General features: G+C 41.7%; 1 protein-coding gene across 2 annotated transcripts; it reads left to right on the top strand.

The window, feature by feature from the left end:
• The first annotated feature begins 619,192 nt into the window (after positions 1-619,192).
• Positions 619,193-1,140,957, top strand: PCDH15 (protocadherin related 15). Of its 2 annotated transcripts, XM_054983659.1 has the most exons (38): positions 619,193-619,283; positions 688,384-688,398; positions 691,189-691,254; positions 769,205-769,365; positions 775,778-775,933; positions 815,806-815,925; positions 822,715-822,825; positions 827,016-827,186; positions 863,992-864,100; positions 875,164-875,276; positions 883,970-884,176; positions 890,821-890,955; positions 892,635-892,784; positions 916,753-916,946; positions 923,645-923,777; positions 931,718-931,797; positions 936,180-936,273; positions 948,604-948,732; positions 977,320-977,625; positions 979,810-980,034; positions 1,005,658-1,005,774; positions 1,020,379-1,020,519; positions 1,026,190-1,026,302; positions 1,039,940-1,040,049; positions 1,040,888-1,041,028; positions 1,056,129-1,056,256; positions 1,076,653-1,076,868; positions 1,084,472-1,084,560; positions 1,095,294-1,095,470; positions 1,102,767-1,102,985; positions 1,108,025-1,108,033; positions 1,109,089-1,109,199; positions 1,131,026-1,131,047; positions 1,132,387-1,132,425; positions 1,134,063-1,134,136; positions 1,135,523-1,135,652; positions 1,137,142-1,137,147; positions 1,140,213-1,140,957. In XM_054983659.1, exons 1-38 carry the CDS (start codon positions 619,193-619,195, stop codon positions 1,140,762-1,140,764), a joined length of 5,160 nt encoding a protein of 1,719 aa, XP_054839634.1. In that variant the 3' UTR covers positions 1,140,765-1,140,957. The 2 variants fall into 2 exon arrangements, with proteins under 2 accessions (XP_054839634.1, XP_054839633.1); XM_054983658.1 differs by lacking the exons at positions 688,384-688,398; positions 1,131,026-1,131,047; positions 1,132,387-1,132,425; ... (2 more) ...; positions 1,137,142-1,137,147; positions 1,140,213-1,140,957 and adding exons at positions 1,113,307-1,113,312; positions 1,116,772-1,118,131.
• The last annotated feature ends 12,476 nt before the right edge of the window (positions 1,140,958-1,153,433 follow it).

The following is a 1,153,433-nucleotide window of genomic DNA, read 5'->3' as shown; positions in this document are numbered from 1 at the left end:
TAATCCGAATGTTAATCCCTATTTTGCTCAGATTCTTGCCTTTTGTCACAGCATTACGTGAGTGGGCAGAAGTGAAACCAATCTGCAGCTTTGGTCCCAACCCCTTTCACACAGGTGCGAGAAACATTTAGTACTCAGGAATGTTACTTGGTTGAAATCTGTGCCATGGAGGCTCTGCTAAAGAGCTAACTCTTATCTGTCGCTGTGTACTGAAGCTGCTAGCAAGCTCTGTAAACTTTCCCAGGCCTTTCTCCTGAACCAAAGATTTTAACATGGCTACAGTTTGAACAGAAGAACCATTTTCTTTACAGGCTCGCCATTGCCTTCCTCTGCAACCCTCGTCTTTGGTGGAGGTCTCTCATCCAATTACTAACCAAGGCCTATCCTGGTTGTTGTGGGTTTTCCAGGCTGTATTGCCGTGGTCTTGGCATTGTAGTTCCTGACGTTTCGCCAGCAGCTGTGGCTGGCATCTTCAGAGGTGTAGCACCAAAAGACCGAGATCTCTCAGTGTCACAGTGTGGAAAAGATGTTGGCAGGTCATTTGTATCTACTCAGGAGGGGTGGGGTTGAGCTGAGTCATCCTGTAAGAGTTTCCCAGGGTGTGGAATGCTAATGGCGGGAGGCTTCACTGTATCCTGAGGAGGTTCTTTTGCATCAGGAACTACAATGCCAAGACCACGGCAATACAGTCCGGAAAACCCACAACAACCATCGTTCTCCGGCCGTGAAAGCCTTCGACAATACAAGGCCTATCCTGTTTAAGCATCTGAGATCTGATGAGATCAGGCTCTCCTCAGCTATCCAAGTCAAGGCTAATACAGCCCTGTAAAATAGGCTAGTAGTAATGGAATGTATCCTGCCACACCACTCAGCAAAGTTTGAAGCCTTCTTCCATCCTAAAGAGTCTTCCTCCAACTTATGTGACTCTTCCATGAGAGAATAAACTGCTTAAGCGGGAGGAAGGCTTCAAACTTAACTGAGCAGTATAGTGGGATACATATCAAAATTGCAGGTATTTAAACCTCCCATTTATTTCACCAGTAGCAGTACTATTGTTTTTTAGAAGAGTTCCTTGTAATCCAAACAGAAGTAAAGATAGAATCAGGCCTATATTTACTTATGAAAATGCTTGAAGTTTTGAGCTACAAGACTTATGAGCAGGGCTTTTTTTCAGGGGGAACGTGGGGGAATGGAGTTCCGGAACCTCTTGAAAATGGTCACATGGCTGGTGGCCCCGCCCCCTGATCTCCAGGCAGAGGGGAGTTTAGATTGCCCTCTGTGCCGCTCAGTGGCACAGAGGGCAATCTAAACTCCCCTCTGTCTGGAGATCAGGGGGCGGGGCCACCAGCCATGTGACCATTTTCTCTGAGGGCAACCCACTGAGTTCCACTACCTCTTTTCCCAGAAAAAAGCCCTGCTTATGAGCTATTAGTGTACCAGTTACTCTACTTAGAATCTTCTTGTTTGTTTTTGCAGATTTTCCGGGTTCTCCGGCCATGAAAGCCTTCTCCAATCTTCTTGTCGTTGTTTTTTTAATCGCTTTAATGATATATCAGCTCAGCATCAACTCTGAAGAAGAATCTTGCAACATTAAAAAGCTTTGCATCACTTTCAGGACAATTTTAGACATTAGTTGCTCTGTGATTTTGGGGCATTCATATAACATCATACTCACTCCTTGACTTTCAATGTTTTGGGCATATACAGCTCTTCTGCCCTCTTCGCAACAGACACCTGAACTCGAGCTTTTGGCTGTGTTCTCATAAAAATGTCCTTGCAACCACAATTGACCTGTAACAGCAAATATGAGAAACAATATTGTGTAAAAGCTGCTGCTCCTGCACATTTTTCTTCTCCATCTTTCAGAATCAGCCATCAATAAATGTAGGATGGACTTTACAGGCTCATTAAGGAGTCAGCAATGGAGTGACTCCTTTTATGTCAATCTATATTTTTAAGCCTGAAGCCACAGGATAATTTTCAAGCTTTTCATTTTTGGCTGTGAGAAAATTTCATAAGGATGTATGTGCTGCAAACAGAGTTGGAATTCAGGAGCCATCACAGACCAAGCAAATGCACTCTCAGAACATTACAACCTATGCTTACTAATAATTGTGGAAATGCATCCTACATTCCTCTGTTTCAATGGAGAACACTATTGCATTCATTCATTAGGTTTCACAGAGATCACTGTTTTAATGATAGTATGCCATGCTTCAGGTCTCGCGTTAAAAATAGGACTGTTTCGATTTTTGGTCTTTATTTCTTATTTTTGTTATTATTTGTGTCCATTTCAGATGAAAATTCTGAATTACATAGATTGTTGTTGCCTCTCCGTAGTCCTTTCAAACAACAGCAACCAGCCTCTTTTGACTCTTAGAATCCTCATCCAGAATGTTTGTTCCTAACTAGCAGTTAGACAGTTTGTGAAGATTCCGTGGCTTCACAGCAGTTTAGGTACCAAGGCTTCACTTCGGTAATTTCAAACAAAAATCTTCTGTGACTCTCCGTGTTGAGAGTGAGAAGTCTTAAAAGGGGGAAGGCAAACTCTTTGCTAGATTTTTTTATCTTTCTAAAAACATTCAGTAAGCTGCCGGCAAATTTGATTTTTTTTTTAAATTGGCAACTGTGCATCTTCTGTGTTTTAATGTGACAGTACATTAATATCTCTCAAATTATGGTAACTGCCCTATATGTCATTTACACATAGAAGAACTACTGAGTTCAAAATCTGGATGCAGAATAAGCAAACGTGGTAAAAGCCAGATGTGCTTTTTACTGCTGTGAACTCTCCATGGTGCTTAAGCTCTAAGTGCTGAAATTCAGAATATGACTGTCTATTACAAGAACACAATTTATCTGGTGTTAGGGCTCACAGTACAAATGTTTGGATTATTTTTAGGCTTGCACACACACCACAGAAGTGTTCTTCTTCATTTCTTCTAATTAAATGTATATAAATGAAAACAGCTACAAAAGAAATGGGTTCAATATTCTATATATCTGAATTCTATCATGGTTAATAAAATGAAGAAACATCCAATTCAGATAGAGCTTCCCATTTAAAGATAACAAAATTCTTCACTGAGGTGGTTTGACCATTCAAAATAAAAAAATATACATAAATATATTGCCATGCCCTCTAATTTAACAGTATGGTAAAGTCACTGCAGACATTGGGGAATACATTAAAACTTACATCAAATTTAATATTACCTATGCCAAAAGTCATAAAAATCTTAATTTCTGTTAAGCTTAACAATGAGTGAACAAAATTTGAAACATTTAAAGTACATTAAGCATATATTGGTGATTCATTTCCTCCTAAACTTTCTACTGAAATGAGCAAACAAGAGATCGGCTCTATCTTCAGGATAATAAGAAAAAAAATTACACTTTTACATTTTGTAAAAATCAGAATAGATGGAGCCTTTAAAAGAAGCCACTGCATTAGTTCATGTAAATATCAGTGCCATCTTAATCAGAGTTAAACCCTTCTAAGCCCATGGATTTCAATGGACTTAGAAAGGGTATAACTCTGTTTAGGACTGCACTGTAAATTTCTCATCCAGACCTGCCCTCCGATTATAATGATGAAGAGGAAGAGGAGGATGAATATTTAAAGTTAATAAATGAATCATGCGCTATTATACATAAGTAGTGTAGGAATTGAGAAAAATAGAATGTTGGATATGGTTGATTATCCCAATCAATAAGGAATCTCAGATCTGTGGGTTGGATCCATGTTGATATCACAATTTGATGGAAGTAACTTTTCATTAGTTTTCCCTCCCTCTGCGGCCTCTTGTACCCTAAAATGCCACTCATGAATGTCATTGATTATTTAGAACAGAAAATCATGTGGCACAGAAGCTGCAGTGAAGATGGCAAGTTAGCATGAATCATCCCCCTTATTATAAATAGCCTCCATTCATGCAATGTATAGCAGAAGAGGCAGCCCATTCTTTGCTGCAGAAAAAGCAGCTAATGAAAAATTGTTTTTCTATGAAGTTGCAGCATTGACCCAACCCTATTTATTTACTATGGTTCAACTTTTCTAACAGTAACAGTAAGTATCAATAATTTTCTGCTCCTAAGGATTGCCCAAACGTAGGTTTAGTCAGCTTCCTACATAGGAAAATATGCAGATCTTCTAGAAATGTGATGACCCAGGGAACAAAATGGAACAATATTTTTGGAGGGGGCAATTTTTTATGTGAGATAGTTTCTGTCCCAATAATACAATTTGCTTTGTTTACTACAGAATTTGTTTTCTTCCTTCAATGTCTATTTTTCCTACCTCTTAAATAGCACAAATTAAAGATCTATGTGCTATGGTAGCATAGGGTGCTGCAGTTTGCAATTATTTCTCAAGTATTATATATACTTGCTATTTTTCTTATAGAAAATGGAGACATTTATACTTTTAAATGCCATCAAAGTACCCAGTGGTTCAATTTTATTTTTAACTAAGTTATAAATGAAGTACTTTATGTTGTCAAATCAGTAAAAGAAGTTTGGGTTTGATAGGAAGTAACTACTGCATATAGTTCAATTTCCCTCCAAATTTCTGTTTTTTTCTGGAAAAAAATAGAGGGAAACTTTTTTTCCTCCCCCATGGCTTCAAAATTTATAGAAATTTTGGACCTCTAAGATCTCTCAATTTTGTTTTTGTGATCACTTAGCTAATATCTTGGCATGTTGGCAGATTTTAAAAATTTGAAAGTGACACTATGGTTATTCAATCCAGTAAGTATAGTGATTTTGTAACTGCCTGGTCTGATAGATACAGTTGCCCACATATAGTAATTGGCCCTGTAGCTGTTAAAATGACACCCCTTCTATATGAAGTGCAGAAGAAATATTCAATTTTGCCCTAGCCACCTTGAAATTTCCCCCATAGGAATAAAATGGTACAAATAGTTTCAGGTGGGTCTGCAGCAAAAGACCCAGATTCTACTACAGTAGCATCTTAAAGACCAACAAGATTTCTGAGGTATAAGTTTTTGCAGGGCTTTTTTTCCTGGGAAAAGAGGTGGTGGAACTCAGTGGGTTGCTCTTGGAGAAAATGGTCACATGGCTGGTGGCCCCGCCCCCTGATCTCCAGACAGAGGGGAATTGAGATTGTCCTCCGTGCCACTCAGCGGCGCAGAGGACAATCTAAACTCCCCTCTGTCTGGAGATCGAGGTGGGGCCACCAGTCATGTGACCATTTCCAAGAGGTTCCAGAACTCCGTTCCACCGCATTCCTGCTGAAAAAAAGCCCTCAGTTTTTGAGAGTCAAGCTCTCTTTGTAGGATGCAAGCAGAAATGGAGATCCCTGAGCCTTTATTTCCCAGTCAGAAGGTGGGAGTGGTGTTGCAAAGAAGGGAGTCAGGAATGCAAAAGTGTAGTATAAAATATAATCAACCTGATTAGACTAAGGACAGAATTTTTTAAAAAAATAGCATCTGTAGTGAGACAATGAACTCAAGTTCAGCAATCTCCCATTGTAACCTCCCCTTGAAAAACCTGTTTGAGGGTTGCCACTCGTAGGATAACAATGGAATGTCCTGGAAGACTAAAATGTTCTCCCACAGGTTTTTGAGTGTTGTGGTTTTTAATGTCGGATTTATGTCCATTTATTCTTTTGCATTGGGACTGACCTGTTTATCTGACATAGAAAGTGGAAGAGCATGGTACAGAGTTACATACTTATAGGCCCAGGTTGAGACTGGGCAATAGGAAGACAAGTAACAGCCATCTCTTCCCTCATACACTGCTTCCCACCTCCTTCTTGCAATAGCTGGGTTAGAATAGATCCTGGCACCAGTATGAAGGATGACTTTCTCTTTGCACCAGTGATGGAGCTTGTAAGTCCAGTCATATACTACATTTTTCATTGCTGCAACTCATAGCACTGGCTTGGAAAACTTCAGTCTTTTTAAGAAGAAGTTATGGAAGTGGGGGAAAATTTCAAGAGGTCTGTTCCAGAGTTATGAATTTACAAACTGTATAATGAACAAATCATTAACCTCTTCCCCATATGCTGAACAAAATATATAAATCAAATTTGTGTCACAAACATGTTAAAAATACTATGTCTTTATGCAGCAGGAGGGAAAAAACCTGTTTTGCCTGAAGGCTAATACTCAAAGCTTGTTACTCATACATACTCCATCTGAACCAAAGACAGTTGTACCAACTGATTAGTCCAAAGAACTCCCTTTTTCTTCTGCAAACATCACATTCGTATAATACCTAATAAACCAGGAGGCAAAGGAAACCACAATGATCAAATATTTAGCATATGCACAACGAGTTTCCTTGCTGAGATAGAGGAATACACATGTATGCTCAAACAGACGTCAAAGAATTCTAAAGAACATCTGGAATGCAAGATAATCCTAGGGCCAGGTGATACATATAATTTTTAAATATTTAATTAATTTCCTGGCAAGTAGAACTAACCACTTGGCATGGTTCATTTAGACAAAGTAAAGCCCTAAGAGATCTGGGCTAACATTCAGATAACTGAATCTAGAGGCAAGAGAAAAAAAATTAAAAGTTAACAGCTTTTCCTTGAATGTAAGAGAGTGAGGAAGAAGCAAATGGCTGTGATGAAATGTAACTGGATTTACTACCACTTCCTTAATCAGTTAACTGTAATCCCATGCCATATATAGTGTGAACAGTTTCCTTTTTCATTCTCTAAGTATATGATCTATTAGAGTATATGTATGCTTGCATGAATGTGTGAAATTAAGTAATATGTATATAGCATGTATAGAAATTAAACATCTAGTAATGGACATGTGTAATGGCTCAGAATGTTCAATTGTTCAGGGAACAAAGCAGTTTTTAGTCTAGCTTCATTTGAGGGAAGGAAAAATGATAGATTGACAGGGATTAAACTATCATACAAGGAGTAGCTTAGAACTGGAAAGAAATCTAAGGAGGCAAAGAAGTAAAGGACAGGGAAGTGGAAGGACGGCTGCAGAGCAGAATGGGCTGAGTGAAGGGATCAGAAGGGAAAGTGGCCTGAAGAAGGAGATGGGGAAGTGAGGAAAGGGGTTAATTAGAGAGAGGTTCTGGAGTAAGGTTATCCAGTTGCACAAACAAAAGTTGATCAATTCATAAGTTTTGATCAGATATTTGGGAAGCATTAATTAAATGATGCTTTAAACATTAGTGGGTTGGATGCTTACACAAATTGCAAAACTAGTGGATTATTATAACTTGTGGAGCCTCTGTCCAGCATCTTCAAGGCCTCCTGGAGGACTGGGGATGTGCCACAAGATTGGAGAAGTGCAAATGTTATCCCAATCTTTAAGAAAGGGAAGAAGGATGACCCAGGAAACTACAGGCCAGTCAGTCTGACTTCTGTTGCTGGGAAGATATTAGAAGAGATTTTAAAGGGATCAATCTGTAAGCATCTGAAGGACTGCTCAGTGATCCGGGGAAGTCAACATGGTTTTGTCCCCAACAGATCTTGTCAGATCAACCTGGTTTCCTTCTTTGATCAAGTGATGAGTTTACTGGATTATGGGAACTCTGTCGACGTGATTTACATGGATTTTAGTAAAGCTTTTGATAAGGTTCCCCATGACATTCTAATGGGTAAACTGGAAAACTGCGGACTGGACTATAGGACAGTTTGGTGGATAGGGAACTGGTTAGAGGACTGCACCCGAAGCGTGGTGGTCAATGGCGTTTCATCAGATTGGAGGGAGGTGTCCAGTGGGGTGCCACAGGGCTCAGTTTTGGGCCTGGTACTTTTCAATATTTTTATCAATGATCTGGATGAAGGGGTAAACAGGCTACTTATTAAATTTGCTGAAGATACCAAATTGGGAGGAGTGGCAAACACCCAAGAAGATAGAGTTAAAATTCAACAAGACCTGAATACTCTGGAGAAGTGGGCGGTTGTGAACAGGATACAATTCAACATAGATAAGTGCACAGTATTACATCTGGGTCACAAAAATGTGAAGCACAAATACAAGATGGGGGATACACTTCTGGGTAGTAGTGTATGCAAAAGAGATCTTGGAGTAAGAGTGGACTCTAAACTAAATATGAGCAGTCAGTGTGATGTGGTGGCAAAAAAGGCAAACTCAGTCTTGGGTTGCATCAAAAGGGACATTGCATCAAAATCACAGGAGGTCATGGTCCCTCTCTATACTGCTTTGGTCAGGCCACACCTGGAGTACTGTGTGCAGTTCTGGAGGCCTCAATACAAAAAGGATGTGGACAAAATCGAGAGGGTGCAGAAGAGAGTGACGAGAACGACCAGGGGTCTGGAGATTGAGCCCTATATGGAAAAGCTGAGGGCCTTGGGAATGTTTAGTTTGGAGAAAAGGAGATTGAGGGGGGACATAATTGCTCTCTCTAATATTTGAAAGGCTGTCATTTGGAGGAGGGCAAGAAGCTGTTCCAGTTGGCAGCAGAGGATGGGACTCGAAGCAATTGGCTTTAATTATATGCAGAAAGGTACTGGCTGGATATTAGGAAAACCTTTTTCACGGTCAGAGTAGTTCAAAGGTGGAATCAGCTGCCTAGGCAGGTGGCTCCCTAGCAGTTTTCAAGAAGAGGCTGGATGCTTTAGGCTCATCCTGCATTGGGCAGGAGGTTGGACCAGAAGGTCTGTACAGTCCCTTCCAACTTTGTGATTCTGTGATTATAACTTTTAACAATGTTCGGTACAGTCTGAATGTGAACAATTAATCTATAGGTTCTCTTTAACTTTTATCCTAGAACATCTGGCTCAGCCAACAGTTACTATTAAAAAAAACAAACAGAAAAAAAAGAAATAAAAGGCAGCTTTTGGGGTCAGTTTTTAAGGCGGTTGTCCCAAGCAGACAACAGGCCCACGATTGCTGTTTGGAGATGCCTGCAGTTATAAGCTCATGGCTAGTAGAGAACATTTTTTTTTTTTTGAAAAATTTTTATTGGGTTAGACTCCATTATTTCCACATTTACATTCAATTTTCCCCAATTTTTTCATCTCTAACCCCCTCCCTTTCCCCCCCCCCCTTTTTGTTGACTTCCAACAGCTTTCCAACCCTTTGTCCCCTTTCCCTTACTTTTATTAGCTTCCTCTATCTAAAACAAATATATATTCTCCATTATTCTAAGCAGTACATCCTTAACTATTTTTAACATTATATGCCCAAACTGTAAGCCTTTGTTTCCATCTTAGATAAACAATTTATCCCAATTTTTCAATTTCAGGTATTTCTATATATCATAAACCATATAGATCATACATTCGTTTATATCAAACAATTTGACTTATTCTCTATATATATTACTCATTCTATCTTTTTATAATAGTTCTATATATCTCTCCTCACGTAGTCAATCAATTTGACCCATCTATATCTTCAGACATTCAGTTTGGTACAAAACTTGTCAGAAAAAAAAGAAAATATTGTTAGTTAATCGCTCCTTATATTTAGTCCTTATAATTAATTATTTTCTCTATGTTCTGTTTGTTAACCTATATATATCTGTATATATGTCAATCTATTAATCTGACTGCTTATTAATTCACATTTATCTCTTCTCCCCCCGGTAAAGTCTCCCCCCTCTACTTCAATACTTCAGTAGTGCTAGTAGAGAACATTTTATGGCCTGGAATCAGTTGTAGCTTTATGGCCTGGAATCAGTTGTAAAGTTGTAGCTTATTCTTGTGTGTTTATCCATTTCGGACAATGTTATATAGTTCACATTTTAAATCTCCTGAGAGTGAAATGGCAGACTGCAAAGACATCACAGACTGTTTTCCTACTTATGTAATTCTTTATTGAGGATGCTGCATCTTTTACACCAGATCCTGTGGCACCAGTCCTTGAAATGCCACAGGGTTTATCCAGAAAGTGCTTTTGCAGTTAAACTGAGTGATATCCACTAACTGTTCTGCTAAAGCTTACCTCCAGCAGAAAGACTCTATATCCTGAGCGAAGAAGAGCCTCTCCCACAGGAAGAAAGGCTCTACTATCAGCAGAATACAGTTGCTGGACATGTCATGTTGTTACGAAGCACCTATTTGCAGTCATTTAGTTGCAAATGGCTTTCATGTTTTCAGAATTTCAGTACATTTTGACAGCTTCTTCCCCTTAAAAGTCAGCCCAACGCTGAAATATCTCCCCCAATTGTCATCCAGTGTGGTTTAGGGAATGGTGCACAATAAATCACCAGTGTTGAAAATGTAGGTCATTATTCTCGTGTTGATGGGGGTGGGGCATATATAATTGGAGTATAAACAAAAGATATTAAGTTTTATTTAATGAAGCTTGATGCAGTAGTCTCTATTCAGGCAACCAGAAGGCTATGTCCTGTTATACAATGTGGTAATCTGTTGCACATGATTTCTGATGTTGAAAACAGACCTTTGGCATTAATTGACTGATGTTCATATAGATAATCCTGCCAAATCTTGCTGCATGACCATGGATCTCAGGGACAGTGGAATAATGCTCACTGTGCATCAGTCAAAAGAAATGCCTTCTCCAATAATATATCATGAGGTGCTCTTGCTTTGTACCACCATATTACTCGGGGTATGTGAATTTGGAGATGTTATCTAGATATATCTTTGCATTTTTAAAGAATCAAAATGCCAATGTAATTCTTCACCCTGAATTTTATGACCCAAGACAGTAGTTTACATGATATTTCAGTGCATCCAAATGTTTAATTAATAATGTTCATAAGCTTTATCTTGCAGTTTATACTTGTTTAGCTGATTTACCATCACTGAGCTATCTTTTGGAGAAGGAAATTAATATTCTAGAAATTAAACCATTACTTTTCCAATAGTGGTGTCTACTGAAACAAAATTATACTTTGGAAATAGGGTCTTCTCAATTCACTAGCAGCCATTCTGGATCATCACTATGGTGTATCCTTAACCAGTTCTCTTCCTTATTACAGACCCCATCCAGAATGGCTTTTGTCCATACTGATTCTAAGATCCCCTGTATAGCCTTTTGGTACTTAGCTCCTGCAGCTGAAAAGCTAGTTGGATACAGTGCTATAGTTTTTCTTAAAGGTATGCACTGAGAAATTTTTTGTTTCACTTTTGAATCCAGGGTTTTCAAACTATTTAATGTTATTGGGGTTTTCCAGGTTGGGCATAGAAAATGAGATTGTTTTTGTATAAGTGGGAACTGTGAGGCAGCTGAAGCTGTGGTCAAGTGGCTAAGGATGAACAACCTGAAATCCAGATAAGACAGAGATGATGTTGAACAGAAAAGTTAGGAGTCTTGGTGGAGATTCCATTGCTTGTGTAAGATGGGTTGCCACTGAAGCTGATAGATTCAGAAAAAAAAATTAGTGTTCTTTCTAGACCTGATTCTATCCATGGAGAAGCAGGGTGGTGTTGCTGTTAGGGGTACTTCTTTCACCTACGTATGGCCAGTAAAATTCCACCATTTTTTAATGCAGCTGATTGGGCTACAGTGATCCATGCTACTGTAATGAGCTCTATATACGGTTGGCCCTGAGGACAACTCGGAAGCTGCAACTGGTCCAGAATGCTGCAGCCCATCTATTAATGATTGTGTCAAACTACCCATATGATGACAATAATGCTGTAGCAGTTGCACAGTGGCTACTGGGTCACTTATACCTGTCTCCATATGAGCCAAGATGGCCCTTAAGATCCACATAATGAAGTTTGTTGATGTTTCCCTGTTAATTGACATCTGTGACTGTCAGGGCAAAAATATTTTCTGTGGTGGCCCATCCTTATGGAATGAGCTACAAGTAAGTGCTGCCCCTTCTTGCACCCAGTTCAGGTGGCTGTATTGTTTAGACAGCTTTTCCTAACTTCTTTTAATTATATTTGAGTTATTGTTTTCAATGTTAGCCTTCTGATCAGTTTAATTTACTTGTTTTATTGTAAACCACTTTGAGCAGTGCAGGAAAGCAGTATACAAGTACTGCAAGTAAATATAAATATTAGAAATTCTGAGGATGTTGAATAGCTTATGCATGCCAAGTGGTAATTTTGACACATACGCACAAACTTTTAAATTCAGGGTCTCAAAACCACATGAACATATAAAGGCACCTTGCACTGTCAAGATCATTGGTCTATCAAGGTTAGTATCGTCTGATCTGTAGCAGTGGCTCTCCAGTATCTCCATTATCTACTACTTGATCCTTTTAACTGGGGATTGTTTGTTTGTTTAGTCAATTTTTAGCCTGCCCTCCCCGCAAGTGGGCTCAGGGCAGGTTACAATAGTATAAATAAAACAATTAAAACATTTTAAATACATTTAAAAACATAACAGCAATTATATGTACAGAGAGAGACTCAGATGGTGGCCCCCTCCATTCTTCCCATAATACACTATAACAAAAAACCTTCTTCATGCAAAGCAGATGCTCTACCACTGAACCACAATCCCTCCCAAAAAACTTAAGGGAAACTGCTTCAGTTTTTAAAAACAGCCTGCCGCGTGGAATTAAGATTGGGGTTCAAAGAAACAGGAGCCCAAGACCTTAACCACATTAAATAATTACACTTTTTTTTTAGATCCTGGCTATTGTGACTGTTTTCTGTTTTGGTCAGTGCTACAGAATTGCACTTTTAGTAGTAAATATGATTGCCAACTTTTTAACCAGCTTGTGCAACTATGCCTGTAGCAGCATCAGCAGGATCTGAAGATAGCAGCAGCTGATAATGTCATGAAAAACTGCACCTCCTGATTTCTTCAGGTCTAGCTGATGTTAAAGCCATGGGAGCAGGCCAGGCTGTTTTTCCCCCCTTGGTTTGTTGGCAACTCTATTGACAAGTTATTAGCCTAAATTTTCTCAAGACATCCTAATTCAGGTGCAGGAAACAATTACAATGTAATTTATACAATAATAGTTATTGATGCATTTAATATGTTTTCTTCTACTACTGAATTAATTCCACTGCATAGGGTTTTGTGTTGATGCTTCTTTTTAAAAAGCTACAACCAAATCCAATTTATTTAAAATAAATCACAGAGCATGTGCAAAGTAATTTTAGCATATTGGTTTCTATCAATTACAGTTAATGCTTAAATCTATTAAAGTATGGATTGTGTACTGAATGCTCATTACTGCACTGTATCTGATAGAAATTAAATAATGCACTCATTACCTTGACAGAAGCTTATGATATAATTACTGCATTACAGAGAAAAGTGTGAATAATTCAACAAAGAAGAAGCAGGTAATTTATTTGCTAGGAAAACTTTTTACTCTTCCTGTCTTATAAACCTCATTCCCCAAGGAATATCTGCTTAATTCAATTGGTGTTTGCAACAAATGGGAGAGGAGAGTTCAGTCATGCAGAAAAAGAAGCTACCAAGAGATGTTTTTTAGAAAAGTCCTGCCTGAATCACAGATTATTTTGTAAATATATTTTCACATATCACATCCATATATCTGACATAGGATCAGTCAAATGACACACGCAGGGATGAGGCGTGTATACATCTACTCTAACTTCAAATTGCAGCCCACAAATATAAAAAAATGGTAAGTACCTACAGAAAATACTTCTTTTTAAAAGTTGTATTGGACAAAATGTTATGTAGAGCCTAATCTATGGATGTTTACTTGGAAAAACACCAGCCCCCAGACTCACCTGGGTGACCAGATTGCAGGATGCATGGGGAGGAAAGCAGGGCTCCTGGTGGCCACCATGTTTGGAGGGGCAGTGGGGCTCCCAGCAGCCTCTGCAGGGCAACCAGCACCACTGGGGACTCTGAGCTGAGGCCAGCCGGTCAGATAGGCTGGCCTGGGAAGTGGGGGGGGGGGGAGGAAAGGGCTGCAGACCTGGGAGGCATGGTCTCCTCTGAAGTCCACCACCAGTCCTTGTTGGGGGAAGTGGGCCCTGCTCCTCAGCACTTGCGTTGTACCTAGCATCCCACCCAGTCCCACCTTTCATCACAACTTTAGAATGGAGTAGGTGGTGTGGGCACTGGGAATGGATCCATTTGGGGAAAAACAGGGCCCATAAGCTTGGTTTCCCTATTATGGGGACCCTTAAGGGGTCTGGAGAGTGAGGCATGGCTAGTGCATGCCTGACTTGGGGGCTGTCGGGTCTGCTTCACTCCCAGATGGCAGGGGATCCACACAGGAGTGTCTGCCCATGTGGCATCTCACTGTCATCTCATGGTTCCCCCTCTCAGCAGGGGTCTGAGGGGGCATGGATGTCAGCTGATGGATGTCAGCATCAGGCCAGCTGATGCTCAGATCTGTGCCCTATGCATCACCAATGCTCCATGAGCTGTAAATCGATAAAGTTGTGGCCTCTTTCAGCTCCATCACTGTTGTCTCTGTGTTTTGTCGCCTTGCCCACCTAGCTCTCCTTTCTCCTTCAGCACTGGCCTGCAAATGAGCACTGCTCAGTGTAACGAGAGCCCTCCCCCTTGTAAGCCTACAGAGGCTAAGTCTTAACTTAGCCTTAAATGTCAGTTTCTTTTTGGTAACTGGTTTAGTTTGTTGGGGGCAGGGGGCAAAAAGGACTATTGCCACGTTTTAAAGATGAATAAATTTATTGCAGCATATATGTCTATGGGCTAGAGCCCTCTTCATCAAATGTGTTATATGGATGCTTAGTCAGTATAATTCATACAAGCAGGTGGAAATGGAAAAAATGTGAAATGTAGATTGTGACATTTCTATGCAAAGCTCAAAAGTATACATCATACAGTGACTATTCAATGGTTGATAACGACAAAGAAAAGGTTGTTGTCATTGTAAACAAGTTTAACTACACATAGGAGGCTGAGACATAGCTCTCCAACATTGCGGCTGCATTGGCTATTATGAGTCTGGAGCACCAGGCAATAAACATGCAGACAAATGGATCTTGGATGAAAATTGGCCACAACTTTATTGATTACAGCCGTTGGAGCGTTGGCAAGGCATAGGGCACTGATCTACTGCATTAAATGGCCCATCTGATGGCATGCCCTCCCCAGTCAGCCTACTGAGCACAGCAGGATGGCAGGAGGTATAGCACCTGTTTGGGTGTAGCACCTGTTTGGGTGGGTCTGGCACCCAGACTGAAGACTGCAATGGTCCAATCCAGCACATACCCTTCAGGTTCCCCCAGGTCCCTTAAGGGAATCCCAAAAAGGAGGTGAGCCACCCACCTGGCTTGACTTACCCCAGGTGATCCAGCCATCCTTTGCAGTAGAAACCTACTGACCACCAACTATAACTTTATGCTCCTAGATACCTAGAGCACGCCATGCGATCTACTTTTTACAGCCAAATCCTACAATCATTTGTTCTAGTTTCTTAGACAGGCACTTAACACCTAAAAGATTTACACCAAGTGTTCTTAAAACTACAGTGCCCATACAAGGAGGATTGGATCCTGTTTTGGGCTCATATAAGGCATTTTTGTTGGATGAATCAAATGTTCTGTCCCTCCCCCCATCCTACTGGAGCCTGCTGATCTTTCTGAAATGCTGCTCCTGAGGGACAGGGTCTACAGCTTGAAGAAGGAATTAGTGGAAATTACTCCTTCCGTTAGCAGAAATGTAGTCTGGATCCAACCTTGAAGAAACAAAGATTGACAAGGCCAGACTCATAATGAGAAAAGACCACCATAGGCAAGGTCTAAAGAAGAACGTGATAAAACACTGAAACCACTTCTGACTTATCATTGATGATTTACAGGTCATTTTGGACATTGATACTCTTCTCTCACGGACCTTGTTTGGTAGCCCTTTACTTGCTTACAGATTGCCCCCTAATCTAAAACAGTTACTCTTCAGCAAAAACAGACCCTGTCGGAGATGTTACCCCAGTTCAGACTGGGACTCATGGTGTATGGGAGAAGGAGCATTAAGCCTTCCCTCCAACCATTCTTGTGACCTCAAATGGCCTTTGAGAGTTCCTTTTTGTACACTGGGGAAACTTACATGTATTGATGGGCTACATGTACATTTCCCCAATGTGCAGAACAGTGGTTCCCCAGCACCATTTCAGGTCAGGAAAATGGCATAGGGGAGTGCATATGACTTCTTTCCCTGCACACCATGGCCCCAATCCCAATTGAACCTGAATGTGTGGGCATTAAATTTTGAGCATGGAATTCTTGGATCACATCTGGTCACAGGACCTGGCTACACACATGGGAACCATGGAGACTCATAATGAGTGAGTGAGTCCTCAAACAACACTGTTAGCGGCTCATTCACCTGTAAATCCTTCAATATGATACATGTAATTATGTGCCAGCAATACTGTTCTCTGTACATAAGACAAGCAGGTTGGTATCCACACAAAAGAATAAATGGACCCAAATTTGAGAAAGAAATAGCAATCTTCGGACCCCTGTGACTGAATATTTCAGTCTCTCAAGGCATTCTTTTGCTAAGCTGAAAGTCACCATTCTTCCCCAAATGAAAGTCAAAGGGAGATTCCAGGGAGAAGCTGCTGACTAAGAAATCAACAATAGGTTAGTTTGGCCCCTTTCATGCTTATGGTTTAAAGTGCTATTTCTGAGCAGTCGCGGTGATCGCTTTACTTGGCTTTGCACCTGCTCTTTTCACACTGTCCATGGCAGTTTTGATTTGGTGCCTTGTAATTCCTTTCAGACCCACTTGGAAGCCTCCATTCAGTTTCAGGCTTTCAGGGCTTCATAGTGCGTGCTACCATTTTTTTAAACTTTGAGTATGCATAGTAACAGGAGGCTTGGCAGGCCAGCAACCCTGGCCTGGGAGGCAGGCGACCTCTGGCCCTGCCAGGCCACAGCCCACGCTCCCCCCACAACAACATGCCAGCCTCTCACCTTGTCCATGGGAGGCCGCAGGGCAGGTACACGCTCTCCCCAGCTGGGCCATGGTTCCCCTCAGCAATGTCAGCCCCCACACCCTGCCCAGCCATGGGGGCAGCAGGGGGTGCACTTCCACTCCCCGCTCAGCCTAAGAGGGCTGTGGAGGAAGGTGCACCACACCTGATGGGCCCCCTGCTCTGCATGGCCAGTGTGTGTGTATGGAGTAGATGCATGTCCAGCCCCAGCTCAGCTGAAACATGGGCTGAGCCAGCTGGCCTGGGCACTCACCTACTTCACAGCCATGGCGCTGGGCCAACCCCTGCTCCGCTTGCCCAGGAGGGCTGCAGAGCAGGAGAGAGCCGGTCCAACTGAGCTGCATGGCATCAGGCCAACCCCTGCTCCACTCACCTGGGAGAACTGCGGAGGAGGTGAGCACCCAGCTCTGGCTCAGCTGAGACACTGGCCGAGCGGCAGCTCAGCTGGGCCAAGCACTCGCCTGCTTTGCAGTCATGGTTTGGGACAACCCATGCTCTGCTAGCTTTCAGGTATGAAACCCCTGCAAACATGGGACGCAGACAGGTACAGAAATGCTTTAGAGTCTGAATGTGAAAAGTACTTCTGTATCAACAAACATCTTCCTTATCACTGCCTTGGTTCAGGAGTAGATTGGGAGGCAGAAATGGCCCTGGAATAAGGCCCTGTCCCCGCAACAGAGGGAGAGGAAGGAAGAGCAGGTGCATGCCCACCTCACATGACCTGAGCTGCTGACCTGCAGCAGTAGGGGGCGGCCTGCATCTCATGAGGGGACCCTGGCCAGCAGTAATGGCTCACACCCTTTTTGCACAGTGCTGGGCACTGGTTTCTACCTGCCCTGGCAGGGCTGGGATCACTGGCCTGCAGCAGCTTCCACTCACCTTGGTCAGGGGAGGTGAGCTGCCGTTTCCGAGGGTCTTGCTGCACTTAGGGCTGGGGGGCTCTTGCAGAGAAAGCAGCCAGCCAGGCCATCAGCCTACTCATAGCCTTTCCCAATGGCCTTCATGACCAATCCACCCTAGTGTTAAACTGTTTAATATAATTTGGTTACCTTCTTATGACCAACTACAGCCAGTGTGAACTGTCACTATACTTATCTTACCTAGAGATTCAATTTTTTTTGCCAACCCCCTTCCCCCCAAAAACAAAAATAATAACCACAGCAACAAATTTTCAAAAACTCCACACTAACCAACAGAAACAAAATTCAAACTATTTATCTGACAGAACATTACATTCCTTTTATAAAGATCAACCAAAATGACATAAAATAGTGTACAGGCTTTCTAGGTTTCCAGAACTGATCATCTCCCCTTTTCCTTTTTTTCTTACATCCAGCTTGATGAGTTCTAGACAACTCCATAGTGTTTGTGCTATTTGTGTTGGTCTTAATAAAAGGTATTATATGTCTTTTTTGTTCGTGTACTTTTAAGTTTTGCATAGAAATGTCACAATCTGCATTTCACAAGGGTTTTTTTTGTCTCCTTCTGCTTGTGCATATTCTGCTGACTAAGAATCTATTTTATGCATCTGATGAAGTTGTTTGTAGCACATAAAAGCTAAATAAATCTGTTGGTCTAAGTTGCAACAAGACACATTTTTCTTTAATTTCAATTTGATCCTTAAGCATTTGAATGCATAAACTTACACATGAACATGTGAAGCTGCTGCTTGATGATAAACTAGACTATTGGTCTATCTACTTCAGGGAATGAAATGAGGAAGGAGGGTACAATTTATGCCACTCTGAGCTCCTTGGAAGAAGGGCAAGATATGAATGCAGTAGACAGACAGATTTGTTTATGTGAATGGCAGTAGCTCCCCAGAGCCTCAAATGGAGAAAGGTATTTTCCAACTCCCCTTCCAACTGTCAAGAACTGAACCTTGTGTGTGCAAAAGCATAGAATGTCCCACTGAGGTAAGGCTGTCTTTTTCTCCTGCCAGAGCTGCTGGGAATTAGGCAGAGGCACAATAGGCCAAAATACAATGGAAGTAGTTTTCCTAGGCACACTGTAGTTACAGGGAAGCTTTACCTATTAAATTTCAGCCTATTGTGTTACTAAGGCACAAGAGGCCTGCCAGCTAAAAAGATGCTAACCCTGTCTTGGGTTCCTAAAATTGCTATAGCACTTTGTGCCCATTGCAGAGGGAATGTGTGAGACTTTTGCTCACACGTATGAGATTATGAGAACAACAGAATCAACCCAAGGCAGTGATGTTAAGCAACAAGCAAAAACCCTGTTAAAGGTGCAGGCTGAAGATATTCCTTTTTTGGTGAAGATGAAGGCTGATACTTTTTCTTTGTGGTCTTTCAAAAGGCACAATTCTCTTACTAGGTTTTATAAACGGGGCAAGAGTGGAAAGAAGGCTCTCCTGTTTTAGTTGCAGTACAGAGAAGCTCCGAAGAGAGAAGGGGGCACAATCTCCCTGCATTTGACAAGGCACGTTTCCCTCAGCAGCCCAAAAGGTCTGGCAGCTGCAAGCTAAAGAGAGCTATTATAGGGACAGCTGAAATTCTCTGTCTGGATTAGTTGCCTTCTAGATATTTCATGCTGAATATGTAGCATAATCTGATGTGAAAGAACAATGAATGTAACCAGGTAAAGAGTAGGTTTTTGTATATTACAGCACATGTTCTTTGTAATTATGCATATATGAAAATGCTAGCAGTGTCATGGTACTACCAACTGTTCACAAAGAAAAAAAGGAAGAAGAGGAAAGGAAGAGAGTGATTTATGCAAACGTATTTGCCACTTTCCCCTCTGCAAGTAGTGTGCCTCTGTCTAACAACAGGTGATGATTTTTCCATCCTTCATCATTATGCACAAAACAACTCCAGTTGCTAAATTTATGTCTTCTGTGAAAGGCACATGAAGGCGGTCCTGGCACTTTTTCCGCTTTACTGTCTCTGAACATGGAGGCTCCCTTTAAGTCACTGGGGCTTGTGGCCATTGATGGACCTCTCCTCCATGAATTTGCCTAATCCCCCTTTAAAGCCACCCAGCTGATCATTATAAAGAATCCATCAAAGTAAATCCATTATCTATTCACTAAATATTGGTGTTGCTGTCCTGTGCACATTTACTTTGGAGTAAGCCTTGTTGAAGTGAGTTGGACTTGCTTCTAAATAATCATGCTTAGGTTTGGGGTATAGGACTTGATTACTTCTGTGCTTTTAACAAGAGCTTGATTTTGGAAAGCAGTAGGTGAAATTTTTCATGCCACGGAGATAAGCATTATCACCTATTAATGTCTGCAGATCAAAAGGCCATTAAAGGCTCAGCATTGTACTAGGCAAGATGCTGGGAGATTCATGATCAAATCTTCCCAGTGCAATTCCCCAGTAGCGCAAATAGTTATTATTGTTATTATTAATAATTCTGCTTTTCATGCAAAGTTGTCTCCTAAAGCAGCTCACTACAATTAAAATTCAAGACACATTGCGACTGGTAGGCACTGCACATAAATTAAAATAACATACGGGCCCTTCTTTCAGGCTTACAGACTAAAAGATAAGACATACAATGACTGGGCTGTTGCCAATACATTGAGAGGAAGGCAGGCTGTAATGTAAAAAAGGAGTAGCCAAAGGTAGCAGCGCTAGAGCTAGAAAGTGAAAACAGCAGCAGACAAATGGGAGCGACTGAAGTGTCCTTGGGAGACAGCAAATCTAATCAAGGTAGATGTTGAAAGGATTCAAAAAGGGGGACAAAGTGATCAATCACACTGACATTTAGGGAAGCTGACTTTAAGTGACTCAGAAATTTATTTAAGAAATAAAACTAGTGTTTGTACATAATTGCACTAGGCATCCAGTTAGCTCAGCACGTGCCTGGAAAATTGTGGCCCTGCCAATGCGCCAAACTTGGATTTCTTCATGTAAGTTGCGGGAACATCTTTGGCAATAACTTATGTGTGTTTTGCAGACCGAACCAAACGTTCATTCAGAAGTTCTAGCTGTGGTTGTATTTTTGGCAAGTGTTGTCACTTCTGGAACTCTTTTACTTGTACAACTTGTTTGCTTGTTTGCAACAATAGCAGTGCGATCCTAAGAACACTTTCCTGGGAGTAAGCCCCATTGTATGTCAAGGGTAACATAATTACTGATAGGAAAGCTACATTCCATTTTTTTCTGTGCTCTAGAACATGAACTGGGACAGAAAAAAATAACATACCCAGCTAATGTTCAGAGTTCTATCAGCAACCCATATAATAAATGTTGAGGGTATCCAAGACAAAATTTTCAGTTTACACTAGAAAGGTTCTATCATTGTGTTTGAATATTTATTTAATAGATGCCCAAGATTAAATAAAACAGTAAGTGATTAAATAAATTTAATAATTTAATGGTTAATTAAGTACCGAGAGCCATGCCCTGTTCCTCTAATCCAGATACTTTGTGAAAGAGGATTTCCACTCTTTTGAAAGCTTGGAGGGATGGCATCCATCTCATTTCCATATGACTAATATAGGATTGAGACCAATGTTTGTTTTTCATGACTTTCATGTGGTATGGGGTTATCTTAGTTTGTAGAGCATATATTCATCCCACTATTATCAAACCTGGTTGGATTTTTGGTAATTTGCAAAAATTGTTTTGACTAGAAGCAACAGGATGAAAAGCTCACCTGTATACTGTGGGGGACAGTAGTTACCTCTTAAACCAATTATCAGTGTCTTTTCATAACGTGACTCCACTGAACTGAGGCAATGCCTTTTTTCAGGGAGAACTGCAAGCAATTTGAACCTCCAGTCATGTTGGCATAATCGAAATATAATGGGGCTTCTGCCTCAATCTCTTGCATCTTCCCTCCTCCCCGAGTGCATGGTGGGCAAGAAAAAACTTCTGAGGTTTCGGACCGCACACCAACGCTGGACCAAGTCTAAAGGTCGGAAGTTAGAGCCGCCTTCCTCTGAGCAGCGCAGCAGAAGTTGCGAGCCGGCTGCTGTCCCCCTACTGGACGACTTTGGTGTTGCGGGGCTATTGCCACATTGGAAGCGCCGGCATCGTTTCAACCGCACCGTTCTGGCATGCCCCTTCCCTAGCGCCCATTTCCTATGCTCCAGGTTCAATGTATGTTCGAGGGACCGGGGGGGGGGGTAACCAACGAGCCAGCAATAAGATAACGTTGGTCTTGGAATGACGTCAGAGACAACTTCAAAAAGCCAAACTTGCGTTTATAAACCAAATCGCGCCCCCCCACCCGCCACGAAAAACCTATCATTTCGACGTGTTTGCAGCAGTGTGCGCGTATGTATGACAGAGAGGACGCGAGAAGAGTTAGAAGGGCATGCCTCGCTACGAGTTGTAACCCTATTTTATTTTTTTAAAGGCTTCAGGTCGGAACCCGCCAGCGCCGTCCGTTTGATGCCACTTAAGAGGCACGTGAAACGGGCGATTCGGGGCGCCGCGTCCAAAGCCCCTCTCCACACAGCGAGCCGTGAATTTTCTCTGAGCTTCCATACCCACATGATCTGAAGCAGCCCTACCATCCCTCTCCCTCTATGCGCAGCCTGAGTAATGAGATGACATTCTCTTGCCGAGCTTCTCATCCTGCCGCGCCGGCGAGAGCGGAAAGCTGCCTCTCAGGCTGGAGAGCTGCAACCTGCTGCCTCACGCGCGCCACGCTTGGCTGTCCTTCGCTGCAGCGGCGCGGGCAGAAGCCGGCCGGCTTCCCCCGATTTCCCCGGCGGCGGCGGCCCTCTTCTACCGCCTTCCCCGCGAGACTCAGAGGCGTTGCTCGCCGCGGTGGCTCTTCAGCCTCCCGCTGAAAGCCCTTCTCTGGAGGGAGGGAGAGAAGCCGCCGCCCCCTCCCGCGATTAGGAACAGCGGCGGCGCCTCTTCTAAGCAGGCGCGTCCAAAGGCGCGCTGGGGGAGTCTCGTGCGTGGTCGGCGCGTGCTCCATCGCCTGCTTCTCCGGACTCGCTGCCTCGGCGCCCCTCTCTCCGTTGGCCGCCAAAGTTTTCCCCCTGCTGCTTCTGCGCCTTTCCCGTCCGCCCTCTTTCCAGACCCAGGTCTCTGGGCAGCCACAGCGGAAGAGCGGGCCAAGCACCTTCGCCTCACATCGTCTCTCTTTTCCTGCTGCTCTGCTGAGGAGCGACTCGGGAGCTTCCTTCAGGCCAGGTGGCGCCAAACGGGGCGGGCGCGAGGACGGCGGGCGTCGCCGACGGCGTTGAGTTTCTCCCGGGGGCGCGTCGCGCGTGGAAGGGAGAAGCCGCCTGTGGCGCGGAGGCACTCGGCCACATGGCTTTGGGGGAGCCGCTAGGAAGGGATTAGCGACGCCTGGTCGGCGGCTTCGGCTCCACTGAGGGAGGTAAGAAGAATTCTCCCTTTCTTTTAGGTGGAGGACAACGACGTCCGCACTGGCTTGAAATGCCTCTGGAGCCGGCGTCCTCTCCCCGTTCTCGATGCTCAGCGTTATTGCTGGCGCTGCTTCTTGGCGTCTGAAAGTTGCTCTCGGGGGGTGGAGGTGTCTTCAGGTGGGGCTCTCTCGCCCTGCCTTTGAGGCTTTCATTGAGGCCGACCATTCAGTGGGAACCGCCTCGTCGACGAGGCTAAGAGGGATCTAAAGGTCATTTAACCCATCCCTGGTCTCAGTCCTGTGTAGGCATCCTTGATTCCTGTTGTAGACGTGCCCTGCCTTGTGGCCCCTTTGGCATGTAGGGTGCCTGCCGGAAGTGTGTTAGAAACTGTAGGGCTGAGCAGCCGGAATGCTCCAAAACAGTTCGAACGGCCCCTTGTGCCTGCAAAAGTTTTTTCCTCCTGCTGATGCAGAGAACATGGTAGGCATCTTTCTCAAGACGTGTTTTGATTGTACTCAGATTTATAGCCAAAGATATTTTTCTTTTCCTGTTCCCTTTGGAAGAATGATCCTAGGGCCATTTTAAACAGCCCAGGCAGCTAAAGCTATGAAATACAAGGGAAGACTGTTACTACTTTTCCACTTTCCTCCAGAGATGTTAACTGTTCGATTTCCTTTCAAGTTTATTTGGAAAGTGATACCTAAGGAGAGCAGGGGCAAATCCTAAATAAATACAAATTAAGAGCCCCAAGGAAACCAAGAGGAAGGTACAGCTTGTCTGAAGGGGTTCAGGGGTTGTTTTGGGAGTGAGGGAACATGAAAAGGAAAGCAGTTTTGTTAGTTTCTCCACCTGAACATATGGCAAAGTGCTCACCCTTTTCTGTTAAATACAAGGTGGCTTGGGGGGGGGGTATATGTATTGATGGTATCAAGTGTGGTTATTGCTACCAAACAAAAACTTGTGTTGTTTGCAAAGGACTGGCTGTAACGAAAGCTTCTGTATCTGAGCTTTGTATCTACATATGATAATCAGCCAAATAAATGAACCAGTTAGTATTCTGTTCTTGTAATACTCAGTGCGGTACAGAGTCTGCTATTGCATTTCATTTCCCGTCTCATTTGTGGGAGTGGAATAATGTTGGCTGTATTATCTGCCGGCTTTCAGGCTTGCCTCTGGGATCTGGGGCATCCTGCAAAAACAGGTAGGCAGGAAGCTCTTGTGTTGGCTCTCCCCATTTGACTGGAACAGTAAGCAGTGAGTGGAAGCAGCTCTGCTGGTGGCTGGAAGGCATCATGTTCTGTTCTGGAACACTAGCAGCACCAACAGCCTGTTCATTCCTTCCCTAAAACTCCTGGTAGGTGATTTGACACTCACTGGGATATTTGCACAGTGTCTGATGTTCCCTTCTCCTACTTGACTTGTGAGTTCTTGGCAGTACAGGTTATGCTACTAGCTGGTGAAATGTCCTCATTAAGGCTCTTCTAATCTGCAGCAAAGATTTTTGTAGCATATGATTTTAAAAAAATAGTTGGAAAGAGTAAAGCTACAGTACTGCAAGATGGTGGCTTGACTATCGAATAAAATATCAATAAGCACTTTGAAATAAGGGCTATATAAGTTGGAGGTGTACCCTCAAAAAGGTGAGGTTTTATGGGAGCTGTCACATTAGTCAGTACAAAAAGTTAAATACATGCAGTCAGTTCTGTGCATGTTACCTCAAGGGCAAGTCCCACTGATTTTTCGTGCCCAAGTAAGTGTGCACATGATTCGTTTTATTCTTATTACTAGTATTTGCATGATATATAAATAGTTGGCTTTACAGGTTATGCTTGTATCTCATTCCTGTGCAAGAAAGCTTCCATTGGATGTTGCTAGTCAACTAGCACAGGGATTTTAAAAATGAAAAATCGGTCTAGGAACTCATGTTAAGGTATATTTATTAAAATGCCATTTACTATTAGATGGTATATAGGAAAAAATATAGGGAAGATCTTTTTTAAAAAATGATTCTGCTGACGGGCATTGCGTCACGAGCCTAAAAGAAACACCCTGTAATAGGACATGTGTCTTCTGTTTTTCAGCATTTTCATGCAAGACACAAGGTAGTTTAGAGAACAACTTCCATATAATGGAATGAGTTAGTGATGCGCTTTTTAAGCCTGAATACAGATGGTCTGTAAGAACAAATGTGAAATTATCAAAAAATAAATCCTTTGTGCTAATTTGAGCAATTTGGCTAAAAATTAACATTCTTCTATTCAAAAACTACAAGAATTGTACGCAAAGTGGCTCTAGCAGCTGCAGCTTGCAGTAACTTATCTTTCATTGGTGGGGATGAAATATGAAGGACTGTCCTATCTCCTTGAATGGTAACTATAGAACATGTTGGTGTTTATGTTATCAGACCCTAAGAAACTGCAATGTACTTATAGTTGATCTTTTTGAATTTAGATGCCATCTTGTGTTTAACTTTGATTTTGTGTATCATCAACTGAAACCTGAAGTTAACATTATTTACAATCTGGGATGACTAGGCTAGAAAGGTTGTATAAAATGGCAGAAAATTGTGGATTAAGAGTCTTGTTTGTACATGTATCTGCAGTACCTATACAGAAATGTACTTTTCTTAGGAGAGTCTACTTAAGAGATTTCTACTGTGTTTGTGTTGGAAACTCCACTTATGCCACCCTCTGGAAGGCATGGTGACTAGCTCACAGTTTAGTTGAATAAAGTACATAGCCTGTCAAGTACTTAAAATAGTGAAATCACTTGATGTCTGGATTTGTTCTTGTAAGTGTGAATTTTTGCACAGCATAAATTATTCTCTGTACTTCTGAGGAAGGTTGTGCCTTCTTAAGTACAGCTCTTCCTATCCATTTTAATCTGTTTCCAAGTGGTATGGCTTTGTTCTGGACAATTTTCAAAGGAAAAGAAAAGCTTTCTTCTGCATTAGCATTGTTGAAATGGAAGAGTACAACTGGATTCAAGAGCATGCACGTGGCTATTTGTAGGATCAGAGAATACATGCAGTATACTTTACTGGAAATGAAGGCATTTATGCATCTGGTCATGTTTTCATTTTGTGGTGTCCTCCACTGAATAATTTCACAGGACAATAAACTGATTTGCATCATTTAACACTTTTATCTGATAGAGAAAACAGAGGGTATGTTATAGACGGACCATCTACCAGCCTGTCAGTCATAGCTGCAGATAGTGCTTCTGTACTTCATCCTGTGTAGCTGAAAGTATAGTACCTTGATCATTTCTGAGAGCCTAGGATAGATGCCTGGCTTTGGAGAATGATGGGGTATGTGCCAAATGATCCCCCAAAGTAATACGGTTGTTCACATTACAAGGTATTCATATGGTATCTGTGTGTGATTCTGTACTTTGTGTTTTCCTGCCTGTTCATCATTCCTACTTGCATCCCTTCTACTGACTGCTTGCTTGCTTGGTGTTATTGTTTAAAAAGTTTCTTCGATGGAAAAACAAAAAAATATCTTGACTCTCTAACACAGTCTAAGGGAGTCATTTCTGCCTTTGGCCACTGATCTATTTGTCCTGTGACTGAAAAGGTTACAGGTATTAAATGAACAGTACTAATGAGTATCTTATACTTACGAATCTTTTTTCTTCTTTGTATCTATGATAGTCAGTAGTGCTTGTGGAAGCAATTGCAGCTAGCTGCTGTGTTGGGAGAGGGATTGGTAGGCTGATACTTACGATCGATTCTTGGTTCCCTTCTGTCTTTGTGGGTCGTTGTTTGGTGTTCCTGTCTAGAAGGGATGATCTAGTAGTAAAGAAATGATAGTTGTTGGTAAGGTATCTCTTTAGGGTAGTGTGTCTGTGTTTCCTTTTCTACTGCACTGCAACGATGGACATATCCACTTGTTGTACTGGCCTTATGGAGGGGCTTAAGGTCAGAGGACACATATATGATCCATTCTGCTTTTCATCTCATTGACCAGAGCCCAAGGCCATGGTCTGGGATCAATGGCTGAATATAGGCTGTGAAAATACAATCTGAATTTTTACTGGTTCTCAACTGACATCTGGCACACAATTTATACAGGCAAATATATTTGCCAAGGGGAAGCACAGCTAACTACTCTGGTCATCTTCAGAGGCCCTGTTTCAGGTGCCCCCACCATCTGAGGCAAAACAGCTGGCAACCTGAAAACAGGCCTTCTTGGTTGTGGTACCAAAACTCAAGATCTCCCTCCTCATAGAGAATTTTTGGTCTCTCTGCATCATTGGCTTCTGACAGAGGGTGAAGCCTTTTTTGATTTTGTTTTCTCTTATCAGCCTCCCCTCCCTGTTTGGTGTCTTATGCGTTTGTAATTATATGTTTTATTTAATTGCTTTTAAATATTTTATATATATTTGAATTATACATTCTATTTCGATGTTTCAAATGCTTGCCCGGGAGCATAGAAATAATTAAAATAAATAAGGGCCCCTGGCTTGTGAATAGGATACAGCACGTGCCTTCTACCCAGAGCTCTTAGTTACGGAGGAATAGGGAAAAGGTAATTCCCTGCCTTCTGCCTAAGGTGTCTGTTTGTGCCTACCAGATAATGTCGGGCAACAGGGACTTATATCATTTGTATTTTGGTATGGAGAAGATAAGCTGCTAGAGTTCCTCCTGCTTGTTTCTTCTCACATACTCCAGCACAAATATCACTAATTTCTCACTCCTAAGCTTTCTGTGCATGCCAGAAGACTTGTGTTTGAGGAAGTTCTAATGACTGCAGATAGTCAGGGGTCCTGGTTTGTGGATCCTTCTATTGATATATCCTCTCTGGACATTGTTTATAAGCTTGTTTATATTTAAATACATAGTTCAAAGGCTTGGCATGGAAAACTAGTCATAGTTCAATGAATCAGCTGGTTGAAATCCAATTAAAAACCACACCTCAAAGGTGCACATAACATGTGAGCATTGCAATTTTATGTATGATATGCTTATTATCATGCCCTGAAATGTTTGTTTTGAAAGCTAAGACAAAACAGTTGAGCTTTCAGAAAAAGAATTTTTGGATGTGTTAAATGAGGAACGCTTTGGTTCTAAATGTTAGTAAAGATATCTTTATTATGTTGTGTTCTCTGCTGCTGAAGCAATTTAATAGTTGGAAGAGGCCATCTGAAATACATGGTTGTTAGCACAGCAACCACAGATTTGGATCGGAAGTGTAAAAGTTCTCCAGTCACAATGCCTGAATATCCGTGTCGGCTAGCATGCCTTCAGGAATTCAAGTATGTATGTGCTATCAAGTTGCAACCAACTTATGCTGACCTCAACAAGGGGCTTTCGAGGCAAGTGAGAAACAGAGGTGGTTTGCCATTTCCTTCCTCTGCAGAGTCTTCTTTTATGGTTCCTATTCAAGTACCAGTATTGCTTAGCTTCTAACATCTGACAAGTTGTGACTATACCATACCACTCCTCATCCCCCCGGAATTCCCTACTATGAAAGTAATCAATTTGTGATAGAAGTGTAAGCTTTGCAATGAGGTAAATTGGAGATACAAAACAATAATACATGCATTGATGTATATTTGCTGATCACACGTCATATTTTAACTTGTTCTTAATGGGCTGGGACAGAGAAATCTGTGACAATGAATTGATTTACACGACTATTCCAAAATTACTCTTGGGAATCTATGAGACTCAAATTAGAAACTGATTAAGCACGGAATAGTGTGGGGATTGCAGTCTAGAGAAACATAGAAAAATGAACTATGAAACAATATAACTTTCTTTCACTACCGGTATGCAATATCTGGATTCTTTTCTGTGTGGTCTAAGGAGGCACTCCTTAGTGCTGACCACTCCTTACTTTCTTCAGATCCAAGATACGTCCCCCCTCCCGCAAAGAATTCCAGCTACTCCATTCCTAGGAAGCAAAGAAAGCTGGATGGAAATATAGGTTCCCCCTCCCCCACCCATTTTGCTAGGTAAAATTGACTGTTGAGGTGAGACAGAATTAGACAATAGCTGGAGAAAGATAACTAACAGCTCCTCCTTGCACAAGATTGTGATTCTCACCAACTTTACACTGCTATGTCAATGTGCAAGAAAGTTCCTAACATTTTGTTGTGCTCATACATGGGGCTTTTTAGAATTAAGATGGCAAAACTTAAAGCTTTGTACAGCCAACCAACAGTGGACTGTTTGTCTCCAGTTCTATATAGACATGTAGCTTTAGTATTCCCTCAAATGGTGGCGGCCATTTGAGGGGTGGGAAGGCCGTTTTCAGCCTCCTCCGCCACCTTGCGGGCCCATGCAGCAGCAGAAGAGGCCAAAAACGGCCTTCCTGCCCCTCGTGGGAGGAGGGGGAGGATGCTGCTGGCCCACAGGGTGGCTGGGCAAGGTAAGTGTGGGGCTGGGGTTTGGGCTGTTTAAAGGGCCCTGCTGCTTGCAAGGCAGGAAAGGACCCTTTAAACTGTCAAATGCCCCTTTCCCTGCTGCTGCTAAATACTTGGAAAGGGGCATTTGAACCCCATGAACTGGTTCGTAAAATTGCCCCAGTTCATACCAGTTCCTAGTTCGTGAAAACCCATGAACCACTTCATGGTTCGGTTTTTTTGTGGTTCATGCCCATCTCTAGTTAGCAACTCTGCTTTCCAGTCCCAGCACCATTTCCCATGTCATTCCCTTCTTGCTACTTTCTGCTCAGTGAAACTCTCATGGTCAAGGGAAAGTCTTGTCAGCCTCACTGTTGCTAAGTGGGTTTAAAAAATATGATGTTACATTGGGCACACCAAAGCTAATGGTGTGATTAAAAGCCAAATTAAAAACTCTCCTCCCTCCATTGTGTGTGTGTGTGGATGGAAGAATGGCAGTCATAATGATGGCAGCAAGAGGATAAGTGCAGACAAGTGACATTTCTCCATATGCTTCCTTTGCTGCTGATGTTCGAAGGAGATGAAGGTGACTCTCCAACTTGTCAGGGGAATTTGGGAACCGTAGCAGTGAGTCTGAAATGACTATTCCCCACACCTCATCTTAGGGGCACCTGTCTTGTTCATTCAGCAGCCTTTCTTGTTTCCACGTTCTGGCTTCAGGATGATAGCAAAGGACAGAAGAACTGAGAAATATGACTGTTTCTGTCCCAGCCAGCACCCATGACTAGCTGTGCTGGGTTCCATGGCAATTTTGTCTTACTCTGCAGATCTTTCCCCAGGCTCTGCTAGGCAGATAATTTTTAGGAACAGGGGAAGACTGTCTGCACTGTGTGTATGAGTGAGCGACTGGAGTGGGGGACATAGAGGACATTTAGGTGATGACAACAAAGTTACATTTTTCTGGTAACTGGAGTAGATAATGACCTGTTCAATGACAATTGCACTTCCTGTATTAATGCAAGCATTATTTCAAGTCAAATCATTATACTCGAGTTGTATTTTTTCATTGTTCATATATGATCTTTCATTTGTTTCATTGTTCATGTATGATATTTCTGTAACTTGTATAAACTGGAAAGTAAAGACTGGCTTGATTCCCTTACCTGCATTATGTTTCTAGTGCTTGAAAGTCTCTCGGTTTTCCTGGTTTACTCACCACACACATATTCTGGGTAGAAGAAAGGTGGCAGCAAGTCGACTGTTAGGAAAATATCAGAGCGTCTCTTACTTTAAACTCATGTTTACGTTGAAGTAGAATGGTTAGTAAGTTTCGGATTGTGTTTCACAATGTTATTTGCTATGGAATGTTTTGTAAAACCATGCATTCTCCACTAGGGAGATAATGCTTAAAATAGCTGCATTTCTTGAGCTCGTAAAAGCTATATGTGAATCAGTCAGTTTTATTTTGGTGTAACCAAGAACCAAAGTTATAAATTCATTTTTACACGTTTTACATTTCTTCCACCTGTAACTCAGAATGCAATCCCCTATAATGTACTTTTGAGATGAAAATAACAGCCTTCTTCTTTCTGTTTTACACTAACAGCATTCACATGCAACAGGTGACAAATCCCGGGATGGAAAGGGGTTGTTAATGTCACCTGAAAATGTCTGAGGCCTTGATCGTGGAAACCTTGCATGAGCAAGTTGAGTTATATGCTGCTGTTTGTTCTGACTGTTGAGGTAGATAAAAGCCCAGTATGTCTTGCTTTTGGATTAACTTTTTTTTTGTATGATGGAAAATCTATTCTGCTGCAGTATTTGAAATTGCACTTGGTATCCAGATGCTGGTGAGTTGTAATAGTACAAGACCTAATAGATTGAATGGGAAACATGTTGAAGGGGGAAAAAAATTCGAGGGTGCTGGCTACTTACATTTAATTACCTGCGTTATTCCACTTTGGACAGGTAAGTGCACTTGGTGAATGTTCTCCAACTGCTTCTGTATGAGACATCTGGGAGCCACTATACTAGTTAATAGTTCAGTTCTGAATATTAATTTAATAACCCTTTATATACTGTGTAAAAAAATCTTAAACTTTTGATTTTGAAATGAGATTCAGATGTACTAGCTTTTAGATAACGTTCTGTGTTGCATTCTTCTACTCAATCTCTCTTGGGTTTGTGCGTTTTTTGACTGTATCATGTTATTCTGTAGTTGGAAAGCACTTTGGAGCCAAAGGAAGCATTCGTCATGGGGTGGGGGAAGCATCTCTCAATAAGTGAACAAAATTCATGTAGTTGAATGTGTCTGGTGTTTGTGGCTCTAAATATGTGCATGGTCCTGCTTAGACATTGCACCCGCATACAGAGAAATTACAGTTTAAGTGTTTTCATTTTGAGAAGAAAAAGTGAAATATTGTATCATACACAAGAAAAAAAATACCTTGGGTAAATCAAAATATTCTGTTCCACCAATGGTGGAGCATTCCATTGGTAGAAGATACCTCTTCTTCTGAAATACAGCTCCTTGCATAGAAGACTCTACCATCAGCATTAAAAATCAAATACAATATTTTTCCTGGAAGAGATTGTGTATAGGAATCAAAAGCCAAACCATGCATATTCACCATTCTGGGATTTTTGCACATATAACAAACTGCATGTTAGCATAAAATGTGAGAGCTTTACCCTTCAAAATAGAATGTTGAAAGCTACTTGTAAAGGATATTTGATGAAATGTACCCACTTATCTGTGTACTGTGAATGTCTAGAGTTTGCAGCTGTTGAACATTTGGTATATATTCATGGCTGTGCAGAATGGAAGTGGAATTAATGGTGATGGGGAGGGGATACCGGTTGTTTGCATTTCCCACTATCCTTTTCTTGTCTCCACTTCTGAAAATTTCATTCTCCCTGGTTCAGTTTAAATGGATTTTGGTTTCTAGTATAGTAAAAAAATTGAAAAGGTATGTTGGAAGTTTAGTTAGTTGTCTGCATGAAAAGTGTTCTATTTTTTACGATAAAAGAAACTCCAGTGGCTTACCTGTTACATAAAGTTTTGTTTGGAGATTCCAGAGCTGCATAAAATAGTAAAGTGCTGTCTTTCAGCTGTGGGGGGAAAAAAGAAAGCACAAGTGAGGCTTCCAGTACTCACCAATTTTAGTACCATTTTTCATATGGTGCATAAGCAAAACTGACTTTGCCACATAATATACTTGACAGGGAATTGCAGCCTGTGGTGGCTTCCTGACAGGTATGGTTCGTGAGCATGTTGTCTGCATGTTTAATATAGGTATCTGCATAGAACATTTTGGGTGTTCACTTGAAAAAGTTCCTAGAGTTTTCATTTCCTTTAAAAAACCCTACTGAATATAGAAAAGGGGGAATGGGCTTATTCCTGACTTTACCTGACCTGCCTGTATAGCAAGGCTGGGGCCTTGGAGGAGGTTGTGCTACCAACTCTTGTATGAAGTAAGTTTGTTCTTGTTGGGTTCAGTTAAAAGTTTGATGGCAGTTTTTAAGTCTGGCTCTTTTACTGATGAACTAGGCTGAGCAGCGAACACAAATGTTTTCTTACATGGAGTTTGGAGGCTATTCCTGTTCTTGGACCCAGTGAACCTTGGTCATGCTGATCTATGAAACAGTGACCTCATGGCTAGACTGCTGTAACACACTCTACATGGGCCTGCCTTTGAAAACAAATCAGAAGCTTTGACTTGTGCAAAATATAGCAGCCCATGTTAGCTGGGGCTGGCTGCTCAGAACGTATTATGCCTGGTTTGAGAATTCTGCATTGGTTACTGATCTTGTTTCAAAGTTCAGTTGCTGGTTGTTACCTTTAAAGCCCGCCATTGCCTAGGTCTGACATACTTTCTGCCCCTTAGTCAGCAACTGTTTCAAAGTGAAACCCCCTTCCAGCCACAAACCTTGTCTGCTTTCCTGGAACGTGGGACGGGAATGGAACATGTGGCATGTTCATAGACATGTGACATGTCTATGAACTCCATGTGGCTCCAGAGCTATTAAGTATCACTGTCTTAATACGTATTTTGTGCTGGACACTTCTTCTATAAAAGACAACTTTCTGACCGTTTAAGACAAAGAAAGAAATATTCTATAAGTAGAAATGTCAGAAAAGAATCCAGATCAGGGAAATGAAGTATAGTGACAAAGAAATTAAGCACAGTTTCAAGAAGTCAAATATCTTGTTAGGTCTGGCTGCTAATCAATAAACACTTTCAGAAATGGCACTATAGACTGCTCTTTCAAGAAATTTTCTGTCTTAAAAATAAATTACTCTCACATAGTGGAAATTAATTTTACACTGACTGTTCAAGGTACACAAAGTAGAAGTCAAATTTGTCTTTTTTCACTTTCTCATTAATTGTGGTGGGATTGCTTGGGGGAATAGCCCATAGAGAATATCCATGGCTGACCATAGATTACAGCAGCTGCCACTGTAATTGATCCGTGCTCAGGTTACATTTTGATAAGTGCTTGCTTCTTAAGTGCTAAATCAGGTAACTAGAGACTTTCTGGTGTAGTTAAAAAAAACTTTTACTACAAGGTTGTCAGCAAATAGTGCAAATGAATTTTTTTCAACCTGGTGTTCCTGTGATGAATTATGTTCAATGCCAGTAGCATTAACATTCTCACCCTTGGATATATTAATGGCTTTTCTTTTGTACATAGTCTTGCTTGCTGCCTTGGGATAGATTGCAGAATTATTATTCCCTACAGAAATTTGTCATGTCTTGCAGACTTTGTGCTTACCCAGAATCCGGCTAAGGTTGGGGTTTTGGTGTGGGGAACTGAGTAAAGATGGATAAAAAAGGCCTGTGTCCTTTGGACAACAATAATTATTTTATGGATATAGCCTTTCCTTTTCATCCTTCTCTGGGCCTGAGGTACTGTAAGAATGCCTGTTTCCAGCAGACTGTTGCTGTTGGGAGAGAGAGGCTTCCAGCCTGAGCTGGCAGGAACTAGCTGTGATCCTGAGTGAGACAGTCTGGTACATCCAGTACCATACCAGGTTGTTGTTAGTTGTATTTTTTTGCTGGTTATATGTAAATATTTGAGTCTGTTTAAATTATTAATTTATTTGAATCTGTATTTTGGTATTGTTGTAAGGTGCTTTGAGTCTCGTAGGAAATGAGGAGGGTAAACATGTAAGTTTGGGTTCTGGGATGATCATGAATTCTGGTGAATGGCAATATTTACAATTGTAGCATTTGTTGGTGTTCAGATATGGTCCGACAGCTTTGAATGCTTCAGTATCTCTCCCACTTTTGGAAACTCTTATTGAATCAACACAGAAAATGACAGCTACAGTATTTGTCTATAAATACTTGATGTTGGTCAGTAAATATGATATACAGAGGCTTAGAGATGAATGGAATAGTGAGCAAGATCATCCAGTTCTGCCAAAGCAGTGGGATAAGGCTTTAAGCCTTATATCTGTAGTTTCTATGGATCTTAAGCTGCGACTTGATTCTGAAAAAAAAAAATTGTGTTTTGGATACATTGAACACCACAGTGCTTTTTTAGTAAAGGATTAAGTACAATGTCCAATTGTTGTTGGTGTAACTCAGAGCCAAACTACAAGTGACATCTTAGAGCAGAACCACAAGTGACAAAAGGCACAGATTGGACACTTGTCAGCTTCCCTCGAGTTTTGATGGGAAATGTAGGCATCCTAGTCTTGAAGCTTGGCTCTCTGACTGCTGTCCAATGGACTTTTCAACTGTCACTTGTCCAACATTCCGCCAAGCTGCCTACATTTCCCATCAAAACTTGAGGGAAGCTGACAAGTGTCCAATCTGTGCCTTTTGTCACTTGTGGTTCTGCTCTTACACAGGTTGGACACTTGTCAGCTTCCCTCAAGTTTTGATGGGAAATGTACGCATCCTGGTTTTGCAGCTGTAATGGAGAGCCAAGCTGTAAAACCAGGGCGCCTACATTTCCCATCAAAACTTGAGGGAAGCTGACAAGTGTCCAACCTGTGTAAGGCGTCACTTGTAGTTTGGCTCTTAGCAGACGCATCTCTTAAGCATATGCTTTGGGCATGTCCAGTTATTCGGTCCTTTTGGGAGGAAGTATTTACTCATATTAATTTTCTATTAGAATATTCATTTATTTTTGAGGGTATTAATGTACTTTTAAACTATTTGCCTCTCTCTTGATTCCTAACCAATGGTCAACTGGAAAAGACCCTCCGTGCCCTTACAATTGCTAAAAAACGTATACTACAACACTGGAAAGACAAAAGCCCACCTCCTATAACTTACTGGATTGAGGATGTTATAAATTTACCAACATTCGCATATAGACTGCAGTTGCTTATGGACTTATTTTTAGATATTTGGAAACCTTTTATAGAAGCTTATGCATAGATTTGCCAGCACTATTTTTGTTTTTATTGCCAGCATTGTTTTTCGTTTCCCCCCCTTTTTTTTGTTTTGTACTTTGTTTTGTGCTTAAAAATTTATTATTTTTTTTTAGAAAAAGCCTTCAGGCTTGGCTGCTGAGCACTTGCGCTATACAAGTTACAGTATCATTAATTCTTTTAAAGATTTTAATTTTGAATCTGCGTTTATAGATTAGCAGTTTTATTTGTTAGCAGTTTTATGGTCTTCTCCTGACCTGCAGCTTGTTTTATCAACTTAATTTTCGGCTGCTTGATGTTTGTTTTCTGCTGTTTTTAATGCCTTTGCTTATTTCTAATGGCAGTATGTTAATAGTTTTGTTTTATTGTTTTAGTTGTAATCTGCAGAGGTTTTGGAATGAATTGCATATTGGGCCACAAGTGTTTTGCTGGAAGAGACCGTATAGTCCAGCATTCAGTGGCCAACTTGATACCTCTAGAAGCTAACATGGCATGAAGTGATGGTGCTTGCCTGTTGGTTGTACCCCATATCGAGGCAAGAGAGAATCCAGGCATTGGTATTGATGTACGGTGGACTGGTGGAATGACCCTTACTTTTGAAACAAGTGGTTTAATAGCTGGCCCCTTGTCAGGTCTTTGTCAATTTTGACTCCACTTGCAAAAGATATATATGGAGATATTAGTACATTAAGTCTGGATACTTACCTATTTGGACATTCATTTGTTGGTCTTGGTGTCTCCTTTGGGAACATCTTCTTCAATGCACCTACAGAAAAAAAGAAAGAAAAAACTTACAGAGGATTCTCATATGTGCAATTGGACTTTTAATATTGTGTAACAGGATTTGGACTACTTTGGCCATTCTGACTATTTTGTTTTGTGGAATATACTTGATAGAATCTATTTATTACAGCAATTAGCACTTTGTCACTTTACATAATTAAATTTATATATAAATTTACATTATATTTGTATCCATGTTCCATTATTAGATTGTTTCTAGTCCCTTGGTTGTGGTTACCCACGCTAGGTGTAGTTGTTGATAGTACCTAGCATCTGATGTACAAAGATGTTGCTTCTAAACATAGGCATTCCACTTATCTATATACATATCTTATTCTGAACATGAGCTCCATACAATAGGTCCAGGTGCAGAAAGTAGAAATGTCTTAAATATTACTTTAAAAAAAGAGGGAATAACATAAAGGTAAACTTTCAAGTGAGATGAATTTCTGTTTTGGATTGCCAAGACAGCTGCAGACAACTATGGTTGTCTAGGTGAGAAATGGCTGAAGAAGTCTTTTGCATAGGGAACAGTGTCAACAATTCTTGTTTCCTTGCTCTCATGGAGTATCTAGGTACTATCTAATCCAAGAATTGGGCAGGCAGCAAAGACTAGAGGGATGGTCAGGGAGGAGCAAAGCCAGAATGGAGGGAAAGGAATCAAAACTGGACCAAAAAGGACTGGAGTTGGAGAAAGCTGTAGAAAGGGGAGAAGCTGTGGGAAGCAGGAATAGACGGAAGAACTGGAGGGAAAGCTGCAAATGGGAAGGCAGTATGAAAGTTAGATGGGAAGGAAACAGGAAGTTGAGAGGCTGTGGAGGCTGTGAAAGAGAGGGAAGGAGGTAAAGTGGAAAAAGTATTGAGAAAAGGACCATCTGGTAGAATAAGATACCTCACAGGTCTCCAGTATTACATTCTAATAAGCCTATTTTCAATGAATTTATCAATCCCTTTGTTAAAATCAGCCAATGTAGTAACAGTCACTGACAGTTTCATGAAGATGATAATAACACAGTGTGCTTATATACCACCTTTCTGGACAGACATTAAAGTCAGTGTTGTTGTTCTCCCCACAATAAAGCTGGGGAGCTGGGGCTGAGAGGACTTCCTTACCCAAGGCCACCTGTAGAGCTCTTGGCAGTAAGTGAGCATTGTATTTAGAAGCATTTCTCTTTGTCTGTTCTAAACCTATTGCCACTCAGCTTAATTGAGTGACCCAGAGTTTTAGAATAAGCTCATGTATTTTCTCTATGCTGTTTATAATTTTATAAATCTCTATCACCTTTTTTCTGAATTAGAGAATATTCTCAAACATTCGTTAGTTAAAGTTAAAGACCTTAAAGTTCTATTATGCCATTTTTGAGGCGGATGAAAAGATGTGTATCTTTTTTTTTTTTTAGAATTATAGAATTTTTTATAAAATTTCTTCATATGTGCGAGTGTATTTACAGTTAAATTTCAGTTTCTGACATGAATACTGTAAATTTAAATTGTATTCTATGACTGTTAAGATTTTATTGAGGTTTTAATTGTATTTATACTTGGATGTAACCCACCCTGAGCCTGTTGGTGGGAAGGGCGAGCTAGAAATTGGATAAATTGAATAGTTGTGGACTATTTCAGTGCTATTGCAGCACTGAAAGAAGTCATCATAGGACCCTTCTGGAGAAACCTGTCCTGGATCTGAAAGGCTTAAGTAACTGCTACCTGGTGGCTACCATTCTGTCCTTGGGCATGGCGCTATGTAGCTTTATGCAGTCTTGGAGAAGATAGATAATCTAGACTAGAGATGGGCACGATCCACATTACGATCCAAAAAACCCCACGATAATGGAGATCGCACGATCGTGACTCAGCGGATCGGATCGTTTAGTTGGGATCGTCACCGGTGCCGATCCACAATCAGCTGGATCGGCAATTTTTTGGGGATCGTGCCCATCTCTAATCTAGACTCATTTTAATCTGGACTGAGGTGCGTGATGGAAATAGCCTTGGTCATCCTGACGACCTTCACCAGGAAAGTGAAAGGAAAGAAGTCTGGCTTGTGGATAGTTTTATGCTGTTTTAATGTCCCTGGGCTTGTGTTAATAGCTTGTTTTATAACAACAACAACCATAAATAACAACAACATTCAATTTATATACCACCCTTCAGGACACCTTAATGCCACAGTCAGAGCGATTTACAAAATGTGTTATTATCTTCACGACGATCACCTTGTGAGGTGGGTGAGGCTGAGAGAGCTCTGAGAGAGCTATGACTGACCCAGGGTCATCTAGCTAGTTTTGAGCAGAGGAGTGGGTAATCAAACACAGTTCTCCAGATTAGAGTTCTGCTGCTCTTAACCACTACACCAAACTGGCTTTATATTGATAATTCATTGTTTTAATTGTAAGCTAGCTCAGGCAGGATGATGAAGAGATGGCAAAAAAAATCTCAATAAACGTATTCTAAATGGAGCTAACTTGAATCATACCACCTTAGTGCGTAAAAATTTACTCTGACTTCTCTTCTGAGCACAATACAGGATAATCTTGATCCAGAAAGTCCTAAATGGTTTAGATACAACATAATTTATGGAGCAGCTGTTACCCTGTGTAATACCTGAGATTATTAAATGGCCAAATGTACCTGCTTATTCATGATATCCTGTGTCAAGTTCAGAGTTTAAAGGAGAATAAAGAGGGGGTTTTATAGTTCTTCCTGGGAGTGGAACTATGTTAAGCTTCCTATGGACTTCCCTTGTTTCCCTCATTCCAATTTCAGACTTGTAGTTACCACTTGCATAAATCCTCAGATTGTGTTAAAACCTTGCTGCATTGGAAATGAGAGCATATTGAATTTTTATGGGGCTGCATAAAACAAACTTAATACTGAGTATTCTTGCTATCATTACTCAACATCCTTGCAACACTGAAAAGAGTATTGTTATAAGAACTGCAGAGGTTAATAAAATAAACATGGATATTAATTATGTAGTCATGCATTTTATATTACAAACTGAGTAAAAGATGATATGGTAAAAGGAGTCTGGAGTTAAAAATACACTGATTTGTTGTACCCAGAGTTATTGCAGTGGAAATCATGCACAGCAAAACTGCTTTAGTGCTGTTGACATGATCTTCATTTGGATAGATTTGTATGCCATTTAAAGTGTTTTCCCAGTGGGAAATGGAAAACTAAAATATTGAGGTTTCGCTTGTGCAGTAAGTTTTTATTGTTTTGCTGTGTTAAATAAAAGCATCCCCCATATATTCTGTAGTTTAGCAGTATAAGTGGAGATTATATACTTAGTAATGTGACAGGCTGTTTCTTTTTTATATTGTTTGTTTCAAGGAACAAATATAATCTGTCCTAATTAGTAAGCATCATATTCTTCTTTAAAATAGTACGTTGACTTGCATTTGTGTTGAAGTTCTAGTGTTATCCATCTAAGATGGAAGGTTTTTTATTCAAAAGGCTCCAAATATAATTTGATGATGATAAACTGCAGATACACGCATGGCATTTGCCCATATGCATGTTCCCTGTTCGTCAAGGTAATAGTAGTGAAGGTACTTTGTAAGCTTGGACCTAAATTCTTCATTATTTTCAAAGCCAGTTTGAAATACTTAGAACTTCTGAATATGAATTTAGCTGGTCAGCTGTGGCAACTAAAAATTGTCTCTGGGCTACCAGGCATGGATGTTGTCCTCTTATTCTCAGGGAGCCTCTTAGACAAGGTGGGAAATACTGTTGCAAGGCACCAGGCTCTGGTAGATGCCAAATGGGCAACCTCAAGCAGGGTGACAAACAGAAAGAGGTGATGAGATGACCATAGTTGATGAATAGGCAGGGCTACCTCTTTTTTGCCATGCTTCTGGCTCTTGTTCCTGTTGGATGGTGGGAAAAAATGGTTTAAAAAAATACCATCAGTGATGGTATGACACTTCAATAAAAAACCTGGAAATAATGTCAGTCTGCTCTGTTTTTTCCATAGTGCTTCGAGAAATTCCTAGAGGCAAAAGTGATGTCATACAGATAATGCCCCAAGGCCCCTTCCAGACTCTCTCTGGTTGGAAGTCACAGGACTATATGGGAAGAAACAGTCTTTCAGATATGTGATCCTTGACCATAAAGGGCTTTAGGAGCTATAATCAGCACCGTGAATTGAACTCAGAAACAAATTGGCAGTTAATTTATTTATTAATTAATTTAATTTATAGTCCACTCTCCCCACAAGCAGGCTCAGAGTGGCTTTACATCATAAATACAGAAGACAATTAAAAACATTGGTAGCACTAGCAAAAGTACAGCCTTTAAACATAAACAAGGCAGCACATATTGCACTCTACATCTCAGCACTTCGAACCCATAAAGTTGTTTTTAAAATGAACAAGATGTATTGTGGTCAGCTAGCAGTGACAACGATTGGTGTGACTAGCAGTCTTCAGGGGCATCCCCACACATACAGCATGTTATAGTTGTCCATTTCTGAGGTTTCAAAAGCATGGATTAGCATGGCCCTGTTGGCTGAGTCCGGAGTTGGCAAACTCAGACGCAGTTCATAGAAGGCACTGTTGGTTACCACACAAGCCTGCTTTTCAAACAGCAGGGCTGGGTCCACAAGCACCACCAAGCTTTTAACATGATCTAACATTGTAGTAGTAATCTGTGTTATGATTTGGTACAGTAGTTTATGAAGGCAATCCTGTGCCATTATTTCTGGTTATAATAAGTGATTTGTGGGATAAATAAAGCAGAAATTATTAAATATGTTCTTTGTCTGATAAAGAGAAGTAATAGCTAATGGGGAAAAGTGTATCTCCTCATACTCATAGTTGTAGGTTTAAAGATTACTTGATTAGAAGCTTCTTATGGCATAGTAGAAATAATATGGCCCTCTACAGCACCTGTTAGACACCCAGTGGAGAATGATCTCAATCAAGCTTGTTTAGAATCAAGTTTATGGTTTATAGGTAGGGTTGCCAGGCCTTCCTGACAAACTGTCAGGAGGTTTGGAGAGTAGGAGTTGTGGAGGAGGCATGATAATGCCATTTCCGGGAAGTAATGTCATTGTGAGGCATGTGCATGAGCTCATGCTTCATGTGAGGGCTGATTTTCTAATTAGTCCAAAACATAACATTTTGGGCCAATTTTTAAAGAACTGGCCCTTGTGGGGTGCTGTTGCTTCCAGAAGCTATGTGACCAGAAGTGACATCAGCACACTCAATGGAAGCGAACAAGCAGAGGCATTTGTCTGGGCTGCCTTCCTGTGGCGGGCAGTCTCTGGGCAGCTGCACCCTGCTGATCATCAATGGTTGGTGGTCAGTGAAGCACATCATTGAGAGTTTGCCCACCACTTGTATTTATAGCAGGCTTTAATTAATTTTCTTTGACTCTAGGATCAGGTCCAAAAATTTAGGAGCCAGCCTCATTTTCCAGCCTTTAGAGTTTGTATTTTAGTGACCAAAATTTCTAATTATTGCATCTAGAAAATTTGATCCTAAACTCTTCAGTTTCTCCTAATTTTATTGAAACAATGACAAAATTGTTGTCATATATAAATAAATATAAAGTTACCATGTTTGTCACCAGTGCAACAAGAACCTAACATATTTCCCTAACCTAATTTCTTCCCAATTTCTCATAATTCTATTACTGCTTTGAATTATTCATTTATTAATTGAATATTGGAGCCAGTATAGAAAGCAAATTATTAAGAAATGAATTCACGACTGAATGGTGTAAAAAAAGCTATGACAAGAATTTCATGGACATGCATTTTTATGTCATCGAGAAAAAGATACTCTGTTGTGAAATGGTAAGATTATACTTCTCCTGAGGAACATCAAGGGAAACTACAGTAAAATTACTGCTGAAACTGCTAGCCACCTGTGACAGACAGCACTGTCACAGCACCTGTGACAGACAGACAGCTGAAGGACTGTTAATGGTTAATCCTTTAAAAAAGAGAGCTTTGTGTGTCAGGCTACTCCAAGGCATCTGATTGGGTAGCATGAGCTGGAAAGAGGAGGGTTATTTCTCAAATAATTAACAGAAATATTTTAATCAAAATGTGCCTTTTGTAGAAATACTTTGGGGTGTCAAGCTAGTTTTTCTTGCTTTTATTGTTCAGTGTTGAAAAGAAACTGGTGGTAGTGGAAGGAGTGGGGTAGGGTCTAAAGGTTGATTTTTTTATAAAGAAACTCAATGTGCTACTTTGCCTAATTGGATTGAAATGTAATGATGATTTCTTTGGAATTTACAGCTGTGTAAGAGAAATAACTCCCTTGAATGTTGATAATTTTTAATTAGGACAACAGGGATTTCAAAAAGAATGTTTTGAAGTTTATAAGGTAAAAATCGTGTGTCACATTTAGTATAATTCTGCAAACAAAACGCTACTGAGAGTTTGTCATTCTTGTTCATTACTGACCAATTGTTTTCTAGGCAACAGTTTAAAAAATCTCATGAGTTGCGTCAGAAGCTCCGTTTTACATGATATGACAGTTAGTGGCCCTACTCATGAATGAGTTGATCTGTATGTCCCTTTTAGTTTTGGACTTCATTTTGTCTGGTTTCAGTGTTGCTAATTTGATCTGAAATGCTACGAAGTGTCAAGTGGTTCATGAAAGTTTCCTATGCCATGTTGTTTACAATATAGTTAATATCTAAAACAAGTAATTTACTACAATAAAGTTGAGCTGCTAAACAAATCTCAGTTCTTTGGCAAAAGTCTAATAAAATGAAAGCAAGCCATAGCATATTTATTAGAACTTGTACCCAGAATAAAACAAAAAGACAGAACACTTTTAAGTTTCTGTTTTAAGAATGCGGGTCTCTAATCTGGAGAGCTGGTTTTGATTTCCCACTCCTCCACTTGAAGACAGCTGGGTGACCTTGGGTCAGTCACAGCTCTTCCAGAGCTCTCTCAGCCCCACCCACCTCACAGGGTGTTGTGGGGATAATTATGACATGAATTTGAGTTAATAATCGCCTGTCTTAACCGGTCTGCTTCCTTTTCTGAGACAGTCTTAGACTCTGCTGTCTGTCCTCTACCTGAAGCAGAACAGACACGTCTTTTTCCTGCATTTTCTCCCATTCACATTCCCCATCTGAAAGGTTATTGTGTGCTGGAGCAGCACTCCCATAGGCTCAAGTGTGAAACAGCTGAGTACCTGTTTTTCCTCTTGTGACAGGACAGCCTCTTGTCCATCACAATCCTCTGTTCTCCAGAAGCAGTATTTTATAGAAATCAGTGGGCTGTAGCATGAGAGGGGAGGCAAAAAATTCTATTCTACCACTGAAAAATTTAATCTGGATCTAGCCCACAGCTCCCATATTTCTGTAGTATTTTTTAAATTGGGCTTATTGTTGGCAGTTATTTTGAATTTAAAGTAGGCTGGGGACTGTTGCAATATCACTGAATTCACTGGTTTTCTTGAATAAACCAATTATCACATTTTATTTTTGTTTCAGCCATTCTTTTACTAGGATCAGATTTTACTAGAAAATTATTACTTATTGATTAGCATTAATTATCATTAACATATCAGCAGAGTGTGTATAGTTTCATTTGAGGGGGGTGCTAATAACTGGATGGATTTACATAGACAAGGATAGAATGGAACAACCTTCGAAATCTTCGCTGCGATTCTCTAGAGAGAGCAGTCATAGTAGAAGACGAGTCAGGCACCTACTGCTTCTTTTTCCACCTTGGAATTCAGCTCTGATTTTGCTGTTTTGCTATGCTCAAGGAGGAAAATGCTGAGGCAACAGCCAATGAGGATTGTTCAGGTTCTGAAATTAGGTTTGCTGGAATGGAGAAAAGATAAAAGAGCTTTGAACCTGAAGTTTAAAAGGATAATGTAAAACATGCTGTTTTTTATGATACGGGGGGAAATTTCTAATTCTCAATTTTCAGGTTTTTCTGTATTTGTAACTCAAGTATAGTACCACTTTTTCTCACTGAATAATTAAGTAATTATACTGTTAATTATCACAGAAGTACTTTGAACAATAGTATTCTAAAATTAGTATCCTAAAACTATGTATATTGCTGCACAACAAACATGGGAGGTTTCAATGAATGATACTTTAAAAAAAAATTAAATCTCATGTAAAAGCGCACCAGCCCATGATTTCCAGTGCTGTAGCAGAAATCATAGGTTAAAATGTAAGCAGCTTGCACTTTCATTCAATTCTTCTTGTCCTTTTATAAATATTTAATGTGAAATAAAACCTTTTTAAAAACTTCACTGCTATACAGTGCATAATAAACTAGTGTTTCTCAAATTGGCATCCATGGGAATCTGCAAATTCTTTGTAAAGACAGGAAGCGATCCTTTCTTATTCACATTGAATTAGTGAAGAAATGGACTGATCCCAATTTGTAAGAATAGGATATGGACTTACTGCCCAAAGGAAGCGGACGGAACTGCCTTCCATTTCTTTCTAAAGGCAAGACCTGCTATGGCTGCCATTGCCTGCAGTTGTCTAGCTTCCAGATCAGAGTACTAGCTGAAAAATGCACCAATTGATTGATGGGAACCAATAAATCAGTATAGGAATTCTAATTAGTTGAGTGGTACCAAAGAGGTAGGATTCCAGTAATTGTCCTAGTTACTCCAAGTATAAAATGGAGCTGGATTCCACTCTGTTTTCCAGTGCAAAGGATTTCACAGTGGAAATGTACTTCTGAACAGTAATAGAAATTTTCAGTTGACTACTGGAAATTTAGGTGTGATGCTGGTCATTTTCAGTTTCTGAGCAGCTCTGAAAGATTCTTCTTCCTCCCAGGTCCCTTTCCACCTCTTCTGAATAGGCTTCTGACTATGAATTGTAAAAATAAAAGTTTCTTGGTAACCAATGCAAAGCTGCTCGCAGGCAAAGAGTGAAATTAATCAGAATTTTAGTCAGGACATTTCGTGTTGTGTTCCTATGATGGTAGAAAGTGCCCTCAAATCATAGCTGACTTATGGTGACCCATGCTGGGCTTTTCAAGGCAAAAGACTAACAGAAGTGGCTTAGCATTGCCTGCCTTTACAACTCTGGTCTTCCTTGGAGGTCTCCCCTGCAATTACTCACCAAGGCGGTTTATATACCACCCTTCAGGATGACTTAACATCTACTCAGAGCAGTTTACAAAGTATGTTATTATTATCCCCTACAACAATCACCCTGTGAGATGGGTGGGGCTGAGAGAGCTCTGGAAGAGCTGTGACTGACCCAAGGTCACCCAGCTGGCTTCAAGCATAGGAGTGAGGAATCAAACCTGGCTCTCCAGATTAGAGTCCTGTGCTCTTCACCATTACACCAAACTGGCTCTCACTGAGACCTGACCTTGTAGGCCATGTACATATAGAGACAACACAAATATTTTACTTAAAAGCAAATTTAAAGTGTGGCTGATGTGGTTTTGACTGTTTTGAGGATAGAGACCTCTGTGGAACTTGCTGGACTTGTGGCACACTTTGAAGAGGGAGTGTCTGGTACATGGTGAACATTAGTGAGGGAGAAGGGGACAACTTGAGAATCCATAAAAATGCAAATCAAAGTGGGGGAACCTAGGCTGGTAAAGCTTGAGACCCACTGCTGTAAATCATAAAATAAACTAAATCTAGAATAAGAAACTATTGACAGGTGCTGTAGTGCCATAATGTTCATGGACTCTCTGGTAGGCAGTTTAGAAGATGCATATTAAACATGTCCATGTTTCAGTGTATGGATAATGGCATCCATACATAGGCTACAATTCTTCATTGTAAGGCAAGATAAGTAGGAATCTGGGCATGCTGTGCTTACGAGCCATAAGGTATATTTGTATCTAGTTTCACAGACATTTCTGCTCTGGTTATCTGTTTTCTAATCCTGGATGGGTAAAGACTAGTTCTTATTACACACTAGTGATGGCAGTGGGCTTTGTGCATGTCTTGAGTCACTGTTATTTACAAAATCATATATCTTGTAATGGAAAACCAGATTCCGTGTCTGAGCCCTGATGTGACCTGCTTTACATTGAGCTTTGAATAGGGGTAAGGGAGACACGAAGTATTGTACTGAAAGGAGTAAACATATAGGAAATATTAAAAGTGCTCTTACTGTAAAATTTAGTAATTAAAGGAACAAATACTTCAATTAGTCTTATTATATATAGATGCATTTACATGCGTGTCAGTGCTCTCTCTCCTTAAAACGTTATCTGTGATATTTGCACCACCCCCTCATTTTGATATTTGTTGTGCTGCTTTAGTATTCTTTGAACCCCTTTGTAGTTGGATACAATCATTAAAGATGGCAGGGAATTCATAGGTGGTATTAAAACCCTTCTTTGATCTTGCAGTAGTTTCCTCTTTGCTCAAGTACATATTTCCTAGCTGAGAGAAACTGACTGAATTAACTAGATTTGCATCCTGATTCTGTGTGTTTATTCAGAAGTACGTTTTGTTGCTTTATATGGTATTATTTGCAGTTAAAATGTGTGCAGCCTCTGTTGGAAAATGTCTTTTGTATAGATTTCTTGGAGAGAATATTTTCTTCTGTATATAACAAGAAAGTGGTGTTGCTGTATGGAAAATAAAATATTTGAAGCATCTTGGCATGACATCTTAAAGCAGCTATCTTTTATCACTGTTGTCAGAGATGAGTCAACATGCTAGAACTGTGAAGTTTGCCAATTAATTGCTTGGTTTCTTAACACTTCATCTGCCTTGAAGACCAGAACTGGCTGACTCTACCAGGGGCTATGTGGCTCTCCAGTGACTCCTGGCTCCCTCATCACTGCAACCTCTGGTCTATGGCTTCCCTCAGCCTATCCTTATCATCCTTCTGGAGTTTCTGTATGGTGCTCCCCTAGTTTGGTTCTGCTTCAGAGTCAGGACTTGCTGCACCTGCGTTGGGATCAGGCAGGAGTCCAAATCCGGTTGCCCCCTGCCTTGGAGCCCTTCAGGGCCTAACTACCCTTTCTTGTTCATTTAGGAGGGTCTCCCCATATACTTAACTGCTTTAACAGATTAATATGAAACACCAGATTTTTTTATCCAGGTGCCTTATTTCATAATTCACATGTCCCACCTAGCACGTAAACTCACAGAGCTCCTTCTGTAAGTATGCTTCTACCAGATAGTTTCCACGTCTTGTAATAAGTCATGCAATTTTCTTATGATTTGTTTCAGCTCTGTTTTCAGCTCTATATGAGATTTCTGCTTTTTCTGCAACCTTGTTGAATTGTTTATTTAATGTTTCAGCCATTGACTGTATTGACCTACATTGGGTAAACTTTCTTGAGTCTCTGTAAGAAAGGCAGGCTATAAATAATATGAATGAATGAATGAATGAATGAATGAATGAATGAATGAATGAATGAATGAATGAATGAATGAATGAATGAATGAATGCCTCCACCAGCCAATTGGCTTGGGGGGTGGTAGACTGAGGTAGGGATGGGTACCATATCTCCAGTGCCACCCCCGACAAAGCCCACATCTGTTGGTGAGTGCAGCTCATGACGTTAATCACTTAGTCTGTTATCACCTGTTTGGGGAAGCCCACTCACAAGAACAGTCAATAACCCCTGTGCCAAGTCTTAGCCAAGGTATTATTTAAAGAAACTGCTTCTGGATAGTCTGCGGTTTGGTGTGTGAGGATTAAGATGTGTGTATGCTACACTACTGGCTTTGCCATGTAATGTACTATATTGAGGGAGATCAAAGGACTGTTCTGGTAACAGAACGAGGCATCATTCCAGCCTTCCTGCCTTCAGAATCAACTGACAACTGAGGACATGAGGCACTGTACTGCCTTAATTGTTCTTTCACCTCTGGCCAGAAAACTGGTGAGCAAGATGTTCTCATGTTTTCTCAAGTGTTAGCAGTTCTGCTAATTGCACATTGTGGGCAAATTTAACCACCTGCATCCAGAGACCCTGGGGAACTACTCATTGTTACATCTCTTCCCCCAGGGTGGTGATGGGTGCCATCCTATAAAGGATGTTCCTTCTCAGCTCAAGGAACTTAGTCTTCCATCTAAGTTAACTAGGAGGCTCCAATTGGTGCAAAATGCTGCTGCTTGACTGTTAACAGGAGCAAGAACATCACTCCCATCCAACAGTTACTCCATTGGCTACCTATCAGCTACTGTGCTCAACTCAAGGTACTGGTTATTACATACAAAGCTCTTCATGGCCTTGGCCCGACATACCTACAGGATCGCCTATGTCCCCCCATGGCAGCTTTGCTCATTGAACAGGGTCTCTTGCAGGTGCCAGCCTGCACATGGGCAAAATCAACTGCAGCCCGTACACAGGCCTTCTCTGTGGTCTCTGAGGAGGTCAGGAGAGCTCCTACACACTTGGGAGCTCTCCTGACTGAATTATTCAAAAAGGCTTTTTTATTCCAATAGGAGGGTGGTATTGTGGGGAGGGGGTCTTGGATGTTTCGCTAATAGGAGGGTGGTATTATAGGGAGGTGGTCTTGGATGTTTCTCCAATGAGTTGGGATCTTTGGGCTCCACCATTATGTTGCTTTACATATTATCTGTTGCTTTGACTATGTACTCGTATATACTGCTTGTGCTTGTTGTCTAATGTCAATCCTAGAATTATGTCCTGTTTCAGCAGTCCTTCAACCCTGTATTGGATCGTTGCTAATGCTATGCCTCTGTAAACTTGTATTCATCTACCCTATGACATGGAAATGCTTACCCTTGTCCTTGCTACTGATTCTACTGATCTCACACTATGTAATCTGCCTTGAGTCTCAGTCAGAAAGGCGGACTATAAATGACATAAAAAAATAAACAAACCGGTCCCCCCCCCCATGTCTGCTCCTCCTTTGCTCTTGCAGGCCCAACTGGCTTTTTCCTGAGTTCTGCAATTGGGCTGCTGCCATCCCTGCTTCAACCCTTCTTCCCCAGGAGTAGGGTACCCAGGTCAATGATAGTCAGGTACTAATTGAATAATCGACTCAGGTAAACACAAACTTGATCTCTTTGCGAGTTTTGTACAGCAAAATTTATGGTATTGTTCAGCTTGGCTCACAGTAGGAGCTTTTTAGTTAGTCCTGTACAAGTTGTGACCTGTAGCTTGTAGTTAGTCCTGTACAAGTTGTGACCTATCATCCTGTGCTTGCATCCTGCGAGGGTCTTAGTTTTATTGCTAGCCTGAGTCTATATAAAGGGAGAGTATTCAGAGTATATATCTATGGCTGCATTTGGCTTGGTGGGTCACAGTCCGTACAGCTTTAACCTAGATAAACTGAGTGAAATTCTTGATCAACAATAACAGATTCTGGTCCCAACCAACTTCTATAGAATCATGCACTGTGGATATGCATCATTGGCATTTGTCTCCTGATCTTGCAGGATAGAAAGGTTCTAGGCTCACATTTTTACTCTAAGGTTAACAGAACCCAACAGCCTTAGTCTTCTAAGTTACTTATAGACAGGAGGTACCTGAATAGTTGCTTTTTTTCTCCCCCCCCCCATTTCTGCTCTGTTTCCCCTGTCCCTTTCTTCTCTCATGCTGGAGGAGTGTTACCTGAAGTAAATGGGAATAAAAGTCTTTGTCAGTATTGTGTTTTTCTGAGGAGCAGTTAAAGAGTACAACTGTGTTGACCTCAGATGTTTTGGTGTACCTTTTTTACATCAAAGAAGAGTATAAAGTTTAGTTTTTGTATCTGTTACACTCAGTGTCCAAAATTTGGTGTATTGACTTGCTTTGCAGATGAAGTTTGTAAATGTCTGGAAAGAGAGAGACACGCATCACACTTCCTGGACCCTACAGAATGATGATAGTCACATATAAATGATTAATAATTTATTTATTTAAAACATTTCTATGCCGCCTTTCCAGCCAAATAGGGTCCCCCAGGCAGCAAGCATCAGAACATTAATACATTTCAGGTTCATATAAAATATTAAAACAATAAAGCATAAGCACTCATAACAGAACCAGGGAGGAGGGCCAATTACAGTGGGCCAAACAAAATAAAACTTTTCTCGCTAATGGAAGACAATGATAGCGAAGAGAGACTAATCTCCTTGGGGAGAGAGTTCCAAACTTTCAATGCCACAATCAAGGAGGCATTTTTTTACGTTGCCACCCATCTAGCTCAGATGGTGGGGACCCCCAAAGCAGGGCCTCTGAAAATCACATAAACCAGTGTATTTCTGATCTTCATATGTTCACAATATTTTTCTGGGATCACCAATATTTCTATATGAACTCAGCAAAGTGTAAGCATTCATTGTAACAACATTTAATAGTTTTCTGTTTAATCGGCTGATAGAGGTTAAAGGAGGGGAACATAAAATCCCACCATCAAAGACTAAAGTACTTCTTTTTGTTTATCCATGGCACATGCTATGAATTCTAATGAAACATTATTGATTTTTGTTTTGTTTAGGGTACTCCACTGTCCTGAAAAGAACTTCTGTCAATATACCTATTTGTTCTGATTATTCTTGATATTGAAGATAAAATGTGTTCTATGCATTTTGTAGGTTTGGTGTTTTTATTACAAAAGGGTTTTACTTTCTGTCTTATAGTAAGACCTTTAAGAGATTTGTAAATGACTAGGTTGTTTTGATACATTTTGTGCAGTGTGGTTGTATACTAGTGTTTGATTTGTTTTAAAGCTGTTTTTATAAGTGTTCCATCTCACAAGTCCAAAATGCCCTGGCATTTTGTCACAGTGAGAGAGTCAAATGAACTGGACTTCTTTTAAAGTTACTGTGAGATGGTTTAATAGTGCGGATGATTAAACTGAATGTAAATTAGGTTCTGTAATCGCATTCGTTTTTCTCTGGATTAGCTACAGCGAAGTTATTTTGAAACCAATGAGGAAAGTGAGTTAAGAACTACAGTTTTGTTAGCTCAGAATAGATGAGGCAAAATAAAATGACACATGGCAGGTTTCTAATTTTTTTTTTAATTTGGGTTCAAAATATTTGAACTATTGAATTTCTAGATGTATGGAACGCCTTAGGAATTGTTATATTTTGGGTTTTGTATGGTTATGTTTTAAGTTAATGTGTAATAAATTTATTATTAAAAAATATTTGTGAAGCCATTTCATACTTTTATATTGTAAAACACATTGTGTCTTATTTTATTGATTGCCCTGAACATTATTTAGGCATAATAAAGTATTTGCAGTCTTTGCCATAACTTTTCTTCTGAATCTGAGTAATGTTTCTGAATTCATATCCTTGCCTCAAGAAAGTCTATCTAAAATTTGGCATAGGGGAGGCTGTGTATGTGGGAGTAAAAGGGAAGTCAGAGTAACAAAGAGACTATTACTTCAGTTCATGTTCATAGACTTAACCTTTTAAAAGTTAATCTTTGCAGAGCATAAGGACAAAGGGGTTAAGTCAGAGCTTCTTAAAAAAATAATTGAGGTGAGATGTATATGAAGGGAGAGGGGTGGCATAAAATAGGGGTTCTAGATGTCCAAATAGAATTAGGTAGCTAAGATCAAATGGGAGAGTTCTGAAAGAGCAGGACATCGCTAGACAACTAAAAGTGATAGAGCTGAGGACTGAAAGTCACAGGCAGGATTATGTTGGGCTATTAGGCTGAGAGAAGTCTTGAAAGTAAGGATGAGAGGTTTGTGTTGGATATGGGAGTGCACAGGAATCCAGTTATAAAGGTTCTAGGAAATATGCATGATCTGAATAATGGAATGGCAGACATGCAGTGAACTAGTGAATTGCAGGCAGATTTTTGGTCAGAGGAGTGAGGTGATGATAAAAGCCAAGTTGAAGTAGTACGTGCAGGACATGAAGAATGGAAAAGAGAGGGCCGAGTTTTGGAGAGGATTGTTGCATCAAGAAAAAAATATACACACGTTAAATGATAATATAGCCAATTCGTTGTAAGAAGCAGGGGAGGAGGACATGGTTGGGTGAGATGTAGGAAAGAGTGACAGAAGGGTGGCATATTCTGGGTTCTCCTCAGATTGAACCTTTTTTTTTGCAGTTTATAGTCCAACAATATGTATGGATTAACCAAAGAAGCAAGCGTGGAAATTTGCTTTAGTTTTCTATTTGCAGAACATTTGCAGTCTTTGTCATAACTTTTCTTCTGAATTTGAGTAATGTTTCTGAATTCAGATCCCTGCCTCAAGGAAGTCTGTCTAAAATTGCAAGCTACTTGGTTAGCTAAATTGTTGCTGTTCCCTACTTGGAAGAGATCATTTTCAAAAGTCAGATAGATGCCCAGAATCAAATTGGTGAACAACTTGGTCTAAAAATTAAACAATTTTAATACATATATCCTGATATGAAATTTCTTCTAAAGCTCAGGGAAGGAGTCATATCATGCCATCAGAACAGATGAACCAGAACGTTTTGATATGGTCCTGAACGTTTAATGTAATTAAGCATATAGAAGATAGCCACACCCCAAATACCCCTGAATCTCTGACTTGGGTTGAGTGAGACTAATGTTTCTGAAAGTGCTTTAGTAAGATTCTTAAAATTATATTTTACTTTCTAGATTAAAGATAGATCTGTTTCTGATATTTTTGATATATCTTCTATCTTTGTGATCCTTTTATATTTGATCATTTTGATATTGATTAGATTGATTTTAAAAGACAAGACAGCATTGAATGATTACTGGCTGGGATATGAGGTTTTAGACACTGGAATAAATAAACTTCTGATTTCTCTTCAGTCAGAATGCTGTTAACCTGTTAGAACTAGGCAGTAGGAGAGAATAACTATTTCAACACAGCCATGTGGTTTAGTGGTTAAAGCATTGCTTTGAAATAGACATTCTTACTTTCCATGTGTCTGTTTTAAAAGGAATCCCCACCTCCCCCAGGTAGCTAACACACTGCAACACTTTTGTCTTTTATACTGGACAGATGGAGGCAAATGGCGACATCAGAATACTTAATGTCCAATTTTCTCATTGAAGAAGTCTTATGTGGAGAGTGAGGGGTTAAAGGTGGTATGGCAGGCCATTGCGACAGAACAGGTGCTAACAATTACTAGAATCTGTCATGTAGCAATGCTGCTTGGAAGAGGAAGATGGCAGAGGAGAAGGTGATAAATGCCAATCAGCAACTACTTTTGATCTTCCCCGAAAGAATTGAGATTGTTAATGGAAATATTTAAGGGAGAGAGGGTGATAGGACTAGGTAAGGATCTCTCTGATGCTGCCTTTTATTTAAAGTGTCAGCAACCGTTCAGGAAGCTGTTATCTGTCTTTTAAATATTGTAATTCATGTTGCAAGCTACTCTTTTGCCTAGTGTCCTCTTAATGTGATAGCTTGTCACATTTATTTCTGTTTGGTCTCCTGAGCTGCTTTGATCCATGGCTGGGATACCCTGCTTTTGCAATCCTGCATAAATACAGCAATAAAGTTGAATTATCATGAAAGCAATTATCTGCTACAGAGGGAAAACAGGAGCTGAAAGCTAGATGAATTTTAACTATAACTTTATTGAGGTTCTGCTTAAGGAGATAGGGCTCAACATCAAATCCCAATTAGGATCAAATAGAATGAATAGCTATTAACTCCACCCTCTTAGGTGATTCTACCATCTTTTATTCTGGTACAGCCTTGGAAGTGAAAAGTCAGAATGTGATCTGGAGAGGAAATGATTTTTTAAAAAGGCATATGGAAATTAAGTTTGGAAATAAGGTGTTTCCAACTGGTATTGGAAGCACCTTACTCTGAAATCTGGTGTCTAAAGCAGAGATTCATGTTGCATCCTTGTAAGACCATGTTATCTGTACTTCTACAGTAAACTCACTCTGGCTCCAGTACGGGAACAGATGCAGTCACCCTGTTTCTACATATTTATAACCAAGCTCCTTAAAGGTCTTCTGAAGAGGCTAAATTCTAGACTTGCAGAGGCCTAGTCTTACAGAGCTCTGTTCCCTTGTCATTGCTGCATGGTTGATATTTCAAGATACTTGGCGATCATTCCTTATTATTTCATAAGCTGTTTTTCCCAGTGGTAACAACTTTCATTGTAACTTGCAATGCTTAAAGGTGGATGAGTGAATTGTTGTACCTTGCTTGCACCAATATTTGCAAAGTACATAGTGCTATTGCCATACTAAAGCTAGGCACAACCACTTCTGTGGATGTTTTTCTTCCCCTTTTTCCAACATGTACATCATTCAGGTACAGTTTTGAAAATATAAAATGCATTTATATCTTCAAACAGGGATTGCATTTTGGAAGATGCTCCTTAAATAATATAAAATATCTGGGTATAAGACTTAAATATTTGTCAACTAGGTAACTACCTCATTTTTCATATATATATACATATATAAATCTCCTTTATTTCCTAGTACTCTGTTTTTATGATTTATATAGATAAGATCATCTGCTACTATAGTGCTACTATATTGTAAAAGTTAAGAACTAACTCTTGTTGGGTATCTTTGATTTATCAAATAGTACAGAGTTGCTTTTGTATACATGGTGAGGAAATGATTCTGTAAATAAATGGATTATAGACAGATCAAGTGTGATGACAGTTTTGGGCTGAGCAAATTTTTCAAATTTATTTCCACTTCTAAAGTAATATTAGTTTAGGCGTTAAGATACTCTAAAGTGTCACTTCTGCTTCATGGTAACATTAATTTGAAGCACCCATTCATTATTTCATTCTGAAAAGCTCAGCGGACTATCCATTGTAGTGCTTTGTTAAAAATTATTTAACTGTGCAACTGTGAATTGGTACCACATGTTATTAAATACCCAATTGGTTCATGGGGGGAACTCAATCCAGAGATTTTGTAAAGCTTGATAACTGGTTTTCCTGATAAACTTTCAAAGCTCTCCTCACCTGCCCCCCATCTCTTCAGCAAGTCTGGAGAAGACCCTTCCTGGCTGAATTGAAACTGGAATTCCCTGTTAATTTCACATAAAAGAGGGAATGTCTCTACATGTTTGTACATCCCCGGCCTTTAATATGTTTTGAAGTAATTAAGTCAGATAGAACTGGATATAAGGTGGATCCAGAATATTTATTTGCACTATTTATTTTACCTTCCTGACTCCAAAATTAATTGTTTGTGTAAATCCAGTAATCTGCATTAAAGTGCTAGTATTATACTGGCTCACACACTATACTTTTCACAAACGTGGGGCTCATTTTGAGGGGGAACGCGCTGGAATGCAGTTCCCCAAAGAGGTCACATGACACCTGACTCTCCCCCCCACCCACCTGACTCTCGGCATACCTTCTAAAAATCTAATCACTAGTTATTTCTTGGAATCCAATTGCTTTATTATATTTTGAACTGTAGTAATGATTTGAGGACACACTGGAGATTTTTAAAGTATTCTTTACTATATGGGCTTTAAATATAATGGAGATAACAGCTGCCCTTGAATTCACTGAGACAGATAAAAATGCTGATATACTAATAAAAGCCAACAACTTGTTAAAATATTTTGTGCTGTTGTAGATTGATTACCCTTATTGTGTCCAAAGTGTTTTAATACTTGGATGAATTTTGAAGAAATTGCAGAATCTTGTTTTCATCTTACTCAACTTAGCAAGTGAATGTAGTTCATTGGCATTAGTTGCCACAATAATTAACAGCAGATTTGTGTATTATGGAATGCAGAATAAGTAGATGGTGCAGTTGCCTCACACTGTTCTTTGGTGCTCTGATTCTTGGAGGTTGTACTGCTGGGGGGAGATGTGAAATTTAAAAAAAAACCTTCACATGATATGTCATAGATACAGGAAATGCCAGGTGTTGTATTTCCTTCAGCCACCCCCCACCCAGTATTTCATATCTGAAGTGACTCTGTATCAGTCTTGTGCTACAAAGAAGCCAACATGCCATCAATAAATATGGCTATGTGTAAACTCAAAAACAAAGTTCTAGTTTACCACACAGACATAACCCTAGTGCATTATTTCCAAGGGCTCTGTCTGTACACCAGTGCTTTCCTTGGTTAGACAGAAGGGGGAGGGGGGCAGAAAAGGGAGTATTGACAGGAGTATTGACAGGTGTGGCTTATCCAGGTGTGAGAATGGGTTACTGTTGTCTAATTCTATCTAGTCAACTACTAGATATTGTGTGTAGCATTTCTCAAATAGGTTGTGTTTTGTAAATATATCTGGTCCTGTAACAGGGAATAGCAAAATGTTTAGAAGGGCATAACTTCAGTTTGGGCTGCCAATTCAGTTCAGTTGTTCTGGTTGTGTCAACTTCCTGTGCAAAGCTGCTCCTTTTGGGATAGATAGTTCTTACTTTATTTAACTCATCTTTCCAGTCTCCAGAATATGAGCTTTCTATATGATATCTGTTGTGCTATGAGAAATTTGTGGTGGTGTTGCTGTTTTATTTATTTATTTATCATTTAGATCCTACTTTTCTCCCTGATCAGGGACTCAAAGTGGATTTGCTGCATTACTTTCCTATACAAAGCTCTGTTGGGTAACTGTATTTCTGCCCCTGTGCTCTTGCTTCTGTGCCAGTATCTAGTGTCAATTTCACCTGCTTTCTCCAAAAATCCTGCTATATGTCAGCAGAGTGATTATTAGCTGGACACTGTTGCTTTTAGATGTACAGTAAAAGCATTATTTGGCAGTCAGTTATTTAAAATGTTCAGTTAACCATCATTGCCTGGACAACAAGGTCCTTCCTTCAACCACTGTATCCCTCCATCTTCAGGCGCATGTGCACCCTAGTCTGGTGTCTTCAACTGGTCAGTGTGATACCTCTGGTCATTGCTGGGTATGTGACATCATCCTTGTGTGCCTCCTTCTCCTTCAGCCTGCCTGAAGGTGACAGGACTCGGCTCTGCCACTTGTCTGCCTGCTGTACAGAATGTTTATGGCTAGAAGGGAAGGGTACAACCAGGTTTGGAGGCTGTTGCCATGGCATTCTTGGTAGCATGGGTTTGGGTTGAAGCAAATGCCTCTGAGTAGAGTTCAGGGCACAACAATAACCTTAGAACTTTTGACTAACCAGCAGCCTCTATTCTGCTTGAGTGCCAGGTAACAAAAGGTCTCTTCATTCTGTATATTCCTAGTTTTTCTTTTTCTCTAAATGATTTTGTATATATAGTTTCTGTCAATTATAGACTCATTCACCCTGCCATGAATGCATGGCAGGGTGGTAGAAACACTCTAAAGATGACCCTAGTATGCGTGGACTGGGTTGCCTGTTCAGTGCCCTTCTGCTGCTGACCTTTGCTTAGGTGCCACCACAACTAGCCATTAGCCATCTGTGATCACAGAAGTCAACATAAGGTAATGGGTCAAGATGCACTAAAAGATGCTTCATCTTACCCAGAAAAGACTTCTTCATATTTTCTGGGCCTTGACTAAAGTTGTTAGCATTTAGTGTTAGATTAGTGGAGATAGCTGGGCTGTGCACAGTTCCATGCAGATACTGAAGGTTTTTCAGATCAGTATTCCATGTGGACCAGTCTGGTTGAAGATTAGGTACACTTCATTTTTTTAATTGAGACTGTGACTTTGGCTTCAGTTTAATTTCTTTTTCTTCAACTCTGGGTTAATGGTTTTAGTTGAAAAATGGAGGCTGGGCACCCCCCCCCCCAATTCTCCCACCTTTATTCGTAAAAATAGAGAAAAGAAAGAGGGACATTCCTTTTTCCCTTAAGGTCCCATTAACCAAACCGAAAGAATACCCCTGTCCTGCTCCCAATCTCATTGTGGTGGACTGTTTTAGGAAGAGAGGAATAACTGGTATAGGAGGCTATGAGTGAAACATAATAATGACTCCTATGTTTATGACATAGCAGCATCCCCTAACATTCTGTGCTAGTGGTCTGTCAGTGTTTTGGGCATGGTGTGAAATAACATTATGGCCTAGTGTCTAAATCTGAAAATGATTGCATATTGATATATTTTATAATTTAATTGTAAGATAGTTATATAAAGATAAGTAAAGTATAAGTAAAAAATAATAGAAAGGTTAAAATCTTCTATTTATACTAAAGGCTATGATAATCAGTAACATTAAGCAATAAGCAGTGCTATTGTTAATAACTGTTATTGTTAAAAATGGAAAGGATAAGGTGGAGCAATAACAAAATAATGAATCTTTAATTATTGACTAACAAGCAGGAATAGGTTTGAATTCTGTATGTGTAGTACAGATGGGAAAATATATACTAATTAGGCTCAACAATTAATATTAATTACTATGCTAATATTGATAAAGGTCATGATTTTTGCACTCTGTATTTTAACAACCCTTGTTGCACATAGTTTTATATTTGTCTTGATTCTTCCCCCTCTTCCCCTTTTTTCTATACTTCTTTTTTGCTTTAATAAAAATATTTTTTTTAAAAAAATTATGGCCTAGTGTCAATATAGATCAAGGGCCAAATGCAAAGGATCATGATAATGTGGTCTGCATAGTCTACTCTGGTCAAAAATACAGTAACTTTTGAAGAACTGGTGCACAGAAGCAGAAGGCATTGACTTAAATGCCAGTCACAGATCCAGCAAGTTGACCGTGACACAAAATCTGATGCTGAGATGAAGGTCTTTGTTGGGAGCTGTCTGCTCTTAATTTTGAAGCCTGGGAAGAGTGTACACAATGCTCTTTCTGGGCTTTTCGGTTCTGTAGTTCAAAGATCAGAGCTGAGAATCAAGCTTGGTCAGATCCACCCACATTGACTCTTGTGTAGGGGAGGCTCCTTCTGAATGTCAAAATGAAGGATTTGCCTGTCATTGTGGGAATGCAACTACAAAGTGCAGGGAAACATGCCATCAACAGGCAATAGGAGGAGCCAAAGGTAATTTATTGGCACTATCTTAAAGTAGGCATGTATTTTTTTACACTATGCTGATTGGCAATGAAGTGCTCTCCCAGCCTGTCTCTGCTTTACCAGCCAGTTTCCTGCTGGTGTGTGTGTCTGCCGATGCACTCCTTCTTCAGGCTACATTGTTCTGTGTGTGTTTTGTGCTTGAGGAGAAACTCGTTAGATTGATGGGCTTTTGGACTAGGAGGGAAGACAAATTGTTGGTGACAAATTTGCAGTTTTTGCTTAAGTGTGAATAAAGCCTTTTCTCCAAACTCACCCAAAATAACTGTGTGTATGTCTGTGTGTGTGCACGCGCGCACATGTATGTGTGTGCATCAACCCAACATTTGCCTTGATGCCTTTTCTCAAGCGTTCTTCAGGGGTTTGTAAACAGTGAACCCTTTTGTTGTGTGTGTGCTGATTTATCCCTCACATGCTTCAAAGATGGCGGGAAGGATTGAACTCTAATGCGTAGGTGCATCACTATACAGAAATCTTTCCTGTTTTGATTGTAAATAGGCAAGGGCTGAAATGGTTCCCTTTTCTCTTTGGTTGCTTTTCTTACTGATCTTCCTCTGTGGATCTTCATGGTCCATTCTATGAGTGTGTGTGTGTGTGTGTGTGTGTGTGTGAATTGCAAATGTGCATTATTTCCACTTTTCCCCTTTCACTTGTGTTGTACTATACTATCCGCTGGGGGTACCAGCTACAGAAGCAAATATTATAAATGCCCTTCATACTTCAGAACATATGAGAGCAAATAAAATGGTGGTGGTGATGTCACAATGTAGCCAATTTCTGTTATCTTCTGTGGAATTTCACTGGTCTCAAGGATACAGCCTGTGAAAGAAGGCAACATGTATGATCTTCTCTTGAAAATTGTTGTTTGCATTGTTAAGAAATCTGAAATGAGAATTGCTTTATAAATAAAAAAAACTTTGGCAAGGATGAAAGCAGATATTTTGCTTTATGCTTAGAAAGAGATTGCATCTGACAAACTAAATGACATGTTCTCAACTTCCTATGCTGCTGAGCATATTTTAAAGCATCCTGGAGAGCCTTTTTAGAAGTTAAAGGAATTGCCATTTTGCCTGGCTCTGAATTCTTGTTTCAGTGTAAGAAGCAATGTTACTGTCAGCTTGTTAGACTCTGTGGATTCAAGAGAAATGAGCTCCATAGTTTGTGGATGTCAGCATGTTGTCAGCCAGCAGCTGTGAATTGAATTTACACTGGCTGCCTTCATATCACCTTTCAGTCTGAATTCATGTAAAAATAGACATTTAAAAGTCATTGCTTCATAGTAACATTCCTTTGTGATGTAATCTAGCTTGCTTATAGTTTGGCAGGGAACACGATGGTTTTGTGTGCATTGTTTTGTTGGTGTTTTACTGAAGCATGCTACTGATAAGCATGCTAGAAGATTAGACCATACTTTTGGAGGTCTCATAAATATCCCCCCTCCCCCGATGTGATTTTTACATTATAGCTTGCCATAATAAAATATATCAACACTATGAAGGGGGAGGGCAGATTTTGTAGCTTTGTGTCAATTTTATCATATACCAATAGATTTGAAGCAAAATATGTATAGAAGAAGATCTGCACAGTGAATAAACACTGACCGTTGCAGGGGAATACAGTCTCTGTGGCATAAATGCTGCAGAGAACATGTGCAAGGAGTTTGGTTCTTAGTACTTTCCAGCTGCTGTCTGTGAGCTGAAGGAATGGGGCAGATGAAGGAGATATAACAGCATCAAAAAGGTGATTTCAGTCTTATCCTGCTTCTTATTGTCTCTGTGCTGTGACTTTCCTTAGTCTGAAGAAATGAACAGCTGAGTGAGCTTCTCCGTATTACAGATCTTCAGGTATTCAAGACAGAGTTCCAGGTATGTATGCTCAAAGCATTGTAGACGTTTCTCAGCCATTAAAGAAAATGAGGCCACTTCAATTCTTGCAGAGCTCCATGTTCACTTCAGAGTACTGCAGAAAGCCTTGTTGCTACATGTGGTCAGGAAACATTTGTACTGTAGACATGTCAGTGTATGCATGGCCCAGATCTACTTGAAAATAAGTAAGAAATTAAGGAAGAAAAGGAATTAAGTGAGGGAGAGAAATCAGAGATGGCTGGAACTACTAATCTGTGCAATACCAAGCAAAAGGCCCAAGCCCCAAGGCAGAGATCCCAAGCATTGACATACTAAACTAAATAGTCCAAAAGAGGAAGTGAAGCAGGAATCCATACATTAATTTAATTTATTGGATTTTTTTTTTGCCCACCTTCCCCACAAGCTGGACCGGGGTGGGTTACAACATTAAAGTTAAAACCACATATCTAAAACACAGCACATGATGTTTACCACAGTACATCTCCCAGCTATGAACAGCTGTGTAACTTAGGTGGTTTGGAGCCAGCTGAGTGCATGCAAGACTGAGCACACCGTGGCCAAGTATACTTTGAGACCAGATTCTCACTGGGGGTTTTGATCAGAATATTAGTGTTTCCATTTTACTTTGTATGTGGTATAATTTCTTAATATTGAAAAAAGCATTTTCATCAGTTTATTTCCACAAAATTTGGTACATTAACATGTTGAGGGGGATTTGAGTGTGTCCGTGAAGCTGAGAGCAACACTGTCAGGAGAACCGGCTTGGTCAAGAGTCTAAACTCCTAGAAGAGTCACTCATGGTGGAATGTTCAAAGCTGAGACACCAGACTAAGATGCAGCCCTCCCCTTGAGGAAGCAGCAGTCACATCAGCGGAAGAGAACTGAATATTCCAGTGGTGATGGGAGCAGAGGAATTCCTGAAGGTTAGCTACTGGGTAGCAGCAGTAGTGGAAGGTGACACCGGCAGAGGATCATTCAAAGACAATGGCTGTGTCACTTCAACTAACCCTGGTTAGTACTGCACAGCAGAAGAAGGCAGTGGTAAACCACTTCTGCTAACCTCTTTCGTACGATGAGACAATCCAAAATGAAAAAAGATATAGTGCTGTAAGATAGGACCCCGAGGTCGGATGATAGTCAATTGGCTACTGAGGAAGAGTACGAATAGTACTATTTTTAATGATGGGACTGGAGTAAAGCCAAAACAATGTCCAGTTGCAAATGTGAATAGATGCAAAAGGAATGTCCTGAGCTGTGCGACACACATAATAGGAACTTGGAATGTGAGAAGTATGAAGCCAGGTAAGCTAGAAATCATAAAACAAGAAATGGAATGTTTAAACATTGCAGTCCTAGGTGTGAATGAACCAATGTGGACTAACTCAGGACATTATCAGTCAGAAAACCACAAAATGTTTTACTGTGAAAATGACAAATTCAAAAGAAAGTGTCACTCTAATAGTGAGGCAAGACATAGCACAAGCAGTCAAGAGCTGCAATGCAATGTCTGACCGAGTAATATCAATCAGACTTCAGGGAAGGCCTATTAACATAACCATCATTCAAATTTATGCTCCAACTACAGGTGTTGAGGAGGAAGAAATTGAAAACCTTTACACAAGTGTCCAAGAAGAAATGGCTCATATACCTAAATAAGATATGCTCATAATCATAGGTGACTGGAATGGAAAAGTATGAGACAAAGCAGAATCAAATGTGGGAAAATTTGGACTAGGATCACAAAATGAAGGAGGAGAGTGACTCATAGAATTTTGTGAAGCCAACGACCTGTTCATTGCTAACACATGCTTCAGGCATCCAAAAAGACAACTGTATACCTGGAAATCACCAGGTGACCAAAACAGGAACCAACTAAATTACTTAATTGGAAGGAGAAAATGGAAAAGGTTGTTGTGGGTTTTCTGGGCTGTATTGCCGTGGTCTTGGCATTGTAGTTCCTGGCGTTTCGCCAGCAGCTGTGGCTGGCATCTTCAGAGGTGTAGCACCAAAGGTCTTTTGGTGCTACACCTCTGAAGATGCCAGCCACAGCTGCTGGCGAAACGTCAGGAACTACAATGCCAAGACCACGGCAATACAGCCCGGAAAACCCACAACAACCGTCATTCTCCGGTCGTGAAAGCCTTCGACAATACATAAAATGGAGAAGCTTTATTCTCTCTGCTAAAACAAGACCAGGAACTGATTGTGGTACAGATCATGAGTTGCTGATATCAAAAATTAGAATAAAGTTGAAGATAAACACTAAAAGAATCATAGTGCCAAAATACAATCTAAATAATATTCCTGAAGAATTTAAAGACCAGGTAAGGAACAGATTTGCAATACTAAGTTTAAGTGATCATGAGCCAGAAGAACTATGGGCTGAAACCAGAGAGATTATCAAGGAAGAATGTGCAAAGACTATTCCTGTAGCCAAAAGAAAGGAGAAGCCTAAATGGATGTCTGAGGAAACTCTTAAAATTACTAAAGATAGACAAGAAGCAAAAGGTGACAGAAATAGGGCCAAAATTCTAAATGCAGCTTTTCAGTGACTTACATGTAGAGGCAAAGAAGTAGAAGAGAACAACAAAAAAGGAAGAACAAGAGATTTGTTCCAAAAGATCTGAGAAATCAAAGGGAAATTCAAGCCATGGCTTGGGATGCTGAAAGATCAACACGGAAATACAGTATCTGATCAGGACAAAATAAAGGAAAAATGGAAACAATACCCTGAAGAACTATTCAAAAGAGATAGAAGGATGACAGATGCCTTCGACGAAGAACCTTTTGATGAAGAACTAGAAATTTTAAAAGCAATTGGGAGAAGCAAAGCACCTAGAGTAGATGGAATACCAACAGAGCTATTTCAAGCTGCAGAAATGGAGTCTATCAGAATCTTAACAAGAAACTGTCAACAAATATGGAAAACAAAACAATGGCCCACGGACTGGAAACACTCAATCTACATTCCAATTCCAAAAAAAGGGATGCCAAAGAGTGTAGCAGTTGTCAGACTATCACGTTAATTTCCCATGCAAACAAAGTGATGCTCAGAATTCTACAGCAAAGACTCTTACCATATAGGGAACGGGAAATGCCAGATGTTCAAGCTAGATTCAGAAAAAGAAGGGGCACCAGAGATCACATTGCAGATTTACGATGGCTAATGGAACATACTGGGGAATTTCAGAAGAAAATCAGCCTGTGTTTTATAGATTACAGCAAAGCTTTTGACTGTGTGGATCATGAAAAGCTATGGATAGTGTTAAAAGAAATTGGGGTGCCACAACATCTGATTATTTTGATGTGCAATCTGTATTCTGGACAAGAGGCTACTGTTTGGACAGAAAATGGGGAAAGAGTATGTGTAATGATTCCAAGTAAATGTGTGCATGTATCTTTAAATGCTTGATGAGATAGGTGAAGAGTGGGGTGTGAAGGAGATGGATGAGTGAGTGATATGATTGGTTGAGGACTGAGAGTGTGGGCGGAGTGAATGCAATTTGAGACTGAGAGTGAAGAGAAAAGTTTCAGTCAGAAGAAAGCAGGCTAGCTGTGTGCTGCCTGAGTATGTTGAAGTATTTATGAGAGAAATATAACCTGTGTGGAACCTGAACTGAGCATGTTTGTGAAAGAACACTGAGTCAGGGAAAGAGAGGCCAGCTGTGTGCTGCCTGAGCAGGTTTAATATTTCTGTGAATAAGAATCCGAGAAAGAGAGGCTAGCTGTGTGCTGCCTGAGGAGTTTTAAGCATTTCTGTGAAACAAATACTGAGTTAGAGAAAGAGGCTAACTGTGTGTGAAGCTTTGGAAGAGATCTGTGTGAATGAGAGTAAATGAAGTAACTTTAAGAACCGAGAACTACTTTTATGAAAGCAATACGCTTCTTAACTAAATAAAAGTTTATTTTGTTTTATTATATCCCAGTGTAGCTGTCATTGCTATATTCCATTCCTATTCTCAGGGCCACATAGAACCACGAAGGAGCCTGACGCTTTGGGAACGTTACGAAAGGGAAAATTTAAATAAAATATTTTGGAATAAAATATTCCTGGTGGCAGCAGACTACCCAGAGGGTTAAGGGATAGATTAAAAGAAAAATCTACCCCAAGGAAAGTAAAGATCATAACAGTATGCTTTCCAATTGGCAAAGGTGTCAGACAAGGATGCATATTTTTTTCATTCTCGTTCAACCTTTATGCAGGTATATTATAAGGAAAGCTGGATTAGGTCTATAAGAAAGTGGAGAGAAAATTGGTGGAAGGAACATTATTAATTTGAAATATGCAGATGACACTTATGTTACTGGTAGAAAATAGTGAAGACTTGAAACGACTATTGATGAAGGTTAAAGGAGAAAGCGGCAAAGCAGGCTTACAGCTGAACATCAAGAAGTCAAAAGTAATGACTATTGAGAAATTACACAATTTTAAAGTTGACAATGAGGAAATTGAAATTGTTCAAGATATTCTATTCCTTGGTTCAATCATCAACCAAAAGCCAGATTGCAATGAAGAAATCAGAATGTGTCAGTTTAACATATAACTCGACTATTGTTTGAGCTATATTAGTTGCCCATTTGTCGCTATGTCCAATTCAAAGTTCTGTTGGTTGTAGGTTCAGTCATTATCAACATCTGGGGTCTGGCTGAGTTTTCAGAATCTGAGGTGTAGTAATTTGAGACACATAATGGGGCCTCTTCTGTGGTGGGTTCTGTGCATGTGTAATGCACTCTCTGGGGAAATCTGTTCATCTTGTTTGTGTTGTGGTGATTATGAAGGCTTTGTTGTTTAAGATGGCCACCGAGTCTTTCTGAAATCCTCTGTGGGTATGCCAACATCGTTTTTCACGCTTTTCTCCCCCTTTCAGTGATGACGCTTATTGAATGATTTGGCTGCTGAAGTTTTTAATTATTGACTGTTAGTTTAATTGGTTCATACATTTATATGCTTTTAATAATATGTTAACTGCTTTGGAAATTTTCTTTATACATGTATAATGAGTGTTGTTGATTAGAGTATGCAACCAGAGGATGTAAAAACTGGTAGATGAATATTGATATTGATGGATATTAATAGATGAATATTGTGTAATGTGTTATGAATGTAATTACAAATACAGTATAAAAAGTTAACTGTTGGAACATACTAAGCTGATTACTTTTAATGTTCAGTGTAGTTATTTGATGTTTGTTTTCATGTGTTCAGTTGACTAAAAAGCCCTGTTTCTTTTTCTTATGTACTTTGTAGTATTACCATGGATTATGTGAAAACACATTTCTGATCCTCAAATAATTATGTAAAAGTGTGTTTTGTTAGTTAATGGAATTGCTTTCTAACTGTGCATATGGACATGGCTTTAATAACTGAGCTATTTTTATTCTGTAATAATCAGTCATTGATAATCAAGAGCCTAGCAGTTTTCATATTTTAATAATTAACTTTTAATGAAATTATGTGATAAGCTTTTAAAGAAAACTGTTAGTCTCAGACTTTGATGGGAAATTAATCAGTTGACAAAATAAATCCCTCAATTAAACTTTTAGTAATTGCCAGCCATTATTTAGTCAACGACATTACTTAATTTGTACTACTGATATTCTCCCATTGCCTTATTTTTAGTTGTGCTTTCTTGATCGTTCTCATCTCTGTTGTTATTGAAGTGCAATATTGTGAAGATACTAGATAGTGACGCACAGAGAGCCACATTCACAGTTCCCATCAGCCCAAAGAACCACATTTACTTTCATCTTTTGCATGAGGCTTGTCGGGGGGACAGAGGGTGGCACTAGGGGAGGAGTTGTCAACCTGCCACCCATTGGTGTGTGGTATCCCACAGGGGGCAATGCTCTCCCAGATGTTGTTTAACATCTATATGCGTCCCCTTGCCCAGCAGGTATGAAGTTTCAGACTGGGGTACCATCAGTATGCGGATGACACCCAGTTGTATCTGATAATGGGTGACCAGCCCGACTCTACCCCAGATGCCTTAGCTAGAGCTTTTGAGGCCGTGACTGGATGGCTGAAACAGTCAACTGAAATTGAACTCTGTGAAGACAGAGGTCCTGCACTTAGGTCATCGGCTGTTGAGTTCGGAGATCAGGCTCCCAGCCCTTGATGGAGCGCCACTTGTGCCCATTCTGACAGTTAGAAGTCTGAGGCTGATCCTGGATGCTTTCTTTCAATGGAGGCCCAGATCACAGCGGTTGCCAGGTCTCCCTTTTTTCATCTGCATCAGTCCAGGCAACTTGCTCCTTACCTTTCAACCCATGACCTAACAACAGTGACCCAGGCAACAGTCACCTTCAGATTAGATTACTGTAACTTGCTGTGTGCAGGGCTTCCGGTGGGCCTAATCTTGAAGTTACAACTAGTCCAGAATATAGCTGCGCATGTCCTTACAGCTACACTGTATATGACCAGGGCTCATTTCGAGGGGGAATGCGCCGGAACACAGTTCCGGCAGTCCCCCAAAGAGGTCACATGTTAGGTGGCCCCACCCACCTGACTTGGCCATTTTGGGCCCTTTTCAGCTTGGATTGGGGCTGAAACGGCCCGAATTGGGCCTCTGACAGGTGGTGGATCACTCTCCCACTCAGCAGCGGCTCGATCCAGACCATTTTGGGCCCAATTTCAGCCCTGAATGGCCAGGATTGGGTCCAAAACAGCCAGGATAGGTGATGCCAGGGGGTGTGGCATATGCAAATCAGTTATGCTAATGACACACTTCCGGTGATGCAGCGGGTGTGGCATATGCTAATGAGTTATGCTAATGAGTTGTGCTAATGAGTTTCTCCAGCGCTTTTTCTACAAAATGACCCCTTTATATGACACACATAACACCAGTTTTGTGTCAGCTGCACTGGCTCCTGGTGGAGTTCTGGATCAGGTTCAAGGTTTTGGTCTTAACCTATAAATCCCTTAGCAGACTGGGACCAATATATCTGCGAGGCCACCTCTCACTGCGTGTTCCTTAAAGTGTGCTCTGTTGGGCTGAAAAACAACTGCTGGTGGTCCCTGGCCCCAAGGATATCTACCTGGCCTTGACCAGGACCAGGGACTTTTCGGTCCTGGCACCAACCTGGTGGAACTCTCTTGTCTGTTGGACAGGGGGCCAGTGAGATTTACTATCCTTCTGCTCGGCCTGCAAGAAGAGATGTTCTGTCAGACATATGGTTGAGGCCGAGGAGGGGGTGAGCATGCTGTAGAGCTCAATGGAAGGCTTACACGGTGGTCATTATAATGGCATAGACAATGGCCTTTTTTTTCCAGTTGCAGTGCAGTGAAAGAACACCAGGTGTTTGTTTTCTCCTAAGCTTTAATATACATGTTGATGATCAAGATGCCACTGTGTTTTTAGCAGTGTTGGGGCTGTTTCAAACCAGCAGAAGGATTTGGAGTAATTTGGTTTGTGGCATTCCTCTGTCAGCATTTTAAAAATAGTCTTTGTTGTACAAATTAGGTACCTTGAATGTCCCTCTAGCCAATGATAAGAGACACACGGGAGTCCTGTAGAGGAAGTAATCTAAAATTGTTTATGAAACAATGGAGGAGCAATTACACAGGGAGTAGAAGGTCTCCTTGCGTCCAAAGCTCATCAGAGCTACAATATCAGTGCAAAGCAATTAATAGCTGTTGGTTAATTATAATATCTGTTACCTTATAGGCTCAAAGAATAAAGTGGCCATCATTGGCTTGATGGTAGCCACCTACAGATGTCCAGGGGTATCCTCATTGGAGGAAGCAACTTAGGTCAGTAGCACTAATTGTAATATTACCCGATATTCATTCCTTATCTCATATGTCCTTGGCATATTTCAAAACGGGTGCATCTGTCCACTGTCAATGTAACTTTTAATAACGGCACCCCAGTGTCACTTCTTGCAACCTTGGGGCTTCAAGCAAGCTGAGTTCCGTGGGTGGAAAGCTGCTGGAATGCGCTTGTGGTTACAGCCCCTGGCCCCAGTTTTGCAGTTTATCTCTGTCAGCCTTGAGAGAGATATTTCTAATCCTAGCTTGCTTTTATTGCAACATTTTGCATAGACAGTTCTACAAAGGGGATTTCTGTATCAAGTAAGTAACAAGTGTCAGGAATCAAACAGGTGCTCAACAAATGTATTGAGCACAATCTACTGATAGCAAGCGTCACAGTGCTTTGCTCTTACATTTCACAGTGATTTACATGCATTCTTCTTTGGTCTCTTGTTTCAAGTTTCATTTTCTTGCAAGTTGCATTACAAATTCTACTTTAGCTCCTGAGAATAGTAAAAGTGCATAATACTGAAAGGCACAGAAAGGTATATAAAATCTCTTTCATTAAATCCATTTCCCACAGCATCGAATAAATACATTGTTCAGAATCATCCATGACTGATGTTTGCCCTGAAGATTGTCTAAGCGAAATGATTACTGACAAGAATAATGCTTTTCTAAAACTATGATGGCTTTCTAAGGTGAATTAAAACTATCTTGGTTTGATTAGGCAGTTTGTGTGTACTATGCTTCAAACACATCTAGGATGCTACAGTGTAACTGAAGAGTGTTCAAATATACTCAAATATACTTGTAGCTGTAGAAAACAGAAGCACATTGTTGGTTTTGGTTCTTTGGTTGTACATGTAATAAGCACTTGGGTTTTGTGCCTGGGGCAAAGATTGAATTTGAAGCATTTTTCAGGTATTGCTGATGATCCTAAGTACAATTACACCCTTCTTAGACCATTTAAGTTAATGAGCTTATAAAGATGTAGCTCTCTTTAGGGTGGCACAGTTACTCTACTACTTGCAATAAGTACCTCAATTGTAATAAATACTTGTAACCTCTGTTACATTTTCTGCTAAATCAAGGAGCTGGATGACTCTGTAGACTTTAGTGAAGACCCATATTACATTTAAGGTAATCCAAATTATTCATATTATCTCATCCAATAACTGTAAAGAAGGATCAATATTGATGACTTGTCTAAGACAATAGATTGAATTTATAAAACAGGTAGCATCTGAATGTCGGAACATAACAACAACCCAAGCTTTTAAAACATTTTTGCTTTCAGGAGGAATTTCTAGCCTGGAAGATCTATAGTATATGCATAAATATGGGAACTCCTGACGTAGAAAACTTCTCAGACTTTCTCATACATATGTATTACTCTTCATGTTCATGAGATGGACAGCACTTCTAAAGTTCTACCAGTGAAGATGATTTCCTTGAAGTTCAATTTTAAATAAATATCTAATGATTGGTCTGGTGTTGGAAAAGTTACTATGCTGCTACTAACCTCACATATGAAAAGGAGCAGTAATCTACTTTACAGAATTTTGGAGAAAATGAACAATTTAAGGTTAAATGTGTTTGCCACCCTAGTCGGAATGAAAAAGCAGACACAAGGCTTGGGTACTAAAGGGCCACTTTATTAAAACAACAACATAAACTGTTAACACGGCAAAGGGGGGCCTAACTAGCGGTTCAGGTCAAGCCGGTGGTTGCAGCTGGGACCTCCTCCTTGAACCTGTCTGGGCAAGACCCGGGTGGGAGCCATCCATGACGCATGGCTTGTGCCCAGACGGTCAGGAGAAATGGTTCCCCCCTTAAAGCTCCAAACACCCCAAGCCGTGGAGCCTGAGGGAAGGACTTGTCCAGGAGGTCCCATCCGACAGTCTGCCCTCACAGCTGGGCCGTGAAGCCACAGCCGCTCCTGACAGATCCCAATTCCCCACCAATGGGGAGATGCCAAGGGTGCTCACTGGCCTGCTCTCATTTCCCCCACTCTAACATGTCACCACCAAGGCCAAGCCTCTGCATAGGCCTAGGTGCCCCATAGGTGGCATATAGCCTCCTGAAGCCCCAGCCGCAAGTCACTTATAAAATTGTTGTTGCTCTTCATTGCTAGATGAACTCCATTGCCTCTGTTGAAGTTGGCAAATTCGGCCCTTATGCCAGGATGGGGCAAATAAGTATCTCATCCTTCCCCCAAAGCGTTCTACAGGGCCTTATTGGCCTTACACCATGCCCTCTCATCACCTTTGTAGAGATAGGCAAATTTGGCCTTTAAGCAGGGGCACGGCAAATAAACGCCCAGACCCTCCCCCAAAGCTTTCTGTATGGCTCTGTTGGCCATACGCCTAGCCCTCTCAAGGCATCTCCAAGGCAGCTACTGCTGCCTAGTCCTGAGGGCCCTCAGTAAAAGCAGCCTCGGAGGAGCTCAGCAGAGAGAGCTTGAATTATGCTCGGCTCAGGCCGAGTGAGAGGCACAGACTGAGAGCACTGAGGGGAGTGGAGCCGCCTTATAAGGCATCTGGCTCTGCCCCCTCTCACAATGCCTGGATGCGCAGGAAGAAGAGGCTGCCCTTTGTCCTTCCAGGGAGGCAAAGGATGGTACCCGGCCATAGCAGCCAATGGCTATGGCTGGGGTTGCCACATTTCCATGTACCCCTGATCACTTACAGAATATCTGTTTCCTGGGCTCCTCTATGGCTGAGCTTTAAAGAAGTACAAGGACTCAACACTTAGGTCAGTCTAAGTGTTCTGGATTCCTGCTTCATAAGACAGTATGATACAAGTCTTATCAAAGTGTTCACGTATTGCATATAAAGATGGATAGCACACTTATGCCATTACTTGTGTGACTACTTGAATGTCCAGTGTAAAATATGCAATTGGTTCATTATATATGTTCATTGTGGTTTAAAGTATATGTCTTGACTGAAATTACTGTAACTGAGTTTATCATTTCAAGCCATTATCTTCCATAGTATATATTCAGGCTAAAAAGGAATCACTAATCTGCTTGTTTATGTTTGGTTTTTGAATGATCATTGAAGCAGCCTATTTTATTCTCATTATATAAATGGCATAAACTCTCATTTCAGAAAAGTTGTTAAAGAGAAAAAATATTACTCTGGAAAAAACTTTCATCTCAAAACATTGTGCACATGATGAATATCAACTGGATTCCTATAAAAAAGCCAGCTTTCCTCTTCAATGCTTGCTTTCAGATGCTGTTTTACTACTTTCCTGTTCATACTGTTTCAGTATCTTCAAAGGAAGGCAATATAAAGAAGGAGTGGTATTTTCATTAACAATCTGAAGAAATTACTTCCTGGCATTTTTCTTTTCCCTTGTGAGCTTTGTTCTGTGACAGATCTGAGACTGGGCATTTATCAAGGTGGATTTACTGATGTTTTATGAATATCTAGTTTACATAATCCTATACAATGAATCATACTGTAAATAAGGGTATGATTTACAACTGTTGCAGAAATACCAAACTATTCTTCAGTAAAATGGATCCTTTAGTAAAATAACGAGGGCCTGTACTATTGCCACAGACTGGTAAGAATGTTGCAAGTCTGGGTGAGTTTATTCTGGAATCAGGAAATTAGCTCGGTGACTGACCTCTTTGCCGGTCTATTGCAAGGAGATTAGTTTAGGCTACATGTTGCGGAGCTTTGCTAAATACGATTATGTTCAGATATTTACAGATGGAGTGCCAGATTGTGTGAAGAAAACATGAGAAAGTATTTGGTGCTATGACAGTAATGGGGTACAGACAACATTAGATAATTTAAAAACAATATTTTTTCCAGCAATCCTAAGATATATCAGAGTCTAACCCATGGATATGCTTCCTCCCTCTGAAGTTGCAATTATGCACTAAAACTTTGTCATGTCTTTCTGAGTTAAGGCAAGCTCCTGCCATGATTCTCTTGGGCAAAGTTTTTTTCCCTTAAAGTAGGCATTTATATTTATTTATGGAACTCAAAGAAGGACTTTGGCAGGCAGTTAATTTGAGTCCCCTAAGAGCCTGTCTTAGTTGTTTTTTTTTTCATTCACTTTCAAACTAGTTATTCTTAAATTACCCTATTTCCTTTGATATTCTAACAGTCAAGAAAGGCCTCAGGGATCAAACAATCATACCATATAATGACAGGGACAGCCTCAATGTCCTGTACTACGAGAATTTTTTCTCTGAGTTCAAGGAATGGCTCACTATCCAACACACGTTATATTTCATTTTGAAGTGTGTAAATCCATTCCAGATTAATATCAACTGTAATTTCAACATGAGTTATTGCTGTTCCACAGTCCAACAAGGCTTCAAAAATACAAATGCAGATTATTAAGAGGTTGATGATCATTCTCTGGAAGTCATTCTATTTCAGAACTGAGGTGTCCTTTTATTTCTGTGCCTTGAGATATTTAATCTGAAGTTCATAAAATGAAATTTTCCAAATCAGGTCAACGATGTTCATAATAAAAGTGTGAGCAATGAGGGAGGGATATATACAATTACAGAAAAGAACAGAAATTATCTGTTCTTTAAAGTCAAGACAAGCAGCCTTTTCAAAAGATCTGAAAGGAGAAACCAGTGCTACAAAATACTTCACTGAAATAGAAATCAGACATGCCAGCCCCCCATTAGGGTAGCATTAAGTATATAAATGAGGAATCTGTTCAGTATTAGTTCTGATCTTAACCAGGTCTCTTGGATGAAAATTATAACATCTTATAAACTGTAGAAGCATGTCGTCCTGGGTTTTATTTAACTGTCCTGTCACATTCCATGAAATATATTTTAGAGAAAGCTCACTCTACGTACCTGAGTGAATTTAAATAATAATGAAACTTATTTCATTGAAGGCATCAAACCACTGATCACGTTAGACTATAGATGAATTTTAGCAGTCATCTGTTTCTGTTGATAGCCCTAAAATAGCATTTGTCCTCCTAACTCATATTTAATAGTTCATAATAACTCATGCTACGTAATTACCATTCATTTTCCTCCTACATCTTACTGTATTGCCTTTTTGTTAATTGGCTGTAATGTCAAGAGATGGCAGCTTATAGTTTCTTGTAGTTTCTGTAGACATCATAGGTAATTAACATTAGTCACTTAGACCATTGGGCAACATTTATAATTCAGTCTATGTAAGCAAATTGGCACTGTAATTATCTAGTAATGTGGTTGAAATTGGTTCCTGAACTAAAGTGAATGCTAAACGATGTTAAAATTAATGCCAAGTGTTAAAAACATTTTGATAATTTTAAATGTAGAATATTGTATGTGAACTGATTAGTCAATATTTTTTATTTATTCTTCTGGTACACCCCTCACTCCTATTCTTCTTTAGAGAATATCTTTAGAAACTATAGACTAGTGCTTACTAGTTTTTATAAAAGAAGAGAGAGACTGATGAGAGGTGTTCTGAGAATCTATTCTGTGAGGCAGCCAGGCTATCCCTGGTGGACTGAAACTAGTAACAGCTCTGGGAGTCTCCTGTCACAGAAGCACAGAGTAAATCACATCATAACTTTTTGTACCTTTTTGCAATAAAAATAGTGGGAACAGAGAACCTATAGAAAAGTTACAACACAACTATCTCCTTATATGGGAGAATAAACAGTTACCCCAATGTTGCTAATTTAACCTGGGGCCTGGTATATCTTATATGGGAAGACTGACAGCTACCTTAATGTTGCCAATTTACCCTTGAGCCTGGTGTGTGTAACTGGCTTACTTTGAACTTATGTCTCCTCATTTGCCTTATATCAGGACAGAGGACACTGTGAGATGAAGATTGAATTTACTTTCTCAATGCAGAAGGTGGACTATAAATAACACCAATAAATAAAATTATATGGGATTTGATTTATGTCTTCAGATTCTTCTATATAAACTGAACTTGTTCTGTTTCTTTTATTTCTAAGGTTTGGTACACAGAGAATCTATTTTTCCCTTAACTAAATATGGACTTCTGCAGGTGCGTGCAAAAAGTAGTATATGCGTCATTATTATATCTGCATGTTATTTAAGCAAAGTTGATCCAGCTGTGTTCTGTATTAGGGGCTCAGTTTCCTTGAGCCTACTCACCTTTCAGATTCATCTTGGCTTCCTAAAAGCCAGACACCTTCATTGCAATTTTAGTGTAAGTCATATGTCTATTTATAACAAACAGTTTGATCACTTGTTCCAGTATTAGTATTGCCTTGCAACTTACAAGTACCTTTCTCTCCCAGTGTTCTTCACACACTGAAAATCTGCATTCTATTTAATAAATTAAATGGTTGTGTTTCATTAGCTATGGTTACTTCCTTAAGGAGGAGTTGGCTATAGGTATTTTTCAAATGTTTCCTTTACTTTTTTTGAAGAAATGTTTGGTCTTTGGGGTTTTTTTTTTGTTAATGAATAAAGTTTGGAAGTGTGTTCAGTAGATTGGGTTTCAGATAAGCTTTGTGTTGTGAAACAGGAAAGAAAATAAATCTTTTTAGTATACGTACTGAACCATTAAAAACAAGTGATACAGAGCTTGGAAAGTCAGCATTTTTAAGATGCTATATCTGTGCAGAATATTTAACTGATGCATTAAACATGTTTATATAAACCCATTTAATAATTTAATCCACATTGATTTTTGCTGTGAGATCATTTAAGATAGCAGAAATTCTAATAATTGGTAGCACAACGACAACAAAAAAATCTGGAAATTGTAGGTTGTTTTGAATAGCGGACAGCTAAGACTCTATGTTCTGTCAATTCAGAGACCTGCTTTCTCAGATCTCACATTCACTCTAATTAGGTGGTGTTTATATTGGGTACATTATCCAACAGGCCCAGTAAACCTTCTGTTCTTGTTGTCTGCCTGTGACTGCAAAAATGGGGGCTGGGAGAAGGAGTTGTTAGGAATTTGGCAGGCAACAATACATGGCTGGTAGCCTGTATTCAACTTGCAGACCAATGTTGTAAATGTTGTATTATTTAGATTGGTAGTGCTGATTTATTATCACCACTGTTCTTCATTTTTAAGTGATTTCTAGTTTAGTTTTTTATTTTAAAAGCACTCAAAGGAGCTAGTGATCAGAATAATGAAAAACAAATATCCAATATAAAACAAATTGTAAAAGATAAAAGCCTAAGACTATATATACACTATATGATGCTTCATTTAGTGTGTTTTACTGTACTGTGCTCTAGTGTTCTTTTTTAAATTACTGTATGTAACTTTAACTTTCATAGGCAAAAAAGCAGCTAATAATACTTTTCCTTCAGAATCTTTTTTTTGTCTTTTTAATACAGTCATGTGAAGCTTGTGCAACCTTATGAAATATGACTGTGACATGTAAAGCGCAAAGAGGTACCCAGAGGCACAGGAACAAATCAGAGCAGTGCTCTTAATTGGTCAACAGAAGCTGTGTTCTAGAGAAGTTACAATATGACTGGGACTGGGAGGTTGTAGTGAAAGGACAAGTTTTGAAGATTGAGATTCGAATTAGATTTTGAGGGTGGTTGGAGAAAGTATAGTCTAATTTCAGAGTGCATAAAAGATCAGAGGGGGTACCAGATCTTTGTTTAAGGTTCCTTGTTTGAGGGACTGAGTGTATGAAGATATTACAGAGTAGGCTGTGTGTGTCGGGGGGGGGCATTGTTTGCCAATAGCTCTGCAAACATTCTCTGTCCCTCAACCCATCTCTCTCTCTCTTATACCCTCAACTGCAGGAAGGGGTGTGAGAAGGAATTAAAATGTGTAATTTGGAAGAAAAGAAGACCAACTGGCTGAGCTAGCAGATTTGTAAAGAGATAGCAAAGTGAAACTCTAGTGGAGAAGGAAAGATCCTACAGTTCTTCTTTTGGGATGGGACTTCTTTACCAGTCAGGTTGTCTGTGTTTCTCGTGTACTGTATTGCCATACGAATCCTCATATTTTCCAGTTTTATAGTCCTAGTTCCCTCTCCCATTCTTTTGGAAGTTTGCTTCTATATTTCCAAATGTTAGTCTCCCTGTTTGCAAAAAGAAGATGCATGAACAGGATCTCAAAGGGAAGAGGGTATGAAAAGGTATTAAATGTACTCCCCCTGCCCCCAAAGGGAAAACTTACTGGAGCTGAGGAGGAGATTGGGGGAGGGAGAGATTTAGAGTTTCCCCCCACATATTTTGGAGATACATGGGTGAAATCAACAGCACGGGCTTTCTCTGTGGTGGCTCCTACCCCATGGAATGGCTTGCCTGAGGAGGTCAGGAGAGCCCCCACCCTCCTGGCTTTCCGCAAACAATGCAAAACTGAATTATTCAAAAAAGCCTTTTTTCTCAGCTAAGAGGGTGGTATTGTAGGAAAGGGATCCCAGCTGTCTCGCTAATGAGTTAGAAACCATAGATTTCACCATTATGTTGCCTTACATATCTGTTGCTTTAAATATGTATTCCTATACCCTACCTGTGCTTTATGTTGTTCAGTGTAAGTCCTAGAATTGATTATGTTCTGTTTCAGCAATTCCTCAACCCCATATTGGATCCTTGCTAATACTATATCTTTGTAAACTTATATTCTTTTACCCCATGACATTGTTTATGGAAATGTTCTTGAAACTGTGTTCATTTACCCTATGACATTGTTTATGGAAATGCTCTTGACACTGTATGGAAATGCCTGCCCTTGTCCTTGCCACTAATTGTACTAATCTCACACTATGTAATCTGCCTTGAGTCTCAGTGAGAAAGGCAGAATATAAATAACATCAAATAAATAAATAAATAATTACATATGGCAATGAGTTGTACTATTATGCAGGCATATTAGTGATTTTATTTTATTTATATACAAGGTTTTAGTACATATATGGAGAACTGTATGATGTTTTTAATCTAATTTATGTATTTCCAATTAAACTTTACACGGGTGTTTTTAATTAATATTTTTAGTTATTTTCCACAATTTTTTTCTGTTGTTTCAACTGTAGGCTCTGGTATATCTTAGGAATGAACTTGAATCTGATTAAGGGGTGAAGACAGTTTTTTTAGGAACTACAACTTTGATAGAAAGCAGAGAAACAGAATAAATACTACCTTACTAAACTGGGAGAGAGGGACTTCCAGGAAGAAGCAGGAAGTAGCCCAAGAATACCAATCTGGAAACATGCAAGAAGGACAGAAGAGAGGAGGAAAGAAGGATCTTATTTTGCTATCTATCTGTCAGATTTTCTGCCCCCTCCAAGTATTCTGTGTCTTCTGCCTTCTCTGTGCACAAGATGTATTTCCAACACCCCTTCTCAAGGTCTAGTGTACAGAGTCCACAAGGTTTAACTTCTTGCGTAGATTTTCAAACTTGTCTTTAGGGAGTGGTTTAGTGAGTGTATCGGCGATCATCTCTTCTGTGCAGCAATACTCCAACTCAATAAGCCCATCCTCTTGCATATTTCTCACTAGATATTGTTTCACATCAATATATTTGGTTCTAGAATTCATCTTTTTTGTTTGTGCTAGTTTTATACACCCTTGATTGTCCTCGAAAAGTTTTATTGGTTTGGGTTCTTCTGTCCCAAAGTCATTCAACAGTTGGAGCATCCACTTCGGTTGTCTGCATGCCTCTGCTGCTGACACATATTCAGCTTCAGTCAAGGACAGAGCCAGAGTTCCTTGTTTTCAGCTGCTCCAGCACACTGCTCCGTTGCCATAAAAGAACAAATGTCCACTGGTAGACATTCTGTCCTTGGTATCTCCTGCCCAATCTGCATCCATATATCCCACCAATCTGTGATTATCACTTGTTGGCAACTTCAGTTTCAAATGCATAGTCCCATTCACATATTTGGCCAGTTTCTTGACTGCATTCCAATCTCTTTTGCTTGGTGACTCAACCTTCCTGCACAACATGCAGGAAGGTTGTGCTGCTGTATCTGGACGTGTTAGTGTACTTATGTGCAGCAGTTTTCCAACTGCTTCCCTGTATTGTTTATTGTCAGGCAGGGGTTCATCATTTCCTTGTTGCTTTAGGTAATTTACTTCCATAGGAGTATATGCTGGTTTACAGTTTTTCATTTGCATATATTCCAGAAACTCCAGGACTATTTTTGGCTGAGAAGATAGCTCCCATCTTCTCTTTCTACTTGGCCTCCCAGGTGGTAGGTGATAACTCTTAACTCTTTCACTTCAGCCTCTTGACTCAGATGTTGGACTATTTCATCATAGTCCTTCTCGTCATAACACAAAATCAGATTGTCAGTGTAAACCAGAATGTAATGTCTTGGTACCTTTAGTAAAGGCATTGTTCAGCTTTGCCTTGCTTAAAATCTTCTTTGATCAACATTTGGTGTACTTTTTCATTCCAACACCTTGCAGTTTGATTGAACCCATATAAGCTATTTTGCAATTTACACATGATACACTTTTCCTGGGATTGTTCAAATCCTGGTGGCTTTTCCATGTAAACGTCCTCTTTTATTTCACTGTGCAGAAAAGCTGTTTCTATGTCTAGATCCTTCACGTGCATCTTTTGTGCTGCAGCTATACTCAAGAGCACCCCTTATGGAAGTGTACCTTACCACTGATGCAAAGGTTTCATTGTAGTCTTCACCATATTCCTGAGTGTAGCCTTTGGCAACCAGTCTCGCCTTGTATCTTTGTACTTTGCCTTCTGCATTGCGTTTGGTCTTGAAAATCCACTTGCACGCAACTGTCAGTGTGGAGTGCAAATGGCCCTCTCTGGAATCTGTTACTGACCATTGCTACATAAGCCTTAAAATTTCTAGCACTTGATTTTTCTCTTTGATCATATATGTTACAATATACTTGGAGAATGCATCAATGAAGGTGGAATATATTTGTTGCCACTTGGTGTCGCTGTTCTCATTGGACCACATAGGTTACTGTATATTAAATCTAATGGCTGCCTTGCCTCATTTTCCTCAGCTCCTTTCCCTCTAAAGCTGGGTGTGACTGCCTTGCTTTTACTGCAGCGTATACATTTTTCTTCAAAAATACTTTGTAAATTGCATACCTTTTGTCAGATAATTGTTTTGAAGTTGGCTGATTGCATTTACATCTTGGTGCCCCAAATGTCTTTGCCAGATTGAGCAATTCTTACATTTACAGGTCTCCTTTGCATTTGCAGAGTCAGCTACTTGCTGGCACGTTTCCAGAGTGTACAGACCATTCCGCTTCTTAGCTGCAATTATTATTTCTCTGTCCTCCTTAATGAGACATTGTTTCCCAAAAGATACTTTCATGTTTTTCTCTGCAAGCATGCTTACAGAAAGCAGGCTAGTTTCCACAGTTGGCACATAGAAGCATTTTGTTAGCGAGATTTCCTGGGTCTGTTGGTTTGGAAGTTTGTTTCAGACTCTATGCCTGCTATTTCTAAAGATCTGCCATCTGCTACACACAACACCTCCCTTTTTTCTTCCTTTAGGATTTCAAAGAAAGCTTTATTTCCTGTCATGTGAACTGTACATGCAGAGTCAATATACCAAAAATGTTCTTTAAGTTCTCTTTCTGCTAGCATAAAGCATTTCCTTGCAGGTTTTGGTTTGTCATGTTGGAAATTCCGCCCTGCTCCTCCCTTTCCTCTCCGGGAGGAATCTCTTTGTTTGGAGAGAGTGCAGTTCCATTTGAAGTGCCTGCATTTAGCACATTCATGGCAAAATACATCAGCTTTCTTGCTTAAATTTACAGCACCCACAGCACTTTTACAGTCCCTCAGTCCACATCCTCTGTCTGAGTTCTGGAATTCCTTATGTCTGTTATACTCTTACAGCATGTTTATGGCTTGACTCAGAGTCAAATCTTCTACTTGATTTATTAAACTTTCATACTCTGGTCCCAGGCTGATCAACAACAGTACTATCAGATCTTCATCAAGGAGATCTTTTCCAGCTGAGCGAAGCTGCAGGACTAAAGCCAGAAAATCATCCAGGTACTCACGCAAGCTCTGATGCTCTCCCATTCTAATACTGAACAACTTCCTTTGTAAAAACATTCTACTCTTAAAAGTATGTACATAAAGTCTTTGAACTTCTTCCCAGATATTTTTAGCGTTATCAATATGAATCACCCGCAAAATATCCCAGTCCTCCAAACCTTTAAACAAGATCCTTTTGGCTTTGTTGCTGTGTTCATCCCATTTTCTTTGCTTTTCAGGTTCCCCATTTGCCGGTCTTCGATTCTTAATTGCATCTCAAACTCCTTGTTCCATGAGATGGGTCTGCACACGGGCTTTCCAGATTACATAGTTTCTTTCATTCAGCCTTTCTATCACTGCAACTTGCTGAATGCTATAAGTGGCCATTTTGTTCCTTTGTTCTCTCTCACACACAGCTTGTGAAGGGAGCCTCTGGTGAATCTTATTCCTTTAATCAGAGATCAACCCACAAACCATCCTCTGCTACCATTTAGGGCATGGTATATCTTAGGAATGATCTTGAGTCTGATTATTCAGGAGCTACATCTTTGATAGAAATTGGAGAAATAGAAGAGATACAAACTACCTTACTAAACTAGGAGAGAGGGATTTCCGGGAAGAAGCAGGAAGTAGCCCAAGAATACCAATCTGGAGACATGAAAGAAGGACAGAAGAGAGGAGGAAAGAAGGATCTTATTTTGCTATCTATCTGTCAGATTTTCTGCCCCCCTCCAGGTATTCTGTATCTTCTGCCCTCTCTGTACACAAGACCAACACCAACCACCTTGGTTACTCTTGGTTTGCAGGGTTCTTGTTTTTCCTCCCTTTTTGTTGTCCTCGACATATGAGGGGAAGTCATGTGACATAGTCATGAGACAAGAAAAGTGGGAGTCTGAATTATGATTTCAGAGGCCAGGAACATGAAGTGCAGATCAGAATAGCTGGAGACAGAAGCCAAGAACCAGGAGCTGTACCACACTGAGGAACAAACCAAGGTCAGAGCCATGGAGGTATCTTTACCACTGTTGTGTGAGCTCACCCTTTTGTCTTGCTTTTCTTCTCAGTATTTGACAAAGACAGGCGGGAAACATGGCGTTGTTTCTCTCTTTGCAGACGGCCCTTCCAAAATACAGCATAAAATAGCAGTTTTATAAGGCTCCCAATTCACCAGGAAGGGCTCAGTGACCCTTTCAAGAGTGGTGAGCTGACCTGTGGGTTGAAGACCACTGGCTTAAACAAACTGGTTTTCTAGTTTAGTAGTTATTGTGTCTCCAGGGGCCCCCGAACCAGTACAGAGAAAGTGTGTTTAACAGTACAGAACAGGACTGGAGGAGAGAGAATATAAGCCAGGGTCACATTTGTATGTAAATAAGGTCAATTTTCAGTCCTGCTTATAATCATCTTCTTATAACAACAACTGCTTTTTTTATGTTTCAGGCATTTGTCTGATAAAAAACTTGTTTGTCATGTATAGGTTCTACTTTTTTCATTCATCTGCAATTGTTAATAAGAGTTAAAGAATCTTGATATTCCCAAGTTATGGTTATGGTAGTATAGCTTGCTTTTCTGTCCTATTCTGGAACATCAGTCATACTGTATTAAGTCATGAGGGGAAAATTTCATTTCAGAATGCACATTATAAGGCAATGTGCATATAATGTTAGGAGACAGCAAATAACTCCCTGAAGTGTTGCCAACTTGCCAGTCATATTGGTATTACTGTGCTGGAATTAGTATATATCTAAGTACCAAATTCGTATTCAGATTTTAAAATTAATGATACATAGCATCTTGTTCCTTAATACTTTCCTCTTAACATATTTCCTGGATAGTATATATTAATGTATTTAAAGATGGATGTTCTATATGACTAGAACTTTTTTTCCAGTAAGGGGGCATGCACGCATGCTGACAAACATGTATTCTGTCCTTAAATGTACGAAATTTAATACTACAAGTGAATCATTTTAGCACAGGTTTATATTAATAAGACAGAAAATTGTCCTGTTCCAGCAGTATTTACTTACGGAGGTCAATTCAAAGTGCTGGTATTAAAGCATTTGAAAGGCTTTGGTGACTTGGGATCCACTTCCTGAAAGGCTCGCTCTGTCCATAGGAACTCACCTGCCTATTCAGATCCACCTACCTATTCAGATTCAACAAAAAGGTATTCATGTCCCTTTCCGCTCACCATTGAATTACATCTATGAAACAGAATGTTTTCAGTAGTTGTGCATACCAAATAGTAGCTGTGCCCTCTTGTACAGGGCAAAAAGTGCAACTTCTTTGACTGGTTTTCATACAGATTGCAACATCTTTTTTATAAACACCCTTTGAACTTATAGTTGGAATGGTGAGGTGTTTTATGCTGTTTTAATCAAATTATTTGTGGTTTTAACAGTTGAAATTGCCCATTTTAACGGGTTATGTGAACTGCCCTGGGCTTGGAAAGTGTTTGATACAAATGAACTTAATAAAATAAAGAGACAAAACTCATGCTTACATTTATTATATGATAAATACATAGGGAACTGGCTGTTATCTATGATAAGGCTGTGCAGAAGATGTGGGAGCTATTCAATAGGGTGTAGGCATGATTCTTCTCAATGGCTAGCACTGCTAGAAGTAGGAAGCAGGTTTGTCTCAATGGATTCTTGAATGTACCCTTGACTTTTCCTCATAGGATAATTGGGATGCAGAAATGTACTTCATATTTTGACACAGCGAGCATGAAAACAGAAACCCTAATACGGTTAGCTTTATGTTTTCTGATGGGAATCCTACAGAGTAATACAAGTATATGCTTTAAGGTAGTGTACACTTTACCTCCATGGGTCATTGCAACATACAAACCCTTATTAACCCCACCCATCATCATGGCCATGTTATACTGCAAGTGCATGTACAACACTGAATTAGACTATTATGGGAAGCTTAATAAGAATCCATGTAGTTTGAAGGTGCAGGCTTATTAAAAAGATCATTGATGTAGAAGTGGGATCAAAGCAACAGGGGAAACATTAAGTTTATGTTTGTTTTGAACCCTCCCACCCCCGCCTTCTGCATTACCAAACATTTGTTCTTCTTGCATCTAACTACTTTCGCTGACCCTGATGCTAGAAGCAATGCTGTCCATTTTCCCTGTTCACCTCAGCGCTGTAAAGTGTGAGCCGTGTGGCTAGGAATAATGAGATGAGGTGGGGTGGCTGCCTAACAACCTGTAGTTATACTCAAAGCATCTTCTTTTGCCTCTAGGAACTGTTGCCAGCACAAACAGCAGCAAAGCATTTTTGCTGCCAATGCACATGGAACTCGATATTCATTCTGCCAGATGCCTGTGACTGAGACAGTGTGAATGATGCTTTGATGCACATAATGAATGATAAAATGGCTTTTGGTTGGAATTTGAGATTGGCATATACTTAACTGATAATCTGTATACAGAACCATGAAGTTTGGAAAGACAGAAGAAAATAAGTTTATACTTTTGTGCAATTTATTGGCAGCTATGCTCTTATTTTTCCCAGTATCTCTAAAAAGCATCATAATTGGTATGTTCTATATTTTGTATACAAGTACAAAATATGATTTTTAAAGAGTCATTCTAGGTCATTCATACAGACAGTCTTGTAACTCAGGTGGCTGTGGCTTAGAAGCTAGTGGGATACTATAAACTATACAGGTAATTAAAGAATAAAACAAAATTGAAATTCCTGCTATCATCTGAATTAATCTCACCATCTTTGTTTGTGCATGTAGTTCATAACTTGTTCTGAATCATTTCACCTACCTTATTATCCATAAATGTTTTGTCTTCATTAGGGATGTTTATGCACCTGCAACTTCAGCTCATCTTCTGCTCACAGACAATGAGCAGGCAGCAGAGTTTTTTGATGGACAGTTTGAACATTCATGAACAGTGGGTTACTTTCCACATATTCAAACAATATAGTAAAGTGTAGTCAGTGCATTCATGTTCTCCCTCTGAGGTGGAGGACATGTTGGTGGGTGATTCCCACCCTCCATTCAGGGAGGCAGGAATAAGTTTTCTACTTCCTGTCTTCCTAGTGGGAGTCACCCTTTCTTTCAGTTTCATTCCTGCCTCAACTGGGAGAGCAGCATCCGAGCACTGCCTTGCCTTTCAACTGCTTTTCTTCCTTTCCTTCACTTCTACTTTCCAGAACCCGTCTCTTGCCTTGTTTACTCCTTTCTACTCTGCCTCTTTGCTATTCTCTTTCTCTCTGCACACCTGCTAGAAGGCTTGCAGGGGAAGCTTTCTCCTTCCTTCCTTCGGCTGTGGCAGCCATTTCATGACAAGACAGAATCAGGGACCCGCAGAACATGCTCTTCCATCCCAATAGGATGGAAAATCATGAGGGATGTGATGGATTCCTCTCTGAGGGAGAGTTGGAAGCCCCCCCCCTCACCATCACTTCCTGGCAAGAACCCCAGAGAACCGCGATGAAGCCACAGCTGCGGCCACTCAAATTGCAAAGAGACTGGAAGTGCACAAGCCGCTATTCCTTCCTGAGCAAAAGAAACACAGCAGCCATTTCTGGCCTCACTAATGAGGGCAACATTGCCAACTAGCTGGGAGGTGGCTATGGAGTGGATTTCCCCACATCCTTAAGCCAGTCTAGTGGTGTAAGACCCAGTGCAGGGCAGCCAAGCTGGTCTGAAATTCAACAGTCATTTGTGCCTCCAGAGCCCATGGTGAATGAAGGAGGACTACTCATGAGTAATGCAATGGGATCGGGGACTCGTGGTAGTGCCCCAGAAATTCCTAAATTCATTAATCAGACTATTTTAAAAAAAGCTAGCTCATCTTACCTCAGAAAGCTATAGCAGCCATTTCTGGCCTCGCCAAAGCTGGCAACCTTGCCAACAGACCAGGAGGTGGCTGTGGAGTGGTTTCCCACATCCAAAGCAAATCAATGGGCACAGGACTCAGCAAGAGCACCAAATAGCAATGGCCCCAGGGTCCAGTGCTGCTGCTGATATGCAATGCTGTCCCTAGATTTCCTAAACTTGATTACATAAACTGAGACTGCCAATTTTGGTCAGAGTGCTGAGGGAAAAGACGACTCCCTCTGATTCTTCCTCCAGCCCCCCCCCTCCCTGGGTACTGTGGAAGAGGCACTTTCTTACAAAGGGAATTCTAGCTGGCCTTCCCAGGCAGCTAGAAAAGAAACCTATTCCAGAAAAAGAAAAATTGAAACTTATGCAGATAGTGAAGGTGTTTTTTTCTCCCTATTGGTTCCCTATATGCCTACATGCCCCCTCTTTTTTCCCAGGGAATGGGGCCAGCTCTCCCCAGGGGTCTCAATCTCTGTTAATAACCACAGAGTAACTTTATTGAGTAGAAACAAAGAAAAGAGCACAAGGCCTAGCAGGTCTTCAGCAGGCCTAGCAGGCCTTCAGCCAGCTCATGCAGCCTTGAGTAAACCCTGGACTGGAGTGGAACTGCTCCAGTTTTTAGTATCCTGGGACCAACATGAAACAGACTCCACAGCATTACAATTGTCTATGATGAGAGAGAGTTCTCGCTGCAATGGTGTTCATCCTGTCCCTAGAATCTTTCCTGTATGACACCATTTTAAACAAGAGACAGTTTGGTGCAGAGGTTGGAGTGTTGGGCTGGGATCTGAGAGATTCAGATTCTCATGCCATTCTCCCTGGGAGGCCTGCCTGGGGCCTGGGGCCTGTTGCATTCTCTAGGCCTGGCCTGCCTTGTGGGTTTGTTGTGTGCCTAGAATGAAAAGGTATGAAATGTTGTATACGCCTTGGAGCCCCCACTGGGGCCGAAAGTTGGGGTTTAGATAAACACAATCTTTCTACTGAGAAAGGATTCCCCGGGGCAAGAAGTCCCTGTTGTACAAACTTTCATTGAATTGGCTACTGGTAAAGCCTCTGCTGTAACCCTTAACAAATACATTCTTCAGTCCAGTGGTCATCATTATTGTTGTTGAGGATCTACAGATTAAATAGCACCTCATCTCTGTTTCACTCTCTGTAGACAGCAAATGCTATAAACTGTTAGTCTGTGTGAAAACCAGAATTCTGTGTTGCAATTTTTCCTTCAAGCTACTGATGAACAGGTCATTATGACCTCTTTGCCATCACCTTGATGGGAGTAACCGACCAGAGGGTAATTAGCTTCACAGGAATTACCAAAAACACAACAAAAAAAGCATGCCCAAGACGGAACCAATTTACCCAGTAGTTATAATAGAAGTACCAAATGGTTGTAATGAGAATGGGAGTACAATATTGCAAAAGAAATAACACGTAGCAAAATTACATGCGAAATCAACCATTACATTTCAGACCAATTATTCCAAAGTCCTTTGAGAAACACAACAATGTCCCTGGTATAACCATTAGCCAGCTGTAACCGGTGAAGTTCTCAATTGTGTGACGAGAAAAGTTAGTAGCACTTGTAGAAACCGCTGCTTGGGGGGCGGAAAACAAGGCAGGCGCTTGTGGAAGCCTCTGCAAGGCGGACGAAGAATAAGGCGCGGGAAGCAAGGCAAGCGCTTGTAGAAGCCACTACAAGGCGAGTAAGAATAAGGCAACGAGCATAAGCCGGCCAGATATTTCTTTTTATCTCGTTTCAGACTTGGAAAGGTCTTTCTTCAGGCCACATAATCTGAAAATAAATATCAGACAATAGTATCCCGACAAAACATATAAGGTCCTCCCCCACACCACAAGGCAATTAGTTGATACTTACATGACAAATTAAACTGAACAACTTTTTTCTCCAAAGAATATATCCATAAATGCCAAGTGAGAGGGGTGTGACATAACAAGCGCTTTATACATAGTGGTGGGTCAATTAACACAAATGATTTAAAGGTACAGTACAGAAATACACCCATGGAAAAGTAAACCAAGGGACGGGCAATATTAATATGAAAAATTTATGACTGCCTACCCGATAATACTCTAACCAATTTGTGTGCCATAAAGTAACCAACTACTAGATTGATATCAAAAAGATATTTAAAAAGAGAGAAGGAGGAATAAGGAGACCTAAACGGATCGCTGGAGGCTCAAAAACTAACTAGAAATTCATAAAAAAGAAGAAAAATCCAAGTGATTTTTGAGACCATGTGGGATCATGGATTGAAGTCTGAAAATCCACCTGGTCTCAGCCTGTAAGAGGAACCGGTTACGAGGCCCCGGTCTCGAGACCACTTCCAAAACGGTGAAATGGAAGGGTCTATCAGTTTGGTGTCGAACCCTAAGATGTTCATAAAGGGGAAGATCCAAATTTTGGGTTCTACATCTAGAGACATGTTCTTGAATGCGTAATCGCAGGGGGCGAGTTGTGCAGCCAACATAAAGCTGTTTACAATCACAGGTAAGGAGGTAAACAACATTGGGTGTGCTGCAGGTAGAAAAGGATTTTGAATACAGATGTTTACCTGTTGTCGGGTGTGTAATTTTTGTCAATTCTATACTCAAGGGACAAACGTTACAGTGACCACAGGGGAAATGCCCCTGTGGTAATTGTGATAATTGTGACCCATCGGTTCTAGATCTAAAGTCTGAGTGGACCAAAAGATCCTTGAGATTTTTAGTACGCCGGTAGCCAATCTGCGGTAAGTTGTTACATCCCGGCAGATCAGACAATATATGCCAATTTCTACGGATGATATTTGAAATGGCACCCAACAAGAGTGAATAGTCTAATGCCCAAGTGATTCTATCTGAAGGTGTATCCCGACTACGATAACTCAAAAGTTTCGACCGAGGAGTGGAATCAGCTTTCTTTCTTGCTCTAATAATAACCCAAGAAGGGTAACCCCGTGTTGCAAAAGCCCCGCTCATGCGAGCCACCTCCTGGCAGTAATCCTGCCAAGACGTTGCATTTCTCTTAGCTCGCAAGAACTGACCTACTGGGATATTTTTCTTTAAGGTGGGTCGATGGTGGGAGGTGTATTCAAGGTAAGTAGACCTATCTGTAGGTTTCCGATAGGGTCTCACCCCCAACTCACCGGAGGGCCGTTTGAAAATGATGACATCAAGAAAGGAAATGCTGTCGGTGCTGCTCTGGTGTGTAAATTGAATATTGGAGTCCAGCCCATTAATCCACTCCATAAAGTCTGAGATCCTATTAGATGTGCGCAGCACACAGAAGATGTCGTCAATGTACCTCCGAAAACAAACTATTTCGGAATAGAAGGGGTTGACTGCTGTATTATAAATAAATTGCTCCTCTAGGTTAGCCATATACAATACTGCAATAGACGGGGCTGCCGGACATCCCATGGCAACCCCCCTTACCTGATAAAAAAAGGAAGAATCAAATCTAAAATAGTTTCTCTCCATGATGAGATCTAATAGATCAAGTAGGAAACTGGTAGGTGGAAATTTACAGTTACGTTGGTCTAGTACCCCTTGAATTACTGTCCTAGCATCCGAATGCGGAATAGAGGTATATAGGGCTTGGGCGTCCATGGTTAAAAGTACAGCTCCTCGTGGTACGTCCATGTCCTCGACCAATTGGGTGAGGGGCAAGAAGTCCCTGTTGTACAAACTTTCATTGAATTGGCTACTGGTAAGGCCTCTGCTGTAACCCTTAACAAATACATTCTTTGGTCCAGTGGTCATCATTATTGTTGTTGAGGATCTACAGATTAAATAGCACCTCATCTCTGTTTCACTCTCTGTAGACAGCAAATGCTATAAACTGTTAGTCTGTGTGAAAACCAGAATTCTGTGTTGCAATTTTTCCTTCAAGCTACTGATGAACAGGTCATTATGACCTCTTTGCCATCACCTTGATGGGAGCATGAAACGTGTTTAATCCTATCCTAGAGCATAAAGTGTACAGGCCAAAGTGCTATGTATTGAGGCCATTGATCATCTCTAATAGCAGATCGCATCCTTGTAGGAAAAGATAAATGCCCAGTGGCTCCCTAAGAACTAACATTTATTTGCTATGTGTTTTTGTGGGTTCAGTTAACCTTTTCAGATATCTAAAGCAGCACTAGAAGATCCACCAGTGCAAAGTCGATAGTCCAGCAGTGAGATGAGACCCTCTGTCAACCTACTAGAGCTTTGGGCAATTTTTCTAGCCCTACTACACTTTAGACCGTGAATACTAGACGAACACCTTCTAATCGGAACAGACAGCATGTCAACTAATTAAGTGGACAGATATTTCACCAGATGCTTCCATCCCAAGGCCAAAGTAACCGACACATTGACATCACAGTGGCCACGCATTCTGCTGTTTGCCTTCCAACCACTCTGATTCTCCTGAACGTAATCAGGAAGATAAGATAACAAAAACAAACAAACAAAAAAGAAGAAATCATAGTGGTAGCACCCTACTTGCCCTAGTTCCCAGGGCTCTCTACTCTTCAACAACTGTCAACACTTCCACCCCTGACTTCTCCAATATCTCTGTATATGTTCCAGCGATGCGAAGTTCCGCATCCACACCTGGAATAGCTACATTTAACCACATGGAGAGTGAGCCTTGGTTCAGATCAGTATGAGTTGGTAATCATAGAGCCCTTAGCATTAATTCAGAAATGGCTCATAGTAGGAAAATAACCTTTGAAAATGCATGTGTTGAGGACCTAATTTTCTATACTGCCTGAAATAATCCTTCAAATATAAATGATTAATTCAGATATTTTCAGATATGTGCACTTTTATGTTAGAGAAATTAAGAAATTTTTTACAAAAAAGAAAATATTGATTATAAGTGGGACACCCCTTTTAAGCTGACTTTGAAGTTGAAAGCGAAATATTACACTTAAGACCCGTGAAGAATCTGAAATATTTTAGTGAAGTTTTCATAGAGAAAAAGCAAAGGAAAAGCAAGTAAATGTTGATGTAAGATTTTTGTTAGTTGTTGAATAACATATCAGATTTAAAAATACTATCTTGGAATGTAAGTAGATTAAATAAACCTTGTTGTCACACACAGGGCTGGGGATGCCAGTCTGGGTGCTAGGATGCCAAGGTGGCTTACCAGTTGGTCAGATAGTCACACAGATGGCAGGTAAATGATAGTCTGAAAGCCAAGTGGTGGCCAAGAGCCAAAAGCTCAGCCCAACAGAGGAGCAGGAAAGTGAGTCCAAATGCCAAGCTGGTCAGGAGCTGAGAAGTCAGTCCAACAGAGGGGCAGACAATCGAGAGTCAGAGATGAAGCCAAGGCCAGAATCCAAGTGTTCAATCCAGGGAAGGGCAAGGTACAAGGGAGGATCACAAGCTTCAGGTGCAGGTGCAGAGCTGCTAGTCGCAGGGAGTAGCGAACAAAGCTGTTCTCATGCTGAGCTCTGCTCAACGTCTTTGTTTTATGCTCAGATCTGGGTAAGAGAGCGAGGAGTAGGTGCTTCCGCTTCGCCTGATTGCGGCGCCTCACTCTCTGAGATCAGCTCTGTTCGATGCTGAGCCTGTAAGTGTGCGCTCCTCCGCCTTTCCCACATAGCCTCTCTTGCCCATTTCCTTTGCCTTGTGGCCAGCTCAAGAGGCTTGGATCTCCTGGACGCCGGTTCCTCCTCCTCTCTGCATGCGCCCTCATCCCTTATAGCTTCTCTAGAGGGCCCTGGCTGCGCTGCCTGCTGTTCCATCAAAGGCTCCTCTGGCACTGTGGCCGGCTCGGCTGCCAGTTCTGCTGGCTCCTCCATCCCCTCGTCTTCTGAGGAGGACTTCTTGGTGGGTGGTAAGGAGCCTGGTCAAGGCTGGCCAATGACACCTGTAAAAGGAGAAAGTCTCTCATCATCTTTACAGAAAAAATGTGTTACAGGAAATGCCTACTGAAAACTGAACCATCTATTGCAGCTTCCCATATTGGGTACTTTGTTTTGTCTTGTTGAATCACAAATCGGGGCATGTTACAAACCCTGTTAATCAGCCAGCAACTGATTAACCCACCACAACAGTTCCCACACGATACCAAAAGTGAAGGGAAAAATAAATAATAATAAATAAATAAAAATAAAAAGTATTTGAAAAGGGAGGGGACTCTTTGCTCCCAGGTAAGATGCCAGAGAACTCCACAATACCAGTCATTCCCCTCTTGTAATTATATAGATAGATATTAATATCCATGGATCAAATATCTGTTTAAAACTTACAGATACAGAGGAAAAAAGATATACATGTACACACATACAGATACACATACACTAGCAGAAATCCAAGCTGTTATCTCTAGTTTGCATTATGCTCAGATCTCGAAGTTGAAACAAGAAGAAGGGAAAACAGAGAAAAAGGAAGGAAGAGGAAAGACTGCTTGTTTCCAGATTTATTTGTATATGTATAAAATGTTCTAATATTTCTTCAGACAGACAGCACCAACAATTTATTTTTTTAAACTGACAAGGTAAGCTTCTGCTGACTCTGGGCTGTGAAACTTCTTAATTTGACCTTGGTACCAGACACAAAAGATTGCAGGATACTTGATGTAGTATTGCAAATTCAAATCTCTTACAAGAACTCTTGTTTTTGTGAACTGATGACATAATATTAACACTTATTTAGTATAATTCAGGTAAAGCATGAGCCGCTTCTTATTAGGACCCCAATACAAGTCCAGTTTCTCTCTTGTCAAACGTAAAAGGCAATCCCTTGCTTGTAGAAACTGAACAATTACTAGAACTGGTTTCTTTGTGCTGCCTGGTTTGTAGCACTGCAAGGAATCCTGTAAGCTTGTTCAATCTGCAACAGATAATCAGCAGGAAACTGCAGAACCTCATGAAGTAGCATCTCCATAAATTCAGCCAGCCTCTTCTATCCCATCTTGTCAAACTGTTCTGAGAATCCAAGAACAAAGACATTTAAACAATGAGTAAAACTTTCTAGTGGAAGATTTGGTAAGAGAACATTCTGTGACATGAGACAGTTGTTATGAGACAACTGTCTAATGACCGATGGTTCGGTCTTCCAAGGTAGCAATTTTAGTTGTTCAGATTGTTTTTCCAGCTGAGCCTCCATATTTTTCAACAGAGAAATTACTGCTTCTTGGGCTTCAGCACCAGCTCCAGAAGAGGAAGGAGGGGCCGTCTTTAAATCATTCCCCTTACATGAGCACATAGTTGAAAATTATAAGCCCGCTTATCTCAAGTTGATAGCAAGAGAAAATACAAAATAGTAAATAAAAGCAAATTACTGCTGCATCAGAGAAGATAGGTCCAAATCAATGCATAACACACAGAAGAAACAGGAGTGGCACAGAGTTGCTTCTGATTACTCTGCCGTTTTTACCAGAATGCCAATTGTCTGATAGTTGCTGCACTCTTGCACCCCTTTTTTTCAGAACTGGAATGTATATTAAGTGTTTCCAGTCTGTGGGCCATTCTTTGGTTTTCCATATTTGTTGACATATTCTTGTTACAACTTTGATGGACTCGGCTTCTGTAGCTTTAAATTGCTCTATTGATGTGTAATCTACTGCTACTGATTTGTGTCTCCCAATTGATTTGAGTATATCTTTCACTTCACTTTCTAAGATTTCAGATTCTGTGTCAAAAGACTATTCTTTGTAAGAATCTGTCACCCATCTCTTCTATATAGTTCTTCAGTGTATTTCCATCTTTCCTTTATTTTGTCCTGACTGTATACTGTATTTCCATGTTGATCTTTAAGCATTCCTATCTATGGTTTGAATTTCCCTTTGATTTCCCAGATCTTGGGGAACAGATATATTGTACTTCCTTTGTTGTTCTCTTCTATTTCTTTGTTTTCTTTCTATTTCTTTATAATAACTCTCTGTGTGCAAGTTGCTGAAAAGCTGCATATAGAATTCTGATACTATTTCACATTTTGCTTTTGCTTCTCGTCTGTCTTCAGTGATTTTAAGGGTTTCTAGGCTTCTTTTGGCTACAGGAACAGACTTTGCACATTCTTCCTTGATAATATCTCTGGTTTCAACCCATAATTCTTCTGATTCATGATCAGTTAAACTCAGTAATGCAAATCTGTTCTTTATATGGTATTTAAATTCTTCAGGAATATTATTTAGATTATATTTGAACACTGAATTATAAATGCAGTGAAAATGTCTATTTTGCTAAAGTTTATCATTTGGTTAATGTTCCATTACTAATCCAGGAAAATAACACGAAATATTTGCAAAATTGTTAATTAAATGTTATATGCAGAAAAATAAAACAAAAATAAAGATAAGTTTAATGACATCTCAGGTTTAATGGTCTAAAAGAGCTGTGGTCTTCCTAGTTTGTGTATGTCAGTCCTTAGCAGGTAGAATCCCCAAGTTCTCCACATCAAAAAAGTAGGTGTATTGGTTGAAGTAACTTCATTAGAGATCCATCAAGTTCAAGGTGCTCAGACAACTGAATTGGCAGAAGTGACATCAATGGTGTTAGTTATAGGGAAGGTTCCTGCCATCAGGATAGGGACCGTTAAAGTTTTGGGTGTGAAGGAGCCGGGGTGTGTGAAAGGGAAAGCTAGGTTTAGGCTAGACAGAACAAAGAATGAAATCATCTCAGTTCCCAAGAAGGATACCTTTCAAGCTGGCTGCAGCCAGCCTTCAAGGACACTTGCTGGAGACAGCGGAGAAAGAGAAAGTAAATACTTGTGAGATAACCTACTGCCTTAACATCAATAAGAAACTTCTCATGCCCTCAGAGGACCAGTACATAACACAGAATACATTCATGGCAAATATGCAGACAGGCATATATGACAGTGTATTTATTACCATGCAGCACTTCTATCTTAGTTATCAAAATATTTATTTTTAGATGAGAATATCTATCTGATTTGAATAAAGAAGAGTTTTGTTAAACTTACTTTAAATGTATGACTTTGGCTTTAAAAGAATTAAAACTATTTAGGAGATAATTATATCATTGATGCTTTGATGAGTTGGTAGTTTAACAGTTACAAACTTGTGCCAGCTGTATCCCTGTTGTCTTCAGTGGTTAGGAACAAAGAGCTTAAACCTGGCATAGAATCAAACATTTTAAAAGTTTGTGGAAAAACAAGTGTGAATGATATTCCTTGATAATAATAAAATAGTACCGTATGATATTTTTGATTTTTTTTTTAGTATTCCCTACTTTTTCAGCATATTGGTTGAGAGTTTTTAATTAGCAGATGTAGGATAGTGGAATATATTAAAAGATCTGAGGAAATTTGAAAAATTAATAATGTAAGGTTGTTGAAATTATTGATTGTTAATTGATTTTTTTTATATTAGAAGGATATAAAAATGGCAGAAAATATAAGCTAACAAATTAATCCTCAGGTGAAGATTTTTTTTAATTTACGTAAGGGTCAGCCTTTTCTGAGAATTTGACAAAATGGAGAAATATTGAAACTTTTTCTAAAAAAAAGAAAAGCACGAGCAGCTTGCTAAGCTACTGATAGCTGATGGGGTACCTGTTGGAGATCCCTGTAATAGACCACTTAACTTCATTTTGATGTTCTTTAACAAGGGAGTGTTTTTGTTTCTAGCATGAAAACTAGTCTAAAGCTTGTAAAAGTGATTGAAGTTTCCAAGCAGCACTGTTAGCTTTGGCTTCAAATGTTCTTTCATTAAAGTGCATCCAGAAAATATATCTGGCAAAGCTGAGGCAGCTTGGGAGTCATGATGATCCAGTCATAGTCTGGCCCTGTAGGCCCAGCTTTCTGTTCTCATTGTGGGATATAGAATTGCATTGCTTGGAATCTGATCCAGCACTGGTTCCCATCGAGGCAATTGAGTCATCATGTTGCTAGGGGCTGCACTGGGAGAAGGCTACATGCTGAAATTCTCCAAAATTCAAACCACAGTAAATCAGAATTGATTGTGACTTAAGCTTGTGGGATCCATCTCATGTTCACTTTTGTAAAGTCTGAAAATGAACTTTAACTTTCAAAGACTAATTGTACCAGGGGTGCCAATATTCAGATGAGGCCGAGAGATTTCCTGGAATTACATCTGATCTCCAGATGACAGAGAACAGTTCCCCTGAAGGAAATGGCTGCATTGAAGGGCAGCTCCATAATATTATACCTTGTTGAGGTTTCCCCCCTTCCCAAATCTCTCTGTCCCCAACCTCTACCGCAAAATCCATAGGAATGCCCCGCCCCGAGTTGGCAACTGTAAATTGTACAGTGTTACAAACTGCAGGATATGGCTTCTCAATGTAAACTTTCTTTCAGGGGACCTGCTTTAGTGGATGCTTGTGCAAGTAATACACCAAGGAATACTATACCTTCATTAGTCATTTTATCAATTTGTGTTGAGTGAATTTTCAGAATTCAAGGTCCATGCCCCAGCAAATTCAAGAACTGTTGATCTTCCTTCCCTTCCTCTCCCCCAGTTTTCTTTCCCTGTTTAAATTTAAAAAAACGTGAAAAACATTTCTTCTTCCAAGGATTTTGTGAGAAGGAATGATATCCACTGGGGATATTTACTCCATAGCTAAAGGGTGAGCTCTGGCCTTGACTGAATCTGGTTATCATTCACAAGACTGCAAAGGGAATATTGATGATGAATTGTAAAGTGGTTTAAATATATGTATTATTAAAATGAGCATTAATTAGAGAAAGGGATTCAAGATGGTCTTATATATTCCAGTAAACGCCTTCATGCTTTGGCCAAGAGCCACAACAGACCAATGAGAATTATTTAAAAAGTACATTTTTAAAATACCTTTTTAAAGAGGAATGCAGAGTTATCAGGGTAGGTTCTCTAAATGCTTATAAGATTGTACTCTCTGATTTTGTTTTCCATCTCTTGAGACTAGTTTGTGTATCGATAGTGGATCTGGAAAAATGTTTTACATAATTGTGTTTGCGCTTAATATGGATTTTTTAAAATACTGTGTTGAAATTGCTATTAATTTTTGAGAATAAATGTACATTACAAGTATATGTAATGTAACAGTAGAAAGGGACCTATCAAGCTTATAGTGCCGGCCACCTAGAGGTAACTGTGTCCCTACAAAGGGTATCTACCACCTAGCCTTTGCCATATATTTCTGGAGGTGGTTGGGCGGTGGTTCCTGGAAGAATCTGCTGCTATATATCTTTTTAAAATCTGCTGTATTGTTTGTTGCATGTTTTTAAATATTTAAGGAGTTTTATTGGTTTTAAAGGTATTTGTATTTTATATTAGTGTATTAATTGTAATCTGTCCTGAGCCTGCTGATGCAGGAAGGGCGAAATATAAATTGAATAAAGTAAATAAATAAATAGTCATAAACATGTTACTCAATATTTGCATGTTTGTACAATAAATTTAAAATGTGATTTAAAAGAGCATTCCTTGACTAATTGAATAAAATTTCAGCATGATTAGGTAATTAGGAATTTTGTTTGCATGCACATGATTTTCAAGTAGTGTTGCCAACCTCCAGGTGGAATCTGGAGTTCTCCCAGAATTATATCTGCTTTCCAAACTAGAAAGATCAGTTACCTGAAGAAAATGGCAATTTCAGAGGGTATGTTTCCCCTGCTGAACTCCCTTCCCAAACACAATGCATGTTTCAGCCCCATTTCATCTTTGCTGTTATACCTAAGTAGTATGCCTCCCATCTGAATCAGGATGTATGTTCATTCTCATCTCTTCGTGGTTCACAAGAATAAATGTGCATGATGTGTGAATTATAGTGCACATTTTCCCATCGCTTTCCCCTCGCCCCTACCTTCAGGCATCAAATGTCATGCAATTTGCTTTGAAGAAACCCACCCAGATGATATCAGTAGTGCATGAAATCAAGGTGCTGTTTCCTAGTACTCTGTCTTGCTTCTGTTATGCCTAGTTGGTTTACAGACATTGATGTTAATTCCACTTTTTGTTCTTTTGCAGTCACTGATTTATGTTGTTCCTTTAGCTCTGCTGGTTTCTTTGGCAGCAGAACTGTGTGACACTATGCATATTCATAGCAACATACATTCATCAAGTGTCACAGAAATGGGAAGCTCTACCTTCTTTTCTACTGACTCTAGTGCTGGCATGTTAAAAATAAGATGAAAAGGGAGGCTCTTGAATTAACAACATGTACAATGTAAAAACAAGGAGAATAAAAGTCGAGATACAGAAACTTTAAATGAGGCCATAACTTTATCAAAGTTATAATTGTAGTCTTTCTGGTAAAAAAGTTATAAAATGTTTCCTTTCCCTGTTGTCTTCTGAGATCCACTATTTGTTTCAGCGGAATATTCCTTATTTTTCATACATAAATCTTTAAACAATCAGTGTTGTTGTGCCACTTCTTCTAGGGGTCTGTTTTACAATTTTCAGTTAACTTTGGGGCCCATGTTGGTAAACTGTGGTGTTTTTTTTTATTTACTCAGTTTTTCGGTTCTTCTGTTTTCAGTCACTCAAACATGCTGTGCCATAGAGCAGAAAAACCAATTTGACATATACTCCAAGGTGTCTGATACACTGTAGGGTTATGCATTTACCATTCTCTTTCTTCCCAAACAGACGTGCAACCCACAGCTATATAAAATAACCATATGCAGAGACAAGGGACTGTGCTGTTTATCTATCTATCTATCTATCTATCTATCTATCTATCTATCTATCTATCTATCTATCTATCTATCTATCTATCTATCTATCTATCTATCTATCTATCTATCTATCTATCTATCTATCTATCTATCTATCTATCTATCTATCTATCTATCTATCTAAGAGTGAATGTGGCATACGACATGAGCAGTGATGAACACAACCATTCAGCACAGAATTGAATGTCAGGGCAGCATTTGGGGGTACAGAGACATGTTTTCCAGGATTTTAACCAAATCTTCAAAGCTAGAATCCCTTAAAATTGCATAGATTTGCCTGCTTTTAGGCAACATTTTCATATGTTTTATTTATTTATTTATTTTATTACATTTCTAGACCGCCCTCCCCATCAGATGGGCTCAGGGCATTTTAACAACAGTTTAAAACAGTAAAAACATTATAAAAACATTAAAACATTATATCAAAACAATTAAAATTGGTGGGTATAAAATATTAAAATACAGCATTTTCCTGCATGGGTGGTGGAAGGTCTTCAGTGGTATGGCCGGCAACAGGACAGCCTAGCCCCCACTAAATGCCTGGTGGAACATCTCCGTCTTGCAGGCCCTGCAGAAAGATAACAAATCCTGCCGGGCCCTAGTATAGCATGCTGAGTATTTGCACAAGTCAACTAATAAATATTTAAATTACAATAGCTTCCTGAGTAGAACTCCCAACTGCTGCCCTAGTGAAAAATGTCAATTTATGCCAAAATATTTTTAAGCAACCAATATTGATAAAAATCAAGTATAGTAACTTTGTATACTGACTGCTTAGTGCTTAGCCTTCTTTTTTGTCTTTAGGAATTATGATGAGATTTTATTAGCTATCGTTAGAAAAAATACTGAAATGAGGCATTGTTTTTATCCAGAAAATGTGTGTATCATTCTCCAGTGCATATTTTTTTCTCCAGTAACTTTGTGTATTGTTTTCCAATACATATTTGCACCAGAACCCAAATATGACATGAGAAATAAATACACAAGACACAAGTTATGTGTGTTGACTAACTTTCTTCTTTATTTAACATTTAACCAAACAACTGATCTCTGTCAACACTTATAACGTAAGCTGACTATTTGAAGGCAGGCTGCACTGGGCATCCTCCTTGGGTGCCCACTGGGCAAATCCACCCTGAGTCCAAACTCTACTGGCAGTTTCACCCATCTCATTTATCCTAACCTGCATAGCCTTCTGGTGCCAAGAGATGCCCAACTTCATCCACCTCCCCGAGGGGCAGCAAGGCACCTACCAGGTTCAAAAGATGCCACTTAGCATCTGGAGAGCTCCTTCAAAATGCCACTCAGTCACACTGCATGTGATGGCCTGTTCTGGATACACCACCCATCAGCATGATGCCTCAGGATGTTTGCTGTTTAACCCTTCCTATCCTGACCATCCCACCCTATTCCTGCTGCACAAGGAGGTTAGCTTAGTTAACCTACCTACTGACAGTTATGTCTTGCAGGTCTTGCAGTTATGTCTTAGTTACCCTACCTACTGACAGTTATGTCTTGCAGGTCAAGTCATGAGGAAGATCAGCCCAATAGAATGCATAACCCTCCTCAGAGAACTCCATAACTTCTATATAGGTAGGTTTATTAAACTTGATCAAAGGATAAGCAACAATGTTCCCTAATGTAATGCTTGAAAATCTTAGATTGCCACCAGATGATCTGATGTATGATCTGGCTAAAGAAGCCCAAGCCTTCTGCTGTTGAAGCAGCTTTGACCCAGAAGGAGTGCATCCCAAACTTATGGGCTGTCAACCCCACATCCACCTAAATCCTCTGTGTGATGGCCCAGAATCACTACTGTGTCAGTGCCTCACCACTGGCATGCAGAAACAAATAATCTGGGGTATCATGCCTCACGCTTAAATACCTATGCAGAGTTATTGAAAGGCAGAGCCAAAGATTCCTGGCAGTTTTCAATACCACTTGCTGCCCTTTGCCCTTCTGGTCAATCTTGGACCTCTGTATTAATAGCCTTACTTCATCCATTTGTATGACAGTGTCATCCACTTGTAATTCCTGTTGAGATACGTCCTACCGAGAGCACAGCATCAGCTCACTTATATAAAATGCCAGCGGGGCAGCTGCCCTAAAGAACAATTTCTCATACCTATTCGTTCAGTAGGACCCATATCCTAAACATAAATGCTTCAACAATTCAGGAGTAATTGGCCATCTCTTGTCCAGAATCACTGGTATCTCCCTAGTCCAATCGTCGAACATCCTGCACACCCTAAAATCCTCTGAGGAATTCTCTAGACCATTGGCCTTAAAGGCCAAAGCTGCCAGGTGAGATTTCAAAATTCTGATTATTAAGCCCTTTGTCTAAAGCTGGACCAAGAACTGCTGGATGTACTTGACAGGCAAAGGCCAAACATTCCCCCAAACGACTCCCCTCCTAAAAGCCTCAAACACATGCACTTACCTGAAATAAGCTAATCTAATGCCAGGATGCCAAAACTGCTCTCTGGGCCCCGATATCCCAAGGTGCCCTAGGCTCTCCAATGAGTGGCTGCTGAGTCTACCTCTGGTGCCATCTCCTGAAAACGAAACAGGGCAACTGCAATATTTTTATCCACCCTTGGAACATAGCGCATTCTAAAAAGAATATTAAGCTGCAGGCAGCGCAAAACAAGTTTCCTCACTAACTGCAACACCTGCTGGTTATGCAAGGACTGACTTTTAACCATGTGCACTACAGCTGCATTATCACACCAAAAAATGACCAAAGAATACCTTAACTGCATACCTGAGATAGCCACCGCCACTAATATAGGGAAAAACTCTAAATACATCATATCCTTCAGGATACCTCTTGCCTCCCACTCCTGAAGCTACCAATACATTCACCAGTGACCTTGAAAATTCACTTCAAAACCATGACCACTGGCGGCATTAGAATGAACCAGAAAATCCTGCTGCAACAAATGCCTATGTCTCCAAAATGAGACCCTGTTAAAACTTTTTTTAAAATGAAGCCAAAGCCATCCACCATATTACTCATCATTCTAATATTATGGAGTGCCTCCCTCGTGTTCCTGGTGGCATCAGTCTTGTGCCAAAGGAAAGCCCTACCTGAAGCCGCAACTATACAGGCAAAATTTAAATGATCCAGTATGATCTGCGTTTCCTTCATTGTAATCTTCCTGTGTACAGCCAGATTTCTCAAAAGTGCCACCTTATCAATTTATCTTGTGGAAGCCGGTAGGCTTCCACTTCTCTGTTTCTATGCTCAAATATACTAAATGCCTAGCTGGCCCCTATATCTTTTCCACCGCCAAAAAAAATCCCAGTTCCTCTATAAACTCCTGAAATGCTGTCAAAAGCTGCACACGTTCCCTAGAGTTACTAGGGCTGGCAAACAAAACATCATCTAAATAATGAGTAACTGTGCAAGAAGCCATCTTTTCCATAAAAGCCCATTATAGTATGGTACTGAAAGTCTGAAATGCCAAACATGAGATATAACATTCCATGGGCAAAGCATTATCAAAATAATACTGCCCCTCAAATTGGAAACCCGATAAATTGAAATTGCCTGGATGCACTGGCAGAAGCCTAAAAGCGAATTTAATATTGCACTTGCCCAGCCGAGCACCCTGCCCTTTAGACTGTACCATAGTCAGTGCTTAATCAAATGATGCATACTAAACAGAGCAAAGCTCCTCTAGTATCTCATTTTTGACAGAATCTCCTTTTGGGTAGAATAGATGATGAATCAACTGAAATTCACTTGCTGCCTTCTTAGGCAATACCCTTATAACAGAGACTCTTAAGATTTGGGAACGGCAGGGCCACAAAAGGGCCTGTTATCCACCCCTCCCTCTTTTCCTTGGCTAATTTGTCCTTGACTACCTGCTCTATTCCCTGGACATACTTCAAGTTCTCTGCCTCGTAGGCCTGTAAGGTTTCCTAAAACCTTCCTATAAATACTGTGCATCCTGCTTACATAGGTACCTATTTTTCCTTGCCTCAAGAAACCTAAGTTTGATTGGACTGGGAGCCCTTTGAAGAACCTTCCCCATGTCTGCCTCGATGCAACTCTTTTGCCTCACCAGTCTCCCTGACTCTGCAATGCCTTGGGCGTACATGCCTGTCATGGCATGTGTAATGAAAGGATGCTCCCACCTGGAACATGCAGCAACCTCAGCTGCTGGTCAACCTGCAGCCCACTACTGCTGGTCCTTCAACTGGCTCTTTTGAAATTAGATGGCCACTGTCCCAGACAAAGACCTGACTGGACCCATACATTGAGACCAGAGCTGCTGGTTTTCTTCTTCTCTCTTTCTGTCCTCCCTCTCTCTTTCCCCACCCCCTTTTGAGTGGCTGAGCCTAAGCCCAACAAATAAAATCTTGTGCCAAATTTGAATTACGTGGGCTGAGGCAAACTGGTCCATGACTTAAAACCATGAGCCCCACTTTGCTCCATATTTTTTTAAATTGTTCTCCAGTGGATAATTATCTCCTTATTGTAACTGATTCCTTATTTTAAGTGGTGCCTTATTTTAACTGGTCTCTTATTTTCCAGGATGATCTGTGTACATTTTTAAGATATTATAACAGGTCTGAGAAAGCTTCCCATGTCAGTCACCTGTTCCCCGTATTCCTTTAGTTCAGGTTGCATCTTCTGCTGTAAACAGCTTGTTTGTTTTTCTGAACATAAGTGACATTTTCAAAACAGGTAGAAAAAAGATTGCAGCTCCAGGCTGATGTTAGCTCAGACTGACAGAAAGGAAGGGGGAGCCTGTAGAGAAGAAAGGGGGCATCTTGCATTGACATCAGCTTCCTCTCTCTTGGAGTGGTACCAAACCCATCCCTTCCATGCAGCCATTTTCACTGTCCATTTTTGCAATTAATTTCAGCTGCCTATTAGAACTTCTTGGTGTTAGTTCAATGCACTTATGTTTCCTGAGGCAGTGGCAGCCATAACTTGCCACCCCTCCATTGCTGCTGCCACCACCTCTCCACCTCACCATTTTATTTGTCTACTTAAGTTATTCGTTCTTAAATTGTAAAATAATTTAAACAACAAATCTTTTGGAAGAGGAAAACTTTTGCTGTCCCTTCCTCAAGTTTCAGAGGGGAACGAACCAGAAAATTACAATTATAGAGAGGTCAAGGAGCTGTTTACTGTTTAGTGTCTTTTCTAAACCGAATCCAAGCCTGTAAGTTTATTATTTTCTCTCTCTCATGCAAACTAGCCAGCAAAGCTCCTGCAGCCCTACATTTCCCTACAAACAATTCAAATCAGTTAATAAAATCAAAAATATATGCCACTATTCCTCAGTAAAGGACAGTTACAAATATGAGGCTCTAATAGTCATTTTTCCTATTAAAACAAAGTTCTCCTAGTCGCCATTAGTAGAGCCTTTTTTAAATTTTATGCAAAATTATACCAAAAAAAGAGGTGAACAAAGATTCAATAGCGGAATATTTAGATAAGATGAAACTTCCGACACTCTCTGAAGAATGGAAAGAGAAATTGAATAAGGAAGTGACAGAAGAAGAAATAAAAGAAGCTATTCAATCAACGAAATTGGGGAAGGCGCCAGGCCCGGATGGACTAATGGCAAAATTTTATAAAATAATGGGCCAAGAATTGGCACCTCTCCTGAAAGAGGTGATGAATGGTGCTATGCAGGATCAAGGGATCCCTGATTCTTGGAAGGAGGCTAACATATCATTGATTCCAAAAGAAGGACAAGATTTGACTAATGTTAAAAATTATAGACCAATGTCTTTGTTGAACAATGATTATAAAATATTTGCAAAGGTGTTGGCTGAAAGAATTAAAGGATGGATGTCGGAATTCATTGCAGATGAACAAGCGGGATTTTTACCTAATAGACAAATTAAAGACAATCTGAGAACAGTAATAAATGCTATTGAATACTATGATAAGCATTGTGATAGTGAGGTTGGTTTCTTTTTTGTAGACGCAGAAAAAGCATTTGACAATCTGAACTGGGACTTTATGTTCGCCACCATGGAAAAGCTGCGAATGGGAGAAAAGTTCATACAAGCAGTTAAAGGAATTTATAAAGACCAAAGTGCAGCGATTGTAGTGAATGACGATCTGACAAAAAAACTGAAAATAAGCAAAGGCACAAGGCAAGGCTGCCCATTGTCTCCATTGCTGTTCATATTGATTTTGGAGATATTGATGATCCAGATACGAGAGGATGACACAATCCGAGGTATAAAGATAAGAGAGTTTACCTACAAGGTCAGAGCATTTGCGGATGATATAATGTTGATTGTAGAGGATCCAATTGACAATATGCCAAAGGTAATAAAGAAGATAAAGGAATTTGGAGATCTGGCTGGTTTTTTTGTAAATAAAAAGAAGTCGAAGATACTATGCAAAAATATGACTAAACAGAAACAACAAGAACTGATGGAATTAACGGACTGCGAGGTAACAAACAAAGTAAAATATTTGGGAATTGAACTAACTGTAAAAAATATAGACTTATTTAAGAACAACTATGAGAAGTTGTGGATACAAATAGAGAGAGATTTGATAAAGTGGAACAAGTTGAATTTATCATGGCTGGGCAGAATCGCGACAATAAAAATGAATGTTCTACCTCGTGTGATGTTTCTGTTACAAACGATCCCGATTATCTGAGACTCTAAACAATTTGAAAAATGGCAAAGAAAAATTTCGAATTTTGTGTGGGCAGGCAAGAAACCACGTGTTAAAATGAAAGTGTTACAGGATGCGAAAGAAAGAGGTGGCTTGCAACTGCCCAACTTAAGACTGTATTATGAAGCAATTTGTTTGACATGGATAAAGGATTGGATAACGTTGAAAAATCGCAAACTTCTGGCATTGGAAGGTTATAAGAAAATATTCAGATGGCATGCATACCTATGGTACGATAAAATAAAAGCGGACTCTCTGTTTCTGCATCATTATATTAGAAGAAGCCTCTTCACAATTTGGAAGAAATATAAGATGTATCTGGAAGATCAAGTCCCCTCTTGGGTGGTCCCATATGAAGTAATAGACCCGAGAACTGTCGATAACGAACAGCAATGCTTAACCTACAAGGAGATAATACAAATACAACATTTAATGCCAAAAATAAAATCAGAAGAATTGTCTCCTTATTATAACTGGTTTCAATACAGACAGATTAGAGATCCTTACAAATTGGACTGTTCAAGATGAGGAATAAGAATGGAAAACTCAGAATTGGAAGAAGTAATGCTACAAGAAGATAAGAAACAAATTTCAAAGATCTACAAGATACTTCTAAAATGGTATACTGAAGATGAAGTAGTGAAAGTACAGATGGTGAAGTGGGCAATAAATTTTCATAAAGAAATAGCAATGGAGGCATGGGAGCACTTGTGGAAGAATACAATTAAGATTACAACGTGTATGAATATTAGAGAAAATGTATACAAGATGATATACAGATGGTACCTAACACCGAAGAAAATTGCGCTGGGGAACGCTAATATGTCAGATAAGTGCTGGAAATGTAAAAAGCACGAAGGATCATTATATCACATGTGGTGGACTTGTGAAGTAGCGAAGCAGTACTGGGGAGATATAATAGAAGTAATTAATGAGGTGTTACAAACCCAAATAAATAAGAACCCAGAACTGCTGCTACTAAACTTGGGAATGGAGAATGTTCCAGTGCAAAATAGAACATTGATATTTTATATGACAGCTGCAGCAAGATTACTGTATGCGCAGAAATGGAAAATGCAAGAAGTACCTACTGTAGAGGACTGGATTTACAAATTGTTGTACATGGCAGAGATGGATAAAATGACAAGAAAACTCAAAGACCTGGATCCGGGACAGTATTTGGCGGACTGGGCGAAATTGAAACAATTTTTGGAAAAAAAATGGGATGTGAAAGGAGAATTTTTAAAATAAGACATTTTAAACAGAAGAGAGAAGTGATTTTACCATTAAGAATGTATATCTATTTTAATCTAAGATTGGATTATAATATAGTAGAAAAGGGGTGAAATTTAGAACTGATTTTGTAAAGAATAAGATAGGGAGGTTAGGATAAGTAATACCTTTTTTAGAGTATATGAATAAGAGAATAGTTAAATAAATATACTGATGGGGCATATTATATATACTATAATGTTAGTGGATCAGATTGTATATTATATAATGAATGTGTAGTACGGTGTTGTATGCTGTGCCACATTGGTGGCAGGGCACACAGTAGGGGTTTTAATACATATTATAATGACGATAGTAGATTTGATAGAATATATGTTTAAAAGAAATAGAATATGTTTAAATTAAGACTTCTGTTATATATTATACTATATTATACTGGTCTGCTATATTGAGGGGTATAAGATCTATACTATATTGATAGTATAACTGATAGATGTATATTATACTGATAGAATATTTGATAGTATAATTGATAGAAGTATACTATATTGATAGGATATTTGATATATATGATAGAATACCTGGAAAAAATAGAATGTGCTTAGAGTAAGGGATTTATTAAGTAATAAGAGGGGTTAAGGGTTGGAAAGCTGTTGTAAGTTGATAGAGAGGGGGGAGGAAAAGGGTGGGGGATAGGGTTAATTAGATATTGAGGGAATGTATGTATTGAATTTGAAAAGTATACTCACCAATAAAAAATTTAAAACAAACAAACAAACAAGTTCTCCTTACTTTTCCACCCCAGCCAGTAGTTCACAGGTTTACTGATGGTGTCTTGTTTGCCCTGGCAACATCTTGTTGACACTGGAGGAGGAGTTCCTTGGACTGCTTTGTAGCCTCCGGTGATACTCAGGTATTTTTCCCCTCTGAAAGTTGGGGAGGTCCTTGTAATAATAAATAAAAGGTAAGTACCTCCCCAAAACAAGTACACATGTATGTTTTAAAAAGTAAAATATATACAGTATATGGAAAATTGTCATACAGACTATGTGACACACACAATAATTTATTCACAACAGAGTATAATAATTACACAGAGGGATATGTATAGCAGTAATATACACAGTTACACAATTTTGACAAAAAGCACAATTTCACAATGTGAGGTGAAATTAATCTATAGTATTGCTACCATATATATTACACAACATAGGAGCCAAGTGTAAATGGTTATTTCTGCATAGTAATGCCTTAGCTGATTATGTGAGGGAGTAATACATTCTTTGTGTATTAACTAGGACAGAAGGACAAGAAATACCAACTCTCCCCAGTAAAGTAGTGAACGTTTGGACCTTTCATTTATTCTTGTAATTTGCAAAGATCACAACAGAATAACAACAGGTGCACAACTGAAGAAAACTGCAATAATTCTACCATTGGGGCCAGTGCTATGAAACTTGCAGACTTCAGCGGCTCAGATTCATCACCACTATTTTCATTGTGTGTGTGTGTTTTAGTAAACAGTTCTTTGTAAAAAAAATCAGAGCAAAAAGGTAAAAATGACATATTGAATAAATTTTTCATAGTGGCGTATCTTTAAATCATTTTTGGGGGGTGGGGGGAGTGCTTATTCAGAAATATGAAGGAAAGATTGATTTTTAGTTCCCTGAAGAAATATAGAAAAGCAACATTCTGAATGGTCCTCCAGACAAAGATTCTCTCTGCCTTCCATTTCCCAACAGACATCATTATTAAAAGGAATCACATGCCTTCTTGGGCTCCATGAGCACCTGGAAAGACTAAGGCCCCTGAAATTTCTTCCCAGTACCCCTCTCTGGGCAGCCATAATGTTGAAGCTCTAGGGATTTAATTTCAATGCTTATCTCACTTCTGAACTACTGCAAATTTAAATGGCGAAGCTCCTTGCTATATTCACCATTTACAAATTCATAGGCTTAGATTTTTTTAAAAGAGTGGATGGGACTTATAATTTTGCTCCACGAAACCGGTAGACTTGGAGGAGGGATGAGATGGCATGCATTGTAGCTGTATCTGTGGCTAGAGTTGCCAGGTGTCTGCTTTTCACCTGGACACACTTGTATTTTGGGGAACTGTCCAGGGAAAACGTTCCTCCAAACTGGACACCTGGCCCCTCCCATTTCCCCCTTCTTCCCTCCAGCTGTGCGGCATGGCCCAAGAAAGCAAACAGCAGCCTGAATGCCCTTCTGCGGCTGCATGGCGTGGCCCAGAAGTGGCACCCAGAAGTGGGAATGGCATGATGACCTCACTTCCTGCAGTGATGTCATGCCATCCCAGGAGCACGTGTTCTGCATGCGTACATGTTTAGAAAAAAATAATTTCCCTCCTTGCCGGGGTCCAGTATTATTTCGGACCCCATCTGGCAACCCAACCTGTGGCAATCAACCCCAAAGTTCCACCTATCCTCCAGGACTCTGAACCAATCCTGGGAATTCTGCCTTCTAGCAAGTCCCAGAGACTGGTCAGCTAATCAGAGCCCCTGAAATTTCACTGGATGGGAGGAGGTGGCCTCAATTTAAGAGGCCCTCAGATAGGGGAATTGTGGCTGTGGGTAACAGTATAAGCTTAGTCAGGATTTTTATTTGGGCATTAGATAGTTTTTTGGGTCAAATTTGGATAGGAATCTGTTTTAAGGAATAAAATAAGCACCCTGGAAAGGTCCTGTCCAAAATCTTTCTGTTCTCGTACTGTTTTGAGGTCAGGTTCTCTGAAGGTATAAAAGAGCAGTCTATACTGAATGAAGCCTGGCTGCTGTGGTGCAAGGTTCAGAGTAATAAAGGAACTTTACATGTGAGGAGCTCTATCTGTAGGCAAAGTATACATTTCTCTCCTGAGCATTTGTGTAGGCTCAGGGTTCAACCAGTAAATGACCAGTTGGGGAAAACCACCGCTGGAGTGTGGGGTTGTGAGCCACTTGTTTCTTTGTTCTTAATTTAACACACACAGCATTTTAAATATCTGTATATCTTACTTTCTGTATATAAATTTTCAGTTACTGCTTTGTCTTGTCTGTGTGATATCTATTTGAAATAGCTGGGGGTAAGTGTTCTAATCACATTACCTCCTACCACCAGGGCTTTTTTTCAGATGGAACACGGTGGAACGGAGCTCCAGAACCTCTTGAAAATGGTCACATGGTTGGTGGCCCCGCCCCCTGATCTCCAGACAGAGGGGAGTTTAGATTGCCTTCCGTGCCACAGTGTGTGGAACAATCTAAACTCGCCTCTGTCTGGAGATCAGGGGGTGGGGCCACCAGCCATGCAATCATTTTCTCCAGTGGCAACCCACTGAGTTCCACCACCTCTTTTCCCAGAAAAAAAGCCCTGCCTACCACAATTTTAGGGTTACCAAGCAATCCCTTTAGAGAACACAAAGCTAGACACTATCATAAAGTGAACAAACACTTGTGTCTCTCTTTTTTAGGGATATTGTGCAGCTGGGAAATTAAGCAGAAGGAAAGTAGAGGCTAGTGTGTGTATGCTTGAGTGAGTGTGAGGTGGAGTAATAGAACTGCAGTCAGTTCAAAGAGATAGTTGCCTTCAACAGCTAGCTTCCCTCTAATCTCTCCCCCCTCTTTTTTTCTCCTCCATTACATCAGGGTAGTGCCACAAGCAGAAAATGAGTGGCAGCCCAAGTCTGCAGTCATCAAAGAGAATAAACATAGCAGTGAAACAAGGGCTACCTTGCTACCTTAAATAGTGCAGCTCCTTGCTATATTCATCGTTTATAAACTCGTAGACTTAGTTCTTTTGAAAGGAATGGAAGGGACTTCTAATTTTGCTCCACAAAACTGGTGGGCCTGGAGGAAGAATTAGATGACATGCACAGTAGCTGCATCCAGTCCCAATGTAACTTGCAGACAAGGCAAGGGCCTAACTAGCGGTCCAGGTCAGGCCCTGGGGTCATTCTTGGACCTCTGCCCTGACCTGTTTGGGTGAGCCATCCTCTGACCCTGGCGTGAGTCATCCATTGTATGGCTGTGCCCCAGCCTGGCCAGGTGGCGTGGTTCCCCCCTTAAAGCTCCACCCCCTGGCTGCAAAGCTGGGGACTGACTGGCTTGTCCAGGTTTCCCACCAGGGTGCCTGTTGTTGCCACTGGGCTGCAAAACAGTTAGCCTATTTTGACAGACCCCAATTTCCCACCAATGAGGATATGCCTAAGGTGCTCACTGACTTGCTGCTTTCCCCTCAACTTCGAACCTGCCTGGTCCAGGTCAGGCCCTGGGGTCATTCTTGGACCTCTGCCCTGACCTGTTTGGGTGAGCCATCCTCTGACCCTGGCGTGAGTCATCCATTGTATGGCTGTGCCCCAGCCTGGCCAGGTGGCGTGGTTCCCCCCTTAAAGCTCCACCCCCTGGCTGCAAAGCTGGGGACTGACTGGCTTGTCCAGGTTTCCCACCAGGGTGCCTGTTGTTGCCACTGGGCTGCAAAACAGTTAGCCTATTTTGACAGACCCCAATTTCCCACCAATGAGGATATGCCTAAGGTGCTCACTGACTTGCTGCTTTCCCCTCAACTTCGAACCTGCCTGGTCCAGGTCAGGCCCTGGGGTCATTCTTGGACCTCTGCCCTGACCTGTTTGGGTGAGCCATCCTCTGACCCTGGCGTGAGTCATCCATTGTATGGCTGTGCCCCAGCCTGGCCAGGTGGCGTGGTTCCCCCCTTAAAGCTCCACCCCCTGGCTGCAAAGCTGGGGACTGACTGGCTTGTCCAGGTTTCCCACCAGGGTGCCTGTTGTTGCCACTGAGCTGCAAAACAGTTAGCCTATTTTGACAGACCCCAATTTCCCACCAATGAGGATATGCCTAAGGTGCTCACTGACTTGCTGCTTTCCCCTCAACTTCGAACCTGCCTGGGGAGTAACCTAACAACCCCCTCCCCATATCAACAGTGCAAGGTAAGTGAAACACTCCTTCCCCAAAGTCCAGTCATGGGAAGGCAGAAAATTCCTACCTACCCGCTATAAATGGTGACTGGCTAACCTGCACTGAAATAGGGTGAGGTGGGTGGGCCAATCACAAGGTGCAGCTGGCTGCTGAGAGGGTGGAGCAGCCTTATAAGGCAATAATCCCGTCCCTTCCCCCAGCGATCCTGGATGCTCAGGAAAGTCCTGACTGCCTCTCCCTCCTCCGGGGAGACAATCCTGGTCCCCCAGCCAAGCGACTGTTGCCACAGCTAGGAAGTGCCACGCTCTCTCGGTTAGCACTTGATAAGTCTATCTGGGACTGAAAGATAGTTGCAAGTAAGAACTGATCCAAGCTCAAAGGAAAATCTGAATTTGTCAGCAATTGTGGCATGGGAAAAACAAGGAGATTGAGCTGAAGCAGAGCAAAATCAAATAACTTGAATGTTAGCTTTGAACTTGAGCAGAGTTCTTGATGAAGCCAATCTTGTAGTTGAGAACTAAAGCCAGGACCAGATGAAACCTATAAGGCAGTCTATGAGTAGTAGAAATTTCCTGTCCTGGGATTTTAGCTACTTTGCTTTTTAGTTTTGTAAGCTGTTTTAAGTCTTGCTTTCTAGTAGTAAAGTAGCATAAAATATTTAAACACATTTTATTGACATACTTTTCCTTGAAACTGTTGTAGTCAGAAGGAATCTCCAGCTGTATCTTAAAAAAATTCAGTGGCAACTTTATTCTTTTATAATTTGAGATGGGTCCACAACCTATTTAATTACCTTTTGCTCTCTTCATACCTCATTGCTTGAATTTTGGAAGATGCTTTGTATATCGGTCTAATACTTGGGCAAGCTGCATAGCTCAGAGTTGGAACACATGTTTATTTTGTAGACTGTCTTGGATCCAACTCCTGTTTCCAAGTAAAATGGTCATGGATAGCAGAATAAGGAAAGACATTTGACTAAGAACTTGGAAAGCATATGGCAGACAGAATAGAACAGTACTAAACTAGAAGTTTTGACTCACTTGCTCATGACAGCCTCACTTGCTCATGCTTCTCTTTGCACATATGCAATAACTTGGTTACTTATAGATTTACCGTCAGATTCACCATCTGTTGTAGTAATCGACGATCCATTTTTAGGAATAACTGAAAATGATCAGCTATCTAGTAATAATTCCAAAAGTAATAATTTATAGTCTTAAGATTTAGCAGCATACAAAATGAAAAGTTACTTCAATTTTGCAAATGTATTGTATTCTCTAATTTAAATAGTAATGATGATTTTAGATTTCATGAATTTGAGGTTTTATCTCCCCCTGCTGGCTAATAACAACTCTAGTCAGTGCCAGGTAAAATAAATAAGGATTCTGGGCCAGATTTTCATAGAATGGAGTTTTTTTTTAAAAAAAAACATTTCAGATGCACTTTGAACCCTTGAAATACTATGTTTCTGCAAGATAATCACTATTGTTTGACAGGAAACAGTAAGACTGTCAAAATTTCCTATATCCACTGTTACAGTATGCTTGAATTATTAAAAGTATATTCTGTTCCATCGTGGTTCTTTAGGAGCAAGCAACTGTATTCTGTACTCATTATTAGTGAAAGGAGCAAAACTTTAATTGGAAGAATTTATGAGTGCTTCCAGTTCTACTCTGCCATGAGCTACATCATATGGCAAGCAGGAAAGTGCAAATGGGGGAAGAGAAAATGTTACTGCTATTGTTGCCCTTGCCCTACCACAGGAAAGTTTGGGAGAAAGATGGAAGTAGTAGATGGGATGTTTTCTACTCACTTTTTTAAATCATTTAAAAACACCACTTTTAAAAATCATTTAAAAGCACCAGGTCTGGATTACATACCTCTGGATCTATTAAAGGATAATGTAAATTGGTGGGCCTCCCTTTTAGCCCCACTGTTTACCTATATAGATTCTATGGGAGACATTACCAGAGACAGGCCATTATAGTTCCCTTTTTTAAAGCTGGGCGGAGGGATGAACCAGCTAACTATAGGCCTATCGGCCTTTTATGTATTCTAGGTAAATTGTATGCTAACCATTTGTTAGAGAAATTACAAAGATGGCTGATCCCCAAAAATGTTTGGATTGACAAGCAGGCAGGTTTTAGGGAAGGGCGATCTACAATGGGGCATAATTTGATCTTATCCCATCTGATCGAGAAATATGCATCCAATAAGATCACTTCTCTTTATGCAGCATTTATCAACCTTAAATCTGCCTTCAATTCAATTTCTAGAGAGGATCTTTGGAATAAGGTAGAGGAGACTTCAGCTGATAGGAGACTTCCTGAGCCAGGTATAACACACAAATACTGTGATTAGGGTTAGATGTAACAAGAATATCCTTCTTAGCAATGCTATTCCAACAAACAAATGAGTTAAGCAAGGCTTTTGCCATTTATATTAATGATCTGATTGGCCACCGGGGGTTAGTGGATACTCACCCTCCCTCCTTGGTGGACCGTCACTTGACAGCCTTACTTTATGCAGATGACACGGTTCTGTTGTCCAAGGTTACCGATTGGTCTGAAAAGGGCACTAAAGCAATTTGGCTCATTTTGTGATTTAAACCATCTGGAGATTAACTATCACCCCCCAAAAAGTAATGGCCTTTGGCCCAAAACCTAAGGTTAGGAAATGGAGCTTAAATGGTCATGGCCTACAACAAGTAATAACTTATAAATATCTTGGGGTCATAGTTCAATTCTCGGGGGCAAAAAAGGCCCACCATGAGTACGCTGCGAACTCTGGCCGTAAATCTACCAACAGTATTATTAGTTCCTTCCACACAAAAGGGGGGCAATATATACCAGTGGCCCTCAAATTGTTTCTCGCCAAGACTGTTCCACATTTCCTGTAGGGGACGATATTGGGGCCAGTTCCATCAAGTTTTTCCTCTCTTGAAAGAATCCAGTCTAAATTTCTGAGAGCCATATTTCAATTCCCAAAAAGTGTTTCCAGTGCTATTCTGTGATCTTTTATATGACGACAGCAGCAAGAATATTATATGCGCAGTATTGGAAAAAAGAAGAAATACCAGAAGTAGAAGAGTGGATTCAGAAGATTATGAATGTGGCAGAAATGGACAAAATGACACGCAAACTGAAAGGAGAAGACACTGAAGAGTTTGTGAAGACTTGGGGGAAAGTTAAAAATTACTTAGAGAAAAAATGGGACCTAAGGGGAAAGCTATGGTCATTGGAGAACTATTAAAATGAGAAGTTAAAAATATATTTACCGGTGGACAAAGGGGACTATAAAGATAAAAGTGGTAGGGGATATATGTAAACAAAGAGTAGCTGCGGGGGATACAAAGATGTTGGAAGTCAATTATGGAAAGGGAGATTAGGGGAGGTGGGTATAGGAAATAGACAGAATTGGGGATAATGAGAAAATAAGTATGTATTGGATAATTAATGATATTGTAAAATAATGTGAAACTGTATAAGATGTGATACCCACCAATACAATATTATTATTAATATTGTAATATTGTAAATATATATATATTTGACTGTGGGTTTTATTATCAAATACGAGCTAGATTTATTCACCCCATACAGGAAAGACTGTCAGGTCTCTTGGATTCTAATACTAGTAAGATGTTTCTACTTGATTCTAATCCCCAGGTTACGCTCACGTGTGCCAGATTTTTGGCACCAGCTTATATGATCTGTAGAGAATTTGTAACGACATGATATGAATGACTTTTAAGTTAAGTTTATCATGTTTTATTTGTTTGGGAACGACCTAGATTCTGCTTTTAGATTGAAATCTAGATATTTTTATTACTATGGTTGTATTTCTGTCTGTTTTATGCTGGTTATGAACTGCAATAAACATTGACTTCACTCACTTTTAAAAACCATTCTCAAATATTAAGATACCTGTTTGTCAAGTTCCTGCCAGAGCTGATCGCAAAAGGAGAATTCATGCTTTATTACTCGACATGCACTTGAGCTTAAGACCATGTGGTACAAACACAAATATTTTGGGTAAAAAAATGGTTAGTTATTCTAATCCAATAGAACTGCTTCTAGTTTACGAGGAATATATAAAAGAAGTAGATTTTGAAGATCTTAAAATGTTACAGCTGAGAAATCAGAAATTAAGAAGCTTAAAAGTGGCCTGGAAAAGGAATCAACCACCTATAATGGACTAGTTTCTTGGGATATTGAATAAGTATATAAATATATAAGACCACACTAGAGCTTTTCCAACCCCGTATTCAAGATGTCTCACTTCCTACCCTGATGCACCTCCAGAGGGCGCTGCTGTGGAAGGAAGCCCAGATGAGGCAGCAAGACCTCCAGAGAGTGCGCTATGGCAAGAAGCCCAGGAAAAGATCAAACGTGGAGCAGTGACATTGCCTGCCCCCCTGCCTTCACCCAGTTGGGATCAAGAGTGGAGCAGGAGGCAATGCCTGGCCATACTTGACACAGCTGGGATCAGGAGCGGAGCAAGTGGCAATGCCTGCCCCCTGCTTTCATGCAGCTGATATCAGGAGCAGAGAGGGGGAAATGCCTGCCCCTCTCCTTCATCCAGCTGGGATCAGAAGTGGAGCGGGTGACAATGTCCAACCCCCATCTTAACCCAACTGGGATCAGAAGCAAAGTAGGCGGCAATGCCTGCCCTCCACCTTCACCAAGCTGAGATCAGGAGCAGAAAGAGGGAAATGCCCACCCCGCCTTCACCAAACTGATATCAGGAGCCGAGCAGGTGGCAATGCCCGCCTGCCACCTTCACCCAGCTGAGATCAGGTGCGGAGCAGGTGGCAATGTCCTCCCACCCTTTACCCAGCTGGGATCAAGCACAGAGCAGGGGGCAATGTCCATCCCTCACCATCACCCAGCTGGGATCAGGTGCAGAGCAGGTGGATATGCCCACCCCCCGCCTTCACCCAGCTGAGATCAGGAGTAGAGTGGGTGGCAATGCCCACCCGCCACCTTCAATCAGATGAGATCAGGTGCAGAGCATTTGGCAATGCATGACCACCCTTTTCACAGATGAGGTCAGGCATGGAGCAGGTGGCAATGCCTGCCCCCCCTTTATGTGGCCAGGATCAAGTGTGGGGCAAGTGGCAATGCCCTCTCGCTGATTTCAGCCGGCCGGGATCAGAAGCGGAGCAGGAGGCAATGCCTGCCCACACTTCACCCGGCTGGGAACAGGCACAGAACAGGCAGCAGTGCCCACCCCACTTCACAAAGCTGGAATTAGCCGTGGAGCAGGTAGCAATGCCCATCCCCCTTCACCTGGCCTGAATCGTGTTTAGAGCAGGAGGTAGTGCCTGCCCCCTTATCCTGGCCATGAGTAGGCACGGAGGAAGTGGCAATGCTTGCACCCCCTGACTACACTCGACAGGGATCAGGAGTGGAGCAGGTGATAATGCCCATGACTCCTTCACCCAGCTGAGATCAGGTTCCGAGCAGGCGGCAATGCCCTCCCCCCTTTCTCCAAGCATGTGGCACTGCCCGCCTGCCTGCCCCTTTCTAGAGCCCATTGTATTTTTCCGCACAATGGGCTTTGTTGCTAGTAACTTTATAATTTGTTAAATCATTACAAATAGGTATAGTCCACTTTCAAATATCATTGAAGAATAAAAGTCTGAAAGAATATATATATATATATATATATATATATATATATATATATATATATATATATATATATTCTATATATCTATATCTGTGTGCATGTGTATACATTTGGAAAGATGGAAAGAAAGAGAGCCGCTATTAAAATGACATCCATGGTCAAAAGCTTCCATTTAAAAAACACACTTTTAATTCTTGACATTATGAGGTAAAGTTGACATGCTTTTGTTTTTCTTTATAATAACAACGATATTCAATTTATATACCGCCCTTCAGGGCAACTTAACACCCACTCAGAGCTGTTTACAAAGTATGTTATTATTCCTACAATAATCACTAGAGATGTGCGATTTGAGTTTTTTAATTTTTTGTTTATTTAAATACAGAGCATAAAAGAAACAACAATGCATAAAAATGTATCAATATCTCTTAAAACACCAATAGATTTATACAGATCTTCTTAAAATTAGAAACGTAGGAATGATAGATATAAACTGAGAATGTATCAATGAACTATACAGTGTGTAACGACATATACTAAACGTTACTATAATATAATTCCTTTGGAAATTCTTTCTGTTCAGAAAGATAAATACCCAAATTGGATCTGATTCGTAAAGATTTGTGATTTCCCAATTGGACCAAGCATTCTGGCCCCAATTCAAAAATGCTGAATCAAAGCTTCCTAAAGCAATTTGGGTCACTTCAGAAACCTTCATGGAGCTTTCAAACCACACAGCTGGCTTCAGCTGATTGGCAGGGGAGCTCCCTTCTATGCCAGGCAGCTGGAGCCAGCCTCAGGGATTGAACTTAACAACAACAACAGTATTAGATTTATATACTGCCCTTCAGGACAACTTAATGCCCACTCAGAGCAGTTTACAAACTAAAGCCTTGGAAAGGGACTTTAAACTTCAGCTGTCAGGTGGGGGATTTCCCCTACCTCCCAGCTGAAATGCAGGGAAGCCCCGAAATGGGCACTTTAAATTTCAGCTCAGAGGCAGGGGATTTCCCCCCCTCCCAGCTGAAGCCCGGGGAAGCACCAAAACAGGTGCTTAAACTTCAGCTAGGAGGGGGGGATTCCCCTCTCCCAGCTGAAGACCAGAGAAGCCCTGAAACGAGAGCTTAAACTTCAACCAGGGCAGATTCCCCCCTCCCAGTTGAAGTCTTGGTAAGCCCTGAAAGGGACATTTTAAACTTCAGCTGGGAGGAAGGAGATTCCCCCTCCTCCCAGCTGAAGTGCAAGGAAGCCCCAAAATGCTTTATACCCTGGCATCAGCTGTCAGGCGGGGACTTTCCCATCTGCCAGCTGAAGCAAGCCTCAAGGTTTTAAAACTACTGCCCACTACTTATTTCACCTGATAGGAGCAGATGGCAATGCCCGCCCCCCCTTCACCTGGCTTGGATCAGGCACAGAGCAGGAGGTAGTGCCCGCCCCTTTAACCTGGCTGGGATTAGGCATTGCCACCTGCTCCATGCCTATTCCCAATTGTGTGAAGTGGGGCAGGCACTGCTGCCTGTTCTGTGCCTGTTCCCAACTGGGTGAAGGGTGGTCAGGCGTTGCCTCCTGCTCCGCTCCTGATCTTGGCTGGCTGAAGGCAAGGAGAGGGCATTGCCACTTGCTCCGCAATTGATCCCGGCCACATAAGGGGATGACGGGCACTGTCACCTGCTCCATGCCTGATCCTGGATGGGTGGGAATTGCCATCTGCTCCGCGCCTGATCTCATCTGGGTGAGGGTGGCGGCTGGGCATTGCCACCTGCTACTTTCCTGATCTTAGCTGGGTGAAGGCAGGGGGAAGGGCTGGCATTGCCACCCACTCTACTCCTGATCCCAACTGAGTGATGGTGGGGGCAGGCATTGCCCCCGGCTCTTTGCCTGATCCCAGCTGGGTGAAGGCAGGGGTGGGTATTTCCCCCTTTCTGCTGCTGATCTCAGCTTGGTGAAAGTGTGTGGGGGGTGGGCTTTGCCACCTGCTTTGCTCCTGATCCCAGTGGGGTTAAGATGGGGGCTGGACATTGCCACCTGCTCCACTTTTGACCCCAGCTTTGTGAAGGCCGGTGCAGGCATTTCCCCCTCTCTGCTCCTGATCTCAGCTGGGTGAAAGCAGGCGGCGGGCATTGCCACCTTTTCCACTCCTGATCCCAGCTGGGTCAAGTGTGGCTGGGCATCACCACCTGCTCCTCCCCTGATCCTAACTGAGTGAAGGGAGTGGGCGGGCATTGCCACTTGCTCCGCTCCTGATCCCAGCTGTGTCAAGTATGACCAGGCATTGCCACCTGCTCCACTTCTGATCCCAGCTAGGTAAAGGTGGGGGATGGGCATTTCCCCCTCTCTGCTTCTGATCTCAGGTGGGTGAAGGCGAGGAGGAGGCGAGCATTGCCACCTGTTCCACTTTTGATCTCAGCTGGTTGACGGCTGCGGGGAGGCATTTCCACCTGCTTTGCTCCTGATCCCAGCTGGCTTAAGACGTGGGTTGAGCATTGCTACCTACTTTGCTCCTGATCCCAGGTGGGTGAAGGCAGGTGGTGGGCATTTTCCCTTCTCTGCTCCTGATCTTAGCTGGGTGCAAGCGGGGTGGGTGGGTGGGCATTGCCACCTGCTCTGCTCTTGATCCCAACTGGGTGAAGGCAAGGGGGCAGGAAATGCCGTCTTCTCCATGTCTGATCCCATCCTGGGCTTCTCACTGTGGCGTGCTCTCTGGAAGTCTTGCTGCTTCATCTAGGCTTCCTTCCAGAGCAGCGCCCTCTGGAGGCGCATCAGGGTAGCAAATGAATTGTCTTGTATATGCTTTCCTTTTATATAGTAGGATACCCTTTAACCTTTGTCACTAAAATGTGCACACTACACTACTGTAGCGCTACAATGTAAGTTGAGTACATAGGATATATATTTTCCTGTGTATCTTATGTGGTTGGACTGTTCCATTTTGCGAGCTTGCATAAACTGCAAATATACTAAATACTCGGAAAGCGACAGTTGCCTCGTGAGATGATTATTGACTTTTCATTTAAAAAGATTCGGGACACCATCCTATATAACTCATACAATGCGGATTTGGACTTTATGGGTTTGAAAGTCAAGATTTTGAAGGACGTTCCATTTCTAGTCCGGAAAAGGCGTTTTAAATATAAAAAGTTTGCAGCTCTTCTGAGGGACCATGGAATAAAGTACAAATGGTTATTCCCGGAAGGAATATGGTTTAGATATAAAGATCAGGCCTATAAGATATTATCAGAAGATCAACTAATGGATTTTGAGAATAAAAACCCAGAACTCTGCTGCACCGAGAACGAAGAAAAGGAGGAGCTGGAGGGGGGGGGGGAGGAGGAGAGCACCGCAACAGCGGTTGTACAGAGAGAATTGCGTCCGGGACCTAGAAGGGGGAGGAAAGTTTAATCAGAATTTGAAATGTTTATTCTCTGTATGATTAACCACTCCATCATTATCCTATGGAGTTATTTTTGTATTATGACAGTATGAAGGGAAACATTGAAGTGTAGTGTTTAGTGTTTGTAGTTCATTCCCCCCCTTTTTCTTTTTCCACCCCCCTTTGTCCCTTCCCTCTCCCCTTTCCTTGTGATAGTCTTGTGTAGTGCTGTGTAGTGTTTTGTAGTTATGAAAAATAAAAAAAAAATTATAAAAAAAATATACTAAATACTCGGCAGAAACTTATAAATAAATTGCCCATGTAAAACCTAAAAATGTTGGTTTTAGTTCACAGAAAGATGAAATAAATATTAAATAACCATACATGGGTCAGTCACCTTGCTAATATTATCTTTACCCTTGACAATATGTTGGAATTCTTAAAGCCGAAGTTGCATCATTGTCTAATTTTTTCTGTGGCCAATAACTATGGCCTCCAGGTTATGTCAGTTGCACATAATTTTATTCAAAACAGTCCAGTTTTAATTGCTTTAACAACACGGATACTACGCAGATATTTTCATGGAGCATGCCCTGACCTGGATAGCCCAGGTGAACCTGATCTCATTTGATCTCAAAAGCTAAGCAGGGTCAGCCCTGGTAGTAGTTGGGTGGGATAAAATGGCCTTAGCCTATGGTTATGACGTTGTCACTGCATGGCAGAGATGAGAGTCCTCCATATTTCTGCATGTCATAGCCAGGGAAGCTGGAATCAATGGAAGATAACAAATCAAAGTTTTTCTTGTTTGCCTACAATTCTGCCATTAGAACTCTGTTTTCTTTTGTAAAGCTACATAGGTCATATGGGGAGTAATAAGCCAGTAGGTTTAATTCAATTTCCAGCAAACAAGGAGAAGAAGAGATTTGTGTTTTGAATGCAAGCTGCTTAAGGCCTTTGTGCAGCACAGGTCTACTTACCAGTCCCCCTTCTTACGTTATGCTGGTGGTAGGGAGCCATTGTTTCAATTTATTCATTACAAAAACGTATTTAATTGTGAAATAAATCTGTGAATAAATCCTTGTGCTACTGTTATCCTAGTTTGAAAAGAGGGATGGAAAATACAGAGTGAAGACTCTGAATGTGGTCTTACATAGCTTGGGTCTTCTCACATTACCCTTTTTGAAGGAGTTGCACTACAGTGGCTTCTACATTTCCAGTGTAAAGTAGAATGGGCTTCTAAAGTATGCAAACAGAGGAGTCAGCAGCCTAGTAGCTGTATCAGCGGCAGCGGCAGCTGTTGCTCCAGCTGTGGAAGTAAGGGTCAAGCTACATGTGCAGATTTTTAAAGAGACCCAACTCAGGTTCATTGCAGTCATACAGGAGCTGTGGGGAATGACTGTTAAAAAATAAAGGAGAGCCCAAACAACCTCATAATGCCTCTGTAGGGGGAAGAGGAGCTCCTCCTTCCCCTCTCAAGCCATTTCCCTGTGTCACAGTAGCACAGTGGGGGTTTCCCTCCTTGTTTTTACTGCTCCATGTGCACATGGAGCAGAGAAAATGGGGAAAAAACTTCCCTCCCATGCCCTCCCCAGACCCAGCTCTTTAAAAACCAGCGCATATAGCTTGACCCTAAGATGGTGTCCATGAAGACACTGTTCACTTGCATTGGCGCTAGCCCTCTATTACTTAGTCCTATGAGTAGTTTTTTCTTTTGTGGTATAACTAACATCACAGAGGCTTAGAAGAGAGATCTAAATGTTGTTAAACTTATCTTCAGTATTGACCAATTTTTGAAACTGGCTATGTTCTTGGTAACCTGTGGCTTTGGGTCACTAAGATTGTTCTGTAGCTTTTCCAGAGCTTCCTGGTGATCAGATAGGACCAGAGTTCATTGACCATCAGTACAACTTGCATTAGCCGTAAAATGAGGGGAGAAGTGGGTGGGGGAGAGCAACTGGTAACAAACGTTCTGATGACCATGCAATCAATTGAATCTTCTATTGCTTCTGATTATTTTTTACCTTAGAAGCCTGGAATCAGAGACCAGAAGATAGAATTTACAAGATTCTTACAAGATTGGAAAGTCTGTGGTGCAGATTTTGCTTACTTCAGAGAGAGAAATCCAGAAGCTTCTTAAATTTCTGATTAGATTAGAATTATGCTGCTGTTCACACTAGCTTGATAAAAATGGACACATCTTGCTTTTTTATTCTTCAGTTATTGTACTTATATTGAATCTGGAGTTCCAATGTGTCAGCCCCTGAGCCTTTTCAAACTATAAAAAAAGAATTATGTGACATTTCTTTCCACCTGCTGAATACAACTACTTTCTTTTTAATCTGATAGTAAAAAAGCTATTTTTCCTTAAAGGGGAACTAGTAGTTCAGCTGTATTTTCACTGCAATGCCTGATATACCTGTAATAACCATTTGTTGTCTTTAAATATCTTTTAAAGAGGGTCAAAGATATTGAAGTAGGATATCTGGCTGCCTCCTCAAACGCAAAACCAAACAGCAAGGGAAAGTACACTTGAGAGTCTTCTCGGCAGGAGCCCCTGGTCCACCCACATATACTTGGTATAGCTGGAACCTTTTAGGCTAACGTTTAGGGGACCCAGAGTACAGCAGTTGGCTTCTTTAAGAGCTCTGAATTTCTATTCTTAGTTCCTATTCTGTTTATGAGCCTTTAGACTGTCAGTGGGTCACCTATTCAGGTGAAGTACCTGAGAAGTCTTTATTGGAAAATAGAGGGAAGAGATTTTCAAAAGGCTGGTGAGTCAATAAAAAAAGACTCTTAGATGGCAAAAATGAACGGTGAAGGAGGATTTCAAGTGTAGTTAGAACCTGCATAGCAATAAAATAAGGTGGGTTTTTGTGTGTGATGTAAATAGGTCTGGTATGGGTGGTAAATGCTCCAGTAATTTTAGCAACAACAGAGAAATAGAACTTATGGCTCATTTTCTAGAAAATGAGTAAATGTTTATCTGTCTAGTGTGAGAAGGCAAATAGAGACGTGCATTTTCTTTGTTAGAAATTGCTTTTTTACCCTTTGTAGTGTTATAAATCTACAAAGTTTATCTGAAGATGAAACTTGCCTTTCAGTCTCAGCTGCCAGAAGATGATATCTAATGTCAAGGTTGATAATTTGGTTGTGAGGGTTCGTCTTTCCTGTGGGTCAGAAGCAGTTTAATCTGAATGGTGCTCTCTTCCATAAAAGCTTGCTATTTTTAGGCTTCTTGATGCAGCAAAAGATAAGGCAGCCATTACAACAATCTCCCCACTTGCTCCCTACTGTCCACCTTTCACCTCACCTGTTGTGGACTCATGCAGGCCTTCATTAATCTTGTGTGTTGGTAGGGGACTGCTGCCAGATGTATTCTGAGCTAAAGACTCTTTCTCAAAAGCTTTCCCCCAGTGTTTGGATTCGCCATGTTCTTTGAGAGTTTTTTAGTGGGAAGGTTTCCTTTTTAATCTTTATCTTGTTGCCATTGATCTACTCCCTTGGTTACCCCTTTCCCTTGACTTTATGTAGCATTTCAGTGTGTGGCATGCTAGGCTTTGAAGTAAGGGTGTGCACAGGAAAAAAAATTGGTTGATTTGGTTCAGTAATACTGAACTGAAAAAAAAAATCAGAATTTTAGAAATACTGAATTCATTCTCCAGTTTGGTTTGGGAATACAGAGCATATTTGGGGAAATTCGGCCATTGTTTCCTGTGAGAAAATCAATTTGGAAATTTCTGGTTGCTGGTGTAACCAAATTTCACTAGATTTGCAGAGGACTTACTTCTAACTTTCTTCTAACGGCCCCCCAGTCATTTTATGCCCCCCTCCAAAGAAGATGCCCCAGCCACCTTCAATCTCTTATTCCCAAATCAGGTAAAATTCAGTATTTTTGCTGAATTTTGAACCCAAATTGCACATCCCTACTTTGCATGAAGCCTGCCCCCAACCTTTTTTTGCTTGTGGACATATCCAATATTCAGGAAAAAAACATTACATCCCAGAAAGTGATTTGTAGTCTTTGAGCCTTGCTATGAGAGGGAGCTGGTTAAGTTGGTTAACTACTCATTAAGATTAATCAACTGTGTTTCTGTGCTTGAGACTGAGCCTTAAAAGTCTCTTTTTGGGAGGAGGCTTTTGCACTGTTGTGTTGGATCTATGATTAATAAACATGATTCGGACAAAAAAGTATGAAACTTTGAGGGCCACTGAAATGGATAAGGCAATTCTATAAGCTGCAAAAGAACTCTCAGAAAAACAGGATTAATAAATACTGACCTGAATCCAAATTAGGGAAGCATGACAATAAAGCGGGTGTCATAGTTTGCCCTGGATGGCTCCACACACAGCAGCAAATGATATAATTTTTTGTGACACCTTGACGTTTGTTTTGTGGCTTGAATGGCTTGAATGACCCAGAGCTCACTTTACCAGGTGCATAAAGTGTTCCATTTCATTTACCAGAGCTACTACAAAGACAGATCAGAAGATCCAGTTTCCCAGGGCATAGGTATTATGCTACAGAGTATAGACGATCGTAAGATCCTGTCAAAAAGAAAATTATCCAATCAGTTTTTGTGAACTATTCGTAAATTGACAAAGTAGGGTGAATCTGAATTGTGTAGGTGTAAGGAAAGGACAAGTAGTGACCAAGCTACTGTGAGTCCCTCTTGAGCCAAATCCAGATCATACCAAATCTACATACAAATCTACATACATAAAGACAAGTGTCCTGACTGACTCATCAATGGCCAGCCCAAACCCCTGAACCTAGAAACGTGAAATTTGGGGAGAATGTTCCTTTCATGATGTAGAGGCTCACTAAGAAGGGGTTTTAAGAAATCCACCCCCTAAGGGGGTAAAAAGGGGTAAAATGTGTTTTCCCATAGGGATACGGCTTCCCTGTGGGGCTGGCACGCAGTTGCCTGCTCTCCCCACCCCCGCAACAGCCAACTTGGCCACTCTTCCCTGATTGGGCTAGCTTTCAAGGTCGTTTGCATATGTGGCCTGATTGGGGCTCAGCCCAACATTCTAAACAGTATGCAGTTGCTAAGAGAGTCATGGAATGTGTCCGGAAGTAAAATACACCTCCCATTCTTCCCCTAAAAGTTCACCAGCGTTGCCAGTCTCCCTGTGGTGTAGAGTTGCCAGCCTCCAGGTGGTGGCTGGAAATCTCCCAGAATTACAACTGATCTCCAGGTGACAGAGGTCGGTTCCCCTGGAGAAAATGGCTGCTTTGGAGAGTGGGCTCTATGGTATTATACCATTCTGAGGCCCCTCCCCTCTCTAAACCCCACTCTGTCCAACATCCACCCCCCAAAAACTCTAGAAATTTCCTAACCTGGACCAGGCAACCCTACCGTGAGGCCTGCCTGCTTGTACCCCCGTCTCTCTGATGGATCAGCTGTAGAATTCTGTGTTCTGAGGTAAAAATCAGGTCAAGGAAACTGAAGACAGTTAAAGAAAGACAGTACAAGACTCCTGAACAGGGATTTTATATAAAAGTCAGTATGGCAACTGAGTTTTTAAATGTTCATGGGGAGATGGTGTACGGTCTTTCTATGCGAACCTCTCACATGAATCTGTCGAAGTGCCCACACCACCACCCCTCCCCCAGTCCAACTCCACCTCGTACCTCTCACAGCCATCACTTCTTACTGCTCCCAAGAAGCCTCCTGGCAGACCTCATGTAAGATACACTGACGCTAAAAGGAGGAAGTAACTTAGAGATGCAGCAAAGAAATATGCACATCTTACTCCTGTGGTGCACCAAGCAGCAGTGGCCAAGTACCAGCAAGATCACCCCAAGGTGCACACAGTGGCAGAGTAGAGAGGTGCTCACTTCCATGCTTCGTCAAACATGGCCTATGATCCTTTACTACCTTCAAGCTGCCTCTTAACCTCATCCATGCAGAAACATCCCTGTTCAGCATCTCAAAACAATGCAACGTGGCCCAAGTGCTGCGGAACTGTAAGCTTATTTTTGGGGATGAGAGCACCATGGCACCCAAGGGGTATTTTGAGGCACTGAGCATAACCCTAAAAGATGTTGGGGCAACAAGAGAGTGATGGAGTGAGTCACTGTGCTGCTGGCTGGAGATTTCCAGCAGACTCTGCTAGTAGTCCCAATAGGAACGTGAGCTGATGAGGTTACTGTGTGTGTCAAGGCATCATATCTGTGGCCCCTGATCAGGAAGCTTTCATTAAGAACATGAGGGTCCCCTTGAGAGGCAAGGGGTCTGCTGGGATATTCTCTGAACTCCTATTAAAAATAGCTGATGGAGAGTATCCCGAATCCAAGGGAAAGGTGACCATCCCTGCAGGCCTGGGCACAGTAGTGACAACCCCAGCAGACCTAACAGTCACAGTATATCCTGATATCACCACTATCATGGAGAAGTCCATGGACTGGCTGTGCAAGTGTGCCATTCTGACCCCCAAGAACGACAAGGCTGCCATCATTAATTAAATACAATTTAACTCCCTTGAGGGGCAGAAATGGAGTACAGATCTGTGGACTCAGTGGTGCAAATGGATGATGCGGTTCACTAACCCATGGAGTTCCTCAACACACTCAACCCTCCTGGCTTCCCAGCCCACAAGCTTCTCCTCAAAGTGGGGGCTCCAGTGATGCTGCTCCGAAACCTCAACCCACCCAAACTCTGCAGTGGCACCAGACCATGAGTGAAAGCTCTCCACAGGAACATCATCAAGGTCACAATGTTCACCGGTAGTGCTCGGGGGGAGTCGGTGTTCATACCACACATACCACTCATACCATGAGAGAACTTCTTTGAGTTCAAGACACTGCAGTTCCCCCTTAAGGTCTGCTTTTCTATGACGATCATCAAGTCCCAGGGTCATACCCTGAAGGTGACAGGAATTGACTTGAAGGAGGACTGCTTCTCACATGGGCAGTTCTATGTGGCCTGCTCCAGAGTGAGCTCACCCAGCAACCTGGTGATCCTAGCACCTGAGGTAAAAACTACCAGTGTGGTCTACAAAAAGGTCCTTCAGTAGAAGAAAAACCCTGGTTTTACGTATTTTTTACTTTATTTATTGCACTACAATCTTTTCCTTTTAAAATCTCTTCAATACATGTTACATTTCGAAATTCACTTCATCGGTTTTCAGCATCAATGCACTTCGTTTTATTCAAACACATTTGTGAAGCTCAGGTACTATGCTATTATACTACAAAACCAACTCAACCCCCAACCCCCAAACCAAAAAAATTTTACATACCCATAAGTATTATAACTGGATTTAAAGTAGTTAAATACTGTAGCGAAGCACGGACATCAAGCTAGTCTGTATATAAATGCCAGTTAAGAAAAGAAGAGCCCTTCTAAATCAGACCAGTGTCCATCTAACTCATCATCTTCTGTTCAACCAGTTGCTTCAGAGGACCAGCAACCAGGGCATAGAGGCCTGCCCATAATGTTGCCGCCTAGCATTGGAATTCAGATATTTGCACTCTGAATGTGGAGATTCCCTTTAGTCACCATTTCTTGTAACCACTGATAGGTCTATCCTCCATATTTATAATTCCCTTTTAAAGCTCTCTGTGCCTGTGGCCATTACTACATCTTCGAGTAACAAATTCTACATTTTAGTCACTCATTGGCTAAAGAAGTATTTTGTTTTGTCTGTCTTGAATCTGCTCCCCATCAGCATCACTGTATGCACCTAAGTTCTAGTATTTTGGGAGATGGAAAAAGTTCTCTCTATCCACTTTCTTTACCCTGTCCATAATTTTATAAGCCTCTAACATGAGAATCCCTTAGTTGTCTCTTTTCCAAACTGAAAAGCCCCAGGCTCTTCAGCCTTTCCTTATAGAAAAGGTGTTCCAACCCCCTAATCACTTTGATTGCCTTTTTTTTTACTTTTTCCTGCTCTGCAATGTCCTTTTCATTCATTCAGTCATTTATTACGGTCCTAAGACCAGCATACAAATTAATCAAGCAGGGATACAAATAACTTCAAGATCAACTTTAAGAACTTTTAAGATACAATTCCCATTATTAATGCACAAAATTTACCAACTTGACGTGTAATCCTGAAATTTTTAACCAATAAAAACCTGTGGAGCCTTGCATTATTGATGGTTATATGACTGGGGATCAAATCAAGTAATGGGGTAATGAATCTTAGATGAACCTCCCTATAAAATGGACAACTAAAGAACATGTGCTCAACAGACTCGACCTCACCTAGGGGGCATGAGCACAACCTTTCTAGGAAGGGGATTTTGTTGAACCTGCCTTTGATAACCGTAGATGGAAGAGTGGAGCATCTAGCTAGAACAAACGCCTTTCTAAAACCATTTGCTTCAACAGAGGTCAAGTATGCTGCCGGCTCAAAAGTACCTTTGACATTTAGCAGCACCCCAACTTTTGCTGCATTGGAGATGTCTGATTGATGCTCAATATCCTCTATTCTTTGTTATTCTTTGTTCAGCTCCATATGTTAAGAGAACCTGAGGGGAAAAGCCTATTCTGTTAATATGGCTATAAACAGCCTTGAGTCAGCTGGATTGGAAGTCATCTTGAAGGATCAGGGGGAACAAAACTTGTGGGTTAAAATGGCCTTTTATCCACATGTAAATTGATTGAATACATACCTTGGCTTCAAGCTTAAAACTACCAGACTCCAATCGTATCCACAGTTACAGAGTTTGGGACTTGCAGAGCAGCTCTGAGAAATTTAGACTGAACTCTTTCTTGCGGGGCAAAATATGAGGAGGACGGTCCTAAAAATGTTCATATAGCAGCTGCAGCAGCGATTTGGCCTTGAGCTGCAGGAATGAAATGTCCACCTTGAGTTAAAAAAGAAATTCAATATGACATTTGCTGATCTTTCCCCTTGATCAGTAGCATAATGGCTGTGTTTAACTCTAGTCGTTGGCCTGTATAACTACGCCCAGGTATTTAAAACTATCTGAGCTGATGGCCATTAATTGCCCAATTCCTAGATTTCACTCTGCTCCTAAAAGCTACAGTTTCAGTTTTCTGATAGTTAATTGTCAGTAGCTTGGTTTCACAAAACATGGCAAACTTCCTACGGGCTCTCCTGAAGCCAATGGGGGTTCTGGATAGAAGCACAGCATTATTTGCATACAAAAGTAGAGATACATGCCGGTTTGCAAGTTTGGGGGGATGAAGATTGGTGGAGTCAATCCAGTTTACTAGGTTGTTGATGTAAAAAATAAACAGAACTGGAACTAGCAGACATCCTTTCCTGATACCTCTAGAGGTTTTAATGAGGTTGGTAATGGGGTCATGCAGAGCCCATAATAAAAACAAGAGTCTTTTGTCTATATTGGAATTTAAGAGCTTGTTCCAGAGCCGAGGTCTGGCTACTGAGAGCCAAGCTACAAGTGATGTCTTACACAGGTTGGACACTTGTCAGCTTACCTCAAGTTTTGATGGGAAATGTAGGCGTCCTGGTTTTACAGCTTGGCTCTCCATTACAGCTGCAAGACCAGGATGCCTACATTTCCCATCAAAACTTGAGGAAAGCTGACAAGTGTCCAACCTGTGTCAGGCGTCACTTGTAGCTTGGCTCTCAGTCAAATGCAGTCCTAAGATCAACAGATGCAGCATATAATGAGGTTGCTCCTCTGGTTGAATAGTTTTCAATAAGGTGCTGTAGTGTCAGGCAGAGGTCAACTGTAGAACTACCAGTCTAAGGCCCTCCTGTTCAGCGATTTTCTTGATCTATCCAGTCTAAAAATTTATCTAATAAGTGACCTGCATAGAGCTTACTTATGATATTTAACAGACTGATTCGTCTATAATTGGATGGGTCCCCCTTCTTATAAAAAGAACTATTATGACTATACCCCAAGACTTGGAGATATGACCCGTATTATCCATATGTGTGAAAAGGAGGGTTATAAAGGAGGCCCACCTAATAATACCACCTGTGAAGAACGAACATCATCATCATACATTTCTCTGAAAAAGGAGACCCATCTATCCATGAAGATACAAGCAGTTATTTGAGACTTGCCAGCTTCACGAAGAGGGATGTATTAATAAGCTCACCCCACGATTCCGTGGTGTACTCTTTCTTTCTGAGTTGTATTAGCAATTTATACTCCTTTTTTTTGAAGCAGCAGTTGGGAGAGGGTATTCCTCATCGGCATTCCGATATTGATGGTAGGCCCTATGTAGAGCATTTTTAGCCACAACGCACCTTTGACTGAACCATGGTTTGGATGAGTTAAAAAGTTTAACATGCTTATCTGAAGAACAGTGGAAAAGAAAAGGATGTAAATTTTGAATGACATCTTCATACAGGGTTTTGAACCATCGTCGGACTTCCTGATAATTAGGGTTTCAATAAGTTTCCAGAATTCAGATCTTCTACAGTGTCCTTTTTGAGATATGGTGACCAGAAATACACACCGGAAGTATACACAGTATTCCAAATTAGGCCACACCGTAGATGTGTACAGTGAAATTATAATACTGACTGCTTTATTTTCAATCACTTTCCTAATAATCCCCAGCATATAGTTTGCTTCTTTTACTGCTGCAGCACACTAGGTGGACACTTCCATTGCGATATCCACAAGGTCTCTTTTCCTCAGCAATTTCGGATCCCATTAGCATGTATTTGAACTTGGGACTTTTTTTGGTTGTGGTGTGCATCACCTTACCTTTACCTACTTTGAACTTCATTTGCCACATTGTTGCTCATTTACTTAATTTGTGGAGATTGTCCTTGAACTCTAGTTTTCACCATCCTGAATAATTTTTTTGTCATCTGCAAAATTGGCCACAATACTGCTGCTTGCTCCTTGTTCCAGATCTATTAAATAGCACCAGCCCTGATATCAATCCTTGTGGGACTCCACTGCTTACTATACATTGAGAGAACTGTCCATTTACTCCAATTCCCTGCTTCCTTTCGTTTAGCCAATTTTTAATCCATGAAAGGACTGCTAAACTTACTCAGGAATCTTTGGTGAGGTACCTTGTCAGAAACATTTTGAAAGTCTAAATACATAATGTCGACATGTTCGTTCACTTTCTCAAAGAACTCTGAAAGTTTAGTTAAAGAAGACTTTCCTTTGAAGAAGTCATGCAGATTTATATTTTCACCTTTCTCCCAGTGGGAACCCAATATGGCTTACATATCTCCTCTTTTTGAATTTTATCCCCATGACAACCCTGCAAGGTAGGTTAGGCTGAGAGTCACCCTGGGTCCCACATGCTTCCATGGCAGAATGGGGATTTGAACCTGGATTGCCCTGATTCTAGTCCAACAAAATTACTAGATACAAAGAGAAACAAAGCCTGCTAAGGGGAAATCAGCATGGTGTGGCCAGTGTGGTATAGCAGTTAGAGTTTCTCTTTGTATCTACTAATTTGCTAGGAGCAGATGTTAGGCTTACTAGCCTTTAATTTCCTCGTTCATCTCTGGATCCCTTTTTAAAAACTGGTAAATGGTAGAAGGGCATATTTTACATGAGAGTATAAGCAGGAAATTGAGCCCTTGGTATAGCTAATGTGATTGTATCCTTATATGTGACTCTGTCCCAGGACACAAAGTTGGCACCAAGGCTGGTTTCAGAGGCTAATACTTGAGGTATTTTCATTTGATGTTCCACTATTGCTGTAGAGTAGTTTTTCTAGTTGAAGGAATTGTTCATAAGTCAGGACTGGGCTTATCCCACACTGTCTGTGAGAGGGAAGAATCATATTCCAAGAAAGGTGGTAGATCCCTGGTGAGGTTCTGGAGATTTCTTAGCTGTGAACTGTAGAGGCATTTTGTTGTTTTCTCTTATGGGCCTGTCATATAAAAGTTACTTGTATGGCACTGCCAGTCAGTCTCTTAACTTCTCTAAGAAAGTATTACAGTTTTTAAAATACTTGATGTAAAGCTTGAAAGTGTTTATTTTTGTTTGAAAAATTGACTAGACATATGTAGGCTATCGATACCACTTTACTGCATAAAGTAGTATTAATGTGTGCATTCTGTAGGTGTAAAGTTATGCCTAAGAAGTTGGCACTTCAAGAACAAGACAAGGACAAAATTGATGGTGAAGTGGAAGTTGTTAAAATCCTGATGAAATCTTTCCTGTTCTCCCCATGGGTGCAGGTGATAAAATGTCACCAATGACTCTCAAGTAAAGGAGAGGCACTTGGAGAAAATACAATCAAAGTGTCATTCTTCCATGAATATATTTACTATGAGGCCATACACGTACCCGGGAAATATCAAAATAGCATCATACAAGCTAGTACTGCTTGTATTGTAAAAAGAAGTTTGCATGTTCAGTGTAAAATTAACACAACCAACAAATGATAAGAATATTGATAGTATTTCTAATTAAATAGTTAATGCATATTATTTATTTGTCAGTTTATATTGCAAAGCTATATCTTTTTGATTTGTACTTGATTAAGGCATTAAGGGAGTTTTTCAATAAATAATTTGACTGCCTGTGTAAAATAATTATTGGATAGAGGGAGAGGCATGGAAAGCTCACACAATCCATTTTAATTTGTACAGGGAATGAGCCTGCCTTATGTTAAAGAGATACAGCTCTGCCAACTTAGCTGTATTTTGCTGTTTTTCTGACAGTGCTATGTTCTGCTTAATCATCTCTTTAACTTGCAAAGAAAATCTAAGGACTGGTTATTATGCAAAACATGACAGAGATACAATTGTGAGGAATACCAACACTGGGATCCCCAACATTTTTGAGATAGTGGGCATCTTTGGAATTTGGAGACAGGATGTTGAGCACCCTCCTCCAGTGGAACCACAAGCCCAGGTGCTTACCTGTCCTCCTGATTCTCCAATGGCTGCAGCTGCTAGAGTGGTCAAGGTAAACACTTTTGTTTGAATGAGAGTAGGCAATGACAAACCCTGCCTTACAATTGCTCTGTCCACTTTCTGAAAACCTCAGCAGGTGCCAGCGTAAGTACTGGAGGGCGCTATGGTGCCCATGGCTGCCACATTGAAGACCCTTGGCTTGCAGTATGGAGTAATGCATATTGGAGCCACTGGACCAGAATGTGAAATGTGAATTGAAGAAAATCTCGTTAGCAAGAAGACAGAATATGGCCCCTTTCTAGTCATGAATTGTAGTTGCAAATACTATAGTTTTCCATTTGAACATAATTATTTCATACAGGCTTTTTTACTCAGATAGGAGGGTGGTATTGTAGGGAGGAGGTCTCGGATGTTTCGCCAATGAGTTGGGAATGATGGGCTCCATCATTATGTTGCTTTACATATTATCTGTTGCTTTGAATATGTACTCATATATACTGCTTGTGCTTCATGTTGTCTAATGTCAATCCTAGAATTGATTATGTTTTGTTTCAGCAATCCTTTAACCCTCTATTGGATCCTTGCTAATGCTATGTCTCTGTAAACTTGTATTCATCTACCCTATGACATTGTTTATGAAAATGTCCTTGACACTGTATGGAAATGCCTACCCTTGTCCTTGCTACTGATTGTACTGATCTCACACTATGTAATCCGCCTTGAGTCTCAGTGATAAAGGCGGACTATAAATTACATAATAAATAAATAAATGTATTGAATCAAAATTCAAGCTTGAATCAGGATCAATGTATATGGATATATGTGCAGATAGCATCTCTTGGTTAGCTGCATGGTTATTTTTGCAAACAATAACATGGCTTGTGTGAATTTTAAACTTTTCCTATGAATTTACAGTGGGTGCTATATTAAAACTTGGTTTTAAAAAAAAACCTTCAGTGATAAAGCACACTGTAAGCAGCATTTCCCAGTAGTAAAAGCAGGGTTATTTTATCAGCTTGACAAGAGAATTATTATGACACCTTAAAAAGAAGCAGTCTTAAAGCTAGGCTGTAAAGTGCTTCAGATGGCATCCAAGCCCTTATGCTGGGGTAAGGCTGAGATGTGCATCACTTTTACCATGCCTAGCGCCATGCCTCTATAACTCTGATGCCAGCATAGAAAGGGTGATGTTGGGCATGTGCCATTGGGAGACGAGGGGTCCTTAGTAGTTATCCTGAGTCTCTTAAGCCTTTGTCCTGCCCACTGCTAGCATAAAATTATGAGTATTAACACTTCCATTAAATTCTTTGAATGAAAAAACAACACAACCCTTGTCAACCACTATGCCTACACGCTCATGCCACATATTATCACATAAAGTCTTTCCAGCATTAAATAAACTTCGGGAAGGAAACTCAAATTTCATGGTGTGCATGAAACATGGGACTACATACCTCTGGTCTCATAGTGGACACACTTAGAACACACACATTTAGAACTGAGGTTATGGAAACTCAGAGAAAGGGTACCACCCCCAAAGGACCACTTTGCGAATAAGCACTGTTTCAACACATTGTAAATGTTAGTCTCTGTAGAACATTTACAGCCTGATTAGACAATTAAATGTGGGTTTGGAAACCCCAGCCCAACTCACATTTAATGGGTGACCCAGCATCTACCTTAAACATAGTGTGTCAGGGGCCAAATAGGTTTCAAAGTGCAGTGAGGTGGCAGGGAGAGTCTTCATCATTCCCTTGAAGGGTAGGCTGTTTGTCTTGCTGCTGGTTCTGCATGTCTGCCCAGGAGACTCATGTTTACCATATCATCTAATCAGACCCTTATTCCACTCAGGGCACTAGCAACAAATGAGAGCCTCCTTCCCTGCAACTGGGTATTCAGTGCATACCACACAGGAAAACAGGGGAGAGGGAAGTCCAGCCTCAGACTGAGTGCTGGTAATGTTTTCCTCAACCTTGGCAACATGCACCTACTTTGTTTAATAGCTCTTTTATTCTCAATAGTTGTTAGCAGTGCCTTCTGTGCAGGAAGCATAGATTAAGAATTCATAGTGCAGAAAGCCCCTTTCCCCATGGAGGGCTAGCATACTGTAACCACAGTGTCAGCCTGATGTTTGTGTGTTGCTGTGCTGCTGTAAGGCTCCTGCATACACAGGGAGCACAGCCATGTTTCTGGGTGACTCAGCCATGCCATTCCAACCATTGTGACTGATAGCTAAACCCTCTTGCCTTAGAAGAACAGAGTCTCATGGAGTAGCCCAAACAGAAACTGCAGACATAGCTCCAGTGCAACTCATCACAGTGCATGAGCCTACTTGCTGTTTGTTAATTCTACTGAGCAGAAGTCATTGCTGTCCTCGTGTCTCTTTTTGCTCTTTAGGCAGCCCTAACACAAGGAAACAGGTGAGAGATGCAGCCCATTCTCAGTACATTGCTAACTACTTGCTGAGTTTACAGCATGACCAGCACCAATGTGCATCAAACTACTCTGCTGTGGACTTGCCACCAATTTTGTTCTGCACTATTGGGAGCTACACAGCAGATTGACTAGCACAGTTGTATCTATCATGTGAACACATTGATAGGAACAACTCTTCCAATGATTCTTTGGGCTGTCGGTGCAGCTTTGGAAAGCATAGGAGCCTTGCTAGACCAAGAGAAGTAGGTAACCCCTTTAATCTGACTTGCCCTTGGATCTCTGTTTCTAATGCTGTAAATGTGTGCATTGCTTCACAGTCATGCCTCTGTTTTAATTGAATTTGGAAGCTAGACACTGATGCTCATCTGCACATTGCTCCCCCAGCTGTCTTCAGCATGAAACTCAAATTGAGAGAGGCTGAAAGAGTTGTCTAATGCAGGGGTGGGCAAATTGCGGCCTGCGGGCCACATGCGGCCCGCTACAGAGTTTTTTGTGGCCTGCCAAGACAGTCAGAAAAATCCGCCTTGAACCGAGATTTCCTTCTAAAATTAAATGTGCTTGCAGCTATAGATGACATGAAATTAGCACAATAAATAAATTGAATAAAACTACCACTATTTTATTTAATTTATATTTATTGATTTTTATGATACAATTTATACCTTTTCTGAAATGCAAAGTTAACTAATGAATGCAATCATTTTAAAAGGTGCGGCCCTCCGCTAACCTCCGCTCCCACAAAGTGGCCCCCGAGCCAAAACAATTGCCCACCCCTGGTCTAATATTTGCGCAGGTAGTCTCTTGCACAGGGACAGCCAAAGTTTTTTTTTGGTATTCTAGACTTTACATTATTTATAAAGCTATGACTTTATACTTATTTTTTATTTTACTTCATTTATATCCTGCCTTTCTCCTCAGTGGGGGACACAGTTCTCCTCTCCTCCATGTTGTCCTCTACAACCCTGTGTGGTAGGTCAAGCTGAGAGGGAGTGGCTGGCCCAAGGTCACCCAGCAAGCTTGCATGGCAGAGTGGGGATTCAAACCCCGTTCTCCCAGATCCTCATCTGACAATGCAGGTTCCTAATCCAATAGATTGTATAATGTCATGAATAAATTTTTATTTACTTGACATTCAAAATGAGCAATACAAAAATAAATATTTGCATTATTTTTGTTACTCTGCATTAATTATAGATTATGAACTCTTGCAGTTAAGTAGGTCATGCTGGTGACTCAGTTGTGAAATACTCTCTCCAGGGCTACTGGTTTGATGTACACTTACAAGCTTTTTTTTTTAAGTGAATTTTACTACCGCTGCTGGTTTTCTTTTTTGCTGCTGCTTTTCTCTCATTTGTAGGTTGGGTTTTTATTGTTGATTATTTTGTTCCAGCTTTTAGGCTCCTTCACAGATGTTGAGATAAATAGGTAGGTTACAAGTATATTAAATTAATTTTTAAAAATACCGTCTTAACTTTACTGTACAATTCCATGAAGAATTACCCCAGTCTAAGCCAAGGATTGCACTAAATTATATTCTCCAAGTACTCCTAAGAAAAAAGACGTGACAACCCCACGCATATATGTCACCTTGAGAAACCAAGGGGCAATTAAAATGACAAGGGCTACTCTCTTACTGTTCAGCAGCTCCATGACAGACAGAAATTTGAGTGTTGAATTCCTGTTTGTTGTGCCGTTATTAAACTGGGTCCTCTCCACTGGATCCTCTCTAGTAGCTTCCTTCTGTCCCCTTTTGCAGGGTTCTCTCCACTCCCAGGGATGAAGTAACTCTGCAGCACTGGCAGGATTTTTTGATAAAATTAGATGGCTTCCAGTACTTGGAGCAAATTCTGTGTTTCATGTGGTTTCCTGTTTCTGTAGTACCTATGAGCGAAGCTACAAGAGACGAATTACACAAGGAGGAGCACATGAAGGGAGTCGCAGTGTTAGCTGGGAAGCTGAGTTTTAAAAGAGATCAGAAGGCTTTGTTGATTTCCCCTCTCTACAGAGCCAAGGAAATCCCTGCTCAGAGGGTTTGTTAATTTCCTCTTTGCCTCCTGAAGCCTCTGTCAGTTTCACCTCCCCTTCTAAGAGTTGAAGAGGAAATAAACCACCTGAGCAGATCTCCCAGGTTCTGTAGAGAGGGGAAATTGACAAAGCCTTCCAATTTAAAACTCAGCTTCCCGGCTGACAGTGCAACTCCCTTCACATGGTCCTCCTTGTGTAATTCGTCTCTTGTAGCTTAGCTCTATGTTGCCCTAGCTACTGGGAGAGTGACACTTGCATGAGAAGGAGCTGTGTCACTGAGATTAGGGAGAAACCAGTTTTCCTTCTGTTAGACTGAGAATGTTGCAATTTGAAACTTGAGTAAAACATTTTATATATTTTAATGTATTTTTTAGCTTTGTGGTCTCTTTTGTTTCTTAGTGTATTGTTTATGCTCTAAGCCACCTTGGATCATTTGGTGCTGAGTAAGGTTGTAAAAAAATCTTGAAATAAATAAATGATGCCTGAATTGGCTGCTGGCTGGCTTTCTTTTTCTCCTAAAAAAATCACCTTCACATTGGTAACTGCTGTATATGTCATGTTTGGCTCTGACATCAAACTTGGATTGATTGGCATCCATGCTTCAGCACCCAGATTTCATTGTCAGGCTGTACTAGACACGCTTCATATGTTTCTAACGCTTACCATCTATAGCTATGTATAGTTGTGCACCTCTTCACTCCAGAGTGCTCAGCATCAAGAGTGTTTTTCTTACAGTTCTGATTTGGTACCACTACAGTAATAAGTTGGATAATATGAAACTGTCCCTTGAAGTGTTGTTATCTTAGCTTCTGAACTATAGCATGATGACTCTCTTTACCTTCTTTGTTTTCTCTGAAAACCCATGGTTCTTATTTGTGTTAATAAAATGCCCTGCTGTGAACAACCCAGGCAATAGAATTTCGTAACCGTGTGCCTCTATGGCGGTTTTCCTAGGCTTCAAATATTGAATACAAACAGTGAAATGATTTTCCTTCTTTTCTTGTTGCCCAATGCCCCCATGGTTTTATTATGACAGCCTGTTGTTTCTTGAGAATAGAACCTACAATGTTTCTATTCAGTCTCTTTGGAGTGCTTATGGGTAGTTCAATATTTTTCTTGCTATGTGTGTTTCTTTAAACCAATGTCTACTGTTCTTGCTTAAGACAGTCCTCCCCTGTGTGTCTAATGACTGAATACCCAATTGATTTCTTTTAATAATGTACCAAGATCACTGTATGGGAAGGGTCTTTTTATACCTACAACTTTCTACAATTAATTTTTCCTCCTTATGTTATTTATTGTTTTGCCGGTAAGAAGAGGACATTCATGTTAGGTATAAGTGATGGTATGACTACAAGAAGGGGAAGCAATTTGTGATTCTTGTATATACATTCACCCCTGATGCCAGAAGTGGGGAGTGATGCGTGTTGTACATGTATATATGAATAAATCTGTGTACTCCTGAGGCAGGTGAATGATGCATATTATCCAAATACCAGGAGGGTGGGCATGATCTTTGTTTGAATGTTACTTCTGTGCACAAATTTAGTTATTTAAAATATTTATATGCCTCCTTTCCCCCCAAAAATAGGGTCCCTAAGGAGGTAGATAATAAAACATTAAAGTTACATTTAAAATACATATATAAATACACTAAAACATATTGACATATAAGCAAACACGCACACAAGGGAGGAGAGTCAAGCTTTCTAAGGGTACGAAATGAAGCAAAGAAGGTCTTCATCCACTTATGGAAGATAATGACAGAAGGAGACAGGTGAATCTCCTTGGGGGGAGGGAGTTGATGCCAGGAATGAGAAGGCCTTTTCTTAGGTTGCTGCTACCCATCTGCCCTTAGATGGCAGAGGCACCTGAAGCAAGGCCTCCAAAGATGAGTAGAGTTGATGGGAGAAGGCAGTCCTTAAGGTATGCTCGTCTCAAGCTGTATTGGGCTTGAGAGGAACCTTGAATTGGACCTGGAAGCAAATTGGGAGCCAGTGCAGATGGAACAAGACTGGAGTGATATGGTCCTTATGACCCTTTCCATTAAATACTCTGGCCACAGTATTCTGTATCAACTGCAGCTGCTGGACAGTCTTCAAGGGCAGCCCCACATAGAGCGTATTGCAGTAATCTAATCTGTATAGTACCATAGGAAGGATAATGAAAGAGGTTGGGGGGAAAGGGAATTGAATATAACTCCAAATGTGATTCAAAAGAATCAAACACTGGTATATAATTTAATTCAATAAATGAAATTGCAAAAGTATGATTAAAAACATCAACAGTGTGGTTCAATGTAAGTGCTATATCCTTGCATATACTCATTGTAAACTCATACAGGTATGTTAGTAATAAATGTTATTTTTTTTGTTACCAGAGCATATACTACTGTGGCAAAATCTTTCTCACCCAGGAAGGGCTGCAGCTGGCTCACCAGCCAAAGCTGGTGAAAGGAGTCCCTGGTCACTGCTGCCACATCTTTATCCAACAATAGGCCAAGTCTAGCAGCACCCCAAGCTACAAATATGCTCCTTTAGGCAGAGTGCAACCCCATCCAGAATAGCAGATATCCCAATTTTTGGGTCAAACCTTCCTCCAACTAGTAGCACCTTCATTTTGTCAGGATTAAGTTTCAGTTTGTTAGCTTTCATCTGTCTCCAAACTGCCTCCAGGCATGGTTTCCGCAGCCTCCCTGGGATCTGCTGAACGTTCCCAAATGTCAGGTTCTGACTGTGTTTAAGCCAAAGAGACTCCATTTTAATCCTAGGTATATGTTAAGTGTTTTCTTTGCAGGTGGCAAGCCTTCCGCTGGAAGCTTACAGAGAGGAGAAGAATGTTATGTCTACATATATCTGCTTTTCAGACACCCTTGGGAAACTTCCACTTTCTCACCCTCGGGCTGATTGTTTTGAGAACTGAGGGGGAGGATGAGGCCTGCAGGGAACTGCTATTCTGTACCACTGCTTTTGCCTGTCATTCGTAACAATTTTCAAGTTCAGTCAAGATCCGTGTATCTTGGGATGTGTACTCTAATAGTTGTTTATTTCCAGTAAAGCTTTTTGAAACCAAAGGACTATTGTCTTATTGCAAAGGGCAGGCTGAGTTGCAACTTTTAGCAAGCCACAGTCTGACACCAATAAAGTGGAGTGTCTCTAGAGGCATTTCATAGATTCTGAAAAACGTGGGGGACAGGATGGAACCTTGTGGAACCCTGTGGGCCAGAGGCCAAGGGACAGAGCTGCAATCCCCCAGCACCACACTTTAAAACCTATCTTTGAGGTAGGACTGAAACCATTGCTGAACAGTGCCTACCAGTCACAGGCCCAAGAGACTGTCCAGAAGGATATAGGATCGATAGTATCAAAAGCCATTGAGAAGTTTAGGAGAATTAACAGGGTTGCACTCTCCCTGTCTATCTCCAGGCACATGTCATCCACCAGGGCAACCAAAGCTGTTTCAGTCCCATGATTAGGCCTGAAAACAGATTGGAACGGATCCAAACAATCTGCTTCATTCAGAAATTCCTGAAGTTGCCCAGCCACCACTCATTGCTGAAGTTGCACAGAAATACAGGAAGTGTTGGAACATTGGAACACAATGTTCCAGCACCATTACTTGAGAAGAAATCTACTGTCAACTTGGTTAAAATACAAAAAATGTATAGAGCAAGAGAAACCAATGTGGATTGTCCCGGCAGAAGTAATTAACCCGAATTTGGAATATAAAGGAAATGAATGGCTTACTTATAAAGAATTATTAAAAACCGAAAACAATGAGTTGAAACTTAAATCGAATGAAGAATTACCATTTAAATATGGTTGGCTGCAATATCGACAAATTAAAGACTTATTTGAATCAGATCAAAGGAAGGCAGGTTTTAGAAATAAAAACTCAGAATTAGAAGAACTTTTATTGGGGGATAATAATAAAATAATTTCTAAAATGTATAAATTATTGTTAAAATGGTATACTGAAGATGAGACGATTAAGGTTCAAATAGTAAAATGGGCAATAAATTGTAATAATGAGATTATGATGGATGCATGGGAACAGTTGTGGAAAAATACTCTAAAAATTTCAACTTGTACCAGTATCAAAGAGAATGGCTATAAAATGATATATAGATGGTATTTAACACTGAAAAAGTTAGCCATTGCTAATAAGCAGCTATCCAACAAGTGTTGAAATGTAAAGAGCATGAAGGCTCTCTATTTCATATGTGGTGGACTTGTGATAAGGCTAGAGACTTCTGGTCTAAAATATGTACTGAAATGTCTTTAATACTCCAAAATAATGTAGTTAAGAATCCAGAAATGTTATTGTTATCCTTGCATTTAGAGGACATTGATAGAAGGGATAGAGTAATACTGTACTATATGATAATGGCAGCAAGAACTGTGTATGCACAATATTGGAAGAAAGAAGAAATACCGAAAACTGAAGAGTGGATACAAAAAGTGTTATATATGGCGGAAATGGACAAATTAACAAGGAAATTGAGAGAGCAAGATCCAAAGGAATTTTTTGAGGACTGGGGGAAATTGAAAAAATACTTAGAAAAAAGATGGGATGTGAAAGGACAATTATGGTCTTTTGAGTGTTATTAAGTAAGATAAGATATAATATAAATCTTTACCATTAAGTTTAAAATGACAACTAAGAGATAGTATTTGTAACAAGAAATGGGGGGTTGAAGTGCTGTTGGAAATCAATAGAGGAAAGGGGGAGGGGAGGGGGTGGGGAGCATATACTATATATATAGGGGATAATTAGTAAGTAAGATGTAATAACATTATGTATGTTATGTTAACCATCCAATATAAAAAATACAGGAAGTGCTACTTTCTTGCCCTTCTTGTACTGTATTTGCACATAGCCATTGGCCAAGGGAACTTAAAGTACTTGAAAAGATGATATATGATAATGCACGTGCTTTATAGTGTGTTGGAATTGTGGTTTTAATTGTATTTAGAATCAGTGGTTGAGGCTAAGATACTTTCATGCCTGTGGTAGACTCCCCCAGTAAAAACAGAACATGCAAATAAAATGGAAAATTTGTTCCTTTTTAGTGCTCAGAAATTGTCACCCAGAGCTCCAATGGGTAGCTGTACTTACCAGCACTGTCCTGGTAAGGACAGCAGGGTAGGGTTGTCTTTACCAGCAACATCAGCTGTTAGTAATTCACAAAATGCTGTGATTCACACTCACTCCCCTTAGGGTGAAAACAATGCCTAATGTTATGAATGATTTAAAGCTTACCATATGCAGTGTAGCTATGAGTAACTCCCATCAATGCACTGAGCTGAGGGTCCTCTTGGCTACTTGTGGAAGCACAACAGGTATAAATTTTTAATTCCCCATGTGTTAGAACACAAATATGGGGAAATGTTTTAAAATAGCAATCATGTATGACTGGCCATTTTATTTTTTTTGTCAAGTGAATCTCATTGGTGTTATCCCACCTTTCCTCCAAGTAATTCATTTAGTGAGAAGTTATTTTGCTATATTTTATTTCCATCTATAGAGGGCATGCATTCTGTTAAATAGAGTGACATTTACCCTTTTAACATGACAGTGTTCTTAGTTATTAAATGGTGCCATGGGTGGAAGAAATACTTCATAAAAGGGAAATTGTTTTTCTTGACATTTGATCTTGCTGCATATGCAATCTTGCTGCATATCTAAGTCCAGCATCTCTTTTCTTCTGCTATTTGTGCTTGTGATGGGCGGCACTTTTAAAAAGCTTGCAAGTGCTGTACAAACAGCTGAAGGACTGTGATGGGTTAATGCTTCACAAAATAATAATGGGGATAATAATGACATACTTTGTAAACCGCTTTGAGCGGGCGTTAAGTTGTCCTGAAGGGCGGTATATAAATCAAATGTTATTATTATTACTATTTATTAGCTGTGAGTGACAGGCCAAGGAATCTGATTGGGTAGCATGAGCTGAAAAGAGAAAGAATTCTGAACTGGATGCTGGGGAGAAGGGAGTCTGATTTCAGCCCTAGCTAAGAGGAGTCGAGTACTGATGGTTTCAAGATTCAGCCCTGACTAAGAACAGTTTAATACAGACCAAAGAACCGGGGGAAAGTTGGCAAGGAAATTTGGGGAAGTAGGCAAAGACTCCCATTCAGGCCAAAGAATGGGCATAAATCTTCTAGTGAGAGGAGAATTTCCCTACCCAGTCAAACAAGGAATTAGCTCTGAAGAGTGAAGAGATCCATGGTTTGGTGTAGTTATAAACTGCCTTTGGAGACCTTAATAATCAGTTAAAAACTCAAGATTAGTACTAGTGTTTCAAGAGAAGGGGTTTGGGTACTGGAAAGAGGACGCGAACCTTCTGGAAACCAAAAATAGTAAGAGAATACTCAAAGTTTATTAGTGTGTTAGAATAAAAGCCTCTCAACAGAAAGATTTAAGTAACTGTGAAGAGCTTAAGAAACTCTCAATAGTCTGAAACATTAGACCTTAAGTCTATGCATGTACTGGTTTTACCTTGGATTTATCTATATTGGATTACCTCAGAAATTTTCAACCCTGATTTCACCTGACCTTTCCCCTCTATGTTAAAAAAAATGTTGATTAAGTCAAAAGGGGAGTGTCATAGTGCTCAACTTTTTATTGCAAGTTTATGTGATCCCCAGTACACCTTAATCCTTGTGATCCATAACATGTGTACGTCTTTTGCTCCATGACTCTTTACTTCTACAGCATTTACTGAAATGCAAGACTAGGGTTTTTTCAGGTATGCCATCAAAAAAGAGAGTGGCATCATCTTACATTTGTGTACCAGCTGCAGTTAGGTGCAGAAATAAAAATATTTTTGTGTGTATAACTTTAGGGAACAGTCATCTTACATTCAGGATTGTCTTCCTTTTGTGTAAATACAGTACTTGCTCCTTTTGATCCTTGCTCTTCCGTCTGTCAGTGAACAAACTCAAAACACCCCCTGGACTTTCATTGTCTTTTGTAGTCTCTCCAGGAGGACTTTTCCCTCTAAAACATGTCTTTGTTTCTTTAGTCTTTCAGAAGATAAAATGAGAAATTACCACATGCAGCCATTTTGGCTGCCATTTGGAAAGCACTGTTTTTACTATACACTGTAATGGGTATTTAATAATGGAGGGTTCTGAAAAACCATAATTATTTGAAGACCATTTTTAAAGGAAAGATGAGACCATTAAAACTTCACTAAATGTGTTTCTCAATTGACTAGAAAAAGTAGTTAAGAGAAACGTATCTGTAAATGCAAGGTAAGACAGCATGAATTTCATGTGCTTAACTCAGAATCTTTCCCAGTTATAGGGAGAGAGACTAATACCAATGAAGTGGCTGAGGAGAGTAGAACACTCCCCATATCTTTTACTGGGGGAGATAATCCACAGTGGAGGGTTTAGAACCCGCTACATACCTGTTTTCCTATTAAATCTTGTTAGTCACCCCTCTTCATGTGATTGGGACATATCTGTATTTAAAAAAGCGAACCACAATGGAGTCAGCTTTGGATTTCTGAAATGTGTGGGTCACAAGTAGAGATGGGCACAAACCGGAAAAAAAATGAACTATGTGGTTTGTGGTTCATCAAATTTCACAAACCATGAACTTTCATGAACCTGCCCCTGGATCGCGAACCAGTTTGTTTGGTTCGTGAAAATGTCACATCTAGGTCAGAAAATCATCACTTCCGGGTCAGCAGAAGGTCACATCTGGGCTAGCAGAAGTTCACTTCCGGGTCAGCAGAAGGTCTGCAGGAAGTCCATCCCCTGTTGCCTAGAAAACTGATTGATTGGCACCAGGCTGTCTGCAGTGACGACCCAAAAAACGAACCAAACGAACCAGCCTAAACATTCGTGGCAGTTCATCAGAAATGGGATCTGACGAACCGTGGTTTGCGAACCACAAACCGGCCTGGCTTGTGCTTAATTTTGGTTTGTATTTCGGTTCGTGCCCATCTCTAGTCACAAGACCTTTGTTCTTGATGCTTGCTGCTAAGCCATGTATGTGTCTACTCTTCCTTTATCTGGAAAAGAGGATCAAATAAATGTGTTCCTTTCATTTACCAAATATTTTGCATGCTAAAGGGTAGCATATTCTGGGTTTGCCACTGAGCACAGTGCGACACAAATGATCCTGGCTCATTTGTGAATTTTGATACCTGTTCGTGTTTGCAAATGTGCTTTTTGTACTTATGCTTTACATTTTTAAATATACTTTAAATATACACTGTGCTGTAGCACAGTGGTTAAGTGGTTTGGCTGCGAATTAGCACTCTACTGGTTTGAAGCTCACTACTGCCAAGAGCTCAGGAAGTGGCCTTGGGTAAGCCACTCCTCTCAGCCCCAGCTCCCCAGCTGTATTGTGGGGATAAATATTGTGGGGATAATAATAATACTAACTTGTTCACCACTCTGGATGAGGCACTAATCTGCCTAGAAGAGTGGTATATAAGAGCGGTTATTATTATAAACCATTTAGTGACAGAAAAATAAAGTGGAGCCAAAAAAACCCACATACTTCTCTCCTTTTAAAGTTGTGTGTAACTGGGCAGTTAGCAGTTAATTAAAGTAACCGTTTCTATTGCAACCATTTTTATTGTGCCCAGTCAGATTCGTTTTCATTTTTGTTGCTTCTTTTTACTAAACCAACAACTATGACTAATTTAAAATCCAATCTGCTTGATACTGTGCATGCTGTTGAATAGTCTTTCCTCATTTTCAGCTGTTTTCCTATTAATGATTCATATCTATTCTTTGTAAATTAGTTATTATATGAATGTCTTGGTGTCTTCTGTGACTAAGGCTGCCAACCTCCAGGTGGAACTTTGAGATGTCCCAAAATTATAACTGATGATGACAGAGATCCGTTCTCCTGGAGAAAATGGCTGCTTTGGAGAGTGGACTCTGTGGCTTCCAACCCAATGGAGGTCCCTCTCCTCCCCAAGCCCTGCCCTCCCCAGACTCCACCTTCAATATCTCCAGGAATTTCTTGACTCAGATTGGCAACCCTATCTGTGACTCTTTTCAAAGGATAAAATGATTTAAAATGGTGTCCCTGATTTATTAAAATTTGAGAATCACTTTTTTGATATTTGTGAATGAATATTAAATTAGAGCTTTAAAAAAGTAGATGAAAATAACAGTTGGAAGAAATATTTCAGAATTATGTTTTGCAAATCATTTTTTAGAATCTGAATTGCTGCTATTCCCAGCATATATAAACATATTTCTCCTTCCAGATTATATATGTTAATACCATGATGTAGATTTGGGGCTCTCAAAATGTTGTCACCTGTTCACAAGACATTCTTAGCAGCTTTAATTGATTAATGAATGAAATTGCTAGTATCTCCCTTGAGACAGCTGTGTTAGCAAAATAACAACAACAACAACAATAGCAATACAAAAGGTACTTTTCCCGCTTTAAAATAAGCTGTTTAATTACATTAATTTGTAAGCTGTAAACTTACTTCCATATGTGTCTGTGTATGTGTGATGTGTATGTGCCCTTTAGTTTGCAAATAGTTCTTTAATGGCCATGTAATAATCAGTCTGAGCTTGTTTTATGTCTTTTTACTAAAGAAGCTACTGGGTGTGGAGTAAAACTATCTCTATCTTGATAATATTGAAGGTCTTTAGAGTCTCCAGACAATCTTTGATAGGTTTCTTTCATGATAGGTTGTCCTTTGGGAAGCAGTAAGGTGCCTGTTTGAGAGTGATATGTTGTCAGCTCATGCGCCTGTATCCTGCTACTCATAAATAGATATGGTAGTTTAATGTGATTAGATTCACTGCATTTATACATATTGATAAGGAACTTTGCAGAGTCCTGGAACATATATTACTGCAATCCAGGCCGACCTTTTTAAAATTCAGTTGAAACTGGTATTCTGAAGTTATGCTTAAACATCATCTGTTGAATCTTCTGCTCAGCGTCATTCCTGGTAATTAATGCCATTGTGCATAACTGGGAGTGACTCCTACTTGCCTATTGAGGCCTTAGGAGGAATTGCATTGGGAGAAGTGGGACCTATGGCAGTGCCCTTCTCTGGGTAGGTTCATTCTTTATAGAATGAATTATCTTTAGCTCCGCTTAATCCAATTATTTATCCATCCATATAGTGCCTTTAAAAAAAAAACCCTTCCCTTCCTTCAGGGAGTCCAGTGTGGTGTACATGGTTTTCCTTCCCCCTTTTATCCTACCTATGAGATAGGTAGTACAGATCCCTGGAAATCTTTTGATCAGGCAGATATTGAATGTTGTTCAGATTGTATGGGTATTCACATTTTTAATTCTTTATTAATGCTGTGCAAATTGACCAAATAATCGTTTTGTACACACATATTGGTGCTGTAGTCAGAATGAAGATACTTATTCACATGTAGTATGTGTGAGTCATATTTCTTATCCAATGGAAGGTTGAATTTTCCTGCAGTGACCAATGGCTGCACTAAAAATCTTTGTTGTTGTAACAAAATGTCTCTGACTCAAGTTTGAGGCTGGCTATTATCAGAGCAGCAATAAGATAAGCTGATGGAAGATGCTGGCTCTTAGTAATTCATTTATCTTAAAAGACTGAAGAGCACAGTGTAAAAGGACTGCTGGCCAATGTTGCTTAGTCAGTTTTCTTTGTGCATACATTGGTGGAAAATTCTTCAGCTATGAAAAATGATTTTATAATACTTTTAGAATGTGAATAGAACCGAAGAAGTTTAACCCTCTCACAACTTTATATAAAAAGGTACACATTATATTTGCGCTATGTTTCCATCACAGGCTAAATTCCAGTGTATTATGGGGAAGGAAAAGTTCCACAAAACTGTGATTCACAGTACTTAAAACATCCAGAGCTTGAAAATAGACTGTGACATAAAACAGATTATTTATTTTGTGTAGATTTGCCCCTCTCCTTTTGAATATTGAATAATTCACATCGCCGTGGTTCCTTTACCAAGATGTATTTTTAAAAACAAAAATGATAGCTGGAATCTAAGATATTAGACAACTTACATAAACTTCAATTAATTTTAAATGGGAAAAATCTACAATTAATAATTTCAAATGTTTTTGATACTTGATGTATTTTTCTACTCCATGAATATATCTCTCCTGTGGCAAGAGTTGTTAGGAAGGGCTGAATCTCAATAGAGCACTTAAAAATGGTTCCCCTGGATCTGAGTTTTCTTAATGAACTTTAGTATTTTTTTTATTTCAAAACATTACATGAGGTGGGATAAAAAAACAAAACCCTACTCCAAAGACAAAATACTTAGATATCTGGGGTTGTTTTTCCCAGGGTGACCTTTGTTTTACAAAAATCAAATTGTAGATGACAACTGGCTGTACTTTGGAGACATTGTTTATTGCTTTACAGGTGTCAGTGTCCTATGAGGAAGAGTTCTAGAGCCACTTCTCTTTGCATTATGTCTACAAAAGCACAACTAGTACACTCCATCCGGTGGTCTGCATTTTTGTTGTTGCTTTCAATAACTTTGGTTTAATACCATATTGATTGATTTACCTTGTGCTTTAATTTGTTGTCTTCCTGCAAGTGGCCATACACATTTTCTCTTATCACTTGGCAGTGGTTGCAAGTTCAACAAATTTTAGGAATTGGCCCTATTTTTTTTAGTCCATAGATACAAATCACCCATTTTCAATTTCTGTGCTAAGGCTTTATAGGTTTGTACTTGGGTACTGTTTGCTACCACATAGTATCTTGCTAATTGTGTACTTAGGTTCTGTGGCATCTTTTCTTAATCAGAAATATTCTGATTAAAAGAAAGAGAACTAGAGTGAAAGGAACAGTTGTGACAGGGAAAAGGAAGGATATTCTCTTAAATCATATATGATTTCAGTGGGCTGGAGTAACTCTGTTTAGGATTGCACTATAAAAGAGCCAATTTGCTTAGTTTGAAAATGGTCCATTTTCTTGTTGTCGACCCAGTATCCCCAGCCTCCAGGCAATGGTTTGATTTTAAATTTGTCCAATTTTAAGCTTGCATGGATTTTAATATAAATGTATCTGCCTAATGGATTACATGCATCTGATGAAGTGAACTCTGACACACAAAAGCTTATGTTGGAATATATTCTTCGTGTTTAAGGTGCCTCTGGAATTCTGTTTACATTTACACAGTCATTTTGTACATGAAATCCAGAGTTCAGTCTCCTGTGCAGTCCCACATGGGACTGCACATGCGCAGGCCGGCCGATTTGGAGGGTTTTTTAGCTTAAATTACCACCAGGGGATGCCCTTGCCTCCCACGGCACATGTGTAGCTGTTTCCTGCCGAAAACAGCCCCTTGGGAGGTGGGGCAGTCCCTGCTACCCTCATTCCCTCTTTTGCCACCATTGGAAGAGGTTCTAGCTGATGGTGTTCTAGAGTAGTTTGTATTTTCTTCTTACCTTGAAGTAGATTGGAGTTTATAATGTCAGAAAAGGCCTTTTTCAAACACTGCACAAAGTGAAATGCAAAAATGACAAAGACAGATGGATGTTCCCTTTGTCTATTCTGCCTGGGAGAAGGGCACAATACCCACCCCTGTAAATATTGCCTGAGCTTTACCCCAAAAGCCTGAGCAGAAAGAGCGGGTTGACTGAAAGCATATTTGCAGGAAAAAGCCATAATGGCTGTGGACCCCTCAACCAGGCTGGCAATGCCAGTCCATCGGATCCAAAATCCCACATGGTTCCAAAACCATCCTCAGCACCGAGACCTAGCCCTATCAGGGTTGAAAGCACCTCAGAGCTGAGCCCCATCAGTCTCACTCAAGGTGTTGAGCCTTTTGGATCCGACACGAACCTGACCATTTGCTTCAGAGTTGAGATCCCCTGCGCAATCAGACCCGATGACTCAGATCCAATAATCAAAATCAAAGGAATTGGTCATGATCTCGTCGCCTAATTCGCTCAGTTGGATCCAAATGGCAAGGAAACATAGGAAGGGGAGCTACCAAGAATGAGAACAAAGAAGATGAAGCATCTATCTAGGAAAGAGACTTCCAGACATCTCCAGGAGAGGATTGGATTGGACAAGAGGTGCTAATAATTGAACCAACTCCAACTCCAACATCCTACTCCATCCAGATTCTTCATGGTAGATAAAAAAGATGGGGGCCATAGGCCAATATTGGACTTAAGGAACTTGAACAAGTTCATTATTAACCACAAATTCTGTATGACCACATTGCATACAATCATGTCACCAATAACACTGAACTTTTGGCGCCCTGTGTTACATTTGAAGGACACACACTTCCACGTATCTGTTCATGTGTCACAGGAAATTCTTAAGGTTTACATATGAGGGGAAGTATATCAGTATCGTGTCCTACCCTTTGGGTTATCCACAGCACCCCATGTTTTCACTAAGTGCATGGCAGTGGTCATTGCTCATTTGAGGACACAAAATTGCTGTATCTATCCCTATCTTGATGACTGGCTGATTATGGGCCCGTTGGAGGAGGATGTACGTAAACAGGTCCAGTTAACTCTACATACCTGCTTACAATTAGGATTTTTGTTAACCAGAAAAAGTCCAAATTAATCTCTGTGAGGAGAGTACACTTTACAGGAGCAGTCTTCAATGGTGTCACAAACAAGGCGTTTTTGCTTGTAGAAAGGATACAAAAATAAAAGGTGTAGTTAGAATGTTCCAAAGATTCTGCTTCCAGTTGGCAAGAAAGATTCAAACCGTCTTGGGATTTATGACATTGACCACTGCAGTAGTTTCTTTTGCTAGACTAAGGATGAGGGAACTACAACTGTGGTTCGTTTCAGTTTTTCACAATGAAAGGGATTCACAGGGGAAAAAATTCAACATCCCTAGACGAGTCATAAGATCATTACAGTGGTGACTGATGGATGCACACCTGTCAGAAGGGGTACTCTTTGGACACACAGTATCAGAAGTATCCATCACTATGGATGCTTCCAACTACTGCGGATGCTTCCAACTCAGGTTGGGGGGCACACTGTGGAGACTGTTACACCCATGAGACATGGGATGAACTTGAGGTGGAGTCATACATTAATTTATTTGAGTTAAAAGCAATTCATTATGCTTTAAATGTTATTCTCAGATGTGCTGAGGAATAGATCTGTACTAATCCTTGCAGACAATTCAACTGCTGTGTTTTATATCAACAAGCAGGGGGCACCACATTCAAGACTCTGTGCAAGGAAGCTGTGTCAATTTGGAATTGGGCAGTGGATCACAGAGTGCACATAAATGCAGTGCACATACCTGGGGTAGACAATACCATTGCAGACCACCTCAGCAGATTGGGACACAATCTCCACGAATGGTCTATCAAACCTTGTCTTTCAAAGGTGGGGATTTCTGGACATAGATTTATTCGCAACATGAGAAAATCTAAAGGCCGAACTGTTGTGTTCAAGGGGTGGCCAAGGGCAAGATTTACAAGTACCTGGAGATGCTTTCCAGGTACATTGGTCAGGTCATTTTCACTATGCATTCCCACTGATACCGTTATTAGCTAGAGTAATAAGCAAGCTTCAGTCAGACAGCCTGAGGGCAATCGTAATAGCCCATTACTGGCCCAGTCAACCAGGGTTTCACAGACTAATGAGACTGGCAACTCAGTGTTTCCACGTACCCTGGGAACCGAATCTCCTGTCTTGGAGGGGAATCCTTCATCACGACATATTGAAACTCAGACTGACAGCATGGTTGATAACGCCAGAGGAACACTCACTGAGAGTGTAGCACAGGTCATCCTAAATGCTAGGCATCTTTCCTCTAGGCAGTCATATGGGATGAAATGGGAAAAATTCAGAGCATGGACACTGATTGTGCTCTAACTAATTTTTAGAATTCTTATTAGAACTAAAACAGAAAAGATTGTCAAATTCATCAATTAAGGTGTACTTGGGAGCAATCTCAATGTTTCATGCCCCAATTGATAATAAGACAGTTTTCTTCCACTATACATCTAAGATGTTTTTGAAAGGGCTGAACAATATGTTTCCCTCTGCCAAAAGGGTAGTGCCACAGTGGTCTCTCCAACTAGTGTTGTTGAAATTACTGGCAAAGCCTTTTGAGCCATTGGCAATGTGCCATCTGAGACTGCTGTCAATGAAGATTGCATTGCTGGTGGATATTTCATCAGGGTGAGCGAATTGGCAGCTCTAAGCGTTGAATTGCGTTTTCTGAAGATTCATCCAGAAAAAGTAGTGTTGAGAACGTAGTTAAACTTCTTACCAAAGATAGCTTTAAAGTTTCACATGTCTCAGGAGATAGTGTTGCCTATCTTTTTTCAAATCCAGTCAAGTGAGGCAGAGAGGGCCCTACGCATCTTGGATGTCAGGAGAGATCCTATTTTGCATGGATTGCACCAGATCATTTAGAATAGATTCACAACTCTTTATTTGTTTTTCTGGGCCTAAAAAGGGAAGGAAAGTGAGTGCACAGACCATTGCTAGGTGGGTAGTGCTGGCGATAAGACTGTATTACAAAAATGCTAACTTACCTCGCCCACTGGAAGTGCATGCACATTCCACTAGGCCACAGGCGTTATCAGCAGCTCTGTTCAGAGGAGTGCCAATCCAGGACATCTGTAGAGCTGCAACATGGTGATCGGTTTACAACTTTTGTCAAGCACTACGCCTTGGATATCCTTGAAAGAAAGGAGGTGGTGGTGGGTGCAGCAGTACTTCAGTTGATCTTCCTGTGAAAGCAAGCAAGCTCCATCACCCAGGTAAACGCTTGTTAAACTCCCATGTGGGACTGCACAGGAGACTTTGATGAAAAACAGGGTTGCACTTACCTGTAACAGTTGTTCATCGAGGTCTTCTGTGCAGGTACACTTACCTTCCCTCCTTCTCCACTAAGGCTCTTCTACTTACCTGGAGAATATGGCGGCAAAAGAGGACTGAGGGTAGCAGGGAGTGCCCTGCCTCCCAAGGGACTGTTTTTGGCAAGAATTGACCGTGCATGTGCATGGGAGGTGAGGGCGCCTCCTGGTGGTGATTTAAGCTAAAAAACCTCCAAATCAGCAGGATTGCACATGCACAGTCCCATGTGTGCCTGCACAGAAGGCCTCGATAAACAACAGTTACAGATAAGTGCAACCCTATTTTTCTAGCCATATGGAAGAGATGGGCAGCTATGTCATTCATCCAGATCTTTCAGTACATAATTGTACTCCCTAAAAGGGTAATATTTTTTTTACTGCCTGCATGCATACTCATAAAAATGAAATAATTTTTTAAAATAAGTTTTATGTGAAGGAAAACACTACCTATGAAAAACATTTAATCTGAGGTAAGTATTGGCATACAGGTTTGCATCAAAAAAGATATGCCTGAATTAAAAGTCAACTGTTACATCCTTTCCAGTTATTTACCATGAAGTTCTTGAGGAGAAATTGGAAAGACTCACTTCACAGCTAAATGAGATTCGGTTTTCTGAGAAATCCATCAAGTAAACATCTAAATTGGTTGTATATTAGAAGTATACTTGAAAGTTATGATGATTCAGAAGTGTAATGGCATACAGGAGAACAACATTTTAATAACTTGTATGAGATCCCTGTTTCATCTCCAGATCAGTGCTTAGAGAAACATTTACTATGCATAATATTTACATAGTAGATGCTAGAGCCTAGAAATAACCTGTATAATTTTGTACAGACTTATTTGTCATATAGGACATATGATCTCATTAACTAAAATTTTATTTTCTTTTTTTGTTAATCTTCAGTTCTCCCTCTGAGGTGGAGGACATCTTGGGTTGTTTCTTTTCACCCAATCAGGGAGGCAGGAAGTTACAATTTTTTTTCTTCCTCTTCCTCTTGGAGTCTAGGAACGCCCCTTTGTCTCAGTTCTTTTCCTGCCTCCAGGGAGAGCAGTTGTGGCTACAGTTTCTCTGCCAGCCCACAGTTTTTTCTTATTCACTTCTACTAATTCCTTTTCCTTCTTCCTCTATCATTCCTCTTTAATCCTTTCCACTGCTCTGAGCTATTTATCTAACCCTCTTATTTTCCTCCTTTTTCACTGCCTTCACTTGCTACAAGGCAGCAGAGACCATGGAGTCCTGAGACTCCGAAGATAGTTTTATGGAAGGCGGGGAAGAAAGCCCGCCGGCAGCCACATCAGTGGCAGAAACGGCTGCTGCAACCAGTACTGTCTTGCCGTCCAGGCTTGAATGGCATCCCGGCACCTTTCCAGCTTCTAAGCCGCGTACTTCTTCAAAAAGAGCTCGCTGCAAGCAACAAGACCCCAAGGCATAGGAACCAGCCAGCGAGCAAACCGAAAGCAGCCCAGTTGATTCAGCCGCGGTTTTGGCGGGAAATGAAAATGGCACTCATTCCAAATCCCGTGCGGCTCCAGGTGCCATGGTTGCCAACCTCCAGGTGGGAGAATGTTCTGCAGGCCCTTCTACCACAGATTGGGCCCTGCAATCAACCGGCACTGGCATCCAAGGAACGGGTAACGTAAATAGCAACTTTGGTTCCCTCCTGCAAGGAGAGTTTATGTCCCTCCTGTGTCAAACCATGATGGAAGAGATCATTAACTTGTGTCAGCCCTCTCTTGAGGCTGCGAGCGAGTCCTCCTCCATTCCCCCCTCTCCCCAGTAAGGTATGCCGCACCCAATGGCCTACCAAGGCAGCCCAGAAATCTACCCCAGTACCAGCCAGGGACAAGGCCTGTGTCGGGGGGGGAGGGGAACCTCATCTGATAGTGAGGAGGTGAAGAAGGGGAGTTCCTCTCAGAGGAGGAGGAGGAAGAGGAGGTTATTATGCCTGACCAGTCCGACAGACTGTTTAAAGCCGAGGATTACCAGTATCTACTGAATAAGGCTCTGGCGGCACTAGAGCTTTAAGAGAAGCAAAAAGGGGAAGAGGCCACTAATGGAGCGAGTAGGGCCTCTTCTAGACCCCGTGGGTGTAAGGAATTTTTCCCTAGGGCAGATACCCAGGAGAAAGTCTTCCCTTTCCCTGAATACTTTGAAAGGCAGTTGAAAGGAGAATGGGCTTCCCCTGCATCCAGTAAACAATGTTCAAGCTCAGTTAAAAAATTATATGCCTTACCTTCTTACATATTTGAGCTTTCGCAGGTCCCAAGAATTGACGCCCCGGTGGCAGCACTTCAATCCTCAGGTCTACTGTCTGAAGATAGCCAAGGTTCTGTTCGGGACAATATGGACAGAAAAGCAGAAGCTGCTCTCAAGAGAGCCCATGAAGCAGCGGCCATGGCGATCAGGGCCTCTTCCACCTCATCCATTGTGTCCAGAGCATCAGTGGTATGGCTACGCAAGTTGATCCAGCTGCTACCTGACAACCAAAAACATCTCTTGGAAGGGGCAAACAGAGTCATGAAAGCAGCCGCTTTCACAGCAGATGCCACCCTAAATGCTCTTACCTTCTCTTCTAGGGCCATTTCCTTGGCGGCAGTTGCTACAAGGCTTCTTTTGTTGCGTGCATGGCCAGCCATCCTCAGATCCAAATTTATCCTGATGGCGTATCCCTTCCAGGGAGGTAATCTATTCAGTGATGCTCTGGAGGAGGTGTTAGTTGAGACAAAGGACAAGAAGAAAGCTCCACCCAAGTCAGTTAGGCGGTTTGCCAGGCGGCCCTTCAATAATCAGTCCTTTCATATGCACCATTCTTTGGCAAAACGACGGCAAGACACCAAGCGTTCCTCCTGGAACACCAACAAGCAGCCATTCAAGAGATCCAACTTTGGATTTAGGTCCAATAGGCAGCATCAGCAGTGAAGGGGAAAGGCAGGAATACGACACTAAAAATCAGAAATCCTGACTCGTTCCCGTATCCGGTGGGGGAGGGGGGAGACTACAGTTCTTTCATCAATCCTGGGTAGAGTCGAAGGCAGATGCCTGGACCCTGGAAGTGGTCTTAAAGGGATACTCAATAGAGTTCAAATCACACCCACAGGATCATTTCCTATCATCCCCTCTATGCCAAAATCTGCAAAGGAGATCTGTCACCTTAAAAGCCATTCAACATCTCTTGAACATCAGGGTGTCAGGGCTTGTCACTGCCACCGCCGGGCAGGGCGCCGGCTGGGCCAGCCCTGATGTCAGAGGGGTGCCAGGAATGCTGCAGGACCCTGCTCTGTGGAAGGAGGGGCGGTATACATCACCCAGACTCCCTCTCAGTCCACTCGCTGGCCTGCTCAACCTGGCCTGCTCACCCCCTGCGTCCTCCATCATCTCCTCCTCCCAGAACTCTCCTCCAAGCCTCCACTTTCACACTGCTCTGCTCTCACTCCACGCCATCACTCCTTACTCACACCCACCACCTCAGAGCTCTTCCTAGCCACCCTTTATAGGGTTTCCTTTCTCCGCCCCACCCTCCTTCCAGGCTTGTTCCCTCTCCTGACTTGGCCCAGCTGTGCCTTCCCTCAGGTGTTTCTCTCCGATCACTAACCCCTTCTAGGCTTCCTTGCCTTGCTGGCAGGGTGGGGTTGAATGCGAGCCATCCCCAGCTGAGGTCTCCTTGGCCTTGTTCACAAGGAGCTGCCCCAGTAGGCCTTTGAGCTGCTGAGCTTGCCTGGCCTTGCTCGCGAGGACCTGCCCCAGCCGGCTTCTGTGCTGCTGAGCTTCGCTGGCCTTGCTTGCGAGGAATAGCCCTGGCCAGCTTCTGGGCTGCCTGCTCATTGATGCTGGGCGGGGCTACCCATCTCCTCCCCCAGAATGCCTGTGGCAGCTCCACCTGGAGGGGCTTGGCTCCTAACAACTCCTGAGCCAGGCTACTCTCCTCTAGCTGGGGTGTGGTTCTGGGCTGTAGTGGCTGCTTCTCCTCCTTGGCTAGTAAGGGCTTTGTTTGGGCTGCTGCTGGGTCCCTATTCCCCCTGCCTTGGCCCTTTTCCTCTGGCCTGCTTAGCCCCCTCTCCTCCCCCTGGAGGGTGGGACTAGCTGGTCTCTCCCTGCTCCCTCCAGCCCTCTGAGGCTTTGGCCTTTCGCCCCTTCCCCCTGGAGTAGGCAGGTTCTGGACCTGGTTGCTGGTTGGGGTGGCAGGGCGGCTGCCTCCCGGTTGCCTCCCACTGTTCCCTCCTGGCAAGTCTGGGGGCTGGGACTCAGACCCCGGACACAGGGCAATAGAACTCGTGCCTCGGCGAGAGCAAGGCTTTGGAGTTCACTCTCTATTCTTCACAGTGCCAAAAAGAAATGGTGATTGGAGAGCCATCTTCGACTTAAAGTTCGTGAACCATTTCATAAAACTGAGGAACTTCTGCATGGAGACCCTAAGATCAATTTCAGAAGCTCTACGCTTAGAAGAATTTCTCACCTCCATAGACCTTACAGAGGCATACCTTCACATCCCGATTCACCCAGCCCATCACAGGTTCCTGAGGTTCCACGTGGATGGTCATCATTTTCAATTCAAGGCTCTTCCATTCGGGCTTGCCATGGCCCCCAAGGTTTTTTCCAAAATCCAAATCAATCCCATCGTCCGTCTTTGGGAGAGGGGGATTCATATCCACCCCTACTTGGATGATCTGCTCCTTGGAGTAAGCTCCAGGGAGAAAGCTGTATCCGACACTCAGACCACCATACTCTTCTTAGAAGTGCACGGCTTCTAAATCAACTTATCAAAATGCTCTCTTCAACCTTCACAAAGATTGCTCCATCTGGGTCTGCTGATCGACTCCAAGAAAGGTTGCTTTTATCTCCCACTGGAGAAGATTCAGAAGACCAAGGAGATGGCTGCCTTAGTGATGTGAAGCAGTTCCACCTCACTGATGATGCTGTCCAAGCTGATGGGAACTCTAGTAGCAAACTGTGAGGCCTTAGTCTGGGGCCGCCTACACACATGGGAACTTGTGTCCTTGCTCAGACCTTTCCAATCTCTGATAGTGATAAAAATGATCAACAACTCAAGGTTCCTCAGAAGGTCAAGGCCAGCCTCAGATGGTGGACCTCAGCGTCCAATCTGCGCCGGGGAAATCCTGTCTCAACCCTCCAAGACTGCAGTTATTCACCGATACCAGTCTCGCCAGCTGGGGGGCGGTCCTGGAGAACCATCCTGTGCAGGGTACCTGGTCACAGGAGTAGACAAGTCTACCCATCAATCTCCCGGAGATAAGAGCCATTCTCCTCGCCATTTCACACTTCAGCCATGACATCACCATCAAGGACGTACTGTTGCGGACTGACAATATCTCAGCCAAGGCATATATCAACCACCAGGGGGGTGCCCGCTCCCCCAAGCTCCACAAGGAGGCCATGAAAATCCTGTATTGGGTGGAGACCAATCTCTTCTCGCTGCAAGCCGAACATATCAGGGGCGTAGCCAACATACAAGCTGACTGGTTAAGCAGATAAACCAATCATCCAGGAGAGTGAGCGCTCAAGAAGGAGATTTTCTGAATGATAACGGGTGAGTTTGGGACCCCGATCATGGATTTGTTCGTGACCCCTACGAACTGTCAAGTTCTGAGGTTTTTCTCCAGGTTTCTACACCCCTAGGCAGAGGGGACCGACGCCCTCTCCTCTCAGTGGCCCAGAGGAGCCACTTTCCACCAATCCCGGTGCTTCCCAAACTTCTGAGATGGATAGTGGTATGGCGGGTGGAGGTAATCCTCGTGGCATCGTGGTGGCCATGGAGACCATGGTTCTCCATGATCCAGTCACTGACGAGTTCCTCTCCAATGCACCTTCTGGCAGTGCCAGATCTTCAGCAGGGCCCGGTGTGGCATCCTCACCCGGACTGGATGTGTCTGACCGCATGGAAATTGAGAGGCAATACCTTGCCAACTTGAAATATCCTCCCCAGGTGATACATACTCTCCTAGTGTCTAGAAAGAAATCTACGATTAGGATATACAACACTACCTGAAAGGCCTTCACTCGTTGGGCCAAGAGGATGGTCAACTCTCTGTGCCCCTCTGTAGTAACACCGTTGGACTTTCTTGAGTATGGCCTGGACTCTGGCCTCAAACCGGCCACACTCCATAAACAGGTAGCTGCGCTGTCTTCCATCCTTCCCGTGCTGGAAGGTTTTCGACTCTCTAGACATCCTCACATTCACTGCTTCCTCAGAGGCGCTACCTTGCTGAGTCCTCCTGTCGTTCATCGTTTTCCTAACTGGAGACTTAACTATACTTAAGCTGCACTTGTTAAGCTATACTTAACAAGTGCAGCATGGATTTAATTATTTTAATGGTCAAAATGTGCAAGGAGGAAGTGGAGGCGGTAGATAAGGATTTCAGCAGGGTCACTGATAATTTGAAGGGCATTATGATCCAGACAGAATTTGACAGCAAGCTTGAGGACTTAAAGAAACAGGTGATGGCGTTGGAGGATAAAATTAGGGAATCTAAGGTTAGAAAATTCAAAAGGGACAATCAGGATTACATGTCAGGTATAGTTTATCCATGGTGGGACAACCTAGAGACTAAACGTAAGCGTGTATCTTGGGCTGAACCACTTGAAGAGGTTTCCGATTGGGACACCTCGGATCCTTCCAACATGGACACACAGGGAGACGAAGGGAGTAGTTCCAGATCCCTTAGAAGTAGGACGGTCCCCTTTAAATCTAAACCTCAACGGTCTTTTTTAGGCAAACCTCCTTATCACGGGGGAAAGAGGAAAACCTAGTCTTTAATCTTTCAAAGCGCCCTTTGACTTCAGCTGAAATTCGAATATTAAATTTAGGTTTAAGCTTTGTGCCTATTCCATATTATGATTCCTTCCAGACACGCATAGATCTGTTTAAGTTGATCCATTTAATAAAACTCAGAAATTTCTTTGCTGACAAACTGGACTCCTCTCGCAGTGCATCTGGTTTAAAGAGCCATTCCTCCTTTATTCCATTAACTTCTGACCCTATGGTTGAGGTTTTTGAGCGGGCCGTATTGAGAGATATTGGAGAAATAGAGGGTCACAGACATGCTGATTGGCATAATTTTTCAAAAGCAGATTGGGAGGCTCTATACTCGCTGGACTGCGATCCCACTATCACTATTAAACCTGCAGATAAAGGCGGGGGAATAGTGATTCTGGATACAACAGTGTATGTGGAGGAAATTGAGCATCAATTATCAGATGAATCTAGCTACACCAAGATACCACAGGATCCAACTTTACATATTGAACATTTAATCCGGGTAGTTTTGAATGAGGCATTAGCGCTTGGTGAAATTGATGACGCCTTATATAAAGCTCTGATTAATCCTTCTCCACGCATTCCAGTAATATACATATTACCCAAAGTACATTAAAATGTTTTTCATCCCCTTGGGCATCCCATAATTTCAGGGAGCAATTCCATCTTGGAGCCACTAGCGATTTTTGTTGATCAGCACTTACAACCTTTAGTCAAGAAAACTAGAGCCTTCATACATGATTCCAGTGACTTCATTCAGCTTATTGAGGGCAAATTGATTGGTGAGGACTCCATTTTGGTCACCTTGGATGTTACATCTTTGTATACATCCATTCCACATGATTTGGCTAGATTAGTTGTGTAACTGGCCCTTAGATCACATGATTGCCAGAAACCATCTACTGAATTTTCGTTACAATTATTCGATATTGTAGTGGAGAAAAATTACTTTCGTTTTGTAGATCAGTTCTACTTCCAAATCAGGGGAGTGGCTATGGGCTGTGCCATAGCCCCAAGTGTGGCCAATCTGGTGATGGCTTATTTGGAAGAGCAGTTCATATACAGTTTGGCATCAAACCCATTTTTGGACATCATGCCTGTATATTACCGTTTTATTGACAACTGCTTCCTTATTTTGGATAAATCGGAATCAGATTGATTTTGGCAACTGGATTAATTCCATTCATACGAATATCAAATTTACCTGGGAGGCCAATAGAATGTGTAATAATTTTTTGGACATTGTGGTATATAGGCAGCATGACAACACTCTAGCAGTAAGACCTTTCCGCAAGAACACAGACTGGAATTCATATTGATCCTTCAGTTCTCATCATCCTAGACATCTACATAACAACATCTCATACGGCCAATTATTGAGGATCAAATGTAACTCATCTGACCCACTAGAATGGGAGAAAGAAGCGGACAGCATGGTGCAGGCCTTCCGCCACTGTGGGTATCCAGACAACGTATTAGAAGACGCATACCAACGCTCCAGGGATACTCAGAGACAGGACCTTTTTGTCTCCAATAGAAAGGTCAGACGAGACAGGTTAGTCTGGTCGATGGAATTTACCCCCAAATCCCAGAAAATTAAAAACACCATCATTAAACACTGGCATATCCTTAGAGATATTAAGGGGTGCGAGATGTTACCATTGGTTGGCTGGAGGCGAACAAAAAATTTAAAGGACCTTTTTGCTCATTCAGACTTCCGGATGAAGATAGAAGATACGCACTTACCCATTGGTCATTTCAAATGTGGGCATTGCCATGTATGTTCTCAGGCAATCACAGGACAGAATATTTTGATCCCAGGGATGAATATAACTGTGCGACTTCGCCACTTTACCACCTGTCAAACTGAGGGAGCGGTCCATGTTTGTCCATGCAACTTATTATATGTGGTCAGTACCACTAGGGCCATAAAGACCTGGGTGATGGAACATATTTCACGCATTAAGAATCAAGTGCTTGATGCTCCATTAGTGGAACATTTCATAAACAAAGGCCACAGGGAGGATGACTTTCACTTTATGGTTTTGTTTTCGGAACAAGTCATACCAGAACGCAATCGGAGGAGGGTTCTGCTGCAGAAGGAGTCAATGTGGATTCATAAATTACATTCTCTTAAGCCCAATGGTTTAAACCTTGAAATGAATTTAATTTGTTACATTTAGGCAGTTGGTCAGGCTTTGATATGTAGCTTTAAACAGTTATTAGGGGCATTTAACATGCCTTTTTAAATTAGTCTCGGGCAGTGAGGGGAGTATCCCAGCTGCCACTCGAGACTCCTCGATTGTTTGATTCATTTGACTGTGTCAACACTTCCTTGAAAAATTTCACTGTGGGAGATTGTAAGTACATGATGTATAATTTCAATGTGTCTTTTGTATTATAACATGATGCCAAATTTATGCATGTTTGTATTTAATATATTATGTTTATTGACAGTATTGTAACCGCCCTGGAGGAACGAAACAACAGGTTGCACTGCTGGCCCTGTTTATTGGGCGGATTCTTTGAACGCTAATTTGACGTTCTGAAGACAATTTCTTTATTCGGCTGAGTAAGCTGGAGCCTTTCAGCCTTGAACCGGATGGTAGTTGATTGAAGTCTTTCATTTGGGACCACGTCAGTGGAATTTACTTTCACCATCACGGCTTTGGAACGGGACACTTACTCATTGACTTTTGGCGGCTTGAGGCTGTATTTACAGTGTTTATTGCCTCATTATTATGTTCATTCATTGAATGTTTTTCAACAACACCTTTGTTGACTTGTGTTAATAACATTGCTACTGTGCTTTCTAGAGTTCTTCACTGTGTTTACTTGGTTTATTTTTTTTCATTCCCTCACGTGTAGTTCTCTACCATTTGTCTGTTTTCCTGTGAGGGTGCCTCTTTGTTTGTTTGTATTGAATCTGTGAACCTAGGCAGATCGTGAATGGGTGGGCAGGAAGGGTTACAACAGTTCTTAATTCTCATGGCCCCTTCTTACATGCCCAGGGTAAGGACAATCACCACCTTGGGGTCAGGTAGCAATTTTCCCCAGACCAGTTTGGCTAGGGTTCCTGATGGTGTTTTGCCATCTTCTGGCATGGAGTAAGGGTCACAGGGTGTGTGTGTGTGTGGGGGGGAGGTATTCGTAAATTTCCTTCATTGTCCAGGGGGCTGGACTAGATGACCCTATAAGTCCTTCCCACCCTGTGCTTCTATGGTTCTATGAACTCATAATTATTGAGAACTGTGCATATTATATTTTTTCCCACCAGGCCTACCTCTGATGTAATTAAAACTATTTGGAATTGCCTGCTATAGCCACATATCCCAGATTACACCAAAACTGTCCTCAAACACATACTCTCTCCATCTAGAGAGAGTGCTGCCAAAAACTTTCACCCCTCTTGATTTTCCAGCTGTGTAACATCCCTTATGTACTGGATTCCTCTCTGATCCCAGATCCAGCACAGCCTCCTTGGCCTTACCTTCAAAGCTGATGACCTTGCCTTCTCTCTGCTCTCATTTCTTGATACATCTCTGCCTGTTTCTCTCTTACCAGACTGCAGACTGAAGTTCTCTTGCTCTCTCAAACAATTATGTTTTTCCCCCCTCTCTGGCTGCATATTCTTTCTAGAACTGCTTCTCTGATCATTTGCATGATACCGCCTCTCTGACTTCTCAAAACCCATCATTTCTGTGAACGCCTTGACACAATCTCTTACCTCCTTCCCTAATAAAAATAAGCCTAAGCATGCATAACTGGAATGATTATGTATTATTTCCCCAGTTTTATCCCTGCCTCTACCTCTTTCCTTTTCGTTTATTATCTCCCTTATGGCAAATTTAAAATTGTAATCTCTTTAGCCAATGACATAGAGGAAATGATGTAATTTTATCAAATAGCAATCCTGAGTACCTGTCAGTAGGGAAGTGAAACATGGAAGCCAACAGAGAAAAGGCAGATGTTTCTGCACAGGCTCCCCAGGTAAACAAAAAAAGGTGATTTTGTAATTTTTTTTTCTAAAAAAGCCCAATGAGGACTGAACAAGTTGTTCCCCAGGAGACAAGGATAGTTGTGGGCAGTGGTCATTTTTAATAAAGAAGAAAATGAAAAGGAAATGGGAAACTGGCTTGTTTAAAGTCCTAAACGCTTATAGTGTCCTGGAAGGCATAAGAAATGTTATTCTCCCTGTATCCAACTCTCCTGTACAGCAACAAATGGAGGTGGTAAACATTTCTTTGCATTGTACCACAATCCAGAGATAGATGAGCAACTAGTCCAGGAACATAGCAGCACAACATAGCAATTGTTCTTTAATGCAAGATTGTTGAGGTTCAGGGCTTGATAAGCAAGAAGCTGGCCTCCTATCTCTGGAGCTCAGCAATCTTAGAGTATTGCAAGGTAGAGAGTTAGTTCCCAGTTGTTTGTATCCCCCCAATCCATGATTCCTTAGGTGCTCACACTTGAAATAATAATACACAATAAATGAGACAGCAAGTATTAAAAGCATCCAAAAACTCCAGAATCTTTTAATCATTTTTTTTACAGTAATTTCATTTGAAACTTAACCAAAATGATAAATGAAGCAACAAAGACCAGTGACGACAGTTCTTTTCTCCCTCTAAACATATTTTATACATATGCATAGGGGCTTTCACTTTTAGTAGGTGATGGCTCACTCTTTATGACTTGATAGAATCAGTAATTAAGAATCAGATATGCATGTCCTTCCATTATGTAATTAATATACAAAAGCAAATGCTTAATACAAAGATCCTGAACAGGAAAAAATACATTAAAAGATATTTAAATATATGGACACTGTGATTTATTACAAGCCTTAAGTAACAGGATACAGGAGCCTTTCATCATTAAATCAGTTCTTCATATACTGTTATAAGAGACACATGAGCTGGGAAAAGGAACATATCTAGAGGTGTGCACTTCAGGTATCTGATTAAGGTAAAATACCCGAATCGGGCCCAATTCGGAAATACTGAACCAAAGCTTCCCAAAACATTCATAATGCTTCGTGAAACTTCGGGGCCCCAGGGGTTAAGTGTAAAGGGCCCTTTCACTTTTTTTTATATAGGTTTTTTATTTATTTTTTTTACTAAGAAAAGGGGAATACAGAATAAAGGGGGATGGGGAAAAGAAGTTCATGTTATATCACTCTAATACATTGCACCGTTCAATCTATTTCTTGTCACATCAATCTGTTCTGCAGATCAGCCACTTATTTGCAAATTTTTCCATTCATTTTAAACAATATCCATAAAAGTCTTCATCCTAACTAAGAGCTAGGTTTCTTCAGATTTCCTCTGTATCCAGCTATAAAATGGATCCCAAATGTCATTATATATTGTATTGTCCATCTCTTTCAATAAACTCGACAATTTATCCATTTCAGCTGTCTCAAGAATCCTTTCAATCAGATTTTCTTGCGTTGGGATGGCTGTCATTTTCCAAGGTTTCACATACAGTATCCTGGCTGTTGTGATTATATTGGAAATCAAATGTTTTTGGTTTTTATTAACTAGAACCACCATGTGGTTTAATAAAAAGAGTTCTGGCTTCCAAGGCAATAAAATCTTAAGTATCTGTTGAGTCGTTTTGTGGACCATCTTCCAGAACTCTGCTGTTTTTTTTACATGTCCACCACATATGATAATATGAACCCGGGTTACTCTCACATTTCCAACATTTATTTGACACATTTAAAGACATTTTGGCTATCCTAATAGGAGTTAGATGCCATCTATAAAACATTTTGTAAATATTTTCTTTCAAAGAAGCTGCTTTTGTCATCCTTAAATTGCCCTTCCACATTTGTGACCATTGCTCTAAGTCAATTGTATGTCCCACGTTCTCTGCCTATTTTATCATGGTATCTTTAACTTCCTCCCCCTGTAGTTTTACATTTAAAAGCATACTATATGATTTCTTTATTGTTTTAACATTGGCACCACACATTATCATATCAATATTCCCATCCTTTTTGTAGAAGCCCATTACCTTGTCTTTTTTATATCTAGATTCCAATTGTGCCTGGCTCCACCATTCCAACTCAATGTCTAAATCTGTCATTTCATTTGGGTTTTTTAATAGACCACCTAGTTTCAACAGTATCTTGTAGATAGGGGCTTTCCCCTCTTTTTTCAAGTTAGGTTGTGTAAATGCTTCAATTGGGGATGTCAGCATTATATTGCTTTAGACAATATTGCTGTAAGACAGCAGGCACTTAGTGGCCATGATCACTGACAGCTTCCTAACAGCTGAATGTGCTGTTTGGTTTGAGCTGGTCAGGTCTGGTTCCTCCCCTGCCTGGATGATGCAATACAGGAGGGGATAGATGACTCAGCATGACTCAGGAGGAGCTAAATGACTCAGCATGATGGCTAATTGGATAATTGTCAGTGCTGATATGTATATAAGTGTATATGCTTTGCTTAGTCTCTCTCTGCTGTAAAACAGACTGGCTGGCACAGCACTTTGTCTGATTGAATGACTGTGAACTATATGTTCTGTAAATAAATGTAAATAGTTTTTACACTAGCCTGTACTGGTGTGTGACTCTGCTTGGCTCACCTGCGGCTTCGGTGTTGGGATGCACATACACTGACAGGGTTATGGGCCCAGCACGCTGCACTGCGCCCTGGAGGTTCTAAATGAGGCTGGTCTGCCGGAAAGAGGTGTGGTGAGCTGTGTATCCAGTGGCTGAGTGGATGTCTACAGCAGCTGGAGAAACAGAGGAAGACAGTCCAAGCCAGTCTGAAGATAGTGAGTCGGAGGAAGACGTGAGTGGAGCTGATATACAAGTGCCAGACACAGAAGGCATTATGGCACAGGCAGCAGCGGCGTTGCTGGTAGATAAGCTCACCTTCACTAACTATAATGTCTGGGCACTCCGAATGGAACACTATCTAAAAAGAGAAGCATTGTGGCTTTACGTTGCTTCTCCCCCAAATCAGCCGACGGCAGAGGACGATGCCAAAGATCAGAAGGCCTTGGCTATCATCATCCTGAGTGTGGCAGAGGACCAGCTGGTGCACGTATCTGGTAAGGCAAAAGCTAAGGATGCGTGGGACAGTTTGAAGGCAATTTATGTGCAGCAAACGGCTGGGTCTTTGATTGCCATAACCCGTCGCATGTATAGGACTATTATGTGGCTGGGGGAGTCTGTGCAGGCTCACTTAAATGCCTTATCAACTTATTTCCAGTTGCTGGAGCAGAGAGGCAAAAATGTGTCAGAAGAGGACAAAGTTTTTATTATCCTGAGCTCCCTTTCTGAGCAGTTTAACATGCTGATAACATCCCTGGAGACCCTGGAGACGAACAAGCTGACCTTGGCTTATGTCACCGGCAGGCTGCTAGAGGAAGAAGCCAGGAAGGGGGAGAGCAAGTTGATCTCTTCCCACGCTTGTTACCATCCTGGACCAGAGGGAACCAAAGGAGCCGGCTGCAGCAACGGTGGAGGAAGAGAAAGCAGCAGAAGACAGCGTGCAGATCTGGAGCAGGTGGCTCTCAAGGTCCGGAGGTGTTTCTGTTGTGGATCAATGAACCATCTGAAAAGAGATTGTCCAGATGCCAGGAGGAGAGATGGAGGTGGGAGGCAGCCTCAGAAATCTGTGCAAAGGCAGAAAGCTACACTGGTAGTCACTGATGTGGCTGCTGAACGTAGGGTTTGGATCCTGGACTCTGGCGCGTCTCAGAATTTTTGCCAGAGTGAGAGCCTCCTACAGAACGTCCACCCTTCAAGTTTGCAGCATGTGAGTTTGGCAGATGGATGAAACTCCAAGGTACAGTGTGAGGGCAGTGTGACATTTCCTGCCTTGCAGCACACTTTCACAGGTGTGTTGTGTGTGCCTGCACTGGAAAATAATCTCCTCAGTGTCTTTGCTTTAGATAAGGCTGGCTTTACTGTTACTTTTGCTGGCAAATCATGCAAGATAGCAAGAGGCAGCCAAATACTGGCTGTGGGGAGATTGCATAACAATGTATACGTGCTTGATAATGAGTCAGTGGGGGTGAAATCAGTGACAAATAAGAGCCCACATCATAAATGTATACACTTACTACACAGGCGTCTTGGGCATGTGAGTTATAACACAATCAAAAAGACACTGGCATTTCTTGGGAATGAGAGTGTGGAGGAGTGCAGTAATTATTTAGATTGTGATATCTGTAAATGCACCAAGTCAAAAGCGTTTCCTGTGTCTAAAAAGAGTGATAGAGTGTCTGACAAACCGCTGGCTCTGATACATGCTGATGTAATTGGGCCTTATGCTAACAGTCACTCAAACAACAAATATGCTCTCATATTGGTTGATGATTATTCCCGGTTTGGTTGGGTGTTTGCACTGAAGAAAAAGGCAGATGTGTTCACAACCATTAAATATTGGGCACGGAGAGTGCAAAAGCAATTGGGTTGTGAAATATGTGCCTTGCAAACAGACATGGGAGGTGAATTCATGTCCTCTGAGTTTGCCCAGTGGCTAAAGGTTCAAGGTATAAGGCACAGGGTATCAAATGTCTCCACTCCACAAGAAAATGGTGTAGCAGAACGTAGAGGAGGTGTACTGCAAACAATGATGGGTTTAATGCTAGCTGATGCAGGTTTACCTATCTCCTACTGGGCAGAAGCCTTGAAAGCCGCTTGTTACGTAGCAAATAGGCTTTGGACACAATCCATAAATGATATCCCGTACAGGGTACTGTATAAGAAAGATCCCAGTTTGGGATACTTGAGGATTTTTGGTGCAAAGGCGTGGGTAAATATCCCTGTTAGCCAAAGAAGGAAGGGAGGAGCAAAGGTTAAGAAGCTCCTCTTCCTTGGGTATCAAACAGGAATGAAAGCTTACAGGTTTGCAAATGACCAACACACGTTAAGCTTTAGCAGGTCTGCTAATTTTTGTGAGGACCAAAACTGGCTCAGAATACATGCAAATGAGTTGCCTTCTCAGGTTATGTTTCCACTTTCAGAAAGCCCAGAGGAAACAAAAGAAATAAAACAGGAGGTAACTTCTCCTAGACAACATTCCTCTGAGGGTGTGCAGAGTGAAAGGCAACAGCCTAGAGTATCTAGTAGAAGTACAAAAGGAGTACCTCCAGTTCGCTATGGTTATGATACTGCCATAAATTATGTTTATGTTAAAGAGCCAAGGAATTTTCAGGAGGCGTTGTCTCTGGATGAAAAAGAGAAAAAAGCTTGGCTAGAAGCCATGCAGACAGAGTATAACTCTCTTGCAGATAACAAAGTATTTACACTGGCAACGCTGCCAACTAACAAGGATGCTATTGGTTGCCGATGGTTATACAAACTAAAACGCTTGCCAGATGGTGGGGTACAAAGGAAAGCACGATTGGTAGCTAAAGGGTACTCGCAAATTGAAGGAGTGGATTATGACGAATGCTTTGCTCCGACAGTCAGGGCAGACACTTTAAAAACAGCACTGTGTAAAGCAGGGGTAGATAACATGAAAGTCCATCACTTTGACTTTACAACTGCGTATCTGAATGCCAGCATTGATGAGGACCTGTACATGGAACAGATTCCAGGTTTTGAGTGCACTAACAAACACTTAGTTCTAAAAATCAACAAAGCCTTGTATGGATTAAGACAAAGCGCAAGAGCATGGAATGAATGCCTAAGTAAAGCACTAACTGCAATTGGTTTTACACAGAGTATTGCAGATCCGTGTTTGTTTCACAAATGTATTGAAAACAATGATTGTTTTGTGTTGATTTATGTAGATGATATCTGTTTCTTGTTCCACAAAGATGCTGAGTTAAATTGGTTCATGCATACCACAGAAGGTCTGTTTAAAGTTAAACATCTGGGCAGTATTCAAAACTATCTTGGTGTGGAAATTACTCAGAATAAAAATGGTTGTTTTGAGTTATGCCAAGAGGAAAAAATAAAGCAGCTACTGGAAAGGTACACTATGGCTGATGCCAAAAGTGTGAGCACACCAATGACCACTGGCTATGTAAAAGAGGCAGAGGATACTGTGTTTGAGAACAAAACAATGTATCAGTCACTTGTGGGGTCATTGTTATATATTGCTTGCTGGTCTAGACCTGATATATGCATGGCAGTACATTTACTGTGTCAAAGATGTGCATGTCCTTACAAAAGGGACTGGGTAGCTGCAAAAAGGTTGTTGAGGTATTTAAAAGGTACTGCAACACACAAACTTGTCCTGGATACTGTCAATGATCAACAATTGTTAGCTTACAGTGATGCCAGCTGGGGAGACAGAATAGATGGAAGGTCTACTACTGGCTATGCCATTTATGTTTGTGATGCCTTGGTCATGTGGAAATCTCTGAAACAAACCCATGTCTCCACTAGTACGTGTGAAGCTGAATATTCTGCCATCAGTGACTGTGTGATTCAATTAGAATGGATGCACCAACTGATGTCTGATTTAAAAATAACCTGTACATTACCTATTAAGGTGTTTTGCGATAACACAGCAGCTCAGCAGTTGGCTGACAATCAAGGGGTCAAAACTCGTAGCAAGCACATTAATATCAGATATCAAAATGTGAGAGAAGCAGTAAACAGAGGGCTTGTAATCCTACAACATAGTGAATCAGAGAACAATGTAGCTGACATGTTCACCAAATGTCTTTCTGTTGAAAAGTTTGAAAAACTTAAACAATGGTTAAAACTAAGAGCCTGAGTCTTAGGAGGAGTGTCAGCATTATATTGCTTTAGACAATATTGCTGTAAGACAGCAGGCACTTAGTGGCCATGATCACTGACAGCTTCCTAACAGCTGAATGTGCTGTTTGGTTTGAGCTGGTCAGGTCTGGTTCCTCCCCTGCCTGGATGATGCAATACAGGAGGGGATAGATGACTCAGCATGACTCAGGAGGAGCTAAATGACTCAGCATGATGGCTAATTGGATAATTGTCAGTGCTGATATGTATATAAGTGTATATGCTTTGCTTAGTCTCTCTCTGCTGTAAAACAGACTGGCTGGCACAGCACTTTGTCTGATTGAATGACTGTGAACTATATGTTCTGTAAATAAATGTAAATAGTTTTTACACTAGCCTGTACTGGTGTGTGACTCTGCTTGGCTCACCTGCGGCTTCGGTGCTGGGATGCACGTACACTGACAGGGGAGACCCACCAAGGGATTTTCTAATAAAAGACAAGTCTTATTCTTTCCCAAACCATCACTAATGCCTTCCTTATCCAATGATTTTTGAAGTATTTATGGTATTCCCATTTTTTATACCAGAGAAATGCATGCCAGCCCATCAATAAGTCATGTCGTTCCAGATTTAAAAGTTTTTCATTTTCCGGGGTAATCCATTCTCCAGGGTAAATCCATTTCACAAGTGGCAGGGCCCTTTAAACTTACCCATTCCCCACCCTTACCCCCACCCCCACTTACCTGGCACTGTGATGGAGGAGGCGGCCCTCCCGCCTCTCTGCTGGCCTCCAGTGATGGCGGCAGTGGCCCTCTCTGCTGGCCAGCTGGCCGTACCAGCCATGGCTGTGCAGCGATGGCAGCAGGGAAGGCCCTCTCTGCTGGCCAGTCATGCTGACTGCGGCAGCACAGTGATGGCAGCAGAGAAGGCCCTCTTTGCCAGCCAGCTGCACCAGCTATGGCTGTGTGGTGACGGCAGCAGGGAAAGCCCTCTCTGCCGGCCAGCTGTGCCAGCGACGGCTGAGCAGTGGCGGCAGGGAAGGCCTTCTCTGCTGGCCAGCTGGCCCCCATGGCGTTGCCTCCAGCCTTCCGCCTGACCAGGTAAGTTGGGTGGGGGTGGGGGGATGGGGTTAAAGGGTAGGGGTGGGAGTTTAAGGATAAGAGTGGGCCTCCTCCCTCCCCATCACTTTAGTATGCTCCGAATCTTTACGGAGCATACCGAAGAGACTTATAAACCCAAAACCGAAGCGGCATGCTGCTTTGGATTTCGGGTTTTTCCGAGGCTTTTTCCTGTTTCGGGTAAACCCGAAGTGGGAAATCCGACTCTTTTTTGGGTGCACACTCCTAAACACATCTGTTAAATGAGGATATTGTGGACATTAGATTTAGAAAAATGTTGTGTTTAGTAGTCAAATGGAATGCTTTGGTATATCAGCCTTTGTCAAGATTTTATTTTCTTTTTTCTTCTTTTTTTGGGAGGTAGAGAGACCATCCTCTTCTGTCTTACTAATGCTTGTATTAGTACAAGAATAATATGAATACAATATTAGGAGCAGAGTCTGGCAGACTTTTTAAGATGGTTTTCTTTTTTTACTAAATAAAACGAACGACCCATTTTGAGAAGCATGCATGTGTATTTAACTTTTTACAGTTTCAGTACTCTAAAAACAAAACAAAATTTCAAAGCAGCTCATTTCTTACAAAGCATTAAAGCAATAATGATTGAGAATCTCTTGCAAATGCTATTCAGATCCCTTTTTTGCTCTCAGGAATACAAGTTGAATTAGTGTTCATCAGTGGTTGCAATTTAGATTACTTGTCCAGAAATCCATGATGTGTGTATATATGCAACACATATGCAACTACTAAGGTTTCCAGGTCCCTATACCATCCTGGAAGGGATGGGTCGACCTGGTACTTATCTTGGGGCTAAATCCTGCATTCGAAGCACCATCTCACATTCTGGGAGCTGACATGATGTCATTTCCGGGAAATGATGTCAGTGTGCCAGCAGTAAGCTTGCTCCTGTGCTTTGTGTAGGGCCAGTTGAGTCCATTGAGAGGGAAGCAAAAATTGGCCTCTGTGCCATACAGACCATGCCTACTGTTGGATGTGATGATGTTACTTGAGAAAGTAATGTCATAACACTCGCCAGGAAGCATGCTGGCTCTGCTCTTGTCCAAGAAGTTCCTTGCCTCCTGGCCCTGTTCCCTACATCTTTCCCCCCCACCAGCCAGGTAAGTGTTGGCAGGGGGCAGAGACTGGGAGCAGAGGATCCCCTGATCCTACCGGGCAACTAGCATGGTAGACCTAAAAACTGCCCTTAATTTGGGACCACTTTCTCATTTTAAGGATCTCATTCCCTTGCTCTACCAACTCGTACCATTCTTCTTAACTTAATGCAGGACAGCTTAAGGGATGAAATAATTTTCCTAAGTTTTCAAACTCCTGGATTCATTAAGATTTCTTGGACAAGTCATATTCTGTTGGTGCTTCATTTGTAAAATAAAAATAACTCTGATTTGCTTTGGAGGTAAATATTGTAAAGTACACTGTTGTAGAAAGGTACACGGTTTCACTGATAAAACTGGTCCTTTGACTAACCTTTAAATATACTGATCTGAGTGCCACAGTTGTCTAAAATGGCTATTTTATTTTATGAAATGCAAAGACAGTACCTTAAATTTAATCTAGACTACAGTTGCAGGCAATCACTAATACAACTGTATTGCAAACTTCAGAAACTTGCTATTGGCTTCTGTAAAATCAGATTTTTATTTCACTGAATTACATAACAGACTTCAGGTTCATTCCATCAAGCACAGTTGTTAATTTAAATAGGGTTTTCAGCTTGTGCTTCAGTGAAAGCCAAGGTTCTGACATGGCTTGCTTAATGTTCTGAATTACTGCTCTGTAGCTGTTAGGGATACAGCTATGTACAAGAGAACATAAACAACAATATATTATGTAGCTGTGCAACTTGAGTGCTATGCTGTTGGTTCATGTGTCTGGTTGTGTGTGTGCATGGTGTTGTAAGAAGTGGATAATAAGGCATTTCTCTTTATACATCATGATGATTATTTGGCTCAGAGTCCTGGAAATTTAAGAGGTATAATATCTCTGCTGCAGTAAAAGCAAGGTTTTTTTTTAAAAAATAGCTACATTGCTGTCATTCTGTTGACATCTAACAAAACTGCAAAAATTCTGTACACAGATTTTCTCTCCTTTGCAGCTTGAGGAGGCTACATTTTGAAGAAATAGTAATAACAGTGTAATATGATATACTGTTTATAGGTAATTATACATAAGAATCTGAACAAAAAATGTACAGTGATAAATTTTGGGTTCCAAACCTAAAAACTGCATCACTGTTAATTTGCAGTGCTTCAGGTTTTTTCATTTGTATCATAGTTCACAGAGGTGTATTTGTGGGTGATGAAAATGAGTTTAATCATAATGTAGAGAAATGTAGAGAAGTCCAAATTTCAGCTCTTTCATATTTGATTCAAACAAAGCATTATACAGCTACCATAATTAAACTACTTATTCTGCCCAACTATGTTGACAGTAATACTGGAATTCTCTCTCTCGATAACAAAAACCATGTGTGAAGTTCAATATTACCTCATCTTCTTCCAATATAGGCGAGCGCAATAAAGCAGTTGCAACTTATAAAACAACTGTCAGGATTTCTTCCTTATTCATCCTAACAACAGTGCTTTGTCAAAAGGTTTATTATCTTGTCTATGCTCTTCTAGGGGAAGGCTGCTGCCTGTAGTGTATTCTTTCTTTGAGTTGAAATGGCTCAATATTAGAGATGGGCATGAACCAGAAAAAAACCGAACCATGTGGTTCGTAGTTCGTCACGTTTCACGAACTTTCATGAACCTACACTGGTTCACAAACCCGGTTCATTTTGTTTCATGAAAACATCACTTCCAGGCCAGCAAATCACCACTTGGAGGCCAGCAGAAGGTCACTTCCTGGTCAGCATAAAGGTCTGCAGAAAGCCTAACCCCGGTTGCCTAGGAAACTGATTGATTGGCACCAGGCTATCTGCAGTTGCGAACCAAAAAACAAACCAAATGAACCACCCTAAAGTTCATGTTGGATTGTCAGAAATGGGTTCTGACAAACCGCTGGTTCGCGAATCACAAACTGGCCTGGTTCATGACGAACTTTGGTTTGTATTTCGGTGCTTGCCCATCTCTACTCAATACCAATACTTTGGGGGAACTTCTCACTGTCTCAAAACACTGAATTCACTTAGAAAGTTTTTAGTGCTCTATCTACATATTCTTGTGATCAATATTAGACTGGTTGTTGTGGGTTTTCCGGGCTGTATCGCCGTGGTCTTGGCATTGTAGTTCCTGACGTTTCGCCAGCAGCTGTGGCTGGCATCTTCAGAGGTGTAGCACCAAAAGACAGAGATCTCTCAGTGTCACAGTGTGGAAAAGATGTAGGTCATTTGTATCTACTCAGAAGGGGTGGGGTTGAGCTGAGTCATCCTGTAAGAGTTTCCCAGGGTGTGGAATGCTAATGGCGGGAGGCTTCACTGTATCCTGAGGAGGTTCTTTTGCATATGGATTGGTACTGATGTGCTAATCTTCTCTGCAAGGCTATTGTCGGGGATAGAATGTTTTGTTAGCCTGGTGTTTTTCAGAACCGGAAACCATGCTCTGTTCATTCTTAAGGTTTCTTCCTTCCTGTTGAAGTTTTGCTTATGCTTGTGAATTTCAATGGCTTCCCTGTGCAGTCTGACAAAGTAGTTGGAAGTGTTGTCCAGTATTTTGGTGTCCTGGAATAGGATACTGTGCCCTGTTTGCGTTAGGCTGTGTTCAGCCACTGCTGATTTTTCAGGTTGTCCAAGTCTGCAGTGTCTTTCATGTTCTTTTATTCTTGTCTGGATGCTACGCTTTGTGGTCCCGATGTAAACTTGTCCACAGAAACTTGTGTTCTGAAAAACATCAGGCTAACAAAACATTCTATCCCCGACAATAGCCCTGCAGAGAAGATTAGCACATCAGTACCAATCCATATGCAAAAGAACCTCCTCAGGATACAGTGAAGCCTCCCGCCATTAGCATTCCACACCCTGGGAAACTCTCACAGAATGACTCAGCTCAACCCCACCCCTCCTGAGTAGATACAAATGACCTACATCTTTTCCACACTGTGACACTGAGAGATCTCTGTCTTTTGATGCTACACCTCTGAAGATGCCAGCCACAGCTGCTGGCGAAACATCAGGAACTACAATGCCAAGACCACGGCAATACAGCCCGGAAAACCCACAACAACCATCGTTCTCCGGCCGTGAAAGCCTTCGACAATACATCAATATTAGACTGTTACTTGGAGCAACACCTTTTGACACCACTAATAATTTATGGTTCTAATTTTTCTCTGCAGACAGTTTTTGTTCATTAGAATGGACTTCTAAGGTGTAAGTGTAAGTCAGATAGTCAGTACCTTTAATGGCATAAAACAAAATCAGACAAAAATCAATATTTGAATATACAAAATACAATCCAAAATCAATCATCTTTCCAGAGTTTAAATCTTGTAGTCTCTAATTCTCATAGGAATCCAAAGAAATCTCGCTACAAACCTCACTTCTGGTAGGCTCTATCAGTTATGCAAAATAAACTTAATTAGGGCTTTCCATATTTGGATGTAAAACTCATATCGGAGCAAAATGTGAGCAATCAACTCTGGTTCTCTGTTATTGCATAGGCAAGTTCTTACATGGTAGGACAATTTTGCAAATCTTACATAAAGAACTGCGGATGAGAAGATAGTAAATCTTGCTACCATAACATAAATGTGGGGCTGTGAGCTGTGTGAAATAAGTAGCTGGAAATCCCTGTCTTAGTGATATAGTAAACTGCAAAGGAGAGCAAGTTTTGTCTGCAAGAGACCGGAGAGTTTGTTTCTCAGTGTCAAGAGGTCTCTGTTTCAAGGATCCTAAATGCTTGAGTTTCATCTAACATAAAGAGGGAATCCAGAGTTATACCAACTGACTGAGTTTTCTTTGAGATTAAATGAAACCAGTTAGATGAAAATTAGTCTGGCAACATTAGGAAAATATAACCTATATCCTACCCTATAATGGAGGCATAGCCAGAATTTCAGTGTCAAGAGCCGAGCTCTAGTCATCAAGAGACCATGCCCTGTCTCCAGGCACATGGCCTCATAGCCTACACAATTTGGAACCCCAAGTGTACGTTGCAAGAATATAGCCTGGATCTGCTTAATATATGAGTTGAACAAATTGATCCAAATAGGGTAATTGGGTAATTGGCATTGAAAAATTTCATGGCTGCAGGGACAAATTGGTATACATGCTTTTTTTATCGCCCTTGAAGCTTAAATAGTTTGTCAGTATTGATATGGGCCAAATGCACCCAAGCATTACTAAGAATCAATGTTGTGTAGTGGTTAAAGTATCATACTAGGATATGGGAGACCCAGGTTCAAATCCCACTCTGCCATTAAAGCTTTTTGGGTGACCCTGGGCCAGTCATATACACTTGGCCTGGCTTACTTCACAGGGTTGTTGTAAGGATAAAATGGGGAACAATGTAAGCTGATAGGCAGGTATAAAATAAATAAATGTACAGTCTAATCTAATTTAGTAGTATTTGTAAAATCTGCAGTCTAAAGGTTCTTTAGAGGAGAGGTAAGTCCTGTTCCATTTAGTGATACTTGTGTCTATATAAATGTGTTGAGGTTTGAATAGCCTAATATGACATCTGATCTGATTTAGCAGGTCTCGAATTTTTCATCTGATACAGGTTATCAGGTTATAGCGTTATTCGTGACACAAATATTCAACTAGTAATTATGACTGTTACATGTAAATTCAGTCCCCATCTTTAATTAGCATTACAAGAGAAACATTTGGTGTGGGCTCTGTTTTCTTCATTAATGTGTAATTCGAGTTTAAGTTGCTGAATTTTGCTTTACACCTCCTCCATTTGTCCATTTGTTTAATATGAGTGTTAAAGGCGAGTATCAGGTATTCTGGTACATTTCCAGTTTACACACTGTAATTTTATTTCCCAATTTTATGTCAGTCATGATATTGAGATATTCTTCAGTACTACTTATTGTTGGCTCTTATTTTTTGTTACATGCCCACTTAAAAAGATAGTTCAGTAAGTACTTTGTCTGGTTTAGAATAATATTGATTTAATCTTCTATCTCATTTTCATGAATGGATATTACTTTCTTCCTAGTATTGCTTTTCCTTTTGTGTGACATAACCCAAAGGTATTCTTCCTCACCTTTTTGCTCATGTTTATGGAATAGTGCCAGTATTGTTGTTGTTCCATAGGCAATATACAGTGAATAATAACAACAACATTTTATGTATATACTGCCCTTCAGGACAACTTAATGCCTACATAGAGTGGTTTACAAAGTATGTTATTATTATTCCCACAACAAAATATCTTGTAAGGTGGGTGAGGCTGAGAGAGCTTCAAGAAGCTGTGAATGACCCAAGGTCACCCAGCTGGCTTCAAGCGGAGGAGTGGGGAATCAAACTCGATTCTCCAGTTTAGAGTCCTGCGCTCTTAATCACTACACCAAACTGGCTCTGAAGTTTGAAGAGTGTTTGTAAATACCAGGAAATGTGTAAGTTATTGATTTTGTTAAGGGTGTTGGAGATAAAGACTTATACGCAGTCCATTTCATGTCCATGTATTACATTTACAATAAAGTATTCCCAGTATCAAGATGCTTGTGGCATATTTTAAATCCTACATTACTTTTACATCCTATAATTTTTCATCTTGTCTCCTTGGTTAACAGGGAACCTGGTTATCATGTACCATGACTGTCATTTTAATAAATTACAGACTGTATATGACTAGGAATGGGCAGCGCATAGTGAAAAAAAATCCACAGAACAGTCAGTTACCCGAAATGGATAGTATAGATTTCTGTGGAATTCCCATTGAATATTGAATATCTATCCTGGTGAGCTTTGTAGCTTAGTGGAGCTTTAAACCATTTCTCCAGTTCTAGTTCAGAACCATCTACTACTAAGTACTTATATGAAACTGTGTCTCCAAAGGTGATAAAATGTGAATTTTCCATTTCTCTTTCAGAAAGCTGATCCAACTGGTATGTCTGTTGGGGAGACTGTTGCCAATTTTAATTGAAAATGTGTGTTTATTCATTAACATGCTATAAAGACAACATAATTCAAAGGAATGATACTTAAAATGGAAAGCAGTGCTGTTAAATTTCTAAAGCTGGAAAGGCCATTTGTTCTTTTGACATGTCCAGTACTTAGACTATTAATTTTTGGTTCAGCTTCTTGCCTGGTTAGTGTTGCATTATTTCAAAGTCTGTTAATAGCTTTCTCTTTTTTCCTGAAACGTTATTAAACTTAATGGCTCCAATCATGCGTCTTTTTGACTCGTAGCAGAGAATTGCTTGATATTTTTGATACAATTTTCTTTTAAGAACCTGGTATTGGTAGTGCAATTGTATATTTCAGCTTATGCCCTGAGATTTCCCTCCCCTGTTGCTTCTTTATGCCACGGCTCATTCTGAGTCTTCTTTTCACAGGCATCATCCTTTGTTGGCTTGCTCCAAATGTGATTGCTGATGCCAAGTGAGATGAGAGATACCATCAAGCAGGGGGGGCTAAGAAGTGAGCAGATGTCTTTTGGTGCACATGGTGCAAAGGTGACAAAGCAAACAGCCCACAACCCAGGATATAAAATCCTCCAACTATAGGAAATTCGTGTACAAAGAAGGCAATACAGCTGCTTCCATCTAAGAATAAAAAGTGAGTTTTTAATCTTCTGATTCTTTTTTTGGCCTTTTCAATCATCAATTTGTTGCAATTTTGCACACAGAAAAGATGTCTGGATTTTTGTGTTTATTGATGTCATAAAAATGTGGACCTTTCCTGCCTTCACACGACTGACAAACTTCTTTGAACAGCCATTTTATACCTGACATGTTTACAAATAGCTTTTACTCATAGTGAATTCACACATATACATATTTGTCATATGTATTAGTTAGTGTAAGCAAATATGTGAAATCTGTCATAGATCAAGCCCTATTAACAGAAAATTAATTTCAACTTGTATTAGCTCAAGTTTAACACAATGGAACATCAAGTACTGGGTAAATCATGTGCAAGGCCGTACAATATCCAGTGACTAGGTACAATCACGTTAAATATTTTTCTGCTTGCTGTTTACACAATAGCATAAATCAAATGAATCCCAAGATGTATTGCTGTGGTAAGGTGCACCAGTGTGAAAACTATAGCGAGTCCAGGCAGCCCTGGTCTAATTAATGCCCCCACAAGGTGTGTGAATGGCCATCCTGTAAATTGCTTCTCTTTCCATTCAGCCAATCAAAGTTGTTAATGAAAGGAACTGGAATTTTATTTCTTGGCAGTCTAGTAGATCTGTGGGTACATAAACCAAGACAATGAGTCTCTTGAAGCTTGCTGGGTGACATTGAGCCAGTCACACAGTCTCAGCCCAACCTACCTCACAGGGTTGTTCTGATAAAATGAAGAAGAGTGATGTAAGCTGCTTCAGGAGAAAGGTAGGGTGTAAATGAATGAATAAATAAGTAAATATACAGACTACATATAAACAATAGGTAATGGAAGTAAGAATATCTTCTGGTAATTTGGACTACAAGAATAATAGTAGAAACAGAACATTGCATCAAGAGCACAGAGCTGAGATAAAGAAAATCCTTCCCCATATTTCCTTCCACATATTCCCCATGTAATATTTGATTATTGTTTTACTGATTATTCATCCACTCATCAATTTTCCGTGATCTACTGTTGCTAAGGTGTTTATATAAAGAGAGTCCTGAGTAGTGAAATATTAAACAATATTTGTTCCAGAAACTTGCTAAAAATAGATCCGTGTTGTGTAGCATGATTTTTAAAATTTTCTAGAAGAATTAAAATAATCTTTTGGTCATCCTTGTTAGTATATTTTGGATTTTTAACATTAGCTTAATTCTTAGTGGAATCATTTTTAGTGCAATAGAATGTCGTATTGACTTGAGTTCTTTGTCTCATTCTTCCTTCATATATATATGTCCTGGCGTCTACACAGTTTAACCTTTTTTGAAACTGCAAATAAATTGTAAGATTGTACATAGAACTCAAATTGACAATTGCTTGTTGCAGGCTGTCATTTAATAAAAGTAAATTCAACAAAATCACTTTTGAAATATTTGGACTCTTATCGTATTTTCTGTATCATACAGAGGACAAGAACTGTATTTTGTGGATTTTATTACTGTTACATTGTTTTGTTTTATTTTTTAATAAAATAACTGGAGTGAATGGCTCCTGTTCATTTTGATCACGATAGAATTGTAGTGTCCTTTTAAAAAATAGAAAAAATGTAAATTTAGGAAGTTGGTTTTGATGAGTGACTTCATCAACAATTTGATTTGAGGAGACCCACCTGGTCTCCTCTGATGTCAGCATGGGCCATGATGGCTTCTGTGGTGACTTCCGCTGTCCCCTTGTTGACGCTGGCCCATCTCTTGAGTGGCCCGATGCACTAGCCAGCCTGCAGGTGGGTGCTTTTGGGGACTTCAAGGGGTTGGGACTTGGAATCCGAGGGACACTGGGACGCCACTCCTGGACAGGTTTCAAAAGTAGATTAATGTGATTAGTTAATTACAAGGATGAAATGCTTAAATGGCAATCTTGCCAGATCACTGTAGACTTTTGTTGGTATGATTTGTCCTCTTTCAATTAAGGATTGCATTATATTTAACAGAATGCCATTTAGCCAAAGTTATTTTTTATTCTTAGTATTTTTGGGGTGGGATTCATTTATTAATTTAACTTAGTGTTCCATTTGTATCCTGCCTTTTTGTGGAACTCAAGCTTGTATATATAATGCTCCCAGAAGATCTCTCATCCAGGTATGACCAGCAGGGCTGCTGAGAGCCACCATGGGCCCCAGACAAAAATTCCATCTGCCTTCCTCCCATGTGAAGAAGAACGTGCCATTAAGTTGCAGTCGACTCAAGGCAAGAGATGAGCAGAAGTGGTTTGCCATTGCCTTCCTCTGTGTAAACCCCCCCTCATCTAAAACAAATATCACAACAAAAGAAATCACTTGGCTTTCTGTTAATGTGAACAGAATAATAATTGCAGTAGGATATGATGCAACCCACCCACCCCCGCAAACTGTCAACAAACCAGGAACAAGCAGAATCTGGAAAACTCTCCTGCCGAGGATCTAGCTAGAACACTTGAAGCACACTATCGATTAAAAATAGGTGAGACACAAGTTACTTGGGAATAACCCTTATTGAATAAAGTGAGACATCAATCTCTGAAAAAGTACTAAACTTAAAAAAAAAACCAAAGTGGCAAACTCACAGCAACATGAAGATACTTAAAGACAGAAGGAAAATTGATGAGATGTGAATAGATGGTTTAACCCTGCAGGAAGAAGAAGCAGGTGAGCCGAGCGTCCATATGCTGCTGTCTTCCTGCACCTGCTCAATCTAGTCCCCAGACACTGAAACCAACTTGCTCCAACTCTCTTCCCTTCCCCTCCCATCCTGCTGCTGCCTCCTAAAAAAAAAGGGGGGGGAGGGGACAAATTGGGCAACTGAAATAACCCTGGAAATAATTTCCAAAGTGGCCTAGTCCATGTTCCTGATCAGATTGAAGGTCAAAGGGTACAGATCAAAGGGTACAGAATTGACAAGATCTTTTGAGAGTAATCCTTAGCAAGTCTCCTTAGAAGTCTCATTTTATGCAATGGAGCTTACTCCTGTTTTACTTGCATATATGCTTTTTTAAAAAACTACATATAATGTTAACATAGGTCCATAGGATACATTTTAATGGGAATTACAACTACTTTCCTTTCTTACAAATGTGTAACTCTATATCTGCAGACTGAGAATTCACTTCATGCATCTGTTGAAATACACTCTAACCATGAAAGCCGAAACTAGAGTGCATCTGTTATTTTTTTTTTATGGTAGCACAAGATTCCTCTTCAGTTTTGCCACAACATACTAGAGCCTACCTCTTTAGAATTTGTCTCGTTAATTACTCAGTTTGTACCAAAGTTTCATTAGAGCTTAGCCCAAGTGTTTGTTTTCAACACAAGCTAAATTCTGGAAAAAAAATACTTCTGGGCACACACAGAATGCCTTTCTCTGAAAAACTGCTATCTCTATTCTTCTCACACAACTCTGAAACACTGCAGTTTTATTCATCCAACACACTTTAATAACTCAGAAGCATACCTAAAGATGCAGAGGAAGCAATGGTGGGATCACCAAATTATATTTTTAATCCCTCTGTAAAAATGAGGATAGGACTACATGCCCTGTACCTTCCATAACAATAAAAAAGGCTTGCTGGATCATACCAGAAGTCTCTCTAGTACAATGTCATGTTTCCTGTGCTGGCCAGACAGATGCTTCGGGGAATCCCCCACAGGAAGCGAAGGCAACTGCTACCCCACAGTTGTCTCCTAAAATTGGCATTCAGGAATATACTGCCTCTGAAAATGGAGGTTCTATTTGGCCATCATAGCTAATGTCCCCTCACGGACCTGTCCATCTTCATGAATTTGTCTAATTCTTTTTTAAAAATCTTTAAAATCAGATGATGTCATCTCTTATGGTAATTTATTCAATAAATTGACAGCGCAGCATGTGATATAGTACTTCCTATTGGCTGTCCTGAGTCTCAAGTTAACTATAGGTGAACTCTAGTAGTGAGGCAGAAGGAAATTCTCATTCTTCATATCATTTAGTTGTTTATAAGCCCCTATATTTACATAGCCTTCATAATTGTGTAAAAGAAGCATGGGCAGCGTCCTCATATCTTTCCAGCCAAACTGTTCCTGCCAAAAATGTCTTCCTTTTCTATTTATTAAAGATTCTCAAACCTCCCCTGTTATCTTTGTATCAGCCCCTGAGGCTTCCCGCTAGCAACTACTTGATTTGCACAACATGTGCCTGTAAAATGGGGAAGGGGGGATGAAGGCATACCAGCTGGTTGATGGGCCCATATTTGCCTCAGCCTCATTGCAGCCACAGAGAGCTTTCTTAAAAAATAAAATCGATGCAAAAAAGAGTGGCAAACACAGTACCAGGAAGCCATTGTCTGGCTGTTTGCTATGCTCAGTTGTCCCTACACCTCTAGTGACTGCAGGTAGAACTGCACCAAAACTACAAAAGCTGAAATATATTTGGTGAATGCATGATTAATCCACCTTCAGGGACCCTCAAGCTGACTTGGGCCCAGGGAATTTGGTCCCTCTAATCCCCCTCAGCAGCTCTGCTGACCACACCTAGATTTGCTTTATGATGTGCCTGTAAATCATGTCCTGGACCACTTGGCGGAAAAATAACATGAATTATTCTACCATGACCTGCATTTTGCTAATATGAATATCAGGAATTTCTTGGCCAGCTGTTCATGAGGGACACAGGACTTTCTTGGCAACTTTTCAATGGTTGGAGCAATTTCTTTTTTAAATTGTGAGGTTGGTTGGAAAGATATGCATCCTCATTGATGAAGAAGATACTTGAAGATACAACAGCCATGTATAAGGTAGCATACAGGTAGCATCGCTCAGTTTTCATAAATCACCTTGATCATCTGAAAAGTTTGTATATTCCATATGCACCAGACAAATGGAAGAATTCATACTTTATTGTATAGCACTACTTGTATTATATTTTGCCCCAGGACTCCAAATATGATATGAGACAAATAATTACACAGACACAAGTTAAGGGGTGGTATTTATATAAACATTTAGCTTTAAACAGCTGATCTCCATCAACACTCATAACATTCGTTGATTATTTATAACATATGCTGACTATTTGAGGGTGGGCTGCAGTAGACATCCTTCTTGGGTGCCCGCAGGGTAAGACCACTCTGGCTCTAAACTCTTTTTTTTAATAGAAATTTTATTTAAAAGAAAAGATTTGAAAATAGTGCATAATAAAAGATTATACAAACACCACATTTGAAATTGAATTGAGACTTATACAAACTTATATAAACAGTACATTTGGAATTAGTTTAAGACTTATACAAGAACTGCTTTAAATTACATTGAACTAATAGTAAAATACACTCAAAATTTGCCATGACTAAACATAAGTGTATAATGGCTCTCCTTCCCCCTCCTTGGTTATTTATACTTGTATACACTGTAATATCAACTTTTTGATTGATCATTTCCTTATGTTTTATCTTCTTAACTTTATACTAAATTACCTTAATTACTGTTAATTTCTGCCTAAGTAATCAAAGAAATCCTTTCGTTTCCCCCCAAATTTGGCTATTAGTCTGTTGTGTAGATAAGTCGTTAATTTGGCCATTCATGCGTATTCATAAATCTTACCTATCCACTCTGACACATTAGGACATACATGTGTGTTACGAGCCCCTTTCTCAGTATTAGATTTAGCCTTTAATCCTTCTTACTCCCTCTGAGTAGATTGCTGCCACCAGGAATTATATTCCACAATAATTTAAATTTCTCCTTTAGTAACTTGCCCAAGCATCAGGCTCCTTTGTGGGATTATGTGGCCCAGAGGAAAGGAATGGGATATAGGAATAACTCTGGGATAAAAAAACAAACACGCTCAATTCCATGTGTGCTTGCACAGAAGTCCTCAATGAAGAACAGGTACAGGCAAGTGCAACCCTGTTTTATAGATTTCTGGCTCTCAACCCTTCTGACAATTCCACTCGCATTGTTTATCCTTTGGTGCCGAGAGGTGCCCATCTTCATTCACCTCTCCTGATGGGTAGCAGGGCACTTACCATGTAGGAGAGATTACAAGTGCAGCCCCATTTGTCTGCGCCCAATCATTCTCTCCTAAATGAATAGCTAGGACAAAACCTGGTGGAGAGAGGGCAGAAGCTGGCCCCATAACATCCCTCGCTTGCCCACCATCCAATGCTTGCAAGAGGGGAAAGGCCAAGTTGTGACTCATCAGCAGTGGTTTCAGCCCTGCTTTTCTCCCAAAAGACAATCAAGTGACAATCAAATTGTCAATGCTCTGTGCTATGCTCACACCTGCAGAACAGCAAATTATATGTATTAGACCCAACCCTGACCCATTTTAACAGTCCAAGCAAGGCCCCACATTACCTAATATAAAGCTTGAAAATCTTGGATCACCACCAGACGATCTGATGTATGAATTGGCTAGGATGGCTCAAGCCTGCCGCTGTCAAAGCAGCTGTGATCCGGAAGGAGTGTATCCCAAACTCACGGGCTGGCAACCCCACATCCACCAAAATCCTCTGTGTGACAGCTCAGAATTGATACTGCTTTATTGCCTCACCATGGGCATGCTGAAACAAATAACTTAGAGTGTCACTGTGCACATCCCAGTCCTTGCGCATCACCATCAAAGGGCAGAGTCAGGGATCCCCAGCAGCCCTCAGAACCATTTGCTGCCCTTTCCCCTTATGGTCTGTCATAGGCTTCCAGAGTAACAGCCTCACTGCCGGCCTAATGGTAACATCAGAGGCTTGCCATGCCCTTTGCGATGCATCCCACTTTGACCATGCCAACATCTCACTCACTTATAAGGCTCTGTGCTATGCAGGATAGAACATTAGCAGTGCTGCTACCCTAAAAAAAAAAACTAACTTCTCATATACATTGGATCAGTGGGACCCATAACCTATCTGTAACATCATCAAGTCAGGAGTAAATGGCCATCTCCTGTCCTGAACCACTGGTGTCCCCCTAGACCACCCTCTAACATCCTGCATACCCTGAAATCTCCTGAAGAATCCTCTAAACCATCAATCAGCCTTGGCCTTAAAGGTAAAAGCCACCGGATAAGATCTCAGAGTTCATACCACCCTGAAGTAGAGGGTGAATTGCTTACCCATCACTGTCAGTCACACTGATCAAATACAAACTTCTTTCAATTTATTCATTTGCTGTGTCCTTTGTTTTGCTTAAATTTGCAGAAAAGCCTTATCCCTTGGAAACGAAGTAATATATCATGACTGGGAATAGTTACTAGCTAGTGGGTATCTACTAACTTTTATTTTCTTTTTCATTTCCCTGTGTGCCAAGTGGTAAAACTTGCAATTTTTTTTAAAAAATCTCTTTTTATAATCATTACATTTTAGAGGCAGTCATAAAAGTTTCTGAGATGCATAACATATGTACCGGCACTCTCTTTTGGGTAGAATTATGATTACTGTTGGGGTTATTTATTTATGCTCAGTAACTACAAATGATACTGCAGAAACAGAGAGATCTGCCAAAACTGTAAAATTATTTCCCGTACGGCTTACATTCTCTAGACACAAGCTGGTATAGTAGACGCGCTGGCATCTGTGGCTTTCAATGGTAATTATTGGCACATCTAGATTCTAGATCTTTGGTACAGCTGATGTACAGCTTTATTGCTGTATGTTGTTATATAGTCAGAGATGCCAATTAGAGTTATGTAAATGTTTAAGTGCACTGGATGGATTGTCTCATAGAATTTTGTTGGAAGTGTGGTGATGCTACTTTTATCAAACTTGGCATGTTTCACATAGCAGCTTTCGTTGATTCAATAAAGGTGTACAAACAGAAGGCAATCCTCCATCCTTATACTTAACACTATTATATGAAACTGGAAACTTTGATAGGTGTCCAGTGCAGATTCAGTAGAGAAATATTGTCATGGTATGATTGCTGTCATTGGTAAGGGCTCATGTCTCCATTGTCATGATATTTATGTTCAAATTTGGGTTGATCTATTTAGTCCAAATAGTGTTTGTAGTTCAGAGGGGAAGCCAGGACTCAGTTGCTCAGTTCCAGAATACGAACCATAGAATCAGTACAATATATTTTCAGTGTGGTTTCTGGGATGCAGTAATATATTATTTCTTTTCATTTGGGGGGGGGTATGACATTAAGCTGTGTTTCTCCTAGTTCTCTTAATTATTATGTATATGTAATATGTGGCATTTTTCTCTTTATATAAGGAAGAATCCAAAGTCCTCCTCCTGCATGTGGAAGGGTGCTTTTGGTTGAGCAAAAGGGGTGTGGGGTGATTTTATTTTGCAAATTCACTCTTCCTTTAGCACCCCTTCCTGTTTCACTTCATAGGGGATCCTGTTTCTGAAGATTCCTTTATCTCCTAAGAGTCACTTTTCAGGAAACCCAGGAGACTATGCCTGCATAAGCAAGGCAGGAAACATCGTATCAGGAATTGAGCTCAACATACAGTCCTTTGCTACTAACCATTGGAACATTCCTTATTTACAAACCCATTCCATCTGGAACAAAAGTTTTTTAAAACATTTTTAAACTTCATTTATACCCCTCCTCTCTCCTCAGTAGAAACCCAGAATGGCTTACATTGTTTTTCTCTCCTCCATTTTATCCTAATAACAATCCAGTGCAGTAGGGTAGGCTGCAAGTATGTGACTGGCCAAATGTTACCCAATGAGTTTCCACAGCAGAGCGGGGATTTAAACCTAGGTCTCTCAGATCTCAGTAGAGCACTCTAACCACTGCCTCTCAAAAGTTTGTATGGAAATCAGCTTGTGCTTCAATAAGTACAGAAAAAGACAAGGCTGAAGGAATCTACTGATCAGTGCTGATTATTTCTCCAATCTCTCATTCCAGATCAATGGAATCTATTGTCAGCTTGCATAAAAACACTTCTGTGTGTATCGTATTAAAAAAAATCATCCAGGTGAACCATAAAATGTAAGGAATATCCTATTTTTCTTTCATAAAAGAGGACAGCTATGTTATCTGACATTGACAATTATAGATTATTTCTTATAAGGCTTTATTCACTTGAGAATTTACCAGTTTGTTGTTTTTTCCCAGTCATTTCCTCTCTCTGTGGGGAAATAAGCTGTTATGGTTTTGCCATATGAGAGACAAAATGTCAGGCATAATTAGACAAAATGACATTGAAAAACCCAATAGAGAATATTCTTCTTTCAGAAACTTCACAATCCAGCATTCTCTTTTAGACAGCTCAATGTTATCACTTGTTCTTCAGACCGTAGCTGGCAGACTTTGCTCGTATCACTGAAAGTCGAGCCCTCATTGGCTGGCTGCATTTGTACTACAGGGACCAGAATTTTATATCACATGACAGGCATCAGTCTGGCATCAGTGTTTATTATTTTTAGTAAATCTTTGAGTTGTTAATATATGGATGAGTCAGTTTGATAACAAGCTGATTTTGCCTCAGGAATATTATCATTAAGAACAATGTTTTAAATATGAAGTTATTTTAATAATGAGCTAAGAATGCAATACTGTACATAAGCATTAAGAATTCAGCACACTATAGATTAGGAGCTATCACATAGATCCTCAATTGTAATTTTTGAATTGTTCCAAAAATATTCTTGCCCCAAGAAAGCTCATTGGGTTGCTTTTTAAAAATTGTTTGTATACTACTTATAGCACTGAGAAATTAAAGTGGTGTTTGGTATGGGTGTTTCTGGTAACTATCCTTTGTGTTGCAGCTACTTTTATGTGGGATGCACATAGGTTTTCTTCTGTGTACCCCTCCACCAATATTTATTTATTTATTTGTTTAGATTTCTATTCCACTCTCCCTGCATTGGCAGGCTCAGGGCGGATTACATATCATAAAACATCTCAGTAAAACGTACATCCAACAAGTTAAAAAACAACAATAAAGTACAGCATAAATTTTTTAAAAGTACAAAAATACAAAAGAACAGTACAAACACAATCACTTTGGTCTATCAACTAACCGTCATTGAAGATTGCTCAAGAGTGTTGGATGCTCCTATTGGAAGGGCCTCAGTTTCCTCTGTCTGGCAGTTCAGCCTCAACCATATGCCTGGCGGAACAGCTCCGCCTTACAGGCCCGGCGGAAGGATAACAAATCCTGCCGGGCCCTGGTCTCATCAGACAGAGCGTTCCACCAGGTTGGAGCCAGGACCAATAAGGTCCTGGCTCTGGTCGAGACCAAGCAGGCCTCCCTGGGGCCAGGGTCTGTTAATTGTTGTTTACCACGAGATTGAAGCATCTGTTGGGGCACATATAGGGAGAGGCGGTCCCGCAGATACACTGGTCCTAGTCCTCATAGGACTTTGTAGGTTAGTACGAAAACCTTGAATCTGATTCTGTACTCTATTGGCAGCCAATGCAGTTGGCGCAATACCGGAGTTATACATGCGATACTAGGCACTCTGGTGATGGCACGTGCCGCTGCATTTTTAATCATCTGAAACCGCCGGATCAGACTCAAGAGTAGCCCTGCGTAGAGCGCATTACAGTAGTCTAACCTAGAAGTGACCATTGCATGAATCACAGTAGTTAAGTCATGGGTCAAGAGATAGGGGGAAAGCTGCCTGGTCTAAAGAAGATAGAAAAAAGAAGACCGGGCTACTGTGGTGACCTGACCCTCCATTTTCAAGGAGGCATCTAGGACCACCCCCAGGCTCCTGACTCTCAAGACTGGAGTCAGTACCACCCCATCGAGGGCAGGAAGCTGGGGTCCCAAGTCTACCTGTCCGCGACTCAAGAACAGATTCTCTGTCTTCGTGGGGTTTAATTTCAGCCGACTCTGTTTAAACCAACCAGTCACGGCTTCAGAACTGTGGCCAGTAAGTCATGGCGGAGAGACAAGATTTTGTCAGCAAAAAAGCTTGCAAAAGCCTCACAGCTAACATCCGAATTCGAATTTTGACAGTCTCCCTCCGATAGAGGGACCAGCGACTGTACCATATTAAACAATTTTGCTGGGTGAGAGCTAGCTGCTGCAATGGAAGTTGCGTAGAATTCCTTCTTCACAGCTTTCACTGCCACCTCATAGCATTTCATAAGTGACCTATAAGATGTTCTTGCCTCTTCGTCCTGAGATCACTGCCATGCATGCTCAAACCATCTTAGCTCCCACTTCTTCTGCCATAGCTCCTCTGTATACCAAGGTGCTCGGCGAGCACAGGGGTGAAGAGGGCAACGGGGTGCAATAACGTCGATGGCTTTGGAGAGCTGGAACAGCCAGTCCTCCACCAGCTCATCCAACGAACTGCCATGGAGTATTGGTTCCTGCAGAGCATTCTGGAAACCAATCGTATCCATAAGTCTCTGCAGGTGAACATAAATCAGCTTGATGCCCTTGCAGGGAGGAGTGGCGTATCCAGACCGAGTGGTCTGACCGAGGGCACCAACTCTATTCCATCCAAGACCACATCCAAACCAACTCCAAAGATCAAATCTAGTGTGTGGCCTGCTTTATATGTGGGGGCCGATACAAATTGGGAAAGTCCTAGTGCTGCCATGGCCAACACCAGGTCCACAGCCTGCAGTATTCCAGAGCCCACCCCGCCGCCACCTCTAGTAGGCATGACAGGGTATCTGCTGGTGTGCTAGGCGGTCAGTACACCAGACAGATAGCCAAACTTTCTTTGGCACTCCACAACAGACCCACACAATCAATACCAGAGATCTCAGGGATGGGGAGAGGCCTGAAGGATAAAGCCTCTCGAGTAAGGATTGCCACCCCTCCCCCCTGACCTTCTGTTTAGGACTGATGGAGGACCGAGTAACCCGGGGGGGGGAGGTCCTGAAAACATATAGATCTAGTTAAAACATAGATCTCTAGGTTGCATTTACCTGAATCTGGGTGGTGATCATACAGATGGCAATATCATAGCTAATGAGGTTATACAGATGGTGGTACATTGTGACTCATATAGATCCAGAGGAGTTAGCTGTGTTATTCTGTAGTAACAAAAATAGAAAAGGGTCCAGTAGCACTTTTGTAACTCATCAAACTAGCTGCCAGCAGTCACTGCTGTTTTTGCCAGGTCAGGGCCCTTTAAGCTATCAGCTGGCAGGCGGCAGCGAGGAAATCCCCCCCTGCCAGCTGATAGTTTAAAGGGATCTTTAAAGGGCCAGGTAAGTGGGTTTGAGGGGAGGGGGGCTAAGTGGGGTGGGGGTTGGGGTGGGATGGTTCTGGCCCCCACGAACAACGAACATGTCCGGGAACAGTTCATGTTCATCCATATTCATTGTTCGTGGATGGCAACGAACGACGAACAGGGTGTTCGGGTTTTTTCCCCCGTTCATGCCCATGTCTACTTGAAACACATACACATGGCAAGTAATTATAAAGCCTTTTTGATATACTGGAGTTATATTATTTTTAAGTTACATTTTTCTCTTTTGTTGGCTGTCTCTATCCTGTTGTCTGTCACATAGCACAGAGCTATTAATAAGGGGGTCATGTAGTTTAAACAATAAAATTATTTTCTTTGTTTCCCAACATTGTTTCCAACCATGTCCTTATCTCTTATATCAGTTACATATGGAGATTCCATTAGTTTGTTGCATGTATCATTGTGTACAGACTGTATTTCATTTGTTTTTCAGCTCTTTATATTGCACAAGCCTATTACCAAGGAAGGTAGGATATGCTTCAAAACAGCAATGTAGTATTAGCCATGTCAGGGAATAATGAAATACAGAACTCATTTTTATTATCAATCATCAGGAGGGCTACAAAATAAATTCATAAGCCATAACCAAAGTCCTGTCCAAGAAAATCCTAGCTTAGTATACACGGTTCAGTTGAAAGAATTCATTTACAAGTCCTTTACATTGATTTTTTTGCCTTGGACTTGACACTGGACCTTTTCAGTTTATGGCTGATGTTATTCTCTGAAGGCCATATATAACTGACGGCTCAAATGGAAAAGATACAACTAGAAATGACTGAAATTTGGTTGGTGTTCTCTATATGGTTTTTATACTTCAAAAGGGCGGGGGAGGGGGCTCTTTAGTTACTTTCCATTCCAGTCTTTGATTCTCCTCCTCTCTAGACATGTCAAAGGAAAAAAAAAACCTCTTACTACAGAACTGAAAAGAGTCTTACTGGGGTGAACACCAGTGTTGTTCATCTTTTTATTCTTTACTCTAGGGGGAAGCTAGATAGAAAATCTTCATTATTTGCAAGAAGAGAAAATAAAGAGTAGAAAATGGAAAGTAAAAAAAAATGGGTTGTGCCTTAAAGCTACAATATTCTGGGAAAGAAAGGAAATGGCATTCAGCACCCCCCCCCCACACACACACACCAAATATGTTCATATTTTCAACAAATTGCTAGAGTGGAATGAAGTTGTGTATATGGCAAATTTAAATTGCTGTGGTGTGCCTTAAAACTCAAGGCTAGTTCTTACTCAACTTTTCTTCTTGGTTACTTTCACATTAGCTGCTTTGGGGGTTGCTATGCAAAATCAAGGTGAGGTCTCTGCCAAAACTTTGTGCAGTATTTTCTATGCTGGCCTCACACATTTCAACTTAAGAGTGGTAGGGCTGGTGACATACTTAGAATTGCCTCACCAGTTCCTGGTTGCACTGCCATTGTAAATGGCATTCTGAAGTAGACATGGGCACGAACCAAAAAAATGTAATGAACCAGCGGTTCGTGGTTCAGTGCCGACGACGATCCTGAGGTCGCGAACTGCAACGAATATTTTCCGTTGCCAAACTGGTTTGTGGTTTGCGGTTCATGGGCCATGGAACAGCCCCCGTGGCACGTAAAGAGCCCATATTCCTGGGGAGTGTTTTGCAAGCTGTCCTACAGCCATCACCCAAATTTGGACAAGATTGCAAAAGGGATCTTGGAGTTATACCCTCTCCAATCCAAGGCCCCCAGGAAACTCCCACAAAAATCCAAGCCGGATTATACTCTCAGTCTCTCTCCCCAAAGGCTAGCAAGTGGCAAGCAAGAGCTCTGTCCCACTCCACTGCTCGCTGAAAGTGAAACCCAGCCTGGGAACCCATGTCTATTTATAATCACAGGTCCCATTGAGCAACACAGGAGGTCTGTGTTTGGCTGTCAGAGCTGCCTATCAGGGTTTGCAGGGATGAAATTGGAGTGCCCATGGCTACAGAACACCCCCTTCCCCCTCCCGCCCCTGGGTGTCTTCTCCCAACTTGTAACTGCTTTGAAGCTCCATGGTTGGAAGGAAGACCTGCCAATCAAGGTAAGCTGGGCTTCCATTCGGTTTTCCAGGGCAACAGAAGGAGCGCAGACAGAGTTCAGGCATTCCCCCAGCTCTGTTGCCAGGGGAATTGATTGCTGGCACCTGACTGTCTACCTTCCCGAACCGCGGCCAAATGCACCAAACCAGGCCCCTCCCAAACGCTGGTTCATTGGCCGTGGACAATCACGAACCGCCGGATTGCGATTGTGCGATTGCCACTTTCGTGGGTTTTTGAAGTTCATAATGCGGTTCGTGGTCATCTCTATTCTGAAGTACTCCCTTCCCCATTATTGTTTTGCTGTTGCTGGTATTCAGTGGCAGGGTGTTATCTATAGAAGACCCTGTCTAGGTGATTATGATTAAACAGTTGTAATGACATAGAGGAAATGAGATCAAAAATTGTTTAAAACCAATTTTAAAAAGGGGCAACAGCACAACTGACACATTGAATTAAAAAGAAAACATAGTGAGCAAATGATTGGATTGAAAGGAGGGAAAATGATTAGTTTAATGAACAATTAAACTAAGAACAGGCTTTGATCCTATGGTAAATCTCCACTGACTGAAGAGATTTCCATCGAGTAGAATGGGATTTCCTCATTTCTCTCTTACTTCTGCAAACTGAAATTGTCCCTGAAACACTGCTACCAGGGGACAGGGTCCACCAGTCACTGCATGATGTGGCGTTGTAGGACTTTAGCAGGAGGGGGAGTCTGCAAAAATTGCCACCCTTTCCATTAGTTGATTTTTTTGATGGTGTGATGTGGTAAAAAAAACAGATACGTATATGCTTGCAAGCTCTTCCTTTTATGTTTAAATTTGTAGATGCATAATAATGAACTAGCAGAATATGAAGGATCTATTTTTTAAAAAAATCATCCTTGAATTATCTGAAAGTCAGATACATAAATAGCATTGAGGAAGTCAGAAAATGGTTACAATTTTTGACAATTTGATCTGGACATTTATGTTGAAAGTCTTGAAAGATATGGATTTTGGAGAAAATTTCATAAAATGGATAAAATCTATTTATACCTCACAGGTAGCACAAATATTTACTAATGGTAAAATATTTGGATATTACTTTGGCAAATATGAACTGTATGCTATTTCAAAATAATTATATTAAGATTTGGAATGAAATTTTAAAAGATTTGCTAAAATGGGACTAAGTTCAATTATCACTTTTGGAAAGAATAGCTGTAATTAAGGTGAATGTCTTATCTGGAATGTTATTTTTATTTTGGACAATTCCTGTTTCGACAACAGAGACATCATTTAAACAATGACAGAAAGATATAGCTAGATTTATATGGCAAGGGAAGAAAACAAGGGTTAAATATAAGATATTGCAGAATGCAAATGAAAGAAGAGAATTGGGTTGACCTGATTTGCAATTATATTTTGCTGCCTGCTGTTTTGTGTGGATGAAGGAATGGATTTTGTTAAGAAATAGAAGAGTATTGGATTAGAAGAACATGACTTGAGATTTGGATGACATAGATACCTGTGGGGATGTGAGGGCTATCTGGCTGCGACATTTGTCACCCCATTGATTGCCAGGGTTGATTCGGCTGATCTGGCTTGCTAGGCAGGTGCCCCTTCCTTCCTCACTGCTCCATGTGCGTCCCTCCCGAAGCTGCGCGCTCGGTGGAAGAGGACAACCGTCCCAGATAGAAGGAGTGTACCATTCTTCGGTCAAGGGTATATGATAGCTGTGCTCCCCTGCTAGAACCTCCAAACAAGCTCAAGATACCTGTGGTATGACAAAGCTTAGGGTAATGCAGAATTTAATAATTACTATGTTAGACTTGTCATTTTCAGAATATAGAACGAATATAAACGTAGGTTTTTTTACAAAAATACCTTTGTGGCTATACCACAAGAAGCTTACTTTAGAAATGCCAAGTACCTTTAAAAGGTAAACATATTGGAATATGTTAGATTTTTCACAAGGTCAAGTTAAAATAAAATTAAGAGAAGATATGGTAAGTGAGGGATACATTTGCCAGTGGTTGTATTATTTCCAAATTTTGGTAAGGTTTAAATTAGACAAGAAGCATTATGATTTTGAACAAACCAAGACTTAAATTGAGACAGAATTATGTACAAATGATGAACATATTATTGCTAAAATGTATAAACTCTTATTGAAGACAGAGGTAAAGCAAGTGAAGGAATCTGTGATTAAATGGGCTAAAAATTTTGGATATAACATGTTAATGGAACAATAGAAAATATGTGGTCAAAAGGGTTGAAATTTACATTAAGCTCTAGCCTTAAAGATAATTTTTATAAAATGATGTATTGTTGGTATATGAAACCTGAGAAACTGGCCATAATGTACAAGGGTACATTCTGAACTAATGCTGGAGCAAATGCTGGAAAGGTGAACAGTGTGAAGGAACATTTTACCATATGTACCGCGAAATAATTTTGGACACAAATACAATTATTAATTCAGAAAATTTTACAAACTAATCTACAACTGAAAGCAAAGTCTTTTCCTTTCAGACTGATGGATACTCAGCTGGAAAGAAGTTATGGAATTTTGTTTTTATATATGACTATGGCATCAGGACTATTATATGCACAAAATTAGAAGAATCCAACATTGCCTACAATAGAGGAATGGTTGTTAAAGGTGATGGAATTAGCAACAATGGCAAAACTTACATTATTGATTACAGAAAAGACAATAAGTTCATTTATTGTTGAATGGAAACCCATTATAGACTTGCATGAATTAGATAATGATTTGATGATTTGTGGATTTCCTGAATGAGGTTTTAGACATTAGAAAAAAGGAAGCTTTTCTTTGTAACGTAGGGTAATTCCCCAATAGTGGTTTTCCGTGGCTCAGCTTCAAAATGACCTTGATTTTTTTTTGCATTTTCACACATGGGAGGGCGATACCAGCAGTAGCTTCGAAGTCACTGCAGGTTTTGTCTGGTTTTTTTTCCTTCCCACTTTTCCCCGACTTATTTGTCCATTCGCTACAGATTAGGTTTTTTAATTGTGCGAAATTCTTTATCCAATGTTCTCCCCACCCTTGCCCTTTTCTCCTGCCCTTCGAATCAACTAAATTTGATTGGTTGATCACATTTTCCAAGCCACACCCACTACCCTTTTCCTTCTCCTCTTGTTTCTCTTTTTAAAAAAATATATATATATAAGAAACATTGCAACGTTTCTACATGCCTATGCAGAAACATATCCTGTATCATGCGATGACAGCTGCCCAATAACGGGTCCATTTTTCAATGTGCCAAATTTGTTACTTGTTGCTTGCTGACAGCTGACAGCTTCTGAGGCAGAGGGAAAGCGGGGTCATCGGTAACAATTTTTCTTCCAAATGTCAATAATCAATACTCATTCCATGATATCGGCGGGAAATGCTCTGACCTATCAGATGTGCTTGTTTGATGCAATGTTTATACGTAGCAACTTTTTTTGAAAAAAAAAATTAATGAAGAAGATGCACGTCTGTTGACACTTCCCCCGGAAAAAGCGAAGAGGAATTGATTTTTATACAGGTAAATTCCACACGATGGACTTTGAGCATGATGAAATGAAATGTCAATGCGAAACAAAAGCCTTAATGTGGAATTGGAGAGCAGTGGATTCGTACGACTCCACTGCAGCACGACTGCTCAGAAAGTCCAATCAAAGTTGATCATGCAGAATCCCTCATAGAGTAAGAGAATATTTGAAAATTATATTTGTCATAGAGAAAATTGGAAGCCCTTTTTTAGTTTATATACATTTTTCTTTTGTTTGTGTGATAGACTCAGGTTCAAATGCTGGGATTGCCAGGCAGTAAAGAGGGGAGGATGATTGACATGCCCCCCCTTTGTGGCTAGCCTGAAATGGCAGTTGGTGATGGAATGTTGAGGTGACAGTTAGTGCTACCAGAGGGAGAGGTTGACAGTGGGAGTAAACTGAAGAGCAAAAGGAGTTGGAGCCCGGCTTCTGACCAGAGAGGGTCAGCCAGAGAGTCTGCAGTGTGAGGAAGTAAAGGGAAGGTGTACTTTTACAAGAGAAATCATAACATTTATGAAGCACTTTTAGTCCTTGGACTAAAGTGGGACAGACAATACTAACTTCTATGTAGACACAAGAGGTCTGGGAATTATAGTGGGCCAAGGAAGTGAGTAGAAAGGAGTCTCCCCTCCAGCACCAGGAACAGTGTTATAGCTGGGGCATAACTATAACTCCTGCCCAGTATCTTAAAAGGGTTTTGACTCTGTGGAGTACCCTGAGGTCTGCAGAAAAGGGGAAGCCGTGCTCTGTAGGTGTTAAACTTGGAGCACCTAACTTGTGAATGAGTGCCAACTTCAGAACTCACTTTAACATCTTTAAGTCTGATAATACTAACATCTCATATACAAGCCAGCAACTTAAGAAGTACACCAAGTGTTTTGTTCCTCACACCAGTGAAGTATTCAGTTCAAAAACCTCTAAGTTATTTCAGTTTTAAACACTTGCCTACATGGCTCCTTATTTTACCTACTTGTAAATATACCTTCTGTTTCATTTTGAATCTCAATAAGTCTTGTGTGCCAGTTCCTTTCTAAAGGACGTGCAAAACCCTGATCTTGCCCCTATTTATACTTGGCTGGGTAGCCATACCACTTATATGGTTCTTAAGGGTGGGACAAGAAAGAAGGTTGAGGGAGCTAGAAAACATCCTTAAAGATAAGTATGTCTCTCTGGGGACCAAGATCAAGATAATCCAAACTATGGTATTCCCCGTTGCTATATTGATGTGACAGTTGGACAATGAAGAAAGCTGGCAGGAAGAAAATTGAATTATTTGAAATATGGTGCTGGAGAAGGGTTTTGCAGGTACCATGGACAACCAAAAAGACAAATAAGTGGGTTCTAGTTCAAATCAAGACTGAACTTTCCCTAGGAGCTACAATGACAAAACCGAAGCCATTGTGCTTTAGTCATATCATGAGAAGACAAGACTTTCTGGAAAAGTCAATAATACTAGGAAAAGTGGAAGGCAGTAGGAAAAGAGGAAGACTTAAAATGAGATGGCTTGACTCAGTAAAGGAATCCACGGCCTCCAGTTTGCAAAATCTGAGCATTGTCTGTTAACAATAGGATATTTGAGGCCTATGAATGAAAGACCTCCAAAATATCCTATTGTTTTGGAGGTCTTTCGTCCTATGAATGAAAGACCTCCAAAACAATAGGATATTTTGGAAGTCTTTCATTCATAGAGTGGCTGTAGATAGGAAGCAACTTGACGGCACATAACACGCAGAGTTGTACTTAATGTATTTGTGATTATATTTGCAGTTGAGAATAAGTATTCCATAGCAGGATTAGATATTTATATGAAAAAGACCCATCTTGTCTTGCCCAATAATATGGCATGCAAAAACTATTTTCTAGGGATATAAATTATACCTTTTCATTTTTGAAAGTGAAACATATATATTTGTAGTTGCTGGGAAGTGTTTTTTTATATAACAGTAGACCGCTGCACAGTTATTGTGAATCTTTTAAAATATTTAAAAGTAATGGGTTGTACAAGATATGTTGCAACAATCCCTGATATAGAACTAGAAAGAATACATGATTGCATAATATTACACTGGTTAGGAATGAGAAATTCTGTTAAGCTGCAGCCCAACTCTTTGTAAAACAGCAAGCTGACCAGGCTATATGTATGTGTGCATTTATTTAGTAAATGTATCTGCTGACCTCTCGAGAGAATGTACTGCTTATTCAGAAAGTCTTATCCAAATAAAAATTATGTATTTTGGTTTTTTTGTGAATAAATGACCCAAACCCTTTGGTGAGTCAGAAGTATTTCAGAGAATAATTGGAGAATATTTGCATATCCTCTCCTTTTTATCCTTATTTGTCTTATTGGGCTTAACCATGTGGGGCTGCTTCCATTTACTTTTCCGTTTTTTCATCTTCAAATCTGGATGAGAGGGAGTGTGGACAGCTGTTTTTTTGTCCATTAATCTGGCTGAAGCTCAACATTTCCCCCTTCTAAGGAGCATGGCTAGGGTGATGCTTGTGAATCTCTAGCACAGGGTCATCAAAATGGGTATGACTGTAGTTTTACATGCTTCCTAGGCACTTACTTGAGAATAACTTCCATTGACCTTCAACTCACATATGCGTAGCATGAAGTCGTAAATCATTCCCCACAAAATATAGTTAATCACTTTTATTTGGGCCATAATATGTGCAGTACTTGATCTTTCTTTCTTTTGCAGCCCTTGATATTTTTGTACCTTAAGGTAATGTTGTTAGAGACCGAGAAACAATCTATTTTTATTACCTTTTAAACTTTTGCTTCTTGTACGGTAACAGATCCATCCTCAGCAAAATTTTGAAAAACAGCCACAGTTGTACTTTACATAGATTGTATTTTGGGAGCACATTTGTGAGTATATTTGAGCTCTAATGAAAGGTTGAGATTAACAGACCAATAATCAATATGGATAAAAATTAATGTAGAACTTCAGGCATAGTTAAGTATTCTTGCTCATCTTTTTGAATTATTTCTGCTTGCCTCTTTTTTATTCTGCAAGGATGAAAACTGTCTCATTTCATAATATGCTATCTGGAAGCAGATTTGAATGCTATTAAACATTTTCATGCAATATTTAGTTGAAAGAATTAAAACGTAAGTATGACTAGGTTCTTTTAGTTATTCAATCTGTCACATTTTATACACTTATTGTCATATGATGGACATTGGAAATATGCTATCATATCCTATGTTGTAGCTTCTGTTAAGCAGTCCCCTTTAATAGATTTGTTTTGTAACTGTATCATTGTGAAATCAAAATTTACTGTCAGCTCTGATGACTTTATCCAGCTTTTATCATCAAGATAAAAGTTTCCACTTGATTCAAAGTGAAACTTTCCTTTGTTCATCATCACCTAGAAGGTGTGCTAGTTTCTCAGATGAAAACTTGAGGGAAACATAACTATGCAAGTTTCCTTTTCAAATCAAACCATTTTATTCACCTGGATTGTTAAGAATTGTCCAACCTCTAACACCAAAGCAGTCCAATTGATCCATTGTAAATCTTCATCTAGAAAGACCTAATGTTGATGGCTCAGCAAGATGCATACAATTTAGAATCCTCCTCTGAAGCTGCAGAGATACAGCAATGGTCAAAAAGCTTTCAGTTTGACAATGTATGTTCTTTGCCTGATCTCTTTTACTGTGCTTTAGTTTTTGAAGCATACTGTAGTGTACTGGGAGCTTCAAGCAAAGATTATTGTTAGAGAGGCTCCTTGCAGCTTCACTCAGATTGACCGCGCTTGCTGAGCCGGCCAATCAGGTGTTGTGTACTGGGAGATTCAAGCGAAGACCCTTTGTTAGAGACGCTCCTTGCAGCTGCACTCGGATTGGCCTGGCTTGTTGAGCCGGCCAATCAGGATATTCCTACAGACTAATGATTAGTGAATGGGGTTTCTGAATGCCAGGTGTTTGCTAATGGTTGATGTGAATTTGGGGGGGGGTGTTTTGGTGATGGGTTGTGGGTATATAGTTGCAGCTTGCTGCATGTGTTTTCAGTGGTGTTCCTGCCAATAAAAGCTATGCTGAAATCACTCTAGTATCTGAACCCACTACATTACACATACTTGTATATCTGGCAGTCAGTATCCAAAGAGCTACTTCAGCTTCACCTGAGAATAGGGGTGACAAATCTGATTTGGGAAATACCTGGAGAGTTGGAGGCAGTGCTTAGCAAGGATGTGATGTCACTTTCTGCTAGCATGTCTTGAGATGTCACTTCTAATTCAAAGGTCAAATGATGGCATATCATGATTCACATTAGTTATACCTCCCAAACTATCTCTTTCTGTGATTTCACTTCTGTAGCACTCTCCAAAACATAATCCTTCTTGTGAGGCTTAAATTTAAATTCCCTGTTCCCTCCTTAAATTACTTTTAGGCAATTTGAAAGCTAAAGTTAATACCAGAATTAGTTATCGTCCACAATACTGGGCATGGAAATAAGACATAGAGATCAGATATAGCTAATTTCTGAAGTAGTTACCTAATGGATTCTGTTACAGATTACTTATGAATTACTTATGATTTCCCCATATTTAAAGTCCTTTGGAAAATGAGATGGGCAGGGGCAAACCTTAAGCACATTTCAGTTAATTGTGTTTGGGAGCAAGATGTGGGATCAGTAGCATCTTAAAGACCAACTAGATTTCCAAGGTATGACCTTTTGAGGGTCACAGGGTGACATATAGGAGATTTAAACGATAAACATTGCATCAGTTTTTTAAATTATTAATTAGCAAATGCAATTTCTGCTAAATATTTTGTGGTTTGACATCTGTGGGTGATGTGATTCCATATAAATCTTGACTGCAATCCATACTGAAGAAGAATGGAAGCCGCCAAACAGTGTACAGAATTACAGCCAATCTTTGTTAGTGTGCTGAATGTACATGTGTACACTCAACTCATCTTGGTGACAGTTCTGGCTTTCCCCATTTATTGGAAGATTCACACCCAGAATTGGAGCTGACAACTCTGTTGCTGACTTGGTCTGGAGAGAATACCGCACAGCCTGTTTGCTAGTGAAACTATAGTTGAAAAATACAGTCAGGGAGGAAATGTCAATGGATGAAATTGTTGTATGTGAACATGAGCTTTCAAAATTGTTGTTTCAAAATGAGTTGGGTTCAGAAGAGATTCACTAAATATCTCTTTATGCAAAACAATACTATTGAATAAAGCCAGAATTATTCATCATTGAGTGCTATATACTGGCATGGTGCTATGGCTGAATGGCACAGCATCTCTTCTGCATGCAGAAAGGCCCAGGTTCAATCCCCAGCGTCTCCAGCTAGAAACGTAGTATGGAAGACCTCTCCCAGAGACCCTGGAGAGTTACTGCCAGCCAGAGTAGACAATATGGGCTTGTGTTCATTAATTAATCAATGGGTCCCCTCTACTATGGATTCATTCTTTCTTCCTATGAAAATAGCCTTCTGCAGATAATGTTCTTGAGCCAGAGGAAAGCACTGCCATTAATGGAATGGAACTGCAGGATTTAGTCTAATGGATTTATACACCAAAATACACCATGTACTCTTTCAGTAATCTTTCCAACATCATTTTGGAATGAGCTACTGGAAATTGCTGGTGGCCAGAACTGTGCAGTTGAAGATTATTTTGTTTGTCAGTTTTACCACCTATGCAAGAAGATACTCTGGAAATCTGAAAAATAAAGCAGTTAGGAATCACAATAGAATAGAAAAATGTGGAGAAATATGTCTCACATACAGCTGACGTTCATCCTGTCACAATCCTTCCCAACAATGGCACTTCAAAACAAATTTTAGCTAAGCTAAAATCAACCATTAGGTTTCCTCTGCTGACTACAGTTTCAAAGTTGTTACTGACTGTGTACTGGAAAACTAGAAATCTTACAGAACAATACGTTTCCTCTGTGTGTCCACACAATGAGGAAGTATTGTCAACTGAACTTTTTATTTAGACAAATGTTGTTAGTCTCCAGCCTGTTTTTTGATCCCAGCTGCAATAATTTTCTTGCCTTCAGGTTGCAAAGATCAGGAAGAAGAAGAAGTCAGTTTCTCTTTTCAGTGCTGCTGACTGAGCTTTGTACATGTAATGCATGCTTCTAAAACAGAGGAACAGAAATGATTTCTTTTTATGTTCTATATGTCTTAAGAAATCTGTCACTTTTTATGAAAGTACTATCTTGAAAGATGCCTTATTTCACCATCTAAATGAATTTGGAGACTCCAGCTAGGAGCTAGGAGGAGCATGAATATCACTCCCTTTTTGCAGTTGCTCCATTGGCTATCTGTCAGCGACCGGGCTCAATTCAAGGTATTGGCTTTCACATAAAAAGGTCTTCATCCATCTTATCTATGGGACCGCCTCTCTCCCTGTGTTCCACCACAGCAGCTTTGCTCATCTGAACAGGGCCTTCTGCAGGTGCCACTTTGAACATGGGCAAAATCAACTGCTGCCCATACACGTGCATTCTCTGTGTTGGCCCCCACATTATGGAATGGCTTACCTGAAGAGGTCAGGAAAGCTTCCACTCCCCTGACTTTCTGCAAACTATGCCAAACAATTATTCATAAGTGAGTAATTTGTCAGTCTTAGAATTGCTTATACTCTGTTTTAACATTTTTTCAACTCTGTGTTGGATTCTTGTTAGTTTCAAATCTTTCCAGATTTGCATTTATATACCCTATTACATTGTTTATTGAAATCTTTGAAATTGACTGCTCTGAGTAATCTGCCTCGAGTCTCAGTGAGAAAGCCTGACTATAAAAATTGTAAATAAATAAAATAAGAAAAGCATTGTTTTTATAATATGTTTTCTGTGTGTATGAAGTTTTCAAAAGCATACTCAACAAATCAGTATTGGTATTCAGGAAACCTGTTGTTAGAATATGAAACTCAGTATAGCTCATCTGCTATGTTTTTATTTCTAGTTTGATAGTTCACACGTGTTTATTTTTATAAATAAATATATTTATTTATAAATAAATTCTTCGTTTTTATAAAACGAAGAACAGTCTTTGAAAGAATATTTGAAACCTTGATAGCAGACACAGGTTTAGTTACAGAACAGACCTGATCTAATTGTCATGAGTACTTCATGCATAAGCACGACTGAAGCAGAAATCGACAAAAACGGCATTATATCTAGCAATAATTTTGAAACTCTTGTTACCTGTTTGACTTGTAAGCCTATTCCTAAATATTCAAGAAAAATCTGATCCCACTATCTAGACCAATCAAATATTCAATGTACACTATTTTATGTGCATGTATGTATATGAAAAAAATGTATATGTTTATATACAAGAGAAAAACAAATCAAGAATGTGTAACCTTGATTTCTCCCACCAACCCCAGTTGAGGAGAAGAAATTATGGAACCTGGGTTTTTTAATAGAGAGAATGATACAAAAAAGAAAGCAGTGGTGCCTCCAGCCCACTGGTTTCTACTTCCTAACGGGTGTGATGGGCAGTAGGCAAAAAAGCAAAAAAATTCAAAAGCAACTCCAAAACTAACTCCAATCTTTTTTTTTTGCATGTTTATGTTTTTGTTTCTTTATGTGAATTTTTGCTTATCTGTTGTAATAAAATAAAAATTATATGTATACAAAACTAACTCCAATTACCTATAACCATTCACAAATAGAAAACCCATAGAGACAGGTAATTACAGCAGGACACACATCACAACTCCAACGTAGACAACACAACTTAAAGTGGAAATCATATAGGTGAGGAGTCTCTTGCTGTCTATCTTACTTCTACAAGTCTCTCACACTCAGTCTTTCAGATTGGCTTGGCTAGCTGTCTGTGACAGCTGCTTTGGGGGCTCTTGACACTGTGGTGGATCTCCTGAGGCTGCAGCTTTTTTGAGACTTCTTCCCAGGCTTTGCTGATCTCTCCTCAGCACCCAGGTAGTTTCCGTCTCCCTTTTCTCGTCATGAAAATACCTTTTCCTTCATAAATCTTTCCCCATAGGCCTCTCCTATTGCATTCTCTCTCTGTCTCTCATTCAGGGATAAAATACCTCTTCCTCAAGCTCCAACAGAGGGCTGAACCCATAGGGTCACATGGTATAACTCAGAAGACTATGTTAATTATAGGAAAAATAAAATATTGCAACACATGACAGCATTATTTATTTTGATCCATATTAGTAGGATGCCCCCCCCCAGTTTAGGTGGGAATAAGTAATAAAAAGAGAAAAGAAAAATGGGGGAAGAATATGTAGTAGAGAGTGTAAGGAAGCCCTATTGATAACTACTTCAATGCTTTTTAAAAAAATCAAATTCTTTCAAAAATGTTCTCTTTTGGTGCCCTTTCTTCGCCAGTGCCCTAAAAATATGCTTAGCCTGCCTCAGATAATCCAGCTCTGGGCAACCTCCCCCCACCCCACACACACCCAAGGTGAAAGGAGAGAGTAAGTTGAGTTTCTGTGTAGGTGAAGAAATAGTGGTTTAGTTTTTAGAAGAGAGAGAAGCAGGCAGACACTACTATGAGTGGACAGAAGTAGGCTACATGAATCTGATCGTAGGGATCTGATGAGGGCTAGTAGCTCTATTCCCCTGTAGAAAGGCCTCTTTGCCTCCAATTGTGCTCCATATGTGTATTTGCAAATAAAACAACTACTACAAAAACATCAAAATAGTAAAGTCTAGTAGCACCTTTAATATTAACCAACTTTATTGTAGAGAACCACCGCTCTTTGTCAGATGCAATAGAGCTGTGGTTCTCAAAAGCTTATGCTACAATAAAGTTGGTTAGTCTTAAAGGTGCTATTGGACTCTTTACAATTTTGCAGCTACAGACTAACACAGCTAACTTCTCTGGGTCTACAAAAACATAAGTCTCCAATGCTGTCTCCTCCAAAGAGAACCAGTCTAGAAAAGTACTCCCCTGGGAACTTTCCACCAGTGCCATCACTTAAAGAACATCAGCAACTCCAACGGTTTCCTTTGGTAATCAGTATGGTGATTGACATTTAACACCTAGTCTGAAATGTGACAACTTCAAAGTAGCACGTGTTGTAAAGGCTGCAGCCAGTGGAAAAATGCAACTACCAGAGTCTTTTTCCGGCTAAGCCACAATCTACAGAGATAATGACTATTACAGGGTTTCCTAATGAATAAGTTAGTCATAATTTTGCATAGTTTTTCTGTACCCTTATTTACTCCATTGAAAGCCAGGAACTGAATGCCACATTTTGAAAGAAAGTATCTTTGAGCAGCCCTGGTTAATAACTAATTTTATTGTATATGGAAATTTTAAGTACTATGTCTTTTCTGTCTCCTGTCTCAACGCTCCACCTGCAGCAATCTCTTTATTTACAGCAATCTCTCAAAAAGGAAACTAAAGTTTTAGTTTCCTAATGATAGATTTTTCACAGAATCTCTCTGTAACTATATAAAAAAGCTGGAAGCAAATCTTCAAGCACTCAGATTTAATCAAAAATTACTAAAAGACAGTAAAAGAGGAAGACAGGAAAATGGATAGCATGTAGACTCCTTCTACATGGATCTTTTAGCATAAAATCAAATGAAACACATATGAAGCAATGTGGCTGACTTCAGAAGCACTTTCACCATAATCAATAGGAACATATCTTTTCTTGTCGCAGTATGTGCCCTGAAAAACTTGTAATTCTTTTTTATTTTTTTATTTTTTTTATTTTTTAATTACTAGTACTACAAAAGGGAAAAAGTGGGAACAGGGAGAAGGGGAAGAAACAACACATAACAACACAAACACTACATCTACAAGTAATGCATTCCCTTCATACTGCAATTATTTAACATTAGAACTTTGTAAAATGCTATTAGATTGGTAGATCTTATAAAATACAAACTACAATCAGGATTAGGTCTTCTTCCCCCCTCTGGGTCTCGGTCGCAATTCTCTCTGAACAGCTGCAGTCACTGTGCTCGTTCCCTCCTCCCCTCCCCCTTCAGGCTTGAAATCCTCTTCTTCTTGCTGAAAATCTTGGTGTTTACACACAAAGTCCCTTAGCTGATCTTCTGATGTTATCTTGTGAGCTTGATCTTTGTAGCTAAACCAAATACCTTCTGGAAATAACCATTTGTACTTTATTTCACGTTTCCTCAGAAGAGCTGCAAACCTTTTATATTTAAATCTTCTTTTCCGAGCTAACAATGGAACGTCCTTCAATATCTTGACCTTATTGCCCAGAAAGTCCAAGTCCTCATTGTATGAATTATATAGGATGGTGTCCCGGATCTTCTTAGATGAAAAGTCAATAATAATCTCGCGCGGCAGCTGACGCTTCATTGCATATTTTGAAGAAGCCCGACGGACTTCCAAAATGGCGCTTTTTAACTCTTCTTTAGTTGCCTTCACGGGTATCGCCAAAAGTTCCGACACCAGATCCTTTAAATTCCCATTTTCCTCCTCCTTCACATTCTGGAGATGCAATATTGTCTGAGCACGATCCACTTGCAACCCGATCAGTTGGTTCTCCAACAGCTTTAGGTCTTTGTTTATTGCCCTCATGAGTGCTGCGTTTTCCCGAGCAGTCTTTTCCGCCCCCCCCCCGCTGCTTCCTTAATGGTTTTCACTTCACTCTCAATTAAGCCAACCCTTTGATCAGTTTCGTTTAACTTGTCAACAAAGGGCTTTATTGCTTCGACGACTGACCGCTTTACTAGCTCCTCCAGAGACTCTCCTTTCCCCTGCAAAGCAGCTGAGATAGATTTGCCCATAGCGGGGCTCTGCTTTTTCGTCACCATCTTAGGGGGGGGGAATCCACCAGCCAAGTTTCGATACTCAGTGAGGGGGAAGAAATCCAAGCCTTCTTAGCTTCAAATCCCACCAATCCTTCGCATACGCTTGTAGTAACAGAAGGGATTCGCTACTTACAGGTTTTCACCTTAGATCTGCTTTTTGCCGTTCTCCATGGCCCGGCAGCACACGAAGTGCTGCGCAAGTCTGCCGGCCTCCATAGGAGCAAACGGGCAATTTACCCCCCACATCGATTTGGGGGGGTTCTTCCCATCGCGCTCCGGACCCTGACACCCTCACTGGGAGTCTTGGGGGCTAACCTTTGCAGGTCAGCCGCCCGGTCAGGCTGCTCGGGCGCTTCCTCCCGGACCTGCGGAGAGGAGCGTCCGGCATGGCCGAGAAAACGAAACTGAATCGAAAAACTTGTACTTCAAGGTATTTAGCCACGGCGTGTGTGTTGGGTTAGTTGGGCATCTAGGAATGTTTCTTCTTGATGCAGAAGGGGGAGCAGGAACTTCAAGGAGATGGCTAAGGGGAATGGGACCTTTTGCCCAGCTTATCACATGATGGATGTGCATGCTCAGATGCAACAACAAGATCAATTTGTTTCTCCTCTATTTAGCATCGTTCTGTTGCTCCCACAACAGGAAATGGAAGATAAGGTGAGGAAAATGGTTGCATTAGCCCCCTCCCAATCAGTTCTGCAAGTTTCTCAAACATTTTTCCTTGAGAAAAAAATACATACAGTATTTATTTTTAAAGGGCAGGCAGCCCACCTGAAATAACTGTGGAGGGGTGATACTGGATTGAGATGAAGTTTGGCTTTGCTTTTATGTACATCTGTCAAGTGAGTTGCAGCACTTGGAAGAAGCTATTGGACTATCAGCAGCAGCGTGAAGAACATGCTTTAATGTTATGTATAAGTTCATCCTTACATTTAGATGAGCCACTGTTACATCTGTGCTAGAGTGATCAATACTACTGAAAGATGATAGAATCAACATCTATCTCCCCCCAGTCAATATCTACTTAGAAATTACAACCAAGGCAACGTATAATCTGCTCATCAACATAATTGGCATGGGTTTAGGAATCTGATCTTGTCCAGATGTGACTGAAGTGTGTAGGATCTGGGTTCAAATCTCTGCTCAGCCATGATGCTTACTTAGGTGACTTTCTTACCCTAACCTACTTGACAAGGTTTTAGCATAAAATGAAGGAGGGGAGAACCATGTACTCTGCCCTAAGTTCTTTCAAGGAAAGGTAGGATAAACATTACCCTGCCTTTGTATGTGGTTGGCACCCAAAACAATGATGAAGAGTCAAGAATTTTCCATAGATTATTTTTCACTACTGGATTTTTCTGTGGATTTTTTTCATTTCTAATTAATGAATTAATGTTAGAATAAAGAGACCGTTGTCAGGGGGAGGAATGTGAATGATCTACTACCAGTCAATATAGTATTTTGCTGATTTTGTCTGGGCAATGCTGTTTCAGATTGTGAGTGGGAAGGGGATCACCTGATGGAAATGTTTCCCCGTTAAAAACAGAGAATGAAAATTAACGGCAAACATTTTTTCACTATGAGGATAGATGTTTTTATAGCTTCCACGTGGTTACATGGAGATGTGTAGGGAATAGTAAGTAGGTTTTATATTTATAGCCTACCTGTCTGTTGTAAGCATCCTTCCCTGTCCCTTTGGATTCTATTTCTGGTCTTCAGCCCAGGTGTGACAAAAGTGTAAAGCAATTGTCAGTTTCTTAATAAATCTGATTTCAATTAAAAACAGTTAATCACAAAAATGTTATTGTGGGTTGTAACACACAATTATGTATTGCAATTGATTTGATAACACAAATAATACAGGATATATTGTCAAAACTGAATTGATTTCTGGTTTTGAGCATGATTTTACTGAGACAAAAAGGAGAGATTTCCCCATCTATAGCAACAGCATAACTATAATGTTAATCCATCATTCTTATTCCTTCTTCAATATAGAAAAGTTTTAAGATACAAGATTTAGTTTGAAGAGCAGTAGGTGTATGTTAAATCTAGGGTGAATATAGGAAAAGAGGATAGGGCTCTAGGCCAGCCTCTCATTTTTGTAGGTCAGCTGCTTAACTCACATCTCAAGTTATGCTCTAGAATTTGAAAGAGCTAAATTTCTTTAATTCATTCTAGAGGATCCGTGTATTTTCTCTCTGCACTGAAGTTTCTGTACATAGATGAATAAGTACACTACTTTCTGTTACCTGTAATAACCTGTTGCTAATTCCTGAGTCGTGCTCTAGGGATGTGGATAAGTAAAAAGTGAAGTCTCATGTCATGGAAGTAATGATTTGTTGTTAGAATGGATTCTTGCATTACATGGAAGTAAAGGGAAAAAGGGGAACAAATGAATGTCACAGCAGGGAAAGCTACACTTTATTACCATTGTATCTGCTTACTGTAGTGAATATTACAAACATGCTTTGTTGAAATCTCTGGGTGAGTTTGTAGTTTAGGGTCATGTGATAATTGTGGCCTGCTCAGAACTAAAAAAAAAAAATGGGCTATTTGCCAATAACAAAAGAAATAGAACACAATTGTTGGTGCGTTAAGTAATACAGATTAAAATAACCATACTTCCCCCCCTGCCCATTTCAACTAAAAAAATGTACTGATTACATAGCATAGCTATATAATGGGAAGTAATGGTTTAGTGATGACAGAGAGCAGAAGTTGTATTTTGCTCATTGTTAAACTGGTTGTCTGTTCAGTTCTAGGATAACTGTTCTTCATTTGGCGTTCAGGGGAATCTTGAGGTTCCTCAAGAACTCATTGGTGTCCTCAGATAAAACTTCAATAATGGCTGACAACCTTAAAATAGAATCCCCATCACAACTTATCTTCTCTAGAACGTTCAGTCACTACATTAAGTCTACATTCACAGTTCACACAGGGTCACTTAAATACTGAATACCTGTCCGATGGGAGAATCAAGTATACCCTAGAATTCTGTCTGTCTTCAGCACTGTGTAGGTGTTCAGTGGCAGACTCGCAGGTTTCTTTGATACAAGTTAATATGGAATGTGCACCGTGAATGAAGAAAAAAAAATACTATAGAGGACTTACACAAAGATTAAGGTTGACAATGAATAATTGAAATTGTTAAAGATTTCCAATTTCTTGGCTCAGTAATTAACCAAATGGGAGACTGCAACCAAGAAATCAAAAGGAAATTGAGACTTGGGAGGGCAGCCATAAAGGAACTGGAAAAGATCCTTAAGGATAAGAATGTATTGCTGGGGACAAAGATCAAGATAATTCATACTATGGTACTCCCCATTACTATGTATGGATGTAAAAATTTGGACAATAAACAAAGCTGACAGAAAGAAAGTTGATTTATTTGAAATGGGGTGCTGGAGGAGAGTTTTACATGTAGCATGGATGACCAAGTAAAATGAGTTCTAGGGGATGACAAATAAATGGGTTCTAGGTCAAATCAAGCCTGAATTCTCCCTAGAAGCTAAAATGATGAAACTGAAGCTATCGTACTTTGGTAACATCAGGTGAGGAAATGACTCACTGGAAATGTCAACATTGCTAGGCAAAGTGGAAGGCAGTAGGAAAAGAGGAAAACTTATGAGATGGCTTGACACAATAAAGGAAGCCACGGCCTCCAGTTTGTAAGATCCAAACAAGGCTGTTAATGATAGGATGTTTTGGAGGTCATTAATTCACAGAGTGACCATATGTTGGAAGCAACTTGATGGTATATATGTATTGTCGAAGGCTTTCACGGCCGGAGAACGATGGCTGTTGTGGGTTTTCTGGGCTGTATTGCCATGGTCTTGGCATTGTAGTTCCTGACGTTTCGCCAGCAGCTGTGGCTGGCATCTTCAGAGGTGTAGCACCAAAAGACAGAGATCTCTCAGTGTCACAGTGTGGAAAAGACTTTCAGTTAGGTCACAAGGTCTACAGGAAACCAACTCACACTGATCGGTACTTACACAAAAACTCCAATCACCACCCCCAACAGAAAAGAGGCATAATGAAAACATTAGTGGATCAGGCAAGACGGATATGTGAGCCGCACTTTCTCAATGAGGAAATTAATCATCTAAACCACGCACTTCAGGCAAATGGCTACTCCAGAAATGAAATCCGAAGAGCAATCAAACCCAGGATGAATCAAACAACTAAGGAAAAACAGTCTCCTACAGGAGAAGTGTTTTTGCCATATATCAAAGGAATTACTGATCAGATGGGAAAGCTTATGAAAAAGCATAACCTTCAAGCAGTATTCAGACCCACCCAAAAAATACGACAGAAGCTACGATCAGCAAAAGACAGTAGAGACCCACTCACCTCTGCAGGAGTATACCGTATACCCTGCAGCTGTGGACAAGTTTACATTGGGACCACAAAGCGTAGCATCCAGACAAGAATAAAAGAACATGAAAGACTCTGCAGACTTGGACAACCTGAAAAATCAGCAGTGGCTGAACATAGCCTAACTCAAATAGGGCACAGTATCTTATTCCAGGACACCAAAATACTGGACAACACTTCCAATTACTTTGTCAGACTGCACAGGGAAGCCATTGAAATTCACAAGCATAAGCAAAACTTCAACAGGAAAGAAGAAACCTTAAGAATGAACAGAGTATGGTTTCCAGTTCTGAAAAACACCAGGCTAACAAAACATTCTATCCCCGACAATAGCCCTGCAGAGAAGATTAGCACATCAAGTACCAATCCATATGCAAAAGAACCTCCTCAGGATACAGTGAAGCCTCCCGCCATTAGCATTCCACACCCTGGGAAACTCTGACAGGATGACTCAGCTCAACCCCACCCCTCCTGAGTAGATACAAATGATCTACATCTTTTCCACACTGTGACACTGAGAGATCTCTGTCTTTTGGTGCTACACCTCTGAAGATGCCAGCCACAGCTGCTGGCGAAACATCAGGAACTACAATGCCAAGACCACGGCAATACAGCCCGGAAAACCCACAACAGCCATTGATGGTATATAACTCACACACACCCGGAATGTAGAACTATCGTTTAAGAGTCCAGTATCAATGGTGACATAAGGGCAGGACTTTGGACCAAAACTTTTGACTCCAGCTGCCCTGGCTTATGGGGAGTGGGGGGAATGTTTCCCTGCTCACCTCCATTTTTGTTTCATAATTTCCTTCCTTCAGTGTATTTTGGCAGTCATAGTTCCAAAAACTGTCTGACATGGACAATAAAGGAGTGAGGGGGACCCTCACTCTAAAATCAGCAAATTCCAACACTGGTGGTAATCATTTTGCTTTTGCCTGTAGCTTGCAGAACAACATGAAGCTTGAATATGCGTATATGTGACCTACTGCACATTTTTGGGGCCCACTGCCTCTGAGGGAGATGTGCTGAAATAACCCTTTTTTTAAAAAAAAACTCTGATATTTTAATTGGATTCTATGAAGCCTACTCCTTAATTCCCCCTTTTTGTTTAGTACAGGAACAATCTGTCTCTAGACTAGGAATTATAATAACGAACCATAGATGTATTTTAGTAAAGTTGGGAGTTACCATTAAGAAAATTGTATGCAGCACACAATAAGTCTTAAGACTTAACTAGCCCTAATGACTTTATTGATGAACAACCTTTTTTCCTTAGTCATGATATGTTGGCCAAAAGGATCAGTAAAGATGTACTATGACATTGCTGATGGTGCTTAAAATACAGTAAAATGTACTCTAATGAACATCTTATGAGGTAGAAACTCATCAGTAAACTAGACCTGGAGACTGCCATGGCCTCTACGACCTTATCCAATTATACCTTTAATGCTGCAACTTAATGGATATGAAATTTATAAGTAAAGGCAAAGATAGTGAGTGAGAAATAATTGCAGTTCTTAAACTGTGGATATTAAATTATCAACCATAAAGAATGCAGCTCAAATTTTTTTAATGTACTCTTGCTATCAAATTTATGTTTTAACCTTCTTTGGAAATTACAGTATTTGGTTGCATCAGTTTTTCATTCTTTGTATGTGCACATTGTACTGTAAAGCAGATAGATAAAATTCTGATACATTTTTCATATTCAGTAATTGCATATGAGTGCTACACCCACTATGAGTATCAGGTATTATTTGAATGCTTTTATATAAGGATAAAGATTAAAATGATTGATGGTAATTGTGCATCCACCCAGTCTTCTGTTTCACAGTTTGAAGCTATTGTTCTGTGCACTGTATCGCTAACAACATTTTGTCTCGTTCTCTTTTGTATGTGGCTCAAGTCACTCATCAGGGGGTATTTTGTAAACATGTTTCTTGTAAGCAGTATTTAATAACTACATTATTTGTATAAAATAGGAAATCCAAACAAACTTTAAAATACATACACGCAAATCACTGTCTTCAGGACCCAGTTGCCTTGATCCAGTATGAGAACTATCTGTATAGTTGAAGGAGATGTGCATTCACATTATAATGGAACATCTAGGTCCCATTGTACTTCATGAATGGGGAAAGCACATTGCTATCCAAGCTAAGTAGTTGTGTGTAATGTGTATACTGAGCTGGAATGGGACAGGTGCCAGTACAGTTAGGTGTTTAAATAATGCTTGATTCTGAATAGTGAGGTCATGCTAGAGATCTTGTTATCCCCTTTCCTACATAGGATGTTGGTTCTTTATACCAAACTAAAGACTTTTTGATATCTTAGTGCATGGCTTGACAAATCCCAGGTCACCATGGCAGCTAGAAATTTCATTTTGATGCCTAGGGCTTTCAAAAATAATTTATTTTAGTATGTTGGTGACCCTCAGAAGTACAAGCGTATCATTACACATCAGAAAATATATTGTTAGGGGTATGCACTGGGGAAATATTGGGTTTTCCTGCTTCAGGTTTACCCGAAGCAGGAAAAAGATTCAGAATAACCCAAAACCTGAAGTGGCAAGCCGCTTTGGATTCGGGTAATCAGAATCGCTTCTGTATGCTTCGTAATGATTCAGAGCATACTGAAGTGAGACCCCTACCTGCCCCCTGAGCACCCTTCCCCCAACCCCACTTACCTTTCCTGAAGGCAGGACATGGCTCCTCCACTGCCCACGCCACTTCTTCCACCTCCGCAGCAGCCAGCAGGGCAGCGGGGAAGGCCAGAACTGGAACCTCCGCCTTCCGCACCACCGCTTATGCCTCCGAAGTGGCCAGCTGGGTGGCGAGGAAGGCTGCAGTCAGCGTTTCCACCACCACGGCGGCTGGCAGGGCGACAGGAAAAGCCACAGCCGGTAACCTCGCTGCCCATGCCACCATTTCGGCCTCTGCAGCAGCCAGCTGGGCAGAGGGGAAGGCCAGAGCAGGTTCCTCTACTGCAGCTGCGGCCAACAGGGCGGCAAGGAAGGCCACAGCCGGTGCCTCCACTGCCCGCAGTGCCGCTTCCACCGCCATCAGGATGTCCCAGGTAAGTGGGGTGGTGGTGGGAGGGAGCCCTTTAAAAAGGTCCTGAAGCAATCCGATTTGCTTCGGGGAGCTTTGATTTGGTATTTCCAAATCGGGGCCATCATACTGGCCCTGATTTGGAAATACTGAATCTTTACAAAATGGGCCCAGTTCGGTTTTTTTCTGAACCAGGAACCTGAAGCACACACCCCTAATTGTTGTATGGCATGTTGCAAGACATAAAAATGCACGTGTATGAAGTTTCTGTGATTGCTTGTTTATTTGTCAACTTTAGACCATTCAATGGTGGCAGATATATTCATTTCTTAACCAGTTGCTTTCTATACTGACTCATTCTGTGCTCGCTCCAATGTTCAGTTAAATTGGGCTTTTAAAAGCAATAATGAAATTATGAGAAGTTGGGGTTTTGTTAAGGTTAGGGTTAGAGCAGGAGTTTCCAGACCATAGCTTCTAAGTTATTGATAGCTTGCCTAGAAGAGTAAGGAAAAGCTTTTGTTTCATAGCTGCTCAGCTAATAGCCACTTTGGTGTAATGGTTAAGAGTGGAGGGACTCTAATCTGGAGAACTGGGTTTGATTCCCCACTCCTCCACTTGAAGCCAGCTGGGTTAACTTGGGTCAGTCACAGCTTCTCTGAACTCTCTCAGCCCCATCCGACTCACAAGGTGATTGTTGTGGGGAATAATGATAACATACTTTGTAAACTGCTCTGAATGGGTGTTAAGTTGTCCTGAAGGATGGTTTATAAATCGAATGTTGTTGTTATTTCCTGTGCTTTTCCTATTCAATGTTCCATTTCTAGGATACAATGAAATGTAGTAACATGCTGAAGATCAGGAAGCAGCTTGGAGTTTTTTATTACTCAGAAGTAGTTTCTCTTTAAAGAAAAGGATAGCATCCACTGGATTAGAGTTTAGTTTCTTGTTGTGCTGATGACCACCAGGATTGCCTCTATATTTATTTCAGCCATTTTTAACTGAATTGAAGAGAAGCAGTATAAAAATTGAATATATAAATAAAATTTTGTCATAGCTTTAATAAAATTAAAATAAATTGTGAAATGTTGCGGGCTGACTCCTAAAGCCAAAGAAAATTTGTCAAGGCCTGCCTTAATGAGTCACGTTAATTCTCTAGAGCCTCAGTGGCTCCAGTCGATGGAGGAGCGTGCTCACTAATTAACCTTTGTTCTTCTATCCACTCCCACTAAGGAAGAACACCCATTCTTGGAAGTAGAGTTGCCAGGTCGAGGTTGGGAAATTCCTCAAGAATTTGGGGGTGTATGGAAAGAGTGGAGTTTTGGGGAAGGCCCGCAATGGAGTAGCATGCCATCGAGTTCACCCTCCAAAGCAGCCATTTTCTCCAGGTGAACTCATCTCTGTGGCCTGGAGATCAGTTGTAATTCCAGGAGATCTCCAACCACCTCCTGGAGGCTGGCAACCCTACTTGGAAGCCTACATCAGCAAATTTTGGTCATGTCTCTGACAGTGGCCTTATTTGGAAATAATTCCCCCCCCTCAAAATGTGTCTGCGTAGAAAGACATAGCCAAACCTGCACAGCAATGATTTTTTGCTTTGGAAATCAGAGCACTAGCACAGGCCTTCTGTAGAACACCAACTGGGTGGTAAAAACCTAAGCCAGTATTTGAGTGCAGTTCTCCAGCAATGTGTGCATGTAGTGTTCCAAGAGCATTTAGCAGGGACAGTAACTGTTTTGCCCCTTTTTTCTGTACTTTAGACATTGGAATTTTAATGACATTTTAATTGCTAGCATTGTCATTCTTCAGAACTCAACTGAGTCTGTAGAAATTAAATCTCTGGGTAGGGTAACCCACATTTAGCTCTTAATCCATATACAAGTGAACCATTGCACACAGGTATTCTACTTTACATATGCTGGGGAGGTTCATTTTGAATGAATGATCGTTTGCTATGGATACATGTGGGCAACCTCCTGCCCCCATAGCCTCCAGTACCCACTACTGTCGAATTAGCATTGGGAGCAAAAAGGGAATAGAGAATAGTACCACACACTCCTGGTAAGTACCCAGAAATGCTGCCACTGTGTTGCACAATGCTCTAGAATTTCTCCAATCTCTGTTTTAATCAGCCCCCACCCCCTCCAGACTCGTGACCATAGTGCTGGCAACCCTACTGATCATAGAATGTAGAATGATTATATTTTTTCTAGTATGCATTTAACCTGAAAATTTTGTATTTGAAACAGTGTGGAAAAGGTATCACAGAATAAGCTGAAAGCAGACAGCCTTCAACAAATGTATAATTGGGCGTGGGGGAGTCCATCAGTGATCTTGTTTACAAGCACTTTCTCTGAAATGTTGACAAATATTAAATATTGACCCACTAGGGCCTTGGTAAACTTGCTGCTGCCTGCATAGGACTGCAAATACTTGGGATTTGTGAAGCACCTTGCAGGCCTCTTTACTGCTCAATATGCACATGGACTAGGCTTTTTGAAGTAGTGCAAGACTTTTAAAGAAACTGTAAGAGGTTGTTCTTCTCCAGGAAACAGCTGCTTGTTGTCTCAGCTTGTGATAAAGAATCAATTGGTATCATTTTTTCCTCAGTAAAAGTACTATTTTTTGAAAACTAACCAAATTACCTAAAATTCTGCAGTACCATTTTCAAAAATATTGCATAACAATTCAGTAAATTATATTAATTCCTATGACTATAAATTGAAATACATATATTTATCATATTGTTCCACACAACTTGTGGTCCGAATGTCCCTTAGCCAATCATTATAAGAGACAGACGTGGAGTCCTGCGGATGAAGCAATCTATAACCATTTTTTAAACAATGGAGGAACAATGGTTACACAGACAGTAAAAGGTCCCCTCGTGTCCAACACTCATCAAAGCTACAATAGCACTACAAAGCAAATAATACTTTTTGGTTGATTATAATGTTTGTTATTCTATTGGCTCAGAAAATACAGGGGCCCCCATTGGCTCAAGTGGGTAACCACCTCTCATGATACAAGTGTCCAAGGTGATTCTTATTGGAAGAAACAACTTAAGTCAACAGCACAATTACAATATTACCCAATCGCCATTGCTTATCTGTCCTTGGTCTATCTCTTGAAGGAACATCTCCCTTCCTTTCCCACACATCTCTTTCATAGGCTTTTCATTCATGCCCATTCCTTTGGTCCATGTAACATTTAATAAAGGTGCCCCGCTGTAGCTTTTGGCAACTTTGTGGGTTTCAAGCAGAGAATATTTATCTGGGTTCTGTGGGAGGGGAGCACTCTCCCCTCCCAAGGAATGTGCTCAAAGTTACATCCAGCACCCATTCCTCTGCTTTGTGGTTTCCTCTCAGCCTTAAAAGGTTCTGCTAATCTAATTAGCTTTCATTGCAACATTTTGCATAAGCAGTCTTACAAAGAGGTTTCTGTAACAAGTCATGAACAGGTGTCAAGTCATCATAAGCAGGTGTTTGACAAGCGCAATCTACCTGGTAGCAAGCTTCACAGTGTTTGATCTCACTTCTCACAGTGATTTACATGTATAACATACATTCTGCTTTTGTTTCAAGTCTCGTTTTCTTGCAAATTGTGTTACAAGTACTACGTTAGCTCCTGAGAATAGTAAAAGTGCATAGCAGTAGTAAAAGGCACATAAAGGTACATAAAAATCTCTTTCATTAAATCTGCTTCCCACAATATAAACACACACTTTGGCTTTTTGTGGTTTTGTGAAAGCGTAGAGAGAAAAATTCTGTACTCTGAACTGCTGTGAAACCAGAAATGAGGGCAGGAGGAGGAGGAATTAGTCATCTTGCTATAACACTATTGTGTGTGAAATTGTGCCAAGAATGCTTCCTGTAGCCAAGCATATTTTACCATCAAATAATGAATTAAGAAATTGTGCAAACGCCAACAATCGAACTACAACTGTGTATATTTTGCCCCAGACCTCTTAAGAAGATTACTTCTTCAAGTAAAAAGTACCAAATCAAAATATATTAAATGCAAAATGCTACTGTTTCTAGAATATTTTCAGACTAATCCTGCATAGTCCCCCCTCTCTAAATATTCAATTCAAATGGAGATTTATTCCTCTACTTCTTTTTGTATTGTTGCAATCATAGCCTCTTTATCATTGTGCCCGTGCACTTGATTTTATCAGTCTGTTTCCCAGCTGGTGCATATTAGTCCAGTGTGATATTTCCATCTAAACACAGTGATGCATTTTTCTTGTATGTCGCTTCAAGGAGGGACTGTGTGATGTCTATGGAGTGTAAGTTGAAGTGTGTAGTGAATAAATGGTCTCATTGTATTTAATTGCAAATATTTGGATTTTTTGGCTAAAATGCTATTATTTGTAACACTGCATTGTTTAGATTCCATATTTCTGTGGCTTGAAGAGAACTCAGTGGGATCCAAGTGGATACATACAGAAGACTGTGCATGCACGGGACAATTTCCAGCTCACCTATCTACTACAACCTGCTACTGCTTGTGTCCCTGAAAAGTCATTCAGAAGTCATTCCCACAGCAAGGCAGCTGTGGGAAGCTGATGATCCCATGGGCATGGGTATGACTGTTTGGATCCTAGCAAATAACCTCTAAGGCCCTTTTGGGGTTGTTGCAACAGATAAACCTTTGGCACCTGTACCATATAATAATGAGATATTTTAAATTTTAATTTAAATGTAATAGATGTTCAAGGAATTTTATGCAGGTAAGCAAGAGCTAAAATGTGTTTGGGAAATCTCTTGCTCCAGAAACCAGTATAGCACCAGAACAGCTCATCCAGCATTCAAAGCATTTTGTTGCTGTATTTTGTAAGCCTAATGGACAGACATTCTTGTATGCTGTGCTAAGTATGTTATTAAAGCTGAATTAACATTGTGGGTAGGGTTCCCAGTCCCCCAATGGGGGTCGGGGTTCCTCACTCCCAGCCACTGTCCTCCAATGCCTCTTACCTGGTCAGTGGAGAGGGGGAGATGTGGGGAATAGGCCCAGGAAATCTGAAGCATGCTCTTGCATGCTGCAGAGCCTTTGCTGTCCCACCGGGAATGATGCTATTACCGGCATGACAGCGAAGGCTTCAGAGCACGTGCATGCTTTGTGCATGCCCAAGGTAAGTTCCCATGCGCATGCCCTTGCCACAACCCCCCTCCTCTGGTTTGTACCTGAAGGGAACCCTAATTATGGGTAAGAATTGCCATGAATTTCACATCAAACAGGTTTGGCAGTTGAACTTACCATGTTCATTTTTTATTAGATGTGAGCAAATCACTACGACTGTTCTGTTCAGCACTGAACAGCTCTTAACACCTGCTAAACAGGTTTGTATTTTTTTTCAAAGCTACACAATATACATATACAAAAACGCTGCTGATCCAAATAGATTAGCTGCCACAAACCTAGTGATGGACTACTTAGACAAATAACAAACAATAGGATTTCTTTAAACACAGTATCTGATTTCTTTTGTTTGTGACTGGTATAATGGTCTGTGCCTCCTATACCATCAGGGAGCTTTTTAAAAAAAACAGTAAGTTTTTTTTAAAAAATGGTAAGTATCTAGCCTTTTTGGTTACAGAGAGATAATATCTCCACAATGAAAAGGGCTACCACATTAAAAAGAAATTTATTTATTTATTTATTTGCTATTTGTTATGTTGGGTTTATATCATGCTCTCCCAGCAAGCGGGCTTGGGGTAGGTCACAACATCATAAAAAACACAATTTAAAATACAATAACAGTTAACATCATTAAAAAACTAAAACCAACAGATCTCATTAAAAAGTGGAGCAGAACAGAGCCAAACAGGCAAAGCTGGGAATTTAGAGAAGCTGGTGGATTGTGGCAATGAATAGCCTAACATTATTGTGCAAAAGCAATTAGCAATTATTAAACGACTGAAAAAGAGATCTCCAGTGGTGTGTATGTGAGGAGGAAGCAGCCTATTTAAATAATTGCCAGCTGAGCAGAGCAGCAGTGCAGCAATTGTGTAGGGCAGCTCAGTTGGGCTTTATGACAATGCACATGCACAAACAGCTGATTGTGCTGAACTACACTGTTAGAAAGAAATAAGTTGACGCAATCTATCAAGCCATAAAGGGGACAATGAACAGTCCATCGAAATATCAGCTCCCTGTTCATGATTAGCAAACAGGATGCGAGCCAAACTGGCAGGTGTTTGAGGAGCCCAAATTGTGAGTTAGTTTTTGTCCAGTGTGGTGTAGTGGTTAGAGTGTCAGGCTAGGATCTGGGAAACCCAGGTTTGAATCCCCACTCTGCCATGAAAGCTTGCTTGGTGACCTTGGCTCAATCACATACTCTAAGCCTAACCTACCTCACAGGGTTGCTATGATAATAAAATAAAGGAGATGAGAACAGTATTATATAGAGATGGGTATCCAGATATTTCTGAGCCAAAATTATACTTCAAATGTGCTGGTTTGTTTGAGCTTGGGAATATCTGAAATGTCAAAACGAACTCCAGAGATTTTAGCATTACTGAAATTTATTTCCCACAATTTGTGATTTGGGGTGGGAGGTATGTTATCTTTGGGCTCGACATTGCATCCATACTCTGGAGGCCAGTTCTACCAATGCCAGATATCTCTGACCCCACCTCCAATTATCCAAAACAAATTAACAAAACAATACTGAAATTTTGGGATAACTGTGTCCTTCTTGAAATATCAAAATGAAATTAAAATGAAAATTTTGGAAGTGTACATCCCTAAAATAAGTAGCTTTTGGTACCCATAAGTGAGATGTGTGAGCATAAATATAGTATATAAATTGCTAAAACAAAGATATAATAGTAATGTTTGTGTCCTCCTTCTTCAGTGTTAACAAACTTTAAAGTTAATTTGCTAATAGTATATAAATTATTGTATATTTGATAGTATAGTGTCCAACACTAAGTAATGCCTGAATATGCTAATTTGATCTATATATATAAAGACAAGTGTCCTGACTGACTCAACACCCAGCCCAAACCCCTGGATCTAGAAATAGGAACTCTGAGAACATTCCTTTAATGATGTAAACACCCACTTAGAAGGGATTTTAAGGAATTTGCCCCCTAAGGGGGTAAAAAGGGGTCAAATGTGTTTTCCCAAAGGGCTACAGCTTCCCTGTGTGGCTGGCAGACTGCTGTCTGCTTGCGCCCCCACCCACTGCCAGTTCAGCCACTCTTCCCTGATTGGGCCAGCCTTTCAAGGTCATTTGCATATGTGGGCTGATTGGGGCTCACAATGTGCCACACCTCATCCCCCCCTCCCAACACGGTTGGGACACAGAGGTTATTTATGTATGTGGCGTGGTTGGTCCTCCCCCCCTCACATTCTAAACAGTCTGCAGTTGCTATTGGGAGTCACTGAATGTGTCTTGAGGTCAAAGGCACCTCCCAGTCTTCCCCTCAAAGTTTACTAGGCTTGCCAATCTCCCTGTGGGACGTGGCTTTCCTGTGTGGCTGGCAGGCTCCTGCCTGCTTGCACCTCCCTCTCTCTGATGGGTCAGCTGTGGAACTCTGTGTTCTGAGGTAAAAATCAGGTCAAGGAAACAAAAAATATTACATACCCGTAAGTATTATAACTGGATTTAGAGTAGTTAAATACCGTGGCAAAGCACGGGTATCTAGCTAGTTCATGCTTAAAATTCAGAAGCATAGTGCTTTTTAAAAAGGTTTATAGATGGAGAAAAAACATTTTTTGTAGGGCTGAAATCTAATTTTAAAACGAGAGAGAGAGAGAGAGAGAGAGAGAGGAAATTCAATGTATCTCTTTTATAAGCTTTGGTGAGTTGAACATCACTTTACTAGAATCATACAGAATGCACTATTATTTTACAGATACCTTTATGTATGTCAGGCTATGGATGACAGGGTATGGCAGATAGATCCCTGGACAATTGCAGCAAGACACAAGATCTTGGTTAAATGGTTTTTATTCAGAAATCAGATCATTTCCATATATATGTCCATAGGACTACTCAGAAGCAAGGTAAGCCTCTGAGCAGCAAGAGTAGAAGTTAATAGGAGTGACATCATGTGAGAGAGATTTCTCTTTTAACATTCAAGTCTGCTCTTTCCCCCCCTCCCAATCATAAACAAGGTTTTGGCGCTCTCCTGGTGTGAGAACATTCCACATATTTGTAATATCAAAGTGAGTCACTAAGAAGTAAGACATAGCAAAGGCTGAGAGTACACGGTCATAAACACTGGAACCTGTTACAGTCCACACCTGTGGAAGCCTGTAAGAGAAATAGTTATAAAACTGGTAAAATGACATTGAGTTACAGCAGGATACAGTGGTTCAGCACAGAAGGATCATTCACATTGGCATGGATGGGGCTCAGACATGACAATATAACCAAAGTTCAAAAAGGGCAAGGAAGAAGAGAAGATATAGTAGAGAGAAAGCCCTTTCTCTCTACTTCATTCATTCAGGTGTGAGTCCTTGTGAAAGGTAGTGTCAGTCTATGGAAGACAGGATACGTTGAAGGTGACTCCCAACCCTTGCAGCAAGAAATCCAAGCTCTCTTGAGTAAATGGGTCTTTATTGAGATATCACAGGCTTCACCATACATATGTCCATAGGTTACACAGAAGCAATTAAAGGCGTCTGGCTGTACACAGGTCTCTTGTTAAGAATGACACACTGAGTACATGATACATTATATCAACCCTTCCACATGTTTCCCACCCCTCCAGCTCTTCCAGCAGAACATAATCAGTAGCGGGACGGAAGGAGCTGTCCCAAGGCCGCTGCGGCGAACCATCTGAGATAAGGGCTCAACCGTCCTGGAATCTGGAAAGCAACAAGGGAACAGGTGCAAGAGGCTATTGCAACATATCTTAGGCTGGGTAACAGTATGGAGGGACAGTGGGCAACAGACCTGACAGGTAGTAGGTGGTTGTTAAACATAAGGAGTGGCAAGTAAGACCAGAGGTTCTAAACCCGGGGTCCCCGATCTTTTTGAGCCTGCAGGCATTTGGAATTCTGAGAATGTGGCTACCGCAATTCTGACAAAATGGCTGCCACAAAATGGCTGCTGCAGGAAGTGGAGCCAGCCACAAGATGGCTGGTACAGCTTACCTTCAGTCACACAGTAAAGATCCTTGTGCTGTGGAAGCAGCTTCTGTCAAAGCAGTGTTTTCAAACATCTGTGCTGCCAATCAAAGTTCCAAGGGCTAATCAGAAACCATGCTTGGCAAAAGCCCCACCCACTTTCTAAAAACACTTGGTGGGCACCAAAGTATAAGGCAAAGTCCAATCAAGTAAGTAATTTCCTAACTATAGGATATAGGCAGACTAGGATAAACTTGCAGAAGTTTAGGATGGAATAAATCTTGTTAATTTTTAAAGTGGAACTGGACTTCTCATTTTTGCTGTAACGGACCAATGCACCTACTGCTGTGAAAGTGAAGTTCTTTCCTGTACATCTACACTAAGCCTACGTCAGTTAATAAATGTGTGAAATTTAAATATTTGTAGAGTTGATTTTGGATTTGTCCAAAAAGAAAAAATGCTTTGAAACTAACAGTGTAAAAGTTGGCAGTGCCCTGTATAAGCTGAATTTCTGAGCCAGTACACATTGTGGAAAATCTCCTTGGAAAGTGTGTGAAATGGAGCTGAAAACAGCCGATTCCAGAAGAGTATTTGTGGTAATCTAATCTTTTGTAGCAAGAACAACAAAGACTCCTATGATCATTTAAAGGCTAAAAAGGTGTTGCAATGTAAGCTTTTGTAGGTGAGACTCTATTTCCTGCAACACAAATCTTTAGTGGCTTAGTGGGAGAGCCTCTGCTTTGCATGCAAAAAGAAACATATTACTGTCAATTCTATGCCTTGCATTCCCTTTCCCCCCATCTTCTGCTTGTTGCACATTTTTAATATATAGATTATGTAGACCCCATAATCTGACCTGCCAGCACTAAAAGTTCTTGTTTCTGTAATTCCTGCCAAATGCACAGTAGTGTCTCCCCCCCCCCCATAACATACTGGAGGGTGTATGATTCCCAATCCTGTTTGGACAAATACTGGGAGAAGGAGGGGAAGTCTGGGAGGGGTGGAGTTTAGGGAGGATATGATGTCACTTCCAAATAATACTCTAGGCTGCCTCCTCTAGTACCTGTGATTTTTACCACGAGCAGAACCACAAGTGACAAAAGGCACAGATTGGACACTTGTCAGCTTCCCTCAAGTTTTGATGGGAAATGTAGGCATCCTGGTCTCGCAGTTTCGCTCTCTGACTGCTGTCCAATGGACTTTTCAACTGTTACTTGTCCAACATTCCACCAAGCTGCCTACATTTCCCATCAAAACTTGAGGGAAGCTGACAAGTGTCCAATCTGTGCCTTTTGTCACTTGTGGTTCTGCTCAGAGACTAGGGGAAATTCCTTGAGCATCTGTATGTGCAGGCCATTTTTTTCCCACAGTCACCCGAGAGTGGGAAATTGAGGCTGGTAATTGTTCACCCTGGAGATGTAGTATAACATAGTCTTAACATTTTCTATGCAATAAATTTTATATCCTGTATAACTTTTCTACAGGAACCTCAGCTTTTTCTTTATTTGCTTTTTTATCTGTTGAGATTACCAAGGGAAACAAAAGGATTAATTTTGAATTGGGGTTAATGAAGGGTGTATGATGAAATATGCATTTTCTTTGTACTTGAGTATATTTACATTTGTTTTGTGGGTGTTACACTATTTATGGTCTTGTTCATTATATACTTCTTTTCCCCATGTGTTGGTGAAATGACTTGATAAGGAAATACATTGTTAATGTCCCTTTTGTAATTTTGTTTTTGTTCTGCTTGCTTTTGGATACATAATGCATTGCTTTTGGAATACATAATGCATTATGATAAACACATTTTCAAAGAAGATGGATGGGTTAATGGAGGAGAAGTTGTGATAGCCAAAGGTCCATAATATATTCATTTATCTTAGATCTGTCTTCTCTTCCTAATAATGTAAACAAAGGATAGCAATTTCTGTGTTCCTTAGGGTAACATTTTTTGAACTGGTCAGTGCTTCATATCTATGGAATGGGTTCTGAGAAGGCATTGCATACAAAATTTAAGATACATTTGATGTTCAATTGCTGGATATTTCTTCTTTGATTTTTTTTCTTTTTATGAGTGAAATAAAGTGAAAAGTTTTTTACTGCTACTTGATCCAAAGTTTGATAAGAGACACTGTAGCCTGAAAAACATTGCTTTGAATGTTCTAAGTGCAAATGTATCTATTTATCTCCTAGATTACTGATACACAATTAGATATAATTTAATATTTTGCTTTACGTAAATGACTCATTCTATGCCAGGCCCATTGCTGGCTGCAGAGCACACTCAAATTGAAAACTGAGGCCAGGCCTGTTACAGTATGTTACTCACCCACCCCCTGCAAAACTCAGCCTAGGACAATTGTAGAAACAGCTAATGAAATTAGGGTTGCCAGGGCATGGCATGGCCTCACAACCGGGGGTGGGGGGGCCTTGCTGGTGATGTAATGACATCAGCAGCAATGTGCTGATGTCATTCCCCATGCCCCTAGAAGTGACATCAGCACATCACCAGGGGATGCTCTAGTATTTTGTTAATTTTAGGTTTGACACTTCCCAAGTTGGAATATACATCTGGATATTGTCAAATCCTCCACTTTAAAAATAATAGGGGCAATTCTGAGATTTTATTATACCAAGGGTGGATCTCTTGTAGACCCTGCAATAAAACTGTATTTATGTAAGGCAATCCCCCACCTCCTTTATGGTATAGAGGTCTGGGGTTGGAAAGAACATATCATAACCCGTCTGGAATCAATTCAAAATCTTTTGATTAGACGATTGCTTGCACTACCCAGGGGGACCCCTGCAGCCCTAATGAGGGCAGAACTTGGTCTGCCTTCAGTTAGAGCTAGGGTTCATTTGGCCATACTTAAATTCTGGAGCAAGGGTAATACTGTTATTACCAACACTTTCAGCAAGCAATGCTTTCAGCTGATGACACACAGTGACTCACCCTGGGCAGCTTGCTACAATAATATTCTTGTTCATTATACCATTCCAGATGATTTGTTGGGGGTCTTAAATAATAGCGCCAACTTACGAAATTGGGTCTACAGATGTGATGCTCTTTTGGACAGTCTTACAATTTCCCAGTCCAGATCTTCCCCCTGGTTTAAACTGATCAAAAGAGATCATGTTAGATCTCCATATTTAGTGAATATCACATCCCAAAATCTCAGAAAGTCATTTACCTCCCTGCGCATTCAAACAATGCCGACAGCTTTACTTACAGGAAGAAACCATCAAACCCCAATGGCTCTCCGTCTCTGCATATGCGGTGCCTCAGTTCCTGAGGATCTTCTACATTACACCTTATTTTGTCCCATGTATGCAGAGGTTAGAGCTAAGTTTCTTGCTAACTTGTTAGTGGGGCGTAACTTTTCCTCTGATATTGACAAATTCGTTTTTTTGTTATCTGATACTGATTCATTTGTCACTAGCAGAGTATCCCTGTTTGCCTTAGCTGTAAAAAAGATTAGGGCCAAGATTGTTTCCTTAGAAACCTAACTTTTCTCATAACTATCTGGTATTTATTAAGGTCCCATTTTAATTGTATTTTATTTTTATTATTTTAATAACTGTATTTTATGCTTGTAAGATAGATTTCTATTTTTACTGTTTTTTGCTGTGTATTGTGACGGCCTTTGGCCATATACAATTAAACCTACTATTTGACGCTTCCCCTTTGGCCCTCATTTTCATACCCATTACCTCCACTAGCCAGATGAGCGGTGGGGGGAATCCCTTACCCCTACTGGGGGATAACAACTCTAAATGGAACTGAGAATAGGAGGAGGGAACAAGACATGTCTAGTGTTTGTGTTTGGAAAGAGAGGAAGGAAGGCTCACCTTCCTGAGCTTCTACTTTTAAAGGGAATGCCAAGGCTTTTTTTGTCCTTGCCACCATTGTTCAGTTGAGCCATGTCCTCTACCCTAGATACTTCGAATGCTATTGTCATGATTTGCCCAGAGAGAAGCAGTTGCTGTCTTTAATGTAGTCAAGCGTGCCAGTAAGTTAGAACACATTATGTTGTATTTGGTTGAAATAAATGAGCTGGTGCAGCACTCCCTTTTGGGAAGGTGTTTTGTATGCACAACTTGTGTATACTTGATACAAAGCAGCCCTCATCAGTGATCCCAGCATTCTTTACTTTATGTACTAAAGTTCCTGATGGAAGTTAAGAGAAAACTTCTGATTTCACTGAGGAAGGCTCCCCTCCTTAGGTTCCCATCTTCTGAAACTGATCTGCAAGGTAAGAATGGAACTACTGTTTTATTTGGCATATGCCCAACAACTGTTACTGGCCCTCCTCCTAGGTTTTGATGTTGTGTGTTCCTGAATTATTCTATATATTATTTTAAATCCTGTTTTAATGTTCAGATGTTTTAATGTGTTTATGTATGCCACCTTGAAGAACCCTATTTGGATGGAATAGCGGCGTTAAATTGTTTTAAAGAAAAATAAATAAAACATGGTACCCTGAATTCAGAAGGATACCATGGTTTATTCTATCAAAACTTTCTGAAGAATTGATTCTGAAGAATCAATAGGCATGCATTGCCTGTTCTTCAGCAAAGGAAATTTTAATCCCCAAACTGAGTTGTAAGCCAGATTGACTGTGCAGGCTGTAAGATACAGTTTAACTATTAAAGATGATTGTATATATTAGTGAACTTGTGAACAAAGGCTCATAACTAGAGATGGGCATGAACAGAAAAAAAACCCGAACATGATGTTCGTTGTTCGTTGCCATCCACAAACAGGGACTCATGAACATGGCCCTGTTCACGAACATGTTTGTGTTTGGCTGTTCGTGGGGGCCAGCAGGCTCTCCTCCAGCCATCATCCAAGTTTGGTCAAGATCCCTACCGCACCACTACCAGAGACCTTACCGGAGCAGGCAGTAGGAAAGGTACCAATAATAAATAATAGCTTGGCCCAGAGCCTGGCAGCAGTCCTGGAACTTGAAGGGGTAGATCCCTATCCCACCACACACAATGAAAATTCAAGCTCCAATGCATTCTCTCTATCAAAATGCCAACAGCAACCGTGTCTCTCCCTCTCCACTGTCTGCAAAGTCAGAGCTGGGAGCCCCCTCCCCCCTGCTCTTTGTTCCCTTGTTGTGACAAATTTGGAGCTCCACACTTGAAAGGAAGATCTGCCTATCAAGCTAAATTGTGCTTAGATTGGGGTTTCCAGAGCAACAGCAGGAGTTCAGACAGAGTTCAGACAATCCCTGCCTAAGTTGCCAAGGGAATTGATTGCAGGTGCCAGACTGTCTGTCTTGATGAACAGCATGACGAACAGCAATGAACGAGGCTTGCAACGACCACCTGTTCATTTAGAATGGGGCCTCACAAACAGCTTGTTCACGAACAGCAGATTGGGCTGTTGGTGGTTTTTTTTGGTTTGTATTGCTGTTCGTGCCCATCTCTACTCATAAGTGCAACTGCAGCCCTTTGCATACTTAGAATGGTTGATCCATAAGTTAAAAATATAGTAAACCTCAGATGCCTGGTAGAAATTGCACGTAGTTGCAAGGTGCTTGTTGTGAAACCTTCAGCAAGCCACTCTTCTCTCAGCCTCATTTTCTCTCCTCACCATTTCAATGCTAGCCTACCTTACACAGCTCTTGGAAAGTTTGCTACAACCATGCTGGGAAGAACTTTGGATATTTTTAAATGTTCATTATGACAGTGCAGTACACCCATTTTCTTTAATAATCTGGTGAATACAACCCCTAAATCATAAATTAGAATTTCTTTTTGTTATCAGCGGGAGAGTAGAGAAGGGTTTCTACCCTTTTAGTCTTATATACCTTTCAATGGCAATTTAGAAAGGACCATCAACTTCTTAGCATGAGTGGTGGTGGTAGTCAGTTTCTGGAAAAACCTCTAGAACAGTCTTCCCTTGGTCATCGTGCCCTTGGTCTTTGTCAGTTTCCTGTTCCTGTTTGACCAGTCTCCTGTTCTACTAGCATCTCATTATTCTACTAGCATCTCATTTTCAGGACTCTAGGACTCTACAAGAAGGCTAACAATGGCTAATGATGGCATTGTGTCACTTAAAGCAAATGAAGCCAGTTCTGAGTGAGGACAACGTGTTCTGAATTGGCAAAAATTTCTGAACTCTTTGGAACAATTGCAACAAAAAAGGCAATGCCAAACACCCTGCTGGTCGGTGCTGTTGGAAATACTCATGAAAATCACATTCCTTTTCAGCTTAGTCCTTCTATTAAAATAATTTTAAATTCTTCATAGTGAAATATCAGATAGTGACTAAAGATAACATCACCTTAAAATTCAGTAATGCAACTTGGAAAGCTTGCTTTTTAAAAAAAGTTTACCTTTTCATGCTGTAGTTTGAATGATGTTTTACAATTGTAGAGGGAAAGGGAATAAAGGATCTAATTAATGCCAAAGACTAAATGAAGGGGATTTGGGGGAGGGAAAGGGTCTGCAAAGTATTAGAGACAGGAGAAGGATAGACTAAACACCTATTATAAAGTATCTCCACCCAAGCCAGTCATTGCAAAAGGTATTAATAATTAACCAATCATGCTGTATGAACTTCCTTTTTGAGCACTTTTTGTATAAGCAGCTTCTCCAAAGATACATATTGAAGTATTCCTCTCAATTTAACCTGCTTCTGACCATTCTTTTCTCTTCTATGTAACTGCTGTAATTAACTGCATTCCCTATTGAAAGGTCCAAATGCTTGATTGCCTTCAGTTTAATTTATTGTAGAAGGTACATTTAGGGGCCTTTATATTCAATGCTGAAAACAAGGAAAAGATGGCATTCCTGCTCATTTCAAAGAAATGAGGGTTCTCCCCACCACTGCACTTTGTTTTATTGTTTGTATATTGATTTTAGTTCTTGTTTTTATCGATTTTAACTGTTCACCAACCAGAGCCCCTGGGGATGGGCAGTATATAAATTGAAATATAAAATAAATAAAAATAAAAAATGTTATTTGTTGATACCGAGTAAGAGAAAATTATAATGAAAAATATGACCAGACAGTAATATTTGTTTATTTAGTACACTTATATTTTATTTTTAATGTTATTTACAGTCTGCCTTTCTCACTGAGATTCGAAACAGATAATACAGCTAGGGCATTTGATGAACAATACAATAGGGTATGGGTTGTGGAAATGTGAAAACAAGCATAAATCTGGACACAGAGATGAAATATTGCTTAAACAAAGCATAAGTAATTAAACATGACGTATTTAATGAGACAGATGCTACCCAGTAGGAGTATATCTACATCAATAGACAGAATCCAGTAGTGTAGTATACGGTTCCTGTCCCTTTGCCAGAAGATTTCTCTGAGCCATTTCATACAGCACCTGAGTTAAAAAGCCCTCTTGAATAATGTGGCTTTGCATAATTTATGGAAAATGAAGAGAGTGAGAACTTTCTTGACTCAGACAGGAAATTCCATGTACATTAGTTTTATCCTCATAAAACATTCTGAGTTAGGTTAGCCTTCAATATGGTCACCCAGTTAGCTTCCATGGTACCACACCAACTGTCCCAATTACAAACTCACACAGGCAGCAGGCAGGGGAAAGTTCCCAAGTTATTAGAGCAGGACAAATTGTGGTTGCAAGGTTTAGGCTCAGGTCAGACAACACTCACAGCTTTGAGTCAAAAGAAGTATTCTAGAATCAAGTCTACAGTAACAGGCCAAGGTCAGAGACAAGGGAATCAGTTCCAAACACAAGCAGCAAGGTCAGCAGTAAGCAGACATGTTGCTTTCACACAGCCACTCCCTTCTCTGCTGCTTTTAAGCCTCACACTGCTTAGCCACTTGTGCTGCATCATGCACCTGCCAGCTGTCTCAGAGGAAAACTACACGATACAACCGGCATGCCACTGAGCGAGTGTTGAAAAACCCACCTTCACGTTTCTTGCAGTCCTGGTATGGTCACTCGTCCTTGACTGGGCATGCATCCACAGACCCCCTGTTCAATGTGTGGCTGCTGCGGCAAGTGCGCGGTTGGGAGGAATGGTTCAAGCATGCGTGAACTGGCAGGGCATGATGGGATGCAATTCGCGACTCCTGGCAGAGCGCGGAGGAAACCCATGCACGCACAGACACGGAGTCTGGCATAGTCTGGCAGCGCGGGCAAGTGTGTGAAAGAAACATGTGGCGACATATGTAAGTCCATTCACGTGCTGTTCATGTGCCGTTTTTCTTGTGTAGTTTGCCTCTCAGTCCTGCTCCTGCAAGCACTCATTATCACTGTTGATGCTGATCCGGTGCTGTGCTGCTAGCCTGGCACTGCACCTTTGGGCTTGGAGGGCTCTCCTTACCCTCCTCTGATGGCGCTCCCAAAGTTCTGTTGATGAGGAGAGAAAGCTAACCCATGCCTGATTCTCTATTGTCAGCCCAAGACTGGGCAGCTGAAGGGGAGAGCTGGCTGGTTCCAGGTCCTCTGTTGCTGGCCCAGGGCTGGGAAGCTGAGGGACCAATGTGCTGGGACATGGCTGTGGATCCTTCAGAGACTGCTTCCTGCTGCAGTGCCTCTGCCACTGGCCACGGATCTGGGGCAGGTTCACCCAAATGTGAAGGTCAACTCCAGGGTTTTTCTTCACCTTTGCCTTACCTTTAAGCCGGAAGTTGTTTGTAAATTTCATTTAGTTCAAGATATCAAATTAACCTCTCCCCCCCTTCAAGACATTAAGAGATTTGCATACCTTAGATATCCATAGAGATATTTTATTTTATTTACATAAAAACCAAGGAATGTAGAAAGGATGTCAGTCTCTTTGTAGCATACTCTGGCTCCAAAAAAAAGAGGGCTTAGGGTCTCTTCCTAGTCCATTTTCAGGTGGATAGTTTCTGCCATAAAACTCTATTATAAACTATCTCACATTGACTGCCCCATCAAGATTCAAGGTCATTCCACAAGATTTCAGGCTACATCAGTTGCCTTATGAGCTGGGCTCTCCATCGAATCCATCAGTCGAGCTGCAACCTGGTCATCAGCCTCCATCTTCGTATTTCATTATTCCATTGATGTTGACTCTGCAAGAGGAACAGCTGTGGGTAAAGCTGTACTTTACCCACAGACATTTTTGTTAAGAGCACCACACTCACCATCCTAGGAGGTAGGTCAGCTTGCTAAAACACCCTTGTGGGACTGCACTGTGACCACAACGATGAAAACATGGTCACACTTACCTGTAACTGATGTTCATGGAGTGGTCTCCAGTGCAATCCTACCCCACTATGAGCTCTTAACAAAATTACACCAAATGTGACTCTCCAGCAGTGGCAGAGAGAACTACGCTCCCTTTCATGTGCCAGAAAAGGCAGGAAAATACGACATGTGAGGGGAGAGGGCGCACCAAAAAGCACTTTTGTGAGCTCTGGAATTTTCCACCACAGCAGGTCTGTGCCTGCACAGTACCCTTGTGTGAATAAACTGGTGAGCACTTGATAAACATCAGTCACAGGTAAGTGCAACTGTGTTTTACCTGTTCTAGTATTATAAACTATGACTCTACCCAAGGGTGAAACCAAGGAGTAACTCGCAATACTACTACTCAAAAAACTCCCAGTACTGGATTTCTAAACCATACAATAAATATTTTTTTGTATATTTTAAGTTATTTTAAAGGCGCTACAGTGCTACAAGTGCATCAAAGCAACAGTCATACATCCTAATCAATAACAATGCACTTGTAGCACTGTAGCACCTTTAAAATAAGTTAAAATGTACAAAAACCTATTTATTGTATGGCTTAGAAATCCAGTACCGGGAGTTTTTTGAGTACTAGTATTATAATCGACAATACTCATTAAGTTTATTCTTAACAATGTGAGTACACATAGATTGAAAAATGTCTTTAGAACCCAAGCCCCTTCAGTGATGGCATTTTGTGATCTGTGTTGAGTATAGGGTAGTGGGCTGCCAAGAGATAGAGGGTATCAGGCCTCAGGTGCATGAAGGCTGATAGAAAAGGGAAAGAGAACAACTGGACAGGAGTCTGTTAAGAGAGTACACACACCTAAAAACTGTACTTTTCCATAGGCTTTGAAGCCCCTCATCTGGCTTACTATCAAAAACCCATATTGCCGTTAGGAACTTCCTATGCCCTGGCACAGTGTGCATCTCTAAAGGAATGAAAGCTGTGCCAAAGACTGTGTTCCCCCCATTCCGCTAAAGCGAATGGAGCAGTGTCTGTTACTTATTTTAAACAGAGTAAGTGGAAGACTTCTAAATACCTGTCTACAGATGTTGTCATCTCCTTTCTTACAGCTGTTCTACCTTGAGTGTATATGGTTTCAGCAGGGTCTTTTCCCCATCTGAAAAATTTCATTTTGTAAGGCTTAAGCTCTGGAATGGAGCTCTGTAATTTTTTAAACATAGATTTCATCAAGCAATGTTGATGTACCATGAACATTTTTTTAGTCTACTTTGAATATCAAATAGCTTCTACTTGCAGTTCAAAGAAAGCATTTCAAGGATTCAGTGATACATTTTCAATGCGTTGCTCATTGAGGATGGCAGAAAATTGAAGAGGGAGAAGGATTATGGCAAACTTTATATTTCAGAAAGAAGTTTGTTCCTACATTGCCCAGTTGCAAAATGTAAAGATATTCATGTGTGTGTGTTATGTGCCGTCAAGTCACCTCCAATATTCATTGCAAAGATATTCATAGCAAACAGATCTAACAGCGGAAATTTACAAAATAGGTTGGTGCAGAAAATATCATCTTTAATCTTTTAAAATTTGTATGTTGTCAGCAAATATTTTCAAGGAATTTTAGTCCTGGACATTGTCTTGTATGCTCATGATCTAAAAAACATGCAAACCAAACCCAGCATTCTAATTTAAGAGTGCAGTAGGGGGAGAGAGATTTGAAAATTATGTCAAAAGAAGACTTCTGCAATGGTACACTAATGCTATAAAACAAATAAGTGCATTAGCATCTGATGGATAAGGAACTGTGTGTGAACATGACATCTGCAACTAGAGGCTGTGTGTACCTCCTTCTCCTCTATCCAACAACTGGAGCAGCAAATGCAAAATCATTAAACAAAAAAGTTCCAAATCGAACAATTTGCTGTGAAGGGGTGGTGAAGAGACTATAATTTTGCCCACTGTTACTCTTCCTAAATGACCAAACAATTGAACAGTTTTGTTTCTAAGATGTTTTTCATAGGCACAACCCTGGCCCCTGCATAAGAGACGCTGTATTTAATTGTAAATTCAAATAGACTGGTATTTCATGTTACCAAAATAGTTGGATGAGAAAAAAATAATTTTTCAGATGAAGAAAGAACCAAAAGCACTGCTATCCGAGAGTAAAACTGGGGTGTGCTTTTCTGCCTTTAGGCAGTAGTTTAAAAAGGCAAAAGGACAGGGGGAACGGTCCCAAACTCCAAGGCAAAGGCACACTAAGGACACGCCAAAAGACCGCTGCTGAGGCCAGAGCAGGTGCTCCCTGGGCTGCTTTCTCCCTTCCCCACCCCCACCCACCACAACCCTGAGCCCCGCATGGGCTGTGGACCCTACTGCTTTCTCCCACCCTCCCCCACCCCCACCACAACCCTGTGCCCTGCTGCTTTCTCCCCCCTTCCCCACCCCACCCCACCCCTGCACCCCGCTGCTTTCTCTCCCCTTCCCCACCCAACTCCCACCACAACCTTGCGCCCTGCTGCTTTCTCCCCCTTCCCCCCACCCCCACCGCTGCTTTCTCCCCCTTCCCCCACCACAACCCCATGCCCCGCACTTGCCAGCTGCCCTGTTTGGCATGAACGGGGTGAACCAAGCAGCTGGCAGGCACAGCTGTGTGCCAGACTGCCTCCTCTCCATCCCTGAGCAAATGGAGGCCAGGTCTCCCATCTCTTTGCCAGCTGGTAGACCTGGGCCATCGTCACATGGGCATCTGTTCCGTTAAATTTACAGCATATAGCGTCATCGCTGATATTGGCACAGTAATGTTTCTTTGGGTCACCTCGCATTTCTTCGCGCTCCCAGCTGTCCACACCTAAGCGCTCTATTCCGGTCTCTCTAATGGGCGCAGAAGCAGCACCTCCCCCGTTTTGTTTTGTTTTGGTGTTTAATTCCGCTATAACGGAATAACATTAGCTTCCTAATCTACTGCTGTTTCCTGAATAATCTGAAATCCATGTGCACAACTGAAGTTGTTGTCAGCTGGATGAGGCTGCAGTCTTCTGCGCCTAAGATCCTCTCGGTAACGCAAAACTGAAAGCGGAAGTCAGATAGAACGGTTGCGGAGTTTAAAATTTTCCTGCGCAAAAAAAATAAAGGCATTATATCGCTATAACATCGTAATTAAAAAAAAAACCCGGAAAATGACTGAACACGGCCATTTTTAGCGAGGTGTGGTTTTGGGTTAAAATAAAAATTTCTCTAATGGCAATTTAGTCATTTTTACTTGTTTTCTTCAGCAGAAAATTTTCATTGTGTGATATCGTTATAGCGATATAAGGACATTATTAGAAAAAAAAAGGGGAGTCGCGGGAGAAATGGATTCTGGGATTGAGGAGAGAAAAAAAGGATGGGCCTATGGTGTGGTGAGGTGAAAAACATCGATGTGAGGCATTCACACTGAGGCACAAAATATTGCGACTATCAAGCACAAAGCAGAAGAGAGAAAATCGCATCAGTGTTGGAATAAGGTGGGTGTTTGCCAGGAAATTGCGCCATTTTCGCGCTAAATAGAAGCCCGTGTGATGACGGCCCTGGCCTCCACTCCCTCAGAGACTAGGTCTACCTTCCCTTCCTCAGTTGGTTCAGTAGACCTGGCCTCTGGACCCAGGAGGCCAGGTCAACCTACCATGGCCCTACTGGGTAGGTAGACCTGGCTTCTGTACTCCTGAAGGCTAGGCCTACTGCTCATAGCCTTACCAGGCTGGAAGACCTGGCCTCTGGACCTGTGGAAGCCAGGTCTACTCCTATTTCTTTGCTGGGCCAGTATGCCTGGTCTCCATATTCCTGGAGGCCAGATCTACCTCCCATTCCATGGCCAGTAGACCTGGCCTTCAGAACAGGCTGCTGCTGGGTGCAGGAGCCCAGCAAGGTTCCTGGCACCACCTCTGCCCAAACAATGTTCCCCAGCTACAGCAGCCCGGGCAGCAGCCTGTTCTGACCCCAGCAGGGCTGGAACAGGCTGCTGCCAGGAGCAGGAGCCCGCCAAGTCACCTGCTGCTGCCCCCCCAGCAACACTCTTTGCCTGCAGTGGCCCAATCCAGTGCCAATGGGGCCAGCACCTGCTGCCACCCTACCCCCAGCAGTGCTCCCTGTCTACAGAGGACCGGGCAGCACCCTGTTCCAACCCCAATGGTGCCAGAATGGGCAGCTGGGGCCAGAACGGGCTGCTGCTGGAAGCATGAGCCTGCCAGGATGCCTGGCACCCCGCCCTGCAACACTCCTCACCTGCAGTGGGCCAATCCAGCACCAACAATGCCAGAATGGACTGCTGTTGGGTGCAGGAGCCCTCCAGGGCACCTGCCTCTGCCTCCCCAGTGGTGCTCCCTGCCTGCGGCAGCCCGATCCATCCCCAATGGGGTTGGTATGGGCCACTGCCAGATGCAGGTGCCCACCATGGCACCTGCCCCCTCACCATGGCGCCTGCCCCCTCATCACGGCGCTGGGGAGGAGGCAATGCCAGGCCTGGCTGCCTTGCCCTCCCTTTGGGTGTGTCAGAGTCAGCAATGACAGGATGTGTCAGAGTCAGCAATGCCTGGCCCACCTACCGTGCCCTTTCTAGAGCCCATTGTATTCCCCGCCCCCTTACAATGGGCTTTGCTACTAGTCTGGAATATTGTTGAACAGGTATAAAATATGTCTGCAAAACTGAACAGGAAATTTGAAATCTCTGTTTTGATATTTGTGATTGAATGGATAGAATTATATTTTACCTACATTATTATATTCAGCATGATTGTAGTATAAATGTTCCTCTTATAATTGCAGTCCTCTTGAATAAGAGTGTATTCTGTTCTAAAGGCTGTATGTACTTCAAAACAAATTTAGATGATGAAAGTTCTTGAGATCAATGGAAATTTTCTCACACATTCTGTTGCATAATATTTTCACCAAAATATTATTATAAAATATATTCACATTATGGTGGCCTACTGCTAGCAAGTGACCTCCCTCCCCCTGCCACCTCTGCCTGCCACTGCTTAGCTGGGTGGTGTGAGGAAAATGGGGGGGGGGTCTCAATCAGTGCCCCTGGTGTGATGACATCACTTCTGGAATGACTTGGAATGATGTCATCGTATCAGGAGACTCTAGCATTCACTCAAAACTCTGTAGATAAACCATGAGTTTGGGATGAATGCTAGTCACACTTCTGCTCCAGCTTCTCAGCAGCATGCTCTCACTTCACACTCAAGCAAATGGCCCTTGAGCAAGCGATAGAGATGTAGCCCTGATCAGAGGCCTGCACCCACTCTTTTGAGTAAGGGAGATCTAAGCAAACACCATAATTGTTTATTTAAAACATTTCTCTGCCACCTTTTCACCCAACTCAGTCCCAACTCAGTCACCAAGGCTGCTAATATATAAGAATCTGCCTTGGGGCTTTTGACATGTGCCTGAATCTCATATTAGAAGGCATTTGTTTGGAAGATGATCTTTCTCATTCGATTTGTAAGAGGAGTTTTAAAAATAAAGTTCATATTGAAACATCCTGGAAACATTGCGTGTTTATTTAGGTGATGTGCATAGAGAATGGTGCTTTTTTTAATATAGAGAATTACTTTAAACAAGGGCTTTGCTTTTATTTTCTGTAATATAAGAACAGATCGTATTTGTGTTTAACAGCCATTCAAGTTACAGTTTGAAGAATGCATACAGCAATGTTGGCAGGGAATTTAAATATTTCCATGTTATCTAGGAAGATCCTATCAGCAAGAGAACAGATTGCTAATGTTCTTACATTAATTGTGCAAAATGTCATTTACAGTCAAGTAGTGGACATCAGACAGCAAATAGCATACACTGTGTACTTACACCGTGACAATTAGGCTATTCTAAGCCTGCTTCCAGATGGCAGCTCCTCTCAGAGCCAATTCAGTGCTGGAACAATATTAAAAGGCCGCCTCGAGAAGAGGTACCTGACTGCTTTGAGTACATTATGATATACATGCTGTTCAGATGTTATCATCATGGTGATGGATTATCCATAAATGAGTTGGGGGTGGGGAGGGATGTGCTCAATCAGAGTACCAAAGGCTAAAAGAAAGTTTAGGACTATCTTTAAATAAATATTTTTCATTTAAAGGTGTGTATGCATTCAAATTCATTTACAACATTTGCATCCCATCTTGTTTCCAGCGAAGTCGGTTTGTATGGGGCTATTTTGTATTTTAAAACAGATTGGGTCAGACCAATAATTGTATCTTAATTTTCCCAGTGAGCTCAATGGCTCAGTGGAATTTTGAACCCTACTACCTGGAAGGCTGGAAATGTTTGAAAAAATAAACACTGCTGACCATCCTGGAATAAACAATAGTGCTTTGATTGCATAAATAATGAGTTTCTATATTCGTTTTGGTCTGTTGTCCACTGTTCTTTTCAGATCAGGAGGACAAAACTCATTCACAAATAAAAACAAAAACCAAACCGAAGTGCTTTGATAGCTCACAATCAAAACAGGAAAAGGTAATGTTAAGGCAAATTATTAGGGTATGGGGAAGAGCAAGCATCCTTCTCAAATATCACACTGCAACTACCCAATTTCCTTAGCTTTTATCAGCAAGAACACTGCCGTAGTCATAACTGACAGTCCATATGGCACAGTGGTTACAGTACCAAGCAAGAACTAGGGAGGCTCAGATTTAAATTCTCACTTGTGCTGTGAAGCACATCTTTCTTTCAGTCTGACCTATCTCACAGGATTGATGTGAACAAAATGGAGGAGGGAATAAACATGTATACTGCTTTGGAGCAAGTTTGGATAAAAATGTGAAAGATGGACAATTTCCTTACTGTGAAGAACAGCACATGCACCTCAGTTGGTTCTTGCCTATTTGAACTCTCTCTTCCACTACATTATTACATACAGCTTACCACAGATCATTACATTAACAACACATCATAAAATATAGAACTTATTTTTTTAAACCCTCAGAAATATCTTACTCCACTTTTGTTTAACCCTTTACACATGTGGGTATATAACACATTGCAGCAACACAATTCCATCAAAACGTGTGTATAAGGAGATATCAGTGCCTTCACTAGCCTTATCTTATTCATATCTACATTCCAAACTCCTGAGCCATGAATCCCCTGTATGGTTGTCGTTGAATACACCCTCAAACCATAGAACTATATGAAAGTAATTCTTTTTTTTTAAAAAAAAACCCTCAAAACAAGGTTGCCTTGAATCCATTGAGGGAGGCTACATTTAAAAAAAAACGCATAGAACATTTTAGTCTATGTTCTTTGTACTTTTAATTAGAAGTGTTGTGTGGGCATTCCTACAACAGACAATGAAATTTTGTATTCATCAGTTTAGTATGATGAATTGTAAAGAGTGGGGGATGTCAAATAAGTCACTTGTAATAGTATTGAAGGTTTGGATACCTGAAACCTTTTGTGAGTAACATAATAGGAATAGAATTTTAATACTTGTGAAGTACAGTGATATCCAGAGTGGTAAAGGTGCATATGCTGAGACAAACTGAATACTTATTATGCAGTTGGAGGAAGCAAAGCTTTTAAAGACCTCCTTTTAAATGGGATAATTCTTTGCTGCTTCACTCTTAAGTTCATTGATTTAAATAAGAATACCTTCAGATTTCTAGTACATTTCCATTGTATTTTCTAGGGAGGATATACATCATTTTATCAGCAGAATTAGTTTACTAATAAAAAACATTAAAATCAGATTTATGTGTGCCTTCTAAATCACACACAGAGCCCTTTGGATCCATCCAAAATTTTTCCCTCTTAAAACAATTGTTGCTTTATGTGAATCAGCATTCACATTGGAAGGTTATTATTAGCTAACAATTCAGCTAACCAATGAGTGAAATATGATTCATTGCCATCCTCTAGTTGATTGCCAGATGTCAGAATATTGTTAGCAAGTTCATCCAAGTGGTCATCTAGAGAGAGAACTCCATCAAAACCCAAAGAAGCACATCTGGAACAAAACTGCTTTTGAATCTTAACATCTGTACATTGTAGCTACCAATTACATTGAAAATGGACATGGAAAGTGTCCCTGAATGCTAAAATCTATGAGAAAAATAGCAAAGGCAATTCATTCCCTATGACCATGGATTTAAAACTTGCCAAGTTTGCTGCTAAAATTACATGAATGAGCCAATCTATTTTTAATTATCTGATTGCAGTGCTGTAGGCAGTAAAGAGATTCAGAATTAAAGCATGACCAGGAAGAAGGAAAGGAGAAGCAAGCAGACTGTTTCAAAAAAACCCAAACCAACCTAAACTAAGATTTTCTTTGTTTATATCTGTTTTCAAAATGAGTGATTTAGATTTTACTAAGCTGGGCTTTTGCAAAGAATACTTCTGTGCTCATACTAATTGTAAAGGAAAGCAGGTGTTCTCTTTAGTGAACAATGGCTTTTTCCTGTTTATATGAGTTGCTTTAAAAGTTTAATGCAAATTATGTATTTCTGTATAGTGCTTCAAAATGAGTTAAATCAGCTAAAAAAGCTTTGAACATTACTTACCTACTGCAGATCACGTTACACCGTAGTAGTAGTGAGTTGCCAACTCCAGCTTGAGAAGCTCAACCCTCTGCAACCATTTTAGGACCTTCTTTTATCTTGCACTCCAGGCAATACCATAGAGTCCACCCCTCTGAAGCTGCCCTTTCATCTGCAGGTCTCTGAAATCTGTAGATTAGTTGTAATTCCAGGAGACGTGCAGTCCTGTTCTGTCTTTATTGGCTCTTTATTTACTTCTAGGCCCAGTTCAAGGTGCTAGTATTGGTCTCTTTAGAGCTGTATATGGCTTGGGGCTAACATACCTTAAGGGCAGCCATCTCCCATATGAACCTACCCATTTGCTCTGGTCATCTTCAGAGGCCCTGCTTCAGGTGCCCTCACCCCTGAGGTCAGGTTGGTGGTGACTTGAAAAGGGGCCTTCTTGTTCATAGCGCCAAAACTTTGGAATTTCTTCCCCGGGGAAGTTTGTCCCCCTTATTGCTGTCTTCTGCCAGCAGGTGAAGACTTTTTTGTTTCATTTGGCATCAGGGTTGCCACCTCCAAGTTGGGAAATTCCTGGAGATCTGGGGGGTGAAACCTGGAGAAAGTGGGGTTTGGGGAAATGACCCTGGCATGGCATAATTCCATGGACTCCACCCCCCAAAGTAGCCATTTTCTCCAGGTGAACTGATCTCTGTGACCTGGAGACCAGCTGTAATTCCGGGAGATCTCCAGCCACTACCTGGAGGCTGGCAACCCTATTTGGCATACTCCCAATAACTGTTATTAGCACTCTCCCTTGTGTTGCATTTTTGTGTGTGTGTTTTAATTGAATAATCTTTATACTATTTTAAATGTTTTACATTTAAATTGTTTGAAATGTTTAACTTTTTAAAATGTTTGCTGCTTCGGGAGGGTAGAAAGAGGGCATGCAAATGTTTAAATGAATGTTACAAAGCAACAACATTATCTAGTTTTCCTGAGGAAAACCAAAACAGGAAGCCCCAGGGAAAGAAAAAATAATATTAATATAATGCAAAAGTTTCAAAATAGAACGTTTGCCTAAAATTTACCTTATCTGCCAGAGTACCATAAATTAAAAAGATTTCTTCAGACCATGGAGACACTCCTAAAAGTTCTTCATTGAAAGTACTGAAGTGATATTACAAAATAAAAGCCAAAGTATTTATGTAGGAATACTAAAATGTTGAATAATCAGCATAACTAGGATGAATTTTTTTCTGCATAAGACATATGTAGCACTGACAGATAAAAAATTGACAAAATTGCAGCATGGCCTTAGTTTTAAAAGAGCAAATTGTTTTTGGCATGCAGTGCCTTGTATTAGATTATTTTGGGTTCCCATAATGGTACAGCTATTTTTGCATTTGCTTTGTTTCTCCAGAATTTGGCACCAGAAAATGCCTAGAAAGGGACATATTTGATAGAGTAGTGTTTGTGTGCCAGACCGCACTCTTGAGCAAACTCTTGAAAGAGTTTTCAAGAGTTTTTTCCAGAATATTGTTCTCCTTTAATGATCCTGGCAGGAAGTGTCAGTTCTGGTGATTTTTAGGGAAAATGTAAAACTGAATTATTTTAAAAGATCTTCGGTTATATATAAATATTATAAGTAAATTAAATTAAATATTCTTTGTTATTCATTCTTAACCTTTCTGAGCCAAACTGAGTGATGTTAGGGGAGACACTTGCTGGTGTGTTTCAGTATTCTTCAGAGCAGTGAGTAGGAGCACAACGCTCTAAATGGTGTACATGCAATATCACACATGCGTGTGTTTCATGGCAGAGCTTAACCAGGAGGTTCCTGGTTCCTAATTCAGTCTTTTATACTGAATACATAATGGTTGCTTAAAATCCTTTAATATATTTTGGTCTGCACTGTAAATGTTCCTTTGGAGTTCTCCATACAGTTTGTATACTTTAGCTTAATGACCCTTAGAACAACTGTATTGGTAAGCCAGTATCGCTATCTCAGAAGACTGTCCACAACAGAACGTTGACTTGTCTAAGGCCGCTATATTAGTTCTAGACGAAGCCATTGTTTATAAAAGTGTTGCATAATGTTTCAGTCATTCGCCAACAGCCCAAATCATTGTGAAACACACTGTGTTTCCATATGGAACTGTGAAGTTTCCCTTCTAGGGTCAACTCAGTTATTATTTTATGTTATCATTTATCCGGGGATGAAAAGTAGAGTGTTTCAAAGCTGCTATTGACTGAAATTCTTCCGGGTTTATTTCTTGGATGTGTAAGTAAACACAAAGCAAATTAATGTATAAGCAAATCCATTTTGGATAAATGATCTTGTGCAGCTCCTAATGTTTCCTTTTGTGCTAGGTGGCCCTAGTTGAGAGTCAGTTTGAATGAGGAGTTCTGTTTTAGGCCTACATTTTTGGGGTCCTAGTGCTCTAGATTGCTGGTTTCTTGTAGAGGCTGCTTGTTGTTTGGGAAGACCTTAATTCAGGTATCATGTCCCAATGCTGGGTTGCCATCTATCTGTTCCTGGTGGGCAGTTGCCCACTAATCCATTATTTTGCCTTCCAGTACCAATTGTTGTGGTGGGAGACAGTACGTGTGGGGGGGGCGGGGGGAAGTGATAGGATTCTCTGGGAATCTTTACCATAAAGATTTGGGGGGATTCTATCCCAAGAATTATTTATTTAGATATTTATGCCTTATGTCTTTCCTCAATGGGGAAAGACATTTCTCTCCTCTTTCATTTTCTCTGTATAGGAACCGTGTCAGGTAGTTCAGGTAGCTGAGAAAGCCCAAGATCCCCTAGCAAACTGGCTTTGCAGAGTGGAAATTCAGAACTCAGATTTCTCATGTCTTAGCCTAACCACTACTACATGCTTTCATGCTGGGAATTATACGTCATGTTGTCCTCGTACAGAATTAAAAAGGGGGCAGCAGAATTTTACCTTGCTTGAAATAACAACAAATCTTGAATCCTCCCTAGTTACATCTCCTGGGATATAGTTTTCTTTCTAACTTCTGGTCCCAGGAAGTGGTGTTTTTTTTTTTTTAAATCTGGCATTGAATGACCTATTATATGTGAAAAGAACAGGAGATTGCTGAGTAAGAACTTTGTTTTCACATTGGAAGCATAAGTAACAAAAAACCCTTCAAATCTATGTATGGTAGTCCTCAGCACATAGCACCCACCACATGATTTAGTTTTCAGTATATTTGGGGAACTTCAGGAAAAGGTACTTTGCAACATGTGCTGAAAATTCAGTCATAGTGATGGGTGCCAATGCCACAGGCTGCGATCTGTCAAGCACAAACTTTTCACATGGCTGCAGTGCACAGAAATGTGTGTATGAGCAGGTTCTAATACATCAAGTACTATGCAGGTTGTACAATCAATCTGTATTGTCCAGTACTGCTTTGAAAGTATGTGGAAGGGAGGGGCAGTGGCTCAGTGGCAGAGCATCTGCTTGGCATGCTGGAAGATCCCCAGCATCTTCATTAAGGATCAAGTCATAGGTGGTGTGAAAGGCTTCTGGCTGAGACCCTGGACAACCCTTGCCAGTCTGAGTAGGCAGCACTGACTTTGATGGGCCAGTGAGGATAGTTTATGTAGGTAGCTAATGATCTGCAGTAGAACAGCAGGATTTGAGTCAAGTGGCACCTTAGAGACCAACAAGATTTTCAGGGTGTAAGCTTTGGAGACTCAGAGCTCCCTTCTTCAGACACATGTTATTCTCTAAAGTGCCACTGGTCTCAAATTCTGCTGATGGACTAATGGTCTGACTCAGCATAAGGCAGCCTCATGCGTTCATGTAATATTGCTGTTTTCAAGGCTATTTGTGCTTTGAGTAAAGCTCTATTGTAACTCAGATTGTTAGCTGGAAGACTGATCACTTCCTTGCTTTTCTCTCCAAATTTTGTCAAAATATTGAGCTCTTTCCTTTCTTGCTCATCCTTCTTCATTTATTCGAGGAAGTATGTGCTAAGTGAACTACAAAAGGAGGAGGAAAAAATGGTGAGACTATAAATGGACAGAAAATCCATCAAAACATATACAGCATGTTTTGGTTATTCATGACTTGTTTATCTTGCTAAATAGATCCCAAACAGCAGGTGGTCAGACAAATACTGGGAAAGAGTTGCAGATCTCAGTGTTATATTTTTTTTAACTGAAGAAAGGACAGAAATGTTACTTTCGAATATGACAGATTGTTCAAGTTAGCCTTTCTCTCAATAAACTAATTGGCCTTGGGCCAGAAAAATGAGGCAAAATTATTCTAGGCAGAGTTCTCCTTATTTATCAGCCAACAGCAGCTTTGTGCTCAGTGAATAGTTACTAAGCAGTTCTCATTTTCTAATGTTTCAATGTGAAACAAAATGATACAGTGGGAAGTAATTAAACTAAAATAGGTAGAAAAGACTGTGTTAAGAGCGGAAATAAAATTTCATTGAGGCAATATTGTCTTTCAGTTTTTCCCTTAAATATTCTGTGTACTGTCTTGAGAACAAAATAGCTCTGTAACTGGTTCCCATTAATTTGGTACATGCACAGATATTTACCTACCCACCAAAATGCGCTGTACAGGGAGAAGTCTGCTTCTGTGCATGTATCCCTAGCTGGACGGGGATGGTTGTGCACTCAACTAGGTGCTAACCGTAGTTCATTGTTGGTCTTCAGTTTAGTCCCATATTGGGACTGCACTCACATAGGCTGGCTGCATGGAAGGATTTGGGTAGCTTTTAGAGTATGTGTCATGACTCATGCGCTGGGCCAGGCTGGCACAGGCTGTGCTGCTGGAGGTGGGGTGTGGTAGACAAATGCTCTTAGCTTTTGCAGAGTAGTAGAGGTCTGGTCTGAAGTTAGGGCCAGAGTCCAAAGCAACCAGTTGCGCAGTCCAAGGGTGAGTCCATACAGCAGGGTCAGGAGGTCCAGAGGTCAGTTACTGGTAAGTCCAAGGATATAACGAGGGCGAGGTCAGCATTGTCCAGAAGTTACAGGAGTCAAAGTTCGAGGTAGTGGTTGCAGTGCCAGGAATACTGACTCGTTGCTTCCATGCTCCACAGTTCTCCTGGACCTGTCTTTATAGTTATATGCTGATTGCTTGGGAGCTATCCTGACACTACTCATCATTGCTACGCACTAGCAGCTGTCGTCGGCCGGCGAGCACTACGTCACCTCTCCTGCATCTTCATCCTTTGCTTCTTCTTGCGGTGCTGCCTGGGTGTGTATAAACTTGGAGTGTTGGAAGCCCCTAGCTGAGCTTCACCTGTGGTGTGGGGGCTAGGACGGTGTCAGTGGCTGTGCCTCGGCTGCTGGCTGTAATCTCTGATCGGCTGGCAGCTGCTCATCCTGATTGCTGCCTTCTGCTGACTCAGAGCTGTCTGCCCGAGGTGTTCCTTCACCTGAGGAGTCCTCCTGGGCTACACCAGGCTCCTCTTCTCCCAACGAGTCCTCACTAGTACTGAGCCCTGGCTGGCCCTTGACAGTATGGAGGGTGCCCTCCCCCTCAGTTTGCATGTTGAACTGGTTGTTTCCCACTGAAACTGTCACATGATCTGAAGAGGCAGTGACCCTGTATCCCTCAGTTCATTTTTTGCTGCCATGAAGTTTGGATTCTTCTTGTTACAGCCCCCTCAAATCCACAAGGAGTCAAGAACAAAACACACTACTAGTGGGGAGCCTCACCTCCCAGGAGCCTCCCCCAATCCCTCTTAGGTGTTTCAGGACCTCTTCAAGGAACTGGCTTCTGTCCCACCCATTTCCAGCAAAGTGGAGGGTCACTACAAAACTAAAGAGGTCCCTTTCTCTTCATATATCCACCAGCTTCCTTTATCATCTTTGAGGAGATGCAGGGGCATCATTGCCAGGAGAGTCACTCTGCACTTGTTGATCATGAGGGCAGGAAGCCTGATGCAGTGGGACATAAACAGTACTCTTCCAAGGCATTCAACTACAAGTTTGCCAATTACCTGGCAATCATGGGAGCCTAACAAATTTTCCTTTGGGATAAGATGGGCCGTTTCCACACAGTTTACCTTGTTTCGGAAAACAGCAAAATCTCTCATGAAATCTCGCAAGAAGATGCTGTTATCACGCGAGAAGGTATCTTTGAAATCTGGGTCAGATTCTCTGCTTTGGTTAGAGAATCCTGAATTTATCTTGCCGTTATGCCCTATCCAGACACAGGCTTTTAAAAAGTCTTAAATAAAAGATAACACAGAGTGTTGCTGATCATAAAGCACTCAAATGCTTCTCCACCTCTCCTGCAGGTGCCTGCAGCCGAATAATCCAGCCCATCAGAGTTTGGTTTCCCGGATCCAATCTGGGATTCTCCAGATTGGAGAATTAGCATAATCCAGCTATGTAGTCAGTTCACGCACCCCAGATTGTACACCCCGAATGAGACTGTTATCTCACCTCCATTAGTGAGTAGCTTGCTATATTCTCAATGTGGGACTGCATTGAAGACCGACAGGGAAAACCACGTTGCACTTATGTGTAACTGTTGTTCACCAAGGTCTTCTGTGCAGGCACACATTCCCTCCTGCCTGCCCCATTGTGGACTTTCTTATTTGCTTGTGTGTTAGTGTTCACAGCATCTCAGGAGAACTAAGGGAAAGAGGGGGTACCTCCTCTTATGGTCACATGATTGCTTTGGCAGAAAACTGGTTCAGCTTGTGATCCGAGGGAAATGGACGCCCCATCCTATACTCTAAGAGCTAGCAAAATCCTTCAGAGCTGCTGGCCTTGATAAACAACAGCAACCCTGTTTTCTTCTGAATGGTCCAGCAGCCAATGACTCCTTTTAAAAAGCTAAACAGTTGGCAGCTAATACTTTAAAAAGGAGGACGGTAGAAAATAGTTTACAGTCCCTTTCCCTGCTTCTTCAAATATTTGGCAAATATAACATATTTAACAAGTAAAGAAAGTAAACACTGAGGAAACAATAATTCCAAAAAAATTACAATAACAAATGCCCCCAGAGGTCAGGAGAATATGAATTCCTTTGCCTGACACAGATCTTTCCACCAACAAGAATAGGTGTATCCATCCATATTCAAACAATCATAAACATCACTTAGTGCTGATAAATATTCTGCTACATCAGAGAAATTGGGTGCAGAGAAGGGACATACATGCTTTGGAGATCCTGGCAGGGATTTGTTGAAAAGTGCGATTTTTCTTCTCCTCTATCAAAAGGGTGGTGGAACCTCGAGGCAATAATTTGAAAAACAAAGATTGTGCATTTTAGTTTCAGCACAAAGGGGAGATAAATATATTTCACATAAATAAAAACAAACATGCACAATTAAATCTTTTTCTTCTTGAAGACATTTAATCTTTATCTTTAAAAATTAATGCAAGATTGTCTTTTACATTCATTAACAAAGCAAATAGTTTATCGAAGATATTCATAACAATGCTTCCTAATAATTATATTATGTTTTATGGAGATATATGCAGGCAAATAGATGAAAATCCATCAGCTTTCGTAATATCTTTGCAGTATGAGGGAAACCAATATTAAAAGCTCTTATTATCAATCTCAATGATTTCTCAGGATCAAGCAATAATAAAATGTAATAGAAGATAAGAAGCAGACTTGCATATTAACACTTCATAAGAAATTGTTCCAACTATTAACTAAACAGCACATGATGTCTGGTTACTGTAGTCCAAAAAGAAAATTTATAGGAGTATAGAACAGGGTGGCACACACATTAAAGTATAAGTGCACTTTTCCTAGTCTATACTTTTAATGATGTGGTGATTTCATTCTGCATGATGGTTGTTGTGGATTTTCCGGGCTATATAGCCGTGGTCTTGGCGTTGTAGTTCCTGACATTTCGCCAGCAGCTGTGACTGGCATCTTCAGAGGTGTAGCACCAAAAGACATAGATCTCTCAGTGTCACAGTGTGGAAAAGAAGTTGGCAGGTAATTTATATCTACTCAGGAAGGTAGGGTTGGGTTGAGTCATCCTGTAAGAGTTTCCCAGGGTGTGGAATGCTAATGGAGGGAGGCTTCACTGTATCCTGAGGAGGTTCTTTTGCATATGGATTGGTGCTTGATATGCTAATCTTCTCTGCAGGGCTATTGTCGGGTATAGAGTATTTTGTTAGCCTGGTGTTTTTCAGGACTGGAAACCATGCTCTATTCATTCTTAAGGTCTCTTCTTTCCTGTTGAAATTGTGCTTATGCTTATGAATTCCAATGGCTTCCCTGTGCAAACTGATGAAGTAGTTGGAAGTGTTGTCCAGTATTTTAGTGTCCTAGAATAGGATACTGTGTCCTGCTTGAGTTAGGCTATGTTCAGCCTCACCTCTGCAGGAGTATACCGCATACCCCGCAGCTGTGGACAAGTTTACATCGGGACCACACAGCGTAGCATCCAGACAAGAATAAAAGAACATGAAAGACACTACAGATTGGCCATCCGGAAAAATCAGCCGTGGCTAAACATAGGATTTCCCCCCTGCCAGCTGATAGTTTAAAAGGCCCTGTCCTGCCACTTGCAAGCTGAGCAGCAGCACGGAAACAGGCATTTAAACTCTGAAGCTTCCTGAAGCTATACAAATATCTTCGGGAATCTTTGATTCCAGTTTGCCAGGGCAACAGCAGGAATTCAGACAATCCCTGCCTGAGTTGCCATGGGAATTGATTGCAGGTGCCAGACTGTTTGGCTTGACGAACAGCAATGAACAGCAATGAACGAGGCTTGCAACGACCACCTGTTTGTTTGGAATGGGCCTCACGAACAGCCTCTTCACAAACAGTTGAATAGGCTGTTTGTGGGCTTTTTTGCGTTCGTAATGCTGTTCGTGCCCATGTCTATTTACAACATCTTTCCATCAAAAAAACAAACCTCCCTATGAAGTAGTTAAGGCAAAGTGTGTTTGTGTGAGGGGCCTAAAGTCATACAGCAAGCTGTAAGGAAATGCCAGTTAGGAGAGATTGGACTTTGGTTCAGTCCTGTAAGTGTTTGTAGGCTCAGTTTATGGCCTAGCTAGAAAATGTGCAGGCTCTACTAATTTGATCACCTGCAGGCCAGCCTTGCTTCCCTGGAAATTTGTTCTTGAGTGACTGGCTCTCACAGCCTCTATCTGTACTCCTTAATTTCATATGGCTAGCAATGCGTATTAAGCAAGTGAGCCCTGATTGACTGTTAGTTGGTAGGGTGATGCCTCAAGTCCTGAAAGAATGCCTTCTCAGCTCACCCTTCTCCCTTCTCTAACAATCATTACTCTACCATCATGTGTGAGAGAAGACTGATTCCATGTCCTTTGTCATCTCAGTATGCCTCACGTTGCATGGAATGGAAATGGACTCCTTTACTGAACCAATGGGTGAGAAACTACCAGCTAAGAAGCTGATCAGAGAAGCTGAGGTAGCAAGCTTTATGTATTTTTAGACAGGCAAATTTTAGTCTAGCAGTCTGTTGTCTGAATTTGAGCGCTTTATGCTCAGCAATAAACTGACGATATTTTATTTAAGCCTGTGTCTGGATTCCTAAGTTGCATGTAGATACAACTTCAGAGAATCCAGAGGCTGAAAAGCCTCACAAAACAAAATGGACAGGTGCCTTCCTTCTCCCTAAGGGGTCTGGTGTGGCTGTTTTTAGCTCCCAGAAGTAGGAATAGTGGTCCTACTTCATCTACAAGCCTCCATGACAGTTCTTTCAGATCCTAGTTTGTTACTGTAACCACTATACTACATGTCTTTGGTTTGGGCAACCTTAAATTTGGCTCTAACCCTAAATATATTGAAGTGTCATCCTAAGCAGAGTTTCATCTTTCTAAGTCCGTTGAAGCCTATGAGTTTAAGTGTGAAACTCTGCTTAGAATGACACTACTGATTTGCTGGGCAGTTTGCAACCCAAAGTTACGCCCTGTCCCTTGTAAACGGAGATAGTGCAAGGCAAATCAACTGAAGCTTCTTCCACTTCTTTCTTCCCCAGTCCTTTTACCAGTCACTTCACCAATTGTTTTGTAGAACACCAGGAAAATTAAAGGAATGGAGAAATTATGGCTGTTTCATTCTCCACTTCCTTAATGGTTTAGGAGAAGAACAACAACTCTTCAGATTGCAACCTGGGAAGGCTATAAGTACGTGTTTTTAAACTGAATTCTTATTTTATACATGCTCTTGTTATAAAAAATAATATTCAAGAGTAAACAAAAATTGCCTCGTTTCCCCCTTCCTTCCTGGTGTTGGATCTAGTATGGCATTTTCTATAGTTAATTTACTGTAAAATCAAAATTACAGAATGTTCAGATAATTCTGAAACCGGCACAGAGAGTGTTTATCTTTAATTTCAGCAATAAATATAATGTAGGAAATTATTCAGTATAGAAAAAAGGAAGCAAATTAAGTCAGACTGTTGAATCATAGCCAGGAAATTAAAAGATTCTTTATAAAGATTTGACATCCCTTTTCCCTTATCCCCATTTTTGATGAAGAGTAAACTGATACACAGAGTCTGAAAAATCCCAGTGTGAAACAGAAATCTTATCACAGCCATAGCTATTTATATAACCAATTTGTGGCTGAATAAAGGCTTATGGGTTGCAGTAATTTTGTTCCTATTATGTGTCTCGGTTTAAAGCCCACACTGAATAATAAAATCTGAATTATTTCTTTATGATGTTGACCTCTCATGTTGGCTAAATCTCTGGACTGCAGAGTTTTGCTTAGATATAGCTATACTTGTATTTTTGTACATGATGTGTGGCACAAAATGAGGCACCTGAGCAGATTGCATTTCACATTGGCTTTTCTGTCCTCTGTATATCACTTTTCTTTTGATAAAAAATGAGGACAAGTGAATACGGATGTTCTGTTCCTTCTGTTAGGACTTAAAATGCATTTAACTGCTCTGGCCATCTTCATTATTGATAACTTTATGCATCTGGATTCAACAAAATTGTGAAATTTTGTAAGAAACATAACGAAAGCAAGTTTGTCAAAAAAATGGAAGATGATGATTTTATCTCTGACTGACTGTGCATTAAGAAATAGAAGCAGAGGACACCAGGACTGGACCTACCCAGCAGATGCATGATAGCGTGATAACAGATTGCAGCATAATTAGAAAAGGGGTCCCAAATCTAGAGACCAGCTACCTGTTTGACTTCAGTTCTTTACTAGCAATGGCCAGATAACTTGTTTAATGTGAGCAAGGCTTTATTGAGAAGTTGAAAGTTGCTGAAGAAAAGTTGCCTGGGGCGGGGGGGGGGGGGAGAGCTGTATATAGTCTTTCACAGCTAAAATTATGGTTTTGTGGCACCATTATACAATGGCAGCCCAGCCCTATGAGGGGGTGCCGAAAGTGCGTAGGAAGCTTAGGAGTTAAGATGGCATAACTCAGACTTACGCCATTGTAACCCCCACTTATGATGGCTCAGCACTTGGGCACCAAACCACTCAGGTTTTCCACCAGCGCCTGGCTGCTGCAGCCAGGTGCAGGCAGATTTGCGGCATAAATCCTTGCCCTGGTGGGCCGAGCGGGGGGAGTTAATTGGCTCCCTATGCCTTTTTAGACTTGAAAATGTGCCCTGCAGTGGCGGAAAGTTATGCCACAAAAATGGTGGCATACCCCATAGGTGTCCATTGTAGAGGAAAAGTTGCTCTCTCCCTGCTCAGCCCCATCCAGACAGCCCAGAGGAACATAGGATGCTGACGACAGCCCCAACCAATCCTCTCGTGCCCCCATGGCAACTGAGTCCCCTTACCAACACATAATCTCAGCGCCCCCCACATGACCTCCAGCTGGGGCACCTATTACCCAAGGTAAGTAGGGACATGGCAAGAGGATCTACTGAAGAGTCCTCTGCCATGTGGACTTAGAGCATGAGGCAGGAGAGGGTGCATGTGATGGCAGGGAAAGCACACAGAGGGGGCACTTTGCAGGATTTGGCAAGCTCCTTGCTCTCACACACAAGAGGAAAGTTAAGTCCAGAATGTCTGACTAACTTGTTCCATTGAAGTCCCCTAACAGGTAGCCTGTCACCAGAGTCTTGGCTTGAGGAGGGGATGAGAATGCACTGAGATGTAAGAAGGAGCTGGGGAGCTGGCTGCCCTGGCTTGTTTGTTCACACCAGCCTCCCTCCTTCCCCTGCACATGGGCCACCCCCCCCCCAAAATACTGGCCTCTGTGATTGAGTCTGGTGGGGGAGCTGCACCTGCCCTCGCAGCATCATGGCCCATTCCTGCTGAAGAGGTGGCTGTCCCAAGAGCTATGCTCAAAGAAGCTGCCTTGGATGGGGTAGGGGATGCCCAGGTTAGGGGTGCCTGCAAACTTATCTACATCCCCCCCCCCCTTGGGCAGAAGAGAGAACACGGCCTTGGGTTGGAGTGCCTGTGTGCTGGCATTTGAAACTCCTGAGTGTTTGCAGCCATGCAACCCCCGGATTGTTTCCCTCACAGGATCAGTGGTCCATGCAGCCATGGCAGCAGCAGCAGCAGCCAAACAATCCAGTGCATTCAAAGAGCACTCACCCACCAGGGGGGAGCATTTGTCATCTGCTTACTGGCAGCACTTGTGATGGAGGGGCTGCCCCCCCCCCCAGGGCCATGGACAATCACCCGAGGCTCAGCAGACCTGGCTGTGGCTTATGTGAAAGCTCCCTGCCTTCACCACACATTTCTGTTTCCTTTTCATGCAGGTTGCAATCCATTAGTGACGCCAGGGAGCAAGACTGTTTTTGCCTCTGGTAATCCTCCACAACTCAACTGTGCTCCTATGAAAGCTCCTATGAATGGCTTTCTTAGTGCTGAGAGCAACTTGCCCAGACACAGTTACTACCTCAGATGAGGGGAGTTGGCAACCAGTGTTCAGCCAACACCATCCCAACACAAAGTCTGTGTTGTGCACCAAGTTTCTTCCTGTCTGCTTACCTGTGGCTAACAGTGGCTCCATGCTCCTCCCTGGTCCAATCCCCCCATCTCTCTATAGGACTGCCCCTTCGCACATACCAGATGACTCTAAGCTGTTAAAGATGGGGTGGTCCTGAAGACATTCTACTGCAAAACAGAGCAATGCCCAAGCTTCCCACTCACCCTCTTCTTCCCACTCAGACACACTGTTGGGAGCAGGGTGGGACTTGGAGTGCTTTCCGTTTGTATCCTCCAGGCTGGGAGGTGCATGGAGATCTCACACTCTCCCATAGCACTGCTGGCATCTGATAAACCAGGCAGATGGGTGGTGAGTGGGGGGGGGCAAGGTTGATGTGAAGACGTGAGGATGTGGGGAGGATTGTGGAGCAATGTGCCAACCAAACCCAGGGATCTCAGAGGTGCATTGTCAGCAAGGCCAGCCCACTCTCCCTTTTGTTGTTTGTGGATGGGGGAGTTGGAGTTGGGGCTTTAGGCTACCTCCCCCCTGCCCTAGTGGGGTTTGTGCCGCAAACACCAGGCATACCATCCTGGCCCTTCCCACTGGGCCATGCTGTTGCTATGGGTGATGTCAGAGCCATGGAGGGCTCTCAATTCCTTCCTGGCTTATCTCTCATGAGGTGCCTCACCAGGATCCGACACTTGGGGGGCTGGTTCTGGGTCCAAGCGGCTTACGGTCCAACCCAAGTTCTTCTTGGTCCCACTGCCTTTCTGAATTTACTTTCCTGCGGGAGGGGTGCAGCAGTTGCAGGAGGGGGCATTTGCCACTGGGTAGTGTTTCAGATGCCAGCCTGACCCTTGCAAGGGACAGGTGGGCACCCTGACTGCATTTGCGTGTTCATCTCCCCCAAGCAGGGCAGGGCTTCTCTTCAGTTGGGTGCCTCTGTTGAGGTGACACAATTGAGGGATATTTGTGCCCTGAGCACCCGCTCTCTGGAGGGGAGTGGCATTGACAGGCAGCTGAATGGCTGATCGTGGCCAGCAGATTGGCTGCATCTTTGCCTGCCACTCACAGGGCTGTCAACAGCAGCCACCCAGTAATTGGTGGCCACTGATGGCATAGCCAGGGGAACTAGGGAGCATGCTCTCCCAGCTGAGCCTTGCCTCACCCACCAATGGAGCTTGTTTGCAAAAGTCCTTAGGGAGTAGATGAGCAGCACAAAAGTTACATAGGCAGGCGTCTGACAGTGGCAAGGGAAGCCTTACGATTGCACCCCGAATGTATTAAAAAGGAAGAATTCTGTGAAATTAACATATTGCTTCATACCTTTTGCTTGCCCTGTTCTCTCATTCTAGGTTTGCATGTTGTATATTTTTATTTTTAGCAACTATGTTCTCTCACTACATGGAATGCAGGATACATGTTATACATAATTAATGATTTTCATACTTGGAATAATGGCAGTAGAACCGTAAAATGTTAAAATCTCTATCATCAAGTTGTATATGCAAATATTTGAATCAGCTTGATAGGTGATGATTAAAGGACCATAATTTTGCAGGTATAATTTTACTTTCACCTTTAAGTTATAAACAAATCAGTCTGAATAAATGACTAGTCTAGGGATTTCCTCATATACAGACAGCACTTCCTTTAGGAGGAATCACACTGGAAAACAGATTCATCTAGGATTATGCATCACAAGTTACTATTAATTGAAACTGAGTTAATGTTCTTTGAGCTTCATCTTCTGCTAACCATTTCCAGAGTTTACAAATGGATTCAACCTTATGCCTAAATAAATGTTTAGTTAGTATACAACTAGTTGGTTTAACACATGGGAGGGAAAATTCATGATTATTGGCCTTGCCTCACAGTCTTCATGCACTTAAGATCTTACATTCATAGGAGCCTAGATGTATACATTCCAGTGTGAACTGGTTCTACGCAATCTATCTTTACCTACCACATACAGCAGAATACTAAACCTTCTATCAGCAGAATTGAGCCCAATGTGGTTCATTGATCTCCATGAATTGCTGCTCTTGGTGTATAGGGGACCCTAAGGAACAGCATGGGTAGTCTCCAGTAGGAAGGGAAGCAGAAATCGGTGGAAATTACCAGTCTAGGTGTGTGCTTTTAGGCTACTGAGCAGATATTATCTCTAATGTGGAGAGCAGAGCCAGCAGATATAATTCTTATTCTTCATTCTATCTTATACTGCTTATATGTGAGCATAGGACACTTAAATCCATTGTCCTGAGTTTGATTAAAAGACTGAACTCATCTAAAGTTCTGGCCATTGTACCATGGCTAGGTAGACTTAGATCCCCTTGATACAATAACTCTGCTGAGCTTTTAAAAAACAATTGCAAAATAATAGTATTAATAGTTCAATTCTACATAAATCACAGAACAGAAGTTGCATTGGAACCATTGGCAAGTGTTCATTGCAACAGAAATGCATTCAGCAGAGACTGTGACAATTGATTATCATCCATGATTAAGTAACTTTAGGCATAGAGGAAAACCTTTTAATTCGTTTTTTTAAAAAATAGCTTGCTGTGGCTAAATCCACTATGCAGAACATGTTTTTGTTTGTTTGTTTGTTTTAATGACTGCATGTGTTGCAAGTACTGACTGGAATACTATGGTGCATTTTGGTACATAGTCAGTGCTGATGCTGATATTATAATACTTTTAAGGCAGTTTCTTATTCTTATACTTATTTTTTGCTGCTTGGTACTTGGTGGTGGTCTTTCAGGATTGCTTGAAATGCTGGTGGCTCGGACAAGCTGTGTACACCCCAAATTATGCCAGTCACTGTGGCAGTGGGGCAGGGTTGAAACACATTCTCTAGTTTTATGATCTGAATCATCTGCCTTAAGTATGCTGTTTTACCCAAGGGAGAAAAAATGTAGGCTCCCATATGGTACAAATAACAGTTTTGCCCTATGGCTTGCTTCAGTGACTCACATGGATGGCATATGTAATGCAACTGTATGGGTAGAATTCCATTTAGAGATGGGCATGATCCAAAATAATTTAACGATCCAGCTGATCGTGGATCGGCAACTGCGACGATCCCCAATAAACAATTCACACCAAATATCTCCTGTTCCCGATCCGTGGATCGTGGAGACCAAAGCGGGACGCACTGCTATTCCCAGCTATGTGGGAAGGTGGGTGCTGGGAATTTTACTACAGGTAAAGGAGGGGTGATGCAGATTGAACTTGGCTTCTTGGCTGGCAAGTTGTCACTGTGCCATACTTTTTAATGATATAGGAACCTGCATCTTATAGGGACATTCCACAGGACCCTTCTTGAAGTGGAAAAATTGAACTTTCCTGCCAACAACTCTGTAGACAGAAATGTAAACCACCATATAAACAGAGGTTGCAAGACGTGACTGTAGTCTCTTTTTGGTAATTGTTCAGTTTCTTAGTTGCTCATGAAACCCACTAGCTCTGTACACTGCTTTTTGTGACTCTGTGGGCTAGAGGAAAGTTTCAGACTTTGCATACTGAAGTGGTAGGATACAAACTGCTCCATGCATGTGTGGGACAGTATACCATTAAATCCTTTTTTAGAGACTTCTTTCCTTTAGGTAAAGAATCTTGCACATGCTTAGAGGTATTTGGCAGTAGGCACCGGAAGTCCTGTAAGCAAAAGATAGCTCAAAAGGCCAGGAGTCAAGACTCACACTATATTTGCAGCATTTGCTGTATGGAGGAGGAATCTTTTTGTAATTTTGTGTGTTGCTTTGTAGATTTTCTGAGAGTGACTGAACTCTGCAGTCTTTGAACAAACAATCTATAATTAGCATAATTCTCTTTTGTTATTGTTCTGCTCAATAATGCTTTAAATACTCAACTGCCATTTAGCAATATGTAATTGCCAAAAGCCAACTGTAATATAATGTACTGCAATCAACAAATGTTACACAATTGATATAGCTTAGATGCTTGTGAGCTGGGATTGCATTCTGGCTTTGGTTCTTTTAATAAGCAACTGGCACAGCCCCGTACAGAAGATAAGCTGATCTTTGTGCTTGAAATGAGGCCAGCATTAAATTTCCAGGGTCTAATAGAAGTCCACACTCCAAAGGAAATGTCACCTTTCACAGAGACCAGTGCTTTTTCTTTTTCCCTCTCCCTTCTTGTCCTCCAGCTTTGTTACTTTATTCTGATGGGGCCATTTCTTCAATTTCCTGTCCCTTCTGAACTTATTCTAGGCTTCATCTATTTGAGACTCAATTGGCTCAGCTTGTGATTGCATACACAACTGCATATTGATGCACACTCGTTCATCCACCAGCACAATGAAAAAGATAGTCCTCCGTTCTAACTCTTCCCCATCTTAGTAAGTAGTATTAAAAGTATTTTCCCTAACACCATGCTGTAATCACAGAACTATTAAAAAGTGCATTCCCAGTCATTTAGTGCCCTTTCCCACTATCCCATCCTATTCCTCTTGGGGATTCTGTGGCTGTGGTTGAGCATCTGCTTTGCATGTTGCATCCAGGTCCCAGGACTGATTCCTTGAAGTTTCTCTTGGAGCAGCTGTTTTCTGGATGCTGTTCTTGTATTTTTTTTTTAAAAAAATCTTTAAACTTTACTTGGCAGCTTATTTTAAGGTGTTTCCTCAGTTCCCCTATCTGTTCCAGGCTAGGCAATTGTGCGTATTCCTTCCATATTATTATTGGACTCTTTCCTTCCCTTGTTTACCCTCTACATTCCTCAGCCATTTTCACTAGTCTCACTTTCAGTTGTAAGAGAATTCTAGGTATTGTATGAACTATGCTTGTCTCTCTCCTTCACTGGTAACAGTTTTCACTGCCAGCTGTAACATCTGGGAAAGAGGGCTGCCATTGATCCACACTCCCAAGTTCTAAAGGGAGAATGGCAAGCGATAGAGGATCTTGATTCCACTTCTATATTGGAGCTTACTTGTTTTGTAGTCAAGGATAGCTTTTCATGAGTGATCAAGAGAAATTGCGGCTGCAGTGTTGTTTTTTTCAGACTTCAATCAAGTCATGTCACACTCTCTTTCACTCTTTCTCTCTCTGCATTATGGGGATCACTTTGCATGGTAAATATCATTCTCATTTTCAGACCATACATGAAGTTCACCAGTGCTTTGAAACTTTTATTTAAAATGTCTAGAATTTGGAGAGTGGGTGGGTGGGGTTATTGTAAGCCCTCTGCTTGGTTTCATATGTATAAAAGCACTCCTGATCCAACAAGCGAGATCCATGAGCAGGTTGCCCTGTGTTCAGTTCTGTGTACACAGAGCTGCCGTGTACACTCACTGCTGTATGGAGCAGTGAGGATAAAATATGCATCATCTACCTTGCATTGTGGTTCACTGATAATCTATTGGAGGGGATAAATGCCCCAATTCTCCCTCCAGGTGAGGATCATCAGTATTGGTGATGGAGAGTCATCCCTTGGAATGTGGTGATCTCAGGTGAGTGGATATCATGTAAAAGTAAGACATGACAGAGGTGGAGGGAAACATTTTCACTAATAAAGGCTAAATTAAAAACCAGGGCAGTGAAGGTATAATCCTCTGAGTGAAAGATAATACTTGTTTATCATTTTGCCTCTGGCAACTGTTCATTAGAGACTTAATGGGATTAAAGGTTGCAAGTAATGCTGTACTTGTCAGCTGCAATGTTAGATACTCTTTTGGTATATCTGACACATAGAAGATTTTAAGGTACCTTGGTACTGGGAGGCTCTTGGTCCTTCTATAAAGCAATTGTCATCGGCATAAGCAGGAGTGAGCCAGTTTTTATAATGATTTTTGTTTGTCAATTTCTCATGAGAACAGCAAATAGAATTGTAAATATATAAAAGACCCCTCCATATATATTTTTAAATTGAATTATGACTGGTATGTATCACGTTTTGAATGGGAGAATGACAGTGGGGAAATGTTTATTTTACATTACAGCTACTAATTATCAGCAGCATTTTTCCTAGGTCTTCATGAGGCATAATTGTGGTAGTTATCTTGAGGTAGAACATGAGTAAACCCATTATGAAGCCTTTGAGCCAAAAATCTACATTAAAAAATACAAGATGAGGAAGAGCTGGCCCAAAGGGATAGTCCAGCAGATGCAAAATAGCCATCCGTGGCTTCTCTTTGCATTAAATTGCTCAGATGAACAATAGCAAGCCTTGGAGGGTATATAGTAGAAAGTGGAATATGGTTGGTTCCTCCAGTCATCTGGCTCAGGAGACTTCTGCCTAGTTGCTTAAGGATACTACCATCTTGGCATTTCCCATCATCAGACTCCATATCTTGACCATATTGTTTCCTGTGCACTTTTGTTGCTGTTCTCCAACTACAGTCTTCAAGCTGCTCCTTATTGGCTGTTCCCACACTTAGAGAGGTGTGTCTGGCATTGACCAGCACCCAGGCCTTTTCCTTATGGCTCCGAATCTGTGGAGTTGGTTCCCTGAAGAGGTGAGGTGACCCATCATTGCAGATCTTTGGGATGTTCTGCAATGTTCTAATTAAATATATTTTTTTTATTTGCTATGAATAGCAGGCATGTTGGTGGGTGGGGGATGGAAGTATATGTGGTTTGTTGTGGTTTGATTCTAACTCATAATGTTGTAATGTTACTGTAAGCCACCTTGAAAATGGCACAGAGTGGTAAGCTGCAGTACTGCAGCCCAATCTCTGCTCACAACCTGAGTTTGATCCTGGTGGAAGCCTGATTCAGGTAGACGACTCAAGGTTGACTCAGCCTTCCATCCTTCTGAACTCGGTAAAATGAGTACCTAGTTTCCTGGAAGTAAAGTGTAGATGACTGGAGAAGGCAATGGCAAACCACCCTGTAAAAAGTCTGCCAAGAAAACGTCATGATGCGACATCCCCCCCATGGGTCAGTATGACTCGGTGCTTGCACAGGGGCTACCTTTAAGCCACCTTGAACCAAGAGAGAGGGCAGGGTAAAAATATTTTAATAATAAATAAATACACTGCTCATGCTTAATTTCTACTATACTAGTAATCTATTACAGCATAAGATGAAAGTTAAAGAGATGGAAAACAATTTTATTCATTGTGCCAGGGGAACTCAGAAGACATTTAATAAGGACCAATCAGAGTATGTTCTAATGATTGATGGGTGTGCTCCCCAAAACCTAATTCCAATCAGGCCAAATTAAGTTGTGCAAGCTCAGGCCCAGGTTGAACCAGTGCTTCCCTGTCACCAACAAACATCACTATCTTTCCATGCTCATTCTTTCCAAAATTTACATTGGAGAGGGCAACTTGCAGGGAGAGGGGGAAGTGTTTGGGTTTTATTGCAATCGTGTCATCAGGAGCATGACCAGGTTGAAGTTTGAGAATGGGATCAAAAAACAACATACAGTACAATCCTAAGCATAGCCACAGCTTTCTAAGTACAGTGACAGGTTACAGTAAAATCCTAAACAGAGTTACTCCAGTCTAAGCCCATCGAAAGAAATGGGCGTAGACTGGAGTAACTCTGTTTAGGATTTCACTGTTATATACAGTGTTTAAGATTTTTTTTAAAAAAAATCAGAGTCCAAAAAAAAATCCCTGATATAAAAACTTGTGGATAGATTGTATCATATTTGAAACAGACTTTGGAAGTTGGACAGTGACTTCTTTTTCTTTTGTAGGAGCTACAGTGGTGAACACTCAAAAGAAAGTCTCTGTGCATGCATATATCTTTCAATTGGGGCAAATAACTATTTGGATTGTGGCCATAAACAAATGGCTTCAAGTATCAAAACAGCTTGGAAAAAATGCCAGAACTTAATATATACATGAAAAGTCAGCAGAATAAAGATGCTTCAGCTTGCAATTTAACATTCGGGGAAAACTCTTTTATTACTATATATGCATATTAATTAGGCTTTCCTTTAATGCAGAGCTTTTACATTGATGCTCACTTTAAACAAGTATGTCTGTAAGTGAAAGTAAATTAGATATGATATTTTTGAAGTAGCATATATTCAGAAGTAGCCCTCCATCCGTCTAATGCATAAAAAACTCCTTTGTTCTGTTGCGTTTCAGTAAATGTTAAATGAGCTTTGTGTTTGCATACTAAACTGTATATTTAAGTGTCACATTTATGTGGGATTTGCAGCTTTGCTATTGCTGGAATCAAACAACACAAGGCAGTGTATACATGGAATTTTCCCCCCCTGTGTTACCAAAATGGAGGTTGTTACATGAAGTGTAAATGATGGGATATATTCTAAGGCATTATAAATCATACCAGTACTCCTTGTGAAATGCTCCAGTGAACGAATGTAAGATTTACTCTTCCAGACTTACTGTAATTAATCTCAAATATGGGTTTGTTCTGAAAGAAAATTAAATGTATCCACACTACACTTGAGGTAAAGGCCTTGATGTAACGTTAATCAATAACAATGTCTTCTGGGAAGATGAGGACATAATTTACCAGATACAGTTGAAGTAGCTGTCATTTTTCTGACAGACACAGGAAACTGGACAAAGAGAGCAAGTTGAAAATGCTGCTTGGAAAAATAGTATGTTTGACACATCACCAGCTTCTGTACTTTTAAATGATCCAAATAATTGTTCTGAGATCCTTTATTAACTGCAGCTTTATGTTGGCTTGTTCTGCCATTGTTGGCAACTAATTTTGAACTAGAGCCATATTTTTAGTTGCACTGAGAGCTGAAGGAATCTGTCAACAGAAGCCAAGGCACAGGCAGAGTGCTTTATTAACTAAAATATTTCTTTCCTGCCCTTCCCTATGGCTCAGGGTGGTTTACAAGCTTAAATATAAAATATACCATATCCCTAAGAATGTCTTCAACCTATACCCCATTAAAAGCCCTGACAAATCAAATATTCTTACAGCACCTCCTAAATACTTCTAGAGACTGAGCCCTACCTCTTCTTCTCAGGGAGTCTGATCCAAAGGGTGGGATAATGGGGAAAAAAAACTGGCTCTAGTTCATGTCATACATGAACTATCCTAAGCAACGAAACAGCTAACAAGAGGTAGCATGAAGACCAAAGCTTGTTCACAGGGTCATATGTGAAGAGATGGTGCTTTAGATATGTGAGACCTAGGCAGTGACTGTTGTAAAAATAAAAGTGCCAGTACTCATATATAAGGTTCTGTTGATTTCTACCAATCCCCCTCCCTCTGCAAATCCCCAGTAGGCTTTTCCTGTGGATTCACTCTCTTTCTCTGGCTGAGTGGGGCAGGCTGGTGCAGAAGAATCAGGGCTAGGAGTGTGCACCCCCACCCCCCAAATCCAGGAAATCCAGATCCACATTTCAGGGATCTCAAAAAAATCTGGGATTCCTGAAATCCAGAAAAAAGTCTCTGGCCTGTTAAATCCCAGATTTATTTGGCCATTGTTCCCTATGGGGAAAACTATTGGGGGGCAGGGCTGGGGGGGCATTTTTCAAGAAAACCCTCTCAAATTTGCAGAGAACCTACTCTTGACTGTCTAAAGGAACCGCCCTAAGTTTCATGAAAATTGGATCCCAGGACCCCATTCTATGGGCCCCTGAAGAAAGTGCCCCAGCCACTCTCCATTGTTTCCTATGGGGGAAACATTGCCAAGCAGGCTCTCAGACAGAAACACACAGGGGAGAGACTGTCAGTGGCCAATAACACACTCCCAAATGCAAAAGGAAGCCCAACAGAACCAAACTGAAACAAGGGAATTGGTGAAATCTCTCCAGAACCAAAGTGAATCAAAGGGACCAACATCAAACCAGAGAATCATATCAAAATGGAGAATTCCACCAAACTAAACTGTGAACCAGTGTCACTCATAGAAACCAGACTGACAAAGAGATCTCCTGCATGGATTGGCCAATCTCCCCTCCCTGCCTCACTCCCTCTCCCTCCTACCTCTGCCTTCCCCTCCCCATTGGGAAAAACTGGGAGAAGCCCAGGAAGGAGCCAGCCAAAGGGCCGAAGCTATGTTTCCTAGACTTACCTAGATTGGATCCCAGATTCTCTGATTTGATTCAGGAAAGCCAGATTTAGCTGGATTGGCAAAACTCTGGCTTTTTCCCCTGACTCCCAGATCTGGAATCAGGATTTAGCCCCAGAAAAAGTTGCTGTTACACAATGCCAGTGAGTACCATCTCAACAAAAGTCCTGATTCTAGGCCACAAAAGGTTTCCAAGATCATCACCGGCACCTTGAACTGAATTGGGAAACAAACTAGCAGCCAATGTAACTGTTTTATGATAGGTGGTATATGTTCCCATTAGCTAGCCCTGACAACAATGAAGCTACTGCATTCTAAACCAACAGCAGTTCTGGGTTATCTTTAAGGGCAGCCCAATGCAGAGACCATCACAGCAATCCAACAAGTGAGGACATGAAAGTATGGTTCACTATGGCTAGATCAGTTGAGTCTAAAAAAGGAGAAAGATGATGAATCAGATGCAGCTTATTGAAGGTATTCTTGTTCATTATACCACCCTGCTTTTCAAACAGCAAGGCCGTGTCCATGAACACCTGAAGCTCTTAACCAGCTCTGAAAACATCAATTGCACTTTATCCCACAAGTGGATCCAATCCCTCCAAAGCATCAGCCCTCCCAACCAGCATAACCTCTGCCTTGTCTCCATCTCTTTGTCTTACAGTATGTATAGCAACAGATGCTTTGGCAAAAGCTGTTCCTGTAAGTATTTCTGTTGCTGGCAACTGTTTCCTGGTGTCTTGGCTTGTACACAGATGGAAGCAGTTGTTAATTATAATAATAAGGTAAAAGAGACATATGAAAGCTTTTTAGAGATGGCTTTAGCCCCTGGCCCCTCCACTTACTGTGTGTATGTGTGTCATCAAATCTCAACCAACTTATGGCAACCCCAGCAAGGGACTTTCAAGACAAGTGAGAAGCAGAGGTGATTTGCCAGTGCCTTCCTCTGTAGAGTCTTCCTTAGTGGTTGCCCATCCAGGTACTGACCCTGCTTAGTTTCCAAGAACGGATGAGATTGGGCTATGCCATGTTGCCTTCCCTCCCTCCACTTACTACATATACTATATATCAAATATGGAACCTAACTTGCAACATGTGTGGTAGAATAAAAACAAAGAAGTGAAATAATTAAGTGTTGAGATTTAAAGTAGATATCAGTCTCTCAGAGATGAAAAATGCCCATAGTGTTCACCTCTTCCTTGGATCTTTATGGCATGCTGTGGTTCTTCCTTTCCGAGTGAGATTTATTATTCCTCATTGATTGCCTCATTTTGTTGCTGACCATAAAGTAGTAGATCTGTTGCACTTATCATGATGTGTCACAGATCTGTCAAGTTGATGACTCTTTGAACTTTGCTATTTCAGAAAACCTTTCTGACCATTACAAGCAGAAGTTTGACATTTTTCAAGATGAAAATCAATCTTTATAACATGATGTTCCTGAACCCAGGATTTTGCAGTGATTGCAAAAACATATATAGTGACGTTTGAGAAGGGATGTGAAATGAAAACCCCTAACTATCTTCTCAAATTTTGAGCCTGGAGACTTATGGTTTATTGCTGCTGTTACCACAAATGCTCTTTATATCCATGTATTCTCACAAACTAGTGTATATTTATCGTTTACGGTAGTTGCCTCTCTCTCTTCCTAGCTTATGCCCAGTATTACTCATAGCAAATGAAGAACCATCAAAGGCATCTCCCCAATTCTACTATAGCAAACTTTGGATTTCAAATAAGTTACTAAGACAGAATAAAATGAATGAAATTGTTTAGATGCTCTTGTATATTAGAGACAAGTTCAAAGCCTTGTCTTTTGAAAACCAAGATGTAAATAAGGCACTAATGAACAAAAACTGTTGATTTGGGAAGCTTGTAAACTGTTGACTTGGGAGAGCTTAATTCAGAAATAGCCCAAATTACTGACGTTTTGAGCTTTCAAATGTTTTGAGAGCTAGAGATGATTAAACTATCCTGTTGGATCAGATTTTGCAGTCAAAACGGTGTCCACACACTACTCATTAGCTCAAATCCAGTTTCCAGGGACTTCCAGGCAATGTGTCTGAGACAGTCTCTTGGCACTTAGATGATTTTGTAAGTGCATGGCTCATTCCTGAGAATACTTTCAGAAGTGTGTCTGGCACACTCCTTTTATGTTATGTTATTTATAGTCCACCTTTCTTACTGAGACTCAAGGCAGATTACACAGTGTGCATCAGTACAGTCAATTTCCAGGACATTTCAATAAACAATGTAACAGGGTATATAAATGTGGAATTACAAAGCTATAACATTAGCAGAAATCCAATATAGAGTTGAAGAAATGCTGGAACAGAGCATAAGCAATTCTAAGACTGGCATGTTAAACAACATAGAACTACTTAGTAAGATCATACTTAAAGCAACAGATAAGTACATAGTAGCACATAATGGTGAAGTCTATGCTCCCTGTCTCTCTCCTGACATCCTCAGGCAGGCCATTGCATTGGGTAGAGGCCACCACAGATAAAATGTGGCTGCTGATTTTGCCCATGTGCTAGGTGGCACCTGCAGAAAGCCTTGTTCAGATGAGCGAAGCTGCCATAGAAGAACATGAGAGAGGAGGTCCTGTAGGTATGCTGGACCAAGGCTCTGAATAACTTTGTATATGATAGCCAATACCTCAAATTGAGCCTGGTAACTAACAGGTAGCCAATGGAATTCCTGTAGAATGGAAGTAAGGTGCATGATCATTCTTGTTCCCAATAATAACCAAGCTGCAGCATTCCAACTGGAGTTTCCAACTTGACTTAGAGGGAAGACCTATGTATAGTTCATATATATTGCCAGTATGGGTGAGACCTTTGCAAGGCAGGGGGAGCACCTGGCCCAACTTTTGGTTCTGAATCAGTGCTGCCCATATGGATCAAATCAATGGAAAGACACACCAACCTTTCTTTAAGAAATAGCAGTGTTGTAAGGAAGAAATTAGTACAATTCCAGAGTTGGACAATTAATCCTCTTTTTGGTGGAGAGTACACTCAAGTCAGAGTTTAACTTATGGTGGAATTTTCATGACAAGAGACTAATGGAGGTTCTTTGCCATTGCCTGGCTCTGCAACCCTGGTCTTCATTGGAGGTCTCCCATCCAATTACTAACCAAGGCTGACCCTGCTTAGCTTCTGAGATCTTATGAGATCAGGCTATCCAGGTTACCAATAGTTTGTAAAGTTTCTTGACTCCGAGATAAAAGGGTAGGTGAGGAATATAATTTGTTTAAGACAGTTATCTGAAAAGGTTTTCTGTAGTTTTTTTAAAACTCTGGAATAGATTTTTTTCTCTTATTATTCATATTGTAATAACTTGCATTCAGACAGGAGAAAAATTTAAAAAGCTATTTGCCCATTTCTTGTTTGCACTTGTCTCAGCATGCTGTGCTATTACTAATGACCCAAAGAGACCATCTGAAGCCAACAAGAACAAAGGTCTAAGGGAGAACCCTTCTACTGAAAGAGCAGCGCTTTCTGCATGATAGGACAAACAAAAGCAAGATGAAGCATAATCTTCCTTGGCCTCTGAAATAGAGTTTTCAAACAGAAGTGGTTTTATAATTCCATTTGAGTTTTCCAGCAGAGCTCTAAAAACAAACATTTGTTTTTGGAAAGTCTCGGTGGCAGTGCTTAATGGGCTGAACATAATTTGTGTTAATGGGGTGTACCTTGAAATGGGTTTCTTGATTGAGGTGTCTTGACCATGGAAAGTGTTAGGCTGTATTTGCTGTAACATTATTTAACTTTAGTGAAGGAAGCATGAGTCCAATGGAAAGGATGATTTTTAGTCTCTTAGCTAAAGGGCAGTAAAGCTTTTTTCCCACTCATGTTATATCTTTATGTGTGCATTTTTTCAGCTTTAATATTGGGCAAGCAGCTACATTATTAATCCTTCCCCCTATTTCACAACTGCTGCAGACATACAGTGAACTGGCAAATGATGGTTCTCTGCTGTATAGCTCTGGTATAAGATGGCTACATGTTGGTTGCTGCCTGTCTGCAGACTCAGTCTGGGATATCAAAAACAAATACCAGATTTCTGTGACCTTGCTAGTATAACCTGATTTTACACTGGAGTTGTAACATTTTTGTTTATGACATTGGTTGCAAAAAGCAGTTGCACCTTTTTCTGGATATTTGCACTTGAGAAGTATTTATGGTTTCATGACCTCTATTTCTTGACTTTCCAGGAGTGAGCCACAACTAGAAATAGCCTGTTCGGTGGCATATGCTTATACGAGAAAGACTCTAGGTGGATTTGGCTCACAACTTCTGATGAATCCAGATATTAAAGGTTGCAGGGGATGACACCTGGGCCGTTTCCACACACGTTGAATAATCCACTTTCAATACACTTTAGTGCACATTTGTAATTGATTTTCCATGTGTGGAACAAAAAATCCAATTCTAAAGGATAACTAAAGGACAATGAAAGTGCATTATTCAACGTGTGTGGAAACGGCCCTGGTTAGAATAGTAATGTTTTAAGGGGGTTGTTTTTGTTCTCATTTGTACTATGCAGCTTAGCTTGTTTTCTTGAATCATTTGGGACTCTGGTATTTGAAGGCTGCAGATAACTCATAAGGTATACCTTCTGACAAAGAGAGCTGTGGTTCTTGAAAGCTTATGCTACAATAAAGTTGGTTAGTCTTAAAGGTGCTACTGGACTCTTTTCTATTTTAAGTGCACCTCAGCTCACTTAGATATATTTGGAGAGTAGGGGATTGTGGGAAGTGGCAAGGATCATCATGCTTAGTAGCAGGGAGCTGAACTTGCATGGCTTTTGCTGTCTTTCATTTCTGTTTTGCTTGCACTCTGTGTAGTTATTCACTTCCGGAGTCATAAAAACGTGAAATATCCTCTGCATTTTTCATCATAAAAATCAGTACTCAGATAGCTTTTGCTATAATTAGCAACTTCATTGAGATGTTCCCATTAAAAAGAAAAACATGTTTACTTGCACAGCGGCATTAATGCATAAATTCTATAATGCTATATCTTCCTTTTCATTTCTAAATGCATAGCTGAGTTTGATGTTGGGAACTGATTTCATTTACATCTAGACTAATTCCTTCCGTTTGCATTGTCAAATTATTAATTTTCTTTGAAGATCTCCACAGTTGCCCAGATAGTATGGCTTGAAAAAAAGAAAATAATATAGCATTTGTAACATTTTTATCTTTGCATTTGCATCTACTGAAATTCTTCAGTACATCTTTTGTAGAAGTTGAAGCTGAGGTGATTTTTTTTGTGAATTTCAGTTTTGCGTATTTAAATAGCTAAGGGCCAAACAAGGTGAGATGTTGGCAGATGCTTGATCAGACCTCCTGTGTTTACTTTAAAATGCTAATAGCAGTCAATAGGAAACAGGCAGCTCAGACTGGTGCCCTGGTACTGTGTAACCTGTTCCTTTGTGCTAGTTTCATGATGCAATTGCTTCCCTTGACTCTGAAGCTGCTGTTTACCTTTTGGAGGTGAGGGAGCATACAAGAACCTTATGCTGCAGGTATGTTTTCCCTTGAGTGCAAATATCAGCACCAAGGGGGAGAGATTTTCAATGGCAGGAGAAATGTTTAAACCCCCACCCTGTCCAAATTTGCCCTCCAAAATCTGTTTATTAGATTTTAAAATCATGTGGCATCTGATTACAGATCTTCCATCATCTTTCTGTAGTTGTTTCCAGAGCAAATGATGACACAGTCATTGAAAATGTTTCTTTGCTTTTTGTCCAAGTCTTATACTCAATGCAGCTCAGACAAAACTCTGAAAAGTTCCCCTCCCCAAATGCTGTTTTGTAAGGCTTGTGGTTATTGTCTTCACTTTGTCCCTGTCCCACCTTTCTTGGTGTCTGAAACCTGCCTTACTTCATGGTTCTCCTAAAATCACATGATCACATTTCTAGCTGGCGCAGAACAGAAAGCAGAGATTGAAGGGAGGAAGCGAGGCCAACCCTGAGGCTAAGTCACAGCAGCTGGAAATAAATAGGCAGAGTCTAAAAGATCCTGAGAGGAAACAGCTTCATGCAGGAAACAAGCCATTTCATTAATCAGGGGCTCTCAAAGCACATCAGCACACTGACTCAACAAACTAATCATGTCCATTTCCTCAGAGATTTGGATGTTCAGAAAAGAGGCTTGAAACTTTTTACAAGTCTTAACGTGCAACACTTTTTGAGCTCATTCAGTTACAATGTTTAAGTTGATACTGGGTGCAGGGAGCGGTTATCTGCCAAGCTTTTAAAACTATTGAGGTGTATCTTTGGCTTTCCCACAAGTTCAGACATCCCACAATGTAAGTGTAAGCTCTTTCTAGATGCAGAGGAGTTAGCCGTGTTAGTCTGTGGTAGCAAAATCAAAATGAGTCCAGTAGCACCTTTAAGACTAACCAATTTTATTGTAGCATAAGCTTTCGAGAATCAAGATCATCTGACAAAGAGAACTTGATTCTCGAAAGCTTATGCTACAATAAAATTGGTTAGTCTTAAAGGTGCTACTGGACTCTTTCTAGAAACTCTTAATCTTTAGCCAGCTTTTCTCAGAAGCGATACTCTTAAGACATGTACAGTCTCCTAAAGCATTTACCACACTAGCCTGCTTTCCCTGAAAGCCATATTCTCCTGAGAAAGGATCCCCTTCACCAGTCTAGCCCTCTGGAGGTATGAACTCAAATGTCAGTTTTATGAATTTTCTTCTCCAGTCCCCCTCCCATCTGGCTCCTCCAGCAATCCAGGTATAACATGGGATTGTTGATTGAAAGAAAGGGGCAGGACCTTTGCCCATCTTTCACAGGGATAGGCTTTGATATTATGTAGGTTTGGAAATTACAGAGATCTGAATCATTTTTTTCCCCATCCTCAGTTTCAGATGAGAGGCCGTGGCTCAGTAATAATGCATCTGCTTTTCATACATAAGGTCCCGGGTTCAGTCCCTTGCATCATGTAGCCGATGATATGAAAGACCTCTGCCTGAGACCTGGAGAGCTTCTACCTGTCAGAGAAGAGAGTACTGACCTTGACAGACCAATGGTCTGACTCAGGATAAGGCACTTTTGTATGAGTTCAATGGGGACAGGAGTTGACCTGCAAGTCTGTTCTGTAGGAATTCTGGGGGCCATTGTGTGAAATAGGACACTATGTTAGATCAAATTGATCTGATTCACCCATGGGCATCCAGAGAAATAATTCGGGGGGGGGGGAGTCTTTTAATGATACTTACAGGTTATTGACCTGACTGTGGTATTTACGCCATTTAGGATTTCAGGGTGGAGGCTAGTGCCACCATGATTGCTTCTAAAATCTTTGTTCATCACATAGATCTTTTCTGCATGCACACTTACACTGGGTTTTCTGGGTATTCAATCCACAAGGATCAGATCCATTTTGAGCCTCTGTAATTCTGTACTTGAGGAACTTGAACTGAAATGGTGCTTGTTTATTTTTTCTGTAATAGAAAAATGGCCCATTCCTGCTACAGGCCTTTTGTTTTATCAGTTGATCAGCCAAGCACAAGTCAGTTTGCTCAACTGATTGGCTGAGGAAACTTGCAAGGGGATTTTGGTGTTTTTTTTTTAATTCACCAAGGTTTCAGCGTTGCTGTATAAAAAATAAAAAGAGGATTTACCACTTCTTGCTGAAGCTAGCATACACACACAACACATTTTTGGTAGATTCTTAAAATTTCTCTTAGGCATATGCAGCTGATAGGCTTACGAAACTTGAAAGTTCTTTTTTTTTAAATGCATCAACCTTGCAATGTTGCAACACTGTTGTTTAATTTTTTTAAGGAAAAATTGGATTGGTTGCTGTTCTAATAATAAATAATAACAGCATTCGATTTATATACCGCCCTTCAGAACAACTTAACACCCACTCAGAGTGGTTTACAAAGTATGTTATTATTAACCTCACAACCGTAATCATCCTATAAGGTGGGTGGGGCTGAGAGAGCTCCTAGAAGCTGTGACTGACCCTGGGTTGAAGTGAAGGAGTGGGAAAGCAAAACCTGTTCTCCAGATTAGAGTCCCATGCTCTTAACCACTACACCAAACTGGCTCTCAGTTAGAATGCAGGGGGATGCAGAGGAAGGATAAAAGCAGGGCCAGGCCTCACACTGAAGAAAGCATTTTGCGCTTCAAAAAAAGTGCTGGTTTGACTTTGTTGGGGGGGGGGGATCCGGTGTATGTGAGCCAGGAGAAGAACTGAAGAAACCCAGAATGCAAAAAAAAAGTCTGGGAAGCAGTTTGGAAACTGAATCAGGATATTTTGTCCATACATGCAGAACTCTGGAGAAAACTCAATGCGCTGTGGGGCCAGAACTGACAAAAAAGCCCAGTGTGGAAAGGACCCTAATTCTGCATTTTTATTACTGTATTACCAAGTCTGAAGTTCACTAGGCAAGGAGTGAGGGATAACAGAGTAGAAAGTTGCTTCTGTACACTGGGCAGTTTTAGTATGATGGTGGGCTCCAGATGGAAAGTAGACAGAGACAGGTATCTCGGCTACACATGTGCCTGGTAACAAGGAAACTATGCAGGTCTTGAGAGGGGGTTCAGACCAAAGCACCATAAACTGAACAGACCTTTCCTGTTTCACCATATTCTACTCTGTTCTATTCTATTCACCATTTCTATTCCATTCCCTGAAATACTGCTCCTGAAGGAGCAGTGGACACTCAAGAACAATGTGGGGATATGGGGAGCTACAGGAGGAGGCTGAAATCAGTGAAAATCATACCCTCCCCCAATATGACTGGATATAACAAGGCTCTGAGTCTTGGAAGTAAGGAACTGTTCCATCTCTGAATTTGCCTATAGTTAAATAAGGACAGGAGATTTATAAACAACATGATGATGATGCTCCTTTTCCTTCTTCCAGGTTCCTTTTCCTTTCCCCAGGCTTATTCAAGGAAGCGTCTGATTAGAAATACGCAAAACCTGACTTTGTGGAAATTCTTCTCATTCATGAAAATTCTCAGGGGCCGAGAAAAATTTCAACCTATTTCTCCATGTATAATTAAAAAGCTGTTTTTAAAAACAGGCACACACAAATGTCCCACATACATAAAAAATGGAAATTTTTAAAAATCTTATTGTTCTTCTAAAAAACAAAGCATGTCACAGGAGAGGAAACAATGCTCCTGTAAGTATGCATTAACAGGCAATTAGCAGCTTGGATCCAGTCAGCTTTTCTACCTTCCTTCTACCTGTTTCCTTCCTTATTACAGCCTTTACCTTACAGCTTTTGTCCATGTAGGCCCTATGATTAGAGTTGCTGCCAGCTCCAGTTTGGGAAATTCTTGGAGATTTTGGGGGTGAAGCCTGAGGAGGGGAGGGTTTGTGAAGGGAGAGACCCCAGCAGGGTATAATGCCATAGAGTCCATCCTCCAAAGCAGCCATTTTCTCCAGGAGAATTGATCTCTATGGCCTAGAGAACAGTTGTAATGGGGGGAGATCTGCAGCCACCACCTTGCAGCCCTACCATGATCCTCAGCATAGCCTTTAAAATATATATATATATATTAATGTTTCTGAAGGGTTACAACTTATCCTAATAAAGTAAATATTATTTCTAATTCACAAGCAATCAAAGATGAATATACAAGTATCTCAACCAGCTATATACAAATGGTAGAAATGTATTTGAATCTATGTTAACAAGAGCTCATGTATGTCGATAGTATAAGCATTTTAAGCATATTAATATAATTATATTTAATGAACCTAACTAGAATAGTTTAAGAAGTTTCATAGTATTGTTAAACCGTTCATTCCCATTTTTCCCACCCACTCCCACTAAAGAGGTTATATTTACTAACAAATATAATTCAGATAAACTTTGTTATATTTAACTCTCCCCCTTTAACCCACCCAACTCCCCCCTCAACAAATAATTATTAACTAGTAGTATTTACAAATATACCAACCGTTTGTGTACCCATAAGAAAAAAGAGAAAGAGTCTGGATAAACAGCCTTCTGGACCTTGTGAGATGTATCTCACTTAAGTCATTGGAACAAGTTCCAATACAGAAAGGCTGTTAAAAATCTGGGAGGCAAGAGAAAATGAATCCTCCCCTTTCTCCCCAAACCTCTAACAACTAGATGCGTTAAACATTGAAAGCCTAAGCCGTAACTTCTTCAGTGGAAAGTCTGAGAATCCTGACTAGAGATGGGCACGAATCAGAAAAAAACAAACCATGCGGTTTGTGGTTCGTCACATTTCACGAACCATGAACTTCCATGAATCTGCCCTGGTTCACGAACGAGTTTGCTTGGTTCATGAAAACGTCACATCTAGGGCAGCAAATTGTCACTTCTGGGTCAGCAGAAGGTCACTTCTGGGCTAGCAGAAGGCCACTTCCAGGTCAGCAGAAGGTCTGCATGAAGTCCATCCTCTGTTGCCTAGGAAACTGGTTGGCACCAGGTTGTCTGCAGTGACGAACCAAAAAAACAAAACAAACGAACCAGCTTAAAGTTTGTGGCGGTTCGTCAGAAATCGGCTCTGACAAACTGCCAGTTCATGAACCATGAACGGGCCTGGTTTGTCATGAACTTTGGTTCGTATTTCGGTTCGTGCCCATTTCTAATCCTGACATATGTAACAGAAGATTTTCATTTCACTATGTAAATAAACAGCAGCTCAGTCAAGCATGTCAAACTGCTATTTTGCTGCCCTTTGGTGGAGTCAAGGTCTGTGTCTTTCTTTTCTGTGAGGATTTGTTAGGGTCTGTTAGTAAAGGAATGTGAATGTCCTGCAACAAAGTTAGACTCAATTCTTGATCTTCTATATAATAGACTTTATCATTATATTTTACTTGTAAGCTTGTTAAGTTTGTCCATTTATAAGTCCCACTTGCTTGCCTTAGTGCTTCCGTGATTATGTTAAGATTTCAGCATTTCTTCAGTACTTCTGATGGCAAACAGGGAAAATAAAGATCAGTTCACCCTGAAAGGAGAATGAGCCTCAGGATCTGGCTGTTTCTAATATTATCCTTCTTATTCTTGAGTCAGAGAAAACTGCCAGAATGTCTCTGGAGTCCCTTTGTTTTAGAAGATTAAGTGATCCTAAATGATATGCTTTAGAAATCAAAGGGATTACTCTGTTTTCCAGCTGTAGTTCCTGAGCAAGCCAGTTAGCAAGAAATTCAGTGTTATCAGTTGCTCCGTTCATTAAAACCTCTAAATTTTATGTGAAGCTGTCGAGCTGAAACTTCTAGGTTCAAAACTCTATCGTGGAGGCTGGATTTTTCTTTTTAAAGAAAGTGGAGCTCTTGTAAAGCCATTCCAAGCTTCAGTGCACTCTCTGCCTTTTGGTTAGCTGTTGTCAAGAGTTTTTAAGTTCAGCAAATTGCTCAAATAGGGGATTAATAAGCTTTCATATTTTCTATTAATCTCTGTTCCATATTTGTAAGAAAAAAAGTAAGCATAGGATCAGTGGGAGGGGTAGTCTGCACTCTTACCCTATTTCCCTTGGTCACCATTTTGTCTGCGTTGTTAGTTTGAATCGTTGTTGCTTTAGATGGTGAAAAAAAACCCTGCAGTTGTTTTGAAGCTTTTGATTTAGATTTATGTCTCTCAGGACCTTGCTTGCCCATAATTTAGTGCTTTTAAAAGAAGTTACGGCATTAGATAAAGAGGCAAGGGGATCAAGGGAGGTTGGAGCTCACTCCTCAGGCGTCCTCCTTCCTGCATAGCCTTTTGATGGACCGAGGGGACTCTTCTTCACTTTTTCACCTGCAGAAAACCTGGTTGTATCCAACCCAGAATGTCTTATAATGTGTGAAGTGACTGCAGTATGCAGTTGTGCAGTTTTATCCCATTCTTCTTCCAAATGGCTCAGGATAGCATACATGGCTTCCATCCACCTGCCTGCCCGTGACATTTTAAACAGCATGAACTAATTAAAATGATCAACTCTAAGTGGATGCTTAATTAATAAAGATAAGAATCCTGTATACCACCCTGAACTTCGTGAAAATTAACAGATCAAATGTGCTAGCTAGATCATGTCTATGGAGTTAGGTGAGAACTGCCAAAGACGTGTTTGAATTTATTCTTGGCTAGAAGGTCAGTTTTTGGTGTGCCAGATTTAGCTATCAAGTTGTGTTTTATCCCCAGGGTATTTGCAGCAGGATCAAGTGTGGATTACATATTAGTGTTTACCAGGCACTCCTACTATGGAGCATCTCTACTTTCACCTTTCATTATGTGGAGAATTGCTCAAGGACAGTAACATTTTATATCCTTGATGCAATTTTTGATTACAATGACACAATTGAGCCTAGCTGGAGATTTAGCGAATAATTTCACATTATCCATTTATTAAAAAAAAATACAGTTCTTTTTGTTCCTTTTTGGATTTGGTACTCAAACTATATCTGTTTAAAAGAACTGGCAGTAGAACAGGATCTATGAATGATCACATGTAACTGCTTTTTACTTGAGTCAGACCACTGGTCCATCTGGCTCAGAATTATCTGCTCTGGCAGCAGCACTCCAGGCAGAGTATCAAGCTACCTGAGATTTTACAGATCAAGATTATTTGAATGGGCTTTCTACATGCAAAACATGAGCTCTTCTATTAAGCTACAGCCCCTCCCCAATCTGGAGAAAATCATACTGGGGCAAGTAGTGTCCCCTGCAGATGTCTCTTATATTCTAGTTGTCCTTTTTCTATGTTAGTTCATCTTTGTTGTTTCTAGCAGTGCTATAACTGTGGGATTCAGTTTGTACTCCTTAAGTACTTGAAGGAAACAAGAATTCAGCACAGAATCAAAGGAGAGATTACTTTTCCTCCTTTATACCATCTTCAAGGTTGTAGCATTAATAGTAAATTGATTTTCACAACCTTATATTACTCTTATCTATTCTTTCTGTTCCTATATAATTATGTCAGACAACCATTCTCACAAATAGAATCCTCAGGTTACTGCAGAGGTGTGGCTTCTCAGACACATCAAGAAAAACATCTGGGAGAGTACTCCTTCTTGTCCCTGGAACCCGCCCCCTCTACCTGCTTGGTGGGCTACAGCACAGCAACCAACTCTTTGCAGTTGAGATGTTGAGGGGGAGGAGAAGGGAGGAAGGAGGTAGTGAATGGAAAGAGGCAGAGATCACATTATTCCTTATGAGAATGAAAATGAAAGAACTTGGGGGCAGGGAATATTGTGCACTTCTATTTTAGAGCAGCTTTCTGTGACATGCAGAAGTAGATACACATATTGGACTCTGAAGAAAGTGAGTGAAGCATCCTGCTAGATTTTTTTGGAAATGCTTCTATCAGTAAGGTCAAATAAGAAACACAAAACATCAACAGCACAAAACATCAACTTGGCCCAAAGTATCAGAAACCCTGTGGGGCAAAACTGTTTTACCAACTTTCTAACAACCTTAAGGGAAGACAGTAGTGACAGTGTTACTCAGAAAAGGTGCCACAACAGACATAGGACTGGATCCAACCCAGTGTTTCTGCAAACACAAGGATTTCCACTAGCAGAGGGGTGGTCTACTCTACCGCAAGAACAAGATTTCAGGGAACATTTCAGGTTGCCACAGAAGGAAGGGCAGTGAAAGTGATGTTGTGTGGTTGGTGTGCTTTATTAAATGGAATTTCCAGTCTACGGAAATACTGTGCTGTATCCAAACTATTAGTTTTGCTCATTGTGACCATCAAGGTGGCTTCTATTAGTAAAGCAGAGCTTCACTCCATGATCCAGGCTTTTGGTTCCTTACGCCTCTTGTACTTTCTCAGAATCAAGGCTGATCTTTTGTAGGCAGGGCACTCTAGATCCTTAATGGGTGTTGTTCATCAAGTGAACTTCTGTGCAGGCACACATCTCTACCTCATTTCTGCATTTCTCTACCTGCGTGTCCAACTCCACGGCAGTGAAGGGAGGTGTGAGGGAAGAATGCTCCTCCTCAATCATGTGCCTTTTGGGGCTAGTAAACTGGCTCGTGCTCATCGGACAGGGAGCGTTCTTATTGTTCTGGAAACCTCTAGAAATCTTTTTATTCTCATTTCCATGGCTGGCCTGTTGCCAAGTAGGCCCCTTCTCCTGCTTTAAGGCCTGCCATGGACTGTGTTAAAGTTTCCTGCGTTGCTGTCTTACTGCTACACCAAGATTGCCCTGCATGTGTGTGTTCTGGTACACGTGTCAGTTTCCTGCCTGCTTGTTAATCACCTTGCTGCTACAATAGACTGTGTAGTTTACTGACTCCATGTTTGGTTAACTGCACAAAGGACTCTTTTCCTGGGCAGCCCTGCCCAGACCTATATCTGGACTTCCCAGTGTGTGTTTGGACTTTATTACAAGTGTTCCCCGTGCCTGCATTGCCATCTGCCACGGACCGTGCCTGTTCCCTGCTTTGGACTGTGTTTTACGTGCTGCTCCCCCTGCCTCCATGGAAGCCTGCCTCATATGGGCCCAAGCCGCTGCTAGCAGCCGGGTGCCTGCTGGGGAAACCTCCAGCGAGCCTGGCTAGGCACCCCTTGGTCAGTTCCCACCTGGAGCCTCCTGCGGGCCGGTCCCCAAGCTTGCCCTCGCTACCGGGCCACCTGCTAACCAGCCCCAGCTATGCCCAGCCGGCATCCATGTTCTTAGGCAGCCAGAAGACCCAGAGGAAAAGACTGCTTTGAGAAGCCATTTCGGCGAAGCGGGCACACCACGTCCGCAGCAAGAGTACCTCGCCCCGCTCTGCATATCTTAGGAGCTGCCCCGGAGAAGGAACTAAGTGCCGACCATCCCAAGCACTTAGAGAATGCATCTCAAAGAAACCTCCGCATCCCAGAGCTGATGACATCAGGACAAGCCCTGTCCGCTGGAACATCCATTCAGCCCACTCGGATTTCCCCCTCCCTCTTTTGTCCCCTCTTCCTGAGGTGTCACTTATCACAATCAGATTACCAAAGTGGCCCATCCAAGCCATTCAGTAACCCATTAGAACCTTTGTTTTAACCTGTGAGAACCACCAAGTACAGCACCAGCCCCAGGGTACGTTTTGGGGTATTTAAGTCAGTCTCTCAGACCGCATGGTTCTTAGGCCATTCCTATCCAGAACCCCTCGCTGTCTGTCCGTGGTCCCATTGCTGGCATTGGGCCACCTCGCTGTTGTGTCTCTGCTTTGCTTCAGGATTGTGAGTATTCCCCACCAACGTTGGGAACCTGCTAATGCGAAAGTCTCTATATTTCATACTCTGTATTTCCTAGGTCTTGTGTGCTTTCTTGTATGTATGTGCAAGTTCAGGCTTACGCCACACTATTAGTAAATACACGTGTTTGAACCTATTTGTAGTCTGCCTCTTTGTCACTAGAGTGTCTGGAATCAGGACCGCCGTAAACATAGGTTAGATCCGTGCTAATAATTTTAGTTACAGACTGCTAAATCTAATTTCCCCATTATAAAAAGAGCAGTTCTGGTAACAGGCCTGTACAAGCACAGTACTATATATGCCTGCAAAGAAGACTACTTGATGATCAACAGTTACAGTAAGTAGAACCCTGTTTTATAAATGTTTTATAATATGTTTAATATAAACATGTCCTGTTTTCAAGTTACATTTGCAAGAGCATTTCACCAAGAAAGCCTGCAAGAATTATCTTGCATATGTGTCAGTCACTTGGTTTTAATAACAGAACAGAACTGTTTCTAAACTGGCTGCTGCTTCTGCAAATGCAGAGCTGTGGTGAATATAAGAGAATTGCATCATCTGCCTCTTGGGCATTTCATAAAAATCTACATACTTGTTTTTTATTTAGTTAGTTAGTTATAGTCCACTTGTCTCACTTATACTGAAAGCAGATTATACAATGTAAATCAATAAATAAATAGATTTGCAATGTAAATCAGTACAATCAATATGATAATACATCTAATAAGCAGTGTAATATGAGGAGCTGCAGAAATTTGAAATGGAGCTGTTGTCTGAACAAAACTGTGCAATTCATAACGTTATTACTTCAGTAGAAGCACAGTGTATTTTCCTCAGCCAGTCTGTTATGAAATAGTCCTATTTCTTTTACAAAAACACTCTCATAAACAATTATATTTTACATAGTTTGCAAAATATCAGGCATATGGGAGCCTTCCAGACCTCCTTAAGCAGACCATTCTACAGGCTTGAGGCCACTACAGAGAAGTTTTGTGCCCATCTCTAGTAGTCAAATATGGTGACTGCAGAAAGGGTGTAACATGGTTTCTCAGCTTTTTTCCAGGGCAAAATTGTACATTACACTTTACATGAGTTTTCCACGGAGACTTGCAGCCAAACTGCAGTTGTTTGTCCCCAGTAGCAACTCCTGTGTGCAGCAGGAAAGACCTGATTCAGATCGAGACCATAGCAAAGGGTGAGAAGAGGTTCCTGCCTTCCACACTGTGCTGTTTTTTGGAGCCGAATTGGCTTGGGGACTGCAGGGGGGCATTATTTGGCTTGTTATGGGAGTGCACATTGCACTGACTCTGAGCTATAACAAACCATCTCCTTACTGTGCACAAAATAAAAAGGAGCCCAAGTAACAACTATAAATGTGCATTGTTTCGGCTGTACATTTAAGCATCACTTCTATAGCTAGCAACATTTCAGTCTGTTGTAATTTTTTAGTTTTTAACTAATAAACTATACAGAGAGAGGGAGAGAGAGATTAAGGATCTAATTGCAGTCCTGTTTCATTTTCATATCTAGGAAGAGCACAAACCCATGTGCAGAGAAGTCCAAGATTGCATTTGCTTTTTGAGAAGCAGACTTGCAGCCCAGGAAACATTTCTGCAACTATGTCGGATATCAAATCACTAGCACATTTAGAGTACAAAATTCCCAATGCTTCATGGCATTTTGGTCTCCTGAAATCAGATGTTAGTATGGCTCTTCCACTCTTACTAATTTCTTTTGGTTCAGTCGTGAGTAAAAACAACTGTTTTACAATCTCTAAGAGCCAGTTTGGTGTAGTGGTTAAGAGCTGCAGGACTCTAATCTGGAGAACTAGGTTTGATTTCCCACTACTCTGCTTGAAGCCAGCTGAGTGACTTTGGGTCAGTCACAGCTCTCCCAGAGGTCTCTCATCCCTAGAGATGGGCACAAACCAAAATACGAACCAAAATTGAGCATGAACCAGGCTGGTTCGTGGTTCACAAACCATGGTTTGTCAGATCCCATTTCTGACGAACTGCCATGAACTTTAGGCTGGTTTGATTTTCTGACCTGGATGTGACATTTTCACGAACCAAACAAACCAGTTCGTGAACCAGGGGCAGGTTCATGAAAGTTCATGGTTTGTGGTTTGTGAAATTTGACGAACCATGAACTGCATGGTGCGTGTTTTTTCCAGTTTGTGCCCATCTCTAGTCATCCCCACCCACCTCACAGGTTGATTGCTGTGAGGATAATAATAACAACAACATACCTTGTAAACCACTCTGAGTGTGGCATTAAGTTGTCCTGAAGGGCGGTATATAAATCTGTTGTTGTTGTTATTGCTATTATTATTTTACTTGTAATTCAGAGTTTTGAAGCACTGCTTTTAATCAGCTGCTCACTTAAGAACAATTTATCTGTAAAATTTGAAAGGCATTTACTGTCAGCTAAACAATCTGCTAATCTTTATATATATGTGCAACTTGCAAAATGAATTTTGATTAGTTCCATGATTAATGTCATGACTTAAATCATCTTCATGAACATTAAAATGAAATTGTGTCTATTGAAGCATTAAGTCTTTTTGGCTAACATATAGTTTATATAAATGTTGAGTTCCTTTTTTAATAACACATAATCAGAATTCCATTTTTAAATCTTATACTAATTTACTGTATGTAAATTTCATTAATCCACAATGGAAAAAACACTTGAATTACTCCAATAAAATCTCTTTAAAGGAAGAAGTTACAGTCTAACACTTTTTCAGGCATCTGTTTAAGGTTTTTATTCTATTTGTATAATATTATAAGGTTAAAGCAAAACTTTTTCAGGTCATTGCTTCTCTGGCACTGTTGTTATGGAATGCAAAAACCTATTTCCTCATGCAGTGCTGAAACAGATAGTGTTTATTATATTTATAATGAAATAAAATGAGCAGCCAATTTAATCTTGGGTGGACCCCCCGCCCTCCCAACACACTCACAATTGATTGAAAATGCTATTACTCCATTATGGAAATCTAGATCCGCATCCTCAAAATAGCATTTCAATGTGTGGATAAACTTGTAAATTATTCATACTCTTTCTTTAGGCCAGATACCATGGCCTTTAATTGATTAAAATATACTTTGCCTTCAAATAAATAAATAAAAAATACCCAATGCTATTCAAATTTTGCAACACAATTTGCATTTTTGTGACTTATTGATTCATCATTTTATAAATTGCAAGCTTCGTTGATTCTACCCTTAGCTTTGTAGAGACGAGTGTGAAAGGAAAAGAGCTCCTGTTTAAGACTTTGTTCAGCAATTGTGTTGTACTGATCTTGGATCATCAGTTTCCTTCCTCCCTCATATTTATCCATCTCCATTGTTTTTGGTAGAAGAAGAGATGGAGAGGGGTGCATTTCAATCTCAGAGCACATGATTTGCATGCAGAATGTCTTCAGTGTCACCACTAGTCCCAACCTCTGACTTACTAGTTTATAGGGTGCCCTGAACTCTCTCATCACCACCCTGGGCATCTACTGGGGAGGTGATCCAGACCTTCTCCTGGCTAGAGGGAGAGCCCATGCAGCACTGTTTGTCAGCTATGTAGATGTTTTGGGAGGGCCCTTTGAAGCAACAGCAATGTGATGGAACTGCCAATGTGGTCCACAGATAGAGAGGGGTGTGTGGAGCTGGTGGCTGAAGCCATGGCCTTGATCATGCCCAATGTCTTTTGAGGCTCTTTTCCCTCTTAGCTGACTGGAACAACATGCTGGGCCTATGTGGCTTGGTGCACAGGTTTAAAAAAAGGGGGGTGAACACACAGACGAGGAGGAACAGACAGGCCTCTTCCAGGCTGCTGAGGAGGTACCTGGAGAGAGGAGGAGGAACAAAATGTCAGCAACCACCTCTCATCTCTAATTTGAGGCCCCCTGGAGAAGGAACACAAGGAAGATTGTTAAGAGACAAGACCTCCGGACCCTTCTCAGGGACAAGAACGAATGAGTGCCTCACATTGGGTTCTATCCCTGGTATCTCCATTTAATGCATCTCAGGTAGCAGGTGTTAGGAAAGTCTACTGGCTGCCTATGACCCTGTAGATCCACTGGCGATATAGGCAGTCTTGGGATAGATGGACCCCACTATAAAACAGACTTGTTTGTTTGTTTGTTTAGAAAATGGGTATGCCACTTTTTAGGCCTGGTCAAGTTGGCTCACAACTAAAACAATAAAACAAAGCCTAAGACAGTAAACTCAAATAAATGAAAACAAACTATACCAATAAAAAGCTATGTTTTCTACCCTGATCCCCATAACTCATTTGCACTGGTTCATATAGGAAAACTAGCAATATCAGAGTGTTCTCTCACATAGTCAGGGCTCATTTTGAGGGGGAACACACAGGAACGCAGTTCTGGTAGTTCCCCAAAGAGGTCACATGTCAGGTGACCCCGCCCACATGGCTCTCGGCCATTTTGGGCCCGTTTCGGCCTGGATTGGGGCTGAAACGGCCTGGCTTGGGCCTCTGATGGGTGGTGGATCACTCTCCCACTCAGCAGCAGCCCAATCCTGACCATTTGGGGCCCCTTTTTGGCCATTTTCAGCCCTTTTTTTGCCATTTTGGGCCCAATTTCGGCCCTAAATGGCCAGGATTCGGTCCAAAACAGCCAGGATAGGTGATGTCATGGGGTGTGGTGTACACAAATTAGTTATGCTAATGACACATTTATGGTGATTTCAAGGGGTGTGGCATATGCTAATGTTATGCTAATGAATTCCTCCAGCTCTTTTTTTACAAAATGACCCCTGCACATAGTAATTACTGCTAGTACTGACAGCAAGGAGGTAATAAGCTTCCCATGGGGCTGCCATTTTTTGCAGTTCTTAGTTGGTAAAACAAAAAGACCCATTGCTTGTACTTTCACAATCAATTTTACCACACTTAGGAGCCTCTAAACTGTGAGTGAAAAGACCTTCTAAGTTTGAGGGATGAATTCAGCCATGCCTCTGAAACATACATTCTGCATTCTGTCTACAGATCTTGGCTTTCAATTTAATGTTTATCCAGCTGCCTTGAACATGCTAATTGCACAGAGCAATCCCAGCCAATGGCTGCAGAGAGATGCCATTCTCCTTCCTATCTCTTTTGTGGTGATGGAGAATTTTCTTTCCCCTCTGAAAGTAGAAAGTCGGGGAGATCCTGTTCAGTGATCCCTAGAACTAGAACCCTTGCTATAAGTCACTTGAAATTTAGGGGGTTCTTTATTGGACGCACACTCTGCTGCAGTTTTGGTTGAAATTTCAGCATCCATGAAAAAGTCCTCTGTAAGGAATAATGAAAGTGCATTTACAATGGCTGGGGGCGGCACCCTTTGGCCCCTCGGAGTTCAGCGCCTTTGTCCAAGTTGCTTGAAACTTGAAGGTTCTTTATTGGGCAGGCAGCAGAAGCCTTCACTACAATTTTGGTGTCATTTGGTTGAAAAACAGCCACCCCAAAATAGTCTCCTAGAGGGAATAATGGCAGACTGATGGAGGCAAGGTCTGCAATTGAAGCCTTCCTTACTTTCTGAAAGGAAACAAATAACAGAACACAACAAGAAAAAAAATGGCAAATGCAGTTTTCAGTGGAAAGGTAATTCTATTTTATTGTCATTCACTGAAAGAATAGGGAAATGAAATGAATGCAGGCAGTTATTTAAAAAAAAAATTCTGGTGACTGGCTGGAGTTCTCCTGCTAGGCTGCTGCTTGATTGTTATTTAGGAATCAGTAGAAAGACGTGCAGCTGGGCAGAGAGGGAACTACTTCAGGGGTCTGTCAAATCAAATCCCTTTGTTCAGTCTACTTGAAACAAGGGGAGTCTTTAGATTAGATCAGATCACATCAGATCAGATCAGATCATTATTCCACCAGGCATATGGTTGCGGCTGGGTTATCGGTGAGCCTTTCTGCCAGTATCCTGTTGGGTGAGGTAGTGTGCCCCCCTCCCCAGTTTCCATTAATGAGACCACTGCTGCTCTCTCCACCTCCCACACACAGAACTGTTTATTAAGACTGGGTAAATTGGAACTGTCATCTGAGTTTTTATGAATGAACTGTATGTTATTTATGATTTTAATGTACTTTTTAATCTATAGTTATCTGCTCTGGGCCTGTTCGCAGGGAGAACAAGCTAAAAGTTGAATAAATAAATAAAAACAATCAAATCAAGGAGGACTGTGTTATGTGCAAATATGGTGACATTATCATAAACAGGTGTCCCAGTCCCTTGAATAAATTCTCCATTCAAAATAAAGACCCTGAAACTCTGGAACTTGAAAAAACACATGGATTTGATTCCCAAACTGATAACGTCCTCCCCAGAAATAAGAAATCATGGTAAAAATCCACCTCCCTCCCAAGGTCTGGAACCAAAATTATAAGGTTTTTTTTTCTCAGTGCACACCCCTACTAACCAGTCTACAACTAGACCTAGTTAATGAAACACTCCACTGTCAGGGACATCACAAAGCAGGCAAAAAATGTTTCTTCAAAGCCATTCAGGTGACCTCCCCCCATCTAAATTTCTGCTTGGCCCTTAATAGCGACTGGCTAATACCACATGATATCATGAGATGGTGAGTAGGCCAACCACAGTGAAAAGCTGCATGTTGCCCTCTAACCATTGGCTGGAGACTCTCCAGCCATGGCTACTCCTGTCTTATGCCTTCTTTGGAAAAGAGGCAGGGCAAAATGTTCCACAGTATTAATGACATGAAGGTCCCTTATTTGTCAAAGTAGTAAGAACATAGAATTCACTGTACATTAAAAATATCCCACTAGCTCAGAATCCACAAAGGTAACAATGTTCCTTGGCAGAAGTCTGAAGATGGCCAAAGCCAAATCTCTCTTCTTCTTAAATACTGGAACTGTACTATGCAGTAACACTGCATAGGCTGGCAATTCAGACATTAATGCTTTTGTTGTTAGCAACAGAAGACTGACCAGCTGCTCATCATGAATAAATCAGAGTACTCTCTCTTAATTTTAATCTGTATCAAAATGGAAATTTGAACCAGGGTTATTGTCAGATATATTTTTCCAACATTTGCTCAAATATCATTTGCTTAATAAAATGTATTTACATGCTTCTTTTGTATTTGCTAATAAAAACTGGTAGTTTTATAAAATTTCATAACCTTGGAGTGAAAGGTTCTCTTTTCAGAAATGTATTAAGAGAAGTATTGAGTGTATATTGTGGAAGGTGCTGGGATAGGGGGCTAGTCTCTTCTAGTACTGCCAATAATTTGCATGATCACTGAGAGTTATAATGCATTAACTGGAATCCCCAGAGAAAGAGATTTTTGTGGACAGCTCTTTGGTTTTTTGCTATTGGGATTTTGAAATGGATTTATCTCCCCCACACCCTAAAAACTCCCTCTTCAGGAAAAAACACAATGGCAGTCTCACTGAATGCTCGGTTCACGTTTTGTCCCATTCCAACATGTACCTACAATGTAAAGTTTCTGTTGACAAACTGGCTTGAGAACAGAAGTAGGGGGGGAGGATATGATGTTTAAGTGGGGGGAAGCATGTCATTCTTCCATACCCACCCTTCCATCTCAGGAAAGATGAAACCTAGAAAATATTGTGATGCAATTTTGAAAGGGTTTTGAGGAAAATACTTTTCAATGAACAGTACAGAAATAAAGACTGAATCGTGGTAAGATCTAGTTCTCATGTTTCATACCTATACTTCATGATACAAATACAGGATTGGATGAAAAAAACCTAAGATGTAAATCAGGATATTCCATCTGCCAGACCTGCATTTAGCCTACATGGCATAGTAAAAACTTGGACATTCATAGTTTAAGTCACAGCTAGGGGACTGTAATTTCAGAACTAGTTCCAAGACATACACAACACTTTGGCAGTTAAATGTTGGTCTTTGGGGGATTAGCTACTTTAATAATCTGCCATGAGAGAATGTGAAATGTGTTTGAAAACTTGAAAGAAAGGGAAATGTAGAGGGAAATGCTGTCATTTATTTATTTTATTGGTGTTGCATTAGTGCCATGAGATCAGCAAAGTTATCTCTTTCATTCTGTGAACCAGTGCATTGAAGTCCATTAACAAATGCATTAGTGGTTTAACAATCTGAAGGTTTGTTAAACTGCTAAGATAGGTTCTGTCATGGCAACACTATTCCCTCATATAATCGTTCACCTTAATGTCAGTTAAGCTGCTTTGTGGGGACTTGCTGAAATGTATGACGCTCTTTTAACTTATTTTTATCCAGCATCCACAAATATCTCTTCTTGTGTAAGAACCATAACTGTTGTGGTGATATCCTGCATGAATTATGAATCAGTTGGAGGGATAGTACTTGGTTGTTGTCTGAAATATGCCAAGTCACGAGGTGATAAAAATATATCAGAAATCAATCTTCCTCTGTACTTTGCTGTGAACTTCCAAGGCACTACTGGTAAAGTGAAATAAAGCTAAGAAAAAAAACTTGTTATAATTACAGAAATATTTTATAAACATTTTAAAACAATAGTTAATTAGGAAACAGGTAAAGGTAATGGTAGCCCCCTGTGCAAGCACCGAGTCATTACTGACCCATGGGGGGACGTCACATCACAACGTTTTCTTGGCAGACTTTTATTATGGGGTAGTTTGCCATTGCCTTACCCAGTCATTGACACTTTACCCCCCAGGAAACTGGGTACTCATTTTACCAACCTCAGAAGGATGGAAGGCTGAGTCAACCTTGAGTTATGTGAACCTGGCTTCCGCCGGGATCAAACTCAGGTTGAGCAGAGCTTGGGCTGCAGTACTGCAGCTTACCGCTCTGTGCCACGGGGCTCTTTAATTAGGAAACAAAAGAGACATTTTCAAAGCACAGTCCATTAATATTTAGAATATGTGTAAAATATTTATACAGGCAAGAATTTAGTTGAAAGGAGCAGCCTAAAAATCCAAACTGTTTCCTAAACATTAAAAAGAAGTTTGCCATTTAAACACTCTCAGCTGGGATAAAACAAGAACTCAAGTGAAGGAGTGGATTGCAAAGGGAGTATGCATTTCCTCACCAATGGATGGGAATAAATTTCTTTTATTACTCTTCTTGCATACAGAGAAGAGAGCCAGGGCAGTGAAGGTATGTAGATTGCAACAGCATGTAATGGAGCCATCTTACCCAAATGTGAACCCTAGTGCTAATTGGTCTTCTTTCTTCTTTTCCAGCTGATTATTAGCTGAGAATAGTGCCATTTCCACTGTCAAGTGAATAATTTATAGGAAGCAGCACGGCATAGCAGAGAGAGCTGATACATAAGAGCGACACAGGATGCGATTTTAATTCGATGAAAATAGTAGAATGTGGCAAAATGAAGTTCTGGCCAAGAGTGACACTGGCCAATGAGTACAGGGCTAAAGCCTGCTTTAAGATTGGTTCAGACATAATGGCCAGTCATAGTTTAGCACTAGCTGTGTGGATGGAAAGTACTTCTCCAGTGTACTTCTGCTCTTGGCTCTTGTTCTTACTCTCATCTACTCTTGCTTTTCAAAAGCACCGGGGAAAACAAAGTTGTGCATTTCTCCCCCATGTTATATTTTTGTTCATAATAGGAAGATGTTGTGCTCCTTGCAAATGTGATGGCATCCTAGATAGATTAATGTACAAATAGGTTTTAGTTGATTTTACCACAATGTAGAATATATCCCAAATATTCATCATGTCGGCATATTTCACCTTCCAAAATAAACTTATTCTAATGTCCCTACACAGAATGACCTTTTGGTAACATAAATGAAGTCATAAAAGTAATGTGACCTTTTGCAAGTTGTTGGATTATAATGAAGCACTTGTGTTATAGAAATGTCCCCTGGCTGCTGCTTCATTTTGCAATAAAAATATGGTCTAGAAGTCGTATAATCTGCATTCTTACCACACTTCAATTTGTTGCCTTTTTACAGCATTGTTTATTTTAATAGACTATAAACAAGACCATTTTTTGCTATGAGGTTAAAACTTTGGATAGGATTTTATGGATTTTATGGATTTTAGTCATTTGCCATCAGAGGTCAATTTGGCAATAGCTCCAACTCTATAAAAGAATATCAGGATATTTTTACAAATCAGCAGGAACATTCAAAGACCAGGAGCAAGCTTACCGGCTTCTGTAAAAGTTAAAGATAAAGGGAACTAGTTATGGACTAGGAAATGAGCTATTATCACAAATGTCCTTCTAGAATATGACTTGTTAACTGGCTTGTAAAAAAGCCATCTGTGTTGCAAACAAGTGATGTTTCTAGGCAGAAATGCATTGAGCCATTGGTAGGCTTTGGGCAAAGTCTGAACTGGTAGATGACTCTTGATTTTTAAAAAAACTGTACCATTTTAAGCTGATTTTATCAAGCTGCGGGAGGTTGAGGAAGATACTGTTGGCAGCAGGCTAGAAACAGCTAAATTGTGGGCTCGCTGAGTCTCTCTATACAAGACATCTTACATGAGGATGCTCAAATGACTTACTTTCTGTGTGGTCTTATATGTCTCCCTAGCAATGCACGTGTATCCACAATGGGAAAACAAATGTAAGACTCTATGACCGTGATGGCGAATCTATGGCACGCATGCCACAGCTGGTACGCAGAGCCCTCTCTGTGGGCATGTGAGCCAAGTCACCGATCGCTAGGTCCAGGGCTCATTTGGAGGGGGAACGCCTGGAACGGCATTCCAGTAGCTCTGAGCAGAGTCACGTGGGTTTTGTCCCTGCCCACATGATTCCTTTTCCTCAAGGCTGCCTCCCTGCTGTCCGTCTCTTTAGCAGCAGGAAGCGGAGGCAGCAGCCGGGCTGCTGGGGCTGGCTTTCTAAAGGAGAGTAAGCTGCTTTGATTTAACTTGCTTTACTTTCAGTCGTGGCTCTTGAGTGAGTGAGTGAGAGAGAGAGAGAGAGTGAGCGAGTGCTTGCAAGCAGGGCTGCTGGTGTAAAGAAGGGCAAACTGCTTTGATTTAACTTGCTTTACTTTCAGTCGTGGCGCCTGAGTGAGTGAGTGAGAGAGAGAGAGAGAGAGCTAGCAAGCAGGGCTGCTGGTGTAAAGAAGGGCAAACTGCTTTGATTTAACTTGCTTTACTTTCATTCGTGGCTCCTGAGTGTGTGTGTGTGTGTGTGTGTGTGAGAGAGAGAGAGAGAGAGAGAGAGATAGCAAGTAGGGATGCTGGTGTAAAGAAGGGCAAACTGCTTTGATTTAACTTGCTTTACTTTCATTTGTGGCTTCTGAGTTGAGTGAGTGAGAGAGAGAGAGAGAGATGTTAATTAGTTTGGACAACTGTATGAGTTGTTTTTTCTTAACTAAAACCTCAGTATTCAGGTTTAATGGCAGTGTTGGCTCTTTGAAATAAATAAGTTGGTTTTGTGTTGCAGTTTGGGCACTCGGGATCAAAAAGGTTTGCCATCACTGCTCTATGACATTAAATCCCTGCCAAGCTCCCCACCCTTTCCAGGCTCTGCTCCCAAATCTCCAGGAATTTCGAAACCCAGGGTTGGCAACCCTAAATAGTAAACAGAACAAGACTGCATGGGAGCAAACTGTAAGGGTGGTGGCAGCAGCGATGCTGATAAAGGAGCTAGACATTATTATGAGCCTGGTTGTGGGCCCATAATGGCAGTGGACTTCGGGCAACTGCACTTTTTGTCTGTTAGGTAAAGTCTTCCTACTTCAAGTGATCAATTAGAAAACTTTTCTAAACAAGAAGATGGCTGTTATGTTTCATGAAGACTGTCAGTATACCAATGACTGAAATAAGGGGAATGTAGGTAGTAAGGCTAGTAGAAAAAAGTTGCTGGCTAGTAACATGTTGAGTTATTTGCAAACATTTTAGTATTACAAATACATGTTTGAAAGGCAAGGTATAAATTGATGCACTGAATAAGGAAGCCTCTCTTTACAATCTTACTGCTGCCATAAATGTAACAAGTGGTGTGAGTTTCAATCCTCAACCATCGGAAAGGATAAATGATGATATTAGGTGTGTCTCATAGGGCTATTTAAGAATTAAGACAATAAAGGTACATGAAGTTGTCTGGATGCTTAAAGTGTACTGTACAAATAGTAAGGTGGTGGTGTGCATTCTCTCTGTTAAGAAGTTTCTACCCTCCAACCTTCCCCTGTCCCTTCTGTTCCAAGCACATATTGGCACTAATGAAATGAGGTCTGTGGTGGTTCCTGTTTATATCCATGTGTTGCTTCATCAGTTTGCATGACAAAGGATCTGGGCCCTTTCATGATAGAAGTTTTGGAGCTGTGATGCTTAGCACTGAGTGGTCTTGTTGGATTACTGTTCTATGTGCAAGTGGGCATCCTGAATTGTTGATAGCATTGTGTTTAGTATTGCTACTTCTGTGTCTTTATTGGCACATTGGTATTTTGCTGTAATCTGGTATACAATGCCTTGTGCAATTCTGCTGTTCATAAAAATTGCATCTGTTTTAATTGCTGCATTGATGTAATGCCACGGGTGTCCTGGTGCAACAACGCAACACAGCGAGTCATGTCATTTATTCTTTGCACACAGTCCTGCCAATTTTCTCTTATATGGTAGGCAAGAAAATTGTTCTTCTCTGCTGTTTGTTAATCTTTGATTCTCTCTAAACTCCAAGGCCAGAAAAGATTTTGTATGAAACACAGTGCAGCAGTTTTATGAGAATGTATTACAGTGAGGAAAAATGTAAAATAGTTGATCCACAGTTATAAAACACCCTGCCAAAATAGGTTTCTAATTTACTTTAACGAAGTATAGTCAATTACTTCTTTTATGATTCTGATTTTACCACAAGTTGTAATTTTTAATTTTTTATAATACTTCTTAACCTGAGAAACATTTTGTTATAATACTGATTCAGATATCAACATCTATGATCTAGTTATACTTTCTGTATATATGTTTGAGTTTATTATCTGAAATAAATGAAATACATTTTTTAAAAAAATACTGATTCAGATATTATTCAGAGATGCTTAAAATGAAATTCTAGAATGAAACATGAATAGGAAGCATATAACAACAACAACATTCGATTTATATACCGCCCTTAAGACTTAACACCCACTCAGAATGGTTTACAAAGTATGTCATTATTATCCCCACAACAATAATCACCCTGTGAGGTGGGTGGGGCTGAGAGAACTGCTAGAAGCTGTGACTGACCCAAGGTCACCCAGCTGGCTTCAAGTGGAGTGAGGAATCAAACCCGGCTCTCCAGATTAGAGTCCCACACTCTAACCACTACACCAAACTGGCTCTAGTGTGATGATGTCAAAATGCTGGCTAGATTTTGAACTATGAACAGTTTTAAAAAAAACTCAGATATGGTTCAGATAGGGATGTGTACAGAAATTTTATTTTGGAGTAAATTTTGGGGTGTGTGTCTATATTTAAGCAGAGCATTTGGACAGGGGAATTGGCCCTCCCTCCTCCCAGATCTTACTTCGCTGTGCTTGTTTTATAACAGAGCTTTTCCTCCCAATCTGACCAATTTCTTCAAGCAGTGGAGAAGGGCAGGATTTAACTCTTCATATCTACTCTCTCGATTTTTCTTTCAAAATGTACCCTGATTTATTTACAGATGAATAGGAGGTTGTCTGCCATTTTTCCCTTTGCAGACTAATAATGACTGGGAGGGGTATTTTGTATTAAGGAAAAGTCATTGCTACGTTTATGTAAAATTAAAAATGTCAAAAGATTTCATATCCTGAAGATACATCCATTGATAAAAGATTGTTATACCTGATGATTAAGCTTCATGAGAACAATGAACTCCAGATAAGGTACACACAAGATGGCAAAGTAAGAAAATCCCAGTCCAGAAGGGTATTAGACAAGGCTGCTTATTAGCGCCCTTCTTATTCAACATCTATGTAAACACATTGATTCAATGTTTACATAAGACAGATGTCCATGCCACAAGTCTTGCAGGGAGGAAGGGACCAATTCTCATGTATGCTGACGACGCAGTCCTCCTGTCCCAAACAAAAATTGGTTTAAAGCGTGCCATAAAAATTTGTAGCAATCAATGTGATACTGAGCTTCTGACAATTAATTCCTTGAAATCCAAAATTATATTTTAGTAGACACTTTAAAAAAACTAACTGGGAAATAAATGGGAACACTATAGATCAAGTTAAAAATTTCCAATGCCTAGGAGTCATCTTTACATTTAATGTTAACTTCAAAGCGCATACGATTTCATCAGCAAATGCTGCAGAAAAGAGTGCGAATGCCATCCTTAGATTCTTTAGAAGAGAAGGTGCGGGCTTTATACCTGCAGACCTGAAACTATTCCAAACAAAATCATTAGCGCAACTCTTATACGGATCACAAATGGGACTAACTGCTAATGTTAAGATCTTAGAAACAGTTCAATCTAAATTTCTCAGATCTTTATTTAATGCACGTAAATGTACTCCTAATATCATTCTTAGGCAAGAAGCTGGTTTGCCCTGAGTTGAAATAAAAATCTGGGAACATGTCATCTATTACTGGCTAAGAATTCATCTTGAGCCAAAGGGTTTAATTCCCTTGTTGTTAGCTTCTGACCCTTATCCTACATGGTGCTCAAAGATAGCTGATAAAATTAAACTGATTGGCTTGGACCCGGTAGCCCTGTTTGATAGGGGACTCAACGAAGCAAAAGCTTTAATCACCCAAAGACTAGTTAATATAGAGTCCCAAAATGATGAGGCAATTCTTCCTTTAAGCTATAAGAGCTTTAAAAAAGTTACACCATATCCCCATATCTTTCGGACATTACAAACGAAAGATGTAGATGGGCCTTCTCTAGAGCACGATTTGATGCATTCCCCTCTGCAGTTTTGTATGGGAGATTCTCTTTCCTGCCTTTGCAGCAGCGTTGTTGTCCCTGTTCAAATAAATACCACACACATACTTTTGCACTGCGAATTCTATCAATAAGAAAGGATACAATTAATTATCCCACTACTCTATAGATTTAAACCATTAGAGTATTACATGGATTTTATACCTGAAACCCTTCAGGTATATCTTTTAGAGGATGACCAGAGAACTGTATCTTACGCAGTTGCAAAATTCTGTGTGACAGCACTCAGAAAGCGGTATCATTTGACGAAGGAAACATCAATTGCTGGGAAGTGAATTAACGAAGTGAGTGAGTTTTTACTGTGAGATATATATACATATATATGATTTTATCTTTTATGTATTTACCCATTTTAAGTATTTTAAAACTGTTCTTTTTATCTGTATTTTACTTGGCTGGTCTTGTGACCGTAATAAACCCTTTGATTTGATTTGATATCCTGAATCATTGGTATAATGTCATGTGGAGAAACTTAATTTGATTTTGTTTAGTATTTGCCGGGGGGGCGGGGGGGGGAAGCATTGCTTAAGCTGAGTCAGGCTCTGATTACAATCTGCTTGGGGGCTGTTTTTCCACTTTCCCCCCTATCAAATTGAACTCTTTATGTAATACATGCCAGACCCTTGAGTACTTGCCTGTCCTTGCCACATGCTGGAGTTGCCATAGCTACAGTGAAAGCGAAAGGTAGGTGATGACTTCCTTGAGAAATGACCAGTCTTTGAGATTCTTTGTACTTCATACTTCTTCTTAACTTACTAGATGGGCAGCTCAATCCTAACCTCTAAGGCAGCGTCGTCACTCGTGTGTCAATGTAAATGGGGTACCACTCCACAGCTCCCTATGGACTTTTGCAGGAGAGTCCCGCCAGCACCCGAGCATGACAAGGTGAGGTGTGGCTGCTGCCAGGAGCACTGGCCCACTGTTCCCCTGATAACCCCACTCACACCAGCCAATGGCCACACCCCTCCCCAGACATGCAGGTGAGGGGCAAGCAGCGGTGCAGCCAATGGGGAGGCCATGATCCCCGCTGCCTCCAATAGGCCCCCCATCAGAGAACAGGCATCCCTGCCAGGGAGGGGGGCAGAGGTGAAAGTGAAGGTCCAGATCGAACACCCACCCTCTCGCCCATCCAGTCCGCATTGCCAATGAGGGCCAGGCCGGTGGCTGCAGCTTTGTGCACCTGCAAATCCCTGCTGCCGCCACCGCCACTATGAGAAACAGGTTTCTCCTCCCTGAAAAGTAGGGCCAGATTGTAGGGAAGTGATCTCGGTTGCCTGGAGATAAGTTGTAATTCTGGGAGATCTCCAGCTACCACCTGGAGACTGGCAACCCTAATTAGTCCCCAGGTTCCAGAGAAAGGAGTGGGGGAGGTGTGGCCTTCAATGAGTGACAGGAGCGCCCATTGGGAACTACATGGGAGGCCGTTTCGAAGCAAGGGGAATGAAAAGCATGCACAAACTTGAAGTGGCGTCATTTGAACACATCACTGCCCCTCTATGATGTGAAAATGCTGGTTGGATCTCAACAGCCATGCCCCAGTCCTGGGGTGGACTGACAGGCCCTCCCCATGCCAGATTGCTGAAGTCCATCACTGCTTCCGCAAACACATCCCCCACCCCCGGCAGCATCTCCCCACATGCAGCAATCATCTTCCTGGCTCATCAGATACCAGCAGCTCAGACTATCAGAGAATGAAAGTCCTCAGTGCCCCCTCCAGACATTCATGGGCCACAGTTCAATTCCCACCCCACTGCCTGAAGTTACATTGAGGGGAGGAAGGGGGCAGGGAGGCTGGATGGGGTACCACTTGAACCATTTGTGGGGATGTGTGAGAGGACATTCCAACAGGGAGTTGAGAGGGCAGCTACTGGCAATGTCAGGCAGGCATGCAAAAACAGACGTTTGTTGTTTTTCAACAACAGTTTTATTAAACTGGGGAAAGTGCCAATGTCCCTCGGCTGGAAAGAGAGCCAAGGCAGTTTGCACAGCCCTTGTCCTGCGCTCCCAGGGGTGAGACTGAGATGTAGACTGCCTTGGGGCTCCGTGGGCTGGATCTGAATGGCACTTGGGGAGGATTCGGGGGCGGGGGGGGGGGGCTGAAGCAGACATGCTCTGTCATCTCCTGGCCGAGTCACGATGTGCCTGCCAGGGAAAGAGACACATGTGCTGCAAGTAACCCAGCCCGGTCCATAGCCGAGGCCAAGCTCACACTCCAACATCTGGGAAGATGCACATAGTAGAGAGCAGCAGTGGCAGCCTCACAGGTGCAGCTAGTGACCAGATGATGCAAGGCCCTCTGGTGAGGAAGTGCTCTGTCTTGGGGTGATTTTACCTTTAAGGGAGAAAGTCAACAGGTAGTTACACACACCCAGTCAAGTGTAATTTTCTGGGCAACTGCCTCTGGGGCAGACTGGGGGTACTGCCACTGTCCCCTCCCCTGCCTCACCTCACCTCAAGAGGATAGCAGTCAGGCGAATTCAGGTGATGGGGCAGCCAGCACAAATCAGCGAGCCAGGTTAGCCACCGCCCCATCTCCTTCTTACCTGTAAGTGCTCCCTCGCTCCTTACTGAGCTGGAACTTCAGAGTCAGATAACCTGCAAGGCAACTTGAGTAGTTATTGTTAGTTAGCCAGACATTGTGGACTTTGCTTTTCTTCCCTTAAGTGAATCTAAAGTTCTCCTAGTTTTTCTGCTAAGTCCCCTCCAGTGCACTCTCCCACCTCATGCACAAAGTCTGCACAGCAGACGGCCGACGGGCAGAGCCTTCAGCCATGTGCTCACCTACCTGAAGTCATGAGCAGCACAGCCGGACGTTTTGTAGGGTGAGTGAGCAGGTGATTGGGTGCAGGGAGAGGGACTCGCCCATCTTGGAAGTGCACACAGATTGGCCCCCGTGGCAGTTCCCATCCTATGCTCCTTTAGGCAGCGAGGCCGGGGCCAGGTGCTGGGAGAGGGGCTCAAGTTTTCCCATTCAATGGGCACCTATGTGCTATGTTTCCTTTTTTGCTGGCATAACTTTCCGACACTTCAGGGGGCATTTCCAGGGCTGGAGTGGTTTTGGAAGCAGACTAACTCATGCCCCACCCCCTTCCACGCCAATGTGGGGACTTGCACCAGACTGGCCACCAAGCATGCCCGCTGGCAGCAACCCATCTGCGGTAATGCGCCTCGGACAGGCGCCAGCAGAGAGGGGTTTACATCGACGTAAGTGCCATTTACAACCATGCAAGTCTTAGTTCTCTCCCTATGTGGTTTCCACCCTGCTTCTTAGGATTGCACTGTTAAGCGGATTACTAAAATATTTTTTAAAAAAATTAGACTGCATTTAAATGGCTGCGAAAACAGCAGTCTTTGAAACAGTTTATTTTGTGAGAGTTTGCAAAGTTCAGTTCAGTTTTCAAATAATGATTTTTTCCTCATTTGGTTATACTCATTTGGTTGTATTTGGTGAATAGTATTAAACCTTATTTTAGTACATTCAATAACCAAAGTATTTGTGGAAAATATGTGGAATATGAACAGTTAAGTTTCTACATTTTTACCTTTCATTTGTGTATTGCCGGGAAAGCATTATTTGCACAATTCAGCAACTTAGAAGAAATGGAAATGCATGCAGGATGATACTTGATTACTTTTAAATAGTGTTGCACTAGAGATTACAAAATTGTCAAAAGTAATCCAAGAATTTTTACAAAACATTTATAAAGATGGCTAAATGTTTGCAGATCAAGGCCCACCTCACAGGGTGTTTTGTTGTGGGTATAATAATGACATACTTTGTAAACCACTCTGAGTGGGCATTAAGTTGTCCTAAAGTGTGGCATATAAATTGAATGTTGTTGTTATCATTATTGTTGTTGTGTGGGTTACTTAAAAAGAGAGATGAGGCAGATTTGATAATGCAAAATATATCAAGATGTGCAGTTTATTCTCTAGTACTCGTTTTTTTAATCAACTTTAATTCTACAGGTTGTTTTTTTCTAAAACATTCCAAGTATGTTAGAAAGAAATGGCCATTAAATCAGTATTTTTTAGATCACGGTATGTTGGGAGGGATTGTAGTGAACTCCACTACTAGGTTTTCAAATCATTCAATTTAAAGGACTTGACATTTCAACAGAGCTTTGGAGGCAAAAATCGAGGCACTAATTCTTTTGTTTTCAGTTTCGGCAATGCTTTCTGAATTAAATAACTAAGAAACAACAGGGGTAGGAATGCCTTTTGTTTCCCTTCCTCTTATGCTCATTTTGGCAAGGCAGCAGGTATTAAAGCAACTATGATCCTGCTGTCCATGGCTTAAATAAGCATATGAAAAACATATCCTTTCACTGGAAGTTATTCTGCTCATAGGAGAGGCTAGTTGTGGTTAGGCTTTGAACTTCCATGCAAATATGATTACCAATTGAACTTCCTTGATTCCAGCAATCAGATGTCAGATTGGTGGTGGTTGCAGAGCTGAGTCCATGCAGCAGATGCTTAATTCTGCAAGGCCACATCATCACACCTTCAGCTCTTGCCGTGCCAGTTATTAACCTCTGGACTACTTATCATGATCACCATCTTTAAAAAAATTAAATTGCTATTACACCATACAACTCTTTATACCATTTGGTAATATTCCTGTTGGTATGGTGTAATAGTTCTGATCTGCTCAAACGGACAAAAAAATGTTACTTCCACTGGCATAAGTAAACAAAAAGGGAAGCAGATTAATGATCATAAGAAGCAAGTGTGAAGGCACACAGAAAGTGCAATCCTAAACAGAGTTAGCCCAGTCTAAGACCATTGAAATCAATAGGCTTAGACTGGAGGAACTCAGTTTAGGATTGCCCTGAGAGACACCTAAATAGTAAGTCTCAATGCAAAAGGAATGTTTTTTCTTTGAACTATTGGCAGACGTGTGGGGGTAGCTACTGTATAGAGCACTGTAACTGGTGTTTCTGTTTAATTGCTTTGGGGGAGTATGCCCCTGCAGTCTTTTTCATTTGAGCCAACTAATGTACTTACTCCGTTATACCAGTAGTATCATCTATTGGTGGTGTTACAGTGTTAATTTCAGTTTTTGAAAACAGAAATGGTGACACCAACAAATAATTTGGAGATTAGTTGTCAGTTGGTATTACGCTTTCCCAATTTTTCCTTAGTATTCAGATTCTTTTGCTTATTAGAAGGGACATTTTGAATTGTACCTCCTTTTTGGCCAGGCAGATTGCATCCTTAGGTTACTTGCTCAGTCCAAACAGAAGTACGTGCCACTTCGTCTGATACAACTGGGAATGCTGTTTTCTCACGATTTGAGTTTCCTTGTCAGCAGGATACACTCGACTCATTTTGTGGTAATATCCATACAAGTGAACATTGGGAGACCCTCCAGTTGGATGTTTTATGACTCAAAATGGAAATTTTTCTTTCAGGGTAGATGCAAAGTAAGGTCGCTATGGATGAGAGTTGTCTCTTACTCTTTATAATTGGGTATCTATACACTCTGAACTCAGAGGTTTTTCACTACTACTACTCTTAAGGTTCACCTATCAACCTTAGACTCCTTTCATGTTCAAATTAAAGGCAAGTCTGTGCCCTCATGTCCTAGTCACACCAATTCTTCAAAGGGATGCTCAATCTTTATCTTCCAAAGTCACCGCTGGCCCCTCAGTCGCCCCTGTCCTTGGTGCTGTCGCACCGCATGTTAACATCCTCTGAACTCCTAGTTACTGGCACATTGGAGCCACTGTCTTCGAGAGTGAGCTTCTTTGTTGCGTTGCTATAGCTAGGAGATCAGCGCTCAGGATTGAGCCACCCTTTCCTCTCAAATTTCAGGAGCATGGGCTGTCCTCTGTCCAGGCTTCCGTTTTCTACCAAAGTTTCTTGTTCTCTTTTGATTTGTCTCAGGATATCACCCTGTCTGTATTTTCCAAAACCTGCAATACAGAACACAGAAGTCACTGCATTCTTGTAGTTCAAAAGAATGTTGCCATTTTTGTTTAACTACAACACAGGAGTTTTAGTACAGATCTGCATCAGCTTGCACATTTTTTGATCCTAATTAAGGGCAAATGGGTGTTTAGCCAAGATTATTGATAGATATGTGGTGTCTATCATCCAGTTGGCATACTAACATACTGCTCAGGCCCCCTTCATCTGAGGGTTCACCTTACCAGATCTCTGGCTATCTCCTCAGTCTTTCTGTGACAGGTACCTCTATTTCACATTTGTAAGGCAGCTCCTTCACCATCGAGTGCCTTTGTTGAGTATTACATTTAGACATCAATTTCACACAGTATGTGATAGTTTTACATACCTTGTTTTAAAAAAATTGCAAGATAGCTACCTGGTCATCAAACACCTTTGTCTGACATTATGCTGTAGATGTTCACGTCACATATGACATGGCAATAACTAGAACAGTATTGCAGTCTGTTTTAAAAGTTGGGGGGGGGGAGTGAGCACTATGCAATTTTAAATCATTGCAAGTTCTTGTATCTCTGTTGGCATTTCTCCCATTTATCTGTACATTTGCAAACTTTTTAAATACAAAGATTATATATATTATGATTGAGTTTTAATATTAGTGAAGTATAACTTGTTGAGATTCACCCTACCTCCTTGTGAGTGTGTAGCTTGGTAATCTCCCAATGTGGGACTGCACAGAAAAATGAAGATGAAAACGGGGTTATACATACCTGTAAAACAGGGTTGCACTTACCTGTAACTGTTGTTCATCAAATATTCTTCTGTGCAGGCACACATCCCTCCCTCCTGCTCCACTGTGAACTCTCTGGCAAGGTCCAGTATGAGACCATGGCAACTCAGGAGAACTGAGGGGGGGGGGTCACTCCTCCCACATAGTCACATGACCATTTAGGTGGGAAAATGGGCTGAGACATGATTGGGAGAAGCGGCCTCCTAGTGGAGCTTTATGGAAGCAATAAAAAAACTTCTCCAGTTGGCATGCCTGTGCGTGCACAGTCCCAATGTGAGACTGCACAGAAGAACTCAATAAACAATAGTTACAGGTATGTACAACTAAGTATTCCACTTACATCCTGTCCCCCTGTACCCCAGTGGAAATTAGGAAATCAATTAATGGAAAAAGTCAATGGAAAGATCAGCTGGGACACAGTTTCCAGTCTTCTGCTGGGGAAATTTTGCTGTGAACCCAGCAAAGTTGTTAAGGGAGCTGGGATCAGTTTAGATGTCAGGCTCTTCTGATCTCTCACCCTGGAAACATTGCTGCATCTCAAACATGCTGAAATGTAGCTGTTGGGTTGGAATGTAGAGAAAAGGAGGAGATCCCTCCTGTTCTGTACAGCTCAAGTTGTCAGTTTAGGGTGGGGGGTAGGGAAGAAACAGATTGCTTCTTTTCTCCCAACCCCATTCTCTCAACTAGCACTGCAGAGAAAAGGAGAGAAACAATGGCTTCTCCTTTTCCTTTTGCAATGTGGAGTGTGCATTGCTTTGTCTGCTCTTTCCCCAGCTTGGAGGGCAGGAAAGAAAAACAGTCTCTTTCGCTTCTTCCATTTGCAATGAAGAAATCAGAAGATGTGTAGCAGTTTTTCTGATGGGGTGAATCCAAAGCCCAGATGATGGGGATGAGTTGGTTTCTGATTAACAGGCAGCTACAGAGTTGTTCAACAGCTGTTCAAGCTGCTCGATGCAAGTTGAACATATCCTTGAGTGGCTCACAGTCTGATCATGAGTATTGAGGGGTTATTTTGACTGCGGAACAAGTTTAATGTGAAATTCATGGTATTCCTAGTAGTGAGTAGAATGTGAGCTGAAATGGTAGGTGCTTGAACATTGCTGTTGTAGATTGTGGAATTGTGGAGGCTCAAGGTAGTTATTTTCTTACTACAGTTACTGCACCTCGTATTCCAGGGCTAGGAACTAGTAAAGCATGGCTGCAATTAAGCATGGTTGAAATAGTGGTGCCTTACACTGGTGACTGTGCAGCAGACTGTGAAAGCACTTTTAACTTCATTTCCTATACATATCTCTTTCCAGGATGCCTCAACAAACTTGCTGATCCTTCCACTTGAAAAGACAGAATGTAACAATAGGCTCCAGAGTCTGGACATCAACTGTTTCAAATGAAGTAATGCAAATGTTTATATCTTCCTGTATCATATGAAAATCAAAAAGTTTAGCTTTGCAGTCTATTGCACTTCTGAAACACAGCACTTTTAAAGCATGAGAGAACTATTCAGTCGAAATTAAAAGGCAAGGACGTTTCCTCAAGAGGTCATCCTTATAAAGTTGTGCTGTTTACTCACATGACTAGCAGTGATGGCCTGAGAGTGAAGAAATGTCGCATGAGTCAAGCCTTACCCACTGCAGAAATTGAAAGAACTGACTATGTGCTCTCTAAAGCAATTTCATTTAATGGAGCATCAGTTACTTGTCTGTTAGTTTGTCCTAAAATATGCCTATGTTCTTTCAGAAGAAAGCAAAAAACTGAGCTGTCTTTTATGTATTGTGACAGCAAGCTATATAAATAAGAAGATTTCTATTCTGAGATCTCAAACTGATGTAAAGTATTCTGTCAATAATGGTAAGACAGTTGAGCATTCAACAGAGTTACTGAAAACTTAATTTTAACAGACATTCTTTCCCTAGTGACTTGTGAGTGAAATCAGAGAGTAAACCCCCATTCTTTGTTGTTTCAAATGGCATTACTTGCCCAATATAACGTTTCACCTTTACTTTCTATCATACAATAAGAAAAAAAATATTTGAAACAGCATGGTTTGAAGCAAATGGTAATTTTGAATCAATTGTTGCAGAATACATAAACATTAGATAGGAATTTCAGAAATTGCTTTTACATTTTGTAAGATTCAGTAGTGTTTGAAGAATCCGTCTTGCTTAATCTGAAAATGTTGCCCTCATCTTTAATTATGGCTCTCTTGATTTTGAGACATTGTGAAGGCTCTGATAAATATACTGCTGTATAAAAGAGGTTATTTCAGAAGTATAGTGATCTGATGACTTGCTGTGATAAGATGGTTCCTTTGTTTGCATCTGTATAGGTTATATGGTATCTATTTAAAGGGGAAAAAAGGAATATATATATATATTCCAAAGACATGTATTTTGTATATTCTTTCTTTTATGAGACTGTAAGGCTTCAGGATGACTGTATCTCCGATTTTACAATAGCCACCCCCAGGGCTTTTTTTCAGGGGGAAAACGGGGGAACGGAGTTCCGGAACCTCTTGAAAATGGTCACATGGCTGGTGGCCCTGCCCCCTGATCTCCAGACAGATCTCCTATCTGGAGATCGGGGGGGGGGCATCAGCCATGTGACCATTTTCTCTGAAGGCAACCCACTGAGTTCCACCACCTCTTTTCCCAGAAAAAAAGCCCTGGCCACGCCAGTGAATGGTAACCTTGGAACTTATTTATACAAAAAGAAGTCTAGAGCCATGCTGGATATTACTAATCTCTGATTTTTGGGTTCAGAACAGCGGTCTGTGGGAGAAATTGATTTTTAAAAAACCCTTAAGGTTGTTGAAACATTCACACTCTGTCTCTGGCTCCATTTTTTCTCGCCATTCCTTCTTCTTGGATTAGTCACATGGGTAAGCTCACATGTGAACTGGGTGACATCATAATACTACATTGGATTTGTCTATGTGATAAGCTCACTAAGGCTGATCGAGGACAACGTCAACAGGTAAATCATTTTACGTAAGGGGAGTTGGAATCTGGCACTGTCAAGAAAATCTTCATAAAACAAAGGAGGGATTTTTGTTAAGTTCTAGTTCTAGTGCTCCGACCATGCAGTAGTGTTGGTCTTATTTCAGATACATATGAACTGTATCTTCTTTCATTAAGTTGCTTTCCAAAGACTGAGTGAGTGTGGTGCGGTGTGTACATGTGTGTTTTGGCCATAAAAGATTGCATTGATAATACTGCTAAGGATATGAGAGCCTTTTTAACACTACAATACCATCACTGTGCATGGTATTCTATTATTATTCATAATAAGATAGATACTTGCATCAAGGAAATTAGTATCTGACATTGGATAGATGGGAGGGGGTTGTACACAGAGAATGTTGGAATAATTTGACATCAGAATCGCTTCACAGTGAATTAAATCTGAATACTGTATTCTAGGGATGGGTTGGTAGTTGATGGGTAATATTTTGATACCAGTACATCTAGAGTGAATCCTAGTAGGTTCAAAGTCCCTAGAAATTCTCTAACCCAGTTCAGACAACTCAGAACACAAGAAGACCCCATCTTAGTTTATAATGGTTTCCAGCTTTATCAGTAAGTACTTTTTTGTTTCTAGTCATCTTGGTTCTCTAAACCTCCCTTTGTGTCTTTTTTTCTGTTCTCCTCTTTCTCATCTTGCAAGGGCATTGTTTGTAAATGCACTATGCTTTTGTAAGAAGCTAATAACACAATTCATGTAAATTTAATTTTTAAAAAGTGACACTTTCCTGTCCTCCAATTAAAAACAAGCTCACAGAATGCTGACAATGAAGCCAGTTTTCACCAGAACTGAGCACAGAAGGGAGCGGTTAGCTTTATTTCAAAGGCTTTTTGCAAGGTATAAATTAAAAGGCTTCGTGCTTTATAAGATATTCCCAAATAAATTACTGAAAAAGTACAACTTGTGAGCATTATTGGATAACATATTTGTTATAGTATTATTTGACTATATCTTTGCAAGCCAACTCTGAACTAGAAAAATAACACTTATAGTTCATTCAGTGGCCCCTGAATACAAAGTCCCTCTTTATTCCCCATACTGATTTTGTTTGTCTTCAGTAATACCTAAACTATATACAGGGCAAGAGCTAGTGGGCAACATGAGCCATAATAGGAGAATAACTCATTTATTTGTGTGCTTGAGCCTGTCTGCTGAGAATTTGCACTGTGCCTTAGAAAGTTTTTCCTCTCTAGTACCACTGTGGCAGATCAGATACAAACACCATGCCATTTAGTGGTCTTTCTAGTAAATGCTAGCTTACTATGCATTCATGTCTGCCCCTGCTGTATTTCCCCTCCCAGCACATACGACTGTATATGCAACTTACATTAAAAAAAAAAAAACTAAGAGACACAGCTACTGGTAAGATATTTGGGAGTCAGAAGTAAAATCCATTCTCTCAAATCTCTGGTGTCTCCAGTGAACCATGCAGCATTGTTTCCTTATTAATGATCTTCATTTTTTCCTCCTGTACCTTAAAGTTATGAATATAATATAATATAATATAATGAAATCAATAGTCTTAGTTTCTTTCTTTACTCAGGGTCATAATTGGTCAATTTCTCAGATCTGCTCTTTGCTATCGAGGTTTCGATTTTCTATAGTTTCTGTAAATGATTATGGCCTGTGATAGCAAAAACTTGGCTCCTGGCCAGACTGGTAAAAGTTCTTATTAGTGTTAACGGCTTCCTGTTTGTTTTTTTCCCTAAAATGTACAAAGGGAGAATGCACTATTGTTCCCTACCACCAGTACTTTTGTTGGATTTCTATGAGATTACAGATGGAATAATTTCTATCAGATGTTAACTAAATACATATTTTCTAACATAATGGTACATCCTGTAGAAAAAAAAATGTTCTAAATGTGATGGATACAGTTATGCAATGTATTAGTTACTAGGAGTATGCAACAACAAAAAAAAAGATTCAGGTTTCCCACTTCAGAATTTCCAAAGTGGAAAAAAGAGTCAGAAATAAGCAATTTCTGAAACAGCAAGCCACATCAGAAATCGTTTATTAACCTGCTTTGGTATACTCCATAAAGATTCAGAGCACACTGACAAATTTCTCGCCCCACTGCTTATTTTACCCGATGGGAGGAGGTCAAGGGGGTTTCCTCCTCCCCCTCCCATCTGGTGAGGGGGAGGAGGAGATTCCCTCCCATAGGGTGAAATAAGTGCTGGGGTGGTAATTTTACCCAGCCGCTTGCTTCAGCTGACAGACGGGGGGAGCCTCCTCCTCCTCTTGTCAGCTGAAGGTGAAAGGGGCAGTTTCAAACCCCACAGCTGTATTCAGCTGATAAGCGGAGGGGGCTCCAGCCCTTTCCACCCCCTTTCCATCATGAAGCTTTCTGAAGCAATCTGAATTGCTTCAGAAAGCTTTGATTTGGGAATCCCGAATCTTTCTGATTTGGGTCGATTCGGGTTTTTTTTAAATGAATTCGAATCCAAAATTGCACACCCCTATTAGTTACACTCCAACCTGGAGTGTAAGTGTCTAAAAAAAGTCTGCTATCAGGCATTTATGGAATATAGACATGCCAGCTCGACAACTACCTTACAAGTTTTTCTTTCTGGAAAAAGGCATATAGAAAAGCTATATACAGAGCTAAAAAAGAAACTTGCCTTGATAATTGGCAAAAGCTAATCAGAGCAGCTAGAAATAATATAAACCTGGGTGAACTTGGAAGTTGGTTAGTTCTGTTTTACATCCTAGTAGACCTTTTTTATTCCATATTTCTTTTCATAGCTGGGAAGAACACTTTAATATTTTTGCCAGCTCTTGCAATAACCATGATTATCAATAGAGAGAGCCAGTTTGGTGTAGTGGTTAAGAGTGTGGGACTCTAATCTGCAGAGCTGGGTTTGATTCCCCACTCCTCCATTTGAAGCCAGCTTGGTGACCTTGGGTTAGTCACAGTTCTCTGGAGCTCTCTCAGGCCCACCCACTTCACAGGGTGTTTTGTTGTGGGGATAATAATGGCATACTTTGTAAACTGCTCTGAGTGGGCATTAAGTTGTTCTGAAGGGTGGTATATAAATCGAATGTTGTTGTTGTTGTTGTTAATATAATTGGAATCTAGCTGAACTACCAAAGTGCCTTCCTGTTTGACCATCCAAAATTAGTTTTCTAATTTCTCAAATGAAGATGGGAAAGTTCCTGCTGTTGATCAAATTCCCACTAAAAATTTTAATGCCCATTTCTGTTGGTGAAAGGGTATACTGGCAACTGTTTTCACCCATATAAATGCAACAAGAGTCATGCCATCTGTTTGGAACCATGCTATCATTATGCCAGTTTCTAAGAGGTGGGACAGAGCAGACTCGACCAATTACAGGCCAATTAGTCTCTATCAGTGGTCGGAAAATTCTATGCTTTGTCTTTACTATTGACTTGTGGACTAGCTGAAAATTAACAAAATCTTGGGGATGAAACAGGCTAGTTTTAGGGAAGGAGCTGGTACAGAAGATCATCTTTGGGCATGACAGTTCTTAATCAACAAATAGTCAGGTGTTCTTGCTGCTGCCTTCATGGATGTGAAGGTGGCTTTTGATACTGTACCCTGCGCCAGTGTCATGTATGCCTGCCTGCAATACATGCTATGGGTATGTTGTATACTGCCTAGTAGTGCTCTGACACTGTGAAGAGTTCTGAGTCTGTTGTTTAGAAGCTCACTGTGTTATCTTTGGTTTGAAGTAAAACACTCTCCCAGGGAAAGCAAAATACTTTGGCTTGAAGGCAAGCGGCCTTGAGACCTGCTGCACATAACACAAACGAGGCTTCTCCTGGGAACAGGGATGATTTCATGTTTACTCTGTAGATGTAGTCTAAACTGTGATAATTTTTGTCTCTGGCGTTCGCGCCAGAATTTCAACTACTAACCCGAGGTTGAGACTTTACTCCGTAACTAACCAGACTTTTCCTGTACACGTCACTTCTGCCAATTCCACTGTCTGATCAACCTGAACTGATGGATCTCTAATAAATGTTACTTCAACCAAATCACCTGTGTGTTTGCTGGGGAGAACTAAGGGATCTAACTGCCAGGGACTGACAGGCAGATTGTGTCATAAGCTAAAATCAGCATCTATTGATAAGAGACTTTTGGCTTTGTTTGAGATTCTGTATTCTAACCCCACTGCACAAGTGTGCTATGCAGGGCTTTTTTTCAGCGGGAACGCGGTGGAACGGAGTTGCAGAACCTCTTGAAAATGGTCACATGGCTGGTGGCCCCACCCTCTGATCTCCAGACAGAGGGGAGTTTAGATTACCCTCCGCTCCACTGAGTGGCACGGAGGGCAATCTAAACTCCCCTCTGGAGATCAGGGGGTGGGGCCACCAGCCATGTGACCATTTTCTCTGAGGGCAACCCACTGAGTTCCACCACATCTTTTCCCAGAAAAAAAATCCTGGTGCTATGAGTTAGACGGACAACATTCCAATGGAATTTCCCTACAGCAGGGAGTGCATCAGGGGTGTGTGCTGGCCCCTTTCTTGTTTAATCTGTGTATTAATGATATGAGTTGTCCTGTTTCCACCCAGGATTGCTATTCCCCATCTATTGCTAAATTGAAAGTTCCTGTTTTGCTCTTTGCTGATGATGCAGTTCTCCTATTAAGAACAGGATTGTCCTCTCTGATAAAGGATTTTGTCTCTTATTGTCTGGAAGAAAGCCTGATAGTTAATTATCAAAAATCCAAACTCATTGTCTTCAGTAAAAAAAGTTTCATGCACACCTTTAAGTAGCAAATGCATGGTAAAACATTGAGGAGGTTCCCTGTTTTAAATACCTAGGAGTTTGGTTTGATCAAACATTAACTTGGTCAGTTGAAGCTGCTCGTGTTAGAAGGCTAGCTACAGCAGCAACAGATATCATCTGTCACTTCTTTTAGTCATCTGGGGCGCAATATATTCCATCTGCAATCAAACTCTTCAACGCCAAATTTATATGGGGCGTGTATTTGGATTAATAAAATAGGTGAGTCCTTTGAATCAATTCTTCTTAAATTCCTACAATCCATCTCTGGAATTCTGAATTGTGTAGCGGGGGCGGTCCTCCAAGCCAAATAGGGACAATCATCTCTTGGCTTGATTGCCTTGGCTTGAGGACTCTTTTGTTTCCCGTTGGGATAAACTTGTAGAGTAACAACTTCAGTTCCTTAATCTTTCCTTGGACTCCTTCCATTCAGTCACCAGACAAGAAGCTATGAGCATGATTATGAATTGTTTATCTAAGTATGATTATAACAGCATGATTTGTAGAGCACGTGTTTGCTCTACTCAGTTTGTTAGTATTCTTCTATTAGATCAGCTTCCTGACTATTGTTCATATCTGACTCTTACTAAGGATAGGCGTGTCTTTATGTTGGCATGCCAAAATGCCTTACCATCTAGAATTTTTCAAGAGACGTATCGAAGGGTACCATACTCTGACATACTATGCGACTCTTGTGTATGATTGTGTTTGTGGGGTTTGGGCCTTTTAAAGGGCCCTGCCGCTTGCAAGCAGCAGGGAAGGGCCCTTTAAACAATTAAATGCCCCTTTCCCTGATGCTAAGCAGCCTGAAAGGGGCATTTAAACCCCACGAACCATGAACTGGTTCGGGAACTTGCCCCAGTTCGTGGGAGTTTGTGGTTCCTAGTTTGTGGAAACCAATGAACCACAAACCACATGGTTCGGTTTTTTTGTGGTTCGTGCCCATGTCTAGTTATGACTAGACTGCTGGTTGTGGCCATCTACTGGAAATATGTGACCCCAATATTACAACAATTACACTGGCTACTGATCTGTTCCCAAACCCAGTTATTTTGAAGCAAATATCATGGAATTTAGTGGTACTTACTTTTAAGTTAATATGCATAGGTTTGTGGAAAATTAGTGTTTGTCTGTGGTCAATTAAACACAGGTTGCTTGCATTAGCTTGGATGCTATTGGGAAGCTGCTTTCTTTTTTCCTGCTTTCCCACAGGATTGTGATGCTTCTGTGCAACTCACAGGTTTGCTGGCAATTGGCCTAATGGTGTTTTTTCATTTCCTGGTATCAATGGTGACTGTTTGTCAATTTGTAGCAAGGAAGGAGGCTTCCTGGCATCCTATGCTGCTTCCAGCTCTCCAGTAAACAAAAGATACTTGCCACTGGTGCTTCAGTGGGTGCATTTATGGAATGCTGCCCCCATGCAAAAATCAAAAGCATCAGACATCTCAGCTGAGATGCTTGCCGCTGTGTTGCTACACATTTGTTTTTAAAAAACAATGTATTACAAATATGAAATAAAAATACTACTGATTGTCCTTTCAGTCTTTCTGTGGCTTTCTTTATTAGTATTATTGAGTACTTTCAACACAGACAGAGGGAAAAAATAAAATTGGAATGAATGGCAGTTTTAAATGCATCTCTTAAGAGACCAACACAATAAGGATGTTGGCTGTAGTCAAATTATTTGTAATTAGGTTACTCATGGGAAGAAGACAATTGTATTTTTTTTCCTTGTGGCTCACGGGAAGTAACTTAAAGCGATATAGGATTGTTTAATGGCTTATTAGTCATAAAGAGAACAGGGAACAAGAAAGGAAACTTGTTTCACTTTTAAATATTGAACATTTATTCTGTAAAGGTTATTAAAGTTGTCTTACTCCATTATTTGTAAAAGGAACCAAGGACAAAATCCTGTTGGAATTCTTGAATAGGAATGGCTTCATGAATGACCAAATTGCAAACACTGAGCTTTCAAACTTCTTTAATAACAGTCACTGGACATTTCTTTCCTTAAGCCTTTTACAAATGGTGCCGGTAAACAAGTTGTGCTTGTTACTTTTCAGCTAGTAGTTTCAACTATTTGCTTCTTGCCCTTGGACACAGGGATATAAAGAGGCATAAAGGTGCAGCAATGATCACTTGCCTTCCCCTTCCCTCCGGAGAACAGAAGCTTCTCAGATAATTGCAAGAAAGCCTTGCTAATGGCCAATTCTAGGGTATCTCTGCCACCTCTACCTCTTTGTTCTTCTTCGACTTCATCTTAATGTGGTACTTTTCTTTTGTGTGTCTATGTCTCACCGGTTCTTTCACACTTTCTTGACTATTAATATAGCTTCTAATCTCAGTATACCAATAATTGCCTTAGAAGAAGAAAATGGGATAAAATATAATTTAAATAGTTTTTAAAAATATTTTATTTATTTACAAAATATATATCCTCTTTTCTGCTCAATCAGAGCCACCAAGGCAACAAAATATTATAAAAGCATATAATAAAACCAATTAAAACCAACATTATCATACATCTATAAAACAAACACACACACAAACAGCAATTGAAACAGGCTTTTTCCAGTCTTCAGGGGCCAGACTTTTGTTATATTTGCCTTGCTTTGCAATTAACAAAAGTATGAATGACAGTTGTGCTAGGTCAGATCTGCAACCTGTGACTCTAGATCCAAGTGAGGTTCCGTTTGGAACCATATATGGGCTTTTTAAAAAAGAAAGATATTTAAGTTAAAGTAGGGCTCATTAGAATACACGAATAACTGAACAGAGTGGCTGACAAAGATTTTATGATACTCAAAAGCCTCTCAGAGAGACTTTACAAAAAGGAAAGTTATAGAGACAAACAATTGCCAGTAGTTCATGTATGACCCACATGCAGATTCATGCCACTGCATGAAAATAATGGTGCAGACAGAGTGCTTCTGTGTGTTACTTACTGTGATTCCTTGTGTGTGCCAATTCTAGTCTTGGAAGAATCAGGGGTTTCATCTGTAGAAATTTTGCCCAGGGTCCCAGAATCACCAAGGCTGTTTCCACACTGCTTACCTTCATCCGGAACGCCGTAGAACGTCACGAAAAAACATGCAGAAGATAGCATCTTCTTGCGCGAGTTTTCCGCGATGTCGCATAAAACTTGCGCGAGAAAACGCTATTTTCCGTGGTTTTTTTGCAACTTTCCACAGCGTTCTGGATGAAGGTAAGCAGTGTGGAAACGACCCAAGACTGCTCATAAGGGGAGTCAAAATCTTATTCCTAGGAACTGTAATAGGTTCAGTGGCACCATGAAGGGCTACAGTTTCAATGCAGTCATCATGAACTGGTTTTTCACTCTGTTTTCCATTGCAAAACATTTAATTTCATATAGATAGATGCCAATTGGCGGCCATAGACAATAGCCAATTGCAGTTTTCAGTTGAATAATGGAAGTTCAGGGGAATTTTTTTAAGCTGTCTTATTTCTTTGAAGAATTGAACATTTTCCCACCCCTGTTCAACTGGCAATCCTGCTAGATGTTCTCAACCAATAAAAAAGGTTTTTGGTTTTTCTCTTTTTTTTTTTTTGCTGTTTCCACCACAAACTTCCATCAGTTAAGGAATGATATTAATTGGGACATGGGGCAGGGCCATTTGAGAATTAGCTACCTTCTGATTCCACCATATTGTCCATGCATGGACATAAGCGCTCATGCATTGGTATCTGCCAGAATTTGCCGTACAATACAGCTGAAGGCAATGCCTCAAACCGGGCTCTAGAAAATGCCCATCTGTAGGACTCATGGGTAATACTGGATAAATATGGGGCAGCTGAAAAATTAGGCCAAGATTTTAAGCACCTGAAGTTCTTGGGAAGTGAAGCTTCTTCATTTTGAAGTTCAATATCAAGAAGCCTCTGAGTAATAGCTGTTTTTGCCATATTCAGGGTTCCATTAAAAAGATCTTCAGGATTTAGGCCAATTTGCTTGATCTTGTTAAAGATTTGTGTGAACCAAGGTGGATAAGGGTTCGCAGCTAGGAGATGAGTTATCATTCCCTTTGGATTATAATGAATTTTCAGCCAGAGGAATATTGCCTGTTCCCATACTTTTAATTCAACTCTGGGTAATCCTGCCTCTTGTCTAAGTATTACATTAGATGTACTCTTGGGAGCACCAAATAGAGATCTAAGAAATTTTGATTAGACAAGAATCTAGTTGAATTAGTTTCAAGAATCTTAAGATTGGCAGAGAGTCCAATTTGTGAGCCATACAAAAGTTGGGCCAAAGATTTTGCCTGGTAAGTTTTTAAGGCCATAGGGAGAAAGCCAGCGCCTTTCCTTCTAAACAATTTAAGGATGGCATTTGCACTTCTCTCTGCTGAAGTGGCTGATGAGGTCAGATGTGCTGAGAATTTGGCATTATAGGAAAAAGTTATGCCTAAATACTGAAAGTTCTTAATTTGATCTATGACATTTCCTTTCATATTCCAGATATATTTCCTAAATGAGCTGCCAAAACGAACAATTTTGGTTTTAGAGAAATTAATTGTTAACAATTCAATGTTACATTGATCATTAAATTTTTCTAAAGCTCGCTTCAAGCCAACTTTGGTCTGAGATAAAAGAACAGCATCATCAGCATACATTAAAATTGGAACTTTTCTGCCACTAGAGAACACAGGGGCATGAGTGTCCGTTGTATGAAAGCATGTGATTAGAGAATTGACATAGATGTTAAATAGGAATGGGGCCAGTAGACAACCTTGTCTGACCCCTTTTTGGACTGGAATTCTTTTTGAGAGTCTGCCGTCCGGTGTAAGTCTTATCTGAAGGCTATTATTTTCATGTAACTTAATTAATAAAAATAATAGCCTTTTATTGATGCCCAAGTCAGCCAATTTAACCCAGAGCCTTCCCCTAGACACAGAATCAAAGGCTGCCTTGAGATCCACAAAGGCCCCATACAGTGTCTTCTTCCAGTGTTTCACATATTTATGAATAAAATAATCTAACACCAAGCAGTGGTCAATAGTGGAGCGACCAGGTGTAAAACCGGCCTGTTCAATCTCGAGTAGATTATTTTGGTCTAACCATTCACATAGTTTTAAACAGAGATGTTTCGTGTATAACTTACAGATCACATTCAAAAGACTAATTGGCCTATAATTTGACGGATCAGAGGGATTACCCTTTTTAAATATGGGAACAATTGTGGCCAAGCCCCAATCCTTAGGAAATTGAGCTGAGGCATCTATGTATGAGAACAGATTTGCTAAGACCGGAGCCCACCAGTTTATATGCGATTTCAGAAGCTCAGCAACAATAAAGTCACTTCCTGGGGCTTTACCAGATTTCATTTGTGAAATTAACAAGGAAATTTCAGATTCAGAGACTGGTGGCCACTGTGTAGAGTTATCTAATGAGATAGCAGGGGGAGCAGACTGCCACTGATCCCTAAACAAAGCACTATAGTGCTTTTCCCATACATCTGCGGGGATAGTACTGGATACCTTGGGTGCTTTGGTTTGGAGATTAGAAATAATCTTCCAGAAACTAACATTGTCTTTTTCTTTGGTGGCTTTGATAAGAGACTGCCATAAAAGACGATCAGCATCTCTTTTTTTAGTTTTTAACAGCTCTTTATATTTCTTTTTTTAAAGTTGTAATTCAAGTTTGGTAATTGGGTTTGGGTTTTGGTGGAAAACCCTAAAGCATTCCCTAAGGGTTAATTTTGCTTGGATGCATTCATGGTCAAACCATTTTTTATTATTGGGGATCCTGTCCTATTTAGGGCTTCCAGATCTTGAAAGCAATGGCTGAAGATTTGTGATTAATAAATTATACTGATCAATTAGGTAGTTCCCTTTAGTGTTATTAGAGGTTAGGGTGTCTAAGAGAAGCTGACCATCTGCTGATTTTATCCAAGAGCCAAAATTGTCATTAATGTGGGAGGACCATTTAATTCTAAATCTGCCTCTTTGTTTTAAACCATCGGGTTTGGTTGTTTTGGGGCAGGCCCAGCTCCTAAGGAGTCTTGGTGGATCAATCTTTTTAAGATTTAGAGGCGGTCACTTTCTGTTCTTATATCAATCATAAAATCAATATGGTCATCATAAAGGTCTTGCGAAATAAGGATGTAATCAATGATGGAGTGTTTTAGTCCCAACCAATAAGTAAATTGGCCAGGGCAATCTCCCAATGATAGACCATTCAGAATGACAAGATTTAACCTAAGTGCCATTTGAAAAAGGCATGCACCAGCAAAATTAGCGATTGGATCTAGTGATCATCGCCTAAAGAGAGGCCAGGATTCATCAATTAAATTTAGACCACCTATTCCACATTCGTTGATCAGCTGTTTGTCAGTATGTCCTAATCTTGCGTTAAAATCACCACCAATAATTAAAGAGGCTGAGGGAAACTTATCTAGGACAAAGTGAACACAATCTTCCAGTTCTTCCCAAGCATTTTTGATATCAGATTGCTTCATAAGTGGATGAATATATACATTAATGCAGATGATCTCAAAGTGAGAAGAGAGTATGCTGACAGCCAAAATCCAATTCTTGTCGATTTCCAGTTTTCTTGGAGAAGCACTTAAGGATGTCGACACAAAAGTACTCAGTCCTCCAGAGGGTCTTCCCCCTTTTGGTCCAACTGAGGCATAGGAGTGAAAGGCAAGATAGTTAGGAAGTTCAAACGAGTCTTGCATCCAGGTTTCTTGGAAGAGGATGATCTTAAACTGTGAAACATAGTTGACAAAGTCTTTGTCCGATGTTTTAGAATGCCATCCAGCAATATTCCAAGACAGAAGGAAAGGTGATAGTCAATCCGCCTTGTCAATAGTGTCCAAGGTCTTCTCAGTATCCAGGAAAATACACCCATTCAGTGGTGAGTTCTTTGATACCGAGGTCTCGCCTCATACTACCTCTTTTGTCTAAATTCATCCCTTTGCAATCCTATTTGGAATTTAGACCAGAAGTTCTGCGCAAATTTCTTTTAGAAGATTCTCAGAGCTCAGTAACCTATGCTGTGGCCAAATTCTGCTCTTTAGCTATCAGAAAACGTAAACTTCTCTTAGTGGAAAAAACATTATAATTTTTTTTCTATTTTCATTATTGTTATTCCATTTTCACTCTTATCCCTTTATGCCTGTGGTTTTCCTGTATTGATAATATTGATTTATTGCTTGTAATCGTATTGTTTTATATTGCTGGCTTTTGCTGTAATAAATTGGATTTGGATTTGGCTACCTTCTGACATCCGACTCAATGAAGTTGATGTGGGAAAAGAATATGTGATACCCTCACCCAAGTCCTTGCAGGTGCCCCACTTGTACATTTAAGAATTCTGAGTTTTAACTCCAGTCATGAATGGAGAAAAAGTAGACTGATTACTGAATAAATATACTGATTACTGACTGTATGTACAAGATATGAGAATGGTCTGCTTATTTTTTTCTGCTGAAAAATAGAGGGAGGATAATTTCAGTGGAGAAATTGAGAGGAGTCTGCTCAACCTTTTACTTTTCTTAATATTTGAAAAGATATTACACCCCCATGCTTTTCTCCCTGCAATGGAAAAGATATGGGGACTGAGTACTTTTTCCTCCTCAGGTAATAAAGAAGGCTGGGGTGGGATTTTTTGTTTTGGTGCAGAAATACTATGAAGGCAAAGAGTATCTTACCACTGTGTCTCCCACAATTACTGCCTCCTATACTGCTTTTCAGTATTAAATACACATAATCATACATCTTGGGCATATATCACCTAGGTAGAACCTGAAAGAAGTACGAAGGTGCCTTGGGGCTGTGACAAGCAGAGATTATTGCAGGTGGGTCTTGTAGGAAAGGTTTTTTAAAAAAGGACAGGAGAGTCTTGTATGCTATATGGACAGGGACGCTGACCAAGAGTCAGATACAGTGGGCCAGCAACGGAGGTGGCTTTGGTTTTTATGTCTGTGTTGGGTGTAGGGGGTTCAGGGTTAGTCGCTGTGGAAAGAGAATGCTTGAGTAGATGGACCACAAGTCTCATCCAGCAGAATTTGTCTCATGTTTTTAATAAAATTGGCAGGATGCAGAGAAATAGTGACCTGAAGAAATTAAGGGTGATTCAGACAAGGAACTGGCCAACACAAGAGTAGATTGAAACAGAATGATGCCAAGTGACAGGAGACACTGAACTGCTGGCAGAGAATGATTAAACCCGCACAGAAGTTTTAGAAGCAGGATTTCTATGGATCACATAGCTAAGGAAGCATTGATTTGCCAGATTCACATCCTGAAAGTTTTGAACGTTTAATAGGGGGTGTATGATGGATTGCACGTTTTTAAAAGCCTGGAAGTGCTGGCTGCAGGACTGTTAAGGGTTAATCCCTCACAGAATCAGAGAGTTTTGAGTGACAGGCTACTCCAAGGGATCTGATTGGGTAGCGTGAGCTCAAAAGAGGAGGGTCTTTTTTCATTCCTAGCTCTGAGAAAGAAAGAAAGAAAGAAAGAAAGAAAGAAAGAAAGAAAGAAAGAAAGAAAGAAAGAAAGATAGATGTTGGGAGAAGGAGTCCTAAGAGCAGAAGAACTGAGGAAAGTTTACATGGAGGTTTGGGAAGTAGGTGCAGACTCCCAAACGGGCCACAGAAAGGGAATAGATCTTCTAAGGAGAAGAGATTTTCCCTAAAGAGTCAAACAGGGAGATAGCTCTGAAGAGTGAAGAGATCCCTGGTTGGGTGAGGTTGGAAACTGCTTGTGGAAACCTTCAGATTTAGTCAATGATTGAAGGAAAGCACTGGTGTGAGAAGAGTACTAGTACTGGGGTACTACTACTGGGGTACTAGAAAGTGGATGCCAGCATTCCTAACACCAAAAGAGAAAGATAATACTAAAAGAAAGTATCTTAGAGTGATTGGGGGAAAACAAGGGAACCAAAGCCTCAAAACATAAACCTTTAAGTATTTGTGAAGAGCTTAAGAACTAAAGTCTGTGCATGTTCTGATTTTACCTCAGAGACATATATGTTGAATTACCTGATTTCACCAGACTTTTCCCCTCTAAAATAAATAAAGTTCATTATTTTTGAATTTTAAAAATGCCTCTGATGTCATTTCTGCTGTTTAAGGATGAGGGAACGTTATAGGGGGGAAACTCTGGCAGGTGCCACCACTGTGGTCTCTCAGGCCTAAACTAGCAGCAACAGCCAATAAGCAATGGGAGGCAGGAGCTAAATTTCTTACATTGATTTGACGTGGAATGCCAGTCTTTGGCTACTGGCTTCTACCTCATATGCTAAAGTTATAAAAGATGCATATTTAAGCTTACCTACTTAGAATCTTGAATCTGTTATACTGGGACACCCAAGGGGATGAAAATCCTGTGGCTTAAAGCCTCCAATTAATGCTGGCTCTTTTCCAAGCCGCTTTGCACATTATATGTTGCTTTTGATTTGGGATTGCTTAGAAACAATATTCAGTAGCAAATGCTGTGAATGACAATAGAATGATTAAATATCAATATGTTGGCTTTCTTGTGCCCAACAATATTGAAATTACACAGTCAGGAGGAGGAAATAAGCACATGCAAGTAAAATCCTTTGGTATATTATTTTAAAAAATCCATCAATGCTGAAAGAGCTTCTTCCCACTGACTGCCAAGAATAGATGTTAGCATTGTCAGATCCTACTCTTAACCAATGTCTAGCACTAAGCCTGCAGAACAGAACGGCAATTTTAATGAAGTTTCACATCCATTTTTAGGACATATAGAATCAACAACAACAAAAAAGTGTTAATTGAGAAGATGAAGATGAAGCTCTTACGGAAGGCTCCTGTGTGCTTTTCTTCAGTGCCTCTTTCCTGCCTTTAATGTGAATAATACACAGGGGTTTTATGGAATGATTTTTATTAAACGTTTTATGGCAGCCGTTGCTTCTTAGCTTAATGTTCATGCCCTGTGGCCTTGAGTGAACTGGTCCTTGAATCCAAGTCCAGCCCATACTGTTGGCTACTTTCTATGTCTTTAAATTGTACATTTTTTCTACTATATGTTTGCAAGTTTTTTAAAAAAAAAAGTATTTATGCCCTGCCTTTCTTCCCAATGGGGACCCAAAGCAGCTTACATCATTCGCTTCTCCTCCATTTTTTTCTCACAACAAACCCTGTGAGGTAGATTAGGCTGAGAGTTTGTGACTGGCCCAAGGTCACCCAGTGAGCTTTCATGGCTCAGCAAAGAATCGAACCTGGGTCTCCCAGATCCTAGAGCCATGCTACAAGTGACAGGGTTTCCCTGGGCTTTAAACCCATGTCTGCTGACTCCATTTTAATTGATGTGTAGTTTTTAAACAAAGAGCCGTGAGGCCTCCACCAGAAATGGCATGCAGCAGGGCGGCCCTAGTCTTGCCAGCTTGTTTTCCCCTTGCTTTCTGGTCCTTTCCAGGAGGAAGATGGGCGGCCTGGCTGGTGAGCCCAACCACTGTCTCTCTGCTGTTAACTATACCCACTAAACACATTCAAGGCTCAAGAGACTTCCGGGCTGTTTGCTGTGCCTGGGAGTGTCAAATTTGATTAAAATTGCAGTTCTATTCTGCAGTCCTCACTGTCTACAAAAATGAATAAGTTTTGTATTATGAGCTCTCTTGTATTTCTTTCTTTTGAAAAGTAGGGTCAAAGTGTTCCTGAGGAATAGCGCAAAGTGATTCACAAGCATTTGACCATGCTGGAAGGGAGACATGCATTGTGAAAGTGCCCAGATGGAAGCACAGATTCTGCCCGGGTTACAGACTCAGCACTGGGTCCTGTAAAAGCTGATGGCAGCAGATTCAGGGAACTTTCCAAACTAGAAGGAGCTGGGAGAGAAGAGGCTGGGAAAGGGGAGACAGGCAGGCTGACAGGCAGCATTGTGATCAAAGGGGCATGGAGAGGGGCAGCTGGGTTGGGTCGTGGTCAGCAAGCCCACGGGGAGGGGGGGTCATAGCTCTGTGTTAAAAAAACTATAAATCAATTAAAAATGGAGTCAGCAAACACAGATTTAAAACCCAAGGAACTCGTCACTTGTAGCCTGTCCCTTAGTCTGTCACTCTAGCTGCTATACCACACTGGGTCTTTTGGTCTCTTATGGGAGAAAAGCAGTAAATAAACTAAGCAAGAAATACTGTTTGAACTAGCACAGGTAAATTTATAGCATAGCAAAATCAGCTACATATGGAAGACAATAAAGAGGAGTAAAATGATGGTGCATTTAAACTTAACTTAAAAGGACACTTCAGCATGCTGTAGGGACAGAAACATTTGCTGGTAAGGGCTCTGCTTGCAAGATAATGCTGAACTAGGGCACTACATCATCCTTGTTGCTATATTCTAGGACATTTTTTTTGTTCCAGTTTAGATTTAATGGTAGATATGAATTAAAAATGTATATATAATACATCAAATGCGATGCCAGAAAAAATTGCAAGTGCTATGGTCACAATTGTGAACAGTAAGGGGAGATATTTTTGGTGAGCTACTATGGACAGATTGACCAGCCTTGGTTGCCATGTTGAGCAGTTTTAGGTAGCCACTGTGTGATGGCCATATTGTGAGAAGTGGCCTTCAGTGTTCTTAGATTCACAAATTTTCCCCAAATGCCAGAAACTATGGCAGAAATTACATTGCTAGATTGGATCGGCAAAATCATATTTGTATATATGTATGAGTGTAAAACATAATTCCTACTAAGAAATGCTATTAATGCAGATAATCTCAGATGGGTAGACATGTTGGTCTGCTGTAGAATAGCAGGATTTGATTCCAGTAGCACCTTAAAGACCAATACGATTTTTAGAGTATGTATGTGAGTCAAAGCTCCCTTGATAAGATATCAGGTATATGACAAAGAGATCTTTGTCTCTTGAAAGCTTATACCTTGAAAATCTTGTTGGTCTTTAAGGCACTATTGAACCCAAATCTGGCTTTAATACATATGATGATATATAAATTAATACATGTTTTAATGTATACTTTTAACATAAATATCTCTGTGTATTACAGATGCAGCTCTGAAAGTATAAAAAGTCAGAAAATGATTTGGTTTATTGCACCAGATTTTACTGTGAGAATAATGGGAGCTGCTGTTGTGTAAAGATAGTGCCCCCTAGTGGACAGACACTACTCTTGTGAATGTTCTTTTGCAAGATTCATTACCCACCTACTCATCAATGGGTAAATAAAGTAGATTTCAAATATTTTTTTTCTGAAATTAAGCATATGCATGTATTTATGAAAAAATACACTGTCATCACATTTTACTTCATCAAAGCAATTTATGTACAGAAATAATTTTTTAAACCTAATCTTTTCTTTTTTAAACAAGGATTCTAATTTCAAGTATGTGTTTTACATAATCTTTCAAAATCCTGTGAAGTTTGAACCAGGATGGAGAAGCAGAAATACCTAATTTTACAAGATTAGATTATTTAGTGAACAACAGCCAGAGAACATTGCTTTGAATTATTTTATCTTGTGCCTTTCTTGTTGAATTGAAAGCCTAATCCAGTGAGAATGTTTTTATCCACAGAGATGCTTGCCGAATAAGCTGATAGAATGCATATGAAAAACATTCTGTTCAAAAAGGAAATGCTTATGGAGTTTTCAGAAAGACCTATGAGTAGAAAAACTAGCTGTTCTATAAGCAAACTGATGACTGTTTCCTGAGAAATCCATGCAATTTCTATCAGTGTACTATCATCGGATTGATTTAAATCATCCTTTATGAACTGGATTCAGATAGGTTGCTGTTGGAAACCAGTTGTCATCAGTGTGAGAGGTGTATTGTGGTGTTCTACAAGGCTCAGTCTGATTCCCCCATGGTATTTATGTAAAGCCCTTAGGAGAAATCATTCATAGTTTTGGAGTAGGTTGTCGTCAATCTGTTGACAAAATTCAGCTGTATATTTCTTGATCCGGCCAGCACAGCTATTCTGTAGTGATCCGAACCAGTGCCTGCTGCTATAGTTAAATGATTAAGGGTGCATAAATTGAATCTGAATCTTGATAAAGAGAGGCGATATTGGTCAGAATGTCCAAAATCTTGAAGGTCATTGTGCTCCCCACTTTTGATGGGGTTCAGCTGAGCCACACTGGCTCAATTAAGAGCCTAGGAAGATGACTCACTGCCTTGATTTGACGAATCTGGCCACGTGATCACCTCTGTTCATTCCAGATGGCACAGAACACACTGCTCAGTTATTATCAGGAGCCAGGTGGAGTATCATATTGAATCTATTCTGTAGTCACTCCATTTGTTACTGATCAGTTATTGAGTTCCGTTCAAAGCCCTTCATGGCCTTGGAGCCGCATATCTGCAGTTATGCTCCATAGTGACAGCCTTACTCCTTTGAGGAAAGTCTTTCAAAGGAACCACCCAGCAAATTGGTTAAAAACAACAGCTGTTCATAACCAAGTGTGATCACCTTGCACAATCCCATCCATCATAAACCTCCCTTCACCACTCTGGGGCTTCACAGGCTATTAAGGGTAGTCACCACCTATCTAACCTCTGTTTATCAGGCGGAGAGCCCTGATTCAAATCCCCATAGGACGCCTCTCTCCTCTTCCTAGAGGCTCCATTAGAGACTGTCAACCAGCTACCTATATTTACTCCCCCTTGCCCAGCTACTGCCCAGGGCTTTTGGGGAAAGAAAGTGTTTACTTTCCCTATATACACTGCCACCATTTATTAAATTTGCCTCATTTGTCATGACCACTGTGTGAATTTTGTGTGTGCATTTTATTTCTCCTCGGCCAACAACTTCAATCCAGCGAGTGTTAAACCAGAAACAAGAATAACTTTCATTTACAAGATAGAACACTGGAGTGAATGATTTTAAAACACAGAGATATGTTGTGGTTAAATAGGGAATGCCTGGGAGTGTCAAATTTGATTAAAATTGCAGTTCTATTCTGCAGTCCTCACTGTCTACAAAAATGAATAAGTTTTGTATTATGAGCTCTCTTGTATTTCTTTCTTTTGAAAAGTAGGGTCAAAGTGTTCCTGAGGAATAGCGCAAAGTGATTCACAAGCATTTGACCATGCTGGAAGGGAGACATGCATTGTGAAAGTGCCCAGATGGAAGCACAGATTCTGCCCGGGTTACAGACTCAGCACTGGGTCCTGTAAAAGCTGATGGCAGCAGATTCAGGGAACTTTCCAAACTAGAAGGAGCTGGGAGAGAAGAGGCTGGGAAAGGGGAGACAGGCAGGCTGACAGGCAGCATTGTGATCAAAGGGGCATGGAGAGGGGCAGCTGGGTTGGGTCGTGGTCAGCAAGCCCACGGGGAGGGGGGGTCATAGCTCTGTGTTAAAAAAACTATAAATCAATTAAAAATGGAGTCAGCAAACACAGATTTAAAACCCAAGGAACTCGTCACTTGTAGCCTGTCCCTTAGTCTGTCACTCTAGCTGCTATACCACACTGGGTCTTTTGGTCTCTTATGGGAGAAAAGCAGTAAATAAACTAAGCAAGAAATACTGTTTGAACTAGCACAGGTAAATTTATAGCATAGCAAAATCAGCTACATATGGAAGACAATAAAGAGGAGTAAAATGATGGTGCATTTAAACTTAACTTAAAAGGACACTTCAGCATGCTGTAGGGACAGAAACATTTGCTGGTAAGGGCTCTGCTTGCAAGATAATGCTGAACTAGGGCACTACATCATCCTTGTTGCTATATTCTAGGACATTTTTTTTGTTCCAGTTTAGATTTAATGGTAGATATGAATTAAAAATGTATATATAATACATCAAATGCGATGCCAGAAAAAATTGCAAGTGCTATGGTCACAATTGTGAACAGTAAGGGGAGATATTTTTGGTGAGCTACTATGGACAGATTGACCAGCCTTGGTTGCCATGTTGAGCAGTTTTAGGTAGCCACTGTGTGATGGCCATATTGTGAGAAGTGGCCTTCAGTGTTCTTAGATTCACAAATTTTCCCCAAATGCCAGAAACTATGGCAGAAATTACATTGCTAGATTGGATCGGCAAAATCATATTTGTATATATGTATGAGTGTAAAACATAATTCCTACTAAGAAATGCTATTAATGCAGATAATCTCAGATGGGTAGACATGTTGGTCTGCTGTAGAATAGCAGGATTTGATTCCAGTAGCACCTTAAAGACCAATACGATTTTTAGAGTATGTATGTGAGTCAAAGCTCCCTTGATAAGATATCAGGTATATGACAAAGAGATCTTTGTCTCTTGAAAGCTTATACCTTGAAAATCTTGTTGGTCTTTAAGGCACTATTGAACCCAAATCTGGCTTTAATACATATGATGATATATAAATTAATACATGTTTTAATGTATACTTTTAACATAAATATCTCTGTGTATTACAGATGCAGCTCTGAAAGTATAAAAAGTCAGAAAATGATTTGGTTTATTGCACCAGATTTTACTGTGAGAATAATGGGAGCTGCTGTTGTGTAAAGATAGTGCCCCCTAGTGGACAGACACTACTCTTGTGAATGTTCTTTTGCAAGATTCATTACCCACCTACTCATCAATGGGTAAATAAAGTAGATTTCAAATATTTTTTTTCTGAAATTAAGCATATGCATGTATTTATGAAAAAATACACTGTCATCACATTTTACTTCATCAAAGCAATTTATGTACAGAAATAATTTTTTAAACCTAATCTTTTCTTTTTTAAACAAGGATTCTAATTTCAAGTATGTGTTTTACATAATCTTTCAAAATCCTGTGAAGTTTGAACCAGGATGGAGAAGCAGAAATACCTAATTTTACAAGATTAGATTATTTAGTGAACAACAGCCAGAGAACATTGCTTTGAATTATTTTATCTTGTGCCTTTCTTGTTGAATTGAAAGCCTAATCCAGTGAGAATGTTTTTATCCACAGAGATGCTTGCCGAATAAGCTGATAGAATGCATATGAAAAACATTCTGTTCAAAAAGGAAATGCTTATGGAGTTTTCAGAAAGACCTATGAGTAGAAAAACTAGCTGTTCTATAAGCAAACTGATGACTGTTTCCTGAGAAATCCATGCAATTTCTATCAGTGTACTATCATCGGATTGATTTAAATCATCCTTTATGAACTGGATTCAGATAGGTTGCTGTTGGAAACCAGTTGTCATCAGTGTGAGAGGTGTATTGTGGTGTTCTACAAGGCTCAGTCTGATTCCCCCATGGTATTTATGTAAAGCCCTTAGGAGAAATCATTCATAGTTTTGGAGTAGGTTGTCGTCAATCTGTTGACAAAATTCAGCTGTATATTTCTTGATCCGGCCAGCACAGCTATTCTGTAGTGATCCGAACCAGTGCCTGCTGCTATAGTTAAATGATTAAGGGTGCATAAATTGAATCTGAATCTTGATAAAGAGAGGCGATATTGGTCAGAATGTCCAAAATCTTGAAGGTCATTGTGCTCCCCACTTTTGATGGGGTTCAGCTGAGCCACACTGGCTCAATTAAGAGCCTAGGAAGATGACTCACTGCCTTGATTTGACGAATCTGGCCACGTGATCACCTCTGTTCATTCCAGATGGCACAGAACACACTGCTCAGTTATTATCAGGAGCCAGGTGGAGTATCATATTGAATCTATTCTGTAGTCACTCCATTTGTTACTGATCAGTTATTGAGTTCCGTTCAAAGCCCTTCATGGCCTTGGAGCCGCATATCTGCAGTTATGCTCCATAGTGACAGCCTTACTCCTTTGAGGAAAGTCTTTCAAAGGAACCACCCAGCAAATTGGTTAAAAACAACAGCTGTTCATAACCAAGTGTGATCACCTTGCACAATCCCATCCATCATAAACCTCCCTTCACCACTCTGGGGCTTCACAGGCTATTAAGGGTAGTCACCACCTATCTAACCTCTGTTTATCAGGCGGAGAGCCCTGATTCAAATCCCCATAGGACGCCTCTCTCCTCTTCCTAGAGGCTCCATTAGAGACTGTCAACCAGCTACCTATATTTACTCCCCCTTGCCCAGCTACTGCCCAGGGCTTTTGGGGAAAGAAAGTGTTTACTTTCCCTATATACACTGCCACCATTTATTAAATTTGCCTCATTTGTCATGACCACTGTGTGAATTTTGTGTGTGCATTTTATTTCTCCTCGGCCAACAACTTCAATCCAGCGAGTGTTAAACCAGAAACAAGAATAACTTTCATTTACAAGATAGAACACTGGAGTGAATGATTTTAAAACACAGAGATATGTTGTGGTTAAATAGGGAATGGTTATAATGTATCAGAATAGCTGTTTCTCTGGTGCTTCTCCTCAGCAGCTTCAAATCCTTCTCTCTCTTTTCTAACTTGCTTAACGGATTCCTGCTGTCACTCGCCCCAGCATTCTGACAGCTTTCATTGCTTATTCTCTGGGAGAGACAGAGCTGGAACCTGTCCATCACACCAAGCTTTCTCTGTTGTGATCCCCACCCTCTGGTATGGTCTGTCTGAGATCAGGAAAAAATTTTTTGGCAAAGATCCTAGTCTCACAACTGTAAGAACTATACCACTCTGACTTAGAACACTGAGCTAAAGGAGGAGTGTTGGGCAGCAGTGGCAATGGGAGGATAAATTTGTGCTCTGCAGGTAGAAATCATTCCAACCATAGGAATGCTCTGCTGGGTCCAAGTCAGGGTAATGCATCCTACCATAGAGAAAGGTCTCTTGCATTAGGTAGGGATGATAGGCCAGCAACCTAGTGCTTTGTTAGTAGGAGGAAATGGGGTGTGTGTGTGTGAAAATGGAGCACGTGCCTTCCACCATTGTGCGGGCACACTGACATCAATTCTGTTAATGGAAATGACATAGTCAATGCACTAAAATTTACAAAAACTCAATGGTCATCCAGTTTTTACTGACAATGGCATGCTGGCAGTATGCCAGGCCCTGCCCCTCCAATTTCTTCTGGGGATTACCAGCTCTGGCCTGGCAACTCTAGCATTGGAGGAAGTCTCCACGAGAGGAGCGTCTCATCTTTAGTTGACTAGAGGACTAGGGAGTGTGACACAATGCTACTGAGAAAGATATTTTCAGAGATTGTTGTATGGCTTTTCATGGTAGCTTGTAATAAAAATAAAAGCAAAAATCCAGGGGAAATTGTATATGACCTTAGTTTAACAATATTCTCAATAGATCACGTAGAATCTGAATTAAGTGTGCTGTTGAGTAGGATAATCCTTTCTAATCAACACTCAAGAGGAATACTTAATTTCTAGACTTCTAAAATAAATTCTGGTGAGAACATTTTTGAAAGATTCCAACTGAAAACAATGTATGAGACCAAATAAGTTCCAAGTAATATAACTAAATCTTAGGTGCCTATTTTTCACGTTTTACCCACAGAAACTCGAGCATGCATGCATAATTAAATTTATATTTTTTCTTATTTATTTCAATATAGTTGCCTTTTTATCCAACTTATCTTAATACATTCTATAGAATTATATCTTCCATTAATTCTGTTTTATATAACAATTATTTAAAATATGGGTTCATTATTACTATTATTCCCAATTAAAACTCAAATACATTAGACAATGCTGTGAATTCACACAATGGTAGATTATTAATAGCACACTGAAATGGAGGGTCATCTGAGTAAAGGGTTCAGGATGCTATAATACCCAAAGTGTCAAACTGGGACCGGAGAGGCTGGATTCAGGCCCCATTCTGTCATGAAACTGATTGGCTGACTTTGAATCAGTTGCTAGCTGTCAGCCTCACCTACTTCACATGCTTGTTGGAAGGATAAATTTGGGGCAGGCATATATGCTTCTCTGAGTCTCTTGGGAAAAGGGGAAGATAAAAATCAAATGAAAAATAAATTTAAAAAGGAAGTTCACCACATTTTGTCTTTCTCTGTGTGATTGTGCAATTCTGTAGAGAGTTACTGCAGTTAAAGTTGCACTGTAAGAAACAGAAACTGGGACAGAGCTCTGCAATGAAAAGCTGAACGGATAGGATAACTCTTGACGTTTTAAGGCTGTGCTCACACATAAAGACAGCATGCTTAATAACCATAACGGTATGGATCCTTCATGCATCCTTTTACATTCTCTAGTAGATTTGAGTGGGTGTATACCTGTATTGCCCTATAGTCTCACAGCCTCCTTTATCAACTGGCAAGACAACATGAAGCCTCTGGATTGGATTGGCCTGATATAAATAATGTGGTGGCTCCAGCCATCTTCTGAAGAGCCCTCCTCCAGCCTAAGCAGCATTCTTCCAGCTTTCTTCCACCTTAAGGGCTCTTCCTTCAGCAGAAGAACCACTTAAACTGGAGGAAAGCCGATTAGGCTGGAGAAAGGCTTCAAACTTTGCTCAGGATAGGGGTGGGACTTACCAATAGCCACCTGATGGTTTGGTCATGTTTGGTCAACAGAGCAAGGCCTGCTGCAGGCTCCAACTTCTGGTTTCAGGGGTGAAGAAGTGGATGCCTCTGATCCAAACCTAGCCCTGATAGCAAGTACAATTCTTTGCTAACTTTCAGTAAACAAGCAAAAACAAACCTAAATTGCAATGCCACATGGACTCTGTCTCTCTACACACACGCGTGAGCACATACACACACACACACACACATTTGTATACATATATACACTGAGCACCATCTATATTATTGACAACTTTAATTCTTATGGTCTTTTTTATATTTCCTGATATTTTAAGTCTTGATTTTATTACGTTTTATTAGTATCATTTTATGAAGCTACTTCAAACATGGTGGAGGAGGCAAGATATAAAATTGTGTGTGAGTAAATGCTGCATTTCAGAACAGCTCAACCTCATGTCTAAACTGCTTAGGAGATGCTATCTAATATGTCAAGGATAACTGGGGAGGAATATATAAAGGGAAATATTAATAGGAGGACAGAACTGTAAAGGGCTTTTAAAGAAAGCCTCACATCAGCACTAATCAGGTGAAACCGTTAGTGTCGTATTTTCCCATCATTAAAAAATCACACTGTATATATTAGTAATAGGTGATGCAAAGCAGAGTTACAGGCACTGAACTGAAAATCAGGCACTCAAGAAAACCATTTTGTTGCTTTAAAATTCTTCAGTCCCAAAATTAACTGTGATGGATATATATTTTTTAAAAATCTAAACATAATTCCTTTTACATGAATCCTTGGCTTTATATCTCTCAAAGAAATCAGTAGATTAATACCAGAGGTCAGCCAAGAACACAATTTCCTTCTGCTATGAGAGTCAGAATGGCATAGTGGTAGAGTGTTGGACTGGGATCTGGGAGACCCAGTTTTGAATCCCTATTCTGCCATGAAAGCTGGCTGGACCAGTCATACTGTCTCAGCCTAACCTACCACACAGGATTATTGTGAAGATAAAATGGAGGATGAGAGAAAAAAATGTTGCAACCCATTTTGGATCGCCATTGTGTAGACGAGTGGGATATAAACCAAGTAAATAAAAATGTTGTCCCATTGATATATATGATTAAACTCTGCTCTCAACTCTCCAGAATATAGGTGTTTTTTGTGTGGTCACTACAGAATTTCAGAATCTATTCTCCTTCCCATGTACTCCAGAGTTCCGTAAATGCAAGGGCATCATGGGAAGCAGAAATAGTTTTTGTCCATCCTTTCCCCGTTTTTACCCCCTGTACTCATTCCACAATTTTTTAAAGCTTCTGCCCAGTCATCACTAGCATCTGATATGTCCATGCAGAATCAAAAACTTCCATTCTGCTTCCCATGCCCCCACTCTTCCTTTCCCCCAGGAGCTGATTGGTCTGTCTACTGGTAACCTCTCCCACCCTCCTCAGCTCTCTGAACACCTTTTACATCATTTTTATCAGTAAAGCAAGGTAAGGGTCATAAGGCTGCTTCTCCATTTGCTTCCTTCCACCTGGGTATGCAGACATTCTCTTATTTTTTTTTTTCAAAACCAGGAATGAGTTGTAACGTTACTGCTCATTCCCCCTTGCTTTAAAAGACAGGAAAGGGTTAAATGGTTGCTTTCCCCTCCTAATGCAAAGGAGGCTCCTTTGCTCCTCCTAAGGGGAAAGAAGAAAAAAACCCAAGTGTTTTGCACAGCCATTTGCAAAACAAAGTGGCAAAGAAGCTGCCAGGAGGGAATGAAGCAGCAGCATCTTAACCCTTTCCTAGCTTGACTTTTAAAAAAATGAGCATGGAACAAGCATGAAAAGTACATGTTTCCCCCAGATCTCCGCCACCAATTACTTCTCCAGTGAGCACAGGACAGCCCAATCAGCAATTACACGGAGGGGGGATGTGCTCCAACATTGCAGCATTATGATGCATGTGAAATTTTTTTTGCATGACATCAGCTCCAGCCCCCACAAAATGCGGCTCCAAACAGACCCATGTCAACTAGTCAGCAGACATCAAATCACCTCGAGGTTGTGCAGTGCAGAAAGATGGGACTCCAAGCTATTTCAGCACTGATCAGTGTGAATGCTCAGCATCACCAGCTTAAAGTGTGCCATACAGAATGGGTCATATATGCAGGGTATTAAGTGGTAGAGCATCTGCTTTGCATGCAGAAGGACCCAGGTTCAATCCCCAGCATCTCCTGTTAAAAGGATTGTGTAGTGTGTGATGCAAAAGAGCTCTGTGTGAGACCGTGGAGAACAATTGCAGGTAACGTTGTCAACTCAAGGTTGGGAAACTCCTGGAAATTTGGGAGTGGAGCCTGGGGAGTGCAGGATTTGGAGGGGGGAGGGATATAAGCAGGGTATAATTCCAAAGTGTCCTCCCTCCAAAGGAGCTATTTTCTCCAGGGGAGCTGATCTCTATCGTCTGGAGATCAGTTGCGATTCTGGGAGATCTCCAGCCCCCACCTGGAGGCTGGCAACCATAGTTGCTAGTCAGAGTAGACAAGACTGGCTTTCTCTCTGTGTAAGGCAGTTTCATATGTTTATACCAGTCTCATGTTTGCCTTTCTTAATTAGCCATCCTCCCAAACTGGGTGCAGGTTTTGAGCTCCCCGGGCAGGCTTCCCCCAGGATCATTGTGCCCGCTGCTGTTCTCCTGATCCCAGCGTCTCCTGGAGAAGGGTGGTGGGTAGTTGTCTTTGCATAAGCAGAAGCATGGTCTTGTTTGGGGGGTTCTAATGCCTCCACAGTTGGTTTATTCTGATTTTCACATTTTTCTTCAGCCTTGGAGGCTTTACCATGGTTGCAGAAGCATATGGTTTGTAGGCAAGTGGCCCCAACCACAGATTTAAGTATTTGCAGATCGATCCACTTGGCTATTAGTATATAAGATAGTAACAATCTTTTCTAGTTCAACAGTGCATTCTCTATTCCATACTAGTTAACAAAAATGGTTTAAAACATATGATTCATTCAAAAAGCTGGATGTCCCAAGAGCGCAGATGGGAGGATGGAAGAGAGCAATCCAAAGGCATCCCTGGAAACGAGGTCAAGCTGGAGGGTTAACTGCCAGAGGTGGGAAGCAAAGCCTAGGAGAGAAGGGAGCTAATTAGAAAAGGCTGGCTGACCAGCACAATGCCCTAATCCCCCTTCCCAAAGCAATGGTGTTAGCTTGGAAAACTTGTCCCTCCTTCAGCACTGTTCCAGCCCACACCAAGAAGAATAACTCTGTGAGGATCGTCAGAGGGAAGACCTTGAAAATTTGAGAGAACAAAAAGGGAAATGATGGGGGAGAGATACCAAACTAGAAGAATGTTGTCCAGATTTTGAGCAATCTGTGAGTGATCAAATACTGTCAATAATAGAGAAAGAAGCTAGGGTAGGTTGTCTCTTAGATTTTTTGCTGGATCCTCACAGCAGCAGCATCAACAACAGTGGGAGTGGTATAAGCAGTCAGTGCATGCCTGCAAATAGCCATTTTCTTTGCTGTCCCTTTTTACTTTTACAATGCATTACTTTTACAATGCATTAAACATATTTTATGTATTCAAAAATGCTGCACAATGACCCCTCTGCTCATAGATTTGATCTGCCGCTTTTATTCACCTTGAGGCATGCCTCAAGGGCTCTCTGTACCATATGTATGTATTAAAACAATCAGACTTTAGTGCCTGACAAAATCTGGGTTGTTGAAATGTCGTCAGGTCATGTTTTAAGCCCAGATCTTTTCAAGGTCTCTCAGGGAAATGGGGAACGTTTGCTCTTGGATTTTTTAGTGCTTTGGCTTCCCTCCCAGCCGTTCTCAGTGGAAGAACTGACCAAATCAGCTTCATGCCTGCATGCTTCACTAAAGCCAGATTAATGTTCTTCTTGATAGCATGGCCAAAGCAACTGACCTTTCCCAGCTTGCTTACATCAAGGTGAATTATTAATTAATTGCAAAGCTGGTTGAAGGCTTTTCCATAGGTAGTTTTAGAGTCAACCTATTTGAGGGAATACATAGGTTGCAACTTAAATTTGATTGAATTGTATGCAAATACAGAAACAGCAATAGCAGAGAAATGGGTTTCACTATTTTCTTTTCCAAATAGACTAAAACAACATTTATCACTCTGGATTATCACTCTAATCATTCTATCTTCTAGACCTTGATGTAGAACTGTTTGCTACTGGAGATTCTATCACTATATAGTACTCTGTTGACCAACCATCCTGTAAATGCTTAAATTACTGTCTCTGCTGAGTTACCAGTTTCCTTCCTGCAGGAAACGAGTTCCTACTCCTGTCTTTCATCATCTGCACTACAGCAGTGGAGCAGGAAGAGAAAAATGGGGGGGGGGGTGTTGGAAGTACTATGTCCACAATGCTTGAGGAATAACCCCAATCTCTATGGTATTTTTTACCATAGTGATTCCTAGATCACTTCTGGGTGATCGTATTCTATTCCCTAGGTCCCCAAACTCCCAGGACTCTAGACCCAGCTGTCACTGTTGATCCTGGGATGCTTGCAGGGTGTATGTGATCTGGAACAGAGTGTTGCATCTTGTGCTCCTTTGAGCAGAAGTAGCTGGATAAAATACACTTTTGAAAGGCAAAATTAATTTGCTTTGGTACCTGTTTAAAATATTGATAAAATTTGGATAGGATCCAATGGCTTTTTTCTACCAAGTGAGGAATCTTCCAGTAGAGGGAGGAATTCTTCCATTGAAAGATGGAAACATTTTGGATACAATCAATTGCAAGTTCTAAAAAAGCCAGAACCATCCAAGCTTTAGATACAGAATTATGGTCTGGTCAATGCATTGTATGCACACACAGGCATCGTGTGCATATAAGCATGGCCATTGTTTCCTTGCCAGAAGTAGAAAAGTGTCAGGGACAGAGAACTGATTCTTCCTTAAATACAGCATTGATATTACCAAATGCAGCCATACATTCACTTCCATATTCCATTGTTACATCATCAATGTAATAAAGTTGTTCTGTGCTTGTGAACAGTGCTACACTGGAGACAGAATACTGAATGGACTGGTGTGAACCGGCAGCGGAAAACCCAACGTATAATAATTTCCTGTGAGTTAAAAGTACAAAGATGCATTGTTACTACCACAGAGATACTCCAATTTACGTTCCTTACCTTTATAGATGAGCTGCACATCAGATTAATATTGACTTAAAACTGACGGGGTTGTGTTTTGGCAGTGAGAGAACACATGGCTGCAATTTCAGCCTTTCATTCCCCTATCAACAATAAAACACTTTTCTCCTACGCTGGGTCTGAATTGTTCCTCAAAGGACTGAACAACATGTTCTCGCCCCCTCCCCAATAGTTCTGCAATTACCGCCGTCTTTGGTGTTGGCTAAGTTAATGTCTAAGCCAGTTGAACAAATGGCAACATGCCCACCAAAGTTTCTGTCACTGAAACTAGTATTCCTTATAGCAGTTACATCAGCTAGATATGTACGCAAAATGATAGCCCTGAAGAGGGATCTGCCATTCATCAAAATACACCCTGAAAAGATAGTGCTTTGGATGAACCTGCCATTTCTGCCCATGGTAATATTTAAATGGCATAACTCACAGGATGTAAGCCACATTGTTTTGCCTTGAACGTACAGCTTCCTTTTGTACAGATGTACGATGTTTTGTCTGCTAAGACCAAGCAAGGGCAAAGGGGAATCATCCCAGATCATCTCTAGGTGGGTGGTACAGGCCATTAAGCTCTCGTATGGGCTGGTACACTTACCTTGTTTGTTGGAAGCACATGCACATTCCATCAGTTCGCAAGCCAGGTTAGTAGACTTTCTGAAGCAAAGCAGCAAATTGATCTTCAGTAAACACTTTCATGAAGCTTTATGCTGTGGGTATTAACACAAGAAAAGATGTCACTGTAGGACATGCGATTCTACAATCATTATTCCAGTAAAGAGCACCATCCTACCTCTTCTGGTAAGTAGCTTGCTAATCTGTGTGGGATTGCACAGAAATGAAATGAAAATGAAAACAGGGTTGCACTTAGCTGTAACTGGTGTTCACTGAAATCCTCTGTGCAGGCGCACATACCCTCCTTCCTTCCCTGCTGTGAGTTCTTCATGTAGCATCTTGTGGGGAGACTGTGATGACTGAGGAAGAACTGAGGGAAAGGAGTGTCTCCCTTCCTATAGAGCAGGGTGTTTCAGTGGGAAAATAGCAATGCATGCACTCTGGGGAGGTAGGAAGCCCCCTCTGTTAGAATCCCTGCCAATTGGCTGGCCTATGCACATGCAGTCCCATGTGTGCTCGTACAGAAGACTTCAATGAACAACAGTTTCAGGTAAGCGCGATCCTATTTTCATTTTAGCCAAGTTATGCTTCTGTCTGCCTGCCTGCCTTGCCTGCCTGTCTAGCTAGAAACTGAGATCCCTGTTTATTTTCCCTCCCTTTGTGATTATCACTCCTAAAATGCAATCCAATTATGGCTCTTCATTTCTTTGGCTTCATCTTTATTCTTTCCCAATGACAGCCATTTAAAATTAGTAACAAGCGTTGCTAGTTACATGGTTTCTACATAATAAAAGCCATTTCAGCCTTCTCTGCAAATGTTGTTTATCTAGCAATCAGCTTTCCAAGAACACTTGGCCTTTTATAATAGAAAATGTGCCTTCCGGTTGTAAATAATGTGTACTATGACTCCATGAAAAGTCAGCATCCAAATATATAGTCCTTATTTCTACATTCAGTTCAGTAAGAGTTTTGACACTGAATTCAAAGAGAAGACAAAGTAAATCTGTGTCTGTGGAGTGAAGTTCAAGGAGCTCTTGGTATTTAAACAAAATCATAACAATACTTCTCTCACACAAGCCTTGGGTGGCAGGAATTTTCTCACTTCCAGGCGGCTCCCTAACCTAAAACACCTTCATGCCAATAATGTGTCAGTCCTAGGGTGTCAGTCCCTAGCAGTTAGATCCACAAGTCCCTCACAGCAAGCAAGCAAGCAGGTGCATTGGTTGAAGAAACTTTATTTAGAGATCTATCCAGGTATGCACTCATAGGTGTAAGTTGGCAGAAGTAATTATTCAAAACAATAGGACTACTGATATAGAGGGACGTTCTCCTGCCCCTATGCATTCAGACGCGAAACTGAAAAAGTTACATGGGAACAAAGCAGTTTAGTCTAGATAAAGTACAGAGTGGAATCATTCCCTCCTGTGAAAAGATACATTTCAGTACACAGCTGCAGCTTCGGCCCAAGGCCACTTAAGTGAAAGCGCATATTTCTTAGAGATAACGAAGAGGCCACTTGCTCCTCTGGAAATTAGTATTAGCAGTCTCGACACCCTCAGGTGACTATTACAAAATGTATACAAAGTTAAATAAATGTATTTAACTTTGGCATCATAGCAGTATGAGTATAAGATGTAGTGTAAGATGCACAACACAATGATGGCATGGATGCTTATATCACTCTCAGTATAAAATGCAGAATAGAACAATGGCATGGATGCCTACAGAACACAATAATGGCATATAGCACAACAATGACATGGATGCAAAATACAACAATAGCATGGATGCTGGCATATATGACATAATGATAGACACAAACCCATTAGAGAGACAAACTCATGGATTAGGCCCTACAACAATTCAAGATGCCAATTTTGTTCACATATACACCCAGGCAATACTGTTACAGGACCTAATAACACCAGCTATATCATTTTGGGCTCATCTACTTGCTCATCCTTCAGTGTAATATATAGGTAGAGACCAGTATGGCGTAGTGGTTAGAGTGTCAAACTAGGATCTGGGAGACCCAGGTTCAAATTCCATCTCTCACAATCTAACTTACCTCACAGATTTGTTGTAAGATTAAAATGGAGGAGAGGAGAATGATGTAAGCCACTTTGGGTCTCCTTTGGGGGGAAAAACAAGGTATAAGTGAAGTAAATAAATAAGTAAATATGTATATCTAATCATGTGCCATCAATACCTTCCTGCTCTCTGCATAGGGCAAGCAGGTCAGTCTCTAGGTTTAAAAAACACACACACACACACATTAAAGATAGTCATATCCAGAAATCAGTACAAAACCATTTGTATCTATTGGGGCTGTCTGTTTCTGACCTCAAAATCACCAACGAAAGAACTTCAGAGAACAGAGTTTCCAGTGACCAGACGATTGCAGGAAATCCTTTGCTACTGAACAGTCAATGCTGAAGAGGGAGAAAAACAATGGGGTCACAGGGTATAGGTGTAACGTTGGGAGTGGGGTTGTTCACATGGAAATGATGTCACAGCTTAAGCAATGATGTTGTTTTCCTCCCACTGCCACACTGACAGCCTGGTAACCCTACTCCAACATGAAATGACTGAATTGGGATTTACTCAAATATTTTTGTATTACTTCTCCCTAAAGAGCCCGAAGTCCCCTTAGGATGCACCAGGATCTTTATCACACTATAACTGGGACTGTCTCAACAAAATCTGATACTCCACTTGTCTAGCATTACTTGAGAATAGTGTCTAGGTTTCCTAGCCTCCCAATGGTAGCTGGAGATCTCCAGATGGTAGCCAGAGAGATCAGTTCCCCTGGAGAAAATAGCTGCCTTGGAGAGGAGAGTGCTGTGGCACCATATTCCACTGAGGTCCCTCCCCTCCCAAAATCTGCCTTCCTCAAGCCCCATACCCAAATCTCCAGGAATTTCCCAACCTGGAGCTGACAACCCTAATAGCCTCTTTGTTTTTCTTGATTAGATATAGTTAACATAATTAGCTTTTACTATGTGCAATTTCATTTTATGACTCCTTGACCTTGATTCTTTTTTTTTCAAAACTCCTACACAAAATAACTGCATAGCCTATTCATATCATCTGAAGGAGTAGGCAATAGTCCACAAAAATTATACTGGAATAAAATTTTAATGTGATACAAGGCTCCTGCTTATTTTTATTTACACAGTATAGTCCCAGTCTAGGATTAATCCTATAAATAATCAAAAGGATGCCAAATTAAAAATAAAATAGAATTCATTGGCATATTTAAACAATGAATTTTAAGAAGCATTAATATGTTCAAAATTGATAAATGGACAGTATGAACTTTCCTGTTGCGCAGTCAATTCCTGAATGCTTTTTGAAAACATTTGTGAAGTGTGTGCACCCTTTTATCAAAAATTATTTTACAAGGTTTCATATACTTCAAGAAGATAGCAAGCAAAGGCTTCTAATGGCAAATGGTAAAGGAGATGGCTGTAGAATTACATAAATATAAAGGATATGAAAATCACTGAATTTTTTCATTACTAAGTGCTGTCCTTGATACAGAAAATGTGTTACAGTGAACTGAGTTTTGTACAGGTTTTAATCTCTTACGGGGAAATGTCAGTACTCACTTTTGCATAGCATGCAGGCTTTTCCTTAAAAATACCATTTTGCTGCTTTGGAGCTGTGTCATGATCTCCTAGACAAGATCCAATTTAAGCAAACCAGGATTAATAGGATAGTTTGTGTGAGAGGCTCATTTGCTTCACACCAGATAGTAATCAATAATGAGATCCCTGAGTGTATTTCTGGAATCGCTTTATAGGAACCATAGATGTGTTGAAAGTTAATGGTGCTTGGTTACTATGAAAAGCCTCTTAAACTTGATTTTATTTATTTATTTATTTATTTATTTATTTATTTATTTATTTATTTATTGCCGATCACTGGGTGAGACACAGGTCCATACTTGTGTCATACTCCAGAAAGCAGATCTGATGTTAGCAGCACGTAGAATTACAATGAAGGATTCACGGGTGCACCACTTAAATCATTCACACTCATGCATGTCCTAGATTCTCTCACCCACACAGGAGGATGGTTCTGTTCTGATCATCTTTACCCCCTTTTTACTATAGCATTTACTGATGCCTAAGTCTGCATCCAGTTCCCAGGAGGTAACTTGTGCAATAATACCCCTCCCCTCTCCCGGCTACATTTAAGTTAGACTTAACTCTAACAAAAAAAACCCTCCAGCCTTCTTCTCAGATTCAGATTTTCTCCTTGAAAACTGCATGTTGTGAATGATTCTCCAGATGCCAGGTGGGAGAATTGCATTATTGTTATTATTTTCCTATGAAAAGTGCAAACAGAAAATGAGTATAAGAAGGATATTCTGAGACTATAATTTTTTCTCCAATATGTTTCTTTTCTGCTTGGATAAAATTTAAAATGGCATCACAGGCGTTCTGAAGATCACTTCTTGTTATGCTACATGTATGGTTCTTCCACAGTGTCATAGAGGATGGATACAACCTTGCTTAATTGTGCAGGCAGAATAGAGCAAACAGCAAATGTACCTTCTTTCCCACCCACTCCATGTGATTGATTTTCACTATTCTTTGTTTGTGCTTTGGCATGATTAAGAATTCACTTCAAGGCAAGACCCTGCCACAATTCACTCTCAAGCATCCATAGGTTATCATCTGCATATGCTTCCAGTATGCAGCTTTACTCTTAACTTCTACCAAGAAGAGCCTTGATGGCAGAGACTAGACAGGAAATGCTGCTAGATTCCTCAGCATAAAATGTCAGAGGGTTTATTATTAAAGTCAACTGTCACAACAGAGCATCTACAAATAATATTAGCAGATGGATGCTCAGGCAATATGGGAAGGGACAGCTGTGCTGACCTCCAATAGATCTACACACCACTGTCTCACCTGCGGTTTAATAAGGACAGTACCCAGGAATTGGTGGTACCTTGATGACCTGGGGTGGTATGTATACAGAGAGGAAGAAAGTGAGAGAGTGAAATTTTATCCTACCTTCTTACTGTCTCCCCATCTTCAATGAAAGACTGTGTATCAGTAGACTGGAGTGTGAGAAGCAGTATAAGGAGTGAGTCCCATCTTTTTATCTGTTCAACTAGGTGATGTTACACAGTGTTGACGAAGCAGCCATTCTTGAGACAATACTTGACAGAATAGAGTATTAAATTTGTACTTACATCCAGATCAAGACTCAGCCTTTGCAGAAATTCATTTTACAGACAGTTTAAAATTCACACAAGTTTAAAATTTGGTAAATTTAAATTAAATCCACTTTCTTTGGAATTCAGCATTCTGAGTCTTTTTTTAAAAAAAGCTGCAGTACAAACTACTGAAAATAACAAATGTGATTTTCAAATATGCCAGGTTTGAAACAGTATTAAGATTCTAAACTATCCAGTATGATGACTAAATTGGGCTGCCAGTTCAACTTGAATATTTATTTTGTTACTTCTTGGCAGCTGCTACTACAGCTATGTATAAATTATCGTTTTTTTGATAGATCAATGTATGTATCTTTACCAAGCGGTCCATAAACTTTAGGAGTGGGTCATTGACCATTACTTGTGATGCTGCCGCACTGTCTTTAGAGCATCATCTGTAAGTTCCCCACTAACAGCAACCGTTTTCTGCTCACATTACCAGCTGTTGATTTTTATTTTTATCTTTCAGAGAGATGAAATAAATCTGTTTTTTGCTTCAGGGTGTTTTCTTGAACTTTTCATAGCTGTAGTTCTGTTATCTTTTATCTACACCCCTAAAGACCCTAAAAATACTTCAGATTGTATCTTTAATTGCTATTTATTCCTCAGTTTTTTAACTGACAAATGTGCTAAATTGCAAACTAGTAGTGGTCTTATAGAGTCAGTCAAGCACTGTCATTTCTTGCATTTGCTCTTAAAACTCTGTTGTGATACATAAAAACCACAAATCCCAAAAGGCAGATCTACTGGCCCTCAAGTTCTTCTATTAGTGAGGAAATTGTAAAGTAGAGGATCATAAAGTAGTGAACTGGTATTTAATTTTGGATAAATTGTTCATTAATTTATACTAACGATGACTTTCATATCACACCTATCTGGTTTTACTGATGTTATTCTCCCTCTTAGAATGAACTGATGCTTTTCTTATTCTTCTTCCTTTCTTATTCTTCATTCTTAAAAGTGTTTTCAAGTCGCTGCTGACTTGTGATGCCCCCAGATGATTTTCAAGGCAAGAGATGAATAGAGGTGGTTTGCCATTGCCTGCTTCTGAATACCGTCCCGGGAGTTCCTTGGTGGTCTCCCCTCCAAGTACTAACCACAGCCATCTCTTAGGTTCCTAGATCTGATGAGATTGGGCTAGCCTGGGCCATTCAGGTCAAGGGTACAGAATACCATACTTGTGACTACAAAAAGCTTGCCAAATGAAACAATTGCTTAATAAAACAAATAATATAAATATACCTACTCACTTTTCAAATATATATTCTGACAGTGCAGTCCTGGTGGGTGGGGAGGGGAGACTGAAAGCACACAGGGAAGCCAACAAGCCACCATTCCTGAGATACATGTGCAGAAAGCCAGGTTGGTGCTGCACCTGGGTGGGTGCTGATGTGGGAACACTACAGAGCCCAGTAACTTGATTTCAGCCTGGCACCTGGAACAGCCTGCCTCAGGCACCTTTCCAGTCTGGGAGTCCACCTTAGTCAGATGCATGCTGTGCTAAGGATTGCTCAGCCATGGGTCCTGATATCAGCTCAATAAGGCAGAGGTGCCATACTGGACAAAGGGAGTTGGCAACCCAGTCCACTGGGCCTCTTCATTATTTGCAGTTCAATAAAGTCTGGGGTGTGTTACAACCCTGTCCCTGTAAGTTTGTGGCTGGATAAGATTCACTCCATGCCCTTCCCTGTCCCACCGCCTTCCCCCACCCGTGATTTCTCCTTAGGGCTGCCCCTTCCCACATCCAGGAGTATGGATTCTCACTTAGGATGCCCATGCTGGGATAGCTGTGGTTTGTCTTCCTGGTGCAGCTGGACTTCTGTTTTGCACTGCTGCCACACATAGCAGGGGTCCAGTGGCACCATGAAGTCTGACCTGACAATTTGGTCCCCATCCCCTTCCAACACAAACACTCTAGTGACTGCTGTGTGCATTGTGCATAGGGAGTGGGCTGCTGAGTGTTGTTAGGGGGGGTGGCTGCCTGGTGGGGGGGAGGTTGGGCCTCATACTCGCCCACAGCACTCCTGGTGTCTGATAAGCCTCATAGCTTGTCATTACATGGCAGATGCAAGGGAGCTGCTGTCAATCAAATTTATTATACGGTCAAAGACCAGCATTAAAGAAATACTACAAAAAGCTGCTGTCATGGGTGTAATGGACGGGGGCATTGTGGACCAGTGTCCTAGGCAAACAAATGGATTTCATTAGCTAGGAAGCCTTGATACTCCTTTTGCAGCTTGTGGGATCCAAATGTTACTTCCAGGGCTCTTGTTCACCTCTCCTCATGTAGAAATCAAACTGGGAGCCCTGGCCATGCTATCCAGTGCCTTTCTACTGAGCCGTGCCGGTCTGTGCAATATTCTGTCCCTGGCTCAATGTGGCTGGTGGGGGCATCGATGCTTCAGTGGCATGCCTAGTGCCTGCTGTCATGCCTCCAGCTGGTCATGGGTGTCGGGGGGGGTCAGGTGTGGGTGGCTTAAAATATGTCCTCTGGTTTTTTTCTTGTCTTTGTTTTTTTGGTGGGGGGGAGGGGAATGTACCTCAGAGAGGGATGTTTGCTTGTAGGCAGCAGTTTTACTACCAGTCGAGCCCTTGCTGGAGAAGGAATAGGAGTCCTGTCTGTCATACAGGTGCCCTTTTCCTATGGACTGGGGAGGGTGCCTCTTGGGCCTTATGACTCTGTGGGAGTTGCACTGTTGCTGGGTTTTATCTCACTGTCTTCTGGCTTTCCATGGGAGGGCAGGAGTGGCATTGGGGGCAGTGGCCAGATCAGTAAATGGCGATTGGTTGCATCTGTGTGTGCCACTCAGGGGCATCATTGGCTGCTTTGCCTGATTGGTGGTTGTTGCCAGGAATTGTTGTGGATTCCAGCATGCTTGCTGTGTTGTCTCTGCCTTATGGAGGGCCATAGTGGCCAGCTGCCTGTACTGCAGTGTTACCAGAATGGGACTCCTTGTGAGAAAGTGGGGGAATTAGCAGCAAGGAGTAAGGCTATGCAAGAGGGGTAACAACGGGATACTCCACCAGTATTTATGGGGGCCCCTCACCAAGGCAGCAGACGAGACTTGGTGCTTAAGTAAAGGAGTAATTTTTATTTAAAGAGGAAAAACCAACATACACAGAAGGGGCAAATAAAACAGTTTGGAATACACACACACACACAGAGTCCTAGGAAGTTAGCCAGAGGTTGGAATAGAGCACGGGAGGGGTATATTTACCTATCTCAAGAGAATAGAGTAGTCCACGGAGGAAGAGAGAGAGCTTCAAATGTCCTGTGTTCTCGCCCAGGAGAGAGACTTAGGGAAAATGGCCTCAAGGGAGCAGTGCTTGCATCCAGTAAGCATACACAGTTTGAATGGGGCAAGAGCCCTAGTTCTTATAGGGCAAAACATGTTCTGATGCTGAAGAGCCCCCTCAGCCATTGGAACAAAGACCCTAAAGGTCAACCGCAGGGAATGACAAAGGTTTGGTGCTGCCAGGGTGTGCTAAAGGAAATGTAGAGTGTTCTTTCAGTGATTTGCTAATCAATGTTTCAGAGCAGAGTTGAGAATTTAGATAGGGACGGTATTTTCCCAGGGACAAATTAGGAATTTATCAGTGCTGTTTGATAACTCTCGATCTTGGGGTGGGGATTTAATAATGGAAGGAGGATACTGGAATGTGTTAAGTGGGATGACTCAGCAAGACCCTTCCTTGTCATGGTTCTACCCGCAGCTGGTGGAGCAGTAAATCAAATCACCTTGATCCTCAGCATCATGCCTGAACATTCCATTCAAGGCTTAATTTCCCGGGCGGGACTCAGCAACACTGGCTGGAATTCCCCTGCTGCAAATCAGGCTGCATTAATCCAGAGGCCTTGTAATTTTTGTATCATAGGCAGCTATCAAACAGCTATTAAATATGGTGGAGGCCAGGGCCGACTGCTTATAGTAGCATCCCTCACAATTGCACTGCCCAGCATGCAGATACACTATTTTAATTTGATCATTTGAGTTTAGTTTGACATCCTATATGCTAGAATCCTGATTTAAAATTTTGTCTATTTTAAGTATGTACACATATGTTGTGTATACATTTACATTCTATTATTATGTGCTTCAGCTACAGCAATAATAATGCAGAAAAAAATACCCATATCTATCATCTTGGCTAGCATATTATTCACATTGCATTACTGGACAGATATTTATTTGCACTCTGTATTAATCCATGTTTCAGTTCTATATTTGAACAAGGGTATGAAGAATTTTACTGATACTTCTGTAAACTCCTCAAATGAATACCCCAAGGAAAGGAAAACTTAGTATATAATTTCATACTACAGACATTATTTTGTAAATGATATGAAAATGTAAGAGTTTAATTTCAAATCTGTACCAATGAAATTATGCCCATTATTTACTTCATTTCTAGCCCACCTTTCTCCTCAGCTTACATCATTCTCTCTTCCATTTTATCTTTGCAACAACCCTTTGATATATCAAGATGGGTAGACACAGGGCTTTTTTTCAGCTGGAACGCGGTGGAACGGAGTTCTGGAACCTCTTGAAAATGGTCACATGGCTAGTGGCCCCGCCCCTGATCTCCAGACAGAGGGGAGTTTAGATTGCCGTCTGCGCTGCGGTGCGGAGGGCAATCTAAACTCCCCTCTGTCTGGAGATCAGGGGGCAGGGCCACCAGCCATGTGACCATTTTCTCCTAGGGCAACCCACTGAGTTCCACCACCTCTTTTCCCAGAAAAAACGCCTCGTGTAGACATGTTCGTCTGTCTGTGGCAGTAGAAAAGAGCAAGAGTCCATTAGCATCTATAAGACTAACAGAATTTGTGGTAGGGTGAGCTGTAACTGATGAATACTCATACCCTACCACAAATGTTGTTAGTCTTATACTGGACTTTTGCTCTTTTCTACTGCGATATATGTTAAGCTGAGTGTGTATGACTGGCCCAAGATCACCAGTGAGCTTCCATAACAAACCTCGTGTCTCTCAGATCTTAATCTGACACTCTAAGCACTACACATGTGTAACAGATTTATAAACATATAACGTTTGTCTTCTCTCCACATATTCTAAGCAGACAAATACTAGGCAAACTGCAAACCAACTCACCTACGTATAAATGTATGTGCCTAGCATTGTCAGGAACCTAAAAAAAATGATTCACAATCATACATTGTAATGAATATTGTTGCATTTTTATTGGCCATACATCTGTTCATTCTACAATTAGAACATCTGGAAAGGACTGTCATGTACAGGAATACATGTGAACTAAAACCACCAAAGAGAGACACAAGTGCATATTGATTTTGTTGTGCTTCAGTTGTATTTACAATTATAATCATTAACAATAATCACAGGTATTTAGATAATGGTATATTACACCTGGTATATAGGAACTTGGTGAATTTCCTGTCACAAGCAAAAGGAAAAACTAATTTGTCATAGATATGAGGAAAAATCACAGCAGAATCCTACAGATGGTTGCAAAGTCCTTTGTCAACCAAACACCTTTCATTTAAAGAGCAGAACACAATTTAGCTAAATGGGTGAGATCAAAATGAAATTATAGATTGCTGATTTTCGTGGTGGCAAGCACTCATCAATGTAGCACAATATGTTGGTCTTGTAACATACCAGCTGAATTATACTTTGAAAGGCAGTCAAGGATATTTGAAGGCTTCCTTGATTTAACATCTGTCTTAAATTTTAATTGAAAGAGCTTATAGAAATGGAGATGATGTTGGGAATTAGTGCATAATTTTGACCATGAAATTTCATCAACATGGAGCCATTAAATCCATATATCCAATTGCAGTGTTAGATTATGTACAGACAATAACTTTTATGAAACTGGTGGGCAATATGAGAGTCATTATTGCTCATTGTGCAGATGTTCTTTTCTTCTGTCCTTCTGCATTTGAAATGTAGTGTTGGCAGAAAGCTTTTTGGATACCTGGAAAAGATACAACAAGCTTCCTCTTTCCAAGCTACATGAGGGCTTTGGACACCACCTCCCCTAGGCCACGAGGGCTTTGGGTGCCACTTCCGCATTACACATGGACCTTGGGGAGGCCGGGCAACACCTCCTCCAGGGTGCCTTCTGTCTGCTGTGCTGATGGGAGGAGAGGCCATTGGCCCTCTTGGACAAGTACCAGTACCTTTAATAACCAATCTGCCTCAGATTTCTAGCCTTTTTTTTAAAAAAAAAAAAGTTACCAGTTTGTAATATTTTCCCATGTGTATGTTTGAACAATTTGCTTTTTCTGGATGCTTTTACAAGTTGCAATATCAGTTAAGCCATTAAGGAGTCTTAGAGAAAAATCACAACACTGATAAAAACCATTTTGCCTTCTGTCTCCTTCTATCCACACAAACACTTCTTACATCTGTAGTAACCTGTGCAATATGTATTTTCATCATTGTGGTATTCCTAGGACTGGCATGGTTTAAGTTTTATCTAGTCAGACATTTATTTAATCTTTTAACACTGGGTGGAATAGTAACAGATTCATGCAAAATGCATTAGTGCTAATGCTGGCAACCTTTGATCTGGCAGGGTCAAAGGATTAAGTCCAATAAATTTATAACGTCCAAGCACAGCCACAACTCAAAAAAAGATGCAGAGGGGAGAGACACCAATACTGTAAGAGAGGACGATGCTCTGATCTTAAAGATCAATAGGTCAAAGATTATGTACATGTTATGTTGACTTCATTAGAGTTTTTTTTGATGCCGGCATCCCATCAACATTTATTAGCTCACAAGTATATGATCATGTGGAATGAAGAAGCCATGTGTTCTTTCTAGATTTACGACCTCAGTACTATGAGTCTTCCACATTTTTTTTTTGTCCACATTATCTTTAGTGCCTTGTATGTCGCTGCCTATTTTTCAATTAAAACTGCATTGTTCCTCATTTTCTGGTTTTGCTGTTTGGTCTCCAAAACACGTTTTTCAGCCCTTCAGTAGGAGTAGCCTCAATTTATTTATTCTTCACCATAACATAATGTAGCACACTGTGACACTGAGAGATCTCTGTCTTTTGGTGCTACACCTCTGAAGATGCCAGCCACAGCTGCTGGCGAAACGTCAGGAACTACAATGCCAAGACCACAGCAATACAGCCCGGAAAACCCACAACAACCATTATAAAGTAACTTTGTCATCTTTCAGTTGGGAACCCACCAAGTCCTTGGTATTACCAATTTCCCTTGGGCTGGGCTGACTGGCAAAATGAAACATATCTACTACAAGAACAGGTTCAAGTAGACAACCGTTTGACTCTTTAGAGCTTGTACCCTGAACATCTTGATGGTCTCTAAGGTTCTACTGGACTCAAATCCTGCTATATCCCTACAGTCTATCACCAAAGGTGGCAGGGGCGAGGAGCCAATGTCTCTGGACTGGTGTTGCCAAGGGAGGGAGGGAGGGCCAACGTGAGAACAAAGCCTGTGATTGATGTTTCTTTGCAATTATAGAATCACCAGAATTATGCAGTATCTCCCAATTTAATCAAATAACTTATTGTTTGATTATCGTATATGATCCATCTACTACCGGCACGTATTCTCCTTCAGCATTAAAAATGAAGTAATACCTTATTGTCATGTTAAAATGTGCTGTTTTTGATTTCAGGATTGTATCTGGAACTTGTGGCAATGGAAAATAAACTAAAAAGATGCCCTGTTACCATGAATCACCACCCAGCATCATGACTCCAGATTTCTGGTGAGAAAATACTTCAGAAGTTTGCCATTTGCATTTAGTAGAATCATGTGTTACATGCAGCACTAAAGGCAGAATTTTGTGGCAAGATTCACTCTAAAAGCCAATCCCCTATTTCTTTATGTATGTATTCTACTCTTTAATTTTTGCACTTATTTTGGAAAGACAATGTAACTGGCTACACCGTGTCTAGTTTTGATTGGTGTCCCTATCCAATTTAAAAGATAACTGGCTAACAATCTGGTTAAGTTACTTAAATGTAAATAAGCCTACATGTTTCCAAAACCTGAGTTTGAATATATGGAGAAAGAGTGCATATCCATGCAGTTAGAGTGGCTATGTGCCTGCTCTATTATGTTAGCTCCACTGAGGACTACTTTGTATATTAAAACTACAGGCAAGAAGCAAGAATATTGTTGTCTACCCCTTTTCCAAAAGGAGGAAGGTGTATGTTACGGCATTAGAGGGCACACATACTCTGTCCCTGACCTGGGAAACATGTTTCTGTCCTTCCATTTAACAGAATTCGGGAACATGGAGACAGAATGCATGAGCTTTGTCTCCCTTTACTACTTTTAGGAGATGGAAAACCTTTTATTGAGCTTTCCCTAGGACCAAAAGTTAGTCTTTAAGTTTTAAACTGTAATTGATTCATCTACTAAAAAAAATTATCACTGTTTTAAAAAGCCCTAGTTTATATCTTGTTGTTGTTGTTGCTAATAGTGCTGCTGAAGGGCACTGTGGTTATGCTAAGGACACAACTGAAAACTCCCCCTTTTTATTTCAACCACCATGTGCTCAGTTACTGGCATGGGAATTCTAACATGAACTCCTATCATATGTTCAAATTGCATTTTAAAGGGCAATTTACTATATCTAGTCCACTTGAATGCTTATTGGTAGTATCTGCCTAATATTTATCACACACTTGAGGGCTTCTTTCTGTTGGTTAGCAGATGGTCTTGATCATAAACTACTTTTTGCCATCCCTACTTACTTCCAGTTCACATGGATGAATGAGGTGGTGGTTATCAAACAATAATCTTTCTTCTAATGGCAGTTCACTTTCATTTTAAAAAAGCAAGTTCTCTACAACAGCTGGCCTGTGATAACTATTTCACTGTCTAAGACACATTATTTTTAAAAAGCCATTTTCTTTTGTTTCAGTATCATTATCTTAGTATTCTGTCACATTTTAGTGTGATGAATATATTCAAACTCAGGGCAAGGCTATACATACCAAAGGAAGTTTAATTCTCTATTTAGTTTTCATGGAGCAAAATCAATGAACTTCAGTATGAAACACAGTTGATTGGAGACAAACCAGACACTGTGTTGGCTTAAACACCTTGGTATGTCAAATGAGGTAGATCTACGTAGCAATCTTTTTTTTTGCATTGAGGACTGAGGCAAGAGCCGCAAAATGAATGCCAAAGTAACGCTAAATAGAATAGCCCATGCAAAACAGGAATAATATCAGATATTGTCATGCCTATAATAAAAAGCTACGTGTAGGACCTTTAGTCTGAACTGATAGTGATGTGAAATTTATTGACAACAATTTAGACTTTCTACAGAAATTGAAACTATTATCATTTATGTACATCTGCTAAACATTTGCCTTGATGGAGAATATTGCACTTGTTTTCTGCCTTAATGCCTAAATGATATTGTTTCCCTTCCACCAACTTGAATTTACTCATATATAAATCAGTGTTTGCGTGCTCTCTCTCTCTCTCTTCAAAGTTCTTGTGATGTTTTATTCTGTTTGAAAAAGTTCTAAAAAATGCAAGATGGAAAAAAAACAACTAATGCTAAAGTCATCATTGCCCAGTATAAGGATGCTCATAAATAGACTTGGAAGGGAATAGTCTTGCATCTTTATTCTTCGTTGAAAGCTATCATAGCTAAGGAAGCAGCTACAGGAAGTGATTAAACCCACAAACCAGTTTGGACCAGTCAGAAAAACTACAGAGTCAAAGAAATATTAATACATGTTCAAATCAAGAAACATTTAATTTTCACTGTTACACCTTTACAATGAGTGACCTAATGAAGCTGTGAGGTGAGGCGAGGCAGGCGGTTTGGTCACTAGAGAAAGAGCCTTTTCAGTAATGGCACTTCATCTTTGGAATACTCTCCCCTCTCTGGGTTGACCTGGTGCTTAACAGGCCAAAACATTTTCTTTTTATTCAGGCTTTTAACTAACAGGTTTTTATCTTTTTCAGTTTTATTGTTTGCTTCTAGTCTGAGGAGTATTTTATGGCTATTTTTAGGCTACTCAATAGTTATCCTGTTTTAATCATCATGGTTTTTTTAGGGACTTGTTTTTAATATTGATAATTAGTTGTTTTATGATTTATGGTATTGTTTTTACTTGTGCATTCTCTAAATAAATATTAATCAGTCTGCTATCAACCAAGTGAAGAAGTGAGCATCTCAGGGCATCATCATATTTGGCAGTAAAGAGAGCTTGTATTGGGTTTTAGTTAAGGCATGTTAACTAACAAACTGCACGCAGAAAGCTCTCATCCATGTTAGAGAACCAAGAACTGTTTATTTATCTAAAGAAATATATTTACATAAGATTAGTGGAGAGAGAGAACAAATAACTGAACTAACTGGCTAGGATGGCTTTAGATAGAAAGTAGGCCATCTCTCTCAAGAGGAGACACCATGCTGCCTCTACTGGTGCATGCAGGGAAGAAGAGGGAAGAGGAGGGGGAGAGAAGGGGAGGAAGGAAGTTCCCCTGGCAGGAAGGAAACTAATACCAGCCTATCTGTCTGACTAACTTTATGGTTGTTGCCTTCCTTCTTCTCTGCTGGCAGTCCTAAAGGCCTGAGCAAGAGACATCACCAGTCCTTTCTTCTAACAGTTTTTTGTGAAAAACTGACATCCTTGGGAAAAGGGCATACTGACACAGGTTGGACACTAGTCAGCTTCCCTCAAGTTTTGATGGGAAATGTAGGCATCCTGGTCTTGCAGCTTGACTCTCTGACTGCTGTCCAATGAATGGACTTTTCAACTGTCACTTGTCCAACATTCCGCCAAGCTGCCTACATTTCCCATCAAAACTTGAGGGAAGCTGCCAAGTGTCCAACCTGTGTCAGGCGTCACTTGTGGTCCCGCTCTCAGAACCCAGAGCGGAGAAATCATTAACAGTTTATGGAGCCTACTAAAAACAGGAATCACCACATCAGGTTTAGCCCTCATCTCAGTGGTGTCCTTGAGTATATGATCTTCCTTTTTTCCTTACAAGTGAAAGATTGGTTCTTATGGGAAGAAAATTAACAATGGTAGATGTGCTGAATTAATATTTTTACATACACATGTATCTCTATATTCATCATAGCTATATTGTAAAATTTAACTAACAGTACAATGTAATGTTTGTAGTACCACCACCCCCAGTGTACAGTTACTGGAAACAGCTTAGCCACAACTGATATTGCGGACAGCAGGCCGAGAAAGAGGAACCCTGGCTTTCCTCTTTTCTCTCCTTTTCTCTCTGTTGCCTAGGGAATGGAGAGATAAGAGTATCCCAATGGCACATCCACCCTTGAGAAAGAGATGAGGAGGAGGGGTAGCCCTCCTCCCCCTTCCGGTAAGGTACATGCTGTCCTGTTTGTGGCTTATGGGGACTGGACTAAGGTGTGGGTGACCATATAAGGGAAATAGGTAACAGATAATAAGGGGATAGGTTTGGGATGCTAAATGCACTGTTGCGAGAATAAGTCTGAGAACTGGATATTAGCCAATGATAAGGTATGCAACAGGTCAGATGTATGTAATGACCAATTAGTAACTGTCTTGAAGATGCTTTCTTTTGTGATGTAACCTGCCTTTAAAACTGCTTGTAATCCTCTTTTTCGGTGGTACACACATAAGCTCACTTTAAGCTCGTGTACCTGATGTTGCAATATCTAAATACATTTCTTTGAAGTAAGCCCTTGGTCTGTCTCATTCTTGCTCTGAAGAATTAGATAGGAGCAGAAAAGCACCTGTTGGTGTAACTGATGGACACAAACCCCTTTCCTGAGGGGTGGGGGAGCCACTACTGAGAACAACAGCTGTCCTTCCCTCAAAAAGCCATAGAAGTGATAAGACATGCCACGTTTTCAGTGACCACACACACACACATGCGCACACAGAGGGAAATGTGCCCTTTCTTGCCCCCTGAACATCATTGCTGGTGAAAGGGAGCCATTCCTTTCCTCCTGTCCAGGCTGTGTTTTTTTAGGAAGCACGGGGGCAAGATCATATTTGGACCTGTGCTCTGCTTGAGGCAATGCCTCAATGAAGATTTAGAGGAGAAGCTGGGGAATAACTTTAGAGAAAGGCGTGAACTGTTCCTCAACCGTAAAACAAAGTGGTTCAAGCTAGTCATGATAGTCACATCTTCACCATTACTATGGCCAAGAAACTGGACATAGGATGGGACTAAGCAGGTATGGGGGCTTTGTTTTGCAATTGCTCCCACTGAATTTTACGGCGTTGAATTTAATTTAATTTAATTTATTATATTTATATTCCGCCCTCCCCGCTTTCGCAGGCTCAGGGCGGATAACAAATACAAACATGTTTAAAAACATTTAAAAACATTAAATAATACATTTAAAAACATTTAAAAACATTAAATATAACAATTCATGCTGCATAGTGGTTCATACATGCCTCTGTGTTTGCATAGGGGTGATGGTTTAACCCCTTATTCTGCTCTGCCACACATCATAATGCTTGGTATTCTGCTATTTCTATAATACATTTAGATTTAATCTGTTCATTGGTTTATCATTTGATTACTGCACTATGTATTTACAATATTTAATTTTAAAATTTATTTTTGTTTGGTCTCAAAAAATCTCCCTCTTCAGATTTCTTAAGCTATTGTCAAGGGTGAATCACTGACCACAGTGTATGATGTAATATTTCATAGCTTGGACAGGATCACCACTATGGTGTGCTCTTTTCTCTTCCCATCTCCTCAGCTATTCCTGTTTTTAAAAATGAGAGGGTGCACCTTGATTCTTCAGTGCAGCAAAACATATTTTAGTTGTTGTTATCTACTTCAACCCTGTGAGCAGTGCTGTTCCTTACATATTCAGTTCTTTAGTAATGCTAGAAAGATATGGCAGAATACAAAAATGGATCTAACAAAAATATCAGATCACTTTTTGTTACTTTAATGAAGGTTGGATCTTATCCCACCCCATCAGTTTTATTGCTGTTGACATACATTTGTGGGAGTCTCCCTTTAGTTATGTGCTAAGGAACTCCTTTAACACATTTGCTCTGTTAGTAAAGCAACGTAACCAAAATAATTAATTCCCATCCCAATAAGGGTATTCATAAACATCTGTAAGAGAATAGTTGTTTGTCACCACTTTTGCCAGCCTATTGAAAAGCATCTCATCATTCAAACCCCACTCCTGCTCAAAGTTCTACTCAGTGTTTTATACACATTTTTTTGAGAGGTGATAGTATTGTTCTGTTGAACTTTTAACAACTTAAAGTCAGGAAGACTGTTCCTAACACTGGTGTTTATTTGATCGATGCCATGATATATAATGTGAGTTCTGTTTTTGTCACTTTAACAGAAAAATGTTTTAGGGGCTCCATCACTGGGTGCCAATTTAACACCAGGTTCCAGAAGTGCTCTAAAACTGCCAATGTAATTTATAAGGTGACCTGCCTCTGTGGAAAGCAGTTCTTAGACAAAAGCTTCAAGCAGTTTGAGAAAATGTTTTAATCTTGCACTTGTTCAAGCAGAACAAAAGAAGTTTGAATGCCTGCCTGTTCCTGTGCTGTAACTAACAGCCTGTTCCTGTAGATTGTCTTTAGCTGAAATGATGCAAATAGAGACTTGCTGTACTGCGGCTAAAGTGCAAGCTTATGCCTGACAAGCAGGACAAATCTGAACACTAGTAATAGTTTTTACTATTAAATATTAGCAAATGTGGAACAGCTTCTTGGCTGCTATAAATTTCCAAAGGCCCTTTTGCAGATCTGTTTGTACTGGAACTTTTTGAAAACTAAAATAATTAAAATTTGGTGTCAAGGTAACCTATACTTTATCCCATGTAAGTTCAACAAATTTGTAGGTAGATGCTTACGTTGCATAATCCATTATACTTCTCCTAGCCAAGTCATATATCAAAGAATTATTCTATTTATTACTTAAAATATTTGTTTACAATTTTACCCATAATGCTTGAGGAATTACAATAGACTTTTAAAAATTACAACAGCATCAAAAACCCTAAAAATATTAAATAGTGGAGATAACAGTGAAGGTATAAACAGAAAGCAACTAGGTAAATTAGCTCCTTTTCTTCTTGCCTTAGGAAGTAGAAGCAATGCACAGAGAGAATACTGCTGTCAGTGGACTTCAATGAATTTAGAAGGTGTGTGGCAATACCATCCTTCTGTCCGCCCACCCCACCAGCCCTGCAGCAGCAGACACCATCTTCAAGCCCTGCAGCACAGCATCTGGCAGTACCTCAGCTGCAGGAGCCTCTACAGGCTCCCCTCACCCTTAGGCCAGTTGCAGCCGATGCCCAGGCACAACTCTGGGGAACAGCCTGCAGCCACTCAGCAGACTCACCCTTCTGCAGTTGCCCAGTCAGCTTCATCTCATCCAGGCCCACAGGAGATTGCCATCAGCACAAGCCAGGCAGGCCCAGGCCCTAACCGGCCAAGGGAGCCACTGGGGAGGGTCCAGAAGCAGCAGGGGCAAGCCAGGCAGAGAGCAGACCAAATGCCCCACCCTAGGCTGGGATGGAGTGGGTGGGGCCAAGAGACTGCAGAGTCTACCCAGCCCTCCTATCAGATAGGCTGGGAGCAGAGCCAGGGAGGTGGGGTAAGGGGAGGCCTTTAAATTCAGGTTCCTGTGAAGGCTGAGGTGGTTTTTGTAAGGAGAGTCAGCTGGAGCGTGCTGTTACTCCCAGGGCAGGAGAAGGAACAAGGTGGTGCAACCCCCTTCCCTGCCCATCTAAGTCCAGAGGACACCTGCCTGGAGAGCTGGTAGGAGGGCACGCTGTCAGATGGGGGCACCAGTGAGGGAGAAGCCTCACAGAAGGGTGTAACTGTTTTGAATTGCACTGTGAATGTAGGGAGTAGCACTTTGTTTTGTGTCCAGTAACAAATAGGTAACCAATGAACTTATTTCAGTACTGACAGAATAAGTCCTCTATACCATATGCTAGTTAACAGGCTTGTTGCTGAGTTCTAAATCATCTTAACAATCTTCAAAAGCAACCACATATAAAGCGAATTACAGTTATGAATAGTCATGGTCACCTGCCATTTCTCAATGGAAGAGCCAAGCCTTAGGCAGCATAAAAAGTTTGCTAATGGCGTTCTGTACCCTCCATTTGTAATCTTATCTCTAATAATACTCCTTCAAACTTGATCTTTTAGAGCAGGAGCAACCCCTTCTGGAACAGACTGATTTCTTAATCCCTGACTAGCTACATTGCTAATAAACAGCACTTCTATTTATTATCTGGATTGTCTTGCAGTATCTTATCCAGCACTTGATCAGAATATCCATTAATATTCACTTGACTCTGACAGGAAGAAGTGGAGCTGGATTTCATCAGAAACTAATGACACTTCTCCCTATAATGGGTAGACTCTAAACTGGGCAGCTTAAATATATTTCCAGCCAACTTCTCTCAAATGTTTTATTCAGAACTGTGATTCTCAAACTGTAGCAACCTGGGGGGGGGTCTCCATTGTGTTTTTAAAAATTGGAGCACCAAGCCTTCCTCTCTGCTCTTGCCAGCTTGTACCATGTGCACATGGTCAGTAGCATCTATCCTGTGGAGGCTTCTTCCCTCTTGCATCCTCTGAACACTATAGTGAGACCCTTCCACCCAAACCAAACTGAAGCAAGGGGCATTGTTGCAACTTAGACCGACAGAACCAGTTTCATTCACAGCAGCTATATGCTGGGTTCAGCCAGTTGGGAATACCACATAACAGAACCAAGTAGTGCCCAACCACAAACACAAGGCATTTCCTTGCTTCAGTTTGGTTTAATTGGAATAGATGTGATTCTCTGATATGATGTTGGTCCCTTGCTTCACTTTGGTTCTGGAGGGATTCCATTCATGTGCTTCAGGTTGGTTCTATTGGGCTTTCACTGGAATGAATTCAGCTTGCATTTGAGAGTGTACCTTGGCCATGGCATCCTTGCCCAGTGTGTTTCTGCAGTGGGAATCAGCTTTGACTTTTTTCCCATAGGAAACAATGGAGTGGCTGGGGGCACCTTGTTCAGGGGCTCATAGAATTGGTCTCCGGGGTCCAATCTTCCTGGAACTTGGGAGGTCATTTGAGAACAGTCAGGAGTAGGTCCCCTGAAAATTTGGTGGAGTTTTCATGAAAAAATGCCACCCTCATACCCCTGGATAGGTCCCAGAAATTTTTCTCTATAGGGAATAATGGAGAGTAGGAGCACCTTCTTTGGAGGCCCATAAAATTGGTGCCTGGGGTCCAATTTTCATGAAACTTGGTGGATCTTTAGAAGACAGTCAAGAATAGGTTCCTGCCAAATGTGGTGAAGTTTGGTTGAGAAATGACCCCTCCAGCCCACCAGATGTCTCCCAGAGTGAGTTTCCCATAGAAAACCATAGCCAATTTTTTCGGAAATACCCGAACCAAATTAGAGAATCAATTCTGAATTCAGGGAATTTTGGGGTTTTTTCTCAGATTTGGTAAAAAAAATGAATTTACTGAATTTGGGGGGGGGGTGCACATCCCTAGTTCTAAGAGCTCTATGACTTAGAAAGAAGGGGACACCAGTTTTCTTTCCTTGGCAAGTCTTAGGTTGGATTCCTTTGGGTGGAGATTAAATTTAAACTAAATTTAAGTTTTAGATTTCAGAACTGAAACACAAATGCTGAGTTCCTTATCAGACTCCTACTGAATCTCTCCAAGTCAGGATTTTGTTGTAATTCCATTCTGAGAACTGCTGCTCTTATATGAGCAGTCTTGATTGTTATGCTAGGTTTTTTTATGAATGTGTTTGAATGCACATGTAAGAGCAGATGCTAGACAATGGGGGGGAAAATTAGAGCATTTTCATGTGTGAGACACAGAGGAACCTTCAGTAGTGTATTTCACCTGTTCAGTGCACCTTTGTTAAACTGATACTATTTTTGTGTTTGTTTGTTTAACTTATTTACTCCCTCTCCACCATATTTAGCACTTAAAGCCGTTTACAGCATACATATAAAAACACTATGAAAATAATATAAATACAAACATTTAAATCAGTAGTATAATATTATAATAGGAATACAAACATTAAAAACCAATAATACAGTAGATTACAACATTAAAACCCATGCATCTAAAAGAAGAGTGCCATCACTAAATCCTACTTATGCCCATTGTTTATAATAAATAGAGTCAAGCCAATAAAATATCTGAATCAGCCTCTAAATGCCAGACGAAACATCTTCGCTTTGCAGGCCCTCTGGAATTTCACCACATCTTGGAGGAAGTGAATCTCCTCTGTTAATGCATTCCAGAGGGAGGGAGCCATAACTGTAAAAGCCCTCCCTCTGGTCGAAGAGGGTTAAATGGCCCTGGGGCCAGGAATCACTAACAGGCTCTGAGTTGCAAAGCATAGGGCCCTAACAGATATGTAAACATCGCTTTGATATAATTCTCCAAGCATCATGCAGCAAGATTGCTCTGGTGTGCCTTGGAAGTCAGCAGGCATCCATCTAGAAACATCTTCCGGCCACTTTAAGAACTTCTTTGACAGGATGTACTACAAGAAGTAGCCTTTGCTATGTTCAGCCTCTTTTCATTTTTCTTCCCTACATTTCACAAGTACAAATACATATGGAGTGTTTTGTCACCATAAATTGCTTCCTTATGTTTGTTCAGGCAGTACATCCAGCCAGTAACTGTCTGAAAACACAGAGTGAACCCTTTTTTCCCCTCCCACTCAGCCATAGGAGATAGGGATAAAAGAACTCTTCAAGCTCCTTAAATGACATATTTCCATGGGACTGTGTAGTCCACCCAGGTGATTGTGCACAGTGACAATATTTCCCTCTCTCTCTCCCTCTCTAATAGCACAGCTCCTAGCCTATAGGATGTGAGCTGACAATATTTCAGCTGTATATTTGAAATCACTCTGCAGTTTCAATTTTTCAAGGAAACAAATAATATCAGCCCTCTGACATGTTTCCATTGGAAAGCTGAGTCGGTTACTTCTTCAGATTTACTCTATTACTCTTACTGCTGATAATGTTGTATCACGTTAGACTGAGTTCATTCAAGATAATGCACAAGAGAGAGAAAGTCACACAGAGAATGATTGTCTTTGAATCTGGATTTCTAAGGTCATGGACTGTTTAATGATGTCGTTGCTTCCTAGCTGGAATAAAGAACAGCCTATCTGTGTCTTCCTTAAGAACCTATGTGTTCTTGTCTGAAAAGGACTATGCAGGATGTAATTATATTACTAATATAAGGATTATTACAGTAACAGAAAGTAATGCAATAGCGTAATTTGAAGTACCCACAGTACAACTGTACTTTCTTTAATGATTTATTTATCTAGCTGCTGAAAGTCTTGCTGTGACTGTTCCATCCATTTTGGCTAATATTGCATTTATCATACCAACCTGGCAACTTGGATTTATCTATTCCCTCACATTGAAGCTAGCTATCTGGCAAGCACATGTTTTTGCATTTCTGGTCCCAAGTGCCCATATTATGCTTCTTCATTGATTTGGCTGTGCAACAGCTTTCATATCAGTTTTTAATTCCTAAAATACAAAAATCTCACTGGAAGAACTGTAATGAAAATTATAGCCATGCACTCAATTAATGTTTAGCCCAAGGTTGGCCTTATCATTAGGCAACTGAATTAACAGCCTCAAACAATAAGCATTGTTTGACACATTTCATTGCTTGATATATTGTTCTTGATTGTTTGACAACTAACTGCAGATAATGCAAAACAATAACTTTATAAAAATATGTAATCTATCTATTACAAATACTTCTTACATTTTCCCCATCAAATGTCCAAAAACAGGAATTACTGTCTGCTAGCTACTTTGTAAGGTATAATATTTATCAAGTTGATGAAAGATTATTAATAGTGACAGTGAATTAACTGGTAATGCACATATTCCACATGGAAATTAGCTCTGAATTTCTCTCTTTTATTCAAGACCTGCCTTGAAGTCAAGGTAGACAACTCATAATTGCACATTTTGGATATGCTTGCAAAAAAAAAATACTGTTCTAGTAGAGCCAGGCCTAATCCCAGCGTTAATAAGATTGAAACATTGAACCAGAAAACTTAAAATAGCTCAACTTTTTTTGTGGTGCTTATATTCGGTACTAGAATATTTTAACAGACTTTCTTATACTAACTTCTTTACACTTTGTACAGAAAATTAGAGGTGGGCACGGACTGGGAAAACCCCATGGACCATTGGACCATGGTCGATTTTCATGGACCACGGACCACAAACTTTCCACGGACAAGCCTGTTCACGGACTGATTAATCGGTCCATGGTCCGTCACTCCCACAGGCCTTGGCCCCTCAACTTAGCACTCAGAGAGCCCAAACTCACAGTGAATCTTCAGCAGCCTGTCTTCCAGCCACCCTCCAAGTTTGGTTAACATTGCATTACAGAGGGCTGAGTTACAGACCCCCCCCCCCAAAGCAGCTGCCCTCAGGAACTTTTCAGTACATACTAGGAGTCACAAATGCCAATTGATTTTCATTGGCTTGCAGCACCAAAAAGTTATAATGAAGCAAAATCAAACAGAAGAGGGTGGGGAAGAGCCCCCTCACTCCCACACAGACACCTTCCCAGCCGTTGCCTAGGGAATTAATTCTTGCTTGTTGTTTGCATAGAGCAGAATGTGAGCTCACAGGTTGGCAGGCAGAGCTGCCTATCAAGTTTTTAAGAACTAGGAGAGCGGAGACACAATCCCGCCCAGGAGAGAATAATAATAACAAGTAGTTTATATCAAACAAACATGCAATAAATCATACACCAGCATTAGACAATTTCCAATATGCTGACTACAAGCTAACTATCTCCAACAGTGTATGATTGTAATAAACATATACAAGTAAGTTTCTTTAAATAATAAGCATATATAAGTAAGTTTCTTTAGATAATCATACAATGAACAATCTTATAGACATGAGTCCCAATCCTGGGACCCTATGGGTGAACAGGCAATCTGCAAACAGGTAAGTCTCTGAAATTTGATATTTGTATCTTCTTTTCTTTAAGCCTGGAAACATGGAGAAGATAGAAATCCAACGAGGAGAAGATGGAAATCCCAGAAAGATGCCCGGAACTAGGGCCGGCAAAATTCTCACTCAGCTCTTCGACCTCAAAGACTTCATCAGGGGCAATCATGCTATTTCTCCATAACGATCGTTATCCTCTACAAGCCGTTTAACACCAACAGGCGACGTGGAACAAATCCAGCGCTGGATTTGTTCCACGTCGCCTGTGGGTGTTAAACGGCCTGTAGAGGATAACGATCGTTATGGAGAAATAGAGTGATTGCCCCTGATGAAGTCTTTGAGGTCGAAGAGCTGAGTGAGAATTTTGCCGGCCCTAGTTCCGGGCATCTTTCTGGGATTTCCATCTTCTCCTCGTTGGATTTCTATCTTCTCCATGTTTCCAGGCTTAAAGAAAAGAAGATACAAATATCAAATTTCAGAGACTTACCTGTTTGCAGATTGCCTGTTCACCCATAGGGTCCCAGGATTGGGACTCATGTCTATAGGATTGTTCATTGTATGATTATCTAAAGAAACATACTTGTATATGCTTATTACTTTAAGAAACTTACTTGTATATGTTTATTACAATCATACACTGTTGGAGATAGTTAGCTTGTAGTCAGCATATTGGAAATTGTCTAATGCTGGTGTATGATTTATTGCATGTTTGTTCGATATAAACTACTTATTATTATTCTCTCCCGGGCGGGATTGTATCTCTGCTCTCCTAGTTGTTAGTACTTGCCGGGGAAGCCACAGTAGTTACTTCAGCACAGTTAACAAGTTTTTAAGGGCTGCAGAAAGTCTGAGGAAGTCCCCTCCATTACCTAGGGAATTGACAGATTGGCGCCAGGATATCTGTATTCACGGATCACAGACCGACATACCGGCCCAAATGGACCAAAGTTAATGAAAAACATGAGTCCCATGAACTGTGTGTTTGCGAATCACAAACCAGGACGGGCTGTGTCAAATTTAGGTCCATTTTCCGGTTCATGCCCACCTATACGGAAAATTCTACTGCATAGATTACAGGTGGTTTATTGCCCCAAATGAAGTAATCACTTTTCTAGAATGTCAAATAATCTGTCAAATCAAAAATAGATAAATTAGTTTTACTATTAATTTTCCTTCTGTCTAGTATTGGAAGAGCAACCAGAAAGAGGTTAATTCCTATGTTCCTTTGTCAGAGACAGGGTTCAAAATGGGAGACCTACCACCTTGGGTTTCCAGGTGCCCATTTATAGCAGGTAACCCCCCTGGGATTCCTACCTTTCCTTGCATATCCTCAGCTGATCAGCAGATGGAAGCAGGCCAGGGAATGTTGTCTATGCACAATTACATCACTTCCAGTGAAACCTGGAAGTGAGGCATCACACTGGGGCAATTATTTGGCACATTTTTGGTAAAAAATGCTGGTTTTGGCTGAGTGCTAAAGAGTTTGCCATAACATGATGCATAGCTTCCAAATCACACCAGAGATTATATCAATGCATGTGGATGATGATTGCTTCTCAGTAAGTTTTCATCCCCCCTCTCCCGCTGATTGCTCTGTCAGCCAGCAGGAAAAAAATAATTTTAGAATTGCCATTGGTGCAGTGGTGTGACGTGAATTTTAGGGAAAACCTAAATTTTAGGGAAGTAACATCACACTATTGTGGGAATTACCAGGGAGTCTATGGTTTTATGGCAGTAATATATTGATAGCGTAACCAAGGCAGTCTTTAGGTAGGTAGGCAAAGTGCTAAGCCAATAGCATAGTCTTATGTTATAAATATTTACTACATATAGAAAATGAGAACATTATGCAGCACTTTAAAAGATAAAAAGAAGACTTCTACAATTTTAAAAGGTAGCAAATTGTAGAAATTTTAAACATTGATACTCTGGGTTGGATCTCTGTGGACTAGAGCTCTTGTACAAGCAGAAATGCAAGAAAAAAATCCATAGTAGCACTCAAACTTATTGTATATCGACTTTTGTTTCTGCTTGCACAAACTTTTGTGCAATCAATTGCTGGAAGAACTAGAAAGGAAAGTACTGGACGTTGTACAATATCTTGCACAAGTGAACTGGGAGGAAGTCTGCTGGTATATTGTTGGATTCAAGCCATTGACTGCTGCCAGCTATAAATCCAGACAGGGTTCTAAAATGTATGTGTTGCCTATTCAATTCTTCATCTTAGACCATTTCCCAAATGTCTTCAGGAAGGTGCCCTTTCCAAACACAAAAGTAACAACAGGCAGCCACTTTGGCTAGATGTCACTAAAGAGCTTCAGGTTCTGATTAGGTATGCTAAACACGAGGTGGTTGGGGAGAAACTACAACCAAACTTCTGTTTAACATGTGATCTCACTCACTTTCAAAATGGTAGGGTGGTGGTTGAATGCACAGGGAGACAGGAGCAGCTTTGTCAGTCTCTGTTTTCTACGCAGCCCACTTTTGCAGAGAAGAAAGTCATTGGAGGCAAGCTGTTCATCTTAAGGCCAGAGACACGTGTCTCTGTGAAGGTGAGTGCAATCACCCATTAAGTTGAAGTTGGGTTGGGGTTTCCAATCCACCTCTCATTTAGTGCTTGTGTAATCAGACCCTCAGAGGAGACCTCCAAACATCAATTTAAAACAAAAAAGCAGCTTTTCTGCCTTCTCTAGCAAACAAGACAGTCAAATGAACCATCCAGGTGAAAGAAAATCTTACAGTTGGGATTAGCTGGCAAACAGGTCCTTTAGCCAACTAGAAAGACAGAGAAAGAGAAGATAGCCAATCACAATGAAGAATGGCTAGGAAGATAATTCAAACAAACCATCTGTGAATATACAGTGTGTCCGTTTGATGGGCAGAGAGTATTGGGCAGTCACACCTAGGGATAGTTTGGCAAGAAAGAAGAATTTTTCTAGTATTCATAACAAAAAAATACAATGAATTTTATTGGGAGGCAAGATGCTAGAGACTTGGAAAGATGCTAACATTACATTGATACCTAAAGAAGGGCAAGATGTAGCAAAAAACTACAGATCTATATCACTGCTGAATAATTATTATAAATTATTTACTTCGATTGTAGCAGAAAGGCTTTATCCACGAAGATCTTCTTAAAGACTTTATCCACGACTTTATCCACGAAGATCAAAGCGGTTTCTTACCCAAAATAAAGTTGAAAGACAATGTTAGAACTGTGTTAGACATAGTGGAATACTTAGATAAACATTGGGAAAAACAAGCGGCTCTAATTTTCTTGGATGCTGAAAAGGCCTTTGACAATTTGAACTGGGGTTTTTTGTTTGAAATCTTAGAAAAGATTAATTTTGGGGAGAACTTTATAAAATGGGTGAAATCAATTTATACCTCACAGAATGCCAAAATCATAGTTAATTGATAACTCACTAAACCATGTGAGATACAGAAAGGAACATGTTAAGGATGTCTGTTGTCACTGCTCCTTTTCATTTTTTTGTGCTAGAGGTTCTGAATAGAGATATTAGACAAAAGGAAAGGATCAAGGGGGTTAAAATAAAAAAAGAGTCATATAAATTAAGAGCCTTTGCAAACGATTTAGTTTTGATTCTGGAAGACCCGTTGGATGGAATTGAAATATTGATGGAGAAGTTGATACTTTGGTACTCTGGCAGGCTTTAAAATAAATGAACAGAAAACCAAACCATTGACAAAAAAACATGGGCATTAAAAATCAGGAAGAATTGATGAAAATAACAGGTGTTAAGGTTGAAAAAAAGGTAAAATATTTAGGTATCACGCTGATGGGGATGAACTGTATGCAATTTCAAAATCATTATATTAAGACATGGAACGAAATCAAAAAAGATATGTTAAGATGGGATGGAGTACAGTTGTCCTTGGGGAAAATATGAGATGAATGTTTTATCTAGAATGTTGTTATTCTTTCAGGCAATACCTGTGTTAACTTCAGATGTACCATTTAAGCAGTGGCAAAAGGATATTTCAGCATTCATATGGCAAGGGGAAAAACCAAGGGTTAAATATAAAATTTTACAGGATGCAAAGGAGAGAGGTGGACTTGGTTTACCAGACTTGAAAGTGTATTATGCATCCGCATGTCTAATGTGTGTTTTAAATGTATGTGTGTTTTAGATGTATGTGATCTGCCCTGAGCCTGTAGGCTGTGGGAAGGGCAGAATACAAACTGAATTAGTAAATAAATAAATAAATAAATAAATAAATAAATAAATAAATAAATAAAGTGGATGGATGAATGGATGCTTTTGAAAAATGAGAAACTCCTGACACTGTATGGTCATGACCTGAGATTTGGTTGGCATGCCTATTTGTGGTATGACAAAGTAAAGGTCATCACAGACTTTAAAAATCGCTATATCAGGAGAGCTATTTTGAGAATCTGGAACAAATATAAACAGAGACTAACACAGAAGACACCACTTTGGATTTCAGCACAGGAAGCTTTTTACAGAAGAGAGATGATCTTCAAACAGGGGTGGTTGACTTACGGAGATTTACTAGAATTCTCGCAGTGAGGTTGCAAACTGAAGACAAGTGAGGATTTAATAGCTAAAGGTTATAAATGTCAATGGTTTCCCTACGCTCAGCTTTCAGAAAGATTCAAATTAGATTAAAAACTATGGAGCTTTGAACATGATAAGACCGAGTTTGAAAAAGAGCTTTGTTCAAATGATGAACATGTTATTTCTAAAAATGTATAAGCTGTTATTGAAATTTGAAACAGAAGAAGAATCTGTGAAAGATTGTATGGTAAAATGGGCTAAAATTTTGGGTATAATATAATGATGGATCAGTGGGAAAATATGTGGATAAAGGGGCTTAAATTTACTTTGAGTGATAGACTTAAAGAAAATTTGTATAAAATGATTTATTGGTGGTATATGTCCCCTGACAAATCAGCTAAAATGAGTAAAGGTATGTCAGATAAATGTTGGAAATGTGAAAAACAAGAAGGAACATTCTGTCATCTCTGGTGGACTTGCAATAAGGCTAGAAAATTTTGGATTCAAATCCATATGATAATATAAAAAATCTTAAAGACTGCTATACAGTTTAAGCCAGAAGCCTTTTTGTTGGGATTAATGGACAAACAGTTGGAAAATCAGCATGGGGTTTTATTTCTATATATGACCACAACAGCTAGGCTTTTGTATGTGCAAAAATGGAAAATCACAGAATTCAACTGAAGACTGGATTATGAACATGATGGAGTTAGCGGAGATGGCTAAATTTACAGCTTTGATCATAGATAAAACATTGTCTATTTTTTTGGCTAACTAGAATCCCCTTATTGACTTTCTATGTGAAACAAGGAAAATGATTTGATGATTTGTGGCTTTGATTTTTAAGAAGATAAATCTAGAAAAAATAAATAGGAGGCAGTAGTGGAAAAGAAAATGTTGGAGAGATTAAATCTTAAGTATGATTGTTAAAATAAGGTAAGTGTTGTAGAGAAGAATGGAAATGAAATATGTATTCTTGTTTTATTTTATATCTAAGTTCTGTTCTCTCTTTTTTTTCTTGTAAGCTTTTAATCTTTTTCTTTTATTGTTGCTTTCTGCCTTTTTTATCGGGCTTTTAATTCTATGTATAAAATAAAAATTATGACAAAAAAAGAAGATAGCCAATCACAATGAAGAATGGCTAGGAAGATAATTCAAACAAACCATCTGTGAATATACAGTATGTCCATTTGATGGGCAGAGAATATTGGCCAGTCACACTTAGGGATAGTCTGGCAAGAAAGAAGAATTTTTCTAGTATTCATAACATTTTGTCAACATATTATGTAAACTAGGAAGGACTTCCATTCCGTAGATGAGACTGCCAGACACAAAGAAAATTCTTCCACTAGAATTGTTCTTTCAGTCTCTGTGTGTGTTGTGCCGTTAAGTTGCCTCTGACCTATGGCGACCCTATGAATGAAAGACCTCCAAAATATCCTATCATTAACAGACTTGCTCTGATCTTGCAAACTGGAGGACATGGCTTCTTTTATTGAGTCAAGCCATCTCATTTTAAGTCTTCCTCTTTTCCTACTACCTTCCACTTTTCCTAGCATTATAAACTCAGGAGAATCTTGTCTTCTCATGAATGACCAAGTACGATAGCCTCATTTTTGTCATTTTAGCTTCTAGGGAGAATTCAGGCTTGATTTGATCTAGAACCCAATATTTGTCTTTTTGGCCATCCATGGTATCTGCAAAGCTCTCCTCCAGTGCCACATGTCAAATGAATCAATTTTCTTCCTGTCACCTACCTTTCTTCGTTGTCCAACTTTCACATCCATGCATAGTAATGAGGAATACCAGAGTTTGAATAATCGTGATCTTGGTCCCCAGAGAGACAACTTTATCTTTAAGGATCTTTTCTAGTTCCCCCATGGCTGGTCTTCCAATTCTCAGTCTTCTTCTAATTGCGTGGTTGCATTCTCCCTTTTGGTTGATGATTGAGCCAAGGAATAGGGAATCCTGAATAATTTCAATTTCCTCAATGTCAACCTTAAAATTGTGCATTTCTTCAGTAGTCATTACTTTTGTCTTCTTGATGTTCAGCTGCTTTGGTGCTTTGTCCTTTAACTTCCATCGGTAGTCATTTCAAGTCTTAACTATTCACCTTCAACTTCAGCCTTGGTATGACCTTATATAGAATGGAATAATAATAATTAAAAACCAAAAAAAAAGATCATTTTTATTTTTTTAAAAGGATATACTTTGTTACTTGATTAGAAAGCATTTCCATTTAAAATTTTAGTGTCTATAAACTTGGATAAATTGTGTAGCTTACTTTAATGTTATTCTTTCTTTTATCTTGGTTTTAATTCTGAGGCATGTTTCTGAAGTTAAAAGGTTTACGGCCACAATCACTCACTAGTCTTCAGTCCCCAAATATACTATCCAGAAATCTTTTCCAGTTCTATCTTGATGTATCCACAGTAATTTCCCCTACTATTTATGAAAAAAAAATCAATCCATTGAAAAAAGAAATCAACTTGTAATTGCTTATAAGCTAGTTCAGTACAAAAGACAAGGACATAACTTCTTGTTTTTCTAGTCAGTTGCTGTTTTCAACCATGTCTGACAGGAGTTTGAACCATCTCCTTCATGGCTTAGTTAACATCAATAAGTTTTCAACTTAAATCTTCTTCCCCGCCCGCTCGTTTTGCCAAAGGTTGATGAGATAATCTTTTGTTATGATTGAGATCAGAACACCCTAAATAATTTTAGCTGTTGTCTGTTATACTTCTAGAATCTTCGCAATGTTCTTTTGATCTTTTCAGTTTTATGCAGTGTCCTTTTTCATTATTTATCTGATACATTCACATCTGGGGAGAACAGTGAAAAAGTTCAGCCCATTGAAAGAAACTCAAGTGACCTTTATAATAAATACAGGCTGTACATTTCTGTTCATTTTCCCATTCTGCTTAATGTGAAATGTTTACTGTAAAAAGTATAGTATGTTGTGTTTTTTCTTTCCAAAGGTATACTTGAAAAGTTTAGTATAGATTTTTCTTATAAACACACACACACACACTCACACTGAAACTCACACTCACTGTCAACCACAAGCACAGCCATACATGATTTTTCACTATGGCTAGTACTGCAGTCCAAGCTCTGCTCATGACCTGAGTTCGATCCTGGCATAAGCTGGGTTCAGATAACTGGCTCAAGGTTGACTCAGCTTTCCATCCTTCCAAGGTCGGTAAAATGAATACCCAGTTTCCTGGGGGTAAAGTATAGATGACTGGGGAAGGCAATGGTAAACCACCCTGTAACAGAAGTCTGCCAAGAAAACATCATGATGCGACGTCCCCCCATGGGTCAGTAATGACTTGGTGCTTGCACAGGGGACTACCTTTACCTTTTACCTACTGTGGTAGAAAGCAAATTCCTGAGCTTACATTTATCCTCACTTTCATATAATGATTAGTACTGTGTCATTTTACTAATATTCTTTTCTTTCCCTGCTTTTCTTCTTTTCAGCTTGCTTCTGTCCTTATATCTTTATCACCAGATAGGGGTTAAAGCCAGCTCCTGCCCAAGTGGCCATTTGAGACACCTTAACAGCAGACCCCTTGTATTCCCTCCCTTTGGCTGTAGTTAGAGGGACACTCGGGCATCTTTAGAAATCTTTGCCACATCGTGTTTATCAGGGGTGAAGCAGTGCTTTTTGAAGTTAACAGAGTCCATCTCTGAGCGCAGCTGAAGAAGTGGGGCAGGAGGGTATAAGAGTGCTGTTAAGGAATTGAATTTGCTTTCTGCAGGGTTTTCACAGTAATGAAGAATTTCCACCATGGGTTTACCTTTATGAATCAGGCCTGTTCTGTCCACACCCATGGAGAGCAGTCTGTTCCTTGTCAAGTAACCTGTGCAGTCCCACATGGGTTCTGTGCATGCAGAAGCCTACTGTGGAGAAGTGTTCTGAATCTCTAAAGAAACAATTAATGCTCCTTTCCCCTCCCCCATGCTGCTTTTCCATCTGATGTCTGAAGAAGGGAGCTCTGACTGACTCTCAAAAGCTTACACCCTGAAAATCTTTTTGGTCTCTAAGATGACACTGGACTCAAATGCAGCTGTTCTATTGAAGACCAGCATGGCTACTCCCCTAAAATAACCTTTTTCCAATGTGAAAAGGAGGGAAAGGAGATGAGCATGAACCAGAAAAAAAAACAAACCACGCGGCTCGTGGTTCATCATGTTTCACGAACCACAAACTTTCACGAACCTGCCTCAGTTCGTGAACCAGTTTGTTTGGTTCATGAAAATGTCACTTCCAGGCCAGCAAATCACCACTTCCAAGACAGCAGAAGGTCTGCAGAAAGGCCACCCCCCTTTGCCTAGGAAACTGATTGATCAGCACCCAGCTGTCTGCCATGATGAACTGAAAAATGAACCAAACAAACCACCCTAAAGTTCGTGGCAGTTTGTCAGAAATGGGCTCTGATGACCTGCCAGTTCGCAAACCACGAACTTTGGTTCATATTTCGGTTCATGCCCATCTCTAGAAAGAAGCACCTTTCCCTCAGTTTTCTCTCTGCTGCCACTGAGAGAGGTTCTCCTTCTCGAAGCTCCATCTGTGTAGACTGGTCTTCCTGCTTAAAAGCTGCCTTATGGGAGAAAGCCCTCTCTGTCTCTACTCTGGAAAGCTGTCTGAGCACAGTGCCACTCCCAAGAGAAAAGTTTGATCTTTGTTGGTTCTGACATTTTTAAGACTGGGTGCAACAACTTGAGGTTTATCCATGGCTCCGTCCAAGACCTTGCCTTCCATTCCAGCAACTCCAAAGTGGTACTCCTCAGAACCACCTTCCAGAAATGCATGGCATAAACTTGAAAAGTCTGCCACAAAACCATTAAACCTGTCTTTGGATCCTTAATTTAAATATGATCAGCCTTGCTCCTATGATTCAGGCATTGGCTATTCCTCAGAACCATCTCCGCAGGATGCAATGGCAGAGTCAACCATCTATTTACCTAGTGATAACATTTGTCTTTATAGCGAGCAACTCATTCATATGGCACATTCATGTGCCTCCCCATAGGCCACTGACCCTGTCTTTAAGGATATTCACCTCAAGGTCACTGGGCTGGTTACTTTTCCTATATGGATTGCTTATTACAGGACAAAACTGGACCTTGGCTCAGACCTGCTTCTGTTCCTCCTTCAACCCACAGGATAGAAAACTTATATAGAACAAAACAGGAGGGAGTGCCCTTTTCTTTTTAAAATAATCCTAAAGCTATCCCCTAGTAGTAGATTATATCCAGGGAAGAAATAAAGGCACCCAGCATTCACTTCCCATTGACAGAGAAGGTTGAAAACTGAATGGAGTGTGATGCAAAATTTATACATCCTTCACCTTGGGCTTTAAGATTGCCAATTATCAGTATATTATGGCCCATTACCAACTATTTATGTGGAATGGCAATGTACTCATTTGGAATTTCTCCCTGGGGACAAATGGAAATTGGGCTCAAAGCTTTCTAAGCAGTAGATTTCATCTGCCAAGCACAGGGCCAATTGCTCAGGCTGCAGCCTTACTACAGCTATTTCCATATAACATTACTCTTGGTTGCACTCCACAGCTCTTCCAATGAGACCTACTCAAGAACTAAGGATCTTCCTTTTGAGGGGACTGGCCTTTTCAATACTAAAACAAATGAAGTAATAGGGAAAATGAGGAAAGATAAATTTTCAACCAAGACCTTAGGAATTGTTGCAGTACCTCCTCAGAGATCCCAGACCTTATTTTAGACCCCCCTGAGGTACAGGGGAATAAGGTATGAGGTCCCACAACTTTCCATCTCCTGTAGGCCACCACATTCTATTTACAGCCAGCCTCCTTCTCAATCCTTCCAAGCAGGATTTTTGACAACCATAGTCAAGGCCCTGGATGCTCTAGTTCAGCATGGTTGCGCTGTTGTACATCTATCTAGTGGTCACCTGTGCATTCCCACATCCTTTCATCTTTCCCTGCTGTGTGCTCATTTTCCACAATTTCGAGTAATGATACCTGTCTCCAGCTGCAACTCTGAGGAATTGAGGGAGGGCTCCTTCTCCTCCCCTTCTTTTCACTCAAGTGAGGGAGTGGGCAGGAGTGCCCTTTGCTTCTTTAGAAATTCAGAAACTTCCCTGTGGTAGGCTTGTGCATATGCAGAACCAATGTGTGACTGCATAAGTAACCTTTTGAAGAACAGTTGTAGGTAAATTCAACCATGTCCTCACACCTGCAATGTTCCATGCAAAGGGGAGGGGGGAAGCAGAATTTTCAAAGAATGAACAGATGCCCAGGAAAGAGTTTTCAGTTGTCTTTGATTACAGATGGGGACAGAAGGAGGAGGAGGAGGATTGGGAATTGACTAGGGGATAGAACTCTGAGAAACTGCAACATTTTATCTGACTTTGGAAGTATAACAAGACATAAGGCAGAAGTCTTAGCAAAAGAGCTACAGAACTTTAACTTCTTATATGCTGTTATATTGCAGAGATTTCATGTTATCAGTAAGTGACTTCAGAGTCAAGAGTTGTACCTGCCAGGAGCTATTAATCCTTTAGGTAACTAAAAAAAAATCCTTTTCTTTAATCTGACTGAAGCTCCTTGACTAAAAGTCCTGAGCAGTCAAAACTTGCCTGCTGAGTAGCATCATCTGGTCACAATATTAAACCAATGAAAAAATCTCACAACAGCAAGAGTAAAATTTGGAGATCTGTCAGATAAAAGGAATAAAAGCAAGTTTTTGTAAGATAAAGATGAAAAATTATCTACATATTGGGATAAAAACCTATTCCTAAGACAGTTTGGTGTAGTGGTTAAGAGTGCAGGACTCTAATCTGGAGAACCGGGTTTGATTCCTCACTCCTCCACTTGAAGCCAGCTGGGTGACCCTTGGGTAAGTCACAGCTCTTAGCTCTCTCAGCCCCACCCACCTCACAGGTTGTTTTGTTGTGGGGATAATGATAACATACTTTGTAAACTGCTCTGAGTGAGTGTTAAGTCATCCTGAAGGGCGGTATATAAATCAAATATTATTATTATTATTGTTATTATTACTAATAATAATATAAAAAAGACACTCCAGCAAAATATGTGTTAAACTACCAATTTTCTCCTAAGAACAGCCGCAAAGAAATCTTTCTTAACCTTCCCTTCATTACAGGAGTGGGCTGCACATTCTATAAAGTTAATAAAAAAGCTCTGAAGTAATTTTGGGTAGTTAATAGAAAGCATAAGAAGGCAATGATTTTGGTAGAGGGATACTGAAAAATAAAGAGGAATAAACCCCGTAGGCACGAGACCCTGTGCTCAAATAATTGCTTTCTTGGATATTCTTCTTAATATAGGACTTAACAACTGCAAATTCCAGTCCCTGAATAGTGTCAGGATTTAGCCCAATAAGATGAAGGTTTGTGTCTAGAATCTTGAATCAAGAGCAATTATAAGAATCTGTTTTTAATAGAGATAGATGTCTGGAGTTACTATAGAGCACTTTAAGGTATAAGTTAAAGGCTGGTTGCCAAGCTGTAGCCACCAAAGATGATTGACCCAATTCTGCTTGTAGGACACTCCAGATACAGACTTTGGTGCATTAGTCAGCTTACGAAGAAAGCAAAGCAAAGAGAGATCTAAAGATTCTTTGACTGAATCCAGATTACTGCCTCAAAGAGCAGAAAAGGGACAATTTTCATATTAAAAACTTTGATTGCCCAGGGGTATATAACATCCCCCATGGTGCCTAAAAAAGTTGAGTGCCTTCAGTATAAGGTTCTGCTTTCTTCAGCATGACTTTTTGATGAGAGGACTAGCTCAGATTATGTGTAAAAACTATTCCCAAATACATAAATTCCTTAAAAGATGCAGGTTTCCAGAACGCCCTGAGAGAATCAAGAAAGTTGGCATTGGACATGGATATTGAACCAAAGTACAACTTTTATATGGTCTAGGAAGAAGACTGTTTATTTGTGAGAGAGAAGATTCACCTATTGGAGATTTGGAAAAACAATTTTAATTAGGCTTTTAAAATACTCTGCTAGATATAACAATTCAGACTGTCACTGATAGATCTGAGCAGATGGAATGTCACAGTAAATACTTCTAGTTTTTATGTGACACCATGACACTGAAACAAGTTCCCAGAGGAGATCAAAGGATTATATGGATTTGCAAGAACTTACTGATGGACACATAGCAGGGGTCTCTGGGCATAGAGCATGGGTCACTGGGGGAAGTGAGGGGGGGATCTAGCTGTGAATTTTCTGCATTGTGCAGTGGGTTGGACTAGAGGACTGGGGGATTGGGTTCCCTTCCAACTTCATATTTCTGTGATGGGATCTTGAAGCTTAAAGATACAGATGGGTTTGCAACTTTGTGATGAACTTCCAATGATAGCTCCCACTATGAAACTCAACCTACCAGCAATTCAAATCCTGGGATATGACATTAGATAAAATTTAGTTCCCATATGTACATTTCACTTTGCCAAGAACAGTGGCTTGGGGTGAGAGAAGCTTTGCAGCACTGAATATTATAAAGAATTATGTTCATTCCACATGTCTCAAAAGAGGCTAGTAGGGCTTGACAGATTAACAACATCCCCCTATAAAATTAGAAGCCATATCAGTGTTATTGCCACCATCTGATAATATTGCTGAAAAATAGATTGCCTTAAAAGTTAAAAAAATTATTTTAGAATTTACCTTATATGAAATGGCCCCTTCAGGAGCCATGGATGATCCTGTAACCTTGATTTGCTGATATAAGTTGTCATCAAATGGGAAATAGCTCTTTTCAAGAACTATACTGCGATATACATACAGCTGGTAGTATTTATTAACAGAGAGCTTGTGAGTTGTGACATTGGGCTTGTTTGTGTTCTGAGTTCATCCCTATTCAGATTTCACGAGGAGCTCAATTATCCCTTCTTTGGCTTAACTGAATTCTAGATCGGGTTTATGTACTTAATTTTATAACAGGCATTTAATTTGAAAAGTGTTACTTTAATAATAACAAATGTGTGCTTATATAATGTCCTTCTGGACAGATTAGAGATACACTCAGTGCAGTGAACAAGGTCAGTGTTATTATTATCCCCACAATATAGCTGGAGAGCTGGGGCTTAGAGAAGTGGCTTACCCAAGGCCACCTACAGAGCTCGTGGCAGTAGTGAGAGTCAAACCAGCACAGTGCACGTTCGGAGCCCAGTCACTTATCCACTGTACTACAGCAGCTGTCTTTTAAAAGTATCAGTGAGCAATATTAGCTTGGTTTCATTTTATTCTCTAATTAGGAAGCAGTAATAATTATTCTGTAAGCCCTTCCTGTGCAATGATAAAAATTCATTCCTTGTACTTTTGGACTGAGAAGTGTGGTTGGATACCCTCCCACTCTGGCCCATATGCCCATCTGTATCAGACTGGGAGTACCCACAATTTTTATCATGTGTCAAAGAGGGGAGAGAAGACAAAGAGAATAGCCAGTGTGTAGTGGTGGTTTAGAGTTTCAGACAAGGGTTTAGGATATCCTGATAGGCTAGTTCTCTAGCTGGAAAATATGGAATGGTCTGTCATTTCTATAGCTCAGACTATAGTTAAGATAAGCTGTGACTCACAGGGTTCTACATATACCCTGCCTTCTGGAGTCAAAGCAGGTTGGGGTGGGGTATTTAAAACATACACACACACATTTTTTGGAATTAAAATGTTAGTGCTCTGACATAACTACGGAGGCCAAATTGAGCCCAATCAGTGAATCCCAGCTATTAAAAATCTGCCAGAACTGCCTGTTTATGCTGTATGCCTTTGATGTATTTATAAAACTGATAGCTCTTAATGACACTACTATATGATGAAACAGTTAACAAAGATAGAAAGAATGCTCTCTGTATGAGAAATGAGGATAACATATGGTGAGTTTGTTGGGAGAATAAGTTGCCAAGAGATTATCCAGGTTTCATTTGATACTCCAGTGAAATAATTTCTTAATATTTAATCATATATTTCAAGAGAGAGCTGAAAAAGGCATTTCTTTATTATTATTAATCTAAAGGAGTGTAACACAGATATCCAAACGATTTTTGGCTTGTTCTTTTTAGAGAAGGCAGTTGATGTGCTGTGATATTTGCAAGTAGTACATAGAGATTCAAGACTAATATTCTTACCTAAAATTGAATCAATAAGAAATGAACCAAAGATAGAAAAGCTGAAATAGAGCAAAATGCTATCTGCTTAACCACAAACCTGTTGCAGGCACATAAACCTTACAGAATACTGACAATTAGTGAAAGAGGAGAGAGGAGCCTTTCTTCCTCTTTCTCCTAAGGAGCTGATTGTTGCTTATCGCTACTCTTCTGAAAGAACTAATTGCATACAGTACTTGCTACTGTATTCGGGGAAGAATTAAACCCAAAACACTCATTTACAGATATGATTTGTCATGAAACTAGGAATATGCTTAGGAAGTCTGCGTATGTTTGTATGTCCAGTAGCTGGATTGAGATACTTGGATATGAATCAATACTTCTAAGGACAACGGACAGTGGAAGGATTTTTTTTCTATAGCTACAATTTTACAATACAGTCTGTGTTCTTTCAAGATAGTCTCCTATCTTGAGGTTTTTCTTGTTATAATGAGAGGGGGGACACTCTGTTTAAAGTACAGAATTGGTTCCTGTGTAGCAGCATTCGGGGAAGCAAAAAATATTCTTAAAAAAACGTTTTTTTAAATAAGTATTTTTTAAAAATATGCCATAAGAAGGAAAGCTGATAGATAAACAATTGAACCACTAGGTGAGAAAGGTATGAAAGCACTGGCATTCACGATGAAAAACTGCTGGAAAGGGATCTAGGTCGGAACTACCTGTCTGGGAAGGGCATATAGAGAACTAAGTGAAAAAGAAATAAGATGAATTTGACACATAAGGCTTCTGAATAAACATAGCAAGGTTAAACTCATTCAAGTTTCATGCTCTTAACTCAGTGTCATTCAAAACAGTAGATGTTGAAAATACTTAACCTAGATCATGTCATCTGGTAGGATGAGGCCAGGAGTCAGGAGGGCTGCTACACAACCATTTAACAGGTACGGTCCTAACAATCTGTGCTAGATTAAGTGAGATTTCATTTTTATGAGCTGCTAAAGTAGATAATTTTAAAATTGTGTTTAAATATGAATAACCGTAATTTTATGTCTCTTTACGTAATTAAATTGTAAAAAAATGATTTGATGTTTCAAATACAGTATTTCTTAAGATTATGAAGAGACTTTGTAAATAGCTCTTCCCCCCTTTGATCTGTAACCTGTCCTTCCAAAATGCTGATGGTAGTTAACAATATTTTAAAACAGAAATAAAGAACTTAAATCTGAATTAACAATACAAATGACAGATCCTTCTGTTTTTAAAAGGAGATATTTATAGGTATGTTAAACTGCAAAGAAACACCAAAGAGTATGAATTAAACAAGCCCAAAGGGGTTTTGTGGCTGCAAGAAATCATGGAAGGAGAGACAATTTAGAACCCTAACCTGGCATAATCTCCCCCTCAAAACAATCCACGAACTGGAGAGAGTGGCCTGGTATTTCTGCATTCATGATTGGGGGGCAGCAGCCACACTGCTGTAAGATATAATTATTTAATACCATTCTTAACATTTGCAGGCATGCTCTCCTTTGGGTCATACCATGCTGAGATCCTTTTCCTCCCCAAGCCCTGCCTTCTTCAGTCTTCACCCCTCAAATCTCCAGGAATTTCCCAACTTGGAGCTGGCAACCCTAGGCCAGGGCCAAGATGGAGAGTATGAGATTAAGCTATAGTAGGGTTGCCAGCCTCCAGGTGGTGGCTAGACAGGTGATCAGTTCCCCCGGATAAAACAGTTGCTTTGGAGGGTGAACTGTATGGCATTATACCACTCTGAACCCCCTCCACTTTCCAAACCCTTCCTTCTCGAGGCTCCACCCCCAAATCTCCAGGAATTTCCCAACCTGGACCTGGCAACACTAAGCTATAGCCATATACAAAACAATTCAAAAGGATAGTTCCCAGAGCATCTGACATGAAAAAAAAATAGTTACTAGATTGCAGAGACCAATATCTTCTGTAGACGAATAAAGTAGATTGCTTACAAAACTGAATCTAACACAACTAGATTGTTGCCAGAAAAGAAATTACTTCCCATTTAACATGACATATAGCCACCTGTCATCTCTCAGAAAATTTACTCGTTAGTTACAGATAAAACTGTCATACGTGACTGGGACACTCCTAGTGCAAGATGTATTTTCTCTGTTTGAAAACAAATATTTATGAAAATAATATTAATCTGAGTCTAAAGTTTTAAAGCTTGTAAATCAAGAGATGTGGCAAATTGAAGTTTCCCAGAAAAGCCCTGGGCCCAAGTAAATCTATCTTAAGTTGTAGAAGCTTATATTTTAGCATATAGTATGTCCTGGAGTACCAAGACTGACCAAGAAAAAAAGTTAAGCTTTGGAAGGGTTAGTCATATCTTGATTTATTTGGCAACAAAATTGACCATAAAACTACTTTTATGGTGCCCAAGAGACCAAAGCATATAGATGTCATAGTGAGTAATAACATCAGGATAATACCAAGGTCTTGGGTTATCTCATGGTTTTTATATGGGTAAAACCAGATACAAGACATTTAATACTCAGAAACTAGCACATTTTCTTCAGCTGTTAAAGCAGCTTGGAAGATTAATGATCTTCCCAAATAAGGCTTCAGTCAGTAGATACAGGAGACTTAAGAGTGACCAAACCCCTATTTTAACTGTTTCAATGCAGTTGGATTCTTAAAAATTCTATGTCTCATTTGCTAATCTGACTCATTTGCTAATTGCTTTTGTTATTTAGAACCTGACCATCTGGCGGATTTCTTTTGCTAATGCCAAAAGCACCTGGCTGTTTTGTGTCTCAGGGGAATCATAGCCCATTTTTGAATTTCCCAGCCTGTTGAATTATCTTGTTGATGTTGTTTAAACGGGAGGCATATGAAAATTAAGGCCACAAAGTGTATGTCTCTTTGTTATTGAAGCACAGGAGACTGTTTTTCCTTGGTTGTTTGATTCATCCTGGGTTTGATTACTCTTCGAATTTCGTTTCTGGAGTAGCCATTTGCCTGAAGTGCGTGGTTTAGATGGTTAATTTCCTCATTGAGAAAGTGCGGCTCACATATCCGTCTTGCACGATCCACTAATGTTTTCATTATGCCTCTTTTCTGTCGGGGGTGGTGATTGGAGTTTTTGTGTAAGTACCGATCAGTGTGAGTTGGTTTCCTGTAGACCTTGTGACCTAACTGAAAGTTTGCTTTGCGGATGACCAAAGCAAACTTTACAGTTTGTCCTACAGGAAAAGTGTTTTTGCCATATATCAAAGGAATTACTGATCAGATGGGAAAGCTTATGAAAAAGCATAACCTTCAAGCAGTATTCAGACCCACCCGAAAAATACAACAGATGCTACGATCAGCAAAAGACAGTAGAGACCCCCTCACCTCTGCAGGAGTATACCGTATACCCTGCAGCTGTGGACAAGTTTACATCGGGACCACAAAGCGTAGCATCCAGACAAGAATAAAAGAACATGAAAGACACTGCAAACTTGGACAACCTGAAAAATCAGCAGTGGCTGAACATAGCCTAACTCAAACAGGGCACAGTATCTTATTCCAGGACACCAAAATACTGGACAACACTTCCAACTACTTTGTCAGACTGCACAGGGAAGCCATTGAAATTCACAAGCATAAGCAACACTTCAACAGGAAAGAAGAAACCTTAAGAATGAACAGAGCATGGTTTCCAGTTCTGAAAAACACCAGGCTAACAAAACATTCTATCCCCGACAATAGCCCTGCAGAGAAGATTAGCACATCAAGTACCAATCCATATGCAAAAGAACCTCCTCAGGATACAGTGAAGCCTCCCGCCATTAGCATTCCACACCCTGGGAAACTCTCACAGGATGACTCAGCTCAACCCCACCCCTCCTGAGTAGATACAAATGACCCACATCTTTTCCACACTGTGACACTGAGAGATCTCTGTCTTTTGGTGCTACACCTCTGAAGATGCCAGCCACAGCTGCTGGCGAAACGTCAAGAACTACAATGCCAAGACCACGGCAATACAGCCCGGAAAACCCACAACAACCATCGTTCTCCGGCCGTGAAAGCCTTCGACAATACATATTCCAGGGTGTGTTTGTTAACTATTTTGTTGCTGATTTTGTCTCACTAAGTTTTGTTCCACTTTATAAATAGATCCATATTGCAAGTTGGTTTTATTCAGTTTGTCACTTAAGTTATTTTCTACAGTATTAAAATGTATGCTACTTTGAACAGATATTATTTTGGAGACTCTGAATGTAAGTACTCTATAACACATTTATCTCATTAATGTACAAGTAATCTACGGTAAGAAGAAGAGCCTGGGATATGAACAGGCTTTCAAGACTGTTTGGATACCCTTTGAAGCAATATAATGCCAATTGCTTTAAAGCTTTAATGCGTGAATATTTTTTTTTATCTATGTGTTCTTTGGAATTAGTTATACGCTGGTTTGTTTTTGTAACCTATATTTTGTCTAATAACAAAAAATTGAATTTTTTTTTAAAAAATTGTGGGCATAGCTCCAGTATTTGTATAGAATATATCATATATAGGGTCCATAAATCAAGATCTCGGAAGCAGAGGTGGGCATGGACAAGAAAACAGACCAAAATTTGACATGGTCCAGCCTGGTTCAGTGTTCACAAACAGGAGGGTCATGGGACACACATTTTCCATGGACCTGGCAACTCTTGGGCTGGTCCGTTGGTCTGTGCCTTCCCCAGGACTTCTCTACCTACCAGCTGAAGCAAAGCACAGGGTTTAAAGCGCCTGTTTCCATGCCCCTCACTTGCAAGCAGCATGGAACCTCCAGGCGGGACTAGCTTCAGCTGACAGACAGGGGAGTTTCCTCTCCGGCCAGCCAGCTGAAGCAAGACACACTGGGTTGCAAAGCGCCCCGTTACATGTAGCTTTAACATTTAAACCCCCTCGGCTTGCTCCAGCTGACCTTTGGGGACTCCCCCGCAGGTCCCCTGGAGCAAGCCAGTGGCGGTTGCAAAATGCCCCTTTCCTCAAAGGGACGCTTTAACTTTTAAACCCCCTTGGCTTGCTCCAGCTGACCCATGTGGACTCCCCTGCAGGTCAGCTGGAGCAAGCTGAGGGGGGTTGCAAAGTGCCCCTTTCCTTACAGCTTGAAAGCTGCACAGAAAGGGGCACTTTAACTTTTAAACCCCCTCGGCTTGTTCCAGGTGACCAGCAGGGACTGCACCACCTGGCAGCTGAAGCAAGGTGCGGGGTTTAAAGTGCCCATTTTCCTGCCCCTCACAAGTGGTACAGAAATGGGTGCTCCCCTGTAGGGCTGGCTTCAGCTGACGGGCGGGGGAGCTTCCTCTCCAGTCAGCCAGCTGCAGTAAGTCATGCTGGGTTGCAAAGCGCCCTGTTCCACGTGGCTTTAACATTTAAACCCTCTCCGCTTGCTCCCACGGGTCAGCTGGAGGAAGCTGGGGGGGGGTTGCAAAGCACCCCTTTCCCCACAGCTTGAAAGCCACACAGAAAGGGACACTTTAACTTTTAAACCCCATTGGCTTGCTCCAGCTGACCGATGGGGACCGCACCACCTGGCAGCTGAAGCAATGCATGGGGTTTAAAGCACCTGTTTCCATGCCCTTAACTTGCAAGCAGTACAGAAATGAGTGCTCCTCCATTAGAGTGACAGGCCCCTGAAAGTGACGGACCACAGACCAATGAACCAGTCAATGAACTGCAGCAGTCCGTGAAAAGCGATGGACCATGGCCCAACGGCCTGTGAGTTTCTTCAGGTCCATGCCTACCTCTACTTGGAAGCTAAGCAGGGTCAGCCCTGGTTAGTACTTGAATGGGACACCTCCAAGGAAGTCCAGGGTCACTATGTAGAGGCACACAATGGCAAACTACCTCTGAACATCTCTTCTCTTGAAACCCTACGGGGTCTCCCTAAGTCAGCTGCAACTTGATTAAACTTTACATACACATGCAAATCAGAATTGAAATTTAAAAAGAAAGCAATCCAGGTGCTGAAATAATTACTTGACTACGTAGATCTCAGTTTTCAAGGATATGAGCCATGTTTCAAGAGTACTAACACAGAAATTCTTCAGCAGTTGAGATGTGTAGTCGGAACAGCATGGTTAGAGGAGGGTTTAAGACAGGCACTGTTGCCCTTTCTAGCTAGCAACAATCCTTCCCCTTTCAAATGGTTAATTCAGCTATCATCCTTTGATTATTTATGTAACTGAGAAAGGGAAGAAAAACTGGAACATACATCCCTGTAGCAAAAGTATGAATGCAGCTTCCTATCTACATCACCTGGGAAAGATTACTTTAATTACTTTTGGATGGGGATTTTTTTCCTACCTGGGAATCATTCAGAGGTACTGGCTTTGCTGAGGTAGATGAAAGAAGAGGATTCAAAGCAACAGAGTACTTACCTGTCCATAATAGCACATTCAGTTATCTGCAGTGAGGCTGCCAGTGCAGTAGAGGATAACATATTCCTCTTCCTGGGATAACCTCTTTCTGTGGTTAAATTGGATGCCCTGATTTCAAAAGAGGGGGGGACACACAATTACCCTGGGCATCTGGAAGTTAAGTGATCAACTTTTGGAGCATGTGCTTCTTTAATTCTAGTAGACAGACTCCAAAGGAACTTACAGGAATCATTGTTCTCCGCAAATAATGGTTAATACAATATTTTTATCTGTTTTCCACCGTCAAAAGTCACTACTGGAGTTGTGTGTTCTGTTTAAGCAACCATAACTTCAAAGGGATGTTTCCAAAGAAGAAAAAAATCTCAGAGGAGAGTTATGAACATGACTTCAATTTTTCTCATTTCTTCCCTCTCAATCCTCTTTGTCTTCAGTATTCACACTGATGTTCTTGCTGGTTTCTTGTCTGCTGTTTTTCCTGACTCACCTCCTCATTTGTTCTCCCTCAATTTGAACTGCATCTTCATGCTTCTCTGGAAATGTAGGCAGTGGCTCTAAGTATTCTCCACTGTTGGTCAAATGCCAGTAACCGTTGTTGCACGGCATATAGTCTCAGTCCCTAACTTTAAATACATTCCTAAAAATAGTGGCTTTTTTCCTCTATAAAAATATTTTTTCCTATTGTGACTTTTGCTGTTTTCTACCTTCCCAACGAAACAAGTATCATGCAATTATATATTTAAAATGAATAATGTAGAAACAAATGAGATTTTATGGCAAAATACGAATCATTTGTGCAATCTTACTAGGTGCATTTTCAGCCAGTGCCATAAAAATGATCCCAGTTTTGCATCACAAAATTAGAAGACATAAAAATCTGCATACTTTCTAATTTTTTGTTATGCTAGTCTCTGTTGACAAGAAGTGGATCACAAACACAAACATTTGGAAGCTTAATACCTCATTACATTTTATGGTCTTACATTCTGTTTTTGCAATGTTATTGGATTTTTGCTTGGTAGATAGGCATGTTAACAAAGCTATTATAAACAACTGTACTCTTCATCTTCAAAAGGGCACTGGAGAATCATAGATAACCATCTACTGAAAGCCTTAGTAAGTTAATGAAAATTATCACCAATAGGTAACATCATTGCATATATCCTGTAGATTACAATTCAAACATGGAACAAAGTATAAATAATGTCGAAGGTAAATGACTCCTGTCAGTTTGACACTTTTCTCTATAAAAAATGTGCACAATCACTCATTTAGTAGGTTTATATTTCTAAGAACTGAAAATTATTTTTACCTAGCTCCATGAATTACCAAACCAGTTCCTAAAGAATTCAGTAAAGTGGGGGTGTACACTTAAAAAAATAATAATAATTTCATATCCAGATTATGGATATGGCACTTTCCCCTTATCCTAATTTTTTGGTAGTTTGGTATGGGAGGTATTTTTGTGGTTCCTGAAAATTGGGACTATTACAATTGTCATTCCACCAGGTATGGCAAACAGAGGGAGCTAGGCCCACGCTTACCATGCTGTCATGACCTTGCTGGAGGCTTCTTCCAGCAGCCATCATTGAAGGCAGCAGAGCCCACTTCTCAAGCAGAAAATGGTAGGTGGACTGGTTGGCTCTCGGACTCCCATGGGGCTTGGCTGTTGCAGCAGTTATTTCTTCCCCCACTCCATGGACTTTTTAAAGTAATAGTCTGCCTGACAACCAATGGGGGGACTTACCAGGTGTCAGGGTGCTTGCTGGTGACATTGTCAAATCACCAGCATTGCACTGACATCACTCCCAGAAGTGACATCACTCCAGACGGAACATCATATCAGTCGGACCACCAGAACCATTCTGGTATTCGGGCAAAACTTTATAGTTTTTGCCCAAATACCGTGGCTTCACCCAGCGATGTGATGATGTCACTTCAGGAGGCAGAGAAAGTGACATCAGTAAGTGATTGGGGGGTGGTTTAAATGATGGGGCAAGAGTTTTGTTGTTGTTGTTGTTGTCTCCTTGCTGACTGTGCATATGTATGTCCTGTTATGCCAATAAAGGTATTCGATTCGATTTGATATCAGTACACCGGCACTCTGCATGGCCTCCCCACAGTTTCCTGCTCTTCCCCCCTCACATCAGCCAGCTAAGCAGCAGCAAGAAGCATTGGCTGGGACAGAAGGCTCCTTGGTCCCAGTGGGAAACAGACAACCCTATTTTGTAATCACCAATCGAATATCATTGTATTGATGTAACAGTATAGTAATGTGTGTGCAGATTCTCTGAAACCCCTGCTTCTATATTTAAAAAAAAAAGTAAGGACCACATTCTTAGGAGCAAATATTAATGTACACAGGTAGATGTTCAATCTGTCTAGTAGAATGCTGGAAATATGAAGCCGGTTAGAAAGACTGAGTCAATTAGAATCTGAGACGCAATGTCTAGGACTTGGTCCAGTCCTTAGAAAAAGACTATAAAGAAGAATTAAGTGGTATGTAAGGGTGTCATCATAACCGTTACATAGAAAAGGGTTTCTGGACATTTTTTTTTTTAGATACAGCTGAGCTCTTTTAAGTTCCACTGACCAGGTAATCTCTCTCTCAGGGTCTATCACACTTCTGCGTAGTGGAGGGCCTTAAAGGGAGAAGCCTCTTGGTTGGAGGCTAACCACATTTCCATTTGTTCTTGTTAGATGCATCACCTCAGCTGGCAGCAGAGAGCCAAGCTAGAAGAGACAAATTACACGAGGAGCATGTGAAGGGAGTTGCAATGTTAGCCAGGAAGCTGAGTTTTAAAAGAGATCGGAAGGTTTTGTTAATTTCCCCACTCTGCAGAGCCAGGGAGATAGCTCCTCAGAGGGTTTGTTAATTTCCTCTTTGCCTCCGGAAGGCTCTGTCAGTTTCACCTCCCTTTCTAAGATGGATAAAACAGTGGTATCCATGTTTCTAAACCCAGTCATTTAAAATAGTAAAAGATAACAATGAATCAGTAATTGCCTCATGTCTTTGATGGTTAACTTTTGCTGTTAAAAGTCATTCTATTTAACTGAAGTTGCATTGAAGCATGAAGAATACGTATGTATGTAAATGGTATGTTAAGGTATTTTCTGATTTTCTTGATTCACTTAATTCCTTGTTAAAAACAGGTGCTCTTAGGAATCCAGAGTTTCATTTACAGATATTTAGTATTTAATTTTCTACTGCTAAGTCCAGTAGTAATTACTTGCTGCTTATATAATAGCAGGGTTTAATTGATATGATCTGACTTATGGCACATACTTATTAAGGTGAGAGACAGCTTGGAGAATAACTTCTTGTGACTTGGGTGTTATATTTCATATTCAATTGACAGTTCTTTCCACATTTATGTGCCTGCAATAAATAAATCACAACATTTTTTCTCTGTGGAATCTTGAAGCAAAGTCAATCTTCCAAAGAGAAGTAGAAAAACAAATATATCATCCATAGAGACCACCATCAATGGAAGTGCTAATAGAATTGCATGGTTTTTGATAGAATTCTAGCCTGATATTGACAGGTGATCTGGTACATGGGGGCATATATAGCTCTAGGCTTCTGTTATCATTATGTAAAATTCTTGTTCTTTACTCTCTTCATGTTATTTCCTCGGAGACATCATTTCAGATGTATTTTGTCTGACTCATACAATTATGAATGGAACAGACGGAATCCCACAGCTGTAACAACTAACAGAAATATTCAATTTGACACTAAAGTCCTATTTTTCACCCTTCTTGATTCTTCACCAGCATAAAAACATTAATTTATTATGACATTTAATGAGTACATTCTTACCCTGTTCCTGAAATCAATACATAGTCTATGCTGGATATTACAGTGACTTTTACATATCAGTTTTCAGCCAAGGAATACTAATTTTCATTAGGGGCAAAATGGATTTAGTTGATCACAATCTTAATCTGAAGGAAGCATTTTTGGGGCCCAGGGATTTGATCATTGTTCACTGATTTCAGTGTTAATGCTGGCCTGTTTGGGTGAATAAGCTATTCACAGGTCAGACACCAGAGATGATTCCTCTGTAATCTCTGAGCACAGTGTTTTTCAAAGGACACCATTAATTGACACACATTAATATATATCATCAAATGTGGAATAAACAGGTGACGAGAAATCAAATTATATACATGGCAGTGTTAATCAGCTCAGAATTTGCAGTTAGAACTGGGGACACATAAACAAAGTGAGTTTTATCCTGTTAGCAGTAATGGGAAACAGGGCAGCAATCAGAGGACTTTTATTTGTTTTACTAGCAACAAAGCCCGTTGTGTTAAACAATACAATGGGTGCAAGCAGGGCCTTGTGAGGGCATGCACCACCCCAGCGGCATTCCTGTGCTCCTCAGCGGGCCAATTTCAGTCTCAAACGGGCCAAAATCATGCCAGTGCAGAGCACGGGAGCACCCCAGGGCCCTTCATGCTGCCCTGGCAGCATCCCTGAGCTCCGCACCATTCTGATTCAGCCTCAAATGGGTGGAAATCGAGCTGGTGCAGAGAGCACGAGCACTCCAGGGCCCATTACACCATCCCAGCAGTGTTCCTGTGCTCTGCACTGGCCCAATTCTGCCTCAAGTAGGTGGAAATTGGGCTGGTGCAGAGGACAGCAGTGCTCTAGGGCCCATCACGCCACCCTGGCAGCATCCCTGCTCTCTGCACTGACCCAATGTGGCCTCAAATGGGTGAATTCAGGCTTATGCAGAGTGCAGGAACACTCCAGGTTGCCCATTGTGCCCCCCTGACAGCATTCCTGAGTCCTGTACTGGCCTGATTTGGCCCCAAACGGGCAAAGTCAGGCCAGTGTGGAGTACAGGAGCACTCCAGGGCCTGTTGCACCACCCTGGCAGCATTCCTGTGCTCTGCACTGCCCTGATTCAGCCTCAAGTAGGTGGAAGTTGGGCCAGTACGGAGCGCAGCAGCACTCCATGGCCCATCGTGCCACCCCAGCAGCATTTTTGCGCACTGTACTGGCCCGATTTGGCCTCAAATGGGTGAAATCAAGCCAGTGCAGAGTGCAGGAGCACTCCAGAGCCCATCACACCACCCCGGCAGAGTTCTTGCTCTCTGCATGGGCCCAATTTGGCCTCAAGCAGGTGGAAATCGGACCAGCGCAGAGTGCAGGAACAATCCAGGGCTCAATGTGCTGAATCAGCAGCATTCCTGTGCTCTACACCAACCTGATTCATGCTCAAGCGGGTGGAAATCAGGCCAATGCAGAGTGCAGCAGCACCCCATGGCCTGTCACGATACACTGGCCTGCTCAGTGTGTGCTGAGGGCTGGGCCAGCAAGACAGGCCTCCCCCTGCCTCAGCAGCTGTGGTGGCACAACCCTCTGGAGACTCCGAGGAGGCTGCTGCAGTGACAGAGAAGGCTGGTGTGGGAGCGCAGTCCTCCCCGTCACTGTGCTGGGCCATACTGGGCCTTCCCACGGACACTGCAGAGCCTTGGGAGGGGTGCGCCAGCCCTCCTCACCCCCTCCTAAGAAAGCTGTATTGGTGATGACTCTTTATTCTTGCACAGGCCAGAGCGTGCCTGCACTGGAATAAAAAGGGAGTAGTCGCCAATACAGCTTGCCTTTTATATAGTAGGATGCCCATACTTTCTCCTAATCACTTAGGTCCCAGGGAGAGTAACAACAAATACAAAATACATTAAAAATGCATACAATGAAATAAAAACATTAAATAATAAAACAACACATTAGAACTACATTAGAATAACCAGTCTAAAAAAATTCTGTTTACAGACTGCTCCAAAAGCTCTCCAGAATAATTCCACTATACAGCTTCACTGGAAAGGCAGAAGGGCAAAAAACCACAGCCAGGAGGCTGTTACACAAGCATGGGCAGCAAGAAAAAAGCCTGAGCTCTAAGCCACTGTAGAACACACATTAAGACAAACAGGACACAGACAATAGACTTTGCTGAGAAGAGTGCTGCATGGGAACATACAAGGAGAGGTAGTCCTTCAAGTATGTGGACCTCAACTCAGGATAAGTGCCATCCCCAAATGGATGTTTTGGCAGAGTGGTACAACTGAACTCTAAAGACCGTTCTAAAAAAATGTGCTGAGGAGAAGTCGGGGGATGGACTGGATGTTGGACCCCTTAATGTTTGTGCTATCAGAAGTGCCCCTGGAGTCTGTCAGAGAGGCTCCTTTCTGGTTGGTGTTTGGGTGGCTGTCTCATGGGCCAATGGCAGTCTTGGTGGAAGGCTGGGGGAGACTCCCAGTGAAGATCAACCACTGGGGGAGGATTACCTGCAGGAACTCCAGGAACGACTGCAGCTAGACCGGGATTGGGCCAAGCAACATTTGACACATGCCCGAGCTGTTCAAGAGTGGCAGTACAACTGAAAGGCATGGCCAAGGGAATTAGGTGAAGGGGCATAAGTCAGGGAGGCAGGGGCCCCTGCCACTGGATCCATTCCCAGTGGTAGGATGCGGGGAGAATGTCTATGCAATCCAGATAGGGCGCACCCGAGTCCAAACCAAAAGGCTGCATATCAATCTGCTAAAGGGCTGGAGGGAGGCTGTCACTGTAATAGTCATAGCCACTTAGTTACTCAAAGGCCAGGAAAGTGTATCAGGAGGCTCAAAGAGCTGCAAAACTTGCTGGAGTGACATAGGAAGCTGTTTCCCTCACAGCCGGAGAGGACAACTCTCTGAAAGCATGCGACCATCATGGAACTGGAGAATAACAATAACAATAACATTCGATTTATATACTGCCCTTCAGGACAACTTAATGCCCACTCAGAGCAGTTCACAAAGTATGTCATTATTATCCCCACAACAAAACACCCTGTGAGGTGGGTGAGGCTGAGAGAGCTCCAGAGAACTGTGACTAGCCCAAGGTCACCCAGCTGGCTTCAAGTGGAGGAGTGGGGAATCAAACCCGGCTCTCCCGATTAGAGTCCTGCACTCCTAACCACTACACCAAACTGGCTGTGTGAAAGCCTCTGATGCCCCTACCCTGAAAATTCTGGGAACCTATGCAAAAGGAACTGCAGGCAATGTTGCAAAGAGGGGCAGTCAAGCACTCTAGAAGCCCCTGGCAGAACCTGATTATCCTGGTTTCCAAGACTAACGGCTCCTTACACATGTGCTTGGACTTTAGAGGCATCAGTAAGGTATCCTGATTTGATGCCTACACACTGCCCCAGGTTCTCCATCTGCTGGAACATCTAGGGGAGGCCTGATACCTCTCTTCTCTGGATATGACCAAGGGCTACTGTCCAGTGACACTGCGATCTTGGGACAAAGAAAAGCCTTCACAATGCCCTGGGCCTGTTTCAGTTTGTGACCATGCCCTTTGGGTTGCATGTGGCAGGCGCCATGTTTCAGTGACTTGTGGACAGACTATTGAGTCCCTGCCAGGGATTCACATCAGCATACATTGTTGATGCAGTGGTATACAGCGGAACATGAAATGAATACAGCATCTGGTGCCATGTTCTCAGTCATTGGGGCATGTGAAGTTGCACATTAATGCATGAAAATATCACTTGGCCAAGGCCACCCTGCAATATCTGGGTTATATGGTGGGGGGAGGAAAGGTGTGACAGCAAAATGAAAGCCCTACAGAATCTGCCCCAATGTCCTAGAAGCACATCTGCCAGCTACTGGAGTTGGCAGGTTATTACAGCCACTTTTAGACACACTTTGCAACCTGAGTGGCCCCTTCGTTGGACCTTTTGAAGAAGGGGGTTCAGGAGCCCCCAGCTCTTGGGAGCTGGTGCATCAAAGGGCTCTGGATCAAATCATAGGCATTCTAACCGTGCCCCCAGTGCTGTGGGGACCTGATTTTGCATGGCTCTTTATAATATATAAAGACACCTTGGGAGTGGGGCTAGAAGGGCAGAGGCCAGGAGGCATCTGCTTTAAAAGCAAGACACCCAGCCAGCAAGGGTGGGCAGTGGCAGAAGGAGCAAGGAGAGCAGCGAGTGAGAGACGGGTGCAAGAGATGACTGAGTCAGGGGCAGTGGTGTGCCCAGTGCAGGGAGTATCTGGAGGAGGCAGCTGGCAGAGATGTGCCTGGGAGAAAGCATCAAGGCCCCAAACCCGGAGTGTGGGCCAGGAGGGATGCAAACACCCTGGAGGGACAAGAGCAGCAAGTGAGGCAGGAGGGACCAGACAGCAACAGCCAGCCAAGAGAGTGCCTTTCAGCCCAAAGCCCCATCTCCCGAGTGCCTATCCTGTCCAGTCATCAGCCCTGGAGGGCCAGTCCTGCAGCCACTGCAAGAAGATAGACTCATAGGTGAAGTGGCAAGGGGAAATAAGGAGGCGGAACTAGTATGGGAGGGCTGACAATGAGGGGGGGCAGCTGCTTGACATAAGAACATTGCCCCTAATCTGAGGCCCAGGGGAACATCACAGAAGAAAAGTCAAATCCTAGCTCTATTGCGTATGAATGGGACTTGGTCAAGGCAGGCTTGCCTGAAGTGTCACCTGATTGAAGTCAGAGGGCTGACAAAAGAAACAGAATGTTCCTTTAGTAGTTGTAGGTGTTTCCTTAATGGACAATTCACCTGCAGAAGTAGCTCATGGAAAAGGTCTCTGAAAACTGGGGTTGCAAAAATAAGAGGTAGAAGATAAACTAGGAGTTTTAGCTGAAATTAACTGGGGATTAATAGTGAAGCTCAGAAAGGCTGGATAAACCTGCTTCTTTCTTTAGGAACACCTTCTCCAATCAGTCTCTGCTTATATATTTATGTATTTAAAGATTATGAAGACATTTTAAGTCTCTGCAGAGAATAGCTTGTCCTGAAGAATCTAAAATGCATGCCATTCACAGCCAGTTATGAGAGATTGTAGGAACTTCTGCAGTTTTGGCAAGCCTTTGGGGAGCAGTAGTTATTAAGGTAATTGCTGCAAACATATATAACAAGATGCAAATGAATTCATGTTCACAAACATGCTGTACTCCTTATAAACAGAGACAAACATATACCCAACTACTTGCATATGAAGGCACTGCACTAGAGGCAATATCAGTGCATAAAATATATGAACCCTACAATGTTTGTTTCATATGATTTATTTATTTATTTAGAGGAGTTCCTGCTTTTCTTGTAGGAGCTCAAATATTGCGGTAAAGAATGCAGATATGGTACCTAATATGTGTCACATGTATCACATGAAAAGCTTGGTGGAAAACATAGTGCTTAAAATTAATCAGTTTCAATAGTACTTTTCAGTGTACAAAGTACTTTACATCTCGTTTATCCCCAAGACAGTCTTGTGAAATAGATTAATTGAGTAGTAATAGTAATATAATTTTTGGCATGACGACATATACCGGGCCTGGCCAAAAAATAAGCTTCACAAATGCATGAATTTGGGCTGGTGTGTCTAAATTGAACAGTCTTAGGCAGTGCATCTCACCAGCCCTCTATAGTTTCACTTCTTTTTATTGCCATCGCTGGGCACAGTATAAATTCAAGCCTTACACAAAGGCTAAAAATAGATGTAATAACATTCCTGTTTGTTCTGACAGTTAATGTACATAAATGAAATGTTGCATAGGTTACCTGATTTGAAAACCTGAAAGGTATTTCTGGCCTATTGGCATGGGCTCCCTATGCATGAGATCCACTGGAGATTTCCATCAACACGATGGGACTTTTCAGCCTCCCCCTTCCTGCTGTTGCCCACAATGCCCATTCTAAAGTGCTGTTCTGGGGAAAAGGAGAACCCTAGGAAAAGCTGAGGGAATAAGATGTCTGCAGTGGGAAGGGGCAGTTATCAAAATCACTCCATCCTACTATATAAAAGGCTAAGCATATTCAAGACAACTCACTTCCTACCCTGATGTGCCTCCAGGGGGCACTGCTGTGAAAGGAAGTCCAGATGAGGCAGCAAGACCTCCAGAGAGTACACCACAGCGGGAAGCCCAGGACGGGATCAGACGTGGAGCAGTTGACATTGCCTTCCCCCTGCCTTCATCAGGTTGGGATCAAGAATGGAGCAGGTGGCAATGCCCGCCCCCCCCTGCCCCCACTTTCACCCAGCTGAAATCAGGAGCAGAGAGGGGGAAATGCCCGTCCTCTGCCTTCACTCACCTGGGATCAAGAGCAGAGTATGTGGCAATGCCCGACCCCCATCTTAACTCAACTGGGATCAGAAGCAAAGCAGGTGGGAATGTCTGCCTCCCCGCCTTCACCAAGCTGAGATCAGGAGCAGAAAGAGGGAAATGCCCACCCCTGCCCGAAAGAGGGAAATGCCCACCCCTGCCTGATCCCCAGCTGGGATCAGGAGCAGAGCAGGTCACAATGCTTGCCCGTCACCTTCACTCAGCTGAGATCAGGCACAGAGCAGGGGGCAATGCCTGCCCCCTACCATCACCCAGCTGGGATCAGGAACGAAGCAGGTGGCAATTCCTGCCCCACCTTCACCCAGCCGGGATCAGGCATGGAGCAGGTGGCAATGTGTGTCCCCCCCCTTCATGTGGCTGGGATGAAGTGTGGAGCAAGTGGCAATGCCCTCTCCCTGCCTTCAGCCAACTGGAATCAGGAGCGGAACAGGAGGCAATGCCCGCCCATCCTTCACCCGGCTGGGAACAGGCACAGAACAGGGAGCAGTGCCCACCCCACACAGCTGGGATTAGCCGTGAAGCAGGCAGCAATGCCTGCCCCCCTTCACCTGGCCTGGATTGGGTGCAGAGCAGGAGGTAGTGTCCACCCCTTCACCTGGCTGGGATTAGGCATGGATCAGGTGGCAATGCCACCCACCCCCAACATCACCTCGCAGGGATCAAGAGTGAAGCAGGTGAAAATGCCTGTCCCTCCTTCACCCAGGCAGGATCAGGTGCAGAGCAGGAAGCAATACCCTCCTCCCCTTTCATCTTGCCGGGATCAGACATGGAGCAGGTGGCAATGCCCACCCCCCTTCAATCGGCCAGGATCAAGAGCAGAGGAGGTGGCCATGCCCACCCACCCCTGATTTCATTCCTCCTGGATCAGTGATGGAGGAGGGAATGCCCACCTGCCCGCCATCCTCTTTCTGGAGCCCATTATATTTTTCCCCACAACGTGCTTTGTTGCTAGTCCTTCGGTATGTTGGAAGCCTACATGGAATTCAACTCTTTGAATTAAATCTACTACATCTTTTTCTGTGCTGTGCTTTTCCACTGGCCTATCAATTCTAAGGCGATGGGCTCAAGGTGGTCTAAGATAAATTTGGAGATACTATTGAAGGAAGAGCAAGGGATAGTGAAGTAAGTGTTGGAAAAATATAAGAGTAAATGGTTCCTACTCCAAAACTCTGGATGATCTTTCCCTGAAATAGGATACACAAGATGGATCCTTGTAGCTGTCTGTAGCATAAATTAGATGGGGTGGAGAAGCTCTCTTGCAATATTTTCTGGAATTATGAAAAAGTTAAGAATGGAACCACTAGAGGGAAGGACTCCTAATTCTTTTTGTAGACAGATGATCCAGAAAGATAATGTTGTTACAAACTACCAAGAGGTCTAAGACCATCAACAAGATCACATTGCCTCCATCTCTCTCCTAGTACAGGTCCTCTACCAGTACTTCAATTTATACTGTGTCTAGTTTATACATTACAGTATATACTAAGCTTATACTGTGCCTAGTGGTGGCTAAAGAACTTTTAAAAACCCTGCAAATTTCCTAGTTTTTTAAAAAATCAAAGTGTTCCATCTTTTTCAGCAGTATTTATTTATTTATTTATTTATTTATTTATTTATTTATTTATTTATTTATTTATTTATAGTCCACCTTTCTTGCCAAGACTCGACAGATTACATAGTGTATAGTCAGTATCAAGAACATTTCAACAAAAAATGCCATAAGTATATAAGTGCAAATTTACAAAGACATAACATCAGCAAAAATCTGATATAGAGTTAAAGAAATGCTGAAACAAAGCATATGTAAATAACATTAAACTACATAGAACTACTCAGTAGGATCATATTTAAAACAACAGATGATATGTCGTAGCACATACATGAAGCAACAGATAAGACATAAGGCAACAGATAGTATGTAGCGGTAAAGTCTATGGTCCCTATCTATAGTGAAGCATGTCTTTGAGATCACCTCCCTACAGTGCAGCCCTCTTGTCTGAGTTACAATGCTCTCTTGAATAATTCAGTTTTGCAGTGTTTACGACTTATAACCTAAGGGCTTTTTTTGTCTTATTTTATTATTGAAAATCCTTATGTTATTATTTTTATTATTTTATTGCAATATTATTACCTTCAGAGGTACCATGAACAGGTCTATGGAGTGACAGCTTATGAACTTTTAAAATAAATCATCCCACGTACATCCCATTGGGGGGTAGATGTTGAGGGGGCAGGTTGCGTCACAGTTTGTGATTCCTAAGGGACTGCAGAATTCCCATGCATGCTCTTTACTTACCTCCTCCTGTGACTGTAGTTATCATGTTTGCCTGCGAAGTGGGAAATACAGGTCTTATTCTACATGTACTCTCTCTTTTCTATCTCAAAATAATGCTGCAAGCCGGAATTCTAAATGGTAGTTTTGCCTTGCAGAGAATGTATTGCTGTCTGCCAGGGTGGGATGCAAAACTCCATTCTTCGATTTCATGTTGTAACATGTCTCTTCATAGTTTATTGCTTAGTGTTTTGGTATCCATTCTGGCTAGTCTGAGTAGTCCCTCCTTGCAAAAAAGTGTATTTATGTGTGAGTGAATATTAGGCTTTCCATGCACACCTCCCTTCTTCAGGCATGTGAAGCTGAATGAAATGTGTGACTGGAATGGGATTCCTTATATCTCTCTGTATCTATGATTTTTTTCCTTGTCAAAATTTCCTTGCCTTGGGGATTGTTAGGGAAAATGATCACTTTGCCTACAGACACTGGCTGTTTCCTGTCTAAGGGGCAAAATACAACATATGTGTGACACTATTTGGGTCACCAGTGACCAAACTATCTTGTAGTCACACATTTATTTGGGGGAACTTACCTTCAAAGAATACTGTTGTTCCATTCAGCTTAGGAGAACTGGAAGGGGGAGGAGCTTAAGCCTTCCCTTTCATGCCATTTTGGCCAGCTGAAATGGCCATGGGAGGGCTGTTTGCCCCTTCTTCAGAGATGGACACGAACAGCCATATGAACTAAAAAAACCCTACGAACAGCCCAATCTGCTGTTTGCGAACAAGCTGTTCCCAAGGCCCCATTCTAAACGAACAGGAGGTCATCGCAAGCCTCGTTCATTGCTGTTCATCAAGCCAGACAGTCTGGTACCTGCAATCAATTCCCTTGGCAACTTAGGCAGGGATTGTCTGAACTCTGTCTGAACTCCTGCTGTTGCCCTGGAAACCCCAATCTAAGCCCAGTTTAGCTTGATAGGCAGGTCTTCCTTCCAAGTATGGACCGGAGCTCCAAATTTGTTACAAGAGGAAAAGACCAGGGGGGAGGGGGCTTTCAGCTCTGGCTTTCAGGGAGAGACAGCTGCTGTTAGAGAGACAGGGTGAGTGTATTGGAGCTTGAATTTTCTTTGTGTGTGGTGGGATAGGGACCTAACCCTTCAGGTTCCAGGGCTGCTGCCAGGCTCTGGGTCCAAGCTATTATTTATTATTTGTACCTTTCCTACTGCCTGCTCAGGTAGGGTTTCTGGGAGTGGTGCAGTAGAGATCTACCCCTGCAAGTTCCAGGGCTGCTGCCAGGCTCTGGGGCCGAGCTATTATTTATTATTGGTACATTACCTGCAGCCTGCTCCGGTAGGGTTTCTGGGAGTGGTGCGGTAGGGATCTTGATGGCTGGAGGAGAGCCTGTTGGCCCCCATGAACAACGAATGTGTTCATGAACAGGATCATGTTCGTCAGCGTTCATTGTTCGTTGTTCGTGGATGGCAACAGACAACGAACACCATGTTAGTGTTTTTTTTTCTGTTCATGTCCATGTCTACTTCAGACCCCATATATCCTTTCCAGGACATGTGGAGTCTGAGGAGTAAACAGTAGGGATTTGCATAACAAAAAAACCCCCAAATTTACACATAGAAATTGCTGGTTCAACTTGTTAAAGCAGCTTCTGGCACACTGAACCAAATTTGGGAATGAGTCTGTGTGCTGTGTTTCCATTCGTACCTTCCAGCAGCAGCACACACAGGGCAGCAGCTTTTTTCCTGAATTGTGCCAATCAAATCTCAAGGGGAGAGAGAACTTACATTATTAATTCACTCTGTTGGCGGGAAGGGGTAAAGAGACCAATGCGTGTGAGTATGTCTCCCCCCATGCACTCCGAAACCAACCAGGAAATGGCTTTCTCTCCTGCCACTTGGGTCCTTGGGAGGGGAGATCTCTCCCTTCCTATCAGCTGAAATTCGAAAGAGACTTCTCTGAGAGTAAGCACTATTGATTAACATGGGACTTACATCTGAGTAGACCTATTTAGTATTGCTTCCACAGTCTTTCAGGGCTCTCTTCTTCTGAGTCAAATGGCAAACATGTACCTACTCCTCCCTTTTCAAAACAATCCTGCCTGCCTCCACAGCAAAAGGAAAAGTTATGGGGAAAACATGTGGGAAGGGGGAGGGATTCAGCCAGTCATTCTGCCTGCCTGCCTGCACTTGGGCAATGGAGGAGATTGGCAGCATGAATGCTCTATTTTGTAGGGGAAACACTGAACGTGAAAAAGGAAGGTTTTGGATTCACCCCCATTGTAAGAACAAAACTGCAAAGCACATGGAAACATAACAGCAACAGGCAACAGCAGAATGAAAAGATTTGGCACTGTAGAAAAAGAAAAAAAATGAACATGAAGCAGGCTTGTTTTTAATGTTGCGCTGGTTGAAGCACTCTCCTATTTGGGAATGCCCCACTGCCACTCGTCCACCCACTTATACTTGGCTGCTACGGGTCCATTGTTGCATGTATGTTGTTGTGCTTGAGGAAAAAATCAGAGGATCAATGGTTTATACTAGAAGCATAACTAATGGTTTAGACTAGAAGCATAAGCATAAACTAATGGTTTATGCTGGTTTTGGTTAAGAGCAAAAACAGCTGCCCCAGAGCCTTGTTCCCCTCCACACACCCCTTGAAAAGAATGGGGTGTGTTTGCACATGTTGCAGCCAACATGCATGCAGTGGACCAAAACTCATGAAAACGGGGGGGTGGGGGAGAGAAAAAAAAGTCATGATCTGGCATCAGCTGACCCAGGACAGACTAGTGATAGAACAGAATTATTCTGGGACCTCTCTCAGAACCTAAACTGAAATAGATCTTTCTTGGTGCACACCACTACTAAATAGCCCCCCTTCCCGTGGCTGTTTCCCCGGGCAAAAATGGTATGGTAGTGAAGCCTGAAGCCCTTCGTATCTCCTTCACAGTGCTCCCAGGCCAAACAGAGCAACAGAATGTTTTGAAGGTGAGTTTCTTGACCATAGATATGACTACAATTCAGGTTGAGCTCCTGTGACCTAACTCATTTCTCACATATGATGTATTTTGTCCCTAACGGGGTGAGACAGTGTATTTTTATTTATTTGCAAAATTTATATCTCTACTTGCTTCCCTCATAAGGGCTAGCACTGTCCTTTCAGGGCTGTGTCCCAAGATTTTTGCAAAATCTACCCAGTTAATGTAGGCGGATTCTGCATGATCAATTTTGATCGGACTTTCTGAGCAGTCATGCCGCAGTGGAGTCCTACGAATCCACTTCTCCCCGATGGAGGGAAAATTGTTACCAATGACCCCACGTCTATCTTTCCCGCTTTCTTCGTGAGCAGTGTGGTTTAGTGATAGGTGTTGTGTTGAGGACTGTCTCTTTCTCCCTCCATGAAATGCCTAGACCACTAGTTGAACGCTGAAGTCCCTCCATCACACTTTCACTCTACCTCAGAAGCTGTCAGCTGTCAACGAGCAACAAGTAACAAATTTGGCGTGTTGTAAAATGGACTCGTTATTGGTCAGCTGTTGTCATGTGGCACAGGATATGTTTCTGCATAGATTTGTAGAAATGTTGCAACGTTTTTTTACATTTTTTTTTTTAAAAAAAGAGGGGAAGGGAAAGGGTAGTGGGTGTAGCTTAGAAAACATGATTGGCCAATCAAATTAAGTTTTTGAAGGGCAAGAGAAAAGGGCAAGGGTGGGGAGAACATCGGATAAAGAATTCCACATGATTAAAATCCGTAATCTGCTGTGCATGGACAAATAAGTCGGGGGAAAGCAGGATGGAAAAAAAACGGACAAAACGTGCAGTGACTTCGAATCTGCTGCTAGGATTGCCTTCCCACGTGTGGAAACACAAGAAAAAATCGAGGTCATTTAGAAGCTGAAGCAGGGAAAACCATTCGTGCGGAATCACCTGTACTCTAAATCAAGAATTGCTTTGCTTTATAACCTTGCTAATCCAGCAAATAAATCCATGTGCCAAATTATATAGACAAAAGGGAAACACTGCATTTCGAAAACATAAATGCAGCAAAAGAGGGACGTCTCAAAGGATATTTTATAAAGCTTTACTGTGAACCTAATGAAGACAGAAGGTGTTATAACACTCTGTAAATGGGATAAATAACAGCTGTTACTGACTCTCATGATAATGCACCACAAACATACTAAAGTATATCCTAGGCAAGGCAAACTAATGCCAGTGGATTCATATAATCAACATTATTATCTTATGTAATGACCTTCTCATATGGCAGTGTAGGATGGCATCATAATTTAACAGATTTTGTGGATGCTAAGAACAAAGTTGGAAATAAACAAAGTTTGTATTTTAGTAATAGATAGATGGGGAAAGCTTTGGTACAATACATAATTTACTTAGGTAATCCAAAAACTTGTAGGAGCCTGCTATTGCCAAATAGAAAAGGAAATACTGGCTTGTGTATAAAATAATCAAGATTACCGCTGTGTTAAAGTTAAATTAATCTGTTTGATGCTCTGAACCTTAATGCTCAGGAAGAATCTTTAAAGGAAAGATGTCTGTTCATCTGGTGGGCAGCTCACTACTTTTGCTACAGTTGTACAAATTTGTTATAGCCATTCTGCATGATTTTAATTATTTCTGCAAAATATTCAAAATGTGTTTTTATTGGTGTTTTAGTTGGATTTTAACTAAATACGCTGTTTTGTATTTGTTGTAGTCTGCTCTGAACCCGCTTGCAGGGAGAGCGGAGTAGAAATTTAATAAATAAATAAATAATTTAAAATATTTATTTCCTACCTCTCCACAATCTCCTTGAGGCCAGTTACAATAAAATAAAATAGTAAAACACTTGAAAGCAAGTAGGCCAGCGCTGGATGCATGAAGGAATTAAGTCCCAAAAACTTGCAGCTGGCAAACTGAGTACCAGAGCCACACCTCTTAAATGGATCCTCATAGACCCTGTACTTCCCTTTACCCTCCTCAGGTTCCCTGGGAACCAACCAGTTTCATCAGGCTCCCTCCTTTGACATAAGTTGGGAACCTGTTTGTACCTCTTCATGGCATATATAGCCTGGTGTCTTCCTCAACCCTGACCTTTCGAGCACCCATCAAGTGAAAGAGGAGGCATGGCCACTCCCTAAGTGATGCGGTGCCTACACACACACACACAAAATGTAATTGTTTTATGTTTTTCAGGGCACTATAGTTTTAAAATTTTCTTGGGTAGACATTCCAATTTTTTGGTCTTTTTCCTTGTAGCTGCCATTTTCCAATGTTGTGGATATGATTATTTCAATATTTAAAATTCACATAGGATGCTCATGTTGGTGACAAAAGATAGGGTTTTTTAGGTCAAAATATACTATTATATTTGTTCTAGAGACAGCCATTTTCCATGTAGCCACCATTTTGCAAGATGGTTAATGGGTCTATTGTGAATCCTATAGTTGTGTGTGAAAGAAAGTCAATGCTCTCATCAGCTGATAATGAGGGTGGGCAAAATAGGGAACATCATGTGATGGGTGTCCCTGACCCCTGAGGTGCTATTAAGCACAAGTGTGACAGTCACCATCATCAAGCATAAGAACAGCCCTGGTGAAGAGCCTGTTAGGGATCTACTACTTTGTGAATGGAAACACTGAGGGCTAGGAAATGTCAATGCAATTGGATGCAGGTTCTAAAATAAACCTGCATCCAGCTCAGAATGGAAAGAAAATGCATGAGGTTAAATTGGTGACTTATGATGTCAAGTACTGTGAACAAAAGGAGCAATTTAAGTGCCTTCTGACATTGGGGTCTCTGAAGACTACATTGATTTTCATACTTACCACAGAGATTTCTAGTGTAGTTCATGGAGTAGATTTTATTCAGGGACACTACCAGGCTGTCTGGACTGTCAGGAGAACACATTTATTCTTGGGCAATTTCCAAAAACCTGACTGTGGACATTAAAAAATCTGAAGCTCAACAGGCAGCATGACAGGGTATAGGGACAGTAAGACAAAGGAACTTCTTTTTGTAGCAGCTTGTAATAAAGTGCTGGTGAAGCCTAGACGTCATGCCCTGGTAGGGTTGCCAGGCCCCATCAATCTCCAGGCAGGGGATAGGGGCCTGGCACTTACCTTGGAGGAGAGGTGTCACACACATGTGCGCCCCCACAGGCAAGATGATGTCACTTCAGAAGTGACGTCATGGCGCAGCCCCTGGGAGCACGTCCAGGCTCCGCAGGGACTCAAAACAGCCCTGATCTGTGCTGAAATGGGCCTGTCTTTGAGGTGCTGTGGAGCACTCCTGCACTCCACAGCGCCCGAAAACAGGCCCGTTCTGTTGTGGATCGGGCCCATTTTGAGGCGCTGTGGAGCGCAGGAGCACTCCTGTGCTCCGCAGCGGCCCCGATCTGGGCCAAAATGGGCCCGATCCCGGTGGCTGCTGAGCACGGGAGCACGCAGCGCTGCGGGGGAGCCCGCAGGGAAGGTGCGCACCCCCCACTGGTTAGGTAAGTGGGGAGCAGGGGCAGGGGATCCCTATGCCCTGGCAACCTAAGAATTAACTGTTTCTATAAGAAAGTATAGGATTATTTGAACCTATCATCCATTCAAGCCTGTTATTGAGAAATACTTTGTTTCGATGGGTCAAAGAGGGCATTCTGGGCTAGAACATTTAATGTGACTGATGAAAAAGTACAACTCACAAAGAATCGGACATTAGGAACAGTGTCTAATATAACTGGTGTCTCGGAGCCTCTTCAAGATTTGGAATTTAAGAGCTGTGCAGGACCAAAGTCAGTAAGTGAACTCGACGTATCATCAGATTGTGCTAGATCCAGCAAGCGTGCCGGTGAAGCAACTTCCACATCTTATGAATTCCTTTGCATATTGGGCCACTGTGAAAGAAAAGCTAACTTACAGCTGAAAGAAGGATCTATGGAACATTCTATGACACTTTGGCTTCTCCAAAAGTAATTGTAAAGAATCCCAATGGAGATTTGTGAATCTGCACGGACTACAGAAGACTAAACAAACAAACTGTTCAAGAAAACTATCCACTTCCAAATGTAGCAAATACTTGGGATAAAATGTCTGAAGCAAAGATTTTTAGTAGTTTTGCTCTGATAGCTGGATATAATCAAATTCAAGTGGCTCCAAAAGACAAGGAAAAAACTGTCTTTGTTACACTCTATGGACTCTTTCTGTATGCTCATCTGAGAAGCTCTGGAACTAGCAAGATGACCTGAACCCCAAGTCTCAATGCAGGGGCTTAGCTTATGAATATAGAAATCAAGCAGGAAGACACACCTTTTTTGGTTTACAGGTTATATGCCTTCCTAGTTATTACGTTATAGTTTTAATTAAAGGGGGGAATGTGGGGGGGGGGTGCACATCCAAGCATTTGGGTTGGTTCTGTACTGGTTCTAGTTGTTGTTCTGTGGAAGTTGACTGTTTAACTGTAAAGTGAGTTTGAGATCTGTGCTGGGCACTGGGCCACTTAGAAATCCTTTATTAAAGTTTGTTCTTTAACGAAGTATTTTACACAGTCCCACATAGGGCATATTTTGATAGTCTAAACTGGAGATGATTAGAGCATGGATTACAACTGTACAATGAATATTGGAAACAATCCATATAGACTGAAGGTGTCTTTGTTTTGCCCTTTCTGGTGCATGTGCAATTTGGTCAGAGACTATTTTTAACCAACAGTAGGTGTTCAGGCTTGTAATTCTTTATGTTCCATTTGATTTAACTATCTGTAATGTCATCCTCAAAATTCTTGTGCACTTTCAGATGTTGTGATGTAGAATTGGCACAGCAATCTGCAAATGTATCAGAACAGAAGATCTTAGCAATTGGGCTTCTAGTCAATTAAGAACAAACTTATTTTTAATATCAAGGTTTTGCTATATATTTGTCTCTGAGTGACTATGAAATCATATTTTTAAAAATGAGAGCTGCTCATTGCACTTATAATGGCCTTGTGACTGGGCAGTGTTTCTGCAGTTTTCAGATCAGCACGTGCTTAATTTCTTAATGGATTGGGACTTCTTGAATCCAATGATAGGTCATGTTCCTCATGATGGAACAGAATTTCACAAATATCAGTGTTTTAAGAATTGTGTTCTTAATCTGTAATGCAAGAGGAGAAAATTCCAGTGATAAAAATATTGCACTTTCCTTATTTAACTTGGAATAAACAAGTACTTCCTCAGTTTGCTGCTAGCTCAGTTCCAGGCAGATGTGACCACTCTGTTAGGATATCTGATAAAATTTCTGAGCCAAGGTCTCAGCCTCAGAGAAGTAAATAGAAGGAGATGATGCATTGTGTTTAATATAAAGTAAGGCACTAAAAGGAAGGTTCCTTTTCAACAACAGCTGATGAAGCTGGTGTAATGAAAAACAGAGTTCTTACCTGTGGGCTTTGTGAAAGGTTTGACACATAAATGACCTTCATGAACATAAGCAAATGTATCCAGGAAGATGACCTGGACAGAGTCAGAAGTATGGGAGAAGTTTATGGTAGGATGCAAATCATTTAGCCATAAATTCACAAAATGCTTCACTTCCATTAAAAATCAAGAAGATATCATCAATATATCTAGAATAAACCTTCAAATGATTCAATGAGGTAGAGGAAGATTGAAAAATGCAATACTCTTCAAAATAACACATAAAGAAATTAGCCATGGTTGGCACAATTCGACTGCCCATGGCAACTTCCTGAATCTGGAAATAAAACTGATCTTGAAAATGGAAATAGTTTATCTCTGAAACAATTTCTATCAGTTGCATCAAAATAGTGATGGGAGGAGACAAATTCTAAAAAATATTTGGACACAGAAAGGGCCTCTTCATGCAGTATGTTAGTGTGAAGCCAGTTGACATCCACTGTAACCATTATGCACACAAGAAATTTGGTTAGCTGTAGGGAAAATTCAAGAGTAATCAAAAGTCTCATAAAATGAGGAACCCACTAAAGCAGAGCAAATGGATTTAAACATGTAGATGTGTCACATAATTTCAACACCAACTTAAAACATTTCCTTAGGCAAGTACATTGTACTACCATTATAAAAGCAGCAGAAGAGAGAGAACAATGGGTAAACAATTATTTCTGCCTTGTTTTTATTACTACTTATTTCATTTCATTGTTTTAAACAATCCAGTTCTGTTCCTTGTTTAAAAGAAAAAGTAGAAAACAGTTATTCTGTTTCACTGACTATAAATCTCTTCCTCAAAACCATTTTAATTCTTGGGTGAGGATTTTCCCTTGTAACACTGCTTTTGCAACTTGAAAATGCATACAGTGATAACAGAGTCCAGTGAGGGATGATACCAGGAAGGGGGGTGCACAAAAATCTAGAGAGAACATATAAGCGTCATGAAAAGGGTAAGCCTCAAAAGATTAGAAACAATGTTAGCAGCATTATGTATAAAGAATCCTTTCCTGCCCAGAACTTCTGAAGGAATTTTTGGGTGTTCTGGCTGATGTTGGAAAATGAGTCTGAAAATGTTTCAAATACTTAAAAATATAGTTCTTCACCATGCTCCCCATCATTTTTTTTCAGCTTGGGCACAGATTTTTTTTCTCCCTGCTTTGTTTTCTCGTGTTGATTCTTTTTATGATGCTAAGAACAAGAAGGTTTGTTTATTATTTAGATAGCAATTTAAGATCCTTATATACACCAAAAAAGGTATGATTAAAAAGTAATTCTATGGGAAGGAAAATGGTAAGAATTTTTGCCCCCCCCCCTGCCATTGGTATAAAAAAGTAGGTCACACATAATATAAGAAAAAAGCATGCGTTGGGAGACTGAGATGAAAGTAAAGCATACTTCAGATTACATTTGGTTCAGGTAGGGTTGCTGGCCACCAGCAGAAAAGGGAGGGGTGGGGACAGGGGACACTCTAGTACTTGCAAAAATCTCTATGATAAATACCATCTAGGTATTTGCTGGAAATTAATTTGTGCCGTTGATGTAATGCCAAATTTCCAGGTATTTCCTCCCACTGCCCCACCAAGTGACAGAGGGCAGAGGAGAGGGAAATCTCCCATTGAAGCAAGAGATCTGGTCTCCCTAGTTCCAGGAAACAAATACAGTAAATTGCAATATGGACAAGTGCTGATATTCTTTGGCAGTGCTGGGATTGTGTCCAACCACCTTTTCCACTGGTGAAAAAGGAAAAAGTCCTCTTTGATCACCCAAAAAGGCTATGCCTAAGAATAATGGAATCTGTACATACAAAAGCCATGCGAGATGGTGGCTGTATTATCCAGGAGAATTGGGTGAGTTTCAATGAAAAAACTGGCTGGATCTTATCCCTGGATCTGACCATTAATAGTACTGGCTTTGGTCTTGGGGTGTGTATCCTTGTTTTCTGAGGCAGAAACCTAAAATCTTTTGTGCAGGCTGCACACACAAAGAGAAACACAGTGTGCTTTTAGAGTTGTCAGGTCCCCTGTGTATGAAAGTGGGGGATGGGGGGTTTCAGGGAGGAGTGATATCATTCCCAGCACAATGCAGAAGCAAAAGGTCATTCCAAGGGCAATTGAGTGAAAAATCAACCCCAAACGGTAAATTGGGGCCTAATTTTTACTTAATTGTCCCCTGGAGCGACTCATCGTTTCCATGTTGCACCAGGAATAATGTCATTCCTGGCATGATGCAGGGGAACTCAGGAGTATGCAAGAGTGCACTTCATCTCCACTGCTGCATTCCTGCACCTTTCCCGTCCTCTGCTGGGTAGGGGATCCCACACTTCCAGGAGACTGGCCAACCTGTGTGTTTTCCACATAGCTTAATATCTAGTGATGTAATGAGGAAGCAACAGTTTCAAATACTACAACTTATACTACAATAGCTGTGAAACTTATTCTGAATTTGTGTGGCCTTTTACCATCCCCCCCCCCCATATTTACCTATGTAACCTGTGGTTGAGCTCATTTTGTATTTTCCATTTGTGAACAGACAGCTTTTTTAAAAAATGTTTTGTTCTTCAATTCATGGATACCTTTGTGACTCTTTGGTAATTTGCTTTACAGTATTCCTTCTTAACACTACTGGATGGCACAATCAGCTTTTTACTCATGCACATTATCACACAGCCCAGTTGAATTCTGTTTCACGCCGTGGCTCCGCTCAGCAGTCAATTGTTTAAATAAACAATTAAATCAGTCACAATCTGGTTCTCCTTAGACTTTGATGCTATTGATGCTTGTGAGGGGTCTGGAGACCAAGTCCTGTGAGGAAAGGTTGAAGGAGCTCAGTATGTTTAGCTTGGTGAAGAGATGACTGAGAGGTGATATGATAACCATCTTCAAGGACTTGAAGGGCTGTCATATAGAGGATGGCGTTGTTTTCTGCTGCCCCAGAAGGCTGGACCAGAACCAACGGGTTGAAATTAAATCAAAAGATTTTTCGGCTAAACTTTAGGAAGAACTTCCTGACAGTTAGAGTGGTCCCTCAGTGGAACAGGCTTCCTCAGGAGGTAGTGGGCTCTCCTTCTTTGGAGGTTTTTAAGCAGAGGCTAGTGACCGTCTGACAGCAATGCTTATTCTATGAACCTAGGCAGATCATGAGAGGGAGAGCAGGAAGGCTTACATCGGTTAGTTCTCACGGCACCTTCTTTCATGCCCGGGGTAAGGCCAATCACCACCTTGGGGTCAGGGAGCTATTTTCCCTATGCCTGTTTGGCTAGGGATTCTGACAGTGTTTTGCCATCTTCTAGGCATGTGGTAAGGGTCACTGGATGTGTGTGTGTGTGGGGGGGGGGGTAACTGTGCATTTCCTGCATTGTGCAGAGGATTGGACTAGATGAGCCTAGAGATCTCTTCCGACCCTATGATTCTATGATTCTATTATGTTTGGCTATTCCGTGCAATCAAAGGCAGCCTCCTACTGCCCTTGTATATACTGAACCACACCATGGGATTAAAAGAGGCATTCTTTCCCTGATTTACATATGGGGTGTGTAATGTTTTGCCATATAAATGGTTTGTTTTGTTTCTGCTGGTTAATGGGGGTTTGAATATTTGTTACTGTGGTTAAAAATACAGGCCTGTAAAGCAAAAAGGAGGGGGCATGGATGGTTGAGTGAAGTGTGCTGTGATCAGAGGGTAGTGCTAGGAGCAGAGTGAACTGCAGGCTTAGGGTGCTGAGGGAACGTGTTTATTCTGTTTAGATCAGTGTGTCTGTGTGAAAGTATGAATATGGATGAATTCAGCTTAAGGGAACAGAGGGTAAATTTAGTCTGTCAGGAGTTTGTCAGAGAGTCTATCAGGTTCAGTGAGTCTGAGTGAATCTAAGCCATTTCAGAGCTTTATAGTGAGTTGCCATTACTGACGTTACAATATACAGGTTACATAAAAGCAGCAAAATGGCACGTGGTGTTAGCAGTGGGATTCAAACTCCAAAGGGAAGGTGTTCTCAAGGTGAAAAGCCTGGGTAAAGTAGAGAACACCTGTAGCTAGGGGCGGGGAGGGGGTTGTGGAAAAAAGTGTTGGCTGTGTGACCAGAGCTCTTCTGAGGTAAAAAGTTTAAGGTAACATAAGAAGGAGTGTATTAAAGCTCCTGGATAGTTTAAAAGAAACACCACAGGCTTAATTTTCTTGGTTAAAAAGGGAAGATAGACCCATGTTTCTTTAATGCAATGAGAGGGAAAAGTCAAGAGGAGACTAGAGTCCTCTCTTATAGGTCCTACCCGCTTGACCAAATACCCACCTGTTTCCAATTAAATTGTTATGTGTTATCTTATTTAAAATAAGACATGGCTAGGCTAATGAAAGAATACTTTATATGTAGATAGCATTGTTCTGTATATGAATAGGACAGGTATTTTAAAATAAAGTTTTTGTCACCTCTTTTTGTTTTAGTTCCTTCAAATGATAACCTCAGGGTGTTGTATTTTAAATGGAAAGTTATCTGCAAATTGCACATTGTTCCCATCGTCTTATCTTAAATCATGATAATCTACATCATTAACATTGTTAAATAATAACCCCATTAATTGTATTACAAGACTAATTGCCTCCAGTTGGTGGTGATAATGTCTTTATGCTTAAGTATAAATACTCTGAGATATAAAACACTCATTAGCATTGATTAAGCAATGCAGATGCAAATAATTGCCAATGCTCTACAAGCCCCAAATGAAGCATTTGTTGTTCTCGAACATTGTTTAAAAAACCTGACTAAACATTAATGAAAGCAGATTGCATCTTAAGAAGAGGAGGGAAAATATAACCAAGTGATTTCCCTCATCTATTCCAGCATATGGCTTAACTTCCTGTGCTATAGAGTCAGTTTTTTTCACATAAACTAAGATGATCCAGTAAATAATGTATCGGAATTGGGCGTCAGATGACCTCAGTTCCAAATGAAAAACAGCAGGCAAAGCCAGGTTCAATTAGCATGTTAATGAAAAATTCCTGGTACATTTTGTAAATCAGGGGCATCTACAAAAATCAGATATGAACTTTAATCATAACCCAATGAGGATCAATCACATAAGTTAAACAAGAGTTCCCCAAAGTGGTGCTTGTGGGTGCCATGGCACTTCCCCAGGCTCCTGCTCTGTGCTTCCAGTGGGCATTGTGAAGGCAGAACCAGTAACTAGCAATCTTCATACAAATCTATTTTATTTATATATTTATTCATTTAGGATATTTCTGTACTGCTATCTTAGGGTCCCGCTTGAGGCAGCTTATAATTAAAACCACATCACAGCAGTAAAAATAAATCAATAAAAACAAGCCATTGGATATAAGCAGCATAAAAACTATCTGTAAAAGAGAAGCAGGCCATTAAAAAGCTGGTTCAATAAACCCCTATGTTAAAATCTCGGATTAAGAGATGTGTTTTGGCTTAGTGCCTAAAAGAAAGTAAAGTAGTCTCCAGGAGAACATCAAGGGAGAGGATGTTCCATAGGCATAGTGCCACCACAGAACATTCCTTCTGTAGCTATGTGAGGGAACTCACTAGTATCCCAAAGGAGGGAGGCCCCAAAACAGAATTCAGCACCCCATTAACCAAGCAGAAATGTTGGCAAAGTAAAAATAGTTGGAGTTAAGAGACCCAAATAAAATGATGCAAAGCAGATATAGTTGACAATGCATGCCATGCAGGGCTTGCCCACTGACTTATATAACCCTCTCACAAACAAACCATCAAAAAGAATATTTAGAATATCAAGTTACTTCTACAAGAATGTAAACACATCTGTTCAGAAAACTCTAAAAGATTAGCTGGCACTAAGATCTCCTAAGTGTTACACTTGATACCTTTATGGTACCTCTTGTTATCTTTTAGCATACCAAGAGGGATTCATTCGATTGGCTATAAGGGGAGTACTGGGGAATCAAAGCCACAACATCCAGACATTCTTGAGGCCATCTTCTATTGTAAATCATGGAATTCTGGAACATCACTATCTTTGGCTGAATTGCTAATTTTGCAAGGCCATTACGCATAGGTGAAGTGAGAGGCAAAAGGAGGGAGGCAGCCAAACTCATCTCAGCATGCCCTTCAGTAGAACCAAAGTCATGTTAAACATGTCACTATTAGAATTTGGCTAGAATCTGTATAACATATTTCTGTATGACCCTCCCAAATCCATTATTTCTGTATTTTTTATCATTCTAGGAGCTGTGCCTTCAGAGGAGTGAGTAGCATTTGGGCCTTCTCAACTAAAATGGACCAAAGGGTTCTTCACAGCCTCAATAAATCATTGATTTATCTTGACATTTGCTGCAACTCAGAAAAACTGGAGTGAACTGAGGGTAATTTTGATCTTTTTTTTTTTTTTGTGGTGAGGGAGTAGAGTTGCCAGGTTCCTCTGGAGTCCCGCCCGGGGGATAGGGGGCATGGGGGGGGCAGAAGTCACCTCATGCACATGCTCTGGAGCTCTTCCTTATTGTGCCAGGAATAACAAATGATGCTCTTGCCTGCTCCAGAACTCCTGGGCTTATTCCCTGTGCTTTCCTCTCTGCAGACCAGGTGAGTGGGGGCAGAGGCTGGGAATGGGGGATCCCCCACTCCCACTGGGGAATTTGTAACCCTATGAGGGAGTCTTAATACAGTATACATAATGTTGTTAAAAATATCCGCGAGCAAGAAACATAACTGGTGGAATATGCTGCTTTTTTGAACAATTAAGTAAAGTTACCATACTCAAGGTGGGGGTTGGAGTTCTCCCAAAATTGCTACTGATCCCTTGACTACAGTGATCAGATTTTCTGGTGAAAATGAGTGACATTGTGTTCTCTCTGAGTTCCCTCCCTTTCCCAAACTCCACCTTCCCAAGGCACCCCCCTTCCCCAGTCTCTGGGAATTTCCCAAGCCTTTACAAGTAGGCTGTGTTGATGAAACTGAAAATATTTCTGAAGTACTTGAGTTAGAAGTAATCAAAGCAAAATAAAGTGAATGATACTTATGTATGAACAAGTATGTTGGGTTACTGTTACATCAAATAGCTTTGATACAAAGGGCACATTTCCAGCAGAATGTACAACAAATCAGCCAGGCTTTAGTAGTGGTGAGAACACCGGGACTACTTCATTAAAAACTCATATATAACTGTGTCCTAAGACCTATTCTTCAGAACAGAAGAGAGAGACATTGTTTTCCCTATTCTTTGTTGCAAGCTTGTAAACATCCCTGCTTTCCTGAGTTGCCTTCCATCTTCTGCTCCATTTTTTTCCAGGTTAAACTGTGTAAGTTCATCTTAAGATACCCTGATATAAATATTATTGCAACTTATCTTTTGATCACAGAAATATCAAGGCAAATACATGGTTATTATTTGATTGTCAAAATAATGCTTAATAATACCGAACATCTAAACTGGTAGCATTTATCAAAGAGGTGTTTTAGGAACTGTTTGAATAAAATTTCAGTCTTTGTGATGATGAAGTTTTCTTAGTTAAACGTATCCAGCACTTCTTTCTAGTTTTAAAACAGTTTCTGTTTAAAGGGAGATTGTTCTGTACAGCTATGTCAAGCTCTCAAATGGGTTGTGTCCCCTGAATCCAATGGGGCAATGAATTTTTTATAGTTACTCCTCCTGCCTTAGTGGCTGGCAGGTAATTACATATCATCAAGGAGGAGGTTGCTCAAGGTTCATGCATCCTATAATTCTTCACTATCTTTCCTATGCAGACATTTGCCCCAAAGGATATCGAAAATTTTATGGTGTTTCTTCTGTACAGATTCAACCACTGCAAGTGAGTTATGTGCTCATTTCTGCAAAGGAGAACGAACAACACTAATGTGACTTTGGACGGCAGATTCATTTTCAGAATGATGATGATGTGTCCTTATCTCTTAGACATTCTTTCTGTGAAAATCTGAGGCAGATGAGAAATCATTCAAATTGCATTTCAAAATTTAACTTTGAAAAGAATGTTGTCTGTAATGTATCTGCATTTTAAATCCTCAAATAGGCATCTTTCAGTAAGTGATGGTGGCTTTGCAGATACTCGGTATGTAGTAAGGATCTTGGCCTGGTGTGTGATAAAGACTTGCTTTTGTGCTGTGTCTTCAGTTACCAGTGTTTGGGGTGAAGAAGGATATTTGAATTATGTTATTAGTTGTGTAAAAGTATACACAACTTTTTGACTTTGCTGCATCACTTTGCCACAGTATCTCTAGCCTCAGGACAATATAATGTGGGCAAGAAGGATGGATCAGTAAAGGCATTTTAGAAGCCTGTTCATGAAGCATGGGCCATTTGTGAGATATGAGAACCTTTTAGCTATCTTGATAAGGACCTGAAGGACTGCCACCTCCAATATTGTCTAGCCCATCATATAATATTTTCTTCCCTTGCCCTGCTCTCTGTACCTCTGCCTTCATATATGAGACAGATGGCAAGCAAAAACAAGGGCTTTTGGGGTGGTGGCTCCTCACTTCTGTAGTACCCTTTATTCCCCCTCAGGCTTGCTTGGTACCTGCTTTCCTGTCTGTTAGGCATGAAGCCAGAACATTTTTTCTTGCCCTCTCTACAGAGCCAGCAAAGATGGCTCCTCAGAGGGTTTATTTCCTCTTCAGTTCCTAGAAGGGGAGGTGAAATGGACAGAGGCACAGAGGAAATTAGCAAACCTCTGAGGAGCGATCTTTGCTGGCTCTGTAGAGAGGGCAAGAAGAAATGAAATTGACAAAGCCTTCCAATCTCTTTTAAAACTCAGCTTCCTGGCTAACACTGCACCTCCCTTCATCTGTGCATCCTGTGTAATTCATCTCTTGTAGCTTAGCTCATAGTTTACAGCAAGATGAATCTGCTGACCCTGCCGGGCTGCCAGTGGTCAAGGCAGGAGAGGAGCGTGAATGAGGAGGAGGAGCAGGCTGGCAGCCAGAGGTCCACCTTACCACCCTAGAGGGGCAGAGGAAAGGGAATAGGGGTTAGCTGCACTTGGGAGGAGGTGGGAAGATGGTGCTATAGAAAGGGGATTCCCCAAACAGACTGGGGAGGAAGCTGGCTGTTGCTAGGTGGTGCGGACAACCATTGTCCAGGGGCAAGAGGAGGAATCAAATGGCACAACCTTCTCCTCCATCCATTCTGAGGCCTGGGGAAGTCTTCCCAAGCACCCAACAGGACAATGGGAAGATGCTGAGAGGGCAGTGACTCACACCTCCTTGCTCTGCTTTATACAGTAGATGAAAACTTTTTAATTTATTTATTTACTTAATTATTTCCTATATTTATTTATACTCACCTTTCTTCCCAATGGAGACCCAAAACAGCTTGCATTGTCAGCTGTGCTCCATTTTATCCTCACAACAGCCCCATGAAGTAGGTTAGGCTGAGATGGTATGACTGGCCCATGGTCTCCCAGCAAGCTTTCATGGCAGAGTGGGGATTTAAATTTGTGGCCTTCCAGATACTACTATAATATTCTAACCACTATACCACACTGACTCTCATGTGCTAAAGCATTTCTATGTGCTGAAATATTTGGCAGAGTCTGATTAGTATGGTTGTCTTTGCTTATACTTTCGATATTTAAATTTTTTTTAATGTCATGCTGTGCACTCAGTTCCTGGAAGTTTACTCCCAAAATTCCTTTGCATAGGGGAGATCCTTATTACTCCATCTAAATCAAGAAAAATACACATGGGCTGTTTCCACATGGCTTACCTGTGTGCGTTATGTCCCGGCAGATCGCACAAAAAACATGGAAGATCGCGTTTCCTCGTGCGAGATTTGAGCGACGTCGCGTGACATCGCGCAAATCTCGCGCGAGGAAACGTGATCTTCCGCGTTTTTTTGCGCGATCTGCCAGGACATAACGCACACAGGTAAGCTGTGTGGAAATGGCCATGGTTTGTGAAAGCTCAAATTAAAAATATTCAGCAGAATTGCAGCATTACCCATTGTTCATATAGTATTGGCTAAGACACACATGTACAATGTTCTCAGATTTGACTTCTCTTTGCCTTTTAAGTTGTAAAAGTTTTGCAGAAGATACATAATTCAAACATCTGCAACTGTCTGATCGTGTTCTCCTACATTATTTATGTAAAGATCTATTGCCCATTAATCCTTATCATGCACAATGGCTGTACATCTATCTCCTTAGCGTGAAGTTGTGTTCAGTACTTCCTCAATGAAGTGATTGGTTTAGAAAATATATTTACAAGCTGAATATGCCAATTAAGAAGCAGGAAACTTAACATTTATATGCTTTTACATCTCATTCTTCTTGAAGGGTGTTCTGGTTTAAGCTAATGAAGATGAACTACTTCCCCCTCTCTTCTCTTTCACAATCAGCTTTGTTTGTTAAAATATAGATTGGGAGTTGGAAAAAATATATAGCATTAAGGTTTATTACTTTGATTCGAAAAAGAATGTTATTGGAGCATAAAACGAACCTTTCTTTCCCATCTCAATAAAGCATATTTAGTATTTTAAGCTTTTCAAGTTCTTTCTATCAAAAAGACAATCACTGTTTATTAAAACAAAGATGACCAAAACCAGGTATCAGTGTTGGATCATTAAGAAAGAAATATCCACAAGGTTGGTGAAATTATATCTTTATTATGACCAACCAGTGTTCACAATGTAGTATGTGAGCTTTCAGGTTTTATATAAATCGAATGTTGTTGTTGTTTATAGTACTCTTCTATGGTTGGCTTTACAAAATAAAAAGCTTGGAGAAAGGATAGAAATGTTCTTTGAGCAAAGACAAGGTACCAAGACTCATTTATCTTTGTCTGCAAATAGCTTCAATCTTAAGAGATTAGAGAAAGCAATTGCAGACTTAATTATGTTAGAGCTTTGCCATAGGATGGGGCCTCAGAATACATAGAGGCATGCTGGGATGAAGAAACAATGGATTTCATTGGATGATGATTGGTGATTTTTCAAGTCTTTGGATAGGGGAAGATACAATGTTGGCTTCCTGAAAACAGCAGTTTACAAGTTGTGATCCAGTCTTGGGGATGGACACTCTGCCCTCTCTGTTGCAAATTATGTTTTGTTGAAATATCTCAAGGACCGCACTCTACCCTACAAACTTGTTTGTTCTTTCAGATCTTCCTTGGGAGATGGATCCATGTTCCCCCATAGTACAATTAAGAGTTATGTGAGTCAGAGATTTTTTTAGTAGTGATACAAAGATATAAAATTGTATCCATAGGGAAGATCAGGGCTTTTTTTTCTGGGAAAAGAGGTGGTGAAACTCAGTGGGTTGCCCTCGGAGAAAATGGTCACATGGCTGGTGGCCCCACCCCCTGATCTCCAGACGGAGGGCAGTTTATATTGCCGTCCATGCTGCTGAGCAGCGCAGAGGGCAATCTAAACTCCCCTCTTTCTGGAGATCAGGGGGCGGGGCCACCAGCCATGTGACCATTTTCAAGAGGTTCCAGAACTCCGTTCCACCACGTTCCTGCTGAAAAAAAGCCCTGGGGAAGATCTTTTTGTCCCATGTTTAATAGTAAAGACTGTTTAAACTGGAATGGAATTGGTTTTTAACTGTATTTTCAGAATAGCAGTTGTTGGATTTTTTTCGTTCAATTTAGTTCAATGGTCTTTGGTGATGAATATTGTTTTTTCTTGTTCAGTTTTGTGTTGTAAATTTGATTAGATTATAAACTCCCTCAGAGATTAATTTTAAGGGCAAGATATCAATGTTTTAATAAGTAAAAACCTCATTCCTTCATTACCATTAACCATGATGTGACATTACATCTGTTCCAACAGTAGCCATAGCTAAGATAGAAACTCTCAGTACTGTTAACCATGGTTTGCTAAACCAAGATTTTGGGAACTCTTATTAGCATTGAGTATGGTTAACAATTTAGGGTTTCCCTAAATTAGTGAAACTGTCAACTGGGACACAGGCATGCAGGTTCCCATTCCCCAAGCCTGCTTCTCTCCCTCCCTGTCAGCAGCAAATCAGCAGGCAGATGTGTCCTGCTCACCAGATTGGAAGCATGTTCTAGCCACAATTGGTCCCACAGCAAAGGTTCTCAGGTTACAGTTCAAAGTCAAAGTCTAGGGTCAGGCAACATAATGCAGAAACACAGTACAGGGTCAAGTAACATTCCAAAATCATGGTTCAGGGCAGTCTAAGGATCAGGAAACAAGGATCCAAGGCCTTAGCAACAAACAGGCCAGTCTACTGGCAGGATCAGCAGCAAGGCTGCATACAAGCTGACCCCACACTGGCTTCAGCCTCACCATAGCCTTATATAGGGTGTTTCCCCTATAGGTGAGGATGGATCCTCCTTAGGCTCCTTTCTACAAACTGAGTCATCTCCAAGCTGAGTCATCTAAGCCCCTCATGAGGAGTAGTAAGGCTAGATCCTGTAATGACGTAGCTCTCTCTTGGCATTTCCTCAGCAGGGGCAAGGCCTTGGGCTGCAAGGCACATGCTTTTGTGCTTGGTCTAGGCCTCTTTCCTAGCTCTTCATCTTCTCTGCTCCTGGGGTCTTTCAGGAGATCATGACGGTACAGGCAGTGACCAGGTCCATGCTGGGCCTCCTGGCTTGAGGGCTCTGATGGTTCAGGGGGCAGTGCCAGTGCTGGCTCAGGGAGTGGTACTGGTGCCAGCTCAAGGTCTCTTTAGTGTGTGTGTGTGTGGGGGGGGGGGGGTCCTGAGGAACCTGCCTCACAGGAGAGGTCTGCCAAGGTGGGGCTTGGAGGCAGGTTGTCCTGATGAGGATTCATCTTCAGACTCAATACTAAGGCAGTCCATGACAAGAGGGCCCAATCCCTAGAAGATTGCCTACCATACGTAGGCAAATGGTAAGGCTAATTAGTATTGGTGCAGTTGTAGCAGTAAATAATAGTTATGGTAAACAAAAATCGTGGAATTCACTCTAAAGAACAGAGGAGAGAGGTTTGCAGAGAGTTCTGCACTGGGCATTTATTCCAGCTTTATTTAATGTCCTTGCTCTAGAGTAAATGGCCTGAGGAGATACTGGATGGCTACAGGAGATACGGAAAAGTTTTGATATGTAAAGGTAAGATGGTTGAGAGAATTGGAGAATAAAGAATCCCTTCAGCAGTCTTTTGGTTGGGATGCTGTGACATTATTGCATGACATCCATGCAGAAGTCTTTTTGGAGTGTGAGTTGTTACCATGTCTCAGGTTTAGAAGTGCACTTTCTGTTTATTAGGCCAAACTTAAATACTGAATTAGACCAGGGTGTTTTAAGCAGGAAAGCAAGTCAGTTGCAGGTAACCAAGTAATTGCATTACATATTCTTCATCAGGCATTTCTCCTACCTCCTGTCTCACTGTACACCAACAGGAAAGACACTCTTGCATTTAAAGGTATCTTAAAATGCTATATTGGAACTGTCTGGTCACTCAAAGGTACAATGCACACAAAATTATATGAAACTCTTACCTGTGAGTAAATTTTTAACAGGTAGGCCACAGTAATTTGACCATTTTTAGATTACTGCTGGGCTCATAAGGAAGAAATTATTCTATACAATTTGCTATGCATTCTTAATTTATATGCAATTTATGAGATTTAAAAATATAAAATGAATTGTCACTGCAGAAGGTTCTTCCAAAGGACAAGATAACAGATTATCACAGAGTACAAAAGCTATACATTCCAGGCTTTACAATATCTATATAAAGGCACTGGGAGAAGTCATCTGGAGATTTGTGCTGAGTTGCCACCGATATACAGATGACACCCAGTTCTACCTCAACAGATCCCAGGGAGGCTGTGGAAACCATGCCTGTAGGCAGTTTGGAGATGGATGAAAGCTAATAAACTGAAATTTAATCCTGACAAAATGGAGGTGCCAGGCTTGACCCAGGAAATGGAATATCACTTGTTCTGGGTGGGGTTGCACTCCCTCTAAAGGAGACAGTTTGTATCTTGGGGCTGCTGTCGGAACCCAGCCTTTGTTGGATAAACAGGTAGCAGCCGTTGGCAGGGGTGCCTTTTATTAGCTTTTGTTCTTCCTGGATGGGAAAGATCTTGCCGCTGTAGTGAATGTCCTGGTGACATATAGATTAAATTACTCCAGTGAGCTCTATATGGGTCTGCCCTTGAAGACTGTCAGGAATCTGTAGTTGGTACAGAATGTTTCATCTTGAGTGTTAACAGGAGTAGCTTGTAGGGACCCTATCACTCCAGTCTTGTTCCACCTGCACTGGCTCCCAGTTTGCTTCTAGGCTCAATTCATGGTGCTGGTATTGACCTTTAAAGCACTATATGGCAAGAGGCCAGCATACGTTAAAGAGGCCAGCATACCTTATCCCATATGAACCTGCCCATCCAATCCATCATCTTTGTAGGCCCTACTTTGGGTGTCCTCACTGTCTGAGGATAGATGGACATGAAAAAGGGCCTTCTTGTTCCTGGCACCAAAACTTTGGAACTCTCTTCCCAAGGAGATTTGTCTGCCTCCCTCTATTTTTGTCTCCAACCAGCAGGTGAAGACTTTTAAAAAATTCATTTGGCAAACCCTGAAAAACTTATTGGCCATCCTCCCTGGTTTTGCTGTTATGTCTTTATGTGTTTATATGTTTTAATGAATAATTTTAAATCCTGTTTTAATGTTAAAATGTTTTAAGATTTAGTCTACATCAGCAAATCAAAGCAAAGCTGTGAAACATGCCTGAAGGGCAAGTTCTCTCTCTGTTTATTACAGGAACATTTATTGCAAGATGATCAATTCAGTCGATGCAGCTTATACACATTATTCTAGCCACCAGTTGAATAACATACTCATATCTTCTAATCTGCCCTTTTACTTTATATGCCAGCATTCTGTGTACATAGATTATTTGGTTTTGTGTGCAGGAGCATTCCATCATGTGAGCTTCCACCTACCATCTGAAATGGTACAGCCAAGACAGATTTACAGCTCATTCAGAGCCAAACTGTATGTTACTCCAAAGATCCGTGATTGGATTTTCTGACATTATTTAGGGCTTGAAAACATTCATCCCCTCAGTTGAAATTACCTCCCTGAATCTTCTATTGGGGAGGAGAGAAGGGACACTGGTATTCATATTATATATGACTTCTTCACCAACTGTAATTTAATAACAGATTTGGGGATAATTGAAGCGGGAGAACATATCCCTTCCCCAACAAGGTGGCTGTGTTCCAATTTTGGGCCCTGTGCAGTGGCTTTGAAGCTTTTTGAAAAAACACAGAAGATCCAATCCCAAATCTGCTGCTAAGACCCTTTTGTCTTAAAGAAGGTAAATTGCACTAGAGGCATTTTTAAATTCAAAAATAACTAAATATTTTATTTAACATATAGGGGGAAAGTGAAATCAGGGGTTGAAAATTTCTGAGGTAACTCAGTATAGATAACTGAGGTAAAATCAGTACATGCTCAGACTTTAGTTCTTATATTTTAGACTAATGAGAGTTTCTTAAGCTCTTTACAATTACTTAAATCTTCATGTTGGGAGACTTTTGTTCTACCTAATCACTCTAGTACACTTTCTTTGAATATTCTCTTACTCTTTTGGTTTCAAGAAGGCTGGCACATTTATTTATTTATGTCATTTATAGTATACCTTTCTCACTGAGACTCAAGGTGGAATACATAGTGTAAGATTAGTACAATCAGTATCAAGGACATTTCCATACAGTGTCAAGGACATTTCTATAAACAATATCATAAGATTTTATGAAGACATAGCATTAGCAAGGATCCAATACAGAGTTGAAGAATTACTGAAACAGAACATAATCAATTCTAGATAACATGAAGTACAGGTAGTATATAGGAGTACATATTCAAAGCAACAGATAATCTGCAAGGCAACATAGTGGTGAAGTCTATGGTCTCTAGCTTATTAGTGAAGCATCTGAGACCCCCTCCCTACAATACTTCCCTCCTATCTGAGTAAAAAAGCCTTTTTGAATAATGCAGTTTTGCATTGTTTACGGAAAGCCAAGAGAATGGGGGCTCTCCTGACTTCCTCAGGCAAGCCATTCCACAGGGTAGGGGCCACCACAGAGAAAGGGTCTGTGTGTGGGCTGCTGTTTATTTCGCCTGTGGGCAGGCTGGCACCTGCGAGAGACCCTGTTCAGATGAGTGAAGCTACTGTGGAGGGACATAGTGAGGGAGGCAGTCCCATAGGTATGCTGGGTCAAGGCCATGAAGAGCTTTGTATGTAATAACCAATACCTTGAATTGAGCGTGGTAACTGATAGGCATTCTGCCAGAGGGCAGATGGTTCTTTTTTAGGATTTGGATACATCTCTCTACACAAGACACCTCGGCACGTGTTCATCAAGTGTAGGGAGACACAATGTTAGCTGGGAAGCATAGTTTTAAAAGAGATTGTTCCTCAGAGGATTTGTTAATTTCATCTTTGCCTCCCTGAAGGCTCTGTCAATTTCACCTCTCCAGTCTAAAACTGTGTAGGATCACAACCAGAGGACAAGAAGGAATGGATATTGGCAGGAACTGCCTTTCACAGCCAGGCTTGGAACTGAAGAGATTCTAATGGTCTGAAGTTTCCCTTCTGGCATTTCACAGCCCCTTCACAGAGCTCCAGTGTATAGTAAAGCCTTTGCTCTGGCACTGGCTCTGTCTTCTTAAACTACCCTTCCTGGCTATCATTGCATCTCCTGTCCTGTGTTCTTCACGTGTCTTGTGCAGACTTCTGATCCAATGCTTCTTACACTAGGACGTTCAAATGAAGGGAGACACAATGTTAGTCAGAACCTGTAGTTTAAGAAGACAGAACGGAAGGTGCTGTCAATTTCCCATCTCTACAGGAGGGTAGTTTAAAAAGACAGCTTACAAAGATGCTCTTCAAAGGTTTTATTAATTAGATGAAATTAACAAACCCTTTGAAGAGAGATTGGGCTCTGTCTTTCAAACTACCCTCCTGTGGAGAGGGGAAATTAACAGAGCCTTCGGCTTTTAAACTATGCCACCTGGCTAACATTGCATCTCTCTTCACTTGAGTGTCCTCATGTAAGAAGTATCATGTAGAGAGACTCTCAGTCAGGACTGAATCTCCAAACTGTCAGTACTTGACTCCTCTCAGCTAGGGCTGAAGTAAGACTCTCCTCTCCCTAGCATCCAGTTCAGAAGTCTCTCTCTGTTCAGCTCTTGCTACCCAATCAGATTCCTGGGGGTAGCCTCTCACTCAAGGCTCTCTGTTTCTGTAAAGAATTAGCCCTTCACAGTCCTTCAACTGTTTGTACAGCATTTCTCAGCTTTTAAAAAGTTCAGCCCGTCCCAGCTGCATAATATGCAGATATGAAAAAGAACGTATAAGGAGAAAGGCACTGAGGAATACCATTCTCCAATCTCAAGTTTCCCTTCTTTTTACCAGAACCAGTTCTTCATCCATGAAGTAATTTCTTATTTGGTGCTCCATCAAATTATCATATGCTTTATTAACAAAGATTACAACTTCTGTGTTCCTTTCTGCCTCATTCTTAGTTCTGTTTTGGGACTGTAAAAATCTACAACTGTCACAACTGGATAAATGCCATGAGTTTGCACAGAAATCTCTTTCTGTCACATTCTGCCTTTCTTCAGAGCATCTCAGTGTGGTGTATATGGTTCTCCCTTTTCCCATCTTATCCTCACAATGACTGTGTAAAGTAGATTAGTATTTGAGAGAATGACGGGCCAAGATACACTCAGTACTGGGAAGTTTGTGGCAGAGTGGGGATAGCTTGTACATAGCATTATAAATATTAGTCAATTTAAAAACAATTTAACTACACAGATATGTACCACTATGTGGTACATAGGCCGATTCCAGACGGCCTTCCCCATCGCGAAACGTCGTACGTCGTCGCGCAGAAAACGTGAAATATCGCGATGTCGCGCAAAACTCGCGTGAGAAAACGCGATATTTCGCGTTTTATGCGCAACGACGCACGACGACGCGCAACGTTTTGCGATGGGGAGGGCCATCTGGAATCGGCCATAGTGAAAGACATTGACTTTTTTTGCCCCATCATTTTTGCTGTTTCAAAGAAATATCCTCTTAATAAATATTACAACAAATTAGTCAAAGTTTGCTCAAGGATGGATAGTGAATTTACTGTTTTTAATCAGACAGGATAAGGCTTCTATCTTACGAACATTTACTTGGGCATAAGTATCATTAAATACAGTTGTACATAAATATGCAGAGGCTTGAGCTGCATTTATGTTGTTCAAGCGCATGTCTTAACAGCAAAATTTGACAGTTTAGTGAGAGCTAAAAAAACCTATATTCTTGAGCAATTAGAAAACACAAGGTGATTATAATGAAAATGAAACTTTGAAGAAAGGCGGGGGAAAGCCTAGCTCCATCCTGGGTGTTCTTTGTTGCACATAAAATACAATTAAGTATTTTAAAGATAAAGAATGCAGAAAAGAAGGATATTACAATCAATGATGGACACAAGACAAATCAACACAGTGAGTTTTATTTTAGACAGTGGAATAAAGAATTAGAGAAGCAGAACAAGTCTGACAGTACAGGGTGATAAATGAGATTGTGCTCAATGAATTTGTTTTGTTCATTTGTATCTCTTGCCCTTTTTTTGGTATAATTAAATGAAAGCTTATTTTTACTGGCAAGTTTCTTCTGACCACACCCCAAGCAGGTACTACGGAATGTGGAATGTTACAGGAAATGCATTTATTGTCATTAGGGATGCTCATATGCCTACCAGTTTCTCTCACTTCTATTTGCCACAGGTAATCAGGCAGCCTGTTAATTGATGGGTTGTTCAGCTCCCTGCAAAGCACTCCTGTGTATTTGCTGGAACAGGCCACTCACAGCCATCAGAAGATGCCCCTCCTCCAGCTGATGACAGACCAGTTGGAAGATGGTTACTGGTTTCCGGCTCTGCATCAAACAAAATTTTTGAGGGGAGGTAATCAGGAGCTAATTCCCAGTTGATCAACTGGAAGTTGAGGTCTACTTCTGATGAACCATCCTGGAAACTTTTCTGCATCCCAAACTTGCTGAGATGCTGCAAATTTAGCAGGAGAGGGGTATGTGATTTTCCTTTTCTTTTCCCCATTCCAAGAAGTCAAGTTGGGCTGTAGAGAAAAGAGGAGATAGCTCTGAATCTCCTCAGCCCAAACTCTCAGCTTGTGATACAGAGAAAAAAGCTCTTTCTCCTTACCTCTTTTCAATGGGAAGCTTCGAAGCATTGCTTCTGTATCCACCCAGCTTGAGGGAGGGGAGAAGTGAGTATATGTGTCCTACCTATTTTGCATTTTTACTGTGTAGCATTTTTGCTGTGAGGTAATGGTGGATCAGAACCAGACTGTGAGCTGATCTCACAATCAGCTGAGAGTCAGCTTCTGACCAGGAGGCAGCTGAAAACGTGTTCAGTGCAATCTGAACATATTCCTGAATTCTGATAAACTCATAGTCTGTGTCAAGCAGTGTAAGTCTGACTGCTTAACAGGTTTTGTTGAAAAATCTATGGAATCCTATTATATTATATTATATTATATTATATTATATTATATTATATTATATTATATTATATTATATTATATTATATTATATTATATTATATTATATTATATTATATTATATTATATTATATTATATTATATTATATTATATTATATTCAAAATGTTATTTTTAAAAGAAAAGTTAGCTCCTACAGTTCACTCATGCTCTGAAAAGCATGGAAGTGATATATAAAGGTTCTTGCTTAACTGCCATGCCAGTCAAGAATGTTGTCCCATTTGACCCTCTATGCTTATTTATGGCTTAGGCTCCCTGTACCTGTACATTGCCTTCATCATTCAGTCCCAGTCTTGCTCTTTTGCTCTTCAGCATTGAGAATTGTAATAGTAAACACACTTGATCAGACTTAATTTACTCATGCCCAAACCTAAAGATTTAGACCCACACTTTGAATTGAGCCCAGCAGAAAATTGGGAGCCATTGCCTCTGATAAAATACTAGACACAAAGGTTCACTAAGACAGATTCTCATTAACATCCCAGCTGTCGCATTTTGTGAATCTATCTCTTCTAATATAATTAATCATATGGAAGTGGAACAGAAAGGCAACTTTCTGTGACAGCCTTTAATAAGCAAGTAATAATAAGTATTGGTTCATTGAGCACCAATGAACCTATTACTGGTATTTGAGTGACTTATTAGGACAGAATTGTGCACAAATTTTCACCATGGTTGCACAAAGATGCCAATTAATATTTGTGCTCTCAAGAATCATATAATGATTAGATAACTGTTCACTAGTGGCTATCAGAATAATTCTACGAGACCTTTTTCTTTTTACCTAGATGGCCTGGATGTAGCACTGCTGAATTAATGCCATCTTACCGTGTAATTGTTTTACTGAGCAATGTTCCGGGATCATCTTAGAGTTCGGTCACTAAATGATAGACATTTAGTTATTAATTAATATTATAATGTAATAGAATTAATATTGAAATAAATGTTTTAAACTGTTACTACATTGAACAACTACAAAATATAATGGTCTAATATTTAAGTCATAATGTAATGAGAACCAGAACTAATGGACCCAGTTACAATCTTGAATAATTGTTATGTCTAAATGAATCACAGGAGGAATAGATTCATATTCCTTTACAGAAGTCCTTTAGAAGCTTCTCCAAACCAAAAACATATTTTTTTCTGTTTCCATCAAGTTGAAGCCAACTTATGGCTACCCTGCTGGGTTTTCAAGGCATCAGATTTCAGAAGTGGTTTGTCATTGTCTGCCCTCTTCAAAGCAACCCTAGACTTCCTTGGTAGTATCTCATGCAAATGCTAACCAGGCCTGTCCGTGCTTAGCTTCTGAGATCTGATGAGATTGGACTAGCCTGGGCTATCAAGGTCAGGGGCTATAGTAATACTTTCCATTTATCACATTTTTTATCCTACTCAGGACAACACATCTGTAAGGTAGGTTAAATTGACTGGAGGAGTGAAACTAATTTTTTTCTATAGACATATAACCCCACCATTCTCTTGTTCACATAATTTTAATCCCTATGTAAGGTTTCCATATCTTAAGGTTTTGCTGAGTCCAACCCAGCAAACTCATGCGTTTCCCATAGATAGAGGCCAGTCACAGCAAAGATGACTGTATGAATAATATGTATAATACAGCACACATCCATTCAGTAGCTTGGATTTAGCACAGCATTTCCTCAGATGGAAGGATTTCTGCCCGTAGAATACATCTCTCCCCACCCCCTTGTAGCCCAAATTGTCCCTTGAAATGAAGCACTTTTAGGAATATTTTGGGCTACAATGGGAGGGAGAGGCTAGAAAGTTGCGCTTGGGAAGTGGAAATCCTTCAGTTTGTGGAAATGTTCCAGTGGATCCAAGCCAATGTATGCAGATAATCATGACAGATCTTCTGTCCCTTTTAATGGCCCCCTTTCCCCACTCTCAGCCAGTTTTCTCCTTTATGCCCAGTATGTCTGTCTTGGGCAGCTGAACATGACCTTCCATGTCCCTGAAGCTCCTACTTTAGGTTTGAGACACAGATTTGAATACATTTGGAATACAAAAAATATTGATCAGGAAAATGGCTATGCAATAGGACTGTGGGTCTGTCTTATGTTGTGAAAACGGCTGATTTTTAATCCCACTTTTCAGCTTTTATGTAACTGCTAAGTATTCTGACCTACAGAGCACAGACCGTACAAGTTCAATCAGAATAGGTAGCACTTTTTGAATAGAGAATTTGTCTTGTCAATTTAGCAAGCTGCAATTGTTCTTTGATTTTACTTCATTAAAATAAAGAAAGGCACAATCAGGAAAGCACATTTATATATCACATTTATATATCTGGGGGAAGCACTTCTGCATAAGCAGTCACTGTTTTCTTCAATTGAAAAATGTATATAACATTTTCACAATTTGGGCCAAAATGCATTGAGTTTGAAACAAACAAAAATAGAATAACTTTCTTCTCTATGTACTGAGCAAGGTATTCTCAAAATCAGTATTTGTCCAATATTAAGAAAAATTCTAGACCAGCTAGAAATCTGTAGAGTATATTATTAATACCAATTTTAAAATAGTCTATAAAAATCCAAATGTGGAAATAGATCCAATAAGCAGTAAATTGTAATTTGGTCAGACAGTTCCTATTTTGTAATTCATTATTGATTGATCATTAAAAGAATGCTTAGTAAAAGTTAATAGGCATGTCATATATTAATGTGCTTTTCAGCTACCATGGTTAATTCAGTTTTTCTTCAGTGATATATATATATAATGTTGAGTCTTAATGAGACATCAATCTTCTGGGGGGGGGGGATGTTGGTCAGTAGATGCTGAACAATTTTTTAGTAAAAGAACTGCATTCTGTTTATAGACCTTTGACTTTCTTTAAATGGGTGTATGTTCCCAATTACAATTTAAATCTTTGGTACTGCCTTTTTTTCTTTCTTCTTTCACAGTCTACATTATTCTATAATTTTCTGATACATGTAGCCTGACAAGTTATTATTTAGATGCTTTCTACTTGATCCACATACTAAACTTTTTTGGATATGAAATTATATACTTACGTTATTTATACAATTAAAAATCAATGCAATAAAAGCTATATAGTACAGAAAACAAGCAATACAATAAAGCAGGATTACAAAATTGGAGAACAGTGCAATAAAACATTTTTAATGGGATCTTTTCCACTTGTATAAGCTGCTTTGGGCCCCTCTGGGGGGAAATGTGCCTTAAAAATTCACTTCTTGTAGCAAATAGAGAAGGAAGTGGAGGAGTGGAGATCCTTAAACATAGCAGCAGGTACATGCTTTCTGTTGCACCCAAGCATCTGCTACTGGCACAATCTAGGGGATGGGTAGCCCAATACTGAGGCTCCTCTCAGTGCCGACACACATGCACCATCATAACTGCAGTGCCATTTGTTTGCTCCCCAAGTACTTTCCTGGGGCAGCTGCTGTACCAGCAGACCGAGCCTGGCAAAGTGAGGCTGGGAGAGAATGCTCCATAGTTGCCCGGGCAATGCCTGCAAAATCCACCAATTGCAGGGCATCTGCAGTTGACAGCGCCGTAGGAAAAGACGTAGCCAGTCTGCAGGCCTGGCCGTGTTTCTGAATTGCCAACTGCCATGCCCACCCCCCTGTTATGCAGAGAGTGGGTACACAGGGCAGAGATAGCCCTGCAATTGGGCTTGCCACACCCCAACAGTGGCGCCTGCCCTGAGAGCAGCCCTGCCCCTTGGAGGGGACACTGAAGTTACAGACAGAGCACCTGACTGCTCGCCCAACCTCTGTTCCACTGGTGGTCGAAGCACCTCTCACTCACAACACTCCTACTACTCCAAGAAACATGCACCCTCTCCTTCAAAAGTGAGACCAGAAATGTGGCGGGACCCCATGAGGGCCACATCCACAGCCTGCAGCACTCAGGATCAGCCCCTCCCAAGTCTCGAAGAGGCAGCTCCTTAGAAGCATGTCCTGGGCAGCTTCTGTAACAAATGATAGGAATGGCCATTGGAAGCCACAATAGAGGTTGGAAGGCCCATTGGATGTGATGGGAGCGATGAATGCCCACTAACTTGTGGCATCTCCATTGAAACACATCACTGCATCTCAAAGATGCAAGGAGAACATGAGGTGGACCTCAAGAGTCATGCTCTGGTCCTGGGATGACACCCTCCAAAGTGGAACGACAGCCTGCAGGACCAGAGAAACTGCTCCAGAAATCATCATCCCATCTCTTGAGTGAGTTTTCCCAAGTCCATCCCTGCCTCCATGAACAGCAAAATGGAAGGTGGTCTGGCCTTGCAGGGGAGGAGCCTCAGAGATCCCAGGATGTCACTCCACATCCTCCCCCCTCTCAGCATCAACCTTGCCCTCTCACACACAGCAGTCTTCTGCCTGACTTATCAGATGCCAGCAGCTCTGTCTAGAAAGTGTCTTTCTATTTTTAAAAAAGTTATGACTTTGGAACAGATAAAAATACAGATAATTTAATGACAAAAATATTCACACTTTCAATAGCAAACGAGAACATGGTAGAATTTTAAATTGCTGTAAGGTAATACCAGCATAGATGTAACTGAGATTTCCCTTAGCATAAATATCGTTTTTTATTTATCACAAATTTGCAGTTTAAAAAGGTTAAAAAAATCTAAATGCATTTCAAAATTTCAGACTTTAACAGCAATTTTAATCAAATGAACTTCTAAAGTGTTAGTGGTGAATTTCTTCAATTAACACATGAAGTACCAACTTCCATTCAAAACAAAGTTACATTTCTGCCGTTTTGTATTCCTACCTACAATATCTTTCTATCTATGTCTCCTGAAAAGTTGAATGCTTCTTTTATATGAGTATATACACATACACGTGTGTGTGTGTCTGTGTATCTGTGATATATTAGTTGAGAGAGAAGTTAAATTTCAAGGTTGTCAGTTCAAATTCTCAAAAAATATCTCAGGGATGACAATAATATATAGAGGATTCATGACTTCAAGGAAAAGTGTTTTTCCACCTATTTGCTGAAAGGAACCTTCCATTATATTGAGACTAATATTTTTATTTCCTTTTCTATCACTGCTATTGATGAAACTGGAGTTAAACATGAAAAATAGATAATGATGTCGGGTAATACAACAGATACCACCCAGATAGCAGAACCCTTAAGGAGCCACGCTATAGTATAGATCAAGGTTTAAAAGATGAAAGTAGCATCTGCTAAAGAATCGTGTAGGAGTTACGTCTGGTGGTCGGTGGGGAGATGTTTCCATCCTCTTCAGCTACTGATTCCTTCCCATTGGCCTCATTCACAACACCCTGTCCCTTGAATTAGTACTGCATAAGAACCATCACTTTGTCTCATTAAGTTTTTGAATGCATTTTATTGGGCAAGTAGGACAAAGTATCCAGTTCTCACTTGTTCCTACTTCTGTGGGGTAGAATTGTACATGGTAAATCAAGTGGTTTGATTTTGAATCAAATCACTAAATAGTTTATTTTTATAATGTATACTGTTTTCTGTAAAGGAGTTGTATGAAGTCACTGACGTAATTAGATTGACTCCACTTAATTCATTTATCTCACTTGTTTATTGGAGTCCATGTAAACTTTAAAAAACCCAGTCTAATTAAATTATGAAACAAGCTAGGTTGTGTTCGGTTTGCTCAGAGTTCTTATTTAACTACATTGTTTGTTTGTATTGTTTTTGACTGATTGCTATTTGTTGTTTCACAAGATTGGTAACATACCAAATATTAATATAAAGAGATTCTCTAACTGCCTCCTCCTATACTATCCTACCTGCTTATTAAGATTTGTGGTGCTCTGACTCTGCCATTGCCTCTGCTGTGCTGTCGGCTGTTGTGGCTGTCACTCCCACCGAGTAAGTCAGGGAAGTTCCAAGCCTCAGAAAGAGAGGCAGGTTGTAGGATCCCCTGGATTTTCCTCTTTGCTCTCTTGTATAGACTCTGGCGTCTGGGCACCCTAGCCAGCCACTATCCTCTCTTCCCTGGCTTGTGGAGGACACCCTGGCTTTATCCTTTCACCAGTCCCAGCCCTCTCCCTTGGTCCCACCCCCAGCAGCTGAGCTGCCATTTAGGCTCTCCTAAGCAGCCATACCTGCCTGAACTCCTGCCATGGTCCCGGCTGGGCCTCGTCAGGGCAACTCTCGGCTTCTATTGGCCTCCTTGCCCCAGCTGCCAGCTTGCTCCACTCCTGCCGAGCTGGTGCCTGGTGAGGCTGTTTGCCATGGCAGCAGCCCTGGAGGTCTTGTGCCCAGCCTTATGGGCCCTCCTCTGCTGTCAAGCCATCTGCCCATCTTGCTCCAGTATAGTGGGGCTTCCCAGGTGCTGTGGCCCCAGAGCTGCAGGCCCCTAGTGTCTCAGAGCTACAGTCTGTCTTGGCAACCTCCACCGCTGCTCTCCCTGCACTTGGCCTCCCTGCATCCCTTGCCTCTGCTGAGTAAGAGCTTGTGGTGTTAGTGGGAGGGGTTGGCAAGGCTACTTCTTGGGTGACTGGAGAGGTGCATTCCTGGGGGGCTCTAAGGCCAGTCTCAGTGCTGGGTAAGTTCCTTTTTCCAAGCCTTGCTCTCTTTGCCCCATACACAGAAGTGTGGTGGATGGACTCTAGAGACAAAGCTTGTTCATTGGAATGTCGATGTTCCCCTTGAACTCATCTTACTATCCCTTTGGCACCTGTCCAAAGTATTTCGTTTTACCCAGGCTTTCAACTAAAGAGTATCTGGGTTTTTAAAAATCTGTTTTGCGTCCTGCTTCTAGCCAGAGGGTTGTTTTATGAATATCATTTTAGAATGTTAAGTGGTCTTTTTGCCTATCAACATGGTTTGTTTTTAATATTGATCATCTATATTGTTGTATTTATGGTTTTATAGTTTTGTTTTTTTACTTGTGAGTCACCACAAACAGGTCTGAGGAGAGCCAGTGTGTGTGTGTGTGTGTTATGTGCTGTCATATCAATTCTGCCTTATGGTGATCCTATGGACTGATGACCTCCAAAGCATCCTATCGTTAACAGCTTTGCTCAGGTCTTGTAATCTAAAGGCCAAGGCTTTCTTTAACAAGTCAATCCATCTCCTGTTAGATGTCCCTCTTTTCCTACTGCCTTCAACTTTTCCTAGCAATGTTGTCTTTTCCAGTGAGCCTTGTCTTCTCATGATGTTACCAAAGTATGATAGCCTTGTCTTTTTGGCAGTTTATGGTATTGGATAGCGAGATAGAGAGCTGGTTTCATCTGCATATTGATGGCTTCCAATCCTATAGCTACAAATGAATTTTCCTAAAGACGCTACATAGAGGTTGAATAACATGGGGGAACCCATAAGATAACCCCCCCATACACAGAAGATAGCTCGTCTCCAACGGCATATCTGTGAGTTCATTCCATGAAGAAGAATTTAAACCAGTCCAAGGCACATCCCCTATGCCGACTTCAGCCTCCAGACACCTCAACGGTAGTGCAGTGCAGTGCAGATATATTCAAGAGGAGTAACAAAGATGCATAGACTTTGGCCGAATCCACATTACCTCCGCGGGTCCCGGTGTTGTGCTAAATGTCCGCGAAACACCCGGAAGTATAGCGTCTTTCAAGTGCGATTTCTGAAATCGCACTTGAAAGACGCTATACTTCCGGGTGTTTCGCGGACATTTAGCGCAACACCGGGACGCGCGGAGGTAATGTGGATTCGGCCTTTGTCTATATTCAGGCAGAGGTCATCAGCTGAAATCACCAGAACTATCTCTATCCCGTAACTGAAAACCAGTCTGAAAAGGGTCCAGAGTAGAGATGGGCACGATCCAAAAAAAAATAACGATACAGCTGATCATGGATCGGTGCTGGCGACGATCCCGAATTAATGATCCACACCAAGCATCTCCAGTTCCCGATCCGTGGATCGTGGAGGCCAAAGTGGAGGGGTGCCCCGCTGTTCCCAGCGATACATGAATGGTGGGTGATGCCGGTGGCGTTTGTGTTTGGCCATCTGTGTTTGGCTGTCAGAGCTGCCTATTAGGGTTTGCAGGGATGAGATTGGAGTGCCCATGGCTACAGAACATCCCCTTCCCCCTCCCTTCCCTGGGTGTCTTCTCCCAACTTGTGACTGCTTTACTGCTCCGTGGTTGGAAGGAAGCCCTGCTGATCAAGGAAAGCTGGGCTTCCATTCGGGTTTCCAGGGTGACAGAAGGAGGGCAAACAGAGCTCAGGCATTCCCCTGGCTCCATTGCCAGGGGAATAGATTGCTGGCGCCTGAGTGTCTGGATCCCCGATCCAAGCCCGGACGCCCCAATCCAGGCCCCTCCCGATCACTGGATCATTGGCCATGGATGATCACGATCCACTGGGTCATGATCGTGCGATTGCCATTATCGTGGTTTTTTTTCAATCGTAATGTGGATCATGCCCATCTCTAGTCCAGAGCACAAGAATTATCTAAGAAGGCCTGGAGTTGGTCAGCTGCTGCTCTCTGATGACATGCCATATGTGTAACCTCAAATGATTAGAGAGAGATGCTATGGACCAATGAGGGCTCACAAGTTGCCAGAGACTTGTTGGAATATTAAATAAATAACATCCCTGGTTTCAACCCACAGTTCTTATTGTTCATATTCAGTTGAACTTAGTAATGCAAATCTGTTCTTTACAGTCTTTAAAATCCTCAGGAATGTTGCTTAGATTATATATTGGCACTAGTAATGCTTTAGTGGTTTTGTTCAGCATTCCAATGTTTTGATATTAGCAGTTAGCTATCTGTACCACAATAAGCTCCTAGTCTTGTTTTAGCAGAGAGGATATAGCTTCTCCATCGTCTGCTTCTGATCATGCAATCTATTTGATTTCTGTTTTGACCATCTGGTGACATCTGTGTGTACAATCCTCTGTTTGGTGGCCTGAAGCATTTGTTTCCAATGAACAAATGGTTGCCTTCACAAAATTCTATGAGTTGCTCTTTTGCTTCATTTCATAACCCAAGTCCAAATATTTGATTTTCGTTTCCTTTTTTTGCATTCCAGTTACATATGACTATCAGCACATCTTGTTTAGGTGTATGACATTTGCATAAAAGCTTCCAACCTGGGGATCTTGTTTCCCAACACTCTATCTTCTTTCATTTTGGGTTGTCTTATCATAGAATTTTCAACATATGAGATAATCAGAAGTGGTTTACTATTGCCTTCTTCTATGCCATACTAACCAGGGTTAACTGAAGCATCACTGGTGTTGTCTGTAAAAGATCCTCAGCTAGTGTCAATGTCCACTGCTACTACTGCCCAAGGATTCGTCTGCCCCCATCATCATCAATCCTGTTCTGCAGATCTGACTCTTGATTCTTGAAGGGGGTGGGTATGTCTTAGTCTGGTGTCTCAGCTTTGACTATTCCACCTTGAGTGACTCTGCTTGACACAGTCTAAACTTTTAACAGAGTTTAACCTGACAGTATTGCTGTCAGCTTCACTGACACACTCGCACTCCCTTAACACATTAAGGTATGCATCGAAGAAGGAGCATATACATAACCAGGAGCAAAAAAAGGCTGTGAAGAATCACTATTGGGTTTACTTAGACTCTTTATTTTGCACATGAACCCTTTAGTGCATGGACTGAAATTAATATAATTAATTTATTTATATTAAATTGTTAGTATAAGAAGTGCTATATTTTGTCTCTGCTCTCAGCCTTTTAAGGACCAATGCATTCTCTTTGGCATAAAAGAGACATGTGATTAAGCAGTTTTTAAATTGTTCTCTATTGTCTTCTAGCTTCAGGCCCTGGATTATTGCTTAAAGATGGCAACTTTGAAGTGTTCTCATACCAAATCAAAGGCCTGACTATAAGGTCCCAGAAAAACCTTCTTACCACTATACAGAAAGTCCTAAGTCTTTTCTCTTCTGCCTGAAGCAATTATGGTATTCTGAATGAGTGAAAAGAGAGCAAATCCTGTCAGAACAGACAACACCAGGCACTCACTCGACCTGCTTTAAGTCGACATAAGATAAATTCAGAAGAAATTAAAGGTGTTGAGTAGCTCTCCATTTAGGGGTCCAATTTATAATCTTGCCTTGGTAGGGATATACATTCAAAATAACAGAATGTTTATGTACCATCAAGCTTCTCTTCCTCAGAGGTGATGTAGTTAAGCATCCTCTCTTACTGGAACATTCAGAGCCAACATGACGTTTCTCTCCACTTTTGTTGCTGTCAGAGCCACATCTTTGGCATTCTAAATGTTTTTGGAAAGAATCATGCAGAGAGGGTTCCTTCTGCCAAATCTGTGTTATGTTTTCCAGTCTTTCATAAATTTTATTGAGAGACTGGGCTATAAGCAAAGTTTGCTGAGCAAGCATTACAAGGGTGTCAGTTTGACCTCTGCATGCAGATCAGTGGGACTCTAATCTAGAGAACTGGGGTGGTTCCCCAATCCTCCACTTGAAGCTAGCTGGGTGACCTTGTGTCAGTCACAGCTGTTCCAGAGCTCTTTCAGTCCCACCCACCTCACTGGGAGATTGTTGTGGGGATAATAATGACACGCTTTGTAAACTGCTCTGAGTGTTAGGTTGTTCTGAAGGGTGGTATATAAATTGAATGTTGTTGTGGTTCCTGAAATGTAACATCATTTTTTGGCTTAATGAGTTCTTCCATGACTAGTGGGGGAGTCTGACTAGCTCCCTCTGGATATCATCTTCAAGACACACATATCAGTTAGATATTGTAGAAAGAGAACCTCCCAGAAAGTTATCAATCTTGCATTGTTTTGTAGATGGAGCTAAGGTATCTTTAAATGGCCTTCCCTTTTTAATCCTCATACTGGATACTGAAATGACAGTGCACAAAGAATATTATAAATCCAGGTAACTGTTCTGGTGTTACCCAAAGGGAACGTCTCCTTGCGAGTTGGGGGGAATTAGCAGCATGGAGAAAGCAGCAAGAAGGGGTAACTGAGGGATCTCCAACAATGTATAAGAGGATTGTCCCAGCTAGAGAATTCTTTTCAATGACCAGACAGATGTTTCAACCAAAAAGGGAATTTTTAATTGAAGATAACAAAGATCAACAGCATACACAACACACAGTCAGAGCTAACTAGAAAAAGAGTTTGAGGGATTGGGTGATATCTACCATCTCAACATCTGGGAGAGAGGAGGAGCATTGAGCAGCCTGTGCTTCAAGGCAGAAGGACTTGAATGGAGGTTCAAGGGTGGATGCTGGATCCGAAGCATGCACACAGTTCAGGGCAGAGGGGCAGTCTATTTTATACTATGGATCCTACCCAGGGGCAAGATTGCATGTTCTATTCCAAAAACAAAGACTTGAGTGGTTGTCCCCAGGGTGGGACAAAGAACTAGTAAATTGTCTCCAAAGTGGGACAATAATCTAGTAAACCATCTCTGGGATGTGACAATGAACTAGGATTAAGTCTTCCTGGGTAGAACTAAAATGATCAATTATGATTGACAACCTGTGAGGTGGATGGATGAGGCTATGAGCTCCCTGGATAACCCAAGAATAGGAAAGTGGCCAAGGGGAGATTGATAGGGTGTGTTGTGTTGATTAATTCAGGAACTCCAGGAAGGCCCTATTGCATCAGGATCCTTAGCGCATCTCAGGGGCATGGGAAGGGGTGAGCTGGCCTCACCCCACGTATGCACATTCCATCTCCCAGCTTGGATCTGGCTTCCGTGTTTCTGCCTGCCTGGGCAATAGTCTTAGTGCTTGAAGCATGTTCATAGAGGGGCTTATGGCATAAACATAATCATAAACCTTTTAATTTTGTGGAGGTAAGTCTGACCACTAACACTGGGGGGATTCCAGAGCCCAGAAAATTGACTAAAATAATTAAATGAATAAATATAGAAGTGTTAAATATAAAATAAAAAATAAAATAAAGATATAAATGATCCTTAATCATTACATTATAAATAGGATATAAACAGTATGTAAAATGTAAACCATATAACTAAGTGCTTCCCTCTCAAATATATTAACACTGAATACTTTAAAACCAGTTAGCCCCTCCCCATTCCTTTTCACTTGGCACTTAGCAGTTAATACTTAGATATTTTAAAAACCTAAAATGAATCACCAAAGACTTAAAAACACCAACCAGAAAAGGATGAAACCTTGCAGAACTTAAATAAAGGAAATGAAAAACTGGAACAACTGAAAACAACCACAACAAAACAAATGGCCAACACAAAGCAGCACGGGGATATACTGAGCAGAACTAAACAGATTCCTTCAAGTTCTCCTTTCCCCTTCTCCACCCAAGCTACTCTGGCTTTTCAGCACTCTTCCACTACTTCCACCACTCTACTGCAACCTACCAAAGGGGGAGACTAGAGGGGAGGGGGAATTTCTGCTACAAGTTCTAAATCAAATCAAAACAATAAACTATCTGAAAGTTGTAACCTTGGCAGCATATAACAAATGATTAGCTGCAGCAACAGCTTTAATCAATTGAGAAATAAAAGGCTCCTCCATACTGTGTTTGTAGCTGCTAAGAGAGCCTTAGTAAGACTAAGAGCGGGACCACAAGTGACGCCTGACACAGGTTGGACACTTGCCAGCTTCCCTCAAGCCAGGCGTCACTTGTGGTCCCGCTCTAAGGTTTTTTTCTCACTAATAAGAGAAAAGGTTTTTCCTCCCCCACCCCTTTATGAGAAGGAGGGGGAAGAATTAAAAACAAAATAAAAAGAAGGGATTTAAAACAAAGACTAAAATCAATTAAAATAAGTTAAAACAGTTCTGCTCCAAAATGGGGCATAACCTAAAGATGCCTAATCACGCTCAATGGGAAACCAGAAATCCTATTTTGTATTGCATAGTTTCCTTCCCCCCCCCCCCCACCTTTTTGGCAAAAAGGTCTGTAAGATCCTTCCTCTACCCGCCCTTCTGTTTGTTTTGTTTTGTTTTAACACCCAGCTTGAGTGAGAGTTCTGGAGAAAGTGATAGCTTCCATACCATATTATGTTACTTTGACTAGCCTTCATTAAAAGATATTAAATGACTTTTCTTTCTGTACATACAGATTCTGTTGAGACCTTTAGATGAAGGAATGAAGATTGTAAAGATTAGGGGTGTGAAGGAGGGGGTTGATTCGGATTTTCCCTGCAAGCAGCGGAGGGGCCTTTTAAACTCAGCCCCGAAGCTTTCCAAAGCTGCCCGAAAGCTTCGGAAAGCTTTGGTTCGGGATTTCTGATTTGGATATCCAGAATCTTTCTGGATCGGGTCCGATTCGGGTAATTTACCCGAATTGGAAACCCGAAGCGCACAGCCCTAGTAAAGATTGCTGGTTCTGATTCTCCTCTTTCATGTAGTCACTTTAATATGTGAAAACGTCTATATTAGAGGTGGGCATGTTCCAGAAAACGGACCAAAATTTTGCACAGTCCAGTCTGGACTCACCTTTTTCATGAATTTTGGTCCATTTGGGCCTGTCTGTGGTCCGTGAGTCCAGACATCCTGGCACCAATCTATCGATTCCTCAGGCAATAGAGAGGATGCCCGCAGACCTTTTGCAGACCTTGGCCGTCGTCACACGGGCTTTTATTTAGCGCTAAAATGGCGCTATTTCCCGGCAAACACCCACCTTATTCCAACACTGTAGCGATTTTCTCTTTTCTGCTTTGTGCTTGATAGTCGCGCTATTTTGTGCCTCAGTGTGAATGCCTCACATCGATGTATTTCGCCTCGCAACGTCCTATGCCCTCCCTTCAATCCCAGAATCCATTTCTTCCTGCGACTCCCCTTTTTTTATTTTATTATGTCCTTATAACGCCATAACGACATAACACAATGCAAACTTTCTGCTGAAGTAAAAATGACTCAATCACCATGGCAGAGTCTTCAGCGATGGGGATCACGTCAGACAGGGAGTTTTCTGCCGGCAAAGGGCTATTTATATAATTTCAAAGTTGGTAAAACAAAAGGATCGTGATGTTTTGCTCTAACGGAATGTTTATATGCTGTTATTCCGTTATAGCGGAATTAAACGCCAGAATAATAAAAAAAGGGGGGGAGGAGCTACTTCTGCGCGGTTAGAGAGAACAGAACAGAGTGCTTCGGTGTGGACAGCTGGTGGCGCGAAGAGCCGTTAGGTGACCCAAAGAAACGTTACTGTGCCGATAGCAGGTAGGACGCTATATGCTGTAAATTTAATGGAAGAGATGTCCATGTGACGACGGCCCTTAAAAACTTAATAGGCAGCTCTGCCTGCCAAGCAGAGAGCTCTCATTCTGCTCTATGGAGCAAGGAGCAAGAATGAATTCCCTAGGCAATGGAGGGGTGGACTTTCTGCAGCCAATCTTAGCTCTCCAAACCTTGATAGGCAGCTCTGCCTGCCAACCAGAGAGCTCTCATTCTGCAAGAGAGGGGTGGACTTTCTGCAGCCAATCTTAGCCCTCAAAACCTTGACAGGCAGCTTTGCCTGCCAACCAGAGAGCTCCCGTTCTGCTCTATGGAGCAAGGAGCAAGAATGAATTTACTAGGCAATGGAGGGGTCGACATTCTGCAGCTATGGCAACACCAATCTTAGCCCTCAAAACCTTGATAGGCAGCTCTGCCTGCCAACCAGAGAGCTCCCATTCTGCTGTATGTGAGCAAGAAGAACGAATTAATTCCCTGAGCAACAGAGGGGTGGACGTTCTGCAGCCATGGCAACACCAATCTTAGCCCTCAAAACATACATAGGCAGCTCTTCCTGCCAACCAGAGAGCTCCCATTCTTCTCTATGCGAACAAGAACAAATCTTAGCCCTCAAAACCTTGATAGGCAGCTCTTCCTGCCAACCAGAGAGCTCCCATTATTCTCTATGCGAACAAGAACAAATAATTAATTCCCTAAGCAACAGAGGGGTGGACATTCTGCAGCCATGGTAACACCAATCTTAGCCCTCAAAATGTACATAGGCAGCTCTGCCTGCCAACCAGAGAGCTCCAATTTTGCTCTATGCAAACAAGGAGGAAGAATAAATTCCCTAAGCAACAGATGGGTGGACATTCTGCAGCCATGGTAACACCAATCTTAGCCCTCAAAATAACAACAACAACAACAACAACAACAAGATTCGATTTATATACCGCCCTTCAAGACAACTTAATGCCCACTCAGAGCAGTTTACAAAGTATGTCATTATTATCTCCACAACAAAACACCCTGTGAGGTGGGTGGGGCTGAGAGAGCTCCAGAGAGCCATGACTAGCCCAAGGTCACGCAGCTGGCTTCAAGTGGAGGAGTGGGGAATCAAACCCGGCTCTCCAGATTAGAGTCTCGCACTCTTAAACACTACACCAAAAATGTAGATAGGCAGCTCTGCCTGCCAACCAGTATCTACTAGAAGTTTCCCAGGGTTGGCCGCTTTGGGGGGGGTCTGTAACGCGGATGTCCAAATTGTAATCTTGACCAATCTTGGAGGGTGGCTGGAGGAGAGGCTTCTGAAGATTCTTTGTGAGTTTGGGCTGTCTGGGTGTGAAGGGAGCAGAGCCAGGGCTGCCAGAAATGGCAGGCCATGGACTGATGAACTGGTCCATGAACGGGGCTAGTCCATGGAAAGTTTGTGGTCCATGAAAATCGATGGACCACAGGCTGGAGATTCATGGGGTTTTCCTGGGCCATGCCCACCTCTAGTCTATATATATATATTATATTTATTTGTCCCAATGTTCTTGTACTCTGTCCTATTTAGAAACAGGTAGGAAGCATAAGTGTTAATAGGAAGGATCAAGTAACACTAGTGATTAACAAACATATATGAGAATCAGCCCCTGCCCTTTTGTGGACTTTGGATTGCTAAGAATTTGAAGTAGACTATGAATACTAAGGCAATCCTATGTATTAGGAATAAGCCTCACTGCACTTATTTCTAAGTAAACATACATAGGGTTGAGCTTCAAATGTAAGGTTTGGAGTCTTCTGAATAATAATAAAGCAGCCATTGTCATAAAAAGTAGTTTCAGTCTACATGTCTAGTTGTCAATAGAGCAGTTTTCTTCTTTGTTACAATCAGGGCTTTTTTTCTGGGAAAAGAGGTGGTGGAACTCAGTGGGTTGCCCTCGTTGAAAATGGTCACATGGCTGGTGACCCCACCCCCTGATCTCCAGACACAGGGGAGTTTAGATTGCCCTCCACGCCACCAAGTGGCACGGAGGGCAATCTAAACTCCCCTCTGTCTGGAGATCAGGGGGTGGGGCCACCAGCCATGTGACCATTTTCAAGAGGTTCCGGAACTCAGTTCCCCCACGTTCCCCCTGAAAAAAAAACCCTGGCTACATTCAATATAAAACAATCTATTGAAATTGTACCTGCAGTGTTATAACAGTAATGTATGGTTGAATTAGATGTATATGCTAATACATGACTCCTATAATACCAATTAAAAGCCACAATTGCAATGGCCTTGCAGTTTTGTTAGCAATAAGGGAATAACATATATAACTCTCACATGTTCATCAGTGCTATGTCTTTAATTCTGTACTGCTGGTAACTTCTAATAAGCTAAGCAAATTGCTTCCAATTGGCATGGAATATTTCTTTTTTTAAAAAAAAATAATAAAAGTCCTGTTACAGAGTTTATTTCCGCAAACTGCTTATGAGCTAGTAAGCTTATTTCTGAACATGTGTTATTTATTTTATTTAAGATGTGTGTATCAGGCCTACAAGTGAAAAAAACAACAACAGCAGACAGTTGAGAATACAATAAAAACTGGTAAAATTAAATACAATAGTTAGTTTTTTAAAAATCATTTCAATTTTAAAAATTCAGCCAGGTAGCAATAGAAGTAGTATAGAACAAGAGGATCAGAAGCATAATACAAAGTTTAAATAATTCCAAAGGTCTGGGAAAAGAAAAATGTCTTCACCAGGAATCTAAAGCCGTTTCCTCACGTCCTTAAAATAGCAGCACACTCCTGGAACGCTGGCTGTTTCCTTGCACGATATGCACTGAAAAAACGCCCTGCATCTGTTTTTTAAAAAATCACGTGCAGAATCCGACAGCGTTCCGGGAGCGTGCTGCAATTTTAAGGACCTGAAGAAACAGCCTAAGACTCAAAAGAATGAGTGCCAGCATCTAGGAGCCAATGGAGCAGATAACCCCCTGGGCCATTTCAGGTCAGGAAAATGGTGCAGGGAGGAAAACTGAAGCCCCATACTGCTCTTCTGATTCAAATTGGGCCCCTGAAGTGCTGCAGACTTTCAGCTGCTGTCTTATCTCAAGTCCCCATGTCTCTAGGGTTGCCATGTGTTTGGTTTTCACCTGGACTAACCAGTATTTTGGGGAACTGTCCAGGGGAAACAGTCCCCAAATACTGGACCCTTGCCCCCTCCTCACCCTGCTTACAGAGGCAGCTCCATCACCTAGCCCAGCCACCCTGCCTCTTGAAGCTACATGGCACCAGTGACAGACTGGGGAAGTGGCTGGCCAGCCTGGGCACCCAGCTGGACTCCTGTAGCTGCATGGTGCCGGCAGGAGTGGCCAGCCACCCCACACAGCCTACTGCAGCTGTGCAGCACCATCTAGGAGTGGCCAGCCACACAGCCCAGGTGCCCAGCTGGCCTCCTGCAGCTCTGCAGCACCACTCAGGAGTGGCCAGCCAGTCAGCGGGGCCGGTAGTGTCAGCAGCACAATGACATCACTTCCAGTAATGACCTCATTGTGCCAGGATGGGAGAGAGTGTGTGAATATAAAAACAAAATTTAGTGCCATACCCACCTCCTCAGGGTCCAGTATTATTCTGGACCCCATCTGGCAAACCTATGTGTCACCCACCAGTTAAATGTAACTTCTAGTTTTTCCCTAAGTGTATTGTTGGATTAGTTATGCTTTGAGTTTTACAAAGTATGGCAATTGGCTTTTTAAAAAAAATCTAGAATAGTTCTTCCAAGAAGGAGACCACTTTAAAAGACAAATGTAGACATTTAATTAGAGGGAGAGAAAAGTTTGCATTCTAATTTTTCATTTGTAAGATCGAGAGGGAAAATATATCTGTAACTTTTAAGCTTGCTCTAACCTTTTTAAATTTCCTTGGCAACTTTGGGGAATAACTGTGGGGAAAATAGCCAAGAGCCCCAGTGGTATGGAACCAGCATACCTCAAGGACTCAAGACTTCACACTTTTGTGTGAAACTGCCAACTCTTGTGCTCTTCTGAGGCTGTCCTTTGTGTGCTTACCTTCAGAAGTGAGGGGGTGGCTAATAGAGGCCCAGCTATTTCTGTGAAATTTTCTCCCTGCACACATTTGCAAAAACTCCCCAGACAGTTGAAGACTTATTTCTTTCTTCTCAAATATATCAAGAAGCTACTTTTTTTTTTACAAAACTGAAAATTAACAATAAAAATAATCATATCTGACTCCATATACAATTTTGAAAAGCTGCTTTTTTCCAGCTTAGCATTTGTAGTGTCCACCACATTATTCCACAGTCATTTTTAGTTAGAAGTATTTGTCAAACTTTCTTCTGTTCGTGCATGTAGTTTATGAAGACTCCTGGTACTGCGTGTTCGTTTTTTCTACATTGAAAACACCATGTGATACTGTGATAGGACAAGTGCTAGGTCTACACTTTCAATGCAGGGAGTCTCCCTGTCCCTTTGTGTTGGCACTCGTGGCAATGCCTCTTGTCAATGTAAGAGAAACTTTTGGGCAGAGGTGGCCTACCCTCTAAGCAGCCCTAGGTGATTGCTGAAGATGCCAGAATGTAGGGGCACCAGCAGCACCAAAAGTGAGTAGCCTTGTAGTGTCCCTGGCCAGCACTACTGCCTAGGTTGCCTGGCTAGCAGCTCCAAGCATTTACAGAATGTAATCCGCCCTGAGCCTGCCAGTTCGGGGAGGGCAGAATAGAAATTGAAAACAAACAAACGAACAAACATGCCTGCCAGCTGGCTGACTGGCAGCTCAGGTGCTTACCTGGCTGGCCAGCAGCTCTGGGCATGCTTTCATCTACCAGCCAGCCAGCAGCTCAGCACACCCTACTGGCTGACTGGGTGCACATGTGACCCAGCTACCTACTGGTGGCTTAGAATGCACCTGGCTGACCGAGGGCACTGAAAACCCTCAGACTAGCCCTGCTTTTGGAAAGCTGAGGAAGGGAGAGAGCCACTGATGGTACCTTGCAGTACGTCTTTAAAAGGCTGCAGGTACCCCATCCCTCCAGCAGCTCAAGGTTGTAATAACTGAAGTGAAGTGTTTAATAAAGTTGTCAGGCATGGTGTGTAGCTGTTACAACAGGAACATTGCTGAGTGGCTGGTTGATTATATGACAAACACTTGGTAACTGTCTCCCCAAGGATTGTGGCTGCATTACACTCTGCACAGCAATGCGGCTGAAACGGCCTCCCCATGAAGCTATCACAACTCAGGTTATAATGCTTAGAACTACTTACCACATGGCTTAACACCATCACACTAAAAATCTCTGTGCTCTTGGTGGCTGCTGTCAGTGGTGTGCCTATCTGTTTCAAGTAATGTTTCATTTTGTGCACTCATGTGGACAGCAGCTGTTTACAGGTAGTGATTCATGTGACTACAGTGGCCTGGAATGAGCATTACTTCTTCCATAGGGAAGGTTTTGTCTGAATTTGGTCTGAGACCAAGCAACCAGTTGCATACATGAAAGACAGAGCAAACATCATAAGTAGAACGTTTGCTTACTTCTAACTAGACATGGGCACGAACCAAAAAAAATTACAGAACCAGAGGATCGTGGTTCAGTGCAGACCACGATCCCGAATTCCTGAACAGCAACGAACATGTCCCGTTCCCGAACCTGGATCATGGATCGTGGATCGTGAAACCCAGCCTGGGAGCCCATGGCTATTTATAAGCATGGGTCCCATTCAGCAACACAGGAGGTCTCTGTTTGGCTGTCAGAGCTGCCTATCAGGGTGTGCAGGGATGAGATTGGAATGCCCATGGCTACAGAACACCCCCTTCCCCCTCCCTCCCCTGGATGTCTTCTCCCAACTTGTGACTGCTTTGCTACTCCGTGGTTGGAAGGAAGCCCTGCTGATCAAGGAAAGCTGGGCTTCCATTTGGGTTTCCAGGGCAACAGAAGGAGGGCAAAAAGAGCTCAGGCATTCCCCTGGCTCCGTTGCCAGGGGAATAGATTGCTGGCGCCTGAGTGTCTGGATCCACGAATTGAACCTGAACGCCACAATCCAGGCCTCTCCCGACCACTGGATTGTTGGCCATGGATGATCACGATCGGCCAGGTCATGATCGCGCGATCGCCATTTTCGTGGGGTTTTTACGTTCATAATGTGGATCGTGCCCATCTCTACTTCTAACACAGTATTTTCAGTAGAAGGAGTTTGTGTTCACCCTTAACTCATTGAATGTACATATCTACAAAAACAGATTCAGCAGGGCTACTGGTACCTGAGACATAAATTTTCCTTTTTTACTATATTGAAGATGTTTTTGTTGAGATGAAGGAAGAGATTAAGTCAGCTGGCTAGAAAGTCCCCCTGAAAAAAACAACACTAAGTGATATTAGAGAAATGCAAGTTGTATGCAGATATGAACACGCTTTCTGGCTATGAACTTTGATATAAGCTCTGTATGAGTGGAAGAAGATCTGAGTTTGTGTACACCGATGACTCTGATGCATTAATCTTGCATTCGTTTTCTGGATTCTTAATGGACAAATGATTTCTTAGAATATGTAAGACCTCTAAAGGAGGGCCTCAGGGTTCATCTCGTAATTATTTGTGTTATTAAAAGCATCCACTATGAAGGTATAAAATATCTGCCAAGACGCTTTTCATTTCTATTAACTATTCTGCCCCCAGGAAGTGGAGCAAAATTGATTGTAATAAAGTATACACATTGCTTCGTAATAAGCATATTTGTAAAGCAAACTATAGAAATGTAAACAATAGTCTTAAAAACACATGTATTTCTTGTTTTCAGACCAACAAATTAACATGCTGCACAGAACTTTGATGAAGAAATGCAAATAAGGTACATTTTCTTTTAAAATAAACATGCTGTCAGCAAAGTTAAATTTTTTAGTATGTCTTCCCTCTCTCACCCTCCCTCTCTCCCTCATTTATTAATTTCGTTAGTTAAGCAAAGTTAGAATACGGAGGGTTTTTTAAACCTAGTCTGCATAATATACCTCATTTGTTTGAGTGAAGTTTGAAGTGTGAATTTTTTTGCTGTCTGCTTTTAATACATTTGACCTTTTGTAGTTCACACTTCTATTGTAATTTAAGTGACCTACATATGCACACAGAATTTCTCTGATTGCCTCTCTGATGAATGCAGGAAGAAATGTCTGCTCAATATAACTCTTCAGATGAATGCCAACGTCCTTTAAACATAGATTGTGTAAATGAGGGAGGGGTGTGTGAAGAAGGGAAATTTCTGGAAATTCATTGGGTGAGATGGATGTAGAAATTTCAAGAGTGACATCAATTCAGCATATTGTGTATTTAACCTATTTAACCACAATCAAAACTATTTTTCCATGGAAGAAATGTCTGCTCAATATAACTCTTCAGATGAACGCCAATGTCATTTAAACACAAATTGTGTAAATGGGGGAGGGGTGTGTGAAGAAGGGAAATTTCTGGAAATTCATTGGGTGAGATGGATGTAGAAATTTCAAGAGTGACATCAATTCAGCATATTGTGTATTTAACCTATTTAACCACAATCAAAACTATTTTTCCATGGGAATAGATTTTGCAGTTTGAGTCATCTGTGTTGATGGAAGTCAAAAATGTTTTTTTAAAAACACTGCCGTGGTTTGATAAAAGCACCTTTTCTGATGTAGAGCAATTTCAGATCTTTTATTTGTAATAACTGTCATCATAATTTTTAAAATACTGGTGGAAGAGTAGTTGTGAAGCATTTGGGGAAGGAAGAACTTTTCATTCTCTTCATCAAGAAAGTAAATGTGTGTGTGAAAAAGGCAGGAGTCAGACAATTAGCCTCTTCTAAATTAAAGCAATACCAAACATTCCAATCTTGACAACCCACAAGGAATTGCAGGGGAAGAAAAAATATTTTCCACTTCTCCAATTGCTGGTTCTGGCTTCTCATCCTTGCCTCATTCAGCAGTGATGCTCTGACTCTAGTCCCCTCTTCTTTCTCTGTCTCCCTATCTTCTTCTCTTCCTCTTGACCACACCGCCGCCATAGTTCACAGAACATTTTGGCCAAACTACAGTGGTTTTCTGGTAATTTGCGGTGCATTATCCACCAATGTGTATTTATTTTTATAAAGTAAGATTTTTCTTGAAACATAGTGATTCTCCTGAATTTCCATAGCCTTGAATCATAGTTTTGATAGGCCCTCATGTGTAGATTCTGATATCCACAGAAGGAACAACCCTTCAAAATTAGATACGGTGATGAAATGCTCCAAGCAATTTCCAGTGCTGTTTTCCTTCAGCTTTGTGCAGATCACTGTAATCTAGTGCAATCAATGTTTGGAGGTGTGAGATAGCAGTAGCAAGTAGTTGGATCATGTGCACAGTGCTTACATGTTCATGAGCTATATGCATCTTCAACAGTCTGTACTCAGTTTATACTGTGCTTATGGGCTTCTGTGAATCCTTATTAGCATCTGTCCCTCCAGTCCTGTTTGTTTTATACACAGATCTAGAGCTAAGTCATATGAGACACGAAGGATCTGTGAGGAGGCAACTCTGATTTTATTTAAAGGCACAAAGAGAGCAATCTGAATAAGATTTATGGTGCTGGAGCCCTTTGCCCTTCTAGGAGGCATCAGAAGTATTGTAAGGTAAAGCAAAACTTATTGAGATAGTGAGGGGGCTGGATAACACAGGCATTGGCACAAAAACTGCCCCCCCCCTTTTATGCCTTTCCTCCTTCCTATGCCTCTTTTCTGAGGAAGGGGAAATATACAGATAACCACATTATTCTTGTGTATATTCTCTTGCAGAATAAATGTCATCTTAACAGGAGGGTGATTTAAATCAGGACAGGGTTAAACCAACCTCCTTCTTGCACCATGAGTTTGATAAGATTCAACATTCCCCTTTGACTGTTTTTAACATTAAAAAACACATGAGGTTCAATCAAAGGTCACTCACCCTATTGCTAAGGGTAAATTTATACAATATACATCTTTGTGGTAGCCATGAGAACTCTAGGTGACATATGTAATGACAATTCTGTGGTTCTCAGGGGCATAGGGGGATAATTTGGATTGGGACTATGGTTGCACATAGAAAAGAGCCTTTTCCCGATGCCATTTTCCCCACCTGAAATCACCTTGGGTGACCACTATCTTCTCAATTGGGAAACTTACATGTAGCATGCATTATATGCAAGTGTGACAGACAGGACTGGCTCCAGCTCTGCCTGTCCTCAGAAACAGCCAATGAGTGCAGGTGGGATGCTGGGCCAATGAGAATTGAACTTTGTTGGAGAGCGGGAGAGGAAAGAGGGAAGGCTTTGGGGGCACCTGAGAGAAGGTAGCAGAGATATTGCTGACTGATTACAAACCTGTTATGTTACATTGAAACATTCCCTATTTAACCTCAGTATATTTATGACAAAACAACAAAAAACCCATGAAATTATCCATGAAATAAACCTCAAACCAGAGGCAAAACATAAAACATCTGAGAAGATAAAATGTCTAATTAAAAACCTAGATAAAAATATGTTTTGGTTTGGCATTTGAAAGATAATAAAGCAAGTGCCACATGATCCTTGAGGCGAGGGGTTGCCAATGATGACATGACTTCATAGAAAATGCCCTGTTTTTAGTTGCACCCATATAGCTCTGAAGGTAGGGACACAAAGAGCAGAGCAGAAGAGTCAAATCTTAACTAGTGGGCTGGACAGTATGGGAGATGATCCTGGCCCCAAGCCATGTGAGGCCTTAAAGGAAAAAAAAACAGAACTTTGAACTGTGCCTGGAAACAGATAGCTAGCTAATGCAGATCTTTCAACACAGGGGTGATACAGCCCCTGTAATCAACTGCTGACAGTAGTTTGTCTGCCACAGTTTGGAATGACTGAATTTTCTGGATCATTTTCAAAGCCAGCCCCACATGAAGCATGTTACAGTGCTCTCTCTCAGTGGTTCTATGTATCAACATGTTAAATAATATGGGGCACAGAATGGATCACTGCAGGACCCCATAGCATAAATGCCATGGAGTCAAGCAGCATTCCCCCAGCATTTCCTTCTGGAGACCACCAGTCAAGTAAGAGAGGAACCATCAAAAATGGTTCTCCCATTCCCATCCCTACCAGCCTCTCCAGAAAGATACCAAGTTGGTGGTACTGAAAGCTGCTGAGAGGTCATGGGGAATCAACAGGAATGCACTCTCCCTGTCAATTTCCTGGTGAATATTGTCATGGCAACCAACCAGTTTCTGTCCTAAAACCAAGCCTGAATCTAGATTGAAATGGGCACAGAAAAAGTGATGCAGGATAGTGAGCTTCTTAAATGCCTTCATTACTGCTGCAGAGTTTTCAGTCACATTCCCTTTGAGTTACCCTCCTCTTGCACTCTGTCTGCCCAACTGTATCAGTATCCCAGACTCCTTAGAAAACCAAGGGGCGTTTGGGGCTCCGTAGAAGGAGAAAGGGGCAATCATATTCTTTGGAATGAGGTCCCTGTCCATATATAAGGGAGGGAAGAATCAATACAACAAAAGGCTTTTCCCCACAGAAGGGCGTAGTGTGGAAGAGGTGCTCACCATGGTAATTGAATTGTTCCAGTCACTGTTCAGTACCAATCACAACTCATTAATCTCTTTCTCAACAAATAGTTTGGGAATCTTTGGGGTAGAATGTTGGACGCCATGGAAAACTTGGTTCATATTTCTGCTTCTGTATAAAGCTCTCTGGGTGTTTTCACTCTATAGCAATTATTCAGATTTCCTGTCCACATAGGGAAAAAATAGTTATAAACAGAGCTTTTCAGTGGGATCTCCCAGGATCTGAGATCCGGCTCCTCTGAAAAATGATCATGTGACTGGTGGCCCCACCCCCGGCACCCAAAGACCCACAGGCCGTCTCCCCGGGTGGAGCTTCTCCTGGGCTGCCTGCTTCCCCAGCCTTTCCCTCCCTCTTTCTTTCCTTCTTTCCTTGCTTCCTTCTTTCTTTCTCTCCCTCCCTTTCTCTTTCCATGTCTTTTCTTCTTCCCTTTCTTTACCTTCCTTCCTGAGGCGCCACCACTGCTTGGCTGGCTGAGAGGCAGGCCAGGAGGGAGAAGAAAGGAAGAAAAAGCCACCCTCCTGTTGCTCTTCCCACTGCCATCCCCACGCCAAGCAAGGGGCAAGAGAAGGAAGGAGGCGTGTGGCTGGCTGGAGGTGGTGGCAAAGGAGCAGCTCGGCTGGGCGCTTCCCCCTCAGCCACCCTGCAGGGAAAGGGGCCCCATCCTGCCCACCAACTTCACAGTGGAGCTGGTGGAGGCGACTGCCAAGGGGAAGAAGGAGGAGCACCTGGGGGACAACCATGAGGTCACTTCTGGAAGTGATGTCACTTCCGGGAAGTGATGTCATCATGTGTTTCCAGTGGAGCACACGCACTTTGCACTCACACATGAGATAACAGAGAGATCCACCACCTCTTTTCCCAGAAAAAAAGCCCTGGTTGCAAATGATTTCTATAGGGTAATATCCAACCACGTGTGGATGCAGCCCTTGAGCCACTCATTGTTTCTCAACCTAACCCACCCCACAAGGTAGTTATAAAGCTGCTCTGAATTCATTAGAGAAAAGATGGGATACAAATGTTAAGACATTAATAAAATGAATGTAGAGAGTGTTCAAACATACACCAAATTAGGGCTGTCAGCCTCCAGATGATGGCTGGGGTTCTCCTGGAATTACAAGTAATCTCTGGCTGACAAAGATAATTTCCCCTGGAGAAAATGGCTGCTTGGAAGGGTGGACTCTATGGCATTATGCCCTGGTGAGCTCCCAGCCCTCCCCAAACCCCACCATCTTGAAGCTTCACCCCCAAATCTCCAGGTATTTCCTAAGCATGGCAACTCTATACCAAATGTAAGTGTCCTTCAGCTCTGTACCAAATGGCAACTCTATACCAAATGTAAGTGCCCATTAAAAATACTCTCTAAAAGTCAGTTTAACAACACAGACAATATATTATTCAACCCCCTAAACAAATACCCTTATGAGTTCATTGCATTTGGCAGGGAAGCCTTTGTGCAATGCTTTCCGAGGGGGGATTAAAGTAATCCAGTCTTTGGGGTATTTTAAAAAACAACATCATGGCCTTCCATTAGGGGTGTCCACTTAGTTTTCAGGTACCCTTCAGTAAGAAATTGCTATTCTGCTTTACTGAGAATTTGAACAGTTATTTTCTTTACAATTTTTCACTCATGAGAGAAAGCAATGGTCTTTGCAGGCTTCTGTCTCATTCATAAATAGGTATAGCTCTGGGCATTAATGTAAGTGTATAATAAAAAAAAACACTTTAAGACAAAAACGGATTAATCCCATAAACTGCTCAACCAAGAATTAATAAAGCATTTCAGTTTGTTCCAAATGAGTTCATTTTTAGGCACATATTTCAGAATTTCTTGGCAGTCTTCTACCTCATTCTGTTCATTTAATGCTAAAACTTCTGATTTAACAGATTGCCAGAATTTGGAAAGAAGGAGAGTGAAGAAAAAAACTGTGAAGCTGGTGTTAAGAGAGATACTCTTTAAGAAACATAATTATGTCAGACTAATATCAAAAAGCCTTTGAGAATAAAAATGGGGTAAAATGAAACCCAGAATACTCTAACCAAATAGTTTAATCTCTAAAAATTGCATGCCTCCTAAAATTAATAATCACTTAACCTAAAATCTATAGAATAACACTGTGGACATTTTTTTATTTAAAGATATTTCTATTCTATATCCCTTTTCGAGGATGTCACTCAGTTGCATTCAGTACAATTATGTCAAACCAGAGGTCAGTACTGAGTATATACATACAAGGAATAGAATAGGGAGTCCATGCAAATCTAAGATGAATGTTTGAAATGTACTAAAGAGTTCATACTGACAAATAAGATTAATCTGCATTCAATCCTTTCCAAATACTGACGCTAAATAGCAGCTCTGATGAAGTTTGTTGTACTTAGAATGTATTTGCATTAAATTTAGTTACATTGAAGTTGTAGGTGCAATATTTGATCAAGTTTTTAAATAAATTACCATGTAACTGTTAACATAAGTAGAAAGGCATTTTAAATTGAACAGAGGATCATGTATTATGATGGCTTTAATCATCTTAAATCCTTCAAGAAATTCCAACAGCTCAGAAGGCCTGATTGCATATCTCTTTCTGACTGTCTTATTTTGTTGTGCTTTTTTGTCATCATGTGGCAGGTGACTTATGGCAACCTTATAGGGTTTTCAAGGCAAGCGATATTCAGAGGAACTTGATCATTGCTTGCCTTTGCACAGAGACCTTGGACCTCTTTATTGGTCTTCCACCCAAGTACTAACCAGAGCCAGCTCTGGTTCACTTCTGAGATCAGACTAGCCTGATCTTGTCTTATTAATATCTCTAAAATATATACACCAGTTCCTGTTCCGGGGGATGGGGGTATCTGCATTAAGTCTGCTGCAGAAAAAATAAATGATTCACTCATTCCTATGTGTAATACATCTAGAGTTGGCAGGTCCCTTTACCTCCCAGGGGAGGGCAGAAATCTGGCACTCACTTTCTCTGTGCTGCCGCACCTGCACGATGATGTCATGTCCAGCGACATCACTTCTGGGTGATGCATCATGTAGATGTGGGAGCTTGTGTACTTCATAGTGGACCAATTTTGGCCTCAAACGGACTGTTTGTGGCCCAAATCAGTCCACTGTGAAGCGCAGGAGCGCTCTTGGGGCAGAACGACAGTGTCACTCCTGGGAAGTGATGTCATAGCGCTGCCCCAGGCGGGTGCCCAGGAGGTCTGTTCCTGCACCTTTCCCCCCCTATCGGCCAGGTGAGTGATGGCAGGAGGCGGGTAGTGGGAGCAGGAAATCCCCCACTTACTATCATGGGACAGGTAACCCTAAATATATTCAAGCACTTCCACAAAGCATGACAGTAACGTTTAAATTTACAATTTTGCCAATCAGTTGCTGCTTGTATCTTAGTCACTATCAAAATTACACTGTGTTGAAAAACCTCTTTTACATCCACACATTACAAGGAGATTTGCAGAGAAAGAAATGGGTCACAATACAGCACACCCAGAATGCTGGAGAAGCCTATGGGGGAAAATGTGTTGCTCTAGCCTTCTTACTGTCTCAGTATTTTATCCTACCTTACATTGAGGAACCTGTCTATAAATAAAGAGACACCAGGCCAGCAATTTAGTCTGCTCCTTTTATGACATGGTTCCAGTGGCATTGCCATAAGAAAGGTTTATTTAATAGTTAGAGGGATTTGAGACATGTCTGTTAGCTCAGATTAAATGTGAATGGAAACCCTAAGAATTTGATGCTGGTCTGTTAAGCTTTTACAGCTATAGGCTTTCTTACACCCATTATTTCATTTTGTTCAGTGCTACATCTGTTCTGCCCAATAGAGAAAAAAAATGGTGGATGCTACCTGATCTTCTTCGAAGTTCTGTCTTTATCAGTATTGAATTTGCAGAATTAAATGCCTGTTAAATGGCATTCTTTTCTAATATATAGTCTTACATGAAGATTTCTTCTTCATCTCAAAATGTTTTTCGGTATTAGAGAACACTGATTTCTGCTTACAACTATAGTGCAGTCTTCTGTAGAGTTATTCCATCCTAAGCCAATTGAAATGAATGTTTTTCAATCCAATTTGAATTATCTTTGCATAGCATTGCGCTGTAAATAATGTAAATAATCTCCTATTCATCAGAACATTTCCTTGGGAATATTAGGTTGGCTCTAGCAGAAAAAGTCTGCTAATGGAAGGAAGGGATTTCCATCCTTTCCCTCTTATTGCAGACTTCCTATTCTGACCCTCATGCTGTTTCTAGGGCTCCCCATCCTCAAGAACTACATTTGGGGATGCATCATTGGGGGGGGGGGATAAGGCAGTCCTGCTATACTAATGAAAACCCCTTCCATCAGCAGAAATTTACCATTGGCACCATCCTATCATATTTACCTACCTGAGGGCAAATTTATGTTTAGAATATAGATAAGATACTTCTTCGGATAAAAACAAGAGGAAAAAATGTTTCACCTTGATCATTAATAATGGCAGCCTCCATTTTATAAATTATGTATGTTTTAGTTAGTGAATTAAGAGTAAAATGGCCTAAGCATGAGTAGATATGCTATATCACTATGGTAAGAAGATATTAAAAAGACAAGGGAAGTCCTGAATCAACTTCTTTTTCCCTTCCATGTTATAAAATAATTTTCAGCTGACCTGATCAACTGAAATGTTGGCAGCATTACTGTCTAGTCAATTACAAACCCAATTTATGCTCTGAAAGTTTTTTGTTGTTACAAATGATGCAATATCATCAATTGTCCCACTACCATTTTCCAACACAATGGGAAGTCTATAGTGACTTTTAAAAAAAACTGGCTTTCTGCAGAACAGAAAGTTATTATGACGTCTTTATTAACATCAGTTTAATAGAACATTTGTGGATTTTTAAGGAATAAGGATAGCAAGCCAGAATTGCCACAGGCATTACTAAGTGTGGGAAAGACTGTTCAGCACTAATCAGCTGAAAAACCATTGCCAACACTCTACTCTGCCATTAAAAAAATGATTCTTTAAAATTACTAAAAAGGAATAATCTTTCAGTAGTATTGGAAAAAACTTGGTTACACTCAACGTGTATACCCACACACGGTCAGCACAAAACTACTTTTAGTTGACAAGTCAGTCAATCTTTATTACGGTCATAGACCACACAATAATAGCATACAACCCAGTCAATAGTTGACAATAGTGTTGAGAAGTACCAAATAGCTTCACATGTCAATGTTGAAGTACCAAATAGCTTCACATGTTAATGTTGAAGAAAACAGTATTTAAAACGTTCTGGTGGCCCTTAAGTCAAACATAACATCAACGCAATAATTTACTATGATTGACTTAAGGGCCACGTCTTTTCTCTAATTATAAAATTTAAGCAATAATTTACCAGGATATAAGAGTACAATGTCTTTTCTCATATTTAATAAATACTTAACCGTATATTGAAATGTATGGCAATTTGGTCTAAAAGAGTCCTAGGAAATAATTAGAGAAGTTTCCCTGACCCAAATCTCCTTCTGCAGATTCTTGTTGTAGTAAAGAAAACTTCCCTCCACATCTTGTTTTTAACAAATGTTAATTTCCCCTCAGCATCCTGTATTTCTTGCAGAGAAATCACCATGTTCAATTCTTGTCAGGCTATTCTGGTAGGGGACTCTTTCTTTTTAATTTACAAAATATTTTTTCTGCATATATGGGAATCCCTGCCCCAAGAATGAAGAAAAAAATCCTTAAAATTCACCAGGGTGCTTGCTAATAAAGATGCAGAGTTAAGGTCTAGCAATCTGTACTGATCCTCATGGCATAAAAATTGTGAATAGCTTGAAAGAAGTGAATTGAGAACATCCTTTCCTAACCAACAGAGCCCAATTAATGTACTCCAAGATTTTCATATTGCTCATATGAGATACAGCGATCATCAGGTTTGAAAAAGACTAAACCAATTTATGGAAGATGGAATTATCTATGTATATTAATAGATTTGTATTAGTATTATAATAACTTCCTAAATGACAAAAAAGTCAGAATGAGATAAATTACCATAAAAAGTTGCTTGACATTTGTATCTTTCCTCCAAAAGATCATAGTCTTATGGCAATGTATTGATGATAAAGTTCGGATTGCGAATAGTCTGAAATTGAAGGGGTTAGTTTGGGATTTGTTATTTGTAATCTCCCTTGCCAAATAGATTCCAAATTTACAACAAGCCTGAATGCTCTCTACTTTGTAGCTAATGAAATCATTGCAACATATCTTACTATATAAAAGGCAAGCTGTATTGGTGATGACTCACTTTTTATCCTCACAAAGGCGCACTCTGGCCTGGGGGCTGCTGCAAAGTGCCCAATTGCCACCGGGAGGGGGCCTGCAAAATTGATGGCCTAAGCACTCCTCCTTGCACCTCTCCTCAGCGCCCTCTCACTCTGGCCTCCAGGCTGCTGTGAAGTGACTGCTTGCTGCCTGGAGGAGTGCTCAGGCTGTTGATTTGCTGGGCTCCCTCGTGGCAGCAAGTGGGTGCTTTGCAGCGTCCTCCAGGCCAGAGTGGGAGGGTGCTGAGGGGGAGAAGAGGAGAATATCAGTTATTCTTTCTGCGGGTGCATTGCTGGGAGGGGCCTCTCCCAGTCAATGGCTTAAACACTCCTCCTTATGCCTCCCCTCAGCATGCTCCCGCTGTGGCCTCCAGGATGCTGCAAAGTGCCTGCTTGCTGCTGGGAGGAGTGCTCAGGCCATTGATGACCAATTGTTATGTTTCATGAAAAATAAATTAAAAAAAACAACAGTTTTTTTTCACACAGCATGCTTTATTGCTAGTGAAAAATAATTCTGTTGCATTAGCATCTCAGAATGTTTGTTCATGTTGTATAGAACTGAATGAATAAGCATATGTTGAGGAAAGGGGAGGGAGTGGTTTGTTGAGGACAGGATATCCCTTCCAAGGATCTGTCCCTCACCACACACCCTTTCCTTGTGCCCCCTTCTGCCCTGAAGCAGTCAAGGACCTGACTAGGTGCCCCCACTCCAGTTCTATAGCTTTACTGGAGAGGACCAGGAGTACCCTCCCTGCCCCCAGGCAACACCATTTTAAGGTAGCATGTGCTCTGATTTATGACTGAATTTGAGGCAGAGTAAACCAGAAACATTTTATTACACAAATACTATAACAGTTAAGTAAAACGTCAGAATAATGGGACAGAATTAAGACAGGGGCATCACAAGTGCTCATGGCAGAGCTCACGGCTGGAAAACAACAAAGCTTCCTAACATGACTACCTTATTTGGCTCCTATCTCTACCTCAGGGCCAAACTAGACATGATGCCAGGCACGTGTTCTTTAAGGTATTGGTGATGCAATTTTACCTGGGAACTATAGTTTTAAAAGACAGAGTCGTTCAGGATAGCTGGGAAGAGGAAGGATTCTCTCACTGCCCTCCATCACTTCTGCTGGCTACTCAGCCTCACCTCCCTGCCTCGCTCTGGCTGCTATTATTGCTGAGACGATTGCAAATTTGTATCATCTCATCATTGTTTTCTTTAGCAGTCTCAATGGGGAGAGGAATGACCAGCTTTCCTCCACCCACCCACTCTGGGTGGAATCTGCCAGGTTGTAAAATAAAAATGTTCAAAGACAGAGCAACGGGTGATTTGCAATTGTTTACTTTAACAATCTCAACAGAGAGAAGAATGACCAGCTCCTCCCTGCCCCTGCCTCCCCGTACTAGGGATAATGCTGAAAATTTGCTTGGGGCTCAAGCAGGACAATAATGCCAGGGATCTGAGAGCTCTTCATTTAAAAAAAAAAGAAAAGAAAAAAAAAGAACTTTAAAACAACCATATGGAACTGCTAATTTAATTGGTGGTGCTAGAGAAGCTTTAAACTTTTCCTGTCTTTGAAAAGACATTCTAGACTTGGCTCTTCCATCGTGTGTGAGTGTAAAGTGCTCCTCCAGTTTTGCAGTATCTTCTTTGTGCTCTTTCCCTGCCATCAAGGTGCTCGTGTTCTAAGCTCCCACAGCAGAGAGCTCAATCATAGCCTCTTGCTGTGCCCCCACTTACCTGTGTTAATGGGCACCCCCGTCGGAGGTTCTGTGGGAGGACGTGACTGGGCACCTGCGAGCAAGCTCAGCTGCCATGGAGGTGCAAGTTATAATGAATGCATGTACTGGCCATGTATACTGTACGCTTAATTTTTCCTTATGTGTGTTACATTCATGGCATATATAGCTGAATGTGTGATTGAAACTTCATATGTTTCCAGGTACTTTATTTATTTATTTATTTATTTATTTATTTATTTATTTATTTATTTATTTACTTAAATTTATAGTCCACCCTACCCAACTAAGTGGGCTCAAGGTGGATCACAACAATTTAAGACACACTACACAATCACCAGCAGTAGCCATTAAAAATATAAATAATACATATAATTCATTTAAAACATATATTAGCACCATGTAAATACAGCTATCAAAAATAAAAACATAGCAGCACGTTATACATTCACCTATCACTGTCTATAGAGCAGATTACAGTGATCATATAAAGATGTGAGATGACTTTGGGTGGGAGGGCACAGAGTCTCACCCCCCCACTAGGGGGGAGGGGCACCGCCCAGCATCACCCATATGCCTGGCGGAACAGCTCCGTCTTGCAGGCCCGGCGAAATGATAACAAGTCCTGCCGGGCCCTGGTCTCACAAGACAGAGTGTTCCACCAGGTTGATGCTAGGCAGGCATCCCTAGGGCAAGGGATCTTTAAAAGATGTTTGTCACTCGAGCGAAGAGTCCTCTGGGGCTCATATGGGGAGAGGCAGTCCTGCAGGTACGACGGTCCCAGTCCACTTAGGGCTTTATAGGTTAGTACCAAAACCTTGAACCTGATTTGGTACTTGTCCTCAGTTTCATTTATAAAGTAAATGTGCATTAGCTCTTTCTTACAAACAGGCTGTACATGCAGGTTGTACGTACATTCACTGTTAACATGTGAATGGAACTGGAGATTTAAGGCAACAGCAGACCAAGATGGGGAGCCACGGGCAGTCAATATAAGAATGTACATATTCACATATATGTACATATGTACATATGTACATATTCACATATTGTGTGACTGAATCTATGCAAACTGTTTAAATACAAACAGTTTATCAAATCTTTAAGTGTGCTGATGACAACGATCACTAACTGAATCTGTGAGTGATCTAGCATCCCTGGTAATAATACATATTGGGATTTTTTCTTGGAATAATGGAGAATTAAATTCAGAAACAAGTAGGTATCTTAACATTAAAATCTAAAGAATTGGTGTTTAGATCAGGCAAGAAAAAATGACCAGAGCTGAAGTATGAGAACATTTTTAAAGCAAAGATATAGAAAAAGTTGGTTCTTTATTTTCTCCATGTCTTTGTTTCATTTTTAAAAAGGAACACACTTTTTAAATTTACTTTTTTATTTAATAGCTTCTGCTTTGTGTAGGACCTTGTTTTTTCCCCTTTTCTTATGCCTACCAGTATCGTGAGGGACAATATCAAAGATTTTGTATTTGTGGAGCTCAAGTGAATGATAAATATTTGTAATTACATGCTCCTTTGTAATATTTGTATGGGACCCAGGGGAAATTCGTTGAGCCACTGGTGGATAATCTGGTCAATTCCAATGATGTGGTTAAAGCAAATTACCTTTCATCTAACCTAAAGAAAAATGTAACATTCAAGGTTGCAGGGCTTGATGTAACAGCAGAAAAATGAGAAGAAAATTTATTGCAACAAATGTCAGTTGTGAAAATGAGCCTCATATGATTGCAAACCTTAGTTTTTGCATTTTAGCAGATGAGGCTGTTGTGTTTCTAATATAATATTAAAAATATGAGTTTCACATGCAAATCTTCATTAGCAGTGTGTGAAACCAGGTCTGATATTTCCATGGATATGTCTTCATTTCTTCTTTATGATTTTGGATATCCATGGAAAGTTAGCAGAATGTCTCAGATATCTGTTCTTTCTGAACTATTTCTGTGCATGTAATTATTTTTAATTCCAAATGATCAGTTGCAAAAATGGAAATATATTTCTGTCTAGGGTGACTGCACATGTGTTGACATTTTAAATGCACAAATGAAAACACTACATTGCTGGATGTCTATGTTATGATTTATATTGTCAGTGCTAAGTGTGCATTATCATCAAATCTTGTGGTAAACGTTGCCTAACTTTCTTGCCTCTATGAAACCTAAGAAGCTCTTTCAGTATAAAGGTCAAACTGACATGGGGCTTGAAATTTCTTTTCTGCTGTTGACAGCCATGTTAGCTACCTGAAGAGGCAGGAGACTACACTGGTCAGTTTCAACACTACCCTTTGGGGGTGAAAAAGGCCATTCTTGGACCATGCTCAAGATGTTATACATATTTCTCCCCTTTGATTAATATTTAGTTAGTTAGTTGATTTATTATCTGCCTCTTTCATTGAGACTCAAGGTGGATTACAGGGTAACAGTTACAATGTAATAATGAATATTATAATACATACATAGTGTACAATGCTATGAAGTTGGATTGCACAATTAAACAACAATGAAATAAAAATAGTATAATGCAGCCAATTGCCTGGATTTCACAAATTATAGAATCCCATTGGATTTCATAATTAATATGATAGAATACCCCCAGTAAGCAAGGAAGTATAAAGGTACAAGTTAAAGAAAACTGCCTAAAATTGTCAAAGGTAATTAAAAGTCAACGCCTGTATACACAGTGCCCTCCTGCAAAATTCCATTGTACAAGAGTCCTAATACAAGATCCCTAAATGTTCCTTATAAACAGTTTTGTTTTACACATTCTGGGAAATGATAAAAGTGTGGCAGCCTTTCTGACCTCATCAGGCAGGCCAATCTATCAGTTGAGGGAAATAGATAGTGCTTATGTACAGGCAGCTGGTGTTACCCCTTTGCAGGTTGACACTATCCAAAAGCTTTGCTTAGATGAATAAAGTTGTCTCAGAGGAGCATATCAAGAGAGGTGGCCTTACAGATAAGTGGGTTTGAGGCCATGTGGCACATTGTAGGTATCAACAGCACCTTGTATTGAATCCAGAAACTGATGGTGTGACTGCTAAATCTGTATAATATGCATGAGAATTAAATGGAATATCTAGTTCTAAATAGTAACTGTAGTGATTTGCACCAGCTGGAGTTTCTGAGATCTTCAAAGGCAGACCCATGTAGAGTCTGTTACATAGTCTAGATCAGCAGTTTGCACATTCAGCCCCAGTAATGAAATCAGAAAGAATTGAACAAAGAGGATCCAAGATACTTGTCTGCACCTCTGAAATGACAATATCCTTGTTAACCTTGTCAAAGAAGACCATATTATGTCTAGTCTAGACCAGCCTATCTCTTTAGGGAAGATGAGTATGCCAGTGCTTCAGACATTAAATTGGAAGCTGTATAAATCCTTCACAAATTCTCATAAATATCATAGCCGCTATCAGACTTTTTAGAAATTCAGGATTAAAACCAAACTATTTTCAGGCTGTTCTCCTGCAGAAGACATCCTGTCTCCCCCTTCAGACTAACCCACATGGTTTCCACCACAATCAAAGTACAACCATACCTCAAAAAGTGCCTCTAAATTTGTGAATTGATTTATTATAGCTCAAGAGACTCACAGGTATGGTGTGAGGAGAAGCATCGGTGGAAGGAGACATGCAAGAAGATGTAATGGTGCTCACTGCATATCTAATCCCCGCCCCATCTTTCAAAATATGGGTTGGAAGGCTCTCTTAGGTAATTCCACTTCAGCCTTGGTGTTATGCAATGCCAGGTGTGTGACAAGTAAGATCTCCACAATATCTGACCTTTTACATGAGGAACAAGTGGACCTGGCTAGTTGCTTTGACACAGCCATCACCGGCTAGGTATAAAGACCTTCATCAACTTCAAACTGGAGGGTGGGGATGGAGGTAGAATAGCATTTCTTTTCTGTAAGTCTTTCTCCATCATTAGATGTCCAGTGTAGATAGAGGCTGGCTTAGATTGTATGCATTTGGTGTTGGTCACCAAGGTCAGGTTAGGGATCCTGCTGCTATACTGTCTACCTTGCTTAACAGCAGGTCTCTGACTGAGCTGGTGTCAGACCTGGTGCTGAGGAGGACCCCTTGAGGTATCAACATATATGCCAGGACAGCCTTGCTGGGTTAAGCTCAGAACTTCCTGGATGCCATGAAAACCTTGGGACTGTCTCAGACTGTAAATGAGTCTGACATGAAAAAGGGCATACGCTGGACCTTCTTTTCTGCACTGAGTGGCTTGCTGGTGATCTGATTAGGGAGCTGGAGTTTCAACCCTTATTGTGGTCAGATCACAATCTTCCGAAGGTACGGTTGAGCTCGCTGCCTCCTCCTTACAGGGATGATAGACCAATTCAAATGGTCTACCCTTCAAAATAAATGGATCTTGTTGGTTTCCAGGCAGCTCTGGGGGGGGGGGGTTGAGAGCTGCCTAGTGATTCTCTGGAGGCTCTTGCAGCTGCATGGAATGATGGGCTGGCTGAGGCCATAAACAGAGTTGCTCCTTGGGGACATGTCATGCCAGTTTTTTTTTTTTAACTATTTTGGTTGTCATTCTGTTTCCGAGCTCAATTCAAGGTTCTGGTTATGGCATTTAAAGCCCTTCACAACCTGGGAACCACGTATTTGAAGGACTTTCTCCTTCCGTAGGTCCCATATGCCGCCAAGCAAATTTTCAAAACAAATTTCAGTATTCTTTTTTTTCCCTCTCTTTTGGGAAAAATACTTGAGGAATATAAAAGGAAGCTAGAAATTTTTTAATAAAGGTGGTGGCTGGCCAGATGTCCCTGTTTCACATGTTAATTTTTTTTAATGATCAGTTATAGTTGGAGCCTCGTTCATTTTCCAAGATTGGATCAAAGGAAGAAATGGGCAAAGGACAAGAAAAAGAAAGCTGTGCCCAATATTATTGAAGGGAGGGAGGGAGAAGAAAATCTACACTGTAGCAATCAAATTATTATAACCCTTTCATTAAATCATTTGACATCCAAATGCAATTTATGGTATATGAAAATGTCCTTAAAATGCATACGATACAGAGAACTGGATCAATTTAGAGAAGCTGAGAACAATTCATGGAGAATATCGGAGGCTTTGCAGATTTACATTAAAATAAGAATAGTATCCGAATACAAATTTATTTTGATCCTTTTGTTTTAAAATGAGAATAATTTAAAAAGCAAGTCATGCTCTAGTTCCCTTGAGTTAAATTGCAGTCTCTAGATTTGTTTTTAATTTTTTTTATGAGTGTAGTTGCTACATGTCTGTTCTTGATCATCATTCTTAATGAGGATAAAAGAACAAGAGCATGAACTGGGTATTATTTCAAGTGTGCATTTTACCCAAAGAACGTGTTTTTAAATATATTTGAAGTGTTCTCATTAACTTCCTGATAATGATGGTAGCCTTATGAATGTATCCTTCCTGAGTACTGATGATTGCACTTATTTTAAAAACTGTGAGTTGCTCTGTTGGCTTTCATCCAGTATAGCAAAAGCAACACAAAATTTTAACTGCTAAGGGTATTCTTCCTTTTGTGATTATTTTAGAAGACTCAACAGAATCCCCACTACATTTTACCTTTTCATAGCTCTAATGTGTTTTTTTTTATTCTTATGAGCAGATCTGAAAGTTTTTCTGGAGTTTTCCCCCTTATTGTTCAGCCAGCCTCTAGCTACAAGGGTTTTTTTTTGCTATCTCTAGTGCAAAATCCCTTCCCTTCAAGAGGTGATATTGGCTTGTGTCAGGGCCAAGTCAATATCTTTTGTCAGGGAGCTGTTCAAAAGACATGGTCTCCACTTGTCCCGAGAAGAAACCAGGGTGCTGGCGCTTAAAATCAAAAAGGTGGCAGAGCAGTTTTTAAACTGAATCTTGGGGGAAAGCCAACAGGAGATTAAATGTCTCTGGTTCAGGATGGTTCATCTCAAAGAGATGAAGGGTTAGCTGTTACTTTTCTACAAGGAAATGGATTAGAGACGGTGACAAACAATATGGATTTCCTGGCAAGGTCTCAAGGCAGCAGGAGGAAGGTTGCAGGCCGAACGTGCCTGGGAAATTACAGATGTTTATATATGAATACTAGAAGTGTCTGAGGTAAAATTGAGGAGTAGGAATGCTTAGTGTTGGGGAGAAAACATAGACATTGTGGGCATTACACAAACTTGGTGGGATGAGGAAAATCAGTGGGATATGGCAATTGCTGGATATAAATTATATCATAAGGATAGGGATGGAAGGGTTGGAGGTGGGGTGCCTCTGTATGTCAGAGAGGGTATACAGTCCAGTAAGACTGAGAAGGTAAGAGAATTAGATTTGCTTCTGGAAATGCTATGGATTAAAGTAGTGGGCCCAAAAGGAAACTTAACTCAGAGTTTGTTATTGCCTATTGGATCAAAAGCTAGAGGATGATTATAACATGATGAAAGAAATAAGGATAGTGGCTAGACGAAATAACTGTGTAGTAACAGGTGATTTCAGTTACCCACACATTGACTGGGTCAACATGTGTTCAAGTTGGGAGAAAGAGACTGAGTTTCTAGACACTCTCAATGACTGTGCTATGGAGCAGATGGTTGCAGAACCTACCCGGGGAGGTAAAAGTGGTTGCACCACTTGGGGACAGTGACAATAATGTTATTGAGTTCAGCATTTGCATAAATAGGGAGTTGCCCCAAAAGACCAATGCAACCACTTTTAACTTTAATAGGGGTAACTTCTCTGAGATGAGGGGGCATGTGAAGAAGAAATTGAAAGGAAAGGTCAAAAGGGTCAAAACCCTTGGGGAAGCTTGGAGAGTATTTAAAACACAGTCCTAGAAGCTCAGATAAAATATATACTGCAGGTTAGGAAAGGCACAGATAGGTATAAAGGCCTGCATGGTTAACAAACAAAGTAAAGGAAGCTATAAAAAGTAAGAAGGTTTCAATTAAAAGGTGGAAAGCTAGTCAGAGTGAGGTATATAAAAAGGAACACAGGCTGTGGCAAAGAAAATGCAAATCTATGATCAGGCAGGCAAAAAGGGACTATGAGGAGCACATTGCAAAAAATATAGAAGACCAACCATAAACATTTCTTCAAATGTATTAGAAGCAGGAAACCAGCCAGGGAGGCAGTTGTGCCCCTGGATGATCAAGGGGAAAAAAGATTACTGAAGGACGGTAGGGAAATGGCCGAGAAGCTAAATGCATTTTTTGCCTCTGTCTTCACTGTAGATGAGAGGTGCTTGCCCACTCCAGAACTTCTGATTTTGGGAGGAGTGTTGAAAGACCTGAGTCAGATTGAGGTGATGAGAGAGGAGGTCCTACAACTGATAGACAATTTAAAAACTAACAGTCACCAGGCCCGGATGGCATACATCCAAGAGTTCTGAAAGAACTGAAATGTGAACTTGTGGATTTCCTGACAAAGATATGTGACCTTTCATTAACATCTGCCTCCATTCCTGAGGACTGGAAGGTAGCTAATGTCACCCCCATCTTTAAAAGGGGTTCCAGAGGAGATCTGGGAAATTACAGGCCAGTCAGTCTAACATCAATACTTGGTAGGTTGGTAGAAACCATTATTAAAGAGAGAATTAGTAGGCACATTGATGAACAAAAGCTATTGAGGAAGACTCAGCATGGGTTCTGTAAGGGAAGATCTTGGCCAATTCCACATGGAATTGCGCAACGTCGTGCAAAACTCGCGCGAGAAAACGTGATCTTTTGCGGTTTTTCTGGCATGATCCACAACGTTGCGCAATGTCCCAGCTTCAGGTAAGCCGTGTGGAATTGGACCTTTTCTCACGAACCTGTTAGAGTTCTTTGAGGGAGTGAACAAACATGTGGACAAGGGGAAACCAATAGATGTTGTCTACCTGGTCTTCCAGAAAGAATTTGATAAAGTTCCTCATCAAAGGCTGCTAAGTAAGCTCAATAGTCATGGGGTAAAAGTACAAGTCCTCTTGCGGATCAAAAACTGGCTAATGAGTAGGAAACAGAGAGTTAGTATAAATAGGCAATATTCACAGTGGAGGGTAGTAAGCAGTGGGGTACCGCAGGGCTCAGTATTGCGTCCAGTGCTTTTTAACTTGTTAATTAATGATTTGGAGTTGGGAGTAAGCTGTGAAGTGGCTAAGTTTGTGGATGACACTAAATCGTTCAGGGTGGTGAGAACCAGGGAGGATTGTGAGGCACTCCAAAGGGATCTGTCGAGGTGGGGCAAGTGGGCATCAACGTGGCAAATGAGGTTCAACGTGGCCAAATGCAAATGAATGCACATTGGAGCCACAAATCCCAAATATAAATACACAATGATGGGGTCCAAACGGGAGGAGACTGACCAAGAAAGAGATCTTGGAGTTGTGGTAGGTAACTCACTGAAAATGTCAATACAGTGTGCGACGGCAATAAAAAAGGCCAACACTATGCTGGGGATTATTAGGAAGGGAATTGAAAACAAATCAGCTAGTATCATAATGCCCCTGTATAAATCAATGGTACGGCCTCATTTGGAATACTGTGTACAATTCTGGTCACCACACCTCAAAAAAGATATTATCACACTGGAAAAAGTGCAGAAAAGGGCAACTAGAATGATTAAAGGGATGGAACACTTCCCCTATGAAGAAAGGTTAAAGTGCTTGGGGCTCTTTAGCTTGGAGAAATGATGACTGAGGGGTGACATGATAGAGGTTTATACGAGTATGCATGGGATAGAGAAGGTAGAGAAAGAAGTATTTTTCTCCCTTTCTCACAATACAAGAACTCGTGGGCACTCAATGAAATTGCTGAGCAGTTGGGTTAGAACAGATAAAAGGAAGTATTTCTTCACCCAAAGAGTGTTTAACACATGGAATTCACTGCCACAGGAGGTAGTGGCAGCTTCAAGCATAGACAGCTTCAAGAGGGGATTGGATAAACATATGGAGCAGAGGTCCACCAGTGGCTATTAGCCACAAAGTGTAGATGGAACTCTCTGTCTAGGGCAGTGATGCTCTGTATTCTTGGTGTTGGGGGGGACAATCAGTGGGAGGGCTTCTAGTGTCCCTTCCCCACGGGCAGACATCTTGATGACACCTGGTTTTTTGGCCCCTGTGTGACACAGAGTGTTGGACTGGATGGGCCATTGGCCTGATCCAACATGGCTTCTCTTTGTCTTTGTTGCTTGGCCTGAGTAGAGTGCACTTCAAGATGACCTCCTGTGAGGCTGGTTTTATTGAAGGCTCTCTGGTCTAGGCAGCAGTAACTGCATTAAAGAAGCTGTGCTATTCCTCTGCTTGCTACCTTCAAACTCCAGGATGAGAGCCAGGGCCCAGCGCCAGGCTCAGTGGTTTGGCAGAATTCCACCTCCCTTTATTTACATTTGGGGCTTGTTGTCCATCAGTCAGGAGGGCTAAAGCAGGGTGAAGCCCAGCCCCTGTAGGCCTATGACCTACTAGACTTCTCCCCCACCTTTTCACTCTGTTGGTAGGGAATTCTTCCAGTAGCAGCAGCAATAGGCTTTGCTGTATGCCACAGTGTTGAATTGCAGCCATCTGAGGTGTGGATTGCTTCATATACTATTGCCACAGGCTTAACAGGGTGGATGCTGGCGGCCCCCCTCCCTGTCTGGGCTTTTTCTCCCCCCTGTTTACACTTTGGGGGCTTGGGATAGGCTCATACAGATAGGGTGGCAGGCTTTCCGACCTTAGCAGGCCTTGTTACTTGAAGAAGGCTAGAACTGGTAGTGTGTGCTGGTGGCCATCTTTTATTAGGGCAACTACAGAGGTTATCAGTGGCCATTATGTGATGCTGGGGCAGCCATCTTTGTTTAGGGCATCTTATTGGGCAGCAGCCATTTTGTGGGTCCCCCCATAGGTGGCCATTTCACTTCTGTACCCGGTTTAACCATGCCATCCTAGAAAAGCCAAAGAAAGTCCAAAGGCAAACAGCCAGCAAAGAGGCAAGCCCCAGAAAGTGCTGTGCTGGTGCTATCCTCTTCTGATAGGAGGAGTCCTTTAGTAGTAGAGTTGCCAACTCCAGGTGGTGGCTGGAGATCTCCTGGAACTACAACTAATCTCCGGGATGCTGGGCTCACTTCCCCTGGGGACAATGGCTGCTTTGGAGGGTGAACTCTGTGGTATTGTACCCTGCTGAGGTCTCTCCCCACCTAGAGCGACACCCTCTCCAGGTTCCCCTCCCAAAGTCTCTAGGAATTTCACAATTTGAAGCTGGCAACCCTATCTAGTAGATGTGATATACTGCCCATGTACAGTCCAAAGGGGTCTCAAGGCCAGGATCAGGTCGGCCCAAGAGGCTCTGTCCTCTATGGGAAGTGTTAACAAGTTTTTCTGCTCTAGAAGGACCTTCTGCCATAGGTAAGCATGAGGAAAGGCATGCTGGAGGCGGAAAGTGCAGCGATGGACCCAGATGCTTGCTGTGGAGCCAGCAGAAGCAAGGTGTATGCTGGATGAGTTTCAGAAGTGAAGGTGGTGGGGGCATAGCCCCGGTGGCAGATGGTGCTGATGCGTATGTGGCTTCAGATCTTCCATGCTGGCCTGAAGAGGCCTGCCCTATAGCGTGATGGTAAGCATGCTAAAACACAGCGGGCATATGCATGGCTGTGGGGGCCCTGGGTCCAGCCTCTGTTCCTACACCTTTGGTGCTTTACACTCAGGCAGAACCCAGGCTAGCACGTCTCAGGGCCTGAGCTAGTTGGGACAGTGGCTTTCGTGGCCGCAGCCATGAAGCAGGCAGGTTGCCAGTCGGCACACACGGTTGGCATTAGTCCCTATGACATGGCAATGAGTCAAGGGGCTCGATCCCCCCCCTTTTTGTTTGGTACCTGGATATAATATAAAGGGCATAATGACTTAGCTAGTGCTGGATGGTTGCAGTGTGATGAGCAATTCAGTGCGTGGGGACCGACCTGAAGCCTGGCTTACCCTGGGATAGGATACACTAGCAGCTTGGGCTGCAGGTGATGTCTCCTGCAATACCAACACGGGGGATCGCTTTGACAGCGGACACTTTGTTCATAGGGCTGCTATTGATCCTAGTATCTGTGTCCCCAGTGGTACTGTCCATTCAACCCTGGATGCTTTGTTAGGAGTTCACCTCACAAGGGGTAGCGCTAGGAAATTCTGTAGATCTGGCCATGATTGCCCAATCTGAGATGCCCCCCAACACCTTAATGGCTTGCAAACATCAGGGGCATGGAGGTAGGCCTGGTAGGAAGCTGAGCGGTGGTCCCAACAACAACAAACTGGAGAGCGGACCGGACTCATAATCTCTAGGTTCTTAGTGGTTGCTGGCTGCATATTCCAGGCTCCGGGATCCCCCTTTGTTTGCTAGTGGGTTTCACATGGATGTTGGATCCTTGTTCACGGTCCTAGTACAAAGTGTAGTACAAAGTAAGGGAGTGTGCTGAGGGCAGGGTGCTGCCCCCCTTTTTTTATGCCCCTCTTTTCCCACATATAGGTCCTCTGACCAGCAGTCAAGGTGGCTCGGTGATGTGGGTTCTGCAATTAAATGGCAAGATGTGACATTGAGCCTGCCTTTCATTCACCATCTCAGAGACTTTGTGTCATTGGGTTTCCCTTCACAGGGCAATATCATAAGGGCAATCTTACAATCAGGGCTGTTCTAAGGGAGTGCTCTGTCTTTTAGTGGCCTTTGAGCTCTTCACCCCTTTTTGCAAGTGAGGGCTCTGCAGATTCTGGCCATTGCGAGGATTAATTTTGCCTATAGAATGATGGCACCCGATAGAGAGTTTTTTGGGACCCCTGCTTGAGGCCATAGGTTCTTCATCACAGGCTTAAGTTTTGTAGTGGTATCAGGGAGGATTTGGCAGTGTAGGATGAGTTAAGTTTCCTAACTGCTTTAATGGACTTGCCTTTTGGAAGGAGGACCTGCTCTTAGAGGCAGAATTTTCAAGTTGGCTCTGATGCTTCTTGGTTTCCAGATGTTAGTGGTAGTGTTTTATGGTAAGGGAGTTTGTCTGCCACATTGTTCACTTTTGGTGTGACAATTCAAGGGGCAGTCCATGTTCTCAAGTCACCCCCCCCCCACAAAAAAAAGAGTTATGAAGACCATTTATGCTCTTGTGCTACAGTTTAGGTGGCAAGAGGGGGGGTCACAGGGTTATGTCATGCCCATTTCCTATAGGCTTACATGGTCTTGCTATACTCCAGCTGGTAGTGGGCTTAATGGTTCAAGGGGAGTTGTGGCCCTCTGCCTCAGGTCGTCTCACAGGGCATGTCCCCTTTCTCTACAGGCTCATGCAGGCTTGTACCACCCAGGCAAGTAGTGGCCTGATGCCTCGAGGGTAGGTGCGGACCTTAGCCTCACATCCTGGTCATTCACCTGGGGGTGATGACCTTGGCTCACTTTCCTTACAGGCTCACGGAGGCTTGCACCACCCAGGCAAGTAGTGGCCTGATGTTCCAAGGGGAGGTGTGGACCTCTGCCTCACATCCCGGTCATTCACCAGGGGAGTGATGACCTTGGCTCATAGGGCATGGCCCTTTCCTTGCCTCACATCCCAGTCATTCACCAGGGGGGTGATGACCTTGGCTCACAGGGCATGGCCTTTTCCTTACAGGCTGACACAGGCTTGCACCGCCCAGGCAGAAGGATGCAAATTTATTGTATGTGGCCATAGGCCTTCACAATCTAAAATCATTCATTAAAAAACAGCAAAAAGATACAAGAATACAGATATAGTTACATAGATATAAATAAAATTACTATAAAATGCATTTTACCTAAAATATAAACATTAAACAACATTAAAACCGAACGGTTTCTAATCTATGTCAGGTGTTTATTCTCCTGGTTACCACATTTGCCCTTATCTTCCTAGCAGCCAGGGCATAGAGGGCCATCCTATTTGAAATAAAAGGGTCTGTATCTGAAAGAATAAAATTTAATTTATCAAAGTCAGACAGAAGATGGAGACCAGATAAAATATTTGCGAGAAATTTTCCCCTTGGTTCCTGGTATAAGGGACAATTTAAAACAGTGTGTGGTAAGTCCTCAATTGAGGTTCCACAGATACATATCCGCTGATTGATGTTTTTTTTTTGGAATCGCCCAAGTAGCATCTCACCGCCCAGGCAAGTAGTGGCCTGATGATTGGAGGGGAGGTGCGGTCCTCCACCTCATGTGCTGGTCATTCGCCTGGAGGGTGTTGACCTTGAATTACAGGGCACAGCCCTTTCCTTACAGGCTCACACAGGCTTGCAGCACCCAGGCAAGTAGTGGCCTGATGGTTCTAGGGGAGGTGCAGTCCTCCACCTCCTGTTTTGTCATTCACCTGGATGGTAATGGCTTTTGGGGAGGGCGGGGGCATTATTGGTTGCCCCCCATCTTACCGAATTCGCCAACCTCTTCAGAGGTGATGGGGTCTGCCTATCGGTTGCTGGCTGTAACATATTCCTGGATGATTTACGGCAAGGGCTCAGGTTGGCCATAAGCCACCTGTGGGGTGCAAGGGCTTGGCCCTAGCAGTGGCAGGTTAGGTTGGGAAAATGAGCGGGACAGTGACCCCCTTGGCACATTCCCATTGGAGGGGAATTGGGGTCTGTCAGGAGTGACTGGTGGGCTCCACGGCAGCCAGTTGCGAGGGCAGACTGCCACGTAGCTCCCCTGTACAAGTAAGGCCCTTCTGCTGTACAGCAAGGTGCTGCAAGCTTGGAGGGGGGACCATTTGCCTGGCTGGCCAGGTAACAGCCATGTGTTGTATGGCTCACCCCCGCGGCAGTGGGAGCTCACCCAGAATGGTCAAGGCAGAGGTCATGGGTGACCCCAAGGCTTGACCTGTACTACTAGTTAGTTAGATCCCTTGCCATATTGCCAGTTTGTTGAAATTAATAAAGTAGCCCAAATTTACACCCAAGCTTTGTGTCTGCCTTTTATTTCGACTGGGGGGGTGCAATTCGGCCCACCTGGATGGCAGGACTGCAGCTTGGACAAGGACCGCATTTGCAGCCCTGGAAGAAGGAAAGGCAGTTGGGCATTTCCTAGGCATCCAAGGGCTTTGCTGGATGGGCAGAGCTAAAGGCATATTTGCCTGTTCTGCCCTTCCCCAGCACACAGTTGTCTTTGTCACTTGGTCCACCCACCCTCCCTATAGCAGTGCAGGATTAGCCAGTTGCTGTTTATCAGGACCAGGTAGGAATTTTTTCTCCTCTTCCAATTGATATAAGGAGAAGTGTTTTTTGCCTATCTTGTACTGCAGGATGGAGTCCTAGTAATTGGTACGGTGGAGCTGTAAATATTTTGGCCACTGGCAGGTTAGGATGGGAAAATGAGCGGGATGGTGACCCCCTTGGCACATCCCCATTGGTGGGGAATTGGGGTCTGTCAGGAGTGACTGGTGGGCTCCACGGCAGCCAGTTGCAAGGGCAGACTGCCACATGGCTCCCCTGTACAAGTAAGGCCCTTCTGATGTACAGCAAGGTGCTGCAGGCTTGGAGGGGGAACCATTTGCCTGGCCGGTCGGGTACCAGACATGCATTGTATGGCTCACCCCCACGGCAGTTGGGGCTTGCCCAGGCAGGTCAAGGTGGAGGTCATGGGTGACCCCAAGGCTTGACCTGTACCGCTAGTTAGTTAGATCCCTTGCCGTATTGACCGTTTATGTTGAAATTAATGAATTGGCCCAATTTTATACCCAAGCTTTGTGTCTGCCTTTTATTTCAACTAGGGGTGGTGGTGCAATAGATAGCCTCCCTGGGGAATGCAAATTTTGCCATGCTTTTTGTATACTGTGTATGAACAGATCAGTTGCCTGTCGTATGAATTCTGGAGTTCGGATCAAGGCTAGGCCCAAACTGTAGCATGAAACCAGCTTTGGCCTGACAAGCACCTTCCTAAAGCTCTCTGAATATAAGTTTTGTTTCTTGGGAGCTGGCGGAAGGTCTTAACCCCCTCCTGTGACAAGAACCAGATAGAGGTCAAATCCACATTCACCCATTACCCGCATGTTTATTGGATATCTTCGGTTTGCCTCCAATCCGCGCTTTTTTCCTCTTCGTTCACATTCCTGCTTCCAATCCGTCTTTCTCGCGCGTCCCTCCGGTCACACGGCCGCTCGAAAACCGCTTTTTTGGGCGGGACCTTTTTTCCCCGCCCATTTTTTTTATTTTTTTGAGTGCACTTTTCCGTTATTTCGATCTTGCCTTATAAAGAAACATCATTGAAGATAATGATGCCTCTCTTTCCCCCACTGACAGCACTGATGGCTCTCTCCCGTTTCTTTTTTGGAAATTTGGAAGCATGTGGGAAGCTTTCGTGGGCATTTCCTATGCAGGACAGTTCAGTGCCTGAATTTTACTGAAGTTTCACTTCCTTGGAGTGTCATTATTTTGATATTTCATAATTTCGATATTACAGTAATATAAAATAAAAAAAAATAAAAAACAGTTAAAAAGGAAGTTTTGCGAGTCCATTCTGAGGATGGATTCACCCCACAATGATTTTTCAAACTACCAGATTTGATTCAGAAACAGCGTAATCAATAAATCCAATGCTATGAAGTCAAAAACAGTCTTTTGCAGACTACGGAGCACTTACAAGTTGAATCAGCCAATAGGAACTCTCGGAACGGCCAGAGAGAAAGGAAGGGGGGTGGTTTTTAAAAAAAACACGTAAATTGCGCATTGGCCCATTCACGGCCACCGTGAAACTCCCGTTGAAAACCTGTGACCACATATTCAGGAGAAATGCAAATGAAATGTGTCTGTTTAATGAGGTAATGTGACCGGCACTCGGGATTGCGTGGGGTATGCGGGGAACATGCGACTTAGAATGAGTAATGTGGATTTGCCCAGAGTCATAAAATAGTGCTAATTGGCTAGAGGCCTGTTGCATGTAAAGTGCAACAGGACAGAGAGGGGGGGCTGACGAAGCACCTTATCTCTGGCCGGAACAGTCCAATCTTGTCAAAGACTGGTTGAGTGTGAAAATTCCTTTGTTATTTAGAGTTTTAGCTAATATGTATATTAAGAAAACTATTTATCTTAAAAAGAAGCAAATGTCCTAAATTATGTTTTTGTTATAGCCTCATGTCAGAAAATACCATTGAAGAACAAAGCCTACGCAATTGATGAGGTGTCAAACTACGTATGAGTTTTGGAGAATCGGTCTATAAAAGTGCTAGGCAGAAGGCACTCTGCACTACCTCTTAGGAACACACAGAGACCTGTTTAGTCCTGGTGTTACAGAGGTCACAAGAGTGCTCTTGTTGGGGGTAGGAGTATTATTGCATGCTTACTTGATTGTGTTTTATCTCTCTTGCTAGCTGTGAAATAGTCAAGGGCAGACAGGCTTGGCTATAGAGCCTTGTCCTGCTACTTTGTATCTCTTTTCTTGTCTTTAAATAAATTTAGTTTTGGTGCTTTTCTGTAGAAACAGCTCAGATCAGTGCTAGGCAGGGCTAGGCTAGCATTTGCATTCAGACAAGCCTCTGGTGCTTACATTCATACAAGCCTTTGATAAGGGGCTCCCCAGAACAACGAACCGAAGTGGTGAGGGGGATCCAGAGAGAGGGGTTCCCCTCAAAATTCCTGCCACATTGCCAACATGTAAATGTGAATCATGAAAGATACAGCCTTAACCCTCTGTTGATCCCCTGTCTTCCTTTGTGTAAGTGTTGTATGTATAGATCTCCCTCATGACGGTACAATTAATGTTATATAGCGAAAAAGGAGATGGTTGATGGTTGACAAAGCAGAGCAGCATGCAAATTAGAATACTGAGATGACAAACCCTCTTCTGCCCTGAAGTGCACTAGAAGAGAAGGGCATCCTACTTCCTTTAATGGGTATCTTTTACGACTCAGATACAGCATATCTACCTTTACTCCACTTTAAAAGGGGGAGGGGCTATGGAGGCTGCTAGAGAATGGACAGAGGAAATAGTGTGGCAGGGGAAATGAGATGCTCTCCACAAGTCCTTGCATATCCCCTGCGTGTACAGTATTTTTTGTCAGAGTTAATAGTAACTGAGGGAGTGGATTTCAATCTCTCCTCCTCGGTGCCATGTCCCTAGTGGAGTTCAAGCTGTCCTCTCAAAGAGCTTTTGAAAAGACTAGGGCTTGGATCCCATGATATTGCTCCCCTCACACTTCTCTCTGGCTGCTGGAAAGGTTGGCTGTCTCCACGATGGTGTTCACTTCCTTTGCTGCCAGCTCTTCTTGAACAAGTTTAATGTTTTTTAAGGAGCATTTACTCATGTTGAAGTACTAGCAGCAGAAGTGAGCACTGAAGAAGTGAGCCTTTGCAGCAGCTGGAGAGAAACACAAGGAAACAATGCCCACAGGATCCAAAACCAGAATATCTGTTTACAGATATCCCAGAGGTGATGTGTAATTTGGTCCTCTTTCTTTTAAAAAAATGCAGCTACATGGACTGACTGTTGATCTAACACAACATTTTTTTAACGTTTCTAGAATGAAATAAAGAAGATACTATACATGTCTACAGTTTTAGGAGTACCCAGTGGGATTTTTTACTTTTGCATTTTGCATGGCAGACTGCTGTGCCATACCACACATTTTTTTAAAAAAAAATCCCTTTACTTCTAAAACAGACTTGTCATGCAGCATGGTGAGAGAGAGGATAAGGTTTAAGAAACTTCGGTCCAAAGCTCCTTCAGGATGTTTGAGAAATCATTCTTTGAATCCAAGCCACAGCAGATAATACCCTTCATTACCATTTGCTATATATTTTTATTGAAATTAATCCCAGAGCCTCAAAAAGAATTAGAACTTCTAAATATATTTTATTATTATCAAATTTCCAGCAAGTAAAACAACAGGTATAAGGGAGGCTAAAAAGACCCATACTGCCTGCATTTTAAAATTGGTTTCTGTATTCGCATACTTATGAAACATAGGACAATACCAGTGAGATACAAAGAAGAAGGTTAGAGAGATTGAATGAGAGTGGACGTTCAGAATCCCACAGGGAAAGATGTAATCACTAAGGCTTTGTCCATAAACCGTAATTTAATCTACTCCTTGCATTTTCACTTGAAATGACTTCTTTATTTAACACATCTTGTGTCTCTTTATGTTCTACTTTATTTTTATTTTTTTTAAATAACCTTTGTTGCATTATTTCTAGGATAAATTGCTTCACGGTATGTGAAATTATTTCCAAGGGAGAAAATTTTAAGCTGCACATTTTCAGAAAGATAATCATTCTTCATTTTTCTTCCATTTTATATTAAATCCAGTTGTTGGTTGCACCGAAAGGCAGAATAGGCACTATTTTTTGTAATCTTTTTTTTTCTTTTGGAAATGTAATTACCAATAGGGGGCATATCACCAGTAGATGAAGGGGGCTTGCTCCAACTCACTGATGGGCTGCATTGCAGCTGCGAGGCAAGGTGAAGTGGAGGGCTGGATCCTGCTGTGGTGTGGTGGCTGCCATTGTTGGAGGCAGAGTATGAAGGCTTTGCAGGCCCCCATGCTTTGCTGAGTGCCCTATCAGGGTGCACAGACGAAGAAGGAAGAGAGCCTAGATACTGGGCTTGCAGACTTCCTGGAGTCTCACTACTAGAGATGGGCACGAACCGAATTATGAACGTCAAAAACCCACGAAAATGGCGATCATGTGATTGTGACCCAGTGGATTGTGATCGGCCACAGCCAACGAACCAGCAGTCAGGAGAGGCCTGGTTCAGGGCGTTCGGGCTCAGTTCGTTCCCAGACACTCAGGCACCAGCAATCTATTCCCCTGGCAACGGAGCCAGGGGAATGCCTGAGCTCTGTTTGCCCTCCTTCTGTCGCCCTGGAAACCCGAATGGAAGCCCAGCTTTCTTTGATCAGCAGGGCTTCCTTCCAACCACGGAGCAGCAAAGCAGTCACAAGTTGGCAGAAGACACCCAGGGGAGGGAGGGGGAAGGGGGTGTTCTGTTGCCATGGGCACTCCAATCTCATCCCTGCAAACCCTGATAGGTAGCTCTGACGGCCAAACACAGACCTCCTGTGTTGCTGAATGGGACCCATGCTTATAAATAGTCATGGGCTCCCAGGCTGGGTTTCACTTTCTGCTAGCAGTGGAGTGGGACAGAGCTCTTGCTTGCCACTTGCTAGCCTTTGGAGAGAGAGACCGAGAGAGTACAATTGTGCTTGGCTTTGGTGGATAGGGATCTATCTCCTCTGGTTCCAGGGCTGCTGCCTGGCTCTGGGGCCAAGCTCCAGCACCCCTCTGCTGTGGCCTCCATGATTCATGATCCATGGTTCGGTTCGGGAATGGGAGATGTTAATTGCTGTTCAGGAATTCGAGATCGTGGTCTGCACCGAACCACGATCCTCTGGTTCGGTAATTTTTTTGGGTTCATGCCCATGCCCCCCCCCCCACACACACACTTAGAGCAGATGGGGAAAAAAGTTTTTAACCCCGCGACGAGCTGCCTCCCCTCAGTGAGGGGACGTTTTCTCTCTCTCACACACACACACATGCACGCACTTAGAGCAGAGGGGGGGGAGTTTTTAACCCTGTGACGAGCCGCCTCCCCTCAGGGAGCGACATTTTCTCTCTCACACATACGCACGCACTTAGAGCAGAGGGGGGGGGAGTTTTTAACCTGGCGTTTTCTCTCTCACACCATTCCACATGGGGATTGGCAGTGAAACAGTCACCCACTCTCCCATCCTGTGGTTGCCACCTTTGGCTAGGGTTTGCATGTCACAATTTTTATGGTGATTTTCAGGGCATTGGGCCAGATCCAAAGGGCTGAATTCACGCAGGCTGGGCGGCTCACCTATTTCTGGGACCCCTTAAGGGATCTGAGGGAAACTGAAGGGTATGTTCCTGCTTTGAGGCACCCAAGGTGGCAAGGAATCTCCAGGGAGGAGCTGGGCAGGGTAGTACACCTCCTACCATTCCTGGTAGGCTGGGGAGTATATCAACAAATGGCAAGAGGGTCAGTTGATGCTGTCGATCTGTGCTCTGTGTTGTGCCAATGCTCCAGTGGCTGTAATCAATAAAGTTGTGGCCAATTTTCTACCAAAGTATATTTGTAAGTGTCTTATTTGCCTGCAATGCTGGCCTCACACATGCCAATACAGCTGTAATGAATTCAGTGCTACAGCTGTAGAGTCTGTACCTAAGGAATGTTATAACCAGTTAACACTGGAACTCAAGATCTTAATAAACAAGACTGTTAGAGATCATATATGCATTCAATCTGATGAAACTCTATAGTCTAATCATTTTACAGAAGAAAATCACTATGTGAAATAGTTCTAATTTTGTTTATTAATCTTCTATCATTTCTTACAGAATGCCTCTGATTGCAATGAAACAACATACTCTTACAGGGAATGAAGAGACCCTAAAGAGTTCAGGTACATTTAATTACATACAAAAAGCACATAAAGAAACCAAATCACAAAACTCATTATATACCAAAAAACACAGATATGAATGCAAAACATGAGTAAAGAATTATCTCCACAACTTCTGTTACTTAGGTAAACTATGGGCCATTTGTACGTACGCCAGAATACCTGAAGTTGTTATCAGGTACATGCTTTACAGTAAATTGGCTCAATCATAACTCCCCCATGAGTATACAAACCTGTACTGGTTATTTTCACATGCTACAATTTCAAGTGTACCTCTAATTCATGAACATAAGACATGAAGTGGACCTTTATAAGGCTCTCCAGTCATGTTTTTATCCCCCTGATAGTTATGTTTTTACTGTACAAACTACAGCCTTGGGGACTCGTGCATGTGGGAAGGAGGTGCACCCACACCCAAATGCCTTCAGGATGTAGATGACATGGCAAGCCCTGCTGGGGTTTTCCAAGCAAAAAAAACGAACAAAGGTGGTTTGCCATGGCTTGCCTCTACATAGCAACCCTGGTCTTTGGAATGAAGACTTCTGTATAGACATATTTCTTGATGAGCATCTAATACTGTGTTAGAGCTTTGCCCTCTACAATTATACTCAGCCAATATTGTTTTATTAAGCAACGATACTCTGTGTAATATGTTAATACTATTTAAAATTCTTTGGTATAGTTCTACTTTTGTGTAAAATTCTCCTGAAAATGTATTGTAAGGACCAATGGGGGGTCAGGATTAGACATGGGCACGATCCCAAAAAAAATACCGATCAAGCTGTTCGTGGATCCATGCTGGTGACGAGTCCAGATCACCGATTCACTCCGATCAAGTCTCGTTTCTGATCTGGGATCTGGGATTGGAGGGGCGCCCCCCCACACACACTTAGAGCAGATGGGGAAAAAAGTTTTTAACCCCGCGACGAGCTGCCTCCGCTCAGTGAGGGGACGTTTTCTCTCTCACACACACACACACACATGCACGCACTTAGAGCAGAGGGGGGGGGAGTTTTTAACCCTGTGATGAGCCGCCTCCCCTCAGGGAGCGACATTTTCTCTCTCACACACACGCATGCACTTAGAGCAGAGGGGGGGGGGAGTTTTTAACCTGGCGTTTTCTCTTTCACACACACACGCATTTAGAGCAGAGGGGGGGAGTTTTTAACCCATCCCTGCCTCCAAATAGAGAGAGAGAGAGAGACACCCAGTCAACAAGTTTCAGCCAGCTTTTTAAAAAAAGCAGGGATAGAATCCTCCATCCCACCCAATTTTAAAAGCAAGCAGCCAGTCTTCCAAAAGCATATTTTAAACAGGAAGAAGGGAAAACCAGGATCCACACGGATCCTCGCGGATCCTATGGTTTTTTAAATAGGAAAAACACAAATGAAACATCAAATCACATACCAACTTCTTGCAAAAAGCAGGCACTGGGCTGAGAAGCCAGGAGGAGAGAGATATCTCTTTTCAGTTAACTCTTTCAGCACTGAACGAACTCAGGAGAGGAGCGCAAAACAGCTTGATAGCTGCTCTCAAAGCAAGGGGTTTTTGAAAGAGTTAACACTGAGAAGAGCTTTTCCTCGCTAGGGGAAATATTATCAAGTTTCAAACAGAGCTCAGGCATTCCCCTGCCTCCGTTGCCAGGGGAACAGATTGTTGGCGCCTGAATGTCTAGCTTCCCGGTCCTATCACGATCGCCCCGGAGTCCCGACTGCTGGATCATTTTCCGTGGAAGACAACAATCCAGCAGGTCACAATTGGGAGATTGCCATTATCGTGGGGTTTTTTTGATCGTAATCCAGATCGTGCCCATCTCTAGTCAGGATATGAATGTGTATATAAAAACATTAATTGCAAATACATCTTTAATTGTGTTTCCCATCAGGAGAAACACTAATATCAGCAGCACACCTATGAAAACTCCTGATCTTTATTCCAATACCTAATAATTCAGATGTTGATGGCAGGGGAAGCAACAGGGAAGGGGAAGGCAGTTTCAGATATTGGCTTTGTTTCAGATGGAGATAAAGTTTCCAGAGTGTAGGGTTAAGCTGGCAAAAAACACAACACATTGACATAAATACAGGGGATGGTTTTCAGTGACAGACTCTATACTGTATATTAATATTGCTGTAACTGCATTTGTTTCTGATGTTCTATTATCTTTTATTCACTGCCCTCTAGAGGTACTAGTAATATAGCAAGGTCTAATAATTGCTGGTTCAGATTCCGGCATTTGCTATGAACTTGAACTAATCCTATTTAATCTTACGTTCTAAAACAGGGAAGATCTTTCCAATGTAATGCAAAGTAAGGTGAAAGCTTGCAAGTAGAATTTCTGTTCTGTTCTCAGTAAACAAGATCAACAGTTAAAGATCATTGGAAAGCTAAATCATAAGGTACTATGTTGACTATGTTTCATACATGTTCAGGACACTAAAACTACAAATTTACCTGGATTTCAGCAAAGCTTTTGATAAGGTTCCCCATGATATTCTAATGGGTAAACTGGAAAACTGCAGACTGGAATATAGGACAGTTCGATGGATAGGGAACTGATTAGAGGAGTGCATCTAAAGAGTGGTGGTCAATGGTGTTTCATCAGATTGGAGGGAGGTGTCCAGTGGGGTGCCACAGGGCTTGGTTTTCGGCCCGGTACTTTTCAATATCTTTATCAATTATCTGGATGAAGGGGTAAACAGGCTACTCATTAAATTTGCTGATGATACCAAATTGGAAGGAGTGGCAAACATCCAAGAAGATAGAGTTAAAATTCAACAAGATCTGAATACTCTGGAGAAGTAGGCGCTTGTTAACAGGATGCAGTTCAACAAAGCACAGTATTACATATGGGCCACAAAAATGTGAAGCACAGGTACTGGATGGGGGATACACTTCTGGGTAGTAGTGTATGTGAATGAGATCTTGGAGTAAGAGTGGACTGTAAACTAAATATGAGCAGTCAGTGTGATATGTTGGCAAAAAAAGCAGTCTTGGCTTGTATCAAAAGGGCCATTGCATCGAAATTGCAGGAGGTCATGTCCCTCTCTATACTGCCTTGGTTAGGCCGCACCTGGAGTACTGTGTGCAGTTCTGGAGGCCTCACTTCAAAATGGATGTGGACAAAATTGAGAGGGTGCAGAAGAGCGATGAGAATGATCAGGGGTCTGGAGACTGAGCCCTACGAGGAAAGGCTGAGGGCCTTGGGAATGTTTAGTTTGGAGAAGAGGAGATTGAGGGGGGACATGATTGCTCTCTTTAAATATTTGAGAGGTGGTCATTTGGAGAAGGGCAAGGAGCTGTTCCAGTTGGCAGCAGAGGATAGGACCCGAAGCAACGGGCTTAAATTACATGCAGAGAGGTGCCGGCTGGATATTAGGAAAAACTTTTTCACAATCAAGAGTAGTTCAAAGGTGGAATCAGCTGCCTAGGGAGGTGGTGAGCTCCCCTTCACTGGCAGTTTTCAAGAGGAGGCTGGATGAATATTTGTCAGGGATGCTTTAGGTTCATCCTGCATCAGGCAGGGGGTTGGACTAGAAGATCTGTATGGCCCCTTCCAACTCTGTGATTCTGTGAAATTGAAATGTTCCTTTAGGAGTACCTTCTTTAGGGAATCCTTTTCTGTAAACCACTTTGGAAAACATCTTTGACGTAAAGGCCCACATTCTAGTGAAATACTTCATATAACTAAAATATGATTTTTTCTGAAAATTTCCTTCTTTAAAAGGAGTGTTGCTTGCCTTTTGCAGAGGTGATGTAATCTCCCAGTTTCTATATTCCTGTATCTTCTATTAATTGAATCTTTGAGTCTCTCTACCTTTCTCTGCTTTCATTTTCCTCCTCCTCCAGTGCTCCCTTTTCCTATTATTACTCTGATCCTTTTTCTTTCTCCTGTTTCACTTGATGTCCTTTTAACATTATCCAGCACTTCCACATTCTCTCCTTGATCCTATGCCCACCTTGGCATCTGTTTACAATATTTTCTACTATTCAGCCTCTTCTATGCCACATAGATGCAGAGGAGTTAGCCATGTTAGTCTGTAGTAGCAAAATCAAAAAGAGTCCAGTATCACCTTTAAGACTAACTAACTTTATTGTAGCATAAACTTTCGAGAATCACAGTTCTCGTCAGATGCATGGAGGGCAAGAAGAAACTGGTCATATATATGCCACATAGTTGTTCTTGTTGCTTCCTCACTGTGTTGAAACACATTATTGTTTTCCCCATTCTCAATATTCTGTTCACCCATCCTTTCTCTCCAACTACAGCCAGATCGTCCGTCTCCCTTTTGCCTTAACACTCTTAAAGTATCCCTCCTGCTATCTCAACTTTCTCTTCTCCTTCTTGTACCTTGATACCCTGCAATTTGCCTTCTGCTGTCTTTACTAGGGTTGAATGGACTTTATACTGACTCTGTATCCGAATGGTTTCTTTCACGTCTTAAGTCTATGTTATATTGGCATTGAAATAGTTGGTGGCCTGATGAAGGATTTACCCTGAAACGAGCCAAATTAGATTGGACCGGTGTAGCTCATTGCCACTCAGCGTGCTCCTCCAATGTCTTCAACCATTTCCTACTGGCCTCTGGACATCTCGAATTAACAGCGACGTGACTAAAGATAGAACCACTTACCTGTTGGATGCTTGAAGACTTTTTCTTTCTCTCAATGGTTGTTGTACAAAACTGTTACTCATTGTTGTAATTTCTATTGTAGATTTGTACATGGGACATGGTTAATATATCTTTTGGCTTGCTTCCTTTGTTGTGTTTGTTGCAGCGTCTTTACTAGGGTTGCCAGGTCCCCCTACCCCCCTGCCCAGGTGGTGTTCACTGGTTGTGGGCGCAGAGTATGTGCACATGCTTCCAGCCTGCGCAATAAGTGATATAATTGCACAGACCACGAGCCACCATGGAAGTGCTCCTGCTCTCTGCAGGGGCCTGATCTGAGTTGATTCGGCCTGGATTGGGCTGCTGTGGAGCATGAGAGCGCTGCTGCACTTTTCAGTGGCCCGTAGTATTGCGCTGCACAGCCCAAAAGCACACCCTGGGAAGCACGTTCTCCCCCCCCGCCCCCCACTGGCCAGGTAAGCAGGAGTGGGGGGTGGAGGGTAGGAGCGGGGGATCTTCCACCCCTAGCAGGGGACTGGAAGCCCTAGTCTTTACTCCATTGAAATTATCCTAAGAAAATCAGCAGTATACTCATTACTGCCTAATCCAGAGATCTTAGTTGCTCCTTGGCTCCCTTCACACCCTAGATTTCCATAACATTGTATTCCACTGGCAGGCTATCCTCCTACCTCTTTCCTATGAGGGAAGCCATCCCTTTCTGTCTACCTGTTGAAGTCTCCCTCTCCGCCCCCCCCCAGCATCTGTCTTTGGGTCTTCTCTCTGAGCAACTTCAACAAATTCTGTGACTTTTCTACTTCCCCCTGAACTTTCTCATTCAGTCTCACATAAATTTTGTGTCTTTTTTTTTTTTCGTTTGGATGCTGTTGTCTGTTTTCTGTTAAACTCAAACTTTGTCGAAGACTAATCTTCTCCTCTTTTCTTCCAAGCCATGTTGCCTCATGTTTTCTTCATATCTACATACAATGTTGCCATTTAGCCTGTAGAAGAGGCATTACATTTGACTCTTCTCTCTTGTTTGCACACTATTTTCAGTTTGTTGCCAAGTCCTGTCTCTTCTCCATTTTCAAAAACAGCAAAAATACAGTCCTCATGAAAAAAACATAACCTTGATTGTGCTTTAGTCATCTTTTGCCCTGACTACAGCAACCTCTCTACTATCTTCAGTTGTCCCCCTCCGCCTGTATTCTGCATTCTACCACCAAAATGATCCCACTTTCGCATTGTTCTGATCAAGTCACCCTACACTGCTTTCATGGCTGCTCTTGAATCCAACTCAACATCCATATCTTGGCCTTGGCTTCCCTTTTATATCTCTTCTCTCATTTCCTTAGTCACTCCTGCTTGTCATCCCTTGACTGAAGTCCCCCCTCGTTCCCTCCAATGCTCTGCCATAACACCTACATGATAATTACTCTCTCATCCTTAACAATCTTCTTCATAAAAGTATTGGCACAATCCATTCATAGTTCTTTGATGCTGAAGCTAATTCAATATAGTTAGGATATATATTCTTCCCCTTTTTCTCTACCTCCCTGTCCTTATACCTGATTGTAAGTTCTTCAGGGCAGGGACATATCTTTTTGTGCTTCATAATAAATCATCATACACACTGATGTTAATTGTAATAGTACATGGCAATGAATATTTGTCAGCTTTTTGTTGCAAATTTTTCATAGCAATTTAGGTTTCTCTTACTTTAATTGGTCTACTTTGGGGAGCCAAAATCTATTGACTTTTTGGTCTTCAATCTTAGATTCTATGAACCCAAATATGTAAACGATGCAGCTACCTGATAATACTCCATTGTTGTATTGTCGAAGGCTTTCACGGCCGGAGAACGATGGTTGTTGTGGGTTTTCCGGGCTGTATTGCCGTGGTCTTGGCATTGTAGTTCCTGACGTTTCGCCAGCAGCTGTGGCTGGCATCCACTGGATGCCAGCCACAGCTGCTGGCGAAACGTCAGGAACTACAATGCCAAGACCACGGCAATACAGCCCGGAAAACCCACAACAACCATCAATACTCCATTGTCTTTATGATTTTTTGTATGTCAGCCCTAGTATTCTTCACCATGTATCTAGAGCTAGAATGTGCTAGAACACTAGAACAGTATGGTGTAATCTTAGAGAAAATGAGACATTCAGTGTCAACTGGTTACTGCCCAGTGTCTTTACTTGCTTAATTAACCGAGGAAGTCTTACAGTTTTCCATTAATATGAGGTACTACACTGAAGGAAACTCCAGCAGTTGTTTTATAGTATTGCTCACAGTTCATTGTTGATGACAATTCTTTTTCAAAATGTGGTTTAAATTTATTTATCTGAACTTTTAATTTCCTTTAAGAATTGACAATTCTGGTTAAAACAGGCACTATCCATTTTAAACAGCGGTTAGCCCTAAAGTACTTCTCCTAATAATGAAATTGGCTTGTTTTGCTGAATATGCCCATCCTGCTAGAAGGATGTTGGGAGTCATCCACTCCCATCCATTTCAACCCCCCTCCTCAGCATTTCTCACTGATAAAGCCCAACTATTATGTCTATAAAACTATTGTAGAATGTGGAAAAGAGGTCAAACTCTCAGTGTTAGACTTCTAGGGAGAACTAAGGAGGAAGAACCATGTGATTTTTTTCACTCTTTTTCTTTAATTTCTTTTTGCTCTTCAGCTCATTCATCTAACTCTGCTGGATCATACTGTACTGCTATTATCCTCTCAGCTTCTCTGCTGCTCCTTTCTCTGACCTCAGACATAGAAACTGCTAGTATCAAAGGACAGTTCAGCACCAGAATTCTGGTTCTGATTTCTAGCAATTGCTGAGAGGATCTGTAAGCATAGTCTTTCAGCTTTCTTATTTGACATATGCCCACGAAGGCTGTTCAGTGGCATTTTCCCAGAAATACTCCCGCTAGTTTTAGAATGCCATGTTCCACTTACTGATGAGGCTTTCCATGTAGGGATGTATATGCGGCATGTATTGTATATAATCCTTGAGTGAGAAAGTGATAATGAAGCATATCCTTTTAAAAAAAGAAAAGAACAGCAAACAGGACAAAAAATGTACTAATCAACACAAGCCATATAATTGCAAACAGTCTGACCAAATGTTTCTTATATGCATCTCTTCTGGAAAACATCTTAAGTTCTTTTATAGCTAAGTCCAATATCCCTTCTCTGCAAAACTGTCTATGTGCTGTGGAATTGGATTTCTGACACTGCAGGCCTAGTCTTTTTGGCTATAGCTGTTGCCAACAAGATCCATAATTGGTTTGTATCTAAGCAAGTCACCAGCTGAAGAGAGATGAAGAGGGTGCACTGCTGACACATCTAAAGACATCTAAAACAAAGTTTATCTGCTTTTTTCACTTCATGACAGAGCAGGGCTATCACTGGGCAGGATGACATCATGTGAAGTATTACAGCACCAGCAGCAGACCTGATATATTAAGCCTGACCTCACCAAGTTTGATGGGGGTACAATATACTCCAAGTGTAGGTGGAGATCCAGTGATTTTGTTTAATATGTTCCAGAATTTCTTCCCACTGTGAGGGGCTAGATTCAGTGTCAATATCTTCCCCTCAAGCGACATTGATGTTCAGTAGTTTAAAGCTTAGCTCTGAATGTATAAATGTCTATATACTGTCTGTCAGTCACTGGGCGTTACATTTTCACCTCAAACATAAATAATATTGATTAAACAATATTTCTCATGGCAAATCATTTGTATTTCAAATCAGTGTGTGTCATGTGCAAATTGTACTGCCATAGTCCTTTAATAATTTCCAATGTTACATTTAATTTTAACCACTCATGACAAATAGACTTTCTTCATCCTCCCTTCTCAAGTGCAAGATGGATTAGAGCAGCTTTCACACAACAGATTTCTTGTAGAGGTGAGTGCTCTGGGGACTGATATTTTTACAACAGTTTTCATGCAAGGTATAGTGAGTATTGTTTTATTTTTATTTACCTCAATTATACCCTGCTTTTCTTCTCAATGAGAACCCAAAATGGTTTACATTATTCTCCTCTCTGCCATTTTATCCTCACAACAATTCTGTGAGGTGGGTTAGGTTGAGAATGTATGATTGTTCAAGGTCACCCAGCAAGCTTCCATTGCAGAGTGGGGATTCTAACCTGGGTCTCTCAAATCATAGTCCTGCACTCTAGCCACCACAGCATGAGAACGCTCTCTTCCCAAAACCTTGGGGTATCAGGGAAGCAGTATGGGCTCCAGTTTGGCAAATTCCTGGAGATTTGGGTGTGTGTGAAGCCTGGAGATGGCGGATTTGAGGAGGGGAGGGACCTCAGCAGGGTATAATACTATAGAAGCCACCCTCCAAAGCAGCCATTTTTTCCAAGGGAACTGATCTCTGTGGAATGGAGATCAATTGTAATTAGAGATGGGTACGAACCTAAATACGAACCAAGAAAACCCATGAACCAGCCTAGTTTGGGATTCGCGAACCAGGGTTCATGGAAGCTCATTTCCACAAACTGGACTACTGGTTTGTTTGGTTCATATTAAAGGGCCAGTTTAAATAGCTATTTCCTCGGGGGAAGTGGCCATTTAAACTTTTCCTGCCACTTGCAAGCGGCAGGTCCCTTTAAAATATCAGCTGGCGGGCGGCAGTGGGGATCCCCCCCTCGCCGACTGCCAGCTGATAGTTTAAAGGGACCTGCCACTTGCAAGTGGCAGGGCCCTTTAAACGGCTCAACCACCAGCCCCAACCCCCACCTCCCAGCCCCAGCCCCTCACTCCCTCCCAAGCCCCAGCCCCAGCCCCCCACTTACCTTCCATCTGATGCTGGGGTGGTGGCGGCCTCCTCCGCTGCCCTGCAGGCCCGCGTGGCAGCAGAGGAGGCGGAAAAGGGCCCTCCCACCCCTCAAATGGCAGCCGCACTTTTTGGCTTCCTCCACTGCCCTGCAAGTGCGCAGGGCAGCAGAGGAAGCCGAAAACGGCCTTTCTGCCACCCCCAAACCCCACAAACCATGAACTGGTTCACAACTGTGCCAGTTCCGTTCCAATTCGTGGTTCGTGGAAACACCATGAACCACATGGTTCGGTTTTTTTCTGGTTCGTGCCATGTCTAGTTGCAATTCTGGGAGATCTATAGCCATCACCTGGAAGCTGGCAACCCATCCCTAACTGCTGGCCCAGCAGTCTAAAACAGACCCTTTGGCACATGTGATGGAACTCAATTGTGAGATCTGTATTGTGGTTGCATAGGGGAAGTTTAAAGGATAAACAAACTGGCAATTCTGGATTTATGAGTTTGCTTCTTTGAAACTTCATTGAATTCACACTGAACTTAAAAAATGAATATTTCAAGAAAAATAATAAAAAGCTACCCTGTCATAAAAGCTGTACTTAGGTTCTTTATGAACCTGTATCCAGATTTGCAGCACTCAAGATAAGTCTCAGACTCAGTTCTTCTTTATATCCAGCCTTGCCATTTCCTGTTACATTTTCTCTCAGGATGCAGAGGAGTTAGCCGTGTTAGTCTGTAGTAGCAAAATCAAAAAGAGTCCAGTAGCATCTTTAAGACTAACCAACTTTATTGTAGCATAAGCTTTTGAGAATCACAGTTCTCTTCATCAGATGCATGGAGGGCAAGAAGAAACTGGTCAGATATATAGGTGGAGAGGGGAGGGCGGAGTAGATGCAAACAGTAGCTTCTGATATGGAGATCAGTTTGCTTCTGTTAAGGAAGTCAGTTACTTCTGATAATGAGATAACCATTCATAGTCTCTATTCAATCCCAGCCTGACTGAGTCAAATTTACATATGAATTCCAATTCAGCAGCTTCCCGCTGGATTTTGTTTTTGAAAGGTTTCTGTTGAACTACAGTGACCTTTAAGTCCTTGATGGAATCTCCTGGTAGACTGAAGTGTTCTCCCACTGGTTTCTGGATGTTGCCATTTTTAATGTCAGTTTTGTGTCCATTTATTCTTTTGCGCAGAGGTTGGCTGGTTTGTCCAATGTACAGAGCAGATGAACATTGTTGGCACATGAGGGCATATATCACATTGGAGGATGACCAGCTGTAAGAGCCAGAGACAGTGTAGTTGATGCCTTTGGGTCCTGTAATTGTATTTCCTGGGTAGATATAAGGGCAGAGCTGGCATCTGGGTCTGATGCATAATTCAGGATCACTCTTGGAATTTTTTTACCAAGTTAGTTCTTACCAACCTTTATTTATTTATTTATTTATTTATTTATTTATTTATTTATTTATTTATTTATTGGACTTTTTACTCCGTTCTCTCCACAAGCAAGCTCAGAGCACAGCTCAACAATGGTAGCAGTTACAATTATATTAAAATATCATAATACAGCACTCCCAGTGCATCTCTGTTTTTCTAAATATCAGGATCTGTGGGGTAGGGTGGCCATTCGCCTGATGACAACCTACATTGAGAGGGCTACATGTCCCCCCCCCCCAATGGCAGGAGGCCAGTTGGAGAAGCCAGCCACCTCAACCCCCGTAAGCCTGGTGGGGTATCTCTGTCTTACAAGCCTGGTGGAACAATAGGTCCCACTGGGTTCAGGTCTCTAAAGACAGAGAGTTCCACCAGGTGGGTGCCAGGGACAAAAAAGCCCTGGCCCTGATTGAGGCAAGGTGAATCTCCTTGAGACCAGGGATCACCAGTAGCTGTTTTTCTGCTGACCAGAGCATTCTTGTGTTCCTGTTGTGCACATTGTTGTTTGATTTTAAACTGTTTTATGATATAAGTTATTATGAAATGTTTTTAATCTGTTGAAATCTGCCCTGGGCCTGCTTTGCAGGGAGGGCAGAATAAAAGTTGAAAATAATAAATAAACAAACAAATAAATAAATAAAATTCTCCAGGGAACATAGGGTGAGATACGGTTCTGTCGGTATGTTGGTCCCAGTCCAATAAGGACTTTAAAGGTTAAGACCAAAACTTTTAACCTGATCTGGAATTCCACTGGGAGCCAATGCAGCTGGGGCAGAACAGGTGTAAAGTGCATCCAGGATGACGTCCTGGTTAGAATACGCACTGCTGCTTTTTGGACCAGTTGTAGCTTCCGGAGTTGTAGCCCAAGGGTAGCCCAGCATAGAGCGATTTACAGTAATCCAACCTGGAGGTGACTGTTGCATGGATCATTGTAGCTCAGTCACAGGCCTCCAGGTAGAGTTGCCTGACCTGACGAAGATAGAAAAATGCAGACCTGGCAACTGCCATGTCTTGGGCCTCCTTTGATAGGGAGGCATCCAGGACCTTGCCCAGACTCTGCACCAGTGCAAGTGGCACCTCATTATGTACCAGGAACTGGATCCCCAGACCTGGCTGTCCATGGCCCAGGTGCAGGACCTCCGTCTTCATGGAGTTCAACTTCAGTCGACTCATGTCAACTTAACTTGTCATGCTTACTATGACAGCTGTGAAACGGTACCCAATTATGTGTTAGAGACTGCTTTAGATATCAACCTGGACTTGTTGACTATGTGCTTGTGTGACTGTCACAGGTCCTCCCACAGGAGATATGGTCAGAGCAGAGGTGCAGACAAAGAAATGCCATTCTACAGCCAGGACCAGCGGCACCGGAAAAACTTAGCGAGTCAGATCTGAGAGTAAACTTGGTATGCAAATAGAATTATAAGTATTCTGAACTTACCACGTTGTCTCTCCTGTTGCCTCCCAAGGGTTGTCTTGGTTGATCTGGCTGATGCTCATGCAGGTCCTTCCTTTGGCCAGAGCTTAGCAGTGGCCCACAGGCTGAATTTCTGCTGATCACATTGTGCCCTGTAGGGTCAGGATTTCCTTCAGGCTTGGGCCCTGACAAAAAAAGCATCAAAATCAATCATTTCTTGATCTCTGAATGTAACTCTAGTCAGTCTGTCATATTAGACTGTATTTTCTTAGTTATTTTATAGTTTAACTTAGAGAATTAAGTACCCATACCAGTGATCTTCAAACAACCCACAGATGAAGCACAAGAGTAATTTGTTGCTATGTTAATTCTGTGAGGGGAACAATAAAGAAGGGTGAAGGGGAAAATATAGTTTTCAATTTCTGTGGTATAATATGTGGCCCTAAATGTTTATATTCCTTTTCACTTAATAAAGGACGGAGATTTAAGAGCTTGGGGAATATGGTTCTGTAAAGTACAATTCCTCAGTTTCCAAGGTTAATGCCTGTTCCATCTCTCAGTTTTTTTACACCTGTGAAACATAAAGTAGTCTGTGATTGGAAAGGAAAGGTTCCCTTGACATCTGTACTGGAGAAACATTTCCTCTAGTGACACTGGGGCATTTTGCAAGGTCACACAGTTGGGAGCCTGCATAATCTTATTTTCCTATTACTGCTTTTTCAATAGAGTTTGTTTCTTCTGCTATTCATGCCAGAAAGGTGGGGGAGAGATTTCAAAGAATACTTCACACCTAATTATAATCTACGCAGGCAAATATATAATATATAATCTGCTTTTATTACTGAGCTCTGCATGCTTTGCTGGGATATGTCAAAGAAAGTTTAGGTCAAAAGTTATGATTTTAAAACCCGTTAAGCATTGCTGTTTTGTGGATTTTTTATTATTTCAATGAACACTTTGCAACTTCAAATAGTTTCACAGCTATTGCAACATTATGTTGAAATATCTACAATTTAAAATGAAAGATTGTTATGGATGATGGATAATGACTCCTCATTTTATTGATTTAAACACAAGCTGTCAGATTCACTTTTATTTCAACCAGACTAACAGTAGAATCCTAAACAGAGTTACTCCAATCTAAGCCCATTGAAATCAGTGGTCTTAGACTGGAGTGACTCTGCTTAGGATTTCACTGCAAGTTATATTTAGTGCTGCAAGTACATACCATGAAAATTACATATTGCCATTATCACCTTTTTGCCATTCTCTATGTCGAGAAGAAATTCTCTGTTGATATGGTGGTTAAATCTAACTCTTCATGTTTAGAGGGGGGCAGAAAATACATTGGTGGATAGGCTTGAAGGATCTCCAGCTGATATAGAACACTTGGACTTTGTGTCGAGATCTGGTTAATAGCTTTTAATAGACCTTTCATTCATTAATTTGTCTAATTTCCTCTTAAAGCTTTAACTATTAGTTATTACCACATCTAATGAGAATGAATTTCATAAATAATTCACAGTATTGAAATATACTTTTTTTTAAAAGTACAAATCCTTCAGTATTGTCATGGGGCAGAGTGTTGTGGTCAGAAAACATTGGCACACCTGGGCCAAAGTGAGCAACGCTCTTGTCCTAGAACCAGTACTATGCAGTTTATGCTGGATCCTATTAACTTCTGTCTCATCACAGAAGGAAAAGTTTGTAAGTTCCATATACCTTTTTCCTACTATGATATCTAATATTTTACTCATGTTAAAAACTCTTTTACGTCCCAATAATTACCCTATCCTAAGCAGAGTTACCCTTTTAAACCCCCCGATGTCAAAGAACTTAAAAGGTGCAACTGCCCTTAGGAGTGTGCTGTGAGTTAGCCAAAGTCACCCAGCGAGGTTCATGGCTTAGTTGAAGTTTGAATATCCCTGTCCCAGCTCCTATTCCTGTGCTGTAACTACTATACAACACTTGCTTTCAAATATATTTCCACAATGGATATTAAGTTAGTTTCACAGAGATTTTTTTAATAATTTCATTATACAGCATGTTCATGGGAATTGAATAAAATTTCTATTCATATAAGCAAAGAACTATGCATAAGGATATATTATACATAAGATATACTATTAGCTGTATTTGCTCAGCAGTTGCATTAGAAGATTTGCTTTAAAAAAGAAGGATTCAGCATTCATTTTAAATCTAAGTTCATAATTCTAGCATATATACAAATGTAATTTTCCTAGTGTTAACCATCTTAGTTTTGTGGCTGGCAGCATTTTTAAATGACAGAATGATTTACCTCCCTGAGCTGGGTTTTCTTTTTCTTTGAAATCGCTGCAAAAGTAAATCAAGTAGATTAACTAGAGATAAAGTACAAAGAACAATTTCCCAATACATTTGTGCATAAGGATGTTTTAAGAAGTTTTGAAAAGATGTTCAGAAATCTTTAATCAACTTTACAACTGCAACAGCAAAAAATCTATCCCTATACCTTTCTTTATTTTTCTGTACTGTAGCTCTATGATAAAATTGATTGGAAAATGACTAGAATGTTACTACTGGGGAATTAGCATTTTAAAAAGCTTTACTACTAACTTGTTGAAGCCGCTGATGAACAGAGAATCACGGAAAAACCAGCAAAAAAAAAAGGACAAGCACCGTGAAAAACTTACTAACAATATATATCAAAATGTAGTATATCACAGTACATCTAACAGTATATCACAGTACATCTAAATGTATCAATAAACATATCCCATCAACAGGCTTGTAGTACAATCACTTACGAATCACATAAGTAGATAATGGCTGCGCAAAAGAATTCAGAGGCAGTATCAAAATATACATCATATGGTCACATACCATTTAAAAACGTCTTATGAATAACTAATACAAATAGCTCTATTTATAGTAGACATAGACATAAAGTGACCAGTGCTTCCAATATAACGTGCCAATGCCTTGAGTTACAAGAAAGACCAGTAATGTAAGACAAACATCTTAATGAGGAAATGTCCAATCCATTCAGAAGAAACGTTCCACGGTAGAGGTGTAACTGCAATGGGGGTACCAGTATTGCCTTCCCGTTTCCGTAATCCTCCTTCCGGCAGTTATCACAAAAATTACCATTCAAAAAAAAGAACATTTCCAAAACAACTCCTGTGTCAATCGCAGCAGCCTGCAAACTGTTCTTTTTTTGAATGGTGGCATATAGAACAATTTAGCTGAATAGAATCAACTGTAACTTGGACTTACTTCTAATTCTGTATCCTGTCCCAACTAATTATGCATGTGAACTGGCTGAATATACACTTCATATATATATATACACATACAACATTTTATGATACATGCTCCAGCAGGTTGAGTTGCTTTATGCCGTCAGCTTCCTACCCTATGTACACTTAGTTGAGACAGTTGAAAAACAATTAAAAGACTGCATGGGCCAAGAAAGGAGGCCACTATGTGGTCATGCAAATCAACCCCATCTTGTGTGAAAATCTCCATTCCATATAGCAACTTGCTTGGAAAAGTTACTAGTTTGAAACTCCATTATGAAGCATGTTATTCATAGGCTGCAAACTGTTACTCCCATTAATCTCAGATGATTATCCTGCCACTTGGAACACTCCTGAAATATTTTTATCACATGCTACCAACCCTGCTTGTGCTTCAATAGAAACAGCAATGGCAGGGGTGTTATAGAAACTGTCAGTACTGTTCTATTTGTAAAACTATGTATATCTTTGGTTTTTATTCTTTTTTGTCATTTTTACACACACACGCATATTCCACAGTTTCTAATAGCTTACGAAGGAAAAGAAATTCATAGCATATGGGATACTTAGCAGTCTCCTATTCAGTTACTTGCAGATACAGACCTGTTTACCTGTTGCCTTCTCTGAGATGAACTGCTCATAGCCTTCATAATATAAGTAGAATCCTCATCACTTGTGGGTGGCTAAAACATCAATCAACCTATCTGAATTCTATACATCCTGTTTTCTTCCTCAGATCATTTGCAGGCAAAGCAGAGACATGGGGACTAGTGTCTCTAGCAGCTATGAAGTGTGCTTTTTTACTTATGTATTAAGTAGGACAAGCTCTTTGCCAAGGGGAAGAAGGAAGATGTGTGTGGGGGGGGGTGTGTGTGTGTGTGTGTGTGTGTGTGTGTGTGTGTGTGTGTGTTTGGCAAAGCCAAGATAAATGTACAAATTGAGAAAGCATGCACACTGTTATTGACTCCCTATCTGTCTACTTCTGATTCATTGATGGTGTTTCCTAGTACCTTTGACCTTGACATCGTCACACCCCATCAAAAATAATGAAGCCTGACAAATGTGCTTTAAATCTTACAGCTTTCCTCGCACAGCCTTACTACTATCTGTCCTACTTTTTTCATGCTTTCCATGGTTGTCACTGGTATAGGATCTCTGCTCCAGGCAAATCAAATATATGTACTCCATGCATCTTCATCCTGTCTTTCTATGAAATAGATTCAGAGCACAGTAAATAAGTTTAAAAAATATAATAAAATTAAAATTAGTAATCAGAGTTTATTTCCAAAATGTAAAATAACTTAATCATTTCAGTTTAATAAAAAATATGTTTCTTCACAGAATGAAGTTATGGACAGTGGGTTTTAAAAATATCCAAGTGCCTATAAATGTTATGTTAGTATCTAGACATGAACAGTCATAATATAAAAAGAGCTACCAGAAGTATGATTTTTCACAAGTGCTTTGTTAAATTTTCCCAGAGGGAGACAAGTGTTTAGGTCACTAGTAGCTTCATTGATTAATTCAGTTGTGAAGGCAGACTTTCAGAGTTGTGACTGTTCACCAAGTACATACTATCTCCCCCTCTTGTCTAGGAATGGAAATATTTATTTATTTACGTTATTTATGGTATCTGACCATTGTACATTGTTGGTGTGAAATGTTTTTAATGCTGACTCAAAAATCCTAGCACTTGCAAATTCAACGTATCATTTTTTGCTAGGACTGCAGAACAGGTGCTCTCAGCAAAGGGGAATCCTAAGCTCAGGCATACTTTTATTTTTAAGTAAATATGAAAATTCATTCTATTCAAGAATTTTTTATTCTGTAAAACGTGATTGGCAAACTGCTAAACAAAATACCCATCCTTGTCCTACTAAGAAGGACAATGAGTAGAATCAAACATGTATTGCTGCTGGCAAATCCTTTAGTGTATTGGTATTGCTGCTTTTGCAACTATATGTGAGATAAAGGGAAATTGTTCTCTTTAATTTTAAAGAATCCAAGCGGGAATGATCTGAAAAGGAAAAAAAATGTATCCATCTGTCAATTGCAGGTTTACAAGTATGCAGAAAAGCTAAGAATGTTTTAAACATTTATTTGGGTCACTAAAGGTTAAAGTTAAGGTAAGTATGTGCTTAAGCTATTTCTAAGTTTATGGAGCTATTTAAAACCTTGCTTGAAGAAGATTATCCACTGCTCAGGTGTGCCTTAGCCAAACCTTTTAATCCTTTTATTCAATGCCTTAAACGTGCAGACTTCAAAGGAATATGTATAAAGAAAAGTTTTCCCCTACTTCTAATTCTGCAGCTCCTTTGAGGAAATTGACAAAGAGTTTCAAACCTATGTCAATTTCAGTAGTACTTAAAAATGTGGGCAAGGATTGTCAGGTTCAGTGCACCATTACCCCCAAACTTTCCAGAGGATGCACAGATTTAGGCAGTTGTGTGTGGGGGTGTCAGGCCTGGCTAGGGGATTCTCTCAGACTCTCCACTTCATCCAACACAGTTGTATGAGTTAAAGTTCTTTATTTAGATAAAACTCCCTAGAAGTGCACTGATACATAGTAATTGCCTGGAATGGTTCCAATCCCAAATTGGATTGGAACAAGTGCACTCAGCGCTTCCCCCTCTGGTCCTTCATCCTTCCATATGAGGGACATGACATCCATCCTCAGGGCATTGTACTCAGCCAGTTCAAGAACCTGGCTCCTCTCTTGGGAATCGCCCTGGTCCCGTGCTCCAAGCTAGTCCCAAGTTTCAGTGGTTCCGTGGGGTTTTGAGAAAGGTCCTCAGGGTTCACAGGAGATCCGTTGTCCCCTCCAGCTGCCATGCTGCAGGTAGGGAATCTCACTGTTTTCCCCTGGTTCCGAAGACTGAAGTGATTCCAGGCAAAATGTCAGGCCTGGCTAGGGGATTCTCTCAAACTCTCCACTTCTTCCAACATGGTTGTATGAGTTAAAGGTCTTTATTTAGATAAAACTCCCTAGAAGTGCACTGATACATGGTAATTGCTTGGAATGCTGAAGCAAAGTCTTCCCTGAGCAGTTATATCCCCAGTCCCCAGTTCAAACAAGTCAGCTGAAGTCAGCGAAAGTCCTGAAAAAGATGCAAAACTGAATTTCCCAAGGTCAGTTCCCAGATGTTCCAAGATGTACTGATAACATCTCTCAGCAAAACATAGCCAAGATACAGTGAAGGAAGAAAGCTATACTACAGGAAGAAAGCCCATTGCCCCCACTAGATATGCATTCACAGTTATGGCAGGCAGGCTGGCTTGCCTGCCTGACAGGTGGGAGAGCAGTTTTTTAGGGGCAGAAATACAGATATTGAAGACTCTCTAAAGTCTCCATGGATATCTGACACCATGATGTGAATCAGTAGAAAATGTTGTTACCCCTGCACATACTAGCCTTTTTTAACTAAAAAAGAAAGAAAATGCAATCTAGTCATGGTTCTCACACCATCTCAATTAATGTGGCCTTTGCAGACACATTAAAGGATGTCTTCTTGCAAACAGAAGCCTCGTAGAAGGTTGACATTCTGTTGGTATTTAATCTTACATATGGGGAAAAAAATTCTTGAACATTTCCTTTATTGGGAAATTTATCCCTTACAGCATCCTTGACCACCTGATCAGTTGCTGGGAATCCTGCAACCCCCCTCCCTCCAAAATCCCAGAAAGCAAAAACCTCAGAACAGCATTTATCATTATGCATGTGATATATTGCTCTTACAAGAGTATATCAATTGCGGTCATATTAGCAGACCAGGGAAACGTTCCCCAGAGAGTTCCACTCATTTTCTGTAGCATTTGAAAATAACATATAGTTGCATTGCTGAGGAATAAAGAAAGTATTTGTGAGTCTCTCTTTTTTCTGATCCTTGTAGGCTTGGAATCTGTTTTTGGTGGATCAGCCCCAATCCTCACCTCCCTTCCCACTTCACCAGTTCAACTTCTCCTGCTGTTGTACCAGAGGCTCTATAATACTTTTTTTCTTCCCTCTGGGTGGGGGAAAATGGAGAATACCACAGTTCTTCTCATAAGAAAAGAGAAATCTTAGAATGTACGGTGATATCCAAGTTAGTTGAATGAGAGGGCAGAGATTTAAGGGCAGGCTTAAGAAAATGTTACTGGAAAATGACATTGCAAGACACTGGGAACAATTTTGTCAGCAAAACCTATACATATTAAATGTCCTATGTGTTTGAACAAATTGCAGGGAGAAAAAGAAGAGATGTTTAAACTAGATTTCAAAGGAAAATAAAAAGTTATATCAAGTGAATGGAAAGGATAAGGAGGACAAAACTAGAAAGGATTGTGTTGATTGTAATGGAAATTAGCTACTAAAAGTTTGATTTGGGATTTATGAATATTAATTTAGGGAAAATATGAGCCATAAATTAAGGTTATTAAAAAGGAAGCAGTTGAGGAAAGAGAATCGCATTCATACAGACTATGAGATATATATATATTTATTATCTATAAACTCCAAACTAAAGGTACTCACTCACATGCAAAATGCGAAAAAAAATGCACAGCTCAATATGGCTAAGTTCACAATGTGTTTCCAGCAGTTAATTATTCTGCAAAATGTTAGAATAATTGTTATCAATTAGAGATGGGCACAGATTCGGTTTCGTTTTCTCAGCCATGTCGGACGCTCCTCTTCGCAGGTCCGAGAGGAAGCACCCGAGCACCCTGTCCGGGCGGCTGATCTGCGAAGATTAGCCCCCAAAACTCCCAGTGAGGGAGGCTGGGTCCGGGACGCTGCGGGAAGAGCCCCCCGGAATCAATGCGGGGGGTTAATTGCCCGTTTGTCCCTACGGAGGCCGGCAGACGTGCGCGGCGCCTCGAGTGCTGCCGGGCCATGGAAAACGGCAAAGAGCAGAATTAGGCGAAAGCCTGCAAGTAAGCGAATCCCTTCTGTTACTACAAGCGCACGCGAAGGAGTGGTGGGATCTGAAGCTAAGAAGGCTTGTTCTTTCCCTTCGCTGAGTTTCAGAATCTGGTTGGCGGTCCCCCCCCCTAAAATGGCAACAAAAAAACAAAGTCCCGCTCTGGGCAAGTCAGTTTCAGCTGCCCTGAAGGGAGAGTCGTTGGAGGAAGTAGTGCGGAGGGCGGTTGGTGAAGCCATAAAACCCTTTGTTGACAAGCTGAACGAAACAGATCAAAGGGTGGGCTTAATTGAGAGCGAAGTGAAAACCATTAAGGAAGCAGCGGGGGGGCAAGAGAAGTCTGCTCGGGAAAGTGCGTCACTCGTGAAGGCTACGAATAAAGAGCTTAAGCTGGTGGAGAACCAGCTGATCGGGCTACAAGTGGAACGAACACAGACAATCTTGCGCCTCCAGAATGTGAAAGAGGAGGAAAATGAGGATTTACGGGGTCTGGTCTCGGAACTACTGGCGACACCCGCGAGGGCAACTAAAGAAGAAGTAAAAAGCGCCATTTTGGAAGTCCGTCGGGCTACTTCAAAATATGCAATGAAGCGTCAGCTACCTCGCAAGATCATCATTGATTTTTCATCTAAGAGGATCCGGGACACTATCCTATATAATTCATACAATGCAGATTTGGACTTTTTGGGTAATAAAGTTAAGATATTGAAAGACGTCCCATTTCTAGTTCGGAAAAGACATTTTAAGTATAAAAAGTTCACAGCTCTTCTGAGAGAACGTGGAATAAAGTACAAATGGTTATTTCCGGAAGGAATCTGGTTCAGTCACAAAGATCAAGCTTTCAAGATATTATCAGAAGATCAACTAAGGGATTTTGAGGATAAAAATCCAGAATTTCAGTGCACCAAGCAAGACGAAAAGGAGAAGTCTGAGGGGGGGGGAGGAAACGAGCACTGCGGCTGCAGTTGCTCAGAGAGAATTGCGTCCGGGACCCAGGAGGGGAAGGAAAATTTAATTTGAATTTAAATTGTAATTTGCATTTAGTAAGGTCAACCACTCCATCAATATAACATAAAGCTTTAACTTTTCAATAATGGCAGTATGAAGGGAAAACATTTTGTGTAGCATAGTTGTTACATGTTGTAGTTATTGTGTTTTTTTTTTCCTTCCTCCCCTTGTTCCCTTTCTTCCCTTTGTATTGTTAGTCAATGTAGTTAATAAAAAAAAGAGAGAGAGATGGGCACAAAACGAACTACGGAACAAAATTCCGTACAGAACAGCCGGTTCGTAGTCATGCGTAATCATGCGTTCCGTGGGACTGCATTTTTCCGAACCAAACTAACTTTTCTTACCGTTCCATTGCCGGTTCAGACACTTTTGGCGCCAAATACTCCCTCGCCCAGGCAACGGTGGTAGACTTTAAGTTTGCCCCCAATCTGAGGCCTCTAGGCTTGATTGGCAGCTGTCCCTGCCAACTAGGGAGCTCCCACTCTGGCCTTTCCAGCCAGGAAAAGGGGGGAGGGTTAGAATCTCCAAGGCAACTGGGGAGATAGGCCTTCATCAGCCATGGTAACACCAATCTCTTCCTTCCAAAACCGTGTTAGGCAGGTTTTTCTGACAACCAGAGTGCTCCTGTGTTGTTCAATCTTTTGGCTTTTTCCATAAATAGGGGAAGCCGTGTGATTCCTGGTTTCAGTTTCTCTAGAGTGGGAGAGAGAGGAGAGCTTGGTGGCTGGTTGTGGTGTTGGGATTGGGATTGGAACTTGGATCTTTGGCCTGCACTTCTCGCTGCTATAAAAGGGGCTGAAAAGCCTCTTTTCTTTTCTCTTGCTTTCTTGTTTTTCTTACTGACTAGGGACTGGGGAGGTGTTTGGGAAAAGGGTGCTTTTTTCCTTTCTTCCCCTCCCCCCATCCTAGTCTTCCCCCTGAACCCCAAACCTCGAACCAGTTTGGAAATTGGGTGAGTTCGTGAAGTTCGTGTTCCATGTTCCATGGAAATTAATGAACCACGAACCAAGTGGTTCGTTTTTTTTTTCATTCCGTGCCCATCTCTATTATCAATTAATGGTTTTCTTATTATTTTGGTGTTTAAATTGTGAAAAGTAAGCAGCACAATATTGAATTTGAGTACACTTGTGTTCTTACAACCTGTGGCCACCAAACCAAGCGTAGATGTCAGCTGTGAATAAGGCTCCATGACCTTCCTGGTTTTGTGCCTGTGGAAAGGCATGGTAGACAATATCAAGTACCAAATGGCTGCATTTAGCTGTTGTGTCTGCGCAGGCCTGAGTTTAGCCCAGTGTGATCATAATGTTAGCACATTTTGTATAGCTGTTGGCAGCATCCTGCCATCTTATGAAACTGCCATATGGTTTGGATTATCTTTCTTTGGCTTTCTGCTGAGGAAATGACACACATTTTAAAGTTATTCCATCCTGCATAAAATATGTGGCTAATACATATTTAAATATTTCAGGTAGCATGAAATACATCACCCAAAAGAATCACTCATTAGAGCATTTGGTGCAGAGCCTAATAACACTAAAAATGGCAACATCACGTTTCAGCTCTTTAAGCCATTTTGCAAAAAGGACTTCTTCCAAAGTGCTGTTTGGTTATGTCAATTTAATCTCACAGAAGTTTTCTCCCCTTTCCCCTAGTAAGAGGAATTGAGAAGAGATAAAATAGATAAATATATGAAAAAACACATAGTAGATTTAGCAGGTTATATTGTAGTACTCAAAAGATCTCTTCAAGGGTGCAAGACTCATGTCAGACTCCTGAAGTGCTAGGGGATCTTAGCCTAGAAGGTAACACCAAGATTTGCCATTTAGCACAAGACTCTTGGCATTGTAGAATACTTCACCAGTGCTCTCTCATAGGCTACTGCTTGCCCTTGATTCAGATCTCCAAATTACTTTCCTAAAGTTATCATGTATGCTGTTCCATTTTTTTGGTGTATTCTGTAGGCACAAGTGATGAGATCCTGATCAAGAGATGGAGAGATTTTTTCCCCCTAGCTAAAAGGCACACATTTATTAGAATTAACATTTGCTGGAATATATCATGATTGTAAACACTTCACAGCTTGAATGAGATGTAATGTGTTTGTCTTTAGAGGCACAGGTAATACTGAGTGATAGATTTATTCGTGCATCCTAAATCAAAGACAAGTATTGCTTTTTTAATCACTTTTAAATGATACTGCTAGTGTTTAATAACCTCTCTCTGGGTTATTTGAGCATTTTACAAGTTCTTTATATAGTTGAGTAAGCTGTAATAACCATGCATATGTAAAACTAGCAGATTGTGTTATGTATGAAGCAGGAAAATTAGGATTTCTTTCCAGCTTGTTGTTTATATCACTGGCTTCATCCAGTACCCCAGCATGCTCCTTACTTGGCAAATCAATCAGAAGTCATAAAAAGTGACATTTATTAAGTGTCTAGATCTAACCCTAGAAATCTCTATAGTCAGAGTGGCTGCTGTTTATATTACCAGGCTGCACTGACAGAGCACGGGTTGAGTGATAATTTGACTTTGCCAAGAACAGCCTTTAGCCATGTTGTAGAAGAAAATTTCTCATGTCAAGGTTTAATAATGTATATGTGGGACAGAAATCCAGATCAACAAAGGTTGCTTTACACCCAAGGGCACAAATAAACACTGTAAAGATGCCACCTGGCTTGCCTGCCTGTCTTCCTTCAGGCAGAAGCATGATTTGGACCTTTCCCCGTCAATCAAAGACAAAACTTCACAGTTGGATTAGACAAACAACTGGAACTCACTGGATACAATCAGTCTTTGTTGTCAGCCTAGGTGAGACCCTGTCTTCTTGATACATGTGTTGCAATGTACTTTGGCCATCTCTTGCTTACTGTCCACTTCTTCTCAAGTCCTTCCATTTCTTACACCTTCTCTTGTGTTAATGGTCTGAGGTCTAGGGTATACAATATACAATTAAGCACTTGTCTAAACTGTATTCTATAAGGAAACAAGTAAATATCTGGGCAAACATATATAGAGACACAGTCAAATAACATGTTCAGTATCTTTCACCTGCTTTCAGTTCTTCCCACCATCTTTTAGTGTTGATTATGGTCCAACTCTTTGCATGTGGCTTTTATATCCTTCTCTGCAAAAGATATAATTTTGGTTCTGCTGACTTAACAGAATCAATCGGCCACTGAAAGCCAAGCTACCAAAGTGCTCGATAACCTTATCACAAATTTCCGAGAATATTTTAAGTAATTTAGGTGTCAATTTGATGTCAGAGAACATGGCATCTGATGAAGAGAACTTGATTCTCGAAAGCTTATGCTACAATAAAATTGGTTAGTCTTAAAGGTTCTACTGGACTCTTTTTGAAGTGCCAGAAATAAATACATTGTGCATATTCATGGCCTGTAATCCTTACTATTCTCTTCTGTCTCTTCCTTTCCTTCCTCCTCCTCATGCTCCTCCTCAGATTTAGATTATAAGCTCTTTGGGGGCAGTGGCATGTTTTTAATGCTAATGTTGGAAGCTGGTTTAGCAGAATGGCTAAGAGAAAGATCTGTAATCTGGGAGGTTGAATCTCCTCTCATAAATGCACCATATTTCTTTAGGTAAATCACTCTCTTGGGTTTAGCATCAGATCAACAATATTGCTACTATTAATATCAGTAATGATGAATGCTTACCTTGCAGGGCAGTTGTTCAGAATTGTTGTAATATTATATGTGAAGTTCTCTGAACACTAAAAGTGCCATATAAATGCTAATGATTATTGTTACTTTGGGTGATTCATCCCCAGATCCGTAGGGAGCCAATTACTTTCCATAATGCTCTGGAGACTTTTGAAAGCCTGGACAGTAATTCTGTGGAAGTCCTTGTTTCAGGCTGAAATGCTAGTTAACAGGGGGCAAGTGATGGAGTGACTCTGGCACCATCTCACCTTCCCCCTAGTTGAATCCTGGTTTACCAGGGAATTTGGGGATATTAAGAGGATGGGAAAAAAGCTGGAGTGTCATTGGCAGAATATGAGGTGGCAGCGATGATGGTGAGGAGATTGTTCTTCTCCACTTCCATTGCACTGGAAAAATTATTTAAGGGTAGTATGTGGCCTGTTTTCATTTAGACTCAGTTTCCTTACAGATTCAGGTTTGGGACTCATCTCTGACAATTTTTCTCAGTTCTTTTCCGATAAAGCCTCTCATCTAAAACCATTTAAGGAATAGCTTAAGGGTAGATCCTATAAAGGTGCTGGTTGTGTTCACTCGTATGGATAGTTTCAGGTTGACCCCCACCCCGGACTTGTATTATCTTTTACTCCAGAGCCCCCCACACTCCTAGGGCCAATGCAAGCAGATTCCATCTTCAATCAAACTAGAGAATCATGCTATAAATTAAGGGCATAAAATGTCTCATGATGAGAGCCAGGCTTCAGTGAGAAACTGGTACATCCTTGTTTTGTGACTCTGTGAGACATTATGGTGGCCCTATGCATTGAGCTGTTTCTGTCCCTCTCTCCTTTCTCATAGTCACAGTGGCTATACTCTAAAACACTGCTCTGCACTCCTTCCTCTCTTCTTCCATTTTCTGTGGCAACTCTGATTCTTCTTTCCCTCGTCTGCAACACCTTCTCTCTTCTCTGCTACCTCTCCTTCCTTTCTGTTAGGTCACCATACATACATTCACAAGTGGGTGCAGCTCAGACTGGCCATGGGTGGACACGTCTAGCCTCATCTGACCACTTCCACTAGGAATTATTTATAATTACTTTTTATTGCAGTCACCAGTTTTGTTTGTAACAGTGATTTCATTTGATCACATTTCTAAATCCTGCTTTCTGTCTATTACTGTATCAAGTACAAAACAATTAAGTTAAATTAATGGTTTATTTTCTCTCATACTTCTCCAAATACTGCCCTAAGTGAATGTACACAGGATCCATACTAGGGTTGGGAGGTTTGTGTGTAACGGCATCTCCTCTGGGCAGGTAACAATAGGGTACTTTCATGTGTACCCTGTACCGTAATCTACCATACCCTGTACCATCTTGTGTACCATAAAGGATGGGGCAGGTTAGAAAGTGATTATATAATACAGCAGTAAATTAAAGTCTCTTTCACACCAACCATAAATCGTAATGCACACCTTTTGCTATAATAAACTTGGAATTTGGCATTCAGCACCAAACGCTTTTGTTTGAAAATAATGGTAATACTGTGGCCTGGAGGCCTGATAGCAATAGATTGATTTGATTGTTAGGCTTATTCATTAATATATGATGTACTAGTGTTTGTCACACAATCCGTGTGCCTTAAAGTCTGATGCCAATTATTTTCACTGCCAAGCTGTCAGTTGGCAGGTTGATTCAACTTGTACAATTTCCCCTGAAGACTATGAAACCAAATGATGCACAACCAAGAAAATACATGTTTTATTTAGAATGATTATTTCAGGTGTTTCTCTCTGAAAACGATTCTCTGTGAAGCTGTACCGTAGATATGACAGTTGTGTAGATGTGGATAGAAGATTCTTTTCTTGCTTCATTCTGATGGAATATTCTGTTTTCGATATGGTTTGAGTATTTGTCACATAAAGTGCTTCCTCCTCCCCATCTTTCCATTGTTTGATTCCATAGTATTTCTTGAGTCACTTGCTTTCTGAATGCTCTTACCTACCTGTTCTCCCAATAGGTTCTTGCAGATGAGCATTTGAGAGTAATGTTGCGGTAAGGAGTTTTTATAACAGGTTAACGATGTCTCCTTGTTTGATGAGCAGAAAGTACAGCAAACATTCCACTAGGAATGCTGGATTCTTTTTAGTGTGTTTTTAAAACATCCAAATTACCATTCAGTATTAACAAAAAAGATGTGGTCAATTTATCAAGGAAATTAGAGGTTTTAGTCTTTCCCATAATGACCTCTATGACTCTGGTACATATTAACTATGCAACTTCAGCCCTTGTCAAATGTTACATCCATGTACTAGGAGCCTTGCAACTGTACATATTGGAAGCACTACCCACGGTGCTCTGGATCCATGCCGTCAACATAAACAGAGGAATACACTGTTTTGCATGAATGCACAGTTTCAGTACATGAAAACCAGAACCATGAAAAGTCCAATAGCTGATTCACACATACTGAAGTTGAATTCACATGCAAAATGCGCACATTCCCCCTGTTCAGATGGCATGGCAACTTTCTGTATTTGGAGGATATAAATGTAGTTGGGAGGCTCCCAGAATGCAAAAAATGGAACATCTGAAAAGGGCTTTTATCTCTGGGATTATGGAATGTCCAAACTCATGAGGAGGATTGTATTAAAATGTATAAGTTGTGGTCTTACACATGTTATAAGGACATAGGTGTAGACCAGGATCCTAGGCACGGTGTACTGACAGCTGGAAGCTTTACTTCTGGTAAATCACAAAAGATTAAACTGGTTTGGCAGGTGAAAACGTTGGCAGTCCATGAAGTCTATATTCAGTGACACTATTTACTTGCAACCAATCTTTCTTACAAACCTTTGAGGGCCTTGCCTCTGTTGAAATCGATCAGTGGAAAGAGGTGTCAGGCAAGAGAGGTTTGCACCAAAACTGTTAGGATCTCAGCTCAGTAGTGATCTAAGCCAAGTAGTTCAGTAGAGTGATTTTAGTAAAGCAGATCAGCTGCTATTAATAGACATTCAGCTCAGCAGACGTCTGGTAGAAATCTCAGATCAAAGACTTGCATGAAAATAGCCAGACAATTATATCCCATAAGGATCTGTGAAAACCACTGCTGACAGTCTATCAGGCAGTGTTTCATATATATTTATGATGACCGCAAGTCGTCAAGAATACACACACACACACACACACACACACACACTCGTATTCTACCCTCTTGCAAAAAGTTCAGAGTGGCATATATTGGATAATTTGCCACCCTAGTTGGAATTATGAGACAGACAGCAGGTTTGGATCTAAGGGCCACGTTATTAAATTAACCTCAACAATAAACATCAACCAATGACTGCAGCAAAGGGTAACTAGTGGTACAGGTCAAGCCATGGGGTCAGCCCTGGACCACCGCCTTGATGTGTCTGGGAGAGCCCTGAAGCCCCAGGTGCGAGCCATCCATATGGATGGCTAGGACCCGGCCAGCCAGGCCATTTGGTTCCCCTCTTTCAAGCTCCTAAGCCTCAGCTGTACAGCAGTGAGGGAAGGACTTGCACATGGGGTTCCCCCAGGCAGTCTACCCACGTGCGCCAGCAGCTGTCACAAGCAGTACCAGCTGCTGCTAGCAGACCTCTCTTCCCCACCAATGGGAAAGTGCAAAGGGTGCTCACAGGCCCGCTTCCTCTCACCAAACTGTATCCTGCCACCACCAGGGCCAAGCCTCTGCTTAGCATCCCACTGGTGGCCTAGAACCAACTGGAGCCCTTGCCGCAAGTCATCAAGAAAAATTGCATTGGCCATTGCTGACAGGTGTACCCCGTCACCTCTGCAGAGGTCAGCAAATTCGGCCCTGATCTTTGGGTGGGGTAAATAAATGCCCAACCCCTTGCCTAGGGCCTTCTGAATGGCTCTATCGGCCTCCATCCAAGCCCTTTCAATTGCCTGTCGGTCCTCTGCCTCTCACCAAACCCAACATGGTAACATAGCAAACCACATGATAAGCACCCCTGGCCAATGCTGGCCTATCACCCGCAGGTCCATTTTTGCCTGCAGAGACAAAGCCTTGCCCTGAACAAGCCCCAGGTCATTCCCACCCGGGTGAATGACCAAAAGAGGAGGAGGAAGACCACACCTGTCCCTAAACAACAGTGGCAATGATCCCGGCTATCTAAGGCCACAATGTCCCTGCCACTTTACAGTTGCCCATTCGCTCAACCCAAGCTGGGACCCGATCTGTGTCCTCCTCGCTTGATGACCTGCCCCCCGAAAATGCTGTGCCCGCAGATCAAAATCCGTCACTTCTCACGGTGAGACACAGTACCTAAGGAAAAAAACAATTAGTAAAACATTTAAAACGGTGACAAGGGCCGGACATAGGACCGGTAGGCAGAGGACCTCCACCTATCCACACACTAGATAGCCTGCACTGGATACCTCATAGCTACAGCCGTCGAAGCAGCCCCAATCCTGAAGGATTGGGTGCCAAATTTGATGCCAGCTAGTCCCAATATGGCCAATGCCCTTTCAGTCAATGCCCCAAACTGATACCACCCTCATGCCTAAACAAGATTCCTTGCTCTTCTCCCTGTATCCTTAAATACCTCTATACAGGTCCCCAATCTGATAATCACCCCTCTGTGCTTCTGGATGGTAATACTGAATGGCCGCATTAATCGTACTTTCACAACATCTTTGTAAGGTAGGCTTAGCTGAGAAAAGGAGACATATCCAAAACTTTCCCCATGAGCTTTCTATTTGAGAGTGGATTTGAATGCAAATATCTTTAGGCCATGTCTCATCTTCTGTCAGCGAAAATCAGCACATACCAAACAGAATATCCAATCCTGTACAGTCATTTAATAGTGTGGCAGAATCTCAGTATTTTCTCTACATTGCCATTGCCTTAAATTCTGTGCCTCAGTAACTACAGAGAGTGTAAGCACTAGAAAAAAGATTGCTGAGTCTTATAATTTATTGAATTAAACAGCATGCATTTGTTTAAGGGAAAAACCTAGTTTTCTGACAGGAATAAATTAATGTTAAGTAGAAACAATAGCCCTCTGCTGACGCATAAGAACTGTTCATGAGGGAGTTCCTGATCAACTTATAATTAATTATTTTATTGATTTCATTGGTTTCTACCCCCCCCTTTTTTCTTTTTTTTTGCTTGAAAGAGGAAATTAACTTTCTCAGTGTCTTCCAGTGATCCACAGCAGGAAGAAATCAAAAGTTAAGAGCAGTTTCATTTGTGATACTTTTGTTAAAGGGGGAAATTTTCAGCTTCCTGAAAACATTGCACAAGGTTCTTTTCTGCATACCAATCCTGAAATTAAAATCACAATAACAGTTTGTATACCATTCTTCTGGACAGATTAGTGCCCACTGAGAGTGGTGAACAAATCATTGTTATTATCCTCACAATACAGCTGGGGAGAGGGAGCGGAAAGGAGGGAGTTGCCTAAGGCCACCTGCTGAGCTCATAGCAGCAGTGAGATTCAAACCAGCAGAGTGCTACATCACCGCTTAATTACTTAACCACTATGCTACACATTTGTGATTTTTGATGTAATGAATATATTAAAAAATTCGAAAAGAGTAAGAATGAGTAAAGTCTATCTATCTATCTCTATGCATTTCTAGTCTTCTTTTGTCCCTTCTAAAGACTTAAAATGGGATGCCCAGAAATACAAAAATATAATTTAGACAGACAGACCAAAGAAAAAGACAGTACAACTCCAGGACAGATCTTGATCTACTGGCCTGATTCACTCAAGCTGTCTCAGAGGCTGAAAATCAAAGGCTGCTCACCAGGGCTTTTTTTCTGCGGAAATAGGAGGGGGAACTATCTCCCTGGGCAACTCCCAGCAGGAGATGGCACCCCTTCCCGCAGAACCCATGCACACGCATTGCACACGTGCACTCCTGGAACAACGCGATGATGTCACTTCTGGGAAGTGACATCATCACACACGGCGTGGTCTCCCCTGAGCGCTCCTACAATTCGGGTCCACCTCCCAGCCCCCTCCCAGTGCGCCCACGATGCAGGCCCGCCTCCCAACTCCCTTACCTATCAGCCCTCCATTGTGGGGCTGGCTGTCTCCTCGGCAGCCTGGAACTCTAGCAAGAAGGCAAATTGCTCAGCTGAGCTGCACCTAGTGCTTCACCCCGCTGCAGCAGGGGAAGCTGGCTGGGTGAGCGTGCATGTGCACATGCCATGGCCTGCTGCAAAGCAACAGTGGGGGCTGGTGCACACTGCTCAGCTAAGCTGCGCTTGGTGCTTCACCCCGCTTTAGCTGGGGAGCCAAGCCAAGTGAGCACGCATGCCATGGCCCACTTCAAAGCAGTGGTGGGGGCTGGTGTGCACTGCTCAGCTGAGCTGCACCCTATGTTTGATCCTGCTCCAGTAGGGGAGGCCAGCTGGGCAAGCGAGTGTGCGCGCTGCAGGCCGCTGCAAGGCAGTGGCAGGGGCTGGTGCGCGTTGCTCAGCCCAGTGCTTCACCCTGCAGGAGAGGCCAGCCAGCTGAGCATGTGCCTGCCAGGGCCCGCTGCAAAGCAGTGGTGGAGGCTGGCTCATGCTGCTCAGCCCAGTACTTCACCCTGCTCCAGCAGGGAAGGCTGGCCAGGTGAGCAAATGAACGCGCCACAACCCACTGCAAAGTAGCGGCAGGGCTGGCGCGTGCACCACTCAGCTGAGATGCGGCCAGCCAGAGGCAGGGGCTTATGGGCTGCCATTTCCTCCAGGGGAACTGATCTCTCTCTAGAGATCAGGGAGTGGGGCCACCACTATGTGACACTACGTGATCTCTTTAGAGAGACGCCAGAATGCCATTCTGGTACATTCCAGCAGAAAAAAAGCCCTGCTGCTCACTCTTTCCTTTCAGCTCATGCCAAAATTCTCATGCCCACTGGCCGCACCTAAGCTTTACGGCCTGCATTTGACAGGGTAACAAAAGCTTGGTCCAGGTCTCAAACCATGCTGGCAGATATATTCCAAAGATTCCCTTCCTATATCAGTTATCACCTACCATCCTATATCTTCTTGCTAAAGGAGTAATGTGAAACATATAATGTGTAACATGATACAATGAACATTTTTATCTTGAGTTCATCTTGTGAGTGTTATGTGCCATCAAATTGCTTCTGTCTTATGGCACACCTGTGAATTAATGACCTCCAAAACATCCTATAATTAACATCCTTGCTCATATCTTGCAAACTGGAGGCTGTGGCTTCCTTTATTGAGTCAAGCTATCTCATTTTAGAGCTTCCTCTTTTACTACCACCTTCTACCTTTCCTAGCATTATTATCTTTTCCAGTGACTCTTGTCTTCTCATGATGTGACCAAAATATGATAGCTTGCCTCAGTTTCCTTATTTTAACTAATAGGGAGAATTCAGGTTTGATTTGATCTAGAACCCACTTATTTGTCATTTTGGCCAACCATGGTGTCCGTAAAACTCTTCTCCAACATCTTATTTCAAGTAAATGAACTTTCTTCCCATCAACTTCCGTCGTTGTCCAGTTTTCACATTCATACATAGTAATGTAATCCATACCGTAGTTTGGATTATCTTCATCTTTGTCCCCAGTGACATATCTTTATTCTTAAGGATCTTTTCTAATTCCTTCATGGCTGCCCTTCCAAGTCTCAGTCTCCTTCTGATTTATTCGTAGCGGTCTCCCATTTAGTTGATGATTGAGTCAAGGAATAGAAAATCTTTAATAATTTCATTTTCTTCATTGTCAGTCTTAAAATTGTATAATTCCTTGGTATTTGTTACCTTCGTCTTCATGATGTTCATCTTGGTAGACTATAAATACATTGAAATATAAATCACATTTGGTCTGTAACAAATGTGAATACTTAAAAAAACATGTATTTGCACTTTCTATTGGCAGTGTCTGGTTGAATTTCATAAGCTAACTGTGTAAGTGAAAAACCCAAATATCACTCCTAGCCAACCACGACATGTATATTTCACTGCACAGATCACAACTTAACTAATGCTTTTGGCAAATAACCTGAGCTAGAGGTTAACCTTTCATCCTGAAAAAATGGAAACTCTTGAATGTCACTGGAAAAGGACAGGAAGGATAATCAACAGAAAAAAATAGAAAGAATTGCTTTTCCTCAAAAGGGCTATTCTGTGCATAAGTCTCATATATGTCTCTCATACACATTACTTTTTATCCCCTCCTACATTCTCAATGTAATTTTTCTATTTGCAAATAAATGGGCACTTTTTGTTTTGCATGAGCTGATACAAGGAAGTTATTCTTTATCTGCATGATGACTAGTGAAAATCATATCAAATGCAGCATCCAGCAGTAGCCAGCCAGATGTCTATGGGACTCTCCATTGATTTTTTTTAAGGGAAAAGATAATCTGTAATGTAAAAATCAGTGAGTAAAGAGTCACTCTTCCATACATATTTCCTTTTCTATGCATTTTTGAAAAGTACAGGAGTCTTGTCTTCATGTCCGGTCATCTTAAGAGTACCATACTACACACTGAAGAGGGGAAGGTCTCTAGAGAACCAAAACTCAAACTACCAGAGAAGACCAAAAACAGTACCAGGTGTTGATCAGAATTCAATATATTAATTAAAGTGCAAGTGCTAAATAGTGTAACCTAACAGTGAAACTCTATTGATAATAATATACAATGATTACAAGAATACAATATTACAATATAGCAAGGTAAGTCCAAGATAAGAGTACCACCAAAGAGAGAACACATACTACTGGTATGATTATGGCTAAGAGAATGTATTACTCCACTTACTACCTGAGATATTACTGCAATGTGAATAAATATTACAATACCCGCGCCCCCAACCACTTATGGGCCGCTTAGTTTGATCAAGAGTTTGAAACCATTGGCATGTTAAGAACAAAAATAAAACCACAATGTATTTTATTTTATAAAGTTGGAGTCAAGTATAAACAAGACTTGTTACTTAGTAATTTGTTTTTCCTGCCATTCCACTCTGAAAAGTTTGAAGCATTTTCCAGCTCAAGAAGTCTTCCTTCACTGGCAGAAAAGCCACTAAATTTGGAGGAAGACTTCAAACTTTGCTGAGTGGCATGAAAGGAAACAAACTGGTGACTTTGCCCAGGGATCAGGCCCCAAGATGTCAAGTAGTATAGAGCCTGCAAATAGGAACTGAATATAGCCTAGCATATTCTTTCTGAGAAAAAGCACTGATCCTTTTCAAATAAGCCCCTTACTGAAAGCAGTCTCCTTTGTTATATTTGTGATCTCTTGCCTTGTCTGATTTTATTGTGTGTTGGATATGATGCATTTCTTTTTCAATCAGTGTCATTGTACTTCATGGGAAAGGAAATGGCATATCTTCAAAGTCCAACAACAATCTTATTATCCTGCAGGAGAAAAAAAGTCAACATTCATTCTTCCTTGATTGCTGCTGAAGTTTTGATTTGTGAAACACAGTGGTCCATAAAATAGCATTATAGAAGGAAATGTGATAGGTTCCAAAAAGTGAACAGCACAGTCATATGCAAAGGTAATCAGCAATAAGTACTTATATGCCTTGCCATCAAAACACCAGTCACAGAAGTTTCTACTTATGCAAGCAATGCCCTTCCAAAGAAAGGTGCAAAATGAAAGTTAACTCATTTTGCTGGTTGTAAATGTTGTAGATGAGCTGACTTTTGAGCCATTACCCTTTATCTTAAACATTTATTCAAGAAAATTATTAAACATTTGAGAAAAGATGATATGAGAGCCACAAACAAACAAAAAAGGAAAGGAATAAATAATGAGAACTCACGTGTGCTGTGTAGATAAGGATTAATGTCATTTTACCGTATTAATGTAATATTATGTCATTGTAATATTTTTAAAAGTTGATGTAACTGGAAGGGCACTGGGCCTCAGTAGTTCAACAACATTCGCTGTTAAAGGAGCAGCTCTGAATGTTTTCTATAGCTGAAAATCATCAGATTTATCTCAATGAACACTTCAAGTGATAATAAGTTGTGCATGCAACATGGTGTAAGATGGGCTTACCGAAAAGGAGGATAAGCATATATCTTTCCTGACCTGGGACACAGGCTGTCCATAAGGCTGTCCAACTTTCTGAAACATTGATATTGTAACCAATCAAGTCAAAGACCAATAGCAATGGCATAAATGCATTCTCTCATATCTTTGTAAAAAAATTGTCTCCATCAGTAAACTCTAATTCATCTTAATGATGCACTTATGCTTGGAAATTCCTTGTCTGGAATCTCTGCTTGTGTGTGTGTATCTGTGTGTCTATTTTCAGAAGGCTTGATTCCCCTAAGATATTTTGGAATGGAGCCTCTAATCGTAGATGTGTGAAGGCCGACTAATTTCTTTCCAATAGTTTAATAGGCCGTCCACTTCTTGTAAAAAACCCATCCTGTAAAATGTTTGGTTGTGCATGCTGTCTGTCTGTCTGTCTGTCTCTGTCTCTCTCTCTCACACACACACAGAGGACACTTTTTTTGCATTTTCTACCACCCAACCCCCCTGTTGAATTTATATTGTGATAGCTGTCCCTCACACCAGCACAGAGAAATGGTTAGAGTGTTGGACTAGGATCTGGTTCAAATCCCCACTCCGCCATGGAAGCTTGCTGGGTGACCTTGTGCTAGTCATGCACTGTTAACCTAACCTACCTCACAGGAGAAAAGGAGAATGTTGGAAACTACTTTGGGTCCCCATTTGGAAGGGGAAAAGGCACATTTTTGCAACAAAAGGGGTTAGAGACTTTATTAATTTTTTTAAATGAAAGTTGGGAATTCAGAGAACATGATACACATTATGACAATACTCAATTGCTGGTTTTTGTTTTTTTTAAAGATCCCTCCAGTTGTGTAGGGGAATGTCTGCTGCAGATAGACAGTGGCAGGAAAAATGGCTGCCATGTTGTTGGGACTGGGATGGGGGGGCGGGCATTCATACCCACACAGCAGCCCTCCAGGTTTTGCTGCAATCTTTTCCCAAGCATTGCAGCAAATCAGTTTTGGGAAAGACTGGAGAAGAGTCAGGAAACCCCAGGAGGTAAATGAATGCACCATGATCCTTTGAGGAAGGATCTGCTTTCCAACAGCATCGATCTTAGGGCAATGTGGAGAGTGTCAGTTTCTTTTTTCCTTTCCTGTTTTTTGTTCTGTCTTACCAGTTAACTAGCCGTAGTGAATAAAAATGTCCCTTACACTCTGCTAACAGGCAGGCACATCTTACAATGTTATGTAAAGCACTGTTTCCAATCTGATTTGCAAAGCCAATTATAATTATATTAATGATAGTTCCAATTAATTCCTACTAAATCCAGCAGTTTTAAATTCTAAATTATTGACTATAGTCATTATTTTATAATTGTACAGATTTATAGAATTTTATTATATTTTCTTACCGAAAAATAGCATCAACTCGCCACTGTCCTTCTTCCAAATCGACCCCAAATCTTGTAATGGACAGCCAAACTGGGCACCAAAATATTCTGTGTGAAAAACTCAAATACTGAAATGTTCATATAGGTGAAATATCGACATGTTTGTTTCATGTTTGTGTCCTCTCCTTTGCAATATCTTTCTCTTTTCACATTATGTTTATTCAGGGATTACTGGGAAACACATATATGTTGTTTTGGAAGAATTTATCTTGGAAGCAGAACTTTTGCCAGCCTTCCTTACGGGCTGCCATTTTTTCTAGGTCAATCCTCAAAGAAATGAATGGTAAAATCAGCAATTTCCTCATAAACAATATAAACCCTGTCATCAAGCCACAATTATGTGTGTTTTAGTAGCAAAAGATTTTATTGCAATGGGCAGGACAGTTGCTGAATGAGAGTTATATTTAAGTTCAAAGAACTTAAATAATAACTTTTCCAGTTACTCGTTACCTCTTTACACATCCTTCCATAGTCACATAGTAGCCAACAACAGATTTTTTTTTCAGGATCACATGAATGGCCCTTTGTTTGGAACAAAACTTCCTTAGGCAGTGGTGGGTGGAATTTGGGACCTTGATTCCTTCTTATCTAGAAATGTGTGTATTCTTAAAAATAAAACCTCATTCTATAACTGGAAGCATTCAGGACAAAATTATTTTTTAAAATCCTGTACCTTGAAAAGAAAGCTTCCAAGAGGGGCTGTCATGATCAGCAAGGGAGGTTCCCTCCTCCCCTTTCGATCACTGGTTCCTCTGGTACAGCTGCCACCACCCCAGCTGAAAATGGCTTGTCCATCAGTTGTCGTGGAGCTAATAAGCCTCTGAGCATGTACAAAGTTCTAGCAAGTAACAGGGCAGAAGGCCTGCTTTCCCAGGACTAGATTTTGACAAGGTGAATCATAGGCCAGCTTAATATGAAAAGACCTATGCCTACATAAAAGGGGCTGTCCGCTCATTGGTCCTAAACTGGATACTATTCTGCTGGTAAGATGCAGAAAGGCTTGTGGTTCCTAGGGGCATTTTCAGTCAAGTATTCACATTGTGGAAGGTTTAAGCCTTCTCCCCTGCACCATTTTTCTAAACTGAAATGGCCCCAAGCATCTACACTTTGCTGCATTGTGACACAATCGACTGGGTTTCTGTAAGTGTGTCCCAGTGGGGAGAATAGCAATCATTTCAGGATGGAAAAATGGCATGAAGGAGAAGGCGTTAAAAACCTTCACCAAGTGCTACTTTCATTATCAGAACTGGGGGCTCCATGCACCTGATAACTGCATTTAAAAAAAAACAACTGGGAGCTTCAATCCTAGAAATACAGAGAAGCTAGTTGTTGATGGAGAGATGGGTGATAATTGGCAGGCCAATGCATGTGTAGTGTGTGTGTGTGTGGGGGGGGTTGCTTTCTTTCCCTCTCCTGCTAAGCTGTAGAGTGGCCCACCACTGTTGGAAGTTTAAGTGCCCCTGTTTTTACAGATCTAATGTTGCAGAGTTGAGGTTTTTGACAGGTTGCTGTTGCATTTTGATGTGGAAGATCAGCTGTTTTGATGTTCTATGTATATTAGAGTATCTCTTTATAGTTTGCTGATTTATTTTGTAGCACAGTCATACCAAAGTCTTAAATTCATTGCAGCTTATTGCCTGTTTTATCAATTTTAGATTTTATTTATTCCAAATGTTCTAATAAATATTTTATTGAATTATCTAGTTTTTTTCCCTTCACTATCTATCAGATTATGCATATTCTGTTTCAGCAAGCATTTTTCATGGCCTCAGCATTCACTTTATTAATCTATGCATTTTAATTTACCTAGTGGATTGTTAACCATACATCATAAAGTCATTTACTAAGGTAAATTTTTGTCCATCTTCTGTAACAGAGAGAAAAGAGGAATAGTCAGACATATGCAGAGGTCAGTGAGTCTTGTGTTTTACAGAGAGATTTTAAAGGATGTCTTATGTTCTTTTGCTGATTCTTGAAGGACAGCTAAAAAATATCTCAGAGAGATGCCTTGATAGGGACTATAGACTATGTCATTGGGTACTGTCTGCTGATGTAGCTATGCCCCTACTAGGGAGTTTCCACATTACTAAAAATGCCAAGTTAGCTAGTTGCACTTTGTTTCAGAAAGATTTCATCTCTGTGCTGATCTTTATGCTTGTTTCAAATGTTCTGCTACCATTCCCTATTGTATATGTTCACTGAATGTCATAACTGCTGTATTTAGCTCACTTAATGCCCTTGCTGTTGATTATATTGCATTTCACTTACAGTATGTAATCCACCTTGGGTCTCAGTGAGAAAGGTGGACAATAAATAAACACAGAAAAAAACATTGTTTTAGACCATTTTATATCTCCTAGACTCACATTAGCCCTGCGAATCATGGTTTAAACATGCGGAAGAATAATGTGGTCGAACACAGTGGAGCATTCCAAAATGTGATTTTTCCACTTGCAATCTGAAATGGTACAGTCCATTCGACCACCCTAGCATTCTGCCACTTGATTTCTTCCTCATTATATTGCCTTGTAAACAAGGCTTTAGTTGATTAAGCTAAGAGGTAGTGACTAGATCAAGGTCACTTGGTAATTCTAAGTACATTCCTGGAACTAAGCCCTGTTTTATGTTGGTCTTACTACTGAGTAGACCTGCTTAGACAGCTCCCTCATTTAATATTATGGCTGAGCAGGGATCTAAACCGAAGTCTTTGACAAGAGTGAGGGTGTGGTCCAGCACACATTCTACTGTATCACATTGGCTCTTTCCTGCACATCTAATTAACAAGAGGAAACATTTGTCAAGGTGGGGGGAACGACCTCTGCTCTCTTCCCCTTGCCCTCTTTGCTGCCACTTTCTCACACCCCCACTTACCCTCCTGCCCCACCCCTTTATTGACTCTCTGACCCTACCCTGCTCCTTTGCGGACTCTCTAACCTTACCCCCACCCTCTTACACTTTCTGCAGTGGCTCCAAGGCAAGCCAGAGCATTTACTGTAGCAAACCTCAGGCCTGTGGGCCCTCACAGTGGCAGCCTCCCAGGCCTAGTTTTCAGCAGAAAAGGGTAGAAAAAGCACCATTTTACCTGAGGAGGAGGCAGCAGAGGACCGGTGGCTGCTGCAGGAGGAATAGCAGCAGCTGGTGCAGCAGTGGACAGCTGCATTGCCTGGCTTGCCTCTCTCTGCCCCCTCAGGAGCTGTTGGTGGTGACATAGTCCACTTCATCAAGCACTGTGAAGGGAGGAGGCCAGAGCCCTTTGCAAAGGAGGAGTAGGTAGGTGCATTGCCTGTGATTGCGCAGACAACGCTCTTGTTTGAGAGAGTACTCAACCCCCCCCTCTTTTTTTTGTTTTGTTTTACTGTTTTCAGATTTTTCTGCAAGCCTGCAGAACTGTCGGATTTGTACCCAAGTAGCCACAATCCACCAGTTCAACTATCTGCATGGGGACCCTTGGGAATTAAATGCATGATTTATCCCAAGCAAGACCTTCCAAATATGCCTATAGTTTGTACTTAGACAAAACCCAGTGGCAATTTTCATCTCATAAAATACAAAATTTACCTAGAGAGCTTCTTCTCAGAATATACAGTGCTTGTGAGATGCTAATGATACTCCCTGTGCAAGTCTCACTTGCAACAGCTTTCTGTGGGTCTCAGGTTCTGATGTGAGATTCCCCCCCCCCCTCATCATATTAAAACTATTTTTTCTTACCTCAAAATTCCTTGCATGTGACCTCAAGTAGAACCCCCCCCCCCCCCAAGCTCCACTGTTGGAAAGTCATGGAAAGTGAATGACTCTTGTTGATGATATTTTGTTTCAACTTTTAAAACTATTACATCAGGTTGTCTTTTACCTTTTACCTTGAACAGTTTGTTCCAGTGTATGTGTGCACCTCAAGAGAAATGTCAAAGGAGGGTAGGATGAAAGCGTACCTGATTAACATATAGTCTCTGGGGAAATCCCAGGTTCTCCTAACATAGCTCTCATACTTGGCTTATCTATATAACATGAAAGGAAATAAATTTCCTTTCCCTGCCAGACTAAATGTTGCTTTTTAGTGAATCATTTTTGTTTTAATTTTAATACCCCAAAGATTTGAATGAATTTTAAAAAAATGAAATCAGGGGAGGGGAAATTGAAGGGAAACTCTTAGGTTTCCACTAAACTTTATCTATTCTACTGCATTTCTTGTGAGAAAGTGAGCACAGTTTAAATTGGGAACAAATCCTGGCTGTCTTGTTGACCATTAGTCTGTCTTTTTAAAGCTCATGTTAATCTGCTTCAGTCACATGCAAACTTTAAGCTTTCCAAAGTTAGGAAGCTAATTAGGCTTCTGGTGCAAATCTTTTCATGGCAAAAATGTTTAAAGCAATATGTGGTTGTAAAGTGAGGCATGTTTTTCTTATCCATTTAGTTTTTACTTTAACTTAAATGTACACTGACTTTTGCTACATCCTCTACTGCGGTGATTCCCAATAAATGCCATGGGGACCATGATACCCATGAGATTGAGCACGGTTGTCTGCCAGTGTCTTTCCTGGGACCCATTTGCTTCTTCCTCAAAGCAAACGACTAATTCCATCTTTCTTCTACCTCACTGGAGCAGAAGTTCCTTCAGAAGACTGCAGAAGACAACATCAAGGGGTGCCCATTTGAAAACAGCTGTGGCCATCAAAGGCTTGAAACCTCCCAACCTTTTGCAATAGCCTCCTATGACAGCCATTTTGTGATTGGTTCTACTTCTCATAGGCACCATTTTCAAGTTTCAAAAGCGATCAGAGACTCAACAAGGTCAGGGAATAGTACTATAATAAAATTAAAGATCGTATGTGTGTGCACATGTGTGTATAGTATGCCGATAAAACTTAATTACACTGTTCCAGAGAACAACAAGGGTAATAATAATATAATAACATTTGATTTATATACCGCCCTTCAGGACAACTTAACAGCAGTTTACAAAGTATGCTATTATTATTCCCAAAACAAAACACCCTGTGAGGTGGGTGGGGCTGAGAGAGCTCCTAGAAGCTGTGACTGACCCAAGATCACCCAGCTGGCTTCAAGTGGGGAATCAATTAAACCCTGTTCTCCAGATTAGAGTCTTGCGCTCTTGACCACTACAGCAAACTGGTAACAAAAAACAATGTGATCTGTACTCTGTTGTAGCATAGGGTATCATCTACCTCTATTACACTCTGTGGCAATATTATCACAAATTCCAGTAGGGTAGCATGTGAAGCCATGCAAAAGGGAAAACTGTTATAATATCTTGATTACATTCAGTAGATTGCAAAAAGAATGTGCCATTCTATCCTTAGCCAGGACAGATATTTTTAAACATACTAAAGGCAGCCACAAATGTTTATAGAAGTTGTTGGTCTTTAGGACCCAGTAGTACTTAGAGATTTCCTTTTTTAATCTTGTGTGATTTGTCTTTGGAAAAGAGGCGACTAATAGGCAGTGGAGCCTTCTTTACCATACTTATGAGGGAACAATGGGACTACCAAATTCATGCCCTCCTTATGAAGACTGGTATACTCATAAGGATCCATCCAGTTCCAATGCTTGAGCTGAACTTGCCATTGTTTCCTGTATGGAAATTAAACCAGGTGGGAAACAACTTTAGTGTTTACTTCAATTGTCTGTGTTGAGATTTCAATATATGCATTTTGTCGTATTATTTTTAACATAATTTGTGAGCATATCAGTACTAGTTGGTACTAATAATAATTCAGCCAGTACCTTTGCTATTCAACAGATATTTTGTCATATTAAATTGAGGATAGTGATAGCATTCAGGTGTTACATTCTATGTTCCTCTCCCAAGTTAACGTAGCTCAAAACACACACACACGTGTGTATGTGTATGCATGTGTTTGATATGTGTATGTGTACTTATTTAACATATGCTAACAGTTTGACTTGCAAACAGATTTGCCAATTGTGTGAATGTGTATTTGACTACATATGTCTATGTGTGTATATAGTCCAATTTGTTTGAAAGTCAAGTTATTGGCATATGTTGAATAATCACACATTTTTAACAGAAACAGTGGGTGAATGTAATAGTGAAAAGATTTACATTGCTCAAATATCTTGAGAGTTAAAATATTTGTTATGTTGTCAATGAATTAACTAGTCTGAAGAATTCAAAATGATATACAAGTTAACAAACCTGTTAAGTTGTTGGCTTGTTTATATATGACTCGTGCACTTTTCCCCTTTTGCGACATAATGACATATACTATTTGTATCTTCAGTATTACAAATAATGTTTTGTATATTTCCCATTAGTCCCTCTGCTTGTTGAAGCATTAGGGCTCAGGTGAGTTAAGGTGTAGAAATAAGGTTGCCAGCTCCAGTTTGGAAAATTTCTGGTGATCTAGGTATGGAGTCTGGGGAGGGAAGGTTTTGAGGAGGGAAGGGGCCTCATCAGGCCATAGAGCCATAGAGCACACCTTCCTAAGAAGACATTTTTTCCTGGGGAGCTGACCTCTGTCATCAGAAGATGTTCAGGCCCTGTGTGTGTGTGTGTGTGTGTGTGTGTGTGTGTGTGTGTGTACATGTGTACACAGCATATATTTCTGGTTGCCATAAGGGATGGGATGCAAAATGCATTTTTTCTGTATTGAAAAGGAGATTTGCATGATTTATTTTCATTCCTCTCAGCCCTGCTGCAAATGGGAGCAAAAAGAAGCTCATCAGCACTATATTTGAGCCTTCCTGTGTATGTGTCTGGCCTTTGAATCTTCCTGCCTGCATTTTCCCATTTGACCCTCCTTGACCAGAACAGAACTGATCTAGCATGGCCTCATTTGCTGACTAAAACAATTCTGCAGAGAATGAGCTGCTTACCAAAAGTATATCATAATTAGGAAGCAAAACTGTATCCAATATCTATTTTTCCCCTGAAGTAGAGCAAGATCAGAACTGTTTAAAAACTTTCTCCTGAGATTTAATGCATACAGAAAGTAAAGGAAAAAATCAGGTTAGTTAGGGATCTGACTAAAACAAAACAAAAATCAGTTGTGATGTGGTGATTGCACTCACTGGTCCCAGGTAGAGTGACTGGCCCCAAGTAGCCTCATCATCTGCAAGAATGTTTATACATTTGGGATTGGTCTGTCTCTCTAGTCTGTGCTCTGTTATCTTGGAAAGCAGGGAAGCAGCAGGCAGGAAGGAGGGGCCTGCTGCTAAGACTGCAGTTCGGTGTGGCTGAGTGGGAAGACTGGCAGAGAAAGGAAAGGGAGGGAAAGTATTCCTGTGGATTGTAGGCTGTAGTGCCCTTGCAGGTGTTAAAGTTGTTTCTGAAACATCTATCTTTTTGGTAACTTTGGCCAAAGTATGTATACAATGTTTGTCTATAAAGAATTCCTTAAACTGGCTGCATCTCTGGTAGGTACAATTTCAGGATAAGAACATAACATAAGAACCTAAGAGAAGCCATGTTGGATCAGGCCAATGGCCCATCCAGTCCAACGCTGTGTCACACAGTGGCCCAAAAAACAGATGTCATCAGGAGGTCTGCCAGTGGGGAAGGGTCACTAGAAGCCCTCCCATTGGATCTCAGACAGTACAGAAAACAGCTGTTTCCAAGCATCTTCGTCTTGGGAGTCAATAGATTATTAGAGTTTGACTCAGTGCAACTGCCTGAATGAATTTCAGTTGGTAAATCTCAAGAATGAGGGACATTTGCTTGCATAATAATAACTGTGCTTATATACTGCTCTTCCAGACAGATTAGTGCCTCACCCAGAGCAATGAACAAGTTAGTGTTATTATTATCCCCACATACAGCTGGGGAGCTGGGGCTGAGAGGAGTGGCTTACCCAAGGCCATGTGTTGAGCTCATGGCAGTAGTGGGATTCGAACCGGTATAGTGCTGATTCGCAGCCAAACCATTTAACCACTGTGCTAGAGTTGCTACAGTTACTGAAGTAGGTAACCCACCATGTTTATTCCTGATTCTTGCCATTTCTGGTTTATGACAGGTTTTATCTGGGAGTTGTCTAGCTGGAGCCAGGAGTAGCAAATCCTTTCTTAAAAGGGAGTAATTTCAACCACCTTGAGGGGGCAGTGGTGAAACCCCTTCTGAACAACCTGTGCCTAGACCTAAACAATTTGAATAACTCCAGTGGCTAATGTCCTCTTTCGAAGCAAGGTGTCATGTGGTAGCTGTAAAGCTCCAGTTATTCTTGTATGAAATTGAACTATCTAGACCAATTGCAATATGGTTTTGTACTGAAATTGTCTTTTGTTGCCTTAATTGAATACCTTTACCAGAAGAAAGACAGGATATCCCTGTTCTTGGCATCTTTTGATACCACTGACCATCATATCTTCCTGGATCAGTTGGCCAAAATCATGAAAACCATATTTCATTGATTCCCGATCTATCATTGGTAGTTTCCAGAAGGGACTAGATACAGTCAGTGGCACCTTTGCTATAAAGTCCTTCAGGTATCAATCCAGTGGCATCCTTTCGTTGAGACATGCCCAAACTGATCCATGCTGTCATCACCTCCAGGGTTACTGTGATGTGGTTTATATCAGTCTTTGAAGACTATAAGGAAACTTCACATAGTGCAAAATGTGGCAGCCAAGTTATTGAGTGTTATGCGCATTATAGAGAACTGAGGTTCCTTGCTCAACCAGAACCCCTCCACTCCCCAGCTTGATTCAATTTCTGCCCCTAGGCAGAACTTCCAGTCCTACACCTACCATTGTCAGCCTGAATACATCTCACTGGTATCTTAGCCATTTTACAGCTCAATTACAAGTTCCATCATCCAAGCTCCCCTCATGGGACAACCTTAGTAGTTATTTTCAGGCTCTCCAATAAGATTTCAAGTTTCTACCCTAAGTCCAATCCCATGCCAGTGAAGCCATTGTTTTTTTTGCTGAGAAACAGTGTGTTATAGCAGTTAGAGCATCAGGCTAGGATCTGGGAGATCCAGTTTTGAATCCTCATTCTAAGAATTTATTATGGAAGTGCACAAACTATAGGTTAAAAACAAGTTAAAAACCTAAGTCCTGAATGTCAGTCTACATGCGTATACTAAAAATTGCTAACACGTTCTCCATACACAGATGATGATACAGTCCAACGACCAACAAAAAGACAGACCATACACGTTTTGGCTCTAAGGCCTTCCTGAGTCGTCAATTGTACAATATTTATAATCAAACACACTCACACGATACAGACATGCTCCTGATGCTTTATCTAATACTGCAAAAGGAGAAAAGGGGGGAGGAAATTTTGTTTTATTTAGCTCTGGCAACCACTATGGTCTAGAAATATTTTTTTAAAAAAAAACACTAAAGCAAAATTTGCCTCTTGTATTGTGTGGTATAATACAAATGTCGCTGCATACCAAGGACTGCACTCACACAATGCTCTTCATTTGATATTGTATTCTTTAGAAAAATGTTACAGATGAACTAATTATTCCATACTAAACTCTTTAACCCCCCCACCCCAGGGCTCTCCAATCTCAAACAAACCTGAGGCTTGATTTCTAATGTATCAAAATCCAGTTGAAATAAAGTGGCACTTTAACCTCATGAAGTACAGCTATACAATGGTAGAAGGGTGATGCAATATCTGCCCTGTGATATGGAGATATACTCCCAAGGGAGGTGGAGGAGAGGGAAGAAGGGGGAAGAAAAGAGATGAGAGAAGCAAGAAAACACTAAAGTTGCAAGAATACATCACTGTCAAATTTGGAACCCCGGCAGACATCCAAAACACAGCAAGTCCAGTCCACTTCTTTATTTGGTCCCCATGGCATCAACGTCTGGTGGTGATGGATCCAAAATACTTCTCTTTTCTGCAGGAGTTTGTGTAAACCTGAAGATGTGTTCTATATACAGTCCACAACCCAGAATCGCACCTGCTTCTCCATGTGGCCGGCAGTGAGATAGTGATTAACAAGTGGGGCGTTCAGTTTCTTTAATCTAATACAGCTACATTCACATATTTGAACTTTGACTGGTCTAGTAGTCATTCCCACATACATTAAATTACACGGCCACTGGATCACATAGATAACTCCCTTTGAATTACAGTTACTAAAAGAATTAATTACAAACGTCCTAGTGTTGGATGATACTGCATCTAGAAATGGATGTTCCTCCGCTCCCAGTTGACAGTGGCTCTGAGGAGGTTTGGTTGCTATGCCAAGGTGAATAGAGACTTCTGTCTCCTGCTGGGTGGGGTGTGATTGGTGGTGGTATGACTATAATGGCTGAGATGTCTCCACCTCCTTGCAAGAAAGGCAGCTTTTGCATGAAGCCAGGAGTCCCACAGGGAATATGCAGCTTTGCTGCTCTTACTTTAAATGGGCCAATAAGAAGGTTGAGGAGGATTTACCTGGCACTCTGGTCCAGGCAGCAGATTATGGGAGGAGGAGGAAGAAGGTGTCCACAAACTTCTTCGCCTCCCTGTTAGAGGTCACAAAGGAAGCTTCTGGAAGGAAAGGGTGGGAGCCATGGCCCTTCCACGCACCATCATTTCACATCTGTCAATAGTGAATAATAAGTGAAGGCCAAACGATTGTTTTGCTGCCTGTGTTTCTTAGTTTTCTTCCCCCTGTATTCCACTTTTCAGCAGAACTTACAGACTTCTCTGTTCAATATGCCAGACTATCTGCTAGTGGGATTCAGGTACATTAGCCCAATTGTACTTGTTCCATCACTTTGTGTTCAAGTCTGTACTGTAATGTGAATGATATTTAAACTTCTTCATGAAAACTAAATGAACCAGTCAGTTTAGGTATGCCAAAGAGGTTGCTGATCCTTTTAATGGTCTAACCTGAAGTCAAATGGAAGCAACTTCATTGACAGCTCAACTGGAAGAGAAACAAACTTTTTAAATTATTATTATTATACATATACAAACAATTTTGGGATTGTCCAGTGTGATAACATTGTCTATCATTAGTGATTTACAGAGCTGAATAATACAACAATTAGCATTATCATAATAGAAACAAACTTTTTAAAAAAACACTAATGATTGATTTGGCACTATCTATTAGAAGACATACGATTTAGATTATTTGAAATGCTTCAATGTATGTTTACATAGGTAGAAACTGATTTCAAAAACAGACCAGTAAACCTATCTTTAGTATCCTTGGCCAGTTTTTCTTTTTCATTTAGAACCAGAAGGGGTGAAATGATTGGAATGTAAACTGTTTTTATAATTGTGGTCACAACTGAATATAAAAATGTAGCTAATTATTTCCATATGTGTGTGTATAATATATATATAATGCATGTGAGATACATTGTTCGATGAAAAGCAGTACATCATCACCAATGCAATTAGTTGTTTTTTAAGCATCAAATATGTCTTCTAATAACATGCCCAAATGCAGAAAAGCAGTTTATCCAAATAATTTTTCTGTGGGTATATAGAATCTGTTAAGCATTGGAAGGAGAAAAATAAGTATTGATTCTGGGAAACCATTGACCTGTGTGGATAACAACTTAAAATAAAACTGTAAATGCAATTGAGATTTCCATTTGTTTAATAGTCAATTACTAGTGTCCCTGGATTTGTGAATATGGGATTTAGACTAAGCCCTCCCTGTGAACAGATGGACTGATTACAGGGCTATGAGCAATGCACCCTGCCGCTCCCCTACTCTTTCCATTCTGAATTATTAGGCTTCCTTACACCCTTCCTCTCAGTAATAATGACAACTAAGAGAAAACCAACAGAGTTCCTTCAGATATGCGACTTTCTGCAATGTTCTTATGTAGATTGGGTTTACGTGTTTACATGCTATTCTTAAAATCTCACCACATGGGACTGGTCACAACAGGGATTTTGTTGCTAGTATGCCCAGTGGGATGCTGTCGTCTTCTTTTACAAATCCCTAGGTATTACTATAGATACTCTGTAGCATTTTGTAAGCAAAGTCCACTTCCAGGGGTTTATAAACAGCCACAAACTTTATCCGGGACTCAAGTCGCTTTAATTGAAAATACGTGATGTGAACTTCTAGCAATTTTAAGCCAACCCAGAACAAAACCCACTGCAAGCCAAACCCTATATAAATCTAGCAATAGCACCAGTCTAGAAATCAGAAAAGGCAGGCAGGAAATGTGCAGGAACGTTCCATATAAAAGCAGCTGATCATAACATATTTCTAACCCAAGCAGATAGTGCATATATGCACCTGAAAGTAGAAATACCAATTTATATGAAGCTATTCAGTGTTGCTGTGCTTCTTTTTAAAGCAGTTGTAACTTGTGGAAGAAAGAAGAGAGCAATTATGATGCTGTTATCTTCACCTTAACAATCCTATTATTTTTAGTAAGTCTCTACAATCCCCGTGGGGGTGGGGGTGGGGTGGGAAACCCCTGCTGACTTCCTGTAGCTTTCTTTAGAAGGATTTTGAGGGTTACAGTTTTGGTCTGATTCCATTCCCTTCTCTCTATCCCAACTTGTCAGCTTGGGCTGTAGAGAAAAGGAGATAAATGAACTCTCTCCTCTCCTTTTTGCAGTATAGATATTAAAAACAGTGCTTCTGTTCCTGCCCACTTGGGGTGGAGGGAAGTGCAAAGAGCTGTTTCTCCTTTCCCTTTAGCAACTTCACTGCACAATCGTTTTTCTGAGGGGAGGGGTGGTGAATCCAGAAACTAACTCCCAACTGGTCCCCCGGTCAGCTGTAAGTTGGCTTCTAACTGGACAGGCAGCAACAAGCTTCTTTGACAGCTGTTTAAGTTGTTCAGTGCAATCTGGATGTGCCCTTGATTGGTTCACTGTTTGATTGTTGGTGTTGAACAAAATAAGTTCAACTGTGAACAGATTTGCTGACAAATTTATGGCATCCCGAGTTCTTCAGAATGGCCTGTCAGTATGGATGCAGAGGACATGTTCACTCACTACATTCACAAAGACATGCAAGATAGTTTAATTCCATGGTAGACACCAAATGCATTTGACTTGTGTAATATATGAAGGTGATCTTCAGGCAGAACTAGGTATCATAGTTTGTGGCTATTACTTTTTAAAAGCCCCTCCCCCTTATTCCCCCATCCTGTTACCCAAATGAATGGTCTCTGTGCAAGTTGGGGGAATTAGCATGCAAGGTGATGCAGTGAGAGGGAGTAATGAGTGAGATTCTCCACCTACTTATACAGGGATCATTCCTCCAGAGAATTCTTAATAAAGACAAGTGGATATTCAACAAAAATGTTTTTTTATTAAAAAGAATATCAAAAGCAAGCACAGAGGGAACACAACATACACACAAAGCTAACTAGAAACACACACACAAAGCTAATTAGAAAACAGGGAGGAAATGTGGAGAGGATTGCAGGGTTGGGTGATGATTACCAGTCCAGAAGAGAAGGGACATCCCTGGGAGACTAGCTTTGAGCAACCAGTGCTTCATGGCAGGAAATGACAGGCTCAGACACGTGTCTGAGAGGGGGTGTCAGATACAAAGAACATGCACACAACTATGATGGAGGGTAGTCCAAGTATACTCTGGTATGTATCCTGAAGCAGAATGGTGTCTTCTGTCCCAAAACAATAACTTGATGGCTGTCTCTGAGGTGAAACAATAAAACTGGGAAAGGTTTGATTAATCCTTCCTGGGTGTTACTAAAAGTAAAGAAAGATGCTTGATGACTCACAATGGTTAGGCAGTTGGGGCTTATCAGATCACTAAATAGCCCAGAATGGGAGATCAACAATCAGCAGGGCATGGAGGTAATTAATTCAGGAATTCCTAAAAGACCTTATTGTCTTAGGATCTTTGCAAATTTCCGGGGGTGTGGGACTGAAAGCTAGTCTTGCATCGTGACCCGCATGTCAGTTATTTTCCAGCTCCCAGCTGGGAGTTGGCAGCCATTTCCTGCCTCACCAGGCAGTGTTTCTGTGTTTTTAAAACTGGAGAGAGGCGTATGATATAGCCATACCCATAAGCTTCCTCTATTATTGTGAAGGTCAGGGTTGACTGCTAACAATTCTTGACCTATATTCTTTGCTGCCAGTGAAGGCAGGAATGCTTAGTGTTGTGGTTTAATGTGAGCTTTAGTGGGGGAGAGCATGTTGTGGGTATAGTGCTTTCATTGACAGTCCCATGATATCTTTATTTCCTGTCCCCAAGCCTCTCTTGTAACTTTAGGAGCGAGTACTTTTTCAAGACTAGAAGGGAAAATTAGAGTTACTCATACAGTACTGTTTAATTGTTTTTTTATAGGCAGATAGTGTTTTATACAAAGTTTCCACATAACTGATTTGCAGTGGCAGCTTGAAAGGTGAGGGTGAGGGCGGAGAACAGAAAGACAGATACCATGATTGGAGATAAAAGGCAACAATTTTATTTCTTACAGCTTACTAGAGCATGGGCACCGCATGGGGCACAGATCCCAGACTGACTGACCTGCCTGCCAGCTGATGACCCCCTTACCACCTTACCCCTCAGACTACCAGCTGAGAGGTGGTATCATAACAGTAAGCAGGGACCCACTGGGGTGAATGCCTCTGCATGGTTTCCTTGTCACCTGGAAGCGAGCATGCCTTGACAACTCCCAAGCTGGAATTGTCACTGCCACTGTTACCGCTAACGTGAGCTTGTGCACTATGGCGCATGAATTTTAACACCCTAGTGTACAATTGAGAAGCCCAGCGCACGCCCCACATTGGTGCGGTCCCAGGCTGGTGCGCCTGGTGCAGCCCCGGCTTCCCTGTTTCCTGCCTGGAGGCCTAGTGCAGCCCCTGCCATGGCACAGAGGAAGGGAGAGATGCAGGAGTTGGCAGCATGAGGCGGCCAGCCTCATGGCCTGTCCGCCGCACGCTCGCAGCGCCGGGACCCAGCAGCAGCGGCAGCAGCAGCAGCGTTGGATGGCCAGCCTCGCGGCCTGTCCACCACACGCTTGCAGCCCCAGAACCCGGAGGAGACGTTGTCGGGTGGCCAGCCTTGCAGGCTGTCCGCTGCACATGCACAGCACTGGGACCCGGCAGATGTGACAGCATGAAGTGGCCAGCTTGGAGCGGCCGGCGTGATGTTCAAAGCTCTGGGACCCAGAGGAGGCGGAGGCGTGATGCTCTGTTCTCTAAAAACGAGTTGACCAACTAGATATATTTTGCTGACCAATCCAGCTCCTTCATGAGCAGTCCGATTTTCTGATAAAGTTGGCACCATCTAAGAGTACGTGACTTCACGGTCAGGGGACATAGGCACTGAGTTTCTTCACATGCAGTGCAATCCTATTGAGAGTTACTCTAGTCTAAGCCTATTAAAGTCAGTGAACTTATACTTGAGAAACTTTCCATAGGATTTCACTGCCAATCTAGCTTGCAGGCAGACAGTTGTGGATCCTTGCTATGGCTACGGTTGCCCTAGTTTCTGTCTTTCCTAATGAGATATCCTTGTTGTGTGCCTAGTGTTTGAATTGTAATTGACCTGTGTTCTGTCTTCATTTTTTGTATTGATACTGAAATATTTGTTTCCCTTCTGCTTTTGAGATACACATAATGTTTCATGGCCACATCCTTAGAGAGATCACTCTCACTGTTTAGAGGAGCATTAAAAAATATTCTTATGGTGCAGTCCCTGATCATGCAGAAATTGGTTGTACCTGAACTACAACATGCAGGTGCCATTACTGATTGGTCAGAGTATACAGCGACATTGCTGGTATGAAGAGGACCTCAATCCATTACCCAGAGAACTCACATGCAAACCTGCCTCGTCAGACCCTCGGTCTACTTTTTTAACTGGAGATGCTGGGGATCAAACCTGGGCCCCACATCAAGTCTGCCCCACATTGTTACCCTAGTATAAAAGTCTCTTAACACTTTCAGCACTGTATCCAACTTCTGGTTGTTTTCAAATTTCTTCAACTCATTCCCTATTGCATTATTTACTGACTGCCCCATTCTGTTGATTGTATTTACTTACGCTGTGAAATCTGCCTTGAGTCTCAGTGAGAAAGGCTGACGATAAATAATGCAAACAAAATAAAATAAATAGCAACCCTGCAAGGTTTTTAAGGCAAGAGATATGCAGAGGTGGTTTGCCATTACCTGCGTTTGAGAAGCAACCTGGGGCCGGGGGCACTTACTTAGCTTCAGAGATCTAAGATCAGACTAGCCTGGGCTATCCAGGTCTGGGCTCAGGTGCCACTAAATGTGGAGCATCCAGTTCATTCTTATGCTAAAATAACTGTGAATAAACCTTTCATCCACACATTTCTCTAATAATTTTTAAAGTCCCTAATACTCTCTAGCAGTTGCCACATCATGTGGCGGTGAATTCCATATATTAAAGATGCGCTTCTGACAGTATGTGATCCAATTCTTTAATAAAATGCTAGGAAGTCACATTCCTTTAGATCCAAAAGTGATTCTATTAGATTTGTTTAAAAGAGAGATATATTTCTCTTTAGCTATAAAATTGGTATTAAGCGTGACTACTGCAGCAAAAATTGCCACATTGGAAGATATGGCAAAATTCAGATAAATTTATACAGACATGCAGAAGCTAATAAAACTCAGAAACATTTAATGGAGTATGTCAAAACAGATCCACCCCCATTCAATGCAGATAAATACAGGCTCCTCCAATATATCAGCCTCTCTAACCAACATCACCGTTGCCTTGTCTGGATTCAGTTTCCCCTTGTTTTCCTTCTATCTCTTGGCCACAGTTACCATGCAGTAGCCCAACGTGGAGATTACAGTCTTGGAGACTTATTTAAAGATATGCATAAGTGGATGATGGCATCCAATACCAATGCCTCAGGCAATCTAATTCAAAAGTCTTTTAATCAAATGGATTCCAGTTTTGGAAAAGGTGCGCTCAAAACTTGCAAGTTGCAAGTTGCTGCTCACAAAGTAGATTTCTGGCTCACAGCACTGCACTGCTTAGAGGGAACATTGGTCACTGCCCTGCATTGCCGCCAAGGTCCCCTAAGGGGATCCCCTGCTGTGGGGAAACAGAGCACACAGGCCGTGTTTCTCCCCAAAAGATCCATGCCCAATGCCAAATTGTCCCAAAAGTTGTGTCAAGCAGTTGACAGATGATGACATACCAAAGGAAAAACCCTGTGCAATCAAATGAAAAAAGTACCCCAACAGAAAGACGAGAGCGGGCTGGGTGGGATAGTTGGCTGTGATGAATACCCGCAGAGCCCGGGCAGCTCTGCCTAATAACCCTGCCAGGTGGACCAGAGGGAAAACTTGGCCACCCAGGTCCACCTGCCCAGGCATGCTGCTTCACCCAGCCAGCTGCTTCAGATTGGCTAGCATGATTGGCTCCCACGCAGTCATGCAGGGCCAGAAGGAGTGGCCTAGACACAAGTCACCACTGCACAAGCCTCTGCTGCTCACTCACACTCTGCAGCCCTGTAAACCAGCCCCTCACTGAGTTGAGGGAGTGTGATTTGCAGTGTGCCTTGCCCTGCTTCACCCCCAAAATCCCATAAGGGAATCCCCTGCTATGATGAAACAGAGTACACAGGCTGTGTTTTCCCCAAACAGATTTGTATGCAATGCCAAACCATGACAAGAGCCTAAAAATGGCTCCCACCAAAGCTGCTAAAGCTGTATGTAATCCTTCAGGCCATCCCAAATGCCTTGTAACCAAATGTCCTGCCCACAACTGGACAGATATACCACACCAGGATGGTACAAGGCCTCCAGCCAATAGGAGATGTCCAGGTGGAAGATAACATGACCACCCACCCACCCTTACACTTCCACAAAACACACAACAGCCTTGGCCACCCATTGCCTGGCCAACTCCACTTGCTTGGGTGAAGCAGTGCCTTGCCATTAACATCTCTCAATCAAGTCCAACCAAAGTAACTGCTCCCCTGAAAGAATCACTGTACCAACCCCAAACCTCTGATTATGGAATGTGATAGGTCCAAGCCAGGCCACGATCACAAGTCATTCTCCCCCGGCTGGATTACTAAAGTGTCCAGTGGTCCCAAATGCAGTGCATGTTGGAGCACTGTGAGGAGGAAGGTGTTCCATTGGATCCCTCACATGCCAATCCAGCTCACTGCAACAGCCCCCTAGAGTTCAAGATGCTGGCCTGACTCTGCTGCATAATAATTGGCCCAGTGACCAATGTGGTGCCCGCAGATCCACATCGTCTGCTGCTGCTCTGTGGAAACTGCAAACAATAGGGGGTGAGAGCAAGATTGGGATCTATATAAATCAGGCTTCCACCTGCCCACCAGCTGGATGTGTGAAGGGGAACAGTCCAGGTCCAAGGCAACCATGGAAGCCCTGATCCTGAAGGAATGGGCGTCAAACTTGCCAGTGGGCAAGCCCACTTTTGCTTAGGAGAACCTGAGGATGCTGACAAACTGGAAGCAGATGAGAGGAGAACCGTTGGCGTGGACCAGCAGGGGCCCGTCACTGGCCGAGTAGGCCTGGAGTTAGGCTGACAACACCTGCACTGGGCAAAGTGATGCCTTGATGGGGTCCAAGGTGAAATGTGTATCCCACCCCATCTGGTCTGTCTTAGGGCCAAGCTACAAGTGACGAATGACACTTGAACGGCAAGTGTATTTCTCCCTGTTCACTTGCCCTCCACTCAATCCACTTGCCGTTCAAGTGTCATTCGTCGCTTGTAGCTTGGCCCATAGACAGACCCAGGCAAATGTAGGCCCACTATGCCTGGATGGCCACATCCCCATGCACCAAGGTGTGCCCAGAGGCATTGTGCTAGGAACCAGCCGCCAACTTCCCAGTCAAGAAAGTCCTGAAAAAGGCCAGTATGAACATCGTTTTGAGAAGGCTGGTCTCAAATGGGGAATGGCAAATCGCCAGAATCCAGCTGATAATGCATTCGAGGACAGGCCAATGAGAGTCCTGTGGCCATCCTCTGGGGGAAGGCGGCATCTGTGCCAGCCCTCAATGGCCCAGTGTGCAATGAAGGAAATGCAGGGGTTGAGGAAAACCCAGCTCTTCCTGAAGAAGGTAGCAAGGTGATTGTGCATGGTCTTGGGCACCGAACCCTGCTCCCTAAGGGAGGCCAAATACTGCCCGGAATATGGAGATGCACCAGCCACAACCAAAGCTTGTGGCTGATGAGGTCCCAGTGAGTCCTGGCTTTATGAGATACCTGCATGTGAAATGCTCATCATAATCCATGGCTGTGTTGTCCCTGGCAAGCGCCCATGCACCCAACATGTTCCCCAGGTGTTTGAAAAGGCCCCTCTCAGGGTAGGTTGCCTGCACAACTCCCATGAAGACGGTATAGCCCTCCAACCATTTAGTGAAGGAGTGCTCCACCTCCTCCCCCTTCAGTCCCTTCTTGTCCTATTTGAAAGATGGTACGTTATGCCCATTCTCCCCCTTGGGATGTAGCAGGGAAAAAAAGTTCACATAGAACCCATCAAAGATCCTTTTGTAGATCTTGCGGGCCAAGTGAACTCCCGGGGGATCCTCATCATTGCTATAGGGGGCAGGGGATGTGGAAGCATCCCCTCCTCTCCCGCCCAGGCAGCCCTGAGCCCAGGGGCCACTTTCCTCCAAATAGCCCAGGCCGGCAGCCAGGGAACCTGGGTGGCCTCCCTCCAGTAATCATCAGCAAGGTCCCCATCCTCCTCCTCGTCATCCCTGTGGAACAACTTCTGGAACTTGCATGACCTCCAGCCCCGCTTCTTCATGGGTCTTTTCCTCACCTCTGGATTACTGTAGCTGCTGCTGGAGGGTGATCAGCTTCTCCCGGATCCTCTTCTCTGATACACCCCCTGGCAGCCATATTTACTGCTTGGGAGGGGGCCTCAATCAGCCCTGGGACAGCAGCCTCTACTGCTGCCCCATACCCAGAGGCACCTAGAAGCTCCACCCTCTCAGAGGACAGCTCGATAACCCTGGACAGCCCTGCAGGGTGCAGCTTCCCCTTGGCTTGAAAAAGGGCTCCTGTGCCAGCCTGGCAGGCCACAAACTGCCTCCCACCTTGCCTGTGGCTTCAGCCCTGTAAGCTCTCTTGGCCCAGCTGCCCTTGCCCTGTTGTGGATGAGTTGCCCTCACAAGAAGTGGCTAGTGCTAAGCCCTGGCCCTGCACTGTGAGCTACTTCCTGCTGTCTTCTTGGGTAACATGGCCAACCTCTGCTTGCCTGGCTGGTGCAGCTAGTAGACTGCCTCTGCCTTAGAGGAGGGAAGGCTCCCAAGCCAGAACGTTGCTGCTCTCCTCTTCTCACCATGACAGGGGACTGCATCTGGCCTTTGGGCCCTGTTGTGGGCCCTAGAAGGAATGGGAAGCCACTGCCCTGGGGCCTCTCCCACAACTGTTGCTCCCTTTTGTAGCCAGTCTGCCCAGTGAGGCCTCCTTCTCCTCCTTGTTGCAGCGGCAGCCACTGTCGCCAGCCATGCAAATAAGGCAAGGTCCTGGGCCGTGCATTAGCCCCATGCTGTTGCCACCACGCAAGAGCTTCCTGGGAGCCACTTCTCCCTCCTTGCCGGCCACAGCGAATGTACATGGAGCCTGAGTGGCTTCACCTAATAAGCCTGAAGGGTGAACCTGAGGGAGAACTAGGCCACCCAGGTCCACATGCCAATGCACACCCCTTCACCCAGCCAGCCACTTCTGATAAACGGCTGATTCAGGTATTCATCAGAATACTTGAATCAGAAGCAGATCTTGTAGAAGAGAGAGCCTGATTTCCTGAGACATGCAAATTCACTTCATATGGCAGGGCTACGTGTTTTTGTACTATCACCTTTTGTTTAGTTTTATTCTCATATAAATGCTAATGCTTTTCTCTCTTTATGGTGGTTTTCAATATGATTAATTTAATTTCTACGATATGACCAGTATGGTCATATCGATATGACCAGTATGGTCATATAGATAATTTCTACGATATGACCAGTATGGTCATATTGTATCACTTAGAAATAATAGACCAGTTCATAAGCTCACCAAATTGGCCCAGCAGTGTGGCACATAGTAAAGAGTCCAGTAGCACCTTTAAGATTAACCAACTTTATTGTAGCATAAGCTTTTGAGAGCCACAGCTCTCTTCGTCAGAGCTGTGGCTCTTGAAAGCTTATGTTACAATAAAGTTGGTTAGTCTTAAAGGTGCTACTGGACTCTTTACCATTTTGCTACTACAGACTAACACAGCTAACTCCTTTGGATCTATGAGTGTGGCACATGTCCTTCATCATGTATACATTGCCATGCATACATTCATACATACATATACTTCTGCCCCAAGACTGGGGAATAATAATGGGACATAGGTCCTATTATCATCCCTCAGTCTTGGAAGAAGGGACCCCAGGTATGTGCACATATGTCTTGACTCATATGCATAATGTTGCAGCTGGGGATATGTCCCCTGTTGCAATATCTACAAATCTACTATTTGTAGATAGCTAATTAAAGTTTTGGTGAGTATGTCACACAGAATAGGACAGCAACAGGAAAACCCAGAGAAGAAATCAGGAATTGTAATGCTCATCTTGTATTTAAGGCAAACAGTACAAGTCACTGAAGTTTATATTTTGAAGCTTTCAAATTTGGGAATAACAGCAGTGGTTTCCTTTAAAGGGCTGTATGAGGATATCTAAGATAATGTATCTAAACTATTTTAAAGTGTATGCTAAATATTATTGTTGTTGTGTCTTGAGATGCCCGTAGAGCTTGAATTCAGAGATAAGGTGGGAGTAGACAGACAGACAGACAGACAGACTATAAATAAAAAAAAAATCCCATCTAGATTTTTGAGACAAATTATCTAGATAAATTCCTTTACTTTCCATTTAGAAACACTGAAAGAAAAGGGATACCTTAAAAAAAATACTCTACATCTTTTATTCCCCTTTGTTTGTTCAACAGATTTAGCATAAGGCAGTCTTTACTAGCTGCATTGCTTTGTGCTGAGAGGCTTTAAAGAGATTATTCCTTTCTTGTCAAATGATATATTGTAAACGAATGTTAAGTCCTTTGCAACTGATGAGCTAGCAAAAGCACAGACCAAGTGCCCGCCAGCAAAGGCTGATCGGATGCATAGTATGTACCACGAACTAGCCCTGATTATCAGTGGGATATCAATTTGTCTTTGGGGCTGGAGCACCTGCTCCTAATTGCCGGCAAGAGCTCAGTGGTCACTGTGGAGTTTAGCCCACTCAGCTCTCTCTATTTCTCTTTTTCTCTAGTAGCTGCTGGGAGCAGGACAGCTAATTGCTATTGCTTTAATGCCAGTGAATCAATGTGTTGAACTAATAGCTGCAGATAGAGGGCACACACATTCCTGCTTGGAGGATATGGCTAGTTGTGATCTGCTGGAGTGCATAGCAGAACGTGGAGAATGTGGATAGGGGTTTTTTGTGGGGGAGGGGGGCTTTCTGTTCTAATATGAAAAGGGATTTTTTAAAAGAAAATGTTTCTTCTTATTTGGGCTCTGATGGTGCTGAATGTTCCTTGAGTAAAGAAATTTCTGTGCAGCTGCTTCTTCGTCTTGTTTACCTTGGAAATGAAACCTGGCTCTTCTTTACATGTGAGATGCACACAGTAAACAGGCTTAGCAGAGAAAACTTGATGTGTAACCTTACGCTGGCTAAGCATGAAACTTTCAACTATGCAGTAAGTTGGTTTTTTTCACTTTTAAATGGAAGGTGATGGCAAACACCTGAGAAGTAGTAGATTTTCTGCAAGAGTAAAGTACACATCTAGAATATGAATCATCTGCTTTGAGGTTTATGGCTGGAAGCTGGCAGTAATGGAGTGATAGTGTTTATTTTAGAAGATGCTGAAGAGTGTCTTTCACCTTTGAAGCTCAGTTTTCTGCATAGTGACTACTGTCATATACCTGCTTTTGCTTGAATGTTAGCTTTTAAAACTGTAAACCAAGGATATGTTTGTTAGCTGCTAGTGTGGTGTTGGAAAAGATGCCTTAATTACGGATGTGACTGCTGTGTTGTTGTTTTCTTAGAAGAAAATAGTTGATAGGGCTGTTATCCAGGAATGAGGGGATGTATTTTACTTGTTGTCTAATGAGGCACCATTTGATCCATATATTAAGTTAATTGGAAAGTTGTGCAGGGAAATATATATGAGGTTAGTTTATCTGTTGCAGCAATAAGTACTTTATATAAATACAAAGTAGTTGGGGGGGGGGATAGTGAATGCTACTTCCAAAGTGTTGGAAGTTTCCCTACATGCTGGAAGTTTCATTTTATATTACAAAAAATGTGTCTAGCTCTGGCATTGGTCTCTGTGTGTTTGATATTGATTGTTGGTGTTTCTTGTTTGGAGATACAGTTATACAGGCTGTACCACTCTTAGGATAACGTGCCTTGCACCTTTAAATTTAAGCCCATGTTTTGTTGATTATCACAAAGGCTGCTAATTGTTAGTGCTGGTAATTTAATATGGTAAGAAGTGAAGTTGACAGCAGAGGACCAATTAATCTACAGAGCAAGGTATGCTTTAAATGCGAACAACATTCAGGCTTCACTGAAATTCTGATTATTATTAAAAGGGAAGAAAGTTGAACTATATAACTATTAATTTCTCCTCCCCCCCCCACTGTTATTACTGTCTGATTACCTTTTTTCTCTTGAAAGCATGTGTTATGGTTGACTCTGTTATTTGATGCATCTGTTGAGCTTGGATGTACTTCAGTTTCAGCAACCTAATACACCTGGTTTGAGAGTCAGAGCCTATGAAATAAGAGTGCTGTTTAATGAGAATACTGTTCCATTTAGAGGCAAACCCCTTTACTCTTTCAGCTGATGTAATGAAGAGTTTAAGCTTGAATGCTAGTCTCAATCTCTTTGTCTTGAGAGTTCCCCTTGAATAGCAAAATGAGCAGACAGTGGCAAACTTTGGTGGAATTTTCTGACTGCTTTATAGTTATCTACTTGCTTTAAATCACTGGTTGGAATAATTGCATTGTCATCTCCTGTCATCTGTGCTCAAGTGTAATAGCTTTACTTAAAGAGCAGTCTCCTGTAAAAACAGTGGCGTTTTAAGTTCTTAACATTCTTTGGAAAGGTTTGTTTTTATATTGGATTATTGATTTGCTCTGTATGCTGCTGGTATGTTTGTTGAACACATTGGGTTTCACTCCATACTGAATTAGTAGTCAAAGATGAGCAATATGTTTGTGATCTAGACAATTAAGGATTCTTTGTCATGTGGAATTAACTACACATGGTGATTACAAGCAGTGGAATACCCCCCCCACACACACACACACACTCACACACTAATGTTTGGAACATTTTATGAGAGAGCTTAGGATAGCCCACAATTTGTGAATTTGTGCATTTGAATTAGTTGTTCGTAGTTTACTGTCTTGCTAGAATTTCAATGTTTTATGCTACAAGTTTTACACTATATTAAAATGTAGCCTCAAGCCATCCTAGACTTAATTTATCCTGCTGTGCCTAAAGATGCATTTGCAATTGCAGTGTTAGCCTTTCTTTATTTCCAATTAATTAGTCTTGAATAAATACCACCTCTTGATTCCATTATCACAACTACTAAGTGAGTAGAATATACATCTTTTTTACTTTAGGTATATCCCCAATAACGGTTAACAAATTCTTAGATAAATCTTAGTATACTTTAGGGAAGCTTGTGGTCAGACAAATTCAAACCTAGTTGTGTGAATGTTTCCACTTCTCTCTATATATTTAAGATAGTGTTCTCAAAAGCCTGGGTTAATATCTTATATTTTTGACCTGATTAAACGGGTATTTTTCTGCCTGTAGCCCTTCAAAAAGCTAACAATAAAAATAACACTGCACAGTAACTTTAAAAAACAAAATGCACACAACTTTTAAAAATCTATCATATATGTTATTACAATCTCTGGTCCAGTTATCCCTCTGCTTTCCAAATTCTATTTGAAAGTTTATTTTTCTATATTTTTGTCACCAGGGTTATGTGACCAAATTATGTTCATATTTATTATTGGTTAATTCCTGTGAAGTGATCATAAATTCTTTTAAGAACCAGTAGTAAAATTGGAATTTGGGTTTGTGTATATATTAATATTAGATACTAGACATGGGCATGAACCAAAAAAACCCGAACCACCTGATTCGTGATTTATTGCTATTCCACGAACCAGGAACCTCCACAAACTTTTACCAGTTCACGAATCCGTTAGTGGTTCATAGTCCGTGGAATTCAAACACCCAGTGCCAGCTTCTGAAGCTGGTGTGGGGTATTTGAAACTGACATCCCCCTTCTCCTGTTGCCCCAAAGTTGCAGGAGAAGTCTGTCCATTTCAAAACACCCTGCACAGGCTTCATTAAATTGGGTGAAGCTAGTGCGGGGCATGAAACTGACAGCCCTGTTATCCTATCCCCCGAATGGGAGGAGAATGGGGCTGTCAGCATCAGTCACCCCGCACCGGCTTCAGCCCATTGGCTGAACCCAGTGTAGGGTGAGTGAAACTGACAGCCCTGTTCTCCTGCCACCCACCCATGGGCTGAGGCTGGCATGGGGTCTGTCAAACTGACAGCTCCCATTCTCCTGCCACTCAGGGGACAAGAGAACAGGACTGTCAGCTTCACTCACCCCGCACCAGCTTCAGCCCATTGACTGAAACCAGTGTGGGGTCTGTGAAACTGACAGCCCCGTTCTCCTGCTGCCCGAGCGGCGACACGAACCACGTTTTCATGAACCACGAATCAGCCAGGTTCATGTGTTTTTTTGCTTCATATTGCGATTTGTGCTCACCTGTATTAGATACCTCTAAGCCTGTCTTGTTAAAAGGAAGTGGGCTATTTCTGTTTGCAGTAATATTACTTAAGAATGTTGTAGACAATGGATCCAAATAGTTTATTCTCACCATCATCAGCCAAACTGTCCAAACATCAGGTTGAGTTATGTTTTCCCCAGGAAATCCAATGTACTTTAGCAGAAGTAAAGCTAGGTTGTCCTTGACCCCCTTGCCCCATTTAATGAGCTTCCCAAAACTTGCATGACTTTTGTGTTCCTCCAGTAAGGAAAAGGCAAGCTGCTAATGCTTGCCAGAACTTCATTGAAGCCATCAGGAGTTTTTCTTTTATGACCAGGAAATTAGTCCACGATCTTTTGTCTTAACTTCAGAAGGTCTAGAGAGCCCCAGTGCAAGAATAATTCTAAATAAGCTTGAGTTCAAATTGCAGTATGAACTAGAGTCAGGGCTGCCAGTGCTGGATTAAGAAATTCCTGGGGAGGGTGGAGATGAGAAGGGCAGGGAACTGAGCCATAGAATCCACCCTCTGAAGTTGCCATTTTCTCCAGGAGAACTAATTTCTTTGGTCTAGAGATCAATTTTAACCCACCTAGAGGTTGGCTACTGGACTGTGACCTTTTTAACTAAGCTGACTTATAAGAGAGAGAGAATGAAATCACAATGAAATGGATTTGTAAAGAATTGGATATTGTACATTGTAACACCTAATTCCTTGTTGCAGGCCCAACACTGATGAGTGAGGAAGGAGCGAGGGTATGGTGACAGAATACACAGAACACATTAGCTGGAGTTAAAAGAGGCCACAACTTTATTGATTTACAGCATGTGAAGCATTGGCAATGCATAGGGGTCGTATCCAAGCATTGGCTGGCCCACCTGCCAGCCGATGAACCACTATGCCCCCTCAGCTCCCTGTTCGGGGGGAGGACACAGAATGACAGCTATTGGGATACCATATGGATCTCCTGCCACGTGGGAGTGAGGATGCCCTGACAGCCCCCAAACTGGGCATGCACCTGCCATGTCTCACTCCCAAGATCCCTTAATAGGATCCCCTTCCGGGGAAACTGGGCTCACAGGCCTTATCTCCTCCCCAAAGCTTCCGAGCCCAATGCCCAAACTGCTACAAGAGCCACAAAATGGCTCCCGCCAAAGCTCCTAAAGCTGCAATCAACCCCACAGGCCATCCTGAATGTCCGGCAACCAGATGTCCTGTCCCTAGCTGAACAGGTGCATACCATCTGGCAATACAGCACCTCCAGCTGAAACAATATGTCTGGGTGATGAGTGAATGAATTTATTTGCGGTCAGAGACCATTACAATGGCAAATATGTCTGGGTGAGGAAGCAGCATGGTCTCCCACTGTTTCCACAAAATGCCCCATTGCCCTAAACCAACTTCTGTCTGGCCAAGTCCATCCTGTCAAGGCAAGAAGCCCTGTGCCAAAAACACCATTCAAGCAAGTCTGACCACAGAAGGTACATCTAAGGAAAGATCCTGTGGAGGCCTTCCAGGTCAGACATCATCTAATGCCTCAAGTCCAATTCCTGTTACATGCTCAAGTTATTCTCCCCAAGCTGGATGGATGATCAGTGCATCCAGAGGACCACGACGCCTGGGCTGGCAAAGCACTGTTGGCACCAGCGAGTCCCAAAGCATCCCCCTGATGCCAATCCAGGTGACCTTGACGGCTGCTGCTGTCTCCATCCAGACAATGACACATAGGTGCATGCCCAGTGAACAATGCCGTGCCCACAGATCCAGATAGATTTGCTTTTAGCAAAAGAGTGGCCGTTAGTGATGTTCTGTGAACAATGGACTAACATAGGTCCTGTATACCTCAGACCTCCATCGCCCGATGGCTTGGATCCATAATGGTAGGCTTTAGGTTGCTAGATGTTTGGGGGACCTGAGGGTCAGTAAAGGGAATGTGAAAGCTGCCAGAAAACCCCTCCCACAGGTACCGAGCAGTGGACCTATAGGGGTAGTGTAATAAAAAGGGGGTGAAGGGCATTGAGCCTGATGGAGGTGCATGCCCAGCCCCATGTCTGAGCAGTCTGGCAAGCTGGCCTTGATTAACCAGCTGGGAAATTTGAACCTGAGGCATGGACCTCCCAGCAGGGGCTGCTGGGAGAATACAAAGATGATGGCCACCATGCCGCATGCTCTTTTGCCACCAAGTAGGCTGCAACCCAGATGTTCAGGTAAGTGGGGGGCTGGCATATTCTGTACAGCCATATGTATTGTATTCTTGAATATAAATCATTTTAACAAACATATAGCCTCTGTGCTGGTATCCATCTCTTTATTCTTCCTCCTCTCCACAAGTAAAAACTTCATGTCAAAGGCATTATAATTAATTGATTGATATCTATTCATGTTTATTAAAGTATATGATCATTCCCACACAAGTTAACATAAAAGCATTAGTCAGCATTGCAGAACTTTACTAGCTTGATTGTACCTGATTGTTTTGTTTTCCATTTACATTGCAGTGGTGTTAAGTACTATTAGAGATAAATTGTTCTCTATCTGAAGTTTTCCCCAGGCTACAACTTGTACATAGTTAATCTTAGTTACTAACTGCATACACTAATGGTGCTTTATATTATCTGTACCTTCTGTGGGCATCTGATCTTTTGGCCACAGTCCAGAGCCCTATAAGACTTCAGTGTGCACACATTGCTCTCCAGAAGGAAAGACTACTTTGATCACAGTATTATTTGATGTTAAATGAATACACCAATTTCAAGTTTCCAGTATACACTGGAACAATAACATGTATTTAATTAACAGCATTTTGTCCCGCCTTCCAGGTACTTGTTCCAGGTGCCTAATAATAAGAAAAAAACAAATAATACAATTTTAAAACAGTTCAGCATCCATCTCTTTATAATATGGATATTAGCCTTCTTCATTAATTTGACTTAAGCTTATTCACATCTATAAGTAGCCTTATTGTCATAACCAAAATGCAAACTTATTAGCTATATCTGCATACTGATGATATAAACTTACAATGTGTAATCTACTTTGAGACTCGGTGAGAAAGGTGTGTGCACACACACGTGTGTTTGTGTGTAAATATATAAATAAATTTGGTTTTCAGATGCCTCCATCCATAGCATCTACAGCCACAGGCAGAGTTCAGTTTGTGGACACCAATATAAATATTGTTGTATTGTTGAAGGCTTTCACGGCCAGAGAACGATGGTTGTTGTGGGTTTTCCGGGCTGTATTGCCGTGGTCTTGGCATTGTAGTTCCTGACGTTTCGCCAGCAGCTGTGGCTGGCATCTTCAGAGGTGTAGCACCAAAAGACAGAGATCTCTCAGAGAGATCTCTGTCTTTTGGTGCTACACCTCTGAAGATGCCAGCCACAGCTGCTGGCGAAACGTCAGGAACTACAATGCCAAGGCCATGGCAATACAGCCCGGAAAACTCACAACAACCATAAATATTGTTGTTTGAACATTTGCCAAATTCCTTGCAGATGTTCATGGCTGCCCATCCACCCTCAGTTACTGTGGGTTGTTGATGATGTCTTCTGAATTCTCTTTCATTTCTTAACTCCAGTAAAGCAAAATTATTCTTTGTTTATAGTCTGCCTTTCTCACTGAGACCCAAGGCAGATTACACAGTACACGTGAATATAATAAATAGCTAGTAAATTCACTGAGCAAAATAAAATATGATGGTTGTTGGGGGTTTTCTGGGCTGTATTGCCGTGGTCTTGGCATTGTAGTTCCTGACGTTTCGCCAGCAGCTGTGGCTGGCATCTTCAGAGGTGTAGCACCAAAAGACAGAGATCTCTCAGTGTCACAGTGTGGAAAAGATGTAGGTCATTTGTATCTACTCAGGAGGGGTGGGGTTGAGCTGAGTCATTCTGTAAGAGTTTCCCAGGGTGTGGAATGCTAATGGCGGGAGGCTTCACTGTATCCTGAGGAGGTTCTTTTGCATATGGAACCTCCTCAGGATACAGTGAAGCCTCCCGCCATTAGCATTCCACACCCTGGGAAACTCTTACAGAATGACTCAGCTCAACCCCACCCCTCCTGAGTAGATACAAATGACCTACATCTTTTCCACACTGTGACACTGAGAGATCTCTGTCTTTTGGTGCTACACCTCTGAAGATGCCAGCCACAGCCGCTGGCGAAACGTCAGGAACTACAATGCCAAGACCACGGCAATACAGCCCGGAAAACCCCCAACAACCATCGTTCTCCGGCCGTGAAAGCCTTCGACAATACATAAAATAAAATATGATTGACAGAACAGTCAGTAAACAATAGGATATGGATGCAGAAGCTTTGAAAATAAGCATAAATCCGAATACAGAGACGAAACTCTTCTGAAACAAAGCATAATTAATTAACATGACATCTTTCGCAATGTGGTAAAAAGTCCAGTAGCAACTTTAAGACTAACCAACTTTACTGTAGCATAAGCTTTCGAGAACCACAGTTCTCTTCGTCAGATGCATGACCTTTATCAATGTGTAAACTACCCAGTAGGAGCATATCTACATCAGTAGTCAGCACCCAATAGCATAATCTATAGTTCCTGTCCCTTATCGTGGTATCTCTTTCATCTGTTTCTTATGATACAGCCCTCTAATCTAAGTAGAAAGCTCTCCCGAATAATTCAGTTTTGCAGAAAGCCAGGAGAGTGGGAGCTTTCCTGCTCTCCTTAGGCAGGCCATTGCATAAGGTGGGGGTTACCACTAAGAAAGTGTGTGTATGGGCAGCTGTTAATTTTACCCAACTGCAGTTGAGCAAAACTGATCTGGCGGAACATAAGGGGAGGGGCAGTTGCTCAGATATGAGGGGCCAAGGTAATGAACAGCTTTGAATATGATACTCATACCTTGAATTGAGCCTAGTAACTGATGGGAAGCCAAAGGAGTGAGTGCAGAATGGGAGTGATATGCATGCTCTACCTAGCCCATGAAAGTAAGCAACTTGCAGAGATCTGCACCAGCTGGAGTCTCCAGGTAGACTTTGAGGAAAGACTTATGTAGAGTGCATTACAATAGTCTAGTCTTGATGTTGCTATGGCATGAATCTGGGTGGTCAGAGGTAGGGGGCTATCTTCCAGGCTAGACTAAGTTGAGAAAAGGCTTTTTTTTTTCAGCTGCATTTACTTGCTTCTCTAGCAGCAGTGATGAATCCAGTTATAACACCTAGGCTCTTAACTGAGACAGCGAGGATCAATTGATCTCTTATCAAAGGTCAGAAGCACAATGTCCTTCAAGATCTCTGCTTTCCTAACCACTATAACAAGTCGTATCTGGGTTCAATTTCAAATTGTTTACTGTCAGTCATTTGACAACAGCTGTCAAGCAGGGACTCAGTACCTCTGTGGCATCACCAGGGGATTTGGATAGTGAGATACAGAGCTGGGTATCATCTACACATGGATGGCATCCAGTTCCATAGCTACAAATGATTTATCCTAAAAGCTTTACATAGAGGTTGAATAACACAAGATAAATTCCCACACTGAAGATATCTGGTCTCCAATAGCAACCCTTTGAGTCTGTTCCATGAAGAACAATTTAAACCAGTCCAAGCCGCACATCCCTTAATTCCTACTTCTGCCTCCAAACACCTCAATGGGATGACATGATCTACTGTATTGAAAGCTAGAGATAGAGCCAGGAGGAGCAAGAGTGAAGTATGGCTTTTGTATATATTCAGGCTGAGGCCATCAACTAGAGCCACCAGAGCCATCTCCATCCCATATCCTGATCTAAAATCAGACTGGAAAGGGTCCAAAGCACAAGACCTGACCGAGAAGGCCTAGAGTTAGTCAGCTACTGCTCTCTTAATCACTTTGCCCAGAAAGGGCAGATTAGAGACTGGGCAACTATAGGCTAAACCATTTTTGTTTAAGGATAGTTTTTAAAGTGGTAGACAGCTGACCACATCTTTGGGAAGCCGAGGGAAGATGCCCTGACTTATTGACTGATTTATGAGATATCAAAAGCTGCTTTATGTGGTCTTTACAAGATTTTAGCAGCCAGGATGGCCTTTATAGATGCTATAATTCTGCCAATATCCATCACTGTAACTGGGTCAAAATAAGCAGAAGCAGACCAGACATTGTGTTAAGCAGGGCTCATTTGGAGGGGGAATGCACCAGAATGGTGTTCCTGTAGATCTGAAAAGAGGTCACGTGGATTTTGGCCCCACCCTCGTGATTCCTTTTCCTCCCCACTGCCTCCCCTCCAAAGGAGGGTAAGCTGCTGCTTTAAATTCATTCTGCTGCTTTATTTTCATTCGTGAGTGAGTGCATGCGTGCGTGCATGTGTGCAAGCCGGACTACTGAACCTGGATCTCCAAAGGAGGGTAAGCTGCTTTGAATTCATTCTGCTGCTTTATTTTCATTCGTGACTAGTGATTGAGTTAATACGTGTGTGCAAGCAGGGCTGCTGGGGCTGGCTTTCCAGAGGAGGGTAAGCTGCTTTGAGTTCATTCTGCTTTATTTTCAGGAAATACCAGAAGATTATGGGAGAAAGGGGGCTGAGGGATGTGTGTTGCCTTCTGACACACTTCTGGTGATGTCAGGGGATGTGGCATATGCTAATGAGATATGCTAATGAGTTCCTGCAGTTCTTTTTCTACGAAATGACCCCTGGTGTTAAGTGTTACTTCTGCCTCACCTATATTACAGCTGGAATGTAGATCAGAGTGTCTTCAAGCTATTTAATCAGAAAAAAAACCTTTGCAAAAGTATCTCAACTAATTGTCTGTTCTTGAGCCACTGAAGGTTAGGTTTAGAAGTCAAAAAATGTGAGATACCTTAAACAGCTGGAATGGAAGTGAACCAGTTAATGCAATGATTGTAGAAAAATAATGTTTCTTTACTGCTATCACCACTGCTTCATAAGTCTTCCAGTGGGTTCTGCAGAATGCTCTATCAGATTCAGCACAAGTTTTCCACTGGCATCTTTCCTGATGTCTCCCACCCTTCTTTATATCACCCATCTCTGTGGTGAACCATGGGGCTGTCTTCTGCTGCAAGGGTGGTAGCGGTCAGCAAGGGGCAAACAGCTTCATAGTCCATGCTTTCACCACAGCCTTAACAGAGCCTATGTTTGGAATTCTAGGCGAAAATTTGCATAATTTTTTTGCTGCTAACATTGAAGGAAGATTAAATGGCATCTGTAATGCTGTTTGGAGAGTGATTGTGCTTCATTTGAACACAATTACCTCCATTTACTTCCTGGTGACTGACTATATCAGTTACCACTCTTGTTAAATTCTCAGTGAAAGTTTTGTCTCATCTCTGGTTAAATTGTGGAGCCTAGTCCTGTGAATTGAGGTTTGGAGAATCTCCAGGTTAAGATAGCAAAATAGAGTTAAGGGACAATAGTAAGGTTTGGTGGGGGGTGGGGTTGCTGAAGAGGGAAAAAGCATACTCGGAACTGAATTGTCAATTAGAGGTGACTTCTTCCCATCTTTTGCTAGGATACAAATGTGCTGTTCTTTGCTGTGAGATGTGTGATTTCAATTATTTGGAAGCATCTTTCATTTCCATATTCAGTGAAAGGAAAGCTTGAGCATGGCCAGCAGAATTAACAACAGTTTCCTGTGTAAACTAAGACAGCCATGTACTTAATGAAGTGCATCATTCTAATAGCAAGTCCAGCTAATGAATGCTTTCCCTGTTGTTTTAGAGAGGAGCCAGAGTGACGCTATTCTGATTCTGGATCACTGAATCCGTATGGAAGTGCAAATTGTTTGTTTGAGAACAGCTTCCTTTATTTTTTATTTTTTTTTTAACATTCAGTAGGCAAGTTTATTACTTACTTTATATTTCACATTTGGCATTCTAGTGATGGATTATTGAAAATTTTGCTCTAATTATTTGCCATTATGGTCAAAGCTTAATGGGCTCATACCACTTGAGGAAAAGTGTAACCTTTACTTAAGATGTACATAATAATAATAAACACTGTAATGCAATAAATTGATTCTCACTGTGTACTCTCTGTGCATTTCCGCAAAACATTTACCCCCCCACCCCAAAACCCAGTCAACGTGGCCTTCAGTATTAATTACTACAAAAATAATACCCCTGTAGAATATGAATAGATGAAATTCAGGGTAAGCACAAAGTTATGGTCATGGCAAAATATCTTTTTTCCTCGCATATACCAGTGAACAGGCTGTAACTGCTTACAAAGATGGTCTTGGGATAGTGGCAGTTTAGAAAGGCACATTCCATGTTAGAACATGTTAGTACAGGAACTGAAAATAAAACAAGTCTCTTATGGTTGAATCCAAGGGTTACCTCTTACTCTGATGAAGTAATGTTCCTTTCTTTGGACATGTTAAATAATCCCTTTTATAATATGGCCAAATGTCAAGTGGACATATATAGTTCTGGTTTTTCTGTCTGTGAAAGGATGTCATGAATTTGGGAAAATATATAAAAATCTAGAGAGTTGGTTGAAGGGGTGGGGATCCCATATGGTTAAGGAAATCTCAAGCCCAAGAGTTTATCTTGCTTTCATTACAACGCAGTTTCTTCATTTTTACATCTATGGCTACCCCAAGATAATGGGCCATTTCAGGGTACAAGAGAAATTATTTCAGCTGAATGATTTCTTCTGATCAATTGAGAAGAAGAAACTGACTCACCTTTTTAATAAATAAACTGTTTGCAATTAGATGTTAAGGATGTTATGTTGTTATTCATTATGCTTGAATTAGAGGTCTGTAATAAGTGGGAATTAAACCAAAAAACCCTGCATTTTTTTTCTTCCTGAAAAATTTAAAAAGAGAAAAAACACTGTGCAGGTCATGAAGCTAATGAGAGGAAATATCATCCTTGCTCAGATTAGCCCTTTCTTGTATGTGAATGCTTAGAGTTTAGTTCATATAAATAGCAGCCGGCTGTTTCAGTATTTTGTGCAGATCGTTAATTACACATTGATTTCCTCTGCGTCTTTTGATGTTTATAAGGAGTGTTGAAGATGTTAGATGCTGATGGCCTTCACAAAGTCTGCTAGCTATTCTATTGCACTTTTTAGAGTTTTGGGTTTTTTTTCTTATCAGGTGCACAACATCTAATCGAAGAAACAAAATCTACTACTACAGGCAGGAAAAGATTCAGATTGGCTTTGGTCTGTAGGAAGGAAGTACTTAACGAGTTAGGTTAAATTCAGAGGGCATGTATGAAAAGCAGTTAGAGTGTTCTCAGCGCACCAGTATCAGGTTTTCTATGTGTTAAAAGTCAAGAGGCAGCCTTCAATGTGCTTGAACTGGACGTCTTAATCAACACGTGGAACGGGTGATTAATTGCATTGCAGGTTTCTTTTCTGCCCTTTAAAATGCACATGCGATTTCACTTTTTCTCTGTTTCATTCCAGGTACACATTGACAAGCTAATACTTGTGTTGATCTCTAGATGTATAGCTGCAGTGCAACAGCTGCATAACATGTTTTCCCATCTAAAAAGTAGCTTGTAAAAGCTGTCCATGTGAGTGTGACTGATCTACAATTGCAATAACAAACTTGTGTCCAGGAATCCCAGAGAGCATTTTTCTCTCTGCAGTACAGAAGAAAGAGAGATGAAATCCACAAGAAGCATAGTGACAGGGTATCTGCCTAGCCCTTCCCCAGTTCTACTTCCTCTGAAACTCCCGCTGCTTCTGTGGGTTCCAGGTCTGTGTTTTGCACAGTGGGTTGAAGAAACTGACTAGGATTTTCACTTGCAATTCCCTTCCACTTTGCAGAAAAAAGCAACAGTTGGCATTCTCAGACACACTTTACTGCCTTGGTCCTGTGTTTTGCATTCTTTTTAGACTAGCTCTTATTTGCAATAATGTATTACTTGTATTGGTAGCCTTTGGGCTTTTAAAAAGTTGAATGTAGCCATAATCAGATCAGGTTGTTGTAGTTTCCTTACAGTTTATTCAGATCCAACCCCGTCATTGTAAACTGTAGAAGAACTCTTATTTATTTATTTATTTATTTATTTATTTATTTATTTATTTATTTATTTATAAACATTTTGTGTCACCTTTCCACCAAAATAAGATCCTCAAGGTGGCAAACATTAGAACGTCATTTAAAATATTTATAAGATATTTAAACACATTCAATAAAATAAAGCATACTAACACACAACACAACCAGGGAGACAGGCCGATAATGGTTAATGGGGGAATGCTAAATAAAACAAAACTAAAAAGTCTTCACCCATTGTTAGAATTGTCCCAAGTTTGTCTCCACTGTCACTCTAGCTATTGCCCTTGTATTTTCATTTAGCTAGAGCCACATGCATATCAATTACATAACCCAATAGATGCAGATACATATATCAACTTCTGCAAATAACAATATGCATTTTTTTAAAAGGAAGTCTTTCAAGTGCAATTGTGCTTACAAGGTGATAATGTCCAACTAGTAGTTTCAAGTTTATTATGATGCAAGATCCGCTACGGAAAGTCAGCAATAATGGAAATAAGAATAAAAGGTTAATCTGGTCTGAGAAAGTGGATCATCAGTACCAAAAATATTTTATCTCAGATAAAGCATCTCAGCTTCAAAACACTGTGATCCTAGCAAATGCCACAGACACAGTGATCACAACCCTTATTTAGGGTTGGACGCAAACGCTCCTAAGGAAACCTTATGCCCCAAATACCCAACCATTAAGGAAAAATAAATTAAAGATCGGGTTTGATGCAGACTGTCATGCTGCAAAAAACTATCTAGTTACCAAATTCCAACAGTACAGGCTAAGTAACTCAATCAAAATCCCTCCAGAGCTTAAAATCTTAAAGCAGTGCTAAGAAAAACCCTCCTAGCAGAGAGAAAACAAAGAGCACAAAGAGAATCCTGGACCCAGATGATCCAAGCTTCCAAATCAAATAACTTGGCAACCTTTGGCATTTAATCAGGGCTGAGCTTCACATGTAGCAGGCTATCTCGTTCCCAAGAATTGAGACCAAACAGAATCTTCAGGAAGGAATGAAGTTTATTGCCGGCAGAGCCCAGCGTAGCTAATGCCACAGAGAACTGAGCTCTCGAATCATTCACAGTTCCTCATTTTATACATTCAGCATATAGACACATCACATGGTGTTGGTATCCGGGTAAGCTAAGCTCATTTCATACAAAATACATCTGTTTTCAACTGACACTTTAGATAAACATGTCTACATTGCTTCTGCTTTCACTTTGAGTGCAGGTTATCATCAAGATCATTGCTCCAGACATGACCCTTTCTCAGTGTGGTGTGAATTCAGACAAGTTCTCATAAACCATCAGTCTTACGCTTCTAAGCAGTCTATTCTAAGATATACAATGCCTTAACTTCTCCTTTTTCCCAAGCTACTAGCTTCCTGTTTCAACAATATCTAGCCGAAGCAGCTTGATCAAAACAGTATTATAACACTTATTAGTTAATAAAACAATTTCCTCGGTCCTAAAACAACTTCCTTGGTCTACATAAATTCAATTAGCTAAGAATAACAGACAGTGTTAAATTTAAGCAAAAGACAAGCTTTTGAAGCATTGCTGAAAGTGATTAGAGAGAGACCATTGTTCATAACTATTGGCTATATCTGCTGCGTATAATGATTTACCAATTTCCTCGGCTACACACACAGAGCCCCCAAGGATAAGCTGTAACATTTCCCCACAACATTGGGAGTCTCACTTCCATGTGCTCTATTTGTCTGAAACAGACCCACACACTTCCCTGGAAATACAACTACAAAATCGTTTGGCATGGTCACTGGTAATGGTTAATGAAGTGAAAAAATTAATAAACCAATTAAAATCTGGCAAGGCTCCTGGAAATATGATATCTCCAGAGATCATAAAATGTAACATTGATTGGTGGGCTGAAATGCTTGCTTAACTTTTCACTCACTTTAGTCTGTCGGCCTGCATCCCCTCAGACTGGGGCCTTGCAATTATTGTTCCAATACACAAGAAAGGAGAAAAATTGAACCTCGCCAACTACCAACCAATTAGCCTCCTTAGTGCTATTAGTAAATAATATACAAGATACATATGTTGGAAACTCTTTGCCTGGTTAGATGAGCAAGCAGGCTTCAGAGCTGGCCATTTAACCGTAGACCAGAGTCTGATTTTGCACCATCTCGTGGAGAAGAATAGCTCTAAACCAAATGGAGCATTTTATGCTGCCCTTGTGAACTTTAAGGCAGCATTTGACAGCATCTCCAAAATACCTTGGAATAGTCTTCCAGTCATCTCTATATTGGAGTGCTCAGGCATTGCATGCTGCAGAAACTACCCATAGAGCATCCTCCATCATTTTAAGAATCTACTTCACAAAATAAACCTTCTTTATCCCTGCAGCAATCAAGGTCTTCCAAGAAAGGGTTGTATCTAGACATGAGCACAGACCGCATTACGGACCAAAAAAACCCACGAGCTGCCCAATCTTCTGTTCGCGATCCGGCGGTTTGTGAAAGTCCATGGCCCACAAACCAGCATTTGTTAGAGGCATGGTTCGGTGCGTTTTTCCACGGTTCATGAAACTAGACAGTCAGGCACCATCAATCAACTCCCTTGGAAACGGAGCCAGGGGAATGCCGGAACTCTGTCTGCACTCCTTCTGTCAGCCTGGAAACCTGAATGGAAGCCCAGCTTACCTTGATCGGCAGGTCTTCCTTCCAACCATGGAGCTGCAAAGTGGTTACAACCTGGGAGAAGACACCTGGGGGAGGGAGGGGGGGAGGGGGTGTTCTGTAGCCATGGGCACTCCATTCTCATCCCTGCAAACCCTGATAGGCAGCTCTGATGGCCAACCACAGACCTCCTGTGTTGCTCAGTGGGACCTCAGCTTATAAAAAGCAGTGGGTTCCCAGGCTGTGTTTCACTTTCAGCGAGCAGTGGAGTGTGACAGAGCTGTTGCTTGCTCCTTGCTAGCCTTTGGTGAGATAGACAGAGAGAATTTAATTGGAGCTTGGATCCCTATTGCAATCTTGGCCAAACTTGGGTAATGGCTGGAGGAGAGCTTGTTAAACACTCCCTGGGAATATGTGCTCTCTAATTCCAACAGGGGCCGTTCTGACACCCATGAACCTCAAACCGGTTTGGCAACGGGAAAAGTTCATTGCGATTCGCTGGTTCGGGTTCATTGTCAGCACTGAACCACGAACCGCTGGTTCATTAATTTTTTTCAGTTTGTGCCCATGTCTAGTTGTATCTCCTTGCATGCTTCAATGTTCTACTTTCAGCCTTCCTGGAAGGTGGATACCATCATGTTCCAATCGCTCAACAGCTCTGTCCATGCCATGCAGGGAAATAAGTCTATTGAACATGTTTTGCTGCCCTGCTCATTCTATAATGACATCCAATCTCAATATGTAGCTCCAATCTTGTCAACTTTACCAGGAAGATCTGAACAACTTTACACCTCCCTCCTCCTTGCAGACTCTTCCCAGGAGCTAACCAATAAATTCCAACTAGTAATGGTGAAAACGTTACTGCGAAACAGAATTATGATTTGACAGAATTCTTCTTTATGCTCTATGAACAGTATTTTATATTTTCATAGTTCATTCCTCTTAATATAAGTTAAATTATAAATTTTAATTCCTTCCAGAGAACTGCAATACATTTTTTCCCCCTGAATCTTATGAAAATATTATTTTTAGGTAATTACTTATCTTAATGGTTTTAAACAATACCCTTGTTAAATGTCACTAAAATACATTTATTCCTAAATGGCAATTAATATATCCATATGTCACAGACATTTATTTATTGAATTTTAATTGGCTTTTCTCCCTGAAGTCTGATCATATTGTCTTGTTTACACCAAGTGTGACTGAATTCCATCTTTTTTACAGTATCCAGTTTTGGCTAATTCATTAGGTGCTCTTCTCTTTAAAGTTCCTTATTTGAAATTTGGAGAGCCTTCCTTGATGCTAGAACAAGGTAGCATTTTTGGGTATTATACTAATAGCACCTTGTACAGACTTGTCCATGCAGGGCATTCACATATCAGGCAACAACAACATAAAAAAACAAAAACCATATCCATAGCTAAAGCAACAAACATCAAGTAGATAGGAAGTTGTTTCGAAGTGTTGACATATAATCCCTCCTCACAACTTTTCTTCAACATTCAAGCAAAGTAGAGACTGTGAGATATGCATCAATGGGGAGGGGGAAACTCTGGAAGTAATTGTAGAAGGTGAGAGGGGAGCTTATATGGGCAGTTCCTGTAAGGTGCTTGTGTGAGCAAGAATATCTAGCATGTGCTGCCTAATATTTAATATTAAGTACAAAAAGGCACTCCCGGAGCATGCGCAGTGCGCTTACCCGGGTGCCTCCATTTGCCCTCCTGCACGGAGGGAGAGATGGATGTCACGTTCCCAGGCATCCTGGTATTTTGAGGAGGTATCGTTGCCAAGTAGGCCCCCTCTCCTGCTTCAAGGCCTGCCGTGAACTGTGTTTGAGTTTCCTGCGTTGCTGATTTAATGCTACACCAGAGACTGCCCTGCACGTGTGCACTTTAATACACGTGTCAGTTTCCTGCTTGTTTGTTAATTACCCTGCTGCTGCAATAGACTGTACCAGTTCCCTGAATCCATGTCTGGACAACTGCACTAAGGACTCTCTCTCTGGGCAGCCTTGCCCAAGCCGGTACCTGGACCTCCCTGTGTGTGTTTGGACTTTACTACATGTGTGCCTCATGCCTGCCTTGCCATCTACCACGGGCTGGGCTTGTTCCCTGCTATGGACTGTGTTATATGTGCTGTTTCCCTGCCTCCATGGAAGCCTGCCTCACCCAGGCCCAAGCCGCGCTGTTAGCAGCCAGGTGCCAGCCAGGGAAACCTCCAGCGAGCCTGACCAGGCACCCCCTGGCCAGTTCCCGCCTGGAGACTCCTGCGGGCCGGTCACCCAGCTTGCCCTCGCTACCAGGCAGCCTGCTAGCAAGCCCCAGCTGTGCCCAGCCGGCAGCCATGTTCCCAGGCAGCCAGAAGACCCAGAGAAGCAGCCTGCTGAGAGAAGCCATTCCAGAGAAGCAAGCAGACCACGTCCGCAGCGGCAAGCCTCACCCTGCTCTGCATATCTTAATAGCCGCCCTGGAGAAGAAGCTAAGTGCCGACCATCCCAAGCACTTAGAGAATGCATCTCAAAGCAGCCTCCGCATTCCAGAGCTGATGACATCGGGACAAGCCCTGTTCGCTGGAACATCCATTCAACATGCCCGGATCTCCCCCTCCCTCCTTTGTCCCCTCTTCCTAAGGTGTCACAATAATATAATCAGACTCCTAAAGTGGCCCATCTAGGGTAGTTGTAGAACCATTAAAACCTTTGTTTCACCCATGAGAACCACAAGGGACAGCCCCAGGATACGTTTTGGGGTATTTAAGCTGGTCTCCCAGGCCACATGGTGCGCATGCCATTCCTATCCAGACTCCTTGCTGTCATTCTATTTAGGATCTAGTGCAGGCATTAGACCACTTCGCTGCTGCTTCTCTGCTCCGCCTCAGGATTGTAAGTATACCCAACTTCATCGTGGGGTACCTGCTAATGCAACCGTCTCTATTTTCCTACCTCTGTGTTTCCTAGTTCTTGTATGTAACATTGTATGTGTGTGCAAGTTCAGGCATACACCACATTACTAGTAAAGACACGTTGTATTGTGATTTAGTCTGCCTCTTTATTATGTGAGCGTCTGGAGAAGGGACCTTGGTATAGATGGTTAAGACCCGCACTAATTTTAGTTCTGGACTGCTAAGCTAATTCCCCATTCAAAAAGAGCAGTTCCGGTAACAGTGGGGCCTGGGCCTATATAGGCCAGCCCTGCCTTCCATCCCTCAGCTGTCACCGCAGAAAGCTCGACCCACCTGCCTCACCCTTCTTTGCAGTACAGGATTAGTCGGTTGCTGTTTTGACAGGGCCAGGTAGGAATTTTTTCGCCCTTTCCTGATTGGCCTCATGGGGAGGGGTGTTTTTCGCTTACCTTATGCTATTTAGTGAGTTTTATGGTGTTTCAGTTTGTAGTTGTTGAGGTTCCTGGCAGGTTAGATTGGGTAGGCAGAGCGGGCCGGTTAGCACCCAGTGGCGCCTCCTCATTGGTGGGGAATGGGGGTCTATCTGGGATCAGCTGGTGAGCTGTACAGCTGCCAGCTGAGAGGGCAGACTGCCCGTGGGACCCCTTGTACAAGTCCTTCCCTCGGGCTTCAGATCTGGGGGTGTATGGAGCTTTAAAGAGGGAACCATTTGCCTGGTTGGCTGGGTTACAGCCATGCGCTTGGATGGCTTGTGCCTGGGGCAGCAGATGCTCACCCAGGCAGGTCGAGGAGGAGGTCCAGTAGACCCCTTGGTTTGACCTGTTCTGCTAATTATACCTCTTGCCATTCTTAAGTTATTGTTGGTCGATAAATGGTAATGTTTTTCAGCCAAGCCTTGCATCTGTCTCTTCATTCTGAATAGCGGGGCAAAGAGAGGCTGAGAGCAAACATTTTCCATCACAGTTCAAGGACACTCTCCTGTGGAATGTATCTTTCAGAATTCCAGAACCTCTCTTGCTGAGAAATCTCTGTCTACATTCAAATTCCTTCAAACACTTTGAGCTACATTGGTACTACTCTTAAAGTGATTCTGCTAAGGTTGAGAGATTGTTACTGTCCTTCCCGCCCCCCCCCCCCCCATTTAACCTCTTTCTGTGTAAAATCTGAATTGCAGCTAAAACATACATTCACACACATTAATTCCAAATGATATCTCAATATATCACTAGTTCCTTTTTTATCCTAAGTCTATTTTTTGTCCTATTATAAATCTATTAGAGTTGAACTGACCTGTTCTATTAAGGTTCAAAGGTCCCATTGAATCCTGCCTTTCAAGTAGGGGAGGAAAGCTTAGATTAGGTCAGGTTAACATAGTTGGATAACACTTGAATTTAGAGAGCTTAAAATCCTGTTTCAGATCCTGCTAAAAAAAGTAATTTATTTTGAGTCTGTGATTCTGCAAAGATCACAGATTTGTTATTCACTGACACGTCCTGGAAAAGCAAATAAAGAGATCTTTGATCTCAGAGTATTGTAGTGTGGGTTTATTTGGCTTACTTATTTTTATGCTTTACTGGACAGAATTACTTTTGGTGTGTGTGTGGGAGGGTCCTTCCTGCTCCAAATTAATATGTTTTGAACCAGTTGTTCCTTAAGATTCAACTTGTTGAAGGGTTCCTGACCTTACAGGATAGAATATTTCTAGTAGGGCATTGTGTCCAAAATAGGAGAGCAGTCATTCAATACATTGTCAACTAGATAGAAGAGCAGTATCTTTCTCTTCCTTTCTCTTCCTTTCTCTTCCAGTTTCCCCACATGTGAATTTCTGAATGGGATTTTAAATACCAGAAGCAGATAATACTGAGATAATTCCTGAATTAATAAAGTATTTGATAAGAGAGTTTCCTTTCCAAAATGTTTAAGAAGGATGTATTAATATCACAACCTCTAAACTCCTAATTTTGTAACAATTCGCCTGCCCCAGGCTCCTACTTCTACACATAGTAATGTTGGATGTGGGCTGAAGCCACAAACAGTGTTCAAGGCAGAGAAAGTTTTCCTAATCAAAGAATGCCCCAAAATGTAAATCTCTGGCAGGGATTTAGTTAAAGATTTATTTTATTTTACGTTGTTTTGCTCAGAGATTTCTTTTCTTATCCAGTTCCCTGCTTTTCTCCATCTTGGACCAGATTGCAGCCTCCTTTCTATCCTAGTGTATAGCTGTGAGAATTTTACCAAAGCATTTTGGGCAGGAAATGAAAAGGTGCACATTGCATTTTCTAAACTCTTTCAAACTGTAATCCAGCCCATGAAGTTATTGTTCATTGGGGAAAATATAAAATAGAAAGGGAGAAATAGGGATTAGTGGCCAGTGTTACAATAATTTTGTTTTTACAGTTTTCTGGTGCATGAGTTTCTTAATGCAATGTGACTATGAAGAAAAGCAAGAAACTACAACATTGTTTCCTATGTAGTACTAAATATGTTCCACATAGTACATCTGTACATCAGTTCTTTCTCTATATAACATAATATTGCCATTCCAATAACTTATCTTTTGGGATTTTGTACAGCTGTCAGGATTTTTTTATTTTGCCATTTTCATCATATGCCTGATCTTTAGTAGCCAACCGTTCTTACTAGGAGTGGATTGGAATTTCCAATAGCATGCAGAACCTACTTCTGGTGCTGCTAATAATAAATTCAGAATCAATTCTTAGAATAGTTTACTGATCGTGATCATCATGACTATATAACAGTAAGATCTTGGGTACAAAGGGAAGATTGGCTTTTAACTCCTGTAATATGCACTGCCTTTTTTCTTTTTGAAATATTGACATTTCTTTCAAAACTTATAACTCCCATTTTAAAAGTTATTCTGAATGCTTAGTGGAAAACCACAGCAGTGCATAAAAGCCAGGAGTCCCAAAATCATAGAAACTTGGCAAAACTATTAAGGTTTTGCACATTTCTTTCTTGATAAAAGCTCTCTAATCTGCCTCAGCTTGCATGCAAGTTTGGCAGGTCCAGTAGAATTGTCAGAAGTTTCATCTAGCCATTTTTTTATAGATGATGTTGTACTAATGAGAGGAACCTGGGTGTTGTGGCCCATGATCTACTTTGCTGGTTAAGACAAGTGCAAGGAAAAACATGAGTATTCTTTTGTCATTTGAATTTGATCTGAGTCAGAATTAACTTCTTGAGCCTTTTTTGGAGGTGTTAATGTGCCCATTGTTGGACAGAGAAATCATGATGTATCTAATCGTCCAATTTTGGGCAAAGTGATAGAGAGGTGGAAGAGCAACTCCAGGGTTTCATGGATGACTTATCTTTCCTTGATCCATTTTAGTGTGGTTTCAGGCATGGCTTTGGGACAGAGACTTCACTTGTTGCTCTGATGAACAATGTCCAAGTACAGCGGGATAAACAAAATGTGTTTCTACTGATCCTATTGGATCTTTTAACAATTTTTAACACAATTCACTACTCTGTATTATTGTAAAAAGTTAAGGGTAATGGTAGCCCCCTGTGCAAGCACCGAGTCATTACTGACCCATGGGGGGACGTCGCATCACAACGGGTTTTTTGGCAGACTTTTTGTTGTGAGGTGGTTTGCCCATCGAGCTGCCTTAAAATCAAAGTATGTTACCTAGAAAGTCACAGTGGAAGATTTGGAACCTGACACATGAGATCTATACAGTGGTGGTTCTGAGATTTTGATCCTTTTTCCTGTGGCTGGGGTGGGGGAGCAAGAGTGCCTCAGCCCACCACCCTGTGGCCTGATTAAGATCAGGCTCACACCACATTTGCATACATGGGTCTGGCCCATGGACACTGACACATCTAGTTTAGTGCAAGGGGCAGCACAACTAACAGATATTTGCTTGTGAATTTTGATTTGCAATTCTTCATCCCATGTAGAATCATTTCTTAAACTGCAGTTCAGAAGCAATTTGTTTAAAGGCAATTTGTTTAAAAGATAAAGGAAGTCAAAAATCCCACTGTGCATGCCTATCAAACTGTGTAACTAAAGTAGCTCTTCAGATTCTAGCCACTGACTTTTGTCCCAGGGATAGTTTCTGAAGAACTGTTGAAAACAAAGGCACTGTTTCAGGATAAACTTTTTAAATATATTTTTGCAGCAGTCTTTTAGCATCTAATAGGGTGTGAGTATAGCTGTAGAATGTTTAATATGATGGATATTGGCTCCTCATTCCTGATTTGTTGAATCGATAGGCATTTTTTCTAGTTCTCTAAATTATACAGCATAATAAAGGAAAATATTCTTTCAGAATAACTTTATTGCTAGGGGAGGGGCGTGGTTTGGTGGTAGAACATCTGTTTTGTATACAGAAGGGTCAAGATTTAGTCACTGCCATCTCTAGTTAAAAGGATCGAGTAGTAGATGATATCTGGGATCTTGGAAAGCTGCAGCTTCATGTGTTCAGATTTTGATGGTACCTTTTTATTCCCTTGAAGGATATGTGAGACTTTCTCTCCATACATCTGTGTATAAATGTTCAGTTTTAAAAGGTAGAATTATAATGCCAGTTGATCTTCTTGTACTGACAGTGAAATCCGAAGCAGAGTTACTCCAGTCTAAGTCTATTGATTTCACTGGGCTTAGACAGGAGTAACTCTGCTTAGGATTTCACTATGAGAATCCTAACATTGCATATAGATCAGCAAATAAGAGAATGGCAGCATTTTAGCTTCTTGACTGCATTTTACTTACTATTGGCTGAAACCATTAAGCTCCATATGTGCTTTTCCCCATATGCTGTTTTTCAGAATACATTGAAACAGATTGCTGGATAATGCATCTGTTATGTTGATATAAAATATTTTGATTGCTGAAGTGTGAGAATTTTACAGGGTGATAGATAAAAAGAACTGATGCCTTTGTTCACAGCATGATCAGTGAAAAGGAAGGAAATGACGCAGGTGTTTATGGGAACAGTTCCAAACTCCATGCATTATTTGGTAGCCTTCTAATACTATCTGGCTTTCTCAACATTTGAATGAAATTGGCAGCAGATCATTAACAGAATGAATATTTGTGTATGAACAGCACACTTGAGTATTATATTTAGTAATTGTTATGTCTATTGTCCTCTGCTGGTCAAGAGTTCCAAGAATTTCAGTAAAGTTGAAATGACGTTTTTTCCCAAAAAGAAAAAAATTGGCTAATTTTAATTCTTACCAAAAAAAAGTATAAGAAAGTGACAGATTCTAATTGTTAAACTTTTTATAATTTATTAAACATGGAATATTTTGTACTAATTGCTAAAAAGTACACAGAATTCATGTTCATTTGCAGTCTTCTGTGCTGTTCCTCTAGGCACCACACATGTGCAGGACTGTCGATCAGAGGATTGTAGAGTTTTTAAAACTATGAAGGGTGCACCTTACTCTACCCCCACAGTATCTACACAGCTGTTTCCCTCCCAAATATACTGCTCTCTGGGAAGGGTGGTGCCCCATTCTCTCAGTTCTTTATTTGCCACTGATTTGAGAGGAGCATATGTATTGAACTCATTGCTTTAGAAGAGATGCTTTGAAGGAATCCTTCATCATTCTTTGACAGAACTGTGTGTGAGAGAAAGAATTTAGAATGGCTGACAGTCCTCTTAAAAAAGTGCTTGCAATGTAGCTTAAAAATGACAAAAAACAATGGATATTCTCTTTGCCTTGTTGATGGCCATAACATGGGGGCATGCAAACACTTTCAAGTGTTTATGCCAAGAGCCCGAGCAGAGAGAGGCACTTGCCTAAAGGCAATCCTGTGGGAAAGATCTTTATCCAGCTCCATGAACATGGCCCTGTGCACAGTGGTAGCACCCTTTTAGCCGTGACAGTTGTGGTTTCATCAGCTGATAGTGCCAGCCAACAATTGCCATGTCCGGTTGCTCATGGCCCCAGACTTCTTGAAGTGTGGCCAAGGAAGATACCGTAACATAACCAGACTGAGACTTATGGCGTGGCTAATATTCCTCTAGGAGTCAACTTCTCTGACAGACTAACTGAGTTACTTTTGAATGCTAGGAAGCCAAACATGAGGTTATTATCATACACATGAAAATGGAACAAATTTGCAGCCAGGACAAAAACACAAGGGATTTCGCCACACTTTTGTTCAATTGCTACAGTACCTCTGTACTTTCTGTAACATAGGCTTGTGATTCTAAAATGGTCAAACAACAGCAAAGGGAAATAAGTCTTCTCAAATTTACTCAGAAGAAAACTGTTTTAGACTATATACATACTTTCTATTTTGAACATAGTTAATGGGTCTCAATCTTGCCTTTTTTTCAAAAGCTTTGTATCTGGCTTTGACTTTCATATTATCACCAGCATACTTCCTTTGTAGAAAGGAGGAATCTGAAAGAACGTAGTGGATAGTGAAACCTCCCTCTGAAAATTCCATACAACATTATCAGCCAGTGCAGTTGATCTGGTTTTATCATTGTACAAGAATATTGTGGGGAAAACAGACCAATAAAAAATGAGAAGCATCTCAATACCACACATGCAAGTAGAAATGCTCCAGCATTTTGGATACTGTAGTACAAGGCACTGTCCAGGACAATGCTAGAACCTCTTGTTTGTCTACAATGGGGGACAACAAAGAAATCCATCTATTAGAATTTAGAATACCTTAAACAGGTTTATTCACTACTCTTGTCAAAGAAGCCATAGCTTATGTTAAATTGAGTGTGAGTGATGGAGAAAGTGGTGGCAGGCAACATCAGTCTTTCCTGAATAACGCAGTCTGATTAGACAAAATGGTAAACATGAGCTGGGTTGGAGAAAACCCAATTCATATTTAATGTGTGGCTCCATTCACCTTCAAAATGGTGGTGGTGGGAAATGAGCTCTTCAGCACATGTGCAGAGCAGGAAGGATTTTCACCAAGTGCACTTTTTCAGATAGAGAAGTACCATGGTGGTCGACTAATCATCTCACTGCTGGAGACGTGTCTCCTGGGTAGACATGTGGAACGAGCAGTAAAGGAACATCACCCCCCCCCCCCATGGCCATTTTCTATCTGGATAGAAAGAAGGGATCAAAGAAGCCCCTCCTGTTATGTGTTCGTGATCAGGAAGCTTCCCCCCCCCCATCATACACACTATTTTGAACGTGAGTGCCATTGCACATTAAACACAATATGACCTTGTGTTTAGCATCTGGTTTAATCTGGCCCACAGATACCCTTTTCAATCCTGCTTCAGACCTGGTTTGGTTTGGGGATGAAGACTGCACCAGTGGACAATTTCCGTTTTCAGATAGACAAAGGAAATTGTCAGTTTGAATTTTGCAGGCTCTTTCTCCTCACTGAGACACAGTAGACCCCTCTGTATTGATGAAGTGTCTTGGAGTCAGAGATGCTAATAGAACTTTGTTAAAATGGTTTCACAATATTTTGTCTGAATTCAGAAAATCATTGTGAACAACACTGAATCAGTGGTGTGGGACTTCACCTGTGGTTTTCTACAGGGCTCTGTGATTTTGCCAGTAGTATTTTTCTGTCTAACTGTATTCAATATATCAGCTGCCTTACTCTGCTGAATTGTTACTGATGGATCACTGTAGCTGCAAGTTGATCACTATGTGAGGTTGTTGTTGAAGCTGACCTGGGAACTTCAATTGGTACAAAATACAACAGCTCATGTATTAACTGGAGCACATATCTGCAGTCATATCAAGCTCTATTGGTTTCCTGTATGTTTCCAGGCTCAACTGAAGGTTCTTGCTTTTAAAACCCTTCACAACTTAATTAAATGGCCATCTCCCCCAGTATGACCATGTGTGTCACCTTTGATATTCCTAGTAATTTCACCTGATTGTTAGGTCAGCTGCTCCCTAATAATGGATCCTCTCAACAGTGGTGTTCTCCCTGTGGAGCAGCCTTCCAGAGGAGATTAGGAGTATGCCTACCTCGGCAGTTTTTAGGAAACATTGCAAAGCACTCTTGTGCAGGATGGCCTTTGATTTATTTTGCTGCATGGTTTCAAAGGAAGTTTAGAACATAAACTTTTAGGCCGTTGTTTTATTGTCTTTTATTGATTTTGTGCTGTATATTTTAGGTTCTTGAGGTTTGTGAGCAGGTTTGAGTGTCCTTCTGCAGAGGAAAGCAGTAATACAGATACTCACATAAAGAAATATCCAATAAAAATATGTCCAGATTTTCCATAGAGTTTATAAGACATGTGACTCATGAGAAAGAGTAATCCTATTCTTCCCTCCTCGGCTGGCCTTTGATCCTGTGTTCGCTAGGCCTGCAAGGCAAAGTGATAAGCAGAAACTTGGGACTGAAAGCTTGCCACACTGAGGTCTCCCTGCCTTGGATAGAGAGTAATTTGAATTGTTGATGGACTTACAGATCTTAGACAATATAAAATTCATCCTGTGTACTGAAAAAGAATCTAAGCCTAAGGATGCCAATTCCCCACCAGGGGCGGGGGGCCCCTACTCCCAACCTCTTCCCCCTGCCCCCACTTACCTAATTAGCATGGGGGGGACACACCTCCAAGGCACACCCCATGGCTCCTGTGCACTGTAGCAGCCAATTCAGCCCAAATCGGGCCCCATTAGGCTGCTGCGGAGAGCTCCTGTGCTTTGCTGCTGCTGGATTTGGGCCAAACTGGGCCTGCTTTGGCCCCCTGGGTGGCACAGAAGCACTCCCAGGGTGGCCTGTGACCCGCACAATGATGTCACTTGCCAGAAGTGATGTCATCACGTAAGCTGGGAGCACGTGCGCCAGGTCTCCAATCTCCTGCCCAGGGGGAGGGGGGTCAGGGGACCTGGCAATCCTACCTAAGTCCTTCAGTACATTCCACAATACACTATTTAAGGAGCTCTTGGCATTGTTGTGTGGGATTGGCAAGTAACCAAAAATGAAGGCTGAGATTTCATAATGTAGTCTTATGAAATCTTGAGGGGCATTATGAATTAAATGAAAAATCTTGCAGTCTCTGTACCTGTATTGACCTATCTTATTATTGTTATTGTTTTTATTAAGCTTCCAGATGTTTTTGAAAATGTGTTGCTTCTTCCAGATTTGCAGAAACGTCTACCTTAGCCTTGGGCAGATCCCTTCCGTTGATTTTCTTTTTTGCACAGTGGACCTTCCAGAGAATTAGGTATATGACTTATTTATTGGGGGTGGGGGGTAGTTAAGTTGTATGCTTAATCACTTTTCATACAAAGAGATACATTAGGAAATGTAGCCTTCCTGCCCATAATAGTAATATACAATGTCATCAAAAACCGTATTTGTGAAGATGGTTGAAATAAAGCATTTAAAAGAGCTGAACCTGTCACAGCTAAGTTGATAATATAGCATTCAGAACTAGAGAAAGGAATAGAATGCTGTTTTGTGCCACCTGTGGAATCCTAGCTCTCAGTCCTGTTCTCTGGAGCCTCTGCAGATCAGGCTGTTACACATAAATATAATTTGGAAAAAGTAAGTTCATTCTTAATTCCCTTTCCCCCTTACTTGAGATTGTTTTGCTTGTCTTTCTCTCAAAACATGTCTTGATTTATTTCACTAGGTTGCATTCGGGGGGGGGGGGGAATGGTTTTGAATTTGGTACTGGGGTTTAGGCTAAAAATTGACAGGACCTTTATCATCCCAGACTTTGAAGCTTCTCCTTGTGAACAACTGAGCATTTAACTGGGTGATTTTTAGCAGACGTGATACATACACTTTGATGTAAATGAGCCAAGGAAAGGTAAGCCTTGGTCTGATAAGTACTAAATACATGGGTAATTAGGAACCATGGTCTGTATACTAATGTTAGTTCAGTTATCCATATGCTTAGTATTTATTATGAATTGCACTCTGCACACGCGCTGTATAATGGACCTGTGTTTTAATTACATGTTTTAATGTTTTATTAATTTTTAAGATGTCATATTTATTATGACTTTATATTTTGTATTCTTGATTGATCCTCCTGGTAAAGCTGTTGCAAAATGCATAGGGATTATATAAACATTAACGACTTTTCCTTTACATCATTTGCCTTTTTTTCTCTGTTTCCCTGCAGTAGTCGGCATCCTATGCTCTGCTGGGCCACCTGGGCAGGGCCAATGTGGGGGGGGCAACTTTTCCTGTACAATAGGTGCCTACGGGCTATGCCATTGTTTTCCATGGCACAACTTTCTGCCACTGTGGGGGTGGAGGGGGAATCCCAGGCCCGAAACAGCTATGAGAGCCAACTAACTCGCGCACTACCTCCCAGCCTGCCCCTGTCACTCCAGGACAGGAACTTAAGCAGCACGGACAATTACAGCCGGCTGCCACAGCTGGGTGCCAGCGACCGGTCACAGGAGAGCAGTGCTGCAGCCAGCTGCCATTGTAGAAGTGTTATCCCGGTGTAAGTCCGGCATATCCTGGTGTCAGGGCCAGATCGAGGGGGGGCAGGGGGGTTAGCCTGCCCCCAGCGCTGCCAAAGAGGGGGCGCCGGGCGTGGCTGCCAGCTGCCCAGGAGGCTGAGCGCAGGGTTGGGAGACCCTCACCATCCCCGCCGATGGGGCGGCTAGCTGGCTGGCTTGCCGCACAGGACCTCCCAGCCCTGCGCTCAGCCACCAGTGCGGCAAGCCAGCTGCCCCAGCGCACGCCCTCACCACCGCCAGCTCCGCAGCTCACCGTGTGCTGGGGCAGCCGGCACAGGGCAGCGGGGCACGCTAACTGCCATTTTTGTCCGTTTTGGGCTCATTTCGGCCTGGATTGGGCAAAACCATCCGGATTGGTTTGGTGCCGGGAAGGGAAGCCTCCCCTGCCCAGCACTGACCTGATTCAGGCCATTTCGGGCCCCAAATGGCCATTTTTTGCCATTTTGGCCCCCTTTTCCACTGGGATCGGGGCCGGAACTGCTGGGATGGCCATTTTTGCCTTTTGGGGCCCGTTTTGGCTGGGATCAGGGCCAAACCCACCAGGATTTGGTTGGTACCTGGCAGGGAACCCATCCCCTGCCCATCACCGACCTGATCTGGGCCATTTTGTGCCTGATGCAGGTCCAAACATACCCAAAATGGCCATTTAGAGCTGTTTTGGGCCCCTGTCGGCCTGGATCGGGGCCAAAATGTCCCTGATCTGGTCACTGCTGGGGGGGACACCAGCCATTTTGGCCTAGTCAAGGGGTGTGGCATATGCTAAATGAGTTATGCTAATGAGTTATGCTAATGAGTTCCTGCAGCTCTTTTTTTATGAAATGACTGACCACACGAACTCTTCATTTTGGGTGCAGAAAAGAACAACTAGAATGATCATGAAGTTGAAGTGTGTGCTCTCTCTGGAACTTTTTAGTTTAGACAAAAAACAACTAAGATATTGCATGATAGAAATCTATAAAATTAAGCATGGAGTTAAGAATAAAAATGTCCTGTGTGAATTATTCACTAGCAGACTTGTTAATCTAGTGGAACCATTAAGCTTCCTTAAAAAAATAAAAGCATTCCTGGTAAGACCATACAGGCTTATCTCTTGGGCAACATAATATGTTCTTTAAGTACATTTAAATAGGGTACTCATTTTTCCAAACAATATTTTTCTCCTTGCTTATGATGGATGACACATCTGACTTTGCAATTGCACAACTGATACTACTACTTTATGAACTCTGTTATCCTACTCTAATCATGTTAAGGAAGTAAACATCTTCCAGGAAAAGAAATCAATATGACCCAGTGGAAAAAAATAAAATAAAATAAAATTTCCTGTTTAGGATTAAATTTTTCATCATCATCACTGCTTTGAATCACTTAATGCATACAGTAAAACTCTGACTTTTTTGATTACGTTAGTTCATCTTTGTTGTTGTTGTTATAGCAGTATATGAAATACAATTAAGTGTTATTTTTATCGATTGCAAGGGAGTGCCACTTTTCTGCAGTGGAGAGCTTCCCCCACTGCCCCCTAGCTTCCTGACTTGAAGAAGCTCCCTCGCTGGGCTGATAGCTGCTGCTGTGATATTGCTTCTTGTTGTCGTGCTGCCACATGATTAGGGGTGTGCAGTTCGGGAATCTGATTCAGGTAAAATGCCTGAATCGGACTCGATTCGGAAAGCTCCGGGATTTCCGAATAGAGGCCAGTATGCTGGCCCTGATTCGGAAGTCCCAAAGCAAAGCTTCCCAAAGCATTCGTAATGCTTCGGAAGGCTTTGGGTCAAGGAGTTTAAATGACCGTTTCCCTGCCGCTGTGTTTTGTCAATTTTTGGTGTTTTGTCAATTTCAAGTCTAACTGTTCTGCCATTACTGGCTGTATTTTATCAGAGACAGGCTGTGAAATTGCCATTTTAGAGGCTGAGGCAACAGAACTCTCCTGTGATTCATTTTTATTTTGAGAAGGAAATAACTCTTGTAGGCTTTTAACTGCTTTCAACTGATTTTTCTTTTTTTCTGAATCAGGTTTCCCCATAATATTTCCTTGTTTTACCGATTTGTATGATGGTGCTGAGGCGTTTTGGGGGTTGGGGGGGACAGAGACTCTTCAGTTGGTTTCCATCTTCAATCTGCTGCTATTATACATGATTTGAATGGGTTTTTTTCCTCACTTGGTAATAGTTCATACATCAGGGTGTTTCTGGTTTATTTTACATTCACCCTTCAGATAGCAATTGAGGTCTTAAGCCATGTTCAAAATTGTCCATCCATATTCCAATGAGACCAAAAGATGCATTTCTTTTAAAAGATATTCTCTGATCAGATATTTGTGTGAGTTTATAAGCATGAGCTCCTATGCACAGAACTATGTTGACTCACTGCTCATTTTTTCCTGGCTCTGGTCCAAAAAAACTAATTAGTTTGTATGCAAAATTATGTAATTGGCCTGAAAACATCCTTAAATACGTCGTTGCTTTAATCAGTGAGTTCTATTTGTCTTGATGTCAAATTAGAATACCCATTTGGTATGTTGCATTAAAACACCGGACATGAACAAATGGAATCTTCTAGCTTGAACCTCACAAAAGCATTCTTTAGGAAGTAATAATGGCCTTGTATATTGTTCATCAGTGCTGGTGAAAATTAATTGTTCCTTACTCTCATATTGAATTTCAGTTTTGGAATTTATACATTTAAGACTCCTCTTTCTTTTCAGCCAGTCCTGCTGTTTGAGTTTGCTGTTTGATTAACTTAGAGGGGCATCTCATGATGGTTTTGGAGTAACTTCAGGTTTTAAGAATTTGATGCAAAAGGACCTAAATGTTGCTTAATGTCTGTAGACATTTCCTGAATGTTTTTTCAGTTGGGAACAGAGAGGGTGAAACAGTTTGAGGTGCACATGAGCTATATAAGACTATATATGAGCTTCTACACCACCTCGGTTATGATTTAATATTTTTAAAAGACATTGATATTTATTCAATTGGTGATATATTTTATGTTTCAAGTAAATGAACATCTCTTTAATGGGCAGGGAAAGTTAAATTTTAATGAAAAGTGTGCTATGACATGAGGATTTTGTTTCAGATATGCATGGGATTTGTGCCCAAAATACTATTCCCACATGTACTGGTTTGTGTTCAGACCACCCCATGGACCTGCTATTGGTTCTATTACAAAAATTATTTGTAGCCACACTAGTAGTATTCAGCAATGAAGCCCATATAGAATTCCACTGGGCAGCTTGGAGATGTAAAAAAGGCACAGGAGCAGGGGAGGCTAAAGCCACCTCTTCCTGCATACCAGTATTACAATCCCTTTAATTAAGTGAAAACAAGCAAACAAAAAAACTTTTTATAACTCCCAGCTGTAGTAGTAGTAGTAGTAGTAGTAGTAGTAGTAGTAGTAAAAATAACAACAACAACGACAATATTTGATTTATATACTGCCCTTCAGGACAACTTAATGCCTACTCAGAGTGGTTTACAAAGTGATGTGGCTGGGGCTGAGAGAGCTCCAGAGAACTATGACTAGCCCAAGGTCACCCAGCTGGCTTCAAGTGGAGGAGTGGGGAATCAAACCCGGTTCTCCAGATTAGAGTCCCACGCTCTTAACCACTACACCAAACTGGCTGGCTGTACACTGCACCTTTGATCTCATCCTGCTTTGGATTCCAGCTGTCCTTCCCAAAATCCTATATAAGGAGCACCTCATGCCCCTCCAGTTTTATAGTTGGTTCTACTTCCTGCACCATCTTCCACTGAAATGACTGGATTCCAGCCTGTCCTAACTCTGCAGCTGGTTTTGTACCCAAGCTGCCTTCTCCAACTTTACAGTTAGCTTGCTTACTGGACAGTCGTCGTTTTGTTCAATCACTGAACTCCCTCACCTTGGATCCTCAACTTTTTAGTTGGTTTTGGTTTGGATTTTTCCTTTGTCCTAGAGTCTAGACTAGTTTCCTTTTTCATTGGTCCTGGATCACAGCCTCACAAACTCTTCTCATCAGGAGAAAGCATCATTTTTTTTCTTTTTACTCTCTATTCCCCCTTAGTTTCCCTATTCACACCAGTCAGGTAACAACAAATGGTAGCATTAGTAGAACTGTGTTACTGTATTGCAGTGTTAGTTCATGTTTTGCTTTCAATTGCATTTCATCTTTACAGTCTTGTATCTTATTAGGAGGAAAATTTATTTTTAATTTTCTTTCTGTGTCTCATTTTTCATTCCTGATTGGAGCACTGTGCCAAATTGGAACCCAGGGTATATGCAGTTTGTCGAACTCTGTGTATCTAGATTCACTTTGCACATTACTGGCCTAACACATGTATCATTTTGGATAACAGTCCACTCAAAGTGTTCTTATCTTCCAATTCTACTGGATCTTCAATAAGAGTATTTTGCTCCTGGAAAGGGATCTTCCCTTGGAGAGTGTTTGGATTCTTTGGTGTAGTAGAGACCATGGGTGTGGGTCCTCTTCCACCTGAGTCAAACCTGGGGCAAGGCAGGCCCTGATGCTAAGAACTAAGAGGAAAAGAGATTTTGAGAAGTGGTCATTCATTCATGGTGTTGCTTTCAGTTTCTCCTAAAGAAAGTGAATGTTTGAATTATCTTGGAAATAGCTTGGCTCCATCAACCAAAAGGGAGACTGCAACCAAGATATTGGAAGAAGATTGAGACTTGGAAGGGCAGCTACGAGGGAATTAGAAAAAATCCTTAGGGATAAAGCTATCTCTCGGGACCAAGATCAAGATAATCCAAACGATAGTATTCCCCATTACCAGGGCTTTTTTTCTGGGAAAAGAGGTGGTGGAACTCAGTGGTGAAACTCAGGACCGCACAATGATGTCACTTTGGGTCAGCTGGAACAAGGGGTGAGTTTTTTAAAGTTTAAATCACCCTTGTCAAAAATTGTCACATGGCTGGTGGCCCCGCCCCTGTCAGACAGTGGCTTACTTAAAGTTGCAATCCAGACTATCTCTTGCAATTAGACATGAGTCCATTGGTTTCAAAAGACTTTACTGAATATAAACAACCCTTATAGTCCACTATCCAAGATGCAATATCTTGGCTGGTACATGAGTATTGTTACGAATGACAGGCAAAGGTTAAGGTACAGAATAGCAGAACCCTGCAGGCCCCATCCTCCCCCCATAGTTCTCAAAACAAATGGCTTGAAGCTGAGAAAGTGAAAGTTTCCCAAGGCTGGAAAGGTTGTAGTCATAACATTCCTCTTCTTTAAGATAACTGCTACTGGACTGCTTGCCACCTACAAAAGAAGCACTTAAACACTGACAGGATTAAAATGGAGTCTCTTTGGTTAGACCCCACAAGAAACATAGTCAGACCTGACAGCCCCCAGATCTCCAGACAGAGGGGAGTTTAGATCACCCTCCGTGCCACAGCATGGAGGGCGATCTAAACTCCCCTCTGTCTGGAGATCCAGGGGCGGGGCCACCGGCCCTATGACCATTTTCAAGAGGTGCCAGAACTCCGTTCCACCACATTCCTTCTGAAAAAAAGCCCTACCCATTACTATATATGGATGTGGAAGTTGGACAGTGAGGAAAGCTGATTCATTTGAAATGTAGTGCTGGAGGAGGGTTTTGTGGATACCATGGATGGCGAAGAAGACAAGATTCTCTGGAAAAGTCAATAATGCTAGGAAAAGTGGAAGCCAGTAGGAAAAGAGGAAGAAACAAATGAGATGGCTGGATTCAAAAAAGAAAGCCATGTCCTCCAGTTTGAAAGATCTAAACAAGTCTGTTAATGATAAGATGTTTTAGAGATCTTTCATTCACAGGGTCACTGTAAGTCAAAGGTTACTTAATGGCACATAACACACACACGCTGCCAGTTACACATTTTTTGTTTCTGGACAGAATCTTAATAAGTATGGCTTTACTTGTGTGTGTTTAAAATGAAGTTGTATTGGCCTTTAATTACAATGTATAAATTTCTGAATGTGAGAATACATAGAGCAGAGGCACCAGTAATGATCTCAATGGGAGCAGGTGGTCATTCACATAACCAAGTCCTAAACAGCTTAAGATCCTAAAGGTGAACATCACCAACACGTTAGATAAGTTATTTTTCACTACTGATGACCAACTTAATGGTTTGATGTTTTACTTGTATTCGACATATATCCTTGCATCCCATCTGCTAGTGATAGTATTTCAGCCTGAAATGTATGATGTCCTTAACTCTTTCAGCAAACCAAAATGCCTCCCCCCAGTGCTTCTCTGACGGGGGGAGCACAAGTTGCCTTCCTGCACATGTGGATCTGTTCAGGGTCCAAGCCATAGTTTGCTTATCACTGTGATGTACAGTTATGCTATGCCTTCATCAGTTTTTATACCATATGTTTATTAAGCTCTTATGACAGTGGTTAAAAATGTAATGCGGGGGGTGGGGGGTGGCTTCGGCTCCAAGGGAGAAGGAAGCTTGGAAAGTTAGCTCCATCCCTCCCCACCCTTAAACAGTATTTCTATTAAAAATCTCATCATTATCAAAGTAGTTCAATTGTCTATGTTTATGATATAAATCCTCTATAATAAAGTTAAGATTTAAGTTATCATTTAGTATATCAACCTTTAATGGAAATCCAAGTTGAACTACTCATTTGTAAGAAAATTCATGGTTACAAGGGCATGTAAATTATTATTAATATGTAACAGAAGATTTCTTATCAATGTTTAATGACTTTCTCTCAATATTGTAACTATTAATGTGCATAATTAAATAAAAACTTTTAAAAAATGTAATGCATTTATCTGGAATAAACCAAAGAGTTAGAGAATATAATAAGAAAAATGTGTTCAGCATATGTTGCTTTCATGTTTACTGTATATCTCCTTTGCTTCTATGACTTTTTTGTACAAGCAGTTAACATATGGTCAACACTGGAAGTGTTGTGTGCCAAATCAGAACAGAAAGCCGGAAGTTTGAGGCTGCAGATTGTTGCCTTACTAATTCTGTTGCTGTATTGCTGCCAGGTTTTTGGCAAATCATTTTAGTTTTCTGTTGATAAGAAAACTTCAAGTAATTAGCTTTCTGATGAAGAAACAGGAGGTGTTATCATAAACTATCTTTAAGAGAATGAGATCATGTTTGTCAGAGATACTGATATTCTGAAGTAAAGTGTGCTGTAAAGTTGCAGAGGAAATGAGATTGGTAGTAGGTTTGCTAAAATATTTTCAAGTTCTGTGTGCCAAAATCAAATTAGTTTTTTAGATGAAGACAAATTAGAAAAATTGTCTAACAGCAGTTTGAATGAGTAGAAGGAAAAGGAGCAAAACCAGATGGTGGTAACAAAATACAGGATTCAAGTATGCAGTAAACAGGTGTGCACATTTGTTAAGCTTCTTTTAATGTAGATTTTTTGAAGTCTTCTAGGCTGAAAATTCAAATTAAAAAGCACATCTAAGAATTTTTGCAGGTATAATGCTCTTTATCTGTGGAAAGTGGTTGCAGCATGCCAATTGAAAGTTTTACAGATAGAAGTTAAATGGATTATATGCTATTTTGTCAAAATCAAGCAGTATTCCCTAGAATTTCAGATCTGAGCTCTCTACAGATTATCAAAATGTTTTTTTGACAGATAGGTTCTGTATTGTGCAGGGTGGGTGGGTATATTTTTATTGTTTTGATAATTTAAGTTCTATGGAGTGCCCCACCTTCTGTGCTAACAAAACTCAGACACTCTGACCTGAATACATTATGCATATTGGCATCCTCTATCTGCCAAATTGAGCAGTTTCCCAGCAGGTTAGAAGTTTTTTGTTAAAACATGGACTAAGGAATGGAATGAGGGATGGAACTGGAGATTTGGGACCAGTGGGCTGAAGAGAGATTGCACATGCTTTGGGGCAAGACAATAGCCAACTTCCCATTGACAGTTATGTATGCTTGCCTTATCTGTTAGCACAAAATGTGAGTTCACAATTCAGGAAATACTTAATGAAATCTAGCCCACAGAAAAATCCATATCACTTTAATGCCTTCTGAAAATTATAAATGGACCTTTGGATCCAAACATCCCCTTCTGCAAGTATAAGAGCAGATGCCCAAGTTTCCTCAATTCTCACCCAGTTGCAAGCTCTACTACATTGCTCCAAGTTCAAAGTTCCCCCAAATGTCAGGAGTGGCTTTTTGGAGACCAGAAGTAGTTGCAATAGGAAGGAGATAAGAAAGTTCTTCTGTGAGACTAGCGTCCCATTTGTGGTTGGACTAAATGTTTCCATGTAATTAGATACTGAAAGGATATCCATTGGTACAGACAAAAAGTAGTACAAGCACAAAGCTGGCTAAAGCTGACTAAAAATGGGAAACCAAGAATTGTACATAGGTTTTTAGAGACATTTGCCAAAGAATCCCACTTCGCCCCTAAAACCAAATTTAACTGAAAACAGGCCTGTCCAGGCATTAGCAGTGCAATCCTAAACAGAGTTACACTTTTCTAAATCCAGTGAAGTCAGTGGACTTAGACAGATGTAACTCTGCTTAGGATAACTATGTCAGTCTGATATTTCCTCTCTTTGTTTTTCTAATTGAATAGTGACAGTTTTCTGTCTGAATCACACAATTCCAAATGATTCTCAGTTATGTAACTCATAATTTTCCACAAAATTACTGCCTGTGGTAAATGCCTAGTGATAAGGCCAGCTCTATATAATTACATTATTGATTGTTTACAAAATAGATCATCCTGGGCTTTATTTGTATGCTTTCTTGAGTCATGAGAGTTCTTTATGTCCTTGTTTGCCTTCACTAACTAACTTTGGATAAACATAATAGTTCAGAATGAACGTAATGGTTTGATGTCATTACAGACAAGAGGCTAATATTTGAGCATTCGTGAGGATGTCTAATGAGGACATCTTGTATTACTACTTAAAGATCTCTCGTTGGTGAGCGGCAGTCTTCCTCACGAGCTCCAGCTGTTCCTGTTTACCAGAAACAAGACTCCCTTTTCAAGGTCTATCATAATTTCTATTCCATTCATATTTTTATTTGAGGGGGTGTCTTGTTAAAAATGTAGTTAATGTGAGTTGCTAAAATTATCATTTGTCATGATTCAGCTTCCACCCTGGGGTCTGTAGGAGTTCCTGGTGTAGAACATGTATCCTTGTGAGTATCTATGCCTGTAAATGCATGCTGCAAATATATACTTACTAAGGTAGTCTGCTATGCATAGCCTGTTATTTCTCACTCTGTGGTATATTTTGAACTGTTGCACCTGTTTTAGGACAATAATACTGTTTTAGCTCATCTTTAACAAAATGAAACTGACCATTTGGCTTTTAAATAAGTACAGAGCTGTCTGGCAAATTAAATTAATACAGTAGCCTTCCAGCTTTGTGTCACAGTTCCAGGTGGGGTTGGCGGAGGCTTTCAGAGCAATTCTTGGAATGAGCATCATGGTGTTACAAGCATGTTTATTTTCATCAGTGAAAGTTGCAGGATTTTCTACCTGTGTGTCGGGGTGGGGTGTAAAATTTTGAAACTTCTATGCTAAATACCTTGCCTATTTCCTTGTTTTATTAGTAGGATTTTCAGGAGTAGTGTCAGTATCATTACTCCAACAATACTATAACTGGTTTGCAGTGATAAGTTCTGAAAAGTTCTATGGCACGATATGGTCTGCCATTTTTACACAGCTGAATGGATAACAGTCTTAGAAAATATATTGCTCCTGTTGCTGTCCATGTGCATGCAAATTTTATCCATCCTCTGCTGAATGTGATGTGAAGATTTTCAGATTGAGGTCATTTACAGTATGCTTGGATTCCATCATTCATTCAACAGATGTTTCCTTTGTCCTGCAAAGCTTATTTCTCTTTCTTATCTTCCATATTAATTAGATTCCATAATTCAATTTAGCCCCTTCTGTACTTTATGGAGATCTAGTAATCGCTTCCTGCTCTTTCCAAATATTCTGAAAATATAAACACAGAAACAACCTGAAACCATTATTTGTGCATTCATAACATTTGACATTTTCGAAAAGAACTTCATTGTAATATAACAAGCTAGACTAGGTTAATTTTGTTAAGAGGAAATATATTTATGTGACTTTTGAGAAGCTGTACATCTTGCAGAAATTGCTACTGGAATGTACTGAGCTGTTGTATAATAAGTATTTTGGATGCAAACAACACATACTAAAAGCAGCATGAAAATTGTTATTCTGTATGCAAACTATTTAAGTGTGTGCATTTCTTTTCCAAGCGTACTTTGGTACATTGTAATTAATTGAAAGAGTACACTTTCCGAAGAGTGCTATGCCACATTTCATCTTATTTCATCAGAGGAAAAGTTATCCTTTGCTGTTCTTGGAAAATAGGCTCAATTGGTATTCTGGCCCAATAGCATCTATTGACAACAGCTGTTGCAGTCACAGACTTTGACTATTTGTTTTACTAACATTTTGCCTTTAAGGAGAGGGGAAGGTTCCTTTCCCTACCTCCACCATTCCCTTACTTTAGCTGCCATCTCAACAAAAAAGCCACTTAATATATTTACTTTAGAAGAAAAAAAATGTTTAGTGTACTAGAACAAATTGACAAATTACATACTAGGCAGGGAATAGTAGAAAAAAATTATATCCTACTTAAATTATTCTGTAGGGAGATACAACACCAACAGTGTGTTGGTGTTGTGCTATGTGACTATGCCTCCCCACAAACTTTACATGATCCTTGGATCCCTTATCACATTTTAATTGAGGTGTGGTAAACATTCCACACTTTTTTCATGTAAGGAAAAGATGCATTGAGTCTGTGTATGTATACAGTCTACTTCTTGAAGGGATCTTGGAGTTCCCCTGCATGCATACACATGTATAAACACACCAAGTTGAGGACTTCATATATGTACAAATCCCTTATCGCTAAGCAATTCCAACTTTGTTATAAACCTGTTCAGGAGAAGGGTTGGATTGTTCCAAGCCTCAGACTAGGGTCTGAAAAATGTAATTGTTCCCAAGTAAATAGACATTGGCCATCCCTTAGTAAGGGACGGCCAATAGTAAGAAAATATTCTAGAGAAAAAGAAAAGCCTTTATAGTTCAGTTTTATCAGTAAGAGATTAAGGGAGCAACTGTATTTATCTGAAAATCTTAGGACCACTTTATATGTGCAAAGATGTTGTACATGGTTACATCAAAATGTAAAGAATGAATGTTTGCAAATGTCTAACTGCAGCTCCCTATGAGTTATACAGTGGGAGACAAACCAGGGCTTTAAGAAAAAAATCTATCCCATTGTTCAACCTGAGGCAAGGCACCAATTGCAAGCAAAATCTTGACATGTATAATGTATAAATTTAGCCCTGCTCTCTAGGGTCTTGGATTCACACAGTTGAGAACAATTGATCGGAGGAGAGATTAGTATGAAGAATTAGAGTTAAAAATCTCTTTTTTCTGAAACTTTTGCCTGATACATAAAAGCTGGCTGAATCTGCACTAACCTGTTCCGCAGCATGAGCAAAGTGAGTGGTACATCAGGTCTATCTGAAATCATGGGGTGAAATTGCATTGTTTTTGCAAAAGAAATGAAACCTGGTACTACTTTTTATGCCTGTACTTTTCTATTGGCTTGGCTCCATCAGACCACTTGATTTCAGCCCAGCAGTACGTTAGGTAATGAAGCACTAATATCACTGGAATGTATCATTGAAGAGCCACATGACTGTAGATTGAGAGAAATTTCTCCTCTGCTACCTTTACGCGTTCATAAAGTGAAATAATACTTTTTTGTTATTAAATTAAACCAGATCATTAAGTCTCTAATTAAGGTATTTAGTTACACCATCATTTTCTTATCCACACTTATTGATTTTTCTATGAAATACCAGGCCCCAGTGGTTATGCTTGGTATTACTAATGTAACAGATGTTTAATTTTACTGTATTTTTTAAGTAGCCTTCTGTACTGAAGTTGTAAAATGTAGTGGCCCAAGAGCAATTGACCATAAATGGAAACTCCAAGGCAGGCAGCATTAGCAGCAGCTACATAATTTGCTGAAAATTGTTGTAGCTGTGGTATAATATTTCAGCAGCTTGAATGTAGTTTCTCTTTACGTGTTGTATGTCTGGCTCTGCAGATCTTTTATGCATCTGTTTACAAATGAGACTGTTTAAAATGTAGTTAAAGGAGAACCTACATTGTTTTGTGTTTGTGATATGAGATGGCAGCCTTAGGTAAGGAAAGAACAATGCTACTGCATGTGATACCCTGCCAGGACAGATGTCTTGTGGACCTACTGACTTTCTCCCCAGAAAACATTAATTTTCTAGCTATTCAGACTGAGTGCAAGAGAATACAATTTTTTTTATGAAAAACGAGTTGTATTGGATTGATATAATTTATTAAGTGTTCAGTTAACGTTGGTCTGACTAATAAAATGTTCTGATTGTATCCCTTTGCGTTTAATGAATCACTCGATTCTGTGATAAATAATTAACAAAAAAATATTGGCCGATTCTGCATGGCTTACCTGAAGCCAGGACGTTGCGGAACATGCCGGCAAAAACGCGGAAGATCGTGTTTTCTCGCGCGAGTTTTGTGCAACATTGCGCTCTTTCACAGTTTTGCCGGCATGTTCCTCAATGTCCCGCAACGTTCCAGCTTCAGGTAAGCTGTGAGGAATTGGCCATTGATTCTTCAGATATCTTGGGCTCGGTTTATACAGGAAACCTTTAAAAAGGCCTTCTCCATGTGGTCAGAAGTCTAAGCCTTCGAGAACCACAGCTCTCTACGTCAGATACTTCTTGATTTATGCTTTTAAGGAACTAAGAAACTCTGTGTACAAAAGTCAAACAATCTCCCATGAATTTGTTCAGCCTGTGCTTGGGGTTGTATCATGCAGTCATCTTAAAATCTATTGTTTAGCATCAAACCAAGATGGGCATGATAAACTGACTGATGAAGCTGTGAGATGGGTTGAATCTTGTGCTGATGTCGCTGTCTGTGCAGATAATTGCAAGACTCCCATGTATTCTACTCAAACTATGTTGGGTTTCTAGGGGGTCAGTGAATGAGTGGCTCTGAAACCTCAAGCATGAGGGTAGAGGTGCCCGAATTCCAACAAGAGAAGCATACTGGTCTGAGAGTCAAACTACAAGTGACTTTTTTCACACATAGAACACTTGATTGTTTTCGCAAGTTTTCCTGGGAACTGAAGTCCCAGTCCCCTCTCTGTTAGAATTGCGGCCTGAAGAGCCAGAGAAAGCCGGATGCTGCAGCAGCTTTTGCAAATCGTTCCTCCAGTCACAAGCCTGCTCTCAACGATCTTTGGGGGCGGGCAGCTGCAGCTTTCTCCCTGGGCGTCTTGCTCCTGGGGAGCTGCTCTGGATTTGCAAAAGCTGCTGCTGCAGCCGGCTTTCTCTGGCTCTTCAGGCAGCAATTCTAACAGAGAAGGGAAGGACACTGGGACTTCAGTTCCCAGGAAAACTTGTGAAAACGATCAAGTGTTCTACGTGTGAAAAAAGTCACTTGTAGCTTGGCTCTGAGTAAAATTGTATACCTTTGTTGTCCTTAAAATTACATTAAACTAACTATTCCAGCTCCTGAAAAGGGTGCATGGATATTTGAAGAGAGGAAATTGCTCCAAGAAACCTGTTTAAATTTTTGCACTGAAGTGTGATTTGTGATGAAACATTTAAGAGGTGCCAGCCACTATTTATATCTGTGGCTGAAGCAGAGGTTGCTCTGTCTTATATTAAGAGTGGACTGAATGTTCTCTGCAGTACTCACATGAAGATTGGTATTGTGATGGCCACTGACTGAATATTCCTTTATTAGGTTTATAACAAAGAATGGCTGACTAATGTCTCATAAAACGGGAGTTTGTGATGGATACATGGTGACCTGGTGATTTTTTTTTTACTCTTTGAGCTTTGTGATATATGAGAGGAGCACCAATGTTTAGATCATTTCATCCCCTGCTGTTGGTTAAAGTGCCAGTCTTCTCCTATGTCTGGTACAACTTTTCCTCTGCTGAGAACCAAGGATGGGTCAATTACAACAGACATTAGAAATTTGGGTTAAGACCTTGATGTTAAGTGTGGATATGAAGGAAAGAAGTTTTGAACTGAGAGAAAGCCAAAGATTTAGATAGAGCACAATCAGAGATTTGAGCTAACACTCTCATCTTTTACTTTTGTATATATGTACTTGTAAATACATCATTTAATAATTCAAATAAAGCATTTAAATAAATGCTTATCTTGGACCCAAAACTATTACTGTATTAGAACAAGTGCTCAAAACTTGACTTTTCCCCTTCCTCTACTGAAGGTATCAGATAAAAGCCTAGATAACTGACCCCAGTTTCTGATAGTCTGCACTCTCAAGGAAGGTCTGTATGTGACAAACATAACCACTGTGTTTGAGTATGGAACTTCCTCTGTGCATCTGAGAGGTAGCATAGTTGACCTCCTGCCTTGTAGGAATGCTACTTTGTCTTCATTTTTGTTCTACTCATATACTTGTAAATAAAAAGGTTACCCAAATCAGTCCCCATGTCAAGCCTGTCACATTATGAAGCATGAAGAACTAGAACTTGAGTTTCAGAGCAAAAACGAATCTTTGGGGAGTATCTCTAGATGTGATTCCTCCCCCCACCCCCCAGTTTACCCCAGCGTTATGCTGTCAAAAACTCAAAAGTTTCACAGGTTGGGGGTAGACAACTCAAAAGGACAATCCTGCCGCCAATGTCAGTAGCTGCCTCCAATTCCCCTATCAAGTCCTAGCCAGAAGCTGGAGGGCAATGCTTCAGGCCTTAGCCTGAGTGTCAGCTAAGTCCCAAGCAAAAGTTACAAAGGTAGCAGGGGCTATAAATCAATGAAACACTACAGAGTTATAAAATACATTTTGTTTATTAATAAGATCCTCAAAATACTGATGATTAATGAGCGTGCAAAAAGGATAGATAAAATAAAGAGTTAAATAACCTAAAACCTAAACATACCTGGAAGATGCTCTTTGTCTAATACAGCATTCAGCATCAGAGTTTCCAGGTTTCAAAGCATAGTAATGCCCTATAAGCCAATGGTAGGGATTGAGGCTGGACCCCGACTAAAGACAAAGGAATAACGGTACTGACCATTTTTATCCCATATTGGCCAGGAACAGAGTGAGATCTGATTGAACAAACAGTGATGTATGAGAATGACACTTTGCAGCTGCGTCATGCCCAGATATCATTGCAGCAGCTTCCCTTGAGAATTGAAACTAAGTGCAGATAAGCTGATAGGATGGATTGCTCCAATCTTGGCTCTCCCATCCTCCTACCTGTTACCAGAACTGCTATTTATGGGGAAATTAGCATGCAGTCTGGGTTTTAATTATTGCGGATCTTAACCAGCTATACCAGAGTCCCTTTTCCAGATTACTCATGCAATAAAGAGGCGAGACTAATAAAATAAAATGTGTCTTTACTAATAGTGTTGCGTATGCCTATAATAACACACACAATCAAGGTACATACAAGAAACTAGGAAATAAAGAGTTGGAAAAATAGAGCCATTTGCATTAGCAGGAGGACCCACTTGAGATCGATGGAACTGGGTATACTCACCTGGTCACGGCGTGGAAGGAAGATGTAGCAGTGAAGCGTGGCAATATCTAATGCACACACTAGACACGCAGAGAGACGGCAGAGATTCAGGATAGGGATGGCACGCGCACCTCATGGCAGGGGAAGCCTGCTTAAATACCCCAAAACGTACCCTGGGGCCGGTGCCCTTCCGTGTGGTTCTCAAAAGGGGAACAAAGGCTTGATGGCTCTACAACTATCCTTAATGGGCCACTTTAGTGTCTAATTGTATGATTGTGACACCTTGGGAAGAGGGGACAAAGGAGGGGAGGGGAGTGCCGGGTGGGTTGATTGGATCTGCCCAGAAGCTGGTGTCTTAATGGCATCAGCTCTGGAATGCGGCGGTGGTATTGAGATGCGTCCATTAAGTGTCCTGGACAGCCGGCACGTAGCTTCCATCTCAGGGCAGCTTCCAAGATATGCATAGCAGGGCGAGGCTGGCCGCTGCGGACGTGACCGGTTCGCTTTCATGAAATGGCAGCCGTGGAGTAAACAGTCTAGGCTGGCTCTTTACTGCTTGGGAACATGGCTTCTTCCTTGGCATGGCTTGGGCTTGCTAGCAGGCTGCCCAGTGGTGAGGGCAGACTCAGTGACCGTCCTGCAAGGGGCTTCCTGTGGGAACTGACCAGGGGGTGCCTGGCCAGGCTCGTGGAGGTTCCCCTCTGGCTGGCACTGTGCTGCTGGCAGCATGGCTCTGGGCCCAGGTGAGGTGGGTGCCCAAGGAGGCAGGAAACAGACATAGGTTGTACAGTCCATTGAAGCAGTGAGAGAAGGAAATAGGCATGGGCAATGCTGCCCCAAAACAGAGTCTTTGATGGATCCTTAAAACAGCAACACAGGAAACTGACATAGTCTATGGCAGGCCCCATAACAGGAGGGGGGGGGTCCCTGGCAACACACCATAATGGTTTCAGACTTGTACCTAGGGAAAATAACAAGTCTCAGCATGTCTCTGGAAATAAGCTTACTCAAAATTAATAAGGCTTTTACATAATGCATTTAGACTTTTGTCAAGCAGGCCTGAACTTTAAAACAAAACTTTGGTCAAAGACATCTGTTTCTTCACACATGCATCACTTTTGAAAATGAGCTTCTATCCAGGAATGCCTTTAAACTGCATCACGGGGGCTGACTTAGGTCAGGAACACTGTGGTACAGGGGTAGAGGGGCCCTGCCTACCCCATGCACTGGTTTTCCTCCCTGAAACAGTGCTGGGAGGATATACAGACAAATAATATCCCCAGCTGGGAATGAAATAGGGGTGTGCACTTTCCCAAAAAATATATTAATTTCAGCTACATATTTCAGGTAGGGCATGGCTTTGGTTATCGTGATTCTTCAGCAATCTTTATAACAGATTGTAGTAGTGATTACTGGTTGTAGAATACTTTCCATACTCTCCAGTGACATGGGCAGATGGCAGGCCAGGCAAGGAAGAAGGTGCCATTATTGGCGGGACCCTTAAAAATGCACACCTTCTGTCCACACAGTATACAAGCTTTCTTTGACTACAATCTTTCCTTATAGAGCAGACCAGAACTTGAAAGGATCAGAGCAAAGCGGTGGATAATTCAGAAAGTGGGTGAATGTGGACACTCCAAAAAAATTCTGCTCTAGGATGGGTGCCAAACCAGAGTAAAACAGCCATATGGATGCAACATAGCTTTACATAAGAACCACAGAAGCAAGAATTGCCAAGAACTCCAAACAATCCCATACATATTCTAAAGAAAACAGGTTATTTGTGATGTTCATACAAATTTAAATACTGGCAAAAAAGCATACCCAATGAATTGTGCAAATCAATTCAAGAAGGCTCCTGTTCTAATGAGTATGATCTTTTCCTCATAGGGTACTTCAATGCTACAGGAGTATTATTCTTTTGCAGTGATAAAAGTGGATCTATCATTAGGATTTCAAATGGCCATTAATATGAAGTTTTATCCCTATTATAGTCTGGGAGCACTCATCCAAATGGCAAAGGAAAAGTGGATGATACATTATTGCCCCTTTCCACACTTGTCACCTGTCCTTTTACGCTTGTCACTCCTTTTACAGTGGCCAGCTGAGGAAGGCTATATGCTTGCTTGGATTTCTCCCATGAGAGACATCAGGGCTTTTTAAACAACATCTGATATTTCTTATCATCAACATGGCCCTTTTTGCTGATACTTAAATCTGTGGATCTGGGCCACATTAACAGAAGGGAGATTTTTCTCAAACCTTGGGAAAAGGGAGAACCCCAGGTTTACAGACAAATCTGAAGCTTTTTTTAAAAAATGAAATTATTTGCTATGACTGTAAAATTAATCTGAAAAGTTATCCTAAAAATGAAACCTTCATTTGGTTATAAATATTAAGATTATACCAGAGAGAATGAGTCTTTATGTAGAAAACCATGATTTAAATCAAGTTGTAATTACTAGTGATTTAAATTGTGGTTTAAATCATGATTAAAGTCAATTTAAATCAAATCCATCCTGATTTAAAACATTTATTGATTTTTTTGACTTTGTAGGTTCCAATAAAATAGCAGTCAGATAGTGACTATAATAAAGTTTTAAAACACAGTCATCAAACAATTTAAACAAAGTTTAAAAACCCAGTTTAGGATTTCCAATAAACATAAAAATGAAGTTAATTAAAAAGCAGTCCTAAATAAAAACATCTTCAGCTGCGTCCTGAAGATCAGCAGCGAGGGGGCCAGGCAAACTTCCCCCGGGATCCCGTTCCATAATCATGGGACTGCCACCAAGAAGGCCCTATCTTGTGTATTCACCAGGTGAGCTTCTTTAGCTGATGGGTCAGTCAAGAGGGCCTGTCCCTATGATCTTAACTCCTGGGCAGGAACATGTGGGAGAAGATGGTCCTTTTGGTAATAATTAATAAAATGGGTGGGGACAGGGAGACAATGTTACTGAACATGCTAAGTCAGTGAAACAAGGAAATGCAGCGTGACAACGCTGGAAGTTCAGCCATCTCCAATTATATCCTTAACTGATCTTCTACATGCTTTGCAAGTACGCACGGTAAAGGCTAATGTAATTCCACTACAGATCGGGGGGGGGGGGGATTACACAAACCATGTTTTGGAAAAGTATGGAAAACAACAGGGAAAGCATTGGAATATCATAGTTTGACAACAATGGTATCTGAATTCTCTGTCATGGTTAAATGAATGTCAATGCCAGAGAACATAGCCAGGGTAGGGAAAGCCCATGAAGTGTGTAATTTTCATGCTTTGGGGTTTTTTCTAGTTGCTAAGGCTGTAGCAAAGAACAGCACAGAGTTTCTCTTGTGCTTGTAATCTTAATAAATAAATGCCGGCGAGTAAAAACATTCTAAATTTTAACCCAGTTTAGCAAATCACAAAGTAAACATTCCTAAAAAGCTTGTCTGGCTCTTAACAAAAAATAAATAATTTGCTTATCAGCCAGTTTGGCGTAGTGGTTAAGAGCATGGGACTCTAATCTGGAGAACCAGGTTTGATTCCCCACTCCTCCACTTGAAGCCAGCTGGGTGACCTTGGGTCAGTCACAGCTTCTAGGAGCTTTCTCAGCCCCATCCACCTCACAAGGTGTTTGTTGTGGGGATAATAATAACATACTTTGTAAACTGCTCTGAGCGGGCATTAAGTTGTCCTGATGGGTAGTATATAAATTGAATGTTGTTGTTGTCGTCGTCGTCGTCTTACTTGCCGGCAAAAAGATATGTGCACATATTTTGTGTCCCACAAATAGACTATGCCTGAAGGGGTATTAGCACAGTGGCAACAGGAAATTAATTAGTCCATCTGCATTATGCACTTTAAATGTCTCACTGTCACTCAATATAAATATATAGGATGCTTATGATCTCACAGTCTTGCTTTCCAAGCAGCATGAAGCAAGTGGCACACTAATAATTAGGGTGGGAGGGGGGAGAGAGAGATGTGTTGTTTCCTGATAAGAACTGGATGAAATAAATGTAATAACATCCCTTCAAAACATGTATCTTACATAGATCTTTATTATCTTAAAACTAAATTTGATTATTTTTACTACACTTTTCTCAAAGCAAACAATTTTTTTTAAAAATACTCATTGAAAAATGTTGAACAATCAGCAAATAGAATTCAGGAGAAGGCAAAAAATGCTTAATTATTTCATTCAGTCACACTCCTCAAAGTGATCAGCATGTTATTTGTGCATGGGTTTATATCGTCCCTCCACCTGTTACCTGAATCGATCTCCTTGTGAGTAAGAGAATTGTGGGGGGGAATTAGCAAGCAAGGAAGGCGGCTATGCCAGAATTTGGTAACTACGGGATCTTTTTCATCAATATTTAAGGGGTCCCTTCCAATTATAGTAAATGAGACTGGTGCTTAAATTCAAAGAGCAAACTTTTATTGAAAGAGGAAAGTGCATGCAATACACACAGGGTAAATAGCAAAAATGGTTACAGAGAGAGAGACCTAGGAAATTAGGCAGAAGTTGGAATAGAGTGAGGGAGGGCAAAGTATATCTACCTATCCTGAAGAGTAGTTCAGTCCACGGGGAAAGAAGAAAGTAGCTTCAAACGCCAGCATTCTTGGCCAGGAGAACAAGAGGCCTAGGGCAAACCTCAAGGGAAACAGCACTTTGGATCCAGTACGCGTGTACAGAGAAAGAGGGAAGAGACCCTAAGGGAGCAGCCTGGAAGCATGCATGATTTGAATGGGGGCAAGTGCACTACTCTTAAAGGTAAAACGTGCCCTGAGGTGGGGGATCCCACCTAGCAGTTGGAACAAAGACTCCAACAGTCAGTTCCTGGGAGTAACTAAAGGTTTGATTACCTTGATTGGTAGCTGCTGGGGTGTGTGAAAGAGAATGCAAAATTTGTTCTTGCACTGCAACTAAAGGGGCAGCTAATCAATCTGGAACTGGAACAGAATGTGGGGAATGAGGCAGCCAGAGACTCTTCGACAGAGCCGCCCCCATGGCTCAGCGACGATGGACGAGAGCTTGGAATGATCCCTAAGAAGGGAGTTACTCATTGGAATTGGCTCGCAATCACCCTGCAGGAATGGGCGCCCCAAAGATCCATGGGCCAACTGCCCCAAGAGGAGAAGATGTGAAGGACAGGGATGATTTTCAGCCGCAGTATGTCCAAACTGGAAGAGCTCCTCGGATCGGATGCGAGGAGCAAGACAAGGAGCCCACCCTCAACCTCATGAAACCCTCGACATTAGAGGGAGAGCCCAAGGAGGATCGAAGCGACCCCATACCAGTCGGGGATGAGAAGGACAGCTGAGAGACTAACCATGAGCACTTACGGGACGTATGGGGGGAGAAGGACGATATGAAGAGGCAGATGGTGCAAGTGACGAGAGGATTACAAGAAGTGATGCGTCACCTGCTGATGGCTGATGCACCCACGGGTCCTGGGCCCAATGGAGATGGACTGGGAGGGGGGTCCTTCAGCGGGGCCACTCAGGCCATGACATCCCCTCCCCCCTTCCTCTATGGGGAGGGCCTGTGAGGCCAACAGGACTACCCTCCATTGTTCCTCTACTCCAAGGAGGACCAGGTACCCCACCACCCCGGGGAATGACAGGAGGGCTGCAAAGATTTCAACCCCTCCCTCCACCTTTTATGGGGGGCCCGACCGCACACCCGTGAGGAGGGGTGCCAACTGAGCCACCCCTGCAGCCACAAGGAGGGGTGCCGGTCAGGCCACTCCTGCAGCCATGAGGAGGGGTGCCAGTCACGAGGAGGGATGCTGGTTGGGCTGCCCTTGCAGCTGCTACAGCTTCTAGGAGGGGTGCCAGCCAGGTTGCCCCTACAGCCGCCACAGCCACTAGGAGGGGTGCTGGTTGGGCTGCCTCTGCAGCTGCTGCAGTCACGGCCCCCTCTCCCGGTTTTACCACCACCTGGATTGCCAGTTGCCCCACAAGGGGTTTCTCCTGCTATGCCACCACAGCCAGGGAGGCACAAATTGGATGCGTGGTTCAAGGGAGACCCAGAAGTGTTGGGCTTCTTCATTGTACAAGCTTTGGAGTTTATTTATTTATATCTATATTTCAATTTATATACCGCCCATCCCCAGGGGCTCTGGGCGGTGAACAGTTTAAAATCAATAAAAACAAGAAAACAACAATACTAAAATCAATATACAAAACAATAATGAAATAAATTAACCAAATGCAATGGTGGGGAGAACCCCCCCACCCACCCCGAAGGTGGGAGGCCGACATGGCACCGCCCCCTTCAACCACCAAACACCTGGCGGAACATCTCTGTCTTACAGGCCCGGTGGAACGATAATGTCTCCCACTGGGCCTGGGTCTCCATTGACAGAGCGTTCCACCAGGCTGTGGCCAGGACTGAAAAGGCCCTGGCCCTGGTTGAAGCGAGGCGGGCTTCCTTAGGGCCGGGGACCACCAGTAAACATCCGCTGATTGAAGCGGTCTCCGGGGAACATACAGGGAGAGGCGGTCCCGAAGATATGCTGGTCCCAACCCACTCAGTTCTTCCAAAAGTGGGTTATACCTTTCTGAATGAACACTGCCGAGTAAACTACCTGGGGTCCAGACTAGGTGGCTTGGCGCCCAAGTGGTATGTCACCCTATACGAGGCCCAGGCCCCAGAACTGCGAAACCTCAATACATTTATACGGGCGCTACAGGCTCAATTTGAGGACCCGCTCGAAGAGGAGTGGGCAAGAACCAAAATGAAAAAGATGCAACAGAGAAGTCGGCCTGTAGGTGAGTATGCTGCAGAGTTCAGGGAGTACGCAGCAAAAGTGCATGACTAGGCAGAGGGAATCAAAATCGAATTTTTCCAGGCTGGGCTAAAACCTGATCTAGTGGCCAAGGCCTTGGTGCAAGATGATCCCAGAACCTTCCTGGGATGGATCCAGCTTGCCTGCGAGGTGGAGAACCAGGAGCAAGTAAAGCTTCTGAAAATGCAGCACCGGGACAACTAAGAAACCTCCCTCCGGAGCAGGAGGGAAAGAAAGGAGAGCCCTTAGCATCCGCTCCCTGGACATGGAATGGGCTATCCGAATGAAGTACACCTGTGCCTACAGTGTGGGGGAGTGGGACATTTCGCCGCCGAATGCCCAGGAGGGCGAAGAGAACTTGTAGAGGGGAGCCGGATGATGAAGAAAGCCACAGCCCCAACGGGCAAACAGCCTAAAAAAGCCACCAAGAAAAGAAGTAAAGTGGTCACCGGGCTCCAGGCATTGGAGGGTTTGGCGGGGTCAAGCGGAGATCCCTCGGAGGAAGAGGAGACTCCCACCCTGCCGGCGAGAAATGTCGGTGACCTGTCATAGGAAGGCCCCGCTGGCAGGTCACGAAGGAATCAGAACCGCAAGAGGTGAGACAAAAAAGGGCCTTACTGTACATGCCAGTGACTTTAGTTAACCCCCAGAGGGGGACTCACTCTGAGTGTGGGCATTAATTGATTCTGGATGCACTTGGAACTTGTTTGCTCCAGCTCTAGTCAACGGGTTGGGACTGAATGTATGTAAATTAGACAATCCCATTGTGTTTGAGCAGATGGATGGGTCTCGAATGAGAGGGGTCCTGGCTAATGTGGAAACTGAAGCCAGAACTTTTGTCGTGAGTGATGCCACCAAGTTCCCTTTGGTGTTGGGGATACGACTATGACCCGTTTGTGAAGTGGAAAATGGGAGTGCTATATTAGTCGGGGGGGGGGGGATGCCGAGATCATGTTTGGAAGTCAGAGTGGGGCCCAGGTGCACCCCGCCTTCCCAAGAGCACCCTGTTAACTTGTGAAGGGAGAGAACAAATTCCCCTTGAATACCAGGACTTGAATCAAGTGTTTGATGAGAAGGAAGCTGATGAAATCCCCACCCCACCCCGCCCCTTATAGGGCCACTGACTGTGCTATAGAAGTGATCCTGGGACAAAAGCTTCAGAAAGGAAAACTATACTCAATGCGCTCAGGGGAACGAGAGGAATTGTGTAAGTTCATTGATAAAAAAATTCATCCGACCAGCTAGTTCCCCTCATGCTGCTCCTGTGTTGTTTCAGAAAAAGAAAGACAGGAGTTTGAGACTGAGTACTGATTATAGGGGAATTAATGCTGTCTCCATGTCCAATGCTTACCCCCTCCCCTTGATCCAAGATTTGCTGGGAGTGGTGTCCCAAGGAAAAATCTTCTCTAAACTGGATTTAAGAGATGTGTACTTCCAAGTAAGGATAATGGAAGGAGATGAATGGAAAACCACTCTTAACACTGCTTTGGGACAATTCGAATATAAAGTCATGCCATTCGGATTTCAAGGGGTGCTGGGGTTTCTTATGAATTTAATTAATGAAGTATTACACAAATACCTGTACAAGGAAGTGGTTGCTTTCTTGGATGACATGTTGATTTATTCTCAAGATTATGAGTCCCATGTGAAACTACTGTGGTGGGAATTAAAAACCCTGAGGGACAACCACCTGCTTGTGAATTCCACAAAGAAGAGTTGGACTTTTTGGGATACAGAATACTGGGACATGGATTAAAAATAGACCTTGCTAAAATACAAGCAGTGGTGGGGAGGGGACCCCCCCCCCAAAAAAACCCAGAAGGCAGTTGCAATCATTCCTGGGCTTCGTTAACTTCTACAGACCCTTCATAAAGAACTTTGCTCAGATCTCTTTGCCACTAACTGACCTGCTAAAAACCAAAGGTAAGGGGCTGCAAGGGATGAAGCCCAGTGCTAAATTGGGTTGGACTAAGGAATGCCAAGAGGCTTTTGAGCATCTAAAAACACTATTCACCTCCGAGCTGGTTTTGTGGCACCCAGATGAGCAGTGGAAATTTATTGTGCAGGTGGATGCGAGCGACGTAGCAATGGGGGTGTTATTTTGCAAGCAGATGATGATGGGAAATTGCACCCCTGTGCTTATGTGTCAAAAAAGATTTCTGAAGTTGAACGCCATTGGGCGGTATAGGATAAAGAAGCTTCTGTGGTCAAGCAGGCTTTGACTACTTGGAGGCATTGGTTGGAGGGGTCTAAAGTGCCATTTGAGGTCTGGACTGATCATAAAAACTGCACTGCAGACCCTGCGCAAACTTGGCGCCAAACAACTACGTTGGGTGGAGTTCTTCTCCAAGTTTAATTTTACACTAAAGCACCTCCCTGGCAAATCTAACCGGACCAGTGTGTGGGTGGAGACTTTCTTGGGGAGGGCAGTATGTCATATATGCCTGTCTGCATATCTGCCATGAATGTATTCTGTGTGTCAGTCTATGGAATTCAAGTTACTCTGATTTCATCTCCCAACCCTTGCTGCAGGAAATCCAAGGACTCTTGAGTCAAAGGTTCTTTATTGAAAGATTATATTCAAAGTACAGGTGTCCATAGATAATCCAAAGGCAAGAAAGCTTCTGGCTGAACACAAAGCTTTGTTGAGAATGGTGTGTTAGTTACATGTTGCAATATATCAAACCCTCCTTTCTGTTCCCCCCCTATGTCTAGCTACAGCAGAGGTTTGGAAATGCGAAAGTAACTCCTCCAAGGTCTGCGGCTAGCTGCATTAAATAAGGCCATCCTGGAAACACAGATGTTTCTGTAGCTGTCTGTGAACCTGCAGACAAACAACACTGGAGAATACAGTAGTTAAAGACAGTTAGAAAACAACATGGCAGTACTGTGGATAGCAGGCCTGACATTGTGTTCTGTACTGGTCCTCTGAGGACATGAGAAGTTTCTTATATATGTTAAGGCAGTAGGTTATCTCACAAGTATTTACTTTCTCTTTCCCTTCTGCTTCCAGAAGTGTCCTTGAAGGCTGGTTGCGGCCAGCTCGAAATGTATCTTTCTTGGGAACGGAGATGATTTCATTCTTTGTTCTGTCTAGTCTAAACCTAGCTTCTCCCTGACAACCCCCCCCCTGGCTCTTTTGCACCCAAAAACTTTAACAGCCCTTATCCTGATGGCGAGAACATTCCGTATAACTAACATCACCAACCCCAGTTACATCACGTCTGCCAATGCACTTGTCTGAGCACCTTGAACTTGCTGAATCTCTAATAAAGTTACTTCAACCGATACACCTGTGTGTTTTCTGTGGAGAACTTGGGGGTTCTACCTGCCAAGGACTGACAGATAGGTTTAGGTTAATCTATTCCAAAGTAATTCAGTAGGTTGATAATCCATCCAAGTTCATCACAGATGTATGCCGCTGACATATGTTCCACTTCAGTGATTGATCTAGCAATAAGAGTTTGTTTCTGGCTTGTCCAGTTGACTAGGTTGTTTCCATAGAAGAATGCGGCTCTCCCAGCGCGGCAGAACGCCGCTTAAGCTGGGAGCCGTCCTTTGGAGCCCCGCCCGGTGGAAAGGAGACAGTCTCCCTTCCCGGGCATACGGGGCTTTGCTGGGGGGCGGAGCCTTGAGCCGTTTACTGGCTGCTCCGCCTTTCCCAGCATTAGTCACTTCAATCGCTCGGAGAGGTGGGAGCTTTTCTCTTCAGCCTCTTCCGAGCGTTGAAGGGAGAGCGTCGGCCTTGTCCACGGCCGCGGGAGCTGCCGCCGGGACGAGGAGGAAGTCGGCTGAGGCCATTTTCGGGCCTCCCCCGAGTCGCCGGGGGCAGCGCTTTTGGCCTCTGCCTGAGCTGGGCGGTCAGGCCGTTCGCCGCTGCAGCAGAGCGGCGGCGGCTGAGGCGGCCGGACGCAGGGGTCGCTTACGGGCTGCCCTTGCTTCGCCTTTGTGGAAGCAGCTATTGAGTGCTGCATTTCTTTGAATCGGCCCCTGTGGTTGCGGCGCTTCCGTTGTTAAGCGGCCGCTTGGGGGCCAAAGCGGTCGCTTTGGGGGCCGCGTTTCGGCGGCGCACCAACGGGCCTCTTTTCTGCTGCCTTGGTAAGGGGCGGCAAGTTGCAAGCAAGAACACACACACACCCCTCCAGTGGCCCATAGCCCCTTGTTAGCCCCCTGTTGAGAATTTTATTCTACCTATAAATTCTCCCTGAAGGGTGGGGGGCGGTGTAGGGAGCCTGTCCCCGGGACTGAGCAGCCATTTTAAAGTTTTTGCCTGCCTTGCAGCCATTTTGTGCCTCGTCTGGGGCTTTGGCGCCATCTGGTGGTGGGTTATATATTAAAAAAGAGAGAGAGAGTGAGAGAGAGAGGTTTACGTTCGACGCCACCAAGTGGTGTAACTGGATTGTGGGCAAGGTTTTTAACCTTGAGGTCCATTATGCCACCCAAGAAGGGAGGGGGTCTGCCTAAAGGCAAGCAGCCGGTTAAAAGGCCAGCTCCTAAGAACCCACCCCCAACTCTGTCTTCTTCTGACGATGAGGAAGGACCGAGCCGGCAGGAACTTATGGAGCGCCTGTTGGCACTCGAGAGGGCAAAAGGGGGCATGGTGGCGGTGGCGGAGCCCGCTCAGACGCGTAAGGGGCCCAAAAGGGTAGCAAAGGTAGGATTTAATAAGGACTTTGCTTCTCGCCTTTCTGCCCTCGAACGAATGGCAAGCGAGGGTGCCGGAGCCCTGGAGCAGCCGACCACTTCTGCGGGGGTTACTGACAGCGGCCAGGACTGGCAGCCGGATGGTGGGCAAGTTGCCATCGCAGTGGACCCACCTATGCTTGAGGGTAAGGATCCCCTGCCCCAACAGAGCGCCTCTTGGCCTTGGGGGCCCTGGGGACAGGCTGCTGCCTTGGGAGGGTCTCCCCCTTCTATGGCGAGTGCTTACCCCACACAGGGTTGGCCTGTGGCGGGTCCAGTGGGGTTGCCCACCTACCACCAGCAGGCTTCAGTTCTGCCTTCTACAAGCGGTGCAGCCAGTTGGGATGGCCAGTCCATGCTGCCTCCGGCATCGGGATGGCCTTATGGGCACGGCAGTGCTCTGGGTTTGACCCCTTATGCTGCTCAGGGTTACGGCATGGTCCCCTACAGGGCTTTGCCCCCGGGTGATACTGGTTTGCCGCTCGGAGATCATCTGACGCAGGCCACCCGGGAGAAAATCATAAGGGGCGAGTATGTGGACGTCTTCACCCTTCTCTTCAGGGAACTGGAGAAGAAGGATAAGGACGATCTGGAGGACAGAGATAAGGAAAAGATCCGCAGGCGGCGGATTGACAGGACCTGGGCTCATTGGTTGCCCGGGTTCCTGGTTTATGCCGGGGTTCTGGCCAGGGCACAGCCACATAGAGCCCTCCCCCTTTTTCAATACATGAATATAATATACAGGGGGTATACAGATTTTGAGGGGGGGCCTGGCTTCGCTACGATGAGGAATTTCGTATGCGTGCAGCCTTGACCCCAAGCTTGCCCTGGGATCAAATTTGGGTCCAGCTTTGGGTCCAGATTATGACCCCCTCCAAGTCCACCACTGGAGATAGGACGAACAGTGGGCATATGATTATTAGGCCCGCTCAGGGCTCAGGTTCCCGCGCCCTAGCGGGGCAGCAGGTTCAATCACGGCTGCTCTGCTGGGACTTTACGTCCAAGGGTGTGTGCCAGAGAAGGGCGTGCAAATTTAGGCACGAGTGCCCTACCTGTGCAGGTCCCCATGCACATTCCGCCTGTCCCAGAGGGCGTCAGGGAGGACAAGGGGGAAGATGTTTTGGGGGCGCTGGGGGCCAGCAAGGGCCTGGTAAAGGGGCCCAGCCCAGTAAGGCTGAGGGTACTTGAGCGGTTGCTTCAAGCATACCCACGGCGCGTGGACGCTGAGTATTTACGTTTAGGTTTTGAGTTCGGCTTTAGGATCCCGTTCCAGGGTCCCAGGACGCCTTTCATGGCAGCCAACCTTAGGTCAGTGGCTGGCATGGAGGATGTTGTCCGCCTTAAGATTTTAAAGGAGTGTGCGGAGGGCAGGGTCTTAGGCCCCTTTGATGCCCCTCCGGTCCCATCCCTGCGTGTCTCTCCTTTAGGGGTGGTGCCAAAAAAGGCACCAGGAGAGTTCCGCCTCATTCACCACCTGTCTTTCCCCAAAGGACGGTCGGTTAATGATGGCATCCCTGATGAACTATGCACGGTGCACTACACTTCCTTTGACCAAGCGGTCAAGGTTGTGCGGCGGTGCGGGGTGGGAGCTGAGATGGCGAAGTGCGATATCAAGTCTGCCTTTCGCCTGCTCCCTGTTCACCCAGAAGACTTTGATCTTCTGGGTTTTGCATTTGAGGGCAAGTTTTATATGGACAGGGCCCTTCCTATGGGATGTTCCATATCTTGCTCTGCCTTTGAGCGCTTCAGTTCCTTTCTGGAATGGGAGCTGCGTCGCCGCTGTGCGTGTACGGACACCTGTCACTATTTAGATGATTTCATGGTGTCTGGGCCAGCTGGCACGGGGCAGTGTGCCAGGCTGCTGGCGGGGTTCATGGAGCTAGCTGAGGAACTGGGGGTTCCTTTGGCCCATGAGAAAACGGAGGGGCCAGCTGTGGTCCTGACGTTTTTGGGTATTGAACTAGACACGGTTCACCAGACATTGAGGTTGCCACTGGAGAAGGTGGTTGACCTTAGAGCCAGGTTGGAGGACTGCTTGGGCGGGGACAAGGTGTCCCTCCTGGAGTTGCAACAATTAGTTGGCCATTTAAACTTTGCCTGTAAGGCAGTTGCGCCTGGGAGGGCTTTCCTCAGGCGGCTGTGTGATGTTATGGGGACCTTGCGGTTGCCCCATCATCGCTTGCGAATTAACAAGGGGATGCGGGAAGATTTATTAGTGTGGAAGGAATTCCTTACCACCTTTAATGGGGTAACTTTTTGGAGGGAGGATCTGCTGTTAGAAGCAGAACTCCAGGTCACATCTGATGCCTCCGGGTCCACAGGCTTTGGAGTCTTTTTCAGGGGGCATTGGTGTGCTGACCAATGGCCCGCAGATTGGTTGGCCCAGGGATTGTCCAAGGACCTTACGTTTTTGGAGTTCTTTCCCTTGTTAGTTGCCGTGTGGCTTTGGGGATCAGAATTAGCGAACCAGGCTGTCCACTTTTGGTGTGACAATTTGGCGGTAGTGCACGTGGTTAACACCATGGCATCTAGATCCCCCAGGGTGATGAGGCTGGTAAGAGCCTTCACATTGAAATGTTTACAGTTGAACATTTTGTTTAGGGCCAGACACGTTCCAGGTGTTAACAATGGTGTGGCAGACGCTTTGTCTCGCCAACAGATGGAACGATTCTGGCAGCTTGCCCCCTGGGCCGACAGGCAGCCAGCACGGATGCCCCAGGAGCTGTGGGAGCTTGGACGGAGGAAGTAGATAGGGCGATCCAGCTGTCCATTGCCCCCAGTACTCGCCGGGCCTACGACCGTGCGGTAGGGCAGCTGTTCCAGTTCAGGGCGTCAATGGGGCTTCAGCAGTCATGGCCCATCCCGCCGGAGCACCTGATGCACTTTTGTGTAGTGCAACGGAGGCGGGGAATTGCTGTCAAGTCTATCAGGGGACAGCTGGCCGCTTTGGCCTTTGCCAGCAAAGCACGAGGCTTTCCTGATTTCACAGGCGCTTTCAGGATCCGTAAGATGCTGGAGGGCTGGGCCAGGGAAGTAAAAACGCCAAGTGACCCGAGGCAGCCCATCTCCCCAGCGGTGCTGATGGGGCTGGGGTCAGTGTGGGCGGGGGTATGCTCATCCGTGTTTGAGCGGAAGCTTTTCCACGCTGCTGCCTTAACGGCATTTTTTGGGGCCCTGCGAGTGAGTGAGCTGGTGGCCTCATCGCGTACAGACGCGTCTGGCCGGGCTTTGAATGCCCAGGACATTAAATTTGTTGGGGACAAAGTCTCCATTGGAATCAGACGGTCCAAGACAGACCAGCGGCAGCGGGGGAGCACCTTGCTCTTGGGCCCCTGCTCTGAGCAGGAGTTGTGCCCGGTTAAGGCCCTCAGGGAATATGTCACGCTTCGTGGGGATGCCCAAGGGGTCTTATTCCGCCACGAAGATCAGGCCCCACTGACTAAATATCAGTTTTGGGCAGTGACAGAGAGGGCTCTTAAGGAAATCGGCTTGTCGGGGGTCAAATTCGGAACCCACTCCTTCCGGATTGGGGCGGCCTCGACAGCAGCTGCTTTGGGATACCCTCAGCAGGCGATTCAAAGAGTGGGCAGGTGGCGGTCAAGGGCATTTCGGTCCTATGTTCGCCCCCTGCCTCAGTTTTAAATGGCGAACTACTTGTTCTTTCCTCAGGTGCCGTGTCGGCCAGGCGAGGAAGAGAATCCTGATTTGTGGCCACAGCATGGTGTTCTGGGCGGCCAGCCAAGCCAAGAGAACACAGTTTGGATCCCAGCTGGGCCTGAGCGCTGTGGCCACCGTGGAGTGGCAGGGCAGGCGTGGTCTTCGATGGCCTGGCCTGCTGCCTCTCCTGTTTAGGGGACGGAAAGGTCCTCCCCCACACATTGTGGTCATTCACCTGGGTGGTAATGACCTTGGGCTGGTGCGGGGCAAGGCCCTGTCGGCACAGGTAGCGGAGGACCTTGAATACATAAGCAGCCGATGGCCGGGTGTGCTTATAGTATGGTCAGAGATGCTACAGCGAAGGGTTTGGCGGGAGGCCTTTGACACCAGGGCAATAGATAGGGCCCGACGCAAGGCTAACCACGCCATTAAGAGGTCTTTGGGGCAAGGCTTGGGTATTTATTTGCCACACCCTAAGATTAGGGCCGAGTTTGCCCACCTCTACAGAGGAGATGGTGTCCACCTAGCACCTGAGGGCAATGATATTTTCCTAGATGACCTGCGGCAAGGGCTTCGGGTGGCTCTAGGCCACCTGTGGGGCGCGAGGGTCTAAGCAGAGGCTTGACCCTTGCGGTGGCAGGAGATTTTGGGAATAGGGTGCGGGCCGGTGAGCCCCTCTGGCATTTCCCCATGCGTGGGGTGCAGGGTCTGCCAGGACGGCGGGATGCTTTTGACGGCTCCTTGCTAGGAGGGCAGGCGCCTGAGGGGATCCCCAGGAGCAAGGCCCAACCTCATGCTAGACGGCTGGGGCGTAAAGGGTGCTTGAGGGGGGATCCTAGGCCTGGCTGCTGGGTTCCAGCCATTCATGGGATGGCCGATACCCGGGGCAGGGGGGCTCGCCCAGACAGGCAAGGCGGTGGTCAGTGGTATGACCCCAGGGCTTGACCTGTACCGCTTAGTTAGCTCTTGCCGTTCATTACGTTATGGTCATTTAATAAACGGCCCTTTATTCCAAGCCTGTGTCTGTCTCTTCCTTCCGGCTGGGGTTACAAAAGGTATTTCCTCAGAGAAATTGGTGTCCATGCATCCAACTGGAATTGGGTTGTCACAGGGTGAAAACTTCAGCTTCTGATCTGCTGTTCTATTCAGGTATCTAGCTATTCTTTTGATTACTTCCCAGTCACGTTGATTGGGTGCACGTGCCTTCCTGCTCAGGATCCCAACTGCTGCACATATATCTGGTCTTGACACTTTACTCAGGTAGAGAAGTTTTCCAATTGTTTCTCTGTATTTGACATTGTCCTTTAATGGCACTCCATCATGGTATTTGAGGTAGCTTTGCTCTAGTGGTGTTCCCACTGGTTTGGCATCTTGCATTCCTTGAGATTCCATGAGTTCTAGGATCTTGTGTTTGTGGCTCAGGAGAAAACTTCCATTTGGGGTTCTGCAGGGTTCACCCAACTGCTTTATCTCAGTGTCCTTATTTAATTGAGTAACAATTTCTTTGGCTTTTTCACTGCTGTCACAACAAGAGTATCAGGTCATCAGCAAATGAAAGCAGATATTGATATTGTCCATTTATCAGCCTTGTAAATAGGCAGGGTTCTGCCTCACCTTGCTTGAAGTCCATCTTTATTAGTACTTCTGTTAATTTCTCATTCTTGTCTCCTTTGTGAAAGGCTGATTTAAAGTTATAATATTCAGCATGTAATCTTCTGAAAGCTGCTATGCTAAGCAGTATCTTGATTGCAGTGTGCACGTTGAATTCTTCCTTTGCAGCACTAAAGTAATTGCCTCCATGTTAAGGCAATCCATTTATCTCAGTCCCTTTTGCTGCTTCACTGCAGGTTGTACCTTTGTACAAGATTCATATCTTGTGCAAAGATATGAATTGTTTTCCCTGCTGAGCGCCTCACATTGGTCTCTGTTATCTGGTCAGGCCTCACCTGTTTCATTTTCTTGTCCCAGGATCCCTGCCTCTGCCTCTTCTGAAGGTGAGGCCTCTTTGGGTTCTTCCTGGAGATTGGCATCAGCATCAGGCTGCCTCGAAAGCCGATCACAGAAGTATAGATACTCAGCTTCTTGGCTAGGTGGCTCTGTTGAGTCAGATTCTTTGTTCTCTGAGAACACATGGCTTTCGTCAAAGAAAACAATGTTACAAACGTTTACTTCAAAAGTTCTGGGATTTAAAATTCTGTACCCTCTTGGAGCATATCCCACAAGAATGCCCAGTTCTGCCCTGGGGTCCAGCTTTCCCCTTCTCTCCTTGGGTATTTGGGCATAAGCTTTAGCACCAAACGATTTAATATGCTTTAATCCTGGGAACTTTCCATACCAGCAATAAAATGGAGTTCGCCCTCTGGCCCTATGCAGCGTTCTGTTGTACAGGTAAGCAGCTGTTATTACAGATTCTGGCCAACAGGAGTCAGGAAGTCCTGCTTGAAACAAAAGGCATCTCTTCATCTGCTGTAAAGTTCTATTAAATCTCTCGATTGAGCCATTATGGGTAGGTCTATATACAACATGCTTTTCACGGTTTATTCCTTCCTGTTCAATTAATCTTTGGAATTCACTGCCACAAAATTCAGACCCATTGTCTGTGAACAGAGTTTCTAGTCCTTCCCCAAATTGATTTCTTACTGTAGCCACAAAATTCCTGAATTTGTCTATTGCCTGGTCTTTAGTTTTCAACAGATAGACACTTGCAAAACAACTTGCATCGTCCAGAAAAGATAAAATATGTTTATGCCCTGTCATTGAGGTCCACAAAGGGACAATTAAATCTGAATAAATTATCTGCAGGGGTCTAGAGCTCTGTATCCTTTGATATGGTCTGCAGGAAGGTGCAGTAGTTTTCCCATTTAGGCAAATTTCACAGACTTGGTCATCAGCATTACAAAGATCAGAAGCGATTCCATTATTTTCCAACAACTTTTGAATTGAATTAAAATTCTTATGTCCGAGATGGCAATGCCATCCCTTTAAGCATTTTTCATGGTAACAGTCCTTTTCTCTCAGACTTGCAATTCTATCAATTTCTGTTCTCAAATACAAGCAATTTTTCAATTTTATAATTGGGATCTCTGCATCACATCCCTTTAATATAATCTTTGAGCTCTCAGTCCCATTCATCTGCATCTTAATCCCTGCATTCAATATTCTCCCAAGAGAGATAATGCCTCCTGTTGCCTGAGGAGCATACAAGCATTCTTTTAGGGTAAGAAAATTAACAGATCCATTAATATCAGTCAGTGGCAAGCAAACAGTTCCAATTCCAAGAATCCTTAGTCAGCTTCCGTCAACTTGGAAGAGATCACTTTTTGGCTGATCATTAAACTCAATGAAACAATTTCTATTTGGGCAAACATGATTTGTACTTCCACTGTCAATTAACCATAAATCATTTATATCACCATCAAATTCATTATTGATCATGCAAACATGCCATCTCTCATCCCTCCTAGAGCAGCTTCCTCAGCTCATTCCCCTTACAGCATTTCAACTCCTTGATCTCTCTGTGCTCTGACCACATGGCTGCATGGAGAGATTCCATGTTCTCTGAGGAAATTCCTCTCTTCCTTCTTTGGGATATGGATGGAAAGAGGACTAGAAGGTACCATGGAAAGAAGAATGTGCTGAGGATGCTGAGCTATTGGAAATGATTGATCAATCCATATAGTTATACTTTATATAGAAGTAAGTTCGAATGAAGTAGCTTTACTCCATATGGTTCATATATATAACCACATCATATTCATAGTTGCATCATATTCATATGCTCTGTATCTCCATAACAGGTATTAATAATCAAGTTTAGGTAGAAGGTAAGACTGAGATCTATCTACACACACACTATCAGAATGAATCTCTCCCTTTCTCCTTAGCTGCTGGAATTACCCTCAAAAGGGAAAGAACAATAAAAGGAGAATTGCTTTGCATTGCTTTGCCTAGTTAGTGTTAACTGATAAGATCTTGGGTTGACACCAGGGTGCTAAAACTAGTGCGGTGCAATTGCTGGCTCCAAGGCCGCATTTGATTAAGGCCAAATGGTAGGCACCCCAGAGCCAAGGGAGAAAGACGTCATGTTTTCATTGCCAAGAGAAAACTCTCACCTTAGTGATAAAAGACACTTGTTTTGAGAGCAGACCTCTCTGGCCTTGATGCCAGGATATTTGCCAGGAAGAAGGGGAACACTGTGCAGATCAACAATTTATGCATTGCCCTTGGATAATTGCTGCATATCCACTGGGAAAGAGCACTATGGGTCCTAAGGTGTCAAAGGTGACAACTGTTTGTTCTTTGAAATTCTAGACATTGTGAATGTGGGAACAGATAACCCCAAAGGTTTCTGACCAATAGAACTTTGTTAGGTCATTCTATGCATCTCCTCTGTGAACCAATAATGAAGACTTTATTCTAATGCTTGCTAATTAACCCAAAGGTATAAAAACTTATGTAATTACCCTACCACTCCGAAGAACTGGTCAGTTTGAGGGGCTTTTCATCCTTGGTGATTGTATCATTCTTCCTTTGCTTATAAGCAAATAAAGGCCTATAATTATCCCCCTCACTGGACTTCAGTGTGTGTTCCTTACTGATTGGATTGAGGGTACTGATTCTGTACATCACTTCAAATCTCTTGATCTGCATTCTCGTGCAAAATGCCCTTTCTTATTACACAGATGTCATATTACATTGATTCTGCTTGCTCTCTCTGATACCGTGAATGCATGAAAGCTTTCATTCAAACTATCCCCTTCTCGTTTTTGTGCCTCATCCATTAGACTTTTGATAAGGGAGTTAACAGTTAAGCTTGGTATATTTTTCAAGACTGTTATTTGACTCTCAAAGGAACTTGGTGGACTTCCTGAGACACCATGTCCAACATGCTATTCAAATGTAACTCCATGTTATCATTTTCTCAAAATCTGATTGTATACAGTCTCATCCTTAAAGATCTTATCTGGTCATCTGTCTTTTCAATACTCTTTTCCTGAACAGCTTTGTAAAGCTCACTAGCTGTTTCACACTGATTGATCAATGGGTGATAAGCTTCATTTAAAGATGAAACCTTTAAAACATGGCACATACATTCTTCTTTCTATATTCATTATATTCTGGATCATCACTGGAAGGAGGATCTTTTGTTAGAATATCTTCCAGCCCAATTGCCTTGAGGGTGAACTTTAAGCTACAGTTCCAAACAGTATAATTCTTTGAGATAAGTTTAGGGCTTTTAAAAGATCCAATCTCACCAATGTCCTCATGGTTCCTGTTGGCGGCTGAAACCCCAGTACTCATCTTTCCTTTGATTTAGACAGCTTAGAGGTCCTTTTCTTTTCAAATGCACCTTTCTGTTCTTTTGGTTGAAGCTTGTCAGGTGATTCACTTAAGTTGTCTCCAAACTGCATAGCAGGGAGGTAAGTGCAGAGGAGTTTCAGGAGACCTTCAAACTCACAAAACCAAAAGGAAATAGAATTTTTCTTTCTTTAAGCTAAAACATGGAGTTGTTCTCATTAATACTACTGGACCTCCATAACCTTTGTAGGAAATGAACAGTTAATTAGCAGAGTTTAAGGCAGAGATTGCACACTGGAATTAATGAGAACAGACACACACTCCAGTATAGCTCTGTAAGAATACTTTAATACATAAAGGATAAAAAATAGGGCTACATTGGAAGAAAATAAGAAATTGCTAGACTGACTACATCTTGCTAGTAAAAGGTAGTCCTAAGACTTAGAGCACAAGACTGAGACAAAGAGCAATAAACCTTCAGTATATAGCATCACTTAATTGTGCCCCCCTCAATAAACAGGTTGCCCAATAGAAAATCCTAATTCTACTTCATTATACTTAGTGACTCCCCTTACCTTGGTGGGAATTCTTATTTGAGGCCTAAATGGTAACATGTAAACACATTATACTAAGTAACACAAACAGTTTAACTCTTTCATGACTGAAATGAAAACACTTGCTAAATCCCAACAGTTAGCACCAGGGCCTTCTTCCTGGCAGAAGGGCCTTCCACCAGAGCATGGCTTGTGCAGGGGAAAGGCTGATCCATTAGCAGAGCATCATTTCCATGTCATCATTCTTGAAGTGTAGAACTAACTTTTTAAAAAATGTACACTGAAAAGCGTAAAGTATGACAGACTTCATGAGCCTTGCAGTATACCAGCCAGAGAGTGTAGCCTGGCTCTGGTTCCCTTGCAAATGGGTGCTGCGTGACTAACCCAAATTTTCGGTCTCGTAAAGTATGACATGACCCTGGGTTTCACGGCTGAGATAGGGCCAAGCTACAAGTGATGAATGACACAGGTTGGACACTTGTCAGCTTCCCTCAAGTTTTGATGGAAAATGTAGGCATCCTGGTCTTGCAGCTTGGCTCTCCGACTGCTGTCCAATGGACTTTTCAACTGTCACTTGTCCAACATTCCACCAAGCTGCCTACATTTCCCATCAAAACTTGAGGGAAGCTGACAAGTGTCCAACCGGTGTCATTTGGCACTTGTAGTTTGGCCCCAAGAATCTGAACTTAGTTTCCCAGATCTAGGGTCAGATCTCCAACCATTGTTCCATCCTGGCTTTTTAAATGAATTTACTTGTTTATTTAATGCAGTTCCTTCTTTCAGAGAGCTTAGGACAGCATTCAGGGGATTGCTTTTGTTTTCATTTCATCCTAACAAGCCTGTGAAGTACATTAGACTGAAGGACAGTGGCTTGCGTAAGTCTGAACTGTGAACTGCATGATTGAGGAAGACCTCCGTAGCTCAGATTTCTCACAGTACTTATCACACTAACCTGGCTTTCAAGGAATTGTCGGTTCAAATTGCATTGATTGCCTTTTATATTTGAGTAACAGATTCCCTGTTCCTGTAGCTATTAGGAGCACTAAATTGACACTGAATGCATACAAAAGATTTCTCTGGCAGTAAATACTTAAGGCTTTTATATGGCTTTACATTTATAAGCAACGAATCATTGGAGTTTACACAATATATTTGGTGTAATTTCTTCTTAATGCCCTCTGGCAAAACAACTATATTGATTCAGTTGCCTTTGAGACAATCCCCTTTCTCCTGTTGTCATTGAAATGATATTCTTTTCTGTCTGTAGGGAGACATTTTCAATTTTCTGTCTTTGGGAAGAGCACTTCCTGGTACAGTTTGTGTGTGCAAATCCGGTGGTTGTCGCTGCAACCATTTATCTATGTCTTGTAAGCAAAATACCTAACCTTCTAAGTTAATAACTGTCATTGAGGACTAAATCCCTTATTCCCCCATTGCTAATGCATATATGCCTTATTTAGAATGCATTTCTGCCAGGAGAGTAGTATTTAAATGTAAGATCCTGGTTCTACAATCTTTATTGTGCTAAGTATCATTCCCTATATTTTTACCCTGATTTACTTGCAGTTTGTGAGGCTAGTGGGGGAAATAAACTTGGTATTTGTAGGTCGAATGATAATATAACTCCTTTCTGAAAATTTACTTTTAAATTTTGGGTAGCAGTTTCTGGACAGTGTTACTGCAATTGGCAGCAGCTAGATTAAGTGCAGGAGAGACCAGGGTAGAATTTACAATGATGGAACCGATGCCCGGAAGGCATCCCTTGCTTTTGAGATGGATGGCAATGTTTAGAAAGTCTACCAGAAAAACAGGCTTTCGGAATATCATGGCTGGGGGATCCCCTTTGGAAAGAGAGATGTGAGAATATTTTTTTTTAAAAAAACACCCTAAAGAACAAGAACAGGTAGAAACTTCATTATCTTAATACAGGTATGTTCTGAAGAGAGGTGACATTGTACTCACTGTGGAGAAGAGAGACTACACTGTAGGAAGCCTGAAATACTGCCCTGGAGGAAGATATACATCACTGCTTTCCAATAACGCTTGCCTTCAAGGCAGTTCTTTCCTGTTGTTCCTGCCCCATATCTTCCTTCCCTATAATTTCCCATTATCTTTTGATAATAGAACTCTGTGATTTTTCAGGAGCCTTCTTTTTAGCTATGTTATTTTGCCTTCTGAATGGACGTGACAATAAATCTGATTCCAGTGTTTAGCATGGCTGGAACCTCTCCTTAAAATTTGTACAATTAAACTCATAAACAGAAATTGAGTTGCATTTTACATCTTATTTATACTGCCACCACTATCAACTTGAACTGGAGGAAAAAAAAAAACCTCTGCCAATAATAATGCAGTTTTGTATGTGTGAATTGGTGGGGGGGGGGGGTATCCTGCACAGCGAATGGTTATATTTCCTATTTTTGACTATAACAGTTAATATGGTATATCTTTATTTTTTTAAAAAAATCAGTACCTCTGCTGCTGAAAAATAAGTATTACAAATTTACATATTACAAAATATTGCAAAAATTAGGGAAAAATGGTTTTTAAGGAAGTGTTGATAGGATAATAGTGATGATAGTCAAATAAATGTAATTTCCTGTTCTAATGTACGCTGTTTTAATTTACACTGATTATTAAACCTTAAACAAAGCCAGTCCAAGTTAGATTAATTGCTGTAAATGCTGCCAGCTAAACATCTAGGTCCTGTTTGTATTTAGTAAAGAAGTGCTTTCAAATATCATGAAAGGCTTTTGGACCAGTTGCTTTTATAGGAAGGAAAGCTTAATCTAAAGCCTCTCCCCTTTTCCTGCTTCCTTCTCTCTTTCCACACTCACCTTTATCTGTCCCAAACTTCACCTCTCCCCTGGCAACCACCCCTCTATGTCCCAGTTGTGTGGTTTTGACTGAGCCAGGCTGAGTTCCATGGTGGAGAACCTGCAAGGACTTGTGTGGGGTACTTCACTTTTTTCTGTATTCCCTTCCCCACACAATGTTGTTGCCAGGGACCCCCTCCTCCTGTTATGGGGCCTGCCATGGACTATGTCAGTTTCCTGTGTTGCCGTTTTAAAGATCCATCAAAGACTCTGTTTTGGGGCAGCATTGCCCATGCCTGTATCCTGTTCTCTCTGCTGCAATGGACTGTGCCATCTATGTCTGTTTCCTGCCTCCTTGGGCACCCACCTCACCTGGGCCCAGAGCCATCCTCCCAGCAGCACAGTGCCAGCCGGAGGGAGTCTCCACAAGCCTGGCCAGGCACCCCTTGGTCAGTTCCCAAGGGGAGCCCCTTGCAGGACGGTCACTGAGTCTGCCCTCACCACTGGGCAGCCTGGTAGCAAGCCCAAGCCATGCCAAGGAAGAAGCCATGTTCCCAAGCAGTAAAGAGCCAGCCTGGACATGTTAATTCAAGGCTGCCATTTCATGAAAGCGAGCCGGTCACGTCCGCAGCAGCCAGCCTCACCCCGCTATGCATATCTTGGAAGCCACCCCAGAATGGAAGCTACGTGCCGGCTGACCAGGACACTTAATGGACACATCTCAATACCACCGCCAGCATTCCAGAGCTGATGCCAGAGCTGATGCCATCAAGACAATGCCAGCTCCCTGGCAGATCCAATCAACCCACCCGGCACTCCCCTCCCCTCCTTTGTCCCCTTTTCCTGAGGTGTCACAATCATACAATCAGATACTAAAGTGGCCCATCAAGGATAGTTGTAGAGCCATCAAGCCTTTGTTCCCCTTTTGAGAACCACAGGGAAGGGCACCAGCCTCAGGGTACATATTGGGGTATTTAAGCAGGCTTTCCCTGCCATGAGGGGTGCGTGCCATTCCTATCCCGAACCTCTGCCGTCTCTCTGCGTGTCTAGTGCAGGCATTAGATACCGTCACACTTCGCTGCTATAACTTTCTTCCACGCTGTGACCAGGTGAGTATTGTTACCAGAACTGCTCTGTTAATAGGATGGGGAGTTAGCTTAGCAGTCCAGAACTAGAACAGCGCGGATCTAGCCAATGTCTACCAAGGTCCTGCCAAACGGAAATCTACAAGTATTCAATCAATAATGTGTATTTTCTAATAGTGTGGCGTATGCCTAATCTTACACACACATACAAGATTGTATACAAGAGCTAAGAAATACAGAGTAGGATAATTAGAGACTAATACATGAGCCGGGTATCACGATGAATTGGGACAAGCTCACCTTCCTGAAGTGGAGTAGAGATCTCAGCAGCGAAGGGGGGGGCGGCCCAGTGCCTGCACCAAGACCCCAGGTAGATGGGTAACACGGGAATTAGGATAGGAATGACGCGCGCGCCCTCGGATTCGAGAGGCTAGCTTATATACCTTCAGAGCACCCAGGGGCTGGCGCCTTATTCTGTGGTTCTCACAACTTAAATCAAAGAAATTGAGCCCATCGGGACAGCCTTGATTGGACCATGTTTGAAGTCTGATTAATTTATGAATGACACCTTTGGGGAGAGAGGATGGGGAGGAAGGAGGGGATCCGGGCCGTTTGCTCGTTCTGGTGCCCTCAAGTCCGGAGTGCAAAGGTTGCTTTGATGTGCGCTTGTTGATTGCCCTGGCTGATTGATGATCAATCTCCATTCTGGCTAGGTGTTAAGAAATGCGGAGGAGAGTGGGATTCTCTTGCAGCGTACGTGATCTACTCGTTCCTTCGCAATGGCTTCCCAAAGCAGGCTGTTCCCCTCGGCTTCTTGGCTGTTGGCTAGGGCTTACCTGCAGATTGTCTGGCAGTGAGGGCAACCAGCCCACGGGAGGCTCCCGGCAGGAGCTGGCCAGGGAGCGCCTGGCCACCCTCGCGGAAGGTTTCCCCTGGCTGGCATCTGGCTGCTGGCAGCGTAGCTGGAGCCCAGAGTGAGGCAAGCTCTCATGGCAGGCAAGGGAGCAGCGTTTAAGACACAGTCCATGGCTGGCAACAGGGCAGCATCACACAGGAGAGTCCAGATATAAGCTTGAGCAGGGCAGTGCCACGTAAGAGTTCTGAGAGCAATTGTCCAGGAACTGTCAGTCTGTTGCAGCATCAGATATGAAACTGACATGTGTATTAGAGGAACACAGGCACGGCAGTCTTTTAGTGTAGAACTCAGACCCAGTTCGTGGCTGGCCTCTGGAGGGAGGGGGGGCTGCTCGGTAACAGTATACCCAGTTCCGTCGATCTCAAGTGGATTCTCCTGCTAATGCAAACGGCTCTATTTTTCCAACTCTTTATTTCCTAGTTTCTTGTATGTACCTTGATTGTGTGTGTTATTATAGGCATACACAACACTATTAGTAAAACACGTTTTATCTTTATTAGTCGCACCTAGGGATGTGCGTTTCGGCATTCAGAATGCCGAAAGAATGCCGAAACAAAAGTGTTTCGGCTTCTTTCGGGGAATGCCGAAACGTTTCGGGGAATGCCGAAACGTTTCGGGTAGCCGAAAGAAAAAAGCCGAAACGTTTCGGGATTCTTTCGGCTTTCTTTCGGCTTTTCTATGGGAAAATGCCTCCGTCTTCCAGGACGCCTGGAGGAGGCATTTTCCCACCGAATAAGCCCAAAATTGGTGGGGACCTTCCTCTAACCCTTCTCTAACAACCACCCAAGTTTCAGACAGATTGGACTTTGGGGGGCCATGTTATGGCCCCCCAAAGCAGGTCCCCCCATCCTCCCATAAGAAAGCGAAGGAGCAGCATATTGTTAGCATGCTGCTGCTGATCTTTCTTCATTATTTCCTATGGGGAAAAAATGAAGAGGCAGGCTTCCTTTGCCAGGGGTGGCATTTTGCATGCAAAATGCCCCCAGCCCTCAGGGGCCCTTCTCCCACCCCTCCTCCCACCCCCCACCAAGGCTCAGCCTGCTCCCACTTGGGGGGGGCATTTCATGGCCTCCCCAAGTAGGTGCTCTGCTCTCATCTCTACCACTGACAGCTGGGGGAGGCTTGTGTTGCCAGGGGTGGCATTTTGCATGCAAAATGCCCCCCAGCCCTCTGGGGCCCTTCTCCCACCCTTCCTCCCACCCCCCACCAAGGCTCAGACTGCTCCCACTTGGGGGGGGCATTTCATGGCCTCCCCAAGTAGGTCCTCTCAGCCCCTAAAGTCCACCCCTTACAGCCCCACACAAACCCAATTCCCCCCAGCTGCCACACACAGACCCAAATCCCCACATTAGCCCCTCACAGACCCAAATCCACCCCCACCTGCCCCACACCCATAACCCCAGGAACAGGCTGGCAAAGGCCAGCCCTCTCCCTTTGTTCCCTATGCTGGGAACTTCTAAACTCTCTTTCCCTGGGCAATTCTGCACAGCCCAGGGGTGCCACAATGGTGGGCACACTTCTGAGTGCCAGCTGGTCCCTGTGAAAGAGCACCTGAACCACAGACACCCTCCCTCAAATTCCCCCACCACCTACAGAGATGGCTGGCCAGCCAGCCCCATTGTTCCCTATGATGGGAACCAACTGCACAACAAAGAATAAAACAAGAACAACACAAAATAAAGTTTTAAAAAAATTATATTCTCCCTTCCAAAGTACAAGTAGGCAAAGCATTATGACACATTACACCAGCAGTCCCCCACACAGAAAAATTAAAACAAAACTCACTTAACATCAGAGAATCACAAAGCACGATTCCTGTCAAAAACACTTTATTTGTTGAACAGCTTTAGGTTACACAGCAGGGGGGAACACCAAAGGGCATGGCAGCACTATCTTACACAAAAATAACACAACTCACTTCACATTAAAGAATCACCCCAAAAAATTGCTGTCAAAAGCACTTTATTTCTGTAACTGCTTTAGGTTACACAGTAGGAAGACACCACAGAGCAGGAAAGCAGTGTACTACACAAAAATAACACAACTCACTTCACATCAGAGAATCACACAAACACAATTGCTGTCAAAAACGGTGAAGTGGGTTGTATTATTTTTTGTAGTACATTGCTATCATGCCCTGTTGTGCCCTCCTACTGTGTAACCTAAAGCTGTTCAAGAAATAAAGTGTTTTTGCCAGGAATTGTGTTTTTGTGATTCTCTGATGTTAAGTGAGTTGTGTTATTTTTGTGTAAGATAGTGCTGCCATGCCCTTTGGTGTTCCCCCCTGCTGTGTAACCTAAAGCTGTTCAAGAAATAAAGTGTTTTTAACAGGACTTGTGCTTTGTGATTCTCTGATGTTAAGTAAGTTGTGTTATTTTTGTGTAAGATAGTGCTGCCATGCCCTTTGGTGTTCCCCCCTGCTGTGTAACCTAAAGCTGTTCAAGAAATAAAGTGTTTTTGACAGAAATCATGCTTTGTGATTCTCTGATGTTAAGTGAGTTTTGTTTTAATTTTTCTGTGTGGGGGACTGCTGGTGTAATGTGTCATAATGCTTTGCCTACTTGTACTTTGGAAGGGAGAATATAATTTTTTTAAAACTTTATTTTGTGTTGTTCTTGTTTTATTCTTTGTTGTGCAGTTGGTTCCCATCATAGGGAACAATGGGGCTGGCTGGCCAGCCATCTCTGTAGGTGGTGGGGGAATTTGAGGGAGGGTGTCTGTGGTTCAGGTGCTCTTTCACAGGGACCAGCTGGCACTCAGAAGTGTGCCCACCATTGTGGCACCCCTGGGCTGTGCAGAATTGCCCAGGGAAAGAGAGTTTAGAAGTTCCCAGCATAGGGAACAAAGGGAGAGGGCTGGCCTTTGCCAGCCTGTTCCTGGGGTTATGGGTGTGGGGCAGGTGGGGGTGGATTTGGGTCTGTGAGGGGCTAATGTGGGGATTTGGGTCTGTGTGTGGCAGCTGGGGGGGAATTGGGTTTGTGTGGGGCTGTAAGGGGTGGACTTTAGGGGCTGAGAGGACCTACTTGGGGAGGCCATGAAATGCCCCCCCAAGTGGGAGCAGTCTGAGCCTTGGTGGGGGGTGGGAGGAAGGGTGGGAGAAGGGCCCCAGAGGGCTGGGGGGCATTTTGCATGCAAAATACCACCCCTGGCAACACAAGCCTCCCCCAGCTGTCAGTGGTAGAGATGAGAGCAGAGCACCTACTTGGGGAGGCCATGGAATGCCCCCCCCCAAGTGGGAGCAGGCTGAGCCTTGGTGGGGGGTGGGAGGAGGGGTGGGAGAAGGGCCCCAGAGGGTTGGGGGGCATTTTGCATGCAAAATGCCACCCCTGGCAACACAAGCCTCCCCCAGCTGTCAGTGGTAGAGATTAGAGCACCTACTTGGGGAGGCCATGAAATGGCCCCCCCAAGTGGGAGCAGGCTGAGCCTTGGTGGGGGGTGGGAGGAGGGGTGGGAGAAGGGCCCCTGAGGGCTGGGGGGCATTTTGCATGCAAAATGCCACCCCTGGCAAAGGAAGCCTGCCTCTTCATTTTTTCCCCTTAGGAAATAATGAAGAAAGATCAGCAGCAGCATGCTAACAATATGCTGCTCCTTCGCTTTCTTATGGGAGGATGGGGGGACCTGCTTTGGGGGGCCATAACATGGCCCCCCAAAGTCCAATCTGTCTGAAACTTGGGTGGTTGTTAGAGAAGGGTTAGAGGAAGGTCCCCACCAATTTTGGGCTTATTCGGTGGGAAAATGCCTCCTCCAGGCGTCCTGGAAGACGGAGGCATTTTCCCATAGAAAAAAGCCGAAAGAATGCCGAAATAATGCCGAAAGAATCCCGAAAGCCGAAAGCCGAAAGAGATTCTTGTTTCGGCTTTCGGCTTTAACGATAGAGAATCTTCTTTCGGCTTTCTACTTTCGGCTATAGCCGAAAATTTTTGGCTTGCACACCCCTAGTCGCACCTCTTTATTGCACAAGTAATCTGGAAGAGGGACTCTGGTATAGCTGGTTAAGATCCGCAATAATTAAAACCCAGACTGCATGCCAATTTCCCCATAAATAGCAGTTCTGGTAACAATTTCCTCTTTCTCTTCTCCTGGAAGCCTCTGTATGCTCACTTTTCCCCAATGTCCTTCTGTCCTTCAGATCCAACAAACAACTGCCCTCTCCAGCAGCTGCCTTTCACTGACAGAAACCAAGCCTGGGATACTGTTATAGTTGCCTATCAACAGTCACTGAGGGCATCTGATTCTTAAAGCTACAGGGGCTCCTTTTATCATTTGGGGGAATTTTACCCCCCCCCCCCACCCAATGTATTTTTTTAGATTTCAGATTTTTCTTCAAATCTGGGTCATTTTTCAGGTATATGGGGAAATCTGTCTTATCCGTTCATGGCTCCAGTCTCTTAATTTAAGCAAGCATAGATCACGGCCACGTGGCTATTCGCATATAAGACGATAGTATTGGCTGGAATTGTATTAGCACCTCTTACAAATATATTTGTGTGGGGTTCTCAATCAATTTTAAATGAGAAAAAATGTTTCCTTCTTTTAAAAATATCTCCGTTATAGTTTTAGAAAGAAAAAAGATTGGGAAATATCTTAATAATGGCGTGAACTGAGACAGGAAATCACAGTTGGCAGGACAGAAATAAACATTCATTTTAGGATGGAGGCAATTTGGCAGTTCTGTTTTCAATAAGACAATTTTACATTGTCTATATATCCCTCTATATGCCCCTAGATTACTATTACTATGCCCCTAGATTACACCTAGGGTTTTTTTTTTTTGGTTTTAACTCTTTCTTTGGTGTTCACAACAGTGCTTTCAACAACTGATCCATCTTGAAGTAGGGCTGACCTTAGGAGCCCTCGTCTGCAGCCTGAATGTTCAGAGTGCCTTATCAAAGCACAAATCCCAAAATGATTTGATGTGCTTATTCTTCATTGCTTTCACTGTAAATGTCATAAGTATATTATTCTAAGAATCAAAATATATTTTAAAAGGTTTGGGAGGATGAGTTTCACTGTTCCAGTTTTTTAAATCAACTCAGCAAATCACCCTTGAGGATTTAAGATTTACTTAATTATAGCATGTTTTGAAATAACAACTAGTGTTGGGCATGAACAGCAATACGAACAAAAAAAAGCCACAAACAGCCCAATCATCTGTTTGTGAGCAAGCTGTTCATGAGACCCGTTCCCAGCAAACATGTGTTCGTTCCAAGCCCTCTTCGTGGCGTTCATCAGCCCTTTGTAAAGCCACACAGTCTGGTACCTTTCAATCAATTCCCTTGGCAACATAGGCATGGACTGTCTGAACTCTGTCTGAACTCCTGGCTTTCCTTCTGGGTTGTAACCCCTCAAAGTAGCTTCCAGAAGACAGTCCAGTTTTTGCCACTGTGAAGAGAAAATGACAGGAAAGGGAAGTACCCATGGATCATAGCTTTCCCAGGGTCCAGTCTCTCTGAAACTTGGGGGGTCTTCAGAGGACAGTGAGGACTATGTCCCCTGAAACCTTGGTGGGTATTGGCCATTGGGAAGGTCAGTTTGTAACCCCTCAAAGTAGCTTCCAGCAGACCGTCCAGTTCTGTGAAGAGAAAATGACATTAAAGGGGGAGATCCATGGATCATGCTTTTCCCGGCTCAAGTTCACCTAAGTCCCAAGGGGGCTGTTCTAGCTCCCACGGATTTCCAGCTATGAACATTTTCATGAACATGTCATGTCTGTCGATTTTCGTGAATCCCTGTTCGTGGATGGCAACGAACAATGAACATCATGTTCGGTTTTTGCCCAGCTCTATTAACAACTCAGACTTAATCTCTATAATAGCAGATGTGAGTACATATATTTATTTCCCATGGCAGTTTCAGTTTCAGACATTCAGAGAAAGCTTGTGATAGTTGTCCAGGCTGGATATCATAAATGAATTCTCCAATATAGAAATGTCCTATGATGTCAAAAAAAATGTCAAGCCTTATCAACTCCAAGATAGACTAGCTTACCATTGTGGAATGCTATAATTGATTGTACCTTGTGTTTTTGATGAATATTTGAATCTACTCCTAAATTAACAATCTTTCCTTTTCTAGAGCTATATTGTGTTAAGAAAAGTTTACTCTATTTTGAAGAGTAAATATGACTGTTAATCAAATCTCTTAATACTATAGCCTCTTTTAGCACTACAGCCACAAAACTGTTTTGTTTCCTTGGATAATTAATTTGTTGTGAAGTTTGAGAAATAGTTTGCTGATCTATCCATATCAGTCAGCATTACTCAGAAACGTACAACATCCACCACCTGAACATCATTTTTGCACAAAGTCCTTTTTGATGAAGCTGCTTTCAATACATCTGATAAATTTTCTATCAAAAATTAGTGCCTTGCTTTGGAGGAGGGTTTTTTCCTCCTACTGTAGTGGTTTGATCTACAGTGGCCAACCAATGTCATAGTTCAAGGAAGTGAATAAAACAGCTTTAGATGAAATTGTTTGTGTGTGAATGTGCTAGGGGTCAATAACCTAAACTCAAGGAGACTAGATAATGGCACTAGCACAGCTTGTGATGACTCAAAATTAAGAACCTTTGGCTGTGGATAGATTGTGCTCAGACATAGATTTGGGGCTGGGAATCCTAGATGCTGCTTTTCCACTGCAAAGGGAATGGGCATCCCTAGCCACTTCTTATCCACATGATGTGGCAGTTGTGCATTTGAGAACTCTGCATACGCAGATGCCAATACACCACTTCTGTTATATCTGTGAACAGTTTTACTGTTTTTGTAAGTTTAATTGGTTATTTAACACATTTTTTCCAGTTGTCTGTCCAGAGTCCTTTCCTGTTTCATCCATTGGTTTCCTAAGCCATTGCAGGCTGGGTAACATCCACAAATAGTAGTGGACAGTTACTCCATGAAAAAATCCAGAGTACTTAGCCGTGTTAGTCTGTAGTTGCAAAATAGTAAAGAGTCCAATAGCACCTTTAAGACTAATCAACTTTATTGTAGCATAAGCTTTTGAGAACTACAGCTCTCTTTGTCAGATGCATGGGGGGTATGAAGAAACTGGCCAGAGATATATAGGTGGTGAGGGGAGGGGGGAGAGGGTGCAGGGACTGAAGGCCATGTAAATGTAAATCAGCTGCAAAAGTCATGAAAGAGGTGGAGTGCACAATCCAGGCTGGGTGTGACCCTTTCCCTCTATTGCTGAAGCTGAATGGAATGCCTGAAGGCAGTTACTTCTGGTAATTAGATAACCATCCAGAGTCTCTATTCAATCTAAGTTTAAGTCAAATTTATATATGAATTCCAATTTAGCAGCTTCCCCTTGGATTTTGTTTTTGAAATGTTTCTGCTGAACTATGGTGACCTTTAAGTCCTTGATGGAATGTCCTGGTAGACTGTTCTACTGGTTTTTGGATAGTGCCATTTTTAATGTCAGATTTGTGTCCATTTATTCTGTTGCACAGAGGTTGGCTGTTTTGTCCTATGTACAGAACAGATGGGCATTGTTAGCACATGAGGGCATATATCACGTTAGAAGATGAGCAGCTGTAAGAGCCAGAGATTGTGTAGGCACCATAGGGTCCTGTAATTGTATTTTCTGAGTAGATATGTAGGCAGAGTTGGCATCCGGATCTGTTGCAAGGTCTGATTCCTGTGTTGGTGACTCTGTTAGCCAATTCATGGTTGTTAGTGAGAAGTTGTTTAAGTTTGGGGGGACTGTCTGTTGGCAAGGAGAGGTCTTCCACCCAGGGCTTGTGAGAGAAAGGCATCATTTTCCAGGATGGGCTGTAGATCACTGATGATACGTGGGATAGATTTGAGCTGGCCACTATAGGTGACAACCAGTGGTGTTCTGTTGTTGGTTCCTTTTGCTTTGTCCTGGAGCAGGCGGTTTCTGGGTACTAGTTTGGCCCTGTCAATTTGTTGCCTTACTTCATTTGGTGGATACTATGGCCCCCAAAATGATTGTTGTAAATCTCTTAAGTGAGAGTCCTGATCAAGAGCATTGGAGCAGATACAATTATAATGTAAGGCTTGGCTGTAGATAATCAACTGAGTGGTATGTTTTGGGTGGTAGCTGGAGGCATGTAGATATAGAATCATAGAATCACAGTGTTGGAAGGGATCTCCAGAGTCATCTAGTCCAACCCCCTGCACAATGCAGGAAATTCACAACTCCCTCCCCCCCACACACCCAGTGACCCTTATGGCATGCCCAGAAGATGGCAAAACTTGGAGCAATTTCCCACACCATTAAACTACATGAGAGCCAAATATAACATCCTTTAGGGGGTGAAAAATGTGGGGCAGAAAATGATTTTGCAGTACTTTATTTATTTAGGAAAGCTTCCCCTGTCTAAAGATTCGGTGTATCATAAAATAAACAACAAATTGGTTATTGGGTGGCTGGACTGTTGCAGCAAAGGTCAGCCTAAGAAACAGCCTGGCCTGGACTGAAGGCGTCCCAGAGCTGAGAGGAGGATATCAAAGCATCGCCCAAACCCTCCTCTTGTCTGCCAGCCTGGGGTGGGGGGAGGTTTTTGCAGCCAGTTCCTCCCCTCTTAGTATCAGTTGGTGGGATTCCGGTATAAGGTGGTCTTTATATGTCCATTATGTAATTGTACAGTGATGTCCAAGAAGTGTACCTGATTTGAAGAGTGGTCCAGGCTCAAGTTGATGGTGGGGTGAAAGTTGTTGAATTTTGCAGATACCACAGATGGCAAAAAAGAAAAATAAGTGGGTACTAGATCAAATCAAACTTGAATTCTCCTTAGAAGCTAAAATGACAAAACTGAGGCTATCGTACTTTGGTCAAATCATTAGAAAACAAGATTCTCTGGAAAAGTTGATAATGCTAGGAAAAGTGGAAGGCATAGGAAAAGAGGAAGACCTAAAACGAGATGGCTTAACTCAATAAAAGAAGCCATTTCCTCCATTTTGCAGGATCTGAGCAAGCTTGTCAATGATAGGACATTTTGGATGTCTTTCATTCATAGTGTCACCACATACCCAATCATGCCCTCCTCATCCTACACAAACTCCTGCCAGGATGCCCCTCAACTCAGTAAGTAGGGGGCACAGCCTGGAGCTCTGTCTCAGAGCTCCCTGCCATACGAACTTAGAGTGCGAGGCACTTCAGTTGTGGGAAAAGGACAGAGTGGGCAAGTACTTAGCACTTACTTATACCACTGGGGAGAGCAAAGTCCAGAATGTTTTCAGACCCCTAAAAGCATGTGCCTTGGGTGGGTCTCCTGGACACCCCCCCAGCATGGGCCTATAGAGACTTCTGGGGTGCTGCAGACTTGACTATGGTTGACTGAGGCTGTGCCTTTGCCAGCGCAACACATGTCTCTTTTTTTCCTTCATGGAAGTGGCTATCCAATGGGAGACCTGGGTGCATGGCCATTCCAGTTTCTTTTACTTTGCTTTGACTGCATTTTCAGCCGGGCTCCTAAAGCATTCTTCCTAAAACAGCAGTTCGACATGGGAATCTGCCTTGCTTGTGAAATGCAGCACTAGGTATGGCTCAGACTGCCTCCAGAAGCTGACAGCTTGGGTCCTTCATGTTTGGCAGTTCAGTAAAGTCTGGGTTGTTTCACAACTCTCTCCATGTCTGTTTGCTTGTGTGTGGATGACAGTAGCCCCATGCCTATCCCTCCCCAACTCCTCCTTGCCCCCTATCTGTCACTTCCCCTTAGGGCTGCCCTTTCACACCTCTCAGCAGATTGGCTCTGGTTCAGGGATGGTAATTCTGGAGTGTCTCCAGTAGGTTTTCCAGGTGTCAGTAGACCTCTGTTTTGTTCTGCTACACAATAGACCAGTGATCTAGTGGCACCTTGAAGATGGAGCTCACACTTAGCTCCCCACTCCCCTTCTTCCACTTCACACGCTCTGCAGGGGGCTGGGTGCATCTTGGAGGATTGTCCAAGATGGTGTGTCCAAGATGGTGGCTGCTCCTGGAAGGGAAGGGGGGTTCCCTGAGGGAGTCTCAGAGGTGGTCGCACATGTCCCCACAGCACTGCTGGTGTCTGATAAGCCATGTAGATTGTTAGTACATGGGAAGGAACCATTCTCTGGCCTCCCCCATGTTACTGGTGGTGACATCAGAATTACAGCATGGGGTCTTGTCCCTGCTGGCACGTCTCTTAGGAACCTTCTCTCATGGCCGTTGGACTTGGGGGCTAGTCCTGAATGTCAGGGGCTGAGGATTCAAGCCTGGTCTAGGACTTTTGGGACCCTTTGCCTTTCTGTTTTTACTTTTCCAGGGAAAGTGTGTGTGTGTGTTCCTATATCATCAAGTTGAGTGGGAATACACCCACCTGCTACACTAGCAATGCCCGTTAGGCTCTTTCCAGTTACTCAGGGATAGCAACATGATCTTCTGATTGCACTACCAACACTTGGGAGAATCCACGGCCATTTTCACACAGCCAGGCACCCGGAAGATCGTGCGAAACTCACAGCATAAAAATGTCTTCCTAGTGCAATTTCTCAGCACAATCCCATTTAATGGCCCTTTTTCTGATGTCATTGGGCCATTAAAGGGGGATCGTGCCGGGAGATTGTGCTAGGAAGACGCTTCATGCTGTGAGTTTATGCGATCTCCCGGGGTGCATGTGAAAACGGCCCAAGTTTCCAAGAAGGAATCAAATCTAGAAGACAAAGAATACAGATAGTGAGGCATTTAGGTAAGATTGTGGTACTTACCTGTTGGAAATTACCTGTTGGACATTTCCTCACCAGCTGGTTTTCTGGACATAGTGTTGATTATCTATTATTGTAGTAAGAAAGTGTTGAATATTTTTTATTGTGGATATAAGTGTTGTATACCTATTGTTAGGAAGGACTTTGGATATATTTTGTATTATATTTATTGTAAAGTGTTTATTGTAAATTATCTATTGTATTATTTATAATAGCACTTTGAGCACTTTACACCTTTATATACATATAAAAATTCATAAGTAGATTTAAAAATAATATTTCATAGCTATATTTTTGTATTATATTATTGTTCTACTTCCAGTAGGGGGTTGCCCTTGATAGTGGTTAGCAGATCAATTTCCGGAGGTTGCCCTCTCTTTATATGATGTTTCTATAGATACTGGAAAGCTTCCTTTTCTGCCTGTGCCTTGCTGGATTTATCCATTGGCATATCTCCCTGTGGAATTCATTCAGGATCAGGCTATGCCAAGTGCCGCTGAAGTTATGTGGCATCTGGGCACCATTTAGGATTGCACTGCCCATTTTCTACAAGTGATATTCCAAATATTCAGCAGTAGAAGGAGAGAATAACAAACTGCTGCACCCTGTGCTACCTTAATACATGTATGATTTTGCTATCTGAAAGATAGGGAAAATAGAAAACACATGTTTTGTAGTAATAAAAAAGTAAGTTATTTGGACAGAAACAGTCCCATACAGTCCCACTAGGAGCCACAGCATATTTAGATACCATTGAATTGTTCGATAGTGTATTACCATCATACATGTTAATTGTGGACAAAAATATTAAATGATAAACATATATTGAAACTATATGTTTATTCCCAGCTAGGCAGGGAAATAGACTGCTTGTTTCTTGACCTGTGGGTGTCCTTTGTGGAGAGACTAGCAAAGGTGACTAGAGGGAGTCAGGTCAAGAGGACAGCCGATGCTCTGTTCTGGCTGCTACTATCAACTCTTAGATCAGAATCACCAGAGGAAGGCAAGCGCCAGTCCATGCACAAAGAAGCCCTGGGACCCATGTCCCAATTACCCTGTCAGCTTTGAAGATTCAAAACTCTTCTTAATTCTGACCTGCACCATTTGAAAACCACTGTGTTAGAATTTGCAGGGCAACAACAAGTGAGATGCTTGGTTTTTATATGATGTTTGGGAATCTTTGTCCTAGGGCTTGTAAAGGCTCCCAGCCACGTTCTACCTTCTCCAGCAAAAGGATCTGAGAACCCTTTTCTGCCTGAGACTCTGCAGAATCATTGCCATTCAGAGCCAACAATACCATGGACCATTGGTCTGATTCATTATAAGGCAGCTTCCCATGTTCATGTAGAGATGTATCATTTTGGGAAATCTTGTATTATAGTAAGTTATAGCTGTGATAAGAATAGGCATTCAAGCCTCTCAAACTGGGGAGATGTGTACTTAAGAGAAATTGAAGTGTCTGTTTTATTGAATGGCTATTGTATGAGGCTGAACTATAGTTTCACTAATGTTAAATTGCTTATCAGGATTTAAGCCTTTAAACCAGTTTTGACTGCCTTTGTTCCTTTTATGTTTTTTTGTTTTTTTCCCCGTTATCCTTAAAAACATACTCCAGCTTTTACTTCCAATAAGTCATGTTCACTGACATTTCTAGTGAAATTTGTCGTAAATCTATCTACTTAATTTACTCAAAACATCTAAACAATTGAAATGACAGTTGTTTTTCCTGGATTCCCTATAAGTCATAACTTGTGAAATCTCAAGTTTTAAAAGATGTGCTTGCCTTCTCTGTCCCCACCCCATGGGAATGCCATTTATTTCCACTCCCAGCCTCCCTTGAAAGAAATCTTATTTCCCTTTGAGTGCAATGAATATAAAAAGAGTATGAAAGATCCAGAGAGAAGCCTTAACATCTTGACATGATACTATTGTTTGTGATGTAAATAAGTGCCAAAGACGACACTGCAAATGCACAGATAAGAAAAGTTGACTTCTGGAAGTAGAACGATAGCAGTGACTTTAATGATTTCAGATCGAAGGCAGAACAGATTGTTTTGATGCTGAAAGCTGTTGAGTTGGGCGGTCGGAGGGAGAATCTGTTTGGCTCAGAAATGAAAGAGAGTATTCCTTATGTGACCATAATACCAAAATGCAATCATACAATGGTGACAGTGAGTTAAATCTGATAGATTAGGTAATTTGTGTGTGAGAGAGATCATCACTACGTTGCTGTAAATAATATGTCCAGTACATTTTGTTATGTGTCTTTATCCTGTGTCTTGTCTTTCTCCACTTTTGTTCTTTCCATTTATTGTTTTATTGTGGGTCTTTAAAAAAAGCTCTAGAGCCAGATGAATTGTTGTTTACATAGTCTAAACTTCTCCTTGATTTTCTGTGCATATATTTATGATTAGTGAATTGACCATGCTTTTACAAGGAGTTAATTACAAGGTGATGCCGTTACATACATACTATTTGGTAATTGTTTGGCATATTTTAAATATTCAGAGCTTTTCACTTACAATTCCTGTCTTATCTTCAAAGGTCTTGTGTAGGTTGCTACTAGTGCAAATAAGTGTTTGTGGCTGAGAGAACAGCAGCTTTCCTAAATTTAACACAGTGGGGAAACTAGATTTAAGCAAGAAACTTTGTAGACCTTAACTTGTACTCATAGTCATTCTGGGTCAAACTTCCTATGATATACAAAATCCATGATCAGATCTCCTTATTTTTTTCCCCTTTTACTTCAGAGCAGGCGAGGGGGTGGCTGTCTTAACTGGATTGGAGCACTGGGTGAAGTGGGTTGAACCTTTTCCACTCACCTGTTTTTCCAAGGCAAACCTCCTTTTCCCAACACTGCCTTTTGCCCTACTGTGGGAAAGTTGCTGTTACTCAGTGGGACTAACAACAGCTGTGGGAGGCGGGGGGGGGGGGAGGGCTTGAGAAAGTTCACTTCTTTCCTCATCCCATAGCTTTGACCCATTTTAGAATATCAACTTGTAAGGAGACCTGATTATGTGTGGCCATGGCTCAGTGAGTAGAGCATCTGTTTTCCATGCAGAAAGTCCCTGGTTCAATCCCAGTTGAAAGTCCCAGCATATCCAGTTAAAAGACTGTGGTAATAGGTGATGTGGAAGATCTCCCCCTGAGAGCTGCTGCCAGTCACAGCAGACAATACTGACCTTAATAGACCAGTGCTTTAACGAAATTTTGAAGCCATGGGGGAGGGAAATCCTTTAGGGTTTGGGGGGGGGGGAGTAGGGAATGAAAATGTTGAGGGAAAATGAAATATATACTATACTTTCTTATCAAGCATAAATTTAACTGGTTGGCTGTTATGTTAGACACGATACTGGACTAGATAGACCACAGGTCTGATCTAGCAGGGCTCTTTTTATGTTCTTGTGTAGTAACAGCATAAAATGGGCCATTTCTAACTAAGTATATCGACATGTACTGTTTGGTGTGTTTAAAAGTGTAAATGCCTTTGTTTTCTACATGCAAAATCATAAATATGCCTAGTACTCAAGGCAGAGACAGCTTAAAAATGCTGTACTCTTTGCTACTTTACCATGTGTATCTAAGGTCCCCATTCATGCAAGCTCTTTAATGGTTATGGAGGTAGATGTATTTTTTTAAAGGTTTCACACACCTAAAGGATAAAATGTGGCCTTCTTGCAATTAATTATACTTTTTAATCTGAGTTTTTCAAAACCCATTTTGCTCCAATAGGTTTTTATTATTGTTGTATTGTCGAAGGCTTTTTATTATTTTTATTATTGTTGTTGCATTTTATCTATAAACTTGGGGAAAATAGTTCTTGGGCCAACCCCCCCCCCAAAAAAAAAACAGAAAAAGGGGATGTTTCCACATCCCACCCACCCCAATCTTTAACATCTCTAATGGCCAAACTAGATGAGACATCATCCACCATTTTAAAGAATGAGTTCTCAGCCAGGAACTCCTTCTAATAGTGCTGCTGGGGCCCTCTTTCTGGTCAGGTCCACTGCAGTGCAGGTGGATGAGGAGATCCTGCCTGTCACCAGTGCCATTTTTCTAATCTGAAAGGGTGCCAGGAGGGCATCTGGGCCAAAAAAAACCAGCTCCATTTCATCCAGAAAAAGATGCAGTGGGAGGCAGGATCCCATACCCCTCCAGAACCTTGTGGTCCCAACCAGAACAGGGGCCCACACGGAACAGTTTAAACATGCCACTGGGGAGCTCATTCTTTAAAATGGTGGTGCATCTCCAGGGTGAACCTGGAGTGGCCATCTTGTCTACTTTAGTACTGAGCCTGACTCTGTACAAGGCAGCTTCATGTGTTCCTTCCCACATAGCATGGCCCTATGCCAGTTTTGTGTCAGACATACTCTTTGGTTTCCTCTTGAGTTTTCATCCCTCAGTCATGTGCCCATTACAAGGGCATATTGAGCTGTCATTTTTTTAAAAAAAAGAAGAAGAAGAAAATGATTTAAAGGAAGACACGTGTTTAATGATCTTTTTGGAAAGAACAAGAAATTAACTGTGCAATTCCAGTATGTTTTCTGTTGGAACCACACAAAGATAAATCGTTCTCTCTCTCTCTCTCTCTCTCTCTCTCTCTCTCTCTCTCTCTCTCTCTTTTAGATCTGCTTTGACTGAAGCGTGACATAAAATGTTACAGCAGCTTTGTTTCTCAAAATGGTTAGCAGTAGGGATTGCGGTTTCTGTTGTCTTCATGGATTGTTTGGCCCAGAATGATGATGGTAAGTATGTTTTTATGTTTTTAAAAGAATATCCAAGGTATACCAAGTACTGTTGAAATGGTATACCGAGGATGAGATAGTTAAAACACAAATGGTGAAATGGGCTATAAACTTTAATAAAGAAATAACAATGGAGGCATGGGAATACTTGTGGAAAACTACAATGATGACAACGACATGTATTAATATTAAAGAGAACATTTTCAAAATGATTTATCGTTGGTACATGACACCAAAGAAGATTGCGCTAGGGAACTTGAACACTTCTAATAAATGCTGGAAATGTAGGAAGCATGAGGGCTCCCTCTATCATATGTGGTGGTCGTGTGAGGTAGCTAGGCAGTTCTGGGGGGAAATAATAAGAGAAATGAGTGAAATTTTACAGTTTCAAATAAATAAGAACCCAGAACTCCTGCTGCTAAACTTGGGAATGGAGGGAATTCCAGCCCATCATAGGACGTTGATATTTTATATGACTGCAGCAGCTAGACTTTTGTATGCGCAGAAATGGAAAGTACAAGAAGTGCCAACTATTGAAGATTGGATCTACAAATTGCTGTATATGGCTGAAATGGATAAGATGACAAGAAAACTGAGAGATCTGGACTCAGGGCAGTTTAACACAGACTGGGAGAAGCTGAAACAATATCTGGAGAAAAAGTGGGAGGTGGGAGGAAAACTGTGGCAGTTTGAGAACTACTGAAGTATAATAAAAGTATAAAAGAGAGGGGTGACTTTACCGGGGGAGGAAGAGAAATGTGAATTTATAAGCAGTTAGATTAATTAATTGATTGAGATATATATAGATATGTAAAGGTTAATTGATAGAATATTGATAGAGAATAATTAACGGTTTAAACATGAGGATTGAGTAATTAACAATATTTTTTTTTTTTACTTGATAAGACTTATATGCACCAAACTGAATGTATAGAAGAGTTAAAACGACTGATTATGGGATGAGTTATATAGAAATACTATAAAAAGAAGAAATGATTAATATATAGAGAACAAATCAAATTGTTTGATTTAAATGTGGGAAACTTTTATGGTTTATGATATATAGAAATACTCAAAACTGGAAAATGGGATAAATTGTTTATCTAAAGAAGTATAGTTTGGATGTATAATAAGTAAAAGAGTTAAAGATGTACTGCTTAATATAATGGAGAATATATATTTGTTTTAGAAAGAGGAAGTTAATAGAAGTAAGGGAAAAGGGACAGAGGGTGGGAAAGCTGTTGGAAGTCAACAAAAGGGGGGGAAAGGGAGGGGGTTAGAAACGAAAAATTTAGGGGAAAATTGAATGTAATGGAATGTAAAAATATTAATGTTCTAACCCAATAAAAAATTTTTAAAAAAAAAAGTATGTTTTTATGTGCTATGCAAATTCTTTTCAAGTCATGCAAGGGAAAAAAGGTCTATCAGAACAGCCATGAATGCACAGAAGTACTATCCCCACCTCCTAAATAGGTGATGCGGGATTTGTGAACTGGCTAAATAGCCAATCTGGCATAGGCCGTTTCCACATGCTGTTAAAGCAATGGGCTACTTACTGAATGCTGGCGTTTTTTTCCACAGATTCCAGATGCCTCCAATTTCAAAGTGGAAGCAGGCAGTTTCTTTTGTGAGAACAGGATTTCCCACTCTTTCCTGTACCCTATCCCGGGTAAAGGATGCTGAACAAACGAAAGCCAAACTGCCTGCTTCCGCTTTGAAATTGGAGGCATCTGGAATCTGGGGGGGGGGGGGAACGCCAGTAAGTAGTCCGTCACTTTAACAGCATGTGGAAATGGCCAGAATCTGGTTGTGCTGGATAACACTGGAGAATGCTGGATTGGATCCAAGAAGCCGGACACTGATGGGCTGGATTATTCAGCTTCTCCAGCTTTTTTTTTTCAGGCATGAGGAGGGAAGGCAAGATCTTTTCCCTTGCCCTGTGCCCTCACGACTACTCATGTTTTTAGATAGCTCCTCTCTCAACATCTACCTGCTGCCTCCTGTCCCCTGCCAGCTTTGTATTGCTGTCATGCCATGGCACAGAGATTGCCTTCACTTCACACCTCTGTCCTCTTGTTCTCTGCTGCTCCACCTCTGCTACCTGCTTTTCTCCATGAGGAGAGGGCAGAGAAATGTAGGCAGCTGCAGCAGAGGTGAAGCAGCAGTGAGCAAGAGGTCATCAGTGCAAAGTGAAGGCAAACTCCACGCAGTGGCAGGAGAACAGCGTGAGACCATCACAGAACAGGAGGCAGCAGACAGAGTGGATTCTCATCCTGTCCCTTCATCCCCGCCCAAGCTCCAAAAGAGCCCTCCAAGCCACTATCAGCCACTTTTTAAATTCCATGGCTCCAGTGAGCCTCACCCCCACCCTTGCTTCAGTTTGGGATTCTTTGGTTTGACATTGGGGTTCTCTGGTTTGATATAGGATTCTCTAGTTTGACATTGATTACCTCATGGTAGTTTAGTTCTGGTGGGCTTTGTTGATACTGCTTGTATTAGGAGTAGCACTTGCATTGGGACTGGCTTTTGGCCAGGGATTGCCTTTGTTTCAGGTTTCTCTTTGCTTGGAAAGCTTTGGAATATCTCCCACATACGAAACAATGGAGAGCAGATGGGAACACCTTGCTCAGGGACCCACAGAACTGGACTCCTAGATCCAATCTTCCTTAAAATTGGAGGATAGGTCGTAAGTGGACAGGAAGAAGTAGGTTCCCTGCAAATTTGGTGTTTTCCAGTCGCCTGGAATAGGGAATAATGCCTGGACAAATGTGAAAGTCTCTAATCTTGGCAAAACAGATTAGCTAATTTTTCTAGATTTCAGGGATACTGGATTTTTTAAAATTGTTGTTGATTGTTATTCTAAAACCTGGATCAACTGAATTGGGAGGGGGATTATACCCCTACCTCTACTACCTGTGCTAATATTTTTGACTAGGGTGCTGTAAAGAAAATACTATCTGAAAAATAACTGTTATGATATTGGATATAATGACTATTTAAATGTATGAATGGAATCCATAAAATGACTACAAATCAATTAACAAAGTGTGTAAGGTCTTCTAATATTCTACAGTTCCTGTTTGGTGCAGCAATAGGACCAGTCTATCATGCTTCATATACCTGGTGTTGATTTTCACCCTTTGGACTTGTCATCTGGGAAAGAAGGAGCTAAAGACATTTACAATGTCAGTATTGCTTTGTGGGTAAATTTAGATGCAACTTCTTTTCAGGCTAGTAAGAGTTTGGGCTTTTTTGTAGAATTGGAAATCATGGCTATTTCTCCTTGGCTGGAGATTTAGTTGCTTTGGGACTTACTGAGGGATGTCCAGCTGTACGAACACAGGGTAGCATTAATGAGTTGGATCCTGCAGTTTCATTCTTCTCGCAGAGGTGCTTGGAGCATCTTGCATCAGGGAGTGCTCCCTCCACTGGTTCAAAGTGCCTCCACTGCTGAAAAGCATCCAACTCAATGGTTATGAAGCTCCATGATGAAAGAAATTCCTTTCAAAAATCATTTTCAGCTTACAGATAAAAAAGCATTATTATCATGTGAATATTATATTAATATGACACATAAATGCTTTAAAAATAAAAAAAATGTATAATATACTATAAGATTGAGAAGTATACCAGAACAGGATATTTAGAACATATCTTTCTACTAATCACAAAAACAGAATATAATAATCAATCAATCAATCAATCAGTCAGTCAGTCAATCAATCAATACCTTTATTGGCATAACGCAGAATATAAATAAGACGCATATAACAAGAGGAATTACAATTTGGAATATACCAGTCTACAAATGATGTGGTGTTACTTGATTCATTGTAGTTCGTCTGTAGTTTATCCAATATCTCACAACAGAGTTCCAGTCTGGGGATTCCGTTCACATGCTCAAAGCACAGGTCTGTCTTCTGATTTTTTGGAGGAGGGGGAAGTCCTTCAAGAATACGTTTGGGTCAAAACCCATGTACTGTGGAATAAATATAGGGCTGGATCCGGTGAAGAGAAAGAGTCTACAGAATGGATTTCTCCCCAGCAGCCTTAAAATGTTGTTTCTGGAGGCTGAGGAATGATCAGAGATGTGGAACATGGCAAAAGGTGCTTCAGTAAGAAAGGATAATCAGCAGAAATCTGCTTACTCTTGCTCTGTTTATGGAGAAGCTTATGTAAGAGTGCTTTCTGCTGACTTGCCCTCAAGAAGCAGCTCCTTTTGCTGCATCTCCTTTGACACTCTCTATTGACTCCCAGCCAGTTATTCAGAGGTATTAGGGGGAAAGGGACAAACAAGAGAGACTTATTCCATACAACATTGATATGACCTATTTAGAATTTTTCATTTAATTGTGGTGCATGTCAAAATCGGTCTCCATTTTCATCAGATGCTCTCATAAACTTTCACCTTGGTGGCAATTTTGGTTTTTATGTTGACCAGTGGCCCTAGGAATACTATTTAAATACCTGCAAATAACCAAGCCAACAGTTTCATCTGGGGCTTTTGTCTTGATGATAGTGGTTTATGTCCATTTACTTTAGTTTAATTAATTGTATGGTGTGCATGTTTTGTGAAGAATTGTCATTCACTATGGCTAAAGAATGGATATTGATCTGGATGAGACAATGAGCCCATTGCAGCTTGAAAATTTGTGATGTAATATATTCTGTGACATCAAAGTTTTACTTTGTCAATTTGTCAAACAAAAATCAACCTTTCATACTGAGGTAGCTATTGGATAGTATTAGACAAATGATTTGGATTCACTCATTCACAAGGCAACCGAGCTTGCAGTGTAATCTGATACTTTTTAGGGTATGCTATTGTACAGGTTGAGTGAATTCTTCAAGGGTTACGGACTTCTTTCTAATTCCATTGTGAAAGATTGGATCCAGATGAATGCAATTCTAACTGAGCAGATGATGTACAAATGTAAAGGAGAGAAAATTAATAATCAGAAGGTGTTCAGAATTTCAAGTAAGGTTGTACAGACTGAATGTAGGATAATGAATGACAATTTTGTTTTTATTTGCAATCTTACAGGATACAGAATTATTGATTTCTAATTAATGGTAGGACACTTTGGCTTTCTATTTGTGAGAAAAGTAATGCTGATTGCATTTATAGAAATGTTCAGTGTGTAGTATTGCTGGGTGTATTCTAGAATTTTAGTTCCTTCAATCTGCTATCAGTACTTAAAAGACACTGGAGTAAGTGCCAAAACAGAGGAGGCACAATGTTGTCCCTGTACAGAGTGGTCTTGAATCACAGGCAGAGGCTTTGAAGTTCGTGGATGTTTATGTGTTTCCTCCCCTGCCTATTTCACAATTTAAAATTTCCCCCAGAAGTTGTACTTTGCTCCAGGCAAGACAGTTTTGGGTGACTGAAACTGTTTTTTCTCCCAAGTTGCAACAGAGGTGGTGGCTTCAGGGTCACAGTTGGCAATCCCCTATAGGGTGTCCTATTGCATTTGATAGCTACTGCCTGAATGTCTGGACTAGACATGGGCACGAACCACAAAAAACCCGAACCATGGGGTTCCTGGTTCGTGGCATTTTCACGAACCAGGAACCCCAAACCCCCACGAACTGGGGGAAGTTCACGAACCAGTTCATGGTTCATGGTTCATAAGGTTTAAATGCCCCTTTCCGGCTGCTTAGCAGCAGCAGGGAAAGGAGCATTTGATAAGTTTAAAGGGCTCTTTCCTGCCGCTTGCAAGCGGCAGGGCCCTTTAAACGGCCCAAAGCCCACAAACCCCAGCCTCCCCAGCCCCAGCCCCCACTTACCTTGGCTCTGCTGCTGAGGTGGTGGAGGCTGTGAAACAGCAGCAGTGGCTCCGGCCTTCTCCGCCACCCTGCGGGCCCGCACAGCAGCAGAGGAGACCAAAAATGCCCTTCCCGTCCCTCACTGGAGGAGGGGGAGGAGGCCGCAGGTCTGCAGGGTGGCGGAGAAGGCTGGAACTGCTGCTGCTGGGCCATAGCCTTCACCACCCCAGCAGCAGAGCCAAGGTAAGTGGGGGGCTGGGGTGGTGTGGTGTGGAGGGTTGGGGCTGGGGGTGGGGTTTGTGGGCTTTGGGCTGTTTAAAGGGCCCTGACGCTTGCAAGCAGCAGATCCCTTTAAACTATCAGCAGGCAGGCAGCAGGGGGGATCCAAGTGGCAGTGAAATGGCCATTTAAACTGCCCCTTTCCCTGCTGTTTTGCAGTGGCACATAAAGGGGTATTGCCCTTTAAAATGAACCAAACAAACCAGTAGACCAGTTGGTGGAAGTTCCATGGAAATGAGCTTCCACGAACCACTGGTTCGCGACCCAGAAACCGGGCTGTTTCGTGGGTTTTTTGGTTCGTATTCAGGTTTGTGCCCATCTCTAGTCTGGACTCCTCTTCAACTACTCTATAGCTGATAACCGGCTGCTGCCTGAGTGATGCCCTTTGATCTTGTTGACTATTGCAGTGGCAGAAAGGCTGGTGGCAGCAGCTGCCAGCAAGCAGGACAGCTCAATTGTCAGCCCCTGCTCCCCTCATGCAGGGCCAGATACAAGTGTTCCAATTTCCTAGTGGTTAAGACTGTCTCTGATGCTGACTAGTTTTTATCTTTATCATGGTATGCTTTTTCATTGTTTTGTGAACTATTTGGGGCATTCTTTAAAAAACAGAGAGCATAGAATGTAATTTAAAAAATGTTTTGTTGGATTCAAGTGTATTGATGCTATTGTGGGATCTGCTGTAATATCAGAGTGCTTCTTATCACTCAGTTGCCAGGCTCTCAACTGTCAAGTTCCTCTGCCAACAGAACAACTAAGTAAAACAGCCATTCTCCTGCTGTGATATCAAGTGAAACAAACAAAAAGAAAATAGGCATCAAAAAGGACAATTTATGGGGAAACAAAAATCAGCCTTTCATATTGAGGTGGCTATTGCATTGTATTAGATGAATGATTTGAATGCACTCATTTACAAGGCAACCGAGCTTGCACTGTGATCTGATACTTGCATATTCCGAAAGATCCTAATTAGAGAGAGGAAGTCTCAAAATGAAATATTTTATACCTCTAACTTGGACATGACATTTACTGCATACTACTAATTTGTGCACCAAGAGGCAACAAACTAAACTAGAATGCAGTTAAGTGGTGTCTCTTCCCAGGGCTGCTACTATAGTGCCCGGAAAAACTGCCTCACACATTTAAAGAAGACAGAGTAGTGGGAGATGAGGCGTACTTGCCTTTAATGGAACAATGGAGGGAAAGCTTTGCTGCAGGAGAGACCTCACTATGACTTCCATCGAGGAAAGGGTCAAAATGAGCAATTGTGGAGAAAGAGGATTCTAGCAGTTGCTGAAGCTCAGAATTATACACATCATGCTAGGTGAGAACAGAGTGGGGCAGAGGGACTGTCTGGTTTCTTCTTCCCCCAACAACCTGGACCTCCACTCTCCCCACCCCACCCGCCTCTCCATAGCAGCCCTGAGTGTTTTCTTACATACTTAAACCCATTTCAAACAGGAGGAGGGATACTTTTTGTAGCAACAGGTATGGAGGACTGAAAAAGCAACCTTGAGTCGGAGGAGTTAAGGCAGAGTAAAAATAAAGATATGTTTTTTAAAAATAAAAGCGACAAGCCTCATGCGTGACAGAATTGAACACAGCGTTCCCTCTTTATATACTCAGATCCACCATGGACTGCAGGAGGGGGTGTGTATGAAGTGGCAGGCAGGAATGTATCTAAGGCTGAAGAATGCAAGCTGTGTTTACTAGTATAATGTGTCCTGAAAGACTTCTGAGTCATATGTTATCTTTTATATGGTAACTAATTGTTCCTGTCAAAGTGTGAACAGCTCCCCTTTTTTCAGACCGTGGGTGGATTGACATCTGGGCAAGAGATGAGATCTCATTTTGAATTGTCTGTCCAGGGGCCCATGGAAACAACTAATCTGGAAAGGCTTTTGTCACCTGTTATAACTGAACTTCCATGTGGATAAAAAATGTTAATCTGAAAAGTCCTTGCTATTAGCTTCCAGTTATAGGACTACTATGTAGTCTGTGATGAGTGTTACACTTTTATTTGTTTCAGTACAGAGATTCTGAATTCCTGTCAAGGTGATTTTCCCTCTCTTTTTTAAAGTACAGGCTCAATCTAGCATGAATGAAGGCTTCTTCAAATCTGTTTTCTCAGATCCACATCAATTTAGAATTTTCAGTATATCTGAGTTTTATTTCCAAGACTGTCAGAAAACCTGGAGGCCAGCCAGTTAAATAAGTTTCTCAGGAATGAAGCTGACATACATCTAACCATGTTAAAATAACATTGACACAGGTCTTAAGGTATAGAAGCTAAAGTCCATGTCCGTGGAAAGTAATTGTGAAAGCTGTCTGAAGAGAAAACAGCAGCAGGTTTCTTAAATGAAAATTTGCACTCTTATCTAGATCAAAGTGATGGCTGGGGCATGAAATATTTTCAGGTCTGCAGGCAGGGGCTGTGAGGGAAGTGCTGAGGGCATGCACATGTTTGAGTTCCAGATGATTGTTCATATGATTCACAGAGCTAGCTCCATTGTACTGAGCTGGTGGCCAGGTTGGCTATTGCACTCTGCACTGCTCGTGGAAAACACAAATCTTAATCCTGATAACAGAGTACTCAGGGAGGCAGTTCTCCCTCAGGTCCGGTGGCTAAGTATACATTCAGCTCCCTTCCCTGTCCCTGGTCACTTTGCTCTTGGTCAGCATTACGCACCCTCCTTTCCCTTAGTTTATGCGGTTGTTCCTCGTTTTTTCCTCGTCACAACTTGTTGGGCGGTTTGCATTGGATCAGATCCCCTTTTGGGAGGAGGCAGCGCCTGCAGGCCCAGTCTCCCTGTTAAGGGGATTCCCTTAAAGAATCTTGGGAGTGAGTTATAGAGGTGCATGCCCAGCTCGGGGGCTGCCAGGGCATACTTACTCCCAGGTGGCAGGGGAACCACCGAGGGGTGTACACCCAGGTGATCTCCCTCTTCAATATCACTCCCTCAGCTGCAGTCTGGAGTGGGTGAGGGGTCATCGGCTGGCAGGTGGGTCAGCTGATGCTTTGGGGATCTGACCCATATGTGTTGCCATTGCTCCTTCTTGCTGTATTCAATAAAGTTATGGTCATTTGTTCTCCAGCTTGGTGTGGGTCTGAGTTCGTCGCCCGCCACCCCTTTCCATGCCCTCAGCATAGGCTGCAACCAACAAACCTTTAAAAAACATGTTTCACTCTGTCCCAGAAGGAATAAAGAGATTGAGCCATTTTCTGCTGGAAATGGAGGGTGCAAATCAGCAGATTTTTTATGGGGTGGTTTGCCATTGCCTTCCTCAGTCAGTCATTCCTCAGGAAACTGGGTACTCATTTTACTGACCTCGGAAGGATGAATCAGCCTTGAGTTGGCTACCTGATCCCAGCTTTCACCAGGATTGAACTCAGGTCGTGAGCAGAGCTTGGGCTGCAGTACTGCAGCTTACTGCTCTGTGCCACAGGAATTAGCAGAGGCCTGTAGGGGGTCTTTGATTTACCATCTATATTTTTTTCCAAGGAAGGAACTAGTTTAAATCTTGAGAGACGTTTACTTAGTACTGGACTGGTTCACAGGCTGATTTGTTCTTACAATCAAGACCAAAGTCATTTTCATACACTGTTTTGCTGATCTATTTATGTACATGAATGTTGGTAACGCTGGGTAGTAAGAGACATTATACAGTGTACACTGTAGCTGCTACAGGTTTTATGTTTCCTTTATAGCTGCAAGAAAGAAAAACAGTGGTTTTAGCATGAGTGACTTTTGTAAGTTTTTAATGACACCCAGATGTGTTGTTACCGTCTTCGTTGTTGCTATGGAGTCTCTTATCAAAGCCACCAAAGAAAAAGACAATGTTAGTTTCTGGAAGATTATTTCTAATCTCCAAACCAAAGCACCCAAGGTATCCAGTACTATCCCCGCAGATGTATGGGAAAAGCACTATAGTGCTTTGTTTAGGGATCAGTGGCACTCTGCTCCCCCTGCTATCTCATTAGATAACTCTACACAGTGGCCACCAGTCTCTGAATCTGAAATTTCCTTGTTAATTTCACAAATGAAATCTGGTAAAGCCCCAGGAAGTGACTTTATTGTTGCTGAGCTTCTGAAATCGCATATAAACTGGTGGGCTCCGATCTTAGCAAATCTGTTCTCATACATAGATGCCTCAGCTCAATTTCCTAAGGATTGGGGCTTGGCCACCATTGTTCCCATATTTAAAAAGGGTAATCCCTCTGATCCGTCAAATTATAGGCCAATTAGTCTTTTGAATGTGATCTGTAAGTTATACATGAAACATCTCTGTTTAAAACTGTGTGAATGGTTAGACCAAAATAATCTACTCGAGATTGAACAGGCCGGTTTTACACCTGGTCGCTCCACTATTGACCACTGCTTGGTGTTAGATTATTTTATTTATAAATATGTGAAACACTGGAAGAAGACACTGTATGGGGCCTTTGTGGATCTCAAGGCAGCCTTTGATTCTGTATCTAGGGGAAGGCTCTGGGTTAAATTGGCTGACTTGGGCATCAATAAAAGGCTATTATTTTTATTAATTAAGTTACATGAAAATAATAGCCTTCAGATAAGACTTACACAGGACGGCAGACTCTCAAAAAGAATTCCAGTCCAAAAAGGGGTCAGACAAGGTTGTCTACTGGCCCCGATCCTATTTAACATCTATGTCAATTCTCTAATCACATGCTTTCATACAACGGACACTCATGCCCCTGTGTTCTCTAGTGGCAGAAAAGTTCCAATTTTAATGTATGCTGATGATGCTGTTCTTTTATCTCAGACCAAAGTTGGCTTGAAGCGAGCTTTAGAAAAATTTAATGATCAATGTAACATTGAATTGTTAACAATTAATTTCTCTAAAACCAAAATTGTACGTTTTGGCAGCTCATTTAGGAAATATATCTGGAATATGAAAGGAAATGTCATAGATCAAATTAAGAACTTTCAGTATTTAGGCATAACTTTTTCCTATAATGCCAAATTCTCAGCACATCTGACCTCATCAGCCACTTCAGCAGAGAGAAGTGCAAATGCCATCCTTAAATTGTTTAGAAGGAAAGGCACTGGCTTTCTTCCTTGTGGCCTTAAAAACTTACCAGGCAAAATCTTTGGCCCAACTTTTGTATGGCTCACAAATTGGACTCTCTGCCAATCTTAAGATTCTTGAAACAGTCCAATCAAAATTTCTTAGATCTCTATTTGGTGCTCCCAAGAGTACATCTAATGTAATACTTAGACAAGAGGAAGGATTACCCAGAGTTGAATTAAAAGTATGGGAACAGGCAATATTCCTCTGGCTGAAAATTCATTATAATCCAAAGGGAATGATAACTCATCTCCTAGCTGCGAACCCTTATCCACCTTGGTTCACACAAATCTTTAACAAGATCAAGCAAATTGGCCTAAATCCTGAAGATCTTTTTAATGGAACCCTGAATATGGCAAAAACAGCTATTACTCAGAGGCTTCTTGATATTGAACTTCAAAATGAAGAAGCTTTACTTCCCAAGAACTTCAGGTGCTTAAAATCTTGGCCTAATTTTTCAGCTGCCCCATATTTATCCAGTATTACCCATGAGCCCTACAGATGGGCATTTTCTAGAGCCCGGTTTGAGGCATTGCCTTCAGCTGTATTGTACGGCAAATTCTGGCAGATACCAATGCATGAGCGCTTATGTCCATGCATGGACAATATGGTGGAATCGGTTACTCACATACTTTTATTCTGTGAATTTTATTGTGAAGAATGGTCTCGCCTCATACTACCTCTTTTGTCTAAATTTATCCCTTTGCAATCCTATTTGGAATTTAGACCAGAAGTTCTGCGCAAATTTCTTTTAGAAGATTCTCAGAGCTCAGTAACCTATGCTGTGGCCAAATTCTGCTTTTTAGCTATCAGAAAACGTAAACTTCTCTTAGTGAAAAAAACATTATAATTTTTTTTCTATTTTCATTATTGTTATTCCATTTTCACTCTTATCCCTTTATGCCTGTGGTTTTCCTGTATTGATAATATTGATTTATTGCTTGTAATCGTATGGTTTTATATTGCTGGCTTTTGCTGTAATAAATTGGATTTGGATTTGGATTTGGTTGTTGCTATGTATTCACCATTTAAGCTAATGATAGATATGAGGTTCATGCTATATTTCTACTTATTATAAAAGTCTCAAATTATTAGTTTTAATCAACTTTATCCATAATGTTAATCAATGATTTTGGTGTATATTTAATATGTATGTTTTGCTTAATGTAATGAGATCTTTTATCTGTATTTGATATATTAAGTGTTATTGTTTGTGCTTTTGTGTTAATTTGATGTCTTTGCCTAGTTTCTCTAGGGCTGACAGAATCTATACATTTTAGATGATGATTTTCATCAGATTAGCAGTGTTGGCAGAATAAAGTGTCAGCCTTTTGTGTTTGATTGAGGTCTATGTTCTTTGAAACTCAAAACTTGCTTCCAAACTCTTACCTTTACAGCTGGCCTAATAAAACCTCTCATCTGAAATATTTTTGATCCCATTTGTCTTTTCATAGGGACTTTTGCTGCAGCCCCTCTTGTAACTATTCTATCTGTACTAACAGAGAAATTAAACAAATGGTCAGATCTGCTGCTCAGATGATTATTTGCTCAACATTTTTATGAATAAATGAAGGCACTAGAGGGATTAAGGGAGAAATGTGAAATTATGAATTTGCTAACGGCATCAAGTTGGGGTAAGCTCCATATGAACCAGCAGATGGCTGAAGTTTTTATGTCTGCCATATCCTATTGCCTTATGTTACTCTTGTTTAATCATTGGTATTTAGGACCAGTATTGAAGCCACTGGAAAGGCTGTTAGAGAAGTGTAATAGTACTGCTGTTTTATTTGCTTCCTCTCATTTACAAGGTCATATTTTTTCACAGGCCAGTATTACAATAAGCAGCAACACTTTCGCTGGTGCTAAAAACAGACTGTCAGAACAATCCAAACTGGGGAATACCAGATTATACAGATTTAATGGAGGCAAATTTTCTAGACATAGTGAAAGTGTAGTTCAAATCACTTATAATCAGCAGGCAATCTATGTTTAAGTCATAACTTTAAAATACCCCTTTTCTACCTTTTTCTAAAATACCCTTTATCTATGATAATCCAAAATGCATCAGTGAATGTTCTAAGAAATATATAGCTTGTTCCTTGTGCCTGAATGGCTTCTCAAGCATTATCTCTCCCTTCCAAAGCATGGCATATTATGGCTGTTGTGGGTTTTCCGGGCTGTATTGCCGTGGTCTTGGCATTATTTGGAACTAATATGCCATGTATTGTCGAAGGCTTTCACGGCCGGAGAACGATGGCTGTTGTGGGTTTTCCGGGCTGTATTGCCGTGGTCTTGGCATTGTAGTTCCTGACGTACAATGCCAAGACCACGGCAATACAGCCCGGAAAACCCACAACAGCCATCGTTCTCCGGCCGTGAAAGCCTTCGACAATACATGGCATATTAGTTCCAAATAATCAGTCTGTTTTATAGCCCGGAGCCATGACACGTCATACTGATCACTGGGGCAGGGGAACAGCAGACCACTAGTGTGCTTGTCCCAGACCTGCAGTAGATCTTCCCCACTGAGAGTTCTCTTGAGTCTAGCCCCAGCTGGCTGTAAAAGTAGAGGTGAGACTGGTATGGTGGAAAGCGTCTATGTGACATCCCAAGAAAAAAGTCGCATATTACAGAATACATAGGTAGGGTCAGCCTGTATCAGACATAACACATAAGCCATTTGTCCTCTGCAATACATATGGGTTTTCCAAAGCACCTAGATGGGAGTGTTTCAGGCCAGAAAAATGGTGCAGAGGGAAAGCCTCTTCTCCATGTGAACCACAGTCCTGATCATAATCAGGCCTTGTGCAAGCGAGTATTAAGGAGAACCCACAATTCATGTCTGATTGTGTTTCATCTACTGCTGCACTTTCCTCAGCTCTCCTGAGTAGGCTGCAGTGCTGTATGTTCCTTTTTTAGAATTCTAAAGAGAGCAAGACCAACCACACATACCAGGTTAGATTTACAAAGCAAATCACTTTATTAAGTGTACCACACTAACAGCAGCAAATAATCAAGTAAAAGCAATAAAAATATGCCCTATTACTTCATACCAAGAATTAAGGATACCAACCAAAGCTACAGGATGGCCAACCAGTAATTTCAGAGGAAGAGAGTAGGGGTGTGCCCTTTGGGTTTCCAGTTTGGGAAAAATACCCCAGTTGGACCTGATTTGTAAAGATTTGGGATTTCCAAATAGGGGCCAGAATGCTGGCCCTGATTCGGAAATCCCAAATCAAAGCTTCCCAAAGTGATTCGGGTTGCTTTGGGAAGCTTCAGGGCCCTTCCCAGGCTTCTGCTGGCCCATGGGGGGGGAATCCCCCCGTGGGCCAGCTAAAGTTTAAAGGGCCTTGTTGTTTCTCCACTGGCCGGCAGGCTATCCCCCCTTACCTGGGCCTTCCCGCTTCCCAGCTGGCCACTGCAGTGGTGGAGGCAGCAGCTCTGGGCCTTCCTGCCTCCCCACTGGCCACTGCCGTGACAGATGCAGGGGCTCCGAACCTTCCCACCTCCCCACTAGTTGCCACGGCAGTGGTGGTGGCGACAGCAGCACGTTCTCCCACCGCCCAGCTGATCGTCAAAGTGGGACTCCTCCCAGCTGCCTCCTGGCCTGCCGGCCAGGTAAGTAGAGTGAGGGATGTTGTTGGGTGCGTGGGTGGGTGGGGTCTGGGACAAAGCTTTCCCCTCACTTCAGTGTTCTCCGAATCTCTATGGAACATACTAAAGCGATTTAAATACCTGAATCCCAAAGCAGCTTTGCTGCTTTGGGATTCTGATTATTCCGGATCACTCAAATTTTATTTCGGGAAACTCGAATTTTTTTCTGGTGCCCTAGTAGAGAGCACAACTGTTCTCAGAGATGACAAGGAGAAAACTAGCACCCAGTTATTTTTGCCCTTGGAGGAAATTTTGGTTGAGGGTTTAAAAATGTATGCAAATATACATGTTCTAGTGCTGCTGTCTTTGATGTATAAGCCCATTTTTAAATGACTCTTTAGATGCTAAATTTCTGAACATTGTTGTTGTTTATTTATAGTCTACCTTTATCACTGAGATCCAAGGCGGATTACATACTACAAGTGAATACAGTATAATCAATAGCTAGGACATTCACAGAGCAGAAATAGATTATGATCAACAGTAAGGCCAGTCAATGAAAACACACAGAGAATGGCTGCATCTTAACTGCAGTGTACTTACATGAACTCTAAAGTACCGTCTAGTGCATGCATGGTCTGTCCTTTCAGCAGCTGCACCTGGAACATTTAGAAATCTAAAGTGTTATTCTGTTTTTTTTATAGTATAACATTTGTTTTACTCACAGCAGAACGTATGAATTGATTCAAATGAAAGCTTTGAACATTTTGTCTGTAGTTGTTAAATCTATATTAGGGGTGTATATTCCAACATTCCTGAACTAAAAATATGCATGAAAATTGCTGTTTTGGGTCATTACTATGATTTCTAGAAAGGCAAACACAAATCCGGGATTCTTAAGTAATCCAATCCGTGGTGTTTTTTTTCATGTTGCCAAGGCCTGCATCTGCTTCTTTGAGCCAGTCAGTGTTTTCACAGGCACAAGAGACCCATCCCACCAGGAACTTCTTAAATAATAGTAGGCACTTGAACCACTGTCAAAGATTGCAGGATGTTCTACAGAGGAAGTCTTCACTTTGTGAAAGATGACAAATGCAGAATTTTTTAGTGGAAAGGTTAAAAAAGTCAGTTATTGTAAGATTATATAAAGAACCTAGGTGCAGCCAAGAATTCTTAAAAAAAGAAAAGTCCTGCATCCAGTGCTCTCTTACTGGGAATCCACCAGCTACCACCCCCCATTGAAAAAGTGGAGAGAAGTATGCCAAGGGGCACCTTTTTCAGGGGACTGTAAAATTGAACATCTTTGACCATTCTACTAGAAATTTAGAAGGTCTTTAGATTAAAGAGAGGACTATGTTCTATGCAAATTTGGTGTCATTTATCTTTAAAAACAGGCTCTCTAATCAATTATTCCGTTGAAAATAACAGTCCCAAACTTCCAGAACTTGGGAAAACAACCACACAGATTTGAATCCTGAACCAGTATTGTCCTAACAGAAAATCAGGAATAAACAGTAAAGATGTCCTCCCCAAATCCCAGATTTGGAATTATAACATTTTTTCTCAGATTTTTTTCTTAAATTTAGCAATCATAACTATATAGATATGAATATGGGGTGTATTTCATAACTCAAATGATTTTCTCAAAGTCTACCAAAACTTTTTATCTTCTGCTTAAGTATTTGAAACCAATTCTGTGTATGTTTCTTTGGCTTGTGATATCATATGAATAAATGATTTATAGACTAGATGTAACCAAGGTAGCCATATATCCTTTACATCTTAATAGATGTAAATTTCTTTCAGTAGGATGTATTAATCAGTCAGAATGGGCTATTTTATGGTCCTTAATGCCTTTGCTGATAGATTAAAACTTTGTTCACATAGTATTCATCACTGAACTGCCACAAGCCGTACGCTGTATCATTCTTGAAAGAGTTACTGAAAGTACAGATTATCCTGGTAAGGAATTTTGTTCACAGATTAGATAGTTAGCCCCCCCCCCCAAAGAATTTGGTTTGTTCAGTCTACTGTGTAAAGTTCAGCCTGCCATTTACTCTTTAGGATTGCTAGATCACAAGGTTGCAATGACATAGATGGTAAAATTGTTTTGTCTGTGTATAGCCTCATTCTCCTTAGATTGCTGATGCATTATTTCAGCATCTTCAAACATTCTTTCCATCATCACTGGTCAGCAAAGGGTAGTGGTTACAGTGTTGAAGTAGGATTTAGGAAACTTAGTTTCAGGTCGCCACTCTGCCCCAGAAGGTCATTGAGTGATAGGGTTTCTGGTTGCCCACCAGTGGCAAGCAATCTCCTGGCAGTTTGCTCCATTGCCTGCCAATCTCTGGCAATCAGAGGGAGGTGGCAAAAAACCTGGCAATTGACCACTACCAGCTGGCAACCCAGGCAAGTTCATAGTCACTTCCAGCATGCTCCCCTTCTTCATAGGGGCCAATTTTGCCCCCAAACTGGCTGACTTGGGATCGCGTGAAGATTATCCCCTCCCCTGGTAAGAACCAGATCTCCACCCCTGCTGAGAGGGTATAGGGGCCTGGCAATTCTACTGTGTGACCTTGTGTCAGTCACACACTCTCTGTCTAACCTATCTCACATGGTTGTTGTGAGGGTAAAATGGAGAAGGGAAGAACAGGGAGAAAAAAGAGGTATAAATGGAATAAATAAATAGTCTATGTATACGAAGTACATAGACTTTGTGTGTAATAATTTATCTTTGGTTTCTTCTGTCTTCTGTTCATGTCTCCATTATTTCCTTCTATTCCTGCTTTTCAGGCCACGGTTTACTTTGTTCTACTTTTTAGCCCATTCTATTAACCAACTTCCCACAGAGTTCAAGTCCTCCTGATGTGGAGGTTTTCTGATGTGAAGCCCTTAGTCTGAATTATCCCTTACCGCTTCAGTTCTTTTAGTCCCCTTCCCTCTTTCTCAGGCCTTAATCTCTCCACTTCCTTTCTTCCAGTTTTTTCTTTCTCAGTTGCTAAGCTTGTATCAGTTCTTTGGTTTCTTTGTTTCTGGGCTTGCTGCTCCTTATGAGGTAGGACCTCTTCCTGGTACTATTTCCTTTGGCTGATATATCAGCTATGCCCACTACTGGAAAGATGAAATGAGGCCACCAGTATTCATGGCTTCATTTGCAAATCAATTCCAGCTCAGCAACTTCCACCTGGAAATCCTCCTTTGAAATTCTCTTGTTGAAGAACTGCAGCTTCTAATTATTAACAACCAAGGAGAAGGAATCCTTTTTGCTGATGATGTTGGATTCTTGTTGCAGGGGCTTGTCCCTGGGTTTGTATTCCTATTGGGTGGTATATTGTTGCTGATGAATAGTTAGTGCAGTCATTTCTAGTGTCCGCACTTCCAACCTCCATGCATTCAGAACCCCTTTATTAACAGAAGCATATGAGCAAACAAGCTGTAGGACAGTACATAAATGAAGATTAAGAATGGGAACAGAGAGCATGATTCCTTTCTAGGGATGTGCGTTTCGGCATTCAGAATGCCGAAAGAATGCCGAAACAAAAGTGTTTCGGCTTCTTTCGGGGAATGCCGAAACGTTTCGGGGAATGCCGAAACGTTTCGGGTAGCCGAAAGAAAAAAGCCGAAACGTTTCGGGATTCTTTCGGCTTTCCTATGGGAAAATGCCTCCGTCTTCCAGGACGCCTGGAGGAGGCATTTCCCCACCGAATAAGCCCAAAATTGGTGGGGACCTTCCTCTAACCCTTCTCTAACAACCACCCAAGTTTCAGACAGATTGGACTTTGGGGGGCCATGTTATGGCCCCCCAAAGCAGGTCCCCCCATCCTCCCATAAGAAAGCGAAGGAGCAGCATATTGTTAGCATGCTGCTGCTGATCTTTCTTCATTATTTCCTATGGGGAAAAAATGAAGAGGCAGGCTTCCTTTGCCAGGGGTGGCATTTTGCATGCAAAATGCCCCCCAGCCCTCAGGGGCCCTTCTCCCACCCCTCCTCCCACCCCCCACCAAGGCTCAGCCTGCTCCCACTTGGGGGGGCATTTCATGGCCTCCCCAAGTAGGTGCTCTAATCTCTACCACTGACAGCTGGGGGAGGCTTGTGTTGCCAGGGGTGGCATTTTGCATGCAAAATGCCCCCCAACCCTCTGGGGCCCTTCTCCCACCCCTCCTCCCACCCCCCACCAAGGCTCAGCCTGCTCCCACTTGGGGGGGCATTTCATGGCCTCCCCAAGTAGGTGCTCTGCTCTCATCTCTACCACTGACAGCTGGGGGAGGCTTGTGTTGCCAGGGGTGGCATTTTGCATGCAAAATGCCCCCCAGCCCTCTGGGGCCCTTCTCCCACCCTTCCTCCCACCCCCCACCAAGGCTCAGACTGCTCCCACTTGGGGGGGCCATTTCATGGCATCCCCAAGTAGGTCCTCTCAGCCCCTAAAGTCCACCCCTTACAGCCCCACACAAACCCAATTCCCCCCCAGCTGCCACACACAGACCCAAATCCCCACATTAGCCCCTCACAGACCCAAATCCACCCCCACCTGCCCTACACCCATAACCCCAGGAACAGGCTGGCAAAGGCCAGCCCTCTCCCTTTGTTCCCTATGCTGGGAACTTCTAAACTCTCTTTCCCTGGGCAATTCTGCACAGCCCAGGGGTGCCACAATGGTGGGCACACTTCTGAGTGCCAGCTGGTCCCTGTGAAAGAGCAACTGAACCACAGACATCCTCCCTCAAATTCCCCCACCACCTACAGAGATGGCTGGCCAGCCAGCCCCATTGTTCCCTATGATGGGAACCAACTGCACAACAAAGAATAAAACAAGAACAACACAAAATAAAGTTTTAAAAAAATTATTTTCTCCCTTCCAAAGTACAAGTAGGCAAAGCATTATGACACATTACACCAGCAGTCCCCCACACAGAAAAATTAAAACAAAACTCACTTAACATCAGAGAATCACAAAGCATGATTCCTGTCAAAAACACTTTATTTCTTGAACAGCTTTAGGTTACACAGCAGGGGGGAACACCAAAGGGCATGGCAGCACTATCTTACACAAAAATAACACAACTCACTTAACATCAGAGAATCACAAAAACACAATTCCTGTCAAAAACACTTTATTTCTTGAACAGCTTTAGGTTACACAGCAGGGGGGAACACCAAAGGGCATGGCAGCACTATCTTACACAAAAATAACACAACTCACTTAACATCAGAGAATCACAAAAGCACAATTCCTGTCAAAAACACTTTATTTCTTGAACAGCTTTAGGCTACACAGCAGGGGGGGGGACACCAAAGGGCATGGAAGCAGTATCTTACACAAAAATAACACAACTCACTTCACATTAAAGAATCACCCCAAAAAATAGCTGTCAAAAGCACTTTATTTCTGTAACTGCTTTAGGTTACACAGTAGGAAGGCACCGCAGAGCAGGAAAGCAGTGTACTACGCAAAAATAACACAACTCACTTCACATCAGAGAATCACACAAACACAATTGCTGTCAAAAACGGTGAAGTGGGTTGTATTATTTTTTGTAGTACATTGCTATCATGCCCTGTTGTGCCCTCCTACTGTGTAACCTAAAGCTGTTCAAGAAATAAAGTGTTTTTGCCAGGAATTGTGTTTTGTGATTCTCTGATGTTAAGTGAGTTGTGTTATTTTTGTGTAAGATAGTGCTGCCATGCCCTTTGGTGTTCCCCCCTGCTGTGTAACCTAAAGCTGTTCAAGAAATAAAGTGTTTTTGACAGGAATTGTGTTTTGTGATTCTCTGATGTTAAGTGAGTTGTGTTATTTTTGTGTAAGATAGTGCTGCCATGCCCTTTGGTGTTCCCCCCTGCTGTGTAACCTAAAGCTGTTCAAGAAATAAAGTGTTTTTGACAGGAATCATGCTTTGTGATTCTCTGATGTTAAGTGAGTTTTGTTTTAATTTTTCTGTGTGGGGGACTGCTGGTGTAATGTGTCATAATGCTTTGCCTACTTGTACTTTGGAAGGGAGAAAATAATTTTTTTAAAACTTTATTTTGTGTTGTTCTTGTTTTATTCTTTGTTGTGCAGTTGGTTCCCATCATAGGGAACAATGGGGCTGGCTGGCCAGCCATCTCTGTAGGTGGTGGGGGAATTTGAGGGAGGGTGTCTGTGGTTCAGTTGCTCTTTCACAGGGACCAGCTGGCACTCAGAAGTGTGCCCACCATTGTGGCACCCCTGGGCTGTGCAGAATTGCCCAGGGAAAGAGAGTTTAGAAGTTCCCAGCATAGGGAACAAAGGGAGAGGGCTGGCCTTTGCCAGCCTGTTCCTGGGGTTATGGGTGTAGGGCAGGTGGGGGTGGATTTGGGTCTGTGAGGGGCTAATGTGGGGATTTGGGTCTGTGTGTGGCAGCTGGGGGGGAATTGGGTTTGTGTGGGGCTGTAAGGGGTGGACTTTAGGGGCTGAGAGGACCTACTTGGGGATGCCATGAAATGGCCCCCCCAAGTGGGAGCAGTCTGAGCCTTGGTGGGGGGTGGGAGGAAGGGTGGGAGAAGGGCCCCAGAGGGCTGGGGGGCATTTTGCATGCAAAATGCCACCCCTGGCAACACAAGCCTCCCCCAGCTGTCAGTGGTAGAGATGAGAGCAGAGCACCTACTTGGGGAGGCCATGAAATGCCCCCCCAAGTGGGAGCAGGCTGAGCCTTGGTGGGGGGTGGGAGGAGGGGTGGGAGAAGGGCCCCAGAGGGTTGGGGGGCATTTTGCATGCAAAATGCCACCCCTGGCAACACAAGCCTCCCCCAGCTGTCAGTGGTAGAGATTAGAGCACCTACTTGGGGAGGCCATGAAATGCCCCCCCCCAAGTGGGAGCAGGCTGAGCCTTGGTGGGGGGTGGGAGGAGGGGTGGGAGAAGGGCCCCTGAGGGCTGGGGGGCATTTTGCATGCAAAATGCCACCCCTGGCAAAGGAAGCCTGCCTCTTCATTTTTTCCCCATAGGAAATAATGAAGAAAGATCAGCAGCAGCATGCTAACAATATGCTGCTCCTTCGCTTTCTTATGGGAGGATGGGGGGACCTGCTTTGGGGGGCCATAACGTGGCCCCCCAAAGTCCAATCTGTCTGAAACTTGGGTGGTTGTTAGAGAAGGGTTAGAGGAAGGTCCCCACCAATTTTGGGCTTATTCGGTGGGGAAATGCCTCCTCCAGGCGTCCTGGAAGACGGAGGCATTTTCCCATAGAAAAAAGCCGAAAGAATGCCGAAATAATGCCGAAAGAATCCCGAAAGTCGAAAGCCGAAAGAGATTCTTGTTTCGGCTTTCGGCTTTAACGATAGAGAATCTTCTTTCGGCTTTCTACTTTCGGCTATAGCCGAAAATTTTTGGCTTGCACACCCCTATTCCTTTCCATCTCCATTCACTAGATATCCCTTGATACCGATTGTGTAAATTGGGCTGTATTGCCGCTCTGTTTAGAATTTGATATACATGTTATTGTCCTCCACTATGTTAAGAGATTTGTACCTAATAGAAGTATTTCCATCATCATTTATTGTGTGTAAAGTGTACCATGGAACATAGTAAATCCTTTTTTCTATTCCTCTCAGTATGAGGATGAAGATGTACTTGGTATAGCTTATTGTTTATGCATGCCACTCGCTCAATTTCAGCCTAGAAGAAGAATGGGTACAATACATCTCTGCTTATTCAACTGAATTGTCAAGTCAAATGAGTTATGCTCTGTGTCAATGTGTGTTATTCACATCCAAGTCTGTCTATTTAAACACTGTCAGAACTCCTTCTGTGACTTTGTTACCTGGAATAGGGCTCCTTGCAAGTAAGTGGGGGGAATTAGCAGCAATGAGCAAGGCTATGCAAGAGGGGTAACTATGGGATAACTCCACCAGTATTTATGGGGTCCTTTCCCCAGGGTAGCAAATGAGTCTTGGTGCTTTTAAGGTCAAAGAGTATTTTTTTTTAAGAGAAAAACCAACATACACACAAGAGGCAATTAAAAATGGTTGGTACACACACACATACATAGAATCCTAGGAAGCTGGCCAGAAATTGGAATAGAGTGAGGGGGGAGTATATTTACCAATCTCGGAGAGTAGAGTAGTCCGCGGAGGAAGAGAGCTTCAAACGTCCAGCGTTCTTTGCCAGAGAGAGACTTAGGGAAGTTGCCCCAAGGAGCAGAGCTTAGATCCAGTAAGCATGCAGTTTGAATGGGGCAAGAGCCCTGGTTCTTATAGGGCAAAACGTGTCCTGAGGCTGTGGAGTCCCCTCAGCCATTGGAACAAAGACCCTAATGATCAGTCTCAGAATTACAAAGGTTTGATTACTTTGATTACTTGCTGCCGGGGTGTGTGAAAGGAAATGCAAAGTCTCTCCTGCTGCCTCACAAAGGGGCAGTTTGCTAATGAATCTCCCTGGAGCTGAGTTGATTAATTTAGACATAAAGATGCATGTTCCCAGAGCCAAATTAAACTTATCAGTGCTGGTTGATTGATCCTCGATCTTAGAGTGGGGATTTCATCACGGAAGGAGGGTATCAGAATGTGCTAAGTGGGGTGAGACGAGACCCTGTCTTATCACAACTCACACCCATAGCTGGGAAGGCCATAAATACAATCACCTTCCATGCCCTTACAGTCACTAAAAGACTTATGTCTATTAGACACTAGAAAGACAAAACCTCCCTTCCTATAATTCATTGGATTGAGGACCTTATAAATTTATCAGCATTTGAACATACCACATATAGACGGCAATTGTGTATGAATTTATTTTTAGATATTTGGAAACCTTTTGTAGAAGTTTATGTATAGATTTTTTCAACAATGTTTTTGTTTTTGGCGCCAGCGTTGCTTTTCCTTTCTTTGTTACTTTTTGTTTTGTTTTGCACTAATAAATATTTTTTTTAAAAGAATACCTTCAAATTTAAGGATATTTTCACATTTAAGGAATCTTACTTATGCCATAATTAGGCAGTGGGTCAATTTATAGATTGGACAAGGTGTTCAATATAAGAAGAAAGTAACTGAAGTTGCCTTCTACTCAGTCTGACTGCTTTGGAGTCCTTAGGTTACTTACCTTTACTAGCTGAACTATCAAAGAGACTGTAAGTAGTAGTTTCTAAGACCATGTTCCCTACTTTCATTTCTATGAACCCGAATGGAGTGAAAACACTATAGAATCTTCAGCCTTGCAAGCTGTGATACTAGAAAGGGGAGATATATTAGCTGCTGTCACAAATTGTGACCCATGAAGGTGAACTTGCCTTACTTCCTATTCATGGTTACCAGTGGTTCAATAGACTTGTTTGTTTGTTTGTGTGGCTTCTTGTCTGGGTCATACTTGTTATCAAATCCCTTGCAGGACACAGCCTGTGGTTTGTGAGTTGCATTCAGCTTGGATCACAAAGCATACGGCCCTGGATTAGAATCTTTGTAGATTCTTCTTGAAATTCAGTCTGCTATAGTGAAAATGTTTAAAGTTCCCTTTGCCTCTCACAAAATGAACTACCAAACTTGGTTGATTATTTTTTTCAGCTTTCAAAGCTGATTTTCCCCCCTGCTGTGTTAAAAAAGCAGTAATTGGTGAAGGAGAAAAAGACCAACTATGTTTTTCATTAGAGCTTCTCAAATCTGGTGGCATTTGGAACAGGAAAATGGTTCGTTTAAAGGTAAACTCTTAAAACTCAGCAAGAGATCTGCAGAAAGATTTTTCTAAAAGCAGCTAGTTATGTCCTGTACTCCATTACTGTGGTACACTAGTTTTACTGAAGAATATGAGCCCAGAATTGGAAAATCTTTTCCAAGGTAGATAACTACTGTCAACAATATCAGTGAGCCCCTAAAGCATTGTATACAAATTGACTCTGAATTAGTCTTGGACCACTCTGTTATATAAAGTGGATAAAACACAAAACACAGTTACTTATATACAAAACAATTTAGAAGCCTATTATCTTAAGATTAAACTCATTTACTCAAGATTACTCATTCAGACTTAGTAAATTCATCTTTCAGTTCCACAGGGCCTGTAAAACAGAGATGTTCTGCCAGGCCTTTGGCTTTGGGTACCTGTTGTGGAGAAACAAAGAATGAATGAATGAGTGAATCCAAAGATGGGGAACAGATAAAAGGTCGATCATTTGGTATGTGGAAAGGAGAGAAGAAAGGGGAAGGTCTTCTTGAGCATGTCTGGCACCACTAGAGCTGTCAGTCCCCCAGTGGTGGTGGGATTCTCTGCTGCCAGCATCTGTCCCCCATCACCATTCGCCTGGCCAGCAGGGGGAAAGACCTGGGGAATGGGCCTGGGAGGCAAAAAACCTCAAGTGACGTCAAGTGACATCATCACGCCCAGCAGTGGGCATGCTCCCTCACTTCACAGGGGCCCAAATTGACAACAATGATGTCAGTTCCAAGGTCTCTGGTCTCTGCCCACCCACCAGGAGGGAAAAGGGACTTGGCAATCCTAGACACTACTCACTGTGGTAATTTTGCATATTTACATGGCCTTGAGACCAAATGGATGCCAGTAACCAGAATCAGTTTTAGCAGGGACAAGGGTAGTAGATGCTTATTGTTTTCCCGCCAGACTCAACTTGTGGAAGAACTTGAACAATTAGGAAAACATAATTGAATGAAGTTAATCAGTGAGATATAGGAACTTGCCTCAGGGATGCTGCAGAAATGAACTGTTCCTTCTATCTACAATATTATCTATTAAGCTAATAGCACCAGTGTATATAGAGGCTCCAAGCAGTAATTGTAACTTCCAGGGCCCCAGTGTTTTGTTTTTTAAAGAATGTTTAAGACTTAAAAATAATGGGATAGTGTCTGTTTTGTTTGAATTTTCTTTTGTTAATATCTGTGATGGGGATATTGACCTGGATCTTTTTCAAAGAGAAAAAAGGAAAGAAAAAGAATGCCATTTTTGAAAATTCATTCATGTTGTCTATTTGTCAGAGGCAAATAGACAAAAATGTGACAAAAATTGGATAAGGTGGATAGGTAAAAAAATCGACATAAAATGAGGGAAAGACAGGACAAAGGGAAGTCAAAGACTCAGAAAACAGGTTCTAGAAGCCATTACCATTCCGGCAGCTTCTTCCACCTTCCTTTAAGAGAGGTTTCTGGGAAGCCATTACCAAAAAACCTCAAATGGCTAAAGTATGTAGGACACAGGCTGAGCTCCTAAGGACAGTTTTCTAGGAGCAAGAGCTTTGGGAGAAAAGCTTAAGCCTCTCCCTGCTATGGTCGCCCCATGAGCCTATTTTTAAAAAGACAATACTACTTGGGAGGTGATTCATGGAATTCCACTTTTCCTAGCATTGTTGACTTTTCCACAGAAATTCTTATCTTTGGTCCAAAGATGTGACCAAAGTATGATAGCCTCATTTTTGTCATTTTAGCTTCGAGGGAGAATTCAGGCTTGATTTGATTTAGAACCCACTTATTTGTCTTTTCAGCCGTTCATGGTATCCGCAAAATTCTCCTCCATCATCACATTTCAAATGAATCAATTTTCTTCCTGTCAGCTTTTTTCACTGCCCAACTTTCATATCCATACATAGTAATGGGGAATATCATTGTTTGGATTATCTTGATCTTGATCCCCAGAGAGACATCCTTATTTTTAAGGATCTTTTCTAGTTTCCTCATAGCTGCTCTTCCAATTCTCGGTCTTCTTCTGATATCTTGGATGCAGTCTCCTAATATTATTCTGGATTTCCCCTAATTTTGGGTTTTTTTCCCAGGACTAATTCCACGCTGCCCCCAGACCTGGAATTTGTATCTATTTTTTTAAAAAATGTCACTCCCTATTCCTCTTTCAAAGGCAGCAGGAGCGGGTAGAGAAGTAAAGAGAGTAAGCCCCTTGGCCTGGAGAATCAGCTGTTAGTCAGCATCTCTTTTCCCTTTAAATTTTAAAGGTCTTTCCCCCATAGTATAGGGGTCCTCAACCTTTTTCAGCTGAATGGTGGGTAAGAACTCATTGCACATGTGATGTGTACAATAAGAAAGAGATTCTGGCCAGATTTTGATAGGAACATAGACAATTTTTGAAAAATTACCAAAATTTGATATAATGATGTTGTTATCGATGTCCTCTTGAATTATAAATATATATATTCAATTTGGAAAGATTAGATGGCTTCAGTAGAAGTTCCAGTTAGATACACTAAGCACTTTAGTCATGCTGACCTAGCATGTTTAGTCAGATGGAAGTCCCACTATGTTTTTACAATATCAATCCACTATTTACTCAGGTAAAGTACTCTACTTAAAATCACTGCCATTATAAACATCAGGAAATCAAAAAGCCCCACTTTCTAAATACATTTATTTATTTGTTTTTGTCTGTCTGTCTGTGGAATAGAATACATTCCATTATAGAAAAGTAGAAAGGCATTTACCTGAAGCAATCTCCCTTTTGCTCTCTGTTCTCACTATGTTTGTGAGAGGTGAGGCCCAGAAAAGGAGATATTCCCCAATGCTAGGATCACTCAATAGAGACTCTCTCAGTGAAGGTGAGTCGGTTGAGATATAGGGTGGTTATATCAGAGGCTGGTCCATTAAGGCGAATGGGGCAATCTCACAGTCTCCTCTGCCCTGCCTCTGTCCTTTCCTTTTTAAGCAGACCTTGGGGGTGGGGGAGGTAGGTGGTATGCCAGTCCAACCAGCATACCTCACTGGTCAATGGATCCATAAGAATCCATTGACCAGGTTACTCACTCTTTCTTCGTCTCCAGTGAGATAGGAGGGAAAGAAAAATTGACCAATAACGGGTGATCTTTCAGATGGAGACATTTTATGGCTATTAAAGATCACACGAGCTAGTGTACTGTCTCTTTAAAGCCTCCACCCTCACCCACCCCCAGTCAAAACCAGGGTTTTCTAATAAAATGAACACATGGTAGGTTTTTAAAAAAATATTAAATATTTGTAATTTAAACACAAGCCCATGCCTCTTCAGCCATTGAGCCCTGCCTCTTCAAACTTAAAAAAAGCCAGCTGTTTTCTGGGAATAAGAGGAGAAAGTCTGGAAAGGAGTATAACAATAGTAACAACATTTGATTTATATACCATGCTGGACAACTTAATGCCCACTCAGAGCAGTTTATAAAGTATGTTATTATTATCCCCATCACAATCACTGTGTGAAGTGATCGAGAGAGCTCCAAGAAGCTGTGATGTGAGCGGTCCGCCTAGCTCTCTCCACCATATGCGCTTATGATTAACAAAACCAAAAGGCTTCTAACTAATGCACTGCAAGCCGCAGTAGCAAGCTACCCGGGTGAGCAAAACATTGTCGGCTCCTGCCTCGGAGATTAAGACATGGATGGAATGTGAACGGAATGCTGAGTGATTAGGTATGATTGGTTCCTGCCCTCCCTGCTGTGGATGTGCAAGATTCCTGACAAGAAGGGTGCTTGAGGGATTTTCCTTAAAAAACCCTTGAATGTTCCACCCTCCTTTATCCCATTGATAAGAACCCTAGCTCAAATCCTATCCTGCAATCAAGGGCCATCAATCATCTCTGATAAATTTAAACTCTTCCTGGGAAAACTTAATCTAAACTTTAAGTTCTTTATCCAATCTCAGCGACACTTAATTAAAACTACAGTTTCATTGTCCAGCACTAGGAATGACTAATCTAAACCTCCCCAGCTCTCATTGTCACACTCCAGAATATCAATCAAGGCTTTGCAATCCCTTTGTCTATCCCAGGAGACAATCATTAAGGTCATTGCCTGTTGGGCTGAAGTCCCCTTCCAGCCCCAGGGCCCATTTTGCCCTATAACTGTTTGGGCTTTGCCCCAGCCAAAGTGTGCACACTTACTTGAATTCAAGTGCTGTATCCTCAGAATCCCTCTGAGCCTCCTGGCAAGGAACACTGGTCGTCCAAGCCTCCTTCCTCTGCAGACTTCTCTTCTCCTCTGATAAGTAACTATTACCCAAATCCTACAACTATTCCCCATTTTCTCACAACTTTTCCTAGGACTCTTGTATGCCTGTGATTTTTATATATTTGCTTCTTGCAGTGTTGTGAATTTCCCCTTAAATAAAATATTTTCTGCTTTGGAAAACACCTGTCTAGTCAGCTTCCTTGGGGAAGGGACCTGATATACATTGGTGGAGTATCTTGCATTGGTGGAGGATCTCGCTTATTACCGCCTGTTGCAGCTTCTCCTTGTTTGCTAATTCCCCCTACTCGCAAGGTCACCCATTTAGGTAACAGTGCCTGACCCAAGGTCACCCAGCTGGTTTCTAGGGGAGGAGTGGAGAATCAAACCCAATTCTCAGGTTAGAGTCCTGCCACTCTTAACCACTACACCAAACTAGCTCTTCATAGGTATGTGGCACACGATAAAATTTTTGATATAGCAGCAATTTCTGACATTGAGGTGGGAAATATTGTCCTTCAGTCTTTTTCCTGGCTCTGTGCAATTAAAGCAGAAGTGGAAGGATGATGGAAGATTTCTGTTTCTATAACTCCACTGTTGATCATAATATCTAATTAAGGGAAAAGGCTAGAGCTCCCCACACCTCTCATCTCAGTATAAGTTTCTTGACCAAATGCTACCAGAATACCATCAGTCTGCAATCCTATTAGTGTTGCCAACTCCTGGTTGGGAAATTCCTGATGATTTGAGAGTGGAGCCTTTGTCATGCCTCATTCTGCCCTGAAGTTCATTGAATGACTGTAGGCCAGTCATTCTCTCTCAGTCTAACTTACACCACAGAGTTGTTGTGAGAATAAAAATAGAGGAGAAAATCATGTGTGTTGCCCTGAACTCCTTGGATGAAGAATGGAATAACAACAATAACAACAACATTTGATGTATATACCGCCCTTCAGGACAACTTAATGCCCACTCAGAGTGGTTTACAAAGTATGCCATTATTATCCCCACAACAAAACACCCTTTGAGGTGGGTAGGGCTGAGAGAGCTCCAGAGAGCCGTGACGAGCCCAAGGTCACCCAGCCGGCTTCAAGTGGATGAGCGGGGAACCAAATCCGGCTCTCCAGATGCCCCGCGCTCTTAACCACTACACCAAACTGAATAATAATGTGATACATGTATTTGCCTGAACACTTGTTCAGACTTGTTCCTCTACCTGTGCTGTCCTTTGTTTGTTCCTCTATTGTGCTTAACAACTGTTCTGCATTTCAGGATTGTCATGATTGATACTATTTTATGTCTGGTGTGGTATGTATCTTCTCACAACATTGTTTGTTTTTTATGAACACTTATGGGCATCTCCTTTGAAGGTAGAATACACCATCTACTCCCAAACTTTGGATAACAAATAAAAATTTGTCTCAATGACCAGTGATATTGAACTTCCCAGAAGGGCAACTTTGAGAAAGATTTCACCAACTTGCAGAATCTGGTGCTTCCAAAGCAATGATCTTCTTGTGCTTCTGTGCAGCTCCACACACATCAGTGGTCCCAAATAAATTTGAAGAAAGCATCAATAGGAAAAAAAATAAGTAGGATATATTTTAAATACATGTTTGTGTGATTTTTTAAAAAAAATATGCAAAAACAGTGCAGGCAGCCAAACTCTTGTAAAATCACTAACAGCAAATATTTGTAATTGGTGCATGTGAACTGGTTTAGAGTGTAAAAGAAGGAAACAATAGTTGAGGAAATGGAGTTTGGGGGAAGGCATTGCTTGGAAATGCAAGTAATGAAAAAGTTGGCATAAGGATTGCAGCTTGTAGATTTATTTTATTTAAGCAATCTTAACCCTCTTTGCCCTGACCTGGATGGCCAGGTAAGCCCAATCTCATCAGAGATCAGAAGCTAAGTAGGGTTGGTGTTGGTTAGTACTTGGATGGGAGACCACTAAGGAAGACCAGGGTCACTCTGCAGACCACCTCTAATTGTATTTTGCCTTGACAACTCCAGTAAGGGTCACCATAAGTCACCTGTGACTTACTAGCATTTTACACATATACACACAGCCCACTGTACTCCACTAAGCACAGACTCAGGTGGTTTATGTCAAAAAACAAACCCCTCAACAATGATAACCACATTCCATAGAAATTTTAATTCAAGTTTCCTAATAACAATCTTTTTCTAGGTGCTTCCTCCCCAGGCTTCTGCACATCTTTGAGGTATCCTCTGGCTGGTAGGAAATACCTATGAGTAGTGAAATTGTGTCTGACTTATGTTCAAGTGAAATAACAACGGGGAGATAGTTTGTATAGAAGGTCACAAACTGACAGAAAAGGGCATATTTGTACGGAGAACAGGCAGAGCACATTCATAATGTGGAGGCTGCATGTAGCATGGTAAAACTGCATGTATCTGAAAATTATTTTCAAAAACCATAGGGGAACAAATAAAAGTGGTAAGTGACTGCAGCCATTATGTTGAAAAGTGGAAGACTGGTGTATCTGCTTGCATTCACACACACACCCATCTCATCATTTTACAAGAACATAACACCTGGGGCTTTTCCAACTCAACACATGTCATTTGATACAAAATTCATGAGCACCCTTTACTTACGCCAGATTGGATCTTGTGCTGTATCTGATGGATTATCTTTGTGTCAGGTGTTCTGCCTGTAAATAGCTAGTGGAAGAAACTGAGAAGATAGGTCAGTGTAGCAATGCAGCCTTTGGCAGTAATGTTAACTAATTAACAAGATTTGCATGGTAAATGCTCAAAAGAAGACATGCAGCAAGTTTCTTTGTAAAAAGTGTAGTCTCCGTGTTGCACAAGATGGCAAAGCGATTATTAAGAATTTTTTTTGTAAGTTCAGGGAGTGATTGTTGAATATTTGCTTCACTCAGCTGAGATGCTGTCACGCTGCTTTCCCCTCATCTCTTTTATTGATGTGTTCCTTCCATTAATGTGCCCCATGGTGTCTTGCACATCTCCTGTTCCAAAAATACATGGGTAGGTAAGAAAGGCAGCCATGATTAACATGTGTAGGTGTGCTTCAGGAGGGGAATCTTTGTCCATGCTGTTTTCTGAAGTCACAATGCAGTTACTAGCTTCTGTGTATTTGACTCTCAGGCTCTTTGTATGCCTAGAAGTCTTCATATCCTGTTTTTCAGCTATGCATACAAGAATACTCTGTGTGTGTGTGTTATGTACCATCATGTTGCTTCCAATTTATGGTGACCCTATGAATGAATGCCCTGCAAAATATCCTATCACTGACAGTGCTGCTGTAGTGAATCAGCCCGCTGCTCCCACCTCACAGCCAGCTGATGCATCCTCGGAGGATGAGGAATTTGAAGAGCCAGCTATGGAGCTGCTGTCAGAGGAGCCACAGTCAGAACAGCAGGAATCCGCTGGAGAAGCCTCAGGGGGCACAGGCTCATGCAGGGCTGAGGGGAAGCTGCCAGCAGAGGAGCCCATGCTGCCAGTGTCCCCCGAGTCAGCCACATGACGGATCGGCTAAGAAAGGGCAGCGGTTTGAGAGCAATGGAGGAGTGCCCACCTGTGTACTCAGCACCAGGGATTGCTAATTTTCCGGTGATGAGGCGCTGCACTCAGAAGATGGAACACCTGCACCTCGGCCTATTAACTGAGCATGAGGATAAAAGGAGTGGCAATCTTGCTCGCCACTCCCTGCAACCTGCATTCCTGTGCCTGGAAGTTCTTGACCCCATCTTGCATCCTGCTCCCCATGGACAGAACTCTTGGCTTACGGTCTCAGCTCAACTCCTGGACTTGCACTCACCTGCCTTGCTTTTGGTCTGCCTTGGACTACCTGACCTGCTTGTGGGCTACCTTGCCTACCAGGCACCCCCAACCCAGTCCTTGGCGGGCTCCTAGCCCTTGAGCGTGATAGTTGCTCAGGTCTTACATATTGAAGGCCATGGCTTTCTCAGTAGTCAGTCTATCTCATCCTGGGTTTTACTCTTTTCTTGCTGCCTTCAACTTTTCCTAGCATTGTTGTCTTTCATTTCAAATATGTTGTCAACATTTCAAATATTTTGAATATTGCTTTGTTTGCATGGGAAATTAATGCAATTGCCTGATAGTTGCTGCCAACTTCCATTTTTAGGAACTGGAACATAGATTGAGCATTTCTAGCCTGTGGCTCATTGATTTGTGTTCCATATTTGTTGAAATATTCTTCTTAAAATTTTGATGGGCTCAGATTCTGTGCCTGTTCACTGGAAACAGCAAATCAGATCCCATGAGTGGAAGGTGTGGGTCTTTCATCCCCCACCCCTCAAGACATTATGACCCATAAAGAGCTTATGCTACAGAATAGAGACATCTCATGACAAAATGCTACCAGGTGATAGCAAGGACAGGAAATTAGATGAAATAACCTCTTCCTCCCTCTTCTGCCAGCTTTCTTTTGCTCCAGCAGAAGTTCCATGGAAGAAAGAGAATTAGGAAGCTGAGCTGAATTTTCCAATTTTTTTCTCCTCTCTGTAGCTCCCTGTGTCCTGTAGAATTTTTGCTTCTATAACTTCCCAACCCTCGACTTTTTAAATTCAGGAAAAAAAAACACTGGGAGGGGGGAGAAGATTGGAAAGGTGTGTTTCCACAAGTGTTCTTGCTTCCACAAGTTTATATGATACAACATGCTGCACATGGGGAGCCAAACCATAAACTTGGCTGCTTCCTTCTATTTTCAGTGCTCACTTGTGCATTAAGTATGAATGGATCAGTGCTGCTAAGGATTTTAATTTAATTGGTTGTCTCCTAAGAAGCCTACAAACTTGAATGAACTCCTGGGGATCTTTTGAACATTCCAATGAGGGAATGAAAACACAGAAATGAGGCACAAATTTGATGTTTTTAACTATTATCTTACTTTATTGACATAAAATAATCATCATATCGTGTGTCATGTGTAAATGAAGACTTGAGGCATTAAAGCTAACCCAATAATGTTTCTGTTTCTGAATCCTTCAATTCATCAAAGAATGCTATTTTAAATATGTCATTAATATAATGATACAATGCTATACATGCATTGTATAGCATTGTATAGCATTGTAATATAATGATACAATGCTATACATGCATACATAATATAAATATGAATATTCCATAATCTGTAGTGTGTGTGTGTGAGAGAGAGAGAGAAAGAGAGAGAGAGACAGAGAAACAAGTTCAGAGAGGGAAACATTCTCTCTTAGGGTGTAACATCTAAGGTGGAAGCCCTATCCTTTAGGTTTTGTCACATCGAACTACTATCCCATCAAATAACAAGTCCCACATTACTTTGTTTGTCTATGGGGGGGGGGGGTTGATACCTTCCAGAACATTCTAGAAGGTTCTGACCAAATTTGTAATCTCTCACTGTAACTTGTATTATGAAAGTCTAGCTACTGTCATCATCATATATAGCAGCCATAACAGCAAAACAAAACAATCCACTTTCATATTAAGTTTTGAAGTATAAAAGGATTAATCAATATGATCTTCATATCTGTCTTATTATATGGTTTCCAAGGTCTGCATCACTAACCTCATCTGAGTCACGGCCAAAGTTTCTGCTGTATTTATAACATGTCCTGCTGTATTTATAACATGTACTCTCCCACCCACTTGAAAAAGACTTACCTTGCTTGACTGCTCTAGCATGTTGCATACGGTCCCCAGAAAGACTGCAGCATAATGGAAGAGTAACATAGTAAAATAAATACTGGGAGATAAAAAGAAACTAGTCATAAAGCCACAATATGTTGGGGTTTTTGAATGGTTTTGATGATAGAATGAATGGCCTAAAATATGGTATGTCTTTGCAATGTTAATGACATTTCATGTCTTGACACTTGAACCATGCATCTGCCTCATAAACTTGATGTAAATAGTCAAAAATATGAACGAGCAAGGAAGATCTATTTCTGGGAACAGGTTCAGCTCACAGCAAATGTTGATGCATATCTGACTGATCACTCATGTTATGGATGTTCATGTACATTTGATGAAACAGGTTGGATGCAAATTTTTATGTGGGGCGAGGGGCACACATTCCTATCACGGGCTGCTATTAATACAATACTACTGAGTGAACACACAAAACTCTAACTTACTAGCTGCTCCTGCCTTTGTGTGAAAAACTATGAAGGGACAAAATAAACTAAAGCATGAACCTCCAAGGGAATTTGTGGTTCCTTCTAAAGATTATTGTCCGTTTTTGCATGCTAAAGTGATCTTGCATGTATTCTTCTCCAGGGTAGGGACGCAATCCTGCACATCCTGAAAATTACCAGAAAGGATATTGGGGTCCCCTTTAACAACCCAAAAAGGGGTTATGGGACCTGCATGGACTAATGATATGGGAAAGGCTGTAATAAAGAGGAAGATTGGGAGAGATTGCATGAAAAGTTGGCTGGATCCCTCTGATGGAAAATTGTGATTTAGCATGAAAGTTTATGCTGCTATGAAAAAATGAGATGAGAGAGGACTTTAGGGGTGAATCTTTTGTGATATATGTTTATTTAAACCTTAGCCTTCCTTTTATTTTTATTTCCTGTTCCTTGACTCTAGTTCAGTAATAAGATATGACGTTATCTCTGGATGCTTGGTTGCTGTGAGTTCTTGAAGAAATAACTTCTACAGTAATGAGGTCACAGATATAACACCTTCCCACTACATAAATGGTTGTATTACTAGGCCCTCCAACTGTAACTTGAGTAAAATACTGTTTATGAGTGAAAGAGTAGCTGTCAATTATAATAAACACTTAATCTTGAACCTTTGGGGTCTTCTGAATTGCGATACTTTTAATTCTCTGACTAGTGTGACTAATGTTTCTGATTAAGGGTTTGTGTGATTTCAAAATGTGCGTCTTTCTCCAATTATGCTGAACTAATTAGTGACTATTATAGCTTTTACTTAGATATGAAGTAATTCTTATGTTGAATTTTAGAATGCCTGTCAAGATAACTTGATCATGTATACAAGTAAACACATTCATGAATAAATTACTGGCAAAAGTAATCTCCCACCATATATTCAGTTTGCAATCATTATTCAGTATTCCTTTCAGGGTGTGTTAGGTAATTGTTGCTAAACAAAATATTTTCAAACATGCTGCTCTTAATGAGGTATTTAATTTGTATTGGAAAGTAAGTAACTGCTTCTCCTGTTGAAATAGGAAATGTTCATTTTAGAGATATAAAAAATTGTATTGATGCTTTTGAAATGAAATTATCTCTAGATCCAAATAATTTCAGCTATAACTATCCAAATTAATTTCCTTGCAGCAGGGGTCATTTTGTAGAAAAAGAGCTAGAGGAACTCATTAGCATAACTCATTAGCATATGCCACACCTCTTGCCATCACCGGAAGTGTGAGGCCGGTTTGTCGGTGGGCTATAGACGCACCAGATCAATAAGAGACATCTTAATCAGATCAGAATTTTCCAGTAGACAACCTCCTGTCAACATTCCAAAGGGCCACTTTGCGTGTGGCACATGCAATGTATGTGGTCTGATGGTTAAGCTTGAACAAATTCTACCAGATCACCTCTTCCCAAAAAATAGATTCTCGAACTGCAAAACATCTAACGTGGTATATATTATTCAATGTAAGTGTCCCAGGATATATATAGGGAGCACCATGCGCCCTTTAAAGACTAGAATTCAAGAACACATATCGAGGATTAGGAACAGAGTATCGGAGGTGCCTTTGGACGATCATTTCCATGAGCTTGGCCATCCTTGCAATGAGTTTAAGGTTTCAGTAATTGAACAATTGGACTGCCCACACGCTTCGGACATAGGAAAGCTATTAATGCGTTCTGAGTCCAAATGGATTTTCCAACTTCATTCCCTGACTCCACATGGATTAAATTTGGAGATCGATTTTTCATGTTTTCTATAACCCCTACTGTAAGTTTTTGGGCTCCTGCAGGATCTTCCTTTAATACCAATTAAATCATTGATTCAATTCGGCCCCTTTGGTGTTATAATATTGCTGTCCGATCCACTAGCCGTCAGTCCGTGAATCTCTTTGTTGCAAGCGGTGGGGGAGCGTGTTGTGCATCTGTAATTGGATAGTGAGTACATTTTTTATTGTGCTTTCATTGTATTATGGAATGTATATGTATATTTGTAATTGAATTATTCTACTCCTACAGTGCTTCCGGTCTGATTATTTTTATGCCCAGGATGAAGTGAGTTTTTTCCACTCACGAAACGGGTTAATAGCAATTTGCCTGCAAACTCCCGTCGGCGTTTATTAAATAATTATTCCTACTCTGGACCGTGAAAGAACAAACAACTTGCACAAGTCTCCCCACCCACCGGCTTTTTTCATTGTACCCAGCATTTGCACTTTAAAGTTTCAAACGTATTCCGGATGGTGAAGATTCAGTTTATAAATGGATGGACTTTGAGATTTTGAAATTGTGACTAGGGATGTGCGTTTCGGCATTCAGAATGCCGAAAGAATGCCGAAACAAAAGTGTTTCGGCTTCTTTCAGGGAATGCCGAAACGTTTCGGGGAATCCCGAAACGTTTCGGGTAGCCGAAAGAAAAAAGCCGAAACGTTTCGGGATTCTTTCGTCTTTCATTCGGCTTTTCAATGGGAAAATGCCTCCGTCTTCCCGGACGTCTGGGGGAGGCATCTTCCCACCGAATAAGCCCAAAATTGGTGGGGACCTTCCTCTAACCCTTCTCTAACAACCACCCAAGTTTCAGACAGATTGGACTTTGGGGGGCCATGTTATGGCCCCCCAAAGCAGGTCCCCACATCCTCCCATAAAGGAGCATCTTCTTCATTATTTCCTATGGGGAAAAAATGAAGAAGCAGGCTTCCTTTGCCAGGGGTGGCATTTTGCATGCAAAATGCCCCCTTACCCTCAGGGGCCCTTCTCCCACCCCTCCTCCCACCCCCCACCAAGGCTCAGCCTGCTCCCACTTGGGGGGGCCATTTCATGGCCTCCCCAAGTAGGTGCTCTAATCTCTACCACTGACAGCTGGGGGAGGCTTGTGTTGCCAGGGGTGGCATTTTGCATGCAAAATGCCCCCCAACCCTCTGGGGCCCTTCTCCCACCCCTCCTCCCACCCCCCACCAAGGCTCAGCCTGCTCCCACTTGGGGGGGCCATTTCATGGCCTCCCCAAGTAGGTCCTCTCAGCCCCTAAATTCCATCCCTTACAGCTCCACACAAACCCAATTCCCCCCAGCTGCCACACACAGACCCAAATCCCCACATTAGCCCCTCACAGACCCAAATCCACCCCCACCTGCCCCACACCCATAACCCCAGGAACAGGCTGGCAAAGGCCAGCCCTCTCCCTTTGTTCCCTATGCTGGGAACTTCTAAACTCTCTTTCCCTGGGCAATTCTGCACAGCCCAGGGGTGCCACAATGGTGGGCACACTTCTGAGTGCCAGCTGGTCCCTGTGAAAGAGCACCTGAACCACAGACACCCTCCCTCAAATTCCCCCACCACCTACAGAGATGGCTGGCCAGCCAGCCCCATTGTTCCCTATGATGGGAACCAACTGCACAACAAAGAATAAAACAAGAACAACACAAAATAAAGTTTTTTAAAAATTATTTTCTCCCTTCCAAAGTACAAGTAGGCAAAGCATTATGACACATAACACCAGCAGTCCCCCACACAGAAAAATAACACAACTCACTTAACATCAGAGAATCACAAAGCACGATTCCTGTCAAAAACACTTTATTTCTTGAACAGCTTTAGGCTACACGGCAGGGGGGGAACACCAAAGGGCATGGCAGCAGTATCTTACACAAAAATAACACAACTCACTTAACATCAGAGAATCACAAAAGCACAATTCCTGTCAAAAACACTTTATTTCTTGAACAGCTTTAGGCTACACAGCAGGGGGGGAACACCAAAGGGCATGGAAGCAGTATCTTACACAAAAATAACACAACTCACTTAACATCAGAGAATCACAAAAACACAATTCCTGGCAAAAACACTTTATTTCTTGAACAGCTTTAGGCTACACAGCAGGGGGGGAACACCAAAGGGCATGGAAGCAGTATCTTACACAAAAATAACACAACTCACTTAACATCAGAGAATCACAAAAACACAATTCCTGGCAAAAACACTTTATTTCTTGAACAGCTTTAGGTTACACAGTAGGAGGGCACAAAAGGGCATGATAGCAATGTACTACAAAAAATAATACAACCCACTTCACCGTTTTTGACAGCAATTGTGTTTGTGTGATTCTCTGATGTGAAGTGAGTTGTGTTATTTTTGTGTAGTACACTGCTTTCCTGCTCTGTGGTGCCTTCCTACTGTGTAACCTAAAGCAGTTACAGAAATAAAGTGCTTTTGACAGCAATTTTTTGGGGTGATTCTTTAATGTGAAGTGAGTTGTGTTATTTTTGTGTAAGATACTGCTTCCATGCCCTTTGGTGTCCCCCCCCTGCTGTGTAGCCTAAAGCTGTTCAAGAAATAAAGTGTTTTTGACAGGAATTGTGCTTTTGTGATTCTCTGATGTTAAGTAAGTTGTGTTATTTTTGTGTAAGATACTGCTGCCAAGCCCTTTGGTGTTCCCCCCTGCTGTGTAACCTAAAGCTGTTCAAGAAATAAAGTGTTTTTGACAGGAATCGTGCTTTGTGATTCTCTGATGTTAAGTGAGTTGTGTTATTTTTCTGTGTGGGGGACTGCTGGTGTAATGTGTCATAATGCTTTGCCTACTTGTACTTTGGAAGGGAGAAAATAATTTTTTTAAAACTTTATTTTGTGTTGTTCTTGTTTTATTCTTTGTTGTGCAGTTGGTTCCCATCATAGGGAACAATGGGGCTGGCCGGCCAGCCATCTCTGTAGGTGGTGGGGGAATTTGAGGGAGGGTGTCTGTGGTTCAGGTGTTCTTTCACAGGGACCAGCTGGCACTCAGAAGTGTGCCCACCATTGTGGCACCCCTGGGCTGTGCAGAATTGCCCAGGGAAAGAGAGTTTAGAAGTTCCCAGCATAGGGAACAAAGGGAGAGGGCTGGCCTTTGCCAGCCTGTTCCTGGGGTTATGGGTGTGGGGCAGGTGGGGGTGGATTTGGGTCTGTGAGGGGCTAATGTGGGGATTTGGGTCTGTGTGCGGCAGCTGGGGGGGAATTGGGTTTGTGTGGGGCTGTAAGGGGTGGACTTTAGGGGCTGAGAGGACCTACTTGGGGAGGCCATGAAATGGCCCCCCCAAGTGGGAGCAGTCTGAGCCTTGGTGTGGGGTGGGAGGAAGGGTGGGAGAAGGGCCCCAGAGGGCTGGGGGGCATTTTGCATGCAAAATGCCACCCCTGGCAACACAAGCCTCCCCCAGCTGTCAGTGGTAGAGATTAGAGCACCTACTTGGGGAGGCCATGAAATGGCCCCCCCAAGTGGGAGCAGGCTGAGCCTTGGTGGGGGGTGGGAGGAGGGGTGGGAGAAGGGCCCCAGAGGGTTGGGGGGCATTTTGCATGCAAAATGCCACCCCTGGCAACACAAGCCTCCCCCAGCTGTCAGTGGTAGAGATTAGAGCACCTACTTGGGGAGGCCATGAAATGGCCCCCCCAAGTGGGAGCAGGCTGAGCCTTGGTGGGGGGTGGGAGGAGGGGTGGGAGAAGGGCCCCTGAGGGTAAGGGGGCATTTTGCATGCAAAATGCCACCCCTGGCAAAGGAAGCCTGCTTCTTCATTTTTTCCCCATAGGAAATAATGAAGAAGATGCTCCTTTATGGGAGGATGGGGGGACCTGCTTTGGGGGGCCATAACATGGCCCCCCAAAGTCCAATCTGTCTGAAACTTGGGTGGTTGTTAGAGAAGGGTTAGAGGAAGGTCCCCACCAATTTTGGGCTTATTCGGTGGGAAAATGCCTCCTCCAGCCGTCCGGGAAGACGGAGGCATTTTCCCATAGAAAAAAGCCGAAAGAATGCCGAAATAATGCCGAAAGAATCCCGAATCCCGAATCCCGAAAGAGATTCTTGTTTCGGCTTTCAGCTTTAACGATAGAGAATTTTCTTTCGGCTTTCTACTTTCGGCTATAGCCGAAAATTTTTGGCTTGCACACCCCTAATTGTGACGATTTTGATGTTCTATCGGATGGACCTTGTATTTTGTAAATGTATTTATGATGCATGTTAAACTCATTCAGCACTTTTGCACCTTGTACTTTGAAAAAATATATACAATTAATTTCTAGAATTGTGGTTCCCCGGTTTGTTGGATTTATCACCGGAAGTGTGTCATTAGTATAACTGATTTGCATATGCCACACCCCCTGACATCACCTATTCTGGCTGTTTTGGACCCAATCCTGGCCATTCAGGGCCAAAATTGGGCCCAAAATGGCAAAAAAGGGCTGGAAACGGCTGAAAGGGGGGCCAAAATGGTCAGGATCAGGCTGCCGATGAGCGGGAGAGTGATCCACCACCCATCAGAGGCCTGATCCAGGCCATTTTGGCCCCAATCCAGGCCGAAATGGGCCCAAAATGTCTGAAAGCCAGGTGGGCGGGGCCACCTGACATGTGACCTCTTTGGAGAACTGCCGGAACTGCATTCCTGTGCGTTCCCCCTCAAAATGAGCCCTGCCTTGCAGTTTTCACAGTCTTTCTGAAGTAAACCAGCTGGCTATTTGGGATTCTTTCCCTTCTGAAATGATCCCTTCTGAACAGTGCATTCTCATCTAAAACAAGCATTAGCTCTACTTATTTCTAGAAAAGGAGGTAATGCTGACCCGCCTGCTAACTTCAAAATGATACTATGACTTAATTTACTTAATTATAATCTGTCTAACCCCCTGATTAGTGATGAAGAGTATTTCTTGAAAGATCAGGTTTGGAGTCTGAATCTGGATATGCTTTGCTTCTAGAGTCTCAGATAGCCAGACCCTGCAGTGCAGTTCAGGAATCTCAGCTGATTTGCTTCCTCTACCCACTGCCAAAATAGAGAGAATATTGATCTTGGGCTCCCCTTGAAGACTGGTCAGAAATATCAACTGGTCCAAAATGTTGTTGCCCTTCTTTTGATGGGCATGAGCCAGAGGAAGCACATGCTACCAGTTTTTCAACCATTTCATTATATATCTGTTTGTTTCTGGGAAATTTTTTAAAGACTTGCATGATCTTTGGCACATCTGCCCCTGTATACATTCCCTAGGGTATGCCAACAAGGCCCTTCTTTGAAGACCATGACAGTTAGATGTCAAATTGGGATCCACCAAAAACAGGAGCTTCTGATTTTTCCCAAAATTATATTTTTTCTCCTTTTAGATGCCCTGGTAGCCACATTATTTGTATCTTTTATGAGAAAGGTATAATTCATCCCATTTTCACCAAGTTTTTATTGATGCATCTCAATGATCTTTGTTTTTTATGAAACATATAGGGAAAATTGCTGCTTTTATGAAATATTATTTCTATTACAACTGCTTTGCCTTCAAAATTTAAAAACTATAAAAACAATCTAGAAATATAGAAAATAAAATTATTGTAATTTATATGCTGCCTTTCTGTCTAATTGACATGAAAGTTTACAAAAATGATTAAAAAGCCACAACAGTTAAAACTGAGAGCTGCATGGCCGCCCTGCTGGTACCTGGGGACTCCAACTATCTCAGTTGTATGTAAACATGGCTGGGCTGAATGTGGTGATTACAGGTCCCCCAGTGGGGGTGGGGATCCCCTGCTCCCACCCTCCATCCTCCACCACTACTTGCCTGGCTGGTAGGAGGGGGGGATAGGCCTCCCGGTCGCACTCCCATGACAACATCACTTTCAGGAGTGATGTCATCACGCTGAAGCAGGGCATGCTCTCCTGCTCTGCAATGGCCAGTTTGGGCCCCATATGAGCCCATTTGAGGCCCAAGTCAGCTTGCTTCCTGGACCCTGCATGATTACATCACTTCCCAGGAAATGATGTCATTGCATCACCCCAGGAGCATGTGTGCACAAGATATATAGAAAGGTGAGTGTCTTACTGTCCATTGGAAGGGTAACAGGGCCCGGCAACTCTATCTGGAAGTGATACAGAGATACTCAGAGGGTGAGTGAAGACAAGCCCTGTGGCTTGCTGGCCCAGAAGTGATGTCATTGCACCAGCCTTGGAAGTGCTCCCACGCTCTGTGTGGGACCAATTCAACCCCTAAATTGGCCCCAAATGAAGCACAAAATCACTCCTGTGGTTGCCGCAATTATGTCACTTTCAGGAGTGACATTGTCACACCCCTTGGGAGTGTGTGTACTGCATGGATTCCTGGGTGGTGGATGACCTCTGGGGGTTTCCCTCCACCTACTAATTGCTGGTGGATCAGCGGGAAAAGGGGTAAACCACTGGGAGTTTGCGCACCACCATCAGGGACCTAGGAACCCTTGGTACATACAAATCATGTAACCTGCAGGAGAGTTCAGTCATATTGCACCAGCATCACATTGTCCCCAAGCACAATGTTGACCGTACCCCCCTCTGGTGTGAATGGGATCCATTTATGTGATAAGAAATCAAGGTTGAGTTCAGAGTTTCTGTTGGAATGGGGTCATTCCTGCCCTCTTCTCCTCGCTGCTCCAGTTTATTATGTAGATATTAACGCAGATATCTACGTTAATAGATATTCCATCTGTTCTTCATTTCAGAGCAGCCACAGGAAACACACACAAACACACCTTAATTCCCTTTATGTTGGAGGAAATATACAGACAACCTCTATGTTTCCCCCATCTCACTGAGAATTGGCCATAAAGGCCAGTTCCTAGAAAGGTGTGATGTCAGTTCCAGTTTTTCCCAGAAGTGATGTTACTATATTGGCCAACAGCCATTTGTTCAGGGGCCTTGAAACGGTGAACATGTGTACATCTATGTTGGTTTTGACCGTCTTTGACACACCAGCCAGTCCCATTTATGCAACAGAACTCAATAGGAGCTGCTGACAACAGAGTCCACTGGAATCTGTATACCCTGAACTTTTATTATTGCGTCCCCACCTTGTACTCCATTACTTAATTGTGCTAGAACATGATGCACATTTATCAAAAATATGAAAACCTTCTCTCATACATTTGATACTTATTTTTAACACTAGCATGAAAGTCACATTTATAGAGTTTTTTCCAATAAGACTAACAATATCATTTTCAGAAAACTTGTGCTGCACTGCCCGGCAATAAAATGCAGTAACACTTAAGAAAAGATTTACTGACCTTTTCTTTCTCAAATGAACCCTGTAGAAATGAGAAATAAAACTTGTCTTAAGCATTTTGCTTGTTTAAACCATGTAATATGAATTATAAATCTTTACAACAGAACAATAAAAAAACCACAGTGGTGTTTGAAAGTGTAGAATGTTTTGTTTGCATGCACAAGTTTCAGTTTTCTGAAGCTTCTGGAACAAGAGGCTGTACTCTATTTTTTTCTTTCTTTGCTCTTTTGTCTTAGAATTTGTCAGTTTACCCTTTTCTTTATTAAAAACAAATGCAAAACTGTAGTTGGAGTCAACAATTTGCATTTGGCCAACTTTTTTCTAAGAACCTTTTATTCTATGCCTTCTCACCTTCTGGATCTTTGAACTACAGTTTTCTGAGAGCTGATGAATTGACGAGCTAATTTACAGTCAGAACCATGGCCTAGAAACTGAGTGTAGTTTACAAGTATACTACAAGTGTGCTTGATGAATACAGTCTAGGATTCAGTGTCATTCCATCCAGGGATGTTACAATTGGATCTCTTTTCAGGAAGAGCAAGAAATAGAGTGAAAGCCCTTCTTATACTGTTTTCTATACAGGCAAATTGTACTACAATTCAGCTAATGTAAAGGGCTATGGCAAGCTTATCCTAATTTGCACAGCTGTAGCACCAAATTCACTTACCAGGAAATGAACAGGGCAATTTCCCCTTAATACTGGGTTGCTTAGATACTTAAATGACTTAGATGTATGGCTCTTTGGTGCTCTTTTTTAGGAACTTGTACTGTAGCTTGTCACATTTTTAAAAGCCTTTTAAAGGGAACTGGTGAAATGTTTAACCTTTTTTATTTCATGCATTTTGGAATTGCATTCTAGACTAAACAATTGCAAGACTTTTTTTTTGCTCAAAAAAGAAAATAATGATTTGTTTTAAACATTTGCATGTACCAAAAGGAGCAAAGGTATATGAACATAAGCCATTGACAAAATGGATTAAACTATTTACCCCCAGAGCTGTATCAGAAATGGCTCAGGAAATTACAAATGACATTGAAGAATTCTCAGGGGAACCGATAGTCACTTCCCCAATTGTTCTGTTCCCATGAATCAAGCCTTAAAGTACCCCATGATAAAATTACTTTCAATACCTCTGAAGTATTAATTCCCCAACAAAGGTTGTTTGAAGCATAAAATGAAAAAGAGGTGCCAAAAGTCCAGAAGAGTTCAATATAGGGCCTAGAGAAACACAATCACATTTCTGGTAGCTGAGCACCATTTCAAAAGATCTTCATTGTGCACCAAGTTCCAGATTTTGCACTTCATATGGTGAATGCGGTTATGTGTAAACAAGTATCCCTGTGCTGATGGAGATGAACCACTCCTTAAAAATTCAGAAAACACATTCTGGAATCAAAATTAGAATGTATTAAAATCCTGACACAGCAACAAGTTTCCTTGAGGAACATTTAAAATAATGCATATGTTTGATTCAATGGCTGAAAGGATGGGTTAGAGATTTATTGAAATCATCATCAACATTATTATGCATTTCTCGCTGAGACCCAAGGCGGACTACACAGGGCAAGCAAAATACAATATAATCAACAGCTAGGACATTCACTGAGCAAAACGAACAACAGAACATTCAGGGATTGGTAGGAGAAAATTTGAAACAAGTATAAAGTTGAGGACAGAGATTGAATCTTTCTAAAACAAAGAGTAACTATTTAACATGGCATGTTTAGCAATTTGGAAGCTCCCTAGTAAAAGCATATCTATATCAGCAGACAGTACCCAATGGCATAGTCCATGTCCCTAGTCCCTACCAAGACATCTATCTGAACTATTTCTTATGACTCAGCATTACAATCTGGGGAGAAAGCCCTCCTGAATAATTCTTCCTGAGGGAATGAAATGCTGTTGGCTAATTGACTATGTTTGTGTGGTGTGCTTTGGTTCCTGGTTGTCCTGATTGTGCAAATTTAAGATGTAGATTTGGGTTCCAGGTTTTGCGCTGAATCCAGTGAAATTCTGTGCAAGCAGAAGCATACTAAAAAGGCCAGGTTGGCAACCTTTTCTATGTTAAACGTTTTGTATCCCAGCTTGCATTTCTTGCTCAAGGCATAATAAAAGTAGTAATTGGGATTGACCAAAATTGCAGTTTATCAAGCACTATTGCTTGTGCTAGCAGAACCACTAAGTCTGTTTACATTTCTATTCATGCACCAACAGATTCAGTCAATTGTTACTACACAGTTGTCCATCTTCAGCATTTGAAGTGAGTTTTTCAGAAAATTTTGTTACATAAATGAAACTAATTTAACAGTACATCTATCATTTCAGTAAAATCGAAAAGAGTCCAGTAGCACCTTTAAGACTAACCAACTTTACTGTAGCATAAGCTTTTGAGAATCACAGTTCTCTTCGTCAGATGCATGGGGAGGGTAAGAAGAAACTGGTCATATATATATATATATATATATATATATATATATATATATATATATATATATATATATATATATATATATATATATATATATATATATATATTATATATATATATATATATATATATATATATATATATATAATTTCAGTGTTTGTTTTATTACAATAACTTGAACAGAATGCAAACAAAATCCACTGAAATTCTAACATTTACCTTAAAAAAATTCTTTTGTGATTCTTTGAAGGTGAAAAGATGTCCAAAGTGCTTTTAAAAAATATAGATCAATAAGCAGTTGATTACTGCTGTGCTCTGTTTCAAAACTCTACCTTCATTTTGGTTCCAGTTTCTGGTAATGGAAATTTCTTGCATAAAAAATCTACGTTCTCATCCAGATCCATTCCAATGGAAACAAAAAAACGGAGAGTCTCTATTTTTATACATTTTTTCCCAGTTTTCTTACATGGGGAAAAAAAATTATGTTGTAGTCAGTCATGGTATAGCTCAGTTTCAGTACCAGAGTATAATATGGAAGGAAAGGGAATCTGGCAACTTTAATAGCAATTGAACAGAAATCTCAGTTGAATTTAGTGCTAGAACATTTCTTTCCCTTCCCGTTATGAAGGAAAGAAATCACAGTGCTCTAATTGAGAAAACTTGGCCCTTTGAGATCTGTAGTACATAATGCTTGAAATGGAAGACCCCCCCGCCCTTGCTTCAACATTGCCTCTGGCTTTCCTACCTTACTTGGCTTCATTGCAATGGGTATGGTTCCAACTGCTGGTAGTGATATGTGTGAACATCCATGATTGCCAAGTGTAGAATTGTTTCAGCTAAGGCTTTTCTTTCTAGCTTTCTCTGGACTCATATTGTTAAAGGTTACAGTTTTTATGGAATATTCTGTTCATTAATACCAAAAAAAATGGATTGAAAGAACTTACTCCAATCAGAAAACTATACTTCAGGTTTTCTGTTTTACTGCTTCCATATTATGTCCCTCTGTGAATGTTTATGATTAATCTCAAGATAGAAAGTGTCTAATCTTTGTATAAAATAGAGGCCTGACATTTTTGCACCATATACAAACTCAGGGCTTTTTTTCAGGGAAAACAGGTGGTGGAACTCAGCTCCCAGGACCGCACAATGACATCACTTTGGGTCAGCTGGAACAAGGGGGGAGTTTTTTAAACCTTAAATCGCTATCAGTGAAAATGGTCACATGGCCAGTGACCCCGCCCCCTGATCTCCAGACAGAGGGCCATCTAAACTCCCCTCTGTCTGGAGATCAGGGGGTGGGGTCACTGGCCATGTGACCATTTTCAAGAGGTGCTGGAACTCCGTTCCACCACGTTCCAGCTGAAAAAAGCCCTGTGCAAACTACAAATGCAAGAGTTATTTAAAAACAAATTAAACACTTTTTCCTAAACGCAGGAGATAAGGTTACCGAGCCAAGCCAGTAAAACCATAGAGTGCTTGGCAATTCCTAGAGCTAGTCTTTATCACTTCCAGATAGTGTTTCCAGGTCCCCCTAGGCAACTGTTGGGAGGATGGGGAATACTGATTACTTTCTGTGCTTCTGTTTTGTGCATGCTTTCACAATAGGTACAATGACATCACTTTTAGTTACAATGGACGTGACATCAACATATAGTGCAAAAGAGCATACACATATGACCATTTGGCTGGGATGCTTGCCAATGGTGGGTGATCACTGGGTGGCCAGCTTCCTCCTGGCAATCACCAGTGATTGGTGGACAGAGAGACAAATTGCTAGGAGTTTGCCCACCAGCCAGCCTGGCAAGTCTACTTCCAGGTTATACCCAGCAGTAGGGATGTGCGTTTCGGCATTCAGAATGCCGAAAGAATGCCGAAACAAAAGTGTTTCGGCTTCTTTCAGGGAATGCCGAAACGTTTCGGGGAATGCCGAAACGTTTCGGGTAGCCGAAAGAAAAAAGCCGAAACGTTTCGGGATTCTTTCGGCTTTCTTTCGGCTTTTCTATGGGAAAATGCCTCCGTCTTCCAGGACGCCTGGAGGAGGCATTTTCCCACCGAATAAGCCCAAAATTGGTGGGGACCTTCCTCTAACCCTTCTCTAACAACCACCCAAGTTTCAGACAGATTGGACTTTGGGGGGCCATGTTATGGCCCCCCAAAGCAGGTCCCCCCATCCTCCCATAAGAAAGCGAAGGAGCAGCATATTGTTAGCATGCTGCTGCTGATCTTTCTTCATTATTTCCTATGGGGAAAAAATGAAGAGGCAGGCTTCCTTTGCCAGGGGTGGCATTTTGCATGCAAAATGCCCCCCAGCCCTCAGGGGCCCTTCTCCCACCCCTCCTCCCACCCCCCACCAAGGCTCAGCCTGCTCCCACTTGGGGGGGCCATTTCATGGCCTCCCCAAGTAGGTGCTCTAATCTCTACCACTGACAGCTGGGGGAGGCTTGTGTTGCCAGGGGTGGCATTTTGCATGCAAAATGCCCCCCAACCCTCTGGGGCCCTTCTCCCACCCCTCCTCCCACCCCCCACCAAGGCTCAGCCTGCTCCCACTTGGGGGGGCATTTCATGGCCTCCCCAAGTAGGTGCTCTGCTCTCATCTCTACCACTGACAGCTGGGGGAGGCTTGTGTTGCCAGGGGTGGCATTTTGCATGCAAAATGCTCCCCAGCCCTCTGGGGCCCTTCTCCCACCCTTCCTCCCACCCTCCACCAAGGCTCAGACTGCTCCCACTTGGGGGGGCCATTTCATGGCATCCCCAAGTAGGTCCTCTCAGCCCCTAAAGTCCACCCCTTAGAGCCCCACACAAACCCAATTCCCCCCCAGCTGCCACACACAGACCCAAATCCCCACATTAGCCCCTCACAGACCCAAATCCACCCCCACCTGCCCCACACCCATAACCCCAGGAACAGGCTGGCAAAGGCCAGCCCTCTCCCTTTCTTCCCTATGCTGGGAACTTCTAAACTCTCTTTCCCTAGGCAATTCTGCACAGCCCAGGGGTGCCACAATGGTGGGCACACTTCTGAGTGCCAGCTGGTCCCTGTGAAAGAGCACCTGAACCACAGACACCCTCCCTCAAATTCCCCCACCACCTACAGAGATGGCTGGCCAGCCAGCCCCATTGTTCCCTATGATGGGAACCAACTGCACAACAAAGAATAAAACAAGAACAACACAAAATAATGTTTTAAATTATTTTCTCCCTTCCAAAGTACAAGTAGGCAAAGCATTATGACACATTACACCAGCAGTCCCCCACACAGAAAAATAACACAAATCACTTAACATCAGAGAATCGCAAAGCATGATACCTGTCAAAAACACTTTATTTCTTGAACAGCTTTAGGTTACACAGCAGGGGGGAACACCAAAGGGCATGGCAGCACTATCTTACACAAAAATAACACAACTCACTTAACATCAGAGAATCACAAAAACACAATTCCTGTCAAAAACACTTTATTTCTTGAACAGCTTTAGGTTACACAGCAGGGGGGAACACCAAAGGGCATGGCAGCACTATCTTACACAAAAATAACACAACTCACTTAACATCAGAGAATCACAAAAACACAATTCCTGTCAAAAACACTTTATTTCTTGAACAGCTTTAGGTTACACAGCAGGGGGGAACACCAAAGGGCATGGCAGCACTATCTTACACAAAAATAACACAACTCACTTAACATCAGAGAATCACAAAAGCACAATTCCTGTCAAAAACACTTTATTTCTTGAACAGCTTTAGGCTACACAGCAGGGGGGGGGACACCAAAGGGCATGGAAGCAGTATCTTACACAAAAATAACACAACTCACTTCACATTAAAGAATCACCCCAAAAAATTGCTGTCAAAAGCACTTTATTTCTGTAACTGCTTTAGGTTACACAGTAGGAAGGCACCGCAGAGCAGGAAAGCAGTGTACTACGCAAAAATAACACAACTCACTTCACATCAGAGAATCACACAAACACAATTGCTGTCAAAAACGGTGAAGTGGGTTGTATTATTTTTTGTAGTACATTGCTATCATGCCCTGTTGTGCCCTCCTACTGTGTAACCTAAAGCTCTTCAAGAAATAAAGTGTTTTTGCCAGGAATTGTGTTTTTGTGATTCTCTGATGTTAAGTGAGTTGTGTTATTTTTGTGTAAGATAGTGCTGCCATGCCCTTTGGTGTTCCCCCCTGCTGTGTAACCTAAAGCTGTTCAAGAAATAAAGTGTTTTTGACAGGAATTGTGTTTTGTGATTCTCTGATGTTAAGTGAGTTGTGTTATTTTTGTGTAAGATAGTGCTGCCATGCCCTTTGGTGTTCCCCCCTGCTGTGTAACCTAAAGCTGTTCAAGAAATAAAGTGTTTTTGACAGGAATCATGCTTTGTGATTCTCTGATGTTAAGTGAGTTATGTTATTTTTGTGTAAGATAGTGCTGCCATGCCCTTTGGTGTTCCCCCCTGCTGTGTAACCTAAAGCTGTTCAAGAAATAAAGTGTTTTTGACAGGAATCATGCTTTGTGATTCTCTGATGTTAAGTGAGTTTTGTTTTAATTTTTCTGTGTGGGGGACTGCTGGTGTAATGTGTCATAATGCTTTGCCTACTTGTACTTTGGAAGGGAGAAAATAATTTTTTTAAAACTTTATTTTGTGTTGTTCTTGTTTTATTCTTTGTTGTGCAGTTGGTTCCCATCATAGGGAACAATGGGGCTGGCTGGCCAGCCATCTCTGTAGGTGGTGGGGGAATTTGAGGGAGGGTGTCTGTGGTTCAGGTGCTCTTTCACAGGGACCAGCTGGCACTCAGAAGTGTGCCCACCATTGTGGCACCCCTGGGCTGTGCAGAATTGCCCAGGGAAAGAGAGTTTAGAAGTTCCCAGCATAGGGAACAAAGGGAGAGGGCTGGCCTTTGCCAGCCTGTTCCTGGGGTTATGGGTGTGGGGCAGGTGGGGGTGGATTTGGGTCTGTGAGGGGCTAATGTGGGGATTTGGGTCTGTGTGTGGCAGCTGGGGGGGAATTGGGTTTGTGTGGGGCTGTAAGGGGTGGACTTTAGGGGCTGAGAGGACCTACTTGGGGAGGCCATGAAATGCCCCCCCCAAGTGGGAGCAGTCTGAGCCTTGGTGGGGGGTGGGAGGAAGGGTGGGAGAAGGGCCCCAGAGGGCTGGGGGGCATTTTGCATGCAAAATGCCACCCCTGGCAACACAAGCCTCCCCCAGCTGTCAGTGGTAGAGATGAGAGCAGAGCACCTACTTGGGGAGGCCATGAAATGCCCCCCCAAGTGGGAGCAGGCTGAGCCTTGGTGGGGGGTGGGAGGAGGGGTGGGAGAAGGGCCCCAGAGGGTTGGGGGGCATTTTGCATGCAAAATGCCACCCCTGGCAACACAAGCCTCCCCCAGCTGTCAGTGGTAGAGATTAGAGCACCTACTTGGGGAGGCCATGAAATGGCCCCCCCAAGTGGGAGCAGGCTGAGCCTTGGTGGGGGGTGGGAGGAGGGGTGGGAGAAGGGCCCCTGAGGGCTGGGGGGCATTTTGCATGCAAAATGCCACCCCTGGCAAAGGAAGCCTGCCTCTTCATTTTTTCCCCATAGGAAATAATGAAGAAAGATCAGCAGCAGCATGCTAACAATATGCTGCTCCTTCGCTTTCTTATGGGAGGATGGGGGGACCTGCTTTGGGGGGCCATAACATGGCCCCCCAAAGTCCAATCTGTCTGAAACTTGGGTGGTTGTTAGAGAAGGGTTAGAGGAAGGTCCCCACCAATTTTGGGCTTATATGGTGGGAAAATGCCTCCTCCAGGCGTCCTGGAAGACGGAGGCATTTTCCCATAGAAAAAAGCCGAAAGAATGCCGAAAGAATGCCGAAAGAATGCCGAAAGAATGCCGAAAGAATCCCGAAAGTCGAAAGCCGAAAGAGATTCTTGTTTCGGCTTTCGGCTTTAACGATAGAGAATCTTCTTTCGGCTTTCTACTTTCGGCTATAGCCGAAAATTTTTGGCTTGCACACCCCTACCCAGCAGTCATGTAGCAACATTGGTGCAGGACAGTGGCAGAAATGGAGCTTGCCTGTGGGAGGCAGGAGGCCTGGCAAGTCTAACAGGAAAGTAGTTGCTTCTTGATTTCTTCCTGATTACTTGTGTATTTTTAAAAATACTATTAAGTGTTGGATCCAGCCCATTTTTTTGCTAGGCTTCCCAGGTGCCCATCGGTGGTGGGTAAACTCCTGGGGATTTGCCCCCTCATCCGCTGATCGGCCAGCAATCAGCAGGAGGGGACACGCTCCCGGAGGTTGCCCGCCACCAACAGACATCTCAGGAGTGCATGCTGTGCGCGCGTGCCCAACCGATGCAGCAAAGTCACTTCTGGAAGTGACATTGTTGCACCTCCCATGGGAGCATTTCCGTGCTTCGTTTGGAGCCAATTTGGGTCCCAAACTGGCTGAATTGGCCCCATGCAGAGCATAGGAACGTTCACGCAGCCAGCATGGTGATGTCACTTCTGGAACTGATGTCATCACACTGGCTCCAGGGCACATGCACTCACACATTGCGCGCGAAAGAACACCTCGTGCTACACACAAGGTACATGCCAGGTACTTCCCCCTCCCAACGGGAGGTAAGGGGTACCTGGGACCCTATTTTCTGCTGGTGAAAAAGAGACTAGGGAGTTCTCTGTGACCCCACCCCACGGAATTGTGGGACCTGTATAGACAAAAGCCATACGGGGCAAGGGATTTCATAAGAAGATTTGGTTAACATGAGCGGGAAAGCTAGCTGGATCTAGCACACATTATTACTCTGTAGCTACAGTTACTTAATCATAGGTTTGGCAAATTTCACTTGTACATCAAGCAAATTAATTGCTGTTTAATTCAAGTAGTTGTAAAATATATTTTATACACACACATGTATTACACTTCAAAAGAAACACAGAATAAAGACTGGTTTGGTTTTGGTGATTAATAGAAATAAGGATATGCTAGTACTTAAAAATTGCAGCTTTGACATTTTTTATTGGGGGAGGAATCACATGAATTAATTAGATGAAATTTCAGTTGATAATTGTGTGATACTCTTACACTGACTCTATGAAAAAAATAATTTGAGGTGTTAAAATGCCCTTCAGTAAAGTCATGGATTATTTATTCTAATTAACACCGGTTATTTTTCAATTTTTTAAGTTTAAGTCAAAGGCAATTTTCAGATTAGTTATTAAAATGTGTTGAAATATTTAACATGTTCAAGTACCTCCATATATTTGCTGATATCCTCCAAAGAATTCTCTTTCTTCTTATTCTGACATGAAGCAGAATAAGTCACCCCTAAATGGCTAACATTGTTAATTTTAACTTGTATTTCAGATAATTGTATTTTTGTGTGCTGAATAAATAATAAATTTTAAAAAAACAAGTTAAGGTGCTGACAACTCCAGTGTGATTGTGCATGTAAACAAAAAGTGTTCTTCTGTTGCAAAGTATGTTTGAATGTGGTGTTTGGAAAGGTTCCATGTCAGTTTAATCTCTCCTGCCATTCCATTGTCCCAGCTTTTCCTTCAAAACAGGAAAGCAGACTTCCAGACTTTAGAAGAACGAATGAAAATGGATCAGCTTGTTCATTAGTTGCTTTTCCCATTTGTTTTTATTATCCAAATGATAAAAACAAATAGGACTTTTATTAGTTTATATTTTCCATTAATTTTAAAATAAATGCACATTTTGACATTGGCACTGTCACAAACCCTTGGCTAACTCAAGCTTGGGCTGACCTTCCCCTACTCTGAGGGAAAATTCTCCTCCCCGGATTCCTTACAGAGACCCCTGAAAGTAGGAGTAAGAAGTCCAGCACCACAATCCTGTCCTGCAGGTAAATCTGTGGAGCCCTGTGTAGAGTGATTTTAAATAGCTTCCAAGCATCTCCTAGGGGTCTGACTGTCTTGTGCTTCCCTTTCAGCTTCCTTTTAGCTATTCTCCTTACATTTGTAAAGTTCCCACTTTTGAAATCAAATATTATTGTTGTGGACTTCAGGAATAATTTTCCTTTGACAAAAATGCTGAACTTAATAGCATTGTGGTCATTACTAGAGATGGGCATGAACAGCAATACAAAAAAAAGAGCCACGAACAGCCCAATCTGCTGTTCGTGAACAAGCTGTTCATGAGGTCCCATTCTAAACAAACAGGTGGTCGTTGCAAGCCTTGTTGCTGTTCATTGCTGTTCGTCAAGACAGACAGTCTGGCACCTGCAATCAATTCCCTTGGCAACATAGGCAGGGATTGTCTGAACTCTGTCTGAACTCCTGCTGTTGTCCTGGAACTCCCAATCTAAGCCCAATTTAGCTTGATAGACAGGTCTTCCTTTCAAGTGTGGAGCTCCAAATGTGTTACAAGGGAACAAAGAGCAGGGGGAGGGGGGCTTCCAGCTCTGGCTTTGGAGAGGGAGAGACAGTTGCTGTTGGCATTTTGATAGAGTGCATTGGAGCTTGAATTTTCTTTGTGTGTGGTGGGATAGGGATCTACCCCTTCAAGTTCCAGGGCTGCTGCCAGGGTCTGGGCCAAGCTATTATTTATTATTGGTACCTTTCCTGCTGCCTGCTCAGGTAAGGTTTCTGGGAGTGGTGCAGTAGGGATCTTGATTTGGATGGCTGGAGGAGAGCCTGCTGGCCCCCACGAACAGCCAAGCACGAACATGTTCGTGAACAGGGCCATGTTCGTGGTTGTTCGTGAGTCCCTGTTTGTGGATGGCAATGAACAACAAACATCATGTTTGTTGTTGTTTTTTTCTGTCCGTGCCCATCTCTAGTCATTATTCCCAATTGGTGCAACAACATCTACGTCTCTCACCAAGCCTTGAGATCCACTCAGAACAAAGCCCAAGATTGCTACCCCTCTGGTTGGCTCTGTGACCAAATGTTCCAGTGCACAATCATTTATGGTGTCTAGGAATCTAATTTCTTTCATAAAATTAAAAACTTAGTAAGAATAAGCCTCTCTTCCATATAAACCAGAAATCAAACAGTAATAGTTATATTTTATCTTTTAAACTAGGTACTACACATAAATTGCCAAGACTGATGCTTAAGAATTTCCTTTGAACTAGCTCATTAAGAACATTTCGAAATTAAAAATAATTAAAAGTCTTGATTTTAAGCTCAAACCATGTGACAATAGATTTTCTTTGTCCTTAGGAGATGGAGCTCATTTTTTAAACTCTTGATTATTCTTGTTAGGTCTGCTTTTACATGTTTTTAAACAACAACAGTAAAAAAGGATAAATATAAACAAACACATTATGGAATATATACGATTGGATCCTATGAATCCATTCTGCTAATGGTGAATCCTACTTGTAGCACCATGAGGCTTTGCTTTGCTCACAGTCTGCTCAGGAAAGGTGGTTTGTGCTTTGCAGAATGGTTTCCTACGATCCAATCCATAGACGTTTTTAAATAGTTTGAACTCTTCTTATGCCTGCACTGCTGTTGACTTTGCTAGTGCTAAGGGAAGGAAATTATTTTAGTGATATTCACTTGAACATCAGCAGCCCTTTACAGAAGGAAAACAGCAAGTGAAAATATTGTGTGGGTACAAACAGGACTTAAGTAACAGCTCAAAATACATACAAGTCCTTCCCTTCTCCCCATTCTAAGTTAGTAACAGGCCTTACCTTATACTGAAATTAAATCATAGGAGCAAGTATTTATGATCTATTTTTAACTGAGAGCAATTTTTGAGGAAAGATCCAGTTTTTCTGCTAATGTATATAAACTGTTCATACACCAAATAAATTAAGCACTTCTGTTTCACAAATAGCATAGTCTTAGACTAAATACTATGTCCTGCTCTTGAGAAGCAGGAGCTTTTTGTTTTGATTTGTGATCTGCAAATAATGCATTTCTATTACTAATACTTTTGCTGAGCTATAATCTTGTGCATGCTCTCACTGTTCAGATTGATATAACTGCAAGATATGGCCGGTGCTTTCAGGAGGACTAAATTGCTGAGCACCTTGTAGTTGGAAAATTATGGAACAAACCAAATCTTTGCTGATGTAAAACTGATGAAGACTGATAGAGAACTAAGTGAAGTTTACTGGCTTCCAGATGGGGCGTGGGATTCTCTTGGAATTCCATCTGATCTTCAGACCACAGAGATCAGTTTGCCTGGAGAAAATGGCTGCTTTGGAGGGTGGAATTGATTGCATCGTACCCTACTGATGTCTGTCCCCTTTCCAAGCTCCACCTTCCCCAAATCTCCAGAAATTTCCCAGCCTCGATTTCTCTCCAGAGTTCTGCATGCATGACCAAAATACCTTATTCAGTCTCCAAACTACTTCCCAGTCTTTTTTGTGTTCTGCCCTGTGAAGGGCTGCATCAGCTGCAGAGTCGATTTCCCCCCAGGGTTTTTGCTGTTTTTCTGCCTGCACACATACCCCGATTTTTTTTTTTTTACAGCTAAGTCAAACCAGGACTTTTTTGAAGTGCAGAATACTGTCTTTGGTGTGAGGCCTGGCCCTTATCCCCTGGCAGCCCAATTGGTTGAACAGCAACCAATCTAGTTTTTTCCTTTATTATTTTTTTTAACAACAACAACATTGCAACATTTCAATGTTGGTGCCTTAAAAAGAACCTTGCAAATGTTCTAAGCCTATCAGCTGCAATATGGAAATTGATTAGACCTTGAGTGATTCCACACATGTTGGATAATGCACTTCCAATCCTCTTTATAGATCATTTGGAATGAATTTTTTGTGTGCGGAATAAAAAATCCACCTCAAACGATTGATAAAGTGCATTGAAAGTGCATTATCCAACGTGTGCAGAATCACCTGACTAAGGATTTTTGGGGAAGAGCTAAATTTGTGCACAGTTAGGTCTAGTCTAGATGATGCAGATCTGTGGGGATGATACATCACATTATGTAAGCCTGTACCAGAAAAAGGGCTTGGGGCTTAGGACCTAGGTCTTATTAATAGACTGTAGATACATAGATAGACCAGACTAGCAGATAGGACTAGCAGATAACTGAGGTGTACCTAGGTTAGTATTAATTTGCATGTTTAGCAAAGGCTCATGGGGCATGTGTGTGTTTTTTTTTAAAGTCACCATGAATAGGAGAGGTAGTATAATACAGGACTGGGCTACATGAAAAGACTGGAGGGAGTGAGGAGTACTGAAGCTATTACTCTTTGGAAGGCAAAGATTGTTTCCAAGCTTTTGATCTAAGAAGGTCATAGTTCTGAAACGGCTAGCTAGGAGTTGAACCCTTCTCCCTGGGAGAACAGCAGTAGTTGTGAAGAGCTGAAGAAGCAAGGAAGAGCAAAGAGTAGGAATTTCTGGCAGCTGAACTCTTCATTGACTGCCTGAGACCAGCACCCTAGTACAGAGCAGGGCCAGATCAATGGGAGAGGCAGGGGGGTAGTCTGCCCCCGGCGCTGCCAAAGAGGGGGCACCAGGCGCAGCTGCCAGCCACTGGGAGCGTGCAAGCAGCAGCGCTGGGGGCTGGGAGGCCTCCCACGCCATTCGCCTTCCCCACAGGACAGGTGAATGGCAGCACGGGTGGATGGGAGTCCGCCCGTGCCATTTGCCTGCCTTGCAGGACAGGGAGCAGGCGGCTGCCCCCTGTGCTACAGAGCAGGCGAATGGCACGGGCGGCTTCCCAGCCACCTGCGCTGCCTCCACCAACTCCGCAGCACGCCAGGGCAGTCCGCGAGCCGTGGAGGTAGCACGCTCCTCCCCGCGTGATGATATCGCGGAAATGACATCATCACACAGCGTTGGGAGCGAGGAGCCGGAATTGGGTTGCCCTGGGCACCGGCAACCCTAGATCCAGCCCTGGTACAGAGCTGCTCCACTTCATCTTGCCAGGAGAAAAGGGGAACTGCTCCTTGGGCAACAAGCATGCTCCAGGATTCATGCAGCATTTGCACAGAAAGAGTCTTGCTGTCACAAGGCCTTCTGGATATTTGGGACAGCCTCTGCCCAAACCCACAGAACTGTCTGCACCCTGTACCAAGTGGATTTGTGAGTAGGACTCTACTCTGGGGTCACTGGTTGTGACTAGGGATGTGCGTTTCGGCATTCAGAATGCCGAAACAAAAGTGTTTCGGCTTCTTTCGGGGAATGCCGAAACGTTTCGGGGAATGCCGAAACGTTTCGGGTAGCCGAAAGAAAAAAGCCGAAACGTTTCGGGATTCTTTCGGCTTTCTTTCGGCTTTTCAATGGGAAAATGCCTCCGTCTTCCCGGACGTCTGGGGGAGGCATTTTCCCACCGAATAAGCCCAAAATTGGTGGGGACCTTCCTCTAACCCTTCCCTAACAACCACCCAAGTTTCAGACAGATTGGACTTTGGGGGGCCATGTTATGGCCCCCCAAAGCAGGTCCCCCCATCCTCCCATAAGAAAGCGAAGGAGCAGCATATTGTTAGCATGCTGCTACTCATCTTCTTCATTATTTCCTATGGGGAAAAAATGAAGAAGCAGGCTTCCTTTGCCAGGGGTGGCATTTTGCATGCAAAATGCTCCCTCACCCTCAGGGGCCCTTCTCCCACCCCTCCTCCCACCCCCCACCAAGGCTCAGCCTGCTCCCACTTGGGGGGGCCATTTCATGGCCTCCCCAAGTAGGTGCTCTAATCTCTACCACTGACAGCTGGGGGAGGCTTGTGTTGCCAGGGGTGGCATTTTGCATGCAAAATGCCCCCAAGCCCTCAGGGGCCCTTCTCCCACCCTTCCCCCCACCCCCCACCCAGGCTCAGACTGCTCCCACTTGGGGGGGGCATTTCATGGCCTCCCCAAGTAGGTGCTCTTTTCTCTACCACTGACAGCTGGGGAAGGCTTGTCTTGCCAGGGGTGGCATTTTGCATGAAAAATGCCCCCCAGCCCTCTGGGGCCCTTCTCCCACCCTTCCTCCCACCCCCCACCAAGGCTCAGACTGCTCCCACTTGGGGGGGCATTTCATGGCCTCCCCAAGTAGGTCCTCTCAGCCCCTAAAGTCCACCCCTTACAGCCCCACACAAACCCAATTCCCCCCCAGCTGCCACACACAGACCCAAATCCCCACATTAGCCCCTCACAGACCCAAATCCACCCCCACCTGCCCCACACCCATAACCCCAGGAACAGGCTGGCAAAGGCCAGCCCTCTCCCTTTGTTCCCTATGCTGGGAACTTCTAAACTCTCTTTCCCTGGGCAATTCTGCACAGCCCAGGGGTGCCACAATGGTGGGCACACTTCTGAGTGCCAGCTGGTCCCTGTGAAAGAGCACCTGAACCACAGACACCCTCCCTCAAATTCCCCCACCACCTACAGAGATGGCTGGCCAGCCAGCCCCATTGTTCCCTATGATGGGAACCAACTGCACAACAAAGAATAAAACAAGAACAACACAAAATAAAGTTTTAAAAAAATTATTTTCTCCCTTCCAAAGTACAAGTAGGCAAAGCATTATGACACATTACACCAGCAGTCCCCCACACAGAAAAATTAAAACAAAACTCACTTAACATCAGAGAATCACAAAACACGATTCCTGTCAAAAACACTTTATTTCTTGAACAGCTTTAGGTTACACAGCAGGGGGGAACACCAAAGGGCATGGCAGCACTATCTTACACAAAAATAACACAACTCACTTAACATCAGAGAATCACAAAAACACAATTCCTGGCAAAAACACTTTATTTCTTGAACAGCTTTAGGTTACACAGTAGGAGGGCACAACAGGGCATGATAGCAATGTACTACAAAAAATAATACAACCCACTTCACCGTTTTTGACAGCAATTGTGTTTGTGTGATTCTCTGATGTGAAGTGAGTTGTGTTATTTTTGTGTAGTACACTGCTTTCCTGCTCTGTGGTGCCTTCCTACTGTGTAACCTAAAGCAGTTACAGAAATAAAGTGCTTTTGACAGCAATTTTTTGGGGTGATTCTTTAATGTGAAGTGAGTTGTGTTATTTTTGTGTAAGATACTGCTTCCATGCCCTTTGGTGTTCCCCCCTGCTGTGTAACCTAAAGCTGTTCAAGAAATAAAGTGTTTTTGACAGGAATCGTGTTTTGTGATTCTCTGATGTTAAGTGAGTTTTGTTTTAATTTTTCTGTGTGGGGGACTGCTGGTGTAATGTGTCATAATGCTTTGCCTACTTGTACTTTGGAAGGGAGAAAATAATTTTTTAAAAACTTTATTTTGTGTTGTTCTTGTTTTATTCTTTGTTGTGCAGTTGGTTCCCATCATAGGGAACAATGGGGCTGGCTGGCCAGCCATCTCTGTAGGTGGTGGGGGAATTTGAGGGAGGGTGTCTGTGGTTCAGGTGCTCTTTCACAGGGACCAGCTGACACTCAGAAGTGTGCCCACCATTGTGGCACCCCTGGGCTGTGCAGAATTGCCCAGGGAAAGAGAGTTTAGAAGTTCCCAGCATAGGGAACAAAGGGAGAGGGCTGGCCTTTGCCAGCCTGTTCCTGGGGTTATGGGTGTGGGGCAGGTGGGGGTGGATTTGGGTCTGTGTGTGGCAGCTGGGGGGGAAATGGGTTTGTGTGGGGCTGTAAGGGGTGGACTTTAGGGGCTGAGAGGACCTACTTGGGGAGGCCATGAAATGGCCCCCCCAAGTGGGAGCAGTCTGAGCCTTGGTGGGGGGTGGGAGGAAGGGTGGGAGAAGGGCCCCAGAGGGCTGGGGGGCATTTTGCATGCAAAATGCCACCCCTGGCAAGACAAGCCTCCCCCAGCTGTCAGTGGTAGAGATTAGAGCACCTACTTGGGGAGGCCATGAAATGGCCCCCCCAAGTGGGAGCAGGCTGAGCCTTGGTGGGGGGTGGGAGGAGGGGTGGGAGAAGGGCCCCTGAGGGTAAGGGGGCATTTTGCATGCAAAATGCCACCCCTGGCAAAGGAAGCCTGCCTCTTCATTTTTTCCCCATAGGAAATAATGAAGAAAGATGAGCAGCAGCATGCTAACAATATGCTGCTCCTTCGCTTTCTTATGGGAGGATGGGGGGACCTGCTTTGGGGGGCCATAACATGGCCCCCCCAAAGTTCAATCTGTCTGAAACTTGGGTGGTTGTTAGAGAAGGGTTAGAGGAAGGTCCCCACCAATTTTGGGCTTATTCGGTGGGAAAATGCCTCCTCCAGGCGTCCTGGAAGACGGAGGCATTTTCCCATAGAAAAAAGCCGAAAGAATGCCGAAATAATGCCGAAAGAATCCCGAAAGCCGAAAGAGATTCTTGTTTCGGCTTTCGGCTTTAACGATAGAGAATCTTCTTTCGGCTTTCTACTTTCGGCTATAGCCGAAAATTTTTGGCTTGCACACCCCTAGTTGTGACCCAGTATTGATAACTTTGGGATTGCTTTCATAGTTCTGTTCTATTAAAATACGTACGTTGGATTTACATTTTGAATTTGTAAACATATCTCTAGACATTGAATCTGGCCCTTCGGACTCTGGGGGTCACAATTATATATTTATTCATTTATAACATTTACCACATGCATTTTTTGTGTTGAATTGGTAGCTTGCAATATCAGGAATCCTCCTTAATAATTTGGAGATAGTTTTCTATAATCTGTTTGCACCTTGGCATACTAGCATTTGCATTATACTCCTGGGGAAGGAGGATTTCAGTATCAGCTGGCATAAAGCTCTGATTCCAACCCATCTGAAAGAACACGGACTATCTAGCCATCTATGTCTATGGTTCTCCTATCAAACAATTGGCTTCTATAACATGCTTTAGGAATGTTGCAATGATTTATGAGATAAATCTCCAGAGAAAGTGTTTTTAAAACCTTCCTTACATAACTTTGGGGAAATGGAGCTCATGTTCATGTCTGCCTGGTTTGAGAGTGAGTCTCTCACTTCCTCTCACCACCTCCATCAAAGCAATTTAGGGTTTGCTCAGTTGAGAGTTTGAAATCGAGCCCACTCTGCCTCTTTGTTGTTAAAGGCTTTTCTGTTTGTTTGCATCTCCCACTCCTTTTGCTGTCACTACTGAGGAGACCAACACACTTATTTGAGCACTATAGGGAAGTTAATGAAACTTCTTCCCCCTCCCTCTTTTCCTCTGATATGTGTGGACTGAACAGAGACTTAATGTGGGTCACAGAGATGAGACTGAGAGCATTAAAAATGAAAAAAAAAGTTTAATAAGAAAATAAAAAGTGTTCACTGCCTTTGCAAACATAACAGACTGAACAAGATAAAAGGAGAGGCAATAATAAACTGTTGTCGTCTAATCCCTAACTTGCTATATATTCCTACAAATGCTAATAAGATAGAGGCTATATAATTTTTGGAATTGCAAGCTATTAGAAATCCTCCATTGCCTTGGTTTCTAAGAGTCCTCTTCTGGTGATTACAGGACCATGAGCCTGGCTCCAGCTACTTGTTTGAGTCAAGATGGATTCCTCCTCCTTTGTGTGTAAATGAGTAAAAGGGTCAGCGAGCTTATTAATTATGCTCAGGGGGTTTGTGATCTTTTTTAGCTCCCCTCCCCCCAGCAGGCTATCTTTCTCTTCCTGTCTGCACAAATGCCTCCTCTGCCTGCTGAAACTCTATAGTTTAGGTGTGACTCTATCTGCCTATTGTTCTTCTGTGGCCAGGGTCATCAGCATTTCTATGACACTGAGTGGCTCTGAGGAGAACCCCTCCCAGGTTATTTCTCTACTTGCTTCTTGCTAGCTAGCTAATAGTCCCTCAAACTCTGTATGCCAGTACAGAGTACAAACCCAAGCATTATCCTTTGGGTCTGCAAACTTTGGTGTGGGAGGAATTTTATCACAACAACACAATGAACATTAATTTTTGCAATGATCAACACTATGTCGAGTCCTCTTGCCAGCCCAGAATGTCACCCAGAATGTAATAAGCAGGGCTTTTGTTTTGCTTGTTTGTTTTTTGTGATGGTACTCACACCCTTTGGGAGGGGGCTTTCCCAAGTCCTGGACCTCAAGAGCTGATCTACCACACTCAGCCAGAGAATGAGAGAGTGGACCATCAGGAACAACCTATTGGGATCTACAGGGGGAGAAGACATTGGTAGAAATTGGTACACCTTTACATATGAATAATGGCACCTTTTTTTAACCAGGAAAAAAAATGGTGATGATAACCATATTGTTTAGACCAGGCCTGATTCTCATGGATATCTGTAGGAGTACAGAATTTATATATGACATACATATTCCTAATGTGAACACGAGTTGTATACTGAAGAACATGAATGCATAGAGGAAAACTGGTGCTGAGTGCTGAAAGGAGGAGAGACAAGGTGTGTGTGTTTAACATATTCTGAATTTAGGTTGAAAAATTGAAGTAAATGGTATGAGAAGGGGAATGGCACTTTGTGAAACTGTCTAGTCAACGTGAGAGATGCTCAGTTCTATATTAGCCCTTTTCTGCATGTGCTATTTACTCTCTTTTTGAGTGTTCGCTTCTCAAGGATAAGATTTGTTTTGGCCACCTACCTTTTCACACGCAGCTTTTAATCCTGGTGTGGGTGCTATCACCATGAAATAAAAAGGGTTATGTGTGTGGGTGAGGATTAAACAGGGTTAGGTGTGGTTGTCGTCATCGGCGTCACTGGTGCTGTCACAACATCACCACTGCCTTTTAAAATGTTTGTGTATGCCCAATTGCATTTTTATGTTATGACATTATGATCATCAAAGGTGCCCAGCACTAAAAAACAAAAGGAAACCCAACATGGTGCATAAGCAATGTTGGTGCAGAGTAACCACAAACACAGAACTTTTTACCCCAAAAACATAGATATTCTATGAAAACCTAAAAGAGATCCATGTAACCCCAACCAAAATAAAGCCTGTCATGATATTGTTATGATGTGCCTGTTTTTTAAAAAAGAAAACATAATGACGTTATAACCTTGTAATGTCATTATCACATTGTGTCGGTTTGTTCCACTGGTGCCAGCCTCTTCCTCCCAACTCTGAGTCATCCCAGGTGAGGCTTTCTGGTTTCGACTGTGGGGAGTGGTAGTGGTGGTCATAAATCTTAAACAAAAATATCTACCTGGAGTATGCCAGGCCAGCTGGCATCTACTTTACCTGGGGCCAGGCAGTGTGTGGGACCTTTGGCAAGGGTTTTATGATATTCCTTAACCATAAACTGCCCTTCTAGTATGAGGGAGGGATTTGACTGCGAACAATGAAGGTGACATTTTGATCTCAGTAGACTGGGTGACTGGTCTTAGAATAACAGTGAAAATCTGTTGCTGCCTATGATGGTGAATCCAGCCTCAGAGTCAACTTCCATTTCACACTTCTGAACATTTATCTCTACAGTGGCAATCATTTCTGGGCACTGACCCTCCAGTGCATGAATATGTTGAATGGAGTACAATGTTTGTGTTTCTCCCTTGGGGAAACCCTCCAAATTATGAGTAGTTTGAAGCTGGGAACTTTTCCTCTATTCTCTTTGTTTTCTGGAATTAGCCTTTGACTGACAAACTCTTTCTATCTAACCCTTTTTATTGCAGATGGGACAGTCAGCATTCCTAAATCTGCATTGACTTTGTTTATGTTGTCCTCTGCAGCTTAAATGTGTAGATTTATTACTTGACTTGTGTGATCTAGTTACTGCAGATCTAAGCCACTTTATTTGTTCATTACCTGATGCTTTTTTTGTGTGTTGGAGTTGGTGGACGTGTCAGTGGGGTTCCCATTGCAAATTTCTCTGACATTATGTAAATTAGCTTCAGCTACTAATGCTTGCTGCTGTGCTGCAGCAAAAGTCAGATTCTGCTCAGAGAGGAGGCCCCATTGGATTGCCTCATTCTTAACTCCAGAGATGATCCAATCTCATAACAAGACTTCTAGGAGGTCCCTATATTATCAATATTCAGCAAGTTAATGGAGCTCTGCAATATATTCTGCTATAGTTTCACTGGCTTGCTGATCATGCTTAAAAAATAGAACCTCTGTAGAGTTACAGATAGGGTGTTTTCTTAGCTAGCTGTCTCTTGTGAGGGCTCTTTGTGCCCTGGCTTCCCAGCCTTCTACATTTAAAGGCTTTGTAGGTTCACACAAATTCTCAGCTTGACTGCTTCCATCACCAATGAGGAACTCAAGTCTTCTCAAACTTACCTGGCTTCTGCAGCAGGTCATAGACAGCAAGTGCTTCCTCTCCATCACAGCACCTCAAGCAGTGTTCAGTTGGATAAAGGCATGGGGTTCATTAGGAAGGAGGTACAAAAGTGGGTAATGAAAGGTGAAAGATGTGTTCCTCCTTCCAATGCCTGCTTGCTGATTGTTGTTGCTTCTGTGGGGAGTGGAAGAGGGGTGTTTTTTTTTCCAATTCATATATATAATCCAAACAAAAATGAACTGGTAACTTCAAAGGTTTGTATTCTAAGCCATAGAAGTTGGTACTTCCACAGCATTGCTGTTATTATTTATAGTTGCTGAAAAAGTGGGAATAGAATTTTGGAGTCTTGAATTGTCAGTTACTAACATTGTCGTTGTTCTAGTGTGGTTATCTTGTTTTTATTTATTTTTTATCCAGCTGTACCTACATTTGTAAATTAAAAACCCTAAAAGGTGCAACTGAATTTTCCTGTAGCTATTAAAACTTTTGCAACAGTTGTATATAAAGGATTAGTCTGTTTTCATAAGATGGAGTATATGACAATAAACAGCTGCAATCCTGACTGTACTGAGGCTTAATTCAATGGAGATCTATCTAAGTTTCATGAGTCTCTTGGGTATTCCCTTTGCCACCTATAGAAAGGAAAAGTCCCCAATAACCTACCAGAGTGGAAACCCTACTCCCTTGTCATTTTCTGCATCATTAGAAATCTATTTAGCAATGATCCAGGCAGCAGAAGTTTTGATATCAGTAAGCAAGCTGTGAAGAAGATCTCGTATGGTATAGCTGCAAGGGTGTTCAGTTTGGATGTGGAAACCTCAGATTGTACTTCTTGCTGGACTTCAAAACTGCCTATGTAGATTTGAACAAGTCCTCATTTTTCACTGTCACCTGAGGAATAAAATAATTCCATGTATACCTCCGTAACCCTTTGGAGGAAAAATAGGATACAAATGTGGAAGATAAAATAAAAATAAGCAAAAAGAAGACATGGTGTTTCTTGTAAAAAAAAATGAGAAGAAAATGAACACTTCCCACACAGATGCACCAGTAGAGAAAGGTGACAGCTGTGTTTTCAAACATTTTTCTCTCTCATTCCTCAAGCTCTTTTCCACCCAAGTGGTACATTCTTTTCACTACTCACTGACTTGTAAAATCTAATTCAAAAAGCCGATTTTTTTAACACACAGTGCATCTTGTATGGGATTTATGCAATTCATGCCTAAAAGCCGTAACAGCAGCTAAGCATGTATATATTTCTGAAGATTATTCAAACAGGTGCATTTAATTCTCCAAGGTATGTGAGAAGTGAAGCTGTGAAGTGCCAGACAGAGGTGTAACATGCACTGAACTACACTACTATAAACAGCATCCCAGAGACTGATAGATTGCATTGCCAGCCTAAAAGGCAGGGAAGTACAGGGCAGGAAAAAACCACGCTGACGCTCGTTTTGGAGAAAATTTGCCACAACTTTATTGGTTACAGGATTAAGGAGCTATGGCTGCGTAGGGGCATGGATCCCAGCATCGGGTGGCCCGCCTGCCCACCGATGGCACCTCACCCCTCCAGCACGCCTGCTGCAGGGGAAAAACCCGGAATGACGGTTAAGGGAGTCACACTGGGCCGTGGCCTCTGCGTGGCTCCCCCGTCACCTGGACACAGGCCTGCTCTGTCAGCCTCCCGAGCTGGGCTTACCACTGCCAAGCCTGGTCCAAGATCCCTTATGGGGATCCCCATCTATGGGGAAACAGTGCCGGCCGGCCCTGTCTTTCCCCGACGGGATCGGTGCCCCACGCCCAAACCGCCAACACAAGTTGTGACAAAATAACTTGACAAAATGTGAACCTCAATCATTTCAATGAATAAAACAGTCCAAGGCATACACTTAACCAGTCTACGCTAACATCAATGTCTAACTAACTAAACCCCGAGGTAACGCTTCCCAAACATCTGAATCAAGCGGAGGGTGGGTGGGGATCGCTGTTCCGAGGCCGACTGAACTGCAACCGGCCGGCCCGAGCAGATATACTTTTAGGGAGGACCTGAGGGAAAACTTCCCTTCTCAGGTCGGATACCTCCCTCTTCCGATTGGTTCCCCTGCCCGGCCCTCTGCCCCGATTGGCTGGCTGCTTTCTTTAAAACTACATTGCCCAGCATGCATCGGGAGCCGCACGTCTGGGCAGGGCTGGCTGAGATGCCATCCAGCCCTTTTCTCCCTGCTGGCAGGCCCTGCAAACGCCGGCACGGGTAAGTTCCATGCCAGGTGCTTCTCAGGTGTTGAATTTTAAGATTTTCTTCCTTTTATACATCTGTTTTAATTAAGAGGATTCTTGTCATCTGCCATTGTGAATATAAAGTGCAGTCAAGTCATAGCCAATGATCAGAGGTAGTTTGCCACTGCCTGCCTCTGCATAGCAACCTTGGTTTCCTTGGTGTTTTCTCACCCAAGTGCTCACCAGGGGCAACCCTCCTTAGCTTCTAAGGCCTGAGGAGATCTGGCTAGCCTGGGATATCCAGGTCAGGTTTAGCCATGTATATTGATTTTAGGACTGTGGTCCTTTCTAACAATATCAGCCAGTACAAATGCAATCATTTACCTTTATGGGTGGGGAAATTCCTGGAAATCTGAGGTTAGTGCTTGGGGAAGGTGGATTTGGGGTTTTGATTTCTGTTGTGGACAAATCTAGGAGATGAATGATTTCAATATCATAATTTGCAACCATGTATGAATTTGATTTGACGCTAGTCATTGGATAGTGAGCTCTTAATAATTCACCCCCTTGGATTTTCCTGTGTGGACAGTGAAGGAGGTAAAGGATATGATAAAAGAATATCCAAGGATGTGCCAGCCTGTGTTACATACAGTGCAGGTTATTAGAGTTTAAACACATCATTAGCGAGATATAATAGTAAACCAGACTGTAGCTTCACAACATAGACTGTATATCTGGTGTTTTTATGACAAGATCCTTTGATATAAACTTTAGGCCCCATCATGTAGACCTCATGGGTTTAGAAAAATAGGTCTGAAAACTGACAGAATTCTTCCTTGTATCATTTGGAGTATTTATTTTCTTTTTCAGTCAAATGGAAATTAAGCATAATTTTGCAAATTGATATGGATGCTTTAATCTGGGGTTCAGTGATTTGAAATCACTTGTACTATCTGGAAAAATAATGTGAAGATTCATAGTCCCCACTCATTTGTTTAATGATGGCGACATCTTTTGAATGAATTTAAAATTCTGTAATGGTTTTTACCTCAGTTTGTACCTTGATGTACAACAGCCAAATCAAATTATACTTTTGTTGTCAGGTGCTCATAAGTCTTTTATATATTGTGTTCATAAACATAAGGCAATAGATGGTACCCAGATAGTTCCAGAGCTCTGAGATACTGCAGTGCTTATACACGGATGCTCTGATAAGACTGCCATCGTAAGACCGTTTATCTGGGAGTAAAACCCATTGAATAAACATTCACTACAACTTTGCTTGATTTACTTCAGTATTGGCATAGGGAGGAGAACTCTGTAACAGTTGCCCTTTCCACTGAAGTGAATGGAAAACTCTGGGTGCGTGTGTGCAAGAACTGACCACATCCGAATGAATGACTGCATAATACTCTGTTGGCTGTGGCACAAAGCACAAAGCTGTTTCTGAGCAACTTCTCGGCATTGTGGTGAATAACTACATATTCTCAAACGTCTGCTTGTACTGTTGTGTGTCTTCAAGACTTTCTCTATAATGCACAACAAAATCTTACTTATTTTCTTTCATTATTCTGCTCTGCTTCCATTGATGACTCTTTAACTTCTCTCCAGACTGGCAATATGAGGGTAAGATTGCAACTTCCTGAAAATTGCTTGTCTGTTTTTTTCCGTTTTACTCTGTTTAGAACTTTATTAAAATTCTGTTCACTCTCTCTAATTACAGACTTGTGTTGCAATTAAATTTCAATTACGTTTGTTTCTGTTGTGAAGCTTTAATTACAATTTATTCCTTTTAATCATTCTTTTATGTTGTTGTTTTGGGTTGAATTACCATCACATTATCCCTATCCTGAAGGACTTATGCTTCGTAGTGGTCTGATTATGCTTCGTAGTGGACATGATTAAAGAGCACGTGAAGTGTGCTATGATGTGGTAAAGGCTTGATGTTTATGTAGCAAGTAGACCCTAGCAAGTCAACACTAGACATGGGCATGAAACGGAAAAAGCCCCAAACAAGAGTTTCATGTTTCGTTGCAATCCACAAATTGCGAATCACGAAACTTCATGAAATTGACACATTTGCCGAAACGATTCATTAGTTTTGTGATTCATCAGAACTCGGGGCATTTCAGTGGCCCCCTTCATACTCGGAGATGCCAAACTCACAGGGATACTTCAGCAGGCTCTCCTCCACTCACCTTCCCAGTTTGCAATACATTGATTGGGAAGGGTAGGAAGAGAAGTTCTGCTAGAGTGCATGACTGAAATGGGGACCGGGAGTTGCTGGATCAGAGGAGGATGAAGGACCGGCAGTGGTGGAGCTGGGCCGGGAAGACAGTGTGAGGGGTGGTGGGGTGGGGTGGAGGAAAAAAGGCACCCTCACCCAAAGAACTTCCCACAGCAAGGCCAAGAGCTGGAAATAAGAGGCTTCTTTCAGTCTCTTTAAAGCTGCAGCAGCCAAAAGCACAATTCCAAATCCTTTTACACACTCTCCCACTCCAATCCCAGCAAAACACTGACATAGATCAGAACAAGAGGTCTGTGGTTGGCTGACAGACCTGCCTAATAGGGTTTGGAGGAGTGAGATTGGTGTGCTCATGGCTACAGAAGGCACACCTCCTTGGTTGCTTAAGGGATTGACCCCCAGCTCCTGGCTGTATAGGGCAGAATGGAAACTCTCCAGATAGCTAGGAGAGCTTCCAGTCAAGGGCAAGTGGGCTATGATTGGGGTTTCCAATGGCAACAAAAGGTCTGGGCCCATTGTTGCCTAGGGAATCAATGGATCGGCGCCAGCCTGTCTGCAATTATGAATCGTTCATGAAGCTAACAAAACAGACCAAAAAGTCGTGAATTTCATGGTAATTTCGTGATAACTGCGCCCCCGCAAAACACTGTTTTGCGACACATGTAATGGCCCATTTCGTGACTAAATTTGCTTCGTATTTCGATTCGTGCCCATGTCTAGTCAACACATAGTAAGAATCTGGCACTGAAATGCATTGCTGTTTAAAGACAGCTGCCAATACCCTTGCTAAGAAACCCCCCCACATATTATAACTTGTTTCAGATGTTATGTTTGGGAGTATCCATCTGTGTATAACAGGAGCACACACTACCTATGATGCTCCTGATATGTGCTGTTGCCATTTCAGTTACATGGGACCCCTCTCATGTGGTGCCCAGTTCAGACAAAATTATGACCATAAGTATTGGGAAGATTTCAGGTAGCATGTGATCCTAGTACACTGAATTGGGCACCCTTAAACATAACATCTGGAAAAGGCCTATTTCACAAGGACTTTGCTTAACTGAGCACTAGGTAAGTACTTTGGACCTTGGTGATACCCATCACAAATTTGATAGCTTCGCTTGCTTTCTTTGTTTAAAGTGAAAATTAGCACAATCATTCTTATTGATGCTGACACATTTTCAGAACTAGTATGGTTTGGAACAATAACTTCCCCCTAGCTTTGAACTGCACCCCAGATTACAATCTGAGCTCAGATACTTTTGAATTCAGGCTTCATGCATGCACCTATTGTGCCATTACAGCAAATTCATCCTGATACCCCCCCTCCACAGAAGCATAGTTATTATAGTTATTATAACTATTATAACATAGTTATTATAACTAGCCCCATAGTTATGGGAGCAGCAGTGGGAAAGGCTTCGTGTGAGCTTCTGGGGCTGGCACACCATGTGCACAACTGCGCAGTTTTTAAAGGACTACAACTGCTTTTAAAATAGCATCAGTGGCCACAGGATGGACCTTTGATTGTTGTCACTTGTAGTTTGACCCTCAAACTAGGAATCTTATGAACCCTAGCAGGAAATTATATTTAGTGATTATAGTGTCATGCGGATCTGGGATACACAGGCTTGAACCCCCCACATTGCCATGGAAGCTCACTGAGTGACTGTGCCAGTCATTCTTTCTCAGCCTGACTGTGCTGTTGTTGTGAAGATAAAATAGAAGCAGGGAGAACTGTGTATGCTGCTTTGAGCCAATTAGAGAGAAAAGTGGGATATAAATTTTAAAAAATTAAAAATCCAGCATATGCCTAGACACACTCTGGTCTCCTAGGAGTGAAGTCTTGGAAGACCTTGCCTGCCTCTAGGGAGCCCTCCCTGTACCAGCTGTCCCCTTCATTAGTGTAAAGGATTTTCTTAGTGTCTGAAGGGAGGGAGGATTGGCAGGCACGGCTGGAGGGATGCATCCTCCGATTTTGTTTTTCCATACTTTCTGATGGGGGGAAAAGAACTCCAAAAAGAACCAAGAAGTTTTTGAGACTCCTTTGGGAAAGCTTGGAAAAACTGAATTCATTCTGAGGCAAGGAAAGCTTGCTCATCGCTAACTATTTTATGAAATGGATAATGCTGTGGAATTTCAAGTAACTCGTATTTCCCTGTTTGTAGACTGCAAGTTGGCCAGGGCAGGTCCTCCAGCGACCATAGTTCCAATTGATGAAGAAAGTCGAAACGGTGAGTGTGATGATCTGCTAATGACACTGTTTTGTTTGATTTCTCAGTCTACAGTGAACTCTGCTAGAGATCAACATTATTGGGTTCAAACATTTTAGATCAATAATGCTTTATATTCTTGCTGTATCCAGTCAATTGCAAAGTCTTAGAAGGTGACCAAGAGTTTCAAATGTTTAAACTTCAGGTGAAGGAAAGAATTGAGGGGCTGAATATTTTTTCCTTAGCATGTCAGGTTTTGCCATTTGATCTATGTCCTGCCCGACTCAAGCCCATCAGAACCCACATGAGGTATTAGTCACCACAAGCTTAATAGGTATGGCAAGTCAGGTGACATTCCCGGCTCCAACAAAGCATCTGTAGGCTCAATTCCATTCTACCAGTCCATCCCCTGATTTACACTTCACCTTCAGGATCTGTTCCCTGTGTCTGAACATCAAGCACTTCGGCAGCCCCGCGTTTGGGGGGGTCTGTGTACTAACTTCCACTTTAATCCATCCTCTAGATTAGCGGTAATACAAATTGTGTGTAATCCACACACACATAATCATTGATTAGCTACCTGGCGTTTGTGGTGGCATGCAAGAAGTGATAAACTATGATGCCTTAGGAAGCAGTGCCCATTTGTATCAAAGCTGACTTTGTGGATTAAAATGGTCTGGCGAAACTATGCGGGTCCTAACAGCTAGGAGAGCTGCAAATCTAATCTCATTTTGCCTTGAGGATATTATGGTCTAGTTCTGTGCAATGGCTTAAATCTTTACAATATGAGCTGCTGTTAAAGCCTCTGCCAGGGAGGCCTTTAATAGCATGCCATTCTTCCTTTCTTCCTGTGTCAACCCCCTTGTGCTGTTGTCCAATAAAGTCCTGAAAGGCTGGATTAGGAGGAGATGGAATTGTATTGATAGTTTGCTCCATTCACAGCAGCAGCACAAGCAAGCTGCTTCTGCAAGCCTAGCCTGAGGGGCCGACTCCCAGTTCTCATTCTCTCTGTCTCAGGCACACACACTAGCATGTTGTGCTGTGAAATTAGGCAAAAGAAGTAGCAAAACTCTGTTGATAGAGTTTCACTAAACAGCATCATTATACTGGCAAACTGTAACTAATTTTCTGTTGTTTTCTTGAACCATGCCGACACGCAATCAATTCGATAATTGCATATCCTGGAATGCTAGCTGCCAAGGAGCATTTTCTGTCTGATAAACTCAAGTACACTAAAAGTGAATGAAGATCTTATTGTTTGCATAGTTTGCCAGTCTTGTACTTGATTGGGTGCTGAAAAGCAATAGCTGTTGGCAGTGTGCTTTTTTTTTTGGTTTTAATATCACACTGCTGGGTTTTTTTAACACAGACAACTAAAAAGTGCTGCTGTGTCATCTTACTTTGCTGCTTTTAACTGAATCCCATGTATTTCATTTAAAGAACACATGACGAATACTAACACTTACTTGTGAATGTACTAGAGGGAAAAAAAACATTGAAATGTGTTTGCTTTTCTCATTTGCTTTTCTCCGTTTCAATACAGACATAGAATAGGGTTTTAAAAGTTCTAAAGCGCTCCAGAAATAAACTGTATAAACTCAGATTGACTTACTCAGAGTCATTCCTGGACTCAAACTGCATGTGGAAGATCCTGTTTTAAGGCTCTCCCATGTTAAAAAGTATTCTCTGTGTGAAGAAAAGGGGCAGATCAGTGACAGAGCTGGCTTTCAGTATAATCTGAGGAATAATATCCCTTGAGTAAGGCTAACTCGATAGAACTGAATAGAACTTTGAGTAGATCTGCTTAGGTTTGCTCTCCTGATCATCTTCCTGATACGCTAGTTTTCCTGGTGTGTGGTTGGTATGCTGTGAGGGAACATTGAAAATGTGGGCCTCACCTGCTGAAACAGTACAGTTTTAAAAAGAACCACATAGTTTTGTGAACTGTCTATGAGTCTCTCTACACAAGATGTCTGGATGCATGTTTATCAAGTGCAGGGAGATGTAATGTTAGCTGGGAAGCGTAGTTTTAAAAGACAGAGCTGGCGGAGATTGCTCCCAAGGGGACAGTTTCTCCCACAGCCGTCCACCGCCTTTGGCATGCCAGACTGTCTCCCCTTCCAGAGGCTTTGCTTTGCCGCCTTTGCTGCTTAAAACTTTGAATTAACAGAACCTGACTTTGGCTATTTGCTTCCAAGTTGTAGTCCCCCCCCACCCTGCTGCTTTCCTGGGCTTTCTTTCCCTCAGGGTATGGTGGGAGTGAGTGAGTGAGTAACTGTCCAATAATTTGAGGAGTTGTTCCTGTCTGTCCAGTCAGGAAATTCTGGGAGAGCCTTTTTCAAATAATGCAAGGAGATGAAAAGCATGCCTGGCTCACAGCAGACTCCATTATGTGAGATTTCTGGAGACTGCTGTTGCATGTTGTAGCCTTTGGCTGCTCTCTGTGCCTGCCTGGATCTACTGAGGATAGGGTGGCCAGGTCTCCTTACTGTCCCGGCGGGAGGCTGGGGACCTGGGGCTTACCTGTCTCATGGACCCAGCATGCTTCCATCACCCTACACCCATGTGATTATGTCACTTCCAGGTGACGTCACAACATGGGTGCAGGAGCATGTGCACAATTCACAACGGGCCAATGAGCCCAATTTGGCCTGTTTGGGGCCCAAATCGGCCCATTGCAAAATATGCATATGCTCTTGGGGTGGCACAATGATGTACTCCCAGGAGTGACATTATTGTGCCAGCCCTGGGAATGAACCTGGGAGGCCCATTCCAGTGCCCTTCTCCCTTGTCAGCCAGGTGAGTGACAGTGGGGGGGGGAGGGTGAAAGTGGGGGATCCCCCACCATCACCGAGGGAATGGGATCCCTAACTGAGGATGGCCTGGGAGGAGAACTGCTCCTGGCTCACCTTCCTGGAGGACCACAGTGATTTGTCTCCTGGTTTGAGAGTCTTATAGAGACTCATTTCCCCCCTCTTTTTGGGAGGTAGTGGTGATCTTCTTGGGTTGGGAAGGCGGGAAGGGGCAACCTATTTATATACCTAAGTTGATATTTAAATATTGTTTTGATGTTGTTGGTGGGTGTTCTTAGTTGTTGTGGTTGCTGTACTTGTCAGGGAGGGTTCCCCCCCCCCCTTTTAAACAAGACTTTTTCCCATCCATTTTTTGAGAATTTTCCTGTTGTGCGAGTGGGGGAATTGTATTCTGTTTGCTGATTTTAAAAGTTGTTTCACTGGCTTAGCTGTTTGCTGCTTTTCAGGGGTGGGTTGGTTCATTGCTTGCTTTTCTAAATAGGGAGAAGTTGAGGTGTGTTTATGTTGTCCTGCACTGCAGTTAGTGGAGTTTTGGGGTGCTGTGCTCTCTTGTTGGGTTGTCTTTCTGAGTAGTAGTAGTAGTAGTAGTAGTAGTAGTAGTAGTAGTAGTAGTAGTAATTGTATTGATGTATTGTCGAAGGCTTTCACGGCCGGAGAACGATGGTTGTTGTGGGTTTTCTGGGCTGTATTGCCGTGGTCTTGGCATTGTAGTTCCTGACGTTTGGCATTGTAGTTCCTTTTTTTTTTTTTAATAAAATTTTTATTGGAATTAGAATCATATAATTTCACATTACAATCAGTTCCCGTTTCCCAATTTCTAACCCCCTCCCTTTCCCCCTTTTCTTTTGACTTCCAACAGTTTTCCAACCCTTTGTCCCTTTTCTCTTACTCATTTTAAATTCATCTATCTAACAAACATATACTTTCCCTTTGATCTAAGCAATAATTCTTCAACTATTTTTAATACTCTATACCTTATCTTTGAGTCCCTTCTTCCATATTAGACAAACAATTTGTCCCTTTTTAACATAATTTCATAGTTTCCTGGTTTCAAATATTTCTATAAACCATATACCATATAAACCATATAACCCATGCATTTATATAAGTCAACCAATTTAACTTATATTCCGTATATTACTTTGTATAAATATCCTCAAAAATTATCAATCAATTTGATCCATATATTTCTTCAGGTAGGCTCATTCAGTTTAACATGTTACACGTTTATACCAGAAACAATATTAATTAGTCGGTCCTTATAGTTAATTATTTTCTATCCATTTTCTATATATTTTTCTATACATAACAATCTAACAAAATAGCTGCTTAGACATTTTCATTTCTCTCTCTACCCTCCGGTAAAGTCACCCCCCTCTACATTTGTAGGCATTGTAGTTCCTGACGTCAGGAACTATAATGCCAAGACCACGGCAATACAGCCCGGAAAACCCACAACAACCATAGTAATTGTATTGTTTAGGTAAACTTTTCAAAAGGGTCTTAATATAGGTCAGATCTAGGTCTGCTTTAAAGAAATTAATTGCCAGAGTATGTACCAGTTTTGCCCTACAGAGGCTTGTATAAGCATTAAGAAAGTATCAGATGTTGTATTCTTCTTGTCAGATAGATAAGTAGCCCCCCCCCCCGGATAGAAAAATAAATAAATAAACAAATAAGCTGCTGCTCACTCTGCTCTTGGTCTCTTGGCTTGAGTGAAGCCAGGCCAGGTGTTTTAGAAAAGTGTTTGTATTGTCATAGGATGACCTGTAGTCTAGGTTTCAGGGAGTTGCTTGATTCCCAAAGAGAAACTCTGCTTCTTGCTAGTGTTTAGTTAGTTAATAACAACTACCTAAAGAAGGCTTTTTAAAAAGAGATTTTTCCATCTTCAAGTTAGAGCCACAACAATAGGCAAACTTTTAGAGAAGACACTACATTTTAAAGATTCTGATTTTAGCTAGGCATTTTCACACACACACACAAAACGGGGGTGGTGGGTTAGTGTGCTGCTGTGTTAGTAAGTTTACCACAAGGTTTACTCTGAAAATGAGCCAGAGAAGAGTCCAGAGAGGCCCTGGGGAAAAGGCAAAGATGAAGACTAGAGGGGTGGAGGGGATGGCTGTGGCCTTCCCTTTACCTACGTGGATGAGGCCTGCCCTGGCTTTTCACCCAGTTTGGCCTCCAGCTTGGCTGGTGACAGCAAGAGGCCTCACAAGGTCTTCACTGAGGCAGCTGCAGAAGTGCTATCCACAGAGGTGCCTTGGGCAGGACCTGGCACTGGGCAGGGGGCTTGCTGCTGAGACTTCCCCTCCTCCAACTGTTGAAACCCAGCATTAGGAGGAGCAGCAGCATGAGGTGTTCTTTGGGGTGGACTTGGGGGATATGAGTTTTCTGGTCCTTGAGCTTACCCCAGGGACCCAGATGATGCTGGAGAAACTACAGGAGTAGTTTACCACAGGTGAGTCTTCTTTGGTTTCCTCTGAGGCCAGCATCAGGCCTTTGAGAGACAGGCAGGAGGAGAAAATGGAGGCAGAAAAGAAAGTGATGGAGAAGCTGCCCCCAAGGTGCTGCCAACTCAACCCTTTCCCCTCAGACATCTCTTTCTGCCCTCCTAGCATGGTGTATCTACTCTAAGAGTCTCACAAGTGGCAGCTCCTTGGGTGTCTGCAGATGCAGGACAGCGTGGTTCCCCCCACCCCCAGCTTCTGGGAGCACATTCAGAAGATGGTGGATCCCCGCTATGCACTGTGTTGTTGTTGTTGTCGTTTGCTCAGCATTAGTTGAACAAAAGACCTGGCTTATCTTTCGACTACCATGATATGGAACCATTTGAAGAATCATCACCACTTGAAGAAGCTTCTTCAGGGGGAGAAACAGGCTGGTGCTGCACGGCCACCAGCAAGCCAGAAAGGGAGGGGGGTTGTCCAATGGCCCGTTCTGATGCTTTCCCTCCTGGTCTCCTGTAGGAAAAGGAAGCCAAGCATCTCTGATGGAGATGCTTGGGGGGGGGGGTGGCACCATCTCCCAGATAGTGGATGTCCCTAGGTCCTTTAAGAACCTCCCCATCATGGTCATATCTGAAAGGGCAGCCCTAGGTCTAGTCATTCCTCTGATTGGAGGGAGATGGCCTCTTTCCTTGACCCAGGTGCAAGCTGTTCAAACCTTGTGCCAGCAGTGCATGTGCTTCTGAGAAGGCTGCAAGAAAGCATCACTTCCTGCGTGCCTGCAGCCTCTCATCAAGAAGGAGTCATGCATGTTGGCAACCATGGGCAACCTATGAATGAAGGGCAGCATTGTCAAGTAGACTGGGAAGCTCGCCAGCTTGAGAGACTAGTTTTCTTGGTGAATGCAGCATACCAGGCTGAGAGGGGCCCCCTGCCAGCAAGACAAGGGGGAGACCAGCTCTGCTGTTCCCCATACCTTTCCTCCTTGGCAGGGTTCACCCTGGAGATGTCCATGGAGATGGTAGCCATGGGGTATGCGCTTGACCAGATTGGGAATGTGAGGTATATAAGCCAGGATTTGGTGGAGGCAATAGTCAGAGGCCATCAGAGATACCTGGAACTGAATAATTCCATTTTTGGGTGAGTGCATACCCTTATTGAATCCTATGGACAGCTGTGGTTAATGAGATTTATTGTCTCCCCTTTGTTCTGCAGCCTGTCACTTGTGCCCTGAAAAGAGGTCAGGGGGCCCTAGGGAACTGAGTGGGATGTAGCAGAAGGACTAAAGCTTGAGATAAAATTGGCAGGATCTCCTCTCCCTTTACACTGTGCATAACTTCTTTTGCAAGTGTGAAGAAGTGTGTGTTTAAGGAAATGTTTTTCATTTCTCCTCAGTGCTGCAAGTGCAACCCCTAGCCTGCACTTTGCTCTGTTCCCAAGGTTCCCCATCCCATGTGTGTACTGGAGTAGCATATTACACATGATTGTGTCAATATACACAATCACCATTTTGTTTGAATCTGGCAACACATGTATATTTCAGCTTTGTTGTGTTCAAATGCGTACTTGTATTGCATATACTGAAACCCAAAATATACACATGTGGATCTCTTTAAAGAAAATGGTAATTGTGTGTATTTAGACCATTATACATCTAATGCTTTAGTGCTCTGATCCAAAATCAAAATTGAAACTAACCCTAGAGGTTCATACCCAGATCGATGATGTTTTGATCTAATCTTTTAGAACTAATGTATTTGATTCATCATAAGAGACCTGTTCCCACACATATGGCAAGTTCCCTGCATCTATGGCTATTTGTCTGAACATGACTCATTTCTTCCAATGTCAATTTCTTCCACAGAAAATCTTCCAGATTGATGGAATATGTATAGATGCTGAGCTCTTGTGATGCAGCTTCTGGTTATACTTCAGAATAAATTTATCTTAGATCTTTGCACACTGACGTAACTGATTGGGCTATTTATTCAGTGCATTAGTTATTGTTTTGAAGTATCATGTCAGACATATCACAGATACTAAGGAAACAGACTGTGTGACAGATTTTATATAGTCAGATTTGAAGAAAACTTCTTAAGGAACTAAAGACCTCACAGTCTTACTTGCTGTAGTCAACTAAATATAAACATAAATAAATACAGCATAGAAATATAAATAAATACAGCATCTTTTATTTTTTTTACTCCAATCTGCAGTTTTCAAATAGGTTGGAGATTCTCAGTGTTAAGATTTGGCTCTTGTTTCCAGTACAGATTTTTTTTTAATTGCCCTGTTCATATTGTGAAACTGGATAGAAATGTATACATGGAAGAGGTTTATGTCAGCTGACACAATCCCCAATCTTGTGTATTGATCAGATCCTTATCTTATCTTATCTTATCTTGAAATCTGGAAAGAGGCATACATTCAAATGCAGGAATACAGGGGTGTACCTTGTGTTTTTTTTTGCAGGACACAGACCATGCATTCAGAGCCTTCTCATATTGGGGTGGACCCTAACTGTAGGTCCATGAGACCCCAACTCGCGGAGGTCAGAGTGGGTCTAGCAGGCAATCCTGACCTCTCACACAGTTTGTTCTCCATTTTTATTCTTGGTATTGGGCTATAGAGGAAATAAATTGGATATGCACTAAGTTTATGGTACTAATCATTCTGAGAGCTGTTATAGGGTTAGTAAGATCTCATGGGGACACTTATTTTTTTTTCATCTACACTAAAACTAAAAAAACCCCTTGTTTATTTGCTGTATAAATTTAAACTCTGAAGGTTCAATACATTACATTAAATTAACTTGAACAAGTTTCTTATGATGGATCTTGGTCTGCTAAAAATATCTCTGTCTCATTTAAGAAATCAAAGACAGGAGACATTTATACCAATAAATGACTTACACTGAATCATGAATATACAAGATGCACATGGACAGGAGACATCTGTACATATATTATTGCTTGAACCAGAGATGGCAGTTACTTGATTAAAGTATTGAATATGGCACCCCAAAAGCTATCCAGATTGTCTTTATAAAAACTGCTGTAAAGAATATGTAGGGAGTTGTCCAATGAATGTCCCAGCAGGGAGCACCGTAATGTATATGTGTCTGTTTGTGCAAACTTATGCATCAAATGATTATCCTGGACCTATTTATTAAGCTATGCATTTGCAATTCTTGGATAACTCTAAATAAGCTATTTCATCTTTGTTGTTACTGATTTGAAGAAAATGGGGCCAACAAATTACCATGAAAATGTGGCAACTGTGAGGTAGGTTAGCTTGAGAGAAAATTACTCAGCAACAACTGCCCAGTGATCTTAATGACTTAGCACCAATAGGAACCTCAGATTCCCACCACTAAATCTTGCAGTATACTGATTCTCAGCTAAATCACAGTGGCCATGTAAAAGCATGTGCCCAGAGACCAAGAATGAAGGGCAAAGATGCCATAATATGCCTATTCCCCTATTCTGCTAGTTTCCCCTGAGCACGTGTATTGGATGCTAGCCAATATATACGTTCCCGAGCCAATTTCCCCCCAGTTCAAGGTGAAAGCTACATAAAACTATTTTATTTCCTAGTACTCACTTTGAGGGGGATGTGTGTACGCGTGCATGTACACATGCACATGTACACACATATGTACAGATATATATGAAAGGGAGAGAGATTCAAGCATATCAGAGATGCTATTGACTTCCTCTGTTTTTTTTTTTACCGTTAGGAATACAGATAAATATTTCAAGCCTCTTTAACCACATAAAACAGTGTTTATGTCTATTCTTTTTCATGTCTTTGAGAGAAAATTACCCTTAGAATCAACCCAGATTTTACAGAACAGAGTGATCATGTATAATTTACCCATATTCTCAGCCCATGTTAACTGAATTTATAATGTGGAAATATGCAAAATGAAATTATGAACTTGGTAAATATCTCTCGCCAGCTAAGGAAGCAAAAAAGAAAGAAAAAGAATGAAAGAAGCAATAAGAAGAAGAGAACCATTTGCATTTTAGAACTCTTTGGTAGTAACACTTTTGTAATTTTCACAATTAGTTTGTGTTAACTTTGCTGAATAAATGAAGGGGAGACTGGGAACAGCAGGTTCCACAACCATTTATCTCATGCACGATAACCTCATTAGGTCCTGTTGTTAACAGATAGAATTTTGTAATATCAAAATTATGTTTTGCTTATTCATGTTGGAAGTCACTAGATAGATTCAAATTATTCTCCTTCGGCCCCCAACACGCACTGTACTCCAGTGTTTGATGACTTTGTACTAATCAAGTAACAAAAAAATCTAGCAGACCTCAGTTGGGTGACTGAGTCCAGTGTGCAACCATACTGTGCAGGAGCCTCACCATTTTTGCTTACTCAGAGTGAGTTTTTTGTGCTCTAATATCTCATTCACATACCTTGAGATGTCAAATTCTCATACTTGTCTACTACTCTCTTTGGAAACAGTGTTTTTGTCTGAATCCAATCACAACTTTTTCAAAATAGAATGTGGAAACTGGATAAATGATTCTGCCAACTAAAACAAACAAAATGAAATAGGCTGTTCTTTTTTCAAAACGACGGTCTCATAATTGATCTTATATACTTAATAAAGCACATAGATCCAGAGGAGTTAGCCGTGTTAGTCTGTAGTAGCAAAATCAAAAAGAGTCCAGTAGCACCTTTAAGACTAACCAATTTTATTATAGCATAAGCTTTCGAGAATCAAGTTCTCTTCATCAGATCATTTTGATCAGGCATCTGATGAAGAGAACTTGATTCTCGAAAGCTTATGCTATAATAAAATTGGTTAGTCTTAAAGGTGCTACTGGACTCTTTTTGATTTTAATAAAGCACAAACTGTGATATTCTCAAGGACTGTATTTCTAAACACAAAGACTTGCAACTGACCATCAAATCTCCAAATCTTGTCTTTGGTACAGAATTGTCACTTTGCTATAAAAACTTCATATTTTTTTGTTTGTTTGCTTATATCCAACCCTTCTGTTCAAAGAGAATACTCAAGGTAGATAACCAATATAAAACATCCTAATAAAATATAAACAGCATCAAGTTTCAGCTCCTTTTAAAGGCTTGAACAGCTAGCAGATAGAGCTGAGCAGCTGGAGAAGCATAGTCCTGGGATGAGAAGTTTCCCCGGTTTCTAAGCACATGTATCTTATTGATATGGATATCTGCAACGGAGCACAAGGCAGATCATGTTATCAAATATGGTTACACCAGCCAGTATCTGTGTGGTGACCAAAATTCTCATGAAATGCTCTGTAAGAAAAGCCAAGCTGGATCAGACAATCTATTTATTCCAGCACTCTGTATCACACAGTAGCTAACCAGTTGCTCTAGAGGCAGTGTTCCCGCTAACGTGAGTTCATGCGCAATTGTGCACGAATTTTTCCAACTCAGCACACAGCTGAGAAGCCCAGTGCACGGGAGGCCCACCCGGTGAGCCTGGTGCAACTCCAGCCCTTTGGCGGAGGAATTCCCTCTCCGCTGTGTCCTCCAAGCAGCCTCTCTGTCCTGGCACCGGGAGATGGAGGAGGCAGTGGTGAGCAGGTGCCCACTCTGCCTCTTGGCTGTGCAGCACCTCCATCCTGGCACTGGAAGCTGGAGGAGGAGATGGCAGTGAGGGAGCCAGGCAAGAGGCAGATGCGGCACTCATTAGCCCTGCTGCCAGACCGGTGTTTGGGGCAGCCTCTCGTCCTTCCTGAGCACAACCAGCGCACCTCTCTCTCTCTCTCTCTCTCTCTCCCCCCTCCCTCCCTCCTTTCTCCTCAAAGCACGTGGACCTGGCGTTCTGCTACAATTGCACATGCTGGGGCTGCCAGTAGAAACTAGCTCCAGCCGGTATGAAAAGCTGAGGTAGAGAGTTGTGAAAGCGAGGAGATGGCAGCCAGTTGCGAAAGGGGCAAGGTGGGAGCACGAGAGACTGAGGAGGGCATGAGAGCCAAGTGGCTGGCCTGTCAGGAGAGGGTCGGAAGACAGAGCAAGGGGTCAGGGGCGTGGGACAGCTGCCCTCTGGAGTGCCAAGCACAGCCAGTGGGGCACAGAGCGGCAGCCTTGGCTCAGGCAGCGCGAGCCTCACGCAGGATAGCGAGGGGGCACCTGGCTCTTCTCTTCCAGCACAGGGGGCTCCATAGTAGAGATGAGCAGGAACCTAAATACAAACCAAAAAACCACATGAACCAGGCCGGTTCATGAACCAGTGGTTCATGGAAGCTCGTTTCCATGAACTTCCACGAACTGGTCTACTGGTTCGTTTGGTTTGTATTAAAGGGGCAGTTTAAATGGCCATTTCCCTGGGGAAATGGCCATTTAAACTTTTCCTATCCCTTGCAAGTGGCAGGGCCCTTTAAAATATCAGCTGGCAGGCAGCGGGGGGGGGGGATCCTTCCCTCACCGCCTGCCAGCTGATCGTTTAAAGGGACCTGCTGCTTGCAAGTGGCAGGGCCCTTTAAATGGCCCAAACTCCAGCCCCAGCCCCCCACCCCAGACTACATCCCCCCATCCCAGCCCCAGCCCCACACTTACCTTGCTGCTGGGGTGATGAGTCACCCTGCGGGCCCGCTGCTGCCTCCTGCAAGTGGCCGGAAGGCCGTTTTTGGGCTCTTCCGCTGCTGCATGGGCCCACAGAGTGGCGGAGGAGGCCAAAAATGGCCTCCCTGCCCCTCAAATGGTTGCTGCATGCCTGCAGGGCGGCAAAGGAGGCTGGAAATGGCCTTCGCACCCCTCAAATGGCTGCCACAGCAAAAACGGCCTGCTCCACCACCCTATGGGCCCACGTGACAGCAGAGGAAGTCGAAAACGTCCTTCTTGCCCCTTGCAGTCGGAGACTGCAGCTTGCCTAGCCTTATAACAAAAGCCATGTAATATCTTTCTGTAGAAACAACCAACCAAATTAACACAAAACATTGTACAAGCCTTCACAAGGCTGGATGATAAAACACAAAAGACTCAGAGTGATCTTAAGGCCATATGTCTGCATCCTGTATTGACTGGCAGGCTGCCTTGAATAGATTGGGTATAGCTGGGAGGAACTGGTGTCTGTTTGCAACTTTAGGCTTGTAGGAAGAAGAAAAAAAGGAAGCCTCAAAATGAACACATAAACATCCACCAAATAATTGATCAAATGTCTCTTTAACACCAAACAAAATGCACAGGTCCATGAAAAGATTGCAAGCAGGAAAAAAAGTATGATAATAATTATGTTAATAAAACTGGAGATTTGTTTTCAATGATGCACTGTAGAATCAGTGGAAGTCAAATAGGGTTATGTTATCTAGTGTGTGTGGGGGGGGGGCAATTTCCTCATAAGTGTGCCCACTAATTTTAGTTCTTTCCACATAAATATAAGATTTGGATTGAACACCAACTCTATGAAAAAGTAATCCCCCCCATCCCATATATACAAAGATGTTATAAATGTTGCTTCTTTTCCTCACAGAATTCCAATCATCAGGGTGCAAACTTTTGTTTTAATTATAAATGGCACCATTTTACTATTTTGTGTTGTATTGTACTGAGCTTTTAAATATTGTTTTTAGATAACAGATGATGATTTTAAAGTAAAATATTTCTGTTGTTAGCCACCCTGAGCCTGTTCGCGGGGAGGGTGTGGTATAAATATGGTAAATAAATAAATAAATAGAGTACTTGAAAAGAAGATGACCCTCAAGATGCCCCCCCCCACGTTATAAAAAAAGGTGTATGCAAACTTAAGACATCCTCCCCTTTCTTGTTGACATTTTTGGAAAAAAACTTTATCTTGCATTTGAGTAAATACAGTATGTAAAAATACCTTGACATACAGAAATCTCTATAGCTACTCTCCCCACCCCACCCACTCACCCCTCACATTTGAGCTCTATGATTTCTATCCGCACAGATAAGACAAAGAAAAAAGGGTATTATTATTTGATGGAGTAAATTCTGGAGAGCATTTTTAATAGTCTCGAAGTTCTACTTTAGAACATATCCTATTGTAAACAAAGATTTCCCTTTAAAATAAAGGACACTTAGCATCTATTTGCATACACTAAACAGAGAGTGGGTGATTTTTCAGTCCAATTTTACTTCCAAAGAGCCATCATACTCCAGAACTTCAGGACCAGCTGTGATGCATAGACAGAGTTCATGGGGTTGCCTGCTCTAATTTGGGAAATTCCGGAAGATTTGGTGGCAGTGTTTGGAGAGGGTGGAGTTCGTGGAAGGAAGAGAACTCAGCAGGGATGCAATGCCATAGATTGCACCCTCTGAAGCTGCCACTTTCTCCAGGAGTTCTGATTTCTGTAGTCTGGAGATCAGTTGTAATTACATGACAACTCTAGGACACACCTTGAGAGTGGTAATCCCAGGGTTTACCTGTCCATTTCTGGCAGCACCTGAATATTCTGGATTTGGGTCACCTTGCAAACTGTTCTTGCCTCACCCTGTTTGATATTTAGAAACCATCTATGAATGACTGTTGTTTCTATGCAAGAAACAATATAAATTAATTTGTTGTTTGTTTGTAGACTGAAATACATTTTTTAAAAAAAGGCGTTCTCACAACTTTAATGCAAGTTGTTATTTCAGCTCATGAAATAGATTTTTGGCTCACAACACTGCACATCTTAGAGGGAACATTGCCTGGAGGGCAAACAAATGGCATAGAGGCCCTGATGTTGCCGCCTAGCACCGAGTTTCAGAGTTGTATGTTCTCTGAAAATGGAGATTCTCTTTAGTTATGGCTAGTAGCCATTGATGGATCTATCTTCCATTAATTTGTCTAACCCGCTTTTAAAGCCATCCATGCTCATGGCTAACACTACAACCACTGGCACAATCTCACAAATAACTGCTTGTTGAATAAAGAAATATTTCTTTGAGCCTGTCCTGTAATACTGCCCATCAACTTCATTGGGTACCATTATGTTACAGTATTATGAGAAAGGAAAAGCTCTGTTCACTTTCTTGACCCACAAAAAGAGGAGAGAAGTTTTGGTAGCCAAACCTATATGTGGTTAGTTTGGCTAATTTTTTGTAGAACAATGGTATTAAGTTTCGCCAATGGGTCATATTTAATACCCTGAAAGAACGCTCTTTGAAACATGCTGTGGTATCCAAAGATGTTTCCAGCCTGTTGTCAGGTAGTCAAGAAGTTGCACCATGTCTATAGTCAGTATTCTTTCAGAAAAAAGGGGCTGTTACTACACATGGGCACGAACAGCATTACAAATGCAAAAAAGCCAACGAACAGCCTGTTCGGCTGTTCATGAACAGGCTGTTCATGAGGCCTGATTCCAACTGAACAGGTGGTCATTGGAAGCCTCATTCGTTGCTGTTCGGGTAGCTCTTTGTCAATCCAGACAGTCTTGCACCTGCTGCAATCAATTCCCATGGCAACTGTCGCAAGGATTGTCTGAACTCCTCCTGTTGCCCTGGAAACCGTGAATCAAAGAGGAATTTAAATGCCCCTTTCCGTGCTGCTCAGCAGCGGCACGGAAGGGGACATTTAAACCCCTAAATCAGCTGCTTGTTGGGGGCTTCCCCGGATGAGCAGCTGACTACCCCTCTTCTGGTGCGAGAGAGATATGGGGAGAATCTCCCCACCCCTCTTATTACCAGGAGAGCTGGCGCTGCATGGCTTCTTCTGCCCGATGCAAGAGATTCTCCCTGGCCCACTCGCAGGGGGCAGAAGCAGCCCCGGGGCGCCAGCCATGCCGGGTGTGAGCAGGACAGGGAGAATCTCCCTGGCCCACTCGCACGGGGCAGAAGAAGCCCAGCAGCGCTGGGGTGGGGCAGGGTGGGTGGGGGCTGTGGTTGTTTAAAGGGCCCTGCCTGTTGCAAGTGGCAGGCAGGGCCCTTTAAACTATCAGCAGGAAGGCGGCAGGGGGGAATCCCCCCGCCACCTGCCAGCTGATAGTTTAAAGGGATCTTTAAAGGGCCAGGTAAGTGGATTAGAGGGGAGGGGCGGCTAAGTGGGGGTGGGTTTAAGGGGGCTGCAGGCCCCCACGAACAACGAACAACAAACATGTTCGGGACAGCATCATGTTCGGCGTTGTTTGTTTTTCATTGTTTGTGGGCGGCAACGAACAATGAACAGTGTGTTCGGGGTTTTTTCCCCATTCGTACCCATGTCTAGTTGTGACTATCTAACTCACTGAACTGGTATTAAGTTTCTTTTTCCATGTCCACAGTCCTGAAAATTGAGATGAGCTAGGTTTCTCTATTGAAATTGTAAACAATTTATTTATAGACAATTTCCAGCCTTCTGTGTCCCATCAAGCTGGGGAAAAGAGAGTGTTTACTTTCATTTTCTCCACTTTCTGTTGACATTCCTACTTGAAGGATTGAGCTGAATTCCCTGAATTCTGAAAAGGGTTTCATTTTCTGTTTAACAGTCGAGAAACCTTGAAACCAAACAAAAACAAAAACCACTCCTTGTTTTCACATCTCAATTTTGTGAAAGAATCTGAGAAATTACTTTGCAAGTGCAATCCCATCTTGAACACTGCTGAGATGAGTGGATGCAGGAGAGGAGGGAAAGACCTCTATCTGTTATACTCACACTATACAAGAGAGAGGCTCAGCTTTTATTCAACAGCAATAGTAGAGTGTATTCGGGAATGAAGAGAAACAGGGATTGGTAACATTGTGTTCTAGCAGGGCTTCTCTTCCTTTGAAAGCTGCCTTCAGGATACCCCACTAACTGGTAGCATGTTCCCCTTCACTGTACTTCAAATGGCTATATCCTCTATGCAGCAGTGTATTGAGAGTGTTTCAAAAGCAGAGAAACAGTGTAAGAACAGGACAGCTTGCTTCCCCTCAGAGGTACTGTTCGATGCATACTTGTCGGTGCTTCTGCTGGTCTTTCTTCAGGCCTCATGTTCTGCACTGAATGGAAAGTAGGAAACATCTTTGCCTCTGCATCTGTTGGAAGAGAGAAGAGCCAAGAGAAACACAGGGACAAGAATAAGCAGGGCTTTTTTTCAGCAGGAACGTGGTGGTACTTCGCAATAGCACGTGAAAATAATATTTCAAAGAATCCTGTGTGTTTCTCCCTCATTTCCCTCTTGAGAGTTCCGCCACCTCTTTTCCCAGAAACACCCCCCCCCCCCTGAGAATAAGTAATGGTCAGGACGGAGCTGTGAAAGACAGCATCTAGGCTTGGGCATTCTGTAGCTGAGTAAGTGATGGCTATCCTAAGCAGAGTTACACATGGAAAATACTTGCAACAGCCAGAATGAGGTATGGGAACCCCTTCAACTGCTTACCTGTATAAAGGATTACCAACAGCCTGGAGAAAAAGATCCTGTTTCTTTAGTACAGGCCTAATATGTGGAAATGGGCAGCTGACGCTTTTCATGGCATGGAGATAAACAGCATCCCATTAAGCCTCTATTACAGGTGCAGGACATTTCTTTCTCCAGGCTGTTGGCAATCTGTGAGGGATGCTTTGTTGCCATTAATTGCCCACTTAGAGAAACAGAGTGGATATTCTGGAGTTTTGAGGTGGAGAGCCTATAAGGCTTCTGGGCATGTATTATTTCTACCAGTCTTTGTTACTGGGTTAGCCTGTGTTGTTTGTGTAATGTGCCTTTTACCATCACCAAAGTCCCTGCTTGTGGCCAGAATTACATAGCCTCAAACCGTGTGCTCTGTCATCTGAGTTATAGATGTTCCAGCAAGGGTTTATGTACTGCTGGTGGTATGTGGTGACTGGTTGACAGGTTTGTGACAATCCTAGTCATAGCAGTGAAAACAGGAGGTGATGATGGATAAGTGTACAGCATGTTTTTTTTTCAGGAGGGAGGGGTATCTTAACGTCATGCTGGCAAGGGCGGAAGGATTCATATACTGAGGAGTAAACTGGTCATGTCCTTGCTCCATCCTGGCACACTTCCAACTTATGCTAGATATTCCCCCTGATGCCAGTATATCATTTATCATGATCAATTTCCTTCATTTACACTCTGCCTTTCTTAGCAATGAGAAACCAAAGTGGCTGCCATTGTTCTCCTCTCCTCCATTTTATCTTCACAATAACCCTGTGAGGTAGTCTAGGATGTGAGTGTGTGACTGGCAAACTTCCATGGCAGACTGGGGATTCGAACATTGGTCTCCCAGATCCTTGTCTGACACTCTGACCACTACACAACACTGGCTCACAATAATTAACATTGTTCAATTTATGATGATTTAAAGTTGTGACCGCATATCCATCTTGGGCTAGAATAGCTCAAATATAGGATTGTCCAGCAAGAATGGCTAGTTTTGAAAATTTCATTAAAATGGGTGGCAATTGAATCCTTAGCAGTAGGTGAGTTTTCAGTTCTTGATTGATTGCTGAGAGGGGCATGTCAGCTGTACTGTTTATTTTCTTTCACAAAATGATACCTCAAAGAGAAATCTCATCTTTCATATTCTATGACTATACATCCTGAAAGCAAAGTTCTTGGCATCATTCTTGCTGTTGTTGGCTTTGAGAAAGAAGGCTGAATGCGTGAATGAAAATGTATTCAGCAGGAAGCCTTTCTGTTTTTTTTGTTTTTTTAAAAAAAATTAAGTTCATGTAATTCAGACTTTAGACCCTAGAAGTCATATTTCAGTTGCTTTCAGCTGTAATATATTCATTGAGAATTGTCTTTATTTTACTTCAGTGCAAAAAATAGTTTGAGGTGGAAATTATGTCTCTTTTCTTCATTGAGAAATGATGCCTGTAATCAAGACCTCTTTGCTTACCTGAGAGATTGCTTAATGTGAAAAAAGAAAATAGGCTTAAATTTTAGGACTACAATAAGCAAAGCTCTTGGGTTGCGTTAGTTGCATTTTTTATGCTCTAAGGCAATATCATTAAAATCAGGATGGCGAGTACAGAAATGTTAGTGTTTTTGTTTGCTTTGTATCAACACACCCACAGGAAATCTTGTTATATTCTTCTAGGTTCCCACCTCCCAATCAGATTACTCCAGTCAAATAGTGGATCGCAGGCCCTGCGTTACCTTCTGCCTCTTTATTTTTCTCATCATTAGTAGATGATATTTTAGAATATGTTCCTCTCACAAACCTGTATAAGATACTCTTGTATGATTAAAGCAAACTATCAAGCTGAAATTTTCTAAACAGTTATTGAAGACGTATCTATGTAAAAACAGTTTCCTATGGTTTCATTGCACTTTGTATGCATAACGTATGTAGGCGTCCACCAGTATGTTTTGAGGGTGAGTGCAAGAGAATCCTGGTCCCATTTCTTGTCTCTGTGTGTTTGCCTGAATTTGGGCACACTGCCTACATGTGTATGAGTGGTGAATGTTCCCAATCATGAGAATGGAGTGTATGTGAGTAGTTTGTGTGCATGTAGGCAATGTGTCCACTGCTGTACAATTGCATGTACTTGGAAACAAGACCAGGGTGTTAGCCTGTCCATACACATATTGGGTGTACAAGGCTTAAAAAGCAGCATTCCATATTATAGCCTATGCACATACATTTTGTATGTGTGTAAGAGCTGTGTCCATGTTTGGGCAAATGAAACATGGACAGCATGCTCAGTTGTGAGAAGAAGTGGGGCCAGCATGTTTACTCCAAATTCCTCTTTACCTGCATATATGTCATGTACAGGTTACTGTCACAGAAAGAAAACAAATATTGGAAAAGGAGAGGTTGCTGATCAGGTGAGAGAGACTCAGTAGCACCGAATCCTGTTTACTAGGGATCTCAGGTCCCCCAGTGGGGGTGGGGGATCCCCCGCTCCCCCCATCCCGAAACACCACTCACCTGGGTGGCAGAGGGGAAAGGCAGGGGAACAGGCATCCCAGGCACACTCCCAGGGTAGCATGATGGCTTCAGTCCTGGGAGTGATGTCATTGTGCTGCCCCAAGAGTGCTCCCACACTTTGCAGTGGGCCAATTTGGGCCCCAAACAAGAAAAATCAAGCATGTTTGGGGGCCAAAATTGGCCCACTGCAAAGTGCATATGTGCTCCTTTTCCTGTGCAATGATGTCACTTTCCGGAACATTTTCAGGGTGGCACAAAGGTGAGTACTGGGTCTCCCCTCCCACAGGAAGGGTAAGGGAACCTGACAACCTTACTTCTTATCCAGGTCTGATATTCATCCATCTGCCATAGGTATGTGGTTCAATGTATGAAGGAGGCCTTTGAGTATTTTTTTATTATCACTCTTTAGCATTTTGGTGCATTTTAATGGAAAGCAAAATTACTTATTAATTTGCTTCATTTATAGCTTGTCTTTCTAGCAGAGACGTAGCCTATGGTTTAATTTTGCTTTCAGGTCATCTGCTAGAGTTGTCAACTTTGGATGGACACTGGAAGAGACCCCTACCTCCTCAAACCCATTTGTGCAAGCCAGCATGGATGTTGGTTGCTTGCTCTCTGTACTTTCATTGTATTATGTGTAAAAGTGCACAGAAGGGGTTTGGCAATGCTAATGGCACCATGCTGTCTGCTGCTCCCCTCCCCAGAGCAAAACAAAGTTTTTGTGAATTGATCCCTACAAGCCACTTCCAATGCCTGGGGAGCACTGAAGAAAAAATGCACTTGTACAACATACACATTCCCTTCCCACCAACAGAGCTACACAGTGCTAGGGCTCAGCCTTTCCCCTTGGGATGTGATTGATTGGTTGCCATTAAAAAAACAGTTAGAGATCCTACCTGCTAGTGCCAGCCCAGTGCATGCCTGCCTGCACTGCCACTGTGCAATAAGAACTGAACCAAATCACACTAACTTTTTGGTGGGGGGAGTCAATACTGCTTCATTTCCTGAATTTGTTTCACCGCTCAAACAAACTAAGCCAGCAATTTCTGGGTGCATTTCTGGCTTGTTTAGTTTTGCATATCTCTAGTATCTAGGGTTTGGGGTACCAAAATGATCATTTCAGTCTTACATTTAAATATATGTTTGATTTTTTTTCTCTCAAAAGAACATTAGATATCTGCTGCCCTGATAATATTTACCCATTTGTCATGTTGCGTGAAATGTCCTCACCATTTGCTAGAAAGAAATTAATCCTTTCATAGGTGTTTTATTTATTTTATTTATCTCATTTCTAGTCCGTCTTTCTCAGTAAGAAAACAGATTACACAGTGTAAATCAAAATAATTAAGAGGAAGAGACATCTAATAAGCAATGTACTGGAACTAGAATTACAGAAATCTGTATAAACTTTGCATATTAGGCATGATACAAAGTGCATGATACAAAGTGCAGGGGCAACAAAGGATAGCCAGGATAGTTACAGCTTTACATTTGCTATGATAAATACTAGTCTCTCTGATGATGGTTCTTTTTTATGAATTGTCAACATAAAGTATTATTTCACCTGGGTTTTCAGGATAAAATATTACAGAAAACTTTGGGAGAAAGGGATCTTGTATTTATTTTTCAGAAGTTAGAGAAACAGTGCAAGTCTCTCACTGTTTCTTCTCCTTGGGGGGAACGGAACAGAACAGAAGGCTCAATGATCATAAACAAATATAATAAAATACCCGAATTGGACCTGATCCATAAAGATTCGGGATTTCCAAATCCTGGCCCCGATTTGGAAATCCCAAATCAAAGCTTTCCAAAGCATTCGTAATGCTTCGGAAAGCTTCAGGGCAGAGTTTAAAGGGCCCCTTTCTTGCTGCTTGCAAGCCGCAGGACCCTTTAAACATCTCCCCCAACTGCAGCAGCTATTTGAGGGGTAGGAAGGGCTGGAGGAGGAGGCTCCAGCCTTCTCCACCGCCCTGCAGGCCCAGAGGAGTTGGTGCGGTGGCAGAGGAGCCGGCTCCGGGCTGTCCCAGTCTCGCGTGTGCTGGCACCGCCGCCGTGATGGCGTCAGCATCCCGCTGCCCAGCTGATCACCCTCCCCCTCTCCCTGCTGGTCAGGTAAGTGGTTGGCGGGTCGGGGTGGGGGTGGAGGGGTTGCTCCTCCTCACTTCAGTATGCTTCGAATCTTTACGGAGCATACCGAAGCGAGTAAATACCGGAAAGCCACTTCAGAATTCTGGTATTTCCGAATTTTTTTCCTGCTTTGGGTAAACCCGAAGTGGGAAACCCAAATCTTTTCGGGATGCACACCCCAAATCATAAATAATGGCTGGCTACTGTGCTAAGCCCAAAATGTGTAGAGACCCTTGTGCATAAAGTGTTTTCCTATTGCATTATACATTGATTTTTTTCATATACCTCATAATTGTTAGCCATTCCTGCTAGGAAAGTTTGAATCAGAAAACTATACTAGCATATCACTTTTTAAAAAATCTCAGTTATTTGCACTGTATTCCATACTTCCAATGCCTGTATCATTAGAAATAATTTTACATAGCCAAGAGGACTGACATTGACTATCCTTGCTTCTGTAGCATGACCTTACTAAACCCCACTTACATTCTCACAAAATCACCCTTTGTTCTTCTGCATTTTATCTCTGAGATCGTGGATTTGTTTAGGAGAAGGAAAGGCTCTGCAATGGTACATTATGTTGTCATTGTGACACGTTGAGCTGAAAGAAGGCATCAGCAATAGACCTTTCTGCACTCCTTACAGTTCAGTGAACTAGATTAGCTACTGATGGTATGACTTTTTGAACTTCTGATTTATATTTCATTGTTCCTTGCTAGGCTTAAATTACATTTCTAGGAAATAAAATTCTAAAACAATATTAGGGAAGGAATTGCCAGTGAATGGTAGCAAATATTTAGAAACTGAATGAAGTTCAAGTGACATCTAGATTAGTGTGTTTGTTCAAAAAAGTAATCCAAAATTGTAATGTGTTGGGTGGCTGATTATCTTCTTATGCAGTATTCAGTCCCAAGAGACAGTTCTATCAGCAATGCTCTATTTGCTTGGGGCAATATGGAGCTTCAGCAGGCTGGGCCAATCCCTTTATAACCTGAGGGTATACCCTAGAATGAGACACAGAATCCTCTACAATACACAGAAACTTCTCAACAGGTAGATATTTAAAGAACTCCATAAAAATAGAAAAGTGGAAAACCGCTTAGTTGCAGTCTCTTTCTGGAAAGCAAGATGTCAACAAATGGCCACCACAACTAAGGCAGAGTATGCAGTCAGAAGCCGATTATTAAACTTGACAGGTTTTAGACAGACTCTGCCCTTAATGCCCTTTTGCCTGTCTTCCCCCACAGTGGGTACAATCAGTAACAGACATGTTCTGTCTTTAATGATCCACTGCTTGACTTAGGGCTCCCAAATTGCAGCTCTGCCTTTGTTTCTGCAGGGATGTCTCTGTGTTATACTGGGTGGAAAAAACACCTCTGTCTGTTTGTCTAGGATCTCCTGATGCTGGCTGATGTCTGACGTTGCCAAATGCCTCCTTGTGTTTTATATTATAAGTGAGAATATTAATGGCCTGTCAAATGGGGCTACTTTTTCCTATCACTTGGAACTTGGCAGAAATCATCTGTTGGATAAGAGGTTCCGTACTTCAAAAATTCCATTACACTGAGATAAAAAACAAACAAGTTTCAGACATCTGAATCCAATGAAAACTAACTGCAACATTTTAAAAAATGGAATCCAAATATGAACAGAGTATAGTGTTGCCAGCCTCCAGGTGGTACCTTAACCCAAAAGAGTCTCCGGGGGTAGAACTAGACTATCTAAATTTAATACAATTAATTTAAATTTTTAATATTTAATTTCTAATTTTTAAAGTGCAAAGTACAGTAAGTATGAATGATTCATAACCGTCCAATCACAGGCCAACTTTTCACCAGTTGGCCTGTGATTGGACTGTTATTGAATCATTCATACTTACTGAATTATTTATAATAGTTTATACTATATATTCTGCCTATATTTTTGTATTTCTGATTGTATCTCTGACTATTGAGTGGCTTATAAACTTTATGAATGATTGTTATTATTGTGGCACATACTTAGCACTTTAAAAATTAGAAATTAAAAATTAAAATTCATTGTATTAAATTTAGATAGTCTAGTTCTAACCCCGGAGACTTTTTGGTTTCGGGTTGCAGTTGGTTATTTCCAGTGGGGCCCTTTTTGGTTAGTGGCCTCCAGGTGGTAGCAGGAGATCTCCCCGAATTATAACTGATCTCCAGGCCATAGAGTTCAGTTGCCCTGGATAAAATGGCTGCTTTGAAGGGTGGACTGTATGACATTATATCCTGCTGAGGTCCCTTCCCTCCCCATCCCCTGCCTTCTCCCGGCTCCATTCCTAAAATCTCCAGGAATTTCCCAACCTGGACCTGGCAGTCCTAACAGAGTAATAAACATAATTGCCAAAATCAAACATCCGTTTTTTTTAAAAAAAAAAATCCCATACTAAGAAATCGAAGGGAAGAAAGTTTGGTGCAGATTTCCACTTGTTCCTTATTTTTTGAATTTATGTTGGGAATTTGTCCTAAAAGACTATGAATCATGAGCAAGTAAACCTTCATTTGATCCTGAGAACACTGCATGCTCAAACTGAGCGGAGCTTCACTTTTCTAGGATGCAGGATGGGATGTATAATTGGAATAATTTCTAATTGATTGTTCTTTACCTATGAAATTCTAGCCCCTAGTAAACTCCAATTATTCTATTAATTTCTCTTTACCTCAGGAGCAGTGTCTCAAGGTTACAATGGCAGGCTTCTGTTAAAACATTTTCTTACAACTGACAGATCAAAACAGATTTTATTAAAACTCCTTAATAAGTAAGAGGACCTCTCCAGATCTTTAACTAAAAATGAACACATTTTAAAAGAAAGTATCAGTATCAGAATGTAAATACTCCTGAGCACAAATGAATACCCCTTTCTGGAGGTGTACTATCAGAAGACTTCTTGTTTGTATCAGAGACTATTTGAAATTGGAAATAGCTGTTATGGCATTTGTGCTTCACTGTGTACTAGTCAATCATACTGGATCAAAAGAAAGGTAAATACACTGATATATATTTCCTTTATTTATAAATAACATACCTAGCTTTTGAAGAGAGGTATGTTTTTGAAACTTTCTCATTTGTTAGGGTGATTAAGGCAAAATTTTCTTGGCCTCTGAAAGCTTTCTGGCTTTTAAAATTTGAACGCTTTAGGAAACATTTAGAAACTTTTTATTTTGTTTAGAGGTATTTACATTCAGCTGTATTATTAGTATGAATGCACAAAGTGACGTCTGTAGTAATGTTACATGAGTCCATCTGTCATTCGCCTGCTGAATCGTGGTGTTGGTGTTGGAGTGTGTGTCTGTCATCATAATGCTGAAAAGGATGGGTAGATAATTGGCTGTGATCTTTAGTGAACCTGCTAGTTTTCATTGGGAAGACAGACTCTCATATTCCCCCTGTCCTTAAGAACTATAGTAAGAGAAAGCTACCTCCAGGCAATTGTGACATCAGCAGCATAGTCATCAATCAGATCCCTTATTCCACTCACTTATTGGCATTCTGAAAACTTCTGAGCTGTGCCTGGTGAGGGAGAAACACAAGCAGTTACAGCTCTGACTCACAGGAAGCTAAAAGTGAATAGGAGATCTGCCAGAAAGAAAAGGTGGCAACCCTTGGTGGAGCAAAGCTGAATAACAGAATACAGAAAGGGTGTCTTAACCCATTCAGAGGAAAAGAAGAGACACAGGTTGGAGAAAAGCTGCTTAGGAGGAAGACATGCTGTTGTCTTTGTTAAGGCTGCGCAGTATAGTGTATTTCAAAGGTTCAGAATAAATTTTCCACAAATATAACCAGAAATATCATAGTCATAGTTCTGTCTGTTTTATGGATTGAGGAGGGGGAATCACTATTATTCACAGCACCATTTGTAAGTCCCCCTTCCCCATAGTACATCTGCTGTCCTGTACGCAGAATCTCCCTGGTGAGTTGGCCATCTTTGACAAGTTGCAGCAAAAACAGCTGTCTTTAGAGATTCTAAGCAACAAGATGACAAGAAATGAGACAGCAAAAGACTGCTAGCCTTGGGAAATGGGGAATGAAGATAGGGTGGGAGGGCAGTGCAGATGCTTTGCCTTGCACAGATCCCCCCCCCTTTAGTATGCCCTAGCCAATGCACTGCTTAAAAGAAACAAAAACAAAAACCTGATACATGCAGATACAAGCTCTTCCAAGGCAGAGCTGGCAGCCCTGGTTATGAGTGGTTCAGTTGAGACAAACGTCAGGAGTTGCAGTGAGATCTGTGAGGATCAGAGTCTGAGAGGAAGGCAGGTCAGTATTATTGGGCAAGAGAGCCGACCCAGTCTTTTGAATTCCTCCTGGATATCAAAGAAAGCTCCTATAGGCATCTTGCATGCTTCCTTCTGAAACGGTGCCAGAACCTCAGCCATCTCCTCATTTGAGGAGCAGGAGTCAGAGAAAATGGAGGAGAGAAAAAGGATGTAAGCTGCTTTGGGTCCCTGTTGGGAGGAAAGGCAGAGTGTAAATGAAATAAATTAATCCATGACAAAACCTTACTGCTCTTTTTTGGTAAAACCACGTACAAAGAAAATTAAGATCCCATTTGCCTGAATTGTGAAATGCTTTTTGGCAGAGAGAAGTTTACCCAGCTCTTCAACGGAGGTAGTTACTAGACCTTTTAAAATGAAGCCTTCCTTATAAAAAAAGAACCAGATAGTTAGCAGCCAGTTTCTAATTTGCCTGGGGTTGTTGGAACGTGATGGTGGCAGATCAGCTTCATGCATACCTGGATAATGTATCTGCTCTTTACCCATTTCTAGATTCAGGCCCAGGTACAGGAAACAATATTCTCTCTGGTAGACAATCTGTTTCTACAGATGAATGGGACAGGGCTTCTTTTCTAATTTTATTGAATTTGTCTAAAGTTGTAGATATTTCATACCTCTCATTTTTTGCAAAAATATTTGGAAAGCAGAATAGGGCCATTTCCAGACGGAACGTCATGCCACGTTGCGGGCGCGGGGAAAACGTCGCGCAAAACTTGTGCGAGAAAACGCGATATTTCACGTTCTCCCTACAACGTGGTGCGACGTTCCGGGGGCAGGTAAGCCGTCTGGAAACGGCCCAGATATGGATCTTTAGTGGTTTCAGTACTTTTATCCAGACAGAGAACACGGTTTTTCACACTGTTAACATAATAGTTTAGATCAATAGTTTAGATCAAGATGGGTAGCCATGTTTGTCTGTAGCAGTGGAAAAGAGCAAGAGTCCAGTAGCACCTATTAGACTAACAAAATTAGTGGTAGGGTATCAGCTTTTGTGAGCCTGAAGAAGCAAGTTGTGGCTCACGAAAGCTCATACCCTACTACAGTGCTACACTACCATTAATTTTATTACTCTTATAGGTGCTACTGGACTTTTGCAGTTTTCCACAATTGTTTAGATATTGGAAGACCACCTCAGCCCTCAGCCTGTGAATCTGAAGAAGGGAGTTTTGACTCTTGAATTATACCCTGAAAATCTTGTTGGACTCTATAATGACACTGAAACTATCTCCTAGTGTGAGACTCATTCTGAAATAGAGTTGCCAGGCCCCCTCAACCTCCTAGCAGGGGATAGGGGCCTGGGATTTACCTTGGGGGAGAGGAGTGTGCATGCGCGTGAAGTGCGCATGCGTGCGCATGCGTGCACCCCCACAAGCTCAATGACGTCACTTCAGGAGTGACATCATTGCATGGCCCCTGGGAGCATGCCCAGGTGCCACAGGGGCTCAAAAGGGGCCCAATCTGCACCAAAACAGGCCCATTTTGAGGTGCTGCAGAACACAACAGTGCTCCTGTGCTCCACAGCGCTCGAAAATGGGCCCATTTTGCTGTGGATTGGGCCCCCTTTTGAGGCACTGCGGAGCACAGGAGCACTGTTGCGCTCTGCAGCACCTCAAAATGGGCCTGTTTTGATGTGGATTGGGCCCCTTTTGAGGCGCTGTGGAGGAATGCTCCTGCACTCCGCAGCACCTCAAAATGGGCCTGATCCGCAGCAAAATGGGCCCGATCCCGGGGCTGCTGCGCACAGGAGCACGCAGCGCTGCGGGGGAGTGTGCACGGAAGGTGTGCACCCCCCGCTGGTTAGGTAAGTGGGGGCAGGGAGCGGGGAGCAGGGGCTGGGAAACCGCGCCCCTACCGGGGGTCTGACATCCCTATTCTGAAAACAACTGAAGTTAATAATGAGCTTAGGTTAGAGAGAGTCCCCAAACTACCAAATCCTATTAAAACATACACACACAGCTGTGAAACACTCCAGGTATTTATGAAAGAACATCAGGAATGGAATACAGAAATCCAGTCAGATTAATGGAGTTGCTGTATCTCATACTCTTGGTTCTTAATGATGGAACCCTGAGGAAGGACAAAATTTTAACCAACTGATCGATTATTTGTGGACCTTTTGGATTCCACTGTCTCCCCCCCCCCACACACACACACACTGCTGCTTGGCAAGCTGCTACCTGAGGCCTACAATACATAGTAAACCACACAATTTATACTTCATAACTGAAATCTTATCAGAAATAACTGTCCTATACATTTGGATAACTTACTGAATAACAAGGTTGTTTCTCCATGGGCGGTTACTCTTTTCTCCAAATTCTGTTTCCCTGATACCTATTAATTGCTGTAGGGCAGGTATCCTATATTGTGTGTGTCTCTTTTACCAACTTGTAGCTACTAAAAGCAGCTTGGGAGGGGATGTTGGGGAAATGATACATAGGGAAGACAATTAACTCCCTTAAGCACCATGGCTCTGATTGAAATTGGGGTCCTGTATCCATGTTGGTTTTTTAAAAGTTAAATAAAACATCCGAGCAAAGATCTGCCATACAATGTGTACTTTGGTTTTAATCATTGAGTCTCTTTTAATATGTCTTGTTTCCTACTTTGAGAAGAGAGAGATTTAATAAATTTTGTGACCGGAACTCACTGCTGTTTGTGTGTGTGTATTATTTAAGTATTATTTAATAATACTTGAGTGTGAAAGAAGTGTCTGGGAACTCAAGAATACTTGACTATGACTTTTCAGCCTCTTTAACAAAAAAATGGTGTTCGGAAAACCATCTTTGTAAACAAAACACTCTGATTTTAGATCTTTCTCTCTCTGCATTTTTACCCCCTTTCTTGTCCCTCAGAAGCATTGCCTACAAACTAGGTTTTGTTTCTTGAACTTACTTGTGCTATTAATAGTTGATAGACACTTTCTTCCCAGTATATTTGCTAATAGCCTTTCAGTCAAACACAGCATTCATTGTCTGTCTTCTGTGCAGTCCCACATGGGACTGCGCATGCGCAGGCCTGCCAACTGGAAATTTTTTTCTAGTAAAATGTCCACTAGGGTGGGCCTGTCCGCCGAATGCACATGCGTGGGATTTCCCGCCGAAAGCCACACCTGGCGGCGGCGCCCCCTTACCCTCAATTTCTTCTTTGCCGCTGACCAGTGAGCTTCTAGTCGTCTGCTGTGAAGAAATTGAGAGAGATCGTAATTAAAATCAGAGTGAGAATGTCGGATAAAGCTTTATTTAAGCGCTGCTCAACTTGTTCTATGAAGATGTCTAAGACGGATGGGCATTCGGTATGTTTGGAGTGCCTGGGCGAAACGCACAATGTCCCTAAGTGCGAGCATTGCCAAAAATTTACACCCAAGGCCAGGGCCGAGAGATCGGACAGACTTCAGGCCATGCTCTGGAAAAGGGTGATGCAGGCAATTAATGGCTCTGTTCAGAGTCTGTTCAAAGCACCTCTTCCTTTGCCAGGTTGGGTTCCTCCGGGTGAAGTCGTAAGGCAATCCCTTCGGATCCGATCCAGACAGAGTCCACGTCTGTGGTTCAGAACCTATTGCCGTCGGACACCGATCTGAGTCGGAGCTGTACACTGCGTCCGAAGTCACCATCGTCTTTGGCCTCAACTCCTAGAAGTGTCTCAGTTCCAGCAACACGGTTGGAACCGAAGAGAATGGATCCAAGGACACCGGATCCAAAGGCATTGGATCCAAAGTCATCATCAGATCCGAAGACATCAGAGTTGAGCCGCTCGATTTCGACCATCTCAGAGTTAGTGCATTCGGAATCGAGGATGTTGGATCCGAAGAGTTCTGTTAAAGACCCTAAATCTCCGGATCCAAAGTGGCGCAAATAGAAGAGTCAATCGGAACGGGCTGATTTGCCTGCTAAGAAGGCAAAAAAGAAGTCGAAGTGGATACATTCAGCCTCCATGCAGACTGAGATAAACCCAAAACACCTTCCCCCCAGATGAGGTCTCCCCATTACTCCTCGGGCGATGAAGGAGAGGTCCAAGGAAGCCCTTGGTTTGAGGATCGAACCCGACCATATGAAGAAGCTCTACTCTTTGAGTACTCTTACCAGGGAACTGGCAGGTACGGATCCGAGTACAACAGACCACGAACTCATGCTTTGACCTCGCTACGGGAGGATTGGGAGGTGCCTAGGAGTAAGTACTCACATTATGGATCCCCATCCCGTGAGCTGCCCTATCAATACTCGGAGACGGCACAATCAAAGCCCCAGCCCTCCATCTGATCCTTCTCCTGATGAAATTATCATTGGTTCAGGCAGGATTTCTCCTAATGAGGACTTTTGCCTTTATACTGAGCAGATGCTGAGAATGATTCGCTCTTTGGAGATTGAGGTTGCTGTGGTTGATCCTAAGCCGAAGGATAAGATCCTCCGATACATCTATTCTGGCAACCCGTCTAATGTTGCCTTCCCTATTATAGAGGGTCTAGCAGAGATGATTTCCTCGATATGCAAGAAACCATCCTCCATTCATGCCACTTCCCATAAGTTGGAGGCACTTTACAAAACCCGTGATGATGTCTGCACTTACCTGTTCTCTCATCCTCCACCGTCCCCTTAGTAACTGAGGAGATACAGACGCGCCAGAGACAGGGATCTCAGGTTGTGCCTACCGACAAGGAGAGTAGGAAGTTAGACTCCTTGGGTAAAAAGATCTATTCTTCTTTGTCCCTCATATTGAAGATAGCTAATTACTCATCCATCATGGGGGCTTACCAGATTTTCCTCTGGAACCGAATTGCAGTTTTCCTGGATAAACTTCCGGTTGACCAGAGAGTGCTGGCCAAGGTAATTATGGATGAAGCCTTGCGACTCTCCAGACAACAAATCAGTGCTGGTCGGAATTCTTTGGAAACTGCATCTAGGGCCTTGGCATCCTCGGTGGTGCTCCGCAGGCACGCATCGCTACGCACTACAGCTCTACCACCTGAAACAAGAAACAGAGTGGAGGACTTACCTTTCAAAGGACAAACCTTATTTTCGTCCAAAACAGACGAGTATCTTTCCCAAAAGCACAAGGATCACTTAACAGCACATTCCTATGGAGAGACCCACTCCAAGCAACCCTTTTCCTACCGGCCACCTTACCGACCGACCGTTCCAACACTATCGGGGAAGACAGCAGAGATATCAGCCGTATCCTCAATATGGCGCTTATAGGCAACACCAGCAACATCAGTCTGGCCCTTACCTACGGCGCAGGCCATACCATCGCCAGCGTCAGAACCAGCAGAGTCCGGTTGTTATGGAGTCTACTAATCAACCCAAGCAATTCTGACTAGCAGTTGAGCAATCTGTGGTTTTTGGTGACAGATTGGCTGAGTTTGTGCTATCCTGGGCTGAAATTCAAGTTGATAGTTGGGTTTTGAATGTTATCAAATTTGGATATAAAGTTGAATTTGAAGTTTACACACAGCTGTCTCTCCCTGATTATTCGTTCTATACCCCATCACAGAAGCTGCACACTGCTGTGGCAGCTTTAGAGTCAAAAGGGGCAGTTTGGGAGATACCACACGGTGAATCCCCATTGGGATTTTATTCTAGAATGTTCGTGGTGGATAAGAAGGACAGCAGTGTCCACCCGATACTAGACCTGAGGGGTCTGAATAAATTTGTACAGGTTAGAAAGTTTTGGATGCTTACACTAGCTACGGTCCTGCAGCTGTCTTGGACCTCAGGGACGCATACTTTCACATTTCTATCCACCCAGCATACAGGAAATTTCTTAGATTCATCTGTAATGGGCGTATATTTCAGTACCAGGTACTGACCTTTGGATTGTCCACTGCTCCCAGGGTCTTCACTAAATGCATGGCCCCTGTTGTAGCCTTTTTGAGGAGGCAAGGGTGTTCCATCTACCCTTATTTAGATGACTGGCTGTTGTCGGCACCATCTTCTGGTGCGTTAGTAGAACAGATACACACGGTGGTAACCACATGTACTAGGGTGGGTCTCCTCGTGAATTTCCAAAAGTCGGTCCTTATCCCTTCACAAAGGGCTTAGTTCATTGCCATGGTGTTGGATGGGGTACTGAATAAGGGATTCCTACCTGCAGATCGTGCTTTAAGGATTAAGCGTATAGTGGGTTTCTTTTCTAGGTGTCGCTTCCAATCGGTGGCAGCTATTCAGAAACTCTTAGGTCTCATGGCATCCGCTACAGCGGTGACCCCTATGGCTAGACTACATATGCGGGCCCTTCAGTTGTGGTTTTTATCAATCCACAACTTCCAGTCTGGTCACCAGGATCAGAAGTACTCCATTCCACGCAGGATTATTCATGCTTTGGGCTGGTGGTTGTCTGATAACAATCTCCTTAAGGGAATTAGTTTTGGTGCTACTCAGCATCAGATTACCATTTCCAGTGATGCCAGTTCGTTGGGATGGGGGGCCCAGTGTGGCCCCCCAGGAGCTCGCGGGGTTTGGTCTGATCAGGATCGAGAACTCCACATTTGTCAGGTTCTGATTGTGTTTAAGCCAAAGAGACTCCATTTTAATCTTGTCAGTGTATTAAGTGTTTCTTTTGCAGGTGGCAAGCCTTTCGATGAAAGCTTACAGAGAGAAGAGGAATGTTGTGTCTACATATCTCTGCCTTTACGACACCCTTGAGAAACTTTCACTTTCTCACCCTCGGGCCGGTTGTTTTGAGAACTGAGGGGGAGGATGGGGCCTGCAGGGAACTGCTTATTCTGTACCTCAGCTTTTGCTTTGCATTTGTAACAATTTCTAAGTTCAGCTAAGATCCATGTGTCTTGGAATGTGTACTCTAATGGTTGTTTATCTCCAGTAAAGCCTTTTGAAATCAATGGACTTTTGTCTTATTGACAAGAGCACAGGTGTCTTCTGCTGCGTTCCTGAAGGGGATCCCGCTTCATGATATTTGTAAAGCTGTGACTTGGGCCTCTTTGGAGACGTTTGTTAAGCATTACGCCATGGAGACATTGGAGAGGAGAGAGGCAGCAGTGGGTCAAGCTGTTCTGCAATCCCTCTTTCATTAAGGAACACGCCCCCCTCCAAGGTAAGTGGCTTGTGAGTCTCCCATGTGGGACTGCACCGAAGACGGACAATGAAAACAGGGTTGCACTTACCGTAAATTCTGTTCATTGACGTCTTTTGTGCAGGCACACAAACCCTCCCTCCTGCCCTGCTGTGTTCCTCTTTCTCTATTGGAGGGTCAGCAGCACAGGAGAAACTGAGGGTAAGGGACCGCCGCCGCCGGATGTGGCTTTTGGCAGGAAATCCCGCGCATGCGCATTCGGCAGATGGGCACCCCCTAGTGGATGTTTTACTAGAAAAAAATTTCCGGTTGGCAGGCCTCCACGTGCGCAGTCCCATGTGTGCCTGCACAGAAGACGTCAATGAACAGAAGTTACGGTAAGCGCAACACTGTTTTCTTCTGCGTTTGTCTTCTACCATCTCATTTCTCTTTTTCTGGTCTTGCCAGGCAAATTCACCCAAAGTTCATCATGAGACAAAATATCTTGTTTTAATTTTGTCTTCGGTTAGAATCTCAGCTGTAGTTACATTTTAAAAAGCTGAAAAAGCACCAGTAGAAACATTTGCATGTTGAATTTTAAGATTTTTTTTTTAAAAAAAAATCAGTAAATCAATACATCTATGTCATTTATGGATTTTTTTGGTTATTTTTTTGACATATGAGGCTCACAGTTTGAAGGGCAGGAGCTGTAGCACAGTGGTACAGCATTTGCTGTTCGTGTTTCTGTCCCTCATGTATCTGTTTTAGTTAAAGGAATGTGGATAGCAGGGATGGGAGGACATTTTCGTGAGAACTTGGAAAGATGCTATCTATTAGGGTCATTCTAAACGTTACTTCCTTCATGAAGTCGCCATGGAGCCAACCCAGGCTCTGTGCAGTCACACAGCAGCTCTGGTGACTAGCTTGTATTTAAAAAAGGGAGAGGCCAAATGGGCTTGGAAAGCTGCCACCGGGAGGAGGGAGTGCTCCTGCCTTTCTCCCAAACTTTTTTTCCCATGAAAAAACGTTTGTGTGTGTGCGTGTGCGCGCGGGGGGGGGGCAAGTTTTATCCAAGCCATTCCCCAGAGCTGCTGTGTGTCTGAGCAGAGCCAGGATTTGCACTGTGGGGAACTGTGGGGAGTTTTCCCATTTCTGCTGCTGCACGTGGAGGTGTTGTGTGCATGTGTGGCAGCAGAAATGGACCCCCCCCCCATTTCTGCAGTGTTTTTGCACAGAGAATAAAGCTTGGGAGAAAGGCAGGAGCTTTTCCTCCTGTACTGCAGCTTTCTGAGCACATTTTGGCTCTCCTTTTTTATCCAAGGCATTCCCCAGAGCTGCTGTGTGTCTGAGCAGAGCCAGGATTTGCACTGTGGGGGACTTGTGAAGAAATTAACATTTAAGGTGACCCTTAGAGTAGATACCATTGGGATGGGCAAATAGTATATAAGTATGTCTCTCATGGGAGGAATCAACATTTCCAGTTGCCATCAATAGTCCCTTCAGAGTCATACAAGATCCCTGAATGTATTGATGACCCGTGTAACTTTCTGCAGAAGATTAGTGTGGGTTTCCACTTGGTTACACAAAAAATTGAAAAGGAAATGCTAATTACTTGTACTTCCTCTATTTCCACATGTGTAATTTCTAAAGTAATCCTCAGAAGCCAGAGCATAGATCTGGAAACAAAACAATTCTTCATTTCCACAACTAATTCACGGTGAATCCAGCTTTAAAAAGAATATATACATATCTCCTTCTCTAATTTGTGCCTCCAGTCTCATAAAATAACATTGTTGGGGATTTCTTAGCCATATACCCAAATACTTTAATCTAATTTTTAGTCCCACATGACTGTATGAGATGTAGATGGTTTTAAGGTTAAAGAAAAAAAAAGATGTGATTTGCATAGCTTATGCGTGTTGCTTGTATGGGTTTCATATCCATCTGATGTAACTTTAAAAAAAAACTAATGCTTTGGAACAAAACACTTTTGTTTGCATTATGAAAGGTTAATTTGATTTTCCTGTAATAACCTTAATATGGTAAATGGAAAAAAAATCTAAGGAATTTGTTGGCTGATACCAATCCTTCCTCCTTCTATATACAAAACCACCTGCTAGTCATTTAGTTACAGCTCATGTAAAACTCTAGTTTTTGGCAGACATCCCTGAGCTCTTCAGTTATGATGAAGAAGTGAACTGTTAGCTAAAAACAACGACCTTATTATTTCAGTAGGAACTTTGGTAACTGACACAGCTGCCCTTGGTGTCTACAAATTGAATAGAAAATAGGCAAATGAATCTCAATGACCTTGTGATATATAATTCCTCTTTCCGATATATAGCATGTAAAATAATAGGTTACATTCTTGACATACAATAATCATATCAGTTCATTTCCCCTCTGTATTTTCCAGCAGGTCTTCAAAACCTCAAATTGCTTCCATGGTGTGGATATTTTTTCCCATTTATAATTAGGTAACAGGTGCATAACTGTTGAAATGTTGCACATAAGCAACCGTGTCCTGTGTTATTCAGTACCCCTTCAGTAACTTTGAACTGCCCTCACACACTTTGTCTCTTGCATTAAATGTATAACTATGGATATTGTATAAGTAGACACAGAGAAATGAAATAAATTATTTCACTGCTCATTAATTACTGAGTGTTTCTTATTTTTCTTCTCCATTTACTAAGATATGTCTGTAGGGTTAGCCACCCCAAACCTCCTTCTTTGGACATGGAAAACAGCCACTTCAACAGTGAGGCAGGTGAGGTGCACTACCATTTACTTCGTTGGACTGAGAGCACTGCCTTCCCCGAGGCTTCGGTCCTCCAGTCCTAGGGTTTGTTCTGGGGTGTATTCATGTCTCAATCAGTGATTCTCGACGTAGCTTGATTAAAATATTTTTATTAGCTTTAAAGAGTGTTGCAAAGCATGTAAATACTTTAAACAAACAGGCAGCAGATACAAAACAAATAAACCTTACTGGTGCTAAACTAAAACCTACCTGTCTAAAACTTTTAGAGCTTATTAACTTAAGCATCCCTGGTAGGTATCTAATGATTGTTCATCTTACCCATTTGGTAGCATACGGGCCTGTGCTCACTTCATGCTCAGTTGTTGCAGCATGGAGGCTTGCTAAGGTGAAGAATAAAGAATGGTAGGTGTAAATGTGTACTGAGAAGCCTTCTTTTCTAGCCCTCAGTATATCACTGGGAAACTGAGGAGCTAATCAGGGTAAAGCTGCTAATTAGCATTACTGCTATGAGAAGATTCAGAGAGGATAGATAGGACTCTCTGAGACTAGCCTTCAAGGTTGTTTCACTAGAGACTCAGAGACCACTTCAAGGTGTTGTCAATTAGCTGAGCCAGCATGTTTTAAGCTAGGCCAGGGCCTGCAAACACTCAACACACTGAATTATACTGAACTACTAGAATCCTGGCCTTAGCTGGCAACTTCCATTCAATGTCAAATGTGACAACCCTTTTTAGATGTCCCAACCAAGTAAATATATCTATAGTTCTCTCTCTGCCATGGAGAACCTTGTTTTTTTTTAAAGTGTCCCTGACTGCATGGAGATAGCGTATTCTGGTACATGCATAGATTCTCCTTATAGATTTCAGCGAACACACACAGGTTCAGTGAACACACATAGGGCTGAGTTTGCCTCATCAATCCTATTCCAAACCTGCCCTGCCCCTGGTTCATTGTCTGCTCTGCTCTTAAGAAGAATTGAAAAGGATTAACTCCTAATTTTCTTCCTACAAATTTCTCTCCCAGATTGCTCTCGGTATCATTGATGTCTCCAGTTCACCCTGTTGAACAAGCATAACATTTTTTTTCTTTGATTTCTCTCCCTTGTCACTTGTTCCTATAAAATATTATAACCCCGCTCCCATCCTTTTGCTTTTTAACATGGCCTTCCTTTGTTTTGTTACAGTTCTTTTGTGATTCTACCCTGAACTCTGCATCAAAAATCATCTCACTTTTTTCAGACCCTAAGGCCATCCCTCCACAGATCCATAAACAATCATGTTGTTGTCACCTTTAAAGATTTCCTTGTTCTTCAGTGCTCATATCCAATAGATCCCTGCTGATAAGCCTGATATTTCTACATATAAGGGGCAGACTGCCTTCTGTTTAACTAATTCTGTGTCTGAATTCGGAGATCATATCTAACCTTAATTTGGTGATATTTATTTAGAAAATTTGTATGCTGCCTTGCCAGACCTGGTAATCATTCTGTTCATGGAGAATCACATTCACAATTCTCATCAACCAAAACAGCCACATTTATTTATTTATTTACATTATTTATAATCTGCCTGCCCCACTAAGACTCATCGTGGGCTACACAATGTAAGTCTAATAAAATCAACAGAATGGGACATTCAGGTACTAACCATCACCAACCCTGCTTAGCTTCCCAGCTTTGATAAGCATGGGTAAGCTGGGCTCTTCAAGCTGCTACCAATGGAACTCACTCTTGAGTAAGTGTGCATAGGATTGAAGATTAAGCAACACACCATGCAAATGAGTGTGGGTTTAAGAAAGACATCTGAAGTTCACAGCACTACTGGCCAGCTAAGTGCTCAGTGGGCTGGGCAGAAAAAGGATGGGTGACATACCTGTCTTTTCTCTACAGAATCTGCTAGCTCACATCTGGCCAGCAGCTGGAGGAGCCTGCTTTGTCTTGTGCTGGGGAGGGAGCAAGAAGTTCAAGGCGGAAGTAAAAGGTGCTCAGGCTTTCCACTGCAGGAGCCTGCTCAGCTGGTTCCATGAGCATTCTGAAGGGAGGCTCCAAGCCAGTGGTGCTGGCTAGTTTCCTCAGTGGGAAGCATGTGTGCTCTTTAGTTGCCTTGTGGTCTTCTCACCTTTTCCTTGGCACGAGCCTGCCAGCTCAAGGGAGAGCGTGATGGCTAAAGATATTCTTCTTCATGCTGGTCAGAAAGCAAGAAGACAATGAGAGAAATAAGGGGTGCTCTGGTTTCCCACTGCAGGAACATGCTCAGAGCCAGCCAGCAGTGTTGTGAAGCCTCTCCTCGCAAGAAGTCAGTGTGTCCTTTACTTACCTCACTGACTTTTCCCTTCTCCCCAGCACATGCACAGCACCACATTGGGAGCCCCTGCATTATAGCAACAAGTTTAGCACATTTTTTAAAAAATCATTATAATATTGAAATGAGTGCCAGCAGGTGTCCTCCTTCTTCCATCTAAGACCACCACTTCTTCTGGGGCTGCCCTCGGCCATCTGCTATTCCCATATACAGACTCCCAATATTTGTTTAAATAGCCTGCTCCTGGACTATTTTAATGATTTTTAAAAAATTATTATTGATTTTATGTTTTTGTGATTTTAATGTATCTTTTAATGTTGTTAGCTGCCCTGAGCCCATCTGTGGGGAGGGGAGGGTTTAAATGGAATAAAATAAATAAATACAAAATCCTTAATATTTCATACCAATGCAGATTTTTTAAAAAATATATATATACTTCAGCCATTTGTAATTTAGTCCCAGTAACCCTGGTCTCATGCAAAATAGCTGCTTGAAGGGACAGTTTGCACTGAAGAAGGTGTGGAATGGGGCTGCTTCACCCTTCCTCTACCAATCACATTTCTCCCCAAATTCTTCTACTCATCCATTTACGAACATGGTTCTGGAAACTTAACAGTTCTTTATTATATGTGGATGCAGTATACCATGCTGTTTGCTCTTAACCATCTTTGAGTAGATAGGACAGTGCACAGCTACACATTTATATCTGTCACATGTATTATGCATGGACAAGGAAACAGAACAGTGTTATTTCTGTCTGGCATGAAATACATTGTATGTTAAAATATACCCGTCAGATCAAAGAGCTTTGCAATTCCAAGACTCCAAAGAGAAGCTCAGGTTTGTGGATAAAGCAGTGGTTCTGCCACTCCAATGAGAAAAAAGCCTTATTTATAAAAATGATAATTCCAAAGTAAAGACATTCCTACTGTGGAGTTCTTAAAAAAAACTTTTTAAGTCAGTCCCATGATACAACAAACAATATAGCAGCATTTAGCCAAAGATATCTATCATATAAACTGATGACTCTAAAATACAAAAACAACATAAATATGTTCCAATGAAACACAGTTTGTTCTGGCATATACATAACCTCTCAGACTGATGAGACCTATTATGAACTACAGAGTCTTTTCCTTTGATAGCTAAGATACATAATTGCTGAATATTAATTAGAAGCACTTCACTATTACAACAGAAAAAAGAATCTTGTTAGTTGACTTGAAGCATAATAATCACCCACCATAAAAAAAAGTTTACTTCCTCCTTTTTTGTAGATCACAGATCTGAGTGTGTGTCTTCATTCAGAGGCAAGTCTGGTCCATCATAGACTAAGAGCCAAACTACAAGAGACAAATAACATGAGGAAGAGCATGTGAAGGGAGTCGCAGTGTTAGCTGGGAAGCTGCATTTTAAAAGAGATTGGAAGGCTTTGTCAATTTACCCTCTCTACAGAGCCAGAGAGATTGCTGTTCAGAGGGTTTGTTACTTTCCTCTTTGCCTCCCTAAGCCTGCTAGTTTCACCTCCCCTTCTAAGAGACAAAGAGGAAATAAATAAACCCTCTGGGCAGCATCTCCCTGGCTGTGTAGAGAGGGGAAATTGACAAAGCCTTCTGATCTCTTTTAAAACTCAACTTCCTGGCTAACATTGCGACTCCCTTCACGTGCTTCTCTTCGTGTAATTCATCTCTTGTAGCTTGGCTTTCAGTGGGCAGCCTTCTCTGAGGGTGTGGAATTCTAATGTATCCCTGCATCTGATAGAATTGCCCACCACAATTGAGGTTCACCAGAAGGCAGCAAGTCTAGAGCAGTGAATTATACAGGTGGCAGTATGAAGCATCTTTTGTGGTCAAGCAGGGACTTTGGACATAGGGGCCCTTAATTGGTTGAGGTTTTTTTTTAATGTATTAACAGCATTTTCATAGCAAGCTTCTGTGGTTCTTCAGTACTGGGGAGAGGCCCACAGGAAAAAATGAATCTGAAGACAGACCCTGACTCTGTAAGAGATTTGGGGCAACTTATCTAAAAAAATTAAACTTTCACCCATTTGTATTTGATGGAGGAAACGATAACATAAATATATGCTTCCCCTACCCATCCCAATCTGGTTACTGGTGCTTCACAGAGAGTAGAAACCATTGGAATAAACAGTGAATATGTCTAAACTAAATAAGCTGCATGGGAATTGCCTATTGACTGTCCCCAATCTCTTACCAAACTCCAGCCTGCATTCTTATCCTTCAGCTCCACTTTCACTACTTCATAGTAGTGGTGAAGCACACTACACAGCACTGGCACATGCCATCAGTCAAAATGAAGAGTAGTAGAGTTCCCTAGACAGGGACCATCAATTCTACTTGAAGCCTTAGAGTTGGGGAGTACTGAAGGCATTTTAGAGAGTCTGTGAGCCAGGCTTTAAATCAAAGCTGCCTTTCCATTTTGGAGGTGTCGGAGTATGGATAAACTGAGTCTTGATGAGTTTGATTAAAAAGAGCATGTTTTTTGTTTGTGTGCATGTATTAGAGGGGAGAGATTGGATCCATTCTATATTAATGGATTAAAAACCTGAGGGTGAAATGGAGAGAAGAATGGATGGCATAACAAATGCTGTTGAAATCATGATGTTGATGAAAACAATGTAAATCATGTAAACAATGACTTCCCCAGCAGCCAAAAGTAGATGGAAGGAAGTAATAGATGAACCACCCACATAAATTCACTCCATCATACTTAGAAGTGGCTCATTCCCAATATTTCTAAGAAATGTCATGGGCCCAATCTTTAATTTACATCCTAGCATAATATATTACTATGTGTATGATGACTGTGTATAGTAGGGCCATCGTCACACGGGCTTTTATTTAGCACTAAAATGGCGCTATTTCCCGGCAAACACCCACCTTATTCCAACACTGTAGCGATTTTCTCTCTTCTGCTTTGTGTTTGATAGTCGCGCTATTTTGTGCCTCAGTGTGAATGCCTCACATCGATGTATTTCGCCTCGCAACGTCCTATGCCCTCCCTTCAATCCCAGAATCCATTTCTTCCTGCGATTCCCCTTTTTTAAATTTTATTATGTTCTTATAACGACATAATGACATAACACAATGCAAACTTTCTGCTGAAGTAAAAATGACTCAATCGCCATGGCAGAGTCGTCAGTGATGGGGATCACGTCAGACAGGAAGTTTTCTGTGGGCAAAGGGCTATTTATATAATTTCAAAGTTGGAAAAACAAAAGGGTCGTAATGTTTTGCTCTGACGGAATGTTTATATGCTGTTATTCCGTTATAGCGGAATTAAACGCCAGAATAATAAAAAAAAAGGGGGGAGGAGCTGCTTCTGCACGGTTAGAGAGAACAGAACAGAGTGCTTCGGTGTGGACAGCTGGTGGCGCAAAGAGCCGTTAGGTGACCCAAAGAAACGTTACTGTGCCGATAACTGGTAGGACGCTATATGCTGTAAATTTAACGGAAGAGATGCCTGTGTGACGACGGCCCAGAACTATAAGAATGGGTTATGGTGGTGCTGGTAACATGGATCATTTTGCCCCCTTCTAGGCACTCCTCAGAATACAGTGATAGTCGAATAGTAGCATCCCCTTTGGAATGATAGTTTGGCTCTTCTTTGCTGATATTACTAGCAAATATGGATGCTGCCATCATTACAGATAATGGTTATTCCATATCTTTTTGCTCCATTCATATAATGCTGTCAGTGGATCAGCTCTCATTGCTAAAAACATTTATTATTCAGATTTAATATTGAAAATCTAAGCTTATATGAAACAATGCACTAAACACAGATATGCTGGTAGATGTTAAATTAATTCCTAGGAGGAGAGTAGCACACTAATGAGTTGGATTCAAAGGCAAATCAGTTCTTGGTTTTAATGTTCATTAATTAATATTCTGTGTGTAAATAAAAGTATAGTCCACAGTAAAACTGAAAAGTTGATGTATTAATGTGCCATAAAAATTTTGAGTTGAGTTGTTGTTAGTAATGAAAATCATTATATTAATTTTTGCAGGTTTAAAGCTTGCTGTGTAGTGTTTGATGACCTGTGAATCATGATTAGATATATCTGTGACATCCATTATAGTTTTATTGGTTTATAATTTCTATTTACAATTTTCATAAATTTAGTCGTTGCTGCTATCAGCAAGGAGTCCAATTTTTGTGCCTACACAGAGAGCCAACACAAATATAATTGAAAATGAGACATGCTCTCACCTTCGCTTTCTTTCCCCCTTTAACCTTTCCTATTTAAATGTGTTTTCTCAGAGGAAAAGAGGCCCTCAAAAACCTGCAGAGCTGAGGGACACCCTGAATCCTAAACACATTAATTTAGAAATATGCTTCGTGTGTGTGTGTGTGTGTGTGTGTGTGTGTGTGTGTGTGTGTGAGAGAGAGAGAGAGAGAGAGAGAGAGAGAGAGAGAGAAATTCAGATACCATTAGATGGTGGGTCTGTGTGTGTGTGTGTGTGTGTGTGAGAGAGAGAGAGAGAGAGAGAGAGAGAGAGAGAGAGAGAGAGAGAGAGAGAGAGAGAAATTCAGATACCATTAGATGGTGGGTCTGTCCCTGCCACAACAATGTACATTGGCATTGTCAGTCACACATCCAGAGGAGGAGAAAAGAAGCTTATATCTCTCATGTGTGCCCAACCTGTGGTCAGTAATCTCAACTTTGATGACTCTTAACTATATCTTGAAATTCAAGGATGGGCCCACCATAAAAATAGCCATCTTGGTCACACAGCAGCTGTGGGGAAAGGCCTTTTTAAAGTGCCCTGTGGTGTGAGGGGAGGAGGAGCTCCTGTCTTCCCCTCCACTGTGATTTCCCAAACTCAAACAGCTCCTGACAAAAATGTGGAGCTGCGTGTACTTGGAATACTCCTTCTGCAGCTCCAGAGTTCTGCAAATAACTTCTTTTCTGGGCTGTTTGGGCCCGAGAAAGTGCTGTGGAGGGGAAGGGAGGAGCCCATCTTCCTTTCCCACCACAGCTCCAAACTGAATTGGGCTCCTGAGGTCTTTAGAATACCTTTCCCCACAGCTGCTGGATAACTTGGGCCAGGGAAACCCCAATGCACCTCTCCAAAAATGTAGTTTAAACCAGGTATAAACCTGTTCTCAGGTATGAAACTCAGTAGGTGACATTGTACTAGTCACTCCATCATTGCCGTCTATCTCATGGAGATGTTCTGTGGATTAATGGGATAGTGCATTCAGGCCTGAGCAGCTTGGAGGAAAGGATACAGAAACATGTAATTAGTAATAATTTTACATGATCTACAAGATGATCTACAATATAAAATTAGTGTTTAGCAGCCCTACTTAGGACAGTTTTGTCAATTTCTATAATTTCTCATAATATTGATAGTGTTGAGTGGAAGTAATTTAAACACCATTTATTGAATTGCTATAATTTTGACAGACTGTCAGGTTTTGACTGCAGAAGTTTTGTTTTTCAGGCTGCTTGGAAAGTTTTAAAAATTAGCATGTCATATCAATATGTGACATATTAGTATGCAGTGGTGTGCTTTCATTAAAGGTATAGACTGCTTGTACAATTGTAAATACAAAAACATTTTTTCTTCATATTTATGTCTTGGAAAATGCAGTTTCAACAAGCCCTTTCCAGAAATAAGCTTTATGACTTTGGAAAAAAATGTCTCATCTTAATAAGCAAAATCCTGTGTTATTGCTGTAGCTTATACTTCATCACAAATTCATCAGGCAATACTATTCTGAAGATTATCAGCTAGCAGTTGAAAGCAAACTGAATTTTTTATCTCAAACTGAATTTCCAGTCCTAAAAGGTTGTTTTAATTCTTCTCTAGAGTACGTATCATTTATTAAATCTTAAAGGCCAAATACAAGTTTGTATCTGTGGGCAGAATAGTCTTGAACACAGAAAAATAAGATTTATGACATTAAGGCAGAAACAAAAAAATGTGAATTTCATATGCCCTCTCCCCTAGGAAGGGATCTTTTGCATGAAGCATAGTGAATCAATTGTGTGCAGTTACTTAATTAGGATATGTCAAAATGCAAAGGACTTAAACATTTTAAAAGATTATTTTGGCATGTCCTGTAGCCCCAGATAAGCCATTGGGGCAGCCCCTGAGCCACTCAGAATTGATTCAGACCAACCAGGAAGTGAATTGGAAGGGATTCAGTTTTGCAGCTTACAGGTGCTGAACATGGAGGTCTATCTAACGAAGGCACCAAACAATGCTGAAAATTGTCAGGAACTCGTTGCTGCTAGGAATCACTCTTTTCAAGTCCAGCCTACCTTACAGTGTTGTTGTTGTGAAGATAAAACACAGAATGGGAGAATGATGTACAGCATCCTCATCTCTTTGAAGGAAGGGCTGGATAAGAAGGTACTAAGTAACTCAATGTATATTTTCTCCATTTCGCACCAAAAGTACTTATACCAGAGCACCAAGGCTTCATCAGCATGTCACTCTTAGCAGCAGGTACTGGCACCTTTTTTTGGAGCTCTTCCAACTACTGAGGGGGGAATTGGTGGAGATTGGTGCAACCTTATATAAAAGTACTGGAACGTTTTTAAAAACAAAAAAGCATTTCTTAACAGTATTTTCAGTTTTAAAAAGAGTGATACACTTATACGAATGCAATGACATCCCTCTTTAATTCTGTCTTAGTAGCAGTGGTACTGAGATATCTTAATACAGTGGGGAGGAGGGTGCTAAACAGGGGCAGATGTAGCTGGCTGTTCTACCCAGCAAGAATAGATAAACATTTAAATGTGATTCTCAGGAGGCAAAGAGATTCCTCATATGACTGCGAGTGCTCAGTGCCTTGTTTAAATATTGCCGCTACTTGAGCAAAACAACCATGTATGTTACTGTGTGTTACAGAATATATACTCATGGGGGCTACATACCTTTGGTGTGCAAACAAGCCATACCTAGCTGCTTAAATGAGACACTGGGAGTGCGCAAAGGTATATAGGGAAGCTCTTTTGCATATCCCATCTCATATTTAAATTGGACCTAGAATGCCATTGTAGAAACCTTTTTAGCAGCCTGTGAGTTTGTATAAATCAATCTGAGTTTCTCTTCTAATGGTAGAATCTGCCTGTTGGTCCCTGGCAGGTAGATCCCCCTAGTTCTCTACAGCAACCACAGCAGGTTGAAGTAACTTTATTAGAGATCCATCGAGTTCAAGGTGCTCAGACATCTGTATTGGCAGAAGTGACGTAAGTGGGGTTGATAATGTTAGGGCCAAACTACAAGTGACAAATGACACAGTTTGGACACTTGTCAGCTTCCCTCAAGTTTTTTTTTTTTTTTGAAATATAACAAATTTTATTGAAACATTTGTTGCAACCAATAGCTTACAAACAGTAAACATCATTACAAAACTGATTATAAGATCAGTATACACTACAGAGATATTCTTGTATTCTTATTAGTTGTCATAAATATAACCATGTGTTTACATTATTATACTATTAATTTAGTAGAAAGAGAGATATCCATTGTTTGTCATAACTTGTAAAATTTTTGATTTAGGTTGCAGATTATTCTCTTCTATGTATTCCAGAAATGGGAGCCATTTTTCAATAAAACCAGTATTTACTATGAAGTGTTCTGCATTTTGTATGTCATTGCTTATTTTTTCTAATATAAAATGGTTCCAAACTTTAGAGAACCAGGACTCAATAGTTGGTAGTCTTTTTGATTTCCATACTGTCGCTATAGCACTCTTAGCTGCTATAAAGAATGAGGCAACAAGTTCCTTTCTGATTTTAGGGATGTGTACATTTTCCCACAGGTCTAAAAAGATCATTTTCGGGTCAAAGGGGATTTTATAATTAGTGATGTCTTTAATTTTCATTAGTATCTCCTCCCAAAATTGTCTAATTCCATTACATTCCCACCAACAATGAGCAAAGGTTCCCTCTTCTCCACAGTTTTTCCAGCATTTTGGGGATGATCTAGCTGATATTTGTGCTAGCTTTTTGGGTGTCAGGTACCATCTGTGAATCACTTTAAATGTTTGTAGTTTAGTTACTATGATTTTTGAGGTAAATATTCTAGACGACCATATTTTCTTCCAGTTCTCCGAGGATTGTTCAATTGCACAGTCTCTGCCCCAGCTAGATTGACAGCTTAATTTCTTGTTCACAGTGGTGTTTAGAAGTAAGTTATATAGTTTAGCTATCATTCCTTTTTTTTGATGTGAAGATGAGTTTAGGATTTGTTCAAATTCTGTTAAGGGTTCTTTCATGATGTTTCTTAGCTTTATTTTTTCTGCCATGTGTGAAAGTTGTAGGTACTTAAACCAATGTAGTGTCTGTTTCATTTTATTCTCTATATCCACTTTCTTTAGGAGACCCGATTTGGTGGCGATGTCAATTAATCTAGTCATTTTTGCTTGCTGTAAAGTTGTGATAAGTGATTGGTCCCAACCTGGCTTAAACCATTCTTGATTAATAAAGGTAGAGAATAGGGATGTGCGTTTCGGCATTCAGAATGCCGAAAGAATGCCGAAACAAAAGTGTTTCGGCTTCTTTCGGGGAATGCCGAAACGTTGGGGAATGCCGAAACGTTTCGGGTAGCCGAAAGAAAAAAGCCGAAACGTTTCGGGATTCTTTCGGCTTTCTTTCGGCTTTTCTATGGGAAAATGCCTCCGTCTTCCAGGACGTCTGGAGGAGGCATTTTCCCACCGAATAAGCCCAAAATTGGTGGGGACCTTCCTCTAACCCTTCTCTAACAACCACCCAAGTTTCAGACAGATTGGACTTTGGGGGGCCATGTTATGGCCCCCCAAAGCAGGTCCACCCATCCTCCCATAAGAAAGCGAAGGAGCAGCATATTGTAAGCATGCTGCTGCTGATCATTCTTCATTATTTCCTATGGGGAAAAAATGAAGAGGCAGGCTTCCTTTGCCAGGGGTGGCATTTTGCATGCAAAATGCCCCCCAGCCCTCAGGGGCCCTTCTCCCACCCCTCCTCCCACCCCCCACCAAGGCTCAGCCTGCTCCCACTTGGGGGGGCCATTTCATGGCCTCCCCAAGTAGGTGCTCTAATCTCTACCACTGACAGCTGGGGGAGGCTTGTGTTGCCAGGGGTGGCATTTTGCATGCAAAATGCCCCCCAACCCTCTGGGGCCCTTCTCCCACCCCTCCTCCCACCCCCCACCAAGGCTCAGCCTGCTCCCACTTGGGGGGGCATTTCATGGCCTCCCCAAGTAGGTGCTCTGCTCTCATCTCTACCACTGACAGCTGGGGGAGGCTTGTGTTGCCAGGGGTGGCATTTTGCATGCAAAATGCCCCCCAGCCCTCTGGGGCCCTTCTCCCACCCTTCCTCCCACCCCCCACCAAGGCTCAGACTGCTCCCACTTGGGGGGGCCATTTCATGGCCTCCCCAAGTAGGTCCTCTCAGCCCCTAAAGTCCACCCCTTACAGCCCCACACAAACCCAATTCCCCCCCAGCTGCCACACACAGACCCAAATCCCCACATTAGCCCCTCACAGACCCAAATCCACCCCCACCTGCCCCACACCCATAACCCCAGGAACAGGCTGGCAAAGGCCAGCCCTCTCCCTTTGTTCCCTATGCTGGGAACTTCTAAACTCTCTTTCCCTGGGCAATTCTGCACAGCCCAGGGGTGCCACAATGGTGGGCACACTTCTGAGTGCCAGCTGGTCCCTGTGAAAGAGCACCTGAACCACAGACACCCTCCCTCAAATTCCCCCGCCACCTACAGAGATGGCTGGCCAGCCAGCCCCATTGTTCCCTATGATGGGAACCAACTGCACAACAAAGAATAAAACAAGAACAACACAAAATAAAGTTTTAAAAAAATTATATTCTCCCTTCCAAAGTACAAGTAGGCAAAGCATTATGACACATTACACCAGCAGTCCCCCACACAGAAAAATAACACAACTCACTTAACACCAGAGAATCACAAAGCACGATTCCTGTCAAAAACACTTTATTTCTTGAACAGCTTTAGGTTACACAGCAGGGGGGAACACCAAAGGGCAAGGCAGCACTATCTTACACAAAAATAACACAACTCACTTCACATCAGAGAATCACAAAGCACAATTCCTGTTAAAAACACTTTATTTCTTGAACAGCTTTAGGTTACACAGCAGGGGGGAACACCAAAGGGCATGGCAGCACTATCTTACACAAAAATAACACAACTCACTTAACATCAGAGAATCACAAAAACACAATTCCTGGCAAAAACACTTTATTTCTTGAACAGCTTTAGGTTACACAGTAGGAGGGCACAACAGGGCATGATAGCAATGTACTGCAAAAAATAATACAACCCACTTCACCGTTTTTGACAGCAATTGTGTTTGTGTGATTCTCTGATGTGAAGTGAGTTGTGTTATTTTTGTGTAGTACACTGCTTTCCTGCTCTGTGGTGCCTTCCTAAAGCAGTTACAGAAATAAAGTGCTTTTGACAGCAATTTTTTGGGGTGATTCTTTAATGTGAAGCGAGTTGTGTTATTTTTGTGTAAGATAGTGCTGCCATGCCCTTTGGTGTTCCCCCCTGCTGTGTAACCTAAAGCTGTTCAAGAAATAAAGTGTTTTTGACAGGAATCATGCTTTGTGATTCTCTTTTTTTTTTTTTTGAAAAATTTTTTATTGGGTTAGAACATTTTTATTTTTACATTACCGTCAATTTTCCCCTAATTTTTCGTTTCTAACCCCCTCCCTTTCCCCCCCTTTTGTTGACTTCCAACAGCTTTCCCACCCTCTGTCCCTTTTCCCTTACTTCTATTAAATTCCTCTGTCTAAAACAGATATACATTCTCCATTATATTAAGCAGTACATCTTTAACTCCTTTACTTATTATACACCCAAACTATACGTCTTTAGATAAACAATTTATCCCATTTTCCAGTTTTGAATATTTCTATATAAACCTATATATCATAAACCATAAAAATTTCCCACATTTAAATCAAACAATTTGATTTGTTCTCTATATATTACTCATTTCAACTTTTTATGGTAATTCTATATAACTCCTCGCATAATCAATCAATTTAACTCTTCTGTACATTCAGTTTGGTGCATATAAATCTTATCAAAGAAAGAAAATATTGTTATTTACTCAATCCTCATGTTTAAACCTTATCATTAATTATTCTCTATCAATGTTCTATCAGTTAACCTATACATATCTATATATATCTCAATCAATTAATCTAACTGCTTATTGCTCCACATTTATCCCCTCCTCCCTCGGTAAAGTCGCCCCCCTCCATTACATTTTTATTTTACTTCAGTAGTTCTCAAACTGCCACAGTTTTCCTCCCACCTCCCATTTCTTCTCCAGATATTGTTTCAGCGTCTCCCAGTCTGTGTTAAACTGCCCTGAGTCCAGATCTCTCAATTTTCTTGTCATCTTGTCCATTTCAGCCATATACAGCAATTTGTAGATCCAATCTTCAATAGTTGGCACTTCTTGTACTTTCCATTTCTGCGCATACAAAAGTCTAGCTGCTGCAGTCATATAAAAAATCAACGTCCTATGATGGGCTGGAATTCCCTCCATTCCCAAGTTTAGCAGCAGGAGTTCTGGGTTCTTATTTATTTGAAACTGTAAAATTTCACTCATTTCTCTTATTATTTCCCCCCAGAACTGCCTAGCTACCTCACACGACCACCACATATGATAGAGGGAGCCCTCATGTTTCTTACATTTCCAGCATTTATTAGAAGTATTCAAGTTCCCTAGCGCAATCTTCTTTGGTGTCATGTACCAACGATAGATCATTTTGAAAATGTTCTCTTTAATATTAATGCATGTCGTTGTCTTCATTGTAGTTTTCCACAAGTATTCCCATGCCTCCATTGTTATTTCTTTATTGAAATTTATAGCCCATTTCACCATCTGTGTTTTAACTATCTCATCCTCAGTATACCATTTCAACAGTACTTGGTATACCTTGGATATTCTTTTCTTGTCTTCTTTAAGAAGGGTCTGCTCTAGTTCCGAGTTCTCTGTTCGTATGCCCCCTTTTGCAAAGTCCGAGTTGTATAAGTCTCTAATCTGTCTATACTGGAACCAATCATAGTTAGGTGATAGTTCCTCTTGCGTCTTTATTCTAAGTTTAGATACTTCAATCTTAGTTATTTCTTTGTACGTTAAACATTGTTGTTCATTATCCACAGCTCTCGGATCTATCACCTCATATGGAACCACCCACAAGGGGGTTCCTTCTTGTAAGTAAATTCTGTACTTCTTCCAGATTGTATATAGACTTCTCCTTACAAAATGATGCAGGAACATCGAGTTGACCTTTACTTTGTCATGCCATAGGTATGCGTGCCATCCAAAAATTTTTTTATATCCCTCTAGGGCTAATAGTTTCTTATTCTTTAATGTCATCCACTCTTTTAGCCAAACTAGGCAGATTGCATCATGGTAAAGTCTCAGATTGGGCAGTTGCATTCCGCCTCTCTCCTTTGCATCTTGTAGAACTTTTACTTTCACTCGAGGCTTCTTGCCTGCCCAAACAAAATCTGATATTTTCCTCTGCCATTTTTCAAATTGTTTAGAGTCTCTGATGATTGGTATTGTCTGTAACAAAAACATTACTCTTGGTAATACATTCATCTTAACTGCTGCAATCCTGCCCAACCATGACAAATTCAGTCTATTCCATTTGATCAAGTCTCTCTCTATCTGAGTCCATAATTTTTCATAATTATTCTTGAACATATCTATATTTTTTGCAGTCAGCTCAACTCCCAAATATTTCACCTTACTAGTTACTTCACAGTCCGTTGTTTCCATTAACAATTGTTGTTTCTGCTTAGTCATGTTTTTACATAGTATCTTTGACTTCTTTTTATTAATGAAGAAACCTGCCAAGTCACCAAACTCCTTGATCTTATCTATCACTTTTGGCATGTTCTCCAATGGATCTTCTACAATTAACATTATGTCATCTGCAAATGCTCTAACCTTGTATGAATAGTCCTTTATTTTTATTCCTCGTATTTCCTCGTCTTGTCGTATTTGTATCATCAGAATCTCCAATACTAATATGAACAACAATGGAGATAACGGGCAACCTTGTCTTGTTCCTTTACTAATCGTCAATTTCTTGGTCAGTTCATCATTCACTACAATTGCTGCAGTCTGGTCCCTATATATTTCTTTAATTGCTCTGATGAATCTTTCTCCCAATTGTAGCTTTTCCATAGTGGCAAACAAAAAATCCCAGTTTAGATTGTCAAACGCTTTTTCAGCGTCTACAAAGAAGAAACCAACCTCTTTATCGCAACGCTTGTCATAGTATTCAATAGCATTGATCACTGTCCTTAAATTGTCTCTTATTTGTCTGTCCGGCAAAAAACCTGCTTGTTCTTCCTCTATAACTTCCGAGAGCCACCCCTTCAGTCTCTCCGCCAATATCTTTGCAAAAATTTTATAATCATTGTTAAGTAATGATATAGGCCTGTAATTTTTCACGCTAGTCAGATCTTGGCCCTCTTTTGGGATCAATGATATATTCGCTTCGCTCCAAGTGTCTGGAATTCTTTGATCCCTAAAAACTCCGTTCATCACCTCTTTTAGGAATGGTGCCAGTTCGTTGGCCATTGTCTTATAAAATTTAGCCGTAAGTCCATCTGGCCCTGGCGCCTTTCCTAGATTTGCGGATTGTATTGCCATATTTATTTCCTCGTCAGTTACTTCACTGTTCAACTTATTTCTCCAAGCTTCCGAGATCTCTGGAAGTTTGGTTTTCTCCAAATATGATGCTATTGATTCTTTGTTTACTTCTTTTTTATTATACAGCTTAGCGTAAAATTTATAAAAGGCTCTGCTAATGGTAGTCTGCTCCAAATACGTTTTGTTTTCTTCACAAATTTTATTTATTATTTTCTTTTCCCTTTTCTTCTTTAATTGCCATGCCAAATATTTCCCAGGTTTATTAGCACCCTCAAAAGCTTTTTGATTCAGTCTTTTAAGGTTCCACTCCAATTCTTTATTACTCATTGCTGTTAACTGTTCTTGAAGAATTTTGATTTCCTGATGTATTTTCATGCTTTGTGATTCTCTGATGTTAAGTGAGTTTTGTTTTAATTTTTCTGTGTGGGGGACTGCTGGTGTAATGTGTCATAATGCTTTGCCTACTTGTACTTTGGAAGGGAGAATATAATTTTTTTAAAACTTTATTTTGTGTTATTCTTGTTTTATTCTTTGTTGTGCAGTTGGTTCCCATCATAGGGAACAATGGGGCTGGCTGGCCAGCCATCTCTGTAGGTGGTGGGGGAATTTGAGGGAGGGTGTCTGTGGTTCAGGTGCTCTTTCACAGGGACCAGCTGGCACTCAGAAGTGTGCCCACCATTGTGGCACCCCTGGGCTGTGCAGAATTGCCCAGGGAAAGAGAGTTTAGAAGTTCCCAGCATAGGGAACAAAGGGAGAGGGCTGGCCTTTGCCAGCCTGTTCCTGGGGTTATGGGTGTGGGGCAGGTGGGGGTGGATTTGGGTCTGTGAGGGGCTAATGTGGGGATTTGGGTCTGTGTGTGGCAGCTGGGGGGGGAATTGGGTTTGTGTGGGGCTGTAAGGGGTGGACTTTAGGGGCTGAGAGGACCTACTTGGGGAGGCCATGAAATGGCCCCCCCAAGTGGGAGCAGTCTGAGCCTTGGTGGGGGGTGGGAGGAAGGGTGGGAGAAGGGCCCCAGAGGGCTGGGGGGCATTTTGCATGCAAAATGCCACCCCTGGCAACACAAGCCTCCCCCAGCTGTCAGTGGTAGAGATGAGAGCAGAGCATCTACTTGGGGAGGCCATGAAATGCCCCCCCAAGTGGGAGCAGGCTGAGCCTTGGTGGGGGGTGGGAGGAGGGGTGGGAGAAGGGCCCCTGAGGGTAGGGGGGCATTTTGCATGCAAAATGCCACCCCTGGCAAAGGAAGCCTGCCTCTTCATTTTTTCCCCATAGGAAATAATGAAGAAAGATCAGCAGCAGCATGCTAACAATATGCTGCTCCTTCGCTTTCTTATGGGAGGATGGGGGTACCTGCTTTGGGGGGCCATAACATGGCCCCCCAAAGTCCAATCTGTCTGAAACTTGGGTGGTTGTTAGAGAAGGGTTAGAGGAAGGTCCCCACCAATTTTGGGCTTATTAGGTGGGAAAATGCCTCCTCCAGGCGTCCTGAAAGACGGAGGCATTTTCCCAAAAAAAAAAACCCGAAAGAATGCCGAAAGAATGCCGAAAGAATCCCGAATCCCGAATCCCGAAAGAGATTCTTGTTTCGGCTTTCGGCTTTAACAGTAGAGAATCTTGTTTCGGGTAATCCCGAAACAAGAAAGCCGAAAGTTTTTTCCTTGCACACCCCTAGTAGAGAATCTAGATATTTTTGGAACAATTTTGGTCTTGATTTGGTCCCATGTCTTTAAGATAGATGGGATCAAGAAGCTTTTTTTGAAGTTTTGTGGCCTGTTACTTGGTTTATTCCAAACCATATCTTTTATGTCACAGAGTTGTGAAGGAGGTTGTATGATCTTAACCCAATCTGGTTGAGGGGAGTTTGAGGTCATTTGCAAGAGGTTAACCAGTCTTGCTGCTAATTGATACAGATGTAAATCTGGGTAATTAAAACCACCATTTATTGATTTCCATCTCATAGTGGTGAATGCGATTCTCGGATGTTTATTCTGCCAAAGAAATTTATTAATTAGTATTTGCCATTGAACTATTTGAGTTCTGTTAATAGTGAGAGGGAGTGCTCTGAACATAAAAAGAAATTTTGGTAATATAAATGCTTTTATTAAATGGAATCTGTCATACCACGTAAATTTTATCTTATTCCAATTGATAATATCTAGTTTAATTTGATTTATTAATTTGAGATGATTCAATTTTATCAGATCTGTCAAATTGGGGGTGATTTGAACTCCTAAGTAAGTAAGATGTGTTGGGGACCATTGGAAACTGTATATTTTATTAATTTGTTGGATCATTTTGCTGTGGATGTTAATGGCAAGATAGTAAGATTTTGTTTGGTTGATTAGTAATCCTGATATTTCTCCAAATTTTATGAGTAAAGATGAAAGATAGGACAATGAGTTAAGTGGTTTGGTCAAATATAACATCATGTCGTCTGCAAACAAGCTAATTTTAAATTCTGTGGAGTCAACATGTATTCCTTTTATCTGGTTGTGTTCTCTAAGAGCAGTTGCGAGGGGTTCTAGGGCTATTGCAAATAAGAGAGGGGATAGAGGACAACCTTGCCTTGTACCTCTTTTAATAAAAATATTTTCTGAGTTCATAGCATTTAATTTGATGTTTGCTATGGGTCGGTGGTATATTGCTCTTATTATATTCAAAAATTTTTCTCCAAATTGCATATGTCTCAATGTTTTAAATAGGTATGATGTTTCTACCGAATCGAAGGCTTTTTCGACATCGAGCGATAAAAAGATGGCTTCCGTATTGTTTTGGTTGCAGTGGTCTATTAAGTTTAGTGTTTTGAAAATGTTATCTGTAATGTCTCTTTTTGGTATAAATCCTGATTGGTCTGTGTGTATATATTTGGATATGAATGTATTTAAACGATTTACTATAATCGAGGCAAAGATTTTATAATCATGGTTAAGCAATGAAATAGGACGATATGATGCTGCTTTTAGAGGATCTTTTCCCTGTTTATGGATTACTATGATGTCAGCTCTCTCCCATGTGGGTGGCATTATACTCTTATCCAGAATCGAATTGGCTAAATCAGTTAGATGAGTTGCTAACAAATTCATATACTTTTTATAAAATTCTGCCGGAAATCCGTCCGGCCCTGTAGCTTTGTTATTTTTGGCAGCTTTAATTGCATCCGTTGTCTCCTGGATAGTGATGGGTTTTTCTAGAAGATTACAGTGTTCTACCTTTAATTTCTTAAGATTTTTTAGTGAATTTAAAAATTGGGATATTTTAGTTTGGTCCGGATTTTTTGAGGAATATAATTGTGTATAAAAGTCTTTAAAGACCTTAAGAATTGATTCTGGTTTGTACTGCATTACGTTCTTACTGTTATGTATTCTGTTGACGTTGTTTTGGGTTCTCTTTTGTTTTGCTTTATTTGCTAGAATGCGTAGATTTTTAGGTGTGTTGTTCCAATGTATCTGTTTGATAGCTAATAAATTTTTGTATACAGTATGACTTTCCAAGGTTTCTAGAATTTTTCTTTGTGTTAAGAGATCCCTATATATTTTTTTACTGCCTGTTAATTTATGTTTGTTTTCTAATGCCTTTATATTACTCATTAACTCACGTTTTTGTTTCATTTTTTCTCTATTAATTTTAGCTGCGAGGGCAATTATATGACCTCTAGTCACTGTTTTAATTGTGTCCCAGAATATGTGTGTCTCAATTTCTTGTGATAAGTTGTCTGTAATAGCTGTTTCTATTATTTTCCCAATTTCTCTAGTTGCAAATTGATTGAATAATAAGTGTTTTGGTAGGCACCATTGAGTATTGTTCTGTGTTCTAACGCCTAGATTGAGTGTCATGGCCACCCATGCATGGTCTGAAATTGTGTTGCTCCCTATTTCTATTTTCTCTACTTTATCTATTATATTACTAGAGCTTAAAAGGTAGTCTATTCTAGTGTATGTGTTGTGTCTTTGTGAGAAATATGTATAGTCCTTTTGTCCTTCATGATAATGCCTCCATGTGTCTATTAAGTGATGTTTCTGTAGAATAGCTGCTAATTTTGTTGGTTTATTTTTTTTTGTCGTGTGTGTTTTGTTGAAGTTTGATTTGTCTAATTGGTGATTCACTATATAATTTAGGTCTCCTCCAATTATTAAATATCCTTCCTGAAATGAAATCAATTTTTGCATTGCTTCTTCTATAAAGTTTAATTGATTCATGTTGGGGGCATATAATGCAGCCAACGTAAGTGTGTGTTCCCCTACTTTCCCTTTAACAAAGACATACCTGCCTCTTTTGTCTTTGAGTGTTTTAATATGTTGAAATTGTAAATCCTTTGCAATCAATATGGCTACTCCCCTTGATTTAGAGTTTCCAGCTGCGTGGTATTGAGTTTGTAGCCACCTAGCTTTTAATGAGTCTGTATTGTTATATCGTAGGTGGGTCTCTTGCAGGAATATAATTTGTGATCTAGTTTGGGCTAATTTTGAAATTACTCTCCTTCGTTTAATTGGGTTGCCCAAACCTCTAACATTAAAAGTTAAAACTTTGATTTTAGAGCACATTTTCCGTTTTGATTGTAACAATTGCTTGTGCTTTTTTTTTTCTCCCCTCCCTTTTTTTTTTCCTTTTCCCCTTACCTCTATAAATTCTAAATTCACTATATGTAACAAACAAGCAATGTACCAATTTCGTAATTTAACTTGTGATTCCTTAAGTAGTTGTTACGATATAGCTATGAATATGATAATTAGAATATCACAATAATATTTCTTATAAAGCTTTTTCTTAAGTTCTATATTTAAACCACACTCCTTAGGTCTATGTTCAAATACCAAAGTTTAAAGAGTTCTCTTATTTCTTACACAATAGATCTTACCTAGAGTTCAATCTTTTCAGATGTTAACAAGTTATACCTCTTCAACTCCTTGTATTAACACAGCTTCTCTCTGTGTTTGCACACTTTATTATTATACTATCTCCCCTTCCTTTCTTTTCCTGCTATTATTTTATTTCCTTTCCTTTTTCCTTTAGCTTGTTGCAATCTCTACTCTACTTTATAATTTTCTTTTTTTCCCCTCCCCTTCCCTATGTCCACCCTAACCCTCTACCTTGTCCTACACCCTCCGCTCCTCTCTTCTATGCTAATAAGCTATAATAACTATCTATATCGATTTTTTTTATTGATTTTTGATTTTTTTTACCCTCTTATTTTCTTTTGTCTTTTTTTATTTTTCTATTATTGATTTAATTAACGTTATATAAATCTATTTAGCTAATATGTGCAACTAACTAACTAACCCTACCCCTTCCCCTTCCCACCCTTCCTCCCACCCAAAAATCACCTTTATACTTTAAAGACTTTTCAAATTTAGCTCTCTCAAACTGGTGAGTTACCTTCACTCACCGGTTGTGGACGTCTACCTCCCTTTTCGTCCACTTATGAGAGCTAAAAGAAACTATGTGAGCTCTGTTGAGGGTTCCTCCCCCCTTCCCCAAAAACCTCTATATTTATACTTCTATTTACAAGCACACTACCATATATTCAATCAAGTCACTTAATTGTTATTTCTTTTTACCAACTTGCTGAGAGTCCGGAATAAGAAGATTTAAGTGTTTCTAATTGGGATCTTGCTCCCTTTCTGGGGAGATAATAGTTCCGAAGATTTTCTTTTCTGATTTTGTTTGCTCGTCTCCATCGGAGTTTCCAGTCCGATTGCATTCAGTAGCTCTAGTCCCGTATCGATATCAGTTGCCATGTATCTTCTGCCTTGGTGAAAGACCATAAGTTTGCATTGATCTTGCCATTTGTATCTCATGTTCGCTTTTTGCAGAGTCTCAGAGATTGGCTTAAGATCTCTTCTTTTAGCAAGTATTTCCTTTGGGAGATCAGTGAAGATGTATATCAGTTTACCTTCGCATTTGAATGATCCCCGTGTTCTAGCTGTCTCCATTATTTTCTTTCTTGTCCTTTGGTCGGGTATCTCGATAATTATATCCCTCGGGCGATCCTTATTTTTATTTTGTTGATAAGGTCCCACTCGGTAGGCTTTTGTGATGTAAGGGTAAACTCCCTCCTCAAGCTCTAATTGTTTAGCTAGCCAGTTAGCAATGAAACATGTAAGATCTGTATTGTGCGTGTACTGTTCATCTATCCCCCGTATCTTAACATGATTTTGCCTGGCATTTAATTCAAGTTTCATTAATCTGTCTTGCTGTTCCGTAATTATATTTTGCATGTCGGTGACATCTTGTTGGGTCTTCACGCTCACCTCCAAAGCTTTATCGGCTTTATAATTAGCCGTTTGTAGATCTCTTTTTATGTCCGTGAGTTGTGTAGTGATAGGATTGATTAATTTAGCCATTTGGTCCACAATATCTTGCCTTAATTTCGCAAGTTGGGGGTCTAGATAGCTTTCTGAGGGGTTTACCTTAATAATATCTTCGTTTGCAGTGAGTTCCGCCATTTTGTTCTCCTCCGTTCCGCTGCGTTCTTTCCCCGCCGGTCTTCCTGAAGCCGCAAAAAACGTTTGTAAGTCTTTCACTGCCTTCGGATTGTTTTTCTTTTTCTTTGTAGAGTTTGTGAGCATTATTTTTTCCAAATTGATTTTCTTTGTAGTGATTATTATCGAGGTTTTGGGTCGGGAGGGCTGGAGCACTCTCAACATGCGTCCATTCCTCTCCGCTGCGACGCCACGCCCCCAGCTTCCCTCAAGTTTTGATGGGAAATGTAGGCAGCTTGGTGGAATGTTGGACAAGTGATGGTTGAAAAGTCCATTGGACAGCAGTCGGAGAGCCAAGCTGCAAGACCAGGATGCCTACATTTCCCATCAAAACTTGAGGGAAGCTGACAAATGTCCAACCTGTGACATTCGTCACTTGTAGCTTGGCTCTCAGTTATAGGGAAGATTTCCACCCTCAGGACAGTGACCGTTAAAGTTCTGGTGTGAAGGAGCCAAGGAGGTTGAAGGGGAGAAGATAGGTTTAGGCTAGACAGAGCAAAGAATGAAATCATCTCAGTTCCCAAGAAGGATACATCTCGAGCCGGCCACAGCCGGCATTCAAGGACACTTGCTCGAAGCATCAGGGAAAGAGAAAGTAAATACCTGAAAGATAACCGACTGGCTTAGCATCAATAAGAAACTTCCCATGCCCTCAGAGGATCAGTACATAACACAGAATACATTCATGGCAGATATGCAGGCAGGCATATAATATGACACTGTCTTCTTGTGCAGAAAACCCTCAAACAAAACAAAACAAAACACCAATATCAAACACTGTAACTCAAATCCTTGTAAACCAGCATTTCTCTTCCATCTGGAAAGACTTTCTTATCACCCCAATATATTTGAGTAATTCTGGAATAAGTACTCTCTATAATTTCAGACTACTTTAGCATTAAAGCTTTATTTGTCCTTGTTATTCTAAATCTTTTTTTTTTAAAGTTCCCAATTACTCTGCAGGGCAACAAAAAAACATTACAGGATTTCAAACAGTCAAGTTGTCCTAAGATACCTATATGTGAAAAATTAAAGTTCTTGTACTACAGAGAATCATATTAACTGCTGTAGTTCAAATCCCGTGGAAAGATTGGCAATATAGATGTAGCTGGAGAAGAGAGAAAAGAGAATTTAGAGAGCAGTCCTAAGCAGGTTTACTGAAAATCCTACTCATATCTATTCAATAGGGCTTATTCCCAGGAAAGTGACTTTAAGATTACACTGTTATATTGGGTAATCCCCTCATTCCCTCCTGTTCCTGAGCAGGCCTGTCTATTTTTCTAATCCAAGATGGCAAGGATGGAAGTAGAGAATAAGGTCATGCAAATCAGGCTCAAGGATCCTTGGATCTCACCACTCGTTGATCAGTGCTGTGAAAGGCTTCAATCTGTACCCCTCAACCTAAAACCTCCAATATTATAATCTTCCTTCTTTTATGCTGGTATCGACCTTTACTCATTTATAATTTATATGCTAATAATCAACAATTATATCAGCATACAACTGAAAAGAAATAAAGATGCCCCCATCTTTGAATCACAGCACCCATGACTGCATTCTCATTAAAAAAAAAAGCTGGGTAAAATGATCACAGAAGTCATTCTGAGAGTTCTTGCTAGCAGGGGATAGGTGGTAATGAAGGGGCGACAGTATTCTATGCGCTAAAGGGCCTCACTCTAAACACTCTTGAGTAGAAACGCTGAGAACTTTGAAATGAACACAGCCAGCACTGAGACTTACCGTGATCAATCAGTTCATTTACCTGACAGTTGAGCCCGTCAGTGGATTGTTTTTTTGGTTTTGTTCAAAGGTTGAATTGTATGATAAGTCAAGCTGCTTTGAAAGAGTTTCCTGGATAAGTTGCTTCCTGTGCTACTGAGACATGAGCACAGGAAAGCACCAGAGTAGTTCTTGGTCATGATGCTAGAGTCACACAAAATTGCCTAGGGAACTATTCTCCCTGCAAATAACTACCACTTCCATGAGGCAGTGTAAGAATATGCACACACAATTTATTCCCAATCTTAACAGTTTCCCTATCTTTTCTGTGGCTTAGGCAAGCATGATGGGCCAAGAATACACTGAGCAAACATTGCACACAATCTCATGTCACCTCTTTTTGTGAGTTGGTCAAACTTTAATAATGGGAATTATTAATTATTATTGGCGGTGGAGTAGAAAAAAGAGTTCTGTGACAGTGCAAGAATGTGCATGTGTGAATTGATTTAAGATCCAAAAATTTGACTGCCTTTGCAATTAATGATCACTGAGTCAGGCAGAAATAGAGGATGCAGGGATATACCTCCTACTGGGAAGTCACTAACTATAAAGTATTAATGTTTATGCACTTAAAGAATGTGGCAAACAGCAGACAGGGAAGGTGGCAGACAATAGTGAGCTATAATTATACTGGCACAATTGTCCTCTTTGCACAAACGCAAATGTGTAGGGAGACAAACAGTTTGTTGAATGTTAAACTATGCTGATCATAATTGGTGTACAGATGGTGAGATAAACCGGTGGCCTGTTGATTATCCCTGCTTTTGTGCTCACATATCCCCTTGAAGACCTTCTTGTTTCTCAGCATCATTAACTGCCACCCAGCTCCATTTTTAAATGACCTTTATTTTTGTTCTCTTTTTTCTGGCCTTATCTATGGATTTTAGTAATTATTTAATGTTCAGTTCACTGCCTTAGATCCTACATCCAGCAGCCTTTGTGTCTGTTTATAGGGGGGGGGGGAAGCAACATAAAGCCAATGCACTATGATTGACTGATTTATTAAAATGGTAAAATAGCCCTTATATATAAATATGCAAGGCATCTTTACCATTTTAATAAATAAATAAATCACAGTGTGTTGGCTTTATGTTCCTCTTTATTCATAAATGGACACAAAGTCTAGTGGATTGTTCCCAGCTAAATAAAGGCAAGGGTGATATTAGCATTTAACAGCCATGTTCTTACTAAATCAGTATGAGTCATAATGCATCACAGAGGCACACGTTGATCCTTGTTCTATTTATTATTAAACATCCTATGCATTTTTGAGATACAGAAGCTGGGTTTTCTAATCAGAGAGACAGGAAGTATAGATATTCAGTTGTATACACTGAATATCTGGATAATGGTAGGAATGGGAAAGCAATTATGGTTTTCCAAAGCAGTATTTTAAAGTATACTTGCACTCTGAAAATAAGATAGATAAGCTTGGTATCTTTTTTTGAAATTTCCTATATCAAGAACTTTCAATGGTAAAACAAAATGAATGAGAGGATTTGATTTGTTTGATTATATAAAATATCCACTTATAAAATGTTCATGTAGTCTGCTTTCCAAAACTGTTCAGATAGTGATTATTCTCTGCCTATTTTTTATTCTATCCACATTAAGCTGTTTCTCTGCCTTCGCATGACTGCTGTGAATTCAGGTTCAGACTAATTTGTCTTAAATTTCTGAAGACATTTGAGATAACTACTACAGGGTTTGTTTGGTTGGTTATACCCATAAGCCTTGGGGGTTTGTGTACAGATAACACCTTGGAGGAGAAAAAATGTTGATTCAATGCCAAAGCACTTTTGTCAATAATATTCTTTTTTGATTTTTTCTTCACTTCTGAAAGAACCTTATTGAATATAAACTGTTGGAATTTTGTAATACTTTTATTTCCACAAATCAGAATATCTTTTTGCTTTATTCAGACAAGCATAGATGAATACTGCCACTGTAGAAAAATGACAACAGCAAAAATGACAAGCAAAATGGGTCACCATGGCTTTTGATTGGACTGGCTTATTTATCATTTCCCTAAAGCTGGTTTGGGAAAAATTGCAAAACAAACAGATTCACTAAATAAAGAAATAGTGTATGGGTACAGAGATGAATAAAGAAACTTAAAATGTGGAATAAGATTGAGAGATTAATTGATAATTCCAGTAGAACCAGATCACAATCAGTCAGTATTAACTGTTTAAACCCAGAGTTAAAAATAAGTACAAGGAGGAAATAGAAATAAGAATAAACTTTTTTGCAGCCTAGTATTTTTCTTTAAAACAGTACCAAAAGGATGTTTTGAGAAGACAGGTGACTGATCAGAATGGTTACCCTGGAAGGGTGGGTCATTGTGGTCACCGATGGTGGACACCTGAAAACAGAGCTCCTGTCTCCCCTCCTGATTGCTAAATCAAGCTCCAATGGTAGTTTTGGCTTTAAAAAGCATGGGAAAGACAGCCAGAGGCAAAGGCAAGTCCTCGACACCAGCTCCCAATTCTGCAAAGACTTTTTTCTGGGTTGGAGAGGCTAAAGACAGCATCAGCTTAGGACGCAGAACTCAACCCAAGATGGCCACTTCTAGCAATGAAACAAATGCAGAAGAAATTCAGTTACTTCACAATGAAATAAAGCTTAAAATAGATCATCTAGAAGAAAAAATTGCAAATACACTTGAGAAACCTTATTAAAACCAGGGCTTATTTTGAGGGGGAATGTGCAGGAACGCAGTTCCGGTAGTTCTCCAAAGAGGTCTCATATCAGGTGGCCCCGCCCACCTGATTTTTGGCCGTTTTGGCCTAGATTGGGCCCCAAACAGCCAGGATTGGTCCCAAAATGGCCAGGATCAGGCCTCTTATGGGTGGTGGATCACTCTCCTGCTCAGCAGCGACCCAATTCTGACCATTTTGGGCCCCTTTTCAGCCATTTTCAGCCCCTTTTTGCCATTTTGGGCACAATTTCAGCCCTGAATGGCCAGGGTTGGGTCCAAAACAACCAGGATAGGTGAGGGCAGGGGGTGTGGCATATGCAAATCAGCTATGCCAATGACGCACTTCTGGTGATGGCAAGGGGCATGGCATATGCTAATGTTATGCTAATGAGTTCCTGCAGCTCTTTTTCTAGGAAATGACCCCTGATTAAAACCACTTATACTTCAACTAACTGATGTAAAGGAATACTCGCAGTAAATTGCCCAGACGGCTGATACTGTGATGGAGCTTGGGATAACAATGCAAAATGAAGTACAAACTCTGCAAGCAAATGAGAAATTGGCAAGCAATAAATTGATGGAACTAGATGATAAAATGAGAGATAATAATTTAAAATTTAGAGGATTTAGTGAATTGGAGGAAGAAACAACTGAATTAACTGTATTCCTTGCAAGATGACTCTCTAAGGAACTCAATCTAGAAGAAGGAATAATGCCATTGAGAGACAAGGCATACAGAATAGGACTACAAAACAACTCCCAGAGAAATGCTGGCAGAGATATAGTACCCAGATTCCTAGATAATTGTACAAGAGCAAACATTTTCTAAGAAGTTAGAAAAAGAGGGACGTTCAATTTTCAGTCCAAAAAACTACAAATATTCCAGGATTTTCCTAGAGAAACCCTAGCAGCCAAGAGAACTCATACCAATCATCTGTAAGAAGCAAACATCCTGTATCACAGGGTCTCCTCTAGCAGAATTCTAATTCGACTCCAGGGAAGAATATATCAAGCATCAGACCTGGAAATGGCTACTAACTCTTGCAAGAACTAAATCTTGACTCCCAAAAGAATCAGGCTGAGAACTCACAAAAAGGAAAAACCTACAAGCAATCTGCACTTGGAAAATGGAGTAGAATTCCTGTAAAACAACTCTCTTAAGCTTAACGCTTAGCTAACAACATAGGTTGTAATAAGAAAATGCTTGTTGAAGTACCTATCATAGATATATCATATGGTATAAATATTACTGCTTGGAGGGGGGAGGGGTGTCTGGGATCTAAAGCACCTAAACACGTTAGAACTCCTCAGATATAGAGTTTGTTATACCCTTTGTCACTGACCAGTAGATCAGTGTTTCAGGTGGATAACATTTTGACAGAGAGTGGAGAACTTGGTTTGTTTGTTCCTTGTTAGATTTTGATAGTTTATATATATATATATTTATTTATTTTAATTTATCTTAGTGGGGGGATGAAGAGAACTGTGGTTCTTGAATGCTTATATTACAATAAAGTTGGTTAGTCTGAAAGGTGCTACTGGACTCTTACTATTTTGCGACTACAACCTAACATGGCTCACTCTGCTGGATCTATGTTTGTGTACAGACTGTTAACAGCCCATCCTTTCCACATTTTTTATCCTTTATTGTAAAACCATTAAAAAACTGTATTTCCTCCTGTCAGCAGGAGCAGTTTCTTGTGTCTGAAGGGTAATTGCAGGACTTCAGTGAAGAGCTGGTCAATTACTCATTAGTTCCTCTTTACATTTGTTGATGACTGAAGAGGCCAGTTCCTGGAAGTAATTAGCATAACAGAAGAGAATCTCCTGCCTTTTAGACAGTGGAGGGATTCTTTGGAAGCTCTGCAAATATGAGAGGGTTTTTTTTAAAAGGGCTATTAAAGATATTGCATTATTCCTATCTAGCAATACTCATACTTGGTTGTTGTTGTTTTTTAAAAAAATGAAGAGACTCACCCACAGCTCAGCCTGCCTTATAGGAATGGGAAAAGGATCATTAGAGATCTCTGAAAATATGTAGAGTTTTAAAAAGATATTGCTTTATTCTGTGCAGTCCGTTGGTGGTGGTGGAAGGTGCCATCAAGTTGTACCTGACTTATGGCGACCCTTGTTGAGATTTTCAAGGCAAGAGACTAACTGAGGTGATTTGCTGTTTCATGCCTCTGCATAGCAACCCTGGTGGTCTCCCATTATGCTGCTCACAATTTAAAAAATAAAAAATAAAAAGCAGGATATGTGGAGAATCCTGAGGGCCATGTTTTTCTGCCCACCTTATTTTAACTTATTTTTCATTTTAAGAAGCATAAAAATGTAGAGAAAATGGATTGCCCTGCACTGTCTGGAATCTTCATTGCAATGCTAATTTGATGCAGAATCCCATCAGCAACCAGACTACCACAGAAAATCACCCTGGAGTGGAAGCAGCTCATGAAAATCAAACAAAATCAATATAAGTTGACTTTTGATGACATCTGGTGATAAGGTTGCTGACTCCAGGTAGGAAAATGCCTGGATATTTTGGGGATGGAGTCTGGCGAAGGTTGAATTTGGGAATGGGGGGGACCTCAGCAAGGCATAATGCCACCTTCAAGGCAGCCATTTTCTCCAGAGAAACTGATCTTTGTTGCCTGGAGATCAGTTGTCATTCCGGGAGATCTCCAGCCACCACCTGGAGGTTAGCAGCCATATCTGGGCATGTCGTTTCTCATTGCTTCGGAGACCTTTTATTTGCAACTAAATGTAAGCAGGATCCTTATGTTTCCCAACAATGATGTGATCAAAATCAATGATAAGAGAAAACAGAACCATGAAAAACAGCAATGGTTCACAAAATGAATTTCTGTTATCCAATGCTGACTTATTTTGATATTAAACAAACAAACAAAAATACCCTTCCATATCTGTGTCATAGAATGTCACCATATCATCCTCTGTGGATACAAATTCTTCATTTAGCGATGTGTTAATTGGCTATTTAAGTATATGCTAACAGTAAATTAAAGCAGGAATTCAACTAATGACTGCTAGTTTTACTATTATAGAAGTGCTTCAAATTCATTAGCAGGGTGTTTTTTACAGTTCTGTTGGAAGAGAGGAAGAGCTTTGTTGGAAGAGATAAAGAGTTTTGTTGGAAGAGCTTGCAACTTCCTCCACTTGACAAAAATCTAGATGACAATCAAATCTGGTTGGTAGTATTGGGTTCTGTGGGAAAATGGTTGTACCAGCTCACGTAGCAATGGGGAAGATGCAGTCAGTTGCTATGCTACTGTTATTCTCAAAATAAAAATGTAGCACAAGAGTTCCATACCATGACATTGCTTATTACATATAACTTATATGAGTACTGAGACATTTACAGTTGATCTCTACCTGTAAGTACAGTGTCTCCCCAGAGATTTGGAATACGTGGGGAGGGAATCGTATTCATATGAAACTTTTGACCGCTATTGTCACTTCCTTTATGCATACAAACATGATGTAGGTAAGGAATTCTGCTGGAGCATTCTTCTTCTCTGTCTTGATGTATTTCATGTGAATTTGTATTTTGAAAAAGGAATAGTATATATAGGCAACCAGAATATAGATGAGGTTCAGTTGAAGATCAATCAACATAAATATTATTTTGGTAGAAATTTTGCACACTATTTACACTGATATTATGAAATATCTCATTGCTAGCCCTGTCCTTTTGCTGCTTGTGTTGCAAAGACTAAAAATTGCCTTGGATACAAGGCAAGGGGCAGAGGGAGCAGGCAACTGCACTATGCAGTGACTACTCACCAACCAAGCCAGGCCTAACCACTGCCAGAAGACAGTAGTTGGCATTGTCATTGGATGGGGACATAGGGAGGCAAACAAGGTATGTGTTTGCTTGTCCCTTCCCTTGCATGCCTGCCCTACTTACTTGCTCTCTTGCTTTACTGGCAGCTGAGACAAGCCAGGAATGGACATGAACTGGGATAGATGTAAAGGGAGGCAAGGAGCTGTGCAGCGTCCACTCACCAGCAGGCTGCATTTGGGTATACCTGGGCTGAAATTTTACCTGAAAGTATACCTGTTTCGGGTTGCCTTGTGATCCAAAACACTCCTCAGATTCCAAGAGCAATGAACATTTATCTCCAGGAGATTCAGAAGTGTTATGGGGTTTCAGGGAGTTGTGGGAATGGGGAAGGAAGGAGTGGAATCCAGTCTGGAAATAGCTGTTAGTTGATATCACTATTCTCTTTAAAGTGAAGAGAGATGATGACTAAAAGCTGATTATTGGCCTGCCCCCAACTCTTGGTTCTTTAAATTTTTAAAGAGAAATAACTGATCTGGCCCTGGACTTATCATGTTGGCATTATCCCTGCTGAGGCTTTCCCTCCCCCCCCCAACATCAGAGTTGGCAGGCCGAGCCCCACAGCTGGAAAATGGCAAGTGGGCTGGTGAACTCTCAGACTGCCATAAGGCTTGGCTGTCAAGGTAGCCATTTCCTCCCACTGCCCCTGGGCGGCTCTTGATGTTTTTAATTAGTAATTAATAGTGTACTATCTCTAGAACACTATAGCAATTATGTGTATTAGGCTCTCTGAATTTCCAGCTGTCATAAAAGTGAAAGCAAGTCTCTGCTGCTTCCATTGTGGAGATATAAAGAAAAAAAGCATATCACTGCAACCAAAGGACATAGAGATTTGCTTTTTAAAAAATGAAAGCTTGGAATTCAAGAACCTGATATACTTAGCTATACTGTAACATTGGTATAATGCTATTCAATTTTTGATTTCAAAAAAGCCCCATGGTTGTAGTGGAGTAAATGAAATTAATTTTTTTTGAAGTTTGTACTCTCTCAAATTCCCTTGCTCATCCCAACTGGAAAGTAAGGCAGCACATCCCCAGATATAGGGTCATCATATGAAGAGAAACCCTGTAGAGAAAGGTTCTCCCAAAAATCAGGGAGGGAGGATATCTAAGACAAATATAAGCTGATTTCGGCGGGGGGGGGGGGCATTTTCAACCTTTTTCCTCTATGGTTCACTGGTGTGGTTTTCAAATTTGCAATTAAAACATAATTTGATATACAATTAAAATTGGTGGATATAAATATTAAAATACAGCATTTTAGATGCAGGGCTTGGCTCTTGCATCATGCTTATGATGCTCCTGCATGGGTGGTGGATGGTCTTCAGTTGTATGGCTGGTGAGAGGACAGCCTAGCCCCCACCAAATACCTGGTGGAACATCTCCGTCTTGCAGGCCTGGCGGAAAGATAACAAATCCTGCCAGACCCTAGTTTCCTCAGACAGAGAGTTCCACCAGGTCGGAGCCAGGACCGAAAAGGCCCTGGCTCTGGTAGAGGCCAAGCGGACCTCCCTGGGGCCAGGGACCATCAGCAAGTGCTTATTGGCTGATCAAAGCGACCTCTGGGGAACATATGGGGAGAGTCGGTTCTGAAAGTATGCTGGGTCCAGTCCACATAGGGCTTTATAGGTCAGCACCAGAACCTTGAACTGGACCCGGTACTCAACCGGTAACCAGAGCAGCTGATGGAGGATGGGTGTTATATGTGCCATGATTGGAGCTCTGGCAACCACCCATGCAGCTGCATTCTGAACCAGCTGCAGTTTCCGGATCAAGCCCAAGGGAAGCCCTGCATAGAGCGAGTTACAGTAGTCTAATCTGGAGGTGACCATTGCCTGGATCACTGTCGTAAGGTCATGGGTCGATAAGTAAGGGACAAGTTGTCGAGCCTGTCTTAGATAGAAAAATGAGGATTGAACAACCCCTGAGACCTGTGCCTCCATAGACAGGGAAGCATCCAGGACCACTCCCGGCTCCTCACTCTCAACAGTGGCGTAAGTGGTGCTCCATCGAGAGCGGGGAGCCAGAGTCCCGCACTCATGGACCCTAGACCCACATGCAGGACCTTTGTCTTCGAGGGATTCAGTCTCAGCCGACTCTGCTTCAACCATCCAGTTACAGCTCCGAAAGCACGTTCCAGGACATCTGGGGCAGAGTTGGGCCATCCGTCCATCATCAAATACAATTGGATGTTATCTGCATATTTATGGCACCCAAGTCTGAAACTTCGTACCAGCTGTGCGAGGGGACACATATATATGTTAAATAGCAGGGGAGATAGTATTGCCCCTTGAGGGACACCACACATCAACGGGTGGCGGGATGACAACTTCTCCCCTAGTGCCACCCTCTGTCCCCGACTGTGAAGAAAAGAGACAAACCACTGTAAGGCTGTCCCCCGAATCTCCACAACGGCAAGGCGGTGGATCAACAGGTCATGATCGACCGTGTCGAATGCTGCTGATAGATATAACAATATCAGCAGCACCAACCCGCCTTGATCCAGCTGTCTACGGAGGTCGTCCATCAGGGCGACCAGCAACATCTCTGTCCCATGTCCCGGACGGAAGCCAGACTGGAAAGGATCTAAGGATGAGGAATCATTCAGGAAGACCTGCGGCTGCTCTACCACCGCCCGCTCAACCACCTTGCCCAGGAACGGGAGGTTCGAAACTGGGTGGTAACTGACAGGCACGGTAGGGTCCAAAGATGTTTTTTTCAGAAGAGGCCTAACCACAGCTTCCTTCAACACTCCAGGAAAGATCCCAGAGCTCAGAGACTTGTTGACAATGGCCTCCCGGAGCCCATCTACACCGGCCTTCACCAGCCACAAAGGGTCCAAGGAGCATGTGGTAGGCCTAACTCCTCGCAGAATCCTGTCAATCTCATCCCGAGAGAGTGGACTGAAATGGTCTAATATTATCCCAGAAGGCGGCCAAGGGGCCTCCAGTTCGCATTCTGTATCAACTGTGGCTGGGAGATCATGGCGGAGAGACAAGATTTTATCAGCAAAAAAGCTCCCAAAAGCCTCACAGCTAATATCCGAATTTGAATTTTGATGGTCCACTCCTGATAAGGAGACCAAGGACTGAACCACATTGAACAGTTTAACTGGGCGTGAGCTAGCTGATGCAATGGAGGCTGCATAAAACTCTTTCTTTGTAGCCTTCACTGCCATCTCATAGGCCTTCATAAAAGTCCTATACGATGTTCTTGCCTCTTCGTCACGAGTTCGCCGCCACACTCAATCTAGCTGTCTCAGCACCTGCTTCTTCTGATTTAGCTCCTCTGTATACCAGGGAACTAGTTTGGTATGGGGGCAGAGAGGGTGACGGGGGAGGGGGCAATTTTATCGATGGCTTCGGAAAGACAGACTTGCCAGTCTTCCACCAGCTCATCCAACAAACCACTAGGGAGCATCGGATCCCGCAGAGCATTCTGGAAACCAATTGGACCCATAAGTCTCCATGGGCGAGCATAAATAAGCTCACCACCCTTGCAGGGGAGGGGTGGGATATCCAGCCGAGCCTTCAGGACCATGTGGTCTGACTATGGCACCAACTCAGTTGTTTCTAGCACCACATCCATCTCCATCCCAAAGATCAAATCCAGCATGTGGCCTGCTTGATGTGTAGGGGCTGAAACAATCTGGGAAAGTCCAAGTGCAGCCATGGAGGACACCAGGTCCACAGCCCCACTAGAGGCGTCATTGTCAGCATGGACGTTGAAGTCACCCAACAGCAATAGTTTTGAGTGCTCCAAGGCCTATCCAGCCGCCACCTCTAGCAGACGTGGCAGGGCATCTGCTGGTGCACTGGGTGGCCAGTACACAACACAGATGGCCATACTCTCCTCGGCACCCCACACTAGACCTACACAGTCAATGCCGGAGATCTCCGGGATGGGGAGCAGCCTGAAAGAGAAAGACTCTTGGACAAGAATCGCCACTCCCCCCCCCCCCGGCCTCCCGTTCGGGACTGATGAAGGACCGAGAACCCAGGCGGGACTAGTTCGTTCAGGGCAACCGTCTCACCCTCCCTCACCCAGGTCTCAGTCATGCATACCAGGTCCACATCATTTGCCACTAAGTAATCGTGCAATGTTTCTGGTCTTATTATTTATGGCATTACACAACATCAGTGTCGAGGGGGGGTTATATTTCCTAGCTCCACACCCAACATGCCTCGGGATGGGACGCAGGTTAGAAGAACATCGAGCTTCACCATATCTCTGTGTCCTTCTCATCCTTCCCTGGGTCCCACTGCCATACTTCCCTCATCCCCAGAGGACCTGGATCTCTGGCCCCACTCTCCACGTCTACCACCCTGCTGCTCACACCGCTCGTCCAAGCTACTAGCTCTCTTCAATTGCAGTGCTAATCACAGTATACAGACATTTATCAGTGGAGAGTACCCTATCAAAAATTCAGACCAATGCTTCTCTGCCCATCAATTAATTCTCTTATGTCTGGGTTCTGAACCACAGCCACATTTAATTCTATGGGTGGAACTACAATGCCCCCCCAGCCAATATCCTTTCCACCCAACAAGTTTTACATCAATTCAAATTCCCTACTCAATCATACCCATGACTATATCAATTTTTTTTCTTTTATAAATTTACAATGTTAAATTAAGTCCGCCATACAAGGAGTATGACTTATAGTGTATAAATCCATCAGCATTAATTGCTGTGTGCCAGTGGCTTCCCAGCACTCAATAATTCATCTTATAAATGGGTCTAAAACCTTAAGCAATTCAATAGCTCTCCAGCCCTCCCCCCCTAGTTCTTCAACAAGTCTGATAATAAAGTCATTTACACAATCCCATTCACAATTTCCCAATACTCCCACAATAACTCCTGCAACTCTAACCTGTTCTTATTTTCTCCCAGAGAGAATGCCACCAGTATCTTTGCAGCTTTCGGGGGTCTCCACACACTCCCAGAAACTTTCAGGAGTCTCCAATAGTTCTTTTAGGGCTTCAGTGTCTTCAGCAACCTTCGGAGGCCTCGGCCATCCCTGGATATTTCCTGGATGCCTTCAGCCCTCCTCGGCAGGCCTCGGGCACCTTTGGTAACTCCAGGCCCTGCCCCTGCAGGCAGGCGCCATCAGCCACTCTGCAGGCCTCCTGATAGCAGGTAGCAGCCCTCTATCCAGCCTCAGTGTCTTCTTTGAGGGGGTCCCCTGCAGCACAGCATCTTCAACTCACCTCGCCTCACTAGATCACATCAAAGGCTGCTGGTGAGTCAAGCTCTACTGTCTTTCAACTGTTGTTTATTCAACCTTCCAAGCTGTGCCGGGACTCTCCCTCTCTTATTCTCTCACCACTCACCTCCTGGTTTAAATGTTGTTTTCCATTGCAAATTAAGTAGCTCTGTTGTCCATGCCGAGCTGGTGTGAGCTCAGGCTCTCAACAATTCCAGCAGCTTAAATTAGATGTTATTTAGATGTTACTTAGGTGTTAATTAGATGTTAATTGCTGCTTCCATAGCAGGAGCCATGTCATTAGGCTCCCGTCCGCACCACCATCTTAGTGGCAGGACAGGTTGAATACTGAGTATTCTTTTTCTCCTGTATTTAATTATCCCCCAGTTATTTTCACAAAGACCCTGACCTCTGTAGCCCAGATGAGCCTAATCTTGTCAGATCAGCCTTGGTTAGTAATTGGTTAGTAATTGGATGGGAGACCTCCAACAAAGACCAGGGTTGCAGAGGCAGGCAATGGCAAACTACCTCTGTTAGTCTCTTGCCATGAGAACCCTGCCAGGGGTTGCCATAAGTCAGCTATGACTTAAAGACACTCTCGACCACCATTTTCACAAAGAGTTCTGTATTTGGTAGCTTAAAAGGGAGGGCTCAATAGTGGTGACACAAGGTATTGCACTATCAGAGGCAGTAATTGCTGCCACTGTCCTACACTGCTCTACTCCTGCTGCCACTTTTATACAAGAGTTGGAGGAAGTTACTCCATCCGCGTCTTCACTGCTTCACCTCCTTGTAAAAATAACATGGCAATCTGCATGCCTCCTATAGGATTTCCTGAACTCACACGAGGGTTTAGCCACTGTTTGGGTTGACCTGACAAGAGGCAACCAGAAATGGCAGCTGAACTCTTGCAAGGAGGATCCTTGAGGGATTAGGCAACTGTTATGCGTGGATTGCCATACTGCTTTTAAAAACACTTTGGAGAGAGAAGAGGTAAGGAAGGTTACATGCTGTGGCTCCCAGGTAGGTGCAGGAGGCTGACAGGGAACAGGACAGGAAGTTGCCCCTCCTAATCTGCTACCTGATATAAATGCTCCAAATCACTTCACTGGGGCCTGGTAACAGGAGGTGGAGGCAAACTTCAGTTTGAGTTGCATCCAACTTGAAATAAGATAAAACTCAAAATTTGGAGCTTCTGATTACAAGCTCCTTACTTGAAACTAGTTAGCATCACCAATAATTCATTTGGGAAGACATCAGCTGAAAACAAGTATGTGTTCCTGTTCTGAAATGTAGAAACAATTAATATGTATGCTTCATATTCACACAAAAAGCCATCATATGGTAGTGAGGTCTACTTGAATTCCTTTCAACTTATTCAAATCAGGAAAAATGTACAAGTACATCTTTCTATCTTTGTTACATCAGACCAGTAACCAATTAAAATATACTGAAGTAAATCAGCATATGAAGCAGCATGTGAAGAACAAGGATCCCTTTTCATGTCTGTTCTAGATATTTAAGTGGCAAACAACATTTGAGAATTAAGAGAGTGTACACCATTCCACAAAACAAGGTTTCCAGAAAGAAACCTATTAGTTTCCATTTCTATGTATAGTGTTTTCTATAGTTTTTTTCCCCAAGAGTAACACTTAGTTCCAGTTTGAGTGATAACCCCTTTCCCATGTATGATGCCCCCCCCTTCATTCCCCCATCGAAGGCAGATTTGCCAACTTTGGCTGAGCAGCCCCAAGTAACATGTCTCTATTTACGCTTTTAAAGTTCTTTTATAACCCACCCTAATAAGCAATTAGAAGTTTGGCTTTTTAGACCAATTCAGAAACTTGATGGGGAGGACAGCCCTCTTCTTCTGTGTAGGAAATGGCACTGGAGACAGTGTAATGTTCAAAAATAAACTACAACTTTATTAAGCAGACAGGGATGGTATAAGGACAGTCAGGGAATGAAAGCGGAGTTAAATTTGTTGGTAGAACAGAATACTCTTTAAATAACAAGCAGAATAGGTTTCTTTAAGTTAAGTTTCTATGTTCTTAATCCTTAATAGTGAAAGGTGTTTTGTTTATTGGTTAGGTTTCTGCAACAATGTTTCTTCACAGAGTTGCCTTTTACCACTCAGGTTTCCAGATGTTAGTTCAACACAGTTTTCCCTTTACAACAGACCTGGGGTCCTCCTCAGAGCCAAACTCTTTTAAACACTAGGCAGTAATTCTTCTTCTTCACCTAAAAAGACAACCATATTCACCTAGCTTCATGGGAGTCTCCACTTACTACCTACTCACTCTGCCAAAAACAGACACCCAGTTCTACTTGGCTGCATAAACGGGTTTTAACTTGTGCTGGTTTTTATACTTGGAATCCTTAACTAAAAGTCTTCCTTAAGACAAAGTTGTTTCAGTTAGAGCAACAGATTTCTTTTTCCCCATGCTGGAGGGGAATGTGTCTGACCTTCCCTGTCAGATGCTTACACACACTCCCTTCAAAATCTTGTCAGCTACTTTCTTATCATGAAGGTGGGTTCTGACTGGCCAATCAGAGGGAAGGGAGTCCACCAATCAAGCTCCCACTCCAGGCCACTGCAAACTCCCCACCCTCCAACTCTCCAAGTGCTGCACCTAGGAAACCTTATCCTTTACAGTGCTTTCTATCACAGCACGATAAACATGATGTATATATTAAGGAATCCTACAGTAATATTGGGAGGGGGGGTGGCATGATATAGCTGATCTCATCAGATCTTGGAAGCTAAGCAGGATCAGTACTTGGACAGGTGACCACCAAGGAAGACTCTGCAGAGGAAAGCAGTGGCAAACCACCTCTGCTTCTCACTTGCCTTGACATGTCCTTGCTGGGGTTGCCATAAGTCAATTGTGAATTGAGGGCACATACACACACACAAACACACATAAGCATGTGCAATCAGAGAGGAATATTGAGACACTGGATTTCAGTTTTTTGCAAGACTTCTCTTTGACAATCCAAGCAACAAGTCTTTGCTTCCCTGAGCTGTGTTTTATTTCAGGTCATGCTGGCAATTCATAACAATTAAGCTGGTTTTTTTTTTTAATAGCACCATTTGCATTCAACTCCCATCTTTATTTATGGTTTTTGGTTTCTCTACACCCTCCATCAGTAGAAAAACACTGTCTAAAAGGTAGCTTAGACCTGCAGATATTAAGGAACAATCTCTTATTGCACTTCTACTGAAGTGCCATTTTGCAACCCTCTTTGCAACCATCGGCAATCAGTCTAGGGAGAGTGGTGGTGCTGAATTACAAAAGGTCCAGGCAGTTCTCTCTCTCTCTCTCTCTCTCTCTCTCTCTCTCTCTCTCTCTCTCTCTCTCTCTCTCTCTCTCTCTCTCTCTCTCTCTCTTTTGTACTGTCTGCTGGATTTGGGTATGAGTTGATGTTTCCCTACCAAACCAAGGGAGAATGAAATATAATTCTGAAGGCTCCAAATAATACAGGATCTTCTTGTTCCTTTTCAGTATCTAAGAAATATAGAAGACAGGCTCATTGGAGGCCAACCTGGTTTTGCATTCTCATGTGAATTATGCAAAACTGGATTCTCCAACCCCAAACAATTGTACAACCTCTGTGGCCCACATTTTGTACAGCTTCCTAGTATGTGTGGTTATGTTATCAGTTATCCTTGCTGGGTACTGCAGTTTTAGACAATAAAAATTTTAAAGAGCTGTTGTAATAAAATAAGAGTTGTATCTTTGGTTTTACATGTGCTATACTGATTGCTTTCATGTTTGCTTGCTTTTAAGAATGAAATTCTGGTACAAAGATGATAACAATTTCTCCAAGGAGGGTTAACACATGGCACTTACTTGCTAAAATAGCCTAGAATCAAGTAACTGGAGTTTTACCAATGATGTCCCTCTTAGTGTAAAAGGTCAGCTGTCTTTTGTAGAGAACAAAGTACAAAGATTGTGTATGTGGTTTCTTCTACAATTGGCTGAGTTATTCAGAATGGCCTGGTTGAAAAGCTCCTGTTTGAGGGCGTGTAAGAGATTTGGAGGGGACTGGATCTGAAAGAGCCCTGTTGTACAATGCTTCTAGTGTGACACAAAGTGTGCTCTTGTTCTTTTCTTCCATCTATACAAGTATGAAAGACACAAATTCTCTAGTCTGTCAGAACGGATCCTTGATACAATGGTATCTATAATAATAACAGTGTGCTTATATACCGCTCTTCCAGACTGATTAGTGTCCACTGAGACTGGTGAACAAAGTCAATGTTGTTATTATCTCCACAATACAGATGGAGAGCTGGGGCTGAGAGCAGTTGATTACACAAGGCCACCTGCTGAGCTCATGTTAGTAATGAGATTCAAACCGGCAGAGTGCTAATTCACAGTCCAACCTCTAAACCACTGTCTGAATATCTTGGGGTCAAAACTAATAATGTTCTTGTACAAAGTATGAGGTCACATTTGGTGAAGAGAGGAGGACTCCCAAAGACATTATTTGTACAGTGCTTCAGCTGTTTTCTTTAAAAGGCTGAAAATACCTAATATTTATTCCTAGTTCCAAGCTCAGTTGGGATCCCATTGCACTCCCAGTAATCTCTTTGGGAATATGATGGGATCAGAATCCTTCCAAACTATTCATGAGTTCTATCCCTTGCCCCAACACTCCCTGTGAGCCCCCAGACTTCCTTATTTCTTGCCAAAGTGGCAATAGCTGAGAGATAGAGGGGGCAGCTAGTTGTAAGTGAAGTGTATTTTTCTGATTAGAAGAGTTAAACCAATATGAAAGCTTTTTTGAAACTGCTTTTTTTGGTTTAAATTCCAATTTTGATGGATTTCATCAGTAATTTACAGGAATCTCTCAATTTTGATCAGTTCCATCAAGACTTTTCAATGTATTAAATAAGTAGGGGTTTCCTTACCCCTGGAATTGTAACTCTGTTACAGATTTGCAAGAGTTCCCCATGAACTATATTCAGCTCTCCTTTTTTACTGTACAATCTTTACAACTACTGCTATATGCAGTAAAGCAACTGCCAGTATTGTGATTCAGACCTTGTTGCATGGACAAACACATGGTCAACATCAGTTATAATGTCTGGTGAGGGAAGTGGCTTGTCTCAGAATGGGCCAGTGGACAAGATTGTTTCTATACACTTTGCTCCATTCACATATCATAGGACAGGAGCCTATTTTTTACTGGCAGGGGATTGTTTGATATCCTGATCCACAGATAGAACTTACATTGTGGCTTATGTGGCCATGAGTCAATCAGTGACACCAGTGTCGACAGCCATTCATTTCTTGTTCAGTTCAAAAAAGAGGCTTTTGTGAGATGGGCTTCTCTGTTTCTTAGCTTTCTTGTCTATCAGCTGCCAAGGTAACAGGCAAAGGGCTCTCTAATCTCCTCTCCATTTTGAACAGCAACAGAGGACTCTGTCAGCTGTATATATTTGTTTGCTTATTCACTACCAGCAGTTTCTACTTCTGCACCTTAGCTGCTCACTCCTGTTTGCCTCTGACTTCCTCATGCATAGGAGGGAGCAACTGAGGCGCATGACAAGTGCTGGGTTCTGCTAAAGCTTCTGTTGCTGTCTGTGCAGGAAAAGATTGATGTCTAAGTTTTGGCCTATGTGGCTATGAGTCAGTAGGTGATGCCAATGTGGCTTGCCCTTCGTCTCTTGTTCAGTTTGAAATATGGGCATTGTGAAAAATTAAGAAGATGTTTTGAAAGAAAGAATGTCCATTGTGTATTTGGAGATAACGTGTGTTGCTGCACTCGTACACAGGGTGAAGTTAGTTTAGAAAATGTCATTCTGTGCTGAATCCAAATCTTATCTATTCCTTTCAGATGTATTGGCAGTAGGTTATCAGATTGGCTTTTTAGCCTAAGACTCTGAGCACCTAAGAGGATCCAAAATGCAAAGGAACAAAAAAGGATATTTAGTAAAGGCAGATTTTAAGTTCATACATACAATAAAAACTAATATCATTAGGATAACTTCTTAAGTGTTGTTTCAAATATATATAATAAAGTAAATGAGACAAGCGTCATGTGTACAATGTGAATAATATCTCCATACATGAAAACCTTGAAGGAAATAATAGAACTTACTGGATCAGGAGAGGCCACAGGTTGTAATCTAGTATGTAAAGGTCAGTGGGGTGGAACAAGTTCTTTCCAAAGTGCAATACCCTTCTCCTTTGAGATGAGTAGACCAAATACTTCTGATAGTATATCATGCCTGTACCTTGTTAAAAGATGCAAAGACACTTGGTTTGAATGGGAAATTTGTGCAGGTTGGAATAAACAAAGAGCTTACATTGACAGCAGTTTTTGCCTTTTCTAAGTTGCTAGAGATAGTGTGTATGAAGAACACTATAAAAACGGGGGAGGGGGGATGTTAGCCAGAAGATGGAATAGTTCATGCTGTTGTTGATTTAGGACCAATCAAACCATTCTCTAAGATGACTATGTCCATATTTACAAGATAAACGTTCCTTCCATTCTTCCTATTAGAAACTTACTTCTCTGATTAATTTAACACACATTTCTGTTGAGACACTTATCTTGGAAAATAATCTCAACAATCATTGTTTCAAACAGCTCTGCTCATGATTAATGAATGCTATATACAGCAGTTGTGTGATATTATGAGCAAACTTGTAATTATTTTTTGAAAAGTCACAAGGCATCTTTGTATCAAAAACTCTGTTTTTATTTCAGGTACTATCCTGGTAGACAACATGTTGATCAAAGGTACAGCAAGAGGACCTGATCCCACTATTGAACTCACATTAAAGGACAATGTAGACTACTGGGTTATCTTAGATCCTATCAACCAGAGGCTTTATCTAAATAGTACTGGAAGAATTCTGGACAGAGACGTAAGTTTGATTGTCCCTTCCCATGTTTCATTTGGAATAATGTTGAATTTACGCAAATAATCAGTATCTTTGTAACTATAAATGAGTTGCGGAAAGTAAAGATTGAGATCATGGAAACCAAAATAGTATTGCTGTGTTTTATAATAGTCTGTCATATTTTAAATGTAATTTCAGTCGAATATTTAAAACAAAGATTTCTGTATCTGTTTTAAAGCGTGGCATTTCCTGATGGAGGCTATTTTCTCAGTTCAGGAATTCATGAATACAACTGAGAATTGAAAGCCTATTCTGACAGCAGCTACAGAGAAAAGGCACAGAGGTCTACATAAGGGGACTGTTTTCCCTGACCCCTCCATGTTCTGTGCTTCTGCAGCAGCAGTAGAGATCCATTTTTTGCATATGGGCAGCTGTGATTTCATTAGAATGAACTCATTTAGAAATGTAGAAAGCATATATTCTGTCTTAATTAATCGGTGTAAAATGTGTGCTCTGCTTGGATATATCCATACTCAAATACAAAATGTTGGGTAAGAAGCAGGTTTTCTGTTTTCATGGGATAAAAACAAATAAAAATGAAAATCCTTTGCAAGGTCAGTAACTTGTAAGCCACCCGATTATTTCATACAATGAATAACATAGATGAGTGAACTTCAGTGTTTCCAGATTTGGGACTCATCTTTAACCTCCATGAGGCAACATAGGACCCACTGAGCTACAAGTACATGACAGGAAGTTTAGTGATGTCAGAGTAACCTGACAAGAAGGAGAACTTGAGTTATTAGCTCACTAGTATCAAGGCCAAGACTGTGGACAACAAATCAAGAGAGCCGAGGACACGAAGAAAACCAAACAGTAGTGAGTAATAAGCCAAGGGGCAGATCCATGAAAAAAATCCTCTCAATCACCTTCCTTCACTGTCCTGCAACTAGGATTGGCAGGTCCCCCAGCCCCCTGGGCGGGAAGTTGGAGACCCAGCACCTACTTTTTGGTGTCCCTCTCTTGCGCACATGGAGCATCCACACACCCCCAGCCTACACAGTGATGTCACTTCCAGGAAGTAACATCACTGCACAGGCCATGTGCTGCCCTGGAGCACTCCCACACGCTGCAGGGGGGCTGAATCGGGTTGCTGCAGAGCACGGGAGCACTGCTGTGTTCTACAGCGGCTGGATTTGTCCCAAATTGGGGTGCTGTGGAGTGTAGAGTGCTCCCACACTCCACAGCAGCCTGATTTGGGCCAAATTGGGCCACCACAGAGTGTGGGAGCATGCCACACCACCTGGGAGCATGCCCCGAGAGGTGCATTGCCTGCCACTGGCCAGGTAAACAGGGGCGGGGGGTGAAGGGTGGGAGTGGGGGATCCCCAGCCCCCAGCAACTCTATCTGCAGCTTCTCTCATTGTGTATATAGAGAAAGAAAGGGGGTATGGCACACTTGCTCCCTATGCACGTGCATTAGGATTAGGACCTTCCAAAAAGCAGTAAGAAAAAAATATATCCAAGAGGTATAGATCAGCAGTACCTCGCTAAAATATATATGAGATAGGAATATTATAGAATACATATCAAATGAACAAGAAACTCATTGTTTCTTTTCCTAACAAGTGAATCTGTGAAGGATTTTTTTTAACCCCACTTTGATTAAAATTTGGTAAGGCCACCAGGGGTCAGATAAGTCTACTTTGGTTCTTACTGTTGCCCAGAAGCCACTAGTTAGTCATCATTTCCTTAAGGTATTATCTGTAAATCAGTACATGATTTTGTGAACAAATGATCTTTTTCAGAATCTTGTAATGAGTATTTTAATCTCAACATACACGTGATGCAAATGTTACTTTCTTGTTTCTTACTATGGGCTTGGTCAAACTCAGTTTCTGTAATGCTTGAAGCTGTACATGGAAAAAGCCCGGTCTAATTCCTAGCAATGTAGCAGTCCTTATTATAGGAGAACAGATCTAAACATGACAGTTGTAGCCTTTTGTTGGGATATTGCCTATTGCAGGCTTCTGTTGGATAACACCTGTAACATTATTTTTGGCAAGTAACACGCTGCACATATCCCAAAGGGATTTTTTTCCTTTTAAAGAATTATGTAATGAAGAGTGTATGCATATCCACTTACCTGTATAAATGCTCTTTAACAGGGGAGGGGGGAATGGTAACCATAGCAATGTTCCATCTTTTGAAGAACATTTTCTTACTCTTTTTTTTAAATGTCCTCCTAGTAACTAAAAAGATAAGCTGCTGGCGTCTGGGTCTAGCCAATTTTACCCCCCTCTTTTGTCTTCAATTGGGAAGCTGGAGTTACTAGACATTACCCCCACAGGCAAGCTGCCGCCTCTTCACCCATTATGTTTCTACTGTTATCAAGTTAAGTGCCAAGGCAGACATTGTTCTCATTTCTCTACAGAAATTATTGTCTGTGTACACAGCAATTAATTGTCTTCCACATTTAGCAAAAAATTCCTATGCCTTTTAATGCCTCTTTCCCTCAAACACAAAAGAAACAATCTTCCTGAACTGTATAATGCTATTGCGAGACTTAATTTATTACTGTTTCTGAATTGATCTCTCTGGTTGCCATTATATATCGGGGGAGTGGAAATTATATGGTAGTAAATTCAGATACATATTCAGGTGATATTACTAGCTGACAGTTTAGCCAATACCATTTGATTCTTTTTGAAAGCAGTGATGATTTAAACGTATATTCCATAGGCAACAGGCCAGCTAAATAAGGCAAGGGGGTTCCTTCCCTCTGGCCAAACCTGCAGCTTCCCCCCCCCCTGCTGCCACTCACTTCTTTAACTTCTTATGCTTTCTTCAGCTTTGGGGGCTTCAGGGCAAAGAACACATTCTTGCATGCATCTGATCTTGTGAAGCCCTGAAGCACCTAAGTTTTAAAGTTAACAACCAAATACCAGGTCCTTTCTTTTAACAACTTATTTTTAAAAGGACCTTATTGAAGTTTTTTTTTAAGTCAGATTTATCTGATAGTCTCTGTTTTTATTTCAGATAGTGAATATGTGCATTTCTGTTGTATTTCTATGATTTGAGATTCTTAAAGAGAGAACAAGAGCACTTAACATCCTCCCTAAGGTTCAAGAAGCATTTGGGCAGAATTAAATGAAGTATAATTAGGCAATCCTATGGATCCCCCCCCCCCCCGCCAAATATTTGGTCACTGTGTCATTTTACACCACCAAATAGCATAACGTAAAAGTCAGGTTAATGTAGTGTGACGCACTGCATAAAGTCCAGGAAGGTGAGGGTGGGAATAAATGGACAATCTTCACAACAGAGAATGGCAAGCTGTGGGATCTCCAAAGATGTGTCTTCAGGGCAGTATGATTTAACAACTGGATCAAATTATTTCTGTGAAAAAAGCATACTGCCATTTGTACAAGTTATGCAAATTATTGTATCACATGCTGCCTTAGCACAGATATCTTAATTTTTGCTATCTGTGTGGGGGGAAGAGTTGAAATTTAAAATATATATATATATATTGTAGTAAAGAAAGGAGAGCAGGGGTTTTTTTTCAGCTGGAACACGGTGGAACAGAGTTCCAGCACCTCTTGAAAATGGTCACATGGCCGGTGGCCCCGCCCCCTGACCTCCAGACAGAGGGGAGTTTAGATCACCCTCTGCGATTTAAACTTTATCCCCCCCTTGTTCCAGCTGACCCAAAGTGACTTCATTGTGCTGTCCTGAGTTCCACCATCTCTTTTCCCAGAAAAAAAGCCCTGAAGGAGGCTATATTATTTGGTCAGAAACAAGCGAATACAATCTGAACAGATAGGACTACCTGCATATTTGGATATCAAGTTCAACTTTATAACCTTGAAAACACTGAACTGTTTAATAATTTATTAATGCAAAACACATTTTTGCATTTTAATTATTGCCAACATTATCCACATTTTAAACAATAAATATATCCTTAACAATATGTTGTATATATCTACAGTCTACATACCAATTATTATCTCATGCTATAGATTATCTTACACCATTTCTCCGTGCTATGTATTTTGAGTTTGTTTGTTTGTTTATGTCATTTATTGTCCACCTTGCTCACTGAGACTCAAGGTGGATTACATAGTGTGAGATTAATGCAATCAGTATCAAGGACATTTCCATACAGTATCAAAGACGTTTCCATACATTGTCAAGGACATTTCCATAAGCAATGTCATAGGATTTTACAAAGATATAGCATTAGCAAGAATCTAATACAGAGTTGAAGAATTGCTGATACAGAACATAATCAGTTCTAGGACTGACATTAGATAACATGAAGCACAGGTAGTATATAGGAGTACATATTCAAAGCTACAAATAATATGCAAGGCAACATAGTGGTGAAGTCTGTGCTCTCTAACTCATTAGCAAAGCATCTGAGACCCCCCTCCCCACAATACTTCCCTCCTATCTGAGTAAAAAGCCTTTTTGAATAATTTGATTTTGCTTCATTTGTGGAAAACCAGGAGAGTGGAGGCTCTCCTTACCTCCTCAGGCACCCGTTCCATAGGGTAGAGGCCACCACAGAGAAAGCCTGTGTTAGTAAAATCTTGTCTTATAAAGCATTTTACTCATCCGTCCCCCAAATATTTCATGGGATTTTTTTAGTGATCCCCAATAACGTCTGTTTTTTCCTGTTGAGAAAAATGGTGGAAGATGTACTTGAAGGGAAATGAGACATTTCCCCATTTCTGCTGCTCCATGTGGAGGTGTTGTGTACACACGAGGCAACAGAAAGGGGAAAACTTTCCCCCACAGGCACCATGTTTGCACGGGGGGTGGGTGGGTGGGAAGCAATGGAGAAAGGCAGGAGCTCTCCTTCCTCCAGTGGCAGCTTTCCTAGCCCATTTGCACTCTCTTTTTTTTAATAGAAGCTGATGTGTGTCTGCTCAATCCCCAGAGCTGACGTGTGTCTGCTCAGAGCATGGGTTGGTTCTGTAGAGAACTCCTAAAAGAAGTTACATGTAGAGTAACCCTACGCTTAGCATGTATGTACATGGAAACTTGTCCAAAGAGACTAACTTCTCCAAAATGAGCGAATGAAGAGTAAAGTAGAGTAAATTTCTGGAAAAGAGCTTTTGGGTCACAATGAACATGGAGACTCCACATAAGATAACATATCCAAATACATTTGAACAATATGTCTGTCCAAGAGCATTATGATGCATTCTGTTTTGTTTCCCTAACAGTCTCTAGCATAAATTTTACCTTTTTCACTGGAATTGGGCAGTAGATTCAAGATAGAAAAAGCAAGTACTTCCTCAATCAACATGTAATAAACTTGTGAAGCTTGTTATAGAATGTGGCGATGGCTAGTTGCTTAGATGGCATTGAAGATAAAATAGACAGATTCATGGAATATAGGTTCATTGGAGGCTAACAGCTATGATTACTGAATGAGATCTACCTGTTCAGAGGCAGAATACTTCTGAATACCACTTAATGGGGGGCATTAGCCAAGGAAAGCTTCTGACTCTATTCCCCTGCTCATGAGTCATCCAGGCAGAAGGTTAACTACTGTGAGAAACAGGATGCTGGTTTAAATGGAACGTTGGTTTTGGTTCAATAGAGCTCTTTTATGTTCATATGGTTTAAACCTGGTTTATTGTTTCCTATGATCTGAATATCATGACAAACTGGTTTATTGGGAATTTAAAAAGTTCAATAAAGCTGCACACAAAGAGACCAAGGAGTAAGGGTCGGAGCCCAAAGACTTCATAGGCTCATTCTTACAATTAACAAACATGGTTTATTACAAATGAACGTAGCCAGTGTTTGCATTCATATGTCCTAGCCATAGGGGCATACCTTTTTTTATTTATGACTTACATGTGTTATTTGTATATATGTTTGCATGTATCTCATTACTGACTAAATTCCAGGGTGGCACAAATGGAAACTGAAATGAGGAAAAAATGTTAGTTCAGTGATCAGTTTGCTTCTAATTTAATGTGGTGACTTACTGCACTGATGTGCTTGATCCTTACTTTTCAAAAAGCTTTCAGACCAGTTCAGGCTTCCCAACTAGGGTTGAAACTAATGATTGCATGCCTTTTAAGTTTCTCATGTATTGTTTAAGAGATTCCAGAAGCATATATAGAAATAGTTACTTTGGTTAATATTTCTCCTCATTCTTGAAATGTCCAACATAATCTTGACAAAGGCTAAATGTTATCCTGATAATTTATTACTCACCCTACATCAGTGTTGCAGTGCTGAATTCTGCTTTTCTTGTACCTAGAAGTTGTCCAGTCCATTGGTGTAGCCAGATGACAAATATAACAGTCAGTGTCATTAATGATCTTATGCAAAAAGTATGCTTTGCTTTGCCCATTCAGGTGCTTTTGAAAAGTAATTGTGTTTCTCCCCCCCCCCCCCCTTCTTTACAGCCACCAATGTCTATTCAGTCTATTGTGGTCCAAGTCCAGTGCGTTAACAGAAAAGTAGGAACTATTATCAACCATGAAGTTCGGATTGTGGTGAGGGACAGAAATGATAACTCTCCCCAATTCCAGCAGCAGCAGTACTATGTAGCAGTAAATGAGGTCAGCTTCAAATTTATTATTCTCTCCTTCCTCACGTCTCTTGCTCTTTTTTGTATTGAAATGTCTTTTTTCTTCTTGCTGTAGAACTAATGTGTTGAAGGTTTATTTGCTTCTGTTTTGAATGTTGAGCTTAAACTTTCTGTTTGTTAAAGTTATAACATCTTGCCTCCAGCTGAATCGCTTGAGAAAAAAAAATCATGATTGTAATTAAATACATAAATAAACAATACCCACCCAGAACGGAATTTTGAAAAGGCAAATGGATTTGTGTGTGTGTGTGTAGTGTTTGAGAGAGAGAAAGTGAAAGTGAGAAAGAGAGCCAAATTGCTTACGGGGGGGGGGGGTGGCGGCACTGGGTGATACAGCCCATGGTGGTGGCAACGTCTGTTGCTGTCTGTGTCATGCTCCAAAACATCTCCACCTGGCAATAGCTTCCACTGCCCCTGACGCTAGTACCTGGAGAGGAGCCCTGGAATGGGGCCACAGCCACCATTTTGCCTGAGCCAGCAGCACAGTGCAGTGACAGGGAGTGTGGTGGAGTGTGAGCAGGTGTATGAGCATCTTTGGTGCAGTGGCACTGAACAGCAAGGTTGTGCTGCTACCTGGGGGGCTGCCATGGGGCAGCCTAGCTGCACCCTTCCCCCAGCAGCCATGGTCCATGGACTCAGCCCATAACATTGATCGCACTGAAGCTACACCCAGGGCTCCCCCAGCACTGCCAAGGGCACCAGGTTGCCCGATGGGGCCCAGGTTGCTGGGCCCCCCTGTGTGTCTGGGGGACCATCTGCCGGGCCACGTTGCCAGACAGGGATGGTGTCCCCGCGCAGCTGTATGCATGTGGGTATGAAGGGGTGGCTAGATTCCTGCCTATGCCCCTTCTGCCACCGCAAATGATCTCTCTTTGCAGATGAGGGGGGTGTTCTGGCAAGAACCACTCTTGCTCATGCCCTGCCTCAGAGGTGTTCACACAAATCTGACCATGGCAGCTGCAACAGTCATGCCAGGACCCTCCAGAGCTTTCTGTGACACAAAAGACCCCTCCTCCTGGAGTTGGTGGCCGGGGAGGTTGTGAGTAGGTGGCTCCTCCAGCTCGGGTGGCCTTCAGACTATCAGGGCTAGTCTTCTTGAGACTGTTAACCTTGAGAGCACCTCTAGAGAGCATGCTTGCACTACCACACACACTACTACTAGAGCTGCGTGCTTGCTCTACCACACTCATGTTCCATCCTCCTTAGATTGATATTCTACTTTCCCTCCACCTCTTTCCTTTTTTTGGTACTTCTGGGATTAATGGTCCCATATGGCAAGCCACCTGTTCAGACCTCCATTTTCACTGGGGAAGAGCATCCCCCCTGCAGGTGTGTGTCTGTAGCATGTGGACAAGTCCCCCCTCCCACAGATCATCCTCATCTCTCTAGCCACCATGACCATCTGCCTGGTGTCTCAGACCCCAACAGTGATGGGGGTTGATGTCCCCCCTTGCATACTGGTGAGACCCAGCATTTGCCTCTCTGCCATCTGAGGTGGGGCCGGGTGGGACAGTGGCAAGGTATGGCGGCAGCCCCCACCAGATCAATGGATCCCCACTTCATTTGGGGGCCAAGCCATTCAATGGGGCAGAGTCACCTGGTGGATCATTGGAGCCACCGCTTCCCTGACAGCCCAGGGCCAAGGACCATAACCAGGGATGTGCTGTAGGGTTGCCCTAGGAGGGAGCTACTGTCAGCCGTGGGCAAACAACAAGGCAGGGAGGGACTGGTTGTTCAACACAGACTTTATTCAGCTGCCAAAAGTGAAGAGGATGTCTGTCCATGTGTTTCCAACTTCCCTCAGCCAGGAAGGGAGCCGCAGCTTTTTGCACAGCAGTCAGAGCCATGAGAGTCGTTCTTCATGCTGCTTTCTCAGGAGTGGGGTGGTGTTGCAGGCTACCCAGAGAATGGCTCCATGGGCAAGGCTCAGATTGCAGCCAGGAAGGATCACTGGGGCTGGAACAACCATGCTCCCTGGATTCCCTGATGGGGCCCCAACCAGCCTGAAAGGAAAACAAACACGTGTGGTGAGGGGTCAGGTCTCTTGCAGGCATGGCCGGGTCTGCCACGTCCTGGGAGGGTGTCCATGGCTGGGAACAGTGTGGTGGCTCTATCACCACAGGTGTTGCCAGCTACCACCTGATGGGTGCCCCTCAAACAAGCAAGTTCTCCTCCTTTGCATCTGGATGCATCTGGATATTCCACTGCTGTGTGGCTGCTTGGAGCTCTGATCCCATGAGGGAAGCAGTCATGAGGTTGTGTGCCCACTATCACAGGGGAGTTTATGAGAGCAAGCACCCAGTCACCCTGCCCCATAGTTGTGCTCTCTCCTCTGCCCAAGGGGGATCCTGGCCAAGGTAGTCTGAATGGAGCCCTGGTATGGGCTGCTACGAGCCCCCCAAAACAGCTGTGTCGAGCATGGCTATCTGAGCTACTGCCTCTTTTGAAGGTATGGGTGGCTGGTTCACAGGCAGGGGCTGCATCTCTCCCCCCCCCACCCCAAGCTTCAACTGCAGAGGCCAGCATTTGGGAGGGCACGCTTGGGGGAAAGGAGAAGCTGGTGTCAATGAGCAAGCTTGGGCAGTTGCCTCCCTAGCTCCCTTCTTACCAGTTGGTGTGCCCTTGCTCCTCCCCGAGCCAGGACTCAGGAGACGGATAACCTTCAAGGGAACTTGGGTGGTGGTTGTTAGTCAGACATCCTAGATGTGGCTCTGCTCCCACATATGAGTGTGAGGCATGCTCCAAATTTCATTAAGTTCCCCCTGCACACTCTTGTCCCACCACCACAAGCACCTTCTCCCACCTTACGTTCTAAGTCCCCACAACAGGGGCCTCTTGGGCAGAGCCTCCGGCTGCCTCCTCATTTACCTGGCATCGTAGTCACCTGGACTGGAGGTTATGTAAGGTTCCCAAGGAGCTGATTGGCCATGAAGTAATGGTCTCATCTGCCATGGAGGCAGAAGCAGATTGGTTCCTGTAGTAGTTGACGTACTATGCTCCGCTGGACCATTTGGACCAGGTGATTAACTTCTCCCCCACAATGGGCACCTATGGGATACACCTTCATTTTTCTGCTGATTTCAGGGGCATTCCTGAGCTCAGAATGGCTTAGGAAACTGATTAACTCAGGCCCAGCACCCAGCTTGCCCCCGGCCCACTAACACAGGGACTTATGGCCTGGTTATGCCTGTGCCTAGCCGCTGTGGCCTGGTGCTAGTGGAGGACCTGGGCGGAGCATTGTCAGGTCACTGTGCTGATGTGGTGGTGGTGGGGCATTATGCCAGCATACATCCGGGATATGCCAGTGTAACTCCTAGTTAGCATCCAGGGTGCTTTACCCATCCCCCCAAATGGGCTGTAAATCAAAGACAAATGAAATTCAAATATTCTTGTGGGAAAATGTCTGTTATGTATTGTTGAATATTTGTGAATAAAATGTGATACACAGATAGTCATAGTAAATAATCTTTCATGAACTCTACCACTTTTCCTTAGAAAATCTCTACTAGGGATGTGCGTTTCGGCATTCAGAATGCCGAAAGAATGCCGAAACAAAAGTGTTTCGGCTTCTTTCAGGGAATGCCGAAACGTTTCGGGGAATCCCGAAACGTTTCGGGTAGCCGAAAGAAAAAAGCCGAAACGTTTCGGGATTCTTTCGTCTTTCATTCGGCTTTTCAATGGGAAAATGCCTCCGTCTTCCCGGACGTCTGGGGGAGGCATCTTCCCACCGAATAAGCCCAAAATTGGTGGGGACCTTCCTCTAACCCTTCTCTAACAACCACCCAAGTTTCAGACAGATTGGACTTTGGGGGGCCATGTTATGGCCCCCCAAAGCAGGTCCCCCCATCCTCCCATAAAGGAGCATCTTCTTCATTATTTCCTATGGGGAAAAAATGAAGAAGATGCTCCTTTATGGGAGGATGGGGGGACCTGCTTTGGGGGGCCATAACATGGCCCCCCAAAGTCCAATCTGTCTGAAACTTTGGTGGTTGTTAGAGAAGGGTTAGAGGAAGGTCCCCACCAATTTTGGGCTTATTCGGTGGGAAAATGCCTCCTCCAGAAGACGGAGGCATTTTCCCATAGAAAAAAGCCGAAAGAATGCCGAAATAATGCCGAAAGAATCCCGAATCCCGAATCCCGAAAGAGATTCTTGTTTCGGCTTTCAGCTTTAACGATAGAGAATTTTCTTTCGGCTTTCTACTTTCGGCTATAGCCGAAAATTTTTGGCTTGCACACCCCTAATCTCTACAGTCCATTCTTCTCATTTTATTTAATTGATTTTGTCTTAACATTCATAAAATATTTTTTTAAATTGTACTAATTTCTATTCTTTTTTAAAAAAAATAAAGATACCTTAGCCCTGATGAAACTTTCCAGAGTTATCAGTATGTTGGTAGAACTGAAGTCCACATTGCTTTTGTGAATCCCAAGTGATATGAAATCTTCACTGTCTGCTTTCTTACTACTGAAATTGGTGATATCTTTAACCCTTAGCTGGAGACCTTTCAATGCTTTCCCTTAAGTCAAGAGTGTTTTGTGCTATTTTTTTCAGGAGGTCATTTACTGGAACAAAATTGTTCAATACTGTATAAAAGTTTTCATTCCAAAGATGTTCAAGAATTTGGGCTGCTAAGCCAAATGTCTTTATTTTTCCCTTTAATCTCTTTTCAGAACTGAGATGAATCATACCCTCTAGCTGCTGTATTAATTTATCCTAATAGACACCGTTGTCAAAGATATGTTACTTTTGATCTGATGTTTTTATTTCTGTTTAAATATATACTTTACTTGGGTGTTGGTATACGAAAAAAAGAAAGAATGCTAAAAATAAGTACAATATAATGGCAACATTAAGGAGGAGAAGCCATTGATAGTTAACATTAATGTGCTACAAAATGAAATAAGAAAGAGGATTGTAAATCATATAGTCATGCCGAAATCAAGTCTAAACTTGATTTCTGAGCCCAAATTCCAAACTTAAAAAAAACTGTTATCTGAAAGCATTTCTTATTCATTGTTTTTCTGTTTTATTATATATGCACTTATACGCTGCCTTTCTCCACAATGTGGACCCAAACATCCTACATCATTCTCTTCTATTGCATCTTCACAAAAACCCTATGAGATAGGTCAGTCTGAGAGCGTGTGACAAGCAGGATTCAATGGCAGGGTGGAGATTCAGACTTCTTCATTTGCTTGCTTGATAATTCACCACCTAGCTCTTTATCTTGAATAGGGGAATAAAATTTACTTGTTCATTAAGTATCTGTCTCTCTTCCAATCCCTACTTTTTGAACAGGTTTATTGTGTAAAATTGTAACCAGTATATTCACAGATAATCCTGTTTTTTTAATCCCAGAATACATGCTTTCCATGTGACAAGCCTGACATGAGGACTGATTTGAGTAAAAATGAGGACGGGTCATCCAAACCACAAAAAGAGATTTTCAGGGCATGGAGACCTGCAAGGAGAAGGGAAAGACAATTAAAATAGATGCACTAGCTAGTCATAAAAGTAATTGAAAGATGTTTAAGTAAATGAAAAGTGCTTGGAAATTGATGATCAGTACCATAAGAGACAATGGGTTGGATCTCTCCTACATATGCAGGAAAAAGTATGGAAGCTGTGACACTGGAAAGTTGGGAAGATTGGGGAAAACAAATCTGTTTTGTGTGTGCACAATTTATTTTTACTCCGATTTCTCTTCTGATACTGCTTTTAAAAAGTTAGTGATCCTGCAGAGATAGTTGACTGAGTGACTCTTGAATGATGACTAGTATGATAGATAGCTGCAGGTCAGTATATGATAATATAAAGATTGGGAAGAAAATAAATTGCTTAGTAGGCTCATATTGACACTGGGTATATATATATTTTTTTAATAAATTTTTTATTTTTCATAGCTACAAAACACTACACAAGACTATCACAAGGAAAGGGGAGAGGGAAGGGACAAAGGGGGGTGGAAAAAGAAAAGGGGGGGAATGAACTACAAACACTAAACACTACACTTCAATGTTTCCCTTCATACTGTCATAATACAAAAATAGCTCCATAGAATAATGATGGAGTGGTTAATCATACAGAGAATAAACATTTCAAATTCTGATTAAACTTTCCTCCCCCTTCTAGGTCCCAGACACAATTCTCTCTGTGCAACTGCTGTTGCGATGCTCTCCTCCTCCCCCCCCCCTCCGGCTCCTCCTTTTCTTCGTTCTTGGTGCAGCAGAGTTCTGGGTTTTTATTCTCAAAATCCTTTAGTTGATCTTCTGATAATATCTTATAGGCCTGATCTTTATATCTGAACCATATTCCTTCCGGGAATAACCATTTGTACTTTATTCCATGGTCCCTCAGAAGTGCTGCAAACTTTTTATATTTAAAACGCCGTTTCCGGACTAGAAATGGAACGTCCTTCAAAATCTTGACTTTCAAATCCATAAAGTCCAAATCCGCATTGTATGAGTTATATAGGATGGTGTCCCGAATCTTTTTAGATGAAAAGTCAATAATGATCTCACGAGGCAACTGTTGCTTTGTTGCATATTTTGAAGAAGCCCGACGGACCTCCAAAATGGCGCTTTTGACCTCTTCTTTAGTCGTCCTCGCGGGTGTCGCCAGTAGTTCCAAGACCAAATCCCACAGATCCTCATTTTCCTCCTCTTTCACGTTTTGGAGACGCAAAATTGTCTGCGTTCGTTCCACCTGTAGCCCGATCAGCTGGTTCTCCACCAACTTCAGCTCCTTTTTTGTAGCCTTCACAAGTGACGCACTTTCCAGAGCAGACTTTTCTGCCCCCCCGCTGCTGCCTTAATGGTTTTCACCTCGCTTTCAATTAAGCCCACCCTTTGATCAGTTTCGTTCAGCTTGTCAACAAAGGGTTTTATAGCTTCCACCACCGCCCTGCGTACCAACTCTTCGAGCGACTCCCCCTTCTGCAAGGTAGCCGAGATTGACTTACCGAGAGCGGGACTTTGCTTCTTTGCTGCCATTTTGGGGGGGGGGGCAACAAAATTCTGGAACTCAACGAAGGGGAAGAGCGAGTCTTCTTCAGATCAACCTCTCCTTCACAAACGCTTGTAGAACAGAAGGGATTCGCTTGTTTACAGGCTTCCGCCTGTTTCTTTTACTTGCCGTTTCTCGTTGCCCGGCGGCACTCGAGGCGCCGCGCACATCTGCCGGCCTCGATAGGGACAAACGGGCAATTCCCCCCCCCCCGCATTGATTTCGGGGAGTTCTTCCCGCCGCGTCCTGGACCCTGGCTCCCTCCCTGGGAGTCCTGGGGGCTAATCCTTGCGGATCAGCCGCCCGGTCAGGGTGCCCGGTCGTTTCCTCCCGGACCAGCCGAGAGGAGCGTCCGGCATGGCTGAGAAAACGAAACCGAATCATTGACACTGGGTATATTAATCCCACTTTGTCTGATAGCATTTTGGTAATACAAATCTTGAGATGTTAACTTTATTGTGTATTGGTTTTATATCATGTATTTCATAATAATTTAAATCATATCTGCTTCTAATTTATATAAAACTATTAACATTGATTAGGAGATAGCAGATCAATAGAACTTTCGACCCACTAAGGAAAACACAACCCACTCTTCCTGTATGGTAGCCCATCTTCAGTTTGGCATCTCTTTGCTAAGGAGAACATGGGAGTTGTCAAGCACCGGCCAGCCTCCCTTTGATGGCTGGTAGGATGCATTCATTTTAAAAGGGAAAAAAATATATGCAAATAAAGTTTTTCTTGAGTATAGTGAATGGCTAATTAGCCTCAGTATTACTGGGGCTAATTCTCGGCACATGTTTGAGTATTAATGTGCTTGATTTTGTTTGAAGGAATCAAGATGTTCATCAAACATATATACAAAATAAAATGAAACTACGAACATTCTGGGACTACAAGCAGAGCCACACCTAATCACACTGGACAAGAGAGGAAAGGAGAGAAGCAGAGAAGATAAATATTTTAGAAGCATGTCATGTGAGGATAAGTTAAAGGCATTTGATTTGTTTAGCTTAGAGAATAGAAGACTAAAGTGAGGCTGGGAAGCAATCACTTATATTGATATGCTTTAAATAGTCCATTGGATCATTGGTTCTTTTGTAGTTGCAAGAGTTTTATTATGATGAGGTAGCTTTGAAGGTCAATGAACGCATTACAGGTCTGTACAACCATAAATCTCAGTATGTCTCAATGGCAACTTTAGCAGACCATGGTATGTTTTGAGTAATAACTACTTAGAGAAATCATGACAAACTTCACTGATCTTCCATTCTGAGTGAAACCATTTTGTTGATGTGGTGTTTAAGTCTGCCTCTGTGCCCATTGCAGTGTTTTATTTAAGAAGATTCTGATTCAGTCACTCCCTATCCTAATAGATGCAAGATTTAACATAGTGTATGCTGCCTTGGTTTTGAAGTGCATTCAGGCATTGGTAGTAAAAAAGAAACTATCCAATTTTTGGTAATGACATTCTCATCTTTTTGGAAGATTATTTTTGTATTTAGTTGGAACCCTTTTTGAGAAGGGTGCCCTGGATGTAGTACACTACGAACTCTTATTGTCTAAAATTATTTGCATCAGTTCTGCAGATAATTATACTTTATAGTGAGCTACCTTCACTTTCAGAGTAATTATTCATTTTTTTCTCCTTATGGTACTGAAATAACTAATCTCAGTTGGTGTGCATCAACAGATGCATATTAGTATGCAATAATTACCTGTAAATCTTATTATGTTCTGCAATGTGGGTCCTCAATGGCAAATTATATTCATTTTTTAAAATCTCTTTTAATAAGCAATAACTGAAGAAAGTAATGAATGCAACCAATGGAAATTAGATTAATTTAATACATAAATTACTGAAGTGCATTTTTAAAGCTTTAAGCATTCCATATGTAGATAAGGTTCCTTTTTATTTACAATGCATCAGCTTTCCTGTGAGAGGCAAGAAATCTTTGTCTTATGGTTTGTGGTAACAATAGACTTTTGTGGACTATGTTATAAAAACAATCACTTGCTTAGCAGTAGTCACTCTGTTGCTTGGCAGTAGTCACTCTGTCTGAACAGGCCCCCTCATTTTTCTCTGGGGTCTTACAGCTTGACAGAACTAAGCAACTTATTGTAGGGTACCATTTTAAAAGGTATCTGAAAATTATCTACTGGTTTGCTTTATGCTGAGCAACGTCTTCCTTAAATTGTCATGCTTTGGTAGTTTAATAAATACAGCTGGGACGTTTTCCTGTTACTTCAATTTTTCTGATTGCAGTCAAATTCCTAGTGCTACACAAATCAAGCCAGGAGTGAAATTAACAAGACTAGATGATCCCTAGATTCTGGGTGAGTCAATTTTACTCTCAAGGAAAGCTTTAAATAGAATTTGCTGGTGGGGAATTGCTGAGCAGGAAAATACAGTGCCATCCTCAGCAAAGTTACACTCTTTTAATCCCACTGGATTCAGAAGGGTGTAACTTTGTTTCAGATGGCATCAGTAGTGTTAGGCCAAAAATAAACAGGACTCTGGTACCAACTTAAATTTTTATTCTAAGATGAACTTCTGTGGAATGCATCACTATGTATTTATTTTATTCAATTTATATTCCGTTCTCCCCACAGCCGAGCTTAAAGCATATCACAGGCAGAAATAAATACAATAAACACATATTACATAAATTAGATTAAAACATCAGTCACATCCCCCAAACATTAAAACTAGACAGGGGCATGGAACGGGGAAAAATGAACCACATGGTTCGTGGTTTGTTCATTTTAATGGAACACGAACCACAAATTAGCCAAACTTGAGCCGGTTCCGAACCGGTTTGAGGTTCGAGGGAGCCCAGAATGGGTTCCCAATGTCCAATATCCACCAAATTTGCAGCGGACCTAGTCCTCACTGTCCTCTAAAGACCCTCCAAGTTTCAGAGAGATTGGACCCTGGGAAAGGCATGATCGATGGATCCCTCTGGGTCAATGGATCCCCCTGGGTCAATGGATCCTCCCCCTGGGTTGATGGATCCCCCCTTTCCCCCTCTTTCCTGCCATTTTCTCTTCACAGTGGCAAAAACTGGAGTGTCTGCCAGCAGCTACTTTGAGGGGCTGGCCCTTTTTCTGGCTGGATGGGCCAGAGTAAGAGCTCTCTAGTTTGCAGGGTGTCGTGGGCTCTGAGTCCTCAGAGGATGAAGACCTCAGGGAGAACGACAGGAGTGGAGATATTCCAAGCCCCTCCAGAGTCAGCCTCTTGGAAGACCAGCAGGGAATGGAACAGCAGCCGGAGCAGGCTGAGGAATCCAGGGCAGACTCAGAGACAGAGGCTGTTCCCTTACCTGCACCAGCTCCTGAGACCAGGGCAACATCTCCACCCAGCTCCCCTGAGCCTGATAGGCAGTGCAGAGTGAGGCAGCGTCTTGCTGCACAGGAAAGGAGGCGAAGTGCAAGGCTTCAGGCACTCAAACAGCGGCGTAACGACCTTGAGTCTTAACAGGATGCAGCACTGCCCTGAAGGTGAGAGCTCTTAAGCCAGGACGCCCTTTCCCTCATTGCAGAAGCACCTGCGCACAGACCCGCCTGGCTGTACTGTGACCCAGCTCCGCTCTGACTGCTTTCTTGGCTCTGACCTTTAAATTCGGCTCCCTGGACTACGCTCCCTGCTTGCTCCCCGGTCAGCTTGGTTGAACTTTGGACTTTTAGAGAAGTTCGTGGCAGACTCCCTGCCTGCATTCCAGCACACAGGGACAGCTGCCAATCAAGCATGGAGGCCTCAGATTGGGGGCAACCAAAATACTGCCACCATTGCCTGGGCGATGGATTGAATGGCACAAAGTGTCTGGCTTCCCGAACCAGCAATGGAATGGCACGGAACAGTAGGAAAATAATTTGTTCCATAAAAATGCGGACCCGCGGAACATGTTTCTTTGAAAACGAACCACCTGTTCCATTCGGAATTTTGTTCCGTGGTTCATTTCGTGCCCATCTCTAATTAAAACACATCAGTGTGGCAGGGGGGGCAGGTGCATGAATTGAGTCCTCCGTGCATCACTGTACTACATAATCGGATGAAGAGGGTTTTAATCCATCCATCCATCCATCCATCCATCCATCCATCCATCCATCCATCCATCCATCCATCCATCCATCCATTCCCTGCATTTCTTTATGGTTCAGGGAATCTTACAATAGTTAATTAAAAGCAGTTAGAGTTAAAATCAAAAATAAAATAACAGCTCCCAAATCCCTCTGCCTCCCCAAAAAGATGCCTGCCCATCAAACCCTCTCAAAAGCACTGGGAAACAGACAGGCCTTGTAGAGCCTCATGAAAAAAAGTGGGAGCTCCCCTCGCCTCCTCAGGGATCTACTACAACAAGGGAAGTGAAAATGACAGAGTTGGATTTCTTTGCTTTCCATTAGTTACTGTAGCCCTCCCCTCCTCCCCCTAGGTCTGAGGTATCTAACTCTGTCCTTGCAACCTTGGCTGTTTCCACACTACTTACCTTCATCCAGAACGCTGCAGAACGTCACAAAAAACCCGCAGAAAATAGCATCTTCTTGCATGAGTTTTGCGCAATGTCGTGCAAAGCTCGCGTGAGAAGACGCTATCTTCCACGTTTTTTTCATGACTTTCTGCAGCATTCCGGATGAAGTTAAGTAGTGTGGAAACGGACCTTTTGTGTTTTGGGAGGATTTATTTAATGAAAGTTAAAATGATTGCACATTTTATTAAAGAAAAATAAAGCAAAATTATCAACATTTCATGAAACATTTGTTAACTTGAAGATTCACAGTGCCATCCTAAGCAGGTCCATTCAGAAATCTACTCAGATCTATTCAATGGGGTGGACTCCCAGGAAAGTGTTCTTAGGATTGCACTGTCAAACGTAACATCAGTTTACTTAAATAATAGTGAAAAGTTAATGTCATCTTGGCAGCAAGTGGCTGTGATGTCATAGTAGGTCTATGCGGACAGGGACAGAACTTAGGCTGTTAAAAACTTATGCTGACTTTGGAGTTCTTAGAATTTGATTGTACTCTCCAAGAACAATTTTGTTAAATCAAACTGCATGCCGTGGAGTCCAAATAATCTTGTGGATGCAAATCAGTTGAGCATTTTTTGAGCCTTTTGGTAGAAAACAATGGCACTTCTTGTCTGTTGCATCTGATGATAAAATTTCCTGCTGTCCTCTAAGTGACTTTCTCTAGTTCCACCAGTTACAAACCATGCTGCATTACAGCTTTCTTTCAGGATTGACTGTTGCCTATGGGCTCACTGTGGCAGGAGCAACAGCTGCAGTAACACTAGAGACCTGGGAGGGACCTCTGACATCATGTCTCCCCTTACCCCACATCACTTTTTGCTACTCCACCATCAAACAGTGAGACATACTCCGTACAAAGCCATAATTCTGTACTGTTAAAATGTACAACAGTTTTAAGTCTTTATAATCAGACTACAGGGTCGATGGATCAAAAAATGGGGCATAAATGAATGAAATACGTTCCCACATTTGTTCATTCTTAGAACATTACTTGACCCATTTCTTAGTGCCTATGTGATAAGTCTAAGCTGTTCACTTAAATACAGGTAATAAATACTTATTAAATATTGAAACACAGGTAATAAATATTAAATTTGGTTAAATACTTCATAAATACCATTTACTGAACCAATTTGTGTTTAGATAATCAGGGGTCTTCGGTTTTTGGTTGCTGGAACCTCTCTGCCCACCCCCTAATTTGGCTGATAGTTCAAGGGAGGATATAAACAATCTTTTTAAAAAATACTCCACGGTGCTGCAAATGATTTCACTCCCCAAATAGTGATAAGTAGAGAGAGCCTCTGGGTTCTTTTTTCTTTTCTTCTGTTTTTTGAACAGCTTTGCCTAATATTCTCTATCCTAGGAAAAGGCCAGTAGTTCACGAGCTATTTTGCAGTATACTGTCAGAAGGAAATTGGTAGGAAGGCAATTTTGTGTGACAAAGGATGTCATAAGACCGTTCCATATATCTATAGCACTATGTCAGTTTTGTCATCTCAGGACTGATTACTAAAATATAGTGGTTGCTTATTATAGCGTACAGTAAAGTATGAAATAATTGATGCAGCAGTGCTGCGTGGTGTAGAGAACCCATTATTTTTCCTTAAACAATAGCTGTTACCAATGCGGATTTGGGGCAAAACTAGTTTAACTTTGCTTCAAGTTCATAGCAGGGCCGTTTCCACACGGCTTACCTGCTTGCGTTATGTCCTGGCAGATTGCGCAAAAAAAAACGGAAGATCGCGTTTTTTGCGTGATCTGCTGGGACATAACACAAGCAGGTAAGCCGTGTGGAAACGGCCCAGTTGTTAGAAGAAACCTCAAAGAACCACCATTATATCAGTTTGGGTTCCAGTCCTTTTCCTGGAAAGCCATCTTCTGTATTTCATGGCATACAATATGAAATATCCTCTTAAATAAAATATTGCCTTCTTTAATACTGTCATTTCAACCATTGCACCAGGCAACTCTGAGATAGCTGTTCCGTGTAGTGAATGGCATGAGTGACTTTACACCATCCCACTTTTTCAGGAGTTTATACTGAGAGGGGTTAAAATTACTCACAAACTCTGCTTATCCAGTGGAATTTCAAGTGGCCGTACCAGTAGCTGCAAGTATGATTTAATCATGGGGAAGAAACATGCGCTTGAAAAAAATCTGGTATTTTTTTAGATTCTGATTTCAGGAATGGTTTTGTTTATTTAAGCATAGTCCAGATCATTTGGGCCCTCAATTCTCTTTTGGAATTTGGATTTGTGTTTTTTCCCCAGAATTCCAAAATTTTTTATGTTTATTATGATCTATAGTGGGCTCTTTCAGGGAAGGAGGGGCTGGAGGGGCTGTTTTTCAGGTAAGTGACACCAAAATTGCAGTTTTGAAGTTTCAAGCAAATTACATCAAGAAGTTCAGTTCTATTGGCCCCTGAATAAGGTACCCCAGCCATCCTACTTGTCGCTCTAGTTTCCTCTGGGGGAAAAAAAATCCATGCTTTCTCCAGAGCAAAGATGCCAATAGTGAAATAAACAAGAATAACCATTGGCCAGAGGTTTTCAGACACAAATAGAACGAACAAGCTTAACAGAACAAACCAGTGAACCAGCAGAACCTCGGGCCAGAGAATCCAAGCCAACCCAGCTTAAATGAGGGATATTGTTACAAGCCCAACAGAATCAATGTCAAATCACAGTAGTCCAATAGAACCCAGGGCCAATGTTGCAAGCCCAGCACCAGAAAACCCAATCTGGAAAATCCTCTCTTCAAGCACAGACCTTTTAAAATAATAATGAAAAACTTTTAGAAATGCAAAGCTGTTAAAAATTTTAAAACAAAAACACAACAAAACAGCAAACCCTTTGAAGCTCTTAAAAATAGCACACAACAAAACCAAAGAGAATTCTTTTTTAAAAGAACCAGGAAGAAAACAAAAGCTCCTTCCTAACTATAACCAGGAAAAAACAAAAACACAGAAAAATGTGAAATAATATTTTAAAACGAAGCCCACTGTAGGCAAACCAATCCTGAAGATGTCATGGCACGGAACAAGAAGAAGGTGCTCCCAGGCAAGCAGCAGTGGGCCAGACACAGACCAGAATAGCAGCATCCGGGTACCACCAGGACTCCCAAAAAATCTATCCCTGAAATGGAGTCAAGCTGCAGGGCAGGTCTGTGTTTTGTCCTCTTTGCTCATGCACAGCAATCATAAAAGAATAATCATGACTGGGTAGACTGTTCTAATGCTTCCCTTGACGCCTGATCCCATTGCTTGGAAGAGCTGGCCCCCCACTTGTTTCCCCTAGGAATGTGTTTAATGGAAAAACAGTGGGCCCGGGACCCTTAAAATGCTGGCCCTGGATAGTCCCCAGAAATATTTCCAGAAATATTTTGTACCCAATTACTAGTATTCAAGAATCCTGAATATTGCTCCAGATACCTGGACATATCTAAAAAAATACCAGTAAGAGTGTATGTGTTAGGGGGTACATATTCCTACCAAGCGCATATCCCTATCAAAGAGATCATTATATCTATGTGCTGTCAGGTATTTTCCTGTTTTTACAGCTGACTTCATCTTTCTACATGTGTGTGTTCGGCACTTAACACTTGCAGCAGCAGTAGGCAGCCTTATCCGGCCCTGTGTGCACCTGCGTTGTATCAGGAATTACATCATTCTTGGTACAATGCAGAAGTAATGGGTCATACCAGGGGCCGATTGAGTGAAAATCACACACCCCCATTTAGTGTTTGGGGGCAATTTTCACTCAATTGGCCCCTGGCATGTTGCACCAGGAATGATGCAGGGTGCTCCAGAGCACTTTGCATGTGTGCAAAGTAAGTATCCTCCCTGTGCAACTCATCCCCATGCCCCTCCATCCCCTGGTTTGGCCCCTCAGGGACCTGGCAACCCTACTCTTGCCTGAAGTTGTCCTGGGATCCAGGATTGCCTAACTCCTCCTGAGAAGGGCTGTGGATGCTGTCAAGGAACAGCCTAGCCAGCAAGAGGCCTCCAACAGCCTGAACCTAGAGAAAGTAGGTGCTACCTGCCTGCAGCCATGTTGGTACCCAGGACAGTCTTATCTCCTCCTGAGGAAGACAGAAAGTGTGGTCCACAAACAGCTAATCCAGTAGGAAGCCTTCAGCAACTTGAACCTGGAGACAACAGGCTCCAGAATATCAGGCAAGCTAAGGGGGGGGGGGGGCTCAGTGGGCCATACAAACAAGTCCTGGATGCTCTAGGAGGGCTAAAAGGCTAGCTTGACCTTTCAAGCTGATAGGCTGAGGAGAGGGCCATTCAGGGAGATCCAAAAAGGAAGGAGGGCCAGTGATGAGACGAGGAAACACCTGTATAATTGAGTTCCTGTGAGGGCCAACGATGGTGGTTGGGAGGGAGCTCTGGAGAGATAGTCTTCCCTGGTCAGAAGAAGGAACAAGGTGGTACAACTGCCTTCCCTGACCAGTCTGAGGCCTGAGGACCCTCACTCACAGCAACTAGCAGGACATTTGAGGGCCAGCCCAGGATTCTGGTGAGAGGTACATCACAGTGTGTTTATAGTTCTCACACTAAAACTAATGAGATAAATCCAAAGTAAGTGACTTGGCTCATATTTTCATCACTTTGAAATGTGATTCATCTAACAATGAGGAATTTAAGGCTTGAACAACCTCACCTGAAAAACCATGCCCGGTCAGTGAATCCATGTCTGGAATGGATTGTGTCAGTGGCTGCACCAGTACATCAACAGAAAACTAATTTGTTAGTTTGGCATTTTGAGAAGATGTGCTGGCACTAATGCTTAGGGGCAAAGGACACACATTTTAGTTTACTATATTTAAAAGAACAGGGCAACCAGTATTCTCTTGAACATCTCCTCTGAATTTTGCCAGCCTGCTTGAAGAGGACCCTCAGCTGGTGGGCAGCCTTTTTCAAATAAATCTTGTGTAATTTCCCCTCCCCCCTTTCAGATGATGTGATTTTCTAACATACACTTAAAGAGAGTGCCTTTGTACAGCTGTAGTTTGTCCACCTAGCAATTTTCTTTTTCCTCTTGGAGGAACGTTTGGGTTTTAATGCCTCCTCTGGTCCCTAAGAATATTATAGGGAGACGAGGAAATTACTTATTACCATCAGCCCTGATGATTCTAAAGAAAGTATTTAACCTTCCCAATTCTGACATTTTGATGGCACTAACTTTGTAACCCTTCACTGCCAGGCCTTTCTTGTGTATTTATTCTGAAGACACAGAGAAAGAGATGTTTTTTCTTCTCCTAAAAGGCTTAGAAGGGAAAAAGATATCTACTTGCTGCACATTAGGTAAACACGTTATGTTGACTTTTTCAAAAGAAAAAAAAACCCTAGATTACACTTAAAATGGTGTGATGGAAATCAGAGGCTTAGTTCTGTGCCTTAATCTCTTGAAATAATCCAAACAATTTACACAAAGTGTATTTTAATTAGAACTTCCTCATGAACCCGGGGTTTTTCAGTGCTGTTGATGGTGTGAGTGATCTGGGAGCAATCCGGTGCCTGAAAATATGCCAAGGCTTATAGCCTACCACTGTTTTTAGTAACCAGCAAAGGTCAGCTTTTCTTATTTCACAGAGGCAAAGATGAGCCATTATCTTTAAATGTACTCAGAAGACTATTCATGCATAGAGCTATTGCACCAGTGATCAGGCAATGTGCCATTCTAAAAGTGAATTAGTCTGCTCGTTTGTCAGTGCATTTAAATAGGATGGGACAAACATGGAATGCTTATACAGGTAATCTCTTTACCTGTGGCCATTTTCACATCTGCTTTGGCTCTAAGAATGTCCTTTTTATGCCCAGGAGAGTAATGGCAAGCAATGTATGTGTGTTTTGATAGCAAGCATAACATCCCAACATCTTGGTTTTATTTTAAGAGAGCAGCCTCTATCTTATGTGTTGCTGGTAGCTTTTTAGTAAATTGTTCCTCCTGGAGTATTCTGGAAGCCCTTCCTACTGATCATCAAAATTAATTTTCTGGTCATTACTTGTAATCTGGCAACTTTGTTGGTAGGCCCCTGTAGGCAATATTTTTTTCACAGAATTCTGTGAGAAAATAGTGATTTTTAGTGAAATCTTAAGCATAAATACTCAGAAGTAAACCCTGGGGAGTTCCATGAGACTTATCCTTTAGCAGGTGTGCTTAGAATTGCTGCCTTAGGGCCAAGCCACAAGTGACGAATGACACTTGAACAGCAAGTGGATTGAGTGGAGTGCAAGTGAACAGGGAGAAATACACTTGCCGTTCAAGTGTCATTCGTCACTTGTAGCTTCACCCTCAGTCAAAAAAGGCTGCTCTTGTAATCAAACACCCTCAATCTGTCTATATTGAGATACAGAGGTCGGGGAACGCACACACATGTACATTCATTACTCATTGACAATAACATTGAGTGATGACTTGCATGAGTGTATGGGTCATCACAGTTTAATCATCATGAACAAAATGTTCATATTATCTGATCTCAGCTTAAATATTTTTCAGTAGAGAGAGATCAGACATTTGGCTGATGGCCATCAAGCACCACTAATCATATGATGAGAGCTCTGCAGTGCAACCCTAAGCAGAGTTAACACTTTTCTAAATCAATTGAATTCAGTTGCCTTAGAAAGATTACAGGTAACATATTATGGATAACATATTGTTGGGCTCCCTCTCCTTGGGGATGGAATGCGGGTCTGCATCCCCCTCCAGTGATGCTACTTCCAGTGTCCAGCCAATGAGAAAGCCTCAGAAAAGGTGGAGGAGGGGAGTTAATGCTGCACCCTCCTACCTCTCTTACTGCCTTCTCCAGACCTCCCAGGCAAGCCATAGGAGAGTTCTGGCCCTTCCTCCCTGGCTCCCTTCAGCTTTCCCTTTTGAGGCCATTCATGGGGTAGGCCAACCCCAGGCCCTTCTTCCCCTCCCCATAGGCCAGTAGGGTCTGTTGAGTGTTCCCCTGGGCCTTTCCTCAATCACCTGAGGCAGCAGGAGGCCCACTGGCTGTCACTCAAGGCCACCAGCCACTCCCAGGCTCCTCTGCCTCTGACAGCCTTCCCCCCACTAGGAAGCTGCAGCCAGAGCAGATGCTGATGCCACCTACCACACATCGGCACTTGCTGGACTGGATTCCGCCCCCTCACTCTGCAGCTTGGTTCCACATCTGCTGTTGTCACTGCCAGCGGGTTGAGCTGACAGGCCCCCTTCCTAGGCCAGTTGCTCCTCCACTGGAGACTGCTCCAACATCCCCACCACCTCTTGGGATGCCAGTGAGTGCAGGGGAGGGGGCTGCAGCCACAGACACGTATCTACTTATTTACATTCACAGTTTAAAATGGGGTCTTTAATTGCAACAGATTCTTCAGTCAGGGTAAGCTCATACCAGTGAATATATTAAGACCTCAAGGCAATAATTGGGTCTACAATTATTAGGTATTCAGTTTCTTCCTTGGCCCCTTCTATTTTCCTATTTTCTGTTGTCAGTTGTGCCGGTTCAAAAGACCCTCCATCCCCCAAATACAGAATACAATCAATATAATACATTTTATTAGGACCAAGCAAATAATGCCTAATAGTGTGCAAGTTCTGAATTATCCAAAACTTCTTCCTACTGGATGTTACAAAATAAAGTTGGAAAAAGAAGGAGCATCATGATATAATATAAAATCCTGGTGCAGTCTGCCTTCAGGTACAGATGTTCGATACGGAGCTGATGTTGGTATCCAGTGACACCCAGCTTTTTATGAGGAAAAGGCTATAAAATGAAACACAAATGCCCTTTATGTATCTCTGTCTAGCAAGAACTGATTCTCTTTTCAAGAGAGGAAAGGAAACATTTGGCAGCCATTGCATTAACTCTGGAGAAAATTTTAGGATGATATAAAGTCAATTACATCAAGATTATGTAGTTTTATGTTATCTTGCAATCCCGCAGATAGTCTCCTGCCAAGTCACAATTGTATTATCTTAATAAGTGATTTTAAGAAGTCCTAAGATGCTGCACTTGGTATAAGGTCAATTTATCGAATTTAGGTATTATAAAAGTAGAAAGTTCTTGTTAGCCTTTTCTATTTTGGCAAGTTTCTTCCAGCCTTTTGTAAACCTCTTCCCAAAGGTACTTTCAACTGCTGCTGTTATCTGCCTTTTGAATTCCTTTCCCCAGGCCCCAGTGTCAGTCTGATTCCAGTGGAGTTCATTGCTTAGCTGAAAAAACGGTGCTTAATAGTAAAACGATTTAATTATTCTGTCCTAGTGTAAGCCAATATTAACGTCAGATATAACAATTTTCTCATCTTTTGGATATATCTTGTGCACATATCATACAATAATTATCTCCATGGGGGCAGCTTTATGAAAACAGTTAATTAGACTTCTGTGCATGTGTTTGGAGGGATCATCTCTCTCTTTTTCTACATTCAGTTTGCCTAAATAGTTTTATTTTTTCACACTGCCAAAGGCCAGCGGCAAGCAAATAACATTCCCTAATAAAATATTCCACAAGTATAGGTACTGAAGACTGGCTTTCTGGAAAATACACAGTGCACGCTATTCATCTCTCTCCAAAAGACTATCCACAAACAAACTAGTTCTGTTCTTCAGATATATCTTGTTTGTTCTGAAAATAGTGGTTAGGTGTTTAACTTACTGAAAGGGAAAAAAGGGCAGCTTTCAAAATCAAAGCAGGGCAACTACTTCTGTGAGCCCCGAAGAATTTCTCAATAACTTCTGTGTATATTTATTCAACTGTAGCAGCTGTTTGCAAGTTAGAATGGAAAGAGGGAGTTCAAGAAAAGGTCACTGATATTTAATTAATTGACTGCTTGATTTATTGTATTTATAGCCCACCTTTCTCACTGAGACACGATGCCTTTTGTGTAATAAGTGCCTGGCATCAACAACTACTGCCTTAGTTAATATGTAGTTGTTAAACATTGATCCTATTGTATCCCTGAAGGAAGCTGTTATGAACTGTTTGTTTATTTATGTTATTTATAGTTCGCCTAGGGTTTTCAGCTCCAGGCTGAGAAATTCCTGGATATTTGGGAGCCTTGAGAGGGCAGGTTTTGGGAAAGAGAGAGACGTCTGCAGATTATAATGCCATAGACTCCATCCTCCAAAGCAGCCATTCCTTCCCAGGAAACTGATCTCTGTGGCCTGGAGATCAGTTGTATTTCCAGGACATCTCCAGCCATCACCGGGAGGTTGGCAACCCTAAATCAACCTTTCTCACTGAGGTCCAAGGGTGATTAAATAGTGTAAGTGGATATGATCAACAACCAGGCCATTCAATAAACAATGCAAATACAAATTTACAACTGAGCGCCTGAAGTCCACTTATTCATTATCATGTTGTTAGTTTTGCTAGGACCTTAGTGGCCATTTTAATAATGTACATGCTTCATGAAGAATATTTTCCTACGAGAGGAGGGAACTATTCATTTTGTTTTTGACAAGAGCTCCAAGAAAGTTCAGGACACAGGACTGGCCCTTTCCATTTTGGAGGGAAAATGGTAACCCATCCCAAGGAGCAGTCTGCCTTGAGGAACTTCTAAAACCCTCTCTCCAAAGCTCTGTGTGCCTTTCCCTGCAGTTGGTTAGCAGGATGGCAGCTGTTGGTAGAATGTGTTCTGTTATGCTAGGGAAGCATGGACCATGCCATCCTGTTCAAGATAAAGATTAAGGGGCATGTATATAAGAAATAAATTCAGCTCAGGTGTGCCTGCCAAACCTTAAACCTGTAAAAGTGATTATTTACTTGTTTGCTTTTTGGCTGTGTCCTCCTGTTTGGGATGCCTTTGTTTTCATTAGAAGAGTTACTAGTAGTTCGTCGTACCTTTTGACTTTTCCCTATTTGGAATGCAATCTTTTAATAAAACCTTTTAAAACTTTCCTGGAGTGATGGCTGATCCAGGCAGTTCCCACTTGCAACAAAAGGAATGCTGCCAAGAAGTTTCACGGGGGAAGGAGGGGTAACCTGGGCACCTCTAAAGTAAAGGCAAACCCTCAAAAGCTGGGCAGGTTTGCCACCTCCTCCTCACAGTTAAAAAAGAAGACGACAGGGATGAGCAGGGGGCTAGTCTTCTGCCCTAGAAAAGGGCTCTGTGGATGATCACTCCTACACTAGGGCACTTCTGTGACAGATATCTACAACAAAAAGGACCACGATGTTAAATGTACGACTAACAAAAACTACAACCATGCAGCTGGAAAATTTACAAACAATGCATAGGGTAAATAGTCATCATATAAGTGTCTAGTAATTGTGGATCCAAAAATCCAAGGCCGTTTTCACACGGCCACACGCCTGAAAGATCACACGAAATGTGCAGCATAAAAGCGTCTTCCTAGCGCGACTTCCTGGCACGATCCCATTTAATGGCCCTTTTTCTGACGTCATTGGGCCATTAAAGGGGATTGTGCTGGGAGATCGTGCTAGGAAGACGCTTCATGCTGTGAGTTTGCGCGATCTCCCGAGGCGTGTGTGAAAACGGCCCAATTATTGTGGATTGGCTATAAAAATTTATATTTGATGTGAATTTTGCCAGTAAATGGTATTTATTTTGGATTACATATGACCAGCTGCATTGATTGTATAAACAGTAGATTACATATGCTTCTACGAGTTACTGATAGGATTGTTACTAGACACTTATATGATTGATGACTACTTACCATATACATTATTTGTAAATTTTCCAACTACTTGGTTGTAGTTTTTGTTAGTCTTACTTCTGTGACAGAAACATACTTTCATGAAATATGATGAAATCTGGCATGTATGTGGGGTTCACAGAAAATTTGCTGAGGGCCCGTGTTTGTGTACTAAATGTAATAGGTGGCTTATTTTTAATTCAAGTTCTTAAATGTTTATTTCTGTTAAAATTCATGCTCACTTTAAAAATAATGGGAGCTCAGGTGTAGCTCACATGTTTAGCCTGCAGTGGGTTCAAACCTGGTATGCCAGTTATAGAATACTGGGAAAGACCCTTCTCCACTGGAGAGTACGGAAAATGGTTCCTAGGCACAGTAGATAGATAGTATTAAACAGATCAATTGTCAGTTGGGAAAGAAAGAAAGAAAGAAAGAAAGAAAGAAAGAAAGAAAGAAAGAAAGAAAGAAAGAAAGAATTTCATGTGCTTCTCATATTATATAATTTTAAAAAATGTATTCAGTAATTATAATGACAATATGAAATTTTGTTTATTTTACTTTGTAGATGGAAGCCACTATTTTAAAGAATAAACTAATGGCTATACATTCAAATATAATTTATAATATAAATGAACCATAAACCATGTGTCCTTCAAAACCTTCACTCAAGCATGTACTTAAATATTTTTTGGGGGGGGGGGGTAGTGTTGGCACAAGATGCACATTATACATATAGGTAACTATTTTTTAATATTGGCTCAAGATACGCTTTATACATGGTATACTAATTAGTATTTTAATATTCTGTTAATTAAAATTCTTAATCCATGTCACCCTGAAATCAAAGACACTGAAAAAAGAGCTAAGCATATCTTAAAAACTGAAGGCACAGTCTATCAAGAGTAGACCTCTTTTGCACATTGGTGCAGCTTCCATTCATTCCATTGGGACATGTACAGGAGAAATTTCTGGTGAATTGTGCTCATTAAGAAATAAGAAATTATTCTTCTTTCCAGTCACATCCTTGGCCTACTTAACCCTGTCCATCAAAGGCATCTGAGCAGTGCTGAAGACTGAGTTTTATTTTCCAGAGGGAATCTAAAAATTTAGGAGTCACTAGATCAAAATCAATACCTTTCACTGTATCAGAATGCTCTGTGTGGCTTGTGCACGTGCTCAAGTGCTGACATTATGAGCTTCCCACAATTGCCCCCTCAGTTGGAAGAATGAGACAGACACGATTTCTTGGATTAAATGGCCGCTTTATTAAACATAACATCAACACTAAACTGCGGCAAGGGCAAACTATGCGGTACAGGTCAGGCCACGGGGTCCCTCAGACCACCGCCCTGACCTGTCTGGGCGAGCCCCACTGCCCCGGGCGTAATCCATTCATGGAATGGCCTCAGCCCGGCCGGCCAGGCAAAGGGTTCCCCCTCAAGCTCCTAAAGCCTCAGCCATACAGCATGAGGGAAGGACTTGCACCTGGGGTTCCCTGGTGGCAGTCTGCACAGGTGGTGGTAGCCATGAAGCATTACCCTCCGTCCTGAGAGACCCCATTTCCCCACCGTTGGGGAATTGCCAAAGGGGGTGCTCACCAGCCCGCTCCCTATTTCCCCACTTTCTCCTGCCAGGGGAAGCCTACTAGGCGCCACCCCTACAATACCATCATCCTCTGCTGCAGTACAAGGTAGGCGAAAAACCTACCCCCCCCGCCAAGGCCAATCAGGGGGAGCAGGAAAAAATTCCTACCTGGCTCAAATGCAACCGGCTAATCCTGCACTGAAACAGGGAGAGGAGGGTGGGCTGATCGCTTGGAGCAACTGCGTGCTGGGGAGGGCGGAGATAGAAACGGCTCTATCTCCGCCCGCCCCCCCAAAAGCCCCGGATGGGCGGGAAAGTCCCATCCTCCATCCGAGGCTGCAAACCCGGCCCCCCGGCCATAGCCACTTGTGGCTGCCGGGAGTGGCCGAATTGCCCCCTCAGTTGGAAGAATGAGACAGACACGATTTCTTGGATTAAATGGCCGCTTTATTAAACATAACATCAACACTAAACTGCGGCAAGGGCAAACTATGCGGTACAGGTCAGGCCACGGGGTCCCTCAGACCACCGCCCTGACCTGTCTGGGCGAGCCCCACTGCCCCGGGCGTAATCCATTCATGGAATGGCCTCAGCCCGGCCGGCCAGGCAAAGGGTTCCCCCTCAAGCTCCTAAAGCCTCAGCCATACAGCATGAGGGAAGGACTTGCACCTGGGGTTCCCTGGTGGCAGTCTGCACAGGTGGTGGTAGCCATGAAGCATTACCCTCCGTCCTGAGAGACCCCATTTCCCCACCGTTGGGGAATTGCCAAAGGGGGTGCTCACCAGCCCGCTCCCTATTTCCCCACTTTCTCCTGCCAACGCGAAAGGCCAAGCCTCAGCTTAGGCCCTCGCGCCCCACAGGTGGCCTAGCGCCAACCTGAGCCCGAGCCGCAGGTCATCTAGAAAGATGTCATTGCCGGATGGGGACAAATGGACCCCATCTGCCCTATAAAGGGTGGCATTAGCGGCCTTAATGCGCGGGTGAGGGAGGTAGATGCCGAGGACAGTCGCTAAGGCATTTTGAATTGCCCTATTGGCCCTACGCCTGGCTCGAGCCATACCACGGGGGTCCAACGACTCCCGCCATCTGCGGCGGGGGAGCATCTCCGACCAGAATATATATACGCTGGGCCAGCGGTTCTTAATCACCCGAAGGTCAGCAATCACCTGCAAGGACAGGGCTCTGCCTTTCAATAAACCAAGGTCATTACCACCTACGTGTAAGACCAAAATATGAGGAGGAGGACCGTTCCTTCCCCCAAACAAGAGAGGCAGCAACCCAGACCACCGAAGGCCTCGCCTTCCCAGCCATTCAATTGAAGCGTCTTCGCTCAGCCCCAGCTGAGCTCCAATCGGCGTCCGTCTGGCTTGCACCGCAGCCCAGAACACCATACTGTGGCCCGCGATAAGAATCCGCTTCCTCTCAAAGTTGCCCCCAGCACCTGAAACAAAATTCAAACTGCATGAGATGAAAACAAAGGGAGGGGACGAATGTATGACCGAAAAGCAGCCGACCTCCATCTGCCCACCTTCTTAATGGTCTTATCGGCATAGCCCATGGCCGCCGCAGTAGATGCTGCTCCGATCCGAAAAGAATGAGTGCCAAATTTGACACCCACTAAACCCAGCCGCCGCAGCGCTCTATCCGTGACTGTCCAGAATTGATAGCGGGTTAAAGGAGAGTGATCCTGGTGCCTAAACAACACTCCCTCATCCTCGCCCCGAACTGCCAGGTAAGAACGAAGAGCCCGTACCGGGCACAAAGCCTCGTCCTCACAGGGTCCTAAGGTCAACACAGACCCCACCCTCTTCTGATCGGTCTTAGACCGCTTAATACAGATCAAAACTTTATCGCCCTCGAACCGAATGTCGCGGGATGATAAAGCCCGCCCAGAGGCGTCCTTCTGCGACTGAGCCACCAACTCGCTCACCCGTAATGCGCCAAAGAAAGCAGTGAGAGAGGCGGCGTGACACAATCGGCATTCAAAACCAGATTTGCAAATCTCCCCCCATATAGTTCCCAGACCTCTAAGGATCGCAGGGGAAATCGGCTGCCTCAAATCCTTAACACCCCCAGACTCTCTGGACCAACCCTCGAACATCTTTCTGAGCCTAAAATCCCCCGTATGCTCCAGCAAGCCACGTGCCTTGCTAGCAAACGCTAACGCAGCCATCTGGCCACGAATGGTCTTGACTGCAAGACCACGAGCCCGCTGGGCAACACAGAATTGCAGCAGGTGCTCAACAGGAATGGGCCACACCTGACTCAGGCCCACCCCTTTTCTAAAATCCTGAAACGATCCTACCGCCCTTTCATAAGACCGCTGAGTGCTGGGAGCAATGGCCATCTGAATAGCCCTGTTCACCTCGACCTGCCAATCCGCCACAGCTCCGGCGGCATCCTGGAGGGAAGGCTGTCGGCACCGGGAGCGAGACGCCGGAAACGATCCATCTGTTGGCGAGACAAAGCGTCCGCCACACCATTCTCAACTCCCGGCACATGCCTAGCCCGAAACAGTATGTTAAGCTGCAGGCACTTCAAGGTGAAGGCCCGCACCAAGGACATCACCCTGGGAGACTTAGATGTAAGGGTATTAACCACTTGCACAACTGCCAAGTTGTCACACCAAAAGTGCACAACATGGTTAGCCAACTCGTGGCCCCAAAGGAAAACTGCCACCAAAATGGGGAACAGCTCCAAGAAGGTCAAGTCCCTAACCATCTCCCCCGCCGACCAATCGGCAGGCCATTGCTCGGCACACCAATGCCCGCGAAAGAATACCCCAAATCCTATGGAACCCGACGCATCTGAGGCAACCTGAAACTGCGCACCAACCAATAACTTCTCGCGCCAAAAAGTAACCCCATTGAAGGAACCCAAAAACTCCTCCCAAACCTCCATGTCAGCGCGCATCCCCTTATCGATACGGACCTTATGGTGTGGGGCGCGAAGAGCTGACATGGCATCGCACAGCCTACGCAGGAACGGCCTGCCGGGAGCGACAGCCTTACACGCAAAATTCAAAGAGCCCACTAGCTGCTGCAATTCAAGAAGGGACACCTTCTGCTTGCCCCGAAACGCAGCCAGCATCTCCCTAAGCTTGCTAACTTTATCAGCTGGAAGACGCAAGGACTGACGCACCGAATCAAGCTCGATGCCCAAAAATGTCATAACCTGGGATGGGCCCTCTGTTTTCTCATGGGCCAGGGGAACGCCCAGCTCCCCCGACAGGGACACAAAGCCAGCCAATAGGTTGGCGCACTGCCCGGAGCCGACAGGCCCAACGAACATAAAGTCGTCGAGGTAATGACAGGTGTCCCAGCATTTAAACCGCCGCCTAAGTTCCCACTCCAAGAAAGTGCTGAAACGTTCGAAGGCAGCACATGATATCGAACACCCCATTGGGAGGGCCCTATCCACGTAATACTGACCCTCAAAAAAGAAGCCAAGGAGATCTATGTCGTCTGGATGTACTGGGAGCAGGCGAAAGGCTGACTTAATGTCGCACTTAGCCATCCAAGCCCCTATACCACATCTGCGCACCACTTCGACCGCCTGGTCAAAGGAAGTATAACGCACAGAACAGAGTTCATCTGGAATGGCGTCGTTGACAGACGCCCCCTTCGGAAAAGAAAGGTGGTGAATCAACCTATATTCACCCGGGGCCTTCTTAGGGACCACCCCTAGTGGAGAAACGCGGAGATATGGCACCGGAGGCACCGAAAAGGGGCCTAACACCCTGCCCTCAACACATTCCTTCGAAACCTTGGACCGCACAACAGCTTCCATGCCAACAACCGAACGTAAATTGTTTGACATGAAAGAAACCCGCGGACCCTGAAACGGTATCCTAAAACCATATTTAAAACCGCTCAACAGGAACTCAGCATCACCCCTCTTAGGATAACGAGACAACAAGCGCTCAAGCACTCTCAGATTTACTGGGCTGGGGCCCTTTTCCAGTCGAATGCTGGCCCCCGCCGCCACCCGAACGCCTACCCCCCCCTCCAGACTTGGCTCTGGGGCAGGAGGAATAGGCATGCTGACCGGAACATGCCGGACACTCGTGCCTATACTTACAAGCCCTCCTGTTGCAGCTACCCTTTGAGGTGAAGTCCCAACAGAGCAGCCGGGGTTGAACCTGCTACCCCGCCTGGGAGCGGGTAGAAATAGCTGACTGTGGACGGTGGATCAAGTGACCACTATCTGCCCTATCACCCGAGTTAGGTTTGGAGGGGGACATCACCTGCAGCCACAGCTGCTGGTGAATCTGGTCCCAGGGAATCTGCGGGTTCAGTGCCGCCCTCATCCTGAACTCTTCGTCGTACTGCAACCAAGCAGTACCAACGAAGTCAGTGTAACCCCGATAGATTATGTTGAGGTACTGAAATAGGGACACCGCCCGTAAAGGTTGTGCCCTCCCCAGTACGCCCGCATAAATTAAAAACCCCGGGAGCCAATTATGCCACGAACGATCCACCTTACGACGCTTAATTTTCTCCTTGTCACGTTCCTCCAGGTCCTCCTTGTCCTTCTTCTCCAACTCACGGAAAAGAAGGGTAAACACATCCACATACTCCCCCTTTACTATCTTGTCCCTCGTGGCTTGGGTAAGATGATCGCCAAGGGGGAGAGCTGTATCCCCAAACGGAAGTGCTCTATAAGGGACCTGACCATACATATCATAAGGTGGGAAACCCCATGGGGGGTAGCCCCCAAACTGCCATCCCAAGGGATGAACACCCGAGGCCAAATTATCAAAAGCAGGCAACTGACCCGAAGCGGACCCTACTGCCGGCACGGTATTGGACCCACCAGGTAGCATGCTGGCTAAACCCATGTGCCCTGGAAAATGCCAGGCTGAGCTAAGTGAAGTGGATGGAGCGGTGGCACCAGAGGACCCGGAGGCAGCGGCCTGACCCCAGGGTCCCCATGGCCAAGTGTATGCCTGTTGTGGCAGAGGAGACTTACCCTCACAGCCACTAGTCTCCACAGCCACCGCCACCGGGACACCTTCAGCCTGCTCTTCAGGTTCCGCATCCCCAGCCATGACCTCCACAGCCACCGGGAGTTCACCTGCAGCCGCTGGTCCAGCTTCCATCGAACCTGTAGTGGACTCAAGTGCAGACAGACGAGTTAAAATCTCCTTCCTAAATGCAGCCCTTGAAGCAACCCTAACAGGCCTACTCCGCTCAGAGGAACCCTCCGAGATAGGCGCCCCTTTACCCTTTTCCAAGGCCTCAAGGCGCTTCAAGATGGCAGCATTAAAGCTAACATCATCATCGTCATCGGATGATGACACTACTGGGGGAGGCCTCTTAGCCGGCAGCTTCTTAGCAGGCTGCTTGCCCTTGGCTGTTCCTCTTCCCTTCCTGGAAGCCATGCCAACCAACCTTGTGAAGTGATAGCCGAGCACGCCTCAGGGCCCGTAGCCTCCAACAAGATACCAAGGGGGCCGGCAAAGAAGCAGAACCAGACCCTCTTACCTAAGCAGGGGCCTGCACCCTTAACACTATAACTATGTGCCCCCTGCAACCTTGAGGGAGCCCAAAATGGCGGCAGCAGCCAAGCCCAAGGGCGGACTGGGGCAAGCCTGGAAGGCTGGCAACACACGGGACAGGCCCCCTACGCCGGCCCAAATTGAAAGGCCCGGGCAGGGTAAAGCCTGTCAGACTGTGGCTAGATAAGGTACTCTCTGCAAGATTCCCTTTAGAAGCAAGAATAAGTCCAATGTCTAGCAAAGGAAGTTTTATTGCAGAAAAGGTCCATTATAGTCCACTGTCCTGAATAGGAGACTCAGGATGGTACATGATCATTGTTACCAATGAAGAGCAAGCATAGGATACAGAGTAACAATACCCATCTGGAACAGCCTCCCCCCACAGTTCTCAAAACAACATCTTTCAGTCCTGGGAAGCTGCTCTCCTTCAAGGCCAATGCTTGGTGGAACGGGGTTAGACACAACAATCTCCTCTGGTGGGAATGCTGCCTGGGAACTGGTGCACCTGGGGAGAAAGCACTTAAACACTAGAAGCATTAGAAAATGGAGTCAGTACAGTTTAGAGACATACTGAACCTGACATTCTGCCCCCCTTAAAATAGATCCCCCCCTGGCTTATATGGATAGCGAGTATGAAAAGCTTTGGTTAATCTAGGAGCATGAACATGTGCAGAGTTCACCCATTCATCGTAACCAGAATCAAAGTCCTTCCAGCGAATGAGGTAAAAAAGCTGGTTTCGTTTGAGCTTAGAGTCCAAGATTTGTTGTACCTCATAGTGTATTTGGTCGTCAATCAAAGTTGGAATGGGTGGAGCTTTGACGTGCCATTTGTTGTCGGTGGGAGCTCTTTTCAGAAGACTGACATGGAACGTATCATGCACATGGCGCAAGTTCTTGGGCAAAGTTACAGCAACAGTCACTTTATTTATTATCTTGCGCACAGGAAAAGGTCCTAGGAATTTTAGAGCGAGTTTGCGGCTTGTTTGAGCTAGTTTCAGATTTTTTGTGGAAATATACACATGATCTCCGGGTTGCAATTCCCATTCGGCCACACGATGGCGGTCTGCGTATTTTTTGTAATCCAGTTTGGCTTTTTCGAGGTGTTTTTTAATGAGAGTCCATTGCTGTGCCGCCTCCCCCCACCATGAAGATACATCTGGCAATTTTGAGGAATGGAGAGGGGGTGCGTCCAACGGGAAAGGATTGAAGTGGGCTCCGTAGACAATTTTGAAGGGGGCCTCTCCCGTCGAAGCGTGTACACTGTTGTTATATGAGAACTCGGCCAAAGGGAGGAGGTCTACCCAATTATCTTGCTGAAAATTGATGTAACAACGAAGGAATTGTTCTAATATTTGATTTGTTTTTTCGGATTGCCCGTCGGTTTGTGGGTGGTGGCTTGAACTGATGCCTTGCTCAATATTCAACATTTTCAAAAGCTCCCGCCAGAAGTTGGCAACGAACTGTCCGCCGCGATCCGAAATCACCTTGGACGGAAAGGAATGTAATTTTACAATGTGTTTCAGAAACAAATCCGCTAGTTTTCGAGCGGAGGGTATAGCAGTGCAAGGGATAAAATGAGCTTGCTTGGAGAACAGATCTACTACAACTAAGATACTATTATGTCCTTTAGAGATAGGTAGATCAGTGATAAAGTCCATAGATATTACTTCCCAGGGTCTGTTGGGTGTCTCCAAGGGTTGTAAGAGACCCGGAGGCTTCCCTTTCCTGGTTTTGGCGCTGAGGCAAATAGGGCAGGAACTAACGTATTGGGAAATGTCTTTGCGCATGCCCGGCCACCAAAATTGTCTTTGGATCAGGTGTAAAGTTTTCAAATACCCATAATGTCCAGCAGTGGGAGCGTCATGACAGCGCTGTAAGATCTCCAGCCTGAGGCTGTTTGGGACATAAAATTTGCTCCCAGCTAGCCAATCCCCGTGTGGGGATTGGGTTAGTTTGTTTCGTGGAGCCCTATCCCCCTCCTTCTCTACTTCAGTTTTGAGTTTCGATTTCCATTCTTGGTTAGCCGGGAGGGGCAGCTTGGCCCGACTGCGAGTGGTCACCACGCCCCCAAGTTGCGTAGGTGAGAATACAGTGTCGACAGTCTCCTCCCTCTTGCTCTTGTGTTGGGGCATGCGCGATAGGGCGTCCGCTAAAAAGTTAGTTTTGCCCGGGAGATAGTTTAGAGTGAAATTGAATTTGGAAAAGAATTCCGCCCATCGCAATTGCTTAGCATTCAGTCTGCGCGGGCTTCGGAGGGCCTCCAGATTCTTGTGGTCCGTCCAGACCTCGAAAGGGTATCGCGCCCCCTCCAGCCAATGTCTCCAGTTAGTGAGGGCTGCCTTTACTGCAAAGGCCTCCTTCTCCCACACATTCCAATTTCTTTCCGCCTCCGAAAACTTTTTAGACAAGAAAGCGCAAGGCCGCAGCCTCCCATCCTCCCCCTTCTGCAGTAGAACTCCCCCAATCGCTGTATCGCTGGCGTCGACCTGTACTATGAAAGGGGCTTGTTCGTTGGGGTGGGAGAGGACAGGTTCCGTTACAAATTGCTTTTTTAAATATTCAAAGGCCGTCTGGCAATCGGGGGTCCATAGCAGTTTGGAAGATGGTTTCTTAGCTTGGTCCCCTTTATCTTTGGTTTTTAGCAAGTCTGTTAAAGGGAGCGTGATTTGGGCGAAGTTTGCTATGAAATCCCTATAGAAGTTGGCAAAACCCAGGAAGGATTGCAGTTCTTTACGGGTGGTGGGTGTTTGCCAGTCTTGGATCGCTTGTATTTTGGCTGGATCCATTTTCAGACCTTCTTGGGAGATACAATACCCGAGGTAAGTAAGTTCGGTTTTATGGAATTCACATTTGGACAACTTGATGGGCAGGTTATTTTCCATCAGGGTGGCTAATACTTTCTGTACGGTTTGAATATGTTCCTCCTCGTTGTCTGAGTAAATTAACACATCATCAAGGTACACCACCACCCCTTTGTACAGAAATTCGTGTAGAATTTCGTTTATCATGGACATGAATACGGATGGGGCTCCCGTCAAACCAAAAGGCATAACTAAGTATTCATATTGTCCGAGGGGCGTATTAAAAGCCGTTTTCCACTCATCCCCTGCCTTAATACGAACGTGGAAGTAAGCATCTTTTAGATCTAATTTTGTAAAGATCTTACCTTGGGCCACGACGTTGAGAAGGTCTCGGATGAGCGGTATAGGATAGGCGTTGTTTGTGGATACCGCATTTAACCCTCGGAAATCAGTACACAGTCGGAGTCCGCCATCCTTCTTTTTCACGAAGAGGACCGGAGCGGCGTGGGGGCTGGTGGCCGGGCGTATGAATCCGCGTTGGAGGTTGGTGTCAATGAATTTTCGAAGCTCTTCACGTTCATGGAGACTCATGGGATAGAGCCGTCCTTTGGGCAGTGAGGCTCCGGGTAAAATTTCTACCGCACAATCCGTACGTCTGTGCGGGGGTAGAGTATCCGCTTCCTCCTCCGAGAAAGCCTTTAGAAAGGGCCAGTACGGTTCGGGTATTTGGCTGACTTCTTCTTGGGTGAGAAGGGCCTTTTCTTTATGCGTTGGATCGTCGCCCCAGTTCTGATTCCAACAGTGATTTTTACAGTTGGTGTGACTGAAGGTAATACATCCTTGTGCCCAATCTATATAGGGGTTGTGATCACATAGCCATCTACTGCCTAGAATTAACGGGTACTTGGCAGTAGAGCTGATGACAAAGGACCTCTTCTCCCAATGTTGCCCCATGCCCGTGATTACTGGGATGGTCTCCGTTGTTACAGGATTCATGTTGGTACCATCCATTTGTTCAAAGATTACTGGATTTTGTAAATCCCGGGTTGGTAGGACTAGTCCATTGACTAGCGCAGGGGCGATAATGTCTCTTGAGCAGCCCGAGTCAATAAGGGCTTGCACCCGAATGTGCATCTTCCTCTCAGGGTTGAGTAGAGTCACTGGCATGAATAAAATGGACCCAGGTGGCCGGTCCCGTGCAGGGACGGGCTTCTGGTGGATCTGTCGTTTGGGTCCTTTTACGACAGATCCATTTCGTTTCCCGACTGGGGACTTTCTGGATTGACTTCTGCGGTTGGGGAAGCGGGATCATATTCCATGACTTCTTCCGCTTCCAACCCTCTCTCTGAGGCTGGCCTTTGGGAAGTGCCGCGACCTCTATTCGCCCGGGGTGCTGGAGTCGGGCGTTGGGGCGCAGGGAACTGAGCCGGAGTTGGACGGCGTAGTTGGAGCGGAGGTCTTTGCACAGGCCGGTAAGGGCATTGTGCTGCAAAGTGACCAGCCTGTCCGCAATGCAGGCACAGCCCTTGTTGCCATCTAGCATCTCTCGCTCCACGGGTGGCGTAGCTAGTTCCCTGTGCCGCCCTCTGTAAGGTTAATGGTTTTCTTTGTCCCGTTTGTTGTTGTTGTTCAACCAAACGGACTTCTAATATGCGATTCTCCACTTCACAAATAAGTTGGATCCACCCTAACAGCGTAGGGGGATTGTCTTGCATGAGGGCTCTGTCCAAAAGTCTCGGGTTAAGGCCTTGTTTGAACAGGATAATTTTGGTGGACTCCTCACACCTGGGGCACTTGGCTGCTAATTGTCGGAATTTTGTAACATAGTCTCTTGCTGTCATGCTGCCTTGCTTGATGGCTTGCAATTCTGTTCGGGCCCTAGTTTCCTCTAAGGGGTCTTCATATTGGGCTCGAATAGCATCCACCAACCCCTGGAGAGTATCAAGTTCTGGGGCCCCGACATTGTATAGTCCTACATACCAGTCTGCTGCCTTGCCCTGTAGACGAGATCCGAGATGTTCGATTTGACTGGCCTCGCTGCCGAATAGGTGCCCCCAACGGTTGAAAAACTGTACCACTTGTACTAAGAAAAATCCCAGTTTGGAGGGGTCCCCATCGAAGGTGGCTTCCAGCTTTACCCAGCCCATCGGGAGGTCTTGTCTCGGAGCAGGCACTGAGTAAAAGTCCATCGGCATTTCTAGTTGTCCCTGAGGCACAGGCGGAGGTAACTGGGGCCTCGGTAGGGGCAACGGTGCCGGCTGTGCTGGCGGCGGTCGAGCCGGCGGTGCCGGCTGGGGTTGACCTGGTGGTGCGGGCGGAGGTTGCCGTGGTTGCGCTGGCAGGGTTGGTCTTGGCTGGGCCGGCGGCTGCAATGGCGGGCGAGCAGGTGGCGGTATCCTCGGTCTAGCGGGTAACACAGGAGGCGTTGGCGGTGGCTGTCGAGGTGGAGTAGGTTGGTGTGGTTGATTTGGGATCGGCCGCTGCGGAGGTGGTCGGAGGGGTCGTAGTGGTGCAGGCCGTCCCGGTTGGTTCGGGGGTGGCAAGACGGGCTGGTCCTGAGGCTGCTGCACCGGTGTGAGCTGCGGTCGAGGTAAGAGGGGCCGCAGCGGCGAGGGTTGAGTAGGTGGAAGGCCGCGCGGGCTTGCCCCTCCGGGCGCTGTCAATCTAGGAAGCAGCGGCTGGCCTCTGGGCGCTATTGGACCTTCTCCCGTAGGTTGGCCGACGGGGACAGTGTTTGGCGGTTGACGCGGGGCCCCCTCTTGGTCCGGCCGGACCTCTATAGGAGACGTAAGAGGGGGTATCACCGGTGTATCACTTGGCTTTTCTTCACCTTCCGTAGGCCTCTCCACGGGAGTCTCATCTGGGGGCGCATCCCCTTCCTGGTTAGGTTGTTCGGTGGGGGTCTCTCCGGGTGGCTCAACCGAGTCATCCCTTCTCGGTGGAATTTCTTGCTGCTCGGGAAGTTCCTCGGTTTGCTCTCCCGATTCGCCCAGATAGGTGCCCCCTTCGCCGGTAGGTGACGGCTGCTGTTGGGCATCCTCCACCGGATAGGATATGACACTTTGAAGGGTAGCTATCTGTATCGCCATCTCTTCAGGGGATAATCTTTCCCCTGCTCCCATTGCCGAAATTAAATGGATGGCACGAGCTAAACCTTCTTCCATATCCATCAGTTTAGCTTCTAACTGTTGCATACGACTCGCCCCCGGTTGTTCGCTCGTGGAAGCTTCATTCGTTGCACTCACCGGGGACAAGGGGCCCCAAGGAGGAGGGTCCCCTTGGACGACTCTCGATCTCGCGGCTAGGATTCCCTTGGCCATGCCCGTCACGGCCGAGATGCTGGTATCCACCGCATAGGTGCGACCTTGTATCTGCTCCCAACTTTGTTCAGGGACTTCCGTTGGCTCTTTCCACGGAGCAAGTTCGGAGTAATCCCAACTCAGGGCGCCGCGGCGAGACGTGTCCTCTTCCGTCTGCTCGAGCGTCCTGTTCCAATAACTCCATGATTGGCTGCTGTCTAGCTCCAGGACGGTTCCTAGGCTTCGGCGCCGTTCCATAGAAACTCGAGGATGGAGCCCACCTACACGACGCTCCCTAGTTTCTCTGGGTCTGGCACCCCACTCCGACGGGGTGGGTACCGAAATCAAGGGGAGAGCGGCCGCTTTCGGCCTTGCCCCGAGGTCGGCTTCGGTCTCGACCCGAGCACTGAGGTCGATGAGAGGCGGGGTGGAAGCGGAGACTTCGGTTCCATTCCCGGCTGCTCCCAGCTCCTGGGAGTCTTGGGCTTGTACGGGTTGTTTGTCGGGAGACACATACGGCTCGAACAAAGGATCCCTGTCCGGGACAACCTTGGATTCCGCTGGGCCCGACTCAGACATGATTGGTAACAAAATGTCAGACTGTGGCTAGATAAGGTACTCTCTGCAAGATTCCCTTTAGAAGCAAGAATAAGTCCAATGTCTAGCAAAGGAAGTTTTATTGCAGAAAAGGTCCATTATAGTCCACTGTCCTGAATAGGAGACTCAGGATGGTACATGATCATTGTTACCAATGAAGAGCAAGCATAGGATACAGAGTAACAATACCCATCTGGAACAGCCTCCCCCCACAGTTCTCAAAACAACATCTTTCAGTCCTGGGAAGCTGCTCTCCTTCAAGGCCAATGCTTGGTGGAACGGGGTTAGACACAACAATCTCCTCTGGTGGGAATGCTGCCTGGGAACTGGTGCACCTGGGGAGAAAGCACTTAAACACTAGAAGCATTAGAAAATGGAGTCAGTACAGTTTAGAGACATACTGAACCTGACAAAGCCAAGCCCCCTTTTCCCACCCAAGAAAAAGGGGGGGCGAGGACAAATGGCGCGAAGCGCCCAAACCCCCACCCGAAGCCCGCCGCGCCGGAAAAAGCGCCGCGCAGGCGAGGAAACGTGGCCGGGAAACCGCCCGACCCGCGCCGCACAGATCAGGGCAAAACGGCGCCAAAATTCCCAAACCGTTCTGGCGGCTCCGCCTCGCCGCGTGTGCAAACGCCGCAGCGCTGCCCGGTGCCTCCTGCACCCTCGGTTCCTCCGTTCGGCCGAAGTGGAGGCAGAAATGCCCCGTCGCGCTGCGCCGCCGGACCTTCAGGCTCACGGCCTCTCGGCCGGTTTAAGCGGCGGGAGAGTGCGCTCCGCTTCCCTATACAGCCGCCGCTCAACAGCCCCGCCGACTCGCGGCTCTGCTGGAGCGACTGAAAGGCAAGCTCCGCTGCACCGACCCTCTGCAGAGGGAAAGCACCCACTGCAGCGTCAGCTCGTCTCCCACGGCCGCGTTCCTCCAAGCGCCGGCAGAGCAGGAACAAACGCGTCCTGCTCCAACCGATCGCTTGGAGCAACTGCGTGCTGGGGAGGGCGGAGATAGAAACGGCTCTATCTCCGCCCGCCCCCCCAAAAGCCCCGGATGGGCGGGAAAGTCCCATCCTCCATCCGAGGCTGCAAACCCGGCCCCCCGGCCATAGCCACTTGTGGCTGCCGGGAGTGGCCGAATTGTTCTAATTGGAAAGCAGACTGTGGTGTTCTCAGTAGGGTTGCTAGGTCCCCCCGGCAACTGGAAGGTGAACTTAACACGGGGGGGGAGCAGCTTGCGAGTAATGTCACTATGTTGCCTGCAATGCACTGATGCCACTCCTCGTGTGCCCAGAAGTTATGTTAGTACATTGCCAAGGGATGTCAGGAACACTGGCATTTGGACATAAATTATGGTTTAACCACAGAGTTTTGCCTAAATGCCAGAGCATCCCAGCGTCCCCTGGCATCATCACTTCCAGGTGTATGGAGAGTGATGCCATTGTGTCAGGACACTGCTGGCACACCCCCTCTCATTTCCTCCCTACTGGCTCCCTGAGTGGGAAGTACCTGCTAGCAGCAGGGGATCCCCAGCCACTGGTAGGAACTTGGTAAGCCTGGTTCTCAGAATCTTCTGGAAAATATGGTGTAAAAGGCATCCCACATCACATGCATTGTGGAGTCTGATATTATAGGGATGATGTAAATGTTTAGCATAGAACTGACTTGAGGATTTAAATTTGAATTTGACATTTCAAAGTCAATTAAAGAGTTCGTGTGGGTTTTTATTTTTGAAGCTGTGGTGTGTATATTAAATTTGAACTTCAGTTCTGACTCTTTAAATCTGGAAAATGTATATAATGTTTATGAATATCATTAGTGTTCTACTATAGCTCTAATTAAAGTGTGTGTCTAAAAGGGCTGCTTGCATTCTTGTGGTTTGGCATTTGAAAAAAACATTTACAAAAAGAAGCACAGTGTTATATGATGTTTGTGCCATGTTCCTGACAATGCCTCCTGTTCTCCCATTTGTAGCTTGGAGTAGGATGGGTCGGCATAGTACTGGAAAGGTCTGGATTCTCGATGTCAGAAATGTGACTTGAACCCTACTAAAAGCTGCACAAATATCTGTGTAGAAATACTCTTCAACTCAAGGATTCGGGAGTTAGAGAAATAATCTTAAGTTCTATAAAATGCCATATGGCAGTAGAACAGAAGAACGGAAGGAGACAATGGGTTGGATCCTTAGTACCAGGAATGAAGCTCTGCTTGCAAAATAGTTTTTCTGCCTCTCACTCAACTTGCAGCCCACAACAAATGCCCAAAATGCAGACCCAGGGGAGGGAGGGCCAGGTTCAGCAATGTGAGGATCAACAGCAGGGGGAGATCAGCCAAAGTCTCCTTCTTCCACTGGTGGAAAACAATGTTTAGTTTGAGATTAAGGCTGCAATGCAGTACATTCTTACTTGGGAGTAAGCTCCATGAAATACACTGAGATTTACTTATAAACTAAAATGCTGAAAAAGTTTGCTATAGATAGTTTTCTTAGAACTCATATGAATGGTGATTTCTATGTAAGGTGAAAAACTCTGTTGGAATAGACCTTAACTAAGTTCTGTATTTTCCCTGGTCTTGATTGTTTTGTTGACTATAGTGGGTTTTATCCTTTAACAAGTGCAAAGTCTATTAGTGTCTTGCTTACTCATTGCAATAAAGGATACAAAACATGGGACCGTTTGAAACTTTTTCTGGTCATGTTAGCTCATTAGTGGTAGCAGTTGCCAAGCTAGACATTTGCTAGGAGAAGGAAATATATGTGGACACTAATAGATGGCATCAAATAAGCCACAGTTTTGTTAAAGAAACATGGTAAAACATGGCAGTGATCACAGTCAATGTACAGGTTCAGTGATTGTCTTCTTTGGAGATGATCTGGGAGCCTGAGTTGAAAAGTTAGCTGAGATGACCCATTGGCACAACTCAGCTAACCACTGAGATGCATCTGGTGAATTCTGACTTTTCATGGAGTAGTAGGAGTGAGTAATGGTACTCAGTGCAACCCTGTTGTTTGTACCAGAACTTCACTCCAATAGACAGCAGTATGGCATTTGATTATTCCAGACCTCTGAATGTCTTGCTCTCTTTCATCTCTGCTAAGATGAAAAGATGATCATCTCCTATGCCCATCTGTTCCCTAGTGGTGGTATTTTTCCACACAAGCAATGGTCCTTCAGCCAAAGTTTCAGTGGAAGAGAAAAAAAGTAAATAGTCAAATTCAACCAATTAACAACACCCACAAAAATACAAGTCAGAAGGAATACCTCATGGTAGGCAAAATCATGCCAGCCTAGCATAAAATAAAGCTAACACAAAACTTTTTTCCTGGTCCACTAAAGAGCAACTAGTCAGAACCCAGTGTGCTGCTCTGACTAGATGGATTTTATTGCCTGTTGCCAGAGCTAATAATTTGATTCATGGGAAGATGAGCTTTATTCGTCCTGTTCTGACTTCTTAACTAAAATTGTGTGAGACCTTAAGCCAAACCTTAGTTCTCATGATATGTTAGGGAATGCAGGCTGAAACCTTGCTGTTGTGAGGCAGACTCAGGTAGTTCTTGCTTTAATCCCCGTCCCTTTCTGTAAGATTAACTACTGAGGACTGGGATGGGGGGGGGCGGTGATTATGGTCTTGCATTCCACATACCTATATGTCCTTTGAAACTAAGCAGTGTAATTCCTGTAAGATTTTTTGAGCACTATTGTGTGATTAAAACTTGAACTATCATTTCTTTTGAGTATTCAGAGAGTAAAATAGTTGGGAATGGAAACTGCAATCTTGTTCAACAAAGTAACATTGTCAACAGATTCACAAACCACATTTTTACTTAAATTTGACAACATTACTTAGCCTTTCTTTCCTAAATTTGCCCACAATTTTTTTTTTTGCAGTTAACACCAGTCGGAACCACCATCTTTACAGGATTCTCTGGAAACAACGGTGCCACAGATATAGATGACGGTCCTAATGGCCAGATAGAGTATGTCATCCAATACAATCCCAGCGATCCAGTATGTGAAATTCTTTCTATCAGTAAACTTTTGTTGGAAGAGTCCAAATAATCTCTTAAAACCTGCTCATTTCATCTGTAATGTAATCTGCATGCCCATGTTAGTTTTTTTTACCTTTTAAAAAGTTTTCTGTATTCTTTTGGAAAGTGATTTTAATCTCAACCTTTTTATTGCAAACGGGCCTTATAGTGAGGAAGGTTATCTGAAGGGTTATATTAATTTTCATTTATTTACTTATTAAAATATTTATAGGTTCATCTTTCTCTGAAATATAGATACTCAGTGTGGGCAACAACAGATCAAACATACACATGATACACGTGACAGTAGCATAATTTACCTGTGTCCCATAGGACAGTTTGAAAATTCCATAAGCAATTGTAAAACACTCAGCTCCAACCTCTCTAATCATCTTGGCTGGTCTACTTTGAACTTTTTCCAACTGTGCAATATCCCTTTTGAGATACGGTGAGTAGAACTGCACACAGTTTTCCAAATGAGGCTGCACTAGTAATTCTTAGAGTGGAATTCCTAGAGTGCCCTGTTCACTACTTCCAGACAGTGGGTTGACATTTTCATGAGGCTTTCCATTACAACCCTAAGATCTCATTCAGTCTCATTCTCAGCCAGTACAGAGTCCATTCACATATATTTAAAATTAATATTTTTTTGTTCCAGTATGCATAACCTTGCACTTAGCCATGTTGAACTTCATTTGCCACATTGGTGCTGACTCATCCAATTTAGAGAGTTCCTCCAGTAGCTCTGCACAACCTGTCTTGGATTTCATCATCCTGAATAATTTGGTGTCATCTGAAAACTTGCCTGCTACACTGCGTGAGTGTAAAGTGCTGCAAAGTCACAACTGACTTATGGCGACCTCAGCAAGGGGCTTTCAAGCCGAGTGAGGAGAAGACATGGTTTGCCAGTGCCTTCCTCTGCAGAGTCTTCCTTGATGGTCTCCCATCCAAGTACTGACTCTGTTTAGCTTTTGAGATCTGACAATATCAGGCTATACCGTGCCACCTTCCCTCCGGCCTACTGCACTGCTCATCTCTAATTCTAAACCATTTATGAACACACTAAACAGCATCTGTCCAAATACTGATCCTTGTGGGACCCACTGCTCACTTCCTTCCATTGTGAGAATGGTTCATTTATTACTACTCTTTGCTTCCTGTTGTTTAGCCACCTTTTAATCCATAAGAGGACAGTTCCTTTTATCCCTTGATTGCTAGCTTACTCAGGAGTCCTTGGTGAGGCACCTTGTCAAAAGACTTTTGGAAATCCAAAGTGTATGATGCTTAGAGGTTGCTCTTATCCGCATGCTTTTGGCTACTGCATTGATCTGTTTGTCAAATAAGTGCGGGGTCCAGAAGGACTCCCAAACTCTTAACCTAGGGCCAAGCTACACATGACGAATGACACTTGAACGGCAAGTGGATTGAGTGGAGGGCAAGTGAACAGGGAGAAATACACTTGCTGTTCAAGTGTCATTTGTCATGTGTAGATTGGCCCCTAGTCAGCTAAAAGAAAGCTGCACTCCAACATAATCCTACCCAGAACATCGGCCTTTCCAACCAACATCTCTTCTGTTGCATCTTGATTCAATTTTAGTTTGTTTTCTCTCAGTCACTTGTCTAGAGAGTTTGGGAATCCACACTGGGCATGTGACTGCAGGTTGCCACCCCCTCTTTGCTTGGGGAATGTGGAGGGAAAGAGTTTCACCATAACTGCTCTGCTTCCTTGGCGGAGAGTATATGAGGCAGTGGTATGGAGAATCAGATGGAATTCCATGTTATGATGAGTGAATGTGCCGTGAATAATGTCTCTCCCTTGAAGTACTTGGGGAATTCTAAAATAAGGAAACAAAATTCCAAGTGCTTCCTCTTCTCATACCTGTGCCCCTGCCTGGTATTCAAACACCAAACACACCAGTGCTCTTGTGTACATGAGTCATGGGAGTAAGATTGCCATGAGTTGGCAGTGTTGTGTAGTGGTTAGAGTGCTGGACTAGTACCTGGGAAACTCAGGTTTGAATTTTTACTCTGCCATGGAAGTTGGCTGGGAGACTTTTGGGCAAATCACATACATTCTGCGGAACCTACTTGTGAGGATAAAATAGAGGAGAGATAAATAGTGTACGCTGTTTTGGGGTCTCCACTGGGATATAAACAGAGTAAATAAATAAATAAGCATAATTATAAATCAGCCCACATAGTGCATATAGGCACGGCGATTAATTCTACATTACAGTAGATGAAGGGTGTACTTGTGACAGACTCTCATGCCTGTAACAGGTAGAACCTTGAATGAAACTAAGGGCCATGCACTTCAATGATACAGAGAAGTCAGCTTCTCATGCAATCCAAGGTGGGATTTTATGAGTTGGGCTTATTCACATTAAAGGTTCTAGTAGCATTGGCGAGGGTACATGAGCTCCCATACTCTACCTCAAGATAGCCCTTCCTCACCATAGCCTATCCGTTAAATGGCCAAAAGTGTGCTAAACAGGGCTTTTTTTCAGCAGGAACACGGTGGAACGGAGTTCCGGAACCTCTTGAAAATGGTCACATGGCCGGTGGCTCCACCCCCTGATCTCCAGACAGAGGGGAGTTTAGATTGCTGCTCAGCGGCATGGAGGGCAATCTAAACTCCCCTCTGTCTGGAGATCAGGGGGCAGGGCCACCGGCCATGTGACCATTTTCTCCGAGGACAACCCACTGAGTTCCACCACCTCTTTTCCCAGAAAAAAAACCCTTGTGCTAAATGATCTAATCAAGTGTACCAATCTAATTACTTTTATGTGTTTCTGATTGTATCACTATTATGTAGCAGTACATCCCTTTGCTACTTTGTCTTTCTTATCATTTTCGAAACTGGACTAATCATTCTATCCTTTTCAGTTTGTCATGATGATAACAAGCCAATGAGATCATAAACATGTAACTTAGATCAATTAAGGGGTTAAATTTTTCTTAAAGGTTTCCTACTGTGCTGGTTGAATTAGTGATGCTTTGGACTGTGTGTTCGTGAAGAGACGAGTTTATTTCAAAGACTAATATATTTTAACACTTTTTATGTATCAGGAAATCAAAATGGTAGACCAGATTCTGGAACAAAATTGGTACTGTATGCTAATTGTCAGTTTTCTGAACCATTTGTTTATGTCTGAAAAAACTTCTTTTTTTAGACCCTGCAAACATTTTAGATGGTTATTGTTATGTTTAAGCTCTAAATTAACAATGGCAGCATGAAGGCAATAATAAAAAAAGATATAAAATTCAGTTCATTTTAACAGAGGAATTATTATGATGATTTTAGGATATTTATTATTCTCAAGTAATATTGGAGACCCCTGTTGTGATAGAGAATTTTGCAAAACTAAAGATAAAAGCATTTGGTAGAACTGTAGCACTCATGGAAATTGATAGGGAGAGTAATTGTCCTATGTTAATATCCTTATGCATACATGTTAATATCTTTATACATTCTTTGGCCTGAGGAAAACCAGTGATCTGTTGCTCTCAGAAACATAAACAATGATGTTTTGAGAGAGAGAGCATATTTACATGCAGGCTATAACTTTCAGCATGAGCTAGGCCTAGTTTTCAGTGACTGCAGAGGCTAAAACCCATGCCTTGACTGTCTTGACTTCAAAGTACAGGTAAGGGCCAACATAATCAGAGGATCTTGCACAAAAATAGATTCCTACACCTAGAAAGCTTAGGTAATGAGGTTTTACTTTCTCCTTCATCTCCAACTTTCAGTGTGTATGGAATCTTTTCCCCTTAGAGTCAGTCAAGATACAGATTCACTACCTATTGTTTGTGAAAAATCGAGACCCCATTCAGATGTTTGCCAGTGGCAACAGGCTTCATGTAGTACAACACAGGCTCTCTTTCTCTTTCATCATCTCTGTATATATTCCTGTAAAGGTAACACTTCAGTCAGGGACCCTTTATTTGATGTGTAAAACTGTACAGCAGGAGCAGCAGTGCATTCCAGATCGTGTGGCCAGACTCTACATGTCTGCAGGTAGTACATACCCAGATTCTAGGGACTATGGCTAGTGGGCGTGTAGTTTATGCATGCATGTCCCACATATGGGCCTTTGAGCAGAGTGATTGTATTGTAAGTTCCATTTAGTTCCCCCACTCCTCCTTTATGCAAAACCCATCTAAACTAATGAAATCTCAGTCAGTACAGAGATGGGTCATGGTATTCTGGGGTACAGCTAATAATGAAGAGATGCAAGCCCTCATAGCTAGCCTGATTATAAATAACATACCAACATTCTTGTGTTGACAATGACATAGGGTTGCACCACTTTTAGGCAAATTATATCCTGAAGTGCTAACACACACTCCTGAACAAAAGAAGCTGCCTTATAATGAGTTAGATTGGTCTATCAAGGCCAATCCATCTATTCTACTTGGTGGCAGCTTTGTAGGATCTCAGGTAGATATCTTTCACATAACCTGTGATCTGATCCTTTTAACTAGAGATTCTGTGGATTGACTCTGGGACTTAGTCCACTCACAATGACTAGGTCCAAGTGGTTAGAGTTAACCTGTTTATAACATATCCTGAAATTATCAGTATTCTTGGTGAGCTCTTTAGGCATGACCATTTTGTAATTTGATTTCTTCACAAAATGTGAAGTGAGTTTGTGTTGCACACACACAGAAATCTCATTGAAGTGTGAGAAATCCTAAAGTTCTTCTCTGGTTACCTGTCTTTTTAAATGCACCCTCTCCCTATGAAAAATAATCAAGCTAAAGCCATGAAAAGATTGTTAATTCATCATCTTGCCTAAAATGTTGTGTTAATTCTTCAGCAGAGGAAAGTTCATGATTGTTCCACACTTTATTTGTTTACAATATACCTGCCTTTCTCCTAAGCATCTCAGGATCCAAGGCAGATAACTACAATATAAGAATCGGCTAAAACTATATATAACTATAACTATATATATAACAATATAACTAGAGAGAGAGAGAGTTACACACACACACACACACACACACACACACACACACACACTTTAAATGTCTGCACAAGTTTGGGACTTTGATTATCGGGGCAATTTATTCCAGAAGTATTTATTTATTTGTAATCCACCTTTCTCACTGAGAACCAAAGCAGATTACACCATGCAAGACAATAAAAACAACCACTAGGACATTCAGTGGACAAATGCAATAGGGTATGGGTTGCAGAAATTTGAAACAGGCATAAATCAGAAACAGATGAAACATTGCTGAAACAAATTATAAGCAATTAAGCATGATATCTTTAACGATGCAGAAGCGGCCCAGTAGGAGCATATCTACAGTACCTGTTATAATAGTCTTACAGACCCTGTCCCTATCCAAGGCATCTCTCTGAGCCAATTCTTATAGCACAGCCCTATTACGTGAGTAAAGAAGCCATTCTGAATAATTCAGTTTTGCATAGTTTGTGGAAAGCCAGGAGAGTGGGAGTTTTCCTGACCTGCCCTGGCAGGCAATTCATAAGGTGGGGGCTACTGCAGGGAATGTGCATGTGCAAGCGACTGTTGATCTTGCCCTACTGCAGGGTGGTATCTGTAGAAGGCCCTGTGCAGATGAGTGAAGCTGCCGTGGTGGAGCAAAGCGGGGGAGGCAATCTTGAAGATATGGCCAAGGCTATGTGTGACAATCAAAACCTTGAACTTGGAAATTGATGGATAGTAAGTGGAGTGACTGCAGAATAGGAGTAATATGCATGTTCTGCCTAGCTCCTGATAGTAAACAAGCTGTAGCATTCTGTATTAGCTGAAGTTTCCAAGTTGACTGTGAGAGGAGAGCTATGTAGAGTGCATTACAATAGTCTAGTCTTGATGTTACTGTACATCAATCAAAGTGGTCAGGTAGGGGATGTCAAGGTAGGGGGCCATCTTCCAGGCTAATCTTGGGAGAAGGTCTTTTTTGCAGCTGCATTTGCTTGCTTCTCTAGAAACAGTGCTGGGTTCAGTATAACCCCTCGGCTCTTAATTGAGTCAGCCAGGGTCAACTGAACCCCATCAAAGGTGAGAAGTGCAATGTTCTTCAAGATCTGTGCCTTCCCAACCAACATCACTTCGGTCTTGTCTAGGTTCAATTTCAGCTTGCTTCCTTCCAATAAAAGTTCCTCATAAGTAAAATCTCCCTGTATTGCCATTACAAAAGTACCAACTGCTTTCTGCCCTCTTTTGGCAACCTACTCCATATTTGCCAGGAGCATATTCCCACTTGAGTCGTGTGAATAGGTTCCAGGTCTGCTGCAACCAGTTTGCCTCTATATGGATATGCTGTACTGTACTTATACCAAAATTGGGTCCAGTGCAGTTTGGAATGTTTTTTTTAAAAGACATTTCCTGTTGAATGCTGTGCTGGGAATACATTTTTTCTAGGGGTATCTGAGGAATAGGTTTCTTTCAGTGGAATAATGTGGCTCCGCTTGTTCATTATGTCAAAGATCTTTCTTCCTGAATAAATTCTGCATCCTTGTTTCAATTAAAACAAAAATGTCAGTCATCCTGATTCTATGAAAACTCATTACATTTGTTTGGAGAAAGTAACACATAACTAATTATGATGATTAAAAATAGTGATAATAGTAAGTATATTAGAAATAATGGGAATATAGGGAGTAAAGTTCATTCTTCATGGTAGGGAAAAAAGGTGAGTTTGCCACTGATTATTATTTATTGGTCATCTAAATCGATTACGTCATTGCTTCCTGTGATCCTCTTCTTCCCCCTTTTTTTCCTTTTAAATTTTTCAGACATCAAATGGGACTTTTGATATTCCTCTTACATTGTCTGGAGCAGTAGTTTTGCGTGAGAGATTAAATTATGAAGAGAAGACCCGTTACTTTGTCATTGTTCAAGCAAATGTGAGTATAAACTACATAAAATAATTATTGGTGTTGTTTATTAGTATAACTGTCAAGTACTTCTAGAGGAGGAGCAAAATTATTTCTGTTTTTCATGTTTCATGGATATTTCTGAGTCTGCATATCACTTGTTATTTCTTAAAGATAAATTTACACATATCTCTCCACGTGCTGACTATTGCAGCATTAAGTGGTAGCTAGCACATGTGATTGAACCATCACATATCAAATGCTGCAGGCAGAGCTTATGTTTCATTCACATTGAGATGCTGATCATTAGTATTGTCATCCAGTGGCACAATGCATTGTATCCTACCAGCTTTTCTGCTGGTAAAAGAAGAAAGAGAAGTCTCCTTATGAAATCTGAAAAGGCTATGCTATAGATTGAAGAACACATGTGAACAAAAGCCACATGAGACTTGGTCTTTTAATAAATACAGGAATTTAGCAAGATTAAATAGAAGATTTGGTAGAATACAACCCAGACATCCCTTCATTGGCTCACAAATCCAGTTAGCCATGTTAGTCTGTAGTAGCAAAATAGTAAAGAGTCCAGTAGCACCTTTAAGACTAACCAACTTTACTGTAGCATAAGCTTTCGAGAACCGCAGTTCTCTTTGTCAGATTCCCACCACCACCCTGCATCTGACAAAGAGAACTGTGGTTCTCGAAAGCTTATGCTACAGTAAAGTTGGTTAGTCTTAAAGGTGCTGCTGGACTCTTTACTATTTGGGTCGCAAAGCAATCTTTCTCATGATTATTGATTTAAAAGATGTATTGGTGTAGGCTAGCAAAGCAGTCTTGTTGCAGAAGGATTTCTAAATCTTGAAATTATGAAAGACCTGCTACTTTGTTACTGTCCGAGCAGATGTTTGTATAAACTACTTAAAATAAATCTTGGTGTTGTTTGTTACCATTACTCTCACAAACATTTTGGAGGAGGAACAAAATTGTTTCTGTGGTGCTGCTGATTTTCACAATCTGACACACCTAGCAATACCACAATAACTGTTGTGTTATCTGGCACCTGGTAAACTGCAAACTCAGTTAATTGGTATGCCGGACTGCAGAATGTTCTGCCGACACCTGCTCTTAAGGAAGAGCTAACAATGGGGGAGTGAGCTCTGAGTCCTTGCCATGGGTGCTGTCATGTTGCACTGCTGCCAAGTGAGAGGTTTCCATGGCCAAGAGACAGCCAAGAAGTTCTCTCTGTGATTCCTCCCTTTCCTCTTGCACACAACAGAAGGTGGAGGAGGAGCAATGAGTGCTTCTCAGCCATGGGTGCTTCCAATTTGCGTTTCTGCAGAGTGAGTGAAGCCCCTACCTGGAAGTCAGCTGGGACACCCTGCCTGCTCCTTCACTGCTTACTCTTGTGATAGAACAGTTGATGGAGGAGCATTGAATTTCAGCCATGGACTCCACCTGCTGCTGCTGCTGCTGCTGCTGAGCAAGCAGCACCCATGGCAGGAAGCTTGTTGAGACATCCTGCCTGGTCTTCTGCCATCTGCTTCTGGTCCAGCCATTTCTAATACCCACTCAGTTCTGATTGGTTGTAAAAGCTTTCTGAACTGTCATATTGGGTTAACCAGCTACCCTGATTCCCCAAGAACGCCAGTTAGCAAGGTTTTTACTGTAACTGGTTGTGAAATTGATACAATAGCTGCAGTTTAACCAACTCCTTTAACCCTGAAATGCAGCTTACTAAAGTGAGGTGACTTTTTCCCAAATGCATATTTGTTAAGAATTTTCATGATGTAGTATATTGAAAACACTGCAAGTTGAGAAATAACATGACTTTTAAACTGTATCTAATATACCTGTCAATTGGGAAAAGCTTCCATTTCCTTTGAAAACAAGAAAGGGCTTCCCCATTCAACTACTTGACTTGTTATTTGCAGCATAGGTAATAAGCTTTTCATTCTGAACAGAATTCTGTAGATTACTTACTTAGTCCCTGTACTTTTCTCATGAATCCACTTAAAAGGTTAGACTGGAATGGTTTCAGATTTTTGCTGCTGTTAGTCAAGAGTTCTTAATGTTGTCAGTAAACCCTCGTGACCCCTTAAGACTTTCAAGGGTGCTTCTTGTCAACATATTTTGCAATATATTCAAATACCTGAGTAAAAAACACAGATACTTTATCAGTTAAAAGTGGCACATGTACTAAGCAAACTAGACCCAATTTAGGAATAGCAATTATCCCTTTGGCGCCATAACACACAGTCGTTTTAGGAGACCTAATGATAGCTCTGTTCTCTTATATTTTTTAAAAATATTTAGATTCAACTCCCACATACCCCTACCCCTTTCTTGTGAACTCTGCCTCCTTCCCAGTTATTGTCTAAACCTCCAGATAATTTTGCGTTTGTAGCTTTAATTTCCTCTTGCTAAGTTCAGTCTCTGCCGCCGCCTTCATTATGCTCTTCAACCAGATTAGTTTGTTTGTCTTACCTCTTCTAACCTACTGAGACCCTCGCATGTCCTAGGAATGAGCCTAGCAGTGCCAACATTTCCTGCATTTTCTGGTTTGTGCCCAGGACAGTTTCCGCAACTCGCCTTCATCTAGCATTTGAGCATGCTTTAAATTCCCCCCAAATCCATATTTCTAATTCTTGTTCTTAATTTTCAGAGAGCTCTGTGGTCTAACAGATTAGAAGGACTGAGGGAATGAGATGTCAATTTAATAATAACATTGAATTTCTCTAGCTAAGTAGATAGTCCTGTTCCAAACACTTGATCACCATGAGAAGGTAGTTCTGTTACAGGACTACATGGTTCATAAAAAAGTATATATTCGCAATGTTCTTGGGTTGTTGTTTTTTTTACTCTTAGACCCTTTGTCATGAGGCTGAAATGCAGAAGAGGCATGCAATACCAAACTGGAAACCTTTTTGATGTGATAATATCGCTGCAATTTTATATAAGCATGTTGAGTTGTTGTACTGGTCTGGTTTTTTAATTTTGTTTTAATGTAAAAGACTTTTCTTCCCGCTAGAACAGTCACAAAGAGAATTTATGAATTCCTCTGTCAGTAAGCAGAATATATGGAGCACGTACTGCTGTGCAGTGCTGATAAGTGATTCTCTTATTAAAGCTACATAACTCCCCCACCCCTTTTTTTTTTGAAGATACAGAGGATTAAATTCCGTCCTTGTTATGTGTGGAAAACAAAGCTTATCTACTCCAAATTTACAAGACAGAAGATTTTATCATAGAATCCATTCTATTTTTTTGTGCTCAAATGTTGCTGGGAAAATCCTTCCATTTAATTTCAAAGTAACATTTTTCACAAAGGCTTGATATTTCCATTTTACAATGGCTAATATTAGATTTCTTTGCTATAACTCATTTTACTTCCAAGACAAGCTGCAGCCAATGGATCCTGATTACCCACTTTTCAGGTTTTGTCTGCTATGCCATGTCAATTGATGTCTCAATATGGCACCTAACGATGTCAGAAAGGTAATAATTTAGGGTCTAAGGACGAGATTGGGAGGGAGAATTCTCTGTGGAGGTACAGAAAGATTGCATCTTCAAACAAGGTATAAACGGAAGATGAACGGAAGGAGTGTTTGAGGGGGAAGGTAATTCAGTGAAGGGAGAAAAGAGATCCCAGAGTGGAAAAACAGAGAAAATTAAAGAAGTTAATTTGCCTCTCAAGGGCAAAAAGTAAAGCTCAGCTTCCAGCTGGTACTAGTGATTCCAGCATGTGTGCTGAACTAGTGCTCTTCTTCCCTTTCTTAACTTTATAATATGTATGCCGTACTCCTAGGATTGCACATTATGACTTAACTTCCCCATGCATATTAATATATTTTATGGGTGGTGACAGGACTTTTTTTCAGCAGGAACGTGGTGGAACGGAGTTCCAGAACCTCTTGAAAATGGTCACATGGCTGGTGGCCCCGCCCCCTGATCTCCAGACAGAGGGGAGTTCCGATTGCCCTCCGTGCTGCTGGAGTGGTGTGGAGGGCAATCTAAACTTCCCTCTGTCTGGAGATCAGGGGGGCGGGGCCACCAGCCATGTGACCATTTTCTCTGAGGGCAACCCACTGAGTTCCACCATCTCTTTTCCCAGAAAAAATCCCTGGGTGGTGACACCTATGCATGATGATTGCTATTGAGAGTTTTTGTGAAGAAATTGCAGGAGCAGTCTGGAAAACCCATTCTCCTTTTCTCCCTTTTTACAGGACCGGGCTCAAAATCTTATCGAACGAAGAACAAGTACAACCACCCTCACTGTTGATGTTCTTGATGGGGATGACCTTGGACCCATGTTCCTTCCATGTATATTAGTTTATAATACTCGAGACTGTCGGCCACTCACATACCAGGCTAGTTTGCCAGAGCTTACTGCCCCTGTAAGTATAGAGAGATTGGCTCCCACCCCCCTTAATTTCAGTTATTGTCTATCTACATTCATGTTAAATGCTGTGGCACAGACCTGCACCATTTGTGACACACCAAGTGAAAGGTAAATCACCATGTTTATACTGGAGTCCGCCTGGACCTTGATAAACACTCTTGATTTTGCAGTCCTCCTGAGCAGACAGCAGCAACAATTAAGTCCTTGGTGGATCAGCTTTATGTATCTTCTGGGCTACTTTCAGCCCAGGGAGGGTCACACAAGTTTGGCAAGCCTATCTTGGTTTGTTATTTGTTACACTGATTCTACTTAGAATGCTTAATGTGGACCTTAGATATATGCGGAGCCAGGGCTTTTTTTCAGCTGGAATGCAGTGGAACAGAATTCCGGAACCTCTTGAAAATGGTCACATGGCTGGTGGCCCCGCCCCCTGATCTCCAGACAGAGGGGAGTTTAGATTGCCCTCTCTGCCACAGCGCAGAGGGCAATCTAAACTCCCCTCTGTCTGGAGATCAGGGGGCGGGGCCACCAGCCACGTGACCATTTTCTCCAAGGGCAACCCACTGAGTTCCACCACCTCCTTTCCCAGGAAAAAAAAGACCTGTGCGGAGCTATGCAAGAGAGAGAGAGCAGCTTGTTCTTCTCTGGATGACAGGGCTTTGGGAACTTCTCAGGAGTTATAACCTTGTCCTTAAAAGACTGAGGAAATAATGCTGTAGAAAGTGCTTCCAGTTCCATTCAAAATACCAGATTCCGCATGTGATGTATCCCTAATAGATCAACCTTAGTATACTTGTAGAACTCCATACTGTTAAATCTTCCAGATCACAGCAAGAACAACCTTGCAGATATGGCTGCAAAATTATAAATGTATCCAAAAGTTCCACAAGAAAGAGCATCCATTCCATGTTAAATGAGGGGCAAGTTCCATTTTAAAAGGACATATATTTCAATACAAAATCATTTTTTCCATTAAGTGTGATGAGATGTGCCATTTATTTGAAAAAAACTCAACCCTGGAATGATGAGCTAATCTTTTCCTAGATAATCAGTCCAAAGAGACATACACCTCATTCTTTAGACTTGTAGGTGTGTATTTTGTGGTTGTGTCTATAAGCAGAAGTACCAGCATAAAGTAAGAGTAATCTTACTTTATGTTGTCAATGTAGTCAATGGTTTGTTTCTTGCCAAAGCTGTAATCGGCTTCATTGCATACTTTATTCAAGATTTTATTTGATTGTCCCAGCTGAAGTTGTTTAGGCCACCACTCAGACACCAAGACCCAAGACTGGTTGTCTCATCCTAAATCCAGGATAGCTGATGATTTACTTTTTTATGGAGACTTTGGGGCAAATGGCAGCAGTAAAAGACTGTGATATACATACCTGCATGAAGTTAGCTATTATGTGTGTGTGCTGTTTGAAATTTCGTAGGCCTGTTTATAAAAAAAAAATTCAAAATATGATCCATAAACAACAAAAAGTATTTTTCTTCCAAGTTGATGGGAAAACAGATCCACCAGAGATGCACTGATGTCCCCTATATTTCTGTTTATATTTGTTTATATTTTCTCATTGATTTGATTCTTTGCTTTTTGCTGTTAGTTGTGTAGATTCACTTATATTGTGTATGCGTGTTGTACCATTTTTTGCACAATTTAAACAGACTTTACACAGTATAATGTATATTAATTTCCATAAATAATAGGCATATGATCAATAAGGCAGATTTGCTTAGGCTCAAATAACTTTTAGAAAGGTGTAAATTTGGGAGCGAAAGTTCAGTGTGTATGCCTTTCCATTTGTCTTGGAAGTAGTTAAGTATCTATGAATCAAATGGGAAAGAATACTAAATCCTATTGGATCCAGCAGTAATTGACACTAATGGAAAGGATTTCCATCAGTAGAACAGGAATTTTTCACCTTGCCCTCCCTGATGCTACTCCAAATGCTCCTTAAAATGCATCTCCTGGAGGACTGGGGACCCATGGAACATCATGAGGAGCAAACTAGGATCTGCAGTGAGCAGGGTGAATTAAGGAAAATCAATTTCCCTTCCATTAGCAGGAATTTGCCACTAGATAGCAACCCATTGTGTTCCTATTGCCATTGTGGCTGTTTTTTCCACTTTAGGGAATGAAGGTCATATCTCAGTAGCAGAGCGCATGCTTTGAGTGCAGAAGTATTGCTGATAGCAGCACTAGGAAAGAACTGTCTGAGATGTCGACAGCTGGTGCCAATCAGAGTACTGGGCTAGAGGGTCAGGCTCGGTACAGGGCAACTTCATATGTTCGATTGTAATAATGCTCAATTTACAGATGCTCATGATGTACTGGTTATTTTTATCTGGGTTCTGTATAGCAAAGTGGGGAAATCTTCAGTGCATCATCCCAAATAGAAAATACTTAAATCTTAGATTACATAGGTGCATTTGATTGATTAGTGTTGACAATTTTAAAGGCAGTGACATCTCATTGAATGGAGCAGAATAAAGCCTCCCAGCTCCGTGGTAAATGTAACTTGTAGGAAGGCATTTGGCCTTGTTTTTTGTAGCACAGTTATCTTAAAACTGGTTTTCATTATAACAATGTTTGGTGTAAAAAAACACAATAAAACAGATTACATCTGTAATGTAATTATTTCTTTAGTAGCACTAAAGCAGCTTGATACATTGGCAGCAAACAAAGAATCAACATGGGGTGTGTTTTTATTTATCTTTGACTGGGGAGATTAAGGGCCCTAGCATAACTTAATGGACTTCTTTGAGAAGAACACAATTTGTTTAAAAATGTGTTTAGTTGTATGCCTCCTAGGAGTTAATTGCAAATAATGTAACTGTGAGAAACCATTCTATGTTCAACCCAATACAATCTTTAAAAAAAAATCAGTATTTTCTGCAGAAGCAGCTTTTGGAACTTGACTGTTTGTACAGGATAAATTGCCCCCAGACTGCCAATCTTTTAAAGAAAGGCCTCCTGAGGGTATTGAAAGAGCTATATTATTTACCCCTTGTCAACAGTACAGATTTTAACTCACTTGTTTATAATAGCAAAATTGTTACCCTTTGTGTACAGATTGGATAGTTAACATCTGGTTTGGGATAGTGCAGGGGACTCAAGGTGAAATCAGCTTTTGATCAACTTGCAATGGATTGTGTGGGCTCATGTCAGTCACATCAATTTTTTACTTTCCAACTCCGTTATAACTGATTCTTTGATGCTATAATCTCTGTTCTTACATGGTAGGAGCTTCAGTATTAATAGCAACAGTGAGATGTTGTGAGATAGCTCTGTAATGAAAGAGAAACCAGGGTGCTACTTGCCATAACCAATGAGTGTGCAATTCTTTAAAATGAAAATTCTAAATATCTAAGCCATCGTTTACTGCAAAGCTTTGTCCATCAAACCAGTGATTAGTTCCTAAATGCATAGCTTTAAAATAACTAATACTACTGAAAATCTTGTACCTCTAATAGGTAGGCTTACCAGTTGCCTGCTGGTGGCGGGCAATCTCTCAGGGTTTGCTGGGCTGTCTGCCAATCATTGGTGATTGGTGGGAGGTGGCAAACCTCCCAGAGAGTGCCCACTTACTTTCCAAAGGCTCCCCGGAGAGCCATGATTCATGACTTAATTGAGTATTCTTTGTTTATTTAGAAACCATATATGATTCCTCCACAGAGACCTGCTAGAGGCAAATCACTAAACAAAACAATACAAAAATCACGAAAATAAAAAATTTTCATTATTAAAACAAGCTATCAAAATATACCTAATGCTATTGCAATATATTGTAAGTACTTAAATTTGTGTGTGTGTGTTTTACTGCTTGCTAATGTGGGTTTTTAAAAATGGTTGCTCTTATTTGAAAAGTAGGCCTCTGAAGAAAGGAGGAGGGGGCTGGATGGTAAGTGGAATGTAATCTAATTGGGCAGTAGCAGTACCCTGAGGGGCAGAGTGAACTGCATCTTTAGTCAGAGATACGAGAGAAAATGTTCATTCTGATCAAAACAGGCAAGTTGTGTGCAGCTGAGAATGTCTGTGTGTTTCTGAGAGAAAATATTTATTCTATGCAAAACAAACAACTTTTGTGGGAGGCTGAAAAGGGTCTCATTTTGCCAGGTTCATGAATCTGTGTGATGTTCTGAGAAATTCTGTCCAAGTCAGGCAAACTGTATGTGTGCCTGGGGCAGTTTATGTATATCTGAGAAACAAATTATTCTGTCTAAGACAGGCAATCTGTGTGCATGCCTGGTAGGGTTCCCAATTGCCTGCTGGTGGACGCCAATCTCCCAGCAGTTTGCTCCATTACCTGCCAATTAGTGGCCATCAGTGGGATGTGGCAAACTGCCCAGCAATCTCCCACCACTACCAGGCTACCCTGTCAAGCATATGGTGGGCTTGCTCCTGGTGCTAACATGATGATGTCAATCCCAGAGGTGACATCATTGTACCCGTGGCAGGCATGCTCCTGTGTTTCACAGGAGCCAATTTTGGTCCCAAATAAGCTGAATAGGCTCTCTGCCAAGCGCAGGGACAAGCCCACACTGGTGCGATAATGTCACCTTCTGAAAGTGACATTATCATGTCAGCACCGGGAGCATATGCATGAGGATCATCGTCCCAGTAAGTACTAGGTTCCCTCCTCCTACTGGGAGTGTGTAGGGACCTGGCAACTGTAACACCTGGTAATAACCAAAAAAAGGGGGACCCACTTCCTCACACAGTTGGTTCAACTGTAACACCTGGGACAGTCTGTGTATATCTGAATGAGAGATTAATCTATCTGAGTCAGGCAGGCTGTGTGGAAAGGTCTGTATGAATTATTATGTGTGGCTGTGAGGTAAGCTACAAGTGACACATTACATGTGGCGTTTCCACGCAAGTTTACCTGGGAAGTGTAGTTGGATACTCCTTCCCCTCTCTGTGAGAATGGATGGTGGAGTAGCAGCGGCGGCCTCAGCAGCGCCTTCTGCTGCTGCTTGCCGCCTGCCAGCTTCAGACTCCCCTCGCTGCCTGAAGAGCTGGAGGAAGCTAGCAGCAGCCAACACAAATCATTCTTCCAGGCACAAGACCGCTGGACAATGGCTTGTGCCTGGAGTCTGTGAAAATAACTTTAAGAAGATATAATTATATTTGAAACCACTGAGCTTAAGAACTATTCTGAAACCAATACACTTATCAGAACTTTGCAACCATCACACTTATGTACTTATAAATAAATTCTACTTTCGTTTAAGAAAAAAAAACTTTTTTGACTTCACAACCACCCTCACATGCTGACCATTCTGTCAAACTACAATTTATAACAAAGATAGTACCAGTTAAGTAGAAGAGATCTGAAGTGGCAATGAAAATGTTTTGGGGAGGCAGTAGGTCACACAAATAAAACAGGGAAGGTGTTGTGGAGAAATGAGCCTGGGTAATGGAGAGAACACTTAACATCTGTGTGAGTGGAATTAAAAAGTATGTTGGCTGTGATGAAAGCTCTATTGAGGTATAAGTTTCAGGTAATGTACAGGGGAGCCCTGACCTGGATAGCACAAATGAGCCTGATCTAGTCAGATCTCAGAAGCTAAACAGGGTTGGCCTTGGTTAGTAAATGGATGGGAGACCTCCAACGATGACGAGGGTTGCAGAGGCAGGCAATGGCAAACCACCAGTTAATCTCTTGCCATGAAAACCCCATCAGAGGTCACATAAGTCAGCTATGACTTGAGGGAACTCTCCAGCATCAATGTAAAGAGGAGTTTTATTTAAGGTCTGAAGCAATGTTTAGAAAGAAAAGGTTTAAGGTTAAACAAACAGTAAATAATTACAGCGTGGATTCAGAAATAAGAAAATCATTGCAGCTATGTTTACAGTGAATGCCTTCATCTCATCCCAATGATTACATATATGACAGATATCTTATATAAATGAATAGTAGGGTTGACTGGTTCCCTGATGGACTTGTAAACTGTAAATTTCCAAAAACAAGTCCACAGTTAAAGCTTACCCTGGAATTATCTTCCTCTCTGTTTGGGGTCATTGTAGTCAAGGATTTATTGCTGTGGACAAGTTAATTCGGCCCTGATGTTGTTTTGTCCATTACCATTCTTTATAGTAACAGCAAAATTCGAGTCCAGAGCCACCTTAAAGACCAACAAGATTTTCAGGTTTAAGCTTTCAAGAGTCAAAGCTCTGACAAAATTACATGACAAAGGGAGCTCTGACTCTCAGAAAATTATACCCTGATAGACTTCCGGTTTGGGATTCATGGAGGTCTAACGCAGCTCCACTTGCGGAGCTGACCGGACTGCCGTTTTAACCGGCCGGTGGGGTGAAAATAGCCCGCGGCCGACTGCTCTCAGGCGGGGAGCAGGCAAAGAACACTCAAGACCCTAGGGTGAGTTAGATCTCGGATGAGGGGGGGCTCTACACAACGGGTCCCCTCCCGATCCTTGAGGTCCCACCTTGCGACGGGTCGGCTATAATCTCTGCGGCAGTTTTGGGGTCAATTCGGCTGGCACAAGACCTACATACCCAAGCTTCGATTGGGGGAAGAAGCTGAGAGGAGAACTTAAAATCGAAACAGCGATTACAACCCGAGAAAAGTGAAGAGAAGGTAAAGATCATTATCTTCTGATACGGGACAGATTGAGAAAAACAGAGAGGAAAAAAAGTAGATTTTTAAACTGCAACAGACTAGCGAAAAGGAGGGGAAGACTCGGCAGGAATTGTATTTGAAAAGAGACTAAGTTTAAAGAAGTTATTAAAGAAATCGGACTATTGTTTTGAATACCTGTGGCTTTGGAGCTGTGAGAAAAAGACACCATCGCGAGATCTGCTGTGGGAAGACGGGAGACAGGAAGCGCGTAATAACAATAGAGCGGCTGGAGAGAAGCGGCCCTTGCTGGAGGGCAGGAAGTAGGGAATCGCCATTTTTGAAAGGGGAAGGGTCGCGGCTTCAGCGGAAAAGGAAGTAGGCCATCTTGGATTACAAAATCATAGAGAAACCATAGAGAAAAGACGCCCGACATTTTGGACTCTTTAAAATTTAATTTTTGCAAGAAGACCGGGACATTTAAAACAGAAAAACGTTAAATTTTACGCCACGGAGTTAAGGAAGAGAGCGGATTCGTGGGAGCGAGCTAAAGCAAGCCCCACGATGTCAAAAAAAGAGTGGCAATCGGCAATAGAAAACCTGGATAAAAACCTGGATAAAAAACTTTTAGATATGATTAAAGAACTTAAGGACACGAAATTGGAGCTGATAAAAGAGGTTAAAGAGGTTACGCAGACAGTAAAATCGGAGCTGTCAGAAGTGAAAAAAGGTATGGAAACAATACGAAGTGAATTACAAGGAACGCAGCAGAGAGTTAAAACAGTAGAAGACGCGATGGAGAATTTAGCAGACACGCAACAAACAGAGATGAGATTGGTGAAGGGGAGAATGTCAGTTGCAGAAACTAAACATATGGAGAAGCAGCTACGTTTTCGTGGCTTGCCAGAAGTGGAAGGAAAGTCAGCGCAAGAACAGATGACTGAGGTGTTGGCTGAATACCTGGGGAAGGAGGAGGAGGAAGTTGTGGCTATCCTAGATGTGGCATACCGTGTGAATTCGAGAATAGCAACCCAAAGGAAACTACCAAGAGATGTGATTGTGCAGTTTACAACACGAAATATGAAAGAGAGGATTGTGACAAAACAGTTTCAAGATCCATTGGAGATTGATGGCAAGACGATCATTATAATGAAGGAACTGCCCAGATCAGTGTTATTGGACCGGAAAAAATATAAAGTGCTAATTCAGATTTTGAAGGACATGAAAATCAGGTACAGATGGGAGTTACCGGAAGGAGTGTCCTTTGAGTTTGGAGGGGCCAAAAAACGCATCAGATCTGAGCGAGAGATGGAGCGATTTATTAAGGACAATGAAAAAGACTTACCAACAAGATCATGAATATGGAGTGTAAAGTATTATCTTGGAATGTAAATGGACTAAACTCACCGAATAAGAGGAAAAATATTTTTCACTGGCTACTAAAACAAAAATGTGATATTGTTTGTTTGCAAGAGACCCATATTAGAAAACAGGATGTAAAATATTTAAAATCCGGAAAACTGGGCAAAGAATTTGTAGCGGCCTCCAACAAGAAAAAAAGAGGAGTGGTGTTGTACATAAAAGAGGAGCTACAGCCAAAATTTGTTATGAGAGATGTGGAAGCCAGATTTGTAGCAGTGGAATGTATTTGGAATTTAAAGAGAGTGTTGGTAGTCGGACTTTATGCACCTAACGGTGCAAAAGAAAGCTTCTTTGAGGATTTAAGGAAGCATTTAGACGATCTTGCATATGACCAGATAATTCTTGCTGGAGACTTCAATGGAGTGACAGACTTGGAACTAGACAAAAAGACTACAATGGCACAAAAGAAAAGAGGACTATTACCAAAGCTTTTTTTTTAGTTGATTCAACAAGAGACTCTTGAAGATGTATGGAGGAGAGAATATCCTAAAAGTAGACAGTTTACTTTCTATTCTGCAAGGCATTTTACATTATCAAGAATTGATATGATCTGGGCCTCAAAAGACTTAGCGTTATGGACTAAGGAGGTAGAAATAATGCCGATGGTAGGCTCAGATCACAACCCAATTATGTGGAAATTTGGAAAGAGGAGAAAAAGGAAAGCATGGAGAATAAATGAGGACTTGTTACAGGAAAGAGAGAATATGGAAATATTGAGAAGAGAGACAAAGTTTTTTATACAATACAACGTGAATAAAGAAGTACCAACCAATAAAGTCTGGGATGCTTACAAGGCGGTTGTAAGGGGCATACTAATGGATTTAAATGGTAGAGCAAGAAAGAAGAAAGAGGAGAAAAGACGAGAGATTGAGGAGAAAATAAAAGCCAAAGAAATACAGTTAAAAAAGAGACCAGGGAAAAAGAAGATATACCAGGAAATTAAAATACTTCAAGAACAGCTAACAGCAATGAGCAACAAAGAATTGGAGTGGAATCTTAAAAGACTGAATCAAAAAGCGTTTGAGGGTGCTAATAAACCTGGGAAGTACCTGGCATGGCAATTGAAGAAGAAAAGGGAAAAGAAAATAATAAATAAAATTTGTGAAGATAACAAAACGTATTTGGAGCAGACTACCATTAGTAGAGCCTTTTATAAATTCTACGCTAAGTTGTATAATAAAAAAGAAGTAAACAAAGAATCAATAGCGTCATATTTGGAGAAAACCAAACTTCCAGAAATCTCGGAAGCTTGGAGAAATAAGTTGAACAGTGAAGTAACTGATGAGGAAATAAGTAAGGCAATACAATCGGCAAATCTAGGAAAGGCGCCAGGGCCAGATGGACTTACGGCTAAATTCTATAAGACAATGGCTAATGAACTGGCACCATTCCTAAAAGAGGTGATGAATGGGGTTTTAAGGGATCAAAGGATTCCAGACACTTGGAGTGAAGCGAACATATCATTGATCCCAAAAGAGGGCCAAGACCTGACTAACGTGAAAAATTATAGACCCATATCGCTACTCAATAATGACTATAAATTTTTTGCGAAGATATTGGCGGAGAGATTGAAGGGGTGGCTCTCGGAAGTTATAGAGGAGGAACAAGCAGGCTTTTTGCCAGACAGACAAATAAGAGAAAATTTAAGGACAGTGATCAATGCTATTGAATATTATGACAAGCGTTGTGACAAAGAGGTTGGTTTCTTCTTTGTAGACGCTGAAAAAGCGTTTGACAATTTAAACTGGGACTTTATGTTTGCCACTATGGAAAAGCTACAATTGGGAGAAAGATTCATCAGAGCAATTAAGGAAATTTACAGAGACCAGACTGCAGCAATCGTGGTGAATGATGAATTGACCAAGAAATTGACGATAAGCAAAGGAACAAGACAAGGTTGCCCGTTATCTCCATTGTTGTTCATTTTAGTATTGGAGATTCTGATGATACAAATACGTCAAGATGAGGAAATTCGTGGAATAAAAATAAAGGACTATTCATATAAGGTCAGAGCATTTGCGGATGACATAATGTTAATTGTAGAGGACCCATTGGAGAACATGCCAAGAGTGATAGATAAGATCAAGGAGTTTGGAGACTTGGCAGGTTTTTATATTAACAAAAAGAAGTCAAAGATATTATGTAAAAATATGACTAAGCAGAAACAACAATTATTAACGGAAACAACGGACTGTGAAGTAACAAGTAAAGTGAAATATTTGGGCGTCGAATTAACTGCAAAGAACATAGATCTATTCAAAAACAATTATGAAAAACTATGGACTCAGATAGAGAGAGACTTGATTAAATGGAATAGACTGAATTTGTCATGGTTGGGTAGGATTGCAGCAGTTAAGATGAATGTGTTACCAAGAGTAATGTTTTTGCTACAGACAATACCAATCATCAGAGACTCTAAACAATTTGAAAAATGGCAGAGGAAAATATCAGATTTTGTTTGGGCAGGCAAGAAGCCTCGAGTGAAAGTGAAAGTTTTACAAGATGCAAAGGAAAGAGGCGGAATGCAACTGCCCAATCTGAGACTTTATCATGATGCAATCTGCCTAGTTTGGTTGAAAGAATGGATGACATTAAAGAACAAGAAACTACTAGCCCTAGAGGGATATAAAAAAATATTTGGATGGCATGCATATTTATGGCATGACAAAGTAAAGGTCAACTCGATGTTCCTGCATCACTTTGTATGGAGAAGTCTATACACAATCTGGAAGAAGTACAGAATTTATCTACAAGAAGGAACCCCCTTGTGGGTGGTTCCGTATGAGGTGATAGACCCGAGAGTTGTTGATAATGAACAACAATGTTTAACGTACAAAGAAATAACTAAAACTGAAGCATCCAAACTCAGAATAAAGACACAAGAGGAACTATCACCTAACTACGACTGGTTCCAGTATAGACAGATCAGAGACTTATATAATTCGGACTCTGTAAAGGGAGGTATACGAATAGAGAACTCGGAACTAGAGCAGACCCTTCTTAAAGAAGATAAGAAAAGAATATCCAAGGTATACCAAGTACTGCTGAAGTGGTATACCGAGGATGAGATAGTTAAAACACAAATGGTGAAATGGGCTATAAACTTTAATAAAGAAATAACAATGGAGGCATGGGAATACTTGTGGAAAACTACAATGAAGACAACGACATGTACTAATATCAAAGAGAACATCTACAAAATGATTTATCGTTGGTACATGACACCAAAGAAGATTGCGCTAGGGAATTCGAATACTTCTAATAAATGCTGGAAATGTAAGAAGCATGAGGGCTCCCTCTATCATATGTGGTGGTCGTGTGAGGTAGCTAGGCAGTACTGGGGGGAAATAATAAGAGAAATGAGTGAAATTTTACAATTTCAAATTAATAAGAACCCAGAACTCCTGCTACTGAACTTGGGAATGGAGGGAATTCCAGCCCAATACTGGATGTTGATATTTTATATGACAGCAGCAGCTAGACTTTTGTACGCGCAAAAATGGAAAGTACAAGAAGTGCCAACTGTTGAGGATTGGATTTACAAATTGCTGTATATGGCTGAAATGGATAAGATGACAAGAAAACTGAGAGATCTGGACTCAGGGCAGTTCAACACAGACTGGGAGAAGCTGAAACAACACCTGGAGAAGAAATGGGAGGTGGGAGGAAAACTGTGGCAGTTTGAGAACTACTGAAGCACTGAAGTAGAGGGGGGAGACTTTACCGGGGGGAGAAGAGATAAATGTGAATTGATAAGCAGTCAGATTAATAGATTGATATATATATAGATATATACAGGTTAACAAACAGAACATAGATAGAAAATAATTAACTATAAGGATTAAATATAAGGATTGATTAACTAACAATATTTTCTTTCTTTTTGGTAAGTTTTGTACCAAACTGAATGTCTGAAGATATAGATGAGTCAAATTGATTGACTACGTGATGAGAGATATATAGAATTATTACAAAAAGATAGAATGAGTAATATATAGAGAATAAGTCAAATTGTTTGATATAAATGAATGTATGATCTATATGGTTTATGATATATAGAAATATTTGAAATTGAAAAATGGGATAAATTGTTTATCTAAGATGGAAACAAAGACTTACAGTTTGGGCATACAATGTTAAAAATAGTTAAGGATGTACTGCTTAGAATAACGGAGAATATATATTTGTTTTAGATAGAGGAAGCTAATAAAAGTAAGGGAAAGGTGACAAAGGGTTGGAAAGCTGTTGGAAGTCAACAAAAAGGGGGGGAAAGGGAGGGGGTTAGAGATGAAAAAATTGGGGAAAATTGAATGTAAATGTAAAAATAATGGATTCTAACCCAATAAAAATTTTTTCAAAAAAAAAAAAAGAAAATTATACCCTGGAAAACTTGTTAGTCTTTAAGGTGGCTCTGAATTCAAATCTTCCTGTTCTACTCCATCTGAAACTGTCTTCATAATAACAAAATATTTTTATCAGAGGTACCCTATGAGAAGAAGTCTCGATGAACATTTAAAAGAATGTATTTTAGAGCAATCAGTAAAAAACTATGCTTGTTGGCATGGATATATTTTCTGTTGGAGTTGTACACATTATAACCTCCCCTTCCCAGCTCTCCCAGCTGAAGGTCACACAGAACCTACTTGTAGATGAGAGTTCACCAGCAATTCATTGTTTGTTGCGGCACTCAGTATGAAGCAGGGACTTTCCAACTGATTTCCATGAATATTCTCTTAGAGAAAGCAGAATTCATCAGGGCTCTTTGTGAACAAAGGCAAAGCTCTTTTACCTTGATTTTCTGATGTCCTTCCTTTGACAAATTTGATAAACCTGTGGATGAACACAAACATTTTTGCATTTTGTAGCTAGAAAATGAGATGAATGCCAACAACAGAATCATCAATGCCACCCAGTATTGAAAAAGGCAGGTGTGGATGTTTTTAATAAATGATTATTCAAGACTTTGGATCTTCCAACTTAAAGTACATTTTCTTTCAGAGATAATTATAAAATTTCCACATGCCAAAAACTGTTCAGTCTGCTTTGAATAATAAAATGTCTCTTAGCTAATACTCTGGAGGCAAATTGAACAACCACTTTCTTTCACCTTCTTGTCTCAAATAGTTATGTGTCTTCAAGCTTCGAGGTGCACAGGAGAGACATGACAAAAATGCAGCAGTAGTTCAATTAATATTCCATTGCTCCTTGCACTTCAGAGCAATATTGTCACAATTCTGTAATCATTTGCTAAGCCAGTCTATCTGTGGTTATTATTTATACACGTACTCAAAGCTGGGTGAGAAAACCAAAATTTTACATCAAGATGCCAAAATCTGCCCCATGCAAGCTTTATTCAAATAGTTTCATTTAGATCCCAGATATCAATAATGTAGCCATGAGTGGACTAGGAAGTGAAAATGGCCCTGGAACAAGCCAAGTTGAGTGGCCATTGTGGCAATAGAAGCCAAGGCAGCAGCAAGGGCCGTTCAGACCAGCAGTTTCAGCAATGGGAATTAACTCATTCATGGATTCTTCATTCAAATTGACAGCAGTGCAGGAGACAATGGGTGAGCTGCAGGATTTAAGTCCAGTAGCACCTTAGAGACCAACAAGATTTTCAGGATATAAGCTTTTGAGAATCAGAGCTCCCTTCTTTAGACATGAGACACTAGAGAATTGACAGTGGTGACTACCATTGATGATGATCTGAGCTAAGTGAGCCCTGAGGATCAGGCAGAATTACTTAGTCCTGCTCTCGAGTGGCCCTCTGTGTTATGGACCCACCAGGAAATAGACTTCTAAGTTAAATGGCCAGTCCACGTATGGAGGTAGCTTATGTAGCTTAATTCTGGGTTGACTAAAATTCGAGTCCTCTGCTTAAGCTACTATCTTTTGGCTCATTGACTGTGGTAGACATCTTCTGTCACAATGATAGTTCTGATGTAGCAATCAATGGTATCAATTCAATTTATGCTCATATTATCTTTCCTGTTCCTTCTGGAACATACAAGGCTATTATGCTGAAAAAGTCTATATAAGAAACTCTTGTAAAACTCTTTCCATTGTGTTTTTGTATATTTCTACAATAAACCTTTCAAGGTAGCTTCATAAGTTTGAGTACGAGGTAATATTTAATAGTAACAACAACAACAACAACATTCGATTTATATACCGCCCTTCAGGACAACTTAATGCCCATTCAGAGTGGTTTACAAAGTATGTTGTTATTATCCCCACAACAAAACACCCTGTGAGGTGGGTGGGGCTGAGAGAGCTCCAGAGAACTGTGACTAGCCCAAGGTCACCCAGCTGGCTTCAAGTGGAGGAGTGGGGAATCAAACCTGGTTCTCCAGATTAGAGTCCCATGCTCTTAACCACTACACCAAACTGGCTCACATTCGATATAAATGTAACAGTCCAGATATATACCTTTTTCTAAGTTTCTCTTTCTTGGACTATCAAATATGGCATTCCAAAATGGCTATCTTCATGTACTTGGCTTTTGCTAGAATTTGGATATGTAAATTGGGATATCTTTCTGAGTCAGAAAAAATATATCATGTTTGTGCAATCTCCCCCCCCCCCCCCTATAAAAACCACGGGAATACTAGGAATTTTGTATTTACATTTCCATGGGGGATGTACCCATGGGGGAATGATACTAGGAATCATGTACCTAAATCATGTGACTAGTAGCTTATCATTTAATATATCTATTGGCACATTTGTCCACTGTACTCTATTCTACTTTAGCTGGGTCCATGACTCTTTCTTCCCTGATTTGGATTTTCACACTGATACAGCACAGGCTTTCGCTTTAACTTCAATTAGTGGAATTCCATCTGACATCAATTTACTTCACCACACCAATCATCAGTACACCCTACAGGGTCTTATGCAGCTTGATTGAGAGACCTGTAGATCACATTTGTTGAGAATCAGGCCAGCTAAGTAGAATTATAGTCCCACATGGAGAGACAAATCATGTTCAAAGCAGAGTTGGAAAAAAACTCGGACCACTAGCTCTTCCAGTTAGCAAGAATGCTATCCAACTTTTAATTTCCAAAGTGTTATTTTCAGGAAGTAAAGATTAAAGATGCATAAACGATAGAATCACAGTCAGAACTAAGTATTCAGGAGAGTCTTTCTACTGGGGAAAAAAGCCTCCATAATCTTCCTGGTACATGGCTAGAAGAGGGGAAAGGTGTGGTGATTTAAAATTGACAATTTATCTTGGTTTAAAATTAACAAAAAGACTTGCACCTTATGTCAGTCATGGATTTAAGTTTCAAATATTAGACTTGTGTATTTCTTCCTTTATTACAATAATCACAAAAATGAGGTGTTCCATAATTATAATTATTATTGTCTCTGCCTCTATCGCTTTCACTTTTACAAGGCAGTCAGCATTGTCCTTAGTAAGGCATAGAGAGAGCTCAGTGTTCCTTAGGGGGAGGGGGAGAATAGCTCTGGGCTTTCTTGATTGACTGTAAGCTGTAGCCACGAGGATAACATTCATGTGAGAGCTGCTGTAGCATAGGGGTTAAGTGGTTGGGTTGTGAATCGGCATTCTGGCAGTTCAGCTCCTACTATGGCCATGAGCTCTGTAGATAGCCTTGGGTAACCCACTCCTCCCAGCCCCAGCTCTCCAGCTAGGGTTGCCAGTCGCCTGGTGGGCTAGAAAAATAGAGAGCTGTCCCCGGGTAAGGCTAAACCTGATGAATAGGGGTAATCCCTACAACCGGAGGTATCAACAGTATATTCCATGTGGAATATGGCCATCATTTAACATTTGGCTTGCAGCTATATGCTGGATTTATGTTTGGATCTCCCTTGGTTGGGGTCCCGTTTTGGATCATGTAAATGCCCTTGAGAAAGTACAGTTGCAAAATGAGCTAAGTTCACTGGCAGCTCATCAGTTGGGGTGGGGAGGTGCTAGTGCCCCTGCTTCCGTCATGATCTGACCTATGAAAGAAAAAATACAATATATTATTATTGAATTAAAATTAGATTCCATCAGACTAACCTGTCTTCCACTGACAATACCTACTACTTTGAGGTTTGCATGCCGGCATACCTACAAGAGAAATGAAAAACTAATTAAGACATTCTCAGTAGTGGTGTTATTGATTTACTGTCATGAAGTGTAATTAGTTGATTATATTTATTGTAGCAAGGGATCCCCCACTTCCAGCCTCTGCCCCCTGCTGCCACTCACCTGTCCAGTGGGGAGAAAAGGCAAGGGAATGGGTCTCCTGGAGCACTCTCCCGGGTCAACAACATCACGTCCAGGAGTGATGTCATCACACAGGCCCCAGGAGCATGTGCATGCTTTGTGTGCACATGAGGACATGCCAAAGGTGAGTGCTGGGTCCCCACTTCCCAATGGCAGGGTAAGGGGACCTGGCAACCTTATCCTCAGCTGTATTGTGGGATACTCACAGCAATGACTTTGTTCAATGTTCTGAGTATGCACTAATCTGTCCAGAACGGCTGTATATAATAAGTACCCTGTTATTGTTATTATGTGTCAGGTAACCCAGTTGTGAAGGATATGGAATGGGACTTTGCCTTCTTCTTTCCTCCCAATGTCTGCCTGCTGTGCCAAATTTCCCCCAGTAGTTTGCATTCCTCTGCTTGCCTACTGCTCTTCAAATCTTATTCCCCATCCAAGCAAATCTGCCTAAAGGTCCTCCTGCTGCTGTCCAGATGCCTGCCCAGATGCCTTACCCTTGTTGTGCCACTAAATACCCTTGCCTTGTCAGTCTGCCTGTCCCTCATGCTACCATTCTACAAATTGTGGCTGCAGTGCTGTGTTACTGTTTGGAATCTTCCCTATCATTCTTCCATAGACTTTAATTTTATACAGAGATGCCTCTAATTGCCTCAGAAAAGTGGAGAGGTTTTAGTCTATCAGTCTAAACTTTGGTAATGTTTGGCTCTGCTTCTGTAATTGTATTACTTTGCACCTTTCTTTATTAATTATGTTATTGTAAGGTTATTTGGGTTTGGAGGCATCAGTCTACATTCAGCATCTTAGCCTATCTGGTTACAGCTACCCAGTAATAGTTTTGTGGAACTCAGTCTGCAAATGTCTTGTCTTGCAGGGTTGACTTCATATTTAATATCTGATAGGGTTGAAGATTTGTAACTTGGTCTCACAGCTGAGGGTTAGTCAGAGAGACTGATGGTGGCATGTTACCTAAGGCAGTGAGGATTCACTTCCCAGTTCTGAGTGTTTGGCTCTTGACCTACGCCCAAAGCCTTCTTGGGAGACAAAGGGGCTTTGACAGGATGTCCACAGGGGATAATGCATTCCCAGTAAGTTTTTGTCTAATTTGGATGGAAAACCATGAAGACAGAGATGCAAGAAAAGGGGATACGTGTTTTCCACTGAGACCAATAGTAATAACAAAATAGAATTATGAATATGAAACAATGATAATGAAGAAACAACAAAACCCAATAATGAAACAGTCCCTTTTGAATTAATTAATAACAGAAATGAAACAAAGCAAACTTCCAAGCACGTCTAATATTTGTTGTTCATGTACATGCTCCATAAAAAGTTGACACAATGATTGGCAGTGGATTCCTTATACCATTCTAAATCCATGACCTTAGAAGGCTATAACTTTGCTTAGGATTGCACTGTAAGCATATTGACACAATTTATTTGAAAAGTGTACTGTCAGAACTTTTCAAAAGTTTTGAGAGTGGTAGTTAATAGGCATGTTAGTGTAAATGATAACTCTTTTCTAATGTCAGCAACCCAATAATCCCCATTTTTACTTTTTTTAAAAAAAAGGTCCCCTCCCAGACCCTTTTCAAGGCATATGGTATACGCTATGTATGTTCCCTGGTGGTTTCCATACTGTTGTGTTCTCAAAACAATACTGTAAGATCCTTATCCGCTACATTTTAAAACCAACTTTAGGGGGAAATGTTTTTTATTGTGTGTATGTGATCTACAAGTTGCTGATTCAATAGGGCCACAATTTAAAAAGTTCTGAACCAAGTGCTAATAACTCTGACCCCTTGATTGATAGAGATTTTGTGCTAGAAGCAATAAGTAGTTTCCTCATTGTTCTAACCTGAGGCCAGCGGCACAGGGAAGGACCCTGGAAAAACGTTCAGAGCTGATCATAAAGATAGAAAAAGACCAGCATCACTTGGCAGTTTTCTGTGGGTGCCTCTCTTTCATTTTCCATGCTTTTCATTTACACTGGAAAAGAGTGAACATCAGTCCCATTGTCCATTGAATACCTTATATTACATGATTACATTGTTGCTCATATTAGCATTCAATTTTGTATTCTTAATCCTAGTGCAGTGTTCATTGACTATCCTATTCTGTATGTTTTTTTTAATTTTACAGTACTCTGTAAAATGCCTTGCTTCTCAGTGAGAAAAGTTGGCTATACGAAATTTATAAGTTAAAAGTAACTATGATGATTGCTTTAGGACTGTACCTTGTTGGTGGCACTCAACCAATCAGAGTTCCTAAGGCAGAGGTATTGTTTCCCATGACCAAGACCAATCAGCACATTTTCTGACTATTCCTCTGTGGTGATTGGGAAGCTCGGTGAATGTGAATGGCAGCTGCTCTGAGCTCCCACACTTGAAAAGCCTTCTGTCCTCTTCCAATAAGACTGCGATTTCTTGCCCTGCTTCTAGAAAACTGAGTAGGTCCATTTTCACATTATTTAGACTAAGGCTCATCTTCCATTCTTACAAAAGACTTGTAAACCTCCCTGGACAACCCTTATGAACCTCCAGGGGTCTTTGGACTCCAGTGTGCACTTCTATAATGGAGTGGAGAGTGCCCTCAAGTCATAGCGGATGTATGGCAAGCCCTACAGAAAGCAAATATCCATGTTATTTGGTAGGTAGGTAGAATCATAATATTCATTAATTTGAAAACTGACAAATTATAGAGATAGTGTAATTCAAGGAATGCAGATCATTGTATGAGAACATCAAGGTGAAACCAAAGACTGGATTCTGTGATTACTTGCTGGTTCCTGGTCTTCATAATAACAAACTTATGACAATAGTTGAGATGTGGGGAGAAACAGAAGTATACAGTTTTTCTCTACCTCCAAAAAATTGTAATTAAAACCCTATTGAAATCCCCTACATTGAAATTTCAAAACAAGCTATGTATTGCTACAAAGCTGGCAATATATATATTTTTAGTATGATTGTAACAATCAGCTTCAAAAACAATAATTTATAATGGGTTTCTTGAAGCCTTTGTCCAGAATAGCTCTGGATACCCTTTAAAACGCTTTTAAATGTTATTCCTGTCTGACAAATTCCATTCTTTCTACAATTACCTCCTAAAATATTTTTCACATGCTTGTTGCTTTGATCTTAGAAATAAAACACATTATCACTTTGAAAAATATAAACTTTTCTAAAACAGCAAGCTTTACTGAAAGCAAAATAAATCCCTGGAAAATAGCTTCTCCCCAGTGAAATCTCAGTAGTGACACTAACAATTTTAAGAGCACAAGGTCAAATAAAAAGTTGTTTTTGACAGTGCTGGTGAAATTGAGGTATTTGTTTTTGTGGTGTAACTGCTTGACTGTGTGACTGTATTTAAGGTCTTCCCTTAACTTTATAGAAAATCCTCTATAACTTGAGAAATATAGAATGGAAAAGAAACCTGAAACTGTGCAAGAGACTTCAAATAAAGCTTCAAAGTCATGTCTGTTCTCTACAGTTTTCAGTCTAGTCTGTATAGTCCATACTGTTTTATAAAGGCTTTTACAATTCCATTGTAACTGCAGTTCAGACTTCCTGTAGTTCTTCCTCATGTATAATGATCTCAATGGCTCTTCTTTAATGAGGGAGCATGGTTTTAATCTTACCTTTATTTCATTTCCTTAAAGATAGACTATCCCCAAGTCTACCTCAATCTCTATGAAGAACATAACTCAAGTCTTCTGTCTTTTATGTAAGACTGTAGTAATAAGACCAAGAGAGGTTCTCTCAGTTGGATCCTTTCCCATCTCCTCTCTCAGAGCCAGTTTGGTGTAGTGATTAAGCGTGCAGGACTCTAATCTGGAGAACCGGGTTTGATTTCCTACTCCTCCACTTGTAACCAGCTGGGTGACCTTGGGTCAGTCACAGCTTCTAGGAGCTCTCTCAGTCCCACCCACCTCACAGGGTGATTGTTGCCATCCTAGTCAGAATGAAGAGACAGACACCAAGTTTGGATATAAGGGCCACTTTATTAACTTCATACAACTAGAACAAGCCAGAACAGCAGCAAGGGCCTAATGCAGTACAAGGCAAGCCACGGGGTCCACCCTGAACTGCCACCTTGACCTGTCTGGGCGAGCTCCAAATCCCCGGGTGCGACCCATCCATGGATGGCACAGACTCGGCCAGCCAGGCAACTTGGTCACCCCCCTTTCAAGCTCCTGAACACCTCAGCCGTACAGCAGTGAGGGAAGGCCTTGCACACGGTGGTTCCTGAAGGCAGCCTACCCCTGCAGTTGGCAGCCGTCAAAGCAGTATCAGCCCTTCAGGTTGGCCCCTCTTCCCACCAATAGGGAAGTGCCAAGGGTGCTCACCGGCCCGCACCCTATCTCAAACTCAAACCTGCCAATGATACTGCTAACCTGCACCACCCTTCACCAGTGACCTCAAGCCCCGAAAACTGGTACAAGGTAGGCGAAAAATCCTTCATTCCCATGCCAAATTGGAAAGAGGGTAAAAAATTCCTACCTGGCCCTAATAAGAGCAGCCAGCTAATCCTGCACCAATACAGGGTGAGGAGGGTGGGCTAAGTGACTCTTCCCAACTGCAACTGGGCAGGGCGGAGCAGCCTCCTAAGACCCTGGGAAGGGCGGAGCAGCCTCCTAAAACCCTTTCGTCCTCCCAGTGAAACCCTGGATTGAAAGGAAGGGGTGGTGCTGCCTCCCTCCTTTCCGGGTGGCAACTAATGGCCCCCAGCTTTAGCAGTGTTGCTGCATTCCGGGTAGAGGCCATATTGTTATAGGGATAATGATAACATAAAACGCTTTGAGTCGGTGTTAAATCATCCTGAATGGCGGTATATCAATCGAATGTTGTTGTTGTTGTTGTTATAGATATGTAGGCATTCCTCTTCCTCTTCGCTGACTGATTCAGTTATCTTTTAGACTTCCTTTACCTGGAGCGTACTCAATCTATTCTTCAATACCCCTGAATTTCAGACTGACTGCTGTTTGTTACCATTAACTGAGTTGGCTCTATTCTGACTGGCAAAAAACCCAAACCCTTTCTTTAATGAGGAACTGGTATAATGATATAGAAGGAAAAGGGCTCCCTGTTAGCCAGGGGTTTAATAGTAAGGGGCCTCTTTCTGTGGCCTAACTAGGCCCAAAAGCCTGAACCAAAGTTTTGAAAAAGCCAAGAAACGGACCAAGAGAGACCAGTTTCTTGACAGTGCCCACTTAATTCTTCCCTACAACATCTTTACCCTGACAGAAAAGGTTAATTCTGGTCTTTTCCATCTCACTGGACCAGGAGATGATTCAGAAGACCCCAGGGAGCATATTGCCTTTGGATCTGTAGGGAGTGTTAATTCAGAAACAGTTGCCTCCATCATAGGAGGATGGTGGCTTGGAGCCAACTGCTCTCTCCCCCCACCCGGGGGTGGGGCAGGCAATTTGTGATTGGTCCTGTTTCTCATGGAGACCATTCTGTGGTGGTTTCCACTTACTTAACATTCCAAAATGCCCACAACCATGAGGAGCCCTACTTTATCTTTTTCCAGCATCTTGCTTACCTACAACAACTTAGAAATGGAAGACTTTACAGGATACGGCTTCCATACCAATGCATCTCAGGGACCACCTTGTCCTGAACCTACTTGCACATTTAGGCCGTGATGTAGGTCCCAGTGATTTCATGATTTTGTCAAGTTGTCTTTAAAGACAGTTCCTTCCTAGTACTGGTACCAAAATTGTGGAATTCTCTGCTCCAGAGCACCACAAATCAATTACGGAGGAGGAGGAGGGAAAGCCTGCCTGCCCGCCCGCCCTTCCTTTTCTAGAGCCCATAGTATTTTTTCCCACATCGGGCTTTGTTGCTAGTTAGTATATAAACATAACACATTAAATGATACAGGAATCACATAGTAGGAACGTACAGCAACAAACAGTACAGAGTACGTATATGGAGTTTATTTCATAAGGTGGGGCCACAACAAAGAATGCAGATGCACAAGCAGTTGTTGATTTTTCTGTTTATAGTGTATATGTCTGTGTGTCTACCTATATACACAAAGAGAGATTGTCCTAATATATCTGGTTAAAAAAAAAGGAATACACTATTCTGTTTTCTCCATAAACTTAGGGCTCATTGACATAGGGATTGCCCTTGAATTGATGATGTTAATTAGATTAGAATCTCTAATTCATAACAAGTGCTTATCAGATAATAAATTTTAATATGAGTGGAACTGATGCATGTATGCTTACAGTCTTCAAATGACATGTCGTAGGTAGTGAAATATCAGCCTCAAATTATCCCAGTCATCTAAACTAAAGGTAGATATTTCAAAATGAAATTATACTCTTAATATCATTCTTCGTATTTGTTCATGTACAGCAATTTAGAAAAGATCAGTCTCAAACCTCTGTTATCATTGGGTTGAAAAAGAACAATTGAGCTCAATATTTAGGGATTAATTTTTCATTATAATGTTTGTGATGTTACAGGATTTGGGGACAAGACCTGAGATCACTAAATTGAAAAAGAGAGAGAGAGAGAAATGATGATTGATTGCAGTTTCAAGCACTTACTGCTAAACATGTTTTTAAAAATTGCAAATGGCAATTTATTTGATATAGCTGCGTGGTTTCCTGTGTAGTTGTCCCAGATTGCCATGCCTACAGAATGATGAAAAAGTGTTCTTTGTTTTGTAGGTGATCTCTGAAACTGAAAATTAATCCAAGGTTATAGGAACATATTTCAGTAAGAATTAAAGCAGCTCCTTGTAAAGGAGATCAATTTTTTTTTTCGTGGACTTAACAGTGCATTCCTAAACCAGAATTATACCCTTCTAAACCAGTTGACTCTGTTGGACTGCGAACTCTGTTTAGGATTGCCCTGTTACCTTCTCATATTATTAACAAGGATTTGGTTCTTCACAACAGTCACCAGCATGATTATATCAACACAAAATATGGGGGAGTGTTAAGCCTTCCACAGATTTACAGCAGGACTTGGCCAGGTAGTAGACATTACTATTTAATGAAAACAGCCATTTCATATTAACTGCACTTTAATGGGGCACCTCTTTCAGCAGTGCCAAACAGAATGATTTGATAAAGGGTTGATTATGTAGTAGTCTGGGATTAAGGTTTTATGCATTGCATCTGTTTTGTCTCACCCTTTCTTTTTATTTTTTCCCTTTTGATAAATTGTCTGTCCTCCATGTGCAATCTCCAGATAAGTGTGTGTGTTTTTTTTAAGTAAATGTCACTGAAAACAAGTGAAGCGAAGGTTAAAAATTATGAAGATGTGAATTTACAGATAATTAATTTTTATATGCATGGGGCTGCACAAAGAATGACAAGAGTAATTAAAAGAAATTGGCACTAATTTTAATATGGAAATCGATGAAGCCTAGAAGGTGGGTGATTTTTGAAAACATTTCCCTCTTGCCAGATGGATAGGTAGTTCCATCGCCTTATCTGTGGAATAGTCTTTTCAGTTTTCTATGACTAGGCTCACATTCTGTATTAACATTAAAATGCCTATTTTTTTTACAATGCAGCATAACCTGAGTGTGTCTTCTAACATTTAAAATATGACTAAATAACCTGAGATTCACTTACCCTTTCAAAGATATATATTTTTAAAAAGCCATGTGCCTACTGCTTTAAAAATAGCAAATATTTCTGTGGGTCCTTGTTCTTCTCTCTCTCCCTCTCTCCAATGTATATGTATCTATAAACAGATATAATAAGAACATAGAGGTTATGATCCAGCCAAAGAGAAGGACTTTTAAATTTCAGGGATTATAATATTTGGCAAACCCCAGTAGGGGTTGCCATAAGTCAACTAGACTTGATGGCACTTTCCGTCTACAAAGTTTACTACTGAGATCAGTGGGAAGTGCTTTACTTTGGCCAGAACCGAAGACAAATCACTAATACTCATTCCTAACAAGACAATCAGTTTCTGGAACTTTCTGTCAGCTGGAAAAGTGAAAAGCATAGAAGACTTATGTTACAAAGGAGGAAGGCAAGTAATTATGAACGATTCTTTCCTCTCTCCTCTTTTTTTAAAATGCGTGAAGTGGAAAATAAGGGCCTAAGTTGCAACAAGGTCTCTGACCCCAATTTCAGACATGAAAGGAGAACTGGACAAAACTGAGGGTGTCTTTGTAACGTTTGAAGTGGTTTTCACTAGGCCAGTTATCATGGGAAGCCTTACTGTATGGAATCCTTCACTGTAGATGAAGCAGCCTTCTCAAGATGGAGTGAAAGGGAATGAACAGTGGCTAATTTTTAAAGATCTTATATATCTATGCTATGAATGATATCACAAGGACAGCACTGAAGGATATTCTGATTGAAAACACTCAACAAAATAATATATAGATGAGAATTTATAGCAGTGTTTACTCAGGCATCTGGGAATGGGAGTTAAGATGGAAAGAGAATCAGCCTTGGCAGCTAGAGTGACTCCCAGTGTCTCATAAGACACAAGACACTTGTAAGAGGTCGGGAGCCTTGAGGGAGCATGTATGGCTTGCTATGCTTGTTCAAAGGGATCTAGAATGATGTTTTCAGCCACCTGCTCTAGGCAATGGAGGATGGAGTCAACAAAAGGAGGAGGACAAGAGTTCTCCCCCTCTCTATTAGTGGCCACAGAGTAGGGATGTGGCTATAGGGGGGAGGGACTAATGGCTGGTAATTTAGGATTGGCCCATCATAGTTTCACAATCCTTTAATTCAGGTTGTTGCCAGGGATGCCCCCCCCCCGCTCCTGTTATGGAGCCTGCTCTGAACTATGTCAGTTTCCTGCCTTGCCATTTTTAGGCTCTGCCAAAGACTCTGTTAGGAGCAGCATTGTCCATGCCTGCTTCCTGCCTCTCTACTAGTATGGACTGTGTTCACCAATGCCTCCTGCCTCCTTGGACACGTACCCCACCTGGGCCCAGAGCCATGCCACTAGCAGCACAGGGCCAGCCGAAGGGACCCTCTGCGAGCCTGGCCTGGCACCCCCTGGTCAGTTCCCACAGCGAGCTCCTTGCAGGACGGTCACTGAGTCTGCCCTCGCCACTAGGCAGCCTGCTAGCCAGTCCATGAAGAGTGCCAGGGAAGAAGCCATGTTCTCAGGCAACAGAGAATCACCATGGACAGTTTGCTCTGAGGCTGCCATTTCAAGACCAGGCTCCTGTCACGTTCACGGAGCCCAGCCTCACCCTGATATGCAAATCGCTGGAAGCTGCCTTGAGATGGAAGCTACGTGCTGGCTGTCCAGAACACCTAATGGACGCATATCAATGCAGCCATCACATTCCAGGGGTGGATCCCATAAAGACAACTCCAGCTTCCTGACAGATCCGATCAACCCGCCTGGCACTCCCTCCCCTCCTTTGTCCCCTCTTCCTCAGGTGTCACAATCATACATTCAGACCCTAAAGTGGCCCATTAACTATAGTTATAGAGCCATAAAGCTTTTGTTTCCCCTCCTGAGAACCACCCCAAAGGGCCCTCAGGACACATTTTGGAGATTTAAGCAGGCTCTGCCTGACACTAGGTGCTTGGTGCCGTGCCCGGTGCCTGGCGCTGTGCTTGGCCTGGTGCTGTGCCCCATCCCCAACCCAGATGGCACTGTACATCGCCCCCCCTCAACCTCACTGCTGGAATCTCTGCTTCTCGCCATGATCAGGTAATGTATTGCCTCTATTCCATCGATCTCAAGTGGGTTCCTGCTAATGCAAATGTCTCTGTAACTCTTTCCAACCTTTATTTCTGAGTTCTTGTATGTCTGATGTATGTAAGTGCTATGTCAGGCATATGCCACACTTTTAGTAAACATTATTTATTTGAATATTAGCTTTTCTTGTCTGAGTAATCTGATAGACTGACTCTGGTATATATTGGTTAAAGATCCGCACTAGCTCAAGCTGAACCGCGTGCTAATTTCTACTATAAAAATAGCTGTTCTGGTCACAAAGTATGTAATTGAAATTACCACCTGCACAGCTCATGTCTTTTATTATTTGCCATTCTCTCTTTCTCCTTCTGTTTCTGAGCTGGCCTGATGACACAGTTGGCTTAACCCACGGTGCCAGCTCCCTTTATTTAGGAAAACAGATTTTTAGGAAAATAGATTTTTATTTTTTACAAACCTTTCTACATACAAACTTCATTCCTTTACAGTACAAAATTGTAAGGGTTGCAAGGCATCTGTGACATCAAAGGAATAGGATGCAGACCATATATGTCATGGTTGTCTAATTGCTATTGGCCCAGCTGTTCTGATTTCACAGAGAGCTTTATAAGCTTTAAAAACCATTAAGGACAATAGCAGTGCAATCCTATGCAGAGTTACTGTGTATAGGATTGCATTATAAGAAACATTCTAGTCCAGAATTCTAAGAATTCCAAAAGCAACTTTGGACTAAAAACAATATATGTATGAATTACGTGTGTTTGTGTGTGGGTATAAATTTGCTTTTCAGTTATGTTTTAGGAGTACGGATTGGCTGTGTAATTTTGGAGCCAACCTTTATAGATTTCAGCAGGTCCAATGATTTCAACCCAATATTTACAAATTGTTTTAAAATAAAAGTTGAGATTTGTAGGTAGCCGAACATATTATGTGGAATACATCCTGCTTATATAATAGAGGACAAATCACACAATGATGGTAAAGTGTGCTGGGTGACCTGGGCCAGTCACATCCTCTCAGCCTAACCTATCTCACAGGGTTGTTGTGAGGATAAAATGAAGAAGACGAGAATGATGTAAACTGCTTTGAGTCCCATTGAGGAGAAAGATAGGATATAAGTTTATTTATTTATAAAATACTAGCAACAAAGCCTGTTGTGGGGAAAAATACAATGGGCTCTAGAAAAAGGAGGGCGGGAAGGCGGGCATTTCCTCCTCCTCCATCACTGATCCTGGCTGGTGGGCAGGCATGGCCACCTCCTCTGCTCCTGATCCCAACCGAGTGATGGGGGGAGGGCATTGCCTTCTGCTCCACACCTGATCCCAGCCAAATGAAGGGGGACAGGCATTGCCACCTGTTCCATGCCTGCTCCCGGCTGGGTGAACGTGGCATGGGAATTGCCACCTGCTCTGCTCCTGATCCCAGCTGGGTGATGGCGGGGGTGGGCATTGCCACCTACTCCACTCCTGATCCCAGCTGGATGAAGGCAATGGGCAGGTATTGTCCCCTGCTTCGCACCTGATCCCAGCTTGATAATGGGTGGGTGGGCATTGCCACTTGCTCTATGTATGATCTCATCTGGGTGAAGTCATTTCCACCTGCTCCGCTCCTGATCCCAGCTGAATGAAGGTGGGGGGGCGGGCATTGCTATCCGCTCCACTTCTGATCCCAGCTGGGTGAAGATTGTGGGGGGAGGCATTGCCACCTGCTCTGCACCTGATCCCAGCTTGGTAATAGGTGGGCGGGCATTGCCACCTGCTCTGCATCTAATCTCAGCTGGGTGAAGGCAGCAGACGGGCATTGCCACCTGCTCCGCTCCTGATCCCAGCTGTGTCAAGTGTGGCTGGGCATTGCCACCTGCTCCGTGTCTGATCTCAGCTGGGTGAAGGCGCTGGGCAGGCATTGCCACCTGCTCCACTCCTGATCCCAGGTGGGTGAAGGCAGGGGGCAGGCATTTCCCCCTCTCTGCTCCTGATCTCAGCTGGGTGAAAGAAGGGGGCAGGCATTGCCACCTGATCTGCTCCTGATCCCAACTGGTTTAAGGCAGGGGGCAAACAATGTCGCCTGCTCCATGTCTGACCCTGTCCTGAGCTTCCCGCTATGGCACACTTTCTGGAGGTCTTGCTGCCTCGTCTGGGCTTCCCTCCACAGCAGCGCCCTCTGGAGGCACATTAGGGTAGGAAGTGAGTTGTCTTGTATACACTTAGCTTTTTATATAGTTGGATTTATTTTAAATCGTATTTGCATTGTCTATCCACTATGCTGCAGCACAATGGTTAAGTGGTTGGGTTGCAAATCAAGACTCTGCCAGTTTGAATCCTGCTACTGCCATGAGCTTAGTAGGTGGCTTTTGGTAAGCCACTCTTCTCAGCCTCAGTTCCCCAGCTGCATTCACTTTGTTCACCACTCTGAGTGATCTGTCTAGAAGAGTGGTGTATAGGTACTTTTTTTATTATTATTTCCAATGATGATCAATCCCATATGGGTACAGTATTACTATAATTAAATTGTTCTCATGAATATTTTCTGTGGCAAATTAGGCTTTATGCAAGGATATATCAGTTTTTTTTACTGGTAAAAATCAAACAAATAAGACATTCTGAGGAAAGAAAGAGAAAAGAAAATTAATGTGTTCAATTATTTTGATCTAATGATGTGTATTTTCATCCTTAAATGTCATTCCCCACCATTTATTAAAGATTTTGAGATGATGGCATTTAGATAAGATAGTTTCACAGTGATGTCTTATCAGTGTATTTCACCTCCAAAAGATTTCCAATCTTTGTTACGGTGCCTCTTCTCATGGAGATAATTATAATTTCAGTTGCCAAGTTCTTCTGTTAGACCACAAACTGATTGTTTATTAAAGGTTGTGGAAAGAAGATTCTTTCCATATTATTGTCACGTTTCAGAACTTGGAGTATGTTAGAAGTCCAATTAGTCTTCCATTGAGACTTCACCTGTGATCACTGGTGGGGAGGGGGCATGGATAACACCAAAAGAAATTACTCATTTGGGACTATTTCACCACAGAAATGTGTTAAAACTGTGGGCAGCTGTTCACAAATCAGCAGCAGGTTATGTCCTCCATGTGTGTTCCCTGCAGTGAATACCTTGAGGACAGCAAACTGATGGCATTGTTCTGTTAACCAGGCATCCACCTTGTATTTATATCTGGCTAAGCAACAATACTGTTATTATTTGTGGGGTTATGGTGCTCAGGAAGTAGGATTGCCATCCCCCCATTTCCTCCAAAGCAGGGATGGGTGGTCGTGTTTCAGGTGGGGACAATCAGGCTTCTTTGTGTGCATGCTCCCGTGGCTCCAATGACGTTACTTTGGGTTGAAAAACGGGAGTGATGAGGTCTCAACTGTGGGAAAACTTCCTTATAATCTACTTCTTGCAAACAGCAAGAAAAGTTTCAAACTTCCCACCCTGCCACTTTTTTCAGCTGATGGGAGGGGGAGGAAGGGGTACCTCCTCCCCATCCCATCAACTGAAAAAAGCGGCCAGACTCTATTCAGCGGGTGTTTGAAAGCAACAACAAAGTTGCTTTCAAACACCCTCTTTTTTCACCCAATCGGAGGAGGAGTGGGTCCCTACTCCCCCTCCCATCGGCTGAAAAAAAAGAGATATTTGAAAACAGCAGCACTTTTCTTACTGTGGCAAGAAAAGTGTTGCTGCTTTCAAATGCCCCGCCATGGGAAGCTCGAAAGCAACACTTTTCTTGCCATTTGCAAACAGCAAGAAAAGTGCTGCTTTGAGCTTTGGTGTGCTCCGTAAAAATTCCCAAATCTTTATGGAGCATACCGAAGTGTTTAAACACCTGAATCCTAAAGTAGGATTACTTGTGGGGTTGTGGTGCTCAGGAAGTAGGATTGCCATCCCCCCCCCTTACCTCCAAAGCAGGGATGATTGGTCATGTTTCAGGTGGGGGCGATCTGGCTTCCTTGTGTGCATGCTCCTGTGGCTCCAATGACCTTACTTTGGGTTGAGAAAGGGGAATGAAGGGCCCTCAGTGGTGGGGAAACTGTCCTTAAACATTGTAAGAGTTATACAGTTTCTGATTCATAGCAATATTATTATTACTGGCAATATAGATATCAGTAGCCTGTTGAATAAATGAATTCTATCTATTTATTTGTTAAGGTATTTTGACCCCACTTTTCTCAAAGTGGCTTACAGTGTTGTTCTCCATTCTTCCATTTCATTCTTACAGTCTTGTGAGGTAGGCTAGGCCAAGAGAGAGTGACTGGCCCTGCATCACTTAACAAGCTTCTCCATTTATTTAATGCTAAAGAAAAGCCCATAGCTGGCACAGCAGTCCTTGCAGAGGGCAAGAAGAATGGTGGAATAATTTTGTCCCCTTGGGCCTCAAGGCAACAGTGGGGCTGAGCAGTGTTGTCCACCTAGCAGCTGTACGATGTCACACCAGAAAAACATTATAAGAGGTGATGTAATAGTTGAATAATTGAAGGGGCCGAATGCCTGTATTGCTTGCTCTTTCTTAAGCTTTCATTGCCTTTAGCTGTTAAACCTGAACATGTGGGGAAAGGAATGAAGGAGAAGTTCCCTTTCCTCATCCATTTATAGGCTTATATATGAGCATTTGAACTTCTAATCATTTGCATAAATAATGAAAGTAAATCACTTCCTTATAATCTACTTTATAATGTCAATGATACTTCACGAGAAGAATGCTGAAGGTGGAATATGACTGCATGTCTGCATTATTTATTGTTAGCTGGGGAGGAATTAGCATGCTGCCGATGAAAGGGACAAGGGCACCACTAGGTACTGCAATTCCTTTTGAATTCACAGTTGCTTCTCTTCAATGCTGAGCATGCAAAGAACACTATGTGGGGGGTCCTCTGTGTGCTACCTAAGACATCATAATACTTCTTGGCAGCTAGACCTCTGCAAATTTCTCCGATATTTTTCTTTATTTCTGAATTATAGTGATGGATGTTGAGAACACAGGTCAAGAAGAATGCATCTTTCCAAGCAGCAGTAAGGAGTGTGTAACAGCAGTGTCATTATTGCCTTTGAAGTAGAGCAGCAGGTGGTTGTTTATTGGTACAGAATCCTTTGGTGTTAATTAAGAGTCATTTATATGTTCAAAAGTTAAACATTTGCACTGAAACTTTTTGGATTCAATCATTCAAAAGCTAAGCTCTTTTAAATGTCCTTTATTTTTATATACTTCTTTACTATCATATGTAGAGTTGTTCCTATCTAACGGTGTAAACCTAAGGAAAGTTTACATACTTCTAAGCCTGTTTTAGTAGACTAAGAATGGTGTAACTTTGTTTACAATTACACTGTAAGCCATTAAAATTATTGGACTTCGACTGAAGTTACTCTGTATTGGATTGCAGTGTTAAACGTTTGCTTAAGTATCTTCTGTTGAGATCTATGGGACTTTTTAGTGATGAACTTTGGCTACCTGGCCCATACAAATGCACATGTCAAGGAGCTTTTCAAAGTAGAAGCATTCTTCTACTGGAATGCAGTTTTGATATGCAGAGAATGCAGTCCTAGAAGGGCTACCTTACTAGTAGCCTTTAGTACATTCCTGTGATTTCTGACTGCTTCGCATACACATGTTCAACATTTGGCTGCAACATTAAGTGATCATAGAAAACTGCAGTGTTTTGCATATTCAACTATGAATCACCAGGTTGTTAATTATGCATTCCCTGATAATCCCTCCCTGCCCACTCAGTGTACCTGCTGTGCATCTGAACATTAATGTGGGATAATGTTGGAATTAAGCTTATGTGCGTACAATCCTATTAGCGTATGCCCAGATTGCATGGTCCTTTTCCAAAGTGAAACCAATGAATCAGTCGCAAGACTTGGGCTCACTGTTGTTGGATTATGAATATATTTACCCAAACATTACACTCCATTACGGATGTTCATAAGATGGACAGGGGACAACAAGTTAACCCCTGCTCCCAACCACAGGAACTGGACTAATCAGGGAATGTATCATCCCATCTGGTCCAGGTAATGAAGTGATTTTCATGAGCCAGGCCCTTCTGTGGGTAAATCAGCCTCTTGGCCTGGAAATGATGACCCAAGGATTAGTCACACAGTCTCCTACGTATCACACTTACATGTCATCCTTTAAATGCTATAATGTTTGGATGTTTAAGGAGAACAGCAACACATGCTTAAAATAATTTAATCACAAAGGAGAGGAGGGTGCACAAAATATCTACAGTGTTGCACATAATTGAAGCAGTTGTGCTGGCCATAAAGGGTGTGACTTTTTCAGTTTTACATGTGCTTTCTTCTTCTTTTTTTAATGCCCATAAGGCTGAACTCTGCTCACTTCTGAGTACTAAAATGTACAGGAAAGCTGCGTCTTTGGACTGTATCTGTACTAAAAACGAATGTGTAATCAAAGAAGAACAATAATATTGGTTTTAGTAGTAGTCATCTTCCTATTTTAGCTTTGTGCTAAAATACTCCTTTTACGTGGAAATCAGTCCTTAAAAAGACTGCAAATCTCCTGACAACATTTATATCTAACATTATTATGGTAGATTCTGGAGGAGTAGCTGTTCTGGAGTATTGATGTTAAAACAAAAACTCACAGCCCTTTAAGGACTAAGACATTTATTGTTGCATAGGCTTTCAAGAGCCAGAGCCCGTTTCATCAGATTCATTCACTTGGCAGAGAGATTTATTCCTCAAAGCTAAAAACTGCAGAAGGATAGGGGGAGTTACTGGAGTGGATCCAACCATCCTCAAAGTAGCCTTTCTTCCACTTAAATTGTTCTATCTGCAATGAGATTACAGAAAGACGCCTTAGACTAGAGAAAGAATTCAAACCTGAGCCAAACTAGAACATGGAGTATAAATATTTTAACGAATGAATGATGAATGAATAAATGAACTCAGTGGAGTAATAGGATCAAAGTAGGATCCACTCCATTGCAAAGAGAGGTCAGAACTCAGAAGGCCCAGTATCACAGGACAAGGTTATTATGTTGAACTGGAATGCACAAATGAAAAGAAGATTTAGTGATTAAGCAATCCAGTCACATTGGGTGTGGACCACTCCAAACTATTGATGAATACACTTTTAAGGATGTACAGTTACTTTTTTGTAGTGAGCTAAAATAATATTGCCCACTTCCAGGTGGGGCCTGATGATTTCCTGGAATTACAACTGACCTTCAGACTTCAGTTCCACTGAAGAAAATGGCTAATTGGAAGGCAGACTCTATGGCATTATGCCTTGATGAGGTCACTTCCCTGCTCAAGCTTCACCCTCCCATGACTCCACCCCCAAATCTCCAGGAATTTCCCCAACCCAGAGTTTGCACCCTTAGCTAAAAACGCAAAATCCCCACCAAATTCAGGTCTCGTAGTAATCAATCTGTATATGAATTCAAGTTCAGCAGCTTCTAACCTGAATCTCTCTGTAAAACCTTTTGGAGGAATCTTTTAAGTCTATACAAGTCAAGCCACCAATAGCAGGTACTTTGTTGCTTTTCATGAAAAGGAGGGCACCAAGCTATCAAAATATCTCTGTGTTAACAGGGCCACAACACAAGTACTGTTAACTTATCCCACTGTATCATTAGTTTCTTTAGCCACAAGCTGCTATAGGCTGAAATGTTAGTTCAGGGACTCACCCACTAAATATACACAGATGTTATAGTTCTGCGGTGTCTTTATTTCCACTGTTGGTGATTAAAGGAGTATTTCTGCCACACCACTAACTGGTACATTTCTCTCGTCATCACTTCAGCAGGAAAGAGATTTCATAGATTCCCCTGAATGGTCAAAACCTCAGACTGTGTTCTTACATTGAGTAATTCCATTGCTGTGCTCAGGCCTCAGGCCTATGTGTTAGTTTTTAAAGCACTATGAGGCTCTTATTAATGCTATGATAGGATCTTGAAGTCGACTAAGGTATAGAATACATATTCCAATGTGACAGCTCTAAATAAACTCTTCACAATTTATCTTCCTGCCATATTGTAGGACAGGTAGATAATACCAACTCTGGAGAAAATTGGTATTCAAAATGGTTTGGTTTCCCTACATTTTATTTGTGGAATTTATTATTCATTTGTATTCACACTTTGAATAACAGGAAGCTTTTTGTGTATTAAAGTGATGAATTTTAAATCTTATGTAAAGCAATTCCTTTTTGTACACTGATACGCTTTGACAGCAGCCTATATGTATCACAACAGTGGGATTACTATTAAAATAATGGTGGATTTAGAGTCTGTATCTCATAAGTATGACCTAATAGAATAGAAAGAGACTGGGATAACCATCAGTGAATCATGTATGAAAAAAAGAAAGTTCGCTTTATGGATGGCTTTCTCCCATGGTTGATAAAAAGTTTACTTTTCTTATGTGATAGACGGATAAAAGTTCGGCACTTCTTGACACAGTGCATGTGCAGGGGAGAATATAGCCAAGTTAGTGCATTCTTCCTATTACACATGTTAATAGTTTTATGATATAAATCAGTCATTTTAATAAACTCTTTAAACCCATGTATGGTGTCCTCTGTCTTTACTCAGGGAAGAGCTTGAGACAACTCTCCCAGCTCTAAAATTAGGATTGAAAATGGAGGACACTAAGCAATATAATTATAGACCTACAAAAGAGAGAAGTTGTTGCTCCAGTGAGAAATGGGGTCCTTAAGTATATATAGTCTTTAAAATACCCATGTCCATTGCTTTTATGTGCTGGCACCGTTTGTTCCTTTCCCATTACCAGTATTGGAATAACATGAAGAAAGAGCCAAATATGCTGCCTTCAGATGAAGTCATTATGACCAACACTAGCAACAGTGGAATTGAGAGGGAGGAGTCCCCAGAAAACTAAGAGTTTTTCAGTAAGCTGCACTGCCCTCCTAGGAGGTTCCATCTATCATTGTGGCCCAGTCTGTCCTTGGATATGGGTAGACTCCATGAAAGGGCCTTGGGTCACAACTGCACAGAGTTTTGTGCCTCCTGTGGAGGAATGGGACACCCAAGCTGGTCCATCCATTAGGATGGATTACCAACTGAACTCCCTGAACAGAGGCTAGGAGAAACATGTATCATCCTGCATCAGTGAGTGTCTTGCACCAACGTTCGTCACAATTTATATCCAGCAGTTATACATTCTACTTAGCAGACAGGGTAAGCTGTACAATGTTTGGGAGTGGGACCTTTCCTAACTTAATACTAAATTCTTGGATGTTATTAGTTCAGTTGTGGCCTGCTTTTACCTAGGGTCCCCCCCCCCTGGTTTTCTGTGAAAGGTTGCATGCACACATGGTTACATATTATGTTGTTTTTGCACTGTAGAAATCATTTACTTCCTGTATTTTCTTGTCTTTGTGGGAAAATCCAGTTGCACAGTATGGTGTCTAACACCGCGTGGATGAAAACAAATACCTTTTAACTGTTAGGATTAAGCTACCTGTTATGTGGGAGATCTGTGATTGGATCTCCCAATTAGTAGTAAAAGGCAGCTGCTGGAGACTGCAAATTAGATGATAGCAGCATTGTGTGTGTTTAATTCTCTGCCATTTCCCAGTCTAAATTATGTCCTCTGAGAGCTGCTGCTAGTTCCACAGGCAAAGCAGCACAGAAGCCTAGACCCCTTCCTGTTCTCAGCTTTGGAAAGGGGCATAACAGAAAACAGGAGAGTAAGGGCTAATTACCCTTTCTCCAGTGCTGTGGTTTTAATCTAATTTGCATGTTAGAGCAATGGCACATCTCTGAACAGTAAGAGATCCTGCCATAGTCTACCTTATAACTGTGCAGTGACACCATCCTCTTTTCTGCTCCCCCCCAGCAGTACAGCAGCAGGCACCTTCCCCATGGTTCATGCCACCTCCACAGTCAGCACCTCAGCTACAGGTGTCTACCTCAAGCCCCAGGCCATCTTTACTATTGGAGCCACAGGCAACAAACCCCTTCCACACAGGTGACTTACCTTCTTCCTGTGGTAACATAGGTAGCTCAACCTCAGCCAAGCCAATGAGAGGCTTTCAGCAGCCTGGGCAGGGAAAATGCAGGTCCCAGGCTATTGAAGGAGCTGCCAGAGAAGCTCCAGGTACAGCAGGGGCAAGCCCAACAGAGGGCAGAGCAAAAAGCTCACCCAAGGCTGAAATGGGGTGGGAGGAACCAGGAGGCTGCAGAGTCTACCCAGCCTTCCCAATGGATAGGTTGGGAGGAGATCCATTTGGGGAAGCTGGGCTGGGACTGGGAGAGAACCCGGGAAGGTAGGAAAAGGGAACTCTTTAAAAGCAGGTTCCTGTGAGTTCCAAGGAGAAGAGGTAGTCGGAGTGTGCTGTCTCTTTGGGGTCTGAGAGGGAACAAAGTGGTGCAACTGTCCTGCCCTCAATAGCTGTCAAGATAGCAGATGGCCAGAAGGACGTGTTGGTGAAGAAGGTGTCTCACATGAACACAAAGTTTGGCCTTTAGTTTGATGTAGAATGCCGCATCTAAGGGAAAATGCTCTTTCATCATCCTTCATACTGAATCTCTTTGATAAGTAACTGAGGTGTTTATCCATAGAAAAGATCCCTTTACTTGTTCAAAATACAACAGCAAACACCTTTCATGATACTGGAAGATATTTACAAAATTTACACCACGCACATCCAATTGTGTTCAATAGCGAAATTCCCACTAATTTTAATAGGTCTGGAATGTGCTTGTACTGTGTTTTTTAATATTTAGCTTCAAATACTCAGTATTGCAAGATGATATATGTTGGAAAAGTATAGTCCTTCTGCCTTGCACACAGGACATTAATTTCTTAGGCATTCATTACACACAAGAATGGGATTTAATATTAAACTAAATCCATGTTGTAAATTTTCCATTGTAACATGTCTAATTTTTATTCCAGGCACGTGTGAACCCAATCAATGTCATGCCACCAATACAAGCTATAGATCAGGACCGAAACATACAGCCTTCTTCTGATCGGCCAGGGATTCTGTATTTCCTTCTAGTCGGTTGGTATTTGATAATCACACTATCTTTCACATTCACACTGAATAAGCAGCAGGCAGAAAAAGATTAAGTGGAAAAGTAGGAACCTAATGACCAATTCATGCTGAATCTAGTGTGATAGGTGGTATTGTTCCCATCAAGTATTTTAATGTGCACTTGTTTATCGGAGCTGTTTATTCCAAATTGGATTGCTCTTGTTTGAAGATGTAGTTTTCTTTTGGGAGTGTTCGCCTTAGATAATGAAGCTGTAACATGAGATAAATTTATGGAATGCATTTCATGGCATTCTGTGTTGAACTAATGCAAAAAAATAAGTTTGCTTAAAACGTAAATGCTTACATATTAAATGTTGAGGGGTCTGTTTCGATGTGAGTTGTCAGTTTCACACGACATGTTTTTGAACTACTGATAGGATGCATAAAAAGTATCCTGACTTTGTCTGTGACCATATAAATCAGACTTCTGCTACACTTTCTCATTATTGTCATTTCTTTGAATATAGAAAAGAAAGTAATTTTGAAGGATTCATAAGATTCTTTGCTTCTGTCTTGTGGCTGGCAGAGGCCTTGTTATCTTTCCACTTAACTTGTCTGTTTTAATTTCTGTACCAGATTGATAAATCTGATATTGCCATACATTCCTTTGGGCTCTGCTACCAATACCACAATTACTCTAAGCACTCTATAATATACCAGTAAGTAAGGAACCAGGAACGTTTACATGGAATGGTTGTTACAAATAACTTTGTAATTTAAATATAGAATAAATAGTTGTGGCTTTAGCTGTTGATTTCAGAATGATTGAATTGGTTGCCAAAAAAGTAGCCAAAAGTAACATGGTGATACTGTAAAAGATATTTTTCCTCTAAAATATCTAGTGGACAAATACTGCCATACAACAAGATCATGAACAGGCAAAGTGTTGACCAGTGATCAAAATCGAATGAACCTTTGAATGAGTTTCCAGAAATTCCAAATGCAGGAGACACTGTCTAGAAGTGTACACTTTGGGTTTCCGATTCGGGTTTTAAAACCAAATCTGGCCCAATTTGGAAAGATTCAGGATTCCCAAATCAGCCCCAGCATTGCTGAGCTGATACGGGAATCTTGAAGCAAAGCTCCCTGAAGCGATTCGTATAGCTTCGGGAAGCTTTGGGCAAAGCGGCAGCACCTGCAGCACTTTTCTAGCTGTTTGCATTTGCAAACAGCAAGAAAATTTTCAAAATTCCCACCCTGCTACTTTTTTCAACTGATGGGAGGGGGAGGAGGGGGGTCCCCCCTCCCATCAGCTGAAAAAAAGCAGCTAGCCTCTTTTCAGCGAGCGTTTGAAAGCAGCAGCACTTTGTTGTTGCTTTCAAACACCCTCTTTTTTCACCAAATGGGGGAGGGACTGGGTTTAAACAGTTGAATCCCTTGCTGGCCTGCCTGCCCCTGCTATGGCTTCCACCGGCTCATCCGCTGCTGGCGCGGCCTCTGCCGGCTTGTCTGCCACCATGGCAGCCTCCGCCGGCTTGTCCGCACGCCTGTTGCTGGGGTCCTCGCCGTTCTGTCCCCCGGCACCCCTGTGGTTTGGGGAGGATCCCAGGAGGCCCCCTTCCCCCCACCAAGTCCAGGTAAGTCCAAGCAGGTGAGGAGTCCCGACTCCGGACCATATGTGTAAACCTAATGTGAATCACAAACCTGATGCTTAAACATATTTTGAGGGCCATTCAGCTTTAGCACAGGGACAAAGTTATCACAAGCAGTTAATAAATGGAAGTAACAAAGCTAAATAACTAAGAAAGCCCTTTCTCAGGTTGCCACCTGTCTAGCACAAAAAGCAAAATATCTGAAGATTATTGGAGCGGATGGGTAGGTTCTTATGGGAGAAAGTGGCCCTTGATATGCTGGTCTTAAGCTGTATAGGGCTTTAAAGGTCAATAAATTGATTTTAGCCTGGAAGCAAATTGAGAGCCAGTGTAGATGGAACAAGATTGAAGTAATATGCTCCCTAACTCACTCCCGTCAACCATTCTGTACCAACTGTAGCTTCTTACGGATAACTTCAAAGTGCTAGTCTATCTGATTATGGCCACTAATGCAGAGATAGTGTAGAAGAAACAAATCCTTTTTATTTTGGCAGGGCAAAAAAGCAGGTTTAATTGTACTTCTTAAGAAGAAGAAACTTGCAAACTTAGAAATGCATATTTCAAGGTGAGAGAGGGTAAAGGAGGGCCATGATAAAGCAGGAGGACATGTCTATCAAGAGGGCAAAACACCACCATCATTGCCCTCCTCTCATCCTCATCCCATTCTCCCCCTTCTACGGCTGTACTGTAACTTGGTGGGTAACAACACTCCCTCCATCTTTCTATGCTACTTTCACACCATAACCGGTTATACAAGGCACCTCTGAGTTTCCTGTATGTGTACATGTGGAAAGTAGGTCCTCTCTTAGGTACTTTAATAGAATACACCCATAGCTGAAGCAGGGTACTCTTTTGTGGATTGAGGGCTTTTTCATTTAATACATAGTCTGCTTTATTTCTTTATAGCTGTTATATGGAAGAATGAATACTCCCAGCAGCACTGTTAAGCTACCAAAGTGCTTCACTATCCGTCGTCAAATAAGAACATTAGAAGATCCTTGCTGGCAATTAGTTTCACACAGTGGCCAACCAGTTCCCCTGAAAGACTAAACAGAACATAGAAGCCAAGGCCTTCCTCTGATGTTGCCCTCTAGTACTGCTGTCTCTGAATATGGAGGTCCCCTTTAGGTGCCATTGTTAGCCTATCCTTCATGAACCTGTCTGAGCCCTTCCTTAAATCTATCCATACTTGTGGCTGTCACTATATACACTAGCAGGTTCCACAATTTAATTACTCATTGAGTAAAGAAGTATTTCCTTTTGTCTGTCCTGAACCTATTGGCCATCAATAGAGATGGGCATGAACTGGGAAAATTCCAAACTGCGTTTGTGGTTTCACGAACCACGAACTTTCATGAACTTACTCCAGTTTGCAAACCAGTTTGTTCGGTTTGTGAAAATGTCACTTCCAGGTCAGCAGCAGGTCTGCAGAGAGCCCATCCCCCTGTTGCCTAAGAAAATAATTGATCAACACCAGGCTGTCTGCAGTGATGAACTGAAATATGAACCAAACAAACTGGGCTAAAATTCATTACAGTTCATGAGAAATGAGCTCCCATGAACCACTGGTTCACGAACTATGAACTGGCCTGTTTCATGATTAACTCCGGTTCATATTTTGGTTTGTACCCACCTTTATCCATCAACTTCATTGCCCCTGAGTTCTAGTACTGTATGGCAGAGAAGGGGGAGTTCTTTCTGTCTACTTTCTGTCCATAATTTTATAAAACTCTCTCCATTCCCCCCCACTCAAATTTTTCTCTAAGCTGAAAAGTCCCAGATTCATATGAAAGGTGATAGAACTCCATAATCATTCTGGTTGCCCTCTGCACTTTTTCCAGCTCTGACATATCCTTTTGGAGATATGGTGACCAGAACTGTACACAGCACTCCTAATAAAGCCTCACTATAGGTCTAAGCATGGGCATTACCATATCAGCTGTTTATTTTCAGTTTCTTTCCTGATAATCCACAGCATGAATAATAATGAGTAACATGTGTAATTATAATCCCCAGCATGAATTTTACATACTAATAGCAAAGTGCCCTGATCTGTGGCTTCTTAAATCTGGAAACTGGAGCCATGAACAGACAAGACATATCTTCTTACATACCTGAAAAATGCCCCAGGTTTGCAGAAAAATCTGAAAGCTTAAATAAGGTTCATTAGGGTTAACCCGTCCCCCAATGATTAAAGGAGGTCCTGTAGTTTTAACCCGATGCCTTCAGTAGCTGTTGCTAGGCAACCAAGTAAGAGGTTAGTATTCTAGGCTTGGTTTCTGTCAGGAAAAGGCAGGAGGGAGGGATGGCCCTTTCCAGAACTGTTTTGGACTTTGAGAGAAGACTCTTTGGGGCCAGGCCCAACATCATCTCCTGGGCTGGTTGAGACCACATGACTTGCATTGCTCAGCTCACCCGGGCCTGGCTTCTTGCTACTGTTCAGCAGCAGCTAGAGTTGCCACCTCCAGGTTGGTAAATTCCTGGAAATTTGGTGGGTGGAGCCTGGAGAGGGCAGGGTTTGGAGAGGGGGGGGACCTCAGCAGGATACAATGCCACAATGTCCACTCTCCAAAGCAACCATTTTCTCCAGGAGAGCTGATCGCTGTGGACTGGAGATCAGTTATAATGACATGGGCACAAACAGGAAAAAAAACTTGAACAGGCTGTTCGTTGTTCATTCCCGACTACGAACACGAACAGATGAACAGAACAGAACATGTCCTGTTAATGAACATGTCCGGTGTCCGGTGTTTGTTGGCGCCAGAGCGCCCCCCTTAGCACTTAGAGAGCCCATATTCACAGGGAATGTGCAGCAGGCTCTTCCCCAGCCATCACCTAAGTTTCATCAAGATTGTAGTATGTATCTCGGAGTTATACATTCCCAAATTCGATGCCCCCAGGAAACTCCCATTCAACACAAATGGAGCCACTCTCCCCGGTTCACTTTGGCCCCATGCGGTGGTCCTGAAGGCAGGCCGCCTCCCCTCTCAGGGATGGGGGGGTCTGGCCAGTGGCAACCCCCATGTGCCCACCCGCCAGGCCTCCGGGTGCGAGGAAAATTACCTGCTTATGCAGCAAGGTGGTTGATGACTGTGGCCACTGGTTGTCTGGCTTCCTGAACAGCAGCCAAGCACAATGAATGAGGCTTGCGATGACAACCTGTTTGGCTGGAGTGGCGCCTCACGAACTGCCCGTTTGCGAGCAGCTGAGCAGCCTGTTCATTGTTTTTTTCCATTTGTGCCCATGTCTAGTTATAATTCTGGGAGATTTCCAGCCACCACCTAGAGGTTGACAACTCTAACAACAGCCCCCCTCCCCTAAAAGCCAGTGTAGTGTAGTAGAGTTTCAGAGTAGGGCTGTGCAATTCGGGTTTTGCTTCGGGTAAAGATACCCAAAGCGGACCTGATCTGGAAAGCTTTGGTATTCCTGAAGCGGGGCCAGCATGCTGGCCCCGCTTCGGAAAACCGAAGCAAAGCTTTCTGAAGCATTCAGAAATGCTTCGGAAATGCTTCGGGGCTTGTTTAAAGGGCCCTGCCACTGCTTGCAAGCAGCAGTGGGGCCTTTAAACATCAATTTTCCTACCTCCCCCTGCTGTCGCACTGCCGCCACCACCACCATGCCGCCGCCCAAGCCTGTGGGGTGTTGGGGAAGGCTGGAGCTGCTGCCTCCATCCCTTCCTGCCCCTCAAATGGCCACTGCGGCACCGGCGCACCGTGGACATTTGAGAGGCAGGAAGGGCCGGAGGAGGCAGCTCCGGCCTTCCCCAACACCCTGCAGGCTCAGGCGGTGGCGTGGCAGCAGAGCAGCTGGCTGGCTCCAGGCTGTGCAGCCTTGTGCTGCTGCTGCCGCCACTATGGTGGCGTCAGCAGCGGCCCGCTGCCCAGCTGATAACCCTCCCACCACCAGGTAAGTGGGTGGGGGTTGGAGGGGTCTCCCCAGGTTTGGGTGGGGGTGGAGGGGTCTCCCCAGGGGGGTGGGGGTGGAGGGGTGTCCCCAGGGGGTGGGTGGGGAGTTTCCTCCCCTCGCTTCAGTATGCTCTGAATCTTCACGGAGCATACCGAAGCGATTTCTGGAACCCAAATCCGCTTCAGATTTGGTCATATTCCGGATCAGTTTCCCACTTCGGGTAAACCTGAAGCGGGAATACTGAATCTCCCCACCCGTGCACAGCCCTATTTCAGAGTAGCAATGTGGAATACCCAGCTTTGAATCACCACTCTGCTGCAGAAGCTCACTGGTGACTTTGATCCAATCACAATTTCAACCTAATCTACCTTTCAGGATTGTTGTGAAGATAATGTGGAGGCAAGAAGCATGAGATATCCCTGCAAGTCCTTGTGGGTCCTGCACTTGTAATATATAGTCCACAGCATGAATAATAAGGGGAAAGAAACCATTAACCTCATTCTTCCGAAGTTTCGAGAAAAGCTCATGAGTTGGAGCTGTTTAGGAAAGGTACATTGTTACCTTGAATTGCACTAACATATAACATGTTAAATAACATTTATTGCCCATATTTCAAATTAGTTTTTTGTTTAAATATATTATATTTCTGTTTTGAAATGTTTAAAAATACTGGTAGAAAAGGGATTTCAGTTTTAGGTCATAAGACAGAATGTTATAAGTTACAAACAATTATTCCTGTAATCCAACCCTTATATGTGCCTTTGCTTAAATTAACCAAGATGACAACCCTATTTAGGATCACACACACTCCCCTCACCCATTCAAATGGTAATTCATTTATGAGCATCAGTGTCAAGGAGGGACTCAGCTACAAGGATAAATATCACAATTATCCAGATATCTAAATGCCCTTTTATAATATCACTAGAAATGATATGCTTTTGGTACTTCTTTAGCAGTACTATCTATTATCTTCTCCAAGTTATAAATGTTTTGAGTTTTCCAATGTACGTTGTTTGCATGATGCAAATTAGTTACACACTGAGGCATTTGAGGCCAGTTTTTTCCCCTTCAGCTTTAGTTAAAAAGATCAAGGAAATAAAGGCTAGGGTAAAAAGTAACAAAACCGTTTGCACAGAGAGAGGGAGGGAGAGTATTGGTTAGTCTAGGACCTGGGAGACCCATGTTCAAATCTCCACCCTGTCATGGAAGCTCACTGGATGACCTTGGGCCTGTCACACACTCTCAGCCTAACCTACTTCAAAGGGTTGATCATTGGCTAGAGAAAATTTCCAGAGTTTATAAACCCAGATTGCGCAGGATTGGGACTCTGTGTGTGATATGTTGAGATCTGTCACAGTTCTGAAGAACCTTAAAATCATTTGGTGACCTTTTCTTAGTTCTGTGTATGCAGCAAAGAGTGTAATTGACTACATCATTCTGAGCACAAGCAGAATTTCCCCTTACATTATGAACTGATATCAAACTTGTCAGGGAAATGATGTTAGCAGTTATGCTACCCTTATGAAATTTAGGCCAATTCATACTTCAGGCCAAGTAATTACATATGTTACCCACATCACTAATCCAGATTCAAAGGTTTGTAATTAATTACGAAAGCAATAGACAGAGCTATATTGTTGGTATATTTATTCTATACTGCAAGTAAAGGGTTAACAATAAAGTTAACCTTTTAAATAAAAAATTAACTCTTAGATTTAAATAACCAGATCTGATTGACTTATATTTATACCTTCCTGAATGACCATGAGCCCCCAATCTTGAAAGCTAATCTGGCCCAAGCCCAGCCAACACCTGGGAACTGGTACCACTAACTGTGGATGTGCTGTCATGCTTTCTTCAAGTGGATGAATCCACAGGCAGTTCTGCATAATAGATTTTCTGGCATGACAATTTGTGATATAAAATACAGGAAACAGTCTTTTTTCTCATCTGTATTTTAGAAACCAAACATATAGAACAATTGAATTTCTGTCTTGATCTATGTAATAGAATATGGCTTGTCTATTCACTTTTCCTTTTTAAGTTCCTATTCAGTTAATAGTGATGCTTCCATGCCATGATTAGAGATGGGCACGATCCGCATTACGATCGAAAAAACCCCACGATAATGGCGATCGCGTGATCGCGAACCGGCGGATCGTGATCGTCCATGGCCAACGATCCAGCGATCAGGAGGGGCCCAGATTGGGGTGATCGGGCTCGGATCGGGAATCCAGACACTCAGGTGCCAGCAATCTATTCCCCTGGCAACGGAGCCAGGGGAATGCCTGAGCTGTGTTTGCTCTCCTTCTGTCGCCCTGGAAACCCCAATGGAAGCCCAGCTTTCCTTAACCAGCAGGGCTTCCTTCCAACCACGGAGCAGCAAAGCAGTCACCAGTTGGGAGAAGACACCCAGGGGAGGGAGGGGGAAGGGGGTGTTCTGTAGCCATGGGCACTCCAATCTCATCCCTGCAAACCCTGATAGGCAGCTCTGATGGCCAAACACAGATGAGTGGCCAGACCCCCCGCCCCCTGAGGGGAGGCGGCTCGTCGCCGTCTCCCTGTGCCCACTGGCCGCCACCACCACCCACCTTCCCACATAGCTGGGAATAGCAGTGCGCCCCGCTTTGGCCTCCATGATCCACGATCCACGGATCGGGCACCGGAGATGATCGGTGTGGATCGTTAATTCGGGATCATCACTGGTGCCGATCCACGATCAGCTGGATCATTAATTTATTTTGGATCGTGCCCACCTCTAGCCATAATCTTGCAAAGACAATCAGGGCTTATTTTAGCATACTCAGTGAATGTATCTACATTACTTTCAGGCATGGGCCAATTCCACATGCCTTACCTGAAGCCGGGACGTTGCGGATCATGCCGGAAAAAACACGGAAGATCGTGTTTTGTTGCGTGAGTTTTGCGCGACATCGCAAGAAAATGCGATCTTCTACGTTTTTTTCCAGCATGATCTGCAATGTTCCTCAACGTCCCGGCTTCATGTAAGCCATGTGGAATCGACTTTAGTCATCTCCATTCTCTGCAGTCCAACAAAAATTATATATGAGTGTGAAGGCTCCTACCAGGTCAAGTTTTCATAATGTAGCCTAGGCTTTTGCAAATGTACAGCAATTTTTGTGTCTAAAAACATACTTTTTTTAAAAAAAACCCATTCTTTGCATATTTAACATATTTCTTTGCATATATATATATTTCTTTGCATATATATATATTTCTTGTTAAAGAAATACTTGGGAAGGTCAGTGTTGCCCATTATTTTATTAGCTACAAGAGGAGGAATTACACAGAAAATGTAATTTTCTCTCATGATAACCTCTGGGCCCATCCTCTTGCTTGGGTTTTTTTTTAATCTACTACACGCTTCTCTCCCCCTCACTTGGTTCCCACCCCTAATATTTCTTCCTATCCACCCCTCTCCCACCTAGCTCTTCTTTCTCCCTCCTGATTACCCCTTCTTCTGCTGGGTCCAGCCCCCCACCCCCATTTGTGGATCTCATTTTACCATATTCTTGTCACACATACCCTACTTTTCCTCTTCTCTGCTATACCACATTCTCTGCTTTTCCTCCCACCAACATTGCTGGTTCCACTTCTTTCCTTACTTTCTCACCTTCTTGCAGAGGGCCTTGGCAATGTTGCATTAGATTGTCTAAGCAACCTAGATTGGTACCTAAGATCTCACAATATAGTTTTCCAAGATTTCCACATTTAAAATTGTTTTTCATTTAATGACCTCCCCCTTTGATACTTTAAGACTTTTGGAAACATGGTAATATAAAATTCTGCAATAACCTTTTATTCCTCTTCTGCAAAGGATAGGGGGCACTAAGCATATGGTGTCATGTAGTATTTTTTTACATGGTTAATACTCTCCTAAAGCTTCCTCTTAAAGTACATTCTATCTTGTAGAGGCTTATATGACAACTAAAGCTGAAAAGCCTTGGCTTTGAGTTACATCATTTTTGCTTTTCTATCTTGTGTGTCTCATAAGAAGCAAAATTCTAGACTTTACACGTATGCTGCTGCTCTACAGGAGCACAGACTTCCCATGTTGCCTGAGCTGTTGCTGTAAGGAATCTTCCCTGGCTCATTTTTCTGCAAGTCCTTTTTGCATTGTCTAGACTTAAGTCCACAGAGGGACTTGATTGGGCTAGCTAAGGGATATCAAGCAGAGATTTCACCTGTTTCATCCAGCTCTTAACAGAGGAAGGAACTGAAGAGAAATCAGCCACACCAGCTAAGGCAGTCTCCTTATAGCAACAGGCAAGATGATATCCCCCAACTTAGATAACAGCTTGTACATAAAGCTTGCTGATCTGAGCAGCTAGGAGACCTACTCTTCTTTGCTTTTGCCTTCTCAGCATCCAGGCCTGACACACAGCAGCATCAACTTAAAGTACATCCTTGGTATTCTGCTTTCCTAAGAGTTGTACAAACTATATATGTGTCTGGAGGCCAGGCATCTTTCTAACTCAGGAAATCTGATGGGTTTATTTCCATAACATTTGTCGTGGAGAAATAAGAAATGCAGATTTAACTAAATCCAGTTGGATTTTTGGCATGCACAAAGCTACACACAGGAAAGATGCTTCACCTAGCTATGATTCTGCTGTAACAAATGTGTGAAGCAGCTTGGAATTTGTTCCATTACCTATCAAATCTCACCAATTCGTAGTATCATTTTGCAACCCGCAAAGAATATCCTTTTTGTGTAATGGTACCACTTTGTATGGAGGGATCCTAGTTTCAAAGTATAGCCCTGAAGATAACTAACACTTTTCTTGCCTGCGATAGGAGGAGGGATTCATTTCTTCTATGCATGGGTGCTTGTGTACACAGACACAGCATGTGGTATAATTGTTAAAGCTCAGAAGAGATGGTGTATAGAGGGGGGAAAGTAATGCTTGTAAGAAAATAGTTTTAGAAACTTGTTTCTTGCAGAAAGTGGTAAGATGTTTTTCCTCTTACAATACTGATAGTTGTGATACGTATTCTTATTTCTCAGAGTTGTTATTCTGTATTTTATATAAGCAGAAATGTATATGTACAACTCAGTAAGGTTTTTTTCTGCACTTCTCTTATGTGCTGTCTTCTAGATACTGCTGGAAATGCCATACATAGTTTTTGTTGCAAGCTTGAATATATAGCCATAGGGGTAAAAGCGTTTCAGTAAAATGGAAGCTGCTGATCTGGTTTTAAATGCTAAACTTATTGGCACCCTGACATTTCCGCTCATCTCTAAATTATGGGTAGAAAGCCTCTGAAAGCATCCCAAATGAATTAAAAGTGATGATGAAGGAAAAAAGGAAGGAAAGCCAACTAGATGATAAATAGATGGATTGCTTGTGGGCATGTCCAAGTAGGGATTTCTTCTTTTGAGCCAGTGGAATTGAATGTATTCCTTTATTTATGAGTGACGGGGATACAATTTTTAAATGAAGTTGTGATTTTCCCTACTGATCTTTTGTATCAATTATCCCATTCAAATCTTACTGTTTTTTGCAGGGACTCCTGAGGATTATTCACAGTATTTCAGTATGAATGTGACAACAGCTGAGCTCAGCCTCCTCAAGCCAATAAACAGGGATTTTCACCAGAAATTTGATTTGGTTGTCAAGGTAATTTCAGTTAAATTTTCATATCTATGTATTTGTACCTTGCTGAGTAGCAGAATCCATAGAGAATGTGTGGATTATCAAAGGCCACATAAAAAATGATTTCAGAAGAATATGTGATGACACCTCATAAGTAGTTGTGGTTGCTTTAACAAGTGTGGTATGTGAAGAAGATTATGTGCATGGCACATAAAGGGCACAATCCAGTAAAAGTTAGCTGAAACTTAGTCTCATTCTCCTGCACTTTTGAAGATGTATGTTCCAAATCTGTCCATATTTACTCACAAGTAAGCCCTACTGAGTCTGATGAAACTTACTGCTGGTTTTGTGGTAGAAAGTAGCATCAAGTCATAGCTGACTTATGGTGCCCCTGCTGAGGTTTTTAAGGCAAGAGGCTAACATAGGTGGTTTGTCATTGTCTGCCTCTGCAACCCTGGTCTTTGTTGGAGAACTCCCATCCAATTACGAACCAAGGGCAACCCTGCTTAGTTTCTGAGATCTGATGAGATTGGGCTTGCCTGGGCTATCCATGTCAGGGACTGCTTGTTTTACTGCTGCATAAATGTCCATATGATTAAAACATGTCTAAAATGCTTATTCCAAAATAAAATGCATAAAATATCCCAGATTGTTGACCACAATTCAAGAGAGTTAGGTGCCATTCTCAATGGGTTTGGGTGCCTCTAACTCTGTGTCAAATTGTGACAGTTGTGTATTTTGATTTGCTATGTAGGTTTCTTTTTTAACCCTACAAAGTGCAATCTTAGTGCCTCAGGCAGGGTCCAGTTGAGCAGTAACACAGTCAAAAAAACTTTTGGCAAGACCCAGAAATCTAACTTAATTGTATTTTTAATGGCAATGATGCTGAAGCTGAAGGCAAACAGCATGTAGCAGGAAGAATTGTTACTTGAATCCATCCTTAGAATAGATGTAATTAGCAATTTTATCAGCTAAAATGGTGCATTCTGTCAAGTCTATATATTCTAGAAGAAGCATGTTGTTTAAACAGATAGTCACATGTTCAGATTAATAGCTGCTTAGAAAGGTGTGTTATAGATGAGATTTCCATATGTTTTATATATTGTTTTGCATACATATGCTGAGGAGTATGACAATATCTTTATTAAATAATCCACTTTCAACGATCTATTAAAGAGAAACATTTCTCTCATTTTAGGATTTAAAATGTACATGCATTCTTGCCCCACAGTTGCTGGTCTGAACACACATTGGCAAAGTTGTGTTAACTTTCTGTTCCTCTTTTTGAAAGGTACTGGTGCTGGGTTAACCAAGCACAATAACTAGTCTACACTGACTTTTAAAAAAATCAATTACATTTGTCCACGGCCACATTCTAGTGCCTTAATAACTGGCTATATTATTAATGGAAATTTTTACAGGCATTATTAGATTTGAATTACTGTACTATGTGTGCAGTTGAGTGGATAATAAGCACAGATATCAATCTGTAAGACTAATAATATGCTGCATGCTTAAATAGTATCATTTAGTGCAACAGGGTGAAAGATCCAATGCATAAGGCAAGATATGACAAACTTGCTTATTTGGGTTTGTGTTTTGCAATGTATAACTCAACAAAAAGCTGTAGTTTCATTTGAAAACACATCAGAAAAATAGTCCTACATTACAAATCCAGAATTCTATCCATATCTATCTTAATGCCTTTGTCCTTATCTTAAAGGAGGTCCCTTCTCTTCTTCTTCCTGCTTAAATGCCAGCTGTTTCCTTGCACTTCTACAGCTGTGCAAAGTATCCAGAGCAAACAAAACACAGAAAGAGTCTGTCTCCAGGGTGGAATGGAGCAGATTAGAAACCTTTAGTGTCAAGCGTCTACTCTAGTTCAACATTTCATAACCATTTATTTGAACATACTGAATTTTTTGCCCCCATTCTGCCTCCATTGCCTTGGTTCAGACCTTATGGCATGACATGAATGAGCCTAGATATTGCTTTGCACTCATTTGTCCAATCCCTCTTCTGTCTTATCCTCTCATACTGCAAGCAAATCAGTCTCACTCTAAATGTTACTTCCTTCACAAGTTCTCCGCGAAGCAAACCAAGGCTCCCCCAGACACACAGCAGCTTTGAGGAATGTCTTGCATAAAAAAAGGAAAGCTGACATTGGGGGAAGAACAGCTCCTGCCTTTCTCCCAAGCTTTTTTCCCCTGTGCAAAAACAGTGAGGAGGGGTCAGTTTTCCCATTTCTGCTGCCTCATGTAGACAAAATATCTCATGTGGAGCAGGCGAAATGGGAAACTCTCCCCCACACTCTTTTTGCACAGAGGAAAAAAGCTTGGGGAAGAGCAAATGCTCTCCCTCCTCCTATGGCAGCTTTCTGAGCCCGTTTGGGCTCTCCTTTTTTTTAGTGACATTCCCCAAAGCTGCTGTGTGTCTGCACGAGCCCTGCTTGATTCCGTGGAGATCTCATGAAGGAAGCAGCGTTTAGAATGACTCTGAGTTACATCCTCTTCTGTGGCAAGTGGTAGTATGCCAAGGCAACTATGGCTTATGATGGCTTTCCAAACTAGGATTTGTTCCTAGTTTTGCAAGCTGACTGTGCAAACCACAGTTTGATGAAGCCTTTGTCCTGCTGAGGCTCAGTTAATTCAAAGTTTCAGCCAGGAAGACTGGTAGGGCAAAGACTCTAGAAGGGGGGACAGTCTGGCACACCAGAGGAAGCAGAGGGCTGTGAGAGAATCTGTCTCCTCTGGAGCGATCTCCTCCAGCTCTGTCTTTTACAACGAGGCTTCCTTGCTAGCATAATATCTCCTGGTACTTGACAAACGTGTGCCCAGGCATCTCGTGTAGAGACTCTCAGGTGGAATTGCAAAGTTCCTCTCCCCCAGTGATCTTGCAACTTTTCTTTTAAAACCTGGCAGATTCTAATAATGGCTGGGGGGGTGGGGCAGGACTAAAGGCTTGTGCCAACTACACTCGAAAAATGCTTCAAACCTAATTTTGCTTGTCTTTTCAACTCTCTTCTCCACAGCGATTCTGAGGGGCTCTTTTAAGACTACAGTTCCCAGGTAGAATTGCATGACCTGACACTTGAAGAACACATGCCAGGCATCATTTGTAGTTTAGCTTTGAGTGGCAGCAGTTCTTCATGGTGTCCAGCATAGAAAACTGTTTCCTACAACCTGCTGACCTTTAACTGGAGATGCCAGGGAACTGGAAGGTTTTAATTGCAAAACATGTATTCTACTACAGTCCATTGCCAGGGGCTGGAGGCAGGGGTAGGAAAAAGTTATCTTATAAATGTCATTTTCAGTGCCTAATGATAAACTTACAGTCAGTATTGTAATAGTATTGCAAATACTAGAGAGATTTGACTCTCAAAGGGAGATTTGACTCTCAAAAGCTTATAGCCTGAAAATGGTCTTGTTGGTTGTTAAGGTTCTATTGGCCTTGAATCTTGCTGTTTCACTGCAGACCAACACAGCTACCAACCTGAAACTATCAGCCAGGATGGTGAAGTCTTAGAGATGTAAAATGTATGGACATTTTGAAGCTATGAAAAGAAACAGATCTTTTTTTCTCAGAAAACTCTGTTCTAAATTCAGTGAAATCAGTGGAATAGACTGCATAGGATTACAGTGAAATCCTAAGGATACTTTCCTGTGAATAAGCCCCAATAAGTAGATAGTAGATAGCAGTAACAGCACCATTAGTTTTCTGCAAGGAGAATTTTGGATATTCCCAATCCTGAAGCGAGAGACAGCTGCAAACTGTTGCCTCCTAGACTACCTTAGTACGTGTATCTTAATATTTGCCATCTGAGAGGTAGGAAAACTCAAAAGATGGCAATAAGAAAGCTCAAATTTTGTAGCAAACTAAAAGACAGAACCAGTGGCAAACAATATTAATAGGACTAGTGGCATATTTGAATATCAAGTTAAACTGTATATTAAACAATAGGATATTGTCATACAAATTAGAGCATATTAATGGTAGACAAGATTTGTAACATTTAAACAATAAATACATGCTTTAAAATACTGTATATGTAGTCACAGGAACTATCATTCATTAATGCTGTACATTGTTTTACATTAAAATGTTCATGCTGCATATTTTGAGTAAGTGTGCCTTGCTTTTAAAATCATTTCACCAAGTCCAAAAGATAATATACTTCTGTGGAGTATATGCTCCCCAAATTACCTTTTTTTTCTGTTGGATACTTTGAGGGGAAGTGTTCAGGGAGAAAAAAACCTTAAAAATCCACATTTTCAATTTCCATCATTTCCCCACGAAACATTTTGAAATATGCATATTAGAGGTGGGCATGAACTGAAATATGAACCAAAATTCATGATGAACCAGGCCAGATAGTGGTTCGTGAACCAGGTCCCATTTCTGCTTCGTCAGATCTCATTTCTTTTTTTTTTTTGAAAAATTTTATTAGGTGAGAATATTAATACATACAACTTTCAAATAACATCTCAATACCATTTTCTCCCACCCTTTCCCTCCCCCCTTTTTCAGGACTTCCAACAGCTTTCCAACCCTATATCTTAATCTATTCCTAATCTATCCCCTTTTTCTATAACTCATTATATCGTGTTTACATTCTGCTTTGTTAAGCTAAGCTCTATCTGTTAGCTTCAGATCTATTATTATTAACTTAAAATCTGTTATCTATTACTATCTGTTAACTTCAGATATATTTAAATTTAAGCTAACAATTAAATAAAATATCTACTTTATTAATTTTACCAATATCTATTAACTCCAAATCCACTTAAATTTAAGCTAACAATTAGCTAATACTTCACTCCATATGGTAAAGATTCCATCTCTTCCAATAAAAAGAAACCCATTCTAATAATTTTCGAATTGCCATAGTTCCCCTTTCACGTCCCACTTCTTTTCTAAATATGTTTTCAGTCTTCCCCAATCAGTAAAGAATTCTGCCAGATTCTGATCTCTCAGCTTTCTTGTCATTTTATCAATTTCTGCCATGTACAGCAATTTATATATCCAGTTTTCAATAGCTGGTATTTCTTGCACCTTCCATTTCTGCACATATAACAGTCTTGCTGCTGTCATCATGTAGAATAGTAATGTTCTGTATTGCATAGGAACATCTTCCATACTTAAATTCAGTAGCAATAGCTCTGGGTTCTTCTTTATTTGGGTCTGCAAAATCTCATTTATTACTTCTAAAATATCTCCCCAGTACTGTCTAGCTACATCACATGTCCACCACATATGATACAATGATCCTTCATGCTTTTTACATTTCCAGCATTTATCTGACATATTTGCATTTCCAAGCACAATTTTCTTAGGCGTTAAATACCATTTATAAATCATCTTATAGACATTCTCTTTAATACTGGTACACGTTGAAATCTTCAATGTAGTTTTCCATAAATATTCCCATGACTCCATTGTTATTTCTTTGTGACAGTTAATTGCCCACTTCACCGTCTGTACTTTGACTGTCTCATCCTCTGTTTACCACTTCAAAAGTATTTTATAAATTTTAGATATCTTTTTAGATTTCATTTCTGATGAACCGCCATGAACTTTAGGCTGGTTCGTTTGGTTCGTTTTTCCGTTCATCACTGCAGACACCCTGGCACCAATCAATTAGTTTCCTAGGCAACAGGGGATGGACTTCCTGCAGACCTTCTGCTGATCCAGAAATGACCTTCTGCTGACCTGGAAGTGGTGATTTGCTGGCCTGAAAGTGACATTTTCACAAACCAAAACAAACCGATTCGTGAATCAGGGCAAGTTCGTAAAAGTTCATGGTTCATGAAATGTGCCGAACCATGAACCACATAGTTCGGGGTTTTTTTCTGGTTCATGCCCATCTCTAATGCATATATGAGATGGTCATACATAGTAATTGACATCTGCAGGTTGCACTTTACTTTCTGTCCATACAGTTCTTCTTCTTTATTATAGGTAGACTGAAATTTGATGTTCTTTCTAGCTACATCTGTGGAGCTGGTTGACATGCGTGGTGTCATGTATCTCAAGGACAGTTTATAATCCAAGCATGAGTGTTTCTTGTATATTCAAAACAGGTTCTGATCAAAATTATTATTATTATATGTGGGGAACTACAAAATTCATGAGGAGGGGAGTCCCATTCTTTCCTCCTTGCTTGCTCAGCTAGCCACTTGACAGCCTGCCTGCCTGACTGCAGTGTAGCTGCCTCCAGCTGCCTGGCAAATGGGGCGGCAGCTATGGCAGCAGAAATAGTGACTTTCTCTGCCCATCTTCCACCTGAACACATGCAACACTGTTACCTCTGCCCACCTGGCTCAGGAGGTGGTAGCTCTAGCTTCTCCCTCCCCCTCCTCCTCCTCTACGTGCTCACCCAACTGGCCAGCCAGCTCAGCCAGCAGCTCCTGTTTCCTTCACCTCCTTCCAGCCTGTGGAAATACTCCTGTATGTCAGTGCATGTGCAGGCAACGTTCTTTGGGCACTGTTCATATTTTTCTGTAGACCTGGGAAGGTCCCACAGGCCTGCAGAAAAAAATACCTCCTATCTGAGCCTAGCTCTGTTCCCTCTGTCTGTCTGCATGGGGGCCAGGTTCAGGATTAGATACAGGATTATGGAGGTGGTGTTTAACAACACAAGTTTGATGCCAAATGGGTGACAATGCCAGGATATTGGTACCTACTTTTCTTTAAAATAAAAATGCAGAACCCTTGTCATGGACCCATGTGTTACATTAACATTGTTTTATATGTGTTTTATTGTTTTAAATTTCTCTTTTAAGTATTTTAGATAAATAAATACATTTGTAGCCAAAATGTATGCCAAATACCTTCTGAAGAGTAATGAATTAGAAATGGTAACATTAATGAGAAACAAAGATAGCCTTAGAGATGAAGTTCCACTATAGACACCAGAGCTGCTTTGGCATGATTTAAGTAGTTATTTAAAAGTTTATATGCAGCTTTTGTTGACCTTCGCTTGTCATTTCTTCTGATTAATATAGGCAAGCTTTTGTATGACTTTGGTCAGATGTTATATTGATTGAAAACTTTGTTTCTTGTCAAAGTACTTCCTTCAAAGTTAGCCTCAAGAGGCATTTAGGAAGATTACTTTTTGGTCCTGCTGTTATTTGATTTTGTTACATATAACACAATTCTGAATTGCAGACTGATCAGTTCTTCCTTTCACAATGTTTATTTTTTGTTATATGCAAATGATGACACAGATCTTGTGTTTCATTCTACATTTGTTATGAGATGCCTTCTGTTTTACTGAACAGTTATCAGAAACTATGTAACTGGATATTAGATAGCTGTATTACTGAAAAATTAAATCTTTTAAGTAGCTTTTATTAGTCAGCTGATCAAAGTTGAAGTGTTCACTATTGATGCATTGCCTTGTGTCATGTGTAGGGCCAACATGCTTATTTCTTCTTCCTTTCTATAAAAAGTCAATCATTTGCATTGAGAGCAGATAAATTGGTCATGCTATGTCACCTTGTATTTTTAAAAACTTGTTTCCATGATCATGCCAAAAGACAAGAAAAACCTACGAATATGTATGTCAATATTTTCCCAATCTTGCCTCATGAAAGTTAGCTTCATTTCATTGATTATTTTTGGTAAAATGAATTTATTAGCTGGGGAACGAAGTGCAATTTATAGATTCATTTGACCCTAAGTATGTTTCTTATTGAAATAAAATGATAAAACCCTGGTCGTCCTTTTTTTTCTCTTGCTCATAGGTGTGTTTGAAGAGATGCTGGGGAAAGTTGAAAAATATCACGTCAGCACATTCTATCTATTTCTTACACAGCTGGGGTTTAATTGAAATAGGCCTTGCTGTTTAAAATTAATGGTCATCCTTTAAAATGAACTAAGAATTTTTATTACATAAATTAGTATGTACCATGGTGATGCTGCAGGCTGTAATTTTTCCTAACTCTCCAAGGATATTTTGAGTGGTAGGCTGAAATACATAGGGTTGCATTCTTAAAGACAAAAAAATTATGGAGACTGTCTTGGTAAAATACCGAACACAGATGAGCCAAAGTTAAACACGTTTTGTATCATTGATTTAAATGGGAAAGCAAAGTGCTTAAGACTGCCCACTTGCAGTGAACATGATCTAAAAGTGCTTAGCTTTGGCTGGCTCATACCCACGTTTATTCAGGCATTATGGCAGATGGAGTCTGTGTGTAAAGGGAAGGCTCCTACACCAAAGAACCTTGGAGAATGTGCATGCACATATACACCCACTCTGGACTGCTGAACAACAGCCCATGTAGGCTTTAGCTCTGTTGGGATATTCTTCCCAAATATTGTCCTTGGTCTTCATGGAAGTAAATGGCAACCATCTAAAATTATGGGGAACAAAAAGGGGCACAACTTGGTGGCACCAAATCAGGCTGGGGCTAAACCCTATTCTTCATCTCTGCTAATTCTATCCATTGAGTAACAAGCCTGATCCCATCCGTATAGTCTCAGGCTTTCCGGGGGTTTTTTCTTGGTCAGCTTGAATGTGACCATGAACTGGCTTTTTTAGAAAGAGAGAGCTGAAAAATTTAGAAAGAATTATATGGGTGGAGCTGCAAGCCAAAGGAAGCACAAGGGCACAGATAGAACACAGTGCAACAATATGACATTTCAGCAGTACTACAAGTTTCCAACTTGATGAGCACTTGGAACCCATTAAAAATTGCTTTTTGCTTTTGTAGGCAGAGCAAGATAATGGCCATCCTCTTCCTGCTTTTGCCAACCTACACATTGAAGTTTTGGATGAAAACAACCAGTACCCATACTTCACAGAATCCATGTATGAGGGCTTTATTCTCGAGTCCTCCCCTGTGGGTACAACCATTGCTGATAACCAGAATTTGACATCTGCACTGAAAATCATAGCTTTGGATAACGACATAGAAGAGGTTGGTGCTGTTTTTCGCTAAAATATTCATGCATTCTGTGACACTCCCTATTCATTCAGTAATACTGGATATGTCATGTTATAAATAGATAAAAGAGTTGATAACATTATAGCTTTGTTCCCCACTGCAAAGGTCTTAATTACCATGTGACTCAAAAAAGAAGATTTCAGAAGTTTGTCAATGAGTCCTAAAAAGAGCTTGTGCTTCTACTTACAAAATCACAGTACAGAAAATGTTTCCACTCACTCTATTACTTCTAGGATCCATTCCAAGAGCAGTTAAATATTTCCTCTAGTGGTTTTTGCAGTTAAAGTGATTCAAGTTCAGGCTAGGATGGATATATGGCAAGTGACTGGGTTACAGTCTTTTTCTGATTAGTTCAGGCCACTAGACAAATTTCAACAGAAACAAGGAACAAAGGTTAATTGCAAGGGTGAGGTACCAGTGGAAAAGATATCTAAGGAAGTTTTGGAAACCCGTATCAGTTTGGAAACTTCCAAGGTATGCTTGCCCTTTAGAGGGAAATGAAATATTACACAGAAAGCAGGCCTTGGTAATGCCAGTATTCTGGACTATAAAAATCTAAGGCAGGCAATGCCATGGATGAACTCAGACAGTTTAACGTTTTTTTAAAAAAAATTAAATGTATAGAATAGACTGATAGGATGGAGTGACTGGATGCAAAAGAGGATATAATCATTATATAATCATTATACAGAAGAAATGCAGGAGATGAGAAAAGCTGCCCTCTCTTTTCCTGTTTTAACTCATAGTGTGGTCTACAGCCACATTTTTCTCTGTCTTGAGCAAGCCAATTAGGTCAGCATACATATCCTTCATTTTCTCTTTTAAAATTTGCTTTATGAAGCTGTTCTTGCTTGCGTTCCTTCTAAATATCCCATCAATTTAGGGCTGCTAGTCCCCTGGTGGGAGCGGCGATCCCCTGCTCCCGCCTCTGCCCCTGCTGCTACACATTTGGCCAGTGGGGACAAAGGCATAGGGAACGGGCCGAGGAGGCAAAACATTTCCCAGGCCAGCACGCAGCAGGCACACTCGCACTGGGTAGTTTATAAACACAAACCGCATTCATTTTAGAAGAGTCAAATGGATGAAATAATAACGTTGAAAAGTTATGCTTAGGATCTAAATTTCAGATGACGTTTGTATTAGCAGAGTTGCATCGTTTCCAGGGGGAAATGTGTTGGTGTAAGAGCTTTGCATGGTTGGTGTGTGTGTGAGAGAGAAAACAACAAACTTATGCTCAGTGCCTTAATTCAGGTTTAGAAAAGAAATGAGAGTTCTTTATTGTAGGAAATCCAAACGCTAATATGAAAGAGGAGTGATAGATCCTTATATATCTAGTGTGAGGATGGGTCTGGATGGCAGGTCAAGTCCTGCATCCATGGTAGAAGATGATGAAAAAAGAAGAAGATTGTGATAAAGAGAGGACGATGAAGTGTCACAAGGAGGAAGTCCTCAGAATAGCAATTACACATCAAAGGATAGTGTCAGAAAGTAAAGAGCAAAGGGTAAACAGATCCCTGGCCTCTGTTACTTTCTGGTTTGTCCCCCCCTCTGAAACTTAAGTAAGGGCAGCGTTAGTCTTCATCTTCTAACAATTTGTTACACTGTTATAGGATTATACTGCTAGGTTTAAATCCCCACTTACCCATGAAAGGTCATTCTCTTTCAGCCTAGTCTGCATTGAAGACTTACGGTAGATACTTACCATTCATGGGGGTTCTGTTTCTTGGATCACCATAAATGGCAAAATCTATGAATACTGGGGGGGTGGGGGTTTGCTGCCTCCAGAGATAGACTGGGAGCCCAACAAAGCCTGAGAGAGGTCCCACCTCTCTCCATCACCACCGCTACATGAAGGGAGGGTTTGCCTGTGAGTTGCATGTGGTGCCCAGTTTGGTTGTGGCATTGCTGAGTGAGACATGCTATGGTGGCCACATTGCCTGTCCAGGCTGGGCAGGTTACATGGTGATGCTGCAGCTGGACATTGGCATATGAATCACCTTGTTGGCCACCATACAATTCACCCAGTGTGTGCACTTCCTAAACACATAGACACAATGCTGACTATCCAGTAATCATGTGGAGGTAGTGGGTGGGTCAGCATGCTTGTACTCACTCTCCTTCTCTCTGTATGTGGAGGGATCGTGTGCTCAGGGCTGGGCGCATCACATGGTCAGGCTGTAAATAAGTGAAATTGAGAGTTACGTATTCAGAATGGCAAGTATGATTACGTAGGCAGAGCTATATATGCTGCCTTGAGTTCCTTGGAGGAAAAGCAGAATAAAAATGTGGTGGTCTTATGTAAAGTAGCAGTAAGACAGAGGGATTTTAGACTGTGGATGTCTTCCCAGTCGCCTGTGCCCCTTTAGTTTAAACAGAGCTCTAAGTCTACAGCTAGGTACAATACTGTTGAGTAGCTTGATCTAGACGAAAGTGAAGTAATGACATTTGGTAGCTCATGTATAACGTTTAGGTGAAAAAATAGTGTATTCATCGTTGATGTTCATCACCTTCTGTGTACTCAGATTTGCAATCTTAATATCCATCACTATTATAAAATGACTCTGCTTGATAGTACATCACATGAGAACCAGCTCCATACTCACATACAAATTCACCACATGGTACAAAAGCAGTGCAATCCTAAAGAGAGTTACTCCAGTCTAAACCCATGGATTACAATGGGCTTAGACTTGAGTAACTCTTCTTAGGATCACACCAAAGGCGTACCATTTTGAAACATTTGGAAGATATTTAGGCTGCAATCTTAAAAAAAAAACAGTAACCTTACCTCATCTCAGTTTGAGAATGCTGTAGTGGAAACTGTACTGAAACCATAGTGGGTCTGAAGAAGCTAATTATGCTGGGACATGAAGTTGGGATTGAGGGGCTAAAAGAAGGCAATAAGTATCAGATCCTACAAAGAGTAGGCCATGTGGGAAGAGAAGAAATTCTTATCCTCTTCACCAATCCAAATCCCAGCTGTCTTTCCCATGTGCTGTTAGCTACAAGACTGACTAAAGAGGAGCAGAGATAAAATTAGCCACGACTTTATTACAGTATATTTTCAAGCTAGTGTACTTTCATGCTCTTTGTCCACTTTATTAGTTCCCATCAGTATAATCTGGTTTATGTGTCAAAGTTCCAATATGTATCACCTACATTTAATCAAAAGAAAAAACAAAGATTCATTACTAATTTAATTCCCTTTGGGAGTAAATTGGAGTAGACAAAACCATTGGGTGCCGTAGCTTGTTTTGTGCATGTGGGAACACTTGAAAAATGAAAATAGGTGTTCCCTCCTAAACAGAGAGATAAAAGTTAGTGTTAATAATGTCATGGAGTTCAGAAGCTCAGACATAGATTTAGATAGCACATTAAGCACTCATTACAGTAGGAGCCTTTCCCATCATCTTGAAACTCCACATTCTGTAGCTGAATAACTAGATTGGGCCCACATAATTTGGTAAGACACCAAACTGAACTCAACTCATGAAACGAGTCTGAGTAAGTCAGCTAGAACGTCATCCTGTTATTGTAATGTTCTAGAAACTCATTCTAATATGTATCGCCTACACCTAGCATCTTTCCTTGTCTGTTTTCCACTGTTCCTCCTAGTATATCTCCTTAACTTTTCTGAGGTGGTGCAGATCTTATTTCAGGCAACCAACCCCATAATTGATCTAAATCTGTGTAACATTATGTGACTCCTCTTCTGCAAACAGAGAACTGGTTGCAGTTTGAATGAAAAGAGGCTATCAGAGAATATATAAAATGGTATAAGCGTTCGTTTCAGTTCAAAATGCTGATCTTTTTTTAGAACATTTCAGAAAATTCTGATAATGAATGTTTTTAACTGTTTTTGCATTTATGTGTTTTCTTATAACATATTTATTTTGATACAGTTTTCCAAGTATAAGGGTTTTTTTGTTCATACTTACTTTTCTTTCCATGTGTTTGTTTTTGCTTTGTAGGTTCTCCCAGGTGCAATTCCTGTAGGTATTTTAGGTGCTCATTTTGGTGAATTGCTTGAGTTTTTCCTCTCATCTTTCTTCGTCTGTGAATTTTTGAAAATGTAGAACACAAAAATTTACTGGGTTTAGATCATTCTTTTTTTCTTTTTAAATATATAATTTTGAATTAAACACAAAGCCATTATCTACAGATTCTCTTAAAAGTATCACATTTTTACTAATTTTGAACATTGTCATGCTTAATAGAATTTGGAAATTACTTGTTTAAAAATAGTATAATTTTGTATTGCTTTTCTAATTGAAGTGTTTTTTTTGCTTTCACCTACTTATCTTTATCTTTCTTATGGAGTGAATACCAAAATTACTACCTCTCTTTCTTTCAAGGAATAATTTTGATTATGGCACAATTATGTCCTTTGGATTGTGTTCCCTCCTCTTCCTCTTGAATGACTTAATAATTCATTTCTGTTGCAAACTGTGGCTTATTTCCTACCAGTTGTTTCCAACAATGGAAGGGCACTTCCATCGTTAGAAGTGCATGCAATTTCTTTCAAACCCTGGTTTAATCCTAGTTTGGAATCCTTTTTTGAAGCTAAGAGGGTAAGCCATGGTTTGTGCTCCATATGTAACAACAAATTGGTTTCATATGAAAGTTGAAGTATTTAACTTCCAAGCTATGCACGGAGGAGAAGATGGGGAGAAGGAAGCATGAGAGTTCATTCAGTAGCCCCTCCCCTCCCCAAACTCAGCCCTCCCAAGGCTCCACCCCCAAATATCCAGGCATTTCCCAACCTAGTGTTGGTAACCCTATTCTGAAGCCATTGTTTGTCTCTGTATCTTGCCATGGGGTGGATGAATGAATGACTGATTTCTTCTGTTTGTGCATTCATGCCTCATCAGAAGCTCAGAGTTATGTGCTACCTGGGCTATATATAAGATGCTTTTTCTCTGCATCAGATCCCAAACACCTGGTCTCTTTTAAGATGTTTTGACACATGTTTCACAAGCAATTTGGAGCATTTCTTTCTCTTTTTGTGTGAATATCAAATGTTAATATGGGATTGAATATTGAAGACAGTCATTAAAAGACCATTGTGTTTGAAAGCATCATGTCTGAAAGCATCACGTCTGAAAACAGCCCACACTTTCCCTTTGTTTACTACATCTTTTCCAGGCTGTTGCAGTGGTACTGTTACACCTTCTGGAGCATGAGTGCTTGTAGACACTTTTTTCTAAAAGTATCTCTGAGTTCTTAAGTTTTTCATTAGAAGTTTAAAGAAAAAGTATTAGAACAATTTGTTTTTCCAAGTTTTTTTCTGCTATGTATGATATATTGCAAAATGTTTAGAAAATAAATGCTATTACTTACAATAAAATCATATTAACAATTGGAAGGAAAGGGGACCTCGTGGCAGTATGACTTTTGGTCTGAAAATTGGTTGTGTGAAATAGCATCGCCAAAAGGCTGTTTCAGAAAACTTGACCCGGGCAGCACACACTCCTCTGCTGCTCCTACTGTGGTCCAAGGCGCTGTTTTATTTATTCAGAAATATAAACTTCCAACAGATCTTAAAACTGTAACAAATCAGACTGAGGGGGGAAATCTCTCTTAGGGGATTGCCTATTTTGGAATTTTTATTTTGCAACCTTTGGTTACAGTGTTAAAATATTTATTGCCGGGTCAGATTTATACAGAGGGAGACACGCTAGGTTGAGGGCCTTTTCAGTGATTTACAGCATTTCTATGGCTGTTCCTCAAAAATTAGAATCATTGCAAATGTCAAAGTGCAGGATTCTGTCTTCTGAAAACTTTGCAGGTTTACTTGGGAGCAAGCCTTGCTAAGCATTGTGAGATTTTCTTCTGAGTAAACATGCACAAGATTACACCACAACATTTTTAGTTTTTTTAAAAAAATCAAGGTAATTATCCATGACCAGATGATGCAAGACCCTTTTCTTCTGATGTTAAGAAAGGTAGTTCATTTTACCTCTTTGTAAATTGTTTTGTGGCAAAGAATGGGAATGCCTCCATCCCTTTTTTATAGAATGTGAGGCACAGCTGCTTACTGACTGCCAGCAAGTCAAAGCTATTTTGCACAGAGCCTGCTGTATTAAGCATATTGGCAGGATTCTCCAGCCGTTCAATGATCAGATGCTTTGAATCCTAAATTATCATCATTCCATAGGCATGTTTCAAAAAAAAATTGTAAGAACTGCCTTTTGTAGCAAATATGTGATCAGCTAATGGTAGAGGTCTGTTGCCATGATGTGGGGTTTTGTTTGGTTTGCAGGTGGTAGGAGCTTGCTTCCTCCCTCCCTTCTCCACCGCCACCTTTTAAAGTTTGTGATTGCAGTAAAAGCTTCAATTTTTTTTTGTCAAAGGAGCATTATGATCAGATCTTGAATTATTTGGAAAGAATGTAGGCTTTTCCTCTAGCACTGCTGGTTAAAAAGGGAGATGGTAAGATGGGGAATAAGCCCTCCCTCCAATTCAAGCACAGGGTGTAATTGCTGCAATTTAGGTATATTAATTTTCCCCCATTTCACTGTCAGTCCAGTATTTAGAACTATTATTAAATAAGCTCCAGTATGTATTGTTACTTTAACTTTGTGAGTAATAACCCTTCCTTTTGTTTCTTTTTGAAGACTAAAGATCCTGAGCTCCATCTTTTTCTAAATGACTATAATACATTTTTTACTGTGACTCAGACTGGCATAACACGCTACCTCACCTTACTTCAGCCAGTTGACAGGGAGCTCCAACAGCTATACACCTTTTCGGTAAGCAACATGGGTTTGGTTTTTTTCCCAGCACACCAGGCATTCTTTCAAGCACTGCTGTTTGCTATGTCAAAGAACAAATGTTATTATGTTAGGTGGGCTATATGCCATTAAAGGTATTTGAATTGAATTGAATTGAATTGAATTGAATTGAATTGAATTGAATTGAATTGAATTGAATTGAATTGAATTGAATTGAATTGAATTGATGTTAGGTGGGCTTTCCACAGACTATTGTCACCCTGACTGGTTTTACCTACATTGAAATGAATTGGCATCATCAAGTGAATATACTAGCTAGAATTATGTCAGAAGCATAAGGAATATCAGGCTGCAAGTAGTCATTTGGAATATTGCACCCATGAATTAATTAGGGATAGATTTTTTTCACCTTCATCCACATCTCCCCAGAGGCCATTTTACTGGCATTATGCTAAGCCAAACCCAAAGCTGACATTATTGTTGTTGTTGTTGTTGTTGTTGTTGTTGTTGTTGTTGTTGTTGTTGTTGTTGTTGTTGTTGTTGTTGTTGTTGTTGTTATTTCGATTTATAAACCACCCATCCTCAGGGGCTCTGGGAGGTGAAAAACAGTTGAAATCAATAATAACAAGAAAACAATAATTCTAAAATCAACATACAATAAGCAATAATAAAATAAATTAACCAAGTACATTAAAGTGCAATGGTGGGGAGAACCCCCCCCACCCCCAAAGGTGGGAGGCCGACATGACACCACCCCCTTCAACCACCGAACTCCTGGTGGAACAGCTCTGTCTTACAGGCCCGGCGGAATGATAATATGTCCCGCTGGGCCCGGGTCTCCATTGACAGAACGTTCCACCAGGCTAGGGCCAGGACTGAAAAGGCCCTGGCCCTGGTTGAAGCGATGTAGGCTTCCTTATGGCCAGGGACCACCATGTGGGTGGGATTTACCTACAGTAGGGGAAAAAACAGATGCAATAGAAACACCTAGATCTTTCCCTTGCCGAGGCTATAGCAGCTGTATGGGGCAGTTTTCATAGGGAAACAACAACAAGAAAATTGGTTAACCACATTCCACAGCCCTGTGACCCTTATCAAAATTTGGGCCCACCTCCCACAGCTGCTTTTTAATGTTAAAGAGAATGTGGGGAGATCTAAAAAGCAGAGTTAGACCGATTGATTTCAATGGATTTAGAAGGGTTTAATTCTGTTTAAAATTGCATTGCTAATCTAGGTTCTCCTTCATAATCGCTTGTCCCCGAGTTTTCACTTCTTAGGGACTATCTCGGCTCCCTGTTGAGGTGCTTTGTATGATAGTTATTTTTGCAAACATCCGTGAGTTGCATTCACATTTTATACATGAAAGTCTACATATAAAATATTTTAGCTATACATAATAAAAAGTGAGGAGGTCCTCTATGAACCAAAAAGAAAATAGCTGTCTGATCAGAGTTTTCCAAAATTATTTGCTGTATTCATTTTGCATGCAAAATATTGTGAGGGAAGACTTCAAAGGAATTGCTTTCTACCTTTTCTAGTCACTGAAGCTGAAATGAGGTTAATTGTATGTGGGAATTTTGTAAAATATATATATATGTATATAGAAAGTGAAAGTAAATATCAACTTGAGTTTTATCGGAATTAGAATGTTCACTTGTAGTTCTCCCATAATTTCCTCTTGTCTGCTTCTTTGCAAGATCACAGCTTCTGATGGTGTTCAAGAAAGCACACCAGTCACAGTCAACATTATTGTGATGGATGCAAATGACAACACCCCAGCCTTCTCCAACATATCATACAATGTCAAGATTTACACAGACATGAGGCCTGGAGAAAGTGTCATCAAGGTAATTGAATCGGCTCTTGCGTTTATTTGTTTTTTGTAGCACATTCCTACACTCTTATGTAAAACTTGTAACAGCGCAAGACATGTTGAAATATAAAAAAAAGAAGGAAAAGACACCCACTTCTAAAGCAAAGGAACATGTCTTTAATGACCAGTCTTTCACATAATCTAGAGTCCTTCTGGAAAATGGGAAGATTGATGGGTAATTAGAAAGGCTGGTTGGCTGACATGCCTGCCAACTGTGACAGGATTCTTCCTTAACTTCCTCCCAGGCAACTTGAGAATGTGCTGTAGAGTCAGAATTGCTATCTTGTTGGATCCCAGTAGGGCAATTAAGACTCTTCATGATTACATGGTAATGCCTCTTATGCTGTTTCTGAAAAGAACAGATGCTCATTCCTCTTTCCTTGTTCTGTTTTCTTGCCACTGTTTGGTAGGGAGCATAAAAGCATATTGGACTAGTCAAGATTTAATGAAGGCACTCAACAAATATGTGACAAATATGTGCTTACTGCCATAAAAAGTGTCAAGTATCCAAAGCATCACTGCATACCTCTAGATAGCAAGAAATTATCTCTGAGCACATTCATAGACTGTCAACTGAGGGCTGCTTCACAAACTACAACTTGATGGTAACACATAAGATATTTAAAGAATTCACTTTTAAAAAATGTACAGAGAGAAGTGCATGAACACTTGTTTACAAGATGTGTATTGTTTTAGATACCCATTTCAGAAATATGAGAATGGTTAAGGCTTTCTTTTAAATGTGCCCACAATAGTAAATCTATAGTTTGCTCCTGCATAATGCTTGGGTATCATATATGAAAAGTAAATTGGGGACAGAGAATTAAGCAAAATAAAATTAGGAGATTTGAATGCAGTATAATTTCCAGTTTGAGCACTTGGTCCATTGGCAATTTTAGAGGAATCCAGGAAGGAGAATAATTGGTCTACTACCAGCCTTTTCCCTTTCCACTGTTCTTGCCCCAAATCCCTCATCTGTTATTTGAATGTAGAGGAATACAAAGAGAAGTCTGGAGTGTAGAGGAATGTAGAGGAAATTTGGAATGCAGAGGAATACGAAGGGAAGTTTGGAATGGATGGTGGGGTCAATGGTAGCATCTACGGCAAATGTAATTCCCCACCCCAATTTGTAGAATATCTGTGCTCACACCCTCAGATTGCAACTGTAAACTAGAGTAGACATGTACTGATGACCCTGTGTCTGAAAAGCAATGTTCATGAAGTGTTCAAGTTTTCATACTAGTTCCTATAATCTGACCTAATTTTTCAAACTCATGCCTGTAATATTTTATAATGCATTCTTAATATATGCTGTGCATCAGCAAAAGGGTTAAAATATTATGTTATAATGGAAAATGAGAAGGGACAGGAATGTAAAAAAAAATCCATTTTTCAATGCAGAAGTCAAGTCAGTAATACTTATTTTCAACAAGAAAAGTAAAATATACATTTTTTTATTTATGTCATTTATAATCTGCCTTTCTCACTGAGGCTCAAGGCGGATTACACAATGAAAGGAAGTACTTTTCTTGATATGGTTTCTAACATGGTTGGATGTCTTCTGGGGGGGAGGGGAGAAGCCATTATATAAGTTGTTTTGGGAGAAATTTTGCACTGGGAGAACTTACTTGGAGTTCTGAATTTTGTATATACTATCAGACCATTCCTCCAACTCAGTTTTATAAGATGTCCCTAATGACCTCCCCACCCCACCCTGAACCATCTTTTAATCACTGCTTATTAGAATTATATATTTATATCAATATAAAGATACAGACTGGTAATTTTCTTTATATTGTAATTGGACAGCTAATTCTTTTAGGCTGTTTTGAAGATAACCTGTGCAGTTCCTTTGTCTATGAATGTCATTATCTTCACTTACCATAGACTCTTTAACTGATGCTGTTGATTTATTTTCTTGTTACTAAAAAGAAAGAAGACATTCAGATAGATGCGACCTTAGCCATTGCCTCCAAATGAGTAAAAGTGAGACACTTTCCCGTGTGATTATAAATGACAAGAAGACGAGCTAATGGGGCACTTTAGAATTGAGAGATGCAAGTTACTGAGCTAGAATGGGACACATCACCAGGGAGCTCAGAGAAGCCAGTTAGCATCTTGGTAGCTGTGTCAAATTAACAACCTCAAGTTCTGCCAACCTCTTCCACATTATTACCTTCTTTACCCACTTTATTATTTATTACATACGGTTTCTCTTCCAATCATATAAGCACCATATAAGGAAGGACAACCCCCCTACACTCTAGTGTCAGACATTATAGCATAAACTCCTGTTTCAGAATCCTAAGATTCAATATGGCTCTAGAGTGCCACCTAGAGTGTCTAGGTCTTGGACTCCTCGGGCTTACATGAAAATAGCACTTTATACTCCATTCCACATTAGGGCTACCTGGCCAAATTAATCCTCTTTTGACAAAGGGCAACTAGTTTCAGCCAGATTCCCTTTTTGTCATGTTAGTTCAGAGCTATTAAAAGGGCAGAACCATCTTGTAATAATTCTTTTATTGGTGGAAGTAGTTTTTGACATCAGAGATGGAGCTTTGCTTGGGATTGGTTAGATCTGCTAATCAATCTCACCAAGGAGGCTGACCTAGGTCAGACTCAATTGCCCATAAATATCTGGGAGCTCTGGACTTTTTTGTCCCCACTTTGGAACATCTGGAGACCCCAAGATCAGTGGGCCAGGGGTTAAGGACTCCTCCACTATCTTTGTTCTGCAAGGAACTTTCTACATACCCTGAGGAACCAGCTACAACTTAGGTAAAGTGTGCTTAGCTAAGTTAGCTTAATATTATTCTTTTATTTGAAAGACTGTGTGCTGTGTGATTGTGTGCTTTCCCCTGTATTTGTTCTCCTTCCTACCTCTTTTAAATCCACCTAACCTCCCCCCCCCTTTTTTTCTATAACATACCTGCTTTCTATAAAGGCATTTTTGGCATCCTTGGTACCATACATTTCTTGGAGATATTTCTCTGCATCAATTTCCTGTGTGCCAGATTGCCTGGGTACTATCTAGTTTGCAACAAGGTATTTTCCAGGGTTTCCACCCTGTTTCTCTGTTATTTTGCTAGGGCTGAGCTGAGTGGGTCAATCTAGATGTTCTCAGGAAGTGCCTGAGTGGTGGCAAGCAGCTTCCAGGGTGCTTTCCAGGAAACCTTGGTCTGAGGTTGTTTCCAGCAAGGAAAGCCACTTTCGCCCTTTTGCTAACCATAACAGCCCCCTATGATGCACTATCTCAAAAGCAAGAGGAAAGAAAAACAGAAAGATGATAGACAGCTACTTTAAAAAAAAACTGGAGATGGAGATCCAGCATGCTGTGTGTTCTTTATAAGCATTTACTACTGGCAACAGAAAACACGAGGTTGCCTAGCAGCTACTTTCATGATTTTTTATTACTCCTTCTTCCCTTTTTGTCATTTATAATGCCAGGCTTTTTCCAGCATAAGCATGAAACTAGTTATGGAAGTACAGACAGTGGCTCTTGCCTAATGTTTACAGGCATGCCATCACAGTAAGTCCTCTTCTCTCTCTGATTAGTTGAACAAACTTGAAACATCAGTAGCCATTAGGACATTGTGCAATTTGGTACCATTATACTAAATATACAGCCAAATATATGCTAATTAGAAATAGAGATTCCTGAATAAATTCAGGATCCCGAATACCTGAATGCCAAATATTTTGAATGTACTTGGAGATATCCAGCAAACGCAGCTCCAGCCATTTTAAAGAGGGTGGCTACTTCCAACCTGTTTTTTAAAAAAAATTCATGGGCTTTCTTGGCCTTTTTTCCCATGGGGGATGGGGTAGCGAGGCAGGAAGGAGAGGGAGGGAGGGAGTTACCAATGGGTACAGGAGCTAAAGTTGTCTGGCCAATCAGGGATTCTTTGGGGGGAGAGAGTCTTTTTCAAATTCTGCAAGAACATAAAAAGCAGGCCTGGCTCTGAGCAGATTCCATTTTGTGGATGATTTATGGAGGCTACATAGACTGTGCTGTGTGTGTTTGCTGAGCCTGGCCTTTCCTCTGGCTCCTCTCTGGCTTTTGAATTAACCGTTGCCTGCCTGGATTACTACTGCTCGCCTGGAAGACCTGACTGAGTGAGGGGATGGAAGGAAGGAACTGCCTGCCTACCTGCCAGAGGAGAAATCTTCGCCTAGTTTGGGAATCTTTGAGCTGAACTAGACAAGATGCCTGACACTTGGAGGGGGACACCTTTCAAGAATCCACTTGTGGTTAAGTAACTGAACTGTGATGCAGTACTCTGCTGGTTCAAATCTCACTACTGCCATGAACTTACTTCATGGCCTTGGGTAAACCATCCCTCTCAGCCCCAGCTCCCCAGCTGTATTGTGGGGATAATGCTTACTTTGTCCCAAGATCAAACAGACAGTTCTCCACACGTGATATCTGACCTTGATATCATGATCTCTAAGACAGGACTTGCAAGCTGTCCCTGTGAGAGACCAACTACTCTTTACCATCAAGCTTGAGTTTACATGCAGGCAGACGTCCCTTAGAAATAGTCTCACAAGGCTGTTCTGAGCCATCCTTTTTGGCCTATCTACCGTGCCAAGAGAGTTCACAAAGCTCCTAATCAACCCCATTGTATGTCTCAGAGAGAGAGGTTTTCATGTTCACTTGTACCCTGACAATCTCCTGATCAGATCGGGCTCAAAACAAAAATCTCACCACGACACTCAGTTCACCATTCAGTTCCCTCAAAGCTGGAACACCTGAGTATGATCATAATCACCAAAAGAATGTTGTCTATCCCTCACCAAAGAAAAGGTGAGGAAGACCAAACTGCCTGCCAAGACTGTCATCAGAGTGCAAAATCACTTCTCACGTCACTACGCAGACTGATGGGTTTACTAGTGGCCAACAAACCTTGGGGTCGTCTACATGCAAGACTGCTTCAGACCTTTCTCAGATCTTATTAACAACAGACCATGGAGAAGACAGATCTTCCTATCCAGGTACCACTTTAGATCAAAACCAGTCTGAGCCAAGGTCACCAACCCAATGCAAAGCAAAAGATTCACGACCCCTTGATAACAACCAATATTTACAGATGCAAGGATCACAGGTTAGGCATGTCTTCCTATCAATATCTTGGAAATGGAAGTGATTTGTCTGGTCTTGTTCCAGTTCAGAGATCAGATAGTGAACTCACACATCCTGATCTGTATGTACAAGGTTGCACACAAGACATACACACACACACACACATACATACACACACACACACACACACACACAAGCAGGGGGGATCCAAGACCTCGAGGCGGCATAAGAAGTAGCAAGTATACTTACCTGAGAGGAAGGTCACCTAGCCTCAATCAGAACTGAACACATCAAACACATGAACACATCATGAATACATCAAAGGCATATCCAATGTCCAGGCAGACTGGCTGAGCAGGTAGACCATTCAACAAGGGGAATAGTCTCTTAAGAAAGATCTCATCTAATGGATAACATCACACTTTTCAACACCTCTCATGGACCTGTTTGCTTCCCAACACAACCATCAATTAACAGGGTATATGACAAGGTTTGTTCCACCCACAAGCAGATGCTCTGACATCACAGTGGCCATTAGGCCTCCTCTACGCATTGCCACCCTTACCAGTAATACCCAAACTCCTGAGAAAGATCAAGGAACAGGGAGCGAAGTGCTAGTGGTTGCCTCTTGGTGGCCCCGCAGAATATGCTTTTCCACACTCCAACAGGTGGTGATATCTCCACCCCTCATCCTGCTGCCCTCTCTGGTCATGTTACAGCAAGGAATGATGTGGCACTCTCATTTAGACTCACTCTGCTTAACGGTGTGGAAATAGAAAGGGAAACCTTTCTAAGATGGGTCGAATCCACATTCACCCATTACCCGCATGTTTATCGGATATCTTCCGTTTGCCTCCAGTCCGCAATTTTTTCCTCTTCATTCACATTCCTGCTTCCAATCTGTCTTTCTCGTGCGTCCCTCCGGTCACACGGCCGCTCGAAAACCGCTTTTTGGGGCGGGACCTTTTTTCCCCGCCCATTTTTTTATTTTTTTTTAGCGCACTTTTCCGTTATTTCGATCTTGCCTTATAAAGAAACATCATTGAAGATAATGATGCCTCTCTTTCCCCCACTGACAGCACTGATGGCTCTCTCCCGTTTCTTTTTTGGAAATTTGGAAGCATGTGGAAAGCTTTCGTGGGCATTTCCTATGCAGGACAGTTCAGTGCCTGAATTTTACTGAAGTTTCACTTCCTTGGAGTGTCATTATTTCGATATTTTGTAATTTCGATATTACAGTAATATAAAATAAAAAAAAACAGTTAAAAAGGAAGTTTCGCGAGTCCGTTCTGAGGATGGATTAACCCCAAAATGATTTTTCAAACTACCAGATTTGATTCAGAAACAGCATAATCAGTAAATCCAATGCTATGAAGTCAAAAACAGTCTTTTGCAGACTACGGAGCACTTGCAAGTTGAATCAGCCAATAGGAACTCTCGGAACGGCCGGAGAGACAGGGAGGGGGGTGGTTTTTAAAAAACCCGCGTAAATTGCGCATTGGCCCGTTCACAGCCACCGTGAAACTCCCGTTGAAAACCTGTGACCACATATTCGGGAGAAATGCAAATGAAATGCGTCTGTTTAATGAGGTAATGTGACTGGCACTCGGGATTGCATGGGGAACGTGGGGAACATGCGACTTAGAATGAGTAATGTGGATTCGACCATGGAGATATTCCGAAGAGATGGCTGACACTCTCCTAGCATCCAGAAAACAGTTCATGGTCAGAATTTACAATTCCTCTTGGAAAGCCCTCACTCAGTGGGGCAGGAGGAAAGCACTGGACATTTTACACAGCCCTGACCAAACATCCATTTGAACTGGTCAAGGAAGTTCACCTGAGAAGGCTGAGAATGAAGACCATTTTCCTCATTGTGGTCGTGTACACCGAAAGAATCTCAGAACTAAGCGCACCATCAGTCAGACCTGAACTCTGTATCTTTCACAACAATAAGATGATACTTCGTACCGTCCCAATCTTTTTTCCAAAAGTCTATTCTAAATTCCACAGGATGCAAGAGATAAGGCTACCATATTTCTACCTGTACCCTAAATATTCTAGGGAGAGGCTCTGACACAACCTAGTCATCAGATGGACTCTCAAGTCCTATCTACTCCGAACAGTGCAAATCAGAAAGTCGTACTTACTGTTCATCAATATATCTCCCCTCAATTTGGGGAAGAAAATGCCTTCAGCAGCTGTAGGTGCCAATAGCAAAACATACACTATCGAAGCTCACAAATCTTTCATCATAGAGATTCCTAATGGAATAAAGTCTCACTTTGAGGAGTGCTGCTACCAACGCAGCATTGCACAGGAAGACTTCTGTAGAAAAAGTCTGCAAGGCAGGAACATGGTTGTCAGTCTCAACCTTGGTGAGATGCTACAAATTAAATCTGTTTGATTCAGCGGATACTGCCTATGGTAGAAAAGTTCTGCAGGGCATGATCTCGGATGAAGACCACATCCCACCCAGAAAGTGGATACTGCTTTGGGAGCACCCAAGATGTCCTTCGCCTCAGAGGGAGAATGGACCTTTGGACACTTAACGTGGAGGATTCTTCTCCTCTGAGGAAAGGAGGAAAACTTGCCCTCCTCGGGCCTTTGTTCTACTCTACCCTGCTGCCTCATTTTTCTACCTCCTCTGGATTATGCTTTATTTACGGTACCTGTTAATGCAACAGGTGTTTTTCTCTCGATATTGACAGTTGCTGAATGATACATTCAATGTTATTGCTTTGTGGAGTCGCCTGAACAGAAGATCCACATGCCAGACAGGAAGAGGAAGGAAATTAGTTCCTGCTTCCCTGATTGGATGGTGGGAATCACCCACAATGTCCTCCTTTCCTCAGAGGAGAAGGAACCTTCACAGTAAGTGTCCAAAGGTCCGTTTTCAGTATTAGTCGATCTACACTTTACTAAGATGGTTTAGTGTTTCCACCTTCACATTGCAGTTCTGTGTTCTTATACCCCTGTATGTGTCACCTTGGCAGAATGTCGTCCTCAGTTTTAGTTTCACACCTCATGGGATACCCAAATTTGTTTTCTTCTTTCTTAGACAGTGCATATGCATGCCATTCACATGCTTTTAGTACTCTGTTCTTCCCAGGGCACTCTCGTGATGCTGTGACTCTGAAATTTAGTGCCATCTCAGGGGCTTCCCCTGTAATGTGGGAGCCCTACTATGAGGATGTGCCTCCAAGTGGCTCCCGATCTTATTTGTCATACTACTACTACTAATTTCACCAAGAGTACTAGACATACTTTACCTTTCTTTGTCTTTTGTTTTTCTTCAAATGCTCCATGTCATTGCAATGCATTGCAATAATGTTTCCTAACCTAACTGGCACCAACTCTTAGATACTCTGATTGGAGGCATGGCCTATTTGGCTTTGCTACACACTGTGATAGTCTATGCCCTGCCCTTTTGTTTGCTCCTTTGCTTCCAGGGACCCCCGTCATTGGGGAATGCCCTTGCTAATCCACTGGCAAGGTTATCTGTTTTTTTGTTTTATTTATGAGAACCAGTTTGGTGTAGTGGTTAAGAGCATGGGACTCTAATCTGGAGAACTGGAGAACTGGGTTTGATTCCTCACTTCTCCACTTGAAGCCAGCTGGGTGACTTTGGGTCAGTCACAGCTTCTAGCTCTCTCAGCCCCACCCACCTCACAGGGTGTTTTGTTGTGGGGATAATAATAACATACTTTGTAAACCACTCTGAATGAGTGTTAAGTCGTCCGGAAGGACGGTATATAAATCGAATGTTGTTGTTGTTATTCCTGGCTGATTTTTGCTGTGCAGATTGTTCTACTAGCAGCACAGAGTTAATTGATGGTGCATACTGTCTGTCCTTTCTTTGGCCCCATCACACCTGCTTCACTGTTTTCATTATTCTGGTATGCATCTGCTATGTTTTCACTTCCATTGATGGTTTTGGCAGTTTTCTTGCACTATAGCAGTAGTCTTAGTTTTTTTCTGAGTGGCAATTGCTGCTCCATGATGATCATATCTTGCACCTCTAAGGCTACAGGAGGCTATAGGAGGACTTGGACCCTTCTTGTATTATTGACTATGTTTGGGACTCATACACTCTAAATTTTCCTCTTCCTTATTGGATCTCCAAAGACATTTAAACTAGGGTGTAACACTTGGTTAACTTCTTGCACTTCTCTTGTGCTTCAGGTTTAGAGTACAGCACTTCCACTTGTGAAATGAGGACATTGTGGGTTTATAATAATAATATAATAACATTTGATTTATATACCGCCCTTCAGGACGACTTAACACTCAGAGTGGTTTACAAAGTATGCTATTATTATCCCCACAACAACAAACACCCCGTGAGGTGGGTTTCTAACCTGTGTTCTCCCATTCATAGAGTTTCATAATGTTAACGTGTCCAGTGCCCTGACCGGAATTCCCTACCAGGGGCTGGCTTTTAGACCTTATGTTTCACAACATCGGTTGTATTAGTCATTCAGGCTTCAAGAGAGACCCTTCCTTTGTAGGTTGGTAGAGCCTATTGCACTTGCCCTTGAGTGCCTGACTGTTCAGTGCCATTTACCTAGAACACCACCAGAGCACTGTTTTTTCCTTGCTATATCCATATTTGTATTTTGGCAGGGACAGTTTTAGAGAGCTCTCATGATGTTCTATCATCCTTAAACAACTGAAATAGCACTAGAGGCTTTTTAAAAATTCCAAAAATAACTAACTAGTTTATAACTAACTAGTTTATTTACTTTAGAGGGGAAAGGTCAGGTGAAATCAGTTATTACAATTTCTAATTCAACATTCAACAACATATATAAGGTGAAAGTAGAATATTCACAGACTTCAGTTCTTATGCTCTTCACAGATACTTAAAGGCTTATGTTTTGAGGCTTTGGTTCCCTTATTTCCCCCCACGCATTCTAGTATACTTTCTTTAAGTATTCTCTTTCTCTTTTGGAGTTAGGAATGCTGTTACCCACTTTCAAGTACTACAATCCCCTTCTCTTCATGCACCAGAGCTTTCCTTCAATCCTTAACTGAATCTAAAGGTCTCCACAGGCAGTTTTCAACCATATCCGATCAGGATCTCTTCACTCTCCAGAGCTATCTCCCTGTTTGACTGGGTAGGGAAAATCTTCTCTCCTTAGAAGATCTATCTCCTTTCTGTGTCCTGTTTGGGAGTCTACACCTACTTCCAAACCTTCTTGCCAGATTTCCCCAATTCTCCTGCCAGTGTTAAAACTGCTGTCCGTTAGGACTCTGTCTCCCATTGCTTCACACTCGATTCCTCTCTCTACTAAGATTGAAAAAAAACCCTCCTCTTTCCAGCTCATGCTACTCAATCATATGCCTTGGAGTAACCTGTCACTCAAAGCTCTCTGATTCTGTGAGGGGTTAATCCTTAATAGTCCTGCAGCTGTGTGTACAGCACTTCCAGGCTTTTTAACAATGTGCAATCTGTCACAACCCCCAACTTATTTAGAAACATCTCTGGGTTAATGTCAATGAGATGCTAAGCATATGTTGGGAAGGTGGTCCTCCATAGTCTCTTACTTTGAGAGTTTCACACCTACCTCCTTCAGTGAGTGAACTTGCTACCGTCCCAATGTGGTACTTCATGGAAGCCACAAAGATTAAAATGGGGTTGCACTTACCTGTAACTGTTGTTCATCAAGTGGTGTTCTGTGCTGGCACACATTCCTCCCTCTTGCCCTGCTTTGGACTCTCTGGAACGTTCTGAGGGTCTCTGGTGGTGGCATGGAGAGAACAGAATAGTGCCCTTCCTCCTGGTCATGTGATGGTTTTGGTGGGAAAGTGCCAAAGGGAGGAGGGGTGCTCCTAGTTGTTACCAGAACTGCTTTTTATGGGGAAATTAGCAAGCAGTTTGGCTTGCGCTAGCACGGATCTTTAACCAATATATACCAGAGTCAATCTATCAGATTACTCAGACAAGAAAGAGGAGGCTAATATTCAAATAAATAATGTTTACTAAAAGTGTGGCATATGCCTGACATAGCACTTACATACAGCAGACATACAAGAACTCAGAAATAAAGGTTGGAAAGAGTTACAGAGACATTTGCATTAGCAGGAACCCACTTGAGATCAATGGAATAAAGGCAATACATTACCTGATCATGGCGAGAAGCAGAGATTCCAGCAGCGAGGTTGAGGGGGGGCAATGTACAGTGCCATCTGAGTTGGGGATGGGGCGCAGCACCAGGCCGAGCACGGCGCCAGGCACTGGGCACGGCGCCCAGCACCGAGCACCAAGTGTCAAGCAGAACCTGCTTAAATAGCCAAAAATGTACCCTGGGGCGGGGGCCTTCCATGTGGTTCTCAGGAGGGGGAACAAAAGCTTGATGGTTCTACAACTATCGCTAATGGTCCACTTTAGAATCTAATTGTGTGATAGTGACACCTTGGGAAGGGACAAAAGGAAGGGAAGGAGTGCAGGGCGGGTTGATTAGATTTGACAGGAAGCCGGGTTATACTGATGGGATCAGCTTGGAATGTCAGTGCTTGATGGGTGCATCAATATGAATCCATTGTCTGTTTTGTTCAGCCAGCACATCTCTTCCGTCCCAGGACTATGGCCAGCGATCTGCATATCAGGGTGAGGCTGGGCTCCATGGATGTGACGGAAGCTGGTCTTGAAATGGCAGCTTCAGAGTAAAATGTCCTTGGTGGTTCTTTGCTGCCTGAGAACATGGCTTCTCCCTTGCCACACTTTGTGGGCTGGCTACCAGACTGCCCAGTGGGAAGGGCAGACCCAGTGATCATCCTGCAAGGGGCTTCCTGCGGGAACTGACCACGGGGTGCCTGGCCAGGCTCGTGGAGAGTCCCTCTGGCTGGCACTGTGCTGCTAGTGGTATGGCTCTGGGCCCAGGTGAGGTAGGTGTCCAAGGGGGCAGGAAACAGGCATAGGTAACACAGTCCATAACAGCAGAGAGGCAGGAAGCAGGCATGGGCATTGCTGCCCCTAACAGAGTCTTTGGCAGAGCTTCAAAACAGCAAGGAAGGAAACTGGCACAGTTCATAGCAAGCTCCATAACAGGAGGGGGGGGCGGGCTGGTAACATAGTCTTCTAGAAAGTTTTGGAAATCTCCATAGCTGGCCTGTGTGTGTGCAGTCCCAGTGTGTGCCTGCATGGAAGGCCACTTGATGAAGACCACTTTATGAACAACAGTTACAGGTGAGTGCAGCCCTCTTTTAAAAAGAATAAGTAGTAAGTGATGTGAAAGACCTCTGCTTGAGACCCTGGAGGGCCACTGCGAGTAGACAATACTGACCTTTATAAACCAATATTCTGGTTTAGGTCAAGGCAGCTACATTTTAGGTTCAACTACAATTTGAGAGCAGAACCACAAGTGACAAAAGGCACAGATTGGACACTTGTCTGCTTCCCTCAAGTTTTGATGGGAAATGTAGGCAACTTGGCAGAATGTTGGACAAGTGACAGTTGAAAAGTCCACTGGACAGCAGTCAGAGAGCGAAGCTGCGAGACTAGGATGCCTACATTTCCCATCAAAACTTGAGGGAAGCAGACAAGTGTCCAATCTGTGCCTTTTGTCACTTGTGGTTCTGCTCTGAGTTAAAGGAGAATGCACAGACATACACACACAATTTATACATACCTAAACACAAGACTAACAACTTGTTAAGCAGCAGGGTAAAAAATAATAAAAATATTGTAAAGATTTTGAACACTTGCAGTAGTCTTGTATCATACTGGAATGTCTTCATTTTGTTCAGGATACTTTAGATTTCAAAAATAAGGAGATAAAAGTTATTGTTAAGATGTATCACCTTTTGGACAGTTTATTTTCCTTATTAGTGACTGATCTGTAGGGCACCATGAACATATCTGAGGTTAAAAAAAACTACCGTATCTGTTTAAGTAGCATTCTGTAAACAGCCAAAAGATACGGCTTGTGATCGATAGAGTACCCCTTCACCTGCAATAATTTTCTACTTCCTGAGCTGAACGATTGTCAAGAGGTCACAAATGTTGGTTGTGCAACCTGCTGGCTGATAGGAGGGAATAGGACACTTTGCCAAGTAGGCAGAAAGAAATATAATATTGAGCAAGGGGATTCACTATCTGGGTGGACTGACTGTGGATGAAAAATGAAGGCTTTCATATAAATGCTAATAGAGCTGTACTGGCAACGCTAGCAGTCATCTGACAAAAAGACATTCGCTCGTAAATGTGGCTGAAAGGAAAGAATGGTTCTGATTTTGTCACTGGGTTTTGATAGTGAGCCTTTTCAAATAATAACTATACCAGAAATAAATTTTATATACTCCTTTTCAAGTGTTCCACATACATTATCTCAGTAATTCCTAAGTTTTCTCTAAGGAGCAGACTAGTATTAATGTCCGTGTGCTATGAATGGAGGTGAGCAAAGTTGAGAGATAGTGACTCACCTAAGGCCAATCAATGTGTACAAGGCTGAGATAGGCATGCCATCCCACTGCTGGGGGTGGGGGAATCCCAAGCCTCCAGGCCCTGCCCTCTTCCCACCATTTACCTGGCTGGCCAGGGGAATGGCACTTTGGGGGAGGCTGGATGTGTGCTTCTGTGTTGCACTGGAAAATGACATTATTTTCCAACATGACAGGTGGGCAAGGAAACATGTGCATGATTTCTGAATGTGCAGAGTAAGTACCTGCTGCCCCCCAGCTCCCCCCACCCCAATTTGACTCTCAGGGGGCCTGGCAGCCTTAGGTTGAGCAGAGATTCAAATCTGGTACTTTCGCTTCATAACCATGTTTTTACCCTCCTTGTCTTATCCTTTACTTTCCTCTAAATATCAACATATGAAGACTCATAGTAATTGCATTATATTTATATTTAAGTTTTCTGTATACAAATATGCCAGCTCTCCCACGTGGCAGCATGGAGGTCAGATGACTGCTTAAGCTGGTGATGCATCAGAAAATTTTCTGCTGCCCCAATGCAATGTGTTAGAAGGAGATGCCAGTGTCCATGCCTACCAAGTTTATGTATATATATACTTGTTCATTTATTGACCACCTTTATCACTGAGACCCAAAGAAAATTTCATAGTGCAAGTCAGTACAATGTAATCAACATCTAGGACACTGACTGAGCAAAATACAATATGATCAACAGTTAGGACATTCAATGAACAGATACAATAGAGTATGATTGCAGAAAAATTGAAAACAAGCATAAATGCAGAAATGCAATCTTTCTGAAACAAAGAATAACTAATTAATATGACATCTTTAACAACTTGGAAACTACTCAGTAGAAGCATATGTACATGGGCAGATAGTACATAATAACAAGGTCTATAGTCCCTGTTCCTTACCAAGGCATTTCTATGAGCCATTTCTTATGGCTGAGCCCAATCTGAGCAGAAAGCCCTCCTGAATAATTCAGTTATTCATAGTTTGTGGAAGGCGAGGAGAGTGGGAGCTTACCTGACCTCTTCAGGCAGGCCATTCCATAAGGTGGGAGCTACCACAGAGAAAGCACATGTACCGGCAGCTGTTGATTTTGCCCAAATGCAGGGTGGTATCTGTCGAAAGCCCTGTTTAGATGAGTGAAGCTGATGTGGCGAAACATAGGGAGAGAGGGTATTGCATAAATTTGAAGGGCCAAAGCCATGAAGGGCTTTGAATGTGATCATCAAAACCTTGAATTGAGCATGGTAACTGTAGGTAAAGTGACTACAGAACTAATATGCATGTTCCGTCTAACTCCTGAAAGTAAATGAGCTGCAATGTTCTGCACCATCTGGAGTCTCTAAGTTGACTTTGAAGGGAGAATTGTAGAGTGCATTACAGTACTCTAATCTTGCTGTTACCATGGCATGAATCTAGGTGGCCAGATTGGCCATGTCAAGGTAGGGGGCCATCTTCCAGGCTAGTCTTGAATTGTAAGAAAGCCTCTTTTGCAGCTGCATTTAATTGCTTCTCTAGCAGCAATGTTGGCTCTAGTATAACCCCTAGTCTCTTAACTGAGTCAGCTAGAGTCAACTGAAACGCATCAAGGGTTGAAAGCACAATGTTGTTTGAGAGCTCTGCTTTTCTAACTGGCATCACGTCTGTCTTATTGGCTAGTAAGAGATGGTGGGAGAGTGTGGGAACAAGCAAACAGATAGACATCACCTCAAGCAGGTCTCTGGAGAGGTGGCATATACATTTTCCAAATAAATAATAGACGTTCTAAAGTAATGCTAATGCTAAATAGTTGTTTATTTTGGTTCTTGTTCAATACAGAAACCAAATATAATAAATCTTAGAACTTAAGCAAAATTCCCTGTTACATAAACTTCATCTTTTAAATTGCACTCTAACTGCAATAGATAAAAATGTTGACAATGATAATAAAATCTTTCATACAAAAAACAAATATGAAACCACAGATTTAAATGATGTACCAGAAAATAGAAATCTAGGGCATCAGCAAATTAAATCAAGGTCCTGAATAAAGACTACAAGATAATATTAGCTTGACTATTTATTTATTTCAGAGTTAATCCGTTGGACCATGGACAGCATGAACTTCTAGCTGCTGACTGAATTTTGATGATCAGTATAATTAATTATCTGAATTATATTGCTTTTGGATATCCAAGGTACTAGAGCAAATAACCCAAAGTGAGAACTATATTATCTATACGAGACGACTGTTTTAAAAATAATCATTATCAAGTGTAATCAGCAGTTCATTTTGATTTTCCCCTAGGGGTGCCAAATCTGGATTGGTAAATTCCTGGAGATTTGGGGGTGGAGCCTCAGGAGGGAAAGAACCTCGATGGGGTATAATGCCATAGAGTTCAGACCACCCTCCCAAACTTCCATTTTCTTCAGGGGAACTGATCTTTGTAGTCTAGAGATCACTGTAATTTCAGGAGATCCTCAGGCCCCACCTGGAGGTTAGTGAAACTAGGTTCCCCAAATAATAAACTCAAACAAAAAATTACTGCCATAAAGTTCAGGCTCTAGATTCCAGAGAAGGCAAGCATGCCTCTGGCCACAACACTGCTGTTGGCTCGAAAGCTAAAAGGGGACTTTAAAAAAACTAGATTTGTATTGTTCCTAAAGGCCATAGTTGTATACCAAATAGTAATTAAGAAAGTTAATTTATTACACAAAACACTTATGGCTGCTGGAAGTGGCCTTCTTGAGAAAAATAAAAGCACAGTGTAGCTTTAATTACAGGCTTGCTTGCTGTGTGAAGCCCATGAAAGAGACGAATGAAATATTATCCCAAGATACTGAAACTGAGCTACTTGTTTTATCTTATTCCAATATGCAGACCATTCTAGAGGAAAATACGTCTCTTGGGGTCATGATCCTAAGCCTGAGGTTAAGGTGTATAGCAGCCAATAGACCTCAAGACAGCCTTTCTGTCACAGACATACTTCAAGCCTGGCTGCCAATTTTCCTGCAGGCCTATTATTTCTAGGGCACCTTCCAAGCTTCAAGATTGGACTTGTAAAAAAAGCAGGCACCAATCACTGTCAAGGAAGCAGAGGTGTAACGGAGAATATATAATGTTCTGCACTAGAGATGGGCATGAACCGAAACACGAACCAAAGTTCGTGATGAACTAGACCAGTTCATGTTTCATGAACTGGTGGTTCATCAGAGCCTGTTTCTGACAAACTGCCATGAACTTTAGGCTGGTTTGTTTGGTTCGTTTTTTGGTTCATCACTGCAGATAGCCTGGCGCCGATCAATCAGTTTCCTAGGCAACAGGGGATGAACTTCCTGCAGAACTTCTGCTGACTTGGAAGTGACCTTCTGCTGGCCCGGAAGTGATGATTTGCTGACTTGGATGTGATGTTTTCACGAACCAAACAAACTGGTTCGCGAACAGGGGAAGGTTCATGAAAGTTCATGATTCGTGAAATGTGATGAACTACAAACTGCACAGTTCATTTTTTTCCAGTTTGTGCCCATCTCTATTCAGCACAGAGAGGGAGGGTGTTACTTGGAGCTAACACAGGGGTTTCCAAAAGACTTCCCCACTTCCCATTCCCAATTCAAAACAAACAGCCCCCATGCTTCACAACCTACCAAGTCTACAGTGAACAAAGTAGCTACATACACTCCTTTCAGTATGCAAATTAAGTAGTAGCTTTGATCTACCCAGCAGCCTACAAGCCCAAAGCACTACACCAATGTTGTTTAAGTTTAAACTAAGCATGTTTGCTCATGATCAACAGTTATGTTAAAAACATTAGGGCCACAAAATCAGAAAAGTCAGTTATGCTATGTAGGCTAGAATTTCAAAGAAAGCATGCCCACAAGAAGTATAAATTCAGCTGGACCTTTTAAAATGCTACTAATAATAGAGTCAGTTGAAAAATGACTATATTAAGAGAGCCTCTGGACTTGCTTTAATGTGAAATACACCAGTTTGGGCAGGTGTCCATTCTTTTCACATTACAACATTCTGCAAGGACAAATGGCCTTTTAAGATTGCAGTGCTTGTATCCTTCCTGACAAAATGCCATGCCTGGAATTCTTAACCTACTATTTAAACTTCTGATTGTCCAAATGAAATTAATTTTCCTTCCAGAAGTTTTGATTTCTGCAGTATAACAGGCTTGTTAGGTTACTAAGGAAGGATGCCGTGTCAAATATGTCCTACACAAAGAGAATTAGGATTGCGGGACCAGCCTAAACAGTCGGGATTCACTGAGCAGGAAAATACCATGCTGATGCTGTATTTGGAGAAAAACTGGCCACAACTTTATTGGTTACAGAATCAGGGAGCTATGGCTGCGTAGGGGCACGGCTCCCCACATCGGCTGACCTGCCTGCCAGTCTATGACCCCTCACCCGTACAGCCCACCTGCTGCAGGGGGAAACCACGGGATGACGGTTGAGGGAGTCACACTGGGCGGTCGCCTCTGCGTGGCTCCCCCATCACCTGGACACAGGCCTGCTCTGTCAGCCCCCCCAAGCTGGGCTTATCACTTCCAAGCCTGGTCCAAGATCCCTTATGGGGATCCCCATCTATGGGGAAAACAGTGCCAGCCGGCCCTGTTTTTCCCCGCGGGATCGGTGCCCAACGCCCAAACCGCCAACTCTAAGTTGTGACAAATTAACACAGTCAAAAGTGTAATGTTTACAACACTTCCATATGTGCCTAAACATCAGAATATATAACATACAACAACAGTCTTCTGGTCTAACATAGCCCTCATTTCAAAACTAACTTGTCCCAACTTCACACAGACTACCCCAATCTTGAATCAAGCGGAGGGTGGGTGGGGATCTGTGGAGGCCGGCCCAGAAACTTATAGGGTTCAGGAGGACCTGAGAGAAAACCTCTTCTCTCAGGTCGGGCAACAGCTCCTTCCACTAGAATCCCTAGCGAGCTGCCCTGATTGGCCAGCTGGGACAATTCAAACCACGCCGCCTGGCCTGACCCAGGCCGCGCGTTTTAGGCTGGGCCGGTCTTAAACGCTGTCCTGCCAGTTTCCCATCCTTGTGGGCCCGCAAACGCCAGCCCAGGTAAGATACGGGCCGGGGGCTTTTTATTGTATGTTAAAATTCATAATATTATGCTTCAACTTTTTTTTTAATATAAGAAATTGTGTAGGGTTTTTTGATGGGGTAGAAGAAGTATCTGTAATCTGTGCCACAAGAATAGAGTTATCTCTGTATGCATTCTTGACAAATTGTGCTGTTCGAGTGTTTTGCTTTGTTTCCTAATTGCTTTAGAGTCCTTTAAGGATACTTGCCTCCTTTGAGATGATAATCAACTATGATAACTTCAAAAGGAAAATGGCCTAGGTCAGTCATGATTAGATTAGAAACCAGATATTCCAATCAAAAGAAGTAGGTTAGAAAAAGAGCTCTGACCTCAGTACATTTGTGCAGTTAGATAATAATTCACTATGAAAGACTGCTTCTACTCACTAATTGAGTTGCACTGCAGAGATAATAAAACATCTAATTTCTGTAACATTTAGTTGTCTTGCCCAAATGACAGTTTGTATACCAGCCCATTATTTCTAACGGTTATCATCTAACAGTTATCTCAGTCGGGCTGGCCTTAAAACTTTGTAGGACTAATGTTTGGGGTGTGATTGAACTTAGTATTTTCAGTGTGTAGGATCAATTCCAAGTACATACAACTCTGCTACCCACTGCAGTATGCAGTAGGAAAAGAGCACCTTGTTTTTTCTGTATTGGAATCTCTTGGTCATTATTTCCACAGAGTGAAAGAATGCAAACACATGGGTTTGAGGGGAGCAGAAGTAGGTGGGTCTGCATTATTCATTGATTGGTTACAAGTCTTTTGACTGGTTAAAGATCTTTTGATTGGTCTTTTCTTACACTTCTTGTCTTTGGAGTAAGCTCTGGAACATCAAAGAAAGGGGGATGGTTAGGGTTAATGCTGTAAATGCTATAAGGGTCAAGCTATAACAATTAAAATATATTCAAAATAAATATTTGTTATATAGTGTACACAATAATAAAATTAAAAATATATGGCCTGAATGTCAGTCTCCATAAAAAATCAGAGCAAGCTTTAGGTAAGCTGTAACATTTTCCAAATAAAGTTGATAAACTTGTCAAATGACCAACACAATGCCATATACATTTTGGCCCAAGGGACTTCCTCAGTGGTCAATAATTCACACTTTTACAAAAAAACAAGCCCACACATCCAGAAACTAATAAGTATCAATTCTGTCCTGATTATTATCTAGAAATAGAAAAAAGGATTTTTTTTAAAAAAAATGTTGTAATAGAAATAAACATAATTATACTGTAAAAAAAATAATTCTGGAACTGCAGTTTCAAGCCTTGCACAGTTCACCACATTTGGGAGTCTTCTTTAATGCTTCTTCCTAATACCTATGTTCTTTGGGATATGGAGAGAATAATTCTCTTATTCATCTGCTGTTCATGACCTCTGCTGGGAGAAGGAGATAAAAAAGTGTTCCTTTTCCCCCTCTGAGGGACAGCACCAAGAATTAATCATGTAATCTAGCAAAAAAAAAAACCCTTTCCTGGGCTCCATCTTCAGCTTTTCAGCTGGGCTCCATCTTTGCAGCTGAAGGACTAACTAACAGCCATACATGGAAACCTTAGGGGCAATATCAGTGAGACTGTGATAGTACTAATGTCCATTTTTTAAATCTGCACAACTCTCATCTTCACCTGTGTGCCTAGCAAAATAGGATGACAGCACAGCAAGGACTTTTCCTAGGCTTAAGCAGGAAAGTGGAAATATAAAGAATTCCCATAGGTAGGTGCATCCTTAAAGTAACTGAGATGAATTTTGCACCCTTTCCCCATCTTTAACTGATGAATCTTTAAAATCACAGTGGAATTTTGCATTATATCTGTGTATTTTTTAAAAAAAATTGGATGTAATTGTAATGCTGAGTAGAGATGGGCATGAAACTGAATATGAACCAAAAAAAAACCCCTATGAACAAGTGGGTCATGGAAGCTCGTTTGCACAAACTTCCACGAACTGGTCTACTGGTTCGTTTGGTTTGTTTTAAAGGGAAACGCGCCTTTCCATGCTGTGGCAAAGCAGCAAGGAAAGGGGCAGTTTAAATAGCCATTTAAATGGCTCAAGCTGGAGGGAAATGGCCATTTAAACTTTTCCTGCAGCAGGGAAATGCAGGGAAATGGCCCAAATCCCACAAACTCAGCCCCAGCCCCTCACCCCACCCCAGCCCACATACCGCCCAGCCCCAGCCCACCACTTACCTTGGCTATGCTGCTGGGGTGGTGGAGACTACGGCCCAGCAGCAGCAGTTCCAGCATTCTCAGCTGCCCTGCGGGCCTGCAGCCTCCTCCCCCTCCTCCAGCGAGGGGCAGGAAGGCCCTTTTCGGCCTCCTCTGCTGCTTCCACGACAGCCATTTGAAGGGCCGGGGATGCCCTTTTCGGCTTCCTCTGCTGCCCTGTGGACCCGCGCAGCAGCAGCAGCAGCAGCAGAGGCCAAAAATGCCCTTCCTGCCCCTTGCTGGAGGAGGGGCAGGGTGGCAGAGAAGGCCAGAGCTGCTGCTGCTGGGCCACGGCCTCCACCACCCAAGCAGGAGAGCCAAGGTAAGTGGGAGGTGGGGCTGGGGTTTGTGGGCTTTGGGCCATTTAAAGGGCCCTGCCACTTGCAAGCAGCAGGTCCCTTTAAACTATCCACTGACAGGCTGCGGGGGGGGGGATCCCCCCGCGTGCCAGCTGATAGTTTAAAGGGACCTGCCACTTGCAAGCGGCAGGAAAAGGCCCTTTAAACTATAAAATGCCTTTTTCCCTGCCATTGTTAAGCGGCCAGAAAGGGGCATTTATACCACACGAACCACAAAGTGGTTTGTGAAGTTGCCCCAGTTTGTGGGGGTTCCTAGTTCCTGGTTCATGAAAGCGCCACAAGCCCATGGTTCAGGGTTTTTTGTGGTTCATGCCCATGTCTAATGCTGATGGGGGAAAATGGAGAACCCATGAACAATAGCTACCTGAACTTATTAAGATAGACTCCAATATTATATTGATCCAAAAATATCAGCTGCACACTGACATGGTAATTTTCAGAAGGTTATCTGAATAGCTAAAATAAATGTATGCTAATGTTATATAACTCTGGGAAAGTAGACGTGTTTTGCTGGAATAGCTATTCTAAGTGTAGCTGTTGGAAGGCAAAGCCATTTGGCACACAACTGCAGGTTTCAATTTAGATCAGCACAAAGTAATCATGTTAGGCATTTGGGAATCAGGCCAATTTGCCTGAACTTTTCGTTCATGACAGATGTGGAACTACTGGAGTCAGGGTGTCTTACTAGTTTTTCCACACATCAGTAAAAAAAAAAATCACGGTATGAAGTGAGTTCTGGCTGGCTGGCCTAACCTTTGTTAAAAGTGATTGCAAAAATAAAAATTGGCATGCCCATAAACTATGTGGCATTGTGAAAATAGGATGCTATTAAGATTTCTTACAGCTTCTCATTTGCAAAATGCAAATCTTGGCTTTGCCTGAGCAACAGGCGAACATATATATCATTGTCAAGTAGTGAGTATTCCATGTTTTTAATGAACAAAATTATGGCAACTGCATGAATAAGATATACGGGGAAAACAGACTGGATCCTTTTGAAGCCTGCTTTAGACTTTAAAATATTTCCAGAATCATATGAACTATGGAACCATATCAGCCAAAGACACCTGCAGTTTGAATTAATAAAATCATATGTTTTGACAGTTTTTTGACTTTAATTCCGCCTTTCAGGCATCAGTTTGCCCCCAAAATGTTATTCAGATGACTTAACATTTCAAAGCTTCTTCATTTGTAAATTTAATTAACCTTATTAATTTATGTATTTGTGTATTCTATCAGCTTCCTTTTTCATGTTGTCATTGCAAAACCTGGCCTCATTCCAAGTATATAATTAAATAGTTTGAGGTTGCATCCCCCCCCCCCCCACTCACACACACACCGCTGATCTAGAGGAGATTGTTGTAATGCTTTTTAGAGTGTCATCAATCCTTGTTAGTAAAATTCATATATAATGGCAACTACAATGTACAGTTTTACCAGGAAATTCTAAAATCATTAAAAGAATACATGGTTTCTAAGATGTTTAAACTGGAAGAACACATTGCTGAGTTTAGAGCTTTAATGCAACAGCCCATTTCCAGATTCCATAAATTCGGTAAAACAGCCTTTTAATAATACTTGCATGCACAATACACCATTATAGTATAGTGGTTAGACTAAGAGTCTCTTTACATGAGACATTTGACATGTGAAGAACACATGTCAGGAGATGTAATGTTAGCCAGCAAGGGTAGTTTAAAAAGACAGAGCTGGTGGTAGGGCAACGGCTTTGTTATACACTGGAGCTGTGTGAAGGAGCTGTCAGAAGGGAAACTTCAGCCCATTATAACCTCTCCAGGTCCAAGCCCTGCTCTGGAAGGCAGATCCAGCCCATTTCTATTCCTCTCTGCCAGCTGATTGCAATCCCACACAGTTTTAGGCTGGAGAGGTGAAATTGACAGAGCCTTTGGGGGAGGCAAAAATGAAATTAACAAACCCTCTGTGGAGCATCAATCTCCACTGGCTCTGTCTTTTAAAGCTACATTTCTTGGCTATCATTGCGTCTCCCTACACTTGATGAACACGTGCGAAGGTGTCTCAAGGTGTCTTAGACGGGACAAACTTACGACCAAATTAGATGTGACTGTGTTCTTCTGTCTGACACAGGGCAGGTATTGTAATTTTAAAGCGTAAAATGGGCAATTGAAAAATGCCACAGGGATCTGATCCTAGGGTTGCTAGCCTCCAGATGGGGCTTGTGGTTCTCCTAATGGCAGAGATCAGTTCCCTGGAGAAAATGGCTTCATTGGAGGGTGGACTCTGTGGCATTATACCCCGCTGAGATCCCTCCCCTCCCCAAATCCCACCTTCTCCAGGCTCAACCTCCACCTGTCCAGGAATTTCCCAACCTGGAGTTGGCAACTCTACCCGATCCTGATTGGATCCACAGTGCAGTGGGAGAGAAACTCTTGTTTCTCTACAGCAATAGTCCCTTACATAGAGAATCACACCTGATTTATGATACCAGGCCTCCGTTTGCCTCTCCTTTTCTGTATTTTTCTTAATAAATATGAGGAAACTACCTTTCTTTCTTTCCAATGCATCTGAAGAAGTGAGCTCTGATTCATAAAAGCTCATGTTGGAATAAATGTTAGTGCCACTGAACTTCTGTTTTGTTTTGCCTCAGACATGAAAGAATTCACATGACCTACAAAGAGCTTTTATTTTTGTAGTGTTTTAACTTTTGCAGCATTTTGTAGCAATTTTAACTGACAACCATCCTAGTGTAAAAAATGTATTTTGATTTTCAATTACAGCTCACTGCCATGGATGCAGATGAAGGGCCAAATGGGCAAATCATATATGAAATCCTGGCTGGGGATCAGGGTGACTTCATAATCAATGAACAAACAGGCCTTATCACCATTGCGTCTGGAGTTGTATTGTCGGTGGGGCGCTCTTATGCTCTCACTGTCAAAGCATCTGACAATGCTCCACTTGCACAGAGAAGGTAATTAATATTATAATTAATTATTTTCCTTAACATGCTCATAGCCAAGAAATTAACCTTTCCGCAGTATAATTCATAAAAGGCGTAAAGGATCGTGATTATCATCAAAAGAACATGACTGCATTGATTTAGTTTCCTTAGAAAGAGGCACATAAACTGCTCCTTTGCTAAATGTATATTCCTTCTAAGGCCATTTACTATAAGTGTCCCATTAAAAATAGTCATTGTGCTACTATGATTTGACAATGCAAATAAATACTCATATGGGCAAACAGTTATTTGTATTTATTCAGTTCAGAGCACAAGAATAGTTTTGTTTGTTTTTTAAAAGGAAACAGTTATGCTGGATCCATATTTGTAAGCGTGTGTTTGTTTAAAAGACTGAGAATATGAAAGGGGAAGAAAGAAAAACTAAGCAGTGAAGGCAAAACTGTTTATTCTGTAAATTGCCTACTATCATGCAATGGTAATATCTCCAAATATCCTGGAACTGAAAGGATTGCTGAGCTGGAGGTAACCTTTTATCCTGCAGATACAATCTTGTAGTGTGCCTTAGCTCAATTTGGAGCACAAATTACAAGCTGTGCAAACACTGGACAAGCAATGAAATGCACTCCATGGAAACTTACATTTGCACCAGCAAAGTCATTCAGTTTCTCATCTCAACACGTTATATCTGGGAACCACAGAATAGGAAGAGATGAACTCTTTTCTCATGGCTACTTGATGGAGATGAAAACAAATGGTTTCCTAGAATACTTTAACACTTTAGGTTAATGTATGGTTCCATATGAGGTGATAGATCCGAGAGCTGTGGATAATGAACAACAATGTTTAACGTACAAAGAAATAACTAAGATTGAAGCATCTAAACTTAGAATAAAGACGCAAGAGGAACTATCACCTAACTATGATTGGTTTCAGTATAGACAGATTAGAGACTTATACAACTCGGACTTTGCAAAAGGGGGCATACGAACAGAGAACTCGGAACTAGAGCAGACCCTTCTTAAAGAAGACAAGAAAAGAATATCCAAGGTATATCAAGTACTGTTGAAATGGTATACTGAGGATGAGACAGTTAAAACACAAATGGTGAAATGGGCTATAAATTTTAACAAAGAGATAACAATGGAGGCATGGGAATACTTGTGGAAAACTACAATGAAGACAACGACATGTATTAATATTAAAGAGAACATTTTCAAAATGATCTATCGTTGGTACATGACACCAAAGAAGATTGTGCTAGGGAATTTGAATACATCTAACAAATGCTGGAAATGTAAGAAACATGAGGGCTCCCTCTATCATATGTGGTGGTCGTGTGAGGTAGCTAGGCAGTTCTGGGGGGAAATAATAAGAGAAATGAGTGAAATTTTACAGTTTCAAATAAATAAGAACCCAGAACTCCTGCTGCTAAACTTGGGAATGGAGGGAATTCCAGCCCATCATAGGACGATGATATTTTATATGACTGCAGCAGCTAGACTTTTGTATGCGCAGAAATGGAAAGTACAAGAAGTGCCAACTATTGAAGATTGGATCTACAAATTGCTGAACATGGCTGAAATGGACAAGATGACAAGAAAACTGAGAGATCTGGACTCAGGGCAGTTTAACACAGATTGGGAGAAGCTGAAACAATATCTGGAAAAGAAATGGGAGGTGGGAGGAAAACTGTGGCAGTTTGAGAACTACTGAAGTATAATAAAAGTATAAAAGAGAGGGGTGACTTTACCGGGGGAGGAAGAGAAATGCGAATTTATAAGCAGTTAGATTAATTGATCGAGATATATATAGATATGTAAAGATTAAGTGATAGAATACTGATAGAGAATAATTAATGATAAGGTTTAAACATGAGGATTGAGTAACTAACAATATTTTCTTTCTCTGATAAGATTTATATGCACCAAACTGAATGCATAGAAGAGTTAAATTGATTGACTATGTGATAAGTTAGATAGAATTACCATAAAAAGATGAAATGAGTAATATATAGAGAATAAATCAAATTGTTTGATTTAAATGTGGGAAATTTTTATGGTTTACGATGTATAGGTTTATGATATATAGAAATATTCAAAACTGGAAAACGGGATAAATTGGTTATCTAAAGACGTACGGTTTGGGTGTATAATAAGTAAAGGAGTTAAAGATGTACTGCTTAATATAATGGAGAATGTATATTTGTTCTAGACAGATGAATTTTATAGAAGTAAGGGAAAAGGGACAGAGGGTGGGAAAGCTGTTGGAAGTCAACAAAAGGGGGGGAAAGGGAGGGGGTTAGAAACGAAAAATTAGGGGAAAATTGAATGTAATGTAAAAATAATAATGCTCTAACCCAATAAAAATTTTTCAAAAAAAAAAAAAAACACTTTAGGTTAATGTAGATTGTTGTGACCATTTAGACCTGATTTAAATGGAGTTTTGCAATTTTTTTTTCAGATACACAGGTTTGCATTGAGAAGGGCAAGATTTAACGTGCAATCATAAAATGCAGGTTTTAAGATCCGGTTTATCTCAGAACTGACTTGAGTGCACAAATATAAGTGTCTATAAAATTAATATGCACACCACACTTTTATGCATATGTAAATGTATAGGTGACTCCTCTCTGTAAATAGATAATATATGAATTGGCTATGTTTATGCAACAAAGAAGCAAAAAGTAAAGCTGTAGAAATGTATATGTATGTACAGCCTAGCTAAATACATTAAGGTCTTTAGACTTTCAGAATAAAAATTTGGAGTGGAATCTTCCTGGTAAGTGTAAAGCAGTGTGAATCAGGGAAACACAACAAAGTAGAGCATATCCCATTTAGAACTATTTGCATGATGTGTGAGAAAATCTCTCCTTGATTGAAGACGGGGAGGATAAAGGCAAGCCCAAGATCCACCCCCAGTGTCATCACGCATAGAGATGAGAGTGGAGCAAGTACTATCCAAATACCTTTACTGTGGGCAAAACCGCAAAATCGAAACCTTTGTCTCTCTGGATCGCTTCTCAGTACTCGTATTTTTTAAATATAAAGATCTTTACGTTTAAGATTTATACTTGAATGTAAAGATCTTTATACAGTTTTTCAATCATGGTATAAAAAAGGAAAAGGTAATTCTTGGCACATGTGCTGAACAGTGGCATGCCAAACCATTTGCTTGGCATGCAGCATGGTTCTCTCTGCCCAAGCAACTAAAGCAAGTCCCTGTGGCCAGGACAAAGGGGAGAAGTTGACAAGCATGACTTACGTCCATCATCACTTCTTGGATCCAAACAGCTGCTAGCCAGGACTGAGGTAAACCTCTGAGGTACTGGCTGTGCCTCAAGGGCTCAGTTCCCCCAGTGCTTTCCCCCAGTACACCAACATCTTCAGACTGAGGATGTCTTTTCTCAGCATTATCCCTAGTATGGAAGAGCCCACAAGAGCTGCATTTTGGACTTTGTTTCCATTCATTTTGGAGAATTGTCAACTCATTTTTTCAATGACAATGACTAGAAACTTTAAATGATAAGTAGTATTCTTGGGGCTCTAGATTGAACTTTTATGCTACAGCACGTTTCTTCAAAAGTGTGCATACTTCATTCATCTTTGAGTTAGAATGCTATTAAGTATCTTCTTCTTTGGTGATACCGTTTAAGAGGCAACTGTTATTATTCATAAGCCCCACCTCAATCATCCTTCATTCTTTCTTCCTGAGCCTTAATACATGTATATGAAGCAAGCAAAGCAAAGCATGTATGTGAATTTTAAAACTGGCTTATAATTGCTCTCCACTGTTTTGGTCCAATAAAAGACATTTTCTATTCATGGGGGCTGATTCCACACACGTTGGATAATGCACTTTCAATGCACTTTATCAATCGTTTGAGGAGGATTTTTTGTTCCGCACACAGAAAAATCCATTCCAAATGATCTATAAAGAGGATTGGAAGTGCATTATCCAACGTGTGCGGAATCACTCTATTTCTCAATTCATACAACTAATAGAACAGAAACTCATTTTCTTAACCTAGGTTAATTTTAGAAGTTGCACAGGGTCATGTTTAACAACTGGATATTAAAGCTACCCACATACTATAGCTCTTGTAGCTTCCTGTAAACCCAGGATGTTAGGAGGAGAAAAAGAAGATGAAGATGGCTTACAGGATCAAAGCCATGCTGTTACCCACAGGTTGCACTTGGATCAACACTGATTCTGTTGTGTGCATTACATACACGTGCATCATCTGTACTTCATCTCCTGTTAGAATACTTAGGACTTTTTTTACTGCTACATTTTTATTGATGCAGGTGTTTTAGTAACATCCATATCACTGACACAGATCATTAAATCAATGGTTTAATTATAAATAGTTTTAATTTCATGTCAGTGTTTCTCCTATGATTAGAGTTGCCAGGTCCCCTTTCCCTCCTGGGGGAGGGGGGCTGGCACTCACCTTTTTTCTTCTGTTTGGCTCCTTGCGGGGCCAATTCTTTGAGAATCAGCCCCAAACAAGTGTGGGAGCACTCCTGTGGCTGGTGCAATTATGTCACTTCTATGCATGTTCCTATGGGGCCTGCTGGTGGTGGGCGATCTCCTGGCAGTTCCAAACCTCAAAATCAGGTAAATTGCTGGGAGATTGCCTGCCACCAACGGCACCTGAGATCCCTACCTGTGATTAATTGCAAACCTGACATGAAGTTCAACCATTCTAAATTAATGTAAATAAAATGGGACTGACATCCTTAAGGGACCTTTAGAGAATGTTTATCTCTTTCCTTACCCTGGCACTTGAGTGATCATTGGTAAATTGGTTGGTTGTCTGTCTACTCCAGCATTAATTCTGGGCTAAAACTATTCTAAAACACACTACAAATCATTCGCAACCTCTACCGAACAACTATTATTATTATTATTATTTATTCTATTTATGGAATAAATAATAGAAACTGATAGTACTTATGATGAGTATTTTTTTCACTTCAGAGATTGCAGTTAATTATAACTGCCAGCACCCAGTCTTTAAACATCCTTCTCTGCCCCCACCCCAGATTGTGATCATTCTATCTAACAGTCAGGGGATACTTCAAAAACCGCACAGCTACAATTCAGGTTCTGTTTTTAGTTGCTATGGCAACCCAAGAAGGTGTGCAAAAATTGGCAGAGGTCGGGATGAGGAGGAGGGTGTGGCAGTGGAGGTGGCCATTGGGTAGAAACAAGGTAGAGCCAGTGATGTCATAGCGCAAGTTTACGTGGATCTCTTTTTTGTATTCTTTTTTCTAAAACTGAATAGACAAAGAAAATGGAAGAGCAATGAAAGACTTCAAAACAAATTTTTATTTTTAGGTTAACACTTGACTGTAGATGACATAATGGGCTAGAAATCCAAATTTCTGTCTGCCTGACAGAAAGGTACAGCAGCTAGTCCCATGATCCAAGGCTCCTTGGTTGTGTTTTTATAGGAATGCTGAACTAGGAAATTGGCTCCAGGACATAGTGTGATACAAGAAAATAGGACAGCACGCTAGAGAAACCGAGATATTCTCCCATGTGATAGGGCAAGTTCAGGCTTGTTCTAGCAGCAGACCTATTGTCTTGAATTAGTAATATGTGTATGGGCTGTTTTGTTACTGTCTGTGAAGTGAGCAAATAGTAGCAATGCTTAAAATAAAAATAACTCTGGCCAATAAAGGCATAGATTTAACAGAAACTTATATTTGAAATTGATGGTATTTAATTTACACTGTGTAATCCGTCTTGAGTCTCAGTGAGAAAGGTGGACTATAAATACAGTAAATAAAAAAATAAAATAAATAACTAACAGAATTAAAAGAAGCAAATCCATCTTTTTTACTTCCAAAGGTAATCTTTTGATAAACTTTTAATCGTAATCCTACTAATATAGGGCAGGGGACATATGATGTATCTTTTCTGTGGGCTGAAATTTAAAATAATGAGCCCTGTTAACCATTACTTAATACATAAATGTATTTTATTTATTTATTTAGTGCACGTTTTATACCCTCTTCCAAGGAGTTAATGGTTGTGTGTATGTGACTCTCCTCTGTTTACATCAACCCTATGAGATAGATTACACTGAGAGGGGATGAATGGCCAAAGTCACCCAGCAAGCTTCCATGCCTGAGAGGGGATTTGAACCTGCATCTCCAAGATCCTAGTCCACAACTAACTACTACACCATTATGCTTTGTGAAATCTATTGATGGGGCTAAGAGAATCAGTAAATGGTTTGTGAATGTTCTTTGCTTAAAGTAGCTATACTGTTTGGTCAGATCCAAAAACTTGCTTGAAAACCTGGCACTTACCTGAAGCCCAGGCTACCAGGGCCCTCTGGCCCAAAATCAATACCATTCTCACTTTGTGCAGCAAACCTGAGAAGATCTGGAGATAATTATTCTTCCCACTTATGGGGCCCACTAAGGGTGCCTTACCCAAAGGATCCTGAAATCCCTGAGCTGGTATTTAGGAGCATCAGCATGAACAAGGAATTTCTACTCTCTTCAGTGTCAAGTCACACAGAGTGAATGAATCAATGGAAAAGGTCCATTATTGCTGCTGAAATGGAATTCTTGTTTATTGTCATAAGGAGGTCAAAATATTTATTATAGAATGGTAACATGATATAGTTTATTGAGAAAAAGTCATGTTATAAATGGTATTTGACCAGTTTTTGTTCTTTCATGTCATTGCAGGAGCTCCATCACTACTGTTTACATTGAGGTCCTTCCTCCAAACAATCAGAGCCCACCTCGCTTTCCCCAGCAGATGTACAGTCTTGAAATAAGTGAGGCTATGAGAATTGGTGCCATTTTGCTAAATTTGCAGGTACAGAATGCTTCAATGTAAGCATTTACAGAGCTCTTTCTGCTTATGGATGCTTAAGATCACTGAACCCTTTTCATATTCCTTTATCTGCAGAACCTCTTGCATGTTGCCACCAAGCCACTGTGCATCACAGAGGATTGTGGGGAGTCTTCTAGGGTACACTTTAAGTACACATCAGATACTAGCCAGGTTTTAGGTCCTCATCTTTAGGACAACCAAAGAAAATGTGTACACCTTAAAATACTCCCAATACTCTCTGTTTACATGTTGCAGAGGACAAATCATTCAGCATTCTATACCTTCTCACTGACCCCCACTTGACCCACTGGTAAGCTTCTGCTCAAAACTGTGAAAACTATATCAACCATTTGAAAGTCATTATGTTTTTGGTATTACTACGTTGTGTGGCAGTAGAGCATGCTATCTATGATTCTCCCAGTAAGAACAATTACCATTTTGTATGAATAGGGCAATATATACATTTTCAAGCTTTGGTACATGTGAGTGTGTACCCAGAACAAATCTGGATTCCTGTTGTGTATATTGTGGCAGGAAAATGATGCATTTTCCTGTTCACAAAAAAGGTACATTGAGGGGATTGTGTACAGCATGATCTGCTGGTAAACAACGTAGAGGCACCAAAAATGTGATGACCGAAAATGGCTATGTCTTAGGTGAAATAAGTGCATTCATTATTATAAAGATGTTTTAGACCTTCATATATAGCTTTCTCAAAGCAGCAAGAAAGGAATTTAAATAATGGATAGTCTTGCACATTTTTGAGCGTAAGTAACTCCTATAGATTTAAGCTAAGATTACAACTAATAGTACTATTAACTATCTATCACCCTTCCTTCAAAGAGCTCTGGCTGTTGTACACGTTTCTTCACTCCACCACTTTCTTTTAAAATTTATTTAAAACATCTAATGCTACTTTTCCATCCAGTTCCATCCCCAGGGAGGTGATCATTCAAGACATTAAAACAAATTTTAAAATGGGTATTTAACGCCTAAGAAGATTGCGCTTGGAAATACAAATATGTCAGACAAATGCTGGAAATGTAAAAAGCATGAAGGATCATTGTATCACATGTGGTGGACTTGTGAGGTAGCTAAGCAATACTGGGGAGATATAATAGAAATAATTAATGAGGTTTTGCAAACCCAAATAAATAAGAACCCAGAATTGCTGCTACTGAACTTGGGAATGGAAGATGTTCCAATGCAGTATAGAACATTGCTATTTTACATGACTACAGCAGCAAGACTTTTGTATGCGCAGAAATGGAAAGTGCAAGAAATATCAACTATAGAAGATTGGATATACAAATTGTTGTACATGGCAGAAATGGACAAAATGACAAGAAAACTGAAAGATCTGGATCCAGGAGAATATTTTGCAGACTGGGGGAAACTGAAACAATATTTAGAAAAAAAATGGGATATGAAAGGAGAACTGTGGCAGTTTGAGAATTATTAATTTGTGATTTTATAAAGGGGAGAGAGAAGTAACTTTAACATTGATGGGGAAATTTAGTAATTAATTAATCTAAGGTAACACTATTATTAAGAAGATTGTATTAAAAATAGATAGGTTAAACAGTTAGGAATAGAATGGATATATTAGAGAATCTGAGGGCCTCGCTACACGAGACGAACGGCACACGAAAGGAGCAAGTAAACACGAGAACGGACTTACAGACTATACACGTGCCAGCGCTGCCACACTGCAGTTGATCCAGTGCGTGGTTTTGCACTTGTTTTTTTTTTGAGGTCTTCCAAGACGCGGAAGTAGTATCCTTGCAACACGCAGAAGCAGCCTCTCCGTACAGCGCATGCCTCGTACGTGCCTTGATAATGTATGAAAGAGACAGTTCTTTCAATTGGTCACTAGGTGGAGCTCTTGGGGAAAAAACATTTCAGTGACTGCAATAGTTGTTCGGAATATGCTATCCTGTCCCGGCCTAAAGACTAATAATAAAAATTTTTACTTCATGTCCACCGCATGCTGTAGGCGGGAAAAAATGCATATGCTTCTTTCACTTCACTCTTGTTGTTGCCCCCTCCCTTGCCCACAGATCAGCTGGCCCGCAGGTGAGCGGGGGCTGCCATGGAGCACAGTCGTCCCCCCCGCCCTGCAGGAGGGTAGAGAGAAGGCCAGAACTGAGCCGCAAAGGGCATGTTGCCCGCCGCCCTCCCAAGCCCTGCTCGAGCTTGGAGCGAAGGCTGGGCCATGTGGCGCCTCCCAAAGCTCCAGGCAAGTGGGGAAGGAGAAGGAGGGCGATCAGCCCTCTGCCCCCCACAGCCCTGCTTGAGCTGGGCGCAGAGAGAGAAGGCTGAGCCGCCCGCCCGCCGCTCTCCACAGCCCCAGCCGAGTTGGCAAGGAGAAGGACGGCGAGCAGCCCGCCGCTCTCCGCAGCCCCAGCCGAGTTGGGAAGGAGAAGGAAAGCGAGCCACCTGCCGTCCTCCCAAGCCCTGCTTGAGCTGGGCGCAGAGAGAGAAGGCTGAGCTGCCCGCCCGCCACTCTCCGCAGCCCCAGCCGAGTTGGCAAGGAGAAGGACGGCGAGCAGCCTGCCGCTCTCCACAGCCCCAGCCGAGTTGGCAAGGAGAAGGACGGCGAGCCACCTGCCGTCCTCCCAAGCCCTGCTTGAGCTGGGCGCAGAGAGAGTAGGCTGAGCTGCCCGCCCGCCACTCTCCGCAGCCCCAGCCGAGTTGGCAAGGAGAAGGACGGCGAGCCACCTGCCGTCCTCCCAAGCCCTGCTTGAGCTGGGCGCAGAGAGAGAAGGCTGAGCCGCCCACCCGCCGCTCTCCGCAGAGTAACAGATCATGAGACACACAATAAACAAGAGGTGAGCAAGAGCGCCCTCTTGCAGAGAAGTGATTATTAGGCGGGAAGCGAAAGCAGACTATCTACACTGCCGACTTACTGATGAAGACGCTGTACACTCGCTTTTATGACTACACTACAAAGCGGGAGTAAGTAGACACGTGTCCTGCCGAATACACGTGCTCCTTTCTTATTGTTATACACGTGAAAATATGATTCCTGCCACTTGCTCCTTCCCGTGCCGTTCGTCTCGTGTAGCGAGGCCCTGAGATACAGAATAATTTGAACATGCTTAGAATAAGGGATACAATATATATAAGATTTAGAAGAATATAGTTAAAAATAATTTAAACGATAAGATGGGTTAAGGGTTGGAAAGCTGTTGGAAGTCAATAAGGAGGGGGGAAGGGTGGGGGTTGTTATAATTTAGGTAATATGGGGAATTTATGTAAAATTTATGTACTCACCAATAATTTTTTTTTAAAAAAATTTTTTTAAATGGATCTATATCTATATCTAATCCATATCTATTAAAATACAAATACATAAACATAAAAACATAGATGGAAAAGAGGGTCACTGAGAGAATGCCAAATAAAATAGAGGAGGAGTCTTCGCCCACTGGGGGAAGACTGATAGAAAGGGAGAAACAAATCTCCCTGTGGAGCAAATTCTGTTGTTTTGGTACCACAAGTGACAGCACCCATTCAGGGGTTGCCCCCTGTCAAACCTCAGATGATGAACGTACCTGTTCTGCTCTATGTGAGCGTTTCTTATATAAGGCACAGGTCTGTTCCTCCTGCTTTCAGTTCCAGTAGACAGAGGGAGAGGCAGGAGCTGTTGCTGGGATTTGGAGTGAATGAGAGTGGATTTGGGAGCTTTTGGCTGGATTTGCTGCTGCTGCTTCAAAAGAGACTGAAAAGCCTCTCTCTTATTTTCTGCTCTTGTCCTTGCTGGGAAGGATGTTGGGTGAGAGTGCCTTTTCCCCTCCACCCCACCCCAGTCTCAGGGCATTACCTGACTCTGGGGCCTAGCTAGACAGAGGCCACCCCACGAGCCCATGGCACCTGAGGGGACAGAAAGGAGGTAGTCTCCCAGTCAGCATATTGCAATCTTCACCAAACTTGGAGGGTGGCTGGAGGAGAGCCTGCTGAAGTCTCCCTGAAAGTTTGGCATCTCTGGGTATGAAGAGGGCTGTTGTAGGGCCCCAGGATCTGACGAATCATGAACCTAATGAATGGTTTCATGAAACAGGACAATTTCGTGAAAGTTTGTGGTTCGTGGAATGTGATGAACCACAAAACCCAGGGTTCTTCCCCCCCCCCCATTTTGTGCCCATTTCTAGTGACAACCCAGCACAAATATCTAGCCATTCTTCTATTATTCCCACAAGCACATGAGGTAGGCTAGCTTGAGAGAGTAACTGGTCTAGGGTCAACTTCATAGCAAACTGTGGATTTGTATTTTGGTCTCCTCTTTCCTAGTCATGGTGGATTTGATTTAAATTGATTTAAATCACTAGTCAGTAAGACTCAGTTTAAATCATACATAACAGCTCATTCTTGCTGGTTGTTACAAGCTTAGTATATGTAACTCAGATGAAGATTTCATTTTTAGAACAATAACTTCTAAGGTCAGTTTTACAGTTATATCGGAAAACTAATGATTGTTGGTTATATACCATTTGAAACAGATAATTATGAAACCATTGCGAGGTGAACTATCTCCAGTTTAATAGGTTAATCATTCAAATTTAGACAACTTCTCTGCTGTACTTTATTGGAAGGAGAAAAATAATCCTTAACAATTACAGTAGCCATTTAAATTGTTTTATTTCGCTAAAACAAAAACATTATATAGCATATGTATTCTGGTATTTGCTTAAGCATCCATGTTTGTTAACTAATGTGATTAAACAAAAATATTCCCAAACTGGGTCTCTTTTACAACCTGCTGTCATTAAAAGTTTGCTCTTCAAGAGAGAGAATAACATGATAAATCTCAGGATACACTCACAAAAATCTCAATACTTCTGGACAGGGCTTTTTTTCAGCAGGAACATGGTGGAACGGAGTTCCGGAACCTCTTGAAAATGGTCACATGGCTGGTGGCTCCACCCCCTGATCTCCAGACAGAGGGGAGTTTAGATTGCCCTCCGTGCTGCTCGGCGGCACAGAGGGCAATCTAAACGCCCCTCTGCCTGGAGATCAGGGGGTGGAGCCACCAGCCATGTGACCATTTTCTCCGAGGGCAACCCACTGAGTTCCACCACCTCTTTTAAAGCCCTGCTTCTGGAGTATTCTACTCCAAAAAATGCAGCCATTTGCACTGCTTGCTCCTCCCTCTTCACTCTTGGCTCTTAACATCTTCTCCTTATCCAGATCTATTCCACCCCCAACGATCTTCTATTCATTGAAATTCTTGAAATTTAGCACTTAAGAGGTAAGGAGTTGATTCTGTGTACATAGATTTGCAGATAGGACTGAGGTCTCTTTCTCAACTCTATATGCTTATTTAAAAAACATTTTTGCTGTTAAGGAGATTCATGTTATCTCTGCAGACACCAATTCAGTTTTGAGAACTGCAAAACCAAGCATCTGTGATGATATCTTCTAGACAGAAAAAAGCTTGACATTGAGGCCCTAGTGAATGAATTAATGGAATCAATTATCATTTTTCTTTACACATTGCAGGAATACATAGTCTCAGACTACATAATTAAAAATTAGTCCTCATTTCATGATGAAAAATCTATAATGTATCTTAAATAGAAAACTATCTTTAGATAGATTTTTTCCTCAAAAAGCATTTTATCAAACAAAATGCAATTTAAAATTTTAAAATCCAATTTAAATGGGAAAAATCTGATTAAAAAATTAAATAAAATTATTGATTTTTATCCACCATGGTCCTGGTATGAAGTCTAGCTCACTACGTCATGCTGAACCTTTCAGTATGCAAAATCAAAAAGAGTCCAGTAGCACCTATAAGACTAACCAACTTTATTGTAGCATAAGCTTTTGAGAATCACAGTTCCCTTCGTCAGATGCAAGAATACAGAATAAAGAATACAGAACATAGTCACAGTGTACACCGAGTTGCTTCTTAGCTGTAATTTACAAAATGGGATTCCCATGTAATGATTATTGCAGGACTTTGTCCTCGTGGTTCTTGTTTCAGGACTTGGAAGTACTTTTTCAGTTGTCCTTAGCATGGTGGTGCAAATGTGTAGAATGCTTTCAGGTATGCTAATTGCTACTGCTTAGGGATTAGGGATGCCACAGATTTCTCAGCAAACCTGTCTGGCAGACTAATATATTTTGTTCAACGATGAGTTTCAGGGATATGTTTGGATTGCACTGCAATCTGACTGCTTGAGATCGGGAGAAGTGAAGGGAAATCAACCCTTCTGATCACCCTCACCCCATCCCCAACTTGTTGCATCTCAGCAAATCTAGGAGGCAGCAAAGTTTCCAAAGTTTCCAATCTGGGACACCAGAAGAACCCAAGTTCCAGCAGATGATCTGGGAGTTGGCTCCTGTTATCCTTCCCCCAAATAAACTTTGCTGGGTACAGAGCAAAATTTCTCCATTAGGAGATGAGAAGCCAACTCCTGGCTTATCTTTCATCTGCTGAAAGTCAGCTTCTGAGGGCTGCAAATAGCCTGTGAATGCACACAAACAGGTTGTGAACAGCTGAACAGTCCATTAATTAATTGGCTGCCTGATCACTACTGGCAAATGGGAATTGAGTTGAACTGACAGGTGCTCTCCCTTTCTTGGCAGGAAAATATTTAATGAGTCATGGTTATCCACATCACAACATCACTTTCTCAAAGGTGCTAAAAATTTAACCTTGATTTCATAAATTCATCAATTGCCATACCTCTGAATCAGGCACATGGAAAGCCTGTGCTTGGACAAGCCCTAGGTTATTGAACTGATACGAATGGCTTGCTATTGCATCATACCCAGTAATGAATATTTTCTGACATCTGTAGATCATACTGCACAAGCAATCATTTGTAGTCCATGTAATCCATATTCTGTTCAGCAGAAAAAAGAGCAAAAGCAAGATGCAAGTTTAGCTAGCAAACAGGAATTGTTGTGTTCAGTTCTAGTGCAGGCATATAAATGAGAGGCACACGCAGGATGTACTAGACTCTAGTATCATAGAAAGAAGTAGCATAGCATGTCTTGATAGTCATCTGCAACCTGCCTGTCACTTTAGTTACTCTACTTAAACCCTTGAGTTGGATACATTTGAAATTTTGTAAAATTTGGAATTGGATCCAATTTGAAATTGGATGTGTGGAAGTTTAGGTAGGCAGTAACCTTATTTTATTTAACTATAGAGCTGAGATGGTCACGTTTGAACTACACTAAAAAGTACTAGGGAGGGACACAATATAGACAAGGTTAAGTATTTTCTCCTTTTTTATTCCAAACGAAGAGATATAAGCACATACTTAATGCTTCCACTGAAATGAGTGAGATTTATATGTACTTAAATTTGGTTGAATTGATCCCCATGTTTAAAAAAATAACTTTCCTCCAAATGTTTCCAGGTAGTGTGATCTCATTTAATTAATTATTTTTTCCAATAACCTCTTCATTTTTTTTAAAGTATATTATTTTCAGATATGATTTTTAGACTGTATATATTAAGAAGCATCCAAAATGAGTGCAAGATTTAAACACTGCTATCATGTTTATTTTAAGGTATACAGTTATAAATAATGCCTATTGAGTAAATGTGAAAAATAAGCTGGAGAATTTACTGCCTGCTGAAAGCCTCTTTATTACCGCATGTTCTGTCAGTCATTGTTGATTAAAGCTTAAGTATGCAAATATTCTAATTTCCTGAAATTCCAATAAGCAATTATCATGCTTATGAGAGCAAACTCCCCATGCAGCCAAACATAGGTGTTCTCTAGAGGGTTCAAAACATATACTATCAACTGATCTAGAGTCAAAGCTGTCACATCTTTAATTGTTATGAATAAACTGATTAGCATTTGAAATGTGCTGTCCATTACTATAGATTTTTTTCATCATGATAATAAAAAGAGAGGCTGTAGAGCATGACACTGGTTTGTGTTGTTCTTCTGAAGGCAACTGATCGAGAAGGCGACCCTATATTATACGTTATCCAGAATGGAGATCCTCAGCAAGTATTTAACCTTTCTCGAACGTAAGTAGTACAGCACATATGACTGTATTTCTGACTTTCAATTGAATATGCAGATAGTGTGCAAATAATGCACTTTCTAATCAGAGGCATTCAGCTGTTTGTAGTTGAGCTTTCAAGCAGTAATGGGATCTCTGTGAATGGTGTGCTGAACTTCAAAATGGTACACTAAAGACTATTTATTTATTTTAAATATTTGACGAGGTAAAACTCACTGAGATAAAAACTTCCATTATAAGAGTGACTTGGGATTAATTAGAAGCCTTTAGACATGCCAGCTTTCTACTAATGACATTGACTTTTTTTTTAACTTACAATTCTTTGACCTGAAAATAAAATGTTTTCCCCTTTTCATTAAAGGAAGACCTTTTAGGGACATTGTTTGAATTCAACAGCAGACATTCCAGGTATTACAAAACGAGAAAGCTTTTAGCTTTATCCTAAATTGATGCCACCTTAATTAGTATAAAGAAAAGTCAACGAACATTGAAAGCATATGTCTCAGAAATAGTGGACACTTTCTTTCCTTTAAGAAGCTGTCATTTGCGAAGCTATTATTTGCCTGAATATTAATTATCATAAAGAGAGAAGGAAGGATAAATTGAGGGGATTTTTAAAGAAATTGGGACACGAATAGTGAAACTTATCATTATGGCAAGTATTTCTTGACAGGCAAATATTTGAGTTGTAGCTATCCCGTCGCAACATCGTCAGGCCAAGTCAGTTCGGTGATCAGGTCACCTCTGGTCATGGCAGCTGAACACAGTATGTTCAGCCGTCAAACACATTCAACATGAAATTTGCAGCATTCCTAATCACATTGTGAGGAGGTAAGAAGGACCCATGTTCTATTTTGGCCAATCCTGGCATGATGTATCTATGTCAGATTTGTTTATTTAGGATGTTTGTATGCTAACTCTCCAGAGACCTGCTCAAGGCAGCTTACCATATTCATAATGGTTATGCTTGTTCTTTTCATACATTTATTGTTATATTGTTTTTAAACAATATAACAATAAATGTATGAAAAGAACAAGCATAACCATTATGAATATTAAATAATAAAGCAGACATAAATAATATTCTGCTGTCTGAAACAGTATTCATCAAACAATTATCCGGTGATCTGGACAGTACCAGAGGAGATGTATGCCAGCTCCAAGCCCCTTAGGGCTTTGAAGCATTCTGAATTATGCGCAAACACAAATGGGTAGCCACACAAATGGATCTTGGGCAACTAATTACAGCTTTTCACTTTACTTCAAAGCTTCCTATGACTGCAGCAGACAAGGATGATTGTGAAAACTGATGTACTGGAATAGGGAAAGCCATAGTGCATGCAGCTCCACAGAGAGAGATTTGCTAGTCAACCATACAATTGTTGACTACTTAGCTGCACAGAGAAAGGATATCTTTCATTTATTGTGTGTAAGCCCATCTCCTGAACATTTTGTCATGAATTCAGATTGTTAGTGTGCCTGTCCGATGCAAATAGGTACATTTCTTACATTACTTATAGAGCCAAGTTAGGTAAGCTGTAAGGAAAATGCAGAGTTTACTCACAGTGGTGTAATAAAGAGGTCCCTGTCTTGACAATTCTGAACTTTCACATCAGCAGAAGTTAATGAAAAAAAAAAACACACTTGCCTTGTAATTCTTTTTCTGTGAAAATGGTTTGGGTTATTCCCAGTAGTTAGAACTTTAAAAAAACCAAACACTGCAAACAAAATACAAAGTACTTGTCCAGATTTCCTGCAGAGTAAAAACTGAGATGCTTCTTTTTTGTTTTTTAATCTATCACTTTTTGCTTTGCTTTGCTTTATGTAACACAACTCCTGTTAGTCCATTTATGAATTTTTAGAATGGCCAGTAGATTTAATGTTGTGCAATAGGATGGTGTCTATGTAGTAAATAGCAATCATTCTTTAGCAATGCAAAATCTTGTGGGTAGTAGTAAGATTTAATTGTATATGGCCAAAGGCCATCACAATACAGAGTTAAGAACAGTAAAAGTAGGAATTTATCATACAAGCATAAAATACAGTTATTAAAATAACAAAAATAAAATACAATTAAAATAGAACCTTAATAAATCAGACCAGTATTAAAATGCATTACAATTATAAGCATCTGAGATGAGACCAGATAGTTATAAAGAAAGTTAATTTTCTGAAGAGACAATCTTGGCCCTAATCTTTTTTGCAGCTAAGGCAAACAAAGATACTCTGCTAGTGACAAGTGAATCAGTATCAGATAACAAAAAAACTAATTTGTCAATATCAGAGGTAAAATTGTGCCCCACTAACAACTTAGCAAGAAATTTAGCTCTAGCCTCTGCATACATAGGACAGAATAAAGTGTAATGTAGGAGATCCTCAGGAACTGAGGCACCGCATATACAAAGACGGAGAGCCATTGGGGAAGTGCAGGGAGGTAAATGATTTTCTGAGATTTTGAGATGTGATGTTCACTAAATAAGGAGATCTAACATGGTCTCTTTTGATCAATTTAAACCAAGGAGAGGATCTGGATTGAGAAATTGTAAGACTGTCCAAAAGAGCATCACATCTGTAGACCCAATTTTGTAAGAGCCATTATTTAAAACCCCCAGCAAATCATCTGGAATGGAATAATGAACAAGGATGTTATTGTAGCAGACTGCCCAGGGTAAAAGCAACCCTTGAATAAAGCAACTTAAGCGGGGAACTCCCGAAACATATCTGTCCAAAGTCCATGAAGAGGACACATGGACTTTGTATGTATGAATCAGCTATAAGTCCTGCAGGGATCAATATGTTTTAAGTCGATGGCTGAGCTTCAAGTGTTTTCTTTATAATGACTGTTTCTACACAGTAAAGCCAAATATCAATACTCCAACACATTCTAATGTGACCCAGAAACAGAATTCAGTACAGGGCGATAGTGGCTGGCATGCTTCTCAAGAGCTCCCACTGTTGTAGCAAAATAAAACAAATGTCCAGCAGCACTTTAAAAGCTAACAACATTTATTTCAATATGAGCTTTCATGAGCCATAGCTCACTTCTTCAGAAACAAACCCAGGAATCAAAGCCTGCAGGCCTAAATGCTAACTTTTCCACATATACACTCAGGCAATACTGTTACAGGACCTAATAATATCAGCTGCATCATCCTGGGCGCGTCCATTTGCACATCATCCAATTATGGGATCATATGCTGATAATGCCATTTTGCTGTCTACATTGGACAAATTTATCGGTCTCTGTGTGAGAGAATCAATATACACAAATCAAAATAAGCAATCACAGCATACCAAAACCTGTGGGGAGGCATTTTAATCACTAGGGACATACTATTACAAAAATGGGAAGTCACCATTCTACACAAAGAACTTCAAAGGGCATATGCAACATAGAAGTGCTGAATTAGAACTCATAAAGAAATTAAACACTACATGTCAACCTGCCCTAAATAGAGAGTTGGATTTCCTTACTCACCATCTCTAATACCTCTGCAGGACCTACTAATTAGAAATTTTAATTGGCTGTTACTAACATGTTTTATCGGACTATTACCTTATATCAATATCAGTTAATTTTTACTTAAACTATTTATCTTACTTCATCACCTTCCTTTTCTGTTCAAATTTCTGACCTCTCTCACCATCCATTCTGTGTAACTGCTAATTCTGTTGGTTTATGGCAGTATTTGCACCTAACCTTTCTACCTTGGATCTTTCCTTTTCTCCTTATATTAAAAATTTACACTTAAAAGATTCATGGTGAAATTCACACCAAACCTGTTTGCTTTGGCTTCTCACTCCACTCATAATCCCCATAAGAAAAATTCCCAGGATGTTTTTCCCTTCACATTCCTGAAGGTGTGTGACACACAAAAACTTGTATTGAAACAAACTAGATGGGCTTTTGAATAGCTATCCATTACTATCAGAATATTATATATATAAAAGGAAACTTTGAATGTGAATCTCTTAATTTTCTATAATCATTGAGTCTCCTGGTTTATTGTAGCCATTGAAACCACTCCAGTCCAGGTCCAGAAGTTCAATGATCTCTTTTGGTTTAAAGCAGCTTTGCTGCTTGTTCGAATGAATGACTTTTATTCATGCTGTGACCCCTGTCAGATGATCTTGTGATATAAAGACAGCCTCAATCAACCATATACGTATGCAGTTATGAAGCAATAGAAACAACCTATAACTTTTTTACAAATGTTTGTTCAATTAAAAAAGAAACATTGAAAGTCAATTTTAAATACTAAAACAGGCATATTTGTTAAGAAGGGGATATTCATTTCTACAAATAACAATAAGTGGCATAAATACCCTTGTTAATTTATAGTAGCCGTATTTTGATGTAACATACATTTTTTGTTCTATCACTAGATCGGGGCTGCTAGCCTTAGGAAAACCTTTAGACAGAGAAAGCACTGATCGCTACATTTTGATTGTTACAGCCTCAGATGGCCGACCAGATGGGGTAAGTTTCTTGTGAAAATGTTAGAGCATGTTTGGTTTTTTGAGGCCATGAAAATAGGGAGCTAAGAGCAGTGCAGCCGCCTTACCTTTGATGTGACTCTTACATTAATCCTTCTATAACTAACATCAATTCTGTTTTATGTCAGAAAAGTTTTGTGCAGATGGTTCCACTTGACAACTTAGGAACTACAAGTGAAATGATTTGTGTCACATCTGCTGACCTCTCATTGTTTTGTTATGGCCAAAACACACACTTCACACTGTGAGTGGTTTCCCACGGGGTGTATCTTATGACCGTTCCAACTCACTGGGACCAGTGACTTGCTCAACCTCTCACACATCATTTTTGAAAGTTCTCATTTGCCCTGTGTGAAGCCGTATCTTGAGATGTTTCCTTGCCCTGGAAAATCTTTTTTTGTTTTCTTTTGTTTACCGAATCTCTATTGAGCATTTTCACATGGTAAGATACGAAGTTGATTCATTTTTTGAAAACACCAGGGAAATCATGAAAAAGTTATAAATCAAGTTAGCCCTGAGAATCTTAGGAGATTTTGCTTTGTTGGCACATTGACAATGTAATGCTCTAGCAGTGATAGGAAGGTGATCTTTCCTAATACTTTCTGGTAATCTTTCATTTATTGCCTAATTTTATGCTTCCCATAAAAGTTGTTTGCTTGTTCTATGGCTCCTTGGCTGTAGACCTTCTTTAGAACATAGACTGTCATTTCATCTGAGATTTGAGAAGACTTTATACTGCTAATATTAAACAACCAGAACTAAAGAAATTGTGAACCATGAGTTGCAAACATTAACAGAATGATCCAAATTTAGTTAACAAGAGTATATGAGGAGGCATTCTCAAGATGTTATGACTGGTCCGAACTGGCAGCCCTGGGCATTATTCTGCTTTGCAAAATGTAGGGATACTGTGATGTTTCGTTATCTCTGTGTAAGATGGCCTGTGGAGTGAAGCAGGGATGAAGAAAGTTTGTATAATAGCATTGCCTCATTTACTGAGTATTCCTATACTTTGCCAGTGATATGAAGAGACAGGCTACAGGTTTCGGTAGCACCTCTGTGCTTGCTGTTATATTTGGATCTGCCCTCAAATAAAGAGCCCCACGACTTGGGAAATTCCGTTGGAGACTCAGAGATGGTTCCAGTTAGGAATGTAGATTTTCTCTGTACTTGAAGAGAGGTAGCTGAATATGTGTGATTATTTAATTGTGTTAATTAAATAATCCAATTTACAGGATTGGGTTGGATCCTATAGCTTTTCTGCTGGCACAAGAGAAAGGAGGGCCAATATTACCCAATTCCTTTACTCCCTTCAGCCTCTTTGGATCTTTGTTCCAGTGAAGCCATGATCTTCAGGATGATCTTTTCAGGGGTCAAAGTGGCACTTCCTCCCTCTTGTATAAGTGGCAAATCAGGTAGGATCCAATCCAACATGATAAAGGAGATGTGAATCAATATGATTTCTCCATCCATGGTATAATGGCCCATTCATATTGAAGTCATCAGATGATGAGTACATATGTCTGAAGAAGTGCAAAGCTCAGACTGACTAATGGTAGATTATTTTAGCTAAACTTTTTGATGACCTCTGTGAAATGTTCTGTTCTTTGATAACTTCATGGCGCAGAGTGAGGATCTTTGCAGACTCAGCCACTTTGATCAATGTTTTGCACTCTTCTGTCACAGAGCTCATGTATCATTCTGATGTAACATTTTTCTTCTGTGAATATATATATATATATATATATATATATATATATATATATATATATATATATATATATATATATATATATATATATATATATATATATATCCATGAAGATTGAACTAGATCTCACACTGCTCTACAAAGTTAATGTAGACTTTGCTTCTTGATTCTTCTGTGGAAAGTAATGAGAATTGATCTGAAGATAGACATCTAATGCATGTGTTCTTCTGTTTAAAGCTTTTTCAGGCCTTCTCTATCTGGTTCACAATAAGTTTTTCTCTAACAAATTATTATCTCAGGAAGAAAATGTGCCCGATATACTTCCATATACTTAGCCTTAAGTCTGTATCTTTATTACCTATTAAAACAGAATGTTTGGTGAACAGAAAAGTTACATGATAATATTTAAGACAACCAGATGCATTTATAAGTGCCTCAGCAAGTTTGTAATGAGCTGCAAAATAGGAACTCCTGCTTCACTAGCTTCCAACTGGCTAGTTAACTGTCACTGTGGTTACACCTCTTCACTGGAAAGGTCACATTTGCATCTTTGTTTCTAATTACCACACTCTATATTCAGCATCTACCTACAATAAATTTAAAAAGAGTTTAGCTTTCCATTAGAAGAGTACTGGATCAAAGTGTGTATTACACAACTCAAGATCGTCCCTTCCCAGGAGAACACCATTTTAGGTCTTCTAATGTACACCTTTTCCTGTTAAGTTCCATTTGCTTGCTCAATGGCATGGATATGAATGGGCAAGAATTAAATGGGCAGTTTTTGAAGTACAGTTATGGCACTACTCCAGCTCTGGTCATTGGACAGCTAGTGGCTCTGGAAAGAAATGTGCCTCCCTGCTAGGAATGCCACAAATGGCATTGTTTGGCAAATGAACTTACATTGTTTGATACTCATGATCAGACTGTGAACTGATCACAGATGTGTTCAGGTTGCATTGAGCAACTTGAAGAGCTGCCAAACAAGTTTACAGCTGCCTGTTGGTTAGAAGTTGATTCACAGATGATTGGGAGATCTTTTGAGAGTTGGTTCTTATTCAGCACCAATAACATCAGCAAAATAACATCACAATGAAGTTGCAACAGGGAGCTCTTCTTTTTGCTCTAAGGTGAGTGGGGGGAGAAGCAATGCTTTTGATCTCTGCCTTGCAGATGGGAGAGTAGAAACAACTCACTTCTCTCCTTTTCTCTGCAGCCCAAGCAGACAGCTTGGGGTAGGGAAAAGTGAAGAGAAATCAACTGGGCTTCTAATCTCTCCTTACACACACAAATTTGCTGCATCTTAGCAAATCTGGGAAGAAGCAATATTTCCAGGATGGGACATCAGAAGAACTTGATTTCTAGTTGATCAGCTAGGAGTGGGCTTCTGATTCTACCCCCTAAAACCTTCGCTGGGTACTGAGCAAAATTTCCTCATCAGCTGGTCAGAAGTTAAGACCCAGCTGATCCCTTCTGATGGCTACAAGTAGTCTTTTTTCTGTGGATACACATGAACAGTTTGCTAACAGCTAGACAAACTGTTGATTAATTGGCTGCCTCATCAACACTAGCAAATGAGTAGTGAGTCAAACTGTCAGGGTCAGGTGTCTGAGCATTCCAAATCCCCACCCATACAGAAAGGTGAACTTAGGCAGTTTGTTTGTTGGGATATGTATACCTCATTCTTTTCCTCAATGGGCACCCCAAACAGTTTACAGCTGTTATGACCCCCTCTGATCAGCCCTGTGACTCTGACTTGAAGGGTTCGGAGGAAGAGCCTGAGGAGCCAAGTCCAGGGAACCAGGAGGACCAGTGGGATTAGGGAGGGACTGAGACTGCAGTAGCAGCTGCCAACCATGCTCCTGCAGCACCAGAGGCCACACTGCCAGAGCCTGCCAGGAAGAACTTGTCACCAGCCTTGAAGAGAACCATTAGGCCTCTGCCAGGCAGGACACAAACCTGGGCCTGTAGCCCCTCAGGCCCTCTCCCTCTCGGCAAGAGTGGTGTCAGTGAAAGACTTGGGCTGTGATAGAACAAAGGAGGTGAAGTACCAGACTGGCAGCACACAATCCCAGCCTGGACCCAGAACAAGGATCTGAGAGTAGCACTGCTTCACAGAATCCTTGCCAAGGCACAATTCACTTTTAAGAGTCTCAAAACCTACAAGTAAATGCAGCTGAGTTAGATTATCTCTTAGCCTATTTAGGCTGAGGCTTCATAAGGCTGTATTAGGGGTGTGCACCAAAAAAAAAATCTGAGAAATGCAAATCTAGGTTTCAGGGAAACAAACAAAAATCTGGTTTCTCTGAAATCTAGGGAAGATTCACTAATCTGGTTCGGCAAGATTAGAGAATCCCAAATTTATTTGGCCGTTATTTTCAATGAGGAAACCAATCTGGGAGAATTTGGAGGGTGGGCGTGAGGTCATTTTTCAAGCAAACTCTGCTGAGTTTGCACGGAACCTACTTCTTACTGTCCTTTAAAGATCCCTCCAAATTTCAGGATGATTGGACCCCAGAATCCAATTCTATGAGCCCCTGAACAAAGTGCCCTCAACCACTCTCTTACAGGGAAAAAATCAAAGCCGATTCTTACTGCAGAAACACACTGGGGCAAGGCTCCATGGCCAAGGCACACTGCCAAAATGCAAGCTCAACACACACCAATCCCAACAGAACCAAACTGATTCTCCCCAACCCAAATGCCCCCTGAGCAAGTTGTCCAGCCACTCTCCATTGTTTCCTATGGTGGGAAAGTTTCCAAGCAGGCAGAAACCCACAGGGCCAAGGCTGTCATTGGCCAGAAGCACAGTCCCAAATGCAAGCTCAATCCAGAGAAAGTCTAACCAAGACAAACTGAAGTGAGGGAATGGTATCCCCCAGAACCAAAGCAAAAGCAAGATCCATATCAAACCAGATAATCATGTCAAAACAGAATTTCACCCAAACCATACTGAAGCAAGAGAATGGATGTAATCCCCCTCGAACCAAATTGAAGCAAGGGGACAAACAGCAAACCAGAGAATCATGTCAAGATAAGGAATTCCTCCAGAGCCATACTGAAGCAAGGGATACTTTCAACTTAGCCCAACTGAACCAGTGTCACTCATAAAAGCCAGGCAGACAGACAAGTTCCTGCACAGATTGGCCATTCACTCTCCCCTCTCTGCCTCACTGCACCTCCCTCCTTCCTTGGAAAAAAAATGGGAGAAGCCCAGGAAAGAGTCAAGCTGAGGCTGAATCCACATTTCCTGAATAAACCCAGATTAACCTGGATTTATCTGGTGTCTGGATCTAGTTTCCTGGATCAGATCCAGGATTCTCTGATTTAATTTGGGAAAGCCAGATTTAGCCAGATCAGCAAAAATCCAGCCTTTTCACCGAATCCTCGACCTGAATCACACACCCCTGAGCTGCTTTGTTGGATCAACTGGTTCATTAGGCTCAAGCCCTGTGTTCTAGCTCCAAGCTCCCATCTGTGCTCCCAAGTCTAGCTGGCTAAACTTGCAGCCCTACTCCAAAAGAGCCCAGACCTGGCCAGCCTGCAGAGCACAGAACAACAACCTTCTTCTGCTCTCCTCCTTTTAATCCTCATAACTATCCTGTGAGCTAAGTCAGACTGAGAAAGTGAATGGTACAAGGTCATCCAATGAGCTTTGATGGTAGAGTGGAGATTTGAAGTTGGGTTTCCCTAATTCTAGTCCAACACTTGAAGCACTGTACCACACTGGCCTACATGAGCATTAAGATACAGGTGTAGATGCATATCCAGATGTGCATTTATACACATCATCTTATAAATAGAAACCTACTGCTGGATAAGAGCACATTTATGTATGGCTACAGTGCTTTGCCTTTGAGCTTTGACTACAATTTTTCTTTTCAGTTCCAAGGTAATTTATTATCTGTGTCTCAGACTGCATCTAAATCAATACATTGACTTAACATCAAAGCTAAGACCACTTTATGTGTGAATTTTCTGTTTTAATTTCAGTAGCAGTTTATAATAGTATGATAAATGTTACAAAAATCTCAGACTCATTCAGTTGCTCCATTATTGGGATGTGAATGCTTACACATACATTAAAAAAACCCTTTTCTGTGTTGCATTGCCCTTAGTACAGCTTATGCAACGTCAAGTTTACAGATGCATTGACGCTCCTCCCATTATGAACCAGTTTAGTGTAGTGGTTAAGAGCACAGGACTCTAATCTGGAGAGCCGACTTTGATTCTCCACCCCTCCCCTTGAAGCCAGCTGGGTGACCTTGGGTCAGTCACAGCTTCTAGCTCTCTCAGCCCCACCCACCTCACAGGGTGTTTTGTTGTGGGGATAATAATAACGTACTTTGTAAACTGCTCTGAGTGGGTGTTAAGTCATCCTGAAGGGCGGTATATAAATCGAATGTTGTTGTTGTTATGACTATTCTGAGAGAATTCCAAATCTTCTCATCACTCTATGGGCACAATGAAGACCTACTGTTACCCCGAATAGGAGGTCTCTAATTAGTTGGAATTAGCATTAAGGAGGCAGTGAGAGGGGATAAAACTGGGATTCTCCACCTATATCTTCAGGGATTGTTTCTCAGAGAACTCTCAAATAAACAGGCTAATGCTCAACGTTTTTTTTATTAACAGAGGAATAACAAGCAAGCATACAGAAAACCTCACTCAGCATACACACAGGGCTAACAAAAAAAAACAGTGAGAAAATGGGAAAACAGTGTCTGGGGAAGGGTGACAGTTATCAGTCTTGAAGAGGAGGAGGTCTGTGGAGGAGCAGCAAAATGACCAGCATTTCAAAGTAGAGAAGAGGAGAGGCCCAAACGAGTTTGAGGACAAGTGTTAGGATCCAAAGGCACACATACACACAAACAAACACGGCACATGGCTGGAAAGCCCAGTTATATGGCAAAACGTTCCATGGGGCAAAGCTGACATCTTGCTTGGAGGTATGACAGTAAGCTGGAAGGTATGACAATAAGCTGGAAAAGTTATGACATCTGGGATGGTCTATAGTTGAAAATATTGCTTGATGACCTGGTAAGTACTGGATGGGAAGGCTATCTGACTTGCTGAATAACTTTAGTTAGAGTAAGTGGGTGAGAAGAGGTAGAGGACAGTGTTGACAGGATTATGCAGGGAGTTTCCCAGGAAGCTTCATTATTTGTGCTTCTCTCCAGGGCATGGAGTGTGGGTAGTCAGTCAGCCACCCACCTCTGAATCACATTCTGGTAGCATTCCAGTCCTCCTTCCCAGCTGGCATCCATTTTGGGCCAGGCAGTACATTGGACTTATACATATGGGAAAGGAGTTTATGATATTTCCTCCATAAACTGCCCTCTTAGGGTGCAGAAAGGTTGGACTGCTAACACAACCAAGACCATCACAAGGGGTGGTGTGGATAGGAGAATGCATGCATCTCCACTTGTGTCTTGTTTCTCCTTTTTTGGGATTCAGAGGCAGATAATGAAGCTGGCCTGAGCCAGCGGTCCACACTATATCAGTCTAAAACTGGTAATTGAGTGTGAAGTGTGCTGTTACTACTGAACTCAGTAGAAAACAGCAGAAATGAGAGACTAAAAGAAAATAGGGGAGGTTGACATATGGAAGCAGAGAGAAACCTGAGGAAAGGGGAAAGAGAAAGTGAGCTGGGAGGATCACAGAGGTCAGTGCAGAAGGAACTGTGGTGATCCACAAAGAAAGGAATGATCACTGTAGAGTCAGAAAGACCTGTGGAGAGGGGAGACTGGAAAACAGAAGTAACAGAGATGTAGAAATGGTTGTGGTGGTGCTGACATTTGTGGGGGGAGGGCAGAGAGACAAAGCAGGTTTACAGGGGGAAAGGAGGGAGGGTAGTTCAGACATTGTATAGTGACGTAGGATCACAAAAAAGAGAGGTTGAATATAATGGAGTTCAGAGGGTAGAGGAGGCAGAGAGAGATAATGGGACTGGTTGTATTTAAAAAAGAAAAAGGAGTATGGGAGATAAGAGGAAAATGACGCATGAGAAAAGAACATACTGAATTAAGATTATATTCTTAGGTTTGATTATCAAGAAGGAAACGTAAATTTTACTTTTTTACTTTACTTTAAAAGAAGGCGAAGAAGACTAGCTTAAGCAAAGCAGTCTTAAGAGTGTGAGCATTGTGATCTGCTTTGCAAGAAAGGGGTACAGACAGCCATATGAAGCAGCAGGTTAGAACTTTTCCCTGTTATAACAGACCAGGGTTGTGATTACACACTGATTACTCTGAAGCAGGACTTTTTTTGAGCCGGAACCCTGCAGAATGGCGTTTCGGCACCTCTTTAAAATACCCATGTGACTGGTGTCATGTGGGAATATTTAAAATGGCCTGTTTTGGCAATTTTGAGCCCAGATTGGGCCACTGCTGGGCAAGGGAGGGTTCCCCCATTTCAGGTCCAAAATGGCCAGGATTGGGCCCAAAACATCCAGGGATGAACACTCCCCTGCCTGGCAGTGGCCCAATCCTGGCCATTTTGGGCCCCTTTTGGTCATTTGGGGCCCAATTTGGCCCCCAAATGGCCAGGATCAGGCCTGAAGTGGCCAGGATCAGGCCTAAAATGGCCAGGATTGGGCCTCTGCTAGGCAGTGGAACACTCCCTTGCTTGGCAGCGGCCTGATCCTGGCCGTTTGGGGCTTCTTTTGGCCATTTGGGGCCTCTTTTGGCCATTTGGGGCCCAATTCCAGGCTGATCCGGGCCGTTTTAGTTTTAGTACTCTTAGGGCCAAGCTACAAGTGACGAATGACACAGATTGGACACTTGTCAGCTTCTCTCAAGTTTTGAAGGGAAATGTAGGCGTCCTGGTCTTGCAACTTGGCTCTCCGACTGCTGTCCAATGGACTTTTCAACTGTCACTTGTCCAACATTCCGCCAAGCTGCCTACATTTCCCATTGGTATCTCATTGGTAATGAGATCATTACCAAAAGTAACTGCCTCCAGGCATTCTATTCAGATTCTGCCATGGAGGGGAGGGGTCACACTCAGCCTAGATTGTACATTCCACCTCTTTCATGAACTTATTTACATTTACATGACCCTTACTCCTTGCACCGTCTTCTCCCTCCCCTCACCCCCTATATATCTCTGTCCAGTTTCTTCATACCCTCAGCACATCTGACAAAGAGAGCTGTGGCTCTTGAAAGCTTATGCTACAATAAAGTTGGTTAGTTTTAAAGGTGCTACTGGACTCTTTACTATTTTACTCCCCTCAAAGAAACAGGTTCATAGCTTGGGGTGCTGCTGGACCTTGGCCTCCTGTTAGATAAACAGATGGCACTGTTCACTCAGGACAGCTTTTAGCAATTTCAGCCATTCCTGGGCAGGAAAGGTCTTGCCACTGTGATGCGTGCCCTGGTAACTTTACTTAGATTAGTTTACTTCAGTGTGTTATACTTGGGGTTGCCCTTGAAAACTGTCCAGAAATTACTGTTGGTATAGATTGCTGTGTCCAGAACACTAACTGGAGGAGTTGTACAGACTGTATCATTCCATTCTTGTTCCATATACACTGGCTCCCAGTTGGCCTTTGGGTCCTGTTCAGGGTAATGGCATTGACCTTTAAAGCCCTATATGGCTTGGGGCCAGCATAGCTGAAGGATCACCTGCTACAAGATGTATCTACCCTACCACTATGGTCGTCTTCAGAGGCCCTGCTTCAGATGCCCCTGACGTGAGGTTGGATGGGTTGTATCCCAAGAAAGAGCCTCCTTGGTCATGGTACCAAAACCTGGGAATTCCCTCCCCCAGAAGATTCATCTGTCCCCTCTATCTTTGCCTTCTGCTAGCAGGTGAAGACTTTTTTGTTTGGTTTGGCATTGCCAACTCTTATTAGCTCTTCTCCCAGTTTGTTTGTGTTTGTGTTTATTTTTTGTGTTTGTGTTTTTATTATATATTTTATTTGTTTTAAATATTTTATGTATGTTTGTATTTAAAATGTTTTTTAATGTCTGAAATGTTTTAATGTTTGCTACCTTAGGGACCCTGAATTGGGTGGAAAGACAACATAGAAATGTTTTAAATAAAATAAATATAAAGTAAGCATTGTTTTTTCTTTGTTTTTTCCATTTTGCAATAGAAGATTACAGGATAGTGAGATTTTGTTATGGCAATAAACAAACAAATAAACAGGCCATAGTTTACATTAGCATCTTGAATAAAGATTAACAACAGAGATGACACTGAATTGGATTGGTGCTAGTTTACCCCAGGCTTTCCCAGAGATCTTTCTCTTTCATGTGGAGCTTGAAACTAGGGATGACTGCAAAACAATTGATTTGCCAGTGGTGTAGTGGTTAAGATCAAATGAGAGCTGGTGGTGTAGTAGTTAAGTTCACGGGACTCTAATCTGGAGAGCCGGGTTTGATTCCCCACTCCTCCACTTGAAGCCAGCTGGGTGACCTTGGGCTAGTCATGGCTCTCTGGCGCTCTCTCAGCCCCACCCACCTCACAGGGTGTTTTGTTGTGAGGATAATGATAACATACTTTGTAAACTGCTCTGAGTGGGCATAACGTTGTCCTGAAGGGCGGTATATAAATCAAATGTTGTTGTTGTTGTTGTTGTTGTTGTTGTTGTTATTATTTCACAATCAAATCAGGGTCTTTTGGAGTTGAATTCTGCTTTAAGGTCCTTCTGATTAGCAGTCTGGCCAGCCTTCACCCTGAGAGTAGATCCTGGCACTTACAGAAATCATCCTAGCTGGAGAAAAGAAAGTCAAGTAATAGACTAAAGACACAACTCACATCCCCTTCTACTCTTAAATAAAATTGGGCTTCCAACCTATGCTTTCTATGTGATCACTGCATTCCCACATTTAAATAGGACTGCATCTCAAAAGAACCAAAATGAATATTTTTGAACTCCGAGACTGGATTTAAATGATTCAATAAGTGACAGGCATACTTCTGAGAGCCCAGGGGGCTAACAAGCAATCCTGATGCTTACAGAATCACCTTTTGTGCTAGGTTCAGAATTTTGTGGCAGTGCCTTCAGACTCTGGAGAAAAATAGATTGAAAGTTAGAATGAGATAATCACTCCATCTCTGCTTCATTGAAGTTTGTGAACTTTAACAGATCTTTAGATCAGATCCTCAAGAGTGGGATTGAACCCTTAATGGGACAACTGATGGGAATCCTTCCCTTTCAGATTTTGAAATGCAGATTCCTAATTTACAGTTTAATTGATACAAGCATTTTAGACAGTTTCAAAAGTCATTTTTGCCAAGGAGATGTTTTTCAGTTGATGTTGATTAGGATTAATCAGTCCTAGTTGATTCATGCTAATGCTCTTTGGTGCACCTAAAGGACACTATAAGCTCTTTGATTAAGGGTTCTGGGCAGAGGATCATGTGGTTTGCTAAGCATGGTTACTTTGGATGTGGTAGAGAAGGGATATGTGTCAGGACCAGTTCTAAATTTTGGGAGACCCTGGGCAAAGAGTATCTGGAGCCGCTATTTGCTGATGACAAGCCCCCCTCATGACTCCCTTTTCACCCCCATCTGTGAGCCCCCCACCTGCCTGTGCTTCCTTCTCCTAGTCACAAGCCTTCCCTACATCTGTGCTCAGTTGTCTGTATCATATGCATACCCTTTCCCTGAAAGCAGTGGCTGATGCATGCAGTTGGCAGTGCTACTGCCGTGGTCACCAGAAGTGCTACCACTGTGTACCAGCCACGTGCCCTTCCTCAGTGACACTATGCAGTTGGGAGCACAGATGTCGGAGCACTTCAAGCAAACGGATGGGGAAGGACATGCAGACAGATGGTAAAAGAGGTGTATAGGTAGAAGTCAGTGGCCCTGGGTTCTGTCAGCTGCCCCACGTCAGGATATCAGCATACCATCTTTGTCATGTTGGTGAAATTATATGTGATCTCTGACAATTTAAGAAATAGCTCTCTTTCCTCTTTAATTTTTGTCTTATGTTAGCCTTCTTGAACTTGAAAAATGCAAGATAAGAGATTTATAATAAATACAAGCAGAAAGTGTCCTTTTCTTAAATGACCTTGATTCACATATTATTTGTTCTGTTATGGTTACTTAGAAAGGTCAGAGGTGGCATTTGTTTCATAAAACTACACTGTTATTATATTTGGTTTTTTTTAAAAAAACCTTCCCTACTGTTTAAAAAAAAATCAGGTTTTTCTGCAAACCTAGGACTTTCCTCAGGTTTGTAGAAAGATTTGTTCATGGCTCCATTCTTTGGATTTCAATATCCTCAGGTTTGGCCACAGTAAGAATAAGGTATGTCAATATTTCTCCAAATCATTCTTGCAACAGTAATGGAATTTGATATAAGAATCTTTTATTGCAAATGTACCATGATTATAACCAGATATAAAGTAACATTGTTTTAATTTTTGTAGTTATGCCACAGTGTCACAAGTTATGCATGTTGTTGATTTTTTTAAAATGATGGTTTTTTGGCAATCATAACAATAGTTTATAGCAACAGTATATCAGCAGTAGTATATGGGCTTTTTAAAAAGCAACTACTACAAAATAGCACTAATTTCAGTATGTAGTATAAAGCATTATACAAATGTATAGAAGACTCCTAGATCACAATTGTATCCTTTCCCTTACAGACATCAACGGCTACAGTGAATGTAGTTGTAACAGATGTAAATGACAATGGGCCAATCTTTGATCCTTTTCTTCCTAAGAACCTAACAGTACAAGAAGAGGAAGCCAATGCATTTGTTGGTCAAGTGAGGGTAAGTTTAGCATAATGACTTACAAGTTTGGTTAAACAGAATTCAAAACCATGGCTTAATTAAACTAATTGTTATTAGTGTGATTGTCAGAACACAGGACATTCCACGAAGTATAGTTAATTAGGGTACATTGAACTAGGACTTCAAACGATGGTCTGAAATTTATTTTATTGAGAAATTAGTCTTAATCGTGGTTTTGCACAATGCCCAATGATGTACAAATGCACAATGATGTACAAATGCAGACAACTTGGCTTGGTGTTTTGCCATCTTCTGGGCATGGAGTAAGGGTCACTGGGTGTGTGGGATGGGGCGGGGAGGTTTTGTGAATTTCGTGCATTGTACAGGGGGTTGGACTAGATAACTCCAGAGGTCCCTTCCAACCCTATGATTCTATGATTCAACGCAAAATTTCAGCTGATTGAAGGATTTCCATTAGTGGAGAATAACAACTGCCGATACATAGGGATCCTGTATATATAAAGTTGTTAGCAGTAGCTCTGAGACATCAATATCTGATTTTAAAAGCTATGTTATTTCTAGAAAATTTAATTCCATGCACATCCTTTGCAAATTATCCATCACAACTTAGCCACGAAAAAAAATTCATTCTATAAGCTATTCAGGGTATAAAAAGCACTTTGATAAAAATGCTGAATCAGTAAAACAATGACAATCATATGCTTCTTAGCCTTTGGATGTAATCTAGGGAAACTTGGTTTATGAGTTTTTGACCAGGGTGCCTCTTAACACGTTAACACAGAATCAGGTCTGCCCTATATAAATGGAGTTTGTAGAGTACACGTGGGGGATTGCTGAACCTTCCATTTGCCTGTGACTCAGTTACTTACAGGCCCTTTCCCAATGTCTTTTCTCCCTCCCGGCTAGTCTTCGATATAAGAACCGAGTCCAGATGTAGTTTTTCCGGTAGGGTTGCTGTGCCTCTCAGTTGTCTGGATTTTACCCAGAATCTAAGCATGTCTCCTAGTACCCATGTGGTTGTTAAGATGGCCCATATTCCCAGTTTTCATTTCAAAACAAAGCAAAGCTGTAGGCATTCTAGATTGGGGGATAGAAGCCAAAATATATAGTCAGTTGTCTACCTAAGGGGTTGGGTCCAGACTAAATTATCCACAAACAGAAGAGAATGTATCATTTCTGCCAATTCCTCCTTTTTGCTGCAGACTCCCATTTTGCCGCTAATGCCATTTCCACTGTCCCCCTGGAGCAGCATTTGGGGGAGATCAATTGGTTGCAGATGCAGACACAGTAGGGAGGCAGTTCTGTTCCATGAATGGAAGTGCCTTCTATTAGCAGAGAAGTTAATCTGAATCCAACCTAATTTATATAGTGGTAACAGGCCTGTTTTGCTTGACCTTTGTTCTAGCCAATAAAAGAAATCTCAGCAATGATTGGGAAGGCCAAGGGAATATTTGCTTCCAAATTACCAGGAGGGCACAGAGCATCAATTGGTAGCTCTGCCTGTTTTTTGTTTGTTTGTATTTGTATTTGTTTTGTTTTTTAGTTTTTTTAGGTTTCAAAATGTCAAGGAAGTCTAAGGAAAAGTATCTCATGTCCTCTTCCAAAATTACAAATTATTCCCAAAAAACCCACCAATGTAATAACAATAGACTTTCTCTTTTTAAAAATATACATTCCATTGATCAGTTTCTTCCCTATCTATCTGTAAGGCTGAGAACAGCACAGAAAAAAATGAGCTTTATTTTTTCAAAATTGTAAAAAAAAGAAAAAGTGTATTAGAAGCCAAAAAGAGCTATACTGAGCTCCTAGTAGATTGAGGATGTGTAACTGGTCCAGGCTTTTGAGTGCTTTAGAATCTGTGAAGAATGGAAATAATTTTGTTTATCTAAAAATATAAATGAAAGCGGCTAGTTTATAATTGATTTATTTTTACAGTTTTAGACTTGAGGGGGGAGGATTAAGTAATACTCTGAACTTTGTCTGAAGAAGGAAGCTCTGACTCTCAAAAGCTTACACTTTAAAAATCTTGTTGGTCTCTAAGGTGCCACTAGATAAAAATCCTGCTACTCTGAACTTGAGGTCCAGAACACTGCACTGTAGGACTCTCTCCCTTTTAGATCCAGAGGAGTTAGCCATGTTAGTCTGTAGTAGCAAAGTAGTAAAGAGTCTAGTATAAATGAAAGCGGCTAGTTTATAATTGATTTATTTTTACAGTTTTAGACTGTCAGGCCTATGACCATTTTTAATAAAATTACTGGGGGACTGGCAACCCTGCTGTGCAGCATTGGGAGATATTTGGGATGTTTAAGACAATGCACTTGTCTGAGTGTTAGTCCCATTTAAATGGATAGGATTTATCTGTGAATAATAGGGAATTAGACATTAAGCTTTTGGTCCTATTCACACATCATTGACTATATGTTTTAGGGAAAGCAGTGAAACTTTCCTGAAATAAAAAGGAAGCCTGCACAGAACAGCATGCTAACCAAATCGTACTTCAGCTGACTATGAGAACTTTCTACTTTTTCTACTCACCACGATTAATTGCTACAAGATAAAGGGTGTATGTGTGAAAACTATAAAGAGACTTGGGATAGAAACAAATCAGTATCTCCTACCTAGAAACTTCTATTTGTACATTAACTGAACAAAAGCAAGAGCTTCAAGAGCAACAAAACCCGAGAACATATGGTGCAATGCCTTGCTCTATTTTTGTGTTTCCTAGGCAAGCTTTGGTGTTATCTTCAAAGAGAACTTGAGCAAATCTTGGCATGATCAAAGGGGTCAGTGAAAGAGCTGTTTTCTATGATCTTTCCCCAATTTTTTTTGGTCATAGTTAACAGGAGGAGGAGATGCAAAGCAAAGGAGATAGGAGAACAATTAATGTGCTTGATTTTCATAATTAGCTAAGGTTTTGCTTGATGTGTAAAACAGGCTTTCCAGATTTGGGGAATACATATATGGCAAATCTAACCTTGGGGCTACAGGGAAATAAGAAGTAGTTCCCCTTCTTTGTATGGAACTTTTGCTCTACAAATTGGAAAAAACCCAACTTTATATATGTGGGGACAGCCTTTGTGTTTAAACTAATGAGCCTTCCATTGTCATGTGTGGTTGGGGACCTGGCATTAATGGAAATAAAGTTCCCACTCAAACATTATGGGATCATTATAAGACCCACTTCCTTTTGCCACATTCCCACACAGCCCTGGCAACATTTAGATTAAGGAACAATGTAGATGGGATGATTGAAGGGTTTATTTCATGCCCGCACCAGCTTTTCTGGAAGCTGATGTGTATATAGGAAGTTGCTACAATATTCACACCATCAAAAGGGTTATTGCATCTGGACAACACCAGAAGAACAAGGGCCCAAACTGCAGAAAGCAGTTCATATGTTGCTGCAGCCATATGTGAATTGTTCATGATGACAAACATTTGTTGGATTATACCTACAGTACCAATAATTTATCAGTGTATTAATTCAATTTGATATATTTAAAGATTAATCATTTTAAAAGTCCTTCTGTTCCACCCTCCCAACTCTTTTCATCACATTTGCAGTGGGGCTCTTGTGTCTGCTCTGTAGAAAATGCATAAATCATAGAATCATAGGGTTGGAAAGTACTTCTAGGGTTATCTAGTCCAACCCCCTACACAAAGCAGGAAATTCACATCCCCTCCCCACACACCCAGTGACCCATGCTCCATGCCCAGAAGATGACAAAACACCATCAGGATCCCTAGCCAAACTGGCCTGGGGAAAATTGCTACCTGACCCCGTGGCAATTGGCCTTTCCCTGGGCATGTAAGAAGGGGCCACAAGAACTAAGCACTGATGTAACCCTTCCTGCCCTCCCTCTCATGATCTGCCTGAAGTATCTCCATGTGTACAATATGCATCTTTCTACAGCAGAGATATACAGATATCCCATTTTTGTACATTGCCAATGAAGTATGGATGGATTGTGTGAAACACATCAGAAGAATGAGGACCAGAATTCTCCAGGAGAGTAAGAATCTAAAATTAAACAATATTGCCTCATCTGAGTATGAAATCATATGGTGGTTGATGCTTTTCTGATACTCTGTATGACAGAAACATATAATTTTAGAGTAGCCGTAAGCATTTTTAAATCAGTTCTTGCTATGTCATGATGCTATCACCAGCTAATAATCTTCTCAATAAAATGCAACTTGGTCTTTAGATAATAGAACTGTCACTGCTCCAATATCTTTCTGACCTGTGCATCAGTGCAATTTGTATATCATGTAAAGTATTGTCTTCACTAAAGTCGGAGTTGCCACTCAATAGTGAATTCTGAAATAGGTTGTTTGCAAAACTTTTCCTTCTTTGAAAGAAAAAACGGTTCTAGAAAATTTCTTTTCCTGCCGGTTAAGTCACATGTACACAGAGTTCCATACAAAGAAAAAAATGTCCCTGATGCACAGGAAAATGTCCATAATTCTTACACCCTTTTAAGCCCTTGGTTAGTTCACCAGCTGTACTCTTTCCTGGAGAAGAATGACCTATCCTGTAGTATATCACACTTTTGTTATATTCAGATTGTAATATTGTAAGTGCTATAGATGGGACTAGCCTTAAAGGGTGCTCAGAAATTAAAAATTGATCATTACTTCCTGTGTGCCAAGACTCCTCCATAACTGGACAGTGAAACAGACTCCTCATCTGAGAAAGAGCAAGAGTATCAGGGGACCACTTCTGATACAAAACTACTGGTGGGGAAAAGATTTGACCCAGGAATTGCAACATTTCCTGTTCTGGATGCACTCCCCTAAAGGAGTTCTTAGTTTGGGGATGGTGCTAGACCCAGATCTCCTTTTGGATAAACAGGTGGCAGTGGTGGCCCAGGTCACCTTTCTCCAGCTTTGGTCATTCTTGGGCAGGAAAGATCTTGCTACTGTGTTGCATGCACTAGTGACATCTAGATTAGATTACTACAGTATTCTCTGCATAGGGCTGGTATTGACGTTTACAGTTCTATATGGCTTGGGGCTAGCACACCTGAAAGGCTGCCTTCTCCCTTATGAACCTACCCATACACTCTGTCCATGTTCAGATGCCCTCCTTTTGTGTGTCTCCATTGACTGAGGCTAGATGGATGACAACATGGGTGGTAAACAAGAAGTCAGCCCTGCAAGGTAGAATACTTGCAGATTGAGTTTCACAAAAGCACTTATTTGGAAGCTGAGGCCAAATAGGCCAAGTTACTGGATTCAGATTGAAGCCCCCAAACCCAATAACACCATCGAAAATATAATTAATACATTTTATTAAGAATTGTGCAAAAGATTAAATATATAGAAATTGTGCAATACAGGAAAGAAAACGGAGAAATCTAAGCAACTAAAACTGAAGATACTAGCTTTTGCTGCCTAACAATTGAGATGTTATTTTGTCAGATCAAACCACAAAGTCCAAGCAGAACTCCAGGACTCCAGTCCTCCAACTGTAGGTCCAAGGTGGCCAAGAACCAAACAAATGCCAGCTCAAGTGCAAGATGGCTAAAGACAGGGCCAAGAGCAAAGAACTAATTGAAGATCCTGTTTTTATGCCATGTCATCTGCAACATGGCCTGACTCTGTAGGTTCAATCAGAGTGTTGTTAAGACATGTAACCATATCTGTCTGCAGCTGAGACATATTCGCAATCAGAACTGGCCCTCAGCAGTGTTCTAAGCACTTATAAGATGGAATGCAGGGGATGAAACTCCCTCTTCTGACCTTGGCCTCGATGGTCTGTGACCTTAATGATCTCATCTGCACCTGAGTTCTATGTATACCACCTCCAAGCTTATCTCTCAGGAACAGCTAGCTCTGAGTTTCAGTAAATTTCCAGAGATTTCTTAAGTGTCCTGACTTGGCCAAAAGCCTGAACCAAAGTTCTATAAGCCAAGAAAGGGGCTTAGAAAGGGTCAGTTTCTTGACACCCACTGTAATGTCCTCCTTCAGCTGTGGGTTCCTAGGTTAGAGTACTCACTCAGGCACCCGTTCTCAGGTCCATTCTGCAGACAAGCTGGCTCAAAACCACAGCAGTTTATTTGCAAGGAGACAATTCCAACTAACAACTTTAGCTAACATACAAACTGGAAACTGAAACCAGAGCTCTATCCAATAGGAGCAGGGATGCCAGTCCCCTACCGGGGTTAGGGGATCCCCTGCTCTCACCCTTCACCCCCTGTTCCCACCTACCTAGCCAGTGGGGGGAACACACCTCTCAGAACATGCCGATGGGCAGCATGACACACTCCCATGCACCTCATTGTTCCAATTTGGGCTGAATTTAGCCCAAATTGGGCCTGATTCAAGCCGATTTGGCCTAAATTGGGCTGCTGCGGGGCACGGGAGTACTCGTATTCTCTGCAGTGGCCAAATCAGGCCTGAATCTGGCAGCTGCATAGCATAGGAGCAGCCCGTGATCTGCTCAATGATGTCACTTCCCAGAAGTGACATCATCACACAAGCCAGGAGTGCATTTGTGCTGTGCATGTGTGCAAAAGTGAAAAGTAAAAGTTAGGAGCTGGGTCCCACATCTCCCACCAGGGGGCTAGAGGGACTTTGCAACCCTAAATAGGAGCCAAACTAAATCACACCAATATCAGGGGAGAGGCAGACTGTTCCATTACATATATACATATATACAATAAATATGCCACACACATGATTTTATGAGGGCTAACCAGCTTGATTACAAGGCGGCTGCCTTGGGTGAACACTGGGAGGAGGGAGTTAGACACGGAAGAGTGATTGCAAAGAAAACTCTCCCAGCAGAGGGCTGGAAAGCAATAAATCTTTGAAAACACAAACAGTAAAAGCGAAGCTTTTCACCACTTTGATGAGAGTTTGGACACAACATCTATAAGTAACTTTGAAATGGCTTTCCCAGAAGAAATATTTTCCAACTTGCAAGAAATTGCTAAATTGATGACTGAATTACTAACTAAAGCAGATGAGATATTTGGAGTGGAAGTGGATAAAAACACTATAAAAGATAATAATGCAGAAGAAATTTCTTAAGGGACGGACCTAGCTGAAAAAAAATTAGCACAGAATGAAGAAAAGCCCAGTCTACAAAATGGAGGAATATACCAGTACATCTCTGTGAAGATACAAGGCACAAGCAAGAGAGGGGAGGGGCAATGAAACAGACCTATGAAGAAGAAACCAAGCGTACCGTTTCTGAATGAGGAAAAAAGTATGCAACGTATCTTAAAGAAGAAAAATAAGCAGAGAAATAGCAGCATTTTTATTGACCCCCTCCAGAATTGGTTAGAAGACAAGAAAAGCCACCTTTGGGGATGCAGATGGGGAAAGGACTTGATGTATCATTTTACAGGAAGAAAGAAGAAAAAATGAGAATGAAATCCAGATTATGATTCAATAGTATAGGTTTAACCTCTTCGTCTATCTGTTCTCTCTAACCTGTTATACTGTTTATGTGCTCTGAAGGGATAGGAGAGAGGGGGGATTGATGGAGCTGTAGAGCCTTCTGGTTTCACTATTGTTATTATGAAAGAAAGAAGGAGAAACATAGATTATGATTTAGGTTACCTCTCTATGTTTAATGATATGTGACACAGACTTACTGAAAGCTTAGATGTTCTATAACATGTTAGATATTGTATATTCATTGTTAAAGGACTAGTGATAATGTGACAATTGGGTCTTTGGCGTTCTTCAATTACTCCTAGACCTTAAATATTCTCTCTAGAATATAAATTAGTGTTTAAGCTAAATATTTATCTGTTCTTCCCAGCCTCACTATTATGAAAATCCAAATATATAAGCTTGGATAAAACAGATGAAAGAGCCACTCTTTCTAGAATATAATTTAGTGTTTAAGCCAAATACCTATTTGGTGTTCTCAGCCTCACTATTATGAAAATTTAAATATACAAGTTTTGACGGCTTGGATAAAATAGATGAAAGAATGAGGGAAAACTGGTATAAAAATGTTTCTTTTTTATATTGATATATAATAAGGATATCTTACTGCTCATATCATCTACCTTTCTATTTCTATCTTCTACTCCTGGAATGATTAATGGATTAACAATTTTGGCTGAAATGCAGGGGATTGGAAATGGGACTTATGCATAATATATACAAAAGAAAGAATGATTAGAAATGAAATAAGAAATAGAGTAAGTGGATAAAAAGCATAGAAATTAAATAATGATTGGAGAGATTAAAAGGGAAGCTTGAAGGTATAAGGGGCCTTGTGCACGAATCTGCTATTGAAATCTTTGCTCTTGTTTGTTGTAATCCCTTTCCCTATTATAAAAATCTAATTAAAATAAAAAAATAAAATATGCCACACACACAACTATTATGGCACCTTAAAAGGCACAAAGGGAAACAAGATTGCATAATACCACAACACCGCAGGCCTGTGTCCTTGCAGCAATTTTTAAACAGCTAGAGTTATTGCAGCCTCACTTTTAGCTGAACACTTTGCTAGATTAACTGCTTCACATTGACCATCTTGTTACTACCTAGTGCTTGCCATTTTGTTGAGTTAGCAAACATGAGCCAGACCCAAATGGTGCTCTAAGAGGGCATTCCTGTTGCTAAACATCAGTTATCAAGTTGCCTGACTTCCTACTGCTTGTTCCTGAGGAGTCTTTCTCCAGCATCCGTTCTGACAGAACACTGCGGGCTGTTCAGCTTTTTAAATATGGCTAGTGGGTGGGGATTGGGTTGGATTTTAACTAGTATTTACTTTTAACTATTTTAACTGCTTTGAGGATTTCATTTAATTGAAGGGCAGCAAAAATATTTTAATAAATAATGAGGGAAGTTAAATGCTCACAGATCCGACTTTGAGAGAGATCTGTGTGCCACATTCAACTTGGAGGAGAAAGTGGTATAACTTAGTCTTGGAGCTGTTTTTCCCACTTCACAGAGATATTGGCTGTACGGATGCAACATAAATCAAAGTGAAGCTTTCAGCCAATCCCTAGTACAGCAACCAGTCATGATCTCCTAGAACATTTTCTAGTATTCTGGAGTTACAATAGTTCTTGTTCTGAAAAAGTAAGTAGTGATACAAACTTCATAGAACAAGAAAAGATTGTTACTGCTTTGTAGTACAGTGAAAATGTCAACTAAACTAAAAGTCACTGCGGGGTGAATGTGTATGATTAATGTATGTATTAATTTAGAAAATACATAGGCTGCCTCTTCAGATACTTGATCAAGACCACTAACAAAATTAAAACAAACAATAAATACATGAAACATAAAATCAAAAAACCCTCAGTAAATGCCAGCAATAAAATTGTTGATCAACTTCCATTATGAGGCATAGAACAAGAAGTTATTCCAGCGGTTAACTTGCCCAAATTTATTTTCTGCCATTGAGCTGCTAGTGCTTGCTCTCTGATAGGATTCAAATGTGAAGTACAAACATTGTATATCTTCAGAAGTGGAAAAAAGGAAGAGAGGGGGAAGCAAATGTAACTTGGCTTTCTTTGGTCCTACAACCCAGAAAGATGAAAGATTGTTAGGGAATCTGATATATTCCTGTGCACAACCTTCCTTGTTAGAGTGCAATCTGAATATTATGTTTCACTTGGTATGATTAAGCTTATTTAGTTAGTACAGCTCAAACATACACTTGAATTGGAAAGGAAAGAAGTTCAAATACAGTGTTCTCCTTCCAGGATATTGTATTGAAATATATTCTTTCTTTCTCGTCACCAATGAAAAATAAAAGAATTATTGAAAAAATATTAAACAAATCTCTTGCAAGTGAATGCACTTGAATATGCTTTTGAACAGCAATGCTGGAAGCAAAGCAAACATTTTTCATAGGGACATGGGTTCAGCCTAACTACTTAATTCCTAACAAGTACTAGGCTGCAGCAATTGAGCTCTTTGCATTAAGAAGTAGTAGCAAGTGATAAAATCCTATGAAGCAAAAGAGCTCTCAGCTGGTGTCCATGTAGGCAGTGCCGTTGGAAAGCCACCTGCTGGGCATGGGAGAATACAAAGAAGATTAAAAGATCCAAAACTAAAAATGGTTTCAAAGTGTTGTGGATGCATTTCAGATCTTTTTAACTCCACACACTGTGGTACTTGGAGTTGTACCAGATTTCCTACTATTCTTTAATTTTATTTCTGGGAGTACAGTTTCTTTCTTTTTAAAAAAGAGAACCACTGTGAAACAGAAGGATTCAGGAGTTCAAATACATCCTTCAGTGAAGTTCACCACTTCAAACTCTTTTTCTTTCAGCTATTTTCTTATGTAGAACATTCAGCTATTTGATCAGAAAATTGTATCTGAAATGCCTTGCAACATTAGGTATAATATTACAACTAGTACATTTCTGGGAGATGTGTGAAGTAGGGGTGTGCAAGAAAAAAATATTCAGTTTCCATACTTCAGAATTTCCGAAGTGGGAAAAAAGTCAGAAATTGCTTATTGACCAGCTTCAGATTCCCCCCCACCCATACAGTCCATCTGCAGTGCCGAAAGGGCTCTTTTCCTGCCGTGCAAACGGCATGGAAAGGGCCCTTTAAATGCCAGCTGGCCTGTGGCAATCCTCAGGTCAGCTGGAGCCCGCTGGAGTTTGAAAGCCCCGAAGCTTCCTGAAGCTACCTGAATTGCTTCAGGAAGCTTTGATTCAGCATTTCTGAATTGGGCCAGCATGCTGAGCCAGATTCAGAAATCCCAAATCTTTAAAAATCGAGTCTGATTCGGGTATATATCCTGAATCGGAAACCCGAATCACATGCTCCTAGTTTGAAGTACTCAGTACGTAAGTTGTATCAGCCCTTTGTATTGCTGGGAGAAAAGGCCTGGGGGAAGGCATGTTCAGTACTCTGTTACCAGAACTGCTATTTTAATGGGGGAATTAGCTTGCAGTCTGGATTTGAATTAGTGCAGATCTTAACCAGCTATACCAGAGTCCTTCTTTCAGATTACTCGTGCAATAAACAGGCGAGACTAATAAAGATAAAATGTGTTTTACTAATAATGTTGTGTATGCCTAAAATAACACACACAAACAAGGTACATACAGAGAACTAGGAAATAAAGAGTTGGAAAGTTAGAGCTGGTTGCATTAGCAGGAGAGCCCACTTGAGATCGATGGAACTGGGTATACTCACCTGGTCATGGCGTAGAAGAAAGATGTAGTAGCGAAGCGTGGTGGTATCTAATGCCTGCACTAGACTCATAGAGAGAGAGGCAGCGGAGGTTCAGGATAGGAATGGCACATGCACCTCATGGCCGGGGAGGCCAGCTTAAATACCCCAAAACGTACCCTGGGGCACGTGCCTTTCCCTGTGGTTCTCAAAAGGGGAACAAAGGCTTGATGGCTCTACAACTACCCTTGATGGGCCACTTTAGTATCTGATTGTAAGATTGTGACACCTCGGGAAGAGGGGACAAAGGAGGGGAAGGGAGTGCCAGGCGGGTTGATTGGATCGGCCAGGAAGCTGGCTTTGTCTCAACGGCATCAGCTCTGGAATGCTGTGGCTGCATTGAGATGTGTCCATTAGCTGTTCTGGACAGTTGGCACTTAGCTTCCATTCTGGGGCGGCTTCTGAGATATGCAGAGCGGGGCGAGGTCGGCCGCTGTGGACGTGACCGGCTCGCTTTCACGAAATGGCAGCCTTGAGGTAAACTGTCCAGGCTGGCTCTTTGCTGCTTGGGAACATGAGTTCTTCCTTGGCACGGCTTGGGCTTGCTAGCAGGCTGCCCAGTGGCGAGGGCAGACTCAGCAACCGGCCTGCAAGGGGCCCTCCATGGGAACTGACCAGGGGGTGCCTGGCCGGGCTCGTGGAGACTCCCTCCGGCTGGCACTGTGCTGCTGGCAGCATGGCTCTGGGCCCAGGTGAGATAGGTGCCCAAGGAGGCAGGAGACAGACATGGATGGCACGGTCCATTGCAGCAAGGAGGACAGGAAATAGGCACGGGCAATGCTGCCCTAAAACAGAGTCTTTAGTAGATCTTTAACCAGCAACACAGGAAACTGACACAGTTCATGGCAGGTCTCATAACAGGAGGAGGAGGGGTCCTTGGCAACAACTCAGCCTTCCAGCATTCCATCTCTTCCCATACTGTGCGCAAATTAAGATCTGCTTTCTGTGTCCCTGCCTTCAGAGGTGAGGAGAGTGTTAACTGAAGACAGGACATTTTCTGTGGTGACAGAATGCTGTCCCACTTGAGGCTTACCTTGCTTATAGTTAGGAGTTTTATCTTTCCTTTTTAAAATGATTTGCTTTTGGTCTGAGGTATGTTCTATGGATGACTTTATGCTGTTTATGTCCCATGACTTGTTTTAAGGACTCATTTTTTATACTGACAATTTATTATTTTAACTGTAAGCTGTCTAGATCAGGACTCTGCAAAGGAGGCATAGAAATATTCCAAACAAACAAACAGAAGCATTGGGTGCAGAACTTACCCACGCCGGCATTTGCGGGGTCCACAGGGCGGGGAAAAGGGCAGGACGGCATCTTTGCCAGCCCAGCCCAGTCGCGCAGCCCCGAGACAGGCTGGGCAATGTAGTTTAAATGTGCCCTGCCAGCCAATTGGAGCAGCCGGCTGGGGGACCAATCAGGAAGAGGGTGGTTCCACCCGACCTGAGAAGGGAAGTTTTCCCTCAGGTCCTCATCAAAAATATAAATTCCTGGGCCGGCCTTTTGCAGCCCAGTCAGCCTCGGAACAGCGATCCCCACCCACCCTCCGCTTGATTCAAATTTTGAGGTTAATTGTTACTTGGGGGACAAATTAGTTTGATAACGATGTTAATAATAGATGTATGTTAAGCGTATATCATGTATTTAGTGTTTTGGTCAGCGGAAAGGTTGAGGGTTAATTGTCAGTGTTTCTTTGTCACAACTTATGGTTTGGTGGTTTGGACGTTGGGTACCGATCCCGTCGGGGGAAAACAGGGCTGGCTGGCACTGTTTCCCCATAGATGGGGATCCCCATAAGGGATCTTGGACCAGGCTTGGCAGTGGTAAACCCAGCTCGGGAGGCTGACAGAACAGGCCTGTGTCCAGGTGACGGGGGAGCCATGCAGAGGCGACCGCCCAGTGTGACTCCCTTAACTGTCATTCCGTGGTTTCCCCCTGCAGCGGACAACCTGGAGGGGTGAGGGGTCATCGGCGGGCAGGCGGGTCAGCCGATGCAGGGATCCGTGCCCTTACGCTACCATAGCTCCCTAATTCTGTAACCAATAAAGTTGTGGCCATTTTTCTCCAAACAAGCGTCAGTGTGGTTTTTTCCTTCCCTGGGTATCCCTGCCATTTAGGCTGGCCCCGCAACCTTGTTGTAGTCTACCTTGTGAGAAAAGAAAAGATAGAAAAACTGATACCAGTACTGATTGATCAGTTCTCTTTTTTGAACCTACTAAAAGAGCTCTATAATGGACAGACTACACTGCACTCCCCATTTTGAAATGTTAGATGAATAGACTGAATGTATAAGGAAATTATGACATATTCCTCAACATTCTATGAAGTTGAACTACTACCTCCTAGTTAGGGATCATCCTGTTCTTTAGTTATTTGCCTGGATGTCATAGTGGGAATCCTTTCAGAAGAAAAAGATGTGCATAGATTATGTTGGAATTAACTTCCTTATGTTACTCATAATTATAAGTGGGAAATACTTCCCATTTTGAAGAAGCTGCTCTGCACAATAAGGCAGGTTACATTTCAAATGCTGATGTGTAGGATCTAAGGCTTCCTGCATCTCTTTCTCTATTATTGATTCTTCAGGAAATAAGTAGAAATTGTTAAGAGTTAAGCCCACTTTTGTATGTGTGTGAATTGTATATTTATAATCCCTCCCTATCTTTATAAGCACCATAGATGGGATACATCCAGTGTCATGTAAACCAAAAGAAGCAGTCCCAAGTTAGGTGCACATAAATCCCAATGAAATAGTGGGACAAAAGCACAGTTAAGTGCTTAAGTTCTGATGGTTTCATATTAGGCATATCTACATAGAAGTTTTCAGAAGTAGACAGTTATACACAAGGTTTGCTTTTCACTCTAGCTTCATATGGCTTAAAGATCCTAAGGGTAGAAGCTAAGAGAGATGGATGAATAGATAGCTATATATACCAAAAGAGATGGACAAAACCACAGCACACCTCACCCCTGAATTTTGCCACTTTATGCTTACAATAACTTCAAATTTGGTGACAACCTATCTCTGTAGGTCAGTGGCACAGCCATGGGCACACGCATGGCATCATAGTATGCTAACATATTCATGGCAGACTTCCTCAGCTCCCGTCCACTAAAACCATTCCTGTACTTAAGGTTCTTGGATGACATCTTCATCATTTGGACCCATGGGAAAGAAGCCCTTGAGAGATTTTACCAGGACTTCAACAACTTTTACCCCACCATCAACCTGAATCTGGACCACCCTACACAACAGGTACACTTCCTGAACACCACTGTACAGCTACATAATGGACAGATAGAGATCACCTTATACTGGAAACCCACTGATCAATACTCATATCTACATGCCTCCAGCTACCACCCAAAACATACCACTTACTCGATTATCTACAGCCAAGCCTTACATTAAAATTGTATCTGCTCCAATGCTCTTGATTGGAACTCTCACTTAAGAGATTTACAACAAGCATTTTTGGGGCTATAGTACCCACGAAATGAGGTGAGGAAACACATTGACTGGGCTAAAATAGTACCCAGAAACAGCCTGCTACAGAACAAATCAAAAAGAACCAACAACAGAACACCACTGGCTGTCACCTATAGTTCCCAGCTCAAACCTATCCAATGTATCATCAGTGATCTACAACCCATCCTGGAAAACCCACCCATCTCTCTCACAAGCGCTGAGTGGGGAAGACCTCTCCTTGCCTATAGACAGCTCCCCAACCTTAAACAACTAACAAGCATGAAACGGCTAACAGAGTCACCAACACAGGAACCAGACCCTGCAACAGACCCAGGTGCCAACTCTGCCCACATATCTACCCAGAAAATATGATTACAGGACCCAATGACATCAACTACACAATCTCTGGCTCTCACAGCTGCTCATCCTTCAACATGATATATGCCCTCATGTGCCAACAATGCCCATCGGCACTGTACATAGGACAAACCAGCCAACCTCTGTGAAAAAGAATAAATGGACACAAATCTGACATCAAAAATGGCAATATCCAGAAACCAGTAGGAGAACACTTCAATGTACCAGGACATTCCATCAAAGACTTAAAGGTCACCATAGTTCAAAAGAAACATTTCAAAAATAAAATCCAACAGGAAGCTGCTGAATTGGAATTCATATCTAAATTTGACTCAATCAGACTTGAATTGAATAGAGACCCTGGATGGTTATCTCATTACCAGAAGTAACTGCCTTCAGGCATTCAATTCAGATTCAGCAATAGAAGGAAGGGGTCACACCCAGCCTGGATTATGCACTCCACCCCTTTCATGACTTTTGCAACTGATTTACATTTACATGGCCCTCACTCCCTGCACCCTCTCCCCCCTCCCCTCCCCACCTATATATTCTGCCCAGTTTCTTTATACCCTCCATGCATCTGACGAAGAGAGCTGTGGTTCTCAAAAACTTATGCTACAATAAAGCTGGTTACTCTTAAAGGTGCTACTGGACTCTTTACTATATATACCAAAGTGTTCACACAGGGAAGCACATTATTTTCCTGATACAGCCATAAATAGATAATAAAAGCTAACTCACATGAGTAGAGAAATGATGATGATGATGATGATGTTGTTAAACAACCACATCATTTTTGTTAAATATCAGTAATGCACATAGGGCATCTGAAGGACTTCTTTTCTTTTATGGAGCATTGCAGAAGATTGTGCCATATTGACACACCTCCACCTTAATAAGTATTTTTATCACAAGTAGGGGTGTGGGATTTGGCTCAGAAATACAGAATGTATATCTGAAAAATATGTACCTAAAAAACTCCTAACTAAAAGCAAGGCGAACCTCAAGTGGGAGGGCATTTTAAAGGTGAGGTGTCACCACAGAAAATGCCCTGTCTCCAGTTGACACTCGGTTGACACTCTCCCAAAGGCAGGGACACAGAAAGCAGATCTTAATTAGTGAGCTAGACAGTATAGGAAGGGATGGAATGCTGAAAGGCAGGGTAGAGAACGTGCCTCCTCATATTTAATTCAAGTCACAGCAAAAATTAAAAAGTCCATCATCCTATACAGGAAATGATGGCTAAGGAGCATGAGGTTTGTATTGCCAGTTAACAAGAGACTCCGCAAGGGTATCTGCTAACATTCGCTTCTGACTATCAGTTGTTAATAAGTTAAGAGAAGTTTAATGGCTCTATCTGAGATAGACAAAAGGTGTGAATGGGGTTTAATGACCCAGCAATTGCTTGATGGGGAGAGCTATCAGGTCCCTGAATATCCCTGATTAGGATGATGGGTGAGGAAGGTACAGAAGGGAAAGGGCAACTGTCGCCACAGCCCACCTATGGCTGCTGGGAGATGAGTCAGGCCACACCGAGTCACACGGGAGGCCGGAAGACTACCGTGGCCCTAGTGCAGCCACCGCCACCAATACCAGTGAGCTCGGGCCAAGAGCTCCACAACGAGAGGGACCATGCTGGGCAGATGGAGATGACCGGTGCCTTGGCTCTGTAGGCAGCCATCAGAACCCAGGCCGGCCTCTGCAGGGAGCCCCGACCCCAGGCAGCATCAGAGAGCCAGACATAACCAACACCTGCCTGAAAGGTAGCAGAACGTCCTGAGGACATTTCCCGGGGCCATGATAGGATCCTGCCCGAGGCATGGGCCAGTGGCCAGGGGAGGTTGGAAGGGGGCAGGGTGATGAGGTAGTGGCCACACCTGGTTCAGGTGTTGAGCATCACTCTGAGGTTCAGGGTGTGAGAAACAGGGTGGGAAAGGTGATGGGATGGAAGGGATATAAGAGAGCAGAGAACCCTGGCCAGGAGGTAGAAAAGTGAATGGCTCCTGAAGCTAAGGGGCATCTGCTCAGGAGGGGGGTAGGATTACAGGAGCACCCATAACCCATCACTGTCCCCTCCTATCTGAGGCTCAGAAAGGGGGCGTTGCTCCCCAACATTGGTGCAAGGCCAGTCGGGCTGACCGGGCGGACCAGAAGAGTCAATGGTAGGCGGGTTGGGGCACTAGCAGCGGCTGCTCCACGGTGGAAGGGCACCCCCTGGGTGCGGGCATGGCCACACACAACATAGTGTTTTGTGCTTAAGGCACATGAGGAAAAGGGGTTTATGATATTCCATATTCATAAATTGTCCTTTCAGCATGAGAAAGTGGTCTGACTGCTAACAGTTGCATGGATTTAAAGGCATTAAATGGAGACCATTTTATTAATTTTTTTTGTTTTGAAAATATTTATGCTCCCTCTGCAGGGAAACCTCCTTGACACAGCTTACAAAATAAAACATAATAAAACATGATAAATCATTAAAAGTTGTTATTTAAAATCTAGCATTAAAACCCAGCCTGAGCACAAAACATTGATCATGAAGCAGCTTAAAATGAATAATAATAAAAGCACTCCATAACAATGGTGTTAAAAGATCAGTCCTTTAATTAAAAGCTTGGTCTGATCTGGCACCTAAAAGAGAGTAGTGTAAGTGCTAGGCAAGCCTCAAGAGGGAAGGGCATTGAATAGGCAAGGTGCCACTCCTGAAAAAGCCCTGTCCCTGTTAACCATCTGCCTTATCTTTAATGGCAGGGGCACAGAGACCAGGGCTGGACAAGAAGAATTTGACTTATTCTGAATTGGACCATGGTCCATGATGGTCAGTAATATTTACTCAGACTGACAGCAGTTCTCTGGGGTCTCATGTCTTTTGCATCACCTTCCACCTGATTCTTTTAGCTGGAGATGCCAGGGATTGAACTTGGCACCCTCTGCATGCTCAGTACCACTGACCTACAGCTCCTCCCTCTCTTAAATGGTGGGTTGGACAGTAGGGTCCTAAACCAGCTACTTGAATTGTGCTTAGAGACAAATGGACAGACAGTGCAGGTATTTCAGCACCAGAGTGATACTCGAATATTCTTTGCCCCTAACAGTAGCCTGCATTTTGGACTATGTGAAGTTTCTGGACTGCCCTTTTCAAAAGCAACCAAAAATAGAGCACATTACAGTAATCTAACTTGGATGTAATCAGAGCATTGATAATTTCTCTGGCAAATTTGTCTGGTGGAGAGTGCCGTAAAGGCATAACTGACTAATTGTGACCCTTGATGGGGTTTTCATGACAAGAAACCAACAGAGGTGGTTAGCCATTGCCTGCCTCTGCAGTCCTGCTCTTCATTGGAGGTCTCCCATCCAATTACTAACCAAGGCCAATCCTGCTTAGCTTCTGATGAGATCAGGTTCACCTGGGGTATCCAGGTCAGGGCGGATAATTTGTCTAGCTGAATCTTAAAAGAGAACACGAGATAGATGTGATTTGAACACTCTTTGTTGCTTAACAGTCATGTGGCCCTGTTTTTGAAGACCAAAATACTTAAATTAGTTGATGTGTAGAACATACTTAACAGGGAGATTGCAGGAACACATAGATGGGCCACTTCAGTGACATGTGAAATAGGGCTCCAATACAGCTGCACACTTCAGGTTCAAACTGAGTTCTGGGCCCAGTGCTTTTCAATATTTTTATAAATGATCTGGAAAAGGATGTGAAAGGATTTCTCATTAAATTTGGTGACGACACCAAACTAGGAGGAGCAGCAAACACCCTTGAAGATAGAGATAGAATCCAACGAGATCTTATTACGCTGGGAAAAAGGGCAGATTTGAATAAGATACAATTTAATAAGGACAAGTGCCGTGTTCTACACCTGGATAACAAAAATGCAAAGCATGTATACTGGATGGAAGATGCACTTCTGGGTAGCAGTGTACATGAACAAGATCTTGGAGTATGGGTAGATGGGAAGCTAAATATGAGCAGTCAGTGTAATGCAGCAGCAAAAAAGACAAATATAATCTTGGAGTGTATCAACAAAGGCATAACATCCAAATCACAGAATGTCATTGTCCCACTATATACCACATTGATCAGGCCCCATCTGGAGTATTGTGTGCAGTTCTGTAGGCCTCACTTTTAAAAGGAACAATTGGAATGGGTGCAGAGGAGAGCAACCAGGATGATTGGGGCCTGCAGACCAAACCCTATAAGGAAAGACTGAGGGATTGGGAATGTTCAGTTTGGAGAAGAGGAGGTTGAGGGGAGACATGTTTTCTCTCTTAAAGTATTTAAAAGTTTGTAATGTAGGGGAGGGTAGAGAGCTGCTCCTGTTGGCAGCAGAGAATAGGACTCACAATAATAGGTTTAAACTACAGGAGGGAAGCTACTATTTGGATATTAGGAAAAACTTCTTCACTTTAAGAGTAATTCAACAGTGGAATGGGCAGTCCAGGGATATGGTGGGTTTCCCCTTATTGGCTGTCTTCAAGGAGTGGCTGGACGAGTACGTGTTGTGGATGCTTTAGGCTGTTCCTCTATTGGGCAGGGGGTTGTACTAGATGATCTGTAAGACCACTTCCATTTTTTTGTCTTTTTATAAAAGAAACATTCAGATATTTTGGACAATATGTCTGCAAAATCTCTTTATGGATATAGAATATGTCGATAGTCAGCAATGTTAGAGTTTTCCATAGTAGGATTAGAGAGATTTTCTCTGCTGTTTTAAGTCATTTAATTTATCATCTACACCCTTTGGTGTGTGTTTTTTTTTAAAAAAAATCGGAATATTATGTTCTTTTCTCACTCATTTGTCAGGGTGGATTAGGGTTTTCTCCCCCTCTCCCTAGAAACATTCTTTCGTCTCTAAAGTGAGGCCTGTGTGTTATCAAAAAAGAAAAAAAAATACTTTCTAAGTCTGCTGACCACTGCAGTTTGTTATTTTGCATCCCAAGGTTAAATGATGATCTAATTCCAGTGTGTTTTCCCACTAGTTGGATGGCCTCATTAAATATTTAATTCCACATTACCAAAGGCTAAATATCTGCAGTACTGAATGAATGGCTCTAAAACAAAGGTTAATTGAAAAAGATTCTGGATAAATGCTGGATTCTTGGAGTATTCCTGATGACAAAGGAATTTCTTTAATTGAAAGACCACAGTTTATGATGACACACGTTCTACACACCAGGGGAAGATAATATGCACATATTTACCCGGTGACATTACTCTCCATGTCTGGTAATTTTCACAATGCCATGCCCTGCTACCATTGTTGTGATCTTTTAGGTTATCATGCTGGAAATTACTGGGTACTTGCCACATAAGTTGCACTGTGAAAGTGCAGCTTCCCTTGGCATGAAGCTTTCTGGATCAAGGCCACATATGTTTTCCCTACAATGTAATTTGAGGGCAGTATATTTTTGAAATATATTTAAACACTTAAATATACTTAAATATATCTTAAATTTACAGGTTCTTAATGAGTTAATACTTATGTTGTTTGTTTTAAAATTTATGTGTCAAAGCAGAATGTCATTCCATTAGCTTCCTAGTCAAACACGCACATGTTTAGAATGGAGTCCATGACTCCAGTCTTTTTTAATTCTGTAAGCTGGAAAGGTGCAGACATATTATAAGGTAGAGGAATAATCTAAGGTTATTATTGGGAATCAGTTGCGGGAATTGGGATAATTGCTACATAAAGATTCATTGGATTATCTCACACATTTATAGGTGACAGGTTATTTAGAGAGAAAGTTTTCTTTGTATCCATGATAAAATCTTTGTGCCATGTAATAAGTTTGGAATTCAAGGACATAAATGTCAGATGATCCTTGGAGTTGTAAATAACTCTGTGTAACACAACAGGACACAATATATTTGTGTGTTTTATTGCCATTTCCGTAAGTCTATTGTTCCTACCCTAGGTATTTCAGTGTGTACTGAACATGGCAGATGGATACATCAGTCCATAGCAGATGTTATAAACACTTTCAAAGAACTTGCTTGTTACAATTTTGATTTGAGTTTAAGAAAGGTATCTGTCAATTCATATGAGAGCCCCGCTTATCAGAGGAGACCTTCAATGAGTGAATGAACACTTGGATCCATCCCAGTGAGAGTACTCTCCCCAAACATGCATCGCCTCATCATTCCTTTGTGAGGGTCACTGGCGGAATGCGGCTATTGAGCAAATTCATAGGATTTTTTTTAAAAAAATGAATTCATATTCAAGCAAAGCTTTGCATTGATTAGTCCTCCTGAATATCAACAAAACCACCTCCAGATAAGTTCAAGGCAAATACAGCAGTATTTATCTCATTCTTCCATAGATACCTATATTAATAACAATATTGATACAGCACCATAATGGACAAAAGCATGTCTGCATTCACAGCAAATGAGTATGCAACTATTTGCCAATGTAAGTATTTGGCTCTTCTAGTGCAAGAATTTGGGATATATTTGCAAAGAATATTTTTAGGGCAGAATATACAAAGCATTGTTAATATCCACATGCTGGGTCAATTGATGATTTTCATGCTTGATGACACAAAATGTACATGGCCCTACCCATCAGATGTGAGGGTATATGTGTAGAATTAAGTATATATCTTTTTAAAAAAAAACAATCAAAAGTGATAGCCAGAAAAGAATTGGGATACCACTACCCTTACCTTTAATGGGAAGCAAGGAAAAACATTCCTCTTCTACTTTGCTGAATGAACACATGCAGAAATTTTTGTATCCTTGTTGAACAATGTGTCATAAAAATTTAACCCATTTAAGCTGTCATTGCGCAGTAAACAGAAGACATTTTTATATAAAACTTATTAAACCTTTTCTCACCTTCTCCTTTGAAGATACATCCTTGATTCTCTCACCTTTTTTCATTAATTCAGATTACATAATATATCTTGGATGAATTCTGGCATGCAGAGGATTTTTAAAAGTCTTCATTTTCTGCACAGGCATTTTTGTACAAACCTTAGTGGATCCAGATTTCTACTATTGTCTTTAATACATTTTTTTTATTTCTGTCAACACTTATGAGACATTTCTGGTTCCATGATGAAATGCAAAATACATATTTACATGACTTAATTTGGCAGTTTAATTTTAGACAGTGATAAATCTTTTTAAATTTACTATTGCCTTAATGGGGGTTGGTTGTAATCCTCTTAGCAGTTGTTTAATTGCTTTCATGTTTGCCCTTGTTCCAACGACGTGCATTGGCTTTACTTGCACACATCTGGCATGGATTAAGGCTATGAATATATAGTATGTTGTTGCCATCTGAGCTAAGCAAATCCCCCAGTACAGTCAGACATTTTTGAACACTGTCTTTTTGGAACAAAAATGTGAAATTATCATAATTTGTACTAGATAACTAGCCACTCCCAACAACTTATCTTGCCATAGTTCAATGTTGTCTGTAACTGAGGAAACCTTAACAGCATATTCACCAAATCAGGTATATCCTGCAGAACTTCAGAGTGCCAAAGAGCATGTTATGTTGAAGATCTGTGGTCTCCCTACATGTTTTTGGCCAGGGTTTGACAGTTAGGAGGAAAGAGGAGATTTCTCTTTGCTCCTCACACATTTTCTGATCAAAATGTCTCCTCCTCCTCCTGAGCTGCAGTTAGCCTTGGTGGGGAAAGAAGACCAGAGCTAGCTAGCTTTCTCTCCTCTCCTCCCTTCCCTTCCCTTCAGGAAACTGCATTGCTTGAAGGTAGCAATTTCTATCAGGAAGATTGGGGGACTGTTAACCAACCTATACCTAGTGCTGTGGCCCTGGATCAGGAGGACTCTACCTCCCTGTGTCTTCCTTCTAGAATTTAAAAAAAGAGATTCATTCATAGATTTTGAATGTTGTAGAAGTGAGAGAAGGGATGATACTGTATTCTTGAAACACCCCTATTCTTCCTTCCAAGAGTTTTCTTGATTGTGTTTTTCTACATGTGCCAGTTTCTTTGAGGCGTGCTTTTAATCTACTTTGCATTAGTCCTACAATCTCCTCTAAAACAGGATGAATGTTAGTAAAATGACCAGAAACATTAAATTAGTTTTAAATTTATGGATTCTCAATACAATATTTCCTTTCACAATAGATATGGTTGTGTGTGTGTTCAAAAATAGCTGCAACTAAAGTACAGATAATAACATTCAATATCTGGATAAGTAATCATGGGAGGATGAATGGGAAACCATATGCCGATATTGTGAGTCCATGCTTTCTCATTTATATGCTCATGTATCACAATCCAATTCATCTATCCCTCATTCAGATTAACTTTTAGAGAGGTGAAGAGGGACTGAAATTTGAAGAATGATTACTTAGGATAACATGCCCAGACCTGGATAACCCAGGTGAGCCTGATCTTGTCAGATCTCAGAAGCTAAGCAAGATAGGCTCTGGTTAGTAATGGGATGGGAGACCTCCAACGAAGACCAGGGTTGCAGAGGCAGGCAATGGGAAACCACCTCTGTTAGTCTCTTGCCATGAAAAATCCACCAGGGATCACCATAAGTCAGTCACTTAGGATAACACAGTCTTTGAAAGGCAGATCCAAAATCTTTCCTAAAGAAAATATAGGTGCGTGATTTACTAGTGTGTGGAAAATAGGAACAGACAAAGTTTACGTGTAGAGGTGTCTTAGGATCTTCCTTGAAATGCTTACACATTTAAGTGTTGAATTAGTGGCGATTGGTGCGATTTGAAATAAAATTGAGAATCCTTGTGAGGATCACAAACTTTCTGGAACTTCTTGCTCGTATTACATAAGGTTTTCTGGAGCCTCATCCATATGTGTACATCTGTGTGGGTGACATCCACATGATGAACTTTAGCTTGGTGGTTTATCTTGTTGGTTGATTTACCTGCATAGTTTTGACAAATTTTATCCACATCAACACAACCCCTAACTTAGGTAGCTGTGTGAACATGCCTAACTGAGTGGAAGTTGCTCTTAGAAGCAGCTTCCCTTCTGGAGTACCACCATTTAGTTAATGAAGCAAGCATGAAATATAATATCAGAATTTCAGTTATGTAAGATAAATAAGCCTTATTCTGTGACTTTTTAATGTGATATAAAATTGACTCTAAGGTAAATTTCAATCTCAGAAAAAGCTAATATTTGTGACTTTCCAAAATGTACTTTAGTTCCCCCATCTGTGAACAAATATTATATTATATATACCCACAATATCATATCATTCAAAATATTATATATACTTTATTTCAAAATGCTTTATGTGTGTCTGTACCAAATCAATCTGCTAGGATTTTTCCCCAGTGGCGACCCAAAGCGACTTTCAACAACAACAAAATACAATTTGAATAAAGTTATTTTTTTTTAAAAGTATAAACAGCAAGGGAAAAACAAAAGGCACAGAACTTCTAGGGCTAGTGTTCACCAGGTTAGTGCATCAAGGCCATCAATTAAATGCATGAACTAACAGTACAATCCTAACACATGCTTCGACACCATCATGCAGGTGCCAGCAGATCTCTGGCACCACTTGGTCTCTCCCAAAGGACTTTCATGAGCGAGCAACACTGGCAAGATGAACCAGGCCAGGTGAGAGCAGTGAGGTGCCCTTGAGATCCACTGGTTTGGCCTTCACATTGCTCCACAACCCCACCCCCCGCCATAGTGTTGCTTCTTTGCATCAACTTTGTCCCCTGCCCCCATACGCCATCCCGCTTCCTGGCTTATCAGATGCCTGCAGTGCTATGGGAGACTGGGAGACCTCCTTAGATTCTACCTTCCTGCAGACATACACAGACAGGACTCCAAGTCCCAACTCGCACCCAGAAGTGAATCTGAGGGGGAAGAGGGGTGGGTGGGAAGCTAAATGGGCTCACAGCCTCCAAGATGTCACTTGACCTCTGTTGTTTTTAGAGCAGAACATATTCTGGTCCTCCCCATCCTTACCAGCTTGGAGCCAGAGGAAGTGAGAGATGGGGTAGGGATTGGGATGGGGTTGGGGATGGGGATGGAGCTACTGTCACCTGCATACAGGCACAGACAAGGAGAAAATCATTGCACAATACAGACTTCATTGAACTGCCACATGTGAAGAGGATGTCTGGGCACAGGCTGCCAACTCCCTCCATCTGGGGTGGTGACTGAAAATGTGTGTGCTGCTCCCAGGAGTTTTTTGGAGGTGACTTGAGCAAGGTGTACTCACAGGTCAGATAGCTGCTGCAGGGGAAATGTTCCCAGAGCCAGACTGGAAAGGCAGTCCAGGGAGATAGCCAGGGACAGCCACACACCCATATCTCCGGTTTGGATTTCCTCGTGCCTGAAAGAAAACAGAGACATGTGCAGCAATGGTGAGGTTAGGTTTGCTGAACCTCAGGATGTCTACAGCCCAAATGCGGGCGGGGGGGGGGCAAATCAAGGCAGAGGATGAGCATCCAAATCACTCTTAGCCATCTATCTAGGAAGCTCTCCTCAACTGCATCAGCTTTTTTTCCTTCTGCTGCTTGGAGCTCTGATCCTGCGTCAAAATGATTGAGAGGGTTGCTTGGCCATGGGAGTGCAGGGAGCAGCCACCCAGTCACCCCAACCCATGGCCGTGTTCAATCCTGTGCCTGAGGAGGGGAGTGTGGTCAGTGGAGTCTGCATGCAGCTCTGACATAGGCTGCGAGAATTCCCCTCACCACACCCAAGGCAGCTCTTTTGAGAACGGCTCCATGGGTGGCTGCCTCTTTGACAGGCATGGGCCTTTGTACCTCAGCCTCCCCCCGCCCCATGGTGCCAGACTCAATCACAGGGGCCAGAATTTAGGGGGAGGCACTGGCCTATGTGTGAAGGGAACGAGGAAGGCAGCTGTGGATGAGTGAAGCAGGGCAGCCAGCTCCCTAGCTCCTTCTTACCTGTCAGCATGTTGTCACCCCCTCGAGCAGAGACTCTAGAGACAGGGTATCTGTTAGGGAACTTGAATAGGAGATGTTAGACATTCTGGACTTAGCTCTCCCACCTTGTGTGAATGTAAAGTACTCCCCCAATTTTGCCAAGTGCCCCCTCTACGCTCGTTCCTCACCACTCAGGTGCTCACACTCTAAGTCCCCAAGGCAGAGGGCTCAAGCAAAGCCCAAGTGGGTGTGCAGCACAAGGCTATGCTTGAGCCCTCTGCCTTGGGGGACTTAGAAGGCGAGCACCTCAGTTAATGGGCGCCTCCGTTGAAAAATATGTGGGGGGTGATTGGGGGCCTGTGAGGGGACTCAGTCACCATGGGAGCGCACGTAGATCAGTCATAGCTCTAGTTGGCATCCTTTGCTCCTCTCGGCCATTTGGGTGAGGCTGAGTATGGGGCAGGACAGCTTTTCCTGCAATGGGTGCCTGTGGGCTATGCCACCTTTTTTGTGGCATAACTTTCCACCACTGTGGGGGGGTGTTTCTGAGCCCAAAATGCTTTAAGGAGCTAACTCCCACCCCTACACCTTGCCCCCAGGCCCACCAGTGCAAGGATTTACACCCGAGATCCACCCATGTCCAGATGCTGTGGCCAGGCGTGGTGGGGAACCGAGGCAGAGCAGTGCCAGGGTGCCCTACCATCATACGTTGAGTTTACGATGGCATAACTCAAAGATACTCTCTTTAGTTCTGTTTCACAGAGACCTGCCACACCCAGGCTTTAAATGCCTTTAAAAACAGGAAAGAGACAAGCATTCAGCCTCACTCTTACAAGCTTATTGCCAACTTGCACAATCCTCCCTCCTGATGATACAGACACAGCAGTTGTAAATGTTAACATAAGATGACTTTCTACCTGCAATTCTGTTAGAAGAGTCACAGAGCTTTTATCTAGATGTACAATGGAAGTAGAGGCATCTCCTTACAGAGGCATCCCAGTAAGGTGCTGTTTGCAAGGTTGTGTTAGCCGCCAGACAGAAATAAAGCTAAAGGCATTAATGCTTATTGTGTTGATGTAGTACAAAAGGAGAACAAGTGTGTGGTTTTTATTAACAAATTTAATTAACTTTTAATTGATTTCCATGAAGATAAATGGTTTCATTATACTGCAGCATGCTGTACACCAGAACTGGAAATTAAATGTCTTCAGAAACTTCCTGACAGAGCTGCTGATAACTAGAGACTTTACTATTATGGTATCTTGTGGGATCATCTACAGGCTGTTTTATAAATGTGCATAAATGAAATAAATAAATAGTTCCTAAATTACTCTTGCCAAATTCAGTCATAGTCATTAGATTTTTTTTCCAAAAGGATTTTTGAAAAACCCACCTGGAGCACAGGCAGAATCTTAAATGGCTTACCTAGGCAGGTTTGGTGAGTTGAACTTGGAGTACTTTTGTTGGAGATGTCAGAGGCTAGCATCTGCCATTGCCATGCCGGAAGAGGGGAGGTGGAGTTCCCATGAGCTGACTGTTTTCACTAACCTGCTCCTAGCACTGGGAAAAACTCTCGGTGGCCTTGGTGGCTTCAAGGCCCTGTACACATACATAGTTCCCAGCAGTAAGCAGGGGAGGGATGCTAGCCTGGGAGGCACTTACGGGCCTATGCTGTCGTAATGCCTTATTCTGGACAAAGACCTTTGTAAGATTACGATACCAGACTTGTTTAATAAAGCTTTGCAAATTCTTTGGAGACTTGTGAAAATGTGTCTTGGCATGATCTTTACAGAATCTGTCACTCATTAGCTTTTTAAAAAAAAAAACCCCTAAAGTTTCCTGTTTTTAAAACTAGCTTTTATTCTTTAAACCAAAGCTGTTCTGTAATAAATTTAAAAGCTTGTTTCCTTGAAATATCCCGATGTGGATCCAGTCTGTTTTTCAATAAGGATAGTGCATCCATTGGCCCCACCTTGGCTACAGCCCTAGTTGTGCCCCGTGAGTGACTCATGTTGCGTCCGAGTTAGGGTTCATGAAGTATTGACTGTGTGTCAGGGGATTATGGTAGCTAGTGAGTGAAGGAACAAGAACAGTGAGCTTGCCCAGCAGAAAAGAAGCATGTACAGTGTTCTGAGAAGTTTCTCCTTCAAAGTCCTGATCTAGTTAAAGTGTCAGGAGAAAACAAGGACTTTAGAAAGTAGCCAGCATGGACCACTGCACCTGCAGCTTACTGAAGTTCTGTTTGCACAGGTGGATCTGCTATCTCTGAAGTACGTTGACCTGGATCCTACCTGAACTTAACATTGCTGCATCCCTTTTAGCCTCTTAGACATTAGTGTCCAAAGAACGAATCCTAAGAAGGTCTAATTTGAAGTAAGTCTCAGGAAAGTATCTGTAGCCCTTTCTCTTACCAGCTCTGGGTTGGTAAATTCCTAGAGATTTAGGGGTAGATCTTGGGGAGGTCAGGATTTGGTAAGAGGAGGGACCTCAGTGGGGTCTAATGCCGTAATGCCCCCTAAAGCAGCCATTTTTTTCAGGGGAGCTGACCTCTGTAATCTGGAAATCAGTTATAATTCCAGGAGATTTCCAAGCCCTACCTGGAGGCAGGCGACTCTAGTAGCCATACTTAAGTAGGAACTTCTTTGCAGGTTGCAGCCACCCATGAATTTCAGTGACTACTGAGGAGGATTTTGTAGTTCTGCAGGCTTCTTCTTACAGTTGTATATGTTTTTTCTTCCCTTTTAGGCAACTGATCCTGATGCTGGAATCAATGGCCAAGTCCGCTATAGTTTGGCAAACTTTAACCATCTTTTTCGCATCACATCTAATGGCAGTATTTATACATCAGTAAAGCTAAACAGAGAAAAAAGGGACTATTACGAACTCATTGTTGAAGCCACAGATGGAGCTGTAGATGCTCGTCGTACAACATTAACTCTGGGAATCAAAGTCGTGGATATAGATGACAATAGCCCGGTGTTTACTAATGCCTCCTATACAGTGTCTATTCCTGAAAACCTGCTCCCAGGCACAGTATTCCTACATTTAGAGGTAAGAGAGGCACGAGCCCCATGGATATTATCAGTAAGGTAAACTCCTTGCCCTGTTGTACCAAAATGATCTGTCCAGTTGGCAGTTAATTAAATGAAAAAATAATATTACTTATTATGAAAGAATACATTAAAGCTCCTGAATGTGCATTCCTAGAAGTAGTATTAGTTCAGACCAGCATAAAGTGGAAATAATTCATGGCTACAAAATTGGCAGTCTTCATAATATATTAATTAAAATAGGGATCATCAATATTTGAAAATTGATTAATATATCTTGAGCCATCACTACATTTTTTAAAAAATTCATTTTAAAATTAAGTTGCTAAATTATTACTCATAGCATCTGTATTGAAGCTTACCTCTTTTCTTACAATATTCATACGTTTACCAGTAGTTTTAAGCCCATTGATTTCCATGGATTTATAAAAATGTAACTATTCTTAGGATTGCACTGTTAATGTGCTGCAAAGAATCCTTAGAGAGAAATCCTAAGCAGGTATACTTACTCACAATCCTACTCAAGCCTATTAAATAGGGCTTACTCCCATGAGAGTGTTCTTAGCATGGCACTGTTAGTATAGCAACTTACTTTAGTTCATTTACTGTAATGATTGTAGGACAAAGCATCTTAGTAGCAAAGGGGCAGCATATGCATAATGATCCAGAGATCAATGTGTGCTCAGACATGTTCATGAATTGGTTGAACCAGAACTTATTCCAAATATAAGAGAAAATTTTTGTGTATGTGCAGAAATGAAGACACAGTTTTCTTGGTATTCCATGGAAATAATAGATGGCAGGGCATTTAAAACATAAAGCATAATTTCCCCATATGTGAGCGCAACTCTTTATAGAAGGAATGCAATAAATCTCAGAGGCAAGCTGCTGCCTCCCTCGCTCCTCATGCAGGAGCAAAGCATCATTTCTTTGAGCCCTTTACCATCACAATCCCATCCCAGCTCATCCATACAGTCTTATGAGTCATGAGACCTTTTGAGCCATAAATATGCCATATCATAGTAAGGAGCTTGCAGCCTGAACCAGATCCCTCTGGACTCCTGTGCCCTGATATGCTGTATCCTTCTCTTCCATGCATGGCCCCTGTCCTGATAGATGAGCAATTTAAGAATTGAGTCCGTGGGGAGGAGAGAAATTACTAGGTGGGTTGGTAACTAAGAAACATGTTAGCTTGATATATACTCAGAAAGATGGAGGAAGAAAGGCTCCATTGGCTTCAGAGATCCCTTTGTACAATTGGTGTGAGCTTTGCCTCCCCAGTCATCAGAACCAGAAAGGGGTGCTTCTGCCAGCTTGGCCCTCCCTTCGAGCTGGCTCACAGTGGACCTCAGAATTGGGAAGAGGAGAGGGGTTTACAACATCCTCTTCCCTCTCTCTCCCTGCTGGGCTTGCCACTCTCTGGCTGACCGGTCTCTCTCTCTCTCTCTCTCTCTCTCTCTCTCTCTCTCTCTCTCTCTCTCTCTCTCTCTCTCTCTCTCTCTCTCTCTCTCTCTCTCTCTCTCTCTGTACTTTCTCCTCATCTGGTCTCCCAGCTACTCCTCACTGGCCTCCCTGCATAGCCTGCTTTTATGGGGCAGCCCTGGTGGTTCTTCCCACCCCCTCCTGGTTCCACCCTATCCCTGGCTTCCCTTCCCTCCACTCTGTGAAATAGCCAGCCGGGCTGGCCACTGGGAGAGCCTCCCTTGGCGTCTCCCTGCTCAGGGCTCCTTCCTCCTGGTGTTCTGGCTTCCCGGCAAGGTGGGGCTGGCCGAGCCCTGCCAGCACTGATGGGGCTGCCAGGGGAGGGGTGGGTCATGCTGCTCCTTGGGCTCTGCCTGGCCCAGGATCCTTGCTGGCCCATGCGCTAGGGTGCCACCTCATTCTGGCCCTGCAAGCAAGGCGAGCACCGGTGTGGGTCTGGCTGCAGGCACCTCTGGGTCAGCTTTCTGTGGCCTGCATCATCTCATGGGCCATCTGCCACAGCTCCTCCGTGTCTCCTGTGACCACAGTCTGCCCCACCACCTCAGGGGCCTCCACCATCCCTGTTCGGGCTGCTGCTGGCACTGTGCCTACCCTGGCAGCCTCCTCTGTCACGTTGGGGGCTCCTGTTGTGTGCACGCTCTACCAATCCTGGCATATAGAGTTTATTTGCTATGAGCCAACCTCTATTCTTCATTTCTTTTAGGCTAAGGATGTCGACCTTGGGTCAAATATTACTTATGGAATAAGAACCCAAGAAGCACGGCAGTTTTTTTCCTTGAACAAGTTTACTGGAGAGCTCTCACTTTTAAAGTCCTTGGATTTTGAGTCATTTGCTGGAATGGATGCAACGTTTACGTTTTTAGTGGAGGCCTTCGATATTGGGGGAACAATGCCTCCAGGTCTTGCTACAGTGACAGTGAGAATAAGGGTAAGAGTCATTATTATTATTCTCCAGCTTCTAACACAATCTGCTATTTGGTGCCATTAGAAAAGAGGTCCGAATGTGTTTTAGCAAAGACTGAGAATCCCAAGAGAATTTTCTTAATTTCCCTACCCTTCCTTCATTCTGTATTTGCATACATTTGCAGACTTCTTTTAGTAATAACTTATTCACATTTTGAATGTACAGTACTAGCAAATATAATTGCTTTGCAAATGTACATAATTACACAGTTATGTCTTGGCGCATAGATTTGTGTGTAACAAAATTAGATTTGTTAAATCCTTTAAAATCCCCCAAAGATTGAAATAAATGCTCAACAGAATTGTTTGCCAAAGTGACAGCATCTGTATTTCAGTGTAAGTTTGCATAAACCCATAGTTTTATGAGTCTCACTTATGGATCAACTGGTTGTGTACATTACAGTAGAATTTCAATTTCTGCTATTATGAAGCTCCAGCTTCACCAAGGATATGTTTGATCTGCTTTTGCTGTATAAATGTTATCACAGCTGTAGTTTACTGTGCAATATGTTCACATGATTCTGTATGCCGTGGTTTTTTTGTATTTTGAGTGGACACCTCATGCTTCAAATATGGGCTACAAAGGGAAGTCTGGATGTGATAATTGTGTTGGAAATGCATGTCCCTTTCAGATGTACTCTGTGAACGGAACTGTGAGTGGCTGCAGCTCAATATTTGTATGATCCTTTGGTCAGGGCTTTTTTTCAGCTAGAACGCAGTGGAACGGAGTTCCGGAACCTCTTGAAAATGGTCACATGGCTGGTGGCCCCGCCCCCTGATCTCCAGACAGAGGAGAGTTTAGATTGCCCTCCGGCACGGAGGGCAGTCTAAACTCCCCTATGTCTGGAGATCAGGGGGCGGGGCCACCAGCCATGTGACCATTTTCACCGAGGGCGATTTAAACTTTTAAAAAATCCCCCCTTGTTGCAGCTGACCCAAAGTGACATCATTGGCCCTGGGAGCATGCGTGCACTTTGCGCGCGCACATGCGATACCAGGGGCACCTCCTCCTGCCAAGAGTTGCCCCCTGTGCTGGCAACCCACCGAGTTCCACCACCTGTCTTCCCAGAAAAAAAACCCTGCCTTTGATGATTAAGGTTTGCCTCTATATTGTGTGTGAAATGTCCCTTATGGGAATTTGAAAATGGCTTTCTTCAAAACAGTGTTTTCAATCCTGCTTTCTTAGAGTGTCATATTATGGAGTCTTGAATCAGCTGGTATACTTTTTACACATTACAAGGAAGTGGCAGCAAATAGAGCTGCCAGATGGATTCAACAAAAATACTGGACACACTTGATAAAATTTGTCAACCTTGCGGGAAGCACGTGGCTTGATGAAGTGGTCCACCAAACAGGAGGCAGAGATGGAGGCAGGCCACAAAGTGCCACTGGTGCTGTGTGCACTTCACGCTCTGCCAGTGCTGGTGGGCAAATTTCCTGCCAGACAGGGATTGTTTAGTGATTGTGGAGCCCTGAGCAAAAATCACGGATGCTCCCCCTCACTTCCTTTATTCCCAACCAACTCACTCATGTTTACTTACTTTTTAGAATTATTATGAGGATAAAATGGCTTAGGGGAGAATGTTGTAAGCCACTTTGGATACCCATTAGGGAGAAAATTAGGATATAAATGAAGTAAATATTTCACTTTAAAACACATAGGCCCAAATGACCCCTGCTTCCATCCTACCCTCAATGCCCCTGGAGTCAGAGCAGTGGGGGCTTTGGGGGGAAAACTGATGATGATGATTGCCAAGAAATGGAGGAAAGCAAGGGGAGGAATGGTAAAAACAAGACTAGTTCACAGTGGAAAAAAGGCCCTCTGAAGTGATTTGGGAAACTGCTGCACTGGTTTTGGAGCAGTGAAAACTCCCTTCTCTCCCCCCACCCCCTGGTCTGGTCACCCAAGAATATCACCGTGGTTGGGCTGAATGTTATAGGGCACAGTGGGAATTTAAGCTCTTCATCATGTCCTCTTGCAGCTCTTGCTTGGACTCTGTCCCTGCTCCTGTTCTTTTTGCAGCTGCCTGCTACTGAGAGAGAGAGCAGCTATCCACTTTTTCTCAAATGGGAGCCAGAAGAGGAAATCAGCTTGGACGGGTGGTTGAGGTGGGACAAGCAAAGCACCTTTGCAAGTGGGAAGGGGGAAAGGAAGGGGACCACAACACCAATGAACAAAAATTAACTGGGCACCGTGCAGCACAGGAAAGAGCCTCTACAAATGGACAGTAAAATTGTACCTCCCTCTTTCAGTGAGAGGGAGAAACCAATATGTTTCTTAAGGAGTTTCATCTTCTCTTCCTCCCATGTGGAGAACGATGGAAATGCTAGCACCAGCCCTGCCTAGTCCTTATTTTCCCGTTTTACAGATTAGGGGTGGAGGAAGCAAGCATAGGGAGGAATGTCATAATGTGCAGCACCAACTAAAGCCACAGGCAAGGGCCATCCAAGGTTGCCAACTTCCAGGTAGGAGCTGGAGTTCTGGATTTTCAACGGCTCTCCAGATGACATAAAACAGCTCCCCTAGAGGAAATATATGGTATAACATAGGGTCTAGGAGAAACAGAATTCCCTCCCAAGGTACTGCCTGAAAATCTCCAGGAATTTCCCAAGCCAGATGTCAAAACCGGACATCTGGCAGCCCTAGCAGCAACAGAAGTTCTCATGACTTGCATATCCTCTTTCATCACTTGTTACTGTCTTGTTGTGTTTTTGTTACTTCCTTTTGACCATTGTTACTTCCTTGTTTACTTGTTTTTCCTACCTGTTCCTTTCAAGTCATCTTCTGCTCCCACAGTATTGTTTTCATGTTTGCCTAGAAAATACCTTCTTTTTTATGTTTGCCTAGCCACATCCCAATTTTTTAAAAGATTTCTCAGCATTTCTAACGCATGGTATTGTTCTCAAACAAAGTCCTAGTGCCACGTTTAAAGGAACAAGGCTACACAAACCAGTCGTTTTTTTTAAAAAAGCATTTTATTATATTTGGGTATTTTCTAATTACTTGTTTACAGATTTGACTGAACCTTTCCCCCTGGCAAATGTGCATGTTCCTTTGTAAAACTCTTAACCTATGCAAATTTAGTCCAGCTGTATAAAATATAAGCTGTACCCCTGCCCTAAGCATAGGCCCTCTTCTGCGTCTGGGTTAATTTAAGATTTGGATGCCTGAGGAGGATGTGGTGACTGGTTGGGTTCATAGATAAGTAAGCAAGAAGCAAGGTAATCGCTGCTGATGTTGCTATGTTGAGCTTTTCATTCATGCTGATTATTTTTTTATTATTTATTTTACTGTACTTTATAAATATTCTGTGAGCTTCCTCAAGAACCTGTCTGACCTGCTATCCAAAAATCTGTTAAGTAAATAAAGTTTAGGGATGGTGGACAACACAAAACAAGTTTATTCAGAAATGATCAATGTTTATTTTTTTAAAAAAATGTTCCATGTCAGAATCTTAACCAATATGCATTGTTTTCTCTTACATAAACTGCACAGTTAGTTTCTGATAGTGCAGTTGTTTCCTTGTCTACTCTGATTTCATCTGAATTCGTTTCTTCATCTTCTATAGATTTTTAGTTTTAAAAATTTTTAACGTAATGTTGGGACCAGAGAATAAAGGCAAAGAGTTGGATCTTGTGAATCTATTCTACCAGCATTTGTTTATTTTCTGTGAAGCTTTCCCCTGCCATGAGAGGATCTTTCCTGCTAAAGAGCTTTTTGTATCAGGGAAAAACACTCATCTCAGAGAAAAGCCCCACAACTAGCAGAATAGACCCCTGGGATCCAACCCAAAGTCTCAATTTTAACAGGGGTGTTTGTTGGGCTGGTCATGCAGAGGTCTGCTATCGTGTCTCAAACACCTCAACGCTGTTTAGTCAGATCCTTTTATGCCATTGCTACTGATCACAGTTTAGACTTTTCTTAGCAATGTCTTTTATTAAGGGACAACATAAAGATTATAACTAACAAGCTCTGTGCATTTCTCTGTGCGGCAGCTGTTATTGCATGGAGACTCATTATCATGGCAACTCACTATTAAAATGTTCTCCCTACAGTAGGAGCTGCCACCAAGAGCGATTTAAAACAGCCTCCATTTGGCAGTCGCAGCATGCACACCAACCCCAACCATTCTATTTGTTATTCTCTAACTGCAAAAGAGGAGTTGCCTGTCTATCCATACTTTTCATTTGGACATTTCTGTATTTCGCATCCATCTGCTCTTATCATTGCTGCCATTTGGGATGATAATACTGCTGTCTGTCATCATCACCTGGTCAATTTCTGATGTGACCTTTAATATGTAGCGGTTGGGTTCTCTCCTCTCTGAGGTGTGATTCCCTGGATTGGGCCATAAAAATGAAGGCACCCGGACACAGCTATCAACAGTTTCCCATGAAAACTATATCATTAGAGGGAAGAAATATCCCACTTAAAAGAACATTTATTACTTTACTGACAGGGAGATTTATTTTTAGACAATTCTCAGACAATAGAGAGACTTTCAGACTGAAACTTCTGGAGCATATATGGTAGCTGCCACTATTTTGCTGTAAGCATTTCTCCACTGACAGCATCACCTGGGATTTTGTTCATGTCCTGGACACATTGATGACAGACCTAGCTGCTGCTCTCACTGCATCGTTTTTTGTAATTGTGCTGCTTTAGATAGATAAATGGATGGACTGATTGATGGATAGTAAAAGGCAGCTTAACTTCCATGCCCTGTACCAGTAAATACATTGCACAGTCTCTCACAATATGCTCTGTCTTTGTCTTTCGGCTTGACATTGAGTTTAGCTGATATGTCCAGTCAGAAATTTAACAGGTGTAGGTTTCCTACTTACTACTTATTCACGTAATGAATTTCTACCTGAAACACAGTTTTCCCCTACCGCTGTATGAACTGTAGTACAGTGTATGTCCAGGCAGAAATTCTGCAGAGGCAAGTTGCTTAATCGCCTGTTAACATATACTTAATGAATTTCTGCCTGGTGTGCCAACACAAGGCTTATAATAGTAGAATACTGTTTCATAAATGTAATTTAACTAATGGAGTTGCACCCTCAGCTCTGTTAATAAGGCATATTTATAATGAACATTTTGTTTATTTATTTAAATATTTACACCCCATTTTTCTCCCCAGTGGGGCCCAAATCAGCTTACAACATTGTTCTCTCCTTCTCCATTTTCTCCTCTCAATAACAATCCTGTGAGGTAGATTAGGCCAAGAAACTAGCTCAAAGTCACCCAGTGAGCATCCATGCAGAGTGGGGAGTCAAACTTGGTTCTGCCAGTTCCTAGTCCAACACTCTACCTACTTCACTACACTTAGAAGTCGTCGAACTGTTACCATCAACTTGAACGAAGGCCCAGTACATATGCAAGGGCATTCATGACGTCTCTGGTTGTTGCCGTGCGACTGACAAACTGCTGATGTGCTCGTTAAATACTGACATCATCAGTATTGGGTTGCTTTTCTTCACGCCATGCAAATCCAAGGTGCAGTGCATTGGCAATGGCATGGAGAAAACTGACCAGTCTGTGTGGAGCCACTGTGCACAACAGATCACCAGTCACCACATGATTGCATAACATACTCATAGTTGTTAACATTCTCATATGTAGCCTCCATGGGGCAGTTGTTGTGACCACCCTGTTGGCCCTAAATACTGCTAGTCAAAATATGGGTTGTTAAGTTTGGAATAGTGTTGAAATAGTTACCTGATTCCTTCTCTACAGAAACAAATTGCCTATGAGACTGTTCCAGGCCAAAGGAGTCAGTTTCAGATGTCTTAAATAGCTATGTGTACAAAAAATATCATATGGTGCAATCCTCTTGAGAATGCACATCTCAGAGTGTAAGTGAGGCATTTATTGTTTGAATGAGCCCTATAGGGGGGAAACTTCCCTTTGCTTGGAAGAATAGCATATTGGTAAGAAGAGTTCTCAAGTACCCTTAACCCTGACAAGCTAGTTTTACATAGCTGGCTTGTGATGGAAAGCATTCAAACATGTGTTCTCTCCTCTTCATTGTTTGGATTAGTACAGTGAAGAGGATTGTAGCACAAGGTAAAACTAAACTACATATTCACAATCATCTCTACTTTTGATCCCATGACCCTCAGTGTCTTTCAGACTGTGTTGTTTTTTGATTGGCTGACCAGACGTAGTGTGGAATCTGACATCCTGGACTTGGTGCTGCACAATGTAAGAAAGACTGTGTGTGTGGAAGGGTATATTTTGGGGGAAAGGGTACCTTAGAGGCAATAAGTGTGAATTAGATATTTACTCAACATCACATTCTTCCCCATATTCCTATGATATATGAAACTGTGCTATTCCCCTTCTTATCTAATGGCAGCTGGGGTGTTGTGAAAGAAGGAACAAATAGTTGCTATACAACATCATGTCTTTACAGCATGGGTATACCTAAATGTTCTTGGCAGCTGGGGAAGAATTCCACCCATCGCTACCATTTTCAGAGGCAGCTCTGTGGAAGGTGTAATGCCTAGTTCCATACTGAGAGTCTAGAAATCTGCAGTCTGCATGGGTCTGTAGAAATCCTTCCATTTTCTCATATGGTTATGGTGAAGCACTAAGGAAATCAGTTCAGTGTGATCTGAAATGTTCATCATGAATATAATACCTACATCTTATCATGCTAGATAAGTCACATAAATCAACTGTCCAGTGTCTCTAAGATTTGATCACTTGTTGATAGCTATAATGGCTTTTATGTCTGCATTCATTCACTGGGACAAGAGTAAATTTTGTGATCTTCAACCATCACCAAATATAAAAGGACATAATACATAGATATACATTTTCATGATATTCTCCATTACATAAAAACATGCATATGTTTTCATACACATTCCAAGCTGCTGTAACAAGAAGTTTCTCCTTCATAAAATGAATCTCTTCCTAATTAGTCATAACTGAATACAGTGAAGTATATCATTTTCCCAAAATCTGTTAAGAATATTAATTCATATTATTAACTGAAAACAGGTAAATGCATTTTTTACAATGTTTCGAAGCTACAGCCACTCCTGACAATTCAGAGTCAAATTCCTAATGATACTATTTTATTTGTTACAGCTCAGTCAGATTCTCCACAGTTAGTCTTCTTCCAAGAAAATACTGTTACATTCCCGCACAGGTAGCCAGATTCTATTTCCCTTACATCAGGGTTAATTTAATCAGCATAATATAATGTAATGAATCTACAGGGATCCATTAGCATTCACTGAAGGTTTTTTGCCACTAATGAATGTTACTCTGCCTTGGGGAGGTTAAACAGTGTCTAACAGTGATGATATTTTGCCAGTAGAAAATCATATCCATATTATTGCAAAGGCTTCACATAAAGATATCCCAGTCCCCCATCCCCACCCTACCTAACATATATTGTGAAAACAATCCTATTATATAAAAGGCAAGCCGTGTTGCGGATGACTCGCTTTTTATCCTGGTGCACCTGCACAGGAGCACCAGGATAAAAACTGAGTTGTCAGAAACACAGCCTCCAGAGGCTGTGGCAGCAGCGAGAAGGCTCAGCGAGGTGGCACAACTCTTCAGAGGCTGCAGCAGTGGCAGGGAGGCCTGGTGTGGTGCAGCCCTCCCAACCGTTTGCTAGAACCCATTGCACTTTTTCACGCAACGGGGTTTGTTGCTAGTACTATGATAAATTACAAATCTATATGTGACATGCTACCAGCAAACTATTTCAGTGAAGAAGCCAAAATAGATTTTCTATGTATTACAGACTACATGGGAATCACTTTGGAGTCTTGGCCACCACAGTTCAAATGTATAATGAATTAGTTAGATCACAGTGTAGTCAGACAAGAAGGCATCTTAATGGTGATCTGGTCTAACCATTTCTACTGAATCAAGATTTACAGAGCACAAAACTGCATGAAAAAAACAACGCACCCCAATGCTGGACCTTACAGCTTGTAACCAAGTAAACCACTGGCAGAATACAGCAGAAGGAAGTCCATAATAATGGCAGTCATTTAATTTAGTTTAGTGAATTTTCCCCATTCCATGTTTTGTTGTTCTGGAATTTTTCTCTTTGTTGTGTTTGACTCCTCAATTTTTGATTGTGTCTGGGAATGACCATGTGCCTACCCCTGGATTTACCTGGCTGGCCAGGAAGCCCCTTGGAGGCCACGGGGGTGATGGAGGAGCCCAGCATGGTGGTGCAGCCTTCCGGAGGCCCCAATGAGCTCTCAGAGGCGACAGGGCGGCCTGGCCCTCCGAAGGCCCACAAAGGCCACAGAAGTGGCAGCAGGGCCTGGCAAGGAGGTGCAGCCCAGGAGAGGACCAGGAGATGCGGCAGGCCCCATGAGGGCAGGGCCACCCTGAGGGATGCTGACGCCGTGGCTGGGCAAGGCAGGAGGGTGGGCCCCAGCCAGCTCCACCCTGCAGACAGGCCTTAAAAAGCCAGGGAGGGGTCAGGGGAAGGAGAGCCCCAGAAAAGCTCCAGGGACATTCAAAGTCTCTCTCTCAGACAGAAGGGAGTGGGAGACCCTGTGGGTGGATGGAGCTTGGTGGAGGGAGGAGCAACAGGGTGGCCTATAAAAGTGAACCAAGCAGGGGAAGCTGGTGAGGAGTAGTTGGGAGAGGCAAAGTGGTGGTGAGAAAGGGAGCAAGACAAGGGCAAGAGAGAAAGAGCTAGCCAACCCAGAAGAGGGAGAGAGGGTGTGAGGGTGCTGTAAACCCTCCTCCTTCCTCCAGTTCTGAGGCTTCCTCTGAGTAGAGTTCAGCACCTAGGCCAACCTGGAGGGTGTGCCCCCCCTGGCTCCAACGACATGCCGTGGAGTCTGACAGTTTATCTAGGAGTAAAAACAAAATAAAACAAATGGAACACTAAAACATCATGTCTAGCATCCACTGGACCAGTCATCAAGGCGATGAGCAAAGGACCGAGTGCCGTTTGTATCCAGACAGGCAAAGTTATGACTACTGGTGGCTGTATAAACTCCAAACCTGACTTACAAACCTTTACAGCCTTTTCAAGCCAGGGGGAGCCAGTGAATTATCTGAACAGGCAAAATCACCCTGATGCCTAAAAAAATATCACAGCCAAAGAAACCCTCTGCCCTGGAGCCCAACTGATTCACTAGTGATCGATAACAGTTCAGTAAACTAGCAGTTTCTGGACCTAACCCTTGTAGCTCTGTATTGGGATATACACTTCTGCAAGGAATCTTCCATGCACATATCCCATGTACGTGCACATAGAATTGCATGGGTAGATGGTGTGCTATACGTATACTTCTCCAGCTCAATCCATTGTTTGTTGCTTTATGCTGATACCTCAGTCAGATACGCAAATGCTGATAGGGTTAGGGAGCTGGATTTACAATTCAGTCCTAGGTATGTGGACTTAGATTGGCACCATGGCCTCAGCTTTCCCTCCTTTGTAAAAAGCAATAATATATTTCCTCAGACTTCTTTTTTTGGTAAACTGCCAGCCTACTCTTTCATTGTACAGAGATTCTCATTTTAGTTTTCTTTTCCTCTTTTTACGCAATTTGATCTCTCCTCCTCCTCTCTCATTTATAACTATTCACTCCAGCACTTATGACCTTGTGCTTACAGCACTGAATATCGGTCCTTTTCTTGTACCCAAACTATCATATTATCCGATTCTTCCCACATACGTTTACGACCCTCCATTTACATTGATCTCATTTCCATCGGATTTATTGCTTAGAAACGGGAATATAAAGTGTGTAGTTCAGGCTGGAAATAAAATACTCATCCTAAGTAGGCACTATTCCCTCTTTGTTCATTCATTCTCTTTCATGGTGTCTATAATACATGTACTCAACACACGCTTTTAATGACAGTGCTGACTGATTCCACGCCCCCCCCCCCATTTCTTCTGTTGTCCTTTGAAGGGAAAAAGCACCAGAACACTGGACTGGACTTGCAGTAAGAGGCGCTAGTGGTTTCCAGACTCCTCAATTTCACTTTGGTGTTTAATTGTCTGCATGAGCTTTTATTGCCTCATATACTTGACTCTGAACATTATCCCTTAATTTAAATAATTAGCTTCTTTAGGGCTTGCAGAACATTAAATATGAAAAGAGGCCATTGTAGCATGTTAACAACATGACTGCAATTAGTTTAAGGTCTGTTTCGTTTTAATGGAGAAATAACAGGATTTTCATTGGGGGGCTCCTAGAAAGTTTTCAGAAATAAAGAAGCACTTTTGTGGAGCAAAGTTTAGCTGCCCAGGCAATACTGAGTCAATAACTTGCGTTTTGTTTCCTAAATTTACATGCCACATTGGTGGATATACAATGTGGTTGAAAGCATAGTTACACCTTTCTAAATACAGTACAGTCAATAGTTTGAGAAGGGTATAACTATTCTTAGGATTGCATTGATAGCCTCTGTGCTAGACCAATCTGGAGTTAATTGTACGGCGCACAGAAACTACCCAGAAAGTATTCTGTTGCTGCAAGAGTAAAAGTATTACTGGAAGTTCCAGGAGGGAGAGAGATGATGAAAATTAAAAATTCCCCCCTCTACCTGAACAGATGGGATGGGGAGTTCCTTAGGCTACAGGCACAAGGGAAGAGGGAATAATTTTGGACAGCAGCCATGAAATATCATTGCAAACAGGTGTGAGGGAGGGAAGAGTGACAATGAGTAAGGGTGATAATATTTCATGGAATTATATGGTTCTTTTAATCATCAATCACCTCTTTTAAACAAATAAAAAACTGAGCTGCGTTGCAAAAAAATTCTCATACATGGCGAGAGAATGATTATTCCAGACTTAGTAGGGGCTTGATACTTTATGTAGCAAATGTCAGTGTTAATGGCAATGTTAATTTTGCACTATATTAGTGAATTCTACTCTGCCCCTAAAGCAATTGTTGAAAAATTACCAAAGGCAGAGCAAAATGAGTCTCGTGGGGAAAAGTTTGACAGCCTAAATCCCACCACCACAAAGGCTTTTTTTTGTGGAACCATGAGAACATGAAGCCAGTCTCTCCAGGTGGCCTCAGTAAGGAAAGCTCATGTGAAAGAAAGCATTCCTTGAGGCATTCTAGACCTACACCATGTGAACCTTCAAAGAGGAAAGTCAGCATTTTGAATTGGCAGCTTGGAAGCAAACTGAGAGCCAGTGAAGATAAATCATAGGTATAATGTGCTTTAACCAGCTCGCTCCTTTTATACACCTGAAGCTGCCTTCTGCTGAGTGAGACCATTGATTTATCAAGGTCTGTGTTGTCTGGTCTGACTAGCAGTAAGTCTCAAGGGTCTTGGGGAAAAGATTTCCATGTTTGTTGCTGCTGCTACTTCACCATGTATAGCTAGTTACTAGCTATCTTAATTGCCATGATTGGCTAGTGATTTTCTTACCTCTCTTAATTGTGTCAAAATTGCCCCCCCCCCTCCTCTGCAGGACTTATTTAAATTAGTGGATGATCAAAAGATTGATTTGTTTTGGGCTCTGCTTTCTTTCTCCTCATTTCTACAGTGTGTGTCTTATTGTATCCTTCACTAACCTTGCACATGTTCCCACATTTGTTTTCCTTTTGTGATGTCAGTTTCTTATAGGATAGACTTCCTTAATCATTATAAAGAGTATTTCTCCTATCAAGACTTTGATAGAAGGGTGTTGGCAGTTCTTGCTAAAGCCAAAATGACAGCTGGGCTAGCAACTAAAAATGGCTTCAGGAAATCCTGTCTAGCAGTCTTTATTATAATTGTGGCATAATTCCAAGGCTAGCAAGACAGAGTTCATGCTGTTCAGTCAGAAATCATGGACATTCCTCCAGTATGGCACTCTTCACGTAGGCTTAGGCATTCAATCTGATAGAAAGACATATCTTTGCTTACTGTTTTTAGATGTCACCTAATGTAACCTGAAGCAAGAACTATGGAACACAACGTTCCTCCTCCCCTCCTCCTCCTCCTCCTCCTCTGTATAGGAAAAGCAACAATGGACAGCTTTGAATTTAAGCCAAGTACAAGGAAGTATATTTTGGAAAGTTATAAAGATAGCAATACCAGGTTTTGTATTTGGCTTTTTATTAGGGGTGCATAACCTTTTCGTTGTTGTTCTTTTAGGGCTTGTCTAAGAGTCCAGATTCTTCCAGCCTGAATTCTGTTTTTTTTAAATTAGATTCACCTGTTTCAACTGAATTGGGGGGGGGGTAGTGTTTTGCTGCTTTTCCAATCACTTGTAATGGTTCCTGTCATAAAATTATGTGAGGGTATGTTATTAGAGGATTATTCCTCTAAACACTGTAGAACCAATGGCTGAGCGAATTAAGAATTTTACTTTTGACGTTCATCTTAGATTAATACAATACTATAGAAGAAAGTAATACAGAGAGCTAAAAGAAGAGACATAAGCCATTATGGCAGTAGGAACATCTGAGGGCTTGAGTAAGGATTCGTTCCTACCTCGGATCTTCTGGCATCCCCAAGAAGTGGAGAAGTGGTTTGTGCTCATTTAACATCAATATTCGTTTTTAAAAAAAAATGTTGTTCTTTTTGCTTTAAATAATGTGTTGGGTCTGGCAAAAGGACCATGCAAGGATGCCCAGTCTTCCTGGCTTCTTCTCCCCCCACCCACCCCCGCACAGCCATTTTCAACTAATCATCTCAGAGCTTAAATTGAACTTAAGATGGTTTAATTTGAACCATTTTAGAGCTAAAACCATCTTAGAGCTGTCTCGAACTCTGGTTGCCCACTGCTACTTGGAGTAGTAGCAGGGGGAAAGTGAAAAATTAATTTAAAAACACAGTGGTGTTGTGATAATGAAAGTGTCACTTCCAGGAAAATCTAGGAGTGATGACAGGTAATTCTAGGAATTGCCAGAAACAATAGTTTTACCATAGAATTTACAGTGATTCCTTGAGCTACGTATCATCACACCTGAGTTTTCACTGGAAGTAATGTCATGCTTGTGTTGCTGTGTGGAGAGTGGTTGCAAAAGTGCCCATAAATAGTTCTAGCACACATTATATACTTCTATAGACAAAGAATGTAGGCAAATGTATGTAATAGTAGTGATAAGTTAAATGGTCTACTTTATTTCTTGACTTTGAATCACAAACTCCCAGTTTAGTGTTCCTGTTTATTAGACCTAACTGTTCTAACCCTTCTTGTACTCAGAAATAGAGATGGGCACGAACTGCATTATGAACTTCAAAACCCCACAAAATAGGTGATCGCGTGATCATGATCCAGCAGTTCATGATTGTCCATGGCAAACGAACTGGCATTCGGAAGAAGCCTGGTTCGGTGAGTTTGGCCGCGGTTCAGGCGTCATCAATCAATTCCCCTGGAAACGGAGCTGGGGGAATGCCTGACCTGTGTCTGCGCTCCTTCTGTCGCCCTGGAAACCCACATGGAAGCCCAGCTTACCTTGATCGGCAGGTCTTCCTTCCAACCATGGAGCTGCAAAGCGGTTACAAGTTGGGAGAAGACACCTGTGGGAGGGGGGTGTTCTGTAGCCATGGGCACTCCAATCTCATCCCTGCAAACCCTGATAGGCTGCTCTGACAGCGAACCACAGACCTTCTGCGTTGCTCAATGGGACCTCAGCTTATAAAAAGCACTGGGCTCCCAGGCTGGGTTTCACTTTCAGCAAGCAGTGGAGTGTGACAGAGCTGTTGCTTGCTACTTGCTAGCCTTTGGGGAGAGAGACAGAGAGTGTTTAATTGACCTTGGATTTTGGGGATAGGCATCTGTCTCCTCTAGTAAGATCCCTATTGCAATCTTGACCAAACTTGTGTGCTGGCTGGAGGAGAGTCTGCTACACATTCTCTGTGAATATGGGCTCTCTAAGTGCAAGGGGGGCCGTTCTGGTGCCCGCGAACTGCGAACCAATTCGGCAACGGAAAATGTTCGTTGTGGTTCGCAACTTCAGGATCATCGTCGTCACCAAACCACGAACTGCTGATTCATTAAATGTTTTTGGTTTGTGCCCATGTCTACTCAGAAACTCTATGTCCTGTTTTCCTAAGACTCTCTCATCAGGATAGAACATTAATTACAACCTTTGGTATCATCATATAGCACCTAATAGAAAATTATTTCAGCAAAGGACATTTTGCCAATGGAATCACCATTGGCTTTGGTCTAAATTTAGAGTTGCCACTTATGTCTTGGGATACTCTTGGAAGTTTGTGAACAGTATGTAGGGAAGGTGAAGGTTGTGGAGAAGAGGGAATTCAGTGGGGATCTGATGCCATATCCATCCTCCAATGCTGCCATTTCCGTGAAGAGAACTGATTTCTGTAGTCTGGGGTTCAGTTGTAATTCCAGGAGAACTCCTGGCCCTATCTAATTTTAAGGGTCAAGGCCATCAACAGAATCGCAATTTCCATGCCATTGTGGACAATGAAAGACTTTTGCCTGAGAACATGGTGCTGTACTGTGGATTTCAATCAGAATTTTTAAAAGATTTACCATAGAATCCTTTCTAAGGCCACTGCTCTGCTCCTTTTCTAAGACTGACTACAATTCTCAGCTAATTCTCTAGTGTGCTTTTATTTGCATTCTCAACTAATATTTTATATAGCAAAGGTTACATCTTTTCTTCCTCTTCTAAGATTAGCAAAGGTTATTATAGGCTACACACCCATAACTTTACATTCAGGGAACATAGCTGCATTATATGATGGTATAATTTTGCCTAATTTTTATTGTTCATGTATAAATTTACAGTGACTGTGTCCTTTCCATAAATTGCTTTCATGGCCCATTATTCCAGCCTTTTCATGAATTTCTCAAAGATTGCATCCATAATTTTTTTCATGTAGTGAAGTTACTAAATTACAAAGAGATTGAGAATCAAACTACATCACCAGCAAAATAATGAGGTAGAGTTTATGTGAGACTCTATTGCTTAAAACTAGACAATGGATTTTAGTAATATTTTTAATGTTCTTTCTCTCGTAGTTTCCCTATTTTATTAGTATTCTACATGCTGTTGGGGTTTTCTTTTTGAACATGCAGGGGAACTCATTGGGCCATGTAATGTCCAACCACAAATATCACTAATATAGAGACTGATCTATCCTTAAGTGTTTGTATTTCTAAGCTTGTGGCAACCAAAAAAATCCATACACCAGAATGAGTATAGTTGACAGACCATTTTACTGTATTAAAAATAATTAAACAATTGGAAGGGGATAGGATATGTAGTGATCAGTCCTTGGAAAATACAATTGTACAACTGGCACAAGAATGAGTGAATTTCCAAGTTGAAGGTCGTAATCATCATAATTATACTGGGAAGTAAAAACCCCTGATTTTTTTTCCTCAGTAAATATTAACAGGAACCTTGTGGCACACTGAAATTTTTACCCAGGTGGAAAACAGAATGCCTCCACTGTATTTAGGAGCTTGCACACAATGCCATGCTCTTTGCTAGCACAACTGGTGGAGCTCCCAGAGCTGTCCCTTTGAAGCCAGGGCAGAGAGAAGCCTTCTCCTCTCCAACTTAAAAAGTAAGTGGCATGCCAGCTGCAGGCAGAACCTCCATGCAAAAGCTGTGCCTGCAACCAGTCCATGGAGGTGACAGGTGGCATTAAGCGCCAGCATCTCTCAATGGAGGGAAAGCCCCTTTTAGAGGGCTTTCCTTCCCTTTTACAATTGATTTACAGCTCAACTGTGAGCTGTGGCTCAGCTGTTGCGGGGAGGATGTGGCTGGGTTGCAAGGGTTTCCTGCCGTTTCTCATCATGTCAGTGCTTTTGTGCTGACATGACAAGGAAGGAGTGGGGAGGGGTGGCACCAACAGCAATAATAATAACTGTGCTTATATACCACTCTTCTAGACAGATTTGTGCTCCATTCAGAGTGGTGAACAAAGTCATTGTTACTATTATCCCCAGATTCCCCACAGCTGGGGCTGGGTGGAGTGGCTTACCCTACTGAGGATGGAGTACTGAGATTTGAACCAACAGAGTGCTTATTCTCAGCCCAGCCACTTAACCACTATGCTGCAGCAGCAATGTGGGGAGGGTGTGTGTATATGTGGATGCCATTCCTGCACGCCTCCATCCTGCTTGCTACTACTTGCAAACCAAGGAGGGCAGCTTTTACCACCCTCAATGAGTCTAGAATCCAGCCAAATGCTCTAGTTAGTCTCTTATATATTGTAAACACATTCATGTGTGTGCATACACGCACCAAGGTTATGAAGAAAAAAATAGCCAAGGGACATAAAATAGTGAGGTATAATGATGTAAAATTCAGATGTAATCAAGAAAAATAGACAGAAAATTCATAATAGCAGAATCTGGTGATAACATAATTTCCCTAGTTTTTGTAGGTTGGTTAACAGTTTTTATGGCAGAGGTTCTGAAGTCAAGTCCATGGGAGATGGTGTCAGACAGATGGTGTGTGGGCAAACTGAGAGGTCTTCATGGCAGGGTGCATTGTTGTATTATCAGGGATAATATTCCTGGTGCCTTTTAGTTTATGGATCTCAGCATCCATAGTGACCAAGGTGTTATTCTTGGAAAGATTATCAGTGGTTTTCAGGGTCTTTAGGAAGCAGTGTCTTGCAAATAACTAGGGGTGCCGATGACATAAGGACTGAGATACAGTCCATATAGGCTGAAACTCCTGTGGTGATCATGTCAATGCAAACTGTTAGAATTGGACTAAAAAATAAAAATAATGTGATGCGTTGCTTGCTTAATTTTCAGAAATGCTTAAAACGACAGTGGACTAATGCTAATTCATTGCTAATGAAAATACAATTACCAACTCCAGATTGGAAAATTCCTAGATATTTGGGAGTGGATCCTGGGGAGGGTAAGATTTGTGGAGGGAAGAGATGTCAGTGGTGTATAATGTCATAGAGTCCACCTCTAAAGCAGCCATTTTCTCCAGGGGAACTGACCCGTAATCTGGAGATCAGTTGTAATTCCAGATCTCCATGACCCACCTGGAGGTGGGCAAACTTAAATAGAAAGGGAATAGAAATGGTATTCTTATAGTACACAGTGGTGTTTGGGTGGTTCCTATAATTATCAAAAACTTATTCACAAAAGCCAATTCCTTTGAATAGATGCAGGCATAATTAATTATTAGATATAGTTGACTCATACTTCAGAAGGGCTTTGTGCATCTATTTAACCTTCTAGGAAAGACGGGACCATTACCGTAGTTCATCTGAGACATTATCCGCATGAAAACGTCCTTGGATATACTCAAGGATCACCATGTAACGAAAAAAAACTAAAAGTACTTTTTGTTGTTGTTTTGTTTCCAGTGAGGTTACTTCTAAGTAACTGTGCCTAGAATTGAAGTTTCAGTTTCTTCTCTATCTAGGGATGTAGAGTTTTTGGTTTCTTTTAAGAATTTACCTATTCTAAAGCCTCAGGTTAGAATAGGATACAATTTAAAGTAAATGAAAGTTTTAGTGTATATTGAAGGACATTTCACAGCCAAATTCTTATGTTAGTATTTTATCAGTTAAGAAGGTTGTTTAGGACAAAAACTTTTTGACTTACAGTTTCCTAAGTAACTTTGTATTCCTGCTTTTTTCGGCCACTTTTACCTTAGAAATAGAAAAAAACCTTCCAGTCATTTCCTATAGACAAGGATGTTCTGTATCATTCTTATCAGAGGATGTTCCATATCATTTCTCTTTTTGACATTTCTATTTATAGGCTCTGATTTTCCAACACTAAGGACATAAGGACATGTAGGAGGCAAACACAAACATGTAGGCATTCTGAATATGTCACCTATTATCAGGAAACAAAAGCAACATAATAAAGGGGCAGAGAAATGTTTTAGAAGCCTCACTATGATCTTCTTTTGTCTTGCACGCTTTGGGCAAAAAGTCATATTTATGTATTTCATTAGCATCAGTTGCTTGATAAAAGGCAAACTATAGCCCTGCTCAGTCATTATGATTTTGGTTCTCTTGTCTCATGTAACAGGAGAATGTGCAATGTGTGATCCTGTCAATATGTGTGGTTGCCATTTTGTAGGAATAGGGCAATGCATGTATTTTGCAAGTTTGGTACACTTTTTTTAGAAAGTTTCTGATTTCATATACCAATATTGGAAAATACATGTGCTGCTCCATTCCCACAATATGACAACTGTGCATATCAAGAGGACTGTATTCCTCTCATTCATCTAAAACACAAGATGGGAGCACCATACCTTCTTCAGAAAGGTTGCCATGCCTTCTTCTCCAGAAAGAATACAGTTTAAGGAATGTCTTGAGGTTATTGGATGGAAAGGGGGAGGTGGCTGAAGATTTATTTTACTTACAATAAAAAAGGTTTAGAAATAAGCCCCGCCTGTCCCAGCCATCGCAGGTCATCAAGCACCTTCCTACCTTTAGTATCAAACCTTTCCCAGTTTTTTTGTCTCACCTCCAAAGACAGACATCAGGTTATTGTTTTTGGGCAGATGATGCCATCTTGCCCCAGGGCACATTCCAAAATATAATTGAGCTACCTTCTAGCATAGTTGTTTGCATGTTCTAGACCCATGCACCCCCAGATTGCATGTCTGAGCCCCCGTCTTCTTGCCACAAAGCACTGGTTGCTCAACGCAGCTCTTCTCTATGGGCATCCTCCTCTCCTAGACTGGTAAATATAACCCTTCCCTGAATCTCTTTCCCTTTTTTCTCCTAGCTTTCTAGTTAGCTCTATGTGTATATTGTGTGCTATTTCCCATGTGTTGCTACCAATTCAGTAAAAACCATTCCCATTGAACATCTTATTTTTATTGAGTTCTCTAGAGGAATGATCCCCATATACATTGATAGAAGAATCTTGCTAGTTACCCCCTCTCGTTGCCTATCCTTGCATGCTAATTCCTCCAACTCACAAGGAGACCCACCCACCCACCCCAAACTCCAGAAATTTCCTGTCCTGAAGTAGGCAACTCTATTTAGGATGGAGAGCCACTACTGATGTTAATTTGGTTGTCAACCCCAGCTTGGAAATTCCTGGAGATCTGGGAATGGTCCCTGGTTTGAATCTCCACCCAAGTGTGCTTGGATGACCTTCGGGTTGTCACACGCTCTTGAGAGGATAAAATGGAGGAGAGGAGAATGATGTATGCTGCTTTGAGTCCCATTGGGGACAAAGGTGGGGTATAAATGAAGTAAATAAAATAAATAAAATGCTCTTTTTGGAATGTGTGTGTGAGAGTGAGAGGGAGATTTAGTTCTAGTTACCATTCTTGAGCACAGGTCAAAAGCAGTGTAAAATAAACAGTGTACTAATGTAGCACTTTCTAAAATTATTTTAAAATTACCTAAAAATAATATAAACTATACATTCCTATAGAGTGAAAATTTTTAGTTGAATGTTTTCATGGTAAAAATACCCATTGTTTAGCAAATATAAAGAAGTATTAATGGAGAACATTAATACTTCTGCAGTTGTGTCAATGCTCCCTCCCCCCGAAGATGGGTTATGATTAGAGATGGGCACGAGCAGCAATACGAACTAAAAAACCCCATGAACAGCCCAATCTGCCGTTCATGAACAAGCTGTTTGTGAGGCCCCATTCTAAATGAACAGGTGGTTGTTGCAAGCCTCCGTTCCTGTTTGTCAAGCCAGACAGTCTGGCACCTGCAATCAATTCTCATGGCAACTCAGGCAGGGATTGTATGAACTCTGTCTGAACTCCTACTGTTGCCCTGGAAACCTCAATCTAAGCCCAATTTAGCTTGATAGGCAGGTCTTCCTTTCAAGAGGGAATAGAGCTCCAAATTTGTTACAAGAAGAAAAGAACAGCGGGGAGGGGGGCTCCCAGCTCTGGCTTTCAGGGAGAGACAGCAGCTGTTAGAGAGACAGGGTGAGTGCATTAGAGCTTGAATTTTCTTTGTGTGGTGGGATAGGGATCTACTTCTTCAGGTTCCAGGGCTGCTGCCAGGCTCTGGGGCCAAGCTATTAATTATTATTGGTACCTTTCCTGCTGCCTGCTCAGGTAGGGTTTCTGGGAGTGGTGTGGTAGAGATCTACCCCTTCAGGTTCCAGGGCTGCTGCCAGGCTTTGGGGCCAAGTTGTTATTTATTATTGGTACATTTCCTGGTGCCTGCTCAGGTCAGGTGTCTGGGAGTGGTGCAGTAGGAATCTTGATGGCTGGAGGAGAGCCTGCTGGTCCCCACGTACAACGAACAACAAACATGTTCATGACAGGATCATATTGGTCAGTGTTTGTTGTTCGTTGTTCATGGATGGCAATGAACAACAAACACCATGTTTGGGTTTTTTTTCTGTTCGTGCCCATGTCTAGTTATGAGCTAAAGATATATGCTGAAGATGCTGTCTAGTTATGAGCTAAAGATATATGCTGAAGATGCTTCGTATCATTCACATGTTGTAGCAGCTGCACTCAAATGTTATCTTCATCAAAAGAGAAAAAATGAACTTAAATTTTTAACACACACACACCACAAAGATTTCAAGTTTTGCTCAAGGTTTTGCTTGCTTGTCGTCTATAGATAATGAAGAAATCAGACTGGCTTCAGACCTGATGCCTACCAAGGCAAATGATAGATTCTATGTAAAATTTTGAGGTACAGTCAGAGAAGAGAGGGGAATGTCCTTGAATCTGTTTTGATTTCTGTTACGACGTCTGTCTGCATATATGCCTATTCTATTGTTGTGAACAAATTAAGTTGTTTATTACAGGTTAGTTCAGAAATACTCTGTTCACTCAAATGCAAGACTAGGTTTTTTTCTGTGTATGTCATCAAAAAAACATGAGGCTGTCTTACATTTGAATACAAGTTGTAGTTATATCCAGTAATCAAAATTTTAAAATCTATAATTTTTAAGGAGAGTCTTTTTCAGTTTAGGGTCACCTTCCTTTTGAATAAATATGTACTATATAATTTACTTTATCTACCCTTAGAGCCCCTTGTGGCCCTCGTTATGTTTCCTTAGCATTGTATTGTGCAGGGGATCAGTTGTATAAGCACTGTAGAGAGATAGGCGAGTAAGCTGCAGTTATAATTAACAGACCCCCCCCCCCGCTTCCAGCAAGATTTTTTTTCTGGGTGTATACTTGAAACTAGCTGCAATGTCTTATGTGTGTCTGATACAGCAGTTAGGTTTGGGCAACAAACTGAGGATTATACAAACCACAAATTATTGTCTGAACACAGCCTGTATCTCATATCAGAGTGTCTTTCAGAAGAACAGCATAGTTTTTTGATGCTACCGGATTTGATTGGTCACAGTTTCCACAAAATACTTAATGCTAGACTTACTTGGTTAACTCATAGACTTTAAACTAATTTTGTGAAAGTTTCCAAAGAGAAAGTTACCTGTCACGTTTTTGAACAGGGTAAAATGTCTGCTTCTAGAGTCCATATGGTTTTACTCCTACTAATTAAAATAATTAAATAAAATAGGATTTTAATGTAGGTATCTTCATTTTACAAAGCAGGGATCTGCGTTAATTACTTGCACTTTCTAATGATTAGCATTTGAATCTTTTATTTGCACACAATGACTTACGATCTCTATAACTATTACTAGGTTATTCATTTGTTTTGCTTCCATAGAGTACAATTTATATTGCTATGTAGTGGGATAAAAAGGTCTGCTGGTATTTGAAACTTTCTGAACCTGAAAATGCTGATCTCAGTTCAGTGACTTTAGTTATTTATATACATGAGATCACTCATACATAGTAGGGATTTGTGCGTGAGTTTTGTAATGGCAGTTCCCCCCGTGCTGCATCAGAATCTTCTCTGTGCACAAATACATTTAAAGAAGCATGACAGGAACACTGCTGTTTGAGAAATACAACTTGTGCCCATCTTGAGATTCAAGTTATGACCAGCAACTATTTGTCCGTTGTTTAAGTATTAGAAGCAATGTGTTTTTTCTTTAAGTGCCACACTGTATAAACATCTCTTTCTCTCATATGCTTTACTATGAGGAAGGGTGTGGAGCCCAGCGGCAGCCATTAATCGGCCTGGTGGCTCTCAACAGCCTCCAGATGGGCAATGTGGCAGCCTGCAGTTCAAACACCTGGCCAGCCAAATGGTAGTGGGCTGGTTGGGCTTCCATTGGGAGGGGTTCCTTGCCAGCAGACTTGGAGGGTGAGTCTTCTCTCTGGTTCACTGGCTGGATAAAAAGCTGCAGAGCCAGCTGGGCATTCAGCTCTTGGCTCCTGGACTAGCTTCCCACTATCCCACCTTTTTTAAAAAATTTTTTTTTTTATTGGTGAGTACATAATTAATACATACATTCCCCATCTTACCTATAATATATCAACCCCCACCCTTTCCCTCCCCCCTCCTTGTAGACTTCCAACAGCTTTCCAACCCTTATCTTATTACTTAACTTATTTTCAACTAAATTCTTCTAAATCATATATATATATTATATCTCTTACTCTAAGCATTTTCAGATTCTTTTATACATACTTTATCAAATCCACTAATATATCTATTCTCTACGTCACTATTTAAACTATATATTTCTTAATAAAGTCTCCTTAATAATAATACTAGCTTAGATTAATTAATAACTACATTTTCCCATTACTGGTAAAGTTACTTCTCTGTTCTGTTTATAAAATCACGAATTAATAGTTCTCAAACTGCCACAATCCTCCTTTCACATCCCATTTTTTTCTAAGTATTGTTTCAGTTTCCCCCAATCTGCAATATATTCTCCTGGAACAAGGTCTTTCAGTTTCTTGTCATTTTATCCATTTCTGCCATGTACAGCAATTTGTATATCCAATCTTCTATAGTTGATATTTCTTGCACTTTCCATTTCTGCGCGTATAAAAGTCTTGCTGCTGTAATCATATAAAATAACAATGTTCTGTACTGCATTGGAACATCTTCCATTCCCAAGTTCAGTAGCAACAATTCTGGGTTCTTATTTATTTGGGTTTGTAGAACCTCATTAATTGCTTCAATTATATCTCCCCAGTATTGCTTCGCTACCTCACAAGTCCACCACATATGATATAATGATCCTTCATGCTTTTTACATTTCCAGCATTTGTCTGACATATTAGCATTTCCTAGCGCAATTTTCTTTGGTGTTAAATACCACCTATACATCATTTTATATACATTCTCTTTGATATTGGTACAAGTTGAAATCTTCAATGTATTTTTCCACAAATGCTCCCATGATTCCATTGTTATTTCTTTATGAAAGTTTATTGCCCATTTCACCATCTGGACTTTGACTGTCTCATCTTCCGTATGCCATTTTAGAAGTATTTTATAAATTTTTGAAATTTCTTTTTTACCTTCTTGTAAAATCACTTCTTCTAGTTCCGAGTTTTTCAGTCTTATTCCTCCCTTTAAACAGTCTGAGTTGTAAAGATCTCTAATTTGCCTGTATTGGAACCATCCGTAATGAGAAGATAACTCTTCTTCCGTATTTATTTTTAACACCTAAGTGGAGTAAGGAAAGAGAGAGATTTATTATTCCTATTATGTTGAAAGAAAAGCTTCCCTTCCTTCCTTGGGCAATCTCAGTGTTATTGTCTGATAACTTTCCTGACAATCAAACCTCTGCTATAGTGGCTTCCTTTTTAGCCACGGTGATAAAGAAACAAAATCTTCATGAGTTTAGATAGTTTAAAGTGATAATGACGAGTTATGTCTGTGTGAATTGGGTATGTTCAAGTGTACAGTTCATATTTTGTTGGTGTTTGTATGGCTTATGGCTTCGGCCGGAAAAGCAATAAACATATTATTATTATTATTTTTAACATTTTATGTTCCGTCAACATTATCTCTTTGTAAGTTAAACATTGTTGTTCATTATAGACAGCTCTCGGATCTATTACTTCATATGGTACTACCCATGAGGGGATGCCATCTTCCATATAGACCTTATATTTCTTCCAGATTGTGAAAAGGCTTCTTCTAATATAGTGATGCAAAAACATAGAGTCCGCTTTAACTTTATCGTACCACAAATAGGCATGCCATCCAAACAGTTTTTTATATCCCTCCAAAGCCAGCAGTTTACGGTCTTTTAACGTTATCCAATCTTTTAGCCAAACCAAACAAATTGCTTCATAATATAATCTTATATTTGGAAGTTGCAGTCCACCTTTCTTTCGAATCTTGTAATACTTTCATTTTCACACGGGGTTTCTTGCCTGCCCACACAAATTCTGAAATTCTTCTTTGCCATTTATCAAATTGTTTGAAGTCTCGGATAATTGGGATTGTTTGCAATAAAAACATCACACGTGGTAACACGTTCATCTTCACTGCTGCTATTCTTCCCAACCATGACAAAATTAATTTATTCCATTTTATCAAGTCTCTTTCTATTTGTAGCCATAGTTCCTCATAGTTGTTTTTAAATAGGTCTATATTTTTCGCAGTCAGCTCAATCCCTAAATATTTCACTTTGTTAGTTACCTCACAGTCTATTATCTCCATTAGTTCTTGTTGTTTTTGCTTTGTCATATTCTTACACAATATCTTCAACTTCTTTTTGTTCACATAAAATCCAGCCAAATCTCCAAATTCCTTTATTTTATCTAATATTTTTGGCATATTGTATATTGGATCTTCGACTATTAACATTACATCATCCGCAAATGCTCTGACTTTGTAGGAGAATTCCTTTATTTTTATGCCTCCCCACTATCCCACCCTTGTTTTAGGGATTGTTGGGTGTTTGTGTTGGCTCTTGGGTTACAAAATCTCTGCTTATGATATTGGTCATTGTACTTCTGTCACAACTTTGTGAGTGGTGGTTTTGGAGTTGGGCATAGATCCTTTCGTGGGGGAAATAGAACCATGAGACCAGTTTCCCCATCCTTGAGGATCCCCTTAATGGATCCGGGGGGGGGGGGTGAGCATTGCAGGGACAAGCCCAGTTGGGGGTTATTGGGGCATGCTCACTCCCAGGTGGCAGGGGAATCTATACAGAGGTGTATGCCTCTGTGGAATCCTACAGACTGTCATCCTGTGGTTTCCCCTCTGGCAGGCGGGCTGAAGGAGTTGAAGGGGTCATTGGCCTGTAGGTGGGTCGGGCAATGTGTGGGATCCGTGCTCTATGTGGCACCAATGCTCTATAAGCTGTAACCAATAAAATTGTGGCCTGCCAACAAAGTGTCTGTGTCTTCTGTTGCCTTGCTCTCATCCCTCATCCCCTGTGATGCTGGGCCTTCAAATTAATTTGCAATGAGACAATGGAATATTCACATGGTTTCTTTTGTAACACTCCTTTCCAAGATCTGAAGGGTCTCATCTGTTTTAGCCAATTAACAAAGCCATAATCTGGGATGCTGTTTGAGGACCAAGGTCCATGGGAATCTGTGCAGTCCTTCATACTTCACTTTATCTGAACAACAAATTGTTGCAATGAAGCCTATCTACTTTCTGTCATCCTTGTATGTTAACAGTGCATTGAAGTTTGGCATTTAACACTTGAGTGCCACTCTTCTATCTTGATAATAACCAAACTGAGAATCCAGAAGAGCTAACAGTAGTAAATGGATCATCTACTGGAAAGATAATGAAGAGGGCCTACTTTGAAGAACAATTGTTGTTATGTCCATAATAACATTTTAGCTTCAAGAGTGAATCCTTAATTATGTTTTGCAGGATATGAATGATTACTCCCCAGTATTCAGCAAACCCTTATACAGGGGAATGGTTGCTCCTGATGCAGTCAAGGGCACTGTTATCACAACCGTTTCAGCTGTGGATCAGGACCCCCCGGTAAGCATTTTTTTTCTTAATACACTGTTCCCAAGAGGGTTTTTAAAAAATAAACACACAAAAGTGGTCATCTTAATCCTCTAAAGAATCAAAGTGAAAACTATGGTTTTTAGACAACTGTAGCTCCTATGCATTTTTATGCCGGCTGGTTGTTTGTCATCATGAGCATAAACTATATTTCAAATTATTAATCCAAAAGCTGACAAAGTTATAATGCAGAGGATAGTCCCCCCCCTCCTATTCCCATCCTGTTTTCTCTTATGATAGCAGGATTTCTACAAGCAGGAATGAGCAGGAAGAAAAGCTATGCCAGCTTGTACTTGGAACATCTCAGTGGTTTATACAGAAAGAATAGGGAAACTATTCTTGATTTGTAATCATTGCAGGTCTCAGTTTACGTTTAAGAGACAGACAATCTGGTCAGAATCCCCCCCCCTTTTTTTGAAAATACAGCTGGAATTCAGCATAGCCGGTTTGCTTCAAAGTGTCTTTCCATCAGTATCTGTTTTCTGATCAGTCTATTTCATTTGTGTATTTCAAATATGCATACCTGGGACTGCTGACCACAGCTCTTAAGGTAGCTCCATGACTTAGCATTTGGTCAAAAGCATTGTGCTATGAAGTTTGATTGTTGAATTATTCTGATGGGTAGTCGCTGGTTTGCTTATCAAAACACTGATGAGCATAGATAGCCAAAAGCTACACTGTAGGGATTCTAAAGAAAAAAGAAAAGGTATCTGCCAGATAGGTTTAATGTTAACGGCTAATATGCACTTTTTCATAGTCTTGTCTGATAGAGAGAGAGAGACTGTATTGGACTAGTCTAAGGAACTGAATGCATGTACTGAGACAATTCCATTATTTATCCTGATTAGAATTTCTGTGTCAATGCAATGGCCATTAATACTGCTTCCATGGAGTAAGGCAGAAGAAACCACAAAACAGTACTGAAAAGACCAATTTACCCTCTGCCATTAAATTCCAGCTTTTGACAAGGGTTTATGGACATCCTTAGCATTCTACTGACAACTAAATCAAGAATTGTCTCTCCCTATATGGGTGTTAGAACTAGCTGTTGGAAGAAGCAATCATTTATCCTCTCTTGTAATTTCTCTCCACTGGAGGTCCTTGAGTTGACATTTGCCCATCAGTCTGAGGATAAATGAATTTCCCTATTATTATTGCCTTTGTCCCTTTTTTATCTTCTGCATTTCCCTTCACGTTAGACTCCATTCTACTCAGATTGGTGTCTTTGATTGTCTTTCGAGGAAAACAGATTTCTGGTGCTTATTTACTGCAGACAACTCATGTTTGTTGAAGTAGCATAATGCCACTGAAGGACAACAGGTAATTGTAGTCAATCTTATCCAAACACTTGTGTTTCCAAGTAGTCATTCAATAGCAATCTATTAGCAGGGGGTGAAATTGAGCCATTAGGACAATCAACTAATTCCAGCATAATTTCCTTGTTTTATTTATAAGTAAATAAGCCTGGCAATGAGGTGTTACGGGACTTTTATAACCATTTGAGTCCTGCACTCCTGATGGTGCAGCTGCAGTGATATTTTCCCTTTGGCTTTTTAAAAATACTGTACTGATTGGAGTGACTGCAGAGAAATCAATGAAAGACTATTTATAATGATCAGATTGCTTCCTTGTTTGTAGGTACAGAATATGTATAACAGGGGAATTGATTCAATGGAACCAAGTTTTGTTTCTTATTTAGGTCTTGGCCATAAGTCCTGGCCTCCTTTCTTCCTTGCTCTTTGCTCTAACCATTTATTGAGAGAGAGAAGCCCCTCCCCAGAGGAACTACCTACATTTCTGCTACCTTAATTCTGGCTCCCTGGTCATCTGCTTCCTATCCCTCCCTCTTGCTACTCCTTTTCTTCTTGCTACAATTCTTGCAATCTAATCCCTGCTCTTGTGTTGGATTTCCTGAGGATATTCCTGGCATTCTCAGGGCAGGTTCACTGCCCAAGAGATTCAAGTGATTGTTCGGGGCACTAAATAGTCAGGGAGCACAACATGGGATGGCTTGTGCCTGTTGTCATCTCCCTGACCAGATCCAAGGCAAGCTGTAGAGGAACTGTGTGGGAGGAGGTATAGAGTCTGTTCCCTCTTTCAAAACCGTATTATATATTAAAAGCTGGTAAGGCTGAAGCTGGCACTAGCCTTTATATGCTAAAATATACCCAGTAGTCGCATAATTTGTGAGTCGCCTTGAGCCAAGAGGAAAGTTGGGAAATAAATATTTCAACAAATAAATAAATTTGGTTTTCCCATATCCTACATGAATGCAGAATTATAGCCAGCCTTCAGTAATCAGTAGGGCTGCCATACTTCCAGGAGGGCCTTTAAAGGAATGAATGGAAAACCAGTGATTTCTGCAATACCACCAGTTAAGTCCTGCCTGCTAAGCCCTGCTGCCTGCAGATGTGGAGCTGGCAGTGGGCAGAGACCTGTTTCTAATCTCTCTTTTATACATTTTTGTTTTAGGATACTCAGTGGTTTTTAAAATGCTGTTTTTATACACTTAATCAGAAAAGTTATTTTTAAATTCACAGGCATTTACTTACCTATAGTACATATCTTTCGTACATAACTTATATTCTTTATTGTTGTACCTTTTAAGCATCCTGACATGCTCAAAATCATAGCTGAAGAATCTTTTTTTTTCTCTTGATGACTTAAGGGTGATTGTGATCTTGAAAAATGCACTTTGTGCCAGGATGGCAGCGATGGGCTGATCAGATAGCTGGAGTTGGGGTGAGGCAAATAGGAATCCAATGCCTTGAAAACACACACATGCACGTACAAACACACACAGATTTTCCAGTCATAAAAAGTTCTGTCTTTAAAAGAGGTTGCCAAAAAAGGCAATGCTTATTTTAAAAAGAATAAAACCTTAGGTATGGTGGATCGGTGTATCAGATAGACCACTGCATCCACTGGCCACAGTGTTTTAAAGTATAGCCTAAGCCTCTGCAATGTCTGCTTTTCACAACAGAAGCATGCTGGCTTCAGGTATCATTTAAAACAATAAGAAAAAAATAATGAATGTGATGAATAATGAAAGCCAATGTTAAATCATCCTTAGATTATATCTGTCAATCCATTCCAATGTTGTCAGTAGATACAATATCATAACGTTCTTTTTAGAAATCACAGAATGTATCTTCCTCAGAAATAACCATCACATGCTAGTTTTTTGAATTTAATAGCATATTACTTAGTGTGCAGATGTTTAATGATAATTGCAGGTTTTAGTCATTGGGACAAATGTAGTTGTCACTATTCTGAAACAAATTATGTGGATTTGAGTAATTTCTTGCTAATCGTATTTTGAGGAAACATTATTCAATCAAGTTTCCTCATGACATTAAGTATATAATCATCTTTGTGCATTCTGATCTCATTGGAATTCCTTATGCTTGCAAGAATCTGAAGATCTTTAAAAATTACATATTTCAGTAATTGGTGATGTTCTGATTTGGGTAGATTATGGCAATTAGATTTGGCAGCCCAGATGAGAGAGGGGGCTGTAGCATGCAACATGCACTGAGAAGTAGTATGCCTCCCAGCATGTCCCAGTAGGCAGCCAGAATGCGCCTGCTGTTGAAACCTTAGATTGGGCTGTACCCTACCCCTCTACTCTGAACTTTACTCCCAGTTTCAGAAGCCTTCCTCTAGTTAAAGTGGATCTTCAGCAAGAGCCATTTAAATGGGAAGGATGACTTTTATGCAGCGGGGAAGGCTTTAGACTTTGCTGAGTGGAGTGCCATCAGTATACCCCACCTCTTTATTTAAAATAAATGTCTAAGATGGCTTACACAAACCTTTTAAAAGCCATATAAAACAAATAACAATCAGCAGCTGTTGGGATTTTAAAAAGCCTTTCAGAATTTCATCTGCACAGTAAGGCTTCTAAGGAACTACCTGAAGGGTAAGGTGCAAGTTCCACAGTGCGAGGCAGTCACCAAGAAATCCCTAATATGGATTCCCACTGATTGGTTTTTCTCAACTGGGAATTCCCATAGGAAATGTTCCTCAGATGACCTTATAGTATGAGTCAGTCCATATGGATGAGGTGGTCCACCAGGTACTGGACACAGGCCATTTAGAGTCTTAAAGGTTACCAACAACTTTTGAGTACCCATTTTATTAGGCCTGGGAGCATACTGGCAACCAGTGTAATTGATACAGGATATGGTTAATGTGTTCACTGTAGCCTGGAAGCTTCCACAGTACAGCATCCTGAACGGGTTGAAACTTCTGAACCATCTTCAAAGTCAACCCCACATAGAAAGCATTACAGTAGCCCAGCCCATATGTTACCAATGTATGTGTGACTGTGGCTAGGACTGCCTTGTCCAGAAAAGACTGCGGCTGGCATACCAACCTAAGTTGCAGAGGAGTTAGCTGTTTTAGTCTGTAGTTGCAAAATAGTAAAAAGTCTGGTAGCACCTTTAAGACTAACCAATTTTAGTGGTACTGGACTTTTTACTATTTTGTATCCTAAGTTGGAAGAGCATACTCCTGGCTACTTCTACAACCTGAACATCCAAAGTCAATGAGGAGAAGAGCCCCATGCTGTTCTGACTGAACCCCAATTCCTGTAGCTGCCTCCCCCCACCTCTGTTTTGTCTGGATTAATTTTATTTAATTTACCTCTGTGCTGCAAAATGAGGTACTCTTGTTTTCCCCAAACCTTTTCAAGTGCTGAATGTACCTGAGTTTCAAGTGCTGAAACTAAATGTACCTGAGTCCTTGCGGCCAACTTGTGGGTGCTATAGCCATTTTAAAGCCTAATGCTGGCCATTTAAAAATACCATGAGATCCCTTCTCTGATTAGGCCCTCTGTGCTGCAAAATGAGGTACTCTTGTTTTCCCCAAACCTTTTCAAGTGCTGAATCAGCCGGGAAGGGAGGGGGGGGTTACTATCACTTTATCCCTTAAAAAGGGCTAAAGGGGGAACAAGAGCACCTCATAACTGTGTCAAGATTTTTGGGGTACAGTGATTGCAGTCCCAATCAGGATCACGCTCTCACAGCCAGCATTAATTAATTAAATGGCCAGCATTAGCTTCAAAATGGTAGCGGCAGGCCCAGGGATGCTGTCATATTAGTTGGGAATGATTTTATTCACAAACTTTTAAACAGAGAATGGAACATCGCATCTGTTTGGATTTCAGAATCTTCTGTTAGACAGCTTTCTTATATCACTGCTCTCCCCGTTTCTTCAAAGTTCTGCAAATGCTAAAGTAATGTAGGTGTTTATGATGCATTATACTTCTCAGTCAATGCGATGGCATTTACTAGACTTGTTATAGTGAGATCTTCCAATCATGTATAACAGGAAGAAAGTCATTGGATTGGATCCTACAGCTCCTTCCTGCTAACTGAGGAGTCTCGTTCAAGACTTCTTCCTCCACAGAACAACTCCTCATATAGCAAAAGGGAGCCCCTTGTGTGGTGAGCTTTCCTTGTGTCTCATACAAACAACTTGTGACTTGCCTTGCTGAAGTCAAGTCAAGGGAGCATAAGCTGGAGAAATTAAAGAGATAGGGGATGCAAAGGTCAATTACTCTGTGACAGGGAGGAGTTGTGACCCTAGACGCTAGTCTCAAACTTCCATTAATGCATCCTATGTGATACTGGGGCTAGGGGTGCTTCTGAAATTCCTCTCATATGAATTTCTCGCCAGATTTCGGAGATCTAAATTATGTTACCTTATTTCAGAAATGGAATTCACTTGCTAGGCATCTTTGATTTTTCATTTTGTTTTTACTTCCAGTTTTTCTGCAGGGAACTGGATGTGTGCACTCTTCTGCAACATTTAGTCCCTTCAGTTCATCAATGTATTTCCCCTTTCCTATACATTAGTAATGAGCACATGTGCACTGATAAAACCTTGAAGAGAATAACTGTGTCAAGATTCATTTGGTACAGTATTTTACTGATGTTGCATTAAAAATTATTTAAACTTGATTATGATCCCATTGACTGCTTTTTTGCATATTAGTTAAGCAATGTGGTCATGCACATATTACATAATAAGAGGAAAGAGGCAAAGGAAAAGCAATTTGTTACAAAAAGAACATTATTCAGTTGCAGCATTAATTTTAGGAATTCTCCTAAATTAATCCAGCATTGAAGAAGGAGTGATGCATAGGGCAATTAAGGAACATGTTGGGACAGAATCTTTAAATGAGACGCTTCTTCTAAGAAGTAATGATTAGTTAGGCAAGTATCCCATTGTCATTGTTTTATGCCGTGAACTCGCTTTGCATCTCAGTTACACCTTTAAGTGAAATAAAAAGTGAAACCCCTTTTAGAAGTTTAAATGTCTCAGGCTGTTAGATAAAGAGATGTTTACAAGAAAGCTTCCCCATGGAGAAGTCAGCAGTTGAAATGAGAACCACTGTACAGGGAATGGCTAGCACGTATGTTATTGCTTGACCTATTATTTCACTTAAGTAGTCCCTGTTTGTAGGATGTATTGTTCATGAGCTTTCAGTAATTCACAGCCATCTGGGCTCTGAGAGAGAGCAGGAAAGAGAGCTGCTGGAGTGGTGAGTCTTTTTCTGTTGCCTTCCTTAACTACTGGGGGGAATTAACTGAGGTTACTGTGTGGGAGGATAGCGTTTGGGGGTGTGTGAGTGCGTAGGGCCTGCTGCAAAGTGGTACCAGTTGGGGGCAGAGGAATTATCAGGGAAGTACCATAAAACCTGAACTACCTCTGAAATGGATTGCAGCAGCATGGCTGGTGAGATAACTGAGGGCCAAGCTACAAGTGACGAATGACACTTGAACAGCAAGTGTATTTCTCCCTGTTCACTTGCCCTCCACTCAATCCACTTGCCGTTCAAATGTCATTCGTCATGTGTAGCTTGACCCTCAGGCAGTGACATGTACAGTCCGTGGCATGTTTGTATTCTTATGTTAGGGTAACAGCAACTACACTTGCAACAAGTGTAAGGAGGAGGAGATACAGGGACTTGAGGCACACTTATCTACACTCAATTTAATAAGGGAAGGTGAAGAGTACATGGACAGAACTACATGAAGCACTTTTCAGAGGGCAACATGAGGAGGAGGGGAAAGTATCTCAGGATTTGGAGGAGCACCCAATACAAGAGACAGGCACATGGAAGAAAGTAACCCACAGGAGCAGGATAATCAGGAGACATTCTGAGCCTTTGATGCTAAGCAATCGGTTCCAGGATCTCCCTATAAATATTGATTCTGGACCACTGGATCAAGAGCTACTCCCTCAGACTCCTCAAGCCTTGAAAGAAATTTCTCAGGCCTCTGTGGATGAGTAGACTCAAGCATCCATTCCTCAATATAGGAGAAGGTGTGTGCTGGTAATTGGGGACTCCCTGCTGAGAGGAGTAGAGGGTAAAGTGTGCCAACAAGACTTGTTGTCTCAAGAAGTATGTTGTCTACTAGGTGCATGCATCCAGGATGTGACAGAAAGGGTAGGAAGACTTATCAAACCCACAGATTATTATCCCTTCCTCCTGATACATGTGGGAACAAATGATATTGCCTGGCACAGTCCAGAACGCATTAAAACAGACTATGTGGCTCTGGATAAAAAGGTTAAGGACCTGGAAGCACAGGTTGTGTTTTCGTCAGTTCTTCCTGTCATAGACTGTGGTTTAGGAAGAGAAAGAAGAATGCTGCAAATAAATAACTGGCTATGTAGATGGTGTCATCAGGAGCAATTTGGGTTTTTTGGACCATGACATGATTTTGAGATGAAGCTCTTCTATCAAGAGATGGTTTGCACCTCACAAGCATAGAAAAAAATGTGTTTGGTACAAACCTTGCAAACCTGATAAGGAGGGCTTTAAACTAAATCCTATGGGACAGAGAGTCAAAAATTCAAAGCCTGTAACTGGAGAACACTGAAGACCTGCAGGGAGTGGAACTTATGCTAGGAAACATTAACTCGCAGGTATGCACAGAAAAAAACCCCTCAGAGCATATAACTCATGGCTTCTGATGTTTCTACATGAATGTACAGAGTATGGGAAACAAACAGGAGAAACTTGAAGTCCTAATACTGGAAGGGGACTATGACATAATAGGCATTACCAAAATTGATGGAATGACAATCACAATAGGAATACTAGGACTGAGGTCCAAATGAAGCTATTATTTATAAGTAGTTCTATATTTTATTTGTACATTTCATTTATACCCCTGCCTTTCTCCCCTATGGTGACCAAGAGGAGCTTACATCGCCATTATATTGTTCCTTTGAGGTACAGTGATGTACAGAAATCAACTTTGATTGGATTTGGGAATTTTAACCTCCCCTAGTGTTAAATAATATGGCCAGACTTTGAATTTTTTAAAATGTCTTGCCCATTAATGACATCTCTGTGTTACTATTTAACAATAGACGCTCCTCAACCTTCCCTAGTACATTGTAGCAAGATTTTTCTTTGTTAGGCTTTAAACTTTGTGCTTCTTTGTAACAGCGCTAGAGGTGGGCGCGAACTGGAAAAAAAATGAACCATGCAAAGATCCCGCAATCTTTGTTAAGAAATGCATGACTCTCTTTATTTGGTGGTCCTGACATATGCCGATTTCTATACAGCATGTGTAAAGTTAATATGCAAAATAGCATATAGCAATCTAATGATTCTACAGTAGCATCCTTTTGGTGAAGTACTTCACCCTATTGGTATTGGTGCTGGTGCTATTTAATTTGTTGATAAATGATCTAGAACTGAGGGGGGGAGGTGAACAGTGTAGTGGCAAAGTTTGCAGATAACACAAAAATATTCCGGAAGGTGAAAAACGAGGCAGACTATGAAGAGCTCCAAGAGGATCACCACAAATTGGGTAAGTAGGTGATAACGTGGCAAATGAAGTTTCTCATTGGCATGTATAAGATGATGTCCAGTGTAACTTAAAAAATCCCAACTTCACGTCTATGCTAAAGGGGTCTGAACTTGATGAGCCTGAGACCCTGGGGTCGTGGTTCAATGAAGTGTCAGCCCAGAGTGCCACAGCAGTGAAAAAGGCAAACTGTTGCTGGGGATTGTTAGGGAAGAGATTGAAAATAAAATGGCATGTATAAATCTATTATGTGGTCTCATTTGGAACACTGGTCATGGTATCTCAAAATTGCAGAGCTAGAAAAAGTTCAGAAGAGGGCAACCAATATGATTAAGGAGTCTGAGCACCTTTGCTATGAAGAAAGGCTAGAAAAAAGACAACTAAGGGAAGACAGTAGGTGGCTCAAGGTTGACTCTGCCTTCCTGAGGTTGGTAAAGTGAGTACCGTTTCCTGGAGGTAAAGTGTAGATGACTGAGGAAGGCAAACCACCCCATAACAAAAAGTCTGCCAAGAAAACATTGTGATGCAATGTCCCCCCACAGGTCAGTAATGACTCAGGGCTTGCACAGGGGACTACCTTTACCTTTATTAAAGAATCTACTGTTTTCTATGTTATAAAGTGCTTGGACAGAAGATCTCCTTGAGACCTTCAGTTCTAGAAGTGTAATTATATATATATATATATATATATATATATATATATATATATATATATATATATATATATATATATATATATTTAAAACTTACATGTTAATAGATGCATACAGAAGTTGGATGTGACTTGTAATTTACTTGATTCTTTCAAATATTATCAACGTATCAATTTTTGGGTACCCATTCCATGAAGATTTATCTGGTCAGTACATTTTTTGTGTTGATTTAATTGTGTGTTGCAGCATTTTCAGTAATGCCAAAAGGGGGACTCACCTCAGATTTCTCACTGCAAAAGGACACTCCATTCAGCCTCCATCATCTCCTCCTTCCATCCAAGTATCCCTCACAAGGAAATATGGCAGATCTGCCACTTGATTTGTGTCTTCATGCAAATGCTTATTATTGTCCTGAGTTGAAGCTAGTTTATCTGATTCTTGCTGAGGGCATGCTGTTTCTTTTTGTTTGTTTTGTTTAAATTTGCCTTTCTCATGCAAGTATGACTTATAAGCTAAGTATAACTATGATAGCCGTTATGACTTCTGTTCTGCCTTATTTGCTATTCTGTCTTAGTAAGACATATGCAGATGTTTAAATTAATATTTGTGTGAATTAAAAAAACATACTTCATAATGCAGCCAATTATGAGATGATGTGCACACTTTTTCTTACATATTAATGTCTGTGTTGGTAGGTAAGGTAAATTATATCCTTACAGTAAAGGAAAAGTGAATGTGTTGATCTAGAAGCATGGTCACACTCTATATAATTCTATTCCAAAATGCATGAGCAGTTTTACAAAAGAAACAAAAGGCTGACATTATCTAAACGCAACCAGATTCCATTTAAATGCCTACATCTTTCTTAATAAGATAAACCATCAAATACCAATTTTCAGTGACATTTTCATTAAAATGATTGGTAACTTTAAACTGTATTTACTAATAGCATAGTTGTTATTGATCACATATCCAGTGAAGCTTATCATCTAATAACTATCAATAAGTAGAACAATGAGTTTGCTCACAAGGAAAGCAGCAAACAGAGAAAGATGAAAACACAGTTGTTCTACCCACGTAGAAGCAGGGATAAAAAATACCTTCCCAGGGACTTTTCCTTGCAGTGCTATCTGAGGAAAAGAATCCACACAATGTCCTGTAAAGCGAATCCTTAGTAGGATAAGACAGACATATTAGTGATGCTAGTAATAGGCAAATCTGCCTGAAGGATTACCTTCTTATCTGTCCTCATCAGTTAAGACCATGATCATCGTCAACCTTATTCTACATACTCTCAATTTCAGAGGTTAAGGTGGATGAGCAGCACGGCGAGGGCTTTTTCAGTAGGATGCCCAGGTTCTAGATCTCTGCCTGCAGTCTTGCATGGCATTGAACTTAATAGTCTTTTAGTGTATATATTCATATATAGTGCAGATGCCACAGGCAGTATAATTTTGGCAAAGGGTAGTAGGATTGATTTTGGTAGGTACAGGACTTCAACTTTCTTTGTCACCAGAACTCCATTTACTTAATTATGTTGAAAACATACCTAAGGCCTCTACAGATTTCATGACCAATTTCACTTTGAGGGGAAGAGGGTTCTGGCAGCTACCCCCCTTGCCATGTGGTATCACCACTCCTGACCGATATAGTTGTAAATGCTGTTGCTTGCTGAGTTTTTGCTAGCCACTGGAAGAAAGAAGCTGCACCTAATTTTTTTTTATTATGATAAAGTTAAATAATTTGTTTTAAAAGGAGTCTCTGAACTTGTTAAATTTATAGAGACCATTGTTACATCTAGTGGATAATGAAAAACAAATTTTGTAATTTTATAACAAGTGTAAATAATAAAGGAAAAATAATATAAACAATATATCCTGAAAGTAAAAGCAGCATTCATGTTTATTTCTCAAATGAGAATCAGTGTCTGGAATTTTATAGATTTTCTTCTGAACTTTGAGCTTCATAGACTTAGAGAAATTGAGAGTTTACATGAATTCAATAATGCTTCATTCAATGTATTTTTCAATGACTGTGGAAAAAGTAAAACCTTTCAACTTGCTTTTTGTCACTGTTTGGGAGGTGTACAGTCAGGGCTTTTTTTCAGGGGGAACACGGGGGAACGGAGTTCTGGCACCTCTTGAAAATGGTCACATGGCTGGTGGCCCCACCCCCTGATCTCCAGACAGAGGGAAGTTTAGATTGCCCTCTGCATTGCTGAGATCAGGGGGTGGGGCCACCAGCCATGTGACCGTTTTCTCCGAGGGCAACCCACTGAGTTCCACCACCTCTTTTCCCAGAAAAAAAGCCCTGTGTACAGTACATTGTTCTTTTATTTTTCCTCTGGTTTTATAGTTCCTTTGAAAATATACTGTGGATCACAGTTCCACAAATATTAACATAAATTATGCATTCTTGATTTGAGGGTTACCCATGGTAAAAGGAAGAGGACGCCTTTGAATAGGACAAAGCCCTTATTGGATCAGTATGCTCCTCTTTAAGATTCTAGTGGGAAGTTTCTTCCTCTTGAAGATAAAAGGTGAAACTAATATCTTCCTGAGGCATGCAAACTGTATGTTCCAGAAACATGGGAGAAATATTGCCCTTATCTATGAGTACTCCAAATCAGTCAGTGACACAAGTTTTATTCCATCTTTATTGGATGAGCCTCTACTAGTGATAGGGGCGCTACAGAAACTTTCTCATCCCTCCCAGCTCCTTTTCTATAGCCCTCCATCTGAGTTTAACTGTACACATGTTAGATGGTTTAGATATAGTAAATGCACCCAAGGACTGTTTCTGTTGCACCCATAAAGGAAACTGGAACATGAAGTTCCCAGGGTTCAATCAGTCAGTTACTAGAATGCAGTCTCTTGGGAACCATAGATCCTGCAGTAATTAATTTTGGCTAGCCTCAGGAGGGAATACTTCAGTAGGAGAAACTCAGGATATACTTCGTAATAGTACTGTGCAGGAAATCTATACTGATTTTCCCGTGTTTCAAGTAAATTACACAGGAACAGGGTCAATCTGTTCAGGATGGACTATAAAAGATCTGAATTTGTGGTTTTTCTTTGACAAATGGGCTACCAATTACCACCCAGAATATAGTAGAGGTGCTTGTGTTGGGTTAGGATACTTGATTTTCCCTGTACAAATGAAGGAAAAACAAAGGAATAGATGACAAATAGTAAATGATGTTGGGAAAAAGAAAGGTCAATTAGGCCCTCTTTGTTCAGATATGGTAATAACTGGGACTCAGCTCTCAGATACAGAACGTTCTAGGGTGGGAGCAGGATTAATAACTGGAATCCTTACTTTGGGTTCGTATCCAGGCATTATTGCCCAGGAGAATAGGAAATCATCCAATGAGGAAGAGACACCTATAGTTCAATATATGTATGCTTTATAAATACTGGGTTGGCTGAAACTCTGTTTATTGTAATAAACTTCAACCTTCTTGATCTACGAAAGCCATGTGTCTCTTGATTGGAGGAGTACCCACAGTAAAGGGAATAATTTTTCCAACATAGATGGGCCCTGGTCAAGCCATCCAACAACCTCAAAGAGTCCCTGTCTCGTTCAAAGCCAGCAAAACTGCCATTCAACTCTCCCTTTTTTTGTTCTCTCTGTTTCTCGCTCTTTCTCTCTCTTCTCTTGTCCCCTTCCCTTCCTTGTCTTTTAGGGGGAAAGCCATTTTGGTGGGAATGGCAGCCAAGGTGGGCCTGGATTCAACTAGAATGCCAGAGGGAGCCCTGTGTAACTTGGATTTACCTAGCTTTCCTGCTTCCACTCAGGGCCAAGCTACACATGACGAAAGACACTTGCCTGGCAAGTGGATTGAGTGGAGGGCAAGTGAACAGGGAGAAATACACTTGCTGTTCAAGTGTCATTGTGTAGCTTGGCCCTCAGTCACTGCAGTTCCCTGATGGGGAGGGTCAGGAGACTAGTGAAGTATAACTGTCGGGGCAGGATGCTAGGTCCAACCTACTGTCCTAGCTGAAAACAGAAATTAAGAAAGAATTTAAAGAAGCCATTAAGGAATTTAGAGGGGAGGACACGGTGTCTAGAAGGGGTGGAAAAAAGTCAGTTCACATTAAGAACAAAATAAACGAGACGTCCCTCCTCCTCAAATCCAAAAGAAGGAGAATGGAGGAAACCCAGAGGCAGAGGGATTCCAGCCCCTGGGAAGACCTTCATTCTGATTCTGAAATTTCAGAGCCTCCTTCAGAAAGTGAAAAAGGAGAATTTCCACTTCTACCTTAAGTAGATGGATAAGGGAATCCATTGTTATAGCGTGCAAAACAAGAAAATTGGAACCACTAGCAGGCATAACAGTTAAAACTGAGGCCAAGATAATAAAAATATAACAATGTACAACTATTACATTTGCTGGGTGGATCATACATTAATTATAAGCTTAGCTTAATGCTCATAAACTCTCTTGCTTGATCCACAATATTTCAAATGGATGCAGGTTGAAAATGGAAACTTAATTCTGTGAAACTTCAGAAGGCTGTGTATGTGATGGGTTTTGACAAGGTCACTTTCCTTCTTGATTTTCCTTTTGTAAAGATGACTTGGAAGTACATCTCTACATGGTAAGATCAATAATTAATGTATTCTGGAAAATATTTATATTCACTTTTCAGGACATGGTTTCTGTCACTCTCCCTGCTCAGAGTACTTTGAGAAAAATCCTTATAATAAGGAAATGAGGGAAAGTCAACTAATATGCTGCTATAGTTCAGAAGAAAATGTTTTTTATCTATTTTAAAGGAAAACATGCTGGTTATTGATACAACAAAGCATTTTTGGTTCTGATGGTGCTGAACTGCTGAAAACTTATTGGAATTTTAGTATAAAAAATGGAAACTAAAATTTATTGTGATTACGTTAGTTGTACAGATGAATACTGACTAGCCATGTTTGCAGTTTGTCAGGAGAATGATCTTGTTGACTATTTTACTAGAGTTGCCAACTCCAGACTTGAAGTTGGCAGTTCTAGTAAAACTCCAGGTGCACTGAAATACTTTTGTCTCTTTTTTTCCAATCTATATTATATATCATAGAAATATGTGTTTTTCTTTCAGGGGACGCCAGCAAGTCTAGTGAGGTATAAAGTCGATGTTGTCCAGTTCCCTTATAGTGCAAGTATCTTTGATGTTGAAGAAGATTCTGGGCGTGTAGTAACTCGTGTGAACCTTAACGAAGAGCCCAGCATGTTATTTAAGGTAAAGGAATATATTTAAAGTAATAATGGAATATACATTTAGTTTTATATGTTTTAGTCAAATTTAAAATGCTGCTGCTGCACTCACGCCACCATGGAACAGTTATTCTGTGTAAGATCATATAGATCTCAGTCAGTAACAGTTGTTAGTTTGTTGGTGCATTTTATATATACTCTCTGTTTGTGGGACCAGCAGCTAAAAGGTGAGGGAGCAAGGTTGAGGTGACAGAAACAAAGACTAGATACACAACTTTATTGGTTACAGCTGATGGCATGTGGGCAAAGCACAGATCATGGATCCAAACATTGGCCAGTCCACCTGCCAGCCAATGACTACCCTCTTCTGCCCAGCCTGCCTGCTGGAGGGTACTGCAGGATGGCAGGATGTGGGATTCTACATGGGCTCAAGCCTCTGCATAGCTCCCCTTGCCATCTGAGAATAAGAATGTACCAGTAGCCCCTGAGCCAGCCTTGCTGCTGCAATGCCTCACCTTCAGGTTCCCTTAAAAGGATCCTCAAAGATGGAAGAAATGGGCGTGCAGGCCCAGTTCCCCACCAAATGGATCCGGGCTGAATGCTGATATCATCAGCCTATGCAGTTGTGATGAAGGATACAAATAATCAAGGAATACCCAAGCCAACTTTGCTTCCTCTAACATTTATGACATACCAAATTGAGGGATGAGTAGGTCGGAAAGCCAGATTCAACTGAATGCCAATGATGCAACTGGTTCTACAATAAATTCCCCTCAGGCGCTGCCATCCAGCTAGCCTTACACTGATTGATTGGTTGGGAAGCCCAACCTGCTGGGGCCTCTTGCTGCTTTCGGAGGGCCCTGGGAGACACTGCACTACCAACAGAAGATGGTGGCTCCCCTGTGTTGCATCCTAGCCCCATGGGCCCACAAACTAGGGCTCCAGGTAAGTCTGGGACCAGGGTCTCCCTGAGCAATAAGAAATTTCTGGGATAGTATTTCCAGGTTTGATTTCCTTTAAGTGGAGGAGCACCAGAGACTTGTGATTCTTTCGTAAATGTTTGCCTTCTGTACAAATATACAAGTAGATCATAGGTGGAAGCAAAGAAATTTACTATCTCATATCTGAACCTTAGACAGAAAGAGCAAAAGAGAGATCCTTATCATCTCAGACAACTCACAGTGCTCTTGTGTCCTAAATTCAGTCTGAGCTTTCTCTCCCCCCCCCCCTGCACAGACTTTCCCCTCCCCTCTGCTGGGGATGGGGGGGCATCACCTTCTCCCAATCTGATGGATAATTTGTTCAAACACACTACACAAATCAGGAGATAATCTCCAAGCCATTTGTTCTCATTGATAAAACATCATTATGGGTCATTAACCTCCTAAGAAAGAAATCGTCAGCTTGCAGCCATAACAATACTGTTGTCTCACACAATAAATACAGTCAAGTGGAAGAAAGTTCCATTGATCTAAAGTGAATCCAATTAAGTGTGTTTTGGATCAGAGTCTTCCCTAGTTTTCACGGAGCTTGGTTTTTCTGCTTCTTAGTTTTGAACTATATCTATAACAAATAAGATTTGAGTCCAGTGGCATCTGAGAGGCCAACAAGATTTTCAGAGTGTAAGCTTTCGAGAGTCAGAACTCCCTTCTTCAGACATTCTTCAGTATACATCCTACTATTTCTTCATAATCAAGATCCAGAAATCTGCTTCCCCACTAAAATCAGTGATCGTTAAATGGAGGAGCAGAGAACAGACTGCGGGCAACAAGAGAGGGGTTCCTCATGAATCTGCAAATGAACAACCTGCTGGTACATGCATCACAATTTCTACATTACAGTACTACACTGAAATTCTTATAATTTGTTATATGTGGTTGCAGGGTTTTTTCAGTATAGTTATTTATAGTCCACCTTTCTCACAGAGACTCAGGGTGGCTTACACAATGCAAGTCAATACAATAAAAACCTGGGACATTCAATAAACAAAACAATAGGCTATGGATTGCAGAAATTTGAAAATGAGCATAATTCTCAATACAGAGATGAAACATCGCTGAAACAGAACATAAGTAATTTGACACGACATATTAAATGATGTAGAAACAACCCAGTGGGAGCATATCTATGTCAACATACAATACACAGTAGTATATTCTACATTCTCTGTCCCTTTACCGAAGCATCTCTATGAGCCATTTCTTACAGCAGAACTCTATTGCCTGGGTGAGAAGCCCCCCCCCCCCGAATAATTCAGTTTTGCATTATTTGCAAGAGAGCGGGAGCTCTCCTGACCTCTTCAGGGAGGCCATTTTACAAGGTGGGAGCCACCACAGATAATGTGTGTGTATGGGCAGAAGCCAATTTTCCCATTTGGAGGATGGTGTCTGCAGAAGGCCCTGTTCAGATGAGTGAAGCTGCTGTAGCAGAACATAGGGAGAGATGTGTTCCTGCAGATATGAGGGGCCAAAGCCATGGAGACCTTCATATGTGACAGCCAAAACTTTGAATTGAGCCTGGTTACTGAGCCAATGGAGAGACCACAAAAAGAGATTAATATGCATGCTCTGCCAAGTTCCTGATAACAATCAAACTGCAGCATTCTGCACCTTCTGGAGTCTTCAAGTTAACAGGAAGTTGGTCCCTGCAGGTTTTTGCCTGGAGTAAAATTCTTTGAATATTTGAAATCCTTTGATTTCCTGATTGAAAAGTCACAACCAAGCATCCATTTCACTGTGCCTTAAACAAAAAGGTTAGGGCCTACTTATGGCCAAAGCACATATGATGCTTTGCCATTGTAATGGTCTCTGACCGCAAAGAAATGCATTCATTCATATGATGCTAGAGAGTCAGTCAGTGTGGTATACTGGGTGGACTACAGTAAGGGAGACCCAGCCCCTTGGGGAGAGGGATAAAAAATGTACTCTGTAGATAATACCTTGGTGTGTATTTCACTGTGAACAGCAGCCCAGGGGAGAGAGTGGACTTTTCTGCATGGGGCTTTTTCATCAGTTCTGGCCCCATGCAGCTTTGATGTATCCCTTGAGTTTTGCTCGTGTTCAGTTCAGTCTTCAAATTGCTTCCTATACTCTTTCATGTTGTGCACAGTGAAAGGATACATCTGCTGCAGAATCAATTCTCTTCCAGGTTTTTTTGTGCAACTTTGGGGGGAAAATGCTAATGGATAATAGAAAAACTCTACAGAGAGCCCTTAATCCCACTTAATATTTTGACGTTTCCTCCCAGAACACCTCAGCCAGTACCACACAGAAATGTCATCATTGTTTGTTATGTGTTGTTTGTGCACTCTAACCTTGGCAGTATGAAGAGTCTTCTCACCTGTACAAGCTATTTAGGATGACATTTTCTGAAAGAGTCTATGTTTCCTGAATTTTTTAGACCCATTTCCCCACTGATTTTTAAATTATTTTTTACAATGATGTTGTGATGTTAATTTTTTTTAAGTTGCAATTTTAAAGTTTCCCTCCAGAATGCCTCAGCCAATTAATACATAGATATTTTGTTAAATTTGGAGCTCAAATAACACCGCCCAACATTTGACAGACAAGGAGAGGGTGAGGCAGTTTAAAAACAACCTCCACTAATGTTCCAACATTACAATGTTGTACAGATGTGCAAAAAAAAAGCCACACTGATGAAACTGATGTCATCTCTCCCCAGAGAGCCCGCAACAGAAACAGCACATTTTTCTGAATGCAGAAATAAAATCAGATACCAACCAAACACCAGTTCACGTCCATCACATGCAGAATTACCAAAGCCCAACGTGAATCCAATTCTCGCGGGTTGAATACTAGAAAGCCCACTGAAGTGAGCATGCGGGAAAGCTTGGTAAATATTCATTGGAGCAGTCACCTGGGGAAGGGGAATTTAACTCTTTCCCCCTTGCACCATTTCTCCAGTTGGAGATGTCCACCATAGAAGGGCTTTCACTCTAGCAAGATATGATGCCATGCCATCTAAGGTAATGGAAGGGAGATATAAGAAGATACCTTATGCTCAAAGGATTTGCAGGTGTTCCCTTGGAGAGGTGGAAACACTGGAACATACGTTTTTTTGCTGCCCCCTCCATAAAAGGATTAGAGACTTGACAATTCTTCCTTTGTTATCTGGATTGGAGGGGATACCAGATAACATATCCTTGGCAAAGCTATTGGCCGACAAAAATCCAGCTGTCACTAGGATGACAGCTAAGTTTTGCAGCCAGGTGATTGCGCAACAAAACAGACCATCAAATACTGGAATGGCCACAAGGGATTCCTCTCACCCTGATTAAGTTTTAAAGACTTCTGCCTAATATCACTTTTATATCAAGGGAATACAGTGAAATAAAATTCATTCAGGATTTTATTAAGCTTACCTCTGTATTGGTGTATTAGGATATGTTTTTGGATGTTTTATTTGAAGTATATGAATTCTAAACAATGTATTTTATTTTGCTCTATGTTCTGATTTTATTATGTATAGCTGGTCTAATGACCGTTACAATAACTACTACTACTACACCATACCCTCATTTTCCTAGGGAAGGGGGAAAGAAATGCACTATCTGGATACCTGACATTTTCCCTCCTGGGGCTCAAAGCAGTCCAGTCACAGATTCTTCATGTCACATTTTCTTTGGTCTTTAGTGACGTGCTGGAAGATTCATATTCATGAGATAGTTTCAGGTGTGTATCTGTGTTGGTCTGCAGTAGAAGAGCAAGATTTGACTTTCAAGAGTCAAAGCTCCCTTCTTCAGAAGAAGGAAGGAGGAAAATGGAGCTTTGAGTCTTGAAGGCTCATACCCGGCAAATCTAGTTGGTGTTTACAGTGCTGCTGGACCTGAATCATATTCATGAGAAACATCTAAGACGTAGTGATTAGAGTGTCAGACTTAAATTTGGGAGAGCCATGTTTGAATCTCCATTCTGCTTTAAAAGTTTGCTGGGTGACCTTGGGTTAGTCACACACTCTCAGGGCCAAGCTACACATGACGAATGACACTTGATCGGCAAGTGTATTTCTCCCTGTTCACTTGCCCTCCACTCAATCCACTTGCCGTTCAAGTGTCATTCGTCATGTGTAGCTTGGCCCTCAGTCTAACCTTCCTTACAGGGTAGTTATGAGATTAAAATGGAGGCTAAGAGAATGGTGTAAGCCACTTTCTGTTCCCATTGGGAAACTTCTTGGGGACTTCCACACAGGCTTTTTCCATTGAATTTTTACATAATCAACACTGGTCTTTTGCTGCAGTTTGGAATACTTTTAGGCGTGAATTTTGTATTTAGGGCCGATTCCAGACGACTAACCTGAAGGCGCTGCATGCCACCATGTTCCGGATCGCGACGGGGAAAACGCGAAATATCGCGTTTTCTCGCACGAGTTTGGCGTGACGTCGCTCCAAACTCGCGTGAGAAAACACGATATTTCACGTTTTCCCCGTCACGATCCGGAACATGGCGGCATGCAGCACCTTCAGGTTAGTCATCTGGAATCAGCCTAGGACTGCATTATGAATAAAGATTTCAGATGGTTTTGTTAGAGTTGGTGTCCATGATTTATTTCATTGTTATATTGCAATTTAAATAAGAACAAATCATTCAGATGATTAAATAACTTTGACATGTCATATGTAAAGCTGTAATAGCTGCTATGTGCACATTCATTTGTTCCCTGTGTTTGTTTTTTATAGCTTGTAGTTATCGCTTATGATGATGGTGACCCTGTGAAGTTCAACACCACCACTGTAGAAATTACCGTATTGCAGCCCTCAGTAATTCCACGGTTTACCCAGGATGAATATAGGTATGATGGTGTTCCATTTCTATCATTAGTATTCCTTTTGAAAAACAAGAAATATCTGCTCTTTGAACTCTTGTATTAAGTAAGCTATGAACAATGTCATGTTCACTTAATGGCAGTATTCTTGAAAGTATAGTTAGCAGCCAAAGATTAATGGTGATTTTCTTGTCAGGTTTGTATAATTAAATATTATACCTTATGCCAATTTCCTGAACATGAGAATCAAATGAGTAATAACTATGCAGAGATTACGATATTGTGCTGGCTAGTTTTATTTAACTGCTGTGGCAGAGTAGGTCACATCATTCTTCATTTTATGGTCATGCAATTTCATAAATATGAAAGAGTCTTAGGAATTGCATTGCTCAGCTGTTGTTTATTTAATGGAATATCATTTACACCTGTAGCTAGAGACATGGAGTATTTACATTGTTCAGTGATGATACTGGCAGCAAAACACACTATCTGAGAAAGCTGCAAGGATGAATAGCATTGTGATATCGCTACAAGATACCTGACAGGTTTTTATTTTACTTTATTTTATTTATTTATTTATAATCTGCCTTTCTCACTGAGACTCAAGACAGATTACACAGTGTAAGTCAATATGATCAATGGCTGGGACATGCAATAAACAATACAATAGGGTATGGATTGCAGAAATGTGAAAAACTAGGCAGAATCCAATGCAGAATTGATACAATGTTGAAACAAAACATAAACAATTTAACAGGAAACATTAGACAATGTGGAAACTACCCAGTAGAATTATACTTACAACTGCAGACAGTGCACAGTAGTATAATCTACAGTCCCCATCCATTTACCAAATCCACTCTCTGAACCATTTCCTTACAGCACAGCTCTATCACCTATGTAAAAAAAGCCCTCTTGAATAATAGAGAAATAGTAAGAAGCCCTGAGAGTGAATGACACATTATTCTGTGAATTAGCCACCAAACATGGTGTGAGATTTTCCATAAACATTCTAAACTAGTTTTACCCGCAATATTGGATAGCTAATGTATACTTGGGAGGAGGGAGTAGAGTTTGCTGAATATTCATCCAGTTTATTTTTTCTCTGGACAAAAATGCTGTTTTCTGTGTTCCTAAAATAAAACAATAATAACAACAACATTTGATTTATATACTGCCCTTCAAGATGACTTAATACCCACTCAGAGTGGTTTACAAAGTATATTATTATTATCATCCCCACAACAACAATCACTCTGTGAGGTGGGTGGAGCTGAGAGAGCTCTTGGAAGCTGTGACTGACCCAAGGCCACCCAGCTGGCTTCAAGTGGAGGAGTGGGGAATCAAAACCAGTTCTCCAGATTAGAGTCCCGTGTTCTTAACCACTACACCAAACTGGCTCTCAGTGAAAAATCCATCTAAAGGGAGCCTACCACATAATATTCACTCCTTTGGATTCATAACAACTTTCAATTATACATTTCTTAAAACACAGTCCTATGCACCAGCACACTATATGGTACTATTGGTCACAATGTTACGTGGCACACCAGAGCTCAGCCCAAGCCCTGTATTCTTTTGCATATCAAGGAATTAACCAGATGCATAGGATGGGAGCATTCCACAAACTTTGAAATGCTGTTTCTATTAGAGCACCAGGTCCACATCTGAGCTCATAACTGAGATGATTGTATTAAGCAGACATTTACAAGCAACAAACCATGGTGTTATGGTATAATGGGAAGAGAGACTTCTGGGTATCTTAGTAAGATGTTGGTATGAATGTAAGAGCTGGGAAAGATAAAATGAGTATAGTTATTATACTGGTTTTCCTGAAAGTGGTATGAAAAGTTCCCTATGGGTTACTTTATTGCTTATTCTATAGCAATCATACAGCTTTGTTTAATTGCGTGTCTGGTATCTTATCAGAAAATGTCAGATAATATACAGTACAACTAAACTAGTAGATAATTTACATGGGATTCAATTTGATGTAGGATACAAGGGGACTCGCAGGGGACATGCTTTAATAAAGTGGTTTCGTTTGTTAATTGATGAGAAATGTTGCATTTGAGTGTCCTGGGAATTTGACACTAACATATTTTATAGCATCTCCATAACTGTAAGACTCTCTCTCTCTCTCTTAAAAAATAACTTACAGAGCAATCCTAAGCAGAGTTACTCCCTTCTAAGTGTATCACAATCAATGAGCTTCGAAGGGTGTATCTTTTCTTAGGACTGCACTGTCAGAGAACTAAGAAAAAGGAGTATCTCTAGAAACTGACAATGAAAGAAGTCCAGTCTTTTGCTACCCTCACAACATTGTCAAGGCCAGATGTGAAGTAAAACCTAAAGCAGAAATTGTTCAATAAGTTGTCTAGGGTGTTTTTTTTTAGAAACAGCATCCTCTGGTGTTTAATTATTGTACTTTACAAGGAAAAGTTCAAAGGTACCTTGGATTTTTGTTAATTAATGCATATCATGTTCTCTTGTGCAAGTAAAAAGTCATGGTTAATAGACACAGACTGCTACTGTAGGTGATAAATTGCTAGCTAAAGAGTGCTATCAATAGCTATTAAGTATTGCCTGCGGGCACATTTAACAGGTGTTCAGTAAATAGTAGCATCTTTCAGATGCTTTGGAATAGCATAGAAAATAAACCCTGGACTCCATTTTGAGAACTGAATTTGCTGTTAAACTATTCTAACATTTGGCGGGGGGGGGGGGGGTTGCACAGCAGAAGTGCACTTCTGGAATTCATGCTGTTCAACAGTCACTATAATTGTAACATGGGTTTTGTTTCTTTAAGCATCCTTCAGGGTGCAGATTTCTAGTTCACACACACACACAAAAGATTCTGACTGGCAAAATCAATTTCTAGTCTCCTCCCATTTCCAGGCACATTCATTGTGGGAGGAGACAGTGATGCTCTTGCTGAGAAACAATGAAAAAGGAAACTCTGCAGCATTTTCAGAGGGGGAGAAGCTTCAAACTAAATGGGGGAAACAATGGCTGTGGTGGGCACCTATTGGCTAGTAGCCATTATATCAGCATTTTCTCTGACCAAGACTCAGAACTTTGTAGCTCATTTTCTTTTGAAATGTCTTTAGGCTGTCTTTTGTAAGGTGAAGGGATGAATGTATGTATGTATAAACATTTATTTACCACTTTTTTAAAAAAAAATGGACAACTCACTTTCTATGTAAGGAAAGGGGTGAAAAGAATGGGGGATGACTTATTTTTTTATCCTGGGAAACAACTCAAAAGATCCAGAATTTGATGTTTTTAGTATATATATCTGTAATATAAACTGTTCATATAATAATTGGAAGACATACTCTGTTTTTTAAATGTAGTATTGGTCTTTGTCCTTTATTTTCCTCTTGGAACCTAACAACAACACAGAGTATTGAAGTGCATGGATCTACATTCATTGGAAACCCACAATACAGGCCGGGCTGATGTATAAATTCTCTATATGTAGGTCAGGTTACACATTTCACAAAATTATCTGCTCCCAAATTTCTCCACCATATCTGCTCTGTCCACTCACCTACACAACACATCAAAACGGCCCCATTTTTTTTCCCTTCACTCTTCTCGTTTCATTGTCTAAAAGCTACTAGCTATCAACTTGTTGGTGTTTAAGCTACAGGTATGTGTGATTTATTTTGTATCTTTTTAAAAAGAATCGGTTAAAACATATTATTATATGGATGTTGAGTTGTAATGATGGCTTGGATCATAAGCCCCCTTTTGGCTTTTAGTAGTCACATCTGCTAATCTGAGAGGGAGGTGGTTTTTGCCAATTCTGTCCTTTTACTGCAGCTCCTCTATTTAGACCACCATGATGTTCCCGGGGTCCACTGACCCATGGAAAACAATTTCAGGGGATATAGACAGTTGCCATTGGAGGGGGAGGGGAGTTACCATTTATTTAATTTATTACATTTATTACATTTATATTCCTATTATTATATTATGCAGCAGTGTGCTGTTTATGCAGCATTGGATTCGAACCTATGACACTAGCTTTGTTAATATGGGTGTAATAAACCATCTTGATCCCACTTGTGGGTAAAAATGGGATAGGCATATTAATATAAATAAAACACACACATATGTATATAAAACATCAGGGAACAGTGTATGGCTGCAGTGTTAATTCTGCCAATCCCACAAAATGTCATTGAATAATAGACTAAAATAAGTATTTAAATATGTATTAAAATGGATGAAATGCTCATGGGAGGAGAAATTCTATAGAGAGAAGCAGACAGGCAGAAAAATGGAATCTCTACATACAGACAAGCAGAGAAATTATGATGAAATGGAGCCAGAGGACTTTATTCATCTTCTGTTCTCTCCCAGTGGCTCAGAACTCATCGTGAGCACTTGATGCTCAGGATTTCTCTCCAGTACATGGATGGCTCAAGAAAAGCCAGTATTTTCCTGTTTATGCTGTCCATTTACTTCCCCCTTCATTCTCATTGAGTAAGTCTGTCCCTGCTTGAAAACAATCACAAGGAGAGACTTACAGTGCAATCCTATAGAGAGTTACTCCAGTCTAAGCCCATTGACTTCAATGGGCTTAGACTGGAGTAACTCTCCATAGGATTGCACTGTTAGTGTGGTGTGGTGGTTAGACTGTTGGACTAAGAACTGGGATCCTAGGTCAGATCCCCACTTGCCATGAAACTTTACTGCATGACCATAGTCAAGTGTTTTCTCTCTCATCCTAGCTCCCTCACAGAAGTGTGAGAATAAAATGAAGGTGAGGAGAACCATGTATGCTCTCCTTGGAGGAAGCATGGGGTAAAAATGCACTAAGAGATAAATAAGAATCCCTTTTGCTGTCATTTTCACAAAGAAAAGTAATAGCTGTTCTGAGATGCTCAAAAAAGGCATAACAAATCAAAGTATTCTTCCTCAGAGAATTCTAGATGAGTCCCCCTCCCCTTCTTTTTCAAAGTCAAATAACAGAATCTCAGGACACCTCCCTAAGGGAGTTTAATACAGAAGACATCAGGCACATAATCATAGCAAGATTCTCAGCTACTACAGCAAAGAAAGACTTTCTTCTGACCTTCACAAGGAAGTAACAAAGTTTCTGCATCCATTATAAAAAAAAAGAAAAGAAAGGATTTGTGAATAAAGTTCTTAATGGCAAATGTCCCCTAGCAAAATAATTTTAAACCAATGAATCATTATATATTATATTCATTTGATAATATTTAAGCCATCAATTTTATTTTATTTGGGGATATATCCTACTTTTTCCCTGCGGTTCACTGTTCTGCGTTTGATTCCACATTGCAGTTATTAAACAGCACGGGAGAATTATTTAAAGAAGGCAGTATATATTTCCATTCTTTGAATCAGAAGAATACACTCAGAATAGATACAACTTTCAGCTTTTTTTTCTTTTTTGGAATCATTGCAAGGATTACGCAGGTGCCGTGCACCTGATGACATTAAGTCTATCCAAGTGAAGTTTGACATTTATTTTTAAGGATAATAGGCCATGGCAGTGGTTCATTGTAATAATTCCTAAACTCCCCTGTCATCTTTTTAGAGGTAAATACCACTGAAAAGGTCAAAACTTCCTGAACCAATATGAGAAGTGTGAGGAGGGGGCATAGCAAAAGACACACAATCCCATTGAGCATTCTTGGCAAATAACATTGCATGGGGAGAAAAACAATTTAAATAGGGTTTATAAATAATTTTTTTTTTAAAATTAGGTTGGGCTTCAGAAAACAGTGCATCTGGGCAGCTCAGCGTTTTATAGTTGCAAATGCTTTTCAGAAATTGTATGGCACATGCAAGCACATGAGGTGCAAAGGTGAAGTACAATCAATGAAAAGATGTCAACTGAAATAAATACAGCTCTAACTGAGCAGTTGTACATGGGTATGTAACAAAAAACAGATTTAGCATCAAGACCGTTTCTAAAGCAGTATTTGTGGCATGGAGACCATTGCAGAGTGGCTATTTCTGATGCCAAAAGAGTAACATCAGTAGCTCTGGTTCGTATGGGATCTGTGCACGCTATGGTTCTTCAAGGCAGTGTTGCCGCTGTTTCTGAGAGACCAGAGAAACAATCATACGACGTGTGGTAGACATTAGCAGTGCATATCCTGGCTTCTTGCCGGTGATCAACAAACCGTGTACACTCCAACCACTAGCTCATGCAGTGCGAAGCTAAGCAGAATTTCATCCTTCTAAATCCAATTAAGTCTATGAGTGCAGAAAAATGAAAATCTTCTTACATTTGCAGTGTTAGTCTATGCTGGAAAGAACTGGAAAAAACTACATTTGTGGTGTCCTACCAATGTCTCAGTTATTTGTAGCAAAGATGCTAACTCAGGAATGGTTTTCAGGTTCTTTTCCCAGATTCCTGCATAACTAGTAGCTTTCTAATATTCTAAAATAGAAATACTATTTCATTTCTTAAGGTGGATCCACACTAGACATGGGCACAAACCACATTACGAATGCAAAAAACCCACTGTCTGTTTGCAATCCGGCAGTTTGTGAGGGTCCATGGCCAATAAACCAGCGTTCGTTGGAAGCCCGGTTTGTTGCGTTCGCCCGTGGTTCATGAAGCCAGACAGTCAGGCACCATCAATCAATTCCCTTGGAAATGGAGCCAGGGGAATGCCTGAACTTTGTCTGCACTCCTTCTGTCGCCCTGGAAACCCGAATTGAAGCCCAGGTTACCTTGATCGGCAGGTCTTCCGTCCAACCATGGAGATGCAAATTGGTTACAATTGGTTACATGGGAGAAGACACCCAGGGGGAGGGAGGGGGAAGGGGGGTGTTCTGTAGCCATGGGCACTCCAGTCTCATCCCTGCAAACCCTGATAGGCAGTTCTGACGGCCAACCACAGCCCTCCTGCGTTGCTCTATGGGACCTCTGCTTATAAAAAGCACTGGGCTCCCAGGCTGGCTTTCACTTTCAGCGAGTAGTGGAGTGTGACAGAGCTGTTGCTTGCTACTTGCTAGCCTCTGGGGAGAGAGACAGAGTATAATTGAGCTGGGATTTTTGGGATAGGGATCTATCTCCTCTGGTTCCAGGGCTGCTGTCTGGCTCTGGGGCCAAGCTCAGTGGGCACCTCGGCTGAGGGCTCACACACTATTATTATTGCCTGATCTGGTCAGGTCTGTGGGAGTGGTGGGCTAGGGCTCTTGGCCAAACTTGGGTGCTGGCTGGAGGAGAGCCTGCTAAACACTCCCTGTGAATATGGGCTCTCTAAGTGCAACGGGGGCCATTCCACCGCCTACGAACCGCGAACCGGTTCAGTAACGGGAAATGTCCATTATGGTTCGTTTGTTCGGGTTCAACAACGGCACCAAACCACAAACCGTAGGTTCATTATTTTGGGGGGGTTCATGCCCGTGTCTAATCCACACTACTAAAATGTAGCAAAATTACCATCATTTATGCATGCAGTTGCAAAGGTGGGACCAGATATAGACATTGGCAATCCACTGTTCTCTCATTGTTTGTTTGTTTGTTATGGTCACAGTTTTTAGAAGCCTTTTTTGCCTTTGTGTGGAATAGAAATGCAATCACTGTGGTCTGTGGATAGTCTTTGTGCTACGATTTTGCTATGTTCTCAGGATGATGCATGTTTTGGTGCATGTTCCCGTTGTCAGCCTCTGAACTTCATGCAGCTGTCACCATTTTTTACATTTTCGAAATTAGTTCTATTACACCATTATGATTCTGTGAATTGATGCCATTTCTGTTTCTGCCATTAGGCAATATTCCTGGCATCATGGTATATATCCTCTCTTCCCCCTGTGTTGCAGTCCCAAGCAGCTATATTCAGCCTATTTTGCTGACTAGTTTTATTCAAAATTATCTATTTAGGATTGCACTGTAAAATAAACAACACCTGCCTTGGATAGGCCAGTTCCAAGGACCACATTTTAAGTAGAGGGAAACGAACTATAAAAAGAATCACCTTTTTTTTAAAAAAAGTGCACATATTATTAAACTACTGGGACTTGCATGGCAAACCTACATTTCATAACCATTTGCATCCTAGAATATAGGGATTACTTACCGGAAGAATTCCAAAATCAATTATGGAGTAAAACGAGATTCTACCCATCCATAATTATATTGCTTCACATATAAAATGAGAGAGTGTGGTACAGTGGCTAATATATTAAATTTGGGTACCTGGGTTCTAAGACCACTGGTTTGCTAGATAATCATGGCAGGCCATTCTGTCACATAAATAAGTATTACATTGACGTGGGAAGATGTAGAGAGGCATATGCTTCAAATGAACTGATTTTATTGAATTTTTTTTAATAATATAGATTAAAAGTTAGCTTGCAGCATTACAAGGGAAGAAACGCAGTCCTTTAGTAGAACAATAGGAATGATATTACAAGGTCTCCTATACAGTCCCCAGCATTTCCAGCTAAATGGAGCCCTGGAAGCAAGACCTTACAATATTAACCATCTAATCATCTAGAGTTGCTGTTGGGGAGATAAAGATGAAAATGATATGTAAAATGCTTGTGTATTAGTAAGCTTTTGCTGTTTTCAGTAAAATTTCCCTATATTAACATGTATAATAGTAATAACAACAACATTCTATTTATATACCACCCTTCAGGACAACTTTATGTCCACTCAGAGCAGTTTACAAAGTACGCCATTATTATCCCCACAACAAAACACCCTGTGAGGTGGGTGGGGCTGAGAGAGCTCCAGACAGCTGTGACTAGCCCAAGGTCACCCAGCTGGCTTCAAATGGAGGAGTGGGGAATCAAACCCAGTTCTTCAGATTAGAGTCCTGTGCTTTTAACCACTACACCAAACCACTACACATATGTGAATATGTGTGCATCTGTGCGTGTTCACCTGTATGTCCACTCCAGGCTGTGGACTATTTCCTCCTCCTTCAGAACCTGGTGACACTGGCATCCTGGTGACGCTGCTGCCATTTTACTACTGGGATGTACTCACTTTACAAATGCCACAGGAGCCCAATCCTAGTCGACACTACAGTGGTGTGAGGGGTTCCTGTAAGCACACACACATCCTGAGCCATTTTTAAGAACCTTGGATCTATGGCAAAGGGAGGAGACAAGATCCTCTCTTCCCCCTCTTTTGCCGTTGCAAGCGCATTAAGGCCCCTGCAACATTTGTAAAGTGGGGGAATTTCAGCAGTAAAATGGCAGCAGTACGCCATATAGTCTACTTGGACCTCAATCAGTGTGTGCACAGGAAGAATGCAATCCTGAGAAAGAAGGACACTTTCTTGCCCCACCAATTCAGCTGGATTGAATGCTCCTTTGCAGGGATCCCTGCAAACTATATGTTACATTCACACTTAATGATCCTTTTACTCATATTTAACAATTATATACAATGAAGCCACTGGGGCTGCAGTTTAAAAGAGAAGATTGGCATGACGGTGTTTTGCCATCTTCAGGGCATGGAGCAGGAGTCCCTGGGGGAGCGGGAGGTAGTTGTGAATTTCCTGCATTGTGTAGGAGGTTGGGTTAGATGGCCCTGGAGGTCCCTTCCGACCCTAAGAGAGGGGCTATTTAATGCTTCTTCTATGCCCCATTTTCCCTTTGAAAATCATACTCATACCCAGCTGTTTTTATATCTGCTAGAATAGAGGAAAACTATGGGTATATTTTCTCCAGAAGAAGCAAAAGAAACTTAGGATGTAGAAAACTGGAATGCAGATGGTGATTTAAATAGAGCATGCGCTGGTGTTTCCCTTAAACCCATCTCAACCTTGGTGGATGCTTTGTATAAAAGTTTAAAAATTGATTTGGAGAAAAGGGAAATCCAACATGTCCTGCTGCATTGTTCTAGTGGTTTCGCAGTGTTGCATTAGTATTCCAGTCCACATATCCTCTCATGCAGTAACAAGCTACATGGAACTGCACATGAGAATCTCCACATCTGCTGAGCAGAGTATGGTGTTAGAGCTGACACCAAGGTTAATACGTGGTTAATACAAGGTTAATTCATGGAGCAAGGTCAAGTTTCAAAAGTTTGAGAAATTGTCATAAAGAGAAATAGAACCGCTTGCTTTCAGAAAAAGGAAAGGCACTTGATTGTACAGAACGAAAAGCATTAGCTGGAAACCTGTACTCCTTTTACCAATTTACAAACATGTATTTCAACAAAAGTTTCTTAAGGGACCATCCATATGGACTAATACATTGGTCTTTGAACCTGATTGCATTAGTTAAGTCAAGGAAGTAAAATCAATAAGGCACAATTACTAGAAGGTTAGAAAGCACATGAATTTGGACGTTTCTCTACCCACTTCCTTCAAATTCTCCCATATTGAACGCAAAAGCAGCTTCCTAATTGATATTGATTTCTTAATCCATAGAATTCAGCAATGTCAAAATGGAAGTTACAGGGATGTTACTAAAAAAAGAAAGTGCCAAAAGCAGGCTGGGATCAAAAGAAAAGGTTTTAGTTTTTTTTACTAAGATTTTTGCATTTTGTAAAGACCTTGCTTTGTTTTAGAAGAGTGGGAAAGGAGATGTACTTTACTCAAGGTAATTTTATAATATGTAATGCCTATATATCTTTCATAGAGAAAATTGAAGATTATTCCTATTTATTTTCTTTTATTATTTTTTCTTCTTTTTTGTTTTCCTTTTTTCTTTTTTAATTTTTTTTTCTTTTAGCTTTTTTACATTCTGTTTAAAAATTCTTAATAAAAATAGTGTATATGAAAGGCTTCTATTTGTTTCATACTTCTAAAAAGCAGTTCAGTGTGCATCGTGCACAATTACACAAATGTCTAATGTCTAATTCTGAACATGGCCACAAAATGCAGAGCAATATATCCACATAGTGACACCTTCTACAGAGAAGGGCATGTTTCGTCAGACCTGGGGGATTCCCCAGGTTTGCAGAAAAATACAAAAAAAAATTTAAATTAAGTTATAATCAATTAATTAATCTCTTAGATTTCAATGAAAATGATTCATTCAGTTATTACTTTTGTGCCAGAATGTTTGATTTCAGCCTTAAATCTTGAATCTGGAATGTGGCCATGGCTTGAGTCAAGCCTTGCACCCATATTGGTATCACATTCCTGCCCAGCTGCTTGTATGGAGAACATCACTCTTACGACAGTAAATTAAACAATTATGAATTTCCAAACCGCACGTTACTAATAACAATTAGTTATTGACTGTCCACTAGAAAATATGTTAGTAAAAGTTCCTGGATGTAAAATTCCCCTGGCTGGATAGACAGTAGTGGCCAATCACAATGAATTGGGCTGGCAGAGGGTAGGAGGAGGGCAGAAGAGGGTGGAATGCATCCTAGTCTTGCAGCTTGGCTCTCTGACTGCTGTCCAATGGACTTTTCAACTGTCACTTGTCCAACATTCTGCCAAGCTGCCTACATTTCCCATCAAAACTTGAGGGAAGCTGACAAGTGTCCAACCTGTGCCTTTTGTCACTTGTGGTTCCGCTCAGAGAAACAGAAGACTGGAAAATGGATTTTTTAAAAAAAAAAAGTTAGAGTATAAGTGCCCCCAGAAAAACTGTGGAAAAGCCACATAGTGGACAGAGTGACTACTCTTGGCAGCAAATTGGGTACAGATGGTCACAAAAAAATGCTGTAGTATGGAAACTGAACCAGCGAAATTAGCTTGTGCAGAAGGAGTTTTTGATTAAAAAGGTAGACTTTGAACCCATGTATTATTGCTACTGAACTAGCAACAACTAAAAGCTGTGGAAAACCCAGTTATTATTTCTCAATCCTAATTGGTTGAAGCTTCTGAGTACATCAACCCCATTAAAGTGTCTGCTGTTGTTAGCATGAATCATTGCAGTTGCTGGAACCAAGAAACTGCTAGACCTGAAGAGCTTTCACCACTTGATTCAAGTCCTGTCTGTGAAGACACATAACTCATTTCTATGTACATTACATTATTTTACACATGTTCTCTAACACACCATTGGCTCAACTGTTACCTGGCCCATCCTTGCTGGGATTCCATCAGTAGCCGCTATTCTTCAGATGGAGGGAGAGGACAAACACTGTTGAGTAGCAGCTGGAATGACATGAGAACTGGGTTAATTTCTTTGTTGTGTGTTTTCTTCATTACCTGCCTTGGGAGCAAACTTCTGAAATGTAGGTATAAAGGCAAGATATTTTGTATTAATGTATACAAAATACCAGGGGCAGATTGGCCATTTAACTTATAGAGATATTTCCCAGTGGGTCACCGCTGTGGCAGACCTCTAGGGGTCCAAAGCAAGTATAAACAAGCAACTCTGCCAGAGCCTTAAGGGCACTTGGCTCAGACCCTTAATTGGCAATGGTAATTGGTGGCCTGCTCTGCTGCCAGTATTATTTTCATTTCCCTGTCCGCACAATACGAGTCCTCTTTGTATTGGTTGTTGCTGCATTTGTTTCTTTTGTCAAGTGTACTGATTTTGCTTAGTCCTGATTGAAGTAACTGCACCACAGCAGTAGCTGACACAATGGGGAATTGTATTTTTTATGTTATTGCTTTTTATACCCTGCCTTTGTACCTATATTTCAAACATTTATTCCCAAGGCGGCTAATACAGAATGCATACATGGTTAGAAATTAACTTTTCTCTCATGCTGTTATGTCTATTTTGTTTGTACATAGCTAGAAGGTTATATGATTGTGAAAATGTTTGAATTCTCTTCCCACATAATCAGGCCAGGCCCACTGGTAAGTGATTCAAGTGTTCTCATACCCAGGTGGAGCCTCACAAACCTCAGCAGTAATTGGATAAAAGGTTTGATTGGGACCATTGTTGCTTTTATTTTGAATGTTTTCCTTGCTTCCTTCCTTGCTTCCTTCCTTCCTTCGCTAGCCAAACACAGGAATTACATGATGCTTATCAGATCAGATCAGATTATTTATTTACAGTTAATAACCAGTACAAACTTATAAAAACATGAGTATCATACACAAAATACACCACTTTGTAAAAATAATTATATAAAAACTTGGCAATATAAATACAAAAGTGTAGGCTTTCAGGGTTAGAAATAAAAGCAGTTGTTACTCCTTTGCACATTCCCTGCGGATTCTACAAGTCGCGGCTAAAAATCTGGCACTAGCCAACGTGATCTGGGGATCGGCACCTAACAGGAGCTTATTAGTTAGCTCTGTGTCAGGAAGGCTCGAAAGCTTCTTCAATACAGGTTGGATATGTTTTATATGTATTTCGTGGTAGAACTTACAGGCAAGCATAATATGCTCAATTGTTTCTACTTTCCCTGCCTTGCATGGACAAACTCGCTCAGCCATTGGGACCTTCTTATAACGGCCTTCAAGTACTGCCGATAGAAATGTATTACTTCGGGCCAATGAGAAAGCCCTACGGTGGGACGGGATCTCCAGACCTGATAGATAGGAGGCTGGAGAAACCACATATCTTGTTTGCGGGGGGGGGGGCTAGGAAGTTGGAGACCCTAGCAAGATCCCTCTGTCTTTCGACATCCAATATATGCTGTTTGACCACGGCCCTTGCTTATCAAATACAGCTTTATTTCTCCTTCAGCAACATAGATAAGAAGAAACTCCTGTGTATATTGAGTAAATCAGTAGAGAACAGAGAACGTGACTCGAAGAAAGAGCAATGTGTTTTGTCCAATTTTGCAGGCCTCCTCCTGTGAGTGAAGGTGCACCCAAAGGAACTCAGGTGGCTGTTATAACTGCTGCTGCCTTGAATCAAACAATTGTCTATTCCATTGTTTCAGGAAATGAAGATGGTAAGTAATCCTCTCCCAGATGATTTTGTATATGAGTAAAATGTAGTTTTTTAGGGTGCAGTGGGAGACAAATATTTCTGATGGACGAAAGTGCATTTGACACCTCTATTTCCAGGGGACTGAATCTATGCTATTTTTTATGATGGTTTCTAAAGTGTCATTGTGTTTTCTGCTGTGAAATCAGACAAGCATCTGCTTTTGTTGCTGCCCCAGTATTTAGGATTCTTTGTTGGTTCTACAGGGAACAGTAGAAGTGGATCTAGGATTGTGTTACACAGGATTTTCTACATCCTTGCCAAAGTACAATTCACAAGATTTTTTGGGGAAGCACAGATAGATAAACTGGTGTAAAGCTAGTTTTGCAGCATGGGCAAGCCCCTAAGCATGATACATCCAGCACTATTTTGGAATATGCAGGTTCCAAGATGAGGCACAGAAGTAAAGGAACAGAAGATGCAGAGGCCAGTGATTTGATTGGCCAGTGGCTGGAAGGTTTGCCCCCTTACCACGCCCAGCTCAGCCAGGAATGCTTAGATTAAAAGACATATTTAAAAGTTTTTAAGATGATACCGGGGTATTTACTTGGGACAGAAATAATAAGTTGGTTTATGTTTTCTGTTTCCCTTGATGATCATAATTCCTAGTTCAGGAATGAAGAGGGAGCTTTTTTCATTAACACACTTTGAAAGATTGCTTTTGGTGACTGGGGAGGAAAAACAGCAGCCTTTTCAAATGCTTCTAGTTTTCCAGAATTTGTGTAGACTTTACATATAATATCCATGCTCAAAGTTTTCAGAAGGTTACTAATGGATGGGAGTGGTGATGTTGTGTGTTCCAGGTGTATTTGCCATTAATAACAGAACAGGTGTCATCTCCATCAATAAATCTCTGGACTACGAAGCTGTGAAAAACTATGTGCTTCGTGTGCAAGCAGACTCACTACAAGTGATTCGGTCCAATTTGCCTGTGCCATCTAAAAGTAAGTTACTTTCATCAGTTGTCTTACTTATATATGGGGGCCAATCGGTGCAGGATCTCTCTTGTCTGCTGGCTTCTCTAACAGTGGTTCAGTTGGGCTAAGTTGCAACAGTGTCCCTTGCTTCAGTTTGGTTTGGATGGAATTCTCTGTTTTGATATGATTCTCTGGTTTGCTGTTGGTTGCCTTGATTCATTTTGGTTCTGTTGGGCTCCCTCTTGTATTTGGGGGTGTGGTTTTGGCCACTGGAAGTTTTCCCCTGTGTGTTTCTGCCTAAGAGCCTGCTTGGAATTGTTTTCCTCATAGGAAGCAATGAAGATGCACCTTCTTCAGGGGCCTACAGAATTAGACCCCAGGTCCAATTTTCCTGAAACTTGACAGGTCTTTACAGGACAGTCAGGAGAAGGTTCCCTTCATATTTGGTGGAGTTTGCTTGAAATGTGTCACCCCCAGCCCCCCCCCAATAGCCCCCAAGATAGTTTTCCCCATAGAGAATAATGGCAGAATAAATCTGGGATTCCTTGATCTGTCTTAAACAGATTACAAAATATTTCCCATATTTCAGGAATCCTGGATTTTGGGGGGATCCCTGAAACCTGGATCCATATTTCCTGGATTATTATTTTTTGGTTCACATACCTGTTTTGTACTGCTTTAGCAGCCTTTGGACATTCTTTCTGTAGCACTTGAGGTGGGAACTGCATTGCCAAATAATCCAAATCTTTAATAACTTTCTCAAAGCATCCTAGATGCATCTTGGTGATCCTGATGATTCTGCAATATTTTTGAAGGCTTTTCTTAATGCCTCCATCACCCTGGAAAGAAGTAGACAATGTTTTTCCATAAGATGCCCATCCTCTATGGTATGAGACTAGTTACCAAGTGTATGCTTGTAAATGCTGGATAGTAGTTATAGGGTTTTTTTTTTAAAGGTACATAATTTCTAGTTTTTGTAAATTGATGTGTTCTATTTTCAAGCATTTTGCTGTTAATTAAAAGCATATAAATTCTGCAGTACTGCCCTTTATACCTTATACCTTATAGTGGACACAGAATAAATATTAGAATTAAGCTTTTAAAAGATTCCTTAACACAAGAAAAGTGTAACTTGCAGTTAAATTCAGAAGCTTTACTGCAATAATATAATAATATAATCTATTTAAATACTTTATGGAAGAATATCTTCTGGCATACGATCAGTGAGAAATGATAGTTTTTTGAATTTTTCAATAATCATAATTGAATGTTCATGAAACTAAATGAATTAGATGTCATCTATTAATTGGTCACCTTAATTGAGTAAAATTTATGGTAATTTAATTTATTCAGATCTGTTTGCTTCATCCCAATTAACTAAACTTAATGGACTAAGGAAATAGGGCATGGGGCTGGTCTTCTGATTTAATTTGATTAGATGGATTTACTCTATTCTTATTAAGAAAGGAAGGAGAGAACTTACTTTTGCATTTCCTAGGATATTTCTTTCTCTCACAAATAAAGTTTTCTCCCCCACTGCACCATTCCTTACAAGTCAATGTGTATGTAATCTGAAGTAATTTGCAAAGTCATATTTGTGTTTTATGCAGAACTGGACAGAAATCAAATCTAGGGACTGTCATATGTTTATTATTGTAGAAGGATACAGCTCCCAGTATGGACTATCACTCCCTTCTAGAGGAATTGTACCAACATAACAAAAAAAAAAGAGATCTTTCTGTCTCAGAAAGGTGCCATCATCAGATGTTGCACTAGTTGGATATGCACAAAGGAGAAAGCTCAACAAAATAATGAGGCATAGCATGTATCATAAGCAATTGCTTGAATTAAACCATTCTTTCTATTTGTCTCTAAATTATTATAACCATAAACTAAAACATTAGGAGTCACAGCTGCCCATCTTATGAGAACATCAAAACACATGGCTAGCCAGCCTTCTAAATAATAATGAATTGCTGGGCAATTAAAATAAATTTTGTTATGAAGACAACTTGAATGTTATTGATTTCATTTTATGTTTTTGCTTCTGGGCATATCCTTGTAATGTTTTTTTCATTTCCATACGCTGTATGCCAGAAATGATCCCTAAGACTGATGCCAGTGACTGCATTTTTATTATAATTAGCGTTCTCAGAAAATATCATTCATCATATAGTTGCTAATTTTTCCTAGGCATTGGTTCTATTTCTTTGAGTATCTTTGAAATATAATAGCAGCTAAACTGCAATGATCCTTCTAAACCACATTTTTTTTAAAAAAAAAGATATTAAGACTAGAGTTTTGATTTCTAAAATATACTTTTAATTATTTTATTTTGTTATTTCCTTAGCAAAGTGACCCAATTTTACAAACCCCTGAACAAGGTGACCGCAGCCATCCTGCTGGTTTCTTGTAGGGAAAATAACATTGCTTAAATCCTTCAGTTTAATCTCTTAAAGCAAGCTCCAGTTTTCCCCATAAGAACACCTCATAACTCTACCAACAAACAACAAACCAGCACAGAAACAGAAAAACTCTCCCCTTCAAAAAAAAAATAATAACCCCCACAGAACAGAGCAATCTCTACAAGCACCAAACTTTTACAAAAAAAAAACCCAAATCAAAAAAATCTAAGCAGATAGGAAATGAACTAAATAAAACTAAACCACAAAAAATTGAGAGACAAGTAAATGAACACACACACCAAAAAACCCAGATTTGAGACACAACAGTAGCTAATCAGGAAAATAAAACACTACGTACAGAACTACAGCTTTTAAAATACCCATACCCAACCCCAACCCCAGCACTAAAAAGCAGAAACAGAAAAAGTAAAAACTTGGCTAACAACAGTAAAACAACCAGTAACCAACCACAAAACCCAAAACCAGAAAAGTCAAACCTGTCCTGAATAGGTTCTCACATCATCTCAGAACAACCACGCAACAGCAGCAGTAGGATTTCTAGCCTCCAAGAATTACAGCTGATCTCTAGACTACAAAGTTCAGTTCCTCTGGAGAAAATGGCTGCTTTGGAGGGTGGACTCTATGGAATTATATCCCGTTGAATTCCCTCCCTTCCCCAAACCCTGCCCTCCTCAGGCTCCACCCTCGATTCTCCAGGAATTTCCCAACCTGGACTTGCCCTGAGCAACAGAAAGGCACAGTCATCCCTCATTCCACATAAGTTTTAGCAAGGCCAGTAAAATTCAGGAAAATGGTTAGTTCTGGCCTAGTCAAGGAGGCCCTATTTTCTCAGACTTCTCCAAGGCTCTGTAGATTAGGATTGCCAACTTCCAGGGGGGAAGTGGGAGAATCACGTTGTGACAAACTAAGAGAAAATGAAAAGCAAAAATATGACACAATAAAGATGCACAAAATAAATGAAAATAAAGATCCAATGAGAATTTAATACAACTTAGAATAGAGGGCAACGGGTTCTGTCTAAAAGGTGGGCAGCAAGTGGTATATCACATGTAAATTCTAAGATCTATTTCAAGGACTATATTAAAGTGCAAGGTGCTTGTAAATAATATGACTAATCATTCCGATGGTAATATACAAAGTGCATATGCCTATATATAATAATAACAACCGTGCCTCTTTATATACATTCAATAAGCATAAGGTTATATAACATATTCACCATCATAAATATCATCCCAGAAACTAGTGGTGAGGTGAGTGACATACATAAAGCACAATCAACAATATAGAACAATGTAATAAGTATATATTCAAAGCTTTTCCAGGTAACTCTATACGATCCAATCATATGTAGGAAAGAGAGAATCTTTCAACAAAGAATTTTTCCCCAGTTTCACTGCTTCTCCATAAGTAACTGCTTCAAGCATGCTATTTGAATCCTCCCATTTCAATGTTTCTTCATCACGGCAGTTACATGCTGCAAATAATAGCAGTGAAATTCAAACAATGTTCACATAACAACAGAACAAAGCAAAAACCTGGGATTGTACACACAAATATAATTATCAGATAGTTCCAACAAGTTTCTAAGGCAGACCAGCTATAGTTTCTAGGTGTGTGTTTATGAATTTGTAACAGTTGTAATGAATAAGACCGTAAGATTTAAAGGGCCAGTAACAAAACGGGAGAGGTAACAGGAAAGATCACACTTTACACTGAGCCCAATTGGGCTCAACACTATTTAATTTGTAAATTCACCAAGCTTCTTTCCTACAAAGATTTTATCTGATGAAGTTGGAGTCTTTAGATTTACTGACATGAAGAACAGTATAATTCATGTCAGTTTCCCGATGCCCAGCCTCAGTAAAATGACACACTAGCGTGGCATCAGGTGGGACCTGAAGATCTCCTGAATTTACCATTGATCTCCAGATGATCTCCTGGATAAAGAGGATGCTTTGAAGAGTGGACTCCCTGCATTATATCCCACTGAGATCCCTACTGAGTGAGGCAACCCTACTGTGGAATGGTCAGGGAGTATTGGTCTGACCAGGTTTGGTGCTCTGGAGGGAGGTTCTCTGTCTTTTGGTGCTACACCTCTGAAGATGCCAGCCACAGCTGCTGGCGAAACGTCAGGAACTACAATGCCAAGACCACGGCAATACAGCCCGGAAAACCCACAACAACCATCGGGGTTATCTATGTTTCTGTGCGGGGGACATTGCCGATGTTTCTGTGCGGGGGACATTGCCTTGGAGTAAGAATGGCATTTTTCTCCATAGGAAACAATGGAAATTAGAATGGCTGAAAAACATGTTGTTCAGGGGTCCGTAATACTGGATACCTTAGAAGTCAGATTCCCAGGTACCCACTGATGGTGGGCAACCCCCGGTGATTTGCCTCTCTGTCCACCAGTCATTGGCAATCAGCAGGAGGAGGCAGACTGCCTAGAGAGTGCTTGCTATCAGCAGGCAGCCTGGGTAAATGGCTGCTTTGTTTTGGGGCAATTCTTTAAGAACTGGCTCTGGTGCGATAACGTGACTTCTGGTCGCGCCTGACATAATGTCATCCATGGGAGTGCATGCACACTGGCATATATTGATGGATGACTCCTTTAAACAAGCACTTTGCATGCCAGACTGTTTGCCACTTTTTTTGTATTGGTTTGCTCTCAGTTGCCAAAATGAATACAGTGTTATTAACAGTGGAGCATATAAAAACCTCAATGATGACTGTTCAGTTGCAATTATTGTAAATAATACACCAGTCTTTTTAACTCTTTTTCTCTGTCCTTCCTTCTCTCTCTCACAATTTTTTCAAGTTCATATATTGTGTGTGCATTCGTTTACATAGTTTGTCATGAGAGGATCCACAGTCTATTGACATGGCTTATGGGAACCATAAAAAATGTATGCCAAAAGTGGGTTATCCTTATCGTCTTATGCTTCTTACTTATATATGATGGATGTACCTACATTTTAAGGAGCTTCTAGATACGCTAGGAAGACAAATATTGGCCCAGTTATGATTCAGCTACAGTTGGTGATGGGAAAAAGAACGTTAAAATCTATCACTCCCATGGAAGTTGTCCACAAACTTCTTACTCTGCTTTACAGTTGAGTTAGTGAATGAAAAGAATGAGCCAGAAAGCACAAATCAAAATAATTACATTGAAGAAGGGGGATCAGAAGGTCACTTTCGAATAATGGCAGCAAGTGGCACCTTAATCTGTTTTGCTATGGCATTGCAGTGTTTAATATTTTCCCTCCCACTCCTCATTTTAATATGATGAGGTGATAGGAGGAAATAGTCATACATCAGACCTATAATAAGCTATGTATGCTGTAGACTGTATGGATATGAATTTAAGAAAAGCTCTCACTTGCTCATAAGTAGAAGCAATCATCTTATGGGAAATGAAGAACTGTGCAGTGACGTGGAAAAGTCAAAGCATGATTGAGATAAAGATCTAGAAATCCAAATGTGAATAAAGAAATACAGGAGTTCAAGAAGAATGGGTATGTTGTCCTAAAAACTTTTTGTCGAAGCATTACTTTTCATTATCAACTCACCACACATGGAAAATAGTGATATAATTTCATTTTAAGATTTTTTAATTGAGGCAAGACTTGCCACAGAATCTACCACATTATTTGTTCGTTTTAAATGCTGATATCCTGTCTTGTCAGGAATAAGCTCTCAAGACACTTTACTCACCAAAAAATTTAAAAATCCAGAAGTTAGAAGCAACATTAGAAAAAAAATAAACAGACCCCCTCGACACACCTATATTCCTGAAAGTAAGACTATGTTTGAGGGGTGGGGTTTATATGTGCTGACAAGTAAGGGTCTTCTTACATTCACATACAAGTTACAGTTTGCAGTAATTTATAAAAATTGTGTATAACCTTAGGGAAGAGGGCATCTTCCTGTCAATAATGATGAAAGGCCAGAAGATTAAAATAAGATAACACACCCATACTGAAAACTAAGGAACAGAGCAGATTTAAATTATTTGTAACTGTTGCCAACCGGAACTATAAAACCTATAGAGTGATAAAATTCTATCCATTCTAAAAGGGCAGTAACAACTAATAAAAGCCTCAAGAAAGAAAAACATGGTCTTCGAGTGCCTAAAACTCAGCAAGACTAGTGCCAGGTGGACTGATGAGGAGAGAGATTTGAGGTGCCATAACAAAGAAAGTCCTGTCCTTCATACTGATCCACTTCTTACAGGTGGGAGCACACATTGCAGAACCTCACTGCAGATGATAGCTCATGTACAGGCCTATATGGAGGAAGACAATCCTGTTTAGGATGGCACTATAAGCTATTTATAGTACTACCCTTCTAAGCCCATTAACTTCAATGGACTTAGAAAGCTGTAACTCTGCTTAGGGTTGTACTATGAGCAAGTCACTTATTTTTTATCCTAGTGAAATCTCACTTGCACTAATAGGGTCTTATCCTGCCTCTTAACATTGTCAAGTAACTCAAGTGGATTACAGTGTTCTCCTGTACTCTACTGCATAGACTCACATATTTTCCCTATATTCAAAGCCATAAGAATAAAGGTAGCTGTTCATTTTCCAACTCGGTTCTCCTTGACTACTCAGGAATTATGCTTGATTAGTCTACAACTGCTGACAGTAGTTGTCACATTTTGTTACCTGTCTTGAATTATCACTCCTGTTACATATGACAACCAACTTTAGCAGTCATCGGCACTGATTCAATGGAAGGAGCCTCCAGGCTGTTCTAGTGTCAATCCAAAAATGGTCATGGATACAAATAAATGGTTGAAAAATAAGTCCTCAAAGACAAAGATGTTGCCAGTTGGCAGCGATGTCTCCTGGAAGCTTCATCTAAGATTAATGTTACCTTTGATTGTCCTCTCTCCCCCCTCCTACACTTTTCTTTCGTCAGCCATTGCCTAGAAGGTTGTTTAAAGATATAGGTTGTCTGAACTTCTGTTTTATCACCTCGGATAACAATTGCTATGCCAAAGAAAACATTGACAAACATCTTAAGTAGATAATCAGTTCACAATTTTGCCCCTTTATTCTGTTTTAGGTGCTTCGTGCTGTTGTAATGCTTCAATTACATTCGTACTTATTTATTCACATATGGCACAAGAGACTCACTGGTAGTTCTCCTTTAATGAAGAGGTGTATCAAAGATGCTATGTTGCTTGCTACTTGAGATCAGCTAGAACAGCAAAATTGAAAACCATGAGAATTACGTCTTTTCCCCACCAAGCAGCAGCAGCAGTGCTAAATATAAGCAAGTTTGTTCATTCCAGCCTTCTACCCATTATGTAGTAAAATGCTCCACTTATGTACTCTTCTCAAGGCATTCACATAAAGCAATAGGTCTTTCTTCTCATAGCTCCATGGAACCAGCAGGAAGCTGGAACTAGACATGGGCACAAACAGGAAAAAAACAAATGTGGTGTTCGTTGTTCATTGCCATCCACAAACAACGAACATTGACGAACATGACCTGTTCACGAACATGTTCGTTGTTCGTGGGGGCCAGCAGGCTCTCCGCCAGCCATCAAGATCCCTACCACACCACTCCCAGAAACCCTACCTGAGCAGGCAGCAGGAAAGGTACCAGTAATAAATAACAGCTTGGCCCAGAGCCTGGCAGCAGCCCTGGAACTTGAAGAGGTAGATCCTACCACACCACACACAAAGAAAATTCAAGCTTCAATGCACTCTCCCTGTCTCTCTCTCTCAAAATGCCAACAGCAACTGTCTCTCCCTCACTGTCTGAAAAACCAGAGCTGGGAGCCCCCCTCCCCCCTGCTCTTTGCTTCCTTGTAACAAATTTGGAGCTCCACACTTGAAAGGAAGACCTGCCTATCAAGCTAAATTGGGCTTAGATTAGGGTTTCCAGGGCAACAGCAGGAGTTCAGACAGCGTTCAGGCAGTCCCTGCCTCCAGTTGCCAAGGGAATTGATTGCAGGTGCCAGATTGTCTGGCTTAACGAACAGCCATGAACAGCAACTGCAATGACCACCTGTTCATTTAGAATGGAGCCTCAGGAACAGCTTGTTCATGAACAGCTGATTGGGCTGTTCGTGGCTTTTTTTAGTTTGTATTGCTGTTTTTGCCCATCTCGAGTTGGAACTGGTCACAGAAGGGAAGGCCAAAGGAGGAAAGATGTTTCCTCCTGACTTTTCTTTGGTCACTACACCCACTGCTTTTCATGGGTACAGAAAAACTAGCAGCTGGGTAAAAATGAGCAAAGGAATATGAAGGTGGGTTTTTTTTACCTGAGCTGCTTTCTGGCTTGGGCATCTGCTCTCCTCATAGCACACACTCAAACCATAGAACTACTCTACTGAGGAGAGGAACGTTCCCTTTGTCCCATGAACTGTATATGTACGTTGAAGTCAGTGGCATTAGAGCATAACTCTGTTTGGGATTGCACTGCTTATATCTTAACTGTGTTGTACTTCCTGCCCCTGGTGTACTTCTCCCTTGCCTCCTGCACAAATTCTCTCTGCAATTCCACCCTCTGAACCAACCTTAGCCATGGTTAACAGTAGCCAAGCTTTTAAGTTTAATTGGGCTTTGAAAGCATGGTTAGAAACTGGTTTCAGGCATTGGTTAAAGGAAAACTACTTAGCATTATAATAGTGTAGATGTAACTCTTTTCCATTGTTGGGGTTATCAGGGGATGTATGGGAGATTTATGCATATGAAAGGAAGAGCTGGAATGAAGTCAGGAAGTACTGATGGACCATTCCTAACCCAATCTTTTAACCCAAAATTGGGGTTATATATGTACCCACTATGAGAGATTTGAGAACCGCATGTTTCCACCTGTATTTAGCCCAGAAGTTGGCTCCTTATCTTGTCTCAATTGATCTACACACATGGATCCAGCCACTGTAACCTCATGGCTGGACTACTATAATACACTCTGTACAAATCTAGCCTTAAAGTCAAATAAGAAATTACAAGGTTCTGATCCAGTAGCACCTTATAGACCTACTAGATTTCTAGGGTATGAGCTTTCAGGAGTCAGAGCTCCCTTCATCTGACTATGGTCTTTAAGGTGCTACTGGACCCGAATCTTGTTCTTCTATAGAAGACCAACACAGCTACTCATCTGAAACTATCTTTAGAAAATTCCAGTTAGTACAGAACACCTCATCTTGGTTACTATCTGCAACTAGGTGGAGCATGCATATCATACCCATTCTGCAGTCATTCCATTGGTTACCCATCAGTTACTGCATTCAATACAAGATATTGGTTTTCCCCCACAAAGCCCTTAATGGCCTTTGCCCCACATACCAGCAGGACCAACTCTTCTGCAGTGCTATCACAGTTTCTTTCATCCGAGCAAAAACTTCTGAGAGTGCCACCCAACAAACTGGTAGACACTGTCCGTATATGTGCATTCTTTGTTGTTTCTCTCACCTTGTATAACAGTCTGCCTGAGGAGGTCAGAAATTCTCCCATGGTTTGATCATCCCACAGAATGTGCATGACAGAAATTTTTCATGAGAGCATTTTTAGAAAGGGTTCAGAACTGCAGAATAATAGACCAGTCCTGGAGGGCACTTCCATAAGGGAACAAGATTGTAGTCTATAGCAATGTTTATTGTAAGTGTCATCTTGAGCTGAGAATTTCTTTTTTCAAAGAAAATAGTCAAAAGGAGAAGAAACTGACCTGCTCTAACCGTTTTTATTATTGAAGACTCTGACTGCTTCAAATCTTAAAAAGTCCTGGAAGAAATGTGCTTCCTCTGTTCATAGATGCATATACACCAACCTTTTAAAGCTGCAAAACAATTTATAGTATCTTGGAACTGGAGGTTATTAATTGGGTTTGGAAGCATACCAGTTTCCACCACAACCACGAACATCATGGAAAGGAAGAGATAAAAACAATCTTGTATTCAACTCATTCATCATATCTTGAACATCAGCTGCCAGTGTAATTGTACTACAGTGCTAGACAGCTGAGGTTCAGGATGAAGTGAACAGGAAATAAGTCCTCTAGCTTTAGGATTTAGCAGTGTTGCACTATTTTGCTGTGGAGGAGATTTCCTAAGTATTTACCCCCCCCCCATACATACATACATACACCAGCTTTCCTGTGATTCATCATTGGACCCCAACTTACACTCATCTGTTTCCTGCATATGTCATACTAGCTTGATACCCATGTTTTGCTATGGTATTTAACTACTTTAAATCCAGTTATAATACTTACAGGTATGTAACATTTTTTGGTTTGTGTGTGTGTGTATGTTTTGAGTTGCTTTTGTAGTATAATATTAAATACATAGTACCAACTGTCTCTGGGGGGGATAAGGTGTGGAATGTTATGCGCCTCAATCAGCTCACATATGCAAATGATTTTGAAAGGCCAGCTCAATCAGGGAAGAGTGGCCAAGCTGTCAGTGGGTGGGGGTGCAAGCAGGCAGCAGCCACACAGGGAAGCTGTATCCCTTTGGGAAAACACATTTTACCCTTTTTACCCCCTTAGGGGATGAATTTCTTAAAAATCTTTTCTTAGTGGGTGTTTACATCATGAAAGGAATGTTCTCCCCAAATTTCATGTTTCTAGGTCCAGGGGTTTGAGCTGGGCATTGATGAGTCAGTCAGGACACTTGTCTTTATGCATACAGAAGTAGTGTTTTTTACTTCTTCTGTTCTGCAAGGTGAGCCTTTCTGAAAATCTAACTAATACTAATTTAAGTTTTGATCATATCAATTATTACATCGATCAATTAATCCCCAAAGGGTTTTTTTTTGCCTTTCTTTTTACTTGTTATATATATCACTGAACCAAACTCAGGCGGCTAGTGCTTACAGTGTAAGGCAGTGAAACATTTATAGCACCATCCCATACAGATTGACACCATTGAAGTCAATGGACTCTGCTTAGGATGACACTATTATTGCAGTAACTTCATATTATGTCTCCCCTTTAATTAAATATAACTGGGAGGTGAAGGGAGGAGACACTGGTCAATAGTTTGGCCGACTACATCATCAGTGAAAAACAAAATATTAAAGATGCCTTTTCTAAAAAGTTATAGCTTTTCTTTATTAAATTGTAATTATCTTATGCTTCCTTCAATATGTCAGAAAGGAATTTATAGTGAAGTCTGGTGATTTAATAGTTTAAACTCAATTAATTGGTTAAAAGGCAGGTGATTAATCAACTAAACCTTCTTCAATCCATTGGCAACCTTAATTAAGATTGTCATTAAAGTGTTGTAATCAGAGTGGGTCAAGCCAGGTTTTTAACAGCAAAAATTAAGCTAAGTGGTAGATGAGTTTATTTCACCTGCCAGTGTATAAGTCATCTTGGCAGATAATTAACAACATAACTGAACAAATTATTACTGATACCCATCCAATTATCCTGCTTGCCTGTAGTTTGATTGAAGTAGCCTTTGTAATAGAGATAGCCGTCTGCTCTTAACTCAGTTAGGAATGGAACAGCTGCTCTTCTGTTTGTGCTGTGAGTCCTGTGGTGGGAGGGTCAGGCGCCCCAAAGGTAGTTGAGAGCGTCCTCTGAATGTCATGCAACTCAGCAAACATTTCAGCAACACTTCAGGTCAAGTACAGATTCTTGTGCTATCAAGAAGATGTTAATGACTGAGTTAAAAATATTTGCTTCATGCCTGGCAGTATTCTCATGTGCATAAGCAGGGCAAATTAGAGTTTATTGAGAACATACTTGCCTCAGAAGAAAAAAAAATTAGTATACAAATGTCAAAAAACATCACAAAGCTAAATTCTCTGGGATTTCCACAGATGACATGGGAAATATGTAGTTTTGGAATACAGGGCGAAACTATCATGCTCCTCAAAAGGATATCTCATTTTTTAGTATACCTTCAGCTGGTTCCTATGAAATTTGGTGACAGAAGGATCACAATTTCAGTGTATGTGCCCAAGTACTATACACCTGTATAATACCAGGGCAGTTTTCCCACTTACATGACAATTGGGAGAGAGCTGGGTCTTTGGCATGCTATGGGCCTTTTTGATTTTCTTTTGACTTTAGTGAGAAGAACCAGCAGGGACCTGCAAGAAACTTGAAAGGGAGGGAAAATCCCACTTCCTCCTGCTATTCCCTGCTTCCACCTCCTGTTTATTTCTGCTCCCCTGCTGCCGTTTTCTACTTCCTTCCCATTTCCCCTTTCATTTTTGCCACCTCTCTTCTCCTTTGCATGCATCTGGTATAGCCCCAGGGAATATGTGTGCGAGCGCTTTCATATGAGAGGGCAAAACCTCAGACTTCTGCTTCCCTTGGCTAAATATTCTCCAGAACTGCCACCATCAAATTCATTTTCAGGCTTCCCTTTCACTAGCAGTTTGGCAATGGTGAGTCTCTGAGCATGTACAGATGATCAAGCATGAACGAACAGCTAGGCATGAGGGGAAGAATCTTGATACAGACTTCTTAGACAAAGAGAGTCCTTTATTTAAGAAAGGTCTTTATTGTACAAAACGAAATCTGGGGTCAGATACAGCACAGTATCTAATCCCAGATTGGAGGGCAAAATTGAACATGTTAGTTTGATATGCAGTCTTTTGTTATAATCAGTTACCCATTGGAACTTTGTTAAAAGGAAGGAGTTAATTGATAAGTGAGTCACAGATGCTGCGTTTTTAATCTGTCAGAACCAATGAAATATATGCTGCATATAAAAATGAAGTGATGAGCTGAAATGAAGGTGTTAATGAAATTAAATGTCAGTGAAGTTTAAACTGGCAGAGGGATTAATGTATGTATTTTAATAACTGTAAGGAATAAAGGTTGTAAAGGTTTTCATGTCAGAAATTAAAAGAAACAGAAATAGCAGAACTTTCCATCTGTGTTGAAGAGATCACTTGACATTTTAAAGAATGTTTGGGACTGCATCTCATCAGTATAGCTCCCGTGCAGCATCTCAACATGTTCACCTTTTTATGAGTACTATCTTACCATGGAAATCAATCCCCATTCTTTGGATTTTTCCTACACCACTGCCAAGCATGGCCAAATATGGCTGATGCTAGCTTCTGTTAGCATAGAGATAACCTATAGAGTGGGATTAATGTATATGGTAAACCATTTTGTACAAATTGACATGTAGCATGGAGGCACCTCTGCATGGTACTACACTAAAAGAAGCAAACTTTAGATCCATTGTTACTCAGACTTGGGCTTTCCAGATATGACTTGGTACTAAGTACTGAAAGCAACCAAACTTGAGCTCCACTGAGTAAAATTTTTATTTACTATGTGTTCTGAGGCACAGATAACCCAACAGAAGTAGAGAATGCATGCAAATTTCACTCAAAATCAACTACCTTTTCCCCATTGTAACATACAAACTCATTTCTTTCAGGAAACTGACTTTTCACTGTTTTCAACTACAGCCATTTACACTCGGCTGTTAATACCTCTGGGAAATTGTGCGAAACTCGTGGCAGGATGGGGTCTTCATAGCGCGGTTTCCCACTTAATGGAGCAATAACGTCAGAAATCATGTCATTAAACAGGAAATCATGCTATGAAGACGCCGTTGTGCCGTGAGTTTTGCGTGGTTTTCCGGAGGTTTTACCAGTGTGAAAACAGCCAATGTAGCAACTTCTTTGATTATTAAGCCCAAAAGTAATGTTATGCTGAGATTGTTGTGTGCTGTTCATGTTGAAACTTTGTGCTCTTGCACCCCAAGGTTATTGGGGAGGAAGTCCTTTCAAATCTAAGGTATCTATTCTGTGAGCTATGGTGAATCCACTATCCATTGTACTGGTACAATTGCATATACAGCTTGTGCTGAGGTCCTTTTCATAGCTACACCTACAAAATCAAGTTTCATTTTACGGGTGTTTTACCTTAAATGAAGATTATTGCAAGTTTTGGGGACATCTGTTTCAACCCATTCCCTAATATCTCATACCAGAGTGGTCCAAACTTCCTAAACCTAGAAGAAGCCTACAAGAAACTATATATGTCAAAATTAGTATCCCGCATATGTTGCAATGGTTTTCTAATCATCTCTTTTCATCAACTTCTTTGTACTGTGTCCTACAAAATAAATGCTACAGATGATCCTCAGCATCTCCACAGCAGCTTTACCTCTGCCATCTCTTTATTCTCCACTTAAATTAGGAAATTTCATTGTCCATTGTATGTTTAATAAACCATTCTTATGAAATTTCACACTGATGCTAAACCAGTGCTCAGTGTGAATTGGTCTCTGCTATACCAATACACTGTCATAACTTCTAGTATGACAACATGAGCTGGGTCAGTAAAATAGCACTGACCCAAGAAGTATCACCATGATCATAGACAGAAAGAAGGCACTGATTCTACACAAAGCTATTAAGTGGCTAAGAAAATAATAGAGGAGGAGAGATGGAGAAAAGACAGCAATAGGAATACCTAATGTTAAAGGACACCTGATGAATGTAAGTCAACCTCCAACAAGCCAGCTGCGTCAGATGAACCCCACCCATTTGAAGAAGCTTTATATAACGGCAATTACAAATTAAAAGCAACATAACAGGACAGATCTTATGGTAGTAGCATCAGCAACAAGCTATTCCATACATTATCAAACCTATATACACCTTTAGGAACATGGTCTTAATTTTGTTTCTTTCCATTTATATGCCCATGGTTGAAAGCCTCCAATGTAACAAACATTTTACTTTTTTTTATTTTAGGTAATACTGCCAAGGTGATCATTGATGTACAGGATGAAAATGACCATGCTCCTGTCTTCACCAAAAAACTCTACATAGGAGGCGTGTCTGAAGATAATAGAATGTTTGCTTCCGTGATGATAGTGAAGGTGGGAATTATTCACTAGATTACATTTTGAGGTCTCAGAAAGTACTGTGATCAAATTATTACACCTCTTCTCTGTAACATTTTATTTGTATAAATAATCTAATCTCTCTGGATGCAGAAGGGCCTGCTATGTATGCATACACATTTGGTCTCTCCAGGAGTGGCAGATTTCTTTGCAAAGAAACAGTTGATAGAGGCTGAAAAATGAGTTATTGCTGAGTCCTTTATAATTCATCCCAGCTGTCAATAGGAACAGGTATTTTAAAGCAAATACTTTGTGGGTCAGTCCTAATATAGCCATTGTACATGCACATTAATAAGGAGCCAGGACCCTGTCATGGGACTAGGGTTGCCAGTTCCCCTGGCAACTAGCACGGGGCAGGGGGACCATGGGGGCAGGAGTGGGACTTACCTGCTGTTGGGGTGGTCACTAGTGATGCATTGACATCACCGGCATTGCACTGACATCGGCTGCAATGACCTGACATCACCTCACTGGAACCAATCTGGTATTTGGGCAAAAACTCTTACTCCCCCCCCCCCAAATATTCCCCAGAAATAAAATGATGTGACTTTGGGGTGCACAGGTGGTGACATCAGCATGTCACCCACAACATCATTACATCACTAGCAAGCACTCCAACAGTTAGTAAGTCCGCCCATGTTTCATCCTATTAATTCCTTGCCAGCTAGGTGAGTGGTTGTGGGATGGGGGTTGGGGTAGGGGATTCTCTGCCTCCATTGGGGTGCTAGAAACCTTTCATGGTGCTATGATATTATAACAGCATCAATTATTCACACTCATAGAATCATTGAGTTGGAAGGGTTTTTATAGACCATCAAGTCTAGTCCCCTGCCCAATGCACGAACAGCCTAAAGTATCCCCAACAAGTATTCATCCAGCAGCTCCTTGAAGACTGCCAGTGAGGAGAATCCCATCACATCCCAAGGCAGCCAATTCCACTGCTGGATTACTCTTAACATGAAGAAGTTTTTTCCTAATCTCCAGCCGGTACCTTCCCTCCTGTAGTTTAAACCCATTGTTTCAAGTGTTACCTTTTGTTGCCAGCAGGAACAGTTCCCTTCCCTCCTCTGACAGCCTTTTAAATACTTAAAGACAGCAATCATATCTCCCCTCAAGCTCCTCTTCTCCAAACTGAACATTCCCAGGTCCCTCAGTCTTTCCTCGCAGGGCTTGGTCTCCAGGCCCCTGATCATCCTGGTTGCTCTCCTCTGTACCCATTCCAATTTGTTAACATCCTTTGTAAAGTGAAGCCTCCAAAACTACACACAATACTCCACAAGGCCTGACCAACACAGTAGATAGTGGGATAATGACATCTTGTGATTTGGTTGTTATGCTTTTGTTAATACATCCCAAGATTGCATTCACGTTTTTTGCTGCTGCATCACACTGCTCATATTTAGCTCCCCATCTGCTCCATATCCCAAGATGTTGTTCACACACACTGCTGCCCAGAAGTGTATCCCTCATCCAGTATGCATGCCTTGCATTTTTATTACCCAGGTGGAGAACATGGCACTTATCCATGTTAAATTGCATCTTTTTTCAAATCTGCCCACTTTTCCAGTATGCTTTTGTTGAATTCTATCCCTAGCATCAAGGGTGCTTGCTACTCCTCCCAGTCTGGTGCCATCTGCCAATTTTATGAGCAATCCCTTCACACCCTCATCCAGATCATTTATAAAAATAATGAAAAGCATTGGACCTAGGATTGAACCCTGAGGCACTCCACTGGACACCTCTCTCCAATCAGATATGACAGTATTGACCACCACTCCTTGGAGGCCATTATCTAGCCAGTTCCCTATCCATCTAGAGTCCAGTCCACAGCCCACCACTTTACCCATCAGAACGTCATGAGGAACCTTGTCAAAAGAGTGATTGAAATCCAGATAAACTACATCGATATCATTCTCATGATGCAGTAAGCCTGTCACTCGATCATAGAAGAAGATGAGGTTGGTCTGGCAGGACCTGTTGGGGACATATCCATGCTGTCTTCTCCGGATCACCATGTTTGTTTGTTTGTTTGTTTGTTTGTTTGTTTGTTTGTTTGTTTGTTTGTTTGTTTGTTTGGTTGGTTGGTTGGTTGGTTGGTTGGTTGGTTGGTTGGTTGGTTGGTTGGTTGGTTGGTTGGTTTAGACCCCGCCCTCCCCACAAATGGGCTCAGGGCGGCTCACAACATTTATAAAATACGAGTTAATCATAAAACTATAAAATCAATAATAATATTAAAAAATCATTAAAATACTCCAGGCACAGGCTACTTAAATAAACAGTTGGGAGTCTGTATATGGGCATATATATGGGCGTAGCACACGGCCAAGGGCAGTCCCAGAAAAAGTGGTGGTCTTAGGTGGAAGAAGGGAGACACTCACTAGCCCTCAGCCAAAGGCCCGGCGGAACATCTCTGTTTTACAGGCCCTGCAGAACTGTAACAGGTCTGTATCTCCAGCAGGAGAACGTTCCACCAGGCTGGAGCAAGGGCAGAAAAAGCCCTGCCTGTCTGTTGTCTGTCAGATGCATACAGTTTGTTGCCTTTAATATCTGTTCCAGTATCTTCCCTGGAACAGAGGTCAGGCTAACTGACCTGTACTTCCCAGGATTGTCCTTTTCCCCTTTCTTGAAGATTGGGATGACATTGGTTCTTTTCCAGTGTTCTAGCACAACACCAGTTCTCCAGGAGGCCTGGATGATGATGTACAAAGAGTCTGCAAGTTCTTTCAAAAATTCTTTAAGCACTCTCAGATGCACCCCATCTGGCCAAGGGGATTGTACACATTCATTGCAGCAAGGTGCTTCTCAACAACTTCTTCATTGATCCTTTCTGCCTTCTCTCTGTTCTCTCTCAGAATTTCTCTATTTTCACCCAGCAATTGGGGTATCACCCTGTTCGCTTTCCTTTTGCTTTTCATGTATCTAAAGAACATCTCTTTTTTGGTGGTGAGCTCCTCTGGCCAGCCTCAGCTCATTCTGAGCTTTGGCTTCTCTGACAGCTGCCATACAGTGCCTAGTTACCTGTAGATACTCTTCTTTGGATGCATTTCCTTCCCTCCATTTCTTGAACATCTCCTTTTTCCTTCTTAGCTCATCACAGAGCTCTCTGTTCATTCACACTGGCATCTTCCCTTCTTGTCTTACCACTCTTACTCTTAGGAGCTATTATACCAGGCTTTTGGGCCTAGGGTTCCTCACAGAAAGTAGATTCCAGGGAGAAAGGAGGGGGAGAAAGATGCAGGGGGGAGGCTTGATCTCCAGGCCAAGAGCCCCAGACCAAGGGACCTTTGGCATTTGCCCTTAGACTTGCACCAAAAGTTTGTGCCTTTGGCTCATTCCTCCTGCCAGACAAAAGCCAAGGGTCACAAATCACTCCCAAGCAGACAGGCCCGCCTCAGTTAGTTACACTACACACAGGTAGAGATGAGAAAACCTCTCCCTTGCACGCTAAGCAGTCACCACTCACTCTCAGGCCAAAAGCACCAGCTCCCTCTTAAACCCTGTTTTCTCTCTCTCTCTCTCTCTCTCACACACACACTCACAGACACACAGAGCAAGTCTCAGTCAATTATTGCCATGGCAGCTTAGGAGAAGCAAGAAAAAACACTCACCTCTCCAGCTGCTACATTGGGTTTTGTCCTCCTACAGTGCCATGTCAAAGCACTTCTTTCCTGCTTTTTGGCAGGTAGGGAGGATGGGTAGAGAGAGGTGAGACAAATCTGGAACAGAGAGGATGCAATGAAAGGGCCCTTGGCTGTGTCATGATGTAGGCATTTGAGTGTATTGAACTCAGGGAAGTTGGAGAACGTTATCATGCAGTGCCGTGCAGGTAAATGGTGAAAGTTTCCCTGGAAGAAGAGGCAAAGTGAGTTGCATTGCTGCATCTGCAACAGTACAGCTAAACAGTTAGTAGGTTGCTAAAATTAATTAAACAATACAGTATGCCAAACTATCCCGTTAGTAGCATTTAAGAACTCTTTTTATCTTAAAATTAACCTTGTAACATTTTTCCAGAGCAGTACCTGTATGTTGCTAAGGAAAAGCATTTTACTCAAAACGATTGTACAAATTAATATATTAAAAGGAAGTTTATTCAAATAAAAATGATTTTTTTAAAGTTTCAACAAAACCTCACTATCTAATGCTGCACAGAATCCAGTGCACTTGGGTCTGTACTTCTGTGTTGCCTTCTTCATTTTGCACAGTTAAAAACTGACCTTATAATTTATATCTTTTACTGTACTTTCAGTAGTAGCATAAAGAAGAATGTCTAGTGGGAGAGAAGAACTACAAATATATCAATGAAGGACAGAGAAGTCCAGTGTGTGCAGTGAAGTGGGTGTATGTGTGTTTTGGCTTTAGTAAAGAAATACGGGTCCTTTATTTAAGGAATTTCACTTTGGATAGGAAAGAGGAGAGAAAGCATCCTAATCTATCTGTCTAAAACTAGGATGGAGAGAGATGCAGGATAGTAGATCCTGACCTCATGGTAGGAAGATGGAAGAGATGGAAGAGAAGAGTTTTAGCAGGAAGGAGGAAGGAAGAACCCCTAAGAATAGCAATCTACACTTCAAAGAGATAGCACCAGGATGGCAGAAAGGAAGGATGCACAAGTCCTTGACCTCTCTGTCTTTCTGATTCTCTTACAGTCCCTTCTGAAACCTGAGACTGAGAGAAAGCATAGCCTTTCACTTCCAACAATCAAGAGAGCACAGCCAGGATATGGCTAAGAAATAGTCATAGTATTAAAAGGCAGGTCATGTTATTAGGAATATACAGGTATTACTGCTGTAGCACAGTGATTAAGTGGTTCAGCTGCGAATCAGCCCTCCACTGGTTCGAATCCCACTACTGTGATGAGCTCTGCAGGTGGCCTTGGGTAAGCCTCTCAGCCCCAGCTCCTCAGCTCCCCCACGTTAATAACGCTGACTTGTTCACAACCCTGGGTAAGGCACTAATTCTTCTAGAAGAGAGGTATATAAGTGCAATTATTATTATGTGGCTAAAAGAAATATAAACGTCCATAGTAGTAGCTTTGTTATGCCATTGCAGAAAGGAATAAACAGGAGTCTAATGGCTAGCAAGATTTTATTCCAGCATAAACTTTTGTGGGCTAGAGACCACTTCTTATTCAGAATAGCTGGTCCTAACTTTTAAAGAGGTTATTGGTGCCTTATAAAGAATTTTTTAACCTTTTCTTTCTAATTGTAAAAAATCATCTTACAAAAATGGGATCAACAAATACTTTGGGTAGAGGAGGAGCAGAAATCCCTGTGGAACTTCCCCTCGTCCACGGCCTCTCTCCCGTGGTCTGCCGTGACTTGTTGGCACCTCTTTGCTCCCCCTCCTGGGAGGAGGGGTCTCTCTCAACCTCAGAAGTGGGGGATGGGGGGTTGCTTCACTGAGCTCCTGCTCCTCTCCCCCGGCTTAGCGTGCCTCTTATCCTACCAGGCCACGTAAGTTTTCTTCCTCCCTGGCTTCATTGAGAGCCTCCCTTTTATATCCCTCTTCCCCTTTTCTCCTCTTCTGCTCCCAATCTCCATTCGCCCTTCCTTCACCCTCCTCCTCCTTGCAGCACCTTCTCCCTATCCGTGTGTTTTCCCTGCCCCGCCCTGTCAGCCATTTGCCCTTGGGCTTGGTGCCCCCACCCCTCATCCCCACCATGTCCCGCCTCCACCTCCAAAAACCACCCTCCTCCAGCATCCTCCCAGCCCTCCCGGCGGTTGCCATCTTGGAGGCCGTTCCCCCCAGCCGCCGCTGGCTCAGCTGATGGCTTCACTCTGGGGCTGGGCTGGGCCCGGCCCACTACAGCCACTGCAGAACCCAGAGGGGTCATTGACCTCCACCGTGGTGAGTCATGTGCCGGCCGCCGGCCCACCACTCCTTGCCGCCAAACAGCTGATTGGCAGTGGGATGGGCTGGTGGCAGTCTCCGGCGGTGGCCCCGGGCTCTTGGTTGGCCTGCTCCCTGGAACTGCAGGTAAGGGGTTCGCTGCCCTCTCCAGGTGCGGGCTGGGGTTCTTTGGGGCTGCTGCGGGGGGGGGGGGAGAGGGGGGCAGGCAAGCCCCTCAAAGTCTGGTGTGGGCACTGACGCCGGGCAATTCCATTCCCCCACGTCCCTAATTTTTTTCCTTTGCCACTTTTACTACTCCACCCATTCCTATGTCTACTTTCTCCCCCACCCACTGCCCATTATCACTTCCTCCACCTCTTCCTACTGCCACTTTCTCTACCCCTATCCCCTTGCCACTTTCTCCTCTGTTGCCATTCTCTCCCCCACAAGCCTCCTGTCACTACTTTCCTCTCTTCTTGTCATGATTTTTTCCAGTTACACAGTGCCAGTCATTATTTGCAAGATCCCCACTGGCATTTTTTTAAAAAAGTTCTCCAGTGTGAGAAGTGTCAGTTCCTAGCAGGTAGATCCCTCGGTCCCTTTCCAGTGAACACACATTGGTTCCAATAGAAAAGGCTTTATTCAAGATTTTACATTTCAGGTCTGAACTCCATAATGGAGCTTGGTAGAAGTGACAATTCAAAACAAAAGGTTAATATTATATTTGAGTTTTCCCGCGTTCCAGCAACGGTTAGGTTTTGGCGTGCAGGGTTACACTGGTTCTGTGAGAACCCATTATAGTTATGGCTAAACAGTGAGTACACAATACTAGATTCCCAGCATCTGGGCAAAGTAACAAATGCAGGCGCCTGGAGTCACCAAGGTCATCTCTAGCTCAGAGATGCATAGTTCAGTGAGATAACAAGGGGGCCCATCTTGTCTGGAGGAATAGCAGTTATAATATGGAAAGAACATGGCTAAGGGGAGAATACAGCAGGTTAGTATTAGACATTCATTGTGGCCTCAGGGATACAACAATCAGGGCAGGGCTGTACACAGTCATGACAGGTGGGGAATCTGGAAGTTTTCAAGAGTTTGTAAAAATCCCCCCCACCCTCCCACCCCCATTTGTCCCTGGCTTTGTTGTGCAGATTTTTGACCTGCATTTTGTAACCAAGTTAAGAACTAAATATATAGATAGATACTATAGAAATGCAGTAAATAATAAAAATGTCAGTTGACTTTTGTTCAACTCAGAAGCACCCATGATATATACAAAGCAACCCAAAATGGATTCATATTGGATAGATCACATTGCCCAACTATGAACTGGAACTTGATGGATTTAGTCAGCATTTTTTTTAAAAACCCAGAAACTACAACCCCAAACCCTTTATTGGTCCTATATGTCAGATTCTGCTGAAAATCATCCAATTCCTGGATAATTATAGGTAAAAGTAAGCAAATATACATTATATATATATATTCTGGAGCTCATATTTTCAGCAGGTTGGTTGACAAATGTTGAGGATTTATTCTTCAGACTTTGAGAAAAGTTTATCTGTGCCTTTTATTAAAAAATAAATAGGCAAAAAGAAAGGACAGATCAGCTAAAGTTACAAAATAAATAAAACCATTCAATAAATGATATGGTTGCATTTTCAAGTTTGCAATCATCTCTGTTTATTTCTTCTTTGGGGCCAGGTGACAGTGAAAGGCAGCATATGACCCAAGAGTGACTATGAACAGAACACCTTATAATGTTTCTATGGCCAGACTATGGTTAAATTTTATATAAAGTAGTTTAAGATATAATGTTCTAAGAAATTAAAAATATCTTTTGCTTGGAGAAAAAACCCTTTTGTTAATTTAACTTCTGTACTGTAATACAAGTTGCTAAATTCTACAGTTGTCCTAATAAAGGACTGAGTATAATATCAGTGTAACCTCTTTCAGCTAACGTAGATTTGGCTCTGAAGGTTAAAATTTGCATTCGTATCTGTATCAGAGAAAGGAAGCACTGCATACTTATACTTAGTTTTGAAGATGCTAGCATTTCAGTGTAAAAGAAAGTCATGCCATTGTAATGTGATGGCGAAAAATCATTAAATGTGCCCACTTCAAAATAGAATGTAAGGAAAGTGGCACTTGATCTTTTATAGTAAGAAAAAAAGGAGCTCTAACACTGTGCTGAAGTATGGATGTTTTTTCTTATTGCTATTCCTATGAGTTTCTCTGCAGTAAAACAGCAGGTCATTGACAATGATAAATCTGCGTTTAAAACCTGAAAATAACCAATTGTGAAAGACTCTACCACAACATTCCCACAAGTGAGATTTTTAACCCTTCCAAATCTCATGAATTCTTCACTCTAAGTTGAGCTTTTAACTCTCAAAGGGATTTTTTCCATATTGGAAGCATTGATAAATGAAATTAATTCTTGAATTATAGTAGGCAATTGTCTTTAACTGTTGTAAGTTAGATAAAAAGAGGACTGCAAACAGTCCTGTCATGAGCTAGAAGCCTCCCCCACTGCCCCTCATTCAAGGCAGCTTTGTCGAGCTCAGTTGCTTGGGCATCTTCCTCTTTGTCAGGCAAGGATCATGGTGCCTAGAGGGCAGGGTCTGGCTTCCACCCCCAGCATGCCACCAGCCCTGAACATGAAGGCCAGTATTTGTGGGCAAGCGCTGGCCATGTGCAAGGGGAATGGGGGAAGTGGCTGTAGATGAATGAGCGGGGGCAGTAGGCTCCCCAGCTCCTTCTTACCTGTCAGTGCATCCTCGCCCCTTTGAGATGAGTCTCTGGAGACAGGATACCTATTAGGGTTGTGGAATGGGAGAAATCAATAGTCAGACATTCTAGATTTAGCTCTCCCCTCATGTGTGAGTGCAACATGCTCACCCAATTTTGCAGAGGCCCACTCTGTGCTCTCCCCGCCACGATGGTGCCTCTTCCTCTAGGTCCTCCTGGTAGAGAGCTCTTGGGCCGAGCCTCATGCCACGCCCCCTACTTGTGGAGTTCATGAGCACCCAGCAGGAGTTTATGTAGGGTGGTGGGCTGAGATTGGGTGCCAGGGAGGGAGCTTGGCCACTGCCGTGGGGCAAGCATATTGGCTGCAGCTTTAGTTGGCATCCTTTGAGCCTCTGGGCCATTTGGATGAGGCTGAGCATGGGGTGCAGTCGACTTTTCCTGCAACATAGCCACCTTTTGGGGGGGGGGCATAACTTGCTGCCACTGTTAGGGGCATTCCTGGTGCAGCGTAGGGAGCCGACCACCTCCCACCCCCTGGCCTGCCTACTCCCCTGTCAGTGCAGGGGTTTACTTTCCAGGTCCGCTGGTGGTAGGCTGTGGTGGACCCTCACCAGCAGGGCAGCCCGGCGGAGCTGTGCTTGGGAGCTTCGCCAATGTAAATTGAGTGTACAACAGTGTAACTGCCAGCTATGCTGATGTAGGAGTTTGTCAGCCCCCCCCCCCCTTAGGATTGCTCTGTAAAAATGTTAGTGCCGTCAGTAATTAAGAGGATGTAAATCATTATCAAGAACAGGTGGTGGCTGGTGGGAGCATTATGACCACTGCAGGGGCAATGTTAAATGGCAAGAAATTCAGTGCCAATTGGGATAACATAAAGGAATAATGTAAAGGGACCGAAAAGGAGTTTGGAGCCTGAAAAAAGTATGAAGCCTAAAAGAGCAGAAATAGCTGAACAGGGGGAAGTCAAGAATCCAGCAATGGATGGAAGTTCTGTGCAGAGGAACTACAGGGTGAAATGAACATACTTTCAGAAATAGGCATGTGTGTTTTAAAAACAAAAATCATGAGCAATGAACAAATCTTTTGTCCAGATGCTACTTTCAAAGGATTTTTTTTTAAAAAAAGAAAAAAGAAAACAAAACATACCTATTTCTGGGTACTAATCCCTTCGTGCTTGATGCATGTGTGTTTTGTACTAGAGAATGTGCAACAACAACAACAAAGTAGAAATTGACCCCATGTCAAATTGATTTCCTGGAACAATATGTAGTTGGGAACACTGCATTTGACAGCAACGTCTTACAGTTACATTATCAGTGGTCTAGCTTGTTCACAAAGGCTTTCGTTTCCCATGGAATTCCACATACAGATCTTTAGCAGCGCTCAGTTGTAGCTGGAGAAATCCATAGGAAATTTACTGCTGCAAGTTTCCATTACTTCTACCTGGCAAATGTTGAATTCTTTTGTATATGCAGAAAAATAGCTGTTCAATCTGTAGCACCACTCCTTTCTAATCAGACTACGGAATTTTACAACAGAAATTATAATCAAGTAGTTTGCAGAGCTCTACAAGCACGTGTAGAGGTTACCCTTCTCACATGCCCATTGAGTGCACACATCATCCTACAGCTCATAAAAGAGAATAGGAACTCTGAGCGCACAGAACTCAACATTTGCCCCAGTATACAGGCTCAAGTTGTTGAGTCATAGCACAAGTTGAGGGCTGCAGCCCTTTCCATACTTTCCTAGGAGTAAGACCCATTGCATTATACTTACTTCATGTATATTTCACCTTTCTCCCCAGTTGGGACACGAAGTAGCTTAGATAGGTGGGACAAAGAGAATGAATTAGAAAAATGGGTCTTCTCTTTGTCCCACCTACCTACAGTTACCAGCCTCCATGACTTCACCTTTCCCTCTTTCCTTTCTTCAGTTAGCCTTTCCCTGGGAAAACCATGCAGTACTGGCTGTCAGGCTGGGCTGGGCCCAGTTGTATAATAGCTGCTGCCAGCTGGGCCCAACCCAGTTGTGCAGTGCCAGCGGGGCTCAGTTCCATGACACCAGCCGGGTTAGGCCCAGTTGTGCAGTATGGATGGCTTCTGATGAGCTCAGTTTCTCAAGGTATATAAATATTTTTGAAATATATTTTGGCATATTTAATTTTTTTTAAAAAAGTCATAAGATTAAACTCATAAGCTAGCTGGGTACTAATGGGCCACTTTTATTTGACAACAACATAAACTCTTAACATGGCAAGGGCCTAACTAGCGGTACAGGTCAGGCCCTGGGGGTCACCCCTGGACATCCACCCTGACCTGTCTGGGCAAGCCCTGCTGCCCTGGGTTCAAGCCAGCCAACCAAGCAAAGTGCCCCCCCCCCTTAAAGCTCTACCACCTGGCTGTGAAGCTGGAGGAGGATTGACTTGTCCAGGAGTTCCCCACCAGGTAGTCTGTCCTCGCAAGCAGCCTGCTGCTTCTGACGAACCTGAATTCTCCACCAGTGGGGATATGCAAAGGGTGCTCACCAGCCTGCTGACTTTCCCCAAACTCTATCCTGCCACCTATTCACAGCAGGGCTGGATCTACATATTTTTGGAGGAGGGGCAAAAGTAAAAAATGGCGCCCCCTTATATTTTTTCTTTATATATACGTATATGGTCAATGTTTTTAATATAAATGTGTAATAAACAACTCTTTTAAACAACAGAATAAATTTCATTGACTTATATTAATTGTTAATAATAACACTTTTACATTATCTTATCCATCATTAGCTAAGCATTCCTCCTAGAATTCCTTTTGTTGTAGGGAGCTAAGGGAGTTCATAGGCAGACATGCATGTTGGATATTAGGAAGACAGACTTCCTCATCAGAGGCATGATGAGAGTCATTCCATGGCAAAAAAATCTTGGAAGAGAGAGGAATATGTGAAGGGTGGGTGAAGGGTGCTGCATTATTGCAAGCTCAAGCTGTCAATATTCTGGTAAGACAAATGTGATAGGGAACTCACTATGATGGGGCAAACTTAAACTCCAGCGGAGGAAGCCCACTACCCAAATAAAGAAAATAGATTCAAATTCTTTATTCTAGAAAAATTACATTTATTGGCTTGCCAAGGCAAGTTTCTGATGCCCAAAAGAATCCATAGCAGATACAAAGCAGAGATACAGCACATACAAAGCAGAGATTATTCCAGTCCTTGAATAATCTATCTGGGTCCAGAGACCTTTCTGTAAAATCCATTCCACATTTTCTTTCCAAGGTTTTTTTTTGCTGCAATGTATTTCAATGGAGCCCAAGCAAGTAAATTGGCATTCCTGGTTCCCATTATTTCCAATGGGCCTTCAAGCCTCTCCCATTATTTCCAATGGGCAATCCTGTTATTCTTTTTAGTACCTCCCCTTTAAAGAGGTGGTGAGAGCACAGAATACTGAGATCAGCTGAGAATCAAAAGGGGAGAAGGGATCAGGGATCAATCCTAAACAGGTCCCACTTTCTTCAGTGGGGCTTATTCACAGGCTTATTCACTTTGAGGAAGCTCACAAAAATGCGCCCACACTGGTAGCATGTTTGGACACTGCAAAGCTGGAAGTTCTCTTCGAGAATTTGGAAGAGAAAAAGGGGGGGGGGAGTAAAACGATAAGAGATTTTGGTTAACCTCACACTTACTTTTGGAATTTTGTACAATTATTTGTATCTTTGGAATTGAGTACTATCTCTTTAAGGAATTGTGATTCTTAGTAAGAATATATTGTATTGAACACAAATGGAGATTACTAAAAATGTATGATGGAGATTACTAAAAATATTAGGATTTTAGTTTGAACTCGGTGGTAATTGTATTTATACTAGCCATGTGGCACAGAGGCAGACATTAAACGAGAGGCAAGCATGATTGTTCTTGGCACTGATTTGGTACACTCCCTCTCTGTAGCTGCCTAGGTTAGGAAAGAACAGTGAACCCAAGAAAATATTTTATCTGGAAGCTAAGATACAGTGGCAAAACCATTAGGACATCAATCTGGGTGATTTCTTTAATTACAATTTGTTTTGTATATGTGTATGTGCCATAAAATTGCAGACATTAAACATGATGAGTTATGATATAATGAGTTACTGCTTGGAATTATAGAAGTATATCCATCTTTTTCTTGACAACCTTTGTTATAATTTTGTTTCGTTAGAAACTCTAAATAGAACAGCTGTTCATTCTTTACTGGCATTCTGAGGCCAAATGTAACCTCATTTTTTTTGCACTGAATAAATAAATTAAAATCAAACATGCAGTAATCACAGCTATTAATCTATGGAATATGAAACCCGAGATTTATTTAGCATTAGCTGCTTTTAGTATTTTGCATATCAATTGTGTTTTCTTATACCTTGTGGTTTTTCCACATTCTTTAGATTCTACTTCAATCTTACAATACATTCAATCTGCTTTATAAAGAATAATTAACACCATGTTATCAGGGAGAGGGGAATTAATTAAAGAACGGAGCTTTTCAATTTGACACTTGTTGCCCTGTTCTTTCCCTACTTTCCTGATCATTAGCAACTGATTATGAAGTTCATTATTTAATTTTCTCCTCCAACGAAATCTCATGAAAACTTTAGTGCAGACCTAACATTGAAAAGGGAACCAGAGGAAAAGGGAACCAGGAGATGCAGCATTTTGGCTAGGCAACTTTGCCAGAGCTGTAGTTTCAAGAAATGATTTGTGATTTTGCAACAAAAATATTATAAAGTTATGAATTGATATGATTTGTCTATAACAGTCACTAATATATTATCCAATCTCTCTTTATTGGGTTGCCGAAGAGTACTTTATACTGATCCATGTCTCTATGTTTTTCTTGGACTCAGCAAACTGTTGCTTGAAGACTGTTGAAAAATTACCACTTTATTAACAATGGCAGCAATCAGTTGCGAACCAATGTCTTGTCCTTTGAAGAAAGTGAGCTTGAGTCAGAAAGAGTTGGAAAAATGTATTATCAATCCTTGGTGCTTTCCAGCCTTCCTGGTAGGGTCAGTCTTAGTTTGGGTCGTAATATACTAAAGGGGTTCATAAAATGAATGGTTTTTTTTTTCTTTTTCAACATTCGCACCACTAAAGCAGATGGCAAATTCAGATGTTACCAATCACAGTTTCTGGAAAAATATAATAGCTTTTAAAACAAGATCACTTTTCTTCCCCCAGGAATTGACAGTTTGATGTATATTTTCAGCTTTAAAAGCTACATCTGCTATCCTGGTCTTTTTTTATGCTTTTGACGTTAATGCCTTGTCTCACACATAGTTTTCACATTTAGATATTCTTTGTGTCTTGTTTTAACACCCAGTACATTGCCAGTTTTTTCATCAATGTCTCCAGAGCCAGCCATACCTTATATTTGCTGCCCTGATATGCTGCCTGATAGACTGGTATGAATTCCCAAGGACTTCTTCTTGTCATGAGTAATTGTATGTATTGGCAAGAAAAATGTATTTTACACATATAACAAGTGCTCAATTAATTGCTGTCACAACAACAGGAAAAACTAAAACACATATTTTGTAGGCTGTCATGTCAATTTAAAAAATGTGGGCAACATTAAGTCATTTGTTCCAGATTTTTCTTTCCAGACAGCAGATAAACCTGATGACCATCGATTAAGCTTGCCAACTCCCCCCAAGTTGAAAATGAATGGGAGTTGAGGGGCTTGGGAACCTTATCTGTGTGCATATGCCACACTCCCTGGTGATGACATCATTTCTGGTATGTCCCAGAAGCAATGGGTCTTGCCAGGAACCATGTCCAGGGTCAGAAGGGTCTCTGCCCTTGTCCTTATCTCTCCTCCTGGGGACAGACCCCATGTCAACTTCAAAAGCTCACCCTGTAGCAGCCCCAACTGCCAGAGCTCCAAGGGACAAGTCAGAGAGCCAGGCAGGAAGCAGGCAACTGACAGCAACAGGTGGCTCCGTGCCATGACAGGGCCAGGGCACCACAGTGATGAGGGAAGAGCAACCCAAAGCCAAGAGCCAGGAGGAGACCCATAACTAGCAGCAGCAACAAGCAACACCATGCTGCTTCATGTGGCAGCAGGAGTAGCCACAGCCCTGAAGGCCTCCCACAATGCCAGTGGAGGAAGGGAGGTAAGCCAGGCCATAAGGCCACCATGAAAGAGGGTGGCAGTACTGGCTGGGACAATGGGGCAGAGCTTGCTCCCTCAGCTGGCGCTTAAGCTAAGCCACTGGGCCTGGAGAGGGCCAGCAAGCCCCAGCCTGAGACTAGGGAAGGGGCAGGGGAGAAACCGCCAGAGTCTGGATAGATCCTCTTCAGGGTCCCCTGGGCATAGAGCAGCCTGGGGGGAAGGCAGAGCCACATCTAGGGAGGATCCTTTAAAGGAAGGACTTCCATGGGCAGCCAGGGAGGAAAAAGCCAGTCCTGAGTTTTGTGCTGCTGGAACAGGGCTTGAGCAATGGAGAGAGGGCACAGGGTGCTATAAACTCTCCGCCTTCCTATGTCTGAGGCTACTGGGGTGTGCCCATAGAGAAAAAGAGGAACTCTGGAGGGCGAGCCCACTGCAGGCTCCAACACCCTAGAAGTGGAGCCTGAGAGGCCAGTTGTTTAAACATTGACCCAAAACATTATGGCCGATTCTGCATGGCACACTTTAAGCCAGTGATTCTGAGGATACATGCCGCTTGGTGCTGAGATGGCTCGGGGTCCCAAGTTTGTTTTGGTGTCTGCTGATGAGTTGAGATGTGTCTGTTTAGAGCCACTTTTTGTGGGGGCTGGGGCTGATGTCATTTTTTAAAAAATAATTCACGTGTGTTGTAATGTTACAGTGTTGGAACTCATTCCCCCTCCCATCCTTGTATTTTTTGATGGGGCTGTCTCATGCCCACTGGGGAGGCAATTAATGGTGGAGTTCTGGAGGAAAACGTACTTTTTGTGCTTGTTTCACTCTCATTCGTTTTTTTAAAGCCAAGCCAGGAGAGGGTTAAAATGCTGCTGCTTCATTCTCTTCCAGCAGCTTCTCTGCTGCTTTGTTTCGCAAACTGCTGTGCAAAACACTTGGGTTTTTTTCCTCTTTTGTATTAGGAAATGCCTCAAACACACTGGGAGGGAGGGAGGGGAAAGCAGCCATTTAACCCTTTCCTGGCTTTTAAAGCCAGCAGGGAATAAGCTGCAATGTTAAGACTTGTTCCTGGCTTTGAAAAAAAATATAAGAGAGAATGTGCATACCCGGTAGGAAGAAAGTGAACAGAGAAGCAGCCTTATGATCCTTACCTCGCTTTACTGATAAAAATGGTGGAAAAGGTGTTCAAATTGTTGAGGAGGGTGGGAGTAGTTACCAGCACAAAGACCAATCAACTCCTGGGGGAAGGGCAGAGGAGCGAGGCACGAGAAGCAGAATGGGAGTTTTTGATGCTGCGTGGACATAATACATGCCAGCAGCGACTGGGCAGTGACTTTAAAAAAATCACAGAATGTTTACAGGGAAAAAATGGGGAAAAGACAGACAAAAACTGTTTCTGCTTCCCATGACTCTCTTGCTCAAGTGGAACTTTGGAGAACATGGGAAGCATAATAGATTCTGAAATGCTGTAAAGTGACCATGCGGAAAACACCTATGTTTTGTGCTGGTTTTTTAAAAATCAGCCCTGGTAAAACCAGATTTTTGCTGAGGTTTTATTTTAAAGTTTTGATCAGGCATTAGTGTGTTAGAATTAGCTTCTTGTTATATCTGTACTAAGTTTGCTTCATTGAGGCTTTATTTGAGCAACCATGGGATGTGCTCCTCATGTGCAGATGCGGCTGAGCTGATTTTTCCCTATTCCCTTCATGCAGCACAGAACTGCATAGAAAAGTGGCTCCCATGTAGCCATGTGTGAAAGCCATCAGCTACTTGAAACAGAATCACATGAAGGCATTCCCAGGTGACAAGCTGCCTGTATGAGTGAATATGCCCAGGTGTTTGGAGAAGTTTCAGTCACAGAATTGGAACTTTTTTTGGCGAAGCCATTGCACTCCAGACTAGGGTTGCCAATCTCCAGGTGGGTCCTAGAGTTCTCCCAGAATTGCAAGTGGCCTGCAGGCATGAGTTCCCATGAAGAAAATGGCAGCTTTGGAGGGTAGCCTTTATGGAATCATATCCTTGCTGAGCTCTCTCTTCTCCCCACACTCTGCTGTCCCTATGATCTGCCCCCAAATCTAGAGGAATTTCCCAACCCAGAGCTGGCAAACCTCAGTGCACTGGATCATAACTCTCTTGCATCTAGCCAGTTCCCCTGCCAGTGTGAACTCACCTTGCTCTGTAGCCCACCACTTTTAGCCTCAGTTAAGGCCTATGTGAGCATGACATTAATTATGGTTAATTCTTACCTGATTTTATTATTACCCAGGATTTGAAACTAGCAATGATTTCAGTTTTATGAAGGTCCTTGAAAATTAAACTTACCTAGCTCACATACTCTGGTTTCTCTTCAGATGCATAAATCTTTCGCCTTTTACCTAGCTCACAATAACTGTATTATCTTGAATCAAACAGTCTCATATGATCTCATGTATGTTTTGCTTGCAGTGTAAAATTTCAAGGATATTTTCATCTGCATAATGGGTGACATTCAGCATAGTGGCTGGCCAGATAGCCACTGTTGGTATATGCTAACAATTTGGGACTTGTACCCTGTCGTCATAATGCGCATGGATCATTGAAATCAGCTACATATCAAGGGTATGCGCTGCCTTTGTTCCCAGCACAGTCAGTGGCATACATTAGTTAGTAGAATTAATCATTTTGGCACATGCTTATAGCTTGCAGGGTCGAATCATAGTTCTCAGGCAAAAATACAAAGCATAAATATAATATAGAACAGCCAGTTCACATGAAGACACTTGGCTGTGAGAGTCCAGCAAGCAAAAAGGGGAAGTCCTGAAATACTGGAAACACTGCCCATCCATCCATCCACCATTCCAGCAGAATCAATAAGAAGCGCCCCTTTGTAATTTTTTTGTTGTTGTTGGGGGACGGGGTCAGCCATAGGAAAACAGTATGGGAGCATGCATGTGCAATGCATTTGCAATACAATTTAAAGTAATTTCACATGTTCAATAGGTGGAACATTTTTGAGTGTTAAAAGGGCTACCTGTAGTTTTCAGTCTGAGTAGAGGTTTCTCCCATCACTATTTGAAACCTGTGTATTGAGAAATGGGGACTGTTATATCGACACCAGCCATTGTTCAGGTGTTTGCCTACATCTGCTTGTGCTTCAGTTGATGAAAATACCACACAGCTGTTTGAACATATGGATTGGGCCTCAGTGACAAAACTATTAGTGGCATTTTGGATTCATTGATAGAAGAAGAAAAAAGTACACATACATTTCTCTCTCTGATACAGTTCCAAGCCTTTTCTAGTTCCCAAGTTGACAGCCCATTGATTATGTACTGATTGATTGCACGTTTACACAAACTATGCTAATATATTACTTTTTATTCTTCGGTTACAGATGCCATATCTTCAGTAAATTTAGTTAACCTAATGACAATAGCCATGATCCCAGACTTCTCTTTGGGCCAACTGTCAGCACTTCAGCATGTATAGTAGATAGTCTCATTTTTTTCTTGACTTCAGTGGACTTAGAAGAGTATAACTCTGCTTAAGATTGCTCTATAGCTCTCAGGGCAGATAACTGTGCATAGTACTGAAGACTTTGGGTGCAATCCATAGAACCATTTGCAGAGACTTTTCCCTTGTTGTTTATGAGGGCTGGTGCACCCATTAGGGAGTACACAGGATTGGGTCTATGAGTTGCAAGTTCTTCTCAATTCTTTCATATGTCATACTCAACTGGGATCAGGACCATGGCCCATAAGGAGAAAGGGGTTCAGTCTTCCTGTTCGTGCTCTTTTCCTGGATTGAAACAGTTCCCAGTGAACGCAAATGTTGCCCCAACAGGTCAAAAGCAGCCCGCCCTCCAAGACCATTTCAGGGTGGGGAAAGGATGTGGATGAGAAGGTTGAAGCCATTTCTTCATGTGCCCCGTTGTCCTAATTTAATGGGGCATAGAGCATGCACGAATTGAGGTAAACCCACAGCTCATGTCTGACAGTTACAGAGGAAGGGGACCCCCAGGCTCAACTTGTATATTCCATAATGTGTAGATTGAGGCCATTGAGACTCAGAAACCCACACAGAGAGCATTTCCCTTTGTGGGCAAAAACAGGAAAGTCATTTTGTGCTGTAGCTCATGTTTTAAGAAGTCATCTGGTCTCCATTCTAAATCCAGAAACAAATTTCAAGCATGTATTGTCGAAGGCTTTCACGGCCGGAGAACGATGGTTGTTGTGGATTTTCCAGGCTGTATAGCCGTGGTCTTGGCATTGTAGTTCCTGACGTTTCGCCAGCAGCTGTGACTGGCATCTTCAGAGGTGTAGCACCAAAAGACAGAGATCTCTCAGTGTCACAGTGACACAGTCTCTCAGTGACACTGAGAGATCTCTGTCTTTTGGTGCTACACCTCTGAAGATGCCAGTCACAGCTGCTGGCGAAACGTCAGGAACGACAATGCCAAGACCACGGTTATACAGCCCGGAAAATCCACAACAACCAAATTTCAAGCATGCCTCAACTTGAGTATAAATTTGCACCCACAGAGATAAAGTTGCGCCTAATTATGTTCAGATTGCATTTGGTTTGGGCACTAAGGATATAAATATTTATCAGCATTCATTCATAACAGAATTGTGAAAATATCTGCCACATAAACAAAAGAGAAGATATGCTATTGAGATTACCAATAGTTCTTTCTGTTATCTGACAGGCATATCACAACCCTTGAGGTCTCATATATCTTCCTTTAATGAAGTGACAAGAATATTTACCTTCATGACAAATTTCAGGAATAAGAAGCATCATCCCTTTGTGTTTAAAAGGACCTTTGCATGTTATGTCATTGGCAGAGCACCGGCTCTCTCTGGTGGCCCTGAGACTGTTGAACATGATGTTATTTATAACAGTTTGACGGTCTTTGAATACATGGGAATAACAAAATAATAAAATAGCTGAAATGGTTGACAGTTCTCCCTGTGGAGGAGGGGATCAAATCCCTGGACCTTAATTAAGAGCCAATCTATTTTCCAAACATCTCCTAGCTAAGTAGTTTAATCTTTGTACCAATATTCCAGAATAACCTGAATATATCTTACGATACACACACATACACACATGCTAATATAAATATAATAAAATGTATAATGTAAGTTATGAAAAATAACAAACCTACTTAGGCAGTAGAATACAAAAAAAGTTTCCAAATGTACGCGGAGAGGGGACTTTCATAATAGCTCTGGGCAAGATCTAGCCAAAGCAAAGCACTTTGATGCCCCATTAATTTCAAAGGGAGGGATTTAAGCACGCACTTAACTCCTCCATTGAAATCAATGAGACTTAAAAATACTTAACAGGCTGGGTCATGCCCCAAAGGAAGTTTGCTGAATGCACCCAGTATTTCTGTTGCTTCTCAGTTCTAAAGTGTGTACCTTAAACTCAGGTTTTAATCAAAGTAGGTTTTAATCAAAATTGTAAACGTTTGCAATGTTTTCCACTTGTTGCTGTCCTTGAAGTTCTATTTTCCTTTGGAAAATATCCACTCTAATTTCCAAACTTAAAAATAGAGTATTCAGGGGAATTTACTGCCCATGATATCTACTAGATTAGTTTTTAGCTTGATTAAAAATTCAAGGTGAATGCTTCTCAATATCCATATTTCCTCTTCTGTTCTTGTTTGTCTTTAACCCATCAGGCTATTGATAAAGACACCGGCAACTACAGTGCTATGCAGTATAGACTAATCATCCCTCCAATCAAGGATGGCAAAGAGGGCTTTGTGATTGAACCCTATACAGGAATCATCAAGACAGCTATGCTCTTCAAAAACATGAGGCGGTCTTATTTCAAGTTTCAAGTCATTGCCACTGACAACTATGGGAAAGGGCTGAGCAACAAATCAGATGTACTGGTAAGTGCAAGTGAAGAAGAACATTTTCAGAATGTCACATTAGAAAGATCTGAGGGTGTTTCTTTGGGAACCTATGTTACTAAAATAGGCAGTCTCCTAATTAGTTATGGGTAGAGGCGGACACGAACCAAAATACGAACCAAAATTCGTCATGAACCAGGCCAGATCATGGTTCGTGAACCGTCAGTTCGACAGAGCCCATTTCTGACAAACCACCATGAACTTTTAGGCTGGTTCATTTGGTTCCTTTTTTGGTTCATCGCAGCCTGGTGCCAATCAATCAGTTTCCTAGGCAATGGGGAGGGCAGACTTTCTGCAGCCCCAGAAGTGACCTTCTGCTGCCCCAGAAGTAACGATTTCATGAACCGAAAGAACCAGTTCACAAACCAGGGCAAGTTTGTGAAGGTTCGTGGTTTGTGTTTCATAAAACATGACAAACCACGAACCGCGTGGTTCATTTTTTTCCTAGTTCATGCCCATCTCTAGTTGTAGGGAATTAGCTTAAAGGAGACATGGCAAGAAGAAGGAACTAAGATTCTCCATCAATGCTTACGGAGATTTTTCCTTTAGAGAACTCTCAAAATAAACCAGCCAGATGTTCAACCAGAAACGTTTTTTATTAAAAGAGAAATGAAAGGGCAAACAAGGAAGCACACACAGCACACGTATGAGGCTAAGAGGAAATTAGGGAGGAAAGGGGAGAAAGCAATTTTGCAGAAGGCTATAGTTACTACTCTTGAAGATGGAGGTCCATGGAGGCAGCAACGAAACAACCATCGTTTCATGGAGAGAAGAAGAGAAGGCCCAAACAGATTTGGAGGTGCATGTACAGATCCAAAGACCCAAACACATGCACTAATGGCTATGGATTCCAGATATAGAGCAAAATGCTCCCTGGGGCGAGCTGATGTATTCACCCCCCCCCCCCAAAACAAACAGTAACTAAATGCACTTGATGGTATTTCTAGGCTAGACCTACAGAGATTATGACTTCTTAAAGGAACTATGAATAGTGGCCATTATGTATTTGGTGCCTGCCTGGGACTGCAAATGTGATGTACATCAAGCACTGGAGTTTCACAATATGTGGCTGTGAAATTGCATTTTCAGAATACCACAAATCTAATGAGCAATCTTAACCCGCTGACAAGCCACTGCCTCTGATAAGCTCCCTTCTCCTGAGTTCTCTTTGAGTTGCAGAAAACTCAAGTCACACTGAGCTTTGGAAGAAACAGAAACTACTGCCTCCTCCAGGAGACCTCTTCCCCCAATTTATCTGGCGTGCAGAGGATTTAAGAGAGGATGTCTCATCCCATTTCTAGTTCTTGCTCTGCAGACTGAACAGGAGATAGGCACTCTGAATGGAGTGGGAGAGGCAAGGTCCCTCTAACCCTAGAGGAAACATACCAATCTTCCTTGGCAGCTTTCAAAGGCAGTTCTGCAGGCAGAACAAGAACAACAGAAAGCCCAGGCAGTATATGAGGGCAAGGGTGACCACTCTGCAGATGAGTTTCAGCTCAAGAAGCTCTTGCTGACTCAACCCCTGCAAACCCCACACCAGTCATCAGCATTTCACTAGCAAATTGGATCCAGCCTTGGAGTAAAGCTCTTTGTTGCCTTGGGAAGGCATTGTGCACAAGGAGGGTATAAGAACACCTATCCAGACGACACAACAACACCTATCCAGACTACAGTTCCAATGTCCAAGTACTCCCTTCCATAAAGTTCTATATTGTATACTCTCATATACTCTCCAATCATAATGGGCTTTACAGAAACAGTGAATGTCTCTTGTGCTGCTTCTCCTTGTTCCAAAGCTTGGTGGGGGGCAGGCATTACTCCCTGCTACTCCACCAATTCTTCTGCAGGTGCCAGAGGATACAGGGAAGGAAAAGAGTTGGTAGTGGCTGCAGATAATGACTAGTGAGCCTAGCCAACATCCATAGATCCCTGGGCATTCAGCATTGTGGGTCAAAAGTTGTGCTGGCCTGCTGTAGGCACTTGGGCTGAGATGAATGTTTTCTGCCAGCTGCCTGATTGGGGATTAGTGTGGGGCAATGAGTAGGATGGTGTGAAAGGCTCACAGTCAAATCCCAGCTTGGCTAAATGTCCTCCAAAGGTTTGAGGTTAATGAGATCCAGACTATAAGCATTTATGCATTCCAAGTTGGCAGCAAAATGGTAATTAACAATTGGCATTGGTACTTTGCTAGTTTTCATTTCATTTTTGTTTTATTCCACATGATGATGGTTTTTGGTTCCAGCTTTGTGGAAATGTGGAGCTGCTTAATTCTCAGCATCTCCACCTTGTGCTCAGTGTTGTTTACAACATAAGTTACAACTCAATGCTTTACTGAAGGCTGATATATACATGCAGAGTCTGTCATCTTCACTTCTGTGAAGACTCTAGGAGTCCAGGCATAGGCACTGTGGGTGTACAGAATATTTTCCAGTTCAAACAAGAGATACTGTGCATACAGAATTCCAGGTGGGCATTGGAAGCTGTGTATTTACATTAATGCCAGTGTATCATAACATTTTCGTTATTATCAAATAAGTATGATTAGAAAATTTTGAGTACCTAGATATTGGCATGTGAATAATTTAATTCTTGTTTATCAGGAATAATGTGCAAACTTCCTTCCTAGAGAAGGTTCCAAGGTAGCCAGCAGATTCCTAAGAGTTTCTTAATAATGCATGCTATATCTGTGTGGACATTTCAACCTCCCTTTTTCCTTCTGCCTTATCCTGTTCCTATACAGCATCTGTTCTTTACTGTGTTCTTCTGATGGGTATAAATGTTTATGTTATTTTATTTAAAGCATTTCTTAGCTCCTTTTCTACTATATGGTGTTCAAGGCGGCTTACAACAGGCATAAAATATATATAAAAACTTCAATTTAAAATTACTGTGTAAAACGATCAATAAATAGACGAATCCAATGTGAAACTGAATATCTTCAGCTGCCTCCTAAAGATTGAAAATGAGGGACTAGGCCCATCTCCATGGGGACATTGTTCCTGAACTATGAGGTGACCTCATATACCCACCAAACAAACTTCTTTGGTTGATGGGACAATCAGGAGGGCTTTGCTTATGACCTTAACTCTTGGAAAGGAATGTATGGGAGAAGACAGTCCTCCAGATACCCCAGTTCCAAATAGGGTTGCCAGGTCCCCCTGGGGCCAAAGCAAGGGTGCAGGAGGCTGGAGGGTGGGGGACAGTGGTGTCATTTTCTGGTGCAATGGCCTCTGTCTTGGACAAACAGTCCCTTGAATGCCAGTATGGGATAAATATCCAATGGTTCCAATACCTGCAAGTTAAAACAATGTTAGAACATTTACTTAAGTTAGGCAATTTCAAAACGGCTTTTGAACTTTTACTGAAACATGCAAATTCACCCTCCAAGTGTCTGATATCTAAATTATATAAAATAATGCTGCAGATCACTCCAAGTCAATCACACTCTTTTCAAAAGGCTTGGAAGCTTGCCTGTGATGGCAGGGTAGAAGAAAAACATTGGGGTGATATTTGGAAAACTTCAAATAATTGTTCCAAAGTGCATTCTGTCAGAATGCAATGTTTTAAACTGTATACAAGATGGTATCTTACACCAAAATGGATCTCCCATATCTTTAAGTCCAGCTCAGCCCTTTGCTGGAAAAGATGCAATGCTCTTGGTTCTTGTATACATTGTTGGTGGGAATGTCTGGTGATCGAACCTTTCTGGCATCAGATTCATTCCCTGATTTTACTTATCACAGGAATTGATCTACCTTTTCTTCCAGAATCATTCCTATTGACATATTTGCCAGATTTACAACTGTGGAAAAATAAAGTGGAGACCATTAGCATCCTCATTGCAACTGCTCAGTGAACAGTAGTCACATTTTGGAAAAACCCTGAAGCCCCTGGCATAGAGCAATGGTATAAAAAAGTTTGGGATCACTTTGTGATGGCTAAGTTAGCAGACAGCATGACACAACCCAATAACGCTGACTACAGCACTAATTTTCATACCACCTGGTACCCAATTCTGCAGCATCTCTCGGAAAATGATATCATCCCTCCTAGAACTATTTACAAAGATCTTCTACATTTTTGAACACCCTGGCTGTTTGAAATTACAATATGTTTTTATAACTTCTTTATTGTTATGTTTTAGTGCATTTTATTAAAATTTTAAAAAATCTGATGCAGTGGGGGAGCGGGGGAGCTTCTCCCCCTACCCTGTGCCTTTCCCAGCCGCTAGGCAGTGAGTGGGGCCAAGGGACAGCAGGTGGGGACAAGAGGGCTGGCAAACCTAGTCCCAAGCCATGTAGGGCTTTAAAGGACAAGACCAACACCTTGAACTGGGCTTGCGAGAGGATCACAGTAGCCAGTGTAATTGACACAATATCAGGGCCATATGTTCCCGGTATCTGGTCCCAACCAGCAGTCTTGCCACAGCATCCTGCACTAGCTGTAGCTTCTGAATAGTATTCAGTATGCTTTAAAGCAAATTAAAATACATAGTTAATAACTGTAAACTCCCCATGAAGTCAGCAGCAGGGAATTAAGAACACTTAATCCTGTACTGAAATCATTGGATCTCAAAAGTGTTTACTTTTAGTTGAATCACACCCATGTACATTTCCATTTTATTCAAGGGGCCTTCAGGATAACAGCAAAGGAAAAAATGTAAGGAAATAGAAGAGGTTAAGAAAGTGGAGGCAGTAGAATGCAACATTTTCATAGTAAATGTCTCCTCTGTTGGTTTACAGCACATGCGCATGCACACACACACAGAGACAGGAAGAGCTCCATGCAGCCAGCTTTGAACTGCCAGAAGCTAAGGACTCCTCAGTATTGGGAATATATATTTGGTTTGATTTAGTTTGAGTAACATAGCAGAGTTATTTAGACAGAAGCGTTTAAACCCCTAAAACGTGCATTAATTAATCTTCAGACAAAATCATAGAAAGATACAACTTACAGTTTTATTGTAGCAGATTTCTTCCATAGCAGTATCCTAGTCTAAAGAGTTACATTCCTATTCTAAGACCACTGCCTGAAAAGTAGGCAGTGAGGCTGGAAGTGTGGGTCTGTGGACAAAAGAAGGGCTCCATGTGGAGCATCGAAGATTTACATCCTTCTCCTTGGAAAGCCACGAGGGAAGAGAGATTCCCAAAAGGCAAGAAGGAGGAGTCAGGAGTAGAGATGGGCATGAACAGCAATATGAACAAAAAAAGGCCACGAACAGCCCAATCTGCTGTTCATGAACAAGCTGTTCATGAGGCCCCATTCTAAACAAACAGGTGGTCGTTGCAAGCCTCCTTCGTTGCTGTTCGTCTTGCTGTTCGTCAAGCCAGACAGTCTGGCACCTGCAATCAATTCCCTTGGCAACTTAGGCAGGGATTGTCTGAACTCTGTCTGAACTCCTGCTGTTGCCCTGGAAACCCCAATCTAAGCCCAATTTAGCTTGATAGGCAGGTCTTCCCTTCAAGTGGGGAGCTCCAAATTTGTTACAAGGGAGCCAAGACCAGGGGGGAGGGGGGCTCCCAGCTCTGACTTTGCAGACCGTGGAGAGACAGTTGCTGCTGGTATTTTGATAGAGAGAGTGCATTAGAGCTTGAATTTTCTTTGTGTGTGGTGGGATAGGGATCTACCCCTTCAAGTTCCTGGGCTGCTGCCAGGCTCTGAGCCAAGCTATGATCTATTATTGGTACCTTTCCTGCTGCCTGCTCAGGTAAGTTTCTGGGAGTGGTGCAGTAGGGATCTGCCTCTTCAAGTTCCAGGGCTGCTGCTGGGCCCTGGGGCCAAGCTATCATTTATTCTTGGTACCTTTCCTGGTGCTTGCTCAGATTAGGTTTCTGGGAGTGGTGCAGTAGGGATCTTCACTTGGATGATGGCTGGAGATGAGCCTGCTGGCCCCCATGAACAGAGGAAATAAGCAAACAAGCCGTGAAATCTAACTGATGAATATTTCTGGTATAATTCAATCAAATTTATAGTAATATTATAATCAACTTGAACAAGAGAAACAATATATATACATGGTAGATGATTACAAATGCAAAGGGCAAGGCATCATCATATAAATATAATTCAGCAAAAATTCTTGTGCAATATTAAAGTGCTTATGCCTGAAATTGACCAAAGGTCTATACAGTAATCACCAAAGTCCCGGTAGGTTTATAGTGTGACAATGCAAGAAGGTCTTCAGTGCAATAAATTTCTTTTGGAGAAATGGTGTATATGGTCTCATGCAATGAAACAATGAGAGGCGGCAAAGAAGAAATGATACACAACTGCGACGGGAAGTTGTGCTGCTCTCTGATGTTGATGAGGAGGAGTTGCAGGATCCTTTTCCTAGTAATGGGCTGCATGCCTGGCTCTTAGCCCTGGGGTATAAAACCAGTCGAGAGAGGCTGCTGAGTGTGGAAGCAATGTGTCAGTTTCCTGCTCTTTCTGTGACCACCCCCTGGTACCTTGCCTTGCTCTTGTAGCTTTCAGACCACACCCTGAACCTTACTGGCACCGACCTATGGACCCCTGACTTGGCTTTTGGACTTTGGACTTGGCTCTTGGACATGGCTTTTGAACTTTGGACTTGGCTCTTGGACTCTGGCTTTTGGACTGTCAGGTTCAGTGTGTGTATGAGCTGTACTGACTCCATTTTTTAATGCTTCTAGTGTTTAAGTGCTTTCTTCACAGGTGCACAAGTTCCCAAGCAGACTTCTCACTGAAAGAGATTGTTTTGTCTAACAACGTTCCACCCAAGATTGGCCTTGAAAGAGTCCAGCTTCCCAAGACTGAAAGATGTTGTTTTGAGAACTGTGGGGGGAGGCTGGTTCAGCTGGGAACTGTTACTTTGTATCTCATGCTTTTCTCTTCATTGGTAACAATGCTCTTGTACCATCCTGAATCTCCTATTCAGGACAGTGGACTATAATGGGTCATTTCTGCAGTAAAGTTTCCTTATTCAAACAATGGACTCTTGTTTGCTTGTAGAGGAGAACCTGTAGGAAGGACATTATTTAGCCACAGTCTGACATGGACTTTGGACTTAGGGTTTTGGGACTCATGCACTGACCTTGGAATGGACTGTGACAATCCGGCTTGGGCTTGCCCCACCCATGACAATGCTACTCCAGACAGCTCCCCAGTCTTCAGGAGGGGCTTTTTAGTGGCTATAACGTGCTACCATAAAATAGGTGGTCTGAAAAACTTGAGTGTGAAATTTAATACAGTACCAAAACAAATACAGGTTGGCCAGCAACAGTGCACTCTTAAGCAAAGTGACATTAATCTAATTTTATGAAAGTCAATGGAATTAGAAGGGTATAACTCTGCTTAAGATTGCACTGTGATTTTAGTGAGACAGCCATTCTAGGTATTATTTCACTCATGCCCCAGTTGTTTCTGCATGGTGAGTGGACCCATTCCTGGTACATTCAATGGCAATCGCCAGGGGGGATTTGAGAACCACTCCGGAGATCATTATTGCTGTTGTTTATTTCTAGTCCACATTTCTCACTGAGATCCAAATAATACAGTTGTTCTCATTCTGGGATAATGCACATTTTGAAGACTAAATCAGACTTTGCATTTCTATTTCCAGGTCTCTGTCGTCAATCAGTTGGATATGCAGGTCATTGTCTCAAATGTTCCTCCTACACTTGTGGAACAAAGCAAGGATCAGCTGATCGGGTAATGAATGTGTTCGTTGCTTAAACTTCTCTTATAAAAATTCAGATTCAACCAAGTTTGGCTGGTGGTCAGTAGATATATATGATTTAATAATTTATTATTCATATTTGCCTTGAAATATCAACATGTAAACTATTTATATATTTGTATATTTATTTATTGGTTGAAATATTTTGACCTTCCTTTTTGGCAGCAGAATCTTCCAAATTGGCTTTCAAAAACAATCATGACGAAAATAGCAAATAACCAAAATTCAATTTAAAAATCAATTTAAATTAATTCCATAAAAAAGAATTTACTTAGCTAAAGGTTGAAATAGGAAAAGCAATGTACAGATTTAGAGTCTGCTGAAACAACAAGGCATTAGCTATCTTTCTCAAAATTAATAGGGGTGATGCCATGTAAGCTTCATATGGGAGTTTCATAGTCTCAGTGCAGCTGCCTATAAAGTGTCCATAACAGGAGGTGTAAGTATATGAAAAAAAAATAGGACTAGAGATTGGCTGCTTTGTTTCATATAAAATCCCATTTGTGGGTTTGGAAAGGGCAGCTGTTTGGATGGTGCACTTTATAGCCCCTTCCTTCCAATACAAATAAAAGGGATCTCTCAGAACAACAACAGCTTAAAACAGCTGTGCAAAATAAGATGCTGTCCCTTATCAAAGAACCTCAGAAACACTGTGCTGACAACCCCCTGTGTAGCTGATAACAGTGCTACCCCAGCCCTCCCTTCACTTACGTGGGCAAGGGGATAGGGCTTGTAAAGATTGCATAATGGGGACTGGCAGCTTTAGCTCAGGGAGTTTCCCCCAGGCAGGTCAAGTTTGAAGAGCTTTTGCAGAGTTGAATCTGAACTATGATTAACATCTAAGAGTGTGCACCCCCCTCCCCCAAAAATCTGGGTTTCAAGGATACCAAAACAATTTGGTATCCTGAAATCCAGGTAAGATTCTCTAATTTGGTTCAGTAAGATTAGAGAATCCTGGATTTATCCACCCATTATTCCTTATGGGAAAAACTATCCAGGGCCGTTTCCAGACGGCCCCCCGCCTCGCGAAACGTCGCGCGTCGTTGCGCAGAAAACGCGAAATATCGCGTTTTCTGCGCAACGACGCGCGACGACGCGCGACGTTTCGCGAGGCGGGGGGCCGTCTGGAAACGGCCCAGGTGACATGGGGCATTTTTCAAGCAAACTCCACCAAATTTGCAGGGGAACCTACTCCTGACTGTCTGCTAAAGAACCTCAATTTCAGGAAGATTGGACCCTGGGGTCCAATTCTATGGGGCCCTAAACAAGGTGCCCCAATATCATTGTTTCTTATGGTGGGCAAATATCTAAACTGGCTCCCAGGCAAAAAATAAAAGGGGCAAGGATGCCACTGGCCAAATGCACACTCTCAAATGCAAGCTCAACCCAGAGAAAACCCAATAGAACCAAACGAATGCAAGGAAATAGAATCTCCCCAGAACCAAAGTGAAGCAAGGGAACCAACATCAAACCAGAGAATCATGTTAATTAGTGAATTCCTCCAAAAATGAAACTGAAACAAGAGACACTGTTGCTATTACAAGCCCAACAGAACCAGTGTCACTCACAGAAGCCAGGCAGAACCCAGGACCAGTGGGGGAACACCACAGAACAGAACCAAGCAAGTACCCAGCCATAGAGCACCAGAACCACCATGCACAAGGCAATGGGAAACAAACACAGTTGTTGCTTAGTATAAGATGAATCCATTTTAGCCTCTGAAAGTGAGAAGGAGGGGTGATTTTGGGAAACCCAAATGCTCCTCTCTCTACTAGTCTCTGTGGTATGCCCTTCAAGCCACACTGCAACTTCCATCCCCCCACCATCCCCTCTGCTGGCAGCGTGCCCCTCCTGGCCTGAATATGCCACATCCACTGAGAGAACTTGTCTCTAAAACTGATGAGCTTCCCAGCCCACTTGATGCTGCTGCCCTTGATGCAAAGGTCACACATGGTCGCAAACTCTACAGCTTCTTCTCAGTGAGAGATTGCATGTATGACTCAATGCCCTCTTGCAGCTTTGTCATGAGCATGCACACTGCTGGACCAAGGTTTGCACATCCTATATCTGTGTCCAGGAAGGAGGCCATATTCCTCTGAAGCATCTGAACCAGAGGAATGACCAGACCCAGGGCTGCCCTGTCAGATGAGCCTGCAACAGTGAAGTCTTTAAAGGGCCAAAGGGCCTCCACCATCTGGGAGATGATCAGCCACTCCTTGGCTAAACTGACTCTTCCTCCTCCAAGTGTCACCCTCTAATAGCCCCATTGTGAGGGTAGCGTGCTCCAGCATGCTGTCGGGACCTGCTTCTGATGCAGTTGGTGAGTTGCTGTCATGCTGCATGAGAAATGAGCCATGATGTGCTGGCATCTCATGATGAGCCATTGGAACTCACACATAGCAACATCCAGTCCAGATTCCTCAGAAGAACCCAGGCCCAGAGAGTTCTTCACTACAAAATAAAATTTGTGGGCCATGCAGTAAATGTCCTTGAAGCCCACTTGCATTACCACTGCCTTGATGTTTGAGCTGCCACTGGTCACCGTGTATCCCATGGTGATGTCCCTGCCTTTCTTATCCAATCCTTTTAAAATGGAAAACTGTTAGAAAAAACTTGTCCTCCCCCCACCCGTCAATTCCAGACACCAGGCCAAACCCTCTCCCTCAAAAGACAGGAAAAAACGGTACCTCTCAAACCAGGTAAAAGTCCTCCAGCAGGCAGCACAGGTCTCTTCCTTCAGGCAGCAATGCAGTAGCAATATGCAGGCAGTAAATCCATTGGTGGGTTGTGGGTAGATACATCCCAAAGGCAAAGAGAAGAGAGGAGACCAGAGAACCAGCAACAGTAGCACTCAGCAGCACACAGTGTCTCTGCAAAACCAGACCACACAGAATGGAGGCTGCTCTGAGCCAAGCCTGCTTTTTTAATTCCTTGCAAGCAGTTTGAAAAAATGCCTTTCCTTATCCAGGAATCCCATTGGTCAAATAAGGAGAGGTCCTGCACAGATTGACAGGACCTCACTTCCTGAGTCACTCTACTCCACTCCCACTCCCCTCTGGGGAAAACTTGGGAAACAGCCAGCTAAGAGGCGGAAGCCACAAATATTCCAGGCATCTTGAGCTGGCTTTCCAGATCAGATCCAGGATTCTCTAGTCTAAATTGGCAAAGCCTGATTTTGCCAAATCAGCATAAATTCAGCTATAAAAGCCAGTTCAGAAAGCCTGATCACACAGACCTATTAGCATCCAGGATTTGGAAGAGAACCAAGTGCACCTTTATTTTAATGTAAAATCTCCCCACCTTTACAAGATCAGGTGTCTTCAACCAAGTAATCAATTACATTTACATAAACGTGCATATTACCTTGACAAACTTGATTTTTTGTGAAGTCGGAGATAGCATAAGAGGAATTACACTGTAGTACCCAATAAACATCATGAATTGTTAAAAGGGAAAGGGTGGCTTTAATATTTTTCTTCTTTTATTTCCTATTATAGTGTAACATCAGCGCCATCAGAACTTCTACAGAACTAAAAAACTTGCGTGCCACATATTAAAACTGAGCCCCAACCATTCATAAAGTAAAGCTTTAGCTGATTAATTTACTGATTAAGCCAATGGAAGCTTGCGGTCCTATTAAAAATAATACTCGGTTTTCATGATTTATTTCTATGTCAAGAAGCGTTTTGCTCATTCTTCAGGAAAGAAACAATCAATTAGTCTACTTAGAAAGAAATTACTTCAGGTTAATGCCTGTGATAAGATTAAGGAGACATTCTGTTTAGCTTGTATGCTATAAGAATATTGAAAGAGGAGATCATTCCTTTTTTTTCATATCATATTTTAGGGAAGCTTTATCCAGTTTTAGACGGCAGCTTATTGAGGTACCATTTTGCTATTATAATGGGATACTAACATTTCACTGCAGAAACGGAAGCACATCATCTCACCCTAGAACCTCTTTTAGCCACATACATGTGAAAAAGAATTCTGAGAAACTCAGAACAGAGAAAAGTCAAAATATAAATAATGTAAATGAATACATTAAAAAAAATTCATTATCTTTCCATTGTAATTTTGGACATGGTAGAATTGCCTTGTCAACAAACCATACCAGCAGTAAGTGAATATCATGGAAATCTGCAACTGGAAGTCACAGTTCCTAATTTGCTACCGTGGGGCCCTTGTTTTGGATAGAAAGGTGGAATACAACTGTTTTAAATAAATAAATAAATAAATAAATGCCTGGAAAGGATTGTCAGCTGTATCTTTTGCCATCCTGGGCGCGACAAAGGGATGTAGACAGTGAGCGGGACCACAAGTGACGCCTGACACAGGTTGGACACTTGCCAGCTTCCCTCAAGTTTTGATGGGAAATGTAGGCAGCTTGGCGGAATGTTGGACAAGTGACAGTTGAAAAGTCCATTGGACAGCAGTCAGAGAGTCAAGCTGCAAGACCAGGATGCCTACATTTCCCATCAAAACTTGAGGGAAGCTGACAAGTGTCCAACCTGTGTCAGGCATCACTTGTGGTCCCGCTCATTGTTAGTGGTAACAGGCTGTTATATACTTTGGGAGAACGAGGAAGGACTGGCCTGTGACACTGTATCCCAAAGTTAGGCGCACACACACACCCAGCACACAAGACTACCTTGCTCAGCATACAGGGATCAAGCAACCAACGTGAGCCAGCAAGCGCTGACAGCAATGGTGGAGGAGATAGCATGAATGGAGAGAGACATGATTAACATCTGTCATCACTTTCTAGACCTGTGTGGTTGCCTGCCAAGTTCAAGGCAAGCCCCTCAGACTTCACCGCTGGGACTCAGCTTTCTCTCAGTGCGCCTGGCCAAGCACCAGCCCTGCCTCCCATCCCTTGCCCCCCATGAGCTTGTTTGACAGCAGCAAGATATTTATAGGTAGGCATTGTGGGGAAGTTTCCTCCAGTACTTAGGCAAAAAAATAATACCTTCCCCTTCTTTAGAATTTGTCCTTCTATAAGCTACTTTTTGACCATATAAATTGTTTTTCAGATGTGGCATATTTATGCTATCTGATATATCTCTTGACTAATGTGCTTAGCATTTGATTCTGAGGAGCTGGTCAATTTATAAAATGTTAAAGTTTACTAAACAAGGGATATGTGCAGATTCAGAGCACTTCTGTGTGCTTTTCCAGTCTTATCACAACCAGTACAATTTTAGTATGGTTAGCTGCTCCCATTTTAATTGTCCAGTTTCTGGAAAAGGACTTTGAAGTGACTGAGGCAAAAATCTCTGGCTTAAAACACCATTGTCAATAAATAACATAAAACATGTCCCAGTCAGTCTGTGTATGTTCCAGCTAAATTTTGCCAGTTGCACAACAGTCCTGACTGCCTCCTTTGGGGGCAGCTGACATAAAATAAATACAGGAAAAGAGTGAACATTTTGTATATCTTGATTAACAGTCACTTGAGTTAGAGATCTGTGTTGCTTGTCACTGAAGGTAGGTCAGTATTTGTTTGTGACAATCCCTTAGCATGCCAGAAATCAATACACAATAGCACTGAGTGCATTGCCCCACAGGAAATACCACATTATATAAGGTATAAAGTATGGGTTTTTGAGTGCTCAGAATTTACAGCATACCTCAACACCAGAAACTTGAAGGTTGATGTATGGGTGATATGCACAACAAATGAGCCATGGAAATAGCCATAGTCTACAATAGTGGTTCTTTTGAGGAAGATCCAAACTTGTATGTATACAGCAGTCTGTAGAGCATGTGCATAACTCTGGTTAAGAACTTAGAATGGTAGGAAAGAAAATGTGGGAGAAGAGGACTAAATCCAGCTCCCAGTCCTGAATAGCTATTTTGAGTATCTTACCAAGGCCATATGTGTGCAGCCCCAGCTGCTAGACAGAGCTGGAGAATCACTGCCCAGTTGTTGTTTGAATGTGTAATTCTCACTCTGGCAAATTCTCTGTGTGGTTGGCAAGCCAGAAGGAGCAAGGAGTGGGTGGCAGAGGATTTAAAGGGGATAGCAGAGGCTGCTGGGGGGAGGTATGTGGGGAAGTGTCTGGAGGCAAGCTCCATTGGAGCCAAGGCCGCAAAAGCCAGGGCAGAGTAAGGTGAAGTCAACAGTGCCAAGCGATCAAAGCCTGGTAAAAAGACGCCCACAGAAGGCTGGCCGGCAGGAGAGAAAACTAGAGGAGGATTTCCAGACCCAGGGAACTCTCCTTTAATGGGAAGGCGGAGGGAGCCTTCACCAGAGGGCTGAGAACTCACATAGGAGGTGACAGCTGGGTGTCCAGAGAAGCTGAGCAGAAGATGGAGGTGGACTGAGGGAGCACCAGGAAAGAGCCAGCATATCAGCACTTGTAGTGGTAGAACTTGGGAAGAAGGCCAATGAGGAGACAACAGGCTCTTGGTACTGGAGGAACAGTGAAACACCTTGTCTGAAGCCGTGAGTGAACTTGCAACACTCACCTGTACTAGGAAGCATGGAAGAGCTCCTCCAAATTCACTTACAATATGGCTAAGGAAGCTTAGCCAATTTGAAGAGAAAAATAAGCTGGGCTTAGCACTGCAACATGTCCATTTCTTCTGGCTGCTATGTGTGTGCTCAAAAACTAATTGTAGAAGGTCAGAAGAATTACATTTCTGGTTGCCACTGATGGCTTGGTGATCATGTAAATAGAGTCCAGGGGAAATGTTAGGGTCTTCATCTGAGATATTTGGGCTTAATAAAATAAATCATCCAACATCAAAAACTTAATGTATATCCTCAACCATTATTTTGACTTTGTGCCTGGCCATTCACAAGCAAGACAAATGTTTGCCAGTTTTGGATGGGCCTTCCTTTCCAATGTGTCTCCAAAAGTATTTTTATAACAAAAGTCGTAAATGTGTACCATTCCACCGTTAGGAAATTGAATTAGATTTTGCTACTGTCTTTGTCTTCTGTTGTTAGCAACATTGCTGTATCCTACAGTATTTCTTAGGGATTTACAACATCTATTTTCAAAAAAGAATTAATATCTTCAAGTCCTTACTGAATACATATATGCTCAGTCCTGATCCTCCTCTGGGATTCTAGCATCATGGCAGCATGGAGAAGATCGTGAGGCAAACTTCAATATATAGCATTAGGGCTTTGTTAGATCTATTACAGTAATCTCTCTGTAAATTTTAGTCTTCGGTGCTTTAAGATTTTTTTCTGTAATGAGGTTTTAACACTCACATTGGGCTTTCTGTTTTCCAATGAATGAATGAACGAACGAACAAACGAACGAACGAACGAATGGGGATGTCCCAGCTTCGCTACAGTATTTAACTACTTTAAATCAAGTTATAATACTGATGGATATGTAACATTTTTTGGTTTGGGGGGGGGGGTTGAGTTGGTTTTGTAGTATAGTAGCATAGTACCCAAGCTTCACAAGGTGTTTGAATAAAGTGAAGCGTGTTGATGCTGAAAACTGATGAAGTGAACTTAGAAATGTAACATGTATTGAAGAGCAAATGACCTCAGGGAAGAGTGGCTGAGTTGGCAGTTGGCAGGAGGGGCACAGAGGAGCAGCCTGCCAGCCACACAGGGAACCTGTCTCCCTATGGGTAAACACATTTTACCATTTTTTATCCCCTTAGGGGGCGAATTTCTTAAAATCCCTTGTTAGTGATTCTTTACATCATGAAAAGAATGTTCTCCCCAAATTTCACATTTCTAGGTCCAGGGGTTTGGGCTGGACGTTGATGAGTCAGTCAGAACACTTGTCTTTATATATATAGATTAATTAATTTATTTATTCCACCTTTCTGCCCTCATCAGGGCCACCAAGATACTTTACAGATTAAAAACATACATAATAAAAGCACATCTGAAAAACTATCAAATCCAAGAAAAAAATCACTAAAATAATTAAAGCCAAGGCTAAAATGTGCATACCCAAACCTAAATATGACGATCAAAACATCAGGAAAGAATGAGGGATAACCTTAAACACAATATCATGTGTATCCCTGCTTTAAATACTGAGTTGCATCTATGAGGAGTGGTTTTATGAAGGGGTGGGCAGAATGCTTGCCTCCCTAGAGACTCTTCATGGGTTTTTGGAGGAAGAACATAAGCAACGGGTGGCTTGCAAGCGCAGTGGGTATGCCTCTGAAAGTTTTTTCTCTAGTGGGGAATTAGGAACCCCAGTCTGAAGATACTATTTTCTAAAGATTGGTAGAAAATAGTTAAGTCCAGTTTGGTTAATTCGCTCAGTAAATTGGTTCAACACCTTGTTACCTTCAGAGGATGGGGTTGTGGGGGGCAATAATACAAGAGAATAAATCTTTGTTTATTACTCAAGGAGAAAATATTTCCTTTAGATTTTAGTCATTTTAGCCTGATACAGAAGCTGGTTGCTAGATGTGATGATCCCTAAAATCATTCAGGATTTTTTTTTTTTACTTTTGCTTGTCTTCTATGCTATGAATGGTGTATCTGTAGTTGGCAAACTGCTCAACATTTATATAGCATTGTATTTAAAATGTTTATACAGTGTTTATATAGTGTTTAAAATGTTCCACGTGCATTATCTTAGTAATTCTGCAACATTTTTTTTATTTCTTCACTCACCTCTACTTGCTGAGTTTATTCTTTTTTTATACTTCAGCCCTATCCTCTTTCCATTGTATATCACATGGTAACATATATAGTGTTCCTGTCTAGGCATTGTCGAAGCACAAATCTCCTTCAGCAAAGTTGCTGATCCAAACATACCCTGGGGCCTTTAGTAACAACAGCAAACAAGGCTCTCACTCTCCCAACAATTCAGTATTATTATCCTCATATTACAGAGGATGGAGTGGGGAGTTCCAATTGTGATAGAGAAGCAGTGGCTTAACTAAGACTGCTCAAGGGGTTTGGACACTGCTGAAGTGACATTTACCAATGGGCTCAAGCCACTATGCAACACTAGCTCTCAGCAACTGTTTAAACAAGATTCCCATAATGTGATGTAGCCCGTTTTTCAAAGTAAAGTTTGCAATGTGACCTGCAAACACTGAATGATTGGGTTTTAAACCAAATGCCCTGCCTGCTGATATCTTCATTCTTCAGGATGATCTTTTTATGACATTTCAATCACTTCAGTTAACAGAACGGTAGAACTGGAATGATTATTCCTATTCCCTTAATGTACTGGGACCATTGGAGGACATGTGCACTTGTTTGAGTTCCTTGGAGAAAGGGCAGATAGCTAGATGAGACAGCTAGATGGAGATAGCTATATTATAATAAAGAACAATACAGATTCAAACAACTATAGCTTATCATTGTGGCAGATATTTTAAAAAGTAAATATCATTAATGTTCAGTAGGAATATTCTTTTTATTCAGTTTATGTTTTTGCTACCAGCTTCCTCTGGTCAAATTTTAGAGAAAACGGGATAGAAGCATAACATTTATTTAATCAGTAACAACAACAACATTTGATACTGCCCTTCAAGACAACTTACCACCCACTCAGAGCAGATTACAAAGTACGTTATCATTATCCTCCACAACAATCACCCTGTGAAGTAGGTGGGGCTGAGAGAGCTTTGGAAGAGCTGTGACTGACTCAAGAGGTCACCCAGCTGGCTTCAAGCGAAAGAGTGGAGAATCAAAGCCAGTTCTCCCGATTAGAGTCCCGCCACTCTTAACCACTACACCAAGAAACTCATTGATTTTGCTGAAATTTTCCTCTATTGAAATTTTTATTTTTTAGAATGATAAGTATCTGTAAACTTATTTAGAATCATCAAATTAAATTCAGAGAATAATGTTTAACATCAGAAGTGCGTATCAGCATCAGGTAGATGACATCCAGTCCGTTCAGTAGGATAGAGATAAAAATATGGATGGGATCTAGACAATTTTTTTGCTCAGTTGCACCTATTCCTTTCTCATTCCATATGTCGTTTATCAAGGAGTGTCCAATGATTTCCAGCACATTTTTTTTTTAGTCAGCAGGGCCCCTTTCCTCTTTTTTTCATTTATAAAACTTGTTGGATCAAACCACATATATGTTCATCCAGATATCTATGGGTAGACTTCCCATGTTTGAATCACAACAATTATGAACTGTATTTTTAATGTCCTGATACTTTGTGCATTGTAGAAGTTACGTTGCTTTAGTGATCTTTAAACAGTTTGTCAGTTACTGTATAATGCCTGTGGATTAATCTTGTTTATTGTCCTCTGGTAAACCTGTTGATTTGGCACTGCAGTTTTTTCCCACTGGGTGCAAAGCTTACTTTTATCCCTTAGGAAGATTAAATATTCTACTACCCATTATGCTGTGTCATGCTGTATGTACCTATGAAATACTCATCAGAAACTCCTCATGGGCACAGTTTGTGTAAAACAGAATTTACTGCCTTTCTAAGAAGAGAGAACATTCCTACATAATCTAGCAGTTTTATTTCTGAAATGCCACTGGAATTTACTGAAAGTTGTTAAAACTTGATGCTATCATGAAGAAAAAGAAGTAAACTTAAGGACATGGAGCATAAGAATAGCTTATGCGTTGTTACATTTTCTATAGGAATTGAACAGTCAAAAATATGGGGTTTAATTATTGGTGCTTCATAGTCCCTGTATATTTGACTATTAGATTTTAGCTTGTCAGTCTCAAAGAAAAGAACATGCTGATAAGTTGTGAAAGATGTTTCTATTATATTCCCTTATCAGGATTTTGGAACGCTATGTTCAAGACCAGATTCCTGGTGCAAAAGTTGTGGTAGAATCCATTGGTGCTCGTAGATATGGAGATGGTTATTCAGAAGAAGATTATTCAAAATCTGATCTTATGGTCTATGCCATTGACCCTCAAACAAACCGTGCTATAATGAGGAACGAGCTTTTCAAGTATGTATTTTTACGTCTTTCGTCTTTATGGCAGTACCTTGAAAATATATTTTGCAGCATACGTAGTTGTTTTTGACTGTCACTTGATCATGTTGGTCCTCAAAATTTGTATTTCTCCCTTTTACATTGCACTGAGACACATATAGAGCATGAAGTATTTATAGGGTCATCATATGCATCTTTCCACATAAGGATAGCATGAAAGTTTTGACACTTAGTGCAGCTGCTTCTGTCTGGTAAAACTCTCGATAGGATATGAAATTAGCCTTGTCTTGAATAGATCTCATTCCAAAGTTTTCTGCTTCTGCTGAAAGAAAAGGATTTTTGGATTGGATGGTAGTGCTTTACATACATATTGGCAGAAAGCCACAATTCTGGCTCCCCCAAACAGGAACAGAGAAGTTGCTGCGGCTGCACAGAAGGGAAGGGCTCTTGTCAGGTGGGCACCTGGCCTGGGATAACAGGAGACATAGGCCTAATTCTCACAAACAGCAGATGAGATGGGATTATCAGCATTTACAAATGAGTGTCAACATTTGCCAAGTTTTGGACGGTCACTGTATGTAAATATATATGTCAGCATAGTTGTTTTTGACTGTCACTTGATCATGTTGGACCTCAAAATTTGTGTCCACAAAATGTAGGTAAATTGCAGATCCTGTACCTACATTGGTACCCATCAAGATAAAGACTCAAGTGATTGCATTCTTCTTTATACACATACCTAATCCCTGTTCTTCTAACTGAAAAGATTCTAACCGATCCTTCTCTGTGACATCCTTATTTCCTATACATGTGGGTTATTTTTGTATGGAGAAGCATTCAAATACGAGTCCCCGCCAGCAGCTGAAGTGGATCAGTCAAAATTCTTTAACGGCATCTCAGCCATTCACAATTTGCCTGGGATCATCAGCCCTGACACATGAATACTGACAGTCAGCAAATTTTAAACTCTCACTGGTTTGTATGTTCTCATTTCTTTAAACAGTTATTTTTCACTCCAGTTCCCAAACCTATTTCATCTGCTGCTCTGCGTCTATGGGGAGAAGCAGACAATTATTCTTCCTGCAAATGCTCCGATGTCTGCTGCTTTGCATGCATCTTCCCGTGCTTCTGCTTCCCTAACAGGAGCTGGGCCACACTGCTCAGTGATTGAAGAAGACAGTCTGTCAGTCATTTCCCTCAAGCAAATTCCTGTGGGCTATCTCGTGCATTCTGATTCATTAGAGGGGCATTGTTCCCCAGAGTTCCAAAACTTTGTGTGGATGAATTACCACACAAGGAAGGTAGAACACCATGAAAGGACGAATTGAAGTAAATAGGCTTATGATGGATGGAAAAAGAACATACAAATAGTAACCAGACAAGAGAGAGAGAAAATTTGCTTTGCAATCTAATATTGTATGGACAGGTGGCAAATACACAGTGTGACAGAGACAAATGTTTGAACATACAGAACAAAACAAGAGAACATTAACTTTCCTTTATTTTTTCTAACTTCTTGATGGCATTGGTACACCCCTCACCTCAAAATGATTGAAGAAAGAGCAGACTATATCGGTCTAGAGACTCGACTCTGGATGGTTCTGTCGGTAGCATTCACACAGCTGTCATTTAAGATGGGACAATTATTTGTGGGCTGTTTGAGTCTATGTGATGCCATTACCATGTTTATATGCAGAGTGACATTCACCATGAAAATTTACCCATCAAGGTTGCAGTATATCAAGCTCCCATCTCTCTTTTTCAAGCTATATATATCCTGTTTGTTCTGTCCATGCAAGCTTGTGTCACAATGCCATAATTCCTTCTTCCTTTTAGAGTGTGGAGTCAGGGTAAGACACTATGTCTTCTTGGGCATGTTAATTTGAAATCCAGACTCTGCGGTATCTTAATATATATGAAGTGAAGCCTTAATATATATGCACTTAAGCATCAATTCAAAACATCACAAGCACACAATAGTTTTGAGGATGGAGCAGGAAACCTTCATAAGTAATACTGAACCGGGCGCTTTACCGACATGGCAGTGGGACTGCTTTCATGTGTACGTAGTTCCACTTTGTAGGACTGCAGACCTAGATTTCATATATCTAATATGTGGAACTACATTTCATTACTCCAAAGAAAACATACCAGCATCTTTCTTAACACCTCCAGCTACCTGCTAGTAGTTGCATTTTCCTTTCAAATTATTTCTATCCAATCTTTCATCATTCACTTCTGTGATTTCCTTTCTATATCTGTAGAACTGGAATGGAGTCAGATACTTAACACAATGTCCCATGGACCATATGTCAAAGTACTCAGGTTAATATTGAATGAAATACACAAAAGATGCAGTACTTTGTAGACTAACACCTTAGTCCTTATCATGTTCACACCTATCCCATTGATTTCAATAGGGCTTATTTCTTATGAGTGTACCTAGGATTTCAGCCAAAACAATGTATTGTAGCTTGAGCTTTTGTATAGAACACCCTACTTCATCTATCATGAAGTGATATTCTGTTAAATGAATAATTTTTTTCAATGGTATTAATGCCAGTAGAACTCTATACATGACTGTTAGTTTAAAACTCTATATGTTAACTCAGGCATACACTAATTAAATGTGAAAAGAACTGCATCATTTTTTTAAAATCACTTCTTTACCATCACCACAGCTTTGCCCCACACATACAAAACTAGGCTGAAGTTGTTTTAAGAGAGACAGTATATTTGGGGATAATGGAAATGTCCTCTTTCTACAGGGCTAGAATATAATTGTATCTTATTTTTAATGTACAGACTTTATACTTGGAAGGTTAACATGAAACAAATGGAAACTTGTGAAGCAAGTGTGTAGTTTTTTGTTTTGAACAGCTATCGAGTAACATTGGATTAGAAACAAACTAATTTGTTTTTCTTATGCCAGCACAGTTAGCTTATTTCCCGCCCCTTCCCCTTCAAAAAGCTTTTAAACATTTAAATCAGCAAAATCCTAGGAAATGCTTTCTTGGCCTTGGGGCAGAGGTGAACGAGTGTCAGCTTAGCAAAGTAAAGGAGAAAAATGAAGTGAGAGTTTCAGTCTGAAGCATTAACATGTTTTAGCTTGTGGCAGAAAACCTCCAGAGGCTTGGTTCCGATAAGCTCAGGTGCTTATCCTAATCTCAAAAGCAACTCCAACTGGGACTTTCCTTCACCTAATCCTGCAGTAAGAAGATTTGAAGAGAACTCAGTGACCCTTCTAGCCTTGCTTTAGGATGATTTCAGAGTTTGCTTTCATGGTCCTCTTCCCTTTGGAAGCGAGAATTGGGTCCCTCATTCTCCTGTTTTTCTCTCTCCTTGCATGACTTACGACTATATCATACTTTGAAGAACAGTGGAAAGAGAATTAGGAGTAATAACAGGCATATGAGAATTGTCCCCTTTTCTTAATAAGTAAACTAATATGAAATCCCTATTTTCTAATAGGAGAGCTGGTCAGTGGTAAAATATTGTATTAGAGGAACAAAAACTGTTTTTCTGATTGTTAGAATGGCCTCTGGTAGCATGTATCTAGCAAAATGCCAGTGGAGTTTATCTCCAGCCATGTGGTTTTCCATTAATACAGGGATCAATGTGTAAGCTTATATGCTGGACATGGCACTGTTCTTGTGCAATTGTGAGAGTTTTTTTTATCATTTCCTGCTTTGAAATAGCATTCTTTGACTGCATTATTAAAATTAAAAAATTAGATCTACATTCTAGTGCTGGTCAGTGCCTTGGACAAGTAGAAATAACTTGTCTTTAAATACAACAGGATTTTCTTTATGCAACAATGTACTGATGCTTAAAAAACACTTTAACACTAGCACAAGTAGACTACAAGATATGCATCAGTACATTGCAAAAGATATATAGTATATATAGCAAAACCAAAAATTAGTCCCAGTTCAGGCACTATCAGTTGTGCCATTAGTTTGGCCACCTCTAATGTTAAGATTGCAAGTTCATCTGAAATCAATGGAACTTAATTTCAAGTAAACTGTATTCTGACAGAAATCACTGAAAGGGAAGTTCAGTTGGCGAAAAGAAAAAGTTGCTGCCTACATTCTAATCCAGCATTTAGGTCAAGAGGGAACTGAAGCAAGTGGTAACACCAGACATAGATTTTAGAAGAAGGAATCCAGATCTAGAAGTTTGAGCTGCCATTGCAAGCCATCTTCTCATTCAGATATGGTACTGGGTACCCAAACAGGGCTTCATGGCAATAAGGAGGAATACAGAAATTAATGCACAGAATAGCAGAGGCACAATCTTCATCACAACTCAAAAGCATGAATGTAATTAACCCCACAGGAAGATTGATTTGTTATTTGATCGGGATATTCTATAGCTATATTTTAAATTTATAAAGCAAGAGGATCTTGTAACCATCAAGGTGTAATTATATTGTGTAAAGTGATCCTGAGAGTCTATTACTCCATAACAACAAAAAAGAATAAGAGCATAAGAACAGAATTAGACCAAGTTTCCATCTCTCGGCAAGATTTCTAGCATTCGGCAAGTGTTAAGTGGTCTGCCAGAAACTGGCAAATGAGTTCCCTTCTGTGCAGCCCTGGTCCAAATGTTCATTCTTATAGTGTGTTATCTCTTTCATTATGGCAGCAGTCTAAACTTTCTGGACCCAAGGAAAATTTTTACACATCCTATTCAGTTAAGTAGACACACAGGATTAAGGCAGCATAATTTTATCTCCTGTCCTTGGCTGCAACCCAGAACACACTTATTTGGAAGTAAGTCCCATTGATTTCTGTGGGGTTTTGTTTCAAGTAACTGTGCATAATATTTCATCCCTTGTGGTCAATAAGACATCATACAATCTGGATTTGAAGTGAGTGTTGTTTTGGGAATGTTTAGGAACTGTGTGTAAAATTATTTGCAACTAGAACTCCCATTGTGTGCTACAAAGCTATTATAACGCAAGTATCACCCAAAGCCAATGCTGCCAAGTGGGCAATATTAAATATTAAAAATACCTGCACTGCCCTTGATGGAACAAAATGAGAAAGAGAGTATCTTGAACATATGGTCTCCTGTAGAATGTTCGACTTGAAAAAGAAAAATCCCTTGTCTCATTTTGTACAGCATGCCAGGTTTCATCTGGAGTGGAATATGCATGGTTGAGCTATAAAAACCTTAAAATAAGGGTTTGTAAAGAAATTGCTTATAGAATATTTAACTGAGATTAACACCTCCCAGAAGTATACTACTGGCAAAGCAAAATACCTGCATATTCTTCATCAGTATGAAAGACATCTGGTATACTTGAGCATCATCTAGTGCTCAGAGATTTCTTGTTTACAGGACGGTGGAATTTTCCTGTTTTAGGCTGAAGACTGTAGTTCAAAAACAGTGTTAAGGAATTCTGTGTGCAGTCTTAAGGGTAACTACCTGGGGGGGGGGGGGTTAGCTCTATTGAATAACAGAGGGCTTAATTCTGAGTAGACCTGCTTAAAATTACTCCCTTTGTGTCTCATAACAAGTTGCCTGTTTGCAAAATTGAGTCTGTTCTATAACTTTCATTGTCTCATCTTTGTTGCACCTGTTCTTTGGATAACTGAGTGCCAAACCCGACATGGTGCAGGACATCCATGGTCACAACAACCTGTAACATTTTAATTATAATTTAAAAGAAGCTATATGTAGCCCCTGATTGCACTAGGGATGTGTTACTGGGGAATATGTGTTCATTTTGTTCTTCTATGCCATTCTCCCAGTATAAACCCCTATCCTATCCCGAAGCTGGTATTTACTCTACTGAGGAGAGCATCCCCCCCCCCCAAACCTTTAATGGTTATTTTAAAGAGATTGCTTTAATTTTGAAACAAATGAGCAGCAGGAGAAAATATCAGTTCTCCTTCCTCTACTGCTATTGCACTGATCCAATCTGTGATCATTTGTGGCTGGTTTTAAATTAAAGTTAAAACTTTGGGAAATCAGAATTTCCTGCATCGTGCTTGGTTTGGAGTCGGTGGAAACTACACTGCATAGGAATTGATGGCACCTCCTACATTGTAAATCATAGATATTTTTGTGTTTCAAGACTGTTGCTTCTGTTCATTGGGCTGCTGCTGCTGTTTGGCACTGTTTTTCTGTAACTACTTTGCTCTCAATGCTATTGATTCTGATGGGCAGTGGGTAACTCAAGAAAATTGGTTGATGATGTCACAATTAGAGATGGGCATGAACAGCAATATGAACAAAAAAAAGCCACGAACAGCCCAATCTGCTGTTTGCAAACAAGCTGTTCGTGAGGCCCCATTCTAAACAAACAGGCGGTCGTTAAAAGCCTCCTTCGTTGCTGTTCGTCAAGCCAGACAATCTGGCACCTGCAATCAATTCCCTTGGCAACTTAGGCAGGGATTGTCTGAACTCTGTTTGAACTCCTGCTGTTGCTCTGGAAACCCCAATCTAAGCCCAATTTAGCTTGAGAGGCAGATCTTCCTTTCAAGTGTGGAGCTCCAAATTTGTTACAAGGAAGCAAAGAGCAGGGGAGAGGGGGGCTCCCAGCTCTGGCTTAGTTTGCAGACAGTGGAGAGGGAGAGAGTTGCTGTTGGCATTTTGATAGAGAGTGCATTGGAGCTTGAATTTTCTTTGTGTGTGGTGGGATAGGGATCTACCCCTTCAAGTTCCAGGGCTGCTGCCAGGCTCTGGGCCAAGCTATTATTTATTATTGGTACCTTTCGTGGTACCTTTCCTGGTGCCTACTCAGGTCATGTTTCTGGGAGTGGTGCAGTAGGGATCTTGACTTGGATGATGGCTGGAGGAGAGCTTGCTGGCCTCCATGAACAGCCAACCACGAACATGTTCATGAACAGGGCCATGTTCATGGTTGTTCGTGAGTCCCTGTTCGTGGATGGCAATGAACAACGAACATCATGTCCGTTGTTTTTTTTCTGTTCGTGCCCATCTCTAGTCACGATACAACATCCAGTGTAATGGCATCATGGATTGTGACATAAACATACTCTATGTGGATACCATCACTCATAAGATTAAATGGTAAGGGCAAACAAGGCTGAGGACAGTGAGGGCAAAAAGAGGGGGGAATTGCAGATGAACAGAAGCAGTAGCCAGTGATATAAAGGGGCACCAAACCTTAAAACAGCATGAATGTCTATTAGGGTGAATATTTTTTTTCATTCATTTATTAGCTGTGCCCAATATGCTGATTTTGAAGAGAATAGTCCTAAAACAGAAATACAAGAATCATTTGATCTTGCTTCTTGCGCTTGTTATCCTTCTTTATTTTATTTTTGAATACTGAAGGTTTCTAGATGGCAAACTTCTAGATATCAATAAAGAGTTTCAGCCATATCTTGGGCAAGGAGGACGCATTTTGGAAATCCGCACTCCAGATGTGGTGGCCAATGTCAAGAAGCAGGCACAAGCCGTAGGCTACACAGAAGGAGCATTGCTGGCTCTTGCTGTCATCATCATCCTATGTTGCATGCCTGCTATTTTAATAGTTATGGTCAGCTACAGGCAGTAAGTATGACACCTTTGTTTATGGCTGAGTATGTAGCATTTCTTGTATGTCAGGGATGAAGGATTGTGCATTGGAAGGCTTGGCTGGGACAAATTTTCATTCGTATTTCTGACATGCTCATGTGAGGCCACTTATTACCTTGTGATGATGGGAGATGCATAACAGTCCAGTGAGTTTCCATATATGTATGTAAAAACTCACCTAGGATTTCAAAAGTAACAGAGAGCAGAACCACAAGTGACAAAAGGCACAGATTGGACACTTGTCAGCTTCCCTCAAGTTTTGATGGGAAATGTAGGCATCCTGGTCTCGCAGCTTTGCTCTCTGACTGCTGTCCAATGGACTTTTCAACTGTCACTTGTCCAACATTCCATCAAGCTGCCTACATTTCCCATCAAAACTTGAGGGAAGCTGACAAGTGTCCAATCTGTGCCTTTTGTCACTTGTGGTTCTGCCCAGAGTAGCAAATTTGGTTTGGGATGAGGAGAGGGTTCTTCCCAAAGTGCTGCACTAACATTTAAAGATCGGCACTCCCATGTATGGGGCCAAATGCATGAATGCCTACCATGAAAATGTCACAAGGCCAGGATGATAAGACACTTTTGGTAAGAGAAGACACATTGAAAAGTTGGCGATCAGGCTCCCTACAGATATAGGAGTTCGCAGTGCTTAGAAAATGGAGCCAAACTCAAACTTCCCTATTCTTAGATGTCATAACTTCCTCTAGCCAAATGGGAGATTCTCTCCAATATAGGCATTTCCGGTACCACAGCTGGTAATCAGCAGGAAGCACTGATAGGGCTGGAAATCAATAGAATCCCTCTCCAACTGACTGTAGCCCTTTCAGCTCAAAGGAAGGCCTTGCAGTGGAATATGCCAAAGAAACACTGTACATTACATCAAGTGTAGTGGTCCGGTAAGCTCTTTGTTCAATGAGAGTCTTTGAGGGAGATTCAAGGTTTAAATTCATATCCTTCAAAAGCAGAGGTCAGGTGTCTGGTACTGCTACCACCATGCTGAATTAGAGAAGAATTGTGGCTTAGGACTGGAGAATGGGTATTGCAAGTATAACATTCCAGGTATATCCACTGAGGCAATGGAGGACTGATGTTAGCCAGGGCTGGCAATATTGGGCTAAATAAGGCACAAATATCCATTGGAAGTGTTTAGCAGGGTGAATAAAGCACAACAGAATAATGCAGCTCAGATACGCATGTGTTTAGCTTCTAAGAAAGAGTTTGCTTCTAGAATAAAGGAAAGGGTTACATGAAAAGAAAACAACAACAGTCTAACATCTTTCTAGTTCTAATATGCTCCTTCTTGTTTCTTTGTCCCCTCTCTCACACACACTCCCAAGAAAAGAAAAAAGAGAAGAAAAACTTTCCCCAAAACTCCGCCCTTTTGAGAGAGAAAAAATCTACGCTACTCCTAATTGGCTCTATGCTAAACTTGCTATTGTTAGCTTACAGAAACCTCAGCTTAACCCTTTCATAACTGAAGAGATGACGCAAAACTCAACAAAATCCCATTCACTATAGATCACCTCCCTATGTCCTCTCTGTCAACTATCCTCCCCCTTTCCTCTTCTCCCTCTGTGTCATTATCATTTCTACTGACTCACAGAAGATCTGTCAAAATGCTGTCTGAATGATGCGACACATAGAGATGCCCAGCAGCACTAGGGTCCACTTCTCACAGAGTTGCCACTCCCATTGCATAAGGCCAGTACATTTCCATCTCACTGTGTCATCCTAATTAGATTCGATTTATATACTGCTCTTCAGGACAACTTAACACCCACTCAGAGTGGTTTTCAAAGTAAGCTGTTATTATCCCCAGTCACCTTTTGAGGTGGGTGGAGCTGAGAGAGCTCCGGGAAGCTGTGACTGGCCCAAGATCACCCAGCTGGCTTCAAGTGGAGGAGTGGGGAATCAAACCTGGTTCTCCAGATTAGAGTCCTGCTACTCTTCCACTACACCAAACTGGCTCTCTTTTTAGGGATAGGTATCTTTTCCAATGGAAGCCAGATTTTTCACACACACAAAAATCACATATGGTTTGTATGTTGGGGTAAGTAATACAGGAAACATGGGGTTGGATCCAGCTAGCTTTTCTGCTGGTAAAAAAGGAAAGAGGTATTTGTTTGTCCAACAAGAAGGGTTATGCTGGGGATCATAAGGCTTGCATGCACAAAAAGCCCGGTAGGATGGTGGCTATAAAAAGGGAGGGAGGGGGGGAATTGGGTAAGGCTGAGCAAAAACGCTGGCTGGATCCAACTTAGGGCTATTTTCTGTTTATTGTTATGGCTTCTTATGCTATAGCCACTAGCTAACAAAGTCAGGGAAGAGGTGAACTGCTACTTAGTGCAAAAATTATAGCAGAATGAACATTACTGTTATTCTCATTGCACATATAATAGAAACATTAAAATTTGTTTTATATAAAAACTTTTTGTCTGCAGCAGCAACATTTTTTCAATGCTTTCCAGCCCACTGATCAGCTTAATATTCAATGAATTAAACTTTTTTTGCACATAATAAAAAGGACAATAAGATTGAATGAATTTTACATTGCTTGTTTTCCAATTTGAAACTAGCATTGTTATAGCACGGCTCAGAATCTGCTTGTAAATAAGCCAAGAAGTGAGCACTATTCTTTCCTATGAAAGGGTACCTTTGAAATTTTAAGTATCCTGCACAAATTAAGAAACTAATTATGATTGAAAGATTATGAATTAATCAGAGGGGTAGTGTTGTCTGGCAACTGGAAGGAGTTTGGGAAAGTAGGGACATGGTGGAGTGCAATCGGTATGATGGTATTACATCACTTCAGGTAAAAACAAGAAGTGATATCATGCCCCTCTAGGTATTCCTAAAGAAGCCTGACATTGGTTCCACAGTTTCTATGGATGTGATATTATGCCATCATGACCATGGTGATATTTTACTTACCGCTGGAGTGACAGGCAGAGGGAACTGAGGGTGGGACACCTCCTGCCTCCTATGGCAAGCTGGCAACCCTACAAAGGAGGGTGGCACATTCCTATTACACCCCAAGAATGCAGATCAGCTCTATTTTTAAAAAATCCTTCAATATTCTACATGTTATTTAAAATGAGGAAATTATAAAGGTTTCTTCTTATTTGGTCTACAGACTTTTATAATCATACCTAACATTTAGATAGCTGTGTTTTTAGCTGAAACTTGTGAATAGCTAATACTTAGCTGAAACTTGTGAATAGCTAATACTTGCTTGAGGAAATAAAGCATATAAACACATAAAACACACAAACTGGAAGAGGGCTAATGAAAGGTGGGAGAACAAACAAAATAAAAAAGTCTTTACCCACTGGTGGAAGACAGTGATGGAGGGAGGCAGATGAATTTCCCTGGGAGGTGTATGCGCAAAAATGGAAAGTACAAGAAGTGCCAACTATTGAAGATTGGATTTACAAATTGCTGTATATGGCTGAAATGGATAAGATGACAAGAAAACTGAGAGATCTGGACTCAGGGCAGTTCAACACAGACTGGGAGAAGCTGAAACAATACCTGGAGAAGAAATGGGAGGTGGGAGGAAAACTGTGGCAGTTTGAGAACTACTGAAGTATTGAAGTAGAGGGGGGAGACTTTACCGGGGGGAGAAGAGATAAATGTGAATTAATAAGCAGTCAGACTAATAGATTGACATATATATATAGATATATATAGGTTAACAAACAGAATATAGATAGAAAATAATTAACTATAAGGATTAAATATAAGGATTGATTAACTAACAATATTTTCTTTTTTTGGTAAGTTTTGTAAAATGTACCAAACTGAGTGTCTGAAGATACAGATGAGTCAAATTGATTGACTACGTGATGTGAGATATATAGAATTATTACAAAAAGATAGAATGAGTAATATATAGAGAATAAGTCAAATTGTTTGATCTAAATGAATGTATGATTTACATGGTTTATGATATATAGAAATATTTGAAATTGAAAAATGGGATAAATTGTTTATCTAAGATGGAAACAAAGACTTACAGTTTGGGCATACAATGTTAAAAATAGTTAAGGATGTACTGCTTAGAATAATGGAGAATATATATTTGTTTTAGATAGAGGAATCTAATAGAAGTAAGGGAAAGGGGACAATGGGTTGGAAAGCTGTTGGAAGTCAACAAAAAGGGGGGGAAAGGGAGGGGGTTAGAGATGAAAAAATTGGGGAAAATTGAATGTAAATGTAAAAATAATGGATTCTAACCCAATAAAAATTTTTCAAAAAAAAAAAAGAATTTCCCTGGGAGGGAGTTCCAAAGTTCTGGTGCTGTGACTGAGAAGGCCCTTTATTGGGCTGCCCACCTGTCTAGCCTCAGATTGTAGGGATACTAGAAGCAGGGCCTCTGAAGATAACAGGAATGATCAATTAGGTTCATATGAGAGTAGGTGGTTCTTAAGGTATAGTTATAAAATTATCAGGAATAAGTATGGAATAACATTTATAAAAATTGTTATAAGGGGTGATCCATTCCCTCCGGTGGATATATCTTGGGTCTCCAGAAAGTCACTCACTGGGGCCAGCATGCCACCTAGGGCTGCCACTTGCCACACCAGACCCTGATGCTGTAGGGTGGTGACAGGGCTTGTTTTGGTACGCCCTGCCTCTGGTGGGTCAGTGTACATAACGGATGGGCCAGCCCTGTATGGAGCCCTTCCTCCCCGTTTTCTGCCCTTCAGTTGCCGTGAGACTGCATTGTGCAACATCAGTCAGACAGACCCCTCTATGGGAAGCACAGACACCATTCAAGATCATGACCAGATGTTGCCATACACTTAGCACACTGTGCCCAGCCAATGCCAAAGTGTGGATGGGGGAGAAAGGCTTCCAGAGTGTCCTACAAAAATGACATTATCTATGTTATTTTTAATTAATTAAAATGATACAACTACAAAAATGTATTAGATTTCATTATTTTGAATTTCTTTTCCAAGTGAAACTTACAACCTGTTCTTTTTCTTATTTTATTATTCTGCTTTACAAAACAGATTTAAAGAGTAAGTATGTATTCCAAATATTTTACTAAAGGTGATCATTGGTAACATTTTGCTGTGAACCTCTTAAAGTTCCCGTAGAGCACTCTGAAGCTGAAATTGCTTTCGAGGCAGGACTTGGGGCATTAGAGGCTTCCACCATCCTTCCCCTGCCGTCCTATAATCAGGTGGGAAGTGGCTGCCTCTTCAAAACTAACATCTCTCTAGGAAATGTGTCCATTTTATATCTCAGTAATGACATTACGGAAGGTGACCGGAGTAGTTTTATACAACTGCGAGCCTCTGTGCCCACTTTTAATGTCTTATGCAGAAGTACTTCAGCCAGCAGTAAGGTCAAGCTATAAAACTGACGTACTTCAGGATAAGCCTGGATTTTAAAAGGAACAAAATAACTTAAAAGTCATTTCATATGTTTTGAATTTATAGTGTAAGGTAGTAGTTATCAAATTATATGTTATGTTTAGTTGTATGCCATACCATGAGTGTGTGTGTGTTATATTGAAAGGATGCTTTATCTGAGAGGCAGAGACTTGAACATGACCAGAGATAACAGGGTCACAAAAGGCCTGGTAGTGTAATTGGATTAAGAGTAAATCCCAGAGTATTTGCCTAATCAATACACAGATTTTCAAGTCTTGAGTACATACTGAGATAGTCTAGTCCTGTGTACTCTATAAGATAAATGTAGGCTGTTTTCTTAAAACACGGTTACTTAAAATTTAGAAATAAACTCCAGTAAAGTCAGTGGGACATACTCCACATTCATGCTTGATCATCAAAGGTATTAATTTCAGAGCTGGCACTTCAAATTTTCTGGAACTTTTAGTTAATCATGGAAAAGGATGCTTCTTTCTAACAGCTGAGTATATTTGAAGCAAATAGAATCAGGTAAGATAGCGGGGGGGGGGGGTTGCCTGTTTCATTTTTTTAATGCCATATCTTGTTACAAGGTGAAAAACTTTGATAAATATGCCTAAAATGGTTGTTGCTATTGACGTGATCTTGGTTACAGAACATTTGTGACACTTTTCTTTCTTTTCCCATGTGATTCACCAAAGGAGACAAGCTGAATGCGCAAAGACAGCTCGAATCCAGATGGCCTTACCAGCTGGCAAGCCAGCAAGTGCTCCTGCCAATAATCTGTATGAAGAACTCGGCGACAGCACCATGTAAGTCCTCAATGAAATTTACAGTATTCAATTATAGCAACTCAAACTGTAATTCAGAGGCTAAATGGATTTCAGCTTATATGAGGAGGGGTTCCTTCACACACTGCTTATGGGACTCTCTTCTGGCACACCCCACCCAGCTGCCCCAAGACCCAGAGGAAAGGAAGAGAGCTGACAAACAGTCATCCTCTTTCTCTTTCTTATCTCTAAGACTATATCAGGACATCTTTTCTCCCTAGATTTGCCACCTTTCTGCCCTTTCTAACTACAGGTTGGATAGCTGCCTGTTTTCTACTTCTTTCCCCTCCTTCCTTACTCACGATGATTAAGCCTTTGTTCCAGAGTAGGCCAAAGTCACTATTTCTGGCAGGGGGGACGCTTTGGGCCCCAGTGCTGGTAGCTGTATGCTCCATTCTTCCTGGGCTATCTAATAGAAAGGCGTGGCTGCTCAGCGTTACCACACTTGGATTATTGCTCCCCCAGCAGTTCACCCAAGTCAACTTTCACCCTTTTCCCTCTCTTCTCTCAATATGGTCTCCATTTCTATGTTCTGTGGCCTCAGTGCATCCCCTCACAATTATTTTAAAAAACTTAAGTCTTTTTTCTTCTTCTAGAAACTGTTGTGTTTCCAAAATACAAGAGCATGATCCTGCACCTCACATATGCAGCATTGTCACGTTACTCCAAAGGAAGGCAGAAAGTTTGTGGAGCTGGCTACAGTAGGATTGTTTATAAACAAAGCACTCATATATAAAACACAAGACCACTCAGCAGCTTATTGATAGTTTAAGGGGCTCACTAATGAATCCCTTGGTTTACTCTGGTTCTGTCTGGAACTCAGAATAGTGATGCTCAATCAAATAGTGCACATTGCAGTGGGCATAGAATTGTCCTTACATCTAATAGCAGTAAAGGTAAAGTTCTGACACTGATAAATCTGGCGATTTTAGTACATGCAGTCATAATGCTGAGGTGCCTACCAGATCAATCTAACTCTAGTAGAAAGTCTGTTTTACCTATTCAGAGCTAGTGCTTTTTCGTTGTTGTTGTATTTGTTTTGTTCTTTTTAATACAAAAGAACTATGATGAGGAATGGAAAAGCGAAGAATAAATTTTTGCTTAGATGTACTAATGATGGCTGATGGAACTCAAGGAACAGAGGCTAGATGGCCATCTGACTGCAATGCTGATTCTGTGAACCTACGCAGATCACGAGAGGGAGGGCAGGAAGTGTTACATCAGTGCTTAGTTCTCATGGCCCTTTTTTGCATGCCCAGGGTAATGCCGATCACCTCCTTGGAGTCAGGAAGCAATTTTCTCCAGGCCAGTTTGGCCAGGAATACTGGAGGTTTTTTGCCATCTTCTGGGCAAGGAGCAGGGGTCACTGGATGTGTGTGTGGGGGGGATCTATGAATTTCCTGCATTATGCAGGGGGTTGGACTAGATGACCCTGGAGGTCCCTCCCAACTCTATGATTCTATGAACATGCATCCTCCTAAATATAAACATATATACATTTGTAAAGACAAACACAAGTATTACAGTATTATTGCTAATGTGGCCCAAGTGGACTCTGGAGGTTAGTATGCAGCATCCCAGCATTTTCACCATGAGTGCTGCTTGCACGTCAGCTGTCTTCCCTGCTACACCATGGCTGAGCTAAGTGTATATCTGGGCAGCAAGCCTTGCTCTTGCAATGTCACTGACCTTACTACCCCCCACATCTTTCAGATGGGTGTGCAGTTGCTCAGGTCTGGCTGGTCCTTCTGTATAGAGTATTTATGTGTACATTAATGCGGGTTCAACCAATGCCAGTTGTGGTGGGATAGAGACATGTCCTGAGGATCCTCCGATGAGAAGATCATGTGCTAGGGCAGAGGACCTTGCAGCACTTAGTAATGTTCAACCAATCACTAGGCAATGAGCTGGGAGAGAATGAAAAGAGGCAGCATGGGAATTTCCTAGGTATTGCAACTGCTCACTGAATCAGGGGTGGTCACTGTCCACCAATTGACCCGACTACCATCAAGTCCTTAGAGTGTGATCTGATGACTCTGCAACCTTGTAAGTTCTGTGATGCTTCTCCAGTTCAGGATACCCTTCTCTTAAGAGCTGCAACTGCGGCTGTTCATGTACACTTCCCTATTACTAGGTGTATGAACAAACAGTAGAGCTTTGTGTATATTTATGAAGAATGTGTGTGCATGAGCTGGCAAAGATCAGTTTTCTGTAGTTTGGATGGGATTGTCGATTATTTATTTCCCCTTCATTCCTGCAAGCAAGTGGCAATTGTGAAAGGGCATCGTCATTTGATCAAAAGAAACCAATCATTCTTTTCCAAGGTTTTTTTTTAAAAAAAACTCTTGGAAAGGTTTTGAGTGCAAATTACCAGTAATGGGTGGGAGATGGTATTAAAAAAGAAGAAGTGGTTGTCACAAAGGACAGGGAATATCTATTCCACCATGTATAATACATGTACAAGCATCTTCAAAGTCTGGATATAGACTGCATTGTGCATTGCCTAATTAAGGATCTTGTTATAATAGAGGCTGACATTCAAAGAGTCCTCGAGATGTGTCCAGACATTTTTTGAACATCCCTCCCAGCACTTCATGCTGCTGTGAAGGCTATTCCTGAATTCTGACATTGTCATAAACTTCGTGCAGTGGAATGGGTTCCTTTGATAACAAAGCTTCAGGGTGTACAAAGAGCTCTCTTCAGATCAAGGACATATTGGTTTCTTGGTCATGCCATATCCAAACCTTTTGGAGATTTTTTTTTTTTAACAAAAAGCATCTCATAGAGTTTTAGTAAGTTCTTTGACATGTAGGTAAGATACAAGTACTTCTTATTTATCTGCCATACTACAAAAGTTAGACACTATATACAATAGTATATACAATATACAATACTATATACAATACCTTTAAATGTTACACCTTGAAAGGAGGCTTTTTAGTTGAGATGGCCTTGAAACTGTTCCATAGTAAGGCCATCCTGCAGCTTCGATATGGTGTGGAGATCTGGGGGTGGAATGAACGTCTGACCTTCAACCTGGAACCAATCCAAAACCTCTTTTTCAAATGGATTCTAGCTTTGCCTCGTGGTACTCCGACAGCTTTAGTGTGGGCTGAGCTTGGGTTACTTTCTATCAGAGCCCATTTGCACTTAGCCTGATTTGGATCCTGGAGAAAGCAAAGGAATCTCTCTGTGAGTCCACTCTTAAGGTAAAGCAATGCACCACTGCATTTGGATGCTGTTTGCTCCACTGGCTTTAACAATATCCTCTGTCATTATTCCCTGGTATATGACTTTCAGGTATTCCATTTCCCGGTCTCAATATACAAGACTGGATCTTTATGATGGATGCTGCATTGGACAGAAGCACAACTCTCTGTTCCAAATTTTCTCCCTGGTTCAAGTTGTTCAAGAGGGACCATGGCAGAGCCCCTTATTTGACCAAAATCAGTTTCCTAGTCTTAGAATGGCTTTAACTTCTCTGAGGTTTCAAACCATGCCCTCAGCCATTCTAGATGGTCGTTATGCACAAATACTGACTGATGCCAATTTTTGTATTTGTGGAGCTCCAGTCCCCAAAGACATTCCACACTGTATTTTATTCTGCCCTTTGTATACAGAGCCCAGAAATAAATTTCTTGGGAAAATCTTTGATTGATTCTTCCTCTGTGGTGGAATAACTAACCCTTCTTTCCAACCTGGATCTACACATCTTTTATAGTGTGGCACAGTTTCCCCTGGCAGCTAAGAAAATCAGTGCTCAAGCTGTATTTAATGGTTGAGACTCCTTCTCCTATGTATAATGAAGGTGTTTATGTGTTTTAAGTAATTTTATGTGTTTTTAACATCATAGATTTATTGTTTGGTGTTTATGTTTTGCTTATGTGTTGACTTTTAATTGCTTGATTGTGATGGCCTTTGGCCACATGCAATAAATATTCTGATTTGGATTTCTTATTCCTGTTTTGACTGTCCTATCTCACTCAATCTATTTGCAAGTAATTTGGTCTTATATATAACATGTCTAAATACATTTAAATGTGTTTGTGTCTTATTTTCCCTTGTTTCCCTCTCTCTTTGGATATGTAGGCATCAGTAAGTAAACATGCGTCATGGTGATAATATTGTAGCTGATAGAAAAGTAGTTGGATTGTTCTTAGAGTTTTTATTCTGTAGTATCTGGAAGAAATTTACTTCTAAATCGGTTGGCTTACTTGTTTCCCTTTCCAAAGAGAAATGGGGATAAGAAACTGAAAGCACTGTTGTTTTACGTGCTTTTGGGACCAGTAATTTTTTATCAATTCTCATCTATTTAGCTAGTTTCTTCCAGTGGCACTTTTCAAACTTCTGAATTTTTTCATTCATTAGAATATTCAATAATATCAATGAGACTAGTCACTATTAATCAATTTAACGTTTGCTGTCATGGACTACAAATTACCAGAGTGTAACTCTTTCCATTTCATCATATTTGCAGTAGCGGCAGGCAAACATCCTTACCTTTGAAATCAGATTGGCAAGGCTTTTTTGTGTCAGTACTCACTGCTGGTACTGAGTATTAGCACCTTTAGGGGGAATCTCCCAAGTCTTGAGGAGGGAATTGGTGGAAATCAGTGCAACCATATATATGGGTGCTGGCACCTTTTAAAAAAACAAAACAAAAAACTCACTGCAGCGTGGTATAGGAAATCAGATTAGCATTTACAAGCTTTCTCAGAAAACTCTTGGAGCAATTCTCTCTTCCGGAGAGTTCTCTCTTGTGGTTTGTTTAGCTATTCAATGGAAGATTCTTTTTCACTTAACAATGTTTTACAACCACCTACTAAGCAGCCTCAACACTGTTTTCTAGGTTTATAAGTGGGGTTCATGGCTTTAAGGCCATGGGACCAGTTTGCCTCAGCCCAACTTAACCTAGATGTGGCACGAGGCAACATTGGTGGGATAGCTATTAAGAGTCAGCCAGTCAGAGGAGAGGCAACAGGAGGCTACTTACCATGCTGTGCCATCCCCTTGGCAGGCATTTTGCTGTTTATTTATATTCATATATTTAATTATTTAAATGGATGATCTACATCACTGCATATTTGAACATAAGCTGACTATTTTTAAGGGTGGGCTTCACTAGGCAACCTCCTTGGGTGCCCACCTGGCAAGTTCACCCTGACTCCAAACTCAGGTGGTGTTTCCCCAGCCTTGTTTATCCCAGCCCACACAGCTGATCTGTGCCAAGAGATGCCCAGTGTCATCTGCCTCTCCTGATGGGTCACAAGGCACCTACTAGGTTCGAGAGATGATGCTCAGCACCAAGGGTGCTCCTTCACAGCATCGCCCAGCTGCATGGCGTGTCATGGCCTGTTCTGGACATGCCCCCCCTCACTGTGATGCCTCTGGGTGTTTGCTGATTAACCCTACCTATCCTGAGCAGCCCACCCCCTATTCCTGCCACAAAATGAGGTTAGCCTAGTTTAACACCCCTTGCCCCACCTGCTGACTACAAAGTCGTGCAGCCCCTCATGAAGATCAGCCAGACAGAGGTTGCACCCTTCCTTGAAAAGGTCTATCCCATCACTCCTATGTAGGTGTGGCCTATCATGTCAGATGCCCGGGTGAGGGATAATAGCCCCACCGCATAGCCAAGACTTTGCTGATTGTCCAGTTGGCATTCCGCCTGGCCTTCTCAATGCCTGCAGGTTTGGCGGCTCTCTGCTAGACCCTTCCAAACCAGCAACAGTCCTGGGTTTAAATCCCCGATTCTCTTCAAATCCCTCAAGAGCCTAATTATAAGGGCGACACCTTTTGTCTGCACCAAGTCATTTCCCCCTAAACGAATGACCAGAACTTCAGGATGACTGCCCTCTCTCAGAACCTGGTGGAGAGATAGCAGGAGCTGGCCCCACAAATCAGACTGGTATTTACAAGCTTTCATGGAAAACTCTTGGAGAAATGCTCTCCTCCTGAGAGTTCTCTCCTGTAGTTTGTTTAGCTTCTCAATGAGAGATTCACTTCACTTAACATTGTCTTAGAACCACGTACTAAGCAGCCTCAACACTGTTCTCTAGAATCTCATTTTACATTTGATACTACAGGGAAATTCTTGGGGAAATGACACTTGATTAGGAACACGTCCAAGCACTACAAGCTGGACAAATTCATTTTCCAAATCAGGTTGTTACAAACTTTGGCAGCATGGCTAATTTACAGTTTGACGATGGGAAAACAAATGGTTTGAAGACAGCAAGAGACCTCAAACCAACCACTGCCAAATACAAACATAGTGAGCAGGTATTCCATGGGAAAATGTTTTTGTGGACTGAATTAGATTGATGCGATTTTCAATTGAAGAAGGCTTTTTGTTCTTATCAGCAAATCATACAGTAGAATTGTCATTTGGATGCCACTGAAAGTGGCCTCTGCGTAGTGAGTCATCACAGACCAGCCATACTAACTACAAATGTCCATATTAGGGGTAGAAACAGTCATCTTTACCCACAGGGAATGTGTAAATGGAATCTCACCATGTGATGGCACCAGTCCTTTTAGTGAGAACTTGTTGATATTTCATCTAGAAGGAGATAACTCCTTGGTCACCCAGTCTAGAACCTCTTGTGTATATCACAGTGTTTGAACATGGGGTTCCTTTCAATTTAGGGGACATCCTTTCACATGCAGAAAATGCCAGCATGGAGCTATTCCTTATACTGAAATGAATAGCAAAGCTTTTGCTCTGGGTGGCTCCATGTGTGCATCAGATCCCATACCCAGGGCTTTTTTCCAGCAGGAATGCGGTGGAACGGAGTTCTGGAACCTCTTGAAAATGGTCACATGGCTGGTGGCCCTGCCCCTTGATCTCCAGACAGAGGGGAGTTTAGATTGCCCTCCGCATCGCTCGGCAGCATGGCAATCTAAACTCCCCTCTGTCTGGAAATCAGGGGGCGGGGCCACCAGCCATGTGACCATTTTCTTCAAGGGCAACCTACTGAGTTCCACCACCTCTTTTCCCAGAAAAAAGCTCTGCATACACCCATAGGAGATTGTGAGTTGGGTTGGCTAGGTAGTCTGTTACAGAATGAGAAGACTGTTTCTGTCACCCAGCACGACCCATTCTCTATTAGGCAGATTTCTTTTTCTCCATTTTCTCCTTATTTCTAATCATTGCCCTTGAATGGTACTTGTATACCAAGTACGCTTGTTGCTATAGATCTTATACAAAATGCCTCTTAATGGTGACATTTTAATTCTAGGGAGAAATTTAGAAGTCTACAGAATGCTAACTTTTGTGCAAACATTCGTTTAAATTTGGGACGTTATTTATCCTCTCTTTATATCCCCTTTCCTTGGTGAAGAAGTAAATCACTTCCCTTAGTTAAATAAATAAAAGGCTGTGCCTTAGTAGCTTAATTACATATAGATTAGTTATATATAAATCTAGAGTGCTAGATAACCTTAGAATACTTCAGATGCCTTTGCTTTTGTTCACTTCATTCACATATTTTCTCATATGAATCAGTTTCCATGCATGTTTCCTTACCTGTGATTGTCTTCTTTTCTTTCAAGTCTTTTTCTTCTCTACCATTTTCAACAAAGCAGGGGAAAAAAGTCAGTGTTTGAAGAAGGAGACCGTCAGAGAGCTATTAGCAGCTTTGCTTCTCGCGCCATTGAGGCACACAAGCAATCAAATATTAATGGAACACTGAGCAATAACCTACCCAAATCTGCAAGTAACGTTACGTTTTTATCTGATGAGAACCCATTAACAACTCAAAACCCCCTGTACATGGAGGGCACAGGGGTTCTGCAAGAAAGGGAAGATTTTCTAGCCCCACTTCCTCCTAGAAGACTAGCACTGAAAGATGTTCTGAAAGGGTGGCCTTTGGGAAACATTCATCGAGCATGGACTTTACCTACTCACATTACCAGAAAACATGTTTCTGATGCTTTGAGTAGGGCCGTCATCATGGATCCAATTCAATGGGAGCAGGAGAGAAATAGAGCAGAGAGGGAAAGAGCTGAAATCCAGCACAGCAGTCCAGTCTTCAGAAAGATCATTGGCACCAAATTATCTGTCAAAGAGAAGGCAAGACAGTTCGAGCAGCAGGCTCTTCAGGAAATGAAACAAGTGAAATCCCGAGAGATTAAAAGTTTACGTTCACCAACACACAGCAGCTGTACCCAAGAGGGAGAGAGCACACTAGAGATGTCTTCTGAGCATTTTCTTCTATCAGACCACCTTTCACCTCCTTCTGCATCCGTTACCCCTTGCTCTGAGGTGGTTGAATGGGAAACACCTTCAATACCATCTGTAATCATCACACATCATGACACTTCTGAACAGTCATCCCCTCCACCATGTCACAAGCCTCCTACTCCTTCATTGAGGACCAAAATACCCACTCACCTAAACCTCTTGAGCACTCAGTCTGAAACAGAAATCATAGAAAGCATTCCAGACCCACCCAAAACCCCTCCTCCCCCACCACCTCCTCCCCCTCCCCCAACTCCTCCCCCATTGCCACCTCAGCTTCCTTCTCCTCCTGCTCTTTCTTTGTCCTCTTCATCATCTACCTTAAGCTCTCAGCACCTGACTCCTGCAAAACTTATCAAGTCCCCCTCCAAACAAGAGGCGTCCTCACAGGCTTGTGTGCCTGATGCCCCTCCCCTTCCTCGGAGGGAGCTGAAGGGGATTCTTAAAAATATTCAGAACTTAGCAGATATTGAAAAATCAGTGGCCAATATGTACAGTCAAATAGACAAAAACCATGTGCTACCTAAACACATCGCCAAGCTGAAACCTGTTCCAACACCAGATCTACCAAATACTGAGACTGTTTCTGAGCACAGCCACCAGAACGGCAACTTGAGCTGCATAGTGGAAGAACTTGAAAAACGATTCCCATCTCAGTCCACTGCATTATGACTGTGACTATAAACATGTATGTAAACATGTACATACATGCGCGTACCATGATGCACATCCTGGTTCCACTGGAAAACATCTGCCTGTGTATTCCAAACCCAACATCTTTACCATCATGGAGAGCTATCACTTTTTCTTGTCCCTCCCTCCCCCTTTTCATTTTCCTTTCTCATTTTGATACCTTCAAGTTGTTATTAAAAGGACACACCACTTCTTAGTTTTGTAATGTTTAGTTCTTTCTCAAAGGGAGTTCTGTTCTTGTTTGCTATTTTTAAAAAGTCCTGCTTTTACCACTTGATACAGTCTGAAATACTTCACAATAGAAGGGGTTGATATTCCAGAACTAAAAGCCACTGCTTGGAGGAGCATGTTAGCACAACTGAAATGCTGAATATGTACAAGAGAGATTGGGGGGCATCGCTTGACAAAGAGTTTGCATCAACATGCAAATCAACTATCCTGTTGTCCATAAAAGGAGGGGGGAGATAGCATTTTATTGCTTCCACAGAAAATGTTCTCCAGGGGAGAGACTTATGTTTTCACTGTAAAATGTTGGATGTCACAGGAAAGCAAGTGATAGCAGAAAAACAGACTCAGCAAAAGAGAGAGACTGAAGTTATTACAATAATGTATCATCTTGTTCTGTGGATCAGAGAGCTTTGTGCCATGGAGGCAGGCTTGTGGTTTTGATAAAGATTCTCGTATTTGACGTGCAACCTTCTCTCTGTTACCTGCAATATGCCTTTTATTGCTTTTTTATATACTGATACTGAATATTCTAAGAATTGGCTTTTGTAATCTATTTTGTGTAAAAAACATTTTTACATTAAAAAAACCTTCCTATTAAAGGATAGCGTTTTGCCATACTGCGTGATATGTTACTTAGCATATTTCTTTTGAAGATGTTTGTATTCCTTTAAATCTAATAAAGTAATTTTAATGATGAGGATGGAAAGAAGAGTTATAAGCATGCATGGTTTTTTTCTGTAATCAAGATTTAGCAAGAGGATATCTAGCAGTACTCTAATTAAAATCTGCTAGCTACATCTTGATTTTATTAGTTTAGCTAGCTTGCCCTTTGTACCTGTACGTTTTTTTTAAAAGGGGGTGGGTTAAAAGTATAAGACCTATTTCAGTTGTTTTAAAAACATGTTAAAACTGCTATAAGAAATTAAGTTTAAATGCTTAAATCCAGTATCTTGCACTAACAAATGACTACAAGAGTATTTTTGTTAAAGGTCTAGAAATAGGCTGCTCTTCTTTGGTTGCTGGCTTTTTCCTCCAGTGTACTTGGGACAAGTATGGATGGTTCAATCAAAAACTGCTGAAGGTAGATTCTCTTTTGTCCCAGAGCCAAGCCCTGCAAACTTCATCACTTGAGTTCTGCTGACACATTAGAAATGTTCTGTGCCTAATAAAGTTCCCATTCAAGGTGGACTTGATTTCAGCTCCAGTGCATGTCATGAGACGCAATAATAGCCAAATGTGTAGGGGAGAATGATAATCCATTTTCTTTTCCTGCTGTAACTGGATTTGAATATTTTAGGGCACTTATAGAATAAAGCACAGTTACGCTAGTGGTAGCAGTGATTCGGATAAGAGTAATCTGTGCTTTAAAAAAAAGTTGTAAGTCATTATTTTGGAACTGAAGACCATGTGGTATAGCTGACTGTCTTTGCAAGCCTTATTACCATACTATTACTCACCATTATACGTTGTTTCGCATTCTTCCTTCCCTTGACAATAAAAAGTTGTCTCCTTCAAAGCACTGTAGAATTACTGTGTTACTGTAATAATCTGTTTCTTTCCAAGGAAGAGCTATTATAACATGGACCCTACACAGGCAGTGCTAGTTCCATCTTCATACCTCCAAAACCAATTTTGAGCAGAACCAAATTAAAACCCTTCCTGCAAAAGATTTCTTTGTTCTTTCCCATTTTTGGTCAGGCACACACTTCTAGCCCCTGCTCCTTATGGATGTTTATGGCTTCCAGCAAGAGATAAAGAGTTTGAGAGAGAACTTGAATTAAATTCCTCTTAATTATTGCCATGTATTGGAGGGTGCAACAAGAGACTAGGGCTATTATAAGAAGCTGAGATCCTGGAAAACAGTTCCCATGGGTAACATGGGAGAGCCAGTTTGGTGTAGTGGTTAACTGTGCCGGAAGTCTAATCTGGAGAGCCGGGTTTGATTCCCCACTCCTCCACTTGAAGCCAGCTGGGTGACCTTGGCTCAGTCACAGCTCTCTCAGAGCTCTCTCAGTCCCACCCACCTCACAGGGTGATTGTAGTGGGGATAATAGTAACATACTTTGTAAACCGCTATGAGTGGGTGTTAAGTTGTCCTGAAGAGCAGTATATAAATCAGTTTTTGTTATTGTTGTTATACTTTCATTTAGAAATTAGTTTATTATTCTATTAATCATTGCTCAAGATCCTTTGATCATAGGAGCTCTGAAAAGGAAAGGAAGGAATTTAGTTCCCAAGGGCTTGAGTTTATAATGAGTGGATCCAATGGCGTTTTTGCACAAGAACAAGGATTTCTGCCCACAGAGCACAGCTTTCATAGTTTCCCCCTCCTGTGGCAGCCAGAAATTCTGTTCCAGGGTGGAAGGGGACACCCAGAAGCTGGAATGTGGGGGCATTTCAGACTGCCATGGGAGTGGGGTGCAGTGAAAATTATGTTCTGTGAATGGCTGTGCTTGCAGAAACAGGTCTTAGATCCACCCCAGTGTTTATTCCTCTCCCATAACACTAGATCTCAGGAGTACCCAATTAAGTTGATGGGCATTAGGTTCAGGAGAGACAAAAGGAAATGCTTCATAATTCAATGAGATTAAACTGAAACTCACTGCTAGTGGGCAAAGTGATGGCCATGAGCACAGATGGCTTTAAAAGGGGGTTAGACAGAGTCATGCAGGATAGGTGAATTGATGGTTACTAGCCATGGTGACTAAAGAGAACTTCCATATACAGAGGCAGCAAAGTTCTGAATATCAGTGCTGGGAGGCAGCATCATGGGAAGGCCTTGGCCTCTCTGTCCTGTTTGTTCACTTTCCAAGGCAAACTGGTCCACCTCTGGTGCAGCAGGGCTCTTCTTATGTTAACTAGGGATGTGCGTTTCGGCTTTTTGAATGCCGAAAGAAAGCCGAAACAAAAGTGTTTCGGCTTCTTTCGGGTTAGCTGAAACGTTTCGGAGAAAGCCGAAACGTTTCGGCTAGCCGAAAGAAAAAAAGCCGAAACGTTTCGGCTTCTTTCGGCTTTTCAATGGGAAAATGCCTCCGTCTTCCCGGACGTCTGGGGGAGGCATTTTCCCACCGAATCAGCCCAAAATTGGTGGGGACCTTCCTCTAACCCCTCTCTAACCCCCCCCCCCAAGTTTCAGACCGATTGGACTTTGGGGGCCATGTTATGGCCCCCCAAAGCAGATCCCCCTATCCTCCCATAAGAAAGCGAAGGAGCAGCATATTGTTAGCATGCTGCTGCTCATCTTCTTCATTATTTCCTATGGGGAAAAATGAAGAAGCAGGCTTCCTTTGCCAGGGGTGGCATTTTGCATGCAAAATGCCCCCTTACCCTCAGGAGCCCTTCTCCCACCCTTCCTCCCACCCCCACCAAGGCTCAGCCTGCTCCCACTTGGGGGGGGCATTTCATGGCCTCCCCAAGTAGGTGCTCTGCTCTCATCTCTACCACTGACAGCTGGGGGAGGCTTGTCTTGCTAGGGGTGGCATTTTGCATGCAAAATGCCCCCCAGCCCTCAGGGGCCCTCCTCCCACCCCTCCTCCCACCCCCCACCAAGGCTCAGCCTGCTCCCACTTGGGGGGGGCATTTCATGGCCTCCCCAAGTAGGTGCTCTAATCTCTACCACTGACAGCTGGGGGAGGCTTGTCTTGCCAGGGGTGGCATTTTGCATGCAAAATGCCCCCCAACCCTCTGGGGCCCTTCTCCCACCCTTCCTCCCACCCCTCACCAAGGCTCAGACTGCTCCCACTTGGGGGGGGCATTTCATGGCCTCCCCAAGTAGGTGCTCTTTTCTCTACCACTGACAGCTGGGGGGGGCTTGTCTTGCCAGGGGAGAAGGGCCCCAACCCTCTGGGGCCCTTCTCCCACCCTTCCTCCCACCCCCCACCAAGGCTCAGCCTGCTCCCACTTGGGGGGAGGCATTTCATGGCCTCCCCAAGTAGGTCCTCTCAGCCCCTAAAGTCCACCCCTTACAGCCCCACACAAACCCAATTCCCCCCAGCTGCCACACACAGACCCAAATCCCCACATTAGCCCCTCACAGACCCAAATCCACCCCCACCTGCCCCACACCCATAACCCCAGGAACAGGCTGGCAAAGGCCAGCCCTCTCCCTTTGTTCCCTATGCTGGGAACTTCTAAACTCTCTTTCCCTGGGCAATTCTGCACAGCCCAGGGGTGCCACAATGGTGGGCACACTTCTGAGTGCCAGCTGGTCCCTGTGAAAGAGCACCTGAAGAACAGACACCCTCCCTCAAATTCCCCCACCACCTACAGAGATGGCTGGCCAGCCAGCCCCATTGTTCCCTATGATGGGAACCAACTGCACAACAAAGAATAAAACACGAACAACACAAAATAAAGTTTTTTAAAAATTATTTTCTCCCTTTCAAAGTACAAGTAGGCAAAGCATTATGACACATTACACCAGCAGTCCCCCACACAGAAAAATTAACACAACTCACTTAACATCAGAGAATCACAAAACACGATTCCTGTCAAAAACACTTTATTTCTTGAACAGCTTTAGGTTACACAGCAGGGGGGCACACCAAAGGGCATGGCAGCAGTATCTTACACAAAAATAACACAACTCACTTGACATCAGAGAATCACCCCAAAATATTGCTGTCAAAAGCACTTTATTTCCTTAACTGCTTTAGGTTACACAGTAGGAAGGCACAACAGGGCATGAAAGCAGTGTACTACATAAAAATAACACAACTCACTTCACATCAGAGAATCACACAAACACAACTGCTGTCAAAAACGGTGAAGTGGGTTGTATTATTTTGTGTAGTACACTTCTATCATGCCCTTTGGTGCGCCCCCCTGCTGTGTATCCTAAAACTGTTTAAGAAATAAAGTGTTTTTGACAGGAATTGTGCTTTTGTGATTCTCTGATGTTAAGTGAGTTGTGTTATTTTTGTGTAAGATACTGCTGCCATGAAATGCCCCCCCCAAGTGGGAGCAGGCTGAGCCTTGGTGGGGGGTGGAAGGAAGGGTGGGAGAAGGGCCCCTGAGGGTAAGGGGGCATTTGGCATGCAAAATGCCACCCCTGGCAAAGGAAGCCTGCTTCTTCATTTTTCCCCATAGGAAATAATGAAGAAGATGAGCAGCAGCATACTAACAATATGCTGCTCCTTCGCTTTCTTATGGGAGGATAGGGGGACCTGTTTGGGGGGCCATAACATGGCCCCCCAAAGTCCAATCGGTCTGAAACTTGGGGATGTTTTAGAGAGGGGTTAGAGGAAGGTCTCCACCAATTTTGGGCTGATTCGGTGGGAAAATGCCTCCCCCAGACGTCCGGGAAGACGGAGGCATTTTCCCATTGAAAAAGCCGAAAGCCGAAACCAAGCCGAAACAAAGCCGAAAGCCGAAAGCCGAAACGGCTGGCCGTTTCGGCTTTCAGCTTATTCGAAAGAGATTCTTCTTTCGGCTTTCGGCTTTAGCCGAAATTTTTTGGCTTGCACACCCCTAGATATAACAAAACACCTGACTGTAAGTGAAGTTAAGCATGGCTGTTTAAATGGCTAATATAGACAGCCAGGAGATGCGCACTTTCATGCAAAAGAACACACATTGTCGCACATTGTCAAAACCATTAAATTATTCAGAACCAAGTGACCATTACCTTTTGAAATTAGTTTCTAGTGAATCTCATCAAGAGAATAATGAATCTCTAATCATGTATGACCTTTGATATGCAAGTGGGTTGGTTGGTACACAATAAGCCTGTTTACAAAGGCTTCTTTAGTTCAGCCAAGGGAAGCTCAAAAGAATCTGCTGGTTGAAATGAGCATTCTGTCATTTTAAGAATGCTTCTTAGAAATGTTAAAAGTTTTTGACATGGATGATCATTTTATGTAGCGCAAACAAAAAAGAAGTTGTACTGAATCAAAATAGAAATGCATAGCTCTTCTGCACATTTACACAAGCATAGAAACAGGAAGTGCAAGTGAATGACACTTCCTTTGTGCTTCTTGTAACTTCCTGAAACAGAGCTCAGCTACATGTGCTGGTTCCATGTCAGAAGGTAACCTAACCATTTGATCTTAGGCAGGATGTATGAAAACACAAACTGTGAATCATTCTCTGCAAGGTCAAAGTCAAGAATTTTCTGTGCATCCCATGTTTGTTGCATATAAAAGAGATTACAATACAGGGAAATTTCCAAAGTGCGTAACATAACAGTATTCTTCTCACAGCAGGGGCTAAGGACATAACAGTCCATTTCAGAGCTTTTTTAGTGATAGCTCCAGAGCAATTGAGCTGCTTGAGGGGGGGGATGAGCTACACCCTCCTAGTGTATTTTTCCAGAGGGTTTGTAAATCAATTTTATTTTCAAAAGCTTTTAATTTAAATTAATCTGATTAATCAACACTACTGGTTTATATACTGTTGATTTTGAAATGTAGCACTGGTTGGTTGAGAATTGGTTTTGGCTGTCTGGAATGTATTTGGGCTGTGGTTATGATTTTGGTTTCTCTCTCTCCTATGATTTGATGAACTGTTTTATGAAAACTGCCTGGAGCTCACCTTTGGTGGGGAAGGGTATTATAAAATTATTTTTATAAATGAATAAATAAAACATAATAGTCGGCTTCTGAAGCCAGTCAAGAGACTAGGGTCAAAGATATGTTTCTAGCAAATGAACTTTATGTCCCACAACTTGGACCAGTTCATACCTGAATTAGCAGTATGATTACCAGTTTCAAATACAGCCCTACAGAGGTGGCGCCATTTCTCAAGCATTTTGATAGGAACAGAAATGGTTAAGAGGCGTGTATATGTATGTTGCTGGCAACTATGGCTCTATAAAGCCACTTTTGAATCTCCAAAAAAGTATATTTTGTATACTGTATCAGTAGAGTGGAGTTGATTAAAGGCAAACAAGCTGTCTTTCCTTGAGCTGTTTGAAAGGACGAGTATTTATCAAACGAATAGAGAGATAGTGTCTTTCATGCTTTAAATATCTCAAGAGCCAAAGGGTAAAGATAGCATGTTATAATTCGAACTTCTGTTTACTGCATTTGATTTTGATCTATCTTTGGTTTTTAACAAAATGGTAACTTTAAACTGCCTAAAAGTAAGGCAAAGAAAAATATCCACTGGGGAGTAGCCAATTAGATAACTGTTGAACTGATAAATTGAGTATATAGCATTGTAGGGATAGCATGCAAACTATGTTTCTTTTTATTTTTAAATACCAAATATATAAAACAAATGTTGTTTTCCTGTATGTTCTGGCATATCATGCACTATTGTTTTTAGATGGAAATGGGTTTTTGTAAGATTGACATTGGGAGCAATGCAAGAGATAGGTCTACTCTTCTTCATTCAGCTACTACAAGTTCTTTCTAGTTTGCACATTATGAAGAAACCTTCCACAATAGCAAGGTCTAGAAACTTGGATCAATTTTTTTTTAATCTTCTCAAGAATTGAAATTATGGACAAGGTCCAAGATTCTTAATTGAAGAATCAGAACACAAATTAAGAGAACTACAGCTGACTAGTAAATTGATCACCTTTTTTCTAATTTAGACAACATATATACAAGGAATGTTGCTTACTTAGATTTATATCCCACTTTGTACCTAAGACCCAGACAAAATTCAATGGCAATCATTTCCGAGACTTTATCTTACTTATTAAAACTAATAAATTGCTTTGCAAATGTAGTTTACATTTTGATAATACATTCTATGGTCCAGTGATACATATTGTCATGCTTTTATTAGGTAAAGTTTTATAGCTTATCCTTCCTTCATAATTAAGGCAGTAGGCTTTCTTGCAACCCTGACTTCTCCTGAGGTCTGAAGCTTACATAGCTTTCCCTTGCCATCAACAGTTCTCAAAAAGCTTCCCCAAAAGCCAAGGCAACACCCATGAAGTCCAAGAGACTATGGCTAGAAGAAAATTAGCCACTCTCTGGATTGTATCCAGACTAATTGGCAGTATCTTCTGATTCTCCCTTCCTGCTGCAGTCTCCCCTCATGGCATTTTTCAGGTTCTCCTATCCCCCAGGAGCAGCATTTTGTGGAGATCATTGGGCTACAGTAGAAGGAGGAAGGCAGAAAAGTTCTGCATTGAAAAATTTAGTCTGGATCCAATGCACTGTGTGCATTTGCAAGCATTTCTGTGCATGCACCATTCTGGATCACAGCATTCCCATTTTCAAGACTATCGATACAATTACACATTCTTACTAGTGTGTGGGGAGGTGCCACAGCTCAGTGGTAGAGCATCAATTTGACATGTTGAAGGTCCCAATTTCAATCTCTGGCATCTCCAGTGAAAAGGACCAGGCAGAAAGACCTCTGCCAGAGACTGTGGAATGCTGCCAGTTTGACTAGACAATACTGAACTTGATGGACCAATATTCTTGATTCAGTGTAAGGCAGCTTCATGTGTGTTCAGGTGTCTTGAAACCCAAACTGCCGCTACTCCTTTGCACAATGGCACTGGAAAGGAGAGACCTGCCATGGAGGAAATGAAGGAGAAATTGGGGTGCACTAACCGTTCCCCACCCATCAACTCCCCATTTCCTCAGCTACTTTCCCCAAGCTGGAGATCAATTGCAAATATGGGCCTGGATCTCCAGCTGAGGAAAAAGTGACCAGGGAGGTATTGCAAAGTGAGCAGGAAGAAAGTTAATTCCCCTTCTCTTGCCCACCAATTTCCTCCCACAAATTCCCCTCTTCTGATTCAGCAGGCAAGATTTCAAGGCATGAGGTGACCCACTGTAGAAAATGTAGCACAGGCAATAAAGATATGAGATTTGGCACAGCTTCGGGAGACCTCAAAAAGTCACTGATCATCTTTTGGTGATAAGTCTTCATTTTAGTTGCTCATTACTTTCCTATCATGAACAGTGATAATAATTTACCTTGATAATCAAGTACACTCACTGAGTGTTAATAGTAAAACTTTGCAGATACTAATATTAAAAATTAAATATGATTATTATCCTCTAGACTGTTCTTTATTGTCTTCCAGATTGTTCTTCATTTTCCCATCTACCATTCCCTTCATCCACAGTGTAACTTTGTGCACTTACTCTGTCTCACACTCTCCTCATGTCTATATCAGGATATAAAGAAAAGTTCTGTATAAGATGGTTGTTGTGGGTTTTCCGGGCTGTATTGCCGTGGTCTTGGCATTGTAGTTCCTGACGTTTCGCCAGCAGCTGTGGCTGGCATCTTCAGAGGTGTAGCACCAAAAGACAGAGATCTCTCAGTGTCACAGTGTGGGAAAGATGTAGGTCATTTGTATCTACTCAGGAGGGGTGGGGTAGATCTCTGTCTTTTGGTGCTACATCTCTGAAGATGCCAGCCACAGCTGCTGGCGAAACGTCAGGAACTACAATGCCAAGACCACGGCAATACAGCCCGGAAAACCCACAACAACCATCGTTCTCCGGCCGTGAAAGCCTTCGACAATACATCGTTCTGTATAAGACTGAAAACGTGAAAGGTACAGTCCAGAGAGAGTTAAACACTCTTAAATCTGACTAAAATCAATGGTACGAAGTATGTTAAAAACTATTTAGGCTGACAATCCCATGCAACCTCATAGGGGACACATCCTGTTGACGTCAAGGGTACACATTTGACTTGAAGATTGCCAGGCTGCAACATATCTATGTTTAAAATCCCAGATGTAGAATTAGCAGCTGTTATCACCCACTCTTCCCCCATCACTTTTTTCTGCTCCCTCACCTGCTGTACAACACAGTCAAAACTCCACCTGCTATAGCAGGTAGGGCATGGAGCAGATGAGGTCGGCCGGGGGTGGGGGGGAGGGGCAAGTGAACAGGAAAAGTCATCACTACATGCCACTCATTCCTGCTCAGAAATAAGTCCCATTGGATTTAACAGTGCTTCCTTCCAGGTAACTACGCAAAAAAAAGCAGCTGTACAGTGCCATCCTAAAACCATATTCCTGTGAGTAAGCCCCACTGAATAGATTATTACAATTTTAAGTAGACCTGCTTAGCATTGCTTTCTTATTCTCATTTCATTTGGTGAATTTTAAGTTTCTGTTTCCAGGCTGCAGTTGGACAACACTACTAACCATACAGAAATCTCACTGCAAGTTCTATCTATTTGACTGGGGTTTGTAAGTGACCCACTCAGTACCTCCCAAGTTGCTTTGAAATAGACATGGGCACGATCTGAATTACAATTTCAAAAAAACCCGATTTTGGTGTTTGCGCCATCGTGACTCAACTAATCGGTTCCGTCCACAGCAACCAATCCAGCAGTCGGGGGTTTGCTTGTTCGGGACTTGATCGGATATATCGGTTTCTGTTCGGAATTGCAGACACTCTTGCGCCAGTAATTTATTCCCAGGGCAACGGAGCCAGGGGAATGAGCTGTTTGCCCTCCTTCTGTCGCCCTCGAAACATGAATGGAAGCCCAGCTTTCCTTGATTAGCAGGCTTCCTTCCAACCACGGAGCGGCAACCCAGGGGAGGGAGGGGGAAGGCGGTGTTCTGAAGCCATGGGCACAAAGGAAAGGCAAAAGGCAGCGCGGGAGACTGGGAGGCCGCCCGCACCATTCGTCTTTCCCCAGGACAAGGGGCGCGTGGGCAAGCCGGCCGCCCCTTGTCCTGGGGAAAGGCAAAAGGCAGCGCAGGAAGCTGGGAGGTCGCCTGCGCCGTTCGCCTTTCTCCAGGACAAGGGGAGACTGGGAGGCTGCCCGTGCCATTCGTCTTTCCCCAGGACAAGGGGCGCGCGGGCAAGCCAGCCACCCCTTGTCCTGGGGAAAGGCAAAAGGCAGCGCGGGAGGCTGGGAGGCTGCCTGCACCGTTTGCCTTTCCCCAGGACAAGGGGCGCGCGGGCAAGCCGGCCGCCCCTTGTCTTGCAGGGCAGGTGAACAGCACGGGCAGCCACCGAGCCACTCACGCTGCCGCCAGCTCTGCAGCGCACCGGGACAGCCGGCTTGCTGAGTGGGCGGGGGGGGGGGGCGACCCAGGAGCACAAGCACGTGTGTGCGCGCGCGTGCTTGCGCAAGAGCCTGACTACGGTTGCCCTGGGCACTAGCAACCATAGATCCGGCCCTGGGAATGTCCCCTCCATGAGGGGAGGCGGCTCGTTGCTGGGTTAAAAACTCCCCCCCTACTCTAAGTGTGTGTGAATGTCCCCTCCCTCCCTGAAGCTCGTCGCCGCCTCCCCCTGCCTGCCGGGCCTGGCAGCCGCTGCTACCAACCACCATTCCTATATCGCTGGAAACAACGGGGCGCCCTCCTGCTTTGGCCTTCCCGATTCCGGATCGGAAATGGGACTTGATCGGTTAGAATCGGTGGCCTGGTTTCGGCAGCGGCCCGGATCCACGAACGGCTTAATCGGTATTTTTTTTTTTGGATCGTGCCCATCTCTACTTTGAAACAAGTTGTTTATAGGGAAGCAGTACGTGATGGGCATATGCTATTTTTTTCAGAAAATAATCCTTGAATTTTGTTCATAAATATGTTACTAATGTGAATTAGTAGAATCTTACAGTCAAAACTGAGCAAAACTGGGTGAAATAAGGACAGTCTGTCTTTATGTAAGTTGCATGTGGACTTAAAATTGCTGATAATGCTTTTGCAACAAAAGTTATTCTTCACTGTGCTGTGGAGACAGCAACAGATCATCCTGGCATAAGTCTACTGACATCCACACATTTGCCCCAGAGCACCTGCATCTGCACTGAAGCTTTTCCGTTCCTAGTGCAGCTAGGAAACCACCATGGATTTCTGAAATGGCTTCTTTTGGAAGAGCAAGGAACTGCAGTATTCAGAAGCCCTGGAGCACAGGCAGAGCATTCCACGCACTGGTGGAAGTGCCATATGTGCCGCACTAGAGCCCCGGTGGAAAATGGAGTAGATGAGGAAATAATAGTATTTATTTAAAAACATTTATATGTGCATTTCCACCCAAATAAGGTCCCCAAGGCAGCAAACATCAGACATTAAAACATTTTAAACACTAAAATTGTGCATATAAAATACAATAAGAACATATAAACATATAAACAAACACACACAACCAAGGAGGAGGGCCAATAAGAGTTTACTGGGGGCACGCCAAATAAGACCCACTGTCAGAAGAAAATGTGCTGAAGGGGCCCATGCTCAGGACATGAATAGTCATGCCGTGCCAAAGGATATACTTGTCCAAAGCCATACATATTCGTACACTAGTTTCATAAGTCAGAATCTGTCATGAAGAGATATTAATAGCCTGTTCACATATTGTTGCCATAACAACAGTTCTTTCTGTGTTGATAATTGTTTTCAGTGGAAGCACCCAAGAGCACCCAACCACATTAAAGCTTTTTAATCCCCTTTTATACTCCTCATACGATCCTAGGTGAAATTGAGGTTAAACAAAGAAATATGTGGGTTACGTATGGTCTCAGGGGCATGCACCTTCTGCCTGGGGAAGCAAAGAGAAGGAAAAAGCCTTCCTGTGAATGTGTAACACAGATTTCATCCCTCATTCCTTGTAATACAGTTTAGTGGTATGTCCTGAAGTACCTTTAATGTTTACGTTGTACTCTGAAACTGTCCACCTTTCTGTTGAGAATCTAGGGCTACTGGAGATACAGATATACACTCATAACTTCATAACTTGTATTAACGTTATTTTTCCCCCTTAATTTCAGGCGAGGCTATGCACAGCAAGAGGTAAGGCAGTCCCTCCATGCATTTTTGGTAGCAAGTTCCAGTTTGTAGTTCTTTTCTTTAGAATAGCTTTTTAAATTTTGTTTAGTTCATTAGACAGATGGATATAAGTTGTTGTTGAATTATCAGTCAAAGCTGGTAATGAGAGCTGTGTCCAACAGGGTCCTCTCTAGGCTCCCAGATTCAGCATTTGTGACTTCTCTAACCTGATTGCTGACTGTTAGGGGAAATATTTTTCTACTCATATCATAGATTATATATTTGTCAGTTATTATATCTTCACATAAATGTAATGTAAGATGAGCACTTGATAGGAGAAGCCTTTTGTGCCCACAAGAGATGTGTGTGTGTTCAAGCAGTTCATGGTTTCCCATTCACATCCCTTTTCTATCTGAGCGAGATCTCATTTAATATTATGACATCAGTTGGCCACTGTTTTCATTTCATGTTCGGTATCCAGCCACATGGGGCACTGAGCGGATGGACTCAGATTGCCAGAACTCCACCATAAGAGACATTTTGTACTTTGGCAAGATCTGTAAAAACCCCACACAGATTACATCAACATTAATGGCACACTTGTATATGAAGTGATTCTTTCCCCTTGAAATTAAATTACAATCCTGCTCAGTCAGTGATTCATATATTTTGAAAGGGAAAGCTGAAGTCTATACACATGGCACTTTTTAAAATACCTGAACGCTGTGTTCCTGAGAATTTGTTTAGAATGAATTCAGAATGTCTCATAAGAAACTGTCCTGACTAACAATGTGAGGCTACCATATAGCCTTTAGCCTTTGTGTCCATAGGAGCTTGGTCCCACAGACAGGGAACCACCACACAGACCACAGAACAGTCAACAGGATCCTTACACATATGCTCTGAATTTAAAGCAGCTTTGCTCTTTGTCTCAAGAGAAGCCAAAAGTATGGATTGCGCACAAAATCTCCACTGATGGAAAGAATACCTGTTAGCAGAGTGGGATTTCTCCCTCTCCCCCTCCCACTGCAGCCCAAAATTTCCCTCCCTCCACATGCTGCTTTCCAGGGACACAGGATGCCTAGAAACAGCACAGGAATAGGGCTGGAGGGAGGGAGCTGACTAACATCACACTCCTTGCCATCAGTAGAAATTTTCCACTAGATCCAAATTACAGCTTCAGGACAGCTTGGTGAATTCTGAACAAGTATTGAAGTACATTTCAGACATTATAGTTCTTAGCAGAAATACTGTTGTTGCAATGGTTTAAAGTTTTCCTTTTAACCTTTTAATCTCAAAATAAATTACTTGCATTTTCTATTAAATCTTTCTCATAACCCTCTTTCTGTTTCTTCTTTATCAGCAACAGCAACTACTGAGGCCTGCTCTTCTCCGACCAGAGGTACTGTTTTCTCCTTTTTTATTGTTTTCTCCTTTTTTATTTACATGGAATACATTATGATACACATTTTGGTTTTCAACACCTCTCTGTGTTTATTGCTGAAGGAAACCAGAAGCATATTTCATTTATTTTTTTAAGAATATAGTTATTAAGTACAGTTTAATTAGCAGTTTTGTACACAGCTTCATGAATTTCAGCAACTTGACTCAATTACGCGATTGTTGCAATTGTTTTTTAATCTAGCTTCTGTGCTGTCATTGAAACTGTCCAAAGATCATGTTTGCCCTAAATATTATAATTTACTGCAGTGCTATAAGCTATACTCAAGGGTCTGAATGATTATTAGTAACATCCTTTCTGCTCTAATAATCCTTCCATTAAGGAAGGATGAATAATTAGAATTTGGTGTTTCACCTATGGGAAAGCCAGATGTGGTTTGGTCATCCAGACCTACCATAATATTTTCAGCTGATAGGAACCGAAACTGATCTTAGGAGCTTGTAGGTTCAGCACCACACAAATGACTACTTATGTGGACAAGATGAATTGCATATTTACCCCATATGTTCTGTCCACCACCACCCCAGTGATACACTTAATTAATTTTAGCCTCTAGACTTAATGTAATCCCCCACCCCCAGCTTAGTGCTAGATCCAACTAGTATTTGAATCAAGTATTATCACCAACAATCCTGTGTATAAGTACTTTAAGTACTTTAGGGAATTTAGAATAAGTACTTTAGGGAATTTACACTGGCAAAGTTTGGAAACTGTGAACATTAAAAAGATTCTGAGCGATACAAAGAGAAATATAAATAGTCACAATTTGTAATACTAAACAATAGATGCTCTTTAGAGAATAGGCAAAGTATATATTTAAGGCATATGTAATTCAGGCCCTGACCTGGATAGCCCACGCAAGCCCAATCTTATCAGCTCTTGGAAACTAAGTAGGGTTGGCCTTGGTTAGTAATTGGATGGGAGACCTCCAATTGAGACCATGGTTGCAGAGGCAGGCAATGGCAAACCACCTCTGTTAGTTTCTTGTCATGAAAACCTCACCAGGGGTTGCTATGTCTTGATGGCACTCTCCACCATGTAATTCAGAGTTCCATTTCCAAATGTTTCCTTTCCTGCATGTGATCACAGCCATCTAGCCTGGAATAAGGGCCTCAACACATGAAAATGTGACCTCAGCAAAGATGAAGTGTGCACACAATAGGTAAATTCAGAGGATGGGTCTGTCAGTGGTTATAGCCACAGTAGCTAAATGAAATCTATATGTTCAAAAGAAGTGTACTTCCCAGTAGCATATGCAGAGGAGGACCAAGGGGGAGAGATCCAGAAGCCAAATATAGTAGCCATTGGGGGGCAGTGAGAAAGGAGTTTTCACCCCAAATTCCAGCCCTTCTGACACCTCTACTTCTCTTGCTGTTTGGAGTGGGAAGGATCATACAACTGGGGCAAATCACACTTATGTCTCGTGCCTGCTGGCCCCAACTCACAGAAAGTAGTATTTATGAGTGTCAGATATGTACTCACTTGAAGCCTGATTCCATGTGAAAGGTATTTCCACAGACCCACATCTTTTACCTCCCTAACTTTCCAGTTGAATTTCTTTTTATTGTGACTTACAGGAACTCTCTATGGAATCTGGCATAGATCCTGGCCAAGAGTACTATGGACAAGATTACTACTCTTATGAACATGGGTATTATTTATTCTGTATCTCCTACACTCATCTGAGATTTAGGCATTTGTATTGTTATAACTTAGTGTAACTATATGTAACTTGATGGTATCCATACTAGTTCTTGCAAAGGTTTTAGTATGACTGGTGGAATTTTTGTCTTGATTTTTTTGAATAGCAAATCCTTATCACACATTCAAGTCCACTAAGTTTTTAAAAGTTTGCTATGTGGCATGGGGAGGAGTACAGTTCAAGAAATAGTTGAAAGTCCATTTGAACATCTAAAAAAATGGAGTTATGCAGTTCTTATGAAACTAGCTGTTAATTATTCTTGTGAATGTCAGTGTTGATCGGTCACCTCTAGAGGTGCTGAAACTTCAACAAAGATAAGCTAAATTTTTAGATTCAACTGAATATATTATATTTGTGTTCTCGTCTCCTTCATATCAGTTGTTCTGCGTTCAGAGAAATCTGTACATGTAGCAAGCACAGAATCTGGAAAAAACGGTTCTGGCTAACAGAAGAGTAATCTGTAAGGCATAAGAACACATGAAAATATAATGTGCTCTGAGATGTGGACAGATGGAAAAGTATGTTATGTTGATTTATTGTGATGTGAGAACTTATGAAGTCCTCATGTCCTGAATACGTGCATCTTTATATCTACTTCAGTATATTACTGTCACTTGTCAGAATACATGTGTGAAGTGAAATTACAGATGAATGGCCAAACCTTTGTGCCATGATACTAAACACATGACTTGAAATTTAATGGAACTTTTAAAAAAAGAAACAGACTGTTGTTTAGGGCATTTATTATTTAGTGACTGACTCTGAGAAGATAATCCACTGAAGTACTTTATATAAAGTGCTGTCTTCAGTAAACTCAGAAGCAAGTCCCCCCACCACCACCACCGTTTTGCAGTCATGGCCAAAACTAGTACAATGCTGGGAAGTCTGTGTGTGGAATTCCCAAACCCTTTTTTACCCCTATTCAGAATTTTTATGTTTGTCCCAAGAGGGCCATTTCAGGTTAAGATAACAGCCTGGGGCAGAGCTTAAGCCCCACTCCCTTCACTCACCTGTCCCAATCTAAATCATGAATATTGGTAATTATAACACAAAATTTTAAAAAATATTTGGAAGCTCATACACAGGGCTCATTTGGTCTGGATGTTGGAAGAGAAATGTGCTGTGGTAGGAAAGAATGAAAGTCTAGATACCTTGTTCCACCAAGAATGTGTCTAAAATTAAACCATTCAAGACCAAACACAAAGAATTTCTAGATTAAGGATGGAACTATAATAAAGTGGCCTACATGAGAGGATTATTGCTGTGTACTTGTAACCACCCTCAATCTACATGCATACAAACATAGAGAATGTCTGTACCTGGCTTTTCTCCCAGGTACGAATTACCTCAATACGGAAGCCGTCGCCGGTTGTTGTCTCCTTCTGGGATGTATGATGAATATGGAGAAGTGGTCGTGGAGAGCGATGGTGGCTTCTATTATAGTCCACAGGGACCAGAAGCTGAGGTAGTAGATTTATTTTTTTTCCTGCCAGTTCTTTAACATTTTAGAAATCCTGTTATCATCACTATAGTTCATCATATTATGTTTGTAAAATTAGTATGAATTTTTCTTTTGTATTCTAAAACCATTTCAGATTCAGCATTTAGATTTTTGCCAGATGAAAAGAACCCTCCCCCTGAATTAAGCTACAGTAAAAAAAAGTTTTTAAATTAGGGAGACAACATGTCCTTTGTCTAGAGGCTTAGCAAAAGAGAGGAACCTACTAATCAACAATAAGCAAGGAAAGTGAAAGCACAAAAGTAGGCATGAGCAATGAATCAGTTACAAAGTATCAAATGTGTTCTATTGGAATACCAACACTCTCAAGTATCAAATGTGTTCTATTGGAGTACCAACACACTATTGGAGTACCAACACTCTCAAGTGTACTTTTATCTTTGTCTAGAGGCAGCATTAAACCATCATGGTGGCTTTAAAAGGTTATACGGTCATTCAGCGCCGGTAATATTTCCAAGGAGCCTATGGATAAATGAGAATCTAGGACATAGCTCTTGCACCTTCATATCACATCAGGTGGATGGTCTAGAACTTGTGTGCTGTTTCTCCTTCTGAATCAGTAGGCAGATACAGATGATGTCTCAGTCCCAGTCGTTTGATATTGTTGTATTGTTTGGAGGCCCATAGTGCTGAAAACAATATGGTGGGTTGCATCCTGAAGCAGTAATTTATGCCCAACTATCACAGAGTCACATCTCATATTAGTAGCACACCTGTATGAGGTGGTGTTACTGTGATAAACACACTCTGGCAACTCATATGACTTCAGACATTACGTTTTACGTTTAGATGTGAAGAGCAACCTCAAGGAAGTAAGGTTATTTTTTGGGTGGCAGCGACATGTTGTGTGTAACTTAGCCTTTTAAGGAAAGAATTGCAAGCTTTTCTTCCTATTCATTTTCAGTTCTGTACCACACTCTAGTGGCCAGATTGATAATTTAAAAGCTGCTTTGTTGTACTAAAGGCAGTTTATCATTATAACTAGTTCATATCTTAAAAGCAGTTTCCTGTGGTATAAACCATCTCGATGACCTGATATACATGTTATGTAGAAAACCCAGATTATTGTGCCATAAAGTTGTTTTCTGCCTTCACTGCAAGCCTTATTGAGATGGCTCTTTACGGGAGGGCATGCAGCTGTACTGCATATACATCACAGGTTGCACTTTGAAACAAGAACAGCTGATAAGTGAAGCAGTGAGGCCGATGTGATGTCTAATGCATTCCAGGGTGCAATCTGATAGCTCTTCCTTTGCCGCTTTGTAAAAAAAAGTGATATCAAGATACTTCTTAAATTATTCCAGATGAATCTTGCATAACTCTTCTTTTCTCCCTGCCTCAAGTATTCTAGGATAGCATGATTTCATTCCCAAAATTGTACTGAAGTTCCATTTTTATAATTTGCAGAGGAGGAGACCAGCTGCACTTGTTGCAGGCAGAGGTATAAGCCACAGACCAGTGCCTCGAGTAGCTGTTAGTGCTGTAGGTGAAAGGAAGGCTGTAACAGAAGGCCCCATGCAGGGGAGAAGGAAACTAAGAGCAGTGATGCAGCTGAGCCGAATAGCAGTTAGTGCCCACAAACCTGTAGGAGCAGTTGAGGTTGCTCCTTCTCCATGGAAGAAAGCAAAGATATTCCCCATGCTACACAAAGTAAGAGGCAAAGATGCAGATTATGACAAGCTAATGGCAGCAGGTCAAGCAGATGGAGATGACAGCATGGTTATTAAAGGAAGCTATTTCCAGAAATCAGCAGAGGGCAAACCGTTGCCCAAGAAGACTGACCGTGCTCTGAAGCGTGCTAGTGTTTCCAAGAAACCACGTACATCAGAGGAAGTGAGCGAATCAGAATCCAAGTCAGGGATTTCTATTAGTGTCACTGCAGAAAGTGAATCTGAAGAGAGTGACTATGGTAAGAAGAGAAAAAGGAGAAGAAAATCATCTTCCTCAAGCGAAGAGTCATCGTCTTCCGCAAGTAGCGCATCCCAGTCAGATAAAGACTATTTAAAAGTGACATTGGACCAAGATGAAACCAATGAGAGTACTGTGGATTCCGATGAAGAAAGCGAAGATTCAGAATCATCTGGATCCTCATCAGGTAGTGAATCAGAAGAAACATCTGACCGCTCTGAAGAATCTGGTTCCCAGAGTAAAGTATCTGATACTGAAGAAGATACCAAGTCAAAGAGGTCATCGGTGCTAAGCTCCAAGAACAGTGAAGTTAGCTCTGTGCCACCAGTTCAAGACAAGAGCTCCAAGACCAGTTCCAAGAAGGCGTCCTCTACAGCAGGAAGCGAATTAGATGACACAGTACAGGAAGTAGCAGAAGAAGAGGAAGAATCAGCATCAGTTGTGGATGAAGAAGAGACGGATGAAACTGAAACATCCTCCACCATTGATAAAAGCAGAACACAATCAGATCGTGGAACTACTACAGCATCAGAATCAGAAATTCCTACTGACTCCACATCTTTTTAGAAAATGTAACAAAACAAAAACAGAAGGTAGACTGTTTGCAGTAAAGTGTGCTCTGGTTTGCAGTGTTCTCTGTGTGTTTTTTCTGAGACATGAGAGGACACTAGGCCAGTTGGGGCATCACAAAGTTAGTGAACGTAACTGGAGACTATTCAGTTCTGCCATTCATTTAAAAACAAAAACTTTTGGAAGGAAAGAATAAGAGGCTTTATCTGAGTGGCTTGATGAACTTCAGATATTTGCATAAATACAAATATGTTAGAACTAGGAAGGTGCGGTATGCTCAGATATCAAGATCAAGATCTTTATATAAAACCAAGTGTACATAATGAAATTTGATTCTTAGAAATATTCCTAGATTTTAAGAACCTTTCTACAGGGCTTTTTAATAGGGCTGATTTACACAATATAATCACATACGACTTCGTGACTATTGGGCACTTATGAATCAATAGCAGAATGTGCAAATGAACTCCTGTGGGAAAAGTTTGTGCTTGAAGGGGTGTGAGTTGATGTGGACCCTCTGCCTGTGATGTTTCATCTGTGATGGCACATTCACACATGCATGATATTACTACTTGATGTTCCAGCCATTAGGAAGTACACATGAATGCTGAGTTTTAAAACGAATTCTGTAGAAAATGTCTATTTGTATACTGCATGGCTTGTGCTTTCTAAAAATGTCCATCTGTGTGCCTTAGAAAGCAACTCTCTTACTACTTTGCGTTGCAGAACTGTTTGCATAAAACAATTCTGTGTCTTCCGTGTACTCCCCAAGAATCTAATAGCTTAGTCAAGTGTTTTGCATGGAATCTAATTTTTAACCTTACTGTTAATTTGACATTGAATTTACATGCTTAGTATTCAAATTTAAATGGCCTTGCTAAGTTTATATAGATAATTAATTATATGGAATACCTTGCTATAATCTTCAACTATTTAATTTAAAACTTAGGTTTGTAGAATTCCACTAATCAAAATGGTGAAGTACTTGTACTTGTTAGAGTTCTATGGTGTGAGATATCCTGAAGTAGATTTATTGGGGTATTTTTTTCTCACCACTGTTGTTGACATCCCTGCATTTTCTGCAGAAATAAAGATTGTTGCGCTCCAAAATACCATTGCTTTTTACATAATGGGCACTGTGAAGTAGAAATGTCAAGGGCTCTTCATGAGCTGACATTACAGCACAGTACTTGGAATAATTAATTCTATTCAGAAGTGATAATGACTTTGCAAATATTTACTCTATTAGCACATATACAGCTCCAGGAGTTGCTATCTAAGGATCACTTTTTGTGCCAACATTTATTGTGTGATACCTTTGATACTATGATTGAGTATCGTGCATCATTGATACAGCTTTCTTGTGTGAATTCAGTGTCTGATAATAGGGGTAAGTATAAGATACCATTTGAAAACTACTGGTGAACTGAATGAATTTCAGAAAGAACCGAGTCACAAACTGTTAGAGGGAAGACCAGGAAAAATCATTGCCACTGATCATTATCCTGACCCAGTTCTCCACCGCTAGTCACTCCAGTTCTCTAGAAACACGCCGCAAATCTCATCCTGTCACCTCCTAAAGAGATGTGTTGATGTGCTTACCTTTTCCCATATCTCTCATGGTCTACCCTTAATTAAATTCACTTATGTTACAGAAATGCTAACTAATATAAAATCAGAACTAAGCACTTTCAGTGCATTATACAAATGACCCAACACGCAAGAGGTTCCAGATGAACACAGTTCAAGGGAGGTTTATAGGCCCTGGTTACCTACTCACTTCCATGTACTCAAGTATAAAGAATCCATGTGGCCTGAGGAGAGGGATGTTTATAGAGAATTAAGCTGGTTCTCTGAGTTCTTGAACTATCCAATCCATAAGTGTGGCTAAATTGATTATTTAATATGTGGGCTACAAAAAACATGTAATTTTCTTGTCTAGCAGCATAAAGGGAACTAGATATATTATATTTAAAAAGGCATTATGAAATAGCTAAATGTTTTCTTTCTCTTTTCATTATCTTACAGTGGGCCAGAAAGAAAAGAATCAAGTTGGTAGTTGATCCGGAATATGAGACCAGTTCCACTGGGGAGGACAGTGCACCAGAAAGCCAGAAGAATCGTCTCAGCAACCCCAACATTCAAACCAATATCAATGGCAATATCTACATAGCTCAGAATGGATCAGTTATTAGAACCCGACGAAGTTGCCTCTCAAATAGTTTAAAGGTCACATCCCCTGTGAGGTTGGGGAAGCATTTCAAGAAACTGGATAAGCTAGCAGTGACACAAGAAGAGAATGTCCCATTGAACACATTTTCAACAGGGGCATCATCTAGTGACAAACTAAACACAAGACCATGCAGTGTTTCCTTTGCATCCTCTGCTGTAGACCCTGACAACATAGCAACAAAGTCAGGGGGCAACCGGTTGAAAAGCACAGAAGAGCAAGAGTCCGTTGCGAACAATGAGGATATCAAGGAGCCTTTGGAATTACCCAGCGATCACACACAGTCCGATGACGAGGAACTCTGGATGGGTCCTTGGAATAACCTTCACATACCAATGACAAAACTGTGACCTCTCTTTTCCATTTTAATTTTTACTTCCATTTATAATAAAGTATTCTTTTTATCGTCACAGAGGAAAACCGTATGAACTTTGTACCGTACACCTAAGTTATATACTTTGAACAAAATGCTTTAAAGTAAAACAAAACAAAACAAAAAAATAACCCAGAGAATTTGCACTCACATTTGTACCAGTTAATTGTTCTTCCCAACAACTCTTTTTGGCAGATTCACAATTCACTAAACAAGTATTCATTAAAATGGACTAGTTTTGTTGGCTCTGGAGTTATTGTTTAATAATCATCAAACCACTGCTTCAAATGCACAGGAATTGCTTTTTCAGGGTTTGCAGCAGAAAAGGCAACATTGAATTCATTGGTTTGCTTATTTGTAAAGCACATGGAAACTTTTCTAGCCAGTGCTATTTCAGCCCACAGACATGAAGCCAGTTATCCTGCTGATCAAACCTACACAATTTGATATTTCTGATCTAAGTTATTTTCAGGCCGTGATCTGGCCTACCACCCAGCCACCCATGGATGATAAATTCGGTGGCTGCTCTTGCACAACTCCAACAAGGTTCGTTTTGGCCTTGTGAATGTTTAATCCTCATTCGAAGACTACATTGTGGTGGGAAGTCACCAACTGCCTTGGAAATCCGTTCAGTTTTTAAAATGTGCCTTAGAAACAAGAATTTATCCAATTTTAAATCTTGTAGGCATTGGCTTTTGCTATGCCTTCATCTCTAATCTTAAAAGAGCCATCTGTTTCACCACTAATACTCCCTCCACCAAGTGGCTTCATCTACCATTGTGTTTGAAACGTTCATATGAACTTCCTAAGATACTTTCCTGGGCTTAGATCAATGTTTATAGCTCATCTCTGTATCCCCTCCAATTTGTAACTGCTTGTAAACACTTTGTTGCTGTTCATGGTTCTGGTTCACACCAGAAACTCCTATAATGACCACTAAGAGTTTCTAGTGCACTTCGTATGGTCCATTTGACAGGATGGGAGATATGCGTCATCATATTTCTGGCTCATATAACTCTGCCTTGTATTTACTGCACTTCTAAAATTGGGGGTGATTGGTACAATTGCCAACTAGCCAGTATTTTATGAGTCTTAACTAATAAAGCTGGTTGTCTACCAAATAACCAGAGTTGGGGTCTGTAAAGCTAGTCAATTCTAGATTCTTCCAGGTACCACCCACAATACATCATAATCTGTCCGCTCATGTGAAGATTAATCTAGGTTCTAGCGCAACTCTTCAGCTCCAACCAAGCGGCAAGTACTTCTTTTAAGTGGACATCTTGAACGTGGCTTCAATTGTGAGCTAGTTATGCACTTGAAAAGTCATGTAAGGGCAGTTGTGCATGCCAAACCAGGCACAGATTACGTCAATCCACATTTACAGCATGCTAGCCCTGGTTTAACTCTGTGATGTGGCCATTATGGAGAAAGTACTTTGTTAATGTTCAAGTGCCTCACCCTTCACCCACGGGCTACCTTTTTTGGCCATTTTTACACGGCCACGCACCTAGAAGATCGTGTGAAACTCACAACATAAAAGCGTCTTCCTAGCACGATTTCCTGGCACAATCCCATCTAATGGCGCTTTTTCTGATGTCGTTGGGCTATTAAAGGGGATCATGCTGGGAGATCGTGCTAGGAAGACGCTTCATGCCGTGAGTTTGCGTGATCTCCCAGGGCGTGTGTAAAAACGGCCTTTGTTCCCAGACAGTACTGTGTTGCTGTTGGCTCTATGGAAACATCACAGTATGGAACTGAGCCCAGGTTATCAAAGGTTATTGTACTTCTGTCCATTTAACTGCTTCCAACTCTATACATTTACAACATAACGTGCTGCACAATATGCCTGGTATACATTTTTTAAAAACCCTCTCCCATTTATAAGGGCTGTTTAATATACAAAGGGAACAATTCAGATCTCACAGCACTATAAATTAGAACTATCTCCCAAGGATGAGATGCTCAGCTGGGGTAAATCAGCATAATTTTACGGAAGCCAATGGAGCTTTGCAAATTTACAGCTGCTGGGGAGCTTCCATAATGGAATTTTTAAAGCTATAAAACTGATCTAAGTAAAACATGAATCAGGCCCCTGATATCACAAATGTACTCATTATATAATGCAATAACCTCTATGTAGATGCATAGAATGGAAGATTAAAGAAGATGCAAAATCATTTATATCAGGGATGTTTGTAATAATCAATCTTGCTTTTTATTTCTGTCAGGTTCTCTGCTAAAGCCCCTTTCCCTTCGCACATCAGTTTTGTTTGTTTCTTTATATAATAGCCTTGTCAACAGCTTTTATGATTAATCAATCTTTTTACCTTATGGCAACAGCAGCCAAAATTAAAAATAGGAATGATACAGACACAAAAAATAATCTGGCAATGAATGCAGATACGTGTATTTTCAGCTATAGCTTGCCTAGAGGGTTAAAGAGTGCAAGATGGATTCTAGGCCCAACAGATTCTGCATCAAACTGCAAAGACCAGTGAACTCTGAAAATGAGTTTAGTTTGTATAAAAAGGAATTTGTTGAGGGGAGCAAGGGTCTGGGGAAAATAAATGTTTTATTGCATAAAGTGATGTCATGGGAAAAAATTATATGAAATTTTCACATTTCCATAGACTTTATTAGAGATGGACATGAACAGAAAAACAAACAAACGTAATGTTTGTTGTTCGTTGCCATCCATGAAGAGGGACTCATGAACAACCACAAACATGGCCCTGTTCATGAACATATTTGTGGTTGGCTGTTTGTGGGGGCCAGCAGGCTCTCCTCCAGCCATCATCCAAGTCAAGATCCCTACTGCACCACTGCCAGAAACCTGACCTGAGCAGACAGCAGGAAAGGTACCAATAAATAATAGCTTGGCCCCAGAGCCTGGCAGCAGCCCTGGAACTTGAAGGGGTAGATCCCTACTGCACCACTCCCAGAAACCTGACCTAAGCAGGCACCAGGAAAGGTACCATTAATAAATAATAAATTGGCCCCAGAGCCTGGCAGCAGCCCAGGCTCTAGAAGAGGTAGATCCCTACCGCACCACTCCCAGAAACCTTACCTGAGCAGGCAGTAGGAAAGGTACCGATAATAAATAATAGGTTAGCCCAGAGCCTGGCAGCAGCCCTGGAACTTGAAGAGGTAGATCCCTATCCCACCACACACACAGAAAATTCAAGCTCCAATGCACTCTATCAAAATGGCAACAGCAACTCTCTCCCTCTCCACTGTCTGCAAACTAAGCCAGAGCTGGGAGCCCCCCTCCCCCCAGCTCTTTGCTCCCTTGAAACAAATTTGGAGCTCCACACTTGAAAGGTGTGGAAAGGATAGACCTGCCTATCAAGCTAAATTGGGCTTAGATTGGGGTTTCCAGGGCAACAGTAGGAGTTCAGACAGAGTTCAGACAATCCCTGCCTAAGTTGCCAAGGGAATTGATTGCAGGTGCCAGATTGTCTGGCTTGACGAACAGCAATGAACAGCAATGAACGAGGCTTGCAACGACCACCTGTTCATTTAGAATCGGGCCTCACGAACAGCTTGTTCACGAACAGCAGATGGTTCGTATTGCTGTTCGTGCCCATCTCTAGACTTTATCCTCTTTTTTGGAGCCCAACTTTAATGTTCTTACAGGTGTGGTGATCCTGTTCTGTGTAGTCTTTGTACATGTAAAACAGCCGGGGTCCTGTAACATGCAATTATGACCAAAGTTATAAAGGTGTGTGTCTGCCGCTTTGAACAAAACATGGAGAACTGCAATGCAAGGGAGGCAGCAAATGTTTCCCTCAAACTGGCTATCCAGAGCTCAATGCACAAATGAAAGCGTAGCCATACTGATCTAACGTTTTGCATACAGGTTTTCCAGTCTGTGCCCAGTGCCTGGAAACTATTTTGGGCTACAGTCATATACTTATTTTATTCAGGCCTTAATTTAAGCCTGGGCCACTGAAGGTTAGTCTTAGGATCTGAATATTTAGGGTAACAAAAGAAGCAAAGTGTCTTTAAATATACTTTAAGTGCCTTTCAATCACCACTGTGTAACTTCTACCACATACTTAAAACTGAGGGAAGGGTTCCAGGTGAGAGGACTTTTAATGCAGGAGAGGTTGAGCACCAAGATCTCTCATTCAGAGTCTATGGAGCCCTGCTAAAGTCCCACTGAATTCAATAAGATTTAAAGTCCCCAAACATAGTCCCCAGCCATGTATTGTGGTCTGCCAGGGACTTAACAGGTTACTTCCCATCTTTGTAGTCCTTAGCAGCCAAGGTTTATCAAGCTTCTGATGACTGGTCAGGTGTAGTTTGTTGAATGGATTTTAACATGGCGGGTTAAAAGTTGTTATAGTCTACATAAACAGTTTCTAATTCATTCTCCTCTTTAGAAGGCCATGACCTATCGCTACTCTCTCCCACTCTGGTCACTACTGGTCTCTCTCTAATTGTGATTTTTCCTTCTTTTAAAACTTGATCCTGTTGCCTTATCTTTATAATAACATAATAATAACAACATTTGATTTATATACCACCCTTCAGGACAACTTAATGCCAACTCAGTGGTTTACAAAGCATGTTGTTATTATCCCCACAACAAACACCCTGTGAGGTGGGTGGGGCTGAGAGAGCTCCAGAGAGTTGTGACTTACTCAAGGTCACCCAGCTGGCTTCAAGCGGAGGAGTGGGGAATCAAACCCGCTTTTCCAGATTAGAGTCCCACACTCTTAACCACTACACCAAACTCTCTCTATATATGTATGTGTGTGTGTGTTTTCTGTCAAGTTGTAACCAATTTATGGCAACTTCAGCATGGGATTTTTCAAGACAAGTGATGAGGAGAGGTGGTTTGCCATTACCTTCCTCTGCAGGCCATTTTCCTTGGTGGTCTCCGGTCCTAATACTGACCCTGCTTCTGAGCTCTGACAAGGTCTCGTATATTCAGATTCCACTTCAACTAACAGCTCCACCAGCCTCCAGCTTCACTACCAACTCACAGCTCTGGTCATGTACTTACTCTTCTCATTGCTGTTTGCTTTTGTCACTGAAGTTCTCTTTCCCACTCGTGACATGTGTTCACTTTGGCACCATAATATATTTCTTCATCCTCAAAGATACATACTTCTCTTCATGGAGGAGGGTCATCCTAGTCTGCCACTAACACAACCCCCTTTCACCCCTATTTTAGCCTCAGTTTACCAATTGTTTCACAACATCCATTCCTGCATGCCCGTTTATAAATGCACATTTATCATCACTTCATGAATTCATCATCCAGAGGTGGCTCGCATGTGTGAACGGACCGCCACAGATATAGCACCACAGACTAAACTTACAAATCTTTCAGACTTCTAAAACATGCACAAAACTTGACAACATCAGCTAGCTTGGAGGGCTGAAGTTCTAAGGGAAACACTTGTTTGGCTGGGTCCAGGCCCCTGAGCACACTTGAGTAGCTCTCTGGAATGCCACTGATATTTAGAAGAGATCCTGTTTAACAGGGAGCAAATGTATGCTGCTGTATTCCAATACGAGATAAACAAATTCCCTGCAAGAATCTTTCATGCCATATGTAATTAAAATCAAAACGCATTTAATTTAAGAGGTAATGGAGAGAGAATACTAAAAGCTTCAACAGCTAGACCATTAGCTTCCATTTCAGAACATGCTTTTGAGGTGAATGACAGGAAGCATTCGCATAATTTTGTTGCAAATTGATGCTGTTAAAACTGATTGAGTTAACAAGATTTCCCGTTTACTACAGGTTCTGCTGATAAATGTATTGCTGCTTGTATTGTTCACACACTAGGGTTGCCAACATCCAGGTGGTGGCTGGAGATCTCCTGGAACTACAGCTGATCTCCAGGCCTCAGAGATCAGTTCCCCTGGAGAAAATGGCTGCTTTGGAGGGTGCATTCTGTGACATTATAACCTGATGTAGACCCTCCCCAAACCTCACTCTCTCCTCAGGCTCCAACCCCCAAATCTCCAGGAATTTCACAAACGGGAGTTGGCAACCCTATCACACACACAAACACACACCCTGTACTATTTAATGGCTTCTTTTCTTAACAGGAAGTCAGACTGAACCTGGACCCAAATGAGAAGGGGTTTTTTTTTTCAGTGAGCCAAACCTGAACACAAACAAAATCTTTCATTTCCAAGAACTGGAAATGAAGGCTCCATTTTTAACTATCATGGATAATGGCCTTTGCTAGTCTCACATTCTGTTCATTTGTTTAATTCTTAACTAATGCTTATATGATCCTATATTGTGGCACCATATTGAATCCCATGGAGAAAAATTTCCACATTTTTAGTCCTTACGTTACAGTTAATCATCTTTGGTGGGAATCCCTAGGTTGGATTCCATTGAAAAGATCCACACGTGGAAGTGGGGGCACTGTCCCCACAAGCAGCATTTCAGGGTGTATTTGAGGATGGCTGACAATGTGGGGCACTGAAATTCCATGCACTGGATTTAAATACAATTCAATCCCCATAGCCTAGCATATACAGAGGAAGAAAAAAAATGTCTAGTTGCTTTCCTATCTAGTCATTTTTTTCTAAACTAAAACATTAGTCTCTCTGTTGAAAGAGCTCTAAGGCTTTCATCTTTTTAGTTGTTTTTCTCTACCTTTCTCAGCTGTATGTTTATTTTTAAGATAAAAGTAGTGAGAAGTGTTTATCGCATTCTCTATATCGCTACACCATAGATTTATATTATAATTTCCATTCTTCACTGCTGAGAGACACACAACAAAAGGAAAATGAGCTAAAGTTGTTTACTGTTCCTGCTATGAAAATCAATGTGGAAAATAATTGGGGACTGAAATCCACTGATGGGAATCAAGTCATCTGCAGATTTCACAAAGAAAGACTTCCCATGCCTCCCTGCTGCTGCAACTGTTGGCAGCCTCTAGATTGGGCCTGGAGACCTGAAGTTACAACTGATCTCCAGACTACAAGGATCAGTTCTGAATAAAATGGTGAGTTCAGAGGTTGGATTCTATGGCATTGCATACTGATCTCCCTCTCCTCCCCAGGCTCCACCTCCAAATCTCCAGGAATCCCCAAGATGGAGTTGGCAACCTTTGTTGTAGCTCAGTAAGGCACGTGCACACACTCACATACACTGCTTTTTTCCTGGGGGCAAATGACATAGGAAGCAAAATGGACATCTCCAATGAGAGGAGAGAAACTTCACTGTAAATTTTATGTGAGAAGTTGGTAGCACTTCCCCCGAATCCCGCTTCCCTCTGCCAAGTACTTCTATTCTTTGCCCAGGCAGGTGTACACTTTTCAGAGTGAGTCTGTTAGATTTCTGATTTTCACCCAATACATTATGTTGTTTATCACACACTAGGCCTCTCTATTCTAAGGCGACTAAGAGCCAAGCTACAAGTGACGAATGACACGTGATCAAGTGGAGCGCAAGTGGAGCACAAGTGAACAGGGAGGAATAACACGTGAGGCTGTTCACTTGCCATTCAAGTGTCATTCGTCACTTGTAGCTTGGCCCTAAAGTGAACCATTTACATTTATGCCACTCCAGACAACTCTCTCTCTCACGCGCACACTCTCTTTCTCTCTGTATGTATGTATGCATGTATGTATGTATGTATGTACGTATGTATTACACTTTTCATCTCAACTCCTGTCTTTAAGAATATCAGGGAAACATACAAATATTTAACAACATATCAGGCAAGAAAAAATTCCCCATTGTCCTGTTTTCATATTATCAACACTACAACTCTCTGCATTTTTATTCTCACAATGCACCCAGTGTGCTTCATGGCTAAATGAGATCTGAAGCCAGATATACCCAGACTGAGTGCAAAACTCAGTCCATTACAGTACCATGAGGTATGCTATACCTTCTAGGGATATTAGTATTAAGTTCTAGTTAGTCCCCTTTCATCACACACATAATCCACACCAGTACATTAGTTCATTGGGTAGAAAACCATCCTTATGGTTCCCTCTGAGTCCCTGATTTGTCAATGAAGCCATAAGAATCAATTGATCAGGACTGTTTTTTCTTTCTTTTTTCTTTCCCAAGGAGGAGGAAGAGAAAAAAAAAACTAACCAATGAGTGATTCTCTTGGATGAAAGAAATTTGAAGGTTAGAGTAGAATCAATGACTTTGTGTATTGCTTCTTTAAAACCTCAATTCCACTCCTAAGAAGAATCAGACCTCCCCTGACCTGGATAGCCCAGGGGAGCCTGATCTTGTCAGATCTCAGAAGCTAAGCAGGGTCAGCCTTGGATGGGAAACCTCCAACAGAGACCAGGGTTGCAAAGGCAGGTAATGGCAAACCACCTCTGTTATTCTCTTGCCTTGAAAACGCCCACTATAAGTCAGCTGTGACTTGAAGGCACTCTCCACTCCCAAGAATCAGGCCTATACCATATTTGAACCCAATTTTGCTCACTGCGCCTCATTCATAGCTTTCCCTCAGAATCCCATCTCTCTCAAATGGCAGCCATATTCTGTTAGTAAGAGAGGAAAGGCAAGAGAAGATTCACAGGTATATAACTCACAATGAATGTTTTGCTGTAGCAGCAGTTTGCCTTATAGTGCAAGGGGGGGGGAATATTATCCTTCAGTTTTTCCCTCCAGTTTTGTGAATCTGAAGCAGAAGGAGAAGGGTGATGGAAGGTAATTTCTTCACTAGCTCAGTAGTTGATATTAAAGCTACCTAGGATAAAGGCTTGAGTTTCTTTTTTAACAACCTATACGGAACACATAGGCTTAGCCATTTCTCTTCCTTCCCTCCCAATATAAACTTCATCTGCCCAAAGTCAACCAAATGTTAGTCTTCAATCCTATCAGCACTTGCTTCAGAGTGAATTCTGTTGAATCTAGGAGGACTTAATTCTGGTTAAACATACATGGGGTGGTACTTTTAGTGGTAAATTAGGCACTCTGCACATGCTTATTGATCCAGAGGAGGTAGTAGCAAAATAGAAAAGAGTCCAGTAGCACCTTTAAGACTAACCAACTTTACTGTAGCATAAGCTTTCGAGAATCACAGTTCTCTTCGCCTATTATGCTTATCATTGTTATCAGAGCTTCTGAAAAATGTTACCTCCTGAATGGAGAGATCTGGGAACTCCTGAAAGTCTTTTTTTCTTCCTCTCAAGAACCAGCAATCTGGTTAGGGCTGGTTGTATGTAGATACAAATGGAATGTGAATGCCTTTAATTTCTACATGTGGCCGAAGGATTTTTTGCTTTGAGTTACTTTACAACATAGAACATAATTTAGGGTTTTTGTTGAGTTGTGCTTTAGACGGAGACTTGCAGTGCTCATATCCATCTTTGCCTCAAAAACCTTACAGTTCTGACCAATGTGTTGAGTAGGAAGGGGTGGGGGAGTATGCGTCAGAATTTCTTTCTTGCATTGGATATTCTTACTGCGGTTATAATTACTGTAGCAAAAGGAGAGATTGCATTAAATTAGTACCTGCATGGGCACTGGTTAAGTGTTAAGGTGTTGTACAGCTGTGTTTAATTTTTTTCTATCATTATATAAAAGCAGGCATCATCAGTAAAAGCGAGAGCTAATTGGCTCAGCCTGCCCTCTCTCTGCCCCAACAGCCCCAGTGGGTACCAGTCACTATAGCATTTGAGATTATGGTGGCTTGGATCCACCAGAGCATTTCTATGAACTGACAGGTTTTCCTTCCTCTGCCTCCAAGGAGCAGCCTTTGGAGCGTCAGTGGGAGACGAGAGGTGAGGTGAGAAAACCACACTTTGCAGGTGAAAATTCTTCATTTCACAAAACAGCTCTGGTGGATCCAAGATTTTATGTCATATGGATGTTGTACCAGTGGCACCAGATATGATGTGATTTACCTACATGCAAGTAATTGCTTTATCAGGAACAGTCCTGTTCCCTGTCTTTTCGGTGATAGGATGGAAGCTGCAACCTTTACAAGAAACTAGCTATGCTCATCCATTGGAAAAAAATATTGTAACTGGACAAAGTTATCCATTAAGCAACGTTAAAACTGAGATAATTCCTGCCTGCAGTCTTAAAAATGTTCTACAGATCATTTTCTGGCATAACGTGTTAATTTAGGAATGTTATATGGAATGAAGATTAAGTACAATCCTATGCAGAACCCATTGATTTCAATGGACTGGAATAATTCTGCATAGGATTCTACTGGATAGCTTATAGTTGCCATCCTCCAGATGGGGCTGGACTTCTCGCAGAGTTATGAATGATCTCTAGACTATAGAGATTGGTTCACCTGGAAAAAATGGCAACTTCACAGGGCAGACTCTATGGCAACCTGTCCCTGCTGAGCTCCTTCCCTTCCCCGGATTCCACCCTCCCCATCAAATCTCCAGGAATTTCCCAGCCTGAAGTTGGCTACCCTAGAAGAGCCTCAGATAATTAAACAAACCTAATACCACTCCATTTGGAGCAAAAAATGTCGTGGCTTTCTTTAGAGAATCTGGACTTATAAAGAAATGCACACTGTGCAGAATGTTGTGTCTACAATAATGCAGTAGAAGGTCATGGAGTACACCAGAAAGGATCTATAAGGATTGTTTTCTCACAAAGCAACCGTTTCTTGATTATTGATCAGCGTGATAAAGTGTATTTGCGTTAAGTCTGCACTGAGCACTGTGTCCTTGTCTGTAAATCAGAGCTAAGCAGCACATTCCTTCAACTGTGGATTATAATTCATTGACATTTACACTTCTATGAAAGCTATCATCAGTGTGAGTGAATTAAAGGCACTATTGCATCAGAATTGTGGAAGTGTCATTGGGGCTTCCTTTTAAAAAATAACACAAAACTTTTCATTTGCAACTGATGGCCGTGCTCAGATTAACTTATTCCAGTACACCACATAGGGGACACTGTTGCTTGTTCGTTGCAAACTTTTGAAATAAAGCTGGGCTGAAAGAGGGGACATGTTTCATGAAACAGAAATCACAAACATGCACACATCCCACAAATCGGACCCATTTCTTCAGCAGTTTTTCCAGGCCCTCTGGGAAATAAAGTGAAAATATTTGCCCATGTGGTATGAAAGCAAGAAGCATTGTGCCCACTCTTATTTGGCTTTGTGACATCATCATGTAGCCAAATCAAATTGACTATAGGACATTGTTTGGAAGCAGCTGGGAACAAAAGATAAGGGGGAGGGTCATAGTTGAAATTTGGCACAGCCGTATTCTCTAAATCTGTGTTCCCGTTTTTTATGATCAATTATAAGGGAACCAAGTATCAAAAGCTGTGTGGGAGGGATATGCACCCCAAAACATGTGATGCTGGTTACACTGCTACAGCCAAATACAATACGCGAAGCTCCAGCCATGTCTTCCATAGGCCACCATCACCCATTTTAGAAAATAGGGCAATATTGGCACAACAAGAAGGCACAGTGTGGGCTTCTCCTGTGCCGTCCAGGATGTCTCTCTTTATCTGAAAGGTGCACTTTTAAAATGAGTCCTGCCCTGAATAATGTGAGAAGAACATAAAAGCTGTCCATTGTCTATAGATGGGTCCTTCCTTACTACTTAACTCAATGGCATTTCCTGTATGTAATCTGAAATAGCAAAAAGCATTTTTATTGGTGTGCCCTTCTGTTCCTAACATACTGTACATGGTGTATTGCCAAAGCCAATTAAGCTCGTTTAGCTACGTATGTTTCCCAAGCATGGTGCATTCAAGACACCTGGATTCCTTTCTTTCCTATTTGTGCAGTGTTGTATCCTCCTGTGAAATTCTTATGGTTTGTCATACTGGTTCTTGGCCCAGCTTCGTGTCATGGGGTTTCTTAATCCATAAATAGATTGAGGCTTTTATAATTGTGAACCACTGTGGTGTGCAAAAGCTTTTCTCTCACGGTCTCTCAATGAGAGAGACTCAGTTTCATTGAATAATATTTTTGATTCCGGTCATCTATCCAGCACCTTTCTTGCCTTTCATATTTTAATAATGAAACATACCCTATGGGAAAAATAGAATTATAAAAAGTTTGGAAATGCCAAACATGATGAATCCTTGCAGAGTTGAAGAAAAGAATATATTATCAAACAGCACTCCACAGTGAGGCCTTCTATTCCTCAATCATTTGTTTTTCAACATTTTTTCTGATCCATTGGGGTTTTTTTGCATGCAGTAGTCACTGATGTCTCCAATTCCTTCTGTATGTCTAACCATCTTCTATTTGATTTCATACCACCTGGCGCCAGTTATTTTACAACTATACCCTTATTCCCTCCTCCATATTTTCCGTTGATTAGTCTCACTTTATTATTTTTCTTGAATGGGTATAGGTTGTGAGAGCTTCCGTCATAGAACAGCTATTTCATTTCATTTCATTAAATTCTCAGTCACTGGTTTCATTTGCTAATTCAATGGAAGTATGTTTTTTTACTTACCTCCCCATAAGCTCTGTAAGCAACCTTCTTATTTCTAACAGCGTAGCTCTCTAATTTACTAATGCCAAATATGTACGTAAGCCTGTACTGGAAAAAGGGTTTGGGACCTAGGACCTAGGCCTGAGTAATAGACTGCAGATACATACACCAGACTAACAGATAACTTGAGTGGTACCTAGGGTTGTTTAATTTGTATGTTTAGCAAAGGCCCATGGGGCATGTATATAAAAAAGAGGTC

This window comes from Eublepharis macularius, chromosome 6, assembly GCF_028583425.1.
Source record: "Eublepharis macularius isolate TG4126 chromosome 6, MPM_Emac_v1.0, whole genome shotgun sequence".
In the NCBI taxonomy this organism is placed as follows: domain Eukaryota; kingdom Metazoa; phylum Chordata; class Lepidosauria; order Squamata; family Eublepharidae; genus Eublepharis; species Eublepharis macularius.
The sequence above is the reverse complement of the archived record's forward strand: the minus strand, read 5'-3'. Positions and strand labels throughout refer to the sequence as shown.

Bases quoted from the DNA above. Each gene is read 5' to 3' on its own strand.
- PCDH15 (XM_054983658.1), top strand. From the start codon at position 619,193: ATGTTACAGCAGCTTTGTTTCTCAAAATGGTTAGCAGTAGGGATTGCG. The intron at 775,934-815,805 runs GTCAGCTTCAAA...TTTTTTTTGCAG, and splicing joins ACTATGTAGCAGTAAATGAG to TTAACACCAGTCGGAACCAC. The intron at 1,005,775-1,020,378 runs GTAAGCATTTTT...TTTTTCTTTCAG, and splicing joins CTGTGGATCAGGACCCCCCG to GGGACGCCAGCAAGTCTAGT.